A 1,153,433-nucleotide genomic window follows, 5' to 3' on the forward strand; every position below is an offset into this window, starting at 1 on the left:
CAATCTGCATATTGTGTAAAGGAAACAAAAGAAAAATTCGGAGTAGGTATTAAAATCCATGGAGAAGAAACAAAAACTTTAAGATTCGCTGATGACATTGTAATTATGTCAGAAACAGCAAAGGACTTTGAAGAGCAGTTGAACGGAATGGACAGTGTCTTAAAAGGAGGATATAAGATGAACACCAACAAAAGCAAAACGAGGATAATGGAATGTAGTCGAATTAAGTCTGGTGATGCTGAGGGAATTAGATTAGGAAATGAGACACTTAAAGCAGTAAAGGAGTTTTGCTATTTGGGGAGCAAAATAACTGATGATGGTCGAAGTAGAGAGGATATAAAATGTAGACTGGCAATGGCAAGGAAAGCGTTTCTGAAGAAGAGAAATTTGTTAACATCGGGTATAGATTTAAGTGTCAGGAAGTCGTTTCTGAAAGTATATGTATGGAGTGTAGCCATGTATGGAAGTGAAACATGGACGATAAATAGTTTGGACAAGAAGAGAATAGAAGCTTTCGAAATGTGGTGCTACAGAAGAATGCTGAAGATTAGATGGGTAGATCACATAAAGAATGAGGAGGTACTGAATAGGATTGGGGAGAAGAGGAGTTTGTGGGCCAACTTGACTAGAAGAAGGGATCGGTTGGTAGGACATGTTCTGATTCCTCAAGGAATCACAAGTTTAGTATTGGAGAGCAGCGTGGATGGTAAAAATCGTAGAGGGAGACCAAGAGATGAATACACTAAGCAGATTCAGAAGGATATAGGTTGCAGTAGGTACTGGAAGATGAAGAAGCTTGCACAGGATAGAGTAGCATGGAGAGCTGCATCAAACCAGTCTCAGGACTGAAGACCACAACAACAACAATGTTGAAAGGCAAAAGGAATATAAATTTTGAATAATTTTTTCTTGGTTAAGAAGTTTGAGGTAAGGCTGTAGGAGTCTGCAGTTAGTTTGTCGGAATGATTAATTTCATCTACTTCACTTTGTTCACTCGCTCATAGTTGAGAGAAAGACCACCCTAATTCCTCAAGTAATGTATTAATATATCCACTTATGAAGCTGTTTATAGAAATGCTCTGGTCACGTTTTATGTTTTTTAAATCGTGTTCACTTTGTTAAGCACAGTTTTGATCATACCAATGCACGTGTGAGGATGACTAGAAATTTTACTTTGTGTTTTCGAATACATGCTTCATTCTACAACCGTCGTGTTGTGTTGGCATATCGTTTCATATGAGTAGATACTCTCCATATCCCAACGTTTGAAAAAGGGTTATCATTATGCATAATTATGCGTCTCAAAAATGAGATCGACAGGAAGTGCAAAATGGCTAAGCAGGGATGGCTAGAGGACAAATGTAAGGATGTAGAGACTTATCTCACTAGGGGTAAGATAGATACTGCTTACAGGAAAATTAAAGACAACATCAAGAGCTCAGATGGAAACCCAGTTCTAAGCAAAGGAGGGAAAGCAGAAAGGTGGAAGGAGTATATAGAAGTCTATACAAGGGCGATGTACTTGAGGACAATATTACAGAAGTGGAAGATGATGTAGATGAAGATGAAATGGCGGATATGATACTGCGTGAAGAGTTTGACAGAGCACTGAAACACCAAAGTCGAAGCACGGCCCCGCTGGCAGACAACATTCCATTAGAATTACTGATAGCCTTGGGAGAGCCAGCCATGCTGTCCGGTCCTGGTATCACCCAGGCCAAACCGAGGAAACACAAGAAAACATGAACTATGCAGGCAAAGGTAACTTTACCCCAGGTGGTGCATAACCTGGCTATCGATAGGCGGCAGTTGGGATTTCGGACTTTGTAGACTCCAGGTTATCACGGCAGAGAATATGGAAAATCTCTGGTAAATTTCCCTACAAGCAGGAAACATTCATTTGAAAATTAAACACTGATACATTGATCCAAAGAAGAAACCTAAATAATCTCACAAAAGAAATCGACCCACAAATATTCTCATTCTTTCTCTTCAAGAACCTCGCCTAACTGACAGTGAAACCTTGCATTACGGAAACCATTTCATCTTCAAGAGCAAAATACAACAAAAGGTAGCGAAAGGCTTACCAATCTTCGGCATTGCTTTTCTCGAACACAGATCTATCATCAACTCTGTCAAAGAAATCACAGCCATCAACAATCGACTTAGGACTATGCTCATTCAGGGCCCCAGTAAAAAAATATGCACTCATCAATGCACATGCCCCCATCAACATCGAAAATAAGAAAAACACAGAAAATGTCGAAAGATTCTGGAACACACTCGAAAATACTATGAGCAAAATTCACCAAGATGACGTGAAAATACTAATGGGAGACTTCAACACTCTATTTGGAACAGAAAGAACCTGTAGAAATATCATTGGTACATATTCAACACACCGAAACGGTTAGATCAACGGCACACGTCTGACTGACATTTGCCAACAATTGCACCACAAAAGGACGTCATCAAACTTTAGGAAAAAAAGACAGTTCCCGGGAAACATGTTTGGCTACCAGGCGCAAGCTGCTTTCGTTCGCCTTTCGAGACACGCTGAAAGCTACATTTTTAATTCTTTTGTTCAGAGCTACTTGCAGGCAGATACAAACGCAATAAGGGAATCATAAGACGACGCTCGAGCAAAATTCGTCTTGCTGCTTTCAGTTACCCTTAGTGTCAGAGCGAAACCCTTACGGTACTGCCAAACTCATAATGCCGACATACTTTTTGTTGTTGTGAATACATAATTATATCTATGAAATGCCACATTTTCATAATACTTGCGCATGATACAAGAAATGAAGTAAATACAGATCTTTTCGAAGTCAAAATTCGTGTTAAAATAGGCTCAATCGTCGTACAGACACTTAATGCTTTATTAAGATAGACTGCCGTCGTGATGTTTCTGTAGTAAGCTGACTTTAATTTGTATTAGTACAGTGAATATTTTAATTGTATTTTCCATTAGTTTACTGAACGCAACAGTAATCATCAAGGAGAAATTAATCAGTAGCAGAACTTTCTTTCACGATATCTAAAACGATCTAACAATGCTTAAGTTGTTTACAAATTCTACGCCAGTAGAAACCTACCGGTTCTAACGATGTCATTAAACCAGAGTAGTTTTAAGAGTATTTTCGTCTAGAAACGAATTGCCTTGACGGTTGATCGATCAAGAGCGGAAAAGGTAAAATTTTACGAGTATATGACGAGAGGGACAAGTGCTTGAAAGAGGACTTCTCTATCAATACAAGTGCCTGAGAGACAACTTTCCTATGAATCTCCTGGATTGATTTGTTTCTCAAATCAACACAGTGCGTAATCATGCAGTACCACAGGTGATGCAGTTGTGTTGCTCGATTTTCTTACACTGCGAGCGAAAGGTGTCTCCGTTGTTGGCAACAAATTCCAGCTGTGTTGCACACACCCCTTGGGACAGAATGAGTAGCCTAAAACAAACTTTTGGAGCTATCATATGTAAAATATTATGTTCACACTACTCTTTGCTCGAGGTTATGTCTTTTGGTGGGGCTCAGCCTTTCATTTCCTCTTTGGAAGTTAACGATAAAGGCATCATAACACGTCACTAGTAACAGTACTGCATACGAATACTCAATGAGCGACCTGATGACGTTCAGTAATAGTCACTCCATTGATTTTTGTTCTTTCGAATTAGAGCACGCAGTGCTCCTACACCAGACTTCTGAACTCTGCCTGTTGAACGCAGATGTCGCATGATGGTAAAATGGTAATCTATCACATATACCAGTAGTCGAACCTACCTTATGTGGAAAATCATTTATGCCAGAACGATCTTTGTTGAAACAAGAATATCTTTTTCTGGCGTATTTTTCGCAAAAGCACTCGCTCCACTCACAATTCAAATCTTTCTACCTGCCTCCTCTGCACTCACCCCTCTGTTACGCCAAATGTAAACGTTGGGTTGCAGATGTTACACCTTTTTCCACTTGTGACACAATTTTACAGTGCTTAACTGTAATTCATGATTTTCGAGTATGCAAAATCTAATGCTTAACTTTAAATTCGAAAATGACAGTTGATACATACACTGACAGCGTGGCGCCGCGTTCACATGGGCGGCGCCGGACTTCAGACGGCGGGTGGCGTGTGGCCGGTGGCCGGTAGCCGCTGCAGCGCGAGGAAACGCTCGAGCGTAAGCTGTTCTGATCGCGACGCAGCCACGAGCTGTCCTGCGGAATTGTTTCTGGAATACTTGTTGTTGCTGGTGGGTAGAATGTCAAGCGAATTATCTTCGATGTTCAGTGAGACTCATAGCTTTAGACCGAAATGTGGTAAAAAGAAAAAAAAAAACAGTTGGGCGCCAACAGGCGACTATAAATTCAGAAGCCACGACGATTACCACTAGACCACGGGCTCACACAGTACGACGTCTCGGAAGTAGACAAGACTTCCTCCTAACACTTCCGCATCTTACAGTGTTGTCAGACTTTGCAGATGGCCGGACTTAGAGTTGTCAGGGGGTGTCAGTTCTATTGGTCACCTTAAGTGAATGACTCGGACTTAGTCTCTGTGGCGGCCGGCCGGCGGTCAGTTTTATTGTCTAAGACTATACATACTCCGCTTTTAACTTGCCCTCGCTTTCCCGCTACCCAGGCTGGCAAACTGCCGCATGTTGCCAGCAGAACTGGCAGGCTGCTGCAGTCGCATCCAGGCCCACCCTAGCAGCCCAAAGGCGTGTCGCACGCCTGCCCGCCTCTCTGCCTTCCCGCTGCGGTGCACTACCTAGCAGGTTGTTCAGTACGCATTCACTGTAGTGTTACGAGTTGGGTCCGAAAGCTGATGAAAATACTCGACTGTCACAAGCAGAGGCTCAATGAAATATATATTCATCTTGGGTCTTAGTAGGTCACAAAGCGGTGAATTTTGTTTACCTTGTTTTTCCTTTTCTGTGTATTTCGATATGAATGCTTTCTCTGCAGCTCCGACTAGCACTAGCTGTTTTAAAATCGAACCTTCGTTTGGTCGCCTCTAATACGTGTTTTCTGTAGTAATGATAGCCGTCTTTGAAAGGGGAGATCCTTTGCATCTAAGAACCTGAAGATGTCTATTGTACTGCAACGACAACTGAAACAAGGCATTGGAAGTCTAGTCTCTGTAGCTTTAATGTGTTCGAGCCACATATGACACCATCTATACCAATTTTAATTTCTTTTTCCAGGATATAGGTTACGGATTCATTGCATTGACTCTAAATAGCCAAAATAGTTCGTTGTAAATTTCCAAATGTGTTTTAGGAAACAAAAAGCACGTTCCTCATATTACGTTAATTTAAAAAGTACATGTCTGAAAGACGAAGCTTTTCTTTCATACTAAGTTGTCTTCGCACTACGTTGCATGTCACCAGAATGTGGTTTTTAATATCCACCGAGCCATATTTTTGTTTCCTATTTCAGTCAATGTTTACCCTAAATTCAGAAATCCTATCTACTGCTAAAAGATATGAAGTCGCTATCATCCATTTACACACAACTTGTCAGCCACTAAGTCTTTGTTCTCTTGCAAAATACTTGTGGAGTGAGGAAACTGCTCGTCTAATTTGCCGACATGTTTGATACTCGAGATTCCCCAGTGACTGTTTAGGAACTCTTTAGACAATTTGCATCGCAAGATATCTACCGCCTTATTTGAAGCTGCATCATAACCACACGGCAACATTTCCCCTGCTGGAGTTATTAGTTATGCTGTGGTTTGTGACTGGTGTATATTCCACAATTCTTAATTTCTCCTCAATCTCCTACAGACATTCGTCTGTAGCACCACATCTCCAATGCTTTTATTCTCTTTTGTTCCGGTTTTTCCACAGTCCATGCTTCACTACCATGCAATTCTGTGCTCCAAACGCATATTCTCAGAAATTTCTTCCGCAAATCAAGGCCTATGTTTGATACTAGTAGATTTATGTTGGCCAGGAATGCCGTTTTTGCCATTGCTAGTCTGCTTTTGATGTCCTCCTTGCTCCGTGCGTCACTGGTTATTTTGATGCCTAGGCAGTAGCATTCCTGAACTACTTCCACTTTGTGGCCATCAATCCTGATGTTAAGTTCCTCGCTATTCTCGTTTCTTCTACTTCTCATTACTTTCGTCTTTCTTCGATCTACTCTCAATCCAAATTCTGTTCTCATTAGATTCATTATTCCATTCAGTAGGTTCTGAAATTCTTCTTCACTTTCACTCAGAATAGCAATGTCATCAGCGAATCGTATCATTTATATCCTTTCACTTTGAACTTTTATTCTACTCTTTACCCTTTTTTAAAAAAAAATTTCCATCATTGCTTTTTCGATGTACAAATTGAACAGTAGACGCGAAAGACCGACTACATGCCTGTCTTACACCCTTTTTAATCAGAGAACTTCGTTCTTGGTTGTCCACTCTTATTATACGCTCTTGGCTCTAGCGCATGCTGTATGTTACCCTTCTCTCTCTCTAGCTTACCCCTATTTATCTCAGAATTTAGAACATCTTAGATTATTTTACATTGTCGAACGCTTTATCCAGGTCAACAAATCCTATGAACGCGTCTTAATTTTTCGTTAGTCTTGCTTCCGTTGTCAACTTCAATATCAAAATTGTTTTTCTGGTACCTTTATGTTTCTGAAGCAAAACTGATCGTCATCTAACGCGTCCTCAATTTTCTCCTCCATTCTTCTGTATATTGTTCTTGTCAGCAACTTGGATGCATGAACTGATAAGCTGATTGTGCGATAATTCTAGCCCTTTTCAGCTCTTGCAGGTTTTGGAATTGTGTGGATGGTGTCTCTCCGAAAGTCAGATGGTATGTTGCGAACTTATACCTTCTACACAACAACGTGAATTCGCCATTCTGATGGAATGTTGTCTACTCCTTACGCTAGAAGAAGAATTTGTGCCCCTCTGCTTGCTAGAGGTGAGGCTAATGTATAGTGGAGTAGCGACAACATGACTCGCACCCACAATATCAGCCATAACCCCCTTCAGGGTTGACTTGTAGTCAGTCACCTTCTTCAAGTAGAAGAAGTTTGTTTGTAGCTCTTCAATGTAAAGGGTTATCGAGTGGCTAGTATAGTTGATCCACATGCTTGTAGCGGGCAACACGACATTCAGCCATTATGACGTACATCACGTTCTCCATTTTACATGCTAGTGTCCCGAAGCACCACAACTTTTTACCTTATACGCAACGCTAAATACATTATTTTATGGTCAGTATTGAATTTCCTTGTACTAATTTCATTTTCTCTTTCGCGCGGTTAGTTCATGTATATCAAGTGCTGTTAGGGAAAGTTCAATGAAGCATTTTTGCTGCTCACTTTTCCTTATGCAGTGTGTGTCTGTAGGATAACGTTACCACGTAGTCTTCATTGTAATTAGAGCCTTCCCAACTACTTAGTTCAGGCTACATCTCCTTTAGATAGTGATGAGGCATATTGCAAATTCCAGAAGCATACCGATCCTTTGTGCATCATTGTTTCGTAGACAAGGCCACTTGGTTTCCATAAAATACACATATCAAAAAAAGTTTTGCATCACTTTGGTTCCGAGAGTTCCGGAACCTGAACAGAAAATTAGAATAGAGATCAACATAAACATCGTTTCCGCCGTTTTTATTGCTCATGGACAGCACGCATTCCTACGAGTTGCTGATAGACTGTAGCAATTGCAGAACTTGCATCGTTATGTCGAGTAACGGAGCGTGGTGGAGCATTCATTAGCAAACTGGACTCGCATTCCGGAGGACGACGGTTCAAATCTGCGTCCGGCCATCCAGATTTAGGTCTTCCGTGATTTTCCCAACTCGCCCCAAGTAAACGCCGACGTGGTCCCTTTCAAAAAGCACGGCCGATGTCCTTCCGCATCCTTGACACACACCGTGCTTGTGCTCTGTCTCTAACGGCCTTGATGTCGACGGGACGTTAAACCCAATCTCGCTTCCTTCCTTCCTTCCTTCAATGCCTTATATCGAATTGTTAGACCGGAGAAAAATATGCTTAGCTCTGGTTACTTTTTTCCCTGGAAACTTACTTTATCTTTCTACGAACTACTGGTTAGAAAGTTTACTTTTTGTGCAGACAGGGAGCGAAAGTTTGAAATTCATTACCCGTATTTGAAAGTTACTGCTATGCTTGATTTTATGGATGCTGTGGTATTCTAAACCACTCAGTCCTTGAGCTCATTTTACAGAAATTTCTGAATGTACTGAGTCCATTGTATTTGTCCAAATAACCACGTCCGCGCCGGTAGCTCAGTAATCAGCTTGACGGATTGCCGTCCTACGGGCCCAGGTTCATTTCTGGCTGGGTAGGGGATTTCCCCGCTCAGGAAATGGGTGCTGTGTTGTTTTCATCATCATTTTATCCCCATCCTGCGTGCAGGCCACCCAATGTGGCGTCGAATGTAATAAGACCTACACCAAGGCCGCCGGACTTGCCCCGCAAGGGGCCTCTCGGCCAATGACGCCAAACGCTCATTTCTAGTTTTTTTTTTTTTTTTTAACCAGGGAAACGAGAGTACTGTAATTTTGCTTTGTCACCAAAGATTTGGCTACTGTGAAATGTACACTGGGAACACCCTACGAGGTGTCGCTAATTTTTCTATGCCCCAGTATGAGGCATGCATAGATATAAATGTTACAGTCACTGAGTAACTACAAATTTATATGTACAAAACACTGATTTATTCAATTATGCAAGTTGGCAACTCCGTTAAGATCCGTGTGCTAATAGTCGTATCCTGCACCACTATCCCGTCCATGGACTGTTCCACATTGGCGAATAGGACTACATGCTTCCCGTTGTACACACTGCACCGTGTGTCTTCACCTCACTGTTGTTTATACACTGAAAAGCCAAAAAAACTGGTACACCTGCCTAATATCGTGTAGGGCCCCGCCAGCACGCAGAAGTACTGCAAGACGATGTGGTATGGACTCGAATAATATCTGAGGTAGTGCTGGAGGGAATAGATACCACGAATACTGCAGAGATATTCTTTAATCCGTAAGAGTACGTTGAGGTGGAGATTTATTCTGTACAGCAAGTTGCAAGACATCCCAGATATGCTTAATGATGTTTATGTCTGGCGAGTTTAGTGGCCAGCGGAAGTGTTTAAACTCGGAAGAGTGCTCCTGGAGCCACTCTGCGACGCCCTACACGTTCAGAATTGGTACAATGTCCTGCTGGAATTGCACAACTCTGTCGGAATGTACAATGGACATGAATGGATGCAGGTGATCAGACAGGATGTTTACGCACGAGTCACCTGTTAGAGTCGTATTTAGAAGTATCACGTCTCTCACATCACTCCCGCTGCACACGCCCCACTCCATTACAGAGCCTCCATCAGTTAGAAAACTCCCCAGCTGACGTGTGGGGTCCATGGATTCATGAGGTTGTCTCCATATCCGTACAAGTCCATCCGCTCGATGTAATTTGAAACGAGACTCATTCGACCAGGCAACATGTTTCCAGTTATCAACAGTCCGATGTCGGTGTTGACGGATCCAGGGAGGCGTAAGGCTTTGTGTCGTGCAGTCATCAATGGTACACGAGTGGGCCATCGGATCCGAAGGCGATAACCATAATGTTTCGTTGAACGGTTCGCACGCTGATTTTTTGTTAGCAGAAGAGCGAATACCGTGTTACGAGTGGAGGCCGAAATGCACACGTTTTAGCTCACGCAGGCTGGCGTGAAGAGGGAAGAACTATACTGACGTGAAGTCTGGAACATGACAAGGAATGAGAATTCTGAAAGCGGACGTAATTAGTTTGATAATTAACTTTAATCCATTAATAATGAACGTCGCTCTTGGCGGTACATGATTCACAATATTATCTGTTCAGAATACATTCTTGAAGAATATGGCGCCTTGCTAGGTCGTAGCAAATGACGTAGCTGAAGGCTATGCTAAACTGTCGTCTCTGCAAATGAGAACGTATGTAGACAGTGAACCAGCGATGGTCGGCTGTACAACTGGGGCGAGTGCTAGGGAGTCTATCTAGACTAGACCTGCCGTGTGGCGGCGCTCGGTCTTCAATAACTGATAGTGGCGACACGCGGGTCCGACGTATACTAAAGGACCGCGGCCGATTTAACGGCTACCACCTAGCAAGTGTATTGTCTGGCGGTGACACCACACTGATACTTTTTGATGACCCAGCACTGAAATCTCCAGCCGTTTGCGGAAGTGTTACATTGTGTCACGTTGAATGACTCTCTTCAATCGTCCTTGGTCAGTAGTATATGCGTTACTTGGGAGCAACCCCTCTTCTAGGTTTAAATTTAACCACAATTCTATTTATTTTTTAAGGTCCCATTTAAACTTAAAACATTATTTCACAATTTCTTTACTTATACTCTAAGTATAACTTAAACCAATTTTATTTTTAAATCTTATTTAAGATTAAAACCAACCATACCCTATCCAATGAGGTTTCCAAAAGTATATCTTGTTTAAGGTGAAAACTAACCATAAAATGTAATCCCAATATATTTCACAATTGTGAAATTATTTATGGTTCAAAGTCACTATAAAAAGTAATCAAAAGTTGTGATTAAAATCAACCATGAAAAAGTCACAAGATTTTATTAAAAAATATGGTTCAAAGTCACCATAAAACGCATTGAAAAGTGTTGAGAAAGATTACGGTTAAGCTTCATCTTAAACAAGTATTAAAAATTATGGTGGAACCATCCATTTTATTTAAATAAATAGTAACAATGAAAAGTGTAAAAATTATGGCTGATCTTAGCCTTAAAATATAATCGAAGATATTTTCGAAACTTATTCCTGCACTGAGCCAACCACATTCTAGGGTCCTATTACCCTTAAAAAATTATTTTACTTATCTTTACAGCGTGCTCTAAGTTAACCTTAAAATTATTTTATTTATCTTTATGGTGTGCTCTAAGTTAATCTTAACTAATCCTATTATATTATGGTTTGCGTCTACCTTAAAAATTATTTTACCTATCTTAATCTTATTTAAGATTGTGGTTTGTGTCTACCTTACCTTATTATCTTATTTTGATCTTATTTAAGATTGTGGTTTGCGTCTACCTTACCATATTATCTTATCTCAATCTTATTTAAGATTGTGGTTTGTGTCTACCTTATTTTCCTATTTATTTTTTTATTCAATAACCCCAAGGATATGTTTCAATAATACCATCTACTGCAGGCTCAATCATTCTTTTATCATATTCAAATTTGAATTCTTTACTTACATCCCTATTAATCAAGCTTTTAGATTTTGTATCTCTCATAATCATTTTATATTCCAATTTAACCTTATCTGTCTCCTTATCCACAATATTCTTCATAGTTTTGATGTTTAGTGCCTCAAGAGTCTAAAATGTTTACCTTTGTGCCAGAAAAAGAAAAAAAGCGAGTCAATCGAACATTTTTTGCTTATAATGGTCTTTTAAAGGTTATTTTTCGATCAGATGCAGGCACAGGATATCGTTTTCGTAAGCGGGCTCCTTAAGTAGTATACACAGCGCATCTCGGTACTGGTGAACAAAGGTTTGAACAAGCTTTAGATATAGCTGGAATAAACGCAAAACAAGTATATGCATGGAGTACCACATATAGATTTACTTAAAACAGTTTTAACACATCTTGAATCTGCTTTAACAATGGTTTTTGATACTTCTTCACATTGAAGGGTAGTACCCATATGTGTAGCATATATTATTTTTTGTAACCCACCTTCTAAAATTTTTTGCTACACCAGGTCTTGATTGCAATACAACTTTAAGTAAACCATTACAAGTTAAAAATATATATGGTTTTAATTTATACTGGACCCATTACTATTGGGTTCTGTACAAACAGAATAAATACAATAATGTTCATTTTTAATGTGATTACTTCGCTTGTCATTAATAGTTTTTGGTGACATATCCATTTAAAAAAATTTACCAATATCTTTAGCTTTAAAAAAAACCATATTTTCATTTCTTTAACCTCTCACTTCAACTTCTAGTTTGTGCCCATTATCCTTAAAACATTCATCATCTAATAATTTAAGAAGTGCTAAGAGAAGCTCCACCTATTTTAGAATTAGAAGAATGTGAGAAGTTTTGTGATGACGTTGGTAACTTATTTGAAGTTGAAGTAAGAGGAGTCAGAAAGGAAGACAAAATATATTTTAAAGCTATTGATATTGAAAAATTGTTTGAAATGGAAAATTTAATTAAAATATTGTGCATGAATTTTATGAAATTCAAGATTTTGAAAAATTTTTAGTGGCCCAAAGCTGTACAAAATACGACTGTGGGACAGAAGAAAAATGAGTCAAACGAACGTTTTTTACGTATAATGGTCTTCTAAAGGTTATTTTTCGATCAAATTCAGGTACAGAATATCGTTTCCATAAGTGGGCTACTAAAGTAATATATACAGCTCATCTTGGCACTGATAAACAAAGATTTGAACAAGCTTTAGATATCGCTGGAGTAAACGCAACTCTCGTAAAACAGGTTTTTAAAACCTGTTGTTTCCATAAATTTTAATGGCTTGTGAACCATTAAAATTAAACCTTCTCCATCGAAAGTTTTTAGTAATTAGTCCATGCAGATCGTAAGCCAGATTTCTCTTACCATACAGAATGATGTACGCCAAAGTGTTATCAGGAATAGGCGCATTAAATGTCGCCGATAATTTCATTGCTGTTTTTTGTGCTGTGACAACGTTCTTACGCCTGCTCATATTGATAACATACACAGGGTACGAATTAATGAAATTGTATGCACTAATCTTAAGACCATTACTCGATTCAGTTATCCTCTTAAAATCTGTGATTGCATTGTAAGCTTTCAAACAAGTACCTGGAGGATCTATGTTCCACAGTTCTTCAGGAAATATCTCATTTCTACCATTCTTTAGATAAATGTTTTGGTGATGAACGTGATCATACACCGAAGAGTCCGCATCTTGGTTTCCTTTCCTGTTTGCTTGAAACACCACAAACACAAAATAAGGCATGTCAAACTCCATAGAATTGTAGTAATTCGTTATATTTAGCTCAAAGTTTCTTTTACCACTAATTCCTGCTATTTCCTGCGTCTGAAGATCAAAAAATGAAATCGGAATCATAGGGTCCTTTAGCATCTTTTCTCTTAGCTCTTGTTCATAATTAGGCTCATACTTAACAATGGGTAATCGAATCTCTAAACTGGTAATGGTTACTTTACCCAACTCAGGTCGAGAGCCTTCAATTTCGGCACCACTATTATTTTTTGAAAACCATCTGAACAAGGCATCGCCAGAATTTGCGCTTCCCACAAATGTTACTGTTAAGTCACCTTCCCACATGATTCCTTTGTAATCCTTAAAAAATCCACCCAACATTTTTAACGGATACAACACCTTGTTTTCCTTTCTTTGTAACTTACCATTGTTAATGAAATTACCATCGAATCTAATATCATCGTCGAGAGAAGAAGTAAGGTGGTATAAAACCGTTGAAGACATGCCTGGATGCTCTAACCAATAGATTATGTGACCTCTTTTCTTAACAATCAGTGCACTCCATAACTGTGTCGGGAAGTTGTCAACTAGTTTAACATTCGATTTGCCTTCGTAATAAGTGTAATCTGAGCCATTTGCATGAGTAACGTTATATGTCATATACAAGTATGCATTGTTGTCAAACCAACCATCATCAACTTTGATGTCTATTTCTACATCTTTGTTCGGTAGGTTCAAATTATTTCCAGTCTTGTCATTTACTGGAAAAGACTGCCACTGATAGCTTTCTATTTTATTCATTTATTTACTGCAATATTTTTAAAAAATGCATTAAAACATTACTAAAAGCACAGTTACCGACGCTCCTCCAAAATCCATCGCAGCATCATTTTCATCCGTTACACTTACTTCCAGGTTTTGAACTTTATCATGAACCGGAAAAAATAATGGATAACTCGGCTCGTATATAATAGGACTACCGAAATGTAAATGACCACACCCTTCCAACTTGGGTTTAAAAGAAGTAATAATATTTGTCTCTCGATGAAAATTCTCAGAGTCCTTCACAAACATACCATCTGATAAGTTAAAATGCACTTTAATTTTTTCCAAATTGATTATTTGCGGTAGCTCTTTTGCAACAACGTTTGTTACAGGTTCCACAATTTCGTCTCTAAAACCTAACACTCTCCCAATACTACATTCCTTGTCAAAATACAGCTTAAATTCTGAGCTTTCTATCTTGACTCTGTTCAGTACGTTATTTTCCTTAATTTTTATATTACTAGTGTTGAAAGGTTCCTGGCTCTGAATAAACTTCTCTAATTTGTGTAGACTATACTGCCCCGGAGGAATATTTATACTGTGAACCACACCATCTTTCTCATAGTGTAATGTGTTATCATCCTTTGTGATATTTGGGGTTAAAAATGGTGAATAAAAACCAACAAAACCAACCTTTGTGTACGTGTTTCGTATCGGCACATTAAGCCTCTTTTTTAAGTTAGAGGATGTATCACTGATTTCAAAAATTCTATTCATTTATTAAGTAGTAAATAAAAAAGTAAAATGACCTAAGATAAAACTGATTGGGATCCAAAGATCAGAATTCGAGAAAAACCAATTAAGAACAGACATGGTAAGTAATTACCCAATTCAATTCGCTGCGCTATCGTTGGCCCAAGTGGTTGTGGTAAAACAACTTTAATGGTTGATAACTATCTGTTGTGCCCAGGGTGACTAAACTGAAATGATATAAAGCACTTGTACATCTACTCAAAAAGTTTAGAACAAACCAAATACAAGCATATTATGGAAAAATGTAAACGAGTAGAAAATGAACACAATTGGAAGGTAGCTACCTTTATCAGTAACAGTGATGACATCATACCCTTTGATGAGTGTGAAGAGTGTTCTGTTGTGGTGTTTGACGACTTTATATCAGAAAATCAAGATACTGTTAGATAATATTTTACCAGAGGAAGACATAAGAACATCGACTGCTTCTATTTAGCACAAACATACTCAAAGATGTCTAAGCAGCTAGTGAGAGACAACCTTAACTTTTTGAACATATTTAGACAAGATGACATTAATTTGAAGCACATCTACGACGAATTTGTGGGTGGAGACTTGAAATGGAGTGACTTTAGAGAACTTTGTAGTAACCCTTGGAACGAGGACTTTGGATTCATAACTGTTGATATGACTAAAAAATCGGATGGAGGAAATTACCGTAATAAAATTAAAAGTTTTATCAGATTTTAATGGTTTTTAACCATTAAAATATCACATTTCTTTTATTTACCCAACTATTGTGTGAGCTATCAAAACCTAGCCACTTTACATATACTTTATCACCCTTTTGTTCTTAAAACTTTTTCTATAAGATACACATCTGGGTACTTCGTTTTTTGTAACTCCTGTTCGTAGAAGCTTCCTTTTATTTCTTCTTCACTCATGTACTTCAACTTGTATGTAGGTGGACTGGTATTACTGATCTGACTCTCTTCAAATATTTCTGTCGACCAATTAGTAGTATAGCTTTTCTCGAACAAGCCTTTCAGTTTACTTATCCTAACTTTGTCACCCATCACAAACTTGGGTGGATCTGCTTTGAGTTGCAACGTAGGTACCATCTTTTTTGCATTCTTTTCGTTTACGTCTACTGGTTTCATTCCTATTGTTCTGTGTTTCCTGTTGTTGTAGTCATACACCAGTTTTGGAAGTAGCTCAATCCATTTTCGATTCCCCTGAAGTGCGAACTGTTTCCACATTTTTTCTTTTAGCGTCCTGTTAAACCTTTCAACGACTGATGCTTAAAGTTCTGTAAAGATTGAGTAGTGGTTTACACCTTCGAGCTTCATTAACTCCTTTAAATTGTTATTGTAGAATTCCTTGCCATTATCAGTTTGTAAGTTTTTTGGCTTCCTTTCTTGTAGAATACGTTTGAAAGCGTTGGTTACACTTACACCTGATTTATCTGTAACAGGAATAGCTCAAGCATACTTTGAAAAGACGTCTATTACAGTCAGTAAATACTTCATACCCTTACTGAATTTGGATATGCCTTTTAGGTGACCAGGATCCATCTCAAACAAGTCAGCTATCCACAAATCGTCTATACCGTAGGATGTAACAAGTTTTCTTGGAAAATTCTTTCGCAGTGGTTTGTGGAGCTCATGTATAATTTCTTCGCGAATACTTTTACTTGTCGGAGACATTACTTTATTTTTATAAACTTACTTTTTTTACTTCCACACACCCCACAATAACCCTCAATCCTGTGATGACCGTTTCTCGCTTCAGCTCTCTTAGGATGAAGTGTAGCAGTAAATTTTTTGCAGCTTAGACACCAAATATTTTTTTCGTCTATCATTTATTTAATAGAAAATTAAAGATCAAACTTCTAAGCTCTCATCATCAATAGCATCTTTAACTGATGCAAGTTCTCCAAATAGTAAGAGTCTTACGTCAACAGGGACTGTCTTCGCCGACTCTTTTAGTCTTACAGTTACGAAATTTCCTTTATGAATTAATATTGGGTTATGCTTATTCTCAATTATGTGTACTTTGTCGTACACACTTACTGCAACATCAAAATTATTAAATGTTAAATCTTTGTTTATATCTTTTCCAATGACAATAACTTTTTTCAGTACAAAATCATACTCGAAGGTGTACATTTGTTCTTATCCAGTCACAAAAGTGAATTGAACTGTTTGTTTATCACATATTTTGTTCTGGCCTTGTTCAGTTTTGTTAATGTATTGAAATAAATCACCTTTTGTATAATAATCTGAGATAACTTTCTCTACGTCCTTTTTACTGTAATAATGGTTGAGGTCGTTTTTACTTACATAATTATTAAGGGTCATTAGTATACTTGTGTATTTGGCATTAGTAACCTCAGTAACAGCATCGAGCCGGTTTTTGGTGACTGCGTCGTATCCACCTATGGCATCTGCTATGTTTACAATGCGCCTTCCTTTCAATGATACCCAGTTCTTTGAAAATGAGAAATACTTCTTAATATTAAGTTTACTGATACTAGATTCTAGACCGTTTATGAGTTCTCTGACATCGTCTAGTTGTTCAGTACCTTTCTTTAGCTTGTTTCCAAAAATATCCATTTATTATCTCTTAAGGAGATAAGAATTTTAATAGAACTCCAACCATCTGAAAATAGCTTCAGTACAAGCATACATAAGTGTCCACATATAAACTCATCGAAATTTTGAATTCTTTCTGCGTTGTAAAACAAATTGTCAGGATCCAGGTATTTCACTAAAATTTGTGGAACACTACCACCAAACGAGTCGAAAACAAATTTTTCATTACCCTTCTTGAAGTTCATATCCAGTGAGTACCTACGTGATCAGACGTATCCAAGTTTTTTAGGTTTCAAAGGTAGCTCGTCAGCCATGAATACACCTGAAAATGTTTTGATTTTTAAAGACTTTACTAACCTCTCGATATCATAGCTGCTCAAGGGGTGGTTAATCTTGTTTAAGATTAATTTCACAATTTGTTCGAATCTTTTTTTTACTTTTTTTTTTAAAAAATACCATAACCCGCTTTCTTTTCCATTTCAAGTTTATGCCTCTTTTGCTCAGCTAACTCAGCGTCTTCTTTTTGCTTCTTGTGCACAGCGCTTGTTATTGCGGCTGCACCACCAGCTAAAGAGCCGGTCGCACACAAAGCAGCAAGTATAAGCGGTAGAAACCCACCTTCGTGGTTATTCAATCCAGAACCTTCTTTCAGTCTCTTAGAGCTTAGGTACTCGAGTATCTTCTTCACGATGGGTATAGAAAATGTTATCAGCAAGCTACCACCTTTTTTAAGTTTATTGGTTTTCTGTTTCATTTGAGTATGTGTAAGATAAGCATCTAGAAAGCCATGATTTTTCAGGTCGTCATTGGACAGTTTTATTTTAATAGATTTCGCTCTCGGATTCCCACTGGAGGGAATCTTATACTCAATACTAAATTCTCTCATTTATTAACTGAAATAAATAATAAATTAAAAATTTTAATGCAACATCCTTATTAAATTTTAATAGGTAACAAACAATTAAAATTACACCTCTTCATTCACGTTTATAGTGACCAACCATTATCGTCTAATCCTAGCCCAAGCTTCCTTTTCCCAAACATTATTCCAGCAACAGCTGTTGAAGCTAATCTTTCTCCTAGCGCAGCATCTTTGCTGAACATCCTTTCCTTTGCTGCTTTCTGCAGTTCTTTATCAGCTTGATGTCTCTGTTCCAAAGCTTTATGGTCTCTGTAGGCAATATCATGCCTTTTACACGCTTCATATAGAGGGTTTATTCCAGCATCTCCTCTTTCTAATCGTTCTTCCAGTTTGGTACCAGGACCACAGTAATTGTATCCAGGTAAATGCATTTCAACAGGGAGATTATTAATTAAAGTATTTACTAAACCCTTTCCATAACTTTCCGCCTTCCAGAACGTATGAGGAAGATTATTAAGGAAACGAATTAGGTATGATATCCCCTTTGGATTATTTACTATGAAGTCATTAAATTTACTCGGAAGCATCTTAGTCATTCCGACCTTCTCATTGTGGTAGTTATCATTTCCTGCAGTCTTTTCACTGAGGATCACCATTAGCCTGTCAATTAAATCTCTGACGTGATTCATCCACACGTACTCCACTGGTTAGCCTGTATGCCTCTTTACAAAGCCCATACCACCCTTGACATCAAAGTTGGTACGTTGGTACGTTGACGTTGGTGACGTTCCCTGTGAGGTACCACATTCTTTCTTGAGTGACTGCCACATTGGTTTAATGATGTTGTTGTACTTTTCGCTACTGCTTGACTTGGGTTTGTTTGCATTTAGATCATTGTTCTGATATATCGCATTGGTAACCTTCAGCATGGTTGTATAGGTATCAAGGTCGTCCGGTGTGTAGTCTTCAGGTGATACTGATTTTTGAGTCAGGAGCTTCATAAGCCCATCGGTGGCTTTAAAGTAGTTACCCTTCACCATAATATTATCGTTGTTGAATGTTACTTCGCAGGCACCCATGTAATTGTGTCACCTAGAGCGCCCAAGTATTTTGAAACTTTTGGGCCCAGGTAAGTTGTTGAGTAATCTGTAACCGCCTTCATCTTCTGCCGTTTCTCGTCTTCAATATGTTTCAACATAGGCTCCAACCTCTTCCGTGTCTTTGGTGTTATAGGGTCATCAACAAATAAGCTTTTCTCAAACGATGTTACCTCAGGAGTAGGTGGTATAGGGAACATGTCATCATAGTTTCCTTCGTAAGGTACCAACTGTTTTTCAATCTCACGATTTTTCTCTATTGCGTCAATCACGTCTTTCTCTATCGCATCTAATTTCTCAATTACTGGTTGGTCCTCCTTTTTATACTTTTCGTATTCTGTTATAGGTTTGATTTTCCATTGTTTGAACTGGTCTTTAAGCTGTTCATATTTCTTTCGATTCTTTTTTGCTTGCTTCACAAGCTTTTGATCATATTTTGCAAACATTTATTCAAGGAGAAAGAATAAAATTATTCGTTGGGACGTTGGTACGTTGGTACGTTGACGTTGGTACGTTGGGATGTTAGGACGTTGGGACGTTGGTGCGTTAGGACGATGGTACGTTGACTTTGGTACGTTGGCGTTGGTACGTTGACGTTGGGACGTTGACGTTGGTACGTTGACGTTGGAACGTTGAAGTTTGGACATCAATACGTTGGGACGTTGGGACGTTGGTACGTTAGGACGGTTTGACGTTGGAGATTTTAAGGGTAAAAAACCATTAAAACCAATTTAAAAGAACTCAATATAGTGTATCTTGTTGTCTTTGTTTCTTTGGAACCACTGTATAACATCTTTAATCCAACCAAAGTATTGCAATCATCCCAGCTTAATAATTTGGTGTATCTATCGGGTAATATAATCTTGTATTCACTGTCGAGTTGTAGAAAAATCTTTTGACCGTATTTTGTACTTATATTCTCAGCATTTGTAATGGTAGAAGTGTGTCCCTTTTATAACTCATTCAGCTTCGTAAACGTTTTGTTGGCGCTGTTAAGTTTCTATAGCAGTTGATTTCGTTCCATTTATTTACTTAAAAATTAAAAAAAATTCTTGTTAGGGTTTTAACGTTTCTAGATGAGTCACAGTATCTTTAAAGGAAATAATAAAAATGATTTTATATATAATAAATGACATAAAGGGTGACGACGAGTTTCTTCGGTATTTTCATTGACGGTGGTACGAGGCGACGTGCCTCACCTCTTGCGATAGCTTCACTGCCAAGGCCGCTGCGATAGCGATAGCAGGCTGGGAGGCTAGCGGTGAAGGTTGGTCCGCCGACATCATCAGTGCCTGCATTAGTCACAACAGCGATGCTCTAGCGTAATATTTTAACTTAAATGTATATAATTCACTTAAACGTAAATTTTCCACTGATAAATTGTTGGTTTTGTGTGTTGTTGTGTATGTTACACTACGTAATGTAAGTAAAAGTATAAGTCTGATGAACTCGCGTAATATTGAGAGTAAGCTTAGTACCTTATTTGAATGCATTTGCATCGCCGGCGCGGTAGCTCAGCGCGTTCGGTCAGGAAGACTGGCCACCTTGCTGAAGAAAAAACTGAGTAAAGTTTTCATCGTGGAATTTTGAGGGACGTCATGAGACGTCCGCAATGATCCGCCATCCCTCATCTGCTAAGAAGCATGGGACGAGACGTGGTAACAAAGAGGAAAAAAACCTTGTGGGGCAGAAGAATAACAACGACGAAGAAATGATACAGACAAAAGACCCACAGGGTTCTTCGGCGCCGAGGTTTTCCTGTTTTCGACAAAAATTATTTTTTAAAATTAGATAATACATATAATAAATGTCTGTGAGCAATAAACTAATACCTCCTTGTAGCATGACGGCTATAATGAAAGGTGGCGACAAATCAGCAGTACTTCCTTTTGATTTAAATAAGGTGCCGGAAAACTTAAGTGATATCGTTTTTAATTACCTAAGACGTCTTCAGTATATACAACTGATTATTATGGAATACGTAGAAGACGAGAGAGAACTCAACGCAATAGGTGAAGGTATGTCACAGCTACAAAAACAATTTGAGAAGTTGGTGGTTGAAATAATACCACATTATAATTAAATTAGATGAAGATATTGTTTTTAAGGTGTACGAAACCTTAAAACTATTTGTAGAAGGTAGACGAACTGTACTTATGTACAAGTAAGAAGATTTTTTCGAAATTAAAAAAATTAACTTTTATTTTAATTTTATTAAATAATAAATTAGTAAATAAATGAATATGCCGGAAGGAAATAAATATAACTATGCAGATAAATACTGCAGCAAGTGTGGGGTGGACATCACTTATAAGAACTGGTCCAGGCATTTAAGAATGACTTATAAGTGTGGGGTGGACATCACTTATAAGAACTGGTCCAGGCACTTAAGAATGACCCAAACAACGAAGAGAAGGAGGAGCAGAAGAACGATAAAATATACCGCGAAGATCTTAGAATCATGGCTAAAGGTTATAATCTTAGCGGTGTTTCGAAAATGAAGAAATCGCAACTAATTAATGCTTTGGATAAGACTAAGGACATGTTGTATAAGGAGCAGGATTTGGAAAAGCTCAGGGTACCACAGCTATTAGAGATAGGAAGAAGTAAAAACATTAAGGTGACTGTTAGTATGAGGAAGGCTGAAATAATCTAATCTATTTTGAAGACACAAGACATTGTCTTTCGTAATAAGGTAGCTAAGATTTCACAACGACTTAATACAGCTACCTAAGGAAGAACGGAAGCCACCATACACCATCACAGAGACCAACTCGCGATTCATTAAGAAATTTAATGCTACTGAAGTGGATTACGCCATAAAGGTAAGTAAAATAATGGAAGTTGAGAACGCCATCAACGCAATGATTAAATTGGCCAAACAGAAGGGTAACTACAAAAAAGGAGACATATTGACTATAGTAGCAAGCAACCCTGATTTTCACCACGACATTTCGACAGTTGTTCAATCAGATATGATAGCCAGGTCCTTCATGAACCATATCGCTGGAATTCTATCTTCTAACGAGAACTTAAATATCACACAAACCAGATTCAATATTAAGATTCTGAATATACCAAGAGGTCAAGGTAGGTCGAAAGTTATAAATCTTTCTGAAGATGTGAGGACTAAGAGATGTATCACACAAATAAAGAACAAAGATAATTTGTGCTGCCCGCGAGCCATAGTAACAGCACTGACCTACCACTCGAATGAGGTTCTCGGCAGACAACTGAGTGCTATGGATATTAAATTAGTAAGGCAAGGCAGACCCAAAAAAACAGAGCTAACCCTAGAGTTGTGCAAAAGACTCGGTGGCTACAACGAGGAAGGTTTCACTTCAGAGGATATAAAGAACGTGGAAAAATTATTGAATATTCAAATAAAGGTTGTCTGTGCCGAACATTTTAATTCAGTTATATACTCGGGTGAAGAGAAAGATACAAAGATTTATCTATACAAAAACGGGAACCATTTTGATGTGGTGAACAGTATGAAAGCTTTCTTAGGTAGTGTATAACTTGTAACTCACCTTACGACCACAAGGATAAGCACAAGTGTACGAAGGATGTAAAGGTGTGTATTTTGTGTAAGAAATCAGCACACTCTCCTGAAGATAAAGCTAAAGTTTACTGTGAAGATTGCAATAGGTATTGTTACTCTCAGGAATGCTTGAATCATCGCTCTGAGGTTTGTAAGACAGTTTACAGATGCTGAGGGTGTAACATGATTCTTCAGAGATCTAAGGAACACAAATGTGGGTGCTTATTTTGCTAAAATTGTATGGAGCCTTGTAAGACAGAAGAAGCAACAGAAAGGAGGAAAATGTGATACAAGGTGTGTTGGCACAGCGACTAATAAGGAAAGATTTTTAGAACGTTTTGCCTGCAAAAACGAGGATAAACTTCTCAAAAATGCAAAACTCATTAAGCTTCGAAAACAATTTAGTAATGGAGACATTTCAGAACAATAGTTCAAAATACTCTACACTAACACACTGATAGAAATTGTAACACTGTTCAATGGGTGTAGGTATACAGAGAAGTATATTTGGTTCGATTACGAAGCTGAGCAAGATCCTGGAGTCCACACCCCTAACCTGGTAGTTGCACATTTCATCGACGGGACCAAATTAAGCTTTAATACGAATGAAGAGTTCTGTAAGTGGCTGATTTCTAAGAACCATCATTGGTACACAGCCGTCGCACACAACGCAAAAGGTTATGACTCACAATTCATTTTAAAATACTGTATAGAAAATACCTTGAAACCATACACTATTTACAATGGGACCAAACTGATGATGCTTGAGGTAAATGGGCTTATTAAAGTTATCGATAGCCACAATTTTGTAGCTTCGCCTCGAGCGAGTTTCCAAAAACATTCGGACTGAAAGAACTTAAGAAAGGTTACTTCCCCCATTTTTTCAATACACGAGAGAATCAGCATTACATTGAACCTATACCTGATACCGAATACTATGGAATTGATACAATGAAGGCGAAGGCTAGAGAAGAGTTCCTTGAGTGGTATTACCAAAAGGTTGTAGAAAATTATATATTTGACTTTCAAAAGGAATTTATCGACTGCTGTAACGCTGACGTAGATATTCTGCGTAGAGGTTGCCTAGAGCTGAGGAAACAATTTTTAGAGATTTCTAATATTGACCCATTCCAGTACATTACGATTGCCAGTGTTTGTATGGGTATTTATAGGTCCAAGTATCTCCAGGAAAATACAATGGCTGTGATAAAAAATGATTAGAAAGAAATGTATACTGAAGCTTCAATCAGGGGGCTAAACATCTTTGAGAACGTACAGCACGATTTGAATGGTGGTGAAGTCATGATTTGTGGGGCAAAGGTTGACGGATTCAACAAAGAGACCAATACTGTTTACCAATACCATGGTTGCTTTTGGCATGGTTGCCCTGATTGTTACCAAGAAGATACTATCAACAATGTCAACAATGAGACTATGGGAGACCTGAGGGAGAAGACCAAACGAAGAAGTGACCAAATTAGGGAAGCGGGTTATAATTTGATTGAGATGTGGGAATGTAAATGGATTAAAAGCAAAGAATACAAATCGATTTTGAGAAAGTGTACACCAGTAGTGGATCCACCGAACCCTAGAGATGCTTCCTATGGAGGAAGGACCGACGCAAGCAAACTTAAAGTTCAGAATAAAAAATTAAAATATATAGACGTATGCAGTCTCTACCCTACAGTTCAGTATTTCGATTACTACCCTGTCGGTCACCCTATAAAAATATACAAACCTAAGAGGTACAACCAAAATTGGTACGGTTTGATTAAGTGCAAGGTTTTACCACCACGTAAGCTTTACCATCCAGTACTACCGGTTAAGAAAGAGAAGCTGATTTTTGGGTTGTGTGGGAAGTGTTTTGAGGTGAAATGTGGTGCTTGTCAGCACTCTGATGGTGAAAGGGCAATAACAGGAACATGTACGACTGATGAAGTTAACAAAGCTATAGAGAAGGGATATAAAGTAGTAGAGATTTATGAAGTTTGGCATTTCAAAGAAAAGAGTAATGATCTGTTTAAAGGTTATGTGAAGTACTTAATGAAAATAAAGCTAGAAACGAGTGGTTGGAAAGATGATTTTAAAACTATTGAAGAGTACACCGCAGCGGTTAAGAAATACCTGAATATTGACCTGAATTCCGAAGAAGTGATTCCAAACCCTGGTAAGCGTGCAGTTTCTAAGATTTGCTTAAACTCATTGTGGGGTAAATTCGGACAAAGACAAAATATTACCCAGAGTGAGTATGTAGTGGATGTTAAAAGGTGGTACCAAATAATGTTAGACGATAGGGTTGATATAAGCAATATGATTTTTACTAATGATAATATCGTACAAGTCACCTATAAGTATAAAGATCATTTTGTTGAGGATAGTTTATCTACTAACGTTTTTATAGCTGCATTCACTACTTCAAATGCTCGATTACGACTTTATGATATGCTCGACAGGCTAGGTTCAAATGTGGTATACTACGATACGGATAGTGTTGTTTACATTTTAGAAGATACATGGTAGGAATAACCTTGAAACAGGTTGTATGTTGGGGGAATGGACTGATGAACTGGGAAAGGATGATCACATCACAGACTGGATCTCTACAGGACCTAAGAGCTATGGGTACATTACAAGTAAGGGAAAAGAAACTATGAAGGTGAAAGGTTTCACGTTAAACTATGAAAACTCTAAAGCATTGAACATCGAAACTATGAAGAATATTGTGGATAAGGAGACAGATAAGGTTAAATTGGAATATAAAATGATTACAATAGATACAAAACCTAAAAGCTTGATTAATATGGATGTTAGTAAAGAATTCAAATTTGAATATGATAAAAGAATGATTGAACCTGAGGTAGATGGCATTATTGAAACATATCCTTGGGGTTATTGAATAAAAAAAATAAATAGGAAAATAAGGTAGACACAAACCACAATCTAAAATAAGACTAAGATAAGATAATAAGGTAAGGTAGACGCAAACCACAATTTTAAATAAGATTAAGATAAGATAATAAGGTAAGGTAGACACAAACCACAATCTAAAATAAGATTAAGATAGGTAAAATAATTTTTAAGGTAGACACAAACCATAATACAATAGGATTAGTTAAGGTTAACTTAGAGCACGCCATAAAGATAAATAAAATAATTTTTAAGGTTAACTTACAGCACGCCGTAAAGATAAGTAAAATAGTTTTTTAAGGGTAATAGGATCCTAGAACGTGGTTGGCTCAGTGTAGGAATAAGTTTCGAAAATATCTTCGATTATATTTTAAGGCTAAGATCAGCCATAATTTTTACATTTTTTATTGTTACTATTTATTTAAATAAAATGGATGGTTCCACCATAATTTTTAACACTTGGTTAAGATGAAGCTTAACCATAATCTTTCTCAACACTTTTCAATGCGTCTTATGGTGACTTTGATCCATATTTTTTAATAAAATCTTTTGACTTTTCCATGGTTGATTTTAATCACAACTTTTGATTACGTTTTATAGTGAGTTTGAACCATAAATAATATCACAATTGTGAAATAAATTGGGATTACATTTTATGGTTAGTTTTCACCTTAAACAAGATATACTTTTGGAAACCTCATTGGATAGGGTATGGTTGGTTTTAATCTTAAATAAGATTTAAAAATAAAATTAGTTTAAGGTATACTTAAAGCATAAGTAAAGAAATTGTGAAATAATTTTTTAAGGTTAAATGGGACCTTAAAAAAGGAATAGAATTATGGTCGAATTTAACCCTAGAAGAGTGGTTGCTCCCAAGTGACAATTAATTTTAAGGTAAATAGGACCTTAAAAATAAATAGAATTATGGTTAAATTTAGCCCTAGAAGAGGGGTTGCTCCCAAGTGACGCATATACTACTTTGGTCCCGTTCTTGCAGGATCTTTTCCGGCCACAACGATGTCGGAGATTGGATGTTTTGTGCTGTTTGAGGCTTTTCCGGCGCTACATCTGCTTGATAGGTTCCCGGGAATTACGCCTGATAATATTTTAGAAACCGCACAATATTTCAGAGAGACAACAGCCCGCCATTTTCGGGTGCTACTGTCGCATCGCTGAGAAGCTCGCCAATTTATATGTTGGCTTTCTAGAACAGCGGAGGCTCCAGCGTGGCATAACGTTATCGAAGACTTCTTAAAAATGCTGCCCATCTTTAAAGACACGGTAGAAAAACGAACCCCGTGGTGTTCTCTGCTTCTTCAGGCTATTCTTGAGGTTTGGAGCGTGCTGGTCGAAATGCATTTTTAAGAAGTACCGGATTAAATATCTTTTCCGGCCTCCAGCACGAGTGCAATCAATGCTGGGCTCTGTTAAAGACAAACTCGGTGCCGGCCGGGGTGGAGTGCGGTTCTAGGCGCTACAGTCTGGAACCGCGTGACCGCTACGGTCGCAGGTTCGAATCCTGCCTCGGTCATGGATGTGTGTGATGTCCTTAGGTCAGTTAGGCTTAAGTAGTTCTAAGTTCTATAGGACTGATGACCTCAGAAGTTAAGTCCTATAGTGCTCAGAGCCGTTTGAACAACCTCGGCCTGAGGAGACCAGGATAAAAAAAATCTCGTCCTAATGTGGGATGTCTTATATTGCCCAGTCGTGTCGTACGGTTAAAGGCAGATGCGACGAACATAAACGTCACACCAGGTTGGGTCAGCCAGAGCAATCTGCGGTTGCTGAACACTACCTTGACACGGGACACGGCATGAATTATGAAGAAACCAAGATCCTCTCGCATACTTCCACATACTGGGACTCCATGAGCAAAGAGGCAATCGAAATACATATAAGCAGTGCCTAATAAACAGAGACACGGGGTTTCACCTGAGCAAAGCCTGGGAACAAGCTTTGGCGGCACTAAGGTATCGTCAGCCGCGGATTAGCAACTGCACCGAGTTAACGCAAGATGGGAAGTCTTAGCGCAGATGCTTAAATCGCGCGCCAACACCTCGTGAGCGCGAACGGAGTCCGTCGCTCCCGGCTACATTTTCCCGCGCCGCGGCGCGCTTCCGTAGACCGCGACCCGTTTCTCCAGCAGGGGGCTGTGGTATTCGACGCTGTCTACGATTGGTCATCGATGACGTTATGACCCGCTGGCGCCTGTGCTGTTCCAGAAAGCCAAGATATAAATTGGCGAGCTTCTCACTGACGCGACCTGAAGATGGCGGGCTGTTGTCTCGCTGAAATATTGTGCAGTTTCTAAAATATTATCCGGCGTAATTCCCGGGAACCTATCAAGCATTTGGTGGTTTACCGTTTCGTGATATTCACGGTACACGCGTGAAATGTTTGTACGGAAAATTCCCTATTTCATCGCTACCTCGAAGTTGCTGTGACCCATTGCTCGTCCGCCGACTATAACAAACACGTTCAGGCTCACTTAAATTTTGATAATCTGCCATTGTAGTAGCCGTAATCGATATAAAGACTCCGCAAGGCACTTGTCTTGTATACGCGTCGCCGACCGCAGCGCCGTATTCTGCCTGTTTGCGTATCTCTGTATGTGAATGCGCAGGTCTATTCCATTTTCTTTGGCGCTTCAATGTATATGTTAGTTGTGTCACTACATGGAATATGGTACGTAGTTTTAGGGTGCTTTAGTTTATTCTCATAGACAACATGTATCTGGTACTGTCGCTGACAGTTAGAACATTTAGCTGTTCTTTCATTGCAGAATGTCAGTTTCACATCAGAATTGCGCAGTTGTGTGTAACTCGATAACGTCGTCGTAAGTGATGATTGCAGGTGGTCTTTGATTACGTAGAGACCGGGGTCGGCAGCACTCTGCGCTCGGACATAATCAACTTTCCGGCTGCGGCGGCGTTAGGAACTACATGTGTGTGTGTGTGTGTGTGTGTGTGTGTGTGTGTGTGTGTGTGTGTGTGAGTGTACGCCGATGCCTCCGATCGTTAATTCCCCTGGTAGCAATTGTCTTTACTTGCGATGGCGTCGCGTCGTGAGGTACCAATTTTTGCATAATACCTCGTCCTGCGGAAGACACCGCAATAGTCATAGCTGTATTTGTAAACGAAAACGTTACGAATGGATAACTCGCTATAAGAGTGGTCGAGTATGTGCCTGCAAAGAAGAGTGATTCGGTGCGCCATCCACGTGGGCAATTGACAGTAATGTAGGTACGTTAGTGTGAGTGACTCATAATGATAGCTGAACTAGAACCGATGATACTGAACATTCTGCACGGTTAAGCGTTTTCTGTGACCCATGAATCTCTAAACTGTCTCATAGTTCGCACCAGTGGGTGGAACATTTGGATTCGTAGAATTACATTTAAGCCGTTTTGATCGAAGAAGACTTTCTCAGACTTATAGCAACTTTTGATACGATAAGGGTCCATCAATGAGAAATTCAGGATAAGTGGCAAAACATAGCGTCGAAACATTACTGCCAAACCACAGCGAAATATTTGAAAGCTCAGAAAAGTTGATAATTACAGTATCTTTACAGTCACAGTGTACTGCTTATTAAATTACGCTCCTACAGTAATTAGTGACAGCTACTTCGCGCTAGTATGAGCTTTGAAACCCAAAATGGAAACAAAAGAAGGAAGAAAATCTCAGAAGTTGGATTTTGCTTCCGAATAATACCCTCCTTCACTCAGCACGGAAAAAATCTAACGCATTCCAAATCCACAGTGACGTCGTGATCATTATGCAAGTGATTTTCGAATTTTTCCCGGTGAAAGAACACTTGCGTGATTCCAAGTTTTCGCCGGATGGCGAGGCGGGATAGTACAGTGGATGGGCACAGTGCCAGAGAGCTGCTTCACCAGGAGAGGGATCAGGTGCGCACAGACCGGGCGAGATTATGTAAAGCAACGATGTTACTTGCAGTATGCAGTGTTGTTCTGTAAAACCAAAGTACCTTTTTGAAGAAATTGCCTTTACCTTTGCACTTGACTCGTACGTACAGTTTTCTATCGTCTCTGTACTGCCAGAAGTAATTCAGTGGTAAAAGATGTGATGCATTGACTAATTGGGCATTGTCACAGTAGTTGAGCTTTGTTGCATTTGTTGGGAACATTCCTCACGTCTTACTTTCATTTCCACCATTTATTACATCTATGTTTCCACGACCAATCTTGATCATTTCGTGTGTTGAAAGAAGCTGCAGAACAGAGGAATAAGCGGAAAATATTGTTAACCCAGTGTAATCTGTAAAACTAGCAGATAGCCTCGACATCCAAACTGCAAGGTCCCTTGAAGCCGCTAACACATACGAGATCCTTCCAGGATGGAACGCGATTAATTTTTGACATTCACGCTTCTGTTTATTAACTAAAAATGACTCGTTGGTATCTCTGCGACGTTACTTCTGTGAATGATCAAATCCGTCTCATACATTTAATACTTCCGTCGTAACTCTACTGTGCACTCACATATTCAAAGAAATCTGTTGTTTACACTTCTTTAAGACGCATCTAGGCGCGCAGTCCGGAACCGTGCGACTGCTACGGTCGCAGGTTCGAATCCTGCCTCGGGCATGGATGTGTGTGATGTCCTTAGGTTAGTTAGATTTAAGTAGTTCTACGTTCTACTGGACTAATGACCACAGCAGTTGAGTCCCATAGTGCTCAGAGCCATTTTTTAAGACGCAAGTTCCTTTCGTGGTTGCCTGAACGACAACGGCTGCCGTCTTCGCACGTAACTCAGCATCGAGAATTTTTACCTCCCAGAATAGAATGTGCCTTCCTCAGAACTTGTGCACTGAGTTCCTTCTTCTGCATTTTATAAATACTACTCCAGCCATAATTAGGTCTCGTTAGACCCACAGACATCGCAGACGTCGGTAAAGCAACTCCAAATTCCTCTTTGGGAGTTTCCCAACTACCATTAGCAAATGAAGGACTCATAAAGCACATCCATTCTGGATATTTTCGACAAATGATGGTGTATTTATTTAATACAGAAAATTACGAATAGTCACTTCTGAAATATTTTCTTTACAGAAACAAGTTTATGAACCTTCTAAGGCTCATCTTCACATGGCTCATGCATAAGTTACATATTTGTTTTTGTAGCGTGATGCTAGGTAGCGAAAGGGCGGGCATAACAGACACCGTAAGGTTTGTCTTTTTTCTCGTTAAGTTGTAACCGATCTAGAAACTTAAAATCACTGGGCTTACAACCAGACTTTCCTCTTATCTGCCTGATAATGAATAATCTGAAAAAATAATCGAGTGGCCATTGCGCTCAAAGGTGTAAGACATAATGGCCACGTAGTTTAAAGTACTAAATTAAATACGAAAACCAGTTCTAACTTTGAATAATGCATTGATAGAAAAAAGAACCTTTTTACACTGCTAATTATAAGCTGAGAATAAAAAAAATTATATAACATGATTGTTGCTTTCAAGAGAACATTCATTATTTCCAGCGAGGAACAGTAAAGTGACTCAAAAACGTTTTGGCACAATTTTTGCACAAATAATCTGTTTCGTCCTCTCCAATAGGTGCACGCTCTTCGTGGTCCCAAACACTTGTTTTCCAAAAATCAGCAGTCCACCCCTTTGCAGCCATTATTATCTCCTTATTAAAATTACGAGTAACATTATTCCTCTTCAACAGTTCAAATGACAAGTATCGCTGATTCTCAGATGTCACGCTGAGAAATGCCTCAAAGAGCAGAAGATGGTCGTAAACATCCTTTTCTTGTTTTGGAGATAAAAATGGCGGAAAGCTTGCAAACCCCGCCTTGTTGGCGTCAGTACGCACACTTTTCTACAGGTCTCTCCTCTTACACGTACTCCTTAGAACTCGCTAGTCGTTTCAACAGTTCTGAAACCTGTGTCCTCCGCCACTCCACTTTCTCCATCATTTGCACTCATGAGTGTACTTCATCGCTATCTGGAAGAAAGAAAATGTTTTTATACAATAACTGTTCTCTCGGCCCAAACGCGTGGACATTCATTTATTTTCTTTCTCCGTAAATAGACGTACTTTTCATCTTGTAGACAGTGTGTCCCTGAATGTGGGCTTTCTAGTTGTAAGTTTCAAAATCAGGCCACAGCACAATCGTGTGTTAGTTTGCAATTGCTCGTACCCAGGCAATAATTACTTCTACAAATCGAAAAGATATGTAAACAATTATTGTGCTAATGTAATAGCCCGTGAATTTGAGCTTTTATCTTCACGTTCGCTAACTATCCTAAATATTGAGAATTAGTCCAGAATTTCTTAAATTGTGCTAGTTACTATGCATTAACACATCTTCAAAAGGTCCTCTTACGTCGATCTCAGGTCGTAATGGATATTTATTAACATCAATTTGGTCTTCGCTAAAGAAATATTGAAATAATAGATGTTTCAACACTCTATAGCGATGGGTGAATATTAACTGAGGAGCAATTAGAAAATTATTTAATAACAGAAATGCGGAATTATGCAATGGAGATGATGACTAATTCTCGTTTTTTGCCGAAGATTGCTCTGCTGAGCTTGATGAAACTTATTGGTAAAAAATAAGAACGGTAAGATGTCGTGCCACTAGCTAGGAGAAGGGGGCGTCGTTGTACTGTCACTTCCTCCGACAGTGAAGGTGTAATGATGCAGAAAAAGAAATAAAAAACCAAGAAAAGCTGCGTTGCAACCAGTTTCAGAAGATACGTTTTAAAATGATGGACAGCCATCAAAAATTTGTAGAGGTAAGGAATGCTTCAAAATGCAGGAAACCTGGCTACAGTTCCAAGAAAAGAGACGTGTGCGTCAAATGTGGAATGTAGTGTATTTATGTATTGCCAAAATAATTGTTTCGAGCTTATCATAAAACGCAAGGTAAAGTTTTATTTACTTGCTATAGCGAATTATTACTTACCAGAAAGTGTTGTATCATTTTTTGCTTTTATGACATTGTAATTCTGTCAGAGACAGAAAACGACTTGGAAGAGCAGTTGAACGGAATGGACGATATCTTGAAAGGAGGTTATAAGATGAACATCAACAAAAGCAAAATGAGGACAATGGAATGTAGTCGAATTAAGTCGGGTAATGCTGAGGGAATTAGATTAGGAAATGAGACGCTAAAGTAGTCAAGGAGTTTTGCTATTTGGGGAGCAAAATAACTGGTGATGGTCGAAGTAGAGAAGATATAAAATGTAGACTGGCAATGGCAAGGAAAGCGTTTCTGAAGAAGAAAAATTTGTTAACATCGAGTATAGATTTAAATGTCAGGAAGTCGTTTCTGAAAGTATTTGTATGGAGTGTAGCCATGTATGGAAGTCAAACGTGGACGATAAGTAGTTTAGACAAGAAGAGAATAGAAGCTTTCGAAATGTGGTGCTACAGAAGAATGCTGAAGATTAGATGGATAGATCACATAACTAATGTGGAGGTGTTGAATAGGATTGGGGAGTAGAGGAGCTTGTGGCACAACTTCACTAGAAGAAGGGATCGGTTGGTAGGACATGTTCTGAGACATCTAGGTATCACCAATTAAGTATTGGAGGGCAACGTGGAAGGTAAAAATCGTAGGTGGAGACCAAGAGATGAATACACTAAGCAGATTCAGAAGGATGTAGGTTGCAGTAGGTACTGGGAGATGAAGAATCTTGCACAGGATAGAGTAGCATGGAGAGCTGCATCAAACCAGTCTCAGGACTGAAGACCACAACAACAAATGAAGTTGTTTTAGAGTATGAAGAAAAGCCGTTATTGGAAATCACATATTTCAAAAAAATTTACATTTGGAATCCTATTTTCTATGTGCATTTGCGTATTGCGTTGAGTTATTGTTTCAAAAAATGAAAAACATTCCTATATTGAATAAAGCGGAAAGAAAATGTAAAACAAAGGCTAGTACGTTTAGACGGTAAGAAAGACTTCAGGTACAAAAATGTAGATCTCCATGTATGTCTTAGTGATTAATCAACTCACATTTTATTTGCACATTTGTCACGCTTTTTGTCACTTTGTTGGAAAATACGAGAAGAAAAATTTCCTGCGAATATTTTTATCTCAGTACAGAAGAAGCTAATATTGTTAGTTAATTATTATACTTACTCCGAAACGCCAAAGAAACTGTGTTTCCAAATACGGAGACATGTAAACAGGCAGAATGCGGCGCTGCGGTCGGCAACGCCTATCTAAGACACCAAGTGCCCGGCGCAGTTGTCAGATCGGCTACTGCTGCTACAATGGCAGGTTATCAAGATTGGAGTGAGTTTGAACGTGGTGTTACAGTCGGTAAACGAGCGATAGGACACGGCTTCTCCGAGGCAGCGATGAACTGGGGATTTTCGGGTACAACCATTTCACGAGTGTACCGTGATAATCAGGAGTCCGGTAAAACAACGAATCTCCGACATCGCTGCGGCCGGAAATAGGGGTTGCAAGAACGGGACCAACGACGACTGAATAAAACCGTTCAGCTTGACAGAAGTGCAACCCTTCCGCAAATTGCTGCAGATTTCAATACTGGGCCATCAACAAGTGTCAGCGCGCGAACCGTTCAACGAAACATCATCGATATGGGCTTTCGGACCCGAAGGCCCACTCGAGTATTCTTGATGACTGCACGCCACAAAGCTTCACATCTCGCCCGGGCCCGTCAACACCGACATTGGTCTGTTGATGATAAGAAACATGTTGCCTGGTCGGACGAGTCTAGTTTAAAATTGTATAGAGTAGATGGACGTTACGGGAGACAACCTCATGAATCCATGGACACTGCATGACAGCAGGAGATTTTTAAAGCTAGTGGAGGCTTTGTGGGGCGCGTGCGGTTGTAGTGATATGAGACGCTTAACAGGTGACACGTACATAAGCACTCTGTCTGTTGACTTGCATCCACTCATGTCCATTGTGCATTCCGACGGAGGTGGGCAATTCCACCAGGACAATGCGACACCCAACATGTCCGGAATCGCCACATAGTGGCTCCAGGAACAATGTTCTGAGTTTAAACACTTCCGCTGGTCACTAGACTCCCTAGAAATGAACGTTACTGAACACACCTTGGAATGTGCTGTTCACAAGAGATCTGCACCCCCGCGTGCTCTTACGGATTTATGGACAAGCGTGCAGGATACATGATGTCAATTCCCTCCAGCAGTACATCAGATATTGATCGAGTCCATGCCACGTCATGTTGCGGCACTTCTGCTTGCTCACGGGGGCCATAGACGATATTAGGCAGGCGTACCAGTTTCATTTGGCTTTCCAGAGTATTACCCGTTAATAATAGGAGTATTGTCGTTATTTATTATTATGCATCGTGTTCTATATTTACATTTCATAGCTACGTTCCATTTTTGTTCACATAAACAACAGAAAAAATGAAAGAAAAAGTTTTAATTCAGTCGGGCACACCAGCTGCTGGTTTGCCATTGTGTTCGACTACGTGCCCTTCCACAAATGTCGTTGTTCATTGGCTACGACCTCCAATGAAGCAATTTTGGACAGGGTAATTTTTCAATAAGTGGTCAATCATCCAAGGCCATTATGTTATAAATACCTACTTATTACGCAAATCTGGAATAATTTCATGAAATGAGAACTTAACTATCAAACTGTCTGCGAGAGAACGCAACATCCTAGCTTCCTGAAAGATTATGCGTAGCTGAGAGGGTTTCGTGTAACACCTTTATGGAGTTTCCACACGAATCCAGCACAGTACGGACTCACAAATTCAAGTGGTCGTCATGCCCTCCACCCTGTTTCCTTGTACCGGCTCTGCGACAACGGACGTATTGCCTTGGTGTCAGTTATGCAGCACGTCATGTCGAACATTTCTATGCTGGAGTTCAATTGTGCAACCCAACGCTAATAGGACTATCCTGTGCGTTTGAATGCCGGTGGACAAGTAGAATAATACACCATCATACAACACAGTGGTTAGGCGACTCATACAGTTCCATCGTTGAGAGATAAGTTTGAATGACGAAGAACGAAATGAGGCCTGACGCCGAGTACGATGTTCAAATAACTTATGTGCAGCCTTGGAGATAGCGGTTTTGAAACCTGCGTTTTTTTCCGATACATAGACTAAACTTTTGTTCTTTGGCCTCATAGCAGTTAGATTTTGAACGAATTCTTAGAGCACCAGAATTCAGTCGACCCAAATATTAGTTTAACGATGGGGTTGAATGGATGGCTTCCTTCCAGTCCTCGATGTTTTGGCCAAGAGGAAAGTTGTTGGTACGTTCGCGCATGCTCCTTATAGGACGCCTATCCACGCTGTCTTGCCTCTGCAGACTGATAGCTGTAAACATTTGACTCAGCGTGAAGGGGTAATTCATTCCTTGGTTCACAGGGCAATGTCATCTCGGATGCTGAGAGTTTGTGAGCTGTATTAACCCATTCGGAAGTCCCCTTTCGCTTCAAATGGTTCACATGTCTCTAAGCACTATGGGATTTAACATCTGAGGTAATCAATCCCCTCGACTTAGAACTACTTAAACCTAACTAAACTAAGGACATCAGATACATCCATGCCCGAGACAGGACTCGAACCTGCAACCGTAGTAGCCGCGTGGTTCCAGGGCCTAGAACCGCTCGGCCACATCGGCCGGCTCACCTTTCGTCAGAAGGGATATAGTTAAAGACAGATCAGACGTGCGTTGCTATATCAGCCAACCGTGCACCGCTTGAGTATTGGTAATACTGAGGTGCCACCAAAGTCTGCAGCATTTTTGCCTTACGCAGGAAACGTTTCCAATACGACTGATCGTATTTTGTGTGCATATGACGTGGAACTCAGTTTTCCGCCACCGTAGAAGACTAGCGTCCTTTCAGATTCCGTAAAGGATGAGCAGCAATCTCCTGCTGACATGCAGGGTCCATGGATTCATGAGGTTGTCTCCATACCCGTACACGTCCATCCGCTCGATATAATTTGAAACTAGACTCGTCCGAGCAGGCAACATGTTTCCATTCATCAACAGTCCAATGTCGATGTTGAGGGGCCCACGCGAGGCGTAAGGCTTTGTGTCGTGCAGTCATCAAGCGTGCGCGAGTTGGCAAGCCCGTATCGATGATGTTTCGTCGAGTAGTTTGCACGCTGACAGTTGTTGATGGCCCAATATGCACCAATTTGCACCAATTTGCACCAATATGCACCAATTTGTGGAAAGGTTGCACTTCGTCCACGTTGAAGGTTTCTATTCAGTCGTCGTTGTGTACGTTTAAGGACCTTATGCGCATGCGCAGCTTGCGTAGCTAATTTCCTCACGGGTGAAATATATACGGATTTAACAAACCATGTGCACGGTTGATTGCGTCCTCAGCACTCGACAACAAGTTTACGCCAGAGCAACCAATTGGTAGCACCCTGCGGCAGACTTCTACCCCCGTTCGCTTTGCACAAATCCCGCTAAACGGTAGCACACTCCTCACACGAGCCAATTCACTCACTACATAGTAAAATCACTCCGGTGTCAGTATATGTTATAATTACCCTGACAGAAAAACCTATTTTGTCTGTTTCTGAGTGAGCTGTAGTACATTAAGTTTTGAATTTTATCATACAGTATTCGTAATCCATTTGAGGCGCTGATAACAATAAAGCACAAAATCGTCGATCCTGTGAGTGTAGAATTTATTCATGTTTCTGAAATCTGTTGATCCTATGGTGAGTCAGATTTATATGTGCTGTAGGTCCACACTGTATGTACAAACATTCACGAAAAGCTCTCTTACTGGTTTGCCTGATAACCACTTCAAAGTGGGATAGACGACGGTCTTCTTTTGGTTCTTGTGGTTCTCAGTGCCTTACTTGTACTCTGGTCAGGTGACCGTGCTGGGAGACATCACCACATGAACTTGACCATTCCCACAAACAACAGTTTGCAGCTGGTTGCTTACTGTGTTGGAATCGGCTTTCGTGTGCAGTGTGAACATGAATTCTGCTGAATCTGTTTGTGCTAAAATAAACCAAAATTACCTGGATAAGTTAGTCGCATAGCAAATAAGGCCTCCCAGATCATATCCTTTGAAAGTGATGGAGTCTAATAAGCTTGCCTAAAAGCGAACATTTAACGAAGAAGTCTATATATATAACCGTAAGTTGTTGTGGAGGTGCACCATAAGAATGTCCCAGAATTTAATTCCTGGTGTAATATATTTGTAAGAAAAAATGAAAAGGCAGGAAATCTCCCCTTAAACAAAACTGCGAAACCGGTAGTAGCGAAAGCTTAAACATTATTTCGTTTCTGCCCTAAACTGTATTTAATTATGTGCAAAAAAACACAGTTCCACAAAAACAATTCTTTCTTTTTCAGACAATTTACGTATATAATAATAATAATAATAATAATTATTATTATTATTATATTACTGGTCGGTGGCTGTAGTTGTATAAACTTGTTATACAGCAGAAGCTATTAGTTTCACACTCTCATATTTATCAGGACCTAAAAACGCAGGAAGTATATTCACGATCCACCACTGATTACATTGTTAACTGCGTCAGAACTACAATAGGCTTTTTATCTGAGACATTCGATAAGTTTCCGATCTGTGCGCAATACATTTTTCGAACTTGGGTGTTAGATTCGCGAGACTTGTGTGACTCTTTGTAATAGATAGGATCCGGGAACATTGAAGTGTAAAGTGTGTCAGAATGATTTGTAGGACTATGAGCCGTTGACACGGTGAGTCATTTGCATGTGTCTACTCAGTATGAAGTGCTTGGAGCTGATTCGTACTCGTATCTGAACTTCAACCTAAGTGTGCTGACTTGCGCATAACATTGGATGCTGGACGGGAATCATTACTGGGGCTGTGAACAGCGCGGCTCCTTACCTGCCCGTATCGCGGCCGGCCGGCACAGATAAGGAGAACGCCGCCGCCGCCGTCAGCGCGTCTGGCCCCATCTCGGCGGAAGACCGCCGTGCCCTGGTATAAGCAGTGAGCGGCCCATTACGCTGCCTAATGGGTGAAGCCCGGTGCCACGTGGTGCACTCTACAGCTGCAAGCTCCACCTCAGGCCGACCTGCGTTGCCTGACTTCTTCTTAAAAGAGCTTAGTTGACGAGACACCTCTATATTACCTGAGAATGCAAACGCTCAGTTTCGGGGAGGAAAATGTCGAGCATACGTGGGAGCGTTGATTGCTGGGGAAAATTTCTAGTTAATCATACAGATAAGAAATAAATAAAAATACTAGAAAAATATGTCGCCCAATCCTGCATAGAAGACATAACGAAGGAAGAACAGTCCCGAAAAACATACTACTTTTCTGAGAATAGTTCCAACACTTTCATCAGGAAGACGCGACTTAAATTACAAGAGCCAGTCAGAAATTTATGACTCTTAGATTTATTTCTCCTTGATTGAGTTTGTAATGTTGTAGTCACGAATTTGAGGAACTTTGGCGAACCTTCTTCTACAGCCCACTCCTGCAACAGCAGACGCTAGACCTGTGTATACGTTTACCACACTGAAGAGCCAAAGGAACTCGTGCACGTGCCTGATGTCGCGTAGGGCCACCGCGAGCGCGAGCATGCAGAAGTGCTGCAAGGCGACGTGGCATGGATTCGATTAATGTCTGAAGTAGTGCTGGAGGGAACTGACAACATGAATCCTGCAGGCTGCCCATAAATCCGTAAAAATACGACGGAGTGGACATGTCTGCCGAACAGCACGTTGCAAGCCATCCAAGATATGCTCAATAATGCTAATGTCTGGGAGTTTGGCGGCGAGAGGAAGAGTCTAAACTCAGAAGTGCGTTCCTGGAGCCACTCTGTAACAATTCTGGACTCGCGGGGTGTCGTGTTGTCCGGCTGGAATTGCCCAAGTCCATCGGAACACGCAATGGAATGAATGGATGCAGGTGATCAAACAGAACGTTTACGTATGTGTCACTTGTCACAATCGTATCTAGACATATCAGGGGTCTCATACCGCTGTTAGATTCGTATCTAGACGTATCAGGGGCCCCATATCGCTCCAACTGCACACGCCCCACACCGTTACAGAGCCTCCACCAGCATGAACAATCCCCTGCTGACATGCAGTGTCCATGAATTCATGAGGTTATCTCCCGTAACGTACATCAGCTCGATACAATTTGAAACGAGGCTCGTCCGATCAGGCAACATGTTTCCTGTAATCAACAGTCCAACGTCGGCAGTGACGGTGGCAGGTCGGCGTAAAACTTTGTGTCGAGCAGTCATCAAGAGTACACGAGTGGTCCTTCGGCTCCGAAAGCCGATATCGATAATGTTTCGCTGAATGCTTCGCACGTTCTCACTCGTTGATGGCCCAATATTGAAAACTGCAGCAATTTGTGGAAGGGTTGCACTTTGGTCAAGCTCAACGGTTCCCTTCAGTCGTCTTTGATCCCGTTCTCACAGGATCTCGGAGATTTAATGTTTTATCCGATTCTTGATATTCACGGTACACACGTGAAATGGCCGTGTGGGAAATTCCCCACTTCATCTCTACCTCGGAGATGCTGTGTCCCACCGTTCGTGTGCCGACTATAACACCACGATTAAACTTGCTTAAATCTTGAAAACCTGCCATTGTAGCTCCAGTAACCGATCTAACAACTGCGCCAGACACGTTGTGTCTTAGGCGTTGATACCGACCCCAGTGCCGTATTCTGGCTATTCACATATCCCTGTATTCTAATCGCAGCCCTCTATCAGTTTCTGTGGCGCTTCCGCGTAAGTGGCCTACTCTTACGTACGCTAACATAGCGCTCTGTGATTGAATTCAGTACCACCGAACGTGAAGCGTTAAACTATGTTCATGAAAGGCCGAAGCAGGTGTGTGTAGATGCTACGGTGGACGTCATCAGCGTTGGAAAATAGGTTCGTCATTGTAGAGAAGATGGAGGAAAGACGCAGTCGGCTGATTTAACTCGAGGTGGCCGTCCTGCGATTGCGGTGGTCTCACGTAGTATCCAGAATGTCGACCAGAATTGTATGCAGCGAATTACGGACTATGGGAAAGCCAGAAAAGAGAAAATGAAAGTGTTTGAAATAAGAAGGAAGCTGAAAATGAATTTGAGTGGTGAGATAAGAAACGAGGAGTTTCTCTGCGGATTCGTTGAGAAAATCAAATAGGGGAACACACCTGACTAAAGAAGTGAAATGGTAACAGGCTATGTGTTAAGATAGTTGGAAATAAGTTGCTTGTTCTACGCGGAGCCGTGAAGGACGAAAATTATAGGGAAAGATTGAGATGAGAAAAAATATAACAAATAAATGATAAGGTTTGGGTTGGGTTGGATTCTTTGGGGGAGGACCCCAGACAGGGAAGTCATCGGATTAGGGAAGGGCGGGGACGGAAGTCTGCCGTGCCATTTTAAAGGAGCCATACCGGCATTTGCCTGGAGCGATGTAGGGAAATCGCGAAAACGTACATCAGGATGGCCGGACGCTGGATTGTACCGTCGTCCTCCAGAAAGCGTGTTCAGTGTCCTAGTCACTGCGCCACCTCACTCGGTGATAAGGTTCGGTACAGTTGTTTTTCTGAGATGAAGGTATTTGCACAGCTTAGGAATAACGTAGCTGTTTGTCTCAAACCAGTTAGAAGACAGATAACAATAAAAAATTTGAACCAATTGATTCGCGCTACGGAACAATCCAAATAGTGCCAAACGCGAAGTCCCGACGGACTTCTGTTACAGAATAACTGAAGTAGCTAATCATTGTCAGATGTATCTGCTTTCACTGGAAATGGCTATGACTCTGTTTTGTCTAATGAAAAGTCCAGAACTGAGCAATGAACGTTGGGCCATCTGTAGACAGTTTGAATGAGAAACAAGGTTTATTAGTTAAATTCGTGATACGTTGTTAATAGCGGAATACGTGGGGACCTGACGTGCGTGCCAACAACCACCTGGGGGAGCCTTCGTGAGTGAGTGAGACTGCGGACTTGAGACGCGTGCTGCTTGTCAGTAAGCTGGCCAGTGAGGTGGCGGCGCGCACAGACCCCCCTCCAGTGTACTCACTGTGGCAGTTAGCGTGCCCGCATCCTCGTAGCTGTCCCTTCATTTGTTTCCATTGGCGCAAAACAGTGTGTATCCTTATGGACTGGCGATTTTATGCTACTAATTTAAAATCATTTTGTTGGGCACGGCTTTCCTCGTTTCAGCGGGATCGTGGTTTAAGCGCTGTTCATTCTTCTTTATTTGTTCGTGGTGTAATGGAAGTACAGAGGTCCAGTGGTTGTTGGCACAAGAAGAGAAAGTCCAGCGATGCATCGTCACAGTCCTCTAAAATATATGGCATTCAAAGAGGAGAAGGATGAGAACTCTCAATATCGGTCATATAGGCAACATAATCGACAGGTACTGCAATTTGCTGCGAAACGGCATTACAACACCATGCAGAAAGAATTTAAAGATTTGACAAAGAAAGAAATTACATTAAATTAAACCATCGGCAGATGGTTTTCATGGGATTCATTGTTCCGCACATTAAGAAGTACTTTGTGTTAAATAGGCAGGGATGAAACACATGATGCAAATAGTAAACTTACTGAAGTCACACGCGGTATTATGTGGTCAGTTGCAACAGTTTTTGATGAAACTGGACAAAGAACGCGAAGACGCTGTATTTTAGTGAAAAGTACTTTGGTTAACTCAAAGGAACTGCTTGGACGCATTTGTTCAGTTTCTGAGGAATAAGAGAGAGGAGGAAAGAAAGTTAGAAGATCGGGAATGCATTCCAGACCTTGCATGTTAAATAGAGTTGACTGCAGACTGCCCTCAGTAAGATATTGCAAGGTGAGACACAGCTTGTTTTTGGTTTTATAACGAATGTTTATGCATTTAAAAAGAAAACAGAATTGTGGGAGGGACAAATTCTTACAAGGAATAGCGTCCATTTCCTTAAGCTCAATGGTGTTAAAGAAACCACGAATTTGCAACAATCCAGTGTTGCGTTCACAAAATTACAGGAACAGCTTTCTAAACGTCTGAGACACTGTCAATTGCATATGTGTACATTGAGGCGTTTTTCGAGACTTCGCCATTTCACTAGAAACTGCCCCTGTGCATCTGCAGATGAAATTGGACGATCTGTAATGTAACAGTCGATTAAAAGACAAACTTACTTAGGTGAAAACTGTATAAGAATTTTTTGTTGTTTTCCTTGCGAAGAGTTTCCACGTCTCCATAATAAGGTTACAAATGCAATAACCAATTCGACGTATGAGTGTGAAAGAATTATTCAGATTGCCGCTGGCTGAGCGGTTCTAGACGCTTCAGTCCGGTACCGCGCGACTGCTACGGTCGCAGGTTCAAATCCTGCCTGGGGAATTTTGAACCAATTATTCAGATTATGAAACTACGAAAGTCATCGTTACGTGGCAACCTGAGGGAAGAAATCTGCGAAACTGACTACATCTGTCTGTATGCTGAGGGTTTGTGCCAGATATTTGTTTTATTATGTCGTCAGCACAGCAAAAATAATTAGACGGAGGTGACGGATTTCAACCTGGTCGCAAAAAAATCGCCGGAAGTTGAAAACATGTTTCTTAACATATCTAGGCATGCTGAATTCAGTGCGTAAATCCAAATTGCTAAATAAAATTTTTGCATCACGTTTCAATTTCTTTGTTTTTAAAAAGTCATTTTTTTCAAACCAAACGTGGAGTTGTTGGTTATCACGGAATGGATTCACAAAAAAAGTGATACAAATATGTTCAAAACTGACTGAGGAGTAGCTTTTTATTTTGGCCATTTTGATTTTTTCAAAAAAGTTTGAAGTATAGTGAGTTCTTTATAACTAGACAGATATGTACGGTGCAGAAATGTAATAGAAACATTAATATAAATATATAATCTGTACCTACATCCGTAATCGTGTATGTGTGTGCGCTCAATATTTATGTACATAGTAATTCTATTTTAGGGTAAAATCTGGCCACATATTACGAATACAGAAATTTTTGAATTGATTTACACTTTTCGTATGTCTGTATTATTGAAAAGATCTTTATACATCAATTTAAATGCCAGTGACGAAAAATGTTACTCCTGTCAGTCCTACGTCTTGTGCCTCAAACTTTTTTGTGAGTACGTTTCATAATAACCAATTACTCCACGTAAGGTTTTGAAGAAAATAATGATTTTTCAAAACAGGTATGAAACAAATTCTCAAGCTCAGCGATTTTTTTATAACCTGGTTGAAATTTCACTATTATTTCTCCTTAATAGTAAAAAAAATGTTCTGCTTGTGATCTGTGTTGCTGATAAATATCAAAGCCACGTGCCATATGTGGTGCTCTCTCAGTGCCCGCCTCCCCCTCCCCGTACCTTCCCGCCCCTTCCCACTTCTGCCTTCCCATGCTCAGGCAGCTTTGCGTGATAGAGGGGGACCTGTGCACTCAGGCGAGAGGGATTGGCACCCATGCATGAGCGCTGCTGGTCGAGTTCTTGGCCGTTCCTGCCCTAAGAGATACCGGTTGATTCATCTTGCAGAGACGCACCACTTCAGCAGACAGAGTTTGCTACGGTGGGATCGCCTTTGGGTTGACAAGTTGCTCGCGACGCCTAAGTACGCGATTATGAAAGACGCTGACGCTAAAGCGATGGTCTTCCAAGCTGCCACCTGGGGCAACGTCACAAAAGAGCAAGTCGGTCGGCACAGGCGCGTTCAAAACGGGTCATCTCAAGCTGGCCTTGCATCTGCCACCGGGCAATCCAACAGGTCTGGTTTATCAGATGCCCGGCGTTCCTCACCTAGGGGAGCATTTCCGCACAATGTCGGGAACCTTCTTCGAAACGATAGAAGACTAGACTTGCAGAACAGAAACACATGGGCGATAGGACACAAAGATTATCAGCACATCACCACCCGTCGGCCAGGGCTGCTGCGCGTTTAAGAGTCTCACTAAGTAACGGGCGGAATGAAAGAAAACAAAGAGAACCAAAATGACAGCCATACTTAATGTGAGATAAAGGACAGTCTTTAGATGAGACAAATAACCAGTTTTGTCCTTCAGCACAAGCTGAGAAAAGATCTCTTGGCTCCTGCAGCCAAACCAATTTGCTGTACTCAATTAAGCTGTACGTTTCGCTTTAGTTTTTGGTATTTGACTTCACTATTGTAACTGGATTCTTCTCTTGGTTGATCTTTTGGACTGTTCTTGTGAGGTCAGAACCTCTTGACTACTCTCAGACTTGCTTGGAGGACAACAAACATGCTTTGGTGTTGTCACGTTTTCTTCGAAACCTCGGAGTTGTGAATTACACTGTAGAGACGAAGAAACCGGTACACCTGACTAATATCGTACAGGGCCCCCGCGAGCACACAGAAGTGCCGCAGCACGACGTGGCATGGATTTGAGTAATGTCTGAAGTAGCGGGAATTAACACTACGAATCCTGCAGGGCTGCACATAAATCCGTAAGAGTACGAGCGGGTGGAGAACTCTTGTGAACAGCACGTTGCAATGTATATATGCTCAATAATCTTCATGTCTGGGGAGTTTGGTGACCAAAGGATGTGTATAAACTCAGAAGAGTGTTCCTGGAGCCACCCTGTAGCAATTCTGGACGTGTGGGGTGTCGCATTGTCCTGCTGTCCGCCGGAATGCATAATTGACATTAAGGGGTGCAGGTAATCAGACAGGATGCTTAAGTACGTGTCACCTGTCAGAGTCTATCTAGACAGATCAGGGGTCCCATATCGCTCCAACTGCACACGCCTCACACCATTACAGAACATCCACCAGCATATGCAGTCCCCTGCTGACATACAGTGTCCATGAACTCAGGAGGTTGTCTCCATACACGTACATGTCCGTCCGCTCGACACTATTTAAAATGAAACCCGTTCGACCAGGCAACATGTTTCCAGCCATCAAACGTGTGATGTCGGTTTTGACGGGCCCAGGTGAGGAGTAAAACTTTGTGTGGTGCAGTCACCAAGGGTACACGAGAGGTCCTTTGGCTGTTAAAGCCCATGTCGATGACGTTTCGTTAAATGGTTCGCACGCTGACACTTGTTGGTGGCCCAGCATTGAAATCTGCAGCAATTTGCCGAAGGATTGCACTTTTGTTACGTTAAGCGACTCTCTTCAGTCGTCGGTGGTCTCGCTCTTGCAGGATCTTTTCCTGGTCTCGACAATGTCGGAGATTTGATGTTTTACCCGATTCCTGATATTCACGTTACACTCGTGAAATGGTCGTACGGGAAATTCCGCACTTCATCACTACCTCGGAGAAGCTGGGTATTATCGCTCATGCGCCGGGCCGACCACAACGCCACGTTCAAATTAATTTAAATCTTGATAACCTGCCACTGTAGTGGCAGTAGCTGATCTAACAACTGCGCCAGTTGTCTTATGTAAGTGCTGCCGACCGCAGCGCACTGTTATGCCTCTTCACGTATTTCTGTATTTGAATACCTATGCTTATACCAGTTCCTTTGGCGGTTGTCTGTAAATGAGAGTCATGCATCCGAACAGTGTTTGAGCGCTCCTGTAAAGATACGATAGGTAGTCGTCTGAAATGCGACAATTCGTACGCCACCACTTCAAAACTCCACTCTTCGTTCACTAGTGTAACGTTCTTTTCTTTAAAGTCGCTGAACGTTCAGGTCAGTTCTGGTTTTAACGCATTTGTAGGTGTTATCGTGCGTTTCGGCAGCCGCTGCGTTCCGAGGACCCAAATGTTACGTCCTCGTTGCAGATCATAAATGGGAAGGAAGGAAGATCGGGTTTAAGGTCCCGTCGGCATTGAGGTCATTAGAGACTTAGCACAAGCTCAGATTGTGTCAGGGACGGTGAAGGGAATCGTCTTTGACTTTTCAAAAGACCCGTCCCGGCATTTACCTGGAGCCATCTAAGAAAATCAGGAAAAACCTAAATCTGGATAGCCGGACGCGGGTTTGGACCGTCGTCCTCCCAGATGTGAATATATATGGGCGGAAGGTGGCCAAAGGATGTGTCGGCGTAGGGATTTTTACAGGATTGCAAAAATTAGTTGACCCAAATGCACTTTAAATAAGAACATTGTACCAAACTTGTGACTGAAGAAGTGCTGCAGTTTTGACAACTTGTATAAGTACACTAAATGTTTGCCGGTAGAGCTAGCTATCATCAACTCGGTGTAATGTTCGGCACCAAGTAGCGTCCAGAAGTAATCCAGAACTAGAAGACCGGTACCCAGGTGATCACCGCTTATAACGCCGCCCTAGCGGTCTCCATTGGCCGGTGACCTCCCGTTCTTCGTTGGCGGCGACGTCAGAGCGCCGCTCGCGGCGCCCGCAGGAATCTTCGAGGGGTCGGCTCCGGCTTTTGCGTCGTCTCGTTGTCACTGTAGGCTTGTAGAATGAGAAGGAAGGAAGTGATGTCTGGTGGCCGGTATCCTCTTCTATAACACAAACCGCACACGTGTATTAACGGAGTTCTTTATTCGTAAGAACAACAAGTAAGATAGCCCAGGTGTTGCGGTACGAGCTCTTCTGTTCACGTTAGCCTCACTGCTGGTGAAGTACAAGTCCCGCTATGTACACTACTCTGGTCGCCAGGTGCTGACTGGCTCTGAGCTAGAGGCCGAGCTAACTGTGACTGCAGCTCCCAACAGGGCTGCGACTGATGACTCGACTCGTCGACTCACTGGACGACTGACTGCTGCTGACTGCAACTGACTGGGTCCTCCTCCCCGCGGCGGCGACCTAAATACTAGCGGCCGAGAGGGCGCTGGTGGCGCCTAGTCATTCCTTTTCATGTTCAGCTCGCAAATGAAGCGAGGGAGAAAACTACTATGTACATCACCGTAATTTACGCGTGTTGATTGAAGGTACCAGTAACAAATGTAGTAGCGTGCGCCTGAATTACTTCGATGTCTTTCTTTAATGTGACCTGGTAGGGATCCTAAACAATCGAGCAGTACTCAAGAATGGATCGCACACGCTTTCTCTACACTGTCTCCTTTATAGACGAGATTCTCTTCAAACATTCTCCCAACTAACCCAAGTCGACCACTGACTTTCCGCCAAAGGGCCTCACGTTCTCGTTGTACGTTGTGTAGCTGTGCACGGCTACGCCTACTTAATCGACGTGACTTTGTGAGGCGGTACACCAGTAATACGGTTTTCAAACATGCACGCTTGTTTTTACTACTCATCTGCCTTAACGTAAATTTTTCCACATTTGGACCAAGCTGCCACTTATCACGCCAAGAGAAATTCTGTCCGTTTCCTGGTATATATTCCTTAAAGACGTAACTTTTCTGTACACAACAGCGTCATCAGCAGACAGTTTCAGATCTGACGGTTAAGGGGATTGGTAGTCTACAACAGTTTCATGACTGCTGATCGTCCTGTCCTCGAGATAGTTAATGTATTGGGTTGGTGCATATGTTCGTAGTGTTCTTGTTTCCCATGTTGGTATTCCGACATCTACGGCTTTATTTACCGATTGTCATTTTTTATTTGTAATTCACTGTTGCTATCTGAGTTTACGTATTACCATTTTGTCAGTTGGAGATAGTGACTGCAGCTGTGGGTGCTAGAAAATGGTAGTGCCAAGTGGAGAAAGCAGCGTCTCCTTGAGTTCAGTAGAGTGGTGACAGCAGCGGAGGCAGCCCGAAGAACTTGGCCGTGCATGGGGATGACGTCACTGGACACAGCACAGTAAAAAGTGGTTTTCTCGATATAAGGATGATCAATTTGACGTTCAGAAAGATTTTCAGCGTTTGATGATGATGTTTTAAAAGCATTAATCCGCAATGATCTACGTCATTCAACTCGAAAGCTGGCAAATATGATGAACTGTGATTATTTCGCCATCGGCGACATTTGTATGCAGTGGGTTCGAAAATCGGTTGTATGGGTACCTCGTGCTCTTATCCAAAATCACAAAAAATCTGTGGGTGGCCACACACGCATCTCTGCTTGTTTACCATCAAGTAGCTCCTGAACAACACCGACCATTCCTGTCCTACATCGTTACCGGTGACGGTAAATGGCGTCTTTATGCTAACATCAGGAAAAGAAAGGAATTTTTGAGAGCAAACAAAGCAGTGACTCCCTATACATAGACTTGCTCAAATCCAAAAAAGATTATGTTGGAACAGTGACAGTGTGGAGTACTGCATACTTCTTCCCCGAGGTGCAAGCATCACTGCTGACATTTCTTGTGAACAACAAAGGCAGGCCGAGAACAACGACCAGGGAGACTGCGTGAAGTGGTGCTACTCCACGATAGCGGCATCTCGCACTGTGCTAGATCGACAAAAAGCTATGTACATGAGTTGAGTTGGGAGCTCGTCTCGCACTCATCTCATTCACCTGATTTTGCGCTCAGAGATATTTACCTTTCCCGCTCTCTGTCGAACAAACTTTAAGGAACTTTCTTTCCACATGAAATTGCGCTCCGAACAAGACTCGACAAGTTCTTCGCCTAAAAGGCACGTGATTTCTACGATTACGTAATCGAAAAGTTACCCCAGCCTTGCAGACTGTTTTAAATAGTGAAGGAGGATACATTATTGAAGACTAAAGTATCTGTCATATGTACCGGTTGTGTAAACTTACGGATAGAAGCTTTGAACGTATGCACCAACATAATGTATGGGGAACTAAAGCGGTCCTGTTACTCTTCCGTGGGTACTTCTTGACGATACAGTTGCTTACGATGGGCGCTTACCGTCCTGGACAATGTACTGGGTTATATTACTTAGAAATCTACGGGCCACTCACATGCTCTGACGTTTGTCAACAGGCTACAGTGGGGCAATGTGTCAAACGCTTTCCGTAAACCTGGCCACTGCCTTTTATCCGTGATTCGCAGGATATTGTGCGGGAGAAGAGGAATCTGAGTCTCGAACGAGCCATGCTTCCTAGAGCCATGTTGACTTTGCAACACTATAGCAGACGGTGTATACATGTTGGAAATATCGTCTATCATAATATTAACGGAGGAACGCACAGCGATGCTTCGTTTGACTTACTAGTGAATGTTCCGTGCCTCGGTCCCCCACTTCTGTAACCGAATTGTAGCCAACTTGCTTACCTCCCGTCCTGCAGACGTTGCCCCATATGGCTTCTTCGCCATCAGTCACGAGCCCTAATGCTTGTACAGTAAACAGTGCATATAAATGCGATTAGTGAGTATGCTTCACTATTAAGCATAAAGAGTGTCGTAATATGTTAGGATGCCAACTAATTTTGTTTTATTTGTCTAGTCGTAAAATTAGTAAAACGATTTCTGGAGACAGTCCATCGTCAATATTGATAGCAAGATTCCCGGTCACAATGTTGAGTTCCCGATCTGAGCCCCACCTCCTGCCCCCACTCCCCAACCTCCGTGAGAACGCCCAGATATGTTTTCCGAGGTAACTTTAACAATTTATTCCTTCTTCACGCAGAGTTGCACTTCACACAGTAGTTCGCGTCTTTCCACCTCGAAAACAATCTGACGCCTCCCGCTTCACGGCGCGCTTGTTTTCGGTCCATCCTTTCGATCAACAAGCACTGACAATAAGTGAAATTTGTAATTAGCATTTGCTGATGAATTGAGTGATATTGAAATTAATATTATCAAGATCTCAGTGCAAGTAACGTCATCAGGACAGCTGGAGCTGAATATCAATGCTTAAACAGTAAATATAAGTAATAAAATAGCGCTACTCGTTTCCCAGCGTTGTAGGTGGATCCGCACTGCCCCCTTCCCCCTCGACCCGGCTCGGCCGGCCGGTCGCCCTCGAGCTGCGAGACCAGCTGCAGCGTCGTTCGATGAGCCTGTCTTGTGGCGCCTGCCTACCTGCCTACCTACTTGCTAGCCTCCTGTAGCAAAATCTTCCTACAATGTGCATCAAAACACAGCAACAAAAATGTAATAATCGTGGGCTGTGATGGGTCATAAACGCCACAACCTGAGAACGGAATGATTTTCACTTCAGAAAATGACTTGTTTTCGACTCTTTGCTACGGCGCCACTTAAAGCACCAAAACGCCACAGCTTCTTGTTCATTCGTCGTATTCGCAGCCACATGTCGTAGCATGGAGCATCGGCTGCTGCGATAGGTGGGAAGCGGACTGTCGTGCCACGGTATCTGTCTTAACGATAAGCATCTGCGTTCAAATGCACTCCGTTGTTAAATCGGCCTCACTTTACATTGACATTCCTGTTATCGCCTCTGGTTGTAGAAGTGTAGAAGCGGAGCTAGGTTGCCCGGCGGCGGCGTGAGAGATTTCCGCGGCGCGCGCCGTAAGTAACCGGAGGCGGTTTCACGATCAGATGGGTAGCGCTGCCGGCCGCCCACATACATAATGCATGGCCGTCCGTCTCGCGACACACGGCGGCCCGCCGGCCACCGTCAAACTGCCCGAAAGAAGGCTCTTACCCTTCACACACACTGGCGAGTTACTGCTCGTCTCTCACGCACCGGTACTCACCAACTACCTTACTTCTAAGCGTCGCCACTGACCTTCAGGGACTCTACTACGGATTTTTGAGGCAGTAGCTCGCAGCAGGTTGAGACGTTCTGTGACACTAGCACCGAAATGCGAACGTTACATAATTCTTTCGCCCCACCACCTTGCCGGAAGAAAATGGGGACGTCAGCTGAGATACACTTGTTGCGGAGAATAAACTGTTTATTCCTTTCATTACGGTGTCCGCTGTAATGTCCTCTTGTTTGTGCTGATACTAAGCAGACACTAGTGTCCCACTTTTGCTTCCTCAGTGCCGTGGGTGGCAGGCAGTGGAGATGGGACTTTCCGGTATTGCAGCGGGCGTGGCATCGAAAATACTAGCTCGATAAAAAACATCCCGTATTAAGTAAGTTGAAGGCCCCGGCCCAGGCGCTGACCGTGGCGCGCCTTACCAGTACTAACGCTTTTTACTTAGTGAAATCCCGGAGACGAAATTAATCATTACACGTGTAAGGTGTCAGGCAAATCCAACACCTTCCATGAAAACCCTGACATGATAAGCAAATCCAGTAGTATGTCACATAGCTCCGAATAAATCGTGACATTAAATTAACCAAAGTAATACAAGTAACGAGTGAGCAAATGGAATACCACAGACTAACACAAGAATGCCTAAATGCATGTCATACCTTCCCACCGTGAGACAGACGCAGTTCCGAGGGGAGAAACGAGAACAGAAGCCGAGAGCAGAACCTTGTTAAGCAAGAAGGATCTACGATAAGGGACGGACTGGACACCCAGGTCGCCAGCTAGCCACTAGGGCCAACACCACCCGCAAGTTTTAGCGTGAGACTTTTCCGCGTCTCTGTTACGTCAAGGACCACCCCCAGCCCATGTTAAAAGCTAGAGCCCTCCAGAAAAACAGTATAGATCTTACGATAACACAAAATGGGCCACACCACCCACAAGTTTTAGCGTGAGACTTTTTCGCGTCTGTGTTACATCAAGGACCACCCCACAGCCCATGTTAAAAGCTAGAGCCCTCCAGAAAAACAGCATAGATCTTACGATAACACAAAAAAGGGCCACACCACCCGCAAGTTTTAGCGTGAGACTTTTTCGCGTCTCTGTTACGTCAAGGACCACCCCCCAGAACATGTTAAAAGTTAGAGCCCTGCAGAAAAACAGTATAGATCTTACGATAACGCTAAAAGGACCACACCAGCTGCACACTGGACTCGGATTCGGGAGGACGACGGTTCAGTCCCGTCTCCAGCCATCCTGATTTAGGTTTCCGTGATTTCCCTAAATCGCTTCAGGCAAATGCTGGGATGGTTCCTTTGAAAGGGCACGGCCGACTTCTTCCCAATCCTTCCCGAATCCGAGCATCAGCTCCGTCTCTACTGACCTCATTGTCGACATCCTTCCCATCCTTCCCTAATCCGATGAGACCGATGATCACGCAATCTGGTCTCCTTCCCCAAAAAACAACCAACAACAACAACATCAACCACACCAGCTGCAAGTTTAGCGTGAGGCTTTTTCGCGTCTCTGCTATGTTTGCAAACTTCAAAATCATTGTCCCACCACGAAAAGTATAACGTTCCTCACTGAATAGACAGAATTTTTGTTCAATTGGTTCAAATGGCTCTGAGCACTATGCGACTTAACGTCTGAGGTCATCAGTCGCCTAGAACTTAGAACTAATTAAACCTAACTAACCTAAGGACATCACACACATCCATGCCCGAGGCAGGATTCGAACCTGCGACAGTAGCAGTCGCGCGGTTCCGGACTGAGCACCTAGAACCTCTAGACAGAATTTTTGTAGGCGGAGCTTAAGGTTAACATTGAGACCCTGATTGGTCAGATGAAAACACAGCCAGATAGTTTTTTTTTAAACCAACTTCGGTAAATTGTAGTAAGGAGAAGTTAGGAGAAGAGTTAGTTCCGAGACGGCGAGGTGAGCGGAGCTGCAGTGGCCGCCGCCGCTGACAAACACCAACAAGGTAATGAACGCACGCGATGCCGCACAACAGCGCATAAAGCTTCACTGACAACTGCAGAAGTCTCATCTGTTACACCCCCGTTATGCGTAATACTAGTGTAGATCGTCAATTAAAGCTCATGGTGTTCACATTTGCCACTTGAAGTAAAAATCTGAAACGCGATGATTTCTCCCTCATATAATTATTGAGAAGCCACATCAGCCACTGTAATTTACGACAAGTTAGATAAGTTATTAAAGATAATTGGGTCACTGTAGACCATTCTGATAGTTTTTCTATGTTGTGGAAGTTAATTTAAACCTAGATTATAGATGTGATATGGCGTAGTTCATCCTTCGATCCATTGTAGAACTTGGAAACCCATTCAGGGAATATTTGTACACATTTTTGGTGACCGCAGTTGGTTTTTACCATCCTGTATTTAAACACTGCCTTTTATCAATAGTGCAATTTAAACAATGTTTTGTGAGTAGAATAAAATTTCCAATGGTAAATTTAACTGCTTTTTCGACGTTATTTTACCATCTAACTAAAAATAGGAAATACTTGAACCCCTTCCACTGAATTTTGTTAGTATTAAGATTCTTTTACAGGGACTGCAGTGGAGTTGACGCTGAGATCATTAAGTATTTGGTTATATCATCGCTAGTCTTACTGAACTCTTCTGAATTCTACATGTCATGTGTGGTCTGGCGTCTCCTTACCAGCAACAGGTCCCAAGTTCAAACTAGTCAATTCCCTAAAAACACGCTCAGAGCGTCGTTGCGCGAAAGTGGTAGGGAGACACGATATAGAACAAACAGTAACCACCATGAATGTTAGACACGCAGCTGAGCAATTCACAGCTCTGTTCAGTATTGTGGCTCGCTGTTGCAATAGGGTTGAGCAGAACACGTGGGCTTCCATGCTCAACAGCTAAACACGATACAAAAATAGTTGTAACTTCTGATCCTTCAGCCCAATCATGTAATCATTGGTTGTTGTTGTTGTCTTCAGTCCTGAGACTGGTTTGATGCAGCTCTCCATGCTACTCTATCCTGTGCAAGCTGCTTCATCTCCCAGTACCTACTACAACCTACATCCTTCTGAATCTGCTTAGTGTACTCATCTCTCGGTCTCCCTCTACGATTTTTACCCTCCACACTGCCCTCCAATGCTAAATTTGTGATCCCTTGATGCCTGTCTCATACATCTTGCTCACCAGCTGGTAGAGTTTTGTCATGACTGGCTCTCCCAAGGCCGTCAGTAGTTCTAATGGAATGTTGTCTTCTCCGGGGGCCTTGTTTCGACTCAGGTCTTTCAGTGCTCTGTCAAACTCTTCACGCAGTATCGTATCTCCCATTTCGTCTTCATCTACATCCTCTTCCATTTCCATAATATTGTCCTCAAGTACATCACCCTTGTATAAACCTTCTATATACTCCTTCCACCTTTCTGCCTTCCCTTCTTTGCTTAGAACTGGGTTGCCATCTGAGCTCTTGATATTCATACACGTGGCTCTCTTCTCTCCAAAGGTCTCTTTAATTTTCCTGTAGGCAGTATCTATCTTACCCCTAGTGAGATAAGCTTCTACATCCTTACATTTGTCCTCTAGCCATCCCTGTTTAGCCATTTTGCACTTCCTGTCGATCTCATTTTTGAGACGTTTGTATTCCTTTTTGCCTGCTTCATTTACTACATTTTTATATTTTCTCCTTTCATCAATTAAATTCAATATTTCTTCTGTTACCCAAGGATTTTTACCTACTTTATCCTCTGCTGCCCTCACTACTTCATCCCTCAGAGCTACCCATTCTTCTTCTACTGTATTTCTTTCCCCTATTCCTGTCAATTGTTCCCTTATGCTCTCCCTGAAACTCTGTACAACCTCTGGTTCTTTCAGTTTATCCAGGTCCCATCTCCTTAATTTCCCACATTTTTGCAGTTTCTTCAGTTTTAATCTACAGGTCATAACCAATAGATTGTGGTCAGAGTCCACATCTGCCCCTGGAAATGTCTTGCAATTTAAAACCTGGTTCCTAAATCTCTGTCTTACCATTATATAATCCATCTGATACCTTTTAGTATCTCCAGGGTTCTTCCACGTATACAACCTTCTTTCATGATTCTTAAACCAAGTGTTACCTATGATTAAGTTGTGCTCTGTACAAAATTCTACTAGGCGGCTTCCTCTTTCATTTCTTAGCCCCAATCCATATTCCCCTACTATGTTTCCTTCTCTCCCTTTTCCTACACTCGAATTCCAGTCACCCATTACTATTAAATTTTCGTCTCCCTTCACTATCTGAATAATTTCTTTTATTTCATCGTACATTTCTTCAATTTCTTCGTCATTTGCAGAGCTAGTTGGCATATAAACTTGTACTACTGTAGTAGGTGTGGGCTTCGTATCTATCTTGGCCACAATAATGCGTTCACTATGCTGTTTGTAGTAGCTTACCCGCATTCCTGTTTTCCTATTCATTATTAAACATACTCCTGTATTACCCCTATTTGATTTTGTGTTTATAACCCTGTAGTCACCTGACCAGAACTCTTGTTCCTCCTGCCACCGAACTTCACTAATTCCCACTATATCTAACTTTAACCTATCCATTTCCCTTTTTAAATTTTCTAACCTACCTGCCCGATTAAGGGATCTGACATTCCACGCTCCGATCCGTAGGACGCCAGTTTTCTTTCTCCTGATAACGACATCCTCCTGAGTAGTCCCCGCCCGGAGATCCGAATGGGGGACTATTTTACCTCCGGAATATTTTACCCAAGAGGATGCCATCATCATTTAATCATACAGTAAAGCTGCATGTCCTCGGGAAAAATTACGGCTGTAGTTTCCCCTTGCTTTCAGCCGTTCGCAGTACCAGCACAGCAAGGCCGTTTTGGTTAATGTTGCAAGGCCAGATCAGTCAATCATCCAGACTGTTGCCCCTGCAACTACTGAAAAGGCTGCTGCCCCTCTTCAGGAACCACACGTTTGTCTGGCCTCTCAACAGATGCCCCTCCGTTGTGGTTGCACCTACGGTCATCTTAAATTTTAAATAAAAACAAGTTTTAGTACAATCACAAAAACAATAAAAATTATAAAATTGTTATATACTTCTGAATGACTGATGTAGGTGACACTAAAGGTAGAAGTTCAATGAACTGGTTTATTCAGTCAGTCAAACATAGAAATATCCAAGAATGGTTAGCTGTTGTATAACATTCCCCACTGGATTCCAGTATCACCGCAATCCCCCGGACGTTACTCCAGATACAGAATTTGTGGAATGTACTCTACAAAAATAGAATTTATCCAAGAAATGGTCTACTGGAGGAATGATCTAAAATTACTTAAAAAACAACAGAATCTCTGGTGAAATCCATGCCAAGGAGAATGCAAGACATTATAGAGAGAAAAGGAGGACCTACTAAGTACTAACCATAACATCATACACTATGTGATCAAAAGTATCCCGACACCCCAAAAAACATACGTTTTTCATATTAGGTGCATTGTACTGCCACCTGTTGCCAGGTACTCCATATCAGCGACATCAGTAGCCATTAGACATCATGAGATAGCAAAATGGGGCGCTCCGCGGAACTCACGGACTTCTAACGTGGTCAGGTGATTGGGTATCACTTGGAACATACGTCTGTAAGCGAGGTTTCCACACATCTAAACATCTCTAGGTCCATTGTTTCCGATGTGATAGTGAAGTGGAAACTTGAAGGGACACGTGCAGCACTAAAGCCTATGGGCCTACCTCGTCTGTTGACTGACAGTTGAAGAGGGTCATAATATGTAATAGACAGACATCTATCCAGATCATGACACAGGAATTCCAAACTGCGTCAGGATCCTCTGAGAGTACAATAGCAGTTAGGCGGGAGGTGAGAAAACTTGGATTTCATGGTGGAGCGGCTGCTCATAAAGCACACATCACGTCGGTAAATGGCAGACGACGCTTTGCTTAGTGTCAGGAGCGTAAACATTGGATGATTCAACAGTGTGGAGTGACGAATGACGGTACACAATGTGGTGACCGTATGGCAGGGTGTGGGTATGGCGAGTGCCCAGCGAACGTCATCTGCCAGGGTGTGCAGTGCCAACAATAAAATTCGGAGACGGTGGTGCTATGGCCTGGTCGTGTTTTCCTTGTAAGGAGTTTGCATTTCTTGTTGTTTTGCAGGGCGCTATCACAGCACAGCCCTACATTGATGTTTCAAGGACGTTCTTTCTTCGCACTGTTGAAGAGCATTTCAGGGATGCAGTTCCATCTTTCAACACGACTGAGCATGTGTTCATAATGCGGACTGTGCGGGGTGGCTGCACGGCAATAACATCCCTGTAATGGAATGACCTGTACAGAGTTTTGATCTGAATCCTATAGAACATCCAATGATGTTCTGGAACGCCGACTTCGTAATGGAATGTAATGGAATGACCTGTACAGAGTCTTGATCTGAATCCTATAGAACATCCAATGATGTTCTGGAACGCCGACTTCGTAATGGAATGTAATGGAATGACCTGTACAAAGTCTTGATCTGAATCCTATAGAACATCCAATGATGTTCTGGAACGCCGACTTCGTAATGGAATGGAATGGAATGACCTGTACAGAGTCTTGATCTGAATCCTATACAACATCCAATGATGTTCTGGAAAGCCTACTTCGTGCCAGGCAACGATACCTCTCCTTTGAGCAGCAATGACTGAAGAATGGGCTGCCATTCCCCAAGAAACCTTACAGCACCTGATTGAACGTACGTCTGCGAGAGTGGAAGCTGTGATCAAGGCTAAGGGTGGGCCAACACCGTACTGAATTCCAGCATTACCGATGGAAGTCACCACGAACGAACTTGTAAGTCATTTGAATCGTTCCCTTAGAAAAATTAATGAATTACTGTGCTAATAAACCTCTTACATTATTTGATTTTCAAACAGCTGAGCAGAACTGAACGTACTCAGACATTTCGCTCTTTCCCTATTCTCATCAATACTAAACTGACACAATATTTTTAGCGCAACGCTTTCTGACTTTTAATAATCCCTACAAAAGAACAGCCGTGACTAACAATAACCTATTCCTTTCACAAATCACTTACCTCACAAAAATCTTCGTTACTCAAACTACTGCAATACGGCGAGCGCCAATACTGACAGCTAAATAAAAGATTCAAACTACTGAAGGTACTAACTACTGATAGGCATTGTTAGACAATGAAAGATTTTGATAGAGAACAAACAATTTATTTACCTTAATAGTGTGCAAAAGTCATAATATATGTAGCAGTTCATGACATCCAGTCTTACAAATTTATTGTTTCTGATGGACACACGTCCAGATCATCCGCTCTGAAAACTCCGCCATTTCTCTCCCCACATTCACCACTGCTGGCGGTTCACCTCCAACTGCGCAACGCTACGCGCTGTTAACAGCCAACTGCACAACACTAAAATGGCGAATAATACAACATTGCCAAACAGCCACATACTGCTCACAGAACAGCCAGTGATTTTCATACAGCGCGCTACGTGGCGTTACCAGTAAAAAAACCTGAACAGCCTACTTACACATTTTCAGCCAGGCATCCGGATACTTTTGATCAGATAGTGTATGTTCAGAGCGGCATTTTCAGTATTACAGACGAATACTCATTTTACATCCTAAATTCCCTATATTTGCTTTCAAATGTTTAACTATGTTTATATAAATATAAATAGGTATTTTTTATTGTTTTCTCCGTTTTACGTATCAATAAGCAAGACTAGGTCCTTGCTGTTCTTCATGCTGACAATTTTCCAGTATCTATACACCTGTAAACATGAGTTCGTGTATTAGACGAATACTTTTTGGAAAAATTGTAAATGATTGCCGTGGCTGGTTGTGTTGTGACGGGGCCCTGTTTCAGTCATGTAGCAGCGTGTGTTGCGTTGCTCTATGCCACAGCATGTAGCAACCCAGCCCGCTACCGTGGTGGATCATAGCGCTGCAGAGCGCTATGCCAGCGTTATCCCAGGCGCTCTCCCGCCACAGTGCACAGGGGACAGTTAACGTATTCCTTGGCCGGCTGCTTTTCCCTGTCTCACACAACTGGCGCAAAACCAACTCACACTGCTACACCTAATGATTTTTATCGAACGCTATCGATTTCGAAGTACTGAAGGCTTTGTCAGGCAATGTAGTGACCATCGACATATTGCGCAACCGGAACGCTATGGGTCTTTACCAGATGTGATTCCTCCTTGACATTAATTAACTGAGCTGACGTTGCTAGTTAAAATGGGGCCATAGGTGGTAATAGCTAAAATAATTGATGTTGTTTGTTAATGTTAACGAATTGCACTGTAAGCGCGGCAGATTGCTTAGCGAAACGTTCCAAGTTCCATTCCCGTGTAGATCGGAGATTTTCTCCGCTTGGGGACTAGGTGATGCGACTGACATTACCCTATTCAGTCGGATTATAGGTACGTCTAGAAACTAGAGAGAGAGAGAGAGAGAGAGAGAGAGAGAGAGAGAGAGAGAGAGAGGTGGAACCATAATTTACAAAAACCTATAATTACGAAGTAAAATACTGAGCGTTGCACTGGGTGTTGAAGTTCGCCAAGTATGCCTGATTATCAAGGTTTGAGACCTTCTGAATGGATAGTAATCGATAAATGGCATTCAGCAGAGTTGTGTAAAGTAGACACCATAGTCATGGGACAGCGATATACACATACGGCGGTAGTATCGCGTACACAAGGCGTAAAATGGCAGTGCTCTCACTTGTACTCAGGCGACTCATGTGAAAACGTTTCCCACGTGATTATGGCCGCACGACGGGAGTTAACAGACTTTGAACGGGCTGTGGTACTTGGAACTAGACGATTGGGACATTCCATTTCGGCAATAGTTAGGGAATTCAGTAGATGCCCTATCTCAAGTGTGTGCCAAAATACCAAATTACAGCCATTTCCTCTCACCATGGACAACGCATAGGCCGACGCCTTTCACTTAACGGCCGAGAGCAGCGGCATTTGTGTAGAATTGTCAGTGCTAACAGACTGCGTTAAATTAACCACAGAAATCTAATTGTCAGTGCTAACAGGGTGCGTTAAATTAACCGCAGAAATCAAAGAGGGACTTACGACGAACGTCTCCGTTAGGACAGTGCGGAGAAATTAGAAGTTAAACGGGCTATGGCAACAGACGACCAAGGCGAGTGCCTTTGCTAAGAGCACGACATCGCCTGCTGTGCCTGTTCTGGGCTCGTGACAATATCAAAATGGTTCAAATGGCTCTGAGCACTATGAGACTTAACTTATGAGGTCATCAGTCTCGTAGAACAGAACTACTTAGACGTAACTAACCTAAGGACATCACACACATCCATGCCCGAGGCAGGATTCGAACCTGCGACCGTAGCGGATCCTACACTACTGCTAAACCGTGGCCGGGTCAGATGAGTTTCGATTTCAGTGGGTAAGAGGTGAGAGTAGCGTTCGATGTGGCGCAGATCCCGTGAAGCCGTGGACCGCATTCGTGGACGAGGCACCGCACAAGCCGGTGGTGTGGGCTGTGTTCACATGGAGTGGACTGGTCCCTCTGCTACAGCTGAACTGACCGTCCACTGGAAATGGTTGTGTTCCGCTTCCTGGTGACCATTTGCAGGCATTTCTGGATTTCGTGTTTTCAAACATGCCACCAGGCCAAAATTGCTCGCATCAGCTTTTTAACAACATTCTGGACAGTTTGAGCATCCAGATCACGGGAAATGAATCCATCGGATATTTATGGGACATAATCGAAATGTCAGTTGGTGCACAAAATCCTGGAGCAGCGACACTTTCATAATTATGGACCGCCGTAGGCGCAGCGTGGCTCAGTGTTTGTGTAGGGGACTTCCAACGGCTGGTCGCGTTGGTGTGACTTGGAGATACTGCACACTACACCGGGTAGAACGAGGTCCGACATGACATTACGGGCAACATTCCATGAGATTTGTCATCCCAGTGTCATAATGAGAATGTGTAACTAATACTTTCTCTTTTCCTATTCCACCCCTATCTTACACTTTCTCAAACTCGGATTTTCTGTTTTGTGAGCTTGATTATACTGCTTTTAATGGAAAATAAAGAACTTAATAAAGACAATATGATCATGCTGAGTATGAACTCTAAATTATAATAGACAGTTGTGGGGCATACGCATATTATTTATTATCTCGTTTATTAGAAAAATATCAATAGTGGAAAATATATAATAAGACAGAAACGATTATGTGCTACGGTTTTTGAGAAATCCTTTCAAAGCAGCAAAAAAATTCTTTTTCTTTTTACAACTAATTCTCATCTTGAACATAGTACCTGAAAGAGTTGTTGAAACATAACGATTCTGTGTTTGAGTCACTGTCCGGTACACGTATTTAATCAGCCAGAAAGTTTTAAATCAACTGCAGAGTGAAATTTCAGTCTAGTAACCATAGCGTAGGCTTCTCCGCAATGTTCATTTATCACTTACATGCCAGCCCTTCAAGGTTTGCAGGAGAACTTGAGTGATGTTTTGAAGGCGGGACGGAGATATATACATAAATAAAGCTGTGAGTCGTATCTGGACATCTCATTCGGTAGAGTAAATGCCTGCAATAGCAAAGGGTTCCGTGTCTGAACTCCCGAGCAGGCACACACTTTTAGTCTGGCGTAAAGTTCTAAATGCGAACCCACTCCGCTGCAGAGTGAAAGTTCATTCTAGGAATAACTGATGTGGCACTGTGCCCTGTCGCACAAGCTGACGCGCTCGCGTCTCACGAAAGCTACCGATCAGCTGTAACTGCTCAGTGCAACTGGCGCACACCGTGTACACAGTGCAGACAACGATAAAACACCAATCATTGGCTGCACGCAAAAGTTAGTTTTCATCACTGGGCACTACCTAACCGGATGTTTCTGCATGACTGTCAATACATAACGATACAGTCGACCACGGGAAACAATGGACTCAATGGTAAAAAAAAAGCTAATACCTGTGACGTATGACGATATAGGATCTTCACAGTCTACTCTCTGATTTTAGTTAAGATGTATGGAATCTGAGTCCAGGTGGAAATACCACAAAAAACTGTGAGTCCAAACTCACGTATTTTCGTGATATTTCGTTTTTAGACCGTGTTCTTATCTCAACGTTTCGTATAACTTTCTATGGCATCTCCGAAGTGCGATTATGAGACATCCTAAAGCTGCTAGTGCCTATTCATTGGACTTGAAATGTGCTCCCGCCGCAAATTTCTTCACATGTCATAAATTATCCAAGTTATAGCGGGTAATATATGATGAGTATGGCGTATTTTTCACCAATTTGTACTTTAAAAATTTCAGTTTCTCCAATGCCAAAGCATAATTCTGAAATTTGTGGCAAGGTCTTATGGGACCAAAGTGCTAAGGTCATCGGTCCCTAAGCTCACACACTATTTAATCTAACTTAAACTAATTTACACTAAGGACGACACACACACCCATGCCCAAGGGAGGACTCGAACCTCCGACGAAGGGAGACGGCGGACCGTAACGCCCAAGACCACGCGGCTAGCCCGCGCGGCGCCAAACCATACATCATCGTCATGACCAAATCTCGTTTCTTGCTTACTTATTGATACAATCTTCATCACTCATTTTTTCATTTCAGCGTGGACCATGAAGCTACTGTGTGGTATTTGATTACGATATAATTGCCGATTGCAACGTAATCGACGAGAGGGATCACTGTTACTGTTACTTTGGTGAAAACTCTTGGAGTAACCTATCCGTCATTTTTATACGTGCATACCGGTTCCTGGAGTAAAGCTGAGGACCCAAGATTCAACATCAACAGTTAATCATCAGGATAAGATTACTTGCGTGACGGGCAAGCAACGTAAGCTATTAAAGCTGTTACGTACATCCCGCAACAAATTTCAAGTCCTCAAACATATGTACTGAAATTATTGGTCGCTGTAATGTTTTAGCTTTAAGAAACAAACAATCTGCACGGCAGAAATATCATGGACACTGCTTAGCAACGATCCAGGGCAGGGAGTAATTCGAGTGATCGTTACTCGCTGGTGGTATAAAAGCATTTTCCGGTTAACGTCCATGAATGTTAAGAGATCTTTCTTTCTGAGAGACCAGACGATGACTGCCTCTATAACAGATATCGTTTCTGGTAATATTTCTCGGCGATCGTTTAATCACCGTTTAACTTACCATAATGGTTTTCATGCAATAATTATGTAGTTTCACCAAATTTTCAAAATTATTTGGATTAATTATTGTTCGTTTTCTGTTTCAGTCAAGAAAGCGCGTTACGTTGGCGCTCAAGGTAAGTGATGGCAACGCAATCACAAAGGGAGAACGCTTTTTGGACTTTTGACCTTATGTGTAGAAATTATTCTTCACTGCTTTCACATGAGCACATTTTTTACTTAAGTTCTGTTACTCACCGTTTCCTGTTAGCCATCACGCTCACCCCTCCACATCTCAGTTTTTCTTAATATTTCCTATTTTCGTTATAAGTGAAAAACATTTTTAGTAATGTCGAAAAATAATTTTAGATACTGTAATGTCTTTTAAGAAGTTACTCATATTAGTACTCCGTTTTATGGCGGTAAAACGCATACCATAGGTGGGTTGTGCATGCAGCACATATCACAGATGCCGCGGTCTCACGCTTCCAACAGGCACACTGGCCAGTTTTTCCATGAATTTTCCTCTAAAAGTAAGAATAGAGTGTAGGGATGTGTGGGTATTACGTAGAACATTAGCACACAATTGTGTGCAATACACAGCATTTGAAGAATGGAGTCGTCGTGATTATGATTTATTAAACCACACGTTCCAAATTACAAATACGCAGAGTTGTTTTATTAATATTTTCTGTTACACAGTAGTTTTCTGTTCATTATTACGAATCCGCATCATAATATTGTCGATGGAGATGTTTACTTTACGTTGGCAACAAAGCTCACCTAAAAATTGTTTGTTGATACCCCGTTAGTTCCAAAAATTACAACACTGGATTATTAAAACATACAGAAACGTCCATCGTGGTCACGCGGTAGCGTTCTCGCTTCCCGACCACGGGGTCCCGAGTTCGATCCCCGGCGGCGTCAGGGATTTTTCCTGCCTCGAGATGACTGGGTGTTGTTGTGTCATCATTATCATTCATCCCCATTGCGGTCGGAGGAAGGCAACGGCAAACCACCTCCATTAGGACCTTGTCTAGTAAGGCGGTGCGGGTCTCCCGCATCGTTCCCTACGCTCTGTAAAGAAGCATGGGACTTCATTTCCACTTTTTTCCACAGGAACGTAAAGATGATGTTTTTAATGCTTCAAATCTTTTACATAGCATCACACTTGGGTACGAAGCACAGAACGTTCATATATCATGTGAATCTGTCAGAAAAGACATTTCTTGCGATATTGTGCAACTTGCGCATCATATTGGCTCGAATGACAGTTATGTAGTCAAAACGTTGACTCTTTATATCGATTTCTGTACTTTGTGGTAGGTTTCTATTTATAACACCTGTATGATCTTTACCAGAAAAATAAATTGTTCGCGTTTCGTATTTCAATCAGGTCCTGGTAGGCATCGACTTGTCGACCTCGTTCGGGAATCAAGGTTTTCGGGACGAGCTTTGCACACACTTTTCTCTTCTTCCAAACGTTCCGGAGGTTGCTCCATTGCGATTTGTGACACAGTGTGGTTGACACGCTGCGGCTGCACGTGTGTTGCCTAACGCTGCCTGCTCGCAACAGACTGTTCGAATGCGTGTCTGTTGTTCATTGTTGTTAGTACGAGCTGCGTCGACGTGCCGTGTAATGACAGGAGTAAATGGTTAGGACGGACGCTGCGTACACTCGCACCAGAACGAAGTAGGCCACTTTTCGAAAGAGACGGACAACCAGATTTCATTGCATCACAATTAATGAAAATTTTGATCACTTAGAGCTGTTTACGTACATTTCAATAATTTTAAGTTTTACCTACGTTTCTAGCATTTGTAGACTTAGAGAAACCTTTTGACAATGTTGACTGGAATACACTCTTTCAAATTCTAAATGTGGCAGGACTAAAATACAGGGAGCGAAAGGCTATTTACAATATGTACAGAAACCAGATGGCAGTTATAAGAGTCGAAGGGCATGAAAGGGAAGCAGTGGTTGGCAAAGGAGAGAGACAGGGTTGTAGACTCTCCCCAATGTTATTCAATCTGTATATTAGAGCAAGCAGTAAAGGAAACAAAAGAAAAATTTGTAGTAGGTATTAAAATCCAGGAAGAAGAAATAAAAACCTTGAGGTTCGCCGATGAGATTGTAATTCTGTCAGAGACAGCAAAGGTCTTGGAGGAGCAGTTGAACGGAATGGACAGTGTCTTGAAAGGAGGATATAAGATGAACATCAACAAAAGCAAAACGAGGATGATGGAATGTAGTTGAATTAAGTCGGGTGATGCTGAGGCGATTAGATTAGGAAATGAGACACTTAAAGTAGTAAAGGAGTTTTGCTATTTTGGGAGCAAAATGACTGATTATGGTCGAAGTAGAGAGGATATAAAATGTAGACTGGCAATGGCAAGGAAAGCGTTTCTGGAGAAGAGAAATTTGTTAACATCGAATATAGATTTAAGTGTCTGGAAGTCGTTTCTGAAAGTATTTGTATGGAGTGTAGCCATGTATGGAAGTGAAACATGAACAATAAATAGTTTGGACAAGAAGAGAATAGAAGCTTTTGAAATGTGGTTCTACAGAAGAATGTTGAAGATTAGATGGGTAGATCACGTAAATAATGTGGAGGTATTGAATAGGATTGGGGAGAAGAGAAGTTTGTGGCACAACTTGACTAGAAGAAGGGATCGGTTGGTAGGACATGTCCTGAGGCATCAAGGGATCACAAATTTAGCATTGGAGGGCAGTGTGGAGGGTAAAAATCGTAGAGAGAGACCAAGAAATGGATACACTAAGCAGATTCAGATGGATGTAGGTTGCAGTAGGTACTGGGAGATGAAGGAGCTTCTACAGGATATATTATCATGGAGAGCTGCATCAAATCAGTCTCAGGACTGAAGAGCACAACAACAACAACAAGTTTTACCAGTGTGTCTTTGCAGTAGGATGTCTACCACATTTAAACATATTTCTGCTAAATTTTCAGGCGTGCGTTCACGCAAATACGCCAGTGTGCTCATTCCCTCCTGCAAATTACAAACCTGGGTTTCCAACTTCCGCCACTAACCACAACGCACGAAAAGCTTTCCGAAACGATGTGTCATTTTTATTCTGTGTGGTCTAGTCCTGTAGTGTGTCGTGAAATACTGTTCTTTTCTGTCTTTATAAAGCAAAGCACTTACTATTTAATTTGAACGACAACAATATATAAATAATTTCGAGTCTCTCTGCCCAAGACATCGGACCAACGATGGATAATGATAAGTTCTATTTTCCAATAATTCTAGCGACGTCAAAAAGCTATAGGAAGCGTTTGCTTACACTTTAGAATACGTGACGAACATAATGGTCACTCACTGCATACATGGCCTAAGCTGATAGCACTCCTTTTATCGTAAGAGGCCAGCTAGTGCTGCAATTGGTGAAATGAAATATTGTTACAACTCATTTTCATATGCAGCATGAAGGGTAGCGCACGCTACGAAGGTAAAAGGTAATGGCTGTAGCAGAAGCCTGTGACCGGGCTATTGCCGTGACTTCGGATAGAGTACAACTTTCCTTTGCCGCACCGCTAGGAGGGGTTTACTTGAAGTGAAGACGCCCGCAACGTGTTTGATAGCAGACTGAGCGGACGTGCGGCTGTCCTGGGGGGGACTGCAATGAGGGAAGATCCCCGCACTTACCCAGGAATGAAGCCTGTGGCACTTGGACCAGCAGGACTCAGTGCTCTACGTGCTCGGCCGCCACTGCAACACGCTACTTCAAGATATAACTTGTTTCTTTTTATCCCCATACAGGATCAGAACCGAATTATGTAAATGGAAATACACGGTGTCCTAGAAGTATTGAGACAAACTTCGAGTGGGTTTAGAGGGTGCCTTGAGGAACGTATCGAGCATAGGAATCAGTGACTGGAAACATCATCCGACGACGTTACAGGCACCTGTGCCTGCCAGTGGGCAACTCGTTTGGCAGTAAACGCTGGCAGACGCCAGGCGGATGTCTCGAACTGTTGTTCGTTATTCCGCTTTCGCGACTGCTTGCCACGGTCGCCAGTGGAGAAAATGGAGCTGCCTGCTGCGTAGACAGGCCCTGTCGCCCATGAAGCTGATGCTATAGTGGATATACTGCTAAACATTGGAGATTTCAGAGAATTTCAAGGGAAAAATAAAATACGGCCGGAAACCAATTTCTGAAACTCTCATCCACCGAGGCAATAGAGTACGGTACTCGTAAGAGACAACTCCTCACCACACAGCAGCTAGCCCCATGATCGTGACAACGAGTTGCAGCCTCTGAGTAACAAACGACACTATGAGACGCTCCGCCTATGGTACGCCAGCGTACAGAGTCACGTTTGCTGCAGAAGGCGTGACGTAGTAGCAGGCGTGGATCACGTTTCCCGACATGCGTTCCTATCCTCGATTTGTTCCTCAAGACGTCCTCTACATCTCCTCGAAGATTGCCGCAACATTTCTGTGACACTCTCTATATCCTATCTACGAAAACTGTTTCACACATGGTAACCACTCACATTTAAATGGCCATCTTTTGCGGAGACAAGTAAACAATAGAAAAGCTCGCTACACGGCCGAAGCCAGACACAAGAGCATCACGTGGCGACGTTAACACCGCAGCAGCCAGTTCCCGCCGCATTGAGCACCCTTTTCAGTTTCAACCAACGTGAACCAATATTGCATCACCGTACTAGTCTTTTAAAAAGTTATCGAGTGCCACTGAAAAGTCCCCCGTATCGTTCCATTAAAGGGAAACGTATTTACTTCAGTATATTGATAGCCTTGCCGCAGTGGTAACACCGGTTCTCTTCAGATCCCCGAAGTTACGCGCTGTCGGGCTGGATTAACACTTGATGGGTGACCATGCGGTCGGCCGAGTCCTGTTGGCAAGCGGGGCGCACTCTGACCTTGTGAGGCAAAACTGAGGAGCTACTTGCTGAGGAGCTCGTAAACTGGCATACCGCCGAAAGAGCGATTTGCTGAACACATGCCCCTCCATACCCGCATCCAGTGACGCCTGTGGGCTGAGGATGACACGGCGGCCGGTCGGTCCGTTGGGCTTTCATGGCCTGTTAGGGCGGAGTTTAGTTTAGTTTATCTACGTTGACAAGAGATGAAAATGTGTTACTGTGTGCCCCTCAGCGAACTATCATTCGCTGAGGACCTCGTTCCACTGTCTTGAACAGCTCATGGAAGAAAAGGCAATTTAAGTCTTACATGATTCACAGTGTTCAGCGCGAACAGAGTCTAACGCCGTATGAGCAGTTAACAGTGGGCTGTTGTTAGGCATCATCGGCTAATTCCGTGTCCAGAGAATGGAGAGAGCAAACAGATTTAAGTGATTTTGACAAACGGCTTAGTTTTATAGTCCGTAGAGTGGGAACTAGACAGTAGAAAGAACAAAATTCGACGGAAGTTCACTTGCTGCCGTGAACAGCGCAGCGGGGGGAAGGGGGGGGAGTTAGGACGGAGGGGTTGGTGGGAGGTGGAACCGGCGGGGGGGGGGGGGGGGGGTTGAGTGAAGGGGGAAATGTGGAGAACTGTCGGCTTAGCTGTGAGAGTCTCCGGTTTTAATGAAATTGCACTTGCTCCTAGAGATAGTCCCTGTTGTTGGTGTTATTTGTTTACCCGACATCCTCAAGATACAAGTTGTTCAGAAATATTCATCCACTTTCAAGTGTGGTGAATGAATATAGAAAAGAAACTTGGTGTAAATTTTAAGTTGCTTATCTAAACTAAAATTTAGCTTTGTCCAGTTGTAAGTTGCCGCTTCATATGGTTGGCGTTAGCGGCTTCCGTGATGCAACTAGTGCGCTAGTTCGTTCAATACGTTATGTGCGTCCAGTAGAGATGGCAACAACACAGCAACAAAAGTCCTTTTGTATTTTGCGATGAAATAGGCGGAATTCAGTTACAATTGTGCAGCGTGATTTTCGCCGAGATTACTGCACTGCTCCTCCTAAATCTTATTTTGGGCGTGAACCACGGAAGTGAACACATCATGTCCGCCAATAGACAGCCATTCCCTTACATGGCTGTCCAGGGCTTTTGTATCTCAAAGCAGTACAGGATAGTAGATCGTGAACCACCGAAACATAAGAATATGGCGAACACAACAACCACATACGATAGTCGCACGTAAGAGAGGCTCCCCATAAATTTGTGTATTTTGTGACAATTTTGTAGAAAATATTTAGTTATTTTCTGAAGAAAATACTGTTGTAAGAATATCATACCTGGATATCTTATGGAATTACCTTTTCCCAGCATTGATAGCTCATGCTGAGAATTTCGTTGTTCAGTGGAAATAAGCAATTCTGCACCGACGTCCACATCTTAGAGCATCTTTAAACAATAAAATGCTTCATCATAAGGTGAGTACCAACCCACATTACACTCCTGCGCTCCATGGTCGTCTGATATCTTGATATGCGATATTTTTTATGGGGCTTGTACCTGTCATTGGAACAATTATGGACAAACTGCAATGAATTCAGTCATCTCGTATAAGTATGGGATGAATCTGAGTGCCGTCTCGATTAGGGACGGCCAAGGATTCGGCCTGTGGGCCTCGGCGGTGCGGCACGAGTCCCGTACAGGTCAGGCTGGTTTCACACGTCGCGTACCACCAGGGCACGCCGTCTGTGTGTGTGTGTGTGTGTGTGGAAGGGCAAGAGGGGCAAAAGAGGAAAACAACACATTAAATGGCATTGCAATCACACTCCTTGCAACTTCGTTGTCTACTTCACATCTCTCGAAACACAGATCATAAACAGAACACATGTCTAATATTAGTTAATTACTTTTGATGTGCTGAGGACATATGATTTTTATCGGGTACAAATTATCAGCACATGAGCAGACACAGACAATTTCACAGATTTTCGCATTCAGGCTGCCACATAATTGTTATTTATTTATTTTCATGAGAGGAAGAGCCTTTCACACACACATCGAGATGGAAATAGCTCATTACGTTTGCAATCTCATTGTGGATATGTCGAATCTCGTCCTGAGGAGAACAAAGTACAGTTTCTGGACAGTCTTAAAGTAAAAGAATTTGTCATTTGAAAGTAAATTACACTGGAGATCAATCAGTTGCATCTGCACATGCACAGGAGCAAATGGTGTCGAAAACAGCTCGACAACAGATGTAAGATTAGCAGTGACCTAGGAAGTTTTAGAAAACTATCCTGGTAATGCCTTCAAGACCACAACGAATCCTTCAAATATCGCGTTTTCTTTAACGCCAGTGAGTTGACGGAAATGGGCGGTATTTTTTGTAGAACTTGCCTCTTCCACAATGCGATTTTCTTTTTAAGTGCATCGCCATGAGATCAGAAATAATGTGCTTCTCACCTTTCAGTTTTTTACTGTAGGTAGCAAACAGTCAAGGCAATTTGAAATGTAGGCTCTGCATTCCATTTCAGGTGTTCTAATTTTCATTCCCGATCACCTTTTTCCTTAGTAAGTTCAATAATATCGGGTATTAAATCGAAAACTGGTTCAAGACACGCCCCTTTACTTAAAAACACACTTTACAGTAACGTAAAACGTTCTCGTACTACTGCCTCAGTCACACCGAAAACAGTCGCAGATGACATTCGAAGTATTCGTACACCCTATTTCGTGATGTGCTCCATCCCTGTAAATGTAGTAGAACGTGTTTCTTCATGTACGGGCCAAAGAATAACGTCCGTCGATCCTTGTAATGTTTTACTGTCTCATCGTCATCGAAGTCTTTTCTGCCTTATGTTGTAACGTCGTTCCATAATAAATTTGCGGTACCTGTTGATTATGCGACTCTATATCGCATAAAAATATGATATTGTTATCCGTGTCAATTTGTATTCCGTAGAAGTCTTGTAACACGTGAGGCAATACTGACCCTACGACGTATCTTAGAAAATAGATTAAGGAAAGGCAAACCTACATTTCTAGCATTTGTAGAGTTAGAGAAAGCTTTTGACAATGTTGATTGGAATACTCTCTTTCAAATTCTGAAGGTGGCAGGACTAAAATACAGGGAGCGAAAGGCTATTTACAATTTGTACAAAAATCAGATGGCAGTTATAAGAGTCGATGGGTATGAAAGGGAAGCAGTGGTTGGGAAGGGAGTGAGACAGGGTTGTAGCCTATCCTCGATGTTACTCAATTTGTATATTGGGCAAGCAGTAAAAGAAACAAAAGAAAAGTTCGGAATAGGTATTAAAATACAGGGAGAAGAAATAAAAACTGTGAGGGGCGCCGATGAGATTGTAATCCTGTCAGAGACGGCAAAGGACTTGGAAGAGCAGTTGAATGGGATGGACAGTGTCTTGAAAGGAGGATATAAGATGAACATCAACAAAAGCAAAACGAGGATAATGGAATGTAGTCGAATTAAGTCGGGTGATGCTGAGGGAATTAGATTAGGAAATGAGGCACTTAAAGTAGTAAAGGAGTTTTGCTATTTTGGGAGCAAAATAACTGATGATGGTCGAAGTAGAGAGGATATAAAATGTAGATTGGCAATGCGAAGGAAAGCGTTTCTGAAGAAGAGAAATTTGTTAACATCGACTATAGATTTAAGTGTCAGGAAGTCATTTCTGAAAGAATTTGTATGGAGTGTATCCATGTATGGAAGTGGAACATGGATGATAAATAGTTTGGACAAGAAGAGAATAGAAGCTTTCGAAATGTGGTGCTACAGAAGAATGTTGAAGATTAGGTGGGTAGAGCACATAACTAATGAGGAAGTATTGAATAGGATTGGGGGAAGTGAAGTTTGTGGCACAACTTGACTAGAAGAAGGGATCGGTTGGTAGGACATGTCCTGAGGCATCAAGGGATCACAAATTTAGCAATGGTGGGCAGCGTGGAGGGAAAAATCGTAGAGGGAGACCAAGAGATGAATACACTAAGCATATTCAGGAGGATGTAGGTTGCAGTAGGTACCGGGAGATGAAGGAGCTTGTACAGGATATATTATCATGGAGAGCTGCATCAAACCAGTCTCAGAACTGAAGACCACAACAACAACAACATTCGTGTAGTCGATATTATGTCCTGAAATTGCATGAATCTTTCTTAAACACCATGTCTAACAGAGAAAAATAATCTTTCTCAGTCACAAACGTAGTTTTTCTTTAAAACCGCCTCTTCAGGTGCTTAATGTAACAATTAATTTGTTATACATGGTAGTTTCCACAGGTCCTATTAGTTTAATAGGGGGTTACATTCATGACAAAATAAATGTGACTAAGAGACCCCTGTCGAGGTATAAAAGTTAAAGTTTCGATACAGTTACAGCCGGGAAGTTTTGATGAAGTAAATACCGATCATAGAAGTCTACATTGCGCTAACAAATGTGACTACATCACACATTTGCACAAGAGTTACATACTGCTTTCCGGTATCAGTTTCACAGACATGATGCAGACATAAACTGAGTGGCCAAATTATCATGGGATTGCAGAAGTCGACAACAATGCAATAGTAACTCTCTTGCTTGTCGATCTGTTCAGTATGAGTGGAGGATGGCGGTGTAAAAGATTAACAGCTGACATCTCAGATGCCCTGCAGGACTGTTGTGTTATGTAGGTAGTATCGGGATGCATTTGAGCTAATATGTGAGTGGATGGACATGCTGAGCAGAAGAGGGGAGGGGGGGGGGCGGCTAGAGGACAGAGAGAGGTAGAGGAGAGGATTAAATGTGAGTAATATATATGAGATTTGTGTACTTGGGCAAAGCTCTGCGTAGAAAGATAGTATAAATATAAATAATTATTTAAACAACAATATCAAACGGTTTGAAATTCATTGAGAGATTTCACATTTGTAAGAATAAAACAAAATAGAAAAATTATATAAATATAAATAAATTTTTAATACGGCACCTTTTTAAATTGGACTAAACATATAAAATAATTTCTCCTAGCGACATACAGATTCTTATCTACATGTAGATAGTCCTGAAAGTTTATGCTAGTAAATTTTTAAAAGCTGTGACACTACTTGTAAGAGTTACAGCGAAAAATATTGGAGGCATGCATGTATACATAACTGATGCATGAACATTTCACTTCTGAACTATTATCTACTGGACGCATCCCACGTTTCTCGTTATAAATCCGGCAAGTATCATTACAGCTATTAAAAATTCACAAGCCTAAATCTGACCTTTCATAGGGTATGGAAACAGTATAGGAGTAGGAGAAATTATTTTATACATTTTCTTCGGATTTGAAAATGTGGTATGTTAAAAATTGATTTTTATTTAAATAATTATTGTACCACAGTCGGCCACTTCTGATGTAGTGGATGAACCAAGTAGAGCAGCAGTCAGCTGGAACTACCAGAAGGTGATAACAAGCCCGTTTTTGCTGACACATCGTGGACAACATACGACGTGATCCCGGCGAGAAATCTGCAAGTTGGAAATGCGCGGTGAAAGCATTGGTTCACATTTCTGCGTTTGGTACGAGATATGGTGACAGAGTACCTGCCGTGGGAGGATCACTTTAATTACGGACAGCGATGCACTGCGGTTGCACGGCGCCCGCGGCTCTGCTCGGCCGGCTAATCCCGCGCAGAGGAGGCGCCGCTGTAGCGCGCGGCTGATTTCCCAGGGCGCCGCGGCCGTGACGCGCCAGCGCCGTGCCGTGCCGTGCCGTGCCGTGCCGTGCCCCCGGGGCTCTCTCCCATCGCGATAAGATGGGCCGGCCCGGTTTAAATACTGGCGCGTCGGCCGATTAGCGGACGTGCTTTACGGCTGACCTGGTCGGCCGCGTCTTGTCGCGCTGTACGATCGCCGTGCACTGGGCAGCGAAGTGGTCGTCCACGCACGATCTCACTTCGAGATTTTTGGGTTCAAAGAGAGTGAAGCATATTCACTCTTTTTTATCTCTAGCTGCGACCAAAATTCGGTTATATGTTTGTGACCGGAACCAGTGACGTAATAGGTTTAACTCGAATACGTTAATGCTTATAGCGGAAAATCTCCATATTTCATAAAAATGTGTCCTCATAAGCCCCTGGATCGAATTCGACCAGACTTAGCACACACATTGTTTACTATGTCTAAAAAAATAGAGGGGGGGGGGAGAGGGGGAAACCACCAACTTCCCATTGGGGTGGAGGTAACAGAGATACAGGGGTGCTGGACAGAGAAATGGGGAAGGGCGAAGTGGATTCAGAGAGTAGGAGGAGAAAGTGGACAGAGAGAGGGGAGAGGAGGAGGTGCACGAGAGACAGGAAGGAGGAGATGGACAGGGAGAGGGAGGGAGGAGGACATAGACAGACAGAGAGAGAGAGAGAGAGAGAGAGAGAGAGAGAGAGAGAGAGAGAGAGGGGGGGGGGTGGCGGGAGGGAGGGATGAGTTGGACAGAGGCATGGGGATCGACATAGAGAGGAGAGTAGTGGGAGAAGGCGAAGAAGACGGAGCTGGAAAAGCAAAGTTAAGGAGCGATTCTGAGGAAGCGATGCGCAGAGAGAGGGAGGAGAAGTGGAGATTAGGAGATGGATGAGAGAGGGGGAGGAGGACGAGATCGACGTGGGAGAGAAGGGAGGTGGAGATAAAGTAATATGAGAGTGAAATAAATAATTACCTGAGCAATGCCGCGCTTCTCACCTAGTAAGCAACAAGGAAACTAAATTTACTAAATGAGGACAAACTGCATCAAAATGATCCTGAGAGGGTAAGGAGAACGAGGTAACATGGGAATAGGGAATGAAATGTCTTCCAACAGACATTCATCCACTTGAGTGCGGAAACAAATGATCTTTCAGAGCATACGTTTCAATAATTGAAAGCACACACGAAAACACATCAGGCAAGTGGGAATTTTCTTTTTGTACCAGTGTTTTCTCTCCACACTCGGATCGGTGACTTGCAGCACAACATAAAGGAGTCAGAGTACCCTTCGTTCCACCAAAGACACGTCTTCCAGCAGGGCAGGTAAGAGGTGCAGAATGTCTCGCCTGTTGTCGAAGGATGGCTCGTCCCAACAGGAGGGCGCCAATAAGCCACGCCCACTCATTGTGGTTGAACCTGTGCTGACGATTACAGGGCAGCGGTTGTGTGTGCGACGAACCGGCGACAGATCTGTCGCCGCGGCAACACGTGCTTAGGTAGCGAGGCCTGCACACGTTTAAAGTGAGGCGGATACTGGAAGCTGTTGCACACGGTCGGCTGGCTTACTGGCCGGTGGTCACACCGGCGCCAGTGTCACGCACCTATCACCTCCGCCTTCAAGTGTATCACATTTTCTGCCATACGTGTGTATGACCTTTATTGCTTCTTATCCTTTTCAGGTACCGTTTCCGGTAGTTTTGTCCCCACTTAGCAAAATCACCGTGTATATTAAAAGCTGAACTCGGGCACTGTAAAAGAATGGTCAAACCCGAATTCTTAGACGCACGTGAATGAATTCGAATGACAGGGAGAAATGGACTGACAGAAGCTGAGAAGTTTGAGTGCAAGATTCTTCGTCCAAAGATAACACACGGACCATACCGACTGTAAGGATGAGATGAGTTATGAAGGGATAATGAGCTGCTGGTCGAGTCAATAAGGAAACGACTGCCAAATTTCCATGGGTATCTGTCCGGGCTGGATGCAGTCCGACCCACGACGCTTGTCGGATTTACACTGAAGGCTACTGAACAACAGACTTGAAGACTCTGATGAATGGTTCAAGAACCTCAAGCTCATTTTACTGTACAAGGAAGACATTTCTAGCCGATCAAAGTAGAGATCAGTAATCAGCAACTTTAAGGGACTCCACGACGAGCAGAGCGGTAAGAGCGACTGGATAGAAACGAAAGGGAAAAGGAAGGGGCCCGGAAAGAGGCTTCCAGGAATGTCTTATGGTTACTTCAAGTTGCTTCTAATGGCCCTAAGCGAAAAAAAATTCTATGAATAGTTGCAGCCACAAGCGTGTAGACTAATAAATGAAAACATTGCCAATAGCCAATAGCGTGTAGGTCCATCTTTGGAAAGTATACAGCAGTGATTCTGCGTGGCGTGAATATAACAAGTATTCGGTAGGTTCGCCCAGAATTCAAACTGAAATTTGTGGTAAGTTCCTATGGGACCAAACTGCTGGGGTTATTGGCCCCTAGGCTTACACACTACTTAATCAACCTTAAAATAACTTGCGCTAAGGACGACACACACACCCATACCCGAGGGAGGACTCGATCCTCCGACGAAGGGAGCCGGTCGAACGGTGGCAGGGCCCCCAGACCGCGTGGATACACCGCACAGATCACGTTGTTCCGTAAATTACGAGCTTCAGTTTGCGGGCTCACAGCTAGCGCCTGGTAGCGTTGCAGATGTGATCCATCGTGTTTTAAAGAGACGAATTTGATGGCGAAGACATGAACGCATGTTCACCAAACCACCGTTGCAAGGTTCTAGCCTTGTGAGACGAAAAGTTATCCTGCTTGAGATGTGAGCACAGTCGCGGTTGACATCAGGTATGAAGACACGCACATAATCTGCTGTAATTTTCTGCATCACACCAGCCATGGTTTCATCGATTAATGCCGGTGACAACAGGTACTACGATGTCAAGCAGGACTTACTTTTATTTCGCGTTTAAATTCTTCTTCTCTTGGCTGGCTATACAGTCCTTGAAGAACCTTGGCCTTTTGTATCACCTCCCTCAATTCTTCGCTGTCCATCACCTTCCTTCCCCAATTTCTTATTCCCATCGCCATTAGGTCTTCTTCTATAATTTCTTATTCCCATCGCCTTTAGGTCTTCTTCTATATCATCCAACCATCTTTTCCTGGGTCTGCCTCTTCTCCTTCTCCCGTCAGGTTTTCCCATTAAAACTCTCTTGACACTCTGAATTTCTGGCATTCTCTGCACATGTCCAACCCATCTCATTCTTCCCTGCTTGATTTTAACAACAATATCCATCCGTCCAAAAAGTGTTCTTAGTTCTACATTTCTTCTTATTCTGCAGCCACCTTCCGCTATCACTGCTCTAAAAATCCTTGTCAGTGTCTTTCTTTCCCATCTCAATAACCAGTTCTCCTCCTTTAACGTCAAAACACAGCCTTCTTATCCATATATTACTATATATCTTAATATGGTCGTGTATATTTTACTTTTACCAAAATAGCAACGATTTACACTCGCTATCCTTACTTGAATGTCTACTGCTACTTTATTGTCCTCCGGTATTAGAGAATCTAAATATTTAAATGTTTTCACTCTTTCATATTCCTTCCCATTCATTACTATTGAATTCTTTTGTCCGTTTATATTGGGCTCCCCACCACCATATACTTTGTTTTGTTTATGTTTACTTCTAAACATACTTCTCTTGCTGCTTCGTCTAACGTATCGTAGTTCCCCTTTAGTGTCCTTCCATTCCTTGCCATTAATGCTCCGTCATCCGCATATGCTACCACTTGAACTTGCCAAAGGGGGCTCTGATCACTATGGGACTTAACTTCTGTGGCCATCAGTCCCCTAGAATTTAGAACTACTTAAACCTAACTAACCTAAGGACATCACACACATCCATGCCCGAGACAGGACTCGAACCAGTGACCGTAGCGATTGCTCGGTTCCAGACTTCAGCGCCTAGAACCGCTCGGCCATCCCGGCCGGCTGAATTTGCCGATTAAGTATTGTTCCTCCTGGGTTTATCGACATTTGCCGCATAACCTTTTCTAAAACTAAATAAAATTGTAGAGTTCACATCTCCCTGTCGTAGCACTCTCTGTACTTGGAATTCACCAGACAGTTCTTGTTCTATTCTTATTTTACACACTGTTCCTTTCATTGTCATTTCCGTTAAATTGACCAGTTTTAGTGGGATTCTAAATTCTTTCATGATCTGTATAATTTTCTTCCTATGTAGGCTGTTGTACGTTTGCTCAAAATAAATTTACAACTAATGTGCTGTAAAGCCAATTACATTAGCTTTCATAGACTTATGTTGAAGGAAACTAGTGCCATAAAGGTCTGTATCTCCACCGCTATACACCTTTAACTGTCCCCCCGACGCTAGCACTCCTTGCCCTTTCCATCTAGTGTCTTATATTGCTGCTATTTTCACGTGATGCTTATCTACTTCATTCCCAATTTTTTGTAGCTTACCAGGCCTCTTGACTGTCCTCACATTCCAGGTGGCTATTCGAATATCCGTGTACCTTCTCTTTAACCGTTTCTCTGGCCCGGTCGTCAACAGTCAATCCTTTCCGTTAGAGGCATGTGTATAGTATCAGCAACAACACTTTTTTCCGGGATGTGGTTGTTAGCCTCACGCCCAACACACGACCTAGAGGACCTGCTTTTCTTAGGGTTTACCCCCCCCCCCGCCAGGAGGGCTGGCTTACCTACGCTTATGGACCCCCTCCCCCCCCCCCCCCCCTCTGCTCTACGTTGTGGGACACACTTCGTCTGACTCCTCCATCGAGACCAGTCCGGCTTGGGTGACCCTGCCAGTAGCTACGCTACCACCGCCACATTGTCAGAGCGCGCGAACCCTCCCGCCCGGAACTGAAGGTGCCTACGATAAGGCGGTGTCCCCTTCATTATTTCGTTTAAATTACTACTTCATTATTTACGTTTCATAAGAAAATTTTGGTTTTTAATTATTTATACAGAGAAATGCCATCTAGTCGTAAGGTAGAGTAGACTGATGTAACAAATGTCATGATACCTCCTAATATCTTTTCAAACCTCCTTTTGTCCGACGTAGTGCAGCAATTCGACGTGGCAAGGACTCAACAAGCCGTTGGAAATCCCCTGCACAAATATTGAGCCATCTTGCTTCTGTAGTCGTCCAAAACTACTAAAGTGTTGCCGATGCAGGATTTTGTGGGCGAACTGACCTCTCGATTATGTCCCCAAATAACGAACAACTGTGGGCTGGTGACAGGGCACATCGTCATCGATAACAATTCCATAGTTGGTTGGGAATATGGAGTCAGTGAATGGCTGGAGATGGTCTCCAAGTAGCCGAAAATAACCATTTGCAGCCAATGATCGGTTCAGTTGGACGAGGGGACGCAGTCCATTGCATGTACACACAGCCGACACCATTATGGAGCCATCACCAGCTTGCACAGGGCCTTGATCAACGCTAGGACGGGCCGCGGTGGGTATCTGCCTTGTCACGGTCCTCCGTCGGGCATGAGTGTGTGTGTGTGTGTGTGTGTGTGTGTGTGTGTGTGTGTGTGTGTGTGTGTGTGTATGTGTTTGTGTGTTGTCCTTAGCATAATTTAGTTTAAGTTAGATTAATTAGTGTGTAAGTTTAGGGTTCCGATGACCTCAGCAGTTTGGCCCCAGGAGACCTTACCGCAAATTTCCAAACTTCCAAAGCTAAGACTCATCTGAACACACCCTGGCTTTACAGTCGCCGAGGGTCCAACTGCATGGTCACGACCGCGGGATTCGCGCTGCAGACGATGTCGTGCTGTTAGCAGAGGCAATCGCGTCGGTCGTCTGCTGCCGTAGCTTTTCTGTTACGTTGCAAACCTTAAAAACATTGCCCCACCACGAAAAGTATAACGTTTCTCATTGGATAGACAAAATTTTTGTAGGCGGAGCTTAAGGTTAACATTGAGACCCTGATTGGTCAGATGAAAACACAGCTAGATAGTTTTTTTAAACCAACTTCGCTAAATTGTAGTAAGGAGAAGTTAGGAGAAGAGTTAGTTCCGGGACGGCGAGGTGAGCGGAGCTGCGCCGGCCGCCGCCCCTGACGAACACCAACAAGGTAATGAACGCACGCGATGCCGCACAACAGCGCATAAAGCTTCACTCAGAACTGCAGAAGTCTCATCTGTTACATCCCCGTTATGCGTAATACTAGTGTCGATCGTCAATTAAAGCTCATGGTGTTCACATTTGACACTTAAAGTAAAAATCTGAAATGCGATGATTTTACTGTTATATAATTATTGAGAAGCCACATCAGCCACTGTAATTTACGACAAGTTAGATAAGTAACTGAAGATAATTGAATGTCACTGTAGACCATTTTGATAGTTTTCTCTTTTGTGAAACGTAATTTAAACCTAGATTATAGATGTGATATGGCATAGGTCATCCTTCGATCCATTGTAGAACTTGGAAACCCATTCAGGGAATATTTGTACTCATTTTTGGTGACCGCAGTTGGTTTTTACCATCCTGTATAAAACACTTCCTTTCATCAATAGTACTATTTATAAACTATGTTTTGTGAGTAGAATAAAATTTCCAATGGTAAACGTAACGTTATTTTACCAGCTAACTAAAAATGGGAAAGCCCTGAACCCCTTCCACTAAATTTAGTTAGTATTAAGATTCTTTTACTGGGAGTGCAGTGGAGCTGACGCTGAAATCATCGCTAGTCTCACTGAACTCTTCAGAATTGTACATGCTATGTGTGGTCTGGCGTCACCTTACCAGCAACAGGTCCCAAGTTCAAACTAGTCAATTCCCTAAGAAACACACTCAGAGCGTCGTTGCGCAAAAGTTGTAGGGAGACACGATATAGAACAAACAGACACCAACCAGAATGTTAGAAAATGGCGACCCTGCCAGGATGGTAAAATACCATGATTGAAGGTCGACCACATGCCTAACTACGTCAGAAAAATATCTGCTGAAAAATTTTCGTAGAAAAAAATTTTGTCTTAACGTTATACATAGCTGAAAACAGTAGCTGCAGCGATAGTTAGTAAGAAAGTATTCAATAAATAGTGAGACATTGTAACAGAGACAATAGCATAATTATGTTATGAATTTTAATATTGTTAGAATTAAGTTTTCTCTCTAATGCAAGCGCACAGGTGGCGAATACATCGTTGACAAGTTGGTTCTGACCCAACAAGTAAGTTTATGGTTTGTCAAGTCGTGTGTGCAAAAATTTTATGAAATGCGTGAGATCGTATCAGCGCATGTTGACGCGAAGTAGGGCTCGTGAATTGCTTTTAAAACAGAAAATATGGGATTCTGAAAGATTGGCAATGGCAGATCGAGACCTTGACCGAATTGAGGTAGAGAACCAGCATGAAAATGGACAGAGAATAGAGGACAGTACATCAGACGATGCAGTATCGCGAGAAATAGGACATATAACGCACCATAACGAGGATAATGTACGCCAAGGCACAGAAAACCTAGGTCAGCATACGACAGAGGAGCAGGAAGGTAGAGAGACAGTCGATGAGGATTCTAACTTGCGTCTTGAATACGTAGAACCCATAGTACAAGTAATCAGAGCTCCCTCACCACAGAGTACAAGGAATGCGAGCTGTGTGACACACAGCACAGTTCAATGCAATCGGTTGCAAACCAACAACTGGGCGAAAACACAGAGCGTAGGACGTCGGAAGAAAACGCAATAGGACCCACCAATCTGGCAGACTTATTACAATTAATGACAGAAACCATGACAAGACAAAATAAAGAAATTGCGAACCAAATTAAGATTCAGAATGCAGAAATGACGAAACATGATGCAGAAACCACGAGACAAATGCGTGCGATTAAAGAACAAAACAAAAAAATTCAGTTACATCTAAGTCATATTGAAGACGAGGCAAAAGAATCTCGAGAAGTGATAGGAAACTTAATAACAGGTTACAATCAATTGAGAACAGACATTGACAAGGTACGAAAAGACGTACAAACATTGCGTAATGACACTCAGGACGAGATCAAAACATTTCGTAACAACGCCCAGGAAGAAGTCAAGAAACTAGAGAAACTGATAAACGAAATTACTAGACAAGCAGCAGGTACAGCGCGTGATGTTGAAAACAGTGTGTTACACAAACGTATCACAAAAGCAGCGCAGAAAAGATACGATAACCGCATAGTCAAAATAGAAGCGCAAACGAAGCGACAATTTTAGGAATTGCGAACAGAGTTGTTGCAAACCATTGAATAACGTAGTGAACAGGATCGAACAAGCACAGAGTCTGCAACCACATCCGTATCTGTAACAGCCCCGGAAAACAAGCAATTACCGAAGATATTACGCATTTGCGATTCCAATCACAGACGGAAAGTAACATACGTGAAATCAGCCTGCACAGCAACAAACACGTTTCGAAATTCTTGATGAATAAACGTCATCACAAACACATGCGGAACCACAAATGTATGTTTCAAGACAGTTTGGATCGTGCAATGAATCGTCAAGGTTAGCCAGACAAGATACCCAACCAATACGTGACAATGGAAAGCCAGGTCGCGAAGAGTACAGTGCAATGCATTCAGCTACACGTTCACAACCGATGGAAGAAAATTATTGCATACCACTCCAAAGATGCTACGCAAGGGTAGGCGAAAGTTACCGTGGACAATATCCAATGGATCTACCACAACAGGGGAGAACGACGGGAGGAATGAACATAAACAAAAGTGGCGAAGAATCGCGAATTTCATATGGAACTATGACGAAGTACGACAACGACAGTTTCCTCAGTCAGAAAATTTCAACATTTTCGAGAAGGAAACTCATTACATCCAACGAACTTTTATTGATCAATTCCGAGTAGGATTACCAGAACACTGGACGCTAGCACACAAATTAGACTTTATATGTGCACACATGTCAGGAACAGTCGCAGAAACCATGCAGAATGTTGCAGCGACATGCCGATCGTACGAAGATTTCAGAGAGAAGTTTTTCTCACGATATTGGTCCAGCAAAGCACAGAACAGAGTGAAGTACGAATTATTACAGAACCCATATTTTGAAAATTCAGGAGAGAAGAGGCCTGTGAAATTTTTCGAATTGATGGCAAAGAAAAATCAATGCTTAGATGTACCATACAGTGACGGAGAGTTGATTAAATTATGCGCGATGAAGCAACCATTGAAATACCAGCAATCATTAGTAGGTCCCGGAGGCAATGACGTCGAAGCATTTAAAGGTATTCTAAGGGAACTAGAGTTCATGTTTTCGTAAGATGACGCAAGAAAAAGACGAAGCGCACGTGAAAACGAAAGCAAAAAGCAGTGGAATCTACAAGACACAGTACGAAGAAACAATAATTACGAACCACGTGATAACTTCGCACCAAGAAACGACAACAGATTTGAACAAAGAACCGGTTATGGATTTAGAAGAGAATATGGCCATAACTATAATTCACCCAGGAACGGCAACAACTATTACAGAGGGAATAACGACAACTGGAACGGGTACTGGAGAACCAATAGACCGACAAATTATCAACAAAGAAACCACTATCAACAAGCTGAACAAGAAAAGCGAATACAGATAGAAGAGATGGAGGTAAGACCACCAAACCCCGATAAACGTTCGAACTGACAGCTAAGTGCCCATGCCAAAGAGAATGACGCAGCGATCCAGGACAATTGCAGCACCTTGAACAGAGAAGTAAAAATCGTATCACGAGAAGAGAAGAAGGAAGAAACAAATCCGCAGGGACCAGATGAAAATGAAGACAAGAAAATCACAATATCGTGTTGGGACGAAATTAATTGGGAGAATACTGACGAGGAAGATGAATTACCAGAGTCATGCACAACGAATGTAGGAGGAAAGGACGAAGTAATGGGTATTGCAGAGCCATTTGAGATGGAAACCAGGGAAAGCGAATTCAATGAGGATAATGCGCAGTCGACAGAAGTTGAAAATAAGTTACGAGTGGGCACACAACCCAACGTATATAATGAAGGAATTTATGAAGCGATAATTAGAGCATTTAGATGCGATTATGTGGAAGTAGCGATGAAGAAGGAGAAGATAGACGAGGATGAGGAAAAAGTAGAAGAAAGCGTAAATGAAGGAAGAAATAGAGAAGTGTAAATAAAAGAGAGAGAAGTAGCAGTCGAAGCTTATCCTACAGAAAGTTCGAATTCACAAGGGAAATTCCTAAGAAGACCCATGTATGACTCAGTGGAGGATTCGTTGATGCAAGAAGAAGAAGAACAGAACCAACCCTTTTAAATTCAACCAATTGTTATGGCCATGGTAAAGCATATCCCAGTCAGTATTATAATCGATAGCGGAAGTGAAGTGCCTGCGATCCCAGAAAATTTATTCATGCAGTGTAATGCCAATGAGGAATTGCCAGTTCTGAAAACACGTAAGATTAAAGTAAGAGGTCCTATTACTAACAATGCTGCGGAAATTACGAGACAAACAAGGTTAACTCTTTCGTGCGAAGGTCAAAAGATCGAAGCCAACTTTGTGATTATACCTAAACTAACTGTAGATTTGATTATAGGTGCAGATTTTTTAAATGCGAGACAAGCGATAATAGATATGGGGAAAGGTAACGTAACATTCCGGAATGTCACACTTCTCTTTGAGCAAAAGCTAAAATTAGAAGAAATACCAATTACAAACAAACAATTAAGAATGACACGAGGTAAAGAGGATGAAGAATTAGAATGGTATGCACAAAAGAAGGAATCGCCCCAACTCATGTTAGACGTCCATAAAGAAATCGACGAAAAATAGCAAGAAGTTCAAGGTGTTTCGGAACACAGTAAAAGAGGATTAGAGGGTCTTTTACGAGATAAAGCTGAGGTATTTTTACCTAAGACTGGCACTCTTAAACACTTTCAGTACAAGTTTGAAGATTAATTTTATTACTGGTAAATAATCAGCTCAATATTTCAAGATTATGTTGCAGATAAGATCGTCAGGTGAAGAAGAATGAAGAGAGAGGAAGGTGGGAAAAAGAAAGTAGCTCCAAAAAAAAACAAAAACAAAAATAACACCAATAGTACCATAGATTAAGGTGAAGGGATAAAGCATAGATAGTCCAGCAGCATGAAATACTGAAATGCTATACACCATGACACTACACAAAAATAAAAAACGAATTTGAGGATGTTTGTAGAAGTTAAGACTCAAAATATCTTAGAATTGTAACATGGAAAGAGCGCCGAAATTTGTAAAGCTTTTAAGAAGGCGTAAAGCAATGTAGGTACTACTCATATGTTATACGATTATAAGCAAAACTTTTTGTAAGAACCATTGTAAAAACTGCAACAAGGAAGAGATGCAATGACCCACAAGTTGCAACACGAGAAGTATCAAGAAATAAAAGGACGCAATTAGCAAGACACGATTCCTACAAGGCAGAAGCGTCGAGAGAAGGGAAAGGACAGCGAGATCAACAGAGAGCCCTTGTAGAGTGGGCAGTAAATCAGCCCACTAGGCGGAACCCTGCAGAGACACGACAGGACACCGAACGCCAGAGGGTAAATTCCACACTACTGCTGTTAAACAGCACGCTGATGCACGAAACTGAAGAAAACTTCCACAAAGTAAAAATGACATGCCCAAACTGTAACTAGGAGGAGAACATCAGAGTGACTAGTAATCAATAAATATTTCCATATCCTGCCCAGAGAAGAACCAAGAAGCAAGTAAGAAGCAGAGAAAAAGCAAGAAGAACAGAAGTCGAAGATTCGAAAGATTGAGACGAAGAAAGAAGATGGGTGAAGAACAGATGACATACCTTCCCAAATCCCTATCCTATTGTAAACTAGTCGTCTGCGAAGTATTACAACGAAAAACGACCGCTTTCAGCTACACATAACGATGACTTTCACGCATGCAAAGCCAGGAAACCACGAGATTCTGCACTCACAGCTCCATTCCATTATGGGACCTCCCCAACAGCAACACACACTTGCAAAGTCAACAAGGAACGACGAACAAAGCTGTACATCAAATACTTGCCCACATCCATCTTGCTCAAGCCCATTACCTTCGTGCAAAAACATTCGCCAACCTCATGCTTAAACATTCATAGGATTGTGTGAATGTGTGAAATCAAATTATGTGATGTAGGAATTGTGCAAAAGAAACGCGTGAAAAACTAAATAAGTTAAGCACACCAGACAGCTAATAAACCACAAAATAACAGTAATTGACTATGGACTTAAGTAAAAAATAGACTATCGATAAAAATAAGTCACTAATTCTGAAACGGACAGTATATAAGGAACAAAAGTAAGGCATAACAAACATTAAAGCAATATGCCACTTATTTTCGCCTTACAAAAATAAAAGAATAACTACATTTTACTTATTTTCTCCTTATAAAAACAAAGAATAAAAACCTATCTTGTTGGATGTTTTCGCATTTTTTTAAACATTTGTACCATTTTTTAGGATAATATCTCAATACTTGTGTATGTATATTTCTTTATCAAAGCAATTCTTGGAAATAATTCTTATTTGTTAGTGTAACAATGTTGAAATGAGTGTCTGGAAACAATAACATTTTACTTGTACATGATATTTAAAAAATGTGGTAGGAACAGATTTTACTTATTTACTACATTTATAAAAAACAATATTTCTAAGAAAATCGATGTGAAAAACTCCTCACTTCCGATAACAAACTTCTTCAAACACAAACTTCACATATAAATAAAGAAAGAAAATAATTAAAAATTAATAATAGCATAAAAATATTCTCTTGTCATTTTTAATTATGATATGAAAGAATACAAAAATATAAATTAGTAATACAAACAAGCATAGAACAGAATAACGTGGCTGAACACTACGCAACAAAATTTAGGAAAATTAGAAAATTGTTGACTGGCTTGGACAACGATTCAATCATTGCCTAAATTCAGTGCAAAAATTAAGTTCAAAGGGTTGTGGTGTGTAAGGTGTCAGGCAAATCCAACACCTCCCATGAAAACCCTGACATGATAAGCAAATCCAGTAGTGTGTCACATAGCTCCGAATAAATCGCGACATTAAATTAACCAAAGTAATACGAGTAACGAGTGAGCAAATGGAATACCACAGACTAACACAAGAATGCCTAAATGCATGTCATACCTTCCCACCGTGAGACAGACGCAGTTCCGAGGGGAGAAACGAGAACAGAAGCTGAGAGCAGAACCGTGTTAAGCTAGAAGGCCCTACGATAAGGGATGGACTGAACACCCAGGTCGCCAGCTAACCACTAGGACAACGCCAGCTGCAAGTTTTAGCGTGAAACTTTTTTGCATCTCTGTTACATCAAGGACCATCCCCCAGCCCATGTTAAAAGCTAGAGTCCTCCAGAAAAACAGTATAGATCTTACGATAACACAAAATGGGCCACACCACGAGCAAGTTTTAGTGTGAGACTTTTTCGCGTCTCTGTTACGTCAAGGACCACCCCCCAGCCCATTTTAAAAGCTAGAGTCCTCCAGAAGAACAGTATAGATCTTACGATAACCACACCAGCTGCAAGTTTTAGAGTGAGACTTTTTCGCGTCTCTGTTACGTTGCAAACCTTAAAAACATTGCCCCACCACGAAAAGTATAACGTTTCTCATTGGATAGACAAAATTTTTGTAGGCGGAGCTTAAGGTTAACATTGAGACCCTGATTGGTCAGATGAAAACACAGCTAGATAGTTTTTTTAAACCAACTTCGCTAAATTGTAGTAAGGAGAAGTTAGGAGAAGAGTTAGTTCCGGGACGGCGAGGTGAGCGGAGCTGCGCCGGCCGCCGCCCCTGACGAACACCAACAAGGTAATGAACGCACGCGATGCCGCACAACAGCGCATAAAGCTTCACTCAGAACTGCAGAAGTCTCATCTGTTACATCCCCGTTATGCGTAATACTAGTGTCGATCGTCAATTAAAGCTCATGGTGTTCACATTTGACACTTAAAGTAAAAATCTGAAATGCGATGATTTTACTGTTATATAATTATTGAGAAGCCACATCAGCCACTGTAATTTACGACAAGTTAGATAAGTAACTGAAGATAATTGAATGTCACTGTAGACCATTTTGATAGTTTTCTCTTTTGTGAAACGTAATTTAAACCTAGATTATAGATGTGATATGGCATAGGTCATCCTTCGATCCATTGTAGAACTTGGAAACCCATTCAGGGAATATTTGTACTCATTTTTGGTGACCGCAGTTGGTTTTTACCATCCTGTATAAAACACTTCCTTTCATCAATAGTACTATTTATAAACTATGTTTTGTGAGTAGAATAAAATTTCCAATGGTAAACGTAACGTTATTTTACCAGCTAACTAAAAATGGGAAAGCCCTGAACCCCTTCCACTAAATTTAGTTAGTATTAAGATTCTTTTACTGGGAGTGCAGTGGAGCTGACGCTGAAATCATCGCTAGTCTCACTGAACTCTTCAGAATTGTACATGCTATGTGTGGTCTGGCGTCACCTTACCAGCAACAGGTCCCAAGTTCAAACTAGTCAATTCCCTAAGAAACACACTCAGAGCGTCGTTGCGCAAAAGTTGTAGGGAGACACGATATAGAACAAACAGACACCAACCAGAATGTTAGAAAATGGCGACCCTGCCAGGATGGTAAAATACCATGATTGAAGGTCGACCACATGCCTAACTACGTCAGAAAAATATCTGCTGAAAAATTTTCGTAGAAAAAAATTTTGTCTTAACGTTATACATAGCTGAAAACAGTAGCTGCAGCGATAGTTAGTAAGAAAGTATTCAATAAATAGTGAGACATTGTAACAGAGACAATAGCATAATTATGTTATGAATTTTAATATTGTTAGAATTAAGTTTTCTCTCTAATGCAAGCGCACAGGTGGCGAATACATCGTTGACAAGTTGGTTCTGACCCAACAAGTAAGTTTATGGTTTGTCAAGTCGTGTGTGCAAAAATTTTATGAAATGCGTGAGATCGTATCAGCGCATGTTGACGCGAAGTAGGGCTCGTGAATTGCTTTTAAAACAGAAAATATGGGATTCTGAAAGATTGGCAATGGCAGATCGAGACCTTGACCGAATTGAGGTAGAGAACCAGCATGAAAATGGACAGAGAATAGAGGACAGTACATCAGACGATGCAGTATCGCGAGAAATAGGACATATAACGCACCATAACGAGGATAATGTACGCCAAGGCACAGAAAACCTAGGTCAGCATACGACAGAGGAGCAGGAAGGTAGAGAGACAGTCGATGAGGATTCTAACTTGCGTCTTGAATACGTAGAACCCATAGTACAAGTAATCAGAGCTCCCTCACCACAGAGTACAAGGAATGCGAGCTGTGTGACACACAGCACAGTTCAATGCAATCGGTTGCAAACCAACAACTGGGCGAAAACACAGAGCGTAGGACGTCGGAAGAAAACGCAATAGGACCCACCAATCTGGCAGACTTATTACAATTAATGACAGAAACCATGACAAGACAAAATAAAGAAATTGCGAACCAAATTAAGATTCAGAATGCAGAAATGACGAAACATGATGCAGAAACCACGAGACAAATGCGTGCGATTAAAGAACAAAACAAAAAAATTCAGTTACATCTAAGTCATATTGAAGACGAGGCAAAAGAATCTCGAGAAGTGATAGGAAACTTAATAACAGGTTACAATCAATTGAGAACAGACATTGACAAGGTACGAAAAGACGTACAAACATTGCGTAATGACACTCAGGACGAGATCAAAACATTTCGTAACAACGCCCAGGAAGAAGTCAAGAAACTAGAGAAACTGATAAACGAAATTACTAGACAAGCAGCAGGTACAGCGCGTGATGTTGAAAACAGTGTGTTACACAAACGTATCACAAAAGCAGCGCAGAAAAGATACGATAACCGCATAGTCAAAATAGAAGCGCAAACGAAGCGACAATTTTAGGAATTGCGAACAGAGTTGTTGCAAACCATTGAATAACGTAGTGAACAGGATCGAACAAGCACAGAGTCTGCAACCACATCCGTATCTGTAACAGCCCCGGAAAACAAGCAATTACCGAAGATATTACGCATTTGCGATTCCAATCACAGACGGAAAGTAACATACGTGAAATCAGCCTGCACAGCAACAAACACGTTTCGAAATTCTTGATGAATAAACGTCATCACAAACACATGCGGAACCACAAATGTATGTTTCAAGACAGTTTGGATCGTGCAATGAATCGTCAAGGTTAGCCAGACAAGATACCCAACCAATACGTGACAATGGAAAGCCAGGTCGCGAAGAGTACAGTGCAATGCATTCAGCTACACGTTCACAACCGATGGAAGAAAATTATTGCATACCACTCCAAAGATGCTACGCAAGGGTAGGCGAAAGTTACCGTGGACAATATCCAATGGATCTACCACAACAGGGGAGAACGACGGGAGGAATGAACATAAACAAAAGTGGCGAAGAATCGCGAATTTCATATGGAACTATGACGAAGTACGACAACGACAGTTTCCTCAGTCAGAAAATTTCAACATTTTCGAGAAGGAAACTCATTACATCCAACGAACTTTTATTGATCAATTCCGAGTAGGATTACCAGAACACTGGACGCTAGCACACAAATTAGACTTTATATGTGCACACATGTCAGGAACAGTCGCAGAAACCATGCAGAATGTTGCAGCGACATGCCGATCGTACGAAGATTTCAGAGAGAAGTTTTTCTCACGATATTGGTCCAGCAAAGCACAGAACAGAGTGAAGTACGAATTATTACAGAACCCATATTTTGAAAATTCAGGAGAGAAGAGGCCTGTGAAATTTTTCGAATTGATGGCAAAGAAAAATCAATGCTTAGATGTACCATACAGTGACGGAGAGTTGATTAAATTATGCGCGATGAAGCAACCATTGAAATACCAGCAATCATTAGTAGGTCCCGGAGGCAATGACGTCGAAGCATTTAAAGGTATTCTAAGGGAACTAGAGTTCATGTTTTCGTAAGATGACGCAAGAAAAAGACGAAGCGCACGTGAAAACGAAAGCAAAAAGCAGTGGAATCTACAAGACACAGTACGAAGAAACAATAATTACGAACCACGTGATAACTTCGCACCAAGAAACGACAACAGATTTGAACAAAGAACCGGTTATGGATTTAGAAGAGAATATGGCCATAACTATAATTCACCCAGGAACGGCAACAACTATTACAGAGGGAATAACGACAACTGGAACGGGTACTGGAGAACCAATAGACCGACAAATTATCAACAAAGAAACCACTATCAACAAGCTGAACAAGAAAAGCGAATACAGATAGAAGAGATGGAGGTAAGACCACCAAACCCCGATAAACGTTCGAACTGACAGCTAAGTGCCCATGCCAAAGAGAATGACGCAGCGATCCAGGACAATTGCAGCACCTTGAACAGAGAAGTAAAAATCGTATCACGAGAAGAGAAGAAGGAAGAAACAAATCCGCAGGGACCAGATGAAAATGAAGACAAGAAAATCACAATATCGTGTTGGGACGAAATTAATTGGGAGAATACTGACGAGGAAGATGAATTACCAGAGTCATGCACAACGAATGTAGGAGGAAAGGACGAAGTAATGGGTATTGCAGAGCCATTTGAGATGGAAACCAGGGAAAGCGAATTCAATGAGGATAATGCGCAGTCGACAGAAGTTGAAAATAAGTTACGAGTGGGCACACAACCCAACGTATATAATGAAGGAATTTATGAAGCGATAATTAGAGCATTTAGATGCGATTATGTGGAAGTAGCGATGAAGAAGGAGAAGATAGACGAGGATGAGGAAAAAGTAGAAGAAAGCGTAAATGAAGGAAGAAATAGAGAAGTGTAAATAAAAGAGAGAGAAGTAGCAGTCGAAGCTTATCCTACAGAAAGTTCGAATTCACAAGGGAAATTCCTAAGAAGACCCATGTATGACTCAGTGGAGGATTCGTTGATGCAAGAAGAAGAAGAACAGAACCAACCCTTTTAAATTCAACCAATTGTTATGGCCATGGTAAAGCATATCCCAGTCAGTATTATAATCGATAGCGGAAGTGAAGTGCCTGCGATCCCAGAAAATTTATTCATGCAGTGTAATGCCAATGAGGAATTGCCAGTTCTGAAAACACGTAAGATTAAAGTAAGAGGTCCTATTACTAACAATGCTGCGGAAATTACGAGACAAACAAGGTTAACTCTTTCGTGCGAAGGTCAAAAGATCGAAGCCAACTTTGTGATTATACCTAAACTAACTGTAGATTTGATTATAGGTGCAGATTTTTTAAATGCGAGACAAGCGATAATAGATATGGGGAAAGGTAACGTAACATTCCGGAATGTCACACTTCTCTTTGAGCAAAAGCTAAAATTAGAAGAAATACCAATTACAAACAAACAATTAAGAATGACACGAGGTAAAGAGGATGAAGAATTAGAATGGTATGCACAAAAGAAGGAATCGCCCCAACTCATGTTAGACGTCCATAAAGAAATCGACGAAAAATAGCAAGAAGTTCAAGGTGTTTCGGAACACAGTAAAAGAGGATTAGAGGGTCTTTTACGAGATAAAGCTGAGGTATTTTTACCTAAGACTGGCACTCTTAAACACTTTCAGTACAAGTTTGAAGATTAATTTTATTACTGGTAAATAATCAGCTCAATATTTCAAGATTATGTTGCAGATAAGATCGTCAGGTGAAGAAGAATGAAGAGAGAGGAAGGTGGGAAAAAGAAAGTAGCTCCAAAAAAAAACAAAAACAAAAATAACACCAATAGTACCATAGATTAAGGTGAAGGGATAAAGCATAGATAGTCCAGCAGCATGAAATACTGAAATGCTATACACCATGACACTACACAAAAATAAAAAACGAATTTGAGGATGTTTGTAGAAGTTAAGACTCAAAATATCTTAGAATTGTAACATGGAAAGAGCGCCGAAATTTGTAAAGCTTTTAAGAAGGCGTAAAGCAATGTAGGTACTACTCATATGTTATACGATTATAAGCAAAACTTTTTGTAAGAACCATTGTAAAAACTGCAACAAGGAAGAGATGCAATGACCCACAAGTTGCAACACGAGAAGTATCAAGAAATAAAAGGACGCAATTAGCAAGACACGATTCCTACAAGGCAGAAGCGTCGAGAGAAGGGAAAGGACAGCGAGATCAACAGAGAGCCCTTGTAGAGTGGGCAGTAAATCAGCCCACTAGGCGGAACCCTGCAGAGACACGACAGGACACCGAACGCCAGAGGGTAAATTCCACACTACTGCTGTTAAACAGCACGCTGATGCACGAAACTGAAGAAAACTTCCACAAAGTAAAAATGACATGCCCAAACTGTAACTAGGAGGAGAACATCAGAGTGACTAGTAATCAATAAATATTTCCATATCCTGCCCAGAGAAGAACCAAGAAGCAAGTAAGAAGCAGAGAAAAAGCAAGAAGAACAGAAGTCGAAGATTCGAAAGATTGAGACGAAGAAAGAAGATGGGTGAAGAACAGATGACATACCTTCCCAAATCCCTATCCTATTGTAAACTAGTCGTCTGCGAAGTATTACAACGAAAAACGACCGCTTTCAGCTACACATAACGATGACTTTCACGCATGCAAAGCCAGGAAACCACGAGATTCTGCACTCACAGCTCCATTCCATTATGGGACCTCCCCAACAGCAACACACACTTGCAAAGTCAACAAGGAACGACGAACAAAGCTGTACATCAAATACTTGCCCACATCCATCTTGCTCAAGCCCATTACCTTCGTGCAAAAACATTCGCCAACCTCATGCTTAAACATTCATAGGATTGTGTGAATGTGTGAAATCAAATTATGTGATGTAGGAATTGTGCAAAAGAAACGCGTGAAAAACTAAATAAGTTAAGCACACCAGACAGCTAATAAACCACAAAATAACAGTAATTGACTATGGACTTAAGTAAAAAATAGACTATCGATAAAAATAAGTCACTAATTCTGAAACGGACAGTATATAAGGAACAAAAGTAAGGCATAACAAACATTAAAGCAATATGCCACTTATTTTCGCCTTACAAAAATAAAAGAATAACTACATTTTACTTATTTTCTCCTTATAAAAACAAAGAATAAAAACCTATCTTGTTGGATGTTTTCGCATTTTTTTAAACATTTGTACCATTTTTTAGGATAATATCTCAATACTTGTGTATGTATATTTCTTTATCAAAGCAATTCTTGGAAATAATTCTTATTTGTTAGTGTAACAATGTTGAAATGAGTGTCTGGAAACAATAACATTTTACTTGTACATGATATTTAAAAAATGTGGTAGGAACAGATTTTACTTATTTACTACATTTATAAAAAACAATATTTCTAAGAAAATCGATGTGAAAAACTCCTCACTTCCGATAACAAACTTCTTCAAACACAAACTTCACATATAAATAAAGAAAGAAAATAATTAAAAATTAATAATAGCATAAAAATATTCTCTTGTCATTTTTAATTATGATATGAAAGAATACAAAAATATAAATTAGTAATACAAACAAGCATAGAACAGAATAACGTGGCTGAACACTACGCAACAAAATTTAGGAAAATTAGAAAATTGTTGACTGGCTTGGACAACGATTCAATCATTGCCTAAATTCAGTGCAAAAATTAAGTTCAAAGGGTTGTGGTGTGTAAGGTGTCAGGCAAATCCAACACCTCCCATGAAAACCCTGACATGATAAGCAAATCCAGTAGTGTGTCACATAGCTCCGAATAAATCGCGACATTAAATTAACCAAAGTAATACGAGTAACGAGTGAGCAAATGGAATACCACAGACTAACACAAGAATGCCTAAATGCATGTCATACCTTCCCACCGTGAGACAGACGCAGTTCCGAGGGGAGAAACGAGAACAGAAGCTGAGAGCAGAACCGTGTTAAGCTAGAAGGCCCTACGATAAGGGATGGACTGAACACCCAGGTCGCCAGCTAACCACTAGGACAACGCCAGCTGCAAGTTTTAGCGTGAAACTTTTTTGCATCTCTGTTACATCAAGGACCATCCCCCAGCCCATGTTAAAAGCTAGAGTCCTCCAGAAAAACAGTATAGATCTTACGATAACACAAAATGGGCCACACCACGAGCAAGTTTTAGTGTGAGACTTTTTCGCGTCTCTGTTACGTCAAGGACCACCCCCCAGCCCATTTTAAAAGCTAGAGTCCTCCAGAAGAACAGTATAGATCTTACGATAACCACACCAGCTGCAAGTTTTAGAGTGAGACTTTTTCGCGTCTCTGTTACGTTGCAAACCTTAAAAACATTGCCCCACCACGAAAAGTATAACGTTTCTCATTGGATAGACAAAATTTTTGTAGGCGGAGCTTAAGGTTAACATTGAGACCCTGATTGGTCAGATGAAAACACAGCTAGATAGTTTTTTTAAACCAACTTCGCTAAATTGTAGTAAGGAGAAGTTAGGAGAAGAGTTAGTTCCGGGACGGCGAGGTGAGCGGAGCTGCGCCGGCCGCCGCCCCTAACGAACACCAACAAGGTAATGAACGCACGCGATGCCGCACAACAGCGCATAAAGCTTCACTCAGAACTGCAGAAGTCTCATCTGTTACACCCCCGTTATGCGTAATACTAGTGTCGATCGTCAATTAAAGCTCATGGTGTTCACATTTGCCACTTGAAGTAAAAATCTGAAATGCGATGATTTTTCTGTTTTATAATTATTGTGAAGCCATATCAGCCACTGTAATTTACGACAAGTTAGATAAGTTATTAAAGATATTTGAGGGTCACTGTAGACCATTTTGATAGTTTTTCTCTTTTGTGAAAGTTAATTTAAACCTAGATTATATATGTGATATGGCATATGTCATCCTTCGATCCAATGTAGAACTTCGAAACCCATTCAGAGAATATTCATTCACATTTTTGTTGAACGCAGTTGGTTTTTACCATCCTGTATTAAAAACTTCCTTTTATCAATAGTGCAATTTATAAACAATGTTTTGTGAGGAGAATAAAATTTCCAATGGTAAACTTAACTGCTTTTTCGACGTTATTTTACCAGCTAACTAAAAATAGGAAAGCCTTGAACCCCTTCCACTAAAATTAGTTAGTATTAAGATTCTTTTACAGGGAGTGCAGTGGAGCCGACGCTGAGATAATTAAGTATTTAGTTATATCATCGCTAGTCTCACTGAACTCTTCTGAATTCTACATGTCGTGTGTGGTCTGGCGTCTGCTTACCACCAACAGGTCCCAAGTTCAAACTAGTCAATTCCCTAAAAAAACACGCTCAGAGCGTCGTTGCGCGAAAGTGGTAGGGAGACACGATATAGAACAAACAGACACCACCCAGAATTTTACAGAGTATGTCATAAACGGCAAAGCTGGTCCAATGATCACTTGCTACTGTCGAGCGCGTCAGTGGGTAGACGTAGAAGGACAGTGAAACTATCACTAGACGCTAAATGGTTGAGTGTCCACGACTCTTCACAGAACGTGGGGATCGGAAGCTTGTCTGCTCTGTAAAGTAGGATGGATGTTGATCTGTGGAATCTCTGCTGAAAGAGCACAGCTCTGGTGCACGCACAAATGTTTTAGAGCACACCGTTCGTTGTACATTGTTGAACAGATAGTCCCGAGCAGACCAACCCTATGTGTTTACTTGTTGACCAGACGACATCGTCAGTTGGGATTGCATTGGGCACGGGACCATCGGGATTCGACCGCTGACGAATGGAAACGTGCCGGGTGTTCGGGTGGTTCACATTTTTGGTACTCTGTGTCGATGGTCGTCTCACAAATGCCGTCACCGAAGTGAAAAGTGGCGCGAAACGTGCAGCGCACCACGGACGCAGGCTGTTGGGAGCAGTATTATGTTACGGGAGACATTCACCGGTGCTTGCATTCGACCTTTGGAAGTAATTCCAGATACGCTGACAGTTACGATCCACCTATAGCACTTTATGTTTGGTGTCTTGCGTGACGAACTTATTTTTCAGCATTATAATCGTCCATGTCTCGGAACCAGAACTATGCTCCATGGATTTGAGGAGCATTATAGTGAACTCACATGGATGTCACAGCGATCAAATTCACCTGACTTACGGAATTCATCAGGGTCGGTATAAGGAGCCATCACCATGTACGCAAATCAGTGACCCGTTATTTAGACGAATTACATGTTCTAAGTGTAGCAATCTAATGCCACATACCTCCACAAACTTACTAACAAATTGTCAGGTTCTTGATACTCAGAATCAGTTATATGTTTCTGTCCAAAGATGGACAAACGACCTTTTAAGCAGAAGATCATTATGTTGTGACTCATCACTATACGTACATAACGCTAGGCTATGATTTTTTTTTCTCCTCAGTGTAGTTGACAAATATTTCGGCACATCAGATATTTCAGCATATTTAGCTGCAGACTGGGGTGCACTGAGTGGAAGGTGTTTCATGCAGATTGTAGAAGTGCGAGGTGGTGGTGGAGGGGGGGGGGCTTTCTGCTCCCCTCCCCTCCTTAAACATGGCATATGGCAGGATGTCATGATTCATAGAACGACCTTGGAAATAAGGAAGTGCTGAAGCTAATATCATGAAAGGTTGCTTTAAATTCGCACCTTAAGAAGACTCATCTGCATACTTTGCCCTGATTTACAACTTCAGTTGGTAACATTTGATAGGTTGTACATCGTATATATGAATATTTGAAGAAGAATGACATTGTCACGTACGCCTTGTAAATAGTTGTTAACGCTTATTGCATGAAGGGTGATGGAGTGTCTTCATTGTCAAAATGGCGTAATGTATGATTGCGTATACAGAACTATTAGCGGTTGGAACGCCAGTGGAAATGAAACGGCAGACGTAACTCAAGCCCTGGGTGGAAAAGCCCACACAGTGTCGGTTCTGCTTAAGACAGGAAGTAGCCAAGACGGTCGGTCGGGGAATCTGAGCTCTGAAGCAATACAGCGGCGGCCGGTCGGGGCCGGAAGGATAACTGGATAATACTTAAGAAACTCTGGAACTCTTGGACATAGCAGAGAGGAACGAGGAAGCGTTACTTCAGAAATCACGCAGGCTTGGTTATTTCCGAGGATTTTTTACTCTGAGAAGCGTGAAAAAATTCAGCAAGGCTTGGATGATCTTAATCTAATTCTATACTCTGTACACTGTGATGGGAATGGCAGAAGTTGCTTCCCATTGAATTATGTATTACGTTTCCTCTCGTTTCATTTGCGTATGGAATGATGGAATAATGGGTGCTAAAATACATTTCTATGAGCTGTAATTTAAGTAACACTATCTTCACTATCACTACAGCCGCCATACACACATGGTTGCGGTATATTCCTATATTCTTAACTTCATACTGTTCGGAAATGAATTATAATAAAACAAAACTAATGCATAATCAAGAAATTGAGAAGAAAATTTGGAAACTTAAAACACTGTTGCAGTTCTATGTTTGGTCCATTTGAATGTGCTGCAAAAGAAACAAATAGAAGAGTAAAGATGCTCTGGAAAGTTTGTGGTAAATCAAATTAATTTTTGTAGACTGTTCATGCAGTTCGTTTCAAAGGAAAGTCTTAGTACTTCCATCTATTGAACTTTAAGTCAAGCCGCGCGGGATTAGCCGAGCGGTCTTTGCCGCCGCAGTCATGGACTGTGCGGCTGGTGTCAGCGGAGGTTCGAGTGCTCCCTCGCGCGTGGATGTGTCTGTTTGTCCTTAGGATAATTTAGGTTAAGTAGTATTTAAGCTTAGGAAATGATGACCTTAGCAGTTTAAGTCCCGTAAGATTTTACACACATTTGAACATTTGAACTTGAAGTGAAGTATGAACTTTTATTGCGAAAAGTGTTCAGCGAGGAGAGTACCAACAAATTTTGAGCTGCGACTGTCCAACGGCAGATGAAATTAACACAGCTTAGGATTTCATGCGATACAACAATCAGTATTTTCACGAATAACGATTCTGAAGGAACAATAACTTTAGAAACTTATTTTGCGTAGGGTTCATTACGATTAAAATTTGAAAGTAAGAAGGAAGGAAGGAAGCAAGCAAGCAAGGAAGGGAGGAAGATTGGGATTTACCGACCCATCGATACGGAGGTCATTAGAGACGGAGCACAAGCTCGGAATGTCCTGTTAAAGGAACCATATCGGTGCTGTCCTGCAGCAGTTTAAGAATATAACAAAACAAATTTAGATGGCCGGACACGGATTTGAAACATCGTCCTCCCGAATGCGAGTCCACTGCACAACTTTGAAATCTTTTCCCTTCACACCCAGGACAGCATCACATATACACCGCAGTGCTTTGCCGGAACTCTTATTCTTACTAAGGTGCTTCATGTGAAAAGGGTTTCGAAATGATTATGGCCACACGACAGGAATTCAGACTTTGACTGCAGAATGGTAGTTACAACTAAACGCATGGCACATTCCGTTTCGAAGACCGTTAGGGAATGTAGTATTCCTAGATCCGTAGTGTCAAGAAAATACTAAATTTCAGACATTACCCCTCACAATAGACAATGCAGTGCCCGACGCCTTCATTTCACGACGGGGAGTAGCAGAGTCTACGAAGAGTTGTCAGTGCAAGCATACAAGCAACACTGTGCAAAATAGCAGCGGAAATCATTGTGAGACGCACAACAAACTTATCCATGCACGGTGCGGTGAAGTTAGGCATTGATAGGATACGACAGAAGACGACCGATGTGAGTGCCTTTCCTAACAGCACGGTATCACTTGCAGAACCTTTCCTGGGGTCGTGACCGTATTGGGCGGACCCCAGACGGTTTTAAGACCGTCGTCTGTTCATATGAGTCCAAGATGTGAACAGGGCTGTGCGCAGGTTGGTGGTGGGTCCATAATGGTGTGGGCTGTGTTTGCACGGAACGGACTGGGCCTTCTGATCCGACTGAAGCGATCACTCACTGCAAATTGGTACGTTCGGCTGCTTGGAGACCATTGGCAACCAATCAGTTACTTCAAGTTCCCAAACAACGATGGAGTTTTTATGGATGACAATTGTTCGCGATCTGGCCACGCAGATCACCCGACGTGAAACCGATCGAATATTTAGAGGACCTAATTGAGAAATCAATTCGTCTACAAAATCCAGCATCGGCGACACGTTCGTAATTATGACGGCTGTAGAGGCAGCGTGGCTCAGTATTTGTGCAGGGGACTTGCGACGACTCGCTGAGTCCCGCCACGTCGTGCTGCTGCCCTGCCTGGGCAAGAAGAGGTCCCGCAACCCCGGGACTCCTGTCACACCAGTGTACTGAAACGCTGCACCGAAGGAGGTAAGGGCGATGCGCTCACAACCAAAGTTTTCCCTTGGAAATTAGATACAGATTCCAGCAAAAGTACGAGATCAACTATTTTCCAAATTCATAAAAAATGATCGTACAATAAGTGATAAAGGGAGGTCGTAACTTCATTGCAGAGTGACGTTGATATTTAGTCACTACTTACTAAATACTTGCTCGGGTATCATCCAACACTATTTAGTATTTATTTGCCAGAGTTACTGTCTGCATTGAAAACTGTCTCACCACTCTGCACTCAGCCTAAAATTTTCATATTCAACGAAGAGACTGCCCTATGTCACTAATGCATGCGCTTCTCACATCTTCAGTTTAAACTACAAGTTTTCATTTCAGTAGAGTTTATTAATTTCGTTGTGGTGCAGAATTCAGATTAATATTTGTGTTAGATCTAGATTGATGCCACGAAATGTCATATAACTCCTCATTAAAAGGCGCCAGTACAGCTATATGAATGCTTTTGAAGATGTTTCTTATTCACGCTCGTTTTTCTCTCCTAATTACCACCCATTAATACTTTTTTCATATAGCGGAGTAATTAGTAGCAATGTGAAAAGGAGAAATGTCTGATGAGTGCGGAAAAGTTAATGGTGCTCGTGTAAAAGGAACTGTGTTTTAATATGCAGTAATGTCGAATTTCTAAAAGGACTGGAACAGTCGAGGTTCGTTTTGGCGCACACAACGAGGGGGGTAGCTATGGCAAATTGAAAAAACGCGTTCTTCTGTCAGTTTGTTTCCATTTACAGATTTTGAACATTAGACATTATCAATTACTGAACGAAGTAAGTGGAGGTTCATTTGTATCTTTGTCATCGATGAACGAGTGCTCCTCGATGGCAAAAACTTTGGACCTGGTAAGTTCACTCCTGCTGCTAAAAAGCGCGCGCGCGTGTGTGTTTGTGTGTGTGTGTGTGTGTGTGTTCTAACTGTATCTAACCGGAACAAGGTGGCGCAGTGGATAGCACGCAGGACTTACATTCAGGAGGACAACAGTTGAGATCCAGCTTCGACCATCCAGATTTATATTTCCTCCGATTTCCCTGAATCACTCTAGGCAAATGCCAGGATGGTTCCTTCGATAGGGCACAGTCAGTTTCCTTTCCCATCCTTTCATCACTCTCAGGTTGTGCCCCTTCTGTGATGACCTGTATGCCAACGGCACGTTAAACCATAATCTTCCCTAATTTTTTGTGAAATCTGACACGTTCTGCATCACAATGTTTAACTTGAATGTGATCTGTGACACTAACTAACGAATTATGCCACATAACGTCTGGTTACGCAAGTCTGCCACCTGGGGAACTACTAAGATGGTGATATAGCCGCCCACAGTGGAGGCGGAAATCAGTTTTCCTCGGCAGCCATCGCCACTGCCGCAGAAATGTGAGTGTGACAATTCTTTTCTCAACCATTGTCTGCCCAACCAATCGCTCGCCTCGCTTTACTGCCTCTAGGTTACAGGTGATAAAAGAAAGACCGTTCCCTCAGATTACCTGTGCTACTCGTGCATACGTCGTACGCAAAACTTTGATTTTGCTGAAGTTATCGTCAGTTGTTACTGATTGCAACCTGTATTGGAGACTGAACTTCTGGGTCTTCACGTTTATTTGCTTTTTACCCAGGCATAAAAACTTGGCAATTTCATTTGTGTTAATGGCTGATGAGCAGCAAATACTGTAACTGTAAAAATGATTACTTATTTGCTGTAGGTTAAAGCAGTTTATATAATTACACACACCTCCGTTCTTAGCGTAACGGAACCTGTACATTGCATGTTGTACCACCATACAGCGAGACGTTCAAATTTGGTGGCCCAGCTTACTGTATATATCGGTATCTCCAATACCCAGTAGCACGTCCTCTTGCATTGATGCATGCCTGTATTCGTCGTGGCATAATGTCCACAACTTCATCAAGGCTCTGTTTATCCAGATTGTCCCACACCTCAACGGCGATTCAGCGTAGATCGCTCATAGTTGTTGGTGAGTCACGTTTTCCATAAACAACCCTTTTCAATCTATCCCTGGTATGCCGACAGGGTTCATGTCTGGAGAACATGCTGCCGCCCCCCCCCCCCCCTAGTCGTGTGCGGTGGGAGTGCGAATTGTCGTCCATGAAGACGATTGCCTCGCCAATGTGCTGCCGATATGGTTGCAGTATCGGTCGGAGGAAGGCAATCACGTATAGTACAGTCGTTACGGCTCCTTCCATGACCGCCAGCGGCGTACGTCGGCCCCACATAATGATTCCCGAAAACATCATGGAACCTCCACCATTCTGCACTCGCTGGGCAGGCGATCAGACTGACTGGGTTACCTCCAAACACGTCTCCGACGAATGTCTGGTTGAAGGCATATGCTACACTCGTCGGTGAAGAGAATGTGATGCCAATGCCAATCCTGAATGGTCCATTCGGCATGTTGTTGGGCCCATCTGCACCGCGCTGAATGGTGTCGTGGCTGCAAAGATGGACCTCATCATGGAAGTCGGGAGTGAAGTTGCGCATCATGCAGCCTATTGCGCACAGTTTGAGTCATAACACGACGTCCTGTGGCTGCCCGAATAGCATTATTCAGCGTTGCTGTCAGAGTTTCTCCGGGCCATAATCCGTAGGTAGCGGTCATCCACTGCGGTAGTAGCCTTTGGGTGACCTGAGTGAGGCTTGACACCGACAGTTCCTGTCTCTCTGTATCTCCTCCATGTCCGAACAACATCGCTTTGGTTCACTCCGAGACGTCTGAACACTTCCCTTGCAGTGAGTCCTTTCTGGCACAAAGTAACAATGCGGACGCGATCGAAACGCGATATTGACCGTCTAGGCATGGTTGAACTACGGAAAACACGACCAGTGTACCTCCTTCCTGGAATGACTGGAACTGACCGGCTGTCGGACCTTCTCCGACTCTGCTCATGCGTGGTTGTTTAAATCTTTGGGCGGGTTTAGTGACATCTCTGTTCACTCCATGGGACAGTGTCTATGATATAGTATCCACAGTCAAAGTCTATCTTCAGGAGTCCTGGAATCCGGAGTGATAAAAAACTTCTTTTGATGTTTGTATTTGCTCAAAAATATGTTGTGGAATCACATAAACTGGTTCCAGGTACCGCAACGCATCCGATGACGAAGGAGGCCTCCGTAACTGTTTCTTGTCCATCATACTGGCACTTTAAATTTGACAGTGTACGCCACTTTCAATTACTCTCCATTTTTGAGACTTTGAACAATCAATAGCATGAAAGTTTTGCAACACAAGGTGAGGTATCCAATTTCTGAAAGTTCGTTAATCCATACGTCAATGACCAGTAAATGATGTAACACATGAAGTGTTATCGATATAGAGCTGGAATGTTCAATTTTTCATATGTAAATTCTGGAAAATTCAAATTGAATGAGAAAATTATAAGCAAGACGCCCCAATCTGGGTGCCAAGAATGTGGTAACTCGTGTGGTACCGAAGGCTATGTAGGACGCCACAAATGTTTTAACTGTCGCATATTTCGAGCCCATACTGGAGAAAAATTCGTTTGTGGAAGGGTTCGTCATGCAGGGGGGACATTTATCGAACAGTGTGAAGAAGGAAAAAATGAAATAAACGTAAATTAGTTACAGCGTTCACTCACTTTATTGAACATGTAGACTGTCACTACAGATATTCGGATTTAGGTTATGACATGTTCGATATGCACGCCATCATTGGCGATGAGGTGGCGCAGACGAATAGCGAAACTCGGCATGACTTGCTGAAGTGTCGGAACATCGATGACGTCGATGACCTCTTGACTGGCTGTTTTCAGCTCAGCAGTGGTTTTGCGGCTATTGCTGCACATCTTGTCTGAAATGCAGCTCACAAAAAGAGGTCGTATTTGTGCAGATCCGGAGAAGATGGCGGCCAATGGAGGCCCATGCCAGAATGCAGCCCCCAAACTGCTCCTCCAGGGCATCAGACACTCTTCTGCTTTGATGGGGCCGTGCTCCAGCTTCCATGAACCACGTCGTGTCAATATCAGGGTCACATTGGATAAGGGGGGGAGAAATCATCTTCCAAAACCTTCACGTACCGTTTGATAGTCACCGTGCAGTCAAGGAATATCGCACCGATTGTTTCGTGACTGGACATTGCACACCACACAGTTATGCGTTGAGGATGAAGAGACTTCCCGAGCGTAAAATGCGGGTTGCTAATCCCCGAGCCAGTTTTTATTATTGCCGAACACACCCAAATGAAAGTGTGCTTCATCCCTAAACCAAACCATGTTAATTCCCATCACGCTCCGCGTCCTAATGCAAAGTGTTCAGAAGTTGTGACGATTTTATTTCATGTAGTTCAATAATAGGCTCCCTGTAACTGATCAACCAAAAGTCACTACTTAACTGCATGCCTGAAAACATCGGACTGAGATTACCACACAAAGTGATATCAAAACAATTTATTAAAAGAAACGAAGAAACATTATATACTGGGTCTCAGGACAATTTGGACTGGACAGACAAGACACAAATGGGATCTCCGAGGAGCCTGGTTGTTACTTGGATTCTGCCAAACACCTGAATCGTCTTCAGCAGTGCAGAGTTTATTCTCGTCGTGCGCTGATGTGCTGCGGCGTCTGTCGTGGGCTGTTGTCTCGTTTAAATCATTTATCAAGAGCATTCCGAATATCCGTAGTGAAACGTATACTTAGAACAATTATACAAGACTGTAGTTAAACTGACACATAATATTTTTTGCGCAACGAAATCTGACTTTCAGTAATCCCTACAAGATGATGGCCCTGACTAAATTAACCTATACGTTTCACAAATCACATGCGTCACAAAAATCCTAGTTATTCAAACTACTGCAATTCCGTTCAACTGCTCTTCCAAGTCCTTTGCTGTCTCTGACAGAATTACAATGCCATCGGCGAACATATAATCGTATAAAAATCAGAGTTCAATCGCATAATCTCGTATTTTTAAGTTCCAATGAGTCAGCATCATGTCTCGCAGCGCTCTTGAAAATTTCATAGCATTGGCGCATGTACTTTTTTGAGAAAAGGCTTCTAATAATGCAAACAAAAGTAAAACCGAGGAAACGGGGTTCAAAGGTTTTCTTCTCATACTTCGGCATGTAATAACCTTACCTCAATTTTAAAATCCTTTATACTGATTTCCCTCATCCACAGTGACTCTTTTCCCTTCTCTTCGCATCTGCCTGGTCTCTGTTTGTGGGTAAGACACTGATTGTCAGCTTTCTTGACCCAGCTCTGGTCGGTGGTTAGAACACTTCCGTTGTAAACGCACCTGGCTCTATACGATCTCTCTTCAGCACTTCAGTTCTGCCATTAGTCCTGTCACTGAAACAAAAGTTGCATCTTAGGCGTCTATTTTGAGTACTTGAAGTCCACGGAGCGTCCTTTCTGAGCATCTAACCCAAATTAAATGATTGAGGCTTTCATTTGCATTCTGTGTCTTCCCATGAAATCACTTACGCAGTAAATCTGATGTCATCCTGATTCATCGAAAAAAAGCCTTTATACTCTCAAAAATTCCACAACCCAATCGTCGGAGAAGTTAGAACTGGCTGCAAGTGCAGACTTTAACAGTTCAATATTTTAAAGGCATTTCTAATCTGTCACGATAAACTTCACACACAACACAGAATAAACTGTGTAGATTACCAAAATAATACTTTTGAAAAACTGGTTTTTGGACCCATTAATTCCCCAACTCCCCCCTTTCCACGGATATTCGGAATGCTCTTGATAAATGATTTAAACGAGACAACAGCCCACGACAGACGCCGCAGCACATCAACGCCAGACGAGAATAAACTCTATGAAACGTCCCCTTAGAACAATTATGCAAGACTGTGCTTAAACTGACACATAATATTTTTAGCGCAACGCAATCTGACTTTCAGTAATCCCTAAAAGAGACTAAATTAACCTATACGTTTCACAAATCATTTGCCTCACAAAAATCTTCGTTACACAAACTGCTGCAATGCAGCAAGCGCCACTACTGCCAACTAAATAAAAGATTCAAACTACTGAAGGCACTAACTACTGATAGGCATAGTTATCAAATGAAAGATTTTGATAGAGAACAATGCATTTACCTTAATAGTCATATTATATATAGCAGTTCATGACATTCATTCTTACAAATTTCAAAACCCCGCCATCTCTCTCCCCACATCCACCACTGCTGGCAGCTCACCTCCAACTGCGCAACGCTACGCGCCGCTAAGAGCCAACACCGAAGAGAAGTTAAATGTACCTGAAGAAGAAGCAATTACAAAATAACTTATAAATATGTTACATTTGGATTTTGAAATACAAGCTAATGTAGCTCGCATATATTTACGTTGCAAATTATCAGTGCTTCGTTCAGCGCAATAACGAATCAACATAATACTTTATTTTATTCTTACGTAAAATATTACACTGGCAGGACAATTGCTTGAAGCAGGTGAATAATTTGACGCCATGCATCTGTTAGGGTGAATGGCACTTTTTAACTTAGGAAGGTCAAGTCTTAGAAGGACACGGGAGGAGCATCGACGTCCACGTTACGATTTCCCTGTCCCAGCAGTAATGGTTCAGATGTTGCAGTCACCAAAGCTGAGCAAGCCTCGCCTAACTTCATTCTTGTGGTACATTACCGTTTTCAGTTGTAGAAAAAGTTTCACCTTTTAGTATTGTCTGATATTTGGTGTTCCACGAGTTAGTCTGCTGCACAATCCCAGAAAAAGAAAGTACACCTGGAAAGACGACATTTATTTTGACCCGATGACGGCATACTCCACCCGGGGGATAGTACATGTCGTTTGCTAAGTACTCTTGTTTTTCGAAAGAGATGTCGTTCCGAGAAAGTTGTTCCAAATTTTGCTAAGGTTATGCATCACATCGATTCTGCAGCAGCTAAGAGAATCGATGTGATGCATAACCTTAGCAAAATTTGGAACAACATTCTCGGAACGACATCGTAAGAAGAAAATAAAGTATTATGTTGATTCGTTATTTCACTGAACGAAGCACTGATAATTGGCAACGTAAATATATACAAGCTACATTAGCTTATATTTCAAAGTCCAAATGTAACATATTTATAAGTTATTTTGTAATTGATTCCTTCTTCAGGTACATTTAACTTCTCTGCTTCTTTCTTCAGGTACATTTAACTTCTCTTCGGTGTTGGCTCTTAGCGGCGCGTAGCGTTGCGCAGTTGGAGGTGAGCTGCCAGCAGTGGTGGATGTGGGGAGAGAGATGGCGGGGTTTTGAAATTTGTAAGAATGGATATCATGAACTGCTAAATATATTATGACTATTAAGGTAAATGCATTGTTCTCTATCAAAATCTTTCATTTGCTAACTATGCCTATCAGTAGTTAGTGCCTTCAGTAGTTTGAATCTTTTATTTAGTTGGCAGTAGTGGCGCTTGCTGCATTGCAGCAGTTTGTGTAACGAAGATTTTTGTGAGGCAAATGATTTGTGAAACGTATAGGTTAATTTAGCCTCTTTTAGGGATTACTGAAAGTCAGATTGCGTTGCGCTAAAAATATTATGTGTCAGTTTAAGCACAGTCTCGCATAATTGTTCTAAGGGGACGTTTCATAGAGTTTATTCTCGTCTGGCGTTGATGTGCTGCGGCGTCTGTCGTGGGCTGTTGTCTCGTTTAAATCATTTATCAAGAGCATTCCGAATATCCGTGGAAAGGGGGGAGTTGGGGAATTAATGGGTCCAAAAACCAGTTTTTCAAAAGTATTATTTTGGTAATCTACACAGTTTATTCTGTGTTGTGTGTGAAGTTTATCGTGACAGATTAGAAATGCCTTTAAAATATTGAACTGTTAAAGTCTGCACTTGCAGCCAGTTCTAACTTCTCCGACGATTGGGTTGTGGAATTTTTGAGAGTATAAAGGCTTTTTTTCGATGAATCAGGATGACATCAGATTTACTGCGTAAGTGATTTCATGGGAAGACACAGAATGCAAATGAAAGCCTCAATCATTTAATTTGGGTTAGATGCTCAGAAAGGACGCTCCGTGGACTTCAAGTACTCAAAATAGACGCCTAAGATGCAACTTTTGTTTCAGTGACAGGACTAATGGCAGAACTGAAGTGCTGAAGAGAGATCGAATAGAGCCAGGTGCGTTTACAACGGAAGTGTTCTAACCACCGACCAGAGCAGGGTCAAGAAAGCTGACAATCAGTGTCTTACCCACAAACAGAGACCAGGCAGATGCGAAGAGAAGGGAAAAGAGTCACTGTGGATGAGGGAAATCAGTATAAAGGATTTTAAAATTGAGGTAAGGTTATTACATGCCGAAGTATGAGAAGAAAACCTTTGAACCCCGTTTCCTCGGTTTTACTTTTGTTTGCATTATTAGAAGCCTTTTCTCAAAAAAGTACATGCGCCAATGCTATGAAATTTTCAAGAGCGCTGCGAGACATGGTGCTGACTCATTGGAACTTAAAAATACGAGATTATGCGATTGAACTCTGATTTTTATACGATTATATGTTCGCCGATGGCATTGTAATTCTGTCAGAGACAGCAAAGGACTTGGAAGAGCAGTTGAACAGAATGGATAGTGTCTTGAAAGGAGGATATAAGATGGACATCATGAAAAGCAAAACGAGGATAATGGAATGTAGTCGAATTAAGTCGGGTGATGCTGAGGGAATTAGACTAGGAAATGAGACACTTAAAGTAATGAAGGAGTTTTGCTATTTGGGGAGCAAAATAACTGATGATGGTCGAAGTAGAGAGGATATAAAATGTAGACTGGCAATGGTAAGGAAAGCGTTTCTGAAGAAGAGAAATTTGTTAACATCGACTATAGATTTAAGTGTCAGGAAGTCATATCTGAAAGTATTTGTATGGAGTGCAGACATGTATAGAAGTGAAACGCGGATGATAAATAGTTTGGACAAGAAGGGAATAGAAGCTTTTGAAATGTGGTGCTACAGAAGAATGTTGAAGGTTAGGTGGGTAGATCACGTTACTAATGACGAAGTATTGAATAGGATTGGGGAGAAGAGAAGTTTGTGGCACAACTTGACTAGAAGAAGGGATCGGTTGGTAGGACATGTTCTGAGGTATCAAGGGATCACCAATTTAGTATTGGAGAGTAGTGTGGAGGGTAAAAATCTTAGAGGGAGACCAAGAGATGAATACACTAAGCAGGATGTAGGTTGCAGTAGGTACTGGGAGATGAAGCAGCTTGCACAGGATAGAGTAGCATGGAGAGCTGTATCAAATCAGGAATGAAGACCACAACAACAACAACATATGTAGAAAAAAAACATAATTTTCGATGTGCAAAATTCAAAACTGTTTATCATGCGATTTGTACCGTAAATTAATGAATGTAATTCAGTAGCCTTACATCCTTACATTATTAGTATTTGAATTATAGCTTTTTATAAGAAAAAGACAATAAACAAAATTAAAAAGTCAAATTCGTGGCAAAATACAAATCTTGCGTCTTTTATTAAAAATTTCCGTTAAAATACAGCTCTTTATCTTTACATATGCAAAATTTTACATCTTTAGATTAATAAATGTGCCTGTAATGATTTTTTAAATCAATGCTCACATTTTAATGTTGCATCCCCCCCCCCCCCCCCCCCCCCCCCCGTTACGAAAAAACCTTGCTATCCCAGATTTCTCTGACAAAAGCATCAGATTCTTTTCCAGCTTGATTGTTAACCTGCCTTTGCCCCACGCTTGATCACATTACTGATTAAAACTGAGGACATTAGTGGCAGCAGATCGCTAACCAAACAAGAGTCGAGTACGGGTTTAACTAAGCAGGTATGTTGTTTCATGTAGGTCCATAAATGATCTTATAATAAGGTTGTACTAAATTAGAAATCACTAAAATGAGTAGCATAAATGTTGTCATTATAGAAAATCATTTGTTAAAGAGTGCTGCGTCTTTCTGCCAACCCAACTGAGTTCATTTTCACAGCCCTGTGAAGGCTTCTCAGACCCTTAAGGTTGCCAGATACACACGTCCCCATAAATCACCTCTGGTGTGCGAAGTATCCATGCGTGATGTAGCGGTCAACTTCTCAAATGAACTTACGTTTAATGGAAAACGCCTTGCTAAAAAAAATGACTAACTACTTCCGTAAGCGAAATAAAGATCCTATAAAATCATGGTAAACTCTAAAATTACGGCAAAATGCATCTATACCTATGTTTCATCACTAGCTATTAGTATCTCCCGTCTTTGGATAGTACATAAAATCAGTAATGAAACTGAAGGATTCATTTATATTGAAAATTCATGTTATTTCTCCCCCATACAAATTGTCCTAATCATCGTTCATTGATCAAATACCGTCAGTCCTAGAGAGAGTGGCAATATATCTGCAATGCCTTATGCCAAATATTTTGTCGCTGAGGATTGTACATGAAATACAGATTGTACGGCAAATATGTATAACTTGGTTAGCGAAGAGAGTAGTGACCATGACAGAAAATGGTGGAAACCACGGTTTCGATGCATCAATCGATTGCTGTCACGTGTCTGCGTATGTGCATTTCCTGCGTGTTGTTTTCGGAATGCTTCACTAGTTACTAAATGAGTGAGAGGAGTAGACCAGCACATTTGCAGCACAAAACAATGTTCACGAGAAAACATCTCATCTTCATTGTCGAGTGATATGTGGAGCACAATTTGTTGGAAACATGTGGGGAGCTGTTTACTCAAGAATAAGGTTGTGCGTGTTACGGAAAAACATTCAGCAAAGTGTGAATGCAACTCTCGTGGCAAAGAGTTCGAAGACCAACAGACATTACTCGACTGAAGGAAAGCCTGGAACAAAGTCTGACGAAACCTCTGTCAGTGGCAACTGAGAGATCTGCGTGTAGGAACATTGCCTAGCAGGGTCTGCAGCTGTATCCTTGCAAAATTACTGTTGTGCATGTGTTAAAGCGTACTGACGAACTTTCACGTGTTGTGTTTTACCCGTGGTTTTTGAGTGAAGTGCAGTCAGGACTTGGGAAGCCTTGATGGTGGTCGTAAGTTCCTATGGGACTAAACTGCCGAGGTCACCGGTCCCTAGGTTTACACACTACTTAATCTAACTTAAATTAACTTACGCTAAGCACAACACACACAACCATGCACGAGGAGGACTCGAACCTCCGACGGGGGGAGCCGCGCGAACCGTGGCAAGGCGCCCAAGACCGCGCGGCTACCCAGCGCGGCGGAAGCCTCGGTTTATCATTTCTTTGGATGAGACCTGGTTCAGTGTGTCAGGGTTTTCTAATTCGCAGACCGAGCGCCATCATACGTCAGAAAATTCACATCAGTATCTTGATGAGCACACACCACCGTGATAAACTTGTCGCGAGTAAGAGAGTTGTTCAGTGAGGAAAACACAATCGGCAGAGGCAATCTCGATCTCCTTACCCCGTCCTCCCAGTGATTTGGTACGTATAAGGCACAGTGAATTGTCAGATGTAGTCAAATAATCGTCACGCAGTGGAGGATATACTGCAGAAGGTGGAAGACTCTGTCGCTGCTCTCCCTCAGGTGGAGCTGCTGCGCGGGCCTCACGCTGCGAACAGCCCCGTGGGGGCGTCGGTGGCGGCAACTTCCAGCGCCTTCTGCGACCTTCGCTGACAGCAGGCAGTCCCACACCTGCCTTACTATGCATTTCAGAACAAAATTCAGACGTTAGTTGCACAATTAGTTATTTATTTCACTTTACTGGTTCCAACAGATTAAACAATTATCTTCACAAGTCTACAAAATTCGGGATATTATAAATCATTAGAACTTGGCCACGCGTATATGTAAAGTATAAGAACTGTATTACAAAAACTTCCTTAATATTGGTTTGCAGATGCCAGTAACTTCTTCTTAGAAGGATAATTCGGTGACACGTACATAATGTATGTACATATTGTATGAGGACCTGCTTAAAAGTAATGCCAAGGAATTTTTTTAAGCGAAAACTCTTAAATCCTTTTAAACCAAACAAACGTAATTAACATTCCATATCTTTATTCTTCATTCCCACATATTTATTTATCAACATAGTCTCCCTGGTGACCAACACATTGCTCCCATCGAGAAAGCAGTTTGCTGACACCGCAAATTTAGAATGTTTGCTTTGTTGTCTGAGCCACGGCCCCACCTCTGCTTTCATCATATCATCACCAGCAAAGTGATGTCCCCGAAGGTACTCTTTAAGTTTTGGCAACGGATGAAAACCAGTTGGGAGGCGACGTCGGGAATGTACAGAGGACGATCGATGAGAGTGAACGAAAGGCATCGGCTTGTCGCAGATGCCATAGTGCTCGTGTGTGGTCAGACATTGTCATGATGAAGGAAATGGTGCTGTGTGTGTGTGTGTGTGTGTGTGTGTGTGTGTGTGTGTGTGTGTGTGTGTGTGTGTGTGTGTGGACCAACATAAAAATCAGTTACAGCAAGCTGTTTCTCACGCAGCGACATACATGCGTTAGTTACGTTACACACCACCACGTTACGTACTACATTCCAGAGCCCTCTAGCGGCAGAGGCTTGCAAGTTACGTCATCGAAGCAGGAAAGTCGACCGAGTAGAATGAATGGCAAATAATACCTCAACAGAGAACAGAATAGAAGATTCTGAGTCATTAATTCTCAGTACAGTTTTATAACTTACAGTAAATGTATCATATTTATGTACATAGTCAGTTTGTGATAGCAGCAAGGAACGTACAAGGTTAATCATTTGTTACTACCGATAGGTTTTATGCAACCCACAACACATGTGGGAGATTTTCATATTCTCGCGCTTTCTATGCACAGACTATTAGTCCTACAGAAAAAATGAACAAGGAAGTTTTGTAGGAAATTTAATGTAGTTAAATTTTGTACTGGGACATGTCTTCGCTGGACGCCACGTCTTTCAAGTTTGATGGTCACTGCTGTATGTTTTCCTTCAATAAATTCGAAAACTACTGTCTTTAGGGAAAACAATTCCCTTACCTACATTAAATTTCCTACGAGAAGGTCCTATTAGTTTTTTCTGTAGGACTAATAGTTTTGGAATACCTAGAGAGAGAGAGAGAGAGAGAGAGAGAGAGTAAAAGTATCGTGCGCGGTGTTTGAATGTCTTGTGTGTCGCATAAAGCCGATCGGTAGTAACAACACAATAACCTTGTATGTTCCTTACTGCTATCACAACCTGACTATGTAGGTAAATATGATATATTTACTGAATGACCTTGTATATAAAATCATATAAAAAGTACAACTAAGGTACATGAAAAGGACCTTACATATAACATACGAAAAACATGACACACAGTCACACATGAGGTGTTGCTGACATTAATATCTAAATAAAATGGACTAATTTTCTTTATTTCTTACGAGACGCTATACAAGTAAAATGGTGTCTATTTTTCAACGCAACCTAATTGGTCAGTAAATTTTGGGATTTCGGTAGGAATGTTTATATACACTCCTGGAAATGGAAAAAAGAACACATTGACACCGGTGTGTCAGACCCACCATACTTGCTCCGGACACTGCGAGAGGGCTGTACAAGCAATGATCACACGTACGACACAGCGGACACACCAGGAACCGCGGTGTTGGCCGTCGAATGGCGTTAGCTGCGCAGCATTTGTGCACCGCCGCCGTCAGTGTCAGCCAGTTTGCCGTGGCATACGGAGCTCCATCGCAGTCTTCAACACTGGTAGCATGCTGCGACAGCGTGGACGTTAACCGTATGTGCAGTTGACGGACTTTGAGCGAGGGCGTATAGTGGGCATGCGGGAGGCCGGGTGGACGTACCGCCGAATTGCTCAACACGTGGGGCGTGAGGTCTCCACAGTACATCGATGTTGTCGCCAGTGGTCGGCGGAAGGTGCACGTGCCCGTCGACCTGGGACCGGACAGCAGCGACACACGGATGCACGCCAAGACCGTAGAATCCTACGCAGTGCCGTAGGGGATCGCACAGCCACTTCCCAGCAAATTAGGGACACTGTTGCTCCTGGGGTATCGGCGAGGACCATTCGCAACCGTCTACGGTCCCGCACACCGTTAGGCCGTCTTCTGCTCACGCCCCAACATCGTGCAGCCCGCCTCCAGTGGTGTCGCGACAGGCGTGAATGGAGGGACGAATGGAGACGTGTCGTCTTCAGCGATGAGAGTCGCTTCTGCCTTGGTGCCAATGATGGTCGTATGCGTGTTTGGCGCCGTGCAGGTGAGCGCCACAATCAGGACTGCATACGACCGAGGCACATAGGGCCAACACCCGGCATCATGGTGCTGGGAGCGATCTCCTACACTGGCCGTACACCTCTGGTGATCGTCGAGGGGACACTGAATAGTGCACGGTACATCCAAACCGTCATCGAACCCATCGTTCTACCATTCCTAGACCGGCAAGGGAACTTGCTGTTCCAACAGGACAATGCACGTCCGCATGTATCCCGTGCCACCCAACGTGCTCTATAAGGTGTAAGTCAACTACCCTGGCCAGCAAGCTCTCCGGATCTGTCCCCCATTGAGCATGTTTGGGACTGGATGAAGTGTCGTCTCACGCGGTCTGCACGTCCAGCACGAACGCTGGTCCAACTGAGGCGCCAGGTGGAAATGGCATGGCAAGCCGTTCCACAGGACTACATCCAGCATCTCTACGATCGTCTCCATGGGAGAATAGCAGCCTGCATTGCTGCGAAAGGTGGATATACACTGTACTAGTGCGGACATTGTGCATGCTCTGTTGCCTGTGTCTATGTGCCTGTGGTTCTGTCAGTGTGATCATGTGATGTATCTGACCCCAGGAATGTGTCAATAAAGTTTCCCCTTCCTGGGACAATGAATTCACGGTGTTCTTATTTAAATTTCTAGGAGTGTATTTCAGACCGTTATAAGAGGTTCATTTTGTAGTCATTGTCAACTATATGCAAAATTTGCAAATTACGTAAAGATGGAGGAGGAGGAATGTGTGTCTCGATTTTGAGAACTACGTTGGTAGCTGACTTTACCGTCTTTGTTGAGCAACTGTTCACGAAAGCAGTCCTTAGATGCTTGCCCCCTCCGTCCTATACAAAAATTTGGACATGTATTACGTTTAATTTTACGCACTCTCAGGTTTGAAAAATTTGTAGAGTAGCTTGGTGACTCTATTGGACGTAAAGGACACATTGATGTCATATAAAACGTCACCTAAAAATGGGATTGTAATATATATCTTAACAGTAAGGTCATTTTTATTGAGTTTAAGGGAATTTATGTTGTTATTGGTTTCCCTTTCATAAATATTCCATACGAGGTTTGATTCATATCAACTTTTTATCACTACATACTTGAAGTTTTTAAGTTCAGTAGCAATAGCAGAAGCAGTTAGGGGGACCTGAACCATCTGGTCGATGATAGCACGAAATAATCCCATTTTAAAGGGGTGAAAAGAAGAAGCATGGATGACGAAAACTGTTTTGATGGGTTTATTGTTTGTATCAAAGTTAATTCTAGCGTCTATTAAACACCGTTTCAGGTCAGTTTTAATTTTCACACACAGCAGAAGCTAAACCGGTGTATCAAACGGCAGCTCAACTGTATGCTGCCTGTCGTTTGGAATAACATTTACTGTACCGTATAGGTGTCACATCTTCGCCCAGGGTGTTGTGATGCCGGTACGGTACATCGTACAGGAGCGGCGCGCCGCTTGCGATCGACACGTGCGGTGGGGTGTGCAGCGGGCAGGCCGCGCCTGCGCGTAATTGCTTCTCGGAATTACTGCGGCTGCTCTCTTTCAAAACGTTTGGCCTTTTAATCCGCAGCGCGTCGGCCCGCCTCCCGTATTAACGGAATTATTCGACGCGGCCTCCCCCTGCCGGCTGACATGCTCTTCACCCACCCCGCCCTCCTTTGTTTCCTCCACTGGCACGAATAAAAAGGTTGAAAAATATTCTGGCGGCCTGCACGTTCTTCCACCGGGCGAGTGCTGTTCACAGTACGGAACAGCTACACACGAAACATTTAAAATTTTAGGAATCGTTGTTTCAATGTCGAGTGAAAAGCGATCGATGTAAAATATTAAAATCCTGTAAAATAGACTTGACGGCAGTAAATGTGTATTTTGGTTGGCAAACGCTTCCAGTCTATAATGTAGACCATCTTCAGACCGTGGACACTGCAATACAACAGTAATACATACTCAGAGGGATGAGTGTTATAGACAACAATTTGTCAACGATATATTACTTACATTAAACTATTACAATCCTTAAATATTTAATTACAAGTGAAAGAAAAAAACTGGTCATCTGTGGGTATGTCTATGGTACTGTAACGCATACAACAATGATATTGTTACTTGCAGAGGCAGACCAAGTGAATGGAGCTCTTGATTTCTTTACTACAAAGTATAAAGAGAAAGCTCCAGCATCTCATAGTAAATCATTAAAAAGTTCAAAGAAATATCTTTCTCAAAAATCATTCATTCAAAAACGATAGAGGTTCATTTTTAAAATGTGCATAAATTTCCACCTCCGCGACGGTATTAGGTAACAATCTTTTAGTTGCGGTATGAAGAATGCAAACGCTAGTGACAGTGGGACCCTCTGAATGCTTACTACGCATCAAATATCAAATGCTGACAGAATACTGATTTTTTGTGTGAGGTACCTAAATGAAAAGTTTTTTTCTTGTTTTCCCAATATAGTAAAGAACTCGAGTACTCCATTCTCGTACAATTGGAAGTAACAAAATGGTACGCATTATCATACCACATTTATACCCAAAGATTGCCACTTAATTTCTGTCTTACAACCAAATATTTTAGAATTTAATAGTTCTAATACACATGCTACAAAGTTGACAAACTGTCGTCTATAACAGTCATTCATTTTCCAGTGGCTACACTGAAGTGACAAAAGTCATGGGTTACCTCCCAATGCAGCGGCGCGCCTCCTGTTGGACAGTGTAGTGCAGAAGCTCCACTTAGCAAGAATTCAACAAGACGATGTAACACTGAGCTATGCCACCTCTAAAGCAGTCTATAACTGCGAACTGATTTCTGCCTTTATTTCATGTGCTGCTACTTGCCTGTTAGCACAAATGCGTAAACGCCGTTGCTCTCGGTCGTAGAGCGCAGACCGTCAGACACTGCAATGTCTATGGCGAGAGGTAATTTTCTCTCCCCGAACTGACCTCTCGATTGTGGCCTGTAAATGTCAGGTGGGATTCATGTCGTGCAACCGGGATGGTCAAATTATTTACTCGAATTGTCCTGAATGTTCTTCAAACTAGCTGTGAAAAATTGTGCCCCAGTGAACGTTTGGGAATATGAAATCCATGAATATCTGCAGATCGTCTCAAAGTAGCAGAAAATTACAGTTTTGAGTCAATGATCTGTTCAGCTGGGCCAGGGGACCCAGCATATTCCACATACACACACACCACACCATTATGGATCCACCATCTGCTTGTGCGGTGCCTTGTTGACAACGTGATCCGTGGCTTCGCTGAGTCTGCACCACACTTGAACCCTACCATCAGCTATTACCAACTGAAATGGGCACTCATCTGAGCAGGCCACAGCTTTCCAGTCGTCCGGACTCCAACCAGCCCAGGAGAGGCACTGCAGACAGTGTTCCTCGTCTGCTGCCATAGCCTATTAACGTCAAATTTCGCCACACTGTCCTAACAGACAGATTCATCCGGCATCCCACAATGATTTTTGCGGTTATTTCACTCAGTGTTGCTTGTCTGTTAGCACTGACAACTCTACATAAACGCTGCTGCTCTCGGTAGTAAAGTGAAGAACGTCAGACACTGCGTTGTCTGCGATGAGCACTAATTCCTGAAATTTAGTATTCTCTGCACATTCTTGGCACTGTGGATCTTGGAATACTGAATTCTCTAACGATTTCTGAAATGTATGTCACATGCACCTAGCTACAACTACCGTTCTGTATTCAAAGTCTGTTAATTGCCATCGTGCAATCATGATCATGTTGCAAATCTTCATCTTGATCTTATTTTCCCCTCCTTAAGCCATCACTGTTGCCAAGGCACTCTGATACTGGAATAGCGCCCCAGCATTGGACATAATGGGGAAATCCGGTCTGTACCTAATGCGTAGGTCATCAATAGATCCTGATATAATTAAATTTTCCTTGAGACACTTGACTCTCCTCTTCATCTACGATAATGATGGAAGCTCAGGGAACGTATTCAAATTTGTGTTATGGTTGTGACTTGAACCGAGGCCTCCTTGCTTACCTTTTTTTAACATCTCATTTTGTTCTACATTGCTCGTTGAGTTTGTTCGTGGCGGACGTCCAATGACACTCGTTCAGCTTGTTCGTTGATCCATTTACTCAGTTTTTTTTTTATTACAGTGGGTATCTAAACCCTCTGACCGAACACGCTGAGCAACAGTGCCGACTGCTTACTAGGCAGGTGTATGAGCCACTACACCAGTATAGCTAACACTGGTGGGCAGATTGCCTTAATACAATGTCCTCCGTAAAAGAAACTTCACATACTAAGCTTGTTTTTCCCTTCTTTGACTGTCACTCGTTCTATTCCATTTTATTCCAGTACCGGAGAGCCTCGGCAATGCTGGGGATCTGAGGAGGGTAAGCTCAAGATGGAAAGTTGTTGTTGGGGAGGCCGTTGGACTAGGCTAGTGTGTTAGTTGTACCGCAGCAGTGGTATAACGCCTAACATACCTGCCTAGTATGAGAGGATACCTGGGTTCAAGTCATGGTCATGGCACGAATTTCAATTCATTTCTTGTGCTTCTGTCATTACCGTAGGTAAAGGTGAGACTCAAAGGTCTCAAGGAAAATTTAATTATATAATATCTACAAACCATGCAATTATTTTCCAGAAAACGGTAGTGACAACAGACCTTCATCAAAATATTTGACACCAACAGGTTTAGATGTTATTAGGTACTTGGTGAGTAAGATCCTGGAAATCATAAGGATTTTTACACCAATTCTTGTGAGGCAATTCAGACCAATGTCAGATTGCAGTAACTCATATATTTACCTGCAGGTGACAATTACCCTTCATTGATCTGATGTTCCACAACTCGGAAAAAAATGCCTCAGGGACTATATGCACACAGGAAGAGGTAACACACGTGTTTTTGATCATTCCATGCGGATCATTTTGATTTTTGACATAGTGCATGGATTAGGGCCTAACATCTCATCTGAAATTTAGTAAGGTACCATATTCCACACTTTATTATGTTGTGTAAACTTATAATCCGTTACGCCGCCTTGTACGATCTGACTTCAGAAAGTAAGTTACGTATAATTATGGGAGACCAAGTAACTTTCCAATTCTGCACTTCCCTTCAAAGTAGTATACGTACATGATACTATTTTTCAACATAGTCTCTGTAAACAATTGTGTAAACATTCTACCCATTGTTCACTTCATTGACGGTAGAAATCCACAGCTTGGTTCGTAGCGACTTAAGAAACGCTGTGTGACGTCTCATCGTTGAAAACTCTCATTCACACTAATGTTCTTTGAGCTTACCGAAAGGTGCAAATCGCTAGGAGCTAGATCTTGATTTCCCGTCTGAGCGGCCTTTGGTCAAATTGTTGGCACCATTTTACTACGAGTAGTCTGCAGTTGGCGCAGATACCGCTAGAATTTCACAGCGAATTTGTGAGCAATTTAGTCGATTTGAGCACAAGAATCGTATTGTGCCACGTATTTCAACTCTGGAGTACGTTTCAAGTTACTGTGCTATTTCACTCCCTCACCGTGAAGCCCCTGTTATCTCCATCATAGCACAACTGTGTCTGCAGGACACTTACTTCTGACGATGCACCACACTTGTTGTACAATCATGTTACGTTAGTACGACGCGTATAATTTACTTTCCGAAGTTTCTACGTATATAGTAGGTCACATGCAGACATTTTCCTCCTTTCTCAAGAGATGTACCACTTTGATTCTGCAGCTGACAATATTTACGTTAGCGATGGCATGCTGTCGGTAATTTTGGGGTTTTTAATCTTATTTTCCAATTCACTACAACCACATTTCTCGGCGACACACCCCAGCATATCGCCGGCCGCGGTGGTCTAGCGGTTCTAGGCGCTCAGTCCGGAACCGCGCGACTGCTACGGTCGCAGGTTCGAATCCTGCCTCGGGCATGGATGTGTGTGATGTCCTTAGGTTAGTTAGGTTTAAGTAGTTCTAAGTTCTAGGGGACTGATGACCTCAGTAGTTAAGTCCCAAAGTGCTCAGAGCCATTTGAACCATTTGAACCCAGCATATCGTTTTTTAATCTAGCACCTTCAGAGACGCTTTTTTAATGTCCCACCACTCACGTGAATTATAGTAATCCTAAAGTAATGAAGTGACTTTCTAAATCATCCGCTGCACTCGCATGCAACGGTACCGGCTGAAGGGCAGTATGCGACAAGGTGCCACCATTCATTCCTTGTGGACAGGTGGCGCCCCCGTCTGGCAGCGACTTGCCAAGTGCGGCATGTTACAGAGCCGCACGAGGCACGTTGCTCTGGGTCACTTTCGTCCGATTGTTCCGTGTACCATACGGCACAGCCGCATATCACATGTTGCGCAGATGTTGTCTCGGTGTAGCTATCCCGAAATCAAAGATAACATCACTGCAAATCTAAATGTAGTTGAAGCCTCGTAGGCAAACGGAAACTGAAGCCAAAATAAGTGTAACGAGAGCCAGAGTGCGAGGCTCAACGAACTGGAAGAAACATTCTGTCTACGACATCACATAACATCTTGAGACGTTGTGGTCTTGTGTTAAATCAGTAAATTCAGTCACTCTGTGACCATAATGAAATGCAAATTGAGAATAACAGTCCCGAAAACTGAATTACGATTTCCAAAATTTTTACACCGAATAAAAACTTACTATGATTCCTCCTTTAATCGTCATTCGAAAGCCAAAATGATAAATAACGAAATAAGTGATCGCAGAATAGAAATCAAATAAAGTCGTTCAAATGCGTGTATACTTTATTGGGTGTCAACACCCTTCTAGATAGAGTATAGGAAACAACTTGCCCCTTTTTTCGCCACAGTCTGTCGTAGGTTGCAAGAGGAGTTAAGGGTGTCAGTAATTACAAAAATGTACAGGTCAATCCCGCTATCAAGAAAGGTCGCCGCATAGACGCACTCATCATCACGCCTATATCGCTCACGTAACCCTGCTGCAGAATTTTAGATTAGGTGTTATAGTCGCTTGCTCCGACATTTCAGTGGAAATCAAAATGGGTCCCGCAAACAACGATCGGGTGAATTCCAGTCGTTTGTGTCTGCCTGCGATACCCAGAAGGCAGTAAATACCCGTGATGATTTTGATGCGGCCTTTCTTGACTTCCGGGATGCATTTTATACAGTTCCGTATTACCAGCTAATGAACAAAATGCGATCAAACGGAATTTCATATGACGTGGAATGGAGTTTGATGTGAAGGTATGTATGCCACAGAGACGTTACATTTACACATTGAGAGCATGTTGAATGTCGAAAGAATACCTGTGAGGGAGTGGGTAGAGGGTGGTGTTCAAACGATTGAAAGTTCAGTTTAGATGTGATTTTCAGCGAATCAGACAAGAGTAAGCGGAAAGGGACTGTACGATATTACGGTGATGATTACCTGTTGTGATGTACACAGTTTACACAAACAGCTGTTCTGCCATTACTAGTTATTTTACTCGCGTGACCTATCGTATCTTCTAATGTATGTATGTATTCTCTAAACGTACCAGACAGATTCTGAGTATCAATTTCTTTATGTGTTTTACGGAATGGAATAAACATTAGTTTCTCGATATAAATATCAGCTCTTTTGACATTAAGCATTTTATGTTGCATACGCAATCCACTGCATGATTGGACACTATTAGGTACATGGCCACATGTGCTTGATCACTTACAATTTCACCGTGACTTCTAGAAATACACTCTTCGTCCGGTCTTCTGCACATACTTGTAACATGAGGCCTGTATGCTCTGAAAATAAAGAGAAAAAATTATGTAAGAACATTTGAAATCAAAAAGAATGATTCAAAACTATTTCCAACAGCATACATTTCGTTAAATTCTGAATCTTGAAAATTTAACATTAGGGGCATTTACTTAGGCCTCTCCTATTATGTGCACCCAACGACGTACCATTTCATCAGGAAGTTATTCTTTACGCAATATGGAAAATTTTGTATTTCAAATAACTTTCAACAATTACTAAAATCGTAAACTTGAAATTATAACTGTGAACTATTACTATTGCTATTTGACATTGCTTTATAGTGAAAGTGGCAGAAGATGGGTCAGAGGTTGGTGTACAGTTCAGTGATCCGTTGCACACACGCACCCACTCTGTGGTGCGCCAGTTGATCCATGTATACTATTGTATCAGGTATCTTGGGCAAATCACGACAAAGAATTTAGACAGGGCATTGTGTGTTAGATGAGTGATTATACATTGCTACACACAATGCCTTTATATTACACAAAATGCGGCGTGCGCTGTGTCGGAGGCCGCCTGCAGGTGCTCTAAAGGTGACACTGTGTCGGAGGCCGCCTGCAGGTGCTCTAAAGGTGACACTGTGTCGGAGGCCGCCTGCAGGTGCTCTAAAGGTGACACTGTGTCGGAGGCCGCCTGCAGGTGCTCTAAAGGTGACACTGTGTCGGAGGCTGCCTGCAGGTGCTCTAAAGGTGACACTGTGTCGGAGGCCGCCTGCAGGTGCTCTAAAGGTGACACTGTGTCGGAGGCCGCCTGCAGGTGCTCTAAAGGTGACACTGTGTCGGAGGCCGCCTGCAGGTGCTCTAAAGGTGACACTGTCGCTACTGACAGGCAGCCCAGGAAGCTCTGACGGTTGTCAAAATCTACCGGAATACAATAGGTAACCTTGATACCAGGTGGTAATATCCAAAATACAGTTTCGGAATCTCTATATCATTCTGCTTGTGTAGAGCACAATTTTCATGGCGTCTAACTAGAAAGCTCTAGGCAAAAGTATTTACCGGTACAGAGGACGTATTGGGACAAAAATAAGCATCTGAATGCCTGTTGTTGATATTCCACCACTACACGGAATTTTTTATCAAGTAACTGAATAAAAAGTTAAAATTCCGAAGAACAAAGAAGTGTTCCAGTTTCGTAAGCGTCAAGTATGTTTATCTTGGATTTTAGAAGTTATCCTGCTGTAAAAAAAGAAATAAAAGAAAGGAAAAGAAAAGTGTGTGATGAAACCTCACGTTTCTTTTTTGTTGACTCTCACTCATCGAAATACAAATGGTAGGGGCGACGATCAACTATTGATTAATTGTACTTTAAAGTTACAAGCAGTGAAGCTAGGTGATTCCTCTGACGTTCTGTACATTAAACAGTAATATGAATGGCTCCGGCATGTGATACCTAACATTCGCCATTCCAGTTCGGATACAAGATAGTGTCTGACATTATTAGGAATCGATGTTATTTAGAATTATATTAAACCACTGCTAAGTGTGGAGATTGGCTTATCGTATTCCTCGCCACTTCCACACCAGTTTTCCGAGTACCTAATACCCTGTGTGCGGTGCTCGGTGAAGTTCAGATCTTATGGTGTGTGGTGGAGAACACTTTCTCTACCGCTGTGACTTCCCCATTTTCCTGTCGCATTCGTAAATACTCCGCAGAAAAAAACGACTGTTGGTAAACCTGAGAGCTATAGACTCTCTGATTTTACTTTCACGGCCTTTTCGCTACGTACAATCAGAAGAAAGCAATGTATCGTTTTCTCTGCTAGGAATGTACGCTAACCCACGCGATGACCGCACACAGCTCCTCTCGCAGCGCCTGCCGTTACAGTTGGCTCAGAATGGCCGTGACGCTTTCGCGCTAAACGGACCACAAACAAAACTCACCGCTTTTCTTTGGATGTTCTATATTTAATCTGTTGGCCCTATCTGCTACATACCCACGCCTGCCGAACAATATTTAGTTATTGGTCGACCGATGGTTTTCTAAGCTACCTTCTTTGAGGATTGACTGCATCTCCCATCTGCCATACCTGTGATTAGTTTTATGACGTCATTCAACTTAAAATAGCTGCGTACGCGTACTCCCAGACATTTAAAGAATGTTACTGCTTCCAGTGACTGTTCGCAATCGTGTTATCATAAGATGCCGACAATTAACGTCCATTTACGTTGACGTTCAATTGTAATTGCCAACACCAAGCGGTGATCCTCTGCTGGTGGTATAAGACTCCCCAGGTGTAGGGTTGCCACATGCAAGAACAGAAAGGCCGGACTCTACATTACATTTAGCCGGATATTTTGCCCTAACGACGGACTACCTATTTTAAATAGAAAAAGAATCAGGTGGGTACTCTCAGTCGTTTATAAATTATTTGCTATGCTCTTTAGGACTACGAAGTAAAACATAGGACACAGACGTAAGAACAGCATTGATTGGGATACCTATACAGGGTGAGTCACGAGGAAAGTTACATGGTTTCAGAGGTGATCATATTGGTGATTCTGAACAGAACACATCAAATGAACAATGCTCTTTTCGTAAGCGTATCCTACAAATAGTTGATAGAAAGTCTGGGGAGTCAGTCGTATGTTGTTCTTCTGCAGTACTCACATGCGAATGCAACCAAAGCGACATTAGGCTTATAACACTAACACTGCCGTTGCGCGTGCTTGCGTGTGTTACACTGTTTCCAGATAACGGAATTTTCTAACCTGTCACAAACAAGCCAAGTACAACAGTCTAGCAGCGCATTTGCCAAATATAGCATAAATTAACTAAAAGTGTTACCCTCTGGGAGGATTTTGAAAGTTTTGACCGTGTGTTACCTAACAGACCGAGACAACCGACCGTGAATTTCGTAATGGTAGCAGTTAGTAGATACCAAAAAGATTAAAATTTTGCAAGACGTGACAGTAACAGAGTTCTTGTAAATGAAATAATAAATCGGTCGCCAGCCTAATTAGGCATAATAATGTGAACACATTATTTCGAATGAATCTACCTTTACTCTTACAAAAAGAACTTTCATTCTTTCTCATTAAAGTGCAATGAACACCCATAATAACCAGACGAACTACGCAGTGAATAGCGGCAGTTATAAATAGCATAAACAAGCAATTACAGAATAAAAAAAATTTTATCCCTGTTAAACACAGTCTTCACTTATACCTTTCAATAATTTAGCACAGGAATTGTTCCCAAAGGCATACACAAGACTAAATGGCACCAGATAAGAATTAAAGTTTGACTAACACACGTATATACTGCACAAATAAGATGAAATGACACAGTACACATCCTTTTTATATAGACTGTTTTAAGATAGATACTTCAGATTTCTTTACCTAGGAAAAACTCTATCCAGTTTGGCTTTTTCCTGATAGGAAACATTGAAATGGGGGGGGGGGGGGGGTCACAAACTGTCCCTACTTTTACGAGCAGATTATACATACTTTTCAGAAACTATTTTCATTATAATGACAGCTGAATTACTGCCCCACATAAGATCATTTATCTTGCAAAGTTTTAATATTATTTGTACTGACAATAGTCTCTACAGTTTCAGAAATCACTTGAAGTAAAAGTTCAACTTCAGAGAGCACCAAAACCAAATGCTTTAGAACATCACTTGTGAAGCAAGTGATTTTCACTAACCAATTTTATACAGTTCAACACTAAAACAACGACACTTGCAAATTAGAAGTGATTCAAAGTAAATTGGAGCTTTTACACAAATTCAACGTAAAATAAAATAGCTTAATATCATTCTTTCACAAACAGGATACTCAGACTTAAATACATTGAGGAAAGGACCCTGGTTGGTTGATTGAAGAGGAAAATTTCATGGTTCAAATACCAGTTTTTGAAACACTTGGATTACGACACGAAAACAAACAGGTTCATATTGATACACAGTTCTAACCTCGTGAAGTTGTTGGAGCAGTGGCGCAATAGCGATGGTGAGTACATGGCGGCTACTTGGTCTCTCCTCTGGGGATGATTGGTCTATTTAATTTCTTCTTGCCGACGTAAATATTAGTTTTGGAGCTATTCCCAAAGCGAGAGCCCCTTTCATAGCAGTAACCACACCCGAGGCCGTTCAAACATACCGAACGCCTCACTCGGCACCTGCGGTGTCGACCCCACAACTGCTGGGCACTGACTCCCTACTGTGCTCTCTCGTTTGCCGCTCAGCCTTAGCGCCAGTTCCACCTTTTAGCACGCGCCACACCATGTCCGTAGCGGATGGGAATCACTGTGTCTTTTATATTATACAATACATATGTAAACAAACACATTTAACAAAATTCCATTATTTAAGCACACAGTTATAATTGTACGAGGGCTATCCACAAAGTACATTACGTTTTGGAATTAAAAATAAATAAAGTATTGGAATTTTTTTTAATTATATACAGATGAAAGCCACACTTGACTACTACTTTTCTACATAGTTGCCATTTAAATTAAGGCACTGATCGTAGCGATGGACGAGCTTGGAGATTCCTTCGTCGTAAAATTCGGCTTCCTGCGCCTTCAACCACGTTGTTACCTCTTCTTGAAGCTGTGCATCGTCATCAAAACGCTGCATAGCCAACCACTTCTTCATTTTTGGGAATAAGTGGAAGTCGCTCGGTGCCAGGTCGGGACTGTATGGCGGATGAGGAAACAACGCCCACTTAAAAGATTCGAGAACTTCACGAGTGGCATTTTCCGTGTGGGCCCGGGCGTTGTCGTGAATCCCCAAGATCTTAGAGCCCAACTTTCCCCTGCGCTTGTTTTGTATTCCTCGTCTGAGGTTGTGCAGAGTTTGGCAATACCTTTGAGAGTTTATTGTAGTGCCTCTTTCCAGGAAATCCACAAAAATAGTATTTCTACCTGGTTACTGATTAACCACATGGTTGAAGGCGCAGGCGGCAGAATTTTACGACGAAGGAATTTCCAAGCTCGTCCATAGCTTCTATAAGTGCCTTAATTTAAACGGCAACTATGTAGAAAAGTAGTATTGAAGTGAGGCTCTCATCTGTATATAATTAAAAAAATTCCAATACTTTATTTATTTTTAATTCCAAAACGTAATGTGCTTTGAGGCTAGCCCTCGTAGAAAACGCCTGCTGTGGACAGATAAGTCCCGATTTCAGTTGGTAGGTTCGGTTGTTGCACAGAACCGTAGACCCAAGTTGTCAAGAATACTCTTTGCAAGCTAGTTGCGGCTCCATAGTGTTCTGGGCTGTGTTTGCATGGAATGGAGTGGGTCACCCGGTCTGACTGTTTACTGACTGACAGTAGTTTTGTTTGGCTACTTGGAGACCGTTTTCAGTCATTTATCGACTCGATGTTCCCAAACAAATACGAATCTTTTATCGATGATGAGGCGCCATCTCACTGGGCCACAGCTGTTTACAGATGGTCTGAAGAAAATTCGAGCGAACGATTTGGCCACTCATATCGGCCGACACGAATGCGGTCGAACATTTATGAAACATAACTGAGAGATCAGTTTGTATACAAAATCTTTCATCGGTAACACTTTCGCATTTATGGATGGCTAAAGAGGCAACATGGGCCAATCTTTCTGCAGTGCACTTCCAAGGGCTTGTCGAGTCCGTGCCACGTCGATTTTCTGCACTGAGTCTTGCTAAGGAAAGTCCGACGCGGTATTAAGAGGTATCCAATGAGTTCTGTCACTTCGTTGTATATGCATCTCACGTTTCAGGTTGAAGGTTTCGGGGGAACAGAAGAAGCGAATAGAAGATCTTGAGGTAGCGTACGGGGGTGCTGAGAAGTGTACGACTGCTGTCGCGTGTCGCTCCCTCGCCGTCGCCACGCAACAGCGCGCCGCTCGCCGGGTGCAGCGCCGCAGAAGGCAGATTGGCAATTAGGCGCGAGGCGGTCCGCGCCGCGCAGAAAGAGCGCTGATGCGATTCCCAGCGCCGCGCCGCCGAATAATTGAGTGCAGGCTGCGACGCGCGCTTCAGCCGGTGCCTGTCCAAGTTAGCGACTGCTTCCGTTTCTTCTTCCTTTTCTTCTGCAAGAACCGAAAGCAGCATTTATCGGATTGGTGGCTTTGGTGCCGCTAGCGTGGGAGAAACACCTGCAGGACGTTGGCGGCGTCCTGAACGAATTCTTATGGGGATGTCGGGAGCGCAGGAAGCAGACTCCACAGAGCGGACCGGGGCTAACGAGCAGCACTTTGGCCACGTCCTGCTGCCACAAGAAACGTGCTTAAAGGCTTCACAGGGCACAGCACGACAATCAGCAGCGGAACACACAGGTACTGTACTGCTAGCCTGTCAGTGTCGGCAGCGGCTGGACACGAAACATTAGCGGGGCGAAATCTAACGAGTTTTACGGACTGCTGCCGATCCAAAACTAGGAGCCACCTCCTTCAGGATGTTGACATCTAATTCTAGCGGGATTCAATTCTTATCTGAAAGCAGTTTGTTTCATTCAGGATTACAGTGCAACATATTATTCCGCAGTCCTTTGACTACAATACTCTATTTCTCAATATGTTCTGCGTTGAATGCGACCGCTTTATGCAACCCTATTGGGAGAGCCTGCATGGCCACACGGTGCCACTCTGTTGGCAGAGATCCACGCGAGCGTCCTGCTACATCAAAGCCTCCCTGTACGTCACGTGCTGCTTCCCGCGGAGTGGATCACTCACTGGGCCGAACACATTGCAGTCAGACGGAGCGATGCCAGGGCTGTACGGTGGATGTGGAAGAACACCGCAGTGAAGTTTTGTGAGCTCCTCTCGGGTGTGAACACTTGTGGAGAAGGAGAAGTTCATTCGACGAACACTCTGAAGTCGTTTCTTCACTTTCCCGAGGGTAAGACAATACACTTCAGAGTTGACCGTCGCACCAGGCGAGAGGACGTCGCACAGAATAGCCCGTTCAGAGTCCCAGGAGCCCGCCGCCGAGACTGTACTGGCTGAGGGTGCGGCGCTGAGCAGAGGCGCTGCGGTGCAAGTCGGCACGCCGGACCCACGTTTCAGCGCCTGAGACGATGTCTGACAAATGTTGAGGCGATGAGCCGCGTAATGCGCCGGGCACTGCACACAGGTGGTCCTGCGTCGGTCTCTACGGTGTTCCGCTGGCGGCGACGAAGCCGGCGACGCACACGCCCAGGCGTGGCGCCAGGTGTCCGCAGTCGACAGCTGCCAGCGGCCGACCGGCGCGGCAGGCCGGGCGTGTTAAGGGCGACGACGGCTCACACGCCCAACAGCTCGTCGTGCGTTTATTTACTGGCAGGTCTTCGCGGACGTCATGCAAGCGCGAATGACTGTCTGCGATGCTCTGCTTTTCTGCCAAAAGAAACTCAGCTCTCTGCGTGGAACGCACCTCCGTTACACATGCCATTTTGAAGACTACGAATGCCGCCGCCACCTATCGGAACCTCGTGAAACGATAGCGGCTGATGTGGCAATATGCCACGATGTACCACAATAAATTCCTCCTTTCTTGCATTACGTATTGAACGCAACGCGAAATTTCTCTTCTTTATAGGTGCTCTGTATCACCACCACGGCATCGCAGAGCCGGTACAGCATTGCTGTGTACAGCAAAACGTGTTCCCTAATAGATAAAGTGAGCTCGAAGCGGCTGCTTCGGCTGTGCCACAGTCGGTGACGTAGAAATTTTTGAATACACTTCTACGGTGAGACCTCAGAGTTAGCGAAGCTATGTACACGGCAATTGTTTTCACTCACGTAACTTCATTATCGCTAGCAGCAGTTTGCAGTTAGCAGTGGATAGCTATACACTAGAAGAAAACACAACGAAGCATTGTGCAGTGTCAGGTACACATCAGTTTTACAAAGGCAGTTGGTGAGTGGAATAAACCTAAATCAGACGCTTAGGTCACTCGGCCAAGTGTTCGATCTTTCTTTGGAAATAAAGTGCTAACCGAGGAGGAGAATATAAGCTTTACAAAAACTGCTTCTACATAAGATTTGCAAAAGCTACTTGCCTCTACATGAGCTTCGCTGCTAAACAGGAGAGTGCTTAAAACCTGAGTGCTCTGATGGACTTGGAAATTTTCCCCTTTCATACAGAATAAGCTTTGTGCGCCGTATTTGCGACAACCTGGCGCTCTGCGATTCTTCGTGCAAGCAATCTGTGCTCGACAACACTCCAGAAATAAATAAGTGGCTCGCTGCACTTTCTCTTTAAAGCTGCAGCGGAAGAAATCAGGGGAGATAATCAGCTTGCTGCGTGACTCTAGCCTCAAAGACGTCAGTGCGCTGTGTAGCACCGCCACCAGGTTGAAGGGAGAATTTGTGAGAAGGTAAGATGAAGCATTGGATTAGCTGGCCGGAAATCGCGGCTTGTCGATGTTTAGGGGGAAACCATCACAGTGCTAAGCGAGGGGCAAGGACGCTTAATGTCCACCTCTTTAAAAGTTTGTAGTCTAGGCACGAACTTCCTGGTTTCAAATTGTAAAAAATATATTTTTGTTTCTAATGATTTCTCATAGCTGATTTTCGAGTTAAATGTAATCTTCGTAGTGGGTGTGACTTAACAAATTATATATTCTGATTTTCAAGTTCAGCACACTTTTTACACGTTTATGTATCTGTAAAAAGTACGTTACGAATAAAACTCAACGCTAATGATCGAAATCTGTATTTTTCTACATTTTTTTAATGGTCATAAAGTACCCCGCACCCCTCCCCTGTTTACACGTTACGGAAAATGCGTTAGTACTGCTAAAACATATTTTCATGTTCTGGACCCTCCTTCTACTTAAATAACTATTCAAAAAGGATTTTTTAAAATAAAAGTTAACAACAATTAAGGATTTTTTTTTAATTTTTTGTTTACGACCACGAGCGTGTCAAATTATTGCGAGATGGACAAGCTTTGTCCGACGTAACTTGCCGGCGCAGTGGTAATGCACAGTACAGGCAGGGTTACGCTGCAGCAGCAGTTTTGCAAGTCGGAACCAGTGCTAGCGCTGACAGCCGCTTTTTCCTGGGCTCATCGGCCTGCCACCCAGTCTCGCTACTGAGTGACTCGGCGTCCTAACAAAGAAACCGCCCCACGTCATCCCGGGGTCGGGTACAGCTAATACGCTAACGAACCAGACGACAAAAGCTTAGAAAGGTAGATATTATCGAGCATCACATCTCGAATGAAGAAAGCATGTGAATGATGATGAAGGGGGGGGGGGGGGGGGGAATAAAATATACTCTTTCTTCAGTTGCAGGAAGGAACTGTTTTCTCGAAATGAACGTGACTTTCAAGTTGGTCTAAACGTAAATTTGGTGAAAACATATGACGTGTCATTTGTTTAGGCTGCACTATAGTCTCCGTCTGTAAATGTATTGCTGCAAATGTGAGTAATTCCTTGGTGCCGGCCAGAGTGGCCGAGCGGTTCTAGGCGCTACACTCTGGAACCGCGCGATCGCTACGAACGCAGGTTCGAATCCTGCCTCGGGCGTGGATGTGTGTGATGCCCTTAGGTTAGTTAGGTTTAAGTAGTTCTAATTTCTGGGGGACTGATGACCTCAGATGTTAAGTCCCACAGTGCTTAGAGCCATTTGAACCAATTCCTAGGAAAATACTCGCTCTGGTGTTTCCACGTCTTTATGTTGGTCAATTATAGCCCAATCACGGGCGTGCCCGAACTTTATAGAACGAGTTTCGTGCATGCAATATGAGCGTTGAAAAAGAAGTGGTGCAAGAATTTTGGTCAAACAGCTAACGTGCTCATTGTTAACCCTTATGTTGTTTAGCTATTTCCCATGCAGCAGCGAACTCGAATTTTATACGTATACATGTTTACTGTATATAGCTATAGTTGCAATATTGTCTTTCGTGCTGGTATAAATACTCTGTTCAGTCTCATTGATGTCATCATCTGTGAAAAGCCTGTATAACCACCTTTTGCAGTGCGTACCGCGGGGAAACGCACAGGAAGAGATTCGTTTGGGTTCCGGAAGGTACCACCGACAGGGAAGTGCAACCATGCCGACTGCAGTGCGGTGGCCGACTCAGGTTAAGTTTCTCGGCAGTAACAGCCCAGTTGCGATGGTCGCACTGATATTTGACTGAGTTTAAATGTCGGGAGTCTGCTGGCAGGGGAGTTCGGCAAACTCATCCTGGTGCTTCTAGAACAACGCACGTACACTAGGAGCTGTGTGAAACGTTTCACTGTTTTTCCTTGCACAGTGGTATCTGCCAGCAGAACAGACTGCATCTAGGGATGGACACGGTTCCCAAAAATATACGCATACTTGCGTTGATCCGTTGTTCGTTGCAGAATGACGAAATCGTCCAGGGAATCGTTCCTGCCTGGACCCTTGCAGTGTTTGTTACAGGGTGTTTGCTTTCAGACGTCTGTTCTGTGGAGCACGAGACGTGATTCGTGTGAAGAGTCTACTTGTCGCCACCTAGTGGACGTCTAGTTGCACTATTGGCGTGCAACTTTCTGCCTGCGTCACCCATCAACATTGGCCAACACGGATGCAAAGAGTAGGCACTTGCTGCGGAAGACCACAGTCAGCAACTTTCGTTGATAGGACCACGGTTCTTCTACGCGGTCAGTTGCTCGTCAGGTAGTAGGCTATTCGCCGGTGCACATTTCCGACGCCGTCACTCTCCCATGTTTTCTATGACCCGTGCTGCCTCTCAGTTGACACGGCGCTTTTGGATAGCGCCACCTTGCCACCTTGCCACGCACGGTATACATTTACTACGGCAGCAAGTCAGTACTATTACAAACTTAACAGTTTCGGAAATGCTTCGCCCTTGCCCCGGTAGCAAACGATCGCGCCTACTTGGACGTCAGATAAATCGCTCCGTTCCCGCATTGCAACAACGACTGCACTGTTTTCAGAGTCCCACCTACACCTTATAGGCACCCTCCACTGCCTGTGAGTGGTTATTGCACGTTGACGTCGAACATTGGTGGTGATCGTATTAATGTAACTGCACCGTGTAGAATCAGGTTTGAGGCACGATGGCGATATATAAATCAGGTGCAAGGAGTTAGCTCAAAATAATAACGCGTCGAGTGTTTATCTCCCGTCAGACCCTCTAACGTCCTGTTAGTATTTATTCTACAGCGGCAGTCTGGCGTTCATTTGCAAATGTGATTACCTGCGGCGCTCGTGAAACGAACCCAGTTGCGTGTGTTTTTTGCGGTCAGGAGAAGATACGGCGCTACAGAGATGCGGGCGGCCAAAATTAAATTGTGGCTCAATTAAACCGTTTTCACTGCTGGGCCGTTTAGTAGGCCCGTCCAGTTTTCCGGTGACAGCTCTAAAGGACAGCCAGAACAGAGGCTTGTTGCGGGTTTTGATAATCGCGTCTGTACTCACAAATGTTGTAGCCATATGCAGCAGGAAACGAGAAATCGTCGTTCATACGCACTCAATTGCTGTTGACCTAAATGGTATTATAGTGTACCGCCGTTGCACGTATCAAACTGTGAACTTTTGTTTCTTTAGTTTGCTTATTATTTTAAGGTCTATCTTTCCACTAGAAGAATATATTCGAGGTCGACATGTTGCTTGTACGGAGCAGCAGCAACCAGTCACATTCTGATTTTGTTTCACTTGTAAGTGGCTCTAAACACGCGATGCGCCGAAATAGTCGAAAAGTAGTGAAGACCGCAGTCACTGTGTTTCTAAACACGAACAACGATATGAGTGGTGTTCGTTCGAGAAGGACAATAACAACCAATGTTCCTGATGGTCATTTCACACCAACTCATGACATAACAACAAGGTTCTCAAATAATGTTGTTATCTGACAAAGTTTCACTCAAGAAACAGCATTTAGGAGAAATTTCATGCCGAGCACACATTGATTAACACAGTTGTTTTGAGGTTTTAAGGTGGATTTTTACACAGTCTATGGAAACGTGTCTCCGAAAGCATGCTATTTTAGTTTTCTCGCAAGATTACCAATCTTCTTGTTTGTAAGCTCCAAATAATATTAGGACTCATAGGTCATCTCTTATAAGCGAGACTCATTGTCAATAATGAATGTACACCTAGCCCAGCCCATATTCTTCTGATGCTATTGTTGTGTTTCTTATGTTTCAGTTCTCATTGCGTACACCGTCAACAACTGTTAGCGTTTTGAAACTAAATGGTTCAAATGGCTCTGAGCACAATGGGACTTAACTTCTGAGGTCATTAGTCCCCTACAACTTAGAACTACTTAAACCTAACTAACCTACAGACATCAGACACATCCATGCCCGAGGTAGGATTCGAACCTGCGACCTTAGCGGTTGCGCGGTTCCAGACTGTAGCGCCTAAAACCGCTCGACCACTCCCGCCGGTTATGAAACTAACCCTTCCATTAAAGTCACGCAACTGATTCAGCTTCGCAGCGACGGTAAACTGTAATCGACCCTCACCCCCCATACCTCCCACCTCCCTCTCTAATATTGACGCGCGAAAGCATATGTATAATGTCTTCCGCAAGCATTTATTGAGCTTTTAGTTGCGCTACATATTGAACACGTTTTACACGAATGAAAACTATATAAGAAATGGGGGTAAGTCAATGTGAATTATCTTTACAGGTTAGTAATATCAAAAATTGAGAGAGTACAGTTCATTCACCAATATTCTGTTCCTGAAACTATCGTTTATTTTTGATATCAGATACTTGTGACAGTAATTGTACACCTTTGAGTTATTACACAAACATATTTGTAATACATACAGAACACAATGAGAAGAAGAGTGATACGATTCTGTTCAGAGCAAAGAGCCATTTTCTGTTTATACGTGCAAAAACCCGTTTTGTTCATTCTAGGGTTTTAACTATATATCAAAACAAAGAAAGAATTTATTTTCCTGTTCTTCGTAATCACCGGAGAATTTTTGGTTAGTAATAGTACTGAAGGAGGACAATACTTGAGTGGTTGCGAGGGGTGGTTGCTCTTTGGGGAGGAAAATTCTCTATGATTACGGAAGTCTACGAACTTATCAGAGGGAATTCTGGAAATATAGCACTCTCTGTTTAGCAGCTAACTAGATTTTACGCCAACTATAAATAACTACAGTCATATCATGTTCTGCTTGTGATTCTTACGTTGGTATGCTCTTTGAGGCAGCAGGCACTCTTGTTTTTCAGCTGTTACGTTCGTTTCTGCGCCAGACCTACATGACTTGTTTGTGCCATTTGGGAAGTCCACTAGACGACTCACATTGTATTAGAAAATAACAGACGCAATATAGTCCAACACACGGTTGAAGGGTGGGACAGAAAAATCGTGTGCTTAACTAGGAGCAGGTTGACTAACACAAAATAAAAAAAAAAAGTTCACTCGTAATAAGTTGCAGGACGACAATTGCGTCTTTCTTTGTTCCAGGAGGAGCTGCTCTTGTCTCCATTTCCCCCTGTACGTGTATAGTAAGAGTGTCAGTAATTCTGTAAATAACTTCATTTATCACGAAAGAATTTGAGCGCTGTAATACACAGAACTTGAGCTACACGAATCGAACATAAAATGACTTTTAGGAAAAAGTGGACTTAATTCTCTTTCCTCTTGCGGGCTTTAAATAAAAGTAGATTTTAGGAGGCACATCAACTACCACTTATGTGTACAATCCGCACTTGTTGTTCCTACATGAAAGAAACATTATAATAAATGTGGTCTACGTATGACCGCCGAAATTTTTAACAAGGTAACGACCGTCGTACATTATCGAATATATCTTCTTCTTAAGACAGAAATCGTGATGTACTGGACGTTTTGCAACTCAAGAAAGATTGGGTGCATCCACTATAATTGAAAAAAGGGGAAGAAGTGTGGCATACTCCACGTTGGGAATAAACTGAACACGTATTCCAATCATTACCATAATTTATATTACTAAACGGTTCAAACGGTCACCTGACCAGATGCAGGTTGCCTGTTTAACGGCTTTCAGGGGACAACTTAATTTTAGTTTTCAGTATTTCATATAATTGGTTCAAATGGCTCTGAGCACTATGGGACTCAACTGCTGTGGTCATCAGTCCCCTTGAACTTAGAACTACTTAAACCTAACTAACCTTAGGACATCACACACATCCATGCCCGAGGCAGGATTCGAACCTGCGACCGTAGCAGTCGTACGGTTCCGGACTGCGCGCCTAGAACCGCGAGACCACCGCGGCCGGCTTCATATAATTATTGAGCAAATTGAAAACTTTGGAATGCTGTCACAATCTGTTAAATAAGATGACTATTGTTACGCTACAGGTCGAACGCAGTGAGTGAAGTATTAAGGTTAGGAACTATGTACACTGATGAGCTAAGACATTAGGAGCAGTGGCCACGGCGAGCTGGCGCTGCGGTCACGTGACGCGGCCGCGAGAGCGCGTGAGCGGAGCAGACACGGGTGGGAGGTCACCATAGCCGACTGCGGCCTGACGGAGCACAGCAAACAGGGAAGCTGGTCGAACGGACACGTGCTACTGTTGTGAACAGCTACGGAAAGAATTAACAGGACAGTGAAACAACCACTAGGCACTACTCTTCACAGGAAGTGGGGTTTGAGGGCTTGTCTGATATGTGCAGCATACATGGCGATCTGTGGCATGTCTACCAAATGAGCACAATCCTGGTGTCTCGGAGCACACCGCTCATCGTATCATCGTACATTTTGAACAGGGAGTTCCGCAACGGACCACCCCTACGTGTTCACATATTGACCCAACGACATCGTCAATTACGATTGCAGTGCTCACGGGACCGTCGAGGTTAGACTGTACCTCAGTGGAACGTCTCGGCTCTTCAGGTGTATCACATATTTGCTTCACTAGGTCAACGGTCGTCTCCACGAACTCCATCATCGAGGTGGACGGCGGCTCGAAACGCGCAACGCGCCACGGACGCAGGCTGGTGGTAGCAGTATCGTGCTGTGTGAGACGTTTTCCTGCGCTTACGTGGGACCTGTGCCCGTAACCGAAGATACGTTGACAGCTGCGAATCACCTGCATCCCTTCATGTCTGATGCCTTCCCCGACGCCGATGTCTCCTTGCAGCAGTTTAATTGTCCGTGTCTCTGAACAGTGATCCAGCGGCTTGAGCGGCATTATAGTGAACTCACGTTGATGTCTCGGCGATCAGATTCGCCTGATATAAAACCTGTGGAACCCAAATGGGCCGCTTTCGGTAGCCATCAAAGCATACGCAAATCAGCGGCCGGTCATTTATGCGAATTACGTGACCTGTGCGTAGATATCTAATGCACATACGTCCACAAACCTACCAACAAACTTTCGGATCCCTGAGAGGCAGAATCAGTTATGTATTTCGTTCCAAAGACGGACAAACAAGCTATAAAGCAAGTGATAGTAATGCTTTGGCTCATCAGTGTGTTTACGTGTGTGTATGTGGTGTGTGTGTGTGTGTGTGTGTGTGTGTGTGTGTGTGTGTGTGTGTGTGTGTATCTTAAGATAACGTAGCTCACAGCGCGAAAATTACCCACACTGTATTCGTCCTGCATTTGAGAAAGAGGGGCCAACGCAGAAAATCGTTGGTGGGCACCGCTTCCTAATTTAGATGGCTCCAGAAAATCCAACGGCCCAACGCCTCAGCCTTCAGTCTGCTTAGTGATCGGGTATTTTTCTTTCTGCTCTAGGCGAAAATATCTGACATGCTCCATTCAGCTGTAGACAGGTCTGCTCAACGAACCGTAGCGTCTGCCCGACTTATCACAGCCCACTCTCGCAGTGACTGCTGTAGGTGCCAGACGTTTGCAGCGCCTGCATAAGGGTAACCAAAACGCCGTCTCGACCCTTTCCTTTAAAATGACGGGACTAACACTCATCGAAAGGTCGCGCTATTCCGACGAATGCACACGATTGGAAACAGAGATCTTTAAAGCTTCAAGTCGACCAAAAAGACAACGAAATCGTTTTTATATTGTATTGGCGAAAAGGAAGGCCAGGAGCAGCCTGTTCTACGCCCTGTGCAACCTGCCCAACAGTGTCGGTTGTCTGGACGTTACGCTCGTAAAAAATTAATGCGCGTTGAGGAATTTTAGGGTGTTCTTAAGATCTGCAATCGTAGAGAAGCTATTTGTGATAGTGGACATTAGCGAATATTGGCGCAACACCGTTTCACAACGGTAATTGACTCGCACTGGGTTCAAGAAAGAGCGCGCGAATGTTGACAGGCAAAAGTTAATAGAAATTCGTGTGTCCGTAGGAAGAGCAATGCCCGAAGTATGCAACAACTCCACAGTAATACGTTAGCAAAAGATCTTGCCGAGAAACCGAGAAAATTCTGGTTGTAACTAAAATCAGTAATCAGGTCGACAGATTCTATGCAGTTACTCCTCGGCCAGGCTGCGGTGGAAGTAGAAAACACCAAGAGAAAAGCTCAAGTTTTAAATTTCACTTTTAAGAAATCACTCACGTAAGAGGATCGTGAAAACGTACCGCCGTTTCACCGTCGTACAAACTCCCGCGTGGAGGACATAGAAACTGGCATCCGTGGCACAGAGAAGCAGGTAAAAGAGTTTAAAACAAACAGGTGGCCAGGTGCAGGTGACATCAAAATTCCGTTGTACACAGATGACTTGGCCAAATTGACCCCTTACTTAGCCTGCACTTATCATGAACCTCTCGACCAGCGACATGTCCCAAGCGAATAGAAAAAAAGGCTGGTTACTGCTGTATATAAGAAAGGTAAAATACCTGACCCGCGAAATTTGAGGCCAATATCATTAACATCTGTTCGTGCAGAGTCCTCGAACATTCTAAGCTCGATTACTCTTCTATCCACATATCACGACAGATTCAGAAAGCATTGCTTGTGCGAAACCCAGCTTGTCTTTTTCTCGCATGATATCCTACAAATGATCGACGGCGGTGAACAGGAACATTTGATATTCCTAGAGTTCCGCAAAACATTTGACGAGGTATCCCCATTGCGGATTACTGACGAAGGTCCCAGAACACGCTTTGGTTTCTCTGATATGTGAGTGTCTTGAAGGTTTCTTAAGCAGTAGAGCACAGTATGTTGCCCTCGATTTCGCGTCTTCATCAGAGATACGAGTATCGTCAGGAGCGCCCTGGGGCAGTTGACAAGGCGGCTTTTATTCTTTCTGTACACAAATAACCTGACGGAGCAGATGAGCAGCAGTTTAGGGCTATTTGCTGATAATGCTGTAGTGTAAGGGGAGGTACCTTCGTTGAGTGAGTGGACGAACATAGAAAATTTCTAGTTGGTGTGATGACGGCAGCTTGCTCTAAATGTAGAAAAATGTAAGTTAATGCGCTTGAGTACGGAAACAGAGTGCCGTAACGTTGGAATAAATCTTTAGTAGATGCAACTTCACACGGTCACTTCGATTAAATACCTTAAATACGTTAAAAAACGATTTGAAACAGAACGTTCATTACGTTTGTACTGGGGCAGGCGAATGCTCGACTTCGTAATATCGGGAAACTTTTGGGGATGTGGAGCGCACCGCACCCATAGAGGAGACAGCTTGTAGAACGCTAGTGCGATCCATTCTTGAGTACTGGTTGAGTGTTTGGGGTCCCCGCCAGGTCGGGTTAAAGGAAGACATGGGAGCAATTCAGAAGCGGGCTACTAGAATTGTTGGTGGCGGATTCGATCAGCACGAAAGTATTAAAGGGATGCTTAGTGAACTCAGATGATAATCACTGGAGGGAAGAGGATGCTGTTTTCCCAACATATTTACAGACGCGGCACTTGAGGTCGAGTACAGCTCGAATCTACTGCCGCCAAGGTACATGAAGAAAAACTTCGAGACGTTAGGGTTCCCACGGAGGTATATAGACAATAGATTTCCCTCTTTTTATCAGCGAGTCGAACAGGACAGGAAATTACTAGTAGTGGTACCAAGTACTCTCTCACATTCACAGTACATTGGTTTGCGGAGTATATATGTAGATATAATTACAATGTTGGGGGATCTTTGGAACAAGGACACGTTAAATTCCCAGAAACGAAACATATCCCTAGTAGATCTGATGCGCTTCGTTGTCTTGGCGTACCTTTGTATAATATTAATATTTTTCTATATCTACGTCTCCATTTCAGTCATACGACCCCGAAACAAATGACCCTGTAACGTGTGCCTTATCCAAAACCACTATGCATGCAAGAGAAAACTAAAGATTGATCTCTTATCATCGGCGTTACTTTTCTTCCTGCATATACCAGCTATTTTCCTTCTGTTCAACAGGAAGCCAGCATCTACGTCATATTTTAAACAACCCATCCTTTTAGAATGAGATTTTCACTCTGCAGCGGAGTGTGCGTTGATATGAAACTTCCTGGCAGATTAAAACTGTGTGCAGGACCGAGACTCGAACTCGGGGCCTTTGCCTTTCGCGAGAAAGTGCTATACCAAGAGGACTTGCCCGCGGAAGACAAAGCTCCCGAGTTTGAGACTCGGTCCGGCACGCAGTTAGAATCTGCCAGGAAGTTTCAACCCATCCATTTGTCATCCCTTTCTATTTCTGTTGTCTTCCTTCGCCTTCATCTACTAATCTTGCCCTGTTACTTCTTGCTCTTCCTCTGACTAGTCAGCGTCACCACAGTCCTTCTGTAGCGTTGCCAAACATTTTTCCTATATGTCACTCGTCATGTTCTATGAGAACGGAATGCCGAATACAATGTTATCCATAAAGCCCTAATTATAGTAATAATATTAGCAAGTCGCTTTTATGTTTGGATTAATATTGTGGCATAGTGTAATGAAGGCACAAAACTGTGGGTCTAATTTATATGACCATATATTTAAAACTAGTCCCGGATAAATTCAGTGGTATGGGAGTGTTGTGCCAGTCAGTCCGTGGAATGTATACAAGTTACGAGCAATGTTCTCCTGCTGATAAGATTTCTATATGACACACTGAGCCATTAGCTCAAATTATTCAGTTTTCCAAACCAATCCGGTTACTTTGCAGTAATCAAAATTTCTGTGACATGGTTGACGACTGTGCGCAACAAATATTTTAGTTTCCTTGAGGCTTGAAACGAAGTAGATAGATTGAATCAAAATGAAAAACTAAAGTAATTTACTTACAAAAATTATAAAAATGTGATAAACTGATAATTTAATGCATTTCGTAGTTATAGATTCAAATTTTTTCGGGACTCTTTCAGACTGGCTTACTGGGAAGCCATTAAGGCAATATTAAAAATTTCAGGACTACATATAAAAATGATGGTGCCTATTCTTTCTTTTAAGATAAAAAAATATGACACTCCTGCCTCAAACAAGTGCCTTGCCCTTACGGTTATCTCTTCAGAACTTTGAACCAAATTCGTTCAATATGTCAAACGCATATCGTCCAGATGCTCAGGGGACGTGTGTGAAAAGATCCACGGCACTTTCAAACGCGACCTCCCCATAGTAGCGGCGTAATGACATTCGAAGTCTGAAGAAGAGCTCTTACGGAGAAACCTTACCGTACTTAAGTGAACTGGAGTCAACGTATGTTGGGAAAGGTTCTGTTCTGCACATCTTAATGCTCAGTAAGTGGAGTAAGTGGATATTCTTACTCTATCATTTAATACTAGCACGAATTATTTATAGCAGAAAGAATACTGCCAGAAACTGACCGCTGGGAACATTAGTTCGGGTTTCGGTGAAATGTAGGAACATGCAATACTGATCCTGTGATTTATCATAGAAGAGAAGTTGATGGGAGGAAAACCTACATTTAGGGCATTTACTGTTTTAGTGAACGCTTTTGGCACTGTTGATTGGACTAAATTCTTTCAAACTTTGATAATGGCAGGAATGAAACACAGGGACTGAAATGTTATTTACAATTTCTTCAGAAATCTCACTGAAGTGTTAAAGCACATGTAAGGGAAGCAAGGAATACGGAGTGACACTGGTTTGCAGCCTATCTCCAGTCTGTACACTGAATAAGCAAATAAAGGAAACTTTGAAAGGGAATTAAAGTTTAGACAAGAGAAATAATAACTTTCTGCCACAGACAACAAATGAGTTGGAAGAGCAATTGCACAGAATCGAAAAGGCGTTAGGTCGACATACAAAAATGTAACACAAGTGTAATTGAATGTAGTAGAATTAAATCAAGTGAAGATGGAGGAGCGAGCTTCAGAAATGAGATACCAAATGTAGTCAATGATTTTTGCTATTGGGCGGCAAAATAACTGATAATGGTCGAAGTAGAGAGGATATAAAATGAAGAGTTACTATAGCATGAAGAACATAGCCAAAAAAGAGGAATTTGTTAAAATTATATAAATTGAAATTTAATATTCTGAGGCTATTTGTCCGGATGGTAAAAGTGTACGAAAGTGAAAAGTGGACGATAAATAGTTCAGATCGGAAGAGAATGAAATTTTTTGGAATGCAGTGTTACAAAAGAACGCTGAAGAAGAGACGGCTAGATCGAGTTGCTGATGCCGAGGTAATGAATCAAATTTTGGGGAAAAGGAAATTTATGACACAATTTGACTGATAGAAGGGGTCAGCTGATTGGACACCTCCCGAGGCATGAAGGAATAGTCAAGCAGTGGCGAAATGCGAATACGTCCTATTTCATTAAAAGACTCTGACTGGAAAGCGGGATGTCAGCTGCCTCATACCCACTTCCTTTTAAAAATTTATCCAACATTTACCATGATTCAGCAGGGTATGTACCTTATATGAAAAGAAATGCGTTGGTTAGAAAAATTTAGACTATTCTCTTATGTGAAACTGAAATAATGCAAAAGTAATTTTCATCACAGACAGCATTTAAAAAAAAAACAATTTTTGCATGTGTTTCGGTACTACAATATGGTGTTCCAAATGATAAGGAAGACACCTTGCAGCTTGTTTGTTTCTTACGTGAAACTGAAATAACGCAAAAGTAATTTTACACCACAGACTGCATATAATGTGCAAAAAAAAAAAAAAAAAAAAAAAAAAAATCAGTACTACAAAATCGGATCCGTGATGATAACGTAGACACTTTGCAGCGTGGTTCTACGACTTGCATCACTTTGTTTCCCCTCGCGCCGCATTTTACGCGGAGACACCACCATATTTACCTGTGCCACCTCACTACTGAACTAGGATTCAGTCTCACGTCGGATTTTGCGTGCGTATTTTACGTGCACGAGTAGTGTAACATTGAACCTCCGTGTCTTGGAAACGGATAAAAATGTCAAATAAATTTTCAAGGTTGTTTGAGATGGGTATCTTAGGAATATATTAGAAAAATTTCATCAATTTTCTGAGCGTAGCTTCTGTATGAGCACTAATTTCTCGTGTCTTATCTTCGTGGTCCTTACACGCAACGTATGTTGGCGGCAGTAGAATCTTTCGGCAGTGAGCTTCACATTCCGGTTTTCTTAGTAGTGTTTCTCGTAAAGAACGTCGCCTTCCCTCCAGGGATTCCGATTTGAGTTCCGGATGCATCTCCGTAACACTTGTTTTGCTCGAAACTACCTGTAACAATTCTAGCAGTCCTCCTCTGAATTGCTTCGATGCATCCCTCAATCCGACCTGCTACGGATCCCAAACACTGGAACAGTATTCACGAGGGTCGCACCTGCGTCCTATATGCAATGTTTTTTAGAGGTGAACCACTGTTTCCTAAAATTCTCCCAATAAACCGACTTCGATCATTTGCCTTCCCTAGCGCAGGTCTCACATGTTCGTTCCAACTCATATAGCTTTCGAACGTTACGCCCAGATATTTAAGCGCCTTGACTGTGTCAAACAGGATTCTAGAAATACCGTGCCTAAACATTACAGGTTTTATCTTCCTTTTGTTGAAGTTGTCTTGTATCTGTGTATATTCGCTCAACTTCGACAGCTTACCGTACACCACGGCATCATCAGCAAACAACCGCAGATTGCTCCTCACTCCGTTTTGGAACGTATTAGCTACATTTCATGTAGCGTGCATAACAATTTGATAATGGAGAGAAATATGTGTGTGTGTGTGTGTGTGTGTGTGTGTGTGTGTGTGTGTAACTGGAACGGGGGGAGCCAACAATTGTTGGAGGAGAACGAGGCATTAATGTACGCTCGTTTAAATGGATGTAGTTTGTAGTTATTCAGAGATGAATACGCTTGCACAGCATAGAGATGTGTGGAGAACAGCGTCAAACCAGTCTTCAGACTGGAGATAGCAAGAAGAAGATAGGTCAGTGCGCCATTGAGCCTGGGGGGACATTTTCGTCGTCGCCACGCCGCGCCGGTTTTGTGCGAGCAGCGAGGCTGCAGCGTAAACGTTTACCCTCAGGCTGTAAGTGCGTGGCCGGCGCGTGAGTGTGGGAGGCTGTGCGCGCGCCCCGCTCGGCAGCTGGCTGTGCTCTGTCGGCTGGAGCGGCCAGTAATTCAATTCGGCCGCGCGGCTGCCGGCCGGCCGCTTATCGCCGGCGCCGCTATTTCCGGCCGCGGTTCCGAATAAATCACGGCCCGCTTCCGACCGCTACGGGCCCGCCGGCTGCTATCGTCTCCGCGGGTCGATACCGCGGCCTGTGACGCCGCCCGGCCCATCGGGCATGGCGGTTCCTGCAGCCGGCCCTGCCCCACCAAACTGCGTGACCGGGACCGCGCAAAGGGGGGTGGGGGGTGGGGGGAGGCACCGTTCGACGTGTGTGCTGAGCGCTGCGTCTCCCCGTCTCTAAGTCCAGTGTCGCTACGTCAAATGGAGGTGTCCCGCTACTTACCACCATTGCTTAGCGTCTGGAGTGAATGACCGTACTTGAAGGTTCGTGCGGGATAGGCAAGGTAAAAGTAACCCGGAAAATATTTCGTGCACCTCATATCAGCCACACCAACTTACACCATCCCCCCCCCCCCCCCCCAAGTTGCACATGAAGTAAACTCGGTTGCCTGTTTTATCGTACACGATACACATCCGAAGGGCAAAAAACTGCTCTCGCTAAGGCATTAAACAAACTGTTACAATTTCAGAAAACTTGGATGATTTCTTCCACAGAAAGAGTTCGGCAAATTGTGCAAGGGAGTAACGCGCGGTCCATCTCTCGCCCTTATCCAAACAGTTATTCGGCTTGGCATCGATAGTAAGAGTTCTCGGATGTCCTCCTGGGGCACGTCGTGCTAAATGCTGTCCAATTGGCGCTCTCTATCGTCAAAATCACGAACTGGCAGGAGCGCTTTGTCATTAACATTTCACAAGTTCTCAACTGGGGATATATCCGGCGACGTTATTGGTCAACGTAGAGTTTGTAAAGCACGAAGACGAGCAGTAGAAATTGTCGCCGCGTGCAGGCGGGCATTATTTTGCTGAAGTATAAGCCGAGGATGGCTTGTCACGGGGGCAACAAAATGGGGCGTAGAATGTCCTCGGCGTACCGCTTTTCTGTGAGGGTACCTGGTATGTCGACGAAACGGCTCGTGCTTCGAAAAGCAAAGGCAACCCGGACCGTCACTGGTCGTATGGCGGGTGATGGTCCGGTTGATATCCCACTGCTGTCTGGAGCGCCTCCAGACTCGTCGCTGGCTTCTAGTCTCAATGACTGGAGTAGAATTGTTTTCAGTGACGAGTCCTGCTTCGAACTGAGCCGTCTTGATCTGCGATGACGTGTCTCGAGTCGTGCCGGGCAGTGACGGTATACCAACCTCAGTTTTGTTATCTTCCTACTTTTCCGAAATAGTCTTAAACGTTTCGTCTCTACATAACGGATACACGATCTCCTCCTACTCACAGATGTTGAGCGCACTATACAGGGGTTTTTTCCTGAATTGTGACAAACTATAAGAAACTATCCATGAGGAGATACGGAGCCAAGAAGGTCATATGGAACATATGGCTGGAAATGCGTTCCATATGTGTTACACCCACTTCAAGGTGGAGACAAAAGATGTTCAACATTGAGCGTGATATCTGTACCAGAAATGTGACACTCCAGCGAAGTGTATTCCAGACGATTATGTAGAATTTTCCCCTCGACAGCATGCCTTATGTCTGTCACTTACGACACGTGCAGGCCTTGTTATCCACGGACTTGCCTCCGCGGCGACGGCTTTGCTGATTGTTCGACGCACAGGCCACCAAACGCGTTATGATGGGAGTCGGCAACAGCTGTGTTCCGAGGAGCTAAATGTTACACCTTCGTTGCTAATGATAAAATGGGAGAAAATGGAGAAAGGGACCTGTCACTGTAGGAATCTAGTCAGGCAAAAGATTAGCTGACAGGAGTGCATTGGAAATAAACATATTTTCCTCAACTTGTTGCTGAAGAACTACCACACTGCTGAAAACTGTGGCTAGCTACAAGCAGAGACCTGACGTAGGTGTCACTGTGTACACTGGATGTTAGCTGGTAGAGCTAGCTGTCAACAGCTCGATGTAAAGTTTCGACATCGACTGCCAACACGGAGCAAATCTCGAACCAGAAAAATGTGCTCCGGTGCCCGCCGCTTGTAAGACCGCCCTGGCAACCCGGGGGATCTTCATTAGTGATGTCATCCTCTTGGTGGCGATGTTGAGCGCGCCGCTCGCAGCGCCCACAGGAATCTTCATCGAGGCGCCGGTTCCAGCAGTATCGATAAGCTACGACACTACAAAACGCTCATCTCTCCTAGCAAAAAGAAATCCGCGTTAGGTCAGCAACATCACTAAAACAGTATCAATACGCGACAGTTAGAACAGCGTCTCTGAACATCACTAGTGTCAAAACTTAAGGGAACCGTAGCAGGAAACGGTGCACCTGTGGAATTTTTGTCCCATTAAGAAAATTATTTTTACATCATATAAAAACTCAAAAATTGTTTATACCTAGTTTTTATACACTCTATAGCCAGGATGATTCAGCTGCCCCTATGGATGTTGTTTTATGCTACCCCACTTGACAAAAGAGTGTTGTTGGCCAGTTCGCTCTGGAAATGTGAAGCACTTGTCAAAATGTCTCACAATAAGTCGTAAAGAATACGAAGACATCTTAGATCTGTTGTACAAACATGTTTATGAAACTACTTTAGGACATTAACGCGGCGACTCATATATTATATCCCGCTAAGCTTTCACTTTCATGCTTCTCATTTTTATATCTCCTATTCACTCTTGTTGTGTCCAATGGTGAAATACTCTTTGTAAGGTAACGTTTCTAAACCATTTATGAAAAATCAGCTATTACAAACGGAATAAACATACAGAGACATCCACAACCTGGAAGACTACACCGCTAATTACTCAAAGAGAGATTGGAGGCACTCCTATAAGTGTGGCAGAAATAAGGCACATCTTGGTCCAGAAATACTGTGAGCCTCAGGGCCAGTCCTCACTTGTACTTTTCACAGTATGATTTCGTTTGCAAACAGTCGCCAAAAGTTCCGAGAGAGAACTTACATCGAGCACACGGTTATCGCCTGTCTGGATATCGTTACTGATAGAGACCGAGTGCGGGTTGCGTCAAACGGATTGGTAGGGGCAGCTGGATCGCCCTGCATATGTGGTGGACAACGTCGGCGGCAACTTTTGGCTGACTGTGGAGGATAATTTGCGTACATAAAAGTGAAAACGCTAGAAAATTGCAGAGAAATGTAGGATGACATGCGTATGATTCGTGCTTGGTGTACGAATTCGCCGGTGACCCAGAGCCTAAAGAAGTATAGTGTAATGCGCATCAAGAGGCGAAAAGTCCCACTATGCGATGGCGATTAATCACTCGAAACAGTATAAAATATAAAACATCTTTACGTTAAACGTCCAAGAGATTTAAAATGGAACGTTTACATAGATTTTTTCCAAAAATACAAATGCCGAACTCAGATTCATTGGAAGAATGATCTTTCAGTTGATTTGTGAGTATTGGTCGTCTGTGTAGGATTCTTAAATGACAGGATTAAAAGAGAAAATAGAAAGAAAAGCAATGCGAAAAAAAATTGTAAATGTTCAGTATTTAGCGATATGTACAAAATAATTTGTGATGTGAATGTAAAATGACTCGTTCCACATCATTACCATTTATCTTGCAGTATGATACATAGGACATCAAACAAACTACATGTCTGACAGATCCGTCTAGCTAGCGCGAGGACGTTACAGACAAAGCTTTTAAGACTAACTAATCCACAACTGTACAATAACTGCTCTGTCTTCCTCTTCGTTGCATGTTACTTCTGGCTTGTACGTGGATTACAGCTTACCTTGTTCCACAGCAACTCGTCGAAAACGGGGTTGCTAATTGTATGGTGAGGATAATGGACACGTCGAACCTTGCATTCAGTTACAGAACGAGGCCGATATACTGAAGACTCACTAACGTAAGTATAACAGGGCCTGACTTGCTATAGTGAACTGATATATTTTGTGTCTGCATTTATCATGAAAATCAATTAAGTAATATGTTACATAAAACTTTATGCTTGTGCGTAACTGTTTCGACCGCAGTAAAATATGTGTAGTAGAAAAAAATGAAAAATATTCAGAGAAGTATAGTTTCACTTCATCAAAATGTGCGGCAGTGACCACATTTTCCAGTTATCTGTATCACCTTCTCTAGAAAGAGATCCAGAACGTCGACATAATATATTCTCCGATAATGACGTTGCAACTAATACGATAATATTACTGATTTAAAAAAATTGAAATATTGATTCCCGTTTTTTACGCTAAACTAGTATCACTTTTAAATAATTAATCGTATACCGAAGGGTCATATATTTTAACTGTAAAAGCCTACTGAACGCTAATTTTCGATGTTCCTGATTTTCGCGTTATTCGTTTCGTTTTTTGTTTGTAATTAAATATGATAATGTTACTTTTTTGTAGTATGCACTCGAAATTTAAAATTTATTGTTATTGCGAATTTATTATCAGTTGTTTACATTGTTCCAAATTAGATTTCGGCCATTGCAACAAGACTGCGACGAAATTACGCATGGTTGTATGGTTGTAGAAGGTTTTTTTTAAAGGCCGCATGTCACTGTCAATACACTTAAGTAGGTCAGTGCTCACAAATGAACAGTAAAAGTTTTCCGAATGGGGTAAGCTACTGTAGTTTGCTATTTGATCAATACATGTATTAGCTCCCTCACTTGATTTTGCCTGTTCTTGAAATCTTAACAGCGTAGCAAAAACGGCATGTCGTGTGGTAATGTTCAAATTGTTCAAATGGCTCTGAGCACTATGGGACTCAACTGCTGTGGTCATTAGTCCCCTAGAACTTAGAGCTACTTAAACCTAACTAACCTAAGGACATCACACACATCCATGCCCGAGGCAGGAATCGAACCTGCGACCGTAGCAGTCGCACGGTTCCGGACTGCGCGCCTAGAACCGCGAGACCACCGCGGCCGGCTGTCGTAATGTAAATATCACAAATATGCATATGTGAAGTCTCTTTACTCATTATTTAAAAAAACATTTAAAAAAATGGTGAACTGCTATCAGACAGACAGATCAGTATGACTCATCTCCATCTAATAAAACATTTTCTGCCATGAAAAATGCAAAGTTTTGATTGGACTTGAGATTACCAATTACGAATAGCTCTGAAACCATCACGACTTCTATTACAAATGGTGGGTTACCAATTTTCTCGCTTTGTAGCTATTATAATTTTAGCTTTACTCGATATTTCTGGAACTTCCATAGTTGTCTTCGTCAAGTGTTGGGCATAGATTTCATAGCACGCTGTTTGGAGCGCAACCAGACTTTGAAAAGTACAAATTACACGCCGTTTAATATTTTCAGTTTGATGTAGGTTTTTGCTATAAAGACGTTGTGTACGGTAACGTCGTAAGTCGTACCCGATAACGTCATGACAGCATATTTCTATGAGCCAATCCTCGTGGACCTGAGACAGGGGCAACAGAAACCTTTCGTATTGTATTATTTGACGGTGTCTTCCATTCCAACAATTACATGGATGGCGATTACAGTTGCTTCAGATATGAAAGCAGCTTGCAACGAATGTGAAACTGACATAAAGTGTACCGCATGCTTGGTTACTCAGTTGATTAGCATTACGCCTGTAGCGTAGCCCCAAGTGGCAGTAACGCCATCTACGGGGTGGTTTTACGTAGACTTCTTGAGTCAGTGTAGATGGAAAACTGTTTACCGTATGGGTACCTAACTTTATTGGAATGGTGTCCAGGCTGTGCGCTCAGGATTTCCGACGTTAGTTCTGCAAGCGTCCTGACTTGGCGTTAGGCGCCGGTGCTGGTAGGACGCGCGTTACGGTCGCCGACGGTCAACGTAGATCTGGACAAGATAAGCGCCGTTTAGCACGTAAAGCTGCTACGTCGAAACACCAGCAATAGTGGTGCTGCCCTTCGTGAGGATCGACGCATTGACGGAATCCGGAGAGGCCCTCTAACCGCACCGGGGTCGAAGAACAACATTCGGAGGTTCGAATTAACTAGCGATTTGGAAACTGCTCCTGGCAGGGGTGCCACAAATCGTTGGAGTTACTGTTGACATGGCCGAGGATGCTGGGTGCTGTGTGCCGTCTTCAAGCGGTGTACACGAGCTGTGTCTCGACAGCTCGACATTCCATGATCCACCGTTCGAAAAACGCTGCGAAAATTTGTGAAATGGTACCTCTAGTGCAGTTCCAGGCTGTTGTTGGCGCAGATGGTCGTCGCAATGAACGATATTTGTAAGCTGGCACATAAATGGGGTACGCACTTAACAAATGTTACTCTCGCATGTGGCAAGTAAAATGTTCTTCTTTCAATGGTTTATTCGTTATTTCTCTTTAGCATGTCGTTACAAATGTTTACACGAAGTTTCATTGTCCTACGATCACTCATTTTTAATGGGGGCCCCCTCAAGTTGCGAAACTTTAATTGTATCAACCCTGTATATTTTTTGTATAAGGAGAGGTTACACAAGTAGGTTTTCATTTGATTGTTTGTTGCTTATGAGAAGATCGTGTTATGTCCCGCCTAAGGAGGACAAGCACGTTTCGAAATTCAGAAGTAGTGAGGTCGTGGCTTCCGAGACCGTGGTTGATCGTTCCTAATATTGTTACTCGTCTTAGTTGAGATTCCACGACTGCCTTGCGAATATGAACCGAAGCGCCAAAGAAACTGGTATAGACATGCGTATTCAAATACAGAGACATGTAGCCGCGCGGGATTAGCCGAGTGGTCTAGAGGGGGGGGGGGGGGGGGGAGGGGGGCTGTGTGGATAGTGCTGGCGGAGGTAGTCCTCCGTCGGGCATGGATGTGTGGGTGTGTTAGGATAATTTAGGTTAAGTAGTGTGTAAGCTTAGGGACTGATGACCTTAGCAGTTGAGTCCTATAAGATTTCACACACATGTGAACATTTTGAGCAGAGACATGTAACAGGCAGAATACGGCGGTGCGGGTGCAACGCTTATGTAAGGCAGCAAGTCTCTGATGCAGTTGATAGATAGGTTACTGCTACTACAATGGCACGTTATCAAGTTTTAAGTGAGTTTGAACGTGCTGTTATAGTAGGCGTACGAGCGATCGAACACAGCAGTCGGCCGTGTGGCCGAGCGGTTCTAGGCGCTTCAGTCCGGAACCGTGCGACCGCTACAGTCGCAGGTTCGAATCCTGCCTCGGGCATGGATGTGTGTGATGTCCTTAGGTTAGTCAGGTTTAACTAGTTATAAGTTCTAGGGGACTGATGACCTCAGATCTTAAGTCCCATAGTGGTCAGAGCCATTTGAACCATTTGAACACAGCATCTCTGAGGTAGCGATGGAGAGGGGATTTTCCCGTACGACCGTTTCACGAGTGTACCGGGTCTGTGAGGAATCCGGTAAAACATCAAATCTCCGACATCGCTACGGCCGGAACAAGATCCAACAAGAACGGGAGCAACAATCGTTCAACGTGACAAGTGCAATCCTTCTGCAAACTGCTGCAAATTTCAATTCTGGGCCACCAACATGCGTCAGCATGCGAACCATTCAAAGAAGCTCCATCGACATGGGCTTTCGGAGCCGAAGAGCCGCTCGTTTAACCTTGCTGGCTGCACCACACAAAGCTTTACGCGTCGCCTGGGCCCGTCAACACCGACATTGGACAGTTCATGACTGGAAACCTGTTGCCTGGTCGGACGAGTCTCGTGTCAAACTGTATCGAGCGGATGGACTTGTATGAGTATGGAGACAAACTCATGAATCCATGGACCCTGCACATCAGCAGCGGACTGTTCAAACTGGTGAAGGCTTCGTAATGGTGTGGGGCGTGTGCAGTTGGTGTGATTCATCTAGAAACGACTTTGACTGGTCACACATACATACCCATTGTATCTGGTCATCTGCATCCATTCATTTCCATTAAGCATTCCGACGGATTTGGCTCATTCCAGTAGTACAATCCGACACCTCACACGTCGGGAATTGATACAGTGTGGCCCCAGGAACACTCTTCTGAGTTTAAATACTTCCGCTGGCTCCACTTCTTAATAATTAACAGACTTTTCTCGTGATGTACAGTGTTCATGTACAAATGTACATTTGCATGTAACACTTCAATAACACACTCTTCCAAAGAGACGGTGTAACTGCTTCAGCCGAGATCGTGAAATGGTTCGAGCGCTTCCGTGCTTGGCTCTATATTGACCTCTGTGCAAAAACGCTGCTGTATTGAGAGAAAGGGCTTGTCTTCTTCAGCCTCTCCCATTTGTCACTGCGGGATAGAGCGAGACCTCGCTGACGTCTGCGTTGGTGTGGCTCCGTAATCTCTGGACAACATCACAGTTGGGGCTTTCCTTTACGTGGCAGCAGAGCTGTTAGTGGTGCGTCAAACGACAACAGTCGACAGAGGGCTGGAAGTACCTCTTCTCTTCCAGCGAGGCCGCATTCTTCATACTGCGTCATACATCTGGTGTGGCAGTTCCGATGAGAACGAAATTGCGAGATTGAATTTGTTTTCGTGATACAGGCCCGCGGCCTGGTGTGACAGTGTAGGGCGCCATTAGGTAAGCAACATTATAATCTCTGATTTTCTTCCTGTTAGTTTTCATAGTGGCACTACGTTCCGGACGTTTTAAGGGCAGTGTCTTTGTCCTTTCCTCGAGGTCTTTGTGACCATATCTGTTAGCAAGATAACGCAAGACAGCATGTTGATCGGTCTGAGATGTAAAACTGCTTTTGCGTTATTTCATTTTAACACCAGTAAACTGTCTAAATTTTAATGACCAACATAGTTCTATTCATATGCGTTACTTGCCCTGCCGTAGCAGGGAAAAGAAGGGAACCAGAGGAAAAATGTTCCTATCGGAGCGCAAAAAATGACTCTAACTGAAGAGTGGGATACCAGCTGCCCCATTCTACTTTCCTCAGAACATCTGAAAGTTTTCACGAAAAATTTTGGCGTGAGATCGTATTCGCGCTTTTTGATGTTGAGTGAGAAGAATACAGTGGCAGCGGCAAGGACACGGAAATGTGATAAATGCTGGAAGACAGTGGAGAGTGTTTATATTATTGATAGAACGAAGGAGACAATGGCAGTGGGAGAGAAACAGAGGAAACAGTCGTAGCGAAAACTAGTTGACGGTAATAGAATAGTTCTAGGAAAGGGTGAAGGATATAGTGGCAGGGGGAGAGGGATAAATAGAAAGTTGTTGAGAACAAGTGATAACGAGGGGCAGACTATACGAGAAAGGCACGGGAAAGAGAAAGATAGTGACAGTGAGTAGAGAGCAGCAGTAAGAAGGAAGGAATGAGATATCAGCAGTAAGAGAGAGCAGGAGGGAGACAGCCACAGTGTGAGGAGACAGCAGCAGCAGGGCCTCTGGCTGTGGCAAATGACACAATGACACAGAGACACACAGAAGTAATGACGATGAGTTAGGCCGAATGCACAAGTGAGCAAGGGCAAATGGGATTCGGTTGGCATGAGCGACGTACGGCGATGGACCAGTGGGTGTGAGTGGGTTACAGTTAGGGGAGCTTAAGATGGCTGGAATATGTTCGCATGCCAAGGTTTTTGGGAAAATTTGTGAAGGTGCTGAGAACGGTAGAATGAGGCAGCTGGTACACCATTTTCCAGCCAATCATTTCAATAAACAGGAACATAAGAGCATTTTTTTGTGCTCCGATAGGAGAAGTTTTTCGCTGGTATTGTATATCTACAGTAAACAAATTTCCTTACTTTTCTGCTCTTCTTGGTGCTGAAATTTTAATGGCGAGTGTTGTATCTTACTACCACATAAGGCCGTCCGAGATGATATTCGGATCAATGAGTTATTATTTTCGTTTTAGACTATCTATAATATTGTAAGAGTGTACAGTTCGTTAACATACAGCACCGCTGTGTATCTGTTAGCGAGCACAAATAATTTGTTCCTTCCAGTTATTATACAAATAAGGCACGGAGGAGTATTAAATCATGTAACATGTCTACAGTACGGTGTCACGGTTTTGAATATGACAAAAGGGAAATCTCAGTTACAGCACATAAGCAAATACTTCATACTTGTCGGTCGGAACTAGTGATGAACCAGGATTGCTGTGAACTTATTATAGTGCCCAAAATTTCGTACAGCACATACACGTGCGTCTTTCTGTAGACCAAAATGAAAGTGTGTATATTTCCTTGTGTGTATGTACGCTCGCGCGCGCGCCTGTGTGTGTGTGTGTGTGTGTGTGTGTGTGTGTGTGTGTGTGTGTGTGTGAATGAAGAATATGCAGTTAGGCTTCAAAAAGAGATATTTACTTCTGATAAAGAATTTGGACTATTCGAAGACTGTATAAGGATGAAAGCATGTGTTGCCTTAAATCACGTTAGGCGTTTTCAGCTGAGTTCTCAGTTACGAAACTAGAAATATAAATGATTTTCGTACAGAAGTACCTAGCAATGCCTTAAACCGGGAAAAATAAGCTAAATAAAGCGATAGTGCAGTGCACTGTCTTCAGAAATAAGTAATATAGAAACATTAAGAACATTCTAGAAATATGTTTTTATAGTATTGCAGGAATTCTTCATTTTGATTAAGGCTCCCAGCTTTGTTGAAGAATACGTGTGGTGTGTATTACTATGTCTTCCAGATGGAGAATGTTTCTATTCCTACTTCACTATTTTGGTTGCTTCAGTTTGTTTGTTGAATGAGTTTGTATTGCACATAATGCACAACACACCTCACCATATCAGCAACTCTGACACTGTCTCAAATAAACGTGTAGGCTGACGCCACACAAGAGCCCGTTGTACAGCATTGGCGGTTGACAGACAAACGCCGGAGAAGGGAACTCCAGGCCTACGTGAGCCAGCGGCAGTGGTAAGCACGGCGCCACGCGCTAACGTACCAACAACACCACAACGTGTGTCTGGCATTTGAAGGAATATCAGCAAGGCCTCTTATGGCATGTTGCGGATTGCTGCCTCTCTCCACTTGCATGTCGCGTACGCGAATGGTCTGCGGCAAAAATGACTGATAGTAACTCTCCAGGTGAGCCCGAGTATAACACCACAACGCTCACAAGCCTCTCTCCTGTACGGTCTGCCGCTGAAGCTGGGTGACCACCTCCATGACGCTTTCGCGCATACTAAATGAACCTGTGACGCAACGCGCTGCTCTAATTTCGATTTTCTCCATTTCCGTTACCAATTCTATTTGGTACAGATCCCAGACTGATGAGCAAGTTTCAAGTATTCGCTGTACGGGAGTTTCTAAAGCTACCTCCTTTGCGTGTGATCTATGTTTCCTCTGGATTCTCCCAATGAATCGCAGTCTAGCATCTATCTTACCTGCGGTTAGTTTTATACGTCCGTGCCACTTTAAAGCGCTCCGTACGTGTAACCATAGATATCTATTGGATATGGCTACTTCTAGTATTAGTTCATCAATCCTGTAGTCATACAGTCACTGTTTCATCATACAATAATTGCTATTTCTGTTCATTTATGCGCATTACGTTACATTTATGTTGAAAGTTAACCGCCAATCAGCGAACCAAGTGTCGGTCCTCTGAAGGACGTCCTGCATTTTGCTACAGTTTTCTAGTGCTGCAACTTCTTCACATACAACAGCATCAGCTGCGAAATGTATCACGTGGCTTCCGACGTTACCCAATGGATTACTCAGCAGTAATTCATATTTCAGCGTATATAAATCAGCATATTGCATCATTCTTTTGCGTGAATTGAATGTGTGCGTCTTGATCACGACAGAAGCTTTCACGATTGAAATAATCCGTGTGTCCTTGGGTGACGAGATATCGGTCACTACGGCACATAGTTTCTCTTCGCCAGAGTTAACCTGTTAGTGGTAGTTCTAAACCAACTACAAGTGTTGCGAGACGAGTTCTTGTGTGCCGTCGGCCTGTTGGCTTGTGACTAACTTCACGATTACATGCCTTATTTCAAATGTAATATCAGAATTAGTTTTATAATGAAGGGTGTACCGTATTACGACTAATAAGTGACACCAAAAAGACAACTGTTTATTACATTACGATTAGTGAAGCCCCTACAATTACTGTTCCTAGAACTTAGGCTATAACAGACGATAACCACAGAGTATGTTACAGTTTCATTTACTAGTTACAGAACTGTGGGATTAAAAGTTAACTTTTATTGAACAACTAATGATGACACAATAGCACAGCGATAAAATAGCAGTGTGCAGTTTGCATAATACCATATTACGTCAGACACTCTGTAACGTAAAAAAATTATCCACAAAGAGTAACTTGAGGAGTGATGAAATATAAATCACCACATGTTGTTGTTGTTGTTGTGGTCTTCAGTCCTGAGACTGGTTTGATGGAGCTCTCCATGCTACTCTATCCTGTGCAAGCTGCTTCATCTCCCAGTACCTACTGCAACCTACATCCTTCTGAATCTGCTTAGTGTATTCATCTCTTGGTCTCCCTCTACGATTTTTACCCTCCGCGCTGCCCTCCAATACTAAATTGGTGATCCCTTGATGCCTCAGAACATGTCCTACCAACCGATCCCTTCTTCTGGTCAAGTTGTGCCACAAACTTGTCTTCTCCCCATTTCTATTTAATACTTCCTCATTAGTTATGTGAATCACCACATAACATTTACAAAATATTTTTTTCGTAATTGAGACAAATATTTGTGTGTGTGTGTGTGTCATTTTATATACCTATTTCTAAATGACTTGTCTGTACTATTCTATTACTCAAAATAGAGAACCCTATACCTGTCCGAGTCGTAGCTATCTTAATCACCCAAGTTCGTATTCAAAGTAATGTGCCATTCACCATGGCAGTGCATACACAGAAAGCGACTGCAGCAAACAGTTTCCTGTTATCATCATTACACATACTGATGGTGGAAATCTGAAAAGAGTATCAGTGCTAACATAAACGGTGACGTATCGTGTTAGCAGTGTCTAAAGTTGAGTCGTAAGAGGCGAGATGCTGAACAATGTGAGACTGAGGTATCTAAATATAAATTGCGAGCCAACGGCGTTGCCGCAGTGGTAACACCGGTTCCCGTCAGATCACCGAAGTTGAGCGCTGTCGGGCTGGGCTAGCACTTGGCTGGGTGACCATCCATTCTACCGAGGGCTGTTGGCAAGCGTGGTGCACTCAGCCCCTGTGAGGCAAAGTGAAGAACTACTTGATTGATAAGTAGCAGCTCCTGTCTCGTAAACTGACATACGGGCAGGAGATCGGTGTGCTGACCACATGTGTCTCCATATCCGCAGCCAGTGACGCCTGTGGATGAGGATGACACGGCGGCCGGTCGGTGCCGTTGAGCCTTCATCGCCTGTTAGGGAGGAGTTTTTTCTTTTCGTTTTTTTTCTTGAATATAAAGTGCATAGAAAAGATTCAGTGAAGATATGGATACATGTGCCATTACGTAACAATTTATACGGTACTGTGAAACGTACAAAGAGATATCAACTTTCCGACAACTTCAGAGCTTCTGTGACGTGGAAGTTTACGTCAACGATAGCGAGGAAACTCTGAAAAATATGTTGTATGTATGGTATTTTGTTTTAGAGGTTCCTGAATAAACTTCCCGTGCGCCGACGAGGTGACATAGTTTCAAAATGGGCGGCATAATGAGTTTTTACGGAAAATCTGACGCGTCGGAATTAAAGAAGCCACTCATATATTCAGATGTAACGTGATTTCATAAGAACCACTCTATAAATGTTATCATATTCATAGTCTGTTTGGAATATTTTCAGATAAAAGCACCAGTCGGTATTTCATTAGTTGTCGTGCTATGCAGGGCATTTTGCGTGTAGACGTACAGCGTTTGGTAGCTTTTACTCGTAGCACTACTCGAACAAACGCTGTTAGACTTTCCCTCTCTGTTTCAAGGTAACAAGAATACTCTGTACAGGGTTCACTTATCTCTGCTGGGCAGTACGAAATAATCACAAGATAAAAATTATTTTCAAAGTGTGGTCAAACATTCACACAAATTTTAATTTTGCGTCATCGGTGGGCAGATGACAACTCAGGGTTATTAATAAAGCAGCGCTACACGAAAGAACAATGCGTTCAATTCTTGAGCTACATTTTAAAAATAATTGATTTATGTATTATTTTATAAATAAAAACTAATGAATTTATAAATTTTCAATTTAATGATAACTGTAATTTATGTAATAATAAATATAATTTATAATTTACAAATAATTTATAAATAAAAATAATGAAGATTTGGCAGCTACTGTTCGCAGTTTTCTTACAAAATACCGCCCGCATTGTGTAAACTTGATCAACTGTGTAGAGATTCATTAAAAAATTAATGAAGACTGGATTAATTAGTGATCTTAAACATTTTGGATGTTCTTCAACAAGTCGTTCAACGCAGAACATCGAAGCAGTTCGTGAGAGAATTGCGACGAGTGCAGGGGTATCTATTTGGCTCCGTGGTCAACAACTGGACTTTCGAGAAGTTCTCTACAGCGTATTCTCATAAAAGATTTGGATCTTCATATATACAAAGAACTCAAGCCTACTGACCACACACACGGTTCGTCGAATTAATTATGGGACAACAAGAGGTGTATCCTAATTTTTCGAAAGAAAACCTCTTCAGCGATGGGGCTCGTTTTCATCTTGATGGTTTGTTTAATCGAGAATACTGTCTCATTTGGTGTTCATAAAATGCACGAGTGATCGTTGAAAAACAAATGCATCCACAACGTTGCACTAATGGGTACAAATTTTGTGGTGGGGGCATCGAATACGCAGATTGTCAGCCAACAAGAGTTAATGTTCCTCGCAGTAATTGCATAACAATATCTATGTTGCAAAATATGATTGTGGATGACGCATGGTTTCAACAAGACGTGCCACATGCCATATAGCTTGAGAAACGATTCAATTAGTACACGAGACTGTTCGTCGTCGGGTGATTTCCCGGTCTGGTGATCAGAATTGACCGACCAGATCATGTGAATTCACGCCGTTCGACGTTTTTCTTTGAAATTTTTGGAAGTCTAAGGTGTACCCGTGGTCTAGGGGTAGCGTCTTTGATTCATAATCAAAACGTCTTCCGTCCCGGGTTCGATCCCCGCCACTGCCTAAATTTTGATAAATAATCAGCTTTGGTGGCCGAAGACTTCCGGCATAAGAAGTCAGCCTCATTCTGCCAACGGCCTTGTCAAAGAGGGCGGAGGAGCGGATAGAGGTTCAGGGCACTCTCTTGTCCTAGGGGTGGGAAATTGCCCTTAAAGGGGGAAGAATCAGCAATGATCAACGACATGAGGATGCAGAAGGCAATGGAAACCACTGCATTAAAGACACGTAACGTGTATCCACAGGACATGTGGCCTGTAGTTGAAGAAGTGTCATGATGATCTCTCCATTGGCAAAAGATTCCGGAATGTTCCCCAATTCGGATCTCCGGGAGGGGACTGTCAAGGGGGAGGTTACCATGAGAAAAAGATTGAATAATCAATGAAAGGATAATTAATGTTCTACGAGTCGGGGCGTGGAATGTCAGAAGCTTGAACGTGGTAGGGAAACTAGAAAATCTGAAAAGGGAAATGCAAAGGCTCAATCTAGATATAGTAGGGGTCAGTGAAGTGAAGTGGAAGGAAGACAAGGATTTCTGGTCAGATGAGTATCGGGTAATATCAACAGCAGCAGAAAATGGTATAACAGGTGTAGGATTCGTTATGAACAGGAAGGTAGGGCAGAGGGTGTGTTACTGTGAACAGTTCAGTGACCGGGTTGTTCTAATCAGAATCGACAGCAGACCAACGCCGACAACTATAGTTCAGGTATACATGCCGACGTCGCAAGCTAAAGATGAACAGATAGAGAAAGTGTATGAGGATATTGAAAGGGTAATGAAGTGTGTGAAGGGGGACGAAAATCTAATAATCATGGGCGACGGGAATGCAGTTGTAGGGGAAGGAGTAGAAGACAAGGTTACAGGAGAATATGGGCTTAGGACAAGGAATGAAAGAGGAGACAGACTAATTGAGTTCTGTAACAAGTTTCAGCTAGTAATAGCGAATACCCTCTTCAAGAATCACAAGAGGAGGAGGTATACTTGGAAACGGCCGGGAGATACGGGAAGATTTCAATTAGATTACATCATGGTCAGACAGAGATTCCGGAATCAGATACTGGATTGTAAGGCGTACCCAGGAGCAGATGTAGACTCAGATCACAATATAGTAGTGATGAAGAGTAGGCTGAAGTTCAAGACATTAGTCAGAAAGAACCAATACCCTAAGAAGTGGGATACGGAAGTACTAAGGAATGACGAGATACGTTTGAAGTTCTCTAACGCTATAGATACAGCAATAAGGAATAGCGCAGTAGGCAACACAGTTGAAGAGGAATGGACGTCTTTAAAAAGTGCCATCACAGAATTTGGGAAGGAAAACATAGGTACAAAGAAGGTAGCTGCGAAGAAACCATGGGTAACAGAAGAAATACTTCAGTTGATTGATGAAAGGAGGAAGTACAAACATGTTCCGGGAAAATCAGGAATACAGAAATACAAGTCGCTGAAAAATGAAATAAATAGGAAGTGCAGGGAAGCTAAGACGAAATGGCTGCAGGAAATTGTGAAGACATCGAAAAAGATATGATTGTCGGAAGGACAGACTCAGCACACAGGAAAGTCAAAACAACCTTTGGTGACATTAAAAGCAACGGTGACAATATTAAGAGTGCAACGGGAATTCCACTGTCAAATTCACAGGAAAGAGCAGATAGGTGGAAAGAATACATTGAAAGCCTCTATGAGGGTGAAGATTTGTCTGATGTGATAGAAGAAGAAACAGGAGTCGATTTAGAAGAGGTAGGGGATCCAGTATTAGAATCGGAATTTAAAAGAGCTTTGGAGGACTTACGGTCAAATAAGGCAGAAGGGATAGATAACATTCCATCAGAATTTCTAAAATGATTAGGGGAAGTGGCAACAAAACGACTATTCACGTTGGTGTGTAGAATATATGAGTCTGGCGACATACCATCTGACTTTCGGAAAAGCATCATCCACACAATTCCGAAGACGGAAAGAGCTGACAAGTGCGAGAATTATCGCTCAATCAGCTTAACAGCTCATGCATCGAAGCTGCTTACAAGAATAATATACAGAAGAATGGAAAAGAAAATTGAGAATGCGCTAGGTGACGATCAGTTTGGCTTCAGGAAAAGTAAAGGCACGAGAGAGGCGATTCTGACGTTACGGCTAATAATGGAAGCAAGGCTAAAGAAAAATCAAGACACTTTCATGACATTTGTCGACCTGGATAAAGCGTTCGACAATATAAAATGGTGCAAGCTGTTCAAGATTCTGAAAAAAGTAGGGGTAAGCTATAAGGAGAGACAATATGTACAACAACCAAGAGGGAATAATAAGAGTGGACGATCAAGAACAAAGTGCTCGTATTAAGAAGGGAGTAAGACAAGGCTATAGCCTTTCCTCCCTACTCTTCAATCTGTACGTCGAGGAAGCAATGATGGAAATAAAAGAAAGGTTCAGGAGTGGAATTAAAATACATGGTGAAAGGATATCAATGATACGATTCGCTGATGACATTGCTATCCTGAGTGAAAGTGAAGAAGAATTAAATGATCTGCTGAATGGTATGAACAGTCTAATGAGTACACAGTATGGTTTGAGAGTAAATCGGAGAAAGAAGAAGGTAATGAGAAGTAGTAGAAATGAGAACAGCGAGAAACTTAACATTAGGATTGATGGTCACGAAGTCAATGAAGTTAAGGAATTCTGCTACCTAGGCAGTAAAGTAACCAATGACGGACGGAGCAAGGAGGACATCAAAAGCAGACTCGCTATGGCAAAAAAGGCATTTCTGGCCAAGAGAAGTCTACTAATATCAAATACCGGCCTTAATTTGAGGAAGAAATTTTTGAGGATGTACGTCTGGAGTACAGCACTGTATGGTAGTGAAACATAGACTGTGGGAAACCCGGAACACAAGAGAATCGAAGCATTTGAGATGTCGTGCTATAGACGAATGTTGAAAATTAGGTGGACTGATAAGGTAAGGAATGAGGAGGTTCTACGCAGAATCGGAGAGGAAAGGAATATGTGGAAAACACTGATAAGGAGAAGGGAAAGGATGATAGGACATCTGCCAAGACATGAGGGAATGACTTCCATGGTACTAGAGGGAGCCGTAGAGAGGAAAAACCGTAGAGGAAGACAGAGATTGGAATACGTCAAGCAAATAATTGAGGACGTAGGTTGCAAGTGCTGAGATGAAGAGGTTAGCACAGTAGCACAGGAAAGGAATTCGTAGCGGGCCGCATCAAACCAGTCAGTAGACTGATGAAGAAAAAAAAAAAAAAAAAAAGGGTTGATACCAACAAGCCCGCGAGCATACACGTTGTGGTGTAAGAAACTCAGCGCTGTATCAACGGAATATAGCCACTTTTATACTACACCGTCATGGAAAACTTCAACGAAAGAGTGCATATGTGCCCAACATAGCGGCCGAGGCTATTTAACTGACATTCTATTCCTTATTTAACCCTATACTGTACATTTTACGAATCTGTAAAAAAAAAGTTTCTGATTATAAATCTGTGTTTTCCATTAAAATTACTTGATGTGAGTATTATGAAATAACTTTAGTATTACAAATCTTCAGGGCTGTTGGCTAACTGATTCCTCGTCGACAGGCTCCTTCTCCAGCTAACCGTATCGTCGCATTGCTTCACTCAGGTACACAAGAGACGAGTTTCTCTCCGGCTTGTGTAAATCAGCTGCAGAGCTGAGTCCATCTGCCGGTATTTCTGTTAGAAGCAGTAGCCGGTCTGTTTGATGAGGCGACCTTATCTTGATCTCAGCTAGTGAGCGGGAGCTGCTAAGTTGACAGCCTGAATACACGCGAGGTTGCGCGGCGGGTTGCCTGATCCCTCAGCGTCAGGGGAGCACACTACGTGTGCGTGAATGTCTAGCGCCCGGCTCTTTCGTACGGGAGGCTGTGTTTCGAAGGGCAGAGGGCTGAAGGGAGTTTCATTACATATGACCTTAACCTTTTGAAAACGGTAAACTGAAACGGCAGCGACAAGTGCCGGGCTCGTGATGTTCACTGCATGGGCACTTTTCGTACGAATGGCCCACGGCTGTCCTCGCATGCGTCGTGACGGGGAAAGAAGATACGAGCTTTCTGACATCAAAGGGTGGAAATTTACGTTGCGGAGCATTCCTTAGCTAGAAAGGCGGAATCACATACGTCAGATTATTTTCAGTGCGGAGAGAAACGTGGCCAACAAGGTGCGAGAGCGCAGAACTTAGGAGACGTCATAGTGGAGTACGTCGACTGTTTGAAGACCGTATTTTATTATTTTTATATTACAACGTGCTAAGAATATATAAGGTCACCGGCACATTGAGGGTCTCGTGAGGATGTGTAGTTTTTGGCTCGATGATTTACAATAAAATGTCGGGAAACAAGACATAGGCAGTTAAGGTATCCTCTTATGTGGTGGCTTTCGTTTAACAACTTGAGTGCTATGAAACTATGCCATCTGAAGCCACGAGCGAATTGAAGATTTATCAAAAACGTAGTGTTACCTATTATTATTTATTATAATTTCAAGTATAGACATATCCGTGGTCAAAAAATTCAGAACATTCTATTACAAAAGACATTGACGTCAATAACACGAGTTACCTTTAGTGTATTGGACAGATACGCTCCCTGTGACCTGAAAGGGTGCTAGTTCACGTCGTACTTTGTGTGAATATGTTTTCTTCACGTTCAAATTTTATTAGTACACACATCAAAAAAAGTTTTGCAATACCGCAGTTCCCAGAGCTCCTGAAGATAGACGTTGACTGCGGATAATCTATCACAGACACAGTCCTTTTGACTGTTCATAGAGGTCACTAAACCCGCCCAAGGATGTAAACAACCATGCATGAGCAGCGCCTATTAGACGGAGGGGGTCCGACAGCCGATCAGATACATTCATTCCACCAGGAAGGAGGTACACAGCTCGTGTTGTCTGTAGTTCAACCATGCCTAGACAGTCAATTGCGCTGTTCGATCGTGTCCGCATTGTTACTTTCTACGAGGAAAGGCTCTCAACAAGGGAAGTGTCCAGTTATCTCGGAGCGCACCAAAGCGTTGTTACTCGGACATGGAGGAGATAGAGAAACAGGAGCCGTTGATGACACGCTTCGCTCAGTCCGTCCAAGGGCTACTTGCGGATAGAATGCGACGACGAATACAGGCATGCATCAGACCAAGAGGACGGGCTACTGGGTATTAGAGGTACAGCAATCTTGACCAACACCTCTGAAGTACTCTATGTATGGTGGTACAACATGCAATGTGTGATTTCATGAGCAATAAGAAGGGTGAAAATGATGTTTATCTTGATATCTGTTCCAATTTTCTGTACAGGTTCCGGTACTCTCGAAACCGAGGTGTTGCAAAACTCTTTTTGATGTGTGAATAATAGTAGTTCTCCATTTTGTGAACGTGCCTGGGAACGTGGATAACTGAATTGCAAGACAGGTGACGACGTCACTGGCTGGCCATTTCGCAGTTGACTGTAGACATAAGAGCTTAGCTAGTATATGTGCACAAGGGAGCAAATATGCTGTTTAGAGGACACACTGAAAGGGGAATAGTGTTTGTGTGGTGTTAAACGTAAGAATCTCTACAGTAAAAACATCTGTACTGAGGCGCTTTCCGGCGTAATGCGTTAGGCTGGAGTTACTGACAACACACGAATGTCAAACCATATTTTTAAACATCGATAAACTCTTTAACATTTATATGTAGCCAAAAACTGACACTCAGAATGCTGCAGTCGAAAATTCCGTTGTGGCTGACATTATGTGTGGTGTACCAGCTCGTTTTCCGTGCGGACGTCAGCCACTTTGCAGAACGACATTTATCGTGCTTCACATTGAGAAATACTGCCTGTGTGACGGCTACATGATGGTGCGCGATACTGCTGGGCTCATAAATGTTTTCCCGTCTGTTTTCAAAACAGATAAATGTATTTGTTTGCGCGTTCAGCTAAACGTCTCGCTGCTAATGGAGCAGCAACTAAAATGAAGAAGTGAAATAAATTTTCTTGACAGATTATCAGTCATCCTCTTAAAAAAAAAAAAAAAAAAAAAAACGGAAGTCGCTTTGCAGCGCAGTAGATGGTGTAACGTAAAATCTGGTAGCAGGTGGGTTAGGGATCTTAGTTGGTAATATAGGGTGCTCTGTAGCGACGTGTGGGTTATGTGAACTGCGTTTCTCCATTCAATTTCTGGTCTCTTTCGTTGGTGTATTGTCTCTCTCACAGTACCAGTTCCTTGAATTCGTTGTACAATGTTTGCTAAGGCAAATTGTAAGACATTGGCTCAATCAGGTAACCATTCAATACACAATCACTGTGATTGCTCCAATATTTTGGCGACATTTACCATAAACGTAAATATTATCGACTTTTTCGACCTTTGTGCACATAGTGTATGTGTGAATAGCTTAAAGAGCATGTTGCCTCACTCCTGCGACATCAGAGCAAAGGCTGATGGGCTTCGAGCGCGCAGGTTAACACACGAACCGTATCCTAGTTACGTATCTACTTACATTTGGCGCATTTGTAAGAGTTTCACAATTATTCTGTAGTTGCAATTCTCCTCGAAGGCTCTTTCGGAGCCTGTGTCACAATTTGGCAGCTATAAACGATAGAAAAGTTTTTCTGTACGTTAGCACAGCTCTTTGGAACATTCTGAGCTGTGACTTGGCGAGAACTGTCCCTCGATGTATTTACCCGCCACAGATACGTTTCGTGGTGGCCTGGCATAATAAAATAACTGACAATGGTACAGGAAAAAGCGGTACTGAGAAACAACAATTAGTGCATGCGTGTGTGTGTGTGTGTGTGTGTGTGTGTGTGTGTGTGTGTGTGTGTGTGTGTTGTTTGTGTGCGTGTGTGTGTGTGTGTGAGAGAGAGAGAGAGAGAGAGAGAGAGAGAGGGAGAGAGAGAGAGATGGGGGGGGGAAGGGGGAGAGAGAGAGAGAGAGAGAGAGAGAGAGAGAGAGAGAGAGAGAGAGCGATATTCTTTGTGTTGATGAGTGGGATTGAAACTGAAGAGTGTACGAGTGATTTGGATGGAAATCGGGCGGGGGGAGGGAGGCGCGGAGGAAGTGAATGATGTACTTAACAATAGGTTGGGCGTGGTCTATAATCCATCCGATAATAGATTAGATATCAGGTGCTTTACCGCTGTCCTAGGGGCGTCAAAACATTGTGACCGACGCTCTAACTAACACGAAGAGGTGGGCGCCTAGTTCCCAGGAAGAGCTGCCAAACAACGATGGAATGTCACGCGACGGCCTATTACGGCAGCCGGGTAATGGAAGCAGATGCAGTTTGCGTGCTAGTAGCAGCGCGACTTCTTCGTAGTCGCCAGCAATGTCTCTCGGGAGGAGAAATTCTCCTTTGTGAAACACTTGTTGGTACCTCAAGTGGTTGCTCCTTCAAGCCAGTTTGATAAAATTTGAGCATAGGGAAAGAAAAGATGTGCTCCTTCAAGCCAGTTTGATAAAATTTGAGCATAGTGAAAGAAAAGATGTGTGGAACGAGACATTTTTCACTATTTGGTGCACCTGTCTTTGTGCCACGCTAGCTGATATGGAATTAGCAATGTCCTTCCGTCATTATGGTGTAGGGCGGGGAAAGGGGGGGGGGGGGACCTGGGAGGGGGACAGCGAGTGGTAAATATTGCAGCGTAAAAAGATACAAATAACGATAAATTTTCTGTCTCTGAAGCAAAACTGTAACTTGGACGGAACTGTGTCTGCAATTCTGGGTGCTGCGAAACTCTTTACTTATGTTACTCTGTTACTGTCATTTATTCCCACACAGATTACTTATTTAACTCCAGAAATGCACCAGTATAACTGTTCTCTTTGAATATAATTGAATAATAATTTATATGTGAAAAGTGGTTCCATATTACGTTGATCATAACTTTCATACTTTCTTTCAAGCGAAACCGCAGATTTAGCTGCCATTTCCACTTTAATGTACTGGTACCTCTGGCGTACCAGTATTGGTCTAATAAGAGTATTTTGCACTTAGAGATTTTTCATATGAAAGAAATAAGCGCCTTTTGCGAAATTTAGGCAAATTAATGTAAATTAACGTTACAGATATCGTTTTTCGACATTTTCGGAATTGTTACGTCTTATTATATTGCGTAAAGCAATATAAGTAAAATTTGGCTTCATAATTTTCATGCAAAAATTTCGGCGCTAGAACCACAGCACCGTAGTCAAAACAAGTATAAGTACCAATTATTCCGTTTTATTGTATTTGTGAACAATACTTTCCTACTACAAGCTGTTAGAAATAATTAATTTTCTGATCAGTATTTTGACTTATACTACCCCAAATTATAATTTCGTCCTTCCATAAAGTACCACAACTACTTTAAAATTGTATTACGAGACAATGCCAGTCATCTGCATGAGATTATCATTGCTGTATTAAAAGAGTATGAGTGTCTCAGACCTCTGAAGGCTCTCGCAGTCGAATACCGAAGTTTGATATTTTGTCAGAAAGTGACGGTTGTTTTCAATAGAGTCCATATCATTCCCCACAGCAAGACAATCGATTCATATAACACAACTATCATTGCTATTGTGATGCATTATTTTAAGCCCTCTGTGTTAGCGAAATTTTGTGGAAGCAACATTTAATTACTGCAGAAGCCTTCATTTGTCAAAATCTCCCTCAATTCTATTACTGGATGGCTTGTTGGCTGCGTATCACTAAGTCAGTAGTTATAACTCCAATGAGATTGCACTGGGTAGCAACAGCCAACAACATGCTATATCTTTATTAACAATGCTGGATGTATTTGTGCTACTGGTGCAAGTGACAGGATATTCCATTAGCTTGTCATGGAGCCCAAATCATGCTTCCCTATTTGGGCGAAGTATCAAAGGATGACCATGGAACTACCCTGAACGAAGCTAATCGAACGTTGTTCCATTCAGCAGTGTACAATATCCTAATTTGTTCGTAGTACATAAATAAGTTGTACATAAATTTAAAAAATATTTCATATACATGTTCAGTTAAAAAATACTCTAAATCGTTCATTATTGTGTGACATAGTGATAAATATTGTGTCGTAAGATACTGTTCCAGTGAAACATGGATATTTCTCAAAATAGGCTGAGGAAGATTGAGTACCCACATAGCAACTCACAGAAACAAATGAGTGTAGCTTGAACAGTAAGATAGTCGTAAGTGACAATGCACCGATGCTAGGTTGAAACGTTATGGTGAATGGACTGGATACTAGGGTGAAAGATAGCCCTTCTGGAACCGGAGCTGATGTGAATGGTCAGGAACAAGGACGATAAGTCTCTGAAGACGCCATACTCTAAGCAGCGACGTGTGTGTGAACATAAAAGGCGTCGAAATTCACATGAGCAGTGTTTCAACACAGAAAAACCTAAGAGCGAACATCTTATCTTAGTCATTTAGACTCCTGGTCTGAATTCTGTGAGAACATTTCAGGTTAAAATTTGTATTCGAAATTGAGTGATACACTTAGTACTCTTTCCCCATTTCGCAGTAAAAGATGTGATGAGTTATTAACTAATATAGGTTGTCCTTGGTACCATGAATTAATCGCTTTCAGATTACATATTTTCAGCATCAGGCTTCTCTTATTTATGAGCGTCAGTAAAGTTTATCGTACGGCTCGATGATTCTTTTGTATCACGTAAACAACTCGACTAGCTTGTAGTTGGTGCGGATTGACTAATTACACTCAAGATACCACAAATATACGTGTTCAGCTTGTCACACTGTTAGCTTATTACCACAGAAATGCTTCCAAGGAAGTTCATTGCTGGGTAATTTTTCGTTGTCAGATCACATTACTTCATGCATTTACACTTACAATATTCATTGTTCCAATTTTATTTACTGATTTATGGAATACATTAAATACTTCCAAATCTCCAAGAACTCTGGTGAGTAATTGATTAACCTCAGTGCTCTCCAACCATTACCAATTAGTTTAGGGGCATAGAATGGGTCCCGAAGAAATGAATATCCATTTTTTTCTGTAGATCACACTCAACGATAACAAGACCTAACGGACCTGTACCAGCCAGATAAGTATGTTACTTGGGTAGGTGAGTCTGAATAATTATTTAGAACTGTGTAACGATATTACTGGAAAAAGTGAGTAATCTGGTTAGTCAAGGAAGCAATGCCTAAACATTTCAGTTACCAGTTATCTCAGGAAATTACAAGAATATTAAATCGGAAAAAATTTTCACAGTGTTACGCAATCATTCCATTAAAAAATGAACATGATATTAAATTCTAGCAGATAATCCTTAACACATTAGTGACTAACTAAAATTGAAAAATGATCGTTATATGAAAATCACATCATGAAAGCTGCATTAATTTTTTATTTCCTGGAACAGTTTCATTAGTGCGTACAAATATGAATGTACACGCAGGAATAAACTGCGGAATAATACATACACAAATGAATCAGTACAAGCAGTATCTACCGTATTTTAACTCTCTAAAACCACGTAAGTATTCATTGAATTTAATTAACTAGATATCATACTGTTCCTTCTTTATTGCCCAGTCCTCTAACGTCCTCGAAAACTGTTCTTCAAATTTCTTTACTATTAATTCCTCAGAGTCTGATGACAAATTCGAAACTACTTCGCAAACCTGGGTCACGGTAGTCTCTCCTACTTCTTGACTATGGCTAATACCTTGAATATCTTACGGTCTCTGCTGCAACTGAGTGCGAAACAGCTCCTGTGCTTTTTGGGATTGTGTAATCTCATTAGAGATCTGAGACTGTCTTTTAACTATCATTGAAACTTTTGATGTTACTGGATCAAAATCCGGTTTGGCGAGAATGCGTTCTACCTCCGTAGATAATTCGGACTGAGCTTTCGACATTTCAGCTTGCTGAGATGTTGCAATCTGAACGTAAAAGCTTTAATTCTTCCAAAATTTCAGACAAGGAATCAATCATATCCTGGGCTGAAACCGGTGCCTCTTCCATTTCACCCAACTCACTAACTTGTGTCACTGTTGTTCTGCTGACTTTCTGAACTGTGATCTTCTCTTGACCATAACAAAGAAAAATGCCAGAAGTAATTAACAATGTCTTCAACTGTGACATTCTTAATATAGACAGACTTAATTCGATTGCTGCACTTTTTACTAGAGTAACTCCTGGAGTAAATAACAGCTGTGTCTGTAATCTACAACTGAAGATATTACTAAATACGGAAAAATGAAATTCTACGATACTGTTCGTAGTAGAGTAGAAACCAGTCAAGAGGCACATTTGGATCAGGCCTGTAGTTTCAATGTTCTTGCCTGTGCGAAGCTCTGAACGAGGCATCGACACTTCACAGCTACAGATGAGCAGACGCCATTACACCATGAAACAAATTTTTAGCCACAGATTAGACAAAATACACAGTGCCGTATTACAATAAAACCTGTGAAATCGATATAACCTATAAATCTGAGAGTCCTGTCAGATAGAGAGCAAATTTATACTATCACAAGGAAATAATGATTGAATATTCATATTTTCTTTTTTATACTTCAAATTAGGTTACTTGGAAAGAAGCTAATCCGCACTGAATGCAGTTAAGTGTCTCTGTTTCTGAATAAATAAATTCCAAGAAATTTCTCATCCGAAATTAAAATGGTCACTTCAGTTTAATAATCCTTAAGATTGTGTCCTTTCCTGTCAATGAGAAACTAACTGTGAATGATAGCACTAATGACGGCGTGGATATGTTCTAAGGAAAACAGTAAAATTCGTTTGGTCGATGTTCTGCGTGCCAGAGAACCTAGTAGAAGTCTCACCAGTAATGTTTCTGACCTCGACGAACCTGAAACCTTAAATCGTTTTCCCCTCCTCTCACATTATATTCACCGGAGTTTGCCCTTGCATAATGACAGCAGGCTAGAAGTGACTAGTGGTCACATGGATATAGCAATTTCAAACAAGAGACCAAAATTCCTATTTTTATAATCGTGGTTACGTGCAAGCTCGTCCACCAAATCATTTCCTACAGATGCCGGCACACCTGAGCGACGTTGTATTGTTGCCCATCCGAAATTAAGGGAATCGTTGAAAATGATAAAGGAACGAACGTACCTTAGTATTAAGGAACAGCTGGTATATTCTCTGAAGAATACTTTCCTGCTAGAGGCTTTTAGAAATAATTAATTATCTGCTTACTATTCTGACTATAACTTCCTCAAATTAAGATTTCGTCTAATGGCGATCTTTCATTATGTAGCCCAATACAAAGACTTCCTCGTATAATATTACTTTACAAGCCAATGTCAGTTATCCACATAAGACTAACATTGCTATACTCAAAGGGTATTTATGAGCGTGTCAGAGCGTTGAAGACTCTCACAGTCGCAAGTCGCTGTTCGGCATTTGTCAGAAATTAACAAATATTTTGAATAAAATTGAATCACTTTACACAACTGTTATTGCTACTGTGTTATATTATAATTTACATTTAACTCGTCAGAATAAAAAAAAGTAAATATATATTTAAAGACAAGAAATAAAAACATACAAAAATTTAAAAAATGTAAATGTTCCTTTGGTCAAAAAGTTCCTCAACGGTTGCTTCGAAACTTATAACAATGTGGTACTCAAACATGTGCGTATTTTTATATTCCTGTTTTTAATACATGTAATACATAAATAAGTAGTAATATATAAAGAGGAAGTGTTATCACCGAACATCTCGAAATGTTCTTCCGATATTCTTCAGATTTGTACACGTCATGTAATAAACTTTTATGGATGCAGAGGTTAGAGAGAGAGTGAGAGAGAGAAAAGAGAGAGAGATGTGAGAGAGGCAGCAGTCGATGAAGAGAGACAGGGTGGAGAAGGGGATTATGACGTATATCCAATTGCAACGCATATTAGAAACGTGTGCTTTCTCTTTTCTTTCTTTTCCATTAAACCAGACTGAGCCACAGCAATGAGTGTCCGGTAGCAGCCAGTAACACACAAAAGCTAAAATTATTAGGTAGTTCTATTTGTAAGCTCTCTCTCTGTGCTTTTGCGTGAAGTAAATTACATGGATGCAAGACGAATACGTTGTGCGGATGAACAACTCATTTTATTCTTTATGGTTGCGAATCAACTAAGATTAGCAACACCTTATTGTTCTTACACGATGGATGGAATGAAGCACCGAGAATAAAATGTCTGCAGCACAGCAGAAATCATATTTTGTTTATGAATGAGTGTTGAACACGAATGAGTGTTCGGAGTATTTACACGAAATAGGCAACCCCCAGAAAACGTAGGAAGAAAGTACTAAGACGATGACAAGCGTGTTTGAACAGTATTTTGTCGTTTGTATGCAACTGTTCAACCCTGCAGGCAAGTTGAGATCATGGGTAGAAAATTAATAAATATTCAGATTTAATTTCCTTAATATTAATACAAAAGTTATACTGTCCCATTCAGCAAGGAGTCTTTTAGAGACACAGTATTTACGTCTTCTATGTAGAGCTAACAGTTGTCGTTCTCATACTTTATTTTCTTAATTATGTTCCGTATGTCTCCACGGCATCTAACGCGTTTGCGATCTGCCGTGTCGGATCCAACTCGGCACTTAGCGGCGTGTGGAAGAGGCGACGTACGTGATCGGCAGGGACTGGGTCGTGTCGTATCTCTCAGGACAGTTCCATTAGCAACTAGACACAACTCCTTCATGGATCGAAACCAAACAACCACCCACTAAAGACCGAAACGTGAGCTATCATACTTATTACACTAGTTTATACGATGACAAATGCAGAATGAAATGTCGTCAAGAGTGACGAAAGGGTGTGGTCATGAAGGCTGTCTTGAATAGAAAGTTAAAAGGTGTTCCTTTTAGACAGGTAACGTAACTTCACTCCTGCCATTTATTCTACTACAGTGTAGAGGAGGGCTCACGCAAAATCGACACCTAACCTCAGCCGGCCGCTTTGGCGGAGCGGTTCTAGATGCTTCAGTCTGGAACCGAGGTCCTGCTACGGTCGCAGGTTCGAATCCTACCTCGGGCATGAATGTGTGTGATGTCCTTAGGTTAGTCAGGTTAAGTAGTTTAGTGGACTGATGATCTCAGATGTTAAGTCCCTTAGCGCTTAGAGCCATTTGTACCATTTTTAACCTAACTTCACTTAAGGGTTATTAGTGTCTTCTCGTACGCAACGACTGTGAACGGCAGAATTCACGAAGGCACATTATGGAAAACCGAGAATACCAGCCTACAGTGGACCTGGAACCAGGGAACCCTCCATATTTGCAGACCGGCAGCAGAACATAGTCCGAGAAAACTGCTGGTCTGGCTAGCGCCTGTAGTACGGAAGTCACCTCGAAGTGTTACAGAGGTACGCTCGGTAATTTTCATGTGGTAGGAAGATGCGGTCGCTCCCTCCAGCAGTATCTGCGCGAGCATCGCAATAGTGAGACGTTACTGCAAGTATTTCGATCAGCCGTCGTTCGCCCCTGCGGGTTTCCGTCGTTAATTACTTGTAATTCTGTACATATTGGTAGATGCTTTTAGTGCTATTTCTATTTTAATTGTTTTTTTTTTAGCAACTGATTACCCTTAAATAAGGTGTAGATGTCAGGGATACAGATAAATTGCGATATAGACACTTCGTATACAGAATGTTCGGGAAATAGGCCTAATGTTTCCACTTTTTCCTTAAAAATACTCTGGGTTGGTGTGTGAGTTCAATTGACATAAATTAGAACCGTCTGCTTCTGAATACTCGTATTTGTTGTGATACAGAAATCATCACCAGAGCAAGAAACTTTTTTCCAATTCGTTATGATCTTTGCTGTGATCCGTCGTTGCAGTGCCCAAATTAGACACCGCAACATATCAAAAGTTCGTTGTGGAATACCATAAAAATATATCATGGTACACGCTATTCTCAAGAGAAGCATCGGCTAACACACAGATTTGAGACACTCCAGCTCTCTCTCTCTCTCTCTCTCTCTCTCTCTCTCTCTCTTTCTCTCTTTCCGACAGCAGCGCCGCCAGCGACTAGAAAGGTGAACTGTTTACATACGACATAAGAAGTGCGCGTCTACTGGCATAAAGTATTGAAAAAAGGGCACTCAGATCATTGTTACGTTTCAAGATTTTTATCATGGCTGAAACAGCAACTGTTGAAAACTTCACGGTAAATGATAACAGCCAAACAGTTGCAAGATAAAGATTTATTAAAATCCTTGACCATGGTTTCGATATATTTAAATACACCTGAACAGGAAGACACCTTCATTGGCAAAAACGTAATACCAGAAATGAAAAAGAAAAAACACTTATACCTTAAGTAACCGTAAAATTACCGAAGTATTACAAGCACAAAAACTTTTACTCACTTACTAAAATCACATCCTGCAATGGAGATACATAAAATAATCGTGCCAAAGGCGTCGTCAGTAGTTAAAACGTCATCTATATTTATACAACATAATTATGAAGCGAAGGTCGATGCGAACACGGCATAGCATCAGTACTTCTTCGCCTGTGAACTAGCGTGAACACGGTGTGAAAGCCCTAGGGCAGACAGTTTCACTGAGAAAGGGCACTTGTGGTATGTGCGAGACAATCGCACACACGAAAACCCATGGATACATACTCATGCACATCAAAATTATTAAAAGTTATGCTAATTCAAACCTTCTGTCTTTATAAATAAAACATATCAGGACCGTTTAAAACACCTACGTACAAAAGAAAGTATGAAACGAATTTACCAGTGTCAAGTAGATGAAGCTTGCGCTAGGGAGCACATCTAAAGAGACAGGGCACTAGTGATATGCCCTAGAATCTCGGGTAACTTAAAGACTAAAATACATACTAGCGAAAACATCCAAAATGTTATAGTAAAACGAAACCATATGTCGTAGTCAATAAAACCATAACAGAATCATTTAACAACACTTACACATCGAAAGCCGCGAACAGCAAACATCAAAAATACGTAAAATCCCAACAAGACAGGAAAGGCGCATCTCACCAGCATCAACAGGCAAGAAAACAAACTTCTAGTCAGCCAGACTACATTACATTACAGCAAAGAGGGGTTTGAAACTTTCCAAAAGATTTTTGTTTATTAAGAATGAACATGAACATGAACATGAAACATTAATTGCAGATGGTCACTCCCCCGAAATATAATGGGTATGTCATCAACGTAACGAGCATAGAAAGAAATCATATTACCCAACACATGATTATTTTTGAAAAAATTGTCTTGTAAATCATTCACAAAGATGTCGCCAAACATATCAGCTAGTGGGCAACCCATGTCTAAGCTGATTTCTTTTTCCTTTATTGTGAATTCATTCCCCTGCCCCATATGGGCAGGGAGGGCTGTCAGCGGTACAATCCGCCGCTTTCCAGCCCAGTGGAATGACAACTAAAAGAAGAATAAAATGTTGCATATATAAAGCGATAAAATAGGGGAACATAAAACATTTAAGGGGAGAAAATGGAAGTAAAAACACACTGACATGGACACATTCATGGTGGGATAATTAAAAAAGTCACCAGAAAGTTAAAACAAACACATTTGGCCATTATTAAAAAACAAAGAAGACACTGAATGCACATGCACAGGTTAAAAGTAGGCCACAGCATTTAAAACATCCTACTTAAAACCCACATGGAGCACACACGATGAAGAATAAAACTGCCAGGTGGGACCTGCCGTGGGAGAGATCGGAGAGGATGGAAAATGAGGGGAGAGCAAGGATCGGCATAGGGTCGGCGTGATGAAGAGAGTAGGGGAGTCAGCAGGTACACTAAGAGGCAGGAGAGTGGTGGGGCAGGAGATGAAGAGGGAAAAGAAGGCAGGAGAGAGTGCACAAACACTGAAAGGGAGCACAAGAGATGGAGGGTGAGTAGGAGGTGGAATCTGCTCAGGAGAGTGGATGGGGTGGAGAGGGAGCCCTGAGGAGGAGGCAACAAGAAGGGGTTAGATTTGGTAGGAAGGATAGATGTCAGGGCGAAGTTCATCATCCGGGAGGGATGGATGGTGGAAGCTGCATTGGGAAAGGAGGTGGAGGGTGTGGAGATGGAGAGAGGTTGGGACACAATAAAAAGGCACGGAAATGGGTTGAGGATGGAGAGGACGGGAGACAGAAGGGGGTGAGTGCATCAATATGGATGAGTTCAAGGAAAAGGACTAGGTGGGGGAAGGGGAGGAGGTCATAGAGGATGTGTGTGGGGGATGGAAGGTGGATGCGGAAAGTGAGGCAGAGTGAATGGTGTTCGAGGATCTGGAGAGATTTATAGAACCACGGAGAGGTGGAAATCCGAGCTACACTGGCATATCAGAGGATGGGGTGGATCAAGGATTTGTAGAAGGATGGTGGAAGGATCCAGACCCCATGTCCTGCCAGACAGGACTTTCAGTAGGCGGAATCTATGGTGAGCTTTGTTTTGGATGGTAAGGAGATGCGTGGTCCAGGTGAGGTAGTAGTCTAGGGTGAGGCCAAGGTATTTTTTAGGGTAGGTGGATAGGATGGCCATAAATGGTGAGGTAGAAATCATGGAGACAAAAGGAGCGGGTGGAGTGGCCTATTATGATCGCCTGAGTCTTGGAGGAGTTGATATGGAGGAACCACTGGTTGCACCAGGCTGTGAAGTGCTCAAGGTGGATTTGGAGGGTACGTTGGACCTGTTGAAGGGTAGGATAAAGGGCTAGGGAGGTGGTGCCATCCGTAAACTGGAGATGAACACGTGGGGGAGGTTTGGGCATATCAGCAGTGTACAGGAAATAGAGGAGAAGGGAAACGACAGAGCCTTGGGGCACGCTGGTAGAGGGATAGAAAGTACAAGAGTTGGAATAGTGGATAGTCATATAGGAGGGACGATGGGAGAGGAAGGAACTAACGAGATGGACAAAGCTGAGGGGAAACGCATAGCTCTGGAGTTATAAAAGGAGCCCAGGATGCCAGACACAATCATAGGCATTCTGGAGATCAAGGGAAACAAAGATAGCAGAGCAATGGGAGTTAAGGTGAAGGGAAAGATGATTGGTAAGGCTAAGGAACTGGTCAGCAGCAGAGAAGGATGGCAGGAAGCTACATTGGGTAATGGGAAGGAGGTGGTGCTGGTTAAGGTGGTGGTGAATACGGTGAGAGAGGATGGCCTTGAAGACCTTACTGAACACAGAAGTGAGGCAGATGGGACAATAGTAAGAGGTATCATAAAGGGGGTTTGTTAGGTTTAGGGAACAGCAGGACAGCGCAAGTCTTCCACAGGTCGGGGTAAAATCCATTGGGGAGGAGGACATTGTACAGGGTAGCAAGGACAGTCAGGAAGGATGGGGGATTCCTTGAGGTGGCGGTGTTGTGTGTGGAGTGGAGGACGAGTGTGATGTCTTGTGTAGTGATGGGAGTTTTGATGTCTGAGGGGGGTAACTGATCCAAGTGCTGGAAGCTAGGAGTGAGAGGGGGGATAGAGGTGTCAGTGCAGTTAGGGACAGTGGGTAAGAGGGAGTAATAAAAATGGGGATCATCAGGAATGCAGAAGGCCTTGGAGAGGTGGGAAGCAAATTGGTTAGCCTTACTGAGGTTGTCAGGAATTGATCGATCGTCATGGAGGATGGGGTAATGTGGGGTGGTATTGCTACCAGTAAGGTGGTGGAAGGCTGACCAGTACTTGGAGAAGTTGACAGGGAGGGTGGAGTTGAGGTGTGTGCATGTCTGGCACCAGTCCCGTCATTTCTTTGCTGTAAGGAAGTTCCAGATGTGTCGCTGTAATTGCCAGTGGCAGGTGAGTGTAACTGAATCATGAGTGCGGAGGAAGGAGCAGGAGAGCCTGCGGGATTCACACAGAAGGAGGACATCCTGTGGAGGAAGCGTAGGGTGGTGAGGGTTGATGAGTTTGGTAGGTATGTGAGCCTCCACATCGTCTGTGATAGTCTTCTGAAGGAAGGAAGAGACATGGATGATGTCAGCAGGGTGATGAAAGGTGAGGGGCTGGCTTTCGACCTGTAAGGCAATGGATTCGCAGTAGACATCCCAATTGGCACAGTGATACTCATGGACACACTCTTGGGGGAGCTGGGTGGGTGGCTGCAGGGGTAGGACAGGTGAGAAGGACAGAGAGATGGTCACTACCAATGGGTTTGAGGACGTCAATGGCGATGCAACTAAGGAGGCTGGGGGAAGTGAGGATAACATCGGAGATGGAGTTACTTTCAGGACAAGTGTGCTGTGGGAGAGGAACAAGGTCACCATGGAGGGTGGCAAGGAACTGATGCCACCACTGAAAGGTGGCAGGTTCACTGGTATCGATATTGAGGTCAGTGGTGATCACATAGGTGCAGAAGGTATGGTCAACATGTGAAATGACGTCAAAGGGGAGAGGAGCTGTGAGGCTGATATAAATAGTGGCACAGGTGATGATGAGGGAGGGAAAAAATTAGGCTGAGGAGAACGGTTGGATCATTTAGGAGGGGTTGTGGCCTGACAGGGAGATGCTTGAGGTGGTCTATAGTGACCCCACCTTGGGCTAGGGGAAGGGGATTGTCAGTGCAGTGAAGGAGCTAGGAGGAGATGCTTTCAACATAGTAGGATTGGAGGAAGGTTTCATTAAGGGTGAAGGAGTCGGGCTGGTGCTGGGATGCGATATGCAGGAAGAGGTATTTACTGGCAGGGAGTGAGGGAATGTTGAGATAGAGGAGACAATACTGTTGATGCACCAGGAGGTGGGAAGGAGGCGGGAAGGGGAGAGAAGGGCTTAAGCGAGGGTGTAGATGTGGGAGTAAAGTGTCCTGGTTATGGAAGTCGGTGGTGTAGGTGTGGATGGTTGTAGGACGATGGTGAGGAACCGGATGATGTTTTCTGCTGTAGGGGGAGGTCAGAGGGAATTGTTAGGGTGGATGGGATGGTCGATGGGGTGAATGGGGACAGTGAGTCCAGGGTTGGTGGGAGGTGGTTTGGCTTTGCATTTGGAGGAATAGGTGGCGTGAGGTTCATTGCAGGTGTTGCAGGAAGGGGGGAGGCAAGGCTGGGACACTGCTTAAGGAAGTGGGAGGCTTTAAAATGGGGGCAGGTGGGGGGGGGGGTTCTTGCAGTTTTGGGTGATGTGGTCGTTGTACAGCAGGCAGCACTGGCAATGGTAGGACTGATGAGGGGAACAGGACGGATCAACAGGGTGACAGCAGTTGAATATCAGGTCTCCCTGCGTGAAGAGGTGGTCGATGGAGGAGGTGGACTCTGTAAATATATGCATGAGGAAAGTAGGACCAGAGGAGTTGTAAATATGGTGAGCTGAACGGATTACCCTGGCGAGGCGGGTGTTCAGATCTGCCTCCGTGACCACACTGCTGCGTTTTGTGATAACGGCGGTGAGGGTCGGCAGACGACAAGGGAGCTGGGGCTGGTGAGGAGAGGAGGATGTAAGGAAAGGAGTGAGGGATGCATTGGGCCCAAGGTGATGTAAGGAAGGGGAGATCAGTATGGAAAGAGGGAGAGGAGGACTTAGATTAGAACAGATTCTCTGAAAGGGATAAGTTGGGTGATGGGTGCACTGGGGATGTACTTCTGGATTTCAAGGGTGAGGTTGTGGGCATCCAGGAATTTTGGATCAGGGTTGGATAGGACATAGGTATACATGGAGGGGCCTGGAGAGAAGGCAGGTGAGTTGGTATCCATGGCAGGGTCAGAGGGAGGTGCGGTGGGCAGTGGTTTTTTGCTAAGCCGAATGGTTGCTCATACATTTTGCCATTAAACTGAAAGTAATTATAATCTAGTACAACCTGCAATAGCGACATAAGTTCCGGCAATTGCAACTTACTTAAAGTTTTATGTTGTCGAATATTATTTTCCATAATTATTTATTAAGACAGAAGATATGAATTAGCACAACTTTTAATAATTTTGATGTGCATGAGTATGTATCCATGGGTTTTAATGTGCATGAGTGTCTCGCACATACTACAAGTGCCCTCTCTCAGTGAAACACTCTGCCCTAGTGCTTTCACACCGTCTCCACGCTACTTCACAGGCGAAGAAGTACTGATGCTATGCCGTGTTCGCACCGACTTTCTCTTCATAATTATGTTGTATAAATGGAGATGACGCTTTAACTCCTGACGACACCTTTGGCACGAATGTTTTATGTATCTTCACTGCAGGGTGTGATTTTAGTAAGTGAGTAAAAATTTTTGTGATTGTAATACTTTGGTAATTTTATGGTTACTTACGCTATAAGTGTTTTTTCTTTCTCCATCTAGAGGGTTGGATCCCCTCCTTCGAAAACGACAGATTGCAGAGCCTGGGCTACCCTCAGGGTGAAATCTCCATCTTCAAAGCTTGTTGCTGTCGCTGTCTATCTATGTGTCTGTCCACCTGTCCGCCGCTCGCTGCTGTTGTTGTTCGTCTGTCTGTTTCGTCTGTCCGTCTGCCTGACTGTTCGCCGTCACTGAGTTCTGGGCGGCCATCTTCTTGCCGCCATTGAACAGCCACTTCCTGGAGAGGTCAACGGCATGCTTTCATTACCTGGCAGAGGGGCTGCTGTCTCTTGGTGCTGCCAGTTCCTTCGCCGCCACTGCCACTGCCATCTTTGCCCCTCTCTCGCATCCTGCCACCATGCCCCGCCCAACCACCTCTATCATTTTTACCTCCCTCTCCATTGCTCCAATCACCATCACTTAGAGCTCCTCCTCCACTCCCATTCCCATTCCCATCCTTCCTTCCCTCACTGGCCACCCCACTCCTGCGCCGTTTTCGTTTGTAACTACCCCAACTCTCCTTCCCCTGTCACTGTCGCCCTGACGACATCTGCAGACTTTCTGCCGCTCCCTGCACCACTAACGACAGGCTCCAAGCCAGAACGGACTTCGGCTCGCCCTTCCACCCTCATCCTGTCCATCTGTATATACTACCCCAATGCCCACATCCCCCTTCTTATTTCTCACAAGGACTCGGTCCTCATTAAATCCCCCAATGCTTCCTTCCACACTGATCTCGTCTCCCACATCCCAAGTATCCAATTTCTCCAACATGTCACCCTCACACCCTACAACACTCCATCCTCTCCCAATCAGCCTCAACCGTCCGCCGACCTTCACCACCTTAATCACGAAGATTAGCCCCGAGGTCACAGAAGCTGAGGTGTTGGCAGAAATGAACTCCCAGCCCAACATCGAAATCTGCTCAGCCCATTCCATTTTCAATGATGTTGGGCTGACTTATCTAATGCGGATACTCGCCAAATCCTCCTCCTCCATTGACCGCCTCCTTACGGAGGGAGCCCTCATATACAATTGCCGTCACAAGGAGGACCCCTCCTGTTCCCCACTCCAATCCTACCGCTGCCAATGCAGCCTCACTTAATATGACCATCTTACTTCTGCCTGCAAGAACCCCCTACCTGTCCCTACTGCAAAGCTTCCCACTTCCTAAAGAACTGCCCCCATCTCACCTCTCCCCCTCTTGCACACCTGTAACAAATCACGTCCTACCTACTCCTCGAAGTGTAAAATAAAACTCCCTCCAGGCACCCCTGAGCACACTGTCCCTGTCCATCCTGTTGATGATCCCATCCACCCCAACAACTCGCTCCGCCCTCCGCCTACTGCAGAGGACATAATGTGTTTCATCACCATTGTTTTCCAAAACATCCACCCCTTCCAGTGTTCCCACACCCTTTCCGAAATCGCCCTCGCTGCCCATTCCATCTTCCATCTTACCACCTATGGCACCTACTCCTACAACCAGGACTTCACCTTTATCCCCCTCACCATCCTCGTCTAACTCTCCCATTCCATGGTACAACACTACAGTATCCTGTACCCCAATATTCTCTCCCTGCCCACCCACAAACTTACCTTCCTCCATACCCTCCATCAGCACCACATTCATGCCTTCATCCTAAATGAAATCTTCCTTCAACCCCCTATCTCCATCTCCACAGCTCCTTGCACCCTTCACCGCACCAATAACCCGTACCCTTTGGCAATTGACAGAGTTGCTATAGGCCACCTAAAGCACCTCCCTGTCTGGCCCCAACCTCTCCTTAACAATACTGCCAAGCATCTCACCCTCAGCCTCTTCTGCCCCGCCCTTACTGTCACCAGTGCCACCATTTATGTCCGCCCTCGCAACACCATCCCGTACAATTTCCTGGCCCACATTGACCACACCTTCTCCACCTATGTGATTGCCGCCAACCTCAATATCCACAGCCGTGATCATGCCGACCTCCAGCAGTGGCATCAGTTTATCACCACTCTCCAGGGAGACCTGTTTCCCTCCCCCAGCACACCCAACCCAACTCCAACACCACTCCCGATGTAATGCTTGCCTCACCCAACCTCCTTGAGCTCATCATCACAGATGTCCTTGACCACATTGGCAGTTGCCATGCTCCCGTTCTGCTCTCTACCTCTAATGGTCGCCATCCCCACCCTCCTCCTTTCTCTGACATCCCTCCTCAACTTGTCCATGATTACTCCTGTGCCAACTGGGATGCCTACCGGGACTCCATTCACACCCTGGTTGAAAGCCACAACCTTACCCCCCAATCTCTTGATGACATCTCCCACACTGCTGCCTTCCTGCACCAGACCTTGTCTGATGCCGTCGCCATCCATATCCCCACCAAAGCCATCCACCCTCACTGCCCAGCTCTGCCCCTAAAGGCTGTCCTCCTTCGAGAATTCCGCCACCTCCACAGCTCTTTTCTCTGCACTTGTGACCGGAGCACATTCACCCACGACCAGCAATTACAACAGCACATCCACAACCTGCTTACTGCATAGAAAAGTCATGCGTGGCGCCAGACATGTACACAACTCAACACATGATCCCAAAAAATCTTACAAGTATTGGTCTGCTTTCCACTGCCTTACTGGGAACCGCCCTAACCCCCAGTACCCTCTCCTCCTTGATGACAGTCCCTTTCTTGACAACCTCAGTAAGGCCAACCACTTTGCCCCTCACCTATCTGATGCTTTTTCCATCCCTCATTATCTCCAATTTGATTATTCCCTCTTCCCTGACGTCATCGACTGTATGAATACCTCTGTTGCTTCTCTTGCTCCTAGCTTCCAGTACTTGGGCCACACACCACCATCTGAACTGAACACTCTCATCATTACACACGACATCAGCCTCACACGCCGCACTAAACACAACACTGCTCCTGGCCACGACTGCATTACCTACTGCCACCTCAAACACTGCCTTCCCTCCTTCCTTGCAATCCTTGCCACCCTCTACAACATCATCCTTGCCACCAGCTTCTACTCGACCTGTATCCCAATGTTCCCCAAACCCAACAAGGCTCCATCTGATGCCTCTTCCTACATCCTATATATCTCACCTTGGTGTTCATATGTCTCACCTTCGTGTTCAGCAAGCTCTTGGAATCCGTTGTTATCTGGTGCATCTATCACCACCCCTGCCGAAACCACCTCCTCCTCAATACCCAATGTGGCTTTCGACCTCCCTTCTCTGTCAATGACCAGCTACTACACTTCGCTCATCTTCTCTCCCTCCAGCTTAACTCCCATCACTAAGCCATTTTTGTCTCCCTCGACATTGAAAAGGCCTACGACTGTGTCTGGCATCCTGGTCTCCTGTTTAAACTCCATACCTATGCCCTTACTGTTAACTACATCCATCTGATGGCCTACTTCCTCTCCCACCGCCCCTCTTACGTTACCATCCATAATACCGATTCCCGCACCTTCTACCCTCTGCAGGTGTGCCCCTGGGCTCTGTCCTCTCTCCTCTTCTCTACTTCCTGTATGCAGCAGATATGCCCCAATCCTCCCCCCCCCCCCATCACACCTGCCACTAAAGTACACCTCTTGCAGTATGCCTATGACACCGCATTCCTTGCCCTCACTCCTACCCTGAAACATTCCCAACGCCTTCTCCTGAATCACTTTGACTTTTTGCCGCATGGTGTAACCAGTGGCTCCTAAAAATAAAAACCCAGGCAATCATCATAGGTCATACCGCTTGCTCCTTCCGGCTCCTGGATTTCTCCCATACCATCTTCACCTGTCCTGTCCGCCTCTCCCCCACCCTCACGTACCTTAGCCTCACCATTGACTATCACCTCACCTGGATTCCTCATCTCTGCCCCATCCAATCCAAAGCCCGCAACCGCCTCCGACTCCTCAAACTCCTCTCTGGCCGGACATGGGGGTTGCACCCCTCAACCATCCGCCACGCCTATAAATCCTTAATCCGTCCTATCCTTTGTTATAGCAGTCCCACCTGGATATTCGGGGCCCCCAAATTCTATAAATCCCTCCAGACCCTCGAGTGCCATGCACTCCTCCTCACCTTCTATAAACGCCTCCCATCTCCCACGCAGACCGTCTACGACCTCATTCCTTCCTCCCATCTGCTCCTATTCCTCGAACATGTCCACATACTCTACACCTCCTCTACAATCCCAGCCCCATGCCACACCTTTACTGTTGTGTCCCCCCTACCCTCCATCTCTACACCCTTCACACCCTTCATCTCCTTTCCCAAGGTGGCTTCTGTCAACTCCCCCTAGAGGACGGTGCACCTTCATTTATCCCTCCTATCAATCCTGACCTTCACTCCCCCTCCTTTCCTGTCCTTTCCCCTTGCTCACTCTTCCCACCTTCTATCCTGTTTTCTCCCCATCTAACCTCTCTCTGCCCCCCCCCCCAAGTCCTTTTGTTTACCCATCCTCTGCCTTTCCCCACTCCCTGTCGTGTCTGCCCAGCAGCCGCCCCCCTCTTATGGGTCCTCTTCCTCCATTGGTTCCTTTCCCCCCTCCCCTCACTTCGTTTCGTCCTCTCTTTCCCCCATCCCTTTCCTTTCCCGTCATCTCTCCAAGTTCCCCCCCCCCCCTTTTTGCCCTCAGCTGTGGTATAACATATTTGTGCCGATTTTTTTGTGCAGTGTTTCTACTGAATATTCAGTGTCGTTCGTCTTTCCAAAGTGTTGCGAACAGAAACCATGCTGTCACGGGGTGTAAATTTTATATCTCTTGCGAACCGAAACCAGACTATCGCCATGTTTTTTTAATAGTGTGTCTATTCTTTTGCCTGTCTGCTTTATATGTATTTTATTAGCATCATCAACCCTTTGCTTTATATTTTAAGTTCCACGATTTTCCACCATTTTACCATTTAAGCCACCGATTTTGTCACCTGTTTTTGTTGTTTACTATCTTCATTTTTTTGAAACAATTTCTGTAGGTTGAAGAGCGGCGTATTACGCTGCTGCCAGCCCTCCCCCTTCGAGGTGAATCGAAGCTCAATAAAGGAAGAACAAAATTTCTTTCTCAGTAATGGTGCTAAGATTTTGTCAATGACGGTGTCTTCCTGTTCAGGTGTATTTAGATATACCGAAACCGTGGTCAAGGATTTTAATAAATCTTTATCCTGCTACTGTTTCGCTGTTGTCATTTACCTTAAAGGTTGTTTCCTAAGAACTCTGAGAGGCCATTAGGTTTGGGAACCAGGTGACAGTGATAAATAATAATTATTAGCAGAGAACATTAGTCACATAAGAATAAAACAGAAAAATATTCTCCTTTACATAATCTGCCTTAAAAGCAAATGAAAAAGAGACACCCAAAATATAATATAATAGTGGTTATCTGAAACTAAAAATGTTACACATATTTTGGCTTTTCATCAAATGCTGCTGAATTAGTTCTTCAGTCACATTCATGTTCCCATACTACAATGGAATTTATACGAATTTCAGAGCGCCATGTCACCCTGTGATTGGTTTGAAGAACATTCTGGCCATTTCGCTCGAATCGCTTGGTCACTCAAAACTCTCAACATGAATCCCAGCTAACGCGTATGGAACATAATCAAGAGATCAATTCGTGCACAAAATCCTTCAACGACAACACTTTCGCAGTTGTGGACGGCTATAGAGGCATCATGACTCAACATTTCTGCAGGAGACTTCCAACGACTTTTTGAGTTCATTTCTCATGAAGCTGCTGCGAAACGCTAAGCAAGTGGAGTTTATACACGATATTAGGAGCTCCAGTGACACCTGTCGCTTCAGTGTAGTTAGACCCTGCAGATCCCCAATTTTTCCTGATGACGGACACCTCATACAACCCCCCGAAGTTTGTTGGCTGTGTTTTATTACACCCCCTAGTATTAGGCTACATGTGAGTGTGGTTATCGGGGTGATGGAGGTTGCCGCCTCCTAACCGCCCGATAAGGGGAGCAAAGCCAGTTCGAACAAGACTTGGCTAGTGGTTAGGCATGGCGAGCAGAGCGCTGGTGGGTGTCCGGGATTCTCGGTCGTGGTCTCCGCCGTTCCCCCCTTTGTGGCGTTGCCGCTGCTGGGCCGGTCGTTAGTCGGGGACGGGCTGCGCCGCGCTCTGGAGGACCCACCGCCCCCGTCGGCCCCGCCAGCCACCCATCCCCCTCGTAGCCCACGCCTTTGTTCGTCCCGAGCCTCCCCTTTGTCTGAGGCGGCCGCGTAATTCAAGGAAAACTTGCACCGCCAACTGGCGACCGCCGAGGCAGACTCCGCGCCGCCCCTGCGATGGAAGGAGCGCCAGAGGGTGGCATTGTAAGGAAGGGGGGGGGGGGGGAGGTGCTGGCGTTGGCGCCAACGTTGTCTGCCAGCTGACAGCTCCCAGAGAGCTACGTACCGCCAGCACTGGCAATCTCCACACAGTTAACACTGGCGCCCAGACGCAGTCTCTAGCGCAACCGTAGCAGCACAACGAACGGCGAAATAACTATCCTTTCTGAGACATTCTGTTGCGATGAATCTCGCTACATTTACCGTAGAGAATGAGCGGCACTGGAGGACGTCACATCGCAAATGTCTCATGAAAATTATGTGCTTTAGCCAGGATGACTGTTAAGACCAAAACTTCAAGTCACAGAAATTAAAATGTTATGTGACTGTATTAGAAAGTATCATGATGAGGTAGGTCGAAGAACACCATTACGGAAGGGACAGAAAGTTTTATTGGTAGCCAAGGTGAAGCAGTAACAAGCGTAAGTTACTCGCAGCAACGTCACTTGGTAGACTTGAAAATACCATGGAGCATGATGAAGAAATAACAATGAAAAGATACGATTCGAGAATATGATTCAGTACATCACTAAAATAGCATTAAAATGAACTTTTATAAGCAGCTAGGAACTGAGATGAAATCAATTAGATACTCACCTGCAGTACCATATATAAGTAGATAGATGAAAAACTAGCATAACTGAGACGATTTGCGTGTACCAAGGAATGAAGTTGTAGTAACTGCAATAAAATTTTTACTAACAGCAGCATGAGCAGGCAGATTGGGGAGTGCGATGGAACCCAAACCGAAGCAACAGCAATAAAAAGTTCATATGCAGCAGCAGGCCGAGATACGGCGGCAGATTTCATAAATGATGCAATGGTTGGTATAAATGTGGACTGTTTGATGCTACAGCTATGAAAACTACTTCAGATGTAGTTGAGAGCTTGAAGAAGAAGCACGTGTTTTTCTTTATTTGCTGTGTACTCTAACATGAAATTGGTGAAAGGTTGAAATGGACACTGTAGGGGTCTCGTGGACCGTGGCTGTTGAAGACCAGCCGTCGTACAGCAAAATCGCAATAAACATCAGACAAAAATCCACGGGCCCTTAACTGACGTTTGTGGTGAGTTTACAGTGGACCGTCGTACAGTCTCACCTTGGAGCAGTTGTTTTCGTTGCGGTCGTATTTAGGAGCGTAGACGATAATCCATGACCCGGAAGGCCAAAAACGTCAATAGTTGAACGAAGTGTGAAATTTGTGGCATATTCTCTCTAAAAACATGTCAGTGCGAATTCCTGAAGCCACGTGAATTTCCATATGATATTTCCATATCATCAGTATTCCTAACAGAAAAAAATTCTGCGAGATGGATCACACACTGTTCGACTGCTGCAGAGAAGCCGAAACGGCTGGACATTGAAACCTTGTTCAGACAACGATTCGACCACAAAGGTCGAAGATGCTTGTATCGAATTGTCGCTGTTGATGAAACGTGGATTAGACGATTCGAAAGGGAGTTGAAATCACATCCCAATTACTGGACGGCGTCACGTTCTCCACGTCCAAACAAATTTCGACGCTCTCAATCGAAGGTCAAGCAAATCATGATTTTGGCTTATGATACCCAAGAAATCATCAAGACAGGTAGTCTCATGTGGAACAAGTGCCACAGCATTATACTATCGTAACTTCATGCAAAACAAGCGCAGGAAAATGCACAAAACCCCACCTCAGTTGCTCGAGGCTGGGCCATTAATTCACCATGTCAATGCTCGCCCACTATCGACAGTGTTGTAGCTCGAAAACTAAGCGAATACGGATGGGAATTATTACCGCATCCCCCCTGCATCACGAACCTGAGCCCACCAGATTTCCTTTTGTCTCTGAAGTTGAAAAAAGCTACGCATGTACGTCGTTATCTGTCTTTGTAAAAGCTTTGTACCGCCATTACCCGAGACATTAGACAGACGAAAAGAAGTGCTGTCCTGGATGGAATAATATAGCTTCCGAGACATTGGGTTTCAGTCATAGAGAAACAAGGAGACAATACCGAAGGAATGTATAAAGATATTGAAAAAATATATAAATGTGTAAGTAAAAAAAGAGTTCATTATTTCTGAAATGTTCCTTATAGATCCGCAATTAAAGTTATGAATGAAAGGCACATGACACTTGCGTATTATTCGGTAACATTTTATATGAATTAACCGTTTTTCTGCTGTTAGGCTATCTTTAGAGGCTGTGAGTTAGTGAGAACAAATATTTTAAGCTAGGTGTATCCAAAGATTCTCTCAACTGGCTGCCTGAGTTGACAATTACTAACTTTCTATGTAAGACCAAAGTGAGGAGGATTTGTTCGGTAAAAATATGAAGTAAAATCTATTGAGCTTAGACAATAAATGTGAGATATTGAGTTAATGAAGTACTTTGACAGCTGTGCAGAGAAGAATAAATAAACTGAGCAAAGTAAAGTAAACTTCGTGACATGTTTCAAGGGCAAGACTGAACAATACAGTATTGTGCGCATCAAGAGTAATACAAGTGAGACACACTAGACTGGTAAGTGAAACTCCTATCGTTATAAGAAGTAAAATTATACTCCAAATGAAACTACAGTAAGTGAAATTAAATAAAGTATAGATCATGTAAGAAGTAATTTGCCAACGTAGGCTCGATGGGTTTATTTGGAGTATTTTGCTGTTAGAAGTGGTTAGGAAGGGAAATATACCTGATCATTTAGTATGGAATTCCCTATTTAGGATGGGTATCTCAGAATGTGCACAGAAAGCTTAACTCTAGAAACTTTAAGACATTGTTTTATGTAAACATTGTACAATATTATGCAAGTGTTGTGCGTTTTTTATTAATAATTTTATAAATTATTCTGCAGTGAAGCAACGAAACTATCTGTTACCGTAATAAAACTGTATGATTAATTCTCATCGATAAACGGGGGTAAGAAATCAAATGAAACTCAAAATATCCCTGAACAATCTCTGATTTTTTGCCTGTGAAATTCAGGTTTAGCATTTACATCTCATCTGTCGGAGGAGGGTGCTGCAAGTCAAGTACTGATGTAAATTTCTCTACGAATATGGGTGTTTGACTGTTACAGACATGCGAAATGGGTTAGAAAACGGCATGAAACAACCACATAACCCTAAAAGTCGTAGGTCTGGATCCTATAGTTTCCCTGACACGACGGCTGCACGTGGGCAATCATGCCAACGTTACAGCACTGGTAATGTCTAAGGCTACGTTTCGAACGATATTACTTATTGTGAAAATGTTCGTACTTGGTACGTACTTGATAGAACGCTGGCAAAAATTCACATGGTTATTCGAAGACACATAACAGGAAGTCTATCGGTCATGACTCGCCAGAACCATAGCCTCCCACATCCTTCGATTTGAACCAATTGAATTTTTTTTTGTGGAGATATTTAAAAGTTTTGGCGTATTCCAGTCTTGTTGACATTGTCGCTGAACTCCTGGAACGTATTGTGGATGATTATCAATGCGTTTAGATCAGTCTTGCGATTTTTGAATATGTGTGGGTATCGATGAGCGGACTTACTGAATACTGTCGTCACATTATTGGTGGGCATGTGCATCACTTATTGTAAGGAGTTTGTCCTCAGCTGCACAGCGATAACAGTGTCACTTGCCCATAGTGACTGCTGGTCAGAAGCACGGCCGTTGCACGTAGTGCCAGCGAGAGTGCTGTTTGTGCAGACAATGGATAAGGCGTGCAATCTGATTGAATTTTACCGAGGGCAGATTGTGATGGCCTGAAAGTCGGGCAATGGAATAGCGTTGCATGGTCTCATGAATCCCTATACCTTCATTATCATGCCGATGGGAAACGCGAATCCGTCGTCTTCCAGGGGAACAGTTTCTCGACACGTGTACTGCGGGACGGAAACAAACCGGTGGCGGCTTCGTTGTGCTCTGGGGAACATTCACTTGGGCATCTGTGGGTCCAGTGGAGCACGTGAAAGACACCGTGACGGCCAAGTAGTGTCGTAAACTGGTTGAAGAGCACGTGGGCCCTTCATGAAGATCATGCTTCCCAACAGCAGTGACATTCTTAGCAAGATAATGTGCCTTATCACAAGCTCAGCAGTAATTTCGAGTTTTAGCTACTGTAATAGTAAATTCAGGCAGATTGTAGCGCAGTCGTTAGGCATTTGTACAGGTTAGTTGATACATTCGTTGCGTGTTTCGCTTGCATTATCTAGGCACGGACTCGTGTTTCAGTAACTGTTGTTCAACATCGATTAGAATGGACAGGGACTGCGATTGCTGTGTTCAGATGAGGGCTGACTTGGCATCCCTTCGCTCACAGCTGCAATCGGCGCTGACTTCGGTCGCGCAGCTTGAGGCTGTTGCCAATGGGCACCACTGTGGGGAGCCAGACTTGGGTATCACTGGGATGTCAACCTCGTCCCGTCTGTCCCCGGATCGGTCTGCGCTATGATTGGCCCGGTTGCTGCCTGCAGTGGGACTGAGCCCTCGCCTGTGGTTGATTGGGAGGTCGTTCCAAGGCGTGGCAGGCAGCGAAAGACGTCCCCAGAGGCTGATCAGAAAGCCTCCCCGGTGCGTCTGACAAACAGGTTTCAGGCACTGTCTCTGGCTGAGCCAGATGCAGCTGCCTGCCCTGTTTCAGAGGATCATTCTCAGCCTTCAAGATCCGGGCAATCGCAGAGGGTGGGCTTATTGGTAGTTGGGGGCTCCAATGTTAGGCGCTTAATGGGGCCCCTTAGGGATATGGCGGCTAAGGAGGGGAACAAATCCAGTGTGCACTCCGTGTGCATTCCGGGAGGAGTCATTCCTGATGTGGAAAGGGTCCTTCCGGATGCCATGAAGAGCACAGGGTGCAGCCAGCTGCAGGTGGTGGCACATGTCGGCACTAATGACGTGTGTCGCTTTGGATCTGAGGAAATTCTCTCTGGATTCCAGCGGCTATATGATTTGGTGAAGGCTGCCGGTCTTGCTTACGAGATGAAGGCAGAGCTCACCATCTGCAGCATCGTCGACAGAACCGACTGCGGAACTTTGGTGCAGAGCCGGGTGGAGGGTCTGAAGCAGAGGCTCAGACGGTTTTGCGACCGTGTTGTGTCTGTCAGTAGTGGTTTATCTTGTAGTGAAGTCGAAGTAGATACTCCGTGCAAATTGGTGTGGGTGGAGGTTATACTTAACAGCCGAACTAAGTTAATAATTGGCTCCTTCTTCTGACCCCCAGACTCCGATGATACAGTTGCGGAACAGTTCAGAGAAAGTTTGAGTCTCGTAGCAAATAAATACCCCACTCATACGGTTATAGTTGGTGGGGATTTCAACCTTCCCTCAATATGTTGGCAAAAATACTTGTTCAAAACCGATGGTAGGCAGAAAACAACTTCCGAGATTGTCCTAAATGCTTTCTCCGAAAATTATTTCGAGCAGTTAGCTCATGAACCCACTCGAATTGTAAATGGTTGCGAAACCACACTTGACCTCTTAGCCCCAAACAATCCAGAGCTAATAGAGAGCATCATGACTGATACAGGGATTAGTGATCACAAGGTCGTTGTAACTAGGTTCAATACCGTTTCTGCCAAATCCATCAGAAACAAACGCAAAATAATTTTATTTGAAAAAGCTGATAAATTGTCACTAGAAGCCTTCCTAAAAGACAATCTCCATTCCTTCCGAACTGACTATGCAAATGTAGACGAGATGTGGCTCAAATTCAAAGATATAGTAGCAACAAGAATTGAGAGATTCATACCTCATAAATTTGTATGGGATGGAACGGGTCCCCCGTGGTACACAAAAAAGGTCCGAACGCTGTTGCACAGGCAACGGACAAAGCATGCGAAGTTCAGAAGAACGCGAAATCCAGAATATTGGCTAAAATTTACAGACGCACGAAATTTCGCACGGACTTCGATGCGAGATGCCTTTAATAGGTTCCACAAAGAAACATTGTCTCGAAATTTGGTAGAAAATCCGAAGAAATTCTGGTCGTATGTAAAGTACACAAACGGCAAGATGCAGTCAATACCTTCGCTGCGCAGTGCCGACGGTACTGTTACCGACGACTGTGCCGCTAAAGCGGAGCTATTGAACGCAGTTTTTCGAAATTCCTTCACCAGGGAAGCCGAATGGAATATTCCAGAATTTGAAACACGAACATCTGCTAGCATGAGTTTCTTAGAAATATATACCTTAGAGGTTGCGAAGCAACTCAAATCGCTTGATACGGGCAAGTCTTCAGGTCCAGATTGTATACCGATTAGGTTCCTTTCAGATTACGCTGATGCAATAGCTCCCTACTTAGCACTCATATACAACCACTCGCTCACCGATAGATCTGTACCTACAGATTGGAAAATTGCGCAGGTCGCACCAGTGTTTAAGAAGGGTAGTAGGAGTAACCCATCTAACTACAGACCTATATCATTGACGTCGGTTTGCAGTAGGGTTTTGGAGCATATACTGTATTCAAACATTATGAATCACCTCGGAGGGAACGATCTATTGACATGTAATCAGCATGGCTTCAGAAAACATCGCTCTTGTGCAACGCAGCTAGCTCTTTATTCGCACGAAGTAATGGCCGCTATCGACAGGGGATCTCAAGTTGATTCCGTATTTCTAGATTTCTGGAAAGCTTTTCACACCGTTCCTCACAAGCGACTTCCAATCAAGCTGTAGGCCTATGGGGTATCGTCTCAGTTGTGCGACTGGATTCGTGATGTCCTGTCATGAAGGTCGCAGTTCGTAGTAATAGACGGCAAATCATCGAGTAAAACTGAAGTGATATCAGGTGTTCCCCAGGGAAGCGTCCTGGGACCTCGGCTGTTCCTGATCTATATAAATGACCTGGGTGACAATCTGAGCAGTTCTCTTGGGTTGTTCGCAGATGATGCTGTAATTTACCGTCTAGTAAGGTCATCTGAAGACCAGTATCAGTTGAAAAGCGATTTAGAAACGATTGCTGTATGGTGTGGCAGGTGGCAGTTGACGCTAAATAACGAAAAGTGTGAGGTGATCCACATGAGTTCCAAATGAAATCCGTTGGAATTCGATTACTCGATAAATAGCACAATTCTCAAGGCTGTCAATTCAACTAAGTACCTGGGTGTTAAAATTACGAACAACTTCAGTTGGAAAGACCACATAGATAATATTGTGGGGAAGGCGCGCCAAAGGTTGCGTTTCATTGGCAGGACACTTAGAAGATGCAACAAGTCCACTAACGAGACAGCTTACACTACACTCGTTCGTCCTGTTAGAATATTGCTGCGCGGTGTGGGATCCTTACCAGGTGGGATTGACGGAGGACATCGAAAGGGTGCAAAAAAGGGCAGCTCGTTTTGTATTATCACGTAATAGGGGAGAGAGTGTGGCAGATATGATACGTGAATTGGGATGGAAGTCATTACAGAAAATACGTTTTTGTCGCGGCGATATCTTTGTACGAAATTTAGTCACCATCTTTCTCTTCCGAATGCGAAAATATTTTGTTGAGCCCAGCCTATATAGGTAGGAATTATCATCAAAATGAAATAAGAGAAATCAGAGCTCGAACAGAAAGGTTTAGGTGTTCGTTTTTCCCGCGCGCTGTTAGGGAGTGGAATAATAGAGAGATAGTACGATTGTGGTTCGATGAACCCTCTGCCAAGCACTTAAATGTGAATTGCAGAGTAGTCATGTAGATGATGCAGTGGTTCGAGGTACCAGTGGCAAGTTTGAATTGATGGGTCGACCATCTCAACTTGTAGGTCTGAACTCGATCGACCACATTTAGGATGTGATTAGACGTGGCATCAGAGGTATTCGCTCGCGTCCCCTGAATGTACGGGAACTGGATGACTTGTGAGTGCAGATGTGGGGCTAACTCCTCCAGCGACCTACTGAGGCCTCGTTGCTTCCATGCCACGAGCCTTCGCCGCTGTTATCCGTCCCAAAAGTGGACATACCGGCTATTAGTTTTGGTGGTCACAATGTTCAGGCTGGTCAATGTATTTTATAAGGTTTCACGTATTTAGTCGTAATACGCTATACATGGAAAACCATTGATTTCCGGATATGTGTTTATTAGGATTATTTGGTTGTTTCATAGTCTTCTGCCCGGTCATTTAGTGTGTACCTACAACAGTTAAACACCCAGCACATGACCTGATCAGCTTTGAGATGTGTCATGGTACAACAAATAAACACTGGATGTAACACAAAAAATCTTACTATATCCCAAAAAGTTGGTGGTTATTTCTCAGTTTTAGGCACAGATAGTTTGATTCTTGAATGTATGAATGTTCCTTGTAGATACACATGCCTACGATAGTGAGGCATTTCAGAATTTTTCTTTACTAAAATAGTGCAAGGTCTGCGGTTCTTGGAAGTCTGAGAAGACTGGACACCACGGTGCACGGTGACTGCGGACTAACGCGAGGTCCGTTCGGCGCGCCATTGATGGCGAAGTGGGAGGAGCCGCGCGCGAGCCTGCTCCACTCCACGGCCCTCCTGGCTGAGCGAGCTCGTTAAAATGCACGCCGCTGCCTCGCTGCTGACGTCACACAGCAGCCTGCGAGCGCTGCGGTGCGCCCCCCCCCCCCCCCCCCCCTCCGCGCCTGCTGCCATGGCCGCGGCCCGGTAGTTCAGCGTCACCGACCTCCATCGTAACGAGGGCCGACTCTGCTCTGTCTGATGACCAGGTGTCGTTTCCGGGCTGAAGTTTTAACAGGGCGATTGCAAGGTTATGCAGGTAATCCTAGTCGAAGCGCTATACTGGATCCGTACTCGGAAAAACACACAGGTCGTCCTGATTTAATGACCTGTTGTTTGCAGTTGTTTTAAATGAGTGCCTAGTGGTTCCTTAAACAAGAATATCCAGTTCTCTGCATTCATGAAAATGTAAAGGACTTACACTAGATTTAATGGCCCTCGTGTACCTGTTCATCACAACAACAAAATTGCTCTGAGCACTATGGGACTTAATATCTGAGGTCATCAGTCCCCTAGAACTACTTTACCTAACTAACCTAAGTACATCACACACATCCATGCCCGAGGCAGGATTCGAACCTGCGTCATCACAACAATCAAGTTATTTCTGCGAGCATACATTTAATTTTTTTCGTACACAATACACAGTGACTCAGAAAAATTTTCGGCCACCAGTGTTATGCTTTATTTGTACTTCGTTATCTGTGCGGCAGGCCCCGGCGGAGGTTAGAGTCCTCCCTCGGACATGGGTTTGTGTGTGTTTATCCTTAGGATAATTTAGGTTAAATAGTGTGACCGCTTAGGCACTGACAACCTTAGCAGTTAAGTCCCATAAGATTTTACACACATCTGAACGCTTTTTTTTTTTTTTTACTTCGTTATATACAGGCATCACACATTACAGTAGGAATCTCGGCACAAATTGGTATAGGATTATGTAATAAATAGCAGAACAGCATTTTCGTATTTGCAAACTTAACTCAAACAACATAAACAATAATACATAAAGAAACATGCCCACTGTCACAGCCACTAAAGTTTCCGATTGGCAGGCACAACAATCACAACCTTGTACATTTTCAAACCTTGTAGGCAGTCCTTTTTGCTTAATCGCTTGTTCAAAGCGTATAGACATGCTGTCATGCTGTACACGGGCTTTCGCGTATAATCAGGATTATTTGTCAGCATTCTTCCAGTATTCATTCCTTTAAAGCTTGTTTTGATGTCACTGGCGTTTGTCGTACTTTTCGCTTCAATTCACCCCAAAGGTTTACTATTGGGTTCAAGTCTGGACTCTAGGAGGGGTATCCAAAACATGAGAAATTATACAGCGTCCATAGTCTCACAATATCCGCTTTATGTAGAACTTCGCGGTAAGTTCCCTTTTAGGAAGTTCAGATACTTATGCTTGTCCATTGTACTTTCAATGAAAGCTAACTCGCCTATCCCAGATCACGATATGGAGACAAAAATCATGACACATCCATCACCGTGTTTAACTGTGGGTTGCATATGCTCCGATTGAAATTCTTCACGTGATTTTCTCCAATTCATTCGTCTTCCGTTTGAGGAGAACATCTGAAATTGACATTCATCGACAAAAATTACATCACCCCACCAACTGACACTTTTATTTACCTGTTACCTGCTGCTTTACGAACTGCAGTCGTTTCTTTCTCTTCCTCTCATTTATCATATGCTTCTTCCTGCTTACTTGACCATTACACTCCTCTCGTCTGTTAATTCGTTGGACCGTTTCAGGGTGCACGTGCTTCCCATTTCCTACTGCACTCCGGCAGTTATTTTCGTTGCCGACACCCTTGGATTTGTTTTAATTTTCTTATTACTCCGATTTCATCTCTTCTACTCAGCTTCTTTGGCCGACCTGTTTTTGGTTTATCTTCAATTCTATCTTCTCTGTTGAATCTTCGTATAATGTCACCTACAGCACACTTACAATGCGGCAGTCTGTCTTTCGGAACGTCCTTTAGCGTGATGAAAAATAACAAGTTCTCTCTTTTCAATTGAAATATTGTTTCGTTTCTGCCCCATCGTACTGTGCACCATGCGTGGTAACAACACGGAAACGGAGCACACAATGAGCCTGCTAGGTATACAGCTAGCCTTTACGACATGTGCCCGAATAATAACGTGACTTCATGTTGTGCTGTCTTATAATGCAAATATACTTTTCATGTAGTTAATTACATTATACAGCTACCTGGTTGTGGTACTTTGTCAGACAATATTCACACTACAGAACGGAGCGACAATTGCTTCTCGTGGGCCTCATATGTTCGAAGAGAACTCCACATTTCAAGAACAATTATGGTGGTCGAATACTTTTGTGTGCACTGTATATTTCTGTGTTCTTTCCATATTCTCACGCTACATTCGCGGTGAAAACTCTACTGAAAACTTTGTGCATTCTGATCTATCTAATGGACGTGCAAAATTCTGTACTGTCCACACGACACTGGTCCATGTCTCGGTTATATTACCAAAAGTTACTTTGTTAAATATCGGGGTAGGTGATGAATATGTAACGATAAATTAAAATTCGTGCCATCCATATTTACAAACTGGAACTTCTGCAGCTTAGCATGCACACAGAAGCGACTCAAATTTCTGTTACATTTTTCCTGTTACTTAGGAATACTACAACCAGTGGCTTTCCTCTGTATGGAAGAATATCACTGGGGGAACGGAGTTTGTGAAAGAATTTGGCTCATGTTTATAAATGTGTGTGTTTGTCAACTGAATTCCCAGTGACCTTCACCAGAGATGTTCCCATGAACAATATCTTTCTCGAATAGATAACAAAGGTAGTAAATCTGCTGAAGCATGATATTATGAGGAAGTTCAAGTTTGTTTATGTATAAAAGAACTTTGACACGTTATCTTTTTATTTTTTGAGGTCTCTCTTCCATATTCGCAGTTTTACAAGCAATATACCGTAATACTACCTGTGGCGACAGTATAAATTCTTTTCTGGACTGGACGCATTACGCTTTATTTGAAAGCATCTTCAATGATAACTGTAACAAAACCATAATTGCCAGACCGACCAGTGAAAAGGATTTTAAATAAAGTGAAAAGCATATGGTCGAGGTAAGGCTCTATACGGTAGCGAAGGTCAGGGATGACTTCTGCATTATTTGTAAGTGAACTTTTCATTCAATAACTGAAATGTCAAGCATAGATTAACTTCCGTCATACAAGCCCAACTATTTTGTTATTAAGGGAGCTCTTATCAGAAATTGATTTTCTCATTTAAAATATATCGTACTTACGTGTGTGTTTCCTTCTTTGGTTAGTCTGTTGCAGCGTAACACAACGCCGCGCTATTGTTCTTTTATTTAATTACACAACTGCATATTTGTTTTGTGCAATATAGAACATTACTGTATTTCAAAATACTGAGTAAGGCAATATTTACTATGAGGAAAGATGACATACATTATTTTATGTAAAGGGCATAGGGCATAGAGCCGTGGATTCTTAGTATGCATCATGTTCTCTCCTTTTCAACTGTATATGAGTTCTCGTTATCATGGAAATGGAAGGGGATGTAGATGAAAACAAAATGGGAGATAAGATACTGCGTGAAGAGTTTGACAGAGCGCTGAAAGACCTGAGTCGAAACAAGGCGCCCGGAGTAGACAACATTCCATTAGAACTACTGACGGCCTTGAGAGAGCCTGTCATGACAGAACTCTAACAGCTGGTGAGCAAGATGTATGAGACAGGCGAAATACTTCAAGAAGAATATAATAATTCCAATCCCAAAGACAGCAGGTGCTATCAGATGTGAAAATTACCGAACCATCAGTTTAATAAGTCACAGCTGCAAAATACTAAGGCGAATTCTTTACAGACGAATGGAAAAACTGGTAGATGCGGACCTCGGGGAGAATCAGTTTGGATTCCGTAGAAATGTTGGAACACGTGAGGCGATACTGACCTTACGACTTATCTTAGAAGAAAGATTAAGAAAAGGCAAACCTACGCTTCTAGCATTTGTAGACTTAGAGAAAGCTTTTGACAATGTTGACTGGAGTACTCTCTTTCAAATTCTGAAGGTGGCAGGGGTAAAATACAGGGAGCCAAATCCTATTTACAATTTGTACAGAAACCAGATGGCAGTCATAAGAGTCGAGGGGCATGAAAGGGAAGCAGTGGTTGGGAAAGGAGTGAGACAGGGCTGTAGCCTCTCCCCGATGTTATTCAATCTGTATATTGAGCAAGCAGTAAAGGAAACAAAAGAAAAATTCGGAGTAGGTATTAAAATTCATGCAGAAGAAGTAAAAACATTGAGGTTCGCCGATGACATTGTAATTCTGTCAGAGACGGCAAAGGACTTGGAAGAGCAGTTGAACGGAATGGACAGTGTCTTGAAAGGAGGATATAAGATGAACATCAACAAAAGCAAAACGAGGATAATGGAATGCAGTCAAATTAAATCGGGTGATGCTGAGGGAATTAGATTAGGAAATGAGACACTTAAAGTAGTAAAGGAGTTTTGCTATTTAGGAAGTAAAATAACTGATGATGGTCGAAGTAGAGAGGATATAAAATGTAGACTGGCAATGGCAAGGAAAGCGTTTCTGAAGAATAGAAAGTTGTTAACATCGAATATAGATTTATGTATCAGGAAGTCGTTTCTGAAAGTATTTGTATGGAGTGTAGCCATGTATGGAAGTGAAACATGGACGATAACTAGTTTGGACAAGAAGAGAATAGAAACTTTCGAAATGTGGTGCTACAGAAGAATGCTGAAGATAAGGTGGATAGATCACGTAACTAATGAGGAGGTATTGAATAGGATTGGGGAGAAGAGAAGTTTGTGGCACAACTTGACTAGAAGAAGGGATCGGTTGGTAGGACATGTTTTGAGGCATCAAGGGATCACAAATTTAGCATTGGAGGGCAGCGTGGAGGGTAAAAATCGTAGACCAAGAGATGAATACACTAAGCAGATTCAGAAGGATGTAGTTTGCAGTAAGTACTGGGAAATGAAGAAGCTTGCATAGGATAGAGTAGCATGGAGACCTGCATCAAACCAGTCTCAGGACTGAAGACGACCACAACAACAACATGAGTTTTCGTAATAACACACGAGATGAATATTTCGTTCGCAGAATTAGTAAATTATTTCTGTTTATCTAAAATAGCCACACACAAGAGTCCTATTGAACTGGTGACATCATCTACAGTATGTAATAAAATATCCTTTTTCGTAGAATTGATTACCGCTTTCTACCTTTCTATGAATGTAAATGCTTATGTTTTCTTTCCTTTTAATTAAAAATTCTCTCAGATACATTAACAGTGATTGTTTTAAGCTTTCCCATATTAGTGAAGTTATTAGACATCTATGCTTTTTCGCGCTTCTGTGCGCGTTTTTAGACGCTCTCAGTTGAAAGGGGCTGCCGGAGCGGGATGGTCACATGGAGAAGGTACAGGTCTAACTACATTAAGCGCAAAAAACAGTTATCGTGGGAACAGTATTTTTCTAAATTACCGTCACATCTGTACTAGGTAACTCTCATCTTCAGCGAAGAGGAGGAACTGTATCCTTTCTGTGCAGAATTCTCATACCCAACATAAAGAGCAACGACGTGTAAATGTGTCGTACGGTGTGTTATGTGTACTTCTACATTGCACTACCTATTAATTTTTAGTCTTCATTGGTGAGGGCCACGAACGCGAAGTTGTTGGTGCCTGGAAAACCTCTGTAGTGTATTACGGCCAGTGCAGTCAATCATGGTAAATTTCCCGCTAATGGTCAGTGAGGTTTCCTTTAGGCAGTCCGCCGACTGTATTAAACTCGCACGAGGAAGGATGTTCTGTTGTGTGTATGGGGAAGTTATCTTCCCAGTTAGCTCAGTTTACTCTACCTTTCGTTGCACTCTGTTGCTTAACATACAATCACAGAGTTTACAACGATGACATTGAAAATTCAGTTGTAGTCATACTTCGGTGTCTGGACGCATCCAGATAGCTGAGCACGTCGAAGTGCCCTGTTTAGTAACACGGGGAGGAGCGCCGAAGTCGCGTCGAATCCACGCTGCAGATTAAAGACGAGAGCCGGATGTACAGATTAGCTTCGAAGTGGTTCTTACACCATTTTTCACGTCCGCCTAGGTGACCATCAGGCTGGGATCCACATCCCACCTCTGATAGTACACGCTACATAAACGTTCTTACACTTAAAACATGAGATAACGCTGTGTGAAGACGGATGGGGTAAACACATTCTGCTCCGGTGGTGACGAGGGGTGTCTAGGGGAGGGGTGGCGTAAGGAAGGGAATTTGGTCACCCGTTGCCGCTAATATCGCCAAATCCGAAATAACGCGGCAACCACTTGGAGAAATACGAAAAGGCCAGGAAGACAACTAAGAAAAGAAGATGGTTTGGTGTTTGGACAGAGCGAACAACGATTTATGAGTCACAGTTTCAGCTATAACAGCAAGAGCCAGTAAGAGTGAAGAGATATGGCTTTTTACAAGCTTTATCTTCTTTTCCATAATTGTGAAGCTACAATTGGTAATAAGTTTGAGAGCGGCGCGGTCCTCCCTCAAACATAAGGACAAATTCCGAAAAGGTTCCTTTATCACTCCTTTATGAGGCTCTTGGAGGTTTCTGGGGATTGTATTAGATTGTTTGACCCTAGTGGTACGCTGGTACAGGCTGAACAGAGGAGGCCCCACCGAATGTGTGTAGACGGGAGAAGTAGTCGCTAAAGAACATTAAAACATTGTTTCGAGTAGGAATGAAAAAATGAGTGTTTTTGCGTCATCTGTCAAGGAAGAAAAAATGGATCTGGGCTGGTGTAGGTTTTCTTTTCTATTTTTAGGTCGATGATGTCTCACAGGTCTTCAACAGGATGAGTGTAATCAGTTACAGGAGAGAACCCACTGAATCACAGGCATTTATGTGCTACATTTCAGCAGAGCCTTACCAGACTACAGTATACGTGTCCTGAAGACACATGGATGAGTGCTCGGTAGCTCATAGATTCACGCAGTGTCTTCCAATTCCAGTAGTACTGTGTCTGTGAGAAATGAAAGTCATGCGTTATGCTCACAGAAACACTGTATTTACTCAAAATAGTCTCCCACTGAATCAACCCACAAAACAAATCGGTTTAAAAATATTTTAAACAGTCACTGCAGTTCTTTTCTACAGGTTCATTTAGCACTGTAGTACAATTTTCTTCAAAGTCCGTAAGTGCATCTTGACAGTTTCCTTTCATTGTAGAATTCAGTTTGCGGAAAACCAGAAGCCGGCTGGTGAGAAATACGGCAAATACGACGTGCGTTTGGGCGTTGTCGGAGGGGAGCAACTGCAACGCTGTCTTTTGGTCAAATTCGACGATTCACCGGCTGATGTGCCTAACTTAACATGAAACCTGATGTGGCCTCATTCCTCTACGGCCAGTTTCAGACAAGTGCGAGACACATTCTATTTCATTCGCGGTACACTCGTGAAATGGTCGTACGGAAAAGGCCCACTTCGTTGCTACCTCGGAGATTCTGTGTCCCATTTCTCGTGCACCGACTATAAGACCACGTTCAAAGTCACTTAAATGTCGTTAACCTGCCATTCTAGCATCAGTAACCGATCTAAAGACTGCAGCAGGCACTTGTTGTCTTATACAGGGTGGTCCATTGATAGTGACCGGGCCAAATATCTCACGAAATAACCATCAAACGAAAAAACTACAAAGAACGAAACTCGTCTAGGTTGTGGGGGGAAACCAGATGGCTGTATGGTTGGCCGGCTACATGGCACTGCCATAGGTCAAACGGATATCAACTGCGTTTTTTTTTTTTAAAATAGGAACCCCCATTTTTATTACATGTTCGTGTAGTACGTAAAGAAATATGAATGTTTTGGTTGAACCACTTTTTTTGCTTTGTGACAGATGGCGCTGTATTAGTCGCTAACGTATAAGTACGTGGCATCACGCAACATTCCGCCAGTGCGGACGATATTTGCTTCGTGATACATTACCCGTGTTAAAATGGGCGGTTTACCAATTACGGAAAACGTTGATATCGTGTTGATGAACGGCTATTGTGATCAAATTCCCAACGGGCGTGTGCTATGTGTGCTGCTCGGTACCCTGGACGACGTCATCCAAGTGTCCAGACCGTTCGCCGGATAGTTACGTGATTTAAGGAAACTGGAAGTGTTTAGCTACATGTGAAACGTCAACCACGACCAACAACAAATGATGATGCCCAAGTAGGTGTTGTAGCTGCTGTTGCGGCTAATCCGCACATCAGTAGCAAACAAACTGCGCGAGAATCGGAAATCTCAAAAACGTCGGTGTTGAGAATGCTACATCAACATCGATTGCACACGTACCACATTCCTATGCACCAGGAATTGCATGGCTACGACTTTGAACGTCGTGTACAGTTCTGCCACTGGACATAAGAGAAATTATGGGACGAAAGCAGACGAAGCGTCATTCACCAACAGCGGTAACGTAAACCGACATTATGTGCACTATTGGGCAACGGAAATTCCACGATGACTGTGACAAGGGGAACATCAACGACCTTGGCGGGTTAATGTATGATTCGGCATTATGCCGCATCATACATTAACTTGCCAAGGTCGCTGATGTTCCACTTGAAGGATAATTGGCCCCCGTTTTATCGGTGGAAAACTAAATGGTGCAATGTATGCTGATTTACTACGTAAAGTTCTACCGATGTTACTACGTTTCATTGCATGAGAGAATGCCGATGTACTTCCAACATGATGGATGTCTGGCACATATCTCGCGTGCGGTTGAAGCGCTATTCAATAGCATATTTCATGACAAGTGGATTGGTCGTCGAAGCACCATACCATGGCCCGCACATTCACCGGATATGACGTCCCCGGATTTCTTTCTGTGGGGAAAGTTGAAGGATATTTGCTGTCGTGATCCACCGACAACGCCTGACAACATACGTCAGCGCATTGTCAATGCATGTGCGAACGTTACGAAAGGCGAACTACTCGCTGTTGAGAGGAATGTCGTTACACGTATTGCTAAATGCATTGAAGTTGACGGACATCATTTTGAGGATTTATTGCATTAACGTGGTATTTACAGGTAATCACGCTGTAACAGGATGCGTTCTCAGAAATGACAAGTTCACAAAGGTACGTGTATCTCATTGGAACAACCGAAAAACATGTTCAAACCTACCTACGCTCTGTATTTTAATTTAAAAAGCTCACCTGTTACCAGCTGTTCGTCTAAAATTGTGAGCCATATGTTTGTGACTATTACAGCACCATCTATCACAAAGCGAAAAAAGTGGTCCAGCCGAAACATTCATATTTCTTTACGTACTACATGAATATGTAATAAAAACTGGGGATTTCTACTTAAAGAAACGCAGTTGATATCCGTTTGACCTATGGCAGCGCCATCTAGCAGGTCAACCATTGCGCAGTATTACACATCTCCCACCAGCCTGCGGCTGTGGGTAACTGCACGTTTATGTCCGTCGTTCACCTCGATGACGGTGGTCGTAGAGAGACCACCGATTAATGTGGTAAAAGCGTGATTCATCCGAAAAGCCGACACATTTCCATCGACCGACGGTCGTATCCCTCGCCTACTGCCATTGTAAGTGCCGTTGCGTCACCGTCACTGCTGCAGAGCTCTGTTTTCAGTAATGTACGATGAACGGAGTGCTCGAAACACTTACGATTGCACTAGCATTGTGCACTTTCGGCAGAAATACCTCAGATCACCATTTGTCCTGCTTTAAATATCAGAAGTGTACCCGACCAGAGTTGCTTATCTCGATGGATTCAGTTCTTCCCTTCACCAGTGTGACCCCCAGTCCGTGATCACTCCGCTCGCATACTTTTGCTACCGCGTCGCGTGCCAGCAACACCATCAGGCAGCATCAGCGCGGTGGGCAGTGGTTGTAATGTTTTGGTTTGTCAGCGTAAGTGAAAGAAGCCAAAAATAATGAAGTGTACGCATATTACGTCAGATGATGTCTAAACAATTAGATTGCGAAATTAGACAATAAAATAAGTGACGATATTTGCTCGTATGGCCAAGATAATTGCTGTAGTAAACTGGATGTACTCGTAGAATGTACACTGATAGAAAGGGGAAAAACCTCAGAAATATCTCAGCAGAGTGTTCTGCAGAAGCGGAGGGGTGCTGGAGGAGGTGCTGGTAAGAAGGGCCGCACCTATGTGAACCGTCAATTACGAAGTCAGTCCCTAATGCACCCCGGAAGAGCGCACACGTGGAAGGAGTACACTGCCTCAGAGTAACGAAGACTGGTGAGTATACAGTTTTCAAGGATTGTAACATTATGCCTTTCCATACCGTAACACCTGAATCAGCAGAACCATCATGTTCGATAATGTTCCAATGTGTATTAGGTATTTCCACGTCTACCCAGACTCAGTCTCGCCTCATAGAAGCGCACGCCACACCGCCGTCTCTATGCTCTTCGCACCACGGCACGTAGTACCCCCGATGGACGGGTACTAACGGAACACAGCGTATTGGTCGTCAGGCAAAGAGACCACCCCCATATAGTCACCGTGAGACTCCGTGTATTGCAGTTCTATTAAACATGATTCCAATTGCACAAACTGTTTGAAATGGGTATTTCCCAATGTAGCGGCCATCTGCTGCTGCTGTTGTCCGTGGTCGAACACTCCTCTCCTTCGGGTGCAGTACCTCGTGTTCAGTACATTCCCCTTGCACGTGAAACAGTGCCGTGAATAATACCAAACTTCTGTGGTACACCCGCCATACTTCTTACTTCTTGCACTTTCCCGATGATTCTCCCCAGTGTGAAGTCATCCAAATGCTGGCGAAATGTCCTCGGGCCTTGACTCGGGTGTAACGCGAAAAAAATTCATCACTGATATTCGCCGAGAAAGCCTGCATTCCCATATAATATAAATGTTGTCTCCAGGGCATGTCGTAATGAAGAATACCATCAGACTGCACCATAACTGTTCGCTGTTCGACACACACTGTCTCTCGCCGTTGGTTCAGCTGCCTCGTGTTGCGGGACCAGTCACACTCGGCGCTACAGCCGCGCTGGGACATCATGCCTCTGAGACGTTCAACTTCCCGTGCACGACTGAGACTTCATGCCTCTGAGACGTCCAACTTCCCGTGCACGACTGGGACTTCATGCCTCTGAGACGTCCAACTTCCCGTGCACGACTGGGACTTCATGCCTCTGAGACGTCCAACTTCCCGTGCACGACTGTGACTTCATGCCTCTGAGACGTCCAACTTCCCGTGCACGACTGGGACTTCATGCCTCTGAGACGTCCAACCTCCCATGCACGACCGTGACTTCATGCCTCTGAGACGTCCAACTTCCCGTGCACGACTGTGACTTCATGCCTCTGAGACGTCCAACTTCCCTTGCACGACTGGGAATTCATGCCTCTGAGACGTCCAACTTCCCGTGCACGACTGGGACTTCATGCCTCTGAGACGTCCAACTTCCTGTGCACGACTGGGACTTCATGCATCTGAGACGTCCAATTTCCCATGCACGACTGTGACTTCATGCCTCTGAGACGTCCAACTTCCCGTTCACGACTGGGACTTCATGCCTCTGAGACGTCCAACTTCCCGTGCACGACTGGGACTTCATGTCTCTGAGACGTCCAACTTCTCGTTCACGACTGGGACTTCATGTCTCTGAGACGTCCAACTTCCCGTGCATGACTGGGACTTCATGCCTCTGAGACGTCTAACTTCCTGTGCACGACTGGGACTTCATGCCTCTGAGACGTCCAACTTCCCGTGCACGACTGGGACTTCATGCCTCTGAGTTGTCCAACTTCCCGTGCACGACTGGGACTTCATGCCTCTGAGACGTCCAACTTCCCGTGCACGACTGGGACTTCATGCCTCTGAGACGTCCAACTTCCCGTGCACGACTGTGACTTCATGCCTCTGAGACGTCCAACTTCCCGTGCATGACTGGGACAAATATGTCAACATGCTGCCTCTGAGACGTCCAACTTCCCGTGCACAACTGGGACTTCATGTCTCTGAGACGTCCAACTTCCCGTGCACGACTGGGACTTCATGTCTCTGAGACGTCCAACTTCCGATGCACGACTGGGACTTCATGCCTCTGAGACGTCCAACATCCCGTGCACGACTGGGACTTCATGCCTCTGAGACGTCCAACTTCCCGTGCACGACTGTGACTTCATGCCTCTGAGACGTCCAACTTCCTGTGCACGACTGGGACTTCATGCCTCTGAGACGTCCAACTTCCCATGCACCACTGGGACTTCATGCCTCTGAGACGTCCAACTTCCTGTGCACGACTGGGACTTCATGCCTCTGAGACGTCCAACTTCCCGTGTATGACTGGGACTTCATGTCTCTGAGACGTCCAACTTCCCGTGCACGACTGGGACTTCATGACTCTGAGACGTCCAACATCCAATGCACGACTGGGACTTCATGCCTCTGAGACGTCCAACATCCCGTGCACGACTGGGACTTCATGCCTCTGAGATGTCTAACTTCCTGTGCACGACTGGGACTTGATGTCTCTGAGACGTCCAACTTCCCATGCACGACTCGGAATTCATGTCTCTGAGATGTCCAACTTCCCGTGCACGACTGGGACTTCATGCTCTGAGACGTCCAACTTCCCGTGCACGACTGGGACTTCATGTCTCTGAGACGTCCAACTTTCCGTGCACGACTGTGACTTCATGCCTCTGAGTCGTCCAACTTCCCGTGCACAACTGGGACTTCATGCCTCTGAGACATCCAACTTCCCATGCACGACTGGGACTTCATGCCTCTGAGACGTCCAACTTCCCGTTCACGACTGGGACTTCATGCCTCTGAGACGTCCAACTTCCCGTGCACGACTGGGACTTCATGCCTCTGAGATGTCCAACTTCCTGTGCATGACTGGGAGTTCATGCCTCTGAGACGTCCAACTTCCCGTGCACGACTGTGACATCATGCCTCTGAGACGTCCAACTTCCCGTGCACGACTGGGACACCTATGTCAACATCCTGCCGCATTTTTATTTCCGCAGCGCAGTGTGAAGTCATCCAAATGCTGGCGAAATGTCCTCGTGCCTTGACTCGGGTGTAACGCGAAAAAAGTTCATCACTGATATTCGCCGAGAAAGCCTGCATTCCCATATAATATAAATGATGTCTCCAGGGCATGTCGTAATGAAGAATACCATCAGACTGCACCATATCTGTTCGCTGTTCGACACACACTGTCTCTCGCCGTTGGTTCAGCTGCCTCATGTTGCGGGACCAGTCACACTCGGCGCTACAGCCGCGCTGGGACTTCATGCCTCTGAGACGTCCAATATCCCGTGCACGACTGGGACTTCATGACTCTGAGACGTCCAACTTCCCGTGCACGACTGTGACTTCATGCCTCTGAGACGTCCAGCTTTCCGTGCACGACTGAGACTTCATGCCTCTGAGTCGTCCTTCTTCCCGTGCACGACTGGGACTTCATGCCTCTGAGACGTCCAACTTCCTGTGCACGACTTGGACTTCATGCCTCTGAGACGTCCAACTTCCCGTGCACGACTGGGACTTCATGCCTCTGAGACGTCCAACTTCCAGTGCACGACTGGGACACCTATGTCAACATGCTGCCGCATTTTCATTTCCGCAGCGCACTTGGTGTTACACGCTACTTTATCTACCTCGATCTTAAGTTTTACAGAGCACTATATGTACAGGGTGTTTGTTTTAATTTGAGACAACTAAATATCTCGAAAACGACACATCATAGGAAAAAAACTAGGTGCAAAGTAGATATTAGTAAAGGGGACGACATCTGTCTGTTTTAGAACAGGCCACCTCATAACCACCCATCCTGAGTGAGTGGGGTCAGTGGAGGACGGCACATTTTTATTTCATTTCGGGTTCGATGCCATAAAATACGTACGTGTTACTCAAATCATTGTTTCCAGTTCGTGGTAGATGACGCTATAAACAACATATTTCAAGTGTGCCTATTTTGCAATTAAAAAGTTACACATTTGGTTGTACATTTCATTTATGATGTAAATGTAAACCTTCGTGTTATAACGGTTGACATTGTATTCCAAAATTACTTTAGCGTTGCAATTTTGATTACACAGTACAAATAATACTGCTATACTTCACTATTTCTGGAAAATAAGCTAGTCTTCGGTAACGTAGTTTTATGTTCTCTATGGGGTTGATCGCGGTGGGTCGTCAGAGTATCAGAATGTTTGATTTCGTCGGTCGCCTTCGAACCCGATCGTGAGGGTGTCTGATTTCGTTGAGTGTTTCCATCCAACTGCCCTAACTCTCGTGCTCGCCGATAATATTAACGATACTCTATTTCTTCTTTCTTTGTGACAGCCTATTTGTTGACATTTTTATGTTCACAGTTTCTCAGGTTATACCCGTTTCTATCATCTTCGCCACCTCACCCTGTAGTGGTATATGAGCTATGTCTGTATTTACAATATTTCGCAGTTACGTAATTTGTTTATAATATAGTAAGATTTTCTTGTCTGTAACATAGTATTTATTGCCATTTTATTAATTTTATTTATGAACATAGCTAACTAAATGTGATCCGGTTATTACTGCCATAATATTGTTTTCAAAGTTTTGCGTAAAAATGTTCATTCACTAACGCACACCATCCTCGTACCTAGTACGAGTGCCTTCTCTCACGGAAAGCTTTCCTTAGCCCAAACTTTAGTACATACGCGACGCTACTCCATGAGCTGGACACTGGTCAAGTATTACTCAGTGACGACCACCACGTTGGCCACGTTTTTAATTTGATGGAGGTGCTGATAGAATTGCCACCGTCCTTCTACAAATCCTAGCTATCCTTTATAACACAATCCTTTAGACGGTTTTATGCCGGATGCCGCAGGAAACCTCTCGAAACCTCCTCTTCATCAAACCTCGTAAACATGCCACTGGTGTCCATCAGCCTCACCGCCGTTTAGCAAGTTTTTAGAATCCATCCTATCCCGATGTATCCATAAACACCTACATGTATCCAGGCATAAGACATACAAAAAAAATCCACAACAAACCCAACACTGCTCCCAGTCACGACTTCATAACCTACAGACAACTCAAAGAACTCCCATTTTCCTTCCTAGAAATCCTAACGATTCCTTATAACAAAATCCTTCAGAAGAGTTTCCTGAGCTGTGGAGAACCTCTCGAATACTCCTCTCCCTCAAACCTAATAAACCTGCCACTGACGCCCACGAGCCCCACCTCCGTACTTACCAAAGTCTTTGAGTCCATACTGTCCTGATGTACCATAAACACCTACAAGAAAATCTACCCATTCCCGTCCACCAATGTGGCTTCCGTCCCAATTTATCCTCTCATGACCAAATCCTGTGCCTTACTCATCTCCTACCTCACCAATCGACGACCGGAAATAAGCCATTTTTGTCCGCCGTAATCTCGAAAAAGCCTGTGACTGTCTGCCATTCCAGCTTCCTATTTATGCTATGCCTATGCACTTACCATACATTTTGTCCACTTTATCGCATATTTTCTCTCTAACCGCCCATGTTAGGTCGTCCTATACAACACCAACTCCCGTACCTTCCGTATTTCTGCAGGTGGGCCCCAAGGTTCTGTCCTCACACCTCTGCTGTATGTCCCTCTACGCCACCGATATGCCACACTCCTCTTAATCTCCACCAGTACCCCGATGACACTGTCTCCATCGCCCTCTCCAAATCCCAACGATACCTCCATCTCAATCAGTTCACCTGCTGATGCAACTAGTGGCACCTCAAAATCAACCCTACTAAAACCCAGGCAATTGTTATAGGCCGAATCACCCGCAGGTTCCGCTCCCGCTACTTTAACCTTACCATTTACCAACGTCCTATCCAGTTACCTAACACACTAAAATCCTCAGACTAACACTTGATTGCAGACTAACATGTAAGCTCCACAATCCTCCACCACACTGCCCCAACACCACACCTCAACACTCTCCACGCCCCCCCCCCAAAAAAAAAATTTAATCACATTCGCTTATTAATCACCGCCCTTATATATACACGTCCTCTCCCAGATCTAGAAAATCTCTACGACCCTTACCTTATCAGGGCTTCCTCCCTTTCCTCCACTGCTCTCCACCCATATGGAAAGGGTTGTTCCGGAACAACATCTCTATCCACTCTTTCCAAATCCCTCCTCCAAACAACCATCCACACAAACCACTTCATAAGCACTACCCTTGAATGCTACATCCCCAGTCTACATCCACCGCCATTTCGCTCAACTGTGTGTCGATTTTAACTGGTTAACACGTCGGCCTCTTATGTTTTACCTTATGTAACTGTCGACCTGTTTCCGTCTATATATTAATTAATCAGTAAATCAGCCTTTTATGTTTTTACTTATGCAACTGAAGGTCGGTCTTTTTATTGCGCAAAACATTCATTTTCTTCAGCCGCCATGTCCAGCTTTTGTACTATGTTTTCAAATGTTTACTCACATTTGGCTGAAAAGCGGTGTATTGTATCCGATGGCAGCCCATCCTCATCCATATGGAACGATAGGGATGAAATGACAATAAAAGAGTTGAGCTGTTCAGGTTGTCACTAATACCCTTCTGACGAAGACATTTTTATATATGTCGAAACCATGGTCATGGGGTTTAGGTAAACTTTCCATTTTGCAAGTGGTTGGCTGCTTATTTATTTTATTTATTTATTTATTTATTGTTCCGTGGGACCACATTAAGGAGAAGTCTCCATGGGCATGGAACGAGTCAGTACATGAAATTGTAACACGATTGTAGAAACAGGTAAAATGAAATACAAGAAACATATTCAGTTGTAGATTGTACAAACAGATAAAATGAAATATAAGAAACATATTCAGGCGACAAGTCGTTAATTTAAATAAAGAAAATCAAAAATGTAACACTGGGATTTGCTTAATTTTTTAGCTCTTCGAGGAGCTCTTCGACAGAATAGAAGGAGTGGGCCATGAGGAAACTCTTTAGTTTAGACTTAAAAGTGTTTGGGCTACTGCTAAGATTTTTGAGTTCTTGTGGTAGCTTATTGAAAATGGATGCAGCACAATACTGCACTCCTTTCTGCACAAGAGTCAAGGAAGTGCATTCCACATGCAGATTTGATTTCTGCCTAGTATTAACTGAGTGAAAGCTGCTAACTCTTGGGAATAAGCTAATGTTGCTAACAACAAACGACATTAAAGAAAATATATACTCTGAGGGCAATGTCAAAATTCCCAGACTATTGAATAAGGGTCGACAAGAGGTTTTCGAACTTACACCACACATAGCTCGAACAGCTCGTTTTTGGGCCAAAAATACCCTTTTTGAATCAGAAGAATTACTTTTCGTGTAGAAATGTCACTTATTTTAGATACTGTTCTATTCATAAATAAAGCGGCATTTAGTTTCTGAACAAGATCCTGAACATGGGCTTTCCACAACAGCTTACTATCTATCCAAACGCCCAGGAACTTGAACTGTTCCGTTTCGCTTATAATATGCCCATTCTGTCTGATTTAAATATCAGTTCTTGTTGAATTATGAGTTAGAAACTGTAAAAACTGAGTCTTACTGTGATTTAGCATCAAATTATTTTCCACAAGCCATGAACGTATTTCATGAACTACATTATTTGACAATGTTTCAATAATACACACAAGATCCTTCACTACCAAGCTGGTGTCATCAGCAAACAGAAATATTTTTGCATCACCTGTAATAGTGGAAGGCATATCATTTATATAAATAAGAAACAGCAGTGGCCCCAGCACCGACCCTTGGAGAACGCTCCATTTAACAGTGCCCCATTGGCACTGAACATCACTACCACTCTCAATATTGCGGAGAATTACCTTCTGCTTTCTGTTCTTAAAGTAAGAGGCGAACCAATTGTAAGCTACTCCCCTTACTCCATAATGGTCCAGCTTCTGCAGTAATATTTTGTGGTCAACACAGTCAAAAGCCTTCGTTAAATCAAAGAAAACACCTAACGTTCGCAACCCTTATTTAATCCGTCCAAAACCTCACAGAGAAAAGAGAATATAGCATTTTCAGTTGTTAAGCCATTTCTAAAACCAAACTGTACATTTGACAGCAAATTATGTGAATTTAAATGCTCCAGTAACCTTGTATATACAACCTTCTCGATAACTTTAGCAAACACCGATGGCATAGAAATAGGTATATAATTGTCAATATTGTCCCTGTCTCCCTTTTTATAAAGTGGCTTCACTACCGAGTACTTTAATCGGTCAGGAAACCGACCACTCCTAAAGGAATAGTTACAGATATGGCCAAGTACTGGGCTAACATACATGGAACAATACTTCAGTATTCTGCTAGATACCCCGTCATATCCATGAGAGTTCTTGGTCTTTAGTGATTCAATTATTAACTCAATCTCCCTCTTGTCAGTATCATGGAGGAGCATTTCAGGTAACAGTCTCCGAACACTTTTTTCTACGAGCGCTATATGATTCCCTTTTGGGACTAGGTTTCCATTTAGTTCACCTGCTATATTCAGAAAGTGATTATTAAATACTGTGCATATATGCGACTTATCAGTAACACGGACATTCCCACTACGCACTGATTCTATATCCTCTACCTGTCTCTGCAGACCAGCCACTTCCTTTAAGACTGACCATATGGTTTTAATTTTATCCTGAGACTTAGCTATTCTATCTGCATACCACATACTATTTGCCTGTCTAATAACTTTTTTAAGCACCTTACAATACTATTTGTAATGGGCTGCTGCATTTAGATTGCGACTGTTTCTATAGTTTTGATATAACTGCCACTTTGTTCTACAAGATATTCTTATCCCTCTAGTCAGCCACCCAGGCTGCCTGTTTGTGCTAGTACCCTGTTTTGAACGTTGTAACGGAAAGCAACTTTCAAAGAGCATTAGAAAAGTCTTGAGAAAAGCATTATATTTATCGTCTACTGTATCAGCGCTATAAACATCTTACCACTCTTGTTCCTTGATGAGGTTTACAAATGTCTCTACAGCAACTGAATCTGCTTTCCTAAACAGCTGATGACTATATTTAACACGTTGTGCATCATGATCTGAAAGGCCATTCACCTTTTTGCTAACAGAATGCCCTTCCAGTAATGAGGAATGAACAAAAATATTGTCTATGGTTGTTCTACTGGAAAGAATACGGTTTGCATAAGATTATATGAATTAAGGAGTTGTACCAGCATCCTTTTCCTTGCTTACTATTTATTCACCAAGATTTCATCCTACCGTGTTGCTTCAACAGAAGTACAGAGGAAATAACATCCAGGTTGGAAATAGGGAAGTAAAAAGAAGACTGCCATTTTGTATTAGCTCCTCTAGCAATGTACAACAGAAGAGATGCAAATGATTTTTTCCATAGGATTACTATGTGGTTCTCTGAAACTGGACTCTCCCTAAATTTCGAAGAAACACGCCACATTCAGTTCGGTACAAAATACTGCATAAAGTCATATCAAGAATAAATTGATGTAGCACATGAGCAGGAGACCGTAAATTGTGTAGAATTATTGGGTGTACATATTGGTAAAACTTGAACTTAAGAATAATATTGTTGAGCTGTTTACGTAATTAAGTTAAGCTAATTTCTCTCTTTGTATAATTGCTAATCTTGGAAACGAACGTATCAACTTCCTGACATATTTTGCATGTTGTTGTTGCTGTTGTGTTCTTCAGTCCTGAGACTGGTTTGATGCAGCTCTCCATGCTACGCTATGCTGTGCAAGCTTCTTCATCTCCCAGTACCTACTGCAACCTACAGCGTTCTGAATCTGCTTGGTGTATTCATCTCTTGGTCTCCCTCTATGATTTTTAACCTCCACGCTGCCCTCCAATACTAAATTGGTGATCCCTTGATGCCTCAGAACATGTCCTACCAACCGATCCCTTCTTCTAGTCAAGTTGTGCCATAAACGTCTCTTCTCCTCGATCCTATTCAATACCTCCTCATTAATTATGTGATCTACCCATCTAATCTTCAGCATTCTTCTGTAGCACCACATTTCGAAAGCGTCAATTCTCTTCTTGTCTAAACTATTTATCGTACATGTTTCACTTCCACTGCACTCCATACAAATACTTTCAGAAACAACTTCCTGACAAATCTATACTCGATGTTAACAAATTTCTATTCTTTAGAAAGATGTTCCTTGCCATTGCCAGTCTACATTTTATATCCTCTCTACTTCGACCATCATCAGTTATTATGCTCCCCAAATAACAAAACTCCTTTATTACTTTAAGTGTCTCATATTTTGCATATTTTCAATCAATAATGTACTACGGAATAATTTTCTGGGGTAACTCATCTCTTAGAAAGAAAACAGTGATCGTAAAAAAGCGAGCATCAAGAGTACTACGTATGTTCACCCATGGACGTCATACAGGTACCTCTTCAAGGATCTACGCATTTTAACTGCGCCGTCACAACACATATATTCGCTAATGAAATTCGTCAGAAATAATCCGTCACAATTTGAGAAGAACAATGATGAATGAACAACAATGATTTCCACACCTAAAACACCAGAGGGAGACATGACCTTTAGTACCCATTATTAAAGCTGTCAGTGACTCAGAAAGAAGTTCAACTTGCGGCAGCAAACATTTTTGACAATTTGTCCAATAGCATTAAATGTCTGACAGGAAGGTGGCAAGTTTTAAATCAAATTTAAAATCATTTCTCCTGGACAATTTCTTGTATTCCATCAACGAATTTCTACTTAAAAACTGGTAGCCAGTAAAAAAATTATGTATACTTACATACGTAGGATTAAAAATAATAATGTACTCATTAATGTCAACGTTAATCATGTGTACATATCCTTTAAAGTGACTTGTTCGACACCATTTCGATAAAAGAATCGTTCAAATGATCTGTGGAACATGTAACTCAGTAACAAGCTAACTGTACTTTGCCACGAGGCCATCAGTGTGTACCAGAAATGCGTAGACGTATAGGCAAACAAACAAATAATACAACAAATACTATTTTTTCTGTGTGATGGTTAACGTTTTGTAACAATCACCCGTTATTGCTTTTCCGTGACATTATGAATTTTCACCAAAGAAAATTCCATACCATCGTGGAAATTCGCGTGTGGGAGGTCAGAAGTTTCCAGAGAAAAGTTATTGGACTCTGCGGAGAGGACTGTGTTTTTCTGGCCGCTTCCGGCCCGCTGTTTGCCGAGGTACACTAGAGCGACATGTGGCAGCTACAACCACCCCGGCGTGTTTACGTCTGGCGGGAGATCCTGTTCTGCGAAAACGCACGTCGACCTCGTCTGGAAACTCGAATGGTCTGTCTCTGTAACCTACCGTATTGCTCTGCTACCAAGAAATGTCGATATTTCTGTTTTTCCTTCTGTTTACTTGATGTTTCTGTATCGTACTATTAATTTTTATCGTATTATTAATTTTTTGCCTTTGAGATCAGCGGTAAATTTTACGTTAATAGCCGAAGTGAAACGTAGACTCTGGGCGTGGCAGGAAATAACGTGATGACGTGGTACATTCTCCAAAGAAAACGGTTTTTGACCTTTTGTTTTTCAAATGTACGTAAAAAATTTTAAGTATGGAAGTGTTTAATGTTATGTTTAAAGTTTGTTGGTAGTGGCCAAGTGATCTCATTATCAAACACAGTATGGATACAGCCTCGGTAATTTGTATGCCGTGAGTTTTGAAGCCTGGAGATAAACAGTGTGATTCAGCTTGTAATGGTTGTCTATTTACGTGACCATTACGGCACTCCAACCCCAGTTCTCGATACCAGCAATATCGTACTACTTTTCTGCGAAGTAACAGACATATTTTTCTGACAATATTCACATTTGGTTTTATTAATGTATAGGTACTCTGATGTATCGATACATTACATTGATATGATTCTTGTGTGTATTCATTTCTGTGAGACTGTCATAATCTTTGACTTACTTGTAACCGTTTTGGCGCGAATGTGCACAGAGCAGTCTTTGTTTCACTTTGGCAGAAGTTAAGTTGTTATTTCGGTTTGTAAAAGAACAGTCAAGTCTTGAGTTTGGTTAAAGTGGGAATTAAATATATGAAACTGATACAAAACTGTTTTCTTCATGATGTAACAATTGTCCTTCAGTACTTTCCCAAGTTCGTCGGAGTTCACAATGGACGTGAATGGATGGAGGTGAGGAGACATGCCGATTACGTAAATGTCACATGTCGGAATCATATCTAGACGTAGCAGGGGTAACATATCACTGCAACTGCACACGCGCCACACCATTATAGAGTCGCCACCAGTCTGAACAACCTCCTGCTAACATGCAGGGTCCATGGATTCATGAGGTTGTTTCCATACCCGTACACGTCCACCCGCTCTATAGAGTTTGAAACGAGTCTCGTCCGACCAGGTAATAGTTTTCCACTCATCAACAGTCCAATGTCGTGGTTGACGGGGATCAGGCGAGGCGTAAAGCTTTGTGTTGCGCAGTCATCGAGGGTACACGAGTGGGCCTTCGCCCCCGAAGGCTCATATCGACGATACTTCGTTGAATGGTTCCCACGCTGACACTTGTTGCTGGTCCAGCACGGAAATATGCAATAATTTGCACTTCCGTGTCGTTGAAAGATTCTCTTCAGCCGCCGTTGGTCCCGTTCTTGCAGGATCTTCTTCCGGACTTAGCGATGTCGGAGATTTTATGTTTTACCGCATTCCTGATATTCACGGTAAACTTGTGAAATGGTCGTACGGGAAAATCACCACTTCATCACTACCTCGGAGATACCGTGTCTCATCACTCGTGCAACTACGTTCAAACTCACTGAAATCTTGATAACCTGCCATTGTAGTGGCAGTAACCGATCTAACAACTGCGCGAAATATTTGTTGTTTTACACAGGCGTTGCCGACCGCAGTTCCGTATTATGCCTGTTTACGTACCTCTGTATTTGAATACACATGCCTATACCAGTTCCTTTCCCGCTTTAGTGTAGTTCAATCAACACAGACCAGAACAGGTCGCATATCAGGAATAATTGAGGTAGTCGGAAATTTTTGTATAGTGATAGGCTGGAGTACTATGAACAACTAATTCGAATTCGCCGGCCGCGGTGGTCTCGCGGTTCTAGGCGCGCAGTCCGGAGCCGTCTGACTGCTACGGTCGCAGGTTCAAATCCTGCCTCGGGCATGGATGTGTGTGATGTCCTTAGGTTAGTTAGGTTCAATTAGTTCTAAGTTCTAGGGGACTGATGACCACAGCAGTTGAGTCCCATAGTGCTCAGAGCCATTTGAACCACTAAATCATCAGAGCACTGACTGGTGGGCTTCAGGCACACAGGGAAAGACGTGAACCGTTCTTACTCATACTGGTTTGAATAAGACAGGCGTTTGTAGAACCTCTTCTCCCGACGACGGGTCAGCGGTTTGCGGCGCTTTCATCTTGTTTAACCGAGCGAGGTGGCACAGTGGTTAGGACAATGGACTCGCGTTCGCGACGATGACGGTTCAAACCCGCTACGGCAAGTTAAAAAAGAGAGGCAGGGAAGGAGAGAGGGTGATATATATCTGTGCGTACGATAAACCCCTTCCCTCAAGAACTTCTCTCCTTCGTACTTCCTCCGTGTTACTACAGGTGAATTCTCTCTGTTCTCATATGTACTAAGGTTGCAGTAAACGCGGGGTACCTATTTGCTTCCTGCGTGCTGAGTGGAATGCATAATTTCTAACAAATGTTCACCAACCTGCAGTCTTCAGTAGTTGTCGTCAGCTGCTTAGGAAACAGCACGCTGTTCGTGAATCCGTTATTTTGAGTCTGTGATAAACTCTTAGCTAGGAACTCTCATTTTAAAAATAATTAAATTTCCAATGTTTATACGGGATACCACTCGTTATTTATTAGCAGAACACGAGAAACTGCACCATTACATTCCACTTCAGATTCACAAATGATTTCTATTCTTCAACAAATTAATGAACTGCGTATTTCCGTAATTACATGGACTCGCATTCGGGAGGACGACGGTTCAATCCCGTCTCCGGCCATCCTGATTTAGGTTTTCCGTGATTTCCCTAAATCGTTTCAGGCAAATGCCGGGATGGTTCCTTTGAAAGGGCACGGCCGATTTCCTTCCCAATCCTTCCCTAACCCGAGCTTGCGCTCCGTCTCTAATGACCTCGTTGTCGACGGGACGTTAAACACTAACCACCACCACCGTAATTACATCTCTCGCATTTACAAACTAAACATTGAAAGTTAAGACTTAACTGATACAGCGGCAGACAACATGACCGTCCTCTGAAGCTTCCGATCCAGCTCTAACATTTGCAGACCATAGATTACTAATAGAGTCTTAAATGACACCGACCGCGGCAGCCATGTCTATCCTCCTGACCTACACAGTCGAACCAGATGTGATCTTACAGCCGAACCACTTCGTCCGTCATCCAAATTAGGTGCCATCCGCAGATCACCGCAGTGCTTTGTCTGCCTTTTTGCTTAGCAGTTGTTTATTGTCTACTGGTTATTGATACTTGCAAAATATTGGAATGATAGCACGCTTTTGAGAGATGCTTTAATTTGAATTGCAAATAAATACGCTGTTTAGTTTGTCTAATAAAGACCAGAAAAGTAAAAAGGAAACCTGCACCTTGGCTGACTGATGAACTAAAACAGCTCATGAATCTCAGAGACGCTGCACATCGTGCATACAAGATACACCCTACACCTGGAAATCATACTGTATACAAGCAGAAACGAAACATAGTCGCCGGCCGCGGTGATCTCTGCTACGGTCGCAGGTTCGAATCCTGCCTCGGGCATGGATGTGTGTGATGTCCTTAGGTTAGTGAGGTTTAAGTAGTTCTAAGTTCTAGGGGACTGATGACCAAAGATGTTAAGTCCCATAATGCTCAGAGCCATTTGAACCATTTTGAAACATAGTCAGTCAAGCGGTGAGAAACGCCAAGCTCAGGCCTGCCCGTACATTAGCTGACAATAGATGTAGACCAGCTACCCTGTTTAAAAATATCCGTAGTGTCGGTTTAGGCAAAATAAATCCCATGGTCCCAGCTGAAGAACTTAACCGGTTCTTCACACTACCTACAACCACAAAACGGAAAAAAACTGCTGCCCTCTATAACAGACATTTTCAATCATTCATTAATCACAAGTTTTTCCCTGAGGCCTGGCAGCTGGGACAAATTAAGCCACTGCCTAAAAAGGACATCGCCACAACACCCTCTGACTACCTCCCTATCTGCCTATCAAAGGCCTTAGAATATGTAGTCCTTGACCAAATCACCAGCTACCTAACTACTAACAACCTACTAGACGAACACCAATCAGGTTTCCGTAAACATCGAAGCACCACATCCGCTCTGATAAAGGTGACAGATGACCTGAAACTTGCCATGGACAGACAAGTAGCGACTATCATTTGCTGCTTAGATTTCAACAAAGCATTTGATACTGTCGACTTCGACATCTTACTAGCCCAACTTAGCGGTCCAAATTTCTCACCAAGTGCAGTTCAATGGTTTCGCTCATACATGACGTCTCGTCAGCAATGCGACCTGTCCGGGAATATAAAATCACAATGGCGGCAGGTAGTGTCAGGCGTTGCCCAAGGTTCAGTATTAGGTCGTGTACTCTTCTCTCTGTATGTCAACGATGCGTCATCGGTTCTGACCTATTGTAAATATCATATGTATGCTGATGACCTTGAGTTATATCTAAGTGCGAAACCAAGCAATCTTAAGAAAGCTATTGAAACTTTCAATACTGACCTCGATGCACTATCAAAATGGGCACAGGACATAGGACTAAAACTAAACCCATCTAAAACCCAAGCGGTACTTGTTGGTCAGTTTAAGCTCATTAGCCCAAAACATCGGGAATCCGTACCATCTCTTATCCTAAATGGAACAAATATTAACTTCTCTCACTCAGTAAAGAGTTTGGGTGTAATAATATCCCTTTCGATCTGAAAAAGAAATTAGTACAAACGCTTATACTCCCAATCATTGACTACTGCGATATTATCCTACAAGACCTCTCTCAGGAAAATTCGCGACGTCTGGGTCATGAATGCCTGCGTTCGATATATCTCTGACGTTCGACTTTGTGATCACATTACACCAGCAAATGCAAAATTGTCCTGGCTGCGTGCAGAAAAACGCAGAGATTTCCATACACTCTGTCTCACCTTGCCTTATAAATGTACATTGTCCCTCATATCTCTCCTCGTCCTTAACACTTATGTCGGAACAACATGACAGAAACACACGTTCCCATCATAATAAAATCCTCTCTTTTCCACTGCATCACTCAGTCACGTTCTCCAAGTCCTTTACAGTAGCGTGAACCCGAATCTGGAATAACCTCCCTCGTTATGTTAGAGAACTTAAAAACATGTCCGACTTCAAAAAACAGTCAATGACGTATCTACTTAAGAAACAGTAATGCCTTCCTCTGTACATGAGTGCACTTCACCTATTTTGCTTCCCTCTTTCCCCCTCCTTAAATCTCCCATCCCCAAAACTCGCTATACTAGTAAACATCTACTTTATACACCAAGATATTAATGTACATCTGCACAATTCTGCATTACTATTGCCAATTTTTCTCATGTTTATCATTATTATTTGATTTTGTTGCTATTATTATTATTGCTTTTATCATATTAATTTGTATGTATAGCACCTGTTGTACAAATACTTCCAGCATTTACTTTATTAGGTCTTAGTCATTACCCTTTATTCATTTTGTCGCTAGGGTAATCTAATTTTCTTATTTAAACTATTGTCATTATGTAACTCTGATGTGTGAAATTCTGCATGTGTGGAACACTGGTCCGATGTAAGAGAGGGCCTGATGGCCCTAATCTGATCAGGTTAAATAAATACATAAATAATATTATTAACAAGAGATTTTCATTTTCGCGCTCAGCTTCTGAACGCAGCAGCCAATCGTGGAGGAGGACCACAATTTAGGCAGTCTTCCTCACGATACCTGTATCGAATAAACCATGTGTCATCGGAACCTCACCACATTACGTCACCTTGCCACTGCTGGCGTCTCTACTGCTCTATGAAGAGCTGCTTCTATCTGAATATGATTGCTCCAAAGCCAGAAATATTACGCCGCGTCCGGCCATCCTGATTTAGGTTTTCCGTGATTTCTCTGAATAGCTTCAGGAAAATGCCGCTATGGTTCTATTGAAAAGGCACGGCTGATTTCCTTTCCCACCCCTTTCCTAATCCTATGCGATCGATGACCACACTGTTTGGTCCCTTCCCCTAAATCACCCAACCAACGAACCAACCAACCTATTATCTTGTTAAATATCTGGTCATTTTACATACATGTTACGTCGTCGAAATTATGGTTTAGGCTCTTTCCAACCTCAGAAAAAAATACATTGACTGAAAACAACACAGCCGATGTCTTAATTCGGAGGTAATGAACGTTTTAAATTTCTTGCGTAAGTCAGAAAATTCGCCCGCCCATTGTCCGGTATAATTTAGGCGAGCGCTCTCTCTCTCTCTCTCTCTCTCTCTCTCTCTCTCTCACACACACACACACACACAAAGCGCGCGCTCGTAATTCCAAGAAGAGTCAAGTCATATATTACTGTGTTACATACATCTCGCGGAATGTTTCCACCAGAATGTTCCATATTTACGGTCGGAAGGACTGCTACATTTGAGACGCTGACGTCTGTTAAAACAATTCTGTGATGATAGTTTTCATCGTGTTGGACACAATGTCCACAGGGAAGCTCTTTTAGACTGATACTGTAGCAAAAGAGAAAAATGTTTCGATAAAAAAATTACAGGACTTTGGAGAACATAAAAATCCCATAAAAATTAGAATCAGTTCTATTAAGAGTCATACTGAATTATCATCATCAGTTATCTGCTATATCAGCAGGTCCTTTGCCTCTCCATTTTCTGCGATCCATTGCTTCCTTCTTAAGGCTGCTGTATGTAATACCATCCATCATGTCATCGAGTATCTGGAATCTCTTCTTTCCTCGTTTCCTTTTCCCTTCTACATAACCTTCCAAAACTGTTTTGATCATTCCGTCATTCTCTCTTAATATATGCCCAATCCAATTTGTTTTTCTTATCTTTATTACATCTAGTAACTGCCTTTTCCCTCCCACTCTTCTCAATACCTCTTCATTTTTTACTTTGTCCATCCAACTTATTCCTTCCATCCTCTGCCGTGTCCAGATCTCAAAAGCCTCCAGCCTTTCTCTGTCTTTCATCCTCATAGTCCATGTTTCAGCGCCATATATAAGAACACTCCACACAAGATCTTTTAGGAGTCTCTTCCTGAGTTCTCCGTCCACACCGCTGCAGAAATTTCTCCTTTCTTATAAAACGCCTCTTTTGCCATTGCTATCCTTGTTTCAATTTCTGTGGTGCACTTCCAGTCGGTGTCTATCCTGCTTCCAAGATACTTAAAATTTTGCACCTGTTCTAGCATTTCTCCATTCAGCATAAATTTTATTTCCTTATTTCCTCTTAGTGCCAATACTTTTGTTTTATTTGTGTTAATTTTCATTCCATATTTTTTTCCGTTAGTTTCAATGGCGTCCACCAAATCATGTAATTCTTTTTCCCCCTTGGCTAGAAGGACCACGTCATCAGCAAACCTCAATTTCTACTCCTTTTTCATCTAACCAGCACTGGTCAAGCTATTTTCCAAGTAGAGGTTGAAAAGAATAGGTGATAGACAGCATCCTTGTCTTACTCCTTTTCCTAGTCGGACCCAGTCTGTACTTTCTCCTGTCACTTTAATTGAAACTTTTTGATTAAGATATAATGAGGTTACAAGTCTTCTGGTTTTCCATTCCACTCTCTTTTCCCTCATTATAGTCGCCAGCTTGTCCCAAACCACATTGTCAAATGCTTTTACTAGACTGATGAAGCACATATATAGGTCTCTTCTTTTTTTCAATAAACCTTTCTCCCAGGATTCGTAGGAGCCCTATTGCATCTCTGGTGCCCGTATTCCGTCGATAGCCAAACTGCTCCTCGCCAAGATTCTCCTCCTAACTGATGTTAAGAATGATGATAAACTGCAAAAACAAAAGCCATTATATCTTAATCTGGAACTTCTATAACAATGCTTTTTTCAGTTTTTGGGTTACAGAAACTTTTTTATTTGGAAATAGAGTGAAACGGGCAAGGATAGGCAGGAAGAGACATTATGTGCAATTGCAATCGACATTTCCGATTGTCGTCGTTTAAACGTTGGATACCTTGTATTACATTCAAGGAAATACTCTGTGACACTGATAAGATGTCGATTGTAACTATAATTCATTCTTTTATTTGATACTACAAGAATTAAACTTTGAGGGAAAAATTCATGCAATACCAGAGAACACATCATCTTCAGTTCTCACATAATGTCAGTATTCAATCACGGCATCCCAAATCTTCTTCCTGCACGTACTGAATAGTTATAGAGTAGTAATCTTTCTTGAGTTTTCCCGTTTCTCTTCGGGGTCGGCATTGTTATAACGGATTCCCCAGTGTTAAGTGACATTTAGTGCCGGATGTCCTTCTTGGCACAGCCCCTCCCCTGTCACGGAATTTGTCGGTGTATGCAGTAAATATTTTGTCCAAGTGCGAGAATTTTTTCTAAATATTTGCATAGAGAGTATCTGAGGGCGGATGTGGGGACCAGCACGATATTTGTCTAGTAGAACTTTGGAAACTGCATAAAAACCACATCCAGGCTGGCTATTTCACAATCCCTTGCCGTAATTCCGCGACGCGGATTCAATCCGGGTTAGGATCGCATCCCCGAGTGTTGGGAGCGGTGCGTCATCGCGCTCGTTTGTCTGGGCGATTGATATTAATTAATGTGTACATCAACTTACTATCTTAATTCACAGTCAGACGTCATAAATTTTAACGCATCACTTACGTATGAGTTGGGTGTTTCGTATTTTGAATGCTCTGCTAAATGACATTAGATTTCACATCAGACTAATAGCACTGTTAAAATAGGATTGTTCTAAGATTTTATTGGGCCAAACGTTAAATAATAAGCTAGAGGGCTTGCTTTCTGCTTCATGTGGCGAGCACCACATCCATTAAGAGGAACGCTATCGACACGCACCCTGTTTAGCTTCGAAGTCTGCGCCATTGACAACACTATCGCTGAACAAGTTCTCACGTTAGACGGTACGCCAACGTCAATGCGTCGTGTTTGAAATAATGTATCAGAATGTAATACATCTCCACACGAATAATAATGCGTCTTTCGATCGTGCTCACTTAAACGTCGTGATCCCCACTCTAATTACGGCTTGAAACGTTGATCCTCCCTGTGACAGCCTTCCAGCCAGCTAAGTTAATTATGTCACAACGTACTACTGGAGTGTTATTTTATCAGTGGACATTCAGTACTTGTGTGACTGCATGCCTCGATGCGATCAAAACTAAACGAGTAAAGTGAAGAATGAAAGAATCAAGCCGGTCGCGGTGGCCGAGCGGTTCTAGGCGGCTTCAGTCCGGAACCGTGAGACTGCTACGGTCGCAGATTCTAATCCTGCCTCGGGCATGGATGTGTGTGATGTCCTTAGTGCTCAGAGCCATTTTTTAAAGAATCAATACAAATGTATTACATTATAGCTCACATAACATGTACGTTGTGTTAAGTGGAAAACTTGAAATGTATCAAGCGCGACTTGTAGTTGAACACCCTGAGCAGAGTCTTGCCAAAAGATATATTAAAATATATTTTCAGTAACGTATTACAAACTTTAAACTATCGTGAAGCATTTCGAATATTTTTTATTTTAGTAATTAGTTAACGTTTTTAAAACTGTTGATAGTAATATTTTCGACATATAATAGCTAGTCTTATAGCTGCTTTTAGCAATGGTTAGCTGCACGAAACAGAGTGTTTGTGTGCGTGATTTGAATGGCGTACACCTAATATCGGCTTCTATAAGGCTCTAAGACCTGATTCTATTCAAGAGTAAAAGGGCCTCAAGAACGTGGCAGGAATAATACTATTGAATCCATGTCTCTGTACCTCTCTATTATGTTTTGATGTATCATATGTTTAATATTAATGTTTTCTTTATTTCTAGTGTTAAATATATTTGTTTATTTCCAGCATTGGAAATTCTATCTCTTTTAGTAAGGGCCTGATAAATTTGCAAATTTACTGTCTCCGTTTATCAACGTGGCTGAGTGACTGAACTGAATTAAAGTCACCACCACCATTACAAGTTCTACATCAAGACAGTTCTAAACCTTATGATGAGTATCAAGATAAAACACCCAAGTCCACTAATGGTCACTTGGTCACAAAGTCCTAAGCATAGTTCACTCATCCCAGGTTCTAAGTCCAGTCGAGGGGGCGAATATTTTCAGGGTAGAGTCCAGGAAGTAGGCACTCGTAGATAACTGTAAAGCTTTTGGTGACACTCGCACAAAAAAATGGTGCAAATGGCTCTGAGCACTATGGGACTCAACTGCTGTGGTCATCAGTCCCCTAGAACTTAGAACTACTTAAACCTAACTAACCTAAGGACATCACACATATCCATGCCCGAGGCAGGATTCGAACCTGCAACCGAAGCAGTCTCACGGTTCCGAACTGCGCGCCTAGAACCGCGAGACCACCGCGGCCGGCACACTCGTACGAAACTGGTAGACAAATAGCTGATATCTCAAAGGGAACGCGAAGGCACTTCGCTGTCGTTGGATTCGGCCGCCTCAGAAATACCTAGTCCAGGGCACCTGACTGACGTTGTAAACTAGAGGGGCCACATTGGCACCATGTGGCAGTGTTGGCGCCATCTGTGAACATGACCGGGACTACACTGGGCAAAAATATTAAAATATCACTTTTTCGAAACCCGTTAATTGCCTCCCATTGCGAGGCATTAGTTTGAGATTTGGCTCAAAGCTGTCCACGACCTTCCTCTGCGGCCTCAACTTCGAGCTCAGCGATGCGTCAGACAGGAACGCGTCGAGCAAATTCAAAGAAGAGACCACAGCTCAGACGTTCGTGTGAGCTTTAAGGTGAATTACTGAGGTCACAAAGTTTCCACATTTCAACTGCCCAGCGCTATTGTGGACGTGTCATGTAATGGCAAGATCATCCACACATCGCCCTTGTTTCTGAGGCACCTGCCGTGAAGGTCAGAACCGTGATACCCAGTGTTGAAACCAAGCGGTTATCTTATGAGTGGCCGAGGAATACATTTCAGACACATAGCCCTCATGATCGACAAGAAAAGGTAGCAGCGGGTGGCATAAAGAGCGTCAATCAAACCTCCCCTTCTCTTGGGACGTGGATTCCCACACATTTCTCTGTCGAAAACAGTTCATACATTGATTTGCATAACTGGACGACCTTCTTGACAACGCTCTGCACCGCTGTTAACCCTGCGCGTTTAAACCCCACTCTAAGGATATGGTAGGGCTGAAAACCCTTTGAACGTGATCGGGACCCTTTGCTGTGCAGTGCGACCGCAAATTTTGCTCTCTTACAGAACCACTAGAAACCGTTCAAAAAAAATCGACGAAATTTGAAGGTAATCCAAAGCAGCAAATAGGTTTTAAGCTCTTTCAGCGCTTCTGTTTCACGCCCACCTGTGGCGTGATGACGGAGAGAGGTGCTACATTAACATATACATGAATAAATTGGCGAAGGCTTGGTCTAAGACCGCCACTTTGGCAACACGCTCAGTGTTACCTATGCAGTTTCTTGTGGCACGTTCATATAACTCGACACCTATTCTGTCTCGTGGCTGCTCTAGCTCCTGGGAGTTAGGCAACCCCTTAAGTGTGATTTGCCTAGTTTTAGGGGCTGGAATAGTCGAGAGTAAACTGGTGCTACTTTTGCGACAGACAAATGTTTAACGGGCCCAACTAAGATGTGTATGTGGCACCCAGCGTGCTGCCAAAATGGGCGTCTTAGAGCGACCATTTGTCATTTTATTCATGCATATGTTAATATAACACCAGCCCCGCCTTCCCAGACCCTCCTTTGCCCCACAATTACGACACAGGAGGGCAGAGCATTTATGGTAACTACAGTGGTCCTGGTAAAACCTTTCGGGGTATAAGGTCGTGGTCCACGAAACTTTCCTGTTCCTAACATTTCGTCCAAACTACGCCCGACGTATCAAGACTTGTTGTTCCGTTATTGAGTCTTGCCGAGTTGGTAAGACTCAACGGAAGAGTAACGCCTCTGAAGATGTCCAGTGCAGTTCTCGGCGAAAGGTTAGGACACAAGAGTTCCGTGGACCACGACCTTACACCCCAAAAGGTTTTACCAGCAGCAATGTTATCCAGTTGTGAAAGCCTTCAAACTGCAGTGGACCTGCACATTTAAAAATGGCTCTGAGCACTATGCGATTTAACATGTGAGGTCATCAGTGCCTTAGAACTTAGAACTACTTAAAGCTAAGTAGCCTAAGGACGCCACACACATCCATGCCCGAGGGAGGATTCGAACCTGAGGCCGTAGCAACAGCGCGGTTCCGGACTGAAGCTCCCAGAACCGCTCGGCCACACCGTCCAGCCTGCACATTTAATATAAACACTTATGTTGATGTTTAAAGTACCGATGAGAGGATATAAAGTTGTCCGACGAAAACACTGTTGACTCTGAACCGAGTACAATGTTTTATTGGGGTATTAGAGAGTACAAAGGTGTACGAAGTCTGTTGGAAATGCCCCTTTCCTTACCTGTTTGCAAACAAGAATGACAAAGAAAAAGATATCAGCTTGTAATCAATTTGAAAAGAAAATGTTTATATATAGATGAAACAAAGTTAATAATTGAATATCTGATACACGAAACATATGATATTCATCTGTAACTGCCATTTTCTCAATGGTATTTAATTGAATAATGTATAAACAGAATAGACGAAGATAGAGAGATATGGGGGAGAGAATGTGATGTTTGAGCGCATGTGCCCTCTCTTCTCCATTGTAAAAACATAACTTTCAACAACTAAACTTGCGTCTTTTTCCACCACAAATAAAAAATAAAGAGTTGAAATAAAGCTGCAAGGCGTACTCAGCGCCAGCGAGTGTACGTTTAGGGCTATTTGGTGCGGAGTGTGCAAACTGTTTCAGTGCTCACGGTGAAACTAACACGGCTACCTCCAAACCCACCCACCTCTCTTTCATAGATAGTGCTAACTGCGTCTGCAACGACCCAAGGGATTTCTAACAGCGCTCATCGTCGACGCAAGGGGTTCCATCAAACTTTATGGCGAACTCAGTAAAAAAGACATCGTTAGACTCTGTCGACGCATTGGATAGCTGTTACTTCTGGTGTTAAAGCGACTTTGCGACACGTGCTGGTCACTGTACGCTCAGCCTGACACCACCTGCTGCTCACTGCAGACGATCTGAAATGCCGCAATAGAGGGGCAACACGACCAGGAGACGTAAGCAGCTGTCTGTCTGTAAAACTTGTTATTATAATATTTAGATCATTGCAATTTCTTTGTGTAAGGCTACCGGTTTCAACCGCACTTAGCGATTGTCATGAGGCTTAGCGAAGGCAAATAATAAGAAGAGGGCGATGGGTCAAAATAGTGTGTACACAGAAGTGTACACAAATACCGAGTAGTTGGTACTGCTGCAAGTCGTCAGGTAACATCTTACTTTATTGAGTGCTGCACAAGTCTCGCGCATTAATATGAATTCAAAATGGTTGAAATGGCACACAGCACTATGGGACTTAACATCTATGGTCATCAGTCCCCTAGAACATAGAACTACTTAAACCTAACCAACCTAAGGACGTTGTGATTGGCAGGAGAGCCAACACCGTGTTACTAGAGGAGGCCGAAAGGCACGCGATTTAGCTCACGCAGGCTGACGTGAGGTCTGGAACAGGACAAGGAAACTAAAATTTAGAAACAACGGACGTAGCTGGTGGAATACTTAACTTTAATCCATTAATGATGAACGTCGCTCTTGACGGTACATAGTTCACAATATCAATACTAACTGATAATGGTGCCTTGCTAGGTCGTAGCAAATGACATAGCTCAAGGCTATGCTAAACTATCTTCTCGGCAATTGAGAACGTAAGTAGGCAGTGAACCATCGCTAGCAAAGTCGGCTGTACAACTGGGGGCGAGTGCTAGTAAGTCTCTCTAGACCTGCCGTGTGGCGGCGCTCGGTATGCAGTCACTGATAGTGGCGACACGCGGGTCCGACGTATACTACCGGACCGCGGGCGACTTAAAGGCTACCACCTAGCAAGTGTGGTGTCTGTCGGTGACACCACATTCCTCCCCCACAAATCGGCGTACGGTTGTGGCATAAGGCTTCCGCCCGCCGTGGATAGGACCCCATGTTGACGTATGCGACAAGGTGGGGAGCCTAACAGCAGGCGAGGCTGTGCCACCGGCACCCTGCCATTCGGACCGCGGGGAGCTACGAAACGCCTGTAAACCTCCTCCAGGATGCATGCCAAGATGCGGTTTATACGCCAGTAGAGAGACAGGAGGGGCCGAAGGGTCGACCTCCATCGGGCCGGGGCACCCGACGGGCGAAGACGACATATGGTCCGGAGCGGGCAAGAGTTCCATGTCGGAGGACAACTGGTCACGGGAAGCGGTCGGCGGCGCGTGACCCAGGGAGGCTCCCGGCGGTTGTAGGGACGCGTCCACTGCGGGCGTCGCCGGCGGGAAACAGGTAGCGGTGGCGCGTCGCCATGGGGCGAATTGGAAGGCAGCGTCGGTAACACCTGGGGCTGAGGCGAGCCAGTGGATGGCTCCCCGGGGCGCTGACCGGATGGCACCGTCGCTGAAAGCAGACGGCGAGCGGCAGATCCCGTGCGACGACTGAGGCGCAGCTGATTGAGATGCCGACGCACCTCACCAGAGGCCCCGAAAACCAGATACATAGCGCTGCCGAGGCAGCGAAGAATGTGCCCTTCGGGCCTACGCCGTGAACCTCGATAGTGGCGATAGTAGACAACGGCGCCTGGAGCAAAAGCAGGTGCCCGCCGCTGCACAGGAACCTGATGCGGCCGATGTAGCAAAGACATCAAGGTTCGACGAGTGCGACCGTAGAGCAACTCAGCCGGCGAGCGACCATCTCGGGGCTGAGAGTGATACGAGGACAAAAAGAGCAATAACGCGTCCTCCTGAGAATGCGACTTCAACATCTGTGACTTGAAAGTCCTGACCAATCGTTCAGCGGCACCGTTTGTCTGTGGCGAAAACGGCGCGAACGTCAGATGTTGAATACCATTGGCCTTGCAGAATGACTGAAATTCTGCGGACATGAATTGTGGGCCATTGTCGGAAACAATAGTCTGTGGAAGACCTTCAATGCAAAAGATAGCGGATGACGCTTGGATGGTGGCAGATGACGTCGTGGAAGACATCCGGAAAACAAAAGGAAAATTACTGAATGAATCTACCACAACCAACCATCGAGCATTCCAGAATGGACCAGCAAAATCGATGTGTAAGCGTTGCCAAGGGGAAGTGGCTTTTGGTCATGCAAAGAATTTCCGCGGTGGTGCTGATTGTTGTTCGGCACACACCTTGCAAGAAGCGCACATATTCGTAATCGCGGCATCGATTCCGAACCAAGTACAGTGCTGACGAGCAAGTTGTTTCGTTCTCACTATACCCCAATGTCCTTGGTGAAGAAGCTCTAACACAAAGAACTGTAACTAACGTGGTACCACGACCCTGGACTGATCATCGTCAGAACGCAACAGCAAAACACCACGTCGTACAAAAAGTCTCCCCGATCCGTGACTTTTACAAGGGCTATTGCGTAGCAACAAAACGCAGAACGGGAGCAAGGACAGGGTCGGCAGCTGTGGCTGTAGCTACACGACGAAATTCAATCGGAAACGAATAGACCACATCATCGTTTTCCGCATCAGTGAACATGCAAGCAAGTTCGTAGGAATCGAATGCCCTATCCTCAGCAACAGGCAAGCGGGACAACGCATCGGCGTTTCAGTGCTTAGCAGTGGACCGATGCAAGATATCGTAGCGGTACTGCGAGAGGAAAATAGACCAGCGTATGAATTTCTGCGCTGTACGTGGAGGTACAGGCTTGGTCGGATGAAAAAGCGATGTCAAAGGTTTGTGGTCTGTGATTATGGTGAAGTGACGATCATACAAGAAATCATGAAACTTTGTAACACCAAATACGAGAGACAATGCTTCTTTCTCGATCTGTGAATAATTTCTGTGAGCAGACGAGAGCAATTTGGACGCAAAGGCAATAGGGCGATCGTGCGATCCATCTTTGTGCGCAAGCACAGCACCGATCCCGAAATCCGATGCATCCACCATCAACAAGCGGGGCTTCTGGGGATGGAATGGCGTAAGGCAAGTATTGGAAAGCAACGCCGATTTCAACTGGCGAAAGGCGCGGTCGCATTCCGTCGTCCAGACGAACGGAACACCCTTACGACGTAAGCGAAGAAGCGGAGCTGAAATGGAAGAGGCATGCGGCACATAGCGGTGGTAGTAATTTATTTTTCCTAGCACACTCTGTAGCTGCTTCAAATTCTGCATCGAAGGCAAGTTTTGTATGGCAGGAAGGTGCGTGGGACTGAGATGTATGCCTTGGGCATTGAGTACATGTCCCAGGTATGGCAAATCACGAGCAAAACCCACACATTTGTCCTTCCGCAAGCGAAGACCATTTTGTCGAAAGACCTGAAATAATGTTCTGAGATTGGCTAAATGCTCTTCTTCCGTCTTTCCGGAGATCACAATATCGTCCAGATAGTTTGCTGCAGTAGGGACCGACGCACAAACAGTTTGTAGATATTGCTGAGACAATGCAGGGGCGGATGCACACCCGAATGGCAGTCGTTTGAATCCATACAACCCAAGATGCGTGTTAACCACCAAAACGTGCTGGGATTCTTTGTCCACTGGTATTTGCAAGTACGCATCTGCGAGATCCAACTTCGAAAAATATTTACCCGGGCACAGTTTGTCAAAAAGATCTTCCGAGCGGGCTAAAGGAAAAGTTGCAACCACTAGTTGTGGATTCACTGTTGCCTTGAAGTCCACACAAAGTCTCAACTTTCCGGAAGGTTTCGGCCAAATTACTAAGGGTGATGTCCAGAGAGAAGCCTGCACACGTTCAATTACACCTTGTGATACCAAATCGGGTAATGTTTTTGTGACCTCATCACGTAATGCGTGGGGAACATTGCACGCTCTTAAAAATTTCGGTTGCACGTTTACTTTCAGTTCCAAATGTGCTTTATAGTTCTTAGCGCAACCTAGGCCCGTGTCAAAAATGTCTGGAAATTCTTCACATAGACGAGAAACACTGTCTGAAGGCACGGTCTGGTTCACTGATAGGACCTGATTTACTATAGACAAGTTAAACAACTGAAATAAATCGAAACCAAACAAGTTCACTGCAGAAGAAGAACGAAGGACGAAAAATGACACAAGTTTTGTTTGTTCTTTGTATGTTGCAAGAAGGCTGCACTGTCCTAAGACAGAGATCTCATGACGTGAATAGCTAGTTAACTTAACATTTGTGACACGCAACGGAGGTGTGCCCAGCAGTTTGTAAGTGTCTTGATTGATCCGTGAAACTGCAGCTCCGATATCAAACTGGAATGGTATCACTTTGCCGTTAATGTCCAAGTCTACAAAAAGTTTATTGTCCTGCTGACGACAAGAGCTACTGTCTCGTGCAACGTGAACTGACACTGGTACAGAATCACTTGCGACTTGACGGAAGTTCCGGCGATGTCGACGCACACTATTTTTGGGACGAACACAGTCGCTGTTAGAGAGAGTGGCACTGCGGGAGTGGAATGAACTACATGAATTTCCATGGGCGAAGTTTCGTGAGCCTGAGTATCCTTGGTTCGATTCAGATTACGGCACGAAGCAAAGGGCCTGGAGCGGTTTTGAGCTTCCGATCTGGGCTTTTTCTGGCAAACACTCTGAACATGTCCTTTTTTATTACAATAAAAGCAAATAACTTGGCGTGACTGGCAATTCTCACGCGAATGTGTAGTAGCACATCGCGGGCATGATTTGATCACTGCATTAGCTTGCCGGCGGGGCACACGTGGCTGAGAGCCTGGCGGCAGCGGCGCGGCCGGGCACGAGAGCTGTTTACATCTCCGTGCAGCTCGCTCGGCGGGCCGGTTAACCCGACACACTGCTGGCGAAGTTTCAAATGATTCCTGAGCAAAGTCAAGTGTGTCCTGCCGATCCAATATGTCCATCACTTGCTGAATGGAAGGATTTACTAGTTTCAAAATCTGTTCTCTAATACGAACATCAGAAACGTTCTGTGCAATTGCATCACGTACCATAGTATCTGAATAAGGGAGTCCACATTGACACTTAAAAGCACAATCCCTAGTAAAGGCCTTGCAAGGTTGAAACCCTCTCCCGATTAGTCTGACCTGCCGTACGTTTTGTACGAAAGAAGGTATACCTTTTCTCAACTACATGACTGATTCTTTGCAATATGTATCTAATGCAGACAAAATTTCGGCGTAGGACAGAGTTGCTACGTCTCGTCGGGGAAATAATTGGACTATCACACGGTACGTTTGTACGCCGACTGAAGACAAAAAAAATGCTCCCGCTCGTTACCTTCAATTCTGTTGGCGGCGAGATGGAATCCAAATTGGCGTAACCACTCCGTCCAGCTTTCCAGTGCAGCATCAAAAGGACGAAAAGTTGGTGCAACTGCGACGTGAATGTTCCCCAGAGCATAATAGAGTCGCCACCAGCTTCTCTCCGTCCCGCAGTACTGCTGTCTAGGAGTTGTTCCCCTAGAAGACGACAAATTCGCGCCCTCCCGTCGGCATGATGAAGAAGGTATCCGGATTCATCAGACCGTTCAACGCCCTGCCATTGCGCCGATGTCCAGTGCCGATGGCCACGTGTCCATTTTAGTCGTAGTTGCGAATGTCGTGGAACTGACATTGGCACACGCATGGATAATCAGCTGTGGAGGTTCATCATGAGGAATTTTCTGTGCACTGTGCGTTCAGAAATATTTGTACTCTATCCAGAATTAAAGTCTGATCTTAGTTGCGCCATAGTTCGAGGCCCTTTCCGCTCTATCAGTCTGCCCAGACACCTGTAATGAGGGGTGTCCGCCCAGCCCCACGACGCCTGGACCTGGTTTCACCCTTGGTTTCACCGCGTCCTGAAAACACTCACCAAAGCGCTCCTCGACCTCACGACAAGTGGTGTAGTTTCCGAAATGCTAGCACCGATCCAGAGGGCCATCAAAATCTGCCCTCCGTCAATCTCAGATAGATCGCGCGCATTCCACATCCTACACACGGACAGCAGGCTCCCCGATTCTGTATGCACCGTGCGTGTGCCTGACTAACAGTCATGTCTCTCCAGGTGACGCTGCTGTCGCCCGGGTCGGTTTATACCGCTAGCAGGTCGGTGATCACAATGTTCTGGCTGGTCAGTGTGCGCCTTCCTCGTGAATCAGTCGTCCCATTAGTGAAAACAGTGCGGAACTCCGTGCACTAGTTTAGAGCCCAGCTGCAACATACAGACAGAAAGATGCGGCCTGGCACGGTAAGTTTATTATTTATATACGCACATTTAAAAAAGTTTACATCACCCCGGTTCCCAGAGCTCCTGAAGATAGACGTAGACTGTGTATATTGTATCTCAGACACAGTCCTTTTGACTCTCCAGATAAGTCACTAAACAAGCCCAAAGGTCAACCATGCACGATCAGCGCCTATGAGACGGAGGGGGTCCGACAGTCGATCAGTTTCAGTCATTCCACAAGGAAGAAGCAACACGGCTCGTGTTGTCTGCAGTTCAACCATGCCCATGCGGTCAATACCCCGGTTCGATCGCGTCCGCATTGTTACTTTGTTCCAGGAAGGACTCTCAACAAGGAAAGTGTCCAGGCCTCTCGGAGTGAACCAAAGCGATGTTACTCGGACATGGAGGACATACAGAGAGACTGTCGATGACATGCATCGCTCAGGCCGCCCAAGGGCCACTATAGCAGTGGATGACCGCTACCTGCGGATTATGGCTCGGACGAAACCTGGCAGCAACGCCACCATGTTAAATAATGCTTTTTGTGCAGCCACAGTAGGTTGTGTTACGATTCAAACTGAGCGCAATAGGCTGCATGATGCGCAACTTCAATAACGACGTCCATGGCGAGGTCAATCTTTGCAACCACGACACAATGCATCGCGGTACAGATGGGCCCAACAACATGCCGAATGGACGGCTGAGGATTGGTATCACGTTCTCTTCACCGATGAATGTCGCATATGCCTTAAACCAGACAATTGTCTGAGACGTGTTTGGAGGCAATCCGGTCATTCTGAGCCGGCCGGAGTGGCCGAGCGGTTCTAGGCGCCACAGTCTGGAGCCGTGTGACGGCTACGGTCGCAGGTTCGAATCCTACCTCGGGCATGGGTGTGTGTGATGTCCTCAGGTTAGTTAGGTTTAAGCAGTTTTAAGTTCGTTGGGACTGATGACCTCAGAAATTATGTCCCATAGTGCTCAGAGCCATTAACCATTTTGAACCGGTTAGGCTGCACTGTTTAGACAGACTGTCCAGCGAGTACAGCAAGGTGGAGGTTCCCTGCTGTTTTGGGGTGGCATTAAGTGGCATTATGAACGCCGCTGGTTGTCATGGAAGGCACTGTAGTGGCCGCACGATACGCGAACGCCATCCTCCGACCGACAGTGCAACAATATTGGCAGTATATTGGCGAGACATTCGTCTTCATGGACGACAAGACGCATCCCCATCGACCACATCTCGTGAATGACTTCCTTCAGGATAACGACATCGCTCGACTAGAGCGGCCAGCAAGTTCTCCAGACATGGACCCTATCGAACATGCCTGGGACACGTTGAAAAGTGTTGTTGATGGGCGACGTGACCCATTAGCCATTCTGAGGGACCTACGCCGAATCACCGTTGTGGACTGGGACAATCTGGACCAAGAGTGCCTTGCTGAAATTGTGGATAGTCTGTCGCGACGGATACAGGCATGCATCAAATGCAAGAGGCCGTCTACTGGGTATTAGAGGTACCGGTGTGTGCAGCAGTCGGGATCTCCACATCTGAAGGTCTCACTGCATGGTGCTACAACACGCAATGTGTGTCTTCATGAGCAATAAAAATGGCGGAAATGATGTTTATGTTGAACTCTATTCCAATTTTCTGTACAGGTTCCGGAACGCTCGGAACCGAGGTGATGCAAAACATTTTTCATATGTGTATATACTCATATAAAAACCACATGTTGTTCTGTAACTTTATTCTATTATTCCTGATTTCGAGGAACAGTGTACATATTTTCGTCATTGAATTCACCGATCGTTTCTCTACAATTAGTTTTATCATTTTAACTATTGTTCTTACTTTTGTCGTTTAGAATTTCTTTAATATATTGAAACAACGGCTGTAAACTGCTCAAACTTCCATACTACAATGAGGGTCCAAGGTACTGTATTAATGCTCGAGGTTTGTACAGCATTTCGTAGAAGAAGTTGTCACTCAGTGATGTGACAAGCTTTTGCGGTAACGACTGTATGACGTGTTCTGTGTTTTTATTCTTTGTAATATTTTAACCCACTGACGTTGCGTTGTCTGATCGTTTCTTTCTGTTTGTTGTCATTAGACCTGAAGATGACCGAAAAGTGATGATAAAGAGGTAACATTGTACATGATGTTTCACAGGGATTGTAGCGGAGACGTAGTAGATAAAGTTTCCATAAGAAAGCCACGTCCGGAAATGTGCTGCATGGATGTAATATAAGTTTTAAGATGTGATCACTTTCATATTTATCGCTTCACGGTGCTCCTTTGTCACGGAGAAGACAACCTGATGACGAGTGCTCGAACCACTGTATTTCGTACCGTGAAGTGGGAGATGAGAAAATAATCCAAACTTATCTTACATCCAAACCGTACACTTCTTGGTATGTGATCCTTATCAAAACTGTATCTGCGAAGTACCCTCTTCAGCCTGTAGAATGTATCTGCGAAGTACTCTCTTCAGCCTCTAGAAGAGTGTAATAGAAATTATGAGACATATTGTATGCCAAATGAGTAACGGAGCATCCGTTTCAATAAGAAGCTTTATACATCACTGACGGTGCGTCCTTGAAAATTTAACCATGCTTTGTTTCTTGGTACTAGCCTGGGTCTTAACGCGCTTTTTACAGATGCATTCTACGAGTATTAGGAACTACGGGATCGTAAATATTTTCAGTTATAAGTTTGAATTAGTCTATTTTACTGATACCTGTATGCGCTTTGTGGCTCGTAGGACATGTTTAATTGACCATTGGTGTCCGTGAATGACCATAGTGACATGTTATGTTTTATGTTGCAGCTGCGCAGTACAACACCTATGTCACGCTGAAGCTGCAGAATGTGAAGTCGACTACGGTAACGGTGAAAGGCGCCAACCCCTGCTGGGAACAAGACTTCCTGTTGTGAGTACCGCTCATTGCTTCTAAATTATCTATGAATATGTTGTGGCCTTCCTGATTTGTTTTGAAAATAGCAGAATTCTTCTGCTGCTTTGAGTGTATTGATCTGATTAACTCAGAACAGCGTGATTTAATTCCACAACATATAATTATTCTCGTTTTACTTTCGTTTATATTCATTTATAGCCTCTTTTCAACGCACCATCCACTCTTTTCAACTGTTCTTCCAAGATCTTTGCCGTTTCTGGCAGAATTACGACATTATCGGTAAATGATTTTTTTTTCCTTTTAAATCCTTTTAAATATCTTTCCAAAATTCTCCTTGGTTTTCCCTACTGCGTCCTCACTGTGTAGAGTGAATAACATTTGACATAGGCTGCAACCTTGCCTCACCCTCTTCCGAATTACAGAAGAGCAGTCTGGTTTCTGTAAACGCTACAAACATTGCCACTGGCAGAACAGATTTGGTGCAGGACTGTGACAGTTCCGTAGGTGGGTATTGCTGTAGTCAACTGTTAAAGATTTTATTAGGAACAAGAGAGACTCCTTATCCTCCAATCAGCTACATTTATTTGTTATTGTCTATTTGCTATCGATTTCGAATATCTAAGGATTCCTCTTTAAGCCTTTTGGCTAGCTAATGTACAAGAGTTCGGCAAAAATATGGAAGCACTGTGAGAAATGGATGCTTGGACATAAATCCAAACGACAGCGCAACTTGCAGGTTGCACTGTTCTGTTTGCAACTGCGGGGTGTCTCACTTCAGTTGCAAGTGGCTATCGTTGTCAGAAGAGTGTTCCGTATAGTTGTAATTGCATTATGTCGGAGCTACGTGAATTCTAACGCGGGAAAATTGTTGGTGCTCATTGGTGTGCACTTCCATGACCACGGTTTTTTAAGTGTTCGGTGGTTGACGATGCATTCTACCCAAGATTTATGTTGCATACAGAGATACCGGAAATTCATCATACGCTAAGTCACAACTTGGAGGAAAGTGTATGTTGAGCGATTGCGACGGACTGTCATTGAAGAGGTCTGTGACGAAAAATAAACGGACTACAACTGAAAAATAGTGTGAGCATCAGAACTACACGAAGGGACCTCCATAAGCAGGGAACTGCAAGGTGAGCTGTGATACAAATTCCCACAACGATGAAAAAATGATGTCCAAACAATATGACCCGGAATAAAGTCATTTAGTCGGATGAGTCCTGTTTCCCACTGTTTCCGACGTCTTGCCCATTTTTATGTCCCAACAGTGACACATGGTGGAGGTTCGGTGATGTCGGCAGCCGTTTCGTGGTATCACATGGACCCAAAGGTTACTCGGCAAGGTCACTTTATTGCCAAGGACTATGTGACTGATTTGGCCATGCCCGTGCCATGGTACAATGTTTGCTGCCAAATGGTGATAAGCCGCTTTCAAAACGAAAGGGTCCCATTCACTCACTTCATATCGTCCAGGACTGGTTTTGTAAGCGCGAGTCACATCTCCCATCGTCACCATTGTCAACACACCCTAGCATTATTGAGTCTTTGTAGCATTGTTTTCATTCTTAATGTAAATAAATATGTAGTTATGAAGAACTGCATAACGTTCCTTTGGAAACCGTAGAGGACCTTTGTTTATCCTTTCCGAAACGACTGGAAGCTGCTTTGAATGCCAACGGTTTTCCTGCGCCTTATTAGACTTGGTTATGTGCTGCGTTTCTGGTGTTTCTATACCTCTGTGTACATTACGTAGAATTTTCAGGATCTTTGAACGATCTTTCCTGTCACTGTGCTTTGGTCGATTGGATCAACATACTCACTTCGCTGAATGCATTTCGGCTGACCTTTTGTCGTCGAAGAGAAAGTGTGCGTGTGTGTGTGTGTGTGTGTGTGTGTGTGTGTGTGTGTGTGTGCGTGTGCGTGAGTGGGTGAGGGAGAGGGTCAGAGGGTGGGGGACAGGGTGGGGATGGGGTTGGGGTGAGGGTTAGGGTGAGTGAATGAGTGAGAGTGAAAAACTGTGTACAGTGCAAGGAGGAGAGGTGGAATAGAGGACGTACATGCCCTCAGATAGTCTGCCTGTATTCCTCAAACCAAGTCCACACTGGATTCTGGTCATTTTGAGACATTCTGCAGAGTCGTAAACCCAGGAGACCAACTCTAGGTAAGTTCGGGGCTAAAGTACCAAACAGACTCAAGTGTAGTTCTTCGATGAGAAATTTCACATTCATTTTCCTTCAAAGGAATCTTATAAAGATCTTAGGAAGACAAATTAAGTAAATTCTGTGGTAATCTACAGAGTTATCTTAGATTTGATTAAGTGCCAAAAAAAATACTTTGTAACCTCCAGATAACAGATAAAATAGCCATGGAATGGAATCCTGGAGTATGTCGTAGTTTCATTAAAGTAAAGCACTAGTTACAAAACAAAATTGTTGAATGAGTAATGTACTCGTCGTTGTGTCATGTATACCAGGTAGAGACATATGATATAATACCTGAGAACGGCGCAAATGACTTAGGGAGAATACGCCAGGGCATCACGCGGAAAGATATGGCCGTGAAGGCCACACGAAGCACTACAGAGACGGACAGAATGCACCGGGAGCGAGGTGCGGACAGAGAGCGAGCGCAGTCGGCAGCCGAGACAGACAGCGGCAGCGAGATTAAATCAATGATGACAAATTACTTGAGGAAAGAATGAAGTAACTGAGTAGTACTGAATCCATACAAATTATAAAAGCGTATGTGTGTGTGTGTGTGTGTGTGTGTGTGTGTGTGTGTGTGTATGTTTACATTTTCTCCTAAATCACTGGATCAAGTTCAACTGAATTAGGTACACAAATCACTTACTGTGTGGAAAGAACCACTGTGGGGATAAGAACCGTCTACCTCTCAAAAAGGGTAGAGTGGACGTAAGAAAGCAGTGTATCTCACGACGCATCAATAGTCAGACTATATTTATCCAGTATTTAAGAACAACAAACTTTACTCATAAATCTAAACATTTACGAGACTCTTTGTGAGTAACACCGTCCAAAAATGATGAAAGGAGAAAAGTTTATTGTTCACCATGTCTTTGCTGTTCATGCTGTATAACTGCCACATAAGGCTTGACCTTAAAGTTATTGCTTCTTTCGTAATATTTCTATTCGCAAGATTTTTGCAGACAGTATTCACAAAACCAATGAAGTTATCTGCAAAAATGTGTCATTGTACGATGCATACTTCAGGAAATATGACGTCATACACATAAAGCGGCGTGGAAATGAAACTATAGGGCAGAATTTGCTAGAGATATATACCTTTGGATCGAAATTTGTGAACCTTGGTACACCTATTGCTTACTATCTGGAAAGAAATGCTGTCGGAGGAAGAACCAGCAACCTCCTGTTGGGGTGAGGATGATAAATAGCAAGAGAGAAAGGAAAGAGAAGGAGATGGAAAGAGCCAGGGAACAGCAGGAGAGGAAGTGAGAAGTGTGGGACAGGGAGGTGGATAGAGAGACAGGGTAGGAGGAGACGGATGTAGAAAGGCAAAAGGAGAGAAGTGTGGAGGAGGAGCTGGAAGGGAAGGAGCGGATGGACAGAGAGAGGGGCAGGAGGAGATGTACACAGTGATGAGGAGGAAGCAATGGACTGAGAAAGGAAAAGGGAATGAACAAAGAGAGGGAGAGATATTCAGAGGGAGAGGAACAGAAGGACAGAGAGAGGTGGTGGAAGATGGAGATGGACTCCGTGGGGGGGGGGGGGGGGGGGGGAGGAGATGAATATTGGGGGAAATGGGGGATGGGCTAATAGAAGTGGAAAAAATGTATACTTGGCCTTCAATAGATACCCAGATAGTACTGAATGCAAAAGTGCTCAGAAAAGTCTGATTTTGAAAGTAATAATTCGCACTGACTCTAGAATACTATTCATAAAAAATCACGACCGGTTTCACACCACTAGAAGAGGTATCCTCAGGGTTAATTATTCTTTTTACTATGTCATCGCCGAAAGCTAACTGTCCCTGCCATGGAGCCAGACTCTAAGTTTCGCGTGATGTTGTAAGCAAATAACGTGCTAAAAGTGGTAATCCTTACTTAAAGCGAAGAGGGTAGCAGAACCGCGCCAGAAGCAGGAATGTGGTTGAGCTGCAGCAGGCAAGGTAGAACTGACCACTATGCAGTGGGGAAGATGGTCAAGTCTAATTTTCACTAAGTGCTACTTAGTCAGCACAGGTAACACAGTGCATGGTAACAGCTGGTGTCGCTAATTTTATCAGTCGATACAATAATTGGCAACAAAGAAATAACGATTGTAGGCTTCTCCTGTTTCAGTAAGTAATTTATCTACAAAATTACCGCAAAAAATGTGCGATGCAACGCGTCGCAGCGCCACCACATCTCAGGGTAACAAACAATTGAATACTACTGCATGAGTGTAGAAACCCTCGGTAGACGAAGAATATGACTTAGTAGTGTCAGTGGGTTGCATGTGGCTGCCGCTTTAAATATCTTTCCATGCAGTCAGATTGTAATAGTAAACGCAGTCAGATTCTAAAATATGTAAAGCATATAAATTCCATCGCTCATAAACATTGACATTCAATAGCATACAATAGTAGTCACCTTATACATGCCGAGACGTAACAGTGCAAGAGAGTACCCATTTATTCAACAATAAACAGTGATAATGAACGAATATACATGGTGAAACAGAACTCCACAGACAAACTTTGAGTGTATGTGTATTCAAATGGTTCAAATGGCTCTGAGCACTATGGGACTTAACATCTGAGGTCATCAGTACCCTAGAACTCAGAACTACTTAAACCTAACTAACCTAAGGGCAACACACACATCCATGCCCGAGGCAGGATTCCAACCTGCGACCGTAGCAGTCGCGCGGTACCAGACTGAAGCGCCTAGAACCTTTCAGCCACCGTGGATGGCTGTATGTATGTGGTGTCTGCTTTTTCGGGCATGTCCAAAAGAACACACACCATTTTTAATACTGCAGCCTTACATGATAATGATCCAAAGGAAATAATCAAGGTAATTGCTAGTGCACATTCAAATACATCAATGGCGAAAGTTGAAAATTTGTGCCTGATCTGTACTCGAACCCGCATATTTCCTTTTTTCACGAACGGTCGCATTGACCGCCTTAGCCATCCAGACACGATCCCTGATCGCTGAACCCTGATCGAATTAAATTTCTAACTTAACCTCACACCACTTAGTGTCGCTGCCCATTATCCTTGTTATTCGCTGCGATTCGCTGGTTCACACAAGTGGCCTCTTTGCCTCAATCCCGGCTGTCTTCACCCTCGGGCAGGCAATGACATGCAGGATGTGGCCCCTGCTCCGGACCTTGGTCTGGATCTAGCGCCCGAGCGTGTCCTCCTGGGGCAGCTGCAGCGAGTGTCTTCCACGCTTGTCTGGAGTGTCTTGGGAGGTCCCGAGATCCAGGGCAATCTGGATAGGTGTCGGCTAATGGCCGGGGTTCGCGTGAGACGGCGCTCAGGAGGGACTGACCTGTCCTCCTTGTGGATGTAGTCGCCTGAGGCGAACCCATTTGGCACGGATGTAAGGTAAAGATCCTGTTTCACGCCGCAGGCGTTTCCTAAGGCTTCGGACGCCAGCCGAGGTTGCTGCCTAGGCGTCAGTGTACGAATGTTCCATTACGAATGAATTATTTGCCAAAGGACGTCCGTTTATCTGGTTCGTGCATCTGGTCTGTGGAGTAGTGACTTGAGGAGTCGGCCCAGTGATCCCTTCGGTGCAGATGCACTAAGACTCTCGTATTCTTACGGGAATCAGCGAGTCGTTACAGGTAACGAGGATATTCGGGAATTGAGCTGGAGCATTACGCCAGTAGCGTGTGAGTAAGTTGGAAATCTGAGTCGGTCAGGGACTGTGTCCAGATGGATGAGGCGATCATTCGTGAGAAACGGTGAAATCCTGGTTAGAGTCCCAGTCTGGAACGAATTTTCACTTTTTCCCACTGATGTCTTTATATACTCACTAACAGCTAATGTCATTGTTACCTTCGGATAATAAACCCTCACAGGTTGCTAAAGGGATAGTAGTTTGGTTGAAGGGTCCCAGAGTCTTCGTTCGGCTCGCTACAGCTCGCATTTCGTTTGGTTTATTGTTTCAGGTAGCTTTTTATATTTGTTGTACTAAAAATAGTGCACAGGAGTGCAAATGTCGATGGTGTAAGCTGTGAAGCTCGTTTCCATCCGCTCACAGTTTCTGCTTTCTTCAAGTCTGCGTGCTGTACTCCCCTGTTGAGCCTAGGGTTTTGTTTTCCGGCTGTGTCAGTTGTTCTTTGACAGTGATGTACAGCAGTACTGTGGAAAGGTTTGCTGATGAAGACTTGACTGGTATGCACCTGGTGTGCGGTCTCACTGAAAGCGACGGCAGCCCGGCACAATGACGCTGTGATGATCTGTTTCCACACCGACGGCAACCGCGTCTCAGTGCTTTTGCGTCCTGACATGAGGCCCTAGGGGGAAGTATCCTTCCGTGTTAGAGTGGAAGATAATGGCTGTGTGAGGTATGCTACTGCTACAACACCCGATGATGAAGAGAATGTGCACTATGTGATCAAAAGTATCCGGACACCCCTAAAAACATACGTTTTTCATATTAGGTGCATTGTACTGCCACCTACTGCCAGGTACTCCATATCAGCGACCTCAGTAGTCGTTAGACATCGTGAGAGAGTAGAATGGGGCGCTCCGCGGAACTCACTGACTTTGAATGTGGTCAGGTGATTCGGTGTCACTTGAGTCACACGTCTGCAAGCGAGATTTCAACACACCTAAACATCCCTAGCTCCACTGTTTACGCTGTAATAGTGAAGTGGAAACGTGAAGTGACACGTACAGCACAAAAAAACGAATAGGCCGACCTCGTTTGTTGGCTGACAGAGACCGCCGACAGTTGAAAAGGGTCGTAATGTGTAATAGGTAGACATCTGTCCAGACCATTACACAGGAATTCCAATCTGCATCAGGATACACTGCAAGTACTACGACAGTTAGGCGGGAGGTGAGGAAACTTGGATTTCATGGTCGAGCGGCTGCTCATAAGCCACACACCACACCGGTAAATGCCAGAGAAGGCCTCGTTTGGTGTAAGGTGCGTAAACATTGGACGACTGAACAGTGGAAAAACGTTGTGTGGAGTGACGAATCACGGGATACAATGTGGTGATCCGATGTCAGGGTGTGGCTATGGCGACTGTCATCTGCCAGCGTGTTTACTGCCGACAGTAAAATTCGGAGGCGGCTGTGTTATGGTGTGGTGGTGTTTTTCAATGAGGGGGCTTGCACTATCACAGCACAGGCTTACATTGATGTTTTAAGCACCTTCTTGTTTCCCACTGTTGAAGAGCAAGTCGGGGATGGCGATTGCGTCTTTCAACAGGTCGAGCACCTTTTCTTATTGCACGGCTTGTGGCGGAGCGATTGCACGACAATAACATCGCTGTAATGGACTAGCCCCCACGGAGTCCTGATCCGAATCCCTCTGAATCCTATAGAACACGTATGAGATGTTTTGGAACGACGGCTTCGTGCCAAGCTTCACCGACCGACATCGATACCTCTCCTCAGTGCAGCACTCCGTGAAGAATGGTCTGCCATTCCCCAAGAAACCTTCCAGTAGCTGACTGCCGTAGGCCTGTGAGAGTGGAAGCTGTCATCAAGGCTAAGAGTGCGCCAACGCCATACTGAATTCCAGCATTACTGATGGAGGGCGCCACGAACCAGTAAGTCATTTTCAGCCAGGTGTCCGGATGCTTATGATCACAAAGTGTATTACTTGCTATTGGTGACAGTCCTGTCTCAAGTAATTGGGACGTTGCACGATCTCCGAACACAAATCAATCAATTGTTTTGAGAGCCTGACACGAACAATAGTGCACCAGGATCATCCACAGAAGTCGTATCATTGCAGCCAGCGTTGCCACTGCGAGTGAACTTTGCAAATTGATTCCTTCAGAAACGTACAGAAACCTTAATTTTCGTGCTTTCGTGTTGCTTACAAGCCACCATTTTTAAAGGGAAGGTCATATTCAATAATAGGAATAGCTATGCATGGGGTGACTAAAATAGGCAAGCATTGGAGTGATGATCCTATCAGCAGAAGTTCAGTCTGGGTGTATTGACTGCTAATGTCAACGATTTTGTTACTAGACCTTTCCTACACCTCGGCACTGAATGTAGTCACGTACAAAACGTTCCTTCGTCTTGTCTTCCCAGAAGTCTTAAAAGATGTACCGTTAAGATTACGCCAGCTTATGTTATTTTAGCATGGCGGGGTGACAGCACACTTTGCACTCGAGGCTGTGAAGCAGTGGTACAGTTCCACGGCCATCTCGGTCACTAGACGTCATACTAATGACTTATTCTCCTGGAGTCATGTGAAGAGCCTAGTCTGAGAGACTCTGGTCAATACTCTCTCGGACCTGGTTGCTAGAATTCTCGCAGCCGCGGAAGTACGAGGCCTATTCAGAAAATAAGACCCGATGTGTCACGAAGTGGTAACAACAACGAAAATAAAAAATGCTGTATTTGCAACAGTTTGCTACATCTTGCAATTACTTTTCTACATAATCGCCCCTCTGGCTTGGACATTTGTGGTAGCTTTGTAGCAAATTTTCAAAACCCTCGTCATAGAAGGCAGCCGCTTGTGCTTTTCCCGCCACTTCTCTACGCTGGTCAGCAGTTCGTTGTCTGTGCCAATTGCCCCTGCAGTGTTCGGTCGATAAATGCCACGAAGAAGGAAATGTATCTTTCCTGGGGTTGCACGAAATCAGGCATATTTACGTGCCCAACGGCCTTTCCGCAGTGGTAACAACGGTTCCCGTCAGATTAAACGCTGTCGGACTGGGCGAGCTCTTGGGTGGGTGACCATCCGACCGGATTAGCGCTATTGGCAGGAGTGGAGCGCTCAGCCCTTGTGAGGCCTTCACGGCCTGTTTAGGCGGAGCTTAGTTTTTGTCTTTACGTGCTCGCTGTGTGTACAGAACAGAAAAGAGCGACGCGACGTGATCGACAGGCAATCTAGAGACACTGCCCAACACATCTGTGCAAAGCTTCATCGGATTTTCGCAGTCGTTTTCATTCGCGAACTATTGGACCATATTTTCGGAATAGCTTTCGAAATGTTTTATGTTTCATTCATGTTCATGAGACACATGGTGTGTCACTGTATACTCAGCCGTGATGATGTAAGTCAAAATTATGAAGTTCTCTGCATTTGTTACGCGTTGTACTGTGCATTGCCGTACCAAACTCGGATGAAAGTATAGGTGTTTCATTTGAGGGTTATTACATTACTCTGTGTTGTGTGCTGTACATTTTGTTTATTGCATATTAAAGGCGTCTTCACTGTTGTGAAAGTATTTTTACAGAAACAAGGCTTATTGCGGTTAAAGACTTATTATCACGATGTAGGTTATTCGTCCACAGAACGGTAATTTTTGAAAAAAAAAAGATTGAAGTATTCTGTTATAATTAAAACAAATGTTTTCATATGGAACGCATTATTATTCATGTGTCTCGCTTTCTACAGGTGGATGACTATGCAACACCCACAGCTAAAGTGGCTTTGAAGGTTAAAATGACGAGAAATGTGATACTGCTAGTTGTCTGACCGACCTACTGTAACAAATGACGGAAACATTCACGAGTGGTCAAACACGGATGCCAATTAACCGAGATTGGACCACCTAAGTGATACGGGTCTCGTGAACAAACTGCGTTCGGTGGAAGAAGAGAGCGAAGACGATCCTTTCGAGAGATCCGCCATCAAACAAACGATCGCACTGTAATGCGTGATCTGTTATCAGAGTATGTTGGTCAAAATCCGTTTGATTACACCGATGTTCTGCCTATCCGGGAAATGAGAACCGTGGTCAAGAAAAGCAGTGACTGAAAAACAGAAACAGAGAAAAACGTACGAGTGTTTTCCGAAAGTTAACTGAAAGCAAGTTATACCAGTATAGTGTACAATAAGTGTAATTTTGTAAATACATCCTTAGTTTTGGACGAGTGACGCCTAAATGGTTCAAATGACACTAAGCACTATGGGACTTAACATCTGAGGTCATCAGTCCCCTAGACCTAGAACTACTTAAACCTAACTAACCTAAGGATATCACACACATCCATGCCCAAGGCAAGTTTCGAACCTGCGACCGTAGCAGCAGCACGGTTATGGACTGAAACGCCTAGAACCGCTCTGTCACAGCGGCCGGCGACGCATAAATATGGCAGTGTTATTTCAAATGTAATATGCAACATGTTCCGTAAACACATCAAAACAGCAGTTTCCTTTAAAACACCCGTATTTCCGATTGCATCTGTTTTCCGATTATCTGGGCAGTCTCGTGTCCGCACAGACGTGGATAATTGGCAGATTCCTCTACAGTTAACTGTTCAACTATTTACATTATCCAACACTTTCTTCGATTATATCACACAGCCACATTTGACATCAGATGATGTCTTCCGCTCTACTCTCGTTATCTGTTTGCTCGGTGCTTTGAGAACGCAAGCACCTTTACTTCTTCTTGGTTTGGCCACAGAAGCATTTTCCACAAAATGGCTTCACATACCAGTGTCTCATAAATGTAAGTAATGCATTTGTCTTTGTAACAGCGTTCTTCACAGTAGCACTGCGGGAAGGAGGAATTGTAGAAAACAGTTTAAAAAGTGACGTGATACTAGTGTTCTGCAAAAGAACGTTTTGAAGAAAATTAGTGGCATGAGCACATGTGTTTGCCTCAGCACCCGACCTTCCAGGAGTTGGTCACTTGAGTTTCCTGCGCTGCAGAATGGGTCGCTTTTTAAGTTGAAACGGGCAGTCTGTTTTCATATCGGACACGATTGTAGATGAGAGAAAAGAACGTGCCTTTTATTTCCCCGCATTCAAATGCGGAGAAATATCTTTACAAAAGACGCAGAACTGTTTACTAGTGTGCGTATTCGCTCGCTCATATGAGGAAGAGAGAGAGAGAGAGAGAGAGAGATAGAGAGAGAGAGAGAAAGAGAGAAGGGAGGAGGTTATGGAGAGTGGAGATATTCTCGGAACTGAGTCAGAAGGTTTCGTCCCTGTATCGTCAGCAGTATTTGTGAATTTCCGAGCGCCAGCGTACTCGAATTGGAAAGGAATTCGTCGCAGTGCTCTCTGCTCAGTTACTGGATGAGAAGGACTGAGTCGCGGCATTAGCACTGACTAGGCTATGTGCGGAGCGAGCGCTTTTGTGATACTGATTCGTTTCTCATAAATCAGATTTTTTATGGTTTTTCTCAGTAATTTTGCGGGGATGTTAAAACTGAATATCGCTTTGAGCAGAATATGTATTCAACGACAGAGAGAACTTCGCTTCCTATCCAGTGTAAGTACAAGCTATATTTAAAAGTCAGTGTCTTTGTCAGATAATAGCTCATTAAAATTAGAAACTGACTGAGTATACGTGAAATCGCGTACCTGGGTGTCTACCAAATCATACTTTCGAAAATGAAATATTGTGATTAACTGTTTACTCAGTCATCAATCCAAATATCGAAGCAATAGAATATCTATGTGTAATGGATGAGTCACAGGATATATATATGCTCGTACATCTTTTTAAGTAACGGTCAGTTTCTTTGCACAATTATAACATCCGTGTGCCTTAATTTTCTAGTGATAATGTAGCTGGTACCATTCTGTCCATCTGCTTAATCTTCATAGTGTACTAATGTTTCATAGACTTCATTCATTTTGACTCATTCCTGGGAATATTCCTGCTCTTCACTGTTTTTCTCTCTCAGTTTTTTTCACTTAAATTCCAATATTTTCCATTAACATTGCAATTAAAGTATTTAACAGTGTATTCAGCATTGCTTTTACTCCTGTTTACACTTGAATCCTGTTTAGTTTCCTACTGTACAACTTCGTTAACGCTACACGCTTGGCGTTGTTTTTGTGGAAGTGCATTTGGATAGCCCCACATTTAGGAGCTAATTTGTGTTGATTACTTCAGTTGTTACTAACGTTTTAGTTCCAAAAGAAATACCTTTCTTGGACCACAACTAGACTAACAACAGCTATCCTTCAAAGACTTACTCTGATACAATTAATGTCTTATCGTCAAACATTAAAATTGTTGTTGTTGTGGTCTTCAGTCCTGAAACTGGTTTGATGCAGCTCTCCATGCTACTCTATCCTGTGCCAGCTTCTTCATCTCCCAGTACCTACTGCAACCTACATCCTTCTGAATCTGCTTAGTGTAGTCATCTCTTGGTCTCCCTCTACGATTTTTACCCTCCCCGCTGCCCTCCAATACTAAGTTGGTGATCCCTTTATGCCTCAGAACATGTCCTACCAACCGATCGCTTCTTCTGGTCAAGTTGTGCCACAAACTTCTCTTCTCCCCAATCCCATTCAATACTTCCCCATTAGTTATGTGATCTACCCATCTAATCTTCAGCACTCGTCTGTAGCACCACATTTGGAAAGCTTATATTCTCTTCTTCTTCAAACTATTTATCGTCCATTTTCCACTTCCATACATGGCTACACTCCATACAAATACTTTCAGAAATGACTTCCTGACACTTAAATCTATACTCGATGTTAACAAACTTCTCTTCTTCAGAAACGCTTTCCTTGTCATTGCCAGTCTACATTTTATATCCTCTCTACTTCGACCATCATCAGTTATTTTGCTCCCCAAATAGCAAAACACCTTTACTACTTTAAGTGTCTCATTTCCTAATCTAATTCCCTCAGCATCACCCGACTTAATTCGACTACATTCCATTATCCTCGTTTTGCTTTTGTTGATGGTCATCTTATATCCTCCTTTCAAGACACTATCCATTCCGTTCAACTGCTCTTCCAAGTCCTTTGCTGTCTCTGACAGAATTACGATGTCATCGGCGAACCTCAAAGTTTTTATTTCTTCTCCATGGACTCTAATACCTACTCCGAATTTTTCTTTTGTTTCCTTCACTGCTTGCTCAATATACAGATTGAATAACATCGGGGATAGACTACAGCCCTGTCTCACTCCCTTCCCAACCACTGCTTCCCTTTCATGTCACTCGACTCTTATAACTGCCATTTGATTTCTGTACAAATTGTAAATAGCCTTTCGCTCGCTGTATTTTACGCCTGCCACCTTTAGAATTTGAAAGAGAGTATTCCAGTCAACATTGTCAAAAGCTTTCTCTAAGTCTACAAACGCTAGAAACGTAGGTTTGCCCTTCCTTAATCTAGCTTCTAAGATAAGTCGTAGAGTCAGTATTGCCTCACGTGTTCCAACATTTCTACGGAATCCAAACTGATCTTCCCCGAGGTCGGCTTCTACTAGTTTTTCCATTCGTCTGTAAAGAACTCGCGTTAGTATTTTGCAGCTGTGACTTATTAAACTGATAGTTCGGTAATTTTCACATCTGTCAACACCTGCTTTCTTTGGGATTGGAATTATTATATTCTTCTTGAAGTCTGAGGGTATTTCGCCTGTCTCATACATCTTGCTCACCAGATGGTAGAGTTTTGTCAGGACTGGCTCTCCCAAGGCCGTCAGTAGTTCCAATGGAATATTGTGTACTCCATGGGCCTTGTTTCGACTCAGGTCTTTAAGTGCTCTGTCAAACTCTTCACGCAGTATCGTATCTCCCATTTTATCTTCATATACTTCCTCTTCCATTTCCATAATATTGTCCTGAAGTACATCGCCCTTGTATAGACCCTCTATATACTCCTTCCACCTTTCTGCTTTCCCTTGTTTGCATAGAACTGGGTTTCCATCTGGGCTCTTGATGTTCATACAAGTGGTTCTCTTATCTGCAAAGGTCTCTTTGATTTTCCTGTAGGCAGTATCTATCTTACCCCTAGTGAGATAAGCCTCTACATCCTTACATTTGTCCTCTAGCCATCCCTGCTTAGCCATTTTGCACTCCCTGTCGATGTCATTTTTGAGACGTTTGTATTCCTTTTTGCCTGCTTAATTTACTGCATTTTTATATTTTCTCCTTTCATCAATTAAATTCAATATTTCTTCTGTTACCCAAGGATTTCTACTAGCCCTCGTCTTTTTACCTACTTGATCCTCTGCTGCCTTCACTACTTCATGCCTCAAAGCTACCCATTCTTCTTCTATTGTATTTCTGTCCCCCATTCCTGTCAATTGCTCCCTTATGCTCTCCTTGAAACTCCGTACAACCTCTGGTTCTTTTAGTTTATCCAGGTCCCATCTCTTTAAATTCCCACCTTTTTGCAGTTTCTTCAGTTTTAATCTACAGGTCATAACCAACAGATTGTGGACAGAGTCCACATCTGCCCTTGGAAATGTCTTACAATTTAAAACCTGGTTCCTAAATCTCTGTCGTACGATTATATAATCTATCTGAAACCTGACAGTATATCCAGGCTTCTTCCATGTATACAGCCTTCTTTTATGATTCTTGAATCAAGTGTTACCTATGATTAAGTTGTGCTCTGTGCAAAATTCTACTAGGCGGCTTCCTCTTTCATTTCTTTGCCCCATTCCATATTCATCTACTATGTTTCCTTCTCTCCCTTTTTCTACTACCGAATTCCAGTCACCCATGACTATTAAATTTTCGTCACCCTTCACTATCTGAATCATTTCTTTTATTTGATCATACATTTCTTCAATTTCTTCGTCATCTGGAGAGCTAGTTGGCATATAAACTTGTACTACTGTAGTAGGTGTGGGCTTCGTATCTATCTTGGCCACAATAATGCGTTGACTATGTTGTTTGTAGTAGCTTACCCGCATTCCTATTTTCTTATTCATTATTAAACCTACTCCTGCATTACCCCTATTTGATTTTGTGTTTATAACCCTGTAGTCACCTGACCAGTAGTCATATCCTCCTGCCACCGAATGTCAATAATTCCCACTATATCTAACTGTAACCTATCCATTTCTTTTTTTAAATTTTCTAACCTACCAGCCCGATTAAGCGATCTGACATTCCACGCTCCTATGCGTAGAATGCCAGTTTTCTTTCTCCTCATAACTACATCCTCTTGAGTAGTCCCCGCCCGGAGATCCGAATGGGGGACTATTTTACCTCCGGAATATTTTACCCAAGGGGATGCCATCATCATTTAATCATACAGTAAAGCTGCATGCCCTCGGGAAAAATTACGGCTGTAGTTTCCCCTTGCTTTCAGCCGTTCGCAGTACCAGCACAGCAAGGCCGTTTTGGTTATTGTTACAAGGCCAGATCAGTCAATCATCCAGACTGTTGCCCCTGCAACTACTGAAAAGGCTGCTGCCCCTCTTCAGGAACCACACGTTTGTCTGGCCTCTCAATAGATACCCCTCCGTTGTGGTTGCACCTACGGTACGGCTATCTGTATCGCTGAGGCACGCAAGCCTCCCCACCAACGGCAAGGTCCATGGTTCATGGGGGGACATTAAAATTAAAATCATAAAATCAACAATACTTTTATTGTGTTAATAAGTCTAGCAAAGTACGAGAGGACTTGAGATAGTAATGTATATATTATTATAGCAGGCCTAATAACTTACATCCAGTATTGCGCTACGCTTCAAAGTGACGCTGATACGTGAGACACTACTTAACAACTTGGTTAGCAAGTCTCTTTAAACAACAGTGCCAACGTTGTACCAATCTTTCAATTCGTCGCGGTAGAAATCCTCTCCTCGGGCAAGGCGCCGTTCAAGAACCACTGCGTGAAAGCCCCCAACATTGAAAAATCTGCTCTGCCACCCTATCCCCCCTTCCCCTTTCTCCTGCAGATGTTCTTCCAGGTCGGGTCGCTGAGAAGATGGAAACAGCATGGTTCAAGATCTGGACTTCCCGATCAGCATCACAAACGTCTGTGCAGCTTGGTCAAACTGTTGGCTCACTTTCGCTACTGCTGGTGTCATTACGTTTCATCACGTGTTCTTATTGTGATCTTCAGTCCGTAGATACAGTTGATGCCACTCTCCATGCTACTATATCCTGTGCAAACCACTTCATCTCCGAATAACTGCTGCAACCTACAACCTTCTGAAACTTTATACTCGTTTCATCTCTTGATCTTCCAATTCGAATTTTATTCCCCCAAACTTCTTTCCAATACCATATTGTTGATCCCTTGATTTGTTAGAATGTGTCATATCAACCGATCCCTTCTTATGGTTACGTTGTGCCAAAAATTTGTTTTCTTCTCAGTTCTATTCAGTATCTACACATTATTTACGCGATTTACACATCTCATCTATAGCATTTTCTGTAGCACCACATCTTAAAAGCTGCTATTCTTTTCTTGTCTAAACGGTTTTTCTTCCATTTTTGCACTGCCATACATGGCTACAGCCCAGAAAAATAATCTCACAGAAATCTTCTTACCATTTAAATCTACACTGGAGAGCCAAAGAAACTGCCACACCTGCCTAATATCCTGTCGGGCCCCTGCGTGCACGCAGCAGCGCCGCAACACGATGTGGCATGGACTCAACTAATATTTGAAGTAGAGCTGGAGGGAATTGACATCCTGCTGGTGTGTCTATAAAACCGCAAGAGTACGAGGGGGTGGTGATCTCTTCTGACCAGCACGTTGCAAGGCATTCCAGACATGTTCTATAATGTTCAAGTCTGGGGAGTTGGGCAGCCAGTGAAAGTGTATAAACTCAGAAGAGCGTTCCTGGAGCTACTGTCTAGCAATCCCGGGCGTGTGGCGTGTCGCATTGTCCTGCTACAATTGCCAAGTCTGTCGGAATGCACAAAGAACATGAATGGATGCAGGTGATCAGATAGGATGCCTACATAAGTGTCGTATCAGGACGTATCAGGGGTCTCATATCACTCCAAATGCACACGCCCCACACTATTACAGGGCCTCCACCAGCTTGAATAATACCCTACTGACATTGGATCATAGATTCATGAGGTTGTCTCCATATCCGTACACGTCCATTCGCTCGATACAAATTGAAACGAGACTCGTCCGACGAGGCAACACGTTTCGGGTCATCAACAGTCCAGTGTCGGTGTTGATGGACGCAAGCATGGCGTAAACCTTTGTGTCGTGCAGTCATCAATGGTACACAAGTGGGCCTTCGGCTTCGAAGGATTGCACTTCTGTCACGTTGAATGATCCTCGTCAGTCGTCGTTGGTCCCGTTTTTGCAGACCCTTTTTCCGTTCGCAGCGATGTCTGAGATTTGATGTTTTACCGGGTTCTTAATATTCACGGTACATTCGTGATATGGTCGTACATTAAAATCCACACTCCATCGTTACATCGGAGATACTGTGTCGCATTGCTCCTGCGCCGACTATAACACCACGGTCAAACTCATTTAAATCTTGACAACCTGCCATTGTAGCAGCAGTAACCGATCTAACAACTGCGCCAGACTTTTGTTGTCTTATATAGGCGTTGCCGACCGCATCACCGTATTCTGCTTGTTTACAAATGTTTCAAATGGTTTTAAGCACTATGAGACTTAACATATGAGGTCATGAGTCCCCATGACTTAGAACCACTTAAACCTAACTAACCTAAGGACATCACACACATCCATGCTCGAGGCAGGATTCGAACCTGCGTCCACAGCAGCAGCTCTGTTCCGGACTGAAGCGCTTAAAACCTCTCGGTCACAGCTGCCGGCCTGTTTACATATCTCTATATTTGAATACGCATGCCTATACCACTTCCTTTGGCGCTTCAGTGTGTATTCAGTGTTAACAAATTTCTCTTCTTCAGAAATGGTTTTCTTGCTATTGTCAGTCTAAATTTTATATTCTCTCTACGTCGGCTATCATCCATTATACTCATCTACTACATTAAGTGTCCTGTTTTCTGAGCTAATTCTCGCAGCATCACCGCATTTAATTACTGTAAGTCCCATAATTGTTGTTTTGCTTTTGTTGCTGTTCATCTTATATCCTCCTTTGAAGATACTATCCATTTCGTTCAACTGCACTTCCAAGTCTTATGCTGCCTCCGACAGAATTTTAATGTCGTCGGCACACCTCGACATTTTTATTTGTATTTTCTTCCTGAACTTAAATTCCTACTCTGAATCTCTCTTTGGTTTTCCTTCACTGCTTGCTCTGCATACAGATGAAATAAAACTGGGAATAGGCTACAACCGTGTTTCACTTGTTCCAAATACCGCTTGAATTTCACGATAAATTTGAACGTTTCTTGTAATAGTTAAACTCGTGTTCGTAAGTGTCAAGCTGGTATCTGAGGAATGCGTATAAAAATTAACCCTCTGACTTTCTGGTAAAACAGCTTCAAAATTAAGAAGACAGCACTTTACAGAAATCTTCTACTGGTATTACGTCTCCGGCCGTGCAGGGTGGCCGACCGGTTCTAGGCGCTGCAGTCTGGAACCGCGTGACCGCTACGGTCGCATGTTCGAATCCTGTCTTGGGCATGGATGTGTGTGGTGTCCTTAGTTTAGTTAGGTTAAAGTGGTTCTGAGTTCTAGGGGACTGATGACCTCAGAAGTTAAGTCCCATCGTGCTCAAAGCTATTTGAATCATTTTTATTACGTCTCCGAATTGACGTGATGTTATTTTGACAAATACTCCGACGAGCAATGCACCTTACAATAGGCACGACCTTCGCTGATAATTAAATTTATTGGTATACCTGTGAGTACGGAACGCTCCTCTGCTCCGCAACTTATTGTTATTAGGACAACAATACTACTTTTCATAGAGTTCTCGCACCAAGACAACTCAGTAAAATATTACTTATAACTTTCCTCCGTCGATTGCCTTCCTTGACACTTGTTTCAACTGTAATACAAAACAATATATTGCTTTATAAAATTTCTACAGAACAATTAAACTGTAAGCAGTATTCTAACAATTAGAAACTACACAGTTACAAACATAAAAAACCCGGGTTACCTTAAAAATTGGCGTTTGTCATTCTTCCATTAATAGACTCTCCTTCCCTGAATACATTTCTTCAAAACATATTATTACAAAATACTTTTTTAATAATCCCTCCAAGCACGGCAGGACAGCTCCCATCATTTTTAAACCAAATACACTCAAACGCAATCTTACAAAGAATATGGTTAAATCGATAGTACAGAAGTTGAATACATTTATGAAATTCGCAACTTGGTTCACATTTATGGCCAGGAATTCCTGATATTCCTCAGGGCGAATGTGACAGCCCCCTTCCAAATCTGTGGGCAATTTAGACATTTGCCCAAAAGAATCGTACTGTTCGGTTTACCAGGACTTTCGGGATGCTTCCAGTTACCCCGCTATTTCAGGCGCACAGTTTGTGGTGCATCAGTTATCAAAACGGGAGCCGCTGTAATATAAAAACAAGAAAGAAATGAGAAGATAAGTAAAAGAAAAAAGAAGAAATCAGATTATGTACTCTCTTCTCACAATGAAGGATGACATGTGTAACTTACTTGGTGAGGCATCTACCCATAAACCTAGAAAATTCTACCCTGAGTTAAAATAAGTGGTGAGTGATTGAGTGTGTGTCACTAGCAGATGATGAGCTGGCTGTGGGCGACACGTTTCCATGCGCCACGTGGGAGCGTGGCGGCCATGGCGGCGTTGCCTGGGCCCTCGGTGTGACGGCCCTCAGTCGCACGCACAGACGCGCTCATAAACCAAGACACGGCGGCGTGCCTGGCGTCAGTGCAGCCGCGACACGTCCCGTACCGAGAGTGTCTCGCTTGTCACATTCTACAAAATGTGCTGTGGAAGTGTTCTTTCATCTGACTGGCAGCCCCGATTCTTCATCTTTCCAACGTAACTAGCTGTCAGCAACTATCGTTACTGTTGTGTAAGGTCCTCTTTTTGAGAATCATTGACACATAAACACTCTAAGCACGCATAATTCTGAGTAACGTATATACTTTTAGTATTGGTGTCACATTTGTGTGATCCAAAGTTGAAAAACACAATGCAAAGCTTTCGTGTGGACATCGTCCACTGTGTTCCTTTGAAGCGGTATTACTACATTTTAACTTTTTTCTTGCTAATACCAGTGAACGTCTGTGTCCTATTGAGTGAACGTTTCTTCAGGTGGCATTGACAGCCGCCTCAATTGTCGATTACAATGATACACAGATGAAACCTTGCGGTTCGCCAGGATGTACAGTGCCTGCGAAAAATGTGTGACTGGGGCTGGTTTATATGGCGACTTCTGGAGTCCCTTTTGCTCCATGCGATTTGGTAGTCCTCTTGACATAAAGCTTACAGCTTTGAGAGACTACTGTACAGTTTCCAAAATTTCTTGCACCGCATTCTCATTGTGGCGATAGAGAGTGGGGTCAGTCTCACCCTAAGTTGGTAGACTGACGCTCTGCTCACTTTGTTCCAGAAGCTTCTGCTGTTACCTTATCCAGAAATTATCTGGATATAAAAACAGCACCAGTAATTTGAGCACTTTCTAATTTACTAAATGTGTCAGCCATGTTGTAAGTGTACTCGTGGAGTTCCAGGAAAGAATATGTTGGTTTAGTTGGGTTTATAGTCGGCTCTTAGTTAAGTAGAGCTGTGATCTCCCCATCCTGTCCTTAATTTTTATTATGTATGGCCACCATCACTGTGATCAAACAAGAAGTAAAGTTGTAATTAGCTTGGAGATGGAGAAGAGCCTGATGCTTTCGACAATGGCCAGGATACACAGCTGGAATGGTTTTAATCCATGCCAGTGGATACAGGTCCCCGTTTCAACGGGTTCTCTAAATTTAATGATTAATACGCAGTTCAAGAGAATAAGTACTGTCGTCTAACGTCAAAGTACGAGTAGATGAACCTTTTTTCTAAGGGCTGCATTCATACCAACAGTGGGATTAGAACTCCAAAGTCCGTGGTCGTGCATATACAGGCTGTATCAGACATTGTGGTCAGTGGTTCACACATGACCGAAGTAGCTAAAAAGCTTCAATAAACATGGCTCCGCAGATCAGTCCGTGCCGAGGTGTCGCACTAGTTCGAGTTGGGAACAAACTGCAAACGCCCCTGCATCTCGCATTGTTTACGTTGCTATCTCGAGGTCTGGGCTCCACTATCTGTTTGCCTACCCATGCGCAACTACTCCCCCTCCCCCGCCGTGCACTGTGCCGTACCGGCCTCACAGCCTGTTGATAACGTGTAGCCACCGTGGACAGAGTTGTACCAATGAAGAGTACGCTGGCATGCACTTCGTCTATGGCAAACCAAATGCCAGTGCAGTGTTCATGAGTGAGGCTGGATTTACTTGGGATGGCATTTTTACGTAACACGTCTGTCACATTTGGGTCGATGACAATCCTAATGGAACATATGTATCACGATATCAGCAACGTTATTTGTTGGACGACTGGGCAGCACCGCTCGGAGACCGCATAATTGGATGAGACTCCCCAGCACAGAGTCTGACCGTGCAGCAGTACATGTGGTTCCTAGGGGACTGTACTTCCAGATGTACAGGATGATGTCCCACTGAAGCAACGCGTGAACACTTGGTTCATGCATGACGGTGCTCCGGCACATTTTCCTTCACCCGTGCGCCTGCTTCTAACTCGGACGTACGGTCAACATTGGGTAGGTAGAGGAGGGACTGTGCCGTGTCCTCCAAGGGCTTCCGATTCAAATCCCACGATTTCTGTGAGTGAGGTGATGTCAAAAGCCCGGTCTACACTACCGATGTCCACTCTCTTGAGGTACTACGCTTGTCGATTGAAGCAACCTTCCAGCATTTACAGAATTCCCCAGGTCTGTCTGAGAGGTTCGAAACTCATTTCAGAGACAAGTTCAATGTTTCAAAGACCTACTTCAACGTTTAGAGATGCCATGTGTTCCTAGAAATTAATAAACCGCAACAGAACATGTGTTGTATCTCGAGAACGGTTGATTTGTGGACCCGTGTTTATTGGAGATTTTTAACTACTTTAGGCCTATACCTTCCATGTGTGAATTATTGACCATTCCTACTTGAACACCCTGAATTCTGCACGGTCATCTCGTTTACAGAAATGTCATTCTTCAAATAAAATGCGGAAAGTACCTCTGTGCTCTAGTAACAGCAACTGAACAAGTTAATAAACGCTGTACAGCTTAATTCTTTTAGAATAATGTGATTTGTGAAGAGCTCTAGCGCGAAAGGCGTAAAAGCGAACTCGACTTTGATTTAATGTGACAGCGCGTGATGAAACAGTAAATGCTGCTAAGCAGGCTCCACCTCTTGCAGCGAGTCCGACTTTCATCGACTGACTGCGCGCAACAGGTGGTCAGGTGGAGCACGTGGCCTTCTGCGATTGGCTGCTGCCGGCCCGTCTGCGTATTCAGACGCCGAAAGAGCGCGACTACCAGGTCCTAACGGTTTTAAACTACTTCATAAAGCGTTAGCGGTCTTATACTTCGTAGAATGTTTCTTGGGTCATTATGCCACCAGTAAAATGAAACAAAGTGATACACATTTCAACGTTTCGTACTAGTACAATATAATGGTGCACGAAACGTCTGATGAGGCAACTGAAAACTGGAAACTGACCTATTATCCAATAAGCACGAAGCAGATCTAACACTGGCTTTGTAAGCATTGTTCACTGTCTTCCTGAACTCTTTCAGTTGCGCAACCTCACAAATATTGTAACGATGAATAGAACCTTGATTGTATGTGTTACGGTACTAGGAGACAGAGATACCGTAATTCTGTATTACATTGCTTCTTTATTTCATTTCAGTATTGATCAGGGACTAGCTTAAATGGTGCCGTACAGGGAAGCGTCATGTACACTACTGGCCATTGAAATTGCTGCACCGAGAAGAAATGCAGATGATAAACGCGTATTCATCGGACAAATATATTATACCAGAACTGACATGTGATTACATTTTCAAGCAATTTGAGTGCATAGATTCTCAGAAATCTGCACCCAGAACAACCACCGTAATAGCGGCCTTGATACGCCTGGGCATTGAGTAAAACAGAGCTTGGATGGCGTGTACAGGTACAGCTGCTCATGCACCTTCAACACGATACCACAGTTCATCAAGAGTAGTGACTGGCGTATTGTGATGACCCCAGTTGCTCGGCTAAAATTGACCAGACGTTTTAAATTGGCGAGAGATCTGGAGAATGTGCTGGCCAGGGCAGCAGTCGAACATTTTCTGTATCCAGAAAGGCCCATACAGAACCTGCAACATGCGGTCGTGCATTATGCTGCTGAAATGTAGAGCTTCGCAAGGATCGAATGAAGGGTAGAGCCACGGATCGTAACACATCTGAAATGTAACGTCCATTGTTCAAAGTGCTGTCAATGGGAACAAGAGGCGACCGAGACGCGTAACCAATGCCATCCCATACCATCACGCCGCGTGATACGCCAGTATGGCGATGACGAGTACACGCTTCCAACGTGCGTTCACCGCGATGTCGCCAAACACGGATGCGACCATCATGATGGTGTAAACACAACCTGGGTTCATCCGAAAAAATGACGTTTAGCCATTCGTGCACTCAGGTTCGTCGCAGGCGCTCCTGTCTGTGATGCAGCGTCAAGTGTAACCGCAGCCAAGGTATCCGAGCTGATAGTCCATGCTGCTGCAGACGTCGTCGAACTGTTCGTGCACATGGTTGTTGTCTTGCAAACGTCCCCATCTGTTAACCCAGGGATCGAGACGTGGCTGCACGATCCGTTACAGCCATACGGATAAGATGCCTGTCATCTCGACTGCTAGTGATACGAGGCCATTGGGATCCAGCACGGCGTTCCGTATTAACCTCCTGAACCCACCGATTCCATATTCTGCTAACAGTCATTAGATCTCGACCAACGCGAGCAGCTATGTCGCGATACGATAAGCCGCCATCGCGATAGGCTACAATTCGACCGTTATCAAAGTCGGAAACATGATGCTGTGCATTTCTCCTCCCTACATGAGGCACCACAACAACGTTTCACCAGGCAACGCCGGTCAACTGCTGTTTGTGTATGAGAAATAGGTTGGAAACTTTCCTCATGTCAGCACGTTGTAGGTGTCGCCACCGGCGCCAACCTTGTGTGGATGCCCTGAAAATGCATATCACAGCATCTTCCTCCTTTCGCTTAAATTTCGCTTCTGTAGCACGTCATCTTCGTGGTGTAGCAATTTTAATGTCCAGTAGTGTATCTTGGCCCTGCCACTGTCACAAGAAAAGGTATTTCGGCCGAAGGTGCTTAATTTTTTATTTATTATAGAAAATGTGTTGTGTGTTGTATTTTGTATTTTACTCCGTATACTTTCAACGATCGTAGATACTATTTCCGATGAATCCGATATCTACATAGAATTGTTTATTCTATATTCGTATGGGTTCAGGTAATTACTATTAACACTTCGACAACGATTTAGTAATCTCTCAACCTATTACTGGAATTTGAGCGCGGTATGTAGAAATGCTTATTACCGTATTACTTCCAGTTTATCTTGGTGTCATTAAGTTTACCGTGCTTACGGCCGATGTTAATTCAATCCAAATAATGTTCCATCAGCTATAACAAATCGAATACATTTGTAAAATTTATTGTCTCTTTTAATACAGACCAAACGTTAACAGATATAGTTGTAATGGTAGGATAAACAGCATTACTGGAATATCGCTATTATTACTGCTAATGCCACTGCAGCTCAGGAGTCATCGAAATGTGCTGCGGTTAGTCACGTTATGGTTGCAGTTCTTGTAAAAGTGAGAAGAATGTCCACAAAATTCGCTCTGTGTTTTCTGAGAACAGGATGTCCTCCGATCCCTAGCAGACCGCATGGAGAGCCCCTGAGAAGTTTTTGAAGAATGGAACTGGGAATGGTTCGATACTGTTCATTTCTGCGTGATGAGTATTTCACATTATGAGCGTACAGTCTGGAGTGACAATCGTCTGACTTAGTAATGTTAAGATTCCAAATAACAACGAATTGAAGCTGCAAGGTACGACTGCAGCCTTCCTGTGTTCTGTGGCGGCTCCAATGCAGAGAATCATTTATAACAGTGCACCCTTCAAGTGTACCCGACAGGAAAAGATTAGAGCGTCCCTTTGTGCCATGTGTCTGCTCTAGTGCGGTACAAGTATTTGTCTTCACTATACAGTAAATTGTGGCTCCGCTATATTTTGCTTCACGATATGACTCCATTACTGAAATATCCTGTTAAAAGCTCTCCTCTCGTTTATCTCTGGCATAATCACGAGTGGAATGAAAGAGATCCGTCTGTCATTGCCGAAAGTGCATAGATAATGACACGTCACATTTTAAATGTTTGTACGAATGCATCAGGTCTTCCACAGTACAATGGTGCAAGTCAGGGATTCGCAGTACGTGCACTGACGGAATTGTTGAAATCTCCAGTTTTGTGTCTAGCTCTGGATACTTTCTGATTCACACACAAAGTTGGACAACTCTGTTCAACAGTGTCTGCCACAATCTGCGGGATGTAAGCCCTTCTTCACATTGCAGTTTTATCTGGAGTGTGAGCTGTTTTCTGCGCAGTTATACTGACTTTCTAAATAATATCTCAGAACATTCCAATATTCGATACTCAAAATTTCCTTAAAAAAGAAAAAAAAGCCTACCACGAATTGTTCAAAGCATATCACAGTTATGTACTTGGAGTGAGTGACTATAAAGATTATAACTGTGTTAAGTTGAACGTGTAAACCTAACCAGATAATTATGCATTACAAATGTTTGTTAATACTCCAATCGTTACTGACTTCATTATTTTCACACACACACACACACATTCCACTTGCTGAAAAGATTAATTATCTAATATGGTAGAGCTCGATTTGCATTAAGCCCGTGATTTGTTCGAATTAAAGATAAAATGTTGAATTAATTAGTAAGTTACAATCTTCTTGTAACTCATACCCTAAAATAATCTTGAAACAAGGTATAATTACTTTTGGTTTGTCTCCACTGAACGTTATTTCTCCAATTAACGCTCAGGTAAATCTAATTACATGCAATGACGTAAGACTCAAAAGGAATACCTGTTCATGTAATTACGTTAAGTCAATATTTTCTTTAATATATGTTTGGAATTCACCTTTCTGTGTTTGCGATATTTAAATAACATTGGTAAGACAACTGACGGTCTTTTATTACTCAAAATTGTTGTGTTACTGACATTGAAATCGCACTGGTAAATCCATTGGCGGTCTTTCATTACTCGAAATTTCTGACGATACTAGAGACAAGTATAAAGGGCAGTCAAACGATAACCGAACATCCACTACAACGGGACCATGGAATGACTCCATTGAAAGTAATCACGACATGGGTTAAGACATTCACCCCACTGGGAGAGGAAATGATCTTTTCCTGTTTTGTAGAACACCGTCGGATCCACAACTGAACCCCCTCTTTCACTTACTCGTCCGACCGAAGCCGATGACTACCGATGCCTTTCTGCAGGTCGCAAAAGACGTGAAAGAAGATACGCACATGCGGCCTGTACGGAGGATGCTGCTGTTTCCCTACAAAATCGCCGAGGCGCAGCCTTCGTCCGGTCGCCACTGCGGGGGTCGGCGTTGTCGTGCGTTCCGGCAGCCCGAGAGCAAACGGCGAAGGCGGCCGAGGAGACGTCCCCAATCTCCCCACCAACGACACGCGTCTTCCAGCAAGCTGATGGTGTCCTTCTTCCTCGGCTGCAGTGGCCATGTGTTCGTCGAGTCAGGTCGCAGCTCTATGAAGACACTTTGCGGAAACTGCGTCGCGCCATGGAGTCAAACTGCCCACAATGCTGTCGGGCGGAATTATCCTGTTGCGAACTGCGCCCGGCACCCCACATTGCCAATCGAACGAAGGCTCCACTTCAGCGAGTTGGTTGGGAAACTCTGCAACATTCTCCATACAGCCAGGATCTTCAACATGTGATTTTTCACATCTTTGGTGACCTGACGAAATTCGTGTGTGGACCAGGAAGTGCAAGAGTGAGCGCAGTGGTGGATTCGTCAACGGGCGACCGAGCTCTACGAAATAGGAATTGATCGTCTCGTCTGCCAGTGGAATAAATGTCTTAATGCATGTGGTGGTTATGTTTGAATGCAACCATTCCATGGTCCCGTTGTGGCGGGTAGTCTGTTTTCATTTGACTGCCCCTCATAACTACCAAGAGCTGCTTCAGAGATGTTATGGAAGTTTGCAAATCTGTCACGTCGTGGTGAAGTGGCATAAATGCATTAACTCACTCTCTTTTAAAAATCAAGTTAGTCACAAAAATGTGTTCTATCAGTATTCCAAAAGACTTTCAGGGTTAAACCATTACACCTTAATAAATTTTATGTTGCTCTTTTATGAATGAATAGTGTAATTTGACGTGCAGTTCTCGCTTCCTAGTAAAGCAATATCAATAATTTTGACATCGCTTGGTTCTGTATCAATTCGTTAACAGGAGATGTCTCTAAAATAAATGATCACTGGAACCTCTCCTTCCTGAATTATAGCTTCAAGTACTAAAATTAGGATTATGTACAATTACTGTAATAACTTCAATTAGGTGCCGTTTCTCTACACTATCAGTAATTTTCTTTTGAAATACACTCCTGGAAATTGAAATAAGAACACCGTGAAATCATTGTCCCAGGAAGGGGAAACTTTATTGACACATTCCTGGGGTCAGATACATCACATGACCACACTGACAGAACCACAGGCACATAGACACAGGCAACAGAGCATGCACAATGTCGGCACTAGTACAGTGTATATCCACCTTTCGCAGCAATGCAGGCTGCTATTCTCCCATGGAGACGATTGTAGAGATGCTGTATGTAGTCCTGTGGAACGGCTTGCCATGCCATTTCCACCTGGCGCCTCAGTTGGACCAGCGTTCGTGCTGGACGTGCAGACCGCGTGAGACGACGCTTCATCCAGTCCCAAACATGCTCAGTGGGGGACAGATCCGGAGATCTTGCTGGCCAGGGTAGTTGACTTACACCTTCTAGAGCACGTTGGGTGGCACGGGACACATGCGGACGTGCATTGTCCTGTTGGAACAGCAAGTTCCCTTGCCGGACTAGCAATGGTAGAACGATGGGTTCCATGACGGTTTGGATGTACCGTGCACTATTCAGTGTCCCCTCGACGATCACCAGAGGTGTACGGCCAGTGTAGGAGATCGCTCCCCACACCATGATGCCGGGTGTTGGCCGTGTGTGCCTCGGTCGTATGCAGTCCTGATTGTGGCGCTCACCTGCACAGGCGCCAAACACGCATACGACCATCATTGGCACCAAGACAGAAGCGACTCATCGCTGAAGACGACACGTCTCCATTCGTCCCTCCATTCACGCCTGTCGCGACACCACTGGAGGTGGGCTGCACGATGTTGGGGCGTGAGCGGAAGACGGCCTAACGGTGTGTGGGACCGTAGCCCAGCTTCATGGAGACGGTTGCGAATGGTCCTCGGCGATACCCCAGGAGCAACAGTGTCCCTAATTTGCTGGGAAGTGGCGGTGCGGTCCCCTACGGCACTGCGTAGGATCCTAGGGTCTTGGCGTGCATCCGTGCGTCGCTGCGGTCCGGTCCCAGTTCGACGGGCACGTGCACCTTCCGCCGACCACTGGCGACAACATCGATTTACTGTGGAGACCTCACGCCCCACGTGTTGAGCAATTCGGCGGTACGTCCACCCGGCCTCCCGCATGCCCACTATACGCCCTCGCTCAAAGTCCGTCAACTGCACATACGGTTCACGTCCACGCTGTCGCGGCATGCTACCAGTGTTAAAGACTGCGATGGAGCTCCGTATGGCACGGCAAACTGGCTGACATTGACGGCGGCGGTGCACAAATGCTGCGCATCTAGCGCCATTCGACGGCCAACACCGCGGTTCCTGGTGTGTCCGCTGTGCCGTGCGTGTGATCATTGCGTGTACAGCCCTCTCGCAGTGTCCGGAGCAAGTATGGTGGGTCTGACACAAAAAAAATGGCTCTGAGCACTATGGGACTCAACTGCCGTGGTTATTAGTCCCCTAGAACTTAGAACTACTTAAACCTAACTAACCTAAGGACATCACACACATCCATGCCCGAGGCAGGATTCGAACCTGCGACCGTAGCAGTCGCACGGTTCCGGACCGCGCGCCTAGAACCGCGAGACCACCGCGGCCGGCACCGGTGGGTCTGACACACTGGTGTCAATGTGTTCTTTTTTCCATTTCCAGGAGTGTAGAAGTAAGTACAAAATGGGAACCAAAATTTTCCTTTGGCTACCAGTTTTCTCTCCTTACTGTCCGCTTTAGTCCGTTACTGTATTCGTTTCTGTTTATCTTTTATTTCTAGACACAAACTTCAGAAACAGTACGTTTATGAGACTGTTAAAATCTTATTATCCCCAAACCTGGCCAACACAAATATAAATATATGGCGCCACCGCTACTTTTATCCTGAAGTTGACTACAACACCACAAATTATTTCTCTCTTCAGGCGTTGGCTGCTAGCTCCCTTAAAAGCCCACTGTTACTTCTGAACAAAGGCACTCGTTAGAAAGTTGAAAAAACGTCCAAACAAATTTGTTATGTTTCGATTAACGACCAATAATCAAAAATTATCTCCAGAAAGACTTGCGTCACAGGACTCGTACAAAATAGATTGAAATTCACCTAAACCACCGCTCAAAATTTCGCAAGATACGGAAAGGACACTGCATAAACACCACAAATGCTACTCTGACCTCTGCTCTTATCCAATGAACCTATTCAAACCAGTCATCCCGCGGAAGTAGCTTCGGTACCCTCCTTGCAGATCTCCCCTGCTACACAGTTGGTATTCAGTATCAGTCTGTACACCGATACCATAAAATTTAACGGTAAGTTAAACATTGCCCCTTCCACTCTCAAATGTCATATTGTGAATAAAATTATGGACTTATATTAATACAATTCTAATTTTGAATAAAATTAATCCAAGCTCAGTGTTGTCTTCCCCCCGGTCCTTTTGTGGGTATGTGTGTGTCGCACACAGGGCCCCGAGCTATTGCAGTCTCCTTTCCTCTCCGGGCTACATTACCAGCCCTGTTCCTCTCTCTCCCTATCCTTGCAGCTTTGTCCCTACCCCCTCTTTTCCCTCTTAGAGGACTTCTTTATGTCGACCTGGCTATCTTCCTGGCTTTGTTTTCGTCTGTGCTATTGTTTAGTTTGCTGTTTCCATCTCCTTTTCGACGTTTTTGGTCCCCTTGGAGTTTGACCTCCATTTCCAAAAATTTTCTGTTCACTGTGAGCCATTTGGGGATGAACTCCCTACCTAGCTTCCATGGTGCAGTGTCCTCTCCCCCTCCCCTCCCCTTTTCGTTTGCACCCTTGCCCCCCTCCTGCTGGGTCACCAGCACGGTCGCCAGTCCGCGTGCTGGGCTGTTAAGTATCCACTTGGCTCAGCCCCCTGAAGCCACAGAGATCACACTGTTAGTACCTGAGCTCTTAAAGCCTGGTGTATGCCCAGGAGTCGATTCTCGTTACTGTGGCGCACCAGGACTCCCGGCAATGGCAATGGCCACCGTGCCAGACGGCCCTTGCTGCGGCTGGGTGGCACCCATGGGGCAAGCCCCTGATCGGAGTGCGTGATACTAAGGCGGATCCCTTGCGCATCAAGAGGCAATAGCTTCACCATTCTGGCCATTCTGCGGCCGTCTCTAAGAGTGGTAGCAGACGTTCTTCTGAGCCTTCGGCCTTCCCCTGCCTGGCCACCCCGTTGGAGAAGGGTCAAGCTCGCCGGCTTGGGTTGAAACTTTTCCCTCGGTACCTGGTTTGTACCAGGACGGATGGCGGGAGTTTTGCCACAACCAAGCCTTTGTTTTTCGTGGAGACGATTGAAGATACGTATGGCGAAGTTGAATCGATGAGTAAAATGCGGTCCAGCGCTTTGCTCATAAAGACATCTTCTGCTGCTCAATCTGATGCCCTGCGTGATTGTGACCGTCTCCGTACGTCCCAGTATTCGTTACACCCACCAATCTTTGAACTCGCACAGGGCATTATATCGTCTTCTCCAAACTGACGAGGAGCTCCGTGCTGACCTCTAGCGGCGAGGTGTTCGCTTTATCCGCCGTGTGCAGCGAGTTCCTCCAAACAGTCGCACCGCTACTGGCGCCTTCATCCTGGCCTTACAGGTGATGTCCTCCCAGAGAAGGTCGAGGTAATGGTATTGGTGTGATGTAAAACCTTATATTCCACCACCGTTGAGATTCTTTAAATGCTTACTGTTTGGACACATGCACCACTCTGCAGTGACCGTGGGCACTCCCTCCATGAGGGGAGTGCCTGTGCTCCACCACCAATGTGTGTAAATAGTCATGAACAGCATACTCCACGCTCGCCTGCATGCCCAGGTTTTGTGAAAGAAAGATGGATTCAAGAGTACAAAACCTTAGATCGGCTCACCTACACTGAGGCTCATCAAAAGTATGACTCGCTCCATCCCGTGTCTATGACTTGTACTTTTGTTACGTCCATTCTCCCTCCTACCCCCTCCTCTTCCCAGCCCCACCCCATTCGCCCCATGCTTTGAGCGTCCTCCATTCTCTACCACTCCAACTCCCCTTCCCTGCCAGTACCCATACCAACCCCATTTGGTGCTGCTCCCCCTGCCCCGCTGGAGAAGTGCTTCCCTCATTCGGCGGCCGCCAGTACTGCAGCTACCTCCCAGGGCTCCTCGTCCCGTCACTATCCTGAAAGGCGATCTACTGCTCCACATCGGCAGCGCTATCTGCGGCTGGTGGGCGCCAGGATTGGCCCGTGTAATTCTGTGCCCGCCCTCGAAGAAGTCTGCCCTTCTCTTCCTTCCCAAGAGAAGAAGCAGAAACGCAAGAACAAGAGCAAGGTCCCTCTGGTACCCCCTGAGGTGCAGCCTTCCCCTCCTCCAGTCAATGAACTATCCAACTGAAAGAGTGGCTTCCCTTGCTTCAACACTGGAATAACAATGCTTTCTTATCACTGGTTACGAAAGACTCCCATCCATATGGGTGACAGATGGCGACTCGGCGGCGTGACCGACTCCAGTCCCTTCGCTTTCCCTTTCGAATTTGGTTCGAGAATCCTCCAGTGGAATTGTAATGGGTATTTGCGTCACTGTCCAGAGTTGCAACCCCTTCTTTCCTTCGACTCTGCCGCTTGTATTGCACACCAGGAGACCCACTTTGTCAATTCTTACTCACCTGTCCATCGTGGGTTCCACGCTTTCTGTTGTAACCGAATTGGCCCCTTGTGGGCTTCTAGTGGTATTTGCACCTTGGTCCGCACGGACATTGTTAGTAAATGGTTTCCCCTCCATACCACTCTGGCAGGCACTGCTGTCAGGGTCCATCTGGCCACTCCAATCATAATCTGTAATCTCTACATCCCCCCTGACAGGCCACCCACATCCCATGCTCTCACGAGCCTTCTTCAACAACTTTCTTCTTCCTTCCTGCTATTAGGGGACTTAAACGCCCACAACGCTCTTTGGGGTAGTCATATGACTACTGCCCTGGGCAGGATAGTTGAAGCTGTTCTGGAAGGGCTTGACCTCTGTTTACTAAACACAGGCGCTCCCACACACTTTAGTGTGGTGCACATCACTTTATCTACCATTGACCTCTCCATCTGCAGTCCCGGCCTTCTTTCCTCCATTCAGCGGGGAGTGGCAGTGACAGTGACCATTACCAAATTGTTTTGACCTTCCTTCAGTGTCTCTCGCTCCGTCACCCTTCCAGGTGGGCCATATCGAAGTTTGACTGGGGTACCTCTGCTCCCATCCCAACTGTATTGCCACATGAAAGTGTTGATGAACTATTCAGACTTTGAATGCCGCCATTCTTTCAGCAGCTGTTTCAGCAATCCCTTCTTCCTCAGGTTCCTCGCGCCAGAAGATGGTCCCTTGGTGGACCAGAAATTGCTGCAGCCCATAAAAGACCGCAGCAGCACCCTTCTACTGCTCTCCTTCTGGTCTTTAAACGACTCCGCGCCCGGGCCCACTACCTAATCAAATTTCAGAAACAGATTTGCTGGGAACAATATGTAGCTGCCATAGGACCACACACCCCCTCTTCATAGGTCTGAGTGAAACTCAGGCTAATTTTTGGCCACCGTCCTCCCACTGGGGTTGCTGGAATTTCTGTGCATGGTGTTGTACTTACCAATCCAGTCTTCGTAGCAGAAAATTCGCTCAACACTTTGCTCAAGTTTCGGCATCGGCTAAGTACCTGCCCATGTTCGTTCTCCTGAAAGAGCGCTCAGAAGGGCTGCCTTTGCCTTTTGTTCCTCGCTGCTCGGAACCATATAATGCTCCATTCAGTGAGTGGGAATTTGCCAGCCCCTCGCCCTTTGTCCTCACAAGCCTCCTGGACCAGATTGGATATGTAACCGAATTCTCCAACACTTATCGGTGGCTGGCCACCATCGTATACTGACCCTCTTCAACCTTCTGTGGAGCGAGGGAGTCTTTAGTACCCAGTGGCAGGAAATCATTGTTATTCCTATGCTGAAGCAAGGGAAGCCACCTCTACAGTTGGATAATTACAGTCCAATTAGCCTTAGTAACACCCTCTGCAAGCTCCTTGAATGCATGGTGAGTCGGCAGCTATTTTTGATCCCTGAGTCCTGCGACCTTTTGTCATCGACTCAAAGTGGTTTTCGTTGTGGCCGCTGTAAGGTGAATAACTTGGTCCACCTGGAGTCTGCTATCCGGTCGGATTTTGTCCATTGGCAACACCTCCTTGCAGTCTTCTTTGACCTGCATGAAGCCTATGACACCACCTGGCGCCACCACATCCTAACTGCCCTTCACAAATAGGGCCATCGTGGCGCTCTGCCCGTTTTTATTCGTCACTTTCTTCTCTCTTTTTGGGTCCAAGTTGCCTGCTCCTACAGCACGCCCCATCGGCAAGAAAATGGGGTTCCACAGGGTTCCGTGATGAGCGTCCCTCTCTTTCTCAAAGCCATTAATGGTCTGGTGACAGCTGTTGGACCGACTGTTTCCCCCTTTTTGTATGCTGACGATTGTTGTACCTGCCTGGCTTCCTCCATAATGGGCGCTGCAGAACGCCGTCCAGGGGGCAATCTGCTGGGCGCACTCATTCCCGCTCTCCAATGACTTTCAGTTTTTGGCGGCCAAGACAAGTGTCATGCATTTCTGACGTCGCCATAGAGTCCATCCCTATCTGAAACTGTGCCTCGATGGCCAGCCCCTCGAGGTAGTGGACACCCATCGCTTCTTGGGTCTGGTCTTCGATGCCCAGTTGACATGGCTGCCTCATCTTCGCCAGGTCCCATCTCAATGTTCTTAGATGTCTGTGCAATACCACCTGGGGTGCAGACCGCTCTGTTCTCTTACGATGGTATTAAGCATTTGTCCAGTCTCGTTTAGACTATGGAAGTTCTGTCTATGGTTCTGTGTCACCTTCGAAGGTGCAGATGCCCCCACCCCCGTGGGGTCCGACTTGCGACTGGTGCCTTCCAGACTAGGCCTGTACTTAGCCTTCTTGCAGAGGCGGGGATTCCACCACTGCGAGTTTTGCGCCAACAACAGCTGATGTCTTGTGCACTCGGCATTCGCTACACCCCAGAGCAGCCTAATTATGGCCTCCTTTATCCAGACACAGAGATCACCCTGCCTCAGCCTGTATATTGTAGTTCCCTCTTTTTCTGTGGGATTTTATCGGTTTTAGTTAATATAAGTTCGGATGGACTGATGATGGCGTAGTTTGGTCCCTTCTCCACCCACCCAACCAACCAACCATCAGTGTTGTCCACGCCAGGACTCCCAAAACCATCCGCGCGTTTTAACCACACTGGACAAGATCGTCCACCATTAACAATGCATTCAAGAAATTCAGTTATTTTCAGATCGAATATTTGACTTACCACCTGGTCCCATTTAGCATCAGTCTTCTTCTAAAAACTAAATATACGACGCTACTCACAGACAAAAATCCAGGTACGGCGGCTGAAATTTTAGAACAGCCACGCTATTAACTCATGTAGAACTCGCTAGCGGACCACAAAACGAAAAAAAGAAAACAGCGCTGTTGGTCCTTTTTAATAATAAGCACATTTTTTATGGAAGCCATCGGTCGCTGATATGACTGCCAACTGCTCAGATTGCACATCTGCAACAATAGCTTGCATAAGAACATTAGTACAACGTACTAGTCACACTCTACAAACAAACAAAAAATAATAATAATAATAACCTGAATTATAATAAGCAATAAGGGAAAGCGAACAGAGAAACCGTGACGCACCAAATAAAAATATTTTGGCGTATCATAACAGGTTCAATGAAATTTCTCCATTAGTTAAGAATGTATCCTGAGCCGACTGTTATGCAAATATTTTTTTGTTTCTAGCACTATAATCAGACTCCACAGAAAACTACACAGGGAAGCCATACTGCATTACAAATTGTATGGCAATAGCATTAAAATCCCTACACCATATCCAGTGGTACCTCTTGCTGTCCACTTGTATTAGAATATTGTAATTTGTAATGGCATAGCTCCCCCCCCCCCCTCCCCCATGAACCATGGACCTTGCCGTTGGCGGGGAGGCTTGCGTGCCTCAGCGATACAGATTGCCATACCGTAGGTGCAACCACAACGGAGGGGTATCTGTTGTGAGGCCAGACAAACATGTGGTTCCTGAAGAGGGGCAGCAGCCTTTCCAGTAGTTGCAGGGGCAACAGACTGGATGATTGACTGATCTGGCCTTGTAACATTAACCAAAACGGCCTTGCTGTGCTGGTACTGCGAACGGCTGAAAGCAAGGGGAAACTACAGCCGTAATTTTTCCCGAGGGCATGCAGCTTTACTGTATGAGCATGGAGAGCTGCATCAAACCAGTCTCAGGACTGAAGACCACAACACAACAAATGGCATAGCGTGTCAAATGATCAGTGCAAACAACAATCCATCTATTACCACTAGCAGACGTTGGAAATCGTCCGAAGAGGTCAATCCCAACACGCTGGAAAGGCGTTTCGGCTGGTGGAATTGGTATAAGTTGGCCAGGTGGTTTATGAGAAACTGCCTTTATCCTCTGACGCTCTCGATAGTGCGACAAATACCGACGGACACTCCTAAATAAAGCTGGCCAAAAAAATCTCTTGCGGATCCTATCGCATGTCTTGATAAATCCTAAATGTCTGGCCTCGGGTGTGTCACGGAACTTCTATGGAACATCTAAACACATGTGTTTAGAAATCACTGGTAGCCACCTCTTACGAAACGGATCAAAGTTTTTCGTCCAAAGTAATCCTTTAACTACCTTAAATTGTCCTTTCAAATCCTCCCACCGATGTAAGGCAATCATGATTTGAGATATCTTGGCGTCCTTCTTCTGCTTATCAGGGAGATCCTTGAGTGCACCGAGACAGTCACTATCTTCATCATAGTCCTGATGGACTTGCACAGGGTTTCTTGAGAGACAGACGGTATCTTGGTGGTTTCTTCCACTTTTGTAAACTATGGTAATGACATACTCTTGAAGGCGTAGTGCCCACCTGGCGAGTTGTCCTGTTGGGCCCTTAAGACCTGTCAACCAACTAAGTGAATGATGGTCTGTAACAAGAGATACTGTCGAAATCTGCACATGGCCCAGATCGCAGAAAGACATTCTCGTTCTGTTGTTGAGTAGTTTCTCTCGGCTTTTGTAAGTATCCTAGAAGCACACGCTATAACCTTGTCTTTTCCATCCGAAATTTGCACCAGAACATCACCGATTCCATACCTACTGGCATCTGTGTGCGGTTCTATAGGTACTCCCTCATCATACAGACCAAGTACATGGTCAGTCGTTAGAGCTTTTCGCAGCACGTCGAAAGAATCTTGTTGTGCACCACCACAGATAAATTTAGCATCGGCTTTTAACAACTCTTGGAGTGGCCTGGCTTTGATAGAAAAGTCCTTTATAAAACGATGGTAATAAGAACATAATTTGAGGAAGCTTCTCACATCTCTAATACTTTTAGGAATAGGAAATTCCGTTATAGATCTCACCTTTTCTTTTCGTTTGACACAATGTGTTCAGGTATTTGGATTTCTTTTGCTCTAAAGAGCAAAGTGTTTCAGTCCGCCTTGTTGGAGTCACTTACGTTCGGCCCTCAGTCTTTTTATATGTTCATCGAATGACTTTGAGAACACTATGGAATAGGACCTGCCCTTCCAATCCAGCGACCAGGAAATACAGCATGGAGATGGTTGCGGACATCCACACTGAAGTAATGTTTGAATAGTCCATTACTAGTGTAGTGCTTGACACAGTCTCTTGGATTAAATATTTGGGCGTAACATAGCAGAGCGGTATGAAGTGGGACAAGCATGTAATGGCACTTGTGGGGAAGGCGGATAGTCGTCCTCGGTTCATTGGTAGAATTTTGGGAAGATGTGGTTCATCTCTAAAAGAGACCGCTTATAAAACACGAATACGGCCTATTTTTGAGTACTGCTCGAGCGTTTGCGATCCCTATCAGGTCGGATTGAGGGAGGACATAGAAGCAATTCAGAGGCGGGCTGCTAGATTTGTTGCTAACACACGCGAGTGTTACGGAAATGATTCAGGAACTCGGGTGGGAATCTCTAGAGGAAAGGAGGCGTTCTTTTCGTGAATCGCAACTGATGAAATTTAGAGAACCAGCATTTGAGGCTGACTGCAGTACAATTTTACTGCCGGCAAAGATAAGAGAGATGAGGGCTGGTACAAAGGAGAATATAGGCAGTCATTTTTTCCTCGTTCTGTTTGGGAGTAGAAAAGGGAGAGAAGGTGCTAGTTGTGGTACGAGGTACCCTCCACCACGCACCGTATGGTGGATTGCGGAGTACATATGTAGATGTAGATGTAGAAGTGACGCAGTGCCCCGTCGTGTTGTATCCAAATCCTCTCACGAACAGCCAAGGGCACATTCTCCAGCAACTCAGGTAGAACTCTTTGCACGAACCTTATGGCCATTGAAACGGCCAGGTAGAAGATTGGCACAATGAGATTGTTGCCTACAATCCCGGCCCTGATATTCATAGAAAAACGTATTTGATGGTGTGACTCTACTATAGCTTGAGGGTTTTCCTCATCCTACAGAAGGCTATCCCTGCTGTCCGAAATACCATCACGATCAAATTAGGCATCGTCAGTAAAAAGCACGATTTGGAGGAAATCTGGTTGGTCAATCCAGCGTTGGAGCAACCACTGACACAACGCGACCCGTGATGCAGTCACTCAGAAACACTGCATGAACTCGTTGCGAGTGATATGTATGTAATTGTTATTGGTGGGGTAACTGCCACACACTAGTGTATGCAGCGTCCCTTTCAGGTGCAATACGACGAAGACTTTCCTGTACCACCTGTTCAAAGTCGGGTGTTGGACGCTGCCAGGTCCCTCGTTTCTTCCTTCCAAGGCACCATTCCCCGTGACGGGTGACGCTTGCTATGAAATCGTTGCCTGAACAGCCTCTCAGCAGACAGAGCATTGCAACGTCCTTCTCCATAGACAAAATGCATGTCAGATGAGTTCTGCGAAACCGAACCGGTACTGCTGCATCCTATAGTCTTTGAATAGTACTGAGTAATGAATGGACCTGTCGTTGATTCATAACACGTTCTGTATGGGGCAACGTAAATATGACGTAACGCAGGCACCTTACGATAAGATAAACCTGCATCGTGACTTCCTAGTAATCAGCCTCGCCCTCCTCATTTCCTTGCAGGAAACCTATAAACAGCACAGTACGCATTTTAGTTGTAAATAAGCTGGGGAACAGTAACACATGACAAAGCGGAGACAGCTTTACTTCCATATTCCTTATTAAGGTGGCTTCACCGACCCCAGGTTCCCTGCTTCAAATTGTTCAGTGGAGCATTCTCTATGTCCTGTTCCATTTTTGCACGCTCTCGCGGGAAGACCCTGCATAGTCCGATTAAAATTACTCGATAATTGACACTTCACAAATTGGAGCTGGTGTCCTCCAAACAGATCTCTTAATGTCACGCCAGAACCGCTCTCCGTTGCCAAACTGCCTCTCCCGTGCACTCCCTTGTCCGGCATTCTTTCTTGATGTGTTTAGACGCCGAATCACTACATATTTCATAAAACATGATAGGTACACTGTCTCTCTCTCTCTCTCTCTCTCTCTCTCTCTCTCTCTCTCTCTCTCGCTCTCTCTCCCACACACACAGACACGCATACATACAAAAACAACAATCCTAAAAATACACAAGTTTCATACGCAGCACTACTTCCTCACAAGACGCGATTCAGTGACACACATACAGATATAATGACAGAGACACGCTTACACCAGATAAGCTTCCCACGACCATGCGTGAAGGTGAATTTTTTTTAAGGCTCGAGTTCCTCTTTGTGAGTGGGGCACTACAGTCATACATGTATTTTAAGGAGTGATGTGTTAGTGGTCAGAGCATTAAATCCAAGTACGCATAGAATGTCTTACGTTCAAATCTCGCTCAATATAGCGAATTTTTTTTAATTTCTAAATCTAGTCAAATGAGTTAATAATTTTTATTCAATTAGTTGATTTGAATTCAATTTTTTGTTTTATTTCTGATCTTTGCTGCGTCACTTTTCATCATCGCATTGACTTCTTTATTGGTTATTATTTTTCTGCCTGTGTCGCCTATAACCTGCAACCAAATGCCACCTCGGACTGCTCACGGGTTGGTAACGTGGCTGCTCATGTAGCCGGTGTGAGAACAGTTTCAGGTAATGAATTACAGCGAGAAATTGCAGTTTGCCGTTAGCGCTGAAAATGAAAATTTTTCTGCCTCGAGTTTGTTCGTACCGATTAGCTTTAATTACCGTAAACAAAGCGATCGTGATTTTATTTTTGGCGCAGATTGTTGACAGCCGATTCCTCGGATCTATTGTACATCACAAAGTTGTGGTTACCTTAGCACACGAGTTTAGATTCAGGCTGCAGAACTAGTTGTCTGCCGCTGTTCAGTCACTGTTCACTTAAAATCAGCAGTTGACAGAGCATCTCGCACTTCAGCCACACCTCGCGGCGGCCGCTTACAGCATGGCTCCTCGTTACACATAACAGCTGGAAAAGGCTGTAGCCGATATGGCGACACTGCAGTGGTAAGTGACGGCGACGTCAACTATCAACTAATTTTAATCGAACTATAGCTAACATTTGATTGGTATCAAAAGATCAGAGCTTAATGTAACCACGAGAAAAGCCATTGCAACTGTGAGTTGCTGGTACGTTATAACCGGTGTAACTACCAAAATATTGAATGCAAGCATAGAAAGAGCATGCACTGTGTTGTGCAACTGCCGGGTGTCAGTTTGTAAGATGAAGTTCGACGCCCGTTACTCCCGGCCGATTGGTACAGGGGCTGATAGTGCTGTTTGTGGGCGGCGCGGAGTTGTCGTCCGATGATGTCCCATATGTGATAGATTAGAGGCAGATCTGGTCACCGAGCAGGCCGAGGCAACACGTCGACACTCAGTAGAGTGTGTGATAGGTAGGCGGTGTAGGCGGCCGTTATCCTGTTGGAAAACATCGCCTGAAATACTGTTCATCAATGGCAGCACAACAGATCGAATCACGAGACTGAGGGGCACATTTTCAGTCAGGCTACGTGAGATAACGACGACAGTGATCCCACTGCCATCCGAAATCGGAGCTCATACCATAACTCTAGGTATGAGTCCAGTGTGGATAGCATGGAGAGAGGTTGGTTGGAGGCCCTCAACTGGCTTACTGCTGACCAGCAAACGGCCATCACTAGCATCGAGGCAGAACCAGTTTTCATCATAAAACACAACAGACCTTCACCTTGCCTTCCTACTTGCTCTTGCTTGACACCACTCAAGTCTTAAACGACAGTGGTTCGAGGCCAGTGGAACTCACGCTACAGGCCGTCTGGCTCGGAGCTGTCCTTGAAGTAACTCACTTGTAACAGTTCGTCGTGTTATTGTCGCTCAAATTGCTGCTGCAAATGCAGTATGATGCGCCAGAACCAGACGCCGAACACGATGATCTTCCCTACGGTGCCAGCAATCGTGTACATTGGCTACATTTCTGCCAAGTGTCTCTGCAATATCACAGAAGGAAAATCCAGCTTCTCGTAGACCAATCACACGATCTCGTTCAAACTCAATGAGGTATGAATAATTACGTATCTGTCGACTTAAAGACATTCTTGACTAACGTCAACTCACAACTTCCAATGTCAGAAGCAACTGACGTGAAAGACCGTGGTAGTGCGTAATTAAAGCCAGACTGATGTGAATCCTCGTAAAATGCGGACGTTTTTTCCAGTCTGACTCAATGGAGAATGACGTGTGCATCCTTTTAGTTTTCAATAAGATTGCTTCATTCAATGTGACTGACAAAATAAATTGGGCTCTCAAAGCATTGCGCATTGATATGAAGGGAAATCCATTAACGCAACGCGAGGCACATTTGCCAAACAGCTGCGTTTAACAAACTCATTTACTTTCTGTCATAAAAGTTGCCGTATATTCACGCGATGTCGTGATCGCTGTATGTTTTAATGGAAGTAACGGAACTATATGCCACATTTCGTAACAGGTTCCTTTCAGAGAGCAAAATCAGTTTACATCATAGCTAATTTCTCTAAAATAAAACGTTACCAGTATCTGTTCTTTACATCACATTTCATCTTCGTAAATTGTGACTCGAAAGTGACGTGTTGTCGGTGTTGCTTTTTCTTTTTCATTATTTTTATTTTTGGCCTTAGTTGCACAAAAATACTACACCTTTCGCCTATCTTGCCAAATACAAAAGAAGAAAAACAGTGCATTGATAAAAGCAAACTCCAACCTTATTATGATGTGAAACACTTGAGAGACATTTTGAATATAGTGGTAAAATAACATGGTACTGCTTGATTTAATTTTGTTAGTAATGTGTTCCAGATAATGTCAGAATATATATACAGCGTTATACAGCTGCTCCTAACAATGGGTCTAAAGCAACTCGCAACATTTTCAGATACCTTGAGGAAGATTCTCATATTCTCTCCATGACTATGTGCAAACTTAAGGTTCAAATGGCTCTGAGCACTATGGGACTTAACATCTGAGGTCATCAGTCCCCTAGCACTCACGACTACTTAAACCTAACTAACCTAAGGACATCACACACATCCATGCCCGAGGCAGGATTAAAACCTGCGACCGTAGCGGTCACCGAAGCGCCTAGAACCGCTCTGCCACAACGGCGCAAACTATTAGTCCTGCAGGAAAAAAAGGAGTAAATTATTATCGAAAATTTAATTTAGCCAAATTTTGTACTGGGGTAAGTTATCACTAGAGGCCACAGTTTTCGAATTATTCAAGAAAAACCTACAAAAGTAATCTTCAAATATGTTATTCTTGCCAGTCTGTGTGGCCGAGCGGTTCCAGGTGCTTGAGCCTGCAACCGCGCGACCGCTACGGTCGTAGGTTCGAATACAGCCTCGGCCATGGCTGTGTGTGGTGTCCTTAGGTTAGTTAGGTTTAAGTAGTTCTGACTTCTAGGGGACTGATGACCTCAGATGTTAAGTCCCATACTGCTCAGAGCCAACGTTGTTCTTGAATAACTCGAAAACTGTGGCCTACAGTGAAAAAATATCCCGGTACAAAATTTAACAATATTTAATTTCCGACAAAAAGGTTCTGTTCTTTTTCTGTGTGGGACTAATAGTTCGCACATAGCCAGTGAGAGAATAAGAAACTCACATGTGGGATTTTTGAAGATGGTGCGGGCTGCGCAAAGTAGGGGTAGCTGAATAACTCTATATAAAAAAAAATATAGCAATGAAGACTGCTTTTGTAACATCGTTTGTAATCCAGAACAATAAATAGTACAGACTAGGTTCCAAACTAGATTGGTTATACGTAGACTCTGACTTAAAACAGATGCTTTACTGTGAGATATTTCATCGGTTCAACCTGGCAACTCACGGCAGTTCGTCCCCTTTTGTTCACTTCTTAGCTGTTTTTCAACTTCCATCCTATCGCTGTAGTGGATAAAACCATTGTACTGAAGTCACCCCACTGGAAAAAGTGCTACTCCATCCCTTAAACGAGCAGCCTGTCACTTTTCAGCGCATTAGATGGTACAGAATTTTTACCAGGTGGGCATGTGACCTTCCAATGGTGACGTAAGGCATCCCGGCGAAATGGTGTGTATGTGTCAGTCGATTGTATGGAATCTACGCATTAAGGTGGAAGTCGTAGCCGGCCGCGGTGGTCTAGCGACTGCTACGGTCGCAGGTTCGAATCCGACCTCGGGCATGGATGTGTGTGATGTCCTTAGATTAGTTAAGTTTAAGTAGTTCTAAGTTCTAGGGGACTCATTACCACAGTAGTGCTCAGAGCCATTTGAAACATTTTTTTTGTTGGAAGTCGTAATAGAATGGTAATAAGGAACTATTTTCTTTAGACGCACACATGACGTCACCGCGAATGTTCGTGTCTACGCTTGTATCCACGTTTAGTAGCCAGTGTGTCTACGAGGGATGTCGTACAGTTCACAGCCCTGTAACACAGTCTTCGTAAAGAGATCTTAACCTTGCCAGTAGCGGTCGGTTCCAAACCCGAAAGGAATTTTTGCTGGCAGAGAATGAAATTCCATCCCATCAGGTTTCGGAGCGAACATTGTGAATAGGACAGCTCGTAAAGAATGTATGGTACATTTGCAGTCTTTACCTGGTAAAAGGCGTTTGATGACGGCTGTACATAAAACTGACGTCTTCGACAATAGCTGACTGCAGACGTAGAGCAAAGTCCGACAAGTCGTTATTTTCCCTCTTTTTACCGTTACGTACCTCAAACGGTAAAAATAGAACCCATATAGAATCTATTTCATGCCCGTCAGTCTATCTGTCTGTTAGACTGTTGAAAACGTCTTTTCTCAGGAACAGGTAGACGTACCAAATCAATTGGTAGGTCCCGACTTCGAGTCTCGGTCCGGCACAAACTTTTAATCTGCCAGGAAATTTCGTATCAAATTGAAATTTATGTCACATACTCAGGGCTATGGACCCTTGACGGTGTAAAGCATTGAAACTTCTTACTCAATGTAAACAAAAGATACGCTCATTTATGTAACGTATTTTGATATTAGAAAATTCTGTCATCAAAACCTATACCGTACCTTCCGTTGACCTAGGAACACGAAATTTGGAAAAGAAAGCAAAGTTTCACAGTACAAATAATTGAAATAGAAACTAAAATTCTGTATTTGTAATATATCACACGTTAAACAAAAAAATTCTTTTCTCATTCACTATCTGACGTCAAACTTTAAAGAATCAGCAGTTCTGCATTTAGGCTAACTGGGTCGCAATTGTGAAAGTCAGACATCAGTCGAGGAATGACTTCATTGGTCATATGGCGCGTTTCGGGATTTATCGCTCTAGTCTGTGAATACTTTTTCTTATTTTTTATTTTTTATTTTCACTTACAACTTGAAACTATATGCTGTAATCGCTCCTCGATATCTGATGATGGATAAATTCCGAAACGTGTCATATGAGCAGTTAAGTCATCTACCCTAATGTTTCTCTCTTTCCATTACGACCCTGTCGCCTGAATGGAGAACTGCTGATTATTATAATAATGGTCGTCTGTCTCCTGCATAACTTTGTCACATTTATATTACTGAAAGTAAAATATACTTGAAAATATTGGAAACCCTGTGACCGACATGTTGCCGATGATAGGCAAAAACGGTTGAAATCCTCGATTACCGGACCTGACCAACTGTCTCTATGCACTTTATGCACGTGACAAAAGTCATGGCATACTTCCTAATACTGTGTCGGACCTCTTCCAGCGTGGATTCAACAATGTGTTAGAGGACCCCAGCAGAAACACTTTGACATGCTGCCGCTATAGCCGTCGATAATTGGGAAAGAATGTTGTTCTAACCAATGGCGAACGACTTTGACCCGGTGACACGGTGCATAGTCATCCATAAAAATTCCACCTTTTTTTAGGGACATGAAGTCCATGAGTGGCTGTAAAAGGTTTACAAGTCAATGAGACCTTCAGTTGTACCGGAGCACACAGCCCATTCCACACGACCACGGCCCACACCGTTGTGAAGCTATCACCAGCTTGTACAGTGCCTTGTTGACAATTTGCGTCCATGACTTCGTGGAGTCTGCGCCACACCCGAACCCTACCATCGGGTCTTACCAATTGAAACCGGGAGTCACCTGACTTCGCTACTGTTTTTCAGTCGCCAAGAGTCAAACCGTTATGCTCACTGTTGTGTGCCATTCGGAATGTTTCGTGGTTCCTAGCTGCACGAAGAGAGGCTGGTATCATAAGTGGGTAGTCGGTTTCCTCTAACTACATCACAAAATGCACACGCGGTAAAAATACACATTGTTTCAGGAAATAATCGAGTACTTAACTTCAATGATGTCCAATCTGACGTTATGTGCTTAACAGCAGTCACATAGCATGTACTAATTGTTCAATCTTGTCCGTGTCCATATCACAACCGTATACAATCACTAACGTTCTCTGACAGCTAGCTAAGGTGCGAGGCGACGACTACCACTGTGTAAGACTAGAGCACAGTGCGACGTACTGCGGTGCAGTGTGAACTGAGTCACAACTGGACGTGCCGAGGCACTGATTCAGCGACTGGGGCAGGTCGGCCGGCGGCGGCGGCGGCGGCGGCCTGTGTGCACGCTGACGACGAGGCGTTACCGTCGCGCAGCCGTGGGGCCTTCCCGTGGCATAGGCGCGCCTCGTTCAGCGCCTGGTTTACGGGGTTAGCACTAAGTATTGCCCTGATTATAACTATTTATTAAATAATATCAGTTTGACATAATAGTTTACGTTTGATGCCGTTACATAGGTTAGTGTTATTAGTTTTTTTTTTAAGACCACTTATGTTAGTTAACCTCAACGTATGCTGCCCTGCCAGCTCGGAGAATGTCGAGGCGGTATTCCAGTTGCCGCCAGGTGTTCGTAACATAAGTTATGTCACAGTATCCACAGCAGCTTGTATCTTAGCCTTCAGTTCGTCGACGTCAGCAACTGGTGTGACGAAGACTCTGTCCTTGATATAATCCCAAAGAAAAAGGTCAAGGGGCGTAATGTCTGGAGAGCGGGTGCCCAGTGCGTCTGACCGTTCCTTCCAATCCACCGTAACTGTAGAGCAATGAACTGTTGCTGCAAAAGGTCTAAGTGAATGTTAGCGGTAATGGATTTTTCCGCGAAGAAAAACTGTCCGAGCACCTTGTTATGCATTAGGCTGCACCAAACAGTCACGTTTTCGCTGTCTCGCTGTTACTGTGGAGACTCTGAACCCCATATACGGACATTAATCCTATTTACCGTTCCACTGACAAGAAAGATGGGTTCATCGGTAAAGCATATGCGATTTAAGTAATCGTTAGCGCCATCAATTCTGTTGAGAATCTCACTTGCAAATTCAGCGTGTGTCAGGAAATCATTTGGTTGCATGGCCTGCGCGATTTGCACTTTGCAAATGTGCAACCTAAGCCTTTCGTGAAAAATTTTCACCACACTTGCTTGCGGTATTTGAAGTTCACGTGATGTTTGAAGAGTTGATTTACTCGTAGACGGACTCCGTTGAAACGATTGCCAAACACGATCAACAGTCCACCTATTGGTCACAACAGCTGGTAACACTAACCTATGTAACTGCATCAAATGTAACTTAGTATGTCGAACGGTTATTCTGTTATAAATTTTTATAATCAAGGCAAGTGCACAGTGTTTCCCAGTGCCGACCACTGCGCTGGAGAAGGCGTCCGCCAGCAGTCACGGGCCAGGCAGAGGCGCTGCAGGTCTCGCTGTTCTGCTGGCGAAGCCACTCGCGTCCGGCACCTGCTGCCACAGACAAACTCCGCAGCACACTCCGAACGGATCGTCGTTCGTCCCACGTTGATTTCTGCCGTTATTTCACGCAGTGTTGCTTGTCTGTTAGCACTGCCAAATCTACACTAACACCGCTGCTCTGGGTACTCACATGAAGGCTTTCGGTCACTGTGTTATGCGTAATCAGAGTATTGCCTGAAATTTAGTATTGTCAGCATACTCCTGACGACGTGCATCTCGGAACACTGAAGTCGCTACCGATTTCCGAAATGAGATGTCCCATGCGCCTAGCTATAGGTAGCACTCCAGTTCGATGTCTGTTAATTCCCGTCGTGCTATCATAGTTACTTCCGAAACCTTTTCACATGAAACACCCGAGTACAAATGACAGCTCCGCCAATGCACTGCCCTTTTGTAGGAAACCTTGAATACGCGATCTGTACTTCCACATGTCGTTATCCCACGACTTTTGCTACAGCAGCGTAGATAATTAAATTTGTATGGAACCTTCACTGCGCGACCCCTACTCGCACCTGAGCAGGTTTTAAAGTGATGCAAAGCTAATGAGACTTATAACTCGCAGTGTGTCTACGCTTTAATTCTCGCTGGAGGTCATTCCGTGATGGCAAGGTGTTGTTTTTTGTACGTTGACTTATCCAATTCATTGACGTCATTAGGCTATCCATTCCGCGCAATATGCGCCTTAAATTTTCTTCACTTTCACTGAGGACAGCAATGTCATCAGCGACTCTTACCACTGAAGTCCTTTCACCCTCAATGTCAGTCTCTCTCTTGAACAACGCTTGCCATGTTCTTCTGGGTCCAATCCAGAACATACTTCTGTAATTACTTAAAAGTATGAACAGTTTACAGAAACATTAAACTTTATTTATTTAGTAAAAATTTTTAGTGCACATAACTTTTCACAGAAATCACAGATTTCGACGTGTTCACAATAATGTTTCACATCAATCCATTATATATTTGTTTTGATGTAACTCTAGTCTTGCATCACAAAACTATATTAAGCAGGTAATTAATTTCGGTCAGCTTCTTCAGAAATCAGCGAATGCAGTACATAATTCGTGTCACTGTGTACATAGCTGGTACAGTCACATTAATAAACCGTACAAGCTTCAACATAAAATCTAAGAAACTTACTGGATACAGTGGATAGTATTGCGCCAGACATGCTCACGTTTTAAACGTACCATGTATACAAATGACAAGAATTATGTAATGTACTAGACTCACTCAAGCCTGAAAATGGTTACAGCTGACAGAAATTAATTACCTGATTATTAATATTTTTGTGATAATTGACTTGACTTATAAGAAAAAAATTACAGAAATAATTTTAATTAGGTAGTGATGATATTAATTAGATAGTAAAATTCACAGCAAGACAGTTCTGAATTTATTATAATACTTAGCAGATGTTTGACACTAGATACTAGGAGTCTGTTCCGTTCTACAGACCAAATGTTCCCCATAATAGGAAAAAAACTCTTCAAGCTGGAGCAGATGTCGCAGGCAAAGGCACCGCCAGCTCAACCATTTTAGAAACATTGCAACAAGAAGTACCAGTCTTCGAAACACATCAAAAAATGCAACTCCTCAATAGTATTTGGTACTTTTTCAGAACTTTAATCGCAACCTATCCTTTGCTTTTGAATTACCAGAATCAACAATGTACATTCATCAAATAAGTGATCAATATTTTTTGAATCTTTTGTAATAATGTTAACAATAACTGCCTTTGTTTTGCTTCTAACAGATGAAAATTTTCGGCCACATAACTTTTCAACCAGTTTAGTTGTTCCCTCTGATGTTTTGAAACTGAGTTTGTGTAGCACTGTGTACGAAAAAGTACCTTCTTTACGAACACATTTCAGATTATTGTTACTCCAATCTGTGGCTTTAGAAGAAATCTCCTACGTTTGGTGAGTCAGTAGCATAAACAATACTCCTAGTTTGGCTGTTTTCACCTCCGTTAATGCAACTCTTTCCTTTATGTGCAAGAGACAATTTCCCATACTTAGTGCACAATAAGACATTCATTATTATAGCCATTATAAAAGTCGAGAAATTTGTTTTTCTGTTGTAGGTTAACATTGAAGCGACACATACTTTTGCCCACTGCTAAACAATGGTACAAAAACGAATAGAAATAAAACGATCAAAACCGTGTAGACGAGATATTTCAGAGTGAGAAACAAGACCAACACATTGCCCCCGGTGTGTTACCAAATGACGAAGTGATAAGCTGTGGCGGAACTCCCAGACGGGCCCCCCACTGACGTCAGCGCTTACTCGGAGAGTGGTTGACATGTAGGAGCAAATATCCTGCCAGCCATAAAATACTCAAACCCCATACATTTTGTAAACCCGGACATTGACCCCGACAGCACTAAGAAACCAGGGCTGTCTGGGCTAGTCCCATACTTACGGTAAGCCTATATCGAGTGTTTCATTTATTTCTGTTGGTTTCTTCGATATCTAAATTGAACAGTAGGGACGAAAACTCCGTCTCCGTCGTTTTTAATCCGAGTACTTCGTTCTTGGTCTTCCATTCTTACTGAGCCCTCTTTGTTCTTGTACATTCTGTACAACATTCGTCTTTCATCATAGATTAGTCCTCTTTTTGTCAAAATTTCAATCATCTTGAATCATTTTCCATTATCGAACGCTTTTTCCACGAATGTCTAGATTTTTCTTAAGTTTTACTTACATTATCATTTGTAGTGTCTCTACTGCTCTTACCTTTCCGAAAGCCAAACCCATCGTCATCTAACAGTGCACAATTTACGGAAAGCACAGCTACGTAACTAACTCGTAGAGGAAGGAAATGTAGCACGTAATGAAATGAGGAAGGAGGGCGTCCCAGAGTGCAGGTGCCGCTGTGCTCTCCGTTGGTCTGTAGGGCCGAGCAGCCGTGGCATAGATTCCTGGGGGGAGGCCTGGGGGACGAGAGCCGCGGCCTTTCCGTGCGATGTGCAAGCGCCCTCCGGAAGGGCGACTAGCTGGCTATGGGAGCCCTGTCTCGTACTGGCAGCTGCTCACGGCTTCAGCTACACGCGCTCTCTCGACGAGCTCTGTTTGGTTGCAGGTGAGCAAGATGTTGTAAGGAAGTTACCCATAGATCTTTACTAGTCACAATTTTTTTTTAATTTGCTTATATTAATTAATTTAAAGAAATCCACTTTAGTTGTACTAATCATGTATTCAAACCACAGTCGACTTCTGGATGCTACAGCCCTATCTTCAGGCGTATAAAACTGTAAAATTCAAAGGAGTGGTGGGAAGAAATATGTCATATGTGATAAAACCAGAAGAACAGACTAATGCATAGCATGCGATCGGGCCAGTAAGGGCAAGTGCTCCAAGTCACTGCATCTTAGGCGGAACTAGGAAAAGGGTGGGGGTCTGACAATCAAACGGACCTAAAACTGTAAGGTCCGGGAGGGTGGGATGAAGGAGAAACAAATCCCCGTTGCGACCCTCCACCCAGTTGTGGTTGGCGTTCATACTGTGCGGCTACTAGACGGTGGACAGTGTTAGTACAATGTTTGTTTTTGGTGTATTTTTCCTTCGTTCATTCCGCTCGGACGTTACATTTTTAGGCCCGTTTCATTGTTAGGCCCTGTCCCTTTTCCTAGTTCCGCCTGAGATGCAGTTATTTGGAGCACTTGCACTGAATGACCCGATCGAATGTTATTCATTACAAAATACAGTAAGTGAGTCGATCTGTTTCACTAGTCTGCTGTTCTGGTTTTACCCGATGGGCTATGTTTCTTTCCACCTATCCCTTATGTTTTACACTTTTAACCATCGTAACATAAGATCTTAATATCCCGAAATAGGCAATAGTTTGAATAAACCATTATCACAACTCAAGCGTATGTCTTGAAATTAATTAATCATGCCTGTTAGTTGCAGGTGTCCTACACACTGGATCTTGCTTAGACTATTTAATACCTCAAAATGTTTAGATGTATGATCTCACTCTCTTTCTCTTTCCCTCCCTCCCCTTCTCTCTCTCATTCTCTTTCTTTCTCTGTCTGTGTCTCTCTCTCCTCTCTTTTTTTCCCCTCCCCTCCACCCTAGTCGTTCATTCGATTTACACTAGCCGAGATCCCGAGCACTGGAGCACGGCGATACAAAGGCTTTAGTATAATGAAATTGAGATAAACATCTTTCTGGAATTCTCTTGCCTTCTCCGTTATCCATAGGACGTTGCCAGTGTGATGTATGATCCCTCTTTCTTTACGAAATCAGGCTTTTTATTCACGCAGCTCTTGGCGTGTACAGGGTGATCCAGAACTCCACCGACCAAATTCCGGAGGTGTCAGGGCTATTTTTCCAGTATTTTGGTGTAAGAGACCCGTCGTGTCCAGTGTCTCATTACGTACTAGTTGCATCTGATTTTATTTATTAAGCCCATTTATTTTAGTACCTCTACTGCACAGAAAAAATCTACACTACACTACACTCCAATTGCCGACACTAAGCGCTGTTTTGACTTATTTTAAATAAACTTGTTCCATTCATCCACGGTAGTTGCTGTTGGCAAGAATAAAGCATTCAGCACTACTCAGTCCTGTCTCTTTTCTATCGCAGTGTTTGTTATATTTTAACTGTCATACACAACAGCACTGACAGATTTAGTTTTGAATAGTTTGCCGATGAGGGCCCACTGCACGCAGTGGGGGAGCGCCACAAGAGCCCTGTGCTGACATATTCCCGCACCGAAGGCGACGGACGCGTTGCTTTAATGTTCCCGGAAGGGGACCGCGTCAAAGTATTTATGGTTAATGCGTTACTCTGTGTTCCGTGTTATATGTTCAGAGGCCCATTCACTATTGTGAAAGTATTTTCGTAGAAACAGGATTAACTGGGGTAACAAACCGAATAACTCATAATTACATCATAAGTGGTAACAAGACACTAGGACGCAATGCAGTTCTTGTTCAGCCTCTGGACTGGTGCGAAGTATACTTTGTAAGATTTTAAGCATGTCCTTGGTAGCATGTGAAATAAGTGCGATTGCTCGGTGATCCAAACATTCTTTAGAAATTCCCTTCTTTGAAATCGCGATGAATACTTAACTTTCCAGCCTGTCTGCAGTGATGGTTTCTCTGTATTTGCTGACACTATGAATGCAAGACATTCACCAAGTTCTCTGCAAAGATTCTAAACAATATTGCTGCAGTTCCATCATGACCAACAGCATTAATTTTAACAATATTTTCTTGGGTCTATGTGACTTCGCATACTAATTACTGGTTTTGATTCTAACACGGGATTGGTCCAGCCCGATAGGAAGAATAAACCAAAAGAAATGCACTGTCAAAATTTTGTCTGCTAAGACTCATACAAGTTTTTTTTCTTGTTTTTATATGTTAAGTTACTCTCTTTTGCCACACGAAGACCCGCTTACAAAAACGGTTTGTACAGATCTAGCGTGCGAGTCGGCATATAAGCAGACTCAGCGCTGACTAGAGGACTTGGAGGTGCCCAAAGTGCACACGCGTGAATTTTAAGCACATAAACAGTACTCAGAAATATCTCAAAACGTTAATTTATTTGAATGGCCTACAGTTCCTATCGATAGCTACACTGTTGTGGATGCAATTGTTACACAAATGTCTAGCAGAGAAAAGAAAACCAAGGCATTGTATGATGTTAAATTACAGACGACTTCCAGAAATCGGTACTTTAATTTATTGAAAACTGAAACGTCCCCTAAGAAAAATTCTACACGAATGTGCTTAAACTGAAACACAATATTTTTGGCGCAACGCAATCTGACTTCCAAAAATCCCTACGAAAGAATGGCCCTGATTAACATTAACCTATAAGTTTCACAAATCACTTACCTCACAAAAATCTTCGTTACTCGAACTACTGCAATACAGCGAGCGCCACTACTGCCAGCTAAATAAAAGATTAAAACTACTGAAGGCACTAACTACTGATAGGCATAGTTAGCAAATGAAAGATTTTAATAGAGAACAAACAACGTATTTACCTCACTAGTCATAATATATATAGCAGTTCATGACACCAATTCTTACAAATTTCAAAACTCCGCCATCTCTCTCCCCACGTCCACCACTGCTGGCGGATCACCTCCTACTGCGCAACGCTACGCGCTGTTAGCATCCAGCTGCCGTTGCCCGACACTACAATGGCAGACAACAATGCAAACTAAACACAGACTGCGCACAGCACAGCCAGTGATTTTTCATACCGAGCTCTAAACGGCGTTACCAATAAGAAAACCTAAACAGCCTACTTACAAAACAAATATTTTATAACAATTTCTATAGTACACATATTATGATAACTTTTGAATAATGTTTATTTTGCCAAAAATGAAACAGTTCCTTCTTTGTTGCCTGTAGTGGTAACAAAAATGCGAAGTGTCTTTAGGATGAGGAAAACAAACTGTGGTGTCACCGCCAGACACCACACTTGCTAGGTGGTAGCCTTTAAATCGGCCGCGGTCCGTTAGTATACGTCGGACCCGCGTGTCGCCACTATCAGTGATTGCAGACCGAGCGCCGCCACACGGCAGGTCTGGAGAGACTTCCTAGCATTCGCCCAGTTGTACAGCCGACTTTGCTAGCGATGGTTCACTAACTTCTACGCTCTCATTTGCCGAGACGATAGTTAACATAGCCTTCAGCTACGTTATTTGCTACGACCTAGCAAGGCGCCAGTATCCGTACAATTGATATTGTGAATCATGTACCATAAAGAGCGACGTTCTCCATTAATGGATTAAAGTTAAGTATTCCACCAGCTACGTCCGTTTTTCTCGATTCTAATTCCCTTGTCATGTTCCAGACCTCACGCCAGCCTGCGTGAGCTAAAACGCGTGTATTTCGGCCTCCTTTAGGAACACGGTTGGCTCTCCTGCCAACCACAACACAAACTTTTTTTTTAACCAGGGACACCTGATGATAGAAAAAGTAATTCACTCATGCATTTCACAGAAATTACGATTCTGCTTTAGGCAGGACTGGAACTGAGTAAGAAACGGTCGTAACCACGTACCACGCATACTTAATCAAATGAGTAAAATGTGGTGATGGAAACTGACACTGCCTGAATAACTGAAATTCCATTGATAAATATGAAACGGCAAACAGGTATTGGAAATTATAATACATGACAATTTTCTGAAAAATGCTTATCACTGTTGAGGCCGAATCAAACTGTGAGTTCCAGATGGAATCCGAAGTATAGTAACAGCCTTTTCGTCGTCCTAATGAGGTGTCTTTAAGTAGAACCCAAGAGTCTAACAAAATCAGTCAGTCATAGTCTGCAAATGGTGGCAAGACATTTCTGATGTAACACTGAAAATGATTGTTTCCCAATTTTCCAGATTTTGCTACGTTCATTACAAGACTTTAGCATGTAAACAGTCCTCTTTTGTAATAATAGGTCCTAATTTGCCTGGATGTTCCTGAAGACAGAAACAGTAATCCACTGATACTAACCACTGGCACTGTTGAATACTGGCCGGCCGTCGTGGCCTAGCGGTTCTAGGCTCCAATCCTTCGGTCTCAGGTTCGAATCCTGCCTCGGAAATGGATGTGTGCGATGTCCTTAGGTTGGTTAGATTTAAGTAGTTCTAAGTCTAGGGGACTGATGACCTCAGATGTTAAGTCCCATAGTGCTCAGAGCCATTTGAACCATTTTGTTGTACACTAATGTTTCATAACATTCACAGACTGCACAATCGACTCTGTTTTGCTGGAAATGACAAGGTGCTGTTTTGACAAAATATGACTGAGCGGCTTGATGCACAAATTTTATGGGATAACAAGAAACTTCGTCTTCATGTCAATTACGAATGTCTCTGTAGCATTACCTGTTAATGTCATCTCCTCTACACTTTTACTTGAGATAAACTTCCTAATTTTGTGAGTTCTTTTTTCGCCTAGTTTCCTGAACCTGTTCAACCAGGTCGAAGACGCCTGGAAATCAATGATGTTCCTCTCCTTTGCAATTCAGCGCCCAGTCTTGTAGATCTCCCTTGATAACCGTGCAGTGACTACTCATGAGTAGTTCTCAGTCTTTAGAATAATGTATCTTTCAAACTTCTGCGAGTTTCGTTCTGGCGCATATTCTGTACTTCAATTAAATCTTTCGTCCATTTATGCAGTTCGTGTTCACATTTTACGAAACGAAACTGGCTTTACAGATTGCTTAACTTAAAGCGTTTTCTCCCTCTTTCCTCTAACTAAAAAATTTACAGCCTCTTGTTTCTCACTGCAAGCTATTACTGAGCATATTTTCTTTGGTAGTCTATTTTTGTTGTGGGCTTTTATTCGTAAAAGAATCATCAATCTAACTGCAGTTCACGGAATCATCTAAGTCATTTCCTGTTTTTTCTGATACTCGTATTTCCATAATTTATAACGAATTGTTGACATTCGAATGACTGTCCAAGATATCAAGTAAAAATAACGAAAATGTAAGTGTTCACGATTTAGACTGCGTACTACGTTCTCCGTATTTCATCTTGCAAGGTTTAAAGGTCAGATTCCACATTACGGTGAACTCTGGAACCTGCTCAAAGACATGTATTAGCAAACATATGCAAAGAACTCACAAAGAATTAATTAAGTTTTATCTACATTTTTAACATTTGTCGATACCGCAAAGGCAATTGTCAATTATTATGAATATTAACGGAGTTGAAGATTAGAACGAATGATAAATGTGAGCAATCATGTCAGAGAAAATACCGAAGGAAAGTGAAATTGGCTTTACAAGTTACGACCGCATTGTGTCGTGTTATCTGTCTGCCGATGTGCCATCAACCATGAAAGTGGGCCCATGGCGTTGCGCGTGGAATGTCTGCTACAGCTACTGCAGAGGTGTCCATTTCGTCAACTATCTGGCGTCTAAGAATTCGGTTTTTTTAATTACTTGCAGTTTGTCTTAGCACCTAAAATTTAGGCGTTGTGTCTTTTTAGATGTATTCCTGCAAGATCACATTAACTTCATTATCACTACTACGCAGTCCGGTCTTACATAGATATTCTACGTACTCCACCCATCTTTCCATAACGTCCTCTTCCTCTTTAATCTTTCATCATTCCGATTTTCGCCTGGACTTTTCCTTTGATGTTTCCATTTTTCTTGTCAAGATCCCTTGTCTTCCCCGCTCTGTTTTTTTCTTCAGCTCTTTTGCACTTTTCATTTAAGAATGACATTACGTATGACATCATCAAGCGCCACAGGAGGGCATTACTAAAATTTTGATTGCGAGTATGCACAGAACCGAACCGAGGGTGTTTGAAGATAGGCCCACCTCAAGGGCACAGGCTCTGGGGTGGCAAAAACACAACTGCAAAAAATGAAAGAAGGCAGACGGTTCAGGGACTGGTCTGCGGAATTTCTTCCTGTATTGTTCGTATACTGTAACTAGGAGAGAGAGCCTTTTCTCAGGCCGCCACAGTATCCCTTCATCCAAATTGCTTAATAAAGAAACGACGATTGCCGAGCTAAAACAGTTTATGCGGAAACACTGAGCTTTGTTCATATAGCTGCCGTCACTGCAGCTGGCACTCGGGGTTCAACAACGAAGTTCTTGCTGATACTTCGCAACGATATTACAGAATCTCAAAAGCAGACGAGCGGTTGCTGAAGCAAATATGCAGTTTACACGAAGTCTGTTAATTTTTGCCCACTGAGAACTGGAGCGAAACGCAACAGTGGAGGAAGCAACTAAAAGGAGGATGTGATATGTTATGTACTTGCCCTGCCAGCCAGTAAGTATGCTGCCCTAAAACACCATCCCCTTTGTAAGTAAAACGGAGTTCAAGAATAAGCATTCTGTGATTGACTAACAGTGTTAGGGTAGTTGTTAGTTTTATCCCTGTAGACAGCTATACTCTTTTCATTTGACAATAAGTTACAAGCCACAGAAGCTGCGCGATCAGCGTGGCAAATTGCTAACCAGACGGGCAAGAGTTCGTCTCGGGGCCGGGACAAAGATGTTTATCATCTCTGGGGCTGGCTGTTGTGTTGTCCTAAAGTTCGCATCGTCATAATTTACATTCCTTGTTGAGGCATCTGCAGGGGCACATACTGAAAGCCAATGAAATTTAAAACATCAGCACGTTGAGACTCGTGTAAACAAACGATTGATCCGCCATTGGTGATCGGCTGACTTCCTCCAGCATCTAGAGTCGCAAGACCCCTCGAAGTAGGCCTTACATGCGGATGCGGTATCTTTTGTTATTCTACCGCGAATTAAACCCTATCACGCGTTAAAGCATCGAAAATGTTAAATTTCTTTGGCTATGGCTCCGCTAAACACCGTGCAGTCCCTGTATCAAAGCTCACTGAACCAGCATTTTTACAATACCTGCCAGTCGTGTCCATATGGACGACATGTTGTTCGCATGAGAGAATCTACGCGTAGAAAAAACGTATTCTTGTATATTATTCTTCTACATATTTTTTTCCGCGACTAATTTGTTCAGTGTTTTAGCGATAGCCTCATCTACCTCTACACGTACAGTCGTGGACAAAACGAGCGAGACGCCTCCCCTTTTCGTTATGCTGATCCGCACAGCTTTAAAGTCTGCTACACAGCATAACTGGTAAGGCGACATACTGTGCACAGGCATGAAATTGATAAACTATCCCGACTTTCCAGAATGAGAGATTGTGGAAACATCCCCCAGGCGATGGCTAAGCCATGTCTCCGCAATATCCTTTCTTTCAGGAGTGCTAGTTCTGCAAGGTTCGCAGGAAAGCTTCTGAAAACGTTGGGAGGTAGGAGAGGAGGTACTGGCAGAAGTAAAGCTGCGAGGACGGGGCGTGAGTCGTACTTGGGTAGCTCAGTTGGTAGAGCACTTGCCCGCGAAAGGCAAAGGTCCCGTGTTCGAGTCTCGGTCCGGCACACAGTTTTAATCTGCCAGGAAGTTTCATATAAGGACTTTGTCAGTGATTTTTCAATCACGTGTAAGACTATATTAATGCTGATTAATGTGTTAAACACAACATGTAAATCTAACATATAAATGAAAGAAGAAACGCTAATTAGTATGAACTCTACCAATAAAAATTAATTTCAGCTTATCGAGATAACATAACTGTTTCAGTAAGACAAAGTACACCAGATCGTTACGAATTAGCAAAGTATTATGCGCATTCGTCCGCGAAACGGTCTGTGTCAACGTTCAGACCAGTCACACTGGATTACCATTGCTTACCTATCAAGAAAGTGTGCAAACTTAGCAATGCGTGAAGACTCAAAACGAAATTCAGTTAAAAATCATTAAATGCCACACTTAAGTCAGTTCAATTATTGACAGAAGCGGAAAAAGTAGGCAGGAACAAGTACGAAATACTACAAGAGCTTCATATTTACATCCACAGGGCGCCGGTACAGAATAAAGGTAGCAGTGAAACGTATTGAGGTAGCGATAATTTCTTAAAATTGCTTTACTGATAGTCTATCTGCCTCCATAGAGATTAGAACAGAAAAAAACCAGACCTCCCTTGCAGTAGCGAACACCTTTCGCTACGCTAGCAAACAACCCAGGCAAACAGAGCTCTATTATTACCCAGCCATGAATAAGCCGGCAATTTCGCATGAAAAAGGCAAATTAATTTGCAGTTCCTGTTGCACAGAGCTTTCTGGACTAAAAACATGAATTTTCTACCTTTATCTCACCTCTTATGTGACAATCATTCGGGATGTTTATCGAAATAAAAAATACCGTTATTAGCGAGTAAATTTAGTTGGATAATCCTGCACTGCTGTTGTTGTTGTGGTCTTCAGTCCTGAGACTGGTTTGATGCAGCTCTCCATGCCACTCTATCCTGTGCAAGCTTCTTCATCTCCCAGTACCTACTGCAACCTACATCCTTCTGAATCTGCTTGGTGTATTCATTTCTTGGTGTCCCTCTACGATTTTTACCCTCCACGCTGCCCTCCAATACTAAATTGGTGATCCCTTGATGCCTCAGTATATGTCCTACCAACCGATCCCTTCTTCTGGTCAAGGTGTGCAACAAACGCCTCTTCTCCCCTATTCTATTCAATACCTCCTCATTAGGTATGTGATCTACCAAACTAATCTTCAGCATTCGTCTGTAGCACCAAATTTCGAAAGCTTCTATTCTCTTCTTCTTCAAACTATTTATCGTCCATTTTCCACTTCCATACATGGCAACACTCCACACAAATACTTTCAGAAACTACATCCTGACACTTAAATCTATACTCGATGTTAACAAATTTCTCTTCTTCAGAAACGCTTTCCTTGCCATTGCCAGTCTACATTTTGTATCCTCTCTACTTCGACCATCATCAGTTATTTTGCTACCCAAATAGCAAAACTCCTTTACTACTTTAAGTGTCTCATTTCCTAATCTAATTGCTTCAGCATCATCCGACTTAATTCTACTGCATTCCATTATCCTCGTTTTGCTTTTGTTGATGTTCATCTTATATACTCCTCTCAAGACACTGTCCATTCCATTCAACTGCTCTTCCAAGTCCTTTGCTGTCTCTGACAGAATTCCAATGTCATCGGCGAACCTCAAAGTATTTATTTCTTCTCCATGTATTTTAATACCTACTCCGAAATTTTCTTTTGTTTCCTTTACTCGACTCTTATAACTGCCACCTGGTTTCTGTACAAATTGTAAATAGCCTTTCACTCCCTGTATTTTACCCCTGCCACCTTTAGAATTTGAAAGAGATCCTGCACTACCCCAGGAAATAAATGGTGACATAGCTGCCAACGTATTTACAATATTTAGAATTCATCATTAGACTCGCCACAGCCAGAAAACGTTCATTCGCCGAAGTGTTTCTTAAGCTAGCTACCAATAAGGATGCCAACACTTCTAAAAAGCTGTGGCATTAATACTGGGATCTGAATGACCACCTAAATAGGCAAATGGATATTATTTGCATTCCTGTAAACGTGATTTGGATCGAAAGCGTAGCTACGATTAAGATGCTGATGTTCGACTGCAACTAGAACATTTAGAATAAAGATTAGGGAGGATTGTTTATGCGGCCCTCATCTTCAGTAACTACATCGGTAAAAATGGAACCCTACTAGTCTCACTTTCTTGACCCTCTATATGTCTACCCAACCCTCAAAACCCGTCTACCTGGAGTACGAGTAGACATAATAAGCGGAAGTGTATCGCACTTCCTGCGGTATACGGTCCCTTGGTGGTGTAAAAAAGTGGGCTTCTATGTCAACGCAATCTAAAGATAAAGCCGTTTATGTAAAGAAAATCTACGCGACAGGTCAAAAAATGGCTCTAAGGTCTATGTGGCCAAACTGCTTAGGCCATCATCAGTCCCCTAGACCTATAACTACGTAAGCCTACCCAACCTAACACACATCCATGCCCGGGGAAGGATGCGAACTGCCGGCGCAAGCACCTGCGCGGTCCACGATATGAGACAGTGGAACGCACGGCTAAGCTGCGACGGCAGAGTGTTAATATCATGTGGTGTTGCTAAAAAGTTATTCACTTTTGCTGAATGATTTTCTGCGCACTTCATTTAAGATAAAACAACTAAAATATATTTCATGTTACGGAAAAGTAAGGACTTCTAATTCATTTCCCCTTCTCTTTTTTTATGATGTTAGATTAACAATCTGAGCATACGTACTACCCATAACTACACTTTAGCGCCAACTAATAGTCACAGATATGTGAATACAACACAGTGGCTTGTACTTGAGATATTTAGTTTCCCACGAAGTGGTGGCAGACGATGCTGTGGCGCCTTCGGAGCACGAGGCTCGCCAGTGCCAGCTATATCAGCACATCAGCTCAGCAAACGTTTTCTTCCTGCTGCTGGTCTAATGGACAATGGCAACACCGCTTGACAAGTATGTGACCATCGATTTACCTTCTCGAGTGGTTCATATTTTTGTCCTTTAAATTACATTTGTTACATGATTCGCACTGAAGACCTACTGTATGTTATTTGGTCCAGGAAGCACGTTCCAACAGAAATTGCTGCTTACAGTGACATTTATTTTTGGAATTAGTCGTCTTATCCATCACATGGAGAATGAGGATACAGTCTGGAACCGCGCGACCGCTATGGTCGCAGGTTCGAATCCTGCCTCGGGCATGGATGTGTGTGATGTTCTTAAGTTAGTTAGGTTTAAGTAGTTCTAAGTTCTAGGGGACTGATGACCCCAGAAGTTAAGTCCCATAGTGCTCAAGGCCAATTGAACTTTTTTTTATTATTTTTTTTTTTAGAACGAGGATGCTCTGTTTTGTTGTTTCATAGCTTAGTGGTATTGTGTGTTGGTGGCGTTGCCAGTTTACATACTGCGCATGTAGCAGACAATAAAAGCGTTGGATGCCTACAGTGATCGCTCTACTTGAAAAACATTTGTTGTCATCGTAGTTTATGTAACTTGCTCTTCGACTTCCAATTTGAAAATTTGTGGAAAAATCTTTTACGTTGCTAGTTCTAGTTTCAAACATTGTCTGACTGAGAAAACGTAGGCATGAAGGAGTCAGCGAAAGCAATTATCCGCTATTATAGCAAACTTTTGAATCCATTGGACACCTGAATTCTCTGGATTGTTTCTGAGAGTTTTTTTATTCCCCTTGTTATTTACTTTGTCAGTCATCCGTGAGATAAAATTAAAGGCAGGTTCCTGATCTATATACTGTATATTAATATTCTGCGCTGCTACATAAATGTTAAAGGTTATGTTCTTCTCGTAAAACAGAGTATCGGTTTCAGTCCTAGGATCGACGATAAACTTCAGAAATACAATTACGGAATAGTGGCATATCGATTATCGCTCCTCACGATCAACAATAATTGTTACCCATAGTTTTGTATTCGCTATTTGACTGTCGTCACCCTTTACATCTACATCTACATCTACATCCGTACTCCGCAAGCCACCTGACGGTGTGTGGCGGAGGGTACCCTGAGTACCTCTATCGGTTCTCCCTTCTATTCCAGTCTCGTATTGTACGTGGAAAGAAGGATTGTCGGTATGCTTCTGTGTGGGCTCTAATCTCTCTGATTTTATCCTCATGGTCTCTTCGCGAGATATACGTAGGAGGGAGCAATATACTGCTTGACTCTTCGGTGAAGGTATGTTCTCGAAACTTCAACAAAAGCCCGTACCGAGCTACTGAGCGTCTCTCCTGCAGAGTCTTCCACTGGAGTTTATCTATCATCTCCGTAACGCTTTCGCAATTACTAAATGATCCTGTAACGAAGCGCGCTGCTCTCCGTTGGATCTTCTCTATCTCTTCTATCAACCCTACCTGGTGCGGATCCCACACCGCTGAGCAGTATTCAAGCATTGGGCGAACAAGCGTACTGTAACCTACTTCCTTTGTTGTCGGATTGCATTTCCTTAGGATTCTTCCAATGAATCTCAGTCTGGCATCTGCTTTACCGACGATCAACTTTATATGATCATTCCATTTTAAATCACTCCTAATGCGTACTCCCAGATAATTTATGGAATTAACTGCTTCCAGTTGCTGACCTGCTATTTTGTAGCTAAATGATAAGGGACCTATCTTTCTATGTATTCGCATCACATTACACTTCGCTACATTGAGATTCAATTGCCATTCCGTGCACCATGCGTCAATTCGCTGCAGATCCTCCTGCATTTCAGTACAATTTTCCATTGTTGCAACCTCTCGATACACCACAGCATCATCTGCAAAAAGCCTCAGTGAACTTCCGATGTCATCCACCAGGTCATTTATGTATATTGTGAATAGCAACGGTCCTATGACACTCCCCTGCGGCACACCTGAAATCACTCTTACTTCGGAAGACTTCTCTCCATTGAGAATGACGTGCTGCGTTCTGTTATCTAGGAACTCCTCAATCCAATCACACAATTGATCTGACAGTCCGTATGCTCTTACTTTGTTCATTAAACGACTATGGGGAACTGTGTCAAACGCCTTGCGGAAGTCAAGAAACACGGCATCTACCTGTGAACCCGTGTCTAAGGCCCTCTGAGTCTCGTGGACGAATAGCGCGAGCTGGGTTTCACACGATCGTCTTTTTCGAAACCCATGCTGATTCCTACAGAGTAGATTTCTAGTCTCCAGAAAAGACATTATACTCGAACATAATACGTGTTCCAAAATTCTACAACTGATCGACGTTAGAGATATAGGTCTATAGTTCTGCACATCTGTTCGACGTCCCTTCTTGAGAACGGGGATGACCTGTGCCCTTTTCCAATCCTTTGGAACGCTTCGCTCTTCTAGAGACCTACGGTACACCGCTGCAAGAAGGGGGGCAAGTTCCTTCGCGTACTCTGTGTAAAATCGAACTGGTATCCCATCAGGACCAGCGGCCTTTCCTCTTTTGAGCGATTTTAATTGTTTCTCTATCCCTCTGTCGTCTACTTCGATATCTACCATTTTGTCAACTGTGCGACAATCTAGAGAAGGAAGCACAGTGCAGTCTTCCTCTGTGAAACAGCTTTGGAAGAAGACATTTAGGATTTCGGCCTTTAGTCTGTCATCCTCTGTTTCAGTACCATTTTGGTCACAGAGTGTCTGGACATTTTGTTTTGATCCACCTACCGCTTTGACATAGGACCAAAATTTCTTAGGATTTTCTGCCAAGTCAGTACATAGAACGTTACTTTCGAATTCATTGAAAGCCTCTCGCATAGCCCTCCTCACACTACATTTCGCTTCGCGTAATTTTTGTTTGTCTGCAAGGCTTTGGCTATGTTTATGTTTGCTGTGAAGTTCCCTTTGCTTCCGCAGTAGTTTTCTAACTCGGTTGTTGTACCACGGTGGCTCTTTTCCATCTCTTACGATCTTGCTTGGCACATACTCATCTAACGCATATTGTACCATGGTTTTGAACTTTGTCCACTGATCCTCAACACTATCTGCACTTGAGACAAAACTTTTGTGTTGAGCCGTCAGGTACTCTGTAATCTGCTTTTTGTCACTTTTGCTAAACAGAAAAATCTTCCTACCTTTTTTAATATTTCTATTTACGGCTGAAATCATCGACGCAGTAACCGCTTTATGATCGCTGATTCCCTGTTCTGCATTAACTGATTCAAATAGTTCGGGTCTGTTTGTCACCAGAAGGTCTAATATATTATCGCCACGAGTCGGTTTTCTGTTTAACTGCTCAAGGTAGTTTTCAGATAAAGCACTTAAAAATATTTCACTGGATTCTTTGTCCCTGCCACCCGTTATGAACGTTTGAGTCTCCCAGTCTATATCCGGCAAATTAAAATCTCCACCCAGAACTATAACATGGTGGGGAAATCTACTCGAAATATTTTCCAAATTATTCTTCAGGTGCTGAGCCACAACAGCTGCTGAGCCCGGGGGCCTATAGAGACATCCAATTACCATGTCTGAGCCTGCTTTAACCGTGACCTTCACCCAAATCATTTCACAATTCGAATCTCCGTCAATTTCCTTCGATACTATTGCACTTCTTATCGCTATAAACACGCCTCCCCCTTCACTGTCCAGCCTATCTCTGCGGTATACATTCCAATCAGAGTTTAGGATTTCATTACTGTTTACGTCTGGTTTCAGCCAACTTTCTGTTCCTAGTACTATATGGGCGTTGTGACCGTTTATTAATGAGAGCAGTTCTGGGACCTTTCTATAGACGCTTCTGCAGTTTACTATTAGCACATTAATATTGTTATTCCTTGTTGCATTTTGCCTACTCCTGCCTTGCCGCGTCTCAGGAGGCGTCTTGTCGGGCCTAGGGAGGGAATTCTCTAACCTAAGAGACCAACCTGATGTTTCCCAAATGCCATTGACTTGCTTCTTAATATGTTCTATAACTACAGATTTGTTGAAAATATTGACTGTTAAATACGCTATTCCACAAATTAAAAACTTCCAGTTATTCTTTATATCTTGAAACTTACTACCGTTCACTTTCACTGAAGAAAAGAAACATAATAATAAAATGAAGTCATAGATTGGAATCTCAAAGCATACTGTGAATGGTTAAAATGAAATGAACTAAAAGTCATCTTGTCTAAAACACGTAATTGTTCCAGAAATTTCGGCACCTCTCAAATTTTTTACACCTCTGACGTTTAGACAAATGTGGGTCTCATGAAGCAGCACTGTTTAGCCGTCATAAAATAAAGCCTCAAAAATCAGTAAATAAAACTATTCTTCTGTTGTTGCTCCGAATCGCATGTACCAACCGCCCTCTGCTGCGACGACTCGAAGTCTATTGGGTTTTCTCTTATTTTTCGGGTCTCCTTTCCTCCCCTTCTAACCCAACCTTCGCTCTCGAATTATGCCTTCATCGGCGAGCTTCTCCTCAATATTTTTCATTTGTGCTGAATTGCTTACTACCCTTCTTGCATATACACGTGTGTCATGTATTTGTTTTAGAGACTGCATGAATATATAACGAGAGTATTTCTTCTCTTAGCAAATTAAATATTTCATACCTTGTTGCGAATTGATTTGTTTGTCCAGACTCCACCTACTGCATTTCAGTAAAAATATACAAAATATACGTCTGTAAAAAAATTTGAAACATCTGTTGCAGCTAATTGGTTAAGGGCTGAAAAAATATCTCTGCTGATGCTGCTTAGTATGGCGTATAGCCTCCTTCGGCTTCCACAACGGCTCGAAATCTGTTGGGCATTGAGCCCACAGCTCTAGCCACGTAACCAGGAGATTAAAGTACCTCATTCCAAGCGTCATGAATCACATCAGAAAGCTGTCGGCGAGCCGACGGTGGCTGTCCCTTTTCCCTTATTATTCTGACCATTTATGCCCAAATACTGTCAATGGGATCCATATCAGCTCCTTTAGGTGGCCCTTCCATTTCAGTAATGTTACTACGGCCGTCGAACCTCCTCTTAACCACACGTACTATATGAATAGGCGAGCGGTCTTGTTAGAACATGATATGATCATCGACAAATCTTGCTGTCACAGAAGGCAACGTCACGTTCCCTTCCTTCCACTTGCTGCATGAGCCCACACCATTCGGTCGATATAAATGCCCATACCGTTACTGACTCCCTGCCACTCCTTCGGCAACTGTAAATATGTTTCGATTTATACCTGGCACCTTTTGGCCGGTAAGCAAGTACTTATCCGGTTGATGCTGTAGAGAAAACATTTTCGTCCGTGAAAATCACTCGCCTCCAAAACTGGAGAGGTTTGTCGACATTTTCAGCAACAAGAGCAGTCAATGTCTGTTTCACAGCAGCACTTCTCGCTCTTAGTCCACTTTCCCTTAGAGGATTAGACGACGAGTGACGGTCTTAGTCCTAACATTGAGACCCAAAGTCTGCTGAATTTGTCGTGCGTTGACAAATGGGTGGTTCTCACTGAAACGGCGGATCTGCCGATCCTGAGCCGCTGCTGTTTTGCAGTGACGGCCATGAGGCTTTCATTCAGGTTACCACCCTCTTGCTTTCGTGTAATCCACCTGGCTACCGTCGACTTGTGAAGACCCAATGTTCTTGCTATATAGCCATTTGAAAATCCCTCTTCATGGAGTGCTGTTATAGCACCCTTGTCTACCTCAGCATATGGGCCATTTAGCGTGGACTGAATGATTCGGCGCTTAATATCTGCTGCGTAAACAGTGCTAGTAGAAAACAGACTGCCTCCTCCACCACTGCAGACACAACGCAATGACCAAATATGTGTAACACGGAAATCGATGGCATAAACGAGAGATCGCAAGCCTGTACCCGTGTCACTACATATTGGAGCAACATAGAATCAGAAATTTTTCTCAGAAGGAGCTGGTCCGCTCTTGTCATGTCTTATCCTGATAAATATTACATGAGATGAAATGTTTACCGCGCCAGGGTTCCCGGGTTCGATTCCCGGCGGGGTCAGGGCGGTGACTGGGTGTTGTGTGCTGTCCTTAGGTTAGTTAGGTTTCATTAGTTCTAAGTTCTAGGGGACTGATGACCGTAGCTGTTAAGTCCCATAGTGCTCAGAGCCATTTGAAATGTTTGCGTTTTGCATGTACGGCAGGCCTAACGCAAAAAAACATTTCCGAAATATCTGAGGCAACCTGAAGAACACTCCGTGAATTTTAGCTGTAGAAGGTTGCCGTATAAGAAGGAAAACGTGTTTGTCCTCGCTTTGTTTCCAAGCCGGCCGTTATGGCCGAGAGGTTCTAGGCGTCTCAGTCCGGAACTGCGCTGCTGCTACGGTCGCAGGTTCGAATCCTGCCTCGGGCATGGATGTGTGTGATGTTCTTAGGTTAGTTAGGTTAAAGTAGTTCTAAGTCTCGGCAACTGATGACCTCCGACGTTAACACCCTTATTTCTTAGAGCCATTTGAACCATTTGTGTTTCCAAGTAGGCTAGTTTACTCTGAGGCGTACATAGTTCTCGCTGGGCGTGAGAAGCGACTCGACTAACGTGGGGAACTTGACAGGTGCCATACGCTGATTGGCCGGTGAAGGAGAGGACTAAATAAGTAAACATGTGTTTCGGCTTATCTGCAGACGCTCGACCATTTCCGAGAAAACGATAGTCAAAGTTATCAACGCGCTGTTGCTATAGTGTAGATACCTTTTGCGCCCGAGAATACAATTGAAGCGGTGGCTCAGTGGCTACCACCGTTGCTTCTTAACTCTGATTCCCGAGTTCAAGACTATTTTTTTATTATCTTTTCCTCCCTCTCTATCAGAATTAACTGCGAATGTTTTTTTCCAATTTATGTTGAAATAATGTTGTCTTTATTCGTCAATTAACGTTCTGTGTAATTAATGAATTTCAAAAAAATAATAAGCGAATGAGAAAATAATGTGAAATATTTTTGAACCTCCTTACAACCTGTAAGGTTGCAAGGACATTCACAAATATTTCACATCACTTTCTCATTCGTTAACTTTTTTAACTTCTGTCATTACACAGTAAATTAAATGACGAATAACGACAACATCGTTTCAACATAAATTGGAATAAACATTCATAGATAATTCAGAGCGTAAGGGGGGGGGGGGGGGAAAGGAAAACCGAGTTTCGAAGTCGCAGCGCAAAGTTCTGAAGTCGGGACGGTAGCCACTGAGGCACCGCTTCAATTGAATCCTTGCACGCTAAAAGGTATCTACACTATAGCAACAGACCGTTCAAAACTTTGACCGTCGTTTTCCCAGAAGCGGTCGAGTGTATGCAGATAAGCCAAGACACGTGTTCACTTATTTTGTCCCCTCTTTCACTGAGCGAAGTTTCAGCAAGATCGTGGCATGACACTTGGCGGGTCAACTCGTAAGTGGCGTGCGTTACAATTCAATAGACAGAATGCGTCCACTTTCCTCGACTGCTTATTAACATGTTTGGAAACTTCCGTTCTTGTAGTGGCAGTGTGCATTATGAGGGCTGGTTTTCCTGATAAAGATCTACTAATGGACTTTGCTCCTAATTTACGTTACTGTGTAATAGACCTACTGCGACGATTTGAACCGGAAATGTTTGTTGATTTGGATAGTCCGCTTATTAGTTGCCATATTTCACTATAAAATTTTCCTTTGTTTCAAAACGGCAAGTTTAGATGACCACTGCAAATTGGTAATATCAGTAACAATTTACAGTTACGTGTGGTGTACGAGGAGTGTACTCTGTTGAATGAAGAATACATTAAACACGAAATGTTCTTACAGTAACAATATTTAACTTTCGGTTACATAACAAAACACAAGTAGAAATACTGTCAATTCATCTCATTACCCAGTAAAACTTAAACTGGAACGATCGCAAACGTACTTTTGTGGGGAAGGCAAACGAAAGACTGCGTTTTATTGGCCGCACACTAAGAATACGCAACAGGTCTACTGAAAACACTGCCTACACTACGTTTGTCAGTCCACTGCTATAGTATTCTAGCGTCGTATGGGATCCTTGACAGATGTGATTGACGGTGCACGCCAAAAACGTCCAAGGAACGGTAGCACAATTTGTAATATCACGAAATAGGGGAGAGAGATTCCCAGATTTGATAAGCTAGTGGGGGTGACATTCATGAGTGCGAAAGCGTTTTTCGTTTCCGCGAAATGTCAGTCACCAACATCTGTTCTTAATGCCAAAACATTATTTCCTCGGGAAACTATACTTGAAGAAATGACCATAGTAATAATGGAATTCTGGGCTCGTAAGAAAAGATTTAAGAGGTCCTTTCTCCCGCACCTGTGGGACGGTAGAGAAATAGTCCGACGGTAGTACGATGAACCCTCTGCCAGGCACGTAAGTCTGGCTTGCATAGAAATCCTGTAGATGTAGTCATGTAGGTGTAACAACGAAATTATGTTGTTTTTGCGACATGTGAATTACATTTCATTTGAACATCGAAGTTGCTTGCTTTTTAAATTTCTTTTTGTTCATTATTTTCAGCCATAGACGAACACCTAGGTGCGTTATATTGATCCTGAAAAAAAGTGTCATGCATGGACCAATAACAACAAATTCTTTACTACTTGTTATGGTACTGCAGTATCTGCCAGCGTCTTCAGAAGTGGATATCGCATACGACGTTAATAGGATGTTAACGAGTGGATATTGCGGTCGACTTCCATCAAGATTTGAATGAAGCTCCATAAAAGTTCCGAGATCAAACGATCTGAGTTGCTGGCGGTTACAGTTTAATCTCACTAGACAGTATATACTATCGTTATACATGAGGTGGAAAGGGTTTCGCCGGGTGCTGTGGCCGAGCGGATTTAGGAGCTTCATTCACGAAACGCGCGGCTGCTTCAGTCGCGGGTTGCAATTCTGCCACGGATATGGATGTGTGTGATGTCCTTAGGTTAGGTGGGTTTAAGTAGTTCTAAGCCTAGGGAACTGATGACCTAAGCAGTTTGGTCGCATAGTTCTTAGAGCCATTTTTGGACCTTTCGCATAAATTTTCTGTACATAAACGGCCGTATCTTCAGATTGCGTTGACATAGAAGCTTACTTTTTTACACCACCAAGGAACTGTATACCGCAGGAAGTGCGATACATATCCGCTTATTATGTCTACCTGTACTCGAGGTAAATGGGTTTTAAGGGTTGGGCAGACAGATAGACTGTCAAGAATGTGAGACTAGTAGCGAACCATTTTTACCGATGTAGGTGACGAAATCCTAACAACGAAAATAGCTACGACAGTTACTGAAGATGAGGGCCGCATAAATAATTCCCCCTACTCTTTATTCTAAATGTTCTAGTTGCAATCAATACATCAGCATCTTAATTGTAGCTACCGGAAGAGCAGTGTGCTGACCACACGCCCCTCGTATTTGCATCCTCAGTTGAGGATGATACGGCGGTCGGGTGGTCCCGATGGGCCACCTGTGGCCTGAAGACGGGGTGCTTTTAATCGTAGCTACGCTTTCGATCCAAATCACGTTTACAGGAATGCAAATAAAATCCATTTGCCTATACACGTAGTACTTCAAAGCCCAGTATTAATGCCACCGTTTTTTTTTTTTAGAAGTGTGATCATCCCCATTGCTAGCTAGCTTAAGAAACACTTCGGCTAATGAACGTTTTCTGGCTGTGGCGAGCCTAATGGAGAATTCAAAACATTGTAGAATACGTTTGGCAGCTATGTCATCGTTTATTTCCTGGGGTAGGTCAGAATTATTCTACAAAATTTATTTGCTAATAACAACAGTATTTTCTTATTTCGTTAAACATCCCGAATGGTTGTCACATAGCCGCGCGGGATTTGCCGAGCGGTCTGAGGGGCTGCAGTCATGAACTGTGCAGCTGATCCCGGCGGAGGTTCGAGTCCTCCCTCGGACATGGATGTGTGTGTTTGTCCTTAAGATAATTTAGGTTAAGTAGTGTGAAAGCTTAGGGACTGATGACCTTAGCAGTTGTCCCATAAGATTTCACACATATTTGAACATTTTTTTGATTTTCACGTAAGCGGTGACATGAAGGTAGAAAATTCATGTTTTTGAGTACAGAAAACTCTGTGCAACAGAAACTGCAGATTATTTTGCGATTTTCATGCGAAATTGGCGACTTATTCATGTCTTGGTAATAACAGAGGGCTGTTTGCCTGGGTTGTCTGCTAGCGTAATGAAAGTCGTTTGCTACTGCAAGGGAAGTCTGGTTTGTTTTCGGTTCTAATCTGGATGGAGGCAGATAGACTATCAGTAAAGAAATTTAAGAGATTCTCGCTCCCCCAAAACGTTTTATTGAAAACCTTTATTCTGTACCGGTGCCCTGTGGATGCCAATATGAAACACTTGAAGAATTTCGTACTTGTTTCTCCTACTTTTTCCGCTTATGTCCATAATTGAACTGACTTAAGTGTGGCATTTAATGATTTTTAACTGAATTTCGTTTTGAGTCTTCACGCATTGCTAAGTTTGCACACTTTCTTGATAGGTAAGCAATGGTAATCCAGTCTGACTGGTCTGAACGTTGACACAGACCGTTTCGCGGACGAATGCGCATAATACTTTGCTAATTCGTAACGATCTGGTGTACTTTGTCTTACTGAAACAGTTATGTTATCTCGATAAGCTGAAATTAATTTTTATTGGTAGAGTTCATACTAATTAGCGTTTCTTCTTTCATTTATATGTTAGATTTACATGTTGTGTTTAACACATTAATCAGCAATAATATAGTCTTACACGTGATTGAAAAGTGTCTGACAGAGTCCAGATAGTTCTTCAATTTCATGCCTGTGCGTAGTACGTTGGTAGTCCTTCGTCGCCTTGCCTGTTATGTTGTGTAGCAGTTTAAAGCTGTGAGTATCAGCACAATGAAAAGTCGAGGGGTCTCGCTCGTTTTGTCCACGACTGTACAAACGTATTCCGCATGTCACCACACGCGTCGTGGCAAAGCGTACCATTACTAGCTCCCTTTTCTGTCCCAGCCGCAACTCGAGCGAGGGAAAAACAAATACGTTTTTTGTATTCTTTTGTCATGACTTGTTCTTACTGTCTTTATGGGAAGTGTAAGATGGCGGCAATAGAATTGATTTGAATTTCAGCGAAATTCGGTTTCTCTAAAGTCTCTCGTTTGTGTTTCGTGAAAACTTTGTTTTATTCCCGTGTTACTCACATGTTATCGAGTCTACCGGTAATAAATCTACCAGCACGGCTCTGAATTGCTCCAGTGTCTTCTTTACTCAGACCTGATAGGAAGCCCAGACACTCAAAGAGTATTCAATAACGGGTACACATGGGTTATATAAGCGGTCTCGTTTATAGATGACTTACGCTTTCCTACAATTCTCCCAATGAAAAATTGACCAATCGCCTACCCTACTACTCGTTCCACTTCATATCGCTTTACAACGTTACGCCCAGTAATTTCATCGACGTGGCTGTGCCAAGCAGCTCACCACTAATAGTATATTCGAATATTATGGAATTCATTTTCCTCCTCGTCTGTACTAACTTATGTTTTTGAAATTTAGAGAAAGCTGTCATTCATCACTCAACTATAAATTTTATCTAAGTCCTCTTATATCCTCCTACAGTCACTCAACGATGACACCTTCCTTTACACCATCATTACTGTTCATCCTGTCCGTCAGATCATTTACGTATACAGATGTAAACAGAGAATAGCAGCGGTCCTATCATATTTCGCTTGGACACCCCTTGTAATGCCCTCGTTTCTGAAAAAGGCCTTCCAGACAGTCATATATTAGAGAACGTATTCCATATGTTCCGACCTTCATTAACTGTCTGTAATGTGCAATGGGAGACTCTGGCAGTCCCTGGAAGGCCCAACGGCCCTGACCGACCGCCATGTCATCCTCAGCCCACAGGCTTCACTGGATACGGATATGGAGGGGCATGTGGTCAGCATACACTATGTAAAACGCTTACCGGATATCTAGGGATATGGAGTCTAAAGATGCTTCCTTAATCGGCACTGATTTGTGGACAGAAGCTTTTCTGTCTCAGTGATATTTATTGCTTTTGAACTCGGAATTTGGTCAAGAATTCTGCTGCAAACATGTGTTAACGATACTGGTTTGTACTTTTACCGGTCCGTTCTTTTGTTCTCCTTATACAGAGGAGTCACCTGCGCTTTCCTTTCAGCTGCTTGGTGTGCTGGGCGAGATATTCCGGTAAGTGCAAGCTAAGACCGGCGCCAAGCTAGATTCCATCCGGAGCTGTTGTCAAATTGGGCTGCTTCCGCCTGCCACTGTGTCCTCTCTACAAAAGCCTGTGCGGTGCTGAAACGACCGTCCGTTTTACGACCTTTCTGCGCGAGTGTTTTTTAAACGGAAAATTTAAATATTCAGCATTCCTTTCGTAGTCTTCTGTTCCAACACCACACTGGTCGACGAGTGACTAAACAGAAGCAGTCGACCTCATAAGTGGTTTTCCGTAGCACCAGAATTTTGTTGGATTCTCGGTAAGAACTTTTGAAAAAGTAGGACAAACGTTTTATGGATGCATGAATTGTAGCCAACTTTTGCTTGTATACATTTCCACGTTATATTTTGATTTCAGAGTGTGATAACCTCTGTTTCAAAGCACTTACCGAATCTTTTTACCAAACCATGGTGGGTCTTTTACATCCTTAGTCCACTTACTCGGCACATACTTCTTCAGAGCGAGATTTACAATTGTTTTAAATTTTGTCCGTAATTCCTCTACGTCCATCCTATTGGAACGAATCTGATGTACTGATACGCTGTACGCTATTATCGAATTTAGTTGACATGGAGATATAATGAAGACTCGAAACTTTTGCATGCTGCCAAAGATTATGTCGATATTGCTCGAAGGGGAATATTAGTAGTGGCGCTGTTTCACTTAGGTAGTGGATAACTCAGTTTATTTCTCCGTAAATTTCAGCATCGACCACCCATCTCCAAGCACCGCTAAGGTGGGTATAATCACTATTCTGTGTAAAGCTGTTCTTGCACGTTCTGGTATTGATGACATCTTTTATAATAGAATACCCACCAAACGTAATCGCCTTTTTGTTTATGAGCTTATGTTGGTGAACAGCAGATTTGTCGAAATCGCTATATTTAATATGGCATCGGCGATGAACTTCCCTGGTGTCGATTTTGTTCTAGTCTTTCAATTACCCTATAAACTGATGTTTCTGTAATAGTCACACCTGTCCGGACCTGCCTCTCTCAGAATTTCAATTATTACAAAGTCTGATTGTACTCCGCGTGTCTCATGTATCTTGCATACCAGGCGGAATGGTTTCGTTATGGTGTATTTCAATGCTTACGATGAAATGTCGCCGACATACGATGTGAATTTTCGAAGTGGTCTTTTGTACTCTGTCAAATTCTTCCTCTACTTGATTTTCCCTTTCCATATTACAGGCATCAATTTCATTTCCTTGTTTGGTATTCCCATATATTTCTTTGATTACTAAGCGTTCCATTCTACGCTTAGTACAGGCTTCTCATCTATGCTTTGGCCCACAATACCTGCTGCATGCCGGGTTGTAGAATGGAATGATGTTAAATTGAGATTTTACCATCTCGGAGTGATGGTTGTCATTCGATGGGATCACAGATCAAATTAGAGAAAGTTCTACATCTACATCTACAACTACATGATTACTCTGCAATTCACATTTAAGTGCTTGGCAGAGGGTTCATCGAACCACAATCATACTATCTCTCTACCATTCCACTCCCGAACAGCGCGCGGGAAAAACGAACACCTAAACCTTTCTGTTCGAGCTCTGATTTCTCTTATTTTATTTTGATGATCATTCCTACCTATGTAGGTTGGGCTCAACAAAATAGTTTCGCATTTGGAAGAGAAAGTTGGTGAATGAAATTTAGTAAATAGATCTCGCCGTGACGAAAAACGTCTTTGCTTTAATGACTTCCATCCCAACCCGAGTATCATATCTGCCACACTCTCTCCCCTACTACGTGATAATTACAAAACGAGCTGATCTTTTTTGCACCCTTTCGATGTCCTCTGTCAATCCCACATGGTAAGGATTCCACTCCGCGCAGCAATATTCTGACAGAGGACGAACGAGTGTAGTGTAAGCTGTCTCTTTAGTGGACTTGTTGCATATTCTAAGTGTCCTGCCAATGAAACGCAACCTTTGTCTCGCCTTCCCCACAATATTATCTGAAGTTGTTCGTAATTTTAACACCCAGGTACTTAGCTGAATTGACAGCCTTGAGAATTGTGCTATTTATCGAGTAATCGAATTCCAACGGATTTATTTTGGAACTCATACTGATCACCTCAAACTTTTCGTTATTTAGCATCAACTGCCACCTGCCACCTACCACACAATACAGCAATCTTTTCAAAGTCGCTTTGCAACTGATACTGGTCTTCGGATGACCTTACTAGACGATAAATTACGGCATCACCTAGTAGATAGTGTCGGAAGTTCCATGCGGCTTTTCGCGGATGATGCTGTAGTATACAGAGAAGTTGCAGCATTAGAAAATTGCAGCGAAATGTAGGAAGGTCTGCAGCAGATATGCACTTGGTGCAGGGAGTGGCAACTGACCCTTAACATAGACAAATGTAATGTATTGCGAATACATAGAAAGAAGGATCCTTTATTGTATGGTTATATGATAGCGGAACAAACACTGGTAGCACTTACTTCTGTAAAATATCTGGGAGTATGCGTGAGGAACGATTTGAAGTGGAATGATCATATAAAATTAATTGTTGGTAAGGCGGGTACCAGGTTGAGAGTCATTGGAAGAGTCCTTAGAAAATGTAGTCCATCAACAAAGGAGGTGGCTTACAAAACACTCGTTCGACCTATACTTGAGTATTGCTCATCAGTGTGGGATCCGTACCAGATCGGGTTGACGGAGGAGATAGAGAAGATCCAAAAAAGAGCGGTGCGTTTCGTCACAGGGTTATTTGGTAACCATGATAGCATTACGGAGATGTTTAGCAAACTCAAGTGGCAGACTCTGCAAGAGAGACGCTCTGCATCGCGGTGTAGCATGCTCGCCAGGTTTCGAGATGGTGCGTTTCTGGATGAGGTATCGAATATATTACTTCCCCCTACTTATACCCCCCGAGGAGATCACGAATGTAAAATTAGAGAGATTCGAGCGCGCACGGAGGCTTTCAGAGAGTCGTTCTTCCCGCGAACCATACGCGACTGGAACAGAAAAGGTGGCAGTGGCACGTAAAGTGCCCTACGCCACACACCGTTGGGTGGCTTGCGGAATATAAATGTAGATGTAGATGTAGAACAACACCAGGTGGTGTGCTGGAATACAGTATGAACAGGAAGTCTACACACAGTAATTTGTAACTATATGCCTCCAGTAATCCCGTGCGGTTCTAGGCGCTTCAGTCTGGAACCGCGTGACCGCTACGGTCGCAGGTTCGAATCCTGCCTCGGGCATGGATGTGTGTGATGTCCTTAGGTTAGTTAGGTTTAAGTAGTTCTAAGTTCTAGGGGACTGATGACCACAGATGTTAAGTCCCATAGTGCTCAGAGCCCCCCCCCCCCCCCCCCCTCCAGTAATCACAACAACTCCCGGCGGGAAGGCACTTCTCTCACACTCGTTCACAGGGCGCGGTCCATCTGCCACCAAGGCAGCCTTCCAAGTGAAGGAAAGCACCTGGACACAGAATTCCAAAGAAATAGATAGAGCAACAAGTAGATAAGGAGGCAAAACCTTCAGAAAAATCTGCACGGTCTTGGAGCAACTCAGCGTCAAATGTGTATTAGCCCATCTCGAAAGACTTTGACACTTCTTGGTTCACCGAAACGATCTACAAAATCCACTGTCAAAGCGGCAAGGCATGAATTAAGTGAACTGTATGCATGATAGACGAAAGGTTGCGTGAACGTAGTCGCCACACCAAGTTACGTCACACCGCCAAATCAGCCATCGCCTTCCGTAGTATAATGACTGTCTATACTACAGATAAGAAGAGATACTTAGGCAGTCTTACTCCTTCCGAGATCGCAAACTGTTGGTTTACTGCGTTTTAAGAACGAACCGCTTAGACATGGAACCTGCGACACTTTCTGAAATAGCCGCCCATCATTTTGGAGGGCAATGTTCTGGCACATATGGTAGAAATTGCCACTCATTTGTGCGATCGGTGTGGTTGGGAAGTGCCGTACTGCCCGCCATATTCCCCCTACTTCAGCTACTGTGGCTTCAACTTGATCCCTGTTGGCTTCGGAACAGTGACAGAAAAGTCGGACAATAGGTCGCTCCAATGGAACTTTCAACACAACTGGCGCTCCCAAGAGTATTCTACAACTTCCGCATCATATGCAGCTGCTTATAATTCTAATACTTTCACCTCACCAGTTGCGCTTTTAAACCAATATGATATTGCCTTCAGTCGTCGAGGTATCTCATGACTTGGTGCATATATGGCTCTGAGTACTATAGGACTTAACTTCTGAGGTCATCAGTCCCCTAGAACTTAGAACTACTTAAACCTAACTAACCTAAGGACATCACACACACCCATGCGCGAGGCAGGATTCGAACCTGCCACCGTAGCTGTCGCTCGGCTCCAGGCTGTAGCGCCTAGAACCGCACGGCCATTCCGGCCGGCGTGTAGGCCACGACGATCTGCGTTGTCTGCGATGGAGCACGGAGACTGCGGAGTTCTGGACCGGTTGTGCTCGACAGGATCCAGTCAGCACAGGATACGGGGTAACATGAAACATTCGTAGATTGGGGCAAGTAACACAACTTTTAATACACACTACGTAAAAAGAATTTTATTAGTAGGTAGTTGTGATCACTTGCAACACTAAGTTATATCAGTTTGTTCGGTCATAGTTGTGGGTTACATAGTATACATGTTTGCGTTGTGATACAAAAGGTCTAATGTACGGTTTTTGTTCATGCACTTCACTGTCAGTTCACACCAACACCGTTACTGCACAAATACGTTCATGTTAGTTTCGGTTTCCGCACATTCATTAATGTCTGCAGAATACCATACATTACACATATTTGCAAAGTATTTATCAAAGTTTTCGTTTCTTAAATTCGTAGCTTCGTGTCGGCGTGTGGTAATCACACGTGACGTCACGTTCATAAAGTTCCGGCGCTACAGTCTGTTCCACAGTTTGTGCGCGATACACACTAACTGAGTTTCAAGTAGCAATAGTTCACTGTGTTCCACTTCAGCAGATCATCATGTCACTTCAGTGACGTCGTCTGGGTGAGTACACAAATTAAATTCACTTGCCACTAATAGTTAGTGCAAAAAGTGTTTGTATTTATTTCACCAGGCGAAACTATATTATCACGCGTATACCGTCTCTTGATAGCACATATTTCTTTTTGCTCTTGTATAAAGAGTCCTCCCGTGAAATGCAAGGGACAGGGTTGTAGCCTCTCCTCGATGTTATTCAATCTGTATATTGAGCAAGCAGTAAAGGAAACAAATGAAAAGTTCGGAGTAGGTATTAAAATCCATGGGGAAGATATAAAAACTTTGAGGTTCGCCGATGACATTATAATTCTGTCAGAGACAGCAAAGGACTTGGAAGAGCAGTTGAACGGAATGGACAGTCTCTTGAAAGGAGGATATAAGATGAACATCAACAAAAGCAAAACGAGGACAATGGAATGCAGTCGAATTAAATCGGGTGGAGCTGAGGGAATTAGATTAAGAAATGAGACACTTAAAGTAGTAAAGGAGTTTTTCTATTTGGGGAGCAAAATAACTGATGGTGGTCGAAGTAGAGAGGATATAAAATGTGGACTGGCAATAGCAAGGAAAGCGTTTCTGAAGAAGAAAAATTTGTTAACATCGAGTATAGATTTAAGTGTCAGGAACTCGTTTCTGAAAGTATTTGTACGGAGTGCAGCCATGTATGGAAATGAACATGGACGATAAATTGTTTGGACAAGAAGCGGAGAAGCTTTCGAAATTTGGTGCTACAGACGAATGCTGAAGATTAGTTTGGTAGATCACATAACCAATGAGGAGGTATTGAATAGAATTGGGGAGAAGAGAAGTTTGTGGCACAACTTGACAAGAAGAAGGGTCCGGTTGGTAGGACATGTTCTGAGGCATCAGTGGATTACAAATTTAGCATTACAGGGCAGCGTGGAGGGTAAAAATCGTAGAGGGAGACCAAGAGATGAATAGACTAACCAGATTCAGAAGGATGTAAGTTGCAGTAAGTACTGGGAGATGAAGAAGCTTGCACAGGATGGGGTAGCATGGACAGCTGTATCAAATCAGTCTCAGGACTGAAGACCACGACAACAACAACAGCAACAGTTCACCACTGACCGTTCTGTTTGCCATTTACAGCTTATTACTCAGGCCATGTCGATACGTGTCATGTTACTTACAAATGTGCTCAAAGAAAAATCCCACAGCTTATGTACCCTTTTGTAGGTACCAACTGTATCATTCACATAGTGTTTATGTTCTATAACTTTCTAACGTTTTCCTCTTACAATTCTTTGCGACATTAATTTCGTTGTGTGGCTGTTTACGGCAGTGAAGCCTAGCGTTACAGTGTTTTGTCAGTATGTAATGCGAGTTTATTCAATACTACTGGAGCTAACGACATCACATAAACTGATGTGTACCGTTAAAATTAGTCACGAGAATTAGTGCAGAATACGAATCTGCTTATGGCACAATGTGCCATTTCAATACTATCGGACTAAAATCTCAGTAGTGTTATCACTTCACTTTAAAAAGACCCACAGTAGCTTGTTGTTTATGTCTGAAAACTACATGCTAGGCATAAACAGAAAATTATTTTATCCTACTAATTATTGCATCTGGACAAAACTTAAAATCTACTAATAAAAAACTTTAACATTTGCGTGGCCTCTGCCTTACTTCCTTTACTTACAATTGCATAGCAAAGAAATGGAATAAGTGCTTCCATGGGAACGGTACTAAGATTACATCAAAATTTGATTCTTGTTACTTTTGTCTTCCTAATATTAATGAAATGACTTTACTTAAAAGATTATTTCTGAACTTCTACTACTAATGTGAAAGTTTATTGTTGAACCAAAGGTGTACTTAAGATCTACTTATGCACATGAAGAAAATAAATTTGTCTTATGACTGCTATGTACACTGTGAAACGTCTTACGTACTAACATATTTACAAATTCTCAAAATATTTAGATGGGTATATACACTCTAGAAAATGATCACTCAGTAAAACATTTCTTTGTATTTTGTAACATGCGACGGATTTCACTCGATACAGCTCCTCTGTTGGCTCACGGAACACGACAAGTAGAGTGGCAAAATGTTTCGTGAGGCTTTAATTATATTGAGATTCTCATCAAAACCAGATACATATTTGTTTAAAAGGTTTGTCAGTTCGTTTCGTTGTACAGCGTTTAAATAAACTGATTCATAAACTTTAGTTCGTATTTCCTGTCTGCAAGAATGTACATCAAATTCCTGTTGACTGGGCTGTGTTTGATCTGGCAACATAGGAAACTGATTGCCACATATAATTAGTTCTAGTCTTATGTACTTGATTCGGATTCCTTGACATATAATGATCCGGCTTGCCTTTAATGAGTGGCATGGCTACCCCTTCCCATTCATCTTTAATACACATTTACCACAAGAAAAGTCAATTACTACACCTTATTATAGAATTCTAAAGCCATACAATTTGAAGCCGCGCCTTTGTCGACAGTAACTGTGGTTTGTATTTCACCTACTACTGCGTGAAATGAAGCTTGGATTGTTTCCTTTTCAGTTAGTTTACACAAATGGTTTTCTTCGCAAAGTTCATCACTCAGATTTTTGCCTCGATTATATCTTATTAAATACGCGCCCTCACGACAATTGCCCCCTGCTTCTTCCGCGACTGCCATGTTCAGGCTGTGTGAGGTCGCCTTTAGTTTAACGAACGCCTCTGAGGTGCTAGGCGCTGTGTTGCCCACCACTTTTACAATTCTTACTGGTGTCTGATGCCTCCAGTTTCGTCCAGACCTATTGTGTTCAGCGGCACTGTTCGGGGGTGCAGAAGCGGCAGCTGATTGTGTACTGGTTCCTGTGTTAGGATGCCAATTACTGTTTGACTGCTGTGGTATCGGTTGCCAGCGGTTTAGTTGATTACAGTTATTACTATTGTAATTGTCGATGGTGATGAGACAGCAACCAACATCACATTTATTTTCAGTTCCTTTATTCAAAACGTGCCGTTACCAATTTCGAATCGTCACGATTCATCTTCAGACGGTTTTCATGCTTTCATTAAAACATGTGGTGCGTTTTTTTTTTTTACAGATTAATTGTTGTGAAATGTCTATTTGGAGTGTACATTTTCACACTTTTCGCCCAACAGATGTGGATACATTTCCACTGCATTCTTCTCGTTGCACACGTAAATTTCTACAAACATAGAGCGTCTTATTACCTGGCGAGCTAAGCTTAATGCAATTTTATCATATGATGACAAAGATTGTTATTAGTTTCATTTCTTTACCAAAGCCATATTCTGATTTATATAAGCAATCATTAATTGTATAGAATGCATTGCAGAACAGGTAATTTTTAACTGACTTTTCAAATAAGTTCATTTAAGTAATCTCTTTAATTCTCTTAGAGCAGGCGTTCCCAAACTTTTCCGCTGACGCAACACTTTGAGAATCCTGATACTACTTTGGAACCACCTTGTTTATGTTGAAGATTAATATATTTTTTTAACCACGAGAAAGCCGTGCTGCATATGTTACCGGCATTTTGTGAAATCCAGCATCGTGTAGAATGCCTAGGTAATGCATGTAATGCCTAAAACTGAACGTCGATGTGTGGAAAAACTGACATTTTACACATTGCCTACGCATTGTGTACATTCCTGGAGTGTCTGTTAGCAAAGAATATACCACGCTTAATCCATTTTTTTCTCGCAACCATTGTTTACGGTGGCCTTCGGGTCTTCCTTTATGATTGCGAAGACAGCGTATTGTACGATGTTAAACCATCACGCCCCGGATGTCGCCATAGTACTTTTCCAGTGTGCACCATCCGGCTGAAGTTCCACAGATGCTCTCCCTTCATGCTTTCCCCTTTGTTGTTGCTTCACGATGTTGGAAGGAGTGTAGTGACAAGACAGGAATCACGTCATGCTGACATGCAACTACGGTTCTCCTATGAACCTGATGCTTTCGATGATCAGCGTCAATTGCCTTTTTTCTCACGACTGAGGTATGTTTCAGCCTTCTGATCTCTTTGCTGCATGTTGAACGACGGCGTCATACGCAAAGTATGTAAGAGGTTTCTTAGATACGTTCGTAAACCGTTTGTGCAGATTAGGAACAGCAGTGGATCTACAAGAGTATCTGAGGAACTTCCAAACTAACTTTGGTTTTACTAGATGACTTCCCGCCAATAGCTACTTACTAACTTTCCTGACAGTAAATCACGAATCCAGTGGCCGAATCGAGGATAGGAAAGGAATTCGAAAGCAGCTTGCAAAAAACGGTTTATAAAGCCTTTTGGAAATTTAGAAAAATGGAGTCAATCTGAGATCTCCAGTTGATAACCCTCATTGCGTCGTACGAATAAAGACCTAGTTATGTTTAACAAGTACAATATTTTCTGAATCCATGCTGTTTGTGCGTGTCTTTGCGTGATCACAACACTTTAGCTGGGTGTTGTGTGCTGTCCTTAGGTTAGTTAGATTTAAGTAGTTCTAAGTTGTAGGGGACAGATGACCATAGATGTTAAGTCCCATAGTGCTCAGAGCCATTTTAACCATTTTGAACACTTTAGCTGAGAATCGATATTCGTCCGGGAAATGTTCCCTTTCTACGCATTAACTGAGAGAATCAGGAATGATGGTTAAAACAAATATCGATTTCATGCGTGCTGTAATTATTAGGCACAGTCAACGGTAGAGGGAAATCAGAGTTGAGGCCCTGCGCTAAAAGGCTGGGGAACTGGACTGCGGCTTAATCACTGATGGGCAGAAAAGAGGGAGAAAGAAAGAAGGAAGAAATGGGGGGAGAGAATGAGAAAGTGAGAGAGAGAGAGAGAGAGAGAGAGAGAGAGAGAGAGAGAGAGAGAGAGAAGGAGGGAGCTTTGAGCAGCGTCGAGCTCCGCGTTTTGGGGACCTGCAAAAGTGCATACGTAGTGAAATGTTCATTTACTGGGAGAGATAGACAATGCTATTGTGAAGATCTCTCGTTCCTTTGCTTTTCTTTCGGAATCTCTTCCGCGCTGGCGCCCGTGCGCGCGAGCACGTGCGAAATGTTTTCAGGGGGTGGAATGGGCCCTCGGCTGAAAGAGCGCGCGCACATTGTCTTCGCTGACAAAGGCCAGTGCCGTAATACGGCCTCTCTGCAGCGCTCTCGCTCTCTGCCAGCCAGGTGGGCCGTCTCACGCTCACACTGCTGCCGCTGAGTCCTCGTTTACCCTGCGTCTCGCAGTTCACTCTAGCTCATCTGATTGCGTGCGCAGTGCAATATTATGCGATTGGAGAGAAAGCTCAGCTGATCCACTTTATATCTAGAAAGTAGGAAGCAGCTCGTTATCGTCTAGCGAAAAGAAAGTGACACGATTCATTTCTGGGACGGGGAAAAAGTCGCAACACAAAAAAAATTAATACAGTGTAATGAAATTTAAGTTATTAGCGTTGTGAGATCAGAGATTAACGTAAGCGCGAGATAAGCCATTGCAAATGTAAAATGCTGGTATATTAACAACCGGTGTAACCGCCAGAATGTTGAATGCAAGTATACGAACGTGCACGCGTCGTTTTGTGCAGGTGCCAGAAGTCAGTTTGTGGGATGGTGTTCCATGCCTGTTGCACTTGATCGGTCAACACAGAGACGGTTGATGTTGCTTGTCGTCTGATGAGGTCCCACATGTGCTCAGTCGGAGACAGTTGTGATGGTCGAGTAGGCCAGTGCAACTTGTTGACACTGTGTACATCACATTGGGTTGAAAGAGCACCACCTGGAATGCTATTCGTGAGCGGCAGCACAACAGGCCGGATTACCAGACTGACGAAGTGTAAATGTCAGGAGGAGTAGAATAACTACGAACGCACGGCCGCCGAGGCAAAGCCAGCTGCCACGGGAAAATATCCCACACTCCGATAAGCTCCACTGAAGTCACATTATGCGGTAGTTTGGCTTCAGTGGACTGCACGCTACAGGGTTTATGGCTTGGAGCTGTGTAAGTAACCGATGTGTAACCGTTCATTTTGTCACTGTCATGATAACTGCTGCTCCAGTTGGTGCTCTAGATGCAGAACCATAAACTATAGTACATCTACATCTACATCTACACCCCGCAAGCCACCTGACGGTGTGTGGCGGAGTGTACCCTCAGTACCTCTATCGGTTCTCCCTTCTATTCCAGTCTCGTATAGTTCGTGGAAAGAAGGATTGTCGGTATGCTTCTGTATGGGCTCCAATCTCTCTGATTTTATGCTCATGGTCTCTTCGCGAGATAAACGTAGGAGGGAGCAATACACTGCTTGACTCTTCGGTGAAGGTAGGCTCTCGAAACTTTAACAAAAGCCCGTACCGAGCTACTGAGCGTCTCTCCTGCAGAGTCTTCCACTGGAGTTTATCTATCATCTCCGTAACGCTTTCGCGATTGCTAAATGATCTTGTAACGAAGCGCGCTGCTCGCCGTTGGATCTTCTCTGTCTCTTCTATCAACCCTATCTGCTGAGCAGTATTCAAGCAGTGGGCGAACAAGCGTACTGTAACCTACTTCCTTTGTTTTCGGATTGCATTTCCTTAGGATTCTTCTAAAGAATCTCAGTCTGGCATCTGTTTTACCGACGATCAACTTTATATGATCATTCCATTTTAAATCACTGTAATTTATGGTAAGGTCTTATGGGACCAAGCTGCTGAGGTCATCGGTCCCTAAGCTTACACAGTACTCAATCTAACTTAAGCTAAGGACGACACACACGCCGATGCCCGAGGAAGGACTCGAACCTCCGACTGCGGAAGCCTCGCGGACCGTGACGAGACGCCACAGACCTCGGGGCTACCCCGCGCGACCCACAGCCGTACGCTGAAAACGGTGGTGTTCCCTCTCGGTAATGCTACGTGGCCACGTGGAGACCGGTCTTGTTGCGACGTACACTCACCGCAGCCTGCACTCATGTACAGTCGCTACATTTCTGACAAGTCTTTCTGCAGTATCGCACAAGGAACATTCAGCTTCTGATAACCTTATTACAGGACCTCGTTCAAACTCAGTGACATGTTGATAGAGACGTCTTTGTCGCCTTATAGGCATTCTTGCATAGCGCGATCACACCACGTACAATCTCGTAATTAATTAATACTCACGATAGTTACAGTGTGTTTATAAAGCAAGCCTGCTTTCTATCCTCATAGTGGCGCAACTAGCGCCATGCTTATGCGGTGGCGCGAAAATTGAACAAACATCGTCTTTCAGATGTCGAGCAAGCCTACAAACTTCCGTTTACGTGGCAATACTCTTTCTTGGTGTTGCCATTTTTTCTATCAATGTGTGTAACTCATCTACCACAAAACATAATAGATGACTCCAACTGTTTTCATCTTTGCAGATGAGACAGTAGTTATTATGAAAGATGTGGAACGTAATATAAATGATGTACCTAATAGGATAGTTGGTAACATCGGAGAAAAAATTAATGTTTAACTGCAACAGAACTCACTACATACTGTGTATGTCACGTAATTCGGCGTAAAAGTGAAATTCCACTGTACAGGCGTTGTCAAACTCTCATTGAAGTAGGATTTTCCTTAACGCCAGTGAGCTTAAGGATTCGGACTGTGTTTTTGTCGGAATTTGTCCCTTCCATAATGTAATTTTGATTTTTAAATTCATTCCTACCGATTCAAATGACTCAAATGGCTCTGAGTACTAGGGGACTTAATATCTGAGGTCATCAGTCCATTAGAACTGCTTAAACCTAACTAACCTAAGGACATCACACACACACCCATGCCCGAGGCAAGATTCGAACCTGCGACCGTAGCGGTCGCGCGGTTCGAGACTGTGAAAGGTGGCTACACTGAGTCACAGCGCCAGAGATTGCGCTAAAGATTATTATTCCGGATGGAAGAAGTTGCAATTGTCACAGTGTATTTGAGAAAGGAGATGTGCTTTTGATTTATGATGTTGGTGTAACGGAAAATTTTCGTCAATATATAATGAGGTAGAAAGGTATTACAGTTTTCTTTAATGACAATGCTTCTTGCTTGTAGGTACAGTCAACAAGGCATCTGGCTTGTGTTCATTTATTAGACTTAATTCTGGTTTCTATGTGCAATTATAGTATTTCTGGTTTTTCAATTAGTTCATTGTAAATGGTGTTTAAAATATTTTGTCGTATTGAGAAAGAACCGAGCCAGATACATGTACGTTGAGTTACACTACCACACACAGAACAGTTACACTTGTGCTTTGTTGTTTCGTAGCTTTTATAGTTGCAGGGAACTTAATTAATCAATTGTGTTAATGGAAATTCCTCGTCATTCTTTATTTTTATTTTATGCAGTCAGGTAGCGTGCTAATACTAGTTAGGGCCAACCGGTTACGAGACTTGGTAACCGATCACACAGCTACTAAAATCATTGCAATTATTCATTAATATTAGTGCTTTGTTTTTAATTAAGCCCCTTTGCAACTGTAGCGCCTAGAACCGCTCGGCCACTGCGGTCGGCCTATCAGTTCACAAATAAGCAATCAATCCTTGGACATTCACCTTTTGCGGACCAGTAGTCTCCAACTGAGCTACCCGATTAAGAGTCACAACCCTCCTTACAGGTTTACTTCCGCCAGTAAACTGGTCAGAGTGTACAGTTTTTGGAAGTTTGTGGTAAGATCCCATGGGACCAAGCTGCTGAAGTCATCGGTTCCTAAGCTACAAACTACTTAATCTAACTTGAGCTAACTTACGCTAAGGACATCAGACACACCCATGCCGAAGGGAGGACTCGAACCTCCGACGGGGGGAGCCGCGCTAACCGTGACAAGGCGCCCCAGACAACGCGGATACCATGCACGCCAAGAGTTTACAGTTGGGCCGGTTTTTATGATTCCTTCAAATACTTGAACTGAAGTACGGGGTCCTTTTATTGTTTTTTATGTATCTGATCAGGCAGCTTTAATGCCTAGTAAGAGAGTGAATTCAACTACGCTGCCAGTACCTATAAAAATTAGACTATCTATCTGCTACAACAGGTCTTAAAAATATTGCGAAATAATCTTACGATTGTACTTAGTCAGCCCTGTAGTACACGTGTGGACTAAGCATTTGCTATGCCCTCGGTGGGACATTATTACAATTGCAGCTCAGTATCATTTCCAGCAACGGTAGAGAGTAGATCTATTTAGTCATTATGAAATGAAAATGTGCACTGTCCTAATCGGTTCACCTCACTCTACAGCAGTGCGCAGGTCAGCGAAGCGGCGTCAAATAGAAAGATTTGCACCGGGCAGCCGAACAAGCACCGATGAGATCTCCCAGCCATTCATTCATTCACTCATTAATTGTATCAGATATATTGTTTATTCGTTAGCATCTATCTATGGAGTAAAATTGACCCAGGAAGTGTTTCTGTTAACCAGAAAAATCATCTAGGAGATACCACTAAGAGTACTACAGCATTCTGTAGTCAAAAGAGACACAGACGATCGATGAATTCTCAGAAATATTGGATAAAATACGTATGAAGTTACAACATGGAAACAAATTATTTCTGCAACGTTTACTTACATTACTATGCACTTCAGCAGTCTTTTAAATTCATTTAAATTCTACGATATGACATTACCTTCTTGTTCGGTGTAGTTTTACTTTCTTCATTTTCTGGCGAGAGGGGGAAATGTGCTAACAGTGGGCAGTATAATCTAAGGTACTTCAGAGGACGATCGTACAGTCAACACGCGTGGACTGTATTGATTTCATATACGTTGTAGTTGTTCCTACACCTTCGTTACTAATTAATTATTTAGGGTGAGATAAGGAGCGTTCCTACCGTGACACATTATAGCGTCGAACATGGTAACGGTACAAGTTTTCCTCGCGTATTGTTGCATGTGGAGAACACGTTCATCAAATTTTAATTAGAACATCCTGCATGCCTGCACGCTCCGCAATTCAGAACTGAGAGCTTTGCTTATCTCGTGTCTTGTAAGCTGCCTCGATGTCCAGCTGGTCTTCTTCTCCGCCGTTCGTGGCTCCACACGAGCATAAATTCGATTCAGAAGAATGGAAAGACAAGTGGAAAATTTCAACGCTGCTTTATGAAAGTCTCCAAATAAACGAATGCCACCATGTTTTATCATTAAAGAATCAAGGAAAAATCAATAATTTGAGTCAGTTTAACGGTAATATTGGAACGTCAGTTACTGAATTCTAGTCATCATATACTGAGCACGTATTGAAAATTATACAATTACCTCCACACGAACTCAACGAGACTTCTAATATGTACTTGCGAATTTGTATATGAACATTCCCCCAGGCACTTTTAACTTACAACATCACCTTTACGCGGAAACGTATTCGGTTCATTGCAGATACGTGATCGCTTTCAAAAAACTAGGCCGCGACTGCCTAGCGGCTGCTTGCGTGTGGCTGCCAATACTAACTGCTTCCTGGCGCCCTACAGCATAAGCCTTCCTACACTGTATGATCAAATCGATTAAGTGCCACAACAGTTTAATCGATGTATGATGTCAACTTACACTGAAGAGCCGAAGAATCTTGTACACCTGCCTAAATCATGAAGGGCCCCGCGAGCATACAGAAGTGCCGCAACACTAGATGGCATGGACTCGACTAATGTCTGAAGTAGTGATGGACGGAACTGACACCATCAATCCTACAACGCTCTTCATATAACCGTAAGGGTGCGAGGGGCCGCCGGTGGCCGAACGGTTCTAGGTGCTTCAGTCCGGAACCGCGCGACCGCTACGGTCGCAGGTTGGAATCCTGCCTCGAGCATGGATATGTGTGATTTCCTTAGATTGGTTAGGTTTAAGAAGCTCTAAAGTTCTAGGGGACTGATGACCTCGGATGTTAAGCCCCATAGTGCTCAGAGCCATTTGAACCGCTCGATGTAATTTAAAACGAGACTCGTCCGACCGGGCAACGTGTTTCCAGTCGGAGTTGACGGGTCGAGACAAGGCGTAAAGCTTTGTGTTGTGCAGTCATCAAGGGTACACGAGTGGGACTTCGACTCTGAGAGCCCATGTCGATGATGTTTCGTCGAATGGTTCGCACGCTGACACTTGCTGAGGACACAGCATTGAAGTCTGCAGCAATTTGTGGAAGGCTTCCACTTCTGTCACGTTAAATGATTCTCTTCAGTCGTCGTTAGTCCCGTTCTTGTAGGATCTTTTACCGGCCTCAGCGATGTCAGAGCTTTGATATTTTACTGGATTCATGATATTCACTGTGCACTCGTGAGATGGTCGTACGGGAAAATCCCCACTACGTCGTTACCTAGGAGATGCTGTGCCCCCCGCTCGTGCGCCGTGTATAACACCACGTTCAAACTCACTTCAATCTTGATAACCTGCCATTGTAGCAGCAGTAACCGATCTAACTACTACGCCAGGCACTTGTAGTCTTATATAGGCCTTGCCGACCGCAGCGCCGTATTCTGCCTGTTTAAATCTCTCTGTATTTGGATAGCCGGCCGTTGTGGCCGAGCGGTTCTAGGCGCTTCAGTGCTGCTGCTACTGTCGCAGGTTCGAATCCTGCCGTGGGCATGGAAGTTTGTGATGTCCCTAGTTTAGTTAGGTTTAAGTAATTCTAAGTCTAGGGGACTGATGACCTCATATGTTAAGTCTCATAGGGCTCAGAGCCATTTGAACCATTTGAGCATCTGTAGTGCCATAACAATTACAAATAACCTAACGTAGCTCTGACGACGATAATCAAATACGTTTTAAATTTCAGTAGTGTGATGAAACTGGCATTTTGTGGCTGTCTACGGCTTCTGTGTACCTAGGAACACGAAACTGCTTCACATCTGATGAGGGACCAGGGTTGTTCAAAACGCACATCCGTTGATGACAACTTAAAATAATAAGTCGCCCCTAATATCCTGCCCTTGCTGTTGTTAAACATCAATATTTAGTCCTCAATACAATATCACTCACAGTGACCATTTTTGTAACGAAGAAAATGTACATACAAGAAGAGCTTGTTTATATAGGGTGTTACAAAAAGGTACGGCCGAACTTTCAGGAAACATTCCTCACACACAAATAAAGAAAAGATGTTATGTGGACATGTGTCGGGGAACGCTTAATTTCCATGTTAGAGCTCATTTTAGTTTCGTCAGTATGTACTGTACTTCCTCGATTCACCGCCAGTTGGCCCAATTGAAGGAAGTTAATGTTGACTAGAACATGTGCCTTTACCAGTACGACACAACGTGTGGTTCATGCACGATGGAGCTCCTGCACATTTCAGTCAAAGTGTTCGTACGCTTCTCAACAACATATTCGGTGACCGACGGATTGGTAGAGGCGGACCAATTCCATGGCCCCCACGCTCTCCTGACCTCAACCCTCTTGACTTTCATTTATGGGGGCGTTTGAAAGCTCTTGTCTACGCAATTCCGGTACCAAATGTAGAGACTCTTCGTGCTCGTCATGTGGACGGATGTGATACAATACGCCATTCTCCAGGGCTGCATCAGCGCATCAGGGATTCCATGCGATGGAGGGTGGATGCATGTATCCTCGCTAACGGAGGACATTTTGAACATTTCCTGTAACAAAGTGTTTGAAGTCACGCTGGTACGGTCTGTTGCTGTGTGTTTCCATTCCATGATTAATGTGATATGAAAAGAAGTAATAAAATGAGCTCTAACATGGAAAGTAAGCGTTTCCGGACACATGTCCACATAACATATTTTCTTTCTTTGTGTGTGAGGAATGTTACTGAAAGATTGTCCGTACCTTTTTGTAACACCCTGTATAAGGAAAAATGTTCTGGTCCAGAGTGAACCAATGAAAACAATGACTAGAAGAATTCAGGACGTGGAATTCTAATTGGTCATTCCTGAAACATCGTACGGCGGTTTGGTTAAACGATAGATTTCGCTGACGGGAAGTAAAGAAGCGTTAGAATTTCATTGAGACAAATCTGTTGTGGAGAAATAGTTACGTGATGAGAACAGGGCAGTTGCTTGAATTTAGAAGAGAATGATAACGAACAAGAAGCTTACATTAACAGGAGTAATGTGTATCTTTATCTGTCCGAAGCAGTGAAGAAGTTATTTCATCATCCAATTTCCTTCAAACTCGTTGCTACTGCCGGTGAAAACTTTCAGCGCTATACGCCTCAGTCCCGTGTGCGTTGCGTCAGTGTCTGGAATTACTGGCGCACATTGAAGAAAGGATGGAAGAGCACTCACATTCGATTTCCACACGCCACAGGTTGCATGCGAAATTACTGGTATTTGTAATTAAAGAATTGCGCCTTCTCGAAATCGATCTGTAGTGCTATTGGTTTCAGAAATACGGAGAAACACCCACGCTGTCAAATGTTTCGTGAAAATGCTTCATCAATTATTTTTTACTGGCTGGGTGATTCCAACTACACCGCCTGTGTGTGTACATGACATCAGTGTCTACATATCACTTCCTGCGTGTCTACCTTGAACTTGAGTACCAACCTTAGCGAGAACTGCTGTCTAGGAGACAATTAAAGAATTCAAGATTTCTGGTTCTGCAAATCTACGCTGCAAGTTAATGTGCAGTGTGTGACGGAGAGTACATCGTGCGTGTATTAACAGTTTTCTTTCCTATTCCATTCGCTTACTAAGCAAAGGAGAAATGATTTTATGCGTCTGTACTCGTCCTAAGCTTGCTTATCTTATTTTCGCGATCCCTATCCGACACAATCGTTGAGGGTAATAGAATTTCCGCACGTTCATCCTCGAATGCCTAAGTTACCCCGAGGTCACCCACAAAGAAGCTTACTAGGCGCTTGTACGACCGATTCTTGAGTGTTGTTCATCAGTGTGGGACCAGCACCAAATAGGACTGATCGAAGATATAGAGAAGGTTCAATGAATAGCTGTACGTTTCGTCACGAGATCGTTTGGTTGGCACGACAGAGACACTAAGAAAACTCTAGTGGCACACGTTACAAGGGAAACGTTGTGCACCACGGAGAGGTTTACTGTTGAATTTCATGTTTTCTGTCTCGTACTACTTGATTTTAAGTTTCTGGTTATCTGTCTGCTTATAGTTTAGATGGGCTATTAAACTCTTCCGGACCAAACTGAACAGTACTGCAAATAAAAGAGCTTTCTTAAGATAAGCAACCCAGGATACGTGTCGCTAATACCGTGCAGCACCCTCCTAGCCTCGATAATAGCCTTCATTCGGCGAGAAGTGTGTCCATAAGTGCTTTCTGGTGTGTAATAACAGGCTAAAGTTAACTACTGATGACACGAATCCAAGGAGATATAGTACTGTGGGATGTTAATTGCTGCGTCTCGAGCATTGTTCCAAATGGTTCCAGTTATCTTTCGTGGGAGTGCGATTCGGTGATCCATCAGATGAGTTGAGGAGTGATGCGATGCTTGAACGTTCGTTAAACCAAGAGGTTCTGTGAACACGGCTATTGTACTCTCGCCGGCCGCGGTGGTATCGCGGTTCTAGGCGCGCAGTCCGTAACCGTGCGACTGCTACGGTCGGAGGTTCGAATCCTGCCTCGGGCATGGATGTGTGTGATGTCCTTAGGTTAGTTAGGTTTCAGTAGTTCTAAGTTCTAGGGGACTAATGACCACAGCAGTTGAGTCCCATAGTGCTCAGAGCCATTTGAACCAATTTATTGTACTCTCGGAAAACAGAAATGTCTACAGCGTACACGTCACGGAAGTGTGGAGTAAGAGCAATATCTAGACACCTTGATGTCCGAACTGTAGAAACTCTCGCAACGTGATGCCGGTCTTATTTTGCTGAAATGAGATGGCTTCCCACGGAGGACAACAAAACGGGACGTAGACGATCGCCGACGTACCGCCGTGCTGTGAGGGCGCCTTGGGCGACGAGCGAGTGGGCCGCGCTGTGTGGTGAAGCGGCGCCCCGGAGCGTCTGCACCGTTTGGCGGGCAGTGCGGTGGCCGACACGCAGGTCGGCATCGTGACCCCAGACACCTCTTCGATGGCCATCGCCACTCAGTTCCAAGTGCCAGACAATTGTAGCTCTGTCAGTGAGATTGCAGGCTAGACACTGGTGTGGAGATGCCCCCGACAGTGGTGGTACATCAGCCTGGCTGTCGCCCGCCATACGGCATGACAACCGACAGTGCTTGCCTGGGCTGCCACGACAGCAGGACCCCTTCGGCTGTCACCCACAGAACCGTTACAGCACAGTGGTACGTCGACAAATTCGACGCCTCGTTTTATTGTCCCTCACAGCGGGCTATCCTGGGCTTACGTTTCAGTAAGGTATTGCCCACCAGAACCTGGCTAGAGTTTCTACTGCATGTCTTAGCGCTCGGCAAACTCTACTTTGGCCAGCAAGGTCAACGCATGTCTTTCCAATATGACAACGGCCGTAGCATTACGGGAAGGGCCCTCAAACCGGCTCGGGATTTTGACGGTGTATCGTGCCAGTCGGGTAGAATTGGGCGCGGTATCTTTTACGAGGATATCCGACAATTCTACCAAACAGCGCCAAGCCGAATAACTGGTTGCATAATCGTCAGAGGTGAACCGAGATATTACTGACTTGATTAATTTATTAAGCTCTTTCTGTTGAATGAATCATCCAATTTATTTGAAAGTGTAATCATTTGTTTATCTATACATGTACATTACATCTACATATTTCCATCCCATGTGTTATGTATTTTGGACAGAGAGCTTACGTTTATATTAAAGCAAGGTGAGGTATCTCTTATTGTATTAATTTTTGATCTTAATTATTAAAGTATCATAGGTGTCAACGACACTTTTTCTTTCCTGAATGTGAAAATCGTAGGATCACTGTAGCTGCACTAAGTACTGTACACGAATGGCAGATCGCAGCTTGACAGCGTGACAACGGTGTGTTTCAGCGAGACGAACGACGTGAACACGGGCCTGCTGATAGAGGCGTGGAGCAAGGGCATGCTGTGGGACCGCGCGCTCGGCTACCACTGGGTGCCGCTGCCCTCCGTCAAGTACTCCAACGAGGTGAGTGCGCCAGCGGCCGCCCGACCTCCACTCTCCGGATGTGCAGTTTACAAGTAACTGTGGATGTCCTCTGTGCGCATGTAACAAGCGTTCTGCTCACACCACGAAATGTACAAGTCAAGTCTGCGACTGACTGTACATGTACGCTCTAAAAATGATGCTGTCCAGGAATATGTTCGTGTTATTCTTCAGTACTGGAGCTATCACACAGAGAAACAAAGTTAATGAAACACTTTTCCAAAATGCCGTAATTGTCTTCCATTGCGACACACAAGTATGAAATTTGGCTCAAAGGTTTGCACAATCCTTCCTCTTTAATGGCGCAAAAGCATATCTCGCTACGACGTCACGTTCGGACTCGGAGATGCACCAAACATCGACACCTTCGGAAAAAGAAAGGCCGCGGCTCCAAGGACCATGTGAGCTGTAAGGCTGTTTAATGATGTCACATCAGCACCAAATTTAAGCATAATTCTGCTCAAAGCTACCGTGGACGTCCCACACGACGAGAAAGTCGTCACAGTCCGTACTAACCTCGTGACATCTCTTTTTCTGACGTCGTGCGTTACCATCGTTGAATCCACGCAGTTTTTTATAGATGGATATTCTACCACCTGAATCCGCAGGGGTGGAATAAAGTTCATCAATGGAATCAGTGCTTTCCCTGGAGCGTTGATTTCCGCACATTTCACGGTTGAAAACGACAGTTCGAAGTGCAGTGAGCAACAGGGAGATGATCTCGACAACCTTTTGGCACTGTCCTCCCTCCTGGACGTTTCAACCTTTCTCTAAGGACGTTCTTGGGCTGTATCCCAGTTAAAAGTGACAGCACCCTTTTGGAGCGCAACGAGACCGCATTTTGGCTCTCTTGTACAGGTTAAAGCCATTAAGGACTCTCCAAAGCCAATCAAACAAATTTGAAAAGCGTCCAAAGTAGCAAGGGATACTTACGTTTTATAAGCTCTCCTGTTTTTCATCCTCCTGTGACATGAACATGCGGGAGTGCAATATTAACATGTGCTTGAGGTTCTCTCTGAAACACACCAGTTCGGCAACACCCTCATTGCCCGGCACGCAGCTCATTTGAGTACGTTACAAATTTACCTGCCAGGAACTTCGACACCCATTGAGCCTGGTGCTTCTCATCGTGCAAAGCGCCAGCGGTGGCGCTGTGCACAACTGTGATCGAACTTCATGCTAATGTCACATCTTACAGCTCACACCAACTTCCGAGCTGTGCTCTATTTCTCGCATGTGCCAACACCTCGCTGTCTGAGACTCCGTCTGGACCGAGGATGACGTCACAGGACCTCACAATTATGCACCAGTAAGGAAGAAGGTTGTAGTCAAATTTAAAATTTATGGATCGCAGTGGGAGCAAATTACGCGGTTTCCAAAAATTAGTTCTTTAACTTTTTTGCACGGTATAGATCGTTAAAATAAAATGGTAAACGTTTTCCAACGTTTGGAGAATACAACTTTAGTAGTTCTACTTTATTAAACCACATTTTTCAAGTCAGAAATTGATCATGATTTGTGTTTATATGTTGTGATGCATTCTTGCCTGCTGCACATTACTACAAATATCATCCACAATACTACCAATATAGACTGTTGCTTTACATTGTTAACAAAGAGCACCCTGAAATCGTTTGTCGATGTAATCTTGCACCTTATAATATCGCATTAAAAAAAAACTTACTCAAAGCTCAGATTCCAAATCTGGTGCTCCTCCACACTCCTTTTATGTTTTAGTGATTTCTGGTTTCTGAAATCAGAAAAAGTCAGCGTCAAATAGAATGGTCTTGAAACAATGTGGGTAACGCTAAACTATACGTCGAAATAATTCTGATACAAAATTAGAGTGAGCATGTCTTGTATCTATATACTCCGAAGTTAACAGAAAAAAAAGACCGAGGTTAAATTTTCTAATATTTCGAGAGAAGTGAAAATGACTCGGATGCAAAGATGTAATTAATTGCTCATATAAGCGCATAATCGATAAAAAAAAGAAATATAAGCGAAAAAAGTAATAAGGAAAACGCTACAAAATACAGAATCCAGAGGAGATGTATTATATTACAACCAAAACACATATACAGTTATGACAAACTGGCGCAATCAGAATTCGTTTGAATTAAGGTCTGGCACACGTAGTTCTCTTTGGCGAACTTGCTTCACGGATTTTAAATTTAGGTAGTATGCCTTTACTGAAGGCGTTTGTCTTCCATTTTTCAAGGCAGTTCCGCACGGTGTGACACAATGAGTCAACTATTATAGTCGGGAAGCGTGGGTATGTTTTGAGGATAGGTAACACACAGCGTCCTGTATTTGAGAATGACAGTACTGATCAATTTCCAACGAACTTTAAATATAATTTCAAATCATTGCGGAACTTTTTCTCTCTCAAGCAACACAAAAGAAATGACTCTGAGCACGATGGGACTTAACTGCTGTGGCCATCAGTCCCCTAGCACTGACAACGACTTAAACCTAACTAACCTAAGGACATCACACACCTCCATGCCCGACGCAGGATTCGAATCTGCGACCGTAGCAGTCCCGCGGTTCCGGACTGTAGCGCCTAGAACCGCACGGCCACTCCGGCCAGCTCAAGCACCACAAAATCCATTGATGCCTTGTTACTTGCACGAAACTGTATCGTTAAACTACAATTTAAAGACATTCCTTTTATACATTACTTCTGCTATGACCAAGAGTAAAATAAACGTTTCCATACTTAGCACTATTTGCATTCCAAGAACATAAAGTGACTATCGTTTTTTTGGTTTACCACTTTTAGTTTTACCACCTTTTGTTTTGACCTTTTTCCGGGGTCGGTTTGTCGAACCCGAGACTCCAGATGGACAAGCTGAAGCCGGGACCCACCGCGCCGTATTGCGCCACGAGGCCGAGCAAGTTGAAGTGCGTCGAGGGGCAGCGCAGAGTGATACAGCGGTATTCTGTAACATGTCTTTATTCGGCTAATTTACAGTGCACGATGGGTGAAGCGTAGTGTCAGCGTACCGCCCGCGTTCAGTACCCCGAGTCCCACTGCCTCAGCAAATGCTGGTACGCCGACGCTGCTGCTGTTGTCATCAAGGCCGCTCAGCTGGAAGGCGGGCGCGCTCTCCGCGGTCGCCGGCCGCGATGCGTCGCGCCTCGCACCGCGCTGCTGCCCACGTTTCCCGAGACTGCCGCAGTCCCCGGTCCTCACCTGCTCTCTCCGTGTGTGGGGTGTGCTGGTCACCCGTGACCCTCGGGCTGCCGCTGCTCCCAGGACAGGACGAGACTCGAACCCGCGCCCTCCTGGAATCGGCGCTGCTAGTGGTGCTTGTCGGATGGCGACACCCGCCTCCATCCCCGGCGCTGCTGGGCCTCGTGCTGCGTACACCTCGTCCGAACCTGGTACGCCAGGTGGGAAGCAAAGTGGCTCGTAGCCTGGAATGAAAACGAGCTGCTCCTGGACCCGCTGCAGACTGCTGTCACTGCCCTCTTTCAGGTAGACCAAGCAGTCTCCCAGGTGCGGGCTGTCGGTCCGTCCTGCCCTGGGGTTGTGTCCCCGGAGGCGGAATATAGCCCCAACAAGTACACGGAAACAAAGCACAAGTTGATGTAGAATACTTACAGCATTGCTGCAGACTGGCCCCTATAAGCGGAGACCAGCACAGGTCCGTCCCGACGCTCGACTGACCTGGTGCACACTCCCAAACTGAAATTGCCCGTCTGTTTCTATTGGCTCTTCCGTCGTTTCTGTCGTAGTGTCAGAGAGAGACAGAAACCACTAGCGCAGTAACCTTTTCAATAATCTGACGGTGAATAAACTGAAAATAATAAAATAAATGTGATTGTGGTGTTATGTCTTCACCCATAAACGTTTCACTCTATTAACGTCAAATATTTAACGCATTAGCTGACTTGTACAGTATTTAAACCTCTGAAGTTTTTTTATGCGTGGGAGTTCGGTCCTGTAAAGATTCTGGGGTAGCTGAGTTACTCGTAGTTCATAATCAATTACAATACAGTTTATAAAAATCAGCTCGTAGTATAGCCGGAAACATTCGATTCTGTCTGTCCGCTATCCGAACAGTTGCAGAAACTAGAAGAATTGTTACTGCACTCTTCCTACTTAGTAAAAGCAATAAAGCTCTACTCATACCGCCAATTTGCGTCTATGCAAGTCTTACGTAGATAGTGCTTCAAAAATACTATGCTTTAATAAAGATAGACTGGATATTTCTAAAAGGAAAACTACTGCGTAAATTACGAAAAAAACATTACGTGAGGTTGTTTTAACGTTTTATGTGGGATCTATAATAATATATTTAAAAGAATACGAGTACATACTGCTGAATACCGGCCCACAAATTCATAGCTGCTATCCTACTTTAAACTGGCCCTACCTTCAGTGCCATCATTTTTAAAAGGTCAGTGAGTCACCTCGTCTTCTCAGTGAAACGTCTTTGTAGCCTGTAGATCGTAGTTTCAGTAGTAATGTCTTCGTTATTCTGTAGAGGCTACACTGTTAAACCTGTCCTAATAAGTCAGTACTACACTGAAGCTCCAAAGAAACTGGTATAGATATGCTTATGCAAATACAGAGATATGTAGACAGGCAGAATACGGCGCTGCGGTCGGCAGCGACTGTATAAGACTATAAGTGTCTGCCGCAGTTGTGAGTTGGTTAGTGCTGCTCCGATGGCAGGTTATTAGGATTTCAGTGAGACTGAACGTGGTTCTAGAACCGGCGCACGAGCCATGGGACACAGCATCGCCGAGGTAGCGATGAAGTGGGGATAACCATTTCACGAGTGTACCAAGAATATCAGAAATCGAGAAAAACATCAAATTTCCGACATCGCTGCGCCTGAAAAAAGATCCTGCCAGAAATGGATTAACGACGGCTGAAGAGACTCGTTCAGCGTGACAGAAGAAAATTACTGCAGATTTCAATGCTGGGTCCTCAACAAGTGTCAGCGTGCGAACCATTCAACGAAACATCATAGATATAGGCCTTCGGAGCTGAAGGCCGACTCGTGTACCCTTGATGACAGTACGACACAAAGCTTTATGCCTCGCCTGGGTCCGTGCACACCGACATTGAACTGTTGATGGCTGGAGACATTTTGCCTGGTCGGACGAGCTTCGTCTCAAATTCCATCGAGCGGACGGACGTGAAGAAAACTTCATGAATCCATGGACCCTGCTTGTCAGCAGGGCACTGTTCAAGCTGTTGGAGGCTCTGCAGTGTTGTGGGTTGTGAGCAGTTGAAGTGATACGCGACCACTGATTCGTCTAGATATGATTATGACAGGTGACACGAACACAAGCATCCTGTATGATAACTTGCATCCATTCAAGTCCATTATGTACTTCGCCGGACTGTGGTAATTCCTGCAGGAGAGTGCGACACACACACGTCCGGAATTGCTACAGAGTGGCTCCAGGAACACTCTTCTGAGTTTAAAGACTTCCGCTGGCCACCAAACTGCCCACACATGAACATTGTTCAACATATCTGCAAGCCTTCCTGTCTGCTCCACGCTCTCGTGCTCTTACGGACAGCCCCGCAGGATTCATAGTGTCAATCCCTCCAGAACAACTACAGACGTTAATCGAGTCCATGCCACGTCGTGTGGCGGCACTTCTGCCTACTCGCCCCGGACCTACACGATATATTAGGCAGGTGTACCAGTTTCTTTGGCTCTTCAGTGTATCTCTTTATAGACATAGCTCTAAAACGGTGAATTACGTGAGCGAGGGAGGTAAGAGAAGTGTACATGTGGTCACTCGTGGCCCTCGGTTGCCTGTCGGGAGGATTCTACGCAATGGCCGCTTCTTGCAACAGAAGATGAGTGCGTGACAATAACGTTAACCAAGGCGACAAAGAAGCTGTCAATCAAAGGACTCATGCAGACATCGACAGTAACAGAAAATCTGTCAGCGACAAAGCAACAAGAACTTCTGTCCCTGCCTGCTCAAATGCCTGGGAAGAGAGGGCCAGTTGGGAAAAGAACCCTGAAAATATCCGCCAGAGAAAAGTCAACGGTTTTCAAGCTTCTAAAAGAGGTAATATCTACAGCGTGGGCAAAATCAAATTGCTTTAATTAGAATAATCGGTCATGATCGTATATCATGTGTTGTTTCGTTATTGGTGACCGTGTGTAATCTTAGTAGACCATCTAAAGACCACAGGGTGACAATGTAATTTTATATAATTTCATTAAGGGAGGGAGATCAGGAACTACACAACCGTAAACATTATATAGTAATCAATATGCAATAAAGTTACAAAACTAGAATAAAAAATGTTATAGCTGTTGGTGACCCTCGTAGTCAATTAAGAGATTTCCGGTATATTGCGGGAGGCTCCCGTCGTTAGCTTCTGAATGGGATGCAGATGCTGCCAGATAGAAAGGGGAAGCTCCGTCCGTCGCTCCGAGCTAGACCAATGAACAATATAATAATATGGAAAATAACTTTTTTTTCCTCGAAACGTCGCAAATGCTTACATAAAACAATAAAAATCGGTCGTAATTGAGAAACACATTTTAAAAAATTAAAGAAGAAAAATGAAGAACGGGAATGCCGTGAAAAACGGCGTGGGTAAAAGAGCTGCCATCCATGGGTAGTAAATAAAACTAACGTACCATACTTGTCTTGTCGAAGATTATAATACAACCAGTATGAAAATCGATGAATACATATCGCGAATACAATGTCACTAGTTGCCATGTGGTCGGACGGCTTGATCTCCAGCGATGGTACGTGCCTGTAGCGAAATACGTGCCCTCTCCATTATGTGTAGCAAAGGAACGCACCCGGTTATTATGGAGACAGGCGCTATGTAAACTTGTCGTCATGGCATTAACATGTGCCCCATTTCCATCCATTAAAACGTCAGTGAATTCATATACGAACGAAAAAATAAAATATATAATAAGAGAAATTTACCGGGACGGTGTGGTCGTGCGGTTCTAGACGCTCCAATCTGGACACGCGTGACTGCTGCGGTCGCAAGTTCGAATCGTGCCTCGGGCATGGATGTGTGTGATGTCCTTAGGTTAGTTAGATTTAATTAGTTCTAAATTCTGGACGACTGATGTCCTCAGAAATTAAGTCGCATAGTGATCAGGGCCATTTGAACCATTTTGGAGATAGGACTGATGTCACTTTTTTTTATTTAACAAAAAGTGTGCACTGAGCTAAGAATTAGCAATTTATAACTGGTGTTAGGTAAGAAAATTACATCAGAGGTAAGAAATATAAGGCAGGCCTATAACATTAACATTGTGTTCCTACTAAATAGGAGAGTCTTTTGTGTAAAAATTCAAAAATTTACTACTTTTGTAACTTTATTTTATCTGGATTGCTGCATAAAGTATATATTTGTGTAATTTCTTAAATTCCTCATCGAAATTTTATAAAAAATTATGTTCCACCCTCAGGTCTGAAGATGGTCTACAAATACTGAAACTTGTCACCAGTGATGAAATAATACATCATTCGCAATCATGGCTGATTATTTTCGTTAAAGATAGATGTAGGTCACTGCCGTCCGTAATATGCTTCCAAGAGTTATTAAAATAAAGGAGCCTGCAAAACATTTCATGAGCCTCAAGACAGGCAGTGCAACATGCATGATCCGCCGCAGGTGCGACTGATGTAAAGTGGCCAGCATATCTTACAGTGCATGAAATATTTTACAGACTAGTTTACTAGTTTACTACCCTGTAAATAGCAGTGGTAGAGAGCAGTCAATTTGTACGACCGTCTCCATGAAAGACTATCCTTTCAATGAAGTTACAAGTACAAGTAAATTGTAGCTTTAAAGAATAACAGTAAGTGATAACTAACGTTTTCATGACAGTTTGTGTAAATGGCGCACACGCTCTCTGGCAATCGTATGACCTTCGCATCACGTCCGACACTGCTGTCGCCACACCACACCAACCAAGTCTTCTGCGTTTTTCTCATCACAGCTTGTTTATTCGATGTTCATTAAGATTGCACACAGTTTTTAACACTTTTCTTGTTTCCACAAAATTCTTATCCGTGCCTGGCTCAAATAACAGGCTGAGTCTTGCCATCCCTTGCCATCATCTAGCTGTAAAATCAAACAGAGGTCTCAGTACTCTGCAGGTAGGACCAAGGTCCAGAGCATGCCTGTAGGTGCTGACGCGGTTAATGTGAGCGGCTACTCTCGCTGAGGAGTAGTCGAGTGGCATTAATCTGGCAGCGAGGCGCAGCCGGTCAAAGTAGTTAAGAAGCCGCGAGATACCCATTAATTCCCAGACAGAGAGCAATGTCAGGGCAGCATGACGATGTTCCAGAACAAAGTACACCTACATTAGTTAGCATTGCAATCATCTCCGGCAACAGGCAAGAAGGAATTCAGTCTCTGAAGAACCTACACAAACTCGTAGTAAATGCGAGAATACAAATGTCATACGGAAACACACAGTATAAGGAAACAAGTTGTTATTCAATAATCAGCGCACAAAAAATAAGATCAGGAAAATCTCTTTGGCACACAAATTCAGATATTTATGTATGTTTGTTGAACCGACACGATTAAAGATCCGGGAGGGCGGAACAAATGCGAGAAGAACTCGCTCTCTTGGACGTTGCGTAGAAACTTAGTGATGTATATAGATAGTTCATCTATAGGTTTTGATAAGTGGGTTTGGGAGTATGTAAATACGTGACATAAATGGCCGTATCTTTTGAATACATTGACTTAGAAGCTTAAATCTGTTGCATCGCCAAGGGAGCGCAGACATCAGCGTTTGACATAATTTCATCGTGATACCTCTTCCCGTTCCTGAGAGAAAGGTGTCTTAACCCAAGGACAGACTGACAAAAGGACAATACAGTTATCCTATAAGGTTTTTTTTTACCGAATGAGACGCGGTACCCCTAATAACTGCAGAGCTACAAAGATCGCATGAAAAAGTTAAAGTAAATCACAAAATTCATAATTCCATCGTTATAACGCAGCTGTTAGATCAGAAACGGCTGAAATTGGTGGCAGAGGTGAAATCAGAAACATCGAAAAACTAGAAAGAAAAAATGTAAGGAACTGCTAGGACCAACGATCGTAAAGCAATAAAAGGAAATCCTTCTAGTATCAGGAGAAATCATAGATACAATCACTAAACGGCGGTAACAGTTTCATAATGTACATAAAACGTTAAAGAACAGGCTCCCAAAGACAGTACGTATTTATCTTTATCGATGAAAAGAAGAAACAGGTAGTTACCAGAAATTAATGAAGACTTAAGGCGCATTGGTATACATGAACAAGTCATTTAAAGTTAGGAAACGTAATGAACAAATTCGAATTCGTGAGAGGGCGTCTTGACAAGTCACATGAGTGACAGAAGGAGAGGTACACAAACACAACGAACAGGTGAAGTGATAATGGGAGTCAAAACAGAGACAGAACGCTACGTACGGTAAAACGCACTCCTCATTTTGGCACAAGGAATAAAAACATAAAAAAATTAAAAAGAATTACAGTAGTCCTGATACATGAGCTACATCTGAAGCAAGAAATAAACTATCCACGCGCTAAAAGATACGTATATTCACACCAGGAATTCATAGTATTTTACTGTCCGGACTGTAAATAGGGTGTCTTGAGGTTTTCCTTGATCGTAACGTTACCGCCGAAGCAGGTAATCACCTCTCATACATTCACAATTGAGATTGCTGCTCTGCATTCCTGGCTGACTGGGATCTGGCTTAAGAAAAGGGAACAAAGGGAACATTTGACCGGGCATCCAACAATCCACTCTTTCTCATGACCGGGAATGAAATGTTTAAAAATAAACAGTTAAAATATAAAAACAGCAACAAGGTTACATATACAACAGAATAACACTTTATAAGCTGGGCAAGCACAGTATAAACTAATTCGCTTTTTAGACCTGTTCAAGTTGGAGATCTACTGCTTACATCTCCATTACTGCTGGGTATGTCAGCCTGTGCAGGAGACAAACCACGTGTCACAAACAAACGCTAATTTCCAGAATTCCAATGTCTTCAAGAACTGTAAAATATTTGCATCATTATATAGGGAGCAGATTCAGCTTCAGTCATGATGTATGCACGGAAAACCACAACTTTTTTCTATTTATGTCAACTGAATTGTTTTGCAAGGGATATTACACTATCATGAGTATCTACCACACAAGAAATGTTGCGTTTATGTTACAGGAATGCGCGCTTGTCGATGAATAATCACAAGAGGCCCGTAAAAATATGTACCGGGAATTACACTAATCCATTATCATCCGGAATACGGTAAGGGGCATTAGTTTATTACACTTGTCAACCAACTTACAGCGTAAATCATACAACTGGAGCTAGTTAGCGAAAAAGGTTTGTTATGTGTGACGGGCACGCAATAACTTGTTCCATAATTTATCCTCGCTGGTCTATGTTACGTAAATATGGCCTTAGAAAACTTTTCCTATGTCACTTAGAGCTGACATAATATGCAATTCAATACGGAAAGCGGAAATTTTATGACATGTCGCTGTGAAAGCTATTAATTTTAGGGAATAATCCGAATTTAAATGAACTCCATTGGTAACGTAAGTTTCTCAAGTAATTCGTCTCCGCGTAATGGTAACTGGACTTCAGCGGACTCGTCAATGTGAGCTTAACACTATCACAGCAGTTGGAGACAGAAAATCACGAATTTACAGATGTGAGGTCACTAGACCCAGATAGTCGTGAAAATTAAAGCACCATAAAGAAGGTGCGCGTCGTGTGTGGTACGCAGGGGAGCTACGAATGCTAAAAGAGTTTCTATTAATATGATTATCGCTTTTGCAGTTACTTTTTATTTCCCCGATAACCATCAACTCTAAAAAGGTAGTTCGGCGAGTTTCCTTGGTGGCCTGAAAAACTCAGCCAGAACTGTAGGCTTCCAGTCCCGTATCATTCCTATTTGCCGTTATTTCGCTGCATCATTTTCATACAAGCGCTGATCAACAGTGAATATGACTTTCGAGATTCGTTAAACCAGTGATAAGGAAAGAAATAAAATTCCACATAGTTCAGTTCGTTATACTTCGTGTTTGTTTTTGTTATGTGAGTGAGTCAAAATACGTGGTTCTTCTAGATAAACTGTGATTTCCCCCCCCCCCCCCCCCCTGGTAAACTTGAATAATGAAGATATACAAAAAGGACATCACGGGTTGTCACAGGTTTGTTTGATACATGGAAGAGCGTCATGGAGATGAAGAAAAAGTAAACGGGCAAACCCTTGAAGATAGACGCAAACTATCCTGTGAAATCCCGCTAATGAATCTCTAAACATTCATGGTGGTTACTGTTTGTTCTATATAGTGTCTCCCTACCACTTTCGCGCAACGACGCTCTGAGCGTGTTTTTTAGGGAATTGACTAGTTTGAACTTGGGATATGTTGCTGGTAAGGAGACGCCAGACCACACATGACATGTAGAATTCAGAAGAGTTCAGTGAGACTAGCGATGATATAACCAAATACTAAATGATCTCTGCGTCAGCTCCACTGCACTCCCTGTAAAAGAATCTTAATACTAACTAAATTTAGTGGAAAGGGTTCAAGCCTTTCCTGTTTTTAGTTAGCTGGTAAAATAACGTCGAAAAAGCAGTTAAGTTTACCATTGGAAATTTTGTTCTACTCACAAAACATCGTTTATAAATTGCACTATTGATAAAAGGAAATATTTTAATACAGGATGGTAAAAACCAACTGCGTTCAACAACAATGTGAACGAATATTCCCTAAATGGGTTTCCAAGTTCTACAATCGATCGAAGGATGACCTATGCCATATCACATCTATAAAAACTATCAAAATGGTCTACAACTATAAAAATGGTCTACAGTGACCCTCAATTATCTTTAATTACTTATTTAACTTGTCGTAAATTACAGTGGCTGATGTGGCTTCTCAATAACTATAAAATAGAAAAATTATCGCGTTTCAGATTTTTACTTCAAGTGGCAAATGTGAACACCATGAGTTTTAATTAACGATCGACACTAGTATTACGCAAAAAGGGGGTATAACAGATGAGACTTCTGCAGTTCTGAGTGAAGCCTTATGCGCTCAAAAATGCGGCATCGCGTGCGTTCATTACCTTGTCGGTGTTTAGGCAGCGTCTGGACGACAGCGGCCGGCGCACCAGCCATCCAGCTCGCCGTCACGGAACTCACTCTCCCTAACTTCTCGTTGCTACAATTTACCGAAGTTGGTTTAAAAAATCTATCTGGCTGTGTTTATATCTGACCAATCAGGGTCGCAATGTTAACCTTAAGCTCCGCCTGTCTATCCAATGAGAAACGTCATATTTTTCGTGGTGGGGCAATGTTTTTAAAGTTTGCAACGGAACAGAGACGCTAAAAAGTCTCACGCTAAAACGTGCGGGTGGTGTGGTCCTTTCAGCGTTATCGTAAGATCTATACTGTTCTTCTGGAGGGCTCTATCTTTTAACATGGGCTGGGGGGTGGTCCTTGACATACCTGAGACACGAAAAAGTCTCACGCTAAAACTTGTGGGTGGTAGTGGCCCTTTTTGTGTTATCGTAAGATCTATACTGTTTTTCTGGAGGGCTCTAGCTTTTAACATGGGCTGGGGGGTGGTCCTTGACGTATCTGAGACGCGAAAAAGCGTCACCCTAAAACGTGCGGGTGGTAGACTTACAGGTAGGCTGCCGACGTGGGTGTCCGTCCCTTATGGTAGGGCCTTCTACCTTAACACGGTTTTGCTCTCGGCTTCTGTTCTCGTTTCTCCCCTCGGATCTGCGTCTGCCTCACGGTGGGAAGGTACGACATGCATTTAGGCATTCTTGTGTTAGTCTGTGGTATTCCATTTGCTCACTCGTTACTCGTATTACTTTGGTTAATTTAATGTCACGATTTATTCGGAGCTATGTGACATACTACTAGATTTGCTTATTATGTCAGGGTTTTCATGGAAGGTGTTGGATTTGCCTGACACCTTACAAACCTTCAAGAAGTAACTTTGTTTCAGGTCACTATGGGACCAAACTGCTGGGGTCATGGGTCCCTAGACTCGAACCTCCGACTGGCCGGCGAAGCGGCGGGGGGGGGGGGGGGGGGGGGGGAGGTAGTACCCGCTGCAATGTACTTCACAGTGTCTCCCGTAAGTTGCACATTGGTGCTTGTTTTGGAGCTGAGCAATCACAGTTACATATTCCAAACCGTAAATTTCTTTTTATCTTACGTCAACTCTCCTGTGCATCTCCGCACCACGTGCTTTGATAAAAGTAAGCGAGCCATGTCATCATGAATCCGTAAATTCGATCGCGGTAGCAGTGCTTTTCAAATTAAATAAATCGAAAAATTACAGAATTGCGGCTCGTTGTTAATACGCGTCATAAAAATTGTGTCTCATGCGAAAGTCTACATTCTCCAGTAATGCTCCAATTTAACAAATTTGCTGTAAAGATTTGTGTATTTCCTCTTCCAGCTGCAAAAATTGTATTCGAGAAAATTTAGAGGTTGGTGTCGATATTTAGACCGATGACGATAACAAACCACAATGAAATACAGTCTAAGACAAAAAAGGACACTCCACAATAGAATTATTTCATTTGGAATGAAACCATTTAGATGTGATATACATGTCCAGAAAAACAAATCACTACAGTTTCAGAAAGAATCGGCGATTTATTCAACAGAAAGAGCTTCATATGTTGACCAAGTCAGTAACGCGTTGGGCCACCGCTAGCCCTCATGTAAGCAGTTTTTCGGCTTGGCATTGATTGATACAGTTGTTGGATGTACCCGTGAGGGACGGATTCTATCCAATTGGGGCGTGAGTTCGTCAAAATCCCGAGAGATCGGACGACCTTGTTGGTTAAGGTAGGGTTTGGCAAGCACGACTACAGACAGTAGAAACTCTCGCCGAGTACGGGCGGGCGTTATCTTACTGAAATGTAAGCCCAGGATGGCTTGCCATGAAGGTCAACAAAACAGGACGTAGAATATTGTCGACATGCCTCTGTGCTGTAAGGGTATCGTGGATGACTAGCTAAGGGATCCTACTAGGAAAAGAACTGGCACCCCAAAGCGTCAGTTCTGGCTGTCGGGCCGTGTGTCATCACTGAAGGCGATTCCATCCTAGTCAATGAGAGTCCACGCCGAATGTACACAACACGTTTCTAAACGGGCTACTTGATGTACAGAGGTCATCGGTGGTCGGCACGAGGGGCATCGTAAACTCAGTCCGCTTTCTGTGAGCCGGCTGTTAATGGCGCTTGTGCTCCCCGAACCACCAGTTGCACATTGGATGGATGATAATGATGAATCTGGGGCCTCTCTGACGATTGCTCGGCCCTGACATTCTGTTGTCTCTGGGTCGACCGCTTCCTACCTGACGCCGTGTTCAGCCAATATCGTCCTCTCCCAAAGCTGTGTGCGAGGTGTAGTTGATGGCCAACAGAGTGCACAGAATGAAATTGACAAAGACTTTAAGCCCTGGTATCGACACGTCCCCTGGTTACCATCCTTGCCAGCTGCTCGCTGACATTGCGCTACAGCGTTACAAAGTCCGTCAACACAATTATGAATATCAATTTACGACCAGTTTCCATAACCCCTTCGTTGTGCATCATGTTTTTTGTCTTAAGAGTGCAGTTGCTGCAGAAATTTTTATCAACAGGACGTGTGAAGATACAGGATTCTAGCAAATATTTCGGCCAGGAAAAATTACAACGTCTGTTGAAGATAAGATCATCGTGAAATCTGGCGATTGTTTGAGATACACAGTATCGTAACAATCTGACATGACAGTGCACGTGGAAATCGTCCAATAGGTGTTTTTGCTGGAACAGCAGACGCTAGAGCCCTGTGTTGTATCATGTCTTGGGACATATTTTTAAAAAAGTGCCCAATAGTCAATTACAGGATAAAGTAAGTGAAGTCCAATGGTATGTCTGGCTGGGAGAGCCCTCTCGATTGGAACGGTTTTCCGTTTTTTATGCGCAATAGCGCGTTCCTTTGGCGAAGCGTGAGGGTTACGTGTTTAGTGTATGTGTTCAGTGTGGTGACTAATGTGTTTCTGTCTGTTGTGCGACGTAATGTTTGTGTTGCTTGGCGATGAGGGAACGGGAATGGTGAAACTCGCTGCTGGCACGTGGCCTACTCCAAAAATGTCCAAATGTGTGTCAAATCTTACGGGACTTAACTGCTAAGGTCATCAGTCCATAAGCTTACACACTACTTAACCTAAACTATCCAAGGACAAACACACACACCAATGCCCGAGGGAGGACTCGAACCTCCGCCGGGATCAGCCGCACAGTCCATGACTACAGCACCCTAGACCGATCGGATAATCCCGCGCGGCTCGCCGCACTGTCCTAGCAGATACGTTCATCGTACTTCCCACGTTGACTTCTGCGGTTGTTTCAATCAGTGTCGCTAGTTTGTTAGCACTGACAATTCTACGCAAAAGCCGCTGGTCTCGTTCGTTACGTGTTGTCTGGGGTGAGAGGCTGTTGCACCCTACCTCCCTGTAAAACATAGGGTGCCTAGGAAACCTGCTTTCTCCGACCGCTAGACAACAGCCCGCTGGTCGCCAGCTTGGCTGCGGCCAGGCGTCGCAGAGCCCATGTCCGCTTCGTGTCGTGGACGCCGCCGCCGAGTTGTCGCCCCAGAGGGGTCGGCCCGCGCGGAATTGTCTCACGTCTTCTCCACAGCCGCCTCTGCTCTTACGTTCCTCGTCGCAGTGCCGGAGCTTGCCCTTACGCCTGAACACCGGTAATGCCAGGAGTACGGAATTATCCGTACACTCTCGACACTGTGGATCTCGGAATATTGAATCCCTAACTATTTTCGAAATAGAATGCCCCTTGCATCTAGCCCAACTAATATTCCGCGTTCAAAGTGCGCTTATTCCTGTCGTGCCTCCATAACAAATGACTCCGCCAATACACTGCGCCTTTGTACCTTGTGTGCACTATGCTACCGCCATCTTTACATGTACGTATCGGTTCCCCACAACTTTTGCCATCTCAGTGTATGTCCATATCATTATGCTGTCCAGCTACATTAGAGATTAGTACCTGTTCCATAGATCATGAATACGACAACTTCATAATGATGTGGAACGTCTCAAGCTAATAAAAGGTGTTTACACAAGATATTACATTACACAAAATATTACGTGACAATATTTTTAATTTTTTTGGGGGGGGGTTTGGGGAAATTATCCACTTGCTATATCCAAACATTCATCTAATTAGAGACGACAACTTCATAATGATGTGGTACGTCTCAAGCTAATAAAAGGTGTTTACACAAGATATTACATTACACAAAATATTACGTGACAATATTTTTAATTTTTTTGTGAGGTTTGGGGAAATTATCCACTTGCTATATCCAAACGTTCATCTAATTAGAAGTGGGAGCAGTTGCCATTAAGAAATTCTTTCAATTTCCTTTTAAATGCTACATGGCTATCTGTCAGACTTTTGATGCTATTACGTAAGTGACCAAAGACTTTTGTTGCAGCATAATTAACCCCCTTCTGAGCCAAAGTTAGATTTAACCTTGAATAGGGAAGATTGAATTCGTTCGGATTGTTAACAACAAATTTCATAAGTATATATATATATATATCTTGGATGAGCTCCAGCAATTATTATGATTACACGCTTTTGTGCAATGAACACTCTTTTACTCAATGATGAGTTACCCCTGAATATGATGCCATACGAAAGCAGAGAATGAAAACAGGCGTGGTAAGGTAATTTACTGAGATGTATATCGCCAAAATTTGCAGTGACCTAATAGCATAAGTAGCTGAACTAAAACGTTGCAGCAGATCCTCGTGTGTGTGGTTTTTTTTTTCAGTTCAACTCCTCATCAATGCATACACCTAGTAATTTTGAATATTCTACCTTAGCTACCGATTTCTGATCGAAATCTATATTTATTAATGGTGTCATTCCATTTTCTGTGTGGAACTGTATATACTGTGTTGTATGAAAGTTTAATGAGAGGCCATTTGCAGAGAACCACTTAATGATTTTCTGAAAAACATCTTTTACAATTTGACCAGTTAGTTAATTCTTGTCTGTTGGGTGTGATAGCTATACTTACATCATCGGCAAAAAGTAACAGCTTTGCATCTTCGTCAATATAGAATAGCAATTCATTAATGTATATTAAGAGCAGCAGAGGACCCGAGACCGAGCCTTCTGGGACCCCATTCTCGATTGTTCCCCAGTTTAAGAAATCACCAGTTTTTTGCATATTATGTGAACTTTCTGCACTCTTCCAGTTAGGTACGATTTAAACGATTTGAGCACTGTACCATTCATACCACCGTACTTGAGCTTATCTAGAAGCATTCCATGATTTACACAATCAAAAGTCTTTGATAGATCACAAAAAATCCCAACGGGTGACTTCCGGTTACTCAGAGCATTTAATATTTCATTAGTGGAAGTATATTTAGCATTTTCCGTAGAAAAACCCTTCTGGAAAACAAACTGACATTTTGTTAATACTTTATTTTTGCAAAGATGTGAAGCTACTGTACGATACATTACTTTTTCAAGAATTTTGGATAAGTGAGTGAGAAGAGAGATTGGGCGGTAGTTGTTGACATCAGACGAATCCCCTTTTTTATGCAGTGGTTTAGCACTGGCATACTAGGAAACAGCTGTCTAAGTTTCCAGTCTACAAAAAGTCCCGCACGAGCACCAGCCACGCCGGGTCTTTTCTCGGCAGTCCCACGCAGAGGGCAGCGGCTGGCCGCCCACTCAGGTGCCGCGTCGTGCTGACGCCATCCTCGGACCGAGGGCCGAGCACCTCGGCAAATTTCGCGTCTCCAAAGAAGCGTTTTGTGGCCGCAGGGAGTGGCAATGGCAGCCGGCACGACGCGCGGCGCGCACAAGGAATTTTAAATGGCCTCATTAATACCGGAGCGCCGGCGGGCCACGGACGACGGCACACCTCCAGGGTGGCGTTGTGCCGCCGCTCACGGAGCCAAGTTGCGCGCGCGGAGGAGGGGGGAGGGGGGGGGGGGGCTCAGCGCTAAGCTCTTCTTTCTCGGCAAAAATGTACGTAAATTCTGAGGTGCTTGTAGTTTCATTGACAGAAAATCCTTACAAGTTTTAATCTTATGTTAAAAAGTGAACGGATTGGTCGATCCACTCTCTGACTCTAAGGGCACTGAAACTGAGTGAGGATGGCACTGAAAAGGCGGAAATACTAAGTGTCATTTTGTAAAAATGTTTCACAGAGTAAGGTCGCACTGTAGTTTCACCTTTAATTCGTCGCACGATCGACAAAATGTCAGGTATCAAACTAAGTGAGCAACGTATAGAAAAGCTGCTCAAATCATTCTACAGAGAACGCGCCACTTGTCCTCACGAGATAGAAGTTCGATCCTACGTTCAGTATGTGTGAGCACTCGCCCTTCTTCTGCCGTAAGTCTTCGGAGGAGCGAAACTTTCATACATAAATGGAAATAAGCAAGGGTCATCCACGTTTCCATGAAGTGTCAAAAAACGGTTGAAATGGCTCTTGAACTATGGGACTTAACTTCTGAGGTCATCACTCCCCTAGAACGTAGAACTACTTAAACCTAACCAAGCTAAGAACAGCACACACATCCATGCCCGAGGCAGGATTCGAAACTGCGACCTTAGCGGTCGCGCGGTTCCAGACTGAAGCGCCTAGAACCGCTCGGCCACTATGGCTGGCATGAAGAGTCATCGAACAGGCGTACATAACTGGGGGCCTTCTTCCCTGGCGTCGGTTTTGTTGTAGAATTCTGGAACATGATTTATGTTCGCGTACGAAGGGTTCGATACAGTTCCCCACTGCCATCTAATAAACAAAATACTAGCGTACGGAATATGAGAGTAACTGTGTGATTGGTTTAAACAGTTTCTAGCAAACAGCACACATCGTGTCATTCTGAACAGAGAGAACCCTTCAAACGTAAAAGTAACCTGAGTTGGTTCCAATGGGAATGTTACAGGGCCATTACTTTCCACGATACGTACACTGAAGAACCAAAGAAACTGGACAACCTGCCTGCTATCGTGTAGGGCACCCTCGAGCACGCGGAAGTGCCACAACGCGACGTGGCATGGACTCGACTAATGTATGAAGTGGCGCTGGAGGGAATTGACACCGTCAATCGTGCAGGGCTGTCTGAAAATCCGTAAGTCTACGAGGGGGTTTGAGATCACTTCTGCACAGTACGTTACAAGGCATCCCAGATATGCTCAATAATATTCGTGTCTGGGGAGTCTGGTGGACAGCGGAACTGTTTAAATTCAGAAAAGTATTCCTGGAGTCACTCCATTGCAATTCTGGATGTGTGGTGGGCTGTTCGATTGTCGTGCTGGAACTGCCCAATCTATTCGAACGCACAATGGACATGAATGGATGCTGGTGGTCAGATACGATGCTTACGTACGTGTCACCTGCCAGAGCCGTATCTAGACGTATTAGGCGTCCCACATCTCTCCAACTGCACAAGCCCCACAACATTACAGAGCCTCCACCAGCTTGAACAGTCCCTTGCTGACATGCAGGGTCAATGGATACATGAGGTTGTCTCCACATCCGCACACGTACATCCCCTCCATAAAATTTGAAACGAGACTCGTCCGACAGGGTAACATCATTCCAATCATCAACAAGCCAATGTCGGTTTGTCGGGTCCAGACGATGCATAAAGCTTTACGTAGTGCAGTCATCAAGGGTACTCGAGTGAGCCTTCGGCTCCGAAAACCCATTTCGACGATGTTTCGTTGAATGGTTCGCACGCTCGCACTTGTTGATGGCCCAGTACTGAAATCTGTAGCAAACTGCGGAAGCGTTGCACTTCTGTCAGGTTGGACGACTCTCATCAGTCGTATCTAGTTCCGTTCTTGCAGGATCATTTTACGGCGGCAGGGGAGATCTAATGTTTTACGAGAGTCCTCGTTTCATAAGACACTCGTGAAACGGTCGTATAGAAAAATCCCCAGGTACTGTGTCCCGTCACTGGTGCGCCGACTCATCACCGTCTTCAGACTCACTTAAAGCTTGACAACCTGTCATTGTAGCAGCAGTAACCGATGTAACAACTGCGCCAGACACTCGTCTTACATAGGCGTTGCTGACCTCAGCGCCGCTTTCTGCTTTGTTAAATCTTTCTGTATTTGAATAGGCATTCCTATATCAGTTTCTTTGGCGCTTCTGTGTATAAATAACGTAGTAGATAATGTCGGAAATTCCCTGAGGATTTCCCGGATGATGCTGTTGTGTACAGAAATCGCATCGCTATAATATTGCAGCGAAATACAGCGACATCTGTAGACAATCGACTATTGGTGCAGGAAGTGGCAACTGAACCTCAACATAAACAGATGGAACGTATTGCGAATACATAGACAGAAAGAGCCTTGGGTATGTGATTACACGCTTGCAGGACAATCATTGGAAGCAGTTAGTTCGATAAAGTATCTAGGAGTAAGCATACGGAACGATTTAAAGTGGAATCACGTAGAACTCAAACCACACGAAAAGCACGTACGTTATGTGATCAAAAGTATCCGGACACCCCCAAAAGCGTACGTTTTTCATAATAGGTGCATTGTCTTGTCAACTACTGCGAGGTACTACATATCAGCGACCTCATTAGTCATTAGACATCGTGAGAGAGCAGAATGGAGCGCTCAGCGGAACTCATGGTCTTCGAACGTGGTAAAGTGTTCGGGTGTCACTTGAGTCACACGTCTGTACGCGAGATTTCCACACTCCTAGACATCCCTAGGTCCGCTGTTTCCGATGTGATAGTGAAGTGGAAACGTGAAGGGGCAAGTACAGGCCAACCTCGTCTGTTAACCGACAGAGACCGCCGACAGTTGAAGAAGGTCGTAATGTCTAATAGGCAGACATCTATCCAGACCATCACAAAGGAATTCCAAACTGCATCAGGATACACTGCAAGTATTATGACAGTTAGGTGGGAAGTGACAAAACTTGGATTTCATAGTCGAGCGGCTGTTCATAAGCCACACATCACGCCGGTAAATGCCAAACGACGCATCGCTTGGTGTAAGGAGCGTACACATTGGACGACTGAACAGCGGAAAAACGTAGTGTGGACTGACGAATCGAGGTACACAATGTGGCGATTTGATGACAGGGTGTGGGTATGGCGAATGCCCTGTGAACTTCATCTGGCAGGGTGTGTAGTGCCAACAGTAAAATTCGGAGGAGGTGGTGTTATGGTGTGGTCGTGTTTTTCATAGAGAGGCTTACACCCCTTGCTGTTTTGCGTGGCAGTATCACAGCACAGGCCTACATTGATTTTTTAAGCACCTTCATGCTTCCCACTGTTGACGAGCAATTCGGGGGGTGGTGATTGCACCTGTTCGTATTTCACGGCCTGTGGAGGAGTGGTTACACGACAATAACATCCCTGTAATGGACAGGCCTGCGCAGAGTCGTGACCTGACTCCTATAGGACACCTTTGAGATGTTTTGGAACGCCGATTTCGTGCCCGGCCTCGCCGACCGACATCGAAACCTCATGTCAGTGCAGAGCTCAGTGAAGAATGTGCTGCCATTCCCCAAGAAATCTCCCAGCACCTGACTAAACGTATTCCCGCGAGAGTGTAAGCTGTCATCAAGGCTCAGGATGGGCCAACATCATATTGAATTCCAGCATTACCGATGGAGAACGCCACGAACTTTTAAGTCATTTTCAGTCAGGTGTTCGGATACTTTTGATCACACAGTGTACCAGACAGAGATTCATTGGTAGACTCCTCAGGAAATGTAGTCCATCAGCAATGGAAGTAGCTGGGGAGGAGACCTCTTCTGAGCAGCACATTGCAGGGCATCCCAGGTATGCTCATGCCTGGGGAGTTCGGTGGCCAGTGGAAGTGTTTCAACTCAGAGAGTGTTCCTGTTGCCTTTCTATAGCAATTCTGGCCGTGTGGGGTGTCCCACTGTCATGCTCGAATTGCCCAATCCGTCGGAATACACAATGGCCATGAATGGATGCGAGTGATAAAATAGGATGCTTACGTACGTCTCTTCTCTCAGAGTCGTATCTAGATGTATCAGAAGTTCATAACACTCCAACTGTACACGGCCCACAACTTTACAGAGCCTCTACACTCCCCTGATGGCATGCAGGGTCCATGGATTCATGAGGTTATCTCCATACCCGTACGAGTCCATCCTCTCGATACAATTTGAAACTAGACTCGTACGACCAGGCAACATATTTCATCATTAACAGTCGAATGTCGGTGTTGACGGGCCCAGGTGGGGCGTAAAGCTTTATGTCGTGCAGTCATCAAGGGTACACGCTTGGGTCTTCAGCTCCGAAAGCCCACATCGGTTATGTTTCGTTGAATGGTTTACACGCTAACACTTGTTGATGGCCCAGCGTAGAAAGCTGAAGCAATTTGGGGAAGGGTCGCACTTCTGTCTCGTTGAACGATTCTCTTCAGTCGTCATTGGTCCCGTTCTTGAAGGATCTTTCTGTGGCCACAGGGATGTCAGAAATTGGATGTGTTACCGGATTCCTGATATACACAGTACTCTCGTGAAATGGCCGTATGGGAAAATCTCCACTTCACCCTTACCTCTGAGATACTGTGTACCATCGCTCGTGCGCCAACTATAACACTATGTTGAAACTCACTTAAATCTTGATAACCTGCCATGGTAGCAGCAGCAACCAATTTAAGAACTGCGCCAGACACTTGTTGCCTTATATAGCCATTACCGACCGTAGCGCCGTATTCTGACTGCATATCTCTGAATTTGAATGCGTATGCCTATACCAGATTCTTTGGCGATTCAGTGTATTATACCCTGCTATTGCTTTGAGTTGATTGATACCAATATTATGACAGCCGTTGGATCTATTTCTCTTTCGCTTTGTGAGGAGCATAGTTTTGCTTATAAGGTCATTAATAAATAACACGAACAACAAGGGCGCTTCAGTGTATTATACCCTGCTATTGCTTTGAGTTGATTGATACCAATATTATGACAGCCGTTGGATCTATTTCTCTTTCGCTTTGTGAGGAGCATAGTTTTGCTTATAAGGTCATTAATAAATAACACGAACAACAAGGGCCTAAACACATTCTCTTTGAGACATACCTGAAATTATTTCTACTTCTCTCGATGACTCTCCGAAATAACATACTGCATTCTCCCTACAAATGCAATGTCAGAAAATTCTTGAAAGTTAAGCTGTTTGGGGGCTACATAAAAAATGATTGAGAATGTATGCAAAATCTACTTTACTGACAACATTTGTTTTCCCAAAAAACAAAGCCTAACATAATTTATGCAAAATACATAGAATATCGTAAACAAATTACTGGTGGTTTAAGACCACAATGGACAGGGACCCTGGTGGTAAAAATGATTCAAGTACCTCGGCCCTAAAAAAATATGGATAACGCAATCTGAATTAATTTGACACTGAGGAGACTTTGACGGTTCAAATCTACAGAAGTTTATGTTGGTGCAGCTGAGATCAAGTGCCGATTGGGATTTGTACGTCCTGACAAGGCCGGAGCAGCAGTACATTACCTTGTTTGCTTTGTGCAGCGATGTAACTTGCAGCTGGCGAGATGTGCGGGGCGGAGGTGAGGCATAAGGCGGCGTCTGTGAGTCGTGCACGGCCACGAAAGAAAAGGAAGATCTTACACTCTTTAGCGATCAGGTAGACGGACCGCAGTTTACTCTCTACCAGAGCCTTCAGGTAGATTTCAGTGTGTGACACACCTGCTCGCTGGTCGTACCAAGGACCAGTTTGGTCACTTATACGACAGAGCGCACAAGGATTCCAAACGTCAGGACTGGTAAACCAAAACGAATAGGTGTGCCCTCGGGAAACGAGTAGTCTGAGACGTTTTAAGTCACACTGTCGGTACAGTAAGAATTTCGCTACAAGCTCCCCAGTCTAACTACTCTCAAGTGGTCAGTTTTAAGACAGGTCGTAAGCAACAACCGCACATGCCAGAGCTTCGAGCAGATGTTGCTTCCAGATCAAAGTCCAGAGCCCGAGTGCCTCGCAGTTCTGCAGGAAAAAAAAAAAAATCGTTTTCCTGCAAAGTGCACGAATGACACCGCCTTTATCCCATCTTGAGCCAATCACAGGGCTTTAGAGGCGCTAAATCTCCATTACTACATGGCAGCACAAACTCATGTCGAACCAGCGCAAGAGTTAATAAACCTGCGTGTATGGGAAAAAAATAAACCGCCAATTATTGGTCTTTTTAAGTATTCACGGCGGGAGATGATGTTTTTCTCTGAAGTCACATCGCTTCCTACAGCAACACGTGAACAGATACAATCCTAAAGATCTTTATCTAAATCGCCTCTGCCTTGGAGCATGTTAGTGCTAGCTATGTGGTGTCATGAAGATTCTATCTCCAAACGTTTCTCAGACGCCGTAGTGTATTATACCACCGAGGCAGCCGGTGGAAAAGGGTCACAGGCCTATTTGCAGTATCAGTAAACACGAAAACTTGTGATTTTTTATTAGGCGTGGCGCTACATACAATGCCCAGTTTACGATTCCACTATGTAGACGCACTCAGCCCAGCCTTTGGCTGGCACCAATGTAGGTATAGCGGCATTGTACTGCCGGAGACCTGTCTCAACTAGGGGTGCTCTGTCTGCCCTGTACGGCTATGGGCCTGTCTCGCAATATTTACTGTGGGATGGGCTCGCAGCCACTTGCTTTCAACTTCCAACACGCCGTTTCTATGAACTAAGAACCATAAAAGTACCTCATGCTTTTAACGCCCTTCCAGGCTCCATCATCAGCTCAGGCCGTTAACATTCTAGAGTCTCACTCAAGTTGCGTAGGTTGCAAAAAAATCTTTATGAAAGATAGGTGAGACAGTAAGTTGTCCTCTCTCAGTGTGTTTAGTGTCACCAGGCTATGTGCGTACGGAGGGGTTTCAGCTTCTGTAGTTCATTTTCGACGGTCGTCGACCATCAGATGGAACCCAGGAGGCCTCTTTCGACTCTCCAGGCAGTAGCTGTTCTGATTTTAGAGGCGAACAGTACGCGAATCATTCTTGCTAGGGCACAACCACATGTCACCGATAAGCACGCAAACGATAACTTCAGCTATTTGAACGAGGTCATATGGTGAGCCTGACGGAATACGGATGGACATATCGACGAATTGCTGCACTTGTTGAGCACATTGTACGTGTGGGGGGAGTGGCCGCTTTTATCAGTGGTTTTTGGAACATGACCAGCCCTGTAGACCAGATTCTGGACGCCTGCGTAGTACAGAGGCAGGTCAAGTGCGCCGGATGGAGCGAGCATCGGTGGCTGGCCGAACGTGATCCAGGGAGCACGGGGTCCATCGGGAAGCGTTTCTTTGTTGCAGGATTAAGATCACGTTTGCCTGTGGGCAGGCTACCGCTGGCGCACAGAAACCACCAATCGCGGTACTCTGGTGTCTTCAGTGATGAGATTAAGGTCTGTGTATACAAGTGATGGATGAACACGTGTGGGGCGTACAGCCCGTGAGCTGCTTATTGTAGGGCACATTTGCCCACGACTCACAAGTCCCATCCCATGTCTCGTGGCGTGTGTGTGTGGCCGGGGAGCGCTGTTATAAGTTGCAACTAGATGCCATATTTGGTGTTTCAGCAAGGTAATGTAACCAGTGCAGTTGCTGCCGTTTCTTCGACAGGATGGTGATGTGCACGTCCGAATACGGCTGCTGCAACCCAACTTACTCTTCGTGCTGTATAACAATCGCCCTTCCGGTAGACCTGCAGATCTCTCGCAAATGAACACGCATGGGACGTGATGAAGCGATAACTCATTCGTGCTCCCGTGCCTGCGAGAACCATTGTCGAATTGCAACAAAAGGCGCAAGATTCTTAGGACAACCTACCGCAGGATGCCATTCGTCACGTTTATGACCGTTTACCTACGAGAATACACGCCTCCTTTGCCTTCAGAGGTACGTGCACTGTGTATCAGTGTTACATGCTTGTTTCATTTGTTCTGGATTTGTTGTCGTATACCCCTATAATGATAAATAACGTCACTTTTCAAAAAAAAAATTCCTTTTCCTTGAGGGTGTTGCTGTTTTTCTATCCTTCGGTGTAAATCAGTCCAGGTACAAATTTTGATATCTCATATAAACGTACTTTTGTTAATAAAATTTAGTGTGATACAAGTCAAACACTTTTCGGAATCAAAAAATACCGCACCCACCTGACTGTCTCGATCGATGGCTTCCTGGACCTCTTGATGAAAATGGAAAGGTAGTGTAACGCGTAACCGCCGTTTCTGGAAACTGTAGAAGCGATGGGAAAAACCTACCAGCTAAAACAGATACCGGTAGTTCATCTCTGCATAACCAGTATCTACCGGTCTTTGTTTCGTCTTGTCCAAAACAGGTGTTTCCTAATTTTCAGTAGTAGCCTATTAAACAAACCGAAATATCAATTAGTCAAAGAAAAAGAGCAGAAACGTTTCATTTTTAAATAAATCTTTCTTAAAAAATCAGTAATTTTGTAAAGTTTGCATTGGTTTGAAATAATGCATTATTATAGGAAACACAGAAACCGAGCAACTAACAAATAGCAAACGAATAATAGAGCATTTTAAGACAAATATATCCCGATTTTTCCGTATGTCACTGTTTAAGGTAGGTGCTACCTGTTCATTTTGCAATTGCCGACGACAGAACGCGGTATTAAGCTTTGTTTACATACTAATGGTGCCGGACGCTTCCGACAATACTTGACAATATACGAGTAATGCACGTGGCTCTGCTTTCTACAGTCACGTTATTACCGAGCGAGGTGGCGCAGTGGTTAGCAGACTGGACTCGCATTCGGGAGGACGACGGTTCAATACCGTCTCCAACCATCCTGATTTAGGTTTTCCGTGATTTCCCTAAATCGTTTCAGGCAAATGCCGGGATGGTTCCTTTGAAAGGGCACGGCCGATTTCCTTCCCAAACCTTCCCTAACCCGAGCTTGCGCTCCGTCTCTAATGGCCTCGTTGTCGACGGGACGTAAAACACTAACCACCACCAGTCACGTTATTGTCGTAGTGCGTAACTACTGCCGTGTATTCTAAGCGTCTGCTGTAATGGACAGTGATCGCGGAAATATACGTTATCGAAGAGTAGGCTCTCACTGTAAAGTCTTGATTAACAGTGCAGTTCAGTTCTGCTGAGGAGAAAAGCGAAAACATTTGCTAATACCGTTAGAAATAGCTCTGGAGAGAGCAGCAGCCGTAGTAGGGAAGAGTGTGAGGACAGCTCGTAATGTTTTGAACGACGTTAAGAGAGTGGTCAGAAAATTGTGGCACAAAGGAAGAAGAGACTGAGAAAAAAGCCTAGTATCTCGACGGCTTTCATAACTGTTCACTTAAAAGAACATTTTTGGACTATTACGACGGTGAAAGAAAAATACTAACTCTTAGAAAGATTTACTACTGGGTGAAGGAGAATAGGGACATTAATTTCACAGGAAACGAACCACTTTCTGCAAAATTTTGAAGGATGGACGAACATTTTTGGTGGAAAGGCGGAAATTGTAGTATGGGGTGCATGCTTTTTCAGGACTTTGAGAGAAAACGACGAACGTGCGAAGAAATCCATGGTATATACTGATGAAACATGGGTGCATATTCACTATACTGTCAGTAAATGTTGGAAGCATACTGACGTACAAAGTGTGCAGAAAAGTGAAGGTTCTGGACAAAGAACAGTAGAGGTTCATGTGGGAGGAGAAATGGCGTTCATTGAGGATTGACAGCTCAGTTATGAGTCTAGATCAACATCGGTACATTATCACAACGAAATGAACAGTGATAATTATATGAAATGATTGCAAAATGTCCTAATACCAAATATTCCAGGCGGAAGTGCAGAGGTATTAGACACTGCACTCTACTATTGTGTTCACGAAAGTAAAACACCTGACACATCTTCTGGCAAAGCAGATACAACGATAATGGCTGTCGGAACATAAAATTCCATTCGGTGCGGATTTAAAACGCAACGAACTCTTGGAAGTTGGAAACGTTACAAACCCGAGCCAGAATAAACAGAAGATAGAGGAATACAAGAATCCAGGAAAGGACTTGCAGTGATCGGCCTTCCGACATACAACTGTTATCTGAACCCCACCGATCTTAACTGGAATTTAATCAAACAAAGTTTCATAGAGCAACGTCGCGTTACCTTTCCCCAACTTAAACAAATGGCTGCGGCTGAAATACAGAGCATTACGAAAGACGATTGGAAGAACGCGTGTGTTGAAGTGAAAACTATTATGAACGAGTACTGGGACACAGACCCAATGATGGACGAAGCTACTGAGAGCGTAATTATTCAACCTCAGCCAGACAGTGAGAGTGAAATTTCGTCGCGTGTCTCTCAGACCAAACAGAGACAGCTGCTCTAGACATCAGGAACGGCTCTACCGAGTCAGCTGATGAGGCAGGATTGTGTGCAAAGAGCTGGTTGTTCAATCCCTACGTATAGATTAAAGGTTGTTGAAAGCATTGTATTAAGTTTTTTCATTAAGTCACATTTTTGTTCCTGTCTCTCTTTTCACTTGGATTTCTTGTGTATGTGGTTTTAATTATTTTTTATTTATCCATAATTATATTTAAAAGTATGAAAATGCTGATGCATCGATTAAAAATAAAATTAGAATCATCTGTTTTTATAGGTTGTTCAATGCGGTCAAAAATGTATTTTTCGCTACAATATTTTATAATATAGTTATCAAAGTCATTTCGAGAAAGACTTGAATTTTTTTAAAAAAATCATTTAGCAGCACTAGACAGGATCTGAACACACAACCTCTTGCACAGTAAGCAGACATGTTGACCATTGCACTACGTCAGCTGACAGCTATTATAACGGTATAGATTCTGGCGCGAAATTACGAGACTTTTTCGTTTTCGTCCATTACTTGAAAAAGAGTACGCACTGCGGTGAATCGCTCCAGCATGTGATTCCTGGGACACTAACCTACACCACCGCATATATGGTTTCAAAAGTCGCCCTTGCAGAGAGGACCTCTTTGTATTAGTTACTAGATCATATACCACAAATTTTATTACATGTATTAATGCATTAAACAGCGAATGCTGCACACGTACCTGGTCTGTACGGTATTTTCTCGCTGTCATCGCCGAACATGCGTTGTATTGCCGAATCGCACCAATCGTAGACTGGAAATATTTTTCCAAGTGGCGTAGCAACGAAGTATAACTCTTCATTTGCTTTAGAGGATTAAAGATATGTCTTAAATTTCTATGATATAACAAAAGAGGAAGTTACCTGTAAATAACAATAATAAATTTAAAACTTAACAACAATTCATTCATAGTATACAATAAAAATGGAAAATAGCTGATCTCCTGCCTCTGTCTTCACATGCTTGAAGCCTTTGAAAACGGACAAATTAACAGCGGCGGCTGCTGTGTAAGTGCACAAGAGCACGTGAACACCCAAACTTTTGACACCTAGCGGGTTTATTTGTTATTTTTCTTTGAATGCTGTTAAACGTAATGTAGGTGGAGTCATCTGAAGGATACGTCACTTAAATCCACCGCGCTGTGCCACATTGCTACTCTTCTGGACTCTGTGAAACTTGGTATCCGTGGCGCGAGCACACCTTCAATTGTACATACACGTTTTTACGAGCTTCTGTGCATGGACGGCTGGCATGACGTAATTGCCTTATGGGACAAATACCTGCTAATCAGATAAACAACGTACATGGGTTGTGGCGTGCACAGCTAGGCCTTGCTATTCAATTACAAGTCTTCATCAGTGCCACTAGATGGTAGCACACTACAGCAGACCTTTCTTGCCGTTGCCTTCAAGACTGAAGTAAATCGCGTTAGGTTGTAACACACTCGTCAGATATGCCAACTCACTCGATATACAGTAAAGTTAAATCGGACGTCAGTATGTTACACTGAGAGAAAAACCCATATTGCGGGTATCTGAATGAGTTATAGTACTTTCCAAGTTTTGGATTTTATCATACAATAATCCTTTTGTATTCCTAACAGGAGAGTACACCGGTTTAGTTGGTTTCATTTACTTGTAGTCAGGTGACGATGTTGGTAGACATTAAGGCGTCACTACCTAAATTTAGTCACCAGTATATACGACAGTTTGTGTTGAAGTTTGCTGGATACCGTGTAGGTCATAGTATGGACACGAAATAGTGAAACGGATTTCGTGTGCAGTGCCAACATGAACTATGTTGAATGGATTTTAAAGGCTAACATAAAACTAAATTGTAAGACAAGTCAGCCTAAAAGTAACTATGCCCCCCTCCCCCCAGGCTAGATTTGTTGGTTGAGAATGTGACAAAATCAAATAAGCGTGAGTATAAGCGAAAATTTAACATAGAAGTGTGTGTGGGTGCAACGCAAAACAATAACTTTATTATATTTGATTTTCAGTCCGGAAGTTAATTCGTGGACTAATATAGGTGTTCAGGTTCTTGTACATTTGTCTGAAAAATAAAAAGGCTCGAAAACTCCTACTTACACAAAAATCCGGACTTTGAAATTTCAGTGCTTGGTAAAGTGAACATCCGCACTCAGCTGACAGCGTACACAGAGTCTGTCAGGAAACTTAAGGACCAAATGGTCAGGAAGAGACATGCCCTCTCGAGATTAACAGACAGCATAAAATTTTGAGGGCGTTTGAGTTATCTTTACGTGGTCACAACGAAAGGCAGGATTGAGAAAACCAAGGACTGTTTCGTGGGCTTGTAAACTTAGCAAGTGCTACTGACGGCTCAATGAAGGAACACTGAGAAACGGAACAGTGTTTAGAGGTACATCAAAAATAGTTCATTTTGCACTTCTGGATCGTATGCTAAGTTTGTGCAGAGTAATAATAACGCAAGAAATTTTAAGTGTGCATTATTTGGCTATAACGGCGTACGAAACAACAGGTGTGCCTACCACGCAACAATTGGTCATTGTGTATAGGTACGAACTTCATGGCTTTGTTGTGGAGAGATTTTGTGGATTCAATAGCCCTGACACGCAGGCTGCTGAGAGGTTATTTACGGCGACAAATTCTGAACTGGAAAAAAAAAAACAGATGGACCGATGGAAAAGATGATAGCTTAATACTATGATGGTACTGCTGTTATGAGCGGAGTCGTTAACGGTGTTGAGGCATGAATTAATCAGGTATATCGAGGGGCTCGTTATGTTCACTGCTATGTCCATCAATCTAATCTGGTCCTGTAGAAAGCTGTATCTATTAATATATCAGACAGAATATTTTTTTCTCATCTCTCCGGCCTTCCACCTTTTTTCTCCCCGTCGTCACAGAAAACAAGTGTGTTAGACAGAGTTGTGCAAACTAAACTACCATGGATAGCAACTACAAGATGGATGTTTGACATACGGACAGTCAACACATTTAAAGCGAACAAAGAAAGTATGATGGAGTGTTTAGAAAAGATTAACTTCTCTGGTAGTGCACATGACATAAGCAGACAAGAGAGTTACGGTCTCCTCTCCAATTTGAAAGATCCTGAGTTATTTCGACTAGAATTTTTCAGAGGATCATGCAACATGCAGATATACTCTTCCAGAAGCTACAACATCGGAATCTTTTAGCAATAACGGATACACAATATTTATTGGAGTCTAAAGATGTAATTACAGGAATAAGAAATACTGCCATTGAAGAAATTACGTCATCTACTGAAGAACAAATTCTGAACTAAAGAAAATCACAACATAAAGTAGCGGATGTGAAGAAAGTTTGTGACGCCATAATAAGTCATACGAATGAAAGATTTTCATTCAAGATTTTCATTCAAGAATTATTAGATGTGAGCTCATTTTCTCTATTTCCGACAAATTTTCCTGAGATAGGACTTAACAGTACTGCTGAACCGTACCTATGGTTATCAAAGGCGCAACTCCGAACATGGCTAGAAGTATTCTACAGCAGATAAGACATTCAGTGCGCAGGTGGCGCTGTTGCAGTGCTACAGCTTCTATTAAACTACAACTTGGATCCAGACACATTTCCGCAGTTATGTGACCTAATGAGGATACTTATAACACTCTTACAACAGTTGTACCTGAACGTTGTTTCTCAACAGTGAAAAGAATAAAAACCTTCTGTGAAAGACACGGACAAAAAAAAACAGGCCTTCGGCAATTGCAATACTTGAATTGAGAAAATGTTTGCGAACGATACTAAAGACTTCAGTCATAGAGTGACCGAGACATTTGCGCGATTGGAAAACAGACGCATGGATTTTCTTTACAGGCAGGCAATGTCGATTATATTGCAGTTTAATTTTCTCTATTTATTGTGTACCTACAGAACAGTGTAATATGCATTAATATTAACTTTTATGTGGACTATGCGGAAGGTTAGGACTTTTCACAAGAAGAGATTATGCTGTTTTTCCGTTCCAGAAACTGACAATTGATGAATGATAAGACTTCAATAATATTAGTATTTGGCTGGTGTCCGGAACCGCGCGACTGCTACGGTCGCAGGTTCGAATCCTGCCTCGGGCATGGATGGGTGTGATGTCCTTAGGTTAGTTAGTTTTAAGTAGTTCTAAGTTCTAGGAGACTGATAACCATAGTAGTTAAGTCGCATAGTGCTCAGAGCCATTTGAACCATTTGGCTGCCGAGACGGAGAGTAGTTGCATAAATTTGTTCATAATTACAGCTGTTATACAGCAGATGCTATTTCATGGATTCATACTCACGAGCCGCCACTGCCAATTAACATGAAAAACAGAATTTTTTCGACCTCAATTTCTACCCTTTATTTGGACCGAATAAGTTTTCCTTCATTTGCTTATTAAATTTAATATTTTGATTGTACGTGTCTTGAAACTGAGCGATTCTAAATTTTTTCAGTCTTTTACAGATTTCTAAGTATAATTACAGGAAATAATGGGAATATATAACCGAAATTGGCTATTTCAGAAACGGGTTATTTTAAGCTGTTTTAACAGCCAGGTTAAACAGGCGTGGAGAGAAATTGATGTAACCGAAAATCGGTTGTTCCAGCGATAACCGTTATCCGTAATCCGTACTGGGTGGCGTGGTAGGCGTGAGCCTATCTGAGGTACCGCAGCTGAGCATTCGATTCTATATTTCAGCTGGTAAACGAACGGCACGGCGCTGCGTTCCACTCGCTCCGCCGCGAGGGTATGTGCTGAACGCGCAGCGCCTGGTGGTCGCTGGAAGGCAACAGAGTAGCTGCTGAGCGACGGCAATTACTCCGTCGCAGAATGAAGCGCCGCTTCTTGCTGTTGGCTGTGGTCGCTCCGGCCGCCGTTGCCCGGAAACTAGTTTCGCTGAGAGAGCGCTGCTCCCTAACTCGATTCCGGTATCGCGGACGGCAGCTGCGTGGCGATTCGGCAGCTCTAGGTGCGGAACGCACGCGCTTTGTATTCTAGAGCATTAATAACGTGACGTCGAAACCACTCGCGCCGATTGAATACTGTTCAGTGCAGACGCGAAGCGGAAACGATCTGATAGAGATATGAGCGGTTCGATGGGAGGAAACATGGGGTTGGGGAAAAAGCAAACTGTTGCGCGTTGCAACATTGGATGGGCTGTTGGTTTAGTGCGTTAACTGACCAGTACAGAGAGTGGGCGGTGGGCTTTTACTTTGATTTCTTCATCTATTATACAGCGAACTCGCTACACAGTCAAGTGTCGCTGCAGTAATACCGAAAGTCATCGTAGGGCTTTCGTCCGTCAGTACACATGTTTTCAATATTTTATATTTTTTTGATCACTCAGACAAGATCACGTGAAGGGGGTGGCGGCGGGTGGGAGCAAGGGAAAGGGGATGTGGGGCGGCGACTGTTGTACACAGACTATGCGTTAACCTACACTGGAGCGCCAGAGAAACTGGTTCATACCAGTTTTGAATGCGTATTCAAATACAGAGATATGTAAACAGACAGAATACTGCTCTGCGGTCGGAAACGCCGATATAAGACAACAACTGTCTCTCGCAGTTCTGCTGCTACAATGGTAGGTTACTGAGGTTTAAGCGAGTTTCAACCTGGTGTTATAGTCGGCGCTCGAGTGATGCGACACAGGATCTCCGAGGCAGCCATGAAGTAGGGATTTCTCCGCACGAATATTTCGCGTGTATTCCACGAATACCAGAAATCCGGTGAAACAACAAATCTCCGACATGGCTATCGCCGGGAAAAGATCCTGCAAGAACGGGGCCGACGACGACTAAAGAGAACCGTTCAGCGTGACGGAGGTGCAGCCCATCCGCAAATTGCTGCAGACTGCAGTGCTGGGCCACCAGCAAGTGCCAGCGTGCGAACCATTCAACGAAACATCATCGATGTGGGCTTCCGGAACCGAAAGCCCACTCGTGTACCCTTGATCAGCGCACGACACAGAGCTTTACGCCTTTTCTTGGCCCGTCAATACTGACACTGGACTGTTGATGACTGGAAACATGTTGCCTGGCCGGGTGAGACTCGCTTCAAATTGTATCGAGTGGATGGATATGTACGGGTATGGAGACAACCTCATAAATCCATGGGCCCAGCACGTTTAAAGTTGGTGGAGGCTCTGTAATCGTGTAGTGCGCGTGCAGTTGGACTGATATGGGATCCCACATACACCTAGATACGACTCTGACAGATGACAGGTACCTAAGCATCCTGTCTGATCGCCTGCATCCATTCGTGTCCATTGTGCATTCCGACGGACTTGGGCAATTCCAGCGGGCCGAAGCGACACGACACGTCCAGTATTGCTACAGAGTGGCTCCAGAAACACGCTTCTGTTTAAACACTTCCGCTGGCTATGGAACTCCCCAGACATGAAAATTATTGAACATATCTGGGATGCCTTGCAACGTGCTGTTCAGAAGAGATCTCCATCCCCTCATTACTCTTACGTATTTATGGACAGGCATGCAGCATTCACGGTGTCAGTTCCCTCCAGTACTAATTCAGACACTAGACGAGTCCATGCCACGTCGTGTGTTGCGGCACTTCTGCGTGCTCGCTGGGACCCTACAAGATATTAGGCAAGGGTACTTACTAGTTTCTTTGCCTCTTCAGTGTATATAACGAAAGCGCTTTAACAATCAAACGCTCAGCAACCGCATACTGCCCATCGAATTCCGTGTAGGTCAGAAAAATTGTATTATCAGTATTTCGTATAGCTACTGAGCGAGTTTAAAATAATTCATAGTCTACTCATTAAGAGGTATAATCTAACAATATATGTTTAATGCAGTTAGTCGAGTATTAAAGTTAGAAATTGTGTGTGTCTCTCTTGAGGGAGCGTAGCTCAAGGCGCGCAAATTAGCCAGACTATATTCACGCAGTATTTGAGATTGACAGCATGTTTCGACTTCCCAGAAAGTTTACACAATTGTCAAACACTTTCGAAAGTTTTCGTCGCTGACACCCTCAACAAAATAATGGCTGGATAAAAAAAAGGAAAAAAAAAACAAAACCCCTGCCGCTTAGTACACATTCGCCGTCAATGCAGTGAATGACCTTTCAATTTATTACTTCTTTATTACTAAATTTATTTGCAATTCATTTTGTAGACAGTATCCGCGAATACCACTGAATATACCTACACAATTATACCATTGTACGAACTATAGTTCAGGAGGTATGGGGTTCAGAACACCCAAACTATACTCATTCGGTGTCTGATGATGAGGGAACTCACCAACTTCCAGAAAGCTTTGAACATGATTCGAACCTATTTAAAACACAAAAAGAACCAGAACCGGGGGAGGTGAGGACAGTGGTCTACTGGTATAAATTGAGTGTGAAAAGTCACGCGAAGAATATTTTCCCTTTTGAAGATATGCCATGTATGACGTCCGAATGCTGCGGATGGGAGCTTCGTATTTCGCGATATCAGACACGATATCTCAGCAGGCAGTTACACACTTATCAGCCAGAACAGTATGCTCACCGACCTATTATCGATACAAACCGCTCAAGGCGATAGCAGCGTCATCTGGCATGGAATGATAGACAATCAGGCACACGCACGGTACATACAATATTAGAGAGCGTACTGTCCGTTTGTAGAATGGAGAAGGGGCACGTTCTGTTTCAGTTTGACCGAGGGCACAGTGTGATGGCGGAAGACTCGGCACGAACATTTCGGAAACTGCATGACTTGTCGGGTGTTCGCCTGCCGGTGTGGCCGAGCGGTTCTAGGCGCTTCAGACGGGAAACGCGCGATCGCTACGGTCGCAGGTTCGAATCCTTCCTCGGGCATGGATATGTGTGACGTCCTTAGGTTAGTTAGGTTTAAGTAGTTGTAGGTTCTAGGGGACTGATGACCTCAGATGTTAAGTCCCATTGTGCACAGAGCCATTCGGGTGTTCGGGGAGAGCTCTCATCAACATGTGGAGAAACCAAGGTAAAATCACGTCCACACGTCGTGGGGTTGAGCGACCAACCCTCGTTAAAGGTGTAATAGGCGGATCTAACATCCGACTTTTGTGCTGGGCAGAAAACTAGTGTGTCTGAACACACAGTGTACCGAACGCTCCTAACGACAGGCCTCCACAGCCGACGATCCATGTAAGTGCCAATGTTGTCACCTCGACATCGGCAGTTACGAGTGACCATCGGCACGGAGCGTTGACGCAGTGGCACGGCCTCGCATGGTCATATGAAACTCCGATACCTTCTTCATCATGCCGATAGGAGGGAGTGAATCCGTCGTCCTCCAGGGGAACAGCTGCTTGCCACCTGCACTGGGGAACGAAGAGAAACTGGTGGCGACTGCAGTATGCTCTGGGGCATATTCACGCGGGTACCCAAGGGTCTAGTAGAGCTCGTGCAGGGCATCATGACGCCAAAGAGTATTGTACGCTGGTTGCAGACCGCAGACCACGTACACCCCTTCATGAAGATGACGCTTCCCGACTGCAGTTGTATTTTTCAACAAGGTATGCGTCATGTCACATGGACAGGAGTGTGATGGAGTGTTTCGAGGAAAAACGGTGGGGCCCCTACTCGCCAGCTCTGAACCCAATTGGAAAAATCTGGGATGTGATTTAAACTGCTCTCAGAACTCATCGCCCCCGCCCCCTCCCCAGAATTTATCTGAATCAGGTTACTTGAGTGTACAGACATGGTGTCAACTCCCTCCAGCGACCTACCGAGGCCTCACTGCTTCCATGCCACGTCGCTGCAGTCATCCGTGGCGATGATGGGTATACTTGCTATCAGATAGGTTATAATTGTCTGGCTGATCAGTGTGTAGTGAACGTGGCCGGCTCGTAGGTGTTTATCGTCTCTGAACTTGGGATGGTAATTGGGTCATACCATGTCGGCAATTACACAAGAATTTGCGTTTAGAAGGTCAATGGCGCGTCCATAGTGGATCTTCAATATCACAGGGACAGTGGTTCCACATTCGTAGTCCGGCGGCTGTAGCCGAGCGGTTCTAGGCGCTTCAGTCCGGAACCGCGCTGCTGCTACGTTCTTAGTTCGAACAGTACCTCGGGCATGGATATGTGTGATGTCCTTATGTTAGTTATGTTTAAGTAGTTCTACGTTCTAGCGGAGTGATGATCTCAGATGTTGTCCCATAGTGCTTGGAGGCATTTTGAACCACACTGGTAACCGCCGCGCTCGAGGACCACAAATATTTGACCAACGGACCTTAAACCCTGCACTGAAACAGAGACAGACGCCTACATGAACATGCGAGAAAAAAGTTTCCCCGGAACACATTGTCTTATTCTGCGGGCATTACACCAATAATAGATGTAGACCGCACAGAAATACGTCTATACACTGCAATAAGAGACCAACAACAACGGGCACAATCAAATGCATTAAGAGACAGTATTTCAGAAACGACACATTAAGTGTACATGTGTGCTAGGTAACACACACGCCAATATTCAACGTCACAGAGGGTGGACAGCGACACCGCCAGTGACAGCGATATCAGTGACAGAGAAGAGGACGAGAGGAGGCAGGACACTTAAAATTATGCTCAGAAACATAACAGGAACGATCATTAGAATCAGAAAAGTGTAGTAAACATTGGGACTAAAATTCATACTTTAACAGCTATGATCACATTTTCATCATCGATACTCTGACACAAATCTATCTTTCCATATTTTCAGAGATGATAGTATGGAGAAAAATAAGAAAAAATCCAATAAACCTTATGAGCTATGAGGTCCAGTAAATCTTCGCTACTGTGAAACACATCTGTTCCACTGAACAAGTGTTCATAGATCTTCCAGAGCCCGTATTTTCTAGAGAAGTTTTGCTTATTTTGGTCCATCCCACCTCCTCCTAAAATCTGGAAGGCTAAGAGTTTGCAGTAGAAGAGAGTTGTCTTACACTATCGGAGATAGATCTTTTTTGCGTCCAATAACCATTCCTGTCACAGCACTGAATATCAACCATTTCTCCTGTGACACCCAGTATATGGGCGACATAGCTTTTTAATATGTGAAGATCATTAATCACTTCGATAATCATGAATCCGTTTTGTGGAACACTGTTTTGAGAAGCAACATCGATTTTCGTAATGCTTTAATATTGTTCCACAATCAGATAAATGTAATGTAAATGTTCAGCATCATTTTTTTCTGAAATAGATACTATTGGTCTTAATAAGAAGTGAATTACTTATTATATGTCTTAATGCTATTCCACCTGCTTTCTAAACAACACAACTGTTTATAAACAAATATTTTTTTTAAAAAAAGGCAGAGAAACACTAAACAACGAAGTTAAAAATATAGTAACCAATTTCTTAAATATGGACTGCTATTCTACTCATTAATCCGTTATTTCACTCTCTGAGAACTTTCATATTTTTGCTTATAAAGGGCATGTACTAGCTCACAGGGCAATAAAAGATTCTGAAGTATGGAGTTGTGCTGTTCTGTCACTCAACAACGTCACTTATCTGTATGTGCATTTGTATTTCATCAGTATTTTAAGTTTAACGGCTTTAAAAACTGTCTGTCTTTACCTTTGGATTACATCAATCACACAATTCTGGCTCCCATTTACACGAAATAGTGACTTATGAGATAATAATCTTAAATCCAGTAGCGAGGTAGCTTCTAAATATTTGACTGTTGTTGAGTCATTTCATAGTTATGTACGTAACATTTTGTACAATTGACACCGTGAAACGTCCCCTTTGAAAAATTATACAAGACTGTGCTTAAACTGAAACACAATATTTTTGGCGCAACGAAATCTGACTTCCAAAAATCCCTACGAAAGAATGGCCCTGACTAACATTAACCTATACGTTTTACAAATCACTTACCTCACAAAAATCTTCGTTACTCGAACTACTGCAATACAGCCAGCGCCACTACTGCCAGCTAAATAAAAGATTCAAACTACGGAAGTCACTAACTACTGATAGGCACAGTTAGCAATTGAAAGATTTTAATAGAGAACAAACAATGTATTTACCTTAATAGTCATAATATATATATCAGTTCATGACACCAATTCTTACAAATTTCAAAACTCCGCCATCTCTCTCCCCACGTCCACCACTGCTGGCGGCTCACCGCCAACTGCACAACGCTACGCGCTGTTAGCATCTAGCTGCGGCTGCCCAACATTACAATGGCAGACAACAATGCAAACCAGCCACAGATTGCACACGGCAAAGCCAGTGATTTTCATACAGAGCGATACGTGGCGGCGGCGTTACCAATAAAAAAACATAAACAGCCTACTTACATAGCCCCATGCTCCCCACAAAAAAATTTACAAATTGTTTTGGGCAGTGGCCAATACAGATTTGAAAATTTTTTTCATAATTACAATAACAAAGAAATGAAATGCACACACTTATCGATACAATGTTGGTCAAAAGCTAAAATTTTCTCACAGTCCATAAAGACAGTCCTGATCGTTCATCACAGTAAAATAGCAGTGTTTTTGCTCAATGTCTGAGCAGTAAAAGAAAATGCACATGGAAGTAGTGGATTTCCATGCAGTCTTGAACAAGTAGTGTTGTCCTTCCAACGGAAAGACAGTGCTGACTCTTGACATGCTGACAGGTAATGGGCCACAACAGAGCAAACCCACAGCAGAATCAGTCGAAGTTTTGAAGAATATTGGTAGGCTGGTCATCACAGAGCAAACCCACTGAAGTCCTAGTAGAGATTATGGTATTGGTGGGCCACCAGAGGTGCAGACCCACTGCAGTCCTTGTAGAAATGTGCGACTGTGCAGGTGCACAATCACCATCGAAGAGTCTTGTGGACAATATAGCAAGTTCATAAACCACCACTTGTCCAATCACAAAGAATTGGTTTGAAATGTCCTTGAAATGTAACTTACAAGTTACTTAATTTGATGAACTGGTGTCAATTACAATTTTATAACATGAGAATACAATAACAAAGGTACAAAATATATCATTAAAGAACATAATAGTACAGATAACATTTGCAGTAATACAAGCTTTACAAAAGAATCGAAATAACAAATAGATCAGTGTTACAAAAATTACGAGATAAGTACATACATAAAAGATCAGAATAACTTTTGAAATATCAACTTCACACATGAGCATTAGAACAAATAATGGCTAAACATCTTTACGAAGTAAATAACATATTATTAATGCAAATTATATTTGAGGGTAATAGTATTTCTCATCATAGTGAATGTAGCTTAGTATTAGAAGAGAAAAAATTCTATGAAACAGTACACAGAGACAGGAAGAAAATAAATACACAAGGATACACAAACATATAGTGGGATAACACAAAAGGAAAGGACAGGGTTTCTTTTCAGTGTAACATTTGGTACTGCAGTCTGACCCAAAACTTCATTCCATAGATCTTTCGTCTTATTTCAACATTTGTTTCCACCAAAAAAATCCTATCCAAGCATGCTTTCTGTATTTATATGTTCACATATTTCTTACCTCATCATTTATTTTCCATTATCTCACCTTATCATTTATTTCCAAGAAAATCTTACCTATACCTGCTTTCTGTGCATTTTTTTTTAACCTCTCAGTGCATTTCTTCCAATTCATCGAACTTATTCTTTTATATAGGCCACCCCTTCTTAAGCTAACTTAAATCTACTGAGCTCATATGCTTAAACTAAGGGACGACGCAATGCAGCAGCACAAAACCATTAACACAAACAGCAATGACAAAAAAAAATGCAATGGGCAAAGCAAGCTACAGTAAATCTAAATTACTAAGCAATGCAGCATTACAACTGATATGAACCAATGTGCAGCAACAAGAAAAATAAATCAGTAGTAAAACTAGCTTAACAGAGTAATACAAAGTGAAATTTAGTAGCACTATGCCTGGCAAGCAGCAGCAGAAAATACAATAACTTACATCTAAACATGACAAAGCTCAAGCAGAAAAAATATTACACTAAAGACAACACTGCAGATAAGGGAAATGTATATTCACATCTTAATGTCTATATGATTAAAGTGGTGCACCACAAAAACTTATTGTAAAAAAAATATTACCATGAACTTGAAAAGAAAATTCTGTATGCAATTCCTGCCAAGGAAAATGTCTTTTTGAGCTCCTTCGTTTTTTTTAAGTACATCATAAAGTTATTATTTACTGGATCTGTAGGCATAAAATATTTATATTAGTACATCCATTAAATTTTATAGTAACCAATGCTGCAGTGCAGCTAGAAACTAGATATTAAACAAAATAGGCAAAGCAAGGCGTGAAACGTCATTCGCTAGCCATATGGCGTTTCATAGTGCAGTAAACAATCTTTCAACTAGCAAGACAATAGACATGAAACGTTTCTCATCATTTCATTTCAGTAAATATCATAAATTTAGAACTCTACAGTGTAATCATGTTTTCGAGTTTGAGGGTGTCGTATTTACGATGCTTTCTACAAAGGAATGTCAATAGCGAGGATAATGGCCTCTTTTTTTTTCTCCCTGTGCCTCTGAAAGGCACACACTAATGACTTTTTCACAAGGCGGCTGGCACACCTGGACCCTCACAACGCATTACGTCACGGTCACTTACCTTTCATAGCAAAATATTTATGACAGCAGTTTCCGCTACAGTGACAGTCTCATATAAAAATATTTTCACAGGTTGAGAATTTGCGTTACAAATGTGTAGAAAATAAAATCCTATAAATATAACAGTGTCCAAAAGATTTTCGTCGGCACTGTAATACATTCACGCATTTACATACATTTCATAACTCTTACAGTACGATTCTCGGTTTCCAACATCCTTTTTCACAAACCAGAGTCCCTTACCTTATTACACATATACATATTCACATATTCGTCGACACTTCTTCAATATTTCATCATAACAGATACATAGCATAACCAAATAACTCATATAGCATCAGCTTAAACACACCTCAGCAGCACAATTCACATCGTCGTCGTAATAATAACGTCATAACACTTCACTCAAATCTCAAAAACGTCATAGCTTTCTGCAATAATTTCAAAACCTAAAAATATTCTCTGCTCATGTCAAAAGTGTCATCTGCCTCAAACTCACTTTAACAATCATGATCCCATACCAAACACATCATTCAAAGCTCTCATAGTATCACAATGGTTCTGAAAAAATATGAACATTTCACAAAGTACAGAAAAAATACAATTTCATTAGTTTGAAGTTATCCAACGGTGTAATTACGTAAACATCTGTCACTGATGTAGTAAAATAAATGTTTGTCTCTCTAAGTTAAATGATCAGATAGCTGTGTAATTTATGTGTTAGAGAAATATGGTACCGATGTGTAAGCAAATACCATATTAGCTAGGGCTCCTTGTGCTTGCCAAACACATGATACACAAAGTAAGCGTGTACCCCCCTGAGGATTAATGTAATTATATCCTCAGGTGCTACAGATTACAGCAATGGAATGAAATGTATCACGGAAAACCTTTGTATCATTGTAGTTCAATTATCTTTAAAAATAAATGTTTTAAGTACAAAATTAATCACTCAAATACGTGTACTGTAGCGCTAAACTGTGCGTCTTGTTGTAAGATAATCTCTGTGGAAGTGTCGTAGTTATCGTCCTCCGAAAGCTAAGTTCTGCAGAAGTCAATGTACTTACCTCATGATAAACAACAGTGAAATGCTTTGCGTATAAATATCTTATTTATTACGCTTATTGCCGTGATGAAGTATGTACTGTACTGTAACGTATTGTTGTGCTACGGAAAAGGCTGTCTCATTGTAGCTATACCACAAAAGTTACTACTAAAACATGTTTTAATTTCCAGAATAATTCAGAAAAACTGTGCAGATATAAAACAGATACACCGCAAAAGCAACATTGTAAATTGTCACTTATTAGTAGTGTCGTGATATAGTCGTGTAACTGTCATATATATTAACCACTGTGTCATCTGGTATCCCACAGAAAGTACTTTAAATCCAGAATGTATTTTCAAGTAAACCAAAATGTTGCATTAAAATCTCATTAGCAGTACTGGTTAATGTTCTAGGTATGTGAGCCTTATGGTCGTTACGTAATCGTACCACTAACAAGCAAGAATGTACTCACAAACTAACACTGTGTCGTCTGTTCACTATAACAACGCATTCGTAATTTCTGTTTAAATAAGTTCTCTTGGTTCTTGGTTGGATATTTAGCTTCAAACATTGTTGCATGTTAACAGTTTCTAAGTCTGACAAAGCATACTAATAAGGTGAAGTGAAAAATTTTATGGCAGAGACTAAGTTATAAAGCAGATTATCTTCCAATAAACGGTTTTACATGTGAAATGTGGTGCAATCCTTTACTCTTCATAGTACTCAGAGTTTGAACTTGAAAGCAATTATCATGCGGTATACATCGGTAAAGAATACTGGAATTTTTCTCAAGGTTAGCGTCTATGTTATTTTTCTCCGTGCCAGCCGGCGCACGTGAGTGCCTACGGTGTGAGTCAATGTCTGTCTCTTTGTTGGCGCGGGTCATTATTGGGATTAGGAGACCTAACTTCTACAAATTCACCTTGACGAGAAGGCCCTGCCCTGTTTGAAGCTCACCAGTTCTGATGGAATTCAGGTCTGTCGTTTTGTCGGTAGTTTCTGTAATTTCTTTCTTGTCGGTAAAGTGGTGGAGAATTTCTCCCTGCACCGTAACTGCGCGCTGAACTGTTGCGTCTGTTATTCTGTCTCCCTTGATAGTAATTGTTTTGGCTCCCATATTGTCTGTTTCTACGATTGTCTCTGTTATAATCATTACTACGGAAATGCGATCTTTCTCTGTAGCTATTACTCTGCCAGTGGTTGTCATATGGGTGGTGTCTGTTTTGGTCACGATTTGCGTTGTAAGAATAGACTTGTCGTGTCCAGTTATTGTTTCTGTCGTCACGGAATTGTGACGGATGTGACCTGTAGTCGTTGTGTTCCTGTTTTCGCGTTCCGCGATTGTCAGTGTCAATTTCCAGTTCTTGTAAGAGTCCCTGAAAAGCTTCAATGTCATCTTTGCATCGTCCTGCTAAAATAATATGTCGTAAATGTTCAGGAAATTTGATTAAGCAAATATGGATGAGTTCTGAGGGGCTGTATGGGTTTGGAAGATACTGATTCTTCTGCAATATGTCTTCAAAATATTTCACAAGACTGGAAAATTCTGATTGTTCGAAATGTTTCATCATTTTGATGCTATGTTTTATTCGGTCTTGTGTAGCTTGAGACCAATATGCTGAGAGGAAGGCATGGTAAAATTCTCCTTCACTGTGACAATCGTCAATAACTTATCGCATTCTTACAGCTGGTTCATTCTCCAAGTAGCCACACATAAATTCTAACCTGTGCTCGAATGACCTGTTGGGAGGAAAACAATGAGAGAATTGATGGAGCCACGCTTGTGGATGAATGTCGTTGCCAGAATTCTAAAATGTTTTGAATTTACGTGTAGTAATGAACAGCTTATAGCCAAATTCATCATGTCGGCGAGTCGCATGTCGGTCTTTGTTACAGCTCCATCTCAAAATTCGGTGTACTTTGCCAATTTCTTTCATAATCTCCGAAGTGCTCCGTGTTATTATTTTGTGGCAGTTCCGTATTTTTATGTGCCTCTTCCCGTATTGGAGTGCGAGTGTCCTCTGAAATACGTAATTCTTGTATTACCTGTGTCAGCTGATCTTGTACTTCCCGAATTTCTCTTTGGTGTTGCGTATTAATTTGATTCTGATTTTGTTTGAATTTCCTAATTTGTTCGAACGCTTCTGTGTCATTAAAGACTAACGGTTTTGTGTCATTCAGATTATCATCTACCTTCGTAGATAAATTATTTAGCTGATCCGAAAGTTCAACTACTTTCTCTGATAATGAACTAATGTCCTCCATGTGTTTTTCTGAACCCATTTTCAGAGTATCTACTGTGTCCTTTAAGTTTTCTTGAGTTTTTGCAAGTTGCATAACCGAATCGGTAGATGCAACTGAGTCAATTTTAGCTTGCAAGGCCTCATGATTTTCTTGAACAATAGTTTGCAGTTCTTTTATGGCTGCTTCGTGATTCTGTAATGCATTTTCATACCGCGAAAAAATAGCTTGGAAATGCTCATAAATTTGTGTTTTTACGTCATTACAGACTTTTTGACATTTCGATTCGATTTTATGTAATTCAGTAGTTAAATCTTCACGTGTTTGTTCAACTGTGTGTTTCACTGAGTCTAACTTTTGAAGTTTTGGTTCCATTGCGTCTAACTTTTGAAGATTTTCTTCCATTGTGCCTAACTGTTGCTGTGTTTGTCTCTGGTGTTGTTCCATTGTGTCTAACTTTTGAAGATTTTGTCCCATTTGTTTCTGATTTCTTCAAGCGTTGTGTCTAACTTTTGTAGCCTTTGTCCCATTTGTTGCATTAACTGTAATAACAGTGCACTGGTCTTTGAAACATGTTCCTCAGTGCTTTTCGACAGTGAAGTTGCGCCGGCAACGTTCACATTTTGACAAGAAGAAAATATGTCTTGACTTATTTTAGAAAACGGTGAGGACGCAAAACCTGAATGTACAGTATTTCCTAGATTGTGTCCTGTCATTTCGGATTCCTGACGCGAGCTGTTGCCGACCGATCGATCGATAATGCTTCCCTGATCACTAATTGTTTCACTGCCTACGCCATTATTTGCAGCCCGCTCCATTTCCCTATGCACTATTACCAAATTACTACTATGAACATTACTCGGCGGCGCTAACACACTGCTTTCGTCTTCACTGACATTTCTCATTTTACTTTGGAGCCTAGTATTACGTTTTTCACACGCCATTATTGTCACAATATTTCACACGACAACACGGAAAAACACAATGTGAAGAACAAAGAAAAATTGAACACATTAACATAGCACTGAAAATAATATCTAGTTAATTGCAAGCGCAGCTGCGAAATACTTGGTGCAAACCTACATGCCTGCCACAACTGTTTCACAGTACAACAATGAAAAACTTGCAACTACAAAGGAACTTCTCTCTATGATTACGCGCTATCAATAAACAAAAGGTACACTAATCACACAAACTACAAGAAAAAAATCACAAGATTCCAGTGAGGTACCCTCGGCTAAGGGTCGACATATGAAACGTCCCCTTTGAAAATTTATACAAGACTGTGCTTAAACTGACACACAATATTTTTAGCTCAACGCAATCTGACAACCAAATATCCCTACGAAAGAATGGCCCTGACTAACATTAACCTATAAGTTTCACAAATCACTTACCTCACAAAAATCTTCGTTACTCGAACTACTGCAATACAGCCAGCGCCACTACTGCCAGCTAAATTAAAGATTCAAACTATGGAAGTCACTAACTACTGATATGCACAGATAGCAATTGAAAGATTTTAATAGAGAACAAACAATGTATTTACCTTAATAGTCATTATATATATATATATATATATATATATATATATATATATCAGTTCATGACACCAATTCTTACAAATTTCAAAACTCCGCCATCTCTCTCCCCACATCCAGCACTGCTGGTGGCTCACCTCCAACAACTGCGCAACGCTACGCGCTGTTAGCATCCAGCTGCCGCTGCCCAACACTACAATGGCAGACAACAATGCAAACCAGCCACAGATTGCACACGGCACAGCCAGTGATTTTCATACAGAGCGCTACGTGGCGGCGGCGTTACCAATAAAAAAACCTAGACAGCCTACTTACAACTGAAGTGTTGATATGGTTATAAAAATCAGATAGACCTGAATATGAAAAATACAGGTACAGTGAAGGTTTCATGTTTTGAGCTGCGTTGACTTACCACTAAACAAAGGAAAAGGAAGTGTTACAGAAGTAACAAAACCTCCACTGTTGCTGCCTACAACCGTGCTGTTTGTGATATTATCTAATAAAACTACACGTTTCCTGTATCTAATAAGTTGATTTCATCGTATTTGCCGTTAGGCTATTTCAGTTGCTTGTCTGTATTTACCACAAGCGCTGTTTACCCAGCTACACTCCAGACTGATGCTAGTTACTTAACGCCTTCATTATGTTAATTGCATTAGGTTTATGCGTCGCGTATTTCAGTTATCAATTAGTATTTACCACAAGCGCTGTTTATATAGCGGTTCTCCAGCCTAATATTATTGTTTACTTACGCCTTTACTATGTTAACTCCGCTACATGTGTCCTTAGGGCGGTTAATGGGTGGAATATTAGGCTCTGTCCCCGGACGTCCTGTATCCAATTTCGTTTAAGGGAAGGGATTTTTCCTTGTTCCCGTCCATCCAGGATGGCCCCAGGTTTACTCATGATGCTTCCATATTAGTTCCGGAAATCTTTTTCGGAGCTAAAAGATGGCCAAGGCGCTAGGAGCGCCACCCTCCGCATCCTAGTGCCACGGCGAAGAGAAGCTACAGTCCACCAGTAATCAAGCCACTATCCTGGTGACATGCTTGCGTCAAAGTCTTTACGATTCTTAATTTGCCCTTAGGATATTGCAGCTTTCTGTCAGTCTTTATCACCAGCGCTGTTTATGTGTGCTCCAGCCTGACATTATTGTTTAACTACACTACGTTCCTGTATATTACACCGGCGTTGGCTAACATATTCGTTGGATTAACGATAGAGTATGCTCTGTCATGTGAACAACCATGAACAGCTGTGATTCTGATATTTCTTCTGAACTTACTTTGAAGGAAGGCAAGAATAAAGACATGAAGCAAGACACACTGGAGTTTGTCTCGTCGATGAAAATGTCATTAAAACTGCAGTACGAGAATGGATACGAAAGAAAATAAACCATGTCATCTTCCAATGGGCAATCACACCTTAGGTTTTATAGGGAACAGTTTAAAACCAAAACCGATGTGGTCGGACGGGTATTTGGATCCCGCTATCCTCTGTTGTTGTTGTTGTGGTCTTCAGCCCTGAGACTGGTTTGATGCAGCTCTCCATGCTACTCTATCCTGTGCAAGCTTCTTCATCTCCCTGTACCTACTGCAACCTACATCCTTCTGAATCTGCTTAGTGTAGTCATCTCTTGGTCTCCCTCTACGATTTTTACACTCCATGCTGCCCTCCAATACTAAATTGGTGATCCCTTGATGCCTCAGAACATGTCCTACCAACCGATCCCTTATTCTGGTCAAGTTGTGATACAAACTTCTCTTCTCCATAATCCTATTCAATACTTCCTCATTAGTTGTGTGATCTACCCATCTAATCTTCAGCATTCTTCTGTAGCACCACATTTCGAAAGCTGCTATTCTCTTCTTGTCCAAACTATTTATCGTCCATGTTTCACTTCCATACAAATACTTTCACAAACGACTTCCTGACACTTAAATCTATAGTCGATGTTAACAAATTTCTCTTCTTCAGAAACACTTTCCTTGCCATTCCCAGTCTATATTTTATATCCTCTCTACTTCGACCACCATCAGTTATTTTGCTCCCCAAATAGCAAAACTCCTTTACTACTTTAAGTGTCTCATTTCCTAATCTAATTCCCTCAGCATCACTCGACTTAAATCAACTACATTCCATTATCCTCGATTTGGTTTTGTTGATGTTCATCTTATATCCTCCTTTCAAGACACTATCCATTCCGTTCAACTGGTCTTCCAAGTCCTTTGCTGTCTCTGACAGAATTACGATATCATCGGCGAACTTCAAAGTTTTTCTTCCCCGAGGTCGGCTTCTACTAGTTTTTCCATTCGTCTGTAAAGAACTCGCGTTAGTATTTTGCAGCTGTGACTTATCAAACGGATAGTTGGGTAATTTTCAGATCTGTCAACACCTGCTTCCTTTGGGATTATATTCTTCTTGAAATCTGAGGGCACTTCTCCTGTTTCATACATGTTGCTCACCAGATGGTAGAGTTTTGTCAGTACTGGCTCTCCCAAGGCCGTCAGTAGTTCCAATGGAATGTCGTCTACTCCGGGGGCCTTGTTTCGACTCAGGTCTTTCAGTGATCTGTCAAACTCTTCACGCAGTATCGTATCTCACATTTCATCTTCATCTACATCCTCTTCCATTTCCATAATATTGTCTTCAAGTACATCTCCTTTGTATAGACCCTCTATATACTCCTTCCACCTTTCTGCTTTCCCTTCTTTGCTTAGAAATGGGTTTCCATCTGAGCTCTTGATGTTCATGCAAGTGGTTCTCTTATCTCCAAAGGTCTCTTTAATTTTCCTGTATTCAGTATCTATCTTACCCCTAGTGAGATAAGCCTCTACATCCTTACATTTGTCCTCTAGCCATCCCTGCTTAGCCATTTTGCACTTCCAGTCGATCTCATTTTTGAGACGTCTATATTCCTTTTCGCCTGCATCATTTACTGCATTTTTACATTTTCTCCTTTCATCAATTAAATTCAGTATTTCTTCTGTTACCCAAGGATTTCTACTAGCCCTCGTCTTTTTACCTACTTGATCCTCTGCTGCCTTCACTACTACATCCCTCAGAGCTATCTATTCTTCTTCTACTGTATTTCTTTCCCCCATTCCTGTCAATTGCTCCCTTATGTTCTCCATGAAACTCTGTACAACCTCTGGTTCTTTTAGCTTATCCAGGTCCCATCTCCTTAAATTCCCACCTTTTTGCAGTTTCTTCAGTTTTAATCTACAGGTTATAACCAATCGATTGTGGTCAGAGTCCACATCTGCCCCTGGAAATGTCTTACAATTTAAAACCTGGTTCCTAAAACTCTGTCTTACCATAATATAATCTATCTGAAACCTGTTAATATCACCAGGCTTCTTCCATGTATACAGTTTTTTTAATGATTCTTGAACCAAGTGTTAGCTATGATTAAGTTGTGCTCTGTGCAAATTTCTACTAGGCGGCTCCCTCTTTCATTCTTAGCCCCAGTCCATATTCACCTACTACGTTTCCTTCTCTCCCTTTTCCTACCGAATTCCAGTCACCCATGACTATTAAATTTTAGTCACCCTTCACTATCTTTTATTTCATCATACATTTCTTCAATTTCTTCATCATCTGCAGATCTAGTTGGCATATAAACTTGTACTACTGTAGGCGTGGGCTTCGTGTCTATCTTGGCCACAATAATGCGTTCACTATGTTGTTTGTAGTAGCGTACCCGCATTCCTATTTTCCTGTTCATTATTAAATCTACTCCTGCATTACCGCTATTTGATTTTGTATTTATAACCCTGTAGTCACCTGACCAGAAGTCTTGTTCCTCCTGCCACCGAACTTCAGTAATTCCCACTATATCTAACTTTAACCAATCCAGTTCCCTTTTTAAATTTTCTAACCTACCTTCCCGATTAAGGGATCTGACATTCCACGCTCCGACCCGTAAAACGCCAGTTTCCTTTCTCCTGATATCGTCACCCTCTTGAGTAGTCCCCGCCCGAAGATCCGAATTACCTCTGAAATATTTTACTCAAGACTACGCCACCATAATTCGCTATCCTCTATGATAATCCATTGCCTTAACAGATATACTACCTCTCTGTGTTCTTGTGACCGCTGGAAACTGGCGGCAACGTCTCATATTCTACTAAATTTTCCATCCATCGCTAAATTCTATAAGGGCATAATTGATTAAGTACGTGTTGAAGGAATGATCACGATCGCAACAAACAAGTTAAGGTAGAGCTGAAGAGATGATTATACTTTTCCTAGAATCGCAAAAGGCTAGGTAGGCAATACGTTCGTTGCTTTATCTTTAGTAAAGGACGACGTAGACGGTGGCAGTTATTGAAGTATATGAAGTGAAATCGTCACAACGTCTGAACGACTTGCATTAGGACGTTCAAACTGTGAGGTTGGCCGCAAAACACGATGGGAATTAGCATGCGCTGTATGGTTTGGTTGAGCGACGAAGCACACTTCCATTTGGATGGGTTCGTCAATAAGCAAAACTGGCGCATTTCGGGGACTGACAGTCCGCATTTCGATATCGAGAAGTCTCTCCACCCTTAGTGGGTGCCTTTGTGGTGTGCAACGTCGAGTCGTGGGATAATCGGTTCGATATTCGTTGATAGCATGGCGATTACCGAACGGTACGTGAAGCTTTCGGAAGATGATTTTATCCCCATTATCCAAAGTGATCCTGGGATTTCGACGAGATGTGCTTCACGCAGAACGGAGCTCGATCCCATTGAAGCAGTAATGGCCTGGAGGAGGCCTTTGGGGACCGCATTCTGGCTCGGGAGTACCCAGAGGCCACTGGCATTGGTCTCGGTTGCCTGCTATCTTCTTCGGATCTTTGTGCTGTTATATTAAAGGCAAGGTATACAGTAATAACCTCAAAACCACTGCTCAGCTGAAAACAGTCAATCAGTAGTTATCGACAGCAGCGATGTTCCAACACTTCAGCGGGTCGTGCAGGATTTCGCTATTCCTTTGCGCCACATCATCGCCAATGACGGCAGGCATATCGACCATGTCATAACCTTAATCCTTATACGTTAGTGGCCTTTACATGTTGAATAAAGTTTACGCACCCCATAGGTTGTGACTAATTTGCCTTTTTTTATATGGTTCAGTAAGTGTCACCACATACGTGCTTATCGAGTGTGGGACTAATATTTACGATTAAATTAGCATTTGTTAGCAAACAGAACTCTACATGTCGTTCTAAATGAGACGACAGTTGCAGATGTAAAGATAATTTCAGGAGTAACCTAAGGCAGTGTTAAAGGTCCGTTATTGTTAACAGCAACGGGATATTTTAAAGTATTTGCGTGAAACGTCTATTGATGATAGATCGCCTCATGGGGAACAGCTCAGGTTAGACACAAAATGTTCGCCGACGCTTCCCGGGAGTGCTGGCGTCCTTCAGTATCTGCCGGCCCGGAACGACGAGATTTCACGGTACTAACTGAGTCGTCTCTCCAGGTGCTAACCAGGAATTCTGCATACTGCCAACCCCACTAAATTGATAGCTGCTTCCAACAAGAAAATCTTAGACAGTGACTGCCTCAAAGCTGAAATTTTAGAAGCGAGAAAGGAACTTCGATTTTTCTGGGTCCACACCCTTTCATACTGAGCTCATGACTGGATAAAAGGCAACACCTAAGGCATATGCAAGCTGCAGAGGCCTATGGCCTGCCACCTCTGAGGGACATAATCAATGCAGAAGGGCCTTTATTGATGCCGAGAAGTGATCGCGAACATTTTCGTTCTAATAAAACTTGTTCCTCATGACTCAATTTGCAATGCCTAGATGTTTGATGCAAAGACTAAACACCCTGGATATATAAATGATCTACTACACTCATGCTCAAACATTAAGAATAATGCTGACACATGATGAAGTAATGCTCTGGTGGGCGGTTTGCGGGTTCAAATCGCCTCGGGGTATGACCATGCGGTGCATTTCATCTGCGGTCGACGCACGGTGCCGCTGGCAGGAGTCCACATACGCAGAGGTGTGTTAGTGCATGGCAGAGTACAATGCAGGGAGTAAGTGTGCAGACGTTTCCAGACGTGCTAATGGTGACCGTGTGTTGAGAATGGCTCAAAGAACACACGTTGATCATGTTATGAGGCATAGAACACTAGGGCAACTGGAGGATTGTCAAACGCAGCAGGTCGTAGCACGGGCCCTCCGTGTGTCACAAAGTGTGATCTCAAGATTATGGCAACGATTCCAGCAGACAGGAAACGTGTCCAGGAACTACAGTACGGGACGTCCACAGTGGACAACACCACAAGAAGACCGATATCTGACCGTCAGTGCCCGCAGACGGCCACCGAGTACTGCAGGTAGCCTAGCTAGGGACCTCACCGCAGCTGCTCGAACAGTTGTCTTCAGACACACAGTCTACAGACGACTGAACAGACATGGTTTATTCGTCCGGAGACCTGCAAGGTATATTCCACTGACCTCTGGTCACAGGAGAGCCCGTAAGGCCTGGGGTCAAGAACACCGAACATGGTCATTGGAACAGTGGTCCCAGGTTAAGTTCACGGACGAGTCCAGGTATAGTCTGAACAGTGATTCTCGCCGTGTTTTCATCGGGCGTGAACCAGGAACCAGACACCAACCCCTTAATGTCCTTGAAAGGGACCTGTATGGAGGTGGTCGTTTGATGGTGTGGGGTGGGATAATGATTGGTGTATATACACCCCTGCATGTCTTTGACAGAAGGAATAGTAACAGGGCAGGTGTATCGGGACGTCATTTTTCACCAGTATGTCCCCCTTTCCATGGGTGCCGTACAGCATTGGCGTGACACAGCGTAAGTAGCACCTCTCCAGTAAACTGAAGAAATTCCTTAACGGAACAAGATTTGAAGATGATGACTCCCTTCTTATGTCTGGCTCAGACATTGTGCTTTTGATATCTACCGTGCATACGCCTCTTAGTTACTCGGTGGCATAAAACAGTTGTATGGAATGGAGATTACGTGGAAAAGAGATATTTTGTCTTTTAAGAATGTATCAACACACTGCAAAAATATCAAATGTATAGAAAATAAATGGATGTTAAAAAATGGTGCATTTCTTTTGGAGTGACTCTCGTACTAGTGTAAGACCCTTTTAATTTCTGTAGATATTTAATGTCCTAGTTTTATATTATTTTTTGTGACAAATATCCTTTTAGAAAGGAAATACGGGTACCAGTAAAGGGCATTAAATTATAAATATACATTGTGAAGCAGTTGTCAAAATAGCAAGTTCTTCAAAGATGTCTCTGCACAATATTGTAGAACTAACAGCAGATGAAACCCTTGTAATATGCTTCTGTGTTTCGAAAAGACAATCACTTTAAATTGAGATTTCTCAAAAGCCCATGTGTGAGGACCTTCAAAAGTTTGCAGGGGTGTTTGGCTACGCGCCACGCTAGAATTAAAGGTAATGCCTTAGAAACTCAGTATTTTGTGTCGCCATGTTCTGTCCAGAGTAATAATTCTGCTACTTGCGGCAGAGGAGCACTCAGACAGCAGTCATGGGAAATCCGAGCTGCAGACGACCTGGGAAGAGAAAAGCCATCTGGCGGGGAGCGGTGGGCGGCAGCCGGAGCTACTCAGAGCCGCCCCACCTGTTGACACGGCTGCGGCCGCAGGCGCAAAACAAAGGAGCGCACCAATCCTCCTAATAGACACGCCAGGTCGCTACTTCACTCTATTTGACGTTATTTAAGTTATCAACCTTCATGCAACTGCGATGCGATTGTTTTCTGTCTCTACTTCTCGCTTACGATTGTAGAAAGTCTAAAGTTGGCGTACCCAAAGAACAATTGGTAAATGGTTGTTGAATGCCTGGCAAAATATGACACAAAGGCTTCCTTCACCTGGATACAGATTAGCTGGCTGTTTTTCAGGGCGTTGCTTGCGGAGTGGGGCAGTGGCCATGTAAGTGAAAAACAGTATTCCATTTGAGTCCATAGACGTATCACGGCACTGCACTGAACAGATATTTGTATGTTGTGCACCGGCAGTTAAATTCAGTGAAAGTAAACTTTTGATTGTTGTTGTTTATAGGTGCGCAACTCTGACTTCAGAGCGTTTCTGCTCAAGCTAAAGAGGGTTCTTGATTCACTTTGTAGGAAGTACCAAACATTAGTTATACGTGGTGGCTTCAATATTAATTTTGTATAGGATTGTGCAAGAAAAAGGTTGTTTGTAGATATCCTAAACTCGTATGATCTGATGCAGACTGTTCTTTTCTTTTTTCCAACCAGGGTGCAGGGGAACAGTAGCACAGTCATAGACAATATTTGTATTCCTCCTTCATTACTAGATGGGCATTCTGTTAGTGAAAGGGTGAATGGCCTTTCAGGCCATGATGCACAAATTGTAACACTAAAGGACTTTCGTTCTGAAACAAATGTCACATATAATTTCAAACTACGTAGGAAAGCGAATCCATCGGCAATAGCGAGTTTTTTAAACCTCGTTAAGGAACAAGAATGGCAGGATGTTTATAGTGCCGATAACATAATTGACAAATATAATGCTTTCCTCAACATATTTCTCATGCTCTTTGAGGACCGCTTTCCATTAGAACGCTATAAACGGGTTACTAGCAGTTAAAGGGAGCCTGGGTGACTGACTAGTGGTATAAGGATATCTTGTAGAACAAAGCGGGAATTACATCAAAATGTTAGAAGTAGTCAAGACCAAGCTCCAGTAGCCCATTACAAACAGCACCGTAAGGTGCTTACAAGTGCAATTAGGAAGGCAATGAGTGTGTGGTGCGCAAATAGAATAGCTGATTCATAGTATAAAATTAAAACTATATGGTCAGTTGTGAAGGAAATGTCTGTTCAGCAACACAAGGACGACAATAGAAAGTCAGTTCATAGTAAAAATATTTCTGTTCATAATGTCATATATATGCGCAGTATTTAACAATCATTTTCTGAGCACTCCTGCTAAATAAAAACTTAGTTTTTACAGGGAATCATTTAACTCTCTTGGAAAATGCCTTTCCAAAATTGATGTCTGAAATACTCCTCTGTGCTACTGACCAGAGAGAGACTAAGTCAATAACTAAGTCACTGAAGACTAAGGACTCCCATTGATATGATGGCGTGAATAGGAGAATATTAAAATACTTTGCTGCTCTTGTTAGCCCTATACATAGCCATATTTATAATTCTTCCTTTCAGAGTGGTCAGCTTGCTGAATGATTAAAGCACTCAGTAGTAAAACAGCTTTATGAAAAGGGAGAGACGGATAGAAATTTTATATCAATTCTATGCCCTCGGTGTTTGCTAAAGTTATTGAAAAAGCTTTGCATGTAAGGATAATTGATTATTTTATATCACATAAATTGCGCTCAAATGTACACTTCGGCTTTAGAAGTCGCTTAACAACTGAAAATGCTATATTCTCTTTTCTCTGTGAAATACTAGATCGATTACACAAAATGTTTCGAACGCTAGGCATGTTTTTCGATTTAAATAAGGCGATTGATTGTGTTGATCTCAAAATATTACTCCAGGAGTTATGGAATACGGGTAGTAGCTCACAATTCGTTCACCCCTTTCTAACAACAGACAGCAAATGATTATTATTCAAAATGTTGAGAATGGCTGTGATGTGGGGTCTGAGTGGGGTACAGTCAAATGGGGTGTGCCCAAGGATCAGTGTTGGGGCCACTCTTGTTCCTTATTTATATAAATGATATGCTCTCTAGTGTGATGCGTAGTTCTAAAATATTTTTGCTGATGACACTAGCTTGGTAGTAAAGGATACTGTGTGCAACATTGGGTCTGTTTCAAATACTGCAGCTCATTACATAAGTTCATGGCTTTTAGAAAATAAACTAACGCTGAATCACACAAAAACTCTGTTTTTACAGCTTCTAACATGCAATTCAACAAATCCCGATGTTTTAATTTCACAGGATAGGCATATGATTAGTGAAACTGAACAGTTCAAATTTCTAGTGTTCAGATAGATAGTAAACTGACGTGAAAACCCACGTTCAGGATGTTCAAAGACTTAATGGTGGTATTTTTACTATTAGAACGGTATCTGAAGTCTACTTTGCTTATTTTCATTCGCTTACGTCGTATGGTGTTACATTTTGAGGTAACTCTTCCCTTTGTAGAAGGATATTTTTGACTCAGAAACGGGCAGACCGGCACTAAGTGCCTTTCGCAGGCACTGACATTCACGTCTCTATGTATATTCCCCTTACTGTCGTTGCTTGTTGACAATATCAGATTATTCCCAAGAATTAGAAGCTTTCACTCAGTTAATACTAGGCAGAAATCCAAACTGCATTTGCATAGCCCTTCCTTACCTCTATTGTGGGCAGGTGTGCAGCATACTGCTGCATCCATTTCAATAAGCTACCACAAGAATTGAAAAATCTTAGGAGTAATCCATGCGCTTTTAAATCGAAACGGATGAGTTTCCTCGTGATTCACTCCTATTCTGTTGAGGAATCCTTGAAAAATTAAGCTGGTTCCTGTGTTATAATGTTGATTGAGTTTAGTTTACTTAAACTTATAGCTTGAGTTCTTTTTGGGTTAATAAGTATTTTATTTTATCCGTTCTTACTTTTATGTTTTAATTTAATGTACTGACTCATTCCAGGACCTTTGGAGATTTGCTCCTGAATTTGGTCCCACGGAACTATACCTCTAAATAAATAAGTAAATTCAAGACGGAAACTGAAGCAGCAATTGACTTTTCCACTCAAACCACCGAAAGTGTCTCACAATTTCGGATCAGAGGGCAGCGCCAATTGTTGGTGGGGACCTGGCGTCTGATCGTAGTATGAAGGATTTCACTATCGGATGACATATCTTCTGGTAAACCTTCCGGATGCAGGGTCGTGGTCCATGAAACTCTTCAGCTCCTAACGTTTCGTCCAGAGCTGCGCTGGACATCTTCAGAGAGGTGTTTGTCCTCCGGTGAGTCTTGCCGGCAAACACCCCTCTGAAGATGTCCAGAGCAGCTCTGGACGAAACTTTAGGAGAGTTTCATGGACCACGACCTTACATCCCAGAAGGTTTACCAGAAGACCTGCCTTCTTTTGTAGCCGACTAAGAAACAAGTGTTACGGAACTTCAAAAATTTTGCACATTCTCACGACTCCAGACGAAGGCTTCAGGTTCGAGATATCGGAATGTTGAAGTGTGGCTGGCGATCAACAAGCCACATGCAGGGTAGTTCAGATAAGACGTTCTTCACGGCAGCATACAAAACAATGAGTGCCTAATACCACGCAGTTTGGAATGCGCAAGCAAACGAAGTATCTTTAAGCAGAGACAAGGGTATTATCAGGAGTTCTCCAGGGAAATGTGATTGGACTGCTGTAAGTTATCGTAAATTATGCGACGAACGGATTGAACTGCAATCTGCGGATTACTTGCTGAAGATGGTATGATGCATATTGGCAGGTGATACAACTGAGTGAGTGTAGGAGGACACAACATGAGTTAGACAAAAGTTCTACTTAGTGTGCTGAGTAGCAGCTGGCTCTAAATGTGGAAACATGTTAGTTTGCCGAGAAGTAGGGAAAAAATCCTTAATGTTCGAATGTGGCATTAGTAGTGTCCTGCTTGAACAATCGTTTCGTTTAAATATATGGTTGCAACGTCGCAAAGCGTTGTGAACTGGAACGAACATTCGAGGATTGCGGTAGAAGGCGAATGGCTGACTTGTGTTTATTGAGAGATTTTTAGGGAAGTGCGGACACGTGTAAAGGAGACCACATATAGACGCCAGAGCGGCCCATTCTTGAGGACTATTCGAGTGTTTGAGAGATCCCCCACTAGGTCGGGTTAAAGAAAGACGTAGAAGCAACTCCGAGACTATGAACCTTACTGGCAGATTAAAACTGTGCGCCGGACCGAGACTCGAACTCGGGACCTTTGCCTTTCGCAGGCAAGTGCTGTACCAGTCTGAACTCAAAGACTAAATTTGCTATCGAAAGATTCTATAGAACGCAAGGCTTCGGGATTCAAATTGGAATCCGTGGAGGAAAGGTGATGTTCTTATCGAGGAACGGTATTAAGAAACTTAGAGAACCGACATTTGAAGAAGACTGCCGAACGATACTTCTGTCGTCAACGTACATCAGATTAAGACCACGAAGATGAGAGGAATTACGGCTCGCATGGAGGCATACAGGTAGGCGTATTCCTCTCACTCTGTTTGCGAGTGGAACAGGAAAGGAAATAGTGAAGGTAAAATGTAAACTCCGCCACTGAAATACGGTTGCTTGCGGAGTGTGTATGATGTTGTAAATGTAAATACTCTTTCGAAGGGCTCCATCAGTTGCCTATCCAAAAACGTGGGCAGATTTTTAAACACATCACGTAAATAAACATTTCGCCACCTGCGGATGTATCTGATCATAACCATTTACGTATAGCGTATTACATCCATCCGTAAAACAGTGAACATTCTAGGAACCTAACCAAATTTTGTACGAATTTAACTGAAACTGTTTGAGGCACAGGTTGTTTTCAATACATCATCTCCATAAAGATAATAATTATTAATTAGGGGAAGCGGGAAGGTGGAGGGAGGAACTGAGGGGTGGGCAGAGGAAGGGAGAGGCGGAACATGACTTATTTCGTTCATCGTCAGATTAACCCTAATACAAACAAACATCAGCTCAAGACACGGGGCGACTGGTCGGCGTTGCAGCGCACCAGCACCAGGTGCTGCGACGCTACGTGCTGCTTACACATCAGTTACGGGAGCGCGCTCAAAAGCAATGCATCCGAATTTGTTATATGAAAGTTTAGATATTTACAGCCCTAGAAAGCTCCTAATTGTTTGGTGTGTAACGCTCTATGCTGATGCGCAGAAGCAGCGAGCTGTAATCGAGTTTGGAATTTGAAGAGTTTTGTTCGCGCACGGAACACTCCCTCCTTCAGGATGACAATGGCAGCCCCCAAGTGAGCGCTGCGACAGACCGCCGCCCTAGGTCCACCGTCGTCTGTCATCCTGCACACAGTGTCGCGTGGCCCATTTCATATTCACCTGTTTGCAAAACTTAAGAACGCCTTCGATGACTTCACTTTGATAGTGACGAAGTTGTGTGATCTGAGGTGAGGATGTGGCTCCGTCAACACAGTAAAATATTCTACAACGACGGTATAACCAAAATGGACTATCATTGGGAGAAATTTGTTCGTCGCCAGGGCGAATATGTTGAAAAGTAGATATGTAGTATGAAGAATAAAGATGCAGACCGTTGATAAAGTTTGCTTTATTTAAAGAGCTTTAAGAGTTTTCACATAAAATATTCGAAGGCATTACTTTTCCGCACGCACTCGTATTTCGCTGTTATTCTGGGGTTAATGACGCAATGAGGAGTGCCGAAACGTTGAAGTCTTCACTGTTTTTACTAATGAACACATCAGATGTTTAACTTCGAGTACTACAGTGCAAAAGAGGCGCAGAATACTGTTAAAAACCAGCGAAAACAGATTATTCTTAATGTCTTCGAGATGATGTATGAAAAAATATTTCGTCGCTAACTAAGCGACAAATTTCAGGAACTGCATTGACTCATCAGAATTCTGAGCCAAGTAATCACGTGCGCGGAAAAAAACCGTGTACCTTTAAAATCTCTACCACAGGCTTTTGCAGTACACGTAAATTGATTCGTCCTGTGGTCGTGGACACTTAGCTCCTTTCTGCCATTTTGTCATGACTCAACGTCGACCACCGTAACTGCGTTGTTTTTTTTTTTTTTTTTTTTTTACGGTGAACTTACAAGGAATCAGGCGTAATCTACATCGCTTTATTAGCATGAAACTGTGGGTGAGCTCGCTCTGTATCGGCACTAGCTTCCTGTTGTTGTTGTTGCCTTCAGTCTTGATACTGGTTCGATGCAGCTCTCCGTGCCACTCTATCCTGTGTAAGAGTCTTCATCTCCGAGTAACTATTGCAACCTACATCCTTCTGAATCTGCTTACTCTATTCATCTCTTGGTCTCCCACTCCAATTTTTAACCTCCACGCTTCCCACCAGTACTAGATTGGTGATCGCTTGATGCCTCAGAACGTGTCCTAAAAATCCGATCCCTTCTTCATGTTGAGCCACAAATTTCTCTTCTTCCCAATTCTGTTAAGTACCTCCTCATTAATTACGTGATCTACAGATACAATCTTCAGTATTCTTCACTAGCATCATGTTTCGAAACCTTCTATTCTCTTCTTGTCTAAACTATTTATCGTCCATATCTCACTTCCATACATAGCTCCACACCATACACATACTTTCAGGAAGTTATGACACTTAAATCTATACTCGCTGTTAACAAATTTCTCTGCTTCACAAACGCTTTTCTTGCCATAGCCAGTCTACATTTTATATCCTCCCTGTTTGGACCATCATCAGTTACTTTGCTTCCCGGAAAGCAAAACTCATCTGCTACTTTAAGTGTCTCATTTCCTAATCTAGTTCCCTCAGCATCACCCGACTTAATTCGACTACATTCCAGTATCCTCGTTTTGCTTCTTGTGCCCTCCTTCCAAGACACTGTCCATCCAGTTCCAGGTCCTTTGCTGTCTCCGACAGAATGAAAATGACGTCGACAAACCTCAAAGTTTTTATTTTTCCTCCTTGGATTTTAATTCCTATTCCAAATTTTTCTTTTCTTTCCTTTACTGCTTGCTCAGTATACAGACTGAATAACATCGGGGAAAGGCTCCAACCCTGTCTCACTCCCTTCTCAATCGCGGCTTCCCTTTCGTGGCCCTCGACTCTTATTACTGCCATCTGGTTTCTGTACAAATTGTAAATAACCTTTCGCTCACTGTATTTTACCCCTGCCACCTTCAGAACTTGAAAGAGAGTATACAAGTCAAAAGATTCCATCAGATCTACTTTTACTTGAAAGTGCTTGAAGAACTGGGACACTGTCATGAATAACCTTAAGTATTGCCTTTTTAAAACTTAAAACAGATGTTTTAGACCCAAAACCAGTTGTTCAAGAAATTTTACTGGGCACGTGAAACATGTTAAACATTATGGAGCATAAGTTTCCAGCGTGGTCGCACGCAGACAGAAGCGATGTTTTACAAAGGATTCCTGATGTCAAGGACATGAGCATCCGGTGAATATAGAACACCGTAGAGAGTTCGTCCGAGGCTGTATTTTATTCACGAAGGGCTGGCGACCTTGGGCCAGGTATCACACTGGCAACGGAAAGAAAAAGCTTAGAGAGCAAAAGTCTGCGTCTATTGAGTGCCCAGCGTGCCCAGCACGTCGGGCCGTTTGCTTTCCGTAAATCGAAGTTGACGGCACGTAATTCTGGGAGCGGTGCGGCGCGCCTCTGCCCGCGGCTGTGCTCTGTGGCCTTCCCTGCCGCCCTGTATTTCATTGCCGACGCCGTGTCCCCGGAATATGGACTGACGTGTTGTCCGGGAATAGTTCCGCCCGCCTCGTGCACGCAGGACACGCTACCTGCTCTGGGACGCCGAAACTGGCGCGGTCTGACGTCACTTGGCGCAACACATACATTTTCTGCAATCCCGAACCAGGCCGCGCGGTTTTAAGGGCACTGAGGCTAGGTCAGGGCATCCAGTGTTAGTTTTCCCTTGTTTTCAGTTCGTCTGTCTGTAGCGGGATGGCTTTGTGTTTAATTTGGTTACTAACTAGGACAGGTACGGCTCTGAAGCGCCTTACAACACTGTTCTACCTGGTTGTTATAATTGAAGTGCAGCTACTCACTGAAGTGGGCAGTAATTATCGTAACGTAACGTAGCGAAGATTTGTAGATACTCTTATGGTTTATTGCGGAGAAAAAAATTGTTCCAGTTTTGGCCATCAGATGCAGATCCAGCGCAGTTAATGTAAGGAAGACGTATAGAAAAGTTTCCATATGTAATGGATTTGGAATGCGACGTGGTCAGAAAAGGTCCAGAAATTGAGGAAAGCATAATGTAGAATTTATACTAACCGCGTGTTACACAGTTCGTTCAGTGTGAGCACATGATACCTACGAGCTGCTGCATCCGCAAAACGACGTCATCAACAGTCGGTCGCAGCAGTTCCGGTAGACTCTGTGCAACGTGTTCCTGTATACTGGAATTCAGACCGGGTAGAGACCGAAAGTGTCCTCGGTAAAAGCGTTCTTTCAAATATCTACAGAGGCAAAAGTGACATGGATTCAGATCAGGTGGTCTTGTAATCCATGTATCTGGAAAACCTCTGGAGACAACACATTCGTGGAAGGTTGTATTAAGCAAATCTTTCAGTGCATTAGCGACATGAGGTGTTGCACCATCTTGCATGAGAGCAGTGGTTTTCATATAGTTGCGCTCTTCCAAAGCAGGAATCACGTGCTGTACAAGGACGTTTCGACAGCGAGCAGACACGACTAAAAGAAGAAAGGAGTGAGAATGATGGTGCTTGAGGATCCGCAGCACACACTCACATTCGGCGAGTGTAATGGCTCTTCGTTCACAGCACGCCAGTTAAATGTACTCCGAATTCGGCAGTTTTTCGTCTTAATTGCACGCTGCGGTGTAAACTGTGCCTCATCACACCATAGAATGTTGCCCAGACACAAGTAACTTCGATCCGTGCCAGAAACCGAAGAGCAAATGCAGAACGTTGCTACAGTTGCCAGACAGTGTAGATCTTGTACGGGTACCAGTATGAAACAGACTGCAAAACCTTCCGTAGTGCTGACCATGGGATTGACTATTGTGCTGCAACTGCAAGGGCACCAGCAGTATCTAGAGCGTATGCTGTACCGTCAGTTAAGAAGAAATAGCAGCCTCGTCAACAACTTGCAGTGGGACAGGACACCTTCCTTTCCTAAGTGTCACACCAAGCTCACTCGTGCTTTCGAATTTCGTTATCGTGTTCTTTAAATCAGTTACGGATACTGGAACTCTCGTCAGACCAATCAGACGGCGATCCTCTCTCAATGCAGCACACTGTAACTGCTGCCGTTCGCACAAAACAGTTTCACTACCAGCATACGGTCTTTCCTCTCTATAGACATACTGTTCACTATCATTATGGCTTGTCAAACGACAGCATGAATGTCATAGTGTCATACAAACAGTATACAGCTCCTGAGTTGCACCCAGTGCCGAAAACTGGAGCTAATTGTTTTTCCATCGCCAGTCGGTACTGCACTAACGTGTTCTGCCCGTGTGGAGTCGCACTTTTATTGTAACCACCCTGTATTATCGCGCCGCACGCCAGGAACGGACGGCCTCGATGATTCGCTGATACTGTTAGTGCCTGCTCTTTGCAGTGCAGAACAAGTGTAATCGTTAATTCCAGCAATAAACCACACCTACTAATATATGTGTTTAGGTGAGATTGATGTGTGCTTTTTAAGAACGGAAACACTTGTGTCTCGCATTGTTTCCGGACTGTGTACTGTACTAAAGTCCTTCAAAACTACACTAATATTTTTCCGTCATGGGTTTCTTTTTCCTTATTTTACAATTAATCTTATTCATTTTCATTTGGAAACCGTAGTGTAGCTACAATTAATTTTTAATGATAGTAAAGACAATGAAATTCATACTATTAACAATATAAGTGCGAAAGTGTGTTTGTATGTTTATTCTCTCAACTAAACCGCTGAACCGATTTTGTTAAAATTTGATATGGAGATAGCTTCAACGCCTACTAAAAAGCAAGGCTACTTTATGTAGTGTGTACTACAAGATATTTATTTGTATGAATAAGATAAACACAGTCTAATATATTATGGATTCTAATGATTGGCTCGTTCTTACTATTCAGTTGACTTTCTAATGCAATCATTTTTTTGTGAATGTAATTTCGTTTGCATCAAAACCAAATATATTGAAGTTTCTTGCTGTTTGTGGCTCAGCTTTAGCAACAATTATGGAATCGGTTTCCTCTGTCTTTGTATACACTTTGCTTTTGGTGATTTATTACTGCGTCCGTGTAATTTTCTGTTAAGCTACAATTGTGGTGGCTTATTTGATAAGCTAAATAATGTAGGCATTACATTCCATATAGTTTTCCTATCATCCACATTCGCCGATTTGGCTGAAAGTGTACTCGACAAAACTCCGTTAAGGGAAAACAACATTATTAAGTAAATGGGCTCTTCAGTACTCACCTGATGATGGCCGGACGTCTCTGGGCCGAAATATCGTGGCAGAATGTCGACGGGATCCGGCTGCATTCCCGGAAATTATTAGAAGAACAAATACGCCGGGAAAATTTCAGAAGTCACAACATTATTCAGTAAATGTCTACACGTTACAAGAGAATCGTATATAAAGTGTCCTGCAAAGTACTATTTCGTACCTCCCATGATCCTTAGGAGACGAAATAATGACAAATGTGGTGTTATTTTTTAGTTATTGTCGACTTTCATGGCACTAAATGTAGTCCCTACTGTAACAACAATGATGCAGGCCAGTATAAACGTTAGTATTCGCAGTCATCAGGTATATTATTCAGGAATGTCGCTTGTTTGGCGTCTGGAGCGCTGCTGTCGTTGTGCGTAACAAAAACGAGACGCAGTGCTGCGACTGTTATGTTAGAGAGAGATATATAACGTACACTAGGGAAAAATTTGAAAAGCTAGTTACTCTTTGTCGTATGAACTTCATCATGATTTTATTGATTTATTCACGATATGACTCTAATGCTTACACAATCCTTACCGTGTTTAATCAATAATTCCCAAGTAATATTACAAATGCGAAAATAACTAAATTTGTCACATTTCTGCGGCTAAACTGCTGAAGCGATTCCGAAGAAATTAGTTATGGGGTACCTTGAACCATGAGAAGGAACACAGTTTACTTTAAAAAGTGTAAAGAAAATCAAAGTAAGGAGTAAATGTCTTCTCATAGGTCAGTGAATATAAATATGTTAAAAAATTTAAATTTATTGCAACGTGTGTCTGTTGTATAATGTACAGTTACTTGAGTAACGCTACGCTTAATTCCGTGCTCGTTCCCACGCCACTCTGCAAACGCCGCTCGGCAGCGACGTTTTGTAGTCGCTTTCGCGGGAGCTGAGGGAGGGAGAGGGGGGGGGGGGGTTATCCGAACAGACAGTCACGTGATGGCAGCTAACGTCACAACAGGTTGCTTGCTCTCCATCACTCATCAGAACAAAATAACAGATACGCGATCGTGCAGCTTAGGGTAACTGCTGGTCTCAAATATGTTGCTACGTTGTTCATATAGTATATATACACTAAAAGCGGTGGCTCGTTTTATTTTACAGGTTGCTATACCTCTGCGTGGGGCTGTAATTTTTGATATTCCTTTTTTTTAAAAAAAAAAACCAGCAAGGTAAAACAGAGGCCACTACTTCCACCACATCAAGTGGATTTAGTGCTCACGTACTAACACTGAGCCGTGAACACTTCCCAGTTTATCAATGGGGGATAATTGAAAATTATTATTACTATTATCGGTGCCATGCGTGCAATGGTCGTGCCAGCGCGCGATATTGAATCTTGATCCCATCGTTAATGGCGCGAGACCTGCACGACCTTGTAGCAACCGTTATGGTTCTTCACTATTCTACTGTGGCAGTAAGGATGGTTTCACTCAATGAAAGGGAGAATGTTCAGATTAAGGACTCATTTATTTAACAGTTGAATACTGAAGAATTATACAATCAAATAGGGGTGGGGAAGAAAGAATTGAGTTCAGCAGCTTGCCCCAACGCTCGTTCATAATAAGCCACGATAGCACGAGACAAGGAATTTTAGGGACGATCGCCGTATTATCAAATGGGGTCCAATTTACTAAAGGAAGGGGTTGCAGGCATGCAACGACCACCACCATGAATCAGTCAAAAACTAAGAACGATGCTGCTGTGGGTGAATCGCTATGTAGCCTCATGTACTAAAGGAATACAACCAGCAAGACGCGAAACGATTGATATAACTTTGCCTCGAGGTCCTACTACGTTAACGAAACATGAAGGGGCGCCAGACACTCACCACGTGGCGTAGGACAAAGGGCACAAGTTTTCAAGCTAGGAAGACATAAATTCTGAGTCGTATTTTACACAGGAGAACTGAAAGAGCTACTGTCGGACGAAGTGGAAAAGTCAGCATGAATGTATGCACTTCAGTGCCGTACTGCAAGCTTCTGTGACTAACCAACACGTCTCGCACATTATTCCCGACTGTATAAGGAAAACCCTACAGTCTTATAAAACGGAAAACATTGTATAAACCGTGTTTCAAGGAGCGCACATCAGTACAATGACCTATAAGGTTCCCTCTGGGCCGCAGGGCGCGACTCTACAGTGCACGTCGGCGCTCATGCTTCCCGAACTTCATCTCCTGGAAGGAGCACTTCCGGCCTCAGGCACGGTCACACTAGAACTGACTACTGCCCCTTTGTGCACTATCCAGCCGCGGAGGGCGGTTGGCGCCCGCCCGCGAAAAACGGGCGAGCACCTGAACTGGCCAATCATAGGGCCGGAATTTCACAGGGAGGCGACCTCGCGACGTTAAAGTTGAGAAGAAATATCAGTTACAAGGTTGGTAGGGCAGGTTGGAGAACTGAGAGAAGGAGAAACTTTGGTCACTACTGAACTTTCAAACGCCACCACGTGCTACCCTGCCGATCGGAGAAAGGATAGGAAACGGGGAGCCATCATGGCTGCTAGGAAGACTGCTGCCCTCGACCATAAATAAAGAAAATTCCTGGCGCCGAGCTCCTCTCAAAGATCAGAGTGAGAGCAAGCTGTAAGAATCGTCACATAAATCAGGGAACCCATAGAAATTATTAATATTACCTGAGTTATTAGTTTACCGAATACCAGAATGCGTGGATTAGAAATATGAAATAGTGAATGAAGTGCACGTCTTTCAACACTTCATTGGCTACTCAGTGCAAAAACACCCCAGTACCGCACAACAGAGGTAAAATACCTGTCAACTCATCATATAATCGAAACACAAGATGCCACATACACAGGGTATTTCCGTAAGAGCGTGCGATAATGTCACAGGACGTAGAGAATGCTGCACTGAATAATTTGAGGTAGGGAACCTGGAGTCGGAGAAGCCAGCTTAACGAGTTATGGAAGTAAACTTCTCTACCGCTTTGTCTTGCATTACTGTTTTACAGCAAATTTACACCTAACAAACGCACAAGTTTACACTTAATCTGCTGTTTATTTACATGCTCATTCTTTATTCCGTGCAAGAAAAGAAGGAAGACGAGCCTGATTTATAGGAAGACATGAAGCAGGCTTTGTTTAATGTACTTGTCCACAGGGTGGCTTCGCTGTTTCGCAAGTAGATTGTCCCGCACAGAACTTGCTACGTATCAGCGGCGGACCTATTCACTACTGAGTCCTAATCAGAGTCGTACAGTACAATAGAATGGAGCAGTACGGGTGCAGTTCCGCAGAACTCACTGACACGCACCTCGTGTGTGCGTTGCAATGCTCTGGCTGCTGAGAGGCCGTTCAGGCAACGATCTCATAGCGAGCGTCATCGTCACGGAGAATGGTGCCTTGGAAAGAAGACGACATGGCACGTAGCGTAGCTTTATGAGTCCGCAGAAGCTACAAAATCTGAGATAGAACTTGATGTACGATACTGTTTCGTTCCAAATTCTGGCGTATGCAATATGGCTGCAGTGAAAATGCCACTGTCAGTGATTTCCTGTGTAGTGCTCAGTCAATCTCATCTTTAGCTATTATCGGACGATATCAAAGTTGAGGAGTTTTACGGCTTGTGTAAACCTTGTTCCAGAAATGCTCAGTCTTAACATCTTCCATCTCACAAAGTTCGTAATAACCCACCAGGCAAATTAACACACTGTTCCTCTATACTTCCAGCCATGATATCTGTCTAGATATTCACTTTCCGCAGGCAGTACCACCAAACAGTCTGAGCGTAAGTCTACCATTGCTGTTCTCCAACAGCTTCACATTTTTCTACAGACTCTTTTATTATTATTATTATTATTATTATTATTATTATTATTATTATTATTATTATTTGTTTAGTGAGAAATTATAAATTAAAAGAGGAGTCGGAAATGAAGATTCTGTATAACCAAAAGTGTTCTTAGCAATCACAGAGGAAGTCGTCTTGACATTTAAACTGAAAATACGGGGAAGTAATATGTTTCAATGAAACATGTTTGAATCACTCTAGTTTTGCGAATAGCATAGTATTAGTTACATCTAACGTAAGAAAAAACAAATAAAAAAAATAAAAAAAAGAAGAAGAAGAAGAACTCAGCCGGCAAAGAGAGCAGAGGTGCTGGCGTATAATTTCTGACCGCGCTAATGTCATGGATTAATTTCCAAACCTTTCCACAGTGTCTAATAAAGTGATAGTATGTTATGGTGTTATTGGAGATTAATCGTTGGGATGGTGGCGTTAACTCGACTGAGCCGTTGGTGCTATTCGAGAGGAGTAAGGTATGTGTTGGCACCGGGTTTCACCCACTTCTTTCTCTCATTATCATCGTACACGTAAAACATATAACTCGGCTACACTCTATAAATACGCATACTATTCGTCACTCACATTCAAGGAAAGGGACCATTGTGCGTGCATCAAGGAAACCCTTATCGAGTAGGCTGCCGAACCTACATCTCGGGGTCCCCTAGCCCAACAATGACATACAACTGTACTCCCTTTTATCTTGATGTGTCCTGATGGTGACGAATTTTTTGTCCATTGTGGGTAGATATGCCTGCTGAATTTCTGTTGGTTCCGAACGCTCTTGGTAGGTGAGTGAAGCTGCACGCATGACTCACTTTAACAAAGACACGGGTGCGGTGACACACACACACACACATGCCTGGTACCGCCTGTAAGGTCAAAGCAGGGCGAGACAGAGGGGCGGTGCTGGCACGCGGGCTCCGCACGGTAAGGTATTTTAATCAAGCGCGCCCTGCGGTGTTCTGCCCCCACCCACCCCACTAGTTCAGCGGGGGCAGGGAAGTGAGGGGTGGGGCAGGTGCCTGAGTGCCGCCCTAGGCCCGCCTGGGTGAGGCAGCGCCCGCCGGCCGCTGCTTAGCCAGCCCATGAACACGCTCCGCGGGTAAACGCTGGTGCTGCGCAGGTGCGTGCCCGTGTGGCGTTTGACGACGTAACTGTTGCTGCCGTTGACGGCCGGATCGGCTCCTATTGAAGAACCGACGTCAAAGAAGCGTTTGTTCATTCTCAGGGAAGCTGATCACATATATTTTGAGCAGGGCAACTCTAAAAGGTAATGGAAATAGCGGTAGCAGGTAGATGACGGTAGTTAAAAACGAGAGAAAAATACGGTAGTGGTAACAAAATTACATTTTAATGTACAAAAGCTTTAGAAAGAATTGTATCACAGCGGTTCTGGATGTGTTTTTTACAACTCAATTCACCGTTGCCCGTTAAAAGAGGGCATTACTTGCAGTAAATGAAGGGTGTAACAAGAAGGTGGCCGTTATTTCAGGAGACATTCCTCACACAAAGAGGAAGAAAACATGTTATATTTAAACTGACGAGCCAAAGAAACTGGTATAGGCATTCGTATTCACATACAGAGATATATAAACAGGGAGTAGACGGCGCTGCTGTCGGCAACGCCTATGTAAGACATGTGTCCGTCGCATTTGTTAGATTGGTTACTACTGCCACAATGGCAGGTTATCAAGATTTATGTGAGTTTGAACGTGGTATTATAATCGGCGCACGAGCGATGGGACACAGCATCTCCGACGTAGCGAGGAAGTCGGGATTTTCCAGTACGACCATTTCACGAGTATACCGTGAATATCATGAATCTGATGAACATCAGATCTCTGACATCACTGCGCCCGAGAAAAGATCCTGCAAGAACAGGACCAGCGATGACTGAAGAGAATTGTTCAGCGTCACAGAAATGCAACCCATCCGCAAATTTCTGCAGATTTCAGTGCTAGATCATCAACAAGACTCAGTGTACATTCAACGAAACATAATCGATATCGGCTTTTGGAGCTGAAGGCCCTCTCGTGCACTCTTGATGACAACACGACACAAAGCTTTAAGCCTCGTATGGGCCCGCTAACACCGACATTGGACTGTTGATGACTGGAAACATGTTGCCTCGTTTCAAATTGTATAGTGCGCATGGACGTGTACGGGTACGCAGACAAACTCATGAATCAGTGGGCCCTGCATGTCAGCAGGAGGCTGTTGAAGCTGTTGGGGGCTCTGTAATGGTGTGGGGCGTGTGCAGTTGGAGTGATATGGAACGCCAATACATCCAAAAATGGTTTAAACAGCTTTAAGCACAATGGGACAACATCTGAAGTCATCATTCCCCTAGACCGAGAACTACTTAAACCTAACCTAAGGACATCACACTCATCCATGCACGAGGCAGGATTCGAGCCTGCGACCGTAGCAGCAGCGCAGTTCCAGAGTGAAGGGCCTGGAACTGCTCGGCCACAGTGGCCGGCCGATACGTCCAGATACGTCTGACAGGTGACACGTGCATAAGCATCCTGTCTTATCTGCATCCATTCATGTCCATAGTGCATTCCGACAGGCTTGGGCGAATCCAATAGGACAATACGAAACCCCTACATGTCCAGAAATGCTACCGTGTGGCTCCAGGAACACTCTTTTGAGTTGAAACACTTCCGCTGGCCACCAAACTCCTCAGACGTGAACGTTATTCAGCATATCTAGGATGCCTTGCAACATGCTGTTCAAAAGAGGTCTCCACTCCCTCTTACTCTAACGCATTTATGGACAGATCTGCAGGATTCATGGTGTCAGTTCTCTACAGCACTCCTCACACCATAAACCGAATTATGATGTGTGCTCACGGGGCCCTATACGATATAATGCAGGTGATCCAGTTTGTTTGGCTCTCCAGTATATTTATATATTAGAGCCACTTTCTACTACTCTTCAGTATGTCAATCGTGGGAAACACACAAGAAAACGACGTATTAGTACAATACAAACACTTCCCTGGATAAAATGTTCAAAATGTCGTCTGGTAGCAAGGACACATGTATGAACTGCCGTAGCATTGACTCCCTGACAAGCTCGATCTATCCTTGGAAACTGGCGTATTGTTTCGCAGCCTTCAACATTACAATCCGCGATTAACACTAAAGAGCTGATGATACGAGCTTGATGCTACTAGAGCAATGAAGTTAGTCGCAAGTAAACACAAGCAATGAAGTGAGTGACATATCAACATTACCTTCGTTCCCTTGGAACAACAGACACTAACACAGCAACCAAACAATACAAATTACTGTACATTCTATCCAAATATAACCAAGAGGGTATTTCGAACATTTCATGCAATAAAACGTCTCTTATAGTGCTGGTACATTCTATTTCTAAGTCTTTCTCACGATTAACATGATAATGCAAAGAAGCGTAAATAAGCTCTAAACTGGAAATAAAGCATTTCCGGATGTGTAGCCCTATGAGATATTTTATTACCCTGTGTGTGATAAATGTTTTCTGAAAGCTTGGTCATAAGGTTTATGTGCACGCTCTGTAGTAAAATTTATGAGAAAAGCTAAACTTAGTGAATAACAATGTGTAAAACGTTAATTCATCGTGCACGCTATGTAGTAAAATTTGTGAAAAAAGCTAAACTTAGTAAATAACAATGTGTAAAACATTAATTCATCTGAGTCTTACGGGATGACATACCAGGGTATCTTATCACTTAGACGAAACACCTCTAGGACCGCTTTCTGCAACGCTTCGTCTTCACAGTCTCCTGTAATCTCGTCAGAAGATTTCGGTAGTATGCTCCTGTGACAGTTTGCCCCTTACGAGCGTAATCCGTTAACAACACGCCTTGTCAGTGTGAAAAAACATTCAGCATCACCTTTTCAGATGATAGTTTGCTCTACGCCTCTTTCGGCGATAGTAGCTTCCTGCCATAGTGGCCCCGTATTTAGAGGCCCTGCACAACCGAGTCGCAAGATGGGTTGCCGATCTCTTTGCAGGAGTGCAGAGAGAAACATCACCAGCAGATATAAGCAATAACATGCTTCCCAAATAAACACAAAACTACTTCACCAGACAACATGTGAGAGTGTTCCACCCATCAGACCTCTTGTGACTCATGTGGCACTACGTCAACGCCACTTTATAAGAACATCCAGACAGTCAGAACAGCAGTGTTTACCTACCGATAGGAACATCTCCAGCCAGTGCTTACACCGGCCCTAACATTGTATACACTCACCATAATATTGGAGTAGCACGTCGTATTTTGTAATTAATAGAGTAGATTTTGGTTGAAACGTCCCCCTAGAAAAATTATACATGACTGTGCTTAAATTGAGAAACAATATTTTTATCGCAACGCAATCTGACTTTTAATAATCTCTACAAAAGCATGGCCCTGACTAACAATAACCTACACCTTTCACAAATCACTTACCTCACAAAAATCTTCGTTTCTCAAACTACTGCAATACAACGAGCGCCACTACTGCCAGCTAAATAAAAGATTCAAACTACTGAAGGCACTAACTACTGATGGGCATAGTTAGCAAATGAAAGATTTTGATAGAGAACAAGCAATGTATTTACTTTAGTAGTGTTCAAAAATCATTATATATATATATATATATATATATATATATATATATATATATCAGTTCCTGATATCCAGTCTTACAAATTTACAGTCTCTGTCCAGATCAACCGCTATCAAAACTCCGCCATTTCTCTCCCCACATCCACCACTGCCGACGGCTCACCTCCAACCACCGAGCGAGGTGGCGCAGTGGTTAGCACACTGGACTCGCATTCGGGAGGACGACGGTTCAATACCGTCTCCGGCCATCCTGATTTAGGTTTTCCGTGATTTCCCTAAATCGCTTCAGGCAAATGCCGGGATGGTTTCTTTGAAAGGGCACGGACGATTTCCTTCCCAATCCTTCCCTAACCCGAGCTTGCGCTCCGTCTCTAATGACCTCGTTGTCGACGGGACGTTAAACACTAACGACCAGCCCCACCATCACCTCCAACTGCGCAACGCTACGCGCTGTTGACAGCCAACTGCCCAACACTACAATAGCGACTATTGCAACAATGCCGACCAGCCTCAGACTGCACACAGCACAGCCTGTGATTTTCATACAGAGTGCTACTTGGCGTTACCTATATAAAAACCTAAACAGCCTACTTACATGGTCAGGATTTTGTCCCATGTCTTGTTTTCTTATCTGGTTAGTCACCTCAAGAGTTGTGAGGTTTTCTTGTTGTTCTTGCGTTTAAAACTTAGTGTATGCCAAGAAGGCGTTTTTCTTTAATTATAATAAAATGTGTTCGAATGGTCTGTTAGTTCTTTCCTGCCAACCGCTGGACACTACAGTTATTGGCGACAAGGATAAAACTTTCATTTTAGAACGAAATGACCTCCTACGAGTAACTTTTTCAGCGTTGGTGGAATATCTACAGCAGATTCAGGCAGCACACATGAGTTCAGAACTACGCCCTGACTCGCCAGTGTTGCAAGAGGTACCTCATAGAGTTGATTCCATTTCAGGTAAATTGAACACTGCAAGTGGCTTCACCGACATTTCTGGCTTCCGATAGGTTAGTCGAACCATTGCAAATTACGTCGAACGGATGGAACAACATTTACTGGCACATGGGATCCACGATGGAAATCAAAGTGGTTTTTTTAATTTATTATTATTATTATTATTTTATAGCAACAAGTGTATCGCGTAAATCGACAATTAAACCCTGAGCAGTACCCTCGAGATCTCTCATTTACTCATATTACGGGCTGTCGTTTTGAGTACTTTGACACACAAATGCATGCCACCTCCGCCCATCTGACTTTCTTTTCTTGTCGAAAGTCACCAGGTCATTCTTATCGGGAATGGATTACGACACTCTAGGGTCTCTCCCGCAATAGTAAATTCTGGTGTGCCAACATTACCTGCAAGCAGTCTTATGCTTCTTCGTTGATTCGCGATGAGGTGTTTGACGCAGCAAACAAGGATCTTAGGCCTGAAATTTTGAAGCCACAGGATCCGCCCCTCCGCACCTGTCTGTCGATCTTCCGTGTGTTGAACAGTTTCACCGGTTACAACTACCGCGTCTGGGTCCATCTGTTTCTGCTGCTCGCCAGTTGCCTACCGCCGAGGGGGAGTCTCGTAGGTCCATTGGGCCATCCCACGACAGGAAGTCTTTCACCTGACTTCTATTCTGTCGGGACTGTTTCCGGACTCACTAACGGTTGGAGCACCCCCACCGGTAAGCAAGATGTACAGCCTGCGTCCGAATGGGCCGTATCGACATGGTGTGTCAGGCTTCGCAGAAACTTCGCATAGATGCCACACTTCCTAGGGACGCACAGGCCCATCACGAATCGTCACCTCTGGAACTGGAAGCCTTGCTTCCATTGATGCCAAGTATTCTCCATCGTTCCAGAGTTGTGTGCCCATTTTCTCGTTACCTTGGAGGTCTCGCATATTCCGCATATGTCCAAATTGACACGCCATTGTTTCTATTGTGGATGGTATCACATACCAACACTTGGTGTCTCCGGCTTTATCCTCGTACATTCGCGCCTTGCGCAGTTTCAGTAACCTATCTATATCAATCGACGGCGTTTTTTCCACACAGATCTCATACAACGGTTGTTCCTTTAGCGCTCTGGTTCTGGTGGTCAGATCCCTCAGCACTATTAACTTTCTGGGTGTAAACATTTTTGATCATCTGGGTTTTTCAGTGCAGGACGTGGTACAGGCCGTGTCGATTCTCTCATCGGATGCCCTCGTCACGCCGTTGCTCAGCACATACGAAACGTTGCTCTCATCTTCCACACCAGTGGTGAAGGGTTTCACCGTGCATATTCAGCTTCTTTCCTCAGCGGTCCCCTTTGCTCTCCAAGACAGACTTAAGGTGGAACATCGCCGGTTACACGACGAAGGCATCCTTTCTCCCGTCGTGCACAGCCACTGGGCGACGCCTATCATGATAGTCGAGAAGCCGAAAAGTTCTTAACGCATCTGCGGCGATTTTAAGATCATGGTCAATTCTTAGTCAGTCATCCATGCATATCCTGTCACATCAGTGGATGACATACACAAATGTCTTGGGGGCTCGACCGCTTTAGCCAAAACTGATTTGCGTGGTTCTTATTTGCAGCTTCCACTGGACGAGGATCGCAGCAGATCCTAGTCATCAATACCCCGTGTGACCTTTTCTGGTACACTCGCTTCCCATTAGGAACTGCCAGCGCTCTGCCATTTTCCAACGGTATTTGGAACGCCCTCAAGCCAGGCACCCAGTGGGGCCAATTATCTGGACGTTGTCATCATCGGTAGCTCGTCCTCGGTAACCTCGCGGACAAACTAGACAGGTTGTTACAGGTATTTTCCAAGGATAATCTGCATTGCCAGAAAGAAAAGTGTGACTTTTCTGTGCGAGAGGTCAGTTATCTCGGGTTCACGACTGATGACCGCAGCCTCCACGCCTCTAAGGAGTATATCGGGGTGATTCAAAACCTGTCTCCTCCCACCAACGTGAAGCAACTGCAATCTGTCCTGAGTCAAATCAGCTATTATCAGCGCCGAGATTTCGGCGACCCTGACTGGACTATTGCGCAAGGGCGCACGTCGGGTTTGGGACACGGCGTGTGAGCAGGCTTTCACACGTCTCAAGTCAGCCATCTCCCGCCCTGCTCGTCTGGCCGCTTCAGATGCTTCGCTGCCCCTCATCATCGCTGCTGATACCTCGGGCTGTGTCCTGGGTGCAGTCCTGTAGCGAGTGGTCGGCAGCGTTCAAAGGCCAGTGGCTTTCACATCCAAAACATTTACCAACACTTAAACCAAATACAGTTAAACTGTAAAGGAAGCTTTGGCGTCGGTTTTCGCCCTGACGAAATACTACGATTTTGTGTATAGTCGTCATTTCACTCTGCAGATCGTACACAAACTTTCAGTTTCTTTGTTTCACATGCGTGCTGCAGTACTCACCCAGATGGTGTCGGACTTCCTGGTGACGTTCGACTTTGATAGTGTTTATCGCACCCCTGAGCAGCATGCAAGCATCTATTTCCTGTCCTGGCTGCCTGCCAGGGTAGACCACGAGTTTAACCACTCCCCACCAGTTTGTTTACATGTGGAAACGGACTTGGACACAGCTCTGGATGCACTTCCGTTGGATGAAAATGCGGTACATCGGGCCACCACTCAGGATCAGACAATGCAAGCTCTCCACCGCCAAATCACTGCTGGTTAGCCGACCAACCATCGTAGCATCTGAGACGAAGAGGTCCAACATTTTTGGGATCATTGGCATAGTCTCTTTTTCCTCAGTGGAGTCATCCTTTCGCGTGGTGATTCCGACATTCCTCGGATGGTCATACTGCATGCATTGCCCTGCTGTGTCCTCGACCTCCTCCACGATGGCCATTGGGGCATCGTCCTCACCAAACAGCTGGCCTGTCAACTTCTTTATTGGCACGGTTTGGATAAAGACGTTGCCTCCCTCCTGTCAGCCTGCACCACATGCCAGACACGACAGGCAGCACCCCGTGCCAGTATTTTTTGTGGCTGGATGCAGCTGTTCTGTGGAAATATCTCCGTGTGGATATCACGGGGCCATTTGATGGTTCCCAGTGGCTCATACTGATAGACTCTCGGTGGGGATACCCTTATGTCTCCCACTTCTGCTGAGACTATAAAAATTCTCCGGTGCTTTTATGCTGTCGAGGGACTTTAAAAATGATTGTTAAGGATAATGGTCCACAGTTTACCCGACCGAGTTGAAGCAATTCTTTACTGACAATGGAGTTTCACTCGTCCAGACTACTCCTTTTCGCCCTGCACCATAGGGCCGGGCCGACGATTTTGTGTGGACGTTCGAGACCCTGCTTGATAAGCTGCTGAGACTTCACTCGCTGGAGGAGACCGTGCTCCTATTTCTGGCTACATGTCGTGCCACCCCCACCCCCGTCCCCCTACCGGTAAAACTCCAGCAAAGATACTTCACGGTCTACCATTCTGCTCTCCCTCATGTGTCTCGGTTCCGGAGGCTTCTCACCCACCCGCACGCCGGAGCATTCCTTTCGCGTCGAGCACGAGGCACGCTCGGCGCCCGCCGGCACCTCGGCCAGAGCCGCCTGTGTCCGGTGGACAGAGCCCCGCCGGGGGATCTGCCGTGCGTATCGCGGCACCTCCGCCTCGGCCACTGCCTCCGACGCCTGCTGCCCGGGCTGCGTCGCCATCCCCCGCCCCTGCCGGCCACGGACCGACGGATGTCGGCCAGGATGCCCCTTCTGGTACGGGCGTTTGTGGTCCAGTGCAGGGGGAAATGTCTTAGCGGCCCCTTATTTAGAGCACAACCGACGTGCGACACGGGTAGCCCACCTGCTACTTTGCCGAGCAACATTTGACAGTGTTCCGCCAATAGTGACTCGTATCGCGCCACCGACCCGGCCTTACAAGCACAGCCGGACAGTCAGAACGGCAGTGCTTACCTACCACGAGGAACAGTTCCCGCCAGTACTTAGGCCGACCCTAGCATTGCATACACTCGCTGTACCATTGGAGTAACACGTCGTATTTTGTAATTGATAGAGTTGATTTTGGCCAGTATTTTATTGCATTGTCTTATTTCCTTGTCACTACAAGAGTTGTGGGGTTTTCTTGTTGTTCTTGCGTTTAAAACTTAGTGTACGTCAAGAAGGCGTTTTTTCTTTAATTCTAATAAAGTGTGCAAATTGACACTACACTTCCGCTGCGTTCCTCCTTTCTCTCGTTATCGTTGTTGTACACCCAGCACATCTGTATTGTAATTTGTAGGGCAGGGCAAGGCAAACGATACTCTCGTTCGAACGAGTTCGAGCTTCAAGATTTCCAGATACGCCTCAGCGTTCGATACAATATCGAACTCGATATGTAGTTCGCGCGCCGCGAGTTCGAGGAATACGCAAGAAACTACGAACGTGCCACAACAATAAGCTATGGCTCTACTAAACGCCACCCTATTTTAATCAGTTTGAAAAGAAGACGTCAACATTCAGATGAAACGATCATCACTACTAATCAGGATTCAGATGCTGAACCGAGGAAATACTTCATAATGAAGTGACTGTAATTTTTATCGCGAGAATTAATTACAGCGGTAAAGCCCGTCTTCTAGTAAGTGCCACCTGACGTCACTAGACCGCGAGACGGGCGAAAGCTCGAGAATTGGACAGAATCGTCATTGAAATCATTTATTTATTCATTAGTTGCCTTTGTTACGCACGACTTCCCCCTACATGATACGTCAGTGCGTGTTTCACTGTTTTTTATATTAATATCCATAGTACAGAAAAACACGAAGACAGGTCGTCCTGACGGTACCAATGAAAGTCACTTCATCGCAGGCCTATCAAAAACTCGAATGGACCCGAAATTTCCCGAAGTGTGACGTAAAGAGTCTGCACCCCCTCTGCACTATATCATACGATGGTCCATTACAGCAGTAACTGCCACCAACTCAGCACGGGCGGTTGCAGCGTTGCTTTACTTCAAATGCAGACAGTGAATTAACACGTGATTCTCCATTTCATCGATTTCCGGCGCCATTTTGTTTCTCTTCCTCTGGCAGTATGCTACGGAAGTGTTGCGCGTAGATTGCAGTCTGCAGACATGTACTTTCATACAAACAAGAGTTAGGTAACTAACTTTATGTTTTCGAGGTGATAATTAAAAAAGTGTGAGTAGCCCTCGTCATATCGTTTTTGCTGCCATTTACTACACTCATGTTCAGAAAAAAAGAAGAACTTGAATGACTAGAGATACGATGTTCATATTCACAGGATATGTACACTATTATGTTCTATAGAAAACATTAGCACTTGAACCATGTCGGCCCGCGATCACGAGGTCGACATCAATATCGCGGCGCAACATCACCTACCGGTAAAATGTGCCTGCGGCACTCGTTGTCGGTGTAAACCGAAAGAAAAGTATCAGGTGAGTATAGCAGACGTGCAGGATGCCTCGCTGACGTAAAAGCGATCCGCACCGTCAAATCAGTGAGTTTGAAAGAGGGGGCATTCTTGGTATGAGAGAATGTGATGCATCCATCCGGGTAATTGCTGCTCGTGTGGGTCGCAGTGTTTTGGCAGTGTAACGGGTGTGTCTGAATGGTTCACGGGACATAGAACACTACGAGGTGGGTCAGGTCGCATCATCCAGACTACCCCCAGTGAAGCCTCATCCGAAGAGCACTGCAGGCCGGAATTGCGCCCTCCTCAAGGTACACTGTCAGGGGTGCCGGTCAGTCTGTCGCCATTTATTACGTGCGCGCCGTCCACGTCTCCGCCTACCTTCGACGCATGTGCTATGCGGCACTGGCGTATGGAACGACGTCGCTGCGGAGAAGAATGCCATCAGACAGTGCTGTCAGGCGAATCCACGTTCTTGTAAGCATGTATCGAGTAGCACTGGTATCGATAATGATAACAGCGCTATGGTCGCTTCTTTTGTTTTTTCGCGCCAGAACGAGCGAGAGAGTCAAGTGGTGGAGTTTAATCGTGTGAGTGGTCTGAAGATGTTAAGGAATCAGGCTAAGAGAACGAGTAAATTTTGTGACTATAAAGGTGTTTGATGCTGTGTAATCATTCGTGTACCCTACGAGACGTGATCCGTCTTTCGCGAAGTCAGAACCACGAGAACAATCGCTATAACATGATTAGATGCCCGCGAGCATAGCATCCGCGCCGCTAAATGAAACTTGGATTACCTATATTGCCACGATCGCCGCATCTGGATTGCAGTGTGGGATGATGTATTGTGATGTAGTGTTACTGTATGTATCAGTGTGTCAACATATTTGTTATTTAGTGAAGAGTGTAACAGTGCAGCCCTGTGAAGTGCAAGTGTTAAAAAATACATGAATGGATTATACTAGGCTAAAACTTGAATTTTGGTAATTGGCACTCTTTCTTGAAGCTGCTGTTCCTAGACTGCAAGGGAAGAAGCGAATGACGATTGGATTTACGAGGTGAGTGGGTACAATTCGCAAACTCAGACGAAACAGTAACTCCACCTTCCCCCATTCGCTTACATGGCGACTGTGGTTTAGGACTTGTAATCTTCGGATAGGAGTGCCGATCGCAGTAACTGAAAATTAATTTAGTATTCAATTAGTAGTGATGTCATACGTGCATTTGTGTGTGACGAACCATAACGAGAATGAGCAGTGATGCCATCATAAGATAATAATATTACGGCAGTACTGTGCAAAGAACTTCAGGTCAGAGAAGTGGCAATGGACTTCCTACAATAGTAGTCGAATAAGTGACAACCGTGGCAGTTATGTAATACTGCATACAGCATTACCACAGTGAGCTGACGTGTGAACATCTGAGCGTCGTAAATCGTGCTATATCCCCACCACCGACTGAAGCTGGATGTTGACAAGTGAAGGTGCAGCCGTTCAGTTATCGGTCGTACTGCGGCGCCACTGAAGAGCTGACGTCAAGACAGCAGAGTAACGTGGCCCGTGGTGTAACCTCAACACTGATGCAAGTAACGGAAGGTGTGTAATTCAATCATCGTTCGCAGTGCGGCGCTAGGGAAGAGTTGACGCAGAGACTACGGAATATCCCAAGTTGCAGCAGCTCCTCATCTCCGTTAACGGCGGAACTAATCATCGGAGATGATGGCAGTTCGGTGTAGTCACGCACTGAGGCGTGGAGATCGAGACATCGGAGCATCGAGCGCCACATTGCTTCGCGTCATCTTGGCCGTGCGGAATAGCAGCAGCGCTGACAGCACTACAGGAACGCACGGCAGACACACAATATAGCAGGCGTAACTGTCGCCATGCATGCGTAACGAAACTAACAACAGTAGCGTACCCAGTAATTAGGATATGATTGAATTCGACTGAATTGTTATATGTAAATCGTTTATCTCCCATAAGGAAAATTATTTATAGCTGTGGTCACGTCCAAATAGATCGGAATTTGATTGCTTATAGTATAATTCCTTAACATATTAACGTTTCAAGGACTGCTTAAACTGCTACTGTACAGTTACTATTTGTTAAGGAATATGGTGTTAAGTTTCAGCATTGCCAACATAGGTGCTATTGAGTTGTGAAAGGTACCAATTTGTTTTATAGAAGGGGCGAGGGAAATAGATGTCAGTATGGATGGTATCTCAAGGATGTTTAATGGGGAACATCTGAAGGATAATGCAAAGGGGATAAAGCTGAAAGTAGATGACAATGACATGTCAATTCATTCTGATACCATGATGTCAATTAAATCTGAACCTGTGGAAGTAGATGTAGAGAACGTAAAGATCGAAGTGGTAATTGATGAGGTGTTAAATTGCTGTGGTTTACCAGCATCACTGTAAAGTGAAAATGAGATATCAAAGAATGAGGCATCACTAGACTGTAGTTTTGCTGATGCTTCCATGGTAGATGATGTAGGGAATTCTAATGCAGATCTGTTTTCAGATTCGAATGCAGCCAAACAAGGACAACAAGTTCAAAATTTAAACTTGTATGGCCTACTGCAAGAGCTTTTGGTGCCTGTTAAGAAAATTGAGGCATCTAATAAAGAAACTAATGAACAGACTAAGCAACTTAAGGCATCTAATGTGCAGATTGAGAAAGAGATGGAACACAGTAATAAACCTCAAACGTTCCTGGTAGAGGAGATCAAAAGGGTTCGAGTAAATTTCAATGCAGAATTCAAAGGGTTTGATGATAAATTCCTGAAGCAAGATGAAAAGCTGAATCAAGTGACAGATGAACTTAGAGATGAAATACGTAAGACAAAGGAGGAATGCAGAATGTGGATAGATGCAGAATCGGTAAGTGCCAATATACAAAGAAACGGAGCAATGGCATAAGAAGATTACTAATAAGATGACTGATGTTAAGAAGGAGGCAAACAAGCAGATGAACTATGTGAAAAATCTGGATGAAAACGTTTCACAGTTGGAGTTGGAACAAAAGCAATGTGTGAAGCGAGTAAATGTTGTGAGTGCTGAGACAGGAACCATGAAGCAAGAGGTAGGGGAACAGGTGAAAGCGAAGGTTGGGGCGCTATCACGTGATAGTGTTGTAACTGACTTACAAAAGATTCAGTCCTAATGGAAATTCGCATCCACGTAACTTCTTGGATCAGTTTGAAGATGTACTACCAGTAGTGTGGGTTGTAATTGGAGATCCCGTATCAGAATGCATTTTCACACCTGTACTCCTATTAGTATAGTCAGTGTTCTCAACATCACCTGTGGCCTCATACACACATCCTTATGATCCTCTAAGAGACGTACACAGTCACCAACCATGCCTCCCTTCCTCTGATACATATCCACTAATGTGACTGGGTTGACAGTCTTTCATGGTACGAGAACAATTTCCATTTGTCATATTAACTGAATCTTCCGTCGGTTCTTGGTAGAACAACATTATAATAAATGAAAAGCATCAGTTTGCTTTTGTTCTACAATATTACTTTTATTGCTAACCGGTTTTCGGATTACAAGGAAATCTTCAGATATTAACTGAGTACTTGCTAACCGGTTTTCGGATTACAAGGAAATCTTCAGATATTAACTGAGTATTATCAGCAAAGAAGTTAAATGTTAGCAGACAACATTGGAAGAGAAGTAACACATCTAGACTGAAGTAGAAACATACAGTAAGTAACATCTTTGCAATGAAATAGTAAAAACGGAACAGTACATAAATAACAATGAGTTGACAGGAAAACCTTTAGCACAAAATAGGAATAGCATGCCTACATAAGAGTTTCTATTAATAAACAAAACTAATAAAACAACAAGTTTCAGCTAGTAATAGCGAATACCCTGTTCAAGAATCACAAGAGGAGGAGGTATACTTGGAAAAGGCCGGGAGATACGGGAAGATTTCAATTAGATTACATCATGGTCAGACAGAGATTCCGAAATCAGATACTGGATTGTAATGCGTACCCAGGAGCAGATATAGACTCAGATCACAATATAGTAGTGATGAAGAGTAGGCTGAAGTTCAAGACATTAGTCAGGAAGAATCAATACGCTAAGAAGTGGGATACGGAAGTACTAAGGAATGACGAGATACGTTTGAAGTTCTCTAACGCTATAATACAGCAATAAGGAATAGCGCAGAAGGCAACACATTTGAAGAGGAATGGAGGTCTCTAAAAAGGGCCATCACAGAAGTTGGGCAGGAAAACATAGGTACAAAGAAGGTAGCCGCGAAGAAACCATGCGTAACAGAAGAAACACTTCAGTTGATTGATGAAAGGAGGAAGTACAAACATGTTCCGGGAAAATCAGGAATACAGAAAAACAAGTCGCTGAGGAATGAAATAAATAGAAAGTGCAGGGAAGCTAAGACGAAATGGCTGCAGGAAAAATGTGAACACATCGAAAAAGATATGATTGTCGGAAGGACAGACTCAGCATACAGGAAAGTCAAAACAACCTTTGGTGACATTAAAAGCAACGGTGGTAACATTAAGAGTGCAACGGGAATTCCACTGTTAAATGCAGAGGAGAGAGCAGATAGGTGGAAAGACTACATTGAAAGCCTCTATGAGGGTGAAGATTTGTCTGATGTGATAGAAGAAGTAACAGGAGTCGATTTAGAAGAGATAGGGGATACAGTATTAGAATCGGAATTTAAAAGTGCTTTGGGGGACTTACGGTCAAATAAGGCAGAAGGGATAGATAACATTCCATCAGAATTTCTAAAATCATTAGGGGAAGTGGCAACAAAACGACTATTCACATTGGTGTGTAGAATATATGAGTCTGGTGACATACCATCTGACTTTCGGAAAAGCATCATCCACACAATTCCGAAGACGACAAGAGCAGACAAGTGCGAGAATTATCGCACAATCAGCTTAACAGCTCATGCATCGAAGCTGCTTACAAGAATAATACACAGAAGAAAAGGAAAAGAAAATTGATAATCCTCTAGGTGACGATCAGTTTGGCTTTAGGAAAAGTAAAGGCACGAGAGAGGCAATTCTGACGTTACGGCTAATAATGGAAGCAAGGCTAAAGAAAAATCAAGACACGTTCATAGGATTTGTCGACCAGGAAAAAGCGTTCGACAATATAAAATGGTGCAAGCTGTTCGAGATTCTGAAAACAGTAGGGGTAAGCTATAGGGAGAGACGGGTCATATACAATATGTACAACAACCAAGAGGGAATAATAAGAGTGGACCATCAAGAACGAAGTGCTCGTATTAAGAAGGGTGTAAAACAAGGATGTAGCCTTTCGCCCCTACTCTTCAATCTGTACATCGGGGAAGCAATGATGGTAATAAAAGAAAGGTTCAGGAGTGGAATTGAAATACAAGGTGAATGGATATCAATGATACGATTCGCTGATGACATTGATATCCTGAGTGAAAGTGAAGTAGAATTAAATGATCTGCTGAACGGAATGAACAGTGTAATGAGTACACAGTATGGTTTGAAAGTAAATCGGCGAAAGACGAAGGTAATGAGAAGTAGTAGAAATGAGAACAGCGACAAACTTAACTTCATTGACTTCGTGACCATCAATCCGGATGTTAAGGAATTCTGCTACCTAGGCAGTAAAATAACCAATGACGGACGGAGCAAGGAGGACATCAAAAGCAGACCCGCTTTGGCAAAAAAGGCATTTCTGGCCAAGAGAAGTCTATTAATATCAAATACCGGCCTTAATTTGAGGAAGAAATTTCTGAGGATGTACGTCTGGAGTACAGTATTGTATGGTAGTGAAACATGGACTGTGTGAAAACCGGAACACAAGAGAATCGAAGCATTTGAGATGTGTTGCTATAGACGAATGTTGAAAATTAGGTGGACTGATAAGGTAAGGAATGAGGAGGTTCTACGCAGAATCGGAGAGGAAAGGCATATGTGGAAAACACTGGTAAGGAGAAGGGTCAGGATGATAGGACATCTGCTAAGACATGAGGGAATGACTTCCATGGTACTAGAGGGAGCTGTACAGGGCAAAATCTGTAGAGGAAGACAGAGATTGAGATTGGAATACGTCAAGCAAATAATTGAGGACGTAGGTTGCAAGTGCTACTCTGAGATGAAGAGTTTAGCACAGGAAAGAAATTCGTGGCAGGCCGCATCAAACCAGGAGTAGACTGATGACAAAAAAAAAAAGGGGCACCAATGTTAGCACTGAATAGGGGATCATGGGAGGAATTTTATAAGGGGGCTATGCTCCAGACTGAACTCTGAAAGGCATAATCAGTCTTAAATGATAATGATGATGATGAGGTCGAAATTTTCCCATTAAAACCCTTGTATGTACTAGCAAGTTTACCGCCATTTTGTATTAGTGTAAATGATCTGTACTCATCTAGATGTCACGAAAAAGTAACGAGACACCCATCACCCAGTGACAAGCATTATGAAGAATGGATTGTTTCTTCGCAGCAACGTAAATGCACGAGCAGGTAGCAGAATTCCACTCACATAGAAGAACCATCACCGGTAGTACCAGCCGCTCGTTGTACCATGGTAGGGATGAGCACAATGCTCTTCTGTTTTCCATTCGACTTCTGTAAAGCCTAAGATCGGCTTCAAACGAAAAAGGGTATCCCGTGCCAATCACGTAAGTGGGTCGCGGTATGGTTCGCTAGGAGAGTGTACAGCATTTCACATGTCTGCCTTCGTTTTAAAGAGGGCTCTCCAGTAAAAGTCAGTGTTCATCTCCGCTTTTGCAAACTGCGTAGCTTAAATTTAAAATATTGGTTTTTTATCCAAAAATAACGCGTTTAATGGTCTGTTTGGTTCTCAAGAAACTGCAAAATATCCGTGAATTTATCCAATAGCGTTCCTAAACTATCTGAACATCAGAGGCAATTTTAATGGATAGCCAGGAAAAGTTTTAATGTAAATATTGGTCTTAATTAACACGAAATTGCTTAATTTGGTAGGATGTGTTCAGACAGTAGAGAGAGAGAGAGAAAAATACGGTGCGGAAAAAGAAGAAAGAGGAATGTTCGTCTCTACTCTTTACAGAAATTTGTCCTGAATATCGCGTTATTTGAATTAAGCAACTATCAGAGAGAAGTTGGAACAGACCACGTTGTATTCCAAGAACTGCAGTCCAAACTTAAAAAAAAAAAAAATCGGAAGGGTGTGGATATTTGTATCGTACAAAGGCGTACGTCACTAAATTTTATTCTCTAATGGTCTATGTTCTTGGAAATACCTTGTTTATTTTCTGGAAGCTGTCCTAAATATCTTTTAGAGCGTAAAGGGAAATGAATAACAAACTAGTTAGTCGATGGGCTGTAACCTGAGTGGACTGAGGGTAATAAATGCTTGGTAGCATTGTGGATACAAAGTGAAGGAAGCAACAATGGCACAGTTTTCAGAGAACAGCATTCATGACATAGACCTCTATTACATTTCTTACTCGCAAAAAGGAACGTATTATATTCCAGATATTGTAAGCATACAATGGAAACCATGACTCGTCACAAATGGAACGGAAAAATAGGTTTTAGGCGTGAGTGCCAATACTATCGATAGAAGGGAACAAATGGTTCAAATGGCTCTGAGCACTATGCGGCTTAACTTCTGACGTCATCAGTCCCCTAGAACTCAGAACGAAACATCAAAATAATAAGAGCATGAGTAGCGACATCCCATAGAATTTCTTATAAGTTTCCAAATGTATTTGGATAAAGATATAAGAGGACCTGTTGATTTCAAGCAGAACTCACGAGCAATAATGGCAGATACGGAAGTGACTACTCCGTGATGCGACGACCGTTTATAACCGGTGTGGCACAGATAACACGATAATATTGATCGACTGCTGGTAGACCCAGGAACGCCACGGCGTGGCAAAGTTCACCTTTGCTCGGCTCTTCTCAAAAATGGCTCAAATGGCTCTAAACACTATGGGACTTAACAGCTATGGTCATCAGTCCCTTAGAACTTAGAAGTACTTAAACCTTACTAACCTAAGGACATCACACAACACAACACCCAGTCATCACGAGGCAGAGAAAATCCCTGACCCTTCCTGGAATCGAACCCGGGAACCCGGGCCGTGGGAAACGAAAACGCTACCGCACGACCACGAGATGCGGACGGCTCTTCTCAGAAGTGCCCGGTACAGCGGGCCATTTCATTTAGCATTGCGGTGCGACATTTTCCGGTCGGCACAGTTCACTGACTCCGGCAGATTCGTGGTGTCAGCGCTGTTTAGCGTTGTTGTTTGTTGGTAGTGTGAAGGATGTTCAGACGATCAGTGGCTGTTTGCGCAAAGAGAGGCAGTCTAGCGATGTATCGTCGCAATCTTTTAAGTGAATGGGAATGACAGAAGAGAGGGATGGTAGTTCTCAATTCGCATAAGTGATGGGTACTGCTTATTTGCTATGAAACGACGTTACAGTACCATTCAGAGACAAATCAAACATTTAGATGACAACGAAAGAGCAAAAAAAAAAATTACAATTATCGGCAGACGGGATTCATTGTTCTATACGTCAAGAAGTACTTTGTCGTAAATTTGAAGGCATGGGGCACTCGAAGAACCGGTGGTACGAATAGAAAATTTCCTGAAGTCTTAACCATTATTCCATTGTCAATTGCAACAGTTTCCAGTGGCAATGAACGAAGAGTATGAAGACTTCATAGTATATTACTGCAAAATACGTTGTTTATGTCAAGAGGAACGATTATTCGATTTTAGACTCGCGATTATTTCAATTCTGATGTAAAACGAGTGCAGGAACGAAAATTAGAATATTTGCAATGGACTACGGACTTCGTATTTTAAGTCCATACTGCGTGCCTCAGCGAAACAGATAGGTAGGTGCAACCACAACGGAGGGGTGTCTGTTGAGAGGCCAGACAAACGTGTGGTTCCTGAAGAGGGGCAGCAGACTTTTCAGTAGTTGCAGGGGCAACAGTCTGGATGATTGACTGATCTGGCCTTGTAACACTAACCAAAACGGCCTTGCTGTGCTGGTACTGCGAACGGCTGAAAGCAAGGGTAAACTACAGCCGTACTTTTTCCCGAGGGCATGCAGCTTTACTGTATGGTTAAATGATGATGGCGTCCTCTTAGGTAAAATATTCCGGAGGTAAAATAGTCCCTTTTTCGGATCTCCGGGCGGGGACTACTCAAGAGGACGTCATTATCAGGAGAAAGAACACAGGCATTCTACGGATCGGAGCGTGGAATGTCAGATCCCTTAATCGGGCAGGTAGGTTAGAAAATTTAAAAACGGAAATGGATAGGTTAAAGTTGGATATAGTGGGAATTAGTGGAGTTTGGTGGCAGGAGGAAAAAGACTTTTGGTCAGGCGAATATTGGATCATAAATACAAAATCAGATAGGGGTAATGCAGGAGTAGCTATAATAATGAATAGGAAAATAGAAGTGCGGGTAAGCTACTACAAAAAGCATAGTGAACGCATTATTGTGGCCAAGATGGACACGAAGCCCACGCCTACTACAGTACCACAAGTTTATATGCCAACTAGCTCTGTAGATGACGAAGAAATTGAAGAAATATACGATAAAAACAAAGAAATTATTCAGATAGTGAAGTCAGACGAAAATTTAATAGTGATGGATGATCGGAATTCGGTAGTAGGAAAAGGGAGAGAGGGAAACGTAGTAGGTGAATATGGATTGGGGGAATACATGAAAGAGGAAGCCGCCTGGTAGAATTTTGCACAGAGCACAACTTAATCATAGATAACATTTGGTTCAAGAATTATAAAAGAAGGCTGTATACATGGAAGAAGTCTGGAGATGCTGTCAGGTTTCAGATAGATTATGTAATAGTAAGACAGAGATTTAGGAACCAGGTTTTAAATTGTAAGACATTTCCAGGGGCAGATGTGGACTGTGACCACAATCTATTGGTTATGAACTGTAAATTAAAACTGAGGAAATTGGTAAAAGGTTTGAATTAAAGGAGATGGAACCTGGATAAGCTAAAAGAACCAGAGGTTATACAGAGTTTCAGGGAGAGGATAACGGAACAATTGACAGCAATGGGGGAAAGCAATACAGTAGAAGAAGAGTGGGTAGCTTTGAGGGATGAAGTAGTGAAGGCAGCAGAGGTTCAAGTTGGTAAAATGACAAGGGCTAGTAGAACTCCCTGGGTAACAGAAGAAATATTGAATTTAATTGATGAAAGGAGAAAATATAAAAATGCAGTAAATGAAGCAGGCAAAAAGGAATACAAACGCCTCAAAAATGAGTTTGACAGGAAGTGCAAAATAGCTAAGCAGGGATGGTTAGAGGGCAAATCTAAGGATGTAGAGGCTTATCTCACTAGGGTTAAGATAGATACTGCCTGCAGGAAAATTAAAGAGACCTTTGGAGAAGAGAGATAAGTTGTATGAATATCAAGAGCTCAGATGGAAACCCAGTTGTGAGCAAAGAAGTGAATGCAGAAAGGTGGAAGGAGTATGTGGAGGGTCTATACAAGGGCGATGTACTTGAGGACAATATTATGGAAATGGTTGTAGATGAAGATGAAATGGGAGATATGATATTGCGTGAAGAGTTTGACAGAGCACTGCAAGATCTGAGTCGAAACAAGGCCCCGTGAATAGACAAGATTCCATTAGAACTACTGACGGCCTTGGGAGAGGTAGTCCTGACAAAACTCTACCTACTGGTGATCAAGATGCATGAGACAGGCGAAATACCCTCAGACTTCAAGAAGAATATATTCCAATCCCAAAGAAAGCTGGTGTTGACAGGTGTGAAAATTATCGAACAAGCAGTTTAATAGGCCACAGCTGCAAAATACTAACGCGAATTTTTTAGAGACGAATGTAAAAACTGGTGGAAGCCGACCTCGGGGAAGATCAATTTTGAATCCGTAGAAATATTGGAGCACGTGAGGCAATACTGACCGTACGACTTATCTTAGAAAATAGATTAAGGAAAGGGAAACCTACATTTCTAGCATTTGTAGACATAGAGAAAGCGTTTGACAATATTGACTGGAATACTCTCTTTCAAATTCTGAAGGTGGCAGGGGTAAAATACAGGGAGCGAAAGGCTATTCACAATTAGTGCAGAAATCAAATGGCAGCTATAAGAGTCGAGGGACAGGAAAGAGAAGCAGTGGTTGGGAAGGGAGTGAGACAGGGTTGAAACCTCTCCCCGATGTTATTCAATGTGTATATTGAGCAACCAGTGAAGGAAACAAAAGAAAAATTCAGAGTTGGTATTAAAATCCATGGAGAAGAAATAAAAACTTTGAGGTTCGCCGATGACATTGTAATTCTGTCAGAAACAGCAAAGGACTTGGAAGAGCAGTTGAACGGAATGGATATAAGATGAACCTCAACAGAAGCAAAACGAGGATAATGGAATGTAGTCGAATTATGTCGGGTGATGCTGAGGTAATTAGATTAGGGAATGAGACACTTAAAGTAGTAAAGGTGTTTTTCTATTTGGGGAGCAAATAACTGATAATGGGCGAAGTAGAGAGGATATAAAATGTAGACTGGCAATGGCAAGGAAAGCGTTTCTGAAGAAGAGAAATTTGTTAACATCGAATATAGATTTAAGTGTCACGAAGTCTTTTCTGAAAGTATTTGTATGGAGTGTGGCCATGTATGGAAGTTGAACGTGGACGATAAATAGTTTGGACAAGAAGAGAATAGAAGCTTTCGAAATGTGGTGCTAAAGAAGAATGCTGATGATTAGATGGGTATTGAATAGGGTTGGGGAGAAGAAAAGTTTGTGGCACAACTTGATTAGAAGAAGGGATCGGTTGGTAGCACATATTCTGAGGCATCAAGGGATCACAAATTTAGTATTGGAGGGCAGCGTGGAGGGTAAAAATTGTAGAGGTAGACCAAGAGATGAATACACTAAGCAGATTCAAAAGGATGTAAGTTGCAGTAGGTTTTGGGAGATGAAGAAGCTTGTACAGGATAGAGTAGCATGGAGAGCTGCATGAAACCAGTCTCAGGACTGAAGACCACAGCAACTACAACAACTGTCCACAGTAAAACATTGCAAGGTAACTTCCTTCCGATTTTATGGGGATGCATTTAAAAAGAAAGTCGCGTTTTAGACGGGACTCGTTCGGCCAAAGACAGTATTCCGGACCCAATGGCGTTAGAGAAAGCGTGAGGTTTGAAGAATTCATTGTGGCCTTGCAACAATTAAAATGAAGGTATTATTAACACGAAATTTTCACTCTGCAGCGGAGTGTGAAGTGATATGAGACGTCCTGGCAGATTAAAACTGCGTTTCGGTCCCGAGTTCGAGTCTCGGTCCGGCACACAGTTTTAATATGCCAGGAAGTTGCAGTTTTATAAAAGTTTTGAGGACACTGTCACTTTTACATCTCTTTTCGTTCTGTTTTCGAGTACGTTTGCCGCTTTAATTTAAAGCGCCCTGTTCATGTACAGACGTAACTGGTTCTCCCTAAGGTACCTCCAGTTTCAATGATACATCTTTTTAGGTCAGAGCTGTTCCATTGCCTTCATCCAGTAGAATTTCCAAGTCTTCATAATGAGGTTACATAAGTGCTACAATATTTCGATCAATGTATTTATGTGAAAGACGTTTCTCAATTATAAAACTACGTGGCAATTTCAGTGTGGAAGTATGTGAAATCGTCTGTTTCCTTGTGTACGCCGGTAGTTTGTACGAGACAAAATTACCCTAAGTCTTCAGCGCCCCAAAAGTAATTAATTAATACTGAAACCTTGTTTTTGTGATCTATGTCCTTGAGAAAAGTGGAATATCAAAGGTAGTCGCACGCAGTGCTTCAGCGCTGCCATTTAAATGTGGCGCTTTCGCCGTTTACCTGTCTCCACTCTCCTCTCGTTCATACAGCGGCGTGGCGGCGGGGGAAGTGTGGAATGCGGCTGCACCCTCTCTCCACTCTCCTCTCGTTCATACAGCGGCGTGGTGGCGGGGGAAGTGTGGACAGCGGCTGCACCCTCTCTCCACTCTCCTCTCGTTCATACAGTGGCGTGGCGGCGGGGAAGTGTGGACAGCGGCTGCACCCTCTCTCCACTCTCCTCTCGTTCATACAGCGGCGTGGCGGCGGGGGAAGTGTGGAATGCGGCTCCACCCTCTCTCCACTCTCCTCTCGTTCATACAGCGGCGTGGTGGCGGGGGAAAGGTGGACCGCGGCTGCACCCTCTCGCGCTCGGGGACGCGTATGGCCCACGAGCTGATATCTTGACCACCCCTGTGGTAGACCTTTGCCTTCGTTAAAGGCAGTTAACGTACTGCTGCATAAAATGTGCCGGGGTTAGTCGCGTGGGTGCATTTTCTAAGTGAACTCTTCAGTACGGCTTGTGTCACGAGTCACTCTCCTGCTGCTGACGCCGCTTTCACCTTTCATATAGCTTCACGTAGGTCTCTGTGAAAATTTTTTTTTCCCTGTGTCTAATAACTTCCTTACAATTCATCTGCAGAACAATTATGTAAACCACATCTTGTTTCCTTGTGGCAAAATTGACTGTGAACGAACAGAATTTTTGAAGGTGAATGAGGCTGGGTTATCTACTCCATTAATCAAGTTCTCCTTTGTTTACTACGAATGTTCTCCTACATAAAGTGACTGTTAGTTTCCTTAAGAGAATAGGGGAAAAATCTTCACGCATTCATTGTTAGTGTATTTCTACTTTTATGTTTTATTTACAGACTAAAGTTCAGATATGTGAATAGATAAAAAAATAGTCTACTTTACTTTTAAATTTTTTTATTACAAACTTGTGTACAAAATGTAGACAGCATGAACTTTTATATCTCTAAATACGTATTTATGTACCCTTTTCGTACAGTTAGGTACCCAATGTAGCCAAGTGTTGCCGGCCGCGGTGGTCGAGCGGTTCGAGGCGCTTCAGTCTGGAACCGTTCGACCGCTACGGTCACAGGTTCGAATCCCCTGCCTCAGGTATGGATGTGTTTGATGTCCTTAGGTTGGTTGGGTTTAAGTAGTTCTAAGTTCTAGGGGATTGATGACCTCAGATGTTATGTCCCATAGTACTCAGAACCATTTTGTAACCAAGTGTTTTTAATGACCAAATAGAGTACAAACTCTGGAGGCCACATTAAAATTTAAAAAAAAATATTATCATCTGGGTGTAAACAGAATTACTACATCTTAAACGCTCCCAGAAATATTTGATATGATTAGCTTCGCTGACTCACCTTGAATATAATGTATGCCTTGAGATATAAGCTTTACCATAGTTCACTTTTCGAATATCTATTTATGCAAAGGCAATCCTACGTAGGAGCACCTGCTTACACAATTTTGCATCTGGCATTTCGTTTTCCTTCTTTTTTTTGTTATACATAAAAGGTGCATAATAAACAATAGCAAACACTGACACGGCGAAATAAACGCGACAATAAATTCCCCTATTTCGTAAATGTTTCTCGTGCTGCAACTAGTTTGCATTTAACATCCTCTTTACTTCGATGATCATCAGAAATTTTGCTGCCCGAATAACACAAGTGACTGACAACTTTTAGTGCCTCACTTCCTAATCTCATTTCTTCAGAATCACCTGATTTAAGTCGATTAAATTCCATTACCCTTTGTTTTATTTTTAATAATGTTCATCTTCCAACCTCTTTTCTTCACGCTTCTCTTCCCAGCTATTGTATTTGTAAGGACTCTATCGGTATTCAAGATGTGATGTAAGTTATACTTTCATTGAATATGTCATATTTCATATTTGTACGCTAAATATCACTCAAACATAGTTTTCGATAGTCTATGTGTTACACCACAGGGGTTGTAAGAACAAGCATAATGATCTTTTGTTCCTAGTAGCAATGTTGTAACAAGCGTTCTAAAAGAAGCTAGTGAAAGAGATAGGTGTTGCCCATCGTACTGAGAGGATTTGAAGCAGTTTGCAGAGCACAGAAATAAAGATGCAGGGAAGGATGAGTTGCGCATTATGACTTGGTAAAGATTAATTGGATAAGTGAGGATTATGAGGTAATGCTGTTGCTGCACTGATCGCTTGCACGTTTTTATGATGTCTTTAAATAACGGAAGGTTTTAGTGTAATTTTCCTTCCTTGGTTTAGATTAGGCAGTTTCTCTGTTCAGACGAGAGTAAGTAAAGTTCAGAGTTCACGTAAGTTACACTCAGAGGTTATAAAGTTACCACTCCTTTACCAACTCAGTAATTAATTTCATTGAATAGTTACATTCGTTACAGAAAAGTAAATGTTTGGGAAGATCATTGCAAACGCCAGATCATGAGTTCATTATTAAAAATATAGTTCTTAAAAGGTCATTTCCTGGAATCATTTAGCAAGTGCAATTTCCATCACTGTCTCCTTACGGAAAAATGTCGGTTTCCGATTATGTGCGTCATCGCATTTCACAGAGCGAAATACAATTGCTAAAAACTTGAAACATAATCTATGTAGAATAGGTGCATGCCCTTCCAATGCACTGCACGTGATTATCACTCCCACTTAGCTTGCTTGCAGCTGCACTACATATTTTATGTTCATCACTTCGAGCATTATTAAGTTTCCGTTGCCACAGTCAGTGAGCACAAATTAGTTAAAGCCAATTACGGTGCAGTGAGAATATAATGATATCATTTAAAGTTAGGTGTCGCTTTTTAAAAATTAGTATCAGGGACTTTCAGGATAAGTTCAATTTATATTTAATTTCTTATGGAGACAGTTCTGTTTACACAGTGCACTGTTATACACAGAAGCGCCAAAAACCTGGTTTAAGTATGCGTATTCAAATACAGAGATATGTAAACAGGCAGAATACGGCGTTGCGGTCGGCAACACCTGTATAAGACAACACGTGTCTGGCGCAGTTGTCAAGATCGGTTACTGCTGCTACAATAGCAGCAACATTTAAGTGAGTTTCAGTGTGCTGTTATAGTCGGTCTACGAGCGATGGGACACGGTATCTCCGAGGTAGCGATGAAGTGGAGATTTTCCCGTACGACCATATCACGATTGTACCGTGAATATCAAGAGTCCGGTAAAACATCAAATCTCCGACATCGCTGCGGCCGGAAAAAGGTCCTGCAAGACCGGGACTAACGGCGACTGAAGAGAATTGCTGCATATTTCAATGCTGAGCCATCCACAAGTGTCAGCGAGCGAACCATTCAACAAAACATCTTCGATAAGGGCTTTCTGAGCTGAAGACTCACTAGTGTACCCTTGATGACTGCACGACATAAAACGTTACGCCTCGCTTGGGCACGTCAACACCAACATAGGAGTGTTGATGACTGGAAACACGTTGCATGGTCGGACGAGTCTCGGTTCAAATTGTACCGTACGGATGGACGAGTACGGGTATGGAGACAACCTCATGAATCCATCGACCATGCATATCAGCAGGGAACTGTTCGGGTTCGTGGGGGCTCTGGAATTTCCAGTTTCTTTGGCTCTGCAGTGTATTTGCCTGTGAATTATTGTGTGTTTGGAATTTTGTTCAGTCGGGTTGCGCACGTAAGATGATAGGTATTTTCATAGAATCATTTTTGTGCTCATGTATATGTGATGTCTATTCTTTCAGACATCTCCAAAAGAATAGACATTATGAAGCAAGACGCAAAGAAACTAAGGACATTAGCTCTTAGAAGGTACAGATTGAAATGAAAGGTGAAAATCTGTGCCGGACTGGGATTCGAACCCGTGTCTCCCGCTGACTAGGCAGATGCACTGACCACTGCGCCATCCGGCCACAACGGTATTACCCCAGCAGGTCTCCCGTCAGCCCCAGATGTAGTACCCCTTACCCACCCCATTATATTCACTACTCGCGGCATTTCGGCGGGCTCTGTGATAATTGGAACGTGCTATGCATCTACACTGAGGTGATTTGCTGGTCGTCCTCACCTTAATGGTGTATATGTGGTGTCTGTTATTTCAGACAAGAAGATACCAAACATTGATAGTGACCAGGCCAAATATCTCACGAAATAAGCATCAAACAAAAAAACTAACAAGAACGAAACTCGTCCAGCTTGAATGGTTAAACCAGATGGCGCTAAGCTTGGCCCGCTAGATGGCGCTGCCATAGGTCAAACGGATATCAACTAGTTTTTTTTTTAAAGAGGGACTCCCATTTTTATTGCATGTTCGTGTAGTACTTAAAAAAATATCAATGTTTTAGTTTGACCACTTTTTTAACTTTGTGACAGATGGCCCTATAATAGTCACAAACGTATAAGTACGTGGCATTACGTAACATTCCGACAGCGCGGACGGTATTTGCTTCGTGATACATTACCCGTGTTAGAATGAACCGTTTAGCAATTGCGGAAGAGGTCGATATATTGTTGATGTATGGCTATTGCGATCAAAATGCTCAACGGGAGTGTGCTATGTACGCTGCTCGGTATCCTGGACGATATCATCCAAGTGTCCGGACCGTTCGCCCGGTAGCTACGTTAATTAAGAAAACACGAAGTGTTCAGCCACATGTGAAACGTCAACCACGACCTACAACAAATGATAATGCCCAAGTAGGTGTTTTAGCTGCTGTCGCTAATGTCGTTACACGTATTGCCAAATTCATTGAGGTTGACGGACATCATTTTGAGCATTTATTGCTTAATGTGGTATTTACAGGTAATCACACCGTAACAGCATGCGTTCTCAGAAATGATAAGTTCAAAAAGGTACATGTATCACATTGGACCAACGGAAATAAAATTTCCAAACGTACCTACGTTCTGTATTTTAATTTAAAAAAAAACCTACCTGTTACCAACTGTTCGTCTAAAATAGTTGGCCATATGTTTGTGACTATTACAGCGCCAACTATAACAAAGCAAAAAAAGTGGTCCAACTAGAACATCACATTTCTGTACGTACTACACGAATATGTAATAAAAATGTGGGTTATTATTTTTAAAAAAAACTGACCTATGGCAGCGCCATCAAGCGAGCCCCTCCAAGCTAGACAAGTTTCGTTCTTTGTAGTTTTTTCGTTTGACGCTTCTTTCGTGAGATGTTTAGCCCGGTCGCGATCAATGGACCACCCTGTATGAAATTTAGGTGCGACCAATAGACCACCTCTGGGCAGTTGCGTATCACGCTCCAACTCTTAGGGGAATCGGCGAAATTCCGTGGGCAGTGAGGATATTGGCTTATTTAATGTACACTTACGTTTTCTAATCACACTGCCAAAGTTAATTAAAAATACAGTTGGACTTATTTTATCAGATAGCGTTTCCGTAGGTACACCACTTGTGTCTTTCAGCACAACAACACGAATACACGAGTTATAAAGAATAGCAGTTCAATTTACTCCAATTTCAGTTCACAAAATTACACATAGAAAAGTTACACAGCCTTTCACAGAGCTATAACGTCATCGACAGGCCTCAAAGTTTTCTTTTCTTGTTCCCGACCGCTAACCCCCTCTTCTGTGCTTGCTCGATGTACAGTCTGGCAACATACGAGTGTGACTGTCTGAGACGCAGTCGTGCTGGACGGCAGATTCTGCTGTGGACAGCTGTACGGGGAGCTGACCGCGTGCGTGCGTACGCGACGCGCGCGCGCTGGCCGGCCGGCCGCCCGCTTATTGACCGCGCCAGCCGGACATGCGTACGCACGCACTGGGCGGCCGCCCGCCACGCACCAGTCACCAGTCAGCTGGCCGCCGCAGGCCCCGGCGGTCAGGGGTCAGGGTCGCAGCGCGCACCACTCTGCACCACCTGCCGAGGCAGCTGTTCTAGCACCACGAGAAACCGATCAGTTACAACCGACACCGGTATTTTACTTCTGTAAAACCTGTACTTCTCGGTATATGTTCGTTCTCGGTTACAACAGTCCTTTTGACTAATATCGGTGCAAAAAAAACCGGCCCACCAATTTGCCGTAGCAGCTGTGCTAAAATGTTAAAATTTTACATAAAACATTTTTTAAAAAACGGCTGATGTTTATTCGTAGAATTTGCGTTGCTTTGAAATATTTGTGTATTACAGAAACTGCGAAAAGCGATCGGGATTATTTTCATAACGTTGCCTACAGTTAGGAACTGCCAATAACAGATGAACGGGTACAGCACTGCAGAGGAAATATTGTTCCTGCTGCCGTGTGACGTGACGTATTAGATGATACGCGTCTACGTGCAGTATGCGAAAGTTGTTGTACTACAAACCGGGGATAATAATTGGACCCTCAATTTTGTGTTGCTTCTGGGTGAGAATCTGATCCCACCCAAAAGTGACGATGTAGAGAAGTCATCAGTCTGCCCCCCCCCCCCCCCCTCCTTTACCTTCACTCTCCTTGCTGGACACAGTGAGACCGATTTCTGCCGCTGCCTCAACGTCATATCGATCATGATCTTCTGCATTTTACACCTTCACCAGAAATTTTCGATCTTTGTTGGACGTCTACCTCTATTATTGGCATTAATAGTAAAAATAAACTGAAAATTGGTTACTTTCAGAAACTGTTTTAAACATCAGGTTAAATCCTAAAGTTTTTATTGAAAGATATATCTGCATTGTAAAAGCAAATCGATTTTACTGTCAAAAAGACTAATGCAACGGGAGCTTAAAAACTGTGTGTCCGCAAAAATTTAAACGAATACATTTGTCAACTATTTAAAAGGATGGATGTTTTCAGTCAGAGTAATAATTTTGAGCAAAACCAGAGCTACCTTCCTTTTTCACTGCGTTAATAATACCCACCTTCTGGAATAGACGTAGATAGTGTTAAGTCAGTAGTTGCATTTATGTAGCATACAACCTCGTTAAAACAAGGAAAGAACACAGAAAGGCGTTTAGAGACTTACCACTGCCGTCATCTGCTTGTCCATTCCCAGTTAACGAGGTGCACCCCAACATGCGAAACAGCAATCACTAATTAAAACCACTTGCACAAAAGGGCCTCGCCTCCCGCATCGACCATGATGGAAACTACCGAAACGAGGGATTTTCCCCCAAGTGGTTTTATTTAGTCATTGCTGCTGTACAGAAAAGCAGCAACGCTACATAATTTTATCGCACATCAGTGAGACCTGAGCAGGCTCGGCGCTCGCTGCAGCTATTAGTAGGCACTCACAACGACTTGCTTTCATGCGCCAAACTCTTCATCTCAGAGTAGCACGTGCATCCTATATCCTCAGTTATTTGCGAGATGCAATGCAGTCTCCCCCTTCCTCTACAACTTTTATCCTTTACAGATCCCTCTGCTACCATGCGGGTATTTACCTGACGTCTTAATGTATATCCTAACATCCTGTCACTACTTTTTTTCAGCGTTTTCCATGTGTTCTTTTCTTCGCCAGTTCTACGGAGAACCTCCTCATTTATTATCTTATCAGTCCACCTAACGTATATCAAACGCTTCAATTGTCTCCTGTTTCGGTTTTCACACTGTTCGTGAGTCACTACCAAACAATGCTGTGCTCTAAACGTACATGTTCAAGAATGTCCTCCTCAGATTAAGATACTTCTCCGTCAGCATTGCCCTCTTTGACTGGTCAGGTCTGCTTTTTGTGTCCTGCTGGCTCCGTCCGTCATACATTATTTTGCTTCCAAGACCAAAACAACTGAACTCCTTAACTTCGTCTGCTTCGTGATTACCAATTTTGATATTAAGTGTCTCGCTACTCTCTTTCATGATACTTCTCATTACTTTGGTAGCTTTCTGGATTTACTCTCAATCCATATTCTATACTAATTAGACTGTACATTCCATTCAACAAATCCTGTAATTCTTCTTCACTTTTACTTAGGATTGCAGCGTCATCAGCGAATCTTATCATTGACGTAATTTCATCCTTATTTTTAATGCCACCCTTAAACCTTCCTTTTATTTCCACCATTTTCCTTCGATTCAACAGTAGGAGCAATAGGCTACAACGCTGCCTTACAAACTTTTTGACCCGAGAACTTCGTTCTTGATCTTCCAGTTTATATTGTCCCTTCTTGGTTCGTGTAAATACTGTTTACTACCCGTCTTTCCCTACAGCTGATTGCTATTTTTCTCGGAATTTTGAACACCTTGTTCCATTTTAAATTGCCGAAAGCTCTTTCTAAGGCGAGAAACAGTATGATCATGATTTCATTTTTCTTCAGTCTTGTTTCCATTACTATACGCAGAGTCAGAACTACCACGCTAGTGCCTTTACCTTTCCCAAAGCCAAACCGATCTTCCTCTAACTGCTCCTCAGTTTTCGTTTCCATTCTTCTGTATGTTATTCTTGTCAGCAGCTTGGCTGAATCCCCTGTGGAGCTGATTGTGCGTTAGTGCTCTGACTTATTGGCCCTTGCAATCTTCGAATTGTGTCGATAATATGTGTCCAATGTTTTCACCTCATAGTTCGATCCAGTACCAAATCGACCATCCCTTGTTGCCTTAGAATGTTTCCTAATCAAACGATCCCTTCTTCTAGTCAGGTTGTGCCACAAATTTCGTTTCTCATCAGTTCTATTCAGTCCCTCCTCATTAGTTACGTAATCTATCCATCCAATCTTAAGCATTCTTAAGCACCACATTTCAAAGGCTTCTCTTCTCGCCTAAACTGCTTATCGTCCATGTTCATATATGGTTACACTCCGTACAAATACCTTCTGAAAAGACATCCTAACACTTGATATTAGACGTTAATAAATTACTCTTTTTGAGGAATGTTTGTCTTGCTTCTGCCAGTCTCCAGAGCAAATATATCTTCTCTACTTCGGTAACCATTAATTTAACTACATTCAATTGCCCTTCTTTTACTTTTGTTGGTGTGCATCTTTCAATATCTCTTCAAGGCACTATCCATTCCGTTCAACTGTTCTTCCAAATCCTACGCTCTCTCCGACAGAATTACACTCTCATCTGCAAATCTCAAAGATTTCATTTCTTCTCCTGGAACTTAAATTCCCTTTCCAAATATTTCCTTGATTTCATTTACCTCTTGGGCGATGTACAGATCGAATAATGTAGCGTATAAGATACAAACCTGTCTCACTTCTCAACATGGCCTTTCGATTCATGTCCTTGTAGCGAAACAAAACTGAAGTTATAAGAGTTCAAGTTGTAAATAGCCTTATACTCCTATTTTATATCCCCGCTACCTTCAGAATTTCAAAGACTGTATTTCAGTAGACATTGCCAGAAGCTTTCTTTTAATCTACAAATGCTATGAAGGTAGGGTTCCCTTTTCTTAACGTATCTTCTAAGAAAAGTTATAGTGTCAGTATTACCTCTCGTGTTCCCATATTTGTTTGGAACCCAAAGTGATTTTCCCCGAGGTAGATCTCTACCAGGTTTTGTATTCTGCTGTAAACAAGTCTCGTCAATGTTTTGCAACTATGACGTACTAAACAGATGATTCGGTAGTGTTCACATCTGTTAGGACCTTCCTTCTTTAAAAATGGAATTATTACATTCTTCCTGAAAACAGAGGGAATTTTGCTTGCACATGTAGTAGAGAAATTTTTCCATAGTAGGCTATTCCTATAATCTGAATAATTTTGAGTGATTGTCGTGCACTACAGAGGAAATTCTTCTCACACGCTACTATATATCCCATCTAAAATCTTCACTTACTTCCTTTTCTCATTCTGTAAAATTGTCCTCAAGTTTGTTTCACTTATAGGTCTATCTATTTCTTCCACATTTCAGCTTTCACTTCTTCGTTTATTAATTACTTGCCATCTGAGCTCTTGATATTAATACAGTTGGTTTTCTTTTCTCCAAATGTCTCTTTAGTTTTCCTCTAGCTACAACTACCTACTCCCTAGTCACGCCTGCTTCTACAGCCTACCGCTTGTTCCTCTAACACAATAGAAAAATATATCAAATATTGAATACTTCGTCGAGCTTATGCAAAACATATTTCTGTTACTCATAAACAACTTTCGTAATTACCGCCGGCCGCGGTGGCCATGCGGTTCTAGGCGCTGTAGTTCGGAACCTCGCGACTGCTACAGTCGCAGGTTCGAATCCTGCCTCGGGCATGGAAGTGTGTGATGTCCTTAGGTTAGTTAGGTTTAAGTAGTTCTAAGTTCTAGGGGACTGATTACCTCAGAAGTTAAGTCCCACAGTACTCAGAACCATTTCAACCATTTTTGAACTCCGACGTGTCCTTTGGCCGATGCTCTGCTGCGTGGGAACACGAGGAAAGACATACTCTTTGTTATTGTTTCACGCCTACTCACAACATTAAAGGAGCTCTGTGGTGTGCACCAAGCATATACTGAATCCTCAAGTCTGTGCCTGGAGTCCTGGAATCCGAGAACTCATGCCAGACTTCTTCAACGCTGTGTGTCATCCTGCACCATAGATAGGAGAGTTGACTCCTTAAGCTGTCAGTATGTCTGGCTGCCAATGAGCAGGCCCAGGTTCGATTCCCGGCCGGGTAGGAGATCTTTTGGACTCGGGGAATGTTCGACAGGCAAGTCGCTTGATGTGGTGACATCATCTTAAAAGAGGTACGGCACGACAGCCGAAATTCCCCAGCCGGCACTTCCAGCCATCATTGCAATTCGAACATTTCATTTCATTTCATTGGTACGACACTAGCAACAGCCAGACTATTAAATTAGAGTCGCATGTGTAGGGTACTGTAGACACCACAAACAGTTGCATTTGGAATGGTGCTTTGATGGGGAAGCGGGAACTGCCGATGAATAGCCCAGCACTGTGTTCAGCAATGAGTCGGTGTTCTGAACTACCCTAGAAGACGAGTATTATGATATTTTGGTGAGTGTGACCATTATTGCTACGTTTTGGAGAGGCACAGCGGTTTTATGCATGGTATTATGGTGTGAAGAGTGATGAGGTGTGGCTTGAGGTCTTTGCTGGTAGTGACTGAGGGAACTCTGACGACTCAGCCATACGTCACGGACATCCTTGTTCCTTAGTTGTTACTTATGCGACAGTATGGTAGTGCTATTTTTTCAAGAGAACAATGGTAGTCGACACTTCGCACGTGTCTTTATGATCTGTGTGCGTGATTCTGAGACAGTGTCGTCACCAGGAAGACCCTCAGATGTAATGATTGTGGGACCAGGGGCGACCTCCACTCAGTTCCAGAAACAGTATCGAGAATCTCAAGTGGCACTCAAAAGTTTTGGGTCAGCTTGCCTTAGGAGAAGGTACAACTGTTTCATAACCCCCTTCCGAATCAACGCATGCATCGAGGCCAGAAGGGTTGCAACGTCATGCTGATAAGTTAGACCATACTCCCAAGTTTTTTACAAAGTTGACTCGATTTTTCAATCACTGAAACATCATATACCTTCTCAACCAGCGAAGTTTCATCTCATTTCCCCCTCCCTTTTTAGGTTCTTCGCACTTTTTGTCAGGAAGAGTGTATCGACCACGCCCTATCAGCCCGGAACTTTCAACTGAAATATCCCTTTAATATTTTCTATTAAAATAGACCGTTTACGAATGATTCTTTCTCGCGGTAGCTTAATCAAGAATGGAAGTGTTCCTGAGTAGAGAACGTGGGTGCTGGAACCAACTTGCGTGTCTCACTTGGGCCACGTGCCACTTAGGTACACAGTGCAGTGAATGAGTGTGAGTGGGGGCCAGCTGAAGTGGCGCGACAAACACCGGGCCGCGAGCAGGGCTGCCTAGAGGGGCTCCCTGGCTCCAGCAGCCGCGGCGCAGGGCGGCTTCCATCGGCCGCCTGTTTACCGCGTAAACGGTTTACAACAAGAGCCTATTGATTGGTATGGAGGGCGGCCGGCGCGCGGATCCCATTAGCTAATAGCTGGCACCGCTGCCGCTGCCGCTGTTGCTGTGGTCGACACAGGCCGGGCCTGGCCTACACCAGGGTCACTAGCCAGCGTCCAACAGTGTAGGCCGCAGTGTTGCTTCCGTGGGCACGCACTGACGAGCTCTTCGAGTGTGTCAAATAGGAGAGAAAAAGAAAATCCACACTACGTATTTTCCAGGTCATAAGCGTGCAATACGAATTATTTGTGGGGTGAACTCAAGAATGTTCTACAAGAGCATCCTCAACGAAGTGGGGATCCTTACGACTGATATTATAATTTTCAAAACTACCATTAGCTTCAGTTTCATTATAAATTTATTGGCAACCGATACCGACGGCACACTTCGTCATCATCAGGTCCGATACCGACGGCACACTTCGTCATCATCAGGCACTAAAAGTAATATGAAAGCAGTGACATTAGCAACAGCGTGACATCAAAAGGAAAATTGAACCTAAAATTAAAATATGTAATGCATAGTTGTGTATTGTTTTAAAACGACCTATGCGCGACCTTCATATGCGTATTGTAAAATCACTCTACTGTTATTAAGGCTCTATAAAAATATTTTTTCGATAACACAAAACTAAATATTGCATATTTTAATTCTATTTACAGTTTTGATTTTGATTTCATGCTGTTGCTACTGTAGCTGCTTTCATATTAAGTTAGGGCCTAATAATGGCAAAGTGTATTGTTGAAAACGATTTCCAATAAATTGAGCCGATCGGGATTGGCCGAGCGGTCTCAGGCGCTGTAGACATGGACTGTGAGGCTGGTCCCGACGGAGGTTCGAGTCCTCCCTCGGGCATCGGTGTGTGTGTGTTTGTCCTTAGGATAATTTAGGATGTTGTTGTTGTTGTTTTTGTTGTTCTGGTCTTCAGTCCTGAGACTGGTTTGATGCAGCTCTCCATGATAATCTATCCTGTGCAAGTCTCTTAATCTCCCAGTACCTACTGCAACCTACATCCATCTGAATGTGCTTAGTGTATTCATCTCTTGGTCTACCTCTACGATTTTTACCCTCCACGCTGCCCTCCAATACTAAATTGGTGATCCCTTGATCCTCAGAACATGTCCTACCAACCGATCCCTTCTTCTGGTCAAGTTGTGCCACAAACTTCTCTTCTCCCCAATCCGATTCAATACTTCCTCATTAGTTATGTGATCTACCCATCTAATCTTCAGCACTCGTCTGTAGCACCACATTTGGAAAGCTTCTATTATCTTCTTATCCAAACTATTTATAGTCCATGTCTCACTTCCATACATGGCTACACTCCAAATACTTTCAGAAACGACATACTGACACTTAAATCTATACTCGATGTTAACAAATTTCTCTTCTTCAGAAATGCTTTCCTTGCCATTGCCAGTCTACATTTTATACCCTCTCTACTTCGACCATCATCAGTTATTTTGTTCCCCAAAGAGCAAAACTCCATTACTACTTTAAGTGTCTCATTTCCTAATCTAATTCGCTCATCATCACCCGACTTATTTCGACTACGTTCCATTATCCTCGTTTTGCTTTTGTTGATGTTCATCTTATATACTCCACTCAAGATACTGTCCATTCCATTCAACTGCTCTTCCAAGTTCTTTGCTGTGTCTGACAGAATTACAATGTCATCGGCGAACCTCAAAGTTTTTATTCCTTCTCCATGGATTTTAATACCTACTCCGAATTTTTCTTTTGTTTCCTTTACTGCTTGCTCAATATACAGATTGAATAACATCGGGGAGAGGCTTCAACCCTGTCTCACTCCCTTCCCAACCACTGCTCTCCATTCATGTCCCTCGACTCTTATAACTGCCATCTGGTTTCTGTACAAATTGTAAATAGCCTTTCGCTCCCTGTACTTTACCGCTGCCACCTTCAGAATTTGAAAGAGAGTATTCCAATCTACATTGTCAAAAGCTTTCTCTAAGTCTACAAATGCTAGAAACGTGGGTTTGCCTTTCCTTAATCTTTCTTCTAAGATGAGTCGTAAGGTCAGTATTGCCTCACGTGTTCCAGTATTTCTACGGAATCCAAACTGATCTTCCCCGAGATCGGCTTCTATTAGTTTTTCCATTCGTCTGTAAAGAATTCGCGTTAGTATTTTGCAGCTATGGCTTATTAAACTGATAGTTCGGTAATTTTCACATCTGTCAACACCTGCTTTCTTTGGGATTGGAATTATTATATTCTTCTTGAAGTCTGAGGGTATTTCGCCTGTTTCATACATCTTGCACACCAGATGGTAGAGTTTTGTCAGGACTGGCTCTCCCAAGGCCGTCAGTAGTTCTAATGGAATGTTGTCTACTCCGGGGGCCTTGTTTCGACTCAGGTCTTTCAGTGCTCTGTCAAACTCTTCACGCAGTATCGTATCTCCCATTTCATCTTCATCTACATCCTCTTCCATTTCCATAATATTGTCCTCAAGTACATCACCCTTGTATAGACCCTCTATATACTCCTTCCATCTTTCCGCTTTCCCTTCTTTGCTTAGAACTGGGTTTCCATCTGAGCTCTTGATGTTCATACAAGGCGTTCTCTTATCTCCAAAGGTCTCTTTAATTTTCCTGTATGCAGTATCTATCTTACCCCTAGTGAGATAAGCCTCTACATCCTTACATTTGTCCTCTAGCGATCCCTGCTTAGAAATTTTGCACTTCCTGTCGATCTCATTTTTGAGACGTTTGTATTCCTTTTTGCCTGCTTCGTTTATTTTATTTTTATATTTTCTCCTTTCATCAATTAAATTCAATATTTCTTGTGTTACCCAAGGATTTCTACTAACCCTCGTCTTTTTACCTACTTGATCCTCTGCTGTCTTCACTACTTCATCCCTCAAAGCTACCCATTCTTCTTCTACTGTATTTCTTTCCCCCATTACTGTCAATTATTCCGTAATGCTCTCCCTGAAACCCTGTACAACCTCTGGCTCTTTCAGTTTATCCAGGTCTCATCTCCTTAAAGTCCCACGTTTTTGCAGTTTCTTCAGTTTTAATCTACAGGTGATAACCAATAGATTGTGGTTAGAGTCCACATCTGCCCCTGGAAATGTCTTACAATTTAAAAGCTGGTTCCTAAATCTCTGTCTTACCATTATATAATCTATCTGATACCTTTTAGTATTTCCAGGGTTCTTCCATGTATACAACCTTCTTTCATGATTCTTAAACCAATTGTTAGCTATGACTAAGTTGTGCTCTGTGCAAAATTCTACCAGTCGGCTTCCTCTTACATTTCTTAGCCCCAATCCATATCCACCTACTACGTTTCCTTCTCTCCCTTTTCCTTAAGTCGAATTCCAGTCACCCATGACTATTACATTTTCATCTCCCTTCAGTATCTGAATTTAGGGTATGTAGTGTGTAAGCTTAGGGACTGATGACCTTAGCAGTTACGTCCCATAAGATTTCACACAAATTTGAACAATAAATTGATAATGAAATTGCACTCTAACGTTAGAGTTGGAAATTGTAATACTCCTTTTCGCCTCCTATTTAACAATAGCACGTTTCGAATAGCACGTAGGGGCCCCGAGCTCAACAGCCTCACTTGAAGGACGAGTCACGATCAGCAATGTGAGTAGTTCTCACCTCATGAAACACAGCGGAAAGATTTGGAATTTAATCCTCGACATTGGCGCACAGACTGACGATGAGGAACTTTGCGCCTCCTCCTCTCTTCTTCTTGCCGACCAAATATCGGAAGTGAAAATTTTCCACCGCCGAGATTCGAGCCAGCATACCTCCGTGTTAAACGCCATTGCATTAGTTAGCGGTCTCGGTACGGAGGTGGTTTGAATGAAAATATAATTGCGAGTATTTGGCTTCTTCCACATCCGTGAGGAGTGTTTTGTGAATACAAGCTGCATGTGGACATATGCCCTATTCCGAATGGTATCCGGGGCAGAACATGTTTCGTGTAAATAGTTATTTATTATTTGTATTTTTCATTTCATTGTCTGATTTACACATGTACAACAGTTAGTAGACACATTCATCCCCAAGCATTATCGTACGCGTCACGCTACAGCTGCCCTACAGCACACAGTAAAAGTTCGAACACCCTACCGTGTACAGTTGTGCACTCTTGCGAGAACATGCTGTGCTGCTGTCTGAGTGGCTCTGTACGTTCCCTAATGAGGGCTGGAACGCCCATGATGCGACTAGCAAGTTGCTCTCGTGTATTCGCCTTTCGTTTGTACAACTCAGACCATAAAAAAAAAATCTAATCGAATCAGGTCTGGCGATCTTGGTGGCCAGTTCATTGTACCGCCGCGCAGCTACCCCCGTCTTAGGTTCGAGTCCTCCATCCGGCATGGTTGTGTGTGTTGTCCTTTGCGTAACATAGTTTAAGTATTGTGTAAGCCTAATCGGTAAAGAATTACTTAACACGTAATGTTTTCTAAAACATGCACATAAAATGAGCTATATTTGTTTAGGTAATATACACTGATGAGAACACAATATAAAACAAAATTCAGTAGGACTTCAAATTTTCAGGGGTGATTTGCATCAGGCATACGTCAGTACGTTGATAAGTCTTCGTGGAAAAACTGATGACTCAGCTTGACCATATTGTTTCTCAAGTGAAGATTGACTTCATCAGCGTTGAAAAGAAGTAGATTCTCACAAAATTCTTCCACCTTCTAAAGCCGCATACGTTTCACGGTCGAACCTGTTTCATCGAACCCTTTGGAATCAACAGATGTCTCTTGTTTTCCGTTACGACTCTCAAAACTGTTTTTGCACATTGACCACCAGCCTTTCCATAGTGTTAAAAGAAACAAAGGGTGAGTTTGGACAGAGAATTCGAGAATTCCTTTTTGAAGCCCCAAATGTCCTGGCGACAGCCCCGAAGTCTGGTACACAAACATTTGGTCAAAAGAAATTTTAAAGATGTTTCCTTTCCCAGTGAAGGAGAAATATCTGTACTATTGTTAGATCCTTGCTGTGGTTAGTGTGAAGGAACCGTTCAGAGACACAATATAGATAAACTGCAGTCATTAATATATTATCACTCGTCTTCACCAAGGCTTACTAATGTAGTGAAATATGACTGATACAAATCAGAATATTAAGAGGATGACCCATGAAAATTTGGAATCCAGCTGATTTTTGTTTTATATTGCCGTCCCCGTCGTGTATATTACATGAAAAATTTCGTTAATGTTGTGTGCATGATGTGAAAAACTGATCTTTTAAGAACTTCCTTACAGAGTACTGACAAAATACATGCATGTGAAACAGAAAAAAAATCATGAATGTATAACGTAAAATAACAGTTTGAAACATAAAATAAATAAAAGTAAACTAAATAATTAGAACAGTAACGAATGTTTGAACATTTTAACCAGCGAATTTGAAAATAATCCGACAGCTCATTGTGACAGCTTATTTTCCAAAAGCGGTACTTCAGAAAGCACCTTTATTACACAGAGATATATATGGTTTCAAAGCTCAATTTATGTTGCAACAAAAGTTTTCATATCTCAAAGTTAATTAATGGTAGTTGGTTATTTCTGCAAAATTTCAGATTATTCCAGAAGTTGGTTATTCGATTTTCAGGAACATTAATTACATATCAACTTTCGTATAGAAAACACTGTTTATATATCATCATTGCGAAGGTACTCCCTCTAAACGTAAAATGCCAAATAACCTTCCGGCGCGTGTTTTACCCATTAAATGTGAAACTAGGCACAAACAAAAAATACGTATTCCACTATTTTACCCTCGCTACACACGCCCGCCAAGTTTCGTCAAGATCGTTTACTGACACCTGAGTGATCTCTTGCACCCACAACACAACATCGACAACTACCCTCTCAAAGGCATATTTTAATGACAGAAAGAATTGCCAAGCAAACAGATTGAAAGCAATGAGGTAGGTTAGGCTGAAGAAAGTGTCAACGAGTTTGAGTGAATAAGACACATACATGCGCCCCACTAGCCAAAAATCAAATGTCCATTGAATATGTTCTATCTTGGAAATCATTCGAAACAGGGCATGTGTGTATGAAGTTTTCCGGCCTCGAATGACAGTTCCTGTCATGTCTTGAACACTGACCATTCCTCCTGAGAAGCGCTTTATATATTATATATTCTTAGTTTACGACACGATTTCCTCATTAAGGAACCATGGAAGAGGAAGTGCGTTAGTATTATATAGTATAATCTCATCTATAAACTCACCTTTGTGCCAAAATTCCTTTCGCAATACTACGTGGACAGTACCTGAATGATATGCAGTACGCAACAAATTTTAAACGTATTTTCCTTTCTATTTAATGCAAAATCTGCCATGAACAAGCAAACGTGTACATAATGAAGTGCACAAGACAGTTACTGGGCCATGTAGCCAAGCAGCTTCAATGAAAGTAGTTTACCAGGACTACTGTCGCGGGCCGCATTACAGAAGAGAAAATGTCCTGAGGTCAGGTATACCGTGGGAGATGGCACAGGGGATTCGGGGGTCGCGGTTCATGTCCCCCATCTTGCCGTTCAGACTTGACTCACGTGATTTCCCTAAAACGCTTAAGGCGAGGCTTATTTCATTCCACATCTTTCTCCAGTCCGAGCGTGTGCTCTGTCTTTCACCCTAGGTTACTAAACGCATGTAAAATTTACTATTTCAATAGTGTACTATCATGCGCAAAAGTATCCGAACGACCTGAATTGTGATCCTCCTGATTTGCATGCAACCAACATAACGGAGCTGTCTAGCGGTTCCTCTAATCGCTTTGCGGTACAGTCGTTCGACTATACAAAATGGATACCACGAGAGACCAGTAGGACAACTGTTCTTTAAGGCAATCAGTGCGATGTGAAATCACACCATGGTACTGCAAAAACTAGAAAAACACGTAATTAGAGATGGTTCAAATGGTTCAAATGGCTCTAAGCACTATGGGACTTAACATCTGAGGTCATCAGTCCCATAGGCTAAGAACTACTTAAACCTAACTAACCTAAGGACATCACACACATCCATGCCTGAGGCAGGATTCGCACCTGCGACCGTAGCAGCCGAGTGGTACCAGACTGTAGCGACTAGAACCGGTCGGCCACAGCGGCCGGCAATTAGAGATGAGTTAGTCCCTAACGTTTGTACAGGTTACAATGATTTTCAAAAGCGTTACCATCTCGTTACAATCTGCAACAAATATCTATTGCACATAAACTATGTAGCAATCTTTAAACAAAGTAAATGTTTGCATGAACAAGATATTCTGAGACAACGTATGGAATAATAAAGGTCTATGACAGTTAGAAGTATTTCTCCTCTGTATCAGGTTTTCCCGCACCTGCTAAATGTCGAAGTGACGATTGGTTTTTGCATAAACTGGTCGTTCAAGGAACTGGTTTAAGAAAACGCGATAAACAGCGGTAAACGCTTTATAGAAACTCCAATATTAATGGAGTATAATCAGTAACGTCAATGTATTAATTATTCATGAAGAATTATTTGCCCACATGTTTGACATGACGAAATTTTTTGTTCTGGATCTGGACAGAAACCCAGCAGAAATAGCCACTGCTAACTAAAATACACTTTCGCACCTGCACAGGACTGATCAGGGCAATGATCATCAGTGCTGACTAGCCGCAAAGAGACGTGAAATATAAAGGTTGTCACCAGTATTAGTTAACACATCTGAACTTGAAACGAAATGACAAAAATATTTCTACTACATCAAAACCATTATCGCCCTGTTACCGAACCAAGAAACACATTTTTAATATACTCTCCTTCACAAGTAACCAAGTACACATGTGCTGAAAACTGGAATGCTGTTATTAAAAATGTTGTGACGGCATTTTCTACCCAGCACGTTATTGGATTCTTAACTAAGTAAAATCAGATGTTAGAAATGGAATTTATTTACCAGGAGCGAGCTGTATCAACAGGAGATGAGGGAACCGGCGCGTCCTGTCGCTGACTCCCATGCATAAATAGACGTTAAGCATCAACTGCTCGCTCACCAGTAGTGAGATACTGGCATGTTTCACTAGAAATAACGATACCTATCGCTATTGTTGACTGTTCATGAACAGACGTAAATATGCAAATTATTTTTCGGTGGTAGGTCATTGTGCACATGCTAAGGCATAAAATGAAATTATGAATCTGTTTGTGCTGGAACAGGGTTGCAACCCAGATACCTTACTTTCCTAGAGATCCGAAAGCGAATTCCAGTCAAGGACCAAAAATTGCAACGTCTCAAGTTCAAATTAAATATGAACACTGTGAACGAAATAACCATTCCTAAATTAAATGAAATAATCTTTTTAGTGCTAGTTTACTGGTGACAGAGTTCGTGCCTTTCGCGGCTGCCGCCTTTGTTATGACGCCATTTAAACAGGCTCTGACGCTGTTGGTAGTGAAGGGATATTGTGTTTAATGCTGGTTCTGAACCACTGTGCGACCCACCATTCTGGACTTGGCGTTACCATAGGTGAATTAGGTCCTTTCGTGGATGCTAGAAACGGACGCAATTATCAAACTACGATCAACCAATCAGAGTACTGCGACTCACAGTTGGCGACATCCTGATTGTGTTGTTGTGTCCGACGATGCGCCTAGAAGCTGTGGAAAAAATCCGGCTCTCTCGATTAACTGGTTTTTCCTGCTAGTTTCTCATGCGGGTATTACTCTAATCTCATGACTGCGTGATATAAGGACCATTACAGTCTTCATAGCTCCGAGTTGACGCCAATATGAAATTTTTTCTGTGATAGCTAACGTTTTAGTTCGAGAAATACAACTGCTGCGTGTGAGGTTACCAGATAATACGATGATTACTTTCATGATTGCTACTATTATCTTCATTATGCTGCTACTACACATGTGATTGAAGGAAAGGTATATGCTCTTCGATCATTTGTAGAACCATCTGCCCAAATATAGTCATTATATAGTTCCTTCCACGGATAGGAAATACTTTTCGATTTAATGTCGGAAATCTCCAATTCTTCGTTAATCACATTAAAATTAAATCAATTGCTGAAACCTTTATTTGAGAGCAGAAATCGTGTTGCTTTTCTTTATTTATTTGCGCTTAGCAACGGTGCTTGTAAAACCCAAAATCTGGAGGTCAAACAGTATACAAAATGCAGGGATGTTAATGTCTGCCATTAAATGTCAAGTGTATGCCTTACAGATGACTTGGTCAGATTGTTGTGAATCATAAGGGAATTACATTGCTGCTGATTAATATCTCCCTCATTTTTGTGTGTTGTGTTTAATAAACTACCGAAAATATCATATGCAGTATGCAATATAGTAATACAAATTGATTACAACTTATTATGATAACGGTACAAAAAAGTCTGCCTTCTTAAGGCAAAATCCCCCAAATCATTACGAACTGGCACGAGAAAGTTAAAAAATCATTCAGTGCCACTTTTAAGTCTGTATTATTGACAGAATAGAAAAAAGAGATTAACATGTGTGCAATTCTGTAAATGTTTTGTCTAATCATCTACGGTTCGAATATCTCTGAGCACTATGGGACTCAACATCTGAGGTCATCAGTCCCCTAGAACTTAGAACTACTTAAGCCTAACTAACCTAAGGACATCACACACATCCATGCCCGAGGCAGGATTCGAACCTGAGACCGTAGCAGCCGCGCGGTTCCACACTGAAGCGCCTAGAAACGCTCGGCCACCCCGGCCGGCCTAACCATCCACGGACTAGAGAATAGAATTAGCGATATATTGGAGGAGAGGTTTTCATTCGATGTCTTTACTGATTGTTGATCTGCCTTCGAGATTCTATTTTACAGAAGAAAAGACATTGCGACAACTAAAAGGCACTTGTGACCCAGATGTTACAAATAAACGTGAAGCAAGGCGTACGCGAAATTTTCATATGGAGGCAAGGGTGGAAAAATGACGAGAGGGTGTCAGAAAAGTAACGTTACAAGCTCATTTCATCAGACTCTCTGTGCTATACAACCAAACAGCAACCAAGGTGACGCAGTGGTGAGTACACTGGACTCGAATACGGGTTCAAAGCCGTGTCCAGTCATCCTGATTTGGGTTTTTCTTGATTTCCCTGAATCGCTTCAGGTAAACGCCGGAGTGGTTCCTTTGAAAGGGCACAGCCGACTTCGTTCCCCATCCTTCGCCAATCCGGTGGGACCGATGAGCTCGCTGGTCGGTCTCCTTCCCCTAATCAGCTAACCAACCAACAGTAATGCACCGAAGTGCAAGCAGAATTAACAATGCACTTGGAAAACGGCAGGTTGTGACTCTGACATACCAGTATTAGCTTGAAAATGTAATTACTGTCCCGTTTATTACTGGACAGTTTGATCGCAGATGTGATACTGAATGTGAAAAAGTGGTTTTAGTCAGGTGTGAAGATGGTCCTGTTCCGCTCACTTTTCACCACTTCATTGAAATCTCGCACCTACGTTTGACGACTGAATAGATGTGGAACGCTACCAGGGCAGTAGAAAATGTTTGCTGTTCAGGTAACATAATCATTTGAAGCAGTGGGAAGTATAGTAACAACTCATTGCGTTGGAAAATGAGTGTTTTTAGTCGTATTATATAAATGCCCATTACGTTTCTGCACATTACCGAAGTTCCTGTCTTGCACCAAGCGAGGTGGCGCAGTGGTTAGCACACTGGACTCGCATTCGAGAGGACGACGGTACAATCCCGTCTCCGGCCATCCTTATTTAGGTTTTCCGTGATTTCCCTAAATCGTTTCAGGCAAATGTCGGGATGGTTCCTTTGAAAAGGGTACGGCCGATTTCCTTCCCAATCCTTCCCTAACCCGAGCTTGGGCTCCGTCTCTAATGACCTCGTTGTCGACGGGACGTTAAACAGTAACCACCACCACCACCACCTGTCTTGCAGAACTGGAGTAGGTGATCATTAAATTCCCTTTGTGATGAGAGGCGCAGTTTTCCATGTGAATGGGTCACACCAATGGTTTTGGAATCAGCGATTTGGATTCTACGCTCATTTTCGTACAGTTCTGGGCATTAGAGGACGTGCACCTCCCATGTAAAAAAATCGCTAATGGAGAAAAGCAATTGCACTTTACAAATATTTTTAGGTTCGTCTTGCACTAAACTTTATTACTAAAAGAAAATTCTTTAGTTGCTCCCAGTTTTTCGAACATATGGGTTCATTGGTAATGAACACTTCTAACAGCCAACGTAAGCTGTTTTAAGTCTATGTTTAGGTTGTTATTTCTCACACTACTTCCGCTAAATAAGTTCCTAATTTCAAATAAGTATGTATTATTACGACAAATTTCATGTATGTAAATGATTTCGCACCATAAATAATTTGTATTACACGTCTTTGAAAATTTATGATAATGAAAATAAGCAAAATATGTTTACTTGCTGTTTTGTATCCCTTCGTCAGACAACATTACACAAAAAATAACGTGTCTTTTCGAATTTTAGCATCACTGTGGTACCTATTCTCCTCCTGCCGAACTGATTATCTAGTAGGAACCGCAATAGTTTCACACTGGAAATCTCTCCTTTCAGAATGTCCTAATGTTTTTTGCGTAATTTCCAAATTAATTAATTAATTAATGACCATGAACATTTCATTAATGTCTCTTTCCAAAATTATTCCATCTGGAAATAATGAAAGGTTACTAACAAACGAAATAAAAAGGATCGACCCGGAGATGTAACTTGTAGACACCTCACGAATCAAGAATGGTCGCTTAATACTACTATCTTTCCTATTCATATCCTCCGTTTTCTGTTGGAGAGATTTCACTTGGAGCATTTTGCAGAATTTCCTGTGATTTACGCAGCAAATGACATTTACAGAACAGAGAATATATTGGGGCACTGCAATTTATTATTAATGAGGTAAGTACACGCTCACTTAATATGTAGTAGCCACGTATTGTGGATTCACTCTACAATCTCTGCAGTGACTAGTTAAATGTTTCAGTAAGTATTCAGAGGCCGCTCGAAGCAGAAGGGTGATGGAACCTGGTTATGACAGTGCAAAACGATTACTGGACAACATTCGGTGCATTTCACTACGTAAGGCATTTTATCACTGACAGCTGTGACACAGGATATTTTTTAATTTACGTGACGCAATAGTAAAAAAGTTATCACGGAGGCTGTTGTAAAAACATGTATGATACTTAATAGTGATCAAATTATCAAAACCGACAGTTAACGAAAATTGACTGATCAGCAGCTCTAGGTGATTCTGAAAGATGACTTTTTTCAACTACTTTAGAGCTGTAACGCACCAGCTCCACAGAATATTTCATTCAAGCAACGGTTAGCAATATTTTTTGTTAGCAGTAGGCTGTCTCCAGTCACAGTACTCACATTTTACCTGTCTTTCACGATATGACGCATCCATCGTTGCATCTAATTTCTCTAGTCACAAGTACTTTAAATGAAATGAAATGATCGTATGATGTTTAATGCCGGGGATATCCCATTCGTGGTTTGGCTATCGCATTGCAAGTCTCTTTAGTAGGCGCCACTTTGGCGACTCGCGTGTCAATGATACTGCAAATGATGCGCTACGGAGGCGGACACAAGTACTTTAAATTCAGTTAGCCGATTACTCTTCTATCGTGGTTATTATTTGACTGTTATAACTGAATATGTAGCGCACCTTGTGGTTTTTACCTTCATAAAGGGTAGATGTATTGAGATAAGCGCTTGCTAAGTAACATAATTCATTTCTGCTTGAAATGTGCGCTTTATTATTTCTCTGACCTTGTTTAGTTATGGTTCCTATCACGTTTTCAGTTTCTGGTAAGGCATTTAATGCTAATGGAGGTTCCATTATAAATGATTTGCTCTTGGTTATGTGCATAAAATACGAGGTTTCTGCTTTCACTACATCTCCGACATTAGCACTTCCACTTCCACAGACGAAAATGGTTTATGATATAACTGTCTGGCTCAAAAGAAAAATTTGACTGATAGATGTAAGATGTATGAGTCAATGCAGCAGGAAAGTTTTAAGATGTTGGCAGATACCAGCAAACACAGGATTGGAATCTCTTTAAAAACGTTCCAGGTTAGTGTATCTTTCTTGGTGTAGTAAAGATGGACGTTGCGCCACACCAACGTAAGATGTTAATAAATAATGCCATTTGGAATGTGAATAATCCAAGGTGCCAAACCTGATACAAGAATATCCCCTGAAGAAATTTAATAAGGCACTAGCGGGAAACAAACCTAAGACACTTTGATGCTACATCTACTGTGCAGTTTTTCATCAGTTGATAGGAATTTGCGCAGGACTTTGATCATGTGTGTAATTTTCCGTTTACTTCAAACTAATAACTAATTGCCGAGAAAATGACTCTGAAATTATCGTTAATACAATGGGAATGTTCCTGTTTGCAAGTTTAATGGAAAAATGGTATTCGCTCCACAGTCTAGCTGTATGGAAAAACAAATAAATTTTATGGGTTTAAAAAGCATATGCTGTATCTGCATTCATATTCTGACCAACCGACGTTATTATTTGTTGTCCACTGCAAATGCCACACTCAAGTGCAGTTGTTTATAATTAGTGAATGTAATACAAATAAATTAGCTTCTCATTGTAAATAGCATAATAAATACCATTAGATAAAGCGTGTCCCCAGTGTGGAACCTAATGGCTTCTAGGACACGTAGAGGGGTGTCAGTGCACAATATTTTGAACAGGAACCCATGTCAGCAAACGCACCGTTTCCGTGCTACAGCCGTTTCAAAACGTGTTTAGTAGCTTTTGTTTTTAGGCGCCTGCAGTGCAAAGTATGTCTTCTAACGACATGATTATTACGAATCCCAATGAGCGTCACCTCTCTTTAAATGGTTTTTATTTTATAAATTATTCAAGATGAGTCCATTTCGGCATATTGCCATAGTCAGGTGCTCTGTAAATATATAAGTATTTATCTTAATATAATGATGTGTAACTATGATTAGAAAAGTTATAATATGTCGTTAGGTGTTCAACTTACATGTAATATCGTTGATCCCATGTCCTGTCTTTTTTTTTCTTTAATTGTTAATTTCTCCTTAGATGTACACTGGAGATGTGTATCTGATTTATGCCGAAATGGGCTCATCGTGATTAATTTATAAAATAAACACCAGTGTGGCTGGCTGGAACTGCTCATACCAAAAATGGTTGAAATGGCTGTGAGCACTATGGGACTTAACTTCTGAGGTCATCAGTCCCCTAGAACTTAGAACTACTTAAACCTAACTAATCTAAGGACGTCACACACATCCAGGCCCGAGGCAGGATTCGAACCTGCGACCGTAGCGGTCGCGCGGTACCAGACTGTAAAGCCTAGAACCGCCGACAAGGTATGTTCACTGGGTGAGTTTGCAGCAGAGTAGAGGTACTTACGTCGGATTGGCTGATGTCATTTCACGTCGGTCCTCCGTCTTTTTCCTGGTTAGATCCTCATTCACGTGTCGGTGTGTTACAGCATCGTGGCTGCATACACGTTTGCAGAATACACCGACATGGCGAAGCTAACGGTAATGGACGAGCTGCTCGTCGCCTTTATCAAGATCGTTATGCACAACGTGCGACTCCATCGCGTACCGTTTTCGCCACAATTATGCAACCGATTCGAGAAAGCCGGATCTTCACAATCAGCAGGTGCGACTGTGGCGCTCCAAGGAGACGCCGCACTCCCGAAGTGGGAGCGGCCGTACTGCGTCATACTGGACAGGACTCGTCAACAAGAACACTAGCATTTGCGCGTACAATGGGTGCTGCTCCTAATACCGTCTGATGTTGTGGATGACCAACAACTACAGTTATACCACCTTCAGCACTCCATAACACTCACAGACACGTCAGTGAGACTGGAAACTAGGTGAGAGAGGAACGACAGACGTCAAATAGCATCAGCCAATGGAACGTCAACACCCCATCCCCTCCCAACCACGACTACCCTTCTCCAAACCCACCTAGCAGACGTGTTTCCGATTCCTATTCAAAATATTACGTACTCAATCCCCTCTACAAGTGCAAGAGTTTGTAACGGGAACTTCCTGACACCACGTATCAAATGGTCATCATCTTACAGCAGTGTGTACAACCACACGCACTGGTGGGCCACGACATTATGAGCACTGCCCACTGGTGGCGGTGCAGGCACGTGACACGGTAACAAAAGTGAGTCAGTGGAGCTGACGAGGAGGGGCGCGGAGGTGTGGGGAAAGAGCAGGTTATTATTAAGCAAAGCCTGTAAACCAGTATATCGAAAACGGCGAAGCTGGTCGGATGCTGACGTGCTACTGGGGTGAGCATCCACTGTAAGAGGCAGGACACTGAAACTACCTCTACAGGCTAAAAGATTGTATGCCCACGATTCTTTAAGGAAAGTGGGGTTCGAAGGCTTGCCTGCTCTGTAAAGTAGGGTAGCGCCTCTGACGAAAGAACACAATGCTGGTGCACGTAGGAGTGTTTCACAGCACACCGTTCATCATACAATGTTGAACAAAGAAGTCCGCATGCAGACCATCCCTACCTGTTCACATGTTGACCCAATGACATAGCCAATTAGGATTGCAGTGGGCACAGGACCATCGGGATACGACCTTCAGTCAATGGAAACGTGCCGGCTTTAATTTTTGTGCACGCGTCACGGATGCAGGCTGGTGGGAGCAGTATAATGCTATGGCATACATTCTCCTGAGCTTGCGTGGAACCTGCGATAGTAATCTAAGACACTCTGACAACTGCGAACCACCTGTATCCCTTCATGCTTGATGCCGTTCCCAATGGCGATGTCATCTTTGAGCAGTACAGGACTCCATCACCACGCACCCTAATCAGCGGCCCGTTATTTATGCGAATTACGTGACTTGTGGCTAGACATCTAACGCCACATACCTCCACAAACCTACTAACAAACTGTCGAATCCCTGATACACAGAATCAGGAATTTATTTCGTTCCAAAGACGGACAAACAAGCGATTACGCTGTTGGTCATAATGCTTTGGCTAATAAATGTAGGTTCAGAAAGAAACTGAGCTATAGATAGTTTTTCAAGTACTATTATTCGTAAGTAATTTGTCTCGTTGGTTGTCTGAATACTTCTGTATTTATACGACTAAAGATGTTAATGAAAAGACGTCGCCATTTGGCTGGATGCCGCGTCACGGTGGGGGACCAGGGGAGGGGTGTTGGTCTTCCTCGGAGCCGGTCTTGTGGCCGTTCTAATTATCGATTAGCGCGCTCTTAATTACGACACCCGCCATCGGAGACCTTTCATCTGACTTGAAAGCAATTTCACCCTCCCTACCATTTTTGCTTGAACGGCCCTGAATATTAAGATGGGACAGACTGCTATCTAGAAATTGGAAACCAATACGATGTTCCCAGGCGAAAGCATGCATCGATGGCAAGCGATGACCCTGTAGCCAAAAAGAGTTCGTGTTTTCATTTCTGCCGCTGATGCAACACTTTCACAGGCGGGATGAAAGGGAACGAAGGGTGTGACATTCTACATTCTCACCAAGATGCTAGGGAAGTACAAGTTCAGAAACCACTCCTTCCTTCCCCCTCCCCCTTTTCCCTTCCCCCATCTCTCTCTCTCTCTCTCTCTCTCTCTCTCTCTCTCTCTCTCTCTCTCTCTCACACACACACACACACACACACACACACACTGGTTTATAGCCGAGTGGCGAGCGCGATATAACGTCAATCCTAAGGCCCAGGTTCGATTCCCGGTTGGGTCGGAGACTTTCTCCACTCAGGGACTGGTTGATGTGTTGTCCTAATTCATTTAATCCCCATCGACGCGCAGGTCGCCGAAGTGGCGTCAAATATCATTACTTGCACCCGGCGAACGGTCTACCCGACGGGAGGCCCTGATCACACGACATTTACATTTATCAGATATGGTTTGGATTCGTAGAGCCAATCAATGTCGCTACACCGAATAAATGTTGAAAATATAGGTTTACTTGTGGTTTAATCCATGAGACCTTCTGCACAGCAAGGATCCACGTACTTCTGGTATGATTTCTAATTAGCCTTGCCGTCCGAAAGGAGGAAGGAAAAAATTAATAAGTATGGAGATACAGGGAATCTGTTCGTCGTAAAGTGGTGGGATGAGCACACATATGTAACTTATCCTAACGCTGCACATAATGATGCGCACCGCCAAAAATGTTGTTACAGCGGTGTAAATATGACCTCAAAATTTATGTGCCTATTTTCTATGGTAATTGTCCCCCCACTTTCTGAGACCATTACCTCTGCGTTCCATCAGACATTAGCCACATTCCCTACAAAGAGAAAAAACTTATTTAATTTTAGAGCGGAAAATAAGAAAAAAGTTCGCTGAATACGAAAGTCAAAAAGTTACGCTTAATTAACTTTCACATAAATAGGGTACATGTTTTTGTACAGGCTGAAAACAGTAACAAATAATGAATAATTTAGAAGCTGCGTACTTCAAACAATTTGTATATTATTTTCGGTTTCGTATCGGGCAATGCAGGTCATAAGTCATGCCTTAAGCGGGTATCCCTCCTTCAACACACGAAAAACACTTGATTTGCGTGAACTATTTTTGAGTAAAATAAAAAGTAATGATAAATCAGATGAACTAGTTTTATTCCTTACACTTTTGTCTGTAAATAATCATTTTTGTGTCCGTGTAAGCGCTACTCCCGGTGGAAGGGTTACTTCAGGTCAAAAATTTTTTACTGGCGGAAACTCCCGACATCCTTTTATTACGCCTGTGACAAAATAACGTTATACACGTCTTTTTCAAATACTTTCTATCAGCATAAGTACGATAATCAAAAAATATTAAGTTCTAACAAATCGGTGCCGTGCTCGCTAGCAAAATCGCGACAAAAGCGTGCACCGAAAATAGACGTTTGAAAAAATCGCAAAACGGCAGCGTACGCGCTCATCGAATTCAGTTTGGAATACTAGCACCAAATTCAGAAAAACATGTACGTCTGTTTCCCAACAATATGAAAAACAGCGTTACGAGATAAACGGGTTTAAAGTTTTGTGTTATAGTTTTTGCTGGTTAAGTTAAACATACAAGTATTCAGCGATCCCTGGACCAAACACCAATTGTTCCAGATCGGAAAAGAGGTCATCTACCATGGTGGTGGTGCCGGCTTCTCTGCAATCTTCTGTCAACTGTTGCGCTGCTCGCCCAATAAGCTTTACGCGTGCTTTTGTACAGAATTTGTAAAAAGTTGCTCCAATCTCAATAGCCGACACGTGCATTATTTTCAGAATGCTTGTTCGGCCTTCCTTGAAATCGCTTGTCGTCACCTTTTTTGAGTGAGTGGCTTTCGGAGGCACGTTTTCACAAATCGCCTTGTAATTCGGAGTTTCTGGCAAATTTTTACGACAAAATAAGAAATTCGATTTTTTGAAATAACAAGAAATACATTCTCGTATTTGTTTACTTTGCTATGACAGTCGAAGTCAATTTTCGTTCGTCCCCTAGTCCCCAGTTCGTTGCCGACGTTATATAAGTATTTTTGAAACGCCTCTGTCGTTATGAAAATAGTGTAAATACGTAGACTGTCTGGTTAGGTGTTCCTAATTTTGATAAGACAAAGTACAAGCACCCACAGGGAGGACAGATTCTCCTTACGACTCCTGTTTTCCCCGGGCCTCACCTCCACATAGCGACAGCTGCTGCATACACCTCCTGCCTCTACCCTCCACCATATAAAACCAGACAGACTTACTGATCGTAAATCACTTGATTGCTGGACTCCATACCACTAAACCGACAGAAGTCGGAAGATTTCAGTCGTCACTGCTTTGTGCTGCACTACTGACGACCTCTGAAATAAACCAATAACAATGCTGCCTGTAGCACTGTAGTTGCCATTACAGTTCTGCACTGTCAGTTCGTTTTTTTGTTCTACGATAAGAAATAGTAAGTTAATTCCCAATCCAAATTGAAAGGAAGGTCAGCTTTGGCCGTAATATTGATGGTTTCACAATAGAGTTATTGTGATCGCTTCTCAGTTTTGGTTACTGATAACTTGATACCAGTGTGTATGAGTTTAATTCGTACACCACTGCACTGAAGATGTTCACTATGTGATTGAAAATCGATTTTTCTGTCAATAAACCACCAATTGTAACCTCCCCACAAAATAATTTCCGTAACCTCTCAACAATAAAAAATATAATTATTAATAGCATTCAGCATAACCTCCCACAAATAAATTCCGTAACGTATCAATAATAAAATGCGACTAATCTCTCAATAAAATTGCGACTCACTTATAACCTTTCAGTAATTGACTGTCAGTGCTGCGTCATTGCCCTGATACATCATTCTGAATAAACTGAAAAATCTTACCTCAATTAGGTCGCCGGATAACGCGTATATATCTGCTCCTATAAGAAAACTTTCTGGCGCAGCTAAGTGCAATGCTGGCCAATAGATTTATCTTATAAAAAAGGAAAGAACTGATTTTTCTTTTCAATAATCGGGATGACCAAGGATCGGAGAATTCTTTAAATTGAAATGAATGATTGTCAAAAGTTACTTTTTATGAGAAAGATTCTTATTAAGCGATTTTTAAAAAAACATTTACATGGGACTTGATATAACAATACTACATATGCGCGAGGCTGCTTTTACCTTATACTACAACGCTCAGGCTCCGCCATCGCTGCACACGACCGGCCCAGCCAATACGATACAACAGACTGCTAGCAAGCAACTACTTACTGCTACTGCCACACAGTTCCTACTGCAGTCAACACTGCTCTTTGGTCTCAGATTCTCTTACAGCTTACATATCGCAGGCAGCGCGTGAGGAATCCATCGAAATTACATCAGCTCGAGTGCACTAACAACAAATTCTTTAGTCATGGACCTCTTACACAATATTACGGCCAACACTGACCTTCCTTATAATTTAACACATGTGGTCGCTGTGCACACAGCACTCCATAGAGTTTCCATGTCTGATTTTTACTGTGACAGATGCTCAGAAGAGAGCATAAAGCACTAAGTTTTGTAAACTGACGAACTCAAGAAGTTGAAGTTACTACTTTCACTGCAGAAGTTGTTGCTTCCACTGGATTGCGTCAGCCGTTAAAGCTTACGTTTGAAGTACAGTTATTGTCTACACACATAATAAGTATTAGGGTATAACGAAATAGGCGGTATGATCGGTAGCCCAGTGCTCATTGCGCCTGACTCTCATGCGGAAGATCCGGGTGCTGTTGCCGCTGCTGCTGGGGATGTCCGCTCAAGCTCGTGACGCAGCTGAGAAGCTATTGGAGAGAGAAGGGTCCGGAAAGCTGCCTACAGCCCAGCCGCAAGAGTGGTGCCCCTGATTACGTGCCCCTCTGTACCTCTCCTGTGTGACGCGGCATGGCAGATCATGACAGTGTGGCCCGCCGACGTTGCGTCCTTTCTAGTGTCTGACTGCGGTGTTTACTGAAATAGGAAAAATTATCTCGATTTTCTAGCCACGTCAATTCATAAATTCTCGAGATTGCGAAATGTTTCTTGTTATTTCTTTTTTGTGTAGTTTCTCCCCATTTATTTGCGATGTGATAATGTATAATGAGAGATAATTGTGTCTCTTATAAGAAAAGGCAACTACCTCGTGAAAGACAATATTCGCCAAAGATTCAAGGAATATATTTGATACATTAATACTTTTAGAAAATGTATGGGTGGTGAGTGTAAGGCCATTGAGAAGGTGAAGGTGCTACGATCATTTGTCATCTTCTTCTTACCTTATCTGAACGAATGTATGGTAAGTTGCGTAATCCTTAAATTCTTGCTGGATAAATGTTATTTGTTTCCGTATATTTTGTCGAGTTCATTATTTACCTAGAGCAGCACCTTGCTTGCTTAACAATTATTTAATTTACATTGTGATTTGTATATGTTTCTGGGAAGAAAAGGGGGAGGAGGGTGGCGGATTCATCGAACATGAAAGATTGGACACTGTTGGTGATCTTTTGTTAATTGCCTTGCTGGTGAGGGTCAGAAACAGCCGCTATAATTTTTCTGATCATTTTCATGCTGTCTGTAGTACTTTATGAGAGCATTATGTGGGTCTGATAGGTTGCCGTTTCCGCACAATGGCGCCTGCCAGCCTTCTCATTGGCCTGAAATGTCGCGCAGTGAAAACTGCCCGCCTCCCCTTTGAATGCGAATGCAATGTCTCGACTTCTGAATCAGAGCAAGCAGCTACAACAATGGACAATTTCATGCACTAATGGGTTGTTAGCATTCTTCTGTTAACATTTCCCTTCATTTCATCTGTGAAGTTAGACTTTTCATTTTGCGGTCTGCAATCTGACTTCGTCCATAGAAGAAAGAAAACAGGTTCTATTAAGGAAACTCGCGAAATTTTTAGGCTCAGGTATTAGGATAGTGGACTACCAGCAAATACAGCAATACAGATTCTCCATAAAAACTGGCCTACGGAGCTGTGCAAAATGTAAAACGACAAAGAAAGTTCCCACGCCAGAAGCTCCCGCAGACTTCGCCGAAGAATTATTCAGAGCCCAAAAACGTCTGCACGTAAACAGGCCCAACAGGTGCAAGTAGGCAGGAGGAGTCGCCAGTGGAAACTGAAAAGTCTTAAGCTGCTGGACACCGTGTGACGGTTGTGCAGCACTTAGGGGAGGATGTCAGTCAGAGACTTGTATACTACAGCACGTGGATTCTGAATAAAACGAATGATTGTTTCCTAGACCCTTTCCATTACATCATGAGTTATAAAGCACGGTTTCATATTTCAGTCATGTGAATTTACGGAACACGAGGTACTGCTCAGCGGAGAACCTTAACATTGTGTGTCAGAAACCATTCCATGATGGAATAATCGGCGTTGCTGCGATGTAACAGGGACGAGCATAATTGGGCCGATATTTTTTGTCACTTCCCTCAATACGGTTACATATATGGAAAGTGTTGATACAATTTGAGCTCAACTTACTGAATATTAAGGACCATACGGCTTCTTCCAGTAAGACTAGGCAACTTGCCACACGTCTAAGGTATCCCTGGAACGAGTCTACAACATCTGCACAGAAGGAACGAACTGCCAGCATATATTTATGGCCTCCACGTTCACCGGATATAACAACATGTGATTTTTTTTCCTGTGGGTCACTTGAAGTGCAATTTTGAATTGTGAGTAAGTGTAAGTCCATTTCAGTTCCTTGTTTTTTTTGTGATTTCACTGCATTTCCTTTATACTTAGGAGAAATACCTTTATATCCGCCACCCTTCATAACGCAAATGAATATGAAAAAAATCGAGGAAGGGCTACAGTAAGGTGATCTGTTAACAAGAATTAGAGGAACTTTGATATGCTGCACTGCAATGCGGTATTTAAACAGAAATTGGCCATCCTCAATGTGGGTTACATTCGTATCGCGACTACACTGAAGCTCTACAGAAAGTGGTATAGGCATATGTGTTCAAATACAGAGATATGTAAACAGGCAGAATAAGGCGCTGCGGTCGGCAATGCCTACATAAGAGAACAAGTGTCTGGTTGTTAGATCAGTTACTGCTGCTACAACGGCAGGTCATCAAGATTTAAGTGAGTTTGAAGGTGGTGTTACAATCGGCGCACGAGCGATGGGATACAGCATCTCCGAGGTAGCTATGAAGTGGGCATTTATCCGTACGGCCATTCCACGAGGGTAATGTGCCTATCAGGAATCCGGTAAAACATCCAATTTGTGACATCTCTGCGGCCGGAGAAAGACGAATGACTACTGAAGAGAAACGTTCAACGAGACAGAAGTGCAACCCTTCCGCATATTGCTTCAGATTTCATTGCTGGGCCATCGACAAGTGCCAGCGTGCTAACCGTTCAACTAAACATCATCGACATGGGTTTTCGGAGGACCACACAAAGCTTTACGCCTCGCCTGGACTCATCAACACTGGAATTGGACTCTTGATGACTGTAAATATGTTGCCTGGTCGGATGAGTCTCGTTTCAAATACTGTCGAGCGGATGGACGTGTACGGGTATGGAGACAACCTCATGAATCCAAGGACCCTGCATGTCAGCAGGCGACTGTTGAAGCTGGTGCAGGCTCTGTAATACCATGGGTCGTGTGCAGCTGGAGCAGTTGTCTAGATACGACTCTTGACAGGTGACATGTACGTACGCTTCCTGTCTGATCACCTGCATCCATTGATGTCCATTGGGCATTCCGACGGACTTAGTCAGTTCCAGCAGGACAATGCGACAGCCCATACGTTCAGAATTGCTGCAGAGTGGCTTCAGGAACACTCTTCCGAATTTTAACATCCGTTGGCCACCAAACGTCTCAGACATGAACATTATTGAACATATCTGGAATGCAACGTTCTGTCCAGAGTAGATCTCCGCCTCCTCGTACTCTAACGTATTTATGGATAGCATTGTAGGATTGGTTGTGTCAGTTCCCTCCAGCGCTTCCTCATACATCATTCGAGTTGATGCCACGTCGTGTTGCGGCACTTCTGCGTGCTCGCGGGGGCTCTACACTATTTACGCCGGTGTACCAGTTTCTTCGGCTCTTCAGTATATATTGACTTAATAATTTACAAATTGCCAAATTAATGTCGCGCCTTTGCGACACATATACAGTAATGAAATCATTGTTAGGCAGGTTAAGAACGCCACAGCACCGCCATCGTCCTCAGGAGCTGAGACTTATGATTCCCTGAGCTGGCAAGGTGGCTGCTCCATACACGCAAGGAAGCCGTGTACGCGGGGTGAACGTTGCTTTTAGGGACCGGGCTCGGTACAGAGCAATCGTATTTAGTTTGACTTCTTACGGACTTCCACTGAAACATCTTCACAGCAGTACAAATATCAATGGCATGCGGTGTGTGTTATGTTTGGAAACAGTCTTGCCCCATTCACTCACGGTGCTTGGTGTTGACAACAGCTAGTTCTATTTTGCCCTTCAAAATCAACCTTGCCTTCAGTACACGTCAGGTCCTTTTTGGGTCGGGTATCACGGCATTGTTAGTAGTATCTTGACAGTGGTACAGTGTGGATGAGATTCTAGTGAACTGGCCGATACACGTCTCACAAATGGCCTCCCTGAATGCTGCGGAATAGCGGCACAACGGCGTCTTGTTGAGCTTTTCCCGCTGCGACGACAACCGCATGACAGTACTGTGGCTGTGGGACTGTGTTTGGAGGTCACTTTTGTACGGAATAACAAGGAAGATAAGCCCTCTAGCGAGAACGAATTCTACGTTTCATGTTCTTCCTATCTTTAGTATTCGCGTAGCGACAGATAGAATATGAAAAACTCCCATGTCGTTTTTTAAAGGCAAGGTATAGAATTTCCGAATGCGTAAAACAACATAGATTGGACCAGTTTAATCATCCCGTCTGACAAAATAGCTATAATTAAAGTTGTTGTGGTTGGCAGGAGAGCCAACCGTGTTTTTCTAAAGGAGGCCGAAATGCACGCGTCTCAGGTCACGCAGGCTGGCGTGAGGTCTGGAACATGACAAGGGAATTGGAATTGAGAAAAACGGACGTAGCTGGTGGAATACTTGACTTTAATCCATTAATGGAGAACGTCACTCTTTATGGTACATGATTCACAATATCAATACTACCGATACCGGCGCATTGCTAGGTCGTACAGACAACTGGGGCGAGTGCTAGGAAGTCTCTCTAGGCCTGCCGTGTGGCGGCGCTCGGTCTGCAATCACTGATAGTGGCGACACGCGGGTCCGACGTATACTACCGGACCGCGTCCGATTTAAAGGCTACCACCTAGCAAGTGTGGTGTCTGGCGGTGACACCACAAAAATCATATTGAAAAAAAAAACTAATTTCTTTTTGTTCTTAAAGGATAATCGATTCTCTTTGTTTTCCTCCCCGTGCTAAAAGAACATAAGCCCTCAAGAGATAGTTAAGTCAAAGGCTGGGGTTACTGTCACCAGGGACACATGTATGGAAGAAGCTTGCAGAGAGAATTGAGGTAGGAAGAGGTAAGTATGTTTGAAGAGAAAACAAACTGGATGATGTTTTATAGAGCAATTGCCTCGTTATACGTGTCTTTTGACGGCACTTCCGCCGTCGATGTTGTGTCATAATTTTTCGCTGAAAGGCAGTGACCGTTTCGTAATTTCCGCCTCATCGCTCCTCTGGTCAGGCTTGCGTTTCACACGTTCGCCGGCCGCAGCGGCGCCGTTATGTTTGCCGTGTTGGACGACGAATCGCTGATGCGAATTCGTACTGAGTGCAGGAAGCGGCGGATGAATGCAGGGGCCGGCGGCGCTGAGTGGCGGCACAGTTGTGGGCGGCCGCCCCTGTCACAGGCGGGTGTTCCGCTGCCGGCAAACACGAGCACAAACACAAACAACGCCGGTGGCAGGCGGTGCCAGCCCAGCCCCCGCGCCCTGCCAAAGCCGCCGCCTTTGTGTCGCCGTCGCTCTTCCTGCGGCCGTAGCGAAAGCGTTTACCTGGTAATGACTTCTTGTAAATTAGTGGACAATTCTCCCCTGCCGCAGCAGTGCTTAACTTCACTTCTCGCGGGTGAATGACTGTAAGTAAAAGGAACATACGTATGTAGCTATTTTCGTTGAGCGGTGTTTCCTTTTGGTGCGGGGACAAAGCCACGAAAATGAACAATATATATAGTCTGATTGTAGATGTCACGCGAAAAAGAACTAGGTCACAGTAGGGTCAAAAGAAATTATTTTCGGCACAGTGTCCACAATCGAGAATGAACCCGCAGCTAAAACGTCGTTGTCGAATGATGTGCACAATGATGTATTGTAATGCATGTATTTGAAAATGCAGCTATTTTATTCTATTGATTATGTTCAGTTGAATATAGCACTGTTTACTTTATCAAATGCTACATTTTCATAATAAATGAAAGCACTATATTGCTTATGCTCAACAGGATTAATTTATTGAGTTAACAGATTTCCTTCTTAAAAAATCATCACATCGGACTTTAACAGACTATTGTGCCAAAGAAATTACGACATTTATATGTTACATTGAAAAAGATATTACACATCTAGACTCAGGCACAAACACACACTAGATGTAATTTTTGACAATGCAATCTTAAAGGTAACAAATTTGCAGTACTACCACACCGTCAAAGATGACACTTACTTTGTGTTCCCTCATATTTCTCCCTTTTTATCCATTTATTTCTGTTTATATTATTGAGGTTGGTTATGTGTTCCACATGTACTATTCTTGCACTTGTCAATCTTTCTTTCAATTGTTTTCTGTATCACATTCCATGTTTAGCATCCCCCGAAATATCATTGTCAAAAATTTTATTTTGTTTTATTTTATTGGGTTTGTTTATTGATGTAACTGATGTGACGGCATGGTTTAGTGTTAGTGTTTTTCTTATTTGCTCTTTTTATTTTTATTTATTGTACAACCTTTTCCGTTTTAAATTGTGTTACCACCACTCTGCAGGACATTACACTTCCTGTGTGCTTGTGCATCAGTATAGATGTGTAACACCTTTTCCACTGTTGTTTCCATTCTTCTGTGACAATAGTTACTTAAAGCTCGATGATCGGTTAAAGCAATACATTAATCCTGTAAGACGTAAGCAATGTGGTACTTATCGTTTACTATAATGTTGTCCTACCATGAATAGACGCAAGAGTCAGTTGTCATGTTTACTTCCATTCATTGTTAGAGTAGATCCACGAAGTAGCAGCTCATAATAAGTAATGTTTATTTATGATAGACTGTTTCGGCTTTATCGCTATTTTCAAGTACTTGCAAATAATAAGTTTTGTTAGAACAGGTATGGTTTTAACGTCATTTATATTAAATTAACCCCCCCCTCCCCCCGCCCATGAACCATGGACCTTGCCGTTGGTGGGGAGGCTTGCGTGCCACAACGATACAGACAGGCGCACCGTAGGTGCAACCACAACGGAGGGGTATCTGTTGAGAGGCCAGACAAACGTGTGGTTCCTGAAGAGGGGCAGCAGCCTTTTCAGTAGTTGCAGGGGCAACAGTCTGGATGATTGACTGATCTGGCCTTGTAACATTAACCAAAATGGCCTTGCTGTTCTATTACTCCGAACGGCTGAAAGCAAGGGGAAACTACAGCCATAAATTTTCCCGAGGTCATGCACCTTTACTGTATGATTAAATGATGATGGCGTTCTCTTGGGTAAAGTATTCCGGAGGTAACATAGTCCCGTATTTGGATCTCCGAGCGGGGCCTACTCAAGAGGACGTTATCAGAAGCAAGAAAACTGGGGTTCTGCGGATCGGAGCGTAAAATGTCAAACCCCTTAATAGTCAGGTAGGTTAGAAAATTTAAAAAGGGAAATGGATAGGTTAAAGTTAGATATTGTGAGAATTAGTGAAGTTCCGTGGCAGGAGGAACAGGACTTTTGGTCAGCTGAATACAGGGTTATAAATACAAAATCAAATAGGGGTAATACAGGAGTAGGTTTAATAACGAATAAAAAAAATATGAGGACGGGTAAGCTACTACAAACAGCATAGTGAACGCATTATTGTGGCCAAGATAGACATGAAGGCCACGCCTACTACAGTAGTACAAGTTTATATGCCAACTAGCTATTCAGATGACGAAGAAATTGATGAAATGTATGATGAGATAAAAGAAATTATTCAGGTAGTCATGGGAGACGAAAATTTAATAGTCATGGGTGACTCGAATTCAAGAGAAGGAAAAGGGAGAGAAGGTAACATAGTAGGTGAATATGCTTTGTGGCTAAGAAACGAAAGAGGAAGCCGCGTGGTAGAATTTTGCGCAGAGCATAACTTAATCATACCTAACACGTTGTTTAAGAATCAGGAAAGAAGGTTGTGTGCATGGAAGAACAATGGAGATACTACAATTTATCAGCTAGATTATATAATGGTACGACAGAGATTTAGGAACCAGGTATAAATTGTAAGACATTTCCAGGGGCGGATGTGGACTCTGACCACAATCTATTGGTTATGAACTGTTGATTAAAACTGAAGAAACTGCAAAAAGGTGGGAATTTAAGGAGATGGGACCTGGATAAACTGAAAGAACCAGAAGCTGTCCAGAGTTTCAGGGAGAGCATAACGGAACAATTGACAGGAATGGGGGAAACAAATTTCAGTAGAAGAAGAATGGGTAGCTTTGAGGGATGAAATTGTGAAGGCAGCAGAGGATCAAATAGGTAAAAAGACGAGAGCTAGTAGAAACCCTTGGGTAACAAAAGAAATATTGAATTTAACTGATGAAAGGAGAAAGTATAAAAATGCAGTAAAAGAAGGAGGCAAAAAGGAATACAAACGTCTCCAAAATGATATCGACAGGAAGTGCAAAATGGCTAAGCAGAGTTGGCTAGTGGACAACTGTAAGGATGTAGAGGTCAATCTCACAAGGGGTGAGGCAGATACTGCGTACAGGTAAATTAAAGCGTCATTTGGAGAAAGGAGAACCACTTGCACGAGAGTTTGATGGAAACCCAGTTCTAAGCAAAGTAGTGAAAGCAGAAAGGTGGAAGGAGTATATGGAGTGTCAATATTATGGAAATGGAAGAGGATGTAGATGGAGATGAAATGGGAAATATGATATTGCGTGAAGAGTTTGACAGAGCACTGAAAGACCTGAGTCGAAACAAGGCCCCGGGAGTAGGCAACATTCCATTAGAACTACTGACAGCCTTGGGAGAGCCAGTCCTGACAAAACTCTACCATCTGGTGACCAAGATGTATGAGACAGGCGAAATACTCTCAGACTTCAAGAAGAATATAATAATTCCGATCCCAAAGAAAGCAGGAGTTGACAGATGTGAAAATTACCGAACTATGAGTTTAATAAGCCACAGTTGCAAAATTCTAACACGAATTCTTTACAGACGAATGGAAAAACTAGTAGAAGCCGACCTGGGTAAGATCAGTTTGGATTCCGTAGAAATACTGGAACACGTGAGGCAATACTGACCTTACGACTTATCTTTGAAGAAAGATTAAGGAAAGGCAAACCTACGACTCTAGCATTTGTAGACTTAGAGAAAGCTTTTGACAATGTTGACGGGAATACTCTCTTTCTAATTCTAAAGGTGGCAGGGGTAAAATACAGGGAGCGAAAGGCTATTTACATTTGTACAGATACCAGATGGCAGTTATAAGAGTCGAGGGACATGAAAGGGAAGCAGTGGTTGGGAAGGGAGTGAGACAGGATTGTAGCCTAGCCCCGATGTTATTCAATCTATATATTGAGCAACCAATAAAGGAAACAAGAGGAAAGTTCGGAGTAGGTAGTAAAATCCATGGAGAGGAAATAAAAACTTTGAGGTTCGCCGATGACATAGTAATTGTGTCAGAGACAGCAAAGGACTTGCAAGAGCAGTCGAACGGAATGGACAGTGTCTTGAGAGGAGGATATAAGATGAACATCAACAAAAGCAAAACGAGGATAATGGAGTGTAGTCAAATTAAGTCGGGTGATGCTGAGGGAATTAGATTAGGAAATGAGACACTTATAGTAGTAAAGGAGTTTTGCTATTTGGGGAAAAAAATAACAGATGATGTTCGAAGTAGAGAGGATATAAAATATAGACTGGCAATGGCAAAGAAAGCGTATCTGAAGAAGAGAAATTTGTTAACATCTAGTATAGATTTAAGTGTCAGGAAGTCATTTCTGAAAGTATTTGTATGGAGCGTAGCGATGTATGGGAGTGAAACGTGGACGATAAATAGCTCAGACAAGAAGAGAATAAAAGATTTCGAAATGAGGTGCTACAGAAGAATGCTGAAGATTAGATGGGTAGATCACATAACTAATGAGGAGGTATTGAATAGAATTCGGGAGAAGAGGAGCTTGTGGCACAACTTGACTAGAAGAAGGGATTGGTTGGTAGGACATGTTCTGAGACATCGAGGGATCACCATGTTAATATTGGAGGGCAGCGTGGAGGGTAATAATCGTAGAGGGAGACCAAGAAATGAATACACCAAGCAGATTCAGAAGGATGTAGGCTGCAGTAGGTACTGGGAGATGAAGGAGCTTGCACAGGATAGAGTACCATGGAGAGCTTCATCAAACCAGTCTCAGGACTGAAGACCACAACAACAACAACAACATATTAAAGTAACTGTACTGTACTCACGTCTTGACTGATGTGACCATATTGTGTCGTTAGTGAACTGTCTTTTAACTGTCACTGTTTTAATATGATGATAAATGATGTTAAGATGTTACAACCAAAATGTTAATTACGATATGACAGTAATGTGGCAGTTCCGCTCTTACGACTCTATATGTTTACAAATCTTGTGCAGATGAAGAGCGATATTGTTTTTTTAACTAAAATTTGATACGATTGCCTATGGTTGTTGCATATGTTTCTTCTGGTTTCTCCATTTTCGTGTTCTAAAAGTTCAATGAAGTATTTGAGGTAGTACTTGTGTCTATATTCTGTATGATCATTTAATATTTTTTGTGGGTATTTTCTCATGTACACATAGAGTTCTAAATCTTCAAGAACGCTAACTGCAAAACCTTTTGCTAGTCTGCGCAGAATCTGTAGCACATTTTCAATCGTATGAGCAGCGTGATTTTGGTTTTTCAAGTGTAGAAAGAAGCTCGACATTATATTCGCTCTCTCTAACATATTCTTTATGTCTCACGGTAAAATTTCTTCCTTTTTGGCCAATGTAAAAGCTATTACAGGTGCCACATGTGTTTTTATATATGTCTGGGTTATCATACTTCGATGTTCTATTGGTGGTAAAACAGTCTGTCGTAAATAAGGATTACTTATTATAAGCAGCTATTTGCTGCATCTACTCTAATAATCATGTCGTTCTCAGACATATATTATGATGCTGTCCCTAAAGAAGAAAAATTATTTTCATTCAGCTTTATTTTTTACAACTATGGCAACAATGCCACGCGGTCATTGAACACGTCACCACATTGAATGTATCCTTAATAACAGTATTAATAATAATTACAATAACTTGCCCAGAAAAGCGAGCTGTAGCGGATTCTTACAAGAGCCAGACAGCGGAAACAGAAGCGTGCGTTGGCAGAGTATGTAAATGAAACCAAAGAATCAGTTCTGACTAAAGTCAACAGCAGAAAGCTTTCAAGGTACAGCAGACCAACAATCAATACAGAAAAACTGTACTCCAGTGCCGGACTAACAGCCTGCACAATAAAGCTTTGAGTGGGCACACAGTTCTAGACGCTTGGGAAATCTTCGACTAGCGATAAAATCCGAAGTCCTGCATAATAAATTGATCTGATATGTTCACTCTTGTAATAAAACAACAACAATAATAATAATAAACCCCGAGGAGGCCCGGGAAAAGAATAGGCCTCCGGTATGTTCTGCCAGTCGTAAAAGGCGACGAAAAGAACAAACCACTAATAGGGCTAACCCCCCTTTTAGTGTCATTAGTTTGTTCAAGACAGAGCTAAAGAAGCCTCGGACAAGCGCTGTCATGATCAGGGACGACGATTGAACCCTATGCCAGTCCATAATGGTAGCGACACTGCTAGCCACACGGAAAAGATTTAAATCCAAATAGAGGTGTTTTGCAGGATATGCTTCCTGCAACCACTATAGAAGGAAAACAAAGACAGAGGATGAGATGGTCAGATGAAGTTAACCGACACCTCATGTTCTGTTATTACCAAGCAAAAAACTTAGGAACCAACACATCTGGATACAGATCACAAGTATACAAAACATTTATTACCAGATACCCTGAATTAAAATTTTTAACAGAACAACGACTGGCTGATCAGATCCGTGTAATAATCAGAAATAACAGGATACCTCAGTCAGAATTAGAAAACATCAAACAACAAGTACAACAAATACTGGAACAAAATAATGTGCAATCAGAAGAAGGGAAAAACACAGTAATGGACTCAAACATCCCAGAGCAACACACATCAATTAAATAATCAGAGGAGAATGAAATCTTAAGACAGCCACCAGAACAAGCACAAATAGAACATGAAGTGACACACATGTTAGATGTAGAAGAAAAATTTCAGCTAACATATATAGAACACAAAGACTCTAATACAGACATTAGACCATTCTTGCATAGACTACCAAATAACCCACAAGTCGAAACAACACTAACAACTTTCAACACAGTCATACACAACAAAAAATAAATAAAAATACAACTATGGGAGAGTTACAACTACCAGTTTATATAGGAGCACTCACTATACAAATTACACATACTAGGCAGAGATCAGACCCAACCAACACACAGAAGAAACTCGCAAAACCAGCATGGCAACACAGGCTACAGATCAGAATAGAAAAAAACTTAAAAAAGACATCGGACAGCTAACACAATTTATAAGAAGTGAAATATCAGACAAAAAACGAAAAAGTTTAGGTAAAATCTCACAACAAGAAGCGATAGAGCAATTAGATGGAAAGAAACAGAAATCACAAGCATTGGCCAAACTACTTAGAAGATACAAACAAAGTGAAAATAGAAGGAAACAAAACCAAACATTCAACACAAACCAAAAGAGATTTTCCCAGACAATAGATAACACACACATTAAAAAAGACAATCCACCAAACATATCAGACATGGAACACTTCTGGAGCAACATATGGTCAAACCTGGTACAATATAGCAGGCATGCGTGGTGGATACAAGCAGAAACAGACACATACAAGATGATACCACAAATGCCTGAAGTGATGATTTTGCAAGATGAAGTCACTCGAGCAATTAATACGATGCACAATTGCAATGCCCCTGGAAAAGATAAAATAGCAAATTTCTGGCTAAAGAAATTCACAACACATTCACATCTAACTAAATTATTTAACAGTTGCGTTGCAGACCCATACACAGTCACTGATACACTTACACAAGGAATAACTTATCTGAAATCTAAAGATCAAGCCCCATAACATGCCTAGCAACAATATGTAAAATATTAATTTCAGTCATTACACAGAAATTAATAACACATACAACACAGAACAAAATTATAAATGAAGAACAAAAAGGCTGTTGCAAAGGAGCACGAGGATGTAAAGAGCAACTGATAATAGACGCAGAGGTGACATATCAAGCTAAAACTAAACAAAGGTCGCTGCACTACGCATGCATTGATTACCAAAAGGCTTTTGATAGTGTACCCCACTCATGGTTACTACAAATATTGGAAATATACAAAGTAGATTCTAAATGGATACAGTTCCTAAAGATAGTAATGAAAAATTTTAAAACCACTCTTAATGTCCAAACAAATTCAAATAATATCACATCACTGCCAATACAGATTAAGCGTGGAATACACCAAGGAGATTCATTAGGTCGTTTCTGGTTCTGCCTTCCTCTGGACCCACTATCCAAAATGCTAAATAATACAAATTATGGATACAATATTAATTCAAATAATATCACATCAATTCAAATAATATCACATCACTACCAATACAGATTAAGCGTGGAATATACCAAGGAGATTCATTAGGTCGTTTCTGGTTCTGCCTTCCTCTGGACCCACTATCCAACATGCTAAATAATACAAATTATGGATACAATATTACTGGAACATACCAACACAAAATCACACATTTTCTATACATGGATGATCCAAAACTACTGGCAGCAACAAATCAACAACTCAACCAATTACTAAAGATAACAGAAGTATTCAGCAATGATATAAATATGGCTTTTGGAACAGACAAATGTAAGAAGAATAGCATAGTCAAGGGAAAACACACTAAACAAGAAGATTACATATTGGATAACCACAGCGACTACATAGAAGCAATGGAAGAAACAGATGCCTATAAATATCTAGGAGACAGACAAAAAAATAGGAATAGGTAATACAAATATTAAAGAAGAACAAAAAGAAAAAATATAGACAAAGATTAACAAAAATACTGAAAGCAGAATTGCCAGCAAGAAACAAAACAAAAGCTATAAATACCTATGCTATACCAATATTGACCTATTCATTTGGAGTAGTGAAATGGAGTAACACAGACCTAGAAGCACTCAATACACTTACACGATCACAATGCCACAAATATAGAATACATCACATACATTCAGCAACAGAAAGATTCAAATTAAGCAGAAAGGAAAGAGGAAGGGGATTTATAGACATAAAAAATCTGCATTATGGACAGGTAGACAATTTAAGAAAATTCTTTATAGAACGAGCAGAAACTAGCAAAATACACTAAGCAATCACTCAAATAAATACATCGGCCACACCACTGCAATTTCATAACCACTTTTACAACCCTTTAGAGCACATAACATCAACAGATACAAAGAAAGTAAATTGGAAAAAGAAAACACTACATGGCAAGCACTCATATCATCTAACACAGCCACACATCGATCAAGACGCATCCAACACATAGTGGACGGAAGGATTCATGATTGCAGTACAGGATCAAACAATAAACACTAGATATTACAGCAAGCATATTATTAAAGATCCCAATACCAAAACAGATAAATGCAGACTTTGCAAACAACAAATAGAAACAGTAGATCACAACACAAGCGGGTGTACAATAGTAGCAAATACAGAATACCGAACAAGACATGATAATGTAGCAAAAATAATACATCAACATCTTGCCATATAACATAAAAAATAAAACAATACGTTCCCACATACGAGTATGCATCACAAAATGTACTGGAGAATGATAAATACAAATTATACTGGAACAGAACCATTATAACAGATAAAACAACACCACATAACAAACCTGACATCATACTCACCAATAAAAATAAGAAATTAACACAACTAATCGAAATATCCAAACCCAACACAACAAATATACAGAATAAAACAGGAGAAAAAATTGAAAAATACATACAACTGGCTGAGGAAGTCAAGGGCATGTGGCACCAGGATAAAGTTGACATTATATCAATTATACTATCAACTATAGGAGTCATACCACACAATATCCACCAGCACATCAACGCAATACAGCCACATCCAAATGTATATATACAACTACAGAAATCTGTGATTATTGATATATGTTCAATCACCCGAAAGTTCCTAAATGCAATGTATCATATACTGTACAGTTAAAAGGAAGTCACGCCTGATCAAGGTCCGTGTCACTTTCCATTTTTAGCCAGACGTAACGTCTGAGACAGGAAAGAAATAATAATAATAATGAAAATAATAACGAATTATTGTTGTTATTATATTGTCGCAGAAGGGGCTGAGTAAAACTGGTACCAAGACTACACAGGACCAACACTGCTCTGATCTACAATCTATGAACCTGGAAGATCTTTGTTTACGCGCTGCATATTCGGTGAACGCCATCTAGCGCCCATCATAAATGTGCATTCCCAAGGTTTGTGACACGTTAGCATGAACGAGTTCATGAACTACGACCTATGTGAACGAAGCGTCATGACAAATCTTATGACGTTACAAGCAAACATGGGCGCTCATCTCAAATCCGATTTTCAGTCATGAGTTTTCCTCCACTATTCTCTCTCCCGTTCTTAAAGCTAGCAAAGCCGTCAGACTCGCTACCAACTGTGAAACTACGGATATTTAGAGACAGCTATCGAGAGTAATTTATGGAGACACAAGGAAAAACTGTGTTATTTTTGTACAATTATGGGATTGAATCATCGTCAGTTTCAAGAATTCCTCAGAAATTTAAGTGCTCAATATGGTAATATGGTATATTTTACATAATTAAGGTGACTCAGTCGAGGCCAAATGTTAAAAGGATTTTGTAGCAAATTAATGAAATCAAATTGTTCATGAAATGAATATGTGCTGGAACTTGACGATGCCAACTGAGTGGTAGATCTTGAATTTTTGGTGGATTTGAATGCTCATTGAGTGACTTAATCAGGCGCCTTCAAGACAGAAACCTACTTATCGGAACAATATTTCAAAGAAGGAAAACTTTTCAAATGAAATCGAAAATTTTGTAAGATTAAATTTTCGTAAGCGCAAGTAAAGGTAAACTTTTTTTTTTTCGTTTCAACACGTTGGCCAACCATAATTCTAAAGGCAGGATACAACATGCAGCCTTACTTTACGATTTGATGAAATAATTCCAAAATCGATTTCAGGATTTTTTTAAAATAAGCAAACTTTTTGTATTTATATGCCGCCTTTCACGGGCAATATTCCATTAGCATCACCTGATGATGGCGGAACGGTTATTCGCCGAAATATCGTCGGACTTCGACGATCGGAACCGTCTGGACACACGAGAACCTTGGTACAATATTGGTACGTTGCCAGACGATTTTCAGATAGAATGCAGTCTGACTCCCAATAAAAGAAAAATTTGATGATATAACTTCGTTGAAGTTTTACAAATCATACCCTTCGAGAGACAAACCGCTCTTGCTGACCCAGTCACGCATTAGATGTGTCATCTTTGTTTGGAAGCACTTATATTTGTGATAGGATATTGTCAAGGGTAAATTACACAAAGAGTAAAAATAGAAGAGTATCTCAGATAAACACCATGAAAACAACGTGAGAATAGCAACCACTTCGATAGAACCTAGTATTGATTAACTAAAATCCCAAATTAAAAATCAAATGTTACATTAATGCTGTGATTTGTAATTACTTACATAAAAAAATACTGATGAAATCTCATGCATGAAATATCAGATTAATCCCATCTCGGTTTTTTAGAATAAAGAATCATAGATTAATAAATTCTAAATTACTTAAACTTGTACCTCCGACAGACGCTAGTTTGATGGTTCACTATGGCTCTTCCATCTAGCAGAATTGTTCAGAACTTCATATATAACAAAGGAACCATAAAATTTGAAGACCCTAAAACTCTAAAATGCATACCTGAAGAGCTATGGGCATTTCTTCGTCTTCGATAATGTGAAAGAAATCTCTTCTTCTACTTGCTTCTTGTTGCTTTCGATGATTTGAGAAGTAAGAGTATGAAAAGAAAACAAGAAAGAAAATCCGGGAAAGATGGTCTCTAAAGTGCAGACTTTAGAAATTATGAACACCTGTTCATGTTCACTACAGTGAAACACATCTCCTCTACTGAACAAGTGCTCTTAGTTCTGAAGGTAAGTATTTTGGAACGCATGTTTGCTATATAATTTTTTTCTTGTTTTGTTCCATACAACTTCGTCCCAGAATGTGGAAAACAAATAGCTTGGAAAAGAAGAGATTTGTTTCGCAGTATCGAAAATGAAAAAGTTCCCAGGTACGCAATGTTTACTGGACTTGTTACCTTTTAGTATCGTGTACTTTTAGCTTCCTGCGTTTATGCCATTAATTATGATGCTTAAGGAATATTAAGGACTGTAGAATAATTTAGGCATTAAAAAATCAGCGACGTTCGTATATTTTTTTCTATTTCCGCTAATACCACTTTTTTTTCTCACAGCAAAACTAATCACCTACTTTCAGTATCTTGTTTCCTAATCCAGTTCGTCAGCACCGCCCAATTTTATTCGACTACACACATTACCGTTATATTACTTTTGTTGCTGTTGATTTTATAACATTGTTTAAGACACTATACATGCCGTTCAGCTGATCTTAAACGTCCTATAGCGTTTTTGACAGAAAATATTTCCACTGGCAAACTGTAAGGCTCTTTCTTCCTCGTGGAACGTTCATTCCTTTACAGTTTAGAATGTATAGCTTGAGCAACATATGGGAGAGGCCTCGACCCTGTATCTGAATAGTCATCGTCAAATCACTTACCTGGTAATAAAGGTTGTATGTATAACATTTACTCTAATAGAGTTTTCGTTTTCTGTTAACGGTCATAAATTTTATTTCTGTCTCATTATCTTATCTCCTTTTCTATAAAGCTATAGTGTGTGCTATCGGCCTGAAAATTCCTTCTTCGTTTACCCCCGGTACTGTCTAAAGCTATAATTTACTTTTGATACTATATTTATCAGAAAGAAACCGAAAATTCTGTTTCACACTACGTTTGAGCCCGGATGTAAATTTTCTGCCTCAACAGTCAGGTTGTGTTGGGGACATAGTTCGCTATGGCACCTGGCATCTAATCTGGGAGTCGAAATGCTGGCTGCGGAGGTCGCCCCCGACACTGCAACACTGGTGACGTCGGCCGACAATTTATTGCCGCTCGTGGAAGCTCTACACCGCTATTCCCGGCACCCTTTCCCCATCGCAGGCATATAAATCAATGCCAGAATTACTGTGGAACTGCCCCAGGACCACAAGCACCGCCAGCAGGTGAAAGATTACTTATGAACTTTACGTACCTATCACAATAATCTCGTCTGACACTTAGGATGGTGAGCGAATAGCGGCGATGAAAGGAATTTCTACTAAATTGATTGGCAATGATCTTGTTTTCCGTAAGGTGGCTCCCCTGTGTGATAACTCCCCAAGACCGCACACCTGCAAGCTGTCGCTAGAGCAGCTGAGGGTCCAGGGATTGCCTGCCCGCAGGCGCCTAGAGTTGAGGAGATGGTAGTCTCCGTACAGGTACTTTTTTGGCTCCTCAGCAAAGGCACGCAGGTGGCACTGAGGATGTTTCCGAACGGCACAGTTCTTAGGAAGCCTTTGCCACTCGATTCGTGCGTGTGTATCGCGCACCTCCTCCCTTCCGTGATCGTGCTATAGAAGTGTACATACCAGGAGGGCAGAGAAACCATAAAATCGTTTGCAGTTTTTGGATCACGTTCAAATTTCGTCGAATAGATTCCAACGGTCCCTTGTGGATCCACCATGTACACCTGAGTAAGAATTGCAGCCATGCTAGCTGCCGAAGGGAGCAGATCAGTTGGATCGCAAGCCCACGATGTCCTTACAGAGGGATTGAACCGTGCGAGTGTGTCAGTAGTGTCAGAGATTCTTAAAATCGCCGTTATTGTGGACACCGGATCGCAAACTCCCGTTTTCGACTGCGTAATGTTTCTAAATCAACACGTCAAGGGAATGGGTGGTTTCATTATGCCACGAGCTCTGGACTTTTAATGTGGATCCTGAGCGGCGTTGTGTCTGAAATCTTTCCCTCAGCTACCAACCAGAAGACGGCGTGATTTGAACGCTGGATGTCGCGTTCTGAGTTCGATTGCAGTAGGGGTGAAATGTGGGTGAGAGGGCGGGTGACGACGTTCCCATTGCGTGACACGGTCACGGCGGCGTTGAGCAGAGTTGTGGTGAGGTTCGCTTGCAGTGTGACATTATGAACCCACCATATACCTGACACGAACTTGTGTGCTCCAGCCTTTTCTTCCTGTGTGTCGACGCCTTGCTGTTTCCAGCGTCGCCGAGCCCGAGGTTGATGTCGCAGGCCACATTTCTTTTGCACCACAATTAGTAAATGACTTTTTCCATTTAATTATTTAATACACTTACTTTTACGTTCAGGAGGAAATTTTTGTATTATGTTTCGTTTGATGATGACAAGATATGTGATGTGAGACACACTCCTAGTGTTTCGAGAACGAGATACAGCACAAACTGTGCAAACATTGGATGGAGAATGTTGACCACCGTCTTAATCCTCACATTTTAAATTATGTTGACTACATTTGTTAAAAGTTCTGTTGCGAACTTAAACAGCTGTTATATGATTCTATTATTCTTTCCAAGATCTTTCGAAACCCGTTAACTGAAATAAATTGGTTTAGGTAGACAAAGAAAACAGATAAATCGGCCAAACCGACTTCTCATTTAATGTGAGTTTAAGAAATCTTCGCAAGCATGTAACAAAACTTTTTTGGCTGTGTTAAGTAGAGACCGCCTGTACTATTTGCAGAACTGAAAATAGTATGCATATTCTTCACAAAATGACAAAAATTCGTGCTCTCAATTTGTTCGAGAAGCTAGAAGTACAGAAAAGCAAGACGCAAGAGCCGGGAAATGTGTACAGTGTCTACACTGCTTTCTTTCACAATGGTCTAAATTAATCGTCTAGCTCCTCTATTATGTATACCTTCCTTGGTCCTTACGTCGTATAGAGCCCATTACATGTTTTATTTTTTTATGCTGCTGGTGTCACCCACGTTTTTTTGGCTGACTCCACTCTGCTTTACGACGTACGAGCGGGTACCCAGCGTATACTCTAATGTCACTTTAAGAAGTGCGCTGTTTAGCTACCACCCAAAAGAACTGTCTCAGTTCCTTATGATGCCGTTGCCAAAGCAATATTTTTTTGGGATTCTATGGTTGCCAAAATAAGTGAAACGAGGAACGGCTTACCTGTGTTTCCGAGCGCTCCTGGGAGGCACAGCCCACCGCTTGTCCTTGTAATTGTATGCATAATTCTGTCTGTCTCATCGCAAAAAACGATCGATGATGTTTGGTTTGTGGGGCGCTCAACTGCGCGGTCATCAGCGCCCGTACCAAGTCCCAATTTTTAGACAGTCCAATTTGTGCGCTGTCAGATGTAGCAACTGCCACGAATGGTGATGAAATGATGACGACAACGCAAACACCCAGTTCCCGGAAAACGATCGAAAAGGTAGCTTGCAGGTCGATTCAGCTTGACCGTGCCCTCTATCGAAAACAATGCCTCATTATAAGCATTTGGTGTGAATTTAATGTCCGGCTTTTTGATTCGTGGGGCGCAAACAATGTTTGATATTTTCACTTACATAGTCCTAGTATTTTTCCCAATGATATTTTTCAATTGACGGGAAGTACATTATACATTGTCACTATGCTTGCAAACAACGTGCGTAAATTTCTGAGGTTTAGGAGTATTCGATAGATCAGTGAGTTAAGTATCCAGGTGTCAACAGTTTTCAAGTCTTGGCGAGCTTCACGATGTATGGTACGTACTTGTCAGTTTACTTTCTGAATCCGTGGAAGGATGTCGGCCCACGTACGTTGATTAACGGTAATCGCAGTTGAAATAATTCTGCGCTGTTTGAATGAATAGTCTACAGGAAGCGTAACGCGTCGGTCGAACATAAATGAGGATGACGTGAACGACTACGTGGTGTAGTCGCCAGCAGCAACAATACGGGCGCTGACTCTGGAATGCAGTCGATTGTGCAGATGGTGAACACTGTGCTGGGATCCGTTGTTCCACCCCCGCGCGACCTACTCGCGCACTCTCTAAGAATTCTTGGTTGGTGAGTCACTTCTCGTCCCATCATATCTCACACGTGCTCCATAGGAGACAATCTCAAATCATGATGCTCAGGGATGTTGCTACATGTCTTGCAGTGTGTGCGCGAGCTTTATCTTGTTGGAACAACAGATCACCCTCTTGTTGCAATAATGGCAAATGGGTCTAATAACCTTCTGCACGTACCCCCCCCCCCCCCCCCCCGAAACACCAAAGGTAACAAGAGTTGTAGCTTATCGTAGCCCCGACCATAAGAAGGACCACTGTGTATTTAACGAATGCACTGTACGAGACAGTGCTCAACAGGTCTACGTCGTACGCACAAACTGCCATCACTAGAGTGCAGGCAGAATCTGCTTCGGTCACTGAGGACCACGATGCGCAAGTCCATCTCCCAAGTGATCGCCTCACGGCACCGTGTACATCGATGCTGCGGCATTAGTGGAAGACGGGCTAGAGATGTGCTTGCCCATAGATGCATTGCTAATAACCGGTTCGCAAAGGTTCGTGTTGACACTTCCGGGGCCAGCCGCTGTTACATGCGCTGTGGGGGCTGTGCTGTCCACCACTGCTGCCCTTACAACACGGCGATCCTGATGGGCGACTGTACTGCATGCACGTCCAGCGCCTCGCCTACGGGTGTGAGATTGTTCACGTAACCACGGACAGCAGCATCGTCGCCTAACCCACCCAGCACGTCCAACTTGGATGGGAACTCTCCGAAAGGACGATACCGCCACTCGGAAGGCCACAGTTCGACCCCTTTCAAACTCGCTCAGTTTTAGTAAACACGAGTGAGTGTCCGTGGCACGGTTGCCTGTTTGCTTTACACGTTTTGCACCAAACTGAACCTTCTGGCTGCGGCCACTCCCTCTTACAGGGTAGACACGGATGGCGATGTGATAGCTATGCCACTACGCAGTCTGTTGGCGGACGACATAGAAACCATTATCAGGACATCTGCTACCCTCTAGGTGGCACATGCCCCATCGGATGAAGGTCGACGTCGTCTTTCTAGGTGTACATTTTTTTTCTGACAGTGCATTTTATTTCCTAAAAGTGTTACCTCACAGCTGGTCCATCTGCGAACAACTTTACCTTCCACTGTCCACTGCGGTCACATTTCCTTTCCATAGTCTTTGTGTTCAGCAGTTTAGTTCTTCTATCTCTTCGTAACTCTCTCTGAGCTGGGAAACAACGTTGAGAGCGACAGTTTCTGGACCCGTTCTGCACACGGCGCCTGCAGCGGGACGCATGTATAATGCATCGCAGTGCCCCAGGGTGTGGCCTCGGATTAACGACGGCCCAGACTACATACAACACACACACACAGAGAGAGAGAGAGAGAGAGAGAAAGAGAGAGAGAGAGAGAGAGAGAGAGACAGAATACTGCTACTAGATCACAGACAAGCAACCATGCCACCCAACACGGCTCCTTGTGACTGAGTAATTTCTGCACTGCTATACGGCAGTACAAACAAGTGTAGAATGTAAATTGCTTCTATAGACATTATTGACTACAAAAAAGACGGCTTAGCTGCTTAAGTGGAGTAGGTCCCTCTACTGCCCCGCTTCACTTCCGCTGTGTCGTCAGGAAGATCGGAGCACAGCCACATAGGGTAGAGCACCGAGCAACCTGAAACTCTGACAGCCGTGCGCAGAGGCTAGCGTCCAGAGAGCGCGCTGCGTCACAAGATCTGTTCTAAGCTACCGCCATACGCCATTCAAACAGTTGCCACGTCAACACCTATCCACCAAACTTGAAAATAAGGATTGGACACAAATATGGAAACAGCGAGAAAGGCGTGCTTGAACATAACTGCAGATGCTCGATGCGCCCGCAGGTTGCGCTGCTGTTTGTGCTACGAGTGGCTGCTGTCCAGCGTCTCCGAAACAGTGCAAGTGTGAGTCACGGTGACGACAGCGTGGTGAGTGCTGTGTCGGAGCTGAGTGAACTCAAGCGGGGGCAACTTGTTGCTGCTCGTATGGTGGGTCCTTCCGCCGAAATGTATGGCGTTTCACGAGGCGTCACGTCTCAGATGCATACCGCATACAGATAAAGCTGTAAAACATCATTCGCTAAGTGACAACGTTCAAGGCAGCGCGTGTTGCGTGACCGTGACGGACGGTCGCGGAAGAGGATTGTGAGACAGGGCAACAGCTGCAGAAGACACGGCTCAACTGAGTATCGACTTGGCGAACCCTGTCAGCACCAAAGCAACGCGAAAGGAGCTCCAGAAGCAGCGAATTGCTGGGAGAGCTGAAGATCCAAAATGAGTCATCAGTGACGCAAAAGCAGGTAAGACGAAACGTGATGCTCAAATCTCAAACCAGAGATACGGAGCAATGCAAGAATGTCATTCCGTCAGAGGAGTCTCGTTTCCGACTGTTTCCACTTCTCGTCGACTTAACGCCGCAAACAGCGAAACGTGGCGCATGTTGGCTGACGAAATGGTTAGCCATATCGTAGTAATCCATGGGCGAGGTTGCTCCGTGAGGTGGCATTGTTGGCAAGGACTGTATGACCATTGTGGCTGATCGGGCCCTTCCCGTGGTGTGATGTGTGTTCCCCAGTGGCGAGGCCCTGCCCCACGACGAGAGGGCGCCTGCTCACACGGCACGCATCGCTTGAACACAACGATGTATTGTCGCATATTCCAGCCCCGTGACCGCCACAGTCACCCGGGCTGTGGTCAACTGTGGAGAAGGGTGAATGATCACTGTCCACCTTCATCATTGTTATCTGAACGTGCACAGTTTGTAGGAATAGTGGTATAAGATTCACTCGAAAGCCATAAAGGGTCGGTATTTATCCATTCAGAGACGACTGGAAGCTGTTCTGAATACCAAAGCTTTTCCCACCCCGTATTAGATACGGTAATCTAGAATGTTTTAGGTGACGATCAGTTTGGCTTTAGGAAAACTAAATTCACGAGAGAGGCAATTCTGACGTTACGGCTAATAATGGAAGCAAGGCTAAAGAAAAATCAAGACACGTTCATAGGATTTGTCGACCTGGAAAAAGCGCTCGACAATATAAAATGGTGCAAGCTGTTACGGATTCTGAAAAAAGTAGGGGTAAGCTATAGGGAGAGACGGGTCATATACAATATGTACAACAACCAAGATGGTATAGTAAGAGTGGACGATCAAGAACGAAGTGCTCGTATTACGAAGGGAATAAGACAAGGCTGTAGCCTTTCGCCCCTACTCTTCAATCTGCACATCGAGGAAGCAATGATGGAAATAAAAGAAAGGTTCAGGAGTGGAATTAAAATACAAGGTGAAAGGATATCAATGATACGATTCCCTGATGACATTGCTATCCTGAGTGAAAGTGAAGAAGAATTAAATGATCTGGTGAATGGAATGAACAGTCTAATGAGTACACAGTATGGTTTGAGAGTAAATCGGAGAAAGACGAAGGTAATGAGAAGTAGTAGAAATGAGAACAGCGAGAAACTTAACATCAGGATTGACGGTCACGAAGTCAATGAAGTTAAGGAATTCTGCTACCTAGGCAGTAAAGTAACCAATGACGGATGGAGCAATGAGGACATCAAAAGCAGACTCGCTATGGCAAAAAAGGCATTTCTCGCCAAGAGAAGTCTACTAATACCAAATATCGGCCTTAATTTGAGTAAGAAATTTCTGAGGATGTACGTCTGCATTACAGCATTGTATGGTAGTGAAACATGGACTGTGGGAAAACCGGAACAGAAGAGAATCGCAGCATTTGAGATGTGGTGCTATAGACGAATGTTGAAAATTAGGTCGACTGATAAGATAAGGAATGAGGAGGTTCTACGTAGAATCGGAGAGGAAAGGAATATGTGGAAACCACTGATAAGAAGAAGGGACAGGATGATAGGACATCTGCTAAGACATGAAGGAATGGTACTAGAGGGAGCTGTAGAGGGCAAAAACTGTAGAGGAAGGCAGAGATTGGAATACGTCAAGCAAAGAGTTGAGGACGTACTTTGCAAGTGCTACTCTGAGATGAAGAGGTTAGAACAGGAAAGGAATTCGTGGCGGGCCGCATCAAACCAGTCAGTAGACTGATGACCAAAAAAAAAATCTAGTATTGGTGTTTCCACGTTCTTTATCCAACCGCTGTAAGCAGATGTGCGGCTCCACTCACAGAATCCTGACTACCAACAGTATCTCAAAACTACATCAGGACTGGTTCACAGTCGCCGCCTTCATGAGCCAACGTGATCGTAGTAATCGTTCACTATATTCGGGAAGAGATGAGAATTAAAGACGTTTCGGTAAAAGTGAACTTCAACCTACTTGTACGTATCATCTACACACAAAAGTTAAGTAGCATATACTTCTTTTAAAAAAAATTACTATTAGCTGCCGTTGATCTGCGTTTTACCACGTATTTTTCTTTAGCTGCTACCTAACCCCACATGGCCCTGCGACAAAGAAATGATCCGAATAAGTCGAAAACTGGCACACGTGATCGACATGTAGAATCAAACGAATAATTACTATTTCAGAAAAACTGCAGGATTTATGCAAGAGAAGGAGCTTCACAAATTGAGCAACTCAATAACGTGCGGGTCAACGTCCGTCCATTTTGAAGCAGCTATTCGGCTCCACATTGATTTGATTCAGAGTGTCCTGCGGTATACCACGCCAGATTCTATCCTCTTCGGGTGTTGTTGTTGTGGTTGCGGTCTTCAGTCCTCAGACTGGTTTGATGCAGCTCTCCATGCTACTCTATCCTGTGCAACCTTCTTCATCTCCCAGTACCTACTGCAACCTACATCCTTCTGCATCTGCTTGGTGTATTCATCTCTTGGTCTCCCTCTACGATTTTTACCCTCCACGCTGCCCTCCAACACTAAATTAATGATCCCTTGATGCCTCAGAACATCTCCTACCAACCGATCACTTCTTTTAGTCAGGTTGTGCCACAAACTTCTCTTCTCCCCAATCCTAATCAATACTTCCTCATTAGTTATGTGATCTACCCATCTAATCTTCAGCATTCTTCTGTAGCACCACATTTCGAAGGCTTCTATTCTCTTCTTGTCCAAACTACTTATCGTCCATGTTTCACTTCCATACATGGCTGCACTCCATACAAATACTTTCAGAAATGACTTCCTGACGCTTAAATCTATACTCGATGTTAACAAATTTCTCTTCTTCAGAAACGCTTTTCTTGCCATTGCCAGTCTACATTTTATATCCTCTCTAATTCGACCATCATCAGTTATTTTGCTCCCCAAATAGCAAAACACCTTTACTACTTTAAGTGTCTCATTGCCTAATCTAATTCCCTCAGAATCACCCGAATTAATTCGACTACACTCCATTATCCTCGTTTTGCTTTTGTTGATGTTCATCTTATATCATCCTTTCAAGACACTGTCCATTCCATTCAAGTGATCTTCCAAGTCCTTTGCTGTCTCTGACAGAATTACAATGTCATCGGCAAACCTCAAAGTTTTTATTTCTTCTCCATGGATTTTAATACCTACTCCGAACTTTCCTTTTGTGTCCTTTATTGGTTGCTCAATATACAGATTGAATAACATCGGGGAGAGGCTACAAACCTGTCTTACTCCCTTCCCAACCACTGCTTCCCTTTCATGCCCCTCGACTCTTATAACTGCCATGTGGTTTCTGTACAAATTGTAAATAGCCTTTCGCTCCCTGTATTTTACCCCTGCCACCTTTAGAATTTGAAAGATAGTATTCCAGTCAACATTGTCAAAAGCTTTCTATAAGTCTACAAATGCTAGAAACTTAGGTTTGCCTTTCCTTAATCTTTCTTCTAAGATAAGTCGTAAGGTCAGTATTGCCTCACGTGTTCCAGTATTTCTACGGAATCCAAACTGATCTTCCCCGAGGTCGGCTTCTACTAGTTTTTCCATTCGTCTGTAAAGAATTCGTGTTAGTAATTTACAGCTATGGCTTATTAAACTGATAGTTCGGTAATTTTCACATCTGTCAACACCTGCTTTCTTTGGGATCGGAATTATTATATTCTTCTTGAAGTCTGAGGGTATTTCGCCTGTCTCATACATCTTGCTCACCAGATGGTACAGTTTTGTCAGGACTGGCTCCCCAAGGCCGTCAGTAGTTCCAATGGAATGAATGGAATGTTGTCTACTCCGGAGGCCTTGTTTCGACTCAGGTCTTTCAGTGCTCTGTCAAACTCTTCACGCAGTATCGTATCTCCCATTTCATCTTCATCTACATCCTCTTCCATTTCCATAATATTGTCCTCAAGTACATCGCCCTTGTATAGACCCTCTATGTACTCCTTCCACCTTTCTACTTTCCCTTCTTTGCTTAGAACTGGGTTTCCATCTGAACTCTTGATGTTCATACAAGGCGTTCTCTTATCTCCAAAAGTCTCTTTAATTTTCCTGTATGCAGTATCTATCTTACCCCTAGTGAGATATGCCTCTACATCCTTACATTTGTCCTCTAGCCATCCCTGCTTAGAAATTTTGCTCTTCCTGTCTATCTCATTTTTGAGACGTTTGTATTCCTTTTTGCCTGCTTCATTTATTTCATTTTTATATTTTCTCCTTTCATCAATTAAATTCAATATTTCTTCTGTTAAGCAAGGATTTCTACTAGCCCTCGTCTTTTTACCTACTTGATCCTCAGCTGCCTTCACTACTTCATCCCTCCAAGCTACCCATTCTTCTTCTACTGTATTTCTTTCCCCCATTCCTGTCAATTGTTCCCTTATGCTCTCCCTCAAACTCTGTACAACCTCTGGTTCTTTCAGTTTATCGCGGTCCCATCTCTTTAATATCCCACATTTTTGCAGTTTCTTCAGTTTTAATCTACAGGTCATAACCAATAGATTGTGGTCAGAGTCCACATCTGCCCCTGGAAATGTCTTACAATTTAAAACCTGGTTCCTAAATCTCTGTCTTACCATTATATAATCTATCTGATACCTTTTAGTATCTCCAGGGTTCTTCCATGTATACAACCTTGTTTCATGATTCTTAAACCAAGTGTTGGCTATGATTAAGTTGTGCTCTGTGCAAAATTCTACCCGGCGGCTTCCTGTTACATTTCTTAGCCCCAATCCATATCCACCTACTACGTTTCCTTCTCTCCCTTTTCCCAGACTCGAATTCCAGTCACCCATGACTATTAAATTTTCGTCTCCCTTTACTATCTGAATAATTTCTTTTATTTCATCATACATTTCTTCAATTTCTTCGTCATCTGCAGAGCTAGTTGGTATATAAACTTGTACTACTGTAGTAGTTGTGGGCTTCGTACCTATCTAGGCCACGATAATGCGTTCACTATGCTGTTTGTAGTAGCTTACCCGCATTCCTATTTTCCTACTCATTATTAAACCTACTCCTGCATTACCTCTATTTGATTTTCGGGTGTTAGGTCGTCAAAATCCCGCCAGTTCGAGGGCCCTAACAGTAATGATCCAAACATTCTTAATTGATGAGAGATCCGCCGAACTTGCTAACCACGAAAAGGTTTGGCAAGCACGAAGACAAGCTGTAGAAACTTCCGTCTCTGCAGGCGGTATTATCTTGATGAGTTGTAGGCCCATGATGGCTTGCCTTGAAGAGCAACAATACGGAGAGTAGAATATCGTCCAAGTACCGCTGTGCTACAAGTTTCCTGCGGAATACAATCAACGGGGTGTGGCTATGAAAAGGAATGGCATCCCAGACCATCACTCCGGGTTGTTCGACAGAAGTGGTGGGTGACAGTTAGGTTAGTATCCCACCATTGTCCAGCACGTCGCCAGGCTCGTGTTCGGACTGGAAACTCATTGACTGGACTAGAATTGACTTCAGTGATCAGTCCCTTTTCGAACTGAGCCCCGATAACCAGCCAAGACACGCCTGGAGACGCATCGTCCAGTGGTGGGATACCAACATGGCTGTCCCGCGCCATACGGTCCGCCAACCAGGAGTGACAGTCTGGGGTGCCATTGCTTTCCATAGCGTAACCCTTTGTTTGTAATCCGTGGCACCCTAACAGCGGTACGTCGACGATATGGTATGCCCCATTTTGTTACCCTTGGTGACAAGACGTTCTGGGCTCACATGTCAGCAAGATAAAGGGCGCCGACACACGGCGAGAGTTTCTGCTACGTGTCTTTATGCTTTCCAAACCCTGCTTGGGCCAGCAAGGTCCCCAGATCAGACCCCAACTGAGAATCTTTGGAGCATTAAGGCCGTGGACTCCAACCAGTTCGGGGTTTGATGAAGTAACGCGTGTAGTTGGTGCATGCAATACCAAATATTTTCGGTGGTAGGGTATTTTCTCATTGCCACGTATTTATGTTTGACACCAAGAGTACTTGGTGGATACAGTAATTCCATCTCACAGTGCACTAAGAATATTTCATTTTTAATTCATTTTATATATTAATTTTATATTATTTATTTTTATATTATTTGTATTATTTTATATATTATTTATATATTATACACGAGGCATGCATATGATTTAGTCTAGTTTGATGGTTGCACAGTTTGATGATGAGTTCAAGTCAGTCTCATTTTGTGTCTATTAATCAGTCGAATTATGAGCGAGCTAACATTTTTCACTATGGAGTTTCTTGTCTGTCTTCTGGCTGTTTTAATAGTCCCTGCCATGAAAACCTTTTCATCTCAAGGCATCACACATGCCCATCTTCGTGAAGTTTTTGTTAGATATGTTCCAATCTCTATCTTCCTCTACAGTTAAACAAATTCGTGGTGTCTGCTGTTTCAGACATGTCCGAAAGAACGAACATCATGCACGATCCGCAGCTATGATGCATGTTATGTAAACCAAGGGAGCAGGGGCTGGAAGGAAAGGAAAGGAAAGGGAAGGAACTGATGACGCCTCCTGTAACGGAATCAGCAGCGACGAGTGAAAATACGTGCTGGACCTGTACTGGAGCCCAGGACCTCCTGCTTAGCGTGTGGCTGTTGTGCACATGTGCTCCGGCATGGATCGTAAACGCGCGGAGTGCCTCGGCACGCTCTCCGGCCCACTCACGTTCCACCTGCCGCCAACTGTTCGTGCTCCGCGTAAAAACTGACACCACACTTTCCTATAACTGCTTGGTCTCGATGGGAAATGAATCCACTACCTTCAGTCAAGATGCACATTTACTCAGCTTTTACCCGCCACAGCTCCTCTAAAACCATAGAGGTTATTTCCTTTTGTCTTAACAGAAGTCTAGACATACTGCGCAGTCTTTTATTCGGTATTTTCGGTATTTTCACATGTTAACAGTCTGCTTAATGTTTTTAGAATTGTTTTGTAACGCCACATAAACTCTTTCGTCTCTTCTCTTGCGTTTTTCCATGCTTTACTTCTATACACTGCTGTGCTCCCAGCATACATCATCAGAAATTTAACCCAGATATTAAAATCTTTCTTTGATAGTAGCAGATTTAATTTGGGCAGGAATGCCCTCTTTGCTTGTCCTAGTCTAATGGTTATGCCCTTCCTTTATCCGTCATGGGTTATTTTATTTCTCTGTTGCAAAATTACTTTATTCCATCTACTTTTCGGCTCAAACTTGAGGTAAGGTCTATCGCTAATCTCATTTCTGCTACTCCTAAATACTTCCCTCTTTCTTCCGCTTATTCTAAATCCATTGTGTGTGCTCATTTGACTGTTCATTTTATTCATCAGGTCCTGCAATCGTTGATAACTTTCGTGTCATCTGCATTTCTTATTTTTTACATCCTGTCATTCTTAAGTTTAGTCCCACACCAGAACCATTTCTTTTATTTCCGTCGTTGCTTCTTTGATGTGTGGACTGGATAAGAGGGATAAAAGACTAAATCCGTATCTTAAGCCGTTTCTAATCCGATCACGTCGTTCTTTGTCTTCCAAATCTTGCTTTTTCACTTTTGTGTCTTGTACGTACCCGTCTTTCTCTTTAGCTTACACCAACTTTCTTGAGAACTGCAAATTTCGAATTTTGCACCATCTTATGTTGACGAACGCTTTTAAGGTAGACATATCCTGTGAAAGCATTTTGATTTTTCTGAAGCTTCGCTTCCCTTGTTAAGCGCAGTGTCAAAACAATCCATTTGGTGCCCTCAGATTTCTTAAAGCGAGACTGATCGTCACATAAGGAATTCTCAATTTTCTCTTCCATTTTTCTGCATATTATCCTTCTCAGCAAATTGGATGCATGAGCTGTTAAGCTGATTATGCGATAGTTTTCTCACTTACCTGCCCTTGCTGTCTATTCCTTTATCCGAAAGTGTGAGATTGTGTCCACAGTCTCATAGATTCTATACACCAACCTCAATAGTCATTCCACCGTCACTTCCCACAGTTAGTTCAGAAATTCCAGAGTGTTATCTATGTCTGCTGTCGTATTTCATCACAGATCTTCCTGAGCACATTCAAACTCTGACAGTGATACTGGATTCACTGTCTCTTCCAAATAGGCTATCATTTCTTCTTGTATCACGTAGCAGACAGTACACTTGTTGATGGTGTCATTACTCTTTTTTCATTTATGTTCTCCCTCTTCTGCTTCTAATAGTAATATTCCCTTTGGAAACGGGTATAGGTCTCCGGTATGTGAACTTTGTTGGGAGAACAGAAAACTTTTTGCATGAAATCAACAGGTATTGAGCTAGAACAAAGCGTGTTTAGCTTACGTTGCTAGTTCGTTTCCAGGATTCAGAAGACTATAGATGACCGGTATCAACCTGACGCGTTAATTCAAGATTTGCGGAAAGTCTTACACAGAGTTTAGCTCCTTCACCTGTTGGGGACAAGCTGTACTACCGAAGTAGAGAAACGTTCCTCCTCCTCGCCGCCCCGGGTCTCTCGCAGCGTCGCCCTGCCTCCCACGGTCAGGGCTAATGTCCGCCCACTATCAGCGCCCTGTGGTGCGGAAAACAAATCACGTGACGTATTGCTCCGTGGACTTCCCCGAAATATTTGGTGGCGGACCCGAATTCTTTATCTCTTCTGACTGGTTTGATGCGGTCTGTCACGAATTCCTCTCATGTGCCAACCTTTTCATCTCAGAATAGCAAATACAACCTACGTCCTCGATTATTTGCTGAATGTATCCCAATCTCTTATTTTCCTCTACAAATTTTCCCTTCTGACCCTCCATCTAGCACCACGGAAGTTATTTGCTGATGTCTTAACGGATGTCCTATAATCCATTTCCTCCGTATGGTCAGTGTCCTGTCCTCGCCGATTTTCAGCACCCTGCCTCAGTGCCACATCTTAAAGGCTTCGATTCTCTTATTTTCGGGGTTTCCAACGATCCATGCCTCACTACCATACAGTGCTGTGCTACAAACGTACATTCTGAAAAATTTCTTCTTCAAATTAAGATCTATATTTGATACTAGCACACTTCTCTTGGCCAGGAATGTCCTTTTTGTCAGTGCTAGTCTGCTTTCTATGTCCTCATTGCTCCCTAGGTAGCAGACTTCCTTAACGTCGTCTATTTCGTGATTCTCAGTTCTAATGTTAAGTTTCTCGCAGTTCTTATGTCTGCTACTTAACATTACTTTGGTTTTTCTTCGTTTTATTCTCAGTTCATATTCTGTACACATTGGATTCTTCATTCCATTCAAGACATCCTGTAATGCTTCTCCACTTTCACTCAGGATAGCAATGCCATCGGCGAATCTTGTCATTGCTATCCTTTCTCGTCGAATTTTAAATCAACTATCGAAACTTTCTTTTATTTCCAGCATTGCTTCTTCGATGTAGAAATTAAACAGTATGGGCGAAAGACTACATCCCTGTCTTACATCCTTTTTAATCCGATCGCTTCGTTCTTCTTCTTCCACTTATCCTTGTTCTCTCTTGACTTGTACAAATTGCATATTACTCGCCTTTCACTATAGCTCACCTCTATTTTCGTCAGAATTTCGAACATATTGCACCATTTTACATTTTCAAACACTATTTCCAGGTCGACAAATCCAATGAACATCTCTCGATTTTTCTTCCATCTTGCTTCCATTGTCAGCCGCAACGTGAGAACTTAAACTGATCATCATCAAACTGATCCTAAATTTTCCTTTACCATTGTTCTGTAGAGTATTCTTGTCAGCAACTTGAATGCATGAGCTGTTATGCTGATTGTGTTAAAATTCTCGGACTTGTCGGCTCTAGCAATCTTCCGAATTGTGTGGACGATATTTTTCTGAAAATCAGTTGGTGTACAGCCAGTCTCGTACGTTATACACACCAATGTGAAAAATTGTTTCGTTTTCAGTTTCCCCATTGATTTCAGGGAGGCAGAAACTAAAACTAGGCGGCAAAAATGTAAGACTGTCACGGGCCTTACCCTTTATAGCGAACAGGAGAAACGACGATCAAAGAAAATGTTGGTAACAGAATTTTGCTGCACTAGTCGGTTGCTGTCACATGCTTGCGCGAACACATCTCCCGCATGCTCAGTACCGTGTACTTTGCTTTGTCTTGTCGTTTGACAGAGTGAGAGCAGCAGACGTGTTGAATGACCATTCGAATGAAACACCAAACGTACTCACAATAAAACGGCACGTGTTCATTGCCGAGTGCCACGTGGAGCTCAGTCCGCAGTGAACGTGTGCACAAGTATTTGCGCAAGAGCTTTAGGACTTGAACTGCTTGTCGGGATCTATTGCAAATTTTGTAATTCAAAACGGTGTCCCAAAATGGCGTGAAACAGGCTCTGTAGCGTGTAAATGTTACTGTAAACTTGCCCTTTACCCTTAGCTTGGGCTGCGCACTCGTCTGTGAAGTGTATTGCACACACCTCCCCCTGTCTCCTCTCCCTGTCCATGTCCTCCTTCGCCCTCTCTGTGTGACGACCTCCTCCTCACTCCTCTCTCTGTGCAGCCACCTGTGGCAACCCTCGCCCCCTCCCTCCCCCCCTTCAGCACACAGCACATCTTGCCAGACAATAAGAAATATGTGTACCAAGTTTGGTTGAAATCGATCCAGAGCTTCAGAATCACATGTGAAACACATACATACATACAATATCGTATATCCATATACAGGGCGACCAGAAACAGTATGAAAAGATTTTAAGGGCCTTGCAGGGCAGGTTTTGCTGAGAAATGATTTTTAAGAAAAAATTCGTGACGTTCTGAGTTATCACTGAAGCTGGCCAATGAGGCCGTTGCCCCAACAAATTCAAGCGTCTCACCAGAGACTGTGTTGCCAAACGTGTACTTCGTTCCGCTTCCTAAAACTGAACAAGAGAGCAATACAAAAACTCGACATGCGATGCTAATAAGAATCCAACCTGAGGCAGAGGGTGATCAGTGTCATGCGCTGTCTGTGACCTTCACTACGAGAACAACTGACACCAGGCGTGGAGGCTGCGCAGGACACGGTGGCCAGGGTGCAGCCGCCAGGTTTCCGCTCAAAGCGCAGGCCGAACTGTTTGCGAGCGGAGGCCGTCGGTGTTTGCCTCCTTTCCCGTCGATGGCAGAATCGAGGCACACGCCCCGCAGTTTTCCTCACACGATTTTACACAAACGATTCGGCAAAAAAAAGTCATTTTTGTGTTACCTATAGCTTTATTTGTCACGTTCGTGATGATGTGTCCATTATTTTGTTATTGGTGACAGTTACTGTGATAATTTCATTTAAGACACTGTGCGAAATTAAAAAATGTTTCCAATGAAAAGTAAGGATCGCTATGGTCATGCGTTGGCTGCATTTTTTTTGTCATCAATCTACTGACTGGTTTGATGCGGCCCGCCACGAATTCCTTTCCTGTGCTAATCTCTTCATCTCAGAGTACCACTTGCAACCTACGTCCTCAACTATTTGCTTGACGTACTCCAATCTCTGTCTTCCTCTACAGTTTTTGCCCTCTACAGCTCCCTCTAGTACCATGGAAGTCATTCCCTCATGTCTTAGCAGATGTCCTATCATCCTGTCCCTTCTCCTTATCAGTGTTTTCCACATATTCCTTTCCTCTCCGATTCTGCGTAGAACCTCCTCATTCCTTACCTTATCAGTCCACCTAATTTTCAACATTCGTCTATAGCCCACCCTACACTATCATCCTAACCGAGGGTCACTAGATTCACTTAAGGCGGTCAAAACATGTTTTAAACAGCCACTGTTTCTACATAAATAATCAATCTAATGTAGTAATTCAACTACTCTCTAAAGCCTCTCAGATCCCGCCACTGGGCTGAAAACAATAACTACACTGTCTCCGATTATATTATCTTTCCTATAAACAAAACTGGATTATAGCCTGACTTTAAAAGGAAGAAGGGCACATATAAAACCACTACAAGTTTCATCTGGGACAAAAGGAATGTATTGTCCTCTATAAGCCTCGCGAACAACAACTATTTAGTATCATGTTCTAATATGAGACCTCTCATGGCTCGCTCATTAAGTCGCTCCCTTTTATGACAAAACTGGAAACCAATTTAGTTGGTCAGTGAGAGCTCTCACTGTCGACGTGACATGCGCAACACTTTTAGAACATCAGCTCCTCTCCTCAGAGCACACGACTACCGTCCTGCCCTCACAAGGGGTGCCTGTCCTTCCAGAACGGCTCCTCGTGATAATTTCAACATCCAGACAGTTCGCCCAATCAGCCCGCAAAGAAAAATGTATCCACACAAGAGCCCAATTCCTGCTGACGCTCATATACACTGATCAGCCAGAACATTACGATCACCTACCTACTAGCCAGTGTGTCCAACTTTGGCACGCATAACAGAGGTGACATGTCGTGGTATGGAATCAATGCGGGCATGATATGCAGGTGGAGTGAATTGGCAGCACGAGTCACCTAATTCCCGTAAAATCCGGGGAGGAGGCGATGAGCTCTAACGGCACGTTAAGTCACATCCCAGACGTCTTTGCTTGGGTTCAGATCTGGCGAATTTGGGTGCCACTACATCAACTGGAACTTGCCGCTGTGGTCCTCGAACCACTCCATTATATCCGTGGCCTTGTGACATGGCGCATCATGTTTTTATCGTCATCGTCCGTGGCCTGCAACCAGTATATACCAGACTCTTTGGCTGTGATGGTGCCTTGCACGAGCTCCACTGGACCCACGAATGCCCGCTTTACTGTTCCCCTTCCCTCGGCTCAGGTGTTACAGAGCTTCTCCCCTGGAAGACGGGGGATTCGCGCCCTCCCATCGGAATGATGAAGGCATTGGTATTCATCAGACGACGCAACGCTCTGCTTCTGCGCCAACGTCGAGTGCCGGCGGTCACTTACTCATTTCAGTCGCAGTTGTTGATGTCGTAGTGTTGACATTCGCACAAGCCGGGGTCGTCGGTTGCGTAGACACATGGTTAGGATGTTCAGTGCACTGTGTTCACACACGTTTGTGCTCCTCCCAGCATTAAAGTCTCATATTAGTTCCGCCACAGTTCGTCGCCTGTCCTCTTTCACCAGTCTGCCCAACCTACGACGTCCGACATTTATAATGAGGGATGGCCGCCCTGTCCCACGATGTCTAGACGTCGTTTCACCTTGGTTTCGAAACGTGATGAAAGCACTCACTACAGCACTCCTTGAACACACAACAGGTCGTGCAGTTTACGAAATACTCATGACGAGCCTCCGGGCAGTCACAGTCTGTCCTCGCTCAAATTGAGATAGGTCTCGCGCCTTCCTCATTCTACACACGGACAGCAAGCTCACTGATACTACATGCACCTTGCCAGATGACGTTGTTATCGCCCGGGATGGCTAATATCGATGACAGATTGGTGATCATAACTTTCTAGCTGATCAGAGTATTTCCTGTAAGGTGGTGCTTTCCGACAACCGCCTGAGAAATTTCTTTTCGGAAGGGTGTTACGAAACACAGGACATAGTGTGGAAATAACTATCGTTAGAATACCCACTATCCCGATTTAACGAAAGCTGGAGAACCTATTGCCGGGGTCTGAAAATGATTCGATATGTTAGAGCATGCGCACAGGTTTGCGATTGGAGTGAAAATTTTTCAGCGAACACAATTGTCAGTGTCGCTGTTAGAGCGGAGACCTCGCCAAGATTTCACTTATCAGGGAAATGTGACAGGGCCGCTATTGACCGCGGTATTTGTTTAAATAACCTGTCAGGTAGTGATTGTAGCTATGCACAGTTGATCTGTCTCTCGGCTAAAAAAAAAATGATTCAAATGGTTCTGAGCACTATGGGACTTAACATCTGTGGTCATCAGTCCCCTAGAACTTAGAGCTACTTAAACCTAACTAAGCTAAGCACATCACACACATCCATGCCCGAGGCAGGATTCGAACCTGCGACCGTAGCAGTCGCGCGGTTCCGGACTGAGCCCCTAGAACCGCTCGGCCACCGCGGCCGGCTGTTTCTCGGATTATTCTTTGTCGGCACTAGTAGTTTTAAACATTGAAGTAACATTGTTAGAAAGTTTGGAGATTTCTTCGTTATTGCCGATTAGTGAAAAGATTGGTCATTGTCATAAATCATAAATGAAGATCATTTCATGCGCTCAAGTAGACATAAATGCTCGATCACAACTATCAACTGTCTAGCAGTATCTGTTCAAAGCGATTGAAAGTGGACCCGACACATAGCTTTAGCTGCAAGATGCCAAACTGAGATTTATAGAGGAGTCCTTGGGTGGCCCAATTTGCTCGCGACTAACTCTCATTATAAAATGCTCGACCGAACAGTTCCTGAGGGTCGCCTGATGCTCTTGCCACAAAGTGACATTCAGTGTCGCAGTCAGTAGCGGTCATAGCGTTTTGAGTCAGCACAGTCTCAAACTGTGAGTGTGTAGCGTTCGACTTTTTTCCCCTATTAGCTACGGGAATAAAACAGCAATTATTCCAGGCTGTGAAATTTAGATATGTTCTAGCTATGTTGTCGCAGCGCTTGTTGAACATGCACAATATTGCATAGGAGTGTAGTTCGACAAGAATATACTGACGCTAATATATTTAGAAAGAAGTAACTTTCAATACAATTCCAGAAGTCTTCCGGTGTAAACGGTATTCCATGAAGTTTCTGAATTGCATCCCAGTTGCCTAGACGTCTTGAAAATTTTTTTCGGATGGCAGTCTTTACCCATCTTCAGGTGATCGTCTTTCACTGGAGATTGCCAGTTGGCATCGCTAATAAATATTAACTCGGAGACGCATACATGCAAGTAGCCACTATATGAGCGACCTCTGTTGAGTTTAGCGTCCTCTTCGAATACTGTTCCAACTGTGGCGCGCAGGCGCATGATTAGAGTTGTACTTGTTGTAGTTTTGGTACAGCACATAAATGGCATAGTAAATGGTAGGATTATCGATAGCGTTGGTAGACCAAGAAAAATGAATGTATGAAACAGAAAATGAGAGCCTACGATTCTCTTCGTTGTATGTTTGTTTTGCTCATAAATAGTACATCTTTCAGCGTTAGTCCTTTGTGTATTTTATATCCTTACAAAATACCAAATTATATTTTGTAAATAAAAAATAAATTGATCGCGTAACCACAGCAAATTGTTCTGATGGAAGTACAATTTACATGCACAAACGCAAAATACCTACGTAACTACTATTATTTTGTGCTCAATACGGCGTTCATCATGATTAAAGGTAGGAGTTTCTTGTTATTAATAAGTGCAAGAGTTGTTTACGGGCCGGCCGCCGTGGTCTCGAGGTTCTAGGCGCGCAGTCCGCAACCGTGCGACTGCTACGGTCGCAGGTTCGAATCCTGCCTCGGGTATGGATGTGTTTGATGTCCTTAGGTTAGTTAGGTTTAAGTAGTTCTAAGTTCTAGGGGACTAATGACCACAGCAGTTGAGTCCCATAGTGCTCAGAGCCATTTGAACCATATTGTTTACGAATAACAGAAACTCCTTTTATATAAGTTCGACTAAGTATTGAAGCAAATTACGAATTCTAGCGTTATATGATGGATCCTTTTTTTTTTTCTTCCCCATGTTCCACATTACAAATCACAATTTTCGAATAAAACCTGAATTGAAAACTAACAGTTTAAATTTTGCTATAAATAATGTTTGTTTCTAAGAAACAAAGAGGAGGATTAATACGGAAAATAAAAATGACCCGTATGTTATATATTATCACTCAGTTTCTAGACAGTTCACCACTTCAGGATTCTAGGGAATCTAGTAAGACACTGATGAATAATGTAATGGAATGAGGTAATGCCCGAGAGCCATGCAAGGCGCCTAACGTACAACTAACGCGGTTTCTATCTTAATTGATCAAAGCTACTAGCAAAACTACCGTTGTCTGCGCTTGCTAATGATAATCTACCGGAGCCTACGGTAATTTTGTAACTCTGTGATACTACATGGAAGCCGTCTATCAGAATGTGGGCTCACAGAGTTAAAAGTCATATGTAGAAGTAATGAAAGTAATTCTCGCTAGATGTGTATCAAATCATAAAATGTTCTCTTTCTGAAGGTAATAAAAGAATTACGCCTTATCTAGGTGAAAGTTACCATCATTATTAATGAGATCTTCCGCCAACATTATTTCCACAGATTCCTTAGTAACTGAATTCCAGAAGGCTTCGTCGGGGCCGTGAAATCCATGGCAGAATAACCCGTAGAATGTCCTGTGGAGACACAGCGTTCGGCTATGGCTGGCTTACTAGGCAGCGAAAGGCGAGTGTGGCAATCGTATTCAGTGCATTTTTCAAGTGCTGTGTGTATTGTCTGACCATTTCTGACTTTTGCACAATAGAAAGGTATTCTGCAACTTCTAGCCTTCAGCAATCTCAGATCGTCTAATACCGAACCTAGAAGAGGACAAGTATTTATGTAGCCGGAACATATTTGTTATTCGGAGAGGGTGCCAAACTCTACAGAAGGCGTTGAAGTAAAGGCTACAACGCGCATACTTCTCCACGCCAATTTTCGGTGTAAAGTTGGGGACATATACTAACAATCTCCAGTGTAATACACGGACTCAAGATGACTGAATTGATGTCAGCCGAAATTTCGTGTGACGATGTCGACAACATGTATCTGCAATTTGGAAACTTTATGGAAAACCTTTAATGCCGTTTTATTCCATAAAATTGCAAAGGCACAGATTTAATTTTGTTGTTGTTGTGACGACATATTGTGGCTGGCCATCTATTTTTATTTTAATGTTTATCATATTTTATATTACTGTCCTACAGGTATCCGTATAGTAATGGTAGTGTTCCGTGTAATAGTGGCCAGTACGACCTTGCTGTGCTGGCACTGCGAGCGGCTGAGAGCAAAGGGAGTGCAGCTCTACTGTATGGTCAAATAATGATGTCACTCTCTTGGCTAAAATATTCCGGCGGTAAAATTATTTCCCATTCAGATCTCTGGGCGACAATTACTCAGAAGGGTATCGTTATCAGAAAAATCAACACCGACAATCTGCGAGCAAGAACGAAGAAATTTGGAATGCTTGATCGGATAAGTAAGTTAAAGAATTTAAAAAGGGAAGTTTATAGTTTCTCAGATATAATGGGTATTCATGAAGTGCAGTGGCAGAAAGAATAAAACTTCTGTTCTGGTTAGTTATCAACATAAAACCAGATAGGGGTGATGCAGGACAAAGCCTAATAATGAATAAGAATGTAGGAATGCTTGTAAGCTACTATGAACAGGACAGTGAAACAGTTATCGTAATCAAGATAAAAACGAAGCCAACACCCACCAGAGAAGTAGCTCCGTATAAGATGAAAAAATTGAGTAAAATATATGAGATAAGATAATGGAGATCGACGGAAATTGAAAATTAGCTGAGCAGGAATTGTTAGAGGGCAAATGAAAGGCTGTAAAAGCATGCATAACTAAGGAAAATATGGATGCAATCTACAGAAAAAAATTAACTTTGGAGAAAAGAGAAACATAGTAGGAATGTGAGGAGCTCCGATGGCAAGCCAGTAATAAAGAAAAAAGGGAAAACTGAAAGATGGAGGGATCATATAGAGGATCTACATAAGAGCAACAAACTTGGGGACAATGCTATAGACAAGACAGAGCACTGAAAGATCGAAGTGCAGACAGTCACTGAGGTAGACGACATTCCCTCAGAATCACTGAGATCCTTGAGAGGGCGAGGCATGACAGAATTATTCCGCCTGGTGTGCAAGACGGATGACACAGGTGAAATACCCTCAGACATCAGGAAGAATGATGTAATTCCAATTTCAAATATGTGAGTACTACCTAACGATCAGTTTAATGCGCCATGAGTGCCCAATATTGACACAAGTTATTCACAGAAAACTGGAAAATCTGGTATATTGCGCCCTTGAGGAAGATCAATTTGGATTTTGGAATAAGGAGGAACGCGCTATGCAACACTGTCTGTACGACGAGGTAGGTTGAAGAAAGGAAATCGTGCAATCCTCCTTTTATAGCATTGGTAGATATAGAGAAATCTTTCGACGATGTATATTGGCCTATTCTCTTATAAATTTTGAGAATATTAGGTAGAGAATACTGGAACCGAAGAGTTATTTACATCTTATACAGAAGCCGACTGAAGTTATTCAAAATGGTGCAAATGGCTCTGAGCACTATGGGACTTAACATCTGTGGTCATAAGTCCCATAGACTTAGAACTACTTAAACCTAACTAACCTAAGGACATCACACACATCCACGCCCGAGGCAGGATTCGAACCTGCGACCGTAGCAGTCACGCGGTTCCGGACTGAGCGCCTAGAACCGTTAGACCACCGCGGCCGGCGACTGAAGTTATTAGAGTTGAAAGTTATGAAAGGGAAGCCATAGTATAAATGCAAATGAGACAGGTTTGTACCCTATCCCTAATGTTATTTAATCTGTGCATTGAACAAGCAGTAAAGGAAACCAAGAAGAAATGTGGAAAAGGAGTTATGGTTGATCTAGAAGAAAAAAAAAAGCTTAACGGTTTGCCGATGACACTTTAATTATGTCAGAGCCTGTAATGACTTGGATGAAAAGGAGAAAGCGTCTTGGAAGGAGAATATTAGAGGAACATACAAAGAAAGAAGGCAAGGGTAATCGATTATAGTCGAACTGAAACGGGCTATGCTGAGAGAATGAGACTATTAGATAAGACACTAAAGGTAGTCAACGACTTTTACTATTTGGGGCAGCACAGGCAGCAAATCACACAAGAAGAGAACAGATGTTTTGAATTATGGTGCTGTAGAAGAATGCCGAAAATTAGATGGGTAGATTCAATAACAAATTAAGATATACTGAAACTAGTTGGGGAAAAGTAAATTTATGGCACGACTGAAAGCAGGGTTCGTTGATAGGATCCATCCTGAGGTATCAAGAATTGTCCATTTGGTAATGGAAGAAAGTGTGGAGAGTAAAAGTTGTAGAGAAAGATCAATGCTTGAATACAGGTAGCAAGTTCAAATGTATGTAGGTTTTGGTAGATGCGTAGGGATGAAGAGGCGTCCACAAGGTAGACTAGAACGGCGAGCTGCATCAAACCTGTCTTGGGACTGACGACATCGTGACAGCTTTACTTTCTCTGGGCGATGTGACATTTCTTCGACCCTTGCTGCCAAGCTACAAACCATCTCGCATTTATTTATTTCGTTTGTCCAGATATACACAATACAAAATTATAAAAAATAATAGCAAAATTCCGCCAGTCACTGCTGATTTCCTGTTAAATGGACGGTAAACTGTAGAATTACTCTGTCTTCACGGCCTTGTGAATTGCTGCGTCTACATCTTTTGTGGTGAAAAGATCGGGCATGTTTCTGCAGACTAGGAGATGTTGTGGGTCTTGCAAGATATTACACACCCAGCACTTTTCTTCAGACGTGGAACCTCAAGTACTGAGATTCGCCTTGTATCTTGACACTGCTGCCCTCAGTCGGTTTAGTGCCTTCCACGTACGGCAGACGAAAGCCCGCAGAAAGTTTCTCTGTGATGTTCTCATAACCCCATAACCCTTTCGGTAAATGAATTCTGCAATAGCTGTGTTCTCTGTTCTGCAAGTTGTAGGTACTGGTGAAATTGCTAATTTTGGCTACATAAAACTCCTCCTTGACCTGATCCTAGATTTTTGTGGTTTCTATCCAAACAGTGAGTGTGCTATCGATTTCGTGCTTTTTATACATTCCTGCGACTCTTCTTCTGCGGATGTTAGGTGACGTTGTAGTTATAATTGGATAAATTTCCGTCGCAGGAGGCGGTCGTAAGCAGCCAATCACAAAGCGTCCAGACTTATTCAGTGATGAAGCCACATGTTCGGCGTGTGCGGAATTTCGCCAAACTAATGCTGCAGATTCTGCTGCAGAGAAGCACGATGCCACGGCAGATATACGGAGCACGTTCGGCTGTGAGACCCATCTGGTGTCACTGAGTTTACAAGAGATGCTGTGCCGGGCAGATCCTTACCAGTGCTCTTTGAACGTGAGATACGATCCAACTTTACCCAAAGATATTTTGAAGTTTCGTGGTGGCATAGTTGTTGCGCTCTCCAGGTAGTACTTATTTTCCTCCTGGCCCCCCGATTTCTTAGATGAAAAGTCAGAGTTGGCTTAATGTGATTTCCATAATAATACTTGCCGAGAACTTAAAGGGCTGCTTTCAGTTTCAACTCCACTTCCTCAAACGTTTTGCCTTCAGCTGTAGTTGCTGTATCGTCTGCATAAATAAAAGTTTTAGTGTCAGGGTTGACTGGTTGCTGGTTTGTGTAGATGCTCTACAATGTAATGGTTCAAATGACTCTGAGCACTATGGGACTTAACATCTGAGGTCATCTGTGCCCTAGAACTTAGAACTCCTTAAACCTAACTAACCTTAGGACATCACACACATCCATGCCCGAGGCAGGATTCGAACTTGCGACCGTAGCGGTCGCGCGGTTCCGATCTGAAGCGCCTAGAACCGCTCGGCCACAACGGCCGGCATGCCTTGGTAATACCATACACCACAAACGCAACATTACTTCAAAAATAAATGATGACATACTATGAGATGTGATTACACTGTGTAGTGCTCCTGCATTATAGTTGTTTCACAATAACGACGTCTTGCCGTAAGCAGTTACAATTATTGTTTCTTGATGACGTACTAAGGTATGGAGTAGAAGCATCCAAAGAAAAAAAATATAATTGAATGAAGCTTCCGTCAATAGTACCTTTATTCAAAGTGTAAATGTGAATTATTCCTTCCAGTCGGCCTAATTTACAATTGAGAATTGACATTAATTTTCTAGCTTTGTTCGCGTGATCGTAGCTATTCGATTAGACGTGACTTCGACAACTTTATTATACAGTTATTGTCGAGTTGAGTTTGTATGCTAATAACTGTAAAATTGATGAAACCTAATTTTAGGAACTATTCACTGCATGTGCCATCGGTTGATGATGATGGTGATCGATTTTTGGGGCGCTCAACTCCGCGGTTACCAACGCCCGTAAAAATTCCCAATCTCTACTCAGTCCAACCTCGTCACTTTCATGAATGATGATGAAATGATGAGGATAACACAAGCACCCAGTCCCAGGACGGAGAAAATCCCCAACCCGGCCTGGAATAGAACCCAGGGCCCCGTGATCCAGAGGCAGTTAAACCTCTGAGCCAGTAGACCATGAGCTGCGGACGCGTCGTCAGCAGTAAGATGTGCTGTAGTTTAAGAGTCACAACAACAAGAAAACGTTGTCAAAGTTGTAAAGAATTTATTTCATGAAGTTAATATGCGACAGCGACAATTCGCACGTTTGAAGAATTCGTTCACGTGTGCCAGCGTTGGCCTTCAATTGAAGATGATTTTAGGAAAATAGATTTTGTTTTCTATACGATCATTTTCATTAATTATATGATGATCTCAAGCAATGTCCAAAACTGTGCTTTTTTATCATAGCTGTGATGTTTCACTACAAAAGATTTTGATCAGATATAGTTAACTGTTTCGAAACAGAGGGAATAATGTTTATTACGGAACATAAGTAACCTACCAGTTTCATGCCAGTTATGATTTGTACAAATGTTCGTTCCGCTGCATTCTGTGATTTAGCGCGACAAAAATATTGTTATTCATAATATGCCAGAATACAGAAAAATTAATTTGAAATTCTTTTTATGGCAACAAAACAATACTTATGAAAATTACGAAAGATGTATTCGAGCTGTAATGGCCAAATAGATTCAGGAAAATTGCCGGGAAGATTTCCATCGTTTAACTTATTATACATCGTGTGTTCTATGCTGCTTTGGCATAGAAAAATGTTCTCAATTATAAGTGGACATAAACAAGAACGTAACTTGGGGAACGCTATGGTGCAGGCGCAGAACCCCATTCTGGGAGAACACTTGCCCCTGGTTCAGTCTAGCTTTCAAAGAATTGACATCGCTGACCGAATTTTGCTTTACCAAACATCCTATTCACTCGCTCTCTTGTATCAGTGGTAGTGTAATCCCTGCTTGCTAAAAGGAGCTCTGGGTAACACTCCTAAGAAATGGAACTTCCTCGAAGATACGCTAAAATAATTGCTGAAATGTTTTTCACGGTCTTAAAGTTACTACAAAGCGGTGTGTACTGTTGATTAATGTAACTTCTCTTGGACTCACAGATGTTACATTCTTTACTAAAGAACTTTCCATTTTGAACAAGTTGAAAGCAATTAACATATAAACAAATACTGCGTGATAACCGCAAAAGATTGAACAAAGTTTAAAATATTTTTAAAGAAATCTGATGACGACAATGGTGTCCTAGAGTGCAGTTATGACATAGTGTAATGCTAATATTGAAATTACTTGACTCTACACCAAAACTGAATTAAAATCTGGCATATTTCTTGTAGTTGACTATACAGTTGCATAGCTAAGTAGTTTGGGGCTTGATGCGGTGTTTCGACTTGTCACCTTCACGCCACTAATAACAAAAAAGCAGTTTTTTGGTACAAGTTGTTACGTAAGAAAAGTATAATCTTCGCTGATGTGTAAATACACTCCTGGAAATGGAAAAAAAGAACACCGTGAATTCATTGTCCCAGGAAGGGGAAATTTTATTGACACATTCCTGGGGTCAGATACATCACATGATCACACTGACAGAACCACAGGCACATACACACAGGCAACAGAGCATGCACAATGTCGGCACTAGTACAGTGTATATCCACCTTTCGCAGCAATGCAGGCTGCTATTCTCCCATGGAGACGATCGTAGAGATGCTGGATGTAGTCCTGTGGAACGGCTTGCCATGCCATTTCCACCTGGCGCCTCAGTTGGACCAGCGTTCGTGCTGGACGTGCAAACCGCATGAGACGACGCTTCATCCAGTCCCAAACATGCTCAATGGGGGACAGATCCGGAGATCTTGCTGGCCAGGGTAGTTGACTTACACCTTCTAGAGCACGTTGGGTGGCACGGGATACATGCGGACGTGCATGTCCTGTTGGAACAGCAAGTTCCCTTGCCGGTCTAGGAATGGTAGAACGATGGGTTCGATGACGGTTTGGATGTACCGTGCACTATTCAGTGTCCCCTCGACGATCACCAGAGGTGTACGGCCAGTGTAGGAGATCGCTCCCCACACCATGATGCCGGGTGTTGGCCCTGTGTGCCTCGGTCGTATGCAGTCCTGATTGTGGCGCTCACCTGCACGGCGCCAAACACGCATACGACCATCATTGGCACCAAGACAGAAGCGACTCTCATCGCTGAAGACGACACGTCTCCATTCGTCCCTCCATTCACGCCTGTCGCGACACCACTGGAGGCGGGCTGCAAGATGTTGGGGCGTGAGCGGAAGACGGCCTAACGGTGTGCGGGACCGTAGCCCAGCTTCATGGAGACGGTTGCGAATGGTCCTCGCCGATACCCCAGGAGCAACAGTGTCCCTAATTTGCCGGGAAGTGGCGGTGCGGTCCCCTACGGCACTGCGTAGGATCCTACGGTCTTGGCGTGCATCCGTGAGTCGCTGCGGTCCGGTCCCAGGTCGACGGGCACGTGCACCTTCCCCCGACCACTGGCGACAACATCGATGTACTGTGGAGACCTCACGCCCCACGTGTTGAGCAATTCGGCGGTTCGTCCACCCGGCCTCCCGCATGCCCACTATACGCCCTCGCTCAAAGTCCGTCAACTGCACATATGGTTCACGTCCACGCTGTCGCGGCATGCTACCAGTGTTAAAGACCGATGGAGCTCCGTATGCCACGGCAAACTGGCTGACACTGACGGCGGCGGTGCACAAATGCTGCGCAGCTAGCGCCATTCGACGGCCAACACCGCGGTTCCTGGTGTGTCTGCTGTGCCGTGCGTGTGATCATTGCTTGTACAGCCCTCTCGCAGTGTCCGGAGCAAGTATGGTGGGTCTGACACACCGGTGTCAATGTGTTCTTTTTTCCATTTCCAGGAGTGTAACTTTTATGTATCTAAAAAAAATCAGAAAACGAGCTTTTATAAAAAAAGTTATTTGATGATTAATGAAGCGATACGAATAACCAAATATCTACTTTCTGATGTGCGACTTTAACATGTAGACTAGAGTATCAACCTTCTAACCTTTTTCTACTGTAAATTCTGAAATTTAGTCAGAAAATTGATATCTTCATATCCACTATCATCTGTTCACGAAATTATCAAATTAGAAAGTCATGCTTGTGTGATAGTGGACGTAAGGTAATTCGCGATTAGTCACAGTTTAAAAAACTCCCCTCACATGACGATACACGGAAAGTTAAGGAAGACCTTTACACCAAACTGTGATTGCGCACAAATTCGGAAAATTCCTATTTAACGATGAACTGTATGAATTTTAAAGACGTCCAACCTGAAGACATTTGTTTTGGAGTTTTGGCAACTTTCAGAAGTCTCTTTATCCGCGGAGTTCCTGCAAGGATAAAATCTTGAGAAATATCATCATAACTGTCCACTAAACATTTTGCAATTGTGGGAAGACCCGCTTCTAAGGTCTTAATAACATTGCTACGCTCTCAAACAGCAGAACAACCAGATACATTTTCCTTGGCTTTGCAACGTATTTCGCATTTATATAGAAACCTGTATGAACCGTGAATTTACTTTCAATAACTTTTCGTAAGAATTTACTTTATTTACTAGCGATTCATCAAGATCATTAACACATTTAATCACACTATGTGAGCGTGGAAGTAGTTGCGTGTGGGTAACTGATGAAAACAAACTTCTTTCAACAAATGGAAATTTTATTCCTAAAAGCCTTTTTGTTTTTTTGATACAGCTTTAAAATTGACATCCGAAAGCACGCTCAAAATATCAAGTTACAATTTTATTCAGAGGCAGAAAGGACAAATATTGGCAATATGAGCTTTCGGGCTGAGAACCTTGCCGCTGCCTTTTGACACGGCCGTAGTCACGACCGCTCACAGCAACCTCTGAAAGACTACACTGGTGCAAATCTGCAACACACCTGATTAAACTAAATATTTAACAACCCACACAAACACATAAACTATGCACCCTGTAGGAGGGATGGAAATAGTACAAACTTGATTAAAGAAAAAAAAAAACCTCTTACGGTGGAAGGGTGGCAACTTTGTATACTATACTGACCATTTAAATAAAAACCCATAACATTCTCTCTTACATAAAATATACAAACATGCTCTACATTACACATATACCGCCTCTCAAGATGATAGGCAAGATAAAAACATATTTCAGGAAGTTACACTTCAAGGAATAAATTCGTTAACACCGAATCCGACAAACATGACAGAGGCAGCTATTAACGTAGGGCAGACCGACCGACAGACAGACAGACACTAACTGCCTAGCAAATGCGGACGCGTGACAGATGAGCAAGCGGGGGACGAGAGACTGACCAAGAAAACAAGAAACAACATATCACGAATCACTTAACTTCTAATAAACTGTGACGTCTGGCGAAGACTTGGCGCAGCACCCCCCAAATCGCTCTCCCGAACCGTCCGCTGCCAGCCTCTTCAACGGACGCAGGAAGGCGCGCCGATCTCCGGTCTCACGGCATCGCAGCTCACACAGGCCAAACCGATGTCGTGGGTTGATTCCTGTTGCTCTCGTGTATACCGCGAAGCCACTACCCCTCGCTATACGGCGCTGCCCACTGGACTCACGTGGTGACCTCACATGCGCCGACGCTCAGGACGGACAAGTCATCTTGTGTTTCAGTGGGCGACCGACCAACGGATCGATCCAACTGCCAATAACCATTGCCTGAACAAACTCGAGTAGACTTGCGGCCTAACACATACTAGCACTCCGGACGACCGACACACACTGTCTGCCGCCCCCCCCCCCCCCCCCCCCGGCTGCCCAATGACCGACTGACGAGCATATAGCGCCCCTTAAATGCACGTCAACTGGCAACTTTTCCCCTATCCCCAAAAGAGGGAGACACCAAAGCTACGATTGCTACTGCGGCGCCACCGCGAGAAACGGAGGGCGACTGCTTCCCACTACGCGCTGCGGCGCGCTCTTCAAAACAACAATTTTTACCACGGATCACTGTAAATGCATTCTAACACGGGCTTTCTCAGTCTCTGGCGCAAAGTCAGCATTTGTTTGTAGATCTGCCTCCAGGCACCAATTTCTTCTTCCTGGCAGATCTACATTTTTCCACAGGAATGTCGCACTCGTCATTTACGAGTTATGTCGTTCGCAACTTGAAATGGTTAATAACACGACTTGTGTACAAAGTTCCGCGTAGTCAGCGCGTACACAACTTTCCCACTAGAGCGCGCCCCGCTAAGCACAACAGCGCAGGCGCAGCGCTCGTCCGTCTCAGCACTAAGAGATGGCGCTGTCTTAGAGACGGACCAAATTTTGCTTCCGCCGATCCGCGTATTAATATGTAACGCAGCCAATGAGATTGCTCCTAATGTAGAACCTTTTCTCCTCGTGGATCACACTAGCGTAGTGATACCTGAACGCGTGAGGTATTATAACGAGTGTACAGACCTCCGATTAGTCAGTCTGCATTATTCTGTCTGCATTAGTCTGTAGTCAAGTTTCAGTCTGCGCCTAATAAGAGTATCATATTCCTGTACATAGCCATGAAGAGAAATGTATAGACACTTTGTCAAGCAGTTGAGATATGTGAGAATAAGATTAACATACCAAGACCAAAGGAACTTCAGATTGTCAATTGTAAATAGCATCCAGAATCAAGTTAAGTAATGTTCATGCTTTTTATTATTTTAATAAATGTGTGTGAAAATTAATCAAGTTCTGTTTAAAGTTGGTCACCGTCAATCTGCTACTCTAAGCGTGCAAGTGGCATTTCTATCGTCTGACCTAACGGCAGAAGATAAACACGCCACGATAAGACCACGAGACATATTGCTGACACTTGCCTACTTCGTTAGAGCGTCAAGTCAAATAATCTGATGGAGTGTGTACCGAAGGTCTTACAGTACGCAACCCACAAAGATAATTTCTCTTTTCTTTCAAAAAGAGCTCTACACTTTCCATCTTACTGATACATGTTCTGAAACTGACTCCCAAAAACTGTAAATAATTTTGAGCACAGTTGACTTCTTCTAAGAGAGTACAACATGAACTCAAGAAACACAAAAACCAGATATTATATGCCACAGGGAGTGAACATGTCCTCTGGAAACCAGAACGGTCCTCATTGGCATCGATGTTGTTGTTGTCTTCAGTCAGAAGGCTGGTTTACTGCGTTCTCCGTGCTACTATATCCTGTGCGAGCAACTTATTCTCCGAATAACTACTGCAACCTAAATCCTTCTGATTCTGCTTATTGTATTACCTCTTGGTTTTCCTCTACGACTTTTAGACCACCGGTGCTTCCCCCCAATATCAATGTGGTGATCCCTTGATGCCTCGGAATGTGTCCTATCAACCGATTCTTTCGGTTACAAGACACTGTCTCTTCCATTCAACTGCTCCTTCGAGACCTTTGCTGTTTTTTACAGAATTACAATGTCATCGGCAAACCTCAGAATTTGTGTTTATTCTCCCTGAACTTTAATTCCTTCTCCAAATTTTTCTTCTTTTCCTTTGCTGCTTTCTCATCGTACAGATTAAATAACGTCGGGAATAGGCTACAGCCCTGTCTCACTCTGTTCTCAACCACTGTTTCCCTTTTACATCAATAATCTCTTTAAATTACTAAAACACAGGCTTAACAGGTTTTAGTGAGCAATTCATTATGTACCTGAAAGTCTGTTAATAGATCGTAACTACATACTTTTTCAGTAAGATCCTCCAGTTGCGTGTAGAATCTAAGTAAAACACATACAAACTTTCTAACGTCCCCTGTGCAAATTTATACAGATTACACACTTTAGCAACAGTCCCTTTATGTGTGACATTCTTGGGACCTTAGAAAGTTTGTATGTGTTTTACTTAGATTCTACACGCAATTTGAGGATCTTACTGAGAAAGTATGTAGTTACTTAGAATGGTATTCAGAATGTCTTGTTCGAACCGTTTGATAGATACGAGTCAATGTAGAAGCACTGTAGTGGTATTGCCAACGTCACAGTGCTACAACCATATAATACTAATCAATAATTTGTAAAATATTTGCCGTTAGGTTCACAGCACTCTTCCCGGTTTGCTGAAAGTAACCTAGAAATGGCTCTTTTACTTCAGCTTTTTAATTTTTCATGTGAACTTAACGAATTATTTCATTGATTCGCTGTATATGCTAGATTTCTGGTGGGCTGTCAAAGATTATACAATAATTTTTCCAGTATTGTATATCATTTAAAATCTTTTCTTTAAAAATTCGGCCAGGAAGTGAGCTAATAATACTTTGTGTAGTTGAGGATACATAGGTTGCAAATCTTTCGCCCTACTATGGCTAGTGGAGTGATCAGGTCTGATCAAATATTCTCTCAGTACAGCATCATATTTAGATAACACTCTTATCAACCGCAGAAACGTTACACCATCATATGCTCTCTGTAGCCACAGAATAGAAAATTTTGTTCAGCTAAAACTCAATGAGGCCTAGTTTTTTTTTTTTTTTTTTTTTTTTGGTCATCCGTCTACTGACTGGTTTGATGCGGCCCGCCACGAATTCCTTTCCTGTGCTAACCTCTTCATCTCAGAGTAGCACTTGCAACCTACGTCCTCAACTATTTGCTTGACGTATTCCAATCTCTGTATTCCTCTACAGCTTTTGCCCTCTACAGCTCCCTCTAGTACCATGGAAGTCATTCCCTCATGTCTTAGCAGATGTCCTATCATCCTGTCCCTTCTCCCTATCAGTGTTTTCCACATATTCCTTTCCTCTCCGATTCTGCGTAGAACCTCCTCATTCCTTACCTTATCAGTCCACCTAATTTTCAACATTCGTCTATAGCACCACATCTCAAATGCTTCGATTCTCTTCTGTTCCGGTTTTCCCACAGTCCATGTTTCACTACCCATACAATACTGTACTCCAGACAGATGTACATCTTCAGAAATTTCTTCCTCAAATTAAGGCCGGTATTTGATATTAGTAGACTTCTCTTGGCCAGAAATGCCTTTTTTGCCATAGCGAGTCTGCTTTTGATGTCCTCCTTGCTCCGTTCGTCATTGGTTATTTTACTGCCTAGGCAGCAGAATTCCTTAACTTCATTGACTTCGTGACCATCAATCCTGATGTTAAGTTTCTCGCTGTTCTCATTTCTACTACTTCTCATTACCATCGTCTTTCTCCGATTTACTCTCAAACCATACTGTGTACTCATTAGACTGTTCATTCCGTTCAGCAGATCATTTAATTCTTCTTCACTTTCACTCAGGATAGCAATGTCATCAGCGAATCGTATCATTGATATACTTTCACCTTGTATTTTAATTCCACTCCTGAACCTTTCTTTTATTTCCATCATTGCTTCCTCGATGTACAGATTGAAGAGTAGGGGCGAAAGGCTACAGCCTTGTCTTACTCCCTTCTTAATACGAGCACTTCTTTCTTGATGGTCCACTCTTATTATTCCCTCTTGGCTGTTGTACATATTGTATATGACCCGTCTCTCCCTATAGCTTACCCCTACTTTTTTCAGAATCTCGAACAGCTTGCACCATTTTATATTGTCGAACGCATTTTCCAGGTCGGCAAATCCTATGAACGTGTCTTGATTTTTCTTTAGCCTTGCTTCCATTATTAGCCGTAACTTCAGAATTGCCTCTCTCGTGCCTTTACTTTTCCTAAAGCCAAACTGATCGTCACCTAGCGCATTATCAAGGCCTAGTAGTCCTTTTAAAATATCTTTCATTCTCCTTTTTCCGTTCTGATGCTGTCTGCATAGCATTATCAGTTATTCTATTCGAAGTTTTTGTTCTCAAGAATTTCGATTTTCAACAGAAGCTTGATGTTTTTTTTTTTCGGACTGAATTCCCACCAAGTTTTGAAACTAGTAACAAATTTGGATATATTGTTCCAACCTGCGTCTGTGCTAAGGAGCCTACAGTAAGAACAGTAAAAACTTTGGTTTTTATTTGAGTATGGCATCTACCGTCTCAGAATTTTCTCACGGTTTGGTTGTGTGATAAAGAAGCAGACGGACGTCAGCTGTCAGTAACTTTCGTCTTACTCTCATTGCCTTGTCTTTGTTTTGAAATGCTTGAGATTCTGCTTTAATTAAGTTAAGCCTTACATTTTCTGAAGCAGGGAAGGGCAACAGAGATGTCATAAAACAAAGTATTATTACTACTTTCAATGGCTGTTACTTCATTCGCTCTCTCTTCATCAGGTTCGCCCTTTTCCAATCTATTTTCATTGCCATTACATTTATTTGCAAGAGTTTCTGTATTTTCTTTCAGCTCCTCAGTTTACTCGTGAATGTGCTCTATGACTACGTCCACACTTTTGTTACTTCTGTCAATTTTTTTCATTATCTGCAAATTCACTTTCGGACTAAGATAATTTTACATCATCTTCTTCCATGTCATTTTGGCCTTATGCTTTTTTTTTTTTTTTTTAATACGAGTACAAATTTCGGCATTGAGCTGGCCAGTGGCTGGGTCTTCCAAAACCTCCTGTTTCTGACTTTTTCTTTGCAGTGCTTCAATTGGACAATGTCGTTTAATGTTCGTGTGTATAATTTCAATTATATTTCTGCTACAATAAATACATTTTGTCTAAATATTTATTCATGATACTAAGAACCATTTCCCATTGACAAAAATGAAATAATTCTATAATCTGTTAACTCATTAAGTGCTAACAGCATTTAGTTATTAGTATTTAATGACACTGAAATTTTGACATGCAAAATTTACGCAAACAGTGTTTAATAATTATATCACGTTTTGTAGCATTAAAATACTTCGGCTCACTAAACACATTGCACATACAACGTTGGAATGTATTTTACGTGAACTTCACGTGCAAGTAGCACACTGTGTTGAATGTTAGTTAAGGTTTGTGCTGAGGCAGGTGTCAGCACCCCTCATCTGCTGCGGCACTGGCCCACTCTTTATACCAGTGTTTTATTGCGCGCCCTGCTGCTGCTGGTGAGTTGGTGCTTTAGTTCCTCTCTTCAGCAGAAACAGCTTCATTCTCTCTAATAATGTGGCATTTCTGGTTTATACTCATTTCCCGACAATGTTTTTCATGAACCGTTAATTTTAAGCTCCTAGAGAAAGACTCTTTTACTGGTATTCATGGTGTAAATTGCGTTGGAGTTTAATGTGAAGACGTCTAAAAATTAGAACACAGTAAGGAAAAATCTGCATGTTTTGCGCCCAGTGCTAGACTTAGCATAGGTGTTCGCACGTGTCCAATACCACCTTAGTGCAGTTGGCTTGCTTATATCAGGACTAAAGATTGAGACTCTTGGAACATAAAAGATCATGCCATTTGTTTCGTAAAGCCAAGCAAACCCGAGATCTACAGGAATTTCACGTTCATTTTTAATTAATATTCCCAGCAAAGTCAGCTTAAACTCGATCAAGGTTCTGGCAAGTGGGACAATACTATGCCAATTATCAATACTTACATCTCTCTCTGAGCCTTCTAAGTGAGTAACAAGATGGATAAGAACATCTGAAATACGATTAGACTGCCTGAGCGAACCATCAGTCTGCATCCCTGCATATATCTCACGTGTGCCCAAATAAAATTTTTCTATATTCAACTTTAGCAACAATCATTTATTCTAATTTTTATCTGTTTTGCGGAAATATAGTATAAACGAGAAGCTACGGTCGCAGGTTCGAATCCTGCCTCGGGCATGGATGTGTGTGATGTCCTTAGGTTGGTTAGGTTTAAGTAGTTTTAAATTGTAGGAGACTAATGACTTCAGAAGTTAGGTCCCATAGTGCTCAGAGCCATTTGAACCATATAAACGAGAAACGCACCCGAAATGGAATGAGTTACTCATCAGTAGACAGAATATTCTGTAGGGTTTGTGCTTTGATGTTTTTATTCCTATAAGGGTGAGATAATGAAGAATAGCAAACAATAGGTAGATTTAATAAACATATTAGGACGTAATTAATACCTAAGTACAGAATAACACCGTTATATAATGCCACATTTGTATTAAATAATCAACCTATATTCCATATTTTTGTAATTTTCAATGTCTTATTGTTACACTGTACAAGATGAAATACCATATTGATAACTACAGATCCCACAGATTAATCATTATTGTCATCAGACAGTAATTCCACTCAATGTTTCAGTCACCAAGAAAAAAGAAACCTATTGTCACCTTCATTTCGACTATGAGAAAAAAAGCCATATACAAAAAATGTTTTATTTATTTCCGTAAAACTGATTAACTCTTTTACTGAATCTTGTACAGAATTTATTTTGCGTTAGGCAGTCGCGTCAATTCACGCACAATACTAGAAGAATGTCAAAACGTGAAACAGTTGTACCATCGAAGAATGAGATTAATCTCTTCCAAAGAAAGAAGCCAGAAGAACGTACTTTGCAATGGAAAGTTTCAGAATAGCCAAAATAAAATTTTCTTTTGTTTCTTTTATCCAACTCATGTACTGACATATTTGCATTACGTCATTCAAAATGCATAATGATTCTGGAAAGACCGCCTCATCCAGGAAAGTGCTGTCGCGGTTAAATAATTTGACAAACCTAACAGCAGTGTCTTGCTTGTAAAAATTTACGTCCGACCAGAGGATCTGATGTAGAAGGAAACTATAATTTAATATATTTACATGGGTAGACTTATTTTGCTACACATTTTGCTGAAGAACACTTTTTTGAATCCAGGAGATTCTAAATGGAATATCTTCCACATCCAAGTCCACAATTTCTTAATACGAATCATAGTGCTTTCTTCAATAAATTATCGGATTTCCTTATTTTACAATTTATGATCTACACTTACTTCAAAATAACAACAACACGAGAACATTTACAGCACAATCAAATCATAAAAACGTAAGTGTGTGTGTGTGTGTGTGTGTGTGTGTGTGTGTGTGTGTGTGTGTGTGTGTGCGCGAGCCCGTTAGGAATGGAACGACGAAAAAAATTCAATACTTTTACAGTTCACGCCACAGAACCTAGGAAGTTTTGTCAGCCCCACGGAGCTAGGACCTGGTGGGAATCGCGACACCCTCGCTTCCTAAGACACACGCCTGACAATACGTCTCATACCTTATGAAGGCGATATCGATTGCGTGCAGCAGCTTCATACCAGTGTGACAGACAGTAGTTCTGGCAGGAAGCCTTCCATAATAACGTAATCACTTTCCGAAACTGTACACCAAATTTGTTGACAACCTTGATCATACGGCAATAAATAAGTGCAAACGAAGGTTTTGATAACGTAGGGATATGAATAAATCTCAGCCAAAATTAAAGAATTGGATGAAATTTAAAAGATGACCAACATAATATGAAAGAGACTGGAAAACTCCTCTCAAAGCTGAGAGTCTCATTTATCGCTTCAAAATAAGGCCTCATTTACGTACGTTGGTTGGTTCCAGCGTGTCTCATACATGAACATCTGTCACATCTTTCGATTTCCGCGTCTCATCCAGCGAGATGGTGTAGTGGCAGACACTGGCCTCCCATCTGGGAGGATGGCACTTCAAATCTTCTTCCGGCCTTCCGTATTTACTTTTTCCATTGTTCTGTAAACCAATGGATACGTGCCCAGGTGGTTCCACTGAAAAAGACACAGCTAGTTTATTTATCTATCGGTCCAGAATCAGAGATTGTGCTCCCTGTTTGACCGTTTAGGCAACGGCCTTGCCGCAGTGGATACACCGCTTCTCGTCAGATCACCGAAGCTAAGCGCTGTCTGGCGTGGCCCGCCCTGTGATGGGTGACTACCCGGGCCGCCATGCGCTGTTTCCGTTTTTCGGGGTGCACTCAGCCTCGTAATGCCAGTTGAGGAGCTAGTCGGCCGAACAGTAGCGGCCCCGGGCCCCGGTCGCGGAAAACCATCATAACGAGCGGGAGGGCGCTGTGCCGACACGGCCTCTTATCCCCATCCTCAGCTGAGGACGACACGGTGGTCGGATGGTCCCGATGGGCCACTTGTGGTCTGAAGGTGGAGTCCGTTGAGTACTTACTAACGACCGTTTCGCCGACGACACGTTAGACTTTATTTTTCTTTTACTATCGAGCGTTGTGTTCCCTCATGTAACTTGATATTTGAATAGCATTATGTTAAACTAGAACTTTTGCAAATCTGTGAGAGAAAATAACTTCTGTAACAACTGCCCTGTTGTTGAATTACATCCTCGTTCGGCCTTTGTCTGCGATTTTTTGAAGCCAGCTTGGGATCGCGTTCGCGACTGTTCTACTACCATAGAATATAGAATAGAACAGAATCTTCAGTAACACATGCAGTGTGTGTTGAAGCTGGACAATATATTACGAGGCCTGGAAGCTTGTCTTCAGCTGCATTTAGATTACTTTTATGTAGAGTTACACTCCTGGAAATTGAAATAAGAACACCGTGAATTCATTGTCCCAGGAAGGGGAAACTTTATTGACACATTCCTGAGGTCAGATACATCACATGATTACACTGACAGAACCACAGGCACATACACACAGGCAACAGAGCATGCACAATGTCGGCACTAGTACAGTGTATATCCACCTTTCGCAGCAATGCAGGCTGCTATTCTCCCATGGAGACGATCGTAGAGATGATGGATGTAGTCCTGTGGAACGGCTTGCCATGCCATTTCCACCTGGCGCCTCAGTTGGACCAGCGTTCGTGCTGGACGTGCAGACCGCGTGAGACGACGCTTCATCCAGTCCCAAACATGCTCAATGGGGACAGATCCGGAGATCTTGCTGGCCAGGGTAGTTGACTTACACCTTCTAGAGCACGTTGGGTGGCACGGGATACATGCGGACGTGCATTGTCCTGTTGGAACAGCAAGTTCCCTTGCCGGTCTAGGAATGGTAGAACGATGGGTTCGATGACGGTTTGGATGTACCGTGCACTATTCAGTGTCCCCTCGACGATCACCAGAGGTGTACGGCCAGTGTAGGAGATCGCTCCCCACACCATGATGCCGGGTGTTGGCCCTATGTGCCTCGGTCGTATGCAGTCCTGATTGTGGCGCTCACCTGCACGGCGCCAAACACGCATACGACCATCATTGGCACCAAGGCAGAAGCGACTCTCATCGCTGAAGACGACACGTCTCCATTCGTCCCTCCATTCACGCCTGTCGCGACACCACTGGAGGCGGGCTGCACGATGTTGGGGCGTGAGCGGAAGACGGCCTAACGGTGTGCGGGACCGTAGCCCAGCTTCATGGAGACGGTTGCGAATGGTCCTCGCCGATACCCCAGGAGCAACAGTGTCCCTAATTCGCTGGGAAGTGGCGGTGCGGTCCCCTACGGCACTGCGTAGGATCCTACGGTCTTGGCGTGCATCCGTGAGTCGCTGCAGTCCGGTCCCAGGTGACGGACACGTGCACCTTCCGCCGACCACTGGCGACAACATTGATGTACTGTGGAGACCTCACGCCCCACGTGTTGAGCAATTCGGCGGTACGTCCACCCGGCCTCCCGCATGCCCACTATACGCCCTCGCTCAAAGTCCGTCAACTGCCCATACGGTTCACGTCCACGCTGTCGCGGCATGCTACCAGTGTTAAAGACTGCGATGGAGCTCCGTATGCCACGGAAAACTGGCTGACACTGACGGCGGCGGTGCACAAATGCTGCGCAGCTAGCGCCATTCGACGGCCAACACCGCGGTTCCTGGTGTGTCCGCTGTGCCGTGCGTGTGATCATTGCTTGTACAGCCCTCTCGCAGTGTCCGGAGCAAGTATGGTGGGTCTGACACACCGGTGTCAATGTGTTCTTTTTTCCATTTCCAGGAGTGTATTTAATGTAGACGTTGCTGGCTATATTATGTGTACAGACGACGCAGTTACCAGTAAAATACCAGTATCTGCACTCCAGCAATAATGTTAACTACGTTTTCATAGTGAATGAATCATTAAAACAGTCGTGCCATGTTCGAATTATCTTCCTTGTATTAAATGCTGAGTGCGGAAATTTATCTGAATTTTTTTGTATGGTTCGTCTTTGAGGCCTGAATAGGGTGGGGGCAATCCTTGACATTGTAAAAAAAGTAATGTAATAAAATGCGTATATTTTGTGCCCCCGTTACATGGCGTTACAACGACTATTCTTTAGTAAAAATCGGTCATCTATTTTGGTGATTATTGTGGAGATGTGCAGATGCTTCTTTATACGTAAAAGTGTCTGAGACACTTAAATGCAAACATCCTGTGTGGTACTGATTAAATCCCCTCAAGATGAACCGAAGTTCCTGAAATCGTCGTTATGCTTATTAATGATTAGTGACAGAAAGTGTAGTTGCCACAATTTTAACTTTATTTTGTAATCATATGGACACTCGAAAACTAAGACCTGCCCAGGCATTCATCGCAAGGTTAAGTGCGCTTAGGTATTTCTCATGTTTCCTCCAACCAAGTTAGGCAGATGAACACCAGAGTTCCTGAACGAGTTTGTTAGTTTCTGAAGGTCCTTTATCCTTTTAGAGCACTTTATTGCAGCCAGATCGCAAGTTTTGTTACGAAGATAACCAGTTATAGCCAATTCAGTGGCCGCCTTCAGATCCATAATCACGGAAATTGCAGCATATTAGACATTATTTAAAGTGCTGAACTCTTTCACACCGTGCAAAAAAGTGGGCAGAATCTCACGTTTATGGTGATCTTATAATTTGTCAGATAATAATCATAAGCAATATAAGACGCCATCCAGCATGACATGGGAACCGGTTGTCCTACTAACGGAGACAGGCGAGTTAACTATTCAGACCATGTAGGTCTTGAGTCGTCGTCGTTGTCATCAGGTGGCAGCACACGATACATCTAACATGTGAAGCTACACCACTGCATATTCCATTGTAAATTACATTAAATAACATTGTTGTTTAAAATATCATTTATTTTATTTATGACGGAATGTACAGTGGTGTAACTTCACGTGTTAAATATGTCATGTACTGCCACCTGGCGACAATAACTATGTCTTAAGATCTAAATGATCTGCGGCAGTTAGATTGCCTTTTCCCGTCATGCAGGATGGTGTGTTGCATTGCTTATGATTATTATCTAAGAAAGTGTAAGATCATCATGTACATAGAATTCTGCGCAGTTTTTCTGCACTAATTGAGAGCGTTCAGCACGCTATACACTGTCTAATGCGCTGCAAGTTCTGTGATTATGGATCTGAAGGTGACCACTGAACTGGATGAAACTGATTATCTACCGGGAAGTTATAATTAAACATTCCCTATTTAACACGTTTTAACACGGAAGCTAATTACCGTACGTGTACGAAATTTGGTAGCATTCATGTCCAGAGTATGGGGTGCATAATTTACATGCGTCACAGCGCCACCGTGCAGTTCTAACCACGGCCACCAGGTGCCGTGGTTAGTCATCGTGATTCATAGTGTAACACTCCTGACCAATCGCAGTGCACTTGTTGAAGTGTCAACATGACTTGCACAGAAGGATCAGGCCATTACTGGTGAAGATCTGTCATCAAAACAACAGCAATGCAGCAGCTACATTTCCAGAATATCGCCGGCTGGAAGCATTACGGAAGGGTCCTCTTTCTCCACCAGCTGTGCGGTGCACGACGGAGTAGCTCTAAACAACAAGAGAACTGGGCGTCGCTCCAGGAAGGAGCCGACGACCGGTTGCATCACAGGTGGCTGATGAAATCGGTGTTGCTATGGCAGACAACGCAGTGAGCAATTCCCGAACAGCACATGCTGTTTCATGACAGTTGAACATCCTGTGGTCCACTGTGCGGAAGGTGCTTCGAACCATTCTCAAATGGTGTCTGCACATGATCCATATCGTACAGCTTGCAGCACAGGACACACAACGACGTGTTGACTTTACGCTCCGTCTGCTCGCAAGGATTGAAATTGACGAGTTTTCGCCCTGGAACATCCTATGGACAGAGGAAGCTCATTTTTCTCTGAAGGGTAAGGTGAGCACGCAGAATATCGGAGTGTGCGGATCTTCACCTCCAGTCACTGTGCGTGAGATTCCTCTGTATTACGAACGTGTCACTGTATGATGTGGTTTCACGGCTACGTACATCATTGGCCCATTCTTTTCTGAACAGGTTGCCACTCAAGGACCAAAGACGTGCAGTGTAACGCGGTAGTGTTCCTGCGATGTGCTTCGCCAGCATGTCATACCCGCCCTACAGGAGAGAGATGCATTGAACTCAACAGTTTTCGTGTAAGATGGGACACCATAGCACTTCGCTCGTTAAGTTCACCTACTTCTCCGAAATACATTTGGAAACGATCAAATTATCAGCCGGTCGTTGCCAAAAGCTTGACCGGCACTATCACCTGATCTCACTCCTTGTGATTTCTTGTTGTGGGCTACCTGAAGAACGTGATGTACCATCGGAACATTCACCCATGTGCTGATCTGAAGCGCAGCATATCAAGAGAGGTAGCCAGTATACCTACGGACATGTCTCGTTTTGCTACGCAGAATGCAATCCTGCGATTTCAACACCGATGGGCGCCATACTGAGCCGTTTTTATTGCAGTAATTGTACTGTATGTAATGGTGTGCTCTACCGTAGCTAACACATTGAAAGAGTTTCATTTGAATTAATTGTGTATTGTGTATTGCTCTTCCCCACGTCCTTGACATTAGTACTACCAAGTTTGGTCTTCGTGCGGTAGTTAGTTTCCGTGTAATAGCGTGTTAAATAGGAAAAGTTTATTTATAACCATCCCATATGTAACAAAACTTGCGATCAAGGCAGTAGATTACTCTAAAATTAGACTAGACTGCCAGATATAGAAGACTGGCTTCTGCTTCAGTGACGGTGTCAGGTATACATTGTATTTTCTATTTATTTCTCCATCGGATCACCCAGAAACACAAAAAACGTGTCTGTGTCTTATGGATGTTTTGTTCCTCCATGCGTGAAGGCCATTTACTACCTGTGCGATGCGGTGCACAAGCTGTAAGGAAAGCTTTAGCAGCCGTCAGAATAGCGTGTCGGATAGCAGGCTCCGTGAAGAGGACTGTGAAACATTTGGGACTGGCCGTTCACTCGAGAATACGAATGCGGCCCACGGGCAGGTAACCGAATGCCCGGTCCTCGCTCGCCTAGTAGAACTGGGAGGAACGCCGGTATTGGAGCAATTCTTCGCCGTCACGATCGGCGCTCGCGCGCTGCGTAATTCGCGCGTCGCTCGGTGGCGGGAGGCCTGTGTGACGTCACTGCCTACGTCAGCGTCGGGCATCAATCAGGCGGCACGGTCCCACTGATCTCTGCAAACATGCGTGTGTGCCGAGCTGCCACAGGTAAAGCGGATGTGCTGCGCGGCTGACCACTGGGCCCTGCAAATAATTCTGCCTTCCCCTTTCCCGGAATTAGATGGCTCTTAAAGCAGGGCGCACGGCAGCTCAACCACTTAATGCCCAATACATAGATGTAAAACTAGCGTATGCTACTGTAGACTGTCAAAAATAACCGTAGACTGCGGCAGTAACGTTGGTCAGTTAAGAACGTACCCGCGTCACCTGTACGTCATGTGTGTTGCATACCTATTTGGCGTTATTTCATTTCTGTCGCTATGTATGGTTATGCGATCGGTGTCTCAGTAGATTCCCCTAGAAACTGGAGGTGGTGTACGGTCTACAAACTGATTAAGGATATTTGAAGGGCCGCAAACTTACGGAACATTTTCGTTCCATTTAACCATTCTCCCATCTGTTACTTAAGAAAAGAGTATTTATACCAACAATGAAACTGTCAGTATTTAATTCAGGTTTTATGCGAAAACTGTTGATGTGTAAAGTGAAACAGAGCGATGCTGCAGTAAAAACAATAAAAAAAAATAGGATTTTTTGTATAGCCCTAGAAAACACAGTTTCTGCAGAAAAGGTAAAATAAAAAAAGACTCAAAACCAAAACGATTTGAAACATCAATTCAGTACTTCATTGAGCTTATATAAAATACGTTTCTGTTATTCGTAAGTAACTTTCGCACTTATCAAAATTAACAGGAAGCTCTTGTCCTTGACTATATGACGAACGTTCTGTTGAATACAAAATAACGATAATAATAATAATATAGATGTTTTATGTTTGTGCATGTAAACTTCATTTGCAACAAAAGTAACTCCTGTGATTGCATAAAAGAGCAGACATTATTCTAGTAACTGTTTTTATTACTTATAAAATGAAATTCATATTTTGTAAACTTATAAAATACACAGTGGACTAACAATGAACGAGCGGTTCTAAACCCATGTGCAAAACAAACAAATCGACAAACAAAAAGCAAAGAGACGTCATCTGCTCCAAGTTTCTGTCACGCAATCATTTATTTCCTACCCTATCAATGCTGTCAATTCTACCAGTAATTGTACCATTTACTGCAACACTAATGTACTGTACAAAAACTATCGAACATAGTTCTGATAGAGCGCAATTCTACCAATGCAGCAGAAGTATTACCGATTGTTATGGTTCTTTAGCTTCTCACGGATATCAAAGTCATAATAGAGATTGACATTAATATTCGCTCTCATCACTATTTTTGTGTGTCTTATTTTCGGATATGCATGTAACAGAAAATCAAACTTCAGTAATAAACGTAAGCAATGGCAAAAAGTTCCTTGTAATGATGAAAGAACAACGTTTGGCTCACTTATCATGTTTTATGAGTGTAACCAGTTTCGATCTTTATTACAGGTCATCTTATTACTATAAGCACTGAAGCTTTCTGACACATTAAATGTGTATACCGCACCACAAATCGAACCCAGGATATTTGCCTTTAACGGGCAAGTGCTCTATCAAAGTGAGCTATCAAAGCACGACTCACGACCGTCTTAACAATTTTACTTCCGCCAGTACCTCCCAAGCTTCAGTGAAGTCCTCTTAGATACCTTGCAGGACAAGTACCCGAGAAAGAGATTAGATTGCGACGTACTAGCTTAGCCACACTAGAGACAGTTGTTTCCAAGTAGTTCTTCAAATTGTCCTACCACAGATGTGGTTTCATCTTCTGAAACTTCACTCCTTTTCTCTGTCATCAGACATCAGAAAAAACACGCTTTGAGTGCATTAACGTCTATAGAATAAATGACTGGGGTAAGGAGTGCACCCTTATTCTATGACAGAATACAACGGTGTTTAAGCTGTACACAAATAGTTTTTAATTCAGGATTATTATCAAGGAAATACACGAATTTACATAGGTTGCAACATGGTAATGTTAGAGCAGTTGGCAAGTTAACGCAATACGTCCTGTTTACTCGAAATAAAATGTCACTGAACACAGCAATTGCAAATTTTAACCAGAAAGTTCTCTACAAAATTATTCTTATTACTATAGTGTGAAGTTGGCCAATATTATGAGAAATGACCCTATTCCGATTCAGAGTTTGGTACTATTTTCGTTGACAATCAAGTCTACAGAGGTTGGTTAGTTTTTGTGACAAGCTGAGCAAATGATTACTCAAGTTTGCTCGAGTTCAGAGTGGACACAAGCTGGTGAACCAACAAGTTTATGCCTCTGCACACACTATTTACCTTAGCTGCCATGAGCTGTCAGTTGCATGGCTGCACTTGTCCTCTGAAAGAAACTGTTCTATGTTTCCCGTTACGTGAGAAAACATGCACTCACCCCCAGGCTTAAAATATGGTGATAAGCATGTGCATGGGTGGATCAGTGTGCATATTACAATGTCCATTCTGCACTTGATGCTGGTTCCGAAGAGAGTCCACGAAACATCCGGTCTTGTGTCTCTCACATCAACACAGTCCCCCACCTGGCTCCTTTCGTGCTCCACGTCACGGCTTTTTCCGAGCAATAGGAGTGTTCCTCTTATTTTCTCGAAAATATTTCTGCCAATTGCCGAGGACCTACCATCAAACTTCGTCGTTATTTCTGCACTTCACTCCTTCCTAGTTAATAGCCAATCAGACATTTTGTGACCGCTCCAGATGCCTCAAAGTTAGATGCGTAAATTTGGAGCGTACCACACGCCTTTCACGTGATCAACTGCATCACCGGTTTGTTTATATCCATCTGGAAATTTCCCAACGCAGTTTTCTAAAGACTTTTCATACCCCTCTGGTGGCCCGCTACCTGGCCCGCTCGCCATCCCACGCCGTGGGTCGCTTTAAGAGCTTTCCGTAGTAGTCGCCCCATGACGTTGCCACTCGCATCTGCTCCCAAACGAAACGTCTCGTCCAGCAGCTTGTTTCGACTCTTGCTCATTAGCATGCAGGAATTAGGTTCGGTGTGTCATACTATCGATTGAGTGTCATACATTTGCATTGCATACTGTACATTATAATAGGCAAATCTGCTCATTTTCGCTAAAGTATGGCAGGTAACATATTCACCTTTCTGTTACGATGTATAAAAACTCTCATGTAACGTGCGAAATTTATTTAATCTGCCCCTTCACAAGTATCAGTAGAATTTCAGAAGTTCACATGGACTTGTGAGACACTCCCCCTATACTTATAATGAACGCTTTAATCTCTGTTAGAATCTGTCCTGAATTTTACTATGAGAAGTTTCCTGAGTCATTTACAAATGATCAAGCTTAAAGGCTGTACATGAAAGAATGGTCCGATGTTGCAATCTCTGGGACACTAAGAGTTTTATCAGCCACCTGGCAGGAAAGGATGTTTCCCTAACAGCTGATTTCTACTGTCTCTCTACTGCGAGGGGGTCCAGCCTACAGAGAATCAGAGGTACAATCCGATATATGTGTACGGGGTAATCAATGTTATTATTTGCCTCCAACAGATGTATGCATCATACTAAATTGGCATATGTTAAATTTCATAGTTTGCAGTAATATTAGTTATGACATAGAATTTTAGAAGATTTTTCTTGGCAGTAAGGCAAATGATGGAACTTGAAATTTTCTTACTAGCGTTCCCTGCTCTCCTACTCGTTAAAAAAATTATAAAAAGTCGAATATTTGTAAAGAGTTTCCGCTTGGTAGCTTGGGTAATTACTACCAAAATAATGAAAAATTATTAAATAAAATAAAGTAATAGTGAAAAAAGCAGAAAATGTATGACCATTTTGTCTTAATAATTTTAATTCTTTGATATTTGATAAAAAAATAACGTTTCGCAGTAAATCTGTCTAAACACTAACATTGCTCATAACGTGGCAGTTTCTGTTCGTATCTATCGCAGTAAAAAGCTGTTTCATTTTACCACATTTTCGCTGCTATCATAAGAAGCGGCTGCGCTGTCTCCTGCGTAATTGGTTTTACAGCGTCATAAACTTCAACCACCCATTTAACAACCAACGCACTACTTTTATTGCTGCAGCATCGGTTGAAGCTACTGCCGAAACGTGCAAATCTCGCACTTGAGTTTCTGACTGAATGCTACACAATACATTTTGTAACGCAATATGGTGGAAAACGTCTCTAGCGAGTCCTCAGCTCTGTCAAACACAAACTAACCATATTTTTGTCAGGAACCAACAGTCCTAGACTCGAAATAACAACAACACTACCCACGATTCTTATCAAGGTAGTAAAACAGTACCGAAAATTTTATTCTCCTTCCAGATACTTCGAGTTGGGAGCATCGCTGACCGAATCGGAGATTACAAGCATGTGGTTGGAAGTAATTGAGCTCTGCAGTGGGCGGGCTCTAAAGCACTTCCTCTTCCCTTTGTGAAAAGCAAATGAGAGGAGAAGCATCATAATTCAAGGAGCCAAATAATTAAATGTATAGTGTACTAATTGTTCTGATTGAGTTTGCTTTCCAGTTGGTATACCAAATCGTTTGAGGCAAATGCGTCCCTTTACGATACTTCTTTTGGGGAAAAAAAGGATAGCCGCTGACTGCGCATACAGCTGTGCGAGTATGTCCTCAATAAGAGACCACATCCTTACCAAAGCTAGTTACAAGACGAGACGTCGATCAGGATTCCTTCACAGTGAATCCTATTCTGTCTTCTGTCGCCAGATCCTCTTCAAGCCACGCTCATGTAAGTAGAGGAACATCGTGTGCGCATTCTGTCTGCAAATAGTTTAACCAGACAACGGATGTTTGCATGTGACTGGGAACAGAGAAGCATTCAGCGAAATAAAAGGACAGAAATAAGAAGCACTGCAGAAGTGTTATATTTATCTTTACAGAGCTCATAGGTATTGTATATTATTGACGCTTGTTTACTGGTTTATGAATTCAAGCAAAAAATCACTTAAAACCAGCAGAATAGAGAGCGGCTTCTCACAGTATAAACACAATAAAGTAATTTTGAAGTATGCCGGTTTTCAGAAAAAGTCGTCAAAATAGATAACTGAAACTTTTTAGTGTGTGCAGTATCCTCATAAGGATGCTGGGACGCAGCTAGTCAGATTGTTTGCTTATGTGTTACCTTCACCTGACAACTTTTCCACCGTCATATGTGCAATCATTATTGTACCATTTGTGAATATAGGAGCACCTTGAGAAAAACTGAATGAATGATGTTTGGTCCATGGATTACCAAAAGGGATACTGATAGGAAACGAAAAGTAAGGAAAGAAAGAAAGAAGGAAGGAAGGAAGGAAGGAAGGAAGGAAGGAAGTCACTAGAGACCGGAAAAGGAGTGAGAGAATTTCCGAAAAGTGAGGTTTTAAATCGCTGTGCTTTATGTCAATGAAACGAAGACCTTGGTTACTTGAGAAAAAAAGGAGAATGAATGGAATATGTGCACGTAGTTGCTGGTTTGTAACATTGGGAGTGAAGAATACAGCATTAGATGCAATAAACGAAGTTGAGATAGTGGTAAAATATCAGCTAATTACGTACGGAACAGACAAGGTCTAGATTGTATTTTCACTCTTTAGCGTCGCGGGCACTTACTTGAATTTTCGTGGCAAGTGACAATATTGTTCTGGACCGAGACTCAAACCTACGACTTTTGCCCTTCATGGGTCTGTGCTTTACGGACTGAGAAACCGAAGCGCGACTCAGCTCGACCTCACACCTTTACTTCTGCCAATACGCTCTCCAAACTTCATAGAAATTCCCCTGCACACCATAAAGAAATAGCAATGCGGTTTCTTCCAGGACTGCTAGTCCGAAAGCTAGGCAGAAAACATACTGCTGTTAAGTTTGGGAAATAGGAGCGAGTTTCTGCCGGAAGTGAAAATGTGAGGTCGGATCGTAAGTCGTGCTTGGATATCTCAGTCGGTACAGCACATACCCCCCAAGAACTAAGGTCCTAGGTTCGAGACCCTGCTCTCTCAACAAGCAGTAGATACCGCTTTCTATATTAAAGAAAATAAGGGTGTCGTCTGAATACTACACTATCAACGATAATAATAACTTTGCCAAGAACCAACTCAAATTGTTTCAATTACTTCAATTTCAGTATTATGCGTGCTCTACCTACGTTTAAGCAACATGTAGCTTACAACATTACACAAGAATAAACCATAGTATACCACATGCGACGTTGCTGATTGTAGTAGACTACACCAGTAGTATACGTTGACAGTAATACTGTTAACTGAAGTGCCAGAGACTGTACAGGTAAAGGCCCGGCCGTTGTGTGCGTGGGCTTAATATCTTTCCAGCAGATTTGCATAGCGTGCGGGGTATTATTTCTGTTCTTACAAATTCCTTCGGTTTCATTTACACCATAATATTTTCTTTTCTTTTGTTCCATTTAATTTTGTTCTTCTACCTGATTGTTAGATAAACTTTCTCTGTATTTATTTTTCTATGCGTTTGTAATAGCTGTGTACTAGAATAATAGCTTCTAAATAAACACTTCAGTTAAAAACTTCGTGCTGTTAAAAGTAGCGCAATATCAGTGATTATTTTTAGATTTCTGGAGGACACATCCATGTTTCTACTAGTACTGCAAAAATAATTATGTAATGTAATTAAAGAAAGCCAAGCGAAGACATCCACCAACTGTTAAGCGGACTCTCATTATTTTGCTGTCAGACTCTGTCACAAACGATGATTGTCAGGCACAGGAAATATCACCTTATCATCCCTCTCCGTAAACAGTCGTGATGTCGCAACTGCCCATTGTGTGTTATAGTTATTACTGTAAAGCCGAATCTGCATCGAAAACACTTATCTTCGATATTATCATTTGCAAGAAACACAATTTTAGATTACCGTAGGTTCAGGACTTCTTTATTCTCAAGATGTCTTTGACTAATAATGATACCGTCGACGATTAAAATTTTTGAAGCAGATTTCTGTTTATAGTATATGCTTTGATACACAATAGACATGACTGTTCACGTACAGGAAAATAAGGTGATGGTTTCTCTGTACGAGAACGATCGTTCGTAATCGAAATTGGTAGCGGTATAACGTGCCTAATCTTAGCATTTGTCATTACCTTCAACATTACATTATTTAATAATTTAATACTCTGGTGTACTGCTCCCAAAATGTACAGGGTGATGACCAATTACAAAGATAAAATTTCGGTTATTGTATAAGAAAATTATGTATTTTGGTATCCGAGGTTGTGGTCTTTGATAGCTCATTACTGAATAATTGCATTTGATTGCATTTCTTAAATGGCTCTGAGCAGTATGAAACTTAACATCTAAGGTCAGCAGTCCCCTAGAACTTAGAACTACTCAAACCTAACTAACCTAAGGACATCACACACATCCATGCCCGAGGCAGGATTCGAACCTGCGACCGCAGCAGTCGCGCCGTTCCGGACTGAGCGCCTAGAACCGCTAGACCACCGCGGCCGGCCAGTAATCCTTGCTTTACCCTTCCTCCTCGCGATTGAATTCAGTGCTGCTCGGTTCTGTCTCGGTTTGGTTTTCCAGCAGTGTTAGTTGTACGTTAACAGTGATAACGAGCGCTGTGGATATGTTTACTAACGAAGAGTAGGCCGATATCCGCCTCATATACCGGCTCACCGAATGTAATGGAAGAGCAGCACTACGACTCAGTGCTGAGATGCTTCCGCCGCGATGTCAACCCCATCACTGTGCAAGCTGTCTTCTTTGTTTTTAGACCTCTTTTTTCTCCAATTGGGCATATACAAGTTATATAGGTTGATTGCAGTCTTTATCAACTGCACTTAAAGTCTTATTAATACAGGACGCGTCTCACTTTATTTTAAAGCATCTTCTGTGGCCACTGCAAAAAGACGTTTCTTTCCCTTAGAATGTTCTTTGTTATGATTATTAACACTTCCACGCTTCATTTATTACTATAAACAATAAAAAAGTGAGTAACGAAATAAATAAAAGCATTCCAACTGTGTGCTCCCTGCGGCCGTTGGATAAGCAGCTGCCAGCAGCAAGTCGTATACTCCTAGCTGACTTATTTGTTACATAGTTTAATTCTTAATTTCTTTGCGGGTTTTTGGTACTTGCATTGTTTAATTCATAAACTTCGGGCGTATTATAGTATTTGAGAGTTGTAGTATCGCGTTTTAGTACCTGAATAGTGTAAAATCGCGTAGTCTCCTTCCGTCGCCGAGCAGTGTGTCAGCAGTGCGCAAGTAGCAACATTACTGCATTAACTAGGCAATCTTGTATTTTAATAACCGTTTAAATTTTGTGTCGATTTGTTTGTGCTCTCTGTAGATTAGATCAGACGTACTTTGCACAACAGTTTTTAGCATGGATAGGGGCTGCAACTGATGTGTTCGGATGCGGGCTGAGTGTTGGCTTCGGTCACACAGCTTGAGGCTGTTGCCGGATGGGGGTTTGTCAGGGACGGCCAGCTCGTCCCACGCATCCTCCGATCGGACTACGGCTGTGGCTGCCCGGGATACTGGCCACATTGTGGCTGACTCCTCACCTGTGGTAGAGTGGGAGGTTATCTCGAGGTGTGGCAAGGGGTGGAAGACAGTCCGGAGTGCTGAACGGAAGGCCTCTCCAGTTTGACTGACGAACCGGTTTCAGGCTCTGTCTCCGGCTGTTACTGATGTTCGGGCGGAGATGTCTGCTTCTCCTGTTCCAGAGGTTGCCCCTCAGTCTGCAACATCCGGGCGGTCGCAGAAGGTGGGCTTACTGGTAGTTGGGAGCTCCAACGTCAGGCGCGTAATGGGGCCCCTTGGGGATATGGCAGCAAGAGAGGGGAAGAAAACCAATGTGCACTCCGTGGGCATACCGGGGGGAGTCAATCCAGAGGTGGAAAGGGTCCTTCTGGATGCCATAAAGGGTACAGGGTGCACCCATCTGCAGGTGGTCGCTCATGGATCGGAGGAAATCCTCTCTGGCTTCCGGCGGTTATCTGATTTGGTGAAGACTGCCAGTGTCGCTAGCGTGATGAAAGCAGAGCTCACCATCTGCATCATCTCCGGCAGGACTGACTGCGGACCTTTGGTACAGAGCCGAGTGGAGGGTCTGAATCAGAGGCTGAGACGGTTCTGCGACCGTGTGGGCTGCAGATTCCTCGACTTGCGCCATAGGGTGGTGGGGTTCCGGGTTCCGCTGGATAGGTCAGGAGACTACTACACGCAACAAGCGGCTACACGGGTAGCAGGGATTGTGTGGCGTGGGCTGGGCGGTTTTTTATGTTAGATGGCCTTGGGCAAGTACAGAAAGGGCAACAGCCTCAACAAGTGCGGGGCAAAGTCAGGACATGCGGGGACCAAGCAACAATCGGTATTGTAATTGTAAACTGTCGAAGCTCCGTTGGTAAAGTACCGGAACTTCAAGCGCTGATAGAAAGCACCGAAGCTGAAATCGTTATAGGTACAGAAAGCTGGCTGAAGCCAGAGCTAAATTCCGCCAAAATTTTTACAAAGGTGCACACGGTGTTTAGAAAGGATAGTTTGCATGCAACCGGTGGTGGAGTGTTCGTCGCTGTTAGTAGTATTTTATCCTGTAGAGAACTAGAAGTGGATAGTTCCTGTGAATTATTATGGGTGGAGGTTACACTCAACAACCGAGCTAGGTAAATAATTGACTTCTTTTACTGACCTCCCGACTCAACAGCATTAGTGACAGAACAACAGAGAAAATCTGGAATACATTTCACATACATTTCCTCATCATGTTATAGTCTTAGGTGGATATTTCAATTTACCAAATATAGACTGGGGCACTCAGATGTTTAGGACGGGTGGCAGGGACAGTGCATCGAGGCATCGAGTGACATTATACTGAGTGCACTATCCGAAAATTACCTCGAACAATTAAACAGAGAACCGACTCGTGGAGATTAAGATCTTGGACCTACTGATAACAGACCCGAACTTCTCGACTTTGTAAGCGCAGAACAGGGAATCAGTGATCATAAGGCCGTTGCAGCATCCCTGAATAAGGAAGTTAATAGGAATACAAAAAAAAGGGAGGAAGGTTTATCTGTTTAGCAAGAGTAATAGAAGGCAGATTTCAGACTACCTAACGGATCAAAACGAAAAATTCCTGTTCCAACACTGACAATGTTGAATGTTTATGTAAAAAGTTCAGGGCAATCGTAAAATGTGTTTTAGACAGGTACGTGCCGAGTAAAACTGTGAGGGACGGGAAAAACTCACCACGGTTCAACAACAAAGTTAGGAAACTATTGCGGAAGCAAAGAGAGCTTCACTCCAAGTTTAAACGCAGCCAAAACCTCGCAGACAAACATAAGCTAAGCGATGTCAAAGCTAGCGTAAGGTGGGCTATGCATGAAGCGTTCAGTGAATTCGAAAGTAAAATTCTGTGTCCCGACTTGACAGAAAATCCTAGGAAGTTCTGGTCTTACGTTAAATCAGTAAGGGGCTCGAACCAGCGTATCCAGACACTCCGGGATGATGATGGCTTTGAAACAGAGGATGACACGCTTAAAGCTGAAATACTAAACACCTTTTTCCAAAGCTGTTTCACAGAGGAAGACCGCACTGCAGTTCCTTCACTAAATCCTCGCACAAACGAAAAAATGGCTGACATCGAAATAAGTGTCCAAGGAATAGAAAAGCAACTGGAATCACTCAACAGAGGAAAGACCACTGGAACTGACGGGATACCAATTCGACTCTACACAGAGTACACGAAAGAACTTTCTCCCCTTCTAACAGCCGGGTACCGCAAGTCTCTAGAGGAACGGAAGGTTCCAAATGACTTTTCCAATCAGTCTTCACTAAGGGTCGTCGAGCAGATGCGCATAGCTATAGACCTACATCTCTGACGCCGATCTGTTGTAGAATTTTAAACATGTTTTTTGCTCGCGTATCATGTCGATTTTGGAAACCTAGAATCTACTCTGTAGGAACCAACATGGATTCCGGAAACTGCTATCGTGTGAGACCCAACTCGCTTTATTTGTTCGTGAGACCCAGAAAATATTAGATACAGGCTCCCCGGTAGATCCTATTTTCCTTGACTTCCGGAAGGCTTTCGATACAGTTCCGCACTGTCGACTTATAAACAAAGTAAGAGCCTACGGAATATCAGACCTGCCGTGTGGCTGGATTGAAATGTTTTTAGCAAACAGAACACAGCATGTTATTATCAATGGAGAGACGTCTACAGACGTTAAAGTAACCTCTGACGTGCCACAGGAGAGTGTTATGGGACCATTGCTTTTCACAATATATATAAATGACCTAGTAGATAGTGTCGGAAGTTCCATGCGCTTTTCGCGGATGATGCTGTAGTATACAGAGAAGTTGCAGTACTAGAAAATTGTAGCGAAATGCAGGAAGATGTACAGCGGATAGGCATTTGGTGCAGGGGGTGGCAACTGACCATTAACATATACAAATGTAATGTATTGTGAATACATAGAAAGAAGGATCCTTTATTGTATGATTATATGATAGCGGAACAAACACTGGTAGCGGTTCTAGGCGCTACAGTCTGGAACCGCGCGACCGCTACGGTCGCAGGTTCGAATCCTGCCTCGAGCATGGATGTGTGTGATGTCCTTAGGTTAGTTAGATTTAAGTAGTTCTAAGTTTTAGGGGACTGGTGACCTCAGAAGTTAAGTCCCATAGTGTTCAGAGCCATTTTTTGCGCGCGGAACGATTTGAAGTGGAATGATCATATAAAATTAATTGTTGATAAGGCGGGTACCAGGTTGAGATTCATCGGGAGAGTCCTTAGAAAACGTAGTCCATCAACAAAGGAGGTGGCTTACAAAACACTCGTTCGATCTATACTTGAGTATTGCTCATCCGTACCAGATCGGGTTGACGGAGGAGATAGAGAACATCCAAAGAAGAGCGGCGCGTTTCGTCACAGCGCTATTTGATAACCGTGATAGCGTTACGGAGATGTTTAGCAAAATCAAGTGGCAGACTGTGCAAGAGAGGCGCTCTGCATCGCGGTGTAGCCTGCTTGCCAGGTTTCGAGAGGGTGCGTTTCTGGATGAGGTATCGAATATATTGCTTCCCCCTACTTATACCTCCCGAGGACATCACGAATGTAAAATTAGAGAGATTCGAGCGCGCACGGAGGTTTTCAGACAGTCGATCTTCCCGCGAACCATACGCGACTGGAACAGAAAAGGGAGGTAATGAAAGTGGCACGTAAAGTACCCTCCGCCACACACCGTTGGGTGGCTTGCGGAGTATGAATGTAGATGTGGATGTAGATTCCTTCCTTGTTGAGGCCACTGTTGGGCAAACGTTCACATCGTGTACGAAATTCGGCCGATTTATGGACAGGTTGGCGGGGTCGCCATCTAAGTAGTTTGGACCGTATAGTCACCTTCGAAGTATCTCTTTTTAAAAAGATACTTCTCGCAGATTCTTTGGCAGTAATTGTTAGTAAAATTTTGTTTCTTGTGGGCATCGCTGTTTTTCTTCGGCTTCCTCTTTCCTCAGACTATTTTTTGTACGACCATGGATATTTTGAGCCGACTGACGGTGTCATGGGTAGTAAATGCAGTAAACAAATTACACGGAAAAGACAGTGTTTGTACATCATAAACGGGGCTTGCATAGGCTAAAGATGTCAACTGCCTCCATAACCAAAAACCCAAGGGATTAACACAGGGAGAACGAGCTAGCCAACGTACTAGACTTCCCCAACCTATCCACCACGCTTTAAATGTTTGCGTGAGGTATTCTCGGAATTTTCGCAGAAAATGGGCTAGTGCTCTATCACGCATGTATCACATATCCAGCCGCTGTTGAAATGGTACTTCCTCTAACGGGACAGACAAGTCTTTTGATAGGAACTGTCAATACTTTACACCTATCATTTTTTTGGTAGTACTCGTTTTATTAGTCTATTTCTTGCCCTTGCATCTACTGAAAATCGGCATCGATATCTGTCTCCTTCAACCCCGAGTTGTTCAAATGGCTCTGAGCACTATGCAACTTAATTTTTGAGGTCACCAGTGGCCTAGAACTTAGAACTACTTAAACCTAACTAACCTAAGGACATCATATACATCCATGCCCTAGGCAGGATTCGAACCTGCGGCCGTAGCGGCCGCGCGTTTCCAGACTGTAGCGCCTAGAACCGCACGGCCACTCCGGCAGGCCAACTCCGAGAGGATTTGAATCAGAGCACACACATGTTGGTTGTGAAACCTGACTGGCTCTTCACCACAAATTTGTAAAGCCATTGACAGAACACGTTTCTGACCAGCTGATCTTGTTGCTCAAGGGTTTGGGCACGCTATACACGATGTGCGCGATATCGGAATGGCAATTGCTTACGTAGGAGCGGCCAGAATAGAGGGCGACTGGCCCCAGTGAGTGCTGATGTTCTTCGTACACTGGCTCCAGGAGCAGGAATGGTGCGAGGTCTGCAGCGGTCCGCCGTTGATAGAGCTACGAGTGTTTGGTCGCCCGAAAAAACGACTCAATAATTATTCTGATAGTATTCTAAGATCCGGATAAATTACAATATATGGGACAAAGACTCAGTAGTTGTTTTCATTTGCTACACTTTATTAGCTGACGTTCACTGCATTACATGTCCTCAATATAATCGATCTACATCTCCGTCACTTTCCCCTACAGGGATGGAAGTTTTCGTACATTGTTAGCGTGTCCGTGAGTCTCTCGAGGGAACCACCCTATGCCGCGGATGATGTCTTCTCTCGTGTTGTAGCGCATGACATGAGGAAGTTCCCTCATTTTGGCGAACAGGGTGTAATCGTATGGCGTGATATCGGATAAATACACCGATGTTCCTGTATCTCCTAACGCAAGTACGCAGAGGCTGCTGCATGGGGTTCTCCGCGTGGGATGTTGCATTGTGATGAAAGATGATGAGAAGCAGTGGCAGTAGGTACCGCCGCTTTCTTCTTGGTGCTTGACGAGTGTGACGTCACAAGAAATTGCAGGAATAGGATGCAGTGAACGCCTGCCCTTGCGGTACAACGTGATGCAGGACTGACCCATGGACATTGCCGAAGTCACAATAACACTCACTCAGAATCACCTGATTCACGGCGTGCATTCTGTGAGTGGGGACATCCAGGGCGTTTCCGCTAATAGCGCCGATCTTGAATGACATCCCTGTCATCCCGAAACGTTTTCAGCCATCCCACCGCCGTAAGATGTGGCAGCATAACGACACGCCTCATGCAGCCCCTGAAAACATTGTTGTGCACTCAGACCATGTGGCACTTCAGTCGTGGTCCACACATGGCTTTCTGTTTTCTAAACGTACTATTAGGACATCCGAACTGGCCTCCCACACTTTCACTGCAACACAGCCGTACGCCCTCACTCACTACTTCGACCGACCTTCTGCTATGAGCTACGCCCAGCACAAACGCCACTGGTCGCACTTCCTTCATGTTGTGGCAGTGTTACCATTACTTTTTATCCAATCCTAGTAATTTGCTGCCCTTCTTTTGGTAGGATAGAACTGTAATTTATAAAAGCATTTCACAAATTTGCCAAAAAACAAACTGGGTCCGTTAGAACCAAATTATGCACTGTACTTGCCCAGGATTGTGAATACAGTTCCCAGTATCAACACGAATTGATGCTTACTGCGTGCTGTACCCACATACTTTTATACAGGAACGAGTCGTCATTTGTTTAGTGCATTATTTTGGTAGTTCGCAATAGCAGTGAGCTGGCAATAAAAAATGGTTCAAATGGCTCTGAGCATTATGGGACTTAACATCTATGGTCATCAGTCCCCTGGAACTTAGAACTACTTAAACCTAACTAACCTACAGACAACACACAACACCCAGCCATCACGAGGCAGAGAAAATCTCCGACCCCGCCGGGAATCGAACCCGGGAACCCGGTCGCGAGAAGCGGGAAGCGATAAGCGAGAACGCTACCGCACGACCACGAGATGCGGGGGAGCTAGCAATAGAAAGGACGTGTTTCACAGTAGCGATGATGAACTAGCCCTCGAATCTCTTAAGGTAAACGTTTTCGAGCAGACATTTACTAGACATTTTCGTTTTGTTTTCGATCATACTACCACCTCTCAAGATATGGAATGCTGTTCTTCAACCTCTTTTATATCAGACTTCACCAGTTGTCAGGTTACTTCTACACTCCTGGAAACGGAAAAAAGAACACATTGACACCGGTGTGTCAGACCCACCATACTTGCTAAGGACACTGCGAGAGGGCTGTACAAGCAATGATCACACGCACGGCACAGCGGACACACCAGGAACCGCGGTGTTGGCCGTCGAATGGCGCTAGCTGCGCAGCATTTGTGCACCGCCGCCGTCAGTGTCAGCCAGTTTGCCGTGGCATACGGAGCTCCATCGCAGTCTTTAACACTGGTAGCATGCCGCGACAGCGTGGACGTGAACCGTATGTGCAGTTGACGGACTTTGAGCGAGGGCGTATAGTGGGCATGCGGAAGGCCGGGTGGACGTACCGCCGAACTGCTCAACACGTGGGGCGTGAGGTCTCCACAGTACATCGATGTTGTCGCCCGTGGTCGGCGGAAGGTGCACGTGCCCGTCGACCTGGGACCGGACCGCAGCGACGCACGGATGCACGCCAAGACCGTAGGATCCTACGCAGTGCCGTAGGGGACCGCACCGCCACTTCCCAGCAAATTAGGGACACTGTTGCTCCTGGGGTATCGGCGAGGACCATTCGCAACCGTCTCCATGAAGCTGGGCTACGGTACCGCACACCGTTAGGCCGTCTTCCGCTCACGCCCCAACATCGTGCAGCCCGCCTCCAGTGGTGTCGCGACAGGCGTGAATGGAGGGACGAATGGAGACGTGTCGCCTTCAGCGATGAGAGTCGCTTCTGCCTTGGTGCCAATGATGGTCGTATGCGTGTTTGGCGTCGTGCAGGTGAGCGCCACAATCAGGACTGCATACGACCGAGGCACACAGGGCCAACACCCGGCATCATGGTGTGGGGAGCGTTCTCCTACACTGGCCGTACACCTCTGGTGATCGTCGAGGGGACACTGAATAGTGCACGGTACATCCAAACCGTCATCGAACCCATCGTTCTACCATTCCTAGACCGGCAAGGGAACTTGCTGTTCCAACAGGACAATGCACGTCCGCATGTATCCCGTGCCACCCAACGTGCTCTAGAAGGTGTAAGTCAACTACCCTGGCCAGCAAGATCTCCGGATCTGTCCCCCATTGAGCATGTTTGGGACTGGATGAAGCGTCGTCTCATGCGGTCTGCACGTCCAGCACGAACGCTGGTCCAACTGAGGCGCCAGGTGGAAATGGTATGGCAAGCCGTTCCACAGGACTACATCCAGCATCTCTACGATCGTCTCCATGGGAGAATAGCAGCCTGCATTGCTGCGAAAGGTGGATATACACTGTACTAGTGCCGACATTGTGCATGCTCTGTAGCCTGTGTCTATGTGCCTGTGATTCTGTCAGTGTGATCATGTGATGTATCTGACCCCAGGAATGTGTCAATAAAGTTTCCCCTTCCTGGGACAATGAATTCACGGTGTTCTTATTTCAATTTCCACGAGTGTATATGTAGACTCTCCTACCCACAGGTTCTGTGCCGACATCGGAAGAAGACGATGCAGAGCACTCCCCATACCACCTGTTCGCTATTTTAGATTTCTAAATGATACACAGTATGCTTATACTAACTGAAAATATTGTGTAAGTACAAGCAACTTTATTACATATAAAAGAAAGCTACAACATCCCTATTAAATTAAGGATGGTTAAAAATTTCACTACTTGAGCCGGTATACAAGGAGAACTATTTAATCTATGAGTACTGAACTGGATGGCTATGCGCTATAGGATCTGCGTTCTTAGTGGTGTTACTGTCGCGTCTTGGCATTTCGGGACACTAACACATGCTGGAGGTTCACATGAGCGAGGAAGGTAGCCGGCATGACAACTGAGACGTTTCGTGTAGTATTAGAGCATTCTAGTGCGGTTCGAGGCTGTCGTGAACAAACATGGTCGGCAGACTGAGCAGCGTTTGTGACCTAGAACGTATACATGGCAGCAATTAACAATTATTTCCCTCTCACGTGCAAATTAAGATGTGGTCACTTTCCAGAATGAGATTTTCACTCTGCAGCGGAGTGTGCGCTGATATGAAACTTCCTGGCAGATTAAAACTGTGTGCCCGACCGAGACTCGAACTCGGGACCTTTGCCTTTCGCGGGCAAGTGCTCTACCAACTGAGCTACCGAAGCACGACTCACGTCCGGTACTCACAGCTTTTACTTCTGCCAGTATCCGTCTCCCACCTTCCAAACTTTACAGAAGCTCTGCAGAAGCGCTGCAGAGTGAAAATCTCATTCTGGAAACATCCCCCAGGGTGTGGCTAAGCCATGTCTCCGCAGTATCCTTTCTTTCAGTAGTGCTAATTCTGCCCGGTCGGGCACACAGTTTTTATCTGCCAGGAAGTTTCATGTGGTCACTTCTCTGGCTTATTTGTTACATTTATTCCGCATGTCCTTACAAATGTTTTCATAAAGTTTGGTTGTCCTACGAACACATGTTTCTCAAGGTCGAAAATGTGATTATATCGACCTTGTATGTTAGGTAACAATAATTGTACCTAATGTCTAAAAATGCAACTGAGCCAACCTAAGAGTATGACGGCGCCTCTTCTTTTGTATTTCTTTGCGGCTTTGACTTCAACAGTTCTGTGTGCGATGTTTGGTTGGCGGTGTTATTTATGGTTGCCCAGGAATCAGGTTAAAAAATGGCTCTGAGCGCTATGGGACTTAACATCTGTGGCCATCAGTCCTCTAGAACTTAGAACTACCTAAACCTAACTAACAAGGTCACCACACACATCCATGCCCGAGGCAGGATTCGAACCTGCGACTGTAGCAGTCGCGCGGATCCGCACTGAGCGCCTAGAACCGCGAGACCACCGCGGCCGGCAGAACACGAATCAGGGTTTCTTAAGCCAAAGCAAAGACTTGCATCTGCTTCGTTGTTGTTGCTGATGTCACAGATGAATGGGGACGGCAATATGTGATGTGCAGTTCGCTCCATATTCACAGTTGTTTTGTGGCCTGTAGCCAGTTTTATGCAAGATGTGTATGGACAGTGTTCATTGCTCGCGACTCTGACCTTTCTGGGGACAGAAAATCTCCTCCGCACGAATCAACACGGATTCCGCAAACGACGATCGTGTGAGATCCACCTCACTCTGTTCGTCCACCAGATCCTGAAGGCAATAGATACCAGTGCCCTTTCTCAACGTACGTTTATACTGAACACGTCCGACGTGCTGGGAAATACTGTAGTATGTATTGGGCACCGTTGACATAATTATTAGCCACGTGTACTGTATCATTTTGTTAATGTTTAGATACTCATGTGGGTCCTAATGTATATCAAATATTTCTAGAAGTTATAGAAACTTGGTACTCTCGCATATTAGCACCCACAATCGTAAATAAGTACTGAAGTTGCAGTTTGCTACTTCGTTATACTCTGACCATTCAGTAAAAGCTGCGTGGTGCAGTAGTAGCTTGTACTGCAGTCGCTCCCGATAATGTTCGGAGTTCACACCTATTGCTGACGTCACGGCTCTTACTTGTTCTCTTCTGTACTACTAAAGGCTGAAACGCTCAACCAGTCATAGTTGCAGGCCGTCTATGTAACGACTTACCGAGGCAACAAAAATCTGATTTTCATTGTTTCATATAATTATTTACCGAATAATTGCTGTCATAATCTGCTTCTTAAAAGCTATAATATTAGTTGAAAGATTTGACACAGTAAGTACGTCTGTAATTCTTAAAGCAGTGTTACGGCGTGCAACGTCCCAGAACGAATTTTAACTCTGCAACGGAATATACGCTAATATGAAACTTCCTGGAGGATGAAAACAGTGTCAATTCAGGACTTGAATCCGGATGCTTTATCTTTCTCGACAAGTGCTGTACTGACTCAACTACGCAAGTAATATTCACGACACTCCCTCCCAGCTTCACTTCCTCCGCTGCCTCCTCCCTTCGTGCTTGCGTAGCTCAATCGGTAGAGAACTTTGCGCAAAAGGGAAACTTTCCAGGTTCAGTCTCGATCCTACACACGTTTTAATCTGCCAGGAAGTTTTATAGAAGCGCGTAATCCACTGCAGAGTGAAAATTCATTCTGGAAACAGTCCTCCAAGCTGTGCCTAAGAAAAGTTTCCGCAATACCCAGTATTTGGAGTTGAGAGCACTTACCGACTTCCACTAAATTGTACACTTCATTTCAAAATTACAGATTTTTTCGCTGACACACACCACGAGATAATGAAAAGAAAGAAAATTATTGCTTACTACAATTTCACTGAAATGTAGTGAAACTCCTGTGTCAGGCATTAAGTTTTAATTTATTACAAACTTACTACCAGTCCATGAGCAACCCATTTTTCAGGCAATATCCACAGATAACGGTGAATACACCTACAAAATTAGGTGATTGTGCGACATAAAGTGCAGGAGAGATGACAGCATAAACATTGGGATGCATGAAAAACTAACTTTTCATAAAACAGAGTGCAAAACACCCCGACTATTCTTATCAGTGTTCGATAATGAGAACAGTTAACTGCTTCCAACTAACTGTAAACACAATTTCAGTCATTTTCTATACATTTTTTCTCTCTTTAAACCCCTCAGAACAATGAAAGGAAATCATTTATCACTTATTAAATGTCTATTGTTCATGCGGTGAAAATACAGCAACAAGCGTGACTTAATTTATTACTTCTTTACTACTCATTCTATTCGGTACTCATTTTGCAGACGTTGTCCACATATACCACTGCATATAGCAACAAAATAGTATCATCAGACGAGACATAGTTTAGGAGGAAAGCTAGAGTTCCAGAAAAATGTAAATATTTCTCAATATCAGTCGTATAAATGTTTATAGAGTTTTAAAAAGAACTGTTTTGGAAGGTAATTCTCATTTGTCTACCATACAGGCCCACGATTACTGAATTCAACATTTTTCTAATTCAGGTTACACCATTTTTTTTTAAAATTATCTTTGCCAACCCGACGAGAGAGCTGTTATGGAAATGTAATGCCGCAGAGAAAATAATAAATGAAGATACAACGTGGACTAGACACAGTCGCCCCTTTGCATTGTCAGCAATCCGTAAAATCGACATTCAGCTGCAGTGTCATTTCAGATATGCAAGGTTTTATCCCACCCCTTTTTTTCCCTATTAGAACGTGAAGGAAGTGTGGACTTCGCTACCTCGTCTTTTATAATTTCGTTTAGATCACCGAAGAGACCAGGACCGTATCGCTTATCGGCGTTTTGTAATATCAGTGTTATTTCAGCTCAGTCTTTCACTGTTTTACTTTTTAAGTACTCCATCCTGTTACATTCTGATTTAGTGTTTGCTCCCTATAACGGTTTCGCGTAGCTTGAACCAACACATGACGTTCCGTTTCAAATGAAGTAATCAGAGGCAGCGTACGGCAGTTATCAGGTTTTGCTGTGGTCGTTTCGAGCGCTCCCCCGAGGTTTAGAACGGCCGCCTTTCAGTAAAATGGTTCAAATGGCTCTCAGCACTATGGGACTTAACATCTATGGTCATCAGTCCCCTAGAACTTAGAACTACTTAAACCTAACTAACCCAAGGACATCACACAACACCCAGCCATGACACCCCGCCGGGAATCGAACCCGGGAACCCGGGCGTGGGAAGCGAGAACGCTACCGCACGACCACGAGATGCGGACTGAGATTTAAAAACCCAGTGTCTGGTGTCCAGTGCTCTCGGTTACGTCGCGTGTGGGTCATTTATTGCGTGAAGAAGGCACACCGTTCCGTCGTACTTCATTACTTAGTCTTCAGTTGACACACTTGCTAGAAAAACAGTAATAAATTTTATTCTAAGGACTGAGGGATGTACGTACATCATCACTGCATTCACTGTTCTGAATGGTATTTTTCTATTTTCGCCGATATCAGTTAACTGTTTTCGTTTGCACGACTAGCCTATTTTCCTGTTTACAGGGGCATAGCTTTACTATAATATGTAAACGACGGTGTTTTAAATTGCTTGCCGTAAATTACACCGTAAATTATTGAGTGTTATTCAAATACTGTTGACAAACACACACACACACACACACACACACACACACACACACACACACACACACACACACACAGTGTTTATCTGCGACTTACTTCAAGATTGCAATAAGTTCGTAATTCTAAGATTGCATTTGCTACCTTAACATAGCTGACAGTACGGTCATTAGAGACAGAACAGAAACTCCGATTACAAAAAGCTGGGGAAGGAAAATTGGCCGTGCCCTTCTCAAAGGAAACATCCCGGAAATTGCCTCGAGCGATTTAGCTTCATCTGTATGCCCGGACGGGGATCTGAACCGTTGTCCTCTCGAATGTGAGTCCCGTGTGCTAAACGCAGCGACACCTCGCTCGGTGGGAAACAGAGATCACGGGGCCGAATCCTTGTGGGGCCACGAAAATTGTCAGTTTCCTTGCAGTGTAGCGGATTCCATGTTAAACTGTGCGTCCCTTTCCTCAGACTGGGTACGTGGGGTGGGTTAGGGACATGCGATTCGACGAAGTGGAGTCCAATTAAAAAACTTCCACGCTGCCAGTGAGCCGCACGAAATTATCATCATCTCATTCCCTTAGCTGCACCTCACTTGATTTTATCACACTCCACAATCCTTCAGCACACACACTTGTCGTTTCTACGTAGATTTGCGTGGGATGCAATTCCAGTGGATCGATTTCGAAACTCTTAGCGTTTGACGTGAGAGAATTTTCCTGAGTCATGTTGCGATTAAAGTGTAATTTGAAATGATGTGCGTGATTATCACCTCTTTACGAAGGCCGGCCACAGTTCTTCTAAGAAAGTGAATGTATGTTATGTAAGACATGAACATCAGCGCCTGCTATCAAACCAGAACTCGGCTGATGGAGTGTGCAATTACGTCGTGCGCCCTTTGCCGTCATTGTACGAGAGTAATTTGGGCCCCGTGCTGGCGATGACCCCCTCAGATTACTTTGTGATTTTTTTCCCAGGAAGCTGAGTGTTCGCTCGTGACCGGAAGTCAGTCGCAGTTGGTGCCACCAGAAATGGTGGCGGCACGGCCGACCCGCAGAGCCGCTGCGCTCATTTGAAAAGCTAAACAGCGGCATTACTCTTTGTGCTCGGCAACTGAGTGACCTAAGAGTACGTCTGTATTTTAATCCAGCTCCATACATGCCTTGATCTCTGTTTCCTTTATGACAGATGACCGTAAATGACGCAGGAACACGCTCGCGCGGACATTAGGCCGGCATTAAATAGTTATTTAAAACTCGGAACAAATGTAATCGCCACAGGTATATCTACGAACGTGAGAGGGACTTAAAACAGCTTTCGCTGCATGTAGGCTAATGAAATTCTACAGAAAGATGCTATTAATGTAGTTTGCCGTCTACGAATGCAATAGCTACCATTTCAGGCTTTGACTTTCCAGTTACAGCCACCATGACGACGATATCTTACATACCAGCTGTCTCATTCAGTCCCTGTTCCTCTCCAGTTTCCTTCCGAAGAGATTAATTTTTTAGGTCCAAAGGATCTTTTGTACGTTACTAATGTTAGAAATTATTATATTATGGAGTAATTAAAGGGAACATCACATTTATTTATTGTAATATTTCCTTAAGAAATGAAAGAGGAAGCCGCCTGGTAGAATTTTGCGCAGAGCATAACTTACTCATAGATAACACTTGGTTCAAGAATCACAAAAGAAGGTTGTATACATGGAAGACCCCTGGAGATACTGAAAGGTATCAAATAGATTATAAAGTGGTAAGACAGATTTAGGAACCAGGTTTTAAATTATAAGACATTTCCAGGTGCAGATGTGGACTCTCACCACAATCTATTGGTTATGATCTGTAGATTAAAACTGAACAAACTGCAAAAAGGTGTGAATTTAAGGAGATGGGACCTGGATAAACGGACTAAACCAGAGGTTGTATAGAGTTTCAGGGAGAGCATAAGGGAACAATTGACAGGAATGGGGGAAAGAAATACAGTAGAAGAAGAATGGTAGCATTGAGAGATCAAATAGTGAAGGCAGCAGAGGATAAAATAGATAAAAAGACGAGAGCTAGTAGAAACCCTTGGGTAACAGAAGAAATATTGAATTTAATTGATGAAAGAAGAAAATATAAAAATGCAGTAAATGATGCAGGCAAAAAGAAATACAAACGTCTGAAAAATGATATCGACAGGAAGTGCAAAATGGCTAAGCAGGGATGGCTAGAGGACAAATGTAAGGATGTAGAAGCTTATTTCATTTGGGGTAAGATAGATTCTGCCTGCAGGAAAATTAAAGAGACCTTTGGAGAAAGAGTAGCATGGAGAGCTGCATCAAACCATCCTCAGAACTGAACACCTCAACACCAACAACAACATTTCCTTCGACCGAATTAGGCCATCTTTCGGTCTAAAATTGGCATCAGAAGATTATAGTGTCATTATCATATGTCGTACTTCACGTGGAAAATTGTCGAGTGCGGATGAGTCATAGGAAAAGCGCAGGTGAGTAACATAACTGAAATAATCATGACTAAGTTGGTATTCGCTTTCAGAGCAAAATTTCTTTCGCAGAATCTTGATCGTCATGGATCCATCGTATTGCGACTTTCATCTAATGGGTCTCTACTATGACAAGAGCTGAGTGGTCAGCGTGACGGATTGCCGTCCTACGGGCCCAGGTTCGAACCTGGCTGGGTCGGAGATTTTCTCCGCTCAGGGAAAGGGCAGAATAAGGTGTCGATCAGGTTCACCCAAAATTGTAGTTTATATGCATACACGAACATACCACAGATACTCCAATAGTTACACTCATAAGTTTGGCAATAACATTCGATCTTTGGCAAAAACATTTGACAGTCGGCAACAGAAACCAAAACATTGCATTACAACAAGCGTTTAGTGCATAGTCCTGTGGAATGTGGAAAAAACTGCAAATTGGCGTTCATAAGAAGAAGAACAACACCAAAAATGCAACAGGAGCGTAATATGTAAGAAATTGTCCACGCAACCTGTAAGTACAGCTCAAAACATTACAACCTAATAGGAAATACCAACCACCAGAACTGTTTATAACCTATAGGCACAATGACAAAAATGTAAATAAAGTAGCTAACATATGTACATATTCCAGGCCACTGATGATGCCTTGCAGAAAATAAAGGCGAAACGCGTATGGCACTAAAATTGTGTTTTATTCAGTTGCTGTCAGACGGTCCATAAGTAAAAATTATCAAAATACCGTAATATTACACGCAACTGAGGAAGACAGGACTATAAAAGTTGAAGATGCCTAGAACGAATGTTCGAAACACTATTCATCCCTAAACTCAGACGTCCTGAGTGCCATCTGACCGCCAATGACAAATGAATAGCTAATACTACAGCAAATAAATCACTAGTTCTACCTCTGTATGAACATACACTGACCAGCCAGAGCATCATGACCACCTAGCTAATAGCCGGCATGTGCAATCTTCGCACAGATAACAGCGGCCACGAGTCGTGGCATGAAAGCACTGAGGCCTTGGTAAGTCGCTGGAGCGAGTTGGCACCACTTCTGCACACAAGAGTCACGTTATTACCGTACGTTATGGGGATGGGTGCGATGAGCTCTGACGTCATATTCAATCACATCCGACATGTGTTCGATCGGGGTCAGGTCTGGCGAGCCACTATGGTCCTCGAACCACCCCACCATACTCCTGGCCTTGTGACATGTTGAAAAATGCCACTGCCGTCGGGAAAACATGATACTCATGAAGGGGTGCAAGTCGTATGCAACCAGTGTACGATACTCTTTGACCACTGCACCCATTGATGCCCGTGTGTACGTTCTGCAGATCATAATGGAGCCGCCACCAGTTTGTCTCTGTCCCGCAGTACAGGTGTCCAGGAGATGTTCTCTGGGAAGACGACTGAGTCGTTCCGTTCAATCGTTAAAAGAGGTGTCGGGATTCATCAGACCGTGCAACGCTCTGCCACTGCGCCAAACTCCAGTGCCGGTGGTCACGTGCCCATTTCATTCGTAGTAGCCGATGTCGTGGTGTTGACATTGAGACGTGCACGGGTCGTCTAGTGTGGAGGCCCGTCGTTAGTAGTGTTCGGTGCAATGTGTGGTCAGGCACACTTGCTAGTTCCGCCATAGTTCGCTACCTGTCCTGTTTTACCAGTTTTCCCAGCCTACGGCATCCGACATCTGTAATGACGGATGGCCGTCCAATCCTACGACGTCTGGATGTGGCTCAACTTGCTTTCGCAGCTTCAGAAATGCTCGTGCCGAGCCTCCAATGCGTCCTCGGTCAAACTCAGATAGACATGCGCCTTCCCCATTCTACAGAGTGAGAGCACGGTCACTGATACTACATGCAGCGTGTGTGACCGGGAGGCATTCCTCGTCAGGTGACGTTTCTGTCTCCTGTACGGTTTATATCGACAGCAGGTCGGTGGTCACGATCAGTGAATTATATCCTGACGCAGCTGAGCACAGTCCTCGAGGGCGTTTCAGTTTCTTGCCAGCTGTGTATGTTCTTCTGGAACCTTCTGTCGGAGTGGATCTGTATGTAACAGTAGATCGCAATAACATGTAGCTCTACGTTATGCATAGGACTTGAAGAATGGGCAAGACGGACTGTCGCGCGCTTGCACGAACGACTTCAGTAGCGGTCCGCCTCGGATGTCGACCAGAATTATCGCGTGCTAAAAGCTCTAGCTGGTTCCTGGCGAGGAGGAGAAACTTCCGGCTCGGCCTGATTACGCTGGGCAACGACAGACCCAGAATAGAGACGCCGGCCAGACGCGTTCGAGGCGCGCCGTTCGGCAATTACTAATGGTAATGCGGAGCTTGGCGGCGCCGCCCTCTGCAATCGATAGCCGCCCAGCTGGACGCGGCTGGCCTGGCTGGACTCGCCCGCAGTGGACTGGGCCGCGCTGTCGCGCCAGCACGCCACCGCTGCCAGTAGAGCAGCCGGCTGCACAGCCGCCCGTGAATGTGCAAGAGGGCGACGGCGGTCTGGCTCCAGAGCGCAAGGTAGCAAGATTCTGTGCGCCAGGCCCACGTCACGTTGATGTCAAAGCTAGTAACGGGAAACAGCGTCTCTAACTTTCATTACGGCATCGTTTCGGTTAGGAACTGAGTCACCAAGTCCCGCAGACAAACATCATTCTTCTATCATTATGTAACATAATTCTACCTGCCGGAAGCCAGTAAAATGAAATACAGAAGTCAAAATAAATGTTGTAATCTGGTTTATTGTCAGCAGTGGACGTAAAAAGTAATAAAAATTATTTTGTTCCGTCACGTACAAGAATACAAAAACCAACTTGATAAACACAGACAAAAAAATAAAAGAAAAACCTTACAAAAGATTCCACTGCAAAATCTGCTGTTTCTTCGCCGTCATTTTACATAACACGTTGTTTACGAACAAATTGGCCCACCTCGTAATTAGAGACACATCTGAATGTGCTAAAACATTTTTCATACCAAATTGTACAGATAAACTGTGGTATATTGTTAGATTGCTTTATAATGACATTGTGATGCCCTGTAAGATATCTGATTGGACAGAGCGATTGCATACAGGTCACTATCATGGGCCATGCATTCTCAATACAGCTGAGATCTGGTGAATATGTAAGTCATTCCATTCGAGTGATTCTGTTCTCCACTACGAAGATATTCACACTGTCGTGATAATGTAGGCACGCATTGTCATCCCTCTGAGTGAATGTCTCTCCAATATGTTCAGAAAATGAAGCGACAGTGTGAACTGAATATCGTACACTTAACACCAATTGCTCCCTCCGTCCATGTACTCGCACAAGGCTTGTTCTGTGGCCGTACAAGATCCCATCCCAAAACAGGACTGAGCCGCCCTCGTAAGTGTGTGATACAGTTGGGATGTAAATGTTCTCCTCGGCGCTCCACACACGAATATCAGCAGTGTCAGGGAGGAGACTGATAATGCTCTCATCGCAGATCAGCATTGTCTCTCACTGCTGCCTAGTCCACAAAGAGTGGTTTCTTGCTACGAACCCAATTTAGAGCCGGCCGCTGTGGTCTAGCGGTTCAGGCGCTCAGTCCGGAACCGCGCGATTGCTACGGTCGCAGGTTGGAACCTGCCTCGGGCATGGATGTGTGTGATGTCCTTAGATTAGTGAGGTTTAAGTAGTTCTAAGTTCTAGGGGACTCATGACCACATATGTTAAGTCCCAAAGTGCTCAGAGCCATTTGAACCATTTGAAACCAATTTAGAGGAGTCTTGAGATGTCTTCTGGCAAGTAATCCCTGCTCGTGGAGTATATTTCATATCGTTTATGTTGACACCCTTTCTCCTACAACTAGCTGTCCGGAGCTTTTACAGAAAACATGTAGCATGTTGTAGAGGTTTCCTGCTTACAGTTACACGGAGATAACGGTCTTGCACATCCACTGTTTTTCTTCCACGCTGCTTCTGTGACAATCCTCAACTCATCCTGTAGTTAGAAACTTTTACCAGATGCTAGAGACGTCACACTGACCCACAGTGACATTCGCTGCAATGTCCCCCTGTCTCATTCCTTGCTCCATTGCAGTGATTATACGGACAGAACTTCTGATAATATGTTACTGTTGTCTGAACCATCCTGAAGCAACACAACCCTCATAATGACGCTCAGCACAAGTACTGAAATGTTACCAAATGAAAGAGTTGCCGTAGACTGCACATACTCTCCCCTCACGTTTGAAATATGGACTATTTCCTCTAGACTTACATCTCAAACAAACCAGTGTATTTATATAATAACGTATTTCTAGATCACAACGTTCAATTTTAAATTTTCGACAGTATGCAGCATTGATTGTGACCACTTTAAGGTGTCCACAACTTCCTGGAGATATGCCACGTTTTCTATCACTGTCGACGGTGGAAACGTACATATAGACGTCAGAAACCACGAATTACATAGATTTACTTGCTCCACCAGAGTGACGATGTAACATGCCATGGAAATCAAAAGTTTAGCTGCCCTACTACAGTTTCGATTTCAGAGACCATAAACATCATAGTCATAGATTTAGCTGCTTGACCACAGTATAGATTTCAGAGGCAAAGAACACCATATATTTGCTTATCAACTAGAAAGTCGACGTCAGAGACAGACGTCACAGGTTTAGATAAATCACCTCAGTATCAATGTGGAAAACGATGGACATCAGAGGTTTAGTTGCTCCAACACAGTATCGAGTTCAGTGATCATAGACATCGTAGGTTTAGCTGCTCCACCACAAATAGAGGTGACTGTGTCATGTGATGGCCGACCTCACAAATCTATCGACTTGGACACTGGAAAGAATACAACACAGTACAATATAATACAATACAATACAGTGATGAGTGAAAAGTTTATGACCATCTGCTAAACTGTAAGTTCGCCCTCCAGAACACTATACATCCGAGGTTCTGTATGGAATGGATTTGATAAGCATTTGGTAGGTTTACGGAGGTATGTGAAACCAAGTATTTTCGCATAGGTCACGCTATCCCCGTAAGTTACTGGATGGTGGTTGTTGGTGCGGAACTAGTGACCGATGAACTCAGATATGCTCCATCGGGTTCAGACCAGACGAATTTCCTGGTCAAGATAACAAGGTAAGATCGGTACCACGCTGCTAAAAGCGCTGTAACACGATTCTAGTCTTGTGACATGAACAGTTCAAAAATGGTTCAAATGCCTCTGAGCACTATGGGACTTAACATCTGAGGTCATCAGTCCCCTAGAACTTAGAACTACTTTAACCTAACCAACCTAAGGAGATCACACACATCCGTGCCCCAAACAGGATTCGAACCTGCGACCGTAGCGATCGCGCCGTTCCAGACTGTAGCGCCTAGAACCGCTCGGCCACCACGGCTGGCTCAGTGCCTTCTCTACGCGATATCAACGGAAATACTATGGATGACAGTGCCATTAAAGCAGAGCTACTAAACACGGTTTTTGGAAATACCTTAACCAAGGAAGACGAACTAAATATTCTTGAATTAGAATCAAGAACATCTGCCAACATAAGCAACTTAGACGTAAATATCCTCAGAGAAGTGAAGCGACTTAAATTACTTAATAAAAGCAAGTCCTCTGGTCCAAGCTGTGTACTAATTAGGTTTCTTTCAGAGTATCGTGATGCAATAGCCCAATACTTAACAGTCCCGTACAACCGCTCGCTCGACAGAGAGCCGTACCAAAACTCTGGGAAGTTGCACAAATCACGCCAATATCCAAAATAGAGCTAAAGGACTAATTACAGGCCGACATCATTAACGTCGATACGCAGCAGAGTACTGGAACATATATAGTGTTCGAACATTGCGAATTATCTCGAAGAGAACAGTCGATTGACATACAGTCAATAGGTATTTAGAAGACACCGTTCTTGTGAGACACAACTAGTTCTTTACTCAAGCGATTTATTTTGTGCTGTCGATAAGTGATTTCAAATTTGTTCGGTATGTCTAGATTTACGGACGGGTTTTGACATTGTACCTCTCAAGCGGCTTGTAATCAATTTGCGTGCTTATGGATTATCGCCTGTTATGCGACTGAACTCGTGATTTCCTGTCAGAGAGGTCACAGTTCGTATAATCAACCAAAAGTCATCGAGTAAAACAGAATTGATTTACAGGATTCCCCAAGCTAATGTTATAGGTCCTCTGCTGTTCGCTATCTACATATACGACTTAGGAGATAATCTTACCATCCGTCTAAAGTTGTTTGCAGATGACGCTGTCGTTTATCGCTTAAAAAAGATCAAAACAAATTAGAAAAGTATTTAGATAACACATCAGTGTGGTGCAAAAATTGTCAATTGACCCTAAATAATGAAAAGTCTCAAGTCGTTCACGTGAGCGCCGAAAGCAATCAGTTAAATTTCGATTACATAAAAAATCAATCAAATCTAAATCCCATAAATTCAACTAAATACCTAGAAATTACAGTTACAAACAATTTAAATTGGAAAGAACAGATAAAAAAATGTTGTGGGGAAGGCGAACCAAAAACTGAATTTTATTATCAGAACAGCTAGAAGAGGCAACAGAGCTACTCAACGGACTACCTGTACTACACCATTCCGTCCTCTTTTGGAGTACTGCTGCGCGGTGTGGCATCCTTACCAGATCAAATAAACAGAGTAGTTCGAGAAAGCTCAAGCACCTTTTGTATTATCGAAAATTAGGGGAGAGAGTTCCACGGAACATGGTACAGGATTTGGGATGCACACCTTTAAAACAAAAGTGTGTCTCGTTGCGACGAGATCTTCTCACGAAATTTCAATGACTAATTTTCTTCTCCGAATGAGAAAATATTTTTTTGATACCGACGTACACAGGAAGAAACGATCATCAGAGTAAGATAAGGGAAATCAGAGCTCTAACGGGAAAATGTAGGTGTTCGTTCTTTCCGCGCGCTGTTAGAGTGTGGAATAATACAGAATTATTGCGAAGATGGTTCGATGAACCCTCTGCCAGGCTCTTAAGTGTGATTTGCAGTGTCCTTGTAGATACCTAAGTAGATGTCGATGGGTCAGTGTGGGAACACGTTGGGGTCGTCTGCTGAAGGGCACCATGTTCAGAAGTGAGCATTGAACTGTGCGCTACAAAAGTCTTGTGCCTGTACCAGCGCTGTATTCTGTGACCAGACCTGCCAAATTTCGCCGCCGGGCACGCCACCGGACTAAGCGTCTGTAGCGCAGTGTGGGCGTCGAAGACATTGTCGCTTACCTGTTCGCACTGGGTCATGAGAACATGGCCCTTTCTGTACAGCCTCACGCGCAGTCAGCACTAGCAGTGGGCATCCGGTATCGCACTGGGCATTGGTCTTCGGTCGTGACGTTTTGGCTCATAAGTGTGTAAACAATCGCACAACTGGAGGAAGACTGTTCGAGCAGCCAAATGGCTCTGAGCACTATGGGACTTAACATCTGAGGTCATCAGCTCCCTAGAACTTACAACTACTTAAACCTAACTAACCTAAGGACGTTACACACATCCGTGCCCGAGGCAGTATTCGAACTTGCGACCGTAGCGGTCGCGCGTTTCCAAATTGAAGCGTCTAGAGCCGCTCGGCCTCTCCGGCTGGCCTCGGGCAGCAACTGGCGCATCTTATCGCAGGGATACACTGCGCCGTGCTCCTCTCACTACCTCTCAGACTGCGACATCGGTCTGTTCAGCTGAACCTCGCCGAAGTCGTCCTCCCGTCATTTTGAAAACACACGAGCCTTTGTCAGTTTTGTTCGACAACAGCTGTATCTATGCCACCGTCGCTAATGTCATGTGGAGCAATCTGAACTTGCTCAGATTTTCATCAGGCGTCCCTGATTGGTATCATGAGTCTGACGTTCAGCTTCTGGGGCTTAAATTGACAAGACACTTGTATAATTTAATCTATTCCGCACACAGTTGTCTAGTGATGAAGTTGTATTATTTGATGACCCACAAATACTGCAACTGTAAAAGAATTTTTTAAATTTTTGGTTTAAATACGTTTTTTTTATTTATCCTTAGCCACACGACATTTCATTTCATTTGCAGTAAATTGTAGCACCATATCCAGATGCTGTCACTTATTGGCGATTAGATCCCGTAGAGCTACGAAATCGCTGTGATGGCTCATGTTGGATGTTGTGTTTCATCCACAGTTACAAATAATCAGACATTTCGCTCTGGGGCTTAGCGCTGGGTGATTCCACTGGCCATTTGAAGTGCGATAGGATACCTGCATGCTAAACTACGATTAAACGAAACTACAATCGTTCGACCATAACTACAGGTTCTTTGATTCCTCTAAGTGATGGCCCTTCGTAAGTACAACATGTGAAATAAAAACTGACTTTAATATATGAATTAATAAAAAGATTTACTTGATGTAATACAGTCCTTCGCCACAGTAGTGGTTGATAATTTACAACTGTCATTGGTTAATGAAGCATCACCTGACGCATAGCATTATAAAGCTGTCTCGAAATACAATGTTCAGTATTTACTAGACTGCATTTGCGTCTATGAGTCGAACCACTCTTCAGTGCTAGTCGACTATGTTGACTGCTTGAGCAGAGGTGAGGGACTGGCTCAGAGAGCACCGCTGTGCTGCGAGTGGTGGCGCCTCTTCCTTAGCTTCTGCCATTCGTCATTGCGATCTGTCTCTGGCATCAACTCTCATTGCCCACTTTCGTGTGGCGCTGCGATCTTTGGAAAATACCACGCAATCAAAGCAGGAACTTCTGTGAACACGACTTTTGTTATTTTTGAAGACGTTAGTGTCTCCAGCATACACCTTGATAAGAGGTAGAAGAAAGGGCAACACTTAACCACCGAGAACGTTGAAGTATACATCCTGGTTGACGTCCACGATAACCTCGCACTAGGATAAATCGCTACATTCCTCCACTGAGCTACTGTCCAGTTTATGTGTTTTCTTAGACCATTGAACGCATGCAGCATTATATGATCAATGGCATTTTGCGATTTACTCCACTCAGAAAGTTCACTGGATGCAATTCCGTTCACAGTGTTCGATCATAAACTTATTGAGATGGACTTGTGCTCATTTACAGCATCTGTTTCTGTCGGATATGAAACAGAGCGCCAGTAACCCTCCGTGTCAGTCGTCTCTGTTTTCTGTGGGCAAGGTACGTCTTACGACCACTGTCCTTATCTCGTGTCCGATGGCTGCGAGAGGGATACCATTCATTCACTGCTATTGTCCTTAACTTATATCTTCAGCCACTAAAAACAACAGCTCGAATACCGAATAAAACTTGTACTCTGCCTCCTGCGCGGCTGTATGTCCCAAGTTAGTCATAAAACACGATTCCCCGAAGACACGTTGGACAGACCGCGTTGAACACCAACAAATCGAGCAACTTCATTCCTGTATGGACATCGGCGCGTCCAAACACAGGAGCTCCTTGTGGCCGTTCCGTCTCGTTTCCATGTTGACCCATCTTAATGCGCAGATGGCATACAAGGCACTGGCAGGTGAACATCACCTCTTCTTTTCCATGACTTACTTCAACCGTTGAGGGGTCACGTGACTAATTTGTACCAGTTGTAACCCATCTACAGTGCTCTAAAGCGGCTAGTGTGATTTTTTAAGGGGGTCATTCATATTTGCAGGGTGAACTTATTTCGATCTTTATGCGACTTATAGAAAAGGTCATAGAAAGACGATTGCGGAAAATTCGAGAACACCAATTACAGGAACAACAGCATGGGTTCAGAAGTAATAGGGGAACAGTAGATCTCATTTTCTCCCTCCGTCAGTTAATGGAGAAATATTGGGAAAAAGGAAAGGACTTAATAGTAGTATTCGTGCATTTGGAAAAAGCACATAAAAGTGTACCAACTGATAAAAATATGAGAATTCTTGAGAAAACATAATCTTTCTGAAACACTCCAAATGCTGTCGATGATTGTGAGAGTAGTGTACAAGTAGGAGGTGGAAGATCAAATGGTTTAAGACAAAGAGAGGTGTTTAGCACGGCAGTTCGCTCTCCACCTTACTCTTCATTATACTTCATGAAAGAAATCAAGGAAGAAGAAAATTAAGATCTCAACGCTTTTGTTTTTGCTGGTGACATCGCCATTTGGGGAGAGACGGAAACGGCCGTTCAGAGGATACTAGATTACTGCAACAAAAAATTTAAAAAAGTTCAAGTTAACTGTGAGTAGGAACAAGACAGTGACAATGAAGATGAGGGGGACACCTACACCTTGTTACATCACACTGGAGGAGGAGAAGGTTGATGTGTGAAAAGCTTCAGCTATCTGGGTGGCATCATATCACGCGATGGAAGTTCCAAACTAGAAGTCTTAAACAGAATAATGAAAGGATCTAGCTTCTTCCACCAAGTACGAAATCTAATCTGGGACAAGGGAGTCCCTCAAAGAGCCAAACAGACGATGTATAAAACTTCTCGTGCCAATCATGATGTATAGTCTAGAGTCCTGTCTCATAAATAAGAGAGAAGAGAGTCAAATACAACGATGTGAAATGAAGTCCCTTAGGTCAGTTGTACAAAAAACTAGGAGAGACAGTCAGGAATGATGGAATGATTATGTAAGGAGAGACCTGCAGGTGACATTGACTGCAGGGGAATGAATGAGTGCTTTGAGATTGAAGTGAATACACCCGACTCGAACTCCACGCCAGAATTTGGAGATGGAGGTACCAGGCACCCTACAAAGAGATGGACAGAGCAGTTTAAGAAAGATCTCAAGAGGAGAGGAGTAACATGGGATGAAGTGGAGAGGGGAAAGCTGTAACAGAACAGAAACCAAGAGAGGCATATCGTATACAAAGTTCCTGCCAGGCTCGCTGGAAGGAAATCCTGATGATAATGATGCGACTTAGTATAAACTTATTATAAATATAATTTTGTTCGATGTGATTTTCGAGAATATCGTCCACCAAATATGTTTCACGAATAGCAGGAAACACAACTGTGGCCCTTGTCCTGGCAGTGGAAAGAAAGTCGATCTTCATCGTCCCTTACCCACGAAAGTACGGCTCATTTCCATCAAGTAGTATCTACAAAAAGATATAACTTCATGTTACAGATGTATGGTTTGAAATTGAAACATCGGAGCCCTCCCAAACACGAAAATAGTTTCAGAAAGGCATTTTATTTAAAAGCGACGCCAACAAGTATATCATTGAGTATATAATTCAATAAAGGTACTGAAAAATTATTAGGAACTGAATTTTTGAAATATTCTCGAGGCCACAGACACGTGAAGTGTTTAAATTTCAGTGAGCCTTCGACCAGGTACTCTTCGGCCATTCAAATTCCGATTGCCGTAAAGTCGATGCCCTCGTCCGTAAATATCCATCTTATCGGCTGTGACGTTACTGTTGATCAGTACAAGTATACTAAACCAATGATCTTTGCCTCCAATGCTAAAGATGATTTTGTTAATACATAAAGATTCAATAATACGCTTTATTATAAACAAATTGTAAGTTATTACATTATGACGCAATTATGCACACAACTGAATATAAATCAATATGTGTGCGCACCTAGAAATTTGCTATCATTCTTATATTGCCCTTATCGAAGTAAGAATTGTCATACCAGGCGCCACGAAACCCAGGCCTATAATAATTAAATTTGTGTCATACCGGAAAAGAGCTGAAGTGTTTGCTTAGAAAAGAAAACTCGCCAAGAGTGGGGTTACCCTGAGGGAAGATCTGACGCGCGAAAGACTAAAAGTTTTGAACGCTGCGATCACTCAGTTCGGCCTTCAAAATGTATGGACCCAGGACGGCAGGATCGTAGTCAAGACGGAAGGAGGGAGGAAAACGGTGACGAACATGTTCGAACTGAAAGACTGAGCGAAATCTCGCGAGACACAAAGTCTCATATTGTAATCTGTCTAATATAAGTTAATTTTTATTCTTTCTTTTCATGTTTTAGCTTAAATATAGCTCCGTTATTTCTATAAGTACCATAAGTACTCTATTTAAAATCAGTCAATTATTTCACATAAATATTGTTTCTTTATTTGTCTATCATAAGTGCTCATGTATACTCATATTGTCAGTTAAATGGGAATTAACATTCTCCATTAACAGGAATCTGCTTACAACCGTCTTTCTATATCTGTTATTTTCATCTTCGCCACTACCACTACTACTACTATTATCTTTTTCGTAACCACTACTGCCACTTTCCATCTTTCTTTTCGCTCCCTTCTCCGATACTTCCAGCGTGTTTTTCACCTTTAGTTCACAGACGCTTGAGTCAGTCACGACCTTGGACACCTGTAAATATGTCTTGCCCCGCGAAATCCAGCTTTTGTCCCTCTTCCGGCCAGCAGGTAAACGGAGCGCGCTCGGTCCTACAGGCGGCCACAATGGGACGGACCGGTTCCGGCGGCGGGCTCTTTGTGGCCCACGCGAACGCGCAGTCGCTAACGGCTCACTTCGATGAGTTCTGTGACCTGTTCTGCCAATCGCTGTTCCACATTATCCTCGTCTCTGAAACTTGGTTGAAACCAAACATTTCTTCCGACGCTATCCGAATCGCTGGTTACTCTCTCCTAAGGGCAGATCGTGAAACACGACGCGGGGGTGGTGTGGGTGCCTATGTTCGCTCTGATCTGACACCTACTGTACTATGCACATCGGATGCAAAGGGCGAAGGAGAAGCAGAGTTATTGTTTTTCGAAATAAATACATCAAATCAGAAACTGCTAATTGGAGTAATCTATAAACCTCCAAACGTCGGTGCCATGTCCTCCTTTCAGTCTGCCCTGTCCTCACTCGTGACACAGTATGAACACATAATCATTATGGGCGACACAAACATCGACTTACAGTTAAAATCTCCCTCTGCCGAAAAACTAAGGCGACTGTTCCACTCCAATGATATGAGTTTAACACCGCTGGACCCAACTCACCACACGTCACACAGCCACACACTCATAGATATAATAGCAACAAAGCGACCAGATAAAATAATCCGCGACAATCAGACATCCGCTCCGGGACTCTCTGCTCATGACGTGATATTCTTAAATTACTCAGTGCATACTACCAAAGAAAAATCTCACCTGGTAACCTACAGAAACTTAAAAAATGTTAACCATGACGCTCTTCAAAAGGATTGCTCAGACATCCCTTGGCATGATATAAGCAATGAACCGACTTTAGACGGAAAAATTCGGCAATTATGTAGCAAAATTATTGCACTGTATGATAAACATGCTCCTCAACGCACTGTCAAGGTAAAGAGAGCTCCTGCACCATGGCTCACCACTGCATTACGCCAGTTAATGAATAAACGTGATGCTGCACACAGGGCCTTCAAGCGTAACCCAACTCCCGAGGCGTACGAAGCTTATAGGAAACTCCGAAACAGAACGAAGCAAAGCGTGAGAAATGCCAAAATCAGACATGCCCGCTCTGTCGTATGCGGCAGATCAAAACCTGCTGCACTGTGGAAAAAGCTGCACAGTTTCGGTATAGGGAAGCGAAGATATGACGCTGTTTATCAAGCGTCTGCAGAAGAATTAAACGATTTCTTCTCAACAGCTGTAATCTGCCACGCAGCGACAAATTACCAGCCCCAAGATATCAATCTCTTGAGAGACAAGTTTTTCCTAAAACATGTCACTACCGGCACAGTACACAAGGCAATTATGAGAATCTCTTCCGAGGCAGTAGGAAATGATGGAGTGAGCATTGGCATGATTAAAAACGTCGTAGCCACTATTATTCCAATTATCACAGACATCTTCAACCTGTCTCTTGTCAGTAGTATATATCCTACTGAGTGGAAGCAAAGTTTAATCCAGCCTATACCAAAGACTGACAACCCTAAGTCGCCAGGTGACTACAGGCCGATCAGCATACTACCTGCAATATCTAAAGCCCTAGAATACATCGTCCATGAACAGCTGACGGATTACCTCAAAACTCATAACATCCATGACGAATATCAGTCAGGCTTTCGAAAGCACCATAGTACAGCAACTGCATTAATCAAAGTAACTGATGACATTAAACATGCTATGGACAGACGTGAAGCTACTATCCTAACACTGCTTGACTTTAGCAAGGCTTTTGACACAGTTGACTTCGATATATTACTAATTAAAATGAAACAGCTGAATTTCTCAAACAGCGCAATACACTGGTTCGACAGCTACCTCAAAAACAGAAGTCAACAAGTCATTTGTGGGTCGGAAAAGTCATCATGGAAAAGCGTGCGCTCTGGAGTTCCCCAAGGCTCCGTCCTTGGTCCACTACTCTTCTCACTGTATATTAATGATATTTCTTCAGTGATTCACTCCTGCAGCTACCATCTATATGCTGACGACATCCAACTGTACATAAGTGCAAGCCCCAAAAACATTGCTGGCGCAGTAGCGAGTATGAACGCAGATCTTTGCTCTGTTTCTCGATGGGCACAGAACCTAGGTCTGAAACTAAACCCCAAGAAATCCCAGGTCACACTTATATCTCATCCAAAGTTAATCAGCCGGTACTTTCGCGAAACGGTCCCTAAAATACTCCTCAATGGTACCCAACTACCATACCAAAAAACAGTAAAAGACCTTGGAATAATCTTGGATGAACACCTAAACTGGGAAGAACAAACAGTCACAGCTTGCCGGAAATCGCTCTCCTCCCTACATGCAATTCAAAAATTTAGAAAAATATTTCCAACCCATGTTAAACAAAAATTAGTCCAAACACCAGTCTTGCCTAATCTTTACTACTGCGATGTAGTTCAACACGGCACGAATAGTGAAAATTCTAGATGCCTCGAGCTAGTGATGAATGCTTGCGTCAAATACGTGTGCAATATTCGGTTGTATGATCATATCAGTCCTTCATACTCCCAGCTAGGTTGGATACGCCCACATAAGGCACGCGATCTCCACACGATGTGCTTACTTCATCAATTTCTTAGCCACTGGTGCCCTCAATACTTATCTTCTCACATTAAACATCTATCATCATTCCACAATCGCAATACCAGATCGGATACGTCTATCATCTTGGCTGTACCTTTACATAACACAAAATCTTTCTCCGTGTCATTCTCCATCTCAGCCATACGACTATGGAACGCACTCCCCTGTGATCTGCGTCTTATCCAGAACTACTCAACATTCAAGAGGGAACTCAAAACTTACATATTAGGGACGGTATAGCCACCATTGTTGTGCCCCTAACATCTCTTTCTTTCTTCTCTCCATCACAGCTTCGAATTTTACCATTCTTTTTCTCTTCCTCAAACCTATCTACCTCTTATATATCTCTTTCACCCCATTCTATCGTCTTATGTCTCTGCTCGATGAGAATAACTCACAAGCTGCAAGAATATAACGAGAAAATTCCCAACTAACTGACATTCACAAAAGAAATGTATGTTTACTTTCATATACTTAGTCACTATTATTATTATTATTATTACTATTATCATTATTATTATCATTATTATCGTTGATTGTTATAATTATTTTTATTGTTATAACTATCATTGTACTACTGTTATAATCTCAATTTTTTTTCGTTTGACATCAATACTGCATAATACGTTAAATGTTCTTAATGTTATTTAGTAACTGTAACTCGTTCAATCTGAGTATGCCTGGTTAGGTGTAAGAGAGGGCCTGAAGGCCCTAATCTTGCCAGGTAAAATAAATGCATAAATAAATAAATAAATAAATAAATATCAGAATCCAAAGGGTATGGAGAACTTTTAGACTTGAGGTTGGCGCTTAATTATTTATGAGAAGTGTTTATATTGCGAGTGCGTGACTGTACTACGTAATTCAGTACTTTGGGCCAAAAAAGTATACGAGTAGTTGATTATGTGAGGTGATAACTGTGCCAAGCAACAACGTTTTCTGTTAACTGAGTTTTTCTGTCGATCTACTTCAATTTTGCCGAGTGTTTTCATGGCCTGACTTAACTACTTGTAAATCTCGAGAACATTTCTAGTTCCTTAATCTGGAAAAAGGAAAAAGGAGTAAGTAGATGATCTCAATCATCTTCGTGTTTTTGGTGACATTGTACTGTTAGTTCAGATGAATTGCAACATCTAACAGAAGTTTTAAACATACGTGAAAAATCAATTGTAGTAATTCAAAAATGTTGTTTACCGATAATAACGAAAAGAAAATTCTACAAATTAACAATGAAGTCACATAATCATTCCATGCATTGTTGTACTGAGAGCAGCTGTAAACAACAGTTGAATATATAGGAAAATAAGTACACAGAAAATTATATATGCCTTGGAATGATTTTGATACACTAAGCAAGAATTACATTATGTCAGAAAATGAAAATTTAAATCAGAACATACTATCAGTTTTTACTTATGCCAGAGGGAGATGTATTTCTAATGAGAGAGCTATTTAAAAACTGTAGCACATCAAGCATTGAAGTTGTGGAGAGACAGGTTAGCAAGCAAATGACTTGGAACAAAAGCCAGAAACCGAAGACATAATTTGAGAGACCTTCTGCTTGACGAAAGATACAGTTCGTTTATTTTTGCTTTAATCAAATATACTTTAGCATTTTCTGTGCTAACTATAGTAATTATGTCTTTGTTATTATTCTATCTTTACATTGTTATGAGATGGTAACATTTTGTATAGGTTACACTAATTTTCACCTCCACAAGAAGTTATCATGCCGTAATTGCTGTCAGACAAAACAAAATGGTTAACGTATAATTGATCTCCATTTTGGCCAAGCATTCCAAGCATCAGAATAACGTTAACTTTCGTGTTCAGTGTAAAAATAAGTTAATACTTAATTTGTACTTTGAGGTGAGTGTACTTCGACATTAACTGACAAAAAAATCTGTTTTTAATGTAATAAATACTAAAGGAGAAATCGAAAGTAACCGACCAGCCATGTCTGGATAGCAGATTCATTTGTCTTAACCGCAAAGCAGAACGGTCAGGCTGCCTCGTTCAGAATACATCATACTGCAGAAGCAGTGGATTTCATGAAAGCTCCATTTCGTCCTAGAGCTGAATAAGAAACTGGTCGTACCTAAGTCGTTAAATATAGTATCGGCTCCCGGCACTGGTATTGAAAGGCTGAAATTAAATATTCATCTTATGTGCATAATGCAGAAAATGGTTGAGCAGATTGGTGTGGAACGTAGGTGATCCTTTTCTGGATATTGGTACACACAGACATCCAACAATATGGGTCTCTTCGCAAAGGACGTAGTGTAAAAAGTGTACTTGTTATCTCCGATTTCAGTGGAAGGGACCATAGTCCTTAGCTTAAGTGTGAAAGAAACATAGACATTATTTTGCGGCAAAGACGCCGCCACTGCTATAACCGGCAACTAGCTCTCCCAAAATATCATAGTTTAAATATTGAATGTTCGGCAAACGGCAAACTACGACCAACATAAGATTGCACATTCTTCCAGGAAAATTTCTTAGTAACGTCCATAGGACGGGCATTAGGTTTTAAATCACCTGTTCTTTTCGTGAGTTTTAAAAAATCTGCTGTTCTTTTTCATGTCACCTTTAACACGAGTATCATTGCGCAAGATAGTGAGGAAGTTGAAACCCCGTTTTTCACCGTTATCACCATAATTTTCTCATCGGAAAGTACAACACATTACAGAATCATCTTGTACATTTTTCATATTGTAAACTCACGTATGAGTAAGTGCATTTCCACGGAGAGCTTCAGTATCATATCACGAGCCGTCAGTTGCTAGTGATGTATCCAACGCTAGATTAAACTGTAACTTAATATAATCCTTCACATAACCAGAGGATTATATTGCAGCATCACTTCCGGCCAAATTAGTGTATTAGTACCATTATTTACCCTCTCCTCTCAGTAACGTCAAGTAATTGTATCACTTGCCAGTTGTCGTAACACGTTGTTGCTATCTGGTGTGAGGAGCTATGTGCTCTGTGTGACCTACTTCGATTTTATTTGAGCAGAAGACACGCAGTATATGTAATAGGATGCTGCCTGTGGATTATGTACGACTGACGCCACTAAATAAATAAATTAGAACAGACTAAACTCCCTACCTCTTGCTGACGGCTTTGCAAGTTTCAGAAAATCTTATGAAAAGATTAAAAAATTAAAATAGTCTCATAATCCCAGCTGCAAAATCAAGATTCATGAAAAATGTAAAGAAACACACAGAAATACATAGAAACACAAAAAGATAAAGAAGAACGAGTTGGAAAATTTTAATGCTGAAATTGTACAAGAGAAAATACTTGTAAAGTAGACTCATATGGTTTAACTAACAATATGTATTGCAAAAAATTCATCACTAGAAATACAAAGCTGAAATACCACGCTACGATTGTAAGAACAGAATGCTTAAGGACCAACTGTAGATGCAGGAATAAACATAGGTGAAAGACAGATTATTAAAAAAAAAAAATAGTGCATGTTATGAAACTACACATGATTGGAAAATAACGGGTAATAGCTAGATCTACCAAAATAACAAATTATCAGTGGTAATGGCAAAGCGAAGCTTAATCTTCTTTGAGAGCCTCTACGTAATGAAACAGAAGGGACTAACGAAAGAAATATTTAGAAAAATAGCTTAGAGATTAAGCAGGTGGGTTACGTTCTTTATTTTTATATGTGTTTCGACAAACTCACGTAACTTTTTCACAAAGGTGTTATTGTTGTCAATGGTATTGTGAAACTGCCACGTGGTTGTGTCGTAACACACATGAAAGGAAAGAAACAAACTTCTGGGAAAAAGAAGTCAACAATAGCGTGGATTACATGAAGAAGATAAGAACTAGAAACATATTATAAGACAAAGAAGTGATAGTAATTTTAAGTATGATGCAATAAATTTATATGGCTTTCAGAACAGAAAAAGTACTAAATCAGAAACAGCATGGAGGGAGGAAGGAAAACAGAAGTAGAAATGTTCCTTCTCGTCTACCATATCGGAGCTTCAATGACGTTGCGCGAAGTCTCATTCGTGACAGCGACTGCAGTCCACACACTCTTAGCGGTGTGGGTAACGCGAGGCAAATAAAGTGGCACACGGAGTTAATCAGAAGCGTCTACTGGCGCAGCCGGATTAATCCACTGCTCTGCTACACAACCAAAACGATTTAAATAAAGGCTCGCCAACCTCACTTTGACCCGCGAGACGGACTTAAAATAGTCACTTCTTCAGTGCAAATATCAGAGTCTTGTATCTCACAAACTATTGCCGGAAAGAACGCCGACCAATGAACTGGGATATGTACACCACACACAGTTAATAGACTGTCTCCAAACGCCTATAGCAGCTTCCGCCGATAATCTGCACAACAACAAAAACAGGAATGCGATTTGAAGCCAATAGGTGAAGTGTCTCAGCACGGCTCCCCCCGTCCTCCCTTTGGTATAGGTGTGTGTCCTTAGCGTATAGGTGTGTGTCCTTAGCGTAAGTAAGATTAAGTTAGGTCAAGTAGTGTGCAAGCCAATAGGAACTTACCACAAATTTCCAAATTACTTATTGAGAGACTGTACACTTTCTCAACAGCAGTATTTGTTAAAAAAACAGAGTGACTCATCCAGCACCTTTAGAAAATTTTCTGTAATTGGTGTCAGATAACACCGTCCATAATGGGAACTCATAAACCTTCGAGCCCCAGCCATGTACTCTCCGGCCACAACGCATTGAAGAGGGTTAGAGAGAGACCAGCCCATCACCTCCTCACTGGAGAAAACCTTCTCCTCGATACTGTCTCTGATTGAAACACCTGGCAAGCATACGTCTGTGGCTCGGAAATGATAAGCTACAACGTTGGGAGAACATGAACGAGTAACGAAGAAGAAAAAAGAGAGAGACAGACAGATGAGAGATATGAGCTCTCATGTCTTTGGTCAAAAGGAAGATAGCACTTCTTTATTACGTCGCATTCTTGTCTTTCTGTCTGTCTGCTCGGTGTAAATTTTGCAATTGATTTCAAACTTACTTCCCGATAAGCAAGAGACTTGATGTTTTAAATTTAGCTCGGAACTTCATGGCAATGAAATATTAACTAGCTTTCTCGTTGATCTGTCTGGTACAGGTGGAGATAGAAGTGAAAAATGTTGGAAACTCCTGAAATCTTGGCTGCCTTGTAGGACCAGCGTGTTGTGTAGATACTACTGGAATACATCCAGGTGGTATGCAAGCAGACGGGCATGGATGAGTAGAGAGAGGGAGGAAGCGGAGACGGATTTCGTTTTCTTGTCTGTATGTCTGTCGGTTTGGTACGAATTCTGTAATTGATTTTAAACTAACTTTCCTATGAGCTAGAGACTTGAAATTTTGAACAAAGCTCAGAACTAGCTGCCAATGCAATATTAACTCACTTGAAACTTCCTGGCAGATTAAAGCTGTATGCTAGAGCTGGACTCAAACTCGGGATCTTTGCCTTTCGTGGGAGAGCTTCTATGACGTCTGGAAGGCAGGAGACAAGGGTCTAGAAGAATTAAAGATGTGAGGTGGGGTCCTGAGTCGTGCTTGGGTAGTTCAGTCGGTAGAGCACTTAGCTGCGATAGGGAAGGGTCCCGAGTTCGACGCTCGGTGCGGCAGACAGTTTCAAACTACCAGAAAGTTCCATATGAGTGCACACTTCGTATCAGCGCACACTTTATTCTGCATTAACTTATTTTCTTGTCTCATGTGTGGCGGAGGGTACTTTGTGTACCACTGTCATTTCCCTATTTTCCTGTTCTAGATAAACCTAGGAGAAAAGACTCATGTGAAAGGAAACTGAAATAAACCTGGAATTTATCACACGAGTATGTAGTAACCACATAAAAACGTTTGAAATCGATTGAAAAATTTCACACACAAATCTAAAACGGAGTAGGTAATTATTTCATTAACAATAAATTTTTAATAAACCGTGTTTTTACATCTCACCAAAAAAATCTACAATAACGTCTCCTAGCTCCATAATGATTCCTAACTGCTACACAGATAATTCTGGAAACGAGTGATCGTGAACTTTTCATTGCTGTTAATATATTTGTTAGATTTACAACAAAAACGTGGGGCCGGTGCAATAAATAAATGATGGGCGAACAGTTCATGTCATTAATATCTATTCCGTGCGCCCGCCGTTATTCCTTCTAATCTTCAAAATATTTTATTGGCTGTTACAAATTCACAATTACTAATTTTGAAGGCTATTTGTATGGCAGTAAGACAAATTATTTTGTACTTGTAAGTATGATTTTAAAAAGCTTCGTATTAAATTTTCACTCATATTTCGATAATTTTTGTTGATGTTGAGTGATGTCACTGATAGTCTGTGATCCAGAAACAAGCGTCCACCGTAACATGTCAGAGTTACTCGCCCTGCTGAAACATGGCATCCCACAGTTCTAGAGAAAATGTTTACTTGTGCACGGCGAGGTAATGGACCACTGCAGAGATGCGCATTCACTCGGTTTCGTAGGAGCTACACTGAAAAGTCGAGTCGTGTAGTAAGGTAAACTATCTCTTTTGTAACATTAGGTGTGACATTCTTATTAATTCAAAGTAATTAAAACCTTTATATAGGGAAATTGACAGTTTAATTTAACGTCAGCTCATATCAAACTGCATGTAGAAGTTTGATAGGGACAATGGCCGGCAAGAAAAGGAAACTGATTGGAGCAATATTGAAATCATCGACAAATCACGTGACTCCATGTCGGTACAAAGAGTATCGTGGAAAGCTAAAACCGTTGAAGTGGACGGCTAAGTAGTGTCACGACACAGAACACGTGAGGCGGGTGGCGAGAGCGGTACGCGTAACAGTGAACGGCGGCGAAATACGTGGAGCGGTGTAGAAATATTGAGATAACCGATATTTTTTATAAATAGGCAAATCTACAGCGCTGCTGTTATGTGGCGATATAGCTGACACAATCATATAATAACACCACCTATAAGATCAAATCATTAGACTGTGACAGCAGCAATCGATGTTATAGGGACGTCAAAAAGAACTAGATGTAAGTACTGTTCTATAATCGCCAAATATTATCTACAGTTATATATAAGAATAGGAAGAAAGTTTAACGAATTCATGTATTATGTGCAGGCAGCAAGAAAATGGCACTATAGCCGAAATAGGCCTATCGCAGACCAGTGAAGCACTAAATACTTGAAACACAGAGATTTGTATCTCTCTACTTATAATTTGCTTGCGAGATATACAGTACATCGTATTGCGGGCCCTTGATAATACAAACTAACCTTTCTTTTAGACAAAATGTCGAGGGTGTAAGATAGTGTAACTATTTAATAAGGAAATTAATCCAAGAAATTTTATTTTAAGAAAGTGGTGGATGTAGTGAAATATTCAATGGGAACGGTGTATCGTAACATTCGGCATAAACAAGTAGGAAGTAATAAGCGATAACTCAAAAGAAATAATTGAAGATCTATTATTTCATTATTTACTGGAACAACGACAAGAAAAAATCGTTACCCTCAGGTGGAACTGTCCATTATTTGGAAGGTAATACAATGCAGATCATACCGTACACACGTGTAGCAAAGTAGTTCTTGAAACAGTTACGCGAAAACTTTGTTTGAAATTAAGGTCCCCGGAAATTTAGGGCTCAAAATTAAATCTAACATGTAATTCTCTAACAAACATTGTTATTACAGTCAAATTTCGTCATATAAACACATATAAAATGTTATGCAAAAAAGTGAAAGCTTATTACTGATCGTTAAAACGCAATGCCTTTGCTTATTACGCCTGAATAGTGCAAGGTTACTGGGCACAGAGTCATGAAACAACACACAGCAAGTGTGATTACATCCTAAAGGAAATCGACAAACTCCCTCTAGCAGTTAACACACTTATGATGAAACAAGATGAGCGGCTCCAATGCTCTTTACCTTCACTGAATAATAAGGGAACTGTCGTTGAGTGTTCCCACTGTGCTCAACCACAGTGAGAACAACAGGGGTACACGTGCACCAGGTTACATTTATTATTAGTGGGTGGCCTAACGATATGTAAATTGTAAGAAAGTTTAAAGGATTCTGAAACGATAGTCAAGACTAAGATTAAAATACATTTATTTGATCTAATGATTGACCAATCAAGCAGACAGTTAAGTTCTATAAAACTCAAATGAAATTACAAATTAAGCTAACACAGTGGAAACGTAACCAAATGTATGGAAGACTGTGTGGAGAAGCGCAACAAGATCTGCTCACCTGGGTAGCTCGCAAAATCAAAGTTAACGATACAAGAGGAAGTAACGAACAATAACCAAATCAACCAACTTTAGGCTCGTGGCAAAATAAAGAAGTAACTGGCTGCGGAAAATGTAGCTCGCAGTACTACAATTTCGAAATTTGCATTTCCCCCAGTGCAGCCAGTGTGTGCAAGTCAGTGCCAGATAGTGGAGTACAGGAGAAGCGCCCAGCACGGCAGAACAGCCCAAAGTCTTATCTCACAGTCAACAATTGCGTACTTTTTGTATATTGTAGAAGGAGGGTACGACCCACTCCTATTGACAATACGACGTGAGTGAATATCGCGTATTTCATAAAAGAAAGGGGAACACGACATAAACTTGGCACTCTTTCCGTACAAGCCACACGTTAACGAACACGACGTCGGTACCACGCTGGGGCTGTTTCTCGTCCAGTGGTCGGCTCCTTCGCACCACACGCGCTGCTGGGGTGACTCAGTTCGATTGCAATAACAAAGAGTAGAAGTGAAAGCGAAAATTTTTCCGACCATGTCCAGGCGTCATCGCGACGTCTCGACCTTTGATGGAAGGCAACGACGGCATTGACAGCACGTCACCCACTGTCCTCAGCAAGGTCAGGCACCGGGCCCGGGTCTAGGGAGTGGGTGGCGGTGGGGAGCAAACCACAGGCCAGGGCGGAAACTCATATTCTTGAAGAAAGAAACGTAGTTTCACAAATCATCTACCATCCATCGCAGGTTGGTCTATCTGTTGTTAAAATGCCTTTGAAATTGTCCCTGTTGGTTTTTTAACATTTTTGAACACATTGGAAGCTGATTTCTGGACGAATCATAAGTTGATTTTTGAATGCGTGCGTAGCGTAAGTGATGTGCTAGAAACAAACAAACTTACCCACAGATAAAAGGGGACGGGGCTCCGAGCCTAGCCGAATAAACCCGAACGGGTGAATACCATTTGCTGTCTGTTTATGTGGTCGGTTGGGTGTGATAATGATATGCGTTGTTGTAATGTTTTGCGAAATCCATAGATTCAGCCAACAAGCGTACAAATAAACGACTGCCAGGAATAACAGATAAGAAAAATTACATATTAACTTCTCGGTGTATACAAGGAAATGAATTTTTAGCAGGGATTTTTTGCCATATCGGTATGCTACTAAGGGCCAATTGTACAGTCCCCGGTTAGCAGCAGTTAAAGTTCTGTTCCCGGAAAAGCGCGCCAAACGAGTTATACGAACATTTCATAACGCCTAATCGAAGATAAACGCAGGATAACTGAACCGGTGATTGTGGCAGTCTTAAGTGAAGTTAACTGGAGAATAAATTTTGACAACGGCAGGAATAATTACAGTATTAGTGATTGTTTGTTAGAAACGAAGGAGAAGAAAAGGGGACATCACACCAATTATATGAACCAATATGTCGATTCCAGATTTATATAAAAATTTAGAACTACTACTACAACTTTAGATTATATGCTTGAGAAACTATAGCATATGAATGAAGTATGAAACTATTTCCTAACACAAAACTTTTTGCATTTAGTAGGCCTAACAGGCGTTTGACATCGCCACTTCGTGAATTGTATTCTGTCGTGTTATTGATGTAAATGAGGTAGATAAAAATGACCATTTGTGCCAAAACAGTCCGCTTATTTGGGGTGTGCTACAATTGCTGCAATATTAGAAAGGCCTATTTCGTTTTATGTTGCAGACAGCGACAAAACAGACGTAATCAAATCGAGAAACCACACCAGTCTTGGGTACTATTTCTTATAACAGTTTTCAGTATTAGATCACGACATTTTGATTTTTCATGAAGCAAAACGTTTAACGAACGTTTCTGAGACAATAGATTATTTCGAGGATAAGAAAGCACGCTATGTAAAGTTGTAGCAAGATTAGAGAGAAAAAAATGCTAGGACCTAAGGCTTGAAAAATAAATACTTTCCTGCTTGTGTGTGGTCTTTACTGGTTTTATGTTTTCTATATTCAATTTTATGCAAAAGCAAACGAGTAAGTTTTTAGCTAATAGGCAGTAAAGTGTGCAAATTTTCTGAAGCGTTCTTATTCTCACAAATAATCCCACCCACTATTAACTGTGAGTTTTTTTTATTGGGGGTAGGATGTCTAACTGACCGACTGTAAGCAGGAGAGGCACCATAGGACACTTAATCTTCACTGTTACCAACGTAGGCTTGATGGCTTCCATTACAAAATATATAAGTCTTAATTCCAAGGAGCGAAATACGGTGTTGTCTGAAGAGGCGTGACACTGCACTTTGGCTCATTTAAGACCAAATAATATGGTTTACATTTCCTCTAGCATATGAAACTCTTCTGAAAGATGTGCACTAAAAAATGAACATATTTTTGAAAAAAATCGATTTCCTTTTAATTGCTGGACGTCGTGTCTGAAACGCTTGAGGGTGGGCCACATCAAGGTTTTGCCCCCGCTCGGAATTATTCTAGATCCCGGGCTATCACGCACTGTCCCTGCTCACAAAAGTAGTGGCAGAAAACGAATCAATATTTTTTAGCTATATGTTACAGTAACATCGCAAAACATATAAAAAGTTACACTAAAAATTACAAAAATTGTAAAAGGACAAGGGTAGACACATTATATGACCGGCGTTCATCGAGTAATGCAACACATTCTTTTTTATGAAAGCAAGGGTGGTTTTATTCAGGATTTCAAAACGCAGTATTATTCCCGACTCTTTTAGTTACAAAACCCTATTTTTAAACATGATCTCCTTTCAATGCGACCATCTTATGTCGCCTTACTAGAAGAGGCAGTATACCCGTTTGATACCACTCTACTGGTCGAGGTTGGAGCCAAAGTCTTGCTGCATCGACAACCTCCCATTCATCCGTGTAACGTTTTCAGCATAGTGCATCCTTCATAGGGCAAGCAGGTGGAAGTCGGAAGGTGCGAGTTGGGTGTTATAGGGTGGACGAGGAAGAACAGTCCAGTGAAGTCCTGTGAGCTCGTGGGCGCTCAGACTTGTGCGAGGACTCGCGTTGTAATCGAGAAGGAGAAGTTTGTATGCATTTTTGGGGTGGTAAACACGCTGAAGCCGTTTCTTCAATTTCTGAGGGTATTACACACACATCATAGTTGGTCGTTTCAACATGAGGAAGGACATGAAACAGAATAACCCCTTCAGAGTACCAGAACACCCTCGGCATGACGTTAATGGTTTTTAACTTTTTGCTTAGAGGGGAGGTGCTGTGATGCCTCTCCATGGATGGCCGTTTTGTTTCGGTTTCGGAGTGATGAACCAATTTTTCACCACCTGTGACGACTAGCGAGAAGATTTGTCAGGCTCATCCTCGTAGAGCGCAAGCAATTCCGCCCATATGGTCCTTCGTTGCGTTGGCTGCAAGGAAACCAGCGGGCACAGACCTGTAAGTATCCCAGTTGGTGGACGAGTGTATCATCCCCACCAACAGAGACATCCAGTTCTGCAGCGAGATGTTTGTCCGTGATCGTTGGTCACCTCGGGTGAGAGTGTCCGCAAGTTCCAACACTGCAGGAGTCACAGCTCTGTGTGACCAGCTGGTACACGGGACATCGGAGGTATTTGTACGACCTTGTTTTCGATGATGACAGGCGCCTCGCCCAACGACTCAAAATACTTAAGTTCACGGCCACGTGGCCCTAGACATTCTGCTAGCGCCTATGGATACTAACGATGCTCAGTTTTTCCGCTAAAAGAAACTCAATAACAGCTCTCTGCTTGGAGCGAACCTATGATACAAACACCACATTAAAGGCTAAATATAGCGCTGGTACCCACCGAAACAACAAATTCCGTATTTTTCAACCCAGATTGGCCAAGAGAAAAATATGTGGCATTACCTACTGAATGCCCTTACCACTTTGCTCCTTTTGCAAGAATTTTAAATTACAGAAACAGTATTAGCAGTTGTAGCGGATGGTGACGTTACAGTGTGGGACCGCCGAAAAATCAATAGCTGCTGTAACCTACAGGAAATAACGACTTTTGATTACAGTCCTCAGTGGCTTTCAAACATTAATATAATTTAAATCGATGGATCCTTGCACCCCAGAAAATTTGAAGTCGACTAGAAAAATGTGAAACAGTAGAAACTGACACCTGAAGACAATGTGAGAAAGTTCAGAGTGTTCTGTACTCCATGGGCAACGGTAGTACCGACATCCGGAGAAAATACTTGAAAGTCTACTATCTACACTCGAACAGTAGCGACAAAGTCCCGTGGCAGTGGAGCAGGGCCAGAATACAAAACTGGCAGAGTCAAGTTGATCAGTGCCAAGTCCCGAACAGCCAGTGACAATGGCACTGAGAACAGGATGTCGTGGAATAGTGCGAAATGATCTGCTTGAGGTGGCTGCGCGACTAGAACAGACTTCAGCCTGCTCTGCAGTCACTTATATCTCCATCATTTTTTATCCCAGGTCACCGATTTGTGGGGAGGGCGATTCCGTGGCGAAGTTAGCGCGCTATACTAGCAATGTCTGTAGTCTGTCATCGACGTGCCTCTGTCCATCAGTGGCGGAGATATAACGAATTCTACTCACCCTCGCTGTACTGGACTGCGAGGCGTGGCACCTGAGAGTCTTCTGTAGTGGATTGACAAAAGTGGAAATCCATGAGGTTTCCCACCAGAAATTCTCACTGACAGTGGTTGCGCGAGTAAGCCGTTTTGAGTATTTCTTAAACAAGAGTGTTACAAAAGCGCCTTTCAGAGCTATGCGAGCCACGTGAGGTTCTGAGAGATTTGAACGGAGCCCATAGGTCATCCTGAAGACGGAAGCACAAAATCTGGGCCATTGCTGCCTTCTTGTAAACAGTGCGGGAAGGGAGATACATTTATGCACCCAGATATCTTTCCACTATTCATAAGGCATGGGCAACTGTGGACCAATGCAACTTCAATTTAAATAATACTGATTGAGACCAAATACATTAGTGTACTAAAAAAACTTTTCTTTCTCCATTATTATCTCCCACAACATTGTGATAAGTTTACTCTTTCCTTACATATATATAAAAAAAAATTGTCTGTGGATTCTTGCTCACTGAATGGCGGTCTCAGTGTGACAATGTTTCCAATGTTACACAGGTTGCATAGAGAGAACCACATTGCTTTCCTTCGACCTTGAAAGTTACTGGGTAATTTTTAATTATGTGAATTTAATTAAGTTTATATTTCATTAATAATGATATTTCAGCTACATTATCACTTCGCAGTATGAAAAATTATCACTTCAACCTTAACACAAGTCTGTCGGAAGCTAGCCGAGCACACAATCCGTTATTTGGTGTATTGTGTGTCGAGTTCGTGATGGCTTAACACCGGTCGACAAGCAAACAGGTCCAACAGAAGTATAGCTGACACCATTTCACTATACAGCACACTTTATTACGCAGTCTATATGATAGGTCGTATTTATATTTCGCATTTCATTAACCATATGTTATTAGCACTATCTTCCGTATACGTACTTACATGAGAGCCTTGAAGTGTTTCGCGTATGGGTTATTCCATTTCAGATCTGACAAAAATTGAGAAAATTCGCTTCTTATTTTTAGAATCATTAATAATTTTTACATGTGCTAATTATATTGGAAGAAAATCAGCTTCATAAAGTCATCTCTTAAATGTTAACTAGTTTTCTAGTTAAAATGTAGTGAAGATTCCGCTATTTCCCGAAATTTGTTTACCCTGTAACTCATGAACCATATATCGGATTTCAGTGAACTACGAGTCATTTCGAAGCTGAATGTCTGCTGTTGAACGAGGTATATAACAATAAGTAATACAATTTTTAAAAATCCTTTATTCATGTATTAATCGCAAACGCATTTCTCATAAAGTTTAAACATACAGAGACTTGAACATCCTTTTGCTACACGTTGATCTGAGTCCTAAGTTTTATGGAGCTTCTTGTCTGAAACGTGGAAAAAAATAATGTTATAATAAATATTGAAGTTCATGCTGTGCTTAGATTGCGACCGTGGAACGCAAACAGCAGGTGGCCTCCTCATGATTCACTATTTTTTCTACAATTCTCAATTAATGATATTAAGACAAATTTTTCCACGTACAACTGTGTGTTTTTCTCGAAAAATACGATACATGCTGCATGAGTAATATCTCAAACTATACAAAAGTGTGAAACTTCCTGGCAGATTCAAACTGTGTGCCCTACCGAGACTCGAACTCGGGACCTTTGCCTTTCAAGGGCAAGTGCTCTACCAACTGAGCTACCGAAGCACGACTCACGCCCGTTCCTCACAGATTCACTTCTGCCAGTATCTCGTCTCCTACCTTCCAAACTTGACAGAAGCACTCTTGCGAAACTTGCAGAACTAGCACTCCTGAAAGAAAGGATACTGCAGAGACTTGGCTTAGCCATAACCTGGGGGAGGTTTCCAGAGTGAGATTTTAACTCTGCAGCGGAGTGTGCCCTGTTATAAAACTTCTTGGCAGCTTAAAACTGTGTTCCCGACCAAGACTCGAACTCGGGACCTTTGCCTTTCGCGGGCAAGCGCTCTACCATCTGAGCTACCTAAGCACGGCTGACACCCGGTACTAACAGCTTTATTTCTGCCAGTATCTCGTCTCCTACCTTCCAAACTTTACAGAAGCTCTCCTACTTAATTTGGAATTTTCTGTTAATATGTTACTTTGATAATTTTAGAGCGACGATTCACAAAATCGCGTGTTGTACGAGGGTTGGAACTTAAATAGCGACAATTATTCATTCACAACCGAAACAACATACATCTTTGCACCTCATCGTTGTGGAGAGCCCGTAGCCAGCGATGTGGAAGGCGTAGTATAACGTTAGCAGAGCCTGTTCTGTTGAAGGTGCGAATGGAGCGGTGTACTGCCTGTCGAATCTCTGTAACTGTTATGAAGCGAATGCCACGAAGTGGTTCCTTCATCTTCGGAACCAAATCAAGTCACTAGGACTAAAGTCCGGGGAGTATGGTGGATGGTACAGTACTTCCCAGTCCCGTTGACCCAACAGAGCAGCCACAGCTTGCGCTGTATGCGCCCGCGCATTGTTGTGCAAAATGATGGGTGGGTTGCGCAGAATCTGTGGCCGCTTCTTTCGCAAAGCTGGTCGCTGGTGATGCTCCAAAAACGAACAATACCGTGCACTGACGGTCTGCGTGGAGGGACGTAATGCTTTAGGATAACACCATCAGAGTCACTATACTGTGACTCTGACGCACTTTCTACTTTCGCGGCGACCCGTACTGATTCCATTCGTTGGATTGGCGTTTCAGTTTTGGCTCGTACGATGTGGCCCATATCTCATACATTGTTACGATACGGCGTAAGAAAGCCTCTTCTGCGCGCTCATAGCACTCCAAGTGCGTCTGAGCAGCGTCGTAACGCATCCATTTCTGCATATCCGTCACTTCACACGGAACCCATCGTGATGCAATTTTTCCCTTGCTCAGGCGTTCCTTCAGGATGAGAAGCACAGTCGTATGCTATAATCCGGTTTAATGGGGGAGCTTCCAAATCGTCTGGCGTCGATCACTGTCCACTAACGCGGCAACAGCATGCACTTCTTTTTCAGAGACGCTATGACGACCTAATGCACGTCTGCCACAGTCTGCCGGCCTTCGTTGAAGGCTTTTACCCAACGTGCCACTGTTCCGTACGGCAATGCCGATTCCCCGCACGCCTCTTGAAGGCCTTGATGACACTGTCGTGCTGTACGACCTCTGGCACATTCAATATTGATCCAACTCCATTGTTCCTGTTTGGAAAACATAGTGACTCCGTTACGTTAGACCGCTCGCTCACTCACAAGTGACTGTGTTTCCCTCGATTGTGCGCACGTCGGTAAGTTGGCACGGCCGAATCCATTTGCTCGGAGGTATGGTAGGTATGTCAACAACGTGTGCTGTCAGTGACGATAGTAGAGTCCATTCCATAGTGTCTCCACAGCAGTGTTGCCACTACTTAAGTTCTAACCTACGTATTGGTTCAAATGGCTCTGAGCACTATGGGACTTAACATCTATGGTCATCAGTCCCCTAGAACTTAGAACTACTTAGCCTAAGGACATCACACAACACCCAGCCATCACGAGGCAGAGAAAATCCCTGACCCCGCAAGGGAATCCGGGCGTGGGAAGCGACTACGCTACCGCACGACCACGAGATGCGGGCTAACCTACGTATTAAATTACGGTAATTTTTACCCTTAAAAATTTTGAAGCACTTGTTTATCACGCCTGCAGGTTTGCAAAAGGTATTAAGATAACATCCACTTCAGATAGAAAAATGAACTCCCACAAAAATGCAGGGTTTCCTGTTGTCCAAAGTGAAATGGAACAGCCCATATGTCACTGCAGACATAACAAACTGAGGTACAGCAGCTATTATAATGCGAAACAACCGTTACAGTAACGTAAATGTTTACGGTCGTTAATAATCAGTGTTAATAAAAATCTTTCGTCGATTTGTTTGACTGTCGGTAATTAATGTTGGTTTTAAAATTTTTTCTTCAGTTATATTGAGACGGAGGCGAGAAGTATCAGCCGACTTATGTGCAAAATTTTGGAAAGGTCTAAGAAAAAGTGGAGTTCAGTGCCGTGTGCTCTACGTTTACGTATTTACGTACAAATTCAAACAACTAAGTTCTTCCTTTCCTACGCCATTTTGCTTACTTCATCAAAAACAGTATGTCCGCCAAAACAAATAATACATTTTGAATATCAAAGTTTCGTATCCTATCTCTAACTAATTTACTGTGTGCCGATTATTAGCACCAAAAAGCAATAAGACAGCGTTCATAGAATTTGCTTATTGTGTTCTGTTCCATTCCCTCTAATGCAAACACATGTTCACAACTAAAAGCGAATGAAGAACTGTCTGTGAGTGGTTGTTCACTTTTGTTCGCCTCCATTCACTCCGGCGTAAACCAGGTTTAATACTGACAATCATGTTTCGATGTTGTGTGAGAGCAAGTATGAGTGCACGTGGTACAATAAAGCCTGTGGCAATCGAAATGTCCCATAAGAATAGAGTGGGTACAGCGGTTTTGATTTGACAGTCATTACCTGTAGTCCATCTACTGAGTCTCAGCTTGTGCGTTCGCTATAAGTGTCAAGGGACGCGTGGTATTTACTGAGACCCCTACCTTCTGGCTGACGCGTCTGATACACCACAAGCGTGTGGCGGAGGAGCAAACGGGTAGCTGGCATGCGCTAACAAATAAAATAAAGCAGCTGAGCCCAGTAATAGGCAGATTTTGTGGTTCGGGAGCATTTAGACATGAAGGAAAGTTAAATGTACACGATGTAAGCTGCAGCAGAAAACATCGTAAAAAGGAAATCGTCACCTTAGTTGTCGAGAGGAATGAGTGGAAGGTCAAATATCTATAAGGAACATACGTATGTAGATTGTGGACAGCTGGGAGTGTGAATCTCACTCGAAGCGTGCACGGGATAAGTCTCTGCAGTCGCGCTGTTCATCTGTGACCTCGGTGGCTTAAAGCAGCTTCTCTCGAGTCACCGATCAATGTGGCACCTACTTGTCCGTTATTGTACCACGTAGACAGTTGTTTCATAGAACTCATCTACGTCCTCCCCGTCCAAAAGATTATTATCGTTTTTTTTTTATTCTTTCCAACCCTTGCAACCCCATGGTGCTACAGCACCCTGACATTCTGACGAACGGTTTGGGGGGGGGGGGGGGTGCATGCACCCTTTTTACCGTCGCCTGTGTCTGCACTCTGGTATGTTTTAGTCTGTGACAAATTCCCGACTAATAGTCGACTTTATCGCATAGCACTGGCCACCTCCCCACTCCGCCCTGACTGTCAGCTCCGACGAGCACCGTCTTACGTGCCCCCTCAAACGAAACGCATGGCTCCTCATCCAACGAATCGTGGGATTTTACCTCCGTGCCTTGCCAACGACGGTAACCTCGGATTTCCTGTTGTTGCCCCAGACACTTCACTACCGTCTTGCTAAGCACCATACCCTCATCTGGTTTCGAGGACAGGCTTTAGAATACCTCTTTGAGAGTGATCCGCATACAGTCCTTGACTTCTGGTAGAACGTTGTGACCGCGCATAGCACCCTCACCCGAAAACCATCTTACCGACAAACTTTTGCCTGTTGTCTCCGCAGCGTCTTCCTCGACCTCCTCAAAGTTGTGGTGTGCCATGCCTACCTGTCACACGATGCAACACCCTTATCCACGTTCTCATGCATCGACAAAAAAGAAAAGACGGAATATGTTATATTTTGTTGTATTTAATGTTTTTCTAATATTTTTTGTTTAACTAACAATCATTTGTACATCTTGAAGAACTGTATATATAAATACTGTTAGTTTGTTCAATAAAGATTATTGGAAAAAAAAGATGGATAGAGCGTCTGCCATATAAGCGGGAGATCCCGCGTTCGAGTCCCGGTCGGGGCACACATATTCACCTGTCCCCATCGAGGTATATCAACAACACCGCAACTGAGAGTTTCAATTAATTGTCATTTATGCTGGAAAGGGACAGTCTTTATTTAAAGCATTTTATTTAACATTTGGCATTCACGAGGAACTCTTAGTTACTCAATACAGAATGATTTATTAGGTGATAATTTTGTTCACATTCACATATCACATATCATCTAGGACTACAGTGAATGGTGTCTGTCGCATTTGAACTTAACCTATCAGTTTTCATATCATTGCGTAGACGTACACTAGAAAAACCTACAGGTCTGATATTGTTTGCAATTAATCTGGCATTGCTAAGGGTGGAAAACATACGTCGCAATAACAGTGTAAAAACCCTTCTAAATTTCATAATTAACGTCGCGTGTGTATTTAGTGGAAGAGCAGTTGAACGGAATGAGAAGCGCCTCATAAGACGAAAATCAACAAAACGAAAACTGAGGTAATGGAATGTGGTCGTATTACAGCAGGCAATGCTGAAGGAATTTGATTAGGAAATGTGACACTGAAATTAGTATATGAGTTTTCCTACTTGGGCAACAGAACAACTGATGATACCGAATTAGAGAAGATATAAAATGTAGAGTGGGAATAGCAAAAGATTATTTCTAAATCGAGAAATTTGTTAACATCTAATATAAATTAAAGTTTTTAATTGATGTTAAATCGTGATTTATTTTCAAAGAATATTCTTAAGAATTTATTTTATTTACTAGCGATTTATCAAGAATATGACACATCTAATCACACTATGTAAGCATGGAAGTAGTTGCGAGGGAGTAACTGATGAAATCATAACCAAATTCCTTTTAACAAATGGGGATTTTATTCACTTTAATAGAGCCTAAAAGCATTTTTTAAAAGAAACAGATTGAAATTTATAATCAGAAAGCACCCTCTAAATATCAAAGTTATAATTTATTCAGAGGCAGAAAGAAACAAGTTTTGACTGTATGATCTTTCGGGCAGAGAACCTTGCCGCTCCGTTTTGACACGGCCGGAGTTACAACCGCTCACAACAGCTTCTGAAAGACTACACTGGTGCCAATCTGCAACACACCAGATAGCTTTAAACTAAGAGTTTCAACAATTTACACAAGCACACGAACTATGCACCCCCGTAGGAGGGATGGTAATGGTACAAAATATTAACAGTTGAAATATTAGACTAGCCACCGAAAGGGGCAACTTGATTTTAACTTTTAAGGAAAGTATTACGGTGAAAGGGTGGCAACTTAATATACTAAAATGATCATTTAATAAATAAAAGCCCATGAAATGCAATCTTAAATAGAATTCTACAAGGTTGGCCAAACAATGGTTAAGATGCTCTACAGTACACAGATATCGCCTCTCAAGATCATAGGCAATAATATCAAAGTTTCCAAAGATCATAACATATTTCACGTATTAGGCCGTTACACTCTAAGCAATAAATTCGTTAACACACCTTATCCGACAAACATGACAGAGGTAGCTACTAACGTACGGTAGATTGATAGGGAGATTACCGAACAACCCGAATTGCAGGTTGCTCTAACCCGCCCCTACTCAAAAAGGGAAAAACGGACCACCCAACTTACAAACAACCACCTTCCCGCGGGTGGCCAAACGGAGAAGAAAGGTGGGACGACCCCAAAGCAAAACGGCTGGTGACCTCACCAAGAAAACAAGTAGAATTTAAGAAGAGCAAATCAAACAACTTATCACGAATCACTTAACTTAAAAAAAGAAGAAACAACTGCGATGTCTGGCGAAGACTTGGCGCAGCACCCCCAAAACGCTCTCCCGAACCGTCCGCTGCCAGCCACTTCAGCGGACGCAGGAAGGCGCGCCGATCTCCCGTCTCACGGCGTCGCACCTTGCACCGGCCAGACTGATATCGTGGGTTGACTCCTGTTGCTCTCGTGTCGACCGCGAAGCCACTACCCCTCGCTATACGGCGCGGCCCACTGGACTCACGTGGCGACCTCACATGTGCGGACGCTCAAGACGGACAAGTCATCTTGTGTCTCAGTGCGCGACCGACCTACCGATCGACCCAACCGCCAATGACCTTTGCCTGAGCAAAGTCGAGCAGGCTGGCGGCGTAACGCGCACATGCAGGAACTAAGCCCCGACGGGGCGACCACTCGCTGAGCTCTCTTACCGTAATGGACTCTCATTTTGCCGGCTTTAAAGGTTGATCCGTGCGACAGACATACTAGAGCTCCGAACGACAGACAGACACTAACTGCCTAACAAATGCGAACGAGAAACAGACCCAGACTAACTGACTGGCGAGCTCATTGCGCCCCTTAGATGCACGTGAACAGGCAACCTTCCACCTTTCCCACCAGAGGGAGACACCAAAGCTGCGATTGCCACAGCGGCGCCACCGCCAGAAACGGAGGGCGACTGCTTCACACAACGCGCTGCGGCGCGCTCTTCAAAACAGCAACTTTGAGCACGGCTCAGATGTCATGTTTGATTTTAGCTGTCACTGTTTTTTACTACTGACATTTCGGCATTTTTGCCATTTTCAAGCAGAAATCTTTTGACAAGCTTGAAACATATTTATTGATGCTGTGGACTCATATTACAGAAAAGTAATGAATGTGTGAGAACGACTTTTTTGAAGGTATTTGTCTATAGTGTATTCATGTATGTAAGTGAAACGCAGTCAAGAATTGAAATTTTTGAAATGTGGTGCTACGGAGCAATATTGGTTACATCGAATAACTAATCAGGAGGTACTGAAACAATTCATGGTCCAACCTAACGAAAAAAAGAATCGGTTGTTAGAACACATTCTGAGACATCAAGGAGTCGACAATTTGCTAACGGTGGACTAATAATGCTGAGATCAAGAGACTTGAGCGGGGGTGATTATGGTGGTGTGCAGCGTCCAAAACCTGTATTCGGACTGAAGGCTATGGCTTGTGTAATCATCGTGTTACAGCGTAGTTCGGATACTCAATAATTCGTCGCCAAATTCAAAGGCACACAAGTCGCTGTATTCAGACGCATAGATCCCCTATGGAAATACGCTAACGAGCCAAAGAAACTGGTACACTTCCCAATATCGTGAAGGGCCCCACCATCACGCGAAACTGCAGCAACACTACCTGGCATGGACTCGACTAATGTCTGCAGTAGTGCTGGAGGCAATTAACGCATTTAATCCTGCAGGACTGTCCATAAATCCGTAGAGTACGAGAGGATGGAGATCTCTACCGGACAGCACGTTACAAGGCATCCCAGATATGCTCAATAATGTTCATGTCTGGGGACTTTGGTCGGCAGCAAAAGTGTTTAAAATCAGAAGAGAGTTCCTGGAGCCACTCTCTAGCAATTCTGGACATGTGGGGTGTCGCATTGCCCTGTCGGGATGCACAATGGACATGAACGGATGCAGGTGATCAGACAGTATGATTACACACTTATCACCTGTAAGAGGCGTCTCTAGACGTATCAGGGGTCCAATATTACACCAGCTGGACACGCTCCACACCGTTACAGTGCCTCCACCAGCTTTAACAGTCCCCTGCTGACACGCTGGGTCCATGAATTCATGGCCGGCCGTGGTGGCCGAGCGGTTCTAGGCGCTACAGTCCGGTACCGCGAGACCGCTACGGTCGCAGGTTCGAATACTGCCTCGGGATGGATGTGTGTGATGTTATTAGATTAGTTAGGTTTAAGTAGTTCTAAGTTCTAGGGGGCTGATGACCGCAGAAGTTAAGTCGCATAGTGCTCAGAGCCCTTAGAAACGTTTCTCTGATCACATGGACATAAGTAATAAACCTAGAAGCAGAAATTCACAAATGTAAACAACGGCAGTTAATGCGGTTCTGGCGTGACGGGGCTCGATGGTAACACAGTGCGTCATAAAACAAGCAAACACGATTCGTTGCGTTGGTGCATACTTACCTGCACCTATATCTGTATTCCACAATCGTCATGTTATTTCATATTTGTTGGAAAGTCTGCCCTCGTGAAAATTAACCCTTTTCGCGATGTGTTAAACGCCCCTTACAGTTCTTTCAACTGGAGCAGGGTAAACGCCTCCGTGTCACTCTAGACCTGACCGTTGGAGCCAAGACAAATTGTGCAGTACTCCACTGAATCTTTCGTGTGCACCACACAACAGTTTGATAAACTGGCATTGTGTACAATTGCGAGACACAGCGAACTGTGTGCAACGGAAGACAGATCTTGAATGCTTGTAATGAGATCGAAGTAGCAAGCGTGCAGCAAACCCCGTGAGAATTGCTACCTAGTTTTCTCCTCAGTAGAGGGCAGCTAATCCTTCGGGAAGATACCAACACGCTAGTCAACCGCAAACTCTTCTAAAGCCTGCGTTCGCTAGTTCCTGAGGGGCCTTCTATTTACAGACAGCAACACAGCTCCAGTCACGTCATCTGTTCGTGCGGATAAATGGCAAGGCATTCAATCACTCTTTCCATCAGCAACCTATGACCCGATTTCTGATAGGCCGCTTCAAGCCCCAAGTTCTCATAGTATCTTATTATGAACGTAAAAACGTCATACGGGGCGGCTAAATATCGCATACGATCCACGATAAGCTTTCGCGTCGTAATTTTATTTTATGTCATGTTGATTCGTTCTCGGTATGAAATTCAGAAGAGAATTCACCAGTCTATGACGGGGGAAGTTTGTGGTTTAACGTCACATCAAAGAAGAATTTCTGAAGGAAGTACTTAATACCGGACTGTTCAATGATGGAAGATGGAAAGAAGTCGTTCAAGACAGACAACACTATAAGGATAGTGTTACTTACAGTTTACACACTTTGTTAGCGGTGTAAATGCAGACATTGTGATCATTGGTAAATTAATATTACCCACTACGAAGTGTTAGTTGTTTTTTTCTTCGTCTAACAGTCTTTCCGTAAACACGTCACATAATTTACTACCTGACGTTTTCTGCGCAGTCGTAACTGCACTATAAAGTGGGCTACGCCTTTCACTATAGGCTGACCGTTTTGTGTCCTCGTGTCCATACTTCAATGCCTCAACTTGTTGCCCACGGTAAAATAAACATTAGCGGCTTGCACTTGCCACATGTACTAGGAGGTACCAACAATTATTTGTTTACAAATGCAGTAAATACTGCTATAATAAATTTCCATTGCTTTACGTCTGTGGTCAAAAACTTTTTGTCAAAAGGTTACCGTCTTCAGATCTGTTTTAAAAAAATAATGTCTTAATCGTCTGCAGCAGTAGTGGCTTCGTCAAATTTTAAATGCAAAATCAGCACGAGCATCGTCAATATATATAAATGAACAGCACATGTAAGATTCATCTTTTCAGTAACACTACTGTTCAAAACAAACTCTGTAATGTTGTTCAGTACACTGACCTCAGACATCAATACTAATATGTGCATTGATACTGTTAGCACCATATATATGTGCAGTGACATAGCATCGAATACTTCTAAGTACGTTCGTGTTAGCACGTGCCTGTGTACGTTGACCGTACTGTTGTTGTCTCTAAAGTACAGTTTCCTGATAAATTGTGTAGTATGTTTGCAGGTTCTTGACAATGGCGTAATTCTAAAAACTGCAATGTCAGAATAAAATCTTCCAGAGCCAGAAGTGGAAGATGACGTCCTTCAAACAATCATAGAGGTTCAAGGCTCATATTACAAGAAGTTAATACTGCTTTATGTCAACAGCATCGTAGCCTTTTATCGGCAAATAAGGGGTTGGGAAAATAAAAATGATGTGGTGAAACGTTTCATGCGTCATCAGGTAGGCTATCCGACTTACTTCCTGGAGTGGATGATGTAAGCAGCGTTGCCTAGCTTAAGGTGCGTAAAATATTCTTCAAGCTAATTTTGTTTCGTCCGCCCCATACTGTACTTTGTTAAGCTTCATATAGCCTGACGCCATGATTATGTTATGTAGAAAGGTAAATGTATCAGTTTGAGTTAATGGACCCTATCCAAACGTTTAAACGAAAATCTACACAAGTTCCATCTTAATCTCGCGCAGCACTCACACTAAGGGTGCCAACAACCGAACCATGAGTGTAGCGTACAGATTTCCCCTTGATGATCTTCGAATGCCATCAGATAATTTCCCCTGTTGATAGACTAGTAACTCGCTAAAATCATGTCTATGGCGCACTACTGATGACTTCCATTTGCCCGCATACGTTTTCAAAAATACTATATTTACAACAGTTTTCAAATGGCGTCCTCCAGGGTCAATGCAGGCATGGTGCCCTCCACACAAAGTTTTATCGTACCCGTTTTAATATCTCCATCATCATTTGAACCAAGTCACAGGCAGAAGTCTTTCCAGAAGATTCTCTTTGGTCTTCACAGGCGCCATGATGTGGAAACTACATCCGTTGACAAATAGCAAGCGGATAATTTCCAGGAACAGTAGTGGTACATGTATTCCAGTGTCGTAGACAACAGAACGATTTTTGCTTATAACATTCAATGCAGTCGATCAAGACCAGGATCCCTAAAGTTAAAGTATACATTTAACTTCCATCATCCCTGAAAGTTTGTAATACCATTGCGGAATCATCCTGAATATGTTCTAGTGTTTCGTAACAACGCGGCCAAACGAACGAAATGTACCAGGTGATCAAAAAGTCAGTATAAATTTGAAAACTGAATAAGCCACGGAATAATGTAGATAGAGAGGTACAAATTGACACACATGCTTCGAATGACATGGGGTTTTATAAGAACCAAAAAATTCAACGGTACAAAAAATGTCCGACAGATGGCGCTTCATCTGATCAGAATACCAATAATTACCATAACAAAGTAAGACAAAGCAAAGATGATGTTCTTTACAGGAAATGCTCATTATGTCCACCATCATTCCTCAACAATGGCAAGGAATAATGTTGTGAACAGCACTGTAAAGCATGTCCGGAGATATGGTGAGGCATTGGCGTCGGCTGTATCTGTCAACGTTCCTAGGGATGTCGGTCGATCACGATACACTTGCGACTTCAGGTAAGCCCAAAGCCAATAATCGCACGGACTGAGGTCTGGGGACCTGGGAGGCCAAGCATGAAGAAAGTGGCGGCTGATCACACGATCATCAGCAAACGACGCGCGTAAGAAATCTTACACGCGCCATCTGTCAGACATTTAGTGAACCGTGTTTTGCCGGCCGGTGTGGCCGAGGGGTTCTAGGCACTTCAGTCTGGAACCGCGCGACCGTGCCTCGGGCATGTCTGTGTGTGATGTTCTTAGGTTAGTTAGATTTAAGTAATTCGAAATTATAGGGGACGAATGACCTCAGATGTTAAGTCCAATAGTGCTCAGAGCCATTTGAACCATTTTGAACTTTTTTTTCGTTCTAACAAAGCCCCATGTCATTCCAAGCATGTGTGTCAATTTTTACCTCTCTATCTACATTATTCCGTGATTTATTAAGTTTTCAAATTTATACTGACTTTTTTATCACCCTGTATTTTATTCAAATTGACCCTAGCCGGGAAACCCACGCACTTACAACGACCTAAGTTACTCAGAAACAGTGCAGTATGTGAACAAACATGAATGTGAGTACTTTTGTATTAGTCAGTGAGACAGAGCCGTTGCAGCCAGATTAGTTAAATTTGACTTCGGCAGTCTGACCTCCCAAACAAAGTGTTCCATTCTATTCCTAAATGTTAAAAACGTATTGTTTTTTTATCGTACGCTACGTAGATTGCTCCATTTTCTGAGAAAATTTGTGTAGATATTTGTTTAACAAAGCATTACATCTAATGTTTAGGTAAAAATTTTGAGTAATTTTTATTTTTTATTTACACGCCAATCTCCGTAGGACCAAATTGAGGATGAAATGTACAACGTCATGGAACGTGTCAGTACATGAAATTACAGTATAAAAGTAATACCAGATAAAAATATAATGCTTATGATCCGAAAGGCAAGCCGTTAGTTTCAGTAAACGCAGTTAACAATATAACATAAGAATCAGTTTAGTTTTTCAAGGGACTCCTCAACAGAACAGAAGGTGTCACCCATGAGGAAACTCATCAGCTTCGATTTGAAATCGTGTGGATTTAAGGAAGTCCGATACAAACGCAAGTTCGATTTCTGTCGAGTATTAACTGAGTGAAAGCTGCTTATTCTTGGAAATATGTTGATATAGTAAACAAGAAACGACAGTAAATAGTATATATATTGAGAAGAAAAAGTCAACGTACCCAGAGTAGTGTACAGGGGTCAACAAGTGGCTCACGAACTTCCACCACTTATTGCTCGAACCGCGCGTTTCTGCGCCAAAAATATCCTTTTAGAATGGCAAGAGTTACCCCAAAATGTAATATCATATGACATAAGCGAACGAAAATAAGCAAAGCAGACTAATACTCTTGTCGATCGATCACTCACTTAAAATACCGTTCGAATAGTAAAATGGCTGCATTAAATCTTTGAACAATATCCTGAACGTGGGCTTTCCACGTCAGGTTATTATCTATCTGAACACCTAGAAATTTGAAATGTTCAGTTTCACTAACCGTATGCCCATTCTGTGAAATCAAAACGTCAGGTTTTGTTGAATTGTGTGTTAGAAACTGCAAACACTGAGTCATAGTGTGTTAGTTTATTTTCTACAGGCCATGAACTTACGTCATGAACTGCACTATTTGAAACCGAGCCAATGTTGCACACAACATCCTTTACGACAAAGCTAGTGTCCTCAGCAAACAGAAATATTTTGGAGTTACGCGTAATACTGGAGGCCACTCCATTTATGTAAACAGAGAACAGGGGCAACCCCAACACTGATCCCTGGAGCACCCCACACTTGACCGTACGCCACTCAGACCGCACATCACAGCCACTCTAAATACTGTGAATAATGGCATTTTGATGTGTGTGTTGAAGTAAGAGATGAACCAATTGTGAGCTACTCGCCATATTCCTTAATGGTCCAACTTCTGGAGCAATATTTTGTGATCAACACAATCAAATACTTTAGTTAAATCAAAAAATATGCCTTGCGTTCCAAACCTTTTGTTTAATCCATCCAGTACCTCACGGAGAAAAGAGAATATATCATTTTCAGTTGGTAACCGACTTCTAAATCCGAACTGTGCATTTGATAGCAAATTATGTGATATAAAATGATCAATTATCCTTACATATACAGCCTTTTCAGTAACTTTAGCAAACTCTGATGGCATAGAAATAGGTCTAAAATTGTTTACATTATCCCTTTCTCCCTTTTTAGAAAGCGGCTTTACTACTGAGTACTTTAATCGCTCGGTAAACTGACTATTCCTATAGGAAAAATTACAAATATGGCTAAATACAAGGCTAACATGTACAGCACATTACTCTAATGTTCTGCCAGGCATTCATCATAACCACGAGATTCCTTAGTCTTTATTGATTTAATTATTGACTCAGTCTCCCCCTTGTCAATATCACAGAGTATTTCAGACATCAATCTCGGAAAGACATCTGACAAGAGAGTTACATCATTTCCTGTAGAAACTAATTTTTCATTTAATTCGCCTGCAATGCTCAGAAAATATTGTTAATACTGTACATATATCTGATTTATCAGTAATAGAGGTGTTTTTACTACGAACTGACTTTATATCGTCAGCCTTGTGCTGCTGACCAGACACTTCCTTCTAAACTGACCATATGGTTTTAATTGTATCCTGTGAATTAGCCGTTCTATTTGCATACCACATACTCTTTGCCTTCTTAATAACATTTTTAAGCACCTTACAATGCTGTATGCAGTCGGCAACGGTATCTTGATTGTGACTACTTCCAACATTTTCATGTAATTCCCGCTTTGCCCTACATGATATTCTTATCCCACTGTTCAGCCCCTAGGTTGCCTTGTACTACTACTAGCCCATTTAGAATTATCTAATGGAAAGCATCTCTCAAAGAGCATGGGAAATGTGTCAAGGAAAGCATAATATTTGTCATGTATGTTATTGATACTATTAACATCCTGCCACTCTTGTACCTTGACCAGGTCTAATACTATCTCTATAGCCGTTGGAGTAACTTTCCTACATAGTTTGTAATTATATGTGACATTTGTTTGAGTAAAAAAGTCTTTTAGTGTTAAAATTTGTCATCATGGTCTGAAAGACCATTCACCATTTTACTAACAGCATGCCCATATAGTAATGAATAAAAAGTTGTCTATGGCTGTGCTACTGTTCTCCTGCTCCCTTGTAGAGAAAAAAACACAGCTGCATCAGATCATATGAATTTAGGAGATCTACCAACATCCTTTTTCTTCCACAATCATAAACAAAATTAATATTGGTGTCACCACATATAACTTATTTCTGATACTTCCTATAAAGTGAATCAAAAAAACTTTCTAGCTTCAGCGGGAACGCTCTGAAGTCATAATTAGGGGACCTATAAACAACAAAAATTAGAAATTTAATTTCTTTAAATACCCTGCATTCTGCATTCAAATATCTGTTCACTGCAGTGCCGTGAAACGTCTGTGGTCGTACATGGAATATTGTTACTTACGTACGTGGCTACTCCGTCACCCTGCAAGGAACTCTGAAAAATACCCAGCTAATCTGTATTCTGGCAAAGAAAGCCTCTGAATAGTAAAATTATTTAAGTAGTGCTCCGATATACCAATAATTTCAGATCCAACAAGTTTAACGAGATTAAAACGTGTCACCTAATGTACCTAACCAGGTACAGTTCCCATTCCTCCTCCATTACACTTACTCAGTATTTAATTGTGTTTTTTTGCTATTTCACAAAAACACAGTGAAAATGAGAAGTTTATTGAGTTTCTGAATATTCTTTTGTTTTTCATGATCCTTTATAAAGGTGTTCACCAGAGTCATTTTCTATTAGACGGTGACAGAGAACTATTATTTGACTATCACACTGTAAGTCAGTTCACAAGATAAATAAATGTTGTACAACGCCCGAACCTTATCCGCAGGAATCAATATGGATGTAGAAAGAGCGATCTCGTGAAATTTAACTAACTCTGTACATATATAATATCCAAAAGTATTAAATAACGGCACCGAGGGTAATACATTGAGTGTTGACTTCACAAGGCATTCGATACATATCCTTGCTGTTACCTGGTAAACAAAATAGTGTTTACGTAGATAGGTGCAATGCACATTTAAACCATGTAATATCGTATGACTGGCTTGACCTTGCCGTTTCATAAACACTAAATTTCATAGTCATTATATTTCGGACTTAGGACTTACTATGTCATTTACACTGGGAGAAACCATGATGGATGTAAGAAACTTCAAGTATAGCCGAATGAACTACTTCAGAACCGTTACTGCTCACGAAGTACAGGGTGTTAAAAGAAAGTATTCGCTGTATTGACACGTATAGTGTAGACCAAACAGGAGACAGAAATACCCAGGTAACATTTACTCTAAAATGCGTAACTGTGAGCAGTTATTCATCCTCGCTTTGTGAAACACGTCTCTTCTACTGCAACCTGCATGGTGTTACGAACGACCGACACAAAGAAGTAAATAAATGAGTGAACTAATGAAAACACATTATTCTGTTACTTTGAAAGAGCAGGGCTTTCATCGGTGTCTACTTGTTATCACACACGACCTGAACGTGGGAGCGATCGCTAAAGGAGGTCCTCGACATGGTGGTCATTCACAATGAGGCACGCTTCTATCCTATGTCTCAGGAAACCGCGCACTCTCTGAAATATTCCGAGTTGGTCACAAATGCTCTGGAAGGCATAGATAACGTGTTCCTGTAGTCTTTATCCGTCATTAACGGGACTTGCATATACCAAAGATTTAAAGTGTCCCCAAAACAAAAAATCCAATGGATTAAGATATAGGAAACAAGGGTGTGGACCTCGACAAACCGGTTGGCTATTACGTGCCTGCGGGAGGTGTTCCTGGACGTTCTGGAGAAAACGGACTGATGCTTCATCATCCATGAACGACACCTACAGCCGTTGTTGGAGTCGTACTTGCTTTAGCTGGACAAGCAAGCCGTTTGGTAGGAATTGACGATACCCTACACTATTTAACTTGATTGTAACAGCAAAGAGGTTGCAATAGAAGAGATGAGTTTCAGAGTGACGGCGGCGAACAAAGGCTTATAGCTCATAAGTTAACCATCTCCCACATCAAGTTAACTGGACATTTTGTCTTGTTTTGTTTCATACTACAACCTCTGAAATTATGTAATAATTTTTTAACTCCCTGTATATGAGCGAACTGATGGGTTCTATGAGGCTGTTTGCGACGTTATTGTTAACAGCAAATAGGCGACGCTATGCAACTGTAATGAAATAGCCGGATATATTCAGTCGTTGGCCGTTTAGTCGAGCGACTAAGATCTTGTATTTAAAGCAAATGTATTGCGCATAATATGTGGAAAGACCTAGTAATGATAGTTTACATTAGTGCCTATCAGTCACAAGAAACAGAATCAACAGAGGAATAGAATAGATCTGAAGCAGGGCTTCACGTTTTGTCCCAGGTCCATTTAGTACCTATAACAGCATCGCGTAGAAGACCATTCAATACTAATGGCCACTACAGTATGATACGGAGCATCACGGAGGGGTTTACTACAAAACATCCGATAGTGAACTTCTCAAAAAGAGTCTCACAGCTTTGTACTTCATTTCACACGTAGTTTCTGAAATGGGAACAACAGTAAACTTGTCGCAGCTGTTTTCGCTTACGAGCAGACGATCTTCCGATGCATCACTTCGACTGTGAAACATGAAAGGACGATCTCACGGCACCGGAGGTACTACTTGCCACACGCCAGAAGATAGTTTTTGCAACATAAGTGCAGATATTTTCTTTGTTGATAAACGTTGTCAGGTTGTGGACAGCCGATTACAGTAGTCAAGTGTCTACAAATTGTTAACGACAGCTCCTCGAATGTGCACCTCAGTTTGCTGTCGCAGTTTGAGCAGCAGTGTGTGTGTGTGTGTGTGTGTGTGTGTGTGTGTGTGTAAAGACTTTGTGTGTTCGCCCGCTGTTGCAGGAGGGCACGGGGCAATGGCTGTCGCTGGAGGCGGAGCTGGTGATGCGCGACGGGGAGGTGGTGGGCACGAAGAGCCCCACGGGCCACTCGCTGCTCGTCGACTGCCGCTTCGAGCTGCCGTTCGGTAAGCCACCTGCTGCTGCCGCCCCTGCCGGCGCACGCTCCTAACGCAAGCGTCGCTGCGCGACCACTGCAATTCTCATCAGGCATTGCAACACAACCGTAAACCTAATATTTGCTTCGTGGTTTCTCAAGTTCCTGTGCAGTGCTCACACTGGGGAAGGATTATTTATATAAATTTTATCATCTATGGGTGTATATGTACATTTCTATTTCGTATTTGTCTCATAGTTTTAAATTTCCTCCTCAAACGCAGTTTGTGGCAATTAAAATAAGCAACTAAACTATTTCTTTTCTGCAGTTTGTTTATCACAAAGAAGATGATTATGGCTGTTGCTTAAAGCATCAGAGATTCACTATTTTCCATCGAGCATTTGAAGTAGATCAACAATAAATTGAAGTGTAAGATTTTTACAGTTAATTTCAGTTCTGTTACGCTTTTCTTTGATTATAATTCTTGCTCCATAGTCGAACTGCCTTTGGTGCAGAAGGACTGGGTTCCATTCTGGCGCCACCTCACTTTTCTTTTAGACAGTGCAGCTGCTTCAATAAACAATGAGTGGCATCACGAGGATTCATGTACCAGCAATAATGGCTGAGAGGAGGGGGGGGGGGGGGGGAGGGACGCGATCTGGTCACTACATGCTCCACACTGCATTTCGTTTAACGATTAAATATTGCCGGCCGACGTGGCCGTGCGGTTCTAGGCGCTACAGTCTGGAACCGAGCGACCGCTACGCACACAGGTTCGAATCCTGCCTCGTGCACGCATGTGTGCGATGTCCTTATGTTCGTTAGGTTTAATTAGTTCTAAGTTCTAGGCGACTGATGACCTCAGAAGTTAAATCGCACAGTGCTCAAAGCCTTTTCAACCATTTTTGATTAACCATTTTCAGTTTCATTGCCTTCGAAAAGTTTGTTTCAAATTCAGCTATATTATAGAGTTCGCTTGTTACTTTGACTGAATGACAAATTTACTCCTTCAATTGAAATTTTCCATTTACCACGGGTCACAAAACTCAACGTTAATTTTCACGGGCGAAAACCTTAGGCATTACATTGAATGTAGCCGGCCGCGGTGGTCTCGCGGTTAAGGCGCTCAGTCCGGAACCGCGCGACTTGTACGGTCGCAGGTTCGAAACCTGCCTCGGGCATGGATGTGTGTGATGTCCTTAGGTTAGTTAGGTTTAAGTAGTTCTAAGTTCTAGGGGACTGATGACCACAGATGTTAAGTCGCATAGTGCTCAGAGCCATTTGAACTATTTTTGAACATTGAATGTAAATAAATGATTCTACGTTACTGACAATGATGGTATAGTGTAGGTTTGAATATAGTGTAGTTTTCTCCATTTAGAAAAAGGCCTAGTTCTTCGTAGTGAGATCCAAACCGTTTAAAAATTATTAGATAATGTCGTTATCCCTTCATTTGAGTGTAGTTATTCAAACTGCGTCACTTGCACTTAACTGAGCAATACAAAAGAAAAATTACGACATGTGACAATGTTGTGAAGATGGCGCGAAATGTAGAAGCGGGAGTCAGAATGTAAATGGATCTCAGAAAAGCACGAACTATGTGGTATTCACCTGGAGGGATTTCTTTGAGTGTTCATTTTTATTATTTCGGTATCTTGACTACATTACATAACTCAAGACCTTATTTACATCGTACACGCCATTGAGATAGTTAGGATATCCATGACTGGAGGTGGTTGCGTGAAATATCCCAACGTCAAAAATTTCTGTGCCGAAAGCAAAAATTACGACGGAAAGAGAATTGAGATATCAAGGAAGAGAAAAAAACGGGTGAGTTGTGTCGAAGGTATTGTACAAAAAATTGTTAGCGAGTGAAATTATTGCTTTATAGGTTATTAATAGTAAGAAGTTTATTTGTTGACGACTATTTACGATCTGGGACCAACTGTAATAGAAATTTCTGTTATGACACACTATCTGAATGATACACACTATGCGATCAAAAGTATCTGGTCACCCCTAAAAACATACGTTTCTCATATTAGGTGCATTGTGCTGCCACCTACTGCCAGGTACTCCATATCAGCTGCCTCAGTAGTCATTAGACATCGTGAGAGATCAGACTGCGGAGCTCCGTGGAACTCAGCGACTTCGAATGTTCAAATGGTTCAAATGGCTCTGAACACTATGGGACTTAATAGCGGAGATCATCAGTCCCCTAGAACTTAGAACTACTTAAACATAACTAACCTATGGACGTCACACACATCCATGCCCGAGGCTGGATTGGAAGCTGCGACCGTAGCAACAGCGCTGTTACGGACTGAAGCGCCTAGAACCGCTCGGCCACCGCGGCCGACCCACTTCGTTGTGGTCAAGTGATTGTCACTTGTGTCATATGTCTGTACGCGACATTTCCACACTCTTAAACATCCCTAGACCCACTGTTCCCGACGTGATAGTGAAGTGTGAAGGGACATGTACAGCACAAAGGCGTACAGGCTGATCTCTTCTGTTGACCGACAGAGACCGCCGACAGTTGAAGACGGCCGTAATGTGTAATAGGCAGACATCTATCCAGACCATCACACAGAAATTCCAAACTGCGTCAGGATCCACTGCAAGTACTATGACAGGCGAGAGGTGAAAAAATTTGGATTTCATGGTCGAGCGGCTGATGATAAGCCACACATCACGCCGGTAAATGCGAAACGGCGCCTCGCTTGGTGTAAGGAGCGTAATCATTAGACGATTGAACACGATTGAACAGTGGAAAAACGTTTTGTGGAGTGACGAATCACGGTACACAATGTGGCGATCCGATAGCAGGGTGTGGGTACGGCGAGTGCCCGGAGAACATCTGCCAGCGTGTGTAGTGCCAACAGTAAAATTCGGGGGCGGTGGTGTTATTGTGTGGTCGTGTTTTTCATGGAAGGGACTTGCACCACTTGTTCTTTTGTGTGGCATTATCACAGCGTAGGCCTACATTCTTGTTTTAAGCACCTACTTGTTGCCCACAGTTGAAGAGAATACGGGGATGGCGATTGCATGTGTCAACACGATCGAGCCTCTGTTCATAATGCACGGCCTGTGGCGGAGTGGTTGTATGAGAGTAACATCCCTGTAATGGACTGGCCTGCTCAGAATCCTGACCTGAATCCTACAGAACACCTTTGGGACGTTTCGGAACGCCAACTTTGTGCCGGGTCTCGCCGACCGATACCTCTCCTCAGTGCAGCACTCCGTGAAGAATGGGCTACCATTCCCCAAGAAACCTTCCAGCACCTGATTGAACGTATGCCTGCGAGAGTGGAAGCTGTCATCAAGACTAAGTTCAAAAGGTTCGAATGTGTGTGAATTCCTATGGGACCAAACTGCTAGTGTCATCGGTCCCTAGACTTACACACTACTTGAACTGACGTATGCGAAGAACAACACACACACAGCCATGCCCGGGGTAGGACTCGAACGTCTGGCTTCAGGGCCGCCCAATCAGTGACATGGCGTCTCTAACCGCGCGACCACTCCGCGCAGCAACAAGGATAAGTAAGGGTGGGTCAACACCATACTGAATTCCAGCATTACCGATGCAGGGCACTACGAACCTGTAAGTCATTTTCAGCAGATGTCCGGATACTTTTGATCACATAGTATATTTATCTACGGTTGTGAGCGGCAAGAAGACGAATCACAGTTATAGTGTCTCATAACAACTTGTTAGACTGAGCGTAACCAGGATTGTTAGCATCTTTAAACTAATAGAGACACATATACTAGAAATTAAAGAACGTTTAGATTTTGCTTATCTAGTGCGCTTTTACTATCTCACAGTGCAAGGAAGGAACGTGTTGAGTTATGGTGGCTAAAACCACGACGCGTTATACATTACAGACAGGGCCACCGTATTCAGACATTGAAAAATAACTGAGATATTCGCAGCATCCGTAATATGCTGCTCACGCGTGAAGAACTTGAACTGGTCAGCTAACGTTCAATTCCTTTTGTTATCATATCTGTATCCATGGTAAAGACAATAATATTCCCCATAGGCCTTGCAGGATTGGAATATACAAGTCCTTCAGTTAAACATGGGTCAGCGGCTCTATCATTTTGAACAACACAACAGTTTTACGGGTATTCATTTGTAATTGCTCTTTAGTAAATTATTTTTTCTCGTCATGAATATTAAGAACAAGGCAAGAATTTTTCGACATAGGTCGTAAATCAACAACCTATCTTTCTAAACTGTCATGTACACTTTTATAAAGGTTACACTGTTTACTCGAATGAATGTCATAAGGCGAATCTTTCCCGTGCGTTATGTCGTGCAAACACACACTCTTGCATGTTTCAGTGTGATTGACGGATAGAGACGTAGCCGAACTTGAGGTTAGAGACCAGGACACGGGTTTCAGCTCAGTTTGTGGTTCCGCCCACCACACATAGTTCAGTCAGAGATGTCGGAGGGCGTGTAAACATCTTGTACCGTCGGATCTTACGTAGTGCGGGCATACAGTGTTCGCACAGATTCTGGTGTAATGTTTCCGCTGCTAAGTAGGTATACAGTCTAGTAGGACAGACAGCTCAGTAGGGCACTTCCTGCCGGAGGGGAAGGGTGGCTAAGAATCATATATTTTATAAACATAGACGCTGTTAATAATCATTATGACTGATAGATACAATTAATATGTACAATTAAGGTGCAAGTACACAATTTAATTTCGCAGTACTGTTATCTCTCTTAAACCGCCATACGGTCAGTCAGACTCGACGTTTTACTTTGGGGAAGATACACTATTTCTGGACTTTATCAGCGCCTTATTGATACGAGAGATATTTTATCTGGCGCCAAAAACGTTCACCGCGCAATCACTTCCAGGAGACAGCGCCCTCCCCCCTTCCACATGCGCGCATTGTTGTAGTAGTCTATAGTCAGAAGGTTAGTGTAGTGTAACCTTGGTCTCCGTCACAATCGTTTCTCCCAACATATAACACATTCCTACAAACCAAATTGACTATCCCTTGCTACTTCACGATGTGCTCGATCGCTGCTTTTACCCTACAGTTGGTGACGTTCCCTCACCATTACTGAGCACTTCAGGAGAGCCATTGATGACAAAACTAATTCACTAGGAACGCAAGAGGAATTAAACAGCCTGAATGTCTTCGGACTTCAAGAAGGATGTAATAATATCAGTTCTATAGAAAGAAGAAGCTGACAGATCTGAACGTTACCAAACCATGAATTTAATAAGTCATGGTCGCAATCATTGACACGAATTATGTACAGAAGAGTGGAAAGAAGCCGACATCAAGGTAGATCAGTTTGAGTGGAGCAACGTAGCACAGCGCGATTCCGTAGTGACCCTCCCACTTATCTTGCTAAGAAAGTTGAAGAAAGGTAAATCAACGCATAAACCATTACTAGGTTTAGGGAAAACGTTCTACAGTATTGACTGGAACACACTTATTGAAATTTTAAAGGTACAGGGATAAAATAATGGGAGACAAAAGTTGACTACTACAGGGTGAAAAGTATTTAAACCGACAAACTCTGGGAGGTTGTAGGGGACATCAAAACAAATATTTTTCACAAATGTCATTTTTCCTATGAGGATTATTTAAATTGGTGGAAGATGTATTAAGCTCTTAATTTGTTAGAGGCCGTATTACGAGCTTCAGTTTTTAGAGGGCGTATTACGCTCTTCAGTTGAAGGCAATTGGTGTCCACCAGTGTAGTAGTTCATTGTCTCTGTTTACTAATGGAGCGATACACCTGGAGTGAGTACATTGATATGGTTGGTGCGTACTACGTAGCGCACCACAACAGACGAGCTGCACAGCGGGTTTATCAACAACATTATCCTAATCACCGTATCCCGCATCATACGACCTTTGCTGCCGGGTACCAACGTCTGCATGAGACCGGGTCATTTAGCAGATTACTTGGAAAGGGACGTCGTCGCACGGTAAGAACGCTGCAATTTGAGGAAGCTGTCTTTCAGCATATGGAGCGGGATCCTTCAATCAGCACTCGTGCAACTGCACGTAACATGGGGACGAATCAGACGAATATAAGAACAGTCCTTCGAGAGCAATTGTTACGTCCATTTCACTTACAACGTGTCCACAACCATGAACCAGTTGATTATCCACCCAGAGAACAGTTTTCGCAGTGGTATCTGGAACAGCGTGAAATGCATCCTGCATTTCTATCCTCTGTGTTTTTTACCTATGAAGCAACTTTCGGGCGTGATGGAGTCTTAAGCATGCACAATCGCATGTTTGGAGTGAGGATAACCCACAAGCCACAGTTACTAGCGCTCATCAAGTTCCGTTCTTTGTTATTGTTTGGGTCGGTGTTGTTGGGGACTACACTCCGGGAAATTGAAATAAGAACACCGTGAATTCATTGTCCCAGGAAGGGGAAACTTTATTGACACATTCGTGGGGTCAGATACATCACATGATCACACTGACAAAACCACAGGCACATAGACACAGGCAACAGAGCATGCACAATGTCGGCACTAGTACAGTGTATATCCACCTCTCGCAGCAATGCAGGCTGCTATTCTCCCATGGAGACGATCATAGAGATGCTGGATGTAGTCCTCTGGAACGGCTTCCCATGCCATTTCCACCTGGCGCCTCAGTTGGACCAGCGTTCGTGCTGGACGTGCAGACCGCGTGAGACGACGCTTCATCCAGTCCCAAAAATGCTCAATGGGGGACAGATCCGGAGATCTTGCTGGCCAGGGTAGTTGACTTACACCTTCTAGAGCACGTTGGGTGGCACGGGATACATGCGGACGTGCATTGTCCTGTTGGAACAGCAAGTTCCCTTGCCGGTCTAGGAATGGTAGAACGATGGGTTCGATGACGGTTTGGATGTACCGTGCACTATTTAGTGTCCTCTCGACGATCACCAGATGTGTACGGACATTGTAGGAGATCGCTCCCCACACCATGATGCCGGGTGTTGGCCCTGTGTGCCTCGGTCGTATGCAGTCCTGATTGTGGCGCTCACCTGCACGGCGCCAAACACGCATACGACCACCATTGGCACCAAGGCAGAAGCGACTCTCATCGCTGAAGACGACACGTCTCCATTCGTCCCTCCATTCACGCCTGTCGCGACACCACTGGAGGTGGGCTGCACGGTTTTGGGGCGTGAGCGGAAGACGGCCTAACGGTGTGCGGGACCGTAGCCCAGCTTCATGGAGACGGTTGCGAATGGTCCTCGCCGATATCCCAGGAGCAACAGTGTCCCTAATTTGCTGGGAAGTGGCGGTGCTGTCCCCTACGGCACTGCGTAGGATCCTACGGTCTTGGCTTGCATCCGTGCGTCGCTGCGGTCCGGTCCCAGGTCGACGGGCGCGTGCACCTTCCGCCGACCACTGGCGACAACATCGATGTACTGTGGAGACCTCACGTCCCACGTGTTGAGCAATTCGGCGGTACGTCCACCCGGCCTCCCGCATGCCCGCTATACGCCCTCGCTCAAAGTCCGTCAACTGCACATACGGTTCACGTCCACGCTGTCGCGGCATGCTACCAGTGTTAAAGACTGCGATGGAGCTCCGTATGCCGCGGAAAACTGGCTGACACTGACGGCGGCGGTGCACAAATGCTGCGCAGCTAGCGCCATTCGACGGCCAACACCGCGGTGCCTGGTGTGTCCGCTGTGCCGTGCGTGTGATCATTGCTTGTACAGCCCTCTCGCAGTGTCCGGAGCAAGTATGGTGGGTCTGACACACCGGTGTCAATGTGTTATTTTTTCCATTTCCAGGAGTGTATTTAATTGGGCCGTATCTGCTACCTAGGTCATTAAATGGCAGGCACTATTACAATTTTCTTGCCAGAGCGGTGACAGAATTGCTGGAAGACGTCCCTCTCCCTACAAGACACGTGGTTCCAACATGACGGGGCGCCGGCACATCTCAGTCGTCGTGTGCGTCCATTCCTGGACCAATTGTTCCCAGTAACGTGGATTGGCAGAGGTGGTCCTGTACCATGGTCTGCTCGATCCCCATATATGTCCCCTCTGGACCTTTTTGTGTGGTGAGAGATGAGCAACCTTATTTACGCAAACCCTGTTGCATCAGAAGAGGATCTGGTTGCCCCGATAGTAGCAGCAGCAGCAGGAACAATTCAGGACACTCCCGGGGTTTTTGCCCATGTCAGACAAAACATGATCCGACGGTGTAACCTTTGATTTGTGTCAATGCAGGGATTTTTGAAAATCTTCTGAATTGGGCTGTATTAATGTGCTGTCTCTTGGTAATAAAAAAATGTAAAAGTGTTTGTTGGTTTAATTAATTTGCCGCCAGCGAAATCTTCCTCTAAAAAATGGTTCAAATGGTTCTGAGCACTATGGGACGTAACATCTGACGTCATCAGTCCCCTAGAACTTAGATCTACTTAAACGTAACTAACCCAACGACATCACACACATCCATGCCCGAGGCAGGATTCTAACCAGCGACCGTAGCAGTCCCGCGGTTCCGGACTGAAGCGCTTAGAACCGCTCGGCCACCGTGGCCGGCAACTTCCTCTATCGGTTTAAATGCTCCTCATAGGCAAAAATGACATTAGGAAAAATATTTGTGTTGATGTGCCCTACAACCTCCCAGAGTTTGTCGGTTTAAATACTTTTCACCCTGTATAGGGAGACAAATGTTGACTACCATAGGAGACAGTATAATGGAAAAGAGACAGACTGAAAAAAGAGTAAGCACATTGTTTATTATTTCAAGAGAAATAGCCATAAATGTTAATCCATATTACTCATTCTGAGACCAGACGGTCAGTGCCTTCATGCAAAAATATTAGCGGTTCCCTACGGAACTACGTCGTACTAACAAGAGCACTCGTTCGTCCGTAGCAAATATACGGCCACTCATGTCTTTCTTCGGGGCTCCAGTAATATGTAATTCGCTTGGAGTCAGATCGGAAGGATACCTAAGGGCTTCTCAGCCAAGCTTCTGCAGCGTACTCGAAACACCCTCATCAACGTATAGAAGGACTCTTAAATATCCTCTGTTAGGCCTCGATCGCTCCCATGCGAATTCCCTGTTTTGGAGCCGTAAAGAAAGACATTTGGTGCTTCTGAATGCAGTCATAGGTGCATTGCAGCCGAAAACATGTCTAAAAGAAGGCATTCACCGTCTGCTCTCAGACTGGGACTAATCTGTTAAGAGTTATCCGCAAACACGTTTCAAATAATACACAGTTTACTTACTTTTTTCTCCATCTGTCTCGTTTTCATTTAACTGTCCCTTACACTTCTAAAGAAATCATACTGTAGTACGAGACCTGAAGGACACGAAAGGGAAGCAATAATTCAGAAGGGAGTGAGCCAGGGTTGTAACCTATCCCAGACGTTATTCAATCTGTAAACAGGTGAAAAAATAAAAACTTCTCGATTTACGGATGACATAATAAGCCTGTCAGAGACGTCAGACTACTTGAAAGAGTAGTTAAACTGAAAGGATAGTATCTTGAAAAGATGTTATAAAACGTATATTAATAAAAGTAAACAAAGGTAGTGGAATTTAGCTGAATTCAATCACCCTGATGAGTGAACAGAATCTCTAATAGCGACTGGCAGTAGCAAGAAAGGTACTGCTGAAGAAGAGAAATTCGTTAACAATGAATATTAATTCAATTCTGAAATAGTGTTTGTTCGAATTATTTGTCTGGGGTTTAAGTTTGTGCAGTAGTAAAACGTGGGCACTAAACAATCATATAAGAAGAGAGTAGAAGATTTAGAAATGTGGTGCGACATTAGAATTTTGAAGGTTAGGTATGTAGATGAAACAACAAGCGAGGAAGTATTCAGTTGAATTGGGGAGGAAAGAAATAAATAACACAAAACAACTAAAAGAACGGATCGATTGAATGGACAATTCGTCAATCCTCTTTGACAAGGCCCCCGGAGTAGACAACATTCCATTGGAACTACTGACTGCCTTAAGAGAGCCAGTCCTGACAAAACTGTACCATCTGGTGAGCAAGATGTATGAAACATGCGAAATACCCTCAGACTTCAAGAAGAATATAATAATTCCAATTCCAAAGAAAACAGGTGTTGACAGATTTGAAAATTACCGAACAATCAGTTTAATAAGCCACAGCTGCAAAATACTAACTCGAATTCTTTACAGACGAATGGAAAAACTAGTGGAAGCCGACCTCGGGGAAGATCAGTTTGGATTCCGTAGAAATACTGGAACACGTGAGGCAATACTGACCTTACGACTTATCTTAGAAGAAAGATTAAGAAAAGACAAACCTACGTTTCTAGCATTTGTAGACTTATAGAAAGCTTTTGACAATGTTGACTGGAATACTCTCTTTCAAATTCTAAAGGTGGCAGGGGTAAAATACAGGGAGCGAAAGGCTATTTACAATTTGTACAGAAACCAGATGGCAGTTCTAAGAGCCGAGGGCCATGAAAGGGAAGCAGTGGTTGGGAAGGGAGTGAGACAGGGTTGCAGCCTCTCCTCGATGTTATTCAATCTGTATATTGAGCAAGCAGTAAAGGAAACAAAAGAAAAATTCGGAGTAGGTATTAAAACCCATGGAGAAGAAATAAAAACTTTGAGGTTCGCCGATGACATTGTAACTCTGTCAGAGACAGCAAAGGACTTGGAAGAGCAGTTGAACGGAATGGATGGTGTCTTGAAAGGATGATATAAGATGAACATCAACAAAAGCAAAACGAGGATAATGGAATGTTGTCGAATTAAGTCGGGTGATTTTGAGGGGAATAGATTAGGAAATAAGACACTTAAAGTAGTAAAGGAGTTTTGCTATTTGGGGAGCAAAATAACTCATGATGGTCGAAGTAGAGAGGATATAAAATGTAGACTGGCAATGGCAAGGAAAGTGTTTCTGAAGAAGAAAAATTTGTTAACATCGAGTATAGATTTAATTCTCAGGAAGTCATTTCTGAAAGTATTTGTATGGAGTGTAGCCATGTATGGAAGTGAAACAAGGACGATAAATAGTTTGGACAAGAAGAGAATACAAGCTTTCGAAATGTTGTGCTACAGAAGAATGCTGGAGATTAGATGGGTAGATCACATAACTAATGAGGAAGTATTGGATAGGATTGGGGAGAAGAGAAGTTTGTGACACAACTTGACCAGAAGAAGGGATCGGTTGGTAGGACATGTTCTGAGGCATCAAGTGATTACCTATTTAGTATTGGAGGGCAGCGTGGAGGGTAAAAATCGTAGAGGGAGACCAAGAGATGGATACACTAAGCAGATTCAAAATGATGTAGGTTGCAGTAGGTACTGGGAGATGAAGAAGCTTGCACAGGATAGAGTAGCATGGAGAGCTGCATCAAACCAGTCCCAGGGCTGAAGACAACAACAACAACAACAACTTTGACAAGGATTTTGTTTTTCCTTTGCCATTTGTTCACTTTTAATTTCCATAGCTTAACTTTCAGATAGGACTGCCATCCTTCTATTCATTTCTTTTTCGTAGTCAGCTACTTTAGTACAATTACCGCTAGCAGTCGAAAATCATTTAATACCACACTTCCTTTCCAGAGGTCTGGGACTTCGATTACTTGCTTTATAACAAACTGCTGGATAAGATGGACAATGATAGATTGAGAAAGTGGAAGATACTCAGTTTCTTGATATTTTCCTTTATTGTTACTTTCCTTCCTAATTCATTAAAAAATGTTCCACAATTACACTCAAATGCAACAGTTTCCAATTCAACAAGCTCTCGAAATTACAGAACAGATATTTTTCACTCGGCAGCGTAGTGTGCGCTGTTTCGAAACTTCCCAGCAGCTGAAAACAGTGTGCAACGTGTCAACCAAGAAAACCATGCAGGCACGACTCACTACCAGTCCTCCCAGCTATACCTCTCTTCTGCCTATCGAACTTCGATTCCAACCTACTTGGACACACCATCTAACTAAAAGTGGGAATACGTTCTGTAACTCGTGACCTGAGAAATTTATCTCTTTACTGTGTGTTTTAATTTATAGTGTATGATCCAATAAGAAAAAGAATTGAAAATTTTCTCAAATGTGTTGTGAACTGCTTTGTCTCGGATGTGGAAATAAAACAGATTAGAGAGCAGTTGATGCCCGAATTTGCTGCACATGATATCCAGCATCATTTAAGGTGCATCAAATATTTCTCTATATTATTTCTTTCTTTTAGATGAATCATTTAAAAAGACAATTCTCTGGCTTTCTTCATTTTTTCCTTTTGTTTCAAATTTTGTCCAGGAAGGATGAAATGAAATCTATTTATACATAGCTTGATACTCTATTATAATTAAGGCTATATCAAATCAATAATTAAGTTTTTCTTAGTAACTCTGATTGATTTTGAGCAATTAAATTTTTCTTGCCAAAACTAGACCTAATGCTGCTCAATTTTATACCCCATTTTTGTATGTTATACACTTCATTTGGCTATGAATTAAGACAAAAATCCATTTTTTGATTCCAAGGAAGCCGTATTTTCACTCCACTCAGGCATTAGACGACTCAGTTTTTTTTGTACAAGTACAGTGATAAATAAATTCATGATAACAGGTAAGTAACATATCCATATCAGCAGGAAACTAAGTTAAGAAGCAAGGCCATTAAATATGAAACAATATAATTCCTGTAATGAAAACACTTTTAATGAAAGAAATTAATCATCAGACAGAAAAGAACATGGGAAAATATTTTATGATTCAGTAAGAGAAAAAGGTGGTTTTATTAGTGAATGAAAATTATAATTGAGAAGAGGTTTTTATTTTCAAAATTTGAATCTGTCCAAAGTCAGATTTTATGCCCCAATGTACATACAGGGTGTTTCAAAAATGACCAGTATATTTGAAACGGCAATACAAACTAAACGAGCAGCGATAGAAATACACCGTTTGTTGCAATATGCTTGGGACAATAGTATATTTTCAGGCAGACAAACTTTCGAAATTACAGTAGTTACAATTGTCAACAACAGATGGCGCTGCGGTCTAGGAAACTCTATAGTACGATATTTTCCACATATCCACCATGCATAGCAATAATATGGCGTTGTCTCTAAATGAAATTACCCGAAACCTTTGACAATGTGTCTGGCGGAATGGCTTCACATGCAGATGAGATGTACTGCTTCAGCTGTTCAATTGTTTCTGGATTCTGGCGGAACACCTGGTCTTTCAAGTCTCCCCACAGAAAGAAGTCACAGGGGTTCTTGTCTGGCGAATAGGGAGGCCAATCCACGTCGCCTCCTTTATGTTTCGGATAGCCCAAAGCAATCACACGATCATCGAAATATTCATTCAGGAAATTAAAGACGTCGGCCGTGTGATGTGCCCGGGCACCATCTTGCATAAACCACGAGATGTTCGCAGTGTCGTCTAAGGCAGTTTGTACCGCCACAAATTCACGAAGAATTTCCAGATAGCGTGATGCAGTAATCGTTTCGGATCTGAAAAATGGGCCAATGATTCCTTTGGAAGAAATGGCGGCCCAGACCAGTACTTTTTGAGGATGCAGGGACGATGGGACTGCAACATGGGGCTTTTCGGTTCCCCATATGCGCCAGTTCTGTTTATTGACGAAGCTGTCCAGGCAAAAATAAGCTTCGTCAGTAAACCAAATGCTGCCCACATGCATATTGCCGTCATCAATCTTGTGCACTATATCGCTAGCGAATGTCTCTCGTGCAGCAATGGTAGCGGCGCTGAGGGGTTGCCGCGTTTGAATTTTGTATGGACAGAGATGTAAACTCTGGCGCATGAGACGATACGTGGACGTTGGCGTCATTTGGACCGCAGCTGCAACATGGCGAACGTAAACCTGAGGCCGCTGTTGGATCACATGCTGCACTAGCTGCGCGTTGCCCTCTGTGGTTGCCGTACGTGGTCGCCCTACCTTTCCAGCACGTTCATCCGTCACGGTCCCAGTCTGTTGAAATTTTTCAAACAGATCCTTTATTGTATCGCTTTTCGGTCCTTTGGTTACATTAAACCTCCGTTGAAAACTTCGGCTTGTTGCAACAACACTGTGTTCTAGGGGGTGGAATTCCAACACCAGAAAAATCCTCTGTTCTAAGGAGTAAACCATGTTGTCCACAGCACACTTGCACGTTGTGAACAGCACACGCTTACAGCAGAAAGACGACGTACAGAATGGAGCACCCACAGACTCCGTTGTCTTCTATATCTTTCACATCACTTGCAGCGCCATCTGTTGTTGAAAATTGTAACTACTGTAATTTCGAAAGTTTGTCCGCCTGAAAATGTACTGTTGTCCCAAGCATATTGCAACAAACGGTGTATTTCTATCGCTGCTCGTTTAGTTTTTATTGCCGTTTGAAATATACCGGTCATTTTTGAAACACCCTGTAGATTTACGGAAGTATGCCAAATAGACAAAACTGGCCTCAAGACCAATGCTGGTTTGAATCCTAGACCAGTTTACTATCTGTGATCCTGTGAGAAGTGATATGCCCTTACCTTCTTGTGACCTTTGAACTGACATATACAGTCTGTGACAGGATGCCCACGATTTAATCCAGATTTCAAATAACTATGCAGCATATCATTTTTCGCATTAACAAAGAAGTGCCACAGGTGAATGAATTGATAAGTGAGAAAAGATATCCTTGAACTGACTGGAGATAAAACAGTGGAGTTTAGGGTTTGTAGTTAGGCATTTATCAGATCACCCATTAAGCTACAACAAATCGAAGTAACTAGTTCATATTGTTCAGTTCAGCTGTGGCTGACAGAGGGCAAAATACCACACCTGTGGTTTCAATATCAAAATAATGTACAGTCTTACCTGAGAGCTGAAATATATTTTTGAACTTTTGATAATTTGAATTATGATTCAAAAATATTTGCTTGTCTGAGTTGTACATCGTTTTAGATTTCGACTGTTGAGCGAGTTGTTGTTATGGTCCCTTGAGTGTTTGCATCGAAAATTGGTACTTCCATGATTATTTCTTGATTGCAAATACATATCCCATTATTAATTGAAATTTTGGTTTGCAAGGGATACGGTTATTCCACACATTGAACAGAGTCAGTATTTTCTTATGTAACTGCAGAGTCTCTCTGGCATAAAACAGGTGTTATTATTTTTTCTTTGCTCTGTTGCACTATAATACTTCCAATTGATTTCATGCCCTCTTACCACTATTCCCGATTGTTATCAATATTCTAGCTTTTTGTGCATTTCGTACTCACTGCCATAGAGAAATTTAAATTCAATCTCTAACTTTATTATTTTTAAAATTTCTGCTAATCCTGGTAGTGTAAAGATCAAATATGTTTTGACACATATCTCATGAAGTTGTTCTGTATCTTGTAAAAATTGCCTGTGTACTTGATTCCTCATATATTAATTTAATGTCACTTCATTGACTTTCTTGCGTATTCACCTACGCAATTTTAAGGTTTTCGGCACTGTATGCTACAATTTTGACTAACTACAATTGTGGTTTACAGTCAAAAACGACTTCTTCAATTTCGTGCTAAATATGGTTCAAATGACTCTGAGCACTATGGTCATCAGTCCCCTAGAACTTAGAACTACTTAAACCTAACTAACCTAAGGACAACACACAACACCTAGCCATCACGAGGCAGAGAAAATCCCTGACCCCGCCGTGAATCGAACCCAGGAACCCGGGCGCAGGAAGCGAGAACGCTACCGCACGACCACGAGATGCGGGCTCAATTTCGTGCTAAAGATTGAGAACAGTGACATTCTTTTTACTGTCAGAAACCAGTCTCAACGTTTTACTTGGGTTCTTAATAGACCTATTATAGCGATTCTATGCCTGTTTTGTCATACACCACATTATAGTACAAAATTGGCCTAATAGAAACAACAAAAACAATTAGTATCATTCACCAGATAAAAGTACACCAAAAATACTACATCAATTTCAATATTAAAAAGATGAATTGCCAATTTCATATTGATATCCCTTCGTGAAATATACCATTTTATAAACATTGGTGTCTGAAAAAATTGGAAATAATATATTTGAAATTGAAAATGTTCCATGCTTCCCAGCTAATTTTTAATCTTAACAAATGGAGGTGAGCCTGTACTTGCATTATAACCGTCTAAAGATTTCATGTTATTTCGTTTCTACACAATACCAAAAGATATGCCCATTGGAAATAGATGAGAAACAGCGAACACTACTTTTAAGTATACAGTAATAAATGTTTAAAACTAAAATACAAATATATGTGAGTAATATAAGTTCAAAATAGTAACAAATAATCTCTGTCATTGTAACAATATCTCAAACAGAACATAGAGAGACGAAAGTTCAGGTCAAAAAATGGGTGCTGAAAGTCTAGACAAAACTGAATAAAATCAATTGAGTTACCTCATTAACACTCTCACTGCCAATTCCATCGACTGATGGGATTTAAAAATTTCAGGTGACAGAGTATGATTTTGACCATTTTTAAAAAGAAAATAACATAGACTGACAGACTTGATTGTTTTTCATTGTCTTTTGAGAAATGTGTAGTTTCTGAAACAGCAATAAAAGTAGCAGGCATTCTAAGGAACAGAAAGGTTTTGTGTGTTGAGCAGTCGAGTGTTCCATAGGTGAAAGCTATGAAGCTATTAGAAACAAGAATGTCCTCATTTGAGCTTTCTTTTTGCTTCCAATCTTTTTACTAACGCATTTAGAGAAATAATGACATTTGGACTATCAGTACTATGAAGTTTAAGGAATTCAAGGATTAAATAAACAATTGAAGAAACTGAATATAAAACTTAGTTACAAATTGCAAATAAATGATTTGCTTAAGTCAATTGACAAACATCACTTCATTATTACATTTAAAGTCAAATGATAGTTATGTACACTCGAAAGGTCTACCACTTTATAATTTAAGTATAAGGAAGAGTTTTCTTCACTGACTAGAAATGTGCATTATTAAACCTGTAATAAATTTGATCTATCAAGAAGATAATTCAATGTAACTGCAAGCATTTAATTTACAAAACTTAGAATTGTTTGAATAACCATCACTTTTCCTCAATTTAGACATATGTGGCGAATATAGTGACTCTCATATTTATAACATGATGGGATTTGATATAAACTTGCTTTCTAAATTTATATTAACAAGTAAAAATTCTGAATTGAGTAACATTAAAGGGGGGAAAAGGCTACTTGAAAAATGGAACCAACTGGTGAATGTAAGAAAATAGCCTCCTAATGAAGACATCTTTACCTAATTTTAAATAAAAAAAGAGACTGAAGTAACATTTAAAATATTTCTCTAGGGAAAAGCAGATAAATTGAGGCTTTAGAACAAAGAACACAAACTTATACACCAAAATCACATATATAAAATTTTACAATTTTTAGAGGTTTTGGAGGTTCCTAAAACCACAGATATATCTCAACTTAACCTTAAAAAATCTTGTAAAGTGATATTATGGAAATATTTTCAGTCTGTATTCTGGAATATAAAATACTGTAACAAACTTCATAAAAACCTTGTAATACATAAAATTTATTGCAGTGATTGAAAATATTTAGGCGATTGAAAAGTTATTTCAGTTTGTGTTAAAGCTCACTGACAATCAGAGAAATAATTATTTAAAAACTAATCTGAATGTGTAGCACACTTGTTCTTTAAGGAACTTGGATGGTAAACTAAAAACGTACATGTGTTTCTGTCCAGCAAAGTAAGCAATTTGAAAATTATGTTTGTTCCACTTAGATTTGTGACTTCATTTTTATAGTACTTTGTTTCAAATTTATCGAATGATCAGCTGAATAATTTAAAAGTGTTTGTCATAGAGAATAAGGCAGTTTCAGTACTCTGTAGAAATATTTTACCTTACAGAAATGGTAATTGTAAAAGATTTAGAGACATAGTTATCACTAAAATAACAGGTCGGCATGATAATAAATAAATGTGTGGTAAAAGATAAAGATTATCAACATAGAGAGCTTGATGGGCAAGATTTAGTTTCAAAATCTTCAGGAATAGCTTCGGCTTGTATCAGACAACAGATACATGACTGTACAATGATTAATATCTTTAAATATGTATTAAAATGTAGCAATATTATGAAAAGGATAGTTGCTACTTACCATATAGCGGAAATGCTGAGTCGCAGGTAGGCACAGAAAAAAGACTGTCACTAATAAAGCTTTCACCCATTGAGGCTTTCATTGACTGTAGACGTCGGACGTGCGAGTGCACACACGCAGAAACACACAGACACATGACTACTGAAAAAACACTGAGCACCAGCAACAGTGCATGATGGGAGTGGCTACTGGGTGGGGGTAAGGAAGAGGCTGGGGTGGGAAGAAGGTTCAGATAGTATGGTAGGGGTGGCAGTGTAGTGCTACAGGTTTCACAGAGGGCAGGGGGGAGGTGGGGAGGGGATAAGTAGTACAAAAGGAGATAAGTAAAAATATTGCGTGTGGTGATGCAATGATGGCTGTATACTGCTGGAATGGGAACAGGGAAAGGGCTGGCTGGGTGAGGACAGTAACAGAGGTTGAGTCCAGGAGGGTTATGGTAATGTAGGATGTATTGCAAGGGACGCTTCCTTCTGCGCAATTCAGAAAAGCTTGTGTTCGTAGGATGGATCCCTGTGGCACAGTCTGTGAAACATTGAAATGAGGAAAGTCATGTTTGGCAGCGTGTCTAGCAACAGGATGTTGCACAATGCCACCTCAATAACCTATCCATCCTGCTCACTTCCTACTCCTGCCTTTAAGTACCACTGTCCACTACCTCTACAATAACCTCCAAACCTCCCCTATGTCCCCTCATGGCTGGTAATCCCAGCAAACTACTACACTCACCCCACCCTCCAAAACTGCTTCCCTCCACCACACAGATTCCAGAACATAAAAAGGCCTATAACACAGTCATGAACCTTTCCTCCAGAAGCCTTAGCCCCTCACTAATATAACTCTTTTCCAACAGCCCGATCTTTTGTCCCACTCTCAAATTCAACCATGCAAGACTTGCTATAGTTCTCTCCTTCTCCTTGCCCCATCAGTAGAAACATTTTCTCACACCACCCTACCACTCAGACTCAACCAAAGACAAACATTAAACCCTGCCTAACACATTTCTGTCCCCCAGCCAATTGTGATCCACACCAGTGCCCCCAAATCACGCCTTGTTAACTCTCTGGAATTTCTTAACCCTCGAATCTTACCTCACCATCATTCCCCAAACCCCTCAACATGGGAACTAACCTTACATCCACAGAATGAACCGCAGTCCACCATCTAAAAACTGATTCCGACCTCATAATGCTACCTGCAGGCAAAGGCTGCACCACTGTTCTTTTAAACTGCAAGAATTACCTGGCAGAAGAACTCTGCCAGCTGTCAGGTACTTCAGACCTTGCCATGGCGACTCTATTCCAGAAGTGCAGCAGGATCTCCAGTCATTACTCAAATCCTTAGGCCCATCTTAGTACCTCTTCTCAGAGTCCATCTCTCTACTCACCCCTACCACTCCCCACATGCTTCCTAAAGTCCATAAACCTAACCACTCAGGATGCCCCATTGTGGCCAGTTACTGTGCCACCACTGAGAGAATCTGCTCTCATAGATCAACACATTCAACCTCTTACCTACACTTCTACATAAAAGATACCAAGCATTTCCTCCATCCATTTTCCACAGTTTATGTCCCTTTCCCACAAGGTGCCCTGCTCATCGCTCTTGATGCCACCTCCCTTTACACTAACATTCCTAATGTGCATTTCCTTACCACTATTGAGCACTACCTTTCCCAACACCCAACACATTCCAAACCATCAATCCCTTTCCTAGTTGTGATGACCATCTACATCCTCATCCACAATTGCTTCTCCTTTGAAGGCGTTACCTACAAACAAATCTGGGGTGCAGCTATGCCACCAAGCCACTTTCCTAGATGCTGATCTCCACCTCAAAGATGGCTACATCAGTACCTCTATCCACATCACACCTACTAACCACCCTTCTGTACAACCTAGCCACCCAGGGGTCATCGAATCTGCAGTGACAAGAAGTCCCTCTCAAAATATACTGAGGATCCCACTGAAGCCTTCACAGACTGTAATTATCCTACCAACTCTTTACATAATCAAATCTCCCATGCCTTATCTTTCTAGTCTCCCACCACCTCCCAAAGTCCCACTGTCAGTCCACAGAGGAGCATTCCCCTCATAACTCAGCACCACACAGGACCAGAGCAACTGAATTACATTCTCTTCCAGGGTTTCTATTACCTCTCGTCATGCCCTGAAATAAGAAATGTCGTGCCCACTATTCTTCCCACGCCTCCCACTGTGGTATTCCGCCGTCCACCAAACCTACACAATATACTCGTCCATCCTTACACAAATCCTCCTCCCAACCCCTTACCTCATGGCTCATACCACTGTAAAGGACCTAGGTGCGAGACCTGCCCTAAACAGCATCCCACCATAACCCACTCCAGTACAATTACTAACATCTCTTATCCCATCAAAGCCACGGCTACCTGTGAAACAGTCATGTGATCTACAAGCCAAGCTCCAGCCAGTGTGCTGCATTTAACGTGGGTATGGCAACGAACAAGCTGTCTGTCCACATAAGTGGCAACTGACAAACTGTGGCCAAGAAACAAGTTGACAATCCTGATGCTGAACACGCTGCCAAACATGACATCCTTCATCTCAATGACTGCTTTACAGCCTGTGTCATGTGGATCCCTACCACCAACATCAGCTTTCCTGCCCCTTCCCTGTTCCCATTTCAGCACTACACAGCCATCATTCCACCATCACACCCAATCTTTTTACTTCTCTTCTTTTCTACTACTTACTTCCCCTTCCCCTACACCTCACCTCTCCTCTGCCCCCCGTCTAACCTGCAGCACTTCAATGTCTGCCAGTCTGCCACCCTCAGCATACTATGTGTCCCCCTCCCTGCCCCATTCTCGTTCTCATCCCCTCCCTGTCGCCAGTACCATCATGCACTGGTGCTGCTCACAGTGAGGTTTCAGTTGCCAGAGACTGCAGTCATGTGTTTGAATTGCATTTGTGTGTGTGTGTGTGTGTGTGTGTGTGTGTGTGTGTGTGTGTGTTGTCTATTGCTGACAAAGGTCTCAATGTCTGAAAGCTTTATTTGTGACACTTTCTTGTGCCTGTCTGCAAGTCAGCAGCTCCACTATACGGTGAGTAGCAACTTTCCTTCTCATAATTTTATTAAAATGTGGATCAGGTGCAACTTGATATCACAGACCACCTAGAGGGTTGTGACATGCAGTGGTCAAAAGTCAGTAAACTGTCCTTCAAAATTCAGCCCTACAGATGAAACTGACATAATTCCATACAGTTGTCTATTGTACTCAATAGTACTTATTGAGAAAGGATGATGTGCTGAACACTGATTTGAGAAACAGAGAGAAACGGATTTTAAGAAAAATGCTCATGTTAAGAGAATGTTGCGTCGGTTCTTGGCAGAACAACATTATAATAAATGAAAACCACCAGTCTGCTTCTGTAGTATTGTAGAACAAAAGCTTTTCATTTACTAGAAATGTTCACAATGATGAACAATTTTATACTTAGGAAATTTATAAAAAAAAGTAAATAGCATGAAAATATAATATTAATATATTGGACAAAGTGTGAGACACTACGTTTGTAGAAACTATAAAGACAATATGGAATGTTATCTTATAGATACCAAGTATTACATTTATAAGACAAAAATTGTAGGCTTGCAGGATAGATAATACACACATTTGTGACACAAGTGATTTTCAAGGATTATAAGGATCATAATAACTCATGGGCGAATATGGCAGTATTAAAAGAAGTTGTAAAAGAATTTAAACATCGAACTATTTCAAAATTTTAGGATTAATATACAAAATGGACGTTCATGCAATAGAGAAAAAAGAGAATAAAGTTATGAAGAAACATATAGTGAAACCAATTTTGTTGCCATTGTCTGTGTTGAAGGCAAGTGATCTATCACAATATTTATATTAAGAGTTGAAAGTCCTCAAAGTCTAAATAACAAATACATTTTTATTTTGATTATTAGTTTCAGCTACAGACAAACCATCTTCAAATCTAACATATAAAATTGTATGTGAGAACACCACTTATAGGCATCACATGAAAAATCCAAAATATGACACTATACATAAAATTCTAGTAAACTTTACAACAATATAGAAAAGTAGTTACAGAATAAATACCATGTAAATGTTCTTCATTAGTGCAGTTGCAATGATGGCTCAACACATCGTTAAAATCTTTTTTAAAATTGATAAAATCCATACAGAGCATGTAGATAAAATAACTTTAGATCGTCCATAAGAAATCAAGTAGAATGATCGTCATAAAATTGAAAAAAAAAAGATTATGATCAGGTAAGGGCAGTAAAAGTAAGAGAATATTTACAGAATTCTGTACCATCCACTAGAATGAATATATATGTAGAAGGTATCATCTTACCTGAGGCATCATGCGATTAAAACTTAGTAACTGACACAGTTTAATCAACATTGGTATTATCTCACAGCAGAGATGATGAGTATGTTAGTATAATTTGGTGTTTCAGAATGATACTATAGTTGATGCCCAATGCAGCGATAAAGAACCACAACATTCGAAGTTCACTTCATGTAAACATGCATGGCTGGTACTGAAATGAAGAGGGGCTGATGGCTACTTGATTTAATAAGATGTCTGAGGTTATAATCGCTAGATGACATTAGCAATTGTCTGTGTAATGTACAAGAACCTTAAAACGTCTAACAAAATTTAAAATTAGTACAGAAGTGTATTTATTAGAAAATGATAGACGTCAGAACAGTTCTTCTTACAACTGAATTAACAGTGCTTTAATTGATAACAAAATGACATGGTAATAAGTGCCTACTATAATTATATAAAACAAGCGATCCTGTTTTGTATAATATTCTACCAAACCGACAAAGTTTTACCAGTCTCAACCACATCCTCAATATTTTTAAACAGTAAATTACATGTCTTCATGATAGATGAAAAACGGTGAGAGCTACCATTTCAAGCAATATAAGTGAAAAGATAAAAATGTTTTGAACTTGTCTTATAAGCGCTAGGGATAAGGTTATAAAGACTAGAGTAATGCCAGTTATTTTACTTCTGATGTTACTCACAAACAAACAAAATATTTTTTTAATTTAGTTGAGAATTTGAAATGTGTGTAAGGGATAATTTACCAGCACATCTCTGAAATTTTATATCATTTAGGAAAGGATCTATCACATATCAACAGATGGTTTATCAAGTTGTTTCATAATCCACATATCTCACATGTTCTAGTTAAGGAAATATTGGTAATGGCTATTTGTTATAATTAATTATGTAAACATTTATACGAAATGTAATGTGCAAAGTTTTCACTAATAACAGTCGCAGTTACAGTACCCTTCTAAAGCGATGAGCCAAAATATTATGATCACCTGCTTAATAGCTTGTTACTCCGTCTTTGGGACAAAATACATTACTAATTCTGCATATCAGGGATCCGACAGTTTGTTGGTAGGTTTGTGTAGGTACGCAGCATTAGATGTCTAGGCACATGTCATGTAATTCGCGTTAATAACGGGCCACTGATTTGCATATGCGTTGATGATACCCCGATAGCGGCCCAGATGAGTTCTATAGGATTTACATCAGGCGAATTTGGTCTACGAGACATCAACGTTAGTACACTGTAATGTCCCTGAGACCACTTTAGCAAGGTTCTGGCTCCGAGACACGGACAATTATAGGGCTGAAAAATTACATCGCCGTTGGGGAAGACATCAAGCATGAAGGGATGCAGGTGGAACGCAGCTGTCATCCTGTCTTCGGTTACCACCTCAGGTCTGATGCAAGAGCAGGAGAAAGTCTCCCAGAGCGTAATACCACCCTCACCATCCTGCGTCCTGCGTCCTCGGTGCGCTGGACATTTCGAGCCGCCTTTAGCCTCGATGACGGCATTTACAGAGACGACCGTCGACCTAGTGAAGCAAGAGTGTTATTCATCCGAAGAGCCGACATATTTCCATTGATCGACGGCCTATTCCCGATGGTCCCATGCCCGTGACGATGCCGTTGGGTCAGTATCAGACCCATAGGGGTGGACTGCGGCAGAGCTGCATGTTCAGTAATATTCGATGAACCGTGTGCTCCAAAATACTTGCGTGTGCACCCGCATTGTGCTCCTTCGGCAGAGACGCCACAGATCACCGTCTATCCTACTTTACAGAGCACGCAAGCTTCCGAATTCCTTCCATTCTGTGAAGAAACGTCAATGTTCAACGATTTAGATCGTAGTGCTACTTTCACTGTTCTACCTCTTTCCGTAGACGCTCACGACAGTAGCACGTGAATATTCGACCAGCTTTGCTTTTTTCAAGATACTCGTTCACAAGTTCTCAGTGATAATAATCTGCCCTTTGTCAAAGTCACTTATCTCAATGGATTTCCCCATTTACAGCTTATGTCTTTATTAGCGTGATTTCCCCGTCCATGTCTGCTCCACTTACATACTTCTGTTACCGCGTCACGCACCCGCAACGTCACCAGAAGGCATCCAATCTCGCTGTGGCAATGGTCCCAATGTTTTGGCGTATCACTGTATGTCTCGCACAGAATAATAGTAGCATTATATGGTAAAAAAATTTTAATTAGAGGTAATGCACATACTATTCATTAAATTAATTCCATATACCTTAGTTTTGTTTCTTATTTTTCAAATGGAATAACAATCTATTGCACATCTATTGCACATCTAAATTTAAAAATATTCAGATAAAGCATGGAAGAAATGAAGTTTTTCTGAAGAAATACATAATTAGGATAGACAACAGAATTTTAAAAATAACTAAATCTCATTTCAGTGATTTTACTGTTTTAAACATTAAAGGTAAGATTATAATACATCACCATGCAGTTTTATACAGAACTATTTCTATTATAAACATAACCCATGTAACAAAATATACAATTACTTAATAACAGACATTGTTATGTCATGATCCTAATTCCTGTAGGATAAGTCATCGGTCCTAGACTTACACACTACTTAAACTAACTTATGCAAAGAACAACACACACACACACACACCCATGCCCGTGGGAGGACTCGAACCTCCGGTGGCAGGGGCTGCGCAAACCGTGACATGGCGCCTCCCAACGAGCGGCCACTCCGAGCGGCTTAAATGACATCGTAGGTTCGGTTGTAGGCGTTCTATATTATTTAATAAGTCCCTAAGACCTCCAGTCACAAGGACAGACATACAAAAAAGTTTGGTATAAGGATATTGTGTAGAATGAAAAGAGTGCTACAATCGTTATCTTACTTCTGCTTTCGTTAACATCAGAAAGTATATAGGCAGCAACATGAAGAGATAGTTGCACTGAGAATTTGTTGTGATACACTTACAGCGTACATTTACTCTATTGTGTTGGCTAAGCCGTGGAGCGGGCGCGCCTGTGTATGAAGTGCGCCAACCACAAATAACATTCTGTTGTACCATTCCATTGTTGCTAAAAAATTGTGAGCCGATACCTATTCCTTCATTACTGCCTCAGTAAGCATACTGCTAAGGTGTGCTATCTTATGTCCACGTGAGCTGCAGTAATATAAAATAAACAGCGAACTAGGCAAGGAAAAATGTGCGATCCTTGCACGAAAATGAGCCACGCTCCGAGCTAGTGGCACAATCCCTCAATGAGACAGTTGTCTAAGAGATAATTAGCAGACGAATGAGTGGTTGGCTGTGATCTGATCAGCTGCATTGTTTAATGCACTGAGTGTGTCATTACTGTGGGGTAAAACTCATGTGCGACGTCATAGTGATGTAATGAAAGTGTATCTTATTGTTGATTTCTTGAAAAGTAACTTAGCTCATTTAATATAAGCTCATTTTATTGTTGTTTAACTAAACTAAGATTAAAGTGTGACTCTGCTCGTACACTTAAGCTATTCCTTATATGTGTAAAAAGTGCGCCACGCACCCGTCCGTGTTACAAAAGATGGCGCACTTGGTCCAGGTTTAGGAGATACGAGCACATATGTTCACCGGTATGTTGTATTGGTCCATAATTAATACCGAGACATAGGAGATTAATCTCTAAAATTCCATTGAGAACAATGTATAATGGCCCACAGTGAGCACAACGAAGTGTTTACACAAGAAAGCTGGTGTCTGCTTCTGTACAATACGTTCAAGCACATCTGAGAGTAGCAAGGAGCTTCATAGCCAGTGACTGCATTGTTTGTGTGTGTGTGTGTGTGTGTGTGTGTGTGTGTGTGTGTGTGTTTGTTTGTTTGTTAGTTAGTTTGTGTGAGGGAGAAAGTGAAAGAGGAGGGGGGGGGGATATTCAGTTCAGTCAGTGAAGTGAGAGAGGATGGGGGAGCAGAGAGGGAGAGAGAGAGGGAGAGAGAGAGAACGGGGGTGCTCAGCTGCTAATGGTTGGCTTATGTTAAGCTACATGCACCACAAAGTGCACGACATATTTGTGTGCTTGTGTTATTGATGAGTGTGAAGCAGTGATTGGCTCTCTGGGCTGAAATGGATTTACTGAGGACCCGTTTGAAACGACTGGGTAGTCTGCACTGCACTTCTGCACGTGTGTGTGCGTGTTGATACGTGAGGAGCGTGTGCGCCGTCCGCAGGCAGATACGACCCTCCAACCGCGTGGAAGACGGAGCTGCTGGCGGCAGCTGGGGTGGCGCCGGCGCGCCGCCGTTCCCCCGCGCCGCCTCACCCCCAGCCCCTGGCAGGTAAGCAGCTGGCGTCTGCCTCACCTCACCTCACCACGCCGGCACCAGGCACTCTGGCCGTTTCACCGCGCTCACTTCTTTCTTCTTCAACTTCTTTCTGGTGCCTCAGCTTCTGCACCAGACCCTGAAAGTGCCACACCAATTTAATACCTTTCATATCCAACATTTACAATCCAGTTTACCTATCGATAATGTTGTAACAACAAACAGTGATAACCAATCACTAATCTGTTTGTTATGGCAATATTTTCGTAAACAATTGTAATGACAAAAGACAGATGTGACAAAAGTCGTGGAATAGCGATAATCGCATGATGACGGTGCATAAGTTATGAAAGGCCGGTGCATTGGCGGAACTGTCATTTTGACTCAGGTGATTCGTCAGAAAGCTGTCCGACGTGATCATGGACGCACCAATAGAATTAACAGACTTTGAGCGCGGAATAGTAGTTTGAGGTACAGGCGTCGAAATTTCATCGTTATTGAATTCAGTATTCCGAAATCCACAATGTCAACAGTGTGCCGAGAATACCATATTTCAGGCGTTATCTCTCACTACCGACTACGTCCGTCAACAGTGGCATTTGCGTACAATTTTCAGCGCTAACAGACAAGCAAGACTGTGTGAAGTTACCGCAGATATCAGTGTGAGACGTATGACGGACGTATCCGATAGACGGTGGGTTAGCGTGGCTATATCTGGCATTAAAGGGCTATGGCAACAGACGACCGAAGCATGAGCCTTTTCCAACAGTAGTCTTCTGTGGCTCTCCCGCGCTTGTGAGCGTATCCGTTGGAGTACAGTATGTTGGAAAAGCGTAGCCTTGTCAGACGAGTCCCGATTTCAGTAAGTAAGAGCTGATGGCAGGGTCGAGTGTGGCGCAGACCCCTCGAAACATGCACCCAACATGTCAACTGGTGTAGGCTGGTGGTGATTCCATTATCGTGTGGGCAGTATTTACATGGAATGGACTGAGTGCGCTGGTCTAACTCGAAACCATTACGTTCGGCTTCTTGGAGACAATCTGCAGTCATTTACAATGGACTAATTAGAGACGACAATGCGCAATGTCACCAGGCCACAATTGTTCACCATTGGTGTGAAAAAGATTCCGGACATTACGAGGGAACGATTTGCCCAACGTGATCGCCTGGCAAGAATCCCATCCAATATTTATGGGACATAATGGCGAGATGAGTTCGTGCATTGGCAACTCTTTTGCAATTATGGACGGTTATAGAAGCACCGTGGCTTAATGTTTTTGTAGAGGCCTTCGAACGACTTGTCGAGTCGTTGGCACGACGAGGTGCCGGCCTACGCCGACAAAAGCAGGTCCGACACGGTATTAGGTGGTGTCCCATGACTTTTGTCCCCTCGGCGTAAGTAAAGGGATGTCACACACCATCACCTAGATCAACCTTTTTGATCAGGGGTTTGGCGTGAGTTATGCAGAAGATTTCAAAATACGCGTAAAAGGAAGAACATAAAATACGGATATTTCATGATGAATAACACGAGTCGGTAAGACTCCCCAACGATCTCGACGTCACTTAAATAAGTAGGGTCATCAATAAACAAACATAATATCGGCATATCGGCATCTGGACTCTGGCATCTGGGTGACTGTCGCTGCCTTCGTGGCCCCGAAACCGAAGCGTCCCCCTCAAGGCTCCACAACGTTTCGTAGAAAGTTCAAAATGTCATTTTCCATTCCATATAAAAATTTAGTTTGCACTTCCATTTCCCGTGCAGAACGAGACCTTTGGTTATCATCGTCAAATATGGCTTAAGCTTTTGATCTCTGCCCGTCAGTCCCTATCCGTTTACTACGAATTTCCTCGTTCTCCTTTGACCTTTCCTTGATCAATTTTCCTCTCGATATTCATCATCAAGATATTTTTTAAGCACGTTCATGTGCAACTCCAACATACCATTCCTTCCCAGGGTCTACACTTCAAACATAACGAATTGTGTAGGCGCCAGTTTGCCTGCATGTCGCACAATACTGTTGAGAGTTGAAACTGCACGTGAATGCATAAAACTTGACTGATAAGGATTCAGTGCTCATCCCCCTCCAAAAACTAGAAGAAAAGAGAAAAAAATACAATCTGTGAGCAGAAACAACATGTCCACTGCCCCCCGCGACATTCAGTGCGTTGTGGAGACGTGACGGGCTAAGCATAATATATAAGTAGGGTAGAGAGGACTGCGGGTGGCATATATCGTTCAAAATTCTGTGCAATTGATCTTCAGATCGTCAGAATGCCAAACGTTTTGGCGGGCCCTTCCCGTAAGCCACAAAATGTTGTCGAATTGGAAGCGGTCCGGTAAAAAGTAGAAATCCTCTCCGTGTGCAGTCGGGCATTATTTTGCTGAAATGTAAGCACAGGATTGCATGCTACGAAGGGCAACAAAGAAGAACATGGAATATCGTCGACGTACCGCTGTGCTGTGTGGGTACCGCGGATGAAAACCAGAGGTGACCCGCTGTGAAATGAAGCAGCGGCCCAGACCAGCTCTGTGATGTGGCGGGCGACAGTGTGGCTGGTATACACACCGGCGCCGTTTGGGGCGCCTCCAGACACGCCTGCATTGGCCACCTGAGCTCAGTCCGTGACCGGCGGCTGCACGTCGCACTGAACGTGATGATGGGTATGGGACTCTGCTCAGCTTCTTTGAGCCCAGCTACAATTTCCCTCTCAAATACTGGCATTTGTCTCTATTGCTTTTTGCGCCTGCCGGCGAGGCATACTCGCTGTCCAACTGAGTGCACAGAATAAAATTCGCAAGGACTTGCTACACCGCTATCGACATTTCCCCTGTTTACTATATCCTTGCCAGTTGCACGGGGAGATTGTGCTGCGACCGCACACATTCGCCGATGGTCGACCAGAGATCACCATTTTGCATTTTCGGCCGATACCTGAATCAGTATCAGTTTGGAGCGGTTGGGGTTGCGAAGTAAGTCTGGTCACCTCTGAGCCACCGCCAGAACAAACATGCGTGTGCTAGTGCTGGTCGTGCGTCGAAAGTTGCTGCCTTCTCCCTACGTTACGCAAAAGTGGATTGTCTCAATAATTTGCACTGTTATTCAATGTAAATCTCGTCTTTAGTATAATCGTGTTCAGAAAAAGAGAACCCCTCAAAGTTTCTGTACGTTCGTCAAAGGTAGGCGGACAAGTGGAGGACGCGCGCGCAACCATGTCTTAATAAACGGTGACGGACTCTCACCCCTAACAGCGTTACGATGTGTTACACTGGTGCGCCAGAGCCCAGGAGGAAGCAGATCTGTCCTGAAATGCCATTCGGATGACGTGTCGACCATCACGGATGTTGACCTGGGTGGTGCAACCTGACCCATCTCGTCGCTGACCCGCACACACCCGTTGCATTGCCGAACACTTCGTACCACACAGAAAACAGTTTTCCGGATGGAAGCGTCAAATTCTCTGCTGCCAATAACGCGTCCCCTTTCAAACTCACTGGTTTGACGGTAAGGTTGGCGCATATGTGTGAGAGGCGTCCTGCACGTCGGCTCAAGTCACACTCATCCATTACCTTCGGTTCACAGCGACAGCGACAGCCGTAGGCAGATTTTACCGTCGCTGTTGACCTTGAACCCGCGGGCCAACATAGTTCAATACTAAACATGTCTGCGTAACATAATAATGTCAATGTCCTGTGAACACGAACGTCCTATCTATACTCGTTCAAGGGGCTCTGCTTTTTCTGAACATGTGTGTAATACACATAGTTTAAATCCCATCATTCTCGGTAACTGCTTTGAAGCTGGTCAGGTATGAAATCATAGGAGGATGTATTAATAAACTTTATAACTTTTTGATACATCACTGAAGGTGAAGTGTGTACCTTCTGATATCACCAAAACTCTCTCCACCGAAGTGACATCTAGAGATCCAATGATTCAGGTACAAAGTGTAGAATGTGTTTTGCCACATATGGACCATCAGTTAATGGAACTAAATATCGATTTATATGATCCCGGATGATTGCCTGTCTGAGTCTTGGGATCTTATTTCGTTAGAAAGTAAGCTCCTCTAACTCTTTCTGCTGTCTGCGAGCTGTGACGTCGGCACTCGTTCCCTCATGAAGAGGTAACCGTCTCCTATCTCTCACCGAAACCAAACACACGATTCTGCTTTCCAACTGTCATATTCTATTTCAGTGAGAGTATATACGGCAATTTGTCAGTTACATTCCTAGATATTATGTCTATTGACTTCTACCCATAAAGATTTCTTCAGGCAAATCCTGATACTGAAACTTCCTAACATTAAAATTGTAGGCCGGATTAGGATTCTTTATCAGGAACTTTGCCTTTGGCAGGCCCAAACCATAACCTTACACCTTCAGTTTGATTGTGCCAGCCTCATAGTAGACGCCACGATACCTAAAGGTTACTGCTTGTGTATCTCTCCTAAAGAGTGTCCTGTATGAGCAGACCAGCTGCGTATCCACCTACGGTCACTCGTGCTATAGCTATAGCTCTGTTTAAAAAGAATAGCTATATGTAGCCATACAGTCGAGCTGTGCACGTCTGGTTTCATGCCCCGTAGATACTTCGCTGCAGAAACAAGCTGTAGCTGTAACTTTGCAGCAAGTAGCCTGTGCATTGGCTAGAAGTGCGAGTTAATAAAGTTCCCACAAATTCAAAATAAAAGTTAATTCAATAATTTAATAACAGGGGTTCCATTCTAACGTATATAGTTGATGTAGACAACAGACAATTTTGATGATAATGATTATTCAAGAAAGGACATCCGAAATAAACAAGAAGTGGTCCTACAGTATTCATTCAAAACACAGTCAGAAAACGCCCTTATCAAACGCAGTAAAGCTATGTTGAGAGCGTTACAAGAGCGGTAGCAATATCCCCAAACTAAATACTTATTAAACATATGCGAAAACTATGTCCATTTCGTAATCGTAATACACAAAATGTTCGCTAACTCCTAACAATTAAAATTTCAACATGATGATTTACAAACAACGCACATGATACAAAAAATAGTAAGTCACATTCTGCCTATCTTCAGTTCAGTAATACAAATAGAAAAAGTTTCCTACACTTGAGCACATTCAGACCTCTCAAAATATGAAGTCTCTTCAGAATTAGAGTATTGTAGGTGCCGTCCACTGTTCAGAATCAATTACTTACATGATCGAAAGCCATTTGTTACCACAGGCTTGTCCGCGTCCTTCAAGCACCAGTGTCCGGAATCGCTCCCTTGAGCTCTTCACTGGAAAAAGTTTCCCTCTCTGCTTGACTCCCATAGACTCAAGAGTGTTTATCTACTGTCTGCTTTTTCATTGGCTGAAGGCCATCCCTACCAAAAATACATTGTTCTTATGTTCTACAGACGTTATGTGACTCAACGTGACCACCTTCCAGATGAAATTAATGTGTTACAACAACATTTAAATAAAGAAACTTTACGAACATTTGGTCACATTTAGACCATTCACACAAAGTATAAATAGAGGTTTGTCCATAAATAAATAAGCCAGTATTCTTGTGCAAGAGCACTCATGATAAATGAACACACATTGTCTTTGAACGTGGTTTAAACAGTTATTTAGGCCTGCTTGTCAGAAGCGTCTTTTTACACACTTTTTACAAACGTGGTGTCACCTGACACATGCGGCTGACCACTTCCTTAATTACCTTGATTTTTTGTCAGTTGTAATTAATATTCGAATATGGTTACTACCAAAATATTGAAGTGTCCATCAAATAAATACACAAATATGACAAAATATGAGGTATTCATGCTGTATACATTTGCTGTATAATTTTGGGAGGTACGATGTTCTGACAAACATTTGCATACCGAAAAGTTATGAAAAACGTAATAAATCAGGAAATAAAATAGATACAGATCTTTCAGTCCGCAGCTCGTGGTCGTGCGGTAGCGTTCTCGCTTCCCACGCTCGGGTTCCCGGGTTCGATTCCCGGCGGCGTCAGGGATTTTGTCTTCCTCGTGATGACTGGGTGTTGTGTGCTGTTCTTAGGTTAGTTAGGTTTAAGTAGTTCTAAGTTCTAGGGGACTGATGACCATAGATGTTAAGTCCCATAGTGCTCAGAACCATTTGAACATATCTTTCAGAGACGATGGATATAGCGCAATGCTATCATCTGAGACACTTTAGGTTGAAATACAGAAAACGCTTTCAGAGATTCATTGTGAAAATATGTATTGTTTGTGAAATATTAATATGTGTAGGTTTGGAGACATTGAAAATATAGTTGTAATTTGATGCACCTCATTTTTCTGAGATCGCAGATGTATTCAGATTAGCATTAATACTTGACTGTGAATTGTTATAGATTCTCAGAGAGCTGTAGGAAGCCATTTCTCGGCGTGTCCGACCCTCTGCCATTTCTTGGCCCATTGCCTGTCCTCTTAAACGACCGTCGTCGTCTAAATTTCCTGTACTGTGATTTACCATACCCGGACCTTTCCTGACGCGCGGCTCCTGGCTCGCCTGCAACGGCGCGATCTCGGCCCGGAGGGCGCACAGCTTCACAAACAAATTCGCCTCCCCTCGTACCAATTCTAGGCAGTCGATCAGCACGCCTACTTACACGTAACGTTACAGGGAGGAAGCAATAAAGAGCCTGGAGGAAAAATATTCGCTTTGGAAGTCAGCTACATACAGAGGTAAGCCATTTCACTGCGACTTTCTCCCACAGAGACGCTAGACCAGTCAAGTTTGAAAAGTGAAAGAGAAGAACTGGAAGAACGGAAGCTGTAAGGGCAGATGAGGTTAGTGGAAGGGGCCGTCAAGACTGTTCCCTCCATAGCCCGTTCGGCAAGTGCGTTGATTTCGAAAGATAGGATTTTGGATTCCAGTTTGGTAAATTACTTTAATCTGTAACAAATTTTCAAAGTCAGTGCGCACTGAGGTACAAAGTGAAACACTGATCTTGTTCGTTGAGGGTATGGCCAATTGTTTTCTTCGTTACAAGTGTATCCACTATCACAAACTTGTTTATATGACCTTTAGCGTAACATATAAGTTTCAAACACACAAAAATGTAGCAGTTGGTGATCAAAAGAACGAAAAGGTCTTTCTTTAGATAAAGTAAATAATAAAATAATAGCTTCTAAATTCCTCCCACAGATCATACATAAATTGCATTAGTGAAATCTTAATAACATCAAACAAACTATTATGTTTTAATCACCTAGTTACTTTTATGGCAACAGGTTTACTTCGATGTTAGAATTGGAGTCGAAACTACGGGCAGCCTGACACACATCCAACTCCGTACTACAGCCCTCTAATAACGAATGAATGATTTTGCTATCTCATAATCTTGTATGTGGGATATTGCAGCCTGTTGCCCAGTTATAAACATGCGTCAGTGGTGAAGGTGTCTTCAAATTACCTGAAGTCCTAAACCAAAGAGGTGGGTCAAATCTTTAATTAAACCACATACGTGTTGCACTTTTCGTATGTTCATCATGATCCATATGCGCAACACAACAGCCGTTTCCCATTCGGACTTAGATGCTGAGAGTAAACAGCAACATACAATGACAACAGTCGTACAGTTAGGCTTGTCATTTAATTTCTTTATGTACTGGAAAAGCATATTCATTAACTGATTAAGAAATTGCTGTATATTTTAATACAAAAGAGTTATCAGATATTGATGTCTTCATGATGAAATAGAAGTTCACCAATAAGTGATGTGAAGTTTTGCCTAATATAAGCATTGTGTAATACAACAGGGGTGTCATTGGCTGTCAGCTGAGAGCTCACAAACAGCTTCTGCCACACTTCGACAGTTATAAACGTTATCAAGAATGTGTTCCATAACAAACTGAAGGGATTCTGCGAGATCCAGAGGTTATCTGCAAAATGGATGATTGTAATGTTCCTACTAATCGGCGACGGAGCATGACTACAACGTCTCTGCGTGCATCCGCTCCAATACATGCTTGTGTGTGTTTGTGTTTGCGTCAGGGGGAGGAGGGCTGCGGACGAGTTGAGAGGTGGGGGGGGGGGGGGGGGGGGGCTCTGTTGAAGCGAGAAAGTGGGAGTAGGAACAAAAAGTGCGCCACTGCCTTTTGGCCACGTTAGTGTAAGTTACGTTTCACTTGCACTATTACCGTAACTTCAGCGTACATGCTTTCTAAGGCTGACAGATTACATTATAATTGAACCAGTTTTCGTCTGTTTGCATTATGAACAAATTATGTAAGAAGCCGTTAGCGCTAAGGATAATAAGAAGTCTCGTATGAGCTGATTCGTGTGCTACGGCACAGCGCACATTGTACACAAGAAATTTTATTCCAGAAATGTTTTCCTACAATGTGCAAAAACCATACTGGCATTCTACGTCATCAGAACGTCCTCAAGAGTTGAGTTCCACCGAGTGTTCCTTGTGGGCGCAAGGAAGGAAGACTACAAATAATGTCCCGTCATGTTATCGATGCCATCCAAAAAATGGTTCAAATGGCTCTGAGCACTATGGGACTTAACATCTATGGTCATAAATCCCCTAGAACTTAGAACTACTTAAACCTAACTAACCTAAGGACAGCACACAACACCCAGATTACGAGGCAGAGAAAATCCCTGACCCCGCCGGGAATCGAACCCGGGAACCCGGGCGTGGGAATCTAGAACGCTACCGCACGACCACGAGATGCGGATCGAAGCCATCCGAAGAGATGCTGTTCGTGAGGCAATTTGTAAAAAAAAATCATTTATTTGCGATCAGCAACAGAAATACTTCGATTAAATACACAGTCTGAACCGAAGCTCCGTTACCAAAATTTCAAAGTCCATTCGAGGATTTTCTCCCAGCATTTTGCTGCATATGTCCTGCGTAATCCTGTGGATTGTTACAGAGTAGTGATGTAATTATGATTTATTCGGTTTTTTACCTCACGAGCAGAACACAGCAAGTACCTACACCCCGACTTCCCAGAAACGTTAATGAGGAAACGACGGTCAAAGCTTTCCATATAATGTAGGTGCATTTTTGCGCGCCTTCTCTCAGCCAAAATGATGACGCAATGGCTGCTGTCGCGTATTCTCGTTTTTTGCGCCCCGTGTTCGAAACCTGATTCTTGTGCGTAGAAGGTTACTACAAGGTTGCTTCTTATCAATTGCAGAGGTACAACTTGCTTTCTCAATAAGTAACATACATTTACTATATAACATATAGTAAGTAAATGAAGCAGGCAAAAAGGAATACAAACGTCTCAAAAATGACATAGGCGGGAAATGTAAAATGGCTAAGCAGGCACGGCTAGAGGACAAATGTAATCCTGTAGAGGCTTATCGCCTGCCTACGGGAAAATTAAAGAGACCTTTGCCGAAAAGAACCACTTGCAAGGTACAAGAGCTCAGATGGAAACCCAGTTCTAAGCAAAGAAGGGAAAGCGGAAAGGTGAAATGAGTATATACAGGGTTTATACAGGGCAGATGTTCTTGAAGACAATATTATGGAAAGGGAAGAGGAGGTAGATGAAGATGAAATGGGAGATATGATACTACGTGAAGACTTTGACAGAACACTGAAAGACCTAAGTCGAAACAATGCCCCGGGAGTAGATAATATTCCGTTAGAACTACTGAAAGCCTTGGGAGAGACAGTCCTGACAAAACTCTACCACCTGGTGAGCAAGTTGTATGAGACAGGCGAAATTCCCTTCAGACTTCAAGAAGAATATAATAATTGCAATCCCAAATAAAGCAGGAGTTGAGAGATGTGAAAATTACCGAACTATCTGTTTAATAAGTCACAGCTGCAAAATACTAACGCGAATTCTTTACAGACGGATGAAAAAACTAGTAGAAGCCGACCTCGGGGAAGATCAGTTTGGATTCCGTAGAAATATTGGAACACGTGAGACAATACTGACCTTACGACTTACCTTAGAAGAAAGATTAAGGAAAGACAAACTTACGTTTCTAGCATTTGTAGACTTAGAGAAAGCTTTTGACAATGTTGACTGGAATACTCTCTTTCAAATTATGACGGTGGCAGGGGTAAGACACAGGGAGCGAATGGCTATTTACAATTTGTACAGAAAGCAGATGGCAGTTCTAAGAGCCGAGGGCCATGAAAGGGAAGCAGTGGTTGGGAAGGGAGTGAGACAGGTTTGCAGCCTCTCCCCGATGTTATTTAATGTGTATATTGAGCAAGTAGTCAAGAAATCAAAAGAAAAATTCGGAGTAGGTATTAAAATCCATGGAGAAGAAATAAAAACTTTGAGTTTCGCCGATGACATTGTAATTCTGTCAGAGACAGCAAAGGACTTGGAAGAGCAGTTGAACGCAGTGGATAGTGTCTTGAAAGGAGGATATAAGATGAACATCAACAAAAGCAAAACGAGGATAATGGAATCTAGTCGAATTAAGTCTGGTGATGCTGAGGGAATTAGATTAGGAAATGAGACACTTAAAGTAGTAAAGGAGTTTTGCTATTTGGGGAGCAAAATAACTGATGACGTTCTAAATAGAGAGGATATAAAATGTAGACTGGCAATGGCGAGGAAAGCGTTACTGAATAAGAGAAATTTGTTAACATCGAGTATTGATTTAAGTGTCAGGAAGTCGTTTCTGAAAGTCTTTGTATGGAAGTGAAACATGGACGATAAATAGTTTGGACAAGAAGAGAATAGGAGCTTTAGAAATGTGGTGCTACAGAAGAATACTGAAGATTATATGGGTAGATCATATAACTAATGAGGAGGTATTGAATAGAATTGGGGGGGGGGGGGGAGTTTGTGGCACAACTTGACAAGAAGAAGGGACCGGTTGGTAGGACATGTTCTGAGGCATCAAGGGATCACAAATTTAGCATTGGAGGGCAGTGTGGAGGGTAAAAATCGTAGAGGGAGACCAAGAGATGAATACACTAAGCAGATTGAGAAGAATGTAGGTTGCAGTAAGTACTGGGATATGAAGAAGCTTGCACAGGATAGAGTAGCATGGAGAGCTGCATCAAACCAGTCTCAGGACTGAAGACCACAACAACAACAGTAACAATAACATATGTATTGTATTTTCAAGGATTACGCTCTTTTTGTATTCTCACGTTCTTGTATTTCATTCTTATATCAATTCTTAAACTAATTCTTACATTTTATTCGTATTTTTACCATTCAGAAGGATTTGTTGTATTCCCTTGTAGCTATCGTAGAAATATTAGAAATAGAAATTCTGGACACCATGAAGATCTCTGGGAGGCAAGTTCGGCACACAGCATTTCTTTACATGAATATCTTTCGGGTAAAAATCGCCGTTAACTTTGCTGAGCGCTTCACTCGTTGACAATAACTTCGTGAAAACCCAAGCATAATGGCTCCGTTTACCGAAAACGGGCCTTTACAGTTAATCATGAATCAGTATACATTACAGGAATTTCGCCGATAACAATTTGAAATAAAAGTTTCATCCACTCTTTTTTTTTAGTTCATTCACGAGACATGCAATTAAGAGACGAATAATGACAACTTTATTCCAGTATGCTCTGGGAAACATTCGTGTTGTAATCTTCTACAGACATAAGTAATAATCAGGTTTCGAACACGAGGCCCGAAAGTATAAAGCCTCTGCTTCACCACTTAGGGCTGAATGGTTTACCTGCTAAAAGGCTCACACGTTACCCAAAAGAATTTGACTGTCGTTTTCTCAGAAGGTGTCGAGTGTCCACGAATAAAGCGGGACAGGTGTGCCCTTTCGTGCACTGAGCGAATTTTGTGGGAAGTCAGTTTACGGCGCTTGCCGTGTTTTCATCGTCAGTTATATCTGTTCCTATGAAAATACGCTTACAACCGCGGAAAGGTCTATGATGTGCAATCACAAAAAATGTGCAACACAGATCACAGTTTAATGTAGTAAGCCGCAGACAGTGCACAGGTATTGTGACATGGTTGGCGTCGCTGTGGGAACAGTTTATCGTAGTGCCGTCCTGCCACTACCCCGTTGCACTATGTGTACGCTGGGCAACTCTCGTCCAGTATAGCCATCCATTCTGCTGTGTATCTCTGCTGCTGGGAAAAACAAACCCGCAACAGTAGCGAGCAGTAATACCTAATATCGAAGAGTAAAGTAGACATAACTGTAAATACTGTGAGTAATGCAACAAGTTTGTTCCCAGACAATACACACAACGTCTACCGTGGATTTTTGCGCTGTTGTACAGTTATTTTCTGTGCAGTATAGCCACAAAGATAAATGATGGTAAGAAATCAAACTATAAGAAATTACTGTGTATTGAGTCACCGAAGACAACAGGTTACCTGGCCTCTGTGGCCGAGCGGTTCTAGGCGCTTCAGCCCGGAACCTCGCTGCTGCTACGGTCACAGGTTCGAATCCTGCCTCGAGCATGGATGTGTGTGATGTCTTTACGTTAGTTAGGTGTAAGTAGCTCTAAGTCTAGGGGACTGATGACCTCAGATGTTAAGCCCCATAGTATTTAGAGCCATTTGAACCAGGTCAGCTGTACCACTCAGAAATGTCTCTGGCCAACCTCAGAAAATTTGTCGTTGCCGCTGAGGTTAATACGGATATCAGTAAACTAACAGGTACCTAGTGTTTGTTAATGCCGGATTGTACGCCTTTCCCGAAATATTAACGAATTTCATTATCATGCTTTTTACAAACCTTCTCACACGTTCGATACGACGAATAAATTGTACGGCACGTATCAAGTCTTTAAGCCGACTCGGCTGCGCGATTGTGATAGACTTGGACTGTGCAGCTGCTGGAACGCCATCGTCAACGAGAGATTTGCCCGAGGAAACCCCTGCTCCCACACTCGCACCGCTGCTCAGCTTTCACGCAATTGCAAATCTTTCTGACGCAGGTGACTTCTTATCTATTTGTCTTCTCTATTTCTATCTACAGATTATTGTCTCTCTTCTACCGCACTAGCAATAATCTTCAAACGAAGATAGTAGCTGTTGGAGCAACACATTTATCTTGAAAGATGTAATCGTGTAGTGTCTCAGTGACATTCTGCAGGAAGTCTGCCTCAAGAGAGAGCGGACACTAGGATTATGTACGGTCAACCTTTGACTTAAAGCTAACCTGTGAGGGATCGTGATTAGGAGAGAGGTGGTTCCACGTTAGCCACATCACGACTTTCTTCTTCACTTACGGGTATTTTGAACCTGCAATAAAGTACTGTTTGCACACACAGTGAGCAAAGGAGAAAATGTGAGCCAAAAGTTTATTGATTCTTGTTACTGTTCGGAAGATTACGTACTTCGTGCTCTTTTCGAATGTTGATTTGTTTGTAGTTGAGTAGGGGGTGGGACCGCCTTGGCAGCATGATGAGTTTATCTCTTTTGGACAGGAGTGAAAATTTATTGGGTTTCAGCAGAAAAAGAGACGCTGATTAACTATGAAATTCTGCTAGATGCATCATATTCTTTGACGAAATGTTGGAAAGTATTAAGCCCGAGAATTGGCACATTGGTGCTTTCTTTATCCGCAATCTTCTCTGTAAACCAAATGGTGATTTCTTTATGTCTTATTTGAACCCTAATACATGTTAGGACATAATATTAACTGTTTATATATTGAGAAAACGAAGTGAAAACTCGCCTACAGTTACTTGGTGACAGATACATGAAATATACTCCATTTGAGGTGATAACGCGACTCTAGGAACTTGATGTAGTTATTAAGAAAACATTCCTCTTCGTAGGTTGCTTCACATCGTAATTGTAAAATTTCGAGCTTTACTCTCTTTCGTTGTAACCTTTACTGAAATTCTAAAGTAGATTGATCTGGGACTAATGCAGTACAGAAAACACGAAACACCTCCGTGACTTAAGGTCATACGAAGATAAGCATTGTCATTTAAATGTCGCCGTACATGACTAAGTAAGAGCACGTTAATGCTGAGTATATGGGTGGTCCACAAAATATTGTCTCTGATATAGTATGTTAAACTTCTCCTATTTGATAATGGGACAAAATCATTAAACACAGCCATTAGATTATGAGATATAACACTGTCACCAGCCGCTGACTATTTACGTTCCATAAAGCAAACGGGAAGCAACAGATGATGGAAGCCATCTAATGTGCCACCTGTTAGTAAGACGCCATCATTTTTACTGGATTTGTTGGATATATAATGTAATGTAAGGGCAGTTAAGTAAGAGTGTGCTTTGGTACCGTTATTCGAGTACATAAAGCGAATATTAGTTATTATGGAAACTAAAAAGCTTATGTTAATATCACGCATAATTTTATTTCAACGTATTTCGGTGGTTTTACAATCTTCCACTTAATCTATTGTGAAGCGTGGCAGCTTGGTTGGCCTATTGTTAAAAGTGATTACTTCTGTAACTGTTTCATTCGAGGTACTGTTCTTCTTTTCATCGCAGATGCCACAGTTATTTCTCTGAGGCGATGATACATTAATCATTTAAAATAATACAATTCAAAATTGTAGGATAACCTGTGTACCTAAGTACCACTGGGTACGACAGGGTTGACATTGGAAAGGCGAGGACAGTAGCAGCAGTCAGAAAGCGATGTCAGAAAGTTACCTGATATATTACCAAGGTATTCCTTTTCCTGAGAGAAACTAATCTTTACAAATGAAAAATGAAGTGGTAAAGAACATAGTAGTATTGCAGCAGCAGACAAAGTGATTCAAAGTCTACCCTTTCTTGCGGAACCTACGAAATAATATTTCTTTCTTCTTAGAATCACTAGAGCACATCTTTCTTTTTTTTCAGCATGTATTTTATGCATTTATGCACTGTAATGGTCTTCAATTTCGTCTATTAAATTATCGTAGCAAAAATAAAATTTTGTACAAATATGTTTTTGGAGAAAACATTTTTACTCCTTAGTTTTGTTTCCATAGAAAGGATTAACGTAATTCTTTAATTGAAGTTCTCCAAGTTCCCAACGTTTGTTTTTTCATTGTTTTCTTGTCGTGCTTGTTTGTGCTACGTATAAATATCGTTTCCGTTTTAAATTACTATCTCAGTTAAATTCTCTGAAAGAAAAGTCCGGTATAGCCAACGATGAGGTAAATTTAGGTATGGTAACACATCATACAGGAGCTTCAAAAAGCTCATCAAAAGTAGATTCACCTTGGATGGTAGCTGATTCATTTGAAGACTGGAACTGTTAGTACAGACGGATTATAAATATACACTATCTCTTAAAATACGCGTCTTAACATTTATCTGCTCTTAGGCCATTAACAATCCATTTCTGTGCGAAACAGAATTTATGCTAAAAGCCTGATAGTAAACAGCTTGACTCGGTATGGCACTGCAAAGAATTCCCATAATACGTGTCTGCAGTCTCATTAAGGGACCATAAGTCAGAATTTAAGCATGTGGTTAATGATTTCCATTTCGTGACATATGTATCTTAAAAAGTCAGAAACCTGATGTTCTAAGACAGTTGGTCTTCCATGATAGATGATATCGCCATTTTACAGTTCTCTGCATCGACGACATTCAAACACATTTGTACCAATGTGGTACTCGCGTATTCTATTATCGACAGTCCTTGGCTAATATAATTTGAAATATACATAATTTCTTCTCACACTGAAGATAGTAATACTGTGAAAACATCCTATTGTGAAACTAAGAATGGGCTGAGCTCTTAAAACAGAAAACAACATAAAATATTTAAAAAAGTAATACGTAAGAGACACGTATTGCCCGAAGCAATACGGTGCGGGAGAAACTAATATTAGTTCAGTTTTTTAGGTATATGGAAGTATTACTAGGCTGATGCATACGAGTGACTATTTACTCTCATCGTAATTTTGTAGCTATCGGGAAACCTTTATGCAGCAAGAAGCTTTTGTTGAGAGAAGTGTAATCACAGTACCTTGTTGAAGGTGTACCGGTAATTCTGATCTTTTGCGCAAAAGGAAACAGGCTACCGAAGTGCAGTTTGTTCCCTCCTTGTTTTTCACTGTATCTGCCGCAGTTTGTTATTACTACGAGGGTGTTAAAGATGTTCCACAGATTTCACATGTTGGTGAGGAGAATTATTGCAAGGAAAGAAAGAAAGGAAAAAGTTTCACAGAATGCATTCCAGCTGGGTCACACGTGAAACGATGAAACGTGTGCATTTCTCGTACATTTTTGGCCGTTGATATCGACGTCAGGAAGTATCACGAAATGATTAGGATTTTCATTTCAGGATGAATGTTTTCAGTTGCCGTGTGGTGTGTTTCCTTATAGCCACTTGGGTGTCAGAACTATTCCAGTATCATCGTCTCAGCGATACTGTTGGTACCTAGCAGGTAAGTGCGCAGATTGTACTCTGTTCATCGTAAGTTTAACGCACAAGTAAACATTTCACTACAGTAGAACCTCGCTAAGCAGTGCTCTACAGGACTTGAAGTATGTTCGAAACGAATTAAAGGTTAGATTATCAGAGGAATGCATTTATTGTCCCGTAATATCACACTGCAGTAGAGTACAACTTTAATTTTCAGCTGAAAATACTGTCTGAAATAACGCTGCAGGTTAAAACAATAACAAAACAAAAAGAACACGTTGACACAATAAAGAAACTTAGACGAAAGTGTAATGTGCACCAGTGCCTGTACCAGAAAATACACCTGTACCGAACGGTACGATATTGTTACTGTGTTACTGTACGTACCTTATTTCAGTACTGCACTGACGTGCAATTGATATGCGCTTAACTGTTTAAGACATGAGTAAAATGTTCCGTTCCTAAGCAGGACGTAAAACGTTTGTAATGTCCTTTCGTTTAGTATGTGACAACCTTGCTTTTGCAGCAATGTTCCGCCATTTCCTAATGCACAAAATGTATATTGGGGTATACGAACGAGTGCTTTTTAGCATTTGTTAATACTCGAGCGGTATATCCATTGTCTTCACTGTCGTCGTCTTTCTCGTTCTCATCGGTTTTTCGAGTTAAAGTGTGAATGAATTGGTCATCAATTAATTCCGTTTCTGTTGCGCAGTCGGCGTCAGCTGTACAGATCCGCTCATTTCACTGGGCGCAATGTCCGACTGTAAAAATAACAACACATGTTCACGTTTGTTTGGTGCCATATTTTCGCTTTACACACTTTAAAAGATAAGAAGAACACTGTCACTAATTTCTAAACTAACTGCTTGTATATTAACACTTATTGATCGAGTGAGTAAAAAGTTGTTTCATACTGAAACTGGTCGAACTATGGCACACAGAACGGTCAGCTGCCTACTGATCCAGCGGCGTGTATTAACGGCCATCATACATAAGCAAACATCGGGTACGGGAAGGTCGGACTAATCGGGGAGTCGGATTACCGAGGTTCTTCTGTGTACGTTACTTCGCAAGGCGAAGCGATTACCCGGTCGCAGACAGAATTAACTTTGCCTCGTCACTAGGTATAGTCACGTCCCGGTTCGAAGTAGCGCCAGTTCAAAAAATGGTTCAAGAGGCTCTGAGCACTATGGGACTTAACATCTGAGGTCATCAGTCCCCTAGAACATAGAACTACTTGAACCTAACCAACCTAAGGACATGACACACATCCATGCCCGGGGCAGAATTCGGACCAGCGACCTTAGCAGTCGCGCGGTCCCGGACTGAAGCGCCTAGAACAACTCGGCCACTACGGCCGGCAGCGCCAGTTGTTACCTTACAGTGCCTGCGCGACAAGTGTTTATGGAAAACAGATTGAGGGAAGCCGTGACAGATTTATGTTGACATTAATTTTACGGACAGTGAGAGCAGTGCAAGCGGAGGGTGTGATAAGCGACTGAGATGGCCACAAGCAAAAATTAAGTGATTCGGCGGTGTGCAAGTTACGAAATGTGGAACACAGTGCCGAGAGGAGCATAATTACCTCAAATCAGAATAAGCAAAATACACACAATAAATGTTTCGTTGACGATTGGAATAAATGTGTTATTAGACCAAAATATCTGAAATATTATGAACAGTATAAAGAACTACCATTTTTGCAAAAACTTCACAGCTTTTGTTGCACAGAATTGCACTTCAACGTTAGCAATGAAATTCTGAGAAAATCTTCATTTTAAAAAGTGTCAGAATGAGCGAGTCATTGTGTGCAGAAGAGAAAACATAATAGTAAAAAGAGCACAACACTTTTAATTTTTGTAAGATCAAGAAAACAAGCATCAGAATTTCAGTGAATATTGGTTTATTCAGGTGAACCGTGGATGCATACACAGTATATTGTGAATAGCTGTTGCCGTGTGAGACTGTGTGAGGAGTATTGTGAAACTCAAATGTCATGCGATGTTTCGTGGCTGTGAATGCGAAACTTCGTTTCATGTTCACTTCCTCTAGAACTATAGCAGGAATATTTCGGACTATCATTTAAAAACAGAGAAAATAAAATTAAAAATACGTAGAGACAAGGTAAAGCAAACATTTGGCGTTAATTAAGGAGCTCCGACTTTCTCCTGTCCTCTGTAGTCCACTGACAAAATTTTGCATGAAAATGTTTTCCTTCATACTACCGCCATATCATTGTGCCCTAAATCCTATAGAAGTTGTTCGGACTGTTGCCAATAAGTAGTCGTAATACGACAGGGATTTTTTTGTCTAACCCTAAAAAGTAACAGCTGATACTTTTCCTGCTTCTTGCTAATAAAAAAACGTTGTGTGTCACCTAGCCTTCTGCAAGCCTTACAGCATAACGTAGCTGTTCAGTTAACCTCAGCAGGCTGAGGGGACCGTCACATCTGAAAAAAATTGAGATTATCACAAACTTTGCGGTACTACTCAAAAACATTATCCTCTGCACCGTGCGGCAAGTTTTCTGTTGATATTGTGACGTAAGGTACTATTGTTGTGGTATTAGAAGACTAATCTGGCCAGTGTGGCACAGCGGTTCTAAGCGCTTCAGTCCGGAAGCGCGCTGCTGCTACGGTCGCAGGTTCGAATCCTGCCTCGGGCGTGAATGTGTGTGATGTCCTTCGGTTTAAGTAGTTCTATGTCTAGGGGACAGATGACCTCAGATGTTAAGTCCCATAGTACTTAGAGTCGCCTGAACCATTAGAAGACTAAAAGACTAAAAAGTCTGCAGAAAGCTGTCCTGCCCACCGCTGGCAGTCCCTTCTTGCGAGGATTAGGCTCAGCAGCAGCGTTTGTATCGTAACAGCCGAGCGATGTAACGTCTAAGTCGCTGTATATGTGATTAGTGAAAACTGTGAGCAGCAGATGAAAGGTATAACATCAGATTACAAATTGTACAATATGCAAGGACAATGAAACAACATACGGTAAAATTCCATCAAACGGTACAAAAGCGATCAAGCGGAAATGTAATGTTGCAAGAAAAAACGAGGTGCGTGAAAACCTGCTGCAAACGTAATAATTTCAGCTCTTTGTCGTAAGTGTACTGTAAAAGCATATTTCCGAAATTTTTTGAGTAGACATTTCACCTGAGTTGTTACATTCTACACATGCTCTCCGCCAAACTCACTGAAATCTGTCGTATCTGTTGCGACGGATTTCCTTTCTCAATAATATCTTGGATACATTAGCCATAATGGAACATTCTGTTTCTCGGTGCTTTTAAATATTTAACCCTCTGACTGCACAAACCAGTGAAGACTTTCAACGGTTTAGCGTGCCTTGATGTGTCAGTCACGCTAGAATATCAACGAAACAACTGACACGTAAGAATGACACAACATGTGATGTAGGTGCACTGCACCAGACGACCAATCGCTAAAAGTGCGTCGATGCACGTCATATTCGCACGCACTTACTATGAACAAAGTAGAGCAGTAGTCTGTAGTTGGCCACGCAGTGTGGGGGCGGCCTACCGTGCGTGCGTCCTTCCTGTGGACTGACAGTTGCTTTTTGTGCCTCGCGCAGACCCGGAGAACACGGAGGGCGCCGACCTGCAGCGGAAGCTGGAGATGCTGAACAACATCATGGACCAGGAGGCGCGCGCCGAGCAGGCCCGAAGGCAGCTGCAGTACTTCGGCCACTGTAAGTACGCACCCGCGGGCACTGGCCCCGCACCTCTCTCTAGGATATGTGTAGTGCACGTCTCAATCCATACCATGCAAGCCGCTGCGTCGTGAGAAGGGGTACTTCATGCCGCCGACTTGGGAAGAGCGATTATCAGTAAACCTTTGTACTGAAATGCGGTATTCAATCAACCTTTCATATTATTCGTCAAGTTCTGCAGAGTGTGTTTTCTCTACTTGCTTTTTCTCATATTTCTATTATGCAAGGGGGAAAGCTCAGTCTCGGAACCCTACTGACTGATTTTTGTGTCCATTTTTCAACCACCTTTCCTAAACATGGCACATTATTAGACTGTATGAATGTGGGAGACATTGCAAACACATGCTCATTGGCCAATTGAGGTGAGCTTCCTTGGCTCATGTCTGCAGCAGGGTTTGAGAACGGCCGTTGTTTTTATTTTTCTAAGCTTGCTTTGGCCATCAATTTGGCACACCGTATGTCTGCCTGGTATTTTTTAAAGCACAGCCTCGCGGTTAGATCCCTTAGACACAAGTGCAAGACAAGCACTTGTTCAATTTTTAGACGCTGAATCGAAGGAAAATTTTGAGGTATGGAAGCAGGCTTCGTTTCTTCTATCTTCCGATTAAGGCAGACGTCTGGTACCAATGAAAAACTCGCCTCGTCGACAGGTCAGTTTGCCCCCTCCAAGTTTCTTTCTCTTGCTTCCCACAGAGGCGAGCCATGTCGGGTTTTGTGCAGAATTTGTCAGTCACTGTTCTGGGATCTGGTTAATGTGACGTGTCACAACTTCGAGCAGTTGGAAGGTTCTTTTAGATGGGAGTTAGTGTATTTTTTCATATTAGAAATTCCCTATAATTTTTAAAATCGATTATCAGAATCACAGTGAGGTTCTTGCGAGAGATAACTTAACTGTATTCTGATGGGTCTGATTTTGTTCTTTATCCAGTCACGATATACACCACACATCGTGGCCTCTATCAAGTTTCGTGCCTCTTTTCGTTTTGAGCCACAAGCCAGTTTTGACGACTCAAGCTTTACTAGGGAATTGTGAATTCTACCTTCGGTTATTCTGTGATTTTTTGAAGCTTTGTGTGTGAGCACATGAGCGTTCATGTTGTGTGCGTTGTTTAACCTAATCCTCGTTGAATGATGATAATATAATAACAACAGTTTCCATTCACGGAACCGTAGTGTTGGGTTTTTATGTGTTTACTGACTTTGAAGAGTACGTTCCTTTTCCTGAATAAATGCCAATTTGGAATCAGCTTATTTCTTTAAATTTTCCATCACTGCGCGTACCAGCACATCATTCGGTCTTCTGTGCTCATTAACCTCGCTAACCCTGCACGAGAACGACACTAACAATCATTTAGTTATGTTCATTCCCTCATCGGCTGCTGTGGAGTCCGCAAGTTAAATTTACATTGTACGGTTGCTTTCAGGTAGAATGTAGGACAAAATTCAAATAAATGGTAAACACTGTTTTGTTCAATGGAATGCTTGAGGCCACGAACAAGTGCCGGGTGATCAAAAAGTCACTATAAATTTGAAAACTGAGTAAATCATGGAATAATGTAGATAGAGAGGTACAAATTGACACACATGCTTGGAATGACATGGGGTTTTATTAGAACCAAAAAAATACAAAAGTTCAAAAATGTCCGACAAATGGCGCTTCATCTGATCAGAATAGCAATAATTAGCATACCAAAGTAAGACAAAGCAAAGATGATGATCTTTACAGGAAATGATCATTATGTCCACCATCATTCCTCAACAATAGGGGTAGTCGAGGAATAATGTTGTGAACAGCACTGTAAAGCATGTCCGGAGTTATGGTGAGGCATTGGCGTCGGATGTTGTCTTTCAGCATCCCTAGAGATGTCGGTCGATCACGATACACTTGCTACTTCAGGTAACCCCAAAGCCAATAACCGCACGGACTGAGGTCTGGGGATCTTGGAGGCCAAGCATGACGAAACTTGCGGCTGAGCACACGATCATCACCAAACGACGAGCGCAAGAGATCTTTCACGGGTTTAGCAATATGGGGTTGAGCGTCATCTTGCATAAACATAGTACGTTCCAGCAGGTGTTTATCAGCCAGGCTGGGGATGATACGATTCCGTTACGGTAGCAGTTACAAAACCAGAATCACGCATTTCCTCGAAGAAAAAAGCCCCGATAACGGTAGATGTGGTAAATCCAACCCATACCGTGACTTTCTCGTCGTGCAATGGAGTTTCCACGACAGTTCTAGGATTTTCGGAGGCCCCAATTCTGCAGTTGTGGGCGTTGACAGACCCTCGGAGCGTGAAATGAGCTTCGTCGATCCACAACAACCAATCGTCATCTTCCGCTATCTTTTGAAACGCCCACACCGCATATGCCCTCCACTTCACTAAATTGCCAGGTAACAGCTCATGATGCCGATGGATTTTGTACGGATAGCATCGGAGGGTACGTCTAAGTGCCAACCAAACAGTAGCGTATGGAATACCTGTGCGACGTGCGACTGCACGAGAGCTGACTTCCCCGTGCATAGACGAACCCGCTGTAGTCTCCATTCCTTCCTGAACTGTCTCAGCAGCATTACGCCTTGTGCTCGGTCGGCCACTACGCGGTCAATCGTCTAAACAACCCGTGGCTTCGAACTTCGAAATCATTCTCGCCACAGCTGCATATGTCAAAGGACCTTTCCCGTTCGAATCCCCTTCCTATGGCGATAGGATCGTAACATTGAACTAGCACATTCCCCATTCTGATAATACAGCTTCACTAAAAGCGCCTTTTCAGGTAACGTCAACATGCTGCGACTGCTGGATCATCTGATTCTCTCTATTACAGCTCCTATTGTCATGCCCAGTCACTGACGTTTTGCAGTCCAGTGCCATCTGTCGGACATTTTTTGAACTTTGTTTTGTTTTTGGTTGTAATAAAACCCCATGTCATTCCAAGCATGTGTGTCCATTTTTACCTATCAACATTATTCCGTGGTTTATTAAGTTTTCAAATTTATACTGACTTTTTGATCACCCGGTACATGGCGTATGGCAAAATTCCTCCCCCCCCCCCCCCTCCCGTAGATCTACTAACCAATATTTAAATGTTTTCAATATTCTATAATGTTATATATTATTAATAAAATTAATCAACCCCCGCCCCCAGGAGACATCATGGTAATAACATGTATCAAGGTCTCTTAAAAATGGTCTCAGTTCCGCGAGAAAAATAGTCCACAAGCGTTGCCAGGTATGCAGTATTCAGCAGAAGCCACTCATTGGTGCTTAGATTCCGTAGAGCTACAAAACTGTAGGGATATTAATTGCTACGTTGCACTCACTGTTCAATGATCCAGACATTTTCTGTGCGGTTAAGATCAGGTGATTTCGCCGACCAGAAACGTGCGATAATCGGATGAGTGAGTATGTGGGTGGTTAAATAATATTGGTGTCTTCAGAATTGTGTCGATCTTGTGTAAATATGGAACAGGAAGTTGGAATCGGATGGATATTTGGCCTGTAGTGAGAGATGAATAGGCGAAAAACCCAGCCTCATTTTGTAAAAATAATAAAAAAGATGTTTAATCTAAGTATCGATCTTCAGTCGCTAAGTCGGCGATCGTTAAAGTGAGCTTGCGACAGGACGTGGTAGTGTGCGGAAGAGAAGAGAGTGCGTGTGGTGACACTGTCGTGGCGACGACCCAGCCCAGACCCATTCTAGGAATTTAGGAGGGATCAGAACCCAAACGGCACGGGGTGCGTACATTAGGGGGCATATACACGGACAGTGGGAAGTGCAGACTTTGATGTTCAACGACTTCTATGAAGTGATACTTGTAGGGTGCGGTATACGAAGCAACATTTGAAAATGCAAGGTTAGGTTGGAGGTCTAAATAATGGAGGACGAGTGTAGTCGCCATGACCAGTTCGAGGCTAATATCAGATTTTTGTTGGAGAGTTGATCTGAATTATTCAATTTAATTCACTGACTTTTTAGTGTTTTACTAATTTTCAAGGGATGGTTCTATATGGTGGGTTGAAAGTCAGAAACACGGAAACAACAGTTGTTTCCTCCTGTTATTACTGCCAGGATATTGACAGCGTTGGTTTTAGGGACCAGAGGTTACACGATGTCATAACAGTATTAATGGAATGACCTGGGTGAGGACTGGAGGGTTGAAAGGAGGGAAAGGGAGACGGTGTTACTCTTATTCTTATAGTGGTACTGGTCAATAATTTTATAGAGGGTGTGATTTACCAGAGGTAAAAAAATGTCTTAAGCATTATGGAGATTGGGTGAGATTACCTACCAACTCAGGCTTGTGTGCAATGTCCAGCCGAGGTTCGGCCAATGTGTCTTTTAGTGGGCCACGGTATTGGTGACTGTGTAAAAACCAACACTGCGTGTTCTCTAGTGAGAGTCTGCTTCCAAAGGCATACGAGTCTTTGAATCGTTGCTGCTGTGACCCTTATCAAAGTGTATCAAAACTGATATCTATTTTTCATAATCACATGCAAATGACCCCCTCAAATTCAGGAAAAATGGTAAAAGTCTTACTTATAAACAACGTTGACTGTAAACACTGCTGACCACTACGGCAGTACCGCAAAACCACAACGGGACAAACGCCGAAATGGCATGATGCTACTGCATGTCTGGAAATGCAAACGCGTAAGATTTCAGCGTCACCGCCTGAGTAGGTAGGAGAGAAATCTTTTGCATTCCTTATCCGCCTATCGAGATTCCAGTTAGTGATTTCGCGGTGTTGTTGCTCAGTTTCGTCAGGATACTGCAACTTTTATACGAATATAGTGGTTTCAAGAGAGCCTTACTAAACGCCATACAGGATCTCGACAGCACCATGCAACTAGCGATCAGGAGGAAAGAGTTACCATTCACTCGGCCGTGCTGGATCGTATGAACACGTAATTCACCTTGTCCCATATACACGACGCTCCCCTTAAAGGACCTCAATCCCTCAGACAATAAGACGTTACGGGACTGCATATGCAGAAGGCGCTGCCTTTCCGGACTGTGTCGATCTCAACAAGGATGACACACAGGGGAAGCTCCACGAGGGACCTATTACTTCCATCGTGTCACGTTTGCGCAACTGGATCGGCACAAATTCCTCCGTGCCCCGGAAATATAGGGCAGTGTAATTCGAGACGTCAGAAGTTCGCTCCACCGGAGACCTCGGCCACTTTAAACCACGGCTTTTAGCAGACCATCAGGGTGGGAAGATACAGCAACGGAGCCTGCGACTTGCAGCGATATTCCGAGACGTGCCTGGCAGTCAGCTACGCCGTACGCTCATCCTCCATCGTTATGGATTATCAGTGGCATAGTCTTAAGTGAACCGTGGACGATAAATAGACAAGAAGAGAATAGAAGCTTTCGAAATGTGGTGCTACAGAAGAATGCTAAGCAAATTCAGAAGGATGTAAGTTGCAGTAGTAGCTTGGAGGTTTGCACTGGTTAGTGTAGCCTGGAGAGCTGCTTCAAACCAGTCTCTGGACTGAAGTCCACAACAACAACAACAACAACAACAACAACAACAGTCTTCATGTCCCACTACGATTATTCACTGTGTATTCCAGGCGTATGCCTGCTAGTGTCTGAGAAGTTATATTATTTTTTATTGAGAAGAGTTTTTCTTTTGTCATTAAACCTCTGTATTGTGGTCATAACGAATCCTTCTTTATTTTACCTGTGTCTCATTATTGCTAATCAAGCATCTCCCCGTGGGAGATAAAGCACCCTGAATCAGAAAATCGATTTGTCTGCAACAAGAAAAGTATCCACATAGACAGTGCGATGACTCCATGCCGGTCGGTGTTTCGACTACGCCCAGTGACGGCGCTGGACACAGTAGCGGTACCACGCCGTCTTTTCAGACCAGTCTTCGTTCTGCTTATAGTATGACGGTGGAGGCTCCGAGGGTATCGAACGTTGCCTGGTGACATCTGCCTTCACCATCAGGGTCCAACATGTGACGTGGTGGCACGGGGTTCCATTCAGTATACAACGCGATTACCTCCTCTTGGCATAGCCGGTAATTCGGACAGTAACCGCTACATTTCTGACGTGTTAAAGTTGATGGCTCTGTGACTTCATCTTGCAACAGGATAACGCAAGACCGCACGCTGCCCATGCTCTGCTGACCTATCTCGACTCAGATGGCGTTGGACTGTTACCCAACAATCGTCCGCCGCAATGACAAGATAAACTCTGGCGTAAGTGAATGCAGTATAGAATGCCTAGCCATACTTGACCCCCGAGCTTAGATTTAATGCTCGACCGAGTTAAAGCCATCGTTTCTGACAGGCGGCAGCTCTTTGTACTTAATTTCACACGGTGTATATCGACAAATCACTCATAAATTTGATCATGTAATCTTCGTGTTATATTGCGTCAGACGAAAGTAAGATTTCATTTGGGGTCACCAATTTAATGACCAGCTGTGCACTTTCCTTTGTCTTACATCTCAACTCATATTTCCTTCAGAAAACCTGCTTTTGGTAATACGTTTTCAGGTGTATCAAACGCAGACGAATGCACAGGCGTCCGCACCAACTACTGGAACCTGGCCGTATAATCTTCAGTTTCATCACAAAATTATGAAGCATCTCTAACAACAGACGCCTCGATTCTACTAAATAGCGGATTTAGCATTGCAGTGACTAGAAATGTTCTTTTTTAAAAGTTTGTTTCCTTCTCCACTTTGAGATACATTAATTTGGCATATGTTTCTGATTATTTTTGTTGCATTTCAACAGAATTTTCTCCATCGATCTCACGTTTCCTATTACAGATTTTTAATTTTTAGTGACAAACTAACATTACTGGTGTATTAATAACTGTATTTCTTGTGAATGCCCCCTTGAATACCCTGGAATAAAACGTAAAAATAATATAATTTCCGATCCTTAAATCAAAATGGTTGCTTTCAAATTCATATTAAAAATATAGAAATATATGCTTAGCTTAGACTCAAGAATTTTGCTAACCATTTGGCTATCTAAGTAATCTACCTAAAAGCATTGGAATGACAGTCATTCAAGATACAATAGTTTTATGCATTTGCTGTCAAATGTAGTTCTTGGGGCAGTAATATACGTTCTCAAACTGTACTAGCTGTACAGTGTGAACATAAACAATCTGAAAATCTTGTAAAGGTGCTTCAGGATAGATTGTGCTGAGAAATAGTTGTGTAGAAAAAATTTGAAACGTTGCTGGTTTCCGAGTTAATCAGCGTTGAAGTTAGCCATTCAGTCCGTTTGAGAGCAGATTGAAGCGGCTGACCAGAGACGTTGTCGCCAGACGTGTTCTCCCTTACACGGAGCAACACAGCGACACAAATACTTGACATGGGGCGGCACTAGAGATCGAATCAAAGCCAAAGGCTGAGCAGTGTCCTGCGCTATGAGAGCAACTGACACTAACTGTATCTGAGCGACCGCTTGAATTTTCACACGTAACGGCCTTAATGGCTAACTTCAGTGATAATTAAGTGAGAAACGGGAAAACGTATTGAGTTTCTTCTTAGCAATTATTTCTCAACACAATCACAGTATGCTGATGCAATAGCTCCGTACTTAACAATCATATGCAACTGCTCGCGCCGGCCGGAATGGCCGAGCGGTTCTAGGTGCTACAGTCTGGAACCGCGCGACCGCTACGATCGCAGTTTCGAATCCTGCCTCGGGCAGGTTAGTTAGGTTTAAGTAGTTCTAAGTTCTAGGGGACTGATGATCACAGATGTTAAGTCCCATAGTGCTCAGAGCCATTTGAACCAACTGCTCGATCGACGAAAGACCCGTACCCAAGGCAGGTAACACTAATATTCTAGAAAGGCAATAGGAGTTATCAACTAATTTAGAGGCCCATATCATTAACGTCGATGTGTAGCAGGATTTAGGAACATGTGCTGTGTTCCAACATTATGAATTATATCGAAGAGAACAGTCTACTGACACACACTCAGTGTTATTGAGAAAGGATTTCAAATTTATTCCGTATTTTTAGATACCAAGAAGGTTTTAGACATTGTACCTCTGAAGCGGCTTGTAATCAAGTTGTGTGGTTACAGAATATCGTCTGTTATGCGATTGGATTGGTAGTTTCCTGTCACAGAGGTCATAGTTCGTAGTAAGTGACGGAAAGTCATAGAGTAAAACGGAAGTGACTTCTGGCTTTCGCCAAGGTAGTGTTATATCCCTTCTGCTATCTATGAAAACTGTTTAGGAGACAACCTTACTAGCCGTCTTAGGCTGTTTGCAGATGATGCTATCTTTTATCGTCTAGTAGTCATAAGAAGTTCAAAACAAATCGAAAAACGATTTAGAGAAGATATCTGTGGTTCAAATGGCTCTGAACACTATGGGACTTAACATCTGAGCTCATCACTCCCCTAGAACTAAGAACTACTTAAACCTAAGTAACCTAAGGACATCACACACATCAATGCCCCAGGCGACCGTAGCGGTCTCGCGGTTCCAGACTGCAGCGCCTAGAACTGCGTGGCCACGGCAGTCGGCAGAAATCTGTGTGGTGCGAAATTGGCAGTTGACCCTACATAACGAAAGGTGTGATGTTATCCACAAGATGCTAAAACGAATCCGTTAAACTTCGATTACGCGAAAATCAGTTAAATCTAAAGCCATAAATTCAGTGAAATACCTAGGAATTGCAATTACGAGCAAGTTAAATTTAATGGAACACACAGGAAATGTTGTGGGGAAGGCGAACCAAATACTGCGATTTATTGTCCGAATGCTCACAAGATGCGGCAGATCCAGTAAAGAGACTGCCTACAATACGCTTTTGCGTCTTGTTTTGGAGTACTGCAGCGCTGTGTGAGATCTTTACTAGGTGGGATTAACGGAGTACATCCCGAAAGTTCAAAGAAGAGAAGCAGTTTTTGTGTTATCGAGGAATAGGGGAGAGAGTGTCACGGACATTGTGGAAGACATCATTAAAGTGAAGGTGATTCGATGAACCCTCTGTCAAGCACTTAAGTATGATCTGCAGAGTGTCGACGAAGATGTAGATGTAGATGAAACAGCCTTATAAGTTTTTCAGGCTGTTTGTGACCGTCGTGTATAAAAGTAGGAATTTCAGAACGTTGCTCCCTCTCGACAGGGTGTGTTAAGCGCAGGCACCTCGGTGTTTTCGCAGCCGGCTACTCGGAAGACAGCGACTACACGAGCGACCTCAACTACCCGGTGGGCGGGCAGCACGCCAACTCGTCGGCGTCGCAGTTCCGGGCGGCGGCGCACGGCATGGCGACGCCCGAGAGCAGCCGCGAGAACTCGTACGAGCGCGACGAGCAGCCGCCGCCGTACGGCCCGCCGCGCGCCCAGGGTCGCCACGACGAGGACATGGAGCCGCTCTCCTACAACAGCAGGCCCCGCGGCTACAAGGAGTACAGGTAGGCGCCACCACTGTCCCTCTCCCACCTGCGCTCAAGTCTCGTCCACTAGGACGGGTACAAACATATGGATCAACAAAATAAATTATTTGTAATGGCTCATTACTACAGCCACTATTTTCTAAGACTGGAATACTGATTACATATACTGATCAATCAGAATATTATGATTACCTACCTAGTAGCCTGTATGTCCACTTCTGGCTCGGCCTTGAAAGCAATGAGGCCTTCGTAGGTTTTGGAGGGGGTTGGCGCTACATCCTAACTCGCAAGCCACCTGATTCCCGTAAATTCCGGGTGGGGAGGAGGGTGGAGGGGGGAGGGGGCAAGAGTTCTGACGGCACATCACAGACATTTCGTTGAAAAATACCATCTACGTCGGAAAAAGCTACCATCGTGATGGGGTGTGCGTAGTCTGCAACCAGTGTGTGATACTCCTTCGCGGTCATCGTGCCTTGCGCATCTCCAGTGCATCCGCGTATGCCCGCGTGAATCTTCCCCAATGCATCGGGGAGACGCCGCCAGTTTGTCTCCGTCCCACAATACAGGTCTCGAGCAGCTGTTCCCCTGGAAGATGACGGATTGGCGTCCTCTCGTCGGCATGACGCAGGTGCTATCGGGATTCGTCAGACCGTGCAACGCTCTGCGGCTGCGACAACAGCCGGTGCCAGTGACTCGCAGTTGCTGATGTCGTCGTGTTGACATTGACACACGCATGGGTCTTCGGCTTCCGAGGCCCATCGTTAGAAGTATATGGTGGTCTGTGTGTTCAGATACACTTGTAGTCTGACGTTACTTCCTCTACAGTTCGCCACCTTTGCCGTTTTATCAGGCACCCCAGCCTACGACGTCCGACACTTGTTACGAGGAGTGGCCGCCCAACACGACGACATCTGGATGTGGGTTCAATCGGTTTCACCATGTGTTGTAGACACATACCAAAGCACTCCTCGAACACCCAACAAGTCCTGCAGTTTCAGAAATGCTCTTACCGAGCCTCCTGGCTATCACAACTTTTCTTCGGTCAAACTCAGACAGATCGCTCGCCTTCCACATTGTACACACAGACGGCACGCTACCTGTCAGTGCATCCTGCGTGTGTCTGACCAGCAGTCATTCCTCGGCAGGTGACGCTGCTGTCGCCTCGACAGATTAATATAGATAGTAGGCCGGTGGGCACAAATTTTTAGCTCATCAGTTGCCCATTATTACATTATTCTTTTTCTAATACTCGCATTAGCACGAGACGCAATGTGCTGGATGTTCCAGCTTGCGGAACGAAAAAAATATGAGTATCTTGTTCCTCACATGACCCATCCACTACACATATACCTTGTATTGTATTTTTACGAGACTAAATGTGAGACATACGCATCACGTATCTAATGATATCTAATGATATCTAATGATATGATCCTGTAAATGGACCAGAAATTACTTCATTTTTCACCTCGCAACAAATAAATGAACTAATTGACAGCACAACACAACAGCAACCACTTAATGACTTACAAACTGCTGCGGCACGTACACAGTATTATTATTATTGTTGTTGTTATTGTGGTCTTCAGTTCTGAGACTGGTTTGATGCAGATCTCCATGCTACTCTCTCCTATGAATGCCTCTTCATCTCCCAGTACCTACTGCAGCCTACATCCTTCTGAATCTGCTTGGTGTATTCATCTCTTGGTCTCCCTCTACGGTTTTTACCCTCCTCGCTGCCCGCCAGTACTAAATTCGTTATCCCTTGATGTCTCAAAACATGTCCTACCAACCGATCCCTTCTTCTAGTCAGGTTGTGCCACAAACTCCTCCCCAATTCTATTCAATACCTCCTCATTAGTTATGTGATCTACCCATCTAATCTTCAGCATTCTTCTGTAGCACCACATTTCGAAAGCTTCTCTTCTTCTCTAAACTATTTAACGTCCATGCTTCACTCTCATACATGGCTACACTCCATACACATACTTTCAGATACAACTTCCTGACTCTTATATCAATACTCGGTGTTAACAAATTTCTCTTCTTCAGCAACTCTTTCCTTGCCATTACCAGTCTACATTTTATATCCTCTCTACTTCGACCATCATCAGCTATTTTGCTCCTCAAATAACAAAACTCCTTTAGTACTTTAAGTGTCACATTTCATAATCTAATTCCCTCAGCATCACCCGACTTAATTCGACTACATTCCATTATCCTCGTTTTGCTTTAGTTGATGTTCATCTTATATCCTCATTTCAAGACACCGTCCATTCCGTTCAACTGCTCTTCCAAGTCCTTTGCTGTCTTTGACAGAATTGCAATGTCATCGGTGAACCTCAAAGTTTTTATTTCTTCTCCATGGATTTTAATACCTACTCCGAATTTTTCTTTTGATTACTTTACTGCTTGGTCAATATACAGATAGAATAAAATCGGGGAGAGGCTACAACATTGTCTCACTCCCTTCCCAACCACTTCTTCCCTTTCATGTCCCTCGACTCTTATAACTGCCATCAGCTTTCTGTACAAATTGTAAATAGCCTTTCGCTCCCTGTATCTTACCCCTGCCACATTCATAATTTGAAAGAGAGTATTCCAGTCAACATTGTCAAAAGCTTTCTCTAAGTCTACAAATGCTAGAAACGTAGGTTTGCCTTTCCTTAATCTAGCTTCTGAGATAAGTCGAAGGGTCAGTATTGCCTCATGTGTTCCAACATTTCTACGGAATCCAAACTGATCTTCCCCGAGGTCGGCTTCAACTAGTTTTTCCATTCGTCTGTAAAGAATTCGCGTTAGTATTTTGCAACTGTGACTTATTAAACTGATAGTTCGGTAATTTTCACATCTGTCAACTCCTGCTTTCTTTGGGATTGGGATTATTATATTCTTCTTGAAGTCTGAGAAAATTTCGACTGTCTCATACATCTTGCTCACCAGATGGTAGAGTTTTGTCAGGACTGGCTCTCCCAAGGCTGTTCTGTTACTCAAGGATTTCTACTAACCCTCGTCTTTTTACCTACTTGATCCTCTGCTGCCTTCACTATTTCATTCCTCGAAGCTACCCATTCTTCTTCTACTGTATTTCTTTCCCCCATTCCTGTCAATTGTTCCCTTATGCTCTCCCTGAAACTCTGTACAACCTCTGGTTTTTTAGTTTATCCACGTCCCATGTCCTTAAATTCCCACCTTTTTGCAGTTTCTTCAGTTTTAATCTACAGTTCAAAACAAATAAATTGTGGTCAGAGTCCACATCTGCCACTGGAAATGCCTTACAATCTAAAATCTGGTTCCTAAATCTCTGTCTTACCATTATATAATCTATCTGATACCCTTTAGTATCTCTAGGGTTCTTCCATGTATACAACCTTCTTTCATGATTCTTGAACGAAGTGTTAGCTACGATTAAGTTATGCTCTGTGCAAAATTCTACCAGGCGGCTTCCTCTTTCGTTTCTTAGCCCTAATCCATATTCACCTACTACGTTTCCTTCTCTTCCTTTTCCTACTGTCGAATTCCAGTCACCCATGACTATTAAATTTTCATCTTTCTTCACTACATGAATCTTTTATCTTATTATTAATTTGATCATCAGAGCTAGTTGGCATATAAACTTGTACTACTGTAGTAGGCGTGGACTTCGTGTCTATGTTGGTCAGAATAATGCGCTCACCATGCTGTTTGTAGTAGCTTACCCGGACTCCTATTTTTTTATTGATTATTAAACCTACTCCTGCATTACCCCTATTTGATTTTGTATTTATCACCTTATATTCACCTGACCAAAAGTCTTGTTCCACCTGCCTTCACTAATTTCCACTATATCTAACTAATTTATCCATTTCCCCTTTTAAATTTTATAACCTACCTGCCCGATTAAGCGATATGACATTCCACGCTCCGATCCGTAGAATGTCAGTTTTCTTTCTTCTGATAACGATGTCCTCTTGAGTAGTCCCCGCCCGGAGATCCGAATTGGGGACTATTTTACCTGCGGAATATTTTACCCAAAAGGACGCCATCATTATTTAATCATACAATAAAGCTGCATGACTTTGGGAAAAATTACGGCTTTAGTTTCCCATTGCTTTCAGCCGTTCGCAGTAACAAAACAGTAAGGCCCTTTTGGTTAGTGTTACAGGGACAGATCAGTCAATCATCGAGATTGTTGCCCCTGCAGCTACTGAAGAGGCTGCTGCCTCTCTTCAGGAACCATACGTTTGTCTGGTTTCTCAAAAGATACCCCTCCGTTGTGGTTGCACCTACGGTACTTCTATCTGTATCATTGAGGCGCGCTACAGCACCTCCCCTGAATAAAATATCCATATTGGCAGTAGGCAATTATTACAAAACATGTTTCTTCTGCGCCGCTCCTCTCCCTAGCGATACTTGCTTGACCCACACCCTGCAGCTCTATTTAAAACAACCAAGCTGAAAGGTGTTCACTCTACTTAGTTTGTAAATCACTTGATTGTTGGAATCTTTAGTTCTCAATGGGCAGAATGGGCAGAAACTGAACGATTTCAGCATGCCAATGCTTTGCATATGACCATTGCAACTAACGGCAAGGTCCATGGTTCGTGGGGGGAAGTTATTATTATTATTATTATTATTAGTTGCAATGGACTGCTCCCAGCGTTAATAACCCCGTCGGTACTGACCTTAGATTTTATGAACAGAAAGTCTGCATTGTTGCCAATGCCTTTGCCTTTCTCATTTTTCTTGGCTTTTATCCCGTATCTTCTTGGGATTGGCATGTATATTGTATTTGTCATTGTAGATGATACATGGTGGCCGGATGCCGCTCCTGTACGCACGCCTGCATCCTCCCTCTTGGGACGGAATGTCTGGGACAAAGTAAGATTCAAGTACTAAACCGAAAAACTTAGATGCGACTCATCAATATTTTAGAACAGGTTCAAAGTAAATACTATTTACTGTAGAAATTAACTGAACATACATATATATTAAAAATCATAGGTCACTGCAGAATGTAGATCACAATGTTACGTCGAAAAAATGCTTCATTGTTGTGATATAATTAGCAACCGTTTTTTGTATAGAATAGGCCATAGAAGTATTATAGTCCAAAATTACTAAAATTAAACAGATATTGTCTTTATTTATCGAAGACCGGCTGACATTGCATAAACAGGTTTCTTTAAGCAGATGCTGCCACCTACTGAGAACATGCAGAAACAAAAGCGTGTAATGCACTGAAAGCCCTTCTCGTGGTGTAAAGTAATTCCATAAAATAAAATAGAATTTGGATACAGCATATACAGTGACGTGACAAATGTCATGGGGTAGCGATATGTAAAAATACAGATGACCGTAGCATCGCGTACACAGCGTATAAAAGGACAGTGCGCTGACGAATCTGTCATTTGCAGTCTGGTTACTCATGTGAGGAGGCTTCCGACGTAATTACGCCCGCACGACAGATGTTGAGACTTTAAACGCGGATTGGTAGTTAGGTCCAGACACACGCCCTGCAGAAATCATGAGGGAATCCAATATTTCGAAATATACAGTGTCAAAGGTGCGCCGAGAATACTAAATTCCAAGCATTACCTCTCACCACGCACAACGCAATGACTGACGGCCTTCACTCAACGGCCGAGAGCAGCGGCGTTTGCGTAGAGTAGCCAGTGCTAACTGACAAGCAACATTGCGTGAAATCAATGTAGGACTTACAAACGTATTCGTCTGACACCAGACATCGACGCGGGTGCCTCTGTTAACAGGCCAACGTCGCTTGCAGCGCATGTTCTGGGCTCGTGACCATATCGGTTGGTGATCAGATGAATCCCGATTCCATTTGTTAAGAGCTGATGTTACAGTTGGATTGTGGCGCAGACTCCACGACGCCCTTGACCAAAGTTGTCAAAAAAGCACTATGATGGCTCCATAATGGTGTGGGCTGTGTTTACGTAGAATGGACTCAGTCCTCTGGACGTTCGGCTACTTGGGCACCATTTGCAGATATTCATGGACGTCACGCTCCCAAACAACGATGGAATTTTTATGGATGACAATACGCCACGGCACCGGGGTGCAGCCGTTCGCCATTAATTTGAAGAATATCCAGACAGTTCGAGAGAATAACGTGTCTACCCAGATCGTCCGATATGCGTTCTATCGAACATTTATGGGACATAATCGAGAGGTCAGTTCGCGCACAAAATCCTGCATCAGCAACGCTTCCGCAGTTACGGACGGCTGCAGAGACAGCACGGCTCAATATTTCTGCAGGGGACCTCCAACGACTTTTTTAGCTCATACCATACCATGCCGTGTTGTTGCACAATACCGGCTAAAAAGAGGTCCGTCACCACATTAGCAGGTACCCCATGACTTTTGTCATCTCACTATTATCCCACATAAGGACTGAGAAAGATATAACAATGGCAGCCTGACATTGTCGGTTTCCACAGTGCTGTCACTTCCTCTGCATAAATATTGTTTCTGTTCTGCGTCAGTCACAAAGTCCTACACTCCTGGAAATTGAAATAAGAACACCGTGAATTCATTGTCCTAGGAAGGGGAAACTTTATTGACACATTCCTGGGTTCAGATACATCACATGATCACACTGACAGAACCACAGGCACATAGACACAGGCAACAGAGCATGCACAATGTCGGCACTAGTACAGTGTATACCCACCTTTCGCAGCAATGCAGGCTGCTATTCTCCCATGGAGACGATCGTAGAGATGCTGGATGTAGTCCTGTGGAACGGCTTGCCATGCCATTTCCACCTGGCGCCTCAGTTGGACCAGCGTTCGTGCTGGACGTGCAGACCGCGTGAGACGACACTTCATCCAGTCCCAAACATGCGCAATGGGGGACAGATCCGGAGTTCTTGCTGGCCAGGGTAGTTGACTTACACCTTCTAGAGCACGTTGGGTGGCACGGCATACATGCGGACGTGCATTGTCCTGTTGGAACAGCAAGTTCCCTTGCCGATCTAGGAATGGTAGAACGATGGGTTCGATGACGGTTTGGATGTACCGTGCACTATTCAGTGTCCCCTCGACGATCACCAGAGGTGTACGGCCAGTGTAGGAGATCGCTCCCCGCACCAAGATGGCGGGTGTTGGCCCTGTGTGCCTCGGTCGTATGCAGTCCTGATTGTGGCGCTCACCTGCACGGCGCCAAACACGCATACGACCATCATTGGCACCAAGGCAGAAGCGACTCTCATCGCTGAAGACGACACGTCTCCATTCGTCCCTCCATTCACGCCTGTCGCGACATCACTGGAGGCGGGCTGCACGATGTTGGGGCGTGAGCGGAAGACGGCCTAACGTTGTGCGGGACGGTAGCCCAGCTTCATGGAGACGGTTGCGAATGGTCCTCGCCGATACCCCAGGAGCAACAGTGTCCCTAATTTGCTGGGAAGTGGCGGTGCGGTCCCCTACGGCACTGCGTAGGATCCTATGGTCTTGGCGTGCATCCGTGCGTCGCTGCGGTCCGATTCCAGGTCGACGGGCACGTGCACCTTCCGCCGAGCACTGGCGACAACATCGATGTACTCTGGAGACCTCACGCCCCACGTGTTGAGCAATTCGGCGGTACGTCCACCCGGCCTATCGCATGCCCACTATACGCCCTCGCTCAAAGTCCGTCAACTGCACATACGGTTCACGTCCACGCTGTCGCGGCATGCTACCAGTGTTAAAGACTGCAATGGAGCTCCGTATGCCACGGCAAACTGGCTGACACTGACGGCGGCGGTGCACAAATGCTGCGCAGCTAGCGCCATTCGACGGCCAACACCGCGGTGCCTGGTGTGTCCGCTGTGCCGTGCGTGTGATCATTGCTTGTACAGCCCTCTCGCAGTGTCCGGAGCAAGTATGGTGGGTCTGATACACCGGTGTCAATGTGTTCTTTTTTCCATTTCCAGGAGTGTATTTAGGTGACTGTGGGTTTGAATGGTTACTTATAATCATCAGGTGGAAGGCATCTTTTACATACCTGTTCTTAGGGGCAAGTGATGACGATTTCGCCCAGAAGTTTGTGAAGTAGCAGAGATATTAGATTATGAATTGCACCGTTAATAATTACAAAAACCAGCGGCAAAACGTATGACATACCAAATGGTTTATATAAAAGGTAATTTAACGTCGTTAAACTGTATCTTTCTGCTGCACTTGACAACAGAGGCTGGTGTAATAGGCTTACGCTTCAATCTTTACACTACAATAGCCAAAATGTCGCAGCCTTGCTTTTCAGTTTTATATTTATTGGATTCGTAGTTAATCGAGAGTTCTTTTGATCTCTGTCATAAAATGACACGCAGATTACTGATTACATTGTCACACATTGGCAGCAATAATTCCGTTACATGAATAATCTAATGAAAAAAAGCAAAAGGTTTCGAGAATAGGGGGTTATGTAAAAATGAACGAGATTAATTATAGCACCAAAACATGAAATGCGTTTATTACAATAGCATTCACAGAATAAAATAATTAAAAATCTCAGGGCCGATTTGAGTGGATATGGACACGACTTTTTATGAAGGGGAAAGAGAGGGGAATGAGTGACCTAAGCATCCTTCACAATCGTTTGTCGTGTGTTGACGACGGCGGCAGGTGCTGGGTTGGTAGAGTGAGTCGCCTCAGAACTGTGCGGTGGCGAATCGGCTGCTGCACTCTGTGAACGAGCCTTCCCGGACCGGTCCCCACGTGGACTGCGCATTGTGGGTTGCGTGGCCGATGCTGCAGTATCACGTTGTCGGGAGGCGCGTGTAGACCATAGATGGAAGAGCCCCCACGTCCTCTCGCTTCCGTGCTGTCTCACCGACAGTCCCTTCACTTCTCGTCACTTAGCTACGCTCAACGGCTCCTCGAATTTTTCGCTCTCTGGACATTCTTCTCGGTGGGATAAATTTTCAGTGACACCCAGTGATTGATCTCCGTATCATGTACACACCTCCCAATGGGAGTAGAATTTTTATATCTTGTGTTGGCTTATTCGTGCCTCGAGAATTCGCGTCTTTCCCACGTATTCAGTGTGACGAGAGCTATGCTCACAGTTCCTAGAACATTGTTCCGATATTTTTCTGCATTTCTAAGTTGCTGCGAAAGCAGCCACACAACACATTTACGTAACGGCTATCCCTGCACGAGTCTTCGACAGTCTCAGGTTCGTGCAACGTCTAAGGGCCTACCGATGTGCGTGATTTATGTGCGTCCTCCTTACTATCCAGCAAACTTTTATTTAAACAGACAGACCTTTTCTCTAATTCTTTAGTTTTAGTCTCCGTCCTGTGTCTCTGCTCCATCCCAGTGTCTGCAGGGATCCGTGGCAAGCTTCCTCCACGCTTCTCATTGGCCGCCAAGCTCTTGACAAGGTGTCCATTCTCAAGCGGGGAGAGGGCCTCCACCCACCTACCCCGTGCGTCGCAGGCACTCAATCTATCGGGTCTGACTTTCACTTGTCCTGGGCCATTGGCACTGTGAACCGGCGAAAGTGACCTCCCGCCGAGGTATCACAACTTGCAAAATGAGTACTCACAAGCGTTATAGCACTGCCTTTTCAAGAGCTTCCCAGTGCCATTAAACAGTATATCGTTTCAGTTTTAAAAAATCATAATTGTTTAAATATCTCAGTTAATACAAGAGTTGAATTCACTACCAAACAGTGATTCAGATTCCCTCCCAACCCTAGTACCAATGTAGTGGAAAGGTCAGAGGTACTCGGGCTTGTTCCTCGTCTATGGTGTCATTGCAGCTACAGGCATGTGATGTGGGCGCCTCCACTGACATAGCAGTGTCCGTAAATACCGCGGGTCCGCACTACCCTGCAGCTCTCGCTACTCTCCGAAGCCTTCGATACCCGCCACTAGCAGCACAGTCATCGACTTCACCTCTATTTACTTTTTTCGATACGTCTCGTTCCCCGAACTGTTTTCACGTGTTTGCGATGGTTTTCGCTGCACTCTGTACTTAGCTTGTGGATAGCCGTTCACTTCGTACACCTTGCTGTCGTCAACCATAGAAATCGCCTATTTCCTGCTGTGGACTCTGTGCCGCCGTCAGTTCCAGGTGTCATGTGTGGTGCTCCACCTGCGTCTCTTCGGTCAATATGGTTTGCTGAAAACGTTTCGATATCTGGAACCTGTTACCAAAGAAAAGGGGTATTACCTCTTACGCCAGTCACCCCCTCCATAGTTGTACGGATGTCCTCTGGTAGCACTAGATATATTCCACTCTCATCTGCATATTTTTCTTAGCACTTCCTTGAATTTTATTACAGAATCAGTGTAGGAAGATGCTACCGTCATTCTGACCGCCTACGGCTATTCCTTCTTTCCCGAAGTTGCCCTATCCTGCATAGTGTCCCATCGGTAAAATAATGCTCATCATGTCTATGTTACATAAAATTGAAGTTATCATTCCTCCTCTTGAACTGCGATCAGCTACAGTGACTACTTATGAGGTCTCGTGTTTGAAGACCACGGTACAGAGAAAGTGGGAAGAACCTCTGGTTTAATGTGGTTAAATGTGCAGAGGGAGCTAAACATTTATTAATTAGGAGTTTTAATTCACAAAATGAAAAATAATTCGGTACGAATGTAGTACAGTTTCGCGTAACATCTTCCGCAAACAGAGGTATGCAAGTAATTTGCGATTACGTGCTTTCCAGCTGGGTTAGTTTGTGAAAATGGTGCAACGTTTCTGTGTCGTTCCCATCATCTGCTGACAATTTCGACAAACTAATCCGATTCTGAATCTACAACTTTATATCAATTCATCTCGCCCAGGACGTCAAGAAGAGCCCATAAACGTAAATAGTCATTTTATTTCCCTTGAAAATCGCTTGTAGCAGTCGCGAAATCCTCAACATTATATGACCAGACGGTTCTCAGAATATAAACAGAAGCACCCAGTTGTTTTAACTCTCATACCCTTTTAGCAGTGTCCTACAGGAACTAGGCATTTGCGCTGTACATTTTACCCTGGTACTACTACTTCTCTGAAATTGATTTAAATGGCGATCACGCAAACAGAAGTACGTATAAATATCTTACTGGTGTGCACGTGGTCTTAACACAAGGACATAAATGAGTGTCTTGTACTCCATATTGTGCTAGCCAGCACCTCAAATAAAAAGTGATGTCTGGCAAAGTTGTGTAGGGCGTATCTCCCTTTGTGGCATGCTATGATACTATCACATTCAAGAGAGTACAATTAAATTCCTGACAGAAGGATTTGGAATTTAAAATCGTGGTTGACTAAAGTTTTCTCCAGATAATATCTTAACTCACCAACTACGACTCGTACATCGAACACTGAGCTCTGAATTCTGTCATTAACAGATACATTTTAAAATGTGTCAAACTGAGCTATATTGCACAACTATCATTTGATTGACGCATTGTTTCAACGAGGAAGCATTAAATGTCTGTATATTTGTCGGGGGGAACTACCACAAAAATATGGTTCGCATTTAACGGGCGTGACAGGCCATTTGTAATAATTAGCTACGACTAGCCTTCGCGCTTGAATGTATGTCAGCCGGCGCACAGGCGAGACAGTCTGACACCGGGGTCGAAGTCCGGAACGAGATGGGACGACGCGAGACTATTTATAGCGTCCGCTATCGACCGTGGCGCCACTCTCTGCCGCCAGCGTCGCAACGCACCATCTCTCGGCCGGCGCAAGAAGCGCTTTCGCTTTCAGTTCACTCCGACAGGTGGCACGACAAGGAGCTGGGAAAGAGTTTCAAGCTCAGAGGTCTACCGAAGGCTTTAGAATTACGGCGCCGTTTTCGAAGTGCACAGTGATGGATGATTCAGCATTACCTTTGTTTTCAACATCTATGAAGACAGGCACGAAAGATTTAACGGAGGATTCCCGGTATAATGGGCACGATTCTTAACACACACCTTCCAATAAACAGGTACTGCAAAAAAGCACAACACAGCTCTCAGTCATGCCTGCTGTTCCTACAGATTCCTGAACGAATGCCCGCCTCCCTCCTACAAACGCTATCAATATTTACAACGTAATCGTCCATATAGGTTTTTACCTTGTACCATGGTAAACGTCTCAAATCCTTCTTGTCCTCAAACTTAACAAACCCGCCAGTGACACCTCCTACCGTTCCACCACCCTGACTCAGTATTCATAAAAGTCTTCAAGTCCATTGTATACCCACGCTTTCATAGACACCGAAACATTCCGATTTGTCTTTACCACTGTGTCTTACGCCCAACCTTTCTTCCAATGACCAACTCCTTTACGTTACACATCTCCTATCCCAACAAATTAACAACTGCAGTCCACCATTTTTTATATCCTTTGATATCGAGAAATCACATGATAACGTGAGGAATTCCAGTCTTCTCATCAAGTTACAGACCTGTACAATTCTATGTAATTGTGTTCATCTTCTCAACGTATTTCTAAACAACGGCCCTTCCTATGTCACCTTCAACGACACTAATTCGCATATTTTCGTATTACAGACCCTGTGCCCCAAGGATTTATCCTCTCTTCACTGCTCCACGTGCTAGAAGCAGCCAATATGAGTACGCCACTTTCTCAGGCGCAGCTCCCCCTGTATACCGCTGACACCAACGTTCTTAGCCCTCTACCTCGTCCACCAGAAATCCCAACAGTCCCTCCAGATCCATCCCAACCTAATTATTTTCTGGTGCAATTAGTGGCTCCTCACAATAGACTCGTCCAAAACCCATACAACAATTACAGAAAGAGCCATTCACAGCTTCCAACAACAAAACATTTACCTTTTCATTTACAACCGTCGTATCGAGTTAACTAATACAACAAATTACCACAGACTAATGCTTGTTAGCGAGCTAAAAGGAAATTCCCACCTATTAACTATTCAACAGAAAGCCTACTATACACTAAAACTACCAAGCGGCCAAATATAGGAATTTTACCATTCCACAGTCCACCACACCCATAAATGCGTCGTCCGACCCATCATCTACTATTTCCGCTAATCCAAGTTCTGTCAAGCACTACAGATTTTAGAGCACCATACATACCGCCCAACGTTTTGAATCTGCTTAACCTGCCCCCTATCACCTCATAAAATTCCTCATCCTTGTCTTCCATATTGAACAGCTACGTATATCAGAATTGGCCGCAAACGTGACGGAAATTATTGCCTAGCCCGTTCCCCGACTATGGTCCTAATACTCCAACATGTTCCCACAACACTACACACATACGCTCTCCACATCCTCTCCCAATGAATCTTTAATCACGGTCCGTTTCTCGACAGTGAAACCCTCCCATATATAGCGGTATCAAAAAGTAACTGGCTCGGGAAATATTTCACGTACCTTAAGGCAAGCAACCCAACTATGTAATCAGCTTCGGGTATGTATGAATTAAGCTCATGATAGTCTTTATTACGAGGCGTACTCTGAAAGTAAAATCCGATTAGGTGCGAAATGCAAACAACTGTGAAAATGCGATGGAACTTTGTACAGCTGTGTTGGCAAATGTCTTTATGTGCTTGTCGATCGCTTCACGCCGCTCTTTTCAGTTTGGAGAGCAAAGTGATCACGTAGAAACAACAGTGTCTCCCGCGGAGTATGTGCAACTGGTGAGAGACTTGGCCCGAAGCTATGCAGCCCACATAACATAATTGTCATGCATTTTTGTCTTCAAGTTAATGCTGCAAGGGCAATGAAGGAGGTCGCGCAGCCTTTTCGATGGGAAGTGTTTGATCACCCACAATACAGCCCTTAATTAGCTCCTTCCGTTATTCGTCTCTGCCCTCCTGAACCTCTGTCTACGAAGACAACATTTTGGCGCAAACAACGAAAGGCAGACCAGCGTAGAGAACTGGCGAAAAGCATAGGTGGCTGCTTCCTGTGAGGAGGGTACTGGGAATTTTGCACAACGCCACGACAAATGTATAAGTCGCAGCGGCGACTGTTCAGAGTGCTAGCTGCAATGTGTGGCAGAATTTTGCGATCAAAAAATTTTTGATTTTCACTGTGGTTTTCAACAGCAACCGATTGGACCTTACTTTCCAAACAGCTCTCGTAACTATGGGAGATTGCCTATCTGAATGTATCAAAAATACCTTCGGTGCCATTTTTTATTTTGAGCACACTGCATGCATCTGTCCTAGCAAATCTAGCAGAACGCGCCTCTCCTTCCTCTTTATCCTTACCCCTGGCTGTCCCGCCACATCTTTCCCCTCTGAGTTGATGTTTAAAGAACCAACAAATCAGCCTTTTTCTTGTAAGCAACGTAACTCATGTTCGACTTTTAAAGCCAGTTTTACAGCACTTTAAAATTTTGAATATCGTTGCAGTGAAGACTGGTGAATTTTTCACTGCTGAAAACCCCTGCCCTCCATGGTGATTACATTGTTCCCTGACGAAAAGTTGTGGCTCTTGAGAACAGGTGCTTCATGTGATCTTTCAGCATTTGACTCTGGTCCTACACCATGCTAGACTGTAACGACCCAGTCCACGATCCCATGAAGTGGAGATGTGTGGGTCTCCAGAACAGGTGTTTCCCATTACTTTTCACCGGGTCCCAGTTGATTCTGGTCCTATGCCATGCTAGAGTGTTGCAACCCACTTTATGATCCCATGAAGTGGATACGTGGGGATCTCCAGAACAGGTGTTTCCCGTTACCTTTCACCGGGTCCCAGTTGATTCTGGCCCTACGCCATGCTAGAGTGTTGCAACCCACCCCACGATCCCATGAAGTGGATACATGTGGTCTCCAGCACAGGTGTTTCCCATTACTTTTCACCGGGTCCCAGTTGATTCTGGTCCTATGTCATGCTAGAGTTTTGCAACCCACTCCACGATCCCATGAAGTGGAGATCTGTGGGTCTCCAGAACAGGTGTTTCCCGTTACTTTTCATCGGGTCCCAATTTATTCTGCTCCTACGCCATGCTAGAGTGTTGCCACCCACTCCACGATCCCATGAAGGGAGATGTGTGGGTCTGCAGAACAGGTGTTTCCCGTTGCCTGTCACTGGGTTCCAGTTGATTCTGGTCCTATGCCATACTAGAGTGTTGCAACCCACACCACGATCCCATGAAGTGGATATATGTGAATCTTAAGAACAGGTGTTTCCCGTTACCTTCCACCGGGTCCCAGTTGATTCTGGTCCTACGCCATGCTAGAGTGGTGCAACCCACTTTATGATCCCATGAAGTGGATACGTGGGGATCTCCAGAACAGGTGTTTCCCGTTATCTTTCACCGGGTCTCAGTTGATTCTGGTCCTACGTCATGCTAGAGTGTTGCAACCCACTCCACGATCCCATGAAGTGGATACGTGTGGGTCTCCAGAACATGTGTTTCCCGTTACCTTGCACCGGGTCCCAGTTGATTCTGGTCCTACGCCATGCTAGGGTGTTGCAACCCACTCCACGATCCCATGAAGTGGATACTTGTGGGTCTCCAGAACAGGTGTTTCCCATTACCTTTCACCGAGCCCCAGGTGACTCTGGTCCTACACCATGGTAATCTGTTGTTTGTCTTTTGGTCTCAGGGATTAATGACTCATGGCAACTTGAGCTTTCAACACAGCTTCCTGTATTCAGACCTCGACAGTCCATATTGACACTGTTCCTATAACCTCACACCATTATTCATGTGGAACAATGGTTATTTTTCCGTGGTGATAATACTGATAATGAAAGTAGCCCAAGGGTGAAATCATCACTCATGCACAGAGTCGAGGTGTCAGTTGTAAAACAGTTTCCATTTCCTACAGTGTCTTAATGAAACTATGTCGTTATCATGGAGTTTGGACAGGTTCTGGTTTCTTAGGTTCTGTTTTCTAGATGGCATTTTCTCTCTTTGAATATCTCACCAGACTCACTCTAAAGAAATTACACAATTAAGAGTACATTTGTATAGTATTAGTTGCTTCCGAGTGGCAAAGCTTTCTTATTTATATTATCACTGAGGTCTGCTTTTAACTCATATTTCGACGATAATTCTCGCCACAGAACGGATAGTTTGCAAGATAGAATGAGGGTGGGCTCAGCGAGCATAGTGATAGAGGTAAGTGGAACGTAGTTTCATTGCCACATGATGATAGGTGAAACTTCCGCCGTTTTTGATGACCTGGATGTGTCAAAAGCAAGAAAAGCTCCGCGTTCTGCGTCCAACGGTCGAATGCGGACGACCGGTAGCCGTGCCATCTCTGCCAGTGGGGAATGGGGGCGCAGGTGGAAAACGCGGCCGTTGTCGGCCTTCTTGACCTTGGAGCCGCTGTCAAGGAGAACACGCCAAATACCATCACCCTATTTCCGAGAACTTTCGCTCACAGGAAGAGTGATCAAAATAAGCGAACACGGAGATACTCCATCGCTTCTGAGAAAACAATGGTCGAAGTTTCCCACGTAATTGAGATGCGTTTCAGCCGGCAGGAAGCTCAGCCGAGGTGGTGGTACAGCGGATAGCCCTTCATGAGTTCATACTTTTGCAACCAGTGGTCGAAACGGTATTACTGTTTTTATTTTATTTATCTACTCGTGTCGGTAGAAGCTTTGCGTTGTTATACGAAGTTATGAGATACAGTGGCGTTATATTAACTGTAAAATAACAACACATTCAGTATATAATATACGTGTGTATGGTATTCCAGAGGTTTAAATTTTAATGTTCTTAAATCTCGGTGTTATATCAGTACTTATATTTTACTCTTATGTTCATTCTTCTGACAGATTTGCTACTTCCCTTTGTATGATTGCGATTAGTAACGTTCGAAACATAGAAATTCTGTACACCGTGGGCTTCGCACAAAGGCAGTTTTGCCACGGCCACATTTATTCGTATGAATCTCACTCGGAAATGAAACTTCGTTAACACTGCTTAAGATTTATCGCTTTGGCATTAATTTCGCGGAAGCACATGCATAAAGGTTTTCCAAAAACTGACACTTGCCGTTGGTTATGTATCTGTGCACAGATTTTTACTGCATCGTGTCTTCTTGTTATATCCCTTGGCCGTGTTATGCATTTCCGCAGTTTTCGGAGGAAGAGTTTTGTTTGCCGGTAGGAATATACGTCACTATCTTCACAGACGAGGGCTAGTAGAAATCCTTGGGTAACAGAAGAAATATTGAATTTAATTGATGAAAGGAGAAAATATAAAAATTCACTAAATGAAGGAGGCGAAAAGGAATACAAACGTCTCAAAAATAAGATCGACAGGAAGTGCAAAATGGCTAAGCGGGGATGGCTAGAGGATAAATGTAATGATGTAGAGGCTTATCTCAATAGGAGTAAGATAGATACTGCCTACAGGAAAATTAAAGAGACGTTTGAAGAAAAGAGAACCACTTGTATGAATATCAAGAGCACAGATGGAAACCCACTTCTAAGCAAAGAAGGGAAAGCAGAAAGGTGGGAGAACTATATAGAGGGTCTATACAAGGGCGATGTACTTGAGGACAATATTATGGAAATGGAAGAGGATGTAGATGAAGATGAAATGGGAGATATTATACTGCGTGAAGAGTTTGACAGAGCATTGAATGACCTAAGTCGAAACAAGGTCCCGGGAGTAGACAACATTCCATTAGAACTACTGACGGCTTTGGGAGAGCCAGTCCTGACAAGACTATACCATCTGGTGAGCAAGCTGTATAAGACAGGCGAAATACCCACAGACTTCAAGAAGAATATAATAATCCCAATCCCAAAGAAAGCAGGAGTTGACAGATGTGAAAATTACCGAACTATCAGTTTAATAAGTCACAGCTGCAAAATACTAACGCGAATTCTTTACAGACGAATGGAAAAACTAGTTGAAGCCGACCTCGGGGAAGATCAGTTTGGATTCCGTAGAAATGTTGGAACACATGAGGCAATACTGACCCTTCGACTTATCTCAGAAGCTAGATTAAGGAAAGGCAAACCTACGTTTCTAGCATTTGTAGACTTAGAGAAAGCTTTTGACAATGTTGACAGGAATACTCTCTTTCAAATTATGAAGGTGGCAGGGGTAAAATATAGGGAGCGAAAGGCTATTTACGATTTGTATCGAAACCAAATGGCAGTTATAAGAGTTGAGGGGCATGAAAGGGAAGCAGTGGTTGGGAAGGGAGTAAGACAGGGTTGCAGCCTCTCCCCGATGTTATTCAATCTGTAAATTGAGCAAGCAGTAAAGGGAACATAAGAAAAATTCGAGTAGGTATTAAAATTCATGGAGAAGAAATAAAAACTTTGAGGTTCGCCGATGACATTGTAATTCTGTCAGAGACAGCAAAGGACTTGGAAGAGCAGTTAAACGGAATGGATGGTGTCTTGAAAGGATGATATAAGATGAACATTAACAAAAGCAAAACGAGGATAATGGAATGTTGTCGAATTAATTCGGGTGATGTTGAGGCGATTAGATTAGGAAATAAGACACTTAAAGTAGTAAAGGAGTTTTGCTATTTGGGGAGCAAAATAGCTGATGATGGTCGAAGTAGAGAGGATATAAAATGTAGACTGGCAATGGCAAGGAAAGAGTTGCTGAAGAAGAGAAATTTGTTAACATCGAGTATAGATTTAATTGTCAGGAAGTCATTTCTGAAAGTATTTGTATGGAGTGTAGCCATGTATGGAAGTGAAACATGGACGATAAATAGTTTGGACAAAAAGAGAATACAAGCTTTCGAAATGTGGTGCTACTGAAGAATGCTGAAGATTAGATGGGTAGATCACATAACTAATGAGGAAGTGTTGAATAGGATTGGGGAGAAGAGAAGTTTGTGACACAACTTGACTAGAAGAAGGGATTGGTTGGTAGGACATGTTCTGAGGCATCAAGGGATCACCAATTTAGTATTGGAGGGCAGCGTGGAGGATAAAAATCGTAGAGGGAGATCAAGAGATGAATACACTAAGCAGATTTAGAAGGATGTAGGTTGCAGTAGGTACTGGGAGATGAAGAAGCTTGCACAGGATAGAGTAGCATGGAGTGCTGCATCAAACCAGTCTCAGGACCACAACAACAACAACAACAACTTCACTGAGTGGCGTACACCTCCAAGGAATAACTGTCAAGGGGCAGGTTGGTATTCTATCTTCATTCAGGAGTAACGAAGGATCACTCTGATAGGTAAAGGAAAAACAGTAATGTACATTCGAACATGGGGTGTAGAAGTGTTAGTACGTGATGTCAGCCACTGCGCCACCGCTTCAGTTGAACTTATTACACGCTAAAAGGCCCATAAAGTACCTCGAAAACATTGATCATCGTTTTCTCAGAAATGGTCGATTACCTGCGGATGAGCCACGATACGTGTGCACTTATTTTGACCCCTCTTCCACTCAGCAAAATTCCTGGGGAATATGGTAATGGCACTTGTCGTGTTCTCTTCGTGTCTGCACCCCAGTTCATTCCTTCAACCAGGGAAAGAACCTTGCCAGAACCAGGATCGAACCAGGATCCTCGGAACAGCAACCAGACGCAATTAATGCTAAGCTTCGCAGGCGGACACCTAGGTACGGAGTTGACTTAAATTACATGTTTCTTCTAATGTTGAATTTTGTGACGAAGTAGAATCTCTGACTGTTACGTTCTTGTTAAAGGACTTCACTGTCACCTTTGACTGTAAAATTGTTATTCATAACATTCAGTATTGCAGTCTCGGCCGTGCGGCAATTATCAAGTGGAGAGCTGTGAAAATTTTGCTTCAGGACTTGTTATAACTTTAAAAGATAGCTTACAGCTACATACTTTTAAGTTGTTGGCGTGTAGCCGACTGAAGTATAATGTTCGCACTACTCCTCTTGATAATAGCCACACAGACAAAATTACAATAGTTGGTTTTATGAACAATTTTTTTTGTAATCAAAGGCGCCCGCGATATCCTTAACAGAATTTATGTGCCTGTGGACGCTCCCGAAGGGACGTTAATCAGTCTGACTCTTTATCTGATAACGAAAATGATGTCGATCCGTTGAATTAGTTATTCTATCTTTTGTACATGTTGAATTCTTAGCACCCATTTCCTATTTACAGATACACTAAAACTAACAATGTTTAGTTAGAGCTGTTGTTACAGTTGTATTATATTATAATTAAAAAAAGAAACAAAATTTTGAAATTGTAGAATACCACAGACATACATAACTGACAGTTATATTTACTCACAAATATATTTTTTAGAAAATAATTAATATATTAATGATTGTAACAAATAGGAATCACTTCATTCTTTTTGTTTCACACAAGAAATTCCTATGAGAACGTAGTTTTTCGCGGCGATGTTCTTGGATAAACGTTATACTGATTTCTTGCCACGTCAGATTTGTATGTAAACTCAAACTTCCGACGATTTCTTCTTTCGTTATTGTTATAAATTATCTGTGTATATCGTAGTTCTTCATTTAGTTGGACGAATTTTGTCATGGCAACGTCACGGAGTCACTGAATTTCCATATGCTACTAGAGATTAGGTCGATGGCTGTGCGTTATATCGATGCAGATTCCGTTAGATTGTGAATAGACAGTTTATATCCTTACCGCCTTACGACACCAAGTATCCGATGCTGCGCTAAGGGTATAAATAACGTCCCGGTTAAAGCTGTTTTTTCCGATGTGATCTGAACGGCTTCTTTGCTGACGAAATCACAGTAGGTAGATGCATAGGATAAGATTTTCTTTTCATGGATAATAATAGCAGGTTTGTCTGTAAGGCACATTTGTCGGAAACGCGATATATAATGTGGCGCTGGTGCTCTGTGTAGGGTTCTGAAACCATCCGTATTGACAAATCAATATAACTACGACCGCAACCGAGAAAAATTTTATAAATTCCAGGAACATTGACACTAAGACTACAGTTTCCTGGGCACAACATCTATTCATTTTTCTTGTATGTTTGGGAAGTGGATTGAATAGTGTGTCTGCCATAACTGTGCCCTTTTTTTTATGAAGACTGGAATGAGTGCCACAGACTGATAATCTTGTAATGATTATCTCCGTGTTTTCGTTGCTTGGGGATGGCTAACTTAACATCTCGCGAATCACTTTTTCAAATGCCTGCTCTCGGAATTCAGTAAGTCCGTGTCAGGAACAGTTTTAGCTCTTCGTATCAGTGTGTTTAAAACAGTTTTCTTTGGTACTGGGTACTGAAACCTTTGACAACTGAGATGTGGTCAGTATTTACTGGCTTGCAGTAAGCAATGTCCGTGCCACCCATCTAATTTTCTTTCAAAAAACTGCCCAAAAATGATAATCTTCCTTCTCTCCCCATCACAGCCGTGAAATTTTTACAAATTTGCATTCTATTCATATGATTAGTTAACAAGTAATGGGCTTCGATCCCATGCGGTCAAATCACAAAAATGTCGTAATCATAGCGAAAGAAGCTAGGTGGGAGATGAGAAGCTGAATACAATGCGAGATCTACGAAACGCTACATAAAGAAATGAGACAATGGTACAATGGAGAACCCGTGACTATTTCGTCACTCATTTCACAAAATCAACCTACAAATCTGACACAGCAAGAAATCCGCGAACATTTATATAAGAGAATAATGTTGAAAACAGGCTGGTTCCTCATTATGACGGAGCCAGTGTATTCATGAGACATTTTAGTTGTTTAACAAATTCTGTGTGACGTCATATATTGTCTTGTTTGGCTGAGCACTTGTGTGTGTGCACGTTGAGACTGTATTGTGTGGGCATGTCTTAGTGGTTGTCCTGTGTTTCTTTGCATTTCACGCATCCCGAATAGACATAAGAAAGGCTCCTGGGACACAGACGATAGGTAAGACAGTGTAGGAAGCTGATACTCTTTTACTGAACTTACCGTTAACGCTCACAAACACACGAACGCACACACAGCGAATTCTCCAATGTTGTGTACGGCAGTCTGCTTGGGAGTACACAGATCTGCTCACTGGATGGAAGGAGACATCTACATTTTCACAGCTACACATAGCGCTTTTATTGATTCTTATGAAAGTACTGCGTTAACAACTTTTGTTTAACAAATTTGTGAGCTTGTACTACTGGATTTCCCGCACACAATATACACATGTCGAAACAGCTCTGCTGTCTTTGTGCACTGTTTATTATTAGACAAATAGTTGCTGTGTTCATGCACTATTTGCTACTAGACAAATAGTTTTCTTTTTTTATCAAGACTGGAAATTTAGTGGTATAGTGTATGGTAGTTTGTCGAGCTTCGAATGCTTAATATGCTTCTCCTTTCCGTTTGTCGCTGATACCATTCCATTTTTATGCTTGCAAGCTGCTAGCCGTACTCACACAACGATTTGTTGCACTTAAAAGTTAGCTTTTCATCATAAGCCACACATCTGTAACTACTGGCACATTTGAGCATAATATTTGTAGTAGAAGCGTTATCTGATTTCTTTTCGATGCATTCAAGCTTTATCAAGCTCTAAAGGCTTTCTTCATGACGCTATAATATCAAACTTTTATCTTGTTTTGTTTTTATCTAATTTTCTTATCAGTAGCTCTTTCATGAAACTTCTATTTATCTTAGCACATATGTACATTTACTTTGTATTCATGACTTCTTCTCTTTGGTCAATGAAATTGAACGTTTTTGTTGATTACTGAAACATTACTGACTCTTGATAGTTCAATAAAAAGCAGAAGTTTCTGTAACGTCCTGTTATTGTCAATTTACCCTACAGATCTATACTTAGCAGTAAAAGTCCAAAACGCAAGGCTACAAGGACTACAAATGAATATTTTGGAAGAAAAGAGGTGTAAACTAGTAGAAATTTCAAACACACTCCTTGGTGCTACTGTAAACAACAGAAAGCTGAGAGTCGATGCTGCACTACCAGAAGTGTTTATACGAACTAAGAAATAAAATAAAATAAAATAAACAGTTGTGCTTGAACTGAGCAGCGATGCAAAAGTAAAGGTTGGCCATGAATTGTCTTTATAGCATTAAACATAACTTTAAAACTATAGTAGATAACAACAACTGATCTTCAACTTGTAATAAAACAACTCACGCAGTTTTGTTTTCTTATTATACGCGTCAATTTGTGCACTTCTAGCTGTATGGACAACATGGAGTCTGGATTCAGGTTCTCTCCATGTACGCTCCAGAAACTCCATGGAAACGTGTTCAAGCGTATTGCGGATGCATGTTGTTGAAGTCCTGGAGGTTCTTCTCTTTGATTCAGTACAGTTGATCATTTACTAAACCACATAGTGGTACGATGTCCGGTGATAGGGGTCGCCACCGAATCGGACCATCTCGTCCAATCCACTCATCCGGAAACATTTCATCCAGGAATTGACGAACATATAGTGACCATTGGGGGGTGACCGGTTTCCGGGAATAGGACGTCAGGTTAGAGATGTTCGAATTGTTGTAAAAAAGCCTTGTGTGAGTCTAGACAAACATCACTGTTGACGGCTGACTCGCTGATAAAGAATGGATCAAAGATGCAATGGTGCAACAATTCGAACGACACACAGATCTTCACACACTCTCTGACCGCGTCATGTGTACCTTGAGGATATTCCAATCCCCATGTACGGTTCCGTTTTCTAGGTGCACGAGTCGTTCGCTGAATCGAAGAAACTTTTTTTTTTCAAAAACTATTTGTTTGTTTCAGTCTTGGCTAGTATATCCAGTGCAAACTGTTCGCGCTGAAGTATGTCCGTCGGCTTTAGTGCCAGAAAAAACTGCACCTTGTAGCAATAACATCGAACATGTTATGCAAGATTTTATGGTCTGTTGATGGTGGCATTCCCAACTCTGTGTCCGACGTACGCAATGATTTTGCCGAACTCCTTGCAAACGCCTCCCGTATCTTCGCCACGTTGGCGACTGAAGAATATTGGCAACCCTCCCCTTGTTTATGGACAACACTACCTGCCGTCATAAATGAAGAATTCCGGGCACGAATAGACGATCGGGACGTTGCTTTCCTTCCACACAGTGTGCGAAAGGTTAGTTGCATTTTGGTATCGGACTTTGTCTCTATAAACCGAACCACGCACTGGACATTCTACTAAGGAGTCCACATTTTTCGTCATATCCGCGGCACATGGAAACAAAAAGAAAATTCATGAACTATCTTGCATCATGTTGAAGATCAGTTGCTATTAACAAGCGTAGTGTAATGTTTAAAGACACCCTGTAAACAGAAACATCGAATTTCATTTACTTGCTTCGTATTCACATAGAACAGAGCAGCTTGGCACTGGTGCCTCTGAGGTTGAACACGGTAGTCCTGTCCTGGTTGCCCACTTAAACGGGGCAAGATGGAGAGTCACTTGCAGCGTTGTTTATTTTTGTTGCTTATTTGGCACAATGTGACAGCCACGTGTGTGTGTTTGGCAGCCCGGACACATGGTACAGCGCCAGCAGCTACGTGCAGAGCTACTCGCAGGAGCTGGACGACCGCCTCTACACCGACACCTCCTACTACCGGACCAACAAGCGCTCCAGGGGTGAGTAGCCGTCTCTCTTGCAATCCTAATGGTGCTCTGTGTTTGGGAAAACTACGGACAAATATGACACGCACAGGGTGTTTCACAACTAGTACTGCAGTATTCTAGGTGTTTTTATAAGAACACGTGTTCGAAACCGTACCGTGAGGCTGTACAGTAAGTGTGAAGATCGGGTGTAAGGACATCTTCTTCCGAGTTTATAGTAGTCACATCCTCAAGACTCTTCACATGGCTCCGCAAGAAAATGTTTATTTATTTATTTACACATCAAGTTCCCCAGGATCAAATTGAAGGGCAAACCTCCGACGTCATGGAATTTGTCAGTACGTGAAATTACAACATAAAAGTGATAACAGATAAAATTAAAATCTTTATAAAGTCAGAAAAAGTCAAGCTATAAGTTTAAGTAAACGTAATCAACAATAGAAGAAAAATCAGCTTAATTTTTAAAGGAACTCCTCGACATAATGTAAAGGGTGACCTACGAGGAAATGCTTCAAATGGTTCAAAGGCTCTGAGCACTATGGGACTTACATCCGAGGTCATCAGTCGCCTAGAACTTAGAACTTTTTCAACCTAACTAACCTAAGAACATCACACACATCCGTGCCCTAGGCAGGATTCGAACCTGCGATCGTAGCGGTCGCGCGGTCCCAGACTGTAGCGCCTAGAACCGCTCGGCCACTACGGCCGGCGGAAACGTTTCAGTTTCGATTTGAAAGCGTGTGGATTACTGCGCTAAGATTTTTGAATTCAGGTGGTAGCTTATTAAAAATGGATGCAGCAATTTACTGCACACCTTTCTGTACAAGAGTTAAGGAAGTCCGAACCAAATGCAGCTTTGATACCTGCCGAGTGTTAACTGAGTGAAATCTCATTATTCTTGGGGATAAGCTAATTGTTAAGAAAAAATGACAGTAAGGAATAGACATATTGAGAATCCAATGTTAAAGTACCCAGACTCGTGAACAGGGTAAACAAGAAGTTCGTGATCTTACATCACTCATTGTCCGAACCGCCTGTTTCTGAGCCAAAAATATCATAATGGCAAGAGTTACCCCAAAATATAATACTAAACGACATAAGCGAATGAAAATAAACAAAATAGACTAATAGTCATGTCGAACGATCACTCACTTCAGATACCGTACGAATAGTAAAAATGGCAGCATAAAGTCTCTGAACAAGAATCTGTACGTGGGATTTCCACCACAGTTTAGTATGTACATTTGAACTGTTCAGTTCACTAATCATATGCCCATTCTGTGAAATTAAAACGTCACGTTTTGTTGAATTGTGTGTTAGAAACTGCATAAACTGAGTCTTACTGTGATTTACCGTTAGTTTATTTTCTACAAGCCATGAACTTACGTCATGAATTACACTATTTGAAACCGAGCCAATGTTGCACACAACATCCTTTACTACCAAGCTAGTGTCATCAGCAAAAAGAATTTTTTTGGAGTTACCCGTAATACTGGAGGCCATACTATCTATGTAAATAAGGAACAGGGGCCCGTCCAACATTGATCCCTGGGGCACCGCCCGGTTGACTGTACCCCACTCAGGCCCCACATCACAACCATTCTCAACACTGTGAATAATGACATTTTGGTGTCTGTTGCTAAAACTGAATTAACACTGTAGATCCAAGGAGATGGTCTCCCTCGACCCATCTACTCGTACTTTCCGTAGTATGAAAGGTTGAGATGTTCGCGGATTCCACATGCAAAATGCACCCTTGTGCCATTATATTGGAACCACATTTGTTGATGGAGTGATAATGGCAATCGTCCAGCACCCAGAAGAATGTCAATGTAACTTCCAGTTTCTTGCGAGAAGAAATCGGACACCAGAGTGTACTAGTGTTGTTCTTGTGTAATGTTGTTATCAGATCTGGTATGGGGCATACAGGGTGTTGACAGCATCAGATGTTGAGTGACAGCGCTGGAGGTCACGGGTGTGTCTCGTGCTAGTGTGAGGCAGTTTGTTTCTCCATGTGGCCAGCTGGTCGAATCGTGCAATGTCCAGATTTGTGGAGGATTCGGATGTCACAACGACCCGATGTAGGACGGCACGGGAACGTGAGGACAGGCTCACGTCAACGTTCCCGTCGACTAAGTTGTGGTGAACACAACGCCGGTTGATTTGAGGAGGGAAACAAACAGCGAGGGCATCGCTCCCATTGGATTAGCGAAGGACGGGGAAGGAAGTCGGCAATTCCTTTTCAAAGGATCCAATTCGGTATTTTCCTGAAGCGATGTAAGGCAATCATGGAAACCTAAATGAGGATCGCTGGACGCGGGTTTGAACTGTCGTCCTCCCGAATGCAAATCCAGTGAGCTAACCCACTGCATCACCTCGCTCGGTCCTACACATGCGAATATCGACATATTGTGCACCGACTCTTCACATCTGTGCCTGCAGTCAGACGGAAGGTAATTGGCTCTGTGTCGTACTCACCACTGATCGGAGAGCAGGAGCAGCCAGACGAGGGACTCAGGCTACCGTTAACACCATAACATAAACAGCTGCGTCTGGAGTGGTGCGTCATCAGCAAACATGGACCGCATATGAAAGACGTCGCACTGTGTTCAGTGATGAATTGTGGTTCAACATGATTCAACACTACCCCGATGACCAGAGTCGTCGAGTGTGGCGGTGACCCGAGGAGAGGTCCTTTACTCCCAGTGTTTAGCCGGCCGCGGTGGTCTAGCGGTTCTAGGCGCTCAGTCCGGAACTGCGCGACTGCTACGGTCGCAGGTTCGAATCCTGCCTCGGGCATGGATGTGTGTGGTGTCCTTAGGTTAGTTAGGTTTAAGTAGTTCTAAGTTCTAGGGGACTGATGTTAAGTCCCATAGTGCTCAAAGCCATTTGAACCATTTTTGAACCCTCCCCAACCGAGCCTGGCCACGCGGGCTGCAACGTAACACTGATAAGTGGACAAGTTATAACATTACATATCGGCTCAAGCAGGGAAGTTTCGTTTCATATCTCAGATACTTGTGGATGCTGTGTTCAAACCACACAAGCAAATATAATAACAAAGCAGTTTAAAATAATAGCAGATGAACAATTAGAAACGTAATTACTGTCTCGTCTCCGTTAGACATCTATGTTTGTAAGTAGGCTGTTTAGGTTTTTATGTTGGTAACGCCACGTAGCGCTCTGTATGAAAATCACTGGCTGTGCTGTGTGCAGTCTGTGGCTGGTTTGCATTGTTGGAATAGTCACCATTGTAGTGTTGGGCAGTTGGCTGTTAACAGCATGTAGAGTTGTGCAGTTGGAGGTGAGATTCAGGGCAATCACGGAAAACCTAGATCAAGATGACTGGACGCGGGTTTTAACAGTCGTCCTCCCGAATGCGAGTCCAGTGTGGTAACTACTGCGCCACGTGCTCGGTCGGTTGTGATTTGACGGTTTGCCGGAGTAGTCGATGTTAAGCTACGAGGCCAAACTTACTAGTTGTACTCGTGGTTCGGTGGAAAAGTTCCAGCGCACAGATCGATAAGTCTTTAGTTCAATTCTCGGTCAATCGTAGGATTGTTAAATGCCAAGTTTCACTTGGTTCGGATCCGCGTTAAATTGTAAGTCCCCATACCTTAAGGGGCTGGGTAAGTCATTTCGAGATTGGAAGAAAGTAACGGCATACCATCTCCAATAGGACCGTGCCTAGTAAAGCACTGGGATATTCAAAAGAATCTTAGGGTTGACGAGAATTGGTTTCTTATCGCGAATACAACGAAAAGATGAAGTAATGGGCAGGAAGAAATCATTACTTTTACATGCAATCTTAGGAAAGGATATTTTGTAGAGTTATGGAGATACAGAAGTGTATATAAAATTACAATGCAGATTCTTCTGAAATTATTCTGAAGAAGCCATTTTTGATCTGTTCAGTGTATTTTGGACGTTTATAGGGCTATGTTACGTGATGAGCTTTTCAAACGAGTTGTGTGGCTGTCCCTGATTGGTGTGTTGCATGTTTGCAGGCCCGAGCAACCGACGACCGAGCCTGGAGCGGCAGCCGACCCTGTACGACCCGGACGACCAGTACTTCCCGGAGCCCTACTACGGGGATACGCACGAGGCCTACAGGTGAAGCACCTCGCTACATTCCAGGCCCCACGTGTCCTGCACACTGCTGGCTGTTAACATTGCGATTGCGGTTTACAGGATACCCTGCCACATGCGACTAAAGCCCAATAAGACAGACTTCATTTGGTCGTGCTGGATACTACAGCTACAGTTATCCGTACAGACAGTGCGATGCCGAACTTGAGCACAGTGAGTTATCAGAAAGGTGTCCTTTGTTGTGTTTCCCTGGACGCAGGAGCAGCGGCGCGCGCGCAAACCCTGGTGCAGCTGACAACAACACGCAGTACACGAGTGGCATCAGGCCGCCTCTCAGACGTGTTGTGCGTACAGCAGCGCGAGGACCACGAGCACAGTCAGGTTGCATTCGTCGTTACCACACCAGCTACCGTGATGGTATGGGCCGTTATTGCGCGCACAACAGGAGATATTGATGTGTAATTGCTGGTGGCTGTGCTCTATCGTCGTGGCGCCAGGATGTTATCGTTGAGCAAGACAATGCAGCTGGCGACGTAGTTCGATACACAAGTGTCTGACTTTGCCACAGTACTTCCCCACCCTCTCAAAACACACGGCTGCCAAGACCCCGGCACACCACCGCTCCCCAGCCCCTAACATTAATGAAACCTGGAACAGATATGAGCACCGTTCGGTGACGCCGTGTATCAGCAGCAGACCTCAGTGTAGAGCCACTGTTTCTGCCAGAGGTTGCTGCTCGGTGTAGGGGAGCGGCCACTAGTACGGACCGCTTAAGCCAAAATTGGTATAAAGCTCCTTTACTTCGACGACTGTTTTGGTGTAAATGGTTTAAAATATATTCTAACTAAAATGTCACGCAGCAAGGAAAGATTTTTGAAGGCTTGTAACTCGAGATGTTAAGAAAAGTGTTGCTTACTGCGACCGTGAACCATACAACTAAATACAACATTCTTTTACATAAAAGAGGTTTTCCCATGGTTCACAAACAAATTAATCTCTAACACAAAAAGACGTACAAGAAACGAATTCTCCGCATGGGGCGAAAATCAGCAAATGTGATGTACACGGAGAGGCAGATAAATGCTTATTCGTGGTTTATTCAAGACCAAATTAGCAATTCAGTAACGTGTTGGTCATGTAGCCCGAATGCAGACACTTGTTCCTGACGGACATCTCGCTAAATTCTGTCCAAGTGGCGCGTTAGATTGTCAAAATCCGAGCTGGCTGGAGGATCCAACCCCCGTAATGCTCCGAACATCCTCAATTTGCGAGAGATCGGGCGACCTGACTGGCGAGGGTAGGATTCGGCAAGCAAGAAGACAAGCGCTAGCAACTCTCACCTTGTGCAGGCGGGTATTTTACGTGCGTTGCTGAAGTATAAATCGTGGCTGTATTGGCATAAAGCGCAACAAATCAGGGCGTGGAGTACCGTCGACGTATCACTATACTGTAAGCGTGCCGCGGGTGACAAAGTGTCCTGCTATAAAATGAAATGATATGTCAAACAATCACACCAGCTTGTTGGGCCGTTGGCGGCTGACGATCAACTCGCTATCCCTCCACTGTTAGGACGCTTCCAGACACTTCTTCAGCCTGGAATATCATTGAATAGGATATAAATATCCTCAGTGGTGAGCCCCGCCTCGAACTGAACCCCGATAACCAACGAAGATGTGTCGGAAGACGCCCCCCACACATCGGGGGGATACCAGCCTCTCTGTGGCCCGCCATTTCTTTCCATAGCGGCATCCCTTTGGTTGCCATCCGAGGCACGCTTACAGCTTGACAGGTACGTCGACGCTACTATACGCCCCGTTCTCTGGACTTCCGTGGCAAGACATCCTTGGCTTACATTTCAGCAAAATAAAGGTCGCCCGCACACGGCGAGATTTCAGCTGCTCGTCTTCCTGCTTGCCAAATCCTACTTTTGCCAGCGAGATCGCCGGCTCTCTCGCAGATTGCGAACATGTGGAGAATTACGGGAAGGGCCTCCAAAAAGCTCAGGTTTTGACTATCTAGTGCGGCAGGAGTACAGAACTGGCAGGGCAACCCAGTCAGTCAATGCGAAACCGAGCAAATGCTTGCATAAGGGTGAGAGGTGTACCAAAGCGTTATTGTGTTGCTCAATTTTTGAAGAGCTTTCTCCTGAATAAATCATCCACTTATCGTGAAATTATAATCGTTTGTTTGTGTGTACATGCGCATCGTATCTACAGATTTCAGTACCATTCGTATAATTCTTTCGTGGTGCTTTGTTTTCTTTATTATTTAAGCGTGTATCAAAAGTGAAAGACGATAGAAGATTAGTTGGCAACAAACCTTTCCATTGATGGTCCTTTGTACCTGAGACACAGCATTAAACTTGTAGGTTGTGGTTCCTGTAAGAGAGTTCATCAAGTTTTGATGCAAATGTTTACGTGCTTGTTTCCTTCCTGTATGAAATTTTCGGTCAAATTGTTAGACAAATTTTGAAATTCAATCTTAGCGACGTTACCTTGAAATCTAACTTTCTCACGTGTGACACACGCAGTTCTTCTTAATTTACTTCGAACGATTGTTTAAAAGAAAACGTGTGGGATGCCAAAGATGTTTGTTGTTTCCCTGTAGTGATTTTAACTTCTGTAGCATTGTGCTTCTAGGAACATCAAAACGATCAGTAGGAGCACTTCCGGTCATTTCGCCTTACAAAATGCTTGAAGCTGCTCGCTCCATTGCAGGCTCACAAGGAATCCCTTGCGTGGGACGTCGTAAAAGGCCAGTGATGTTCACGGCATTCGACGCCCCACACATTGTCTACCATGCAAATCCACAACATTGGCTAGTATTGGCAACAAGGGGTCGGGGGGGGGGGGGGGGGGGGGGGGGGAGGGGGAGGGGGAGGGAGGTACCCAGTGGTGAGCACAGAATGACTCTGAGCACTATGGGACTTGACATCTGAGGTCCTCAGTCCCCTAGAACTTAGAAGTACTCAAACCTAACTAATCTGAGGACATCACACACATCCTTGTGCCCGAGGCAGGATTCGAACCTGCGACCGGAGTGGTCTCGCGGTTCCAGACTGAAGCGCCTAGAACCGCTCGGCCACTCCGGCCGGCTTACCCGTCTACCCCCTCCACACATAGGCCCAAATTACAGGTATTGCAGGAACGTCAACACAATAGTAACACAATTAGAAAGCAAATGAACTCCTTTGTTCCTTCCGTTCGCCACATACAAACTGTCTGGTACCTTACTTTGAGTCTGCTCCCTTAGTTGAGTGGCCAGAGTGTCTGTCTGCCCTGCAGCAGCCGTGCGTTCGATTCCCGGTCGAGTCAGAGATTTTTCTCCGCTCGGGCCTGGATGTTGTAGTGTTATCTTCATCACCGGCTTTAGTGGCCGAGCGGTTCTAGGCGCTACAGTCTAGAGCCACGCGACCGCTGCGGTCTCAGGTTCGGGCATGGATGTGTGTGATGTCTTTACGTTACTTAGGTTTCAGTAGTTCTGTTCTAGGGGACTGATGACCACAGCTGTTAAGTCCCATAGCGCTCAGAGCCATTTTTGTCCTCGTGTGTCAAGTACAAGGTGGCCTGAGCCGTGACTACTCAGATCACTGCTGTATCACAGGCACACCTGGTTCAACATACACTTCAGTTTTATCATTCCGAAATTCAGTGTCAGCTAATGACGAAGTCGTAACTACACCCGACAACGATAAGAGATTTACATCCTCATGCAGGGAAGATAGCTTCTAGAGCGCCCTGCTGACACTGAAACATTGTAAAATTCTTTCCACCTACGGTGCGACGTCTGTTCCACAGCTCTATGACTTATGGTTTTCTTCGGACTCAAAAGGACTGGTGATTTTGATTGACAGACAGGTACGATAAAGTAAAATCGATACACATATCTCACACCTATATTTCCCCTTGCATCCCGTGCTAATGACAGGCTCCTTGATGAATCGCATAACATTTCGCAAATTACGCCAAACTCAATATTATTTTAGCAGTCTCACATTGATTGAGACTTTTTTCGTATACTCGCACATTATGTTACCAACATTGTATATTTGCTCATCTAGATTACTGTGCGTAACGTCGTGGACTTTTGTGGTGACTGAGGGCTGAGCAGCTACTTCAGTATGGTGCTGGGCGGACGATTCTCACGTAGGAACGGGCTAGCGATGTCCCGACACGCCGCACAGGTCGACACAGTATAGAGCCTGCTCTGCCAGTCTTTCTTGCGGAGTGGCAGCCCATTCTTCACGGAATGCTGTACTGAGGAGAAGTATCGATGTCGGTTGTTGAGGCCTGGCACCAAGTTGGCGTCCCAAAACATCCCAAAGGCGTTCTATAGGATTCAAGTCAGGACTCTGTGCAAGCCAGTCTATTACAGGGATGTTATTTCACGTAACCACTCCGTCACAGGCCGTGCATCATGAACAGGTGATCGATCATGTTAAAAGATGCAGTCACCATCTCAGAATTCCTCCTCATCAGTGGGAAGCAAGAAGGTGCTTAAAACATCAATTTAGGCCTGTGTTGTGATAGTGTCCTGCAAACCAACAAGAGGCGCGAGCTCCTTCCATGAAAAACACGACCACAACATAACACCACAGTCTCCGAATTTTACCGTTGGCACTACACACCCTGGCAGATGACGTTCACCTGGCATTCGCCATATCCACACCCTGCCATCGGATCGTCATTCTACACAACGTTTTTCCACTGTTCAACCGTCCAATGTTTACGCTCCTTACATCAAGCGAGGCGTCGTTTAGCGTTTACCGGCGTGATGTGTGACATTGAGCAGCCGTTCGATTCTCACCTCCAGCGTAACTGTCATAGCACTTGCAGAGGATCTTGATACAGTTAGGAATTCCTGTCTGATGGTCTGGGAAGATGTCTATCTCTTGCACATTAGGACACTCTTCAACTGTCGACGGTACCTGTCAGTTAACAGACGCGGTCGGCCTGTGCGCTTTTGTGCTGTACATGTCCCTTCACGTTTTCACTTCACTATCACATCGGGAACAGTGAACCTAGGGATGTTTAGGAGTGTGGAAATGTCGCGTACATATGTATGACACAAGAGACACCCGATCACGTGACCACGTTCGAAGTCCTTGAGTTCCGTGGAGCACCCCATTTTGCTCTTTCACTATGTCTAATGACTACTGAGGTCGCCGATATGGAGTACCTGTCAGTAGGCGGCAGCATAATGCACCTAATAAAGGTTTTGGGGGTGTCCGGATACTTTTGATCACATAGTGTATGTTCGCGGGCGATAGTGTTACTATGCAATCCTCGGTTGTTGCTGTAAACATATACTTCATATTTTTTATATCACAGTGATATAACGACTTTATGACTTCACTTGAGCGCTACTTTTTTGTGAACTACTTTCAGTATAAATACGTTAATGTAAGTTTCCATTGGAAGTATACTTACTGCAACAGTACGAGTGTGTCCTCTCCAATTGCTTTGTGACGCCGGCCGCCTGGCGCGACGTGTGCTCAGTGTCGCGCCCGCTTAGCTGTTACCGAGGCAACGCCACCTGCAGCTCGTCCTACACGCGGTTTCCAGGAGCGCACTCGGTTGCACTGTTGGCGGCTTATCTCAACGCAAAAAACTTCAATGAAATAGTTGAAGGAGAGTGGGTTCTGATGGAGACGGCACTAACCCTCCAGCAGAATGGAAAGCTGCTAGTCTCTATTTGTATCTGAAATGGCATCCCAAGATGTTCCATTTCATATACTGACTTTCGTAGTAACACATCTACTGTTAGTTTGCATCCGTGCCTTCTTGTTTCAGTGTGATGGTAGCTCAAGTAGTGTTTCCCTGTAAATTTCGGTCCCAAAAAACGTGATGCCTGTGAGGTCAATCTAGAGAATACCTAGTTTAGATCACAGTAAAGTGGAACATCACGGGAGAAACTCCGTAACCTCCACACCTTAAGTAGCTGCGGAAAGAGTTAAGCGACCTCCATACGAGTCTTTCCAAACTTCCATACGTTTCTCTTCTGTTCCAGGGATTATGATCGGAGCTACGGAGTGGACTACTACTCCACCAATGACAACTACCACTACCAAGACGAAAGGTGAGACGTGGTCTAACAAAGTGTGTTTACCTATTATTCTACTGAGCATGATTTGAGTGCTGCGTTGTTGTTTTTGTTGTTCTGGTTCTTGTTGTTGATTCGATGTAAGAGAGCCTGAGCAGTACACGAGCATCTTACAGACATTTTACCGCTGTAGGTCGCGACATTTCGGTTTCCGTCTATGTATAACGGTACAAAACTTAATTCATTGCCAAACATACGTAAAAAGAAATGAAAAACGGACTTTACCGTAAATGTCGGCAATTGCATTCGGTTGGTTGACAGCTCGCCAAATCGAAGTTCTTCATTTTTATCAATAACAGCCACTTTTTCAGATTAATATACCGTGGAAAAGTGGCAAAATTGCAGGTCATGCAGTCTTTTATATTGACACTTCATAATATCAATTGCAATTAAAGCAACGAAAGTTTGTATTTGATTACCACTAGCGTCATTAATACAGTATCGAAAACCCACGAAGAAAAGAAAAGCCGCTATGTAACGACAGAGTTTACTAACATAATAACAACAGACGTTTTACGCAAGCGGTTGATACCATTTATAGCAAGGAGACGGTTTGAATACAACTGCTAAAATTAAAGCTGTACAGTCTATAATAAATTGCTGCTCCTGTCTAACAGTTAATATAAGGCGACTGCAGAAAGCTGGATAACGTCTCAAGGCAATCAGTTATCTGTCCGCAAGCGAGTCACACCGGCTTGCTCTTCCTTATCCACACCGCTAATGTCATCTATCACATCTTAACAGATTGGGCCAAATGTGCATGGATGAGAGTTTACGTTTCTTCACTTTTTTTTTTTTTGTCGGAGTCATACCTTGAAAATACAGTGGAAGTTCGAAAATGGTTAAAATGTCTCTGAGCACTAAGGGACTTAACTTCTGGGGTCATCAGTCCCCTAGAACCTAGAACTACTTAAACCTAACTAACCTAAGGACATTACACACATCCATGCCCGAGGCAGGATTCGAACCTGCGACCGTAGCGGTCACGCGGTTCCAGACTGAAGCGCCTAGAACCGCACGGCCACACTGGCTGGCTTAAAGTGGAAGTATACTCAACAGAGAAAGAAAATTATTAATTTCGTATCTCAGATCAGACTCGTTTTGATGTCCTACGCTTTGATTTTACGTGCAATTGAAAACTGTAATGTAATAAGCTAACGGTGTATAAGGTAAAAGATAGAACTGTCGTAATACAGGTAATCTGAGCTTTTTGTCTTCCTTTTTGTTAACTCAGTGCGAACGTACCTGTTGACTGACAGCGTGCAACTTCCGCTTGTAGTTCCTTGGGGTATCTTTGTTAACAGCAGTATATTATTGACCTAGCTGCAAGAGCTGAGCCGGCCGCAGTGGCCGAGCGGTTCCAGGCGCTACAGTCTGGAACCGCGCGACCGCTACGGTGGCAGGTTCGAATCCTGCCTCGGACATGGATGTATGTGATGTCCTTAGGGTAGTTAAGTTTAAGCAGTTCTAAGGTCTAGGGGACTGATGACCTCAGAAGTTAAGTCCCATAGTGCTCAGACCCATTTGAACCATTTTTTGCAAGAGCTCAGTCAAAAAATTAATACTTCTGTCGTCGTTCGCTGTAAGATTCAATTGTTGTATCAGTTTGTGATACATTTCTGAAAATTTGAGATAGCCACTCAACGAAAGAACAAAAACTAACATCATTTTCTTAGCTAACAATATTTCTAATTGGTTATATGTCGATCTTAGTTTTATTTACATGACAAAAGCTATAGACTGAGTTTTGGAAAGACATTCTTAGCATCTTAGCTTTTGTAAAAGTGAAGTTTAAGTGTGGTCCTCTATTTTGCTCTATAGGTCGGTTTCTTTGTGCCTTCTACATCTACATCTACATCCGTACTCCGCAAGCCACCTGACGGTGTGTGGCGGAGGGTACCCTGAGTAGCTCTATCGGTTCTCCCTTCTATTCCAGTCTCGTATTGTACGTGGAAAGAAGGATTGTCGGTATGCTTCTGTGTGGGCTCTAATCTCTCTGATTTTATCCTCATGGTCTCTTCGCGAGATATACGTAGGAGGGAGCAATATACTGCTTGACTCTTCGGTGAAGGTATGTTCTCGAAACTTTAACAAAAGCCCGTACCGAGCTACTGAGCGTCTCTCCTGCAGAGTCTTCCACTGGAGTTTATCTATCATCTCCGTAACGCTTTCGCAATTACTAAATGATCCTGTAACGAAGCGCGCTGCTCTCCGTTGGATCTTCTCTATCTCTTCTATCAACCCTACCTGGTGCGGATCCCACACTGCTGAGCAGTATTCAAGCATTGGGCGAACAAGCGTACTGTAACCTACTTCCTTTGTTGTCGGATTGCATTTCCTTAGGATTCTTCCAATGAATCTCAGTCTGGCATCTGCTTTACCGACGATCAACTATATATGATCATTCCATTTTAAATCACTCCTAATGCGTACTCCCAGATAATTTATGGAATTAACTGCTTCCAGTTGCTGACCTGCTATTTTGTAGCTAAATGATAAGGGACCTATCTTTCTATGTATTCGCATCACATTACACTTCGCTACATTGAGATTCAATGTATGTAGTGTACTAAACAAAATTTCAGGTAAACACTCTTTCGTTTCAGCATATCACGAAATTACGTACTTTGAAATACTTTCTTCGTGTTTCAGATCACAATATGCCAAGAGAAAAGAAAAATAAATATTGAAAATATCACGAAAGTGTAGACTAACGTGTCTGTGTAAGCTTTTACCACCGAACATGGAATAAATTTTCGTGACAAGAAATTTCGTGATATTCTTTTCTTAATTAACTGCGACTACCACTGTTGGGGAAGCAACGCGCCATTTCGGCTTGTAGTTTCTGAGGACATTAATTTTGGCACTTATTGTTGACCCAGCAGCATTTTGGTGATCATATGGTAACTGTCATGAAGTTACCTGACACGTATCATAGAATTATCTGCACATATCACTACATTACCTAATAGCGTCAGTGGTATGTGTTCAGCATTTAAAATTCCACTTGCAATTTAAAATTATTACACTTCTGTTCGTATCTGGTCCTGTTACTATGATATATACGTAACTGGATGAGGTGCTTTCATTTTACAGAGTGCAAAAATGTTGTTAATGTAAATCTATTGCTAATACACCTCACTTTACCTAATCTTTGAAACCTTACAGACGTCAGAGAGGTGGTAAGTATTGTTAAAAATGAAGGGATTCATTTAATAAATTTTTGCTAAAATAATTTAAAATTATTACACTTCTGTTCGTATCTGGTCCTGTTACTATGATATATACGTAACTGGATGAGGTGCTTTCATTTTACAGAGTGCAAAAATGTTGTTAATGTAAATCTATTGCTAATACACCTCACTTTACCTAATCTTTGAAACCTTACAGACGTCAGAGAGGTGGTAAGTATTGTTAAAAATGAAGGGATTCATTTAATAAATTTTTGCTAAAATAACCTAACAGAAAAAGAAATTCAACACCCTCAAGAACTGTAGTCAGTGGCACCAAGTCCCAATATGTGCATATTGAGGAATTGCAGCGTTAGTGATTCGTTCGACAAGGTCATCGGCTATCAGATGGCTCTCAGGAGACCAGTCTATTTTCACTCTGCAGGCGATAAATGCGCTGGGTTTAGAGGTGAACAGAGTTTGCAACATTCGTGCTAGGTTATAACTGTACTGTCCTTCCAATACATACATTGGAGGCGTGCAGGAAGCTGGAAGGACGGATCGACGGGGCACAATGTATCGGTGGCGTGTCGCTGCTTTTACTTGTGGTCTGTGGGACGTCCCCATACCTGTAGATCAGGAATGTAGACACGCGCATTGTGCGACCAGTGATGGTCGGCAAAGCGCCATCCAGGGGCGACATTCTGGCACATACTGCATTTCTTGTGTCTCCAGGGACTTCTGGAAACCGCCTGAACGCAGCAGGATTAAGATGACGTATGCCTCTGACCAGGCTAACACGGACACCACGACGCCACCGAGTATGGTCCCTCTGGTGCCCCGAAAAAAGCCATTGGGGAGTGGATCGGCAGTGTGGGGTCATCAGCGATAAGAGTGGGTTCTGTCTCTGTGCGAGAGGTGGGCGTACACATGTGTGGCGTGGACCTGGTGAGCTGCCTGTTTCCGAGACATGCAGGTCTCACTGCAGGCTTCATGGGGTTGGAGAGGTCAAGGGAGGAGAATCACTGTTGGTGTTCCTTAAGGGTAAGATAACCAGTACGTGCTACCCTGTACAGGTTATCTACCTGCTACCACAATTTCCTTGGCTGAAAAATTATGTACTTTCTCAGCAGGAAAATGTGGCTGATGCAGCTTAATGTGCTCTTTGTGGTGTACATAATCTGCTCTGGCCAGCAAAATCAACAGCTCCTTCCCTAGCTGAGGACTTATGGGACATGATGAATCTGGATGCTTGGGACGGTCTATCACAGGGCGCCTTTCGGCAACTTTACGATATGAAATGAATCTATGTGGGTCCAGGGAGATTTTCAAATCTCAAACATTTACGATGTGTGCATTCAGGCTGAAGCGACAAATGAAAATTTGTGCCAAGGCCAGGGTTCGCAACCAGGGTCTCATGCTGACTAGGCAGATGCGCTAACCAGTACGCCATCCTGGCACAGTGGCTTTGCTCAGCTGCACAGACCACCCTAGCAAGCCTCCCTCCACAGTCCAAATTCCCATTCACGCCTCGGCCCACTTGGTAATCCCATAAAATCGAACAGCATTACAGAGTCTGTCCAACAGCATTGGAATAGCACCTCAGCGTCGAAAGAAACGGAGCTTCATGCATGAAACCTGGGTATACGTAGTTTAATCAAATGAAAGTATACGGTTCCAGGTACCTTATCAAGTCTCAAACATCTGTCGCCTTCAGGGGGTGTACTAAGTGTACTACGAGCGAGGTGGCTCAGTGGTTCAAACCCGCATCCGACATCCTGATTTACGTTTTCCGTTTGCGTCAATTGGCCCGGCCAGTGTGGCCGAGAGGATCTAGGCGCTTCAGTCTGGAACCGAGTGACCACTACGGTCACAGGTTCGAATCCTGCCTCGGGCTTGGATGTGTATGATGTCCTTATGCCAGTTAGGTTTAAGTAGGGGACTGGTGACCTCAGATGTGGTCCCATAGTGCTCACAGCCATTTGAATTATTTGATTTTTAGCGTGAATTGGAATTTTGAATTACGAGGGAGATGTGCTACGATAGTCGGTGCAATTGTGCGACGCCACTGTCGCAGAATGGCGGCAGTTAATGCATCTATCTAGCGAACAGGCAACCCGACCTTTGAACAAATTTATGTAGCTATCTTCAGTCTGCATATATACGCTCTTAATGATAGTTTGTATGCGAGAATAAATGGTTGCGTTGCCGCCAGAGGCGGCGCGAATGTTTAGGCAGTCTTTACTGCGACATGTGTGTCTCATTTGGTCTGAATTTGTTATGAAATACTCATACAATTACCAACTACCTGTCATATCTCTTGTCAATGGAACGAGTTTTTCCTTGAGGGTGATGCATTCTTTTTCCAACAGTGTAATTTATTTATTTATTTATTTATTTATTTTACCTGGCAAGATTAGGGCCATCAGGCCCTCTCATACATCTAACCAGGCATTCTACTTATTTTACGTTCATATGACTACACAAAAAGTGAAATAAACAATTAGAAAGGTACACCTGGAAAAATACATTATTGAAGAGAAAGATTTTAGATAGGAGTGCTGACAGCAGGGAGTATGAGGGAGACTCATGGTGAAGGGAGGAGAAGAATAGAGAGATGATGAAACATAATTAAGGAAATATAAAGGCAAAGAAGACTGCGTGGCTAATAGAGACAGATGAAGAGGAAGGCATCTCAGGAGCAAGATAGGAGACGCTAGCTTTGCTATTTGACAGATGAGAGGATTGGCCTTGAACATTAATTTTGTGGAGAACTTTATGAGGATGATAGTAGGAAATGCTTCAACTTCTTCTTAAAAGAAACAGGAGATTGAATTTTCCTCAAGGTAAGGGGCAGCTTGTTCCAGAGGCGGACAGCGGCAACTGAGAAGGAGTTTGCAAAACTTTTTGTTTTGTGAGTGGGCACAGTTAGGATACCAGATAAGAGTGAACTCGTGTTTCGATTATGATGGCATGACAGGTTTTTAATCTCTGAAGCAAGGTACTGGGGTGCTTGCGCGACGAGGAGTCGGTGAAGTAGACATAGAGTGTGGTAATCACGCAGTTTGTCCGGCCGCAGCCACCCTAGCTCGGAGTATGAAGCACTAACATGATCATATCAGCGAATGTTGCAGGTGTAACGCACACATGTATTCATGGTTAGCTCTAGCCGTCTTTTGTATTCACTACTCATGCCTTGTTGAATCACATCACACTAGTGGAGTTTCGGTAGAACGAGTGCTTGCATGAGCTGGCGTTTCAAGTCCTGTGGAAATATGTTCCGAAACTTTTTGAGAGCATAGAGACAAGCAGACGTCTTTCGGCACACTGCGACTGTATTCTCCGCCCAGTTGAGGTGCTCGTCCAAAGTTACACCCAAGTTTTTCACTGTTTTCTGATATGGTATTGGAGTACCGTCGAGCAGAATAGGAGGTAGCCGTTCGCGGAAATCTGAACTTATTAATTTCTGATGGGCTATTGAGGTTACTTGCGTCTTTTTTGCATTTAATTTAAGCCCCAGGCTATTCGCCCATGTCACTACTGAAGACAGATCATCATTCATCAGAGCGATTGCAGTGTTTACATCTTCAGGTCTGACGCTTAGGTAGAGCTGGATGTCGTCGGCATAGAAATGATATTTACAGGAGGACAAAACCGACGAAATATCGTTGACATATAAAGAAAACAAAAGTGGTCCTAAGACTGATCCTTGTGGCACTCCCAAAGAAACATGTTTCCAGGAAGATTTTTCATTTACGCAGACAACACATTTCTGTCTGTCTTTTAAGTAGCTTTCAAAACCATCTCATTGCACTATTTGCATTTTTCTGAGCAATATGTCAAAGTTAACAGTGTCAAATGCTTTGCTGAAGTCCAGTAGCGTCAATATTGTTGCCTTTCGATTGTCGATGGCATATTTCAGGTCATCAGTTACTTTAATTAGAGCAGTGTTTGTGCTGTGATGTTTACGGAAACCGGATTGAAATTTGTCATATAGACTGAATTCATGCAAGTGTTCAGTGATTTGGTCATGAACAATATATTCAAGTGCTTTGGAAACAGCAGGCAGTATGCTAATTGGTCGGTAATCACTAGGCAGTTGTGGGTTTTCGATCTTAGGGATGGGTCGAATTATGCTTCTTTTCCATGCAGTGGGGTATATTCCATTCACGAGGGAAAAATTAAATATGTCAGTTAAGACAGGTACTAAGATATCGGCAACATTCTTAACCATGGTTATACCGATACTGTCGTTACCTATTGCATCAGAAGAGATTCTCATTATTTCTTTTCTTGCCGTATTTGTTGTTGCATGTTTTAGAAGGAAGGTATCGTTGTTAGTTATCCTGTTTGGGGATTCTTGTGGACGGTAATTATCAGCCGTGCTGGTATTCAGAGGTGCAGAGAAGAATTCATTTAATTCGTTAGCTGACACATGAAAAGTAGTTTCCGATTTTGCCTTTCCGACCCCCAAGCTACGAAGATTCTTCCATAGAATCGTGGGTGTCAGATCGCTGCATACAAGGGAGCGAGCGTGCGTGATTTTGGCATTGCGAATGCATTGTTTCACTCTGTTCTGTAGCTTTCTATATTCTTCGAAACGCTCGGGTTTCGGATCTGCCATGAAACGCCTGTGGGCAGCATCCCTATTAGTCATCATTTGACGTAATTCAGCTGTCAGCCATGGAGCAGGAGATTTTCTTACACCGACTGTGCGCACAGGTGCATGTTTGTCATAGAGGGCAGTGAGTTTATCACCAAGTTCATTAATTTTGCCGTCGATTGTAGGTTCTCTGATTATTTGATGCCATGAGATTTCTGAGCAATCGGCTGTTAGAGCGTCAAGGTCAATACGTTTCATGTTCCTACAAGTTATGTAACGCGATTTGATCCTTGGGGGCTGCACAGAGTAGGCCAGGAATATTACATCATGTGCTGAGAGGCCAGGGGCCGATGATTGACCAACATCTCTTACTTTTGTCAGTCTGTTTCGTTGCGATCACGTCTATAAGAGTATGACTGTGCGCCGTATGGTGTGTAGTTTGTAATGGAAGAATGTTCATGCTATTGCAACTAAACAATCTTCTTAGGTTTATTGCGGAGGGAGTGTCTCTTAGCAGGTCTATGTTCAAGTCACCCATTACGATGACATGTTCGTATTGACACTGAAGTGAATGTAATTCCGACTGGAAGGAACTCATTGAGCTTATTTTTGGCGGCTTGTACACGACGCCAGTCAAGAATTTCCGACTTTGTATATTTATTTCAATGAACATGAATTCAGCCTTTTTTTCTTCAGCAGGATTTGACGTACATAAGACTTCCTTTTTGAGATCTGTTCGTATATACGAGCCGACCCCGCCACCTCGCTTTTTTTATCTGTATGCCCTAAGAAATGTGTACCCTGGGAGATGAATAGATGCAAAGGATATGTGTGGTTTCAACCAAGTTTCGGATAAGAGGATTACGTGGTAGTTTAGTTGGTTGAAGAGGAGGCTAAGTTCTTCGTAATGCGCAGGTAAAGACTGGATGTTGCAGTGAGCTGCTAAAGCTCTGACGCGTTCTGCTGAGCAGCCTGGAGTAGGGTGGCAGACTGGTTTGTCCCTTTGTTAGGCACTACCTGCCGCGAGGGGCACTGGCCGGTGTTTCCGCCAAGTGACATAATACAGGGGTGTCCCAGATTTTGCGTGCCCTGTTTGTGACTCCGCGAGTGCCGAAAGAAAGGCGACTGCAAGAGATTTCCTGAGGTTGCGGGAGTATAGAAAATGGATTAGTGGTATTCGGTGCAAGGAGAGTATGACCAAAATGGTGACGGCTGTGTGTCACTGAGTATCCTATGTCGTAAGAGGAGATATGTAATTAGCGTATTTGAAACAGCTTAGGGTGGAAATAAGGGAAAGGGGAGTGATTTAAGAGGCCGATGCTGCCAGCAGAGAGAAGTAAGCTTAATATTTAATAGATTATCGTAGGAAGCTAGAATTAAATTGAAATTTACTGAAGTGATACTGGTAGTGATTATCGTAGGAAGCTACAATTAGATTTAAATTTGCTAAAGTGATGCTGATAGTGATTTTTGTTATGAACAATTTACACCGAAGAGATGGGTGACTAATGAACTAAAGGAGAGACTAATAATTGCAATAGAACTATTACAGAATGGAAGAGAATAAACTGAGAAAATGAAAAAAGTATCAGCAGTAAATAAAATACAGCTACAGACACAAAAAATAGTAAAAAGTTAATACAGTTACAAAAACAATTAGTTGAAGGTACAAATATGGGTATAATTAAAAAGTTAATAAATTACAAAACTATATCTGAGTATAGGCCTGTTACAATTTGCAAATGGTGTTAAGTTTGACTTTTAGCTCGAGTAGCTTCACTTAATACTATTTAGTTCTGTCATGTTTGTGACTGTCTTCTTTCCAACTGCAGTCTTAATGATTACTCTGCCATCCTGAGTACACACATTCTGAAGACCGAAATGGGATATGCCAATGTTTAAAATCTTTAGCCACTCTTGTGTCCGATCTTCCCTTATTGTAAGCCCTGTCCTTGCTAACTTCTTCTTCTGGGTAAAGATCTCAGCCCTTTTTCGATACGACACAAATTTAATTATTATTGGACGAGGTTTGGTAGCACCTGGTAGTTTTCGTCCCACCCGGTGGCTCCTGTCAATGTCTGCCTTGGTCACTTCAACGCCTAATTTTTCACGCGCAACCTGTATAAACAGGTTGTCCGTGTCTTCTTCCTTATTTTCTGCTACTCCAAACAGTGGTAGACTATTTCGCCTTTGGTGCTGTTCTAGCTCGTCTGTTGCGGCAGATAGTTTCACTTCCAGCTCTCGTGCCTTTTTGTCGTATTCAGACACATACTTTTTCAGTGCTGTAATTTCGGCAATATTGGCCTTAACAGTTTCACGCATTTTGGCCAATACTGCTGCCGTTACAGTATCTGATATAGTGCCTGCTATCAGATCGAGATTGTTTTTATCGCGAAGCGCAGCGTTTACCTTGGAGCGGACCAGCTCCGGTATACCGGGAGCCGCGGCCACACCTTCCGTCAGGAGCAGGCCCGCCGCACCTGCTGCTTCCCCGCTGCTGTTGACTCTTCTGTTTACCATTTTCTCGAAGATATTGGCGGAGCACAGAAAGAAAAATAGCACTACTGCACAGAGCACTGTTGTTTACACCATTTCCACTTGTGCTAGACTACACCACCTACGAGAACACCTTCGAATTCGACTAAATTTCGCGAGCCGAACTTAACACGTGTTTACACTGCAGCCGCCATGACACTTACATCAATATTCTTCGAATAATTTAAGTACTATACAAATTAAATGCGTTTCGAATTCAGAAAACAAATACAAAGAAAGACTTAGTGAAGCGGTGCGTTTTCAACCAGAATGGGCGTCCCGGAACTAGGCACTTGAAGATCACTGCTACCTCGCGCAGCCCGCCGGAGCTGAGGGCTCTGATTCCCCTGCCTCGTAGTGTTACTACGACGAGTGCACCGCCACGGTGTAGGAGGCCAGCACCGGCGGCCACATGGTGCGGCTTCAGTCTGCCGTGGGTCGGTGCACTCACATGTGAATGGCAGTGGCGCGAAACGCAGCAGCAGGAGACTCCGGCCGGTGTGCGCAAAGCATGAAAACATTCGAAAGTAATCTAAAATTTTCGTATAGAACGTACGGCAGACCTTTTTATCTGCCTAATAGATGAACAGCCAGGAATAACATAAATGTTTCGCAAGTTCATAGAATAACAGTAAAACCGGGTGGTATTTCCGGATCGACTGTATTCCGCACTGAGAGTGCAATAAAATCTGCAGTATCTCTAGATGTGAGATTTTGATACTCGAAGAAAAAGACGCAAATGAAAACGGGAAATTTCGAAGTTTGACAAAAAGTTAGTGCTTAGCAGAATAAAGGGTTGTAGTTAACTATAACATTTGGGTTGCATTAAAAAAGTATTGATATAATCAATCAACCTTAAATAGAATAAGAGGCGAAATATTGCAGTCAGTTTCGACCTGAAAGACTGGTAAATAATATACCCTTATTCTTATCAATTCAAGCCAAAAAGAGGCGTATTACTGTTAATGAAGTTCCAATTAAGAAAATGTAAAGCCATTATGAAAGCTACTAACCTTTTATGTTAGCGGTTAAACTCCGTTAACATTTCTAAAATGTATATAGTTTAAATAAAAGACTACATTTTCACTGTAAAAATAATATATTTATAAATACGTAAAAGTAAAAATACTTCCTTAACATCTTCAGCGTCACGCTCTAATTATAAGCTATTTAAGTATAAGAAAAATAACATTACTAAAATAAACATTGAAAAAATAAAAGTTAAAAGATAAATCTTAAAGTTAGAATCATATCAACATTGGATATAAGCGATTAAATAAATAAATAATCTATATAAGCACTGGCTGCTAAATAACTCACCTCAACCACAATCATATGATTTTGATGAATAATAACGCAACTATAAAGGAACATAGTACCGACACTATGACAGAAGAGAGTATCCGGCGGCTAGAAAAATAGAGTGTGATCTCTGTGGAAAAGATTTATTATTCTGGCTGAGAGACCTCCGTTCTTTGTCTTCTCTGCTCACTTGGTTTTTGATGCTGAAAGTATAATGGTGGAAAAAAATTTTAGTGGAATGCACAGGCATTGGACCAACAACAACGAAGCTTTATGTAAAACGGACTCGCTGTTTGCCGAGCACAATAGTCTTGTAGTATACTTCGACAAAACTTGGGTTTCACAAAACCACTCACAAGAACATATTTCGCTGTACTTGAACGGAATTATGAGACAGAAAGTACCTACAATTACTTTTGTACAGTGCATGTTGGCAATGTGGGTGAAGGTTGTTAATGATAAAGGCTCAGTAAGACCTGCAAATAAAAAACGTGTGGGAGGTGGCCAGTAGTAGCCGTGTCGGCCGTATTGAGGCGAGAAGCCGGGGCTGAAACCCTGGAGCTGGCGCTCTGGCGCGCTCGCAGTCTGCGTCCATACGTGACACGATACACTAACGATCACGTGTTGCCAAAGTTAATTTCGTAGTTTGCTTAACAACTTTGCGGCTGCAAGATTCTACAGGGGCCAACATAGCTCCAACTCATCGGCGACGATATTTTTCGTTACACAGGCAGAACAGTTTCACACCTTGTACGATATTTTATTCTTTATCTCGCAACTCTTTTCTGTTTTCACAATAAAATGTGTATCACTAGCACCTATAAACTTTGAGGGTGTACACATCTTATTTTTAGTCAGAATTATCAGTGAGTCTGTTTCTCGACAGAGTGAAGTGAAGGAACGTTTTGATTCAAAATTGACTGTGACGTTAGCTTTTATTCTTTCGGAAAGTAGTGTACACAGTGATGAAAATGCGGCGACGTGCCGCAGGTACGGCCAGGAGGACGAGGACCGTCAGTGGGACTCCGGGGGGTACTACACGACGCCGCGCGACCTGTACGAGAACCGCGTGAACGAGCGGCGGTCGCGCGCAGCGCGCGGCGGCGGATACACGCCGCGGGACGCGGACGCTGACGTGGACGCGTACGGCGCCAAGCCGGGCCGCTTCCGGCGCTCCATCGAGGACTACCACTACTACGACGCCGCCGCCCCCGCCGCCGACGCCGGCGCAGACGCCGCCTACACGGCGCCGCCGCCGCGCGCCAAGCACCGACACCAGCTGCCGCCCACGCCGGTACCTCAGCTGCCGCACTGCGCTCTCTCTCGTCTCTGTCTCACATTTGCTTTAACTTCACATTCTCCTGCTGTTTTACATAGGGAGCAAAACTATATGTACAGTGCACGTACAGTGGCTCGACAAATATATAGAACAAACACAAAAGACATTGCCGTGCCTAGATGTAGGAAAGCTGTTGGCATTCAAACCATCTTCCAGTCGTCACCGCATGCGTAAATACAGGTATTGTATGACTGTCGAGGGAATCTTGTATCATTCTTCCTACAGAACAGTGGAAAAAATTGTAAATTTGTGGGACCAAACTGCTGAGGTCATCGTTCCCTCGGCTTAAACACTATTTAATTTAACTTACACACACACACCCCTGCCGCGGGAGGGCTCAAACCTCCGACGGGAGGAGCCGCGCGAAACGTGCCAAGGGACCTGAGGCCACGCGGGTTCACAGTGTAGCAAAAATAGTGGAAAATACCCGAGAGACGACCACTAAAGCTCAATATCGTTGAGATATGGTGACTGGTGCCAGAGGAGATGCGACGGTTCATCCTCGCGGTGACAAATCCACACCTGGACGATGTAAGCTGTGTCACAAGTGGTCCTGTTGTCCTCGAGCACTTCATCATTGGAAAATAAATATTGGGCCACGGAAAGAAAGGAGGATTATGTTTAACATTTCGTTCACATCGGAGTCATTAGATACGGATCGCAAGCTCGGGTTGCGGCAATGATGAAATCGGCAGTGACCTTTCGAGGGAATCATCCCAGTATTTGCTTGGAGCGATTTCGGGAAATCACGGGACATCTAAATCCAGATGGCCGGACGCGGATTTGAATCGTCGCCCTCCTGAATGCGAGTCCAGTCTGCTATTCACTGCACCACCTCTCACAGTCATTTTGCCATGGGATGTACCTGAGGAGGCTAAATGATGTCATGATACTTGACAGCAATGCAACCGTGTAGAGGAATCATTAGGCCCACGGATATTACAACATTGCTGCCCATATCATCACCGAACCCACGGCATCTTTCATTCCTGGGACGCAAAATCGCCCAGAAGTTGAAACACTGTGAAACAACAGTCATCCGACGAAACGACATTCCTCCATTACTCCATATTCCAGGATTTATGGCTTCGACGCCGCGTTTTGCTGTTACGAGTATTTACGTCACTGATGACTGATTTTGGAATTGCAGCTTACCCAGTTGTTCCTTGTTTATGGAGCTCCCTTCGGTGCTGACAGAGTTCGCGATTGTGACTTAGGTATCCTTCAGTGATTTCTGCAGCTGCCCTCCTGTTATCTTACTTCAGAACCTTCTCCAGTGACCGTCCGGCACGATCGCTAAAGCCACACTTTCGCCCACGTCCGACTTTGTGGTTACGTTTTTCCTCTTTCCCTGTAAGTAGCATAAATCTTCGATATGGCGTCTCTCGAAACACGAGACATGGTGGCTCCCTTCGCTGCGGAAGCTGTCACGATACGAGCGCCAGCTTCGATACAAGTTGCTCACAACTGCACAGAACACTGCTCTCTTCGCGAATCACAGTTGCGACGTATTGGGGACAGTACAGAGGCGCCGCTCGTGGTGCAGTAAAACAGCAGCAACTGCTAACATCTACGTTTATGTTCAAGCATTCATGTACCCGGACACCTTTAAATACACGCTAATTCTTGCTGTGTCCACACTTCGCCTTTATGGGCACTTGAACTCTCTTTGCGACACTTCCATGTACGTATCTCAATGTCTGGGGAGGAATGGCAGCCCTGCCTTCCACAAGAGCGAAAATCACGGAAGATAGTGGTTTCTTTAAATTTATTTATGCTTGACGTTACAGATTATTATCTCATAAACTAAATTAAGTCATACAATTCACATTTTCGACCGTAATTATTTTCTGTTGGTACGTAATTAGAAAGGAATGCCAATACTGCAAGGATGCTAGTACTAAAACTACTTTCCACCACAACAAAACTATAGTAAAACCCTTAACCAAGTACCCAACTGCTAATACTCTTGCTAGTACTAAAGGATCTGTTCTGTTTTCGTTCCTTCATTAGGGTGCATTGTAATCGTAGACGCCTGTTTCGGCTACTGGGCCCACCCTACTCCTAGCCTTCATCTGCTGTATTCCTTCGACTCACGGCAGCGCGTTGGCAGCGTTTCCACTACAACAAGCGAGTCCAGGTTTCAGTAAAGCGTCTCAGAGTCAATATTTTCGTGATCACTTGCACCAGCCCAATGTAGACAGCTCTCAGCGCGCTGACATGTGGCTGTAATGCTGTATATCCGCGATATCGGGATGCTGACATGTGGCTCAATACCTCGTAAAGTCTTCCTTAACCTAACTGAGTACTGCGGCTGCAGTATCTTCTAACAAGGGGAGACCACGACGTTGGAATTACAGATTAACTTCAAGCTTTAGACACCTTTAGTAGGCCATTAAAACGACATAATGTGCAACTAGTAAGTTGCACTACTCTAGCAGTTCCGAGAAAATCGGAAGATTAGCTCTACGCGACTGTTATACATGTGATATACCTGTTCTTAGGTGCCAGACGGTCGTCAAGGGATTAGCCTTCGAGCATGGAAAGACGGATGTGTATGAAGCGGCGGTTTGACTCTCGCTCAAACTTAGTTTTAACCTACATTTTTTCGTCACTGTCCATGGTATATAATTTATATGACTTTCGAGATGTAATATAATTTAAAAAAAGACGTATTTGCATGAAGTCTTAGTGAATTTCATGTTATTTGACTACTTAATATTTGTAATTAAATTTAGTTATTGAAACATATTTAAAGCTATCGACAAGTTAATGAAGAAACGCATAGAGTTTCCCTGAAAATGTAAGCCTGTCATCATCTGCGAATCCCTTATACATGCAATGTGGTAAGTTACCTGGAACTACTTTGCACTTCGACGCTTCGAGCTACAGGCACACGGGCAGACTACATTTGGCAGTTAACCTGCGTAGAGGTGAGACGTTGCTAATAACGAATAGTGTAGGTGCAGATTTTTTGAATATCACAGAATTTACACATGTACTACAAAAATGAAAGTTTTTGAGCAGGAGTCGAACCGTCGCCTAATGCGCGATTAACTTAGGAAGCTCGCTTCACCACCGCGATCGGCCCCTAGGCACAGGTACATCAGTTACATAATGTTCTCGGAATTGCCAGAATAGTGCACGCTACTGCTTGCGCATTGCGTTGATTTAATGGCCTACTGAATGTGTACAAAGCCTGAAGTAAATCCGTGATCCGAACGTCATGGCCTCCCCAAGTAAGATGCGCCATGTTAATTGGTTCCTCAGTGTCGCTTTGGGATCCAGCGTCTTTAATGTCCGACGGCCATTACCCACTGCGTCTTTGTAGAGCGGGCAGTGCGATGTGGAGAGCCAAGTCTGTCGCAGGCGCAACTATCATTCATCTTGAGATACAAACGAATTACAGATACTGACTGCGAGTGGGCACTTATTTAAATGAGTGGAGAGAGCTGAAAATTTGTGCCGACCGGGATTCGAAAGCAGGTCAGCTGCTTACAAGGGCAGCTGCTCTGACCGCTATGCCATCCAGACACAGTGGACATCGCAACTCCCGTCTGATACAAATTCCCAACTTGTCCACACCCTACTAACTTACTGCCCTTGTACATTATCCTCAGTACCCGCGTCATAGTTCGAGACTTGCGTGTAACCACACTGAAGAGATCACTGGTCGTCATCGCCTTAACTATACATATGTGATGTCAGTCCACACGATGGGGTAAGAACTCTCATTTTTAGTCTGTCCGTGATATTAGGGATAGATTCGTATGGTCTCCTGCTTGTGGCTGAAGTGTCCCATCCATTTGGCCACCTTAGAATATGTGATTTTGTATTAATGCTTTCGCCATATCTTACGATATGCCCATTTTTCGTACGCTCTGATTGTTTTAAAGAAAAGTTTAAATTGCCAATTTGCGATGGTTACAGTTTTGCTCATCACATTTGTACTTTTTCTGCTTCCTGTATACAATTTGCAAAATTACGACGTTCCTCCTGAAACACCCCTAAATATTGCAATACTGCGCTTCTCCTAATGATGGCATCGTTCAATTTTATCTTAGAATTTCTTGATGGATTCCCTTTCAGCAGGGCTTACGGGTAGACGGGTAGCGATCATATTTCACTAGCAAGGCATCCGTTCTAAGTTGGTGTCCGCGAAATGTTTCCATCGTCTCATTTTTGTTTTCCATAACAGTTCCTTAAAAAGTTGTTTAACGTGCCTGCGTCTATGCAGCCTCCAGATTCTTTCTTCCTGGACCATGCTGCTCTGGTACAGCTTCCTGGCTCTTCTTGTTTCACACCGTCAGTTTTGCACCGCCTCGGTCCAGATGCAAGGTACACCTCTACAAGGATAGGTACTGTCGCCTCCTCTGCTCTGTACATGGCAAGTGTGAGTGGTTGCGTTTCCACATTCACACCATCTTCCAGGGATGGTCTTCTCAGTTCTTATTTAACCATCTCGGTGTTGTATTTGGGCTTTACTCGCACGTTCTCCGAGCTGCCTTGGATTTCCCTTCCGGTGGTAGCATAGTGTATAATACTGTGACCACTCGATGTCATTCTACTCCCAACTTTCCACCCTTTCCAACGGCGCACCGCTGCTATAATTGATATAGTCAAGTCTATGTTTCCCGTTGTTCCGAACCTCCCTTCGTAGGTTGGCTAAATACTTGTAAGTTGAGTTTCATAATGGGTTCTTCCAGTTGTCTTCCACATTCATGTGAGAGACATCTGCGTCGCAATACTGACTTCGCATTTGTGTCAGTAGTATTTGATTAATATTCTTCAGCAATTGCGGGTATTCGTCGATCTCATCACTACATTGGGAACGCTTGGAAACCAAAACGCAACTCTCCATTCTGGTGAATGTTTCCACACAGATTACGTCTTCTGAATAATACCGTGATATTTTTCTCCATGTCATGTTCGCGATAAATACAATTATTGTCGCCATAAGACGTCGCCATTGGATGATGCCTACAGGGAACATTTCGCGACTTTTCTTGCTTTACTATACCATTCTTGGAGACATAGTATATCTAACTTAAACTCTTCTACCAGTTTTCTAGCCTAATTAAATACACTGGTATTTCTCGTAGCTTTCGGATGTCGTATTGTTATGTACATTAGGGGTGATGGACATATATTAAACAATCTGGCCATACTCGTCTGTAATCCCATGCTATTCGACCATAGGTCATTCTTATAGCAGAAGCCTGTTTCATTAAATTCTCCAGTTTTCTACTTCCTTTGGTTGATTGTTCACTTTCATTTGGATTCTATTCTATGGAATCAGGAACAGGGAAAGTAATATGCCCTCCTATTGGATACATATTCCTTATCTGGTGGTTTAGCAATGTAGTAAGCATCATCGACTCTTCTGGCCTTGTGACAAGCTAGTAAAGTTGAACTGGGGTCTGGGGGCTGGAGCGAAGCCGGCGTTTCAACTCATCTCATAGGTGTTCCATTGGCCTTACGTTCGAGCAAGCTAGCATACTTCGGGAACATTATGGTCCAAGAACCATTGCTTCACAAATAGTGCTTTATAAAAAGGTGTATTGTCGTGTTAATACAAACAATCATTGCTTCAGAACTATTTCTCTATGACACACAGCACACAATGCCATAAAATGATTGCTACTTTATAATTCCAGTCTCGGACGACAATGTTTATTTGTAATCAGTTTATTAATTTCGGTCAGTACTGACCATCTTCAAATTTAGAAAATAAAAACACTTACACGTAGCCTAAATTACAGAACACTCCCAATTATACGAATGTAAAGCAGAAAACAACAATAAAGTAGCTGTAAAACACATCCATACCGGAATAAAATTGTTTGGTATTACGCATATCCCATTTGATATAATTGGCTATCCACACACTACAGGGTGCATTTCTGTAGACGGTTACTTGGACACGTATATGTCAACTACACAGTGGAAGTGAGCTGGTTATTATTTTGAGTATTACATCGTCTTTCATTCATGTGATACTGTCTCTCCATCTGATCCTACAGTCATAATCTATGTGTTAACACATGACTTTGTAGCTCCAAATGCTTACATAATTGCTGGAGTCCTTATTCTGTGTGATAGCCCGAAGCTAGCTGCTCTTGTTAAAAAGTCGTGTTCTGTGATCAGCTGCTGCGTTTTTGCCCTGGCCCACTGCCATGTAATGTGGATGGTGCATCCCTTGTTTCAAATAACCTGAGGAAATTTGTATTCCTCCCTGTTTTATTCAGTGATGTGGCTGAATTCTGTTACTCTGTTTTTAATGTTTCTTTATGCAGATAATTCACTTAGCCTCTTCTCTGACCATTGATAACAACTTTCATTGGGATCAGATCTTGATATTTAACAACCAAAATTTTGGGCACTTCAGTGTGGAAACAATTATTTTCTTGCTTCTGATAGTTATATCCATTTTAAAAAAATGAAAGTTTCTATTATCAGCAGTAGGAAGTTGGTAGTCATCAACGAATATTGTCATTAAGCTACTGCTGTTGTGATTCTTCCTTCTTTTAGGAAACCAATATATTAATGCAATGTTCTCCAATATTCCTACATCTTTCCAGTCTCTTTTTTCTGTTACTAAAGCAGCATCAGATATTCTTACATTCAATGTTCATAGCACGTCTTCAGTTTAGTTCGCCACGACCCTTAGAAAAACAAGAAAATTTCTATATGGTATTATTTACAAAAGTCAAATCCTTCTTTCATTTCTGGTCAGTGCTGTTAACGAAAATTCCATTGCGGGATTTATTGTAAGAACTGTCTATAAGTTAGACGATTTACGGTGTGACGTATCACATAATAGCTGAATGTAACAGAGAATGTTCACAGTAATCTGCGTTCTGTCAGGGTGAAAGTGAGTCTGTGACATATATAGCGCATTCAACGTCCATGTTCGGCAGCATTGAAATGAGAACAGCGGCCACTTTCATGTCAGCAATAGCAGGTACCGTAGCGAAGACGGATTTCGCAGCCTACAGGAATGTCATCCCTGGTGAAAGACGACAGATGCGGCCCCAAGACATTACACAAAGTGATTCCACGATGATGTTACAAACTTTCAGGGATTATGGATGAGGGTAAATGTAGCAATTTGAAGTAAGGGACCCTACTATGAACCAAATGTGGTTGATTACATTGTTTCAGAGTCATTTCCCAAGCTACATACATTCCTTCCCACATAAATCACCAAACACTCCGCACACAAAGACGTTACATATACCTTGGCAGCGGTTGACATACAGCGTATCAACTGATCCCTTCTTTTGGTCGAATTGTGTCACAAATTTCTTGTCCTCCCGCCCCTAACCAATACTTCTTCATCAGTTATGTAACCAACTCATCTAATGTTCAGCATTCTTCTGTAACACCACATTTCGAAAGCTTCTACTCTCTTTTCATCCAAATGATTTATTGTCCATGTTTCACTTCCATACATGCCTACACTCCAGAAAAATAACTTCCGGAAAAAGTTCCTAACTCTTGAATCTATATTCGATGTTAACAAATTGCTCTTCTTCAGAAATGCATTTCTTTCCACTTCAAGTCTACATTTTGTATCCGCTCTACTTTAACCATCATTAGTTACTTGCAGCTTCATTAGCAAAACTCATCTATACCTTCAGTGTCTCGTTCTTAATTTGATTCTCTAAGCATCACCTGATTTAATCTGACTAGATTTCATTATCCTCGTTTTGCTTTTGTTGATGTTCACCTTATACCCTTCATTCAAGACAATGTCCATTCCGCTCAGCTGCTCTTATAAGTGCTTTGCTGCCTCTGACAGAATTACAATGTCATCGGCAAACCTCAAGGTTTTTATTTCTTCTCCCTGAATTGTCATTCCTACGGCAAATTTTTGTTTGGTTTCCTTAACTGCTTGTTCAATGTACATATTGAATAACATCAGGGATAGGTTACAGCTCTGTCACACTCGCTTTTCGACCCCCACCTCTCTTTCATGCCCCACAGCTCTTATGGGTGCCCTCTCGTTTACAAGTTGTAAACAGCCCTTCGTTTTCTGTCAACCTTCCAATGCTGTAAACGTATGTTCACCTTTCCTTAACCTATCTTCCAAGATAAGTCACAGGGCATTATTGCCTAGCGTGTTCTTACATTTCTCCGGAATCAAAACTAATATTCCCCGCGGTTGGCTTCCACCAGTTCTCCCATTCTTTTGTAAGTAATTAGTTTCAGAATTTTGCAACCATAACTTAATAAAATAATAGTTCTGTAATTTTCACGTCTGTCAGAAACTTCTTTCTTTGGTATTGGAATTATCATACACTTACTTGAAGTTTGAGCGTATTTTGCCTGTCTCAAACATCCGTACCATCACAAACATCTAGTTTTGTCACGGCTGGCTCTCCCAAGGCTGTCAGTTGTTCTGACGGGATATCATTTACTACCGGGACCTTGTTTCGACTTACATCTTTCAAAGCTTCGTCAGATTCTTCTCGCAGTATCATATCTCGCATCTCATCTTCATCTACGTCCATTTAGAGTTCTGCAATGCTGCTTTCAAGTTATTCCCTTGTATACTCCTTCCACCTTTTAGCTTTCCCTTCTATTCTTATGACTGATTTACCATTTGAGTTCTTGACATTCTTACAGCTGCTTCTCTTTTCTCCGAATGTCTCTTATTTTTTATGGAGGCGTATCTATCTTTCCACTAGTGAAACGTTCTTCTAAATCCTTACATTTGTCGTCCAGCCATTTCTGCTTAGTAATTTTGCACTTCCTATCAGTTTCATTTTTAACCCTTTATATTACCTTTTGCCTGCTTCATTCTTTGCATTTTTAAATTTCCTCCTTCCATCAAATAAATTCAATATCTCTTGTGTTATCCAAGGATTTCTACTTGTCCTTTTACCTATTTAATTCTCTACTGTCTTTAGTATTCATCTCTCAGTGCTACTCATTCGGCTTCTACTGTATTCCTTTCCCTTCTTTTAGTCGAGCGTTGCCTAAGGAAAATTACTAAATTACACAAATAATCATGTCTGTGAAACAAAGAGTCTCTTCAACTAAAAACGTGATGTACTGACCATCCTGAAAGTGATGTCGAATAATACACCAAGCGGTTTAAAGGAAACACAGACGAACTGAAGAAACCGTCGACCCTATCTGCCAGAATTGCTAAGTAAGAGCCTATTATCTACGCTTTGTCGTCAGTCTGAAGTACGTCCTTCTCCACGCAGATAAGGAAGGAAGATGTTCGTTCCTGTGGTTCTAAACGGTCCTTTGTCGTCTCCCACGAAGGGTGGTGTAAACTGGCAAACCAGGAGACTTCTTTTCCTCCACCAAGCTATCTATCAACAGTTTTTTTTCTTAATCACTGCTATTTGCATGATTCAACTGAGGTACTTGCAGCAACTTCCAAGGTCAACATTTCAAAACGGCTCTATATACTTTCTTCATCGAGATCTCTGTTTATTAATGATAATACTATATTTGTGGTCATAACCTCGTACTCAGAGACAGGTCTTAGACTAATTTTCACAGCACTGGTGCGGTTAAACACACCTCGCTGCCGTACCATTACATACATGAAAGCGACTGCATTGAAAATCCACCCCGTGCGCATGCGTCCGTTACTTCCACTGTAGAGGTCATCAACTCAGGTCCATCCTAACAGAATGCAATCTCCAGTTCTGCAACCACTCCGGCTTACATTCTATTATTATATGATACGTCACACTAGGAATTTCCCAGGACTAGTCAAGCCGGAATCTTCATAGTTCCAGTCGACGCCTGGTGCAGTTTTCACTCCGGCATCAATAAACTTCACAGCTCAGGGTATGGTGGTGTGGCCGTAAGACGACGGGTAATGAGGTAATGCACAGCCACAACGAGCAGTGTACCACACTAGGCACTAGCCAGAAGCATCGTTCTGCCTGTCCACGCATTTCTAGGTATGCGTGGAACAGTTAATGCTCTTTCTCATTATAGTTTAGTTACCTTAAAAGTAATTACCTACTATAGTGCTTCTTATGCTTGATATAATGGTGACTCGGCAGCTGTTATTTTAAGAAGCAGCAGAGGTAGTTTTCGAAGAATATAAACTTTTCTGTGGAGATCCAGAATTAGAAACGATGAGCCAATGTGGTGCTTGCCCCAGCTCTGCTAAATAACAGGTTTGGCAATAACTGTAGTGTGAGACGTGGGATAGTGACAGATAACACACACGCGACCCCACAAAGTATTCTCTGCTATGTGGGCTTTCCGACCTACTATAAGCGTCGCAGGTCCCGTGAGACTTGTGACGAATCAGTTCAGCTCCGTGGGTTTTCCGACCAGAGCTGATTTACGCCAGTCGCTCACAAGTAGCGCATGTGTTGTCACCGTTAGTCAAGCAGTCCCTCGCTGACAGCCTTCTTTTCCACACAGTTTTGCAGTTTCGAGGCGTAAGCCACTTGAGCTCTATACATTGAGAGTAGTGTAAGTAATTCCAGGAACGAAAGGGAAACCGTGCCTTCTGTAGGATGGTCACAGAAAGTGTGACGAGTATACGAAATGACTGTGCCTGAGTAAGTGCCGAGGTCATTTAAAAACTGCAAAATGCAGAATCACGGCTAAACAGCAACGTTCTTGCCCACCTGGCGAAGATTAGGAAGCGAATGCATAACTGTAGGAAAAGAGTCAACGAAGAAAAGACAGTGCCTATTTTCCAAATGTGCCATATTATGACAACTTCAAGACTGCATTGTGTAAAGGAAGAAGAGAAGCTATTGGGATGGGCCAGAATGCTGACAATAGTTCGGAGGTTCAACTACACGAAAACATTTGTGTGTGTGTGTGGGGGGGTGCACTAGCGTGCATAACTTGCGATGGACCTGTTCTTGACGAAAGAATCCTGGTGTTCTGTCGTGAGGAAGAGGAGAAAATCCTATGTGAAAGTGGTACTGTTCTTATGGAGGGGGACATTCCCTTTGCACCTCGATAGAAGTCAAAATACATATAAAAACCTTTTTCCCGCATTGAAATATAAGAGGCCTGCGTGGTCTCCGAAAACTACAGTGCTACACAGTGAAATGGCTACAATTAATGATATGAAAACAGCGTTCCCCTACATCTCTCTTTCCGGTTGCAATTTTCAGTTCACTCAACATGTGAAAGAACATACAACAACTGGAATTGACGGAGTACTACATTGATACAGAAGAAATCCTACTGTTTTGCTACATGTGTGCTGCAGTGCCACATCTTCCATCTAACGGTGTTGACGAAGCGTGGTTGGCAATAATGCAGCAAGTGTCCAATGGAGAAAAGGTCATGAAATTCGTTGACTATATGGTCAATGAAGCAGTAAGTGCTATATTTGAAACTAAAGAAGTTTCCATTGGTCTGCCTCATCAACAAGGAAGAAAAAGAGTCATAGATCCTGACGAAAGATTATTAGACTCCATAAGAATATACGACTCGAGGGAATTCGTGCAAAATATCTAGAGAGGTATGAAAATTGATAAAGTAAGACAAGAAGTTTAATCATTTGCTAAAGTTTTGTTAAAGAAAGAAAAACGTAAAAATTGAAGAAAGGGTAAAAATTAAAAAAAAAACATTTAAACATGCCTGTGTACTACGTGTATAGCCAGTCCTACGCCCGGACAAATATGTGAAGGGATGTCCTTATTACAAAACGGTCGTCATAACCTCCGCCACTGTTGCGACTGCCTTTAATGGTCGCACATCCACGGCTGAAATACTTGTGGTCGTAAACGCAACGCAGACGTCACGGGTGGCAAACCACACGAACAGAAAGCCCACGACTCTGTACTCTTCATCCCCTCTGAGCAGAACGTATCAGGCACCCTCACCTCCTTAACTGCGCATCACTTCAGTGTTTGGGTGCCACCCTAGGGCACTAGACAGGAAGATTCAGGCACAGAATGCGGCACAGCGAGCACTTCCTGCTGAAGCAGTGGGCTGCGTACACGTATGTGCACGCACCTAGCAGGCAAGCGGTCGCAGCATCTTTTTAAAATTACTGTAGGACGAAAGGTTTCCTTAGAAGGAAGTTTTCTTGCTCCACAAGAGTCAGTTCGTTGAAAAGCTCTGGAAGAAGCTTGGTTCCACAAAAAAATAAAAGTTTCTTGGGGCTGAAAGTGATAGCTCACTGCAGAAACGCAGGTTGAGGAACTGAGTCGAGTACTCTTACTTTAACTGAACCTGTCATCAGTTACAATCAGCTTCACCATTTTCTAATAAAATTAATTGTAATAGCGAAGATTAGATAAGAACCTTCTTCATCAAGTGGTCCAAACAAAAGAAAAAACAGAACGAGATGTTCCCAATCCCCGTCTGACAACACAGATTGAAGTTTTCCCTTAGCTTCATTAAATTGCTTAATGCAAATGTCGGGTGGTCACTTTCAAAAGGGCACAGCCAATTTTCTCTCTCTTCCTACGCCGGTGTGGGCAATTACTTTGTCACTAATGACCTCATCGCCGGTGGGGCATTAATCCTTAAAATCCCTTTCTTCTCTTCATCTCGAATTAAGAAGTCAGCTGTTGCTGTGTTGTACCTTCCAGTCTTCCGTAACAGTGTGATAAATCCTTAATAATCAGACCGATAGATTTCTAAAATTGGTGGTGGAAGTGTGTCCATAATAGAAAAAGTATATGAGTTAAGCTCCCATTTGGAACAAACTGCATAGCTTTGAGTATCTAGCATAGCTCCTTAGATATAAATTATTGTAATCAAGGAAAGACTTTATATTCACCCTGTGCTTCTCATGAAGAAATGTAAATTTCTTGTGCGCTATAGTAATTTTTGTATGTTGAATTGTGTATCTGTAATACGCTTATCGTAATGATGGTAATACAAGAAATGTAGAAAGCCTGCCTGAAACTAAGAAAGGGCTTGATGGCAATAATCTTTTCTGATTATATAAATCAATAAATAAATAAAATAAAAACGTAATACCGATATGACTAATTCGCCAAAGTTGTAGAGTCTGTCTTTTCATAATCGATCTTTACGAGATTAAGTAGTTCGTTTAGCACTTGCGTGACAGAGGTCATATTCATCCCTCATACCAATTTATTCCCTTGAGTGCGCAGGGATGTGAAAGTCCTTCATCTGAGTGGAGCTACGATGTAGCTTTGTATGTACGACTCTTTGGAGCCAACAGGCTCACTTTTTGGCTCCTAATGGGCTTAATTGTTTCAGTAGTGCACTGTGTGCCTTAGGTTTTGAAGGTTTTATGTGATTTTTTTCCTGTCTGAAGTAATCTCAGTAAAGATATTTATTTTCTTTTCCACAATGTTTTCTAGAAATATACAGATTTGTGCACATATTTCTCGATAAAACACTTTTAAATTCATTTAGTGGTTTTTCCTTATTGGCAGTGTGCGTTTAGTACTTTTATATGTGCGTTTTACTCATATTTGTGTCTAAAATTTTAATTTTACGTTTTTTTCCTGTGCTCCAATCTTATTTTACCTCCAATGATTCGATATGAAACGGGAAACTCCACGAACTCGTGCTTTGTGTTTTGTGACGAATGCCTGCTTTCCCCTTGTCTTTATATCTCTCCCATTTGGAAAATGCCTTACAAAAATACGGTGACAAGAAAGAGAGTCTTATTTTCCTCCATAATTACAATTCCACAAGATGAAAATGTTTACTATTGCAACATCCAAAAGAAAACAAGAAAGACGACGCCACCATTTGAGTGACCAAGTGCCAACAGCATTATAATTCCCTCTCTCTCTCTCTCCCTCTCTCTCTCTCTCTCTCACTCTCTCTCTCTCCCCTCTCTCTCTCTCTCTCTCTCTCTCTCTCTCTCTCTCTCTCTCTCTCCCTCCCTCTCTCTCTCTCTCTCTCTCTCCCCCTCTCTCTCTCTCTTCTCTCTTCTCTCTCTCTCTCCCTCTCTCTCTCTCCCTCTCTCTCTCTCTCTCTCTCTCTCTGCCGATCTGCAGCAGCCACTACAGCTGTGTACTCGGTTTTGGGTGCGGAGCAGAATATACCTGGAATTGCGTCACTCTGTTTTTTGTTGTGATGGATCTTATATCAATTGGATGGAGGGCGGTTGACAAAATTACAGAATACAGCGGAGCCATTCCGCTCATTTCAACTGTAGTTGCTTTACAATATGACGTGAAACTTTTTTAAAAACTGTTTAAGTGGTACAGTTTGGTATGTTAATTGTGAGTACATTGCAGGGTATAAATGTGGAAGTTCCTTTTCACGAACTGAATATTAAAGAAATATCTGTAGAAGGCAGAAAGCACAGTATATAAAAATGGTGAAGCTCTTACACCTACTCAAGAAGCTACCCCGCTCAGTGTATTTCAGTGTCAGAATCCACCTTTTTCGTCCTTTTGCACCTACACACAATTGTGAAATCATGTGGCACATTTCTGGCATTGTTACTGCTTGTTTCATATCTTCGTCTGACCATGAATTACTTGACTTTTTCCTTTTGCATATATAGGGACCATCTGAATAGAAACCAAGAAAATTCGTTCTCTAGAATTTTGCTGTAAAGCATCAGTTAAACTAATAGGTCGACAGAGCGGCAAATAGCCCCACGTGTATGAGGTGAAATGGCCCCATGTGCAAACATTTCGAAGGACGCGCCAAGTCAGATCTTCGTGGAAAAAGGAAAGAATATGAGTTGGCACACACACAGTGCGTAAACTATGTTCTTAGACGAGTAACAATAAGAGTTTGAAATTTAACGTTGCTGTGTCTTGTTGTATTCTTTAACTAAGGCTATAAAGCATCAGAAGTTCCCTACCTCTAGAATTTGTTCTTCTGTTCTGTTAATAATTTAACAAAAACACCCTTACCATAAAGTCACAGGCGGCGACAGAGAGGTACTGACACACAATGAAGGCAGAGCGACCTTGACTCTGTGAGGAACTAGCCAATTCTTGCAACATTTCCTATTTCAGACGGATTAACGCTGAGGACAGAATAGCGCCACTGTAGCATAACTCGCTTATTATCTTGGAATTTGTTTGGCATAATAACGGTACTTTCTTCTTTTTACAGATCCTAATCCTTGCTAAAAACCTGCATATGTCTCGGTGGACTCCAGCAGCAATGAATTTAGGGAACAACTGACTCCTCTTCGAGTCCAGTGGGATGTGTATTTCCCACCTCAAATAATTGTATAGCTATAAGCAAGTATCAGAATTTAGAAACATGGCCTCAGTATTGACTCCAAAATAGTGATGGGCAAAACTGTTCTTTTCAGAGATTGGATCAGAACTGCTCACTCAATGGAACGAGTGAGGAGTTCGGTTTCATAACTCACCAATCACCATTCACTCACAAAAAGAGTAAAAAAAAACAGTACATTGACTTTTTAATTCAGGTCACTAAACCTGTATCTTTATGTAATTTGCTCCTGTTTTGAAAGAACATATGAAGAGGAGCAACAATTTTGTGTTGAGTATCTAGTAATTTTCAGATGCAAAACTTTTAAATTTCGTCTACTGCAAAAGTTATAACTATTACAACAAAATCGTAAATACTTTTCATCAAATGGAAAAATTTTAAGAATTAAGACTGATTCTCGTTTTATATTGATACTTGTGTTCGTCCTGCTTTTGAAAGTATTCGTCCACAGGCCACTGATGTTGCTGTGACACATGGTGCTTTTAGAACAAGTTGACACAGCGCTGCCCCCAGCCATTTTCTTGTTCCCACTAGTATAAGGGATCGCTGTTTCCATGCAAATATATCTCCACTAAATATTTGTCCAATTCGACAACTGCTGCATTTTACAGGTTGTAACTTGCCAGAAGTTGATAAATAGTTTCATTGAAATCCCACCAGACCAAAGAAGTCTCATATCTAACGGTGGTAACTGGTGAGACATTAGTTCTGTTTTTTTTTTCTTATTGAACAACCAAGAATTTTATTTCTGCAACAATCTTCATGTAGCAGTCATGAAATATTTCGCCATCTGAAAATCCTGGCCTGTGAATCGTGAGTCGAGTAATGTTGCCTGACTAATCATTTCGCTGCAGCAGATAATAAAAATGTTCAAATGTGTGTGACACCAAACTGCTAAGGTCATCGGTCCCTAGACTTACACACTACTTAAACTATGAACAACAGACACACCCATGGCCGAGGGAGGACTCGAACCTCCGACGGCAGAGGCCGCGCCATGGCGCCTCAAACCGTGCGGCTGGAAGCAACACCGAACCACCGTGATAACCCTTTAGGCAAATTATCAACCAGTGACTTTGTTTCTTGAGGATTTTTTAATTTTTGTCTTTAAAAGGTTTTAGTTACCGTTCCATTAATTTTGGCAAGATTTTTATTATTGAAACTGAGACTATTTTCTGTGAGGGCACCTGTTCAGTTACCTCATCAATAACTTTCACAATATGTAAAGCCAGTTGCATTATCTCCCAGGCTGTATCGTTTAAAGTGATCGATTTTACACCTAAAATTGCGAGGTAAGAAATTATAGGATCTTTATTTAAAGTAAATCTTTTCAACATTTCGTAAAAAGTTCCATCTGGTTGGAACATCTTGTTTCAATTTCAGACTTTTTTTTTTAATTTCTTGCATTTCAGTAAGTTTGTTTGAAGCAACGAGTTTCTCCTTAAGAAACACAACAACTCATTTGAACTCATGAACGGTTTCTGTATGGACTTCTGAAATGCGTGTTGTACAGTGGGGTTACAGAATGTGCAAAGCATGGCATATGTGGGTTTTAAAATCATGGCAGTTAATTTCATATTTGACGCATTTTCTGTTGTTATGGAAGAGATTTTTAAGTTGATACTGTACTTAGGATACAGGCTTTACCCAGTCTGAGATGTTTTCTGTAATTTGTCTGTCTTCGAACTGTGAGCACTCTGAAAGGTATGACTTATTTCACTCTTCTCAAACTAATGTTACTTACACCCGTCCACGCATCAGACATACGGCAGACTGCATTTCCGGTGACCGAAAAATATTTCATTTTTACTGCAAATCATTTTAAAAGCTGTACATCTAACGGCATACATTTACTTAATGTGAACTGCTTGATAATATTAAAAAATTATTTGTTGCTTGTTGTAAATGAGAAGCAGTTGAGGGCGAGGGCACCACAGAGGAGATAAATCAGGTATTGGTCCAGAATCTGCCGACACTGATGGGTTGGATAGTGCCGCAGACTCGACTTGCCTTTCTGAAAGGACATCTACATCTACATCTACATCTACATGACTACTCTGCAATTCACATTTAAGTGCTTGGCAGAGGGTTCATCGAACCACAATCATACTATCTCTCTACGATTCCACTCCCGAACAGCGAGCGGGAAAAACGAACACCTAAACCTTTCTGTTCGAGCTCTGATTTCTCTTATTTTATTTTGATGATCATTCCTACCTATGTAGGTTGGGCTCAACAAAATATTTTCGCATTCGGAAGAGAAAGTTGGTGACTGAAATTTCGTAAGAAGGTCTCGCCGCGACGAAAAACGTCTATGCTGTAATGACTTCCATCCCAACTCGCTTACCATATCTGCCACACTCTCTCCCCTATAACGCGATAATACAAAACGAGCTGCCCTTTTTTGCACCCTTTCGATGTCCTCCGTCAATCCCACCTGGTAAGGATCCCACACCGCGCAGCAATATTCTAACAGAGGACGAACGAGTGTAGTGTAAGCTGTCTCTTTAGTGGACTTGTTGCATCTGCTAAGTGTCCTGCCAATGAAACGCAACCTTTGGCTCGCCTTCCCGACAATATTATCTATGTGGTCCTTCCAACTGAAGTTGTTCGTAATTTTAACACCCAGGACACCTTCACTTGAGATGGAAACAGAAGTCAGTAAGGACAGTTCACGAGAAATGATTTCTCGAATTTCTGCATCGATTGATGGCGATTTTGTTCGGCTTCCTGATTCGCATTTTTCAAGAGGTACTGTAGGATACTTCGATTTTAGATGTTTCTTCAGGTTACATGATGAGCCATAAGTCATGACAATTATTTACTGACAGTGCCGGCATTTTCTTTTTCTTCCATTTTGGTTATATGGTACGGAACATCGGTCGTAATTCTTTTAGGCGAGGGCACTGTGGATAACATACTGTTGTGCGGCACTAGAAATACTCTGATAAAATTAAAACTTTTGCTATTAATAAAACTATTTAAATTTTAAAAGCTTAAAATGAGAACAAATATACATGCAGCACGTCCTGTAATCAGAAGTCGTAGAGTGGGATGTAGGAAGTTGTGATCTGCGAAACCTAGAGCCACAATCGTAAAATTTGTATCATATACGAAACGGTCTTTGTGATTAAGAAACTGACGAAGGCAAATCTGACAATATGCGAGAATTTCACTGCTGAAAGATAAAAATTTTTGAATAATTGTGAGTCAGAATTTGGGCTACATAGTGTGTGAACAAGAGATGACAGGATAATGGTGCGGATAAAGGCTGGAAAGAAAAGCGGTGCAAATGAACTCTGAAGTCCGTGCTCTAGGATCTACGAACTTGTCTACTCATGCAGCCACTATTTCTACCAGCGTGTTTGTATTGTCACTGTAGAACATAGTTGGCCATCACTTTCAACTCATTTCGACGTACTCCGCCATATATATCAGAAGATCGATAACTGTGTCTTTCTCCTAACGAACTTGGACACCTGGCTCAAGCCAAGCGTGCTCTCCAGTTCTCTAAATATAGCCTCCACTGCCCTAAGAAATTACAGAAGCAACAGATGAGGAAGTGGAGTAGTGCCATACAAACACTTTGACTTATTACTGACCGTGCTACTCACGTCGAATACTAATGTAGACAAACAAGACCAATACATGTTCATAAATATCAAGTCCCTTACACAAATTTGCCTAATGTTCGTCCTCTACAGTCCTCCGAAAGTACACCTGATAGCCTGTTTCAAAACTGACCTCTCAAAATTCGATTCGCCTTAGGATGATGCAAACAATGCTAGAAACACTAACATAAATATTCTACACCTTCACTGTGAAATTCCAGTGTGTAATTTCTGCTTCACATGCAAAATCATTCCAGCTTGCACCTACCCATAATGCAGCCTATAGTCAGGCCCCCATGTATGTATTTGTTACGAAATCCAAGAGCAAAAAAAGTTCGTACCTGGAATATCATCTTACAGCATCATTACCAAACTAACGCTGTCACATAATAAATATGTTCCCCCAAATACTGGAAACCTGAAGGGAAAACCTTGCATCTTGGCCAGCAGAAGAGCTAAAATAGTCCATGAAAGTTGGAGGCACTGCACATCGGACTCTTACACTTGGAAATAAAATTGATTATATGCAGAAAGCCGACATAATCAATCAAACTGAGAGAAACGATAACTAAGGCGTGCCAATGCTTTATTCTAAAACATAAATACCAGATGCTCTATGGAACAGCTTGTGTGATCTATGGAAGAGTAGGCAAAGTAGAAGCTGCAGCTGATCCCATTGTTCCAATCAAGGAACTAAACCAGTACTTGATTTTGGCGATAACCTTAAGTGAACCGTAAACAAATCATAGACTTACCCTTTATGTCGCAGAGGTAAAAACGGTAGCTGCGAAAAATTCTTTCTGAGCTAACACCACCGTCCAAAAATCCTTCAGCTAAGCATTTACTATACAGGACGACGTCGCAGTGCAAATACACAAGCTTATCGTTGATCCACTACTGTTCATAATAACTACTGTTCCCTAGACCTTGAAACACTCATTCCCATCAGCAAACATGCACTAGCGATCCAGTTGCTAAGAAGAGTAGCTGGATACATTCTGTCTTCAGAGGGAAGAGTGTATGCAGACATCAGAAAAGAACTGAGAGTGAAAAACTTAAATAAGCTGATTAAAGAATGCAGAAACAACTGGAAGGATTATGCCAAAGGAATGGAAGAAGACAGATTACCAAAACTGATGATAATTATTACCCAATGGGCAGAAGACAGAAGATATTTAGGAATCCCGAGGAAAATTGACAAGTTCAGAAAAGAGGATGTAACAGGCAAATGCCTACCACACCCAGAGAGAAAAAGAAGAGATATTATATTAAAAATATTAAATTATTATAAGTAATTGTGATTTTAATAGTTTTGGTAACTGCATCGAAAATTGAGGCCATTAATCTGTTCAGGTTAAATGAATAAATAAAAAATTAAACATAATATACATGTTGTCCCAGGATGAATGGTCAGTATTGAGGGGTATGACAGGAACGACAATTTGACGCAAAACACTTCATGTCGACATATGCGCGCTTCTGAATGGTTTCCGACCAAGAATATATTTAATATACGTTGTTAATTACACTACTGGCCATTAAAATTGCTACACCACGAAGATGACTTGCTACAGACGCGAAATTTAGCAGAAAGGAAGAAGATGCTGTGATATTCAAATATTAGCTTTTCAGAGCATTCACACAAGGTTGGCGCCTGTCGCAACACCTACAACGTGCTGACACGAGGATAGTTTCCAACCGATTTCTCATACATGAATAGCAGTTGACAGGCGTTGCCTGGTGAAACGTTGTTGTGATGCCTCGTGTAAGGAGGGAAATGCGTACCATCACGTTTCCGACTTTGATCAAGGTCGGCTTGTAGCCTATCGCGATTGCGGTTTATCGTATCACGACATTGCTGCTCGCGTTGGTCGAGATCCAATGACTGTTAGCAGAATACGGAATCGGTGGGTTCAGGAGGGTAATACGGAACGACGTCCTGGATCCCACTAGCAGTCGAGATGACAGGCATCTTATTTACATGGGGCATCTTATCCGCATAGCTGTAACGGATCGTGCAGCCACATCTCGATACCTGAGTCAACAGATGGGGACGCTTGCAAGAAAACAACCATCTGCACGAACAGTTCGGTGACGTTTGCAGCAGCATGGACTATCAGCTCGGAAATCATAGCTGCGCCCTTGACGCTGCATCACAGACAGGAGCGCCAGCGATGGTGTACTCAACGACGAACCTGGGTGCACGAATGGCAAAACGTCATTATTTTCGGATGAATCCAGCATCACGATGGTCGCATCCGTGCTTGGCGACATCGCGGTGAACGCATATTGGAAGCGTGTATTCGTCACCGCCATACTGGCGTATCAGCCCTGGCCAGGACATTCTCCAGATCTCTCACCAATTGAAAACGTCTGGTCAATGGTAGCCGAGCAACTGGCTCGTCACAGTACGCCAGTCACTGGTCTTGATGAACTGTGGTAACGCGTTGAAGCTGCGTGGGCAGCTGTATCTTTACACACCATCCAAGCTCTGTTTGACTCATTGCCCAGGCGTATCATGGCCGTTATTACGGCCAGAGGTGGTTGTTCTGGGTACTGTTTTCTCAGGATCTATGCACCCAAATTGCGTGAAAATGTAATCACATGTCAGTTCTAATATAATATATTTGTCCAATGAATACCCGTTTATCATCTGCATCTCTTCTTGCTCTAGCAATTTTAATGGCCAGTAGTATATTTTCTTTATTATTCTGTACATTATCATTGTTTGCAATCTACCATAATAGTGCAGAGGAATTCGAGACGAATAATTTGATACAGGACACATGGTCTACCAAGTCGAGAAACTACCTCAAACTGGCTTACCTACACGTCAGTGCATGCGTATTGCACAAGAATTTCCATATTCTCTCACATTCTTCACGCAACCTAAAAGTCCTTGAGAAAAAATGAATACGATTCTTTTAAAGGAAATTTGATGTAGTTTCATTTTGTACTGCAACATTTTTTTGCTAGAGGATACGGGTTTTATGTTATTGAAGGAAAACTTACAAAATTAACTTTAAATAAGTTTCGTCTCAGATACCATTTGGAATAGGGCATATGTCCATATATAGCATTTTGCTTCAAATGATAGTTCCTGTCATATCTCTGAATATTGAGCACTGCTCCGAACACAGCCTGTAAAAATAGACTATCATGTATGTTAAAATAACCATTACACTTAGTATCCTATGCACCCAAAGTAATTAAATTTGCATGAAGGCTACCAATATACTAACTAAAGCAAGTATATACGCAACAGACATAGAAGAAGACATAAAAGTGCACCTAACAAGCTTACACAACAAGAAAACAGAAGAAGAACAACAGAAGAAGCTGACGATTACAAAGAATTAAGAGATGAACTCTGATGGAGATGTGCTCAATGATAAAAACAAGATGCGAGCTGTTTCAATGTGCCAATAGCCCAGAGAACAGAATGACGCCTCAAGTCTCAATGTCATCTGCTCCATGCGATTTCGCCTGAGAGACCTAGTTGCCTTGGTGGGGAGCAGTGAGCTAGTTTTCAATCTGATCCCTAAGAATGGGGGGCAGTGAGCTACCTTGCAATCCGATCCCTGAGAGTGGTGGGATAGTGCGACAGCCTACAGTCCAATCGGTGAAGGTGGTGGGGAGCGCTGAACTGTTGGGAAGGGAGTGGCGCCTGGATCGTTTTGCGACGTGCTCTGATCACGCGGTAGCGGAAGGCCGTAGTTTTTATGACCACTGGCAACACGTTACGAGCATGATGCTAAGTCAAAGGATAAGAAGTAACAACTTCCTCAAAAGTATGTAAACGTTTGTTAAGCTTCTGAAATTTGAGACTTTGTTTTTAAATCAAGAACAGAAACATGCTGGAACTGTTTTCTGCATTAAACTATTGTTTGAAGAGGTTGGCTCTCGTTTGCCTTAGTAGCTATGGGTTCAGAGCGGCAGATTACCAAGTCATGGTTTCCAGGTTCTATTCCCAGCAAAGAGGAAAATTCGTGTTGTGCTTACTATCATATCGCAACAATTACCATTACTATTGAAATGGCTGAATGGATGCAGCCTAACAGCCGATAAATTGGGAAGAAACGGAGCTTTCTTTTTTTCTGTTTTCATGGATGAGAAAAGCTTAGTGTACTAAAAATTTTTGCAAATTCACGTGGACATTCTATAGCACATTTTTTGTAGCTTGGGAAACGTTTTCTTAAGGATGTGACATGGGGCAGCATTGCAGCAGCCTAGCCCAGAATTTTCTGCCTATCATTACGGCCAGCATAAACGTATTTTGAAATCGGAGGGCTACCATTCCTTTTTTCCGAATCATCCATTATCCCTTCCTTAGAAAGATCTAGCTCTTTTAATCAATTCGGGAACACAGTGCCCATCTCTACTCCGAAAGCAGGAAATCAGTTCTTTCAGTAGCACGTGAAATTTTGATTAATTGTGTCACGGAAGGCGTAAGCATAACGTGAGATGCAGGAGCCTCCTCTTCCTCGTCGTTTCGAGCACACGCTCCCGTTGCAGCGGCGGCCGCCCCGCCTCCGCCGCAACAGCGGCTCGGGTGCGACCGCCCCCGCGTCGGCGTCGGCGTCGGCGGCGGGCACGCCCACGGCGGCCGCCGACGTCTACAACGAAGACTACAACTACGCCTACCGCAGCAGCACCGACCAGGACAGCGTGGACGAGCGCTACTACAGCCTGGAGGCGGACGCGCCCCCAGCCTCCGCCTCCGGCACACCGGCGCACCACCCCTCCGCCGCCGCCCCCGCCGCCGTCAACTCGCTGACGGCCAACGATCGGCGCACACCCCTCCACCAGAGGGTGAGTCTGGCCTAGGCACGCCGGTAATGCACATCTCCCTTCGAAACTGGGAATGTATTAGACTGGTGCATTAGTTCGTAGCGTTTTCCCACAAGTTCGATTAATAAAACAGATACATGTAAAGGAGATTTTAGTCATCAATAAAATATTCTGTTTCACTATGTACAACAGTCCGCCAACCCTGGAGTAACTTTCAGGTTCGCGATTGTAAGAATGACGCGGTTTTGGGTCGAAGGACTCGTCGAATGATGAGCGGAATGCATATTCAGCCGAAAAGGAAGTCCTATGGAGGTTATTCGGTAGAGAAGGGGCGCAAAATGGAAAATCTCTGGGATGCGCAATGACTTCTCAAGCCCGTTCGCGTATAACGTTTTTTCTGGGCTTTGAGAATGGGGAATGGCGCCATCGTGACATAGTATCACTTCACGCAACCCACCTGGTTTTTGTTTTTTCAATTCCGTCTGCAACGTCGCAGTTGTTGACAACAACTGTCAGCAGTGATGGTAACAGCTCGATGAAGCAGTTCGTAGTAAACCACACCGGCGCTGTTCCACCAGGTGAATAAAATTATCTTTTGTGGATGCGGGGCAGGTCTCCGTACGAGAAGCTGCCGCTTTGTTTGGGCTCGACCATTCATTTGTCTACTTTATGTTAGCTTAAAGACACCAATTCTCGTCGCAGTAACGATACAGGATAGGAATGGTCTGTTCACCAGCCAATTGATGACGACCAAGCAGAGATGCACATATGGCCACACGCTGACTTGTGTGATTTTGGCTTAGAGCACGCGCTACCCAGACACCCGACTTTTGAACCTTTCCCACTGCATACATACGTCGCACGATGGTGGAATGCTCACAGTTCTAGAGTACACTGACGTGGGTCATTGTTGATTAATGCGTTTAAATGATCTTCCTCAAATCTCGAAAGTCTTCCTGAACATGGAGAGTCACTAATATCAAAACGATCCTCCTTATACGAGAAAACCATTTCCTTACGTGCTCCGTCCATTGGCATTATCTCCATGCACGTCCCAAATGATTCTGCCTGCCTCCGCTTCCGTCACCCTTCTACTGACATCAGGCAGAATAATATGGCGGCAATGTTCCGATTTCCTCAATTGGTAGTTTATTTTCTAGCGCCGACAGCTACACTCACAAACTCGAAATGCCAAAACGACAATATGTAAACTCAAGGAGCAACAGTGAACTGCAAATACACCATGGCAATCGATAAGCAAACATATAGAAACCGGTACACCAACATGCAAAACAAGAACACTGCGAACTTATGCACCCATCGATTGTGTTAAGTAAGCAGACACGACAAAACAAGCGCACCTAATGGACTGGAATGTTGCACAGCTCACAACAATGACCAATGATGGAAACAACAGTAATCCGCTGAATCATATCCTCAACTTATTGACATAGATTTGTAGTAGGAGCCTTCTGTATGCAGTTGTAATGGGTGTAGGTTCAGACACTTTTAATCTGTACACACATCAGTATGTCCTGTCTTTCTTCTCTGCGTCCAACAGTGTTCCCACAATCACGTAACAAACGTTCATGAACTTCTCGAAGTATCAATAAAAGGTCTTCGTGAAACTTGACGTACCATATATATATATATATATATATATATATATATATATATATATATATATATATTTTTTTTTTTTTGCCGTCTGCTTCACTTTTAAGCAATAAAACACATCCCGAAAGGTAATTTTGCCTTTTAGTTTTAGAGGGAATAACTTCGAAACGATGATATTTATAAATTGTTTTTTATATAAAAGCTGATACGTAAATAATGTTATGGAAAACTATATAATCCATTTTTATAATAATTTGAAACTCTTCAAAGTACACCATCATCGTTAATTAATTTTGAAAAATGAAAACTTTTGCTTCTACATAAATTAAAGAAGCTTTCAAGCCACATACATTCCTGTGTAATGAAGTTCGTTTCTGAGATACCATTTCTGGAAAATAAGCTGTACACAATGTACTGACAGAGTATTTTCAACATACCAAATCAAATCGTCTGAAGATTCATCACTACTCTTTTTATTTTACTTACATTTTTTTACGTTTTAAATCGTGTTTTACGCTTTAATGGTTATTTTTGCTTTTTAGTTTACCTGTTTGACAGACATACGTTTTTTGCACCATGCTCATGAAATGAAAGACATTTCTTCACGTAATATAGACAACAGAGATGACAACACTAAACAAAATTCACCAAGACTTCCAATTGTCACAGGTGATCCTCTAAATATCCTGATCGTTTGTCGACACTACGCCTGTCAATGTAGACTTACCGTTTGGATTACATGTAACCATACTTCAGCATCTGATCTCCTGCCCATGGGAAAATATAATTAATTATTTGTTTGTGCCACGCTTACGAGGATGTACTGCCTAACCTAAAAACATACGACTTGTAAAAGCTATAACTACTAGTCTGCAAATGACGTAAGGACTGAATGCTTTTCATTACGCCGTCCTCAGCCACCAATAGAAATATTTGCACTTACACATGTTACGCCCTGTAGACAGTGTTTGACATCAAGCAGTAACTCGGAGAAAACGATCTATTGACTGATAACCAGCGCACATTAACAAAATAACTTTCTCGTGAGGTACTACTGGTTCTTGATTCACGTCATGGAATGACTTTTGTCGACAGAGGATCTCAACTGGATTACATCCACGTCCTCACGGGTAACACGGTGACCTGGTGCCAATTTCAGGCTACCCTGCAATGGCCTGCACAAACAACAGTCACTTGATTTTCAGTATTTCTTGAAATTATTGACCGAGTTTAAAAATTTATGCCGTTGTCATTATCTACTCATTAACATATTTAATCTTACTTAAAATATTTGACACGATAAGTCATGTATTAAAATCAGAAACTGTGTGTATGTCTTGTGGCAGCATTTTTATGACATGCAAATGACGCACATTATCTCAACGTAGCCTTGTAAGACAAGAAAAGGACGCATCACATAGGCATCATCCGAATGGGGTGAGAATCAGGAGATGATATTCAAGAGAAAGGGCCCTACAAACTGAACAAGTAAATAACGCGTTAGCCCACCTCTGATCCGTATGCAAGCAATTATTCAGCTTGGCACTGATTGAAAGAGATAGTTCTCCTGGGGGATATCGTGCCAAATTCTGTCCAGCTGGTGTGTTAGATCGTCAAAATTCCGAGTTGGTTGGAGGATCCTGCCCATAATGCTCCAAGCCTTCTCTGTTGGGAAAAGATCTGATAACCTTGATTGCCAAGGTGGGCTTTCGCAAGATGAAGACAGACAGTAGAAACCTTCACTATGTGCAGGCGGGCATTATCTTGCTGAAATGTGTCCCCAACATAGCCTGCCATTAAGGGCAAAAAAAGGGGGCCTAGAATATCGCCGACGTACCGCTGTGCTGTATGGGTGCTGAGGCTGATAATTAAAGGAGTCCTGATATGAACAGAAGTGGCACCTCTGGTCGTTGGACAGTAGAGCAGGCGAAAGTCAGGTTCGTATCCACCTACTGTCGGGCCTCTCCAGATGCCACTGCTCATCGGAGCTCAGCTCGTATCGGGATTCATCACTGAAGAAGATTCGACTTCAGTCAACGAGATTTCGGCCTGGGCTATGAATAAGGAGTTTACAGAGTTTGATACAGATGCATAAAAGTTTAGTATGTTGATACTAAAATGAATTATTCATTATTTTACAATTATATTTGCACATTTCACAAAATGTAGAGTGGGAGCGATCATATACTCATATGTACCCACTTGACTGAAAAACTTCCTCTTACTGTTAATGATTAATAGCAGTTATAAACTAATAGCAGTAATAAATGTTCTCGATAGCTGATGATGGTTACACAATGTTACTTTCACAGAAACAGTTTCTAGTTGTCAAAAGAGATGTGTGTTTCTGTATGTTGTTCTCGTCTTGTAACTCAGTGACGTTAGTTTTATAAATGTAGTCACTAGTAAGACTGCTTTTAGAGTGATATTATTCTCACCACGTAATGTTATTCAACATCATTGTCCTCCCATTCACAAATGTCATGTAAACCTAGTGATTGAAGAATTCCATTATCAGGGGAAAAGATTTTATTTTACTCCCACAGAATTTCTTCAGTATGCCAGACATACGTTTCATTGATAGAATGATATGGATGTAGTATAAATGTTAGCTAGTACATTAATTGTATCATTATCATACTTCATCTACAAATTACAGTGACCTAAACTATTGATTTAATTACATAATTACTAAATGTTAATCATTGTTACAACAACTCTAGAGTTTGTATCTCATCACTTCATCTATATTATTATCTCCATTTTATATCTGATCACATCATCTCTGTTTCACTAATCCTTGCACTGTGTTCTTGTTTCCACCTTAACAATTATGACAATAGCCACTCTTTTTATTAGTTATTAAGAATAATAGTGTGGTATCATATTAGAGCTCACACGGAAAAAATTAAGTGTTTTTTGTCCCACGTGCTCTTTGAGAGTGGAATGGTAGAGAAAAAGCTTGAAGGTGATTCAGTGAACCATCTGCCAGGTACTTAATTGTGAATTGCAGAGGAATCATGTAGATGTAAATTCAGAAGAAGTTGGCTAGAGCCCACCAGAGACGACGTGTTGCTGATTACTCTTAATTGATATTCTGTGTCGAAAGTTCTCGTAACTTGTATGATTTGTTGTCCATCCCACCCCCCCTCCAAATCTCTCATTCTCTCTCTCTCTCTCTCTCTCTCTCTCCCTCTCCCTCTCTCTCTCTCTCTCTCTCTCTCTCTCTCTCTCTCTCTCTCTCCCTCCCTCTCTCTCCCTCTCTCTCTCTCTCTCTCTCTCTCTCTCTTTCTGTACTCAGAAAAGTGTCTGATGATTTTATTTTTATTTTCGTCTTAAATTCTTCGTTTTGCGGTTAATATATTTTTTAACATCAGAAGTTGTATGCTTGTGCTCTGTTGTGTGTCATCATATGTTCATGTTGCACTTTTTATATTTGTATACTTTTTCTCCAGTCGATAAGACAATGCAACATTTCGATTTATTGTTGGCGAATGAAGCAACAATGCACAATTACTTTTTAAAAATGTTTTGTTGTAGTGCCATAACTGGTTTTGTATTACCGTATCCATCTTGGGATGACAAATATTTTCAGTTACATAGACGTTTTAAAAGTAAGTTCACTCTTAGAGTACAAACATTTTTCTGTTATTAACATGCAAAATGGACACCTCACAAATCTCAGTAAATGAATGATAGCTTTGTAACTTTGCTTAATGGATAACAATTGCACTGTGAAGAAAAACATTAAGTCTGTAGCAAACATGTGACACTCAGCACTGACATTAAGAATATTATGAAACATGCAACTATAAATCGTTTACATTGGGTGTGCTATTCGATTTCAAAAATGTATACATGGACCTGTGAATCAATATAGACCACAATAAAAATAGTGACTTTCTGTTGAAACTTACATAAGGGAATACAACAATTTCACATTACATCTAAATAAATGGAAGAACTTTAGTGAGTTTTTATTAATGAAACAACTTCTAAAATGGCACTAAATACTGCGCAGTGCAGAAGTAGTTGAGTTCAAAATATTGACTAAAACATATACATATAACAGAAAATATTAACCATCTGACGATGGGCATTGTGGCCCAAAAACAAGTTATGACACTATGTTGTTGTTGTTCTTGTAGTTGTTGTTGTTGTCCTCAGACCTGAGACTGGTTTGATACAGCTCTCCAAGCTACTCTATCTTGTGCAAGATTCTTCATCTCCCATCATCTACTGCAACCTTCATCCTTCTGAATCTGCTTAGTGTATTTATCTCTTGGTCTCCCTCTACGATTTTTAACCTCCACACTGCCCTCCAATACTAAATTAATGATCCCTTGATGCCTCTGAACATGTCCTACCAACCGGTCCCTTCTTCTAGTCAAGTTGTGCCACAAATTTCTCTTCTCCTCAATTCTATTAAATACCTCCTCATTAGTTATGTGATCTACCCATCTAATCTTCAGCATTCTTCTGTAGCACGACATTTCGAAACCTTCTATTCTCTTCTTGTCTAAACTATTGATCTTTCATGTTTCACTTCCAAAAAGTGTTACACTTCATACAAATACTTTCAGAAACGACTTCCTGACACTTAAGTCTGTACTCGATGTTAACAAATTTCTCTTCTTCAGAATCGCTTTCCTTGCCATTGCCAGTTTACATTTTATATCGTCTCTACTTCGACCATCATCTGTCATTTTGCTCCCCAAATGGAAAAACTCCTTCACTACTTTGTGTCTCATTTCCTAATCCAATTCCCTCAGCATCACCCGAATTAATTCGACTACATTCCATTATCCTCGTTTTGCTTTTCTTGATGTTCATCTTATATCCTCCTTTCAAGACACTCTCCATTCCGTTCACCCTCTCTTCCAAGTCCTTTGCAGTATCTGACAGAATTAAAATGACATTGGCGAACCGCAAAGTTTTTATTTCTTCTCCATGTATTTTAATACCAACTCCGAATTTTTCTTTTGTTTCATTTACTGCTTGCTCAATATACAGATTGAATAACATCGGGTAGAGGCTAGAACCCTGTCTCACACCCTTCACAACTACTTCTTCCCTTTCATGCCTCTCGACTCTTATAACTGCCATCTGGTTTCTGTACAAATTGTAAATAGCTTTTCGCTCCCTTTATTTTACCCCTGCCACATTCAGAACTGGAAAGAGAGTGTTTCAGTCAATATTGTCAAAAGCTTTCTCAAAGTCTACAGATCCTAGAAATTAAGGTTTGCCTTTCCTTAATCTAGTTTTTAAGATAAGTCGTAGGGTCAGTACTGTCTCATGTGTTCCAACATTTATACGGAATCCAAACTGATCCTCCCCGAGGTCGGCTTCTATCTGTTTTTCCATTCGTCTTGTTAGTATTTTGCACCTATGACATATTAAACTGATAATTCGGTAATTTTCACTTCTGTCAACACCTGCTGTCTGGGATTGGAATTATTATTTTCTTCTTGAAATCTGAGGGTATTTCACCTGTCTCATACATCTTGCTCACCAGATGTTAGAGTTTTGTCATTGCTGGCTCTCCCAAGGCTGTCAGTAGTTCTAATGGAATGTTGTCTACTCCCAGGGCCTTGTTTAGACATAGGTCTTTCAGTGCTCTGTCAAACTCTTCACGCAGTATCATATCTCCCATTTTATCTTCACCTACGTCCTATTTCATTTCCATAACATTGTTGTCTAGTTCATTGCCCTTCTATAGACCCTCTATGAATTTTTAGTTTTCTCCTTTCATCAGTTAAATTCAATATTTCGTCTGTTATCAAAGGATTTCTACTTACCCTCGTCTTTTCACCTACTTGATCCTCTGCTGCCTTCACTACGTCGTCTCTCAAAGCTATCCATCTTCTTCTACTGTATTTCTGTCCCCCATTCCTGTCAATTGTTCCCTTATACTCACCCTGAAACTCTGTACAACCTCTGGTTTACTCAGTTCATCCAGGTCCCATCTCCTTAAACTCCCCCCTTTTTTCAGTTTCTGCAGTTTTAATCTACAGTTCATCATCAATAGATTGTGGTCAGAGTCCACATCTGCCCATGGAAATGTCTTACAATTTATAAGTTGGTTCTCTAATATGTATACAACCTTCTTTCATGATTCTTGAACCAAGTGTTAGCTATGATTAAGTTATGCAAAATTCTACCAGGCGGCTTCTTCTTTCATTACTTACCCCCATTCGATGTTCACCTAGTGTGTTTCCTTCTCTCCCTTTTCCTACACTCGAATTCCAGTCACCCATGGGTATTAAATTTTCGTCTCCCTTCACTATGTCAATAATTTCTTTTATTTCATCACACATTTCATCAATTTCTTCGTCATATGCAAAGCTAGTTGGCATATAAACTTGTACTACTGTAGTCTATCTTCGTGTCTATCTTGGCCACAATAATGCCTTCACTATGCTGTTTGTAGTAGCTCATCCACACTGCTATTTGTTTTTATTCATTATTAAACCTATTCCTGCGTTACCACTATTTGAATTTGTATTTATAATCCTATATTCACCTGACCAAAAGTCTTGTTCCACCTGCCACCGGACGTCACTAAATCCCACTGTATCTAAATTTCACCTATCCGTAATAAAACATATTTCAAAGTATTTGTGGCTGGTTTCATCATTCTCCAACTGTTGTTATTAGCTGTAATGTTCACAAGATATAACATGCATAAAATAACACTGGAATTAAGTTTATACAACAGGAGCAACTATACACATCTATTTGCTTGCGTATCATGAAAGTAATATAAAATCAGTAAACTTATTATCTTATCAACCCAACTTTCTTTTGCATAGATTAGGAATTGAGACACTTAAAGTAATAAAGGAGTTGTGCTATTTGGGGAGCAAAATAACTGATGATGGTCGAAGTAAAGAGGATATAAAATGTAGACTGCCAATGGCAAGGAAAGTGTTTCTGAAGAAGAGAAATTTGTTAATATTGAATATAGACTTAAGTGTCAGGAAGTCATTTCTGAAAGTATTTGTATGGAGTGTGGCCATGTATAGAAGAAACATGGACGATAAATAGTTTGGACAACAAGAGAATAGAAGCTTTCGAAATGTGGTGCTACAGAAGAGTGTTGAAGATTAGATGGGTAGATCACATAACGAATGAGAAGGTATTGAATAGGACTGGGGAGAAGAGACGTTTGTGGCAGAACTAGACCAGTAGAAGGGATCGGTTGGTAGGACATGTTCTGAGGCATCAAGGGATCACCAACTTAGTATTGGAGGGCAGTGGGGAGGTTAAAAATCGTAGAGGGAGACCAAGAGATGAATACACTAAGCAGATTCAGAAGTATGTGGGTTGCTGTAGGTACTGGGAGATGAAGAAGCTTGCACAGGATAGAGTAGCATGGAGAGCTGCATCAAACCAGTCTCAGGACTGAAGACAATAACAATAACAACATGCTTTCTCTGGGGGTTGGTTTGCTTGTTTACATTCTTTGTTCCACCTAGGGCGTTTTTTTTTTTTTTTTTTTTTTTTTTTGCAGAGGTTCCAGTATATGTGCGGTTTCGATTAGTTTGCTTCTGAGTTGCTTCTATTTGTTGGAGGGCTTTTTCTCTAATTCTTCTGTGAAAAATGGTTGGATCCGGCTAGTGTCAAATTTTGGGATTAGTGGCTTCCTTTCTGTGAACCTCTGAGGTTTCAACTGTAGTTTGATTCTCGTTAGGTAATGGTCTGAGTGCACCCTTTCTCACTTGGATATTCACGACTTCTCTGTGGTTTGGATAGGCAATTTCTACATGTTCAATTTGGAATTCACCAATGAGTGAGTTGGGTGATCTCCACATGTCATTTTTATAGTTTCTTCTTGAAATACGTTGACATGATTTTAAGGTTGAATATCCTGCAGAATTCGATCATCTCCGTCCATTTTGATTATTCGATTTATGTGCTGGAAATTTTGCTGTTGTTGGTTTTCCTGTATTTTCTTTCTTTGCCTAGCTGCGCATTGAAATCACCTAGTAAGATTTTGACATTATTATTATTATTATTATTATTATTATTATTATTACTGTTAGTGGCGACAGCAGCTGTAATAGTAGAAATACAACCAGTATTAACATAATTAGTTTATAGACATTATTATTTCCTCATATGGTCTCTATGGACACTAACATCATTTCAATATTTTTTGTCATATAACATCATTTTAATACTCTATGTCATATTACAATTGTATTGCATCAGGGGATCAACAATTTAGTATTGGAGGGCAATGTGGAAGGCAAAAATCGTAGAGGGAGACCAAGAGATGAATACACTAAGCAGATTCAGAAGTATGTGGGTTGCTGTAGGTACTGGGAGATGAAGAATCTTGCACAGGATAGAGTAGCATGGAGAGCTGCATCAAACCAGTCTCAGGACTGAAGACCACAACAACAACATAGTGCAAACCCTACCAAAGTCTGTATGAAAGATACAAATATTCTTACAATCTCTCATTTTCTATTATCTAAGTCTGGGTTTGAATCAACTGTTCATATAAAATTGGACCCTTGCATATTTTGAAAATTTGAAGAAAAGTTGAAACTTGAAAATGTAAAAGTTTATGTTAAATTCAGGTGTCTTCATATTAAGTGAAGATATCTCTATGCAAAAATCTCTTTATAAATAATTGATAAATACTTTATGACACCTTTATGTATGCCACAACTCATGTTTATTCATGTTTTGCACAGATAAATACTGAAAAGAGAAAATTACTGAGTATTTACCAAATGATTTTACTATTAAGCTTTTTTGATAAACCTGCAAAAGTTACCCTGTTTTACATTTACCTCTAATTAATATCCATAAAATATTAAATGTTTTGTACCTCAATTTAGAAAGTGTGATTAAACTCTACTTTCCTGCTTATTGACAACACAAATTAAAATTTCGTGCTTACATTTTATTTATGTGTTGCACTTATATTGGAGTATTAATGGTTCATTGACCTTTCCTCCAGTTTTCCTATCATCATCATCTTACAAGTATTCTACAGTTGGCAACATATTTTGCTTTCTGTATTCAACTTCCTTTGGTCATGCCAAAAAAGAAAGGATGACAGTTTGGCGTGATTGCTAATTTTTGAATGTGTTTCTGCACTGTAATGCATTTAGTCGTATTTGTGTTAGTTTTAGTATTAATAGAATTGTTTGGTCACCAAATCTGGGACTGAATGAGATGGAACAGCAATCAAGATTCTTCACTTGCATTGAGGATGGCCAGCTTACATGCCTCAACCAAAGATCTGTATCAAAGTTCTCTGTATTTTTCTTAAATTTCTGGGCTGTGTATTTTGCTAAAAAACACAGTATATGTTCTTCCCAGCCCTGCTCATACCCAAGAATGTGCATCATCTCTGTCACAGCCTGTGAACTTCTGTCCTTCATTTGAAATATGCTCAGAATATTGTAATGTAATTTTCCCTTTGGAATCCCTCAGCACTGTATACAGTCGCTTTCCTATCTACATTAAGAACTACTTGTTTGATTTAGAAACTTGAGTATTTCTGTATCAAAAGAGTGATAATGTATATGAATTTGAAACTGCTGTCTTAGGAAAGTAGTAATGACATACAGACTTTATATTTGATACTGAGAGCTGCATTTCCACTCTCCAAACTATTGTATTCTATATACAGGTAGGTACATTGTGTTCTGAATCAATTTCCCATGTTTGTGCTTCATCTGCAGATGGTATGTCTACAGGACAATCGACGAATTCCCTATGAATGAGACCAAATATATGAAGTTTGAAGCTCAATATCTTTATAAGAGATACGTGCAGAGGCTATCTGACAAGTAGTCCCTGTTAGATTATCAGTGATGTACTGGAAGAGTTAAATAAGTTTAATAGAAAAATCATGAAACTCTACTCACATCAGTTCTCTATGTAATCACCATTTTGGTGGAATCTATATCATACCTCATATCGAATCAATAAATTCACGTCTCTATGTAATTATCATTTAACTGTAAGTATATATCATGCCTCACACTGAATCAATATGTTCACACTTCTAATAATTGAGTTTAAAACCATCTTGTGACATCACCTTCGACTCCTTAATAGAATTGTAGTATTAGGAACAAAACAATTTTATCACAAAGTATGTAAATTACAAAGTTTAAGTTTTGATTTTCATGAATTTTTATGAAACTCTTCTGCATCATTTCATATGATATTTACACTTCATCATGAACACTTATCCTTCCACTCTTAAACAAACAGCACAATTCGAACAAAACCATTCATTTGTCTCATTCAGTGCCTATGTAACGTAAATTATGGAATGTATAAGAACAGCTTTCAAATTTTCTCTACCGAAAATCATATTACACAACTGCTTTCTGGATTGGATTGGACTTTCAATTGCAACACCCATTGTGAGTGTCTGTTGTAGGCAAACAAGAAGCACTGTGATTTTATATGTATTGTATCTCTCTGGCCTATTATTAGAGTGTAGTGACTTTTATTCTACCCAGTACTTCCACTGATACCGGATAAAAGGAACTTAAATCTGGGTAGCCCTCATATGCAGTCATGCATTATTCACTTGAATTCTAAAATGGATATCAGAATTTTGAAATTGAAACTCTTCATCATGTACAGGATATTTTATGTTATGTGTCTGTCTGCTGAAGATTTCTGACACATTGATGCTCCTTCAATGAGTCTATGGCACAAGAATTTCTAGTGTTGGTGTCTCTTCATTACTATGCATGACTAGGATGTTGAACCTATAATTTGTTCATTATTAGTTCCACATCTCCTCTTAAGATTTCCTTGTTATATAGTTTTTTAGATAAGTCATTAATGTCACATTTCACACTTGTTATTCCAAAATTTTAGAATGTAATCCTAATCAATTTTTATATCATAATGTTCAAAATGTACATAATCAGTTAGGCATCTGGTGAAACAGCTAGTTAGTAATTTACAAATATGGAATAATATACTATTGTGATTATTTCTGTTCTCACATTTATGTTAGGTTAGATTTTCATCTAGTACTGTCTTCTTTTTTTGCTTTCTTTTTCTTCTTCTTCTTCCTCCTACCCTTAATATTTGTCACTTGAAGGAATAGAACACATAATTTTTGTGATCCCAGTAGAGTTATTGTTTTCAGTGATCTCTTGGAATACCGTTTTCTTTGTGGTTTGTTGTATAGCAGAAAAATGAAGTTATCATTGCACACTTTGCTTTTTTTTATAGCCTGGAATTGCCAGCTGACAGGGTTTCTAATCACTGGGAATGTAAACAATGCTACAATAATCCTAACATTCTTAGAATAATCATTCAAGCTTTTTTATAGTTTTGTCAAGAGCTGTCAATAAAGTCACAATACAATATTTAATGAAATGAGAAAACTGTTGACTTGCTGATCTTTAATAGAAATGGACTTTATTTTTAAAATGTTTCTTTTCAATAAGAGTACCATATAAATAAATTTATTACTAAATATGAGTAAACATTCAGCTTAAATCCTATAGGTATTCACCTCTACATTTTTCAAAAACCTATGTTGAGTTGTTTGTACTCCCTGAGACTTTCTAATACTAATAAATCTTTATATGTACAATAGAAAAGCCATATTAAATCTAATTCAAGCAATTCCGTAGGATTTGTTTCAGTGTAATGTGTGAAACATCTAAAATTTAAATATAAACAAGACATACAATTACTAGATGACACATAGTTATTTACTGTTACATGTATGATTTGGATATTTTATCTTGGTGAGTGAGACAGAGCTACTTTATATTCATTGACTGAATGTCAGTGTAACTAGATAATGCATAAATCTGACTCTATGTTGACAAAACACCTATCAGCGAATGGCCATAGTTACCAGATGGTGTTGCATGTCCTCTACCTGGGAACCACTTTGTGAAATCTGAACCTATCTGAAGCCACTGAGCTCAATAGACATCCATCATTTAGCTATCACCTCATATGAAAACTGAAAGTTATTGCTTGTCTCCCACTGTCTTGAACTTTGCTTACCATTTTCACGACTACATATTTGTTCACACACTACTCTCTGTCCAGTCCTAGTTATCCAGTTTGTTTTGTAGCACCTTTGAACCTTAGTGTTTCCTAAGATGCTAATCACTGAGGGGATTTACTATATGTGTATATTCTTTTCAGTTATATGTACTTTATCAATATTTATTTGCATATGAATGTCATATTATCTACAGCCACTTAGAAATTTCAGTTTGGTTTTAGTATAATATCAACCCACAAAGTAAGTCACCATTCCATGACTGGCCCCTCTCTATTTGCCTTCACATTTATTCACTGCTTACTTTCCAGCACATTTCCTGAGTTCATAAACAGTCATTGTTCTGCCATTTTTAGACACGTTTGAGTTGAATACCCTGTTGTAAGGAAAAAAGATATGCTATTATAATTGATAGCAAAACTCACTCACATTTTCACAACAAAAACAAGAAATTTTTTATATTGTTCATAATGTAATTGGGCACATCAATTGTCCAAGTTGTCATGTACAGGCATGAGAAATTGTTTTCACTTATCAGTGAAGGTACAATTCATAACCATTATTTGGCCATTTCATTTTCCTAAGTTTAATACTCTGTCTGTTATTAATATGTCTTATAGTCTGCAACACTTGTGTATGACAGTTAACTTCTGGATCTACAGGTATGCCCCATTATGAATCTTTTCTACACTAAACAAGAGAACAGTAAACAGGCCTGTGCACGCTTATGTGACAAATATTTCACCTTGGCGACAACTGGATTCTCTTTTGTCCAAAATCATGCAGAGGGAATGTAAAACATATGGCAGGTATCCAGTCGTTTGGCATGAACTTCGACGCAAAACATTAACTTGCTGCAGTACACTTTCTTGTGACCTGCTTGACGCAATGAACAAAATGTGTAAGACAGAGATTGTGGTTTATGCATTCAGTGTGTTCCAAGTCAACTAAGTACAGGAAAGAAACACCAACAGGTCGTTTACGACATTTTTATGTCATCCCTTGACACTCACAACCCTAGCGGTAGCACAGGTATGATCCTCCCACAATATCTTATATAAGTAATGAGTCATGTATAATGAAAATGTTGTAGACAATGCGCGACTCGTACGTGAGCTATACTTTTATGTCAGCCTTTATTAAATAATCCCAACCCATGGGGACGTCTTTTTGTCATGCGCTTATACCAACATTTGCATTACCAGTTTTTGCAACAGTAAAGTGTAACATCATCATGTATGAAGTTTTACACGCAATAACTCTCCTTCAGAATGACTGCCCCTTACGACTGTTTACAGCGAGGTCCTCAATTAGTAACTCCATACGTCGTCAACAATATGCCTGCCAACTACACTCCTGGAAATGGAAAAAAGAACACATTGACACCGGTTTGTCTGACCCACCATACTTGCTCCGGACACTGCGAGAGGGCTGTACAAGCAATGATCACACGCACGGCACAGCGGACACACCAGGAACCGCGGTGTTGGCCGTCGAATGGCGCTATCTGCGCAGCATTTGTGCACCGCCGCCGTCAGTGTCAGCCAGTTTGCCGTGGCATACGGAGCTCCATCGCAGTCTTTAACACTGCTAGCATGCCGCGACAGCGTGGACGTGAACCGTATGTGCAGTTGACGGACTTTGAGCGAGGGCGTATAGTGGGCATGCGGGAGGCCGGGTGGACGTACCGCCGAATTGCTCAACACGTGGGGCGTGAGGTCTCCACAGTACATCGATGTTGTCGCCAGTGGTCGGCGGAAGGTGCACGTACCCGTCGACCTGGGACCGGACCGCAGCGACGCACGGATGCACGCCAAGACGTAGGATCCAACACAGTGCCGTAGGGGACCGCACCGCCACTTCCCAGCAAATTAGGGACACTGTTGCTCCTGGGGTATCGGCGAGGACCATTCGCAACCGTCTCCATGAAGCTGGGCTACGGTACCGCACACCGTTAGGCCGTCTTCTGCTCACGCCCCAACATCGTGCAGCTCGCCTCCAGTGGTGTCCCGACAGGCGTGAATGGAGGGACGAATGGAGACGTGTCGTCTTCAGCGATGAGAGTCGCTTCTGCCTTGGTGCCAATGATGGTCGTATGCGTGTTTGTCGCCGTGGAGGTGAGCGCCACAATCGGGACTGCATACCACCGAGGCACACAGGACCAACACCCGGCATCATGGTGTGGGGAGCGATCTCCTACACTGGCCGTACACCTCTGATGATCGTCGAGGGAACACTGAATAGTGCACGGTACATCCAAACCGTCATCGAACCCATCGTTCTACCATTCCTAGACCGGCAAGGGAACTTGCTGTTCCAACAGGACAATGCACGTCCGCATGTATCCCGTGCCACCCAACGTGCTCTAGAAGGTGTAAGTCAACTACTCTGGCCAGCAAGATCTCCAGATCTGTCCCCTATTGAGCATGTTTGGGACTGGATGAAGCGTCGTCTCACGTGGTCTGCACGTCCAGCACGAACACTGGTCCAACTGAGGCGCCAGGTGGAAATAGCATGGCAAGCCGTTCCAAGGACTACATCCAGCATCTCTACGATCGTCTCCATGGGAGAATAGCAGCCTGCATTGCTGCGAAAGGTGGACATACACTGTACTGGTGCCGACATTGTGCATGCTCTGTTGCCTGTGTCTATGTGCCTGTGGTTCTGTCAGTGTGATCATGTGATGTATCTGACCCCAGGAATGTGTCAATAAAGTTTCTCCTTCCTGGGACAATGAATTCACGGTGTTCTTATTTCAATTTCCAGGAGTGTATACTCGTACATTCATTATACAGGGTGGTCCATTGATCGGGACCGGGCCAAATATCTCACGAAAGAAGCGTCAAACGAAAAAACTACAAAGAACGAAACGTGTCTAGCTTGAAAGGGGAAAGCAGATTGCGCTATGGTTGGCCCGCTAGATGGCGCTGCCAAGTCAAACGGATATAAACTGCGTTTTTAAAAATAGGAACCCCCATTTTTATTACATATTCGTGTAGTACGTAAAGAAATATGAATGTTTCAGTTGGACCACTTTTTTCGCTTAGAGATAGATGGCGCTGTAATAGACGCAAACATATGGCCCATAATTTTAGAGGAACAGTTGGCAACAGATGGGGTTTTAAAATTAAAGTACAGAACGTAGGTACGTTTGAACATTTCGGTTGTTCCAATGTGATACATGTACCTTTGTGAACTTATCATTTCGGGGAACGCAACATGATGTCCGTCAACCTCAATGCATTTGGCAATACGTTGTAACGGTACTTCTCTCAACAGCGAGTAGTTCGCCTTTCGTAATGTTCGCTCATGCATTGACAATGCGCTGACGCATGTTGGCAGGTGTTGTCGGTGGATGGCGATAGCAAATATCCTTCAACTTTCCCCACAGAAGAAATCCGGGGACGTCAGATCCGGTGAACGTGCGGGCCATGGTATGGTTCTTCGACGACCGATCACCAGTCATGAAATATGCTATTCAATACCACTTCAACCGCACGTGATCTACGTGCCGGATATCCATCATGTGGAAGTACATCGCCATTCTGTCGCAGTGAAACATCTTGTAGTAACATCGGTAGAACATTTGGAGGAAATCAGCATACATCGCACCATATAGATTGCCATCGATAAAATGGGGGCTAATTATCCTTCCTCCCATAATGTCGCACCATACATTAACCCGCCACGGTCTCTGATGTTCCACTTGTCGCAGCCATCGTGGATTTTTCGTTGCCCAGTAGTGCATATTATGCCGGGTTACGTTACCTCTGTTGGGGTTCCTATGTGAAAAAAGACGTGGTTGATAACCGTTTGACCTAGGGCAGCGCCATCTAGAAGGCGAACCATAGCGCCATCTGGTTTCCACATTCAAGCTAGACGAGTTTCGTTTATGGTAGTTTTATCGTTTGATGCTTATTTCGTGAGATATTTGGGCTGGTCACTATCAATGGTCCACCCTGTATATATAGTTCAGCAGAGAACACATTTTACTTGAAAGTCTCTTGCCTGGTGTGGAGAGATAAATATGATATTGCAGTACCTCTATTAGTCCGAATTACGATGCAAAGTTGCATCAGACATACATGCACGTTCAAAGGAACGGGTACTGCCGCGACTACAGCCGCTTTGAAATACATTTGATGTAGCCGGAATTGCGAATATGGACAACGAAAAGCTGTACATTGCAATGACGACAATGAAAATTTGTGCTGGACCGGGACTCGAACCCCGATTTCATGCTAATCGCGAAGGAACACTGAATCGCAACTCGGAGTGCAACAGTCACTGCAAGCAAGCGACTTTCAAGTGAACTGTCTTCCCTGTGTGGAAGCACACATGATGAGTGTACGACAACGGGCTGTGGACACGTTGTCGATGGCATGTGGAACCCAAGGTGTGGTCACGGTAAGTCGACCGCTAACGGTCCGGCACAAATTTTCATTCAATAATACACCTGCGAATACAATCCATGTATATTAAGTTGGGTTCCTCGCATTATGCAATGTTCTACTAGTAAAGTAATAGGCAGCTCGGGTGGCTGACTAGTGGGATGAGGATATCATGTAGAACAATGCGGGGACTATATAAAAATGTTATAAGTAGTGATAACCAAGCTACAGTAGCCCATTACAAACTATTGTCAGGTGCTTAAAAATGTTATTAGGTACTAAAAATATTTCTGTTACTGATAAATCAGAAATAAGTACAATATTTAACAAATTTTTTCTGAGTGTTACTGATGAATTAAACGAAAATTTAGTTTCTACAGGTAATCATATAACTTCCTTGGCAAATGCCTTTCAGAGATTGATGTCTGTAATACTCCTCTGTGATACGGGCAAGAGGGAGATTGAATCAATAATTAAATCACTGAAGACTAAGGACTCTCACGGTTATGGTGGAGTGCCTTGCAGATTATACTGTTAGCCCTGTATTTAGCCATATTTGCAATTTTTCCTTTAAGAATGGCCAGTTTACTGAACGAATTAAGTACTCAGTAGTAAAGCCGAAAACGGAGAAACGGATAATGTAAACAATTTTAGACCTATTTGTATGCCATCAGTGTTTGCTAAAGTTATTGAAAAGTCTGTGTATGTAAGGATAATTGATCATTAAATATCACACAATTTGCTGACACATGTACTGTTCGGCTTTAGAAGTCGTTTAACAACTGAAAAAGGGGTTAGACAAAAGGTTTCGAACGCTATGCATATTTTTTGATTTAACTAAAACATTTGATTGTGTTGGACCATTATGGAATATGGGGATAGTCGCACACTTGGGTCAACTCTTACTTTAGCAAGACAGCAAAATGTCATTATTCACAGCGTTGAGAATGACTGTGATGTGGGGTGTGAGTGGGGTACAGTCAAGCGAGGGGTGCCCCAGGGATCAGTGTTGGGGCCACCCCTATTCCCTATTTATATAAATGATTTAGCCTCCAGCATTACGGGTAGCTCCGACATATTTCTGTTTGCTGCTTGGTAGAGAAGGGTGCTGTGTGCAACATTAGCTCGGTTTCAAATAGTGCAGTTCATGACTTAAGTTCATGGCTCGTAGAAAATAAACTAACGCTAAATCACAGTAAAACACAGTTTTTGCAGCTTCTAACTCACAAGTCAAGAACAAAAGTGACATTTTAATTTCACAGAACGGGAAAATGATTAGTGAAACTACACATTTCAAATTTCTAGCTGTTTAGATAGATAGTAAACTGTCGTGGAAAGCCCACATTCAGGAACTTCTTCAGAGACTTGATGCACACAATTTTAGTATTCGTACGGTATTTTAAGTGAGTGATCACTCGACACGAAAATTAGTCTACTTTGCATATTTTCATTCGCTTATTTCGTATGGTATTATATTTTGGGGTAATATTTGCCTCTGAATATATATATTCCTTACTGTCATTTCTTGTTAACAATTAGCTTATTCCCAAGAAATGGGACAAAGGTGTTCAATATACTGCTGCATCCATTTTCAATACGCTACCACTAGAATTCAAAAATCTTAGCATTAATCCACGCGCTTTCTAATGGAAACTGAAAGTTTCCTCATGGGTCACTCCTATTTTGTTGAGAAATTGCTTGAAAAATGAAGCTGATTCTTGTGTTATATTGTTGATTGCTTTTACTTAAACTTATGGCTTGACATTTATTTCATGTGTTATTACTTTTATGTCGTAATTTCATATACTGGCACGTTACATGACTTCGAAGATCTGCTCCTCAGTTTGCTCCTACAGAATTTGACGTGTAAATGAATAAATAAATTAAAACTGTCAGTGAGTCTGCAAGCCTCACGGGTGTGGGCGCGGCTTGCAGAAGGCGCGCGGCCTGCAGCGGAACCAGGCGGACTCGCTGGAGTCGCGGGAGGACGAGCTGCGCGATTCGTTCGAGACGGCCGCGTCGTCGACCAGCTCGAGCCAGGCGCAGCGGTCGCGCTACCAGGAGTACGGCGCGACCACGACCACGACCACGACCACGGCAGCGGCCGCGCAGCGCTACCCGGACTACGCGGGCAGCCCGGCGCAGCGCTACCAGCAGCACGCCTACCCCGAGTACTCGGCCGCCACGACCACGACCACGACCACGCCGGCCGGCGGCCAGGGCCAGGGAGCGCAGCGCTACGCCGACTACCAGCAGAGCGCGCTGGTCGCGGGCCCGCGCTACGAGGAGTACCCCAGCCCCACGGCCACGACCGGGCTGCCGTACGAGGAGTACGCCAGCCCCGGCGTCGCGCAGCGCTACCAGGACTACGACGCCATCGCCACTGCGCCGCCGGCTACGACGGCGGCTTCGGCCTTTAACGCACAGCAGCAGCAGCAGCAGCAGCAACAGCAATATGGTAGGATGTTCAGGTGAGTCGACGCATTTAAAAATTATCTTCTCTATGTGTAAAAGGCAATGTTCCAACTGACTGACTCACTTACTGACTCATCATTGCCCAACCTCCTAGAACAGAAACTCGAAATGTTCTGAGGATTCCGATCTTACACTTTAGACGTCATTTAAGAAGGGACTGATCGAAATTACATTATTAAGATGGTGAAATACAGAATGATGGGCTTATTGGGAATGTGTCGCTATTAATCCATTTTAAAGCAGAACTGCGAAAACCTATTTGGATTCAAAATCAGAAAAAATAAAGAAAGTATGTGTTTCGGCATTTTAGAAGAACAACAGCTAAGGTCGTAAACTAGAGGATGAAATCTTTTGAGAAAATATTTCGTTATATCAAAACAGTTTTAAAGTAAAATCTATGAAAATTGGTATTTCGTTCTCGGTTAAATATAAGAAATACGCGTTAAAGGATGACGTTTCAATGGAAACACCACCACAAGAACGCAAAAGACATGAGTAACAAGAACATTGGAGTCCAGCTACCACAATCACTTTTCTGTCAGAAAGATATTTGGCTATGACCGTGCTTGTGCAATGATCGTGCTTCTATGATCTTACTTAGCGTGAAAAGTTTAGGTGTTGCAATTTGTGAACAACATAAAAATTCGATTAAGGAAAAACAAAAAAACAAAAAAGGATAGAAAAGAAGAATCTATGCAAACCTTAGAGTCTGCGCAACCAAACAGTGGGTGCTAAGGTGGTCTAAAAGAAATCTCAATGCTATGTAATGAAATGTAAAAAATTAAGTCATATATATTTTACAATAATTTAATAAGTAGAGAAATCAGATCCGAACTGTAATGAGAGTTATCAAAATGCAATGAGCCTGTAGCCTGAAAATCTTCAAATTGCAAAAGGAAATTTATCACATGCAGAGCATTATCCGTACCATACTATTACACTTACAAAATACAAATCCACAAAATCCGAACAGTAAGGACAGATAAACTGATAAATCTGAGAATTGCCACACTTTCAGCGTAACAGCTCTTACACCCAGTTTGCTGATAATAATAGTATATCAAGGAATGGAAAATAAATTTGAGAATGTGTCAGATGTAGAGTTGTGAAACCACCATAACCTAACGTAGACTGTCACGAGTAAGCGTAGGCTATGGCAGTGTACGTAGTCGAACCAACATTACCTGTACATTAGGTGTGCTCCGTACCTATTGGGCGTCATTTCGTAACGGTGGTTCCCTTTACGTATGCAATCAGTGTCTTATTAGATTACCCTCAAACCTGGAAGTTATCACTTACGTCTAGGAACTGAGTAAGAGCCGCTTAACCTATTGAGCATTTTTGTTCTACATAGTGTCCCCCCCTGCCTCTTACTTAAAAATAAACAGTTTTTGTAGCAAAATTGCCGATGTTTAATTCAGGTTTTACTCGAAAATTGTTGATTTGTAAATTGAAACGTGTTGTAGTAAAACTAAAGACAACATACAGGTTTAACATGTAGCGCTGGAAAACGTAATTTCCTCAGCAATACGGTAAAAAAAGAAAAAAAAGTACATCAAACAGCGCTTCAATACTTCATCAAAATTAAATGAAATAGGTTCCTATTATACAGAGTGAGTCACTAACTATTGCCGCCTAGAATAACTCCGAAAGTATGATAGTAGCTGAAAAGTTTGTGGGACAAGTGTTGCATGGGACAACGGGGGCCATAATCTGACGTCGGTTTTTTGTTGCTAGGTGGGGTCGCATCAGAGATATGAAAGTCAACTTTTTTTTTAATGGGATGCTATAGTTCGGTACTTACTTTCTGATAGCGGCTATCGACACGAATCGAATGTTGTGTAACAGTAAGGTCTTAGAAGGTCAACACAGGACACAAAGGTGGTATCAATGCAGTGCTGCAATGTGCTTATCATGGACTGAGTGGTATTCCTTATCACATCGGCACTTACCGAAGCACATGCTCTGACAATTCTCCCTCGTATGTCGTGCAAATAGTAAATATTCGCCGAATACGGCGTATCCATCTAACGTGCCATTGACATGTAAACCGTTTCGCAGTACAACACTAACAGGAACGGTGAGACTAGTAACGTCGAATCAAGCGAATGTGAATGATGTATTCCCTCCAACAACAAGTCGATATGCTTCTCATTTATGGAGAATACCAGCGAAATTCAGTGAGAGCTGGAGACTTCTGCAAATTGACGTTCATGCCACCTTTGTGAAATGCGTTGGCATTAGTGTTACACATCATTGGATTCGTCTCGATAGCCGCTATCATAAAATAAGTACCAAACAATAGTATCCCATTAAAAAAAAAAATGTTGACCATATCTTTGAAGCAGCCCCACCTAGCAACTAAAATCGAACGTCATGTATGGCCCCCGTTCTCCCACGCAACTTTTGTCAAAAAAAAAAAAAGTTTCAAATGGCTCTCAGCACTATGGGACTTAACTTCTGAGGTCATCAGTCCCCTAGAACTTAGAACTACTTAAACCTAACTAAGTTAAGAACATCACACACATCCATGCCCTAGGCAGGATTCGAACCTGCAACCGTAGCGGTCGCACGGTTCCAGAGTGTAGCGGCTAGAACCGTTCGGCCACTGCGGCCGGCCAACTTTTGTCCCACAAGCTTTTCAGCTCCTATCAGACATACGGAGTCATTCTAGGTGGCAACAGTTAGTGACTCACCTAGTGCATAAACAACTTTCACATTTATCAATAATAAAAGGAAACTCTTTCCTTTGATTATAATGAAGAATGTTCTGTTCAGTACGAAATAACAACAGTAATACAGAGGAGGTTCGCAAATTCCCGGTACAAACTTTTTGCACATGTAGATGGGAGTGAATAGATAATATTTTGAATTCGAACCCGTGTCCAGAAACGGATACGTTTCCGTTGCTACAACCATTTCAAAACATATTGGTAACGTGACCATGTTTACAAAAAATTTATGAGGTGTAACTCAGTACATCACTTGTTTCGCAAATCCACTCATTAATAGCCAAAGAAATTGGTGTGTACTCGTTGACGGACTCACTTCAACGTGATGCAGTATGACCACCTGTAGTTCGGATGTGTGGCGTCTCGTTGAGCACTACAGTCTGGCCTGCTGAAGATGAAGACACCCTTTCTCAAAGACGTTGTGTAATTGTTGCGAAAAGGGTATGCGAATGGATTCCGACCTTGCGGATCAGTGTCAAGGTCAGGTGTGCCGGCCAGTCAGTGAATGGTTTTTAAGGCATTTTTCCATCTGCTTCGGCGAATGCGGGGTGGTTCCCTTTAGTCCGCCTCATTTACGCTAGGTCGGCGATTGCTGCGCAAACATTGTCTTCACGTATGCGTACACCATAATTACTGTACCACGCTCGTCTGGTGTGAGATGTTCCCGAGGGTCCCACTGGGAGCCGAACCGCACAATAAAATGGTTCAAATGGCTCTGAGCACTATGGGACTTAACGTCTTAGGTCATCAGTCCCCTAGAACTTAGAACTACTTAAACCTAACTAACCTAAGGACACCACACAACACCCAGCCATCACGAGGCAGAGAAAATCCCTGACCCCGCCGGGAATCGAACCCGGGAACCCGGGCGTGGGAAGTGAGAACGCTACCACGAGATGCGGGCACCGCACAATAGCCCTGGGTTCGATATGGGGCGGTGGTGGGGTGAGTGGACTGCTGTGGCCTGTTGTGGGTTTGTGTACCACTGAGGGCTAAGGCGAGGACGAAGCCTCTCCGTCGTTTCTAGGTCCCCAGTTAAATGCAATACAATACAATACAATGGGTATGCTTTGGAGTCTTATTGACTAGCACATTCTTCCTTGGAAATGCTAAAACTGCCACAGCAGTTACGTAAATATGTTCGCAGGTTACTGTCGGGTACTAAAAGCGGTATGCTGAAGACTATGTACCAGATCGTCCTCTCACTCCATAGAAAATTTCAGAGGTCTCGATTATATGCCAGGAAGTACGAGAAACCAATATCAAAAATAACAAAGAAGAATGCGATTAACTTACATGCAGGAGTTCCTAAGCACTATATCACCAGATTACGAGACCCACCCATAAAGTACAAATGAAAAATATTATAATCTACTAAATTCGCAAAGCAAGAATAAGGAGTTCCGTTCCGTATTTTCACGTATTCTATTTTCACAGCCAGACCACTAGGGTCGCAGCTATCGGCCACCTCAGTGTGGGTGGCAGACTGTGTCGAGGTCTCGAGCCTCAAGGGGAAGGTTGCATTGGGGACGCAGGCTCCTGCCAAATCCCATGCACTTTGCTAATAGATTCACTGTGCTATATGATGTCTGGAGGGGGGGAGGGGGGGAGGCTGAGCCGGATCAGAATGAACGATATGCCGGGATGGTGGCCGCTCTTCAGCAATTTCCGGACAGGCACGTGGGGGTAGGGATTTGTTAGTTAATGAGAGCTCCAATGTTAGGAGTGTCACGGAGCCCCTCAGGAACATAGGCGGGGAAGAAGTCCAACGTTCACTCGGTGTGCTTGCGGGGGGCCTTGTCCGGGATGTGGCAGAGGCACTTCCGGCGGCTATCGAGCGTGCGGGGTGCAGCCAGCTGCAGATTGTTGCACATGTCGGCACCAACGATGGCTGTCGTCGGGGTTCCGAGGAAATCCTTGGGTCCTTTCGACGGCTGGCTAAATTGGTGAAGGCGGCTCCATGTCTCGAGGAGTGGAAGCCAAGCTGACGATCTGCAGCATCGTACCCAGGGTGGACCGGGGTCCTCTGGTCTGGAGTCGAGCGAAGAGTCTAAACGAGAGGCTACGTCGACTCTGTGAGAAAAATGGTTGTAGATTCGTCGACCTACGCTATGGGGTGGATGGTTGTAGGACGTCCCTCGATAGATCAGGGGTGCGCTACACACAGGAAGCAGCTACATGGGTAGCGCAGTACTTTTGGCGTGCACATGGGATTTTTTTTAGATTAGGTTCCTCCCCACGGGAAACAAACCACTGCCCTTAAAAATTACCAGTTCATGACACTGATGTGCTTGTGCCAACTGTAAAAGTTGTTAGTTCACCTAAACAAGTAATTCCAAAGGATTTAAATGTGGTGTTAGTAAATTGTCTGTGTCTGCAGCAAGATCCCCGAGTTAATCTCTGAAATAAGCAGTAGCAATGTCATTATTGTATTAGGTACCGAAAGCTGGTTGAAACCAGGCATAAAAAAGCAGTGAAATTTTGAACTCGTATTGGACAATGTTTAGGAAGGATAGGACTGATGCTGTGGGAGGTGTTGTCTGCAGTTAAAAGCTGTTTAAACGCAGTTGAGATCGATACTGGGTCGGACTGTGAAATAGTCAGACAAGGATTGAATATTCTATTAGGATGTTTTTATAGACCACCAGCATCCGCAACAAACGTCGCAGAACGTTTCAGGGAAAGTCTTGAGCACATAGGAAGTAAATATCCAAATTATCCATTAGTTATAGGTGGAGACTTTAGCATCCATTGACGTTTATCACAGGGGGTAGAAGCAAAGATTCGTGTGTGTTATTCGAGGAGCGCTCTTAGCATACAACTCTAAATGGGAACATAGTAGATATCTTGGCTACAAACGGACCTGATCTTTTTGAGGAAGTTAATCTAGAAGAAGGTATTAGCGACCATAATGTCGTTGTGGCTTCTATGTCAGAAACAACGTAGAGTTTTCTTGTTTGGGAAAGGAAATAAAAGTGTCATTAATGACTATCTTCATAGTCAGCTTCAAGCATTCACCGCGGGACACAAAGATATTGAGCATGTTTGGTCGGAATTTAAAGGTATTGTCCACCATGTGCTAGAGAAGCATGTGCCTAGCAAAAGTATAGGGGATGGAAAGAATCCACCTTGGTACACCAGACATATTAGTAAGTTGCTGAGAAGGCAGAGAATTTTGCACAGTCGTTTTAAACGTAGTCACTGCCCCGCTGACAGAACAGAAATTACGCGAAATGAAAGCAGCTGTCGGAAGGACAATGACAGATTCTTTTAACGAATCTGAAAGCAATATTTTATCTGCAGATTCTAAAAATAACAGCAAAAAATTTTGGTCGTACGTAAAGTCTATGAACGCTACAAATAATGCAGTACCTTCTCTTGCTGACAGTACGGGTAATGTAACTGATGATGATAAACAGAAGGCCGAAGTTTTAAACCCAGCTTTCAAAAACGCGTTTACGGTAGAGGACTGCAGCGCCATTCCCCCTTTCAGTTGTCGAACAAACGAAAGGATGGCTGACATAGTGGGATTGTAAAACAGTTAAGATCCTTAGGTGCCAGGAAGGCATCTGGCCCATATTTTATGTTGACTATGCTACAAATATGGCACCATTCTTATCCATCATCTATCAGAGATCATTGGAACAGAGGAAAGTACCACGGGACTGGAAGAAGGCCCAGGTCATAGCAGTCTATAAAAAGGGTAGAAAATCGGAAGGGTAGAAAATCGGATGCACATAATTACCGGCCAGTTTCACTGACATCGATTTGTTGTAGAATCATGGAACATATTTTGCGTTCAGACACAGTGGCCTTTCTGGACTCTGAGAGGCTCATCTGCGGTTTTAAGAAACAGTGGTCATGCGAGACACAGCTGGCCCTCTTTGTGCGTGATATACAACATGCTCTAGATACCGGATGCCAGGTTGACGCCATATTTCTCTACTTTCGAAAGGCGTTCGACTCAGTTGCGCACTGTCGCTTGCTACAAAAAGTGCGCCCTTACGGTCTATCCGATGACATATGCGGTTGGATAGAAAGTCTTCTAACAGAGAGAGAGCTGAATGGGGAGACTTCAACAGAAACAAACGTAACTTCAGGTGTGGTATTGGGCAGCGTAATAGGTCCTCTGCTTTTTACGATTTACATAAATGATCTGGTTGATGGCATTGACAGCGGCCTTAGACAGTTTGTCGATGATGCTGTAGTCTACAGGAAAGTAGTATCAGACGAAAGTTGTGAACAAATCAATGAGGATTTGCAGAAAATGATAGCGTGGTGTAATGACTGGCAGCTATCTCTCAATATTAGCAAGTGTAACCTACTGCGTACAACAAGGCGAAAATCCCCATTAATGTACGAGTACAAAATAAATGCCCAATCTTTGCAAGCGGTAACGACCGTCAAGTATCTCGGTGTGACTATTCGAAATGATCTCAGATTACATAAGTAACGGGTAAAGGGAACTCTAGATTGCCGTTTATTCATAGAATCCTGAAGCGATGCAGTCCTTCAACAATACGTTAGTTCGTCCAGTCTTGGCGCATTGTTCGTCTGTATGGGACCGTTACCAGTTGGGTCTGATTCAAGAGACTGAGAAGGTCCAAAGAAGAGCGGTAAGATTCGTGAATGGTATATTTAGCCATCGCGAGAGCGTTAAAAATCTCATAGAAAGTTTGAAGTGGGACATACTTGCAGATAGATGGCGCGCTAAACAGAAGGGGCTGCTCACTAAATTCCGAAATCCGATTTTCTCTGAGGATGTGAGCATATATAATTACCACCAACATTCAAATCGAGCAATGATCACCATTCAAAGATAAGGTTTCATAAGAGCTCGTACTGAGGCGTTCAGACAGTCGTTTTTCCCCTGCGCGATCCGCGATTGGAACAGAAAGGGAGGGGAATATGACTTTGGCGTGAATTGTGCCCTCCGTCACACACTGTTTGGTGGCTAGCGGAGTATTTAAGTAGATGTATATGTGTCCGTATCGCACAAAGTCTTTGCACTTCTTATGGACAGTCCATTCTCATTAACGTGACCAACTATCAAAAGCCTGAATAACAGTCTTTTGCAGCGCGAGACGTCCAAGAACGGAGTCAGTGAGTTTCTGGAACATACCGACTTAATGGGGACCCATGCCGACTCTACTGTCTTGGGCAGCTGAGATAGGATTCTAGGTAGAGGGTCCACGGCGTAAACACCCAGAGCTAAGTGGTCCTACAAACTCTCGATTGGCTCCAACTCCGGGGAGCTTTGTGGCCAGGGGAGTACGGTAAACCCATCCTGGTGTTCTTCGAGCCACGTATGTACAGAGCGAGCTTTGTGAGACACTGCATTTTCCTTCTGATAGGTGCCACGGTCAAGTGGAAAAACAAACTGTGTGTAGGGGTGGTCAGGGTTCCGAAGGATAGATGCGAGCTTCTGTTGTTCCATTGTGCCTTCCAGACTGACAATATCACCCAGGGACTGTAACGAAAACATTCGCCCGGCCGTAACACTCCCTCTGGGTTGCAGAGTATTTGCTTCTACGAGTTTCATACCCTCCACACCGGCGGCCATCTGTTCGATGGAAAGTTAAGTGGGCATCCAGTTGCAGTATTGGGGTGCAAATTGCAGCCTCCGTCGCCAATGAACAGCAGGTAGCATGGGTGCAGGTTGCAGGCGTCTACAACAGAGGACCATACACAGCAACGTTCCCTATACGGTCGTTCGCGAGACATTGTTGGTAGGTGCTCGGTTCACCTCTGCAGTCATACGCTCAACAGCGGCATGTTCATTAGCCCGTCGTGCATCACAGTCGTCTCAGCGCCAGTTCTGGATTGCGCCATTTTGCCATCCATACTTTAACCGTAGTGGCACGCGAGCAATTTACATACTTAGTCGTTTCGCAAATGTTTGCACCTTTGGGCCGAAAACCTATGACCACGTCTGTCTGGACGTCTGATAAATCGCCCCATTTCTGCATTACGACTGCACTATTTTCCGCCCCCCCTTCCAATCTCCCATCATTTTGTATTTCTCCCCATTGTTGGTGCTGCGAATGGTTGTTGCACATTTATGTCAAACATAGACGGCGGTCACATTAATGTGACTGCGCCCGGTGACCTATGGTGTACGCTGCTGCCGCCTGCCCGCCCTCCTTCTCAGGCGTACACGCGCCTGTCCTACCATTCTGGTGATGTAACCATTTCGCTTTGCCGCTTAACAACGGCACACGCGAAAGAACGCATAGCAAGATGTATGCTTCGGTGTTGAACCTGGAGAAACAAACTGTAGGCTCGAGACACACAGGTTTGAAAGCGTCTTTCTGATGGACCAAGTGGAGCGTAGTGGGTCTCCGTGTGAGGCTGCCGGCTGACGGTGTGCTGCGTCGACAGGGACCAGGGACCAACGCCGGCGGCGGCCGGCGCCGCCACGACCACGACCACGACCGCCTCGGCGGCGGGCACGCCCACGCTGCCGCACCTGCACACGACCACGGCTACCATCCACCAGCCGCACGCTCAGCCGCAGCGCGGGCCGCTCCGGCCGCAGGACTCGCTGGACAGCTGCGCCGAGGAGGTCGCGCTCGCCACCTCCTTCCATGGCACCGACTCGCCTCCCAGGTGAGTCTGCGGTCCAACCGAAGTAAGAGGCGGTCAAAGTGTTGGTTGTGATGATGATGAGGCTGCACAATTAGGGGGTTGACCAAGGTTCACATTTTGTTAGCTTAATGTTTTTATTAGCTTAAACGCTCCTGGACACATACAGCTCTGCCCGGAGCCACTGAACAGTCCAGGGACACACTGTGAGTGTCCCAGAGCACTCCAGAGAGCTGCAGCGGCAATAACAATCGCCTCTCGGCTTTTCAAGACCAATGCTTCTTTTTTTAAAAAAAAATCGTGTGGTTTAAGATCCCATTTAATGATGAAAATAAACAATACGTCACCAGTTACAGAAATATTTTTAGAAACACCATGACGATTAAACCAAACTCTAACAACTTCAGTACCTTCTATTTCACGTCTGCTACAGGTAAGAAGAGTCAATGGCATAATGGAAACAAAATACGAATTACCAAAGCCTTATTCACAACCTCGCCAATATGATAAGTGCGCTAAGTAATGTCATCAAGAGAACCAAAATTCTCCAACTGACCAGCAGCAGACGCAGTACTACCTGTCTTTACAACAGCGACTGTGAACCAGCTTACCGGTAATAAAAGTATCATTACTGATTAATTGCCCGTCAAACAAAAACAGAGGGACCGTCAAGGACAGAGGCAGAAGCCACTCCTTTCAGTTTGCTTTTAGCTACAGCACTGAGGTGCGGCGCTACAGGAGAAGAGATTAGAGACATCCAGGGGCACTGCCGGTTTCTTCGAGGCTATTGAAGTGAAGAGTGACACTGGAGTCTGCGTCGCTAGAAATGACCTTAAAGGAGTTGCCTCAACCTGTGTCTTTCACGGTCCTTCTGTTTTGTAGCATCTGTATTTAATTTTAGTGTCACTAATAATGATACGTTCAGTACTGGTAATGGCTGGTCGGCAACCGCCGCTGCTGCGTTCTAGAATTTTGATTCTCGTACTGTGGTTGCGTGTCGTACTGGTCACTCATTCACATAAAGAACGCCATCAATGTTAAAATAAAACCGCATGTGAGCCTGGCGCATCCGAGCTCTCGAATGCAATCGATTTAATATTACAACAATTGCTGGTGGAACAGGGGCCATGTTTGTTGCGGATAATATCATAGAAGGCAATAGTATCTACTAAAATACTTTTGTCAACAAGATTCCTTTATTGCAAAGAGTCCGAAAGCACATGTTTGTCAAACATCTGCTTAACTTCTCAATTTGCTTGTTTTTTTACACGGAGTAAAACGTGACTCCTTGAAAACAAGTAATAAGGATATTTACATGGATAGCAAAAGTTTGAAAAATAATCTGAGTTGTGCAAAAAACGCTTCGATTGGTAAGTGTAAGCCAGTTAATTCGACATCGGCGAAAAAGAAAGACCAACTGCGCGATTCTGGCATTGCCGTTTAAGGTTTGTTCAATTTCTACATAAAAACAAGTTGAAACTTTAATCGCTTGTTTTCTCAAACCGACGTTTCCCACGTTGGTGGGAGCTATAACACATGAAATATATATGAAATTACATTATACCTTTTCGTAATTTGTGACCTGGGGATATTTTTTTGCGATATGTTATAATTTCAGTTTTTGTTGTATGTTTATATAATGACTATTTGGCGAAAAAAAACTGACTTTTAGTTCAAAGTGTCGTCATTTTGTAAAAAAAACAAAACAAAAACATTTTCTTAAAATATATCGACGTACTATGTTAGACAGTATCGTTTCTTTAAAGCATTTTTCAAATTTAGTTATAATTTGAAAATTGTGACTTTCAGACTTCCACCAACGGGGCTCAGAATCCTCGAGTTGGTTTTGCAGATGTCCTATTCTTCTGTCGGAGTAATTTTTTTACCTAAAATACATCATACACTCTTAAGAGTGTACAATAAAGGCCTAAAGTCCGTTTTATAAATTGGTTGTTATTTTATTGAAGAAAAAATCCTGAAAATCGGTTTCAAAATAGCGTCGCCCTGGTCTACCCCCTTAAAATGTCAAGCCTAGTAACATGGTCTCTCTTTTAGGACGCCAGGTTCTATTTGTCACAAACATTTGACTGCAAATGGTTCAAATAGCTTTGAGCACTATCCGTCGCCTAGAACTTAGAACTAATTAAACCTAACTAACCTGAGGACATCAGAAACATCCATGCCCGATGCAAGATTCGAACCTGCGACCGTAGCGGTCGGCCGGTTCCAAACTGTAGCGCCTAGAACCGCACGGCCACTCCCGCCGGTCATGTGACTGCCTTCGTCCACGAAACCCTGAATGCAGAAGATACACGCACCTCGATTGATGCCGTGTTCCGTGACTTCCGGATGGCTTTCAGTACACTTCCGCACAGACGCGCAATGAACAACACGCGAGCGGATTATCTCGCGTTTGACGCCACGGTGTACCCTAGGTAATGATAAATTAGCTGTAGACGGAGTGCGTATTCAAAAATTACATTACGGACCAAGGGTAATCCCGGTGATGACATTCATGGTGACGGTAACTAATAATCTGTTCAAAGCTAATTAAAGATTTGTTTAAAATTTTAGCATCCACTTCCGGATGACGCGTCGAAAGACACATTAAGCAGAGTTGCCCTGTCCCACCCACAAGTTATTACATTTCATTCAGCTCTTTCAGACTCACAAATCATTCGCTATAAAAAGATGGAAACACCATCACTGTCTTCTGGAAAAGCTGCACTAAGTTTTCATTTTAGTTTTATTAGCGGTAGCAAATTCTGAAGACGGTACAAGCAGGATTCTAGAAGAATAAGAAGCAGTGCAGATAATCCACCAATGGAGACACTAAGAGTTCTGTTATTGGGAAGAATCATGTCTATGTATGGTGAGAACGTAATGCTTACGTTTCGGACATCAACACTAAGTAAAGTTGGAGTGCTGCAGCTCTCCATCTCTGTTGCTTGTGAAATATCGTGCTGCGTCCTACATTGTCGAAGATTTGTCTTATGTACTCTCATATAGGCGTTCCAATGAAATTCTTTCCCTCTACATTTCCATTAATCTACAGTTTTCAGCAATGACTCGTATCGCAATACACGCAAAAAAATTCTCTTTCATTTCTTTATTACACATTTTTTTCTCGTTGATCCGTTGCAAGATGTGTTCATTACTTACTCGGCCAGTCCATCTGACCTTCTTCAGGATCCAGTAAGGCCGCATTTCAGAGGCTTGTAGTCGTTTCCTTTCTGTCTTCATCAGTGTTCTCGTGTCTCACAAATACAGACCCGTGCATCATATATGGCTCTTCAAGAACCTTCCTATGATGCGAATGTTTAATTTTCTTAAAACACTTTTTGCCTCCTGTAATCATCGCTACTATGTTGTTCTCGCTTCTACCTTCTCCATATACTTTTCTGCGCACATAGCAAAATTGGTCTAGCTCTTCGAAAGTTTCCTGACCAAGTTTCACATAAAGGCATCCATCATGCTGTGCACACCATCACTTCAGTTTTTGTTTCCGTTTTGTTCATGTTGTAACCGTCAGGTAACACACAGTCAATCTCATTAATCACCTGACTCAATTTCGGTTCCCTTTCACGACCACTCCAGTACTATCAGCAAATCGTATGAGTTTGGTTCCTATCCATAACCTTTGCTTTTTTTGTTTGCCCCTCTATACTGGAATACACTATTAAAGGTGACAATCACCAACCCTACTGTACACCTATACTGAGGTCCTTTTGCCACTACTGACCATTCTAGTCTGCTTCACGTGAAGAGAATGGATTACCCATCTGTCCATGTATGTTTCGTTGTTTGTTCGTAATCTGCCGCAGAAACCACCTCTGGTTCCCATTTGTTACCACCACCACCACGACTATCATCCTACTTGCCACTTGCAATGTACTGATGTTTCAAGTGGCTTGTCGTCCAGTGAAATAGTTCACTGAAGACTGAGACATTTTTGTTTACATTTCTTGTTGTTGCGACGTTACTATTCAATCTCTTGCTTTTCCCTATTTCAAGTAATTCGACAGAAACAATTTTCACGTTACATGATTACATCATCAACAACTGTTCTTCATTATACTTACAGCCATTCTGTTACTGTTAACAAGACTCCTACCGTGACAAAGCGAACGATGGCTTCAGTGTAGAAAGGTGAAATCAAGATATAAATTAAGTGATGGATTTAAAGAAGTGACGCTTGCAGATCTAATAACTCAGCGTAAACCACAGTTTCTCATATACGAAATCGACAAGGTTTGCAAAATGTTTCGGCATGCAGCCATCAGGCTGCCATCTTGTCGCTGCCGTTTCAAGCCAGCGGAATTGACATGGACCGTAATTAAGGGCTAAGTTACCAGCAAAAACAATAATAATAAAATACGGTCTGCAATCTAAATTGTTAGGAATGTTACCTCCGAAGACTGGAAGAAAACAGTCAATCATATGAAAAAACATGTCTGAACGAAACTATTTAAAAAGGGCGTTATAGAAACAATCATGTCTTTAATTAACAAACAGTTACAGTGTCACTTCTATATCTGTGGTAGCGACATGAGTAGTGTCAAAAGCTTTTTCCACTGTCATCACAAAAGAGGGGTACAAGTTGATTCTACAGAATGTTTAGGGTGTGTGCTTTACGTGTTATTAATAAAAAGGATGTCAGCAGCAACTGAGTCTATGTGAAGTTCATCTCAGAACTCAGTTTGTAACACAAAAGAAATCCCCACCTCTGTTTGTACTGTTACAATACTTAGTTCGTTTAGTCTTCATGACTGTCCTTTTTTCTTCTAACCCGAAAATTTTCTGAACCTCGATTGACACTTTTTTTGTTATATTACAAACAGGGATAATGTCTGACGGAAAAGAATAACAACGAGTTAATTATAAGCCTAGCGATCCGTTTCTCGCAGTCACACATAACAGGCGCCCGCTAAGGAGCAAATGAAATATGATTTATTCTTAAGACATAGTCCACATTATTTTTTGAACTAAATTCAATAATAGTGACGGAAACATGACAACGTCGTCAGGAAACGTATTTTCATAAGCTTTCCGTGTGTCGCCTTGTAAAAAAAAATAATAAAAAGAAGCAGGGTCTATTACCGCTGTCCGAATACATAGTAAGAAACACTTGTTATCCTAAGAACAAAAAAGGGTACTGTGTGTATCAGTGCATGCCGTAGCCACTTTTCCGAGATATATTTGACTATCAGGAACCTAATTTTGGAAAGACTGTGAACCTTCTTAGTGCAGGAGATATTAATTTCCCACTTACTAGCTCAGTATTATCGTTTTCAAATGTATTCATTCCCTTTTTGCTCATTCCTGACTACCATGACCTGAAGTAACTATATCCATTGAACGCTCAAATGAAACACTGCTACTTTTCCTTTTTAACACACATTATCACTTTGAACTAATGCACGCCACTTGATTCATCTTTCATGTTGTAAAGAAGTTTCAGTAAGGTACTGAACGTATGCCCCCTGGTACAAAAAAGTAGAGTCTGTTATTAGTCTGATCTGGTCATCTTAAAATAACCAATGCATTAGTGACCATTTACCTATACATTTCATTGTTCGCATGTATGACGAAAGTTACGTTATAAAACATACACTTTGTACCCCACCAAGACACATTGTATTGAAAGTCATGTGCGTACGTTTTCCGGTATTTCGCTGAAACTCGACTGATTACATCATTTCTTTATGTCACCGTGTGTGTCACATTTCGACACAAGTCTCTATAACTTATTGATTACTTGATTATTCGTCGGTAAATTCAAATGAGTACGAACGGATGGCCAGAATCATTTTCACAAAAGATAGGAACTTAGCTGTTCTCTAGTGTTACCCTGTTTTGTATGGAAAGCTCAGAGCCACTCTCTTCAGTCACGAAGTGCTACATCATTCTCTTAGATTTTTGAATAGAAAGATATGACATAGGTGAGAATCTTTAAATACTACCAGAGTGAATCAACAACCCGAGAGTTTTCAATTACGTACACTTATCCCATAAACTTGTTTATGAGAAAATATCATCGTTAGAACAAAATTGTCCACCCACGGTGTAATATCAGACTTCTGACATTCGACTCTCAGGATTTCAAAATTGGGTTACTTCTCGGAAGCTATTCGCAGTAATTTTCAATCCCTTCAGAAATCATATCTTTTCAAGTAAAGAAAATTCAGAAAAAGAGTGAAGCTTGTCCTGTTGGGCTATCCAGATCCCTACTGGTACTCGATTCTCGAAAGTGCTCTTCCTGGGGACAGCCAGTGAAATAAATACAGTTAATGGCTTTCTTTTTACTCTATAGTCTATTCTGTACTGATTGTATCCAACACCACAGGCCAAGAAAGTGTAGAAGATCTATGAGGAGAACTTTCCCAAATAGGCAAAAATTTACTCGAAAACTGTTTCCTGATATGAGGCATCTACAAACCACCATGAGTAGTTGATTCTACAGGATCAAAACACTGTCAAAAGATTCTAGAATTTTCAAAAGAAACAGACTTCATTTACTTTTTAGAACATTTCTGTTGCGTGCTATGCATTGTATGAAGCCCTTAATTTCATTTATTTACCATGAACCTGGATTTTCTTCTTTTACTTTCTCAGGATGTGTAAAATTTGGTAAACAAGAAATCATATTCTCTCATTATTTCATTTTCTCTAGTACATGCCACTATTCTTTTGATTATGTAATAACACTCAGATATGTGTTTTGGTTTTGCATCCCAGTGAACTGTGATTCTACTTTTCTTTACTTAACAAGTGCCTCTTTACAAACATTCTGCAGTAATTTTAAAAATTATATAGTGTAGTCAATAATATAATGCAGTCTACTATGCAAACCCATATGACAGTTTGCCTTGTGAATACCTCTCAATGTATACAAATCCATTTAAAAATTTAAAATACTCAGTGTCTTAAATCAGTTATCACATTCCACCATAAGCAAATAATACCAGCACCACATAAATAAACCTATTGTAGAGTGTATTACGACATGAAACATAAACCCTGAGACTGGAGAGAGATCAGATTTATCAAGCTATATGTTCAAAGAGCAATATTTAACGTCAGTCTGAAAGAGCAATTAATTCTAAGACGACTGTACATCTGAAATACTTTTGTTTCTAAATCTTCTCTCCAATTTACCATATAACATTAGCTGTTTTGCATTCAAACTTATCAACTCTTTGTGTGTCTTACTGTTGGCACTTTTCTGTATTCTAATGATGCACTGTCAACGAAATTATCTACTCATTCTTTCCTGTGTTGTCATATTTCATTACCTTCTTGTCTTTCATAAAACGTTTCGATGGTTTCACACACAAAGGCATTTCCTTCCTCATTTCTGAACTTCTTGTCATACACAACCATAACTTCACTGTGTTACAGATCCTAGTGAATTAGATTCTTCAAAACCTACTTATCTGAATTTTTTGATGATGTCATACTTAGTGTTTCCCTTTTGTTGCAGAACTTGTGTCATTTGTCCAAGTGACATACTTAAAAGGATGATCTACACAGTTTGTATTCTTTCTACATTGACCCACATGTTCACATTTGAAAATGGAACTATGTGGCTTATTTTATATACGTTTTTAATAATGGACTTTTATAATTTACTAATACCAAAATTTGTATTGTAATAATTGCTAAATTCATTTTATTAGTGTGTTCAGTTTCTAGTTGATTTTGTGTCTGGATAGTTCTATACAGAAACCTTAGTCACGAAGTATCTTTCTTCACTGACAACAATGAGAACAATGATATTGACTTTGAACTGCATACTCACGAGCTATATGAGTATGATTCTTCTGCTCTCTGTAATGTTTGTCAAATTCTATTTGTCAAAGCCACTTTTTTCCTGTTTCAAGCTCGCTCACTGGCAAGCTCTCACTAGCTGCTTTGGATAATATAAATCAAAATTAAACAGGAAGTTTATTAAAGAAGCTCCACAACTGTAGACATACCGCAGTGGTATAAGAAAATAAGTGCGTATATTTATCATGTTGTTGTTGTTGTGGTCTTCAGTCCTGAGATTGGTTTGGTGCATCTCTCCATGCTACTCTATCCTGTGTAAGCTGCTTCATCTCCCAGTACTTAATGCAAGCTACATCCTTCTGAATCTGCTTAGTTTATACGTCTTTTGGACTCCCTCTACGATTTTTACCCTCCACGCTGCCCTCCAATGCTAAATTTGTGATCCCTTGATGCCTCAGAACATGTCCTACCAACCGGTCCCTTCTTCTAGTCAATTTGTGTCACAAACTTCTCTTCTCCCCAATCCGATTCAATACCTCCTCATTAGTTATGTGATCTACCCATCTAATCTTCAGCATTCTTCTGTAGCACCACATTTCGAAATCTTCTATTCTCTTCTTGTCTAAACTATTGATCTTGCATGTTTTTCTTCCATACATGGCTACACTCCATACAAATACTTTCAGAAATAACTTCCTGACACTTAAATCTATACTCGATGTTAACAAATTTCTCTTCTTCAGAAACGCTTTCCTTGCCATTGCAAGTCTACATTTTATATCCTCTCTACTTCGATCATCATCAGTTATTTTGCCCCCCAAATAGCAAAACTCCTTTACTACTTTAAGTGTCTCATTTCCTAATCTAATTCCCTCAGCATCACCCGACTTAATTCGACTACATTCCATTATCCCCATTTTGCTTTTGTTCATGTTCATCTTATATGCTCCTTTCATGACACTGTCCATTCTATTCATCTGCTCTTCAAAGTCCTTTGCTGTCTCGGCGAACCTCAAAGTTTTTATTTCTTCTCCATGGGTTTTAATACCCTCTCCGATTTTTTCTTTTGTTTCCTTTACAGCTTGCTCAATATACAGATTGAATAACATTAGGGAGAGTCTAGAACCCTGTCTCACTCCCTTCGCAAACCACTGCTCCTCTTCCATGGCTCTCGACTCTTATAACTGCCATCTGGTTTCTGTACAAATTGTAAATAGCCTTTCGCTCCCTGTATTTTACCCCTACCACCTTCAGAATTTGAAATAGAGTATTCCAATCAACATTGTCAAAAGCTTTCTCTAAGTCTAAAATTGTTAGAAACGTAGGTTTGCCTTTCCATAATCTATCTTCTAAGATAAGTGGTAGGGTCAGTATTGTCTCACATTTTCTAGTATTTCTACAGAATCCAAACAGATCTTATCTGACGTCAGCTTCCACCAGGTTTTCCATTCGTCAGTAAAGAAATGTTTATCATAACAGATGCATAAAATGGAAACATAGTATGCATCCATTGCACATTGTATTATGAATATGTGATAAATGTGCATTTGAACTGGCTACTGATATTTTCAATGACATTTCTTAGTCACTTCCTGTAGTAATAATATACATTTTTATACAGCTGTGATACTTTTACTGATGTTTATCGTTCTTGTAACCTGATTATTTGTAAATGCAAAAAGCATTTTCACCTTAAATACTCAACTGCTATATAACAGTTCAATGAAGTCATCAACACTTCTGTATTAATTCCATTAACCTATACAACGTAGTTATCTTGTCACTCTATATGTGTATCACACAAATTAGCACTATTAGCACTATGTACTAATGACATATATTGGTTCTTATTAAACTTATTAAACGTTTTTTTCATTACTGTTAAGATATTTCTAATTTGTTTCAATGCAGTGAAATTTTCACATTTTCAACCTCATTGCTTTTCCAGCTTTGTTTACTGTCAATTTGTTGTTTATATTATCACACTAATAGCAACCAAGCAAGGTGGCACAGTGGTTAGCACACTGGACTCACATTCAGGAGGACGACAGTTCAAACCAATGACCGGTCATCCTGATTTAGGTTTCCCATGGTTTCCCCAAATATCTTCAGGCAAATTCCAGTATGGTTCCTTTGAAAGGGTGCAACTGACTTCCTTCCCTCTCCTTCCCTAATACAACGGGACCACTGACCATGCTGTTTCGTCCCCTCCCCAAACCAGCCAACCAATCAAGTAAAAGCAATGCAGAAGGTGAATAAAATATTAAATCAAAGTTTAGATTAAATTTTTGACAATGAGTAAACATTTAATTTTACTTAGCATTTTATTTCAATTGTGTTGGTTATTATATTGCTAAAATCCAAATTCACTCAAACATATGTATCTTAATGGCCCTGAACCCTCTTGATTTCCTAAGTATATGATTTTTTATTTTAAGGTGATATAACTTTACATCCCCTGGCATGGGTATATTATGTTTATTATTTCAGGAAGTCAGTTGCACCAGTCTTAATATTTGTATCAGTATGACATGAAGTGTCAGACATACGTCTTCCCTCTTTATGTGAAATGATAGGCTCCTTGGGTTTTTTGCATTATTGTTCCAGTGCTAACATCTCTCTCTCTCTCTCTCTCTCTCTCTCTCTCTCTGTGTGTGTGTGTGTGTGTGTGTGTGTGTGTGTGTGTGTGTGTGTGTGTGTGTGTGATATTTTCGAATATACACAACATTTCTGCTAACATTATTTACACCATATATTTTCATACAAATTATTTTCATTGTTGACATTCACCATGGTCTATTTCTCTTTATTCAAAAGCCTTTACTTTTTCTTCTCTATAATTAATAAAATATATTATCAACTATGTGCCAGCATAGTATGGGACTGTGGTCCATAGTAAAAAAGACCAGATCACATATTTCTAGAGAAATTTCTAAAAAGTTTCCAGTGCAGAAGTTGTTGTGCACATAATAGAAGTTAAGAAATTTCGGAAACTTAATTAACTATAAGACTATCTACAGGCTTCCAAGTGTTCATTCCCATTGAAATGTGTATAACAACCTGACGAGGAAGGAATAAAATTACAGGGAGATGGTAAAAATGGTAAGCAGTTAACTTCTGGATGCAAAATTCCAGTACTGCTGACAAATGCATTGCAAGTAGAAAAAAAATTTCATGTAGCTTTTAGAACTATTAGTTCTTTCATCAGGGAGGAAAATAAAATAGTTTTTGGGAGGTTCTGATAGGTCCCTCAGACTTTGCCATGAGATGGATCCACATAGTGTGAGGAGGAAGATCCCTTTGTAATTGTACATAAAATCCTTTGTCTGTTTCCATAATACTCATGGAATAAAGAGTGTGTAGCAGAAAGAGGACCTATTAACCTATAAATGTAAACTTTTAGGTTTGTTCCATATTTTCTTCTGGAACTTTTTGTGATACTTACTGCTCTTCACACCTGACACAAAAAAGTTGTATGTGACACATATTAAACTTCAGATACTGCCATAACTAACAGTTCAGGCTATTTTGCAAACATCTGAATGACATAGGCATATCATCACATACTATACACCGGCGAGTAAAGGACAGTGGTGCTAGGGTAAACTTTCTTCAAATGAGAAAAATTATTGATCATTTTATTTTTACCATTCTCGTTCATTCTCAACTTGTTTCAACGAAGATAATTTTTTCCATCTAATGTATTTTGGTGAGATAAACTGAAGCGGACAAGGTTATTTGCAGAAGAACAACTGTAGTGAATCAAGAATTTCGGTGTAAATTCTAGAGGCACTAGCCTTCTATCATCTCGAACACACGATATTCTAGAAATGAGTGTAGGATGATAGAATTCTACCTACTGTGTGTCATATGTTTGTGTGTGTAGGTTTGAAATTCAGTCACAAGAAGGATGTAGATGCGGTGGTTGAACGGCAACGAAAAGTACTTGTCAGGCGATCCATGGAAGTATTAATGAAAGTGCACGGAAAAATCATGGAGCTTCTATATTATTCTATGCTAATTGTGTCAGTGACCATTGTTACAGTAACGACAACAGCTCTGCAGGTACTGTTGAGAAAAACGTTTCTCTTAGCCGTGTTGAAGGGAAGATGTGTATTTAGATTCATGTTAAGACTGGACATGAAGATTAAGCCAACTTTATCTTATATCAGGAGAAAGAAAACCGCCGTTCTACGGATCGTAGCAGGTAGGTTAGAAAATTTAAAAAGGGGAATGGATAGGTTAATGTTAGATATAGTGGGAATTAGTGAAGTTCGGTGGCAGGAGGAACAAGACTTTTGGTCAGGTGAATACAGGGTTATATATACAACACCAAACAGAGGAAATGCAGGATTAGGTTTAATAATGAGTAAAAAAATAGGCATGCGGGTAAGCTACTAAAAACAGCATAGTGAACGCATTATTGTGGCCAAGATAGACACGAAGCCCACTCGTACTAGAGTAGTACAAGTTTATATGCCAACTAGCTCTGCAGATGACGAAGAAACTGATGAAATGTATGATGAGATAAAAGAAATTATTCAGACAGTGAAAGGAGACGAAAATTTAATAGTCATGGGTGACTGGAATTCGAGTGTAGGAAAAGGGAGAGAAGGTAACATAGTAGGTGAATATGGACTGGGGCTACGAAATGAAAGAGGAAGCCGTCTGGTAGAATTTTGCACACAGCATAACTTAATCATAGCTAACACTTGGTTCAAAAATCATAAAAGAAGGTTGTATACATGGAAGAATCCCGGAGATACTAAAAGGTAGCAGATAAATTATATAATGGTAAGACAGAGATTTAGGAACCATGTTTTAAATTGTAAGACATTTCCAGGGGCAGATGCGGACTCTGACCACAATCTATTGGTTATGAACTGTAGATTAAAACTGAAGAAACTGCAAACAGGTGAAAATTTAAGGAGATGGGACCTGGATAAACTGACTAAACCAGAGGTTGTACAGAGTTTCATGGAGAGGATAAGAGAACAATTGACAGGAATGGGGGGAAGAAATACAGTAGAAGAAGAATGGATAGCTCTGAGGGGTGAAGTAGTGAAGCCAGCATAGGGTCAAATAGGTAAAAAGACGAGGGCTAGTAGAAATCCTTGGGTGACAGAAGAAATATTAAATTTAATTGATGAAAGCAGAAAATATAAAAATGCAGTAAATGAAACAGCCAAAAAGGAATACAAATGTCTTAAAAATGAAATCGATAGGAAGTGCAAAATGGCTAAGCAGGGATGGCTAGAGGACAAATGTAAGGATGTAGGGGCTTATCTCACTAGGGGCAAGATAGATACTGCCTACAGGAAAATTAAAGATACGTTTGGAGAAAAGAGAGCCACTTGTATGAACATCAAGAGCTCGGATGGAAACATAGTTCTAAGCAAAGAGGGGAACGCAGATAGGTGGAAGGAGTATATAGAGGGTTTATAAAAGGATTTACTCGAGGACCATATTATTGAAATGGAATTGGATGTAGATGAAGATGAAATGGGAGATACGATACTGCGTGAAGAGTTTGACAGAGCACTGAAAGACCTGAGCCGAAACAAGGAGTAGACAACATTCCATTCGAACTACTGACAGCCTTGGGAGAGCCAGTCCTGACAAAACTCTACCATCTGGTGAGGAAGATGTATGAGACAGGCGAAGTACCCTCAGACTTCAAGAAGAATATAATAATTCCAGTCCCAAAGAAAGCAGGTGATGACAGATGTGAAAATTACCGAACTATCAGTTTAATATGTCACAGGTGCAAAACACTAACACGAATTCCTTAGAGACGAATGGAAAAACAAATAGAAGCCGACATCGGGGAAGATTAGTTTGGATTCCGTAGAAATATTGGAACACGTGAGGCAATACTGACCTTACGACTTATCTTAGAAGAAAGATTAAGGAAAGGCAAACCTACGTTTCTATCATTTGTAGACTTAGAGAAAGCTTTTGACAATGTTGATTGGAAACCTCTCTTTCAAATTCTAAAGGTGGCAGGAGTAAAATACAGGGAGCGAAAGGCTATTTACAATTTGTACAGAAAGCTGATGGCAGTTATAAGAGTCGAGGGACATGAAAGGGAAGCAGTGGTTGGGAAGGGAGTAAGACAGGGTTGCAGCCTCTCCCCGATGTTATTCAATCTGTATATTGAGCAAGCAGTAAAGGAAACAAAAGAAAAATTCGGAGTAGGTATTAAAATCCATGGAAAAGAAATAAAAACTTTGAGGTTCGCCGATGACATTGTAATTCTGTCAGAGACAGCAAAGGACTTGGAAGAGCAGTTGAACGGAATGGACAGCGTCTTGAAAGGAGGGTATAAGATGAACATCAACAAAAGCAAGACGAGAATAATGGAATGTAGTCGAATTAAGTCGGGTGATGCTGAGGGAGTTAGATTAGGAAATGAGACACTTAAAGTACTAAAGGAGTTTTACTATTTGTGGAGCAAAATAACTGGTGATGGTCGAAGTGGAGAGGATATAAAATGTAAACTGGCAATGGGAAGGAAAGCGTTTCTGAAGAAGAGAAATTTGTTAACATCGAGTATAGATTTAAGTGTCAGGAAGTCATTTCTGAAAGTATTTGTATGGAGCGTAGCCATGTATGGAAGTGAAACATGGACGGTAAATAGTTTGGACAACAAGAGAATAGAAGTTTTCTAAATGTGGTGCTACAGAAGAATGTTGAAGATTAGATGGGTAGATCACATAACTAATGAGGAAGTATTGAATCGGATTGGGGAGAAGAGAAGTTTGTGGCACAACTTGACCAGAAGAAGCGATCGGTTGGTAGGACATGTTCTGAGGCATCAAGGGATCACCAATTTCGTATTGGAGGGCAGCGTGGAGGGTAAAAATCGTAGAGGGAGCCCAAGAGATGACTACACTAAGCAGATTCAGAAGAATGTAGGTTGCAGTAGGTACTGGGATATGAAAAAGCTTGCACAGGATAGAGTAGCATGGAGAGCTGCATCAAACCAGTCTCAGGACTGAAGACCACAACAACAAGATAGTGTTTGGTTTGATGTCTTTTTGAAATGGCTATCTGAAATGCATATCAGTTAGTGTGTAAAATTGTATAGTATTGATTGGGTATAAAAAGTATTCGCCTAGTATTACCCATCGAAATGGACACACTTTGGCATAGTTTCCCTGTAGACATCAAATTACACAATGATACAAATGGAAAAGCTTTTCCAAGTATGTTGAAATTCTAATTGGAATTAATTAAAAGTTGGGACAACAGAATGAAGAACTACATGTTATATGAATACATCTCTCCATATTACCGGACTACACAATTAAATACAATATTCCAAGAGCTGTATTGTCACGTACAACTTAATTGTATAAGAACTTAATGGGCTTCGTATAGTGTATCTTGCAGCCATATTGTGATACCGCAACGATAAGACATGCTCCATTGTCACTGATACGAGAACTGTGTAAAAATAAGTTACACATCATTGTAGCAGGACAGTTGACTGTTACTGTATGCTGCCCTACACTTAAAAGTGTCACTGATGTGACAGTATTTTTCAGCATAGTCAAAAGTCTCTATAAACTACGATACGAATTATCTGATGATCATTCAGTTTCTTGATGACAGAAATCCACATCTTGGCCACAGAGTCATTTGAGAACCTCTGTGTGAATGTCTTCATCGTCAGAAAATCTGCTGTTGCTGCAAATGATTTTCTCGATTGTCAGGAAACTGCCATATGTGCTTCTTGACGATGACTTTCCGTCCCGATCAGCCTCTCCCACCTCTGTACGGCCTTGCTCAGACTGCTGGCACCATTTCATTCCAGATGGACACAAGACTGCATTTGGACCATATACCGCCTGAATATCATGGTGAATCTGTGTACAATTTAGGCTTTTTATCTACATACTGTCCGACATAGGCCTACTTCAACTTCGGAATACAGTTTCAGTTGCTACGTCATATCACTCCCAAGCTGTGGTGCACCTACCACCCGCACCGCAGCAAAACTATGTCCGCTGGGAGTCCTCAACAAGTACTCTCTTCTGACGTCGCACCTCTAGTGATGCGCATTTGGGTAACATGGCGTAACTTACCTTCTGAATTTCCCATGCATATCGCTCCAGTAAAGTTAGCTAACCTACCATAGTAACACAGCATAATGTAGGAATCGTTTGAAGAAAAATAAACTGATCAGCCGAAACGTTGTGACTACTGACCACCGAGGCGTTGGATGACGCCTGGTGGCGTTGGGGTACGTGGCACGATAACGACAGTATGCAAGCAGATCAGACACGGACGAGGCATCACCCTTGCGAATATGAGCTGCAAATGGGGAAATGCATTGAGATAAGCGACTTTGACAAAGTGCAGATTATTATGACCCAGAGCCTGTAAAGGAGTATCTCCAAAATGGCGAAGCTGGTTGAATGTTTACGTGCTACTGTCGTAGGCATCTATGGAAAGAGGTCGAAGGACAGTAAACTACCACTAGGTGCCAAATGATTAGACGTCCGCGACTCTTCATAGAACGTGGGATTCGGAGGCTTGTCTGCTCTATGTAGGAGGATAGTAGGTAATCTGTGGCATCTGCCTAAAGAGCGCAATGCTGTTGCACGCATAAGCGTTTCGTAGTACACTGTACATCGCACCTTGTTGAACACTGTGCCCCACGTGTTCACATGTTGACCCAACGAGATCGTCAGTGACGACTGCAGTGGGCGCGGAACCATACGGAATCAACCATCGATGTATGAAAACGTGTCGGCTCTCCGCGTCAATCACATTTTTTACGCTAGGTCAATGGCCGTTTCCACAAACTGAATCATCGAGGTGAACGGCAGTCCGCAACGAACAGCGCGCCACGGACGCAGACAGGAGGGAGCAGTATTATGCTATGGGAAACATTTTGCTGTGCTTGCGTGGGCCCTGTGATAGTAATCGAAGACCACCTGTGTTCCTTCAGGCTTGACGTCTTCAACGATGGCAATGTCATATTTCAACAGTATAATTCTCCGTGTCTTGGAGCCAGAACCCTGCTACAGTGATTTGAAGAGCATTATAGTGAGTGAACTCACGTTGATGTCTCGGCGCCCAATTTCGCTGATGTGAATCCTACGAAACACATCTGAGTCGCTATTGGGCGCCATCACCTCATACGAAAATCAGCCACGCGGTATTTTCGTGAATTACATGACCTGTGCGTAGACATCTAATGCCACACACCCCCACAAGCCCATCAAAACTTGTCGGATTGCTCATACACAGAATCAGCGATGCATTTCGTACAAAAGACGGACGAACAAGATATTAAGTACGTAGTCATACTGTTTCGGCTCATGAGTGTAACGATTAGTGTTTCTTTAATCTGTGTTCACAGAGGTTCAAATGGCTCTGAGCACTATGGGACTCAACTGCTGTGGTCATTAGTATCCTAGAACTTAGAACTACTTAAACCTAACTAACCTAAGGACATCACACACATCCATGCCCGAGGCAGGACTCGAACCTGCTACCGTAGCAGTCGCACAGTTCCGGACTGCGCGCCTAGAACCGCGAGACCACCGCGGCCGGCTGTTCACAGAGGGAAGGAAAGTCATTCTACTTCTTCTGTCAATAAACATAACTTGTAGTATCGGAATTACTAGTTGTTAAAATAATAATAGAACGCGAATAAAACATTCTGATCGCTTCCCGCAGTACACATGAATAAAAAATGGCTCAGTTTTCTTTCTTGCTCCATAATAAGTAGACCTCGAGCTACTCTTCTTATGTTTACCAGTTTACACACGTATTTCTTCACGCGACAAAAAGTTTTTATTTAATACAAGCTTTATGACACCTTACTTAAAAATAATGTTGAAATAATTGCTTATCAGCTAAACATGTTCCTCGAGGGCTGTAAATACGTTATGCTTCAAATCAATTGCACGCTTTTAACTGAATGCTGATTTTTCTTTTCATAATATTTTGCGAATTTAAATGCGAATTAAGTATAAATAAAATACTCCTTTGGTACTGAGTACTACATTTCTAACGAAGACATAAAACAAAGTTATGGAGTGTTACAGGAGCATGACTGTTCACAACACATAAAAACTATCTAATGGTTAAAGTCGGAAATGCCATGGGGCTGTTCGTAGATGTCGCTGTTATATACAGAGAAGTGGCAACGCTGGCAAATGGTAACGAAATATAGTTAACTTGTACAGAGGATTAATGCTTGGTGCTGGATTTGGCAGTTGTAAGAAATGTATCATTTCCGCATAAATACATGGAAAGACATATTATTTCATGTGTACACAGAATTCGAATACTGACCTGGAAGAAACCATATCCATTTTAGGGTGTTAGTATGCGTACGAAGGGATTTGTAACGGATGATTACCACTAACTGTAGGAAAGGCTGTTGCCAGACATATTCATTAGAAGAATTCTCAAGACTTGTAGCTGTCAAGTAGAGAAGCAGCTTACAAAAGACTCGTTCGACTCCTGCTTGTCTATGTGTCGTCTCCCCTGAGGGAGTGAGCCAGACCCGCTGCTTCAGCTCAGGGCTCTCACCTGTGTCAACCTTCTCGACGAGTGGAGTTACGAGTGGCCCGCTTCCGAAACTCCGACAGCTGAAAGAGTCGCGCTACGAGGGGTGCACCGTACGGAACTCGGTGAGGGCCCCTGTCATCTGAAAAATGAACAGTCTTACTGGCACTGCTACTTGTTCCCATTATCAGCATAATTCCCATCTACTGAATCTGTATCCACGGTTATAGGGAGCCGAGGCTAGCGAATAGTTCCGTGTCTGGCGCAGAACGACACAGAGTCTGCGTCGCTACACACCTCAGCTCTCGACTCCCTATCGGGTCCTCAAGAGCCCTTATTTATACTGCTCTTATGACGTCACAGGGCGGCCTCTAGAAAATTCTGGCGAGGCTAGTAAAGTATTCAGTATACCTCCATTTCCGTATAAGCTCTGTGGGGAAATTTCCACTGCCGTGGCCTTGCACTGCGGGCAGTAGCCCTGTTTGTTCCCCGGCGTCACTTGGTCGACGCTGCCTATTATCGTTTCTCAAATACTGAGGCAACGCCTCTCCCCGACGCTCGCTGATAGCTGTACCAGCGGAATAGCTCTGAAGTCTTCTAATTCGCACGATATGCGACACTGAGATTCGCAACATGTTGCTCGTCAAGCTAGGACGCGCACCAGACACAATTGGTAGATGATATAGAGAATATCCAAAGAAAAGTTGCACGTTTCGTCACAGATTCGATTTGTTAGTGCAAAAGTCTCGCAGAGATGCTTCTCCAACTCCAATGGAAGACCTTGCAAGAGAGGTGTTGAACATCACGGTGTGGTTCACTGTTATGAGTCTGAGAACGCACTTTTCTAAAAGCGTCAAGCGATATATTGCATCTTCCTACGTTTATATCTTGCAGAGTCTATGATGGTAAAATTAAAGAAATTCGAGCTCGGAGTGTTAGCAACATTAATTGTTTCTGTGTACAGCTGCTAAGCTGGATGATAATTTGCTTGCCTCCCATGCAGCGGGCCCAGATTCGATTCGCGGCCGGCTTGGAGATTTTCTCCGCTCGTGGACTAGCTGTTGTGTTGTTGTAATCATCATTTCATCCTCATCACAGGCACGCGAGTCGCCTAATGTGGTGACAAGTGAAATAAGACTCACAATCGGTGACCGAACTTCTCCGGTTGGGGCCTCCCCGCCAGCAATGCCATACGACCATTTCTTTTCATTTCATTTCATTGTTTCTGTGCAACATTCGCGACTCGAATAGTCACATGGTTTAAATAAGTGAAAGGGCTACTTGACGGTCGATGCGATGGATTTCTTCTAAATTACATTTTATCAAAAGTGCATTGCTAACTCACGTGTATTACACCAAAACAGTCCCACAAAAAAACACGCAGCATTATTCGTAAGCAGAAAACTCTCACCTAGCGACGATGATATTACGAACTAAAGGCGAATATAATTTTAAACAGTTACATAAGTGCACCTAAACAAGTTGCTCGGCAGATACGAGAAAAGAATCTGAAATAATTTTAAGGAAAGCACCATAACAAAAATCATGACCTTTTCATTAAAACTGTATACTTAAAACTCGTAATTTGTAAATCGCGTAGTGTCAAAACATGGAAAATGCTACCGGAGAAGCGAGTTACATGAAACTCTATAAAAATTTTACGTATACCAAACAGTGCAGTACTTATTAACACAGTTATCCCTAAGTAAAAGCTCAAGGCAGATGAAAGTTTTACACTATTGCTCATGAACCGCCATGTAACTGAACGCCGAATAAATACAGCAAACGGACAAAGCTGGAATCTCATAAACTCTCGGGACAATCAACTTCCCTTAGTCTCACGCCACCAACTGCTTTCTGAGTAATAACCGAGGCCACCCAGCACTTCTTCGCAACCAGCGAGATGCGCCTGTCTCCGCAGTCCCGGACATTCGACCACTGGCGGCTTTCAACGTGCTAGGCGACACACGTCGAACAAACAACTTCAACATAGCTGTTGGTGATACGGACCAACGAGGCAGAACGGTGGGTTGTGAAACTGGTGTGCTGCGGCGAGCAGGCCCCGCCAATGGTGTTTACCTGTCGAGGGCTGGATTCGCAGCGCTGCTGCAGCTGCCATTCGCCACCAGGCAGCTTCGTTTAGGAGGGGCCACAACCGCACTGCTCGCAGATCGAATGCGCCGCCACGCCGACGACTTTCTGAGTCTGACCTCAACAGCAAAGGGGGGAGGGGGGGGGGGGGGGGGAGGCGAGAGCGCGGCACGCGGTTGGCTGCGGCACGCGCCGTCAGGAGGCTTGCGTGCGGCAGACGTAGATGACGATGCACTCTGATGCACCTCCCTTAAATAAACCACAATATCAATTCTAATTAAATGTTCTATATAACAGCACTGCTAAGTAATATTCATAATTATGGAAGCAATAATTTCCTCGGTTAACGTAGGTGACATTGCATAATAGTTTAGGAATTTTAATCAGCTTTTCAAAATGGCCTCAGCGTCTAGGGACGTATTATGAAATTTTATTCAATTCTACCGTCGAAGGATCTTTTAAATAGCATGGAGAGAGTTTAATAGTTTTAATGTAACCTTTCATATGAAGTTTCAAAGTTTTTGCAAAACACCACAGATCAAAACCAAACTTAACGCTTCCAAACTGATAGATAATTCCAAAGAAATTCCCTCGACAGGAACGATCTGAAAACGATCTGCCAGAAAACCGAACCCGAAGTGAAATCCTACGCTTGACGCCAGAAACAGTATAATAAGAAGGGATAGGTGTTCTAGAACCTTCGAGAACATAAGTCGAAATATGATTAAAATGACTTCTGTACTTTAGACTATATAACAATTTTAAATTACGTAGATTGTTTTTCTAACGTTGATATTTATCAAAAGATTTTAATAGTAATATCAAATGACGAAGGTTGCCAAAATTATAAATTTCCTGTTGCTTAAAAATAACGATTTCATACAGTAAAACAAACAAAAACAAATGGAAACAGATATTTTGTTTGTACATAAAACTGAATACAAAAAATACTGTGAATGATGTAGATTTATTTCGAGACAATTTAGTGGTAGTCATGTTCCCATGTCTCGCGGTATCGTTCTCGCTTTCCGAACACGGGAGTCTCAGGTTCGAATCCCGGCAGGTTCAGGGATTTTCACCTGCCCCGTGACGAGTGGGTGTCGTTGTGTCGTCTTCACCATCATCAGCATTCATCCCCATTACGGTCGGAGGAAGCAAACGGCCAACCACGTCCATTAGGACCTTGTCTAGTAAGGCGGTGCGGGTCTCCCTCATCGTTCTCCTACGCTCTGTCAAGCAGCATGGGACTTCATTTCCGTTCTGTGTGTCCCCTAATTTTGAAGCTGTATAATCGATATGATAACATATTCATACATAAATAATAAAAGTATAATCCAAAAACATTGTACGTGTCAATCAGAGAACTCGATGATCATGCACAGGTAGGAAATATACATTTAACGTGAAAATTAGCTCAAGTCCGACATAATTTAGATGGTATCGTATAGTGCATTAATAGAGCAAATTTACCGATGGGGCTAGATTCATTATAGTATATACAGTTTCATATTATCACAAATAGTGTGCCAGAGCATAAATACGAGTCGCAGACTGTACGACTCCAGTTTTGGCCGCAGGTTCGCCGCGGGCTCCGGCCGCGACTCCACGGTGTCCGTGCAGTCAACGATGGCGGACCGGTTTGCGGGCAGCGGCGGCCGCGACTCTTCCACGTCGGTGGTGCGCGCCGGTGACCGCTACCCGAGCAGGGGCGGCGCCAGCGACGCCGAGCTGGACCGCTATCCTGGCAGGGGCGGCGCCAGCGACGCCGAGCTGGACCGCTATCCCGGCAGGGGCGGCGCCAGCGACGCCGATCTGGACCGCTGCCCCGGTAGGGTCGGCGCCAGCGACGCCGATCTGGACCGCTATCCCGGCAGGGGCGGCGCCAGCGACGCCGATCTGGACCGCTATCCCGGCAGGGGTGGCGCCAGCGACGCCGATCTGGACCGCTACCCCGGTAGCGGCGGCGCCAGCGACGCCGATCTGGACCGCTATCCCGGCAGGGGCGGCGCCGATCTGGACCGCTACCCCGGTAGGGGCGGCGCCAGCGACGCCGATATCGACCGCTACCCCGGTAGGGGCGGCGCCAGCGACGCCGAGCTGGACCGCTACCCCGGCAGGGGCGGCGCCAGCGACGCCGATCTGGACCGTTACCCCGGCAGGAGCGGCCAGGGCGACGGCGAGCTGGACCGGTTCTCGCAGTACGACCGCGACTCGCCCGTGGTGCCGGCGCCGCTGTACGCCGTGCCCGTCTCCAAGGAGGTGAGCCGGCCCTCTCCACCCACCTACCCAGCTCACAAGTCCTCTCCCCAACTAGAGTGAGAGAAAGCTTTTATCTACAACTTGTCCAGAAACGGGACTGCATTTCTAACAGTCGATCTGCATCAGTGGAGGCAACCAGTGGGAAAGAAGTGAGACGTTGATGCAGCCTACTCCTCACGTCATTCGTTTCGTACATAGTGAAAACAGGAAAGGAAACTAAGGAGACACTTGGAAAAAGAATTAAATTGCAGCGCAAAAATAAAAACTTCGCCCTTCTAATAATTTCCGGGTATGCAGCCGGATCCCGTCCGGCTGCATACCCGGAAATTATTAGAAGAACAAATACGCCGGGAAAATTTCAGAAGTCACATCAAAAACTTCGCCGTTTATTACTGGCATTTGTGTTGTCTCAGACACAGTAGAGGGAACGTAAGTTGAATGGAATCGATAGTTTCTCAAAAATGTAATATCAACACCAATAAAAGTAGAATTTGAATAATGGAGTTGTTGATTAAATTTCGTTCTGAACTGAGATACTAAAAGGAAAAGGCGAATATTTACTTCTTGGACAGCAAAATAAGTAACGGCTGGGGAAGTAAAGGTCATAAGGGCTGTAAGTAACTTATAGTGACGAACGCTTTCTTGAAAAAGACTAATACATAAGAATCTAATCGAAGCGTTTGCTGATATATAATAATGCTGAAATGAGCTGTACAGAGGTAAACAAGCGAATTGGAGAGAAAGGTGTTTCGTGGCTCACTTGACTAAACGAAAGGATAGTTTGGTGGGACACATTCCGAGATATCAAGAAAAAAATAATTTAGCAATGGAGGGAAGTATAGGTGGCATAAATTATAAAGAGAGTCCGTGGTTTGAAAAGATTTGGCAAGTTAAATGGATGCTGCTTGTAGTAACCTAGAGATGTTGTTCACTGTGATCTGTGACTACTTATAAAAGCAACCCGAGTCCCTGCTTCGCTTCAATTTTGAGTAAAAGTATTGAGAAACGCCTGCCAAACTGTCGCTTTGTATAGAGCGTGATGAATCAGCCTTAAAGTGCGCTTATACCTCTTCTCCTTGGCGCTGGTCGCCGTGCGGCTCTAGCTTGCCCCGCACGGAAGCAGAGGCGCCCAGTGTGAACATAGGTGTGAATCGAATTACTCGCAGGCATATGTTGAGAGACAAGCATGCATTTACAAGCGTCCCCCTACTTGCGTGTGACTAGTGTCTGTCCTTCGGGTGGGAAATTGTCCTTGACTATGAAGGAATGAGAATTGGCCCACCATTGGCTTCTCTACGACGGCACTGACGTGATGGAGGTCACTACGGTAAAAATATTGAAAAAAATGGTTCAAATGGCTCTGAGCACTATGGGACTTAACGTCTAAGGTCATCAGTCCCCTAGAACTTAGAACTACTTAAACCTAACTAACCTGTGGACATTATACACATCCATGTCCAAGGTAGGATTCGAACCTGCGACCGTAGCGGCCGCACGGTTGCAGACTGTAGCGCCTAGAACCGCTCGGCCACTCCGGCCGGCTATTGGAAAACCTACCTAATAGTAACTTTCTATGACTTGGAGTGTGCGATGACGGAAGTCTCAATGTGGAAGGAAAGCTCTAAAATCTGAAAACGGAAATGCAAATGCTAAGTCTAGATATAGCAGCAGTCAGTGAAGTGAAATTGATAGAACATGAGGATTTATCGACAGATGAAAGTACAGTAAGAACAACAGCAGAAAACGGTGTTACAGAAATTGGATTAATTATGATTAGGAAGATAGGGGAAAAATGTCACTTGCTGCGAACATTACAATGATGTGGTTATTCTGATCAGAACCGACAGCAACCCAACGCCAACAACAGATCGCTGATCACCCAGAACATTATGGTCACCTATCTAAAACCCGGTATGCCTACCTTTGGCATGGATAACAGCGGCGACGCGTCGTGACATGAAAATAATGATGCCTTAGGAGGTCTCTGGAGTGAGTTGGCACCACATCTGCACACACAAGTCACCTAATTCCCGTAAATTGCAGGGAGGGAGGCGATGAGCTTTACACCACGTTCAATACCAACCCAGATGTGTCCGACCGGGTCCAGGACTGGCGAGGTGGAGAGCCGGCATATCACCTGGAACTCGCCACTGTGTTCCTCCAACCACTGCACCACACTCCTCTCCTTCTCAAACGGCGCATTATCTTCATGTAAAATGTCACTGCCGACGGAAAACATGAACGTCATGAAAGGGTGTGCGTGGTCTGCAAAAAGTGTGTGATACTCTTTGGCCGTTATAGCGCCTTGCACAAGGTCCAGTGAATGTTGTCTCCAGTATAATGAAGGCGCCGCCAGCGTGTCTCCGTCCCGCAGTACAAGTGTCAACGAACTGTTCTCTTGGAAGACGACGGATTCCGCCCTCCCGTCGGTATGCAGGCGCCCGTTGTTACGAGTGTTCGGTGCGCTGTGTGCTCAGACACAGCATTAAAGTCTGACGTTAGTTCGGCCACAGTTGGCAGGCTGTTCTGTTTTACCACCCTGCCCGGCCAACGACGTCTGACATCTGTAATGAGGGGTGGCCGCCCAGCACCACGACGCCTGGAGCTGCTTTCTCGCAACGTGTTGAAGTCACGCACCACAGCACTCCTCGAACACACGACAAGCGGTGCAGTTTCCGAAATGTTCTTGCCGAACCGTTAAACCATCAAAATCTACCCTCGGTTAAAATCAGATACACTGTGATCAAAAGTATTGGGACACCCACGAAAACAAAAGTTTTTCATATTAGGTGCGTTGTACTGCCACCTGCTGACAGGTACTCCATATCAGCGATCTCAGTAGTCATTAGACATCATGTGAGAGCAGAATGGGGCAATCTGTGGAACTCACGGACTTCGAACGTGGTTAGGTGATTGGGTGTCACTTGTGTCATACGTCTGTACGTGACATTTCCACACCCCTAAACATCCCTAGGTCCAAAGTTTCCGATGTGATAGTTAAGTGGAATCGTCAAGGGACACGTACAGCACAAAAACGTTCTAGCTGACCTTCTCTGTTGACTGGCAGAGACAGCCGACTGCTGAAGAGTGTCATAATGTGTAACAGACAGACATCTATCCAGACCGTCCCACAGGAATTCCAAACTGAATCAGGGTCCACTGAAAGTACTATGACAGTTAGGCAGGAGATGACAAAACTTGGATTTCATGGTCGAGCGGCTGCTCATAAGCGCACATCACGCCGGTAAATTAGAAACGACCCCTCGCTTGGTGTAAGGAGCATAAACAATGGACGATTGAACAGTGGAAAAACGTTTTGTGGAGTGACGAATCACGGTACACAACGTTGCGATCCGATGGCAGGGTGTGCGTATGGCGAATGCCCGGTGAACGTCATCTACCGGCAGGTATAGTGCACACAGTAAAATTCAGAAGCGGTGATGATATGGTGTGGTCGAGTCTTTCATTGAGGGAGCTTGTACCCCTTGTTGTCTTGCGCGGCACTATCACAGCACAAGCCTACATTGATGTTTTAAGCACCTTCTCACTTCCCGCTGTTGTAGAGCAATTCGGGGATGGTGATTGCATCTTTCAACACGACCGAGCTCCGGTTCATAATGCACGGCCTGTGGCGGAGTGGTTACACGGTAATAACATCCCTGTAATGGACTTGCCTGCACAGAGCCCAGACCTGAATCCTATAGAACATCTTTGGGATGTTTTGGAACGCTGACGTCATGCCAGGCCTCACCGATCGACACCGATACGTCTCCTGAGTGCAGCACTCCGTGAAGAAACCTTCCAGTAGCTGACTCAACGTGTGGCTGCAAGGGTGGAAGCTGTCATCAAGTGGGCCAACGCAATACTGAGATCCAGCATTACCGATGGAGGGCGCCACCAACTTTTAAGTCATTTTCAGCCAGGTGTCCGGATACTTCTGATCACACAGTGTGGATCGCACGCCTTCGCCTTCCCTATTCTACTCACTGATACCATATGAACCGTGCATGTGTTTGACTAGTAGTCACGCCTCGCCAGATGACGCTGCTATCGCCTGAACGGGTGTAAGTCGATACCAGGTCGGTAGGCATAACGTTCTTGTCTGATCAGTGTATATACTCAGACTTGACAAGCAGAGGAGTACGTGATGGCATTGTAAAGTTCAATTCAGTGTGTAAATTGAGACAAAAATCGAATTATCATGGGAGACCGAAGTGCTACAGTAATGGAAGAAATACGGTCTAGGCAAAAGAGTAAAAAATGGGAAAGAATACTTGAGACGCGCAGAAAATTCCAGCTACTAAAAGCAAATATAATGTTTACAAATACACTCCTGGAAATTGAAATAAGAATACCGTGAATTCATTGTCCCAGGAAGGGGAAACTTTATTGACACATTCCTGGGGTCAGATACATCACATGATCATACTGACAGAACCACAGGCACATAGACACAGGCAACAGAGCATGCACAATGTCGGCACCAGTACAGTGTATATCCACCTTTCGCAGCAATGCAGGCTGCTATTCTCCCATGGAGACGATCGTAGAGATGCTGGATGTAGTCCTGTGGAACGGCTTGCCATGCCATTTCCACCTGGCGCCTCAGTTGGACCAGCCTTCATGCTGGACGTGCAGACCGCGTGAGACGACGCTTCATCCAGTCCCAAACATGCTCAATGGGGGACACATCCGGAGATCTTGCTGGCCAGGGTAGTTGACTTACACCTTCTAGAGCACGTTGGGTGCCACGGGATACATGCGGACGTGCATTGTCCTGTTGGAACAGCAAGTTCCCTTGCCGGACTAGGAATGGTAGAACGATGGGTTCGATGACGGTTTGGATGTACCGTGCACTATTCAGTGTCCCCTCGACGATCACCAGAGGTGTACGGCCAGTGTAGGAGATCGCTCCCCACACCATGATGCCGGGTGTTGGCCCTGTGTGCCTCGGTCGTATGCAGTCCTGATTGTGGCGCTCACCTGCACGACGCCAAACACGCATACGACCATCATTGGCACCAAGGCAGAAGCGACTCTCATCGCTGAAGACGACACGTCTCCATTCATCCCTCCATTCACGCCTGTCGCGACACCACTGGAGGCGGGCTGCACGATGTTGGGGCGTGAGCGGAAGACGGCCTAACGGTGTGCGGGACCGTAGCCCAGCTTCATGGAGACGGTTGCGAATGGTCCTCACCGATACCCCAGGAGCAACAGTGTCCCTAATTTGCTGGGAAGTGGCGGTGCGGTCCCCTACGGCACTGCGTAGGATCCTACGGTCTTGGCGTGCATCCGTGCGTCGCTGCGGTCCGGTCCCAGGTCGACGGGCACGTGCTCCTTCCGCCGACCACTGGCGACGACATCGATGTACTGTGGAGACCTCACGCCCCACGTGTTGAGCAATTCGGCGGTACGTCCACCCGGCCTCCCGCATGCCCACTATACGCCCTCGCTCAAAGTCCGTCAGCTGCACATACGGTTCACGTCCACGCTGTCGCGGCATGCTACCAGTGTTAAAGACTGCGATGGAGCTCCGTATGCCACGGCAAACTGGCTGACACTGACGGTGGCGGTGCACAAATGCTGCGCAGCTAGCGCCATTCGACGGCTAACAGCGCGGTTCCTGGTGTGTCCGCTGTGCCGTGCGTGTGATCATTGCTTGTACAGCCCTCTCGCAGTGTCCGGAGCAAGTATGGTGGGTCTGACACACCGGTGTCAATGTGTTCTTTTTTCCATTTCCAGGAGTGTATAAACAGGAAGACGTTGACTGGGACAAGACAAGGAGATGCAGTAAGACTCCAGTTGAAATACTCCGTGTTGAGACAAGGACTCCAACTTCCGACATTTTTAATTTAATTCATAGAGAATGGATAGATGACACCAAGTCTCAACGAGTGATGGAGACAAGCAAACAGAACTGAACATTATTAAGCATCTAGGAAATGTTTGTTATTCTACCACAAAAACTGCACCATTTTATATGCTTATAACAAGAAGTCAAAGACCTTCCTCTTCAAAGACCACATTAATCGAATATGCAGTTTTCCAAACAAGGTACTAGAGTCGTGTAATTTTTAAAGCCATGAATTTGTAAATTTCGCAACCATAGATTATCGTATCCATACGTTCTAAAATTGAACCTATGTACAGACTTAGGTGTATTATATTATTTAACGACTCACTGAAGGGGGTTTTCGGAAAAATTTTTGGTTTCTTGTATCAGGTTCTGATGTTCTGTTTTTGGAGGTTTTATAAGGTGCAACTAACCATCACGTAAGTATACTGAACTAAATATTAGTCACCCACATAAAAAACCAAACTGGGCAGTTACGACCGTTGTAGATGACGTAGAGGCGGACATACGACCATCCACCGCTAACATTAGTCATAGCAGAGAAGGGGTGTGGACTATCTATTCCGCTTTACTATTTCAGTGTAGTAAGGTTGATCGATGTGGATAAATCAGAATATCAGAAATGAGTCACTTTGTTTCGACGTGTCTATGACCAGAACATGAATGAATTTGCCCGGTTTGTTGGTGTATCAACTGAGACTGTCTGACGTGACTGCAGGGAGTGGTGTACCACTTGTAGTTACGTAAAGCGGCGTAGAAAAAGTGGCCGAAAGGCGTCATAACCGACAGGGAGAGAATGGAGATGAGTGTTTAACCTTGTCAACGAACGTTTAAAATGCAACAGGAATTACAGCTGTCAGTGAATGCTGGCCTACCGAAAAAGTGATTCGCTACGAACACTGCAAACAATTCGATGCAATAAATGTTTGGAGTCGGATACCTCGTAAAAGGAGATGAGTGACAACGACATGCAAAGCTACATATCTTTAGTGGACCAAACAACACAGAAACTAGGCTTTAACTGGAAGGACGAGCTCAATGTAATCCGGGAAGTGGTGATTCTCATGGAATGCATCGACGACGCAGCGATGAGGTCAATCCGCCATTTATGGAAGGCTAACTCAAGGCCAGACGTGCTTGTGTGATGTTTTGCCGCTGTTACTCGTACCATCATCCGGTGCCTTTATTCATGTTAACGTAAACGTACTAGGATGTTTACTTCAATATTTTGTGACTGTAATTATTGCCGTCGACACATTCGTACTCCAAGATAACAGCCGTGTTCACAGGGCAGAGCCGACCGCGGTGGCCACGCGGTTCTAGGCGTTGCAGTCCGGAACCGCGCGACCGCTGCGGTCGCAGGTTCAGATCCTGCCTCTGGCATGGATGTGTGTGATGTCCTTAGGTTAGTTAGGTTTAAGTAGTTCTAAGCTCTAGGGGACTTATGACCTCAGATGTTAAGTCCCATAGTGCTCAGAGCCATTTGAACCATTTTTTCACAGGGCAGAACACTTGCGTACTTGTTTTGACAAACAGTCTGATAAGCAGTCGCGCCTCGACTCATACTCTAAATCATGCAGTCTTGAATCTATAAAACATTTCTGAGACTATTTCGAAGATTGAGTGAAATGTACTATAAGAGACACTCAAATAAAAATGATAAAAATGGAAGAATGTAAGTAACCTGTTTATTATTCCAAAGATAATCACCATAACTGTTAATACATCTTCTCAGTGTGAGAGAACATGGGTAGTCCTTCATGAAAAAATGTCGGCACTTGCCTACGGAACCACGAGTTTAAGCAGGCGAGCACCTATTTGTCCGAAGCAAACCGACAGCCACTAATGCCTTCCTTACAGGACTCAAAACATAAGGAAATCGCATGGAAAGGCATCGGGACTTTGTGGAGGATGTATAAGGGCTTCCCAACGAAACTTCTACAGTTTAGTCGAAATAATCTTACCGACATGTGGTCCCTAAGGAAAGATATTCTTGGCCGTCGATTTGCCTCTGACCGAGACTCGTACGAGTGATATGATCATAACTCCGTAGGCAACTGCAGACATTCTTCCACGAAGGCGTCAACTGGCCTTTTTCAAAGTGGGATAAATGTATCAACAATTACTCGATTAGTTTTGAAATAATTAACAGTTTAGTGCCTTTATTTAATATGTGTCGTTTACATTTGATTGCCCTTTATAACTGACGTCCGCACAGTTTGGTCGGTCTACAAGACGTAATCATCAATGAGTGGCTGTTGCTCGACATGGCACTCCTGAAATGTAGGTTGTCTCCCTCACCGAATCGAGAAGGTGTTACACGGTATTACTGTGATGTCTCGTCTGGATGCTACAATTTTTACGCAGGCTGCATATGTAACTATACAAACTCTGTGATTGTGTAACTTTTAGAAACAATTATTCGATGTTGTAATGTTGTGTAACCTGATAAACATTTTTAAAAAGATTTATTTCAAAATACATTTTTGTGAAATTCTGTAGACGTTGATCCACTTGGTAATAAATACAAGGTGGGAAAAATGAAACTGGCCTAGGAAATATTTGGAAATTTGTGGTAAGTTCGTACGGGACTAAACTGCTGAAGTCATCGGTCCCTAGGCTTAGACACTACTAAATCTAAATTTAACTAACTTCGGGTAAGGACAACACAAACACCCATGCCTGAGGGAGGACTCGAACCTCCGACGAGGGGAGGTGCGCGAACCGTTTCGAGGCGCCCCAGAGCGCGCGGCAGGAAATATTTGACCGACTTTAAGACGGGCAACAGAGTTAACACCGTACGGTAGTATCATTTGCCCATCCTAAGCTGGACGAGATATCTTAAAGGCCAGTTTTACTTTGTAGGAGCGATACGAGTTGCCTTAGGCACGCGCCGGGTGAGAGCCGCTGGCTGTGTGTCCCGCAGGAGGCGCCACGGCTGGCCGGGGGCAGCGCGCGGCAGTCGCCGGCGGCGGCGGGGGACGAGCGGTGCGGCCGGTTCGGGGGCGGCGAGTCGCCGCCGGTGGCGGCCGCGGCCCGCTACGCCGCCGCCAGGGGGTCGCCCGTCGCCACGGCGCAGCTCGACAGGTAGGCGGAGGCGCCCTCTGTCCTGTCCCTGTTTCCTCACTTGCTTCTCTACTCCTCCAGCCATCTTACGATGTCTGGTACAGGGTACTATGTTACGATTGTCGTTTCCCCGTGCTCGGTCTAGTGCTGGCCAGTGTGCGGACACCACCTCACGTTACTACTTTTCATCTGTTCCACCTCGTCGGTCGTGCATCGAGCAGTAATATTTATTTCAAACATCGTTGTGAAATGGTTTTAATTGCAATAAGACGGCGATACAGATTATAAAGGCTTTTATTGGAAATATTCTGCACAGACGACAAGCTTAACATTTTATATTTTCACGTGTGTACGCACACCAGTAGTGAAATTACATACGTCTGTAGATAGCCAGTCTTCACAATTTACGATGAATTCTTCAGAACGAAACTTCAAATTATCCAAGTTTGTCAGCGACGACTAATAAATCTACAAGGGGCGTTCAAAAAGTAATGAAACACATTTTTTCTAGCCCAATTTACGTTGAAAAAATGCGGTATTTGTTGTGGGAGGTCGTGGAACAGTCCCGCTTCAGCCTCTACAGTTTCGTGAAGCTCCGACAGGTGGCGCTATATGCAGCCTTCGGATGAGCGCCTGTAAGGGAAGTGGTGAATTCCGAGCAGAGGGCTGTCACTGAGTTTGCTTTGTCGAAAATCGAGAGCATCACAGGGATTCGTAGTCGCTTGCAGAATGTCTACAGAGACCTGGCAGCCGACGAAAGCACTGGCAGTGGTTGCGAGAGGCCTCTGCCGTCGTCGCAACGAGGTGGATCAGAACCCGTCCGATCTCCCGCACAACGCTGTGGCTCTTGCAGTGATGGAACGTGCGGACACTCTCATTCCAAGTGATCGACGGATCAGAGTCAGAGACCTCGCTGGGCAACTGCATGTCTCTGTTGATGGTGCCCACAAAACTTCGTTGGACTGTCCTCATCCACCCTACAGCCCGGATCTCACACCTTCCGACTGCTCGGTCCAATGAAGGATGCACTCCGCGGGAGGTAGTACGTGGATGATGGGCAGGTCACTGGTGCACAGTGACGTCGGCTCCGACGTCGGCCAGTAGAGTGGCGCCGTGCGGGCATTCTGGCCCTCCCAGTAGCTTGGAGTAAGGCCGACCCATTGAACGGATATCATGCAGAAAAATTTGGTTTTGGGCACAAGAGTGGGGAGTAACGTGATGTACTGGAATCCCGAATAAAACGAACCTCCTTTCAGAAAAAGGAGTGTGGTGCTCTACTTATTAAACGAATAATCCCATGGGAATAAAACAGTGACGGTATAATGTGCTATGACATACATGTGGTCTAGCTGGCATTTGAATCGCATGTAAACTCGCCACTGCTACTTGCGACCGCCGACATGCCGCTGTTACCTTACGCGCAACACTTTGGTGCAATGCGTGAACAAAAATGATAAACTCCAAATATTCTTGCAAGAAAAGATGACATTATATCAATGTGCACAGCTTAAGCAATTGTACTGCACGAATACCGATATGTCACGATACATGCGGTCAGAGAAAGAAATCCCCGCACCAAACATCGATCATCTTCAGAGAACCCAGCATTCCGTTACAATTTTTTAGCATTGCGGCTTTTCTGTACATCACAGTATCATCCACAAACAGCGTCGTGGTGCTTCCTATGTTATCTGCTTGATCACATCCCTAACAGTAATAACATTCCTTCGGGGTACACCCGAAGATTCACATTTGAAAGTTGGCATGGTGTGTTGCGTTCTGTAGAAACCTTCGGAAAAAAAAATCACAAAGCTTAAATGACAATCTTGTATTTTCTTTGTTAGATGACTACTGCTTTGTTAGATGTCTACTGCTTTTTTTCTTTTTTTCCCCTACGGCCGCGTAGACGAACAGAGAGAGTTTAGTTCCGCAAGATTGTTGTTTGGGGAATCTGTGTTGATTCCTACATAGGAAATTTTCAACCTACAGGAAGATTATACTGCGAGAGCATAAAACGTGACCCAGATCTTACAAGAGACTAAGCGACATAAGTTTATGATAGTGCACGTCTGTTATCTGCCTGGGTAGCCGCACGCATTAGCACGTCACTTCCGCGTCTCAGGGAAGCACGCTGACCCTGGATGAACCCTCGTCCCGTCTGATTTACACGATTCACAAAAATTTCGAGAAGTTTGACTCACTTTCATTTGATATAAGGCTATGCTCAGACAGACTGGGTACAAAAGTTCCGTCCCAGCGTTGCAAGGGTTGTACGGGGGAGGGATATTGCGTGGCGACAGGTCACTCTCTATCACTATTATTGCCAAATCCACAGTAATATGGCAGCGTCAGGAAAAACAAGAGCAGCTATGTGCGTGTTTTCGACGACTTTTCTTCCCCGCCGACTATTCTGTCTTCACTAATTACAACATTCATTAAGACATACCTTTCTTCGAGCGTTGGAGCGTGGGGCGTAGGTGGGTTGTGTGTCCCAGTCTTGTAACCCGTTTAATTCCCCCCACCCCCCCACCCCACCCCCACCCACGATGTTCTGTGTCAATCTCTTCAATATTTACACTAAATATACCCAATTATTGGACAAATACAGACTAGTGTGTTGGTTATTTATCTCTGGAACAGTCTTTCCACTAACACTTCACAGATTTTACGGCGTGATACTTTCTGTATACTTGTATTGTTCCACTTGGACCACGCCTACCAGTATAGACTAAACGTGTTGCGTCCAGGTATCCATATCGCAACACCTGACCTGCTGACAATGAGAAAGTAAGCATTAATTGGTTACCCTTGGCACATGTACTTCAAGATATTAAAGACATATGACTTGTTATGGCTAAAATTATAGTACTCTGCAAATTATGTAAACACTGATGTAATGTTGTTCAGTAGATCACCCTCAGTCACCAATAGCAATATCTGCTCATGTCCCCATTATACCCTGCTTATTAAAAGACTGTGTTCCCCTACAAACCTTATTCTCTGTGAGTCCCTCTAGTACCATGGAAAAAACTTCCCGATGACTTAACGATGCGTGTCATAGCATTCTATCAATTCTTCTAGTAAGTGGCCTCCAGATATTCCTTTCCTCGCCGATTCTGTGTTTATTATCGTACTATTGAACCTCAATTTTGGCAACCTTCTCTGACAGCACACAACTTACACTGCGATTCCTTTCTTTCCCATGTTCCCACAGTCCATGACATTTCCATACAGCATTATGCTTCAGATTACGATTTCTGAAGCTTTTTTCGCAAATTAAAGCTTATGTTTACACTAGTAGTCTTTCTTCGGTAAGGATTGGTTCTCTTTTGCCTGGGTTAATCTGCTGCATGTCCTCCATTTTCTTCCCTCATGCACTTTTTTCTTCTAAAGTAATAGAAATACCTTCTTTTATGAACTATTGTGGTTTCCAGTTTCTATATTAGATGTGTCACTAATCTCATTTCTGATTCTATTCTTCTCAATACGTTTGTCATTCTTTAGCTTACTAACATACTTTTCATCTTCGCCGAGGATAAGAATGTCATCAGTGAATCATATCATTGATATATTTCCACCCTGATATTATATAGCATTTCTGTATTTTTCCATTATTTTTAATTGCTTCTTCGACACACATGTTGAACATTGGAATAATCAGAACGAAATCCTCACATTTATCTCTTGATTTTCCATTCGTTAATCATAGACTTCTCTGACATGGAAACGGTCAGCCCACATTTTGAATCTATGCATACTAGATTTTCCGTTATGGTTATCAGCTTGGTGTACAAATTCCTGTACTTAAATCTTCCAGCCGATGCTAAAATGGAATTATGGTTATCAACAATAACTGCACACAGATATTGCACCAATAAATAGTTGTATCTTCTATGCTTCAGGATTCAAGTGCATTAATTCCCTCTGATACAGGCGATCGCATTTTAAAATACTCATTTCACCAACAATATCCTTCATGTTTCTGTGCGACACATTATGTTTCCGTTGAAAATTCTTTTCCACATGCTTATTTCCCGTTATTCTCTTTGCACATAGTGACAGAGGAGCTACAACAGTTAGCATACTGGACTCACATTACGGAGGAACTAAGTTCAAATCCCCACACAGCCATTGAGACTCGAGATTCCTGTGGTTTCCATAAACTGCAAAAAGACGAGTGTTCGGTTGTTTCCTGTGACACGTATACAGCTAATTCCCATTACTGTCCTAATCATGTCCACATAACCAACATTAATTTTACTTTCATTCATCTTTTTGTCTTTTTTACATTTAATTTTTTAGTGCTCTGTGTACCAAACTGTTCTCAAACTCATACATTTATTAAAGAAATATGACTGTTTCTTAAACTTTGTATGGTCCTTTATGTAGGGGTCTTTCTACGCCGGAAATTTGGTATGTGGCTCATAGTAAATTTAAAAAATACCCCACTATGATTCACGTCATTTATTGAGGTCAAGTAGAAACCTAACATTTATTTCCTTGGCAATCCTGGCTATTATAACAAATTTTTTCCATTTTTAGTAGTCACATTTCTTAGAGATAATTACCTAATTATTCACCATTCGGTTGTTCTTTTATTGATAAGTAGCCCTCTGAAGCGAAATTGCAATAATGCCCAAAAGGAAATATAAATGGTAAAATTGCAGAGAATTATATAACGGGGTTTTTGATCGCACTTGCAGTGGAATTGAAAAGTTGTGCACGAACGTAAACGGAAATGTGCCTGTAAATACACTCCTGGAAATTGAAATAAGAACACTGTGAATTCATTGTCCCAGGAAGGGGAAACTTTATTGACACATTCCTGGGGTCAGATACATCACATGATCACACTGACAGAACCACAGGCACATAGACACAGGCAACAGAGCATGCACAATGTCGGCACCAGTACAGTGTATATCCACCTTTCGCAGCAATGCAGGCTGCTATTCTCCCATGGAGACGATCGTAGAGATGCTGGATGTAGTCCTGTGGAACGGCTTGCCATGCCATTTCCACCTGGCGCCTCAGTTGGACCAGCGTTCATGCTGGACGTGCAGACCGCGTGAGACGACGCTTCATCCAGTCCCAAACATGCTCAATGGGGGACACATCCGGAGATCTTGCTGGCCAGGGTAGTTGACTTACACCTTCTAGAGCACGTTGGGTGCCACGGGATACATGCGGACGTGCACTGTCCTGTTGGAACAGCAAGTTCCCTTGCCGGTCTAGGAATGGTAGAACGATGGGTTCGATGACGGTTTGGATGTACCGTGCACTATTCAGTGTCCCCTCGACGATCACCAGAGGTGTACGGCCAGTGTAGGAGATCGCTCCCCACACCATGATGCCGGGTGTTGGCCCTGTGTGCCTCGGTCGTATGCAGTCCTGATTGTGGCGCTCACCTGCACGACGCCAAACACGCATACGACCATCATTGGCACCAAGGCAGAAGCGACTCTCATCGCTGAAGACGACACGTCTCCATTCGTCCCTCCATTCACGCCTGTCGCTACACCACTGGAGGCGGGCTGCACGATGTTGGGGCGTGAGCGGAAGACGGCCTAACGGTGTTTTTTCCATTTCCAGGAGTGTATGACTTCCCTTTCAATCGTTCGATCAGCCAACGCAAGATAGCACTACCGGTATAACCGACGGCAAACGAAGACGCCAACGCAAGAAGCTGGGGTAAAATGACGTCTGTAGTACTGCGCAGTTTATTGATTGGTAAACATGTCGCTTTCCCGAGGGCAACGAGTTTTCATTGTTGAACAGTATTTTACTAATCATTCATATGCACATACTGTAGACATATTTTGTGGGAAATATCGAGATGCTGTACCGTAGAACAGTTCAACAATGACGAGATTAACCGTCCGCATTTCCGCATTTGAGTATGCGGATCGGTTGGAGGCAAGAAGAGATCTGGAAGACCGTTCCTTATGACGAATGATAAGCTGGTTGAATTGAGAGATGTGGTGCTACCTCTGCCTTCAAAGAACTTGACAATGCCGTCTGTGCAAAATCAGTCATCGCATGACAGTACTCAGAAAGTGATAAAGAGGGTAAAAATTCGTTCCTATTATGTTCGGAATGTCCAGGAATTGAAAGCACCAGATAAAGAAAAACGCCTACCACTCTGTACATGGTTACGTTCATTTGTTTTCTCCACTGATGAGGAGAAATACAAGAAGTTGATCAACCAAAAAGCTGTATGTGTTGCTAGAAAATAGCTTGTCATATAATAAAACTGCAGCTTAATGCGCCGTATCGCGTCGACGAATAGTAGCAAATATCTCACGAAATAAGCGCCAAACGAAAAAACCGCAAAGAACGAAACTTCTCTAGCTTGAAAGGGGAAACCAGATGGCGCTATGGTTGGCCCACTAGATGGCGCTGCCATAGGTCAAACGGATATAAACTGCGTTTTTTTTTAAATAGGAACCCCCTTTTTTATTACATATTCGTGAAGTACGTAAAGAAATATGAATGTTTTAGTCGGACCACTTTTTTCACTTTGTGATAGATGGCACTGAAATAGTCACAATCATATGGCTCACAATTTTATACGAACAGTTGGTAACAGGTAGGTTTTTAAAATTAAAATACAGAACGTAGGTACGTTTGAACATTTTATTTCGGTTGTTCCAGTGTGATACATGTACCTTTGTGAACTTATCATTTATGAGAACTCATGCTGTTACAGCGTGATTACCTGTAAATACCACATTAATGAAATAAATGCTCAAAATGATGTCCGTCAACCTCAATGCATTTAGCAATACGTGTAACGACATTACTCTTAACAACGAGTATTTCGCCTTCCGTAATGTTCGCACATACATTGACAATGCGCTGACGCATGTTTCAGGCGTTGTCGGTGGATCACGATGGCAATTATCCTTCAACTTTCCCCACAGAAAGAAATCCGGGGACGTCAGATCTGGTGAACGTGCGGGCTATGGTAGGGTGCTTCGACGACCAATCCACCTGTCACAAAATATGATATTCAATACCGCTTCAACCGCACCCAAGCTATGTGCCGGACATCCATCATTTTGGAAGTACATCGCCTTCTGTCATGCAGTGAAACATCTTGTAGTTACATCGGTAGAACATTACGTAGGAAATTAGTATGCATTGCACCAGTTACATTGCCAATGGGGGCCAAATATCCTTCCTTCTCATGGACTGTGAGGCTGGTCCCGGCGGAGGTTCGAGTCCTCCCTCGGGCATGTGTGTGTGTGTGTGTGTGTGTGTGTGTGTGTGTGTGTGTGTGTGTGTGTTTGTCCTTAGGATATTTTAGGTTAAGGACTGTTAGGGGCTGATAACCTTAGCAGTAAATTCCCATTTTATCCTTCCTTCCATAATGCCGCACCGTACATTAACCTGCCCAGGTCGCTGATGTTCCACTTGTCTCAGCCATCGTGGATTTTCCGTTCCCAGTATTATGCCGGTTTACGTTGCCGCTGTTGGTGAATGACGCTCCGTCGCTAAATAGAGCGCGTTCAAAAAATCTGTCATCGTCCCGTAATTTCTCTTATGCCCAGTGACAGAACTGTACACGACGTTCAAAGTCATGGCCATGCAATTCCTGCTACATAGAAATGTGGTACGGGTGAAATCGATGTTGATGTGGCATTCTCAACACCGACGTTTTCAAGGTTCCCAATTCTCGCGCAATTTGCCTGCTACTAATGTGCGGATTAGCCGCGACAGTAGCTACAACACCTAGTTGGACATCATCATTTATTGCAGGTCGTGGTTGACATTTCACATGTGGCTGAACACTTCCTGTTTCCTTAAATAACGTAACTATCCGGCGAACGGTCCGGACACTTGGATGACGTCGTCCAGGATACCGAGCAGCACAGCACACGCCCGTTGGGCATTTTGATCATAATAGCCATACATCAACACGATATCGACCTTTTCCGCCATTGGTAAGTGGTATATTTTGACACGGGTAATGTATCACGAAGCAAATACAGTCCTCACTGGTGGAATGTTACGTGATACCACGTATTAATACGTTTGTGACTATAACAGCGACATGTTCCACAAAGCGAAGGAAGTGGTCCAACTAAAATATTCATATTTCTTTACGTACTACACGAATATGTAATGAAAAAGGGGATTCCTGTTTATAAAACGCAGTTGATATTCGTTTGACCTCTGTCAGCGCCATCTAGCGGACCAACCATAGCGCCATCTGGTTTCCGCCTTCAAGCTAGACGAATTTAGTTCTTTGTAGGTTTTTCGTTTGATGCTTATTTCGTGAGATATTTTTGCCCTGACAATGTCAATGGACCACCGCGTATTTAATAACAAATCTTACAGAAGTGAGACATGATGTATTGTGTGTTGATGCTGTGGTGAAAATTTGGCACAGGACACAAGTTCCAGAAAAAGAAGTTTTGTGTATGTGTGTGTGTATGTATGTGTGTGTGTATGTATGTGTGTGTGTGTGTGTGTGTGTGATGGGGAGAAAGAGAGAGAGAGAGAGAGAGAGAGAGAGAGAGAGAGAGAGAGAAGAGAGAGAGAGAGAGACTGCAAGCTACTACTAGCTTTAAGAATTTTTTAATTGGGTTCTATGTTTACTGGGTGGATTATGTACCATTACATGCTCTGAAAATCTTAAATAAGAACTATTATATTTCATTCCTCGTAGATCTTCTGTATATCTGGTACAAAATTTCTACATGTTTGACCAACACATAGAGACTGGCAGCAGTTGCAGGATAATTGGTGCATACCAGATTAGCTACATACATGAATGCTGGTGGTTTGTCTTCCGTGTCTGTTCTGTATTGGACTGCTACTACTGTATGCTAAATTAAGTACCTGTCTTTTTTTATGTTTCCTACTCTGTGTGTGATTTTGTTGGTGTGTCTCAATGTGTGCCATTTGTTGCTGACTTGTGTAGTGTGTCAGTCTGTTGTGTATGTTTTTCACTGTGTTCTGTCTGCTTCCATATTTTGCTGTTTATTTTATCTACTGTCTTTGTATCATAGACATTCTCCAGTGCTATTTGTTTACTGCATTTAGTTTTTCTACATATCCATTTTTAATCATAGGTGTTCTCTCCATCCTGTGTAGTGGGTATCTGAAGCTGGTTTGTTTATGTCTCATTTGGAGATCAGATTTGTTGTTGATTATTGTGCTAGTAGTGGTGTGGTTCCTTCCTGTATATAGTGAACTCATGTTTACTGTTTCTTTGTGTGTATGGTGAGGTATAAGAAGTTATGTCTTTCATCTGTTTCAGTCAATGATGAAATGTATTTGTGGATGGTTAGTGTTTCCTGATCCTTATTTATATTTCTTATGTTATTTAAAATTCTCTTGCACATAAGAATTTTTGTTTCAATGCCATATCTTAATTTGATACTTTTGGATCTAATGCTGTCCACAACTATTCTTACTGTTAGCACACGCACTGTTTCTCACTTGGAGAGAATGCCATCTACTGCAGACTAATGTGTACAGTTTCTAGGTATAATTTTCATCTTATTCTTTTTATTGACCTCAGCAATAAATATGTCCTATTGCCATCTCTACAGCTGCAGGTTGAAGATCAAAATTCATTCCTGTATTAATTAGGGATATACTGACATCAACTGCAGATTCTAGTTTAATTTCTTTTATAAACTTTTTCAATCTGAATAAATTACGAGCAATCTTACAAGTCTGATAAACAAACACACTAAATATTTTGTTAAATTCTGCTATATCACTTCACTGTACATGTTACTATGTTAACTGATGGAGGTCTGTGTCATGAGTGATTTAATATAGTTTCTTTCAAAAATAATAAACTTTGAAGCTGGTATCTCCACAGATTAAATTTAATGATTATCTTTCCTTATTCAACAAATTTCATCAGAACCCTCTCTATCCTGAAGGTCTCAATAGTGCTGCAGTTATTCTTGATTCTTCCAATGTTTATTATATCAAACCCTTTCTGTTATTTATTGTTCACATATTCTGTTTTGACATATTGGTTTTTATTCCTACTTATTTCACATATTTCCCTTTTTAGAATTTTGATGGGTTGATGTATATGTATTCTGATTTTTCACAGTTCAACAAATTTTAAAATGAAGTCAAAATATTTTATCATGTTACATCAGCTTTACAGTAATAACTCAGAATAGAAAATTAATTTAGGTCTAACACGATTGTCATTGACAATACAGTTTTTGCTAACTAATATTCACCACTTTCTGAATAGTTTTGGGGGAATGTTATCTTTTCCCATGTATCCATACTAACCACAAATTTGTTATCAGTTTACAGTCAGGAGGAATGTGTATTTAGGTAGAGCTCTTTACTTAAATATTTTTAATTTACATACAATTATTTTTCACCCAAATTATGTATTTTTTGTGTTTTTTTATCATCTATGCATATGTTTCCTCTCACTAATTTTTATAACACCTCAGATTTTTCAAAAGATTCTATTCTGGTCAATGGTTTTCTAGCTTCTCTTCTCAAATACTTCAGCATTTCTGCTCTTCTTTACTGCTGTATCCCAATGCATGCAGTTTTCATAAAAATTTATTCATATTTATATCATATCTTACCTATTTTTAGAGTGATTTCAACATGAATAATATTACATTGCTCTAACATTTGTTTTTAACACTTGAAGTCATTGTAATTCTTACTATTACCAATATATTTATTAAAATGATTATTTTATCAGAAATTTTTCTCAACTTCTACAAACAATCATTCTTCAAATTACTGCATTATTCTGAAAACAGGCTGTAAACTAGTGGCTTCATTCCATATACTGATCACACCATCATCAACACAAGACATCAGTTTCACTCATCAGTATCTTTCTGACATACAATGCCACCTCCAGCCTAGTGTGATTGGATATCCTGTATTTGGTGAACAGTATCCAAGGGCACAAAACATAAGCATTAATAACAGGAATGTACAGCTTCAATTGAAAAACAGCTACTGTGGTTCATTACTGGTTTTTCTCACAAGCAGAAAGAATGATGCTTGTATCACTTCATTGTATGAACTTTTCCAGAGTTAGTTTAAAGTCACTGACAGAAACCATAGAAACATTCAGTATGGATAATGAAGTTTGTTTTTTGTTTCTTAATTTATGGCCATCTCATTTGTGTGTACATTGGAAGGTCTTAAATTAGAAACTTTTAATATTGTCAGAGATGATGCCATGCTCTACAATAACTCCAGGACCTTTCAGCCTATAATATTATCAAATACTTCGAATGTATGTTGAGTAAATACTCTTTTTCTTCTCTAAGCTGTCAGTGAAGCTAAGGTGGCTATGATTGTGTTATATGGCTCAACTTGGAAGTAGCCATTTCAGATTCCAATAATGGGGACGATTTTTATCAATCGCTTTTGGCTAGTTGAGTAGATGCCACAAAACTGTAGACGATCATATTTTAAACCAATGCAGCTTTTGCATACATGTCTAGTTTTACCCTGAGTTTTACGAACGCTATCCACTTCTCAACTGTTTCAAGATAACTCCTACATATTTTTATGCTATTGTCCTTCTGTCTGTCCTGTCAAAAAGAATTGTAAGAATTTCAGCTGTTGAAATTATACTATATCTTCACAGTTGTGTGTTTCATAGACCATCTAAAGTCATTGTGAATGAGGTGTTACATTTTTAAATACATTGGACTGGTATTCTGAATGAGTAAGGTTCAAATCTACATCTGATATCGTATATTTAGCTATTCTGTTATTTCCTTAAATCAGTTGATTAGAATTCTGTGATAGTACATTCGAACATAGTCTTCCTTCCCCATCCATATCAATTCAGAGCTACAGTTTGGCCATGAAAACTTACCTGTAGATGGAGCATTACACCTTTCAGCTTCACTTGCTTCATTTCCTTTCGGCCCCATTCATTCAGTTATGACCAGAGTTTGCTCTTTTGACTCAAAGAATTAATTCTTTCATAAAATAATAATTAAGCACATAACAGATAATTTTACATTGGTTGCTTTTGAACAGGTGTTTGTAGGTTTTTCTGGCTTTCTATAGTGCTAGAGAAATGTAACAATAACAAGTGTACCTGTTGGATTGATTCTTAATCTACAGATTAAAGTCAGTACACAGAGTATGTAATACATAACCCACACAGTAAGAATTTTAAGCACTAGAATAATCACCGACCTATAAATTACCAGAACCAGAAAATGAAGTCACCACTCGCTGATATTTGGGAAAGTGTTTCACAGTAAAATTAGCTGTCAGTTCCCATGTGGAAATTATATTAACAGTCACACTCACATTTAATTTGTGCGGCTATTATTTATTGTTTCTAAGCTATGGTCAATTTCAGACAGCCCAGTTCTGCTTCTCTAAGATCATATATTGCACTGATAGACATCATTGAATAATGCTATCAGTAGGTTTACACGCATCTGCATCTGTGCAGATGTAGCTATCTGAAGGTGGCCATAGGGTCTAAAACAGATAGTCAATTTCTATATGATATCACATTTTTTTTTAATCAGATATCTGTGCAAAGGGATTTGCTCTATATGATCAATCTCTGCTATACCATTTCCTCCATGTACATTATTTGATTAACGGTATAGGGATTTTCCTGCATATTGCAGAATTGACCCCTGCAAGTCATGAGAGGTATAAAAGCTGATGGTAGTATTGTGTTGTCAGTAGAGAAGCAGACAAGACAGCATTGCTACTTCAAAGTGGACGATTCATTGGAAGTCATCTGAGTAACATATCCATCAGAGACACTTCTGTCCATTTAAACTGCCCAAATCGACTGTTGGTCACTGCAAGAAATTTGTTGGTGATATGACTGTGAGATGGAAACGCGAAGGAAGAAGCACAGATGAATGAAGACCAGTCAGAAATCATTTACTGTCAGATAGGAGGCGTCGAGCAATGCAGAGGGTGACTAAGAAATCGCATGAGGTCAGCGGATGTAGTTACGAAATGCTGTCAGCAGACCACCCAGCGCAGTCGCTATGCATACAGGGTTAAGAAGGATGGGGTACAGCGGGCGAGCAGCTCCACATGAGCCACAAATTTGCTGCTGTTGGGCTGCCCTCGTGGAGCGAAAGAAAACGCTAAATGTGGAAGGATGTGTACACATTTTACAGCATTGTGTTTTGCTGAGAGTAGAGGAATTGTTCGAGGATAAACACAGTTTATCATCGTGACAATACACCCTTTCATTAAGCACCACGTGTGAGGCAGTGGTTTGTGAACAATAACATTTCTGAAGTGGACTTCGCTGCTCAGAATTCCGACATGAACCCAATGGAACACCATTGCGATGGGTTCGTGTGTCGACTTCCCTTCAGACCCAAGCTTGCACCATTACTACCTTTTCTGGTTTCGGCTCTTAAAGACGCTTCACAGACAGTCAAACACCTCACGGACAGTGACCCAAGCAGAGTTGAGATCGTCTTAAGAGAGAAAGGTGGATACACCTGCTATTATTGTCAGCTAATCGAGATTACAGTACTTTTGATGAGACAGTGTAGGTACTGCCGCTTACCGACTCACTCGACGTTAGCCACATTTTCGCGTGGACGCTGTATCGTTGTGTTGAAGAGCTGAAGTGAAAGTTATAACTCATCGAGCTGAAAACTGCAAGAGCCGAAAGTCATAAAAACGTTCTAAAACTTTCTGCGCTCCACTCTCAGTCTTTAACTGACTCGAATCCTGTACAGAACGTTTATGTAGCAGCGGATGCTCTATTGGAGTTTAATATCAGAAGCCAACCATCATTACTTTGAGCATTCTAATTCGATAATAATTTACCTTTTCCCCTATTGAACGGATATCAGCTGTATAGTATAAGTTCCTGGAAAAATTTAGGCCCTAGTAATGATGCAATTGCACAGTTCATGTCCAGTGAATACAGCAGTCGTTCTCAAAGAGAGATTTTACACAAGGTCCAGGGGAGCACCAGTCGGGAGTAAATCAGATACGCTAGTCTGAAAGAATTGTGTGTAACAACGCTACCAAGTAATACAAAGTAATTAGAATTCTTGAAGAATGTACTCATTCTCCATCAACGTTTCTTTACAAGACTCTATATCACGGCTATCTGACCCACACAGTTCTTATACTCTCTCTCTTTCCGGGTTCCCGCAGCTGTCTTCTCATTCCAAAATTGTATCAACTTTGCCTATCGACTACAAACGCCTCCTTAATCTATCCTCCTCTGAAGTGTCGTCCAGGCCAGTCTCCACGAGACGTTCTCGCTATCAGGTGTCGATACGAAGTTTCTAGGTGGCAGCCATGTGCATTAGGTCTGGTGTTTGTGAATTAGCGACGTTCAAAAGCGAATTGCGAGTACGTATGGGTTCCAGCGATGCAGTGTGGCCAGAAATGCATTTCGCCACCTCACACTCCAATAAATATGTCTTTGTCGTTCAGGAGCACCGACAACCAGCTACCACGAAAGTTGAATGTACCAAGTTCACAGGGGAGAGAAGAATGGTGATTTTTAAGAGAATATGGAAATCATAAACTAACTAAGTCGAAATGCTGACAGGAACAACAAGCAGTCGTGCCGTATTTCACAGACTATAAGACTGGCTTTTTTTCTTAGAAAAATAGCCTCCAAAATACAGATGCATTCAATACTAGAAAATAATATATAAAATCCAGTGTTTTATTTGAAATAACGGCCAGTCTTAAAAACGGCCGTATATTCGATGCCGCGGGAAATTTATATCTATCTGGCAACATTGGTTTAAACCTGCAGCAGCAGTGGACCGACGTGATGAACAGAAGTTGCGGGGATTCACAAGCTTGTTGACACTGCCTACCTCCCGGAACACTGTCTAGCAATTGGTGCACCATTGCAGTCTACGATGCCAGTGAACTTGAACTGAGCTGGGCGGCATTTCAGCCCTACACCAATATAAAAAAATCTATTCGCGACTGGCGGCCTAAATGAGAAAGACTAAATGTGCATCTGTAGGACTGAGCGCAAAATGGCCAAAGCTAGAAGATTACATATTGACATAGATTTAAACCCACGTTCGTAAGCTAGCGCTACAGTGTAAATTAACGCACTTTAAGGGCGGAGTTGGTTGGGGTTACAGGTTTATCAAGCGTCATGGACTTAGCATGCGGACCGAAACGGTAATATCTCAGAAAATACCACAAGAGTATGAAGAGAAAATATCTTTCCATCGCATTATTATTCATCATCGAAAGAAAACCAGTATGGAACTAAGCCAAATAGCGAATACGGACGAAACTCCTTTGACATTTGATGTGCCTAGTAACAGAACTGTTGCCATGAAAGGTGCAAAAGCTGCAACTACGAATACAAGTATACATGAAAAAATACACTACACGGTTGTCATTTCATGTTGTGCTTAGTGTACTAAACTAATTCAACGATCGTTTTCAAGCGCAAAACAAGGTAGTGACCCTTTTGAAATACCTTTAGGTGTTCTTAAGTTACAGGACTAGGGTTGGATGGATGAGGCTGCTATGAAATTATGGATTAACAGAGCGTGGGAGAGTAGGAAAGGTGCTTTATCGAAGAAGAGTTCCCTTCTTCTGCTAGATCAGTTTAGTAGTCATTTGAAAATTTCTGTGGAAGAGAAACTGAGACAGGGAAATACAAAGTTTGTTGTTATTCTGGGACGATTTACTTCATAATTGCAACTTATTGATGTCTCGATACATAAATCATTTAAAGGGCATGTAAGATAGAAATGGAAGGAATTGATGGTAGATGAAACTCATCATGAATTCACGCTGAAGTGAACTTTAAAACGACCTACAATCAAACAAGTGTGTCGGTGGATAAAGCAGCTGCGCCTAGAGTGAGAGAAGACGTTACTGCTAAATTTTTCAAGGAGTGCGGCGTAAGTAACGCTCTCAATGGCAGTGAAGACCATCGTTTATATGAAGAGGACAACGATGATGACGAATGGGAAGAAGAAGAACAAGAACAATAAGAAGTTTCAGATGACGATTTTGAGGCATTTTAAAGGTCAGTTCGGTCTGAAACTAAGAATTTTCTTTTTTAGTCCGGATTTGCAGTCTAATAATAAAAATTATAATGCTATTTTTTTGAAATTGCTTAAAAATTAAGGTGCGTCCTGTAGTCCATAAAATACGGTAACTAAAGTATGATTAAGAAAAACACTGATAGCTGTTAACTGCTTAAAAATAAAGGTGCATCTTATACTCCGTAGCGCCTTATAGTTCGAAAAATACGCTAAGTGTATGCTACGCTACATATCGCAGCACCAAAGATATTATCATCATAAGCTTGCTGACAAGTATGATGTCTTCTTTGAAACCTCTGGATCTCATTAGTTGTGTGTCCATTGACGACTTTACAAATTCAATCCGAAGTCGCGAACTTTCTGACATTGTTGCCTAACGTTTATATCAACCACAGCGTTCTGGTGAGTTTTTCCTCAAGTAATCATTCGTTACTTCCTTGCCTGCAGATTACCGACTACGTAAATTCAACGTTCCTGTTAAAAATGTAGTGGCCCTCGTCAGCAAAACGATGCAATGCTTGTTCATTGCTACTTGCTATTGTCCTGCACTTTTTTATATTGATAAAGCAGATCATCATGCTGCGTTTCAGGACATCTTTGTGCCCTTTATGCTTTCCTCTCAATGTAGGTTGTGCATCTGTTGATGAACGTAGTTGATTTACTTAAGGAGGTGAGACTCTGTCATCATGTAATGCAGTTTATTGATAGTGTGGCGTGACTGGCCAGGAAAACCGCACTGCATGATGGATGTCTTTCTACTTGACGACACTTTGGCAACTAGCGCGTCTCTCTGATGAGATGAATTAGTTACGACAATACAAACAGCCCGCACCCGAGCGCAAAGAAACTCCTACTCAGTCTGTAAATGTAAACGGAAAGCCACACGAACCACTAGACCACGAGCTCATAACAAACGATACTTCCGTCCATCGAATCTGATGTTTGAATTTTGTAGACTGGATATTATCACCACCGATTTCTTCGAGGACACGTGACGGTACGACGGTCGTGTCGCTATATTTTAAGGATTCATCTAAGCCTTAATGGTATTTCTCCTAGTACATTAGATAATTATCACTTTTTTAGTTACTTCATTCTAAAAAGCTTCGCTCTGTTGGGTCTAAAGCAAGTTGTACTTTCAAAGTTCTGTACATAGCATTATGGTTTTTGAATTCCTAGTGTGGATTTCTTTTGCTGCCCATCTTGTTATGCCTTAGACCTTGACTCTCGCCAGCACCAAGTACTGAATTAACTAACATCTGAGAATTTCCTGCTAATATTATCCTATAGACAGAATTTCTATTTAGTAGTGTGCATAGCAATCCGGTTAGTCTGGGGCGTGGTAAGCCTCAAGCCAGCGAAACTGTGCACGGATTTCATATATAATATATTTGATTTTGTTTGTCTATCGTTTAACGTTCAATATTGCAAATATAATTAATTGTCCAGTTATTGAGCGAATAGGGAAACCATTGAATCATTAATATTCTGTGTAGATGAAAACACTATGCTATTACTAGTTACTAACGTATTTATATTACAATAAATTACATTTACAAATGCTCTTATAAAGAAAGCATCAATTGGCTTACAACACATTGTTTTTACGCTAATTGTGAAGTTATTTCCATACATCTACTCGAGGTCACTTTCACTCGCATATTAAATCACAACACACATTCCGTCGCCGTTGGAACTACTGGCGTCTAAGCACACATCCCAATCTGTGGTATCTTCCCTCTCAATCAGCACCTCCCCTCAGTTGACATCTTTCACACATTAATACCTATCTCCTAATCTTCGGTCTTCCTACATCTTTGATGTGGCCTCCCCACTAATTCGTTTCGTTCACCAGTCTCTTCTTCTCTGTTGGCCGTGTTCCAATCTCTGTCTTCCCCTACATTTGCCACCTTCCACAAGTTCCTCTTGTGTCATGGAAGTTACTCCCTCATGTCTTAACACGTGTCCCACCAACCACCCCCTTCTTCTTGTCATTGCTACCCATATGTTTCTTTCTTCGCCGATTCTGCGGAGAATATCTTCATTCCTTATATTATCGTTCTGCCTGATTTTCAACATTCTTCTATAGCATCAAATCTCAAACGTCTTGATTTCTTCTTTGTTGGTTTTCTCGCAGTCCATGGTTCACTATCACACAATGCTGTGCTCCAAACGAGCTTTCTCACAATTTTTTGCGTAACTAAGGGCCACATTTGATACTAGCAGGCTTCCTTTTGCCATGAATGCTCCCTTTACCTGTGCTAGTCTGCTTTTCATGTCCTTTTTCGTCAGTCATGCGTTATTTTTCTTCCAGGCTAGCGGAATTCGAAAAATTGATGTACTTCGTGGTCGCAAATTTTTATGTTAAGTTTATGGTTAGTATAGTTTCTGTTACTTCTCGTTACTTTCTCCTTTCTTCGGTTTACGCTCAGTCGATATTCTGTTGCATTACATAGATCATTCTCTGCAAGAAGTCCTGCAGTACTTCTTCGCTTTCACTGAGGACAGCAATGTCACCAGCGAATCTTATTGATATTCTTTCACTCTGAATGTGAATCATACTCCTGAAACTTTCATTTCCGTAATTTCTTCTTCGATGCATCGATTGGACAGTAGGACCGAAAGGCTGCAATCCTGTCTCACACCCCTGTAGTCCGAGCACTTCGTTGTTGTTCTTCCATTCTTATCATCTCTGCTTGGTTCTTGTACATGCTGTACGCTACCCGTCTTTCCCTATAATTCGTTCCTATATTTCTCAGAATTTGAAACATCTTGCACTACTTTACACTATCGAGCGCTTTTTCTAGGTCTGAAAGCTCTTTGAGCGTGTCTTGACTTTTCCTGCTTCCATTATCAAATGGAATTACGTGAGAAGTAAGTCTTTAACGCTCTTATCTTTGCCAAACCCAAACTGAACCTCATGTAACAGCTCCTGAGCTTTTTATATCTCCATTCTCCTTTTTTCAAACAACTTACGGGAATTCAGCCAGGTAATAATCACAGCGACCGCCGATATTTCGGTGGGAGACATTTTCAAGGCACTATCTACAACGGACAGGCGATGTACAAGTAAATTTAAACCTCGGTTCTTGGTGTAATGCAGGAAAGATAACACACACCTTGAATACTAGTTCCAACAAAGATGGATGACGGAAGTCAGAGGTATCGATATTGAAAGACTTCAAACTAACAGATGAGGTAACCGTGAATCTGTCCCTCTGTTTTTTGACATGGGAGAGAGCAGGATTCCAAGCAGAGTTTAAACAAAAACCTCTATCCCTGTTTACAAAGTTGCTCGATAATTTAATCTCAACAGCTTTCTTAATAACACTGTCCCAATAGCTGGACGTGTATGCTAATATCTCTGCATGGTCATATAACATAGGGTGACCAGTATCCAAGCAATGTTTGCAATGGCAGATCTACTTGGCTACTGTAATCGTGTGTGCCGTTTATGCTCAGTACATCGTTCCTCCACTGTCCTGATAGTCTGATAAACGTACGCCATGCCACACATACAAGGAATGCGATGTACACCCATCTTACACAAGCCAAGACGACCATCTTTAACAGAACCCAAAAGCAGTCTAATTTTAGATGGAGGTCGGAAAACACCTTTCACATCGAATTTCCGTAAAATACGACAGATTTTGTTGGAAGGGAGTCCTACGTAAGGAAAAAAAAAGCAGTAGACTTAGATGTCGACTCAGTATTATCATCAGTCACCCGATGCACAGCTGATCGACACCGCAACGAACGTTCAATCTATCTTCCACTATAACTATTCTGATGAAACGTGGCTTCAAGATGCAAGATGGGACAGCTCAGCTGACAAAGTCTGAGCGTCAGAAACGACATGTGCCCTGAGTACCAAGGTACCAAGTACCCCTTCACGCTGAGCCGGGTGGTGACAGCTATCAGCCTGTAAATACAAGTCAGTGTGAGTATGTTTGCGGTAAACTGCATGTCCCAGTGCGTCAACCTTTCTCTTAACCAAAGCGTCAAGAAAGGGAAGGTAACCACCCTCATGCACCTCCGTCGTAAAACGAATGCTCGGGTGGATCGAGTTCAGATGTTCTAAAAAGGCATTCATATTCTCCCTACAATTAGGCCAAACAACGAAGGTATTATCAACATATCTGAAGAAACGGACGAGTTTTAAAGGTCCCGACTCCAATGCACGTTCCTTGAAGTCTTCCGTAAATAAATCTGCAGTCACATGAGACAACGGGCTACCCATCGCAACTCCATCTGTCTGCTCGTAATATTGTTCGTTGAATAAAAAGTAAGTGGATGTCAACACATGAAGAGATTAATAAATTCAACACACAATCTACACTCAGTTAACCGCAACGAATCAGACAGAGTAACACGAGTGAAGAGAGAGGCCACATCAGAATTTACTAAAATATCAGAATCATTCAACAGCATTCCGTCCAAATGACGTGAGAATTCAGCTGAGCTCCTGATATGATGTTCACACCGACCAACTTGTGGGCTTAACAGAGAAGCAAGATGCTTGGCTACGCGATATGTCGGAGCGCCGGTAATGCTCACTACAGGACGGAAAGGATCCCCTTTCTTGTGTTTCCCTTCGGAAGGCCAAATTACCTAGGAGGAGCAGCACTATAGGTATTAAGACTCTTGATAGTGTCCTCCGACAAACAACTTTTGTTCAGGAGGTTGTTGGTCTTTCTCTCAACACTTTTCGTGGGGTCGGCATCGATCCTGCGATACGCTGAGTCAGATAATAAATATTGTATATATGAAGACAGTAACTGTTCTCGAAAGAAGAGAGACTGTTGATGACTGTGCAGCTTTTCCATGGAATAAATGATGATTAACTGAAACCCTCAGCTTCCGACAGATGATGTTTATATACTTCGATGTGGACAGCTGAAAATGTGTGATCCGACCGGGACTCGAGCCCGGAATCTCCGGCTCACATGGCAGACGCTCTATCCATCTGAGCCACCGAGGACACAGATGAATAGCCCGACTGCAGGGACTTATCCGTTGCACGCTTCCCATGAGACTCACATTCCCAACTGTCCACAATTCTACACATGTAATGTACCTTATAGACATTTGCCCATCCACTCCACTCGAACGGTGACAGCGCTCGGCCGTTTACTTATGTTTACTGGTATCAAAGCTACAGCATGAAAGCACAAAGATCGTTAACTTTGGAACCAATAGAAAGTAAAGCAGTCATCATTCGGAAGAGTGGTTTGAACACCACAGTGCTTCAATAGGCACGGTCTTGTTGAATGTGGCACGCCGTTGCTTTCCTCCGACCTTTGAGTTGACTTACCTAGCCAGTTAATAGGGGAACTTACAGTTTAACGTGGCTTTCGGACCACAGTTCAACTCGGCATTTTTCACAATAACAAATACTGCCTGACGGTAGATAAGTGCAAAATGACACATAACAATCGTGGGCCTAACGAGGGGCTGAACCTGAGACCTTTGTATCCGTTCTCTTGCTCTTTATCACTTTGCCACCATGCAGATAGTACTAAGGTTTCTGATTAGCATTAAAATTAAGGATCTCTCGTTTCTGCCTGCGTTGGCATATGCGTGTCCATTAGGAGACCTTACATTTGGGATTACCCTCATATACGTGTGAGTAAACGCCTTCCGATACCCACTCAAGGAAGACAAGGATACACAGTGTACCTTCAGTATTATAAATACGCCTCAGTTAGTGGATGAACGCAGGCTTAGGTTGACAATTATTTTGAATATTTAGCAGTGCTGTACCCACTGGTGTTAAATTCGTTTTCAGCCAATGATTCGCACAGCTACAGGAACACTACTTGCGATACCTCTTACACAAAATACTTACGCAGTGCTATCAGACGAAAAGATCAACCTGACACAAACTGTGGGAAGTTTGTTTTACAACCTTCGTACCTGGACAAAGAGATTTTCCTATTTGAGATATCTGTGAGCGTTGCTGCATAAGACGATATAAGAAGATACTAAACTCCTATTGCTACGCCAATGTTTAAAGAAATCGTCTTAACAGCACTAAATCGTGATTTGTGAATCGTTTACTGGCCGTACTCTGCCGCATTTTGCTGGTTGGAAGGCAAAAAGCTTACTGACAAATTTCACACGAGGAAAAGGAGTGCGAAATGTCTCACACTGGAAGGTCATGTTTTGTTTAAAAGATTACAAAATCAGGTCAAACGAACAGTGATGTTATCAGTATAAGCACATTACTGTTGTCAGTATGATGATCCACCGCCCAGGGACTGCAACGATGAGGGGCCCGTTTAGGTCAGTCATATTGTATACAGAAGTGGAAGAGAGAGCACCACTAAATTCTACAATCCGTTTGCAGCCCAATGTCTGAATTGCATATTTTCCGGTGAGAAAGAGCACTGGGAAACAGTCTTCGCTACATTAGCTTACTTAAACTGGTGTTACTCTGAGCTAAAATTTATAGTCAGCGACTAAGTCTAAGGACAATGAGTCGGATGTGGGTTTTGCAACAGTGGAATACTTTCCTACATTATAGAAGCGAATATTAAATTTGAACTAATATTGCGAAAATTTTGAACTTGGATAGCTTTGAATGGAAATCTTTCTGTTTGTTGCAAAGGAAAACAATGCATTTTCTAAAACATTCTCTGTCATACTCAACTTGAAACAGGTCACGTCGACCAAATCATATAGAAGAACTGACAGCGACGCATATCGGAAAGGCAGTAAGATCGCTTGGCTTTTGGTTTGTCAGTATTCAACAGACATTTCTAGCCGCAAGCAAATGAAGGAAGGCAGCTCGTATTTGTTATCAAGTAACGCCTTCATCAATTACTTTAGTTTCAATGTAATCTACGAGTAATTGCTGATGTTTGATATTAACATGAAAAGGATTCCGCAGACAGGGAAAGAACCTGTTCTTGGCAACTACACTCCTGGAAATTGAAATAAGAACACCGTGAATTCATTGTCCCAGGAAAGGGAAACTTTATTGACACATTCCTGGGGTCAGATACATCACATGATCACACTGACAGAACCACAGGCACATAGACACAGGCAACAGAGCATGCACAATGTCGGCACTAGTACAGTGTATATCCACCTTTCGCAGCAATGCAGGCTGCTATTCTCCCATGGAGACGATCGTAGAGATGCTGGATGTAGTCCTGTGGAACGGCTTGCCATGCCATTTCCACCTGGCGCCTCAGTTGGACCAGCGTTCGTGCTGGACGTGCAGACCGCGTGAGACGACGCTTCATCCAGTCCCAAACATGCTCAATGGGGGACAGATCCGGAGATATTGCTGGCCAGGGTAGTTGACTTACACCTTCTAGAGCACATTGGGTGCCACGGGATACATGCGGACGTGCATTGTCCTGTTGGAACAGCAAGTTCCCTTGCCGGACTAGGAATGGTAGAACGATGGGTTCGATGACGGTTTGGATGTACCGTGCACTATTCAGTGTCCCCTCGACGATCACCAGAGGTGTACGGCCAGTGTAGGAGATCGCTCCCCACACCATGATGCCGGGTGTTGGCCCTGCGTGCCTCGGTCGTATGCAGTCCTGATTGTGGCGCTCACCTGCACGGCGCCAAACACGCATATGACCATCATTGGCACCAAGGCAGAAGCGACTCTCATCGCTGAAGACGACACGTCTCCATTCGTCCCTCCATTCAAGCCTGTCGCTACACCACTGGAGGCGGGCTGCACGATGATGGGGCGTGAGCGGAAGACGGCCTAACGGTGTGCGGGACCGTAGCCCAGCTTCATGGAGACGGTTGCGAATGGTCCTCGCCAATACCCCAGGAGCAACAGTGTCCCTAATTTGCTGGGAAGTGGCGGTGCGGTCCCCTACGGCACTGCGTAGGATCCTACGGTCTTGGCGTGCATCCGTGCGTCGCTGCGGTCCGGTCCCAGGTCGACGGGTACGTGCACCTTCCGCCGACCACTGGCGACAACTTCGATGTACTGTGGAGACCTCACGCCCCACGTGTTGAGCAATTCGGCGGTACGTCCACCCGGTCTCCCGCATGCCCACTATACGCCCTCGCTCAAAGTCCGTCAACTGCACATACGGTTCACGTCCACGCTGTCGCGGCATGCTACCAGTGTTAAAGACTGCGAAGGAGCTCCGTATGCCACGGCAAACTGGCTGACACTGACGGTGGCGGTGCACGAATGCTGCGCAGCTAGCGCCATTCGACGGCCAACACCGCGGTTCCTGGTGTGTCCGCTGTGCCGTGCGCGTGATCATTGCTTGTACAGCCCTCTCGCAGTGTCCGGAGCAAGTATGGTGGGTCTGACACACCGGTGTCAATGTGTTCTTTTTTCCATTTCCAGGAGTGTACTTCCATAATGACCAAAAGCCATTAAATGAGCTTCAAGCACATGTGTTCTAGCAGCGGTATGAAGAAAATGATAGTAATAATGACGGTAATAATAGAATAATCCGATAACTTCACACTTCACAGTGGATTTTCTCGAACTAAGAAATCTGCTGAATTGGTGAAAATTTCAAAATGGCTTCACATCGAGGCTATGATTCCTAGAAGAGTCTTTACATCCTTCTGACGCAAGAATAGCATAATCTCCGCGTCAGAAGCTTGCTTCTACTTAATCATTTAATAGACTCGCATTGTTTCCACCGTGACTAATTTTGTAAGCTAAGCACATCATCCGTTACAGCACACTGCTGCATCTGGGAAATGTGGTCACAGTGGTCTGATGGAACGAACTATCACAACTTCAGTGCATGGATTCAGGCATTTCCTTTTAATAGGCACAAACAGATTTACTTTATCTCTGCTAACCTCAAGAGAAAGAAGTTATAATCCAGAATCACCATTAAACATCACGTTCCTTCATTTCCAACAGGCCATTGCCAGTTTGCTTTGGGAAGTGACATAGGCGGAGGTCATTGTAAACAGAAATACCAACGCCAGTAAACTTACATACATTACAAAATTTTATTTGATGAACTGATAGCCATTTAAAGGAACAGGGCTCTTATTTTACTTGTACTTGATTGAACTAGAGACGTTGAAAAATTTGTTGCTGGACTGTGATTCGAATTCGTATCACCTCTTTCGAGGATCTGAATCTCTCGGAACAGTATAGTTCAATCATTTCGTTCCTTTTAACAAGACTGCAATCTTGTCTAGGTCTCCTCCAAAGGTAAGTATGTGGGTCAGATTCCTGATCCAGTACAAAAATATTCATAATTTCATTTCAAGCCCTATCACGTGCACACCGGCCTGCTGGTGAAAATTAGCGTGTATTTTTAATGTCTGTTCATGTGTTGCCAACAATTTCTGGTCAAACACGCACACATCTTACTGTTGGTGAGTAAGCAATTGATACTTAAGCTATATTCGTGGACGATAAAGAAGAACAATATGTTTTTGGGTGCGGTTCGATTGTCGCTCAGGCACAAAAATTTGTGTCCTTACTTTAAATTCAAACACCTAGCAGCTGGTAAGAAAATGCGATACGTAACATTTGATTTTACCTAGTTAACAATCCGATTACATGTTGGGTTCGTACCTCCGTCACAGAACTTCACGTCATGCACTTCATCTTTAAATGCATTCACACATTGTTACTTCTGAACGGAGGTATATCAGACATCCTTCGTGGTTAGTTAACAAGGATGAAAGGGTCTCGATAGGAGTCCCGGTTTATTACAAAAACTGTCGTCTTTTATTTTCAAGTTTAGATTTGGTTACTAATATTGGCGAAATTTCCGGTAATTCATGACTCTTCACGGCTAGTCAACAAAATTATATGATTAGATTAGATTAATGCTTGTTCCATAGATCATGAATACGACACTTCGTAATGATGTGGAACGTGTTATTTTAATGAAAGATTTCTTTACATACCAACTTTCAATTTCTTTACAACAATTTTTTACCCTCTCTCTCATTCTTTTCTATCTTTATTTCTCTCTCTCTCTCTCTTTCTCTCTCTCTCTTTCTCTCTCTCTCTTTCTCTCTCTCTCTTTCTCTCTCTCTCTTTCTCTCTCTATCTCTATCTCTCTCTCTCTTTCTCTCTCTATCTCTATCTCTCTCTCTCTCTTTCTCTCTCTATCTCTATCTCTATCTCCCTCCCCTCCCCCCCCCCCCCCACACACACACATTCGTTTTCTGTTTTTATTTGTTTGGCGTGCTCGACTATCGGCGAGGCACGAAAACGTCCGTCAATGAGTTTCTTAGTTTTGAGTACAGTTACGCAAGAAATGTAAAAACAACTATGAGAGTTACTGATTTATGATGCTTAGTTAGCAGACAATTCTGACTATTATTAGTAACTACGCTCCAGTCCGTAAACCTAGTTACAGAAACGCGAATCAGACGCATTACGTATTCCAGGCCACGCCAGCCGGGTCTTTGAAATGCCAGCTATGGTCACTTCCCAGCCCTCAGTATGAACACATCGGTTTGTCTTCTTCCTGCTGGGAATGTAACTGAGATTTGGAAATAAGGCAATTTATGTTTGGCAACTCTGTGATCGACGAGTGCTGGTGGGCATGGAATTAAGCCTCAAAGTTCACATGATTTTGCCTGTCATTTTCATTGAATAATCAGAGTTATTATCGCTTGAGGTGTAACAAAAGTTTGTAAATTTATGATTTTCGGCCCAGGAAATTCATTGCACGTGGAAATCCCAGCTAATCTTGCCCTTTAAATAGCAATTTACGAGTTCTAGTCAGTATTGGCCTCGTAACATGGACCCTTAAACACACACCACTTCTCTAGCTCTGATCTGTAAATAAGCGTCTCTTCTGGTTCTCGGTTCAAAGCTCGCTGACTGCAATGTTTTTATCCCTTCTGTGAAAGAGATACAAGCAGTCAGATTAAACACCGATAAGAAAAACGGAAGAAAATACTTTCGGCTCATAGTGCAATTCTGAAAAGCTTACAATGCTGCGCAACAGGTAATGCCTCTTTCCGTTGCCGACAAGAAAATTTTGGGTTTCTAGGAATGCATAACTTTATGAAAAGCTACGTTTGCATACTTCTTGAGTATGACACGGTATACCAATTAAACACAGACCCAATCGAAATCTGAGTGAGTAGTATTGTATTAATTTGGTCCGGTAGATGCACGCTTGTGTACAGATACTCAGGTTTATTAAAACAGACTTCCCTCGTAAGGTTATTATGGGTAGGTATATTTCATTTCTTATAATGCAGAGCAAATTTTCGTAGGGTTTCTTTTAGTGTTGTTTAAACAATAGTAGACATGAGAGAGAAATTAATCGTCTACGATATATGCGAATTCTCTGATGTTATCTATAACAGTCTGACAATGCACATGCAGTTTATTGATTACATGTAGAAACTTGTCCTGAGTTAAAGCTGTCAACAAGGTTTCAAGAAGAATATAATGCCACTACCACACGACAGCTAATGTAGGAAATACTTTCTGACGTATTTTGGCAAGAATACAAAAGTTTCGAGATGCATCCGCTGCCTGGCCGTCTATTAAACCTGAAAAGAACAAAATGTCGCAGTACTTGGCACTTTTTCCGCATGCGACTATTTTGGGTTGAGAAGTGAAGGGAATTATGTTCAAAGTTCGATTATTTTGTTAACTTCAGCAGACAGCAGAATTGCGTTGTAAAAAATGTAGCAGTGAATGTATTTGCACTTGCGACATTTAGTCTACGGTACACTACACTTACCGATACACTACTAGCTGAACCATAGCTACAGTAGCTCAAGAAGTCAAGAACAATGCCTCCAAAACATCCGCATTCCACAGTGTTGTGAGATAATGCATATGACGGGATGTAGACTTCTGAGAGACAGTTACAGCATCTCTTTTGCACTGCGTAACGCTTTCAACAAACAGATAGCGCTACAGAGTAGCTTAAGTAGAAAGGAACACTTCCTGCTTAAATTTCTGCATCCTACACTGTTGCCAGTTCTGTGTAGGTGGCAGTTACATGATTTTATTTCGGTAATTACAAAATGGAGTCTAATGTATGAGCTGGGTTGCCGAGGCAGCTAGTTCATGGCGAATCGGTCAACCAAGTAAATGAATGTACTGAACATGCTGCAAACCACTACAGGGAGCCTGTGTGTCAGAATTCTCATCGAGTGTGCCGCAACGGTGTTAGAATAGAAAAATGAGTCATACAGAGGAGGATTTTGTGGTCCGTTGGATTGATGCTAGGTTCCTATGATGGTGGTCTGGGTTCGATTCCAACTTCTGCTGATGATTTTTAATAGGGAGAGACAGATTCTATTATCTTCTGGCTACGCAAAGTGAAGAAGGTATAATGGCAATGTGGTCAGAAATTCACATTATTCATGACATTCCTGCCCTACCAAGTAGACATTAGGTTGTGCACAATAAGGCTAGGAGTGGCGACATGTAGAAACTCAATCACCAGTATCCTTTCTTATACTAGTCTTATACTAGTGATGAAACAAACGCTATGTAGGATCACAGGACCGTTATTACGTCGTTTATTTCTGCTTCTGTATGTCGATAAAATTGGTTCTGAACTTGGAATGCAACTCAGACCGCCCTTAACGCGGAATTTGATCCCTTCGTGACAATACAGCTCGATTACAATCTGTTGTTTGTTCAAAACTGCGGATTCATCAACATCTCCACATATTGCGAATGGATAGGTTCGAATCCTGGCCCGGCACTAAGGTTTTCATTGTGTATTATCAAGCTATATCATGAGAACACCTATCTGCTGGCAGATAATAATTTTGATTTTTAATGCATTTTCATTCGTTGTAAACACTAACGATGTCAGACGTTTTTGACTCCCAGTGAGACACAGAACTATTTCAGAGATCACTGTAAGTTCGAGGATGTTATTCCGAGTTGCTGGTGGAGAAAAAATTCGGTATCTGACGTCTCTTTGTGTGTAGTCAACAACGGTATATATGGGGTTCGATTCCCAGTCAGCACTGAATTCTTCGTCATATTATTTCTAGTTCAAACATGCTCACATGTCGCTGCTGATGTAACAAACCCATATTTAACGTTCGTTTTATCTAGAATGTAACAGAGATAGGTGCCGTGTTGGAGTCCTGGTAAGGAGAAAAATAATGCTTCGTCTCGTCATTTCAATTAAAACATCTAGCTGCTGCCGAGAAAATCCTATATGTCACAGTTGATTGTGCTTCTATAACAATTGATTAGGTTCTGGGTTCGAATCCCTGAGCAAAACACAAAGCTTTACCTCACAGCATTTCAAGTAAGTTACTTGTGAAGAAGCAATATTTAACATCTCTCGTAGTTCGTAAATATGGACAATAGATGCTGGGTAGGAATTCGCATCTGTTAAAAATGTTTGCGTTACGTAATTTAAAGTTGATATTTGCTAACTGATACTGTCTGAAATCGAGGTATATCACTCTCTGTATGCCTAATCAGGAATGACTGTTAGTTTCTGTCAGTCACGAAATCTTTGCTTAGTGTGCATGACCTGGGTTTGAATCCATATGCAGAACGACACGGGTCGTGCCATTTGAAAAATGGCTCTGAGCACTATGGGACTTAACATCTGAGGTCATTAGTCCCGTAGAACTTAGAACTACTTAAACCTAACTAACCTAAGGACATCACACACATCCATGCCCGAGGCAGGATTCGAACCTGCGACCGTAGCGATCGCGCGGTTCCAGACTGAAGCGCCTAGAACCGCTCAGCCACCGTGTCATTTGAAGTTCATACATATTCTCAACTAGCTGCTCGTGAATAACTTAAATTTTTAATGTCATTTGGTGTTAAACTATATGTACGGTATGTTACTTTGAAGAGGAAATCATGAATACGACGAACTTCCTACGTGCATTACCTAACAGACGTAATAATGAGAGTGGTAACATTTCAGGTATGTCATTTATTGTAATAAATGTGAACTTACAAGCCTTAAGGACAGTCTTATCTGTGATAAGGTGTTCCCTGATATTTGTAGCATCGTGGTATTACTTTACATCTTGAGTTACCGCGATTCAGAGCAGTGTTTTTTAGTGGTGACTTGTTGGAACCATTTTCAATAGTCAAACGACTGTACCAAGGAGCGATTAGAGGACCAGCTAGAGAGCTGCGTTATGCCTGTTGCATGCGAATCAGGCTAAATGCAATTCAGGTCATTCGGATACTTTTGAGCACGACTGTACATTACATGTATAGAATTGTGGACAGTTGGGAATGTGAGTCTCACGGGAAGCGTGCAAGGAATAAATCCCTGCAGTCGCGCTATTCATCTGTGTCCTCGGTGGCTCAGATGAATAGAGCGTCTGCCATCTAAGCAGGAGATCCAGGGTTCGAGTCCCGGTTGGGGCCCACATTTTCAGCTGTCTACATCGAGGTATATCAACAACACCTGTCGGCAGCTGAGGGTTTCAGTTAAACATGAAATATTGCACCTTTGGTACATAATCTTGTTTGTTTAAAATAACGGTTGCATTGCCCTTGTCAGCACGTAAATTACAGTGTCAGGATTAACTTTGAGTGAGCGCAAAGCAGCCCTCTCTGCTGCTGCTTTGCTCTTTGGTGGACATGCCCTACTGAACATACAACATAGATCCTCCTAAGCTCCTCTGCAGCCTAAGGAGGTAATTTGCTAACTCCCTGTTCGTTTGAACTAATAAAATTAACTACCTGCAAACTCTATGGTGTGGCTGCAAAATTTAAACCTTTCTCTAGCACGGATAAGGCTGTGTCGTCGAAAGATTTCTCTGTGAGATTTATCACAGAACGTCGAGATATAAAATTAGACTCTGAGCGATGGAAACGTTCAAACTTTGCCAAATGCCGAGCAGTAACAGAATTGTATTCCCAATAAGCTTGAGCCCATGAGGCACCGTCCACCCAATGCCATATGAAATCAGACAATTTCGAAGCAACCATTGAATGGAAACGAAACAATTCTTTGGAAACAGAATCTAAACATCGACGAATAAAACGGATCCATTCACGCACAAGAGCCAGTCCAGGACATTGCTTGATGCGATTGGCGGCAGGAGAATTAATATGGTGCACAACCTCGGCAAATGTAGCGACACGATTTTCATCACGACACCTCAATAAAAACGACAAAGCACATTGCAGTCTAACTCGACAGCTACGAAGTTTATCCAACTTTCGTAAACACCGATACATTTCCTCCCCGTAGAGGTTACTTTATGTTATATAATACTGAGATATTGGCATACAAGCGCCGCTATTGGAACAGTGTTATTAAGGACGCTGTTGAGATAAATCCTTGCAAAGAGGGACGGAGGTTTTTCTTTAAACTCTGCTTGGAATCTTGCTCCCTCCCTTGTCAAAAAACATAGGGACACAGTTAATGCTACCTCACTCGCTAGTTCGTAGTCTTCCAGTATCGATACACCTGACGTTGGCCATCTTTGGTGGCACTAGCGTTCAGTGTGTGTGTTATCTTTCTTGAATTACTCCAAGAAACGAAGTTTTAAATTTGCTTGTACATTGCCTGTCCGTTGCAGTTTGTGTCTTGAAAAAGTCGGGATGTAGTCCCGCCGAAATATCGGCCGTCGCTGTAAATATTACCTCGCTGAATTCCAGTAAGTTGTTTGAAACTTGTATGCGCCAGGAAAAACTCAGGTCTTACCTTATCCTTGTTAGCAACTTGGAAACATGAGCTGTTGAGCTGCTTGTGCGACACTTATCGCACGTAATCTGCTCTCGGTATCTTCAGAATTGTGTGGACGATACTTTTTTCGAAAGCTTGATAATACGTCACCAGTCTCATAGATTCTTCAAACCAACACGAATAGTCGTTTTGTTGCCACTTCGCCAATAATTTTATTAATTTCGTTTCGATGTTAGCCATTCCTTATTTGATCCAGTCTTTCAAAGCTCCATTTAACTTGGACTGTAATTTTTGATCCAAAGTGTATTTTACATCGACTCCCAGTTCTTCCTTAATCACGTCATGAGACATGTTATCCCTCTCCTAGAAGCCACAAGTTATCCCAGTCCTAGAAGCCCCAAGTTATCCCTCTCCTAGCAGCCCCAAGTTATCCCTCTCCTAGCAGCCCCAAGTTATCCCTCTCCTAGAAGCCACAAGTTATCCCTCTCCTAGAAGCCACAAGTTATCCCTCTCCTAGAAGCCACAAGTTATCCCTCTCCTAGAAGCCACAAGTTATCCCTCTCCTAGAAGCCACAAGTTATCCCTGTCCTAGAAGCCACAAGTTATCCCTGTCCTAGAAGCCACAAGTTATCCCTCTACTAGCAGCCACAAGTTATCCCTCTCCTAGAAGCCACAAGTTATCCCTGTCCTAGAAGCCACAAGTTATCCCTCTCCTAGAAGCCACAAGTTATCCCTCTCCTAGAAGCCACAAGTTATCCCTCTCCCAGAAGCCACAAGGTATCGCTCTCCTAGAAGCCACAAGTTATCCCTGTCCTAGAAGCCACAAGTTATCCCTGTCCTAGAAGCCACAAGTTATCCCTCTCCTAGAAGCCCCAAGTTATCCCAGTCCTAGAAGCCCCAAGTTATCCCTCTCCTAGCAGCCACAAGTTATCCCTCTCCTAGAAGCCACAAGTTATCCCTCTCCTAGAAGCCACAAGTTATCCCTCTCCTAGAAGCCACAAGTTATCCCTCTCCTAGAAGCCACAAGTTATCCCTCTCCTAGAAGCCACAAGTTATCCCTCTCCTAGAAGCCACAAGTTATCCCTCTCCTAGAAGCCACAAGTTATCCCTCTCCTAGAAGCCACAAGTTATCCCTCTCCTAGAAGCCACAAGTTATCCCTCTCCTAGAAGCCACAAGTTATCCCTGTCCTAGAAGCCACAAGTTATCCCTGTCCTAGAAGCCACAAGTTATCCCAGTCCTAGAAGCCCCAAGTTATCCCTCTCCTAGCAGCAACAAGTTATTCCTCTCCTAGAAGCCACAAGTTATCCCTCTCCTAGAAGCCACAAGTTATCCCTCTCCTAGAAGCCACAAGTTATCCCTCTCCTAGAAGCCACAAGTTATCCCTCTCCTAGAAGCCACAAGTTATCCCTCTCCTAGAAGCCACAAGTTATCCCAGTCCTAGAAGCCCCAAGTTATCTCAGTCCTAGAAGCCCCAAGTTATCCCAGTCCTAGAAGCCCCAAGTTATCCCAGTCCTAGAAGCCACAAGTTATCCCAGTCCTAGAAGCCCCAAGTTATCCCAGTCCAAGAAGCCCCAAGTTATCCCTCTCCTAGCAGCCACAAGTTATCCCTGTCCTAGAAGCCACAAGTTATCCCTGTCCTAGAAGCCCCAAGTTATCCCTCTCCTAGCAGCCCCAAGTTATCCCTCTTCTAGAAGCCACAAGTTATCCCTCTCCTAGAAGCCACAAGTTATCCCTCTCCTAGAAGCCACAAGTTATCCCTCTCCTAGAAGCCACAAGTTATCCCTCTCCTAGAAGCCACAAGTTATCCCTCTCCTAGAAGCCACAAGTTATCCCTGTCCTAGAAGCCACAAGTTATCCCTGTTCCAGAAGCCACAAGTTATCCCTGTCCTAGAAGCCACAAGTTATCCCTGTCCTAGAAGCCACAAGTTATCCCTGTCCTAGAAGCCACAAGTTATCCCTGTCCTAGAAGCCACAAGTTATCCCTGTCCTAGAAGCCACAAGTTATCCCTGTCCTAGAAGCCACAAGTTATCCCTGTCCTAGAAGCCACAAGTTATCCCTGTCCTAGAAGCCACAAGTTATCCCTGTCCTAGAAGCCCCAAGTTATCCCAGTCCTAGAAGCCACAAGTTATCCCAGTCCTAGAAGCCACAAGTTATCCCTCTCCTAGCAGCCACAAGTTATCCCTCTCCTAGAAGCCACAAGTTATCCCTCTCCTAGAAGCCACAAGTTATCCCTCTCCTAGAAGCCACAAGTTATCCCTCTCCTAGAAGCCACAAGTTATCCCACTCCTAGAAGCCACAAGTTATCCCACTCCTAGAAGCCACAAGTTATCCCACTCCTAGAAGCCACAAGTTATCCCACTCCTAGAAGCCACAAGTTATCCCACTCCTAGAAGCCACAAGTTATCCCTCTCCTAGAAGCCACAAGTTATCCCTGTCCTAGAAGCCACAAGTTATCCCTGTCCTAGAAGCCACAAGTTATCCCTGTCCTAGAAGCCACAAGTTATCCCTGTCCTAGAAGCCACAAGTTATCCCTGTCCTAGAAGCCACAAGTTATCCCTCTCCTAGAAGCCCCAAGTTATCCCAGTCCTAGAAGCCACAAGTTATCCCTCTCCTAGAAGCCACAAGTTATCCCTCTCCTAGAAGCCACAAGTTATCCCTCTCCTAGAAGCCACAAGTTATCCCTCTCCTAGAAGCCACAAGTTATCCCTCTCCTAGAAGCCACAAGTTATCCCTGTCCTAGAAGCCACAAGTTATCCCTGTCCTAGAAGCCACAAGTTATCCCTGTCCTAGAAGCCACAAGTTATCCCTGTCCTAGAAGCCACAAGTTATCCCTGTCCTAGAAGCCACAAGTTATCCCTCTCCTAGAAGCCACAAGTTATCCCTGTCCTAGAAGCCACAAGTTATCCCTGTCCTAGAAGCCACAAGTTATCCCTGTCCTAGAAGCCACAAGTTATCCCTGTCCTAGAAGCCACAAGTTATCCCTGTCCTAGAAGCCCCAAGTTATCCCAGTCCTAGAAGCCACAAGTTATCCCAGTCCTAGAAGCCACAAGTTATCCCTCTCCTAGCAGCCACAAGTTATCCCTCTCCTAGAAGCCACAAGTTATCCCTCTCCTAGAAGCCACAAGTTATCCCTCTCCTAGAAGCCACAAGTTATCCCTCTCCTAGAAGCCACAAGTTATCCCACTCCTAGAAGCCACAAGTTATCCCACTCCTAGAAGCCACAAGTTATCCCACTCCTAGAAGCCACAAGTTATCCCTCTCCTAGAAGCCACAAGTTATCCCTGTCCTAGAAGCCACAAGTTATCCCTGTCCTAGAAGCCACAAGTTATCCCTGTCCTAGAAGCCACAAGTTATCCCTCTCCTAGAAGCCCCAAGTTATCCCAGTCCTAGAAGCCCCAAGTTATCCCTCTCCTAGCAGCCACAAGTTATCCCTCCTAGAAGCCACAAGTTATCCCTCTCCTAGAAGCCACAAGTTATCCCTCTCCTAGAAGCCACAAGTTATCCCTCTCCTAGAAGCCACAAGTTTTCCCTGTCCTAGAAGCCCCAAGTTATCCCTGTCCTAGAAGCCCCAAGTTATCCCTGTCCTAGAAGCCCCAAGTTATCCCTGTCCTAGAAGCCCCAAGTTATCCCTGTCCTAGAAGCCCCAAGTTATCCCTGTCCTAGAAGCCCTAAGTTATCCCTGTCCTAGAAGCCCCAAGTTATCCCTCTCCTAGCAGCCCCAAGTTATCCCTCTCCTAGCAGCCACAAGTTATCCCTCTCCTAGAAGCCACAAGTTATCCCTCTCCTAGAAGCCACAAGTTATCCCTGTCCTAGAAGCCACAAGTTATCCCTCTCCTAGAAGCCACAAGTTATCCCTCTCCTAGAAGCCACAAGTTATCCCTCTCCTAGAAGCCACAAGTTATCCTTCTCCTAGAAGCCACAAGTTATCCCTCTCCTAGCAGCCACAAGTTATCCCTCTTCTAGAAGCCCCAAGTTATCCCTGTCCTAGAAGCCCCAAGTTATCCCTGTCCTAGAAGCCCCAAGTTATCCCTCTCCTAGCAGCCACAAGTTATCCCTCTTCTAGAAGCCACAAGTTATCCCTGTCCTAGAAGCCTTCATTGTGCTCTTTCCGTCTGTCCACCCTCTATTCTCTGTTTAGCAATGAAATTCCTCTTGCATTGTTAACGTTGCCATTAATTTCTCCTAAGTTTATTTTGACATGTCGATGAGCTGCATAAATCTTTCCGAGCTATCTTTAGATTCCTTCACATTTTTCTGAAACTATTTCGCCATGGCTTCGCTGCACTTCCTAATTATTCCATTCCTAAGAGTCTTACACTAAGTGATCAAAAGTGTCTGGACACCTATTAGTGGGCTTTGATATGGGCTGTGTCCACCCTTGTCCTTTATGGCAGCCTGAACTCTGAGGCGACTGAATGCCGATTGAGGAATGGCAGTACATCCTTCCTCAACAGCCAGAACAACAGAAGATGGTGATGTTGACGCTGGTGCAAGCTGCCAACTGGCTGTGGTAACTCATACCCACAGTGTTCGATATGGTTCAAGTTGGGACTGCGGGCAGGTTAGTCCGTTTCAGGATAGGGCCACTGATTCACAGATACTGCTTTATGACATGATGAATAGTCATGCTGATACGCACAACCATCCTATCCTAACCGTTCCTCTACTGTGCGCAGCAGACAATGCTGTAAAATGCTTTCGTATCCTCTCCCATTTAGCGTTTACTTGAGTGCAATTATTATTACTCTCGTGTCATAAACACGCATAAAAGGAAGCTTATACAGTTTTTGACAAATCAACAGAGTATATATAATCTTTGACCAAAATTTAGCCACTTCCAGTATATTTTCCGCCGCATGGTGAAGGTCACCTTCTCTGCAGGTGCCTGGACACAGTCGCCACTGAAGCATATGTTGAAGGCTGTGTCCATCCCTACTGCACACTGAATTTTGTTTTCTTCAATGCACCCCCATTTTTTCTATTTTGACCAAGCCCAACGTCAGCTTATTCAAGGACTTCCAGATTGGCCAATTCTCGACATGGCCAGGGGTAAAGATTCAAATATTTTCCAACCAGGGGGGTGGGATGTCTCAGCCCTCCATAGTTACAGCCTGGATTCTTCATCAGTGGTTGTTAGTTTTTCCAATGCTCTGAGGAAATTTTTCCTTGACTTTAGTCGGGTTGCTGCCCATGCATGGGAAGCGTTTTCCCTGCTCCAGTTTCGTGCTTTCCCTGTTTGCTGCTATTTCTCTTCGAATGGGAGGTGGTGCAAGGTGGCATAGCCGTTCGACTGGAGTGGTGATTCGCCACTTGTTTCCAGTGGCGCCACCCGTCACCTCTCCTCGAGTGACGCTCAGCACCGACAGAAATGTGTGCCTCACGAGCAGCTGCTCGCCCGCTGTACGCCTTCTTCTTAACTCCCTGTGCACAGTTACTGAACTAGCAGGACTGCTTACAGCTCTCAGGAACTCGCGAGTGATTTCTTCCGCTGAGTTCGTGCTACTTTTTTATAGTCACCCTCTACAATGCTCGATGCCCCAGTACGTCAGCACACGGTGTTTGCCTTGTCTCGGTTTACTCGCGGTTGTTCCCTCGCATTTCAATTTCACATTCACATAACCAGCAGCCGATGCCGGCAGCCTTAGAAGAGTTGAAACGGCCTTGACCCAAAGACTTGTCTGCAGTCGAAGTGACTGGACTATCCTCAGCGAGCTATTCTGATTCCTTTTTTACTGGCGGTTCCGCCTCCCGTGACATCTAGGAGTCAATTCCGAGTTACAAAGGCATGTTAGAACACTTCTGATAACACAGTATACGCATATTACTATGTTTAAGTCCCCTGCCTCTTATTTCTGTCCCTGTACGATGGCCTATCTCAGGAACTAATTTAGGAATTTTTGAGACGATTTTCGGTAACAGATGGAATAACTCAAGGGGAAGTTTTGTGTATACACTGAAGTCACGAAATAGTGCCCAACATGATGTCGGACCTCCTTTTTGCCGGCGGAGCTCGGCAGCTCGCCGTGGCGTGGACTCAATAAGTCGTCAGAAATCCCCTGCACAAATATTCACCCACACCCACACTTCCCACAATGGCAAGAATGTTGCGCACGAACTGACTTCTCCAATACGCCCCATAAATATTCGATAGGATTCATGTCGGACGATTTAGCTTTAAAAATTATTCGCTCAAATTGTCAAAAATGTTTTTCAAACGATTCACGAGCAATTGTGGCTCAGTGGCGTAACATAGTTGTTTGGGATCAGGAAGTCCATGAATGCCTACAAAAGGTCTCCAAATAGCTGAAAATAACCATTTCCAGTCAATAATCGCTGCAGTTGGACCAAATGATCCAGTTTATTCCTTCTAAACGCAGCCCACACCATTATGGGAGCCACCACGAGCTTTCACAATGCCATTCTGATAACTTCGGTCTACGGCTTCGTGGGGTCCGCACCACGTTATAACCCTACCATCAGCTCTTACCAACTGAAACAGACTCATTTGATGGGGCGAGGGTTTTCCAGCTTTGTAGGGTACAACCGACATTGTGAGGAGCCTAGAAGAGGCGCTGCAGGGGATATCATGCTGTTAGTAAAGACACTCGCGTCAGTTGTCTGTTGCCGTGACCCATTAGCGCCCCACTTCGCTGCACTGTCCTAACGGATGCGTTCGTCGTACGTAGCCACTGATTTCTACGGTTAGTTCACAGAGTGTTGCTTCACTGTTAAAACTGACAACTCTACTTAACCCCCGCTGTTGTCCGTCGTTAAGTGAAAGCTGTCGGTCACTGCTTTGTCCGTGGCGAGGGATAATGCCTGTTATGTGGTATTCTTGGCACATTGTTGGCACTCTGGGTCTATTTCCATTCCTCACTCAGAGGCTGTTAATCTCGTCGTGCGGCCATAATCATGTCGGAAACCTTTTGACGTGAAGCACCTGCGTACAAATAGCAGCTTCGCCAATGCACTGCCGTTTTTTACCTCGTGTACGCGACACCACAGTCACCTGCATGTGTTCTCAGCACAATCCTATGACTTCTGTCACGTCAGTGTACAATCTATTACGGCTGCACCAGACATGTCGTTCTGCCGTAGACACTTAGCGCTACCCCTGAGAACTTAGGGTGTGTCTCCAGTCGTTTTTACAGTGTGATCTGAATCCATATGGTGTATCAAAAGGTATCTCGCAAGGTGAGGTCGTTGGTAGACGAGTACAAAGTAAGAGTAGTTTACTAATAAATGTATGTTCGAAAACGCTTCGTTTGCATGCTAGCATCTCTGAAATGTGGAAGAGAACATACACATTTTCGACTACACAAGCTGGGCAAGGAGTCAAGTAGGCAATGTAAATTGCAATCGCTCTGAGACCGTTGGCGCATTAGAGACTCCGAAACGGAAACGTAAATAAGCAAACCAACACAGACCAGCAGCAGAGGACTTGTGTGTGTATTTCGAGGCCAGAGTTTTTACCAGTCTTGCTGCTTTATTCGTTACGTGAAACACATGGCAGTCCATAGTGTTACGTAGACAACGGTAGAGTGCAGTACCGTCTTGTGTTCCGTAGTTTCATACAGTACGTAGTTCTCAGTCACTTATGTGGCTATCATAAAATAGGAACGTTACAGAATTGCAGGGTACACAGACGTGTTTCTCTCGTACAGGAAAGCCCGAAGGAAGGCAAAACAAGCTTACTAGCTGTATAAAGAACTTTATCCTAAAAGGCCTCATCCACCCCACGCCATGTCTGTAAGACCGGAGTGGCGTTTATGTGAAATGATCAGCTTACCTCCTAACCTTCACAACACTGCGCACTTGCAGAGACGCTGCACAACAGCATTGGAAGAAGCTGTACGTCAGCGTTTTGCGGAACAGCCTTTACGAAAACAAGAAATGTAGCACACTCCATGGGTGTGAACCATGTGGCACACACTATACGATGGGCATCTTTGTCCCTACGAGCCCTAGAAGGGTCACGCGATGCATCAAAACTACTTTTCCCATTGACTCAGCTTTTTCTGATGACTGCTCGAACGAAGTACGCAGAATCCTCGCTTTCCATGATGTATTATATTTTTCTGAAGAGTGCACATTCACTAGAAAAGGCATGTTTACCACCAGAAATAACCATATTCGTATGGAAGAAAATCTAGATGTACTGCGTATCTGAGGCCGTCCACGTCGTTTTGCTGACAGCGTGTGTGTGCGTCTCATCGATGACCATGTCACAGGCCTGTGTCTCAGGCCGGTAAGAATTAATGGTCCCAGTTACCTTGTATTTCTTCGAGAGGTCTCACCCTGGTTGTTGGCTGAGGTGCCTTTGGAAATTTGTCACACCATGTGGTTCCAGCAGGATGGCACTCCAGCCCACACTAACAGTATGCTACGTGGCCAGCTCAATGAGGCCTGATGAACTGGACGTGCAGGCACAATAGCCCACCTCTGTTCACCAGACGTGACACCACTGGTTTTTCGTTTGGGGGGTAATTGAAAAGTGAGGTGCACAACACAGTCGTGGAGTCACCACAAGGTGGTATGGCAAAAATACACTTGGCAGCTGGAGTCATCTGTAACATGTCGGGAATCTTTCCAAGGGTTCAGCACGACAGCATCAGGTGTTGCACGAAATATATCGAAGTTGTGGCGGTCGTATTGAGAACTTTATATAAGTGAAAAGAACCAGTGTTTACTGACGGGGATGTGCATGTTATAGCCTAGCTTGTGTGGTCCAAACTGCCTACGTCCTCCTCTACGTTTCAGAGGCGCAATGAAAGCGTTAACGAAATTAAGGTTTGTTAGCAAAATCTGCTCACATGATAACTGTCTACCAACCATCATGTCTTGTAACATACGTTTTGATACACCCCATACATTTGCTCTTTGGTACTTCCTAAAATCCGACACCTGATTTCGAAATGTCTGTTTGGCCTACCAGCTTCTAGCAAATAGCTTTAATAATGTACTGTCAGAATGGGTACGTAGTCATTATCCCTGTACATCCTTGTTTCCTGCTAGGTCTTCCTCATTTTCCTGCATTCTTAGGTGGTGCAGTCTCCTCAAATTTCCTTTCCACACAGCTCGCTATATCAGAAGACATCTATTCTGTGTATCTATGAATTCTTTTCTATCTGTCACTATCATTATTATTACTTTATTTAATTTTTTATCGCGATTGAGCCCATTAGGACTGCCCAAAGTACTCAGTGGCCACACTTTTTTCATTCTTTTGCTGTGGGCTTCTTTACTTTCTTGAGACCACGTTGTTCCAGTCTTTTTCTCTGGTTTCCCCTCTTAGCTAACTTGCCACTTGGGAATTTTGGATCTGAAGATTTCCCTGTTTTGGATATCCTCTGTTGTAATTCCTAGTAGTTTCAGATCTGTTTTGATTTCGCCAGTCCATTTCATTGGGTCTGTTTTAGATTTACCCCTGCTTTTATAAAATTCAACTGATTCCTTTGTAAGTGTGTCCGGATTCATTCTTTTGATGTGTCCATAGAATCTTACTCTGCGTTTTGTAATGTCACTGTGAATATTATTGTTTGATTTCCTGTTTGCCTCTGAGCCGATACTGTTCATCTACAAGTTTTGGGCCTAAAATTATGATCTTCCGTTCCTTTTTTCTGAATGTTTTCTATGTCTATTTTCCTGTTTAAAATTAGTGCCTCTGATCCATATAGACATTCTGGTTTTATGACGGTAATGTAATGTCGTAGTTTTGTATGCGTGGAGACATGTTTTATTGTAGGTATTTTGAGTGAGTCGATAAACTTTGTCAATCTTTTGGCATCTGACTTCGTTGGATTTCGTTTCTATTCCATTTTCCTGAACCGTTTCATCGAGATATTTAAATTGTGGAACTCGTTTAATTTTGTCATATTTTGTCTCCATGAATTCTGGTGCTTGCTTGTTGCAAGTCATATGTTCTGCCTTTTCAAAAAATACTTGCAGGCCGACTTTTTCCGCAGTTTCTTTCAGGAGTTTAATCTTTTTTTGGCTGTTGAAACATCGCGAGTTAAGATGTCTAGATCGTCTGCAAATGCTAAGCAATCTACTATTAATTTTCTTCTACCGAGTGTAATTGGTTGGCCAATCTTGAGGACGCAGTTGAACAGTAGTTAGGTTAGGTTAGTAGTGTTTAACGTCCCGTCGACAACGAGAACATCAGAGACGGAGCGCAAGCTCGGGTTAGGGAAGGATGGGGAAGGAAATCGGCCGTGCCCTTTCAAAGCAACCATCCCGGCATTTGCTTGAAACGATTTAGGGAAATCACGGAAAACCTAAATCAGGATGGCCGGAGACGGGATTGAACCGTCGTCCTCCCGAATGCGAGTCCAGTGTGCTAACCACTGCGCCACCTCGCTCGGTTGAACAGTAGTGGAGAGGGTCCATCTCCTTGTGTTACTCATGTTTTGATCAGAAAAGGTTCAGAGATTTCCCCCATAAATTTGACTCTAGATTTTGTGTCTGTCAATATCTGTTGTACGATTGCAAGTGTTTTCAGATCTAAAATATTTGGATTAATGATTGACGATCAACTGAATCGTACGCAAAAGTGAACAAATGTGCAAACTTCATCTTTGCCACTTATTCTCTGATGTCTTAAGATCAGTTTTAAGTTCAGAATTTGCTCTGTACATGAACGGCCTGATCTGAATCCTGCCTGATATTCTCCAATTTTCGGTTCTAGTTGTTGTTGTTGTGCTCTATCGAGAAGGCACTGGGATAGAATTTTGTAAGCTACTGATATCAGTGAGATTCTCTTATAGTTGTTTGTACCCGATCTATCTCCTTTCTTGTGTACAGGGTGCATTAATGCATTTTTTCAGTCGTCCGGAATTCGTTCTGCTTGCCGGATGTATCATTTTGGTGATTTCTTTTATAGTATTTGGACCTGTCGATTTGAGGATTTCCGCTACGGTTCCAGCTTCACCTGCAGATTTATTGCTTTTAAGACGTGTGACTTGTTTGGTGATTTCCTCTACATTCGGTGATAATGAGTTTGAGTTTGTGGATTCAGGTTCCTGAGGCGGAAATCTTTGTATTGGTTCTGGGCAGTTCAGCAGTTTTTCAAAATATCTTCCAAGTTCTTCGTAATTTTCTTGATTACTCAGAGCAAATTGCCCAGTTCCTTTCTTGAAGCAAAGATTTTGCGGCTGATATCCTCTGAGCTTTGTTTTGAAATTCTTGTAAAAATTTCGCCTCTTGTTTCTTTCAAAGTCTTTCTCGATTTGAAGTAACTGGTCCTTCTCGAAATTGCTTTTTGTCTTTCTCATTAATAGGGCAGTCTCTTTCCTCACTGCCAAGAATGTTCTGTAATTCTTCTCAGTCTTTCTGCTGTTTCAATTACTGTATGATTTCTGTCCTCCCCCATAAACCATGGACCTTGTCGTTGGTGGGGAGGCTTGCGTGCCTCAGCGATACAGATAACCGTATGCAGAACGACACGGGTCGTGCCATTTGAAAAATGGCTCTGAGCACTATGGGACTCAACTGCTGTGGTCATCAGTCCCCTAGGACTTAGAACTAGTTAAACCTAACTAACCTAAGGACATCACACACATCCATGCCCGAGGCAGGATTCGAACCTGCGACCGTAGCAGGTACAACCACAACGGAGGGGTATCTGTTGAGAGGCCAGACAAACATGTGGTTCCTGAAGAGGGGCAGCAGCCTTTTCAGTAGTTCCAAGGGCAACAGTCTGGATGATTGACTGATCTGGCCTTGTAACAGTACTCAAAACGGCCTTGCTGTGCTGGTACTGCGAACGGCTGAAAGCAAGGGGAAACTACGGCCGTAATTTTTCCCGAGGGCATGCAGCTTTACTGTATAATTAAATAATGATGGCGTCCTCTTGGGTAAAATATTCCGGAGGTAAAATAGTCCCCCATTCGGATCTGCAGGCGGGGACTACTCAAGAGGATGCCGTTATCTGGAGAAAGAAAACTGGCGTTCTACGGATCGGAGCGTGGAATGTCAGATCCCTTAATCGGGCAGGTAGGCTAGAAAATTTAAAAAGGGAAATGGATAGGTTAAAGTTAGATATAGTGGGAATTAGTGGAGTTCGGTGGCAGGAGGAACAAGACTTTTGGTCAGGTGAATATAGGGTTATAAATACAAAATGAAGTAGGGGTAATGCAGGAGTAGGTTTAATAATGAGCAAAAAAAATAGGAGTGCGTGTGACCTACTACAAACAGCATAGTGAACGCATTATTGAGGCCACGATAGACACGAAGCCTATGACTGCTACGGTAGTTCAAGTTATATGCCAACTGGCTCTGCAGATGACGAAGAAATTGAAGAAATGTATGATGCGATAAAAGAAATGATTCACGTAGTGGAGGGAGACCAAAATCTAATAGCCATGGGTGCCTGGAATTCGAGAGTAGGAAAAAGGAGGGAAGGAAACATAGTGGGTAAATATGGATTGGGGGAGAGAAATGAAAGAGGAAACCGTCTGGTAGAATTTTGCACAGAGCATAACTTAATCATAACTAACACTTGGTTCAAGAATCATAAAAGAAGATTGTATACGTGGAAGAATCCTGGAGATACTGGAAGGTATCAGATACATTATATAATGGTAAGACAGAGATTTAGGGACCAGGTTTTAAATTGTAAGACATTTCCAGGGGCAGATGTGGACTCTGACCACAATCTATTGATTATGAACTGTAGATTAAAACTGAAGAAACTGCAAAAAGGTGGGAATTTAAGGAGATGGGACCTGGATAAACTGAAAGAACAAGAGGTTGTACAGAGTTTCAGGGAGAGCATAAGGGAACAATTGACAGAAATGGGGGAAAGAAATACATTAGAAGAAGAATGGGTAACTTTGAGGGATGAAGTAGTGAAGGCAGCAGAGGATCAACTAGGTAAAAAGACGAGGGCTAGTAGAAATCCTTGGGTAACAGAAGAAATATTGAATTTAATTGATGAAGGGAAAAAATATAAAAATGCAGTAAATGAAGCAGGCAAAAAGGAATAGAAACGTCTCAAAAATGACATCGACAGGAAGTGGAAAATGGCTAAGCAGGGATGGCTAGAGGACAAATGTAAGGATGTAGAGGCTTATCTCACTAGGGGCAAAATAGATACTGCCTACAGGAAAATTAAAGAGACCTTTGGAGATAAGAGAACCACTTGCATGAACATCAAGAGCTCAGATGGAAACCCAGTTCTAGGCAAGGAAGGGAAAGCAGAAAGGTGGAAGGAGTATATAGAGAGTCTATACAAGGGCGATGTACTTGGGGACAATATTTTAGAAATGGGAGATGAGATACTGCGTGAAGAGTTTGACAGAGCACTGAAGGACCTGAGTCGAAGCAAGGCCCCCAGAGTAGACAACATTCCATTGGAACTACTGACGGCCTTGGGAGAGCCAGTCCTGACAAAGCTGTACCATCTGGTGAGCAAGAAGTATGAAACAGGAGAAATACCCTCAGACTTCAAGAAGAATATAATAATTCCAATTCCAAAGAAAGCAGGTGTTGACAGATGTGAAAATTACCGAACAATCAGTTTAATTAGCCACAGCTGCAAAATACTAACACGAATTCTTTACAGACGAATGGATAAACTGCCGGCCGCGGTGGTCTCGCGGTTCTAGGCGCGCAGTCCGGAACCGTGCGACTGCTACGGTCGCAGGTTCGAATTCTACCTCGGGCATGTCCTTAGGTTAGTTAGGTTTAAGTAGTTCTAAGTTCTAGGGGACTAATGACCACAGCAGTTGAGTTCCATAGTGCTCAGAGCCATTTGAACCATTATTGAATGGATAAACTAGTAGAAGCCGACCTCGGGGAAGATCTGTTTGGATTCCGTAGAAATACTGGAACACGTGAGGCAATACTGACCTTACGACTTATCTTAGAAGAAAGATAAAGGAAAGGCAAACCTACGTTTCTAGAATTTGTAGACTTAGAGAAAGCTTTTGACAATGTTGACTGGAAACCTCTCTTTCAAACTCTAAAGGTGGCAGGAGTAAAATACAGGGAGCGAAAGGCTATTTACAATTTGTACAGAAACCAGATGGCAGTTATAAGAGTCGAGAGACATGAAAGGGAAGCAGTGGTTGGGAAGGGAGAGAGACAGGATTTTAGTCTCTCCCCGATGTTATTCAATCTGTATATTGAGCAAGCAGTAAAGGAAACAACAGAAAAATTCGTAGGTATTAAAATCCATGGAGAAGAAATAAAAACTTTGAGGTTTGCCGATGACATTGTAATTCTGTCAGAGACAGCAAAGGACTTGGAAGAGCAGTTGAACGGAATGGACAGTGTCTTGAAAGGAGGATATAAGATGAACATCAACAAAAGCAAAACGAGAATAATGGAATGTAGTCGAATTAAGTCGGGTGATGCTGAGGGAGTTAGATTCGGGAATGAGACACTTAAAGTAGTAAAGGAGTTTTGCTATTTGGGGAGCAAAATAACTGATTATGGTCGAAGTGGAGAGAATGTAAAATGTAGACTGACAATGGCAAGGAAGGCGTTTCTGAAGAAGAGAAATTTGGTGACGTCGAGTATAGATTTAAGTGTCAGGAAGTCATTTCTGAAAGTATTTGTATGGAGTGTAGCCATGTATTGAAGTGAAATATGGACGATAAATAGTTTGGACGAGAAGAGAATAGAAGCTTTCGAAATGTGGTGCTACAGAAGAATGTTGAAGATTAGGTGGGTAGATCTCGTAACTAATGAGGAAGTATTGAATAGGATTGGGGAGAAAAGAAGTTTGTGGCACAACTTGACCAGTAGAAGGGATCGGTTGGCAGGACATGTTCTGAGGCATCAAGGGATCACCAGCTTAGTATTGGAGGGCAGCGAGGAGGGTTAAAATCGTAGAGGGAGACCAAGAAATGAATACACTAAGCAGATTCAGAAGGATGTGGGTTGCAGTAGGTACCGGGAGATGAAGAAGCTTGCACAGGATAGAGTAGCATGGAGAGCTGCATCAAACCAGTCTCAGGACTGAAGACAATAACAACAACAAAATGCTTTCTGTGGGGGTTGGATTGCTTGTTTATATTCTTCGTTCCACCTAGGGCTTTTTTTTCTTTTTTGCAGAGGTTCCAGTGTTTGTGCGGTTTCGATTAGTTTGCTTCTGAGTTGCTTCCATTTGCTGGAGGGCATTTTCTCTAAAAATGGTTGGATCCGGCTAGTGTCAAATTTTGGGATTAGTGGCTTCCTTTCTGTCAACCTCTGAGGTTTCAACTGTAGTTTGATTCTCGTTAGGTAATGGTCTGAGTGCACCCTTTCTTACGATTTCTCTGTGGTTTGGATAGGAAATTGCTACATGTTCAATTTGGAATTCACCAATGAGTGAGTTGGGTGATCTCCATGTCATTTTTATGGTTTCTTCTTGAAATACGTTGACATGATTTTAAGATTGAATATCGTGCAGAATTCGACCAATCTCCGTCCATTTTGATTATTCGATTTATGTGCTGGAAAGTTTGCTATTGTTTTCCTGTATTTTCTTTCTTTGCCTAGCTGCGCATTGAAATCTCCTAGTAAGATTTTGACATTATTATTATTATTATTATTATTATTATTATTATTATTATTTCTGTTAGTGGCAACAGCAGCTGTAATAGTAGAAATACAACCAGTATTAACGTTATTATTTATAGACATTATTTCCTCACATGGTCTCAATAGACACTGACATCATTTTAATACTCTATGTCATATTACAATTGTTATTTTTTATTTAACCAAGACGTAAAGGAAGAGACTGTATGCGTGAAACACTGGTGTGATGTAAGAGAGGGCCTCATGGCCCTAATCAGTTTAGGTCGATCGCATGTATTTGGAGTTCCTGGGACACATTGAGTCTCGCCTTTACGTGTGATCACGATGTAGGCCAAAACAGTGGGTCAAAATCAGTAGCAGCACATGGATTCGAACCTGGATCTCCCGCTTATTAGACATAGACGTAGCAACGGGCTGGAGTTCGAGATGGAATTTGTATCAGTGAGAGGGACGTACTACGGTAGTCCGTGCCAATACGGTGTAACGCATCACGCTTATGCCGAATAAGCAGCAGATGTGGGTACGATTACCAGTTTTGGTACAAATTTGAATCCATTTCTTTGCCATTCAGGATTATTGTAGATAGGGTTGAATTAATTAATGAAGTAAGTCATAAGTAATTTACATGTTCCCTTCAGGTGATAAGTTTTTCAACGGTAAGAACGAAAGTTTGATTTACAGGTACAGCGGCCGAACGAGCCCCGGCGGCAGCCAGATGGACAAGCTGGGCTCCAGGGGCAGCCCGCCGCCCGCGCTGGGCACGCTGCACGGCCGCGCCGGCCTCAGCCCGTCGGCGTCGGCGGCGCAGCTGGACCGCTACCCGGCGTCGCCGCCCGCCGCGCAGCTGGACAAGTACCCGCCGCCGCCGCCCCCGCAGCTGGAGGGCCGTTTCGGGGGCGGCCGCTCGACGCCCCAGCAGCAGCAGCAGCACGAGGGCCGGTCGACGCCGTCGACGCAGCTGGACAAGTACCCCGGGCCGGCGAGCCGGCAGGCGTCTTCGCTGTCGGAGCACCGCTACGGGCGCGACTCGCCGACCGTGGTGGCGCCGCCGCCGCCGGCGCTGCTGGAGCGCTTCGCGACGCCGCCCGCCGCCCCCGAGAACAGCCTCATCGAGCCGTACGTGCCGCCCCCGCAGCAGCAGCACGCGGCGTCGCCCCCGCAGCCGGGCACGGCCACCGGCTCGCTCGAGCTGAGCCGCACGCCCAGCGAGGAGCCGCCGCCGTCCAGCGAGGCCAAGTCGAAGAGCGTGTCCTTCGAGGACGAGGAGCAGTCGTCGCCCGCGCCCGTCTCGCTCGTCGTGCACCCGCCGCCGCCCGCCGAGAAGCCCGAGCGCCGCGTCCTGTCGGCCCGCGACCGCTGGCACTGGGCCTACAGCAAGATCGTCATGCAGCTCAATGTGAGTACCGGCAGCACGCGACCGTCCCGGCACTCCGCCCCCGTCCATTCTCACGCGTCTGCATTGTCGCCTCAGTCTACAGCAGTCTTCTAACATTTGATTACAGCACTCGTCACCAAACCGGGAACGCCGTAGCCACATCACTGCGTTCGAAATATTGACGAATATTACGAGAACAATATGTCACCAGTAGTTTCCGTGCTGAACGAGGGGTGCTCCGCAGTTTGCAAGCATACAGTGAAGAGCAAAAGAAACTGGTGCACCTGCCTAACATCGTGTCAGGCCCCCGCGTGGCGTGGGCTCGACCAATGTCTCAAGTGGTGCGGAGCGGAGCGAACTGACACCACGGCTGTCCATACATCCGTAAGAGTAGGAGCAGGTGGAGATCTCTTCTGAACGGCAAATTGTAAGGCATCCCAGATATGCTCGATAACGTTCATATCTGGGGAGTTAGGTGGCAGGCGGAAGTATTTAAACTCAGCGGAGTGTTCTTGGAGCCACACTGTAGCAATTCCGGACGTGTGGGGGTTTTGCATTGTTCTGCTGAAATTGCCCAAGTCCGTAGCAGTTCACAAATACATGAAAGGATGCAGGCGATCAGACAGGATGCTTACGTACGTGTTACCTGTCAGAGTCGTTTCTAGATTATCAGCGTTCCATATTACTCCAACTGCATGCGCCCCATACACCATTACATACACTCCACCAGCTTCAACAGTCCCTTGCTGAAGTGCACGGTCCATGCAGTCATGAGGTTGTCCCCGTGCACGTACACGTCCGTCCGCTCGATACAATTTGAACCGAAGTTCTTCCGCCCAGGCAACATCTTTCCAGTCATCAACAGTCCAACGTCGGTGTTGACTGGCGCAGGGGAGGCGCAAAGCCACGTGTCTTGCAGTTATCAAGGTTACACGAGTGGGCCTTTGGCTCCGAAAGCCCATATCGATGATATTCCGTTGAATGGTTCGCCTACTGACACTTGTTGATGGCCTTGCATTGAATTCTCTTCAGTCGTCGTTGGTCCCGTTCTTGTAGGATCTTATTCCGGCTGCAGCGATGTCGATGTTTGACCAGATTCCTGATATTCACGGTGCACTCGTAAGGGAAAATCCCTACTTCCTCGCTACCTAGGAGATACTGTGTCCCATCGCTCGCGCGCCGACTATAATACCACGTCCAAACTCCCTTCAATCTTGACAGCCCACCATTGTAGCAGCAGTAACCGTTCTAACAACTGCGCTAGACACTTGTTTCCTTATATAGCGGTGCCGACCGCAGCGCCGTATTCTTCCTGCCTACGTATCTCTCTGTATTTCAAGTGCCATACCTATACCAGTTGTTTGGCGTTTCGGCATATACACATTTAAAAATTCATTGCCCAAACTAAGAAGGATGATATAGGAGACAAAAATATATATTTCGTAAAGCAAACGTACGTCGAGAACCCATATCGCGTTAGCACTGTGCGTGCCGCTGTTAATATCCGAGTGGACCAGATTTTCTTACATCAGATGTTAGTTTAAGGTACGTGACGTGTTGTCGTGTCATAATCTTAGACACTGAGTCAGTAAGCAGAGGCAGCACTACTGCTTGCATGACAGTTGCGTTGTCAACATGGAGCGCTACACTTGCGGGAAATGCGACACAGGCACTTTAAGGCGTGACTGAAGGAATAGTTGAAGTTCCAGCGAATGTATCGCGAACGTTCCTCTCCACGTACATGTCCACATCACTGCGAATTTACTAGTCCACACTCGACTGGGGAATACCAGCTCATTGGCGGTAACCAGGGCAAATACTGGCAGACCACGGGCGGAGTGTACACCTAACGTCGAGGGAGAAGTGCTGTCCCACTTTGAGAACATCGCAGAAACAATTACAAGGGGAAATTTCTGCTGAGCTCAGTATTCACCATAGTTTAGTATGGGATGCGTTACCTGAAGATCTGCTTCAACCTTATCGTCCTATGAGAGTACAGTCTATCCACCTCGTCTTCAGTATGTACGCTGGTTTCTGCAACAGGTTAATGAACACTCTTTTTCTTGACGGCGCAGCGTTTTATAGATGAGGTTCAGTTTTTTCGGAAAGTCACAATTCCCATATGTGCCCGGATATTAGAGACGTTTTGCAGTAGACATATGGATCGGTATCGTGGGTGACAACTTAGTTGCGCGTTATAAGTTCCCTGCTCGGCTCAGGTCTTGGAAGTCCACCTGCCGACTACGTATTAGAAAGCGGATGTGTTTTCAGCATGAGGGAACCCAGGGCATCTTTTGCAGAAACAGTCAGACCGGTAATAACCAGTAGCTTTCACAATCGGTGGATCGGCTTGGGAGGTCCTGTACAAGGGCCGGCAAGATTCCTGAACCTCATCAACTAGACTTCCTTCTCTGGGGCTACATGAAAGCCGACGGCAGTGGACAAGCGGTTCTAGACACTTCAGTGCGGAACCACGTGGCTGCTACGGTCGCAGGTTCGAATCCTGCCTCGAGCATTGATGTCTGTGATGTCCTTAGTTAGGTTTAAGTAGTTCTAAGTGTAGGGGACTGATGACCTCAGATGTTAAGTTCCATATTGCGTAGAGCCATTTGAAACATTTTTTTTTTTTTTTTGAGCTACATGAAAGCCGAGGTGGATTCAGCCCTGTTCACTCGGCGGAATAGATTGTAAGAATTCTTGCAGCAGCCACACAAATGCAGAAAACACCACACGTTTTCCAGCGAACACATCACTCTCTGCTATGTCGACACCGGCAGATATTTAACTTTTATTGTAACTTTATAGTGTTCAGAACAATAAAGCAAAGAAAAACTTTTAATACCGTTTTATTCACAATCACACAGAATAACTTCATGGTTACTTAGTACTCCAACAATACGCATCTCCGACACGTAATTGCCTTACGAAATACACATCCCATGGAGGCCACTTCGAACATCCGTTGTGACGTGGATGCAATGCAGCTTGTATTGTGTAGTAACCACAACCAACAGTGGGAACGCCTTGGGCCGCGGATCGGAGCCGCCAGGCGGGGAAGCCGCCGGCGGTGAAGAACGCACCACCGGGTAAACACAGGACGAGTCGGGCAACAGACCAGCGACAACTGACAACGACCGACTACGAGCGACTATGAGCGACACAACAAGGAAGAGATAAACAACGGAGGCTTGTGGAAACCACAACACCAAACACCAAACGTAAATCCACTCGTAACCAGAACCAGGCAAATGTCAACAACGAGCAACGACCAGAACGCAGTACCGTCGAGATAGAAACGAAATCCAGAGCGTGTACCAGACTGGCTGGACTAGGTTTCTTTTTCTTTATTGTGATTTCATTCCCCTGCCCCTGAATAAAATGATAAACACATAAGGAGATAAAAAAGGGGAACGTAAAACAGAGTATGGGGAGAAAATGGAGGTAAAATATACACTGACATGGAGACGTTCATGGCGGACAGTCACCAGAAAGTTAAAAACACAATTGGCAATTCTTAAAACACAGAGAAGACACTGAATGCGCAGGCACAGGTTAAAAGTCGGCCACAGTAGTAAAAACACTTCGGAACAACACACTTAAAACTCACTTGGAGCACACACGACGAACAATAAAACTGCCAGGTGGGACCTGCCGAGGGAAAAGGTCAGAGAGTATGGAAAAGGGGGGGGGGGGGGGAGATCAAGAGGCAGCTACGGGATGAAGAGAGGCGGGATGAACAGTGGGTTCACGAAGAGGCAGGAGACACGTGGGGTGGGAGAGGAAGAGGTAAGACAGGGCAGGAGGGAGTGCAGAGACACTGGAAGGAGGCACAAAAGATGGAGGCGGAGTAGGAGGGGGAAGCCGCTCAGGAAGGGGGAGGAAAGGGAGCCCAGAGGTGGAGGCAGGAAGAAGGGGTTAGAGTTGGTAGGAAGGATAGATGTCAGGGCGAAGCTCATCAACCGAGAGGGGTAGATGGTGGAAGATGTGTTGGGAAAAGAGATGGAGGGTGTGGAGATGGAGAGAGGGTGGGACACAACGGTAAAGGCGTGGTAACTGGTTGGGGGTTGAGAGGATGGGAGAAACCAGGGGGTGAGGGGGATCAAGACGGCGGACAATATAGAGTGTGCGGATGTGTTCAAGGAAAAGGAGAAGGTGGGGGAAGGGGATGAGGTCGTAGAGGATGTGCGTGGGGGACGGAAGGCGGATGCAGAAGGCGAGGCACAGCGCATGGCGTTCGATGATTTGGAGGGCTTGATAGAACCGGGGAGGGGCGGAAATCCAAGCGATGCTGGCATAACAGAGGATGTGGCGGATGAAGGATTTGTAGGTGTGAAGGATGGTGGAAGGATGCAGACCCCACCTCCAGCTGGACAGGAGTTTCAGGAGGCGGAGGCGGTTGTGAGCTTTGTTTTGGGTGGTAAGGAGATGAGGTCCAGGTGAGGCCAAGGTATTTGAGGGTGAGGTAGAAATCATGGAGGCGGAAGGAGCGGGTGGTGGGGTCTATGATTTTCGCCTGGTCTTGGAGGGATTAACACGGAGGAACCACTGTTGCACCAAGCAGTGAATTGGTGAAGGTGGGTTTGGAGAGTACGTTGGGACTGCTGAAGGGTAGGATAAAGGGCTGGGAAGGCGGTGTCATCAGCGAACTGGAGAAGATGATCAGGAGGGGGAGGTTTGGGCTGGACTAGGGCAGGCGGGTCACTATATACGAAACCGGAGGGAGCGGCTATTAGCAGCTGTCTGCACGTGGCTTAGCGGTGGCGCTCTCGCTGAGCGGAATAGCTGCCGGGGAGGCGGAGCCCTCTATGGGCTGACCACGTCCATTGGTTCTGCCGCGTGTTCGACTTCCGCGGCGGAAGGTACTAGATATGGTGTTCAGAGACGATTTGTTGTTGTTTCAGAGACACATATTTATAGGAATTTTTTTCCACCATTTCCATTCAGGTATCAGTCCCTGCAGTTTTTCCGTTTCATTAATCTTCAGCTTGCACATATACAGGATGGTCCATTGATCGTGACCGGTCCAAATATCTCACAAAAAAAGCGTCCAACGAAAAAACTACAAAGAACGAAACTTGTCTAGTTTGAAGGGGGAAACCAGATGACGCTCTGGTTGGCACACTAGATGGCGCGGGCATAGGTCAAACGGATATCAACTGTATTTTTAAAAAGAAACCCCCTTTTTTAATATATACGTGTAGTACGTAAAGAAATGTGCATGTTTTAGTTGGACAACTTTTTTCGCTTTGTGATAGACGACGCTGTAATAGTCACAAACATGTGGCTAACAATTTTAGACGAACAGTTCGAAACAGGTAGGTTTTTTAAATTAAAATACAGAACGTAGGTATGATTGAACATTTTATGTCGGTTGTTCCAATATGATATATGTACCTTTGTGAACTTATCATTTCTGATACTGCATGCTGTTACAGCGTGATTACCTGTAATACCACACAATTTGTTAATATCTTTGTGACTATTACAGCGCCCTCTATCACAAAGCGAAATTAGAGACGAAGCCCACGCCTACTACAGTATTACAAGTTTATATGCCAACTGGCTCTGCTAATGATGAAGAAATTGATGAAATGTATGATGAGATAAAAGAAATTATTCAGGTAGTGAAGGAAGACGAAAATTTTATGGTCATGGGTGGCTGGAATTCGAGAGTACAACGGAGAGAAGGAAACATAGTAGGTGAATATGGATTGGGGCCAACAAATGAAAGAGGAAGCGGTCTGGTAGAATTTTGCACAGAGCATAAATTAATCATAGCTAACACTGGGTTCAAGAAACATGAAAGAAGGCTGTATACATGGAAGAACCCTGGAGATACTAAAAGGTAACAGATAGATTATATAATGGTAAGACAGACATTTAGGAACCAGGTTTTAAATTGTAAGACACTTCCAGGGGCAGATGTGGACTATGACCAAAACCTGTTGGTTATGAACTGTAGATTAAAACTGAACAAAATGCAAAAAGGTGGGAATTTAAGCGGATGGGACCTTGATAAACTGACTAAACCAGAGGTTGTAGAGAGTTTTAGGGAGAGCATAAGGGAACAATTGACAGGAATGGGGGAAAGAAATACAGTAGAAATAGAATGGGTAGCTCTGAGGGATGAAGTAGTGAAGGTAGCAGAGGATCAAGTAGGTAAAAAGACGAAGCCTGGTAGAAATCCTTGGGTAACAGAAGAAATATTGAATTTAATTGATGAAAGGAGAAAATATAAAAATGCAGTAAATGAAGCAGGCAAAAAGGAATACAAACGTCTCAAAAATGAGATCGACTGGAAGTGCAAAACTGCTAAGCACGGATGGCTAGAGGACAAATGAAAGGATTTAGAGGCTTATCTCACTAGCGGTAAGATAGATACTGCCTACAGGAAAATTAAAGAGACCTTTGGAGATAAGAGAACCACTTGCATGGACATCAAGAGCTCAGATGGATACCCAGTTTTAAGCAAAGAAGATAGAGCAGAAAGGTGGAAGGAGTATATATAGGGTCTATACAAGGGCGATGTACTTGAAGACAATATTATGGAAATGGAAGAGGATGTAGATGAAGATGAAATGGGAGATAAGATACTGCGTGAAGAGTTTGACAGAGCACTGAAAGACCAGAGTCGAAACAAGGCTCCCGGAGTAGACAACATTCCATTAGAACTACTGACGGCCTTGGGAGAGCCAGTCATGACAAAACTCTACCATCCGGTGAGAAAGATGTACGAGACAGGGGAAATACCCTCAGATTCAAGAAGAATATAATAATTCCAAATTCCAAAGAAAGCAGGTATTGACAGATGTGAAAATTACCGAACTATCAGCTTAATAAGTCACAGCTGAAAATACTAACGCGAGTTCTTTATGCTGTTGTTGTTTTCAGTCCTGAGACTGGTTTGATGCAGCTCTCCATGCTACTCTATCCTGTGCAAGCCGCTTCATCTCCCAGTACCTACTGCAACCTACATCTTTCTGAACCTACTTAGTGTATTCATCTCTTGGTCTCCCTCTACGATTTTTACCCTGCACGCTGCCCTCCAATGCTAAATTTGTGATCCCTTGATGCCTCAAAACATGTCCTGCCAACTGATCCCTTCTACTGGTCAAGTTGTGCCACAAAACTTCTTTTCTCCCCAATCCTATTCAATACCTCCTCAATAGTTATGTGATCTACCCATCTTATCTTCAGCATTCTTCTGTAGCACCATATTTCGAAAGCTTCTATTCTCTTCTTGTCCAAACTAGTTATCGTCCATGTTTCACTTCCATACATGGCTACAATCCAAACAAATACTTTCAGAAATGACTTCCTGATACTTAAATCTATACTCGATGTTAACAAATTTCTCTTCTTCAGAAACGCTTTCCTTGCCGATGCCAGTCTACTTTTTATATCCTCTACTTCGACCATCATCACTTATTTTACTTCCTAAATATCAAAACTCCTTTACTACTATAAGTGTCTCATTTCCTAATCTAATTCCCTCAGCATCACCCGACTTAATTCGACTGCATTGCATGGTCCTCGTTTTACTTTTGTTGATGTTCATCTTATATCCTCTTATTAAGACACTGTCCATTCCGTTTAACTGGTCTTCCAAGTCCTATGCTGTCTCTGACAGAATTACCATGTCATCGGGAAACCTTCAAGTTGTTATTTCTTCTCCATGGATTTTAATTCCTGCTTTTCTTTTCTTTCCTTTACTACTTTCTCAATATACAAATTGAATAACATCAGAGATAGGCTATAACCCTGTATCACTCCCTTTCAAACCACTGCTTCCCTTTCATGCCCCTCAACTCTTATAAGTGATATCTGGTTTCTGTCCAAATTATAAATAGCATTTCGCTCCCTGTATTTTACCCCTGCCACCTTCAGAATTTGAAAGAGAGTATTCCAGTCAACATTGTGAAAAGATTTCTCTAAGTCTACAAATGCTAGAAACGTAGGTTTGCCTTTTCTTAATCTTTCTTCTAAGATAAGTCTTAAGGTCAGTATTGCCTCACGTGTTCTGACATTTCTACGGAATCCAAACTGATCCTCCCCGAGGTCCGCATCTACCAGTTTTTCGATTCGTCTGTAAAGAATTCGCGTTAGTATTTTGCAGCTGTGAGTTATTGAACTGATAGTTCGGTAATTTTCACATCTGTCAGCACCTTCTTTCTTTGGGATTGGAATTATTATATTCTTCTTGAAATCTGAGGGTATTTCACCTGTCCCATACATCTTGCTCACCAGCTGGTAGAGTTTTGTCATGACTGGCTCTCCCAAGGCCGTCAGTAGTTCTAATGGAATGTTGTCTACTCCGGGGGCCTTGTTTCGACTCAGGTCTTTCAGTGCTCTGTCAAACTCTTCACGCAGTATCTTACCTCCCATTTCGTCTTCATCTACATCCTCTTCCATTTCCATAATATTGTCCTCAAGCACATTGCCCTTGTGTAATCCTTCTATATACTCCTTCCACCTTTCTGCCTTCCCTTCTTTGCTTAGAACTGGGTTGCCATCTGAGCTCTCGATATTCATACATGTGGTTCTCTTCTCTCCAAAGGTCTCTTTAATTTTCCTGTAGGCAGTATCTATTTTACCCCTAGTGAGATAAGAATCTACATCCTTATATTTGTCCTCTAGCCATCCCTGCTTAGCCATTTTGCACTTCCTATCGATCTCATTTCTTAGACGTTTGTATTCCTTTTTGCCTGCTTCATTTACTGCATTTTTTTATTTTCTCCTTTCATCAGTTAAATTCAATAGTTCTTCTGTTACCCAAGGACTTCTAGCATCCCTCGTCTTTTTACCTACTTTATCCTCTGCTGCCTTCACTATTTCATCCCTCAGTGCTACCCATTCTTCTTCTAATGTGTTTCTTTCCCGCATTGCTGTCAATTGTTCCCTTATGCTCTCCTTGAAACTCTGTACAACCTTTGGTTCTTTCAGCTTATCCAGATCCCATTCTTAAGTTCCCACCTTTTTGCAGTTTCTTCAGTTTTAACCTACAGGTCATAAACCAATAGATTGTGGTCGGAGTCCACATCTGCCCCTGGAAATGTACTACAAATTAAAACCTGATTCCATAATCTCTGTCTTACCATCATATAATCTATCTGATACCTTTTAGTATCTCCAGGCTTCTTCTGTGTATACAGCCTTCTTTTATGATTCTTGAACCAAGTGTTTATTAAGTTATGCTCTGTGTAAAATTCTACCAGACGGCTTCCTCTTTCATTTCTTAGCCCCCCGTAATCACCTTCTATGTTTTCTTCTCTCCCTTTTCCTACTGACGAATTCCAGTCACCCATGACTATTAAATTTTCGTCTCCCTTCACTACCTGAATAATTTCTTTTATCTCACCATACATTTCATCAATTTCTTCATCTGCAGAGCTAGATGGCATATAAACTTGTACAACTGTAGTAGGCATGGGCTTTGTGTCTATCTTGGCCACAATAATGCGTTCACTATGCTGTTTGTAGTAGCTCACCCGCACTCCTATTTTTTTTATTCATTATTAAACCTACTCCTGCATTACCCCTATTTGATTTTGTATTTATAACCCTGTATTCACCTGACCAAAAGTCTTGTTCCTCCTGCCACCGAACTTCACTAATTCCCACTATATCTAACTTAAACCTATCCATTTCCCTTTTTAAATTTTTTAACCTACCTGCCCGATTAAGGGATCTGACATTCCATGCTCCGATCCGTAGAACGCCAGTTTTCTTTCTCCTGATAACGACGTCCTCCTAACTAGTCCCCGCCCGAAGATCCGAATGGGGGACTATTTTACCTCCGGAATATTTTACCCAAGAGGACGCCATCATCATTTAATCATACAGTAATGCTGCATGTCCTCGGGAAAAATTACTGCTGTAGTTTCCCCTTGCTTTCAGCCGTCCGCAGTACCAGCACAGCAAGGCCGTTTTGGTTAATGTTGCGAGGCCAGATCAGTCAATCATCCAGACTGAAAAGGCTGCTGCCCCTCTTCAGGAACCACATGTTTGTCTGGCCTCTTAACAGATACCCCTCTGTTGTGGTTGCACCTACTGTACGGCCATCTGTATCGCTGAGGCACGCAAGCCTCCCCACCAACAGCAAGGTCCATGGTTCATGGGCGGAGTTCTTTATAGACGCATGAAAAAACTAGTACAAGTCGACCTCGGGGAAGATCAGTTTGGATTCCGTAGAAATGTTGGAACACGTGAGGCAATACTGACCTTACGCCTTATCTTAGAAGAAAGATTATGCAAAGACAAACCTACGTTCCTAGCATTTGTAGACTTAGAGAAAGCTTTTGACAGTGTTCACTGGAGTACTCTCTTTCAAATTCTGAAGGTGACGGGGGTAAAATACAGGGAGCGAAAGACTACTTACAATTGGTACAGAAACCAGATGGCAGTCATAAGAGTCGAGGGGTACGAAAGGGAAGCAGTGGTTGGAAAGGAGTGACACAGGATTATAGTCTCTCCCCGATGTTATTCAATCTGTATATTGAGCAAGCAGTAAAGGAAACAATAGAAAAATTCAGAGTAGGTATTAAAATCCATGGAGAAGAAATAAAAACTTCTAGGTTCGCCGATGACATTGTAATTCTGGCAGAGACAGCAAAGGACTTGGAACAGCAGTTGAACGGTATGGACAGTGTCTTGAAAGGCGGATATAAGATGAACATCAACAAAAGTAAAACGGAGATCATGGAATGCAGTCGAATTAAGTCGGGTGATGCTGAGGGAATTAGATTAGGAAATGAGACACTTAATGTAGTAAGGGAGGTTTGCTATTTTGGAGCAAATTAACTTATGATGGTCGAAGTAGAGACGGTATAAAATGTAGACTGGCAATGGCAAGAAAAGTTTATGTGAAGAAGAGTAATTTTTAACATCGAGTATAGATTTAAGTGTCAGGAAGTCGTTTTTGAAAGTATTTGTATGGAGTATAGCCATGTATGGAAGTGAAACATGGACTATAAATGCTGAAGATTAGGTGGGTAGATCACGTAACTAATGAGGAGGTATTGAATAAAATAGGGGAGGAGAGGAGTTTGTGGCACAACTTGACAAGGTGAAGGGGCCGGTTGGTAGGGCATGTTCTGAGGCATCAATTGAGCACAAATTTAGCATTGGAGGGCAGCGTGGAGAGTAAAAGTCGTAAAGAGAGACCAAGAGATGAATACATTAAGCAGATTCAGAAGGATGTAGGTTGCAGTAGGTACTGGGAGATGAAGAAGCTTGCACAGGATAGAGTAGCATGGAGAGCTGCATTAAACCAGCCTCAGGACTGAAGACCACAACAATAACAACAACCACATTAATGCAATAAATGCTCAAAATGATGTCCGTCAACCTCAATACATTAGGCAATAAGTGTAACGACATTCTTCTCAACAGCGAGTAGTTCGCCTTCCGTAATGATCGTTCATGCATTAGCAATGCGCTGACGCATGTTGTCAGGCGTTGTCGGTGGATCGCGATGGCAAATATCCTTCAACATTCCCCACAGAAAGAAATCTGGGGACATCAGATTCGGTGAACGTGCTTCGACGACCAATACACCTGTCATCAAATATGCCAGTCATTACCGCTTCAACCGCACCCAAGCTATGTGCCGGACATCCTTCGCGTTGGAAGTACATCGCCATTCTACCATGCAGTGAAACATTTTGCAGTAACATCGGTAGAACATTACGTAGGAAAGCAGCATACATTGCACCATTTAGTTTGCCATCGATAAAACGGGGGCCAATTATCCTTCCTCCCATAATGCCGCACCATACATTAACCCGCCAAGGTCGCTGATGTTCTTCTTGTCGCAGCCATTTTCCTTTGCCCAATAGTGCATATTATGCCGGTTTACGTTACCGCTGTTGGTGAGTGACGCTTCGTTGCTAAATAGAATGCGTGCAAAAAATCTGTCATTGTCCCGTTATTTCTCTTGTGCCCAGTGGCACAACTGTACCCGACGTTCAAAGTCGTCGCTATGCAATTCCTGGTGCATAGAAATGTGGTACGGGTGCAATCGATGTTGATGTGGCATTCTCAACACCGATGTATTTGCGTTTCCCGATTCTCGAAAAATTTGTCTGCTACTAATGTGCGGATTAGCCGCAACAGCAGCTAAAACATCAATTTGGGCATCATCATTTGTTACAGTTCGTGGTTGACGTTTCACATGTGCCTGAACACCCTGTTTCATTAAATAACGTAACTATCCGGCGAACGGTCCGAACACTTGGATGATGTCGTCCAGGATACCGAGCAGCATACATAGCACACGCCCGTTGGGATTTTGATCACAACAGCCATACATCAACACGATATAGACCTTTTCTGAAATTTGTAAACGGTCCATTTTAACATGTGTAATATATCACAAAGCAAATACCGTCTGCACTGGCGAAATGTTACCTGATACCACGTACTTATACGTTTGTCACTGTTACAGCGCCATCTATCATAAAGCGAAAAAAGTGGTCTAAAACATTCATATTTGTTTACGTACTACATGAATATGTAAAAAAAAAATGGGGGTTCCTATTTTATAAAACGCAGTTGATATCCGTTTGACCTTTGGCCGCGCCATCTAGCGGGCCAACCATAGCGCCATCTGGTTTCCCCCTTCAAGTTTCGTTCTTTGTAGTTTTTTAGTTTGATGCTTATTTCGTGAGATATTTGGCCCGGGCTCTATCAATGGACCCCCTGTATATGTGGCTCTAAATCATACAATTATTTAATTAGATGACAGTTTTAATCAGCGAATCAATTTTTGAGATTGTGTTCTTGTGCACAGCGATGTAACTGATATCCAAGGAGAGTGATTGAGGCGTTTATTTCACGGATTACGTATATTCTTTTCTATGACATAAGCAACTTAATCAATATGTTTGTGTGTTAAGCACAGCCGGCCGGAGTGGCCGAGCGGTTCTAGGCGCTACAGTCTGGAACCGGATGAACAAACAGGTTCGAATCCTGCCTCGGAATGGATGTGTGTGATGTCCTTAGGTTAGTTATGTTTAAGTAGTTCTAAGTACTTGGGGACTGATGACCTCAGCAGTTGAGTCCCATAGTGCACAGAGCCTTTAAACCATTTGTTAAGCACATCACCATTAACAATTACACAATATCTGACATTGGTCATTGGTACGCTGATTAAAACCTTCATATAATTATATAATTACATAATGATGTAATGTCCAATAATTATTATCAACATTATTATCATATGTGAATGCAGGATTTCACGGTGAATTTCATTGAAGAAATCTTGTCGTGTTATCAGCCGAGTCGTTGCATCATTTTATACCAAAATTTTGAGTAATTTCCTGCTCATGATCTTCAGTCTAAAATGAAGAAACGTTGCGACAACACGGCACCACGAGTTGGCTTGTAATGCAAGAAGGTTTCATCGATTATTATCAATTTTCCTTCCCTAAGCAGCACGATTGCCTGCGGTGATAGAGAGGTTTCTAGGGAGAATACTAGTAGAAAGAATCTGTCAATACTCGAATACAGTACTGGCAGACCAGTAGTACTGTGTCAGCTAAATGGCTGGTGCTCCCGTACGGTGTTCAGCAGGCTCGTAATATACTGAACCCGATTTCTCGAAAATTCTCGAGGAGCACATTGTACTTGCACAGTATTTGTTGACTTTAAGTATGCTCTACAATCGCACAAAAGAGGGACAAAATTTGTGCTGGGTATTTTTCCGGTCGCAGAGGGGTTTGCTGGGAAAATGTGGATATGAGATGTTATTGACAGCCTCTCGCAGTCGGGATTGACGTCATCCAAGATCTTGACAAAATGTGAAACGGGTAATGCACATTTTTTTTCCCCGCAAACCATATCATTTTCATGGATACTAAGCTACAGAATTATTTCCTCATATTTGTCAAAGCGCAAGTGAGGAGCCCACTAGTTGAAGTAAAAACTGTGCTCGAAGTTTGGTACCGCTCGAACATATAGAGGACAGAAAGAGCTCATCGTATGCGGCGTGCGCAGTTTGCTCGCCAGCTGCAAAACAAACAGGGCGGTGTACACAGCATCGGGCGGGGGCGGGGAGGGGGAGGGGGGGATTAGGGCGCGCCGAGCGCTTGTGCTCCCCCCAAGTACGCCTGCCTGCCTGCCTGCCCCCACCAGCGCCACAGCCCGCCGTCGCCACGGTGGTGGCCCGCTTTCCATACAACAGTTGAGCTGTGCGTTTAGTGCTGGGATCCACCGATGCGCCATCACGTGCTACACTGCACGTCAAGTTCCACAGAAAAATGAAAATAAAATACAAAAATGATATGAAACTCACTGAACGTTCCAGGTATAAATAATGACTGTTGCAGGGACCATAATGTACGTGTAATCAGACGGACGACATCTGAACGATGATATTAAGGCCAGGTTCCACACAGGCAACGTGTTGTTGTTATGCGCTTATACCGCAAGCTACGCGGAGCAGTATGACCAAGGCGACACAAAACAACTCGCCTAGAACTGCTCTCTACGAAACTACAGTTCGGAAGTTTCGGTGAAATATATAAACGACGTAGTAAATTGTAGTATTACCGTTAGTATTGTCAGCGTAGGTAGGGAAATAAATATAAATCAATGTGAGCGAGAGAAACTAGGACTCGACGAATTTTCATTGATTTTTGTTTGTTTGTTTGTTTATTTGTTTGGTAAGTAAATAGAAACGTACATCCCTCGGTGTTAGTCCATTGAGTATTTTATACCCTAATAAAATATAAACTGCTGTTTATAACAACTAGTTTACGATGTAAGTCTTGTGCTTTTATGTAACCAAAGCAGTTAGCTTTGATGTAGGTACAATTTACATGTAAAACATTATAACATTTATACAGTTATTATTGTTATTTGTCCTCAGTAGAACATTCTTCATCACGACGAAAGTCAAGAGTTTATTACTGTTACTGATAAGCGTGAAAATTGTTTGTGAATAATAAAACCTACACTCTTCTTGTCCAAACTATTGATCTTCCATGTTTCACATCCATACGTGGCTACACTCCATACAAATACCTTCATAATCGATTTCCTGAAAGTTAAATCTATATTCGATTTTAACAAATTCCTCTTCTTCAGATACGCTTTCCTTGCCATTGCCAGTCTACATTTTATATCCTCTCTACTTCGACCATCGTTAGTTGTTTAGCTCCCCAAATAGCAAAACTCCTTTACTACTTTAAGTGTCTCATTTCCTAATCTAACTCCCTCAGCATCACCCGATTTAATTCGAGGGCATTTCATTATCCTCGTTAGTCTTTTGTTGATGTTTATCTTATATCCCCCTTTCAAGACATTGTCCATTCCGTTCAGCTGCTCTTCCAGGTCCTATGCTGTCTCTGACAGAATTACCATGTCATCGGGAAACCTTCAAGTTGTTATTTCTTCTCCATCGATTTTAATTCCTACTTTTCTTCCCTTTACTACTTGCTCAATATACAGATTGAATAATATCAGAGACAGGCTACAACCCTGAATTACTCCCTTTCAAACCACTGCTTCCCTTTCATGCCCCTCAACTCTTATAAGTGCCATCTGGTTTCTGTCCAAATTGTAAATAGCCTTTCGCTCCGTGTATTTTACCCCTGCCACCTTCAGAAATTGAAAGAGAGTATTCCAGTCAACATTTTCAAAAGCTTTCTGTAAGTCTACAAATGCTAGAAACGTAGGTTTGCCATTCCTTAATCTAGCTTCTGAGATAAGTCGAAGGGTCAGTATTGCCTCACGTGTTCCAATATTTCTACGGAATCCAAACTGATCTTCCCCGAGGTCGGCTTCAACTAGTTTATCCATTCGTCTGTAAAGAATTCGCGTTAGTATTTTGCAGCTGTGACTTATTTACCTGATTGTTCGGTAATTTTCACATCTGTCAACACCTGCTTTCTTTGGGACTGGAATCATTACATTCTTCTTGAAGCCTGAAGGTATTTCCCCTGTTTCATACATCTTGCTCACCAGATGGTAGAGTTTTGTCATGACTGACTCTCCCAAGGCTCTCAGTAGTTCTAATGGAATGTTGTCTACTCCGGGGGCCTTGTTTCGACTCAGGTCTTTCAGTGCTCTGTCAAACTCTTCACGCAGTATCGTATCTTCCACTTCATCTTCATCTACATCCTCTTCCATTTCCATAATATTGTCCTCAAGTACATCGCCCTTGTATAGACCCTCTATATACACCTTCCACCTCTCTGCTTTCCCTTCTTTGCTTAGAACTGGGTTTCCATCTGAGCTCTTGATGATCATGCAAGTGGTTCTCATATCTCCAAAGGTCTCTTTATTTTTCCTGTAGGCAGTATCCATCTTAACCCTAGTAAGATAAGCCTCTAAATCCTTACATTTGTCCTCTAGCCATCCCTGGTTAGCCATTTTGCACTTCCAGTCGATCTCATTTTTAAGACGTTTGTATTCCTTTTTGCCTGCTTCATTTACTGCATTTTTATATTTTCTCCTTTCATCAATTAAATTCAATATTTCTTCTGTTACCCAAGGATTTCTACCAGGCTTCGTCTTTTTACCTACTTGATCCTCTGCCACCTTCAGTACTTCATCCCTCAGAGCTACCCATTCTACTTCTACTGTATTTCTTTCCCCCATTCCTGTCAATTGTTCCCTTATGCTCTCCCTAAAACTCTCTACAACCTCTGGTTTAGTCAGTTTATCGAGGTCCCATCCCCTTAAATTCCCACCTTTTTGCAGTTTGTTCAGTTTTAATCTACAGTTCATAACCAACAGGTTTTGGTCAGAGTCCACATCTGCCCCTGGAAATGTCTTACAATTTAAAGCCTGGTTCCTAAATGTCTGTCTCATCATTATATAATCGATCTGAAACCTTTCAGTTTCTCCATGCCTCTTCCATGTATACAAACGTCTTTCACGATTCTTGAACCAAGTGTTGGCTATGATTAAATTATGACCTGTGCAAAATTCTACCAGGCGGCTTCCTCTTTCATTTCTTACCCCCATTCTGTATTCATCTACTACGTTTCCTTCTCTTCCTTTTCCTATTATCGAATTCCAGTGACCAACGTCTATTAAATTTTCGTCTCCCTCCACTATCTGAATAATCTTCTATTAAATTTTCGTCTCCCTCCACTATCTGAATAATTTATTTTATATCAGCACACATTTCATTAATCTCTTCGTCATCTGCGGAGCTAGTTGGCATATAAACTTGTACAACTGTGGTAGGCGTGGGCTTCCTATCTGTCTTGGCCACATTAATGCGTTGTGTGTGTGTGTGTGTGGTTTGAGGTTTTCGGGCGTTCACTATTCTGTTTGTAGTAGCTTACTCGCATTCCTATTTTTTTTAATTATTAAAGCTATGCCTGCATTACCACTATTTGATTTTGTATTTATAACCCTGTATTCACCTGACCAGAAGACTCGTTCCTCCTGCCACCGAACTTCACAAATTCCCACTATACCTAATTTTACCTTCTTAAATTTGCTAACCTTCCTGCCCGATTTTTCAGGAAAGCGCCTTTTATTGTTGCGAGTCGGCATTTAATGTTCTCTTTACCTCTGCAGTAGCCAGTTATTTCGCTACCTAAATTGCAAAACCGGTCTACAACTTGTAATGCCCCATTTCCCACTTTGACACCACCAGCATCATCACATTCAGTCTTGCTACATTCCATTACTTTCGTTTTACTTTTAGTGATGTTCATCTTACTATCTCTTTTAAGGATCCTATTCAAATCATTGAAATAATTTTTAATAAATTGAAATAATTTTTAATTGCATCGTCAAACCTTAGCTCTTCTTCCTGAAGTTCAATTCCTGCCTGCCTCTGTGGCCGAGCGGTTCTAGCCGCTTCAGTCCGGAACCACGCTGCTGCTACGGTCGCAGGTTGGAATTCTGCCTCGGGCATGTATGTGTGTGATGTCCTTATGTTAGTTAGATTTAAGTAGTTCTAAGTTCTGGGGCACTGATGACCTCCGCTGTTAAGTCCCATAGTACTCAGGGCAATTTGAACCATTTCTTTTTTTTTAGTTATGTTTGAGTAGTTCTAAGTCTAGAGGACTAATGCCCTCAGATGTTAAGTCCCATAGAGCTTAGAGCCATTTGAAACATTTTTTTAAAATCCTGCCTAAGTGCAATCTAGCTTCAGTACAGGTTGTAGATGACCTCATGCTAATTACTTTCTATCCTTGGTGATTTCAGATTTTCATACAGTTTTTCCATTTGACACTTTTAGGAGGTTTTCCAAATCTACAAATGCTATAAATGTGAGTTTGCGTTTATTTAACCTGTCTTCTAAGATACATAACACGCCTAGGTTTACGTACTTGTTTTTATAAATGATGTTCCTCCAGGTTGTCTTATACTAATTGTTCTACCCTGTACGTACTTGGTGTTAGTATTTTTCAAATACGGCTTATTAAACAGATGATTCGACAATATTCACACTTTCAGCACCCGACTTCTGTAGTAATGGAATTATTACAGTCTTCTCGGAGTTTTTAGTTATTTCTCCTGAGTGAAATATTTTTATACCAGACGGAACAGTCTTGTGATTTCTAATTTTCCTACCGTTATTAATAATTGTGAGGGAATATTGTCTACTTAAGATGTCTTGTTTAGACTTAGCTCCCTCAAAGACTTTTCGCAGCACTGCACACACAATCTCATGTTAATCCAGTCCATCGTCCTTCTCCATAGTACTGTCGTTTAATTTCATTCCTGCATGCAGTACTTGTAGACATCTGCATTTTAATATTCCTCCTACGCCTACTGCTGGCTTGCAGCCCGAGCTCTTCGTTCATACTACAACTTGTCTTTTCTGCCGAGGTTTCTCTAACTCTGCTATAAGCAGTGCCCAATTTACCGACGATCAAGCACGTTCGCGTTTTGCCTCTTGGCATTCCTGCTATACGACTATGTCATGCTATACCACTTTGTATTTTCTATCGGTCTCATTTTTGACGCGTCTGCTTGCTTAATTTTCTGTGTTTTTGTAACGTTTGTATTCATGGGTTAAACTTATTGTATACCGTGTAGGGCTTTTCTCTGCTGCCTCCGCTATTTCAACCCTGAAACTTTCTGGCGGTTCCTGGTTTACCCCAAGTATAAAACCTTCTTTCATGATTCTTAAACTGTTTGCAACTGCTTAATTGTGTTCTGTGCAAAATACTACGAAGCTGCAGCGACATCATTCCTTTCCACGAATTCTCTACGTAATATCTCAGTTCTTCCTTTTCAAACTATCGAATTTTTGCCTCCCGTCACTGTCAGGGTTTTTTCTTTCTTAACGTAATGAACAATTCCATTTATTTCATCACTCACGTCTTCCTGATGTCTTCATGAACTGCGCAGCTAGTAGGCGTACACGTGTATACTTGAGGCTCTTGGTGGGTCATAGCTTTCTGTCCATCTCAGGCATGGCTACCCGTCCACCATTCTGTTCGTAATACTTCTTCACCATTATTAAATCCACTCTTATGTCACACTAACTCGTGTTGATAACGCTGTACGCATGCGACCACAAATACTTTTTCTTACTGTTGACGCACTGTTGAGGCACTTCATTAATTCGCACTATGTGTAATTTCAGCCAGTTCATTTCTCTTAACATGTTTTCTAACCTTCCTGACCAATTAAGGGATCCAAAATTCTACTCTTCGAGCGGGTAAACAACAGACTTGTTTACTGTAATAACAACAAACGGCTCTGAGTAGTCTCCATTTGGAGTTCCGACTGGTCTGCCTCCCGTATATTTTAACTTGCAGGACGCCCTCAGTAGGCCACCGTGCAGTAGAGCTGCGTGTTGCTCGCCCTGTCACGCCATGACGGAATTAGCTGCATTTATACACTCGTGGCACACATGAGGGTCATTCCGTAAGTCATGCTAACTATGGTATATCTTGCGATAAAGCGACAATGGGAATTCCACGATGTGCATGGAACTGGTAAGCTGAATGACAACATAAAATAGGGTTCCAGTACAGTAAATCACGGCAAATGGTGAAATGAAACACACTCATTTGAACCCAGTGTAAATTTATAGTGCACGAGCGCCAATGGAATAAAAATTAATCAAAATCAGCTGCTGTCCTTCGTAACAGTTGCCAGCGATGGGGAAGGCACTGAATGCCAGTGGAATTGCCATCAATATGTGCAAGATGTCGCCGAAATACCGTCCTTGAGGATATCCACCCTGTCTGCAAAGCGCCACTAACGCAATGGTTTCTGTAGTTGTGAAATGAGGTCGAAGTAGCTCGGATTGAGATCTGGTGGGTGGGTGAGGATTTACCGGCCCCACTGCTGTACACAATTGTTGATGACGTGTGCACTTTGGGCTGTAGCGTCTTCATTGAGTATTTGTGCATTATCCAGCAGTGATGGACGCTTTCGCCCAAGTGTACGTCGGAGATGGCACAGCACAGCACAGTGTTTCGGTAGTATTGATCACTGACGGTGTGGCTGTCCATAACACGGCGACACTCCAGAATACCACGGCTGTCGTACCCCAGAATGCGCATGACCTTCGTGGCTCATTGGTTATAGCGCATCTTGTGGCGTTATGCTGAACCTGGAAAACACCGTTCTAATGAATGGGTCCCCAATTCCGGTTCATACCTCGTATCTATGTTTCATCAGCCGCTATAACGCGATTGAGAATGTCATTCCCTTCCCGCTGGAATCGCTCCAGGGTGATAGGCTGTCTCTTAACGCGTCCTCTTCTGCACCACTGATGACTAATGTTGTGCTCCTTTTGAACACTTCTTCCGCACCTTGAAGCCTTGCCGTAAAATGCGGAACACTTTATTTCTCGACATAACCAGTCCTGCACAGCCAATCGCCTGTGCTCTGTTAAACGCCATTCAGTAGGAGCCACGGACCGGTCAGTAGGAACAAATGTGGGCCGCGAGTCTTTCGTGGCTACGCGTCCACGTCGGGAAGACTCCACCCAGCGTGCGACTGCTCCGTGGGGCAATATCCCGTCAACCGCGGCGGCTGGTAGTTCCACATGACGCTGAGCAGCATTTCTGCCGCCGACAAAGATCACGTATGATCGCTGTTCATCTCTGTTTACATCCGTCCTGTAGCACGGCCAGTCTCACACTGAGTGTTTCAGGCGTTAGTATTGAGCCATCCTCGTTGCGGCCACAATCTCCAGGTTGATTTCGGTACTGTTTGCCACGGGATTTAGAATGTATTTACTGCGACTGCTGTGACGTCACGTGATCGCACGATATACCATAGTTTCCATGACTTACGGAATTACCGTCGTATAAAGATGTTTTTTAGAGGATTGGACAGGTGCTCAGGGTGGCCTTTACGAAGTAACCATCCTGGAATTTTGCTGGAAATGTTTAGGAAAACCTAAACCAGTATTAGCGGACAGAACAAACTCCATCCGCCAATATACGAGCTCAGTGTCTTTAACATCTGCACTGCCTGATTCGATTGGTCTCTATAGTACAATGTTCTTTTGGTTATAAACAATTTGCAAAACACAACTTCAGATGTAAATAAACTGTTGTCTCCGTTACAATTCCACGTCCGGAAAATTGACTCCAGACTCATAAACGTTATGTTGCTATGCTCCACGCACGCCTCCACGTTCTGTCTTCAAGTGGCGTTCTCACGACTCACACAGAGGCACCTCCTGCGACGGGAGGACCCATCAATGATCGGTGCTTTTCGCTTACCACTTCCGATGTACCGCATGTCAGTAGACTGCATTATTTATTATAAAAAAAGAACTGCTGTTTTTCTCCATAACGATTTTTTCTATTGTTTTGAGTAACAAAAAGGAGAATGTTAGAAGGGTTGCAAAGTTTCGTGTGTCCTTCGTACGTCTGGTAACATTAATGGAGAGGTTATTTCAATGTTTCTCAGAGTGGGTCTTTCATTGGTTTTCAGATAGCGATTAAATCACTCGTAATTACTTGGATCATAATACACATGTAGCTTTCAAAAATGGTTCAAATGGCTCTGAGCACTATGGGACTTAACATCTGCGGTCATCAGTCCCCTAGAACTTACAACTAATTAAACCTAACTAACCTAAGGACATCACACACATCCATGCCCGAGGCAGAATTCGAACCTACGACCGTAGCAGTCGCGCGGTTCCGGACTGAGCGCCTGAACCGCTAGACCACCGATGCCGGCCATGTAGCTTTCAACTGAGACTTAGATTTTATGTAAGTAACGTTAAAGACTATATGCAGACCTTTTAACCAAGTTTTACGTGTTCCCATAGAGGATGGGTCTTTCCTGATTTTTTTTCTTTTTTTTTTTTTGTTTTAATTTTTTATTGTCGTGGTCAGCGAGGTAATGTTAACTAGTGAAGTTTTTCGCACGTTTTTCAGCTTTTTGTAATTTTGTATAGTGTTTTGTGTCATGGTTTATGAAGGTGCGTCTAGGTACGTACACGCTCATGCGCTTATGTAATCGTCCATTTTAGCACACTGATAAGTAATTGCTCTCTGGTTTGTCACTGTCTATTAAGTCTGTAATATGTGCCCATGTGCCACCGTCTCTAGGTTCTCCCTTATGAGAACAGAATTTGTTCGTATCTCTGAATGTGTGCATTGAATATCTACGATGACCTCAGTAATCATAGGCTGAGCACTCTGAAACCAACATAATCAATATCAACATCACCATTAGCGTCGTTATCATCATGAATGCTAGGGAAGAGCAAATATATCAGCTGTAGAGAGAACCTTTGTTATCAGAGGTACGTAGCTGAAAATTATAATCGAAAATGAGAAAGAAATTACTTTCCCGTTCGTTTAATGATGGCGATATAATTATAAATAGACATTTTTTGTAGTAATTTTATTTATCTGCACATGTACTGAACTCAACAAATGTAGCTGGAAATGACATCTTCAGCTTCAGTGTAAGTGTGCCACCGTCGTACCGGGGGTACACGTTCGAACAAACGCAGAGTCGAAGGAAAATTTCACATGCAGCGAGAGTTTATTATAAATATCGCCTAGCTACACTGATCTTTAAATAATTTTTATTTTAAAAATCACTTACCATGAACCCATTTCGCCTTATTGCCATCATCGTATGCTCTTACATGTAGTATCGTTGCTGCCATGTCCTGCCCTTTTTATTTTTTATTTTTTAGAATTATGTGTTTCTAAGGAGAAATGGGGACGTATATCTGACTTAGATCGGTTGTTATGTACTCTCTTTTTCTCTTGACAGCTGTCAAGACCATCCGAAGAGCAATATCAATGGTTGAAATTTATGATGATCATGTCATTAGAGGACATATTTCGCACTGCTGGCCCCAAAGAACAAATTAGAGAGAATTTTTGCCGCGAGATTCTCTTCAGTCTCCACAGAAGTCTCGTGTCCACAACGTTTCATATGGCCCAAAAGGAGAAATCGGGTTTGATCAGATTAGCTGAACGAGATGACCGCGAAAAAAGGAGCAACTCTTCCTATCCAACATCCAGGGAACGTTGACACCGATTTTCATAACCAAAATGTACAAAATAAGATACTATAACACATTGTTAGCGAGAAGTGCGTTGACAGCTTTCAACCTCCTTTCGGTGTTTATTGTGTCTACATCTCAGCATATGAGTCAGTACAGAAATGTAGCATGAAGGACTGAATTAGCGTTGAATGGCCCAGAAGAAGGCCGTTGCAATAGTGGCCGAAACGTTGGTTTTTCTCCAGCAGCAGCAGTTTTTACATTATGACGCGGTACCGTACCCAGAAAACTTGTATGTCAGCACTGGCTGGGTTGCGCCACAGGCGTCTGCAGCTAGTGGTCGTGCGGTAGCGTTCTCGCTTCCCACCTCCCGGTTCCCGGGTTCGATTCCCGGCGGGGTCAGGGATTTTCTGTGCCTCGTGATGACTGGGTGTTGTGTGATGTCCTTAGGTTAGTCAGGTTTAAGTAGTTCTAGGTTCTAGGGGACTGATGACCATAGATGTTAAGTCCCATAGTGCTCAGAGCCATTTGAACCGCAACAGGCTGGTCGCAGGGCTCCGCTTGTTCAACAAGAGTTCTTTCTGGGGCGTTCACTAAGTAAGACAACATATTTTTCTTTTCTGGAAGCTGGTTACTTTTACTATTTCAATTCTCCATACTATACCTCACTCTTTTGGCTACCAAACCCTATTTTTCAACATAGCCGCAATTCAATGCGACGGCCTTACGCTACTCTACTGGGAGGGCCTATATGCTTCCTCAGGGTACCAGCCCACCGGTCGACGTCGGAACTAACGTGTTTGTACACCAAGAACCACTCCGTATAAACACAGCCCACACCATCACGGAGCTACCACCAGCCTGCACAGTGCCTTGTCGGCAAGCTGGGTCCACGGCTTCGTGGGGTCTGCGCCCATCGTCAGCTCTTATCTGAAATCGAAACTCTTCTCACCAGGCCACGCTTTTCCAGTCGTCTAGGCTACAACTGATGTGGTGACTAGCCCAAGAGAGGCGCTGCAGGCGATGACGTGCTGTTAGTAAAGACATTCGGATCGGCAGTCTGCTACCTTGGCCCACTAACGCCAGATTCCGTCGCACTATGCTAATAGATACATTCGTCGTGCGTCCCACATTGATTTCTGCCGTTATTTCACATAGTGTCGCTTGTCTCTCAGCACTGACAATTTTACGGTAACGCCTCTGCTCTCGGCCGTTAAGTGAAGGCAATTGGCCACTGCGTTGGTTTTGGTGAGAGGTAATGTCTAAAATTTGTTATTCTTGGCACACTCTCGACACTGTGGATCTCGGATTACTGAATTCCCTAACGATTTCGGATATGTAATGTCTCATGCGTCTAGCACCAACTACTATTCTGCTTGGACAGTCCGTTAACTCATTTGACGTCGGAACCCTGCCCACTTGAATCGCCTTGTAACGAACGACAGCTCCGCCAGTGAACTGCCCTTTATACACAGGGATTCGTAATCGACCCTCAACGTAAAAATATATGACGTACTGCACGTAAATAAGTAGAAACACCAAGTATCAAATGATTATACAGTTGCAGAACAATCACTAGAAGTACTCCATTCATAAAATATCTAGGAGTGTAAGTGCGAAGCGATTTAAAGTGGAACGACCACATAAAACTATTCACAAGTATGGTACTTATCAGGACGAATCGTCAGGAAGTGTTGTGCACTCACACAGAATGTATCTTACAAAACTCTCGTTCGGTCCATACTTGAGTATTGCTCGTCAGTCAGATCAGTACCAAGTTGGACTGATAGTGGAAGTACAGAAGATGAGAAGAAGAGCAGCGCGTGACGTCACATGTTTACTTAGTAACAGCAAAAGTGTAACGGAGATGGCCGGCCGGAGTGGCCGGGCGGTTCTAGGCGCTGCACTCTGGAACATGGCGACCGCTACGGTCGCAGGTTCGAGTCCTGCCTCGGGTTTGTATGTGTGTGATGTCCTTACGTTAGTTAGGTTTAAGTAGTACTAAGTTCGCAATGGAGATGTTCACCCAACTCCAGCGGCAGACGCTGCAGGAGAGGTGTGAATCGCGGTGTGCTTCACTGTTCACGTCAGAAGAACCAGCCAGTATATTGCTTCCTTCTGTTTATAACTTGCGAGCAGACTATGCAGATAAATTTAGAGAGATTCCATCTTATAAGGAAGCTTACCGACTATCTTTCTTCCAGATAACTATGCACGACTGGAGCAGGAAAGATGCGAAGTGACAGTGGGACACAAGTACCCTCCGCTACACACCCTAAGATGGCCTCTAAAGTACAGAAGTAGATAAGTTGCAGTCTAACGTACGAGACACGTAGGTAATGCCTCTAAGTAAGAGACGTTCTTTCGACAGCGGTTACAAGTGGATTTTCGAAATTATTGAGACTGTAAATTAAAATAGCATCTAGTAATGTTAACAAACGCAAAGCATGCTCCTCTACCATTTATTCAGTTATATAACTCTACCAACCAGCGAAGTTACAGAAGTTACAACGGAGCTCCATCGTGTTGGGCATAAAAAGTGCATGTTACAGTTTTTCCCGTTCACACTCCTCACAACGTACGCCTTTACGTTCGAGATTGCTCATCTGCACACATAATAAATCATTTTATGACACGAACAGCTTATAGCACACGGAAGCCATAAATTAAATATTTGTGGGACAAGATGAATACAATCAATGACGTACAGGCTAGCAGTGACTCATTGGATAAACTACTGATCTAACAGTTTGCCATAGAAATGACTATCTGTAATCTCCAAATTTGTGTCTTAGAAATCCGTAATAATTTGTATCGAAGTTTCTCACAAAACTAAAAATAGCATCCGTGTCAGAAATTTTTTGTGAAGCTGTTAACGCTTATAATCAGAGAAGGAAGAAGAGTGGTTACTATTAAACTTACCACAGCCGTCGACCTCATAAGGAACTGAATACATAATTTGATCGAACAAAATCGGAATTGCAATAACCGGGATGCTCGTTGGAAAAAAAATGAAATCCTGGCTTTGACCTTGAGAAGTCAAGGCATCCAGACTAAGTCCGACTGGTGCTGTTGCCAAATAACGCCCAACGTCTTGACACCTCTGTAACCTCCCTCAATGGCTTACGTAATTAATAGTCTCTGCCTTTAATTTTAAGCTTTCTTGATCAAATATTCTTGACCTTTTAAATATTTTATGTACCAGAGTCTCTACTTGCAGCCTCAGCTAGGAAGCTGTGGCAGCTGCAGCTGTTTCGATTTACTATTCACGTCACGTGCACAACGGAAAGCCACATCCGTAGTACGAAACCACACAATGCGGCTGCTACGTTCAGCGTTCGACTTTCATGTTGTTTGCTTGTACTGCTTGTCGCTCACGTAACACATAATTTGCATTTGAATAATGTTTATCTTTCTGGACTGCTGTTCATATATTTCCACCGCTTACCGTAACTTATGCACTGAAAAGTACTTTTGAATCCAGTTTAAAACCGTATTGTGTAAGAGGATTAAAGTCAAGACATTGCTAAACATCTCCATATGACCGAAATAAGGATTGAAAGAAGGCTGGACTTCTTACATTACTTCGAGTTTGGAATGTGTGGTAACTAAGATGTACCGCGTCCTAGGGGTACGCTTTTCTTCTTCTTCCCTCCTCCCCCTCCCCCCTTCCCCTATTTCATTCTCTCTCTCTCTCTCTCTCTCTCTCTCTCTCTCTCACTCTCTCTCTCTCTCTCTCTCTCTCTCTCTCTTTCGTTCTCTCTTTTCTTTTTTGATTGTAACTGTTGGGAGTTCGTAGGAAAAAAGTAGTCTTTTGCTGTGATTAGAAACTCATAAGTTTATGCTGTACTAAATTCCTGTAATTACTAAACGTGTGTCGTCAGTATTCTGTCAACTATAGCGTACATACAGTATCTCCTTGGAAAACCACTCTTATGGCCCAATGGAATGCGAGAATATAAATCTATCATACCTATCATACAGACAATATCTTTGTTGAAGGTAGCACTCGCAGATTCTATAAAACTTATGTCGGAAGATTCGAGAAGCGTAATAGAAATGTTATCGAAACCGAAACGAGGAGCAGATTGTGAAACGTCGCGTCATCTCTCAGTTCTTCTTATATAGGGGGCAGGACTAACACAAGGCTGGAATATTGTCGTCCCCCAGAAAGCGATTGCCCTGCTGTGTCATCCAGTCCTGAATATCAATATTTTTGGGAACATCTTCACTTGCTTCCGCGACTTAAAAATCATTCATTTACTTTGGTTTCTTGGATTATACACTCCTGATTACACACGTCACATTATACAAGATTGGCGTCCTCTTCAAACGTAACGCCTATCAGAATACACTGTGTGTATTACCACCTCGTATAGCAATAAATGAAAAGTGTATTTAAATATTACAAAATGGAGGTATGAATAAAGGAGTAAGGTAGGAGATGAAGGAGGGAAAAGGAAATCAATAGAAGGAAAGAATGAAGGGAAGAAAGGGAGGGAAAAAGAACGAAAGAAACGTCAAGAAAGGGGAAGAAGAAAAATAAGAGAAAGACGAGAGAGAGAAACATGAAAACACTTTTGAGACTGCAGCGATGGCTGTATTAAGTGAGAGTATGGAGTAAGGATGAGCTATCGTTTTCGAGAAAAAAGACCTTTCTTAAATGTGAAATTTATTGATTCGAAGTAGTTATGCAATAAGCGATAGTATAGAAACACTTTGTGGGGGGCTGGGGAGGTGTTAATGAGGGCTAATATTAATTTGGGAGGTAAGGTCCGAGTTGGCTGGTCGATATGTTAGGATGTGATCACGGAAGAGACGATGGAAGAGACACAGTGCACTATTAGTGTGGTTGGTCTATAACAGTGAAGAGACTTGCAGCAATGTCAGTTGTAACATCCCTGCGGAAACAATTGCGGTCAGTATTTCCTGAGATTGAAGTAACTGTGTACAACTTTCCTATAGTATCATCAATTTGTAAAACATCAAAGCCGCACCATTTAAAAAAAAATTATGCAACCGTTCTTTCCGTGGCGTAACCATGTAACACATTTGAGAATTATTCTTAACGAAGTCAAAAACGGTTGTGTGAGTAGAATTACAACGCAACTGGTCGGTGGATATTTTATTTAGAAAAATTAATTATTATACTATTAGTTATTATATTATTATACTATTATATTATTTATTATTACTGTTATAAGACTTAATTCCAAAATATCGATCCCAATGTGCACAAGGCAGTTTTACCTGCTATTTTATGTTAGTTAACTTGAGTGTAACGCTGTAGCAGTGATAAACTATGTGAATGCGACCTTATTGTAGCTGACAAAACTTGCAACTTCTTTGAGTTCATAAATTTTGAGCGGCTCAAAGTGGTTGTTAACATCACCAAAATCTGGTGAATTTCTGCCTAAAAGACAGAATTTTATGACATTGCTGCATTTCATTTGTTCTTTTGAGCGACACACGCACACACACACACACACACACACACACACACACACACACATACACTACGACTATTGTAAATGAAATGCTTCCCCTATTCGAGTAGACACTTGACTTACGTTATTAAACAACATAACGAGAATGAAAATACATTGATATTAGGGAAAAGAAAGGCATCTGAGTGATGGGCCCAACTACACTATCGCTGCCAATATAATTGAAACAAAAACGTATAAAATCAAAATTTTCTCGCACTCGGTGGCGTTCTTCGTACCATGTTCCTTGCCAACATAACTGAAACAAAAGTACACGTGTTAGTGCCAGAAACACTCTCACTGCCAAAACTAACGAAAACAAAAATAAATCGATAGCACAGGCGTCCTTGTGCGATGCCCGTAGCACTGATGCTGCCAACATAAAGTAAACGAAAATTTTAGGGTAGTGAAGGCGCGAAACGCTTTCACTGGCCTCTTTCTCAGAGTCCAGACGGCGCGCTCATCCACAATTCTGTAAGTCGGGGAGGGCGGACGTGACTAGGGAGAGAGACGGGTGACGGGTGACGGGTGACGGGTGGCAGTGGCATTGCGGCGGACATGCGGGCACATGTGGGCCGGCCCAGGCACACATTACGTGCCGGCGCCGCCCGCCGCCCGCCGCCCGCCGCCCGCATATCGCGCAGTCGGGCTGCCTGTTGCCTGCCCTGTCTACCCTACTCACGGCGCCCCACTGTGCCTCTGACTGCCACTCTCTCCAACTCGAGGCCTCGCCGCGTCACCCAATGACAAAGCGCCACCGACCGCACGCTTCGTTTCTCCCTGTACACTTCACCTGACAGACATGGAGCCGCAGCGCATCTCATCAATCTTCGTGTATACAGACACTATTTTCATCCTGCAGCCGCTATGAATCAATACAAAACGGAATTATAGACATCATCTGCCAGTAGGTACTGATTTATATCAATGGGGCAAGTTGAAAATTAGTGCCGAACCGGGATTCGAACCCGGTTCTCTTTCTTACTGGGAAGATGCGCTGACCACTGTACCAATTTGATAATGAGGAGAGGCGTACTCGACTAGTCCGTGCAGTTGCGCTGAGCACTGTGCCCGGATGGTGTACTCATCAGCGCCCACGCGTAGCCAACAACTGGGTTCGAATCCACGTCTGCCACAAATTATCAACTCGACCCATCGATATAAATCACAACCCAGTGGCAGCTAACGTTTTTCATTCTTTCGTGGCTTGATTCACACTGGCTGCAGGATCAAAATGGTGTCTTTTATGAAGCACGTAAGAACAGACCGCACATATACAGGGTGAAGCGAAATTCTTGCACTCGGACTTCGCAGAGCGGCTCCTCGCATGACATCAATAAAAAAAATAAAAAAAAGTCTGACAAACTTTCGTCCGGCGAGAACATCCGGCAGAAAAAGTACGTTAAAGACAGGCAAACTTGGAACACTGTAACCACATGTAAGGTAATTACCTCTTTCAGTACATGTTACTCGCGCTGCACAGTTGGTGCGGTGCATAGTGTTTTGGGTTAGCATGCAGGAGGTCGTTGGTTCGATGCTGGGTTGAGGCATATGTTTTTTGTTTGGTAAATGTAGTCCAGGTGGTACGATACCTGGCATCTTAAACGTCAACAGCGATTGCAGCGGGTCCTCTAGAATATATTTGCACTTGCATACTACAATCGTAGAAATGGAAGACTGGTCAGCTTTAAAAGAAGGCTTTCCCACGTCGTGAGCGTGAATTTATTCGCACCACTTCATCTACTAGATGCGAAACCTGTTTTCTTTGTACCCTCCTCCAATGGTCCCACAGATTACTACCAACTATTATTCTTGCCTCGTCCAGGTCGAATACATTTCGTTAGGACCTTACGTTACCAGTAGGAATAGCAACGTACTTCGCGAATAATGTCCAAACTCGGTTGCTATTTTGTGTGTTATCAGCTTGCTCTCACTAATAATGCCTTTCAACATTGAGTCTGGCAGCAGCATGCTGTTTAGTATGTGTCTAAATGCATTATTATTATTTTCGATTATTCCCATTTAAAGAGTGCGTTTGAACTTTAATTCCCTTATGATGATTCTTTATGTTTTTTCTGAGCCCAAACTTTCTTCATGTGTTCACTGTGTTGTTTCTTTCGCTCCGCTGTCCATTTGCATCCTGGTCTCTTCTGTGTTGTGGTGTCAAATTTATGTTTATCGACGATGTTTCTGACTTCAGTTCTAGTTTCTGCATCGTTTACTGTTATGTGTGCTTGTCTGAGGTCCTCTTCGACTTCTTTTGTCCATTTTGTTTTTCCCCTCCCTGAGTTGTGACTTTAAGAATTCGCTTTGAAACTCTGTTTTCATTCATCCTGTGGATATGGACGTAGAACTGCACTTTTCTTTTCCTTATTGTATCCGTAATCCTGTCTGTGTATTTGCGTAATTCTCATGTTGGTCTCTTCTTCCAGATTCTTTGCTCTTGTATCGGGCCAAAAATTTTCCTGAGAATTTTCATTTCTTGTTTCTCTATTTCTTCAATTTTAGTTTGCCCACCTATTTGTGTCGTTTCAGATGCATTCAGTGCCTCCGGCAGTACGACAGTGTTGTAGTGCCTCAATTTTGCGTTAATGGATATGGACTTTTTGTTATAATAGTTCCTCGTGAGTTTATATGCTTCCTGTAGTTTTTCTATTCTTTCCTCATTGGTCTTTACGTTGATCCCTAATGACTAGATGATTTCTCCCAGGTACTTAAAATGTGGTACTTGTACGATTTTCCCATGGGTTGTCACAATAGGCAAATTGTCTTGTGGCACTCTTTCTATGTACTAGGTTTTCTCATACGAAATTTGCAGGCCAGTTCGTTGTGCAATTTCGTGTAACTTCTCTATAGCATTAGTGGCTTCTTTTCCATTATTTGTGAGGATTGAAAGGTCATCTGAAAAAGCTAAACACTTCACATTGAATCGATTATCTTTTCTAATACCAATTTGGATTACTTTGACTTTTTTTCCCATGTCCTGATAATTTTTTCAAGAATGATATTAAAGAGTAATGGTGAAAGTCCGTCACCCTCTCGCACTCCAATTTGTATTTCAAATGGTTCAGAGATATCCCCCATACATTTAACCTCGGAGACTGTGTCAGTTAATGTTTGCCGAATTATTGCTCTTTCCTTTCTGTCGATGCTGAATTCTTCCAGCGTATTGCAGAGCGCAACTCTGTCTATTGAGTCGTAGGCCTTTTTAAAATCTACAAAAGTGACCACTGTGTTTCGGGTATTTCTCATGGAGAATCATTTTCAGATTCCAGATCTGATTTATGCATGATCGACCCTTGGGAAAACCTGCGTGATATTCTCCTATTTGTGGGTCAGCTTGTTCTTCTGATCTATTCATGAGAACTTTTGATAGGATTTCATATGTGGCCGGCACGATTAAGATACTCCTGTATTTATTTAGTTCAGTTTTGTCCCCTTTTTTGTGGAGTGGGTGGATGAATGCGCATTTCCTTCTCGGGGGTTGACCCAATTTCATCGCTGATTTGAGGACGTCCACAAGTACTGTCCAGTTTGTGGTGTTTGTCTGACTACTTTGCTGTAAGATGTTTTCCTTGTTGATTTTTATGTATTCAGAGTCTGGTCTCAGCACTTTTAGTTTTGGCTTTTTTCTAGTGGGTTGTAATCTGGTCTTTATCTGTAGAGGATGGTGGCCTGATTAAAAAAATCGTCTTCTCGTTTTCACATTCAGAATTCCTGCTGTGTTACTCTTGTAGATGGCCACATGGTCTATCTGGAACTCACCCACCATTGTGTTGGGCGACTTACAAGTATACAATTTCTTGTTGGGTTTGTTGAATTGTGGTGGCATAATTACGAGGTATAAATTTTCGCAAAAGCTTATCAGTCTTTCTGCAGTCTTGTTACTTCTCTTGTGAGCTCTATGGATTCGGGTGATTTTCCTGTATTTCTTCTCTTTGGAAACATTACGTCTATTACCGTCAGGGAAGCAGTGTAATTCGAAACCGAACATTCCACAATTAGCGGTAACAATATGTCAGAGAGGTAGTGCGCTTTAGGAACAGCGCGCAAGACTGACGGTGAGTTTATGCTGCATCCGCTGTTCACCAGACAGGCACTAGTTGCGAGCGGAGTAACGCGCCCGTACATGCGCACACGTATCGAATTTTCCCATTGTAAACCAGTGTGGCAGACGTATGGCATACACAAACGATGAACATGTGGATATGCCTCTGGCCCTCGGTGCATCTGACAACCGGGCTACTGAGGAAGCTATTCTGGTGGTCATACACCAAGAACCTCAGCGAAGTACACGTAGCGTCACAAGGCAACTGCACGTCTCGCAACGCACGCTCGTTAGCGTGCTGCACGAGCACGGGCTGCACGCCTGTCATCATGCTTTCACGCAACACCTGCATCCTGCAGAACACCACCAAAGGATACAATTGTGTGAACGGTTCCAACAACAACAGGAAGCCAACGGCGACTTGGTGAACACCGTAATACGGTCGGATGAAGCAGCATTCACTGGTGAGGACGTCTTAAATGAGCACGATGGCCACCATTGGTGTGAGGTTAACCCGCACGTCACTCTCGACCGTGGATATCAAGTTCGCTTTGGTATGAACGTCTAGGCTGCAATATTGGGCGACAGTTTTTTGGGCCCCTACATATTTCCTGACCGCCTGTCTGCACAAAGATATCATGCATTCCTCTCAAACTATCTCCCTAATACGCTGAAGATGTCCGAAAAAACAGGTACCATCTTCATATATGTATAGTTACGACTCACCGGCTGTTTGACCATGTTCTTCTGTGCTGATGCGCAAACAGTGGCCGAACCCCGACGGGAATGGGCAAAAAGCCGCGAGTAATGAGTATAATGGGCAGGGGTACTATGAATATAGTGCGGGACAATAAGTTGCGAATGTGGGTCTCACGGGGGGCGTACAAGAGATAAGTCCCTGTAGTCGAACTATCCTCTGTGTCCTCGGTGGCTCAGATGAATAGAGCGTCTGCCATGTAAGCAGGAGATCCCGGGTTCGAGTCCCAGTCAGGGCACACATTTTCAACTGCCCTCGTTATATCAACGCCTTTATGTAGCTAGAGGTATTCATTTCATTGTAAGATGTTCCACTACATGTTCGGCAGAGGATATGGTTCCAACATGATGGTGCACCTCCACACTCTGGAATTACTGTGCGACAGGATTTGCACTGAATATTTCCAGGGATATGGCTCGGACGTAGATGTCCATTTGTATGGCTACCGCCTTCACCTGACCTACATGCCCTGAATTTGTTCCTCTGCGACACCTGAAGGAGAATGTGTAGTCTACTCCGCCGACGAAAGTGAAAGAACTGGTAGAGCGTGGTAATGCTGCTCTTGTTACTGTGGACGCAGCTTTGCTGCGAAGGCTCCTGAGCTGTACGATCCGGCGGGTTGCGCAGCGTTTGGACGTGCACGGAGGGCGCTTCGAGCACCTCTTGTTCTGAGGAAAACGTGTTCTTCGGTCATTAATATGGACATTATTATTGTCTGTGGTTGCTAATGTGCGACATCTGACCGCTCTATTACATGTAGTATAAATGACAAGTAGATGTATTATTGTACTCTGCTATCATCTTTACCATTTCGAAATTGATATTGCTGTTGTAGTTACTCTGTACTATGGCAGGTCATTTGTTTCAACTCTCTATTACTTTTTCTCTAACCACGTATTTATTACGTTCAGCGTTACAAAACGCTGTAAATTTAGGATATATGCGACCTAAGAAACGGTGTATGTTACAATATGAAATGTCAGAATGAAATTATCAAATAAAAACATTCCGCCCTAACTGAGGATTGAAACTTCGACCTCCTGAATGCTAACCCAAAACTCTGTGCACTGCGCCAACGGTGCAGCACGTATAACATGTGGTTACAGTGTTGCCAGATTACCACTCTTTAACGTCCTTTTCCTGCCAGATGTAGTCGCTGGACGAAATTTTGTGAGAGACGATGTTTTATCGCTGTCATGTGAGAAGTTGAGCTGCATTTCGCTTCACCCTGTATAATTAAGGCAATGATGGCCAGTGAGCGCTCCAGTGCAGATTCATACGAAGCGAATCGGCGAGATGTTGCGAGTAATGATCCTAATGAGCGGGGGCACCACATCAGTAGTGTGTTGTGTAAGAAATGAGTTTGTGTCTGGCGGGAGACGGCTGTGCAGTTATGCTGACTACTGTGGTCAGAGCATCTGTCTTGTGCCCAGTAGACCGGCCTTTAATTCCTTCGTGTCTTCATTCGTCTCATTGGTTAGCTTCCCCGTTTAATCTGACAGCTGAGACTATACAGCATTTACACACTCTTCCCAGAACAATTGCTTAATGCTTTATGTAGCTGACAATTGAAATGAGCTGAAACTGTGCTTTGATTTACACAATCGCAATTTACTTAAAAATAATTTCCATGTAAACTTTGCCTCCTCCTCTAGGGATCAAAGTAGAATTTTCTACTCAAGTGCAATCGACAAGTTCCCATATTATACAAGCTGGACATAGGAAGACCCAAATCCATTAACAAGAAAATGGAAAACGCACCGTTAATTATTTTGTCTGCATACTAACAAAATATCACGAATCAAGGATTAAAATTTCTCTGAACTACGTGACAAGCAGCCGTGTCTATTGTAAAGAACGTGCTGATTAGTAAAGTACTGCCTTTGGACTCTATCTAGCGACATTGGTGAATCCATTCTAAGGAAATTACCAATGGAAACATGGGGGTACTATTGTACTAATACAGCTACACACTGATCAGCTAAACGTTATGAACACCTGAGTAATAGTATGTTAGTCCGCCTCTGGAATGCAAGACAGTAGCGAGTATGCGTGACAAGGATTGCAAGAGTCCTTAGCAGGTTTTCCGTGGTACCTAGCACCAAATTTCTACTTACAGCTCACAGATTTCCTATAAATTAGGGGCCGATGGTTCGTGCGCGTATAGCTGGCTCCCGATTGCCTTCGGCATGTGTTGAATGTTCGGGGGATCTGGCGAGCAAGACATGAGCGTCAAGCTCGTCAGAAAACTGTCACACGACTATGGTCCTCTGCCAGACAGTTATCCTGCTGAAATATACCACGGTCGTCGGGACAACGTCAAGCGTCAAGCACGAAGGGATGCTGGTGGTCTGCAAAAGCGTTCACGTAATCTAAAGCTGTCATTCCTTCCGTTACTGTCGCAGGCTGCTGGTAAGCACAGCTTATGGTGTCCCATAGCTTAACACTACCGCCACCAGTTTGCGCCAATGTTGCGGTGCATGTTTCGAGCAGCCGTTCGCCCGGATGTCGGCATGTGCTGACACGAGCATCGACAAGAAACTTTATTCATGTGACAAGCTGACACGTTTCTATTGATCCACAGTCTAATTTGTAGGATGGCGCACCCACTGCTGTTGCAGTGTACGTAGCCATTGGGTGAGCATGACTGGAGCGTAGTAATCGTCTACTGCACAGCCCTGTGGTCGACAGTGTACTTCCAGACACTTCTTCCTGCCCCAGTTGTACCCTGCCGCCACATCAGACACAGATCGCCAACTACACTCCTGCAGAGATCGCTCAGGCCTCCGATCTGCGTGTGACAAGGCGTTGACGACGAACCCGTTGTCGCCAACTCAGTGAGGTGTAACAGCTTGTAACGTAGTAAGGCAGGTACAAGAGCTAGAAACAGTGTTGAGGCAGCGTAAGCTGTGGCGCGCAAACACCCGGACTGTATTCATTCAGTATTTAATAAATAAAGAACTTAATTTTAAATCTCTACAAAACTCTTTCTCAATCACATCCTGTAAAAATGATCAAAGGAAAAGCGTTTATAGCTCACTGCATTTTCGCTATTCATATTGTGAAAATTCAGCATTTTAATTAATTAGCTCTTTACTACCGACTCTATTCGCAACACAGTTTTAAGAAAGTATCCAGACGAATGACTGGAATGTAAATTGTACTCTAGAAGAACTGCACCAAGTAGCAGCAGAAGTGGCATCTGGGTGGGAAAGTGTGGGCTGGCCGTTCATTAGCTGGTGTCGGCCAAATTACCGAAAGGAGCGGGCACTGGCGGCGGTGGCTACAGGGCGCCTCCATTAGCGCCCGCTGCGCGCTGAGAGCTTCCGACCCGAGCCGGCCCGGCTCTACTGGCGCGGCGCGGCGCGGCGCGGCGCGCTGGCGCCAGTGAAAAGCCTGCGCCCCGCTGGCTGCGTGTCACGCCGTAATTACCGCCGGGAAATGAGCAACCGGTCGGTAGCCACTCCAGACGCTCACCGCGGTATGCCGCCAACTCCACCGAAATGCCGCCTCTCGGCTGAGCACCGTCCCTCGTCCAGCTCACTGGCTATTTTAAAGCGTTTCACGTTGCTCGCTCCCGAAACTACCCGCTGTATTACATCGATACGTTTTTCTTTGCTACCCGCCACATCATCTACCATACCTGCATCTGAATCATCTCGTCAAGCTAGGGCGGTCAAAATACACTGCCAGAGAAAATATTAGTAGACCTGGAAATAAGACGTCGATTTTGATCCGATGGCGGCATATGCCACCTGTGGAGTAGTGGATGCACTGATAATGGTTTCAACGTTGTTCGCCAACAGATAGCGTAGTGGCATATGTACCAGAGGTCCATCTGTGTCTACCTTTCAACAGGTAACGCTCACAGCAACAAGGCTCATTGTGATGCAAACGTGTGAAGCTCACAGGCAACCGTGCCGTGGAGACGCACTCGTGTTTCCTACAGCTGAGTGAAAGGGACCAAATTGTGGCCTTCGTAGTCGCGGGATGGTCCTTTCGGAGAACTGCCACACAAGCTGGATACGCTGTGTCAGTTGTGCAACAATGTTGTTGTCAGTGGTCACATGAAATTTTCAAACCCGTAGACCGTAGACGAGGATCAGGCTGCACAGATTCAACGCAGGATGGTCGTAATGTAAGGGCAGCATTGGCAGATCGCAGAGCTACCACAGCACAGACCAGAGAGCCAGTGAGTCCAGACGAGTCAGCGCGAGCTGTTGCGAAGCGGCTGTTAGCAGCGGAACTGCGGCCACGCACACGCCTGGCTCGCATTCCACTTACACGACAGCACCGACGTGCACCCCAGGGTGGCGCCGTCAGAGGATCACTCGGAAGGTGGAATCGCGCTCCCCGGTATCCGGCGATAAAAGCAGGTTGTGACGGTCGTTTGTGCGTACGACGGAGACCTGGTGGGCGCTGTCTCGTAGAGAGCATTCGTCGAAGAAACACTGTCCTTACGGTCTGGGGTGCGCTAAGCTACAACACTCGTTCACCTTTGGCGTTTCTGGAGGCGGCGCTGAGTAGCGCTCGGTATGCACACACTGTCCCGTTACTCTGCCGTTCTCGCAACCGTAAGGTGACATATTGTCCCAACAGGACGATGCTCGCCCACCCACAACACACCACCCGCGTGCTTTGTTACACGTGCAGCAGCTTCGCTGCTCAGCACGACCTCCGGACTTGCCTCCAATCGAGCACGTGTCGGGTGCGATGGGATGAGAAGTGAGTCGTCCGGCAGCGCTGACAGAACTGTGAGAACACGAGTAGCAGGTGTGGCTTAACGTATCCCAGGACAGTATTCGCCGTCTGTACGATTGACTGGATACCAGAGTCAGCGCCGTCGTTGCCGCCCGTCACTGCTAAATCACGAACTAATGTGGGTGTTTCAGCATGGATCGATAACTCATACCTCAGAACCGCTTGTGCTGTTGATCTGTAAATGTAACGACTTCGTGCAATACAAATTCAATATTGTGATAATAAATCTTTAGTAAGTTGGAAACATCTAGAAGTTCGTAAAAATTTTTCTTCTGCCAGTGTAAATCTTACATATTTCCGGAAACCTTAACATTGGAAGTTGTGATCCAGAAATAGATTATGATATCAATATAATGCTTATTGTTCAATGTTATTCTAGTGAAAACACTCCATGTTGCTACCGTGAGTGGGTTGCACGTGCAACCGTATCGCCTGCAAACGTTGCAATACCTGTGCCTGGTGTCATGGCGAGAATTGTGTGACGCTTCAGGACGGTTCGCACAACAACAATGTATGGGTACCATGAGAGTCTCCGCAGTCACTCCACCTGAGCAGGGAATGAGACATGTGGACGTCGCAGCAGACATCGCCGTGAGTCAAAGTGATGTTTCTAGAACCTAGAACAAGTTTCTAGCGACGGAATCAGTTGAGCATCGTCGCAGAAACGGTCGAGGAAGAAAACAAAAAATGTAGGACCAGTAATTGTATATAACAGTAAGCACAGACGATACGAAGGAGGCTCCATGAGCAGGAATAAGGCGCCAGCAAACTTTCCAAGGCTCCTTCTCTGAAACGGGTTTGAGGAGAGGCTCGTGTCACAGTACGAAACCAATCTGTGGGCTAGGCAGCAATGGAACAGTACACTCTTTTCTGACCGCACCCGTATCAGTCTACATCCTGATAATTCTGAGGCACGGAAGACAACTTTTACACCTTGTAATAGATTGCCAGCCTTATCAAGGCGGTTATGTCATGTTTTGCGGTGACATGATATGAGGTCGCACGACATCCCATGAGTCAATACATGTGAGGATGACTGGTGTGAAGTATCAGGACGACATCGTGTCACACATTTGGTGAACACACTGGAGCCGGATTCACGCTGATGGACAACGATGCACACGTCCATTGTCTCAATCTTTTCAACACCTTCCAAGTGGAGCACAGAATCAGTCGGTGTGAATGATCTCCATATTCTGCAGATCTCAGAGACATGGAGTATGCACGGGCCGTCTTGCCCACCAGAGACGTTACAGGCCGCTGGACAATATGCCAGAGGCTCATCTGGACAAATTGGTAAGGAGTATGCCTTACGGCATTCGCAAGTGTCTCCATCTACGAGAAGGGCCAATTGTTCCATAAAAAGGTGTTATGCAAGAGGACAGTGAGGAGAAAGTGTAATGTTTGGACTGGAATCATTGGTGTGTGTGTGTGTGTGTGTGTGTGTGTGTGTGTGTTTATAAATTGGAAATTTATCTTTCTTGTGATTTTCTCATTACTGTACCTGACAGAACAAAATCAGTTCTGCTTCCTATTATATCCGGTACTGGTGCTAAAGCAATGTCCAACATTTATTTCTACCGCTATATGTAAAACGTATCGTCCTTAATTGCCGGGAAATGTTCAACAATGTTTCTATATCGGGAAGTAGAATGACACGTTCCAGTCTCAACGAACATCGAACAGGTTTAAATCTCACGGAACACGCACAGTTTCTGGGTCTGTTAGTTTTCTTGATATCTGTCAATAATTTGCCGCTAACCGTGGCAGTTGTCACCAACATGTTTCTCCTTTCAGATGGCAGAAGTGTTATTAGAAAAGGTATATGGTAGAATGTAATATGAATTATATAGCTGACAAGGCAGTTGTTAAGATTTGAACATGTCTTCCAGAGACTAGATTAATGCTTAATTGCAACAAATCGAAATGCGTACTATAATGGAATGGGTAAGGATTAAGAAAGGCTGCCCTACGAGCAACAGCTCATCATGCTGAAAGCGACAGGATACAATCTGATAGTGTCTGTAACTGCTAATAACGATTATTGTAACCTGACCAGGACGGTAAAGACCACTGAAGTAGGAAACTACAAAGTGAGCAGCGTTTTTAATTGTTGTTGTTGTTGGTGTTGTTGTGGCCTTCAGTCCTGCGACTAGTTTTGACGAAGTTCTGCCCACTAGTCTATCCTACGTAAGTCTTTCGGTCTCTTCACAACTACTACACTTTTCGCTCATTTCAAGCTTCTTACTGTATTCGAGTCTCGGTCCGTCCCCGTGCTTCTCTCCATTAACCAACTAATGATTTCCCGGAACCTTCGGATTGTCCTACCTTTTAAACAGGTTGTGTGCAGTAAATTTCTTACAGTTTCAGCCATCCCTTCTTTATTTAGTACAGGCCTGCCATATGAGATCTTAATACGTGCTTCTCTATTATCCACAGGCCTCTTTAACTTCCCTGTAGGTGGCATCTATCTAACTCTTCGACACGCGTGCTTCTACAGCGAAGTACTTTTCATATAACCAGTCAGTCTCATTTCCTATACTCCTGTATTCCCTTTTTCGTTTGCTGCATTGTTATACTTTCTCCTGGTCTTCAACTACTCGAGGTGTCAGATTCACTGTCCACACGAGTCCTGCCGCCAGAGACTAGCGCGGCTGCACTGCAGCTGACGGCGGCGCTCAGCCCGCTGGCAGTGCTGAAGAGCCCGCCGCGCCGTCAGCTGTTAGGCCGGGGCCACACGAGCGGAATAGCTGCGGAACGTCAGACGCGCGGTAAATGACTGCACCGCTATGGCGCAAGGGCTAGAAGCAGCAGTCCACACGGGACTGCGGAACTTTGCCGCTTGCCAGCCGCATCGCCCATAGTGGCTCATGAGAATCAATTGGGCATTTCACACGAGCGGTGCGACAGGTGTGCGGATAATGGCCAGCTGACAGCAGTCAGTGCTGGGAGCGGACAAGAGTGACCATTTGCAGGGCAGATGCGATCTCCGTTCCGTGTGACTACAAAGTGACTTCCACGATGTGCCCACTAGACATTGAGAAAATAGATATGGAGATTCTGATACTGGAAGTGGAAAAAAGGCCTTGTATTTGGGACGTAAGGACCGAGGTATTCAAGGACAGAAATAAGAAGGATGCAGCATGGCATGAAATCTGCTGTGCATTATTCGTTGATTTCGCAGATCATTAAAGCACAGAGAAAAATTCGTTGGTAAGTTTTTTGTCCACTATTAGAATAATACAACTGGTCAAAAGATGACTCTGAATTGCAACATGGTTATCGAATTAGTTTTCTGGAACACGATAAGTATTTTTATTTAGAGATTGCTGAACAATGATAAGTGATGTGGAAGCCCTGCATTTCTATTATTGTTGACATGTTACACACTGATAATGTAACAACAATGCACAAATATAACAATAGAAAAGAACAGAATATTTGGACAATAATGTGTAAGAATTGGCAATGATAGAATCGACTCTTTTGCAACGCCTGAATTAAGCCACATGATTGCCTTGGACAATTACAATATTGGATAGAGTGGTAAATCACTAAAAATAGAACGTTAAACAAACCAGGTTCAGTAAGCACTGCTCTCAAACGAGTTTCTGGATAGCGTATGAAAGAGTCAACAATAGTTGATAAGTTAGTTTTATTAAGTCTCAGGTGAATTTACAGGTGTAATTACCGATAATAACAAGCTAGAACAATAAAATTAATAAAGCTGTAAATATTAAGGAAAATGCATAAAGAAGTTCATTTTCTGCTCTATGTAACACCTCAGATTTTGCTGTCCTGCCAAGGCACTTTACCAGCCTCACTTACAAAATAATTTGACATTACATCTCTGTTTCTTATTGCTGACACACTTCTTCTTTCATCCAATTTTGTTGCAGTCTCAAATCCATTCACAATAAATGTGTCTTCAATTTGGTGCCCATCTCTCTCGCGCACATAATTATGCAGAACACAACATGCTTTTGTTATGTCAACAGCAAAATCCAATTTCACATTCATGGCTCGCTGGAACATCCGCCGTTTGTTCGACAATATGCCGAAGGAACATTCAACGTACCTACGAGCCCGTGACAAACGGTAGTGGAAAATTCTCTTCTCGCGTGTCAACATTTTACCACCATATGTTCGTAGTACGTGTTCTGAGAGTCCAAATGCTTCGTCACCAACAAACACATACGGTGTAACTATCCCAGTGGAATTTGGTAAGCCAGAGGGCTCTGGTATACACAATGTATTTCCGTTCAGACGTTTCCACAGGGTAGATTTTTTAAAAATTGTGCTGTCTGAATCTTTCACAAACGAGCCAATGTCAACAAAAACGAATCTATACTCTGAGTCTGCCACTGCTAAAAGAACAATGGAAAAGAAGGCCTTATAATTATAAAACAGTGAACCACTCGTCTTAGGTTTGACCAACCGAACGTGTTTGCCACCGATTGCCCGTATGCAATATGGGAAATTTGCACGGATTTGGAATCTATTCGTAAATATTCTTCCATTCCTCCTGTGTCGGCTGAGACAGACACTTGTCACGCAGGCAGCCCCAAATCGCACAGCACACTTTCCTCACTATGTCACTGGCTGTTGACTTGCCTATTCTGTATGTATAGTGCAGATCAACTAAGTGACAACCGGTAGCCAAATACCTAAAACCAAAGATATAAATGTATAACAATTACGTTAAATTTCCGTTTCCTTTTTCCTCCTTTGTAGGCCAGAAGGCACAACAAAAGTGGCGTAACATTCGGGACTATTATCGGAAATATGTAAGGAAAGTGAAGAAATCTGGTTCAGAAATAGTAAGAATATTTAAATACGTGTACGCTTACCAGCTGAGGTTCTTGGCACCTGTTCAGAGGTTCAGTTTCAAGTCTACAGGAAGACGAAATTCAGCACTTGGAACATCCTTTGGAATTTTCCCTGGCAGAAGACGACACTGGCAATCCAGTAACATCAGTTGACGCGTCAACACCTGAGCAGATTTCAGTAGGCTCATCAGTTCCACAAAAGAAAACGAAAGTGAGAAGCGTGAAAACAGATTTTGAAGCTAAATTATGCAAATTTCTGGATAGTCCTCCAATTCATTCTCCGTCCGCTGAGGACGAAGACAAATCGTTTTTGGTTCCTTGTTGCCCACGCTGCCTAAGTTTGATTTAGATCAAAAACTAGAATACGTATGGAAGTTTTACGCCTACTTCAGCGCATCCGAAATGCAAAATCGTAACCATTTCATGGCTGTTATGCAGCGTGTCATCGACCTATGCAACATGCACCAACGCATGCAGAAAGCCTAGGACATTTCCAAACATTACATGCAGAAGGAAATACGTAGAAGCAGCGTGCAGCTCCTCAATTAGTGCAGATGCAGTCTCAACAGTATCAAGCTGAAAGAATTCTAACGTCTAGAGAACAATCGCCTTCTATTTCACCAGAGTTTATTGATTCTGACTCTTGAGAAAAGTGAATTAAAAGGAGTTACTTTCCCTTTTTGCATGTCCATTCTGTAAATTTACTTTAGAGTTAATTGAAGTTTCTTATCCTCAAAAGACAGATTTACATGTAACATTTCATTCAATATCAATAAAGAAATGAGAATTAAACTTGTTCGTTTATTGACCAAATCATTATCTTTTTTTAATTGAAATGAAAGTGTTATTAAACTAGTCATAGACATTTCTTTAATTTCTTTAATTTTATCTGAGATAATTTTTGGCTGAGACAGGATACTTACACATTAGAATTCACTTGCCTTAAAGTTATAGCCAGCATTTCTATTGAAGGTATAGCGAGTCTCATGATCGTGTCTTGCCTCTGTAAAGCGTTTCTAAGCGTGTGTTGTAATTCATCGGAGCTTGAGAAAGACGTTCGGAAATAGTTGAAAAATTTCATTTCCTCCTCACGTAGCTCGTTAAATGTAACGTAAAACGCTCCTTGCAGCAACCGACTACTCACACCTGGATGGACCCAGTACTTTCGGTGTATTTCTCTCTTTTCCAGTATTTTTGACCCTACGTATGCCACTACTGCACAGCGTCGAGCATCCATCGCGGCTACCGGCTTAAAATAAAGCAGAGAACAACTCAGTCTATTTGCTTGGCCTACTCGCGGCTACGAAGCGAACTATGTTCATTCTAAGAACATTTCGCGCTGTACTAGAATGAAAAGTGTATTTTTTTCTCATCTCTATTGTCATTTAATCGCAGCGCAGAACACAGACGAATTCCAAAGGAGGCCCACCACGGGCTGCACCCAACGCGAGTCGCTTACCGCATAAAAGGGCTTATCATGCACGAAATGGACAGCCCACAGGCCGACAAAATGTCTGTGCGTCCTCATAACTCAGGTGATAAGCAACTTGCAGTTGTGTAAGGCCCTCATTGTGCATACGACACTGATCGCCCGTTCACTCTCTCCTGCTTTCAGTCAGGTTTAACACCTCGGACGTTTGTATTACCTAAATAAGGAACCACTCGTAATATGAAGAAAGTCTACTGAAGATGTTAGACACGAATCAGGTAGGGGATGGATAGTGTAGGAAATCGGCCATTCAGTTTCAAAGGAACCATCCCAATATTACTCGTGAGCAATTTAGTGAAACTGCAGAAAAACTAAATCGCGATTCGTGGAGGGGCATTTGTATCGCCGCCCGCCAGAGCACGAGTCGTGTGTCTTATTACTGCGCCATCCAGTTCGATGCTCGTGTTCTTGTTCTCCAAAGACTGGTCTGAAGCAGGTGTCCGTGCTGTTGTATCTGAAACCTGACTGGTAGATACTCAGAGAGCGCACAGGATAAGGTTAGGATTGTGGATGAGGCCGTAAAAAATTACTGTGAGTTGCACAATCAAACACACAAGTTTATTTTTCTAAGAACCACTTATTTACACATTGCTTTAAAAGATAACAATTAGACAATACTGCTGAAAGCCTAGTTAAAGAAAACTTGAGATGCTTTCTGGGTTGAAGGCCCGAAAACACACCAAGAACAAGAGCGGCTGAAAGGCCTGGCTTAGAAACCGAAAGCAATTAAAAATAGAAGGTAAAAATTTAAAGAAAGAACCATGGAATTGAAAACAATTAGCGGCTGAAGGCCTACACTACACGTCTGAAGGATAACTATAATTAAAACACATTAATAAACAATTTTTCTAACCAAGAAATTTCTTTTTAAACTTACAACAGAACGGCCAAAAGCCTAATTAAAGAAATATTAATGTACTACTCGGCTGAAGGCCACAAACAAATTTGAAACGACGGCTTAGTGCCTGGATTACAAACAATTTAAAGGAATTTTTTTAAATAAAATAATTCTTCAAAATTTTAATTTAACGTGGCTGAAGACCTTTATGTAAAATTTAAAAGGAACTGAATTAAAACACGGCCGAGGGCCTCACACAATACTTCACACTAAAATGAAAACACAATCTAAAACAAACAGAACAAGTGGTGCTCAGAAGTGTTCCGAGGGTCAGCCTGAGAAGGTGGCTCAAACGTAAGGTAAGGTGAGGCAGGAAGCCAAGAGTTGAAGCTAAATAATCGGATGACAACCCAAAGTAGGGACGGCTCAAGGACTGACCAAGAATTTAATCAATTTTCTTCCTTCCGACCACCGACACAACTGAAAAGCTCTGCCGAGAACGAGGATACGAACAGCACTACGCCTTCAGATATTGGCGTCTAAGAACAGCCAAGGGAACAATAACCACTCCAAGCAGATATGAACCAAACAATTTTAAAAGGCTATAGAATTACACGCCGTGCTGGACAGCATCAACAAGACGAGGGAAAGGCACACTGCCGGAAAACTACACTAACGACCAGGGCAGATACCTGGGATGTTAATGGCCAAGGGAGCAACAACCACAAATGAACAATGAGATGTCATAATAGTTGAGGTTTCCTAACAGATTAACTGATCACTTAACTTCAACGTCCAGGTTCCGTGGGCAGCGAACTTCGTCGCTGTCGCAGCTTGCGCCTCACAATCCGACAGCGTGTGCACGCCGCCAGCTGTCCCGGCCTGGCCTCGCGCTGCAGAGACTTCCTCACTGCTCCGTCCCAACCGACTGACTCGTGGTGGTCGACTTCTATCTTTTTTTCTAGTCTACTGCAAATAATTCTTGTTATAATTTTGCAGGCATGACTTATTAAACCCATAGTTCGGCAACATTCACACCTATCAGCACCGGATTTCATTGGACCTGGAATTGTAACATAATTTACTCGTAATTTTTCTTGATCAGTAAGAGTGTCCGATTACCTTCTCCAAATAGAAAGCACCTCATCCTTATACTGTACGTATCATAAATAACAGCATAATTAACATAGATGAATGTATACGATAGTAAAAACGAAAACGTTCCGTTTAACTATTTGGATCCTTTATTCGCAGCCGGTGAGGGCAGGGTAGGCAGTAGGAGAACTTTGGTCCTTTCAGCCGAACATCCCAGCAGTGTGGGACTTGGACGGGGGGCGGGGCTGCAGCGCCCACCTGACGACGAGGGGAAACCTCCCACTCATCTTGGTCGCACTAGGGTATTGGAACTACTTTAATTTGTTTCCGGATAAATGACGTCCATTTACTCACACAAAAATTTAAAATTTCTGGATAGGTAGATATCTATGTATGTAGGAATGTATGTAGGTATGTAGAGTGTCCGTGCGCGCAAATGATCTTACTGCCGGGTAACTGCGGTTGTATAGTTACGAGCCGCCACCTATTTCGGTAAGAAATATTGTCCTAGTTGATACAAACGTATTTGGAATGGAAACGTTTTCATTAGTTGCCACACATGTGGGATCAAATTACACACATGGCCCCCGTTTGGGGAATGTTGCACATGTCTACGAGGCATCGGTGTATTTTGCAGTTGATGTTGCAGGTATGATCCAAGATGGAGGATTCGTGTAGGGCCTGAAACTTGGTTAGCTAGGTCGGCTGACATCAGTAGCCTGGCTCTTCTTACCTGGAGTCTCCTCATCTCAGAAGTGGTCCTCAGCCCTACTGTTGAAACGATAGGAGAAGTGGAGCAGCGTTGTTTGAAAGAATTCGGAACGAGTGCAGAACTGTTCCCAAATGCGACGACGGCACACACAACACCTCCTGTATCAGATACCACACGGAATACCTCCTGTATCAGGAAAGAGTATACAGTAAATTGTAATGTGTAGTGTGCGGAAGTAGTATTGTGTTTCTAGTTGACGTAGGCCACTAACCTGTTTTTTGACAACTATAGCTTAACGACTGAAAATTACGGAAGTTTGACAGAGCTGCAGGTACCAAAACATTGCGAAAATTGCTTATTAAGATCAAAATTTAACGGTTAACTTAGCTATTTTCTCACCTCAGCGATCTTAGATTTTGCGCCAGACACTGTTTAGTGCGGATCTGTACCTAGCTACTTTTTATCCCAAAAAAATTACACGCTGATGAGAATCTAAAGACGGACATCACCTAGACTGTTCAGTAACAGCAGCCAAAACAGTTAAACGAGGTGAAACTAGCGTAGAGTGTGTTATACCCACTTTTAAGAGTAGTCTGAAATTTTACGGTGAGAATGTGGATCAACTACAGCGAGAGTGTTTACTTTTACATCTACGTAGCTATAAGTTAAGATTGTTATAGAAATTTGACAATGACTCATTATGTAGGAAAAAGGGATAAGTTATAAGTGCCACACTCCACTACTCACTGTAAGAATGTACAATAGCTTCAGGTGCTATGCTTTAAGGATTAACTGAAAAATTGATATTGTTGTTTTTAACTTACTGCTCACTTGCGTTTTGCAACTGGTGTTAGCTCCCACAGATACTGGTGTACAACAGACAGTGTAGTGTTATATCGAAGGAAGTTCTGAATTTGTCGAACTTTGAACGTACTCCATACAGCTATCTTCATAAATAAATCAGAATTATATTTAAAAAAATAGATAATACATCAGACAGGTAAAACAAACACTGCTGGTGATGATATAAACAGAAAGGAAAAAAACTTCAAACAACATATTGAGACCACACATAATTACGCTTAAGAACAGGGTGAGACGGGCTTGTAGCCTACCCCGATGTTATTCAGTCAAGCAGTAAAAGAAACAAGCAGTAAAGAAAACCAAAGAAAAATTTAAAATAGGAATTAAAGTCTAGGGAAAAGAAATAAAAACTTTGAGGTTTGCCGATGAGATTGTAATTCTTTCAAAGACAGCAAAGAACTTCGAGGAACAGTTGAACGGAATAGATGGTGTTTTGAAAGGAGAACGAAAGATAAAAATCAATAAAAGCAAAATGAGGATAATGAAATGTAATCGAATTAAATCAGATGATGCTAAGGGGATTGTGCTAGGAAACGAGACACTGGAGTAGTCGATGAGTTTTGCTGTTTAGACAGAACAATAACTGATAATGACCGAAGTAGAGAAGGTATAAAGTGTAGACTGGCAACGCAAGGAAAGCATTTCTGAAGAAAAGAAATCTGTTAACAAAGAATATGGAATTAAGGGTTAGGTTGTCTTTCCTGAAGGTATTTGTCTGGACTGCACCCATGCATGGAAGTGAAACATGGAAGATAAACGCTTTAGATAAAAAGAGAATACAATATTTCGAAATGTAGTGCTACAGAAGAATGCTGAATGTTAGATGAGCCGGTCACGTAACAAATGAGGAAGTACTGAATAGAACTGGGGAGAAATTTATGGCACAACTTGACCAAAAGGAGGGATAGGCCGATAGGACACATTGTGAGACATCAAGGGATCACCAGTTTAGCAGGAAGAGATGTATACAGTAAGCAGATCGAGAAATATGTAGGTTGCAGTAGTTATTCGGAGATGAGGAGGCTCGCACAGGATAGAGTACCAAAGAGACCTCCATCAAACCAGTCTTCGGACCGAAGACCACAATAACGACAGTTCATATTTGTCTTTTCGCTTTCGTTAGACGCGAGTGAAGTTCTTTACACATTGCCAGTAATGTGGGCACAAATGTTGGTAACCAGTATTTCTTACAGCTTACATTTGTATCGTTGACATTACGTCCTAATGATAGGTACATGTAAAAAAACAGTATGTGATTTATGACTTGCACTTCGGCGAAGTCAGAAAGTGGACATGGTGGGATGCTCATGCAGTGAAGGTGCTGTGCAAAGCGTCATTGATAAATGCAAATTTAAGTGCAGGCCTGAGTTTATGGAACCAAGGTGAGTTTGATAGCACTGATGTTATCTGCTCATAATGTTCTCCCTTAGTTATCTGAGAATCTTGCAATTCTTTGTCCCACTCATTCAGAATCCTCTTTGTCTAAATTGGGAATAGCACCTCCGTTGGAGCGCATGTCTTCTGGTCATCTCTTCTTTAGGAAGAAAATCAGCGATCTCGTTTCCCAATACGTTGTTGTACGCTTTAATCCAATACACGGAGACATTGCGGACATTCATTTCCAGTTGGTTGACATTTGACCTTGTGGGCTATCGCGTTTTTATACCCTCGTTAAAAATATTTAATGGGAATGAGTGCAGAATCCGAGAAGATGACAATGTTTTCCTTCTGTACCTAGGACAGTTTTCAAAGATCTGCCTAAGCTCTGCTGTCATACAAAAAGAGGTGAGGACCCTACACAACCTGTTTTTATTGAGTCCTAGGAATTTTCGACAAAAGCTAGTGAATCACCTGGCACGCGTTTGCGTATCGATAAAACTGGTTGCAGATATGACGCCTGGTTGTCACAATGGTCTGTGTGAGCAGGTGTGCGGGCAACGGAATTTGCCCAGAGGCAGCTTGGCTGACGTGCGGAGAGAGTTTTTCTATGGGTCGTTAGTTACTGCCTCTGCGGTCTGTGTGCTGTCCCGTCATTTAAACCCGGAGGTAGTATTCCAACATATGCTAACTGTTGGAATGATCATTTTGGAGAAAGCCACTTCTTGATGATGAATTAACCACGCATAGGGGTCGCTGTTTTGGTTGTCAGAAAGGCAAAAAGACGAGGAAATCATCATCGAATTTAGTTTGTGTTTAAAAGATGGGGCGCAGTGCAGACTCGTCACCGAAGAAATTGATATTCGAATATCGGATTGGCCTTTCAATAATAAGATTTCTGTGACTGATCAAAACAACGATATTTTACAGTAGACACGAGCATTATCAGTGTATGGATTAGAACACTGTACTGAGCGAAGGTAGCTTGTGTACATCCCTCTAAGCGCGCTGTCGCGATAACTATTTGCCTTTAACACTGTTTTATATAATTGTATTGGTTAAAAACAGTCTTGGTTGCAATTTAATTTTTTATTTTTCAGCGACACGTTTCGCCTTATTTAGGCATCTTCAAGTTATCTACATAGAAAACAGAGAACAAATACTTCTATTTAAGAATCGAGATCGCGTTGTGCAGACTTTGATAAACTATAAGCATGTATAAACAGATCAAATATTGAAAGAGCAAGTACCTTAATTAGGTATTTCTTACAAGAATCATTCAGTCAGTGCAGCCAAAGGGCATCGCCGAATATATCAGGCCAACATCGCCTTCGATAAACTCAGTAAAACTAGAAATATAAAATAGTAAAATCATTACCTTTTCTAGATGGACGCGAGAGGCACCAAGATCTGCACAACGCGTTCCCGTTCACAGGAGCGAGTAAGAGAGTAAGATGGCGACTCACGTAGCAAGCAAAGCATAATGCACCACAGCGTCGTGTGCCAGTACAGAAGCCTAATAGAGAATCACCTCAATAGGTAGCGCTGCGACGCAGCAGTGATAAGACTGAGAGATCGTAAACTGGATATACATACCCACTAAAACTTTATAAATGTAATGCGCGTAAACATTGATAAGATGGAATTACTAAGGGCAACACCTATGCAAATGACTTATCCTAAAATTTTGATGAAGCAAAATGTAAATTAACGTGGTAAATTTAAAATGAGAAAACAAGGTGTGTAATACAACACACAGATGCAGTAAATAAACAGATTTTTCGTATCTTATACCACTAGAATCAGAACATTAAAGACACAGGACCGTAATTTCAGATAAAGAGACCGCCCATATAACACTCAATACTGTGTCATTCGGGGCTAGAACTTCTAGCAAGAAAATTTCTTTTTTTATAAAATACAAGTAAAATTATTAGGCTTAAAAATACACACCAAAGTGGGGACGTTATGTGGGATACTCCCCCCCCCCCCCTTTTTATAGCTACATTGAAATGAGTAAAATGCGTCATCATTTAAAGCGACAAACTCGCAAGTATTCTATTTGATTCAAAAAAACCCTAATGGCTTGGCTAAGAAGACGACATAAGACCAGAGAGGAACAGGGCTCATATTTAGGCAGAATTACGAGAGCTCCAGGGTTACGTTAATAACACCGATTTCATATCTTCTAAAATGACCTGATTGGAGCCAAATATTTGGCCGTTAAGGAGAGACAAATCTTTGTCTTCCATATGCCTAAATATTTCAATTTCTTCCAAAACGTTCACCTTCTTGCCCTTTTGAGCCAAATGCAAAATCTTAAGTTTTTGCAGTTGCGGAGTACTGTGGCCACTGGCCTTAAGGTGCTGGGCGGAGGCAGAGCTCTGTTTCACCTGTCCCCATCTGTTAAGATGTTCTTTCAATCTAATGTTGAAGGATCTGCCTGTTTACCCAACAGATCCTGCATTACATTCGCGACACTCCAGCAGATATACACCCGATGCCAGAAGGTTGTTCTTTTTAGGTGATTCGTTTTGTATGGACATTAACTGGAGATCGGTAGCCGCGGAAAACACTATACGAGAGCCCACTCCTAGGAAAAGTTTTGCCAGTTCATAGCTAAAATTACCCATAAATGCCAAAGAAATGTAATTGTGCTCCGCGACAGAAGGTGCGTTGGGTAAACTCCGAAGGAGCGTCTTTGTTTTGTCTTGGTGTATCTTATCAACGAGCGCAACACTGTAGCCATATTACGGGCGTTGTACTCTAGATTGTCAAGTTTTCTTAACTGCGTCTTCAGATCATGGGAATTCGCATAGACGCGTGATCATAGCTCTAAAAACTAATCTAATGCTGGCGAGGATGGCAGGAAGAAGCATGAATAATAGCATCTGTGGTCGTACGGTTTTCTAAAAATGTCTCGGATGCTTTGTTATCACGTAGCTGGAACCACAGTTCCAGGTAACTGAGGACTCCGTCAGTATTCATATCCTCATGTGAGAAAATCATCTTTGGTTGAAGGCCATTAAACTCATCAAACAAACCCGGAATTTCTGATTCAGCGCCATTAAACATAACCAGAATGTTGTCAACATAACGCCGATAAAATAAATTTTTTTGACAAAAGTAGGAAATGCGTTTAAATCCCTGGAGCTCAATGTAGTTAACGAAGACATTAGCTAAAAATCCAGCCAAAACGCTGCCCATAGCCAGGTCATCTCTCTAACTGAACATGTTGTCATTGAACGAGAAAGATAACCTGGATCATTTCATCTGTTATCAATGGCTTATTGATTATCCTGGATAATCATAATGGTTTCTTCTATCGGCACATTTGTGTACAAATTCTCTATGTCAAGGGATAGCAGATGACAGCTTGTCGGGAAGACCTGGTCCTGTAACAACGTAACCAGTTATTTCCGACTAGTTAACGTCAAAGTCTGTCCAAAAACAAATTCTTCTTTCAAAATCTGCAAGAGAAATCTTTACGCAGGTTCACCTATATTCCCTCTTGCATTATTTAATGGGCGGATAGGGAAATCTACCTTATGAGTCTTAATTTGGGCCCTCAATCTTGACAAACTGTTAGGGGGAATGATAAATAAACATACTTTAAGACACTCTTTAAGTTCCCTCGTGTAAGTCTCCAATGGATCGTGGTCTAACCGGTGGATGTTATTCTCTTCGGAGAATGAAAGAACCTTATCCACATATACTTATCGTCGATATATAATAACGGCTGAGTTCCATTTATCTGCGCGAGTAACAAGGGCTTCCTCATCCTCGAGTTTTTTGTTTATAGATCTCAGAACTGACGTCTCATCATTATGGGCTTGCCTTTTTACTGCTTTAGTTATTATATCACTCGCCCTACAGGCCAATTTCACATTTTCTTCTTTAGTACACTTCGAAGCGTCGATGGCCATTTTTACATATGCTACTAAAGTGGTGACCTTTCTATCATCAAGCTTAGGTTGAATACTATATTTAAGCCTTTATCCAGAAGTCGAGATTGTCTTTCATCGAATGTAAGTTGGGTGAGTTTAATCACTCTTTTAGCGAAAGTAAAGGGATTTCTTGGAGTAATATTCGGCTGTGAAATAGCAGTTGGACATCGCAACCTAAGTATTTCAAATTTACGAGGATGCTTCAGCGGGATGAGTTGCTTCTCTTCCCATACTTCTTAACGCGGCCCTCTACCTCTTTGGTAAGAAACTAGTTTTCAGTTCTAGAGCGCATCGATCATAAGAAAGTGCAGAAAGATATTGACAATTTTTCCACATGATGTAATGAATGGTGGCTGTCTTCAAACGCAAGATAATACTAGAAACAAAGATAAAGGACCCAATATCATCCAGGACTTAGTCTAGGTGAGAAACATGTTGAGCGGGTCACCTCTTGTAATTCCTTACGCAAATACTAAGAAGAGATGTGAAATGGAACGAAGAGTTCAGTGTTAGAAAAGGTGATTGGAACTCTTAGATTTGCCGGTAGGTACTGGGAAAGTACAGAGCACCTGTAAAAGAGATCGTATACCAGATGCTGGTGTGGCCAATTACAGATTACTGTTCAACCTTTGGGCATGCTTATCAAATACGTATTTAAAGAGACATCCAACGAAATCAAAGGCTTGCTGCTGCTTGCTGCAGTTAACTGCTCAATACAGCCCATAGTAAAGGGTAGTGCATATGCTCGGAAGACTTAATTGTTTTCCGTTGGAAGAAATATGGCGTAGTTCTTGTGAAACCCTGTTGCGTGAATATATAGGGTGTCCCAGAAATATTGCAACAAAGTTCTAGGGGAGGTGGGGCACATGAAAAGGATTGAGAATTGTATAGCAACCAATGGCTGCAGACGTAGGGGTAAGTGGTCGCATATGTCGAAGATTAGAAAGGAAACAGGAGCGTTATTCATTTCAAATATTTACTAGACATAATGAGAAGACATGGTGCACGACGTGAATACAGTTCTAATGATACAACAGACGCTCCAAGTTTGCACCATCAGACACGACGCACGCCTAACACCGCCGGAGCACTGACCCCCGAACATGCTCGTACACACTGGGAGTTTGTTCGATGGTAGCTGCTGCGCAGACTATTCATCCGATGAGATCCATTTCAGACTCCACAGGATAGCTATGGAGGAGTAATTTGCTCAGTGAGGATCTGCTGTTCGCAGGCATTTCAACAGTTCATCCCCTCATCGATGTGGATTGGGCGTAACGGGCCCTTTCTCTGGCCCCCGCACTCACCGTTTTTATCGAGCCTCGATTTCTTACTACGAGGAGCCAAAAAATCTCTCCCACATCCTGTGGAGTCTGAAGTAGATCTCGCCGCATGAGTCGTCTGCGCAGTTGCCACAGTCAAGGAAACTCCCTTGTGTTCGAGTACATACGGCAGTCAGTGCTGCGGCGGTGTCCGGCACGCGCGACGTCTAATTCTGCAAACTTCGAGCGTCTGTTGTACCACTAGCGCTGCATTCATGTCGTACAAGGCGTGTACCCGTTGTGTCCAATAAATGTTTGCATTCTCTCCTTTCCTTTCTGATCTCCGTCCTCTGCTGCCTCGTCCTCCTGCGTTTGCGGACGTGGGTTGCTGTTCAGTTCTCAGTCCATCTGCTGTGCCACACAGCCCCTGCAAGTTTGTCGCAGACTTTCCAGGGTACCCTTTAGATGACATGTATGCGAAGAAGATGGTGTGACCGTTGTGGTACACCGCCGTATAGCTGTCACGCCTCCGCATGTTACTGCGTTCATTCCACAGAGCCGACCGGCGCACACCCGTTCTCCACTATTATGACTCACGCCAGGGGTGGACTGTCACATGACTGCGCTGTAGCTCTTCAACTCTATTCAAAGCGTTCTAAAGCGGCGGGTGCAACTAACGCACTGCCCGGAAAAGAACGTGACGAAATCACAGCACATCCTCAGATGTCACTGCAATTTCCTGTAAGTAATCGCAGTCAGCAGATATGTACATTACTAAATTTGTAATTCTGTGCGACAGGTAGAACAACGACCAGAGTGCATTAGTGTTGTTCGCGTGTGGTACTGCTACTAGGGCTGGTAGGATATATAACAGGCGTGAACTGACAGATGCTGAGTGATGATTGTGAAGGACGCGGAGATGCTGCTTACTCGTGTAAGACACCGGTATCAGCACATGGCGGAGTTTGAAAGGTTCCACATGGTGGGTCTCCATTTGGCCAGTCGGTCAAACTCCCATTCGTGGTGAGCACTGGCATGTGACAGCGGCACGGAAGTGGGCCGCCTGGGCAGGCGTACTCGTCGTCAGGGCCGCGGCCGACCAAGTCCGACCGCCCCAAGCACACCTGCCACACTCCGTGCCGTGCCGTGCCAGTGTTCCGAGGCTGCCAGTAGCTACGCGAGGGAATCACTGTTCCGTGCCTAGGCTGGCCTCAACGCCACAACACAAACGGCTGCGACTGGAGTTGGCCGGCGGGGGTGGCCGAGCGGTTCTAGGCGCTACAGTCTGGAGCCGCGCGACCTCTACGGTCGCAGGTTCGAATCCTGCCTCGGGCACGGATGTGTGTTGTGTCCTTAGGCTAGTTAGGTTTAAGTAGTTCTAAGTTCTAGGGGACTGGTGACCTCAGCAGTTAAGTCGCATAGTGCTCAGAGCCATTTGAACCATTTGATACAATGTTGTAAGTAGGCCGACAGTACCAAGTCGTTTGTAAATCAGAGTAGATTTTGTAGTCACACAGATAACACGACCAACGGTGTCAGCCCGTGAAGTTTCATGTCGTCCCTTCTGGACGCTTCGCCATTTTAGAAAAGCAGTGTTTTTTTCTGGTCAGTTTATATTGAGAACATCAGTGATCGTATTACAGTGTAATTCAGTAGAGAACGTTACAAGTTTCGTAGACTGTGGGATGTCCAGGTATCGAGCTAAAAGTGTGACGCGGCAGTGTGCTTCTGGCCTGTTCGTCGTTTCGCCGTGAGAACCGTACTGCGTACGCTTTACGGCGCTCCACTTTATCTCTCGGTTCAGTGAACCGGAGGCGACCTCTGCAGACAGCTGCTGCAGCCGTGTATCAGACGCCGGCTCCTGGCGGCAAGGCGACCGGACCGTGGCTGGGCCAAAGCTTCGGCTTTACAGCCTAGCGGCGCGTCGGTGGGACGTGTCGCCTGCCGAGGTTCTGCTGATCCCCCTGTCCTCCTTCTTAAACGTGTCACACTGGCCGTTACGACTGCGACATCGTGGACGCGACATGCAGCAAACTTCTGATTAGTCTCACCTGTGCTTCTGCTGCGATATCCAAATTACTAGCGTTATTGTCCATGTGTACCACGAAGGCAGGAACAATGCCATATACAGTCCAAGTAACATTTTTTCCAAAAACAAAATAAAAAAGAAGGAAATGTTGTATACTTTCCAGGGGGCCTTTTTGTAACGAAGATTTGAGCAGCAGTACACCTTTACCCTATGTTTTTTTTTTCGGTAATCCACTTCCTCTACTGAACACCTTTTCACGGAAAAGGCGATGTTATTAAAATCGTGAGACAAAAATGAGTTTTTCCTTCTGCTTTACCACACAGTCTATGTAACGTATGTGGTCTACCTTGTAGAACTAACAGAAAACACAAAAAAAGCCAACAAAATCATCGCCGGTCATTCAATGAACCGCCTGCAGTCGAAGGTTAGAGTGCGTACAATGCCCTTGTATGTACAGAGGATGAAAATGCTTCTTTCTCCAAGCTATTCGCAGGTTGTGTTCCAAAAACGAGTGGCTTGGAGCGGAGATACTTTGTCCAGGAGCTACCCATCATCTTCCTCGACAAAGCTTGATAGCGTATGGCGCAAGCTCTAATCAACTTGTTCGATTGATGGGTGGGAAATGCTGTAATAACCACCACACGCCCCAGACTCAAGCGCATTTCACTTCAACTTGATTCCCAAATCAAACGAAGTCCTTCGTGGCATTCGCTTCGGAACTGTTACAGCGATTTCTACGACTTCATTCGAACTACCGGCACGTCTGACACAACTAATGACTTCCTGCGAGTCGCAAATTTCTGCCAACGCACTGTCCACAGTGGTGCTTATTAGTTTCAAGGACAGTAAAACTTTGAAACGTGTATCGATATTTGTTTAAGCATGAAACGCGTTTGAAAATTTCGAATACGCTATCACCATAGCTATCCAATATACGCGGAACAGACCAGCGACTCGAACCCGAATCTTCTGCTTCACGGCAGCGGTCGTCCTAACGCAGTGGTTCGCAACCTGAGGGTAATTATCCTCTAACAGGTAAAATGAAATTTTCTGAGGATTCGATTCTTTTTCAGTCACGAAACTTAATTGTTTTCAAAAGGTCATTACTGTTATCACAATTTTGTAAGACTCTAATACTGATTATATAAGTTACCAATAAAAACTTTTTCTCAATTAGAAACATTAACACGGTGGAGGTTACACGTTCCTCTCGTAGCCCACCCACTACACACACATGTTGTGCCTTCTCCCGTACATCGCTGATGATAAGAGTGAGCTATATATGTAACTAATGCTAAATATCTGAAGAACATGTCTTCTCCAAGTTGTAGATAGTACCTGCAGTAGTTCAGAAATTGCTTTAGAACTCGCTTCGAAACAGATAATGAATTAATTGGCAGCACGACACAGCAGTAGGTACATAAGGGCTACTATAGTGTTGTACACATGGCAATGGCCAGACACAAAGAATTAGCAGCCTGAAGTCTTCCAATTTCTGCCAGTTCAGAAATAAAGAGCGCTGCAGTCACCCAGCCGGGGTGTCCGAGCGGTTCTAGGCGCCTCAGTCTGGAACTCGCGACCGCTACGGCCGCAGGTTCTAATCCTGCTTCGGGCATGGATATGTGTGATGTCCTTTGGTTAGTTAGGTTTAAGCAGTTCTAAGTTCTACGGGAGTGATGACCTCAGATGTTAAGTCCCATAGTGCTCAGAGCCATTTGAACCATTTTTTTGAACCGCAGCAGTCAAATGATTTACGAACAGTAAGTGTACTGCACACACTTTAACTTGATGGATTTTAAATGGGACTGCTGAGTGCAGACGAATCAAGTATCTCGATGGAGAGTACTAATGCAGGCTAAATATGGTTTGTAACAAGAGTCTACCCTCACTGTGGATAGTTAACGTTCTTATCTGTAAAGGAGTTGAGTAGGACCTGCGATGCACCTTGAATTCCTCCGTCATTTATTCAAAAACACAAACACAGACACACACAAACTAAAAGAAACGCCTTTCATTCAAAAGTTTCGCTAGGAGCTAAAGTTGGTGACACAGTGGGGGACGGGGGGGGGGGGGGGGGCAACAGACGGTACGGTCTAAGAAAGGGTGGGAACCACTGACTTAACCGTTCGGCTATCCGCGCACGCCTGCACGCCTCACGTACAGACTCCAACTTCCATATGTCCCCGAGTCTCGTACAACGATGTTATCCGCACGTAGGGAGACACTTACTTAGTTTTCTCGTCACATTCTCTTGGCATTGACTTGAAATACTTTAGTGCGGCGACTGTATCTGCCAGTGTCAGTAAAGTTTAACACAAAGTTCCTTCGGAGCCGGCCGGAGTGGCCGAGCGGTTCTAGGCGCTACAGTCTGGAACCGCGCGACCGCTAGGGTCGCAGTTTCGAATCCTGCTTCGGGCATGGATGTGTGTGATGTTCTTAGGTTAGTTAGGTTTAAGTAGTTCTAAGTTCTAGGGGACTGATGACCTCAGATGTTGAGTCCCATCGTGCTCAGAGCCATTTGAACCATTTATTTGTTCCTTAAGATTTACATGTAGGTCCGAAGTAACATTACATCGGACTTTACAGACACTGTCAAACACAGACACCACTATCATATTTTGTACAAGTTGTACAAAGGCGTGCTGAGAAGTAGCGCCTCCTAATTTTTATGTGAGAACCCTTAAGGCTTTTAAAATAAAGCAAACTTTATTAAAGTTGTACATCTTTATTCTTCATCTGTACAGCCGAGCGAGGTGGCGCAGTGGTTAACACATTTTACTCGCATTCGGGAGCACGACGGTTCGAACCTGTGTCCGGCCATCCTCATTTAATTTTCCGTGATTTCCCTAAATCGCTTCAGGAAAATGCCGCTACGGTTTCTTCGGATGGGCACGGCCTGCATCCTTCCCCCTACTTCCCTAATCCGACGGGACCGATGACCTCGTTATTCGGTCTCTTCTCCCCAAATCAATGAACCAATGACGTCTACTTATTTTCAGCTCCCTGCCTTTTAGAGGACTCCCAATTTTACCGTGCAACATGGCGGCACGTAACGTAAAGACGTCGGTGCGTGAGAAACGTGAGGGTGTTTGGTCGGGCGTGGACTGCACAGGGTTCGTCCCCACGTGGAGCAGTGCTGACAGCGCCGGCCGGACGGCACACGAGCGCTGTGACGCCCGCGGCGGCCCCACGCCCCGGCTTCCCCTGTCACTGCGCTGCCATCCACCATCCTTCGTACAGTCCCGATTGAATCCTATCCGATTTTCATCTGTTTGCAAAACTTAATGAAGACCTTCGAGTACTTCACTTTGATAGTGACGGTAGGGCAGGTTGTGATTCTGACAACTTGGCGTCGGCAGCGTCTGCAGCGGCGGCATCGACGAAATGGTCTTTCGTGGGGAGAAATGTGTTCGTTGCCAGGAAGACTATGTTGAGAAACAAATATGTAGACACGTAGAACAAAGATGAAGAGTGTTAAAAGCGTTTGCATTATTTAAAAGCTTTAAGATCCCTCGGAATAAAAAAGAAATCGGAGGCATTATTTTACAGCAAGCCCTAGTAAATAAATAATTTTTACGATTGAAGTTCCATACTTCGGATGTGTCACACGATAGGTTTCACAGAAACAGTGGAATCTGTTGCACGTTGTTGCCATGTAATATTGCGTTGTGCAAGAACTGTTCCACAAGGCAGAGCGTTCGAAGTGGTTGTCACGCGAAACACTAGAATGTATATATAATGATAAACAGCTTTTCATTAGGAATTTACCGAAGTATCAAATATTTTCAATCATAAATACCACAGAAGTGCTGTTCTGAAAATTGATAAATGAAAATACCAGATGATCATTCATTTCATTCCCACGTCAAAATACCAGTTTGACACCCATGTGCTGTCCCTCCCCCCGCTGAAATAGGAAACGGCGAGAATTTTTTTCTTTTCATTTTGGTACTTACGACTGCGTTAGTAATTAAAATGACTATGCAGTAATATATTCCAATGCCATCGCAGTTCAGACCATACTGAAGAGGACTGCAAATTAAACCTCGTAAATACGGGGTGTGAAACGTGAAAGTAAATAAATAAAAGAGATTCATTGGTAAAACGAAAAGAAGAAGAAGAAGAAGAAGAAAGGATTTAACGTCCCGTGCACATCCAGATCATTAGAGACGGAGCACAAGCTCCATTTGTTTCCAGGATAAAGAAGAAAATTAGCCGTGCCTTTGAAAGCAACCATACGCGTTATTTGTCTCGAACAATCTAGGGAAATAATAAAGAGTCCAGCGTGCTGACCATTACGCTACACCACTTATTACCCTTACAGTAGGGCCAGAGCGAGTTGAGTGAAACCGTTGTCTGGTGTGTGTGTGTGTGTATCCGGTGGTAGAGAAGGAGCGTTAAGTGGCGCAATGTGGTTGTCGCCATGGGACGAGGGAGTACGGCGGCAGGGAAGGGTGGTGCTAGGGAAGGGGCGGGGGGAGGGGCGTGCCCCCGCGGGGCGCCGTGTCGGAAGCGGGCCTCGATAAGCGTCGGGCCGTGGCCGGCGCCTGTTATCGGCGGCAGAGGCGGCGGCCACGTGTCACCAGAGCGCCGGCCACGGCGTGCCTCAGTCGCCCCGCGACACGCACGCAGCTAGCACAGCGCGGACGCGGACGCGCCGAGCGCTCGCACCTCCTGCTCCTCTGTAACGTTCTCTTACCTTCGCGGAACGACATTGCTGGGCAGGTTAGTGGAAACACTGCGTTCGTGTGCATCAAACGACCCCGACTGATACTCGTATCGAGCGAGAGAACAGTTCGGATCGTAGTGCGAATATCTTCGACCTTCGATTGCACGTCTCATCAGTGAGCGTGTAACGTTGCAGAATCAGCAAGTGATTTGCTACAATTTCCGTGTTAACTGCTCCATCGGTACGTGTCGTCTGTGTCACATTGACGGTAGTTGGCGGCGGTCACGCTTTACAGCACTTGTCTTCGGTCCGCGTGACTGTCGAGTGGTGGCTGAACTGCGCAGCGTGTGTCAGACGCCAGCCTGCGAGCAACAGGTGGCAGCTGTGCAGCAGCTGAAGGGTCGTGCAGCGTAATTCCGCACACGGCGCCCGACATAAGCAGTGTTTTGTGACGTCACACCGCTGTCGGACTGCGTCGTCTGTACATCGTAACGTTTTTTCATCTTCGTAGAACAACATTACGGGATACATCAGTGGAGAAAGTGTTAGTATGTGTGAAAACTTTGTACGATTGTGACGACGATGAAGTGAGATATTAGTCGGGATCGTGGTGCGGGTAGTGGTCGCGTACATCTGCGGTCTTCGACTGTATGCCCACCTGTGAGCGTGGAACGTTGCCGGATCGCCGACTCACTCGCTGTACCGCTGGAGGTGTTCAATTGTTTTGTCGACATATGTCACTCCTACGGCAGTCTCGGTAGCTACGAGCGATCAAGCTTCCTAACTAAACATTGCTGTTCTGAGTGTTGTGACTGGATTGGTCATCGTGTCAGATACTAGAGTGACAGCAAGCAGTAGTTGTAGTGCGAAAGTTGGCAGTGGAATTCTACATCCAACTGCGTAATTTAAGAGCAACGCAAGAGGAGTGTTTTTCATATACATTTTCAAGAAAGACAACTTACAAAACCATTATCCTTCGACTGAATGTGAATTTTAGTGTGCCAGTAAAGGACAGCCAATTGTTCTTCGAAGTATGATCTGTGGCAGAGAAGCATATTTGTGATCTGACGGTTGGCCATAGAAAACAGTGACTCAGATAGTACTGTGTTTCCGAAGAATAGTGACAAAATTAGAGAGCGGCAGTTCGACTATTCCTAGGACAGAAATTAGTGCAGCGTTCCACCACTCCAGGACATAAACTGAAATACCAGAGCTACGGAACTGTAGTTTTGTTTTGAACCTAGAGAAGTAGGGACCCAAGAAGTATCTCTAGAGAACCGTTGTAGACCCTTAGTTATGTCTGTTGCTGCTGATAAATCGGAATGAATGTATGACACGAAATAAAACAAAAGTGACGTCAGCAGCTTCGTGCGAGTAGTTTGGTTACGTGCTGTTGGTGTCTAGACCCGCCAAAGAGTGTTGCACGCTACACTGGAAATTATATTGGCAAACATCCTAATACAACGCTGTGAGGAAGTTGAAGACGTCCAGCGTACACGTGTCTTCCTGACACCGGAGTTGCACCAGTGACGTCGGAGAGCGCCATGGAAGAAGAGGAGCACACGACGCAGTGGGCGTTGTTCTTCCCGCTGCAGGCGGGCATGTCTGCCTTCAAGTCGTCGCTGTCCCCGTCGCCAGACTCACCGCAGCCGCCTCCGACGCCGCCCCCCACGTACCACCAGCCGGCGCGGCACGGGCTCCGGCGCCGCTCCAGCCTACCCGATCTGGACAAGCTGTCGCCGGCGCTGGCCAGGCTGCGCCCGGGGGCGGCGTCGGCAACCGGATCGGCGCCCCACTCGCCGGGAGGCAGCATCGGCGACCTGATGAACCTCAAGTGCTTCGGCTGCACGCCCACGGGCGGCGAGGCCACGGTGTCGCGCACCGTCCCCCTGTCCACGCTGGGCAACGCCGCCCCCGGCGCCGGCGCCGCCTCCGGCCCCCGGCGCCGCGTGCGCTTCGACGAACCCGACGGCGCCGCCCCCCGGCCAGCGGCGGAGCCGGCCGCCGTGAGGGCGCGCGCAGACACGTGGCGCACGCAGACGGCGCCGCCCCCGCCGCCCCCGCGCAGGCCACTCTCCTGCTCGCAGCGCACGGAACGCCTGTCGCGTCTCATTCGCCAGAGCCAGCGCGAGCCACGACCGGTAAGCGAAGCCGACAGAGAACTGTCTGCCGGCAGACGTCCCCAGGTGGACATAGCTCTACATCCATCGTGCCTGTCGCTAATCCCGTGTTCTCGACCTGAGGGTTCTTACCTCCTGACGAATAAACGGTGATTTTCTCAGGAGTAAAAACAAAAGGGTTCGGTTGTAATTAAATGATGTTTAAAATAGAGTTACCATTACCGGCATTTAGTAAGACTGTAATATTGATTACATAGGTTAAAATAATTATGTATGCTTGTTTTCACTACCCCAATCAGTGAAAACGGATCCCTGGTAGAATCGCTTTGTTCTGTGTCTCCCCGTGTGTCAGTCTGTCTGTACGTCCTTCCCACTGTTAAGACCCGTTTTTATAAGGAACGGGTTGGCCTACCAAGCTATAATTTATGACACATAATAAGGTCTATTATCCCTTGGCAATGTAACAAACGTTAGCTTCTTTGGCAATGCAATCAAGAGATACATTTGTGTCAGATTTCTATACTCGAAAACTCATTTATCAAAGCCTCTAGAGAATTTCCAGTTGAGCTGGAAGCATCGAATTTGACAAGAAGCAGGGTTCCACAGTACAGCTGAAGCAAAAAGTCGTAAAATTACGCATTTTTTATAACTTGACATACACTAAAATTTTCATTTCATATCTGACTTCTAACATGAAATTAAAACTTTCCCTAGTGTCTTAGAATCACCAAGACCGATATTTTGCCAACATTAATGTCGGTGACGGGCAAAAATCAGAGAGATTCTCGATTCGCACAGTGGATGAACTGTCTATGAACACAGAATTAAGTTTGTACGGAACCCTCGGAGCACGTCCTACTCACGCCTGGCCATTTTTTACTTTTTGCATCATTTTTTTTTTTTTTTTTGTCAAATTCTACCATGAATCTATCACACGATGTGATGGAGATTACAGTTTGTCAAACGAATGCATGAACATCTCCTTCAAATACGCCGCTTCCTATAGATATGCGCTTATCAGCTAAAACACAGTTATCACTGCCCACACCTACGGTAAAAAAAAAAAAAAAAATTGTTCAAATCGATGTAAGCACTATGGGACTCAACATCTGAGATCATCAGTCCCCTAGAACGTAGAAATACTTAAACCTAACTAACCTAAGGATATCATACACATCCAGTCCCGAGGCAGGATTCGAAACTGCGACTGTAGCGGTCGCGCGGCTCCAGACTGAAGCGCCTAGAACCGCTCGGCCACTCCGGTCGGCACACCGACGTTCGATGGCACCTGGTGGCGATCCGGGAACGTGGCGTGTCTCCGTAACAAGTGTACTTAAGCGTCGCAGACACTGATGGGGATCACCCCAGCGAAGACAGGGGCTGAAAAATGGGGAAATCCATTGAGATGGGCGTCTATGATAAAGGGCAGATTATTATTACGCAGTGCCTCTGAACGAGTATCTCGAGAACGGCGAAGATGGTCGAATGTCGACGTGCTACTGTCGTGTGTTATCAACGGATAGAAGGACAATCCAGCTACCACTATGCGTTATATGGTTGGACGTCCACGACTCTTTGGCAGAACGTGGAGTTCGGAGGCTTGTCTGCTCCGTAAAGTAGGATAGATCGGCATCTGCAAAAAAGCAAAATGCTGATGCACGCAAAAGTAGTTCGGAGCACTCCGTTCATCGTACATTGTTCAAGGATTTCCGCACCACATCATCCCTATGTGTTCACCTGTTGATCCAACGACATCGTCAGTTACGACTGCAATAGGCGCAGAACCATAGGGTTTCGACCGTCGATCAGTGTAAACTTTCCGGCTCTTCGGCTGGGTCACATGTTTGCTTCTCTAGGTCGGTCGTCGTCTCCACAAGCGCCGTCATCGAGGGGACCGAAACGTGCAGCGTGACACAGACGCAGGCTTGTGGCAGCAGTGGGAGGCATTCTCGTGTGCCTGCATGGGACCTGTGCCAGTAATCGACGACACGCTGATAACTGCGAACCACCTGCATCCCTTCGTGCTTTGTGTCTTCTCCTACGGCGATGTCATCTTTCAGCGGTACAGCTGTCCGTGTCTCGGAGTCAGAATCGTGCTAAAGTGGTTTGAGGAGCGTAATAGTAAACTCGCGTTGATGTCTCGGCCACCAAGTTCATCTGATGTAAATCATGCGGAACCCATCTGGATCGCTATCGGCTGCCGTCACCGCGTACGCAAATCAGCGGATGATTATTTACGCGAATTACACGACCTGCGCATAGATGTCTGACGCCACGTACATCCACAAACTGTCGGTTCCCCGATACACAGACCAATGGTGTATTTCTTTCGCAAACGGACAAAAAAGTTATTAAGTCGGTGGTCATCATGTTTTGGATCATCAGTGTACAGTGTCTATGACGGTAGAATTGATACTTATATATCACGTATGCTTGAATATCTTTTGAAAAGGCCTTCTCTTGTTGTAATACGTTGCTGCAATAGACCAGAAATTTGCTTCATTATTCACTTCACAAGAATAAATGAACTAATGAATTGCATAACGGAACTGTGTTATAATTACTATCCTGTTGTAGGGCCTGCTCTGTATAACAACGGTAGTAGTGAAACTGAAAGTGGTCAGAGACAATGCTTTGGCAAAATGAAGTCTCAAAGTTTCTGTCATTTCAAAAGTAATGAGTCCTACGGTCAAGTGATTTGGAAAGAGTAAGTCCAAGTATAGTCCATATATTGTAAATTAGAAGACATAAATTGGGAGTGCGGGGTATAGCTCACGCAAATGTCTTTAGGTAGAGGAGTGGAGCAGAGGAAGCAACTGTCTACCATCAATTTGGTTAGTTAGCTTTCTTTTCTGAGGAGTTGTAGGTATTACTCGTGATGGACTGAGAACTGCTTCATCGCTTTATAAAAATATTTTTTTAAAGTAAGCAGTACCAATCGGCTCATTAGTTTATGGGCTAAAAGAACATCAACAAAAATTAAAAATCATTTATCTTTCGTCATTTTAAGAAGAAAAGTGTCCCAAGAAAATTCTTTTGATTTTAACGTTTACTTGGCCGCTAATTTACATCGATGATACGAGGGGGTGGAGGGGGGGGGGGGCAGACGGGAGGGGAAGGGGTACAAGGTAACCACTGATTTCACTCAGGGATAACTTTCTCGAAATGTTGAGAAACACTGGTCTATGTTGGCAGCAATATCGGGTTGCAAGACATAGACACCGAAAAACAAGCGACTACAATATCTTATAGGGATGAAAAGTAGCAATCTAAATTTCCATTTATTTTTATTTTGCTGGTGTTGGCAGGTTTCTGTTAAAATAGCCATCATCTGACCAAGACGAGCTGCTTTGTAATACCGTAAAGTATCCGTCACTGATACATTCTACCTCATGTTTTCTGACTAAAGTGTTCCTTGTCTGATGGTAGTTATTATAACCTAAATCGATCACTACGAGCAAAACCAAAATAATTTCCGATTTGGATTGTTGCTTTTCATTCTACTGTCGACAAGAGTAGCTCAACTTCCAATACATTGCCAAAATTTCTTCCACTATTTTAGTTGCGAGGTCCACAGATGAATAAATCTTTTGAATTACAATAATATACCATATTGTCTGTCCTTTCTTATATTAGAATGTCCTTTCATTTTGTCTTTTTCACTGCTGAGCAATTGCGACTATGTAGCTATTTCCATGCGTCTGGTGTAAAACATCACACGGACTCATTTGTGTTAAAGTCCAAACTTGGGTTCGTCATACACAGTTGAAATGTCACAGAGACTCAGTTCGTATATTCTCAAAACGTACTTTGTTCATACTTCATCAAAATCAGCTTTAAAATAAACGATAAGATATCAAGTGTTTCTTGAGTAGATACTCAAGAAACACTCGACGTAATGTTGATTACATTTGTTTTATTTAGTCATTTCACATAGAAACATTGCACTCAGATCGCCTGTTGAAGGGCAGAAGCAAGATTAGATTTTAACGTACCGTTATTGGACGCAGAGATCAAAGTGGATTGGAAAGAGAAATAAAAAGTATCCTGGCCGTGTCCTTATTGAAGAAACTAACTCGTCATTCACCTTAAGCGATTTTGGGAAACTACAATAAACCTAAATCTGGACGAGATTTGAACCGCCGTCCTCCTAAATGCAATGAACAAGGGCTTCGGGACGCTACAGACTTAATGAACTCGTTACCTTTTAGTGGTCTACAAATGTTACGTATGTCGGCGTAACGCCTGCTAATTGTAAACGGTCGTCCACATTAAATACAGATAGGTAGCTATAAGCATTCCTACCTAACCAACGTTGTTTTGCTTATGATTGTACTGTATCTTTAGCATTAAAATACCACGGTAATCTAACATCTCTTGTATGAAGGAGGAATGAAATGGCATGACCAGTACTCGAATATAAATTTCAGTCTTCGGGGTCAGTGGTGCAGTGGTTAAGAAATTATACTGCGTTTCTTCTGTAAGTCAGAAGTAGTGAAACGCCTCGTGTGCGAAGCTACACGCAATGAATTTCGGCTTAGAGACTTTCCCGCGGGCATAAATGTTATCCGACAGGAAGCACAGGTGACCGACCGCGATAACACAGGGACTTGCCACAAACGTGAGATAGTGCGGAAGGCGAAATCGTCCACACTCATGTCCACACGCTGTTCAGCGTATGGCAAATCATTCGCTATCGTAGCAGTCGTATTGCGTTTCGCAACCTGATGCGTGTAATTGTTGAACAGAACTAATGATTAACTGAGAAACTCGTGTAAAATTATTGAAAGGTGACGTAACCAAAGGTCTAGGTGAGAAAAAGTATTTACGTTTGCTGTCTAAGGGGTGATCTAGCTGGCAGGCGCCGACGCCTATGACTTTGGTGCTCTGTAGCGTCGTTGGAAACATTTCCAGACACGGGTTCCTATCATGAATGTGTTCCTCAGGACACACTTTACAGTTCCTCAGAGTCTGTATTGTTTTGTATCACACTGTGTATAAATGACAAATCCGTGATGATGTCACAAACTTTTTAGAGGATGATGGTGTAGTGTAGTTGTAGCAGTTTGACGTTAGTGACCGCGACCCTGAAACGACTGGGTCGAACGTTACAAGGGAAATTGGTCTGATATATCTAAAAGTGGACATTTTCCGCTACAAGCTCTTTGCATCCGTACTTTGGGAATAAGTAGTACTGACCAGTAAAGGAAAAAATTATCTGGTAAACATGGACCCTCAAATGCATACGTTAAAAACTAAGAGCACTTGCCCAGTAGAACAGATCTGTCTCATAGTAGCAAAGACGGACAATTGTTGATAGCTCTTAAGATATGCACATTAGCACAGATGTTTACTGGTCATCTTTTTCTTGTTTTGTTAAACGGCAGAAATTGTTCGTCTGACAACTATAGCTCTGAATTACTTCATATGGCACTGTATTTTCGTTTTTGAGTAACAGTGTAATGGCAACACTAATGGCAGCTATAACTGCATGCATCAGATACTTGCTTTTGTTTGTGCTGGTTGACGTTAGTAAATAAATATTCCATAGAATTTTGTTCGTTATTCGAGCCTCATTATTATCTCGGACGTGGTATTAAGTTGTGGACCCCTAACTCTGGAATAAATTTCACAAACTAAGATGCCCACGCGAGTTTTTGATTTAGGTATGTAATTACCGGTGTCCAATTATCATCTACACTATCAACACCGCAAAATTATTCGGTTCGCCCGAACGACATGAGCGGTCTGTATCCAACAAATCAACTGTCTCTTAAATCAGTGGCTTTTGTGTGTGTGTGTGTGTGTGTGTGTGTGTGTGTGTGTGTGTGCGCTAATATTAATATGTTAAGCTCATCTTGACAGTTTCTGATGTATCAGCCTCGCTGCTGCTGAAATACCATTTCTAGTTGTGCCGCTTTATCCTACATTTAACTCCCTGAGCTCCGTAATTGTGTAGTTGATATCCATGTAGAAAACGTTAGTTGGTGTCTCCCTCGATGAATTTTTCCTACGAAAGTAAATCGGTTCGTTCGACCAAACATAAATAGATGTGAGCGCAGCACAGACAAGGATTTTGTAGATGGTGCAGAAGGCGGAAGAATGTAACAATACGAACCGTGTCAGAGCTGATAATGAATCTCACTCGACACTGATGTGTCACCGGTCACACGTCAATAGTCAGACACGGCAACTTTCACTACCCCGCCAGTCGGCTATCACTAATGACATGTATTTCTGGACAAGTACCTTAGCCATCGGATATTGCACTTAAATGGGAGCTCCGAAGAAAATTCAATACATTCTAAATGGACAAGCACCCCAGAAAATATCTTCTGTCGAATCCGACTTACGGCGGTCCCACGCTCGTTAACGGTTTCGTGTGCACTGCCTCATGTCTTCGTCATTGTAGACTTACAGCGGAAACATCAACCGCTAGGATTTAAAAGCCAGCACTCGCGTTGTAGGTGCTGAAGTACCGTACACGCATCGTTATCAGGTAGGTCCGATACGTCGTCATTGCGAGTTAGCTAGTAATGCGGGCGCCCTTAAGCCAACGGACGCAGCAACAGGTGTTCCACTCATGGAGGCTTACATTTACACGGATTCCGCGGTACTGTTACCTTGACTCACTGTTCATCACGTAGTTTTCATCCGAACTGAAACTACTGTGTCGAGGAAACCGAACGAGGTACCGTAGTCTTACGACGAAGTCCGCTTTCGAATGTCTAAAAAAAGTAGGATAACTATCTTTATTAAGAAAACAGGAAGCTTCCCATATTTGAGAGGAGATAGCATGGATCAAAACGAGAAACGTTTGTCTGGCAAACGGACTCTAAAGCGCAAACCTTATGAGCTATAAGCATTTGTTCACCTTTGCTCATGTGAAACACATCTGCCGAACAAGTGCACATAGCTGTTAACATATGCAATCTAGAGCCGATATTCACCAGACAATTTTTTCTTGTTTTGGTCCATACTACCTCTTCACAAAAAATTAAAAGCACAGAACTCGCAGTATAAGAGATCCCCTGTCAGAGCTATCAGAAAGATTTTCGCATATAACTTATGACTTTGTTCCTATCTCCTCAAATTCCTGCCTGTTTTTCAGTTTTATTCTGCAGCTCATAACCAATAAATTATGGTCAGAATCCACATCTGCCCCTGGAAATGCCTTACAGTTAAATAATCTCCTTTCTACATCTTAGCATTACAAACCCAAGCTGAAATCTTTCCATTTCCTCAGGTCTCTATCTCGTATACAATCTTCTTTAATGAGTTTTAAACGAATCATTTGCAATTATAAAATCATTGGCTGTGCAAAATCACTCTTTCATCTAGTTCACATTCTCCTAGTGAATCTTCTTCTCCTCCTCTTCTTATTGACGAATCCCAGCCACACATCGCATTTAAATTTTCGTCTCCCTCAACTAATTTCCTTTATCTTATTACATCTTCTTTTAATCTTTTCATCATCTGTGCATCTAGACGGCTTTTAAACTTGTACTAGTGTGGTTCTGGTTGGCTTCGTGTCTGTCTTGGCTACGATAATTCGTTCACTATATTGTTAATAGTAACCTACCCTAATTTCTATTTTCTTATGCATTTTTATACATTTTTCATTTCGTATTGTGCACAAGTCATGTTCTTGCTCCTACCGAACTTCTTTAATTCTCGACCAATCAACTTTCCTTATTCAGTTATCCAACTAGCCTACCAGGTTCCACGCTCCGACCTGTAGAATGTCAGTTTTGTTTGCTCTGATGACGAGATCTCTTGAGTTGTTCTCACTCGGAGATACAAATGGGGGACTATTTCGCCTCCGTAATATTTCACCCTAGTTGAAGTCCTCATCGTCAAGCCATGTCTCGGAAAAAATTGCGGCTGTAGTTACCCCTTGCTTTCAGCCGTTCGCTGTACCAGCGCAGAAAGGCTATTTTGGCTAATGTTACAAGGTTAGATGAGTCTGTCATCCACACTGTTGCCCCTGTGGCCATCAAAAACTGTTGGCCCTCATCATAAATCGCAGGTTGGTCTTGCTTCTGTGAAGAGACGCCTACGTTATGCTTGCACCTACTTTACCGCCCATCTGTATCGTTGATTCACTCAAGTCAGCACATCTCGGCAAAGAGTATGGTTCGTTTGGCGAGAGGACACCAGGAAAGAAAAAGTGTTGTGAGGCCAACGTTAATCCTGTCATAAAAGAGCGTGCGTGAATCGCGTAGCGACAAAAGCACACATGTGATTCAGAGCGGCAAACACCCGCTGAAGCAAACACGGGGGAGGAGCGTATGGTCTCCTGGAAATATAAATACGAAGGAGAGCATCAGTGGGTTGGCTCTGCCCCGTGGTCTGGCAGTTCCTGAAGGATGTCTGATGGCGTAAGTACACGTCAGTTGTGACCGGGAACAATTGCTTTATTCAGAGAGTAATAGAATAATTGCCAAGCACTTGACCATGATGATCATAAAGTCTAACGTCTAAGTCGACATTATATGTGAATTTATTGTACGTGTTTAGTTAATAGTAAATTAAAGCTCAAGAATTATCAACCATATATGGAACAAAATCTGATCTTACACATACAGAAAGCCAACAATTGCTACAATTGAAGACTTCAATATACGTAGTGTTCACAGATGAAATGTTGATTCTTTTGCACTTTTATATAATGAGACAAATTAGGGAGTTGCAGCTGTTATGAACGCAGCTGAGTTTCGTAACTGAATGCATAAGACGGCAATATAAAATACACTGTGGACAACTCCCAGCACAATTCTTAGATTATGAAGTCATTCGCACTGTGTTTGTCCAAGAGACAGTACTAAGTGAGGGATCTGTCAACACACCAGAGAGAGACGACGTATCGCTTCCTTATGGGCCATTAAAAAAGATCAGACTAATTGCGGCTGAGGAGGAGGAATTTAAGCAACCGTTCCTTGTGCGCTTCAGACGAGAGTGGAACGGGAAGGAACCCTAATCCATGGTAAACGGGAAGTACCCTCTTCCACGCACTTCGTGTTTCTTTTCCGTGTACGCATGCAGACGTAGAACTAAAATTTTCGTCAGATGAATGCATGTTTTATACTCCATTTTTCTGACTACTCTCTCTTCACACTGTACTCCTCAGTTTTCTAGATTTATTAACGCATCTGATATCGTCGAAATTAATTTCTTTCTGTGTCTGTAGTTCGTTGACATGTACATAGGTTATGGTGCTGCGGATATCATTACAGGAATTTACATTTCACGTTTCCCGAATAGAGGATTCTGCCAAGTTCGAGGGCATTCCATTCAGTTCTTTCCGAAAGATGACCATATCTAATGACGTTGGCGGGACATTGAAACGTGCTTGAAAGCTAAAACTCTTTCAGTATTTTCGTCGTCTGGTGGTCTGGTGCCGAGACGAAGCAGATGGAAACCCTAGCTTAATTATATAGTAAATGTTTGCCCCCTATCGTATCACCAAAATTCTGCTCGCAATGTGCGAATATGTTGTTCAGAAATGTTAATTAAACCCATATCATTAACTAGGGACACTCTTTCGTTAATCGACAACAGTAAGACCGTATACATATACAAACCAATTTATGTGCCAGTTCAGCGTTCAGCAACGAGACTTCCACAGATAATGAATTAACTATTTGATATTTCAAACAATAGAAACTCAGAGCGCAAATATCAATAATGCTAGAAAACATATATTGCTACTTACCGTAAATACAACACGTTAAGTTGCAGACAGGACACTTAAGCTTTCCACGCCAGTCTTCGTCGAAGAAAGAGACCGCGGCCATATGTGCGTTAGGTATGCTTGCTTGTGTGAATCAATGGAGTGTTTTACTCTTTTTCCGACGGTCGCTGAGGCCGAAAGATGAACTGTAAGTATCTTTTAATTATGCCTGTCTGCAACTTGGCGCGTTGTCTTTACGGTGGGTAGCAATCTACCTTATCCTAGACTCTTGATATTTGAAATTTTCTACTGAAGGTATTAACTACTGATGGACATAGTTAGTAAATGAAAGATTTTGATAGAGAACAAACAATTTATTTAGGTTAATAATGTTCAAAATTCATCATACATGATATCTAGTATCACAAATTTATTATTTCTGATGGACACACGTCCAGATCGTCTGCTCTCAAAATTCTGCCATCTCTCTTCCCACATCCACCACTGCTGACGGCTCACCTCCAACTGCGCAATGCTACGCGCTGTTCACATCCAACTACCCAACACTACAATAGCGAACATTCCAACAATGCCAACCAGCCACAGACTGCACACAGAGCAGCCAGTGATTTTCGTACAGAGCGTTACGTGACGTTATCAACATAAAAACCTAAATAGCCCACTTACAATTGTTCTGTTCAACTTCACTGAAATCTCACACCTACAGTTTCAAGACCCAATAGCTGACAACCACTATCACGTCAGCAGAAAAAGTTTGTTGTTCACATAACGTAAATATTCTAAGCAGAGGGAAATACGGAAATAAGCCACGACATTTAAAAGTGTTTCTTTTTGAGTCCTGTTATACGGATATTTTCTTTCTTCGCGCTTCCAAAAATTCTCTTTTAGACCTTCGACAGGTGATCATTAAGATGTCTCTCGTGACAATAAGGGCAGTTTTGCATGGTACTGGATGATAACGCTGTTTCCGACGTGAGCGATTTGTGTTAAAGCACATTTTCATGCAGTTCTGCCCTACGAAGACCACACACTTCTCTTGTGAGAAAAAACAGTGGATATCGCAGATGTGTCATGTGGTGCCCAATGGCATTTACGACTTCGATACACTGGGATCGCTTGCAAATTTCACAACAATAAATAAACATGACAGATTTTTACCCTTCAGCGGAGTGTGCGCCGATTTGAAACTTTAAACTTTTTCGAAGCCCAGTTGTGGTATCTCATATCCTGATTTCGCAAATAGTGCGAGTGACGGCTTGTATGTGTTTGTTTCTGCTTAATGAAGGCGTCACAAAATGTGTGGGTGGACAGACAAAAATACTATTTTCTAAGATTAGCATGTAAAAAAAACACAAGATATTTTGTCCAATTTCGCGATTGCGATGAAACCGCAAAGAGACGACTTTAGCGGAAGAGAGGCAACAGAACAACGTATCTTCACATAAACATCGCATAACATATATATAGAAATACTTGATCTTGATAAGGAGAACAAATTCTCGAAATGTGTCGGGCTGAGCGTGAAAACACACGAAACGTATGCACTGTTCCGTTATTTAAATCAAGAATAAAATTGCGTGTCGGACCGGGACTGTGAACCGGCCCGCTTGCCTGTGGCCGGCAAATACAGTATCGACTGTGAGCTAACCCGACGAGAGGCAAGACCCGCCCTTGCAGTTTCATCCACGACTTCTCTCCAGTTTTGGTCCGCATGGAGGTTTCAGATCAACGCACAGTCAACTCCAGAGTCAAATTCATGTTGGGAGCAATATGGTAGGCTGTGGCCAAGCCATTTGCCCGCAGTATCTTCTCCTTCAAGAGCTGCTAGTCCCACAAAGTGTGTAGCAGAGCTTCTATGAAGTTTCCAGGGCAGGAGAGAGGCGACTATGAGGGCAGATACTAAGTCGTGCCAGGATAGCGCAGCCGGTAAAGTCTTTTTCCGGAAAAGGTAAAGGCTGCAGGTTCGAGTCCCTCACTAGCATGCAGTTAAAATCTGCATCGAAGCTTCATAAAACAAACGGTTTTTCAGTTGCAGTATTTACTGATTGTCACGTAATACAACCTACATCGCCTGATCCTTGTATCCGAAATAGCTAAATTCCACAAGGAAATAGAAGAAATAGTGAGAACTGGCACCTGAAGTTCCAGAAGTTCAGAGACACTCCATAAAAATGTCACGAAGTTCAGAGTGTACCACATACACTGATGAGCTAGAGAATCATGACCACGTACCTAATAGCCGATATGTTCATCTGTGGTACGGACAGCAGAGGCGATCCGTCGTGGCATAGAAGCAGTGAGGCCTGCACACACAGGTGACCTAATTCCTGTGAATTCCGGGGAGGGGGGCCATGAGCTCTTATGCCACGTTCAATGACAGCCCCGATGTGTTCGATCGGGTTCAGATCTGGAGATTTGGGGGGTCCTGCACATCAAATGGAACTCACCACTGTATTACTCAAACCACTCCGTCACATTCCTGGCACATTATCCTGCTGAAAATGCCCCAGGCGTCGGGAAACACCTGTCACCAGTGTACAATAGTCCTTGGCCGTCATGGCGCCCTCCTCGAGCTCCAGTGGACCCGCGGATGTCCACGTGAATGTTCCCCAGAGTGTAATGGAGCCGCTGCCAGCTTGTCTGCGGCGCGAAGTTCAGGTGGCAAGGAGTTGATCCTGTGGAAGACGAAGACATCGGGATTGCTCAGACCGTGCTATGCTTTGCCACTGCGCTGATGTCCAGTGCCAACGGTCACGCACCTGTTTCACTCGTAACTGGCGATATTGCGGCGTTAACATTGACACAGGCATGGGTCGTAGGCTGCCGAGGCCCTTCGGTACGAATGTTCGGTACACTGAGTGTTCAGGCACTCTTGTAGTTGCTCAGGATTTAAACGTGATGTCATTTCTTCCACTGTTTCGACGCCTGTCCTGTTTTACCAATCTGCCGAGCGTACGGCGTCCGACATGTCTAATGAGGGCTGGCCGGCCAACCCGACGACATCTGGCCGTGGTTTCACCGTGGTTTTGCAACGTGAAGGCACTCACCACAGCACTCCTCGAACAGCCGACAGGTCGCGCAGTTTCCGAAATGCCCGTGGCGAGCCTCCCGGCCTTCACTGTCTGCCCCTGACGGATCGCGCGCCTCCCAATCCTGCGCTCAGTGGTACTACGCGAGTCAGGCTGGCAGTCGTTCCTCGCCAGGTGACGCTGCTACCGCTTGGGCGGGTTTATATCGATAGTAGCTCGGCGGTCACAATGCTCTGGGTGGTCGGTGTAACACTATCTGGCGTAAATGTTTCCGATTCTATCACCTACATTCGAGCAGCGCTGAAACAGGCCAAGTCCCGTAGCAGTACAGTAGAGTGAGACGACGAAGAGAACTGACTTCCGCCTTCTCCAGGGCAGGTTCTATCGCCATTTCCGAAGTTCTCCAGGCAACCTACTTGTGTAGTCGACTGTCGCATAGCATACCAGTTGTCGCCGCCTTTGGTGGAGCCGCTAAATAGACGATGCCTACGGTCTCTGCCAGCGTCATGTCTTCGTTCATCGACAGCAAAGAGACATTATGTTCCAAATCTTGGCGGAACCACATTTGTTCAGCATGACGAAATTGATGTATGATATAGACTTTGTGTTTCCCTACAGGTTCCCCAGCGAGGAATTCAGACGCTGGTTTGATGTACACTCCAGGTGTTTGAGAAAGTCTTGCGGTATTTCTCGACGAACTAAACTAATACAAGGTTCTCAGGTTTCCAGGCGTATCATCTGACTGCTGGCGTACTCCACAGTTGCGTTCTGTTACGAGTCAATTACTCGCATGCGTAGCTGACGACACAAAATCTCCCATCCCGTGTCCAGTGCCGAGACGTCTCGGATTGGGCGGCCAGCCCTCCGGGTGTAACTTTTCCATCGACCATCCAAAAATGCAGGCTGAGGATAAATCATGGGCATAGTAGCTCGAAAAGGGTTGTGACACTGAAATAAAGCAGGTTAAAATTTGGTTCCGTTATTCACTCACAATCATTAACGGCCGTGAAGTTCACAAGATCTAACGTGGGTAGACTTAATTTTACCACAGACTTTACCCCTTTTTACGGTTCCATACCTCAGTCGATAAAAACGGAACGATTATAATAGCATCACTTTGTTGTGTGCCCGTCCGTTCGTACGACTGCTTAAAAACGAGTAGACGTATCAAGTTCAAATTTATGTCACATATCCAGATCAGTGGTGCCTTGGCAGTATAATAAATGATAGCTCCTAATCCAATGCAATAAAAAGGTAGGGCCATTTATGTCACACATTTTGATACTGGCAAACTCACTCACCAAAATCTATAGGATCTTTCCAGAATATGAATGTGGTAAAAATCAAGGTGTGTCATTTGTTGTCCGTTGTCTGAGTGTCACACCATCTGTTAAGACCCTTTTTTCTCGGGAACGGGTATGTGTCTCAAGTTGAAATTTATGTTACAAATTAAGATCATAAGTTTCTTGGCGGTGAACTAAATGTAAGCTTTTAAATCAATTCAGTTGGAATATGCAGCTATGTATGTAACATTTTTTGATGCTCGCTGACTCACGCATTAAAATCTACAGAGTACTTACCGTTGACTTACGATCACGAAATTTTGCAAGTAATAATTTATAAAAGTACAACGAAAGGAAAAATCCGGAAAGTGTTAATTTGCAATTATGGAAACGAAAGATTTTATTTTCATTTGTTATCTGACTTCAGTCTTAAAATTAACACATTCTCGAAAGCTATATGTAAACTGACGGGAGTGGAAGGAAAAGGAAGGGAATATTGGTGTAAGCTGCATTGGGGCTTTATGTGGAATCAGTGGCGAAGAACGAAAATATGGGCCTGTCCGGTATTCGAACCGGGGATCTACTGCCTACTAGGCAGTTGCGTTAACCACTTCTTTTTTTAAATCTCATTTTGTTCGCTTTCGTTCGTTGAATCTGCTCTGGGCGGACGTTGTAAGTCATCCGGTTAAATTCGTTGTCAATCGATTAACTCAGTTTTTTCTTACAGAGGGCAGATAAACGCTCTGAGCGAACACGCTGAGCTACCGTGCCGGCTGCCACTGAGCCCCCTGGACGTCAGAGTTGATCGCAACTGAGGCAACTGTCTCGGTGCACCTCTCGACCGACCCATATCCCTAGACCCGCGCTGCCTGTCCTCCGTGCTGGCTGCTTCGAGATCCCCGCAGAATATCAGGCGTAATTGTGCATCCTCACCGAAGAAGGTGGATTCGTTAACCGTCGACGCGAATCAGATATATGAATGTGTGGTGTGTGTCCTTTCTGTCACGTCCGAAAAAACAGACACCACGCATCCATAAAATTCTAGAAAATCTTGGAATTACCAGGATCGATAGCTTGCCGATATCACTGTCGATAACAGGCAAAAATCGTCGAGATTCTCTATTGCGAGAATGGATGAGTTGTTTACACACATAATCAAGTGCGTACTGACACCTCGGACAGCGTCTCCTATCCGACCCTGGATAACCTTCTTTTGTTATCGATGCTTAGCCTATAACCATTTTGTCAAGAGAGTGTCAGTTACTTCGAACTGATCATCCGAGACATTCACCGTCCCCAGCGGAACTGCACGTGTACAGACACAAGTGACGGAAAGTGCGAGCTACTCATGCGCCGGGGGCGAGTGCAGCGGCGCCAGCTGCCGCACGCCTCGCCGTCGGCCCCCCTGCGGCCTCGGCCCGGCTCGGCTGCGCCCCTCTGCACTGTTTGTCGCGCAAACAACGCACGCAGCCTAATACGACTGGCGGCCATTTCCCGCCGCTCCTCGTTCGAGTCCTCCGCGCCGGCGTCGTCACCGGCTGAGTTATCTGACCGGCTGCCCCGTGGCGGGTCCCGCAGGAAATGGCGCCGTGCGCCTGACACTAGCGGAGCGCAGCAGGGCGTTTGCCCTCGCCGGGACACGCCTTGTCGCTCGTCAGCACTCGCCTCAGAGCAGCACACTGAGAGCTCACCGCAGAACTCAGAAAATGACGAGAGCGGATATTCTGTGCCTCGTGGCGCCGGCAGGAGCTCTTTCTCAGTTATTCCAAAGGCCGAATGTTCGAAAACGCGAGTGACTTTCCCTCTGGGCCTAGACGTGGCAGCTTTGGTGCTGTGCCGCACGTTCTTCATCACGAGTGTACACCTGATGTAAGCAAACACAGGCGCCACGATTTGTCAGCGGCCGGAGCACACGAACGCTCGAGTTGTTACGCTCTCGGAGCTAGATTCATCTTAGCACTGTGTTACAGTAAATGAAAATCTAAGATATTCTAAAGTACTAACAGCCATCAGTGTCTTTCTTTATAATATTTTAGTTACTATATTTCATGAACTATAAGACGCACATTAATTTTTTAGTATTAAAAAAAAGACATTTGCACCATTTTCATTCTCAGATGGCAAAGACAGACTAAAAAAAATTGTAGTTCATAAAACCGACCTGACCTTTAAAATCCTTGAGAATCGTCATCTGAACTTTCCTTCTGGGTCGTATTAGTAAAAGTCAGACATCAGACAAGCAGTGACTTTATTGGACAAATGACACGTTTCGGAGTCTATCAATCATCAAATATCCTGAATACGTACAGTAATAGCCCCTGGATATCTGATGATAGATAAATTACGAAGAGCGTCATATGAACAATAAACTAATTGAAACTTCCTGGCATATTAAAACTGTGTGCCGGACCGAGACTCGAACTAGGCACCTTTGCCTTTCGCGGGCAAGTGCTCTACCAACTGAGCTACCCAAGCACGGCTCACGCCCCGTCCTCACAGCTTTACTTCTGCCAGTACCTCGTCTCCTACCTTCCAAACTTTACAGAAGCTATCCATTCTTTCAGGAGTTCTGGTTCTGCAACGTTCGCATGAAAGATTGTGTAAAGTCTGGAAGGTAGGAGACGAGGTACTGGCAGAAGTAAAGCTGTGAGGACGGGGCGTGAGTTGTGCTTGGGTAGCTCAGTTGGTATAGCACTTGCCCGCGGAAGGCAAAAGTCCCGAGCTCGAGTCTCGGTCCGGCACTCAGTTTTAATCTGCCAGGAAGGTTCTTATCAGCGCACACTCCGCTGCAGAGTGAAAATGTTTGACTTTTACCATTACGAACGCAGAAGTACTGATTACTATAATAATGGCCGACTGATTCCTGCATGACTTTGCCACATTTATATGACTGAAATTAAAAACATTCTCGAAAATCTTGGAATCCTTGGGACCTATATGTTGTCAGTAACAGTGTGGAATACAGTTTTAATACACCAGTTCAGGATATACCAGCACGCATGATATGTTATGTCTCTTATGTTTCTCTCTCTCTCTCTCTCTCTCTCTCTCTCTCTCTATCTCAGAACTTTGAACGCCTTCCTTTTCTGACGAACTGTTGACTTCCATCTCGGCCCTTATGCTCTTTTGCAGCTCGTGTTATCTGCCGACGGTGTAGAACAAAGCTCTGGGCGACTCGCAACGCATTCTTACTCGTTAAGCGCTGCCTCGGATTTCCGACAAGCGTAAACAGAAGGTCCTTTGATTATCTAAAAACAAACAACGTCTACGCCTGTTTGAAAGATTGAATTATCTGGGAGCTTTACACAGTCTCCTTGTTGGAGAAGCAATACAAATAGCCTGCAAAGTGAATCAACGAACAAAACGGGCGCTGTGAGACGTGCGGCATTGTAGTTCCAAGTGGGCGGGCGGAGGAGAATCCGTCTGTCGACAGACCTGCGCAAAATAAAAGAGCACTATGAGCTGCAGCGGCTTCGGGGAAGGCAAGGTACGTAATCCCAACGCAACATCGAGATGGGAAATTACAGTGACAAAAGGGAGGAAGAGACATAAACGGTGTCCATCCTCTTATCATCATCATGATACATTGTGCAGTCCCATTTTTTCCGCCGAGGTGTATTTCATTTAAAAGAAAAATATATTGTTTTAAGTAGCTTTGCAACGCTCTTCTACGTGCAGTCGGGACCGACCGACCACCGTGTCATCCCAGGTATGGTATGGAAGGGCGTAGGATCGTCACGGTGCTCTCCCGTTAGCAGACCTGGCCCGCTACTTCAGATTCAAGCAACTCCTCAACTGGCTAACACGTCGCAGAGTACTCCCTGTACCACTCCTCCTACAGAAGAAAAACCCCTGGCTGTACCGGGAATCGAAACCGGATCGCTCGCATGACGGCACTGACCACTCAGCTACTCTAACGGAACGAAATAAAAATCGACAAAAGGACAATTAAGCTCTTTACAATATACAACAAAGAAGATATGATTGTTAAAACAGAGGGAAGTTAAACTGAACTGGTTCCACAATACAGATAATAGACAAAAATGATAACTGGTAACTTAGTGAGCAAAAAAGAAATATGATACAGAATCCCAATGGTAAACCATACTTTCCAAGAAAATTAACTCTTTTGTGCAGCAAAATGGGGTTAGATACTTTTTTGTACGGCTGTGGGAGCTGGACACTGAAGAACAGACAAAGAGATAAAACTGAAGCATTCGAGATGTGGGTTTGGAGTAGAATAGAGAAAATAAAGTGGGTAAGTAAAGTGAAGATTAGTAAAGTAGTAGGAAGCGCAAAGGAAGAAAGAACTTTTGTAAACCTGATCAAGAAAATGCAAGCATGCTGGGTGTAAACATACTGTGACGAAAAGGAATTCAAACTACAGCTATAGAAGGTACAGTGGAAGGACGGAAAGTTACGAAGGGAAAAGTAAAAATGCTGCATACAGTGAAAAGACTACGATGTAGCTGATAAGGAACAGGATCATATGGATGTTGCAGCTGTGTCAGGAATCTGCCAATAGGCAGAACATCTTATTATGAGGACTAGAAATGACGGGAGGTAGAAATATTAGACTTAAGCTTGTCTCTGTGGCGATAGAACGGTTTCCGGTCACCCTCTATCACCAACATTCCTAAATTCGGTTTTGAACATGCCGATAAGGGATAAACGCCACAACGGCAGACTGTTGGCTTGGACGTTGCCAGCCCCTGAGCCCGACGGCGTACTTTTCGTTTCGACGAAGTCAGTGAGTGCAGGCTCACACCTACGCTTTTCGTTCGGCTAACATCAGTGCATGCGAACGGCTGTAACATGTTTAAAAAACAGATTCGGTAATTTTAATGAAGTTTATTGAAACGTCCAGGACCAATACATAATTTTGATTTGGACGTATTACAAAAGCTAACCATCTGTACAGTTAATTTTCTAGCTGCACCGTGTTGAAGGTTTTTGTGTTTGTCTCCTAACATTAAGAACAATATCGACGCCTACTGTGCACCTTTCCTTCCCTTTTATCCAACGGGAATTTGCTTCTTTCTCTATCGATGCAGACTGGAGTTTACTCAAGCGAATGCCGTGTGAGCGCTTCTGCAAATTCTTTCCGGACTATCGTGATCGACACTTTCCATCCTGTCATGTCTCGGAATACATACAACGCATTCGTAACAGCAGCGTTCAAAAAGAGATCGACTGCTCACTTTCGATGTGATGTCACTATCCTTCTTAATGGGGTGCTACTTATCTAATCAGGAAGGTGAGTAGCATTTCCCTTATTGTATTCAGTAACAATTTTTTTTAATATGAACTCCTCATCGACTGGCTTGTTTTCCATTTCACTCGAACACTCACGTCAGGTGGTCACCTCAGCGGGAAGCCCAGTAAAATCGGCTCAACGTGTTCATTATTTCACTTTAATTGGAAAAGTGAGAAAGAAACATAAAAATATCATCAAATTTCATACTGACATGTTAAATATAACAATCTGCGTAAGTTGTACGTAGAATGTGTAACAAAACAAAAAAAAACTCAGTAGTCTTCTCTTGTTCTTCTTCTCTTTCTTTTGACATTGTTACATATCTACACACAGTCGGCATGGTTAGTATCGGATTTGGCGTTGTTAATGTCAGAGGATGGCCCGATGCCCTCCGTGCCGCCGTCGCATTACCTCCTGGAACAGAATGTCTGTACTGTAATTGTCCATATGTAGTATTTTCCATGTGAAAGAAAGTGTGCGAACGTTTTCTAAATGCTTGCGAATCGTCTGAGGCGGACGTGGGTACTAGGCCGGTATTGGTCTAGTCGGAGGTGGAAAACAGCCTAAAAACCGCATCCAGGCTGGCCGGCTCAGCGGGTCTCGTCGTCAACCCGACGGGCGGATTCGATACGGGACCGACATGTCTGAGCTAAACTGCAGTCGACGTGCTTATAACACGCATTGCTGTCCCTGCTTTAAGAAAACCCACAAGCGGACCGCACCTACTCGTCATACCGATTTCGCCCAGATTTATGGTGTATGCAGGGCTAGGCCAAAAATGAAAGTGATATGAGCGATCCGTATGGCTCAGCGTTTTGAAAAAAATAGTATTTTGTTAAGGATCTGCGTAAGGTACGAGCCAGTTATTGTAGCCTAGTATACAGGCAGTGGTTGGCGCAGCGGAAGGAGTTCAGAACAGTAATCCATAGGTGGGCAGATCAAGTCCCTATGTGGAAAACATTCTTATCAATTTTTACATTGTGTACACTGGAGGTCCACTTTTCAACCACGACACCATGCAGTGCGGTACAGCATGCCGAATGGACAGCTCAGGGTTCGTATCACGTTCTCTTCACTGATGAGTGTCGCATATGCTTTCGCCCAGACGTGTTTGGAGGCTACCCGGTCTGGCTCAACGCCTGTCCAGCGAGTGCAGCAATTTGGAGGTTCCCTGCTGTTTTGGGGTGGCATTATGAGGAGCCGACGTACGCCCATGTTGGTCATGAAAGGATGAAAGGCGCTGCAGCGGCGGTACGATACTTGAATGCCATCCTCCGACCCATAGAGCAACCATATCAGCTGCATATTGGCGAGGTATTCGTCTTCGTGGACGACAATTCCCGCCTCCATCGTGCATATCCTTCAGGATAACGACATCGCTCGATTAGAGTGGCCAGCATGTTCTCCAGACATGAACCCTATCGAACGTGCCTGGGATAGATTGAAAAGGGCTGTTTATAGACGACGTGACCCACCAACCACTCTAAGGGATCTACGCCGCTGTTGAGGAGTGGAACAGTCTGGACGAACAGTGCCTTGATGACCTTGTGGATATTATGCCATGACGAATACATTCATGAATCAAAGCAAGAAGACGTGCTACTGGGCATTAGAGGTACCGGTGTGTGCAGAAATCTGGACCACCACCTCTACAGGTCTCGGTGTATGGTGGTACAACATACAATGTATGGTTTTAGGGAGCAATAAAAAGGGCGGAAATGATGTTTATGGTGATCTCTATTCCAATTTTCTATACAGATTCCGGAATTCTCCGAACAGTGGTGACGCAAAACTTTTTTTGATGTGTGTATTATTGATGACTAACGTGTCTGTTAGCGTATCCATTGTGTTTGTAAAACTGATGGAAAAATGGTACGAACTTATGCACCAATCCAATATTTCGGTTTATTTGCAGTTTAAGTAACGTAAAAATTGAAAATAAGTTTTCTCACAGAGACTCCAAATCACAGCCTCCCGTACTCTTTCCGGTGCCCCAACCGCTGGCTGCGAAGTACGTTAACGTCAACGGGTCATTTCTCACCAGCCTCTGCCAAGTAAGCTATTTTCTCCAAATACTTGGCTATCTGGAGATCCCTCTTCCGTCGTTTTCATTTCTGACCAAACCGTGCATATATCATAATTCTGGTCGAAGTCGATGATGTCGAGTAGGTGAGGTACCCTTGTCAGTAGTAAGTAGTTAAATTCGATGGAGCATGTATTAGGTGCATGCATAGGATTTTAACGGCTTTCCATTTATTTACTAAACACTACAGATACACATAACAGATATGTGCGTGTAGGGGAGCGAGTGCAGAGACTGCGGCGACCCAATCACCGGCCCCTGGCCCCTGGCCCCTGGGGAGCGCTCGTCAGAAACTGCAGCCAGCGGAGGCAGCAGAGCGCCGACTGCGCGCCGCTCCGCCGGTGCGGCGGCTTTGGCGCCTGTGTGTGCTGTGTGTGTGGGCGGCGCCTGCCAGCCCGCTGGCTTTGGCTTTGTCGCAGCCGCGGCCGCTGTGCTAACATCCGACGTCTGTCACGTGCCATTCACCTGCCTGCCATTCCTGTGAGAGGTCCTCCAATGTACAGGGATTGGATGTGCAGCGCTAGGTTTTCATGTATTCGGCTAGTATTCGGCTTCTGCTTGTTCGCCACTCTCACGTGTCTACATATTTGCCCGAGGGCTATTGAAAAGCAACCTCTGATTGAAGGTCATACACGTTATAAAATGGATGTATATGTATGTGTGTACAGTGACATGAGAAAAGCCATAGCGTGGCGATATGCACGTGCGCAGATGGCGGTGCCGCGAGGTCCGCGCGGCCATCCCCGTCGAAGGCTCGAGTCCTCCCGCGGGCATGGGTGTGTGTGCCGTCCTTAGCGTAAGTTAGATTAAATAGTGTGTAAGCTTAGGGAGCGATGACCTCAGCAGTTTGGTCCCATAAGACCGTACCACAAATTTCCAATTTGCAGATGGCGGTAGTACCGCATACAGAAAATATAAATGGGCAGTGCAGTGGCGGAGCTGTCGTCAATGCTCAGGTGATTTATGAGAAAAGGTGTCCGACGTGATTATGGACTCACGACAGGAATTAACATACTTTGCACACGGAATGGTAACTGGAGCTAGACGCATGAGACATTCCATTTCGGAAATACACCGAAGAGCCAAAGGAACGGGCGCACCTGCTAATATCGTGTAGGCCTCCCGCGAACACGCAGAAGGACCACAACACGACGTGGTATCGACTCGTCTCAAGTAGTGTTGGAGCGAACTGACATCATCAATCCTGCAAGGGTGTTCATAAATCCTTAAAAGTACGAGGGGCTGCAGACCTCTTGTAAACAGCACGTTGTAAGGCATCCCAGATACGCTCAATAATGTTTACGTCTGGAGAGTGTGGTTTCCAATGGAAGTGTTTAAACTCAGAAGAGTCTTCCTGGAGCCACTGTGTAGCAGTTGTGGACGAGTGGGGTGTCACATTGTCCCGCTGGAATTGCCCAAGTCCGTCTGAATGCGCAATGGACTCGAACGGATGCATGTGATCAGTGTGCTTACGTATGTGTCACCTGTCAGACTCGTATCTAGACTTATCAGCCGTCGTGAAATGGTCTAAGGGAATTTCCCCGTCCCGTCGTTCCTGAGCCGACTATAGCACTATATTCAAACTCACTTAAATCTTGATAAACTACGATTATAGCAGCAGAAACCGATCAAACTGCGCCGGACACTTGTCTTATATAGGCATTGCTGATCGCAGTGCCCTATTCTGACAGTTTACGTATCTCTGTATTTGAATACGAAACCGTGTGGAGGGTGTGTGCGGGTTTCTCAGCGGGCGTGATGCTGCAGCAGACTGACGCCGTTCAGTCCACATGTCGGAGGATTGCCACTTCATGGCGCACTTCAATTTCTTCCGAGTAACTGCGTGCAGAAGTTTCGTTGGAAAGCCGTAACAAATTATCCATACAATCACGACCTCTCCCCAGGCGGTTTCCAAATTTTTGGAGACCCGAGGAAAGGCATTGGTGGCCACCGGTTTACTTCGGACAGAGAGGTGCTAGACCTGCGTACAGTCGTGTTCCGTAGACAGCTGCAAACATTTTTCCACAAAGCCATTGGCAGTCTTGTCTCGCAGTGGCATAAATATGTTAAGAATTATGCTGATTACTTTTTAAATAATAAACAGTTTATTACTTTTCTTTCGTTAGCCTAATTTTTATTTGACCGTAGCTTATAAACTCAATTTCTCATAATTTTTGTTTTTGCCATCCTGATGTGCCTTTTTTCTGAAAAAATTTATCCCATATCCAATAAATTCTAGGAGTCAGTTGTCCCAGTAGAAGCGCATTAAGTAACATTCTTTTACTTTTCTAGCTATATTATAAAGCAACGTACAACATTTTTTATTTTAAAAATTTGACCGAGGAAACGGTCTTTATTAAAACATTTTTTTCAAAACTACGGTTTTAATATATTAGTCTTATGAAACGTCTGCTTGTTAACAAATAGTGTAAATGTATGTGGAAAACATGTGGGTGTTCTGCCGTTAATACTTTCCCTGAAAATATGCACTGAAAAATGTCATTTTAAATGGAGAAGACATTAGGTACAAGGTCCCCTTACGGAGAGATGTCATTCTTTACACAAAATTGAAATAGTGTTCATATCTTTGTGCAATTCCTTGAGATCGTCCTTAACGTATACTGAGGACGTTAGAGCTCCTGCCAGACTTCTTTGTGGCGCACTCGATACTACCTTCGTTCCTGTGGAACATTCACCACCCAGTCTAACGTACTGGCTTCTATTGGCAACTATTCCTCGACCAAATCGCATCTGTGCGAAGATTTCGTGCGTAAAATATTAATGTTCAATTAAGTATAATGGAGATTTATTTTGTCTTTAAAATGTGTTGCTAATTCGTTTTGTCATACAAATGGCTGAAGCTTCATTCCAGCCGTAGCCCTGGCGCCTGTCCCAGGGGAATTGCAGGGACGAGTGCGGCGCTGCCACTAGATAGGGCGCCGCCGCCGTATCTTTCGTACCGCTCCCTCGTCAATCGTGGCCCCGCTTCCCAGGTTTCGGACGTTGCCATTAACGTTTGGCCGCCCAACTGCGCACGCGCCACGGTCGGGGCAGCAAGTAGCTGCCACGCGCTGCACTGATGCTGCCACTGAACTCGTCCCCACCCCCTCGCCTCGCCCTCCATAGACCCCGGAGCGGCGCGCCACCGGCTGTTGCATTCCGGCCGCACGTGCTCCGCTGCCAGCCGCCAGCAGGGTCACAGCCGCACACCACACTGCCTGCGACCGGCCAGGCCAAAGACGTGGAATGGTGAAAGTAATTGGAAAAAGGGCGACACAGCCTATCCCCGATGTTATTCAGTCTGTGTGCGGAATAAGCAGTAATGGAAACCAAGCACAAATTTGGTAAAGGATGTCCAGGATGGAGTAAAACAGTGGTTTGTGTGACGACATTACGATTCTGTCAGAGATAGCAGCTGAACGAAAGTAAGTGTCCTGAAAAGAGGTTATCAGATGAACACTAACAAAACAACCGTAAAAAGCTATTTTTTATTTTTTTAAATAGGGGTGGAACCCCTCCACGCCCCACCGGCATGATGCCATCTCTCCATATGGGTTAGTATTCACTACAGTGAGGTGTCGCAGGATGTGGGTACTGCGATGTTCAAAATGGTTCAAATGGCTCTGAGCACTATGGGACTTAACTGCTGAGGTCATTAGTCCCCTAGAACTTAGAACTACTTAAACCTAACTAACCTAAGGACATCACACAACACCCAGTCATCACGAAGCAGAGAAAATCCCTGACCCCGCCGGGAATCGAACCCGGGAACCCGGGCGTGGGAATACTGCGATGTTTGCGCACGTCTGGTTAAGGCTAATCATTAATACGGGCTCATCTGGAGATAGACTGGGTCGAAGTCGAAGGAAGGGTAGCGGTTTGAAGGGCAGGGGAATAAAAGTGCCAAGGCAAGAGCCAAGGGAAAAAAAACCTCTGCGATAATTAGGTCGGGTGGTAAGAGCAGTAGCGGATGTCTTGCAAGGATAGGCTTTGTTAGCAGTGGGTATCATGCACGTCGATAACGTGACGTTGTGCGGTTGTGTTGCTCCGGAGGGTGGCGCTAGTGCCGGTGTAGAGTCCTCGTTCAGCGTCAGCAACCTGCAACAGTTAGGTTTATTACCGTTTTTGTGTCCGATAGGTCATATACCGGAAGCACAGTGTGAGGGAATGTTGGCGGATTGTTTGTACGTCAGTGGGCGAGCTCGTCGGTGTCCCTGCTGTGGCCTGTTGGTCGTCTCTGGTAGCAGCTGGTAGTTGCCAGATAGTGTTGCTGATATGCAGGGGCTTGCCGACGTTTGTCGCTTGTTTGCGTATGTTAGATTACCGTAGGTGGCTATGCCCTAGCTAGCAGTGTCTTTAGCCGCTGTGCTTCCACCTATGGTTGTGAGCGTGGAGCGTTGCCAATGATTCATAGCACTTTCCTCTGTACGGCCTGCAGGCGGCGCAGTCGTGTAGGAGCTGCATATCCCCAGACGGGGGCTGCGTACGTCATCAGAGGTCTAATCAGTGTCATGTACATGGACCTCGACACCTCCTGTTCAGTGTGCTTTCCCTGTTGAGCACTGGGCAGAGCTGTTTGAGCCTCGCGTGCGGTCGGTTGGCAACGTACTCGATGTCGTCCCCCCATGTAAGTTTCCGGTCCAGCCAGACACCTAGGTATCTCACTTTCTCTCGGAAACGTATTGGGCGTGTATGTAGTGTTATCGGTCTGCAGTGTTGATGTTTGCGCAGTAGTTTCGGTCTACGTGTTAACAGAACTGCTTCGCACTTGACGTTTACTTTAATACTCCATCGCTCCAACCAAGGCTCAGCTGTTCTGTCTGTATTCGTGAATTGATGTTCGACGGTTTCCAGTCTTGTGCAAGGATGACGGTGCCATCCGCGTAGATGGCTAACGTCGGGTTTTGTGTTGCTGGGAAGTCGTTAATGTACAGGTTAAACAAGATGGGCCCTAGGATGCATCCTTGAGGTACTCCAGCTTCGATACCATATTGTGTTGATTGTTTATCCTGCACGTTAGCGTTGAAACACCTGTTCGTGAGATATGAGTCTGTGAGACGTACGAGTCCCTCCGGGAAAACAGCTTCACTTAGTTTGCGTATGAGTCCGTTGTGCCAGAGACGGTCGAAAGCCTTTTCGATGTCCAGGAACACGGTCCCTGTGATCTTGTTTATGTTGTAGCCGTGTCTTATAGGTTCGACTACGCGGAGGAGTTGTTGTGTTGTCGAGTGGTGATTCCTGAAGCCGAATTGCTCCGGTCTTAGGGTGTCACTGGCGATGCAATGCCTAGTGATACGTTTTAATATTACGTTCTCAACAATCTTGCTGAGCGAACACAGCACACTGTTGGGTCGGTAATTTTGTGAGAGGGAGTGGTCTTTCCCTGGCTTGCTCACCATCAGGACCTTGGTCGCTTTCCAAAAGTCAGGGAAGTGTTCTGTTTCAGGATGGCATTCGTTAAGTGTGTAAGGTATTCTACGGCTTTATATGTGAACTCCTGGAGGACACGGTTTTGAATTCCATCAGGCCCAGGGGCTTTCCTAGCGTTGGTGTCCTTGATAGCCCATGTGATTTCATTTGTGCTAGTGCGTCTAATTTCGTTGCGTAAGGGCTGGGCTACAAGTCGGGTGACCTGGTCTTTTTCAAGTGCGGGTACTGGGTCTGAGAGAACCAGATTCGGCATGAAAGACGCTGCAAGTGTTGTGGCCATAAGCTCTGCCTTCTCCGTCGCGGAGTAGGCAGGGCCGTCTGATCCTTGTAACTTAGGAATGTAATGTTTGTCCCTGGTGAAGTGTCTGGCTAGCTGCCACACGCCAGGACATGTGGTATCTTGCCCAGCGATTTTCTGTCCCCATTGTTCGTTTTTGAATGTTTGTATTTTGACCCGTATTATCCCCTTGGTAGTGGCTAGCTGAGTGAGGGTGCGCTTTTGTCGTGCAACTGCTGCTTTTCATCGCTTTAGATTCTCACAATATCGTTCTCCATTGATGGTCTTCCTGTGAGGCAGAAATTCGACCACAATGATGTTTTTTCGGTCGAAAAACACTGAAGCTGTAATTTTTTTTGCCCAAAATTATGGTTTAGAATTTTTGGCAGATGAGAAACCACTTGACGACTGTCTTTTTTGTCTCAGGCGTGAAATGACCTACCCACGTTTCATCTCCAGTCACAACAGAACTCCTCTACTTCCAATTGAAGTCGCTCAAGAAGCTCGCGAGCGCTATTGATCCGATTTTGCTTGTACTGCTTTGTCAGCAACTTTGAAGCGACATCTTGATGTGAAGCGTAGGTAATGTCGCAATCAAGGTATAAGAAGTTGTTGACCTTCTCTGTTGTTTTCTTGTTAATTTAATACCCCTTAGATCATTTCATCTGGAAGTTTTTGTCGTTGAGTTTTTCAAATGGTCCCCTTGTACGGCTTTCATAACCATTTGTGCACTTCGCTGAAGGTCATCTTGTGAGTCCATTAAAATCAGTAGAAACAGCGCTGCGTTCAGATCAATGTGAATAATTTTAAAATGTGTGCGTACCTTAGATACCGTAATCAGTAGATGACAGTGAACACACTTTCTAGAGCGCTGTGTTAATACCGTTCGTGCGGTAGCATATGAAATTTCGAAAGAGACAAAAATGGTTCAAACTTGAACCTAACTAACCTAAGGACATCACACACATCCATGCCCGAGGCAGGATTCGAACCTGCGTGCGTAGCGGTCACGCGGTTCCAGACTGAAGCGCCGAGAACCGCTCGGCCACCCTGGCGAGCTCGAAAGAGACGTAGTCACTCAGGATGAATTAGCTAACTTGGACATGGCGCTCCACAGGTTTGTGATGTCACATTAAGGAGTGATTTCGTCTCGTGAAGCACAAAATAAGATCTGCGCGTCACGGTAAGTTGGATCGGTAAGGAAGGCGAGCACTCTGCGTCATAAGCGGAGCTGCCGGGGCGCTTGTGGTGTTCAGCTGAAGCCCAGATTTGGTGGGTTTTGTGTTGTGATTAACATCCTATGAACATATGCTGTTTCCAAGCGCCATAACGTAGAACCTCTCGAGAACTCGCCGTTGCTGGTACGATTTGTTGTAAGAAAATGACGGGAAATGTCGTATTGATCGTCAAAGAATTTTCGAATTTAGTTGTTTTCGTGTTATAGCTCGTGTTTTATGAATGTACATCATTTTAATGCAATCCCACATTGAAGATTTTGACGTTCTTGACACGATTCGTTGTAATTGAATGTCATTTAATAACATATCAGCGATTAAAACGTACAGAAGACTGTAACATAAAACATAAGGTCGCTAATTGCAGCACTTCATCCTAGTGTAGTTGGTAGTGGCACCACATTACGAAGCAGTGTGTAGCTGGTTCGCAACCCGGTGCATGCACCTTTTTTTGGCCTTCACATTCTCTAAAACGTTGTACTTTCTTATTAAATTTAGAGGAATGACTTCTGTACTATTCAATGTTGTGTAAAAATAAGTTCGCTCGGTAACAGAAGCGAGTTTGTTCGATTATGTGAACTTTTATAAGCTGTTGCCCTTACTGACTGGACATGTAACTTTCCTTTTTGTCTGGATACTGAAGTTTTTTTATGTGTACTACAGACAGAACAAAATGATTAATGTGTGGACAGGGATGAAATTTGCATCTTAATAACGCTAAAGTAGGAGTTTTACTTGCGACCATTTTCGTAACCACCAAGTGAGATGGCGCAGTGGTTCGCAGACTGGATTTGCTTTCTGGAGGACGACGATTCAAACCAGCATCCGGCCATCCTGATTTCCCTAATTTCCCTAAATCGCTTGAGGCAAATGCCGGGATGTTTCTTTTGAAAGGGCACAGCAGGCTTCCTTCCCATCGTTCCATAATCCGATGGGGCCGGTGACCTCGCTGTTTGGTCTCTCCCCCCCCCCCCCCCCAAACCAACATATTTTCGCAACCTACTATGTTGTTTGTCAGCCGAATACAGACGACAACTGCCGCTGCCGATAGCTGAGAGCACGGAATCACGATAGGCAGATCGTTCTGTGTTCCACAGTACTGTGTCTCTTGAAGACGTTTGACTTAGCCGAATTCATGTGAAAGCTACCTGCCTCTTGCCGTGTGTTGTAGGCTTTGTGGGAAGTAGGTTAAGACTTTGAAACAACATTTTCCTGTGCACTCTGTCGAATGATTTCTCATTATCAGTAAAATCAACATAAGATGGTAACTTGTATTTGCTCTGTTTTTTTATTAGATACCCATGAAAAATATACAACCTATGCACTATCTTCATATGCGAAAAGCTTTCTACTATTTAAGCAAAAAACTAGATTATCTAAAATATACTTTGATAAAAATTACATTGACTGTTACGCTGCCTGATTTCGATATACCAAAAGTAATCTTTGACGGACAACATCGAAAAAGTTCAAAAAGGGAAGCTCGTTTTGTCTTATTGTGAACAAGTGGAGGAAGTGACACGGATATGACACGCGAGTTTGAGTGGCAGTCATTGTAACAAAGGCGTTTTTCTTTGTGAATTTCAATTTCCAACTGTCTACTCCGAAAGCGAAAATAGTTTATTGACACCCAGCTACGAAAAGGAAGTGATTATTGTAATAAAATAAGAGAAATCGAAACTATCTCGGGAAGATTTAAGTGTTTTTGTCTCCCACGTGCTGTTAGAGAATGGAACGGTAGAGATACAGTGAGAAAGTGGTTCGATGAATCCTCTGACAGGTACTGAAGTGTGAATTGCAGAGTAGCCATGTAGATATAAAACCGAAGTTTTGAACCTTTTTCCATGCATCACTTCGTGGCCAACTATACCAGGTGTAGAAGTATGAAACCGGAATTTCCCTATAGATGGTGCTAGGCGTCAGTGTTGGGGCAGTGAGACCGTGACTGCAACATCTGCTTCCTGTAACGGCTGACGACGAACGTGAATACACAATAACTCAAGTTCTAATCATCGGTATCTGTTTCAAACACGTAAACATGTCGAGTTTTGTGGCCATTAACTACGATTTGCGGACAGTATCGGTTTTCTGTTATCATTTGAAGAAAACTGCTGCAGAATCCCGTCGAATGCTTGTCGAAGCTTTCAGTGAACCTGCCCGTTGGAAAACATCGTATCGAGTAGTGGTGACTTTGATGTGAGAAACGACGAGCGCGGGGAACTACAGTAAAAGTTAACGAGTTGTAGGCCTTGTTGAACGAAGAAGATGGTCAAACTCAACGGGAAGTCGCGGAACAATCGAATGTGATGCAGGAAGCCGTTTCTCTTCGGTTGAAAGCTATGGGAAACGTCCAGAATGTGGGAAAAGGGTTTCCGCATGAACTGAATGAAAGACAACAGGCAGTTCGAAAGATCACTAGCGAGATGCTGCTCGCCAGATACAAAACAAAGTCGTTTCTCCATCTAAGAGCGACAGGTGATGAAAGATGGATATATTTTAAGAATTCTAAGCGTCGTAAATCATGGGTGAATCCAGGCAAACCCGTCCGCAGCTCGTCGTGTTGCGGTAGCGTTCTCGCTTCCCACGCACTGGGCCCCGGGTTCGATTCCCGCGTGGGGTCAGGAATTTTCTCTGCCTCGTGATGACTGGGTGTTGTGTGTTCTTCATCATGATTGACGCACGCAAGTCGCCGAAGTAGCGTCAACTAAAAAGGACTTGCAATACGGCGGCCGAACTTGCCCGCATGGGGCCTCCCGGCCAACAATGCAATACGATCACTTCATTTCATTTCATCTTACACCCCTGCAAGACGGAATTTCTTTGAAAAGAAGACAGTCCTCTGCGTTTGGTGGGATCAGAATGGTGTCATCTACCATGAGCCGCTGAGACCTGCTGAAACCATTAACACCGATCGCTACCAACAGCAATTTAAATCGAGCATTACGTGAAAAACGACCGGAATATGCAAAAAGGCAACAAAAAGTCTTACTGCTCCTGATGAATCCCCAGCACACACAGCAATATTGGTCAGGAAAACGATCGAGGCTTTCAGTTGGGAAATACTAGGGCATGCGGATTGTTTTCCAGACTTGGCTCCGTAAGATTATCATTGCATGACTGGAACACGCCACGCTTCAATTCGTATGAAAACGTCCGAAAATTTGCTGACTGGTTCGCTTCAAAAGAAGATTTGTTTCTTCTTTCTTTTCTTTGTGTGACATTCACAGCCTGCCGGCGAGGTGGGAATAATGTATAAACAGCAAAGGAGGTTATTTGGATTCCAATATTATTTATCACTTTCAAACAACGGACGTATAATTATTGCAACAAAATTACAGAATCCGCTCACACGTGGAGTTGCGACCGCCCACAGACTGAGTCACGTTTGCGGGCCTTGTTAGGAGCTGCCGGCGTTGCTGGGTTTCCAGGGATAAGCACGCACGTACCGGCCGGAATGGGCGCCGCTAACTCGTGGCCTGTCCCTGGCGGCGGCGAGTTGGGGCCGTTGTCCTAATGAACGCGCTGTTCGCAGCCGACTCCAGTTGTAATCCGCCGGCGGCTACAAACGCCACTCACGGCAACTACGCTGCCGCTAAAGCCGCAGCCGAACTCAGCTCCACTGTTTCGTGCCAGCTGATCCCGAGGACAGGCTGTTCAGCAGCGCGCACAAACCACCAACTGTCTGTTCGCTAGTCTCGACCCTCGTCTTTCCTGCGATGGCTCCACTTCAGCCTACGTTCTACATACCATTCCTAATGTAGTCTCGTGTTCTGGTCCGAGGACGTACAAAAAATAGCCTTCATTTTTTCGCAAGTGAACCATACTTCTCATAAGTACAGGGTGTTTCAAAAAGAATATACGTGCTACAAAAAATTATTATTTTGTCCAAACTCTCGATCGCTGCTCCTCGGCTCGGCTATTGGAGAAACGAATACAAAGTCTAGTTTATATTATTAGCCGCTAGATGTCAGTTGTCTTCCGTTTTGCTTGGTCACCGTCGTATTTAAAAAAGGCCCGTCCGCAGCAGAAATCATTCTGTGTTCTTGAGCTTGCGAAGTGCAATTCCGTGATTACAATGCAAAGATGTTTCAGGCTGAGGTACCAAATTGACTCTCCGAATGGGTGCAACATTCGCAGATGGTATCGACAATTTCAAGATGCAGGATTTGTATGCAAAGGAAAGAGTCCTGGCGGCCATCGTGTTCCTGAAGGAAATGTTGTACGAATTCAAACTGCTTTCCAACGTAGTCCTTCAAAATCAACTCGTCGTGCCACTCGGGAGTTACAACGGCCTACAGCAACAATTTGTCGTGTGTTGAGACGTTGGTTGGTTACGAAGCCCTACAAGTTACAGCTGTTACAAGCGCTGCGTCCTGATGACAAACGCGTGGCATTTTGTAACGAGATTCTGGATGTTACTGGCAATGATAACACTTTTGCACAACACACCGTGTTCAGTGATGAAACGACTTTCCATTTAGTGGTCAGGTAAACAAACACAATGTTCTAATTTGTGGCCTACAGAAACCACATGCAGCCATTGAAATGTACTAGATTCGCCCAAAGTGAATGTGTTTTGTGCCATATCCCGTTCATCTGTTTAGGGCCCATTCTTCTTTGATGGAAATACGGTTAACGGTCAGAAGTATATCGCTATGTTACAAATCTGGTTGTTTCCGAGGCTGCACGAAGACAACTTCATTTTTCAACAAGACGGCGAACTCCCTCACTGGAGTCGCCAAGCGCGAGAATATTTGAATGAAACTACCGAACCGTTCGTTGGATTTGTCGTCAAGGAGCTGGCGACTTAGCATGTCTCAACTGGGCTCCACGGTCACTGGATTTGACACCCTCTGACTTCTTCCTGTTATAGACAACGTTTATGTACCACCACTCCCAGAGAACCTGGAAGAATTGAAGAAGAGGATCCGTACTCACATAACATGAGTGACGAAGGACATGCTTGCCCTTGTATGGGTGGAATTTGAGTGACTAGGACGCTACACTATACTACATATAAAAAGTGAGTTAGAGAAAGAGAGAGGGAGAGAGAAAGAATCATTTAATTGCCGTTTCGCATAATATACTCGTATTAATTTTCACTTTTACACTGTGTACTGAACAGGAAGTGCAAAATGGCTAAGCTGGGATGGCTAGAGGACAAATGCAAGGATGTAAAGGCTTATCTCACGAGGGGTAAGTTAGATACTGCCTGCAGGAAAATTAAAGATACCTTTGGAGAAAAGAGAACCACTCGCTTGAATATCAAGAGCTTTGATGGAAACCCAGTTCTAAACAAAGAAGGGAAAGCAGAAAGGTGGAAGGATAATATAGAGGGTTTATACAGGGGCGATGTTCTTGAGGACAATATTATGGAAATGGAAGAGGATGTAGATGAAGGTGAAATGGGAGATATGATACTGCGTGAAGAATTTGACAGAGCACTGAAAGACCTAAGTCGAAACAAGGCACCGGGAGTAGACAACATTCCATTAGAACTATTGACAGCCTTGGGAGAGCCAGTCCTGACAAAACCCTACCATCTGGTGAGCAAGATGTATGAGACAGGCGAAATTCCCTCAATCCCAAAGAAAGCTGGTGTTGACAGATGTGAAAATTACCGAACTATCAGTTTAATAAGTCACAGCTGCAAAATAATAACGCGATTTCTTTACAGACGAATGGAAAAACTGGTAGAGGCCGACCTCGGGGAAGATCAGTTTGGATTCCGTAGAAATGTTGGAACACGTGAGGCAATACTGACCCAACGGCTTATCTTAGAAGAAAGATTAAGGAAAGGCAAACCTACGTAACTAGCATTTGTAGATTTAGAGAAAGCTTTTGACAATGTTGACTGGAATACTCTCAATTCTGAAGGTGGCACGGGTAAAATACAGGGCTATTTACAATTTATACAGAAAACAGATGGTAATTATAAGAGTCGAGGGACATGAAAGGGAAGGGAAGGTAGTGAGACAGGGTTATAGCCTCTCCCCGATGCTGTTCAATCTGTATATTGAGCAAGCAGTAAAGGAAACAAAAGAAAAAGTTCTGAGTGGGTATTAAAATCCATGGAGATGAAATGAAAACTTTGAGGTTCGCATATGACATAGTAATTCTGTCAGAGACAGCAAAGGACTTGGAAGGGCAGTTGAACGGAATGGACAGTGTGTTGATAGGAGGGTATAAGATGAACATCAACAAAATCAAAACGATGATAATGGAATGTAGTCGAATTAAGTCGGGTGAGGCTGAGGGAATTAGATTAGGAAATGAGACACTTAAAGTAGTAAAGGAGTTTTGCTATTTGGGGAGCAAAATAACTGACGATGGTCGAAGTAGAGGGGATATAAAATGTAGACTGACAATGGCAAGGAAAGCGTATCTGAAGAAGAAAAATTTGTTAACATCGAGTATAGATTTAAGTGTCAGGAAGTCATTTCTAAAAGTACTTGTATAGAGTGTGGCCGTGTATAGAAGTGAAACATGGACGATAAATAGTTTGGACAAGAAGAAAATAGCTTTTGAAAAGTAGTGCTACAGTAATGTGAAGATTAGATGGGTAGATCACATAACTAATGAGGAGGTATGGAATACAATTGGTGAGAAGAGGAGTCTGTGGCACAACTTGACCAGAAGAAGGGATCGGTTGGTAGGACATGTTCTGAGACATCGAGGGATCACCAATTTAGTACTGGAGGGCGGGGTGGAGGGTAAAAATCGGAGACCAAGAGATGAATACACTAAGCAGATTCAGAAGGATGTAGGCTGCAGGAGGTACTGGGAGATGTAGAAGCTTGCACAGGATAGAGTAGCATGGACAGCTGCATCAAACCAGTCTGAGGCCTGAAGACCACAGCAACAACAACAACAACAACAACACTGAACAATATTCATTATAATTTTCGCCTGTCTAAATTTGAATGATAAGTAGCCAAGTTGTACCTGCGACTACTACAAGGCGCTCTCGCTGCGATGTTATGTTCACGTGCCGCGCTTGTTAACGCGGTCGCCTCAGTCCGTTGCAACCTGTGGCTGTACAGATATGAGCAGCCCTTAGAGGCTCGCATTCACACATTCCTTTTAAATATTTTGTGACTAAAGCCCTTGTGGCCTGTTATTTTATACGTGACATGTAAGTATTGTCTCTGTACTGTTGGTCAGTACTTACACATTTTTATATAAATATTTTTTTCTTCCCATAAATTTGTAATTAATAAATGAAAAGCACCAGTTTGCTTTTGTTCAACAATTTGTAATTATGTTATAGACAATTTTAAATGCCTGACTTCTGATGAAGGCACTCTTTGAAGTGTTGAAACCTGGTTAATAAAAATAAAAATTGTGACCGAGGGCTCATTTGTTTCAATTTTAATTAGTCATAACATTCCGTTAATTCATTTTGGGATATACTTCTCAAGGACTTTCGTCAAACTCGTCAGAGTACAATTTTAGCGTCGTCTCGTTAGTATTGCTCTTTCCCTCTTTTTTTCTGTCAAAAAAATTACTTTATTTTCCAAAGAATGATCATCGCTGAACTAGGTAGATAAAATTAAATCCTTAATTATGTAAGCTCTTTATTACTAATTGTCTTGTTACGAAACAGTTTACAGATGAACGGGCAGGTGTCAGAGTCCAAGGGGGAAATTTTCGGAAAGCTACCACGACGCCATCATCAGGTGCGCGAACGAAGTTACGGCCTGCCCCTTTTTTCCGTCCCCGCTCTGAACGATTTTCACGGTCCACTTAAAGCGTCCGCTCTATCGGGCCATAGGTATACATATACATTTTACTTTTTAGTTTTTACTTTCTTGGTACCCTGATGTAACGCACGACCTAGCTTATTTCTGACGAATGTTAATGAAGCTAGCGAAGGCCAGCGTTTCTCTTTCTTGCTAGCTTTAGAGTTTTCTTTTTGTTGGAGCTTGCACGGATTTTCACGGTCAATACTGTAACGCTGTGTTTTGAAAATAAGTAATCTTACAGTCATAAGGCGACGACGACGTCATTTAGAAAACTTACATGACTGTTAATCTCAGCCACGTGAAGTTAATTTTAGTTTCGATTTCTCGAATATATTACTTTAAAATGTAAAATGTGCATGTTTGAATCCTGCCTCGGCATGGATGTGTGTGATGTTCTTAGGTTAGTTAGGTTAAAGTAGTTCTAAGTCTAGGGGACTGATGACCTTAGATGTTAAATAGTGCTTAGAGCCATTTGAACCATGTACTAGACATCAGTGTGAGGCAGAAGACAATTAAGTCTGAGCCCGGCAGCAGAAGGAAGGAGGTAGCGGTAGCCTGCCACGTGGCAGTTGTCTAAACTCGCCTCCGGAAGTACCCGCTGGAGCCTGCAGCGCTTCTGCAGCCAGGCACGCTGAACCGGGGTCGTGCGGCTGCACGCCACGCCACGCCACGCCGACCCCGGACTTCCTGCACGCGGTTTCAAAGCGTCGAGGACATCCTCGTGATAACCAGCGTGGCACAGTTAGCCAACAGTCCGTCGACGATAACCCACTTACGGAAAGCGACCTGTCGCTACCAGACCTCCATACTTTCGCGCTCACAGGCAGAAACTGACACCAGCGTCGAAGTTCTCGAGAAATACATTAATTACCAACAGAACAGTCCGCCCAGGGTCAGCGAGACGGAATGTAATACCTAACGTCTCGGGTTCGATTCCCGACTGGGTCGGGGATTATCTTTACTCAGGGACTGAGTATTGTGTTGTCCTTATTATCATCATTTCATCCCCATCGACATGTAAGTCACCGAAGAGGCGAACGGTTTACTCAATGGGAGGCCCTAGCCACACGGTATCTCCATTACCAAGAGAACAACGACACCATGCAGTCGAAACAAACGTCAAACTGTCAGAACAATACTCCATGCCCGGATATAAAAATTAGTAGTACTTCAGCAGAACCGCACAAGGTAGGCAAAATAGTGCTTTCTACATTTTGTGTACAAAGAGAAATTACGCACAGGGTTTCTTATTGGGAAAAATATTTTACTTCTGATCTTTTGATATCTCGTGTATTTACATCTACATCTACGTGATTACTCTGCTACTCACAATAAAGTGCCTGGCAGAGGGTTCAATGAACCACCTTAGAGCTGGCTCTCTACAGTTCCCCTCTCGAACGGCGCGCGGGAAAAAGGAATACTTAAATTTTTCTGGGCGATCCCTGATTTCTCTTATTTTATCGTGATGATCACTCGTCCCTATAAAGGGGGGTGCCAACAGAATAATTTCACAATAGGAGGGGAAAACTAGTGATTGAAATTTCATGAGAAGATTCTGTCCCAACGAAAAACGCCCTTGTTTTTCAATTATTGCCACTCCAGTTCACGTATCATGTCTGTGGCAGTATCTCCCCTATGTCGCTATAATAAATAACAAGCTGACCTTCCATAAACTTTTCGATGTCATATGTCACTCCCACCTGATGCGGATTCCACACCGAACGGCAATATTCCAGAATAGGGCGGATAAGCGTGGTGTAATCAGTCTCTTTAGTAGACCTTCTAAGTATTCTGCCAATGAACCGAAATATTTGGTTTGCGCTACCCACAACATTATCTATGTGATCAATCCAATTTAGGTTAATTGTAATTCCTAAGTATTTGGTTGAATTTATGGCCTGCAGAGTTGTGTGACTAATCGCGAATCGAAATTTAGCGGATTTCTTTTAGTACTCATGTGAATAACTTCACACTTTTCTTTATTCAGGGTCAATTGCCACTTTTCGCACCATACAGGTATCTTATCTAAAACGTTTTGCAATTCGTTTTGGTCATTTGATGACTTTACAAGACGGTAAATGACAGCATCATCTGCAAACAATCTAAGACGGCCACTCAGATTGTCTCCTATGTCGTTAATATAGATCATCAACAATAGACGGCCTATAACACTTCCTTGGCGAACGCCGGTATTACTTCTGCTCTACTCGATGACTTTCCTTCTATTACTGAGAACTGTGATCTTTCTGAAAGGAAGTCACGAATCCAGTCGCACAACTGAACCGATATTCCATAGGCACGCAGTTTTGTTAGAAGACGCTTGTGAGGAACGGTGCCGAAAGCCTTCTGGAAATAAAAAAATATTGAATAAATTTGACACCCCCTGTCGGTAGCACTCATTACTTCATGAGTATAAAGATCTAGTTTTCTGAATCTCTGCTGACTATATGTCAATAAATCGTTTTCTTCAAGGTACTTCATAATGTTGGAACACAGTATATATTCCAAAACCCTACTGCAAATCTACGTTAGTGATATGGGCCTGTAATTCAGCGGATTATTCCTGTTTCCCTTTTTGGGTATTGGTGTGACTTGAGCAATTTTCCAGTCTATCTGTGGGCGAGCGGTTGCTTATACGACAGTGGTTTGAAAAGTTACGCCTGTTTCCCTTTTTGGGTATTGGTGTGACTTGATCAATTTTCCAGTCTATCTGTGAGCGAGCGGTTGCTTATACGACAGTGGTTTGAAAAGTTCCCTGAATCACCACGAGAGGTCAGCGCTAGCGCAACGAGTTGTTCACGTGATATTCATTGGAGTGTTGCGTGTAAACACGTGCCACGTCAGTGCTCTTGGAAGAGAGCTATGGCGGTGACGTTGCTCTGTTATTTAAAAAATGGTTCAAATGGCTGGAAGTACTATGGGACTTAACATCTGAGGTCATCAGTCCCCTAGAACTTAGAACTACTTAAACCTAACTAACCTAAGGACATGACATACATGCATGCCCGAGGCAGGATTCGAAACTGCGATCGTAACAGCTGCTCGGTTCCAGACTGAAGCGGCTAGAACCACTCGGCCACAACGGCCAGCGGTTCTGTTGCTGTTCCCGCGTAGTGATTTGCGAAGATGGAAAGATTCGAGCAGTGATTAAGTACTTCTTATAGAAAGGTATGTGAGGAATGGACTTTCATGCTGATTTGCAGAATACTGCTACTTTGTATTTAACTGTTGTCAAGTGGACAAATGAATTGAAATGTGGTCGGGTGAGCTTAGATGATGATCCATCCGCTCAGTGGCCGGCCAAGATCGTCACTACTCCAGAAATCAATGCAAAAGTGCACGAAATGGTAATGGAGGATCACCGATTGAAAGTGAGTGAAATTTCTCAAGCTTGCCAGACGTCATCTGAAAGGTTATATCACATTTTAACTGAAGGATTAGAAATGAAAAAGTTACCTGCAAGATGGGTGCCGCGACTTTTGCCGTCGCCATAGGAAAATTACACGAACTAAGGTATGAATTGTTGCCACACCTGCCTCTATTCACCTGACATGGGTCCGTCAGCCTTCCATCTCTTCCCAAAACTGAACATTTTTCTTGATGGACGAAGATTTACTTCAAACGAAGATCTGATAGCCGGAGTTGGCAACTATTTTGCAGGCGTGGAGAAAACTCATTTTCAAAAATGGCTCTGAGCAGTATGTGACATACCATCTATGGTCATCAGTCCCCTAGAACTTAGAGCTACTTAAACCTAACTAACCTAAGGACGTCACACGACACACAAGCATCACGAAGCAGAGAAAATCCCTGACCCCGCCGGGAATCGAACCCGGGAACCCGGGCGTGGGAAGCGAGAACGCTACCGCACGACCACGAGCTGCGGACGAAACTCATTTTCTAGATGGCATCAAGATGCTGCAACATCGTTGGAACAAGTGCATTAATCTACAAGGAGACTACATTTCTAAATATGGAGCTTTTGTATCAGTATACTCTAGAAGGAACCTGACTGGTACACAATCTGGACCGGAGTCCTCGCCTTTATTAAGTGATTTAAGCTGCTTTGCTACACCGAGGATATCTACTTTTATGTTTCACATCTTGGCAATTCTTCTTGATTGGAATTCCGGAATATTTACTCCGTCTTCTTTGGTGAAGGACTTTCGGAAAACCGCGTTTGAAGGAGAAATGTCTGTCAACACGTCGGATTTCGACAGCAGCAAAATACACTGGTCACTGTCACTGCCAAGTAACATAGTTACATGAAACTTGAGCCACACATTGAAACAACTGCACAACTACTACCGTATAGAACAGTACGGAAGGTAACTGAAGGAATACGCAATAACGCGAACAGAAATTCAAAGATAATTATTACGCGGAAGTCACCGCGATTCATTATGGTCCCCTAGCCATTAGAGAGGGCGGGACGCGGTTATTAGTAGGGTGCGTAAGGACAACGGACGGCAGTGCATGCTGTGCAACATGGTCTCCCGCAGGGCACATTTCTGGTGAGGAGTTCTTCGGCAGGCTGCTCCATTCCTTCGACACCACGGCTGACAACTACTCGATGGTCTTCGGTGCACGTGGACATGCTCCAGTACGCCTCCCCAACACGTCTCGCAGGTGCTCGACGTAATTTAAGTCGGGAGATCGGATCGGCCAGTCCAAGAGCTGTGCTTATCCACCCACACACTCGAATACGGCCGCACATTGTCATCCACAACCATTAAGTTAGTGTCGAATGCACCCCCAAAAGGAGGCGTGTGTACGAGGAGGACCGCATCGTAATAACGTTGACCGGTGAGGGTGCCGTTGTAAGCCAGTACGCCCATTCAACGTTATGTCTCCCCACACCATAACAGCTGGACCACCAGAACGTGCGTGTTCCTCATTTTGGACGTGCCATCTTATAGGGAGAGGTGGCAACACCTAATGCACCCAGCAATACTGTCGAACGTGATCCAGGTTTATGCAGTGGAGACGTATTATCTTGCATGTGTGAACTAACCTCCAAATCTTTGAACACGTTTCACTCATCGGTCAAATTTATTGTGACACTGTAGTCCTTCCCCGTGTGCATCATTTCTTTGCATGACAAGTACAACCGCATGGAACAGCGCAGGTGGAGGGGACCTCGGAGCGAGGTAACATTCAGGGAATGGACCGGCCTGCTCCCACCCATCTCATGTCGGATGACTTGGAGATACTTACTGCAACACGTCCACACGCACCACTGTTCATCCAGCAGTTGTCAACTGTGTGGCCGGCAGGGGAGGGCACAGCAGAGCAAGCTCGCGGCCTGTGCTGATGCGATGTCGTGCCCCGCCGTTTGTAATGTCCAGAGGACCATCACGAATCGCGCTCACTTCACTGTAATTATTGTACTTGAATAAAATTGTCATTTCGTCTCACTGGGAATTTCTTTCGGTTGCCTTTTGCCCTATACTGTAGCTCTTCTTTCAAGGTATGGTCAAAATTTCATCGAGCTATGTAGCTTGACAGTGGCAGAACAGTCAGGAGTTCGTCCTTAAATTTTGCACACCATTGTATTAGACTACAGTTTATCGTGTGGCAATATTGCTGCTCACTTTGTCTGCGATTCCACAATTCTCATGCAATTACGACATCTATAGGTTTAGGAGGGCATACTCGAGCAGTGCAGACTCTCAAACAACCCCAAGTGGCTTGCGCGCCAGAGGCAGACACGTTCTTCACGCGGCCGTAGAGGATCATCCAGCCACGACACGACAGCAAACGCACTTCTCAGAAGCAAGCCAACGGACGTGTCCTGAACCACGGACCCCGTCAGTGTGGTGTCTATTGTTGTAACGCGGGGAGATTTGCGCACAGCGACAACACTGCACAAAGCAGTAGCACCACGCCGCCTTTTGAAAAGAAGACACGGTTCCCCGTACAATTTCGCGATGGACGCAACGGCGAGTGGAAGCTTTGACGAGGAACGTTGCCACATTGCATTCGACATCGTCACATCGTCGCCAGATCTAGGTGCCATTGTGAGCGGTGCCATCGGGAGTGTAGCCTCTAATTCAGACTGCAGGCGATACTTTCTGTCGCATTGAGGTCGGTGGCTCTCTACTATTTCCGCCGCGACAGTACGGTAGACAGCATGTTGCCATGCAGGCGTATTATACTTCGATACGGAGGATATTCGAATGCTGCGCTGGTCACCAATTTCTCCAGATCTCTCACCCACTAAATACATCTGACCATTTGGTTGCTGTGAGATGGCGCCGCTCGCCAGTCTCTACAATTGGCGAACTCTGGCACAGAGTTGAGACTGCGTGGAATGAATTTCCGATGTCTGTCATCCAAGATCAGTTCAGCTGACACACTCACGTCGATTAAATATCTAGGCGTAAGGTTGCAGAGCGATTCGAAATAGAACGAGCACTTAACGGTTGGTGGTGATGAAGGCGAATGGTCGACTTCGGTTTATTGGTAGACTTTTAGGGAAGCGTAGCTCGTCTATAAAGGAGACTACGCGTAGAACACCAGTGCGAGCCATTCTTGAGTACTGCTCGGACACACCAATTCGGGTTAAAGAAATACTTCAAAGCAGTTCAGAGGCGTGCTGTTAGATGTGTTACCGGTAGGTTCGATCAACACAAGAGTATTACGCACATGCTTCGTGATCTCAGGAACTCAGATGGGAATACGGGAGAGAAGACGACATTCTTTCGCAAAGCGCTATTGAGAAAATTTGGAGACCCGCCATTTGAAGCTGACTGCAAAACGATTTTGCTGCCGACATATTTCACGTCACAGCCCCAGAGATAAGACAAATTAGGACCCTTATGGAGGCATACAAACAATCTTTTTTTCCCTTGCTCTACTTGTGTGTGAAACAGGAAATAAAGAACTAGTAGTAGTACATGGTACCGTGGACCATACGCCATGAGGTGACTTGCAGAGTATGTGTGTAGAACACGATACGCTGTCATATCTAAGCTATTGTTGCTCCCAGAAGTGACGCATCAGAGTGTTAAATTTCACACGCCCAAATCACTTACGGATCACATACATAATCACCTACGAATCTAATCTACTATAATGCATGCAATATGTCAAATGTTATTTTGTATATTTTCAAATGGCTCTGAGAACTATGGGACTTAACATCTATGGGCATCAGTCCCCTAGAACTTAGAACTACTTAAACCTAATAAACCTAAGGACATCACACAACACCCAGTCATCACGAGGCAGAGAAAATCTCTGACCCTGCCGGGAATCGAACCCGGGAACCCGGGCGTGGGAAGCGAGAACGCTACCGCACGACCATGTTGTATTTTCTGGCGTCGCTTTATTGGCTTCTTTCTAGTCAACGTCTGTCTACTTTCTTTATTTACTTGTTGTTGGGCGTCGCTAATTTTTATTCAGGCTCTCGCTATTAAAGCTTATGTTGCACCGTACATTTGGCCTTCGAATGCATTTTTTGGAAGGCTGAGAGCTTTTCCCCACTTGTTTTTAGGTTTATGCCTCTTTTCTTCATTCCAAGCCATTCACGGTATATATTTTAGTAGCCGTAAGAAATCAGTGATAGGTACCTTCAGACGATATGATGCACGTGGAGTTTCACACTGTTTTGCCATATGGGCAGCTATTCCGTCGCCTCTAATGTGGCAGTGGCTTTTGACCTACATTGGAATGAATTGCCTGTTACGATGTTGCTGCTGACTGACTTATTTCATTACTACAGAATTTGGGCTGTTGTGTCAGTGTTGAAATGCAGTCTGATAAGGTAACAATTTAGCCACATGTAGTGTTTGCTGTGTGCGCTTTCTTTTGTTAAATTCTCTCTGCCATCATCAAACACGTTTCCTTTGGGAATTTTTGTCTGTCCAACATTTGTACTGACAAAGTACATGACATTCTTGAGCCTGCCTGGGGGCCGAACCGCACAGTACCCCTGGGTTGGGTGTGGGCGGCGGTAGGGTGAGTAGACTGCTGTCGCCTGTTGTGGGGTTGTGAACAACTGAGGGCTACAGGGGGGACGAAGTCTCTCCGTCGTTTCTAGGTCCGCAATTCCATACAGTACAATCCTAATTACCTGATGTTTTGTTTATCCTAATAGAGACAATTTACGCAATGGTGCTTTCATTTTGACAGTCCAGGCTGTCTCAGTGAGAGTGAGGTAGGGCTGTTATTGAGACACAGGAAACACAATGGCGAAGAGCTGTGTTCAAATTGCTGTCATGCCGTCAGGATTCATATTTGTTTTTAGTTTCTCTCTAGCTGTTCTTTCACTATTGTGACAGGACTCGATATATATGCTAGAGCCTCGTTGTTAAAGCTGCAGTAGTTAATGAACTATAACCAATGTGGTTAAACATGCTGAGATAGCAAAAACAGTGGCTTCCTGTTAAAGGAAGCATGTAACATACCTCGGAAATGATTTAGGGAAACCATAAGAAATCAAGTGGAAGATCATCGGACAGGGACTTTCACCCGTTCCTTTCTCGATTATGACTCCAGTGTTTGCACTTCATCGATCTATCCCGTGTGTCTGGCAAGCATGAGCTCCTAAATGAACCTTGCACTCTACGCAAGCAGCGTGTTTCAACATTTCCCGTTATCTTGACAAACTTCCTGCCCAGAAAAACCGTCTGCGTTCTCTACACATGAGTATCGTTCCCACTTTCTCTTCGTTGGTGTAACCTGTAATCACAAAAACCTTCAAGTGAAGACGGTTGACTGAATCACCGGTATACATTTCCTCTGTCTTTCCGTTTGTATACTGTCAACTCTAGCAAGAGAACGGTTTGTCAGCCCGGCTACCTGTACTCTGTGATAGTACAGGACACCTAAAGTTGTTTTCGTGTTACGTTTTCAATAATCTCACCTTCAGGTTAATGGTGCACTGTGGTACATTGTGGAACTGGTGTTGAGGAATGTACTGAATAAAAAATTATAATGTGCTGCTTCAAAAAGTAGTAACGAAGAAAGTTACATGAAAAGCAGTCATGCTGGTTGATGCTTCCCTGGTAGCTAAACAACATGTGCGTCATACATTTCTTTATTTTGATTCTGAACAAAAAGATATTCGGGATGGGTGACTAGGACGCTACACTACTCTACATATAAAAAGTGAGGTAGACAGAGAAAGAGAGAGGGAGAGAGAAAGAATCATTTAATTGCCGTTTCGCATAATATACTCGAATTAATTTTCACCATCGGTGATGGAGACAAGAAGGAGGAACAACGCCACTTCCATTGTATTTCAAAATAGGTCGTGAGAAGAAGAAGAAGCCAGAATATTATGAGAAATGAAGAAGTAACTGATAGTGTCTTTCTCAGATCAACCATACCATATCTACAGAAACCAAAAATATCGATTGCTGAATAGGGATTTGAGCACTGCTACTCCTAACACTTTTGTTGGCTAGAAGAAGACCACCACAAACGCTTCGACCGGTGCTAGTTCTTCCTGAGCGTTGTAAGCGTGATATCGCAATTAATATAGTTTCAGGTATATGACTCTTACAAGGACAGATGGCTCAGAAACACGCCTGCGGAAGGTAATATAATTCAGTAACACCGAATGCCAGGACACGATGACAGGCATCAGGGCATAACTTCAGTGACACCAGAGAGGGCCACACGGAGAAGACATTGTACTCATATGAGAACAGAGAGTTTGGAGTACGTCCAGCAAATGCTCGAGAATGTAGAGCGCAACTGCTACTCTCACAGGAGGAGGTTGGCACAGGAGAGGGAGTCGTCATACACCGTATCAAACAAGTCGGAAGACCCAAAAAACTATAACTTGTAAGGCCTTGTTTTTTTTCAACACTAGTCCATTTCACTACTGTCACCTCGTTTGCTTATTTCACACCACTTATTCACGAAGAGTAAGTCACTAAGTGGCAGAACGTCTAGCAGTAACGAAGGCAGCAGATCACGTATCAACCCGGTCGGCCCTCTGTGTGTGCTCGCTGCTCCCTCCTTGCACAGGCTGATTGTGTTGCGCTGTTTGCTGCGCTTTGCGGTTTACTCGTTCCTCCAGCGTGCTTACACAGCTCGTCTAACCAGGGCGCTTCTCTTGTAAATTTAATTCTCTACTACCTGTGGAGAATGCGTAACAACGAAGGAACAAGCGTACAAGGAAACACTGTCGAACAAGTAAACAACTGCCTTGTGGTCAGTCACATTTACTGTGAAGCACGTCTGATATGTGCAGGCGAATGACAATGAGGTCGATTCATTCTGACACATTACACATGTCAGTTCTTAACTGCGTATGTCCGTTCACTTTGTTGATATGCATCAGTTTATCTGGAAGACGGTTCTGTACGAGTATTTAGCTTTCTAAAAAGAAATAGTCAAGTTTTACATCTTCATGAGACCTTTCTACTTTGTTCCTATTTTTTTCCTTTTGTGTCAAATATGGTGATGCATGCAGATGTACAGATTACTTACGATGCTTTATTTGCAGCAGTGTTTCGTTTTCGTTTCCTCCCAATATTTCTTACTCTTTTAATGTGCTGTTTTCTATGCTCCTCGTTTAAGGTGCTTCTGCACTTGCTTTCCCATTCTCTTGCGAACTCTTGTTCTCAATTTTGGATTCGACGTTTTCTCTGTTTTGGTTTTCACAAATTTTCTTCAAGGTTGCTTTTCAGATTATTGTTATTATCCTTCTTTATTCAACACGTTCCAATGTCATCAGGGTCCGCCGCTCCACGGTGATGCAGCACTAAGTTTTCCGATCTCAGAGAGCAACGATCTTCACGCTTTTGTCAGCATCTTGCCTCACCACACACGTTATCCACTTAAAGGGCCTTAGCTCTCCATTGCTTTTCAGCTTCTACTTAAGTTTACCGAACAAAATACTGCTCACTGCCCCACAGAAAGGCACAGTGGTCGCTTACACACGGCCGATAGCTCATCTCTTGTACACGTGTCGGTCTCTCTCGCCGGGGTGCACACTTCCCCCTCTACCACGCCACTCTGTCTGAACGGGAAGACGGGTTAGAGGGGGTGAAGAGAGGGACCAGTGAATTTGTCACATGTAGCATGTGGCTACCTTTCACATTTTATATTTCACAAGATATATCAAATACAAAACAAATTTTTAATATTCTTTAATTATTTTCGGGCAGTTGAAGACATAATAAAATTTTTATATGGTACAAACTGCCAGCATACAGACAGATGCAGGAAATTTCGCAGATTTTCGTCCGCAGGTTTCCACGTAATCGTGAGTTATTTAGTTTCATAATCGAAAAAATCTTTGACACATATATCTTGATCGAAACATGGATATTCCATTTGCATCTTGTTTATAGAGACATGGAAACTCTTCCCGGGGTAAACAATGTAGAAGTCCTGGACAGTTTTAACGCAAAAGCACCTGTCTTTTAAATCGAAATTGCACTGCAGATGGACCACTTGCGTTTGGAGATGGATAATGGTGCATTCAACGGAAATGGGAAATAGTTTTGAAAACAGATCAAAAACGGATATAGATTGGTAGTGCCTGAAACGGTTTTCAGAGTTGTTCCTGGAATTCTTTGAACGCGACAATCAATAAATCAACATTTTCGTTTTCCTTAATGTCAGCGAGTTTAGGAAAGGGGACGGTGTTCCTTGGCAGAATCTGTACTGTCTCCAACGTGATTTTCTTTTTAAATGCATCGACTTTCTCCATGAGCCAGAAATGAATTTCTTCTACATTTCTGTGTCTTATTGAAGGAACGCTGCAGTCAGCACTATTTAAAATGCAAGCTCTGTCGTTCATTCCAGGTTTCTAAAACGAACAAGAGAACGAACAAAATATGGACAAGGATCGAACCTGAGCCAAAGGCTGAGTAGTATCGTGCACTACTATATACGCTATGAGAATGACTAATTGTTCAGTTGATAACAGCTGATGGTAGGCCTCTAGTGTGGCGCAGACCTCAGAGGAAGTAACGGACACAAGTTGTCAACAGTGCGGCGTGCAAGCTGTTGGCGGCTCGATAGTGTTGTGGGCTGTGCTTACATGATATGGATTGGGTCTTCTGGTCCAACTGAACCGATCATTTGTTGCAAATGTTTATGTTCGGCTATTCGGAGAAAATTTTCAGCTGTTCATGGCCTTCATGTTACCAAACAACGATGGGGTTTTTGTGGATGACAATGCGCCCGGTCACCGCCCATCAATTATTCGCGTTTTGTTTGAAGAACATTGTGGACATTTCTAGCGAGTAATTTGGGCATCTAGATCGTCCGATATCGAACGTAAGTGAGAGGAGGTCATTTCATGTACAAAATCCTACACCGGCAACACTTTCGCAGTTATAGACGGCTATAGAGTGCAGAATACGAACTGAGAGTTAATCGAAGAAAGACGAAAGTAATGAGAGATAGCAAAAATGAGAACAGCAAGAAACTTAAACCAGGAATGATTGCCACAAAGTAGATGAAGTTAACAAATTCTACTGCCTGGGCAGCAAAATAGCCAACGACGGACGGAGCAAGGAGGACATCAAAAGCAGACCAGCAGCGGCAAAAACGGCATTCCTGGCCAAGAGAATTCTACTATTATCAAACATAGGCCTTAATTTGAGAATGAAATTTCTGAGAACGTACTTTTGGAGCACAGCTTTGTATGGTAGTAAAACATGGACAGTGGGAAAACCGGAACAGAAGAGAATCGAAGCACTTGAGGTGAGGAGCTACAGAGGAATGTTGGAAATTTGGTGGATTGATAAGGTAAGGAATAAGGAGGTTCTGCGCAGAAGGAAAGGAATATGTGGAAACACTGACAAGGAGAAGGGTCAGGATGAGGGGACATCAGTTAACACATGAGGGAACGACTTCCGTTGGGAAAATTTTGTAGAGGAATACATCCAGCAAATAACAGTGGAGGTAGGTCGCAAGTGCTAATGTCAGATGGAGAGGTTGGCCCAGCAGAAGAATTCGTGGTGGGTCGCATCAAACCAGTCAAAAGACTGCTGAAAAAGACAACAAGGTTTGATATTTCTGCAGGAGTCCATGCCACATCGATAAGGTGCACTACGCCGAGGAAAAGGAGGTCCTACATGATGTTAGGAGGTACCCCATGACTTTCGCCACGTCGACGTATGAGGACTTCAGGTGCCGTGCGCACAGCGACCGGCTATTAAACACATTTCGCCATTTGGCGTTGCACCCTGGTGTTCATATATTTATATACTCTTTTAGTCTGTTAGCTCAATTTCTATTTACTTCTTTAGTTCTAACTAAAGTAGTAACCGCCTTTTTACTAAATAAGTAAGCCATTTCTGCACACTGCTGGCACGTGAATTATGTTCCCTCTCGGAAAATATTAATTGTCGGCAGACATTATTGCGTCATATTTTGCGTAATTCATTTTCATCGCTATAATTTTAGAAGCTAGAAAAGATTATTAAATTGAATTATTGGAATTGGAAAATCTAAATGCTATTGTACTAATTAAAGATGAGACGAAAGAAACGTGCTATTAATGGATAAATCTATATCTACAGCTATCAACATCTAGTGTTGGCTGGTGGCGCAAGTTTGAGATACGAGCTAGCAGCAACATGAAGGTAGCCAAGAAACGTTCAAAAAATATACCAGAAAATGAGAAATAGCAATTTCCTGAAAAAAATGAAAAGATACATAACTACTATTGAATCTAAAAAGCACGGTGTCAACATGCTGAAGAGGAAAAAGGACGCTTCCCAAGAAATACAACGCAGAAGCTCTCACACAAAGATCATAAGAAGTAGCTTACAGTAATTTGGAAGGACATGAAAGCGGAAGCAAAGAAAATGAAAGCTAGTTCTAATCGAGAACAATTTCAGACTGGCGGTGGAGTAGGTGAGGCGGAGATCGACGTTATAAGCCAAATGTTTGTTGATATGATCCCACAAGTTTTCGAGGGAGTTAACGACAATGACAGATTTGAACATAATGTGATACTTACAAACAATATCGATGATTATAACTGCGCTGAAGGTAGCAATGACACTGCTGAAGATGGAACTTTATCCCATATTCATGGACCTCGGCCTGGATGTTCTGGTGGGAGCTTATCAGAAGATGCTCCCAGCAAAAGAGGGAGGGAACATGCGGTTGTAGTGAAGTACCGAGAGTTGTTGAAAAAAGCAGACGAGCTTCATTCCTTAAAAATTCGTTTAATACGAGAGGAATACAATGCAAAAACGTTATTAATAGAAAGACAAAGATAAATCGTGGAAGAAGAGCATAACCTTTGATGTGGCCTTTCAACACAAGTACAAGGATAGCGTACGAATAGGGACAAGAAAGGAGGTAGAAGGGAGCCAAAAACCATTACACACGCCCATCAGGATATATGAGACATTATAATTGCCATACGCAAATCTATTATGATAAAAAATATGTATCACGAAGGGAACACACAATGGAGTTTAAGAAATTACAATGGCACATCAACTCCGCTATAACAAACAGTGTGGATAATGAAGGCAGCACAATTTTACCAATGTAAGAAATTAATATAATACTAACATAAAATTAACTAAAGTGCCTTGAAGGAAATGTTTATGGGAAGAACACGACGAGGCCGCGAGGGAGGAGACAACACGATACTTAACTCAGGTGCACCAAAACAAACAACGAACACCAGGCCGCGCCAACAACGGACACGTAAGGCACGCAACTACTCTCTCCGTTGCGGTTCCGAGCGTTCCACCCAAGTAATAGCTACCTGAAACACGAGTGATCAACAAATTTAAAAAAAAAAACACACAATAATATGACATAAAAATACAATAATTTAAGAAAATCACTTATGAGCTTAAGGTCTTTCGGTAATTAACAGATTACGAAACAGGTAAAGGGGCATATGCCACTATTAGATCTTCTGTAATTACACTCAGTACCCAAGTTGCAATTAACGCAACAAGAATTAAATCATTTAAGTGATAATGTTACTTTAAAATAATAATAAAAACATCTCATACAGCAGAGAAGAATGGCCCGATCAGTACTCCCCAGTGAAGCAGTTTACACAAATGGTACTCCACGGCTCCGAGCACACAGCCCCATACAGAATGCAACACAGCCACAGCGACCCGGCATACTACCAGAACCACCAGGTAGTGAACCAAAATCGTACTCAGCCAAAACAAGGACCGAATTTTAAAATGACGAGACCTAGCCCAGGCCGGACAACAGACCAAATGCCGGGAAATCCATAAGAAACCTGCGCCAACTTAATACCAAAACAACAATTTATGAAAAAGGTGCAAAACACCTCTCAGTCCAAAGGCTTCCGTTTAGTCGCGAAGGTGGCTCCGACCCGCCTGCTGAGGTGGCATGCGTCGTACGGAGTGTCGAATCGAGCTTAACCTCCGTTAACGGAAAGCGGAAGCACCACAGGACAAAATAAACTCCAAACTAACTGCGCAAGGCAAACTCTAAGGAGTGCCACTCGAAGACTATGCACTTGAAGATCAAACATAAAGCACGCAGACTGAGGTGTCGCTGAACGACGCACTTTCATCACCAGCGTCTAGTAGAGTACGGAGAGCAGCGTACTCTATCGATATACATCCATGGGACGGTAAACGAGGATAGCAGTCCCAGCGACGGAGAGACAGAAGGACGAAATGACATCCCGCCGCACATAGAAGGTATTTCAAACTCGGGCTCGCCAAACTTCAACAGGCGAGATTTTGCTCCCCTTGCGAATCAAGCTAAACGGCACACCACGCGGCTGTTCACACTATTAACTGTAAAACCACAATCCGGTCTTCGCATCGGGCCCCACTCGGCGTCCAGCCGGGCCGAACTGTCTCCACGCCAAGGCAGCCACCTCTCACCTCCTCACACGCCTCCAGCTCAGCCCCGGCCAGCGTTCACACACGGAAACAACCGCCTAACGCCAAAGCGCCGTCTGAGTGAAAACTCAGCACTAAGATCGATACGGACTTGGAAATAAGCGAACACCGTAACAACCTTAAAATGGTAATTTTGCATAAGTTCAAGAATGTAATGGAGCAAACTTCAGGTTCCAGTTATCCAGCCAGTGTGCTTGAAAAATTTGGGTTTTTGTGAATGAATAAGAAAATATTCATATGTATAAAACATCTTGTATTTCCTTGATATTTTTCAAATGGTTAATGTGTTCTTCTTTCTTGAGACTAACTTCTAATTTTACTATGAAACTAGGTACAATTTTAATTAAGGTAATTAAGTATAATAGACCTTCCGACAGTTGGCTTGCAGCATCTGCATCTGGCTGAAATGGATGTTGTTCGATGTCATTCATCTCCACAGCATCAGAATGAATCACATCTCCAACTTCTGTTCCAAAGCTGTACAGAACTGCACCAGCCACAATAACATTCCCACACTTGTTTGATTTAAATCGCATTGCTGTAGTGAGAATTTGCAAACGTTTGTTCTAAACACCGAACCCTTGTCGTATCAAACATCTGGTAGCAGTATGGTCCCTATTGCTCCTCGGTGGGTTCTAGGGGATTGATGACCACAGATGTTAAGTCCCATAGTGCTCAGAACCATTTGACCATTTTTTTTCTTCTTGTCCAAACTATTTATCGTCCATGTTTCACTTCCATACATGGCTACACTCCATACAAATACTGTCAGAGACGACTTCCTGACACTTAAATCTATACTCGATGTTAACAAATTCCTCTTCTTCAGTAACGCTTCCCTTGCCATTGCCAGTCTACATTTTATATCCTCTCTACTTCGACCATCATCAGTTATTTTGCTCCCCAAATAGCAAAACTCTTTTACTACTTTAAGTGTCTCGTTTCCCAATCTAATTCTTTCAGCATCACCCGACTTAATTCGACTACATTCCATTTTCCTCGTTTGTATTCCGTCTTCTATTTTAGGATATTATGAGATATTGTAGTTTCCAAGGATCAAGAGCGTACTCTTCTGAGGATATCGATATGGAAGGTCATGTGGTCAGCACACCGCTCTCCCGGCCGTATGTCAGTTTCCGTGACCGGAGCCGCCTCTTCTCGATCGAGCAGCTCCTCTGTTTGCCTCAACTTGGGTGAGCCGACGGGAACCGATGTTACAACAGTGGAAAGGCAGCTCGCTTCAAAATCAAGATATGTACAAATAAAATTCTGTCTAAAAGCACCGGAATGTAGGGCGAAACGCAGTTGCGACTACTGACACGTGTCGGTTGTGGGCTCTGTGGCGCCTGCGGATAAATCACGAAAATCCACCGATTTACCTGACACACGAGGGGACTCGGTCTTCAGGATTGTCTGAGAGAGTATTTCCGACGGGCGGGCCCTGGGGATTACTGGGAAACGATGGGGGTTGAGATCGGCGGGGGTTGAGATCGGCGGGGGTTGAGATCGGCGGGCCAGAGCCGTCAGAAGTATCCGCAGAACTGGTCCGCGGATCTGCCTCGCGGGAGAAGTCCGCTCGTGTGTGACCAGCCAGTCAGCCAATCGATCGTACGTTACTCTCAAGATATTGCGGTTTCCGCTAAGGGTAGAAAATTGCTGGGCTCGGGGAATGTTTTTCTCCGGAGCGGTCAATGAATCAGCGGTTAGGCAATTTGGCCAACTGACGGTGTCAGTCATTTCTGGCGCTGCGTGTGTGCGTGTGAGCAGGCCGGGTGGGGACCCCTCGAGCAGGCAGTCCGTCCCCGCGATCGCTGCAGCCGCAGCCGCAGCCGCGTCCTGTTTGCATTTCGCGGTGCGCCGCCTCTCCATTAACGGCTCTCGTGGCGGGCAGCGGCGCACCGCTACACTTTCACGCCAGGCCGCACATCAACGGCACGCGTGTCTGTGCCGCTGCTCGCGTGTCGCAGGTGCGCACCGGATAGTTTCGGTCAGCGTAACTTACCTTCCACCTAGCGCATTTGTAGCACAGAGACTTTCAAGAGAGTTCAAAAGAACAAGTCTCTGTATCGGTGAAGCCCAGTAACTACACAAAGAGAGGGGTAAAATAAAATTAAAAGTGCTGTTCCCGTTTTTCATTAGCTATCGGCAGCTCACCGATCGGCAAAAATGTAGCGCGAAGATCGGTAGTGGGATCTGGATTGAGTGCGCCTATCACGGATCACGGGAGAGGCCAGAGACACACCGACAAGCAACGTGCCGCCAACGCCCTCTCGACAGCGAGTATTTAGGCGGCCGCCGCTGACGGGAGCGTGTCTGTCGCTAACTCACACACCAGTCTGGCGTTTTACATCCAGGAGAGCAGGTCACAGGCTGCGACAGTATATGACGACAAGAATCGTGGCTGTAACAAGATTACCGATATTGTCTGCAAGAGGACTATTACTGATGGGCTTGTACAATAACGCCTGGACTTTATTCAACTTAAGTAGCAGCTTCATGTAAATAAAGAACTGTATTAATCCACGTATGCATTTGTATTGTAGAAAGAGGATACCGACCACCTTTAGCAACATCCACATCCACTCCCTTACTTCCTTGGTACAAGCCTCTACAGTTCCAATCACGGATTCAGGCTGCTTTTACAATTACGATTTCAGTAGTAGTAGGCACGGGGCTGCACACGCATTTATTAAAAAGACGATGAATTAATTTCGCTTCATTATCCATTAAAAATAATTTTCTCAATCCACCTGTAACTATAGATAGCTTCTCTGAGTACAAGAATATCAAATGGTGGGGACGGAGAAATTTTTGAGTTCGACAATCATTTAATTCTTAAAGTCGTCAAAATGGGGGAGAACTGCAGAAAATCCAGTGGCCACTTATTTAAAAAAAATCCACGCCAATATGGCGGCTGCGCGGAGCCGAATGTGCTTAAGATGTAAATATTCAGTTGTTCGCGTGTACATCAAAAAGTACGTAAATATAACTTCAACAAAATATGTAGAAGCATTCAAATCGACTGCATCTGACAGTAGCTTACTTTTCCCGCATGAGTTTCTTATTTCCCGTTGGCTAGCTCAGTTCTTTCGATTGTCATATGGTCTTCAACTGCGGACATTGACGCTTCCTTGAGTTGGTGCTGTAGTATGTGCAGAGCTTGTGTTCGGTGCTTTTTTGTCTTATGGGTAAATGTGTCGATTGATCTTAAGAGCATAAATACAGAAAAAGCTTGGATACATTTTCTTGTCGAGGGATGTAGAGTGTGTGCTTATTACGTTGTGTCATGTGTAATATTTTGTAACCAGATTAAATTACGATGGTAAATATGGAAAAACAAAAGTGCGCAAAGAGTCAAAGTCGTCGGTAAGGTTATTAGACGATGTCTTTACTGCAGATATATTGAATCAACTGTTGTTATTTAGTGAGAAAGGGATGAATTTTGGACCTGTATAGAAAGATCTTCAAAGGTGTAATATATAGTCTTAGCATTAACAGTATATTTTATAAAGTAGCCACGACATGTTCTAGACCAGAAGGTAAAACCTACCACTAAAGGGGACTTTCACTTGCATTACCCTGTAAACATCACGTAATGGGACGGAAATGGTACTATACAGCTAATTTTGCCATTTCTGTTTGAATATATAAAGACGAGTATTACGAAAATTTTGCTGCACGTGTTAATAATCGTTATAGCAGCTCAATCATTTTCCTGAACTACTGATTGTTGTAAGGAAAACACTCCATCTTATAGAAATAAATACTTATCTTGATCAAAATGGAATTTATTAAAAGTAAACACATTAGGAAAGACACCCACCTCTCAATACGTTACAGTTAAGTATATAACAAAATGTTCTAATGCGTTAGACCAATTAACGAGAATCACATAGCCTACGTAGTGCATATCACCGGTACAGTTAAAAAAACTCCGAATACACAGGTCTACAAATTTACAATCCACAAACTTTTAAGTCAATTTAGATGATCCTAATGTCTTTTGATATGCGATGTTTAGATATCCCAAGGGTTTCTCTCTGTCACGTAAGGTTTTTTTTACAAATCAGTTGTGGAGATTACGAAAATTCACGATAAACATATATAGCAAAATTGTTTGTGAAAAATGCAAAAATTCCTGTTTTTTTCCCTCAGAACATCGCTTCAAAATTTTTCTTTGTGGCCTATCTGAGTTACGCCCTGTGCATTATACGACTGATATCCCATCGTCCCTGATACTTTCGTTCTATTTCTTTAATCTTTTAAGGAATCGTTTCTCAATGTTTCTCATCCACGTCAGCTACTTTTCCTGGGCAGTATATGTTGTGTGAATCCAGAGAGTGTAGCTTCAAACTCGTGAAGGTGCTTAATACTTGGAAGTTAACCAGTATGTTTCTTATTATATTCTTGCTATAACGATTTGATAATTGCTAAGAAACTTGTTTGGACACTTCTTTAAAGAATATACAAGCTTATATTCCAATGTCTTTCATTTTGTCTTCGAATGTTCAGTGTTTCGTTAGTTTCCGAATGTCAGGATCGACAAAAACTCCTTCTTTCAGCTTGCCTTCTGAGGGTACAGACACCTAGTTGTTACACACTTGAAACTGTATCGTCTTTTAGGAGAGGTACAATAATTTTTTCATAATTTGTGGTAATATGTAAATCAGAGTCAAAAATTTTTTTTCTTTAATTCCCGCCGAGCGGGATAACACAGCGGTTGGCACGCTGGGCTCACATTCGGGAGGACGACGGTTCAAACCCGGGTCTGGCCACCCTGATTTCCCCAAAACGCTTAAGGAAGAACGTCGGGAAGGTTGATTCGAAAGGACACGGACGCTTTTCCTTCTCCATCCTTCCTTAATCCAAGCTTTTGCTCCATCTCTAATGCCCTCGTTGTCGATGGGACTTTAAACCCTAATCTCATCCCCCTTCCTCTTTTATTTCTCATCAAAGAATAGAATAGTACATTATTCACTCCAACTTATGACTTAATACTTGGCCAAATTTCCTGAATCCATTGCTCGTATTTTGCACGACAGTGCCATAGAGAGGTAGCTGCATATAGTCTATGAAGTAAAACATCTTTTTGTAGCAAGCTAGACTGCAAAAGTCATCAAACAATACTTACGTTATTATGGTTATTAAATAGCTCCATTTTGCATACATCATAGAAATTTCCAATTTGTGCCAGAATTAAATAAGAGAAAACTGTAAGTACTTAAGCTGAAATGAGTAGTTAAAAGTAAACACGAAATTTTTTTTATAAAAGAATTCTCTGTTAACCCGTGTTATTCCTTGATCGTTGGGTAATAGGAACGGCCACTTTGTATTTTAAAGTTTATGATACATATACGCAGATTAAAGTGAAGAACGGAGACCTGTACCGAGGCCACTTTTCGAACCCGGGTCTGGTGCTGACTATGCAGACGCGCTGCCCGCTGCGCCACCCTGGCACACCGGCTCTGCACAGCTGCCTGCACGCCTCCCTCCTCAGTCCAAACTCCCATTCACGCCTCGGCCCACTTGGTATTCCAGGCAAACTCAAACAGCATTGGGGTATGACCTCAGCATCAAAAGAAAAGGAGGATGCTGCCTCAAAACCAGCCATTGTTGCTTTTCACCAAATGAAACTATATGAAGAAGAACTGTGCTATGGCAGTCCGCGCCGTGGTGGAAAGCCACTGTGCCGGGGTGGCGTAATTGTTAGCGCGTCTGCCTAACGAGGAGGAGAGCCAGGTTTGAATCCCAGCGTGGCTACAAGTCTCCATTCATTACATCAGCCTGTATATATTCATTATAGACGTCTGACACTGGAAAAGGTCTCTGGAACCGTACCGATTGATTTGATTTTAAAGTTTCTTGGGAAGTTCGAACTGCGTACCATCATATGTGTGTACAACGTAAGTTCTAATTTACTTATGCATGTGCGCTGTACTAGTAATCTGGCCTGTGTCCTCCCGCAGGATACAAATCAAAACAAAAATCAGAAACTGTACTTCTTCTTTGCCTGCACGCTTAGCTCAGTCAATGCCGCATGCTTTCGTTATCATTCCCGATAACATAATTACTAGTCGGAGACTTGCATGTTTGAAACAATGACAGTGTCAAACTGCTCCAGCGATGAAGGGTGATGTATTTACCTTTGCCCAGAGCCAAAATAAAAAAAAATTCAAGAAAATATTGATTAGCTGTCACAAATACATTACACAGCATGATTGCCATTCTTATAACTTTTGTTCGTTACGAATATATCAACAAGAGTACGTCTTTTTAAACAGCATTCTTTATTTTTTATTCGGTAATCTACTTCCTCTTCTCAAGACCTGTTGTATTATTATTATCTCAGAGCACAATTTACGTGATAATGACGTTATTGAAAATGTAACACAAATTGAATTTAACACTCCTGTACAAGTACACAGTGGAGGACCCAGGTTAACGTAACTCATCCACTTCCTGGAATTGACAGTAAACAAATCGAAACGCAAGAAAACTACACACCGGTCATTCAGTCAACCGTCTTTAGTTGAAGGTTTGTGTGAGTACGAAGATGAGGTAGAAACGCTACTCACTTATGGAGAATGTAAGTTAACAGAACAGTAACTGCAATTTTTTTTTCTCATTTACAGTGTGAACGCATGTAGTACAGTACTGTAACAAAAGTAATGATGATACAGTTTTTAATCATGGACTACCTTTACATAACGTTTTGCTAAAATGTACTACATACAGTAAATTGTAACCGTCCTGCCATCTTTTTTCTTAAATGGCGTTTAAAAAGTCTCCGTTGTCACTGGATTAACGTTTCTAAATATTTTGTGTTTATATTTAAGATGTGTATGTGTATGCAAATTCCTTTTGGTGCGAAAACTTGTGCATCATAGTTTGAGAGGCCATTTACTATTTACTAACGGAATGCCCCTCTAGTAACGAAGAAAGAACAGACATAATGTCTATCAGTCCTGCGCTGCGCGGCTGCTGCGGTCTCAGGTTCGAATCCTGCCTCTGGCATGGATGTGTGTGATGTTCTTAGGTTAGTTAGGTTTAAGTAGTTCTAAGTCTAGGGGACTGATGACCTCGGATGTTGTTCCATAGTGCTTAGAGCCATTTGAATTTGATCCCCTGAAATCTGGTTCGACGAGTACAGTCTGCGTCAAATCATAGGAATATAGGAGATTTTGCGATCTGCTTGTTCTTGTACAATCATTTCTAAAATTACTGTTAAAGTAATCACATTCTACTAATTTTTATTACATTACATAAAGTGATCCAAGAGCGCTTGAACGGAAATGTCTTAGATGTACTTCAGTTTCATAGTTTCATTGTAATAGATAATGTAACACACACTCGAAGAAAGCTGTTCGTGGAAAATGTCGTAGTACATTCATGATTATAAGTAGTTACTGCTGATACAGACATCGCTAGGGACATTTTCACCTTTTCCCATTTAGTTCCACGTTTGCCTCGGACGGAATACGTAGGGAGGCTGGAAAACAGTATGCAAACATCGCGAGAAATGCATACTAAAACATATATGTAGGTGCTAGCCAACTTCGCATGCTCTGTGGTTGTGTGTGGCCGCGAACGGCACGTGTGTGATGCCCTCAGTATGTGCCGAGCTGTGTGGGAGCTGAGTGGTGCCCGCTGGTGCTAATGTGGTGGGTGCTTCTGCAGCCAGGGTAGCTGAAGTGTTTGGTACTTCAACAGACACCGTATCCAAAGACAGGAAAAGCAGAAAAAACATGTGCTAAGCCACAACACGGACGAAAATACATGTGTTGAATAACCGTGACAGATGGCCACTGAAGAGGATGTAACGAAAAATAAGAGGATGACGGATGCTAAAGTCACAGGTATGAATAACTAGGTCATCTTCTCAATTACGTATATTGAAAGTACACGGACAAAATGACTACGATATATTCAACAGTTTCTGAATGAGAGAGTATGTAGGGCGGTGTGGGCGAGGCGGGTCAACTTTGCCTCTGTAACTCACTTCGATAATCTCGGTATGTCTGCGAAGTTAACAAACAGTACCGTCACATCTTTCAGAAGAATCACATTCGTCAAACGGCGTTTCTTTCCTGAACAGCTCTTCCCTTTTTTTTCACTTTGGGCGAAAGACACTGAGATTATCTCATATGAATCTGAATGACCACTTCAGTAAGGAAGACAATAATTTCTAGCCAAAAGACGTAAAAACTGTAAGAAACTGAATTTTTTGTGTTTATTTTAATTTGCCTGTTTTGAGTTATGAAGTTTCCCAAGCATTCATCTAGTACGGTAACCCTCTGCGATGTGTAAATGAAGCAGAATCTTTCTGTCGTCTTCGAGGAGAAACTTTAGCAGTTACTAGTTTTCAGTATTTAAACGTTTTTCAGGAAGTGTGTCTGAAAGAAAGTTATAAGACGTTAATGCCATATGCATCTGAAATATTAAGTTTCACGAGCTTGGCTTTTGAGTATTTAAAATTCGTATTACAGTTTTCCGTGCGGCCATGGAAGCATTTGGTTGCCCATGTGATGAGTCCACGAATGGAACACATTCCAAAATTAACCTATGTACCGCGATTGGCTATGACAGCACCTACGTAACACTGACATCGACGCAGACTGTCCTCGAAACTTTACTGAAAGGGATTAATGGGAAACGTGAAGCTTTTTGTGGCATTTCTTATCCGAGTCCTTGGACGATGAGCTCTCGTTTAATTGTTATGAATATTAATATTTTCCACGTATTTGAAAACTCCCCGTGTAGCGTTCTTCGCGACTCTATGTATCAACTGGAATTTTAATTCGCCTTTCCCGGGTGCTTGAAATTTCCATAAGCCTTATGAGTTGCCTCAGTCACGTTTACTCTCGCAGTAGCAGTTTGAGTTATGTTTCGTATTACAGTTTTCCGTGCGGCCATGGAAGCATTTGGTTGCCCATGTGATGAATCCACGAATGGAACACATTCCAAAAGTAACCTATGTACCGCGATTGGCTATGACAGCACCTACGTAACACAGACATCGACGCAGACTGTCCTCGAAACTTTACTGAAGATCAAGCTGACAGTGTAACCTTCTCCCAGCCAGGGACTTGTTAGCTTTGCTTGTACGCAGCCCTGTCCCTTTGTTCTCGTCAGGCACGTATTTTGGAGACGCCACGGTGAGCGGACGCTGTGTGCAGCGTCTCTGCGGTTACACATGCTGTGGCGCTTCACGTAGTACCTCCGTAAACGTAATCGTTATATAAACACGTTTCTGTTGTTTTACCATTTGAGCGGAAGCCATGGAAGGGCAGCGAGACCTCATACACTACGCGTTGAAAAGGTAAACATCTGAACGCTGAAACCAGAGTCTAGTAGATGTGACTTTTCATGCTTTCCCGACGGATCTGCTGCAAATACTCTTCTCGGGTTTGCCGCCGGATTGTATTGTGTAACTCGCACAATATTTCGTCGATGCAACTGCTCGACATCATCAGGTGGTGGTAGCTGCTGTTATCACTGCTGCAAGGTGCTACTTGCACCATGGAAGGTGCTACTTGCACCTTGCAGCAGTGATAACAGCAGCTACCACCACCTGATGATGTCGAGCAGTTGCATCGACGAAATATTGTGCGAGTTACACAATACAATCCGGCGGCAAACCCGAGAAGAGTATTTGCAGAGTCTAGTAGTTGTACAGTTCGGTGCAGCCTATAAAACCGTCACAACAGTGTTTACAACGTATTCTCTGTGTATTTCTGTTGTGTTAGCAGCATTGCGTACTGACTGCTAACTGCAAAAATTGCAGCACCACGAAGGCGCCACGCAATAAACATCGAACTGTCATAAACTGTACTGCTTGCTGCGATATCCAGTTGAACAGTACTTCAGCGTAGCTGTACAAAGTGCACGAGACTTAAGTCATCTACGTTCTATACGGGGTGATTTCGTAATGTTGTTAAAAAACTTTCAGGGATGGTGGGGAAGCGTAAACACATCCGAGATAAGTTTGTAACGTCATCTGGGAATCATCCGAGGTATAGGAGAAGGTTGTACGTAGGTTTTCTCATTTCAGAATCGCGTTTGAATGTTTGTTGTTTGCGCCGGCCGCGGTGGCCGAGCGATTCTAGGCGCTTCAGTCCGGAACCGCGCGACTGCTACGGTCGCAGGTTCGAATACTGCCTCGGGCATGGATGTCTGTGATGTCCTTAGGTTAGTTAGATTTAAGCAGTTCTAAGTTCTAGGGGACTGATGACCTCAGATGTTAAGTCCCATAGTGCTCATAGCTATTTGAACCATTTGTTGTTTGCGAGAAAATCGTGTTATGCTTGTTGCAAAGAGGAGAAACTTCTAGCAGTAAGTGTCTATTGCTTTGGTCGGCATACTACCACTGTCAAACGAATATTGAATTGATCAGTTCAGGAGGATCATACACACTCATGCAGGATCTCGGCGCCAGAGACGACAGCCGTCCTGTTCCCTTGGCAGAGTAGGGTCTTAGAGTCGAGTGAAGTGCCTTGGCTCAGATAATAGTATTGTTCACAGCAACAGAAGTATCTACACAGACAGGACCTTCACGGCTGGGGCATTACGGGCAGTTGGCACGGAGGCAATTATTGTGGTTTTCATTGACGAGACAGCAAGGTACATTGCATAGACAGTGGTACACCAGCAACAGCACTGGAAGTCTGGTACCATATACCATGACTTCCTTTCTGACGAGTGCTAGTTCTGTACACAGCATAGTGGAGGATGTATCTGTGTAATGGGGGCTTCGAAGGAAACAAACGCTCTGTCGCACTCGCGCATGGAACAACGAAAAAGTGGCTGTTTTATCTTAATCTATGGAATGGGTGTAACAGCGCTGCTGCAGAATGTTCATGTAGTACCTTATACAAAGAAGCTCGAAAGAAACTGGTATAGGTATGCGTATTCAAATACAGAGATATGTAAACAGCCAGAATATGGCGCAGCAGACGGCAATGCCTACATAATACAATAAATCCAGTTGTTACATCGGTTACTGCTGCTACAATGGCAGGCCATCAGTAGTGGAGCTACAGAGGCACCATTCATTTTGTTAGTGCGGGTTGCCTACATCAGGAGCAGGTATGCACTCAGGGCAACCTCCATTGTTGACAGGCACTTGACCGATTGTTCTGTTAAGTGCTTTTCCATGTCACCCCCATTTCCTTTTGACTGACAGGCACTTAACCTATTGTCCCACCCACTCCCCCTCCCCCAACCCCTTCCCCCTCACTCCTACAGGTACACTTTCAGGTCTGAATTATTTGAGTAGGCCCCCTTTCATTTTTATCAATTTTATTTACTACTTAATTAAATTAACCAATTAATTAACCTCTCTGGAGAGAAAGAGCAGTGACCCCCTTCGATGCCCCCCCTGGTGAGAATTTCAAACTCCATTAGGACAATTCACCCTCTATTAACCTAAGAAAATGGCAGGCAGATAGGCCACTGACCTAAGTCTTCCAAGGAACTGGTGGGGGAAGATAGATCAATTCAACTATCTCTACTAATCTAAGAAAATGGCTGGAAAAAGTGCACTTGGACTACCTACACTAACCTAAGTCATCCAGCCGCCATCTCTTCCTAGGAAATAGCTGGAAAAGAACTCAGATGTGCTGGATAAGATGGAAATAAGTCTTACTTAACTTGTTGTTCTGTTAAGTGGTTTTCCATGCCGCCCCCATTTCCTTAAACTATTGTACCGCCTTTGACCCGCCGCATCCACCTCTGCCACTGCCGTCACCTGCCAAGTGACACGTAGGTGTCAGTTCGGGTTGCACAACTCATACATAACACCTGAGGAATTCCTGTCGAAACACATGTTCCCCTAGGCACCATTGCTGGTGCGATGATGCATAGCTGCAGTGTGGGTCTAGCGGTGATATAGATGCCCCAATGCTTCCCAGAATAGTACAGGGTGATCATCAATTGGCAATTTGTCAGACTGCTGGTGGTGGTGGTATGGGAGCACTGTCTCAAATGACATTAGCTTTTGCTGAAGATGAGTGCTATTAAGGAGGTGAAGTTTAAAATGGAAGATAACAAAATATATATAATGGTTGCTTGGAATTACACACTAATTGGATTATGGGAGGAGGAGGCATGTGACTGCCCGCTTCCAAAGATATATAGCAGACATGTCTAAAATTATATCTTCTGTACTTGAAGAAAACCACAGACATAGTATGCGGTTAATAAACTGAACACACCACAGACATAGTATGTGGTTAAAAAACTGAACACTGCCTCAGTGGGAGCAGGGTTGAGAAAAAATTAACACAGATGTGAGGTAAAAATTCATTTATTTGAACCAGCGTAAAAGTAGTTTTATATTTTCATATATAGACACAGCAACACTTTTTTCATACATGTTCTTGAGTCGACAGAGATAGGGAAACCTGTAGAATTCCAGGCCCTGAATAGCAGCAAACTTAAAGATTCGACGTATCCATGAGATCTACTCCTTCCCCTTCAATTAGATGATGGTATCTGTGTGATCAAATAATTTATGTGCCGTCACCATATCTTTATAGGGTATTCCAGGATCATTCTAGTGTATTCCACGGTAGAAATGTGGTAACCACTTTGCACTCTTCCGTGTCTTAGCACACTTCACGTACTAGAAAGACCTCAGTGATGCAGTGTTTTCTGATAATGTCTCTATTATTCCAGCATCTTTTGTCTATGCTACAAATGTAACATCTTTAAACATGAGCTGACTACGCTCACCATCATAGAGACCCTGAGCATCTGCAGTGATGTTCACACCTTGAGACACCATTGTGAAATGCGTTAAAAATGGTGCAGCACCTATTCATATATACAGCTCGTTGCACAACACCGGTGAGCTAGCAGTAGTGTATCATACGGTCATGTTGAACTAGAGCATAAATTGCACTGTGTTCTAGGAAATTTGTCGAAGATTCAAATTAGCACATCTATAAGTCCAGACTTAATTGTCTCGTTTTGTTTCAAGTAGAGTATTACGATGATCGGTGAAAGCCTCTTGAACACACATGGACTGAGTACACACGCTCCATCAGCAGTTCCATAGTAAGAAGCACGTAACCTGCCACACATGTCATAAACTACACTGTAATCATTTTGAATCCACTGCAGATGTAAACTGTCATATGGGTAGAATTCTGAATTGAGATAGACTAAGGCATTAGTTAACATGCAGTTGCTTAACAAAGTGGAATCATTTGCTATATTACCTCTTCTATCAGTCTGAAACGCAAGTATGGTGAATTTAGGTGTGAAGAGGTTTTAATAGCTCATGTATGTCTGCTCGCAATCGGAAACGCTGGGTACTTGGAAACCTCCCACGAGCGAAATGTCAGTGACAGAAAGCGTACCGGAATTCAGGACTTTTAAAAGCTTCAAACGCTTCTCGTCAGTTAAAGTGATGTGAGGCATTTTCCATATTATCTTGCTGATTTTAATCATATTCTCCTCTTGACCTCCTTGAATGTTATTGTCTGTCGCACTGTGCACAGACAGAACATTCGTCTGTACATGGATGCTGAAATTCAAGCTATTGTGCATAAAGGTGGAGGTATGTGCAGAGAACTAGAGACGTATTACCAGAATCTCCTGAGAATGGTGAATGCGTTAAATGAATTAGTTAGTGAAGTGGGTAAGGAAGTATCCGACTTAACTGAAAAGATAGAGGCTATTGAGGGGGAAACACATGTAGTATTCCGTGTTGTTGAGAAGGGGAGCAGGTACATAGTCAGAGGAAGAAGATAATGAGCGGATATATAAAGCCTAACGCTGCAAAGATGTCTGATTAGTATACACCGAGATGTCAACGAAGCAGAAAGTGATTCAAGCGCGGAAAGTATTTGACGAGAAATTACGGTTGCTGAGGCTAGGGCATATGGATCGACAGCAAACGCTAAGAGAGACCTTTAAGCCGGTTACTGAATCTCTCCGACAGCTCTCAGCAAAAACTAAAACACACGATAACGATACCATTGACGAATTCATTATCCGTCTCGCCCCTGGTCAAATACATAGAACATTCGGCGTTAGCAAGGGAAGACTGTACATGTTGGGTATGCATCCTATAACTGCAGCTGATCACACAGTACAGATTGGTGATAGGCGGTTTCAGAGAACACCTGGCTTAATGAATCTTATTTTCCTAAGACCTACCAAAAAGCCTATAAATTATGCAGTTTATGATAGAGAAACGTACCGTGAAAAACTGCACATGACTAACGTACATAAGATCGAGAAAAGCCTGAGCAATAAGTAATATAAAACCATTATAAAACCAATACTTGAAGGCGGAAATGGCAACAACGACAACAACAGCAGCAGCAGCTGTGATGGTATTGACACAGTGCATAAAGCAGTGAACAATCGATTCCCGAAGTATATTTATTATGACGACCCCAAAGAGCTAACAACTCGACTACAGCTGCTCATGACATCACCTGCTGCAGGAAATACAGTTTTCTAATGAGGTTATTTCAATAATCTCTGAGCTTAGAGAGAGAGAGGTATCATCGGCTAAGTATGGAGAACTCCACAAACCAGCATGCAAAACATACCATCGTAGGCATGTTATGAATAAAGGTTTGCATGACTTATCACAAGCTGATCTTGTGGATATGAGGGAATATTGACTTGAGAATAATGGATTCAAATATATTTTAATGGTTATTGATACCTACTCCAAATTTGCTTGGGCATTACCTGTTAAAACAAAACGGCTAGAAATGTCGCGGATATTTTTGTGCTTTTGCTACAGATAGGGACTAATCGATGCCCAGACAACCTCCAAACCGACCACGACAGAGAGTTTTACAGTAGGTATTCCAAGACTATGACGCAGCGGTATGGAATACGTCACTGCTCAACATTCACTCACCTGAAGGCAAGTATCGTTGAGCGTCTGAACAGAACAATAAAAGGTCGAATGCGGAAGAGTTTCAACCTTCGCAGCTCATACAAATGCACGGATATCCTCCCAGAAATAATTGGTCAGTATAATCGAACCAAACATACCACAATAAAAATGAGACCAATCAAAGTTTGTGGTTATGGACTCATGGATACAGTGTACTATCCCATTAAAATGCTGGATCCACGAAGACAGAAATTTAATGTTGGTGATTTCGACGCATCTCAAAACATAAAACTGCATTTGAAAACCATACCTACCAAACTGGTCAACAAAGATATTTACAGTTTCACAGGTGCAAAGAACGAATCCTAGGACATATATTGAAGGATAGCAAAGATGAAGAGATTGGAGGCGGCTTCTGCACCGAAAAGTTGCAAAAAAGCTCTGAACCGGATGTTTTTCTCATGGAGAGTCATAAGACATCGTGGAAATAAAGTACTAGTCAAATGGCTTGGTTTTCCTGTTACACAAAACAGTTGGACTGATGCCGACGATTTGCTGTGTAATGGCGGCGCATAGTTTACAACCGCGGCAGCAGCACAACACACCTACTAGGAGATGCATTAGCGGAGGTGGTGGTATTCTAGACAAACTGCCAGTGGAATTACACATCCCTGGGTGCAACTACTGAGGACCTGGGACAGAGCTTAGGAGACGCTTGGCATGGGGTGCTTTTTTTTTGGGGGGGGGGGGGGGGGGGGGTCAGTCTACTTCCTGTGCTAACCTATTCATCTCAGAGTAGCACTTGCAACCTACGCCCTCAATTATTTGCTTGTCGTATTCCATTCTCTGTCTTCCTCTACAGCTCCCTCTAGTACCATGGAAGTCATTCCCTCATGTCTTAGCAGATGTCCTATCATCCTGTCCCTTCTCCTTATCAGTGTTTTCCACAAATTCCTTTCCTCTCCGATTCTGCGTAGAACCTCCTCATTCCTTATCTTATCAGTCCACCTAATTTTCAACATTCGTCTATAGCACCACATCTCAAATGCTTCGATTCTCTTCTGTTCCGGTTTTCCCACATTCCATGTTTCACTACTATACAATGCTGTACTCCAGACGTACATCCTCAGAAATTTCTTCCTCAAATTAAGGCCGTTATTTGATATTAGTTGACATCTCTTGGCCAGAAATGCCTTTTTTGCCATAGCGAGTCTGCTTTTGATGTCCTCCTTGCTCCGTCCGTCATTGGTTATTTTACTACCTAGGTAGCAGAATTCCTTAACTTCATTGCCTTCGTGACCATCAATCCTGAAATATGGTTTCTCGTTGTTTTCATTTCTACTACTTCTCATTACCTTCGTCTTTCTCCGATTTACTCTCAAACCATACTGTGTACTCATTAGACTTCATTCCGTTCAGCAGATAATTTAATTCTTCTTCACTTTCACTCAGGATAGCAATGTCATCAGCGAATCGTATCATTGATGTCGTTTCACCTTGTATTTTAATTCCACTCCTGAACCTTTCTTTTATTTCCATCATTGCTTCCTCGATGTACAGATTGAAGAGTAGCCTTGTCTTACACCCTTCTTAATACGAGCACTTCGTTCTTGATCGTCCACTCTTATTATTCCCTCTTGGTTGTTGTGCATATTGTATATGACCCGTCTGTCCCTATAGCTTACCCCTACTTTTTTCAGAATCTCGAACAGCTTGCATCAATTTATATTGTCGAACACTTTTTCCAGATCGACAAACCCTATGAACGTGTCTTGATTTTTCTTGACCCTTGCTTCCATTATTAGCCGTAACGTCAGAATTGCCTCTCTCGTCCCTTTACTTTTCCTAGTCAAACTGATCGTCACCTAGCGCATTGCTTCCATTATTAGCCGTAACGTCAGAATTGCCTCTCTCGTCCCTTTACTTTTCCTAAAGTCAAACTGATCGTCACCTAGCGCATTCTCAATTTTCTTTTCCATTCTTCTGTATATTATTCTTGTAAGCAGCTTCGATGCATGAGCTGTTAAGCTGATTGTGCGATAATTTTCGCACTTGTCAGCTCTTGCCGTCTTCGGAATTGTGTGGATGATTCCTTTCCGAAAGTCAGATGGTATGTCGCCAGACTCATATATTCTACACACCAACGTAAATAGTCGTTTTGTTGCCACTTCTCCCAATGATTTTAGAAATTCTGATGGAATGTTATCTATCCCTTCTGCCTTTTTTGACCATACGTCCTCCAAAGCTCTTTTAAATTCCGATTCTAATCTGGATCCTCTATCTCTTCTAAATCGACTCCTGTTACTTCTTCTATCACACCAGACAAATCTTCACCCTCATAGAGGCTTTCAGTGTATTCTTTCCACCTATCTGCTCTCTCCTCTGTATTTAACAGTGGAATTCCCGTTGCACTTTTAATGTTAGCACCGTTGCTTTTAATGTCACCAAAGGTTGTTTTGACTTTCCTGTATGCTGAGTCTGTCCTTCCGACAATCATATCTATTTCGATGTCTTCACATTTTTCCTGGAACCATTTCGTCTTAGCTTTCCTGCACTTTCTATTTATTTCATTCCTCAGCGACTTGTATTTCTGTATTCCTGATTTTCCCGGAACATGTTTGTACTTCCTCCTTTCATGAATCAACTGAAGTATTTCTTCTGTAACCCATGGTTTCTTCGCAGCTACCTTCTTTGTACCTATGTTTTCCTTCTCAACTTCTGTGATGACTCTTTTTAGATATGTCCATTCCTCTTCAACTGTGCTGCCTACTGCGCTATTCCTTATTGCTGTATCTATAGCGTCAGAGAACTTCAAACGTATCTCGTCATTCCTTAGTACTTCAGTATCCCACTTCTTTGCGTTTTGATTCTTCCTGACTAATGTCTTGAACTTCAGCCTACTCTTCATCACTACTATATTGTGATCTGAGTCTATATCAGCTCCTGGGTACGCCTTACAATCCAGTATCTGATTTCGGAATCTCTGTCTGACCATGATATAATCTAATTGAAATCTTCCCGTATCTCCCGGCCTTTTCCAAGTATACCTCCTCCTCTTGTGATTCTTGAACAGGGTATTCGCTATTACTAGCTGAAACTTGTTACAGAACTCAGTTAGTCTTTCTCCTCTTTCATTCCTTGTCCCAAGCCCATATTCTCCTGTAACCTTTTCTTCTACTCCTTCTCCTACAACTGCATTCCAGTCGCCCATGACTATTAGATTTTTGTCCATCCATTACATACTCCATTACCCTTTCAATATCCTCATACACTTTCTCTATCTGTTCATATTCAGCTTGCGACGTCGGCATGTATACCTGAACTACCGTTGTCGGCGTTGGTCTGCTGTCGATTCTGATTAGAACAACCCAGTCACTGAACTGTTCACAGTAACACACCTTCTGCCCTACCTTCCAATTCATAACGAATCCTACACTTGTTATACCATTTTCTGCTGCTGTTGATATTACCCGATACTCATCCGACCAGAAATCATTGTCTTCTTTCCACTTCACTTCACTGACCCCTACTATATCTAGATTGAGCCTTTGCATTTCCCTTTTCAGATTTTCTAGTTTCCCTACCACGTTCAAGCTTCAGACATTCCACGCCCCGACTCGTAGGACGTTATCCTTTCGTTGATTATTCAATCTTTTTCTCAAGGTCACCACCCCCTTGGCAGTGCCCTCCCGGAGATCCGAGTGGGGGACTATTCCGGAATCTTTTGCCAGTGGAGAGATCATCATGACACTTCCTCAACTACAGGCCACAAGTCGTGTGGATACACGTTACGTGTCTTTAATGCAGTGGTTTCAATTGCCTTCTGCATCCTCATGTCGTTGATCACTGCTCATTCTTCCGCCTTTAGGGGCAATTTCCCACCCCTAGGACAAGAGAGTGCCCTGAACCTCCGCTCCTCCGCCCTCTTAGACAAGGCCGTTGGCAGAATGAGGCTGACTTCTTATGCCGGAACTCTTCGGCCGCCAATGCTGACTATTTATCAAAATTTAGGCAGTGGTGGGGATCAAACCCGGGACCGAAGACGTTTCGATTATGAATCAAAGACGCTACCTTTTTCTTTCTTTTTTTTAAATCTAATTTTTGGTCGCTACAGTTCGTTGCATCTGCTCGGGGCGGACGTCATAAGACATCGATTTATGTTCGCTGTTGATCGATTGACTCAGTTTTTTTTGTATTACAGAGGGCACGTAACCTTCTGACCGAACACGCTGAGCTACCGTGCCGGCTTCCCCTAGACCAGGGGTCATCTACCGTGAGGTGATAAGGGGGTTAATCTGCTCGACGAAGCGTGTACGCTACATGGCATTGCATATGCTGCAAATAAAGATCTATCGAGTTGTCACTTTGCAGATAGGATTTTAGCTGGTAAGGCTAAGGCGATACGGAGAAGAAAGGATATTGGTATAGGTCAACGCATTTCAGAATTTGCAGTTGATAAAACCATGCATGGAAAAATTATGTCGTGTTTAGGAGTGATGAGTTTCAAGCGAGTTATGGATGCTGCACGTTGTGCACTAAACAAGAAGAAGGACAAGGGCGGGAAGCAGAGCTGTTTGAAGAAATGTATCCTGTCAGCGATGTATGCAGCCGAAAACGCACTGAAGCAGAAAGATGCAGGAAGAAGAAAAGGAAGAGGATCGGTTAAAGCACCTCGAATTCTACTAAGACCCAAGACATCTGGCGGTTTTCTTCTATTTCTCACGCCGGCCCTCTCCTCGCCCTCAGCGGCCGGTTCCCTCGCTGGTGGTGCTGCAGCTATCGCTCGAACAGTCAAGAACGCCCAAAACTCCCAAGTGTAGTAAGAAGAGGCAAGAAGACGTAACCGCATGATGGAAGCCGCAGCTACCGGAAAAGTACTATACTAGAAACCATATAGCAAAGGGCTCGGTCTATTCATAAATAAAGAAAAGCCCATTCTCAGTCCTACCAGATCGACCACTCACAAATACTGATCTTCTTAAGTTTGTTAGAAACAAATACAACATACCAAGATTCAGAAGTGTGTTTATGCGGGATACATTCCTGAAGACTATGTGGAAAACTGTGGCATTGTGAAATTCTAATGTTGCTGAAGGCCCCAGCACACACTGGGTATCATATGTTATGAAAAATGCGGATACCATCTACTATTTCGACTCATTTGGTGACCTGCAACTGACAGAAGAGTTACAACAATATGTCACTCACAGAAGACGTGTATTGTAAAATTATCAGCGCTATCAGGAGTTTAATACATACCTCTTTGGACATGTATGCATCGCGTTTTTCTTGACGTTTCCAAAGTGGAAGAAGCATGCTATATAAGGAGGAACTTTAGATGCAATGCTGTACACTTTGACGTTAAAAGAAAGATCATCTGTATTGTGTACAAATTATTTCCTGCCAATTGATATGAAGTGAATGGAGTATTGCATTTATTGGGCCGGAGAAGTACAACAGCATCCCAAATTCACTGAGACTAACAACAAACTGCATCTGGATATTAATGGTGAAAAAGATATTGTGGAAGTAGAACAGGATGCATACGATATTTATGATTTAAACCACGTCTTAAAACAGTCTGGGAAAGGTAGTGAAGTACTTGCAAACATCAATACCCTTAAATCTGAAATAAGGACTATAAATGCAACGATTGGCTTTAACCAGAAATGTTCAATAGGGCGCCTGCTGGGTTTCACAAGAGGGCAGGTTTTGAAGAAGGATCCAAGTAAATTTTACAAGTCAGATCAGAGTGTGGACATAGTTCCCGTCAGCACAATCCGAGTCTAGTGCAACATTACAACGAACTCCTCAATGATAGCCTGATTCATACTATTTACGGAATCTTCGCCTCCGTTGCCACCTGGTATAAGATTGTTGGACCCCTGCCAACGCCATATACCTTCCGGTGATAGCTCAGATATTGGATTATTTGGAACTGCGTATTGTCGACCAGAATAACAAACTTGTTGACTTTCGTGGTGAGGAGATCACTGTACGATTACATCTAAGGCGTGTAGGGCGTATAATATAAAACAAGTGCACACAATCCGCAGCATGTCACTTCGCTACCAAACAGCAAAGTGATAACATGTGCGAACTACGTGTTTCTTAAATCAGTTGGCCTGAAACCGCGCAATGACTTCTCTCTTGAACCTAACGCTTCAACCACATTTAACAAGAACGAAGAAATTAGGATTATCATCCAGCACCAAGATGCACTCCCTCTTCCATGAAAGAGTTTCACATATAGTGAGGCGGTCATTCAAGAAAACAGACGGTATCAATACAGTGGGATCCAGGTTTACACGTAATGCTTCAGAATTCCTGTTCCAAGAGATACGCTATAAAGATATGGTGACGGCGCTTAAATTACTTGATCATACGGATACCATCGTCTGTGTAAAGGGGAAGGAGAAGATCTCATAGATGCGTGAAACCATCAACTTTGCTGCTATTCAAGAGCTGGAATTCAACGAGTGTCCTCTCTGTCGACTCAGAAACAGGCATGGAAAAATTGTTGCTGTGTCTGCTTATGAAAATATAAAATTACAACAAATGAATTTTTACCTGACAACCCTTGTGTTATTTTTTTCTCAACCCTGCTCCGCTGTGGCAGTGTACTTCTTAACCACATGGTATATCTGTGGTTTTCTTCAAGTACAGGAGATATAATTTTAGACATGTCTGCTATATATCTTTGGAAGCGGACACAGTCACGTGCCTCCTTGCTCCCATAACCCAATTCATGTGTATTTCTATGCAACCATTATATATATTTTGTTATCTTTCACCTCTAACTTCACCTCCTTAACAGCACTCATCTTCAGCAAAAACTAATGTCATTTGAGACAATGCTACCGCACCAGCAGCAGCAGTTTGAGAGGTAAATTCAGTAACTATGACTAAGAAGAATGCACCCTTTCCTATTCTGGGAAGCATTGGGGCACCTATCTCGCCGCTCAATCCACACCGCAGCTATGCGTCATCGCACTAGCAATGGTACCTAGGTGAACATGTGTTTCGACAGGAGTTTCTTGGGTGATATGTATGAAAGAGATGTCGCCACCTCATCCTTGCGGGACCTGAACTGACGCCTACGTGCCGCTTGGCAGCTGACGGCAGTGGCGGGGGGCGGGGGTGTGTCTTGGTGACATGGAGTAGATCAGCAGGTTAAATGCTTAACACTAGATTAATTTGCATTATTTATATATAAAATGCAGTACAATAGTTTAAGTGGGTGGGGGAGAAAGTAGAATGCGCCAGAAATGGCCTTCAAAAGCATGCAAAATTCCAACAGCTTATCAGAAAATGGTGGAAGGACATAACTAATTACTTAATTTGGCATCAAAGGCGGTACAATAGTTTAAGGAGATGGGGTAGATCAATACTTTCAGCATTTCGCGGCCCTGTCAGCAACTGTATAAATATTAAATTCAAAATGAACAGCCTCAGTTGCGGAATTACCTAGATTTACCTAGGATTCAATTGGGATAACCCAACCCCTTCTTCAGAATTACACTTACTAATGTTTGTCCATAATGGACATTGTGAAACTAAAAATACAAATACACCAAGTTTCGTCATATTTTAAAAACTTAATTGAAGCTGCCTCAGCCCCACTTCCCGACCGCGATGCGGCAGCCACGAGTGTTGTACTGGAACTGACAGTAACATCATGAGGCCCGTCTAAGCGGACGCGTTACTTCGCGCCTGCGCATAAACCGTGTGATGTGTACTTTTTGGGGCAAGACGCAACCTAACTCTTAAATTAGAATTTACCAAAAAATGAAATAAAATAAAGGTACAAGTGAGGAAAAGGGCGTATATATTAACCTGTGCAGAACGTATTTGGAACTACTGTCATAACATTTATTGATTATTCTTTGATCTTGATATGAAAAGGACATCACGTGTTTACAATGTGTGACCTGTCTAGGACAATATTGTGCTTAAGCACGAAGTTTAATCACCTAATAAGAACACGGGTGTGGGAAGGACATTAGAATGCCAACATCGTCATTATTATGCCTAGGTGCATAATTTTTAAGACGTAAAGGTTAAGCATTTGCTTAGCTATAGTTACAACGCATGAACATCCTATTGACTTAGCATACAAATGGTCATGAATGAACTTATGAACAGTCTACATCTAATCTGTAACAGCCGGAAATACTGGCCATATAAAATAGTCAATATTCAAGATTAGTATACTTGACCTGATGGGCCAGCTCAATCTGGCACGTACATAAGTTTGTTTTGGCTTGTTTCTGGCCCAATCTGACTTTCAATAATCTATACAAAAGAATGGCACTGACTAACAATAACCTACACCTTTCAAGAATCACATACCTCACAAAAATCTTCATTACTCGAACTACTGCAATACAGCGAGGGCCACTACTGCCAGCTAAATAAAAGATTCAAACTACTGAAGGCACTAACTACTGATAGGCATAGTTAGCAAATGAAAGATTTTCATAAAGCAATGTATTTACCTTAATGTTGTTCAAAAGTCATAATATATATATCAGTCTATGATATCCAATATTACAAATTTACTCTTTCTGATGGACACACGCCAAGATCGTACGTTCTCAAAATTCCCCCATCTCTCTCCCCACATCCACCACTGCTGGCCGCTCACCTGCAACTACGCAACGCTACGCGCTGTTAGCATCCAGCTGCCCAACACTACAATAGCACATACCCCAACAATGCAAACCAACCACAGCCTTCACACAGCACAGTCAGTGATTTTTATATAGAGCGCTATGTGGCATTACCAACATAAAAACCTAAACAACCTACTTACGCTACCCTTTTCCATATATCTTTCCCCTATAGTTTTTAGCAGGCCAATAGCAACTCTTGTTCCATTTCCTCTTCTAAATCCGAACTGCTCCTCTGCAATCCCTCTATCCAGCTTGCCATATAACCTCCAATTCAACACTCTTAGCAAGACTTTAGCTGCTTGAGAAATTAGACTGATGGTCCGGTGCTATTCACATTTTTCAGTGTTTTTTTTTTCCTCCCCTCATTTTTATCCACTTGTCATTAACACTTTCATCAACACTACCTCTTTGACATTTTTCCATAAATATGTTCTCCAAATCTGATGCCTTTCATACCTCTTTGTCTTTCCATGTTTAGCCCTTCCTTTGCTTTACCTCTCCAGACTTTTTCCAACTTCACTTGTATTTCTCCCATCACTAGATTGTGGTCTGAATTTATATCCGCTCCTGGATAAGCTTTAGCATTCTTCAAACAGTTCCTAAACCTTTTTTGTATCAGGATGCAGTCCAGCTGACATCTTTTCTTATTCGAATTTGATATCCATGTGTAATGTCTCCTTTTGTGGTGTTCAAATAATGTGCTACCCACTGCTAATGAATTTTCTTTACAGAAACTAATTAGTCGTTCATCTCTGTCATTTCTTATTCCTAATTCAAATTTTCCTTATATATCTTCATCTCCTCCTTCACCCACCACTGCATTCCAGTTCCCCATGATGATAATGCAGGCATTTCTATTTTCTTTCTCGATGAGTTATTGTATTTTCTCATGATATTCTTCCACTTCCTCATCTCTGTGTTGGCTGGTTGGCATATATAATACCAAATCTTTTGAACTACCCTTCAATCGTATCATCATCAGTCTTCCGTGAATATATAGTACCTTCATTACCTTATTTTTCAACTTTTGCACTATCAATATTCCTACTCCGTTTTCACCACACTTGATTTCCCCTGAGAAAAATAGTTTATAATCTCCACTTTCTATCTCCCCATTCTCTCCCCATCTCCTTTCACACAAACCGAGGGCATCTAATCTGTTCCTTTTCACCTCCTGTTTTGCATTCTCTAGCTTTCCTGCTTGCAGAACATTCCATGTTCCAGTCCGTATCTTTCCTCCCTTCACTGTCCCTTTCTTCTTTTCAAATATGTTTACTCTCAATGTGTTCCCCTGCCAGAGATCTGAATGAGGGGAAGTTTTAACTCCGGAATCTTTCACTTGGAGAGACATACCATGTACTGCTTGGGAATGTAATTTGGTAGTTTCCACATAGGCAGTAGGATGCCCAGCCTAAAGTCAACCGCTCACCATGAGTCAGACGCTGTCTGCAGCCGCCCCTCTGGGGTTCAGTCGCTACTTGTACTCTTTTTGTACCCGAAGAGAGAAAAGGTGCCTCTTCCGCCAGCTCCGCCGTACCGAAGCCCATCTTCTCCGCCTTCGCTGCCGTTGAGGTCTGGCAAGGGGCCCTCACGAGGTACTATCACGTGGGCCAGGTGAACCAAGGTTTTTTTTTACGAGGTGGTACTCGTCCCCCTCCTCCTAACTGGGCTTGGAACCGGCTATGGTGGAGTACCTGTCAATCAAAAGAAATGGGGGTGATATGGAAAAGCATTTAACACAGCAATAGGTTAAGTACTTGTCAATCAAAGAACAATATGTTTGCCTTTGAATGCATACCTGGACCTGATATAGGCAACCCGCACTAACAAAATGGACTTGCGACCTGTAGCTTCACTACTGTCATCTAGATTTAATTGAGTTTGTACGTTGTGTTATAGTCGGCGCATGAGCGACGGGAGACATCTCAGAGGTAGCGATGAAGTGGGAATTTTTCTGTACTACTATTTCACAAGTGTTTCGTGAATATCAGGAATCCGGTGAAACATCGAATCTTCGACATCACTACATCCGAAAAAGATCCTGCAAGAACGTGACCGACGACGACTGAAAACAATAGTTCAACGTGACAGAAGTGTAACACTTTCGCAAATTGCTGCTGATTTCACTGCTGGGCCATCAACAAGTGTCAGCGTGTGAACCATTCAACGAAACACCATCGACACGGGCTTTCGGAGCCGAAGGCCCACTCGTGTACCCTTGATGACTGCACGACACAAAACTTTACGCCTCGCCTGCGCCAGTCAACACGCACATTGGACTGTTGATGATGAGAAAAATGTTGCCTGGTCGGATGAGTCTCGTTTGAAACTGTACCGAGTAGATGGACGAATCACCACGTCCAATCTCATAGACAACTGACGTTTCCGACCGTTACAGTGTGTACTGAAAGCAAACTTGATTTTCATTCTTATAGCGGCGCCAGAAGATTGTCTCTTATGCGACTGGCAGTAATTTTGAACAGACATCGTTTTTCCGATGTAGAAACACGGCTACCAACTTTCGTTTATGTAGCACAGCTCTTTCACGGTGTTGCATCTTTTTTTGATTCAGTGTATTTGTGAAGATGTTGGATGTCATGGATTGTTCGTTATCACTAGACACTTTAGTCGCCGATATAAATTAAATAAAAAACTGAAAACAAAAACTGAAATCAAGGATTATGTTCTGTGTAATTTGACTCACCTGAGAGCGGTAATAGTGACTGCTTTAATTATCACAAACAAGTGTGAGTTAAATTTCATCCGCGCTCTCTCGAATCATACGCCACTGAGTATTTCAATCAATCGCGACTAAAGAGTGCAGCAGCACCCCTGTTTCTGAAAAGCGGCCCAGAGTAACGGGCAGCTCAAACACGTGCAGCACCCGTTACGGCAGACCCCCGGTCTGTGTCTGGGCGGCCGCGTTTGCGGAGCACACAAGCACTGCCGCTGAATATGCATCGCCCGGAGCCCACATTATAATCTTGTCTTCTGCTGTAGCAGCTACCGTCTCGCAACTGCGCGATGGCGAATGGTGAACTGCGGTTTCCTGGGAAAGTGCAGAGCGCTGCAGGAGGGTTGCGTAACGCATTGCACGCGGGTGGTCAAGTCCGCGAGAGCTCGCTGCGCTGCAGATACAGATGTAGGTCACAGCTGCCCCCAATTAACCAGAAAATTGAAAATCAGCCGGCCGCGGTGGTCTCGCGGTTCTAGGCGCGCAGTCCGGAACCGTGCGACTGCTACGGCCGCAGGTTCGAATCCTGCCTCGGGCATGGGTGTGTGTGATGTCCTTAGGTTAATTAGGTTTAAGTAGTTCTAAGTTCTAGGGGACTAATGACCACAGCAGTTGAGTCCCATAGTGCTCAGAGCCATTTGAACCATTGAAAATCACTACATACCGTTCCTGTCAAAAAATGAAGCACAGAGTATGGATGGTGGACATCAGGGATGTATGGCATATGTGATGTCATTTCGGTGACTACAAAATCGAGACAAGTTTACTAAATACGTGACAGTATGAGCCCACTTATCAGTCCGACTTTATGTCCCCTCTCACCAGAATACATGCGTAGATTCGTTTTGGAACGCCGTCATGAAGGCTCTTCTAAGCAAGCTGGCCCCAGCTGTTGTAAGTGATCCTTGGTAACCTGGGCATTGCCACTGGGACGTCCCAGCTGCTCTACTGGGAGTAGATCTGAGTGTTTTGCTGGCCACGGGAATGCCTCAGCATCACGCAGACAGTTCACAGAGATAAGTGCCACGTGTATACGAGCATTGTCCTGTTGAAAAAAAGTGCCACACATATGGATGCAGCGTAACTGCGACATACCGTTGTGACGTCGGAGTTCCCTCAGTCACTATTAGCCGTGACCTAAAGTCATACCCAATGGCTCCCTACATCGTGACGTCAAGAGTAATGCTTCTGTCCCACACCAGAACATTGTAGGAACGATAATTCTCTCCAGCTGGTTACCATACTCGCCGACATTGTTCACCCGCGGTGAAGCAAAACCGCGATTCATCGCTTAACACCATGTGACGCCTTTTATCAATAGTCTGTGTTTCCCGGTCACGATACCTTCCAAATGCATAGGTTTTTGATGTAGTATTAATGGTTACGAACGAAGGGTCGACAATCCCCTAGTTCAGATGGTGCGATACGACACAGAATGTCGCAGGGAGTTGACTACTTGTTCTCGAGTGGCAGCGATAGTTGTGAAGGGGCTACGATGTGCTTAGCGCACAATATGGAGACCCTTCCTTGTGGTGGTCAGACGTGGTCGAACGGGATCTTTAGTATGTTTGCCCTCACGATCCTATTTTCCCTCACGATCCTATTTTCCTACTTAGTTCAACATGGACAACTGTGACAGAACGCCCCATGAATCTGAGTATTATTGAAGCAGATTGGTAAATACATTCCCACAATGGAGCCCCCTTTCAAATTCTTTCAGCTGCTGCTTACGCTGTTTCACACGAGTACCCATCATCGCAGTGTCCTTCGCAGTGATAATTCGACATCCGATGCTGTTCAAGCTCCATATATACCCTACCAGACCTGGTAACAACACTAAACGCGGACGACACTAATGCTCTTTGATGGACATTCGATTGGTCACAGAGAATTGCAGCTCTAACTATTTACACACCTGTCGGTTTTCTGTACGTGTGAGATATTGATAGTTGACCAAGTGCCTTCTGGATGATTCAGTATTTTTTCTCCAGGTGGTGTAGTTGAACACAAACTCAGCACACAAAAATATTAGTCATCCCCTCAGAACGGCACACTGGTCGCTTTGGAGCGGCCTAAGCCGTGGCAGTCATGGGAAGTCAGTTGTACGGAAGCGATGCAGTAAAATGAGTTGACGTGGAGAGGTCAGAGAATGACAGAGAAAAGGTATTGCGTTTGGGCGTGTCCATGACCACACCTCGAATGAAGTTGCACGATCTGCCGATGCGTCAACGCCGACTGTTCAGCGTATCTACAATGAGTGGCTGGACACTCGCGCACACGTCACATGGCGTAACAGCCGAGCTGGTAAAAACATCCTAATTGGGAATGGTGTTGAGTGTCTCGTCTTGTCAACACCACTAGGATTCAAACCAGGGAGAACTAGAAGAGTCTAGGGAGTAACACGGAATATACAGTAATAAGAGTTGTTCAAAGAGGAAATGTTTTATATGAAATGAAACGAACGCTAACATCCAAAAATGTATCCTCGAGATCAGAAAAATATTCATGCTTAGTTATACTTAGTGCACGGCTCTGAGTAAGTGCGGAGATTAATGAGAAAGGCAAAAAAGAAGCAATTAATAAAGGACATAGTGAGTCGAAGAAGCAGAGTACCTGAGAACATAAGACGACACGAATCTCTGCTGATAATAGCTGGTGTATGGATGGCGGAAGAAGTGTAGGCGTAGGCGTACATGAGGCAGAGTGTTCGTAATGTACTTTGAAATAAAGACAGCAGACGGACTAGTGAACATCACGAAAATAACGTTTGCTCTCGGTTGATCACCGGAATGACAATTGATTGTCATCTTCAGATGTGATTAAACTGCTAAGAGCTTCGTCATGATATACACTGTAGCACCAAAGGAACTGGTATAGGCATGCGTATTCAAATACAATGCGAACAGGCAGAATACGGCGCTCCTGTCGGCAACGCCTACATAAGACAACAAGTGTATGGCGCAGTTGCTAGATCGGTTACTGCTGCTACAATGGCAGGTAATCAAGATTTAAGTATGTTTGGACCTGGTGATGTAGTCGGTGCACGAGCGATGGGGCACAGCATCTCCGAGATAGCGACGAAGTGGGGATTTTCCCGTACGACCATTTCACGAGTGCATCGTGAATCTGAAGAATCCGATAAAACATTAAATCTCCGACATCGCTGCCGCCGGAAAAGGTCCTGCAAGAACGGGACCAACGACGACTGAAGAGAATCGTTCAACGTGACAGAAGTGCGACCCTTCCACAGATTAGTGCAGATTTCAATACTGGGCCATCAACAAGTGTCAGCATGCCACCCATTCAACGAAAAATCATCGATATGGACTTTCGGAGTCAAAGGCCCTCTCGCGTACCATTGATTACACTACACAAAGCTTTACTCCTCGCCCGTCACGTTGCCTGGTCAAGCTGGTGGAGACTCTGTGATAGTGTGGGGGCGTGCTGTTGGAACGATATGGGACCATGTTACTTCTAGATATGACTCTGACAGGTGACATGTACGTAAGCATCCTGTCTAGTCACCTGCATCCATTCATGTTCATTGTGCACTCCGACGGATTGGGCGATTCTAGCACGACAATGCGGCACCCCACATTTCCAGAATTGCTGTAGAGTGGCTCCAGGTATATGCTTCTTGATTTAAACACTTCCGCTGGCCACGAGACTCCCCACTCATGAACGTTATTGAGGATATTTGGGATGCCTCGCAAATTGCTCCTACCCCCTCCCCCATTACCCTTACGGATTTATGGACAGCCCTTCAAGATTCGTGGTGTCAATTCCGTCGATCACCACTTCAGACATTAGTCCAGTCCATGTCATGTCGTGTTGCGGCACTTCTGCGTGCTCGCAGGTAGCCTATACTATATTCGGCTGGTGTACCAAATTTTTCGTTCTTTAATATATAAAAAAATCTAGTTATGAACATTGTACATAGTAAAGTTGTATAATTTACTGACATATTTTGTACGATTTCATAATGTTCAAAATGCATAATTGGAATTGTATATCATGACGAAGGTGTTAGCAGATTAATCGAACTGAAGATGGCAGTCAGTTGCCGAAACCGGGAATGTTAACACTTTAACTATTAAGTGGTCATGGCCTGATAAATTGTTATGTAAACATGCGTAAGTTCGAATGTTTTCGTTTGGCAGTATGTTAGCTCGTAAAAAACAATTCCTAGATGGCAGCGACATTTTCTAACTGGAACCCAGTTACATCACAGAAGAAGTTTCAAGATTAAAAATGGAGCAGATTAACCAAACTTTAATTGGAAAAACCTCGCCATACCCGATGCTTGAAAAATATCGGCATTCGCCTCTTGTTAGGAAAAAAAAAATCCGGGATGCGACCCTGGTCACAATAGTCGAAACCGTATGGTATGATTTAGTCACAGACACTTTCAACATGAGAAAACAGAAAAAAAAGAAAACACTGCCTACACGTCATTCCAGGTTCACTTTGTTGTGTTTTCAGTTTGAGGACTGCAATATTCCATACCTTCCTGTGGAAGGCACGCATTTTACCTACATTATTTTCGGTATGACTGAGAAAAAAGTTAGTTTTGATCACCGGATGGTGTTAACTGACGTCACGAATATCCCGTACACTGACTGAAAGCTTTCTTTGCAACGCAAAACGGCCACAGCTACAACTGGACATGTCGCGTGCTGCACAGTGAGGACGAACAACCCGGCCGTGTAAGAGTTCCTAGATTACCCTTCTCCCCTTCTCTAGAGCACTAGATGCTCAAACGACAAGTGGGAAACAAGCACAGAAACAAATTCCAGAATTGACTATACATAGTACCAAGATCAGAACAAGGACATAAATTCCGGATGGATTTCATTTATATTATCAGTTAAAAAAGCAACTTTTGTCCTCCAAGGAGACTTACTTAGACCACATATTAAATTTTTAAGGAGATTCTAATAAGAAGGTTTGACGATTATAAGATCAGTTTCAGCTTTCAAGAAGGTTCTCTAAATTTGGTGAAGATGAAATAGATATATTTTTTACTTTTATTTCATTTCATGCAGAAATTTCACTGGGTTAAGTAAAAGGAAGCGGTGAAAAAATATGGTAAATATCATTACAGTTGTGTGGATGCTAAACTGGAAACAGGAGAAAAAGTACACGAGCCTAATTGTTGGTTGCCTATCTAGCGGCTTCCCGGAGCAATAAAAATTTGATTCTCAGTATTTCGTATAATTATTGACCATATATATATATATATATATATATATATATATATATATATATATATATATATATATCTGTCATAACGTACTCATCAACAGGTATAATCTTACATTGATGATAAAAAGACAAATGTTAGCGTCAAAAACAGTGTGTGTCTTGAGGTAATGCAACTCACGATTTGCGAATTTCGGAGACTGTATTCATCCAGTATTTGAGAATGAGATCACTTTGGCGACTTCCGACAGATTTATACATAATTTCAAATCTGTTCGAAAACTCTTAGCTAGCCCCTACAAAATAATGAGAGGAAGAAAGATTATCATCAAAAGATAAAAACCAACTGCTAAATGATTTACACACTATATTTAAATTGCGCGAAAAGTGGCAATTGTTTCTCAGTAATGAAAAGTGTGAGGTCATCCACATGGGTACAAAAAGGAAATCCGTTAAATTTCGACTACACGATAAGTCGCACAAATGTGGAGGCTGTCAGTTGAAACGACCACATAGTTAATGTCGTGTGGAAGGAGAACCAGAGACTGCGTTTTAGTGGCGCAACATTGAAAAGATGCTAACGAGACTGCCTACGGCTGGTTGTCCCTCTGCTAGAGTCCTGCTGGCGGGGCACGGAGGACACCGGGAAAGTTCAAACAAGAGCAGCGCGTTTGTAGCAGCGCGAAGTGGTGGGGAGAGTGACTACCGTGTTGGGCTGGCAATCGTTAAAACAGATGCATTTTTCGTTTCAGGGAGATCTTCTGATGAAAATGAAAATTCGATCACCAACTTTCTCATCTGAAGATGAAAGTATTTAAAGTCGCCAGCCTACATAGGGAGAAATGATCATCATAAAAAAATAAATCAGAGGTCGTACGCAAAGATTTAAGTGTTCCTTGTACCCACGCGCTGTAAGAGAGTGGAACATTGAAAACATGGCCTGAAGATTGTTCGAAGAACTCTCTGTAGACACTTACGTGTGAACTGCAGAGCACTCGTGTGGATTTAAATGGACTACATTTTTGCTGTTCACGCAACCCCATAGAATGTCACTGTACGACACATAGTTTATGAAATATGACGTCATGAACACATTGTAACCAAAAGCTTAAAGGTGTTTTATAGAGGCCGGTGTAGCAGTGCTGTTCTGGGCGCTTCAGTCTGGAACCGCGTGACCGCTACGGTCGCAGGTTCGAATCCTGCCTCGGGCATGGGTGTTGTGTGATGTCCTTAGGTTAGTCAGGTTTAAATAGTTCTACGTTCTACTGGACTGATGACCTCAGGTGTTAAGTCCCACAGTGCTCAGAGCCATTTGAACCATTTTGTTTTATAGGCGAGTGGTTGATCAGGGGCAGGGTTATTGGTTTAATATAATTGAAGTAGTCGCACGATTCCAGTTAATTTCACTGCTTTACCTTAATAAGCATAAATACTTCATCTCGTATCTAAAAATTAATGGATTTTATAAAAGTATCACTAAACGATATTTTACCTGTTCACCAGCCAATTCACCTCGAAATTTCCTTGAATATCAATTCGCCTGGGAAACTATAAAACTCGCAGTGTCACTGGAGCTGCTACGAAATGTTTTTCGTTGGTAATGTATCCTTTACCAGTTCCATACATCTGAATGTTATGCCTCATGATGGAATCTATGGAACTCAACTGAATTAGTGAACGAATCAATGAATGAATGAATTAATTTCTAGTTCAGGGATTGCTGTTACTGTTATCACTATCATTATTATTGGCGTAGTAGCTTTATGTCGTAATGTAGTTGGTGGCTAAGTTGGATTATCTCGATTGAGTACGTGAATCTTCCTAGGTCTTCTACTAATCTTTGCAAGGTTTTTCCCTCCAGACTTGCATGGCGATTAGCTGATTTCGAGAGCTGTGCTCTGTATCCAAGTTGATGCGGGGTGGTCATTGACGTATTTGATGAGGTTACTCTGTAGAGGGACTTAAAGCACTGAAGCACGGGAGTTGCGCGCTGAGCGCAGCTGTGAAGCCAGCACCGGCCCCGCGAACTTGTTGCAAGCGCTCCGGCGTCCCGCGGTCGCGCGCTGCGCCGCTCTATCGATTGCTCAGGTCGCCAGGCGGCGCGGCGCCACGGCGCACGTAGTTCCACGGCCTGCTCACAGATGGCGGAGTTGAGGCCGCACGGCGAGCTGGCCGCATTCTCTGGCACTGCCTCAACGCCGTGTGATGCTTGACTCGCATTCGGCCACAGTCTCTGATCTTATTACACGCTACCGATCGAGCCAGCACAGCGAACATATTTGCCTGCTTAATAAGACACTGTTTTCCGCATAACTTGCTGTGCTAGCAAAAACCAATGGAGCGGAGCGTCTCCTGTCGCGTCACAGAGAGCCCTTGACTGGGGTTAAGTATTCAGAGACTATACTCTGTGCTCAAACGGAGCGGTAACGTCACGTGGTCCCATAAGCAGGTTTATGTGCTGGCGAGATGACCGTTAATCACTTGACAGTGATCATTCAGTGAACTGTGTATGCGTTTCTGTCAACGTAAGAAGCCATCCGAAAGTTTACTAAGAACATTTTGACTAACACTCAAGAAAGAAGTCTTAGCCGTCCAGCAGCAGTCAGCATATTCTGCTGTTTGTGTGGAAGACATTACAAATAAAGAGACAAAGATTTGCCTCTTAACTTCAGTCTGATTTATCATTTTCCCAGCGACTCTGCGCAGCTGGTCCCGGCGGAGGTTCGAGTCCTCTCTCGGGTGTGTGTGTGTGTGTGTGTGTGTGTGTGTGTGTGTGTGTGTGTTTGTCCTTAGGATAATTTAGGTTAAGTAGTGTGTAAGCTTCGGGACTGATGACCTTAGCAGTTAAGTCCCATAAGATTTCACACACATTTGAACATTTTCCCAGCGACTTTACGACCACTGACGCAAGTACCTATTTTTCATATTCGGAAAACATCGCATGAGGTATGATAATGTCTGTACAGTACGGGGATCTAGTGGATCTTTTTTAGCAGACTAATCTATACTACTATAGAAAGACAAGTAGTTGTTTAAACTTGTAATAAAAAATCTCGAAAAGTTCTTGATCGATTTACTTCAGATTTTTGCAAGATACTTTTTAACGAACTTTCCAACGGACTTACACTATATATTTTGTACTATATAAATACAAGTGTGATACATAATGGCGTAACCTCAATCCAAAAACTCTCGAAACATTTTTGACTATTTACTTCACACTTCATACATGTCTCACGAAGATAGGTTACACATCTTTTTAAACAATGACTGTGCGAAAGAAAATTCTGTGCTATGCTACACTGTGAAAATGTGCGGTTTCGTTTTCTTCCTCTGAATCAGTATTAACTACGATAACAGGGCATTTAAACTATTTGACAAACTTCTTCTCACATACATATTTTTTCTCATTATATACACACATCAAAAAAAGTTTTGCATCACCCCGGTTCCCAGAACGCCTGACATAGAGGTTGACAGTGGATATTCTGTCTCAGACACAGTCCCTTTGGCTATTCAGAGATGTCACGAAGCCCGCCGACAGATGTATGAGCAGCGCCTATTAGACGGAAGGGCTCCGACAGCCGATCAGTTCCAGTCATTCCAGCAGGAAGGAGGTACACTGGTCGTGTTTTCCGTAGTTCAACCATGCCTAGACGGTCAATACTGCGGTCGATCACGTCCGCATTGTTACTTTGTGCGAGGAAGGGCTCGCAACAAGGGAAGTGTCCAGGCGTGTCGGAGTGAACCAAAGTGATATTCTTCGAACATGGAGGAGATACAGAGAGACAGCAACTGTCGACGACATGCCTCGCTCATGCCGCACAAGGGCCACTACTGCAGTTCGATGACGGCTACCTACGGATTACGGCTCGGAGGAACCCTCTCAGCAACGCCAGCCACCACGTTGAATAATGCTTTTTGTGCAGCTACATGACGTCGTGTTACGACTCAAACTGTGCTCGATAGGCTGCATGATGCGCAACTACACTCCCAATGTCCATGACGATATTTGCAACCACGACACCAGGCAGAGCGGTACAGCATGCCTCCCGTCAATTTCTTGGTTAGAATTTGCATGTGTCGTCACACTTGACGTTAGAACAGTTTTGTAGACATACTTCCTGCCCAAAAAAAGAGAGAGCACAATATACTTAGATTTGTTCCTGATAACCTTGTAGAAGTGGAGACTGCTTAATTATTCCCCAGTCCGTAGTCAAAGCTGTCCAGGAATCTGAATAATGTATTTTGCAAAATGCAAAAAATAAAAAATCAGCCATTAGGTACAGCTGTTTTGATGATTTATCGGTATTTCTGGCTCCGCTGAGGTATCAAACATATTGAAGAGCCAACATGGGCACTGACGTTGCAGTCACGGAATTCACAAAACATTTCTGTCTTCTGACACACCGGACAAGCGACTCCCCTCTCAATGTCTCCGTTCCAAAGTTGCCGCCCGCGTCCAAAGTTATTACAGTTATTTAAGTATGGACTTGTTTATACAGGTTACTGATAAATCCTTAAATCAGCTCAAGTATAAAATACATGCTGCTGACTTTAATGACACATCACCACTTCCGTGTCCTGCTCATATTCTTTATGACTACAGTTTATAGCTCCTGTTTTTACAGTTCAAGTAAATTGATCTCAATGATTGTTTTTAATACTTTTTAAGCTCTAAATATTGTCACGTAGAAGAAGGTGTAATTAGATGACTGACGAACACTAAATTCACTTAACGAAGGTTTATTCAGCACTTGCACATACAAGAGCGCTGAGCGACCTGCCTCAGGCCTAACACATACGGGTACATATATAGTTACAGAACATCCCAGTACAATGATTCTTGAGATTTGTGGACTTACAGAATGTACTCGAACCGAAAGTAGAAATCCAAATTTTAAAGTTAAGGTGATTTTTGAACTAATGACCCTCCATGCAACAGTCTAGTATCGTAACGACTACACGACGATGACTATGCTAGTGAGCTTCTTCTGCGACAGTATTGTTTCAATGTTACGTAGATCTAAACATGACATTAGTACCAGTACTTTCACAAATTAAGCGTGTTTCAAATTTTCGATTTGAGACACAATCTGGACAATACACACTTAAATTATATCCCAATTCAACAGTTTTGATACAATCTGAAATGCATGGTGTTCACTCCATGAATTTTTCCGCTTAGTTAAAGTTACTGGAAACTCATAAGTTTTTAAAATTACGTAAATTTTGAAGCGAAATGTTTCTCTAGATTGCATTTTTAACTGGTTAGTGACTTTGAGGCTTTTACACAAGACGTGATCGTTGTTGAACTGAATCACGTATTAGCCTCAATTAAATTGTTTCTCAAAATACTATTTTTAATTATGTTGATGGTGGTAAATATGTTTGTCATTACTATATGGTAGAAGTCTTTCTTTCCTTTATCAGCACTCGAGAACTTAAATTGAACATTGTAACATTCTATGAGCATAAATATCGAAGATAATAATTTGATGTGTATTCCTCCAGGTAAAGGTTCTGTTTGGCTACATCTGACGTTGCACACCTTTTGTTGTAATATTTTGTAGTATTCTACACATGGTAAAAAGTAGTGTAGTATCTAATACTCGGCCTAATTCAATAGTGTGGTACCAAATACACGCTCTGATTGGTGACGTGCTGCTGTATGAAGGAAACTGTAGCGAAACGCACGTGGATGTACAAAAGGATCAGTGTTTGAAGCTGAGAACTGCAGGTGACCTTCGGTGTAAATGCCTGCTGTTCGATTATACTACTTGGAATAGATTACTGGAACTCAATGTGAAATAGGCACAAAAAAAATAGTTTTAGGAAATGCGTACTATGGACTGAGATGTTTTGGAAGACTGTTGAGGAAATGTAACTCGTCCATGAAGTAAATGGATTTCATAACAGTCATACGACCGTTTCTTGATTAGTGCTCATCAGTATGGGACTTTTAATAGTCTGGTTTAACTGAGGACAAAAAAATTCAAAGAAAAGTGGTGCATATCGTCACAGGTTACTTTAGCAAGCGCGAGAGCCTCAAGCAGTGTTCGCCAGACTCCAGTGGCAGACATTATTAGAGGAGATGGTACGTCGTAAGAAGATTCTGGCAACCCATTAATTTTCCACGACGTAAGTGTAGAGAAATCAGAACGATAGCAAAGTCAGATGAATTAGAATTTGAACGGATGTGTAAGGACAGTCGTTCTTCCTCCTCGTTGCTACTGAAAGGAACAGGAAACGAAAGGGGATTTATACTAGCACAACAAGTAATCTCCACTACACGGCGTAACGTGGCTTGCGGAGTATATATGTGGATACAAACGTAGAACACGAGATAGAGTGCCACGATAGTAAGTTATCCTTCGTAAAGGTGAAAAACGATGTAGCACTTACTCTGTGCAATGACTGGCCATAACATTGGAGATAACTTGAGAACGTTAAGACTGTTTTATTTAAATTAAGAGAACCCTCCGCGTACAAGCGGTACCACTGTGTTTTCGCCACGGGCATCATTTGTAGTGAGACTGCAGTCCGTGTGAGATCGCAGCTGGATCTTAAACGGTCAGAAGAGATCGCGGAGTTGTGTAACTTGTGCTGGCCTGCCTTCGCCACTGCGTGTAGCTCGTCCCAGATCGACGATAAGCGAGTCGTAGGTTCCTCATCAGGCACCGTTGCTGTTACGTATTTATAACTGGTCTGTTCAGACGTAGGCACACTAGCAAGTCACACAGTCACAAGGGGTGTCTGTTATTTTATTCGAGACGTTGGCATTCGTTAAAATGACCAAACCATAGTCAGAAAGCCGTCTGCTCACACCGATCGACGATCTCACAGTGTGGTCCATACACAGGGTGGTCGGAAACGGCCTGAAAGGCTTGTAAGGGTGTTGCAGCGCAGGTTGTGCTGGGAAGTAGCTGTTAAGAAAAAAATTCGATGTGTTCCGCCAGAAGGCCGAGTGGCGCGCAAATTCAAGCGGCTCGCCAGATACAATCAGTATTGCGTAGAAAATAGCGCGCGAGAGTGTTCAGCTTTTGTCTTGAGTTGGATCCTTACTGCCGTTCCATATCTAGTTTTTGTATCGCTCTCATGTTCGGTTTTAGGAAACCAGCCGAGGAACACGTTTAGCGACACCGTCTTTGGCGGGCCGATTGAATTTGCACTAACAACGGTCTGATTGACTAACTTCAGTGCTAATTATCTCGGAAACAGCGCAACGTATCTAATGTTTTCTTAACTCTTATTTATCAACAGAACCTACCGCGCAACACTTTTATAAGCTTTTCGGACCGTTTCTGACCGCCCTGTATGTCACAAGAATACTTTTCGCACACAGTGGGCTACGAACAACTCTCCTAGTAGGCAGACTCGCGCCACCGCGCAACCCCACTGCTGCCGACACGGCGTGCGACCCCCGGGTACCTGCCGTAGCGGAGCGCCCCGGGGGCGCTGTTTCTGACAACCCGACAACGCACGAAGTGCTTCGAACTCTTCATACTTTCTCTTGTTTTGATGAGTGTTATTCCCAGATTACTTTTAATATGTAAATCGCAATGAGTTCATTGAAGAGAGACTTTTTACCCTGTTTTATAACTAAATAGTAATTAAGTGATAGATTTTAGCGCAGAAACTGATTGCAGCTGATCAGGGCGTCCCATGCTCCATTGGTTCTGCGTCAGTTCACTGCAGGACCTCACCAAACAGTTGTGGCGTGTGCAGACGGCCACGTGGTGGCTTTCCTTCGTCGCAAACAGTCCTCAACACGGTTTTTCGTGACGTCAGCTGTCTCCTATAACACGTTGGATTATTTGCATCACCATACCTCTGTAGCGGTGAAAATTGCGTTCAGAATTAGGATTCAAAAATAAGGAAGGAGGATAATTTTTATCCTCTTTTCAATGACGAGGTCATAAATAAGAAGTACAAGCTAGTCTACATTTCGGACGTGGAAGGGAATCGTCTGTTTTCTTTTGAAGGGAATCCTTCCAGAACACACTAAACTTGGGTTAGTTAAAAAATAGATAAACTAAATCCACATGGCTGAAGGGAGATTTGTACCACGTGGATTCATTGTCTTATACAGTGCACCAACTCGGTCATTAACCAGGATTCGAACCGCCTGCATCTGAATTGAATGCCACGGTACAGCCGTTCATTGGTGACCTAATTTATGGAAGAGATAACGTGAAGTGAAATTGCAGAGTGTGTGTGACCCACGAGGCATAGAACTGGGAATTTGGGAATTTATGGTGTACCACTAACCCCATCCCTGTTTCTGTAAAGAATAGAACTCTTCTGTACAAGGAAACAGTGTGGGTGATTTGCTTTCCACATTAAGAAAGCCAGTATCTCATTCATCTCAATGTTCATAACGTATCTCCTGAACTACGTGGCGTTCAATGTAGGTGAATTCGGTGATAGGTACTACATATCAGCGACCTCAGTAGTCATTAGACATCGTGAGAGAGTAGAATGGGGCGCTCCGCGGTACCCACGGATATCGAAAGTGGTCAGCTAATTACGTGTCACTTGTGTCATACGTCTGTACGCGAGATTTCCACACTCCTAAACATCCCTAGGTCCACTGTTCCCGATGTGATAGTGAAGGGACACTTACAGCACAAAAGAGTACAGGCCGGCCTCGTCTGTTAAGTGAGAGAGAGAGCGCCAACAGTTGAAGAGAGTCGTAATGTGTAATAGGCAGACATCTACCAGACCATCACAAAGGAATTCAAAACCGCATCAGGATCCAATACAAGTCCTATGTAGTTAGGCGAGACGTGAGAAAACTTGAATTTCGTGGTCGAGCGGCTACTCATAAGCCACACATCACGCCGATAAATGCCAAACGACGCCTCGTTTGGTGTAAGGATCATAAACAATGGACCATTGAACAGTGGAAAAACGTTGTGTGGATTGACGAATCACGATACACAATGTGGCGATCCGGTGGCAGGTTGTGGGTATGGCTAATTCCCGGTGTACGTCATCTGCCATCGTGTGTAGATCCAACAATAAAATTTGGAGGCTGTGGTGTAGTCGTGTTTTCCGTGGAGATGGCTTGCACCCCTTGTTTTGCCTGCTAATATCACAGCACAGACCTACACTAATGTTTTAAGCACTTTCATGCTTCCCGCTGTTGAAGAGCAATTCGTGGATGGCGATTGCAGCCTTCAACACGATCGAGCACCTATTCACAATGCAGGGCCTTTGGTGGCGTGGTTACGCAAAAATAAATGGACTGGCCTGCACAGTGTTCTGACCTGAATCCTATAGAACACCTTTGAGATATTTTGGAACGCAGACTTCGAGGTAGGCCTCACCGAACGACATCCTCTCGTCTGTGCAGTACTTTGTGAACAATGGGCTGCCATTCCCCAAGAAACCGTCCAGCACCTGACTGAACGTATGCCTACGAGAGTCGAAGCTGTCATAAAAGCTAAGGGTGGGCCAACACCATACTGAATTTCAGCATTATAGATGGCGGGCGGGATACTTTTGATCACATGGTGTATATGGATAACGTCTTCAGAATGTGTTGCGAATGGAGTTGACAGTAAAGTAGTAACAAGACAGAACGCCGTTTATTATTTTGTGGGCGGTGTGAGTGAGAAAAGGGTTGGGAGTGACATATAAGTCGCTGAGTGCTCTCACTCTCAGTCTCTCAGTAAATATAGTCCGAGTAATTTGCGTGCTGCGAGTTACACTGCCACAAGGCATACACACAGTTGCTAACTTTAGCACTTCAGTTATGGTATTAAAGTAAAATTGTACCTGATTGTGAGTAGATTATGAAAGCATTTAAAATTTTTAAATTTACTTTACTAATTTTATCAAATATTGGAAATTAAATTTTTATTTCCACTGGAAGTCCGTTACGTACGCTAACTCCAATTGCAACTGGGTGACTGTAGCCGTTTAGTGATATACTTTCTCAATTCAGCCTGCGAGATACGTAACAAAACATTGCTTTGTATTAAATATTTTTTTTGTTTACCAAGATAATTTAGGTAATGTATCCGTCGGACGAAGGAAGGAAAGTTTAAGTTTTGGGTCCCATCGACGACAAGCTGATTGAAAAAGGACACCATCACCGAATACGGAAGATGAGCGAAGGAAATTGGATTTGTCGAATCCTTTTCACACTAACCATCCCAGCATTTACCTTAATTGGTTATGGAAATGATGGAGAACTTAAAACTGATAGCCCAGACCGACATTTCAAGGGTCACCGTTTTGTATAAGAGAGCGTTTCAGTGCTGAGCCAACACGCTGGACGTTTAGCTACGACAGATTTATTTCCGTTGCTCGATACATGAACGGAAGCAATTTTCCGGTCACTGACAACTACTGTGTGAGAAAGGTGAGTGTTATTACTACTGGTTTGTTAAGAGAGAGAATTTTCACAACGTTCTCTTTCAACTGTAATGCGTTCAAGTCAAGGTACACTTCCTTCAGTTCTCTTTAAAACAGAGCGGCTTTGTGCTCTCTGCGAAAATTGTAAATTTGTGGTAAATTGCTATGGGACCGAATTGCTGAGGTCATCGGTCCCTAGGCTTACACACTTGTTACTCTAACTTAAACTAACTTATGCTAAGGACAACACACACACACCAATGCCCGAGGGAGGAGTCGAACCTCCGACGGGGGGAGCCACGCGAACTGTCTGCGAGTATACATTCAAAAACATTGATCTTTCACTTCAGGTGCCGCCACAGAATGTTACGATGTGCCTCTTATATGCCACTATTTGAAATCTTCAATTATTTTTCTTGGGCTCTCCTCCAATTTGGTTCCACTTCGTAAAGAAGTGAGCTGTGTGAAATCTGGCCTTCAGACGGAAACTCCTGGAAAAAAATAGAAAAACACCAAGTTCGGAACATATTAATTCTGTGAGACAAATTGCTTAATTATCTGATGGAGACAAGTTATTTTCTTAAGTTTCCTCAGGTGAATGCGTTTTCGTTCGATAAATGAAGGGTGATTTTTCAGGGGAGGAAGAGTGTGCAAGACGAGCTGAGCCGAACCTCTTTGCGTCACAGCGCGGATCACATCAGCAGGAAGACAGTTGTCGTACCAAGTGCAACTTTCTTGCCTTCTGATCGTTTAAGGGAGATAACATATTTGGAGTTATTGAATGCGTAAAATACCAGACAAAATATACCGTCATATATGAAACAAGTGTAAAAATTTTTATACAGTTTGCAGGTTTGTAAGTTAAATGTGCGTCAAGGAATTGTTGAACGGAAAAAAAATGAGAAGCTGTACACCGAAATTAGGAGCTCTATATCAAAAGTTGAGGAAACTGCAGAAATATGAAAGAAAAAAACCGCATGACAGAAAAAGAACTACTAACTAAAAAGGTTTTTTTAATGCCATTTTCTCTTAATATTTGTCATGCAAATGTTACACATAGCAGCTGTATAGAGTATAACGTTTACTTTAATACCGCAGTTTGAAAAATTTAACCAATGAAGTTATTGTTTAATTATCTGCATCTGAATAATATTTTTGAGATATAAGATAAAGATTTCTGCCAGATATGTCGTTTTATTCCAAGTGTAGAGCGTGAGAAACTCCTACCGTTCTTTCTAGTGAGCACAAATTATAGACAACTGATTTTTTTTGTGCAATCATACAAAAGTGGGCTACAGAACAAAGTAAAAAAAAAAAACCTTGCTAAATAAGAGCCACCCTAGTGTGGATCGTGCATTTTATACACTGCTGTAAACGAAAATAAGGACTACTTTCTTTAAACTAAGCATAAGATTAAAATTCATGCTGAAGCACGCATATTTAAATCAGCTGTCTGGCACGCCGCTTACACAGGACGCCGTATTTACAACTTCTTTCTAGCGCGACACCTGATGCATATTCATGTTCCCCTACAAAATAAATTTCCCCTCCGTTCTAAATCCACTTGCGGCTCTGACAGGATACAGTTGCGATTCACGTTAACAAAATCGTCTCTTGTTATTCCTGTTACGAAATTATTTGTTCTAGGTTTGAGTTTAATTTTGTTGCTTTGTACGATTTCAGCAGGCTCAACTACGAAGTTGTTTACGCTTTTTCCCTCCTGTACAGAATTTAAACTGGCATTTTAATCTGATTTCTGTTACCGCAACGCTGCAGCGTGCGGAATGAACTGAATGTCGGCGGTAAACAAAACGAAACGGCGCCCAGTAATTTCGAAACATTACGAACACTACGGAAATCGGGTGAACGCTCGTAATCCTGCATCGCGAACTCATCATCGAATAGGTGGCTGACCAATTGCTGTATGTCACGCTTCCGGAATGCAAGAGCCGAGAGCCATAAAAAAATTTTAACGCCGCAAAGCGTTGTCACTCGTTTCCAGAAATTCCCATAGCGGTGCATTATAAAGATCGGAGAACTCCTTCATAAAATGATAAATAAATACACTAGATCCGTGGATGTCCATGTGAATGTTTCCCAGAGCATAATGAAGCCGCCATCAGCTTGTGTCCGTCACAGCTCGCCGCCTGTCACTTTTTACCGGTCTGCCCAGGCTACGACGCCCGACATAAGTAACAAGGTATGGTCGACCAATCGCACGACGTGTGGACGCGCTTTCAGCTTGTTTCGCCACTAGATGAAGGCGCTCACCACAGCACAACTCGAACACGCGACGAGTCGGGCAGTTTTCGAAATGCTGGCGACCACAGCCTGCCCTCAGTCAGAGTAAGATAGACCGCACCTCTTCCCCATCCCACACACAGACGGCACGCTCACTGTCAACCCTCCCTGCGTGTGTCTGGCAGGCATTCCTCGGGAGGCGACGCTGCTATCGCCTGCGCGGGTTTAATCGATAGTAGGCTGGTGGTCTTAAATGTTCTGGCTGAGCCGTGTACATACAAGTTACGGGATAATCTCATATTAATGTACCTGAAAAAATAAAAAAATTATAAAGCAGTTTTTTCCCCCTGTAGAGCTTTTTTTTTCAATTTCGATATAAACACTTTGTTACATTGTTATCGAACGGCTAATTTTGCCCACTTGGGCACTAGGAAGCTACATAATACCATAAATTGTTATGCTTACGGCATGTTGTGATCAACACAGCAAAAATATGGATCACAAAACGCTGTCCAACGTGCCGTCAACTCCCCTCATCCAGTCGGCAGCTCGTGGTCGTGCGGTAGCGGTCTCGCTTCCCGCGCCCGGGTTCCCGGGTTCGATTCCCGGCGGGGTCAGGCATTTTCTCTGCCTCGTGATGACTGGGTGCTGTGTGATGTCCTTAGGTTAGTTAGGGTTAAGTAGTTCTAAGTTCTAGGGGACTGCTGACCTCAGAAGTTAATTCCCATAGTGCTCAGAGCCATTTGAACCATTTTTTCACCTCATCCTGACTCCAGTCCACAGCCGGTAGAGTATCCGCACAGCATCTGTAAATTCGCGTCAGGCGCACACAGGCATAAAGTGTGATAGATAAAGTTAATCTACACCGATAAGCCTAAAGAGCAGAGATTCTGCTTGGAGTGGGTTCTGCAGTTCCTCGATAGTTTTCCAGAAGAATGCTGCACCGTATGTCTACCCGACGTCATTAAACTCCCGCATACTACGGGACGGTGGTTTGTGGGCGAGCAGCTGGCGCGCTTTGTGCGTTCCAGTGGGTACAGATCAGGGGCATTTACTGGCTGAGACGTCTATGTGAGTTCGCTGTCGTGCTCTTCAAACCAATACAGCACGATTCCGGCTCGTGTCACGGAGACCTGCTGGAAGATGTCATCGCCAGAAGATTTCAACCGAGAAGGCATGCAGGTGGACCGCAATAGTTCGCTGCTCTCACGGTTCCTTCGTTTACCACCACAGGTGCCGTGGAAGCCCAACTCAGTGTACCCCATAGCACAGTTCTCTGGGGCGCAGAGCACTTCTCGAGTAGGCATTCGCCTCGTCACGACCACCTACCTGTTGTAATAACAGATGCGCTTCATTCGACAGGCGACGAGTTTCTGTCGATCCTCGCTGAAAACTCAGTGACGTGGCGTCGAATCCATAAAATCTGGGCTATGGGGCAGTACAAAACGTAATTTGGCTGCACATGTCTTGCTTCACACTGTTTCCAACTTCTTGTCGAGTTTACGTGCCAAGAGTGAAACATGGATTGCACTGCTTAACTTTAGTATGAACATGGTGCGTGGCAAATGTTCAGTATTCACTTGTATTTATCTGAACATAACTCTGGCCTATTCCTGAATCCAATGAACAGTAACGATGATCAGTTGTAGAGTGTACAGTTTTCTGTCCTGAGCGGCTGCTAGAGACACGGTCCTGATGCTGTCTTGGGGTAGTGTCGATACTTTGTGATACTACGTGAGTGGAACCGAGAGTCTTCTTATATCAACGTTTTACGATAGATGTATGCTTGGTAAATACATGTGTGACAAATGGTGGAAGCAGAAAATAGGCCTTGCCTTTAAGTGTTCTCTGTTTGAAGCTAGTTTTGACTCAGTTGCAGCTCAGCGCTCCTCTACACGTGGTGTCCTCGAAGCGTTGCGACAAACTGCGAGACACTGTACAGGGAATCTTGAAGATCAAATCGAGGGCAGGACCTCGTGTCATCCAACGACGCTGCACAGCGTCTGAGTTACCGGACTCAGCGCGTGCCACTATGCTACCCCTTCCACTTACTATGCTTATAACAGTAGCCTGTCGTGACACAAACCAATGTTACCTTCTGAGAGGATTTATAATGTTGACCGCATGTTTGTCTAACGGATAAGGGTATCGGACTCTAATTTTGAATATATTGCAATTAACAGATAAAACTAAACAGGCTTTAACTTTGGGGTTTCATGAAAGTAGAAAAGTTCAAGCGAATGAAACAATAAACGGTCACCATTCCAATTAGGCACATTAATTTGGAAATATATGCTTACTAAAATTAAATTTTAATTATTGACGTTAATTTCATCAATATTTCCCTTTTTCATAGCCCACAGGATACAAACGGACATAGGGCACTCTGAGCTGTGGGTGGCAGCAGTTATCAATAACACACAAACTACTAATCATACAAAGCAAAACTGTACCCGACTCATAGTAATAACAGCTACAATCACGACCAGTACTCGACTCAGTACTGAGGTGTTACTACAGAAAGCGCCGAGCTAAAATTGGCGGCCGACCAGTGTGCCCGATCGGTTCAGTCTGGAGCCGCGCGACGGCTACGGTCGCAGGTTCGAATCCTTCCTCGGGCATGGATGTGTGTGATGTCCTTAGGTTAGTTAGGTTTAAGTAGTTCTAAGTTCTAGGGGACTGATGACCTCAGATGTTGAGTCCCATAGTGCTCAGAGCCATTTGAACCATTAAAATTGGCCAGGATGGTCTTCCGACTTAACTCACATATAAATACCACAATTGAAAAAACAATACCACAAACACACTGTTTATACTCTCATTTATAGAAATATATCAGGTTTCCTTAGTAGTAATAATAGTCCATTTATCTTTCTAATATGAGAAGAATATGGTGGAGATCCACAGACTGATATTGTATCACTAGTCAAACTCTATGATTGTTTCAGTAGCAAAATTCAATTCGACTCAATTTAATTCTTTGCTTCACTTGGAATAGTTTATGGTTTTAGTCTTTTCAAGGCAAATTATTCGACACTGATGCTCAATTGAACTAAAAAATTCCTTCATGATAGTAATCAAAGCTAAATTAACTTTCAAATTAGTATTACTTATTTGCCTTTTTTCATCACCTGTGAAGCAAGTGTTTTTACAGTTCACTTATACAGTCCTGCACTCAATTTTTGCAAAACGATACTTTACAATAAACTGAGATCCCTTTAGCAACAGCCTGAGTAACTTCTACTCTTAGTAATCCTTGCACATTTTGACAAACGCAAATAAATCACTAGTTCATTTGAAACAGGATAGTCGGTTTTCTTTACATTTAGGAGAGGATTCTGCATAGGTTCATGATTAGGACAAAGGTATGGTTCTAAACACGGGTTTACAGCACTTGGATTATTATTAAATTACTCGCACAAGTTAACTGGTCCATGCTCTGCTACACAGCTGTGTGCATGAAGTCGGTGGAGCAGTGACGAAGTGGTGGTGGCAAGCGACGTGGCGGCTAACTGTAGTCACAGCTCTTGATGTTTGAATGTTCTATGCAATTTCTTCTCGCCGACGGATTATTGATGTGTTAGAGCCATTCCTTATTGCCGAGAGTACCATGCAACAGACAACTCCGTTTCCGAGGCAAAATTCCTTGCAAAGCGGCTTCCAATTGCCTCCCTTGGCCCCTTCGATGTGTACCGTGCAACGGCCGGCCACTGACTGCGAATCGTTCCCACCAAGTAGCCGCCCAGTTCGACCGCCAAAACCACCTTTTACATCGCGCGGAGCCACTTCCGTTGCGGAAGGACTTCCGTACGTCTTTTACGTATTACAATCACAAATGCCCTAAGCATGAACCAGCTTAGAACAGAGAAAGTTCTTCTTATAAATATACACATATTATGAAATTTCATCATTTAAACGTCATTTAGCTTTTTCCCTGTATACGTCACAATACTTTAAATTTCCTGCCACAAATCAATGAACTGAACTAACAAAGAACACACACTCCATAATCGTAGATACACAGTTACCTAATGTAAACCTGCCACTAATCGATATAAGTGTGTAAGTAGGCTGTTTAGGATTTTTATTGGTAACGCCACGTAGCGCTCTGTATGAAAATCACTGGGTGTGCTGTGTGCAGTCTGTGGCTGGTTTGCATTGTTGTCTGCCATTGTAGTGTTGGGCAGCGGCAGCTGGATGTTAACAGCGCGTAGCGTTGCGCAGTTGGAGGTGAGCCGCCAGCAGTGGTGGATGTGGGGAGAGAGATGGCGGAGTTTTGAAATTCGTAAGAATTGGTGTCATGAACTGATATATATATTATGACTGTTAAGGTAAATACGTTGTTTGTTCTCTATTAAAACCTTTCATTTGCTAACTGTGCGTATCAGTAGTTAGTGACTTCCGTAGTTTGAATGTTTTATTTAGCTGGCAGTAGTGGCGCTCGCTGTATTGCCGTAGTTTGAGTAACGAAGATTTTTCCAAGGTAAGTGATTTGTGAAACATATAGGTTAATGTTAGTCAGGGCCATTCTCTTGTAGGGATTACTGAAAATCAGATTGCGTTGCGCTAAAAAAATATTGTGTGTCAGTTTAAGCACAGTCATGTTGTTCAAAGGGGACGTTTGAAGTGTTACACCCTGACGGACCGTAGGGGGAATATCTCGCAATGTTATTTGTTATTTAGTGCTAGTGACTAATTGCCACAATCGCCAGTAGAGAAATGCTGCATACTGCTGTGTAAGAAGGCCTTGTGCCCTGTGAATTAGGCGCTCTGTTGCCTTAGTGGATGACGGTTTTGGACGCCTACGGTCCATCAGCGTACGCAGTCACGTCTGCTTCCATAGGCACGGCCTACTGGCCGGCGCCAGCGTTTATAACTCGGATGACCTGTGACGTCGTTGGGTGTATGGCGTTTCTGGACATTGCTCGAGTTGTTCCTCAAGACACCCCCTGCAACACATTTCTAGGGCACCCAGTATACGAGGTCTGTTAGAAATTATCCGACCTGTTTTTCCTTTTTCTTGCGAAAGGTCCGATGGATTTGAGTCTATCGCATTTGCCTGAGTCGACCTTCAACATTCGTGCGCATGCGTGAATTGTTCCCCGTTTGTCGATGGCATCAGTTGGTGGCAAGCAGCAGGTGAGTGAGGTGGTGTGTAGTGGTCGCGTCGGTTTCTCATTGCAAGGAAAATGACGGGACGACTGGAGCAGCGCCACTGCATCAAATTTTGCCAGAAACGGGTGACAGCCAGGTGGTACACATTCGGAAGATTGATACGGCTTTCGGTGACGATGCTATGGACATGACACAGATTTCGAGGGGTACAACCGATTTTAACAAGTCTGCACATCGGTGGAGAGCGAGCCACGCTCGGTCGGCCATCAACATGCCGAAATGACCAGGTCATTGCCAGAGCGAACGCCGTGGTGGCGCGGGACAGTTGTGTGACTGTCAGAAAAATTTTTCAGCACCTTCCACTGTGACCGAAGATTTGGCCACGAAGAGAGTGTCGGCGATATTCGTGCCGTAGCTGTTGAGGGCGGAGCAAAAGCAAATTCGTGCTGAGGTCTCATAGGACATGCTGGACTCCACAAACAGTGACGCCGACTTCTTGAACACTATAATCACTGGTAACGAATTCCGCGTGTACGGGTACGACCCGGAAACCACATCGCAGTCGTGACAGTGGAAACATTGAAAGCCCAAAGAACGCGCTGCAACGTCAAAGAGATGACTACTTTCTCTGACTCCTGCGGTGTCGTGCACCGCGAGAACGCACCACAGGGTCAAACAATGACCAAAGAGTACTAGAGCAATACCTTCCGGTGCCTACGTGATGTGTGCTGCGCAAAAGACAGAACTTTCAGTCTACGGGGAACTGGCGCCCCCATCGAGACAATTCTCTGGGGCATTCCACGCACTTGATTCAGACTATTTTGGGAAAAACCAGATTCCTGTGCCTCAACGAGCTCCTTACTCTCCTGATTTGACCCCCTGCGACTTCTGCCTGTTCTTGAAACTCAAGAGGCCATTGAAAGAAACGCGATTCCAGACAAGAGAGGACTTATGGCAGCAACGTCATCCGAGCTAAACTCCATTCCGAAAGAGACCTTTCCTGCATGCTTTCAACAATTGCGGAACCTCTTAGAGAAGTGTGTGGAGTCGCATGGTAAGTACTTTGAGGGTGATCAGGTGTCCAACGCTTCCCGGCCAAAAGTCGCATACTTTTCTAGCAGACCTCGTGTGCCTGCGCTCCGTATCTTCCGGAAGACAGAGCGGAAGATTGAAACTTTGTCCCGACATAAAAAATGTTCAGATAACTTGTGGAGATGCATCCGCATGACGTTATCCGGTTGTTGTTAGTATGCTGTCATCAGTTCCACGAGGCTCCTCAAACTTGAATTTTTACCTTAAAACACAATTAGTGACCCTTCGTTTCGTGCGAGTGGAGCACGAAGTACCTCGTACATTCCGAAGTTCTGGAAGATTTCGGTAGTCTTCATTAGAATTCAAAGAAGCGTTTTATTTTATGGACGTCATGATGATAACAGTTTGAGGTCCAGGTGGTGATGTCCACATTGAATCAAATATACGGTTACTCGAGGAAAGAGGTCAGTTTATCGTCGCAAAGACGAATCTATGGCCCAGAGAATCGCAGACTGAGCTGTACAGTTGCCTCCAGTATTCGCATAGTCATCAGAGGAATATGGTGTCACACGTGATAAAGTGCGCAGCTAAACTGAAGTCTTGTAGATTTGTTAACACGATACGCAAGCATTAAGCTCCCATTCTGAATAAGAATCTAGTGCTCTCAGCTGTGATTGCACGCGTGTAGTAAACGACTGCGGCAGTGGAGAGACTTGAACTAGATTCGTGGTTAGACACCGTCACTGTCTGAGCTTGCAAACATCGGCCGAGTTGACGAGAACAGAGGCCGAGCGCCGAGCAGCCAGCAGCCAGCAGCCAGCAGCGCGCGTGGCGGGTGACAACGAATGGTGCCGGCGGCGAGTTCCGCGGGCCTGCGATCACAGCAGGCGCGCAGCCCGCGCCGCCGCCGCACCTCGGCTCGGCTCAGCCTGTTGCAGCTATTGATTAAGTACAGCGGCTGCGCTACGAGGCGGGCGTCGCGGCCGAGTCGCCGATTCTGGCCGGCTCCGCTCCCTGTAGCAGCCTCCCACGTCTCCACACTCTGCCCGCAGTGGCCGCCACACGTACGAAGCTTCTCAGTTACCCTGCCGATTTTAAATCCTACTTGTGAGATGTCAAAAGAAAAAGGGACCTAAATAACAACTTCAAAGAAATCTTACGTTTCTTTATGACTATACTACTACACACAGTGTAATTGGTATAAAAATGTCTGCACCTACACCTGTGTAAAGACAAGCCGTTGTTTAAAGTTGTAACCAAACATCTGGAAATGTGCTTCAGCAATTTGATCAAATTTTTAGACGGTACTGTACTGAAAATTCGGACGGATATAGGCCGTGACATAAAGGAATAAAAGACTCCATTTCAAAATGGTTCAAATGGCTCTGAGCACTATGCGACTTAACTTCTGAGGTCATCAGTCGCCTAGAACTTAAAACTAATTAAATCTAACTAACCTAAGGACAACACACACATCCGTGCCCGAGGCAGGAATCGAACCTGCGACCGTAACGGTCGCTCGGCTCCAGACTGTAGCGCGTAGAGCCGCACGGCCACTCCGGCCGGCCAGTTGCCAGTGAGCATTGATTTATACAAATGGGGCAAGTTAAAAATTTTTGCTGCTTGCTAGACAGTTGCGCTAACCACTACGCCATCCAGACACAGACTACACTGGCACACCTCTTGTCAGACACAGATGCTCAACTTACACAACAAATTTCTGACGTAGAGCCCCTATTCATTAGCCTCATTACACACGGCATCCCGCCTATTCTCATAAGAGTTCGAGCTTGGTGTGCTTGTGCACTGGAGGAAACGTTGACAGTCATCGCCTCAGCTACATATGTGGTGTCTGTTCTGTGGGACGTGTGCTTTCTTCCAAGCACAGGTCATTGTTCTTAGTTAACAGGTCATTGTTCTTAGTTACCGTAAGTTAACGTTAACAGAGGGGCCAACTAGCTGCAAATACTGTATGTAATTTCACAGGGATCTATGTGGAGCCAGGAGTAAAATTTTAGCATATACCAGTCGTTGTGGTATTGCCGACCAAAGAATAAATCTTCTACGCAGAGTATGAGTGTCAAGTGACTTAATGTTATCATCCCACGGAGGTGAATGTAGGGTATACTTGGCATGTTTATGTTTATGATGGTGAGATTGGTGAGAGTGAAATTCACTTCAACCGAACAGCATGAATGCCACCGTCCCATTCGATGACTGAACCACCGATAACTGTGTTACGTCGCACAATTCCACGACACATTGTGCTGAGGTTTCGGATTTTTACCATCTATTTCTTATCAACGCCCAACTAGTGCTAGGAATTATTTCTTGCACCACAAGGATTGAACCAGGTATATCTCACCTTAACAAGCTCCAACATTCAGTCTAGTCGGAAGATTCTGCTATTTACTGGACTTCGAGATAGACGCTTATAGCTTCTTCTTGCAACAAAACTGAACAAGAAATTCAGCAGTGCAACGAAAAGCGCTTTCCTCCTATCGTACAGCCGCACCTCACGAAATCTGACGGTGGAGATTAGGCACCTTTTATGATGTTTCTTTCGAAGGCCGTAAAGAATGCTATCTAAATCTTTGCGTTGAGCCTTATGTCTCTGATATTGCCAAGAGATCACGCACACAAAAACTTCCAGGAAAATTACAGACGATTGGAACATAATAACTTGTCAATAATACATCAACATAGCTGACGAAATACATCGGAAGTGACGATATTTAGTTCGGATTTCGGCACGGATTTCTTTAGTTATTGTTTGGTTGCAACGACTACAGACAAAACTCTGGGCACGTATCGATTACATGAGCTGCCTTGTGCCATCCTAAGCTAATAGAAAGCCTGCTCCCGGGACAGTGTGGATGGCGACGCTCCGAGGCTGAACCCGGGGTGTGTGCTGGCACCTCAGCTCCCATTCCGCATGTCTTTCACTACAATAGTTGAGGAGGTAATTTCAGTATTGATAAAGGAGAGAACTCGCTTTTTTTTAAAAAAAAAAAAAATCCTGTTGCTCGCGCAACCGTGGAGCCACTTGACTTGCTTCTAACGATACGCAAGTTCCGTGGTCACGCTCATTATTCATTACCAACCATCATAATACTATTATCATCAATTTCAGTTTTGCTACTGTCGGGACACACAGTTACACCATAGTGCTAAGCATTTCCCGTTCTCAAAGTGGGAGCTGAAGTAATGACGCCCGTCATTCACAACATGAATGTCAGTCTGACTCCTTGGAGACCAACCACAACATTAGATGGGCTCGCCATGGGTGACGGAATAAAGCAGATGACAGTAAACTGATGCAGTGTGGGTAATCTTGACACGAGCTAAAACGCAGTCTTGAATAGAGATGTGACGCAACCGTAATCGACTGTTTTTCCTTGTTCTACAAAGAATTCATTTCTTGGTCCAAACCCCTTTAGTTTCTTCTCGTTCAACATTTCGTACACTTTGCTTTGGCACGTTTGCGGCCTTTTTAAACATAGGGGTTAGGCTAGCCACTTACAAGGACAAAGCATATTAATTCGTCATGACGATTCCATTTGTATGTGACTCACTATCCTGTTTCTCCATTCAGCACTCTACGCATTACACAGAGTATTTGGTTTCCCGGTTATTCTAAATCACTACAGATGATTATTCGTGTGACAGTACCACCGTGCACGACTTCCCCTTCTTTTGACTTCTGCTAAGTCACTAACGTCATTGGGTTATACTGGTCATTACTCGCCGATATTTTCACAATGTTTACTGAATACTGATTTTGAATTTCTCAAGAGGGCAGGGACAAAATATAGGACCATAAAGATTATTTGCAATTCGTACAGATAACAGATATCTGTCTACTAATTATTTACTAAGACTTTAGTTATTCTTCAGTGCATTTACTTGAAAAATGGACACCTACAGGTTTTCGTCCTCCTTAAAAACGTTCCACTGACACCTGTACCTTTTTGTGTCGCAGTCAGCTTCTTACGTATGCTTTCACGCTTACACAAGGCATCGGTAACAAAAAAACATACCTTAAGAAACACCAAACAGAGACACACTACAACGCAGCCATCAAACCAGTGTAATAACTTTAGGGAAAAAGTCTTTGAGGAAATTTGCGACTATGTTCATAGTAATGATCATACACTTTCCTTGGTCAACAGTTCTTCTTTTTTCTTCTTCTTTAAATACTCAAGACACATTTGGGGTTACCCTGTCAATAGGTCTGTGGCATAGTATTACAGTGCAAGACAGAACTGATAAATGTATTTTACAGTAAAGCAGCCAAGCCGTGTAGGATACCGTCAACTTCGATACACAGTTCCTTGTCGCGTTTAAACATTACACTACATCAGTGCCCAGGCAGTGCGGCATGTTATAAGGTAAACAAGTGATATTGAAAGCTCTATTACATGTTCCATAGAACTACAGTAAAGTATTACACTTAAGAGGGGATAGTAGGGGAACAATTATATTTATTGGAATTACCACTGCCATATATAGCGCGGCGGCCGGTAATTGTTGTTGGGACCAAACAAATTTCATCGGTCCCATAGAGTTAGGGAAGGATGGGGAAGGAAGTCGGCAGTGCCCTTTCAAAGGTACCATCCAGGAATTTGCCTGCAAACATTTAGGGAAATCACGGAAAACGAAAATAAGGGTGGCCGGACGCAGGTTTGAACGGTCGTCCTCCAGAATGCGAGTCCAGTGTGCTGACCACCGCGCCACCTCGCTCGGTGCGGCCGATAATGCTTGAAATGTGTGAACAGTTGTTACATTTACATTCCAAATTTGTCAGTGATTACAGGCTTTTTTTCCGTACTATAACTTTTTAATTCTGTTACTTTCTTGCAATTCTATGCACCATATAATATTACAATAGATAAAAAATTTTGTACCATGACTCTGTAAAAGTTACTTGTACATTCATATCCCAAATGTTCTGAAATTTAACAGTTACGCCCTCATATAATGCGATTCCAGTTGCTAATTGTTATGTAAAGTTAAATAATACAAGTAATTGTAAATAGTGTTGACATATAACAGATTTTCACGTTCTCATACGCGTTATGATATTATCACTAACGCCACCTACCGTCAAAAATTGTTCTCCTTATAACATGTTGTACTGCCTGAGCCAATCTTGGCACTGATGCTCTGGAATTAGTAGATATGACAAGATACTGTGTCTCGATGTTGAAGACATGTTGCTTGGCTTCGCTGCAAATTCTCAATTTCGTCTTAGATTTAGTCTTATGTCACAAACCTAGCGTAACCCGAAAGTCGTCATGACAAGCTGAATAATGAACATCTTGACGACTAAGACAAGAGGTCACTCATTTTAAACAGAAAGAGGTTGATGCAAGTACTCAAAAAATGAAAAGCAATCAGGGAAATGTAATGTCAAAATTATACTGGCGAAGGAACTTATAGACAAACCACAAACAAGAAATTGAAAAGTATGGCTATTTTTATTCGGATGTGAAAAACCACAGACTACAATTCCAAGGGGATGTTAAAAGTGTAGACTTCATCATATTAACTACACAGATTATTGAATTCTGTTTAACTCACGGTAAAGGTGAATAAAAAAAAAGAAAAAGAAACGCAAGCTAAAATTCTATGGGCACATTAAAAGAATGGAACCAACTACATAGACCACACAGGTTGTCGATCGATAGGAAGCCCACAGTGAAGCTAAGGGTGAAACCAGCAATGAGATTGGTGTCTTCCTTAAGGAAGACATGAAGGAAACAGAAATGACACAACATGATACATCTGACAGAAACATTTTTAAGCAGAAAATACGCAACTAGACATTGGTCTAGAAGGCCGGAACAGCTTGGTCTGACGAGTGCTAATGGGCCCATACTAAGACAATGAGAGTAATACAGGCACAAAGGAAATCTCGAACCTGCCTATTACTAAACATTGTGTGGTAGGCCCAAACGAGAATAATAAAAAAATCTAATTGGCGGAAGAATCATAAATGCTCAAACGAAGCCAAACAATGTTTAGGTTTGCTAGAAAAGCAGTACCGCGTACGTTACCGAGTAAGGTCTACCTTTCATCCACTCCATTCTCATCTCGCAAACTCTCGATGACGACTTCGAGAGATGCTGCGTGGTGACAAAGGAACCGAACTTACGTTCGGGAGAAATACAGTTAAGATCAGCCTGCCTCATTATTCAGAAAATGGTTCGTTACTTATTTCTCTAAATTAGTTAAGACGAATGTCGGGTGATGCTTTTAAAAACGGTATGGCCACTTGGGTTCCCCGTCTTCGTTTGTCCCATGCTTATGCTCTGTTTTGTATGAACTCCTCGTAGATTCATCATTACACGGAAATCACCGTTCCTTCCTTCACGACGCACGTAGTTCCCTTCCTCCTCCCTTCCTTCCAGCAGGCTCATCTTCAGCAGGAAGTAAGGAGAGCGGGGTCTCGTAATTGTTCCCTCGACGTCAAATGTCCAAGACATTTCTTTTCGACTTTTCTGAATGCATTTGCAGTTCCATAAATGTCAGCATCAAGCGACAGTGGTCCCAACGGCTACGCTGAAGTTAACTAAACTGTTTACGTCCGACGATTACCTTTTGCACTGTAACCTCACACAGGAATGTTACACTTGCTTTACGAGAGCGGAGAAGTTAAACCTTCCGCTAGACGTTATGTTTAAAATATTACCCTACGTAAGAAGTTAGGGAAATTAGAAACTGTGAGAATGAAATTGTGTCCCAGGCCAAGTTTCTCCGTCGAGTGCCGCTGTGAAGGATAAGAACACGGTAAGAAGAAAATGACGTAATCCCGTAAGGAAATCGCCCGAGTATTTAACTTTACGATACCTGAGAAAGTTTCCGTTTCCCCAAGCCGGGCAAACCTACTTCCTCATTCTTTGTGTGCGGCGCGAGGCTCTCTTTCGCAATTCGTTTGTTCTGACGGCCTCTTGCTCTGTCGAATCGGTAAAGGTTCACGCTAGAAATCTGCCACGACACAGCGTCCATTGCAAATACAGAAAGTACTGAGGCATCAGATATAACATTTTATAAACTTAACCACTACCTCTTTAGCAGAGAGTAACGTATAAGCAATTTTGCTCTTTTACCCATAAATTAATGCGTTTGCTGGACATTACTTAATCGGCGTTTGTCTTATAATGACTTAGAAAATGGGAGTGCATGTACGCTGCCGCCAACAAGATAGTGAAGATATTCGCGTAAGCGAGATAGATACGGGACTTTCGCTTCTAGCCAGTCCTGTAATAGAATTTTAATATATTTACTTATTCCATTTTGAGACAACAACATTCTCTTTACATGTTCTGCAGTCTTCTTCTGAAGTTTCAAGAATCATGCTTGCAAAGTAAGGATTCTCCAAATATTCCGAGATACCAACAATTATTTCTAAAAACTAATGATTCTTCTAACGTGTAAAACTAAAATTGTTCTTAGGTACAACATTGCCACGTGCCCACGAGCACATACTGTATTCAAAATTAAAAGTGTTGCAGTCAAGAGAACCTCGTCAGTATTAAATGTAATAGTCTATGTGTTACGTTATTACCGTACAACACACCAATGATCAGTAAGTCAAATCAATTTAAGAAGAAAAATTATCGAAAACCGTTTACAAATTTAAGATATTGAAATAGCTTCTGTTGGCAACTTTCACAAATTTCCATTTTAGAGACACACATCATTATTAAGACATTAAAGAAACTTAGTTCATTTGCAAATATCACGCGTTCTGTCTAGAGACACCTTCTCTTTCAAGGTACAGGATGGTGCATGACCGAAATATTATGGTCTAACAATACAGCCATTTGGAATACATATGTAATTTTACTTGTCATAAAACTCACTATCTGAAGCATTAATAATATCCTCCAAATTGCTTTAATATATTATACGGCACTTACATATTTAGAACTTCTAATATACACTAAATGATCAAAAGTATCCGGACACCCCCCAAAACATATGTACTTCATATTAGGTGCATTGTGCTTCCAGGTACTCCATATCAGCGACCTTAGTAGTCATCAGACATCGTGAGAGAGCAGAATGGAGCGCTCTGCGGAACTCACTGTCTTCGAACGTGGTCACGTGACTGGGTGTCACTTGTGTCATACGTCCTAGGCGCACTGTTTCCGATTTGATACTACGAAGATCGTAGTACCGTTCCTCTTTCCAGTCATTGCACAAGCGCTGAAATGGCAGATGTTGAGATAACTGACCGCGAAATAGAAAAGAACCACTATCGATTAATAGTGGAAAGGTATTTGGACCGGATGACAAACCTGTGAGATTCTATAGAGAGTGTGTTACAGAACTTGTTCCCCTTCTGCCAGTAGTGTATCGTAGGTCGCTGGAGGAACGAAGGGGACCTAGCGACTTGAAAAAATGACATGTCATTCCCGTAGTCAAGAATGGTTGTAGAACAACTACAGATAATTATAGATGTATATCTATGAGGTCAACCTGTTACTGAATTATTGAATATGTTTCATGCTCACGTATAGTAGCGTTTATCGTGAACGAAGCAAACTGCAATAAAAATCGACACTGAGTCTACAAACAAATACCTTGAGAAAATATCTTCACCTATTCCGCCATTATACCTTGAGCGTCGTAGACACGAGCTAATCGAGTATCTAGTCTGAGCGATTGAATTCCTCCTTGCAGACAACGCAGCAATTCGCTCTTAATGGACAAAATCATAACTATAATTTCACGAGGGATATGTTGATACTCGTTCGAAGAATCTTACGGAAAGGTATTTCATACACGAAATAAGAGGCTTACAAAAAGGTGTTCGATTCTTGGTTTTCAGTGACATTTAGCCATATTCGTGAATTGAAATGAATCAATGGCAACAGGTGAGGATTTGTACCGGACCAGAATTCCAAATCAGTTCTCCTGTTTAATGCGAGCAAGCAGTCGCCTTAACCGCATCTCCTGTCCGACCTCTCTTCAGATCGACCCAGATTTCCTGCCTGTTGTACACTCCTAGCCTAGCTTCACCCACGTATAAACCACTTCAGATCGAGTATGGTGTGGTGGGAAGGACATAACTCTTCAGGCTGAGAGGTTTCCCTGTGGCACACTCCTCATCTGTACAGTTCCTCACAGTACCTGAGCGCTTTCATCTGTAATTCGTTAACTGTTGGTGTATTCTTTCACGATGTTTATTCCTGTTTTATTAATTGTTTAGTTGCGTATGCATCTTCTGGTGAGCACTATGTGAAATATTATTGACTCCTTCCATGACCTATTAACTTTGGCTGTTGTGGTCTCACTGAAACTGATATATTAACGAATAAAATGAAAATATTTCTCATCACTACATAGCCTGTCTATCTGTACTTTTAACTCTGAATCCTTATCTGACTGTGGCATTCCTCATTGTGTTTGATAGGTTACAGCCAGCGGTTCATCTTAAAAACTTCATATTTGCAAGTTGCATTGTGTGTCCATTTTCCAAGTCTGATTTGCATATAGTAGGGATGATAGCGGAATTGATTTATAGTACCTAAATTATATTCTTCGTCAGATTGACTGCCTGTGTGGTGGCTCAACAGTAGTCTTTTCCTATTGCAGTGGTGTACGGAAGATTAAAATTAAACGTGTGGTAGCCAACAAGGTCGCTAGATATAGGGCACGAATTTGTAAAATGTAAGGACGGAGAAGGAAAGAGGATGTGTCCTTTACAGTGGTTGTATCCTGGCATTTCATATACGATTTACAGAAACTGCGAAAATCTGAAATGGGTGTTTTAACTTCAGTTCGTCGCCATTCTGTGTGACTGTTGTGCCCTCCATATGTTCGTGACAGCCTACGAGGTGCCACTACGTCTTTCTGACCACGTGGGCTTCTCTTAAGAAACTGCATCAGGCATCCATACACGCATACATATTAGAATGACTTAAATAATTAAAATGTCTATGTCACATATACTGATGCACTCACTAACAAAAAAACTCAACTTTTATGAGATCGTTGTACAAATAGTTGAAACTCGTGTCACTGTGCTGTTCAGAGACTAAGCCAAAATCGATGAATACGACTATCTTCTTCCCAGCATGGGCGACGCTCCATTCGACGTCTTGTGTTATCGCTACGTGACTGATTCCACGTCACACTCATCGTCAGCGGACTTGGTAATCCCTTTGGCAAGAGTTGGCGCTCCTGTTCAAGTGAGCTGCGATGGAACGGGTAACCTCGATCGACCTGGGGGTTGCTGACGCGAGACGTGGTTCCCGTTATGCTGGCGACCTCTGCTGTAGGCCGCTAGAACAGCTAGCAGTCTCGCCCCGCTGTCCCGGACAGCCTGCACTGCTAAGGAGGAGGGAGGCTAGCGTGCAGTGGAGACGCGACCACACCACTCACTGTAACAACAATGTGTATCAGTATAGCGGATTTGATTCCTGACCCTCTGGAACGAGGCTCGAGCGTCTTAAACACAACGCCACCTCGCTTCGTGCTACGACTACAGAGCTCAAAGACCCGTGAGTAGCCATAGATACGAGAAGAAGACTGTTTACTGAAAACTATTAAATTTGCTAGGTGGACCTCGCGATACACGCACGACAGCGAGGCGCGAGTAATGATGAAGTAATACTGATGTGACACTATTAATGGTGATCCGTCCATTGCATGGGGACTTTAAGCCTAGTGGTCCCACTGATACTATTAGAGCACTGTACGTTATAACTCTAAAATCACCTATTACAAAGAGGCAATTGTTCATGGATGCGAAAACCCTTTCTGCTTAGTTGAACACCCCATCAGCACAATACGACTTTCTCTTCACTCTTAAGGAACTGCCGCATCCTTTTCGCATCCATTTCCTTGTGGCGGACATATTCACCACGTTAACGTGCATGATCTTATCTTCGTTAGACTGGATTTGGAAACAGTGACTCTTCAATATATGAAATATAAATTAAGACTATTATTTGTGTCAGTAGCTTTTATATTCATTCTTCTCCCGTTTCGAGGTCTTATGTCCTCATCGTCACATGGATCTGTGCATTGCATTTACAACTTCATTTGCCGTTTTACTCAACTTCCTGTTTTGTACTTCATTTCATTACAAATAGTGAATAATTTGTCTATTTTTATCGTAATATGATACTGAAATTATAAATCGCTAACAGTGGTAAAGTTACCTTCAAGATGTTCTAGGCGATGTCATAGTAAATATACATGTTTAGCATTAAATAGCAAACAAACAGGAAACAGCAACAGAAACATTCGAGAGGCTTCACAGATATAGAAATACAGTGAATTTTACTAGCTAAAACTGCGAATCAAATGTACAAATAACATGTATATAAGTGTTTGAAACCTCACAACTTATTTCGATTAAAACTGTTATTACCACAAAAAACATACAAACACGCAATTCAGCGTATTCATTTATTATTGTTGTTATTTATACGTTATCATTTTGCAGTATTCCCTTAATGCTTAAGAAGCAGCGATATCAGTTGTACGAAACGCGTACTTCGCAGTGTACGAAAATCACATAATAAATGAAAACCTAGAAATTTAGTTCCAATCCGTTGGCAATGCGCAGGGAACTGTTGCGTATCGCGAAAAAGCGCGCCTCCCATTGCAGATGCTGTAGCGATACTTTCGTTCTGGGCGTGCCTGGAATGTCATCTGCAGGTACCGAACGATCACGGTTGGACTTCTGCATCTGCCAGGGCAATGCGTTTGCGCTTCCAAGTCACGAGGGACAGCGGCTTCCGGGCAGCGACGGTGGCGCGCGCCCAAGTTACACAGTCGTTAGCCAGCAAAACTGTGTGATGTATGCCACACGAATACGACATCGAAATGCGAAAATGTGTTAGTTATTGCAAAGTGAGTGCTTTATCTGACGCGTACACTGCAGTTTCCGCCCGCGTGGCTGGGAAATGAAACGCAAGGATGTCGTTCGTTCGTAGAATAGTAACTAGTCTGTACGGTGTGTAAGAAACAATATCTGATTTTGTACTGATATCACACTGGAGGCCTACGTTCTGACTGCTACGTCGACCAAAATTGAACTGGGCGAAGCTGTTGCTTGAAATCCGGCACGAGGAGATCAGGTGTTACAGCAGCCTGCATAGCGGTATTGTGAGTTTCGACAACATTATGAATATTGTTAGAGCCTCCTCATTCGATTTTTCCATACCAGTTTTTATTGAAGCGTCCCCAAAAATGGGATTACACGTAGACTACTAGGATGTGTCAGATTTCATAGCTCCGTTTTCTTTTTTCTTTTTTTACTTGAAAACGCCTTTTTATTGCTGCAGTACAACATTTATACACGCTACAGATGAGTTTTTACCTTACATATTAATTCTTGGATGGACGTTTTGAAGAAAATATTGTTTGAATATACTTAAACTTACATTTGTCTTCTAGCCATTCCTGCTTAGCCACTTTGCACTTCTTGTCGATCTCAAATGGTTCAAGTGGCTCTGAGCACCATGGGACTTAACATCTGAGGTCATCAGTCCCCTAGAACTTAGAACTACTTAAACCTAACTAACCTAAGGCCATACATACATCCATGGCCGAGGCAGGATTCGAACCTGCGACCGTAGCAGCAGCGCGGTTCCGGACTGAAGCGCCTAGAACCGCTCGGGTACCTCGGCCGGCATTCGGTACAATTCTTACCACTTTCGTCATAAATAAATTGTTACAGTCTCACGCTATGCGTTCCCTTTTCACGCTTCCAATACACCTGTGAAAAATCTACCCATGTTCACGGCGAGAATTGTTGGTGTTGTAGTTTACGTACTTCGTTTTTCGCAAGGCAGATGGTGTGAAGCCCTCCACTGCTGATCTAGCGAGAGTTTCAAAATATCTTACATCTGTGAATGATTTGTTTCGTGACACTGTTAGCTCACTAGGAGTTCTGTTCTGTGGCCGAGCGGTTCTAGGCGCTACAGTCTGGAACCGCGCGACCGCTAAGGTCGCAGGTTCGAATCCTACCTCGGGCATGGACGTGTGTTATGTCCTTAGGTTAGTTTTAAGTAGGTCTAAGTTCTAGGGGACTGATGACCAGAGCAGTTAAGTCCCATAGTGCTCAGAGCCATTTTTTTAGTTCTGTTCTTCTTTGTATTTATAAGTCTTCCCAACTTATCACATGTTTCTTCCTGTTCTTTATCTTTCGCTGAGCGTGTGGTATCAGCGAATGGGTGAAGGGTAAGGGTATAGAAGTTCGTCAGATTCAGGTTTTAGTTTAGGTATCTGATCATCTAGCATAAGAAAAAGGGAGAAATAAATAAAATAGCTCAGTTACCTGATCCTTTGCTGTTTATTATTACGTTAGAATACAAACAGTAAGTAAAACTCACGATTTTTATTCCTTCTAGTCTCTTACAAGGTTACCAGCAGAAATTTGTGAGGGAAAAGTAAATTGTAATAAAATAACGATGTGGCAGTTACCCCTTCTGCGTAATTAAGAGGCGCGTAGGACAGTTACTAAGCCCAGATATCCACTTTCGAAAATAGTGTGCAGACATCTGAACTTAAACTAATAGTTTACTTGACCCCACCATTGATGACCACATACGGCTAAATCGTACAGGTATTTTCACTAGAAATTAGGCATGGGACTGCTGTCTGGTACGTAGTGACAGAAGCGGTACACTGCTCCCTTCTCTGTGCTACCACAGGTGGCCACTAACTGCCTCCATTAGTACCGGAGTAGCAGCACGTGTGAGGGCCCAAGTGGTGTCTTGCCCCGTCAGAACAAGACACTGATGTTGTAGTAGTTCCACCAATTTGGCCTCTTCATGCGATGTCGTTGTCCAGCCACAGAGGAAGCACCAAGGTCCCTTGTTTTTTATGTGAGTCTTTTATGAACTAACGGTGAAACGGCTTAAGGATTGTGCCATAGCGAAATAATGAATTTCTAAATGTATTCTTTTATAAACATACTACTTTATAATGAATAGCGAACTGAGCTTTCTCATAATTTTTTATGATCATGCATATCAAGTTCACATAGAAAATATAGATCATTATCATTATTCAAATTTATTCCTTTATTTCTCTTTAACTGAGCAATACATGTTATTGACATATGAGAAGACAACATAAACATTCCTCACTGAGCTTAACCGTACACCTCCTAAGGCCTTGCCACCAGGCTTAACACTCACAAGTTTGAAGTGAACCACTTTGCAGATAACGATACTACAGTGCCTGTGTAATTCCGAATAACGACGCAGAGTTCCTTCTTTTCATGCAATATGACAAATCCCATGCGTCGTGTGGCAATGTGTCTGCCTGTCCCGCGACTCGTTTGTGTAGGATTGTAGCAATAAATTGTGAGTGTGTAGCTTTGTTTTGTTTCACTTTGTCCGCTTTCAGGAAGAATTGTAGGAGGATGCACGATGACTTAGATAAAATTTTTAGTTGGTGTGAAGAGTTGTAGCTTGCTCTAAATGTAAAAAATGAATGTTAATGCAGAGTGTCTGGGATCCCCACCAGGCCGGATTAAAGGAAGCTGCTAGATTTGTTACTGATAAGTTCGATCAACAAGCAAGTATTACGGAGGGTAGATGACGTTATTTTCGGGATACATTAATGAGAAAATTGAGAAGATTGACATTTGAAGCTGACTGCACAACGATTGTACAGCCGCTGACGCTCATTTCGCTTAAAGTACAAGAAAGATTAGAGAAATCAGGGCTCGTCCGATGTTTTCCCCCCGCGCCTTTTGAGAATAGAATACGAAAGTAAATGACTATGGCAGTCGATTTTAGGCTTGTTCTGAGCACTTCAGTCGCGACGCCACGCGTTCCCCGACGACCAGTCAGCTCTGCTGCGAATGCTGTCTGCGGTGCGAGCATCAGAAATGGTTCAAATGGCTCTGAGCACTATTGGTCTTAACATCTATGGTCATCAGTCCCCTAGAACTTAGAACTACTTAAACCTAACTAACCTAAGGACAGCACACAACACCCAGACATTACGAGGCAGAGAAAATCCCTGATCCCGCCGGGAATCGAACCCGGGAACCCGGGCATGGAAAGCGAGAACGCTACCGCATGACCACGAGATGCGGGCGGTGCGAGCATCATCCCCTACCGTACAGACTTGAATTTTCTTTCCATTTGTTGCCTAGCTGTCATGGCTGATGGCGATGGTTAGCGACAAATTCTACACAAGCAAGCGAATACATAATTTTGAGGGATACACGCGTTTATCAAGCGCAAAGCACGTGCAAGCCTGTACAGCAACTGTAGCTTGGAACCGGCAACAATCCAGTCTCCGTTCTTGTTTCGAGCGGCGCGAACCGCCGCCGTTCGTGGATCGGACTTAGGTAGTGGTACAAGATAGCCTCCGCCATACACTATGCGATGGCTTGTGCAGTGTATACGTGGAGTCTAGAAAGATGTTGAAGTGGGAGTTACGATTTGTATTACGAAGTCATGCAAAATACACACTCCTATTTTGCAGTGAATAACATTTTGAAACTTGTACTCTAAAAGCAGAATTGATGGGAAGTTTACAATAATATTCACACTACACTGGGCTTCTACCGCGAATTTGTGTGACTCGTGAAAAAGAAACAGGCGCATTATAAAAGATGTCTTTGCGTGGATAAGGAGATAAGCTGCCTTTCGTTCATTAATACCTGCTGAAATTGCTCAGGAGATAAATATCGCTTGTGGCGATAGAACGCAGCGATACGGCTTGAGGCGGCTCGTTGGAATCCATCTGCCGTAAGTGGGGCGCTTTAAATTGCCGATGGCGCAAAGACTGATTCGTGTCTCCTTGGTTTCTCAGTTGTTCAACAAACATTAACTGTAAGACGATGTTGCAAATATGTCGTAATATTACAGGACTGAGAGAGTATTCAGTGCTGTTTTGGACCTTATTAGAAAATTAATTTGGTTGGTATACCTGTAAAGCGTGCAGACAAAATTATAATGTTTCAGCTTTCGCTTCAGAAACCAGCCAGAACGCGAATAGTTTCTGTTAGCGCAGTTTCCCACAAGTGTTGCGTCACGGTAGCAGAGTCTGTCGTGGTTGCCTCATCCCTCCTCATAAAGCTATCGTCTGCTGTTATAGCCTCACTCAGCTAAGGTGTAATCCGTAGGAATGAAATATTTGCTTCAACAGCAAGATATGCTACACCTGCGAGCACGTTTTAATGAACAATTCTAAACTTTCGTCACGCCTCCGTCTTTTCATTCCCTAACAGACTCCATAAACAATCATACAGTACAGCAAGTATATCATCCCTTGGAGAAATTAGCAGAAAGTGACATAACCACTTCCCAGCATCACTAACATGCAATGTATTGCGAAGTAAAACAGTACTCGAACTTTTGCATCGGTTTAGTACCATAACTGTTTGACAATTTGTCATTTTGGAAAAAGTGGTCTGCGAAATTGTGGATGTTCAGTACGACTAATTGTCCAGTTATAAACAGTATAAAATTTTCGTTAAATTCACGATTATAACTCACGTTAATTGCTTATTCCTGCATCCCTCGAGGATAATTACCGTATCTTATCTGCGTGCAACGGCAACATTTACATCGCAGAAGGAGAAGGGAAGAGGAATAAAAGTTAATAATTACCTTTATTAGTGTTGACTAGGGGGAGTCATTGCCATTTGCAATGAAGATAAACACATAGTGGGCTCCGGAGCATTTCCTGGGAATAGAACTGGGGAAAAATCACTTGGTTTTGTTCTTTATTTTGCTGGTATCGTAGTTTAAAACAGAAAAACTAGTTCATAAACGCTAATACGAGACGTATATTGAGAAGTGATGTTGTTACCGTAGTAGATGACGCATTGTAGGTCAATGGGTGTTAGTTACTGGGGCAGTCTAATGCAGCCCGTAGCCGTCTGTTGTTAACCCGTGTCCCTGGTGTGGCGTTAATGGGATTCGTCTTTTCCAAAGCACGCATCCAAACGAGTTATGTATGCGGCGTGTGCGGATATGGAAAACCACGTCGAAACTACGAGTGTAAAATAAAGGAACGCGATATTCGTTACATCTTCGCAACATACTACATTATACCAAACTTGTATGTAATATAATCACGCTCGTGAGTAGGAAAAAAAACCGGAAGGTATCCAGAGACTCCGAATGAAGACACGTCCGCTACCCACTACTTACTAGTTCATTCGCTGCTTACTTAGGTTCCAATGTTTTTCTTTTAATTTTTTTTTTTTTTGTTTCTTGCTGCTACAAATTACACCTACAACCTCTTTACCTCATGCGGGTATCTCTGACAGATTTTAAAACAACCATTCATATAATCACTGACCAGTGTCGGAGATATTTTCCGCTGCTAGAATAATGTATCTTAAAAAAGTGAATATCAGGTTTACGTTACTTTCAGTAGGTGTACCGTTTTATGTAGAAAACCGTGCGCCGTGCAGAGAGTAAGCTGCACATGCACTCCCACACTAACGACACTGCACAGCACTGAGGCGTTTTCAGAAGAGAGTGCACAACCGAATTCTTTGTTTTGTTTTTGGGTAAAGGCAGTGTCGGTTGCGGAGGTGTTTCTGTTAATACTAATTACGCGTTCACCTTTGCAAGTCATCATCAAATTTTCTTAAGAGAAGAGAACAAAGTATTTGCAATGTAACAAACGGTAATGCAACGAAGCTGATTCTAAATTTTGCAGCCATGCATATAGGTATAATAATATACGCCTAAAATCACGTGGATTTGTAGTACAAGAAGCTTCATTCGTCAGTTGCCTCAACAGGGCATAAAATAAGAACAAAAACCATTTACATAAGGCATTCTGTGTATTCAGTTGTGGTTGCAACTTTCGCCACCTAGTCCACACAGGTAGTCTCTTGTAGCACACCTCATGGTCGCTCTTGCTGAGACTCGTACAGCATACATACTGTACACGTGTTCCTCCACTGTGTACACGATACTGATTCGATGTCAACACATGTTCACGTATTTTATTCTTTTCACATTCTCATTGCCTCCCATTAAGTAGACGTCTTTATTTTCATTCCTGTTTCGTTTCTTCTCGGTTCCTATAAAATTTCCTTATCCAGATGATTTTTATTCTTGTTTTATGCCCAACTAACGAATAAAGCCGTTTTTGCTACATTCATACGTGAATTTATGTACGCATGGCTGCACAATTCAGAATGAAGCGTCATTTCGTTACCTTTTGTTACATTAAAATATTTTTGTTCTATCCTCTTCAGTAATCCGATGGTGCCTCACAAGGGCAAAACGTGTAATTGGAATGAATAAAACCAATTTTTCAACAGAGAATACCTTTATTTAAAAGAATGTCATAACGGGTTGCTACACCAGACACCGAATGATGCACTGGAGGCAATATTACGTGCCCCGGTTTCCTGCAGACGCACCACAGCGTGCAAGTGAAGTGGTGGGAAACGTATTCCAAAGCTGATTTATGGAGGACAGTACGATGGCTGTGGACGAAACGTCTAAATTCAACACAGGTTCACCCTGAAATTCTGGCAGTGTGTGGACCAGATGCAATTTCAGATACAGCTGTACTTACATTATTCCAACAATTTGAGAAAAACCGCACCGACGTGGGAGATGTTGATCGGCTTGTCCAGATATTACATCTTGCGATTTTCATCTTTGCGGCAAGCTGAAAGACGATCTGGAGCGAAAGAGGTTTTCCAATGATGAGGACGTTCACGAAGCGGTTCTCTAATGGCTTCGTGACCAAGGAGTGGATGCCTGTCGTTGAGGAATTGGAGGAAGGGTAGAATGCTGTGGCCGTTGTTTTCAGATACTTGTAAAATAGTTTGATCCACCTGTGTCACTATGAAGTGTGGTCCAGCCATAATAATGTGTAACTTACTTTTTGCAGTCCTTTCGTATGAGACAAGGGGAAACTACAGCCGTAATTTTTCCCGAGGGCATGCAGCTCTACTGTATGGTTAAATGATGATGGCGTCCTCTTGGGTAAAATATTCCGGAGGTAAAATAGTCCCCCATTCGGATCTTCGGGCGGGGACTACTCAAGAGGATCTCATTATCAGGAGAAAGAAAAGTGGCGTTCTACGGATCGGAGCGTGGAATGTCAGATCCCTTAATCGGGCAGGTAGCTTAGAAATTTTGAAAAGGGAAATGGATAGGTTAAAGTTAGATATAGTGGGAATTAGTGAAGTTCGCTGGTAGGAGGAACAAGACTTTTGGTCAGGTGAATACAGGGTTATGAACACAAAATCAAATAGGGGTAATGCAGGATTAGGTTTAATAATGAATAGAAAAATAGGAGTGCGGGTAAGCTACTACAAACAGCATAGTGAACGCATTATTGTGGCCAAGATAGATACGAAGCCCACGCCTACGACAGTAGTACGAGTTTATATGGCAACTAGCTCTGCAGATGACGAAGAAATTGAAGAAATGTGTGACGAAATAAAAGAAATGATTCAGATAGTGAACGGAGACGAAAATTTAATAGTCATGGGTGACTGGAATTCGTCAGTGGGAGAGAAGGAAACGTAGTAGGTGAATATGGATTGGGAGTAAGAAACGAAAGAGGAAGCCACCTGGTAGAATTTTGCGCAGAGGACAACTTAATCATAGCTAACACTTGATTCTAGAATCATAAAAGAAGACTGTATACATGGAAGAACCATGGAGATACTAAAAGGCATCAGATAGATTGCATAATGGTAAGACAGAGATTTAGGAACCAGGTTTTAAATTGTAAGACATTTCCAGGGGCAGATGTGGACTCTGACCACAGTCTATTGGTTATGACATGTAGATTAAAACTGAAGAAACTGCAAAAAGGTGGGAACTTAAGGAAATGGGACCTGGATAAACTGGAAGAACTAGACGTTGTACAGAGTTTCAGGGAGAGCACAAGGGCACAATTGACAGGAATGGGGGAAAGTAGAAGAAGAATGGGTAGCTTTGAGGGATGAAGTAGTGAAGGCAGCAGAGGATCAAGTAGGAAATAAGACGAGGGATGGTAAAAATCCTTGGCTAACAGAAGAAATATTGCATTTAATTGATGAAAGGAGAAAATATAAAAAATCACTAAATGAAGCAGGCGAAAAGGAATAAAAACGTCTCAAAAATGAGATCGACAGGAAGCTCAAAATGGCTAAGCAGGGATGGCTAGAGGACAAATGTAAGGATGTAGAGGCTTATCTCACTAGGGGTCAGATAGATACTGCCTACAGGAAAATTAAAGAGACCTTTGGAGAAAAGAGAACCACCTGTATGAATATCAAGAGCTCAGATGGAAACCCAGTTCTAAGCAAAGAAGGGAAAGCAGAAAGGTGGAAGGAGTATATAGAGGGTCTATAAAAGGGCGATGTACTTGAGGACAATATTTTGGAAATGGAAGAGGATGTAGATGAAGATGAAATGGGAGATATGATACTGCGTGAAGAGTTCGACAGAGCACTGAAAGACCTGAGTCGAAACATAGCCCCAGGAGTAGACAACATTCCATTAGAACTACTGACAGCCTTGGGAGAGCCAGTCCTGACAAACTCTACCATATGGTGAGCAAGATGTATGAGACAGGCGAAACACCCTTAGACTTCAAGAAGAATACAATAATTCCAATCCCAAAGACAGCAGATGTTGATAGATGTGAAAATTACCGAACTATCAGTTTAATAAGTCACAGCTGCAAAATACTAACGCGAATTCTTTACAGACGAATGGAAAAACTAGTAGATGCGGACCTCGGGAAAGATCAGTTTGGATTCCGTAGAAATATCGGAACACGTGAGGCAATACTCACCCTACGGCTTATCTTAGAAAATAGATTAAGGAAAGGCAAACCTACGTTTCTAGCATTTGTAGACTTAGAGAAAGCATTTGACAATGTTGACTGGAATACTCTCTTTCAAATTCTGAAGGTGGCAGGGGTAAATTACAGGGAGCGAAAAGCTATTTACAATTTGTACAGAAACCAGATTGCAGTTATAAGAGTGGAGAGACATGAAAGGGAAGCAGTGGTTGGAAAGGGAGTGAGACAGGGTTGTAGCCTCCCCCCAATGTTATTCAATCTGTATATTGAGCAAGAAGTGAAGGAAACAAAAGAAAAATTCGGAGTAGGTATTAAAATCCACGGAGAAGAAATAAAAGCTTTGAGGTTCTCCCATGACATTGTAATTCTGTCAGAGACAGCAAAGAACTTGGAAGAGCAGTTGAACGGAATGGATAGTGTCTTGAAAGGAGTATATAAGATGAACATCAACAAAAGCAAAACGAGAATCATGGAATGTAGTCGAATTAAGTCGGGTGATGCCGAGGGAATTAGATTAAGAAATGAGACACTTAAGGTAGTAAAGGAGTTTTGATACTTGGGGAGCAAAATAACTGATGATGGTCGAAGTAGAGAGGATATAAAATGTAGACTGGCAATGGCAAGGATAGAGTTTCTGAAGAAGAGAAATTTGTTAACATCGAGTATGGATTTAAGTGTCGGGAAGTCGTTTCTGAAAGTATTTGTATGGATTGTAGGCATGTATTTAAGTGAAACATGGACGATAAATAGTTTGGACAGGAAGAGAATAGTAGCTTTTCAAATGCTGAAGATTAGATGGGTAGATCGCATAACTAATGAGGAAGTGTTGAATAGGATTGGGGAGAAGAGAAGTTTGTGGCACAGCTTGACTAGAAGAAGGGATCGTTTGGTAGGACATGTTCTGAGGCATCAATGGATCACCAGTTTAGTATTGGAGGTAAGCGTGGAGGGTAAAAATCGTAGAGGGAGACGAAGAGACGAATACACTAAGCAGATTCAGAAGGGTGTAGGCCGCAGTAGGTACTGGGAGATGAAGAAGCTTGCACAGGATAGAGTAGCATGGAGAGCTGCATCAAACCAGTCTTAGGACTGAAGACCACAACAATTCGTATGAGATCGTATTCCTGGACAACTCGGTTCTCCGACACTCAGAATCTATAAACCCTTAAAAAAAACAAAATTACTACTATTCAGTACAGCCGCACAATACATTACTACAATCAGACCCCTACTGGTGTACCCCTATGTTACATTAAGTACCCGCAATATTGTTTTTCTCTCGCCGTGAGATGACGACCGTGTCACCAGGGAAGTTGCACTGGCCTCTCAGCGTCAGAGTGTCACCGGCCCAGCATCCAAAACTGCCGCGGACTGACCAGGAGCCACTCCATTTCGCCTGGAATGTCCCGGAAGAACGCGGCTTTGAACGCCCGTCCCTTTTTGCTCACTACAGTCACAGTAGCAGTTCTTTTCCCACTGATATTTCATAGACTTGGATAAGCCACCTCTTGATCTTGTCAAAAACAACTGGTGGTATTTTTCCATCTGCAATGGTCATTAAAACCCGCTGGTTTGAAGTTCGTTGTGAACGGTTTTGACTGCTAACTACGCTTTCTTCTTGGATACTTCTTGTATTCTGATATTCATCCACGCATTCTTCCAATAAAGTGAAGCAGCAAGAAGTCTTGGCGGGATATCAGTATACCCCGGCCTCGGGCCACTCTTACGCTGTTGAACAGCGGGTCACTGTACGACTCGACCAGCCGGTCAACTGGAGACCCACGGTGAGACCTCTTTCAAAGTCTTTCAGTTGCTGATAACACTGTCTCAAACAAGTACACGGCATCTCTATGTTCTTCACAGTGATCGGACAACACCTCATACTATTCATGCATCTTGTATACCCTACCAGGCCTAGTGACAATACTAAACACGAACAACACTAACACATTCTGGTATTCGTTCTGTCACAGAGGTTTGCCGCCTTAGTCTTCTAAAGACCCACCGGTGGTGTGTGCGTACGCAGCCATAAGAGAACAACGTTCTCATCATTGGGAAATCACCATCCCCACCAGATCGACTATAAACTTGATTCTGAACTGTGCAACCGTGCGTACAGGAATAATAAAATAATACTACATGTCGAACTGTGAGGGAAAATACTTGTCAAGGTTCCAGTTGACAACATGGCCACTGATAGGGAGAATCGCCGTGTTGCGCACAGAGCGCATAAAAATACCTTCACAACTGCGTCTGCCACCCAAGAAAGTATAATGGACTCAATGCAGCATTCTGTGTCGTCCAGCACGATTGGTCGCAGACTGGAAGCAGCAGGATTAGGAAATTTCAGAAGCATGCCCGGGCTCCCGTTAACAGCGCAACACAACTGGCTGCGTTTGGACTAAGAAGCAAGGATTACTGACGAATGGCGTCGCATTGAGTTCAGAGATGAGTCGCGGTCCTGCTCTGCCCTGGACCCCCATCGTCAGAGCCTGTAATTCAACTGAAGGGCAGATTTGAAAGGAACGAAACAGGATAGTGGCTCAATTACTAACGGATATACTACCAACATCAACAAAGAAAGTGACGCTAGCAATGTTGTTACTATTACGGTAAAATATACGTAGATTTATAACAATTCTGGTAACTCTAAAGATGAGATGTGCAACAATGAGGTGTTTCATTGTAAGTTGGTGACGTTTGCAGCGCATGTAGGAGTATTTGCACCCGAAAATTGGTCACAGTAATTTTATGCTTCTTCGCAATGGGATAGAATCAAACAGATAATTCTACCTCAGTTACAATTATTTGTTACAAAAATCACATACGTGACTTGCAAATTGTTACAATAGGTGTCTATACCTCTGTTTAGTGTCAGACTGTTGGTTACCGTCCACTTCATCATCTTCACGTGCCTCTATTGTTTCGCATCTATCACTTCATGTAGAGGTAAGTATGGTGTGCTTGCGAGCACTACACTGATGGCTGTTGCGAAAATAGGGCACTTGTCCTATGATGCCTTGGTCTGCTACAACTTAAATATGGGTCTGAACTGAGTAACAATCTGTGTAGCACGCCTCTGTTACAACCCACATGTGAAAACTTAGGGGCAAAATTTATTCTGTATTGCCGCATGTACTTGTTACAGGCCTCAACTGCTTCCTTCAACAACCGGGCTACAGGTAGAATTGCTGTAGACATGACTTCGGCACCATGCATTAGAACCTCTTGAAGAGTTGGTGAGACAGGATACCAGCCATAGAAATCGGCGTACATTTTTGCATTTTCGAGTGCAAAGGCATTAAATTTCTCAGTGTACATTTTGTTGCTACTCGAAATCAGTTCCAGGATTACTTTGAATCGTTTAGGCCTACTTAAATCCACATGAAGACCAGTGATTCGAGAGGACGATTCTGGGTCGGGAAAAAATCTTCTGGATATGTCAGCGTCTCAACAGATACCTGCTGTCGTAGACCCTGACGTTTTCGACGACTGCTGCGGCCACTCAGTTATTGGAATGTTTTAGGAGGTCGTCGCAGGTTCTGTCTATGTGCCGCATATCAGTGAGGCAGTTCACAGTCAAAGAATTAAGCAGCTATTGTTCGTTTATTTGCACGAGACATTTGTGTTTGTACCTAGCGACAGTCAATTCTTTCTTGAAGTCACATTTGAAATCTTTCAAAGTATGATTTAAAACAGCTGTTTCATCAGCTGGACATTTTAACATTTATACAAGGATTTCTTCCACTAACGAAATCTCTCATTAATTTTCTTCTCTTTAAATTGGTTCAGAATATCGTACAGAGTTCTTCTGGTAAAATTCTTGATTGAAACTACAACTGAATAAAAGAAAAATGGCTATAATGTACTAGTTTAACAAATTTAGTATTTCACTATGAATGAATAAAAAAGAAAATGGTGGGTGGGGGCCGGACAATGTTACTGTGTTAAACAACTGCCAGCGATTTAAATTTTATGCCTGCAAAATAAATAGTGCTCGATATGACCCGACAGGCAGCGAAAACTTTGAAATATCAAGATTTCGAGGTGATAAATATACACTTGTAAATACAATCTATAAACGCACAATTAAAACAATAAAACAATAAAGGTATGATGCAAGATAAAGCGCACAGCTTTCATTCCCGTATTCAGTAGATATTTTTACCTGAACTTAATCACAAAATCGAGAGAAGCAAATGTTACAAACGGGAGTGCACGGGCGAGCAAATTTACTTCACGCTAGTCTGGCTTGCGACTGACTTTGTAACAGTTGGCGAGAGTGCAGAAGAAGAAGGTTCTCGCTGTCGAAAGACGGCAGCTTATCGACCTGGAGGATTATCACGTTCGAAGGGATATTAAGCCAACTCGGTGGTTTTGATTTTTGACCGCATTTAGAGTGCAAATATTTCTTCGTGCGAGGATGAAGATGATAATGGCGTTGCTGCAAAAAATAATGATGTTAACATTGATGTTGATTTGGATCTAGAGGTCAAGAACCAAAAAGATGGAACAGTTTGTGACGAAGTCATTAATGTTCTTATGCAGTTTTGCTCCATTAATGACGTCCAAACGCATGCTTTTATGGAGATATATCGTCATGTGGCTTTGCCTATAATTATCAATAATGACTGGATGGGAAAACAGGAGGATGAGTACTATCTTGTAAATTAGTGACTTGCTTCGTTTACATTTTGTCAACATATACTCTATTAAGGAAAACTGAACGAAGCGTTTAAAAGAGATGACGCCGCCTAGGTAGCGGACGTCACGTAATGATGGTGTTAGTCATTCTCTAAACGAGGCAAAATTCGTTAGCTCAGATAAACGGCAAATTCTCCGCCCCTGGTAGCTGAGTGGCACCGCGACGGAATGTCACCCCTAATGGCCCGGGTTCGATTCCCAGCTGAGTCGAAGATTTTCTCCGCTCAGGGACTGGGTTTCGTGTTGTCCTTATCAACCTTTCATCCCCATCGACACGCAAGTCGCCGAAGTGGCGTAAACTCGAAAGACTTGCACCAGGCGAACGGTCTACCCGACGGGAGGGCCTAGCCACACGGCATTTCCACTTTAGTAGCAAACTGAACAAGTCAGTAACCCATTGGCCCACGTCCGTCCCTTATGCATACAGTTTTTCGGTTTGGCATTGATTAATAGAGATGTTGGATGTCTTCCTGAGGGATATCGTGCCAAATTGGCGCATTATATCTTCAAAATCACCAACTTGTTGGAGGGCCCAGTCCATAATGCTCCAAACGTTGTCAGTTGGGGACATCTCCCGTGACCTCGCAGGCCAAAGTAGAGTTTGGAAAGAACGAGAACAGGCAGTAGAAACTCTCACCATATGTTTGAGGGTATTATCTTGATGAAATGTAAACCTAGGATGGCATCTAAATGGGGCATAGAATGTCGTCGACGAACCGCTGTGCTGTAAGAGTGCCAGCGGATGACAACCAAACGATTTCTGCTATGAAAGAAACCAGACGTGGTTTTGGGGCCTATCACAGGTGAGAGTCAGGTCGGTTCCCACCCCTGTCTGGGGCATCTCCAGACACGTCTTCGCTAATTGAAGCCTGGAATCCCATTAACTGGAGTAGTCTTCAGTGGCCCCGCCTCGGACTGAGCCCCAATGAGCAGCGATGGCGTGTCTGGAAACGCGCCGGACAGCGGTTGGCCACCAGCCTGACTGTCGCCCGCCGTACAGCGAATAACCAGGCCTGACACTCAGGAGCGCAGTTTCTTTTCACGGTAAGACCCCGTTGGTTGTCTTCCACGGCAGCCTCCCAACACAGCGGTACGTCGACTTAGTATCCCTTCATAGCATGCCATCCTGGGCTGACATTTCAGCAAGATAATGCCCTCCCGCACACTTCGAAACTTTCTACTGCTACTCTTGGTTTTTGCCATCTCTCCCCTATTGAGAACTTTTGGCCATTATGGGCAGGGCTCTCCAACCGGACATAATTTAGTTCGATTTATCTGAAGAGGACATCCAACTATTTCATACATCAACGCCAAGCGGAGTAACTGCTTGCATAGGGGCCAAATGTGGATGAATTGGTTGTGGAGTTTCTCAGTTTGTGAGGATTTTTATCTTGAATAAATCATCATTGTAATCTTTTGTTTCTCCGTATATGTAATTACATCTACCGAATTCCATCCATAGTAGTCTTTTTAATGTAATTGTACACAGGACAGGTCCAGAAAGATTAGCTGCCTAAAAATCTAAAATGCTGACCAGGTTGGCCCAAAAAAGCTACAACATTTCCTCTGTTGAATCGGTCCGGAGGTCTTTTTGAATGAGTGTGAGTAGTCGCGGAACACAGCGTGCGTCGACATTCGTCATGTTGAGAAATCGTGCAGTAGGTTGAAAAAAGATCCACGTGGGCCCTTCACTTTTTCCATCATCGCCTCGACTGTGATACGCCGGTCTTCGAACACCGGACCGTCCGTTTTTGTTGTGGTGCCCGGTTCTTCACCAGGTCTGCTGCATCGTTGTTCGTCGCACGGACCTGTTTGCGCTCACTAAAAGCGTCGGCGCCAACTGGCCGCAATGTCATGTGAGGCTGCGTTGTTGCCATACACTTACACTAACTGAGCAAGGACTGCAGCAGCACTGTTTCCCTTCAGAATGAAGAAAAAAATTACCGCACTACACTCCTCGCTCTCAAGACTTTACACTAGTTTATTTTGGATCCTCTAGCGTCGTGCTGTCGCACTGTGGCGCGCAGATTTACCAGGTCTGCTGACAGCTACCTGCAGGGAAGCGAAAATTTATTACGTAACTTTATGTCTTCGAGGTGACCGCTCAGATTTTATTACCACCCATTGCAGGTGTTTGTGTAACAAAAAAGAACTCTTGGTTTTGAGTTTTGCCAGCAGCAAACGTTGTGTGAGAGACGTACATGGCTCTTGCGGACTAAGGAACGTAATAGAATCGAGTTATGGAGATCGAACTTGGGTGAATGGTCGGCATTCGTGAATATGGTTCGTCGTATAGCGAAAGTGCAGACCATATAGGTCGTCGTGCGAGCCCAGTGATGCGTGTGTGAAGGACGTGTCAAGGTCGTAAAGCAGGTAATGGGCTGCAACATGTAATGCTAGGAAGAGATATCCGACAAAGGGTTATTTTTTCGTGATATATATAAAACTACATCAGGGAATGCATTAATCGAGGTGTGGAATAATAGGATACGTCGATAGCTCAGATGTACGTGTGAGTCTGCCCTGCTAGCTATTTACGACAGCGAATGATAGTGAGACACCAGACATGCCATCTCGGAGGGTTCTTCAGTCTGAAGATAGGTTTGATGCAGCTGTAAAAGCTGCTCTATCCAGCGCAAGCATCTTCATCTTCGAATGACTACTGAAACTACATCTTTTTGAACCTTCTTATTACCGTATTCATCTCTTGGTCTCGCTCTACGGTTTTTACCCCTCCCGCTCCGTCCCCATCCCCTCGCTGATACACACACACTCTTCCCTCCAGTAGTAAATTGGTGATCCCTTGATGTCTCAGAATGCTCCTATTAATCGATCTCTTGTTTTAATCAAATTGTGCTTCAGCTTTCTTGTCTCCCAAATTCTATTCACTACCTCCTCATTAGATGCGTGATCTGCCTATTTAATCTTCAGAATTCTTATGTAGCACCATTCTCTTGTTTTCTGAACTGTCTATCGTCCACGTTTCACTTCCATACAGAGCTATACTCCAAACAAATACCCTCAGAATAGACTTACTGACACTTAAACCTATACTCTATGCTAACAAATTTCTCCCCTTCATAAATGCTTTTCTTAACACTGAAGCAGAGAGGATATAAAATGTAGACTGGCAGTCATCATCAATTATTTTGCTGCTCAGATAGTAAAACTCATTTGCTACTTTCAGTGTAGAGTTTCCTTGTCTAATTCCCTCAGCATTACCTGATTTCCGTTATCTTTGTTTCGCTTTTGTTGTTATTCATCTGATATCCTCCATTCAAGACGCTGTTTATTCCGTTCAATTGCTCTTCTTAGTCCTTTGCTGTCTGGTTGAAATTTATCTTTGATTGCCTTTTATGCTTTCTCACTGTGCATGCAGAGTACACAAACAGGTGTTAGTGTGGGGCAGGGAGGGGGTTGGGGGTGTGGAGGGCAGCAGCGGGTTACGAGTACATGTATGTCAGCTCTGCACAATCATGCAGAGCTTAAACTCGTAAGCTCAGATGCTAAACCGGAATAACTCCAATCTTTAAAAATAAGTTCATTGCTTCTATCTACGTTGTCGTTGTCACACACTTGGTGTGCTTTTTTGAAGATGGCATGTTCATTCATTAACTGTTTCCTTCATGACAGTGTCCGACAGCGTAGTAGCGCACTGTGTGCGTGAGTTTTGTTCGCAAAAGTAGCTTTCAGCTGGTTATCCACATTCATTTTGGCTAAATGTAATAACTTCATCTCGTAGGGTCTATGTTCTCGGTTGGCGAACACGTGTAATAAGATTTGCATTTCAGTAAGATTACGGTCTCCAAGAGAGGTAACGACGTTACGCCGCTTCATCTGGTATGTAATGTTAATGCCTCGGGGATGCACTAGTTATGTCCTACCTCATAAAGGAAGAAGAGCGAATAACAGTCAGTTAGAACAGCAAGGCCGCCAGCAACTGTTTCTAGTTCATCATCTGGAAAGATACAAACGCTTGATCGCACCCATCACAGAGAGACCATATGGCTAATGTAAGCTTCAAACTATTTTATCATACGAGGGAAAGAGCAGTAACTACACAATCTTGCGATGTATCGACAAATTGCTATGTTTTCAAATTAATATTCTAGAAATTCAAGTCAAACAATAATGTGAAATGTGATATACATAAAACTCGTTTCTTCTCCCGCAATCTAGAAAGATATTCTATGTAATATACCGTTGTCTTTGTTCTTGTAGCAATCTAGTTTAATGTGTTACCCTTCGATCTGGTGATAGCACCTGTATCGTACTTCCGTTTATTGTACTATTTCCCACCTTCTTTGTGGTCCTCCAAGCCTCAGTAGGTTCGTTGCAGCCAGTGGAATTATCGATTCGTGTACACCCATCTTCGCTTTTTTGACCTTAACTTGAGCCTATACCTTAAAACAACGTGTTCCTTTCTGGACTGAAGAGTCTTATTTGACAAACAATTTGAGTAAGAAATAATGAAGGAAGATCTACAGAAAGCTCTAAACAAGGCGAAAAGCAATAAAGCTCCTCATCCTAGAATGGAACTGTTGCAATAGGAAGCTGCACAGAGCGAGTGTTTTCATGTAATTTTAACAAAAAAAGGACAAGTGGAGGAAATAGAGTGCAACACGGTTTTCATTATTAATATCTAGGAAAAGGCGACAAGTCTTGGTCATATTACAAGAGAATTAGTGTAATATCTTCAGTAAGTAAAGCCTTTCTTGCTATCATTAAGGAAAAGATTAAACAGACTGCGACAGATTTCTTAGAGGATTATAATAGTTTTAGGGCTGTTTGGATAATGTCCAATGACATAGATTAGCATTACAAAAGAACAGAGCTAGTCACAGGAAAATGCACATGACTTGTGGAATATGCGTACAGTCGCTTCCCAAGATCTGAGGTTTAATCTACCATGAAGAGTCAAAAGTACGGGGTAAACGGACTAATATGTTTTCAAGATATGTGCAAAGACAGAAAAGCAAAATTGAAGCGGGGAAACAGCATTACCCAAAGTTTGAAAACCTCCACTGTATTACTCTTAACAAACACATGGACAAAGCGCTGGAGACTTGATACAAAAATGTTTGGGAATGTGTATGGCAGGTTTTTTCTTTAAATTATTAATGGCTTTTGGATATTGGCCATATTGCCAGCCTCAGACCATAAAAAAAACAAGTTATTTGTGACATCCATTTAAACAGAACTTAGGTGAGCGATCTAAGTAAATTAACATATTTAAGATACGATAATTTTAAAAAATTCTCTCTTTCTTTATTCTTATTTGACCCTCTGGTATAGACTAGTATAGCGCTTATACGCATATGTGTCTTCTGTTGCTGAAAGGGTCTTGATGTTTGCAAGCAAGGCATTTCGAGGCGCTGCAATAGTTTCTCGTGGTTTCTTGAAACCTTGTGTGGCAGCCGAGGAATATTCCTCACTGCGGAATTCACATGAAGAAGATGCGACCATGTTGAAATGGTAAAGATGTTGCCGGAATATCCGGTGATTGAAGCGAAGTCGTGCCATTGTCACTAAAAAGTTTCTGTTGTATTTGCTTTACTGATATCAAGCACGTGATCGGGGCTTGGGCACCGCTGCGGTACTGAGTCTCCCTCCATAGAACTGTCGAAGATGTAGTTAACGTACGGTGCACAAATGTGACCACTTACGAATAAAAGATGGAATAATATCAGAACAGTGGAAATGGAAGTGACACAGTCCATGACAAGCAGACTGGACAAAACCTTTTTAGTAGTTTGGGCCTGTTCAAAGAATGAGAAATGACAGTTGACTCAAGAAGGTGTTACTATGGGCGCCAGAAAGAACTAAAAGGGCGACCACTTTTATCAAGGAAATTATTTATTGATCAAGCAGTGGATGAGAAGGAGTTAACAGCTTTACCGTTTGGAATAAGCGATACTATTGGAATGGAAAACGACTAATCCCCTGTGGGTAACGATATGGAGACAGAATAAGATATATCTGAGATTTGTATGGCATAGAGCAATATCTATGTCTCACAAGTCTCATATAAGTGCCGAAAAATGTGTGTAAATTAGATACTAACAATGAAAAAGTAATTTCCCTAGTATGTGAAAATGTAACTTATTTTTATCCTATTTGAATGAGCCAGAAGAAATTGATAATCCACAAGAGCGTGTTGTATGATTGATTAAATTCAAAAACAAGACCATAAACTCGACAAGCTAAAGGTATTGGGTAATACACATATCTTTCTAGTAGCAACTACTTGTTACTAACATGTGGTACTTTCGAACAAATGACAGGTAACATGACTGCACTACTGCTTTCTGAATAGGGTGTTAGCACTATTTTTGCGCAGTTTTTCTCCGTAGCGCAATCGATAAACTTTCCCTCTGACTGTGTGAAATTTTTCACATCTTCTGAATTCAAATGAAAGTGATACGACCGAACGCAAAGCAAATAATTCTCAAATAAGATCTGAAGGTGAGATTATTGTCGGAAACATGTTGCGAGTAATAAAACCAACAAACTAGTAATTGCTTAGCATATTTTAGTTTTCATAGGAAACAGTACTGTATTACACCTAAATTCTAGAAACGTCCATTCCCTAATCACCTTCACATCTTTCATATTCAGTATTTTCGCTCTTTCATTTAGTCAGTGAAAGTCTAAGATTAAGTGAAAATCCCGTTTAGTCAAAATTTGTAGGCCAAAAAATAACTGAATAAATAAGAATAAACTCCTTCGACATCTTAAAGTGATAATGTATGAATGTAATTTGTCTTGCATACTGAGTTATTCACCTTCCATTTGAAAGACATATTTCATGAATTTTTTGAAGTACAATTATTCCACGTATACCCTTGAGGAATAAATTTACAGTGTTCACAATTTGATTTTTATGTGGAACAGTGTGCTTACAATTACTATTGCACGCTCTGACGACGATTTTCTTTCTTTTTTTGATGAGACCATGTGTTGAAATTCCCACTTGCAATTCGCTTTCAGGTACTTTCAGCATTTCGTAGTTGAGAGCGTCATAAAAAAAAATTGTTCAAATGGCTCTGAGCACTATGGGACTTAACATCTGTGGTCATCAGCATTCGAACCTGCGACCATAGCAGTCACGCGGTTCCGGACTGAGCGCCTTAACCGCGAGACCACCGCGGCCGGCTCGACGCAGATTCCACAAACCTAATGCCAATATCCAGGTGACAAACATCGAACTTTCATACGTCACCAAGAACGCATTAAAAGTAATCAAATTGTGCGGAATTGCGTGGCGTGTGCCTATGTCAATTAAAATAACATAGATAAATGAGTCATCCACTACACTGTTTCCAATAGGAGGCGGGATTTTGTGTTTGGAGTGGCCCCAAAAGAATGGCATTCTTCGAACTGTGGGGCCAGTTTTTACTGTCGTTTTCCTGTGATGATTAATATACTGTGACTGTCTGGTCAAGTTGAATTCACAGAACGAGATCCAAGTTTTTGCCACAAACATATCGGTAGAATCTAATTTATGCGGGGCCAAATAGATGGTGCAGAGATCCAGTGGAAATAACTCGTGTGTTCTATTTGATTTCCGTTGTAAATCGCGCTCCAGATTGTCCTACGAGATATCAATTAGGTTCAAACAAATATTTCCATGATTTAGATTAGGACATGCTGTACATAGAGCCATTTGGACATTTAACTGTTCATTTCATGCAAAGGCAGATGCACCTTTACTCGTTGCTAAAACTTACCATAGTTTACAAACGTTTTCGTTCAAAAACCATCAAAGTTCCAGTTTACATCCAGATTCGGGATTTAGATAAATATGATGCCAACATACCAAATAGAAGTGATACTTACTGTCCAAATACCATTTTAGCTAACTAAAAATGCATTAACTTCTTTTACAGCCGTGTCACTTACTTTAAACAGAATATAAAGTTGTTCGGAAAACGAAATGTTTGGAAATTTGTTGTAAATGGGTCCAAACTGCTCACATCATCGGTCCCTAGGGTTACACACTACTTAATCTAACGTAAACTAACTTACACTAAGGACGTCACATACACAACACTCATGCCCGAGGGAGGATTCGAACCTCCGACGGGGAGAGCCGCGCGAACCGTGGCAAGGCGCCTAAGTCCGCGCGGCTACTCCGCGCAGCTTCTGAAAACGTAAACACTCGCAGATGATGTCATAAAATAGTCTGCAGAAGAACTGAATTAATTACACATGGTATTTTACAAAACGCAGGTAGAAAGAATTATGTAATACGTAAAGTAAGATTTAAAACAACGTCATTTCGACATCCATATTAATATCGTCAATGCGAAAGAAACTCTGTCTCTGTCTGTTATGTTTTCACATCTAAACCACTGAACCGACCTCGATACAATCTAGTATAGAGATAGCGTGAACCCTGAGGAAGAACATAAGCTTTTTCAGAAAATTAAAAAAAAAGTCGACTCCTAAGAGGTTGGAGTAGAAAATGGAATATCGTTTATCTAGATCAATGAATGTAAAGTATGTTAAAAGCTATTAAACGTGTACCATAATGTGAACATTGTATATTGTATAGCTACTTCAATACTTGGATGCACGTTCCTACACACACGCCTCTTCACATACCACATCATGCATTGGGGCAGTTTGTATTTGGACGGTATCACTTATCTTAACAGGCAGACAGCTGAGGACATCTAACATTATTGCATGTGCAGCATCTAACTTACTCAACATTACTCATCACAAGATAACTCAACATTACTCATCATAAGATATGTGACACAACAGTAGGTAACAGCTAGTTAACATATAATTTACGTTTTGTAGTGTCACGGTCGTACTATGAACTATTCATAAATACGAAAATATTTGCCAACTGGTAACAGAAATCTTTCGCGCTATTTATACAAATTCCGGGGAACTTTGAGGCATTACAACACACTAGTCTCGTATGCAGCTGAGCAGCTATTCCAGCATTTTATGGGACTCTCTGAAACTTGCAAAATCTGCCTATAAGATCAGTCATATCTTCAGTTTAAATTAACTCATCATCGCTGCTGAACGGATTCGGAATATTCATCGACAGTGTACCGAAATCACTTCCGTTCACGATATTCCTCAACTTGTCTATCTGTAACGTACGGTCTGCGAAATCTTCCATGCGATGATATGTGCTGCAAATATACTTTCCCATCTGTGTAAGAAGCGCTATCTGCTATACTGTTAACAGTAAGGGAAACTAATATAAACTGCCTCATAGGCCTGAACCAGTTATCATGGAGCACGCCAATGTTTGTTGATATTGTAATAGTGTGATTGCTGAATAATATCAAATTCTTACTTATTAAAAATCCGTCGATTGTTATACATTTAGGTTATGCAATAAAGTTCATTTCTGTAGTAAAAATATTCCTCATGGGACTTGCTGAACCTTGTAACATATACAGAATGGAGGTGGCACAGTTAGGGGAGCTACATAGAACTTCGTGAATGCTGCCACCCTGAAAAAGTTGTCTTCCTAAAACTTCAGTCTGCTGAGCATAGCTTCGTCGTCGAAGATATTCCTTGTCAGCCAATTACAGTGAAGTTAACTTCTTCTTCACTTTAAATATTGACCAGAGCTACTTGCTAAGGTATTTATCTGTTTCGTTGTCCAACCAATATTCCATCCTATATTCTTCTGCCCCGAGATTAATAATTATTAGCTCTTTGTTGCAATATTCCACTATCCGTACCTTACAGATTTCATTCCACCTCAACCAATTCTGTTGTATTGTTTCATTTTCCTACTTATTCTTATATATCTTGATTTCTTGTTTACCTTACACTCCTATCTTTACAGTTTTCCAATCTTCTAAGGACTCTCACTTTCTGTGTCTGTACACTATTTTATTTTTACTTCGTAAAAATCTCGTATTCACTTCCATATGTAAGCGTAGGGACAGTCTATAACCCTTCATTAAAGTCACGTCCTGTGCTTTATTTCTTAAGCTTTTGGTAGTTTCTCTCATGTGAAATTTGAAATTGTTTATCTTTAGTTTGGGTGTGCTGATAAGGTATTACGCTTTTGTGATACCTGGAGCTTGTTGTTAGTTGTAGTTCATCTGATAGCACGTGTTTTCCATCTAGTCCGTAGCTCTTTTTCCCTTTGTCGTACTAAAAAACTCCGCCGACGTATATAAATAAAAATACTTCACCAATTTTTGCCGATGGCCACAGGTCGTCCTCTATACACAAAAAAAAAGTACGTTTGGCAAGCAAAGAAAATGCAGTCACAGCCCAGGATAAGTGCAATACAACAATGCAAAACTTAAAAGGGGTATTTGCCATGATTTCACTGGAATATATATATATATATATATATATATATATATATATATATATATATATATATATATATATATATATATATATTTGCTTAAAAGCTTTATTCTAAACGATAATTTAATTCAGGCAATGACCTAACAAGTTTGCAAATGACAGGGTGTATTAACTTAGACCTGGGGGTGTTTGTTGCCGGCTGTCACAGACACATACAATTTAAGAAAATATAAAGTGCATGCAGGGCGACAATGATTGATCTACACTCCTGGAAATTGAAATAAGAACACCGTGAATTCATTGTCCCAGGAAGGGGAAACTTTATTGATACATTTCTGGGGTCAGATACATCACATGATCACACTGACAGAACCACAGGCACATAAACACAGGCAACAGAACATGCACAATGTCGGCACTAGTACAGTGTATATCCACCTTTCGCAGCAATGCAGGCTGCTATTCTCCCATGGAGACGATCGTAGAGATGCTGGATGTAGTCCTGTGGAACGACTTGCCATGCCATTTCCACCTGGCGCCTCAGTTGGACCAGCGTTCGTGCTGGACGTGCAGACCGCGTGAGACGACGCTTCATCCAGTCCCAAACATGCTCAATGGGGGACAGATCCGGAGATCTTGCTGGCCAGGGTAGTTGACTTACACCTTCCTAACCACGTTGGGTGGCACGGGATACATGCGGACGTGCATTGTCCTGTTGGAACAGCAAGTTCCCTTGCCGGTCTAGGAATGGTAGAACGATGGGTTCGACGACTGTTTGGATGTATCGTGCACTATTCAGTGTCCCCTCGATGATCACCAGAGGTGTACGGCCAGTGAAGGAGATCGCTCTCCACACCATGATGCCGGGTGTTGGCCCTGTGTACCTCGGTCGTATGCAGTCCTGATTGTGGCGCTCACCTGCACGGCGCCAAACACGCATACGACCATCATTGGCACCAAGGCAGAAGCGACTCTCATCGCTGAAGACGACACGTCTCCATTCGTCCCTCCATTCACGCCTGTCGCGACACCACTGGAGGCGGGCTGCACGATGTTGGGGCGTCAGCGGAAGACGGCCTAACGGTGTGCGGGACCGTAGCCCAGCTTCATGGAGACGGTTGCGAATGGTCCTCGCCGATGCCCCAGGAGCAACAGTGTCCCTAATTTACTGGGAAGTGGCGGTGCGGTCCCCTACGGCACTGCGTAGGATCCTACGGTCTTGGCGTGCATCCGTGCGTCGCTGCGGTCCGGTCCCAGGTCGACGGGCACGTGCACCTTCCGCCGACCACTGGCGACAACATCGTTGTACTGTGGAGACCTCACGCCCCACGTGTTAAGCAATTCGGCGGTACGTCCACCCGGCCTCCCGCATGCCCACTATACGCCCTCGCTCAAAGTCCGTCACCTGCACATACGGTTCACGTCCACGCTGTCGCGGCATACTACCAGTGTTAAAGACTGCGATGGAGCTCCGTATGCCACGGCAAACTGACTGACACTGACGGCGGCGGTGCACAAATGCTGCGCAGCTAGCGCCATTCGACGGCCAACACCGCGGTTTCTGGTGTGTCCGCTGTGCCGTGCGTGTGATCATTCCTTGTACAGCCCTCTCGCAGTGTCCGGAGCAAGTATGGTGGGTCTGACACACCGGTGTCAATGTGTTCTTTTTTCCATTTCCAGGAGTGTATATGAAATAAAATCGCCATAACTTCTGGACGGTTTGCGTTAGGCCGTTCAAACTGCACAGTTGGCCGTGGGGCATGATGGGAATAGCCGGCTGCGGTGGTCTCGCGGTTCTAGGCGCGCAGTCCGGAACCGTGCGACTGCTACGGTCGCAGGTTCGAATCCTGCCTCGGGCATGGATGTGTGTGATGTCCTTAGGTTAGTTAGGTTTAAGTATTTCTAAGTTGTAGGGGACTGATGACCACAGCAGTTGAGTCCCATAGTGCTCAGAGCCATTTGAACCATGATGGGAATGAGGATGCGTTTGGTTTAGCAATGAAGCCTACTTTCGTTCGGATAGGTTTGTCAATGAGCAAAACTGGCGCGTTTGGTGGACTGAAAATCCGTATTTCGCTATCGAGAAGTATCTTCACCCTCAACGAGTGACTGAGCGGTATGCAACGTCCAGTCACGGAATAATCGGTGCGATATTCCTTGATGGCATGGTGACTACCGAACGGTCCGTGAAAGTTTCGGAAGATGATTTCATCCGCATTATTCAAAGTGACCCTGACTTCGACAAGATGTGATTCATGCAAGACGGAGCTGGACTCCATCGAAGCAGGAGAGCGTGTGGTGTGTTGGAGGAGCAGCTGGGGACCGCATCCAGGCTCTGGGGTACCCAGAGGACACTGGCACCACTGGCGTGGGCCTCGATTAACCGCCATATTCCTCGTATCTGAATATATCAAACTCATTTTCGTGGGGCCTTATTAAAGACAAGGTGTACGGCAATAACCCCAAAACCATAGCAGAGCTGAAACAGCCTTTCAGGAGGACACCGACACTTCAGCGTGTCATGCAGAATTTCGCTATCCGTCTGCGCCACATCATCACCAAGGATGGCAAATCCTGCAAATCAGTAATTGTGTACTTGCTAAAAGATTGATCCTCTTTCATCCAATATTAAAACTGAAGCTCTATTATAATTACTGTGTTTGTCAAACGTATGTGAGATACTACGTCAGTGGGTGAAGCATCTTTCCAGAAAAGCATTTGTTCATCAGTGATCAGTAATGCCATGAAGTTTTCCAATCTTCGCGTTTTGCTACGTGAAAGGGTGTTTGCAGAACCTAAATTACTCAAAGTACATTTAATGTGTGTGTGTGTGTGTGTGTGTGCAGTATTTTCGGAACGCGAGAGGAGGAGGATCAATCTCAACAATACATGACAAACTATCAGCGCTTTACGTCATACAGGTGGTTATGCACAACCATATAATGCAAAACCGAGTTGTTCAACAAAAACCCCCACTGATGATGGCACAAAGGTGCCGAAGCATGTTTGGGTAACATGAGAAAACTGTTTTTGCATAAGTATCGGAACCTGTATCCTATAATTCAATCGAATATTTGTTGCTAGATACAGGACCATACTGTAGCTTCGGAAAGACCTTAATTTTTCGGAGTAAATTTTGTAATTTCAGAAACAGACTGCAGCAGTACGAAAATGAGTACCTTCATTTAAAAATGGAATGAGAAAATATATTAAACTTATATTGCGATGGTGGCTACACTGTAGCAGGAGCCCGCCATTTTACCAAGATTCTACATTTATACCCATCATACCTGATGTTTTTGTAGTTTTAAAGAACTTTAATAATTTCGTCACTTCTCCTGCGCTTACATCATCCATTTTTCAAGTATTAATCTGTTTTGTTTCTGTTTATCGTGTATTTATATCGTTTAGTATACTACTACAGTGCTTGTTTCCAGTTGTCTTCCTCGATTTCCTTCGATTACTTCCTTATCTCATTCTCTCAAAGTTTTCACTAACTGAACATCCGGCGTTCCACGCGTATGCATTTATTTCAGTTCTATTAACCATCTCCTCCTCCTCGCTCCCTTTGTCCATCTCTTCAGCCACCTTCTCACCCCTCTCTGTCCACCTCCTCCACCCTTCCGACTGCCTGTCTCCTCTCTGTCCATCTGCTCCTTCACCTCTGGCCATCCCCTCCTCCCCTTTCTCTCTCCTCTTGACCCCTGTATCTCACCCCTTACTACCTTTATCTTCTCCTTCAAAACTCTCTCTTCATCTCCTCCAGCCCTTGTGTCTGTCCGTCTGCTTTTGCCAGTGTCTCTGTCCTTCTTCTCCTGTTCTGCTCATTTCCCCCTCCCCTGACTTTGTTCATACCCTCTCCCCCACACTTTGTACATGTTCTTCTCCCTCTCTCTGTCTAGCAATCGCTCTCTCCACCTTCCTCCCTCCACATTACAAATCTCCACCGCAATAGCTGGTTGCTGGTTATTAATTGCTCCCCTCCCCCCTCGCAGTATGTCTTTCCATCTGTCCATATAGACATTTGCGTACAACGCATGGCTGAAATTGATCCAGGGGTTTGGTGGAACTTTTTACCGGTGGCCTTGTGAAAGTACGCTCATGTCACATATATTCATCACATTTCACACATTTTGTAGACATATTTCACCTTTATCTATAGGAAGTTCGTCCTGCATTTTCGAATTCAGCTTCTCAATATCTATGACGTCACGTCCCCTGAACAGTGAGTCGTATAGTGATACAATTTTAATGATACGTACATTCAGTGGTATAGTTTCATACTGTCTGCGAAGTACAATGCAAACAGAGTTAGTAGTAAAGACATAATAAATTAAAACGTCGTGCACGATGCGAGGTTTTTCACGCATCTTAGTGCTTACGACGTCATATCTCCTGACCTATGTGTTGTACAATGATATAATTTTGCGTGCACATTCAGTGCTACATGTGAATACTGTCTGCAGAATGTGTCTTGAATACAGTTAGTACAAATAAATCTACATCTACATCTACATCTACATCTACATCCATACTCGGCAAGCCACCTGACGGTTTGTGGCGGAGGGTACCCTGATTACTTCTATCGGTTCTCCCTTCTATTCCAGTCTCGTATTGTTCGTGGATAATGAATTAAAACGTTGTGCCTGAAGCGGTGAATAGATAATGCATGGAAAAACGAAAATTAAGTAAGCGATAAACTTTTTTTATCGTCCATTATTTTGTCGGGGTTGTCAGCAAGAAAAACTTACGTGAATATTTGAAATTATGCGTAAAATTTGTTGCAGGTCATTAAGTGCTCTCATTATCAAATACTGAATTAATAAAGTATGCTCTCAAATACTGGCTTAATAAAGTATGCCAATACGCGCGTCGTGAGCTACACTACTTTTCCATCACCAGCCCCCTCCCGCTGATAGGTCGGTGGTTCGTATCCCCACAGCGATCCTCTTCAGGCAGTAAATGACGGATATACCAAGTTCGGTTGAAATAAGCCCAGTGGTGTAGGAGGAGATGTGGAACATAGATACGAGTGAATACATACATATGCAAGATGTAGACGTATGAAACTGTAATTTCCCTATAGATGGTAGATGGTGCTAGCCGGTAGTGTAAGGCCTGTGGGACAGCGTCTGCAGCATCATCTGCTTCCTGTAACGCCTGACGACGATTATCAACACACAGTAACACAAGTACCATTCATCGGTATCTGTTTCAAACCTATAAACATGTCGAGTTTTGTTCCTACGAACTGAAGCTTTCAACGAACATGCTCTTGGGAAAACAATGTTTCGAGTGGTTCAAAAAATTTAAATGTGGTGATTTTAATGTGAGAAATGACGAGTGCGGGAAACTACCTAAAAAGTTCGAAGGCAACGAATTGCAGGTCTTTTTGGATGAAGATAATGTTCAGACTCAATAGTAACTCGCGGAACTACTGAATGTGGCGCAGAAAGCCTTTTATCTTCGGTTGAAAGCTGTGGGAAAGGTGCAGAAAGTGGGAAATGGGTTCCGCATGAACTGAATGAATGACAGCAAGCAAATCGAAAGTCACTTGTGAAATGCTGCTCGCCAGATGCAAAAGGAAGTCGTTTCTCCCTCGAATAGTCAAGGGTGATGAAAATTGGATATATTTTGAGAATTCTAAGTGTCATAAATCATGTGTGAATTCCAGGCAATCCATCGACATCCACTGCAAGATCAAATCGCTTTGAAAAGCAGACAATGCACTGTTTTTGGTGAGATCAGAAGAGTGTTTTCCATTATGAGCTGCTAAAACCTGGTGAAACCGTTAATACTTATCGCTACCAACAGCAAATCATAGATTTAATTTGAGCAATACGAGAAATACGATCGGAATACAGTCAGGCAACAAAAAGTCATACTGCTGTATGGTGACGCCCCACCACACACTGCATAGCTGGTCAGGGAAACGATCGAGGCGTTGAGTTGGGAAATACTAGGGCATGCGACAGATTCCCTAGTTTTGGCTCCGTCCGATTATCGTCTATTTGCATCACTGGGACACGCTGCTGCCGCGCAGTGCTTCAACTCGTATGAAAATGTACGAAGACGGCTCGCTGACTGGTTCGCTTCAAAAGAAGAACTGTTTCTTTGGCGTGATATTCTTAGCCTGCCGAAGAGGTGGGAGAAATGCATAAATATCAATGGAGATTATTTTGAATAAAATGTCGTTTATCAGTTTCAAACAACAGACGTGTTAATATTGCAATTAAATTACGGTATCAATACTTCTACTCTGGTATACTTTATTAATTTTTGTAATATGTATGGGTTACATGCGCAGCTACTTCCCATCGACCACTACATTTTTAGTAATGACAATAGATACTCTCTATCTTATATATAGACAAGAAAAACATTGAAATTCGTTCAACTAAACTATCAAGTACGGCGTAAAATTGATGTGTGTAAGGTTAAATGATTGAAACTGGCGTTCTCCCTTTGTTCCCTCGTCACTGTATTTTAGTGTTCTTCACGGCTTCCTCTGTGACGCCTGGCTCTCCAGGGGTGCAGCGAGTTTTCCCGGAGCGCCTGCCAATGGGGGCGGCCCAGTGGCCCAGTGCGGCTATTGATTCAGCTGGAAGCTGTAGGCTCCAGCATGGAGGCTCCGGCGTTTGCCACGCGCAGGCTGGAATTAGCCGCGCGCAATTGAGCGCCGCCCTGACCATCCATCCGTCACAGCGCAGCGCGCACTTCATCTCCTGGGCCAAGTCTCCGCCGCGGCTCTGTCCCGTGCAGGCTTAAATATGCCGCAGTACGTTGAAGGGTATCTATACGTGAAGGATCTGGTCGGGGATCGGTGCTCGAGATGGAGGTGACCATAAAAATGAATTGGTAGTTGGGAAGACGGCATCTGGCTATATATATGAAAGAAAAACCATTGGTGTTTGAATGAACTGAACTGCCAGATCTGCACATAGATGGTATTTGGACAAAAATATTAAATAAATAACTTGTCCATATTTACCTGTGCTCAAGGTATAGCAGTAGGACGTAAAAATGGCCATTTGCCAAGGAATACGTAAGCTCTGGTAAAAAATATCATCTTTGTTCAACACACAACTGAACAAACTAATAAACTATACAACTAATAAGTGGATGATGGTAGCTGTTCTTCATAACACTCTCGGCTGAATTACAAAATTACATTTACAGCTGCGTCTTGGAGACGCCAGCAGCATTTATCATTAATTATTCGTTATGGAAGGGTCAGGTGAATCTTTCAATAACGTCATTCACTCACATATACACATATAATATTCAGGACAAATATGAGAATTAAGAAAAACGGCACCAATATGTACGTGGTTGGCAAACGGTCGTTCTCTTGGCTTCAGTGCACGATGCAAGTGAATAAAAATTCATCGATAAAAGTAAACAATCAACAATTGCGCCATAGATGAAATTTTGAAGTTTCAACCCGAGAATCAGTAGCTGTGACATGCAACGATTCTCACAATCTGTGAACACGTGGTCGTCACAAACAAAAATTGTGCCTAAAATGAGAGGTAAGATTCAGAATAACTTAGCAAATTGAAGAGAATGCATTACTATAAGACACGATGTGCCATCTTAAGGTTCTCACATCCGTACTTAACAGGTGCCGTGGAAAAGAGATTACAAACTGAAATAGAAATCAACCAAGTTTCAGAAATTGTTTAGTTATTCTATACTTGTGAGATCAACGATGAACTAAATCAGACTGAATTGAGAAGATACATCATGCGTCCCCATGTCTGAACAAGAGTGGAGCAGAACAATAACTTCCGTGTGTGGCTAAGTGCAACTGCTTACAATGTTCCTATTTAGCATAAAAAATTCCGTATGCTGCTCAGCGAACAGATATAAGATGGTTGATTAACTATGAATAGGGACGCTCAGGCTGGCTAAGTGCAAATTGAGACGCGTACAGCACGTGAGAAGCGACACGACCCTAGAGCGCGACGCGCATGCTCCGCCCGTGTCCGAAGCTTACTGAGACGCGTACAGCACGTGAGACGCGACACGACTCTAGAGCGCGACGCGCACACTCCGCCCGTGTCCAAAGCTTAGTGAGACGCGTACAGCACGTGAGACACGACACGACCCTAGAGCGCGACGCGCATGCTCCGCCCGTGTCCAAAGCTTACTCAGACGTGTACAGCACGTGAGACGCGACACGACCCTAGAGCGCGACGCGCACGCTCCGCCCGTGTCCAAAGCTTACTGAGACGCGTACAGCACGTGAGACGCGACACGACTCTAGAGCGCGACGCGCACGCTCCGCCCGTGTCCATAGCTTACTGAGAAGCGTACAGCACGTGAGACGCGACACGACTCTAGAGCGCGACGCGCACTCTCCGCCCGTGTCCAAAGCTTACTGAGACCCGTACAGCATGTGAGACGCGACACGACCCCAGAGCGCGACGCGCTCTCTCCGCCCGTGTCCAAAGCTTACTGAGACGCGTACAGCACGTGAGACGCGACACGATCCTAGAGCGCGACGCGCACGTTCCGCCCGTGTCCAAAGCTTACTGAGACTCGAACAGCACGTGAGACGCGACACGACCCTAGAGCGGGACGCGCACGCTCCGCCGTGTCCAAAGCTTACTGAGACGCGTACAGCACGTGAGACGCGACACGACCCTAGAGCGCGACGCGCACACTCCGCCCGTGTCCAAAGCTTACTGAGACGCGTACAGCACGTGAGACGCGACACGACCCCAGAGCGCGACGCGCACGCTCCGCCGTGTCCGAAGCTTACTGAGACGTGTACAGCACGTGAGACGCGACACGACCCTAGAGCGCGACGCGCACGCTCCGCCCGTGTCCAAAGCTTACTGAGACGCGTACAGCACGTGAGACACGACACATCCCTAGAGCGCGACGCGCACGCTCCTCCCGTGTCCAAAGCTTACTGAGACGCGTACAGCACGTGAGACGCGACACGACTCTAGAGCGCGACGCGCACGCTCCGCCCGTGTCCAAAGCTTACTGAGACGCGTAGAGCACGTGAGACGCGACACGACTCTAGAGCGCAACGCGCACGCTCCGTCGTGTCCAAAGCTTACTGAGACGCGTACAGCACGTGAGACGCGACACGACCCTAGAGCGCGACGCGCACGCTCCGCCCGTGTCCAAAGCTTACTGAGACGCGTACAGCACGTGGGACGCGACACGACCCCAGAGTGCGACGCGCACGCTCCGCCGTGTCCGAAGCTTACTGAGACGCGTACAGCACGTGAGACGCGACACGACTCTAGAGCGCGACGCGCACGCTCCGCCCGTGTCCAAAGCTTACTGAGACGCGTACAGCACGTGAGACACGACACATCCCTAGAGCGCGACGCGCACGCTCCGCCTGTGTCCATAGCTTACTGAGACGCGTACAGCATGTGAGACGCGACACGACTCTAGAGCGCGACGCGCACACTCCGCCCGTGTCCAAAGCTTACTGAGACGCGTACAGCACGTGAGACGCGACACGACCCCAGAGCGCGACGCGCACGCTCCGCCCTGTCCGAAGCTTACTGAGACGTGTACAGCACGTGAGACGCGACACGACCCTAGAGCGCGACGCGCACGCTCCGCCCGTGTCCAAAGCTTACTGAGACGCGTACAGCACGTGAGACACGACACATCCCTAGAGCGCGACGCGCACGCTTCTCCCGTGTCCAAAGCTTACTGAGACGCGTACAGCACGTGAGACGCGACACGACTCTAGAGCGCGACGCGCACGCTCCGCCCGTGTCCAAAGCTTACTGAGACGCGTACAGCACGTGAGACGCGACACGACCCTAGAGCGCGACGCGCACGCTCCGCCCGTGTCCAAAGCTTACTGAGACGCGTACAGCACGTGGGACGCGACACGACCCCAGAGTGCGACGCGCACGCTCCGCCGTGTCCGAAGCTTACTGAGACGCGTACAGCACGTGAGACGCGACACGACTCTAGAGCGCGACGCGCACGCTCCGCCCGTGTCCAAAGCTTACTGAGACGCGTACAGCACGTGAGACACGACACATCCCTAGAGCGCGACGCGCACGCTCCGCCTGTGTCCATAGCTTACTGAGACGCGTACAGCATGTGAGACGCGACACGACTCTAGAGCGCGACGCGCGCGCTCCGCCCGTGTCAAAAGCTTACTGAGACGCGTACAGCACGTGAGATGCGACACGACCCTAGAGCGCGACGCGCGCGCTCCGCCCGTGTCCAAAGCTTACTGAGAAGCGTACAGCACGTGAGACACGACACGTCCCAAGAGCGCGACGCGCACGCTCCGCCCGTGTCCATAGCTTACTGAGACGCGTACAGCACGTGAGACGCGACACGACTCTAGAGCGCGACGCGCACTCTCCGCCCGTGTCCAAAGCTTACTGAGACCCGTACAGCATGTGAGACGCGACACGACCCCAGAGCGCGACGCGCTCTCTCCGCCCGTGTCCAAAGCTTACTGAGACGCGTACAGCACGTGAGACGCGACACGATCCTAGAGCGCGACGCGCACGTTCCGCCCGTGTCCAAAGCTTACTGAGACTCGAACAGCACGTGAGACGCGACACGACCCTAGAGCGGGACGCGCACGCTCCGCCGTGTCCAAAGCTTACTGAGACGCGTACAGCACGTGAGACGCGACACGACCCTAGAGCGCGACGCGCACACTCCGCCCGTGTCCAAAGCTTACTGAGACGCGTACAGCACGTGAGACGCGACACGACCCCAGAGCGCGACGCGCACGCTCCGCCGTGTCCGAAGCTTACTGAGACGTGTACAGCACGTGAGACGCGACACGACCCTAGAGCGCGACGCGCACTCTCCGCCCGTGTCCAAAGCTTACTGAGACCCGTACAGCATGTGAGACGCGACACGACCCCAGAGCGCGACGCGCTCTCTCCGCCCGTGTCCAAAGCTTACTGAGACGCGTACAGCACATGAGACGCGACACGATCCTAGAGCGCGACGCGCACGTTCCGCCCATGTCCAAAGCTTACTGAGACTCGAACAGCACGTGAGACGCGACACGACCCTAGAGCGGGACGCGCACGCTCCGCCGTGTCCAAAGCTTACTGAGACGCGTACAGCACGTGAGACGCGACACGACCCTAGAGCGCGACGCGCACACTCCGCCCGTGTCCAAAGCTTACTGAGACGCGTACAGCACGTGAGACGCGACACGACCCCAGAGCGCGACGCGCACGCTCCGCCGTGTCCGAAGCTTACTGAGACGTGTACAGCACGTGAGACGCGACACGACCCTAGAGCGCGACGAGCACGCTCCGCCCGTGTCCAAAGCTTACTGAGACGCGTACAGCACGTGAGACACGACACATCCCTAGAGCGCGACGCGCACGCTCCTCCCGTGTCCAAAGCTTACTGAGACGCGTACAGCACGTGAGACGCGACACGACTCTAGAGCGCGACGCGCACGCTCCGCCCGTGTCCAAAGCTTACTGAGACGCGTAGAGCACGTGAGACGCGACACGACTCTAGAGCGCAACGCCCACGCTCCGTCGTGTCCAAAGCTTACTGAGACACGTACAGCACGTGAGACGCGTCACGACCCTAGAGCGCGACGCGCACGCTCCGCCCGTGTCCGAAGCTTACTGAGACGCGTACAGCACGTGAGACGCGACACGACTCTAGAGCGCGACGCGCACGCTCCGCCCGTGTCCAAAGCTTACTGAGACGCGTACAGCACGTGAGACACGACACATCCCTAGAGCGCGACGCGCACGCTCCGCCTGTGTCCATAGCTTACTGAGACGCGTACAGCATGTGAGACGCGACACGACTCTAGAGCGCGACGCGCACACTCCGCCCGTGTCCAAAGCTTACTGAGACGCGTACAGCACGTGAGACGCGACACGACCCCAGAGCGCGACGCGCACGCTCCGCCGTGTCCGAAGCTTACTGAGACGTGTACAGCACGTGAGACGCGACACGACCCTAGAGCGCGACGCGCACGCTCCGCCCGTGTCCAAAGCTTACTGAGACGCGTACAGCACGTGAGACACGACACATCCCTAGAGCGCGACGCGCACGCTCCTCCCGTGTCCAAAGCTTACTGAGACGCGTACAGCACGTGAGACGCGACACGACTCTAGAGCGCGACGCGCACGCTCCGCCCGTGTCCAAAGCTTACTGAGACGCGTACAGCACGTGAGACGCGACACGACCCTAGAGCGCGACGCGCACGCTCCGCCCGTGTCCAAAGCTTACTGAGACGCGTACAGCACGTGGGACGCGACACGACCCCAGAGTGCGACGCGCACGCTCCGCCGTGTCCGAAGCTTACTGAGACGCGTACAGCACGTGAGACGCGACACGACTCTAGAGCGCGACGCGCACGCTCCGCCCGTGTCCAAAGCTTACTGAGACGCGTACAGCACGTGAGACACGACACATCCCTAGAGCGCGACGCGCACGCTCCGCCTGTGTCCATAGCTTACTGAGACGCGTACAGCATGTGAGACGCGACACGACTCTAGAGCGCGACGCGCGCGCTCCGCCCGTGTCCAAAGCTTACTGAGACGCGTACAGCACGTGAGATGCGACACGACCCTAGAGCGCGACGCGCGCGCTCCGCCCGTGTCCAAAGCTTACTGAGAAGCGTACAGCACGTGAGACACGACACGTCCCAAGAGCGCGACGCGCACGCTCCGCCCGTGTCCAAAGCTTACTGAGACGCGTACAGCACGTGAGACGCGACACGACCCTAGAGCGCGACGCGCACGTTCCGCCCGTGTCCAAAGCTTACTGAGACGCGTACAGCACGCGAGACGCGACACGACCCTAGAGCGCGACGCGCACGCTCCTCCCGTGTCCATAGCTTACTGAGACGCGTACTGCAAGTGAGACGCGACACGACCCTAGAGCGCGACGCGCACGCTCCGCCCGTGTCCAAAGCTTACTGAGACGCGTACACGCATTTGCGCGCGCCCGTTGACGACGCTCTGTGCTGGAAGAAACGAAGCGCGCGCACACTTTGATCTTTCTCAAACGATTTGACAGAAACCATTCAGTAAACATATTTCATTTTCTCCCTGCTTGTAGCGTTGTTTTCCAGTTTCGTGGTGAAGTTCTCATCATCTCGCTAATGGTCACACTTATTGTGTTATACACATTTTAGTAAGACGCTACGCAAAATTTGAAAAGTTTGCAATGAGAAATAGGGGTCGCTATGATTTTCTATTTCGTGTGTATTACACCATATGTTGCTGCGTATGAAATTTAGCTAACATGTAATATTTTTGTTGAGACTTGGGACGAGGTAATCTATCTGCCTCCGATCTCGATAAAATGGATACTATGTAGTGCGCTCACTTCCGATCTCATGCCCGCGAGAATGAAATACCTGCAACATCTCTCATATCTCCTAAACCGCTCGAGACATCAAAACGAAAGTTTGTCGAATGATAGCACACAACGAGGAAAGTATTTTGCCAATTCCTAATCACACGAGACTTTCTTATCTATGGCGGTATATCAGTACTATTACTTCCCTTTTTATTTTTTTCACTCCGGGGCTAGGGAAACAAGAGATTGCTAGCATGAAAATAAACATGAAATTTCTTGTCTTATGTTACTGCAAACGGACACTATGAGGTTTTCCGTAAGCTATTGAGCTCTGAGATTGCCAATTACTTGTTTACTGAGACACTGTTTCAGATTTCTGTCGCTGCTGTGAGATGAGTTTGTGGAAATTAGACTGTGTTTTGGCAAAGGAAATACAATTAAACCTGTCAACAAGAGAAATGTGGCCGTTAGTCATAAATGCTGATGCTTCTTCAAATGAGAAAATGTTAACAACTCACACAAAATTAGACTGCCAATTCCGTTGGAGTTTTGGTTGAATTTCTGTAACCCATCGTATTTTTAACAGTGACTTGAATGGAAACTTACCAAAGGATTTCATTCCTTCTCTTGATCTGAGTATTGAAATAATAACGAGCGTTCCTTCAGTCGGATTGATAGGCACATGCGAGATGCACCTATGGCTTCCCAAAATGACAATGTGTGACCGCGAATAGAATAGTTGTTACTGAGAAAAGTAAACCACCTGACGCACAACACAATTGTCAGTGTGTTGTCAGCAGCGGAGGATAATGCGCGATAGGAATGCAGTGCCTTGTGAGCTGGAACTCGAAAAATATTCTCATGAAAATGGATCTGCCTTTGTCAGCAGTACATTTCAACAAATTAAATATATTTAATCATGACACTCTTTTAGGATATTCCTACTTTCCGACCATTGTTTTCATTCGTGTAGCCCGTTATATAATTAGTTTATTAATGCTGATAATGTGCATGCAACTGAAATGCTTTTTCTCTTCACGGAGACCCAATTTATCCATTATTATTTGTGACTGGTTTTCGACTGTTTCTAGCTTTCAGTGGAAATGTGAAGTCCACATGTCCGTTGTATAATGTTTCGTATTACGTCCATATCCAAGTAACTATAGTGAAAGTTGTATACTTCACATCTTGGGCGCTTTTTAGCAGAAGTACAAAAGGTCATATCTGTGGAAATTACGCCTTTTCGACTTTTTGCAAGAGTTCGTAGAGATACGTAAGTATAACAGGCAGCAAGTACATAAGCTTGTTTTACTCTCCTGCCTTGCTTGTAAATCGTGCGACTGTATAATATTCCTTATTCACTACCCTCACGATCGATCGTCTGTCCCTTCTTAACGATCTGAAAACATTGTGGAGGCAGAAGATACAACCTCAGTGGCTAACGGCTCACCCATTACTGAACTGTGCATTGTTCTTGATAAAAGAATAAACAAAACAAAAGTACTGTACAGATGTTAGTAACTGAAAACTACTATGTACTAACGAAAACAGATGGAGCGCTTAAAAGGCGAAAAATGATACACTACTCAGTGCTGATACAATTCAGTACACCTATAAGGCTGTATTTGTGGGTCGGGCGATACTTCCACTGACGTATGCGCTATGCCGAAGTGAGCATCCAGTCGGCGTGTCCCGGAACACCGCCGGGAAAGCTCTGTCGGAACCCACGAGCCCCGTTGCTCAGAGAGCTCCTTATTATATGCTACCAACCTATACAAGAGCTTCCTTCTAGGTGAAAGGAAACCTCTTTGCTACCTGGTACATGCTTTATAGGGTTGGCTATTCTGGCACAGTAGCAAACTACCTTTACTCTACATATTAAATTTATCTTGTACAATCTCATCCATGCTTCCCATGCATCAGATGAGAGGGGAAAAGGATGTGTATACTGACAAATTGCACGTAAATGTATTGTACATGTATGTGGGGCTCCCATAATTAAAAAAATCTTAGCGGAATAAAGATGTTGTACATTGTGGCCACTACAGACACAATCAGCTAACCAGTCTTTCGTATGCAGATTACATTTTGCCCAACCCCCATGGGCCATGGACCTTGCCGTTGGTGGGTAGGCCTGCGTGCCTCAACGATACAGATGGCCGTGCCGTAGGTGCAAACGCAACGGAGGGGTATGTGTTCGAGAGGCCAAATAAACGTGTGGTTCCTGAAGAGGGGCAGCAGCCTTTTCAATAGTTGCAGGGGCAACAGTCCGGATGATTGACTGATCTGGCCTTGTAACACTCACCAAAACGGCCTTGCAGCGCTGGTACTGCGAACGGCTGAAAGCAAGGGGAAACTACAGCCGTAATTTTTCCCGAGGGCATGAAGCTTTACTGTATGATTAAATGATGAAGGCGTCCTCTTGGGTAAAATACTCCGGAAGTAAAATAGTCCCCCATTCGGATCTCCGGGTGGGGACTACTTAAGGGGACGTCATTACCAGAAGAGAGAAAACTGGCGTTCAACGGATCGGAGCGTGGAATGTCAGATCCCTTAATCGGGCAGATGGGTTAGAAAATTGAAAAAGGGAAATGGATAGGTTAAAGTTAGATATAGTGGGAATTAGTGGAGTTCGATGGCAGGAGGAACAAGACTTTTGGTCAGGTGAATATTGGGTTAAAATGAAGTAGGGGTAATGCAGGAGTAGGTTTAATAATGAGCAAAAAAAATAGGAGTGCGGGTGAGCTACTACAAACAGCATAGTGAACGCATTATTGTGGCCAAGATAGACACGAAGCCCATGCCTACTACGATAGTTCAAGTTATATGCCAACTGGCTCTGCAGATGACGAAGAAATTGAAGAAATGTATGATGCGATAAAAGAAATGATTCAGGTAGTGAAGGGAGACCAAAATTTAATAGTCATTAGTGCCTGGAATTCGAGAGTAGGAAAAGGGAGGGAAGGAAACATAGTGGGTGAATATGGATTGGGGGAGATAAATGAAAGAGGAAACCGTCTGGTAGAATTTTGCACAGAGCATAACTTAATCATAACTAACATTTGGTTCAAGAATCATAAAAGAAGATTGTATAAGTGGAAGAATCCTGGAGATACTGGAAGGTATCAGATAGATTATATAATGGTAAGACAGAGATTTAGGAACCAGGTTTTAAATTGTAAGACATTTACAGGGGCAGATGTGGACTCTGACCACAATCTATTGATTATGAACTGTAGATTAAAACTGAAGAAACTGCAAAAAGGTGGGAATTTAAAGAGATGGGACCTGGATAAACTGAAAGAACCAGAGGTTGTACAGGGAGAGCATAAGGGAACAATTGACAGGAATGGGGGAAAGTAGAAGAAGAATGGGTAGCTTTGAGGGATGAAGTAGTGAAGGCAGCAGAGGATCAAGTAGGAAATAAGGCGAGGGATAGTAGAAATCCTTGGGTAACAGAAGAAATATTGAATTTAATTGATGAAAGGAGAAAATATAAAAATTTACTAAATGAAGCAGGCGAAAAGGAATACAAACGTCTCAACCACTTGTAGGAATGTCAAGAGCTCAGATGGAAACCCAGTTTTAAGCAAAGAAGGGAAAGCAGAAAGGTGGAAGGAGTATGTAGAGGGTCTATACAAGGGCGATGTACTTGAGGACAATATTTTGGAAATGGAAGAGAATGTAGATGAAGATGAAATGGGAGATACGATACTGCGTGAAGAGTTTGACAGAGCACTGAAAGACCTGAGTCGAAACAAGGCCCCGGGAGTAGACAACATTCCATTAGAAGTACTGACGGCCTTGGGAGAGCCAGTCTTGACAAAACTCTACCATCTTGTGAGCAAGATGTATGAGACAGGCGAAATACCCTCAGACTTCAAGAAGAATACAATAATTCCAATCCCAAAGAAAGCAGATGTTGATAGATGTGAAAATTACCGAACTATCAGTTTAATAAGTCACAGCTGCAAAATACTAACGCGAATTCTTTACAGACGAATGGAAAAACTGATAGAAGCCGGGAAAGATCAGTTTGGATTCCGTAGAAATGTTGGAACACGTGAGGCAATACTGACCCTATGACTTATCTTAGAAAGTAGGTTGAGGAAAGGTATACCTACGTTTCTAGCATTTGTAGACTTAGAGAAAGCTTTTGACAATGTTGACTGGAATACTCTCTTTCAAATTCTGAAGATGGCAGTGGTAAAATACAGGGAGCTAAAGGCTATTTACAATTTGTACAGGAACCAGATGGCAGTTATAAGAGTCGAGGGGCATGAAAGGGAAGCAGTGGTTGGGAAGTGAGTGAGACAGCGTTGTAGCCTGTCCCCGATGTTATTCAATCTGTATATTGAGCAAGCAGTAAAGGAAACATAAAGAAAGGTTCGGAGTAGGTATTAAAATCCATGGCGAAGAAATAAAAACGTTGAGGTTCGCCAATGACATTGTAATTCTGTCAGAGACAGCAAAGGACTTGGAAGAGCAGTTGAATGGAATGGACAGTGTCTTGAAAGGAGGATATAAGATGAACATCAACAAAAGCAAAACGAGGATAATGGAATTTAGTCGAATTAAGTCGGGTGATGCTGAGGGAATTAGATTAGGAAATGAAACACTTAAAGTAGTTAATGAGTTTTGCTATTTGGGGAGCAAAATTACTGATGATGGTCGAAGTAGAGAAGATATAAAATGTAGACAGGCAATGGCAAGGAAAGAGTTTCTGAACAAGAGAAATTTGTTAGCATCGAGTATGGATTTAAGTGTCAGGAAGTCGTTGCTGAAAGTATTTGTATGCATTGTAGCCATGTATGGAAGTGAAACATGGATGATAAATAGTTTGGACAAGAGGAGAATAGAAGCTTTTGAAATGTGGTGCTACAGAAGAATGCTGAATATTAGATGGGTAGATCACATAACTAATGAGGAAGTTTTGAACAGAATTGGGGAGAAGAGGAGTTTGTGGCACAATTTGACAAGAAGAAGGGACCGGTTGGTAGGACATGAAGGGATCACAAATTTAGCATTGGATGGCAGCGTGGAGGGTAAAAATCGTAGAGGGAGACCAAGAGATGAATACACTAAGCAGATTCAGAAGGATGTAGGTTGCATGCAGTAAGTACTGTGAGATGAAGAAGCTTGCACAGGCTAGAGTAGCATGGAGAGCTGCATCAAACTAGTCCCATGACTGAAGACAACTACAACATTACACTTTGCGCTCAGAATTAGGTTCCAGAGGTGAGGACATTAAATATTATTCAAAATCATGAAGAGGCTCGTGTGGGGACCCTTAAACGTCTGAGAAGCAACGTTTGGTTACCCTTCAGACGCAGCATTCCGCGTCTGTAAAGGCTACACATCTTCCTACAAGATATCGTGCACCTACAACTTGCTTTTTTCTGTGTCACCAGTCTTCTGAGTAGCTTGATGCGGCCCACCATGAATTCCTTTCCTTTGCCTGCCTCTTCATCTAGAGCACCTTTTGCACTCAACGTCCGCAGTATCTTGCTCGATATACGGGACGTATTCAATGAGTAATGCAACACAACCTTTTCTTTGCCAATTCCGGTTGAAAAAATGACGAATTTGTTGTGGGACATCGTGGAATATTCCCAATGCAGCCTTGAAATGGCGTCTGTAACGGACGTAACTTCCAAGCAGAGAGCATTTAGTGAGTTTCTTTTGGTGGAAAACTGGATCATCGCACACGTTCATAGCCTCTTGCAGAATGTTCGAGAAGACGTGGCGGTGAACAAAAGCACGGTGTGTCATTGGGCAAGGCGCCTATCATCATCTCAACAATGTCCTGCAAACATCACTTCAAATCGGAACTAAAACGGCAATCCGTGGAGTAGCGCCACACAAAGCCTCCGCCGAAGAAGAAGTTTAAAGTCATACCCTCAGCCAATAAACTCAGGTCGCTACTGTTCTGGGGCTCTGAAGCGGTTATTCTGTTCCATATCTTCCCTTTCAGGGCAACGATCAACAACAGAGTGTATTGTGCTACCATCAAGATCTGAAGAAACGACTTCAGCGTGTTCGTAGCTACAGAAATGCAAATGACAACGCAGGGCCTCACACAAGTCTGTGCACCCGAGAGGAACTCACAAAACTTCATTGGAGTGTTCTTCCGCATCCACTCTCCAATCCGGATCTCGCGCCTGATTATGTTGAAAAATAGGGTTTTGTAGTCAAAAGAGTGGGGAATAATGTGGTGTGTTGGAATCCCGAACAACAGCAACTTGCTTAAGAAAAAATATGTTACGTTACTTATTGAACCCCTTCGAATTCCAGTGTTTGTCTCCCTATACAGCTTTTGCACTCTTATAACTCCATCTATTTCTGTGGAAGATATTCCCTCATGTCGTACCACATGTCCTAAACAGAATTACTTATCCTGAAAAATAATGCCTCCGAATTTTTTATGTGAACATTTTAAAGTTTTATAAATAAAACAAACGTTATTAACATCATACATCTTTATTCCTTAGGTCTACGTATTTGCAATCCTCTTTCGCCACAGGGCTCCGAGGTGTAGTTTGCAACAAGGCGGTTTCTAATGTAACAATGTCGTCGCGTGAGCATCACCTTGCTCTGATCGAGCTTCGCATTCAAAGAGCTCGTCAGCACATGGAGCATCCTGTCTTGCAGCACAACAACGCCAGACCACACACGGGGGCTGTGACATCTGCAACAGACCCGACACCTTGCGTTTACTGCCACTGATCATCCTTCATACAGTCCCGACTTGCCCCATTCGAACTTCATCTGTTTCGCATTCAAAGAGCTCGTCCGCACATGGAGCATCCTGTCTTGCAGCACAACAACGCCAGACCACACATGGGGGCTGTGACATCTGCAACAAACCCGACACCTTGCGTTTACTGCCACTGATCATCCTTCATACAGTCCCGACTTGCCCCATTCGAACTTCATCTGTTTCGCATTCAAAGAGCTCGTCCGCACATGGAGCATCCTGTCTTGCAGCACAACAACGCCAGACCACACATAGGGGCTGTGACATCTGCAACAGACCCGACACCTTGCTTTTACTGCCACTGATCATCCTTCATACAGTCCCGATTGCCCCATTCGAACTTCATCTGTTTCGCATTCAAAGAGCTCGTCCGCACATGGAGCATCCTGTCTTGCAGCACAACAACGCCAGACCACACATGGGGGCTGTGACATCTGCAACAAACCCGACACCTTGCGTTTACTGCCACTGATCATCCTTCATACAGTCCCGACTTGCCCCATTCGAACTTCATCTGTTTCCAAAAGTTAACGAACACCTTCGCGGAGTACACTTTCGTAAGTGGTGAAGGGGTGCAAGCAGAGGTGAGGTTGTGGTTCCATCAACAGAGTCAAACATTCTACAGTTAACAATATCAACAAGATGGTCGCTATTTGGAAGAAATGTGTTCGTAGATGTGATGATTATATTGAAAAATAAGTACGTAGACATGAAGAATAAAGGTGTTGCGTGTTAATAACATCTGTGCATTTAAAAAGCTTTAAGAAATTTCGGAAACATTGCTTTTCAGCGCGCCCTCGCAGACTGCAGTAATTTGAACCTCCAGTTACAACGTACATTCCAAAATCCACAACTCCTGCGTATGCACCTGTCTTCTTGTCGTTGATTTCACCCATGTAGGTACGTGTAGCATTACGAAACAGGAAACTCTGACAGGACTGAAAACTGGACAAGCTTAAAAGCGAATTTTCTCAATTACGTGGACACTTCATCTCTCCAAGTGACCGGATTTCTTACTGACTGAAATATCTACGGTATACCACATCGTGGGAGAATGCAATCTGTCAAGGAACCTCTCAGGACCTTCATACGCGTGCAGCAGGAATTTTTGTCGTCTGGGTTACATCTCCAAAATCTTATGACTGCTCTAGACCAAGCAACAAAACCGGCTAAACTGTGATCACAGTAATTCCTAATTCCACGCTGTAGTCGCTGCGAGCCATTATTACTATTATTGTTGATTGACTTCAATTATTCAGGCACTTCTTTAATGGCTGTTGGTTCTATTTCTATTTAACTCGATGTCGCAAATTTTGACTTGACATGGACACTGCCCTATTCTAAATTAAAGGCTAATGTTATATTTATATGTTTCATCGCAATAAGACAGTGTTAAAATAAATATTTCTTAGAAATTTACAACTACAGGCGTGCGGGCGCTCGGGTGGATGTAGGAGTGGAGGAAGTCAAAATATCGCAATGTAGCCGAAACTGCCAACATTTGTCTCTAGTATTTGAGCACAGAGAGAAACACTAAATTAACTGGGGGTTGAAACTCATGGCTATGGATTAAACTACTCGAAAAAAAAACCGTTGGTAACCAGTTCTTGAAGCAGTTCAGTCAGAAGAAAGCAGTTATGCTAATATCGAACTGCCATCATATCATCGTCGAAATGTTACTCGGCCGTTGATATCTGTTAACGCTTGACATACGTACGGCGATGCGAAAGGTACAGGATCAGGGTAGCAAAAGTTGCCGGCTTGCCGAAGAAATACTCGGTGTTTTTAGTCACGTTTTGTTAAATGGCGTATAAAATTTAAAAGGAATGAAATGGCATAAAACAGAAATTCCGACGGTCGGACTGTCGGAGCGAGAGCTGTTAACGCCACCCTGTGCGTTCCGTACGGCCGTGCCTCTAGCGCCCCGTTCTGCGTTGCGGCTTTGGAGAATCATGTGACGTAGTTGGCCGTGGATTAACGTGCTACAACCCTGACACGTGCAGCGCTGCTATAGTGTGCTGTAAACAGGAGCGCACCACGTATCTGCAGAAAGGGGGGTGGACAGGATGGGGGAGGGGCCTCTGTCACTGTGGGGGGGGGGGGGGCGAGGGGGGGAAGAGTGGCGGGAGGGGAGTCGTACAACGGCGCCACCGCTCGTTCAATCACCACCAGCGAATATCGGATACGCGTGCGCAACCACGACATTAACACCACGCGCTGTACAGCGACAGGCGTTTTCTTTCCATTGCGGCAGTTCTGGGATCAGTGCTGGGTACACCAATAGTTGGACCCCATATGCGATGGCGGCGAGCGTAGGGAAATAACGCAAAATCTCTGCCACGCTCTCGATGCTCTTCCAACGCTTATGCAGTGTGTTGTCGAAATGTAGGGGCGATCAGAGGAAGCCGGCCGTGTAGCTGCAGCAGGCGGCGTGACCGGAGACAGGCGAGAACTGTGCCGGTGAGCGGTGCCGTGGCTCGAGAGCCTGGCGGCTGGCCTGGCTGGCCACTGCCCCCACCACCACACCACCGCCCGGGAGAGGGAGGAACTGCCAGCGTGCCGTATTCAGATGCCGATGCAGTCCAACTCGTTTCATACTTCTCAACAACATCGATCACAAATGAAACAAATTTTCAGTATTATTTAATTATTTTTGATGCTCTGATGCCACAATATTATTCTTTATATTTTTCAGAGTGTTGGCGTAGGAACATGCGCAGACAATTTCACAGATTTTTGCGCTCTGGCTGCCACACAATCATGATTTAGTTTCATAACCGAAAGAAGGTCAAAGCATACTCATCAAACTATGGTGTAGCCGTGGTCTAGGAGTAGCGTCTTTGATTCATAATCAAAACGTCTTCGGTCCCGGGTTCGATTCCCGCCACTGACTAAACTTTGATAAATAGTCAGCATTGGCGGCCGAAGACTTCCGGCATAAGAAGTCAGCCTCATTCTGCCAACGGCCTTGTCAAAGAGGGCGGAGGAGCGGATAGAGGTTCAGGCCACTCTCTTGTCCTAGGGGTGGGAAATTGCCCCTAAAGGCAGAAGAATCAGTAATGATCAACGACATGAGGATGCAGAAGGCAATGGAAACCACTGCATTAAAGACACGTAACGTGTATCCACACGACATGTGGCCTGTAGTTGAAGAAGTGTCATGATGACCTCTCCATTGGCTAAAGATTCCGGAATAGGCCCCCATTCGGATCTCTGGGAGGGGACTGCCAAGGGGGAGGTTACCATGAGAAAAAGATTGAATAATCAACGAAAGGATAATGTTCTACGAGTCTGGGCGTGGAATGTCAGATGCTTGAACGTGGTAGGGAAACTAGAAAATCTGAAAAGGGAAATGCAAAGCTCAATCTAGATATAGTAGGGGTCAGTGAAGTGAAGTGGAAGGTAGACTAGGATTTCTGGTCAGATGAGTATCGGGTAATATCAACAGCAGCAGAAAATGCTTTAACAGGTGTAGGATTCGTTATGAATAGGAAGATAGCGCAGAGGGTGTGTTACTGTGAACAGTTCAGTGACCGGGTTGTTCTAATCAGAATCGACAGCAGACCAACACCGACAACGGTAGTTCAGGTATACATGCCGAGGTCGCAAGCTGAAGATGATCAGATAGAGAAAGTGTATGAGGATATTGAAAGGGTAATGCAGTATGTAAAGGGGGACGAAAATATAATAGTCATGGGCGACTGGAATGCAGTTGTAGGGGAAGGAGTAGAAGAAAAGGTTACAGGAGAATATGGGCTTGCGACTAGGAATGAAAGAGGAGAAAGACTAATTGAGTTCTGTAAAAAGTTTCAGCTAGTAATAGCGAATACCCTGTTCAAGAATCACAAGAGGAGAAGGTATACTTGGAAAAGGCCGGGAGATACGGGAAGATTTCAATTAGATTACATCATGGTCAGACAGAGATTCCGAAATCAGGTACTGGATTGTAAAGCGTATCCAGGAGCAGATATAGACTCAGACCACAATATAGTAGTGATGAAGAGTAGGCTGAAGTTCAAGACATTAGTCAGTAAGAATCAATACGCAAAGAAGTGGGATACGGAAGTTCTAAGGAATGACCAGATACGTTTGAAGCTCTCTAACGCTATAGATACAGCAATAAGGAATAGCGCAGTAGGCAACACAGTTGAAGAGGAATGGGCATCTCTAAAAAGGGCCATCACAGAAGATGGAAAGGAAAACATAGGTACAAAGAAGGTAGCTGCGAAGAAACCATGGGTTACAGAAGAAATACTTTAGTTGATTGATGAAAGGAAGAAGTACAAACATGTTCCGGGAAAATCAGGAATACAGAAATACAAGTCGCTGAGGAATGAAATAAATAGGAAGTGCAGGGAAGCTAAGACGAAATGGCTGCAGGGAAAATGTGAAGACATCGAAAAAGATATGATTGTCGGAAGGACAGACTCAGCATACAGGAAAGTCAAAACAACCTTTGGTGACATTAAAAGCAACGGTGGTAACATTAAGAGTGCAACGGGAATTTGACTCTTAAATGCAGAGGAGAGAGCAGATAGGTGGAAAGAATACATTGAAAGCCTCTATGAAACAGGAGTCGATTTAGAAAAGATAGGGGATCCAGTATTAGAATCGGAATTTAAAAGAGCTTTGGAGGACTTACTGTCAAATAAGGCAGAAGGGATAGATAACATTCCATCAGAATATCTAAAATTATTAGGGGAAGTGGCAACAAAACGACTATTTACGTTGGTGTGTAGAATATATGAGTCTGGCGACATACCATCTGACTTTCGGAAAAGCATCATCCACACAATTCCGAAGACGGCAAGAGCTGACAAGTGCGAGAATTATCGCACAATCAGGTTAACAGCTCATGCATCGAAGCTGCTTACAAGAATAATATACAGAAGAATGGAAAAGAAAATTGAGAATGCGCTAGGCTACGATCAGTTTGGATTTAGGAAAAGTAAAGGCACGACAGAGGCAATTCTGACGTTACGGCTAATAATGGAAGCAAGGCTAAAGAAATATCAAGACACGTTCATAGGATTTGTCGACCTGGAAAAAGCGTTCGACAATATAAAATGGTGCAAGCTGTTCAAGATTCAGAAAAAAGTAGGGGTAAGCTATAGGGAGAGACGGGTCATATACAATATGTACAACAACCAAGAGGGAATAATAAGAGTGGACGATCAAGAACGAAGTGCTCGTATTAAGAAGTGTGTAAGACAAGGCTGTAGCCTTTCGCCCCTACTCTTCAATCTGTGCATCAAAGAAGCAATGATGGAATATAAAAAAAAGGTTCAGGAGTGGAATTAAAATACAAGGTGAAAGGATAACAATGATACGATTCGCTGATGACATTGCTATCCTGAGTGAAAGTGAAGAAGAATTAAATGATCTGCTGAACGGAATGAACAGTCTAATGAGTACACAGTATGGTTTGATAGTAAATCGGAGAAAGACGAAGGTAATGAGACGTAGTAGAAATGAGAACAGCGAGAAACTTAACATCAGGATTGATGATCACGAAGTCAATGAAGTTAAGGAATTCTGCTACCTAGGCAGTAAAATAACCAATGACGTACGGAGCAAGGGGGACATCAAAAGCAGACTCGCTATGGCAAAAAAGGCATTTCTGGCTAAGAAGAAGAATATCAAATACCGGCCTTAATTTGAGGAAGAAATTTCTGAGGATCTACGTCTGGAGTACAGCATTGTATGGTAGTGCAACATGGACTGTAGCAAAACCGGAACAGAAAAGAATCGAAGGATTTGAGATGTGGTGCTGTAGACGAATGCTGAAAATTAGGTGGACTGATAAGGTAAGGAATGAGGAGATTCTACGCAGAATTGGAGAGGAAAGGAATATGTGGAAAACACTGATAAGGAGAAAGGACAGGATGGTAGGACATCTGCTAAGACATGAGGGAATGACTTCCATGGTACTAGAGGGAGCTGTAGAGGGCAAAAACTGTAGAGGAAGACAGAGATTGGAATACGTCAAGCAAATAATTGAGGACGTAGGTTGCAAGTGCTACTCTGAGATGAAGACGTTAGCACAGGAAAGGAATTCGTGGCGGGCCGCATCAAACTAGTCAGTAGACTGATGACAAAAAAAAAAAGGTAGCAATTTTGCGACCTGCTTATGGTTCAAATGGCTCTGAGCACTATGGGACTTAACATCTATGGTCATTAGTCACCTAGAACCTAGAACTACTTAAACCTAACTTACCTAAGGACATCACACAACACCCAGCCATCACGAGGCAGATAAAATCCCTGACCCCGCCGGGAATCGAACCCGGGAACCCGGGCGTAGGAAGCGAGAACGCTACCGCACGACCACGAGATGCGGGCCCTGCTTATGGGGACATGGAAACTTTACCTCACGAAAACAATGTGTATGTCATGGACAGATTTTAGGCAAATGATTTGTCTTTGAAATGGGAATTACAATGCAGGTAGTCAGGTCCATCTGCACAGAGGCGGTTTTAATTGAAACAGCAAACAGTCTCGAAATCTGGTCGAAAACGGTTGTCTTCACAATGTTTAGAAAGCTACCCTTGTATTTCTTCCAAGGCCACAGTGATTACCACAAATTGCGAGTTTTCTGTAAGGGCAGTGAGCTTAGGAAACTGCACAGTGCTTTTTAACAGAACTTGTTCCTTCTACAATGCGCTTTATAAATAAATTGTATCTCACCTTGCACTGTCTTACTGTGGGGAGTGTGCAGTCAATTCCGCTTAAAATGCGAGGTCTACCATCCATTCCAGATGTTCTGATTTTCGTTCTGCACTCCTTTTCCTTTCATGACTTCAGCAATAGCAAATTTTAAATTAAAAAATCGTTCCTGGCATGCCACCCGACTTAATCGACGTATTCTCCTACAATATATAAAGTCTTCACACTCTTCATTCAGTTTAATCGAAAAATGTTGCAACTGACTGTCGAGCGCTGTGTACGAATTCACAGATTTTTACTATTTATTCCTTAAATTTGTTCATGTTATTCATATCCGCAAATTTAGCGCAAAGCGCTTCTTGATGAACAGGCCAATGAATCCCATCTATCAAATGATTCAAATGGCACAAAGCACTACGGGATTTAACATCAGATGTCATCAGTCCCCTCGACTTAGAACTACTGAAACCTAACTAACCTAAGGACATCACACATATCCATGCCCGAGGCAGGACTCGAACCTGCGACCGTAGCAGCCGCGTGGTTCTGGACTGAAGCGACTGAAGCCACAGCGGCCGGCTCCCGTCTATCGATGTATTAATATTCTGCACTTTCACTGTCAGCTAAAGCTTTAAAATCATTGTGAGCGGTGTTGTGATGTCATTTCAGAGCAAACACTCAGTACCTGTCGATTATGTGATTATAATATACACTAAAGTCCAAAGAAACTGGTATAGGCATGGGTATTCAAACAGAGGGATATGTAAACAGGCAGAATACGACATTGCGCTCGGGGTTCATCGAACCACCTTCACAGTTCTCTTTTATTCCAATCTCGTATAGCGCGCGGAAGGAACGAACACCTTCCGTACGAGCTCTGATTTCCCTTATTTTATCGTGGTGATCGTTCCTCCTTATGTAGGTCGGTGTCAATAAAATATTTTCTCTTAATGATGTCCAGCCCAAATCCTGTGTCATTGCAGTGACACCGTCTCCCACATTTCATGATAATACAAAACGTGTTGCCTTCTTTGAACTTTTCCGATGTACTCCGTCAGCCCGATCTGGTAGGATCCCACACCGCGCAGCAGTATTCTGAAAGAGGACGTACAAGCGTAGTGTAGGCAGTCTCCTTAGTATATCTATTACATTTTCTACATGTCCTGCCAATAACATGGTCTCTGGTTAGCCTTTCCCAAAACATATTCTGTCTGTTCCTTCCAATTTAATTGTAATTTCTAGGTATTTAGTTGAATTTATGGCCTTTAGATTAGACTGATTTGTCGTGTTACCGAAGTTTAACGAATTCTTTTTAGCATTCATGTGGATGACCTCACAGGTTATTTAGGGTCAACTGCCAATTTTCGCACCATTCAGATATCTTTTCTAAATAGTTTTCAATTTGTTTTGATCTTCTTACGACTTTATTGGTCGATAAACGACAGCGTCATCTGCAAACAACCTACGACGGCTGCTCAGATTTGTCTCCCAAATCGTTTGTATAGATAAAGAACAGCAAAGAGCCTATAACAGTACCTCGAGGAACGCCTGAAATCACTTCTGTTTTACTCGATGGCTTTTCGTCAGTTATTACGAACTATGATCCCTCTGACAGAAAGTCACAGATCCAGTCACATAACTGAGACGATATTTCATAAGCACGCAATTTCAATACAATGCGCTTGTGTGGTACAGTGTCAAAAGCCTTCCGGAAATCCAGAAATACGGAATTGATCTGAAATCCCCTGTCAACAGTACTCAACACTTCATACGAACAAAGAGCTAGTTGTGTTTCACAAGAACGATGTTGTCTAAACCCATGTTGACTCTGTGTCAATTAACCGTTTGCTTCGAGGCAATTCATAATGTTCGAACACAATATATGTTCCAGAATCCTGCTGCATATCGACGTTTACGATATGTGCTTATAATTTGGTGGTTTACTCCTACCACCTTTCGTGAATATTGGTGTGACCTGTGCAACTTTCCAGTCTTTGGGTTCAGATCTTTCGTCGAGGGAACGGTTGTATATGATTGTTAAGTATGGAGCTAATGCATCAGCATACTCTGAAAGGAACCTTATTGGTTTACAATCTGGACCCGAAGACTTGCTTTTATCAAGAGATTTAACTTGCTTCACAATCCTGAGGATATGTACTTCTACGTTACTCATGTTGGCAGCTGTTCTTGATTCGAATTCTGGAATATTTTCTTCGTCTTCTTTTGTGAAGACATTTCGGAAGGATGAGTTTAGTAACACTGCTTTGGCAGCACTGTTTACGATACTATCTCCATTGGTATGGGCAGAGAAGGCATTGATTGTTTCTTGGTGCTAACATTCTTCACATACAACCAGAATCTCTTTGGAATTTCTGCCAAGGTTTCGAGACAAAGTTTCGTTGTGGAAGCTGTTATATGCATCTCGCATTGAAGTCCGCGCTAAATTTCGAGCTTCTGTAAAGGATCGCAAATCTTGGGTATTTTGCATCTGTTTACATTTGGCATATTTGTTTCGTTGTTTCTGCAACAGTATTCTGACCTGTTTTGTGTACCAAGGAGGATCAGCTCCGTCGATTGTTAATTTATTTAGTATAAGCCTCTCAGTTTCTGCCGATACTATTTCTTTGAATGCAAGCTACATCTGGTCTACACTTATTAATTTGGATGGTGTGGTAATTGCCTCTAAGGAAGGCGTAAAGTGAATTTTTATCTGCTTTTTTGATAAATATATTTTTTCGTTTATTTCTGGAGGATTTGTTAATTACAATATTCAGACTCGCTACGACAATACTGTGTTCACTAACCCACGTATACGTTTTGATGCTTGTTATTGCTCAGGATTATTTGTTGCTAAGACGTCAAGTGTGTTTTCTCAACCGTTTACTATTCGCGTGGGCTCATGCACTAATTGATCGAAAAAAATTTCAGAGAATGCGTTTAGCAGAATTTCGGATGATTTTTTTATGCGTACCTCAGGAATTAAACATGTATTTTCGCCAACATATTGACGGTAAAATAAAGTCACCACCAACTATAATCGTATGAGTACGTGTTTGAAATGAAACTCAAGTTTTCTTTGAAACTTTCAGCAACTGTATCGTCTGAATTGGGAGGTCGGCAAAAAGATCCAGTTATTATTATATTCCGGTTGCCAACAATGACCTTTGCCCATACTAACTCACAGGAACTATCTCGCGACACGATAACTACTTCTAACAGCAACAAACACGCCACTGCCAACCGTGTTTAGCCTATCCTTTCGGAACACCATTAGGTTCTTCGTCAAAATTTCGCCTGAGCTTCTTTCCGGTTTTTGCCAGCTGTCAGTGCCTATAGCGATTTCAGCATCAACTATGTCTATTAGAGCTTGGAGCTCTGGTACTTTCCCAAGACAGCTACGACAATTTACAACTGTTATACCGATGGTTCTTGTATCTGCGTGTACGGTTATAGAGGCAACATCATGAATCCATGGATCCTGCATGTCAACAGCGGAGTGTTCAAGCTGGTGGAGTCTCTGAAATGATGTGAGGCGTGTGAAGTTGGAGTGATATGGAACCCCTGATGCGCCTAGATTCGACTTTGACAGGTAACACGTACCTAACCATCCTGTCTGATCACCTGCATGCATCATGTGCATTATGCTTTGTGACGGACTTGGGCAATTCCAGCAGAACAATGAGACACACCACACTTCCATAATTGCTACAGTGTGGCTTCAGGAACACTCTTCCGACTTTAAACACCTCCACTGGCCACCAACCTCTCCGAAGATGAACATAATTGAGCATATCTGGGATGTTGTGCAACCTGTTTGTCAGAAGAGATCTCCACCCCCTCGTACTCGTACGGATTTATGGACAGCCCAGCAGGATTCATGATGTCAATTGTCTCCATCACTACTTCACACATTAGTCGAGTACATGGTACGTCATGTTGCGGCACTTCTGCGTGCTCACTGGGGCCCTAGATGATATTAGGGAGGCGTATCAGCCGGCCGTGGTGGTCTAGCGGTTCTAGGTGCTCAGTCCGGAACCGCGGGACTGCTACGGTCGCAGGTTCGAATTCTGCCTCGGGAATGGATGTGTGTGATGTCCTTAGCTTAGTTAGGTTTAAATAGTTCGAAGTTCTAGGCGACTGATGACCTCAGAAGTTAAGTCGCATAGTGCTCAGAGCCATGTGAACCATTTTTTTTTATTACAAACAACATCTATACTAAGGAAGAAAATTTTATTTCTCAACATTTATAGTTTCCCTTCGGTTAAAGAAAAAACGATCTCATGTGTTAAAAACAGATTGTTTCACAAAATTTGCAGCACTCATTTTTGTTACCCCATTGAATACCATTTTTTAGAGCCACTTGGTGGTTAGCGGATTATATATATATATATATATATATATATATATATATATATATATATATATATATATATATATAGACCTGTAAACGTTCTTATACTGTAAAGAAATATCGACATATCGACAAGTAAACAGTGATGACGGAACGTTTCTGCTGTACTGGAGAGAGTTGCTCGGTTTTCATGCGTTATAAACGAGACTAGCGTGCTCAAAATTACCTATTGCAAAATTACAGCTATGTTAGGCACAAAATATTTTCCTAATGTTAGGGGCTAGGAAGATATTGCTCGTACTTAATCTGATTTGGTAGTTAGTTACATCTTTAAGTGAACAAAACTTCAGAACAATAATGCCAAAGATTTCTAGAACGGTCCCGGTTGTTTATGATCGACTGGAAACATTGGCGCCTTTTCTGTTTTTGTTTCTTTTCGAATAAAATAAAAGAGTTGTAACTACTGGGCAGACTGTGTAGTTTGAAGTAAACTCCAGGTACTTGTTGCTTGGTTCACAAACACAGCAGGTAGAAAACACTCATTTGTTCTATCACTGCAGTTTTGCTTTGCTTCCCCGTTTTATAGTCACGATCTGTCAAAGTAATGTAAATCCTTCGGACAAACGATATATTTGTTATCGATCCACACAGAAAAAACAGAAATATTGGAATTAACCGCACATCGACGACAACATAATTGTAGATGGGCGAGCATGCTGAGTGGTACAAGGATGGTGAAAGACTTGAGACGATCACGGTTTAGAGGCATTCGCCACAATTCATTCGTGGGAACCACGGTAAAGTTTAATCTGTGAGGCCGTATGGGAGTCCCTTTCTTACCGTACGCAAGTACTTCTCCGTCTTGCTCAGGAAAACTGGAAACAGTGCTGTGATGCAGCAGCAACCACACCAAGTTGTCGAGTGTCAGATTTCCTTTATCATGTTTGTATTTCAAGCAGAGATATAATTCCTAATGAGCTAAGCATGAAAAAATTTTGAAAGGGTTTTCTCCTCGACGTTTCATTTATTGATTGTCGATTGCTCAGTATACTGTACATCCCGCTTTTCGCAATTTTAGTTGTAGCCCCATTCGAGCGATGTGTAGTTAGCCCTTCCGTTGGGTCGCCGAGCTGGCGTATGCTTTTATTACATCTTCTGCGAAAGCAGCAAAGAATTAGTTCACGAGTGAATACTACGGAATGGCTGTTGTCAACACTTAATTGACTTTATCCTCTTACGAACTGCAAGCGCAAGGTCGTGATCCCGTGGCTGGGGACATTAATGGGGAACGCACACAAGAGACCCACTGCGGTCACCTGGCTGCACGTTACTGTCCCAAGTTTGCTCGCGCTGCGGAGCGGGGTGTGCGCTCCGTAAACTCGCTGTTTACTCCGGAGTGCCGCCGAACAAGTGACCGCCAGCAGCAGCTGCCGTGCGCCGAGCCGTCGTCGCCGCCGCCGCAGACAAGGGAGGCCGCGGGGGCCCCGTGGGGCTGGGGCGCAGAGAGTGCAGGGCGGCAGTCGCCGGCCGCCGCCTTTACGACGCCGTAAGCCGCGGCCCGGCAGGCACTCTGCATGCGGCGCGACTCCATCTGCGGCGCTCGTGCGGCTGCTGCGGATCCCCGTCTCCCTCACTTCTGCCGCCCTCTAGGTCTGAACCACCAGCGCGCACCCTGTAATTTCTCCTCTTACTTTACGTGCAGTTCAGCAAAAAGACGCTACAAATTACTAGCGTTGCGATAAACGACAGTGACACGGCGAAACGTGTCACTCACTGACAAATGTGCCACAGCGCTTCTCTAGGGAGAGAGCACATCCGTTCATTAATTCAATCATCTGTTCGTCGTATTCTGACATTTGGATGCGTGTCTAGGTACGTATTAATAATGCGACATCATAGAAACTTAAACTGGGCACTTAATCGGTCCATCGTTGATGACGGCGAAACCTCGAAGTGACGTATCCGCAATGAACACCGCGCAGCGAAACTGTAGGACATTTTCTGAAAACACTTAACTTATCCCTTGGCAACGCGGAACTTCGAAAGGTGCCAACAGACTTCCTGTGTAATGGCGCAAAAGCGTGGTGACATGCGAGGCCACCCTCTCGCTCGGCGACGCCGCAAACAGGAAACTGTGCTCACTTGCGGTAAAAAGAAAATCCAAAGCTCAGCACTTTACTACAGTTCTGCCCAACGCCACTTTGGACGTGTCTCAGGATGGGAAGGTCATTGCACCCGTTATTACCCACATGTCACCCCTTCGTTTGACGTCTCAGCGGCTGTGGTCAGAACCGCGACGACTACCGTTGAAATCGCGCGGCTTTCTTATGTGTGGCCGAGGTAAACATTTCGAACGCACCGCCGCTCAGACTCGACGCGAAGCGGCCTCAGGTGGCAAAAGGGCGCAATGGTATCACCCTTTCCCTAGGGGCGTTCATTTTCGTACGTTGCCTTCTCGAAAAAAAAAGTGCGATTTAAAACAGGACGACGTTCTTGACGATTTTTTCCTTTTTTGACTCCCCACGATAATTTTCTAAGTACGTCGTGTAGCTGCAGCCTCACTGTACATCGTCTGGGTCCTTTGTAGTCCAGCGTGACCCCAGGTTTTGGTTTCGCATACAGGGTGGAACTAGGCGCCATTCATAACTATTCAACAAAATTTGAACGGGATCGCAATCAGAAAAAGGTGTTTGCGCTTTTTCATACCTTCTTTCTCGCGCCGTCCTACGGCCTGTGCACCAACGGGTGCGGCGTCTACATGTATGTGAATGAAATGGCGGAGGGTTCCTGTAATACACTCCAATGTGGCAACGCCCTTCGTGCCACTCGAGCACTTTTGTTGAGCATTTTAAAAATTTCCTTGTACTGAGATACTCATTCAGCGATAACTACTCTCAGGCGGGAAAAGCAACCCGCTCGACAGGGGCGCCTGCTAGCTGCATACAAAGTCAGAGGGGTTGCCCGTATCTCCTGCGGTTAGATATCCGCAGACGGATGTCCCTGCGGAGAAGAGATTTTTGGAGTGCTCAACCAACGTGCACAGATGACACCGCTGGTGTTGCCGAACTGGGCGCTTAGAGTGGACCCTTTGCCATTTCATTCACTTGTGTATTAATGTCGCATTCCCTCGTATCCGTACCACAGGAGGGTGCGATAGAGGATGGATGAAAGACGCAAATAGCCTTCTCTGATTCGCGTTAAAATTTCATACAATGCTTTTCAGTAGTCCTTACTAGTTCCACCTTCCATACCAATGCAGAACTTGCGGTCATGCTACACTCCAAAGATGTCAGATCACATTCAGTGTGGTGAGGCCTGTAGCGTCCTTAGAAAAGGTTTGTATGGTCCGGGGGGGGGGGGGGGGTTGCGGAGGGGAGGGGTGTCAACACGGATTTTAAATATCGTACTTTTCTACACTGCACTGTAAACTGTCGTTTCCGAGCACGAAATGTGTGAAAATCAACACCTCCTCAGGCCTTTTCGTGTAGATTCTGATCGGCAGTCTGTTTTAAATGTTTTCCTCGACCACTTATAAGAAACCAGCGTGATTCCGAGTGTGGGCGTCGCGGTTCTGACCTTAATAGCAGAGGCGTCAAACGAAGACGTGGAATATGGATAAGAGGGGCTGTAATAAACCTTCCCATCGTCTGACACGTCTGTGATGGCGTTGGGCACAATTGTGGTGAAATTTGGTGCCAGTGTGACATAATTAATGCGGCTTACAGCTCACAAGAACTTCTGAGCTCTGGCTTTGTTTTTCCATACGTCAACAGCTGGCGGTTTGAAGCGTCGCTGTGCCGCGGGTGGCATTTTTTGAGGATCTGTGCAATGCTTCGCACCGGGTATTGCGTTTTTGGATGAGCTGAGAAATTTTTTCATTTTCTTTAAGTTCATACGGACGGACGCCATTTCTCGTTACCGGTAACAATGTTTCCAAATAGTAGCTCGTGCCTGCGACAAGCTAAACGATAAACGGGCTAGCAGACACGAATATATGGTTATTTGCTGATTTTTGTTGGTGTCGCTTAATACATGCGGTACACGTTTACACCATTTTTGCACCTGACCAAATGAATACAAATTGTCCACAACAACTGTGTAATCGCTTAGCACAATTAGTGTCAATTTTCGTGTTATCAGGCGAGGATTATTTTGAATCAATTGATTCAGGCTGTTTTCATCACACTGATCATCTTCTATAGTGTGAATCACTACACAATCTGAATTCTCCATTGCGATGACAAAAAGATTCAGTTCCGTGACTTCCTCTCAGCAGATGCGTCCCTCCTGCACCCATCACAAATACTTGTCGTGGGCTCTGCAGCTGCAGATCCTCGATTAAACTTGGAAACTAAAATGTGTCAGAAGCATTCAACTTTCTGTACTTGACACTCCAGACGTATTAGCCTTAAAATGGCCACAACGATATATTAACAAACTATAAAATTCCTGCTCGCAACAGTTAAATTACCAATTGAATAAAAGCAACTGAATAACGAAAAGCAGTGTCTTCACGGTCCAGTGCGTCAACCCTAAAGCGCGGGACTGGGCACCGACCTCGTATTATGTGAAACATTACAGACTTCCTCAGCTAAAAATTTACTGCTTTTGATTATTCATACAACATGCACGACCGATTTGTAAATACAAAATCCGTCATTTGATATATTTGGGAAATGAGTCACTTCTATATCGATCCAACGGTACACACTGAAGGGCGAACGAAACTGGTACAACTGCCTAATATCGTGTAGGGTCCCCACGAGTAGGCAGAAGTGCAGCAACACTACGTGGCGTGGAATCGACTGATGTCTAAAGTAGAGCTCGAGGGAACTGATACCGTGAATCCTGCAGGGCTGTCCGTAAATCCGTAAGAGTGCGAGCGGCTGGAGATCACTTCTGAATAGCACGTTGCAAGGCATCCTCGTTATGCTCCAAAATGCGGCCAGTCGACGTGTACATCATTATAGCAATAGATCTCATTACATACGAATGTGCAAAGAAAAGAGCCACACGTCTTTCAGAGCTATCACGCTAGCATTCACCTTTAGAGAAACTACTAAGAGTTTACCTAGCGACATTCAGACCAGGGCATTCAACCTACCCTCCTCGCCCTCGACCCACACTCATGATATACACTGACGGACAAAATTGCAACATTAAAAAGTAATTAACACTGAGTAAAAATATATCAGGAATATGTTTTTGTAGGTAAGATGTGTGGGTCATTAACTGCAAGATCACAGATTAATGCAAGCGAGAGATAAGTCAATGCAAATGTGAAATGCTCGTACATTAACAGCCGGTGTAACCAGCAGAATGTTGATTGCAAGCGTTTTATCGTACAGGTTGAAATGGTTCAAATAGTTCTGAGCACTATGGAATTTAACTTCTGACGTCTTCAGTCTTCTAGAACTTAGAACTACTTAAACCTAACTTAACTAAGGACATCATACACATTCGAACCTGCGACCGAATCTGTCGCGCTGTTCCAGACTGTAGCGCCTAGAACCGCTCGGGGTCTTACAGGTGCCGGATGCCAGTTTGCGTGCCGGAGTTGCATGCCTGTTGCACTTGGTCGGTTTTACAGGGCGATTAATGCTGTTTGTGGTTGACGCTGGATTTGTCGTCCGACGATGTCCCATATGTGCTCGAATGAAGACAGATCTGGTAATCGAGCAGGCCAAGGCAACACGTAGACTCTCACAGAAAAGTTTGGATTATAATAGAGGTATGTGGGCGAGCGATATCCTGCTGGAAAACACTCCCTGGAGAGCTCTTCACGAATGGCAGCACAACCAGACTGACGTACAAATTTGCAGTAAGGGTGTGTGGGATAACACGAAATCGGACGCCAGACCATAACTCCAGGTGACGGTCCACCTTGTCCAGCGCACAGACAGATCGGATGCAGGTCCTCAAGTGGACTCCTTCGAACCAACGCACGGCGATCACTGACACCGAGGCACAATTGCCTTTCATCAGAAAGAAACTTCCACGCTACCCTCCAATGAGCTGTCGCTTGACATCACTGCCGTCACAACTGGTAGTGGTTTTGGGGTCAGTGGAAAGCTCTCTGCAAGGCGTCTGGCTCGCAGCTGTGCTTGAAGTAACCGATCTGCAGCCGTTCGTTTTGTCGCTGTGGTGCCAACTGCTGTTTAACCTGCTGCTGCAGATGCAGGTCGACGCGGTCTTCCCTCGCGGCAGTGCCACGTGGTCGTCCGGCGCCCGCTGTTCTTGCGATCACACGTTCTCGTGACCAGCGGCAAGAGCAGTGACGTACACTGGCCACTTTATTGCCAGGTCGTTCTCCATTGTAATGTGACTGGAGCCAAATCTGAATAAAAATCATCTTTCAGATATTTAAACAGCCTACCAAATTTCATTTATGTCGCATAACTTCTGCTTGCTATTGCGATTTTTTTCCGTCAGTGTATATATACTTATCTGCAGAATATCTTTTCATCAATTAATAGCTCTCTTTCTTCCTTTGCTCTGTCCATGTTTTCATTAATGTTTCTTTTCTTGAGACGACAAATTTTCTCGTTTCTGATTTTATTTTAGAATCGTTTTCTATCCTTAATTGTTATTCTAAGAATTTCACTCGATCCAGCGCTATTTTTCTTTCTTTCATCCAAGGGGTATTAAAAGTTTTCCTACATTCATGTCCATAGAACAGCAGGCATTTTTTTATGATCAACTAATATCTTGCATTTGTTTTCATAGAGTTCCTGTGCAGGTCGTCTGACCCAACTTCGATCACGGAAAACAGCGCCACGCAGTTTTCTCAGAATTTGAGAATTTTCTGTTGTTCTCTCTCGATGTCATAAATTTTGATCACATCTGTAACCAGTTTAATTTATGCAGGATAGAAGGCTTCTATAAAGCAACCGCGATATAGTCTCGTAGTTTATCATTACAAGATACTGCTCTTATGTGGTAGTCATTTCATGTCAAATTGTACATTTTCGGATATATATCTATAGTCTAAGGCAAAACACGACGCACCACGATGATAACAGTTTCAGAAAACTTGGGTGATTTGTTCAAGAGAAAGAGCTTTACAAACCGAAGAAGTCAATAACAAGTTGGTACACCTTTGGCCCTTACTCGTATCCAGCAGCTATTCTGTCGGCTTCGCATTGACTTATTGTTGTTAGATGTCCTCCTGAGGTACAGACCGTCAAAATCGTGAGCTGGTTGGAGGGTCCTGGTCATAACGCGAGGAAGCAGGAACCAGGGTTCGGTGGAAGGAGCCTGTACTTTACGTGATCAGGCCTTAGCCGGTCGCGCGTGGCTACAAGGCTCCCCCTACACTGAATTTTGTTTGCTGTCCTCTGTCTCCGGTCACCTCTATGTCGATCTGCGGGAAATTCTGGTGAATTCCACCTCTTCGCCTATTTTTCTGGTCTGACTGATCATCTTCTCCCGCAAGAGAACAACGGTGTTCATCCATGCGAGAGACGTGACCTGCCCATACAAGCCGTTTAGTTCCCATCACGTTTCTTTCCCAGTGTACCCAGTCAGTGTCAGGATCAAATAAAAATGCGAATATAGATGATGTTTCCTTTATTGTAACATTACAGTAAAATAACATGCACAGATCGCATGCAAACCAAACTGTCACAGTTACTTGCGGGAGAGTTACGGAGATGCCTATCACACTGCAAGAGAGACGATGATCATCACAAAGAGATCGACTATTGAAGCTTTGAAATCCTAGGTGCCACTCTGAGTCATGACTTCCACCCACGTACGTATTTAGAAATGACCACAATAGGAAAACGAGAGATAGAGAGAGCTTTTACAGTGTAGTACTCGTTGTCCACATGTATAATTGGTGAATGGACCGGTAGGTAAATAATAATGACATTAGGAGGACACTCGGCAACAAATCGTACAGTGGCTTCAGTAATATGGATATGAACGTCATCCTATGTTGTTCTGAGAAGACTTGAGAACAATCGACTCATTTAGATTTTTTACAACAGTAAGAGTGAACACATGAATATGAGTCTAAATAGGGGAGAAAGAGGATATGCGGTAGGTATTTATTATAACGTGGTAGCATTAGCATGCATGGAGGTAAATAAACATAATGTTCTAGTAGATATGAAATTTATTTTGCAAACCCCTCATGTGTACACGTAGAAATCGTAGCCAGAGATTCAATGTTCATACACTTGGCACGATGGAAATACGCTGTCTAAAATTTCTCCCTGACATGAAATCCAGAGATGGGGGAATTGCTATAAAATTAATTAATAATTATATTTTAAAAACAACTGGCAATGAAAATTGAGGTGAAGGGAACACTACCTTCAAATCAAAATCAACTGATGATTTACTACAAAAGTTCAACTTCATACACAAGAAAACCGACAGATTGACAGTAAGAATCTAACACGACTGTCCGTTAATCAGCAGAATTATTATGTCCAGGTAAGAATAATTGATTCAAGCTGAAATTCACTCAATGATATGAATATGAATTTTGCTATACAGTGATTGGTTGTCCAAACTGAAATGGAAAGAAGCCATTTTCGTAACTGGGATATAACGGTACTAAGGCGTCGGTGTACCCTTATAAGCTAGTAAACTCCCTCCTAACCAGCCGGTGCTCTACAACATGCTCGCCAATCTCTTGTCGTCTCAGTGGACGTGAAGATGTGGGATATGTAGACCAGCCGGGAACCTGCCGATCGCGCTATGTCGTCGAGCTGCATCCCGGCGCAGAACACCATAATGATCGCTCCCTCAGAGGTCGAGCACGTGAAGTCACGTCTAAGACGACTCATCCAAGAGTTTCCCCAATCGTGCTTCGCTGCACCAGACTCCTCCGCTTGCAAGCAGCAGCCACGAAAAATGTTATTTACATCTGCCCAATGGCGCTAAACTGAAATTTCCCACTACGGAATATATCAAGTAGAGGGCCAATCAGGGCACACTCTCCTCTCAAAGTTTGTTGATGAAATTCCCGTCTACCGTCAAGAGGCGATAGGCGAATCAGGGTGTCATTTATACAACTCAGAATTACCGACACGAAAAGCGAACATGATGAGAACTCCACCAGCTACCACCGTACCCGTAGCAGCAGGCCTGGCCCTTTCAGGAACAGTGAGTTCTCTCCAGATGTTACCACGTGTCGGGCCAGCCCTTACCACTCAGATCCGCTAGCCGGGCACCGGACAATACTGTACGACACGACACCTAAAATTCTGTCCCCTTTTGAGTGACACGAGAGTCCCACAAGCCTTACTCGAATGTCTCTGCCGCCTCGATAGGGGAGGGATTTTATCCTCTGAGTCGCAAGCGGACTGCCCTCTCCGAGTGTCGCGTGCATCGCCTGTTCCCGAAATTCTGGGGAAACGAACTACAAAGTTCCCACGAATTCCCTTGGCCGAAGCGACATAAGTTCAGACAGACAACCCCTGCACTTTTATCTAACATAATTCTCAGAATCAAGCACAGCAGTCAGAGTTAAACAAAGTCATCAGCATCATGTGTCCCACATATCTCTAGTTATGACAAGGAGCAGATAGTGTTAGCTTATTAAAGGGAGGAAGCATTCCAGACGGCTTCTAACCTTTCAATTTTGTAAGAAATCGTGATTCGTGTCCTCTATTCACGCTTTTTCTCGGCACCCTCCTTTCTATCACCCTCCACTGCCAATAGCTCAGATTTTGGAAAGATTCTCAGAAATCACTGAACACCTAACCTTAGTAGCCATGCGAGAATCTGAACAGGGCGTCGCCGAGAGGAAAGAAAAAAGCCACCTAGTAATGTTATCGTAAAATTTTATATTTTAGCGTAGCTTCATTTAGTGTCATTCGTCTTGCTACAAAATTTCTTAGCATTTCGCTCCTGCATTAGCCGAGTCCTAGGGGCGTGAAAGTGAGCACACGTTGTTACGGGAAGCCATTAGAAGAGTAATAGAAAGGAGCAGATTTGCAAATGAAAGTGGTCGCGCCGCTGCGAGACAGTGTAGTCTAATTTTCCGCGCCAGCGGCTGCGCGGCTTAATCCGATCCGCTGCTGTTGCCATAGCTCATAAAACCCACGCACTCCCTCCCAACCGCAGCGCAGATTTTTGGCCGCATACAGGGAGAACCAGTGTTCTCCCCGGCTGCAGCGCTAACGATAGCTCAGCACTGCAGTTTAATATCACGGCTCCGCTAACTGGCTTATCCCGTACGTCACAGTAAATACTAATGGCATTCACTTTATTCGCCGCCAGAGGGAAGCAGCTCTGTAAAACTGAATTTGTCTGTGGCGCTGATGGCTCGATTGGGAGCCGCACAAACCATGAGATCGTTGTCTGCTGCACAGTATATTTCAAGACCCATAAGTGAAAGCGTCTGCTATAGCGCAAAAGTTGGTGCAAAACTTATTGTAGGAGCCCACAGTAAGTGTTTGATTGTTTCTGATGAAGTAAACGCCTCTCTTCGTCTACTTTCTTGTACTCTGAAGCCAGTTTGAATTACATATGTTTAGAAGGGCTTTAGGAGCAACAGTCAGTGCGCAAGTAGTGTCAACCCGAACAGTCCAGATTGCCTCGCGCCTTAGCACACCGCTCCCGGGATTCGGGGAGTGCGCCGGCCCCGCATTACATATTAACGAACGGCAATATTGTGCGACTGACATTGAACAAGTTGATGATCTAAGGGCCGTTGCAACGGCTCAGTAGGCGATTCCTATTAACTTCTCTAATACAGTGTTCCGAGTTGCCACATTCCGGAGACGGGTTTCGTATGTCAAAGACTTGACGGGGATTACATGTAGCTATTTTGGAATATCGCAGTATTGGAGAGTCCGATCTCTACGTGAGTGTTCGGTTTCTAATTTGCAAGTTTACATCATTGATGGAAAGTTGATACAATTATTAAGAAGATACTGAACTGTCTTAAACGACCTCTTGGTCAGAGACTATGAAGGAAAGAATCCGAAGAGGTCCTTCTCACCACTCTCCAATTCCTAAGATCGGACCTTTTTTTTTTCTTATTATGACACTCGAACGTGGACAGAAATTCGGCGTAGTGCGGGAGTATGCACTCGGTACCTGAGCAGTCAGGTGTGTAGTCAGTACGGCAATAAGTCTCGCGTTAACCGAACGGGGAATGACAGTAGTTGCAGGATGTATATCATATAGGATACTACAAAAGGATGCCTGTTTCTGAGGTCAACAGTGGTGGTTCTACAGTATCACAAAAACAATGATTCGACACGCTTATACCACAAGTGTTTGACGAGAGGGTGTTCCGTAGGTGCTGTAGGACCCACTCGCTGTTAACATAACATCCAGTGCGTTCCCTCGGTCATTCTTTGTATATGAAACAAGTGACCAGTACCGAGGGCTCATCATTTTATATTCTAAATTTACCTCTTACATGTTATGGTAGTTAAAAATACCGTCACGGGTAAATCCAGTCTCATCTGTGAACAGAGGATTCAGGGTACACTGTTGTTGCACCTATTGGTAGAAATTTTCTCTAGGACGGAAGTCTACGTTGTTGAAGGCTTGCACTCGCTGGAGGTATATGGATAGAGTACTTGCCGGTGTAAAATCCGCCACACACTGCTACTGACACATCCCCTTAGAAAAATTTATGAATTACTGTGCTGGTAAACCTCTTATGTTACTTGTTTTCAAACAGCTGAGCAGAACTGAACGTACTCAGACATTTCCCTCATTACTTATTCTGATCAACACTAAACTGACACAAAATATTTTTAGCGCAACGCAATCTGACTTTCAATAATACCTACAAAGGAATGGCCGTGACTAACAATAACCCTTTTTTTTTTGTCTTTTGGTCATCAGTCTACTGACTGGTTTGATGCTGCCCGCCACGAATTCCTTTCCTGTGCTAACGTCTTCATCTCAGAGTAGCACTTGCAATCTACGTCCTCAATTATTTGCTTGACGTATTCCAATCTCAGTTTTTGCCCTCTACAGCTCCCTCTAGTACCATGGAAGTCATTCCCTCATGTCTTAGCAGATGTCCTATCATCCTGTCCCTTCTGCTTATTAGTGTTTTCCACATATTCCTTTCCTCTCCGATTCTGCGTAAAACCTCCTCATTCCTTACCTTATCAAGCCACCTAATTTTCAACATTCGTCTATAGCACCACATCTCAAATGCTTCGATTCTCTTCTGTTCCGGTTTTCCCAAAGTCCATGTTTCACTACCATACAATGCTGTACTCCAGACGTAGATCCTCAGAAATTTCTTCCTCAAATTAAGGCCGGTATTTGATATTAGTAGACTTCTCTTGGCCAGAAATGCCTTTTTTGCCATAGCGAGTCTGCTTTGATGTCTTCCTTGCTCCGTCCGTCATTGGTTATTTTACTGCCTAGGTAGCAGAATTCCTGAACTTCATTGACTTCGTGATCATCAATCCTGATGTTAAGTTTCTCGCTGTTCTCATTTCTACTACGTCTCATTACCTTCGTCTTTCTCCGATTTACTCTCAAACCATACTGTGTACTCATTAGACTGTTCATTCCGTTCAGCAGATCATTTAATTCTTCTTCACTTTCACTCAGGATAGCAATGTCATCAGCGAATCGTATCATTGATATCCTTTCACTTTGTATTTTAATTCCATTCCTGAACCTTTCTTTTATTTTCATCATTGCTTCCTCGATGTACAGATTGAAGACTAGGGGCGAAAGACTACAGCCTGTTTCTTCTTCTATCACATCAGACAAATCTTCACCCTCATAGAGGCTTTCAATGTATTATTTCCACTTATCTGCTCTCTCCTCTGTATTTAACAGTGGAATTTCCGTTGCACTCTTAATGTTACCACCGTTGCTTTTAATGTCACCAAAGGTTGTTTTGACTTTCCTGTATGCTGAGTCTGTCCTTCCGACAATCATATCTTTTTCGATGTCTTCACATTTTTCCTGCAGCCATTTCGTCTTAGCTTCCCTGCACTTACTATTTATTTCATTCCTCAGCGACTTGTATTTCTGTATTCCTGATTTTCCCGGAACATGTTTGTACTTCTTCCTTTCATCAATCAACTGAAGTATTTCTTCTGTTACCCATGGTTTCTTCGCAGCTACCTTCTTTGTACTTATGTTTTCCTTCCCAACTTCAGTGATGGCCCTTTTTAGAGATGTCTATTCCTCTTCAACTGTACTGCCTACTGCGCTATTCCTTATTGCTGTATCTATAGCGTTAGAGAACTTCAAACGTATCTCGTCATTCCTTAGAACTTCCATATCCCACTTCTTTGCATATTGATTCTTCCTGACTAATGTCTTGAACTTCAGCCTACTCTTCATCACTACTATATTGTGATCTGAGTCTATATCTGCTCCTGGGTACGCCTTACAATCCAATATCTGATTTCAGAATCTCTGTGTGACCATGATGTAGTCTAATTGAAATGTTCCCGTATCTCCCAGACTTTTCCAAGTATACCTCCTCCTCTTGTGATTCTTGAACAGGGTATTCGCTATTACTAGCTGAAACTTTTTACAGAACTCAATTAGTCTTTCTCCTCTTCCATTCCTTGTCGCAAGCCCATATTCTCCTGTAACCTTTTCTTCTACTCCTTCCCCTACAACTGCATTCCAGTCGCCCATGACTATTAGACTTTCGTCCCCCTTTACATACTGCATTACCCTTTCAATATCCTCATACACTTTCTCTATCTGTTCATCTTCAGCTTGCGACGTCGGCATGTATACCTGAACTATCGTTGTCGGTGTTGGTCTGCGGTCGATTCTGATTAGAACAACCCAGTCACTGAACTGTTCACAGTAACACACCCTCTGCCCTACCTTCCTATTCATAACGAATCCTACACCTGTTATACCATTTTCTGCTGCTGTTGATATTACCCGATACTCATCTGACGAGAAGTCCTTGTTTTCCTTCCACTTCACTTCACTGACCCCTACTGTATCTAGATTGAGCCTTTGCATTTCCCTTTTCAGATTTTCTAGTTTGCCTACCACGTTCAAGCTTCTGACATTCCACGCCCCTACTCGTAGAACGTTATCCTTTCGTTGATTATTCAATCTTTTTCTCATGGTAACCTCCCCCTTGGCAGTCCCCTCCCGGAGATCCGAATGGGGGACTATTCCGGAATCTTTTGCCAATGGAGAGATCATCATGACACCTCTCAACTACAGGCCACATGTCCTCTAGATACACGTTACGTGTCTTTTATGCAGTGGTTTCCATTGCCTTCTGCATCCTCATGTCGTTGATCATTGCTGATTCTTTCGCCTTTAGGGGCAATTTCCCACCCCTAGGTCAAGAGAGTGGCCTGAACCTCTATCCGCTCCTCCGTCCTCTTTGACAAGGCCGTTGGCAGAATGAGGCTGACTTCTTATGCCGGAAGTCTTCGGCCGCCAATTTAGGCAGTGGTGGAGACCGAACCCGGGACCGAAGACGTTTCGATTATGAATCAAAGACGCTACCTTTTTCTTTTTCTTTTTTTTTTTTAAATCTCATTTTGTTCGCTTTTGTTCGTTGCATCTGCTCGGGGCGGACGTCGTAAGGCATCCATTTATGTTCGTTGTTGATCGATTGACTCATTTATTTTATTACAGAGGGCTTGAAACCCTCTGACCGAACACGCTGAGCTACCGTGCCGGCTGCACCCTTAGACCACGGGTACGAATCACTTACCTCACAAAAATCTCTACTCGAAATACTGCAGTACAGCGAGCGCCAATACTGCCAGTTAAATAAAAGATTCTAACTACTGAAGGCACTAACTACTGATAGGCATAAATAGCAAATGAAAGACTTTGATAGAGAAGAAACAACGTATTTACCTTAATAGTGTTCAAAAGTCATTATATATATATATATATATATATATATATATATATATATATATATATATATATATATATATATCAGTTTATGACATCTAGTCTTACAAATTTCGTTTTTCTGATGGACACACGTCCAGATCGTCCGCTCTCAACACTCTGCCATCTCTCTTCCCACATCCACCACTGCTGGCGGCTCACCTCCAACTGCGCAACGCTACACGCTGTTCACATGCAACTGTCCAACAATACAATAGCAAATATTCCAACAGTGCAAACCAACCACATAGAGCACGCAGCACAGTCAGTGATCTTCATACAGAGCGCTACGTGGCGTTACCAACATAAAAACCGCAACAGCCTACTTACACTATGACTCAGGACATACTCTTGGCTAGCAATCCTCCTTCTTGAAGAACCCGGACGTTCATGTGCAGTGCGTAACACCCTTTCCGCAACATTAGGTGTTACGGATCTCCAACATGGTGTGCGAAACTCCGGTACGGTACAGTGCACGGCGGGGGAGAGGGAAGTAGCTGCGCATGCGTAAACGAACGGGTAGTCGATCCCACACCTTGAGATATCAGCGTAAATACAGCGGTAGCCAGGGACGTTTACAGTTGGTTCCCACCTCGAGTTAATGCGATACCTCGGCAGCGGTTGATTTTTGGACCCATGTTTCCTGGAGCTTTTCAGCTACTTTTGACCTGTATTTTGCATGTGTGGATTATTGACCATCACTTCTGAAACACCCTGTAGATATACTATGGTCGAGTGTTAAACCTCTGCAGACTTCGCTTAGCCACAACGAATTTCTGTAGAATTCTTGTGGCGCGAAGTTCCCATTTTAAATTACTTGGTTTGCTGTTCAGTTGCAGGCTCCATATCGTGCTCATTTTATACGTATATAAAAGCGAGAACGATATGGGATATGAAACGTGCAACTGAACAGCAAACGACGTAATTTTTCAATGGAAACTCCGCGCCACAAGAATCCTACGGACATTCGTTGCGACTAACTAAAGTCAGTAGAGGGTTAACAATTGACCGCAGTGTAGTTCATCACCAGCCTAGTAGTTTTCGTTGTGATCGTGTGAGTAAACGATGACCCAAGGTCAGGAAGGGCGCAAGCATAGACAAGTGAATGAAGTGTAACACATGTCAGATACACCACTGTTGATTATAATCATGCGGCGTACGAGTAACTTTCTGAAACGTCAGGGATATCCCTACATTCCGTATTCGGAACGTTCACAAATTATTTAAATTAAAGCAAAATTGCTGCACGATGTGTGCCTGACTACTTGCATGTGTAAGAAAAGCAGGAACGATCGGATGGTGGAGCCTAAGTGGAAAAAGATTTCACATTAAAGGCGAAGCATTTTAGCATTCTTTCTTAAAAGTTTAGCGCTTATTGGGAAAGACATAAGTGGAAAGCTGCACCAATACGGTTTGGACGTTCTGCCGCATCCTCCATACAGTCACGAGATGTATCCCCCAGACTCGAACAGCTTCCCAAAGTTGAAACAGTCTATATATCGTTAGAAAGACCTTCCCTGCGGCATTACCAAAACTACTGGACAAAGGAACAGTAACTGTGCCTTGGATGGAACAACGTAGCTACTTAGACGTCATAACATGATCATTGAGAAGAACGTATAGTATAATTAAGGAATTGGCAGATTTTTCTTCAGTTTACATTAAGCAGTGAATTTACATAAGTAGTGCACAGAGTTACTTTTTGAGAGTAACTAAGTTTCAGTTAAAATTACTTCCCAGGAAATATGACTTAGTTGCACTTATAGTTACTACATATGAAAAGTAACTGTACAGTTACAGCCATCATTACTTAAAAAATTGTAATTGTAACTCATCTGTAAATAAATAATTTATGCTGTGGAGAATGTCAATCAATAATAAAATACATTTTCTGCATCTTCTTCTGTCCCAGTGCGTCTCAGCTGAACTACTCATTCATTTTCAACAAAAGCTGTTTTTGAAATGTTACCTCTCGCAGTTTCCCCTCATTGTCCTCACGAGAATAAACCCTATGCTGAAAATACTCTCTACAACTGCACTAGTTGATATGCCTGTATTACCTTTAATAAAGAGCGTCTCGATTGTGGCAAACACATCGAGCATCTGCATATCTACATCTACATGGATACTTTGAAAATCACGTTTAAGTTCCTAGCAGAGGGTTCATCGGACAACCTTCACAATTCTCTATTATTCTAATCTCGTATAGCGCGCGAGAAGAATAAACACCTGTACCTTTCAGTATCTTTTATCGTGGTGATCGTTCCTCGCTATGTAGGTCGGTGTCAACAAAATATTTTCGCATTCGGAGGAGAAAGTTGGTGATTGGAATTTCGTGAGAAGTTTCCGTCGCAACGAAAAACGTTCTCTTAATGATGTCCAGCCCAAATCCTGTATCATTTGTGTAACACTCTCTCCCATATTTCGCAATAATACAAAACGTGCTGTCTTTCTTTGAACTTTTTCGATGTACTACGTCAGGCTCCCACACCGCGCAGCAGTATTGTAAAAGACGTCGGACAAGCCTAGTGTCCGCAGTCTCCTTAGTAGGTCTGTTACATTTTCTAAGTGTTCTGCCAATAAAACGCAGCCTTTCGTTAACCTTCACCACAACATTTTCTATGTGTTCCATCCAGTTTACGTTGTTCGTAATTGTAATACCTACGTATTTAGTTGCTTTACAGTTTTTGTGTTTGACTGATTTATCGTGTTACCGAAGTTGTTCCTTATAGCACTCATGTGGATGATAGCACTCAGCCGGCCGCGGTGGTCTCGCGAGTCTAGGCGCGCAGTCCGGAACCGTGCGACTGCTACGGTCGCAGGTTAGAATCCTGCCTCGGGCATGGATGTGTGTGATGTCCTTAAGTTAGTTAGGTTTAAGTAGTTCTAAGTTCTAGGGGACTAATGACCACAGCAGTTGAGTCCCATAGTGCTCAGAGCCATTTGAACCATTTGATAGCACTCATGTGGATGACCACACACTTTTCGTTATTTAGGATCAATTGCCACTTTTCGCACCTTTCAGATATCTTTTCTAAATCGTTTTCCAGTTTGTTTTGATCTTCTGACGATTTCATTATTCGATAAACGACAACGTTATCTGTCGAACTTTTGAGTAAAAATTGTTCGAGATCCGGTTGAGCACATGAGATACGTGTATTTTGTCCCTCAAAACAGAAGAATTTCCCTCCTCGTCATCGGGTACACGGGTACTTCTGCTTCTTTGCTGGTAGTGTCGTATGGCCGTTAACTACACACGCATGTGGTTGGTCTATCCAGTTGGTTTCGAATTTTGGGTGCAATCATGATACGAATTTAGAAATCGATTTATAAGTGCTCCTTCAGATGTCTTCTGCTATCTCAGAAGAACGACATCAAGCAGAGGCGTACACAGTTCAACTTAGTGGATAATTTACTCTGCTTCTGTTTGGAAGCAGTCAAAATTGGTAGAAGGAAACTCGCGATCACGATTTCTCCCTGTAGCAAGTTCAGAGTCTGTGCCAGTGGTCTCACCACTTCAGAGTATCCTCTCTCGAAAGTAGCTTCCCCAGGTGTTAGTCTTGGAAACTGTTTACCTCGTGGTTGTACCTGTAATGGTACTGCTCCGCTTTCTTTTTGCGCGCCTTGCGCTTTATGTTCCTCAATGCTTTTTAGGGAATGTAGACTTTTGCTCTAAACGAGTGCGAATTGAATATAGTTGCTTTTCCAAGTTTGAACTTATATTTCCTATTTAAATAACACAATGGTCTCCATCACACTTTTTTTTAGTTTGACGAGCTCCGAATGCAACGTGTTCTTTCCACACTGGAGGACAGTTTGTAATGAAAGGAATCATTTTTTCCGTCCGGGGTCAAAATTTCAAACACTTCAGAATAAGTTAGCCAAGAGATGCGCGTCTATGCTTACTTCTACTTGTCCGGAAGATGTGGAATTGAATATAACAGCGAATATTACATGGTACTCACGGGTGAAGAGTCATATGACTTATGAACACTCAGTGTTGCATATGGACGCAAAAGTATAAATAACAAAAAAAAAATTAAAATGTTATGAGTGAATGAACAAGAATTAAATGCAATAACAGCAGTAAAAATTATTATTCAAACATCACACATTTCCTGAAGACAAATACATTCAGAATAATTAACAGAGTTTTAATATATGTTGTTTGTTGTTGTCGTCTTCAGTCCAGAGACTGATTTGATGCAGCTCTCCATACTACTCTATCTTCATCTCTTCGTTTCCAAATACGATTTTTAAATTCCACGCTGCTCATCAATACTAAATTGGTGATCCCTTGTTGCCTCAGAATATGTCCTACCAAGCGATCCCTTCTTCCAGTCAAGTTGTGCCACAAATTTCCCTTCTCCCCAATTCTATTCAATACCTCCTCATAAGTTATGCGACCTAGCCATCTAATCTTCAGCATTCTTCTGTAGCACCACATAACGAAAGCTTCTCATCTCTTCTTGTCCAAACTATTTATCGTCCACGTTTCACTTCCATACATGGCTACACTCCACATAAATACTTTCAGAAACGACTTCCTGCCAGTTAAATCTATACTCGATGTTTACAAATTTCTCTTCTTCAGAAACTCTTTCCTTACCATTGTCAGTCTACATTTTATATCCTCTCTACTTCGGCCATCATCAGTTATTTTGCTCCCCAAATAGCAAAACTCTTTTACTGCTTTAAGCATCTTACTTCCTAATCTAATTCCCTCAGCATCACCCGATTTAAGTCGACTACATTCCGTTGTTCTTGTTTTGCTTTTGTTGATGTTCATCTTATACTCTCCTTTCAAGACACTTTCCATTCCGTTCAACTGCTCTTCCAAGTTCTTTGCCGTCTCTGTCAGATTTATAATGTCATCGGCGAACCTCAAAGTTTTTATTTCTTCTCCATTGATTTTAATTCCTACTCCGAATATTTCTTTTCTTTCCTTCACTGATTGCCCAATACACAGATTGAATAACATCGGGGATAGGGTACAACCCTATCTCACTCCCTTCCCAACCACTGCTTCCCTTTCATGCCCCACGACTCTTCTAACTGCCATATGGTTTCTGTACAAATTGTAAATAGCCTTTCGAACCCTGTATTTTACCCCTGCCACCTTGAGAATTTGGAAGAGAGAATTCCAGTCAACATTGTCAAAAGCTTTCTCTAAGTCTACAAATGCTAGAAACATAGGTTTGCCTTTCCTTAATCTATTTTCTAAGATAAGTCGTAGGGTCAGTATTGCCTCACCAGTTTTTTCATTCGTCTGTAAAGAATTCATATTAGTATTTAGCAGCCGTGCCTTGTTAAACTGATAGTTAGGTAATTTTCACATCTGTCAACACCTGCTTTCTTTGGGATTGGAATTATTATATTCTTCTTGAAGTCTGACTGTATCGTCTGTCTCATATATCTTGCTTACCAAATGGTAGAGTTTTGTCAGGGCTGGCTCTCCCAAGGCTATCAGTAGTTCTAATAGAATGTTGTCTATTCCCGCCTTGTTTCGTCTTAGGTCTTTCAGTGCCCTGTAAAACTCTTCATGCAGTACCATGTCTCCCGTTTCATCTTCATCTACATCCTCTTCCATTTCCATAATATTTTCCTCAAGAATATCGCTCTTGTATATACTCACTATATACTCCTTCCACCTTCCTGCTTTCCCTTCTTTGCTTAGAACTGGGTTTACATCGCAGCTCTTGATATTCATGCAAGTAGTTCTCTTATCTCCAAAGCTCTATAAAATTTTCGTGCAAGCAGTATCTATCTTACCCCTAGTGATATATGCCTCTATATCATTACATTTGTCTTCTAGCCATCCCTGTTTAGCCATTTTGCACTTGTTGTCGATCTCAGATGGTTCAAATGGCTCTGAGCACTATGGGACTTAACAGCGGAGGTCATCAGTCCCCTAGAATGTAGGACAAACCTAACTAACCTAAGGACATTACACACATCCATGCCCGAGGCAGGTTTCGAACATGCGACCGTAGCGGTGGCACGGTTCCAGAATGAAGCTCCTAAACGTCTCGTCCACTACGGCCGGCCTGTCGATCCCAATTTTGAGACGTTTGTATTCGTTTTTGGCTACTTCATTTACTGTATTTTTGTATTTTCTCCTTTCATCAATTAAATTCAATATCTCTTCTGTTACACAAGGAATTATATTTGCCCTCGTCTTTTTACCTACTTGATCCTCTGCTGCCTTCACTACTTCATCCCTCAAAGCTACCCATTCTTCTTCTACTGTATTTCTTTCCCCCATTCTTGTCAGTCGTTCCAGAATGCTCTCCCTGAATCTCTCTGCAACCTCTGTTTCTGTCAGTTTATCCAGGTCCCATCTCCTTAAATTCTCACCTTTATGCAGTTTCTTCAGTTTTAATCTACAGTTCATAACCAATAAATTGTGGGCAGAGTCCACACCTGCCCCTGGAAATGTCTTACTATTTAAAACTTGATTCCTAAATCTCTGTCTTACCATGCTTCTTCCATGTATACAACATTCTTCTTGAATGTGTTAGCTATGATTAAGCTATGCTCTGTGCAAAATTCTACCAGGCGGCTACGCCTTTCATTCCTTACCCCCATTCCATATTCACCTTCTACGTTTCATTCTCTTCTTTTCCTACTATCGAATTCCAGTCACCCAAGACTATTAACTTTTCGTCTCCTTTCACCCATTTCTTTTATCTCATCACACATTTCATCAATCTCTTCATCATCTGCGGAGCTAGTTGCCATATAAACTTGTACTACTATGGTAGGCGTGTCTTCGTATCTATCTTGGCCACAATAATGCGTTCACCATGCTGTTTGCAGTAGCTTACCCGAGTTACTATTTTTTTTAATTATTAAACCTACTCCTACAACACCCCTATTTGATTTTGTAATTATAACCGTTTATTTACGTGACCAGACGTCTTGTTCCTTCTACCACCGAACTTCACTAATTACCACTACATCTAACTTTAACTTATCCATTTACCTTTTTAAATTTTATAACCTACCTGCTTGATTAAGGGATCTGACATTTCACGTTCCGATCCGTAGAACGCCAGTCTTCTTTCTCCTGATAACGATGTCCTCCTGAGTAATCGGCCCTCTCCCTCCGGAATATTTTACCCAAGAGGACGCCATCAGCATTTAACCATACAGTAAAGCTGCATGCCTTCGGGAAAAATTACGGCTGTAGTTTCTCCTTGCTTTCAGCCGTTCGCAGTACCAGCACAGCAAGGCCGTTTTGGTTAGTGTTACAAGGCCAGATCAGTCAATCATCCAGACTGTTGCCCTTGCAGCTACTGAAAAGGCTGCTGCCCCTCTTCAGGAACCATACGTTTGTCTGGCCTCTCAACAGATACCCCTATGTTGTGGTTGCACCTACGGTACGGCCATCTGTATCGCTGAGGCTCGCAAGCCTCCCCATCAACGGAAAGGTCCACGGTTCACGGGGGGGGGGGGTTAGAATATTATGCTCTAATTATAACACTTAATAAATATCAGACATATTGCTGACCAACTGACGACAGAAAGAAAAATAAGGATATAAGGATAAACACGTGCAGTAACAAGTCGCCGGTAAGACGCGGCGTTCAGGTTTGTCATCGGCGGCCGCAGTGACTCAAAGGTTTGCAGCAAGCGTAGCGCGCACGTTCTTGTTCGAATGAAACATTGTTTTCCATTTTCTTCAAAATAACGGCCGGTATTAGGCTCTTGAGATTCTCACAACAATGTTATGTGCAATAAAAAATGGAACAACACATTTGTTAAATAGTTACCGCTTTAAATAACCTTTTTACAGTTAAAGTTACTTTGTGGAAATAATAGCGCTTATACCTTTGCAAACCTCCCCCCATGAACCATGGACCTTGCCGTTGGTGGGGAGGCTTGCGTGCCTCAGCGATACAGATGGCCGTACCGTAGGTGCAACCACAACGGAGGGGTATCTGTTGAGAGGCCAGACAAACGTGTGGTTCCTGAAGAGGGGCAGCAGCCTTTTCAGTAGTTGCAGGGGCAACAGTCTGGATGATTGACTGATCTGGCCTTGCAATATTAACCAAAACGGCCTTGCTGTAATGGTACTGCGAACGGCTGAAAGCAAGGGGAAACTACAGCCGTAATTTTTCCCGAGGACATGCAGCTTTACTGTATGATTAAATGATGATGGCATCCTCTTGGGTAAAATATTCCGGAGGTAAAATAGTCCCCCATTCGGATCTCCGGGCGGGGACTACTCAGGAGGATGTCGTTATCAGGAGAAAGAAAACTGGCGTTCTACGGATCGGAGCGTGGAATGTCAGATCCCTTAATCGGGCAGGTAGGTTAGAAAATTTAAAAAGGGAAATGGATAGGTTAAAGTTAGATATAGTGGGAATTAGTGAAGTTCGGTGGCAGGAGGAACAAGACTTCTGGTCAGGTGACTACAGGGTTATAAACACAAAATCAAATAGGGGTAATGCAGGAGTAGGTTTAATAATGAATAGGAGAATAGGAATGCGGGTAAGCTACTACAAACAGCATAGTGAACGCATTATTGTGGCCAAGATAGATACGAAGCCCACACCTACTACAGTAGTACAAGTTTATATGCCAACTAGCTCTGCAGATGATGAAGAAATTGAAGAAATGTACGATGAAATAAAAGAAATTATTCAGATAGTGAAGGGAGACGAAAATTTAATAGTAATGGGTGACTGGAATTCGAGTGTAGGAAAAGGGAGAGAAGGAAACATAGTAGGTGAATATGGATTGGGGCTAAGAAATGAAAGAGGAAGCCGCCTAGTAGAATTTTGCACGGAGCACAACTTAATCATAGCTAACACTTGGTTTAAGAATCATGAAAGAAGGTTGTATACGTGGAAGAACCCTGGAGATACTAAAAGGTATCAGATAGATTATATAATGGTAAGACAGAGATTTAGGAACCAGGTTTTAAGTTGTAAGACATTTCCAGGGGCAGATGTGGACTCTGACCACAATCTATTGGTTATGACCTGTAGATTAAAACTGAAGAAACTGCAAAAATGTGGGAAATTAAGGAGATGGGACCTGGATAAACTGAAAGAACCAGAGGTTGTACAGAGTTTCAGAGAGAGCATAAGGGAACAATTGACAGGAATAGGGGAAAGAAGTACAGTAGAAGAAGAATGGGTAGCTCTGAGGGATGTAGTAGTGAAGGCAGCAGAGGATAAAGTAGGTACAAAGACGAGGGCTGCTAAAAATCCTTGGGTAACAGAAGAAATATTGAATTTAATTGATGAAAGGAGAAAATATAAAAATGCAGTAAATGAAGCAGGCAAAAAGGAATACAAACGTCTGAAAAATGAGATCGACAGGAAGTGCAAAATGGCTAAACAGGGATGGCTAGAGGACAAATGTAAGGATGTAGAAGCTTATCTCACTAGGGGTAAGATAGATACTGCCTACAGGAAAATTAAAGAGACCTTTGGAGAGAAGAGAACCACGTGTATGAATATCAAGAGCTCAGATGGCAGCCCAGTTCTAAGCAAAGAAGGGAAGGCAGAAAGGTGGAAGGAGTATATAGAAGGTTTATACAAGGGCGATGTAGTTGAGGACAATATTATGGAAATAGAAGAGGATGTAGATGAAGACGAAATGGGAGATACGATACTGCGTGAAGAGTTTGACAGAGCACTGAAAGACCTGAGACGAAACAAGGCCCCCGGAGTAGACAACATTCCATTAGAACTACTGACGGCCTTGGGAGAGCCAGTCATGACAAAACTCTACCAGCTGGTGAGCAAGATGTATCAGACAGGCGAAATACCCTCAGACTTCAAGAAGAATATAATAATTCCAATCCCAAAGAAAGCAGGTGCTGACAGATGTGAAAATTACCGAACTATCAGTTTAATAAGCCACGGCTGCAAAATACTAACGCGAATTCTTTACAGACGAATGGAAAAACTGGTAGATGCAGACCTCGGGGAGGATCAGTTTGGATTCCGTCGAAATGTTGGAACACGTGAGGCAATACTGACCTTACGACTTATCTTAGAAGAAAGATTAAGAAAAGGCAAACCTACGTTTCTAGCATTTGTAGACTTAGAGAAAGCTTTTGACAATGTTGACTGGAATACTCTTTTTCAAATTCTAAAGGTGGCAGGGGTAAAATACAGGGAGCGAAAGGCTATTTATAATTTGTACAGAAACCAGATGGCAGTAATAAGAGTCGAGGGGCATGAAAGGGAAGCAGTGGTTGGGAAAGGAGTGAGACAGGGTTGTAGCCTCTCCCCGATGTTATTCAATCTGTATATTGAGCAAGCAGTAAAGGAAACAAAAGAAAAATTTGGAGTAGGTATTAAAATTCATGGAGACGAAGTAAAAACTTTGAGGTTCGCCGATGACATTGTAATGCTGTCAGAGACGGCAAAGGACTTGGAAGAGCAGTTGAACGGAATGGACAGTGTCTTGAAAGGAGGATATAAGATGAACATTAACAAAAGCAAAACGAGGATAATGGAATGTAGTCAAATTAAATCGGGTGATGCTGAGGAAATTAGATTAGGAAATGAGACACTTAAAGTAGTAAAGGAGTTTTGCTATTTAGGAAGTAAAATAACTGATGATGGTCGAAGTAGAGAGGATATAAAATGTAGACTGGCAATGGCAAGGAAAGCGTTTCTGAAGAAGAGAAATTTGTTAACATCGAATATAGATTTATGTATCAGGAAGTCGTTTCTGAAAGTATTTGTTTGGAGTGTAGCCATGTATGGAAGTGAAACATGGACGATAACTAGTTTGGACAAGAAGAGAATAGAAGCTTTCGAAATGTGGTGCTACAGAAGAATACTGAAGATAAGGTGGGTAGATCACGTATCTAATGAGGAGGTATTGAATAGGATTGGGGAGAAGAGAAGTTTGTGGCACAACTTGACTAGAAGAAGGGATCGGTTGGTAGGACATGTTTTGAGGCATCAAGGGATCACAAATTTAGCATTGGAGGGCAGCGTGGAGGGTAAAAATCGTAGAGGGAGACCGAGAGATGAGTACACTAAGCAGATTCAGAAGGATGTAGGTTGCAGTAGGTACTGGGAGATGAAGCAGCTTGCGCAGGATAGAGTAGCATGGAGAGCTGCATCAAACCAGTCTCAGGACTGAAGACAACAACAACAACAACCTTTGCAAAGTAACTATTACTAGAAAAGGCGTTAAAAGTGACGTGTTACTCACCAACTCTGGTGAGAGTCGAGAGCCATCACAATTGTGAAGAGCGTGACGGAACACACAACCACTCTCTCTCTCTGTGTCTCTCTCTCTCTCTCTCTCTCTCTCTCTCTCTCTCTCTCTCTTTGTCTCTACTCTCCATTACAAAACTGACGATTACTTGACGCCTCACGATGTGTTCTGCACAGGTCTCTTCTTTTAGTCAACTTACGCCATAAATTTCTTTTCTCCCCATGTCGATTCAGAAACTCCTCAGAACTTACGCGATCTACCCATCTAATCTTCACCATTCTCCTTTGCACCACAATTCAAGTCTCCATTCCCTCCTTCGCTACATTGTTGAATGTACACCTTTCACTTCCGTACAAGAATACCATCAGAAGAGGCGCCTTAACATTAAAATTCCAAAGATTTATATTCGATTTATCGTTTACAGATATTCATTTCTTTCTATTGCGAATCTAGATTTTAGACCCCCTCTACTTTCGCTAACGTTGGTTACTTTGCTGCTCAAAACACGTCTACTAATTTCATTGTCTCATTCCTCTATCTAATTCTCTCGGCATCTCCTGATTTAATTTGATTCCACTGTTTTGCTTTTGTCGGTGTTCATCTGATAACCTATTCTGAAGACACTATTCAGCTGCTCCTTTGCCATCTCTAACACAAAAACACTTCCATCGCTACCTTTTGATTTCTTTCCTCTACCAGTAGAGAGTAAAAAAAGTATGAGATACTTAATGCATGTGCAATAGTAAACCTTAAGATCGATTTTGGCATTTAAGTGTGTCTCCAGAAGATTTGCTCCAGATTTTAAAATTTCAGCCTGTGATTTATTTACATTGACCACACTATGTTACAATGAGGCCGTATCTACATCTACATCAACCTCTTACTATTGGTGTTTGGCGGAAGGTACATCTAGTACGACTAATTTCCGAACTTTCTAGTCATGATAACTTCGCGAAATGTATTTGGGAGGAGTTAATGTATTGGGGAGGAAAGAAGTCTCTAAAATTTCAATAGCAACCCCTTCCCTGGTGTACAACCCCTTTCTTATAGCGTCTGCAATGAAATTTTTTGAGCACCTCTTTAACTCTCTAGCGCCGACTAAACCATGCCGTGACGAAACACGTCGAAACGCGCCGCTCTCGCATACTTTTATGTCAAAGGGTTTACCACTGGTGTGCTGACTGTTTTAGGTGGATTAGTAAGTAATAGGAGAATATACTTTTTCCTAACGGTTCAATGAAATTTGTACCACCCCAGTATCGTGACGTCTGCTAAAAAGCTGCAACGAATTTTACGCAAGCGAATAGTAGCTGAGGGAGTAACTTCCGCATTACCTTCTACTGTTCCAGAATTTTCCCTGCACTTAGTGAAGCGTTCAAACCACGGACTTTTTTCAGCTGTTCCCACGTTCTCTGTCTGTATACGACAGAGAGAGAGAGAGAGAGAGAGGGAGAGAGCGAGGGAGCGAGAGAGCGAGAGAGAGAGAGTGGGAGAGAGAGAGAGAGAGAGAGAGAGAGAGAGAGAGAGAGAGAGAGATGGGGCAGGAGACAACATTCACTCAAGCGCTAACGCTCCGCGCTCACACACACGCATACGAATGAAACGGGCACACGGAAACAGACCACAGACCCGCAGACATTCATCTGGCTTAACAATGGTGAGCAGCGCATAAGGAGCATCCTCCCTTGTAATTCCTGGCATGAATTCTCAAGATGATTAATGACTGAGAAACGTCGCAATTCCGGCGGCCACCGAGTCCGTGCACGTAAAACACACAGCAAAATGAGAGGATTAATTTTCGCAGGGAGGGCGCGAAGCCATTTGTCTGGCGCGTTCCGCGCGGCATTGTGCTCAAATGACCAGAAGTGGACGGGGAATGAGATTAATTACGCTCCGACAACATCTAGGTCGCCTGAAACGAGACGCAGGAGGGGGTTAGCGTGGATCTATGACAGTAAATGCATTCGTGTGTGTGTGTGTGTGTGACAGCGTGTCACGTAAGGCACACACGAAATCCATCACTGCCTCCGTGATCTGTACCAATTTTTGTGTTCCAAGCAGGCAAGACACGATCTGTCTCTGTCTCTGTCTCTCTCTCTCTCTCTCTCTCTCCCTCTCTCTCTCTCTCTACCTGGCCGCTGTGGCCGAGTGGTTCTAGGCGCTTCAGTCTGGAACCGCGCGACCGCTACGGTCGCAGGTTTGAATCCTGACTCGTGCATGCATGTGTGTCACGTCCTTAGGTTAGTTAGGTTTAAGTAGTTCTAAGTCTAGGGAACTGATGACCTTAGATGTTAGGTCCCGTAGTCCTCAGAGCCATTTAAATCTCTCTCTCTCTCCCTCTCTCCCTCTCTCCCTCTCCCTCTCTCTCTCTCTCTCTCTCTCTCTCTCTCTCTCTCTCTCTCTCTCTATCTCTATCTCTCTCTTCCCCTCTCCCTCACCACACGTACAAGTGTCCACAATTCCAAGAAGATATTTGAAGTTCGCATGAATTGTGATACAAAAACTGACAAATTGTAAAACTATTGACAGGTTATAAAATTATAAAACTGTTCGTCGTGTCTGACCTGAGGAACTCTGGACGTCTTGGTGTGGAATGAAGTAGGACATGGATACGTTTCTTGAGAATTTCCAGCAGCCCTTTATAAACGGTAGTCGACAAAGCGGCGAAGTTGGTTGCTGGGGAGAATCATGACGGATAACTTTCTTACGAGCCATATTCCTTGTACACTGAGAAGTCAAAGCAACTGGTACGCCAGCCTCATATTATGTTGGGGCCCCCGCGAGCACGCAGAAATGTCGCAGCGTGATGTGGCATGCACTCGACTAATGTCTGAAGTAGTGCTGCATCGAATTGACACTTTGAACTCTTCATGGCTGTCCATAAATCCGTAAGAGTAAGAGGGAGTGGAGATCTCTTCTGAACAGCACGGGGTAAGGCATCCCCTATATGCTCAATAACGTTCATGTCCGGGAAACTTGGTAGCCATCAATAGTGTTTAAGCCCAGAAGAGTGTTCCTGGAGCAATTCTGAACGTGTGTGGTGTCGCTTTGTTCTGCTGGAATTGCCCAAGTCGATAAGAATGCACAACAGTCATGAATGGATGTAGGTGATCAGACAGGATGTCTTACGTACGAGTCACCTCTCAGAGTGGTATCTAGACGTAAAAGGGGTCCCACATAATTCCAACTGCACACACCCCACACCATTGCAGAGCCTCCACCAGCATGAACAGGCCCCTGCTGACATGGAGGTTCCATGAATTCATGAGGTTGTCTCCATACCCGTACACGTCCATCCTCTCGATACAATCTGAAACGAGACTCGTCCAATCAGGCAACATGTTTTCAGTCATCAACAGAACAATGTCGGGGTTGACGGGCCAAGGTGAGTCGTAAAGCTTTGTGTCGTGCAGTCATGAAGGGTGCACGAGTGGGCCTTCGGCTCCGAAAGCCCATTATCGATAACCTGCCACACTGATAACATGTCATTGTAGCACCAGTAACCGATCTAACAACTGCGCGAGACACTTGTTGTCTGATATAGGCGTTGCCGACCGCAGTGCCGTATTCAGCTTGTTTACGTATCTCTGTATTTGAGTAAGAATGCATATATCAGTTTCTTTGGCACTTCAGTGCATATTCAAGTAGTAACATGTCTATCATATGCGCAGCTAGAGAAGCAAAAGTATCCGATCACCATCACGAAAGTCTTATGTGTACATCCCATCACGAATTACTGGCTATTATCATCCTTTCATTGGAAAAAAGCACAAAAATCCCAAGGACGTTGTTCAGTGGCGCTATGGTGCAATATGTGCTTACCGGGGGTGGGGGGTGGGGGGGGTGGGGAGGGAGGGGGTGTTAGTGGCGATCAGACAGCGCTCAGGAGGCCAGTCTGGGAACCCTCTGTCCCTCTGTTTTAATTCTGCAGTCACTAACTGTGCCGTGGTTGAAGGTAAACGATGTTTGCAAGATTAATTCTAGGGTACAACCATGTCCCACGGGCGAGCACGTACTCCTGTTGAACAGTTCCAGCCGTTTGAGACGCGTCGTCGGCCCGTGAGGAAGCTGGACGGATGTTTCGACGGACTGCTGCACATGTTGTACACAGTGTATCGGCTGTGTGTTGTCAATTTATTCCCACCGCTGTATACCAAGTTCTGGGCGGTCAAATATGGCGTTTCTGTAGAACAAAGTAGCCAGTGCTTTCTACATTGCTAGGGCCCTATGCCGTGTTTCTGCCACTGCTTGTACAGCAAGTTGATGTGTTTGAGAGCAGGATATCGGGTGACGCAACGCGCTCTACGTAGTGTACAACTACAGCGCGGCACACAGAGATCACCACATTTCCCGCCAGTTTAACACCTATGGGACAAGCCGTAGCTGGAACTTACTCGCTCTCCAGGGCATGCTAGAACCATTGCCGATTTGCAACAAAAGGGCAAGATAGTTGGGACAATACATCGCAGGATGCCATTCCGCGCCCTTATGATCGTTTGCATGCGAGAATACAGTGCTCCATTGCCGCCTGGAAAGGGGGGGGGGGTGTTCACTGTGTATTCTGGAGACTATTTTTGTACCCTTAACTGTGACATGCGTGTCTGGTCTGAATTTGCTATCATATCTCCCTATAACGAGAAACTATCACCTAACTTGTCAATAGAATGTTCTTCTCCTCGAGGGCGCTGCTGTTTTTTCAGTAGTCTGTGTTGGTCATATCTGGTATAGACATGGGTTCTAATTTAACCGGTAAACTCCGCTCCCATTCCACCCCTGATTCTTTAAAAAATCGAGCTCCCAAATGCAGTGAAGCTTCAGGCGTTTGTTGGACAAACATAGTGCGTGTAATCAGCGCCCCGTGAATCACGCTGCCTGCAGACTTAATAAACACACACTCTAACTTAAATACTTGACTTATTGCATTAACCCTCTAACATAAGTTTATATTTCCAAAATAGTAGATTGTGGCAGAAATTTAAATTTTTAGAACCTGTCGGTAGTTGTAAGAAATTATGAAAACCCAATTTTTGTTGTGTCTGGAAGCCGTTACGTTCGCAACTTCACAACTGGAATTGGGTGACGGTTTTAGTCTATTGTTGATGATGCGCAGATGTGAAACGCTACTTGGATTCCAGTCTTTTCACGATATTTCTATCGTCAACTATCTCCTCCAGATGTGAAAATATTTTTTCGTACCTACCTACTTAGGAAGCGGTATTGCACAGCCCACATGCCCATTCTACACGGTCTTCCTACTGCCAAGGATTATGCGAACATTTTGGATGATCAGGTCCATCCCACGGTACAATGTCTGTCCCCCAAAGGCGACAAGGCGATGCTGTGTTCGCAGATGATCAGGCACCTGTTCACACGCCTCGCGCCTCGCATCGTTTAAAACGGGTTTTTTGAAGGCGATTGTGAGTTGTGGCGTCTCACAGCTACCAGATTTCAACCAGTTTTGTCGCCTACTTTGGAGAGCACGGTGCGTGATCGCCATCTGATTCCATCGCCGTTACCGGCGCTTGCACGTATTTTCTAGGGAGACTGCTACAGGGTGTCCTGAAAGTTCCGAAACGATTGGAAGCTGTTTTGAATGCCAACAGTTTTTCTACACCGTATTAGGCGTGATAAGGTCTTATGTTTTTGGTGTATCGAAATGGTTGAAATGGCTCTGAGCACTATGGGACTCAACTTCTGAGGTCATCAGTCTCCTACAACTTAGAACTACGTAAACCTAACTAACCTAATGACATCACACACATCTATGCCCGAAGCAGGATTCGAACCTGCGAGCGTAGCGGTCGCGCGGTTCCAGACTGAACCGCCTACAACTACTCGGCCGCAATGACCGGCTTTTAGTGTATCCATATTTTTCTCGAACGACTGAGTTTCATTTCAAAGTAAGACTTCTCTGATTATATGAGCTTCCTTACGAAATTATGTTTTAGACACAGTTCAATTATCTCTGTGCGGGTCAACTAGTACCAGTGAATGTGCGTGTGGATAAGAAAATGTCGTCAACGCAGAGGTCATCAGAGAAGTATTATCAATTCAGTTACACACTAAGTTGGCAAAAGTCTTGGGATATCTCGTAGTATCTTGTCGGACCTGCTTTTGCGATGCCTAGTGCAGGATGTGGACGTGGCATGGACTCGGTAAGTCGCTGGAAGACGCTGCAGAAGTACTGAGCGTGCAGCCTCTGCAGCCGTCCACAATTGCCAAAGTGTTGCCAGTGCAGGTGTTTGGGAACAGACTGACCTCTCGATTGTACCCCATGTCGAGCGATCTGGATGGTCAAACCATCAGTGTTCTTCAAACTAATCACGAATAGTTGTGGCCTGGTGACATGACGCATTGTTATCCATAAACAATCCTTCGTTGTTTGGGAAACATGAAGTCCACGAATTTCTGCAAACGGTCTCGAAGTATACGAACGTAACCATTTCCAGCCAATGATCGTTTCAGTTGTACCGGGAACTCATTGCATTCCGTGTAAACACAGCCCACACCACTGACGAGCCACCACAATGCCTTGTTAAGAACTTGGGTCCATGACTGTGTGGGGTCTGCGTTAAACCCGATCGCTACCGTGAGCTCTTACCAACTGAAATCACGACTCCTCTCAATCTTCCAGGAAGAAACCGATATGGTCACGAGGCGCTGTATGCGATATCGTGCTGCTAGCAAAGGCACTCGCTTCGGCCGTCTCCTACCACTGCCACAGTCCGTTAACACAACATTTCGCCGCGCTGTCCTAACGGGTGCGTTCGTCGTGCTTCTCACATTGATTTCTGCAGTTGTTTCACACAGTGTTGCTTGTCTCTTAGCACTGACAACTGTACGGAAACACCGCTGTTCTCTGTCATTAAGTGAAGGTCGTAGGCCACTGCGTTGTCCCTGGTGAGATCTAACGCTTGAAATTTGGTATTCTCGTCACACTCTTGACACTGTGAATCTTCCCTAAGGATTTCCGAAATGGGATGTCCCATGCGTGTAGCTCCAATTACCGTTCCGAGATCAGAGTTTGTTAAAACCTTTCGTGCGGCCATAATAGCGAAAGATTTTCTCGTGAAACACCTGACTAGAAATATCAGTTCCGCCAACGCACTTCCCTTCTGTACCTTGCGTGCGTGATACTACCGCCATCTGTACATGTGCGTATCGGTCCCACGACATGTCATATCATATCATGTCATATCATTGTCATGGACAGTACCCTTTTTGAAGGCATATTTTTCTACATTGGCTTCAAATCATAAACTGAAATTGGCAAAATCTGTAACACGATAGCAGAAAGGGCATTCGATACTAATTCCTCTGAATACCAATCCTACTTGTAGCTTCGTTTGAGGCTCATCATATAATTACTTCGTGTATTTAATAGTTCAAACGCAAACGTAAAGAGATAAAACAATAAATCCGGCACATATATGATCCGGCAGAAGTTCTGTAGATTCGTAGGAAACACGAAAAAGAGATAATTTGCTGTTTGTTTTGGTTCGCAAAGGAAGCATATGTATGGGGATGTCATTAGAGACGCAACACAAGATCGGATTAAAAAAAGATGAGGAAGTGAATCGGTTACGTCTTCTTTGAAGAGATGTTTCCGACAATTGCCTTATGCGAGCTAGGGAAACCATGAGAATCCTAAATCGGGGTTCAAACACGAACCTCCTGAAAACGCGTCCTTTGTCCTAGTCACTGTGTCATCTTCTTCGGCGTCGATTTGAGAAAAATATACTCATCTTTGTAGGTGACTCTGTTTTTCAGATGCCGTTATAACAAGTCGCACTCATATTTAGGTATTTTAAATGCATTACATTACGGAGAAGCTTAAGGGGATTCCCGCGACAGCCGAGATAAAGACCTTGCGCAGATTGTCCAACGGTCTCCTCAGTGCACCGGCTACGTAGGCACAGACTGTCAGATTTCTTTTACTGCGGAAGGGGGAAGAGGTCGTGATTAATTGCGGCTCAGTAGACCGCCGCTTATCTTCCAGATACAGATTGTAAGAGGCTCTACCGTGATCGATACGGCCTCAAGTGGTGTAATTTTTCTCCGTCGAGACTACGTCTATATTGCCCCTACTCGTTTCACTGCCTGTAAAGGAAATTTGTTTGCCGCTGTAGGTAGCTACGGAACTGATCAAAAAAGTGAGCGATCCAGGACCATTTATTCAAAAAGGTAAACCGATCCATCACATTCATTTTGAAAAAAAAAATGGAGTATTTGCTTTCGATCCATCGCTGGCAGTAAGGTCACAGGGCTCGATCAACTTTTACGCAGGGTATATTTCGTACAATTCGTGGAAGAGTCCGCTTTCCTTACACGAAACTATAAGAGTTGTATTAGAAGAAAGTAATTCTTTATTAACTGCCAATTTCCATCATCTGATCTCCTTGAATTGTATAGCAACGACGAGGACACATGCGACATAGTTACAATTTACCTGTCAGTGCAGCGCTATGTGATGGACATTCTGACATACCCTCCCATCTACAGGGGACATACAGCTGCAACAGCGTTTTTAAATAGAACAAATTTATTGTAGTGCTTCATGTTACGACAGGAGTCTGTAGCTTGTTTTAAATACTTAGCTGTCGTAGTTATAACTTTGTCGTTTTTGTCATGAGGAACGAGTTTTTATGCAACCTATCGAATGAATTGTTGTCACATTTCCGTATATTTTAAAAATTACTTGAAATGTAGTGCGCACCATAAACATTTTACTTACACAATACTGCTACACTGTTACAGTACAATTGCTTCACAACTACTACATAACTATCTATCGAACCGGACTGACGCTGGCTCTTAATTAAATTAATAACTATGAAGAATATTGACACACTTATTGCCATTAGTAAATTTACAGTTCACAACGAAGAATTAAAACTCACGAAGATCCGCATAAACAAAGAAAACATACTTAACATTACAGGTGCCTTCATTTACAAACTTCCAATGGTGAAGTATTATCAATACAAACGTAAAGTTCTCTTTAATCTCATGTTGAAGGGTGTGAATGTTTGAAATATTTCCATGTTGAATAACAGGCTGTGTTGTTTCAATATTTTTATTAGAAATTTTTTAGTATAAGTTTGCATATTTTATGAAAATTGTAGTTTATAAACTAATTTATGTCTTCCTTGATTTATAAATATCAAATTGAGTGGACTTAAACATGTATACACGAAGTTCCAATCTGTTTAATTTCGTACTTCAGTGTACGAAGTGAGGAGATAAACTACACTGCAAGCAAGTCATAAAATTCCTTTATACAGTCTTAAAAACGATTAACTGTGTGACAGTAAGAGACATAATTCAAAATGTTGGTCAACATAAGAAAAATACTGTTTATTGGAGACTCGAGTAATTTCAGTTGTCATATAACTCACTTGAAAAATATATGACCTACACCTATATGATTCCGGTATCGGGTATTCCACAATGTTGCTCTCGCAACATGGCACTATATTTTACTATTATTATTCATTGCTATCGTAACATAGTGTAACGTAATAATATAAAATTATTTACCACAGTCTACATGGTACCGTTCTCTGTGTTTCAAAATATTACAAAAACCATCCAAAATCATTGAACTTAAGATACAAAGTATATAGTAATGGAACTGAAAGTGTAAACGAAATGCCGGAATGCGATAAGTATGTTCAGCCGACTACAGCAAAACGCATTGCACAGTCAACAGTAAAATGTTTTTACAGAGTTAATCAGTCATCTCATATTGTCATGTCTTTAGGTATGGAGTGCACTCTACATACTAACGATTGTACATCTGTTATCTGACAGTACAACCTCACAGCTGATTTTTTGCAGATAAGGCCTCTAGCTTTGATGACTGCATCAATTACGTGAGGAAGACAGCAAATCGGTTCTTCAGGGATGCCACATGCTGCGGAAAGTGTTAACTGATAACTATATCTTATAGAGCTATTGACTTTGATGCTACATTTACCAGCTGCTCAGAACAGTCCCAAACATTTTCTATGGATTTAAGATAGGATGATATAGCAGACCAGCTGACTTGCGATTGGGTGTCACATTCCTCGTCATCTACATCTACATACAAACTCCACAAGCCACCGTATGGTATGTGGAGGAGGGTACCCTGTACCACTATCAGCCATTTGCTATCCTGTTGCCCTCGCAAACAGAGGGCAGCAAAAACGACTATCTATATGCTTGCTCACCAGCATCGTTGTGGGCCTTACGTGAATATGTTGGCGGCTGTATAATCGTCCTGCAGTCAACTAAAAATAGCGCTCCTCCAAATTTTCTCAGTCCAGTTCCTCGAAAAGAAGGTTCCCTTCCCTCCAGGGACTCCCATGTGAGTTCCCGAAGGACCTCCGTAACGCTTCCGTGTTGTTCCAACCTACCGGTAACAAATGTAGCAGACCGCCTCTGAACTGCCTCTATGTCTTCCTTTAATACGACCTCGTGCGGCACCCAAAAATTCGAGCAATACTCAAGAATAGGTCGCACTAGCTTCCTATATGCGGTCTGCCACGGAGATGAACCACACTTTTATAGAATTCTCCCAAAAAGACACAGTAGACCATTCGCCTTCGCTACCACAGTTTTCACCTCACACGTTCCTTCCGTTTCCTATCGCCTTGCAACCTTACGTCCGGACATTTGAACGACGTGACAGTGTCAAGCACGGCACTACTAATGCTGTATCCGAACATTTCGGGGTCATTTTTCTTTGTCATCCGGATTAACTTACATTTTTCTGCATCTAAGATAGCTGCCATTCACCACACCAACTGAAAACTTTTTCTAAGTCATCTTGTATCCTCCTACAGTCGTTCATCTTCGGCATCTTCCCATACAGCACAGCACCATTAGGAAACATCCACAAATTGCAGCCTACCCTGTCCGACAGATCATTTGTTGTTGTTGTCTTCAGTCCTGAGACCGGTTTGATGCACCTCTCCATGCTACTCCATTCTGTGCAAACTGCTTCATCTCCCAGTACCTACTGCAACCTACATCCTTCTGAATCTTCTTAGTGTATTCATCTCTTGGTCTCCCTCTACGATTTTTACCATCCACGCTGCCCTCCAATGCTAAATTTGTGATCCCTTGATGCCTCAAAACATGTCCTACCAACCGATCCCTTCTTCTAGTCAAGTTGTGCCACAAACTTCTCTTCTCCCCAATCCCATTCAATACCTCCTCATTAGTTACGTCATCTACCCATCTAATCTTCAGCATTCTTCTGTAGCACCACATTTCGAAAGCTTCTATTCTCTTCTTGTCCAAACCAGTTATCCTCCATGTTTCACTTCCATACATGGCTACACTCCAAACAAATACTTTCAGAAACGACTTCCTGATACATAAGTCTATATTCGATGTTAACAAATTTCTCTTCTTCAGGAACGCTTTCCTTGCAATTGCCAGTCTACGTTTTATATCCTCTCTACTTCGACCATAATCAGTTATTTTACTACCTAAATAGCAAAACTCCTTTACTACTTTAAGTGTCTCATTTCCTAATCTAATTCCCTCAACATCACCCGATTTAATTTGACTACATTCCATTATCCACGTTTTGCTTTTGTTTATGTTCATCTTATATCCTCTTTTCAAGACACTGTCCATTCCGTTCAACTGCTCTTTCAAGTCCTTTGCCGTCTCTGACAGAATTACAATGTCACGGCGAACCTCACAGTTTTTACTTCTTCTCCATGAATTTTAATACCTACTCCAATTTTTTCTTTTGTTTCCTTTACTGCTTGCTCAGTATACAGATTGAATAACATCGGGGAGAGGCTACAACCCTGTCTCACTCCTTTCCCAACCACTGCTTCCCTTTCATGCCCCTCGACTCTAATAACTGCCACCTGGTTTCTGTACAAATTGTAAATAGCCTTTCGCTCCCTGTGTCTTACCCCTGCCACCTTCAGAATTTGAAAGAGAGTATTCCAGTCAACATTGTCAAAAGCTTTCTCTACGTCTACAAATGCTAGAAACGTAGGTTTGCCTTTTCTTAATCTTTCTTCTTAGATAAGTCGTAAGGTCAGTATTGCCTCACGTGTTCCAACATTTCTACGGAATCCAAAGTGATCCTCCCCGAGGTCCGCATCTACCAGTTTTTCCATTCGTCTGTAAATAATTTGCGTTAGTATTTTGCAGCTGTGACTTATTAAACTGATAGTTGGGTAATTTTCACATCTGTCAGCACCTGCTTTCTTTGGGATTGAAATTATTATATTTTTCTTGTAGTCTGAGGGTATATCACCTGTCTCATACATCTTGCTCACCAGCTGGTAGAGTTTTGTCATGACTGGCTCTCCCAAGGCCGTCAGTAGTTCTAATGGAATGTTGTCTACTCCGGGGGCCTTGTTTCGACTCAGGTCTTTCAGTGCTCTGTCAAACTCTTCACGCAGTATCTTACCTCCCATTTCGTTTTCATCTACATCCTCTTCCATTTCCATAATATTGTCCTCAAGAACATCGCCCTTGTATAAACCTTCTATATACTCCTTCCACCTTTCTGCCTTCCCTTCTTTGCTTAGATCTGGGTTGCCATCTGAGCTCTTGATATTCATACACGTGGTTCTCTTCTCTCCAAAGGTCTCTTTAATTTTCCTGTAGGCAGTATCTATCTTACCCCTATTGAGATAAGCTTCTACTTCCTTACATTTGTCCTCTAGCCATCCCTGCTTAGCCATTTTGCACTTCCTGTCGATCTCATTTTTGAGACGTTGTATTCCTTTTTGCCTGCATTTTACCGCATTTTTATATTTTCTCCTTTCTTCAATTAAATTCAATATTTCTTCTGTTAACCAAGGATTTCTAAGAGCCCTCGTCTTTTTACCTACTTTATTCTCTGCTGCCTTCACTACTTCATCCCTCAGAGCTACCCATTCTTCTTCTACTGTGTTTCTTTCCCCCATTGCTGTCAATTGTTCCCTTATGCTCTCCTTGAAACTCTGTACAACCTCTGGTTCTTTCAGCTTATCCAGATCCCATGTCCTTAAATTCCCACCTTTTTGCAGTTTCTTCAGTTTTAACCTACAGGTCATAACCAATAGATTGTGGTCAGAGTCCACATCTGCTCCTGGAAATGTCCTACAATTTAAAACCTGATTCCTAAATCTCTGTCTTACCATTACATAATCTATCTGATACCTTTTAGTATCTCCAGGATTCTTCCATGTATACAACCTTCTTTTATGATTCTTGAATCAAGTGTTAGCTATGATTAAGTTATGCTCTGTGCAAAATTCTACCAGACGGCTTCCTCTTTCATTTCTTAGCCCCAATCCATAATCACCTACTATGTTTCCTTCTCTCCCTTTTCCTACTGACGAATTCCAGTCACCCATGACTATTAAATTTTCGTCTCCCTTCACTACCTGAATAATTTCTTTTGTCTCATCATACATTTCATCAATTTCTTCATCATCTGCAGAGCTACTTGGCATATAAACCTGTACTACTGTAGTACGCATGGGCTTTGTGTCAATCTTGGCCACAAGAATGCGTTCACTATGCTGTTTGTAGTAGCTTACCCGCACTCCTATTTTTTTATTCATTATTAAACCTACTACTACATTACCCCTATTTGATTTTGTATTCATAACCCTGTATTCACCTGACCAAAAGTCTTGTTCCTCCTGCCACCGAACTTCACCAATTCCCACTATATCTAACTTTAACCTATCCATTTCCCTTTTTAAATTTTCTAACTTACCTGCCCGATTAAGGGATCTGACATTCCATGCTCCGATCCGTAGAATGCCAGTTTTCTTTCTCCTGATAACGACGTCCTCCTGAGTAGTCCCCTCCGGGAGATCCGAATGGGGGACTATTTTACCTCCGGAATATTTTACCCAAGAGGACGTCATCATCATTTAATCATACAGTAAAGCTGCATGTCCTCGGGAAAAATTACGGATGTAGTTTCCCCTAGCTTTCAGCCGTTCGCAGTACCAGCACAGCAATGCCGTTTTGGTTAATGTTGCAAGGCCAGATCAGTCAATCATCCAGACTGTTGCCCCTGCAACTACTGAAAAGGCTGCTGCCCCTCTTCAGGAACCACATGTTTGTCTGGCCTCTCAACAGATACCCCTCCGTTGTGGTTGCACCTACGGTACGGCAATCTGTATCGCTGAGGCACGCAAGCCTCAACACCAACAGCAAGGTCCATGCTTCATGGGGGGGGGGGGGGGGGCACAGATCATTTATCTGTATAGAAAATATTAGTGTTCCAATCACACTACCCTTGGGCACTCCTAACGATACACTTGCCTGTCGAGCACAACATACTGGGCTCTACTATTTAGGAAATCTCGAGCCCCTTACATATCTCGGAACCTATTTCATATGCTCGTCGTACCTTTGTTAACAGTCTACAGTAGGCCTCCGTGTCAAATGCTTTCCGGAGATCTAAGAACGTGAGATCTGCCTCTGACTCTTCATCCGTATTTCGCAATGCATCATGTGAGTAAAGGGCAAGCTGAGTTTCGCACGATCCGTGGGCATAAGTTTCACGGTCTCAGCAAAATTCGAACTGAGAATATGTTCAAGGATTCTGCAGCAGTCTGATGTTAGGGATATTGGTGTATAATTCCACGGGTCCTTTCTTTTGCTATTTTTATGTTCTGGAGTCCGCTGTGTTCCAGGTGCTTGCGTCTGCGCTCTAAGGTGACCACTGCGCTCTTCGAAGAGGGTGACAAATTTTTTTTTCCGGTGACCGGGTTTTGGGTTGAAAAATACAAATGGGCAAAATTAAAGCTATTTTCACTATGATACATTCTGCAGCAAAAATTTACCATACAGTTGTTACAGATTTAAATGAATCCGTTACGGGAGAGTAACTACTGACAAGGTAAAATACAGCCTATGTCGTTTAGAAAACTCATGATTCAAACACACCAGCTCTAAACCCAAAAGTTTTATCAAACTGGTATATATATATATATATATATATATATATATATATATATATATATATATATATATATATATATATATACCAATTTCAACCAAACTTGGTAGACATACCACTTGCTGTCAGGGAAAAAAGTCATAAACAATGAGATATGTGAAAAATTGCAAGATCATGCGTGACGTGTAAATATATTTCTTCTGTACTACTAACTATATGCGCAATAAATTTAGCAGGCAGTATTCCACGTACGCCCCTAAATGCATTGACAAAAGTATATCATGGTACTACACATAGTTCAGAAAGTGTATCATGGCATCACTCATAGTTCAGGAAATATGACGTAATAACCTATGAGATGCGTGAAAAAAGTGTCGCATTATGCATGACGTTTAAATTTATTACTTCTTTCCTGGTAACTCTATTCGCAACACATTTTTCAGTAATATTCATCTGTACCGCTGAAGGTACCTAAGGAGATACGTCGCCATCAACACTGAGATGCGTGAGAAACTTCCCTATCACGTATGACGTTTTAATAGATTTATTCATTACTTCTAATACACTTCTACATTTGAGTTAACTAAAGGAAATCCCTGACACCTGGCAGAACTTTTGATAACTTTGAACTGCGAAGCGCAAACGGCTGCAGGCGAAAACAATAGCCGTCTATGGAGCTATGAAGAGGCGTTGCCATAGACACGTATACAAAATCGTATTGTATACACGCAAAGCAACAGCACCCAGAGTAAGCAAAACTGTCCTGGACCATCTTTGTTAATTTGGATACTCTTCTTATACATTTGCTCATTACGCATATTTCACAGTACAACTGTTTCATAATTTCAGAGGTGATTTCACGAATACACAGAAATGAAATTTTTTCGATAATTCACTACAATCACAGTGCAAAAATGAAAACGCGGACAAAGCAGGGTTTATCAGCTAGTTCAAAATAAAATACGGCGTTCTAGCATTACATTAATCTACACTTTCTCAGACTGGTATTTAATCTATTTGTCTGATCGTTGCTGCCAACAGTCATTCATCATAGTTGTTCTTAATTGCGCTGGACTACATCAGGATTAAATTCATTTTATTAAATATGTGTGTGTGTGTGTGTGTGTGTGTGTGTGTGTGTGTGTGTGTGTGTGTGTGTGTGTGTGTGTGTGGATGAGTCATTTTAGACAGATTCCACATTAAGCCATCTATGCGTAATGCAGTGGAGAGAAACTGAAGTAAGAACTTTCTCAAGAAAGGGCTGGCCTATGCCGCGAATCCGTGGAGACAATAAAATAGTGATTCTCAAGAGTAAAACCAACAAAAATTTGCTTTGTTAATCTATATAATGACAGCGGAAGAACGTGAAAAATAGAACTTAATATTTTTTGCAACAGGGTACCCTTACCTAACCACCATTTCGTGCTGTAATTTAAGGGCGAGAAACAAGAGCAGTTAGTTCAGTAGAAGCGTCTCTCAATACGTTTAGGGTAATGTTATATTTGTACTCGCACACAAATGCCACGGTAAGACCAAAAGGGGCGCGAATTTAAAGCTCTTTTCGCATTTTCTTCTTCGGGAAAGCCGCTCTCTGGAAATACGAGGGGATCAGTTTCAAGCGGACGGACGCGACGCGAAAGTAGTTCCCAAGTTCCTCGCGGCTGTCTCAAGTGCCGCAGAGAGAGATCTGCAGAACGGAGGAGGGAATTCACAGAGGCTCTCTGCAGTCCTGCCTCCACGTATATCTGTGTAAACTCATTCGTGGGGGCAGGGTGCTCTCAGGTCAGGTGAATTTCCACGTCTAAGGATTCACCGCAAGTAACCCTCGTCAACAGAACGAACACAAACAAACGTAATCACTCTACATGCACTATAAGAGCTGTGTTTGAGATATGGCATGCACACTTCACGAGGGAAGTACGCCACATGCGTTCGAGTAGGAGATAGCTTCTTCGATTTAGAACTTTACATCATACACTGTTTCTCACAGCCCTACGTTAAACTAGCGAAACCGCATAACAATGCTCCAAGTCTAGAAGTGCAGAATTATTCAGTCGCATGTGAACGACTCTTGTCTCTCAGTGCTGGAGGGCGATGTTGGAAATACAGGGGAATTCGCGAATTCTCAGCAGTGAATTTGCGTGAGTTACCGGGTTGTACTTTCTTTTACTTTGAACTAAGAGTGAAGCAGTCCAGAACACTGGGAACTATACCTAATTCTTTATTCGTATATAGATATTAAACCCCTTATGTCCTGGAAGTTTAAAGACTTTTCCTTAAAAATGAATGAGCACCTCACCTAAACTGCTAATAGAAAAATAAAATAAAATAAAAAATAAAAATAAATGAAAAATGTTTCGCACAACCTGCACATCTACAAAGGTGTATATGTACAGGGAGATATAACGGAATTTATTCACATTTTCGGGTTTTTATCTCATTATAAAATTTGCAATTATCAGTAAATTTTTATATAGAACACTGTGGATTGCTGTGTTATAGAGGTTAAATTACTTGTTTGTATTGGTAGCACTGTCAAAAACAGTATGTATCCCTTTATAGTAAAAACACGCTTTGTATGTCGGAGTGCTAACGTTTCTCGAGCAAAAGTGACGAACAGATTGGTAAATCTCTCAAAAAGTAATGTATGGAGCCAAAACGAAGTGTTTTTAAGGAACGTGGGTTTCATGGTAATAGATTTTTGAATAAAGGGAAACATTGTCTTCAACATGTGGCTTGTGAAGTTAAAGACAATGAAATACAGGCAAACTTGTTAGTATCTATAGAAACACCCATTAGTGCTTCGAAGATTGTGATACACAGTTCTCTCAAAACGAAAGTGATGTAAATGGTAGGTTATGTTGTATTCAGGAAGATTTAGACATCCTAACAAAGGTGTTGCGTGAATGTGTGTGTTGTAAAATATGTGGAGGGCCAGTTAGTTTACATGAAGTCAGTAAGGTATCAAATGAACTGGCCAGGAACCTTATCATTAATTGTGCCAGTTGTAAATATACTGATTCATTTTGGAATTCTAATAAGTGTAAAGACACCTATTTTTAAGTAAATGTTAGGTGGTTTTATGGATTGAGAGATATTGGCAAAGGACACACTGCAGCAGAAAAAATATGTGCCGTGATGAATGTGCCATGCGCACCTTTAGAATCGACAAGTATGCAGGAGTTATTGGAGCTGCTGTGGAATCTGTTGCATGTGAGTCAATGAATGGTGCTGCAAACGAAGCTGTTGAAATAAAAGATGGTGTGACTGACATAGCAGCCGCTTTTGATGGCACTTGTCAGAAGTACGGCTGCAGTTCTAAGAACTCTGTTGCTACAGTGAGCAGCGTGGATACTGGAAAGGTAGTAGATTTCCAGATTTTAACCAAACATTGTCATAAGTGTAAATGAGGGAATGTGACAGAAATTATGAAGGAAGAAGTGGTGGTATGGAGGCCTCTGCAGCTATTAAGATTTTTAGTCGAACTGTGTACGAAAGGCGTGTTACATTAAGTTCTTAGGTGATGGAGACTCAAAAGCATGTAACAGTGTAGCAATCGCTCAGCCGTATGGTGAGAAGATTATCACAAAACTGGAATGTGTTGGTCATGTCCAGAATAGGATGGGCACCAAGTTGAGGAAGTTCAAAGGTAGCTTGAGAGACGAGAAACTTTTTAATGGTAAAACCATAAGAGGCAGGCTGACGGACAAAATGATTGATGAACTGCAGCAGTATTATGGGATGGCCACTAGAAATAATACTGAGGATTTGTTGAAAATAAAGCAGGCAGTATAGGCTACCTTCTTCCATAGACTGTCAACTGATGAAAACCAGTACACCACCTTTGCCCTTCCGGACCTGATTCATGGTGCAATTACGGCAATGCCCAGTACTCAATCATTTCATATAGACATAAACATTCCATCCCAGCAGCAGTCATGGAAATCATAAAACCTATTTAGAGAGACCTGGAAAATCCCGAAGAAGTATTTGCATGGTCACACTCAAAATTGAGTTGTTCAATAATCTTATATGGCCTCGCTTACCAAAAATTTTTTTGTTGGAATGAAGGCACTATAGTGACGGGTCAGTGATGCTGTTATTGCTTTCAATTATGGCAACAATGATAGGGTGAAAGTGCTACAGACTATGGAAATTAATCCTGGAGCAAACTGCATCAGAGAGCTTGAACGGATGAACAAGTTTCGCATTGATAAAGTAGAATATGCAGCTCAATTGGCCATTAAAGAGTCCATAAAGAAGAAAAGAAGAAGAAACTTGGAAAAAGATCAAGAAAATTATATACAGTATGGTGCAGGGTGCTTTTGAGCGACTAAAAACAAAAAAATAAGCATATTTTAAATAAGTTACAGTCTTCTGAAACTTTAGAAACCATTCCTGAAAATTTACATTTTGTGTTGCATTTTTTCCATAAATCTCAGAAACCACTTTGAGTAGAGTATTCAAATTTTCATTGTGTAACAACATACATATCATGAGTCTACTGAACTAAAAGAAGAACATAAGTATTTAGGATAACGTACAAGAAAAGTACACAAAATTTTAACTGCGTAATTAAAAGATTGTATTTCCGAAAGAAGAGGCTGAAATGCAATTATTGTAGTTAAGTAGACTCAGACCACACAGTTAAATGTCCTGCAAAAGTTTCATGTTAATGGCTACAGTGGTTCCTAAAATACAGCCAAGGCAAGTCACTAAACTTAACATTGTCGGAATAGGGCGTTCCAACTTCCGTCAGGGGAGCAGGGAATGGAAGAATAAACATTACAAAACTAAAAAAGGAGCTGTACTGCGAAAGAAAAGAAAGCAATAACTAAAATAAGAACATGCTGTTTAAAAATTAATACCTTTACAGGCCTGTGCATTCAAAATTTGGTACTAGTAGCAGTCAACACAATTTGTGCATTGTTATATTCACCAAATAAACGTGGTGACCAGAAGAGAACCACCTACCACCGAAAGTAGTAGTTGTTGCTGAGGTTGCTTGCTTGTAGGCAGGTACCATATAGTTTCGTCACAAGGCGAAGTAAGGTTAGGCACCATCTATGGCAAAGTGATGGCAACACAGATTAGTAAAAGATTACAATAATTTATTAATAGAGACTTCGTAATAGTGCTAGAATGTGACATTACCTCCTAATCACGAATCTAGCGAACGGTAACTCCAGTTTGGCATTTCTTGGCGGTGGCTGTTGTTGAATCCTGAGGTACTATTGATAATGTACGACACTGGCTGATTGGAGTCGCGTATTGTCTTACAGCCTGGTTTGTGGGATGAATTCCCACTTAGGAGCTACTTGTGCAACTTAAGGCAGAAGCATAAAATATGTCTTGCCTTGTGTGCTCAATGTTGGAGGCAAGGCTAACTCAGTTGCATCTGAATACTCTCCGCCCCGCGTAGCTGAGTGGTCAGCGCGACAGAATGTCAATCCTAAGGCCCCGGGTTCGATTCCCATCTCGGTCGGAGCTTTTCTTCACTCAGAGACTGGGTGTTGTGTTGTCCCAATCATCATCATTTTCATCCCCATTGAGGCGCAATCGCCGAAGTGGCGTCAAATCGAAAGACGCACCAGGCGAACGGTCTGCCTGACAAGAGGCCCTAGTCACACCACATTTACATTTATCTGAATACTAGACAACTGGGCGCTGTTCTATGTACTGCTCTATTCTGTATCTTTTGAAGGACATTGCATCGTGCTTGGATTCGCCTAGGCTTGTTGTTCGCAAAGTGATTGAGACGTTCCTGCTCAATTACACTGAAGAGTCAAAGAAACTCTTACACATGCTTAATATCGTGTAGGGCCCCCGAGAGAACGCAGAAGTGCCGCAACACGACGTGCCATGGACTATACTAATGTCTCAAGTAGTGCTGGAGGAAACTGACACCATGAAACCTGCAGGGCTGACCAAAAATCCTAAAAAGTACGAGGGGATGGAGGTCTCTTCTGAATAGCAATTTGCAAGACATCCCAGATATGCTCAATAATGTTAATGTCTGGAGAGTATGGTGGCCAGAAGAAGTGTTTGAACTCAGAAGAGTGTTCCTGGAGCCATCTGTAGCAGTTATGGACATGTGGGTGCCGCATTGTCCTGCTGGAATCGCCCAATCTGTCGGAATGCACAATGAACATGAATGGATGCAGGTGATCAGACAGGATGCTTACGTACATGCCACCTGTCAGAGTCGTATCTAGACGTATCAGGGGTCCCATATCACTCCAACTGCAGAGGCACACACCATTACAGAACCTCCACCAGCTTGAACAATCTACTGCTGACATGCCGGATTTACGGATTCATAAGGTTGCCTCCACACCCGTACACGTCCATCCGTTCGATACAATTTAAAACGAGACTCGTCCGACCAGGTAACATGTTTCTAGTCATCAACATCCCAGTGTTGGTGTTGAGGGCCCATGCGAGGCATAAACCACTGTGTCGTGCAGCTGTCAAAGGTATCTGAGTGGGACTTGGGCTCCGAAAGCCCATATCGATGATGTTTCATTGAATTTCACACGCTGACACTTGTTGATGGCCACGTACTGAAACCTGTAGCAATTTGCGGAGGGGCTACACATCTGTCGGTTTGAACGATTTTCTTCAGTCGCCGTTGGTCCCGTTCTTGGAAAATCTTTTTCGGGCCGCAGCGATGTTGGGTATTTGATGTTTTACTGGATTCCTGATATTCGCGGTACACTCGTGAAATGGTCTTACGGGAAACTGTCCTCTCCACCGCTACCTCGAAGATGCTCGTGCGCCGACTATAACATGATGTTAAAACAAAGACACTTAAATCTTGATAACTTGCCATTGTAGCAGCAATGAGAGATCTAACAACTGCGGCGTACACTTATTGCTCATATAGGCGTTGCCGACCCCTGCGTCGTATCTGCCTGTTCACATATCTCTATATTTGAATACACGTGCCTACACCAGGATCTTTGGCGCTTTGTTGTATGTGCTACTTCTTGATGGCCGTTCTCCTAGCGTCATCCAGGGTACGAGTAGCGTTTCCGAGCCTAACACAAGTCCCAAGCACGCTCAATCGCGTCGATGTAAGCCAGGGTCGGCCACGGCGTGCCGGAATTCGTGGTTGCAACACGTGCTGCACGTGTGCGCTCCGATATTTCGCCTGCCTCGGCACGTCTCTACTTTACTCTGTCTTTCTCGGAGCTACTCGCTACAGCGCGGCATTTCATTTAGCAGTTGTGTACAACACAGTTTTTGCTGGAATTTTCTGCGGGACTTTGCAGGCGCCACGACTTTATTCAGTTCCGCAGAATCGTGGTGTCTCTACTATTTATCCTCCGCTATTCATTTGTGGTATAAAGGAAGTTCATATGCCAGTGATTATTTGTACAAAAAGAAGCAGTATAGCAGTCTATCGTCCCAGTCTTTGAAAATGAATTGGAATCATATCACTGGGGAAGTATGAGAATTCTCAGTATCTACTATGCAGTCTTAAAATCGAAGGGAAACCGCAAATTTGTTATAGAATTTCACTACAACACCATGCAGAAAGAATTTAAAGAGTTAGTTGACGAAAGAAAGAGCAAAAAATGACAACGATCAGCTGACGACTTGTACGACGTTCATTGTTCTGTACAACAAGAAGGAGTGTGTCCTTAATGAGCAGGCGTGAAGCACGTGATGAAATTGGTGTTACGAATAGTAAGTTTTCTGAAGCAGCAAGCATTACTACGTTGTCAGTTGAACGTAGAGTATGGAGAGGACATATATTACTGGAAAGAACGTTGGTTATGTCAAGCGGCATTCCTGGAACGTTTCTCGGTTTAAGATCCGCTGTTGTTGACTTTCTGAAAGGAAAAGGAAAGTAGTAACGAAAACTAGAACATCCAGCATTGACTGTAGACCTCTCACTGCAAATGAACTTGATTGCACACACCTACAGTAACACGCAACCAGATGAGGAAGAACTTATTTCTTATTTCTTGGAGATTAATTTAAAAAGAAAATCACATTGACGAAAGGGAAACCTTTACAGATGATCAGTGGAACGATTGATGTGCAGTTGAGTTCCTGTTTGAAAGATAAATTCTTCACGATAAAACTGTCCAGGCGATCTACGTCGCTTTTCCTCTGGAACGGTTTCCAGGTTCTCATAATGAGGTTCGAAAGTGGCAATCCCAGCATCAAAAATTTCCGAAATTGTCTGTTTCTGTCCGTATACCGATACTTTGTGCCAGATATGACTTCATTTTGCCTTGAGCATGTCAAAAATAAATATGTAGTACTGAAAATTTTGATTGTGATTTTTGTTTTTATGAAATGTGAACCCAGGCCACATGCAAGAAGTTCAGTGTTTCTTGCATGACTGCCTTGCCATCCAAACGCGGCCCCTCTTCCCACTCGGACACCGTGGCGTGGTAATGGGGGAACGCCGCACACGAGCATTGCATGCATGCAGAATTCTTGACTGTCCGTGACGTAAGCAGATACCACAGGTCATTCCATGTGTCTCACCCTGCGTCCTAGAGCAAAATGGCCATGTGCGGGCGTTGTGCGCTCGAGCATTAACGTCTTGGAAAACGAACCATTTGCGTAAATGTTGACTGTAGGGCTGGACAGGACGTTGGAGGATACTGTCTTGATACTGAACAATCCTGAAATTTCTCTCTATAGCGATGACAGGTTCCGACATGCATGCGTGATGGTAGGCCCTGTACACGACTAATGCACTTCCCTGCTGCATGCCTGAGACGTACGTCGGTATCTGGTCCTACCAAACTCGTCTGCAAGGAGCATCAGGCCTCAGACAAATCCTGCACTCGTCGGTGAAGAGAACCGAACTTCCATTCCAGGAGACATATTGCCCACCGTCTTCTGGCACCAATGTGCTGAGGGGTGAACAGAATTACCCAAGTTGCATTTTTCCTTCCACGATAGTATACACAGCAACCTGCACAGAAATGCACTCACAATGCAAGATTAGAAACTATCAAAATCGTCATGAAAGAGAACACGTAAAAGATAGGCAACATTTGGCCACAGAGTATGTGAAAAGACACTTCACGGTCCATGTTCACGGTGAGCTGCAGGTGGCGTCCCAAATTTTGGTACTAAAAATTACCCTAAAACATTACAGAAGCACCTCCGGGATGAAGTAAATGTTTCACAAAATCGCGGCTAGTCGGACCACGCCATACATTTCCGCCCATATCGCTCCGAAACGAACAGCAACCTCTTTTAAGGGGGTGATTGATATTTTGTCGGAGGGCATTATAATCTACGGCAAACGTATATGATTATAAAATAACTAAAAAAAAATGAGGACTCTTGACTTCATTTCAGCAGTGCAATATTCGTACGCGCTCTTCTAGGCAGAATTGCTGATTTACTCTGGCTACTCCTTTTACCGGAATGGCCAGTTGTACAGTTATACTGTGAAAGGTAACACCGGGAAAAAGGAACATGTGCGTTTGTAGCTCGAGTTAAGTGCATCAGAGCGTTGATTATGTAAGTGGGGCGGAAACCGTTCCCGTGTAAAGCCTAAGAGGCGCGTCCCCAGCGCTGAGGCGACGCGCGACGCAGCGCTCCCCTAAGCCGCCGACAAGCTTGCGGGCGCTTCACGCCGTCCTGGAGGTGGGCTCATTAGCGCTAACGGCTATGGCTTACTGCACAGTGTTACACGCCGGCCGAATTTCCCCCGCAGTGCTCCGGGCTCGCTCCCGGTGTCCCCACTGGAACATCTTCGCGCCGTTAACATCGTCACGCGGCTAAAGAACGCGCATCCTCTTGAAAGTATAACCGAGATAACGCATCTCTTCTGATACACCTCATTTCTGAAGCTACAGCAGACGATGCTGCTCCACAAAACACGAGGGTTGACAACTGGCCCTTTTTCCAACCAAAATGGCGGTTGGTCTCTAATATTAGAAGCAAGTGAAATGGAATATTTTGTTGGTACTTTAACTCGGCAACACGGTTAACCTAGTATCGCACTTCTCGTAATCCAACTGGCGTACAGGAAGCCTTCTCAGTTACCCTACATGCCACACAGTCAGTCAGTAACGCAGCAGGACACCTAATTACACAGGTACAATTTGTGGCCTCCAGCGAAACGGATCCCAGTACAATATTTAACTACATTAAATTTCCTACAAATAGGTCCCATCCATTATTTTCTACAGGACTAACAGTTTGTGTGTAGGGAACTAGGGAATATGAAAATTTCGTCTGTGGTTTCTGAAGGCGTTACCTATCGGTAGGTGCAGCGATTCATCCTGTGTACAGACGTTTTTCTTTATACTATTTTCGGGTTAAACGGGAAGGGAGAGACTGGCAGCAGTGCAAGGCACCTCCACCGCGCGCCATATAACGGCTTGCCGACTGTATATGTATATGTAGATACACTGTTTTATTCTGTGAATGAATGTTACGGATACTTGGCTAATGTATTCAGAGACTCAAGTCCCGAAAAATAAAAATTGTGGGCTAGGCCACAGCCTGAACCTGAAAGTGTGCCGTTTGCGGAAAACATTCCATCAATTTAGACATACGATCATTCTTCACACCAGTACTTATACCCTCAATCTACCAGCCTTTCCTTTGACCACTAATGTCAAATGTTGGTACTCATTTATCACAAAGCATGGAAAAAGGATTACAGTTTAACTTTACGTCAGCGAAGAGGTCTTTAACGGCAGAGAACAAGCTCGAATGGGACAACGGCGGAGAAGCACTTCGACCTCATACGTTTTTAATTGGTCCGTACCGAAATTTGCGTTGAGCATTGCAGGCAGTCAACGGAAAACATTGATCTGTCTGGACGGAGGAGGAACTGAATCCTGCACCCCCTTAGTATTTCGTTACGCCATTCATTCCGCAGCGGAATGAATGTCTCATTCGGAAAATTATGAAACTTTGGTTAGAATAACTAGATATTAATAACTGCTAAATTGCGCTACTTTTTCGAAAATTTTATATCGGAGGCACTTGACGGTAACTCCTTTTCAGTGTCCAGATGCTGCAGCACTGTCAACTCGCACTGAACACTACATTGCCTATATCCTTAGAAGACGTCCAGTTTGCTTCAGTACTGTAACTTACTAGGTTAAACAGTCAGTGAACAATGACGTGATCACAGCTTTGAAAGGTACTTTGCTAGTACCTGGATTTCATGAACACACAGCTTGTTACAAAATATTAATTTACTGAAGCTCTGAAAAAGTCTAACACAAACGCAAAAAAATCTGTAGATTGGTGTGCTATCCTGAAAGCAGTTTTTAATAACCTTTGTATCAATTTTATGAGTGAAGTCAGTATTCACATTATTTTACAAATCAAGGTACAGTTCATAAAAGACGTTTCCTGCTTCTCGTCCATAAACTTACCCTAGGTATTGCAAAATTTATGAAATCTCTTTAAACTGAAAAAGGACCAGAGCTGTTCTTCTTCACGGCTAACGCTGGGCGACATTTTGTACACTAGTCGCTTTGTCCTCTTCGTTATCAGCGGGTGAATAATGCACCACAACGACAAACTATAAATAATAGAGTAACCCATTCCGGAGGGATACCTGTTTTCGCGGCTGCAACAAATGTGCAGACAATAAAATATTTAATTCCCATCCAGGGCTCAATTAACTTCTCAAACTCCCAAAATTTTGTTGTCGCCCGACACTGTTCTCATTTCCCTCTTCAGAGACAATGATGCGTAGAATTAGGTTGCTTCCACTCGACATAAATGATTGTTTCCCGACTTCTAGTGCTTGTATGTCACTTTGAAAAGTATATTTGTCTATATTTCAAGTTTTTACACCATCTGAATTTGTTACGTTTTGCGTCGATTGACGTAACGCAGTGATCTTGGACAGGATTGTTTAATTAAGAGAACAGAAATTAGGAAATGTGGCACAAAAGCGATGTCTCCAGCTCTCGTATTGACGATGATTTCAGTGTGGGTCAGAAAACAGATATTTGAATCAAGCAAGGGTCAAGATGGCTTCACACTGTAGGAGTTCATTGAGTATTCGTTGCCCGGTTTTATCGTATTTGTAGTTTTTGTGAAAGCCTTAGCTTCGGTTTCAACAAAATCTGTGCTAAAATCATTTAAGAAACTATGATGGCATATTGAAAATATACATGTCAATGCTATATCTATCACATACTTCACAAAAACTGTGGAAATCTCTCAATCGGAAACAATAACTACCGTTAAATAACTAGAAGCAGTTATCCGGAGAGGCCTAAAATGAAACGACTCCGTGAAGCTGTTCTCAGGAAGGACAAGTGGCAGTGTGGAATAATCCTAAGAAAATGTAACTTATCCGCCGAAGAAGCAGCTTGCGTAACAATTAATGTGTAAATGTGTTTCAGTCCTAGATCCTTATAAGACACGGGGACCAGAGGAGATTCACAAGAAGAGTGGCGCATTGGGTCACGGGTTCGCACAGTAAGAGCCAGACGTATGAGACGTTGCTCAACGACGTACGTCGACAGCCGCTGTTCGAGAAGTATAGTGTATTGCTGAGGGTCTCGCTGTAGAGAAGAGTTGTCACACACGTACATTCAGGAAAGCCACTGAAATTCGTGAACGTAGCAATATTTTTAACAAAACAGAAGGCAGAGACGATGGCCACGAAAATGCCCTCAAGACGCTGGCATGTACATACACTGGTGCGAAAAAACGACGGAAGTATTATTTTCGCATGATGTGTCACTGTCTCGAGGAAACATGGACGACAGCATAGCACAGAAGATAACTGAAAGAAATATACAATGAGGCGAACAGAAAGGACACTTTTATTCAAAGACAATAATTACACCGAGATTGACGATGGTCCCCTGAATATTAAAAAGGCGGAGATACGGTTCACAATACTTGTACTCGCCAAGGACGGCAGTGCGCGCTTTGCAAAGTGCTCGCATGCTGGCCACTAGGTTGGTGAGCAGGCCTCGTGGCAGGGCGTTTCACTTCTCCACCAACGCTGATGACAGCTGCTGGATGGTCATTGGTGCCTGTGTTCGTGCTCAAATGTCTTCCCAAAGCATCCCACACGTGTTTCATTGGATTTACGTCGGAGAAATGGGTATGCCAGTCACTTCCCCGAATATCCTCGCGTTCAAAGGTGCGCACGTTCGATGTACGGTGTTAAAAGATTTGGAGGTTAGAAAGACCATGCATCATTATGCCAGCGCACACCATACCTGGACCACCAAAACGACATTTTCAACGACGTTGCTGGGTGCATTCGGTTTTCCCACCTCTAGCCTTATGAGGCTACGTTCAGGGTCCAGTCATTAGCCTGTTGGCACCATCGCAGACGTTGCCGCCGACTTGCAGCTGTTTTGGTTGTCTGGCAAAGAACACCCCCTTGCAAACTGAGGAGCGTGAGCGCCACGTGAGGGTACTTCCAGTATTCTTGAACTTGATTTTTTATATGTTCCAGGCGTTATGGTTTGAGAGGCATAATGTTGCGCGTGCGCACTGTCCTCCAAATCTTTGAACACTGTACACTTACCCGTCAACGTTCTCGTGACGCTGTACTCTTTTCCCATGTGTGTTTTCAGAGGTGCATTCCGGCCTGACTTTATTTTATTGGTCATACTACGCAACCGCATCTAACTGCAGAGGTGGCGGAGTTCTTGGAACGAGGGGATATTCGGTGAATGGCGTAACCCCGACTTAAATCACATTGAGTACGCGTGCAATGATGCATTGGGGAGAAAAGCTCTGCATTTACAGAAATGAATATCATGTTTCACGACTTAATGCACCTTCTCAGTGAGCTGTCTCGGGAAATCCGAGGGATTTCTATCCGGAATGATGGAATACTCACCTTCTGACATCCATCTACTTCCACTTTTGAAGAATGTCGTGGCTGGAATATTCTCTTCCGTCCAACGAAGTTATGGCAATAATACATATGTATGTTGCAGCCCACCTAAAATCGTACTTCAGGAACCGGAAACACTTTATACAGATATAAGAAAATATGCATAGGCCTCTAAATCGCTTTAAAATGTGTCTCTACAAAGCCTGTAACTTTATATCGAGCTGTTGCGGAATTATGACAGAGAAAAACGTGTTATGTTTGTGAGTTGAATATACAAGATACCATCTGGTTATTCTGCGAATCAAGCTTATGCAACACTGCAGATGGATACGTTACCCTGCTGAGAGCACCGTCTCAACGTCTCTTTTTTGTGCAGACATCTAAGGCCCAACGTAACGATCTTGCGGCGCGTGCAACACACGTCGTTGCAAACGATGCCCGGCCGTCTGTTGTGCTGTCGACGTTGCGCTGACGACGAAGATCAATGGAGTCACTGTTCAAAGACGTTGTCCTTTTTTGTGACGCTTGAAAGGCCCATTGACGTGGTGGCCATTAGTTGAGTTGCGTTAGATAGGTATCGGAGAAGAAGCTTTCTCTTGGCCTGCTTCGAGGAACCACGGGTCAGAGGTTTCCTCGTGTAAACATGGGCGCGCAAGATGGACCGAGCCAGTTTTTGTTGCGCTGCTTGCGCCAGTCTGCGTGCACTGGTACTTCCTCTTGCTGACGCGTGTGCGCAGCCTGGGTGCTGTGTGCCGTGCGCTGTTTGAAAGGTATCTCACCACATGTTATAGGCTCTTCTGGTTACTGCTGTTGGATTATTTCCGAAAGTCAGTATTCACTGGCTAGAGTGAATGACTAAAACAGTCGAAATGATGCATGAACGCTATAAATGGCTATATATCTATGGCACAGGACATAAACAAGAATGTGAACAAAATCAAGTAAAAATTCTGTTACAGAATCAGTAATAAACCTCTCAACCGAGGCTGTAAAGTAAACCAAGGCAATCAAGGCTGTACTGATCTAAGGAATCTGAATTTGAAACGTACATATTTAAAAGCAGAAATGACCTTGGAACATTTTAATAGACTTCTGCCCTACCGCAAGGGCTCGATATGGCTCGCGCATTTATTTGTGCGCTTCAAGCCCGACGGTCATGCTCTGTTCTCTCAGTGGTCATACAATTTACTCATGAAGCGATTCAGACTTTCGCGACGTTTATGTCGTTCAAAGAAGTTGTTATGGGTTTTCTTTATGGAGAATGTCAGGAAACCCTTAGAGCACCGGAACAGTTTTATGCCGAAACGTATCCTGATCGCATCAACCCTTCACGATCCGTTTTCGCAAGAATTATAAAGAAACTTGTTAAAAAATTGCGCTGCGAAGAATAAATTACGCCAGCGGAAATGACTGTGCTCTTTGCACTGCAGCGTCATACCGTCTACGTATGAATGGTCGCGAAGTTTGTTGTAGGCGACCCAAATGTGCAAGATAAACTTAGGCTGCAATAGGTATTAAAGTCGAAGAATCATCTCATTGCCTGTGCTATCATGCTTCTTTTTGTACTTCATCTCAAATTACCACGTTGCCAACGCAACGTTAAATACAGATCTTCTTCTGCCTTTCATAACGTTTGAAACCGGTAAACCAATATAGACACAGTTAAGAGACTTATGACTGCAAAAGTATTTATCAGGATAGTTCACTAGCTCAAATATGAGAACATGAGATTTCGCCTAATAGGGATATATGTTGTTTCCTCAAGCATAGGGAACTGGCTCTTTTAATTTATAAACCGAAGAAGGACGGAAGTATTGGGCACAAGTACATATTAAGGAAGGATGGGGAAAAAATCGGCTGTGCTGTTTTGAAAGGAACCATCCCAGCATATGCTTTAAGCAATGAACGGAAATTACGGAAAACCCTAATCAAGACGTCTGAACGGAGATTTGAAGCGTCGTTCGCTTTGATGGGAGTGTAGAGTGCTAACAAATTTTTCAGCTCGCTCGGTCTACTCTAATGAGTACTATCTTGTATTTTGTTAAGCAATTGATTACCGTGTCAAATTTTCATATTGTGTGCATCGTGGACATTTGAAATCTCCTCATTTAAAGTAACTGAGATGAGCTCTAGATTACTATTAGACGTGTTACTTTCGTAACACTTCTTTCAACATTTAAACCTACTCGCACAGTTTTGTAACAAGGAAGTGCTTTGCGTAAAATACGTACAATGTGTTTTGTACGTAATATCCCAATGAAAGTAGATTTTTGGAAACAAGTTTTCAATTTTATCGTAGGAATGCATTTTTTATCTATCTGAATTACTTTAAACCGTTTCCGCGGGTTGTATTCACGTGAGAATGACTTATGTGAGCTACATTTACTTCGTGTTGAGACAATCGTATCTCAACAATTGATATAGGATATTGGATGAAAAAATTCTTTTCAGGTTTATCCATTTGTTTACCTTCGTGCAAAATTTGATCCGATTCGTAAAAATTTAAAGCTTACCCTTCAGGCGTGGACAGAGTTCATTGAGGCCACTTGCAAGAAGAGCGGTGGAAGTAGCAGTTTCACATGATCCTATTCTTATAAACAATGTGTTGGCAATACACTATATTGAAGCGAAGTAATATATATATATATATATATATATATATATATATATATATATATATATATATATATATATATATAACTTGTGCTGAATGATAATAAACAAACCTCATGCAAACTTCTTATTTATAATTTCAAAATAAGTTCAAACAATATATAAATCCGTGGATAGATCAACGACCACAAGAAATTTATAAGTACGGAAGCTGTACACAAAATAATATACTGATGAAGGCTCGCCTAATACGCCAGAATAATACATGCAACATGCGTGCTTTCCTTGGGGTCCCATACCCTGAAAAAACTAGCGCCCCCCAGCTTGTACAGTTCGATCAAGTTCACTTCTTGATAGTCCTTCACTAACGATGCCATTTAGAACTATGAGAGTCTTAACTGTCTGTTGTAACCTCCATCTGCGGTTGAATTTCGATCACTGAGTAATATTAAAGTTACTTTCAGTTCTCTCGGTGTCGCTATACTGAATGAATTCCTAACTGTTCTGAATTTTGATTCCTTCGTGAATTTGGTCGTACGTTGCATCAGTTAAGTGACAGACCAGCATGGAAATCTCTTCACTTTCGCAGCCTGCATGATCGATTATTCTTTGCTGCTTACTAATAGGTAAAATAATTAGCAAAATAACTAAAGGTTATAGCGAATAGTTTCATTTTGTGACGCTGCAATTCCAGTAGGACTTGTAACAGTCTCGATTCCATACTCCATAAGAGCAGTATTGCGTGCCATCTTCTGAAACACCAAATTACTTCGGTAGAGAAAGTCTCTGAATAGATTCTACGGTGCGGCCAATGGCAGATCTTTGAGCTTTATTTTTAAATAAGCACTGAAGTGTAACAAAATACAGTCGACGAGCAGACCCATGATGTTTACTTTCCTCTGTAATTTTGTTTGCTATTTAGTGTAATTATACTTCATTGCAAGATATTGTGCACACCAAAAGCAGAGTCTAAGACAAATACAATTCTGAAGTTTCCATAGCTGTAGCCACGGCTATTTACTTGCAGCATCATTACAATTGATGGTGATGGGCTACACCCCATCGTTTCTTGTCAAAAATGGTTCCAATGGCTCTGAGCACTATGGGACTTAACATCTGTGGTCGTCAGTCCCCTAGAACTTAGAACTACTTATACCTAACTAACCTAAGGACATCACACACATCCATGCCCGAGGCAGGATTGGAACCTGCGACCGTAGCAGTCGCGCGGGTTTCTTACATGTAGCACAGCAGCTTATTTAGTTATTTGTGGTACACTTTGGGCAAGCCAATACGGAATTATTTCTTGAGTCATATCTTTCTAGTTCCGTGCTTTAAGAACGTTAATCCATACCTGTTACGATCGCTTCTAGTGCGTATCTGTCTTACGCCATCATCTATATAAACCATAACCGTAAAGTCCAAGCTATTTTGGGGGCAAAGTAGGATAAGACGTTACCAGGAAAACAAAAATCAAACAGAAATTGATCATTACTGTATCCGTAATGTATGTGATCCACACGGAAATATTTCGTATCCTACCGAATTTTCTTTGCCTTTTCACACTCTATCAACTTTCGTCTCCTAGTGCCGACGAAGCGTCTACTGTATCGCTTTACACATCACTCTTCACTCCTGGGGAATTCGCTGCAAATGCAGAGCCGGCCGCTGTGGCAGATCGGTTCTAGGTGCTTCAGTCCGGAACCGCGCTGCTGCTACGATCGCAGTTTTCGATGGATGTGTGTGATGTCCTTAGGTTAGTTAGGTTTAAGTTGTTATACAGGTGTACACGTGGTCTAGGGAAACCGGCACGGTAGCTCAGCGTGTTCGGTCAGAGGGTTAGCTGCCCTCTGTCATAAAAAAACTGTTCATAGATCAACAACGAACTTAAAAGGGTGTCTTGCGACGTCCGCCCCGAGCAGATAAAACGAACAAACATGAACAAAATGAAATTTAAAATAAAGGGGTAGCGTCTTTGATTCATAATCAAAACGTCTTCGGTCCCGGGTTCGATCCCCGCCACTACATAAATTTTGATAAGTAATCAGCATTGGCGGCCGAAGACGTCCGGCATAAGAAGTCAGCCTCATTCTGCCAACGGCCTTGTCAGAGAGGGCGGAGGAGCGGATAGAGGTTCAGGCACTCTCTTGTCCTAGGGGTGGGAAATTGCCTCTAAAGCCGGAAGAATCAGCAATGATCAACGACATGAGGATGCAGAAGGCAATGGAAACCACTGCATAAAAGACACGTAACGTGGATCCAGAGGATATGTGGCCTGTAGTTGAAGAAGGTCATGATGATCTCTCCATTGGCAAAAGATTCCGGAATAGTCCTCCATTCGGATCTCCGGGTGGGAACTGCCAAGGGGGAGGTTACCATGAGAAAAAGATTGAATAATCAACGAATGGATAATGTTCTACGAGTCGGGGCGTGGAATGTCAGAAGCTTGAACGTGGTAGGGAAACTAGAAAATCTGAAAAGGGAAATGCAAAGGCTCAATCTACATATAGAAGGGGTCAGTGAAGTGAAGTGGAAGGAAGACAAGGATTTCTGGTCAGATGAGAATCGGGTAATATCAACAGCAGCAGAAAATGCTTTAACAGGTGTAGGATTCGTTATGAATAGGAAGGTAGGGGAGAGGGTGTGTTACTGTGAACAGTTCAGTGACTGGGTTGTTCTAATCAGAATCGACAGCAGACCAACGCCGACAACGGTAGTTCAGGTATACATGCCGACGTCGCAAGCTGAAGATGAACAGATAGAGAGAGTGTATGAGGATATTGAAAGGGTAATGCAGTATGTAAAGGGGGACGAAAATATAATAGTCATGGGCGACTGGAATGCAGTTGCAGAGCAAGGAGTAGAAGAAAAGGTTACAGGAGAATATGGGCTTGGGACAAGGAATGAAAGAGGAGAAAGACTAATTGAGTTCTGTAACAAGTTTCAGCTAGTAATAGCGAATACCCTGTTCAAGAATTACCAGAGGAGGAGGTACACTTGGAAAAGGCCGGGAGATACGGGAACATTTCAATTAGATTACATCATGGTCAGACAGAGATTCCGAAATCAGATATTGGATTGTAAGGCGTACCCAGGAGCAGATATAGACTCAGATCACAATATAGTAGTGATGAAGAGTAGGCTGAAGTTCAAGACATTAGTCAGGAAGAATCAATACGCAAAAGAAGTGGGATACAGAAGTTCTAAGGAATGACGAAATACGTTTGAAGTTCTCTAACGCTATAGATACAGCAATAAGGAATAGCGCAGTAAGCAGTACAGTTGAAGAGGAATGGACATCTCTAAAAAGCGCCATCACAGAAGTTGGGAAGGAAAACATAGGTACAAAGAAGGTAGCTGCGAAGAAACCATGGGTAACAGAAGAAATACTTCAGTTGATTGATGAAAGGATGAAGTACAAACATGTTCCGGGAAAATCACGAATACAGAAATACAAGTCGCTGAGGAATGAAATAAATAGGAAGTGCAGGGAAGCTAAGACGAAATGGCTGCAGGAAAAATGTGAAGACATCGAAAAAGATATGATTGTCGGAAGGACAGACTCAGCATACAGGAAATTTAAAACAACCTTTGGTGACATTAAAAGCAACGGTGCTAACATTAAAAGTGCAACGGTAATTCCACTGTTAAATACAGAGGAGAGAGCAGATAGGTGGAAAGAATACATTGAAACCCTCTATGAGGGTGAAGATTTGTCTGATGTGATAGAAGAAGAAACAGGAGTCGATTTAGAAGAGTTAGGGGATCCAGTATTAGAATCGTAATTTAAAAGAGCTTTGGAGGACAAATAAGGCAGAAGGTATAGATAACATTCCATCAGAATTTCTAAAATCATTAGGGGTATGTAGAATATATGAGTCTGGCGACATACCATCTGACTTTCGGAAAAGCATCATCCACACAATTCCGAAGACGGCAAGAGCTGACAAGTGCGAGAATTATGGCATAATCAGCTTAACAGCTCAAGCTGCTTACAAGAATAATATACAGAAAAGAAAATTGAGAATGCGCTAGGTGACGATCAGTTTGGCTTTAGGAAAAGTAAAGGCACGAGAGAGGCAATTCTGACGTTACGGCTAATAATGGAAGCAAGGCTAAAGAAAAATCAAGACACGTTCATAGGATTTGTCGACCTGGAAAAAGCGTTCGACAATATAAAATGGTACAAGCTGTTCGAGATACTGAAAAAAGTAGGGGTAAGCTATAGGGAGAGACGGGTCATATACAATATGTACAACAACCAAGAGGGAATAATAAGAGTGGACGATCAAGAACGAAGTGCTCGTATTAAGAAGGGTGTAAGACAGGGCTGTAGCCTTTCGCCCCTACTCTTCAATCTGTGCATCAAGGAAGCAACGATGGAAATAAAAGAAAGGTTCAGGAGTGGAATTAAAATACAAGGTGAAAGGATATCAATGATACGATTCGCTGATGACATTGCTATCCTGAGTGAAAGTGAAGAAGAATTAGATGATCTGCTGAACGGAATGAACAGTCTAATGAGTACACAGTATGGTTTGAGAGTAAATCGGAGAAAGACGAACGTAATGAGAAGTAGTAGAAATGAGAACAGCGAGAAACTTAACATCAGGATTTATGGTCACGAAGTCAATAAAGTTAAGGAATTCTGCTACCTAGGCAGAAAAATAACCAATGACGGACGGAGCAAGGAAGACATCAAAAGCAGACTCGCTATGGCAAAAAAGGCATTTCTGGCCAAGAGAAGTCTATTAATATCAAATACCGGCCATAATTTGAGGAAGAAATTTCTGAGGATCTACGTCTGGAGTACAGCATTGTATGGTAGTGAACCATGGACTGTGGGAAAACCGGAACAGAACTGAATTGAAGGATTTGAGATGTGGTGCTATAGACGAATGTTGAAAATTAGGTGGACTGATAAGGTAAGGAATCAGGAGGTTCTACGCAGAATCGGAGAGGAAAGGAATATGTGGAAAACACTGATAAGGAGAAGGGACAGGATGATAGGACATCTGCTAAGACATGAGGGAATGATTTCCATGGGACTAGAGGGAGCTGTAGAGGGGAAAAACTGTAGAGGAAAACAGTGATTGGAATACGTCAAGCAAATAATTGAGGACGTAGGTTGCAAGTGCTACTCTGAGATGAAGAGATTAGCACAGGAAAGGAATTCGTGGCGGGCCGCATCAAACCAGTCAGTAGACCGATGACAAAAAAAAAAGTTTTTTTTTAAAGTCTAGGCGACTGATGACCTCTGACGTTAAGTCCCATAGTGCTTAGAGCCCAATTAAACCATTTTTTTTTTTTTTTTTTTTTTTTGCAAATGCTGTTTCTACTGCTGAGGCAAATTTGTCTCCATTGTGGAACACATGCTCCACATGAAACACTCTTTGTTCAATCGTCAGCGTGATGCTCTGGATGACAATGATGTCACGCAAGATGTTGATCCCAATCACACAGGACCTGCGAAAAAATACAAATACCCGGTCCATTATGGATCAAATATGTTAAACATAGGAAAATATTGTATTAATAAATGACAACCATAGCTGTCATTACTTATTACACCACAACATGGCACTGCATATTTTCTTTCTGAACACCCCGTATATCTAGTGAACGTCGCAAGCGCGGTAACATTCATCTCCACAATAGTTGAAAACAATTATCTTTTTGCCAGACTGCGCATCCCAGGTCCATAAGTCCAAAGGTTTGCTAGTTGAGAATTGCTGTTTTTTTTTTTTGGCAACGGATTCATTTAAATAAACAAATTATTTTGTAACTCTTTTTTCTTTTGTGACTAATGAATTAAGCGTACACTTGCTTACAAAACAATTTAGCTAACTAGGTGGCCAACCATAAATTTCTAGGGGACACGCGACTGGTTTGTAGAAAAGGTCATTATCTAATACTTTTCCTTATGGAATCGTTTTGCTTAAAACAAAACAAACTACGTCGTTATGAGATATGAGACTAAACAACATTACTGCCGGTTGAAGGTTAAATTCAAAAGGATATAAAGATAGTGAAATTTCAAATGTTGTCCCTCACCAGGTTTGGAAAAACTATTTATAATTATGTGACTAAGCTATCCTCGCAAGAAAACAATAATGATAACAATTAGAAATTAGATTAACTACATTTCTCACAAAATACAAAATTATTAAAATACACTGAAGCGCCAAAGGTATGCGTATTCAAATACGGAGATACGTGAATAGGAAAAATACACCGCTGTGGCCTGCACAGCATATATAAGACAACAGGTGTTAGATCGGTTACCTCTGCTACAATGGCAGCTTATCAAGATTTAAGTGTATTTGAATGTAATGATATACTCGGCGCACGAGCGATGTGACACAGCATCTCTGAGGTAGCGATGAAGTGGGCATTTTCCCGCACGACCATTTCACGAGAGTACCGTGAATAGCAAGACTCCGGGAAAACACCAAATCTCCGATATCTCTGTGGCCGGAAAAAGATCGTCCAAGAACGGGACCAAGGAGGACTGAAGAGAATCGTTCAATGTGAGAGAATATCGCAAATTGCTGCACCATTCAATGAAACATTATCGATATGGGCTTTCAGATCCGAAGGTCCATTCGTGTACCCTTGATGACTGCACGATACAAAGCTTTACGCCATGACTTGGGCCTGTCAACACCAACATTGGACTGTTGATGACTGGAAATACGTTGTCTGGTCGGGCGAGTCTCTCTTCAAACTGTATCGAGCGGATGGACGTGTACAGAGACAATCTCATGAATACATGTACCCTACATGTCAGCAGGGGACTGTTCAGGCTGGTGGAGGCTCTGTAATGGTTTGGGGCGTGTGCATTTGGAGCGATATGGGACTGCTCGACGACTCTGACAAGTGAACGTACGTAAGTATGAAATCTTACCACCAGCATCCATTCAAGTCCACTGTGCTTTCCGACGGACTCGGGCAATCCCAGCAGGACAATGCGACACCCCACACGTCCAGAGTGGCTACAGTGTGACTCCAGGAGCACTCTTCTGAATTTAAACACTTCCGCTGACCACAAAACTCTCCGGATATGAACATTATTGAGAGAATACCAGGGATTCCTTGCAACGCGTTGGTCAGAAAAGATCGCCAACCCTACTACTATTACGGATTGATGGACATCTCTGCAGAATTCATGGTGTCATTTTCCTCCATCACTACTGAGAGCGTCATTTTGCGCAACGGATTAATCTGAGATATACCCTTTACCCTGTGGCTCCTGCAAGATGCAGTTTCCACCCCCACACTGCTACAGAAGTCAGACAGACGCTCCTAACATTCTAAAGAGAAATGCCTGAAAAACGTTCAACAATTAATAACTTTTAGTTAGGACCCGAACAAGTTATTTCCAGGTTCTTTTCGGAATGTGAAGTTACCTCGTAAGGACAGGATTCGCTAATGAAATTTCTATACAAAGCTTAAGATTGTTATTGACTTGGCAGAATGGCTGAGAGCCGCGCCTATTCAGCTTGAATAATTATCCGTTAGAATGTTGCTAGGTACGGTCCACACTGCCGCATGTGAAATGCAGTGAAGAGTACTGTTGTGGAGGAATTGTGGGGCTTGGAAGAGCTGTAGCACACAATACCGTAAGCTGCGATGACTGCTGTCAGCATTGTTCGCTGCTGAAAAATAAGGTAACTCTCATACTGTCTGGATTGACCTTTACCATTGAAACTCTCCCTGCGCCTTGATGAAGCCAAGGGCTTGTTTTCACCCCTAGTCTAACTATTGGAGTGGTACACCGATCAGATAACCAGTCCACCGCGATGCCACTCAAAAATTCGCACGCAGGCGTGTAACTATAACTCTGTCCGTTCACACCGCACAATAAGTGTGGCGGCCAACACAGTCAACAAAGCTCAATTGTAAGGACTCAACATGGAGTCGCATTCCGATTTGCTGTCAACAGTGGTGCTCTCTCAGTGGAGTACTGAGGAGAGACTTGTTCCTCACTCTTTGAGTACACGTACGAGCGCACACGCTCTCGTTACATGTCATCGCTTAAGAGAGACAACAGAACGGCCCCTTTCCACGCCAGACGTGAAGGGGTATATCTTTAGGTCTCTTCCATTACTCCTTCAGCTCAAGGTGTCAGGAATATCGTCTGCCAACCAGCATTGCTCTTCTAAAACGCCAGAATGACGTTTCGTTTAAGGCGACCAATCCGGAAATCTGTAGCATCGGCGTTTGGCGTTTGCTGTCTCCCTGTGAAGACCTCAGAAACTGCGTGCTATGTTTGTAAAGAATGCGTAGGCTGCGCGCTCCCAGACAATGTAGCGGAATTTGATTTTAAGCCGAACACGGGGTCGTTCTCCCCTTCCACTCAGGCAATGTCCGCTCCATGTGCAGTCGCCGTCCGACGTAGATAGGCTGAATCGTCCTCTGAAGGACCCAGCCTCTCAGCGTGCGTTCTGCCTCTCCTGAACTAAAAGCTCTTGTGACAGTCGTATCTTGAATGTGTGTGTGTGTGTACGCCAACCTCGAGTATCTCAACCCGGTGCGCACTATGTTATTTGCGTATCGTTTACACGAATTCATACAACATTAACTTTATCTTATCGATTTTGGGTTCAAATGAAACGTCTTGAAGTGCGGAATGTGATTGTGAGTGCGGAATAAGTAAGCAATGAAGGTCAGGAGACCACGACGTCTTACACAAATCCATGCCACTTTGTTTTGAAGAACTTCTGGATGCTCACATGGGCCCTACACGATTATAGGCGGGTGTACCAGTTTCTTTGGCTCTTCAGTGTAATTTTCTGACGCAGCACATTGAAAAAATGGTTCTAATGGCTCTGAGCACTATGGGACTTAACTTCTAAGGTCATCAGTCTCCTAGAACTTAGAACTACTTAAACCTAACCAACCTAAGGACAACGCACACATCCATGCCTGAGGCAGGATTCGAACCTGCCACTGTAGTGGTCGCGCAGTTACAGACTGTAGCGTTTAGAACCGCTCGGCCAACCTGGCCGGCGTCACATTAATTTGCGTTTAGTGTGAAAATATTGTTTCACTTTTAAAATCATCTTTTGACGAATATTCGTGTAGTGTTTTAATTTTTTGATGTGGCTATGGAAATTAATTTAGTGTTAAATAATCAAAATGATGCAACGCGAAAACTGGGAATCAACTAATACGAGGCGTGATCGACTATTTTAATCAAGCAGATTCCTGTAAAGATTACTACGTTACTGTGAACTATCTGCTTTCTTGCATTTCAGTAAATGTTAATGTAATTTGGCGTGTACACAAAACATCGATGTGGTAGTGCATATTGGATACACTCATATGCTTCCGCACTTATAAATATGTTTAGTATGGCAATACCAAAGAAATCATAAAATTGCAAACAGAATCACGATGTTGGCAGAACTTTATGTTGCGCTCAATTGAAATTTATCTTAAAAAGCCTGTAAATTTGATTAATGATGCCACAGAGATTCCCGTTTGCAGTAGTTTGCCAGGTATCCGCTTTGTTCGTGCATGCGAGTCGGAAGGTAAGTGGCATTACGTTACAGCTAGTGTCCGCCGCTGCTTCGCACAGGTATTGTTACTTAGTATTTACGGCCGGGCCTCTTGTCTGCCGCAGTGGTAATAAATTTATACACAAACCTTCCTCCTGAATCACTCTATTTGCTCCCAAACACCCTGTCAAAATCCCTACAGTAGTTCCTGAGACTAGCCTTGACATACAGACAGAAAAAAACGGCGGGGGAATTCAATTTGTAATGTATGTGGATTCTCGTCAAGCCACGCTGATATCTTCATTTGTGGCAGGTTCTAAATTTACTGCTGTCATGTCAGCTACCGCCTCCTCTATAGCTAACTCGTAGCATCCATTATTGGCGCGAAATGTCACTCTAAGCGTGAATTAAAGATGGAACAAGTCAAAATAGACGTATTTTACACTGATTATTATTTAGTGGTAATAAATTAGACACACAAAACTTCCATGTGAATCGGCTTATCTACTTTGTATTAGTGAAAACATTATCAGAATCCCCACAACATTTTCTGAGATTAGCTCAAACATACAGTACAATGAGAAACTGCGGCGGGGTACTTCAATTTATAGTATGTGTATATGTGATGTGTCCTTTTAATTCTCGAATATACCCTTTGCAGTGAGTGTCCAATAAATACCTCATGTAGGCCGTTCAGAATATAACTGTTGTTTGAATGGCGTTTTCTCTTCAGAATGTTCGCTTTCCTTTCTCGTTCAAGTGCCAGTTGCTCTCGTGAATATCATGCATAGAGCGAAGCAAATAACCGTCGTGGCTAATTCGATATTATTTCTAGTCTTCAAACAGTTAATCAAAACGAAGGAATGTGTCACCACGACAGTGCACGGGCCTGTCGAGTAATGAATGCCTCTGTTTGATGTGGCTCGCATGTAGGACACTATCAGGCGACGACCTGAGCGATTCGTTCACCCGACACAAAGTAGCGACATGATTTAGGGGCTGCCATTGTAGAAATTGCTTATTTACTCGTAAATACCTCTTCCTCCCTCCCCCCCCCCCCCTCCCCACCCTCCTTTCAGGAAACAAATTACAGCTCACGAAACCGCATACCCGAGAATTGCTCTCGAAGTATCTTGTCCACTATTTGGCAGTACACCACTCCGAGTTGAACAACTTTTTCTATACTGCGCAAGAGCATCTTTATATATTATCATCTTTCTTTCACATTATCGATTTCGAAAATGTGTGCATCTTGAAGCACATAGAGCGGCATGAATTTCCTGATTTGGTATACACACTGGACATAAAAATTATAGATTTTATTCTTCAAAAACCTTTATTTCAAACGCCATTAGCGTTTCAGGGGTCATCAGTTGCATTTCGATATTCCTGATCAACCAACTTGTAATTACAGCAGCCACGTTTATAGTCTGTTTGGAAGACAGAAATCAGCGAAGAGGCACTGAGGATGTGTTTCTTTAGGAGGATGAGAGGGGGGGGGGGGGGGGAGCAGGAGGAAGAGGAGTAGGATAAAGAGGGGAAGAGGTTACTGTTTATTGTCCCGTCGACAACGATGATGTTAGACCCGGAGCACAAACTCGTGTGAGGAAAGGCTGGGAAAGGAAGTCGGCCAAGCCATTCCAAAGCAAACATCCCTGCTTTTTCCCGAAGCGATTTAGGGAAATCACGGAGTCCAGTGTGCTAACCACTCCACCACCTCGCTCGGTCGTGTTTCTTTCGTACTAGCGCATAAGTAGTGAGCTTTATTTACAGCATTGATGTGTTTCACGCATTTCAAAGTGTACGCAGAAGATGCAAAACACGTAACAAAGAGTGACACACGTGCCTTCCGTAATCGCTTTCCTCGAAGTAAAACAATTACAGTCCATTTGATGACGACGACGATGATGATGATGATGACATGACCGCTGAAACACATAGTGCAGTTTAAAATGAAAGTTTGCTGGAGCAATAAACTTTTTTTAAGCAGAAGAAAGAAAAAAAAAGGTTTATGCCGAGCTTGGTAACGCACGTCTTTGCGTTGTTGTTTGAGGCAACTGCTAAGAACCTTGCTGTTGGAAAAAATATTCACCGCTAGCAGTTGGCTGCCAAGGGAGAAGAGGTAGCTGACCACCACACAATGCGTAAGTGCACTGCATTACATTCCAACCTCAGCGAAGTGTCTCATGGAGTGAAAGCATTTGATGCTGCTGATGGTGGTCAGTCGTCCATCGGAAGGAGCTTAAGCTCGGCTGACCTTTAGGTGCAATTCCAGAGGAATATGCTGCGTGTTGGCACGAAATTTCGCACTCTCCTTTCCCTCACTGTTATAGAACTCAAACATGAGGTCCCTCAATCCATAACCACTTTAATATCATCTACACGCAACAGACACACTTCTTAAAACGAAATTCTCACACAATCAAAGGAAATGGGTCACTGTGCTCAGAGAAAGGAAACTTTTTGTGACTAGGCGCATCAACCTACCGTCAGAGTCTCCGCCAAAAATTCCATACAACTCTATCTTCCTTTTTTTCACCTTTCGACATACATTAAAAGGAAGCCATTCGGAATTTAGAAACAGCCAACGAAAGTCAGTCAAAATACCAGTTCTTTCTCTTCTATTATTTTGTAGGAGAACACACTCTTATAACAAAAATGACTTTCTGGAGATGATATTTCGTTCGTAACAGATAAAAAGTAAACACAATAAAAAAAGGTAGGTTATTACCACCAAAGTTGATTAAGTACGATGGGCATATAACAGGGGGTGTAAGAACGCCGTGTTCAACGACATGAATTATTTTATCACATTATGCAACAAAATGTCATAAAGGAAATACTAAAGCATGGTGGCTCATATATTTCAGGTAAGGAAGGATTTCGTAACTTAGTGCCTCCGAGCAGTGACTGCAAATCATCTGCCTTGACAAAGGGTCATAAATTATTCGATACTCATGACACATGAGAGCGCACTGCGTCAGTAAAACAGGTTATGCAACTGATACCGGTACAAGCAGAGCTACTTCACTCCGCACTCTCACATTTACCGATAAAGCAAACATGTCGGTACCGTTGTGCCACTGATGCCATCTGACCCAGTTTACGTGAAATATTTTGTACCAAGAATGAAATGTTCCGCTTGTCCTCCGTTATCACAGCAGTGACTCAAACCTGCAACAATACAGGTTTGTTTCCCATTCGCGGTATCAGGTTTTCCGTTGCCTATCTTATGACCTCTGTTGCACTTTTTCACACTTGTCGTGGGCTTCCCATGTTGTTGTTGTGGCCGTCAGACTGGCGTGATGCAGCTCTCCGTGTTAGTGTGTCCTACTGAAGTATCTGCGAAACTACTGCGGCCTACATTCAATTGAACCCGTTTACTGTGGTCAAGCATGGGTTCCCCTAAAACTGCTTCTATTACCAAATCGACAGTTCTCGCATGACTCAGGGTACGCGCCATCAACCCTTCTTTCAATCAAATAGCGCCATACATCTCTTTTCTCCAGAAATCGATTGAGTCTCTCCTTATTAGTTATACGCTCCAGCATCCTTATTCATGTTTCCAGATATACAGCGTTCATTGTCATTACTACACAAAAGATTTTACAGTAACATAATCATCATATTAATAATTCAGTCTATCTAAACAGTTCCACAGAACTTTAGGAAGGACAACAAATTCACGTTGTACTGTTGTTTTATTTTTTTCACTATTGCAATTTCAACTACCAGATTAAAATGAAGTAGTACACCTGCTTTAGAGTATATCGAAATACACTCCGATTTGCGTGATACACGTTAAGTCATGACCATGAAGAAGGAAAAAGTGTATAATGTAAATGAATAAGCAAGTTCGTAAATGTATCTATGATACTGAATTGCCATAATATATTACAGCGTCTTATATAACAGACTGCAACTAGCCAGACTTATGACTAGGAATATAGACCACTTGACAATGAGTTGTAGCCGAAGCTGCTGTAGTGATAGAAAATACATCAGAATAACAGACCAGAGCCATCATGATGTACTTTATAATCGTAATCAGTATCATCTGTAAGTTGGGTTACGTTATCGTAAGGTGCATGAAATATTATTTTTGAGGCTAATTATTATACTCGCCTATTTTCAAACTTACGGTATTAACTTCTTTACGCCTAGCCCTTGGAATTCAACTGCACTTGAGGCAAAGAGTACTACGTACGGCGGAGGGTCAGGTGTATTTCAGGAAGAGGTTTTCCTCTTCCCTTTCCTCAGTTCAGGAATGTAAAATCTTACGTAGGGCCATATAGCGAGATACAGAATCCAGATGTCTGTAATTCTCAATTTCCCATTCGTCTGATAGATGTAGCGTGTATGTATACACTTTTCAGTACACTATTGTAAGTTGAATCAGTGCCTTATTTTCAAGTGCTGTTGGTAAAGGTTATGTTGAAACTGAATCGAAAGCCTTCCAAAGACTTGCGAATCCTATGTTTCAATCTCTATACTACTTTGGCGAAAATTTTTACAACACGAAGCACTAATCTGATATTTATCAAATTGTGTGGAGATCCTGATCACGTAACAGGTATCAAATAAAAAAAAATCTTTCATTACACTCTAAACTGATGGCCATCAACAACATCATTACGATATACGAGACTCAAGTGTATGGATGCACTCTTGCATTCGTTGTGGCACGGAAGATAGCAGCGTCCGCCCGGCATCTTCAGGAATTTTTTGCCATGCCTGAAACTCGCTCTTTGTCAGATGAAGAAGACTGTTCTCTGGAGAATGGAATGACAGTATCCGTCTTTCCATTCGAACACAAACAATGGGTGACAGAACAGCGGACCGGGTAGAACAGTCAAATATACGCACATTCCTCAAGCCGTTAGTGGCACTAATTACATTATCCTGCTGAAATATGCCGGTCCGTACACGGGACGTGAAGTGTAAAACAAGACAGGGGCAAGTATTCTACTTCCCTTCAAAAACGACCAAATCAGTCCTTTTGTCCTATCCAGCAGCTCGCCTCACAATGGTTCCCTGAGATGGAGAGGCATGGCTCTCGAAAGTTGCTACTTCCCTCGACCTTCCACCAATTTATCTATGGACATGGTGGCGTCGATCTGACCGCCAAAGACAGAAGTGAGCATCGTCTCCAAACACAACAGTTTGCCGCTCACGAGAACACGAAAAGTGCCATAACCGATTTTCCAGAAATTCCGCTCAGTGGAAAAGCGGTCAAAATAAGTGAACACGTGTCTCGTTTTAACCATAGATATTCGACCGTTTTTGAAAAAACAACGGTCAAAGTTTTCGAGATATTCTCAAAGTACTTTATTTGCCTTTTACCGGGTGACATCCTCAGTGGCTCCGTAGTCAGCGGTACTGCCTCTTAATTTTGCACTCCGTGTTCGAAACACGATTATTACTGTTTTTTCATTTATGTACCCATGTCTTTAGAAGATTACTACACGAATGTTTCCAGTGTCTGCTGATATAATGTTGGCCTTTCTCGTCTACTAACTGTACGTCAGATGAGTGCATTAAAAAGGAACGAGAAAATTGTATGAAATTATTTTCGGTAAATTACCTGTAGCGTATTTTGATTCATAATAAACTGCAAGCACCAGTTTTTGGAAAAGTGATTCGTTATGCATGGTTTACGGCGAAATTATTGCCAACGCCCGAAATCTTCTTCGACGTTAATGACGATTTCTCTAGTGAGATTCATTTACTGTGACAAATCTACCTTCGCGCGATGCTCGAGATGTCCAGAATATCTGTGTTTCGAATGTTTAAACGATCTGTATCATCCAAGGTAATGCACCAAAGCTTCCTGAAGAATAAACTTATGAAAAAAAGAACTGATATGAGAATGAAACAACACAATGTGAAAACATAAAAAGATTGTAACCGCCCAACATACCATACACACATGTATAAGGGGCGTTCAAAAAGAAACGAGAAGGTGTCTGGAATGCGCAAGCCGGTGACAGGAGGGTAATACTGCGGCGCGTGCAATGAGGTGTGGTTCCGACCAGAGCGTGGCAGTTCACAGGGCAGGCGTGCACGTTACGTGACTATACAGAGATGGCAGTGGCGTGCATCAGTCGTCCAATTCTGCCAGTCGCATTGCAAACAGTCTCTCGGAGAAGTCAAAAGAAGAGTGTTGTTCGTTGTCTGTGAGCGGAAGGGGTAGGAGGACAGGACCTACATCGACGAATGTCGCAAGTACACAGCGAACACTGCATGTCAAGGCGTGGCACAAGTGCTTCAGGAAAGGAAGGGAGTCGTTAGCCGATGATGCACGGTCTGGAGCACCACACTGTGCATTTCCAATGACATCGCCCAGCTGGTGGATGCACTGATTACCCAGGACCGCCGAGTGACAGTGAAATGCATAGCCGCCGTGGTCGGATTGAGAGTCGGAATTGTTCACATCATCATGAAGGAACGACTGCACATGCGCAAAGTGTGTGCCCAATGGGTGCCCCACAGTCTTCAACCACACCAGGAAGCATGTCGAATGGGCACTGTCTCGCTCATCAGCGGCGCTATGCTCGGCAAGCGAATGCGTTACTGGCGTGGCTGGAGATGAGTCATGGTGTCATCCTTCGAACCAGAATCAAAACGACAAAGTGGCCAGTGGAAGCACCCATGGTCACCACCACCAGAAAAAGACAAGATCAACCATAAAAGTGCAGGAAAGGATATGCTGACATTCTTCTTTGACCTAGATGGCCCCTTCCTGATTCACTTTCTGCAGCATGGGACAACAGTGAATGGCCACAGTTAGTCGTAAACCTTGACCACCCTTAACCGAGCAATCAAATCAAAACGACCAGGCCATCTCACCTGTGGGGTCATTCCGCTCTACGACAATGCAAAGCCAACACAGTCGAGGCACTCCTGCAGAAATTCAAATGGGTGTTTCTCAGCCACCCTCCGTACAGTCCGGACCTATCTCTCTGTGATTAGATCATTTTTGGGCCACTTAAAAATGCTCTGAGGGGCAAACGATTCACCTCGGACGACGACGACGACGTCCAGCTGTACATGCGGAACTGGTTAACATCGCAGCCCCTGGAATTTTGTGAGACAGCCATTCATAGCCTTGTGTCACAATGGGACAAGTGTTTCAACAGCCACGGTCAGTACTTTTACCGTACGGGAAATGGTTTCTGTAATTAGGCCTCTGGCTCGTTTCTTTTTAAACTCCCCTTATATTATGTAATAAATGTGTGACACTTAGCGTGAAATGCAGTTATAGTCATACAATTAATATAAAGCTATTGTATTCTGTAGTATGATAAGAAACATTTCTGTAATAATCTTCTCCGGACATGGGTAGATGAATGAAAACAATAAAAATAAAATGAAATCAGTAGAAACAATAACTGAGTTGCGAATATGGGGCGCAAAGGTAATAAGCCGTGAGGAGAGCGTCCGCTAAATGACACATAAAGTACCTCGAAAATACCTCGGAAACGTTGACCGTTATTATTTTCAGAAACGGTTGAGTGGCTACGGAAAGTTCTTGGGAAATCGCGTTATGACAGTTGCCGTGTTCTCCTCGCCAGCGTCGCAGGTGACTGGCTGCACAAAATGCAAGCCCTGTTGTCTGTCGTATGGTGGCAGCCGTAAACAACGAATGTCAACTCGAAATCTCAACACAGCTTTCAGTAATTTGTTCAAAAATGGTTCAAATGGCTCTGAGCATTATGGGACTCAACTGCTGTGGTCATTAGTCCCCTAGAACTTAGAACTACTTAAACCTAACTAACCTAAGGACATCACACACATCCATGCCCGAGGCAGGATTCGAACCTGCGACCGTAGCAGTCTCACGGTTCCGGACTGCGCGCCTAGAACCGCGAGACCACCGCGGCCGGCCAGTAATTTGTTACCGACCGTTGGTGCTGTTACTATGTCCGCAACATCTGCTTGGATTTCAGATGTTGTCATCCGTCGATTCGTCAGAGCAAGTAGAACAGTCCTACTATCCTCCAGTGCCGGTGTTTCTGGAAGGACTTGTCTACTCTTCTTGCAACATTGTCCTCGTGCATCCACCTAGGCATAGCTCATTCTGCTGTCATTTTACTACGGTCTACTGTGCTGTCTTTCAGTATGAGGCTCCCATGTCCTCATGCCAATGATTCGACTGTTTTCAAAGTCCGAAAGATGGCGATAATCCGTAAGTGCGCGCCTCCGGGCATGCTGTCTTGCAATATCCACCTCGAATTCTTCAGCGGTAATAATATTTTTTTTTTTCTTTAGTGAAACTAAACTTGTATAAGGATAAAATTTTAATGAACATATCCCATAGTCATAAAAATCGTATTACTAGGAATCGTTCGGTCAAGGTGTAACACTTCTCGTTTCAGGCGTTGTATTTAATGCATCACACAGCCAGGAATGGTTCGGGAAAGCTTGATTATCAGCCATGATTTGTTTTCAGATAAATTTTGTGCCTTCCGACGTGGACTGTGCAAGTCCTATCAACAATAAAGAAGACACAAGACTGTATCGGTTTCTACAGTATGGAAGCAGTTAAATATATTCTATAACATTCACTCTGGGTGAAGTGTAGAGTATGTTACTATTGATTCAAGTTTTCGTCAGAGCACGCTTATATGAAACTGTTATTCTCCATGTTATTCAATGTTGTGCAGGCCTCTTAATCTCCAAATAACTACTGCAACCTACATCTTCTTGAATCTCCTAGCTACATTTATTTCTTCGTCTTCCCGTACAATTTTTACCACCCAAACTTCCTTCCCGTATTAAATTGGTGATAACCTGATGTCTCAGAATATATCCTATAAATCGATCATTTCTTTTAGTCAAGCTGTGCCACAAATTTCTTTTTTCCCCCCATTCTATTTCCCATCTATTCACTACTTACATAATCTACCCATTTAATTTTCATCGTTATTCTGTAGCACTAGATTCCAAAAGCTTCTGTTTTCTTCTTGCAAGAACTTTTTATCGTTCACGTTTCACATCCACACAAGGCTACACACCAAACGACCACCTTCAGGTAAGGTTTCCTTGCACTTAAATCTATGACAAATTGACTGTTGTCTTCTGTTTCGGGTTCTTCGGCCGACGTTCGTTTGATGGTTTTTGTATCGTTTCGACAGCACGAATAGCTGGCGTTGTCGAAGTTTTACCCTCCGCTGCAGGCGGTGGAGCCAGCCGAAGCAACCGAGACACAAGTCAACAGGCAATATGTCGATAACTGACCACGAAAGCCTTAACAATTTAGTACCTAAATCTATATTCAATGTTAACAAATGTCTCTTCTTCAAAAACGCTTTTCTTGCCGTTGCCCCTCTAAGTTTTACATCACCCTTTCTTCGGGCATCGTCACTTACTTATTGCTCATATAACAAAGCTCATCTACTACTTTCAGTGTCTCATCTTCTAATCTAATTCTCTAGTGGCACCGGATTTAATTCGACTACATCCCATTGCACTTGCTTTACTTTTTTTATATTCTTATTGCAGTCTTCTTTCATGACTGTCTATTCTGTTCAACTGCTCTTTCACGTTCTTTGCTGTCTCTGACAGAATTACAATTTTATCGGCGAACTCCGAGTTCTTATACCTTCTCCCTGAACTTATATTTCCTTGCCAAATATTTCTTTGGTTTCCTTTACGGCTTGCCCAGTGTACAGCTTGAATAACATCGGGGATAGGCTACACCCTTTTCTCATTCCCTTCTCAACCACTTCTTCCCTTTCATGTCCCTCGAATCTTATTACCTATTGTGTACAAGTTGTAAATAGTCTTTCGCTCCCTGTATTTTAACCTGCTACGTTAGAAATTACGTAAGTCAGCATTGTCAAAAGCTTTCTCTAAGCGTACAAATGCTATAAATTTGCCTTTCGTTTAAATATCTTGTAAAATGAGTCGTAGAGTCAGTGCTGCCACATTTTTCCCGACCCAAGCTGATCCTCCTCGATATCGAGTGCTACCAGTTTCTTCATTACTCCGTAAATAATTTATGTTAATATTTTGTAACCATGATTCATTAAACTGATAGTTCGATGATATTCACACCTGTCAGCACGTGATTTCTTCGGAATCGGAATTATTACATTCTTCCTGAAGTCTGAGTCTGTTTCGGCTGCTTCATAAACTTTGTACACCATGTGGAACAATTTCGTCACGGCTGACTCTCTCAAAATTATCAGTAACTGCGACTGAATGTCGTCTACTCCAGGAACCTTCTTTCGACTTAGATCTTCCATTGCTCTGAAACCATTTTCGTGTTGTATTGAGATTATGGTTTGACAAATAACTCCGGTGTACCGTGATTTATTTTCAAAGAATATTCTTAAGAATTTATTTTATTTACTATCGATTCATCAAGAACATTAACACATTTAATCACACTATGTAAGCATGGAAGTAGTTGCCAGGGAGTAACTGATGAAATCATAACCAAATTCCTTTTATCAAATAGGAGTTTTATTCACTCTAATAGTGCCTAAAAGCATTTTTTTAAAGAAACAGATTTAACATTATAACCAGAAGCCACCCTCTAAATATCAAAGTTACAATTTATTCAGAGGCAGAAAGAAACAAGTTTTGACTGTATGAGCTTTCGGGCAGAGAACCTTGCCACTCCCTTTTGACACGGCCATAGTTACAACCGCTCACAACAGCCTCTGCAACACACCAGATAACTTTAAACTAAGAGTTTTAACAATTTACACATGCACACAAACTATGCCCTTCCCCCCCCCCCCCCCCCCCTTCCCCCGTAGGAGGGACGGAAATGGTACAAAACACTAAAAATTAAAATATTAACCTTGCCACCGAAGGTGCAACTTGATTTTAACTTCTAAGAAAAGTCTTACGCCGAAAGGGTCGCAACTTTATATACTAAAATTATCATTTAAATGAAAGCCCATGAAATGCAAACTTATATTAATTTCTACAAGGTTGCCCAAACAATAGTTAAGATGCTCTAAAGTACACAGATACCGCCTCTCAAGATCATAGGCAATAATAACAAAGTTTCCAAAGATCAAAACATATATCAGGTATTAGGCCGTTACACTCCAAGCAATAAATTCGTTAACACACCAAATCCCGCGGGTGGGCAAACGGAGAAGAATGGTGGGACGACCACCAAAGCAAAATGACTGGTGACCCCACCAAAAAAACAAGTAGAATTTAACAAGAGTAAATCAAACAACATATCACCAATCACTTAACTTCTAATAAACTGCGATTTCTCGAGAAGACCTGGCGCAGCACCCCCAAATCGCTCTCCCGAACCGTCCGCTACCAGCCGCTTCAACGGTCGCAGGAAAGCGCGCCGATCTCCCGTCTCACGGCGTCGTGTCGACCGCTAAGTCACTACCCCTCGCTATACGGCGCGGCCCACTGGACTCACGTGGCGACCTCACATGCGCCGACGCTCAAGGCGGACAAGTCATCTTGTGTCTCAGTGCGCGACCGACCTACCGATCGACCCAACCGCCAATGACCTTTGCCTGAGCAAAGTCGAGCAGGCTGGCGGCGTAACGCGCACATGCAGGAACTAAGCCCCGACGGGGCGACCACTCGATGAGCTCTCTTATCGTAATGGACTCTCATTTTGCCGGCTTTAGAGGTTGATCCGTACGACAGACATACTAGAGCTCCGAACGACAGACACTAACTGCCTAACAAATGCGGAAGAGAAACAAACAAGCTAGGGACGAGAGACTGACCCGGACTGATCAACTGGAGAGCTCATAGCGCCCCTTAAATGCTCGTGAACAGGCAACCTTTCCCCTTTCCCACCAGAGGGAGACATCAAAGCTGCGACTGCCACAGCGGCCGCCACCGGAAACGGAGGGCGACTGCTTCGCACTACGCGCTGCGGCGCGCTCTTCAAAATATCAATTTTTACCACGGCTCATCCGGGTTGAGTATTAAGAAAAGGATAACAAAGATAACAGCTTTAGAGTACGCAACCTTAACTGCTTCTCGTCATTTTTTCGGTATAAAGTCAGTTATCGCAGAGTTGGACTAGGTACTTTATATGGTCATAGAAGAAGTGTGCCATCGGGGTCTTACCATCCGACTGCCTCTTCAAGATTCTCACAGCCTGAGAAACGTTACGATGACATATCGTTGGTGACATCGGCTTAAACGGCGCCTAAGGTTTCATCACCTACTTCAGAAGTTGTAAGGAAGTATTAAGCTAATTTTCAGACGTGAAATTGTTTAAATAATCGAAACTGCTAAACCATTTATTGGTAGCCGTGCAACATTAGAGTTGTGACTTCATCTGACCGGTGCCAAGTATCGTTATAGCATCATACAAAGCGCCATGCAAAAGAAATCATAACCTACACTTTTATTTTGTCCTGCTTGTGTAAATGCATTCACTGGTGTCTAGAAAATAAGTGCACTACAAATGGGTTTCTCTTTTGTTTCAGGTAAGTAATTCTGATCCTGCCGCCGGAGGTTAGGTGAGTAACCAAAACAATGTCTTGCCTTGACTACGCCGCATTACAAGGTTTAGTGCCATTGTCTCTAAACTAAATCACTTTTAACTTTTCATCATTTTAATAGTTCCTTGTTTCTAACTTGTAAATTTCAGGTATTTTACAGGTACGTCACAGTAACTTATACAAAGTATTGCAGACTGTTACGTTGTTGTTCCCTTTGTGTTTCAGCGAATAGTTATATTTTTTACCTAAGGTTTTATTAAGAGGTACGTAAAGAAATGAGTACGTTGCAAACTGTTTATTTCGGAGTCGCAGAAAGTTTCCCTCGCTGTGGCGGCACTACCGGGCAGTGGGTGCAGAGTTTCCGTGCTGCCGTGCTCTGAATTAGCGTGCTGAGTTGAGTTCTGGCGCAGCAGGCTGCGCGGAGAGGCCCGCAGTCGGATTGTTTCAGATGCACGGAGCAGCGCCTCGCCGCAGACACCCGAGCAGGGGAGCCGGCAGACCGGCGAAAGCACTCCGGGAGAGGCGCCGGCCCAGCACAGCCGCCGGGTCGGGGTCGGGTTTGCTGCGCTCTCGCCGCCTCCCGGAGCTGGCCGCGCTTCCTTGGATGCTGCTCTGCGGAGAGCCCCCCTGCTGCAGGTACCTGCTTCACCTCTCCATATGCCTAGCTGCTGCGTCTTTCGGTCTAGTCTGTGACAGTAACTGAAGAGTTTCTGCCTCAGAAGACTACCTTCCAACATATACGTCCACGTAGACTCAGTGAATATCTTTAGATCACAATCACAAACGTTTCCCAAGTGCGATATCGGTTGATGCCATGTTTCCACTCAGCAGAAGTACACACAGGAGCTTTTAGAGTTAACCTTTGGGATTTTTGCAACTCTGACAGAATATGAGATGAACAACACAGTTGTACAATACTTAATATCTAAGCTCAAATTAATACCCCACTGGAGACATCACGCTGATACCGCGTGACATCCCCTCTAGTCTCAGGTATGCTATACCCACAGCTGAAGTTACTCAATGATGGCTGGATCCTACAAAGGTACCAGATTGAGGAGATGCCCATTAATTCGTTTCACTTGCTATTCCAGTCAGCAAAAGCATAAAGGAAAGCTCCCCTAATGGGCCAATCGGGACCGATCGACCACCGTGTTATCCTTTGCAAATGGCGTCCTCTGGATGCGGTGTGCAGAGTGAGTGTTCAGCAAACCACTTAATCGTCGGTTGTTCGACTTCTTGACCTTGTAGTTGCTACGTCTCACTCGCGTAGCTCTCTAGTTGACTTCACGACGCAGAATATACCCCACACCAGTCCTCCTACGAAGTAAAATTCCATTGAGTACCGGGAATCGAATCCGTGTCTTCCGTATAGTAGCCAGACTGATCACTATGATTTTGTTTCTTCGTCCTTTTTCATCTGTTTTTGTGTGCGAATGTCTCAAGAAACCTGTCAGATTCCGTCGATAAAAATTTTCGATCAGTTTTTCTATTACAGAGGTGACCATTCCCCTGACCAAACACGCTGAGCTGCCGTTGCACCACCACTTAGCTAACAGCCCCCCACACATTTTCTACGGCAGTAAGACAGGGTGATTTAATGGGCCAGTCTAGTTGCTGTAGGGTGCCTTAGTCTCTCACAAACCATAAACGTATGTGTGCAGTTTAGTTATCACGGATGCTGTTGCCTTGCAACACACGAGTGTACACATCGTAGTCATCATGAAGATGTAGAAGAAACGCCAACACTTCGCTAGCAAGAGTGCTGAAATAAGCCGGCTTGTTCACGTTCACGATAGCCTGAATGAATGTACCCAAATCACGGTACCGGAAACACAAGCAAATCATCACCTCTAAACTCAACTACTACATCCTCCAGACAGAGGGTTGAACACCCCATTGGGCCGTAGTGCACTCGAATCCTTTTATCATTTTTAAAAGAGCCAAACTGCAACTTTTCGGACCACATAATACTCCTCCAGTCAGTTACTGCCCATTTTCATGTTGTTTGGGCCACTGAAGTCGCGTAGCTTCGTATCCCCTGTGAACAATGGCCTTTCTCGTGGTACTCGACTCCAGCTACCTGTTACATTCAGTTCCCTTCGCCAAGTTCGCTCGGAAACTGATTGAAGTGCACGAGCATTCACAGACTACAGCGATTCCTGCTCGATTTGAAACTGTTTGTCAAGGTGTGGGCCTTCTCTACTATCCTGGTAGTTACAATCTTTTTCTGACCTCTGCCCGTACACCGTGTTACGTCGCTGCCTCGGTACACCATTCCTTACAGATATGTTGGAAATTTTATGTTGGTGCTCCAACAATTTGAGGAGCGTGTTGCATAACGTGGTCATACGACGATGTGGCGATATCATGAGTGGTATGGGCGTGCCAAACACGACAACTCCTCTATGCCTTTCTGTCATGTCTCCAAGTCGACCCATGTTACTATGCTGATTACAAATCGCCGACTGGCACACTCACACCACTTCACTACCATGACTCAAGTCTACAGTGAAGGGCCACATGACGGCCTGCTATCCGTTATACACCGCCTACAGCGCTTCAGGCAGACCAACGTAATCGCTTTAGGTAGTGAATAGTTCTTTTTTCGCTAACCCTATTTTTACAACCAAACTGATAGTGAAGGCTATTTGAATCGTATTGGGAGCTGTTACCGGCTGTTAGTTCAAATAGTTGCCGAGATATCATTACAATGGAATAGTGTCATCAGCCCGATTAAACCACAGTATCACATATCTCTGTTTATCATAGTTGTGGTATCTGCTTCTACTCAAGAACGAAATGATCGCAACAAAATGCGTAAAACTTGAGCCGTAATGCACGGGCACAGTGCCTTCGTGCTACGTGACGTCGGTAAGATGCCAACAATGTCATTTATCTTTGTCCACGGAAGAAAAATCTAAGGTGTCGGATCAGGGGAATGAAAAAAGTCAGCCTTTCATCAAAACCAACACCTCCCGGATATTGTTGGAGACAGGCTGCAGAATATATTGAGCTATGAGCTCTGTAATCACTATGCAGTTAGTAAATTTGCTGATTGTCGGAAACGAAATGTTCTCTAATACTTATGGAAGCCACTATATTAGAAAACGGACGTATCTGTCGGTATTTAGTGATTCATCTATGGAAAACAGAAATACTAAACGGTCATCTCCACCATCACTTTCGTATTGAAAATGAGGAATTTTTTCAATTACGGAATGTATAAGCGGTTCAATCAAACGAATATTCTACTGTTGTTGGGAGCACTGCAAAAGTTAACATCAGACCGCTCTTGCGTGTATTTCTATCACGTGAAAACAGCATCAACTACACATCCAATTTGGGAAATATTCATGGTTGTGACTTTAGAATTCTGACCAGGTATTTATACTTTTCGAGACATAACGAAGCACTTAAGCGATTTTTAAGGACGTAGTATTTAATAAGCAGTCTCACTTGCACAGTAACATTTATCAAACAATCAGTTCTGTGTTTCTAGCATCCATTTCTTAGTTTTCTACGGCAAGATAAAATCTAAGATTACTGATATAAATGTGAAAACTCTACAAGAAATGCACTGAATAACCCAGCAGTAGAATTCTTACGATGCATTGAGCACACCACAGTGTCACATTTTATCGAACAGTACACCTGTAAATTATCTAAAATCTTAGATGTAATTGTCAATTTAACTCATCTTCCTAATTATGGGTGTTATAATTTCAAAAACAGCTTACTACTGCAAACTCTTTGTAGACTCGTTGTAAAATATCACTGATAATTGCGTTTTAGCATTTAGATTATTTTGGTTCTCTACCCTAGGTGACATCAAGCACACTTCGTTTGGTGTATCGTCGGATATTTACAGTTCCGTTTTTGTAATGCATAGATACACTTACCTGAGACAAACAATGCTTATAGCGCGACGCCCAGCGTCGACGGAGAACGTCGGTTTCTTTTTAGTGAGAAACATATTGCTTTCTCAGACCTCAGTTTATGGTCTCATGCAGTAGGGCGGCCTCTGTTTTGTTCAGATTGGTGTCCTGTTGAGTGGCGTGTCTTAACAGTGAGAGCAAAACTCGGAGAACAATCAGAGCTCCGCCGGCCACCGAGCGCCGCTGTTGCGTGCCAGACGGCGCCGAAGGCGAGGAAGGTGCCTCGGAAATGTTCGAGACTTCTCCTCGGAACTTCTTGAAAATAACTCCGTAACGTGCTTTACTAGCTGGGTGACTTGCTCTCGATTCCTCTATGATTGCCAACGAAACCGACAACAGAACAGAAAGATCGACACACACTTGATCGACACGACTCCTCTGTTAATGTGCACGAGCCATGTAGCAACACTACTCAGTCTGCGCTGGAGGAACGGCTGTCCTTCGTTTTGATTCCCGGTTAATAAGAGTTGTTGAACGAAGCATAGCACTACACTAGTTTAGGACCGCACTATCGCATGGATACACAAAATTCAGATTTGATTTTTTTTCTTTTTTTGTGTGTGTAACGGGAAACTAACCCTCGACACTGGGCGTCGTGTGAAACACGGGTAAGCAATATTTGCTTGGGGTAATACCATCCAATCATTCAAAACGCAAGCTGCAAATATCTATCGAAATAACATGCAAATAAGCCAGACAACTCTTAGAGAAGATTCCCTGTATAAGTAGATTTCTTGCACTATTAGCACGTGAATGTCAGTGACCACAGATTTCGCTGTGTTGAACGAAACTTGAAAATAGGTACTTGACATCCGAAAATGGACGTTAAACGCGAATAAGTGGGGCTGTGTATTACATACCCTGAGCGTTTCCTATTTCATAATTTGTGTTCCTCGTCCAACACGTGTGTGTTGTTAAGTTTTGAGTCCTTACGATTGTGTGGAATCATTAGTCACAAATAAATATGCGTTACATTAACCCGCTTTGGATTTGCTTAAAAGCTAGTCAGGAGCATTATCTGTTTCATAATAATTAGATTTGTGAAAGAAGTATGTTCGTGACGACCGCGAAACGTACGTGAGATCTGCTGCAGTCACCACTGAAACACAGTTGCTTGTTCTTTTTTTGTTTTTTGTTTTTTTTTTGTTTTTTGTTTTTTCCCCTTGCTGGTGATTCTCAGTACATTCAATATCGATGTAATTAAATTTATATTCTGCTCACAAGACAGGACCGTTTAAAATAACAGTTATCGGAAAGTGAAGAATGTTAATAATACTTCCAATAACAGTACGTCGCAAACTCTACAAAATAAATAGTGAAATATAAAGGGTCTTCAGTAACTTATCTTAGAAGAATTGTATCAACAATGACAAGCTTAGGGATTTAGCTGCAGTCTCTGGAAACGCTGAGATATTTGTAATGTAAGGAATACTTAGTGTTACTGCAGGCCGAATTATTGGGGATTTCAAGCTAAGGCTGGAGGGTGCAAAATTTCACAGCTACGAAAACTGTTAGCTCACCCACATAAGCCCTCTAACCGAAGTTACTTACCTGTAATGTATTGTTACGTGTTCTTCACTCAGACTAACTCTCTTTGCTACTAAAAGATTTAGAGTCTTGTCAGCTTCCACAGGGACAAGTTAATGAGAGATAAACTGTGGAAGCACTGATAGGATGCTATGCTCTTTACCGCAATACTGAATATGCGTTGTTACGCTGATATACTCCCTCACATTCGATAAACTCCAGAAGACTAATTGTTTGCTTTTATCCGCTATGAATCCACTGGTCTTCGCCGCTTCCGTTGAGATCCGAAATAGGCCTTATGTTTCACAATAATGTCTTGTAGTTTTTTATGGACAACGGAAACTGAGAAACAGCTGCCCGCTATTAAACGGTAAACCGTCGAAAAGTAGTGAAGCTGCAAAGAAAAGAGAGGTGGGCTTACTGGTAATAACAAGCAGGTCTTTGTTTCATACATGCATCAGTTAGACTGAGGATCTTAGGTGAAAAATTAAGATTACTTACGCCAGTATTCGAGTGCTTACAGTATACATCTTTAGGAGACTGTCGCTGAAAAAAATATTTATATCAAATGGTGCCACGATCATTGTTGTTAATTCCATTTCAAAAAACAGGGCCTCTCATTTCTGTACGTGAAACGATGTTAGAACTTAATGAGTACTATTTCCGGACAAAAGTTGGAGTTTCCTTCAGAAGAAGGTTAGAGTTTTTGCCTCATTACTATGTCGTCAGTGAAACGAAGCAGAGGAAGTTACGAAGATAATGGCTTCTCAAACACGGTATCTGCTAGCAAATTCGAAGTCAATTGATCGATAAAGACAGAAATATTGACTCAGCTTTTTATTTCAAGGAGAATAATTTTAGCAACAAGCACTGATGTTGGTCACGGCTAGTGGACTTCCAATAAAATTTTCAGACACGTTGTGAATTTAGAATAGAAAAATATGCGCGCCGCGTTACTCGTAAATTTACCACAGACAAACGTTCCTTCAGACTGAATTTGCTTTTCTTGCTGCATAGACTGCCCGTTTGGAGTACATTTTTACAGGGCACAGGTAACGGAAAAATGAATAGGTAATGTGTTCCGAGGTCCTTACAGCAGAGACACAGTACGTCGCTGTCGGCGTGCGGCTGGCAGGCGGCAATCCGCGGAGGCAGAGGAGCCGCAGCCGCGGCGTCGCTGCTGGGGGGCTCGCCGTGACGTCAGCGGCAGAGCAGGTGCCGCCCCCTGCACCGCCTCCGCCAAACGTAAGTGCCGGCTGGCTTGTCTCGCTTGCTTGGCGCCATCTCCTTCCTCACCGGCAGCGACAAAGCGAGTGGACTATCTACTCGCAATCTCATCTCGGCCTCTGCCTTGCCCGAAAGAAGGCACCAGCCAACATAATATTCCAGCCGAAATCTGGGCTCTTAACGAAACTGGGAGCCTAGAGGAAATGTTCTTTCAGACGCATCCATACAGTTGCAATGCTCACGTTATCAGGACGAAAATGAGCTGTCGTATTCGCTACATTGCCCCTCTGGTGAAGAAAGATCCTAGTAAACAAGTTACAAAGGAAGGAGGATCACGTATTGTTCTTTAAAATGTAGAAAGTCTAGTGTATTGACCACTACTTCGTGATATGTGTTGTAAACTTTAAGTATCAGGAGGAAAAAAAAGGCGAAAATCGATTAACCGGTGCTTAAAACACTTATCAGTAGCATATTACAAAACATTTCATATGAGATTTTTTACTAGTAAAGATATGAGGGAAGATGTGTGTCAACACTTCAATAATGCTAAGCAGTCTGACGAGTGAAATACGCTCATCGCTTATGGAGTTGTAAGGGGGAGACCCTTAGCTTCCCCGTCACATATTTAAATTTCCAGTTCTTGCCTCCTGTAGTTTCTGTTTAGTATAGTAAATCCTTATAGAGATTGACGATAGTTCTCACACAGCATTTGTCAAGATCGCAGTGTGTTTATTCCTTATAATTACAACACCTTTCAGTCATAGCCATCATTAGATCTAAATATGATAGCAAACCATTGTTACCTAATGCAGAAATTGCGTAGTGCCGAACATCGTAATACTGTTATTAAACACTAAAATAAAAACAATTTAGATACACTTAAGCTTGTCATAAAATGCATTGAATTTTAATGTGAGAAGTGAGCGAACACAATGTTTCAAAAGTGTTTTCACATTCTTCCTACTGTTTTGCTTTCGACACCTAACTAGGTCTGTTATATAATAAATTTTCATAATGCTGGGCTACAGTCATAATATATTTTTTTAAAGTCAGTACCGCCCTTTGACTTGTTTATTTGCAGTGTTACATTTACACTTACTCGATCATTATTTCTGCTTCAAAGTACCATTATCAAGTGTTTTAAGTTTTATCTTAGATCGTAATTTGTAATTTTATATTTTACGTTTCAAAAATTAACAGAGTTTTAATTATGCAGGGTGAGTCACTATTGCCACCTGGAATAACTCCGAAAGTATGATAGTAGCTGAAAAGTTTGTGGGACAAATATTGCATGGGACAACGGGGACCATAATGTGACGTTTGTTTTTGTTGCTAGGTGAGATCACGTCAGAGATATGAACGTCAACTTTGTTTTTTGCTTTTTTAAATAGGGTGCTATAGTTTAGTACTTACTTTCTGATAGCGGCTATCGACGCGAATTCAATAACGTGTAACACTAAGGTCTTTGAAGGTCAACGAAGGTCACAAAGGTGACATGAACGTCCATTTACAGAAGGTGTTCGAAGTGGTGACCATTGGTATCAATGCAGTGCCTCGATCTTCTTATCATGGACTGAGTGGTATTCCTTATCACTCCGGCACTTATCGAAGCACATGCCCTGACAATTCTCTCTCGTACATCGTGCAAATAGCAAAGGCGTATCCATCTAGCGTACCATTGACATGTAAATACCATTCGACCGTTTCGCAATACAACACTAATAGGGACGGTAAGACTAGTATCGTCGAATCAAGCGAATGTGAATGATGTATTCCTTCGAAGAACAAGTCGATATGCTTCTAATTTACGGAGAATGCCAATGAAATACAGTGAGAGCTGGAGACTTATACGCTGAAAGTTATCCTCAACGTACTCACCCTGCACGTCCCGCATTTAAATATGTTTATGATAAATTGAGAACAACTGGATTTTTAACGCACCGGAAACGAATCCGGCAAGTGAAAGTTACTAACGAGGAAACAGAAACTGATACTCTTGCCACTGCGGTTCGAGATCCTTGTGTTAGTTCGCGTTAAATCGCAAGGGAATTTGGCTTGAGCCAGAGTAGTGTTGTTCGTGTTCTGCATCGCCATAAATATCATCCTTACCGTACCAGTCTCCACCGAGAATTAACTGGTACTGATTGTATGCGTCGCATTGAATCCTGCCGATGGGCTCAACTTCATATTCAGAGGGATGACTCATTTATTAATTTGATTTTATTTACTGACGATAGGACCATTGTATGACATTCATTACTGGGCAACTGAAAACCCATGTTGGCTGTGGCAAGTTGCACACAAAGAACTGTGGCTGATGAATGTGTGGTGTGGGATTCTGGAGCACAGAGTTATAGGCCCCTGTTTCATCGAAGGAAATCTTAATAGTAGGAAGTACACGACATTCCTGCAAGAAACATTAGGTCTGTTATTGGAAGAAATACCATTGGGAACAAGGAACAGAACGCGCTACCAACACAATGGGTGTCCGGCACATTTTTCGCTGATGGCTAGAAATGACTTGCAGAGACAATTCCCGTATCGTTGGATTGGACGCGGAGGAGATGTGTCATGACCGGCTCGTTCGCCAACTTGACGCCTCTGGATTCTTTCTCGTGGGTATTCGTAAAAGCCATTCTCTATAAAGACGTTCCAAGTAGACCTGAAGATATGCAAGAGAGAATTGTCTGAGCATTTGCTTCGATAAGTGCCGAAGTGACAAGGAATACCACTCAATCCATGATAAGAAGATTGCAGCACTGCGTTGATACCAATGGTCATCACTTCGAACACCTTCTGTAAATGGACGTTCATGTCACCTTTGTGACCTTCGTTGACCTTCACAGATCTTACTGTTACACGTCATTGTATTCACATCGATAGCTGCTATCAGAAAGTAAGTACCAAACTATAGCATCCCATAAAAAAAAACGTAGCAACAAAAAAACAACTTCATATTATGGCCCCCGTTGTCTCATGCAACTTTCGTTCCACAAACTTTTTAGCTCCTATCATACTTTTGGAATTATTCTTGGTGGCAATTGTTAGTGACTCATCTTGCATAATACTTTACTTTGCAATCACGCTGGGTATTCTTATATCTTATTTTATGAACGTTTCAAGGTACCGAAACAAAGTTTGCGAAAAACGTTAATAGGCAGATGATGATATAATTTTGTTGTACTGTGGGCAATGCAATTAACTGAAACACCCTGGCAGTCGAGCTCGGTACCTTACACTTTCTGGCAAGTGACCTGCCAACTCAGCTACCCAATTACGACTAATGACACGTCTTCACTACAGTACTGTCTCCAGTACCTCTTCTCCTATCTTCCAAAGTTGCACGCGAAAGGCATGTTTCGTAACAATATAGATATTCTGACTACGTGTCACAACATTCGAAACTGGAAACTGTGAAAAGCCCACCAAATGTGATAGAGACACTTGTTGATAAAAAGTATTTTTTCAAATAGGTCGCTTGCTCCAGTTTGCCAGAATATCAACGATACTCGTCAGTGACGGCGTTGAAACTTTTTGCCAAAGTATTTGAGAAATGTGCTTAAACTGAAAGTTGAGGCTGGCATTATCGGTTACTGCAGTGCGATCTTTGCCAAGTTGGGCACTCACGCCAACATCTGAGGTTATACCCAGCAAGCAGGTTACGCCTAATTCTTCTTCTTTTTTACTTCTGCCTTCTCTCGCGGTTTCGCCGGGCCAGCATGGTTAGGACAGATTGGGCAAGGCTGATGTTAAGGGGTGGCCGGATGCCCTTCCTGCCACCACCCCGTATCCTCCCGCCCCCCCTCCCCCTGACCGCATCTAGTGTAATCCATGGACGAGTGTGAACGTGTTCAGGTGTCTGCGAGTCGTATAATTGAGGCGGGAGGTGGGGACCAGCCCGATATTCACCTAAGGGGTATGTGGAAAACCGCCTAAAAACCACATCCAGCCTGGCCGGCACACTGGCCCTCGTAGTTATCCGCCGGGAGGATTCGATCCGGGGTCGGCGCGCCTACCCGAGTCCAGGAAGCAGCGCATTAGCGCCCTCACCTAACCTGGTGGGTGAGGTTAGGCGTAATACAATACGACAAAACGTAGTTCCACTTGTGCCTATTTGATATGATACACGCACACGGTAAGCTCCGATAGTTGTAAATGTAACTGTATGCTAACGTCTGGCGTATCAGATGCGGTTCAGGAACACTATTCCAAATGTATGAACGAACTCACGTGAACCTCTGGAAACAGGTGAATAGTCGAAACTGCCTGGTAAACTGTGCAACCTGGCACCAGTGCACGACTTGCAGGTGTTTACACAGCAATAGGCAATGGTGGCCGCCTTGCCCGTCATTTTACATTTCTCTCTGATACTTCGGCGAGAAGTTTCAATGTCAACCTTAGCAACTGTTGTACCACTGTACTCGCGTTTTAAAGACCTTCCAAACGCCGTTGAGGAGTTCATCGTTCCATTAAAGAAATAGGTTTTATTCAACATCTAAGTTTATACAGGAGTTAAGAGTATTACTCAGCCAACAACATTACATGCTCCTCTCTCTACATCATTGGCGAAAATATCCTTTCTATGTCTTGAAACCCTCGCAAAATGGATGAGTAGAAGCTTTACGCGATTCATCCTGTATTGTATACAGAGAGCGAATGTCCATGTCTTTCTAAATTACTTAATGCACTCCTATGTGGCTTTTTCTTATGACTAAAGCTTTTATGTTCATTGTTTAAACAATGCGCCTACGCATATTTGACTGTAGCGGCAAATATCATGAACAGTATGCTGCTACAAAAGCAGTACCTCTGATGGGTACCTAGCACCTACCGTGGCCACTTAATGTTATATTACGGAGAGTGCTAAGTAACGAGCTTCCACTCCCTTATACTGTCTTAGACAAGAACATAGTGTTCATCCTTATTCCCTTTCTGGAATATTTAACCGAAAGTTGCAAATTTTCGTATGTGAATTTTCACAAGCTTGCGACACTGTCGCAAAAATACAGTGACCCGTGTATACAATAAGTTTCCTTTAATTTACGTCTAAAGTCACAAACTTTTTGTTAACAGATTACCGGTTTCGGTCTTTAATGACCATCATCAGATCTGTTTCATAAAAACAAAGTCCTAATAAACATTTGACGATGCCCCTATGGCTGTAGTACATTAGGACTTTGTTTTTATGAAACAGATCTGATGATGGTCATTAAAGACCGAAACCGGTAATCTGTTAAAAAAAGGTTTGTGACCATAGACGTAAATTAAAGGAAACTTATCGTATGTGAATTTGAATGTGAAGCAGTCTCTAAGGTATTTAGTGATAAAGAAGTGTAACAACAGTTACAGAAATTATTTCTGCCATTAATACTGTATGTAGCATTTTTTATACAAACTGAATGTCAAATTAGTAATAGCTTTATAATTTTCAAAGGGAGAGTTACTCACAACAGTACCATCACAAATTCTTTGAGGCTTTTACATATTGTAAATAAAACTCATTAAACTGCATGTGAGGTTATTGTTTTATGATTGTGATGCAGAACTGGAATTCTAGAAAGAAATAAGTAATGGTGAGTATCTCCTTTGTCTCTCATGTCCGTCACTGTGAGAAAAAAGTCTGTTTATTCGTCTTCTCTTGTTTATAAGCCGTCAGTAGTCGCAATTGTTTGCTAACTTTTCTTCCATCTGTGCCGTTGCGGGATTGTTTATACTTTGCTTTTTCTAAAAATGTTCTCCTTTTATTTGGCTTGGGCGTAATGAACAGTATAAAAGCGAAATACATACGCAGAGAATATAAAAATAAAAATAGTTTAAACGTCGTTTAAGGTTATTTTGCTGTATCTACATAGGCACCATACTTACACCTAAAGAATATTGATGTGATACCGACTACAGGCAAAGCTATAAATGAAAAGGAAATCAACAGACACTGGGCAGCATGCATCTTGTCTTTAGCGTTTACATAGACACAAGTAATATACCAAATTTATTAAGTACACGTTACTATTTCGTATAAAGCAGAAAGGACTTTTTGTAAAGGGTTTTCGAAATTTCCCATTACAAATTTCTAGGATTTGCAGAAGGGAGTCAGTACATAATGTATTGGAAACATAACGTTTCCGTTCTACGACGGTTTCAGCCCAGATGTTTAAGTCATCCACTTCTGCTTGAGAAACCGAATTGCGCGTCACACAGTACAGTTATCATGCAACAATTCGAAAGGAAACATAACGAAAGATCCACTTGCACTTTTGTGTTTGTTAACGCTCAAGCATTACGTGTTTACATTATTCGAAAAGAAAAAAGAGCCCAGCATACTGTACTTACAGAATAGTACCGGTATATAAAGACAATTACTCTATTTAGAGACCACCAACGTTATTACAGACATTGCACCTATGAAGCATGCTCTGGTACACACTTTCTAGCCAATCTAGTGTCTCTTTAATTTCAAGTGCAGTGACTTGAGCTCTTGCCAGAAGATCGTAAATTAAAATTTGCGTAGGACCCCCTCAATTAGAATTAAATCTGGCGATCGCCCTACACTACTGCATGCCACGAAAAGCAGCTCTGAGACCTTTTCTCTTTCCCCGAGCAGACGTGGACGCATTACACATCTTAATTGAAACCGTCGTAGAACTGGAACGGTACGTTAACGTTCATCTGTTCCAGTTCAGGATATTATGTACTCACTCCCCTCTACAAGTTCTAGAAATTGATGACGAGAATTGCCGAAAATACTGTATTTTAGTTTCTTAATGAGAGTGCCTACTGGTGCCTTCATTTTTTGGAAATTTTCCAATAAGCGATTTTGTTGTGCTCCACAAAACTGCAGACAAACAATAGGCGGTTA

The 1,153,433-nt window shown here is 43.1% G+C and overlaps 2 protein-coding genes and 1 non-coding gene across 3 annotated transcripts; 2 read left to right on the forward strand and 1 right to left on the reverse strand.

The window, feature by feature from the left end:
- Positions 1 to 59,527: 59,527 nt before the first annotated feature.
- Positions 59,528 to 694,191, forward strand: LOC126281758 (phorbol ester/diacylglycerol-binding protein unc-13-like; the record flags this gene model as incomplete). Its single annotated transcript, XM_049980956.1, has 12 exons — positions 59,528 to 59,543; positions 63,224 to 63,253; positions 238,977 to 239,079; positions 332,842 to 332,959; positions 590,575 to 590,698; positions 637,336 to 637,452; positions 646,639 to 646,891; positions 668,593 to 668,625; positions 671,197 to 671,306; positions 675,299 to 675,404; positions 681,390 to 681,458; positions 694,083 to 694,191. Coding segments are annotated over exons 1-12 (1,188 nt in total), but the record flags the coding sequence as incomplete, so codon positions are not given.
- On the reverse strand, positions 573,287 to 573,363 carry Trnas-uga (transfer RNA serine (anticodon UGA)). The gene has a single exon. It is a non-coding gene; the product is annotated as a tRNA-Ser (tRNA).
- Positions 694,192 to 717,653: 23,462 nt separating the features above from the next.
- On the forward strand, positions 717,654 to 828,000 carry LOC126281759 (serine/arginine repetitive matrix protein 1-like). Its single transcript, XM_049980957.1, has 5 exons — positions 717,654 to 717,905; positions 737,943 to 738,478; positions 747,714 to 747,823; positions 769,713 to 770,505; positions 827,193 to 828,000. Exons 1-5 carry the CDS (start codon positions 717,654 to 717,656, stop codon positions 827,998 to 828,000), a joined length of 2,499 nt encoding a protein of 832 aa, XP_049836914.1.
- Positions 828,001 to 1,153,433: the final 325,433 nt, after the last annotated feature.

The sequence above is a fragment of the Schistocerca gregaria genome, chromosome 7 (genome assembly GCF_023897955.1).
Source record: "Schistocerca gregaria isolate iqSchGreg1 chromosome 7, iqSchGreg1.2, whole genome shotgun sequence".
NCBI classification, from domain to species: domain Eukaryota; kingdom Metazoa; phylum Arthropoda; class Insecta; order Orthoptera; family Acrididae; genus Schistocerca; species Schistocerca gregaria.

Coding starts and splice junctions, on each gene's coding strand:
- LOC126281759 (XM_049980957.1), top strand. CDS start 717,654: ATGCAGGAGCCTCCTCTTCCTCGTCGTTTCGAGCACACGCTCCCGTTG. Junction 738,479..747,713: donor CAATATGGTAGGATGTTCAG/GTGAGTCGACGC, acceptor ACCATCCACCAG/CCGCACGCTCAGCCGCAGCG. Junction 747,824..769,712: donor GGCACCGACTCGCCTCCCAG/GTGAGTCTGCGG, acceptor TATCACAAATAG/TGTGCCAGAGCATAAATACG.